Source organism: Chrysemys picta, chromosome 1 (assembly GCF_011386835.1).
Source record: "Chrysemys picta bellii isolate R12L10 chromosome 1, ASM1138683v2, whole genome shotgun sequence".
Taxonomy (NCBI): Eukaryota; Metazoa; Chordata; order Testudines; family Emydidae; genus Chrysemys; species Chrysemys picta.
In genome coordinates, this window is record NC_088791.1 from 286,349,647 (window position 1) to 287,353,244 (window position 1,003,598).

At 41.8% G+C, this 1,003,598-nt stretch overlaps 3 protein-coding genes across 8 annotated transcripts; 2 read left to right on the forward strand and 1 right to left on the reverse strand.

Moving 5' to 3' along the window:
* Positions 1-20,392: 20,392 nt before the first annotated feature.
* Positions 20,393-299,159, reverse strand: TDRD3 (tudor domain containing 3). Of its 4 annotated transcripts, none has more exons than XM_005296948.4 (14): positions 298,784-299,159; positions 210,698-210,782; positions 197,414-197,479; positions 167,446-167,606; positions 145,217-145,358; positions 123,130-123,201; positions 120,575-120,724; positions 120,048-120,188; positions 112,326-112,482; positions 111,613-111,738; positions 70,925-71,772; positions 68,725-68,850; positions 28,734-28,868; positions 20,393-20,634 (listed from the first exon to the last, which is right to left on the reverse strand). In XM_005296948.4, exons 1-13 carry the CDS (start codon positions 298,822-298,824, stop codon positions 28,749-28,751), a joined length of 2,235 nt encoding a protein of 744 aa, XP_005297005.2. In that variant the 5' UTR covers positions 298,825-299,159; the 3' UTR covers positions 20,393-20,634; positions 28,734-28,748. The 4 variants fall into 4 exon arrangements, with proteins under 4 accessions (XP_005297005.2, XP_042717651.2, XP_065437223.1 ...); XM_042861717.2 differs by having other exon boundaries at positions 197,414-197,475; positions 298,784-298,915; XM_065581151.1 differs by lacking the exon at positions 298,784-299,159 and adding an exon at positions 275,098-275,121.
* Positions 299,160-420,802: 121,643 nt separating this feature from the next.
* Positions 420,803-425,576, forward strand: LOC135980859 (uncharacterized). Its single transcript, XM_065581153.1, has 2 exons — positions 420,803-421,336; positions 422,980-425,576. The coding sequence occupies exon 2, from the start codon at positions 424,030-424,032 to the stop codon at positions 425,053-425,055; it is 1,026 nt and encodes a 341-aa protein (XP_065437225.1). The 5' UTR covers positions 420,803-421,336; positions 422,980-424,029; the 3' UTR covers positions 425,056-425,576.
* A 12,937-nt stretch (positions 425,577-438,513) lies between these two features.
* On the forward strand, positions 438,514-941,465 carry DIAPH3 (diaphanous related formin 3). 3 transcript variants are annotated; one of them, XM_065581159.1, is made up of 29 exons: positions 438,514-439,067; positions 452,844-452,876; positions 477,999-478,175; positions 490,217-490,321; positions 495,003-495,133; positions 529,581-529,655; positions 529,741-529,810; positions 535,454-535,590; positions 536,395-536,500; positions 542,497-542,607; positions 542,986-543,104; positions 543,343-543,459; positions 551,824-551,942; positions 552,057-552,121; positions 553,000-553,104; positions 571,164-571,502; positions 572,625-572,739; positions 665,549-665,644; positions 670,701-670,795; positions 697,684-697,785; positions 734,970-735,209; positions 745,060-745,189; positions 775,921-776,045; positions 796,429-796,593; positions 803,697-803,832; positions 829,076-829,171; positions 829,640-829,699; positions 853,566-853,620; positions 939,933-940,159. In XM_065581159.1, the coding sequence occupies exons 1-29, from the start codon at positions 438,909-438,911 to the stop codon at positions 940,018-940,020; spliced, it is 3,471 nt and encodes a 1,156-aa protein (XP_065437231.1). In that variant the 5' UTR covers positions 438,514-438,908; the 3' UTR covers positions 940,021-940,159. The 3 variants fall into 3 exon arrangements, with proteins under 3 accessions (XP_065437231.1, XP_065437229.1, XP_065437230.1); XM_065581157.1 differs by lacking the exon at positions 853,566-853,620 and having other exon boundaries at positions 438,515-439,067; positions 939,933-941,465; XM_065581158.1 differs by lacking the exons at positions 452,844-452,876; positions 853,566-853,620 and having other exon boundaries at positions 438,515-439,067; positions 939,933-941,465.
* Positions 941,466-1,003,598: the final 62,133 nt, after the last annotated feature.

Sequence of the window (1,003,598 nt, forward strand, 5' to 3'; positions counted from 1 at the left end):
TTTAAAACAGGATACATAGGTACATGCTAATGACTTCCATATGTGGTACACACAACTAAAAGCTAGAGGAAAAGGGACAAAAAATGGCTCACTATAATATCTGAAGACTCTCTTCAAAATAGCTATGCATAAAATGCCTGAGCAATGCTCTGATTGTACAAAGTTCCACAGGCAGCTACAGAAGCTGAAATGGATTTCCAAAGTGCCATGGGATTTTTAATATCTATGAAAAGAAAATAGGACCTTCATTCTTTATGGTCCTCTGCAGATAGTACCTTCTGTTCCAAGCTTTGGCTGGAATAATTTGATATATGTTACTGCTACAGTTAAGGATAGCTAGTAATAAAGTATAACCTTTTGTTTAGGTTTCACCCCCACTCTGAACTTTAGGGTACAGATGTGGGGACCTGCATGAGAACCCCTAAGCTGATTTACCAACTCAAGTCAGTATGCTGCCACCACCACCAAACAGTTTAAACAAATGTTTATGGGAAAGTCATTTGGAAACTTTTCCTTCCCTCTACCCACCAATTCCCTGGTGAACACAATCCAAAATCCTTGGATCTTAAACCAAGGAGAAATTACTCATTCCCCCTTTCCTGGCAGGATTTGAGTTTAATTTCCCTTTCCCCCACCAATTCCTGGTGAGTCCAGATCCAACCCCCTTGGATCTTGAAACAAGGAAAAATCAATCAGGTTCTAAAGAAAAGACTTTTCATTAAAGAAAAGGGTTAAATGAAAACCTCTGTGAGATTAACATGCAAGCAAATCTCACAGACAACAGATTCAAAACACAGAGGAGTCCTCCTAGGGCAAAAACCATAAAGTTACACAAAAGAAAAACTCAATTTAATTCTCCCTCTTTTACAAAAGAAGTCACAAAAGGAAATAAACATAAGCTAATTTATTCCTTCTCTAATACTCACTACCCTGGTTGATTCCTGGATCTTTTCACTCCGGCACAGAACTTAATGAATAGAACAAGGGAAGAACTTCCCTCCATCCTCTTGAAACATCTTGTCCCCCCCATTGGTTCCTCTGGTCAGGTGTCAGCTAGGCGATGTGAACTTCTTAACCCTTAACTGTCTGTTTATGACACCTTTCAAAATAAGTCCAGGAGGACAATAATTTTTTTTCTTTGGACAGGCATTTCAGGCTAGGACCAGCATTATCATTTGTACATTCCCAAACTTCTGAAGAGGCAGTTGGAGTGCAGGCCAAGAGTTGCCTGTTCTCCAGTCCAGCTGCCGAAAGTAGAGGGATCCGTCTCTGGGTTGCCGAATCAGTGCTTGTCGGACGTTGTTATGCTTGCCTCTCAGGCTAGCCCTGTTTTGACATCATGACAGGTATTTATTCCAGTCTACTCCAGAATTACAAGCAGCAAGCAGAGAGACTTTACTCTGACAGTATTAGACTGTTTTGCTTTTGGGTTTTACCGCATCATAAAGTGTATCACTGCCACCACATGGCTTTCTCACTCTACTCCAAAACACCATCTACACAGGCTGAATAGGGTCAAAACTCACACCACAATGAAATTTGTCTTTACTTACAAAAAAAAAAAGAAAAAAATATAGTATAAATTCTAGCCCCAAGCCACCTCCCAGAGTTTCTCCTTAAGGATCACTCAAGCCCAGAGCCTTCTCTACCCAAGCCTCACCCTTATATCCAATGTAGAGTTATCTGCTACAGTGACTTAGCAAGAATTCATAGCACTTCCATGCAGGGTTCCACTACCTGTCAAAAGCAGGTTCAGTCACCAGAAGAACCTCACCAACATGGAGCAGACACAGTGCTCTTGGCTTGCATCAAGCTACCCAACATGAATTGGTTCAGATTCAGCTGTTGTAAGGGGTGTCTAATCTGAGCTCACTCATGTTATTTCACTCAAAAATATACACTTATTTTCTTTAAAGAAATTAAATAGCTTATTTCTGGGTCTTCCTAGTGTTTACCAAGAAGATGAGCTGCTTTTGTAACATGGAAAGAAAATTGTTTTGCACTCAGTGAATAGAAATGAAATATTTCACATCGTCTATGATGATGGCTACTTAATGTCTTTGATTCTTATGACAAGATGTGAGAATATCCTGCAATGTCTGGAGAAACCTGTGGAATGAAGTTAAACCTTGTTGATATGGGATTAGGTGCTTAGGAACTTGTATTAAAAATACAAATGTTTATGCATTATTGCAGGATTGTATGTGTGAGATGGATTTCCTAAGAAACACTTGGGGTGAGAGAGATGCAAATGACACACCTCCAGATCCATCCTTTTGAAGCTGTACCTTGAGCAGGAAACCCTTGTCTGGCCAATAACCCTACATTGGACTTGGAGATGGGGGAGGTGGGGATATGGATGATAGGAAGTGACCCATGGAGACTACTCCAAGGGCACATCAGGGTGATGGACACTGTTGCCTCTCCTAGGTCCCTGGGTCAGAGCATGGTGGAATGGGAGGGCCCAGGCTCCACTCCCCCTCTAGTAAGAAAAGAGCAAGGATATTGTAAAACCTTCACACACATGAGTTAGGAACTGGACTGAAAGCCCTTCCCACTGGGAGTTGAGACTGGAAACTGGGTGCACTACCCACTAGGCAACCTGGCCCTCCGAGGACTCTATTACACTTTCCTTTACCTACCTTTGTGCTTTCTGGTTTCAGCCAAAATGCCAGAAAATGATCTAGTTTTTCTAACCTAGCTAAAAATGGTAAGTGCTGGAATTCTCAAGAAAGAGTATCCTCCTCCATGATTTCCAGCCTGATTTCTTCCTGCATTTGTCCAGCAGCAGCAGCAGGCCTCAACAAAGAGAACCTCTGGTTACAAAAAGAACCTTTCTAATATGAACTAACACACTTGCTTACTGCGCTTAATGAGAGCAGAGACAAGTTTGAAGCAACACATTCCAACAGAGGTGTGGATTGCTGCAAAATCCGGTTAAATGCTATTATCCAATTTGGTTTGATATCATAGAGGTTAGAAATGTAAAAGACCAATTGAAGTCCTCTTATCCAGCAAGAGGGCCAAATGATGGCTAGCCAGGGCTTTGTCCTGATCAGTTTACACTTTTCCCAGCTGGGAAGTATCCCTTTACTTTTCCATGACATATATAAAACGCCACTATGATATCTCCAATGGGGGTTGGACATGGTTCCCTCATGAAACTTTTTTCTAGTTGTTGTTCTGAGTGCCTGTCCCAGCAGAAGGTTTCTTGATAGTCTTTCCATCCTCTTTTTTATTAGGGAGGTGCCCAAGGCAAGTCTTCTTTATGGAAATTTCATGCTCAAACCACTTATGACCAAATAATTCAGATTGTTTTACCCAATTAGCTGCAATTTGCAATACTGGGTAAAGAGCCCTTCATAAGGTTTGTTTGAGGCATCTGGACATAAGCTATGTAGTGCAACAGTGTGGTGAGGTCATAATATCTGAGTTTCTTTTGTTAACTCAGCCACAGGAGCAGGAGAGTGACCAAATTGCTTCTCGCCAGTTCATCCATTTTATTTCTACCCTCTTAAACACTTCAGAAGGGGTAACTGATAGAAGTATGGGCTTGTTAGAGAAATGGAGCATGAGAGGCAGGAGTCCTGTGTTCTATTCTCAACTCATGATGTGATCTTTGTAACATTAGTTCCTCTCTGTTCCTCAGTTTTCTCATTTGTAAAATGTGTACACTACTACTAACCTACCTCATAGTGAGCTAGGGTGGCGAAACATATTGAATGCTGGAAAAGTTCTTTGAGCTCATCCAAGAGAAAGCACCAGAGAAGTACAAATACTCACCAAAGAGCAAATTAACCCAAAAATGTCAGAAAATAATATCTTTGACTAATTTTAGTATTGTTAGCCAGACCATTTCTTAAACAATGATAAAACAATATTTAAGAATTTACTGACAGCGAATGAGTATCTAATGTCAAAGTATAGGCCTCAGTTATCGGCTCAGCTTCATTAACTAGCTGTGTTTATGTCAAGGCATAGGCAGACTTCTTTGGGGTCACGAACGTGGGACTGCGAGCTTGCAGGGCTGATGTTAAGGCACATGCCTATCTAAGTTTGAGGATTACCTTGCTGGGCTAAAGTCAATGATTTGTGGTCTCTGGATCAGCAACTCTAGCTTGCTAAGGCCTAGCAGGGACTATGACTGGCCTCTCTATGCCATGAGGGAAACCTCAGGGCTTGTCTACATGTAAAGTGCTACAGCAGCATAGCTGCACCACAGGATGGATTCTCCTGTCGGCGTAGGTAATCCACATTCTTCACACCCCATGAGCAATGTAGTTATGCCAAACTAATTCTCTGGTATAGACCCAGTCTCAGTTATACTGCTGAAGTATAGAAGAACTAAGTATTCTCTAAGCACTAACTGGCCAGTAGAAATCCTCTAATATACAATATTAACCATTTTAGTTATATACAACAATTGTGAACAACTTTGCTTAATTGAAACCTGCTTTCTTCCAATACAGTTTATTTTTCGAGGAGATTTTACTATGATGAACTTTAAGAGGATAGTAACAAACCCTGTTTGAATTACTGTGCTCAGTTCATTATTGCCAACCACAAGCATACAAAAATCACAAGTCAGCTTTTCTTCTCCCACAACAAGAGTAACGGATTGGCTTAAAAATCATGAGATTTTTTAAACAATAAAATTGGAGTTCTTTTTCTTTGCCATCTGTTTCTTAAAACCTTTAGGGTTCATGTTTTCAAGCTTTTCTCTAATAGCTTTAGAGGCTAGAAATGTATTTTTTATTTTAAAAGAGAGTTGAGATTTCCATGGGATAAAATAACTCCAGGAGCTGGGACTTAAAAAATCACCCAGTACTGAGAGATTCACATTGCCATTCCCACAATGTCATCATTGAGACAAAAAGAAAAGTAAAATACAAGTAAAAAAATTAAATTAGCGTGTTTTTTGTAATGGTCTGTAACTCAAAGAACAGTTTGACTAATTTTCTTGAAACTTTTTAGAGAAATTCTTAAATAAATAAATAAACCTGGAAAATTCTAGGCAAAATAAATGTCTCCATGTGGTCCTTCCACCTTCTCCCCCTCTGACCCTGTATCCCACTTCCATTCAGCTCCTGCCCGTCTGTCCCCCCCACTAACCCTTCTGAACCCCAGCCTATGTGACCACCCAGTATTCCTGTGTGTCCCCCTCTATCCGTCCCTCCCATAACCCGGGCCTCCTTATCTGGCCCAGAGGGCAGAGCACTGTGAAGAACGCAGCCTCTCCTCCTCCCTTGTGACTGCTATGTCTGATGAGCTGGCTGCCCTCTGTTCTGGTGCCACAGCAGCCCCTGGTGGGTGAAAGATGTAGCTGCAGCATTTTCCAGCAGAATGTATTTTCTGCAAAGAAAAAAAAATCTGCAGGGGACATGAATTCTGTGCATGCACAATGGTGCAGAATTCCCCTGGGAGTACCTTTTGAAAGCTGTCTCTCAAAACAAAAATTTACAAACCTTTTACAAATTGAACTTGAATATGCCAATATTGGGCATCTTTCTAAGATAGATGATCTAAGGTCAGCCAGAAATTATGGGTTTGATGGAAAATTACTGAGTGAAATTGTATGGCCTGTGCAGGAGGTCAAATTAGGTGTTCTTAATAGGCTTAATATCTGTGTATAAATATCAGCAGGTAAAACTAACACTGGGGGAAAATGGTCTGTAATGAAAGTAACTGGCACAAAAATATATGCTCTAACTAGCACCAAATAATAGCACAAGTTTTGCCATCTGCTATAGCAATGAAAAAAAATCCAGAAAAAATGGCATTGTTATGAATCACAATGCAAATTATATTGGCTATGAATATGATCCTGTGCATGCTGAGACATAAAAGGGAGCATTAGTATTACTAATTGTCAAGTTGCTGGCACGTGTTATTCCAGGTATTTGCAACATAAACACAAGCTCCACTGGCTAGTGTGAAGGAGACACTAACACAGTCATCATTTCTGACTTCAAATCAAAAGGAAAGACAGCCTTGCGTTAGTAACAGGTCATTCTTCTTAGTTACACAGGAACAGAAACAACACATCATCTACCCTCAGGTACACCCTATTCATTTAAGGAGAGCTCAGTAATAAGGAGTCATGCAACATGGAGTGTCTTTGATGTAATGAACCCTATCAAAATGTTTATATACATTGCAAGACAAGAGAAAATAAAAAGGAAACATTTGTAATCTGGAGGAGACATCTTAAACAGTTGGCACTTTAGATCTTTAGGTATTGCATTTCAGGACCCCATATACTGTGCAGAAACAACCCCTAAATTCTGTAGCAAAATTAATTTATTCTGTTGCCACAAAATACCGTCTCTCTCCTGCACAACAAAGTTTAATAATCAAACATACTTAACAACATAACATTTATCAGTGCTTATTTTCAACACTTATTTTTTGTCCAGTGATTATTTTTGAGGATGAGAGCATATGCTCTCCAGGTGGTCCAAGTTCCATTTCCCAGGCCTCAGCTCCTGTCATGTTTTCCAAGCACCCTAGACAACAACAGGCTTCTTGCCATGTGCGTTAGGATAGAAAAAGTTTGTAAACTGAATTCACCATCTAATATGCTTGGCCACTGCACTGTTCTTCAGTTAGCCCCACACATCAACCTATATTTCTGGATCGTCCACTCCCTGGCTGCAAATTAGACCCTAGCTCTGGCTCCTAACCCCCTGCTGCCTGGCAGACTGAAGACACAGGCTGGCACCACCGCATCAGTTCACATTTTGTTCAGTTACCTGCACAAGAATAAGAATTAGATTTTTTTTTAAATGAAAGCTAAGATTCTGGAGCACAATTCTGTGTCAAGGGTTGAATTCTGTAGCTGTACCTATATATCTCACTTCTACTGTTAATGTCAGTGTGACAGGTGTAGACAGTGACACAAACGGAGGCAAATCCTGAGGTCCTTAATTCAGTTTTTACACAGTTTCATTCTGTGGGAGTTTGATTGAGAAATGACCAAGTGAACCCTGAGTAAGGAACACAGTATTTAAGATCAGTCAACACTATTAGCAGTACTTTAATCATCAAAATGAACCCAAACAAAACAAAACAAAAAACACAACATCAATAACATCCCATAACAGTCAAACTTGGATATGATTACCTGAGCAGGGGATAGAATAAAATATTTTTTTTAAAGAAAGAAAATCTATTTGATTTTTGAAGAAGGCTATTTTACTGCTTTGGCTGCTATTCAGAACATCGCTACAGTAATCTTGCTCTTTTATACTCTCAGTTAGAGAGCTGACTGCTATTTCATTTGTGCCAGGTCAATACTGTCCCAGTGTATCATATTGGTTATGCTTTTTCTGTTATCTAAAGGCCCACATTCCTTTCCATTAAGAGGTTATGATTTGTTTCTTATTATCATGCTCAGCCAGAGTTATGCAACTCTTAAATCATTCTCTTGCTGACTAGCACAAGAGAAGAATCAACATGAGATAGATAATTAACGTGGATTTTAAATTGGAGCACAACGACATACGATTAAAGCAGTCTTAGCAAAACATTAGTTATCCCTTCTAATAGTTGGAGTGCTAAGTTTGGGATTAAGAATAATATTTTTACTGTAAAGCAGTTTTAAAATGTTACCTGTTTTAACCTTTACAGTTTAAAGAAAGATACAAAACAAAGTGAGAAAAAGGATTGTATTTTCAATTTTAAGGCATATTCTGAAGCTTGCAAATGACAGGAGCATCTTCTGTAAAATATCCTTTTTCTCTTGTCAACTGAGGGCAAATGTATAATCTGACTAATTACTGTACATCAAAGTCTGTATTGGCTGTTGAAGAAAGCTGTTTCGATTTAAAATGTCTTGGTATTTCACACTGAGTTGTTTTTTCTCTTTGTAACAATTATGTAGAACATTGTTAGAAATATTTTCCTTAGAACTCAGTGAAAATTTTTACAAATGTCTTATTGTTATTATATACAATGCTTATCTTCCTTTCTAGGGGTCTAGCTATTTAAATGTAAGGATAAATGTCCCCTTTTTTTTATGGATAGCATTTGCAGCCTTCCTTTTCTGGAATATTCTGTACTTTCAAAAGGCTTGATTCTGGTCTCACGTATGCAGTCATGGTTACATCCAAAATGTAACTATATCTCTTCACAGAGCATGTGGATCAGTGAACATTCCTGATTATCCAAATGCATGCTTCAGTCTGTGGTCTGTAACACTTCTGAGATAAATGAAGTTATGCTGCAGCAGTAACTTAATATCTAAGGTATTCAGAATCAAAGGACTCTCATGGTGCCTAAGAAAATGTAACTGAAAGAAAAATGTATAATTAAAGCCAGAATGGTCCAGTAAAGAAATAGCAGATCAGGAGAAAAAAAATTAATCCATATAATCCAATAAGAAATGGGCACTGGAAAAACCCAGCAAACTAAAAAAGAACACCATTGCCTTTGAAGGAGAGCGAGAGAGAGCATGTGCACATTCTGTAAAGTCCCAAGCAGCTTCTGGAAATGTGTCAAAGTGAAAGGGTGTCTATATAGAATTTTGTGCCATGCCCATCACTGTGGACAACTATACAGTATACCTTGGTGTGAGCCTCAGAGCCCCTCAGTGCCAACTGGCAAAGGCGTCCTATCAGGCCTGACAAACTCACTACATCAAACACATTGCTGTCATATTTATCTATAAAGAATGTCACAAAAGGTATCAAATAAAAGCTTCTATCATACTGGTCATCATAAGCATGGTGATATGTATGTACAGGTGTCACGTAAGAAGCTGTTTGTAGATACCAAAAATATGTTTAAACTAAGGTCTGGTCTACACTACGGGGTTAGGTTGATTTTAAAATGAATGCGTGTACACAACCAACCCCATTCCGTTGACCTAAGGGCTCTTAAAATCGACTTCTGTACTCCTCCCCGGCGAGGGGAGTAGCGCCAAAATCGACCTTGCCAGGTCGAATTTGAGGTAGTGCGGATGCAATTTGACGGTATTGGCCTCCAGGAGCTATCCCAGATTGCTACAATGTGACCACTCTGGACAGCACTTTGAACTCAGATGCACTAGCCAGGTACACAGGAAAAGCCCTGGGACCATGCAGTCCCCCCAGAATCACAAACTAGCTCCAGCATGGATCAAAAGGGAGACACTGGATCTGATTGCTGTATGGGGAGAAGAATCTGTGCAGGCTGAACTCCAATCAAAAAGAAGAAATGCTAATATATATTCCAAAATTGCACAGGGCATGGTGGACAGAGGCTACAACAGGGACACACACAGCAGTGCCGCATGAAAGTCAAGGAGTCAGGCAAGCCTACGAAAAGACAAAGGAGGCAAATGGTCACTCTGGGTCAGAGCCCCATACATGACGCTTCTATGATCAGCTGCATGGCATTCTAGGGGGGGACCCTACCACTACTCCACCACAGTCCATGGACACCTGCAAGGGGGGAGTCTCACGCAACAGGGAGGAGGATTTTGTGAATGAGGAAGAGGAGGAGGAGGAGAATGTGCAGCAGGCAAGCGGTGAATCTGTTCTTCCCAGCAGCCAGGACCTTTTCATCACCCTGGAGCTAATACCCTCGCAAGGTGGGATCCCCCTCTGGTGAGTGCACATTTGTGACTACAGTACAGGGTTTAAAAGCAATAGAGTTTAATGTTTGATTTGCCCTAAAGACTTGAGAGGCATTCGTGGCCAGTACAGCTACTGGAAAAGTTTGTTAATGTGTCTGGGGATGGAGCAGGAATCCTCCAGGGACATCTCCATGAAGCTGTCCTGGAAGTACTTTGAAAGCCTTTGCAGAAGGTTTCTGGGGAGGGCTGCCTTATTTCGTTCTCCATGGTAGGACACTTTACCACGCCAAGGCAGTAGCAAGTAGTCTGGAATCATTGTAGCGCAAACCATGGCAGCAAATGGTCCTGGGTTTTGGTCTCATTCAAGCAACATTCGGTCTATATCTTTCTGTTTTAGCCTCAGGAGAGTGATATCATTCATGGTCACCTGGTTGAAATAGGGGAGTTTTTGTAAGGGAACAGTAAAAGGACCCCATTCATGCTGGGTTGTTTGCACTTGGCTAAAAGGAATCATGTCGGAGAATAGCCATGCGGTGGGGGGAGGGGTGAAGGGATCATCCCAGAGAATAGCCACTTGGAGGGATGAGGGGAGATGTGTGCTGCAGATCCACCCAAAAACCGCAGCCCGTCCTTTTAAATGTGAAACCGAACCAGCATTGCTTGCTATGGGAAAGGAGGGTGCTGCAGTTTGAAACCATTCCCACATGTTATGAAGGCATAAGAAGCCAACCCCGTGTACCCATTGGCTTACCATGGCTGCCTGGAAACCAAATTCTGTTGCCCGGTGTCACCACACCGACAGACGCTCACTATAAAAGGCAAAATGTGATCTTATACCTAAAGCACATGTGCTGTCCGCTGTGAATTGCTTGATTCACTGTGAAAGAGTCTCCCTTTTTTTCTTAGAAATGTATCATCTTAAATTTTACTCTCCCTTTTTATCCCCCCGCAGGTGCAATGTTTTTATGCTCCCCCTATCATCTCCGTCCCTGAGGTTATCGCAGATTAGAAGGTGAAAAAAATACACTCGCGATGACATGTTTTCCGAGCTCATGCAGTCCTCCTGCACTGATAGGGCACAGCTTAATGTATGGAGGCATTCAGTGGCAGAGGCCAGGAAAGCATTAAGTGAGCACGATGAGCAGAGGCAGGAAGCAATGCTGAGGCTTATGGGGGGAGCAAACTGACATGATGAGGCATCTGGTGGAGCTGCAGGAAAGCCAATGACATACAATTAAAGCATCCTTAGGAAAACATTAGTTATTCCCTCTGAAGAGCACAGATCCCCCCTGCATCCACTGTATAACCACCTGCCCTCCTCCCCAAGTTCCATATCCTCCTCACCCAGATGCCCAAGAACGTGGGTGGGGGAGGCTCCAGGTACCCAGTCCTAGGATATTAGAGAGACAAGGGGGTGAGGTAATATATTGGACCAACTTCTGTTGATGAGAGAGACAAGCTTTCAAGCTACACAGCGCTCTTCTTCAGGTCAAAGTCATGTTTAGTCTCTTAGAAGTGTGTTATTTGTAACCATTTCTGTTTCCATTATCCTCACTTTGTGTCACTTAAATCTCTCTTTGGTAATAAACTTCCCTGTGTTCTCATAAATAGATCTCAGTGCTCAGTGTAGTAAGTGAAGTGTGAATTCTTAGTTGCATCAAACAGGCTGGTGAGAACTCTCTTTTTGGAGATAGCAAATTTGGTCATTTCTGTGAGGATCTAGTGACAGGGGCTGGATACTCCAGGGGAATACTTTCCCAGGGGGCTTGGGAATTGGGGTGCACAAAGTGTTATCTGCAAAGCAAAGTGAGGGCTGGCGGAGTGATGTCAATGTGGCTAACACAGAGGGATGACAGCTGTCATGCAGTTAGCAGCAAATATCTCTCTTGATAAGGTAGGGGGGTTACACACTTACCTGCAGATTTGGGTGCATCGAAAAAGCATCACACCTGGATTTGCTGAATTGTCTAATGAGGAACCTTGAATCTTTGGATCTTATCCAGCTCTCACTGAGTCAATAACAGTATTTTATGGGGGTTGGATCAGGCCCTTTGACATGGAGTTATTAAACTGGGATTCTATGTGGAAGGAGGGAGAGAGGTAGGAGTTGAGCTGAGGAGTGGGAGAAAGCCAACAATAAACCTGGCATAACAAATATTGCACTGAATCACATGGATTCCCCTGATCTGAAAGCACACCCCAATCCAATACATCAGACTCCAGTCTGCATTAAAAGACCTATCTAAGGAATGAAACGGTATAAAACAAAAAGTTTCCGGAATTAGAAATAACACTCTCAGGTTCATTGGGTTAACACTCTAGAGGGCTGTATAGATACTGGTGAATATGGGCTCAGCTAGCGGAATAAAAACAACATCGCGGGCTTGTGAGCTGAAACATTCCTTAGCTCTTTACTGAAAAAAATTATTTAAAAATATAAAAACCTTTCTTACCACCTACCTTGTGAAAAGCTGGTGCAGATCTCACCATTTGTGTAAGCGTGGCTTATTCGAGTGAGTGAATATCCTTGCCTTTTCTAGGGCTAGATCCTGGCTATATTATAATTTAGATAAGGCATTACATTCCTGACGAATGTTTACAGAATATGAAGCATGATCTCTGTTTAAGACCAGCTTCCATCTTGAGCCATCCTTTTCCAATTTATTGATCTATGAGACAAGGATTCTAAGAATACAAACAAACTATTGTATCACAGAGAAAAGAACCTGTTTCTCACAGCTGGTGGACTAGGGAAACAACCAAAGAAGGGGAGGAGATATCACCTCCTTTGACTGGAGTAATAATTAAATATATATTACTGATACCAAGAAAAGGTACAGTATGGTAGCACCTAAAAGTCCCAATTGAGATTGAGGCCCCATGGTGTGAGGCTTTGTATAAACAGAGACAATCCCTGCCCTGGAGGACTTACTTTTGTGACTAAATATGTAGTCTAAGGGTCCAATTGTAACTTTGGCTGCTTCTGTATATCCAGAGAACAGGTATGGCTACGTGTTTTTCTCTGCCTGTGCTTGTGAGGTTACAAATTATTAGTGCATGCAAACTTTGTCATAATATTCATGCATTTTACCCTTAAAGATCATTCTAACTTCAGGAAACGCAGACTATAGCTGCTTGCTTACTTGGAGCAATTTCATGCATGGGGGTTATTTAATCAGCGTTCCATAGACTCCATTGGCTTGCAGATTGTTTCAGTAAATGCCAGGTGTCTGCATAATCTATAAACTCTTACATGATTCAGGGGCTCTCTCTCTCAGGGACCAACCCTCTGGTAACGCTCTAATCCAGGGATTGGCAACCTTTGGCCCGTGGCCTGCCAGGGTAAGCACCCTGGTGGGCTGGGCTGGTTTGTTTACCTGCTGCGTTTGCAGGTTTGGCCGATCGCGGCTCCCACTGGCCGCTGTTCGCCGTCCCAGGCCAATGGGGGCTGCGGGAAGTAGCGTGGGGCAAGGGATGTCCTGGCCACTGCTTCCCGTTAAGATCAATGGAAGTATTTGATGGGCCCTAAAATTAGAGCTGGTTAAAAATTTTCCAATGGATGATTCCTCTACTAGAAAATGCCAGTTTTTCCTAATGGGAATGTCAATTTCAGCAAAATTTCATTTAGAAAAAAATAAAACAAAGCATTTTGATAAGATCAAAATGGAATGTTTCATTTTGAAATATTAGGGCTGTCAAGCTATTAAAAACTTAATTGTGATTAATCACACTGTTAAAGAATAGAATACCATTTATTTAAATATTTTTGGATATTTTGTACATTTTCAAATAATTGATTCAATTACAACACAGAATACAAAGTGTACAGTGCTCACTTTATATTATTTTTATTACAAGTATTTGCACTGTAAAAAAAAAGAAATTTTATTTTTCAGTTCACCTAATACAATTACTGTACTGCAATATCTTTATCATGAAAGTTAAACTTACAAATGTACAATTACATTAAAAAAACCTGCATTCAAAAATAAAACAATGTAAAACTTTAGACCCTACAAGTCCACTCAGTCCTACTTCTTGTTCAGCCAATTGCTAAGGCTTGGTCTACACTAAACCCCCAAATCGAACTAAGGTACGCAACTTCAGCTACGTGAATAACGTAGCTGAAGTTCGAAGTACCTTAGTTCGAACTTACCTCGTCCACATGCGGCAGGCAGGCTCCCCCGTCGACTCTGCGGTACTCCTCTCGTCTAGCTGGAGTACCGCAGTCGACGGCGAGCACTTCCTGGTTCAACTTATCGCGTCCAGACAAGACGCGATAAGTCGAACCCAGAACTTCATTGCCAGCCGCCGAATTAGTGGCTGGGTGTAGACATACCCTTAGACAAAGTTGGTTTACATTTGCAGGAGTTAATGCTGCTCGCTTCTTGTTTAAAATGCAACCTGAAAGAAGAAGAGGTGTTAACATATTACTATTGTAGCCGGCATCACAAGGTATTTACGTGCCAGTTGCACTAAAGATTCATATATCCCTTCATTCTTCAACCACGATTCCAGAGGACATACATTCATGCCGATGATGGGTTCTGCTTGATAACAATCCAAAGCAGTGAAGCCCAATGCACGTTTATTTCCATTATCTGAGTCAGATGTCACCAGAAGGTTGATTTTCTTTTTTGGTGGTTCAGGTTCTGTAGTTTCCGCATCGGCGAGTTGCTCTTTTAACTCTTCTGAAAGCATGTTCCACACCGCCTCCCTCTCAGATTTGGGAAGGCACTTCAGATTCTTAAATCTTGAGTCAAGTGCTGTAGCTATCTTTAGAAATCTAACATATTTGTGTTTTGTCAAATCTGCAGTAAAAGTTTTTTTAAAATGAACACGTGCTGGGTCATCATCCGAGACTGCTAGGACATGAAATATATGGCACAATGCAGGTAAAAGAGAGCAGGAGACATGCAATTCTCCCCCAAGGAGTTCAGTCACAAATTTAATTAACACTTTTTTTTTTTTAAACGAGCATCATCAGCATGGAAGCATGTCCTCTGGAATAGTGGCCAAATCATGAAGGGGCATATGAATGTTTAGCATCTCTGGCATCTAAATATCTTGCAACATCAGCTACAAAAGTCCCATGTGAACGCCTGTTCTAACTTTCAGGTGACATTGTAAATAATAATGGAGCAACATTATCTTCTGTAAATGTAAACAAACCTGTTTGAGCGATTGGCTGAATAAATAGGACTGAACGGACTTGTAGGCTCTAAAGTTTTACGTTATTTTGTTTTTGAGTGCAGTTATATAACAAAAAAAATTACATTTGTAAGTTGTACTTTCACAATAAAGAGATTGCACTACACAGCACTTGTATGACGTGACTGAAAAATACTATTTATTTTGTCTATGATTTTTACAGTGCAAATATTTGTAATAAAAATAATAATACAAAGTGAGCACTGTACACTTTGGAACTGAAATAAATATATTCGAAAATGTAGGAAAACATTCAAAATAAACAATAAAATACCAATTGAATTTATTAAATAGCAGTGTGATTAAAAGTGCGATTAATAATGATTCATTTTTAATCACAATTAATTTTTGAATTAATCACGAGTTAACTGCGATTAATTGACAGCCCTACAAAATATATTTCATTTCATTTTATTTTTGTTTCAAGCATTATATATGTATTGTTGATATAAAATAAAGTTAAAATTATAACAAAACAATTTGATTTTATCAATACAAATGTTTTGATTGACTTTTTTGGGGGGGAAATTTTGGTTCTTGGGAATTGACTTTTTGTTCCAATTCAGTGTCTGAATGTCACTCAGAGCAGAGAATCCAGCTCTGCCTAGAAGTACATGTCAGAAGACCAACAGCCTTAGAATCAGGAATTTACTTCCCTTGTTAGTCCAGCCAAACTAAAGTTTGTTAACTCCTGGGGCATACTTGAAAGCCTGCCTCACTAAGGCTTTTTCTGAAAGAGAAGGCTTACTGAAGAGTTTTTGTTTTGTTTTTCTCTTGCATGGGTTTTCTATTATATTTTTATAGACAAATATTTAGACTGATATTAATATGTTTGAGTTTATGTTGTTCATGTGCGTAGAGGTGTTTTGTTTTTGATAGATGCATTATGTAAATCAAGGAAATACGATATAAGGAGACCCATATTATCATCATCTTTTTTCCATATGTTGGATCAATGATCAAAGGTTAATTGCCATAACAATATTTCATGTAAAAACTAAAAAGCCCTTCCCCTGAGAAACAGGTTGATGCAAACATTCTCTATTTAATCAAATCAATCATATTCAAGCATCTAAAGAATCAGAGCAATGCAGCAATTTTTAACAGAGTTAACTCAAACACAGGAAAGATAACTACTTCAGTATAGGACAGGGACTATAAAGATATGGGAAATAAGTTCCCTTCTTACACTATGAGAATCCCATGGTGGCCAGTTACACAAGCTTTCTAGTTACTGTGTATCACCAAGCAACATATGTAGCCAGAGGGAGAAATGGAACATGGATGTTGACCTCAGTGTTTCATAAATAAAAATAGTTATGTACACATTTCATTTGTAAATGGACTGGTCCATTAACATTCGATAATTTCAGAATCACATGAGTGTGCAATAGAGGAAAGGCACACCATATTTTGTACAGATTCTTTGAATTTTCATGGATAATTTAAATTGACTTTGTATTGTTTTGCATTTCACTAAATCAGACTGCTCTTTTCCTGGATTTTATGGATTTAGTTCAAGGAAGCAAGAGATTTCAGAGTAATATAAAAAATGATTTCAATTTCACTGACTGCTTTGGTACATCGATTGTAGGGCTCTGTCCTTAATAATGCTTGTCCAAGCTCACAGTCTACTATCATTGGAAAGACAAAACTACTTTTAAAGTAGTACTATAACCTGTATAGCTTTGTGAAGTTGAATAGCTGCTGTAAGTGGTCTCATTGATAATGCTGGAAGGGAAACATCAAACAGCAATCAGTATATTAGACCTATAATTTAGGTATTTGGTCATTTTAGTTGCAGGTACAATTTAGTTGCACTGATCAGATTGACTGATGGTCTCTGGGTAAGGAGTTGGAAAGTAAACCAGGAAACTTCATAAAACTAGATAGTTATGTGTTAATTAACAGTGAATAGCTTTCACATTGTACTGCTCATTTGTGGATAATAATTTTACATTTTTGTTTTAATTTTACTTCTGAATTTTGTAACAATTCTCAGGCCATTGTTTAGGATCTACTAGGATGGCAAAACTTTCTGTTCCTTATTTAGCTGACTAGAAAAAAAAACCCCACTTACTCTAAGATAGTGATTTCATTTATATATAATTACAGGTAAGGCCATGATCCTGCCAAAATGTATGCAAGTGCTAATTTTAAAGTTTGACTGCAGTATGAGTACTCACATACTTAAGAGTGAAACATGTGCATAAGTGCTTGCAGATTTGAGACCACAGTATCTGCCTTAGATATTATACAAATGTATTTAACTACATCAGTATAAATCCTTTTTGTTGTAGTAGTTCTGGTGTTCCTGGTATAGTTTGTATTAGCACTTTGTAGAGAGAAATCCAACTTCCACCCAGGAACTGATACTTTCATACATGTTATTAACACTTCCTATGATGGGGTTTACAAACCCCATACTAAGGCTGAGGTGGGGGAAGGGCTAGGCCCAGAATGCCATGTACCTCAGGCACTGTCGAGCATGCTCCTGGGGAGAAGACCAATATAAAGGGAGCTTCCGCAGCCCCAGTTAAGAGAAGTAAGAGAGGCCATTTCCAGGAGGAGCACCACTCTGCAGCAGCAGCAGAAGCTTCTACTGATGGGATGTGGCTGAAAGTCTCATCCTTCTCCACCCCGGCCAAGAACCATGGGCAAGGGGCACAAGTGGGCCACAGGCATTGGCCCTAGGCTGCAGGGATTTTGAAGTAAAGACTAAGTAAACTACAGCCACATGCCAAACTGAGACACAAGTCTGGTAGGAAGTGGCCCAGGGAAAGGTGAGCAAAGGGCTGGCCATACCTAGGCCATCTCACGCCACTGAACTTTCAAGGCCCTGGGTAGGGACCAGGTGGAGAGGGAGGGTCCAGGTCCCCCTACCCACTCCAGAGCTACAATTCCTGGCCCCAAGGAGGACAGACCTAGGGGTTACCAGCCAAGAAGCAAATCCAGCTGGGCCAGTCCATCCAGAGGACCGGAACACCCTGAACTGATAAAAAGACTGGAATCATAGGCCCCGACCACAAGGCCTACTGACCGACTAAATCACTCTGCTACACTTACCTGGATGAAACTCACCTTTGTGCAGCGGACCATCACAATCATAGAATCATAGGACTGGAAGGGACCTTGAGAGGAAACAGAGCAGGACCTAGAAACTGGGGGGACTCCCCACAGATTTCAAAAGGGCCACTGGACTGGTTGTGGGCTCCAATGATTCCCCAATCACATAGAATCATAGGACTGGAAGGGACGTTGAGAGGTCTTATAGTCCAGTCCCCTGCACTCAAGGCAGGGTTAAATATTATCTAGACCATCCCTGACAGGTGTTTGTCTAACTTGCTCTTAAAAATCTCCAATGACGGAGTTTCCACAACCTCCCTAGGCAATTTATACAAGTGCTTAACCACCCTGATAGTTAGGAAGTTTTACCTAATAACCAACCGAATCCGCCTTTGCTGCAATTTAAGCCCATTGCTTCTTGTCCTATCCTCAGAGGTTAAGAACAACAATTTTTCTCCCTCCTCCTTGTAACAATGTTTTATGTACTTGAAAACTGTTGTCATGTCCCCTCTCAGTCTTCTCTTCCCCAGACTAAAGAAATCCATTTTTTTCCATCTTCTCTCATAGATCATGTTTTCTAAACCTTTAATCATTTTTCTTGCTCTTCTCTGGACTTTCTCCAATTTGTCCACATTTTTCCTGAAATGTGGCACCCAGAACTGGACACAATCAGTTGAGGCCTAATCAGCATTGAATAGAGGGAAATAATTACTTATTGTGTCTTGCTTACAACACTCCTGCTAATACATCCCAGAATGTTTGCTTTTTTTTCCCCCAACAGTGTTACACCGTTGACCTATATTTAGCTCGTGATCCACTATGACCCCCAGATCCCTTTCCGCAGTACTCCTTCCTAAGCAGTCATTTCCCATTTTCTATGTGTGCAACTGATTGTTTCTTCCTAAATGGAGTACTTTGCATTTGTCCTTATTGAATTTCATCCTATTTACTTCAGACTATTTCTCCAGTTTGTCCAAATCATTTTGAAGTTTAATCTTATCCTCCAAAGCACTTGCAACCTTTCCCAGCTTCATATTGTCTGCAAACTTTATAAGTGTACTCTGTATGCCATTATCTAAATCACTGATGATGATATAGAACAGACTCAGACCCAGAACTGATCTCTGCAGGACCCCAGTTGACATGCCCTTCCAACTTGACTGGGAACCACTGATGACTATTTTCTGGGAACAGGTTTCCAACCAGTTCTGCACCCACCTTATGGTAACTTCATCTAGGTTGTATTTCCCTAGTTTGCTTATGAGAAGGTCATGAGAGACAGTAACAAAAGCCTCATTAAAGTCAGAATATACCACATTTAATGTTTCCCCACTTATCCACAAGGCTTGTTACTCTGTCAAAGAAAGCTATTAAGTTGGCTTGACACAATTTGTTCTTAACAAATCCATGCTGTTACTTATCACCTTATTATCTTCTAGGTGTTTTCAAATTGATTGCTTAATTATTTGCTCCATTATCTTTCCGGGTACAGAAGTTAAGATGACTGGTCTGTAATTCCCCAGGTTGTCCTTATTTCCCTTTTTATAGATTGGCACTATATTTGCCCTTCTCCAGGCCTCTGGAATCTCTCCCATCTTCTATGACTTTTAGAAGATAATCGCTAATGGCTCAGATATCTCCTCAATCAACTCCTTGAGTATTCTAGGATGTATTTCATCAGACCCTGGTGACTTGAAGACATCTACCTTGTCTAAGTAATTTTTAACTTGTTCTTGCCCTTGTACACCACTTCAGTCCCACTTCAGCCATCAAAATAAGGCTTACATGGGACATGGGTGGTGCATAGCTCTTGTACTGCCTCTCTGCACAGGGATAAAATTTCACCCATTCTGCAATAAGGATTAAAGTGAATGTAGCCTTCCCCACCTGGGGCCCCTTAGTCAAGCTTCAAAGAAGATTAATTAAAATGTTTCCAACAGTAACTGAAGCAATAAAAGCAAAATGTGAAACTATAAGAAAAAGTGAGAATTTAATATTCAACAGTTCAAGTGTACTTTGTGTTCTCCTGTGCCTTTGAGTCTGTCCTTGGTGCTGTACGCCTAGTTAAAAGTACCTTGATGCAAAGGCATACCTTGCTGTGCCACGTTCAATATCTGTTTCCACAGCAAACTACAATCAATTTTTTTTAAAAGGAAATGTTTGGCTAAAATTATTTAGGATATTACTGTTGAAATACTGACCAATTATCCCTCATTAGCCTTTTAAGCACATTTTGTGAACAGCATAGCATGCAAAGTCATAACTTTGGCCTTAGGTAATTTTGGAAAAGAAACATACCAAGCTGTGTAGGAGTCAGTCCATGATTCCACTCTACAATAATTACTGGAGATGTTCTAACAAGTTTTAGAATGGTTATTCTAGAAAAATAAAATAATATTAAGGGCCCAATCCTGCTTCCATTTAATGTAGTAGGAGTTTTGCTATTTTCTTTAATGGAAGCAGGATTGGATGCAAAGTCTACTCCAAATGAATAAAAAGGATCATACTGAAATTTAAGTAATATCCAAGGATAAGTAAAATATAAGGCAAAGAACAGAATAGTGCACCATGGGTTTATTGATGGGAGCAATAACAATTTTCTTTTTTCATATGTAAAAAGTATTTTGCTTCATACAACTAAGAACTTTAAAAAAATCTTGGGTGCTGGTCAGCTCTGGATTCCTCCTGATCACACCAGCCAGCTTTCTTGTATCCTGTTCCTCAGGAAAAGCCAGTAGTTCTTCTAGAAGTCTCGAGCACTGGGGGGGCTGTTGATGACTTTTTCCCCCCCAAGAAATTTGCTAAATGAAAAAATAAGATACATAAGCTACAAAGCTGTTTTCTGTACAATTTCTATTTTTCATCCAAAAGAGTACATATCTATTCTATTGTACTTAGAGAAATAAGCCTTTAGAAGAGTAAACTGGAAGGTTATACTCCAATGCAATAGACATGACTGCTGTTATACTACCAAAAAACAAAACAAAACAACCTCTCCCCCCACCCAAAATGTAATGCACAGAGAGCAGCATAGTGATCTACCTGAAAAAGATACTAAGAGGGCCTGTCTGATGGATGTCTTTGCCATGTTTGAAAACCCATCTACTGCAATGTAAAGCTGATCTTTCTTTCACCTGCCTACACCTCAGACAGGCCAATTTCCTCTATAGATTCTGTTGGACTCATCACAAACTCCACAAAGCAAACCTAGTAAACTCAGTTAAATAGAGAGAACTTTGATATATACTTCAGTACCCAAATGGATTAGTGAACACAAAGTTCTAAAATTAAGCACAAATGCTTACTACTGAGATGGTTAAAAGTCTAACCCATTTCTGGAAAAGTAAACAGTTTATATTTAGTCATAGTTACGGAGATTTTACATTATAATAGGCAAGGAGAGCAAAATTTTTTGATCTAGTGCAACCAAGATTCATATTAGTCAGTGGGCAAATAATATAGTTTCATAATGAGTTGTAATGACAATGAATATTGGATATGCATAACCCCACTACATTTTATATTTGAACTGCATAAATACAAGTACATTAAGACTGAACTGCATTGGGACTGATAACATTAGCCAAGGTGTAACAGTCTAAGCTGCCATTGGCCATTTATTACATTTGGCCAATAACCCCAAGTTTTGGGCAAGAAATAGCTATTGGATGCATCTTTTTGAGCAAATTTTGAAATAAACAGCTTCTGTGCAGAATTGGAGGGAGGAAATATCTGATTTCTTCAGCTACGGAATAATGTTTTAAATTGTGAGGAAGTAGTATAGTGATATTTAAAACATATTATTAGGACTGTCTCTTAAAAGATGACAAAACATGCTGAGAAACTATTCAACATCACGAGACACCTTTTTAAAAAAAAATCCTCTATTTTCTTTTAAAATAAATTATATACCAATTTTCTCTGCAGAATTTAATTACTAACTATAGATAAAGCGTGTTTAAGTTTGTTTTGTTGTGCAGATATTTTTCCACCTAAATATAGCCACTTAATTGAGAGAGATCCTGAAAAAAAACAACCATGTTTGACATTTTAGAAAACTGTTAGGAAGATCGTATTTGCCACCCAGGATCAGACCAGCAGGTCCAGCTAATCCTGTATCCTGTCTCTGTCACTGGCCTGTACTTGAAGCTTCAAAGGAAGGTGTAAGGAGCCCTGTAGTAAACAATTACAGAATAATCTACTCATTGGGGAAGTTTCTTCCAAACTCCCATCAGTTAGTGGTTTGCTTATGTTGTGAAATAGAGGGTTACTATCGCCTCCCAGCCTGTATTTTCACCTATTATGCAACTGAGGATGTTCCCATTAGCCATATAAATGCCTAATCCTTTTTTGAATCCTATTAAACTATAGGGATTAGATCTTGGCCCTACTGAAGTCAACGGGAAACTTCAGGATTTATATCGCAGCAAAGATTCTTTTTAGTAGATTAAAATTTGTTGACTTTCATTTTAATTAAATATCCTTTTGTTCTTGCAATATGAGGAAGGGTAAGAAGGAGCAACCAAATATAACTCTCTCAAGTCCCTTCTTTTTCATCTCATTAAACAATCCCAAAGCTTTTCAATCATTCTCTTATGGAAGACTGTCCATGCCTCTAACCATTATCCTCACCCATCTGTGGACTTCTATTACTCTTTCTATATCTCTTATGAAGTAAGAGTGATCACAGCTGAACATGGTATTCCAAGACAGATTGTACCATCAATACAGTATTTTCATTATCATTTCCTATTTTGTTAGCTTTATCGACAGCCACTGAACTTTGAACAGGGTTTTTATTAAGTTTTGCACAACACTCAAGTCTTTTTTTTCCTCAGCAGCTACAGTTAACTTAGAATCCAGGTTTGTCTATACCCCACGAGGTTCGGAAATACATAAAGGTTTGTTTGCATTTTTAATTATCTGTGAAATTTCTGGTGTCGGTGACTCTCTCACCTTTTCTCAGCAAATTTCTCAGTAAATATATTGGGCTATCAAAACAGAGAATACTAAACAGGGTGTCAATAATTAGCTCAATTATCACCTAGACACAAGCCAGGAATAAATTTTGTATGCCCAGTTGCCAAAACTAAAGGAATAATCCCCAAGAAAGCAGGGCATTTTAGCATCAGAAAATAAAAGTACTTGTCCTTTTGCCTCAGAAACACAAATTAAATTTACAAATTACAAATTAATGGAGATAGCCTATCTCCTAGAACTGGAAGGGACCTTGAAAGATCATTGAGTCCAGCCCCCTGCCTTCACTAGCAGAACCAAGTACTGTTTTTGCCCCAGATCCCTAAGTGGCCCCCTCAAGGATTGAACTCACAACCCTGGGTTTAGCAGGCCAATGCTCAAACCACTGAGCTATCCCTCCCCCACTAGGGATGTTCATTGCAGACTATGGGTGGAACATCCTCACTGCAAAACCCTACCCATGCCAAAACCATGTGGCTGTATCCACAATGGTGCTGTATCAGCCTGTGCCCTGGGCTGGATTTCTAGCAGGATGTCCCACGCAGTGCATTCAATTGTGCCACTCTATAAACTCACGCACAATTTATTATGGGAGAACTAGTCTCAGCACTGAGATTCCACCTGCTCAATTCCCTCTGCTGCCAGCTTCTCAGAGTTATCATCATAGAACTGTTGATTGTGCGTACATTCCCTGAATTATGGGTCTTACTGATATCACACACACAGCTTTACCAGAAGCCTCGTGTCAGATTCTGACCAACTGGCAGCATGGAGGAAAGGTTTCTTGGATGGCATCTCTGTTCAAATGGTGTGGAAATGCAGCAGAAATGGAGCAGGCAAACATGGGTGCAGAAGTGCAGTGCAGAAGAAAGGAGCTGTTAGACAAGTAGAACAGCCCAGATGGAACTGGGTGATTTGATTGGAGGACTAACAGTGTGCAGGTTTGATTATCCTGCATTCTCACTGCAAAGTAGGCAGATTTGCCAGGCTGAAGTGAAACCCAAGCTAAAGCCATGCCAGCTAATCTGTTTTAAAGCACCCTCAAAACTGGGTTAGAGGCTTTTCTGTGTGGACAGAAGAAGGTTTGGGTCAATACCCAGGTTATAGTTAGGGCTCTACCAAATTCACCATCCATTTTGGTCAATTTCACAGTCATAGGATTTTAAAAATCATAAATTTCATGATTTTTGCTATTTAAATCTGAAATTTCATAGTGTTGTAATTGTAGGGGTCCTGAACCAAAAAGGAGGTTGGGGGGGTGTGTGTGGAGAAAGTGGAGTGCTGCACGGTTATTACAGGAGGGGTTATGGTACTACTACCCTTACTTGTGCAAATTCTCCTGCTGCGGCGCTGCCTTCAGAGCTGGGCAGCTGGAGAGTGGTGGCTGCTGGCCAGGAGCCCAGCTCTAAAGGCAGAGCCAGAGCCAGCACCAGTGCAGAAGTAAGGATGGCATGATATGGTATTGCCACCCTTACTTCTGCACTGCTGCCTGCAGGGCTGGGCCCTCAGTCAGCAGCCGCCACTCTCTGGCTGCCCAGCTCTGAAGGCAGCGCAGAAGTAAGGGTGGCAATACTGCAACCCTCCTAAAATAGCCTTGTGACCCACCTGAAACTCCTTTTTTGGTCAGGACCCACAATTTGAGAAATGCTGGTCTCCCCTATGAAATCTGTATCATAAAAGCACACAAAAGGGTAAAAGCACACAGTAGACCAGATTTCCTGGGGGGAGACCAGATTTCATAGTCCGTGACGCATTTTTCATGGCCGTGAATTTGGTAGGGCCCTAGTTATAGTCTAGATTAACTGCAGTTAAAACATACTCTAGAACAGGGATTGGCCCACGGCCTACCAGGGTAAGCCCCCTGGCAGGCCAGGCCAGTTTGTTTACCTGCCGTGTCCGCAGGTTCGGCCGATCGCGGCTCCCACTGGCCGCAGTTCGCTGCTCCAGGCCAATGGGGGCTGCAGGAAGTGGTGCGGGCCGAGGGATGTGCTGGCCGTCGCTTCCCTCAGCCCCCATTGGCCTGGGACGGTGAACCGCGGCCCGTGGGAGCTGCGATCGGCCGAACCTGCGGACGCGGCAGGTAAACGAACTGGCCCGGCCCGCCAGGGTGCTTACCTTGGCAAGCCACATGCCAAAGGTTGCCGATCCCTGCAAAGGAATTTAGAGCAATATACTCCAAGCCATGTGAAGGAGGAAGAGGACAGCAGAAGCCAACCACAAATTTAAGTACTGCTTAATAAAAACAAACATACAAGAAAACAAGAGGCAAGTGAAAAAGATTCACTGGTTAATGCTCACCAAACACGATGCGATTTAAGACATCTCACTTCACTTATTACCGACCTTTGATCAACACTTAAAGATTGAAGGATTTATTAGATCCATAAGTAAGAAAAAAGCTAACAAGCGGGGCACGCTTGATAACTCAGCTGTTAATAGCCACTGGATTGTTGTTTTAATTTAGTAACATCATACGTTTTGGGGGTCTAGAGATTGTATGGTTTGCCTTTTAAATTTGTTAGCATAGATGCCAGTTACATTTTCTGAAGATGAATCATCTCAATTTTAAAATAATACACTATTAATAAATTAATAAACTATAGCTGCAAAGAGATCTTCGCTAAAGATTCAGACCACAATGAAGATTTTTATGTGCTATTTTTTGTGCTGAAGTCAGGTATCCTTTCACCTGACAATTCCACGATAGGCTCACTGAAACCTAGATTCTAATGCAAGAGTTGTAGAGACTTTTTGTTGGGCTCAGCGAGTCGATAAAAAGGGGAAATTACTTGGCTGTGTACATTGCTCATAAAGTGGCTGGAGTGCAGGAGTCTTGGACACAGGAAGACAACACTGATTTCAGTAGAAATTTCACCTATGTATCTGAAAGGAGACTTTGGGTAACTGGAAATGGAACAGAAGGAATAGGCATCTGAATAGGAAAAAACAGGAGCAGTCACCTGGCAATGAATTCCACAGATTGACTGTATCTTGTGTGAAGAAGTATTTCCTTATGTTTGTTTTAAACCTGCTGCCTACTAATTTCATTGGGTGACCTCTTGGTCATGTGTTATGTGAGGGGGTAAATAACACTTCCTTATTCACTTTCTTTATACCATTCATGTCATATGCCCCCTCAGTTGTTGCTTTTCTCAGATGAATAGTCCCAGTCTTTTTTCTCTCTCTTCAGATGGAAGCTGTTCCATACCCCTAATTATTTCTGTTGCCCTTCTCAGTACTTTTTCAAATTGTAATATATCTTTTTTGAGATGGGACGACCAGAACTGGACACAGTATATAAGGTGGTGACATAGGATGTACTTAGATAGTGGCATTATGGTATTTTCTGTCTTATTATCGATCCTTTCCTAATGGTTCCTAACATACTGTTAGCTTTTTTGACTGCTGCTACACATTGAGTGGCTGTTTTCAGAGATCTATCTACAATGACTCCAAGGTCTCTTTCTTGAGTAGTAATAGCTAATTTGGATCATATGGCGCCACTTCCCCTCCAGCGTGACCTACGCTGGTATTCCTACATATTTTGTACTCTGGTATTACTGTGACCAATATCATGATTCCACCAAGTTTCTGCAATGCCCATTATATCAATGTCCTAGTTCAATACCAGGCACTCAAGTTCACCCATCTTAGACTTCTTGCATTTATATTCAAGAACTTACGAAATCTCTCAATATTTAGCTGTCCGCCTTCATGTGATGTAATTGAATGGGACTCTTTTGTTTGTCTGTTTCTCTTCAATTCCTACATGTACTTTATCAACTTCTCTCCTCTCCTCTTTACTAGGATATAGAGTATCCCCATTAATAAATCCTCCCCTAAGGGATGTGTCCGTTCGAACGATGTGCTCCTTCAAACCTGTCAGCTTTCTCCCTGCCCTTAGTTTAAAAACTCCTGTATGGCCTTTTTAATTTTGCATGTCAACGGTCTAGCTCCATTTTGGTGTAGGTGGAGCTCATACTTCCTGTATAGATTCCTCCTTCCCAAATTGTTCCCCAGCTCGTAATAAACCTAAATCCCTTCTCCAAACTCCATTATCTCATCCACTCATTGAGACTCTGAAGTTCTGCCTGTCTAACTGGCCATGTGTGTGGGACTGGAAGCATTTCATAGAATACTACCATGGAGGTCCAGGACTTTCATCTTTCTTAGAAGCCTAAATTTGGCCTCCAGGACTTCTCTTCTACCTTTCCCTATGTCACTGGTACTTACATGTGCCACAACCACAAGCTCCTTCCGAACACTCCACATAAGTCTATCTAGATATCTTGAGAGGTCAGCAATGTTTGCACTCATCAGGAAATTCACCATGCGATTCTCCCGGTCATCACAAACCCAACTATTTGTATTTCTAATAATTGAATCCCCATTACTATTATCTGCCTTTTCCTAATAACTGGGATTCCCACCTAGGAGGGGCATCCTCAGTGAGAAAGGATACCATGACATCATCTGGAAGTAAGGTCCCAACTATGAGATTGTTTCCCTCTGCTCCAGCTTGATGTTCTCCTTCCCCAAGATTTTCATCCTTCTCAACAGCACAGAGGCTGTCAGACTGGGGCATGGGACTGCTCTACTGTGTCCCAGAACATTGTGTCTATGTACCTCTGACTCTCTTATCTCCTCCAGTTCAGTCACTCTGGTCTCACGAGTCTGCACTTAGTCTCTGAGGGCCATGATCTCCTTGCACCAAATGCATACACGGTGGCGGATTAGCCATTGGGCCAATGGGGTCTGTGCCCAGGAGCCTGGGCCAATTAGGGTGCCTCTGCATCCCGACCCGCTCTGCCCACCCGGCAGACCTGCTGGGGAGCAGGATCAGGGCGCAGTGACTTGCCCTACTCTGCCTGCCTGGGGCTCCTGCTAGGGAGCAGGGGAAGCCCCTATGCCCCGACCCCATTTCCCCAGCAGGAGCGCCAGGGAGAGGGGAGGACTGCAGGCTGGAAGGGTCGGGGAGGGGCCCGCACTTGCTCTGGCCCAGAGCCTCACAAACCCATAATCCACCTCTGTGCACACATATGCCACCTGCCCACAAGGCAGGCAAACATACATGCTGCATTCAGTGCAATAAACTGGACAGCCCCCACTCTGCTGTCAATATTCAGGTATACCTCAGAAAAACATTCAGTGACAAAAACGCCAAATATATTTTTCATCTATCTATGTTCTGTCTACAGAATTGTACCCTATGTATGCACAATTTACAACCAAAAAGATACGGAGTCTTTATAGTCAAGGGGAAAAAGAACTAAATCAAAGCAAAATAGTATAAAATTTGTTGTGTAAAAGCTTTTTCTTCTGTCTGATTGCAAAGGGTTGATTCTGAAAAAACAGACATGAATAGTAAATCTTTATTTTAAAGATTACATATTAGGTTGTTTTATTATCAACTTGATAGAATATTTTAAAAGGAAAATATGAAACTTTTTAATTTAGTATAATTGTTAAAACAAGTATTTTACAATGACACTAAAAGACTCCAGTACATACATAAAGCTGTAATAACAGTAATTTCTAGGTGTGGATTTTTGGCTTATGCCGCATAATACTTCTGAAAAATGCCATTATTACAATATAAAGCAGGCCATGTCATGTGTTCTTGCTTACTTATTTTAATAAGACTTTTTATAAGAAACACCCATTTTTTCCCCTAGGAACTTTACATTGTAAATTTGGTCCTAGTATCTTGTAATAGAAATTACTATAATTTATTGTACTTTTTCAACCTGCTCAACACTCAACAAAGCTTCAGAAAATAATCCCACAAAGTTATTTTTCTTTTTAATTATGGTAACTTTGAACAAGTCATATTATAACAATAAGGTACATTCCCTTTGCCACAATGGATGCACTTTTGTTGAAACTGAAATCCACAAATAAAATGTCACTACTACATATTTACCTTTTATTTTTCCTATTAGTTTCTAGCCCTTGGGGGTTGATAAAACTGTTGGGTTGGTCGTGTGGACCGTCTTGGCTGACCATCACCTCCTCTGCGGAACTCTAGAGTTTGCTCATAAGTATCTTCCTCCTCCTCCTGCAGGTAAACAGCATTGTTTTAAATGTAGAGAGTAAATGAATGCATTATATACGAATAGAAACTGCTGCGTCTACGCTGATAATCACTCAGGAAACTACCATGACATGGAAACTGCCATAATGGATCACTCTTTCAAATGTTTTCAAAACTAGGAAATCAAATAGCAAAAAATTGAAAAGTTTCAAAACTAGATCTCAGAAACAGCAGAAAAAGGTTTTAGAGACTTGCAGCAGAGACATACATGTATAAAAGTACAAATTCTTTTCCAAAAGTCATACAAGCAACATAATCAAGAAGCAAGATAATTTTGCCAAAACCAGTGAAAGCCGGAGAAACTGGCCCTTGAGAGATTAGAAACATGGGGAGAATGTAACAAAGAGAAATTCAACATGGAAAAATGCAAGTGAAGAAATCTGGGGAGAAATGTCCAGAAATACAGATCTGAAACAAGAGGTATAAATCCATAAAGGAGCAATGCTGAAAAGGCCAACAAGCAACAGTGAACAGCAAATTAGATATGAATTTGCGATGTGCAGTGGTAATAAAAATAGCCTCTGTATATTCAGAGGTACCAAGTAATGGCATAGAGAAGTAATTACACACCTAGAATATTGCATTCTGTCCTGGGCACCTCAAAACAAGAAAGATATTGACAAATTACAGCGAGTTCACAGAAAAGCAACAAAAATAATTAGGGGGCTGGAGAGATTGATTTATGAAAGAAGGTTAAAAAGAGCTAAATATATAGCTTCTCTAAGAAATATTTTAAGGTGCAAAATGTTAGCTGTCTACAAAACTTAAAGGGTGTATACATTAAGAATGGGGAAGAATTATTTTGAGTGGTACAAGAGGATATAAAAAATGGTTACTGTGGAAGCAGAGAAAGAACTGTCATGCATTGCATCCCCTTCCTGTCAGTTCTTTCTCTGCTTCCACATTACCTATGTTTTTGTGACTGTTGTCCTTCGAGATGTGTTGCTCATGTCCATTCCATTCTAGGTGTGTGCACGCCCACATACCCAGTTGTCAGAGATTTTTGCCTTAGTGGTATCCGTAGGGTGGACTGTCGCGCCCTCTTGAGTGCCACACTCATGCGTGGTATATTAGGCGCTGACCCTACGGCCTCTCAGTTCCTTCTTGTCGGCAGGTAATGGAATAGGCATGAGCAACGCATCTTGAAGAACAACAATTACTAAAAGGTAAGTAACCATTTTATCTTCTTCGAGTGCTTACTCATGCCAGTTCCATTCCAAGTAACTCACAAGCAGTATCCTCAGAGATGGGCTCAGAGTTCAAAGAATAGCGGCTTGCAGTACTGCTCTACTGAAACCAGCATCATCCTGGGCCTGCTGGGTAAGCGTATAATGGGAGGTGAACATGTGGACAGACAACCAGGTGGCCGCCCTACAGATATCCTAGATAGGCACTTGGGGTGTAGCCAGAAGATATTATGTTGAGCGCCCAATAGTCCAAAGTCAGTCATGACCAGGCCGACAGGAAGGGGAGCATGTGGTTGAGGAAAGAGCAGGGGGGTGGATCCTGGGAAGTGACTGGGGTGCCGTCCTAGGGCGCATCCTCAAAACACCTGCTTCGGCTTCCTTGGCCTGTGGAAGAACAAGGCTGGAAGGAGGAACAGGAAGACAAAGGGTGACGCCATTTAAATTCTTTGTGTCTATCCACCTTTCTGTAGGAGCTGGACAAGGGGGACACCTTGGGACCTCGATGGAGGCGGAGGCGGCAGTGGATAGAACGGCTTTCTAGCCTGCTGGGGAGTGTGAAGACCCAAGGAATGGAGGGTGGCACAGGAGTCTTTAAGGCTGTGGAGCGGTGCGTTGGTCAGCTGCCAAAAGAGCCCTGCTCCCTCAAATGGAAGAGTAGTCTGCATCTCCTGGGACAGCCCAGAGCACTGTAACCAGGAGCTGCACCTCATGATCACCGTGAAGGGGACTACCCTGGCCGCCAAGTCCATAAGGTCCCAGACCAAATGGAGAATGCTTCTTGCCCCTGCTTTGCCCTCGTCCACCAACACAGCAAACTCCTGGGCTCCGGCTTGTGGGAAGCCCTCCTTGAACTTGCTGATGGAGTCCCACAGGTTCAAGTTGTACCTGCCTACCAGGGCCTGATGGTTAGACACCTGAAATTGCAGGCTGGCTGTTGAATAAATTTTCCTGACAAACAAGTCCAGCCTGTTGGCATTTATTTTTTGGTGTGCCACTCACCTGGCCCTTTCATCGATGGCGGAAATGATCAGGGAACCCCCTGGAGGGTGGGTGACAGGTACTCAAATCCCTTTGCAGGGACATAGTACTTCTTTTCCACCTTCTTGGAGGTAGGCAAAATGGAAGAAGGGGGTCTACTACAAAGACTTGGTAATTTTACGGACCCCCTGGGTGGATGGGCAACGCGACCCAGGCCGGAGTGGAGGAGGGTATAACATTAAAGAGGTGGTCGGACTCCTCCGTTACCTCCTCTGCCTCTAAGTTAAGGTTGGCAGCCACCCTTTTGAGCAGGCCCTGGTGCTCCTTGAAGTCGTCGGGGGGGTGGGGGGGGACTGCTCGTTTGCGATGGGGCCCATCACTGATTTGTCCGGAAATGACAAAGATGAATGCACAGCAGGGGGAGGGGCTGCTCCTTGGGCGTCAGGGCCTGCTGTGTTGCCCTGGCGTCGGATTCGGCACCATGCTCTGACTTGGGTGCTGGCTATGTCAGGGGTAGCTTGTCCGATGCAGCCTGGGAGGAACGGTGGGAGTACGGGACCGGCATAAGAGGTACATCCCACTGGTGCCAGTACTGCAACTTAGCAGGCCATTGCCCCTGTCTCCATGCTGCCACCGCCGCAGGAGCCGTGCCGATCTCACAGGCAGGTGGCGACTCACCTTTTATAGGTGAGGGGCTGAGCTCCCCTTCAGGCTTGGACCATGGCCCTTCCGATGACTGCTGACTGACCCTCATCGGCGACTGGTAAGGAGAGGGTAAGGACTGGTGCCTGTCCAAAGAGTGGTACCAGGGAGCTGGAGACCAGTTCTGCGACCGGGAACAATCCTGAACTGGGGGGGCTCAACGCCTGGGAGACCACCTAGGCGATGATCTGCATTGTGGAGAACTCTGGTGGGAGGCCCGACAGTACCATGAATACAGGGATCGGCATCACGACTCAGGTGTCCCATGCTTTGCAAGTGGAGACCTTGACATCAGGGCCCTGTGTTTTCTAATCGGGGACTGGCTGCGGTGCCGGGGTCTGAGGCTCTGGTGATGGGGACTGATGCTGCGGTCCAGGGATCGGGGATGCTCCACTGCTTTAGGGGGCGGTCCTATAACTAGTTTTCCCATTAATACTGGGGCCTTGGCTGGGTCCGTCACCTGGCTTGGCGTCTGTAGTGCTGGTCGGCCTACTTTCTCTTTGGCCGCCAGGCCCGCTTCAGGCAAAGATGACCTAAGATCTAACTAAGTACATATCAATTAACAACAAAGGAGACAGAACAATGGACTGAAAGAACTGCTAACGCTCTTGCGATGAAAGCCAAGGCACTCTGACGAACTGTCATGGGCGGCAAGAAGGAACTGAAAGGGCGTAGGGTCAGCAACGCCTATTATACAAACGCATTAGTGCGGTACTCAAGAGGGCATTACAGCCAACCCTACGGCAAAAATCTCCAATGACTGTGCACATGGGCACGCACACACCTAGAATGGAATCAACATGAGCAAGCACTCAAAGAATTAAGAGAAATGCCATGACAAAGGGAACATTTAGGTGTAATATCAGGAGAAAAAATCCTGACCATGAGACCATGGTGAATAATGAAGATGACCGGTCACTGATTCAGAGTGATCTGAATTGCTTGGTAAACTGGGTGCAAGAAAACAATATGTGCTTTAATACAGCTAAATGTATACATTTAGGAACAAAGAATGTAAAGCCACACTTGCAGGATGGGGAACTCTAACCTGGGAAGCAGTGACTCTGAAAAAGATTTGGGGGGTCATCATGGATAATCAGCTGAACATGAGCTCTCAGTGTGATGCTGTGGCCAAAAGAGCTAATGCGATCATGGGATGCATAAATAAGGGAATTTTGAAGAAGAGTTGAGAGATTATTTTACCTCTGTATTTGGCACTAGTGTGACTGCTGCAGGAATAGTGTATCCAGTTCTGCTACCCACAATACAAGGAGGATATGGAAAAATTGGAACGGGTTCAGAGAACAGCTATGAGAATCATTAAAGGATTATAAAACAAGTCTTACAGTGATGGACTCAAAAAGCTTAATCTATTTATTTTAACAAGGAGAAGTTTAAGAAGTGACTTGATTACAATCTGTAAGTATCTATATGGGGAACAAATATTTAACAATGATCTCTTCAATCTAGCAGAGGAGGGTATAACATGATCAAATGTCTGGAAGTTGAAGTTAGACAAATTAAGACTGGAAATGAGTATATTTTAACCGTCAAGGTAATATAATCACTGGAATAATTTACCAAAGGTTGTGGTGGATTCTCCATCACTGACAATTTTTAAATCAGGACTTGGATATTCTTCTATAAGATTTGCTCCAAGTAGTATTTTGGGGAAGTTCTAAGGCCTATCTTATATAGGAGATCACATACTAGATTATCACAATGATCCCTTTCAGGCCTTGGAATATATGAATCTATGACTGTTAAATAATCTCTCACAGGAGGTGGTGGAAGCTGAATTTCTTGGGGTATTAAAACTAGCCTGGATGAAGCACTAAGTGTACTGTAGAAAACAATCTTGCTCTGGGGATTGGCAAGATGACCAACCCAGGTTGCTTTCATTTCTGATTTGATGCCTCAAAGAGGAATCCCCTGCTCAAACACAGCACATTCAGTTCAAGCAAACAGTTATTTTTGTACTGAGGAGTTTTTCAGACAAACAGGATACTGGGATTGTGAAAAGTTGAAAAGGGGGACATTATGGGTTGATCCCAACGCTTAATCCTATGTAACCCATCACTGAACACAAACTAGAGGAGACTATTAGCTTTTTGCCCTATAAAGTTACGAACTAAAGGGGTACAGGGAAATGTTAGCTCAAGAGGCGGAATACTTGTATTAAGAAAGCCACTTGGGAAACAGAGTCCTGCATAGTGAGTAGATCACTTTTGGTTCTCTCTTGCTGGCTGTTTTCCTCATAATGAATAGGAATATAAATCAATACCAAAAAAGAGGACAAGTGAGAACTAGGATAGAAAGACTAAGAGGAAGAAAAAGCATCTTTAATTCTGTCAAATACTATAACTAAGGAGGCAGAAGTATTGGTTTCTTAAAAGTTGAGTAAGAAGCCAAAAGTCTTTAGAACCGAAATATCATGCTTTTCCTCTCCTATAATGCAGTGTGCAGTTAACAAAGAGTTAAATGGAAATTAATCTGTAATCTGTTTTCTAAACAGATAATGATTTGGAGGTTATTTTAGAAATGCATATTATTTTCAAATATTTTTCCTTTTTTAGCTGTCCAGCTGCTTAAATGAAGGTCCCTTTTGTATAAACAAGGTTCTTGGACACAGCTCAGTTTCCTAGGGAACAAATGGATTTGATTGCCCTATGAAGGGAGAGGCAGTCTATACAAGAGAAGAAAACAGAATTTCCTGTACAGACATAGAAGGGACATGTACGTTTTTTTGTTTGTTTTGTTTTTGTTTTTTACATTTTATGGATTCACCATATCCAAAAGCAAAGAACAAATGGGTTCTGGCATAAAAACTCATTCAAATCAATACACAGAATATTGCACCTAATACTATAACATTCTTCATAACATGAAATAACATCAGCAACATCAATTTCACACAAACTCATAATGAGAAAAGAAGTAAAGAGAATGTGAAGAAGAAGGGGAAAGAAGGGTGATTATTTTAATCTGTCTTGCATACAAAGTATTTCAAAATGTTTTGCAATGACATATTAGTGATGTATAACTTTTCACATTAATTATAGTAAGAGCAGAAGGACAAATGTAGAAACATGGAGTAGCAGGCAAAAGGGTGGTTATTTTTATCATTTGAACACCTGCTCCTATTTAATCTCAAGGATAAACAAATTACTTGAAGTAACAAAAACATTGTCTTGACTAAAAGACAGTTTAAACCCATAAGGAGTGAAAGCTAGCATTATAGCACAACCTTTTGTGCCTTAGTCAAAAATTTTCAGAGACTGTAGGTTGGAAACTGTGGATTTGGATATCTCGCCTTCTGTTATCTGTAAAGGTTTTAGCCTTTCTTTAAAGTTGTATCTATTTTTCAATAGTTCATCTCTGAAAGTGTCCGGCAATTGTTTAGCCCTCAAATAATCCCTTGCAACAGAACAAATATGGTTGATAGCTCTCAGTACGAGACAGAGCTGGAATATTAGTTTCACTTGCACAGAAGTTGATCAGTGTTTATGAAGGTACAGCTGTAGTTTTATGTTCTCAATTCTGTGATGTAATCATGTTTTGAAATATTTTAGTTCATTAACAGATGCTTTATATTGGTCTTGTGGTTAAGTCTGAGAATCTGGAGTCAGAAGATTGGGGTTCTATTCCTGGTTCTGACACCAACTTCCTTTTTGACTTCTGACCAATCACTTAAATCTCTTTGTGCCTCAATTTCCCTATTAGCAAAATGGGAATAAAATACTTGCCTACTTCACAGGGGTGTTGCAACTCTCAGTTAACTTTAATTAGAAAAAAACTTTGACTATGGATGGAAGATGCTATAGAAAAGCAAAGTATTAGCTCTGAAGTACCTTCCTTTAGGTCTCTCTCATTCATTCTAAGGAAAATGCAATAAAGAATAGGCTAGATCATGGCTTTTCAGACACTGCAGAATTGGGGTCGGAGAAGAGGAAGCTCTTAGAATCATCCCGGAGCAGAATACCTCCTGGAGCATAAGGTCAGCATGTACTGAGGCATCAGACTGTAGCAGGCACTTGACCCGCCTGGGGCCAACTCTGAAGTAGTTTAAGGACTATTGCCCTGCCCCGGCCCTAGAACTACTGGCACCATTATACCCTCTTGTTCCTTGCAGTTCCTGAGTTTAAAAAATGTGACTGTGCCTACTCACAAGCCCCTGTACAATCCATGTTGCATCTCCTTCCTCTACCCTCTCAAAAGTTTCTGTATTAAAACACAGTTCAAATAAATATGACCCCTGAACAATACACTACTCTAAATCCTAGTGACGGACTAATATAATTAATACCAAGAGTTTCTTTTCATGCCAAGATTCTCTGACTGATTGCACCCTTTCTTTCTTTCTTTATTTTTGTTAGTGACAAATTAAAACTTCCATAGTAGATACTAACTGGACAACAACTGAGTGGGACCAGGGAAAACATTGTAATGGATGAAGAGAACCTTCCAAGAATACAGTTTGTTCAACAACTGTTACCAAATATATTTGACAAAACAAATGTGTTTAATGGCCTATGCAGTGAAATCCTTTTCAGCTATCCACCTACAAGGTTGCCTCCAGTCAATCATTCTGTGTAATTGTATTGTATTATGAAAAGCTTACCAAAAAAAACCTGAGTGTGCTAGAAAGGGGGAAACACCTTTCACAAATCACAGAACTCTCCACTATTTACCAAACTATGTATTATTGTCATTAGATTCATGTTCTTGAAAACAAACTTAATACGTATCAGTGTTGGTTATTCTAAATTTGCAGATAAAGCAAACACAGTTAACAATGACATTTCAGCACCTAATTAACCCACTTTCATTTCTGCAACACTGAGCTATATGAAATACAGAAGGTTTTTCACCCTCCACAGGAAAGAAAATAAGATCTACAATATAACAAACTAAAGTAAAGTAAGTCTTAGGACCTAAATTATGAAACCCTATTTTATACCATAATCAGACTTTTACTACTGTCAGTATGGAATTATTTAAACTTTGAGATGCTGAAAACTTTAATAGGAAAGTTTCCTGATTTTTTCATCATTGTCAATTTTCAGTTTTTGTTAGTGTATCTTTCTTTCTAAGTTACAGAATCAGCAGAACTAAAAGCAAAAAGTTTTTTATATATTTATTTACTTGCCAAGAGAATGAAGACAGATGCAATCTGAGATTTCCTACAATTTCCTGCCAAAGTCTTCAACCCTAAAATAAAAAGACTACCCTTCTTAAGAGTGAAGAATTAACCTGGTCTGTCTGTTAAATGTAGGTTTCTCTGGAACAGACAGACTAAACTGCACAGAATTATGGCTGAAGATTTAGCAATGTATTCTAGTATTTTTCAAATGAGTGTAGTGAATCAGCCATCTCATTTTAATAGCCTAAGCCAGGCTTGAAGCTATTCAGTAGTTGCGTATACCATGAAAAACACTATACATTATTTTACAGGACTGATAGTCTTTCCTCAAAAAAGACCCAGACTAAATAAATTAAAGAATGAATTACCTTTCACCAATAATGAATGGGGTCTCGTTGTACAGATGACAGACACTTCAGAGCAAAGGTCATTGATAAGGTATAACAAGAGAGTTTTCAGAATTCCTGGCTTGTACAAAGCCTCTGTTCTTAATGCTGTTGGTCCTTGGAACCCCAGAAACACAGCTGATCAGTCCAAATTAAAACCAAAAATTGAGTAAGACAAATTTTACTGTACTGCATTCCATTATAAATATAGTGAAGAGCTAAAGGTGCACACATTCCAATTCAGTTAGCTTTGCTACAATACAGTCTGTAGTGAAATGTAAAAAAACAACAACCCCCCCCCCACCACCATTTCTCCCTCTTCTTTGAAGCCTTGGGTGACACAAAAGGAGGCTTTGTAACAAGTGATAATGACAGAGAGATAATTTACTAAACAACACTCCATCTGACTCTTCCCTCTTCTTTCTCTGCATCCCCTTCCAATCTCTTTCCTCTCTCCAATACGTGGTTCTCCCGCCTCTGCTCACTATCTCCCACCCTCATCTGTTGATGTCTTGTCCCATGTTAGCTGCTTGCCTTCTGACCTTCACTCCTTGTTTGATCTCAAATGCTAAAACAACTGTCTCACACACCAAAATGGCCACTTGATTGACCTTATCTTCACTATGTATATCTCCTTCTCTGATTTCTACATTCCCCCTCTGCCACCAACACTTCACCTCCTTGACCACTGCCCACCCACTCTCTAACTCATCTTCATCTGTGGAATCTGCTGTCAGATCCTTCCATTCCTCTTTGTCTTTCCTCTTCCAGCACAAAGTCCATCCTTTGGGTCACGCATGCATTTCCAAGATCCACTTCCTTGTTGCTGCTCCTGAACATCTCTGGAGAAGGTCCCGGGGGAGGGGGGGGATAGCTCAGTGGTTTAAGCATTGGCCTGCTAAACCCAGGGTTGTGAGTTCAATCCTTGAGGGGGCCATTTAGGGATCTGGAACAAAAATCTGTATGGGGATTGGTCCTGCTTTGAGCAGTGGGTTGGACTAGATGACCTCCTGAGGTCCCTTCCAACCCTGATATTCTATGACCACATACATTGCTTATATTACAAATTTGCTGTCCTCATTCAGTTATGCCACATGCCTTGACTAACAACACTGTTTCTCCAGCCTCACTGAGTCATGTTCACAATTGATTATTTATTAACTTTGACTCCCTCCAAGATCCCACCTGCCCTCTTCTCCTTTTCTGTACAAGATCTTGCCAACTCTTACAAATATCTACATGATCCTCTATGATCCTCCACCTCCTCCAGAACTCTTTATCCTCTTTCTCCATCACAAACAGAGAGGTTTCTCATTTGCTCTCTGCCCCTAATACTTATATTAAAATTGTATATATTTGACTGTCTCCATCTTCCCATCTCTTTGTATGTTGTTTCTTTCCCTATATTGTAAGCTCTTTGGGATAGGATCATGTCTACCTGTTTGCACCACACCCTGCTGCAATGGGCCCTAGTCAGGACCTTGGACTCTACTGTAACAAATATTAAATAAATAATAATAATAATAATAATAATAATAATAATAATGAATACATAAGGAAAATTACACAAGGCGGAAGCAGTTACAAAGCAATCAGTTAAATGCACAAACAGAAAAAAACCAGTTACTGGCTTTTGTAACTGTTGTTCTTCGAGATGTGTTGCACATGTCCATTACAATGTAGGTGAGTGCGTGCCGTGAGCATAGTTGCTAGAATTTTTTCCCTTAGTGGTATCCGTCAGGTTGGCTCTAGCGACCTCTGGTGCCGCACACTCATAGCGCCGGTATAAGAGGCCCTGCCAAGACTGCATCCTGCAGTTTCTTCTTACCAACCACTCAGAGAGGGGCTGGTGGGTGGGTCTTGGATAGATATGTAAATATCATTTTAAAAGATAACCATTTAAATGATTAAAATTATATCGTTTAACCGGGTAACCGATTAAAGGGAAAGGGGCAGGGGCTGCTCCAGCCATCTGGCGCAGCTGGGGCTGCTCTGGTCGGTGCGCAGGGGGTTAATGGTTAGGGTGGGTTAATGGTCAGACTAATATTTACCAGTTAACCATTTAACTGTTTAATATTTTACACCCCTAGTCTCAAAATGGACATATACAACATCTCAAACAACAACAGTTACAAAAGGTCAGTAATCAGTTTTCCTCTTCAAGTGCTTGCACACATCCATTCCAATGTAGGTGACTCATAAGCAGTTGCACCAGAGGTGGCTTGGAGTTCAAGGAGAAGCTGCAGCATAGCATGGCCAAAGTGGGCATCATCTCTAGATGTTGAGAGATGGCATAGTGCGCTGAGAACATGTGCACCAAGGATTGCAGCCCTGAGATATCTTGGATAGGAACTTGAGCTAGAAAAGCTGCCTGAGACCTTATGGGATGAGCAGTCGGGTTCAGCGGAGGGGGGCCCTTGCGAGGTCATAGCATGCCTGGATACATGATGTGATCCAAGATTAAATTATCTAAGCGGAGATGGGGAGCCACTTAATACTTTCAGCTATCGCTATGAAAAGCGGTGTTGATTTACAGAATGGTTTGGTCCTCTGATTACATAATGCCAGGGCCAGTCTGACATCCAGGGAGTACAGACGTTGTTCTTCCCTATCTGCATGTGGCTTAGGATAGAAAACTGTCAGAAAAATCAATTGGTTGCAGTGGAATTGAAAAAACACTTTCGAGAGGAACTTTGGACGTGGGCATAGCTGCACTTTATCTTTGAAGAAGTTTGTATATGGGGGCTCTAAGGTGAGGGCTCAGATCTCTGACAGTCTCCTGGCCGATATAATGACCACCAAAAAAGACACCTTCCAAGAGAGGTGTAACAGCGAGCATGTCGCTAGTGGCTCGAAGGGCGGGTCTGTTAGTTTTGACAGGACAAGGGTTAGGGCCCGGGGGGGAACTGGTTCCCTTATCTGAGGGAATATCCTCACCAGGTCTTTGAGAAAATGAATTACCATTTCGTGTGAGAAAACCGACCTACTGTGATGAAAGGCTGAAATGTCTGCCAGCTGAACCTTGATTGAAGTGAAGGACAGTCCTTACTGCTTCAAAAACAGAAGATATTCCAGAACAAGCTGCAATGAGAACTGCATGGGCAGAACTCTGTGATGGAAAAACCAGATGGAGAATCGTTTCCACTATGCCAGGTACGTCACCCTAGTGGAGGGTTTTCTACTGCCCAGAAGGATGCTACGAACCTACTGTGAGCAAGCCTGCTCTTCAGGGTTCAGCCATAAAGGTTCCAGGCCATCAGATGAAGCAAGCTGAGGTTTGGGTGGAGCAGCTGGTGATGGTCCTGTGTGATCAGGTCTGGGTGCAGCGGAAGCTGGATTGGGGCCTCCAATGAAAGGCGTACACGGATAGCCACGCCAGAGCTATCAGGAAGACCCGTGCTTGGTCCTGCTTAACCTTCATCAAAACCTTGTGAATCAATGGGGGGCGGGGGGAGAGAGAGGGCATAGAACAGGGAAGTCATCCATGCTAACAGGAAAGGTGTTCATAAGAGGCCTGGGGCTGTGACCTCCTAGGGAGCAGAACTGCTGGCATTTTCTGTTGTCATGGGTGGCAAACAGGTCTATATGGGGAGTCCCCCACTCTTGGAAGATGTCCCTTGTGATATCTGGGTGAAGGGATCACTCGTGGTGACTGGAAAAGGACCTGCTGAGGTGGTCTGCAAGCTGGTTCTGTGCACCAGGTTGGTAAGATGCTTCTAGGCTGATTGAATGTGAAATGCAGAATTCCCAGACGGACTGCCTCCCAACATGGGGAGGGGGGAGGAGTGAGCAGCGCCGTGCCTGTTGATGTAGTACATGGCTGTTGCACAGTCTTTGAGAACCAAGACTCTCTTGTTTGTGATGTGGGCCAAAAACGCCTGACAGGCCAGGAGGTCTGCCCTGAGTTCCCTGCTATTGATTTGGAGTGAAAGCTCCTCTCGACACCACAGGGCTCAGCTCTTGAGATGCCCCAGGTGGACTCCCCAACCCAGCACCGAGGCATCAGAGACCAGATATGTGGATGGCCGGCACCTCACAAAGGGTACTCCCACATATACTGTGTGGCAATCCAACCACCATGTCACTGAGTCGAGGACTCGAGATAGAATAGTGAACATCATGTCCAGATATGTCTGGAAGTAAAGTATACTGTGGCCAACCAGGCATGGTGAGGTCTGAGCCACAGCCTCGAATGTCATACCACATATGTGCAGATATGGTACCCCGAACTGCCTGGTACACTGTCTGCTGGAGGATGGTGCATTCCTTGCTGAGGTATGCAAGTTCGGCGTGGGTGCCAGTGCCGCTGGTGGGGGCTGTAGAGGTATTGGGGAGGAAGAGTGGCCCAACACAGGTCTCGCACTGTCCCAGTCCCCTTGCTTGCTCCCTTTCAGTACCAGGGAGTGACTTTGTATTGGTGCTTGCAATGCCTCCTTAGGCACTGGCAAGGAGGAACGGTGCTGAGAGTCCCTACTGGCGGGATGTGCGCTCGGTACCAAAGTGGAGATGCTCAGTGCCGAGTGTGATTGCGACTCTGATGCTGGTCTCAGTGCTGCCTCCATCAGGGCCTTCAGCCTCACTGCCTGGTCTTTCTGGGTGCAGAGCTTGAACTCACTACAGATCTGTCAGCGATCATTCCTGTGAGCTTCCCCTAAGCAGTTGAGGCAACTCAAGTGAGGCATCGACTTGCCACGGGAAGAGCAGAGCTTAAAGTCTGGTGACCGAGACATACCCCAGCACCGGGAAGTGGATAAGCCTCTCCAAAAAGTGTAGAGGTGTCCAAGAACTCTACCTACTAAACTTACTAAAACTACTTTTTAGTTATTTTTAAAAATCAAATAAATTTCCACACATCTAACTAACTACTAAAAACTATATACACAACAAATGAGAGGAAACCACTGGAAAAGATTGCTGAAACAATGAGGGAAGGTCCAGCAGCTGTCATAAGCGGTAAGAAGTTACTGAAGGGCGCAGGCTCAGCAGGGCACCTCATTCCGGTGCTATGAGTGTGCAGCACCAGGGGGCACTAGAACCGTCCCGACAGATATCACTAAAAGAAAAACTTCTGGTAACTGTGCGTTGGGCGTGCACACACCTACATTGGAATGAACATGTGCAAGCACTCCAAGAACAACTACTGTTATAACTATTTGGGATCAGTTTAGGAGAGGGAGGGTGGAGCATATTAGCATTCTTTAGCTATTTACAATAGTTCATTTCTTTGAAAAAATGTCAAAATAAATAATACAGTATTTGCACTAACATTATGTGAATTTCCTATACAATACATAAATATTTAGCTCCTTAGCAAACTGCTCTCCATCTCTAAACGCCTATCTTAAGGGCTTGAAGTATTGCATGGAGTATCCTGCGTGAAGTACTACAATCTAAATCATACCCTGAAAGGAGGCAGTTTTTTGCCAAGGAGAAAGAATGCCACAAACTCATAGGGTAGAGGAAGGGAAGAAAACTAAATTAAACCTCAATCCTTGAAAGGTCTTGAATAAAAGGCAAAAGGCTTATAAAAATTAACAGGGTACTGTTTTAACAGCCTTAAGTGTTGTTGCAATTTCAAGTAGCCTTAAACCAGAAGGTAAATCTGAAATTTCACATAAAGGAATGTATTAACAAAACACACACTTGTATCCATTAATCTAACAGGAAAGGTTAAACCGATCTGGCCACCTCAGCACTGTAATACTCTTCAAAATACAGATATTATTATAAAGGACAAGATAGCCCAGGAGTGTATGTCTGTGCTACACAGTTGCTAATCTGGATCATTGCTTTGAGGTTGTAGCTGCGTGGAAATTGATTTGATTTTTAAAAATAACTAAAAATACACCTGTCCAAGGCTGTAGGCACCATAACACACAATTAACACCACAATTTAAATTTCAGCAGGATTAAAGTGATCAGTTCAGCAGATCATCTAGACTGTCACCTACCAAAACATTTTTCTATCTCTATATAATCTAAGAGACATACCTACAGTCTTCTTCTAAAGCCCTATCAGATGTTTTTTGCAGAGCACTGAAAGATTATGATATATCATTTCATTTTACTCAAAAGCTTAGTTTAGAAGCTCATTTAATTAAGAATTATGGGATTGTACAATAGTCACTTTGGGAAAAAACATGATATTACACAGTGATGAGAATGTAATTTGAGTTTGGGATTAGAAAGAATATAAAACCATAACCAAAATAATTGTATTGCTATATGCTTGTTTTTCTTACAAGATAAATTAAAAGGATAGGAAAGGGGAAGGGGGGGCAATAGCGAAAACTAATTTGCATAAAAGACAAATTATGCAGAAAGTAAAATATCTGTAATTATACCCAAAAAATTCAGCCTGATTTGTATGATTAACCCGAGTTTGAATATCCTTCCCATAAATCACAAATTACCTTTCAAAATTTAACAAACTTCACACAAAGAAATCCATATGAGACCACATGAAAAATCAAGTGTAACAGCATGTTAATGAACTAACTTCATGGTAGTCTTAATTCCTGACTAGCAAATGACTTGTATCTTAATGAATGGGATGGCATCAATCTGTTGTGCTGATGCGGTTTGGAGCAATGCAAATACCATGGATCATTCACATAAGCCTTGACCATAGTACGGCCTGCACATGTGGAAATGACACATGGAAACATTGCAGGATTAAGTCCATAAAAAGAAAGAAATCCACATCTCTGCCCTTGCACACATCTGCACCTCTGTGTTACCTTAGATCACCCTGCCTGTTTCACATAGCCCATTACATTTGCAATGTATCCAATGGCACAGTAAGAATTTCTTTATTGTGCAGAACATTGTAAACCTTCTCTTGTAATTATTTCAGTATAGTGGCTTTGGTCATTAAACTCTGGATTCTTGTTCTCATAAATAAAACCAGTATACACCTATATAATTAGACACTTGAGTTTCCTAAGGATGTTTTCTAGTTAGAAAGTCAAAGAGGATCCTAAAAGGTTTTACCTACCTGTTTACTTTGGGCACAATATCTGTAGCACATTTATTTCTGCCTTTGTATTTAGGGTACTGAAGTTTGACTTGGAAGTCCTAGACTAATTTAGATTGATCAGGTGAATCTCCCTCTACCCTTCCTGGCCAAACACATTATGAAAACAATTGGGAAACCTTCTCTTTGGAGAGACCACACAGATTCCTTCCAACTCAGTTTTAAAAGACTCTGGGCTGCTTAAAATTCCTTCAAGGCCAAGACCAAATGTTTCTAATGGGTCCAGGCTTTCCTTCTCTTCCTGTTCTTCCTGACATCTTTTGTACAAAATTGCAGCTTCCATGCATTAATAGGATAGATTCTAATTAGTTCACTGGATATAAATCCTATAATCCACCCATCATCGCCAGGCCAATTATCTAAGAGGTCAGTATTGAAAGACTAGGCAAGGTTTAGCTGTTTAAAAAGAAAGAAAGAAAGAAAGAAAGAAAGAAAGAAAGAAAGAAAGAAAGAAAGAAAGAAAGAAAGAAAGAAAGAAAGAAAGAAAGAAAGAAAGAAAGAAAGAAAAAGATACAACATTTTAAGATCCCTTTGTAAGCTTTTACATTATGCTTTAGGGTTTGTTATGTTTTAAGAAGTTTAAAGAAATTTTCTGGGTATTCTACAGACATGGTTTCCCACCACTCTTTTTGTGGGTTTTTCCCATGATGTACTGACGCTTAGCTTGAGCTCTTTGAGAAACTTTTTTCCAAAGCCGAGTGATAAAATGAGGACTTGATTTCACCCTCTTTGAGCTGCCTTAGGAAAGAAGAGGAGTTCTTCAGATTCTGCCTGAAATCCTCAGGGATCCTTTTCCTGCCCGCTTAAAACATTAACATTTTGCGTAGCCAGCCAGAAGTATTCCTCTGTGATCTAATTGGTTATATAGTTAGGTAATCTTCATATTTTATATGGAGAGATGGATTGAAAATCTAGTTAGCCTAAAGTGGACATATTAATAAATATAAATAATATACCGGAACTTTATTTATTTAGGTGCACTGAACGGCATCAAGATGTTTTGCTTTATGTAGATATATTTCTTTGCATCCCAGAAAGGTTGCAATTTATTTTTCCAGTCATGTTTTTAAAAACATGGTAGTCTTGCACCTTGCCTGGGAGATGTGACTGCTTTTATACATGGAAGCAGACTTGATTGAAGAGCCTTTTCCTTGGAAGGTCTTAAATTAAGGTCGCTAGGAATACAGGCATGGGGAAACTGCAGTAAGGAGTTTTAAGGTGACTATATTCAACTGGAGTAAAATACTGGTCCCAGTGGCAAAACCACCATTGAATCAATAGGGCCAGGAATTCACTTCTAATGCTTAATCTCTTTTGTTTTAGGATGTGCAGACATTAAATTTCCATCTTCATTTCACAGTGAGGCTGAAAATAACAGCAGATGTGTTATTACACCAGTTTTAATCGCACTGTTAAACAATAGAATACCAATAGAAATTTATTAAATATTTTGGATGTTTTTCTACTTTTTCAAATATATTGATTTATATTACAACACAGATTACAAAGTGTACAGTGCTCACTTCATATTTTTATTACAAATATTTGCACTGTAAAAATGATAAACAAAAGAAATCTTATTTTTCAATTCACCTCATACAAGTACCATAATGCAATCTCTTTATCGTGAAAGTACAACTTACAAATGTAGATTTTTTTTGTTACATAACTGCACTCAAAACCAAAACCATGTAAAACTTTAGAGCCTACAAGTCCACTCAGTCCTATTTCTTATTCAGCCAATCGCTAAGACAAACACGTTTGTTTACATTTACGGGACATAATGCTGCCCGCTTCTTATTTACAATGTCACCTAAAAGTGAGAACAGGCGTTCGCATGGCTCTTTTATAGCTAGCATTACAAGGTTTTTATGTGTCAGACATGCTAAACATTTGTATGCCCCTTCATGCTTTGGCCACCATTCCAGAAGACATGCTTCCATGCTGATGATGTTCCTTAAAAAAATAAAACGTTAACTACATTTTGACTGAACAACTTGGGGGGAGAATAGTATGTCTCCTGCTCTGTTTTACCCACATTCTGCCACGTAGTCATATTATAACAGTCTCAGATGATTACCCAGCGCATGTAGTTCATTTTAAGAACACTTTCACTACAGATTTGACAAAATACAAAGATGTTAGATTTCTAAAGATAGCTACAGCACTTGACTGAAGGTTTAAGAATCTGAAGTGCCTTTCCGAATCTGAGAGGGAAGAGATGTGGAGCATGCTTTCAGAAGTCTTAAAAGAGCAACACTCTGATGCGGAAACTACAGAACCCGAACCATCACAAAAGAAAGGGGAAGTTACTCATCTTGCAGTAACTGAAGTTCTTCGAGATGTGTGTCCCTGTGGGAGCTCCACTCTAGGTGTCGGTGCGTCCCTGTGCCGTTGATCTGAGATTTTTGGTAGCAGTGCCTGGTCAGGACGCAGGCGCACAGTTGGTATCTCCCATCTTGTTGAAATCTTCCTGGGCACCTCCGTCCTGCACCCGCCTCAGTTCCTTCTCTACCATGGAGCGATTATATTAGTACTCCAAAGTAGAAGGGAGAAGAATAGGGAGTGGAACACACATCTCGAAGAACTTCAGTAACTGCAAAGTGAGTAACTTCCCCTTCTTCTTCAAGTGCTGTCCCTGTGGGTGCTCCACTCTAGGTAAATGTGTAGCAGTTCCCACTATGGTTGGTGGGACTTTGGAGATGAGGCAGTGAGTCAGTACTATATGGCCTACTATGGTGTCTGCCGTGGTATCTTGCATGATAGCATAGTGTTTGGCAAACGTGTGTTCAGAGGACCATGTAGCCGCTTTACAGATGTCAGAAATGGGTACGTTATGTAGGAAGGCAACGGTTGTCAACATAGCTCGAGTGGAATGAGTTCAAATGCCCTCGGGCGGTTGAATATTTTGAATACGGTAAGAGGATCTGATGCAGCAGAGATCCACTTGGACAGATGTTGTTTAGAGATAGCCATACCTTTCGATCTTTCGATGATGGAGACAAAGTCATGAAGATTTACAAAATGGCTTAGTCCTGTCTAAGTAAAAAGCGATTGCTCGCCTGACATCGAGAGTATGCAGGGTTGCCTCGTGTGGAGCCTTGTGAGGTTTGTGATACCAAGTAGGTAACTGTTAAGGTGGACGGTGGATACCACCTTAGGGAGAAATTTAGGATGTGGTCTCAGAGTGACTTTGTCTTTGGAGAAGATTGTGTAGGGAGGATGGGCCATCAGGGCGCTTATTTCACCTACTCTCCTTGCTGATGTTATTGCAACTAAAAAAACTACCTTCATGGACATATGGAGAAGAGAGGAGGTAGCCAAGGGCTCGACTAGAGGTTTTATGAGAGACTGAAGAACGCGGTTAAGGTTCCATGTAGCCGCCGTTGGGTAAATTTCAGGGTACAGATTTTGCAGGCCCATGAGAAATCGTTTTATGGTGAGGTGGGTAAAGAGCGAATAACCTTCTAACAGGTCATGGAAGGTGTTAAGTGCCTCCAGGTGCACTTTGATGGAGTGGAGGGGAAGTCCATCCTGTTTTAGTTTCAGAAGGTATTCTAGAATGTTAGGGAGGGTCACCATATTGGGTGTTAAGTGATTATGTGAGCACCAAAGGGTGAAATGCTTCCACTTCTGCAGGTAGGTTTTACGAGTGGAGTCTTTTCTACTGTGCAAGAGGACATATCAGACTTGCTCGGAACAGGCTAGTTCATGGGTTTGGAACCATGAAGGAACCAGGCTGTGAGGTGGAGCTTTTGGAGCTGGGGTTGAAGAACTCGTCCGTTGTCCTGGGAAAGGAGATCTGGCCTGTTGGAGAGAGCCCGTGGATGATGGGAGGACATGTGGAGTAGATAAGGATACCACGTCTGTCTTGGCCAAGCTGGGGCAATAAGGATGATCCGGGCCTTGTCATCTACGATCTTCCGAAGAACCCGTGGAGCAGAGGGATTGGTGGGAAGGCATACAGGAGAGAGTTGTTCCAGGGGATGAACACGTCTCCTAGGGATGCAGTCCCGAGTCCCGCTCTGGAGCAAAATGGGACATTTTCAATTCTGGGTTGTGGCAAAGAGGTCTATTGATGGGGTGCCCCAGAGGGAGAAGAGCTGTTGAAGTATTGCGGGGTGCAGCTCCCATTCGTGCTTTGTTGAGAAGTGCCTGCTGAGTGCGTTGGCAGTAGTGTTGAGGACCCAGCGGTCCCGTGTAATTCGCTGTCAGGTATGGTGGAAACTCTGGAGGCAGTGGCCAAATGGGCAAGAAGGCTGTGGAATCAAGGGGTGGTCGCGCAGACCCTCGACCAACATTTCAAAATTGTTGTTTGTTCCCAGATGGGCAGGAGGTGGTTGCTTGAGCTTGATTTTGTCTGCACTTAGGGGGTCTAGCGCGATTCCTATTTACGTCATACGGTTTGGGTTGAGGCTCATAATATTGTTGTGTGTGCAGTCTTTGGTAGGGTTGGTATCGTTGTCTACTGGGAAGAGATGGGTGAATGCCCAGGGTGCGCAGTGTCACTCTAGAATCTTTCATGGTGTGAAGTAGTTCATCGGCTTTTTTGGAAAACAGTTTGTCTTTATCAAAGGGAAGGTCTTCCACTTTGGTCTGCAGATCTTTAAGGATGCCAGATGCAGAAAGCCATGAAGATCTGCGCATAACCACAGCAGTTGCAGTAGTACGGGCTGCTGTGTCCGCAGTGTATAAAGAGGCTTGTAAGGCCGTTCTGGAAATCAATTGGTCCTCGCTCAGAATTGATTTAAAGTCTGCTCTCCTATCCTCTGGAATGTAGGAGGTGAATTCAAAAAGTTTATTGTAGTTATCAAAGTCGTAGCTGGCAAGGAGTGCAGTGTAGTTTGTAATCCTGAATTGTAGAGTGGAGGATGTGTAAACCTTGTGACCCAAGACGTCAAGGCGTTTAAGGTCCTTGTCTTGCGGGGTGGGCCAATATTGTTGCTGTTTCGTCCTTTGTGCGACTGCATCGATGACGAGAGAGTTCGGTTGTGGGTAAGAAAATAGGAAGTCAGCATCCTTAGCAGGAACATAGTATTTACATTCGGCCTTTCTGCAGTAAAGAAGCTGGAGTTTGCCAGAGAGTGTCAGCTGGTTCCAGGAATGCTTGGAGTGAGATCTTTGCAGGCGCAGAGGGTTGAAGGATTCTGAGGAGTTTGTGTTGTGTCTCCTGAACTTCTTCTAGGGGGATGTCTTGACTGAGTGCCACCCTCTTGAAAAGCTCTTGAAATTGTTTACAGTCATCCACGTTCTGTGGAGGCAGGGGGAGAGGGCTCTGTCTGGAGCAGATGGAGAATTAGGGTTCGGATATGGTTTGTAGCTCATGTTCTCAAGAGGGGATTCAGGTACTCTAGAAGTGGACGGAGCTGGAGATCGAGGCACAGAGGTCTGAGGATGAGTGGTAGGAGGAGGTGGCCAAGGGTACCACTGAGGCCAAGCCATAGGGTAGGAGAACCCAGGTGCCGCTCACGGGGGGGCGAAGTAGGGAAACTGAGGCTGGTGGCTTTGACCATAGCCTGAGGTGTAAGAGCTTCCAGTGGAGGAGGAGAGGCAGGTGGGGAGAACTCCGCCTGCTCCTGTATATCAGGTCCACTGTCAGTGAAGATAGCCAGTTCAGGTGGTGAGAATGGCTGTTCGAAGAGTGAGCCCTTTGTTTCCAGGAGTGGCAAGTGAGGCTCAGGTGGCACTGAGAGGTCACATTGAGTGAGGAACTGTTACTCCTGCTCCCTAGGCTGTGCTGAGCCTGGACTGTGCTCTAGCATGTTAGCAAGTGAAAGTGTCAGCGGTGCCGTGGGTCTGTTGGAGGTGCCCTGCAGGGGGTCCACCCCCGGTGCTGGGGCAGGCTCGGTGCCGATGTTCTTTCCGGCACCGAGGGAGAGCGCGCAGTCAGCACTGTGGCTATTTTTAGCGCTGAGGCGCTCGGTGCCATGGAAACCTTCCCTGTATGGGAGGTCAGGTTCCCGCCTCTGAGGTCTGTGGGAGCCGTGGTTGAGGCTTTAGAAAGAGCTGAGGCGCCTGCCTGTGGCACTGTAACCACAAAGGGTAAGGATCTCGCAAGAGACTCTTTACCCTGGTCAGCGTCTCTCCTGTGAGACTGCTGTGCTTCTTGCCTCTGCTCCAGAGAGGGTGAAGCAATACTCCCAACTGGTTCAGATTTGGCCGGGCAGCGTGTGGGAGTGGGTTTAACTTTCCCCGTCTCCAAAAGCGGCTGCAGGGATTCTTCCATCAGAAGCATTTTAAGCCGCAGGTCCCTGTCACGCCAAGCTCCTGACTTGAGGCTCATACAGTGGAGGCACTTTGCGGGGATGTGGGTTTCCCCGAGACACCAGATACAATATGAGTGCCCATCCGACCGTGGCATGGAGTCCTGACAGGAAACACACTTTTTGAATCCTGAAGCCCCTAGCATTGTGAATTAGAAAGGGCAGGGGAGAATGTCTCAGCGGAAGCGAAAAGTTTTTTTGTTTTTTGGGTTTTTTTAAACTAAGTAACTAACTATGTAACTACACTAAAGGAAGGGAAACAATTAGGATGTAACTAATAAGTATTTCTGTATTCTTTGTTACTTTTTTCCTACAGAGACCAGGGAAGAGAAGCAGCACTGCCCCGAGTCCCGTCTTCAGCCGGGGACAGTTGAGAAGGGAGGGTGCGGGGCACAGGCACTCAGGAAGATTTCAACGAGACAGGAGATACCAACTGAGCGCCTGCATCCCGACAAAGCACTGCTACCGAAAATCTCCGATCAACGGCGCTGGGACACACCGACACCTACAGTGGAGCACCCACAGGGACAGAACTCGAAGAAGAAATCAACCTTCTCCTGGGGGCATCTGACTCAGATGGTGAAAGTGAACATGCGTCGGTCTGCACTGTTTTGAATCATTATTGAGCAGAACCCGTCATCATATGCATATATTCTGGAATGGTGGGAGATATAAATCTTTAGCACATCTGGAACGTAAATATCTTGTGACGCCAGCTACAACAGTGCCATTTGAACATCTATTCTCACGTTCAGGTGACATTGTAAACGAGAAGCGGGCAGCATTATCTCCTGCAAATGTAAACAACTTGTTTGAGTGATTGGCTGAACAAGAAGTAGGACTGAGTGGACTTGAAGGCTCAACTTTTACATTGTTTTATTTTTGAATGCAGTTTTTTTTGTACATAATTCTACATTTTTAAGTTCAACTTTCATGATAAAGAGATTGTATTACAATACTAGTATTATGTGAATTGAAAAATACTATTTCTTTTGTTTTTTACCACACAAATATTTGTGATCATAGAATCATAGACTTTAAGGTCAGAAGGAACCATTATGATCATCTAGTCTGGCCTCCTGCACAACGCAGGCCACAAAATCTCACCCATCCACTCCTGTAACAAATAATAAAGTGAGCACTGTACACTTTGTGTTCTGTATTGTAATTGAAATCAACATATTTTAAAATGTAGACAACATCCAAAAATATTTAAATGGTATTTTATTATTTTTAATCATGCGATTAATCACAACTAATTTATTAATTGCTTGACAGCCCTAATTATTACATATCAGTATTCAGAGATTCTGACACACTTATTATCTACAAGTATCTGAAAGGTGTGAACCCCAAAGAAGGCGATAACTTGTTTAAGCTGATCTATAGGAGAATATCATGGTAGTAGTGCCCTAAACTGATCAAAGGAAAATATAGGCTGGATATAATGAAATACTTCCTAATAGTGACATCTATCTAAGACTGTAAAATGGCCCCCCAGTGATAGCAGGAAAAACTGTAGCACTCCAGATTTAGCACTTAACATCATAATGTAGGAAAAATTCTGCTTTGATAAGGACATGGATTACTAGCCTGCCTCTAAATTCCAGTCTCTCATTCTAAAAACACCCAACAAAAACTAGGGTTACCATATTTTGAGTGTCCAAAAAGAGGACACTCCACGGGTGCCCGGCCCCGCTCCCGCCCCCAGCCCCACCCATGCCCCCACCCCAACTCCGCCCCCTCCCCTGCTTCCCGTGAACATTTGATTCGCGGGAAGCCTGAAGCAGGCAGCAGGTAAGCTGGGGGGAGAAGGCGCGGCCCAGTCTGGCCCCCCCAACCGAGCGGCTCCCTCCGGCGGCCGGCCCTGGCCCCAGCGTCTCCAGCCTGGCTCGGCTCCTGGGGTGCTGGCCCCAGGCCAGCCCCCGGGCGAGCACCCCCGGCCCCCGGCCCTGGGCCAGCACCACCGGCCCCGGCCCGGCCCCGGCCCCAGCACCGCCGGGCCCAGCCCGGCTCTGCACCAGCCCCCGGCTGAGCACCCCCGGCCCAGCGGCGCCAGCCCCTCCCTATTTTCCCGGACATGTTCGGCTTTTTGGGATTTCCCCCCGGACGGGGACTTGAGGCCCAAAAAGCCGGACATATCCGGGAAAATCCGGACGTATGGTAACACTAACAAAAACAATAAATAGACATTTTCCTGTTTAATGGATTTAAACATGTACATCTATTCGTGATTTTGGAATTTTTACAAAAATATATATTGCAACAGAAGAGAATTCCACCTCAATGAATAATAAGCCATTTTCCTCCTCAGTGTCTGCCTCTGATTTATCTTTTTTTTGATGGTCCAAATCTGTCAGCTTTAAACTTGCTGAGTAACATTTGAATGTGTGAACACTCACACTGTTTTCTAAGACATTACTCGTGGAGTAAGATACTACTACTCAGCATAAGTAAATGTCAGAATTGGATTTTAAATAACTAAGTACCTTAAACAGATGATTTCATTTATGTTTTCTTTCATGAACTCGTTACTATCAGATGTACTGATAATTAGTTTTTCTAACATATATAATAAACACACACACACAGTATATATCTATCTGTAGCTAGACTTACACAGTGTATAACTATCAATAGCTAGACAGCAAGAATGGCAAATTTGATTAATCTCACTCTAATTTTGAATCGTTTGCTGAACCTTTTCAGCTTTAGCATCATCCTAACTATAATAAAATCTTTTGATTTACACAGTATTCTAAATGTAGTCTTACTAATAATATGGGATAATGGTGACAGACAACTGGCACAGTTACAGGTATTATGAGAATTACAGTGAGATTTACAGCAAAATCTATTTTATTCAATGGGATAAAATAGAATTAGCATATGATATTGTAAGATTTACTGAGAAATCTCTTGAGACTTTGAATAGTAACTATGTAATTATTGTGTCAGCACAGTATATACAGCCAGAATAATTCCTGTCTATTTATGCTCCATATCTACACATGATCCTGAAACAATCTCTCTCTCTTATGCTGCTGCTCAACATTATGTAAATATTTTAATGTACTATCTAACAATCATCCTAACTCCAATATCCATTCTCTACAGTGTACCATGTCTTTTACATAGGCTATGACTTTGGTTTTCTGCTTCGCTGCTGTCTGAATATGGAAATTCATGAGCTACTGCAAGTCCATAAAACCACACTCCGCATTAATTTAATCCTTTACAAATCTTTATTCCTTTTTTAATCCACTGCTTTTATATTGTGTTTCAGCAACAAATGTTTGCATTTTCATAAAGGATGCCGTAACAGAATTTCTGTCCAAAAGTAAATAAGTGATTCTAATACAGAAACTTCAGTAGGGCACTGCAATGTACCTTAAGCAGTTTTATTTTCCCCTGAAACTTTCCTATTTCCTTCCCTAAGCAAATTTCAACTGTTCTTCATTCCATTTTTTCAACCAAACTGTATAAATGCACTGTACACTATGTATCTCATTCATTACAAAGTATTAAATGCTTAGGTGAAATCCACATATATTATGCCTCCTATTTCACCTTTCAGTAATGATTTCACAGACACTTTTTTTTTTTTTACAAATGTAATTATAAGTCTACACTTCCTTGAACAATCCTTTGTTCCTTCCTTAAATATAGCAACTAAATTATTTGTACAAGACCTTTTCTACTACATGCATCCCTAGTAAGATGTCAGAAGTTGTCAAATGAATTTATATTTTTCTTGGTGGATCCTATGAAAGTCTATGATGTATTTCCATTGGGCATGGCATGCTGTCAAGTTTTTAACAGTCCTCATTGCTTTATTAGTCCCAGTATTTCCTAATAACCAAAATATATGCTTCTTTACATACTAAATTGGGATTCTAAATTGACAATGATTTATTTAGTAATATTGAAAATATTGGAAATTGCTAACCAAGCATCTTGGTTTTGCTATCACAAAAAGGAAGGGTTTTTTTTATACAAAGCATTAAGAAAGTGACACAGTGGTAAATACTAGGTTGTAAATATTAGTTAGCAGTTTCTTAAAGAAAAACTGATGCACTAAGATATCTTATAGAAAAACCTTTCATTAATTAAGGCAGGAGAGTAGAAATTTTATCAAACCACCAGGAAAAGACTCACTGATTAGAAACTGAGAATGCATATTGTATGTGTGTCAAAATATATACACCCCTTTATTTCTTGTGGAAAAATCCCAGAGAATTTTGTTTGGGTTCTGAAATCACACGTGAAAGGGCAAGCAATCCAGCAAGTGGAAATAAATATGAGAGTTACAGAAGAGTATCTCAATAATTGGCTCAGTTGTTGAAAAAATAAGTCTAAATTTTTAAATGATTGAGGTTAAAAAAAAAAGATTTAAAAATAATTAAAACCTCTACAAAGATAATAAAGAATGATGGGTTAATCTGGTGATATATCAGCAGCCCAAATCATGCTGCCATGTCGAATATATGCTGTAGGCAATTTCAGGGCTCTGCTTTTTTGAACTGAGTACACATTTAACAGAGATAATATGCTTTGCTTTTAGAGTAAGAAAAACATTTACTATACAGCTAGACAACTGATAAAACAATCTAGTCAGAATGACATCATGCATCCTGGCTTTTGGCAGTGGACAGAAAATTCAAGGGATTAGAAGGAAGCCTCCAAAAGATAAAGTGAGAAAAACCACTTGGCGCCAGGGTAAAAAAACATCATAAAAATGATTATATATATATTTAAAGTTAAAAATTTTAAGTTAGAAAGAATTATATATGCACACGCATGATCCAAAATTTGGTATGAAAATCCCCCAATGTGAGTTGCAGGCTGGAGTTTTGGCACACAGTATATGGCTATGTGAATAAACAAGCTCTAGCTTTCACATGACTTGGGGTATTTGCATAATTTCAAATATGTGCACATGATATTGAAGATTTAAGACAGAGCGAAGGAAAGAATGTGACAAAGCTAGTTAATATCTAGCTCTTAAAATGATAAACAAGGGAGTTATTGCAAAAACAATTAAATGTTACAAATGCATACCACTGTTTGTATGGAGGTCCAAACCATTAAAAAAAACTGAGAAAAAAGTTCAACTGTCCATGCAATAACTCAAAATTGAAGATTTTGTGAATAATTGTGTGTGTTAGCTTGCAAGGCAGTATCTCAACATTATGTGCAGACTTCAAAAATTATAAATACATTTATATTTTAAAAGAAAATACATGCAAAAATTCCACCTTTACTTGTGTGCTAAAATCAGAGTTCAGGATTCTGGGTCTACCTGCAAGAGCTGATGGTATCACGTGCACCTAAGTAGTGCAAGGATGTTCTCCTTTCAGGTGTTAGCAATGTCATCAGCTGCTGCAGGAAGAACAGAAGGACGAGTCTGGTTGTGGCAATTTTTAAGTCAACATGTAATCTGACATACATCTAACTAAAAGCTTTTCAGTTCACATAAGAAGCAAAACACTGCACAATAAAACCCAAATAAACAAGATTTACTCACGTTTGCAGTACTTCCTTTCCCTCCTTGATGAAGCTCGCCCAATGACATGGCATTAGATAGTCCTTTTCGGGTCAAGACATCAAGCTTTGGTCCGCAGTTCCCTCCTTTAATTGGGCTGAAACTTATGCTATAAAGCCAGAGTGATTCTCTCACTGAGGGCTCAACTTCACTCATCTCCTAGAACAGTGATGATGAACCTGTATGGCATTTGATGCCATTTCTGTTGGCTGTGCCACAAATGGAGTTCTGAGCCTTGGTAGAAGTGATGATCAGCAGTGGAGTTTGCTGACGTAATCCAGTTGATGTCAGATGTCAAGAGAGGCAGGGCCAGAATGAGACAGATGACAGTAGACTGAAAGGAAAGGAGGGAAAGACCAGGAAGAAATAATTGAAAGGGGAAAAATGTCAAGGAGAGGAGACAGATTAGGTGAGAAAGGTAGAATAGGGAAGAGGAGTGAAAGCTAGAAGGGGAAAAGATTGAACACAATTGAAGCCCCTCTAAAGTCTGCATCCAATAACTAGCAAAATTTCACTTGTGGCCCTCCGATTCAAGAAGGTTCACCATCACTGTCATAGAGAGAAAAAGGAAAGGAGGTGTGCACTGAGGGAGCTCCATCAACAAAGGAACAGACACTGCTCTTGTTTTTGTTTCCTCCTCAGTTCCATTTCGCCCACAATGCAAGATCTTTAAGAACAGAAATAAGGTGAAAAAGGGTAGGATAAGAAAAGGACAGAACTACCAGAACATCAGAGAAAAAAAGATGAGCTCAGGGAGACTATGTTATAAGTACAGCAGGATGCCCATGAAATAACTTTATGAACTATTTTGATTAACCAATTCCAGTACAAGAATGATTAATTATTATTACTACTACCTCTAGCGAAATGAGTTAATAGTAGATGACATCAAAGGCTTACAATACGATGACAGGAAAATCACTTCCAATAATTAACAGGCCAGATTCTAGAATATGAGTCAACCCTGTTGTTTTGCTCAGGCGGTTGGATTATGGTGTTGGTGGCCCACTGGGAATTCCATGGCGGATTGTATTTTACTGCTTGCATAAAGCCTGTTCCACCAGTTACTCCGGCCACTCCTATCCCAATACAAAGGGTATATATAGAACAAAAGTCTGCTATTGCTAGATCTACCTTCATGGGTGTAAGGTTCACTAGGGCCACCATAGACTGGCCCACAGGGTCAGGGAGCTGTAACTGGCTCCATGATGTTCCTATGCAGAGGAGAATTTGTTACAATATTTCTGGCTACTGTACTGTCAAAGCAATGCCTGGCATTTTGCTGAATGATAATATGCCTCAGTTTACAATAATTTACCCCCAGTGTTATTATTTAGAACGTAATCTATAGCACTTCCTAAAACATTTTACAACTAACAGAGAAATGTATGTTAAGTATCAGAGGGGTAGCCGTGTTAGTCTGGATCTGTAAAAAGCAACAAAGAGTCCTGTGGCAACTGACTAACAGATGTATTGGAGCATAAGCTTTCATGCGTCTGACGAAGTGGGTATTCACCCACGAAAGCTTATGCTCCCATACATCTGTTAGTCTATAAGGTGCCACAGGACTATTTAGAGAAATGTATTGTTCTCTTGATAACCAGTTCCTATTGTTTAACTGGATTATTATTTATGGTACTTGAATAGAGCTCATAAACACATTTTGAAAATGATACTCAAAGCCATAGTTTTAGAAGTGAAGGTGCTGTTAGTCTTAAAAGTCCTTTGACTCCTCCCCGCAAAAAGATTTAAGTACTCACTCTAACCCAATTCTGGCAGATTCAACAGTTATAAAATTATTTTAATTATGGTAATTATATGCACAAGTTTTCAGAGCCCAAGAGTTTAATTTGAATACTGCATTAAGATTTCAAAAAGATGCAAGTTTAGTTTTTCTGCATATGTGTTTAAAAAATAGTGTAGCTTTGTGACTAATATCTTCATTTTTTCAATGGCTGTGCATTTTAAATGTTAAAGTCCTGATTTCTTGGTTAAGAGTTTTTTTTTATATAAACCAAAAGAAATAAAATGAACACTAATTCTGAAAACCCTAATGGAGTTCCTGTCAGGTGTACCTTTGACAGGATGCAATTTCTGTGAAAAGAGATACTCCAGACAATCTACAATTGTGGATAATGTGCGGCTATACTGGTTAAAACACTTTTCTAACCTAAGAGGTAAATCATCTCTATGAAACTTTTATCTCCTTTTTTGCAGTCTATGCAATTTGAAAAGGGAAGAGATGTAGTATTTTTTTCCACATTATTTCTTTCATACACTGGTGCCTATCAACCTAAATTTGGAGAAAGGGAAAAATGTATTTATATTTTTCATCTATCCATGTTCTGAGAGTACTGGGTTGTCATATTTACTAGTATGCACCAAGCATACTTTCACAGGGCCCAAAATGAGATGCTGATTTCCATGAGAGTTAAGACAGCTCAGTAAACCTCACAAGAGAGATGTAGTACTTTTCAGGATTGAACCCTTAGTCAGAAAGAGACCAATAAGTTACTTCCAGTTAGATTTCAATTAGTCTGTGCCTAAATCTGGTTTTCAAGATTTCAGGTCACATTACTTCAAAGATCGCCAACATGCTGTCATGGCATACATGTCGTGGTTTCCAAGAAGTTGATTCTTGAGACAAGGGGTACATCTACACTACTCGACGGGTAGCGATCAATCTATCGGGGATTGATTTATCTCGTGTAGCGTAGACACGATAAATCGATCCCCAATCGCTCTCCCATCGACTGCTGAACTCCAGCTTGGCGAGAGGCGGAAGCAAAGTCGACGGGGGAGCCGCGGCAATCTACTCCACGCCGTGAGGACGCAAGGTAAGTCGAACTAAGATACGTCGACTTCAGCTACGATATTCTCGTAGCTGAAGTTGCGTATCTTAGGTCGATCCCCCCCCCCCCGCAGTGAGTTGTAAACAGATCCAATACCACTGAGTACTTCACATCCAGAAGACATTTTTTGCAGTTTGTGTTCTGTAACTTAAACTTAGAAATTAAAATATCCATATTCTGAATGTGTTTGAAACTATTCTTGAAGTATGGGCACAAGTACTGCTCGCAGCTAAATATGTAAATAATCACCATATCGAGAATTGAGGAACACAAGAATTGATTAAGTTTCCCGCTGTCTGTTCATAGGGTAAGCTGCTGGTATGCTGTTCATTTTTATTTTGATTCTGTGCTATTCTGAATATTAAAAATATCATTAGTATACTTTGCTATTAATGACATAATGGCACAGGGAAATTTAGTATGAACTGTGAACTAACTTCTAACAAATTACTCAGGTCCTCTATGACAAAAATGGTTGTATAGCTAGGGCCTTGTCTACACAACTGCTTAAGTCGATGTCAGTTATGTCGCTCAGGGGTGTAAAAAACTCAATTAGCTGAGCAACGTAACTTACACTGACAACGCCGTGTCTACAACATGCTATGTTGGTGGGAGATGCTCTCCCATTGACACAGCTTCTGCCTCTCATTGAGGTGAATTGATTATGTCGACGGGAAAATGCTCTTCCAATAGACTTATCGCGTCTTCAGCAGACCCGCTGCATCGGTGCCGATTTAGCACAGCAGTGAAGACAGGCCCTTAGATGTGCAATAACAGTAGTGAGGTATTTAACCAGAAGGATAATATTTTGACTTTTAGAGTCTCATCGAGATTGCATTTAACTCAGTGGTTCTTTTTAAATTTTATTTTTTTCTGAATTACCTATGCAAATTCCCTAAAGAGATAAGGAAATAATTATCTGTCGGATTGTAAATTGGCTTAAATCACTTGTTCAACAATTAACATAGTTATTTTTTCCATTTCTTTTTTCATTTCTTAGTTGTCTTAGATCTACACAAGGGATTTTGTTCTGTATTTGTACAGCAACTAGCACAATGGTGTACTGGTCCATGACTAGGGAAATGGGCTCTCTGGTAATACATAATAATAATAGTACATATAATATAAAATGTATTGACGGAGATTATCTAAGAACCTAGGTACAAGACTTCAGTCTACAGGGGTGTCAATCTGGCACTTTTTAAGACCTACTGATTCACTTATAGAGTTTGACATTAAAAAGGCCAACATTTGCCAACAGTCACTCCACAAGAGTATCTGAGATACCACAAGCCCAATCTTATTTCTGAATATTAGGAAATACTGTGATATCTCCAATGCCAAAATGTGATAACTACTGTCAATTATTAACTTTTTAATACCAACTATTGCATTTTTTTAAATTCTTTTTGGTAAACAATTCTAGATTCTAGATTCTAGATTTGGTAGAACATTCTAGATTATATAACTATTTAAATAAAACCCAGTATAAAGACAAAGGAAGATTTTCCCCCTAATTCCAGTTTATTGAAAAGCTTCAGAATTTCTCATATTGAAACTATGTTTTGATTAACTTTATTAACTTTAGTGCTGGCTACAAGGGAAAAGACACTAAGTTAATTTGTGTAAGGCCTAACTGGGTCTCAAAACGATGATAAGAAAATATAGTTGTGCTAAATATTTTGGCAACTGAAATGCCAAAACCATTTTTTAGTTGTTTGTTCCATAGGGGATAACTAATGATATAGTCTGACCTAAATTTTACAATTCTCTCCACATTGGCTCACTTCAAAGCTTGAGGCTAAAAACGAAAACTGGCCTCTCCCACCTCAGCTCCTTTGTAAATGCCACTTGTCTCTCACCAACAGAAATGAGTCCAATAAAAGATATTACCTCACCCACCTTGTCTCTCTAATATCCCGGGACTGACATAACAACACTGCATACTTGGGAAGAACACACATGCAAAATTAGCCTTAGAGGTTTTTAAGGTCAGGCTTGACAAAGCCCTGGCTGGGATGATTTAGTTGGGAATTGGTCCTGCTTTGAGCAGGGGGTTGGACTAGATGACCTCCTGAAGTCCCTTCCAACCCTGATATTCTATGATTCTATCTCATTATGCAACACAACAGATCAGAGCTAGAAGAGGAATTAAGTGAAGTCGTTAGTTGTTCCCTAAATTTGCCTAACAGCCATGCTTAAATATGGCAATTTTTAAAGTGTAGACATTACTTTTGTGTAAGGCTCAAACAGATAAATACCTCTCCAATACAAGTTTTGAAAATATGGGTATACCATCTTCACAGGACATAAAAGCAGATTAATTTGTAGGAAATATTATAGATCTCATAAGTTTCCTGAGCAGCATTGATTGTTAAACTATCACTATTCTCCTATAGCTGTAAACAGAAATGTCCAAACTCAGAAGTCTACTACCAGTTAATTCTCCAAACTGTAAAAGCCTTCCTTGGGACATGAAATAAACTATCAATTGAGAACAAAAAATGGTTTGCCTGAACAACAGAGGCAGGAAACACAGTACTCTTAGTAAGTTTTTACTAATTGTCTTAGTATTTTTGCTATGTTTTGGAGGACTCAATGGGGAGAAAAATATTCCACATGACTTATCACTACCAAGGCAGGGAGCCAGATTGCTTTTCTGCCACCAATCCATTTCACAGTCAATTGCAATAAATTTTTTTTGTAAGTATTTTCTCAAGTGGAGAACATTTCTTGGCAGAGGGAACCTGATAATGCCTACAGAATGCCAACTAATGAAGAAAACCCAAATTATCAGGGCATTCGGTGTGACCGTCCAAGGATGAGACACTAAACCTTCACCTTCTGTATCTACTGAATAGGTACTGTATGTAGTAGGAAAGAAAAAAAAAAACGGAATACAATTATTTACTAAGAATAGGGTTTGTCGTAATTTCTTCTCCACACTACCATTCAACACAACATGTACATCTCCTCTCATCAGAGAGCAAGAAACCATCAATCAAGGCAGGGATAATTCTTCCAGTCCTCTCACTTCCTTATTAGTTCATAAAATTCCAGAACTAATCCTTTAAGGGCAGCCAATCAGACTTCCAAAATTAATGGGAAAAAAGAGGTTGGGAAGCAAAATAGAGAAAGGAGATTGTTTCAATTACTCAATCAGTAATTTTTTGTCAACCATTGTCTCTTCCCCATCATATGCTTCCAGATAGAGAGCAGATGTAGTGAAACAATACCTACTCAAGAGATATGTCTATCTCTCTCTGTAACCGGCATATGTACTGACCAAATTCACTTCAGCACAGAGAATGCTTTCTCTATACGAAATTAGATTTTTCATCATCTTATTGGACTAAGGGAGCTAAACACAAGAGTTTGTAAAGTCCCATAAAAACAGAAACTAAAGGTCTCCTTTTAGATGACAAGAGGACTGTAAAACAGAAGTCAGAACAGCTTAGTTGCGTTATGCTCTAAGAGGCCTGGAAGACTTATTTTTTGAGGAAGTGGGAGGCAGAAAAATAGTCTCTTTTAAAATTAAAAAAACTTAAGGACTGTACCAAAATAATTACTCTGTCCTCATCATGAGAAAATCATCATACTGGATACCTAAACCATTGACTTTGATTAGTTTCAGTTAAAGAATATCTGAAAGGTTAAAAGAGTGGGAGTTTATCCTTTAGATGGTAAAAGGTGTTTAACACTTCTGAGCAACAAAACGGGGGAAGGGATGTGATCTGTAGTAACAAGTAGTGATATTACACAAGTTGGATGAATGAGAAATGCCTGAGTGTAAGATTGGAAAATGGCCTACAATGGTCTGCTTGACAAGCATTTGCCAACATTGAGTCAGAGAGAAACATGTAGAATTGTACAGCCTACATGTACCAAGATGAGAAATCCTCATTGACTCCTAATCCAGGTGAACCTCAAGAGCTGCTTTCCGTACCACTTGAGTCTGTACAGGTATGTCTACACTGCAGCTGAGAGTGTGCTTCCCAGCGTGGGTAGATAAACACACACTACTTCTTTTTAAGCTAGCACACTAAAAATAGGTAACCACCTGCATACAAACCTAGTCCAAGCCATCTCTTGGTTACACTGCTATTTTTTAAGCATGCTAATGCAAGCAAAGCTAGCACATATGTCTACCTGAGCTGGAAAGCATGTTCCCAGCTATCATGTAGCTGTACCCTAAGTCATGTCTGTTAGAAAATAATGGAGGAAAGGAAAACGCACTCTCAGAAGTATAGGAAACCACTCAAAACAAAAGGACTTCCTGTGTAAAAGGAACAGATGACCAACACACGAATGACGTGCTTTGGAAGAAGTAACAGGAATCTAAGACTCCTTGTTGTTTTCTTTCTGTCAAAGAGTTCCCTCACAAGAAGGGGGAAAGAATCAAGAAACTCAGAGACCCACAGCGAAGTCTTGTTTTAGTTTAACTGAGCCAAGAAAGGAAACTAAACCATAATAATGGGAAAATGGGATTTTGAAGACACATATCCACAAAAACCCAAACCTAGAGTTTTCATGGGAGTAGAGAGACCATGACCACGAGCCCCTTTATGGGAGACAGAATCTGCAATGGTAGCCTTCCAGATCAAAACTATGTGAGAGTGCTTGGGGGATGCGGGAGGGGGGGAGGGGGGAGTAGGAAATCCTCAGTCATTCATTCAACGCATAAGAGAATCCTCAGTCATTCATTCAACACATAGTGAATCCAACTATCAACCAGGAGGTTTTCCTAATGGTCCAAGAGCCAAAGTTCTTAAAGCCTATCTGAAGCAGATATAAAAAGAAGAACTTTGTGTTTCTAATGGATGCAACTAGACATGGGTAGTTCTCCTAAAACAATTGGGATTATTATATTAGATTAAGCAACAGAGGGTCCTGTGGCACCTTTAAGACTAACAGAAGTATTGGGAGCATAAGCTTTCGTGGGTAAGAACCTCACTTCTTCAGATGCAAGGCTTGCAGTGAGGTTCTTACCCACGAAAGCTTATGCTCCCAATACTTCTGTTAGTCTTAAAGGTGCCACAGGACCCTCTGTTGCTTTTTACAGATTCAGACTAACATGGCTACCCCTCTGATACTTATATTAGATTATTAGGGGTCCTCAAACTTTTTTTGCTGGGACCACCTTTGAAAATATTTCAGACTGTGATGACCCACCTCCATATCATGCCACCCTTACTTCTGCACTGCTGCTGGCGGCAACTCTGTCTTCAGAGCTGGGCACCTGGCCAGCAGCCACCGCTTTCATGACTCCCCTATAACAGTCTTGTGACCCCTTTTTGGGTCGGGACCCCCAGTTTGAGAAACACTATGTTAGAAGAACCTTACTTGGCTGCTGGCTGCCTCATTTTTAGGAGGCTAGACAAACAAGATGATGAGCAAGAAGTCATCAGTAGTTAGATAAAAGAATAACAATAAAGTTGTCTCAGTCATATTCATTTTGCTTGCCTAAATATTCATAACAGGCAGGCTTGCTGCCTAAATGTAAGCTGTGAAAGCAGTGTGGTGTGATGCTAAGGCATTAGATACGTTAGCACACAAAGAGAAAATCAGATCCTTCAAGGAATCCATAGTTGCTATAAATGAAGATCTGGGGGGGGGGGGAGGAGGGAGGGGGGAATCGGAGAAGAGGTGGATTTGCCTTGAGCCCCAGAAAGACTGATTTTCAGAACCTGCAGCTAAAGTTTTCTCCAGCCAAGACAGAACTGCATGATTGAGTGTAGGTAGAAGAGGCAGCTGAAAGCCCTGCCCGGTGCATTACTCTAACCGAGGAATGTTGCTGGAGAAGGGCCCTAAGTGTTTTGTTTTGTTTTTTTTACTTACCAAGCACTAGAAACTGTTGTGGGAGAGGGCCAAAGATACAGCCTGCTTTAAGAAAGGGTCAGAACTTTTAAAGTGCCTACAGGTCTGTGAGGAAGGAGACAGAAAGCTGGAAGCAAGACCACCTGGAATTAAGATTGCTACCCTGCCTCAAAAGAAGTACTTATGCTAGCAAGAATAATGCAGCTGGAGCCTTAGACTCCCTTCTCTTTTCCTTTCTCTTCCGCAACCTCCCCATATTGGATAGTCCAAAACAAGAAATTACGTGATGAATGGATTCCATGCCTCACAAAGCAACAGAATGTGTGGAAAGCATCATTATACTTATTTTGATTGACAGTTCTTTACCTCCTTGCTTCATGATGAGGAGACACATACTGCTCTCCATGCAGAATTGTACGGTGGGTTTCAGGAAGAAGAGACTAACAACAAACAAACTATAGACTTTACTTTTTAATTAATATTATTTAAATAAAGAGGCATGGAGAAAAGTTCCCATGAACCTAAGTCTAGTTGGACTCTAGAAGCACCAGAATGAGATTACCATGTGTGGAGGTAGGGGAAGACACAGTGTTGCCTTTCTTTACATTACAGGAAAAAAGCAATTATAACCACAAGCTAAAACACTATCTGTAGAGCCAGGAGCAAACCCTACCAGATTATTACCTAGGGATGACAGGAAGGAAAAGGAGAACATAAATAAATGATCTTCATAGTGAAGTGACCAAGTAAACACTTATGCTAGAAAGAAAACCAGTAGTAATTAATAAGAAAAAATAATCCTAAAACTTAGAGGAAAAAATTAACACTTTATGTTTAAAGTATTATCTTCACTTTATTTTATTTTTCCACACAACAGACTATTAATTTAGTCATGAAGCCCCTTAACATTTCATGCTTTTCAGTTTGCTAGTATAACTTTACATCTTTCAATAGAAAAACAAGCAATTGTTATTTCTACAAAGGCTTTTTTTGGTGTGTTTTTTGTCAGGAATATAACATTTTCATTAAGTGATCACTGCTACATTTAGGGAAAACCAGGGTACATTTTCAAAACCGTGTGTAGGAGATGAACACTAAGAGAATTCTTAAATAATGTAAAGTAAAATATGTTTTTTTTTATTAAAACAGTCAGATTGCAGGGCTTTTATACATATATTACAAGAACTAAGCAAAACTATAAAGATTTATTATTTTTGCATGACAAGTACAATGATAGTTGTTAATGGGGTCTTTAAAAAAAATACTCAGTAGCCCTTTTATTTACATTGTGTAACCCATCAGAGTTAGATCTGTAACATTTGGTATACTAATGCCAATGGTTTGGTAGCAATCAGTATGTTAGCTGTCAGAGAGGTTTTTTTAAAAGAAACATACCAGGATCCAAAGAAAATGAGATAATGGAAGAACGCTACAACAGGACTATCACTCTGCAGCAATAGATTTCCACATGTAATGTATAGCTCTAGGAACCTTCAGATCATCTTGCATTAACTTCCTCAGATGAGGCGGAAATTAAAGGGGATCCCAGAATTATCAGGCAGATGGGATCTAGTCTACATCCCAGCAAAGACAGTAGATTCTTTCACTAAAGCAGTCCAGTCCTAAATCTATACTGACAATGAAAAATCTTTTTCTGATTGATAACATCAAGAATCACCACACTTCTACAATAAGCAGTTTGATAGTTATGCTAATGGGGAAAGCAGGATATCAGCAGTATCTCAGCATCATTTGGGTGGTCACACAGGAGATCAGCCAAAAGAAACAGAGTAACACAGTGGTTAAACTGGATTTTCATATGCCTTCAGTTCAGTGGTTCCCACTTTGCTGCTGACTGACATAACATTTTTGCATCCTCCTCCTGCAGAGTACTTTCTCTATTTAGATGTATGTTGAGAAATTTTGGGTGTGATTCAGTTTCTAAGCACCAAAAAAGTGTTTTGGAGAAAACAGTGACAAGGAATCTGAAAAATAGATTGAATATGCCTTGTGGTCTTATTGCAGCATAGACTATAGAGTCAAATCATTAAAGTTCCTCCTATCAGCACTGACCCTGGCTTCAAAGGATGCTTTTAAATACAATGTGGGGAACCAAGCATTATTACAGAACCAGAGTTGAAGTATGGGACAAAGAAGATGCCTGTATGTAGCACATAACAGCACATCTTCAATACAGAGTATCAAGGACCAGTATTACGTGGAAAGACTAGAGTTAAACACAGACAATCCCTCTAAAGGATGGAACATAGCCACTCTAGTTGACAACAGAAAATGGTTGAAGAAAAGGAATCCCTGCAGTCAATTTGGAGAAGGCAAAAGCTCGATCATATTAACCAAGTCCCAGAAAGTCTCAAATCTTATGGTGAACCACAAGGCATTAGAACTTTACTTTGCATTGCCGTATATGTTGCCTAACTCACTCTTACATTGGTTAATGTGTAAAACCTGAGAGAGAAAAGTCACAAAATAACTTATAAGATATCTACTAGCATTAAAACAAGATTCCAATAAGCGTTGAGAAGTTGAAGAGGCATGTATTTAAAATGAGAATTAGATCTAGCAACAGGACACAAAAGTAAAGCACAAAGTGCAAATAGCTTTCTTGTGCAAGAAACTCAGAGCTGCAAGGATATCTGAGCAGCAAAATAGTGAAATCTCAGGGTTTCTCCATAAGCACTTTGAGACCAACTAGCAACTTGTGGTGACACTCAGAGAGAAGATGGGAGAAAGGAATGAGGTACCTTACAAGTGAAAGATTTTGAAATGTCAAGAGTTGGGAAACAACTGTGTCCCAAGTGGTGGTAAGTAGCAGTTCGACCAGTGGAAATAAGATATTGAGACTTCATAGGAATATTAATGTAGAAACTAGAAAAAGGTTCAGATTTCCTGTAGGGTTGCCAAACAAAACAAAAACAAAAAATCCACAAGGGAGGTCCACAAAACGAGAGGTAACAACTCAAGATGAAAGACAGCTGGCAGCGAACACTGGGTGACTATTCTGGCTCCAGGATACTAACATGCCTATTAGGAAGTGTCTAGGAAGTAAGGACCATTAAAAACATTAATGACAGTTAAGATCTCTTGGGGTGACACAGACACCTCCAATAATAAGAAAAGAAATTAGTTACATAGGTAGTGAAGAATAACTTTTGTACATCTATTCAGAGAATAAATAAAAACCTTAGTAAGAACAAATGACTCTTTACTCCTTTTTTCTCTTTTTTTTTTTACCCAAATGTAGCATTGTATATTTCTCAAAGCCTTTTACAAATTAGATGCTATAAGGCCAATACGTTCTAAGCAAATCTCGGTAATCACAGTTTTGGCATGATATTTGGCAAAGAAGAAATAAGTGAAACAAAACACAAAAAAAGAAAAATAATGATACAAACAAATCTGTATTTTTTTTACCTATACATATACACATAATAAAAACGTTTGGAATATATTTGTATATTTGAAAGGCTCTTTTCCTAATCTTTACATGTAATGAAACACAATAGCCATGGTAGTGAATCAGAAATCTTATTTTGACAATCACTTGGTATTCCATATATAGAGTAAATACAAACTTGAGAGAGAATAAAATATACATAAAATGCCCATTTTGCATATACAAATCACTGTTTCTCTAACAAGAAAATAATGTTATTCGTTTTCAAATCAATACAATTTAATTTTATTATACATGAAAAATAATACCACAGGATTCTTTTCTATTATCTAGGGGTGTTTATTTAAACAACTAAGGCAGATCTATTCAGTTTTAAAGTATTTTTCCACACAGTGCTTTTACATTTACACCCTTTGCAGGACTCATCTGTTTAAAGCTACATATTTTATAGAAATAATGTAGTTTATATCTTTGTATACAATTTGTTATCACATACCCATGCCTCTGCGTGAATGGGCCTGATGTTGCTTAGTAGCACCTCTTCATAGTTTCCATAATCACAGAATTTAACAACTGCAGTTGTTCCAGAAGAATGAAGAGCTTCAATTTCTGCCCGGTAAAACTTAAAGAGAAATTTCAAAGGGTCATAAAACACTGGATTAAATATTGCAAGAAAATCAATAACATTTTAAAAGATTATATTTTAAACAATTTATTAAATTTTCAAAAAATGTTTGTACCAAATATGCATATATTAGAAACTCATGTCAGTTTCAAACCAAATGCAAATTTATGTGTCCATCATTATCTAGACATTTTTACACAATAGAAAAAAGATAGTGAGTGGACAGAGCTAAGATTTAGCAATTCATTTGGAATTTTTACTCAGCATACAGGTTATTACCAAAAATGTGAGAGCATTTCTAGATCAACAGAATGTCTAAGTGATTTAGGGTTTAAAATGCAGAGACAGAAAAGTGATATCAAGATGACAACTATTTTACCTTTCTAGAAGGATTTATAGGAGGAGAGTAGGGATTCACTTTTCTAACTCTAACAAAGCAAGAACTTTGGACAAATACACTTTTATTTCATTTCTGAAAGGATCTTAAAGGGCATTTAGAGCAGCGGTGAGCCAAACTAACCTCAGCCTTCTTCCAAACAGAACTAAGCTGAAATACGTTCAAATCAGTTCACTTAAATTAATCCTCCCTATCAAGCGTCTATCTTCAGATAACCTCCAGACTGAAACAAATCTTTGGAGGATATCCTATCACTCTTTATAGAGCTGAACATGAAGAAATCATTGTTTCCTATAGCAATTACAATCACCACTGCACTTGACTACCTGGCTACAGGATCTTTCCAAACAACCATTGGAGACAGCACAGGCACACACCAGTCCACAAATATGTGCTGCATCAATACATTTCTTGTAGCTAATTTTCACCAAGATACACTACATCAATAACAAGCAATGAATTAATGTTCTTGCTTAGCACATTTTGCAAGTTCCTAACTATCCACAACCCAGCAATTCAAGCATCACACAATAATTACATTATTTTTCGCAAAAAAATCCATCCATAATCAGTGTACATGATGCATATGAACCAGTTCCAAATATGCACACATATTTGAAACATGCAACCCCCTATATTAACCTGTCTTCATGACTGAAAACATGTATGTATGAACATCTGACCATTTTTCTGAGTCATATAAGCCAAAGAGGCAGATTAAAAATAAAAAACCTTAGTTGCTCCTTTATTTAAAAGAAAAAAATCACATTGTAAACGTTTCCAAAACTGCTCTGGCTACTTCCCACTCTGAACATTTATAAAGCGGAATGACTGCTTAAAATATTAAAATAATACAAATCACACCTGATAAAAAAAAATAGACAAATGAAATCATTAGAAATATTAGCTGTTAGATCAGCAATGAAAAAAACACATTAAAAAACACATACAAGAATGTAGTTTTTCTTTTCAGATTATCAAACAACTCGGGGGAGGGGGGATTAAAAAAACAAAAAAGATGGATGGCAATAGCTCTTGAGATCAACAATTGGGAAAAAAATAATGTAAAATGGCCGTAACAATGAGAAAAGAAAAGAAAATTTCTTCTCATAATAATAATAATTAGTAGGCATTGGAAACATTAAAAAGTTCAAATGAAACAAGGGAATATTTATACTTTTAAAGTCAAGACAACAAAATTGTTGGGTTTTTGACATGGACAAAAATAATTAAACCATTCTAGAAATATTTCAGCTAATAAACAATCTCCTGGTGATGTAAAAAAGTCAAACAGTAGGGAGAATCTTCATAAAGTTTCCCTTCCCCAAGAGGATGGGCATCGGGCATCATGGGAGGTGCACCCTTTCCCCTGATCAATGTGATCTTCACCTATATCAAGAAGGGCTGCAGACTGCTGCTCCTACTACCAAAAATATCATCTGATCACCATAAAGATCACTCTGGAGAGCAAGGAATTCAGTTCCCCTTCCCCGAGACTTAGTACACCATGTACCTCATGTGTGCAGCCCTAGATAACAAGATACTAGCTCAAGTAAGAAATCACACACACACACACTCTCTCTCTCTCTCTTTTTGTGGCAGCACATTAAAGCCACCATCCCTTTTGTTTTTAAAGATACAATTTACATTTTTTCCTACTTGACTGGGGCATACCTTGTTGTCTTCCCAATAAAGAGCAAAACATTCATCCCTTGGCCTCCAGCTTTTACCATACTCCACAGGAACAGATGGTTCCAATATTTTTTCTGGTTTGATGGGCCCAGATCTCCTTTTGGGACCAGTGTTATAATACAACATTTTGTCTTCAAATGGTGGAACAACATTGGGTCCTGGTGATTTAATAGGTCCTACTCGTCTTCCTTTCTGTGGATATTCAGTATCTCCATTTGATAAAGCATTAAAACTTTCAGTTCTAATAGGATTCTGGTAGTCAATATTCATACCAAAATGTTGCTCATTTTTTAAACTGAACGTTTCATTACTTATTGTTCGTGTTTTCCTGTCATAAAAATTGTCAGGATTATGTATTTGGTTTTCCTTTTTTCCTCGTTTCTGATTATTATTATCTATGGTATCTTGAACACTGGAATTCTCACTCAATTCCATGAATGCAGCCCCTTTTCCTAGTCTGTTTTGCATAGCATTATCCCTCTTTTTAAAAGAAACATCACTCTGGTGAGTGGCTGCGGGATAACCAATATCCTTTAGCCTATCATTCCTTGGATAAGGTCTATCACACTTATTTTTATCTTCAGTCCATTGCTCTGGTCCTAAAGAGCTGTGTTTTTCAGGACCTCTGTTTCTTGGTAAGCCACTACCTTCCAAAACTTGTCTTGAATTCTGAATGTCCCTTTGAAAACGAGGAGGTTTCTCATTTCTTGGCTGTCTAGTATCATTTCGAGGAAGATGTCTTGGATGGTTGTAGTCTTTTATGCCATTCTGCTCTATATTGAGCACTCTGTGTTGTACTTGATGCTGTGGATGAGACTGTGATTTTGGTTCTACAAAGAAAAAGAACACAGTGTTTCAATTACTGGCACAATTAATTTGTGGCACAAACAATTTACTTCACATACAAAAAATGAGTTTTAAGAAATAACATGTCAGACACCGAAAGATACAGCAGTTCTATGATTAGTTTAGAAAAACAAGTGGCGTTCACACATGTGGTGTGGCAATGGAATAGTACACCATGTTTAACAGGGACAGAACTAGGTTTGAACTTGAGATTATCATTCCCAAAGCCATGGGGAAATATGTATCATACTCTGTGGTACTTCCATCAAAACACCTACTCACATGAAAGTGTGGGTAAGAGATCTGCAGGAAGCTACTCATTTTTCCCCAAAGGCAACTTGCTTGAACAACTGCCACTTTAAAGGGGGAGAGGGGGAGAATAAAGCTTCCAGCATGGAGAAAAGGAAGGGGAGAACTCAAAGAAAAAAACCAGAAGATTTCTAATTTAAATTGAGGCTTCCAAATTCAGAGCACGATGTAGATGATCTCAGACATACTCTAGATACAACAAGGTGAGTTTGAGAACGTAAGAATGGCCATACTGGGTCAGACCAAAAGTCCATCTAGCCCAGTATCCTGTCTTCCGACAGTGGCCAATGTCAGGTGCTCCAGAGGGAATGAACAGAACAGGTAATCATCAAGTGATCCATTCCCTATCACTCATTCCCAGCTTCCGGCAAACAGAGGCTAGGGACACCATCTTCTCTTAACCTCTTCTCTTTGGCAGCAAATGGGCACAGGTACAGTATATGAAAAATGGATAGTAGCTAAACCTTTAAATGGGACGTACCAGGGAGACCTTCTTATGAAGAAGTCAGTGAGCTAACTAGAAAGTTTACAAGCCTCAGAGACTACGAGGTAATACTAAAGCTTTTATCTGCTTATGCCATCTTTTCAATATTTAATCTTGTCTGTTCCCTACCCCCAATTCACAAACATGGCACGAAGATTCCAACAAGACAGCAATACCATTCCTGGGTCACTTTTGCTGGAAAACATTTGAAAATAAGGTGCATTCCATGCTTTCAGTATGTTTTTAATAGCGATCTTTCATGTTGGCTTTACATTTGCAAAAATATTCTTAAATGTTATTCCAAAATTACATAGAACAGAATAAATTGGAAAATAGCAATGAAACTATGTGAGAAAAAATATTTATAAACAGACATGTACAAATAAGGAAAGAGCCATACAAATAAAAAAAATAAAAAATAAAATGACATTACCAGAGAAGTGCCAAAATAGACCTTGAGTCAGCAAGGGAAGTAAGCATATCAGTGGCCCCAATGACTTCAGTGGGACTACTCATGTGTTTAAAGTTAACACATCCTTATTACCTTGCTGAATCAAGTCTATACCAAGTACTAGCAGCTAACAGTTGAGAATTATAATTGTAAGTCAAATTACACAGAACACTACAAAAACACATTGTGTAAGTAAATGTATTATCCTTCAGGGTAACCTGTTTTTTTCTGGCCAATTATTTAGTGATATTAATCACAATTCATTGCATATGTCCCTGCAGAAAATGATCAAAAGGAGCAAACTGAGTATAAAAATTTGGAACCACTGCTTATGTTATTTTATAGTCAGATGTACGTCACTTAGTCCAATAAAACTATTTACGAAAAACAGGACTTTCACTGGGAACTGGGTTCTTGAAAACCTCTGTCAACTTTTTTTACTTAGTCTTATGAAAAGGGTATAAAGCATCTTTATTAGCAGCACTTTTTAGCAAGTTTTGAGACCATTCTTCCTTCTCAAGTAGTCTTTTCAAGTTTAATAGAGCTATTCACACTGTTCATTTTGAGATACAGCAGTACAGAATAATTGCAAAGTAAAGTCAAATTCTGTCCTCAATATACTCATTTGCAACTCTCCCAAAGTTAACGGGAGTTGCAGCTGTGTACCTCAAGTTAGAATTCGGTCTCAAGTTAACACATTGTACCATGTAGCCATAGGTGTCAGTGGAACCTGGTGCCTATGCTGAGCTCTGAGACCCTCCCACCTTGCAGGGTCCTAGAGCTGAGGCTGCAGCCCAAGCCTGGATGTCTACAGTGGAGTTTAACCTGCAGTCTGAGCCCCGTGAGCCTGAGTCAGCTGACACACGCCAGCCCTGGGTGTCTAACTGCAGTGTAGACATACACAAGCGGTCCAGAATACCTGCAATTCCTTTAGGGGTTATCAAGGGCTTAATGTGGGGTAGATTGATTTAAATCAAGCCTATTTAAATCAGTGATTTAATTAATGATTTAAATCACCAAGTGGAAGGCCTAAATTTAAATAATTAATTGTAATCAACTTTTCCATTTGTACTTTAGTTATTCTCTAAAGAAAGGTGCATTCTCACTAGCTGATATAATCATTAAACATGTTGATTTGTAACTAAATAGAGCATTTACACTAGATTTGGTGCATCTTTTTGCTACCTAGGAGGGTACACTAGAATGATATACATTTATTTAAGCAATTATATAACTTAATATTTTCAGGTTCTTATTAACTGTATATTTTTAGTATGAACTTCTGTTGGTGAAAGAGACAAGCTTTTGAACTACATAGAGTTCTTCTTCAGCTCCGTGTAGCTCAAAAGCTTGTCTCTTTTGCCAAGAGAAGCTGGTCCAATAAAATATTTCATCTCACCCACCTTGTCTCTCTTATGTCCTTGGACTAATACAGCTACAACAACACTGCAAACATTTTTAGTATGTTAGAAAATGCTGAATGATATATTCCTTATTTACTAGATAATTAAGTTTTTGCACATGATTTGTATTAAGCTTCATTAGAATGGTAACTGGAATTTAATTACACACACAAAGCAGCGTATAAGATTTATTTGTATTAAACAAAACAATCTTAAAAGGTTTTGGATACAAAAACTTCTTTTATCAAAACTTGTTTCACAATTACAACAAAATGATTTATTAAATGAGGGATTAACTATAGTCAGTGAATTAACTGAGTATTTCAGGTCAGCCTGCGAAAATTTTCAAATATGCCTAACTGAAAGTGACTGGAGCTTAAGTTTCTAGTCACACGTAAGTCTCTTGAAAATGAGACCGCCTCCTGAATTATTTAGGCCGACCTACTGTGCCATATTTATAAAACTTGACCTGAAAAGTCAGGTGTTTCCCCAATTATTTATATAGAAAAGCAGTCTTTAATTCAAAGTTTTTGATACAGGCTTATGGAGTCAGCATATTTTTTATTTACATATTTTAAGAGATAATAAGTGGTTTAGGCCTTAATATATTGTGACATTGTCTAATTAAAATATAACCATGCAAACCTTTGTTGCTACCACTGTTATATAATTGCAACAAACCTTATACAAAACGTAACACATGGCCAGAAAGGGTTAAGCATCATGCAGGCTAAATGACCCAAAGCCAAACATTAAAGACATGTTAGAAAGTATGTGCATGCTAATTAGGGCCATTCTCTGCTAGACAGGCTAGAACTTCGAAGTGCAAACCTGTATTGTTAGAGAATTGGTGATATTAATTGTATGTGTTTAATTATAGCTGGTTAAATGTTTGCCATGTAAACAGACAGTTCCTGTCTGTCACTATAGCTATTGATTCAGAGATCATAGGGGGATATTAACATTTAGATGAATCTTGGGTGCAATAATGTCATTGTCTATGTGTCTCTTTAAAGTTTGTGATAAACTCCTTAACGGATAAATTATTTATGTTAATCCATGTAGTTAATTACCGGTGAGGTTTAGGAAACAGAAGGTTACATCAAAAGCCTATTGTTCCCCTCATGACTGTATGGTCAAGTGGCTGCTAGAAAACTGTATAAAAGACCCTTGGGTCCTGATCCTGTCATCTTAGATCTGCTTGATGCTTCAATGCAGGGGAAGCTTAAACCACAAGATTGAGATCCCAGTTCTAACTGGACCACCCTGAAAATAATTTGGACTATAACCTATGGACCAATTCTGAAAGAACTCTTTGCAACTACAAAGCTCACAATCTCTGCTATGAATCTAAACCCCAATATTGTACTCATGTCTGCATGTATACTGATCTTTTAACCAACACTCTCTTTTCTTTTTTAATAAATTTTAGTTTAGGTAATAAGAATTGGCTGTATGTGTGTATTTGGGTAAGATCTAGAATATTCATTAGCCTGGGAGGTAATGTGTCAGATCCGTTGGGATTAGTAGAACTTTCTTATATGATGAATAAGATTTTCACTAATCCTCATCATATTTGACTTGGGTGTCTGGGTGGAGGCCTGAGGCTTGGTTACTTTAAGGGAACTGTGTTGTTGGCTTCTGGGTAGCCATAAAGGTATTACAGAAGTTGTTTTGTGCTGGTTTGGTAAATCTACGTATTGGAATAGCCACCAGCTTTGGGGATTGTCTGGCCCATTCTTTGCAGTTCACCCTAATTGAGTGAACTCAGTAGGCTCCTCTGGGATTCCAATCACACACATTGTATATTAAATTGAGATTTCATTTTAAAAAGTTTTATTTTTAAAAAGAAAATCTCATATTATAATTTAAACAATTAAAAAAAATCCAATTAAAATGAAAAAAATCCTTTTTTGTTTGTTTTTTAAAACAATAATTGATTTTTCTCCACTCTGGTATAATGACAGTCATTTTTCATATTCCATAAATGAAAACATTATATTTACAATTTATTTTGATGTGAAAAGTAATATATTACTTAGTGTATAAACTGTCACTCAAAGTAAGTGATAGATTAAACTAAATCTGGATATAATACGTTTTTGAAGAGCATTTGGAGTGCATATTGGTAACATAATTTCCCATGATTTGAGGACACTTCCTATTAAACTGATGACAGTCAGCTATTAAACAGACCAGTTTGCCTTGAGGCACATCAGAGGCATATATTTATGTCTGCATAAAAACCTGGAGGAGATTTTTATATTCAACTCCTGTATCTGTTTTAGGGATGGGCAGAAATTCTATAATGGTGAATTTTCAAAATAATTTTTAAAGTAGTCATTCTGAAAAAGAAGACTGTTAATTTATTGTATAGTCTGTTCGTATCTTACATAACAGTATCTGATGTAATTACTATAAATTTAACGTTTTAAATTTATAAAACAGTTGTTTTTTGAGTTTACTTGCTGTGGATTTACATTTTTAAGTATCTGGAAACACTGTTGTTGTTTTATCATTTTCTGAAAACTTTCTGCCAATTATGAAATTATTTTGGTGGGGGTTGCAGTTTAAGGCCACAAGCAAGCAAGGCATTTAAGTACATACTAACAAATATAGAAGGTTTATTATCCAAAGTAAGAAATGTACAATAAAGAATCAGTAGCATACCACATGCTAGATTTGAATAATGCAATTCTGCTACAAAGCCACCATATAACTTCTTATAATTAACAACCCATGAACAGCAAAGTAACCAGCAGCAGAACAGCTGGGATGTTGCAGGGCATGGGCATGGTGTAAGTATCTCTCACACAGATCTGCCCTGTAACTTCCTACACTACATTTGGATCTTGGCAGACCCTTGCTTTCATTTGAAGGGATTCATATTTTTAAGAGCCAAAAAATTTGAGAGGAAGTAAAAAAAAACAGACAAGTCCATTTAATAGATGACCGAGATGCATGATGCAGCATCAGGTATAACAGATATATATGTGGGCATAAACACACAAACGTAATTATAAAAATTATTTCAGGATAATATTATAACACTCCAAAAATATTAAGCACACAGTTCTGGATGTCATGTAATAAAAATATTACACTTTGGGTCTATATTTAAAAGAAGTATAATCTGTGTCTTTTTCCAGCCATCTGAATATGTCCCACATCTAAATAAATAAATTCCAAATTGTTTAAAGTTTAGAGAATGCTCATGGCTATAAAAATGCAAGGGCTCAATCTTGAACCACCTTTAATACCCATGGAAAGGAGTAACGGGGCATTAGGCACCCCATTATTTCCTTCAGATGGGAACCCATACCACTAGTCTGTGCCAGGTGGGGAGAGCAGCTGCTGTGGGGCCACCATGCTCTCTACCACACAACTGAACAGGGCATGGGAAGGCGGGGAGAAAGAGAAGACAGTCTTGACTCTGCCCCCTCAATATGGATGAGTTGGTGTGCAGGTATAAATAATGTGCTATCATTATGGGGCTGATAAAGCTTATTTCCAGTAGGGGAATAAGAGAGAGGAGGAATTGTGACACTGTGGACATTCATTTGACCCCGGGGAACACTATTATATATAATTCCACAAACTATAAATAAATAAATATATGGAGATATACCCATCTCATAGAACTGGAAGGGACCCCAAAAGGTCATCGAATCCAGCCCCCTGCTTTCACTAGCAGGACCAAGTACTGATTTTTGCTCCAGATCCCTAAGTGGTCCCCTCAAGGATTGAACTCACAACACTGAGCTATCCCTCCCCTTGCTTCAAGTGTTCCCCCCCCCCCCCCCGTTACTGATTTCAATTTAAAGGAATAGTTACTATTACTATTTCAGATAATGATTCCATTAATTTTTTTAAAATCAAGATCGATTTTAAGGTCAAGAAGGAATTTTTAATGATTTAAAATTCAAATTATCTGTAAAGATAATTGCCTGTCTATAAGATAACGTTCGTTTAAAAGACAGACACTTCATTTCTGAGGTGTGCAATTACCCTCCATCCCACAGAGGAGCAAAAAGATTCAGAATAGCATAACAGTGATGCAGAAAATAGAATCTTTTAGTAGAATGGTTTTGGCAGCATGCTTAGAACTTGACACAGCTAAATATGTCCAAAATTAAGTTCTTGGGGGAACTCATGTAACAACCTTCTTTCACACCTCACAAACTTTAGAAGCAAGGTAACAAAGTTGGGAAAATATTGGCCTAACACAGGGGTCGGCAACCTCTGGCACGCGGCTTGCCAGGGTAAGCACATCCCTCGGCCCGCGCCACTTCCCACAGCCCCCATTGGCCCGGAGCAGCGAACTGCGGCCAGTGGGAGCCATGATCGGCCAAATCTGCGGATGCGGCAGGTAAACAACTGGCCCAGCCCACTAGGGTGCTTACCCTGGTGAGCCGCGTGCCAGAGGTTGCCAACCCCTGGCCTAACATATTGGAGAACAATGTGTTTCTAACATAAGTGCTATTGAGTAGCAGAACAGGGGGTTGTACAAACAGATAAAAATGTTATTGTTTTTATCACGGTATCAAAAAATGAGCATAATTTTAAAAGATTATTTGGATTCCCATTCCACTTTGCCTATGGGATAATTAGATCCTTTAACAGTACATGAAGATCCCCTGCTACTAAAACTTGACAATCTGGATCTGTTAGAATTAGGGTTCAGTTCAATACAGAAAATACAAACTGGCTCTTCTTTTCTATGTATATTTACTGTGACCCACAAGGGGCCCTTATAAAAATGCCCTATACCGTTACATTGAGAGAATTAAAATCCAAAACTATAAGTCTTACAACCGCATTTAATTACAGGGGACAAACATATATTAGTGAAGTAACATCTATTGGACTAAATCTACTTCATAGCCTGGACCTAGCAAGAGGGTATTAATGAATTTATTGTGCAATGTTTGACATCATCAGTTATATACAGAAAGAAATATAGATTATAAGTCTACCTGCCTTGTCATTCAGTGTCGAAGAATTTTGAGATAGGGTTAAATTTGCATAAAGGTTATAGTGTCTCAATAAATCTGGACTATGTAAATTGGTCACTAAATAGGTGCAAGTATTCTATGCATCCCTTAACAGAAAAACTAATGGATGCTGGTCAAAGGTTTTCTTTTTATGCAGAGGTGGCAGACAGGGATGTCCCTTGTTTCCACTGCTTTTTGCCCTCTCCAGTGAACCACTAACTAAAGCTCTCAGGAAAGCAATAGATTTCCATAGGATAGCAAAAACACAAAACTAAATTTGGCACTTTATAGAGATGACATGCTGTTCTGTCACACAAACAGACACATCAGCCCGGTTATTATTATTATAACTGGAAGTTTGGAAAAATGGTTTGGAAAAATTTCCATTTCAAAATTAATTACATGCCAGAAGGCTTTTATCTTCTGCCAAGTAGTTTTAAGGAAGTCAACTGGCATTTCCCTTTTAAACTGTCAGTCAATTATTTTACTCCTTTAGGCCTTTATACATCTGTGACCTTAAGAAGATTACATGGAAAAAAAACGTACTCCCTTTTTTAAAGGAATCAGCAGGAACTTGTTGAGTAGGAAATACCAGCCAGTGCTATTTAATAAAATCAATTTTATTAAGGGAATAGTGTTTTGCAATGTATAAAGATGTTATTTCTAATTTTCTGAATATAAATTAAGCAATTGGAAACATATCTGTGTATTTCATTTGGCACAAAAAATAAAGGGAAGTTGCTATTTTGTAATTGCAGACTAAGATTTACAAAAGATTAATTGACCTCTTAGAACCTTGAATAACACGCAATAGATATGAACTGGAGGGAAATATATATATACACATATATATATTTATATATATTTTGGTTCAGTGTAACAGATGAAAGTAAGTATAGTAAAGTAAATAATTAAAGAGACATTAACAAAATAAAAAAAAATTCCTTACCTATCCTAGCAATGTCAATGTACAGTGTTAAAGCTTTGAGTATATCCAGTTTAATTTTTACCAATAATGCTGAATTACCTTTTGCATTTCACTCATTTAGGAAAATAAAAATAGATCACGCCATCAATTTCACTTTTGTTTGTAGGCAGTTTCACTTTTTGGTTTTCATGTATTAGCACCAAGCTGCAATGATTTTGGTGCAAATGCTGCACTGGAGTATTTAAGTACAAATAAGAAAAAATATTTTTTGATTCATAGAAATGTTGCAACCAGGAAGTCTGGTTGTTATTGTGGGGAGAAGGGTGGTATTCTTTGTACCTGTCCCCGCTCCAAATCATAAATTTTGTCAGATAATACAAAAACCTACATTTAGGTGTTAATTGGATAGAACTGAAGCAGGGAGACAATTTTTTTAAATTACATTTTTCTATTCCGCCCTGACAAACGAAATGCACCAATTCATTTATAAAATTTTGCCTTATTTTGAAAATGTATTCGGAACGATAACGATGACACATTTTACCTTTGTCTAGAATAGGAAATGAGGCTGTTGAGGATGTGAAACATTAACTAACCTTAACTTTTCTCGAGTGTAAAAATGAAGGTCAGTACCTTCTACCCTATATCTGACTTCAGACAAGTAAATTGAAGATGAAAGGTACGTAGACTTGTGTATGCTGTGGAAAATGTTGTGATTAGCCTGGGGTTAGGAAACTCATATTTGTTAACCTTGGCCTAACCTCAAATTATTTTCCTAATCTAGACAAAGCCTTTGAGAAACACTATAATGACTGTTACTTTACACAGAAGTTAGATGCACAGTAGCAAATAATAAGATATATAAATATATATACTAAAAATATATAAATATAACAACATATAAAATGCAGCTAGTAGCTCTTCTGTAACGTGGATCTATTAAAAATTCTAGGAACATACATACACATTTTATTTAATTGTAGAAATAGAATGTTAGCATATTTAATTATATTTAAATTATCATAGCAAAACGGAAAATTTTGTTCTTACCAGGTGATTTTATGGTGAGCTAATATTTCCACAGTAAGATTAATATTAAATATTTTGATTTCCATCTGGGATTTCTTTAAGAATTACTGTATAGTTTAGCTACTTATCTTCAGCCCCTCTTTTGATTGCAAAAATCCTTAAATCACACTAAATTACTAGTCCAAAAATGTCTCACAAAGTAATCACCTTGATGAGTCTTACGAATTTGGTATCTTTCCCTTGCACAGTATTGAAACTGCCTTTTTGTATATTCATCCCTTCTGGCTCTGCCCTCTCTCACATCATCTTATTTTCATCAATGCTAGACTTGATACTCCATTCGATACTAAAAACCATAATAGCTTGTGAAAGTTACTAGTGACCCCCCTTAACAGAACAGCCTTTATGTCAACCAGTGGCCATTAGGGGGAAGCAGACACTTCAAGTACACAGTAGCCTGAACTTTTCAACTGTCTTCCCTTCAAGGCCTTAAGGTAGTTGGAGCTGGTCCCAAGCCGGTTTTCACTGACCAGATAGCAAAAGCACGGGTCTGACAACCACCAATCAAGTGTTAACACTGCAAGGACCTTTGTCTGAATGTGTATAAAGGATCTGTAAAATGTGTGTAAGACAGAGTTTTTGTACTAAGGTGCAAAGCTCTCCTTTCTTCTGCACAATAAAGCAACTCTTCCTTAACAGCCTGTCTGGCTGTTATTGGCTCTTAGCTAGGTGGACCCGATATTTCGGTAACAGCTTGTTTCATCACCTCACAGTTCAGTGAAGCTTTGGGCACCTTGTGATATTTGTTTTACTCCAACTTAGTTATTATAGTTTAGGGCAACTGTATCTCTATTTCCCCCTCATGGTCCAGCAAGGGTAACCATTTTAGGCTTATGGTTCCTCAGTTATCACCTCTCTCTGGTGGAGACCCATGTCTCTTTCCTTTCTGATTGGGGCTTTCCAGGCTGTACATCTCCCTGCCTACACTGAATTCCTCAGCATGCCAGACTGCCAAAACGGTCACACTTGTAAGTTACAACACGGTCCTTTCTATGCAAGTACATTTGTTCCTGAGATAAAAGCATTACAGAGAAAACATTAAAAACAACAGAACCTACATGCTTGCTAATAAACTTACCAGAGATCACCCCAGCTCCAACAATGGCTCTGGCAGATGTCAATCCTTTCAACCCCACCCCTCCACTTGGACAGAAGAGCCTGTCTTTTGCAGGATCAGAAAGAAGGCCTTGAGTCAGTTTAAACTCAGACTATTAATCCAGAAGTCCTTTCTTTGTCTGTTGGCCTCTGGAGAATCCAGTCTGAACCATTATATGCAAATGTCTCCAGGTGCTGGTACCTCTCTGAGGTGTTATGACCTGAGTGAATTTGCTTAATCATCCCCCACTGTTATTAATTCCTGGAGTAGCTGTGATTACCCTCCTCCATGGAATTTCCAGACAATCCCCTGGCCCACAATGATACATAAACTTAATATAGTTAAGCTCTCCCAAACACATTACAAGAAACTGCCACATCAGTCACATTAGTCATCAAATATTTTTATGACTGTTAATGGACACTAATTTCTGCTTAGGAAGATAGGGTAGGAAAGCCCTCTTGTACCAATTTTTCTGTCCACAGACATATCAAGTCACTCTGTAAGGAAAAGGAAAGTGAAGATCTGCCCAGAAAGAAAATGTACTCCCAGATAATAATTTAGTGGTCTGGCCATCCTTTAAAAAAAAAAAAAAAAAAAGAGTGCTTCAGGAATGCATACTTAGAGTACTGGTAAGAGAATTAAGAAAATACTATAATTTATCATCATCACTATGGGTTTTTATTGGTGGTCTGTATTTTCATATCAATAATTATCCCTGAAAGAAATATTTCTTTACCCCTAGCACTCACATAGTCACCTGCTTTCTTTTAGACCCAATTACAGTACTCCTGTTCCAGTTCATAATTACAGATAATGCTTTCTGTTGCATTTCACTGCTATTGTAATCCATTCCCAAGTCCATAGAATCCAATGCTTATAACCCTTGACCTCCTGCCAAAATATGGGATACATCAGGGGTTGGCAACCTCTGGCACACAGCTCGCCAGGGTAAGCACCCTGGCGGGCCGGGCCAGTTTGTTTACCTGCTGTGTCGGCAGGTTCAGCTGATTGCGGCCCCCACTGACTGCGGTTCGCCGCTCCAGTCCAATGGGGGTGGCGGGAAGTCGCGGCCAGCACATCCCTCAGCCCGCGGTCTGGAAAACATACCTTACAGTGGAAGAGTAAAGAAGCTCAATCTATTTAGCTTGTCTAAGAGAAAGTCAAAAGAAGACTTGATCATAGTTGACAAGTACCTAACAAGGGAAATTGATTTGTGACAACAGATAGCTCTTCATTCTTGCAGAAAAAGACATAAGATCCAGTGCTTGGCAGCTTAAGCTAGACAAATTCATACTGGAATTAAAGGTCCAAATTTTACTGTAATTAAGCACTGGAACAATTTATCTTGGGACGTGGAGGATTCTCCATTACTTCAAGTCCTTAGCTCAACACTGGATACGTTTCTAAATGATATGCTATAGCTCAAATGTAAATTATTAAATTGATACAGAAGGACTGGGTGAGGTTCTTTGGTCCGTAATATGTAGGAAGTCAGACTGGATCACCACATTTGTTTTAGGTAAGGGACCTCAATACTGATGCAGAAATTATATTAATACTTTTTTTATAACTTAATTGTCACCATACTTGCCTGGGTCTTGCTTGAAGCATAAGGCATATTTATCATTACTTTAATACATATGGTGCTTTGGAAAAGGTACCTCAGATATATTTGTTTTTGTTTATTTAATTATATGAACTAGAGGCTGTCAATTAATCACAGTGAACTCAAGCGATTAACACAAAACAAATTAACTAGATTAAAAAATAGCTGTGATTAATCACAGTTTTAATCACACTGTTAAAATTTAACAGAATACCAATTTAAATTTATTATAAATATTTTGGAAGTTTTTCTACATTTTCAAATATATTTATTTAAATTACAATATAGAATATAAAGTGTATAGTGCTCACTTTATATTATTTTTTATTACAAAACTACTACTATTGGGTATGCTCAATAGGTTCCTGGTAGCTGGACTCAGGCTCCACTAAGGGGATTTGTTACACAGAGCCGAAGAGGAGCAGAGCCTCCAGCCGCGGCGACTCTGCGTAACTTACACTGTGTCAGTTACACAGAGCCGAAGAGGAGCAGAGCCTCCAGCCGCGGCGACTCTGCGTAACTTACACTGTGTCAGTTACACAGAGCCGAAGAGGAGCAGAGCCTCCAGCCGCAGCGGCTCTGCGTAACTTACACTGTGTCAGTTACACAGAGCCGAAGAGGAGCAGAGCCTCCAGCCGCGGCGGCTCTGCTCCCCCCCGACTCTTCGGCTCTGTTTAAGAGCCGGGCTGCCCGAGCACTACCGGCTTCAGGCGGCCCCCATGCCTCCAGACCCTGCGCCTCCAGACCCTGCGCCCCCAGCCCGGCACTTCCCCTCCCGGGCTCCGGCAGTGCAGGGTCTGGAGGCACGGGGCTGCCCGAAACCGGTAGTGCTCGGGCAGCCCGGCTCTTAAACAGAGCCGAAGAGTCGGGGAGGAGCAGAGCCGCCATTTTCCCGGACATGTTCGGCTTTTTGGCAATTCCCCCCAGACGGGGGTTTGACTGCCGAAAAGCCGGACATGTCCAGGAAAAGGAGGACGTATGGTAACCCTAAAGTAGCCCCAGGAAAGCCTCCAAGACTTCACCATGGATTGGTGAGGGGAAGTTAATTAAGACACTGCCAAAGGATTAGATTTTAAAATTAGTGTAATAATTTTGTTGGGATATGGAAATGCTGTTGTAATTTAAGATACTAACTTTTCTCCTGTTAATCACCAAACGGATAAACTATGTATTCCTGTGAAGAAGACAAGAGTTAAATATTGGCAAACAGAGAAACAGTGGTGTTTAATTGGATTTAAGAATTTTAATATTCATAACTGGCCTGCCTCAAGACAACTTCTTAAATGGCTCCCTCAAAGTAACTATTGAAATATTTTCTTCAATTTCATAGAATTTAGTTTAAATTGCTTATTTTCCCCTATTCTAAACTGTTTAGGTTATCGGTGATATACCAAACAGAGCCCACCTGCCCTTAAACAAATTATTTTGTCCCATTACAAACAGTTCAAGTATCTTAGAGATATTAAACTGGACTCACAATAAGTTTTGGAAACAATATACTTTGGATTTAATTTACTTAAAACACTGCATCTGCTCAACTGCACCACCGAAGCACTTTAATGAAGACTCTCTAAGCCGATGGGAGAGAGCTCTGCCATCAGCGTAGTTAATCTCCCCCTCCGCCCCAATGAGAGATGGTAGCTATGTTAGTGGTGAAGCTCTTCTGCTGTCTACACACGGAAGTGGGTTGGTATAACTACATCGCTCAGAGGTGTGGATTTTTCACACCCCTGAGTGATGTAGTTATATTGATATAGGTCGGAAGTGTAGCCCACATCTAGGTATTTATCAGAAAGTCACAACTTATTAAAGAGTGAGACAACACATCATTAATTCTCTCCATAGGCAATACAGCAATGTCCAGACTTTGTGTAAAATCAAAGCCTGAGAGAAAAGAATTACCTGTTCTGTAACTGGTGTTCTTTGAGATGTGTTGCTCATATCCATTCCAGATTAGGTGTGTGTGCTTGCCACATGCACCAGTGCTGGAAGTTTTTCCCTCAGTAGTATCCATAGGGGACCAGCTCTGGTGCCCTCTGGAGTGGTGTACACATGCCGCGGTATAAGGGGCGCCGCCGGCTACCCCACCCTCAGTTCCTTCTTGCCGGAAACTCTGACAGTGGGGAAGGAAGGTGGGTCATGGAATGGACACGAGCAACACAGCTCAAAGAACACCAGTTACGGAACAGGTAACCGTCTTTTCTTCTTCGAGTGCTTGCTCAGGTCCATTCCATATTAGGTGACTCCCAAGCAGTACCAATGGCGGCGGGTAGGAGTTCATGGATGTGTAGATTGCAACACAACTCTGCCAAACCTAGCATCATCTCTGGCCTGCTGAGTGACGGTGTAATGCACCATGAATGTGTGAACCGAAGACCATGTCGGGGCTCTGCAAATGTCCTGGATGGGAATGTGCACCAGGAAAGCAGCCGAGGACACCTGGGCTCTGGTCGAACAGGCCCTCACGATCAGCGGCAGTGGGACCTGTGCCAGCTTGTAACAGGTCCGGATGCAGGAGATGATCCAATTGGAAATCCTCTGCGAGGACACTGAAAGGCCCTTCATCCTGTCTGTTGTCATGATGAAGAGCTGGATTGACCTGCGGAAGGGCTTGGTACACTCCAGGTAAAACACCAAGGCACATCTAGCCTCCAGGACGTGCAGTTGCCTTCTCTCACTAATGATGTGCGGCTTGTGACAAAACACTGGGAGGAAGATGTCATGGTCGACATAGAAGGAAGACATAATTTTCGTCAGAAAGGCTGGATTGGTCGCAGTTGAACTTTGTCCTTGTAGAACACCGTGTAGGGCAGCTCCGATGTCAGGGCTTTAATCTCCGATGCTCATCTCACCGATGTTATCACCACAAAGAAAGTGACCTTCCATGATAGGTAGGAAAGGGAGCAGGAAACCATAAGCTCAAAGGATGGGCCCATGAGCCTAGAAAGAACCAAGTTAAGGCCCCACTGTTCGACAGGACCCCAGACCAGCGCAAAGAGCCTCTCGAGGCCTCTCAGGAATCTGATCGACATATCATGCGAGAACACCATCTGACCTTGGATTGGAGGGTGGAAAGCAGAGATGGCCACAAGGTGCAGGCTGATGGAAGAGAAGGCCAGCCCCTGGTTCTTAAGATGAAGCAGGTAATCTAAGATAGATGGTAAAGAGGAGCGCGATGGAGAGATGCTACGCTCAGAGGCCCAGTGGGAGAACTTCATCCATTTGGCCAGGTAGGGTGCTCTGGTGGAAGGCTTCCTACTTTCCAGGAAGATTTACTAGATCTCGTTAGAGCAGGCCCGCTTCTCCAGGTTCAACCACGCAGCATCCACTCTATGAGGTGGAGGGAGGTGAGGTTGGGGTGTAGGAGGCACCCATGATTTTGTGAAATCAGATCTGGTCAGTTGGGAAGGGGGCAGGAAGGGTTGCCACCAGGTCCATCAGCATGCCGAATTAATGTTGGCACAGCCACGCCAGAGCAATCATGATGACTTGGGCCTTGTCTCAATCTTTGACAGGACTCTGCTAATGAGCGGGATATCAGACGCGTATATGGATGGGGAGCTCTCCACTCGGGATGAGTCCCTTCTGCAGGTCCTCAGAGACCAGCAGCATTCGGCAGACTGACAACAGCATTCTGCGTCTCATGCTGCTTGACAGGTACCAGGAACTGGAGCGGGACACTTGCTGAGAAGACCTTCTTCCCAACCGAGGGGATGCGTGTCACGGTGACGTGTACCAATGAACCGACGACTGGTGACTCCACTCCTGGGATCAACAGTCTCGAGACCGCGACCAATGCTGAGCCAGGAGTGAAGTGCTGGGATGGTCTTGGAGCTGTTGATGCCAGGAAGGGTGCATCTCTATAAACCTGTGCCAGGTCACTGGCAAGGTGCGCCTCAAGCCCTGAGGGCGGTTCCCTGAGTCTGGAGACCGACAAGAGCTTTGCCGAGCCTGCCTCCCTGCCTTCGAGGCCTGGTGGCTCCATGCTGGCGAGTGCTGGTGGGACGTTCCCTGCAATGGGGAGTGGTGCCGCTGAGATGGGGACTTATGAAAAGGTCCCAAGGTGGGTTTACCCTTGGACCGGGATATCACCATAGCCGGTGTGGATGGCACCAGTAGTCCCAGGATATCCTGCGCTGCCTGCAAGGCCTCAGACATTGACGGGACCTCAAACTGATGAAGGCCCACTCACAGTTCACACTGGCAGGCATGGGTCGGGGTGGGCTAGACCGCTCGACCTGAGCTGGGGCCTGACTCCTGGCCACAGGTACTGAGCCACCCTTCTCAGGTCTTGGCTCATTTCCTCCCTTTTCCTTCCCCTTGAGGGATGTAGGAGATCTTCCTCTCCCGGTCTTTTTTTGCCACTTGGCAGGTGCCAGAGAGGGGGATTGGCGCCAGTCCATCAACGGTGCCGGTGGAGAGCGTCACATCAATGCTGCGGTGCTCAGGGCAGAGTTGGACCTTGACTGCTCCAGTGCCAGAGTTAGACCTGACTCCATCAAGAACACTTTGAGACAGATGTCTCACTCCTTCTTAGTCCAAGGCTTGAAGGACTTGCAGATACGGTACTTGTTGCTTATAAACAACTGTTATGCGGATCGCTGATGGTCATCGATTTTTTGCAGCGATCGCAGGGCTTAAAGCCTGGGAACCAGGGCATGCCCCATCCCTAGGCTGAGTCCCGATTGGGACTAACTAAGTAAAACACACTAACAAACTAAGGGATACTGTTAACTATGTACAACTATTTTACAAGAAAAGTTGGTAACACTGAACGAAGCGAAAAGGCTAGCCCAGTGGTTCTCAAACTTTTTTACTGGTGACCCCTTTCACATAGCAAGCCTCTGAGTGTGACCCCCCCTTATAAATTAAAAACACTACTTTATACATTTAACACCATGATAAATGCTGGAGGCAAAGCGGGGTTTGGGGTGGAGGCAGACAGGTCACAACCCCCCATGTAATAGCCTTATGACCCCCAGTTTGAGAACCCCTGGGCTAGCCGAAGCAGCAGACATTCCCGCACCAGCACTGGCCGGCAAGAAGATATTGAGGGTCGGGGGGCGCCAGCGGCACCCCTTATACCACAGCATGTGCGTGCCACTCCAGAGGGCACCAGAACTGGTCCTCTACAGATACCACTGAAGGAAAAACTTCCGGCACCGGTGCATGTGGTGAGCACAAACACCTAATATGGAATAGACATGAGTAAGCACTCGAAGAACATAATTTATGAGTAATCGTTATCAGAGGCAATGGAGCTCAAAAGACTAGGAGCCAGGATGTCCCATATTCCAATCCTAGGCATGATTAGAATTTGGCGAATGTTTTTTAGCATGAACTCGGGTCTCCCACATTGAAGGGGAGTGCCCGAAACCCTTGATATAGGGTAATCTGGTATGAGTCTCTCTCAATCTCTCCTGTTGGAAGTATTCCACTCTGTATAAACAGTTATTGGTCCAGAGAGTGTGTACGAGAATAACACTGTAGTCTGATATTTAGGGGATTCACCTGGGATGTGGGAGACCCACGTTCATGTCCCTGCTCTAATGACTACTTCATTTATACACAGTAGAATAGCTTCAAGAGTAGCAATTACCAAAAAAAATTCAGCAACTGGCCTGAAGTGAATTTTTTTCTCCAATTTTTCAGACCTGCCAGCAAACCAAAAAAATCAGTTATTCACCTAGCTCTAATAATGACTTGCTGTTTGACTTTAGAAAAAGTCCCCCTCTCGGGGGGAGGGATAGCTCAGTGGTTTGAGCATTGGCCTGCTAAACCCAAGGTTGTGAGTTCAATCCTTGAAAGGACCATTTAGGGATCTGGGGCAAAAATCTGGGGATTAGTCCTGCTTTGAGCAGTGGGTTGGACTAGATGACCTCCTGAGGTCCCTTCCAACCCTGATATTCTATGATTCTAACATGTGGATAACTGTACTTCCTATGGATGTTGTGAGGCTTAGTTAATATTTGAAAAACACTTGGAAAATATACAGTGCTACATAATTGCTAGGTACTAGCAGCAGCATAACATGGTAGCATAATGTTCTGCTTGGTCCTCCTCCTACCAGGCAAAAATAATCAGTCAGTAAAAGATGATAAATCCAAAATAATTCCTGCGAAGCTCATGTAGTATAAAGCAGATATACATGGAACCATCTAGTCTAGTTACACCAGAATAGAAACTAAATCTACAAAGTACGTTTTAAACTTTGATAGTCTCAACAAGCAAGAGCATGATGTTTTATGATGTAATTAGAAACTGATAATCACACACTAGACATGTGTGAAAAGGGAAAAAATTATTTTACTTCTGCCAGAAAATAAAACATTCACTTCCTTTAAACTTCTTTCTCCCTGCATCACATAACTTTTAAAGAAAATACATAATTTAACATACAATTCAAAAATATTTTGACAGATTCCATTTTGTTTCCTTTTATTTTTGTATTTGTAGATACCACTGAAATATTTCAGTAGAAAATTAAAAGTGGTTTCAGAACACAGTAACATTCACTGGGAATTGACAGCTGAGTCCATGATCTCAGATAACCTCTGTTACTGACCACATGTCTTAGGGTAGTGGTAGGAGTGTCACCATATTCCAAACAACTATTTCTTAAAGGAGATCATTCATCTGAATGACTGTATAGCTGATGTAATGTTAGCAGTTTTTTGGGTTGACTAAGAATAACCAGGGTCAGCCAAAACTGCAGAGCAACTGGATTTCTTTTGCATTTGATGGAAGACCCACCACAATGAGGAAAATACCCAGAGTTGCTGCCTCCATATTAACTCACTACCACAATTATTTGGCACACTATGAAAGTCACAGACTGGTCCTTGCTGTTAGAGGCACAACATTACACATTGGACTGCTTGCAATTGTTCTTTGACAAGTTCTATGCTTTCTATAATTTATCTTCCAAGATTAAGAAAAAGCTCTGTGCCTATACAGATAACAATTGGCAAGCTCTTACGTATCATATGAAATACAGTGAGATCCAAAAAAGATGTCTGGAATGAATATCCTACTCTCCAAACACACTGCAAGGCAGCCTCCACAGAGAATAAAATAAAATAAAATAAAATAAAAAAATCCAAATAGCACAGTAAATACAGTGGACTCAAAAATATCCTGACCTTTGAGTTCACAGACAACTTTATAATCATATTTGAAACTCTATCCAAAACTAAGAGGATTATCAAGAGAGCCGACAGGAAAGGACTTAAAATTGATAAAAGCTTGCACAGTGATGTCAATGCAGGCTTTATATTTAAGTTGATAACAGACACTTAAAGACCATATGCTTAGGAAGCACAAAAAACAACCGACAGTAAGCCATTTCATGATTTGAACTGCACTATAAGAAACTATGTTTAAATTCACACTGGCCTGGTTTTGTGGAGCTTGGTGAACAACATGGAAAGCATGGTGAGAATGAGCTTTGTAGACTTCTAAGGCCAAAGGGGACCATTAGATGATCTAGTCTGACCTCTTGTATATCATAGCTAAGGCTACCTTTATGTCACGGAGGTCATGGAAGTCATGGAATCCGTGACTTCCAGAGACCTCCGTGACATTCTCTGCTTCAGCCCCAGGGGCTGTGGGACTCTGGAACTGGCAGCCAACAGGACCCTGGAAGGGTTTCGGCAACTGGAGACAGCAGCAACAGGGGACCCCTGCATGGCTCCAGCTACAGGTGACAGACTCCTGAGCGGGCCCTCCTCAGGGTTCCAGCGATGGGCGACAGCCTCGCGGGGAGATAAGGAGGAGCCCCCTGCAGCTTCCAGTTACCGTGGGCAGAGGGGGAACCCAACAGCTCCCAGCCACCACAGTGGTGGGGGAAACCATGGAACCTCAGCAGAAAAAGTTACAGAGAGGTCACGGCTTCCATGAATTTTTGTTTATTGCCTGTGACATGTTTGTGACTTTTAATAAAAATAACTATGACAAAATCTTCGCCTTAATCAGAGCCTATTAAATTGTACCCAGTTACCAGTCTTGAGCCCAATAACTTATGGTTGACTAATGCATAACTTGTGATTGGCATTTATTCCAGAAAGGCCTCCAAGTGACATCTGAAGACATCAAGAGACGGAGAATCCACCAGTTCCCTTGGTAGTTTGTTTCAATGATTAAGAACCCTCACATCGCTAAAAATGTGCGCCTTATTCCAATTTGAATGTGTCTGACTTCAGCTTCCAGCCATTGGTTCTTGTTATACCTTTCTCCACTCAAAGACCCTTTTGTATTCATTATTTTCTTTCCCTGAAGGTACTTATGCAATGATAAAGTCATCCCTCAATTTTCTTTTTGATAAGCTAACCTGATTGCACTCTTTAAGTCTCCCATTGCAAATCATTTTCTTCAACCTTCAAAACATTTTTGTGGCTCTTTTCTGAACCCGCTCCAATTTTTCAACATCTTTTAAAAAATATGGACACCAGAACTGGATGCATTATTTCAGTACTGGCCTCACCAATTAATTATATTTATATCTATCTCTAGGAACAATCATTTTCTTATTCACTACTCTTTTGTTTATACATCCAAGGATCACATTAGGTCTTTTTGCCACAGCATTGCATTGGGAGCTCATTTTCAGTTACTTTTCCACTATGTCTGCTTTTCAGAGTCACTGCTTTTCAGGATACAGTCCCACATTTGGTAAGTATGGCCTGCATTCCTTGTTTCTAAATATATAGCTTTGCATTTGGATGCATTAAAACACATTTTGTTTGAATGGGTCCAGCTCACCAAGAGAACAATATCACTCTATATGATTGCTCTGTCTTCATCCTTATTTCCCATTCTGCCAATCCTTGTGTCACCTGAAAATTTTATCAGCAATATTTTACATTTACTTTCAGATCATTGATAAAAATGTTAAATATTGTCAAGCGTAGCGCCAATCACTGCAGAACACTCACTGAAACACACCCATTTGTGATTAATGTGCACAAGCCTTGTCAAGTAGCATCAGGCTAAGCAGAGTTAGGCCTAAAACTTCCAGAAGTTTTAAGAAGCGAGTACAGTAGAGTCCTGCAAGCATAAGCATAATCTATCTAGGAAACTTTATAGACTAAAAAAGGAAACTCTATAAAGGTAGATACAGACTTGTGGTTACTATGCTCTGCAAACAAATACCTCTTTAAGCTGACTCGAGCATTTTTTGAGTCTAGAAAATTGACCACAATTAGCCTCATAGAGAAGAGATGAGCTGAGCACAGGTGCACAGTTCATAAGTTCAAAACAACCGCAAATACCACCCTAGAACATTTGGCCACCTTGATTGATTGACCTGTTTTGAAACACGGCCAGCAAATACTGTATAAAATAGGTGTAAAGACGTGTGTGTGTGTGTGTGTGTGTGTGTGTGTGTGTGTTTTGACCTAAAGGAGATCACAGGCTCACATACACCCCCTGAACCAAAGGGGCTTGTGCTTCACTGACTATCTGTGCTTGGCCAGTGCAGGAAATGGTCAACTGAAGGTCTGGAAGAATGCAGGTTAAGATTTTGAACTGAAAAGGTCTGGTTATGCTCGAGCTGGTTAATCTTAAGTCTGTATTAATACTTCAGTGTAAGTATATTAGTAAATTGTTTAAGTAGTTTAAAAATAGTAGTAGTCAATAGTTAATCAATATATAGTAACTGTATATGTTTTGTACCTTGCTGAAACCAGGTACAGCATTGGTGAAGTTTATAAATCATAAAAGCTTTACAAGTCGCTGTGACTGTCTTCAATATAAGTTACCATCAAGTTTATCATAAAAGTCAGTAAAAGTTTATAAGTTGTTAAATAAGTTAATAGGTAGGTTAAAATTAGTAAACAATAGTTGATTAGTGTACCAGCATTGCATATGAATTTGTGTTGGTTGGGGATGGTTACAGTTCACGTAAAGTCGCGAGGCACATTCTGTGAAGATTCCACATTTTTGAGCTCTGTCAGTTAGCCAGTTCTTAATTCATTTTACGTGTACTTTATTGATATTGTCAAGAGGTATTTTTTTAAATCAGAATGTCTTGTGGCACTAAATAAAACACCTTACAAATGCCTAAGTATATTACATTTATGGAGTTACTTTTATCAAAACAAACTAAGCTTGTAATCTCATCAAAGAAAGAAATCAATTTGGTCTGACAAGATCTATTTTCTATAAAACCATGTTGATTACCATTATCCTCCTTTATCAATTGAATTCCAGATCAACTTTTCCAATATTTTGCCCGGGACTGAAGTCAGGCTAACTGCCTTATAGTTAGCAGTGGCATCCTGCTTGCACTTTTTGAATATTGGTTCAACATTCTAGTCTTCTGGAATTTCCATAGCATTCCAACATTTATTAAAAATTACCAGGAGGCCAGAAATCTCCCCAGCCAGCTCTTTAAGGACTCTTGGGTGCAAGTAATCCAGGCCTGCTGATTTAAAAATGTTTACTCCTAGTACATTGTTGCTTACCATCCTCCTAGATAAGTAATGGTCTGGAAAGTGCTTCATCATCCCCATCGGATACAAGTATATCATCCTGCTTCTTTCCAAATACTCAGAAATATTTTACTGAACACTTCTGCCTTTCTGCATCATTAACACTGTTACCATTATTAACCAATGTTACTATTAACAATGGATCTATGCCATTGCTAGGATTTAGTTTGTTCCTAATATACTTCGTATTGTCTTTAACCATGATTTCCCCCTGATGTTCTTAGCGTCCAAAATCAATTTTCTTCATTTCAAAAGCTTTAATTCCTACTATTTCCTCTTTTTTTCCATTTGTTATATATTGCTTTTTTACTTCTAGCTGCTGCTTTTATGTCACCACTGAACCAGGATGCACTTTTAACTAAAGTTATCTTCTTTCTTGATCGTAGTATTGTGGCTTTTTGGACATAGAATAATGTCTTGTAAAAGGTTTTCCAATTTTCATTCACATTTTTCATATTTTTTTCTTCCAGGTGACTTTTGCTGATCATTTTCCTCAACAGCCCCAAAAGTTTTTCATCTGACTCTGATGTATATACAGAAAGATATACACTTGCTATGGACTCCATGAAATATTTTGAACCCAAAGATCTGGTCTAAAAACATAGGTATTCTTTATGGGACCAATAAGACACAAAGCCTCAGTAAGAAATAAGAAGAACAGGAGTACTTGTGGCACCTTAGAGACTAACAAATTTATTAGAGCATAAGCTTTCGTGGACTACAGCCCACTTCTTCGGATGCATATAGAAGTGGGCTGTAGTCCACGAAAGCTTATGCTCTAATAAATTTGTTAGTCTCTAACGTGCCACAAGTACTCCTGTTCTTCTTTTTGTGGATACAGACTAACACGGCTGCTACTCTGAAACCTGTCAGTAAGAAATGTAATACAAATGAAAAGGAATCAGTAAGTGCATTTAGCACCTACAAAGACTGCACAAGCACTGAGAGTCCATGGACCTGAGAATACAGAAAACTGCTTTGGCAATTATTCCCATTTCCACAGCTGAGAGAAAGGACTCAGCATCACAAAAAATTATGCAAAATTTAGTCACTTCAGCCCCTCAATTAAAAGATTTTCTACACGGTTCGTGAAGTCAGTTGGGCCATCTCTCTGAAAATCTGATCCAGGAAAATAGATCAGATTGTCACTACATGCAAAGTACACAAGAAAATATGTAAACAATCATATTACGAAGAGCTGTATGACATGCTAGGAAATGTGTCATCTTCCCTCAAGAGGGAATTTGAGGTTTTGGGGGAAAATTGTCAGAAAATTGCCTTTTTTTTATTCCTTATGATTAAGAAAAAAGGTATGAAAAAGTTGAAGGTAATTATTATTCAGAAATACTAAACAGAAAGAAGTTACACAACTGCAAGATACATTATTTACCTCTAAAATCCAGAAGTGAAGACATGTGCCAGCATCACTGTTTTTTTCTACTCTTTGAACAGAGCGTACTGAGGAATGTCTTGGCTCCCAGTTATGCTGAACTCATAATTTTAAAACTACTTTTCACAATCACAAGCTGAATGGTTAACTTACCAAAGATATTGTTAAAAAAAGGTGCTGTGTACTGGATTTCACAAACATGCTTTGCAAATTACTATTACTCTCAGAGTCTCTCTGCGTTCATTGAAAATATGGCAGTTAATTCTTTTACTGATCTATTTCCAGATTTATGGGTGTTAAATAATAAGGAAGGGCATTTGCCTCCAATTCAAAGTTTAAGGATTATTTCCAAATGTTATTCCTTTAAATTTCTCCCCATCATGCATAAAAACTTGCCCCATCCACCTTGTTCTGCCTCAGGTTGGAACACATGCCATACATGAATCCAAGATAGTAAAATACTACCATAGCAAAGACAATATTGATTCATTTCTAGCCATTGCAAAGGGTTCTAACATTTTCACTTTGGTGAATAATGTTAACTATGTAAAGCCCTCAGTATTGAGATAATAATAGACTTCAACAACAATTGCTTATATGCACTTTTAATCATACAGCTATCCTTTGTTTCCTTCACACCTTTCTATGTATATTCTTGACAAAAAGAAAATCTCATCAACTAGTGTAAAGTGTTTGTGTATGTGGAATAGGGTGTTTTAAAAACTTTGCATTATTGATGGCTATGATGGAGACTATCTAATGTCCACCATTGTTACTAAGTTTTATAGCCATGAACCAAACATAACAAAACAAGCAACCCCCTACCCTATATATAGACAATCAAAAAAATCACAATCTCTCTCTCTCTATATATACACACACACACACACACGACCCATTAACTTTTTCTTAATTCTGGATAAACTGCTTTAGTTTTACTCATGAAGGAATTCTGCGCCAAATTTTTTTAAAAAATTCTGCACCAAAATAATTATGTGCACAATATTTTAAAATTCTGCAAAATTCTGCAAATTTTATTTGTCAATAAATGACTGGCAGTGGGGAGCACAGGCCACGGGATGCATTGAGGTGGCAGATCACTCTGAAGCCTCTACCTTCCCTGGTATAGGGACTTGGCAGTGAGGCTGCACCCAACCCTGACACAGTGCAAGGGCTGGGCCTATCTATGTGTGGAGGGGTTTAGTGTGTGTGGGGATCCTGGTTTGGGGCAATCTGGGTGAGGGCAGCTCAGTGGGAGATCTGAATGCACAGGAGCTCGCAGCACACAGAAGGGGAGCACGACTAGCACTAGGACCAAGGAGGCAGTGTTCAGCTGCAGAGTCAGCAGAACCCAAACACAGCCTCCTTCAGCTGGGCAGCTCTGCGCTTCCAGAAATGGGGGGGGGGGGAAGTGGCACATAACCCTGTGTGTCCCCCCCATGCCTTGCCTCTGTTTGGGGTCTCCCCTCTACCTGGGCATGGTTTCCCTTTACTTCCCTGATGTTTTCCACAGGGAAGCACAGAAATCTGTGGGGCAAGAGAGGGGAGTTTCTGTGGGCTCGCAGTCCTGCAGAATTCCCCCAGGAGTACAGTTTGTTTTAGAACCAACTATGACATAAAAACAATATTCAGTTGTTTAGAATCATGTATCTAAGGTCATGTCTACACTTACTGGGATCGATGCTGCTGCGATTGATAAATCGAACCCCGCCGCATCGGGACTAGTCCAGACCCGCTAAATCAACCGCCGAGCACTCCCTCATCGACTCCGATACTCCATCGGAACAAGAAGAGTAATGTAAGTCAACAGGAGAGCGTCTCCCATCGACGCAGCACCATGTGGACACCGCAGTAAGTCAACCTAAGTTACATCGACTCCAACTACGTTATTCACATAGCTGGAGTAGCGTAACTTAGGTCGACTTACCCCGGTAATGTAGACAAGGCCTCAGAGGCAAACAAGGGATTGTTGCAATAAAGCTCAAATTATATATGTGCCATAATATAATATTTCCTAGCAAAACACAATTATCAGCAATCACAACTTATCAGAAAAAGCACTTCTGTTAATAATTAGACCCAAGCACATCATAAAAACGTTTGGTGAACTTTAGAGTGGCTCATACCACATCTGACATTGAAGCAAATAGTATAAGACACCTGGTTTTGACAGCTGTTTCACTGACTCTGGGGCCCAACTATTGTTTCAAGAGTCTACCATGATCATTTACAAAAAAAAAAAAAGATTGTCCTCTCTCTTTGCTGAGCCTTCATGAAATGAAGATGGAATTCTCTGTAAAGCTACAAGAATTAGCTTTCTAAACCGTTCTCTTCTTCTCCATCTGAACTTTCTGACTTTATTTAATTTGCTATAGCCTCCACAAAAAACACCAGAACTTTTGTTATTAAAACAATACACTATAGCGCATAAGCAAATAGGATTGTAAAAGTACAATTTCATATCAGGGGGTTGAATCATCAGACAAAAATAAGTCATGAAAAAAAATATTTGACATACACATTGGAAAATTGGTTTTGGGTTTTTTTTTGATGGACAAACAGCAAGTGTCAATGCTGATTCCTTCACATTTTTAGCAGCCTTCAAGATCACTGACCATGACATGCTGTTGACACAGCTGCAAGTACTGATAGAAATCAATACATAGCTCTGTTACCGACTACAAGTTGGTCAACCTATGAGCAACAGCATCAGAGGTAGTTGCTAGATTTTAAACAAATTACCATGGGCACCTGTCATCCATTGTTGTCATCATCAATCAGCAAAACCTTAAATAGCTTGCCCCCATTTGAATTTAATTTAGTTACTTTTCCAAGAGCTAATCTCTTTGGCCTTTTCTATACTAGAAAAATGTATTGGTTTAACTACATAGATTAAAAAACTGATTTACCTGAACTCCTGTAACCCCTAATATAGGCACACTTAAACATGATTTAACCCTTACTTTTATTGATTTAGCTTATATTGGTAATTTATCAACACAAGCTAAATCAATCAATGTAAGTAAGGGTTAAACCAATTTAAATATGTGTAAATTAGAATCACACCAGTTTAATTAGATCATTTAAAAATATATTTCATTAAATCAATTAATATTTCTAATACAGACAAGGCCTTCAGATGGTTTTATATAATCTCAGTCTTCACTGATATTCTCAACACCTCCCAACTTTGTATCATATGCAAATTTCAGTAATACACTGTTTACTCTTTCTTCAAGATCATTATTACATAAATTGGATCATAACACCAATCCCAGTAATAATCCAGTACACACCTCCCCTAAACTTGATACTGTAATGCTATCCCACATAACAATGTTCTAATTAACATTAATTTGAATTATTTTTCAATTAAGATTAAGTGAGGTGGTATCAAATACTTTACTAAACTCCAGATCCATCACATCTGTATTCCCCCATACCCTTTAATGTTGTTACTCTATCAAAAAACAATCAGTTTCTCCCCAGCAAGATTCATTCTCTATAAAGCCATGCTAAATATTACTCTTGGTTCCAATATCCTTAGGTCATTCAGTCTTTTGTTTATCTCTAATTCCTTCTCATTTTTTTCCATCATAAAGCAGTCAGCTGCTTAATGGTGGCTAGATAGTAAATGAGGATCACAGGCTCCAATTTTATTTATTTATAATAAAAAAAACAAAAGTGCAAAGATAAGTACATGTCATTCAGATTTGTGCAACAGAAATTCAGATTTTTCCCATAGGAATTGCCATAGTGGATCAGACCCATGTTCCACAGTGAGTTCACAGTGAGCGCCACTTCAGGTGACTTCAAGCGGCATTCCCAGGAGGAGGGAACTTTGGAATAAAAGTTTAGCACAGAAGAGAAAACTGCACTGCCCACTGCCGCATGAGATCTAGAGACATGGACCAAGACACAGTGTTTGATGAATGTAAGTATTGAAGATCACATTGCAGCCTTGCAGATTTCCGGGCTAAGCATTGGCCAAAACCCTAGCAGAAGGCTAAGCATTGGCAACCTCATAGCAAGCAACAATACATCATGAAATCCACCTTGATAGTGTCTTGGTAGAAATTATGGAACTCTTAGATATGTCTGCAGTGGAGACAAATAGTCTGAGACTTCCGAAATTGTTTGGTCCTACTGAGATAGAAAGCCAGTGCTCTTCTGACATCTAAGGTATGAAAAAAGGTTTCCTGATTCAAATTATGTGGGTTTGTTTTTTTTTGGGGGGGGGGGGGAGGGGGAACAGTAAATATATGATCTGGTTCAGATGGAACTCGGATGATACATTAGCAAGGAATTTGAGATGTGGATGTTGGGAAACTTTATCCTTGAAAAATACTGTAAAGAGAGGATCTGCCATCAAAACCCCAATTTCCCAAACTCTTTGAGCCAATGTAACAACTATTAACAATGCCTTCTTCGTGGATAGTGTTAATAATGAGCAGGGTTCAGGAGGAGGACCCATGAGAGCTTTGAGAACTTGATTCAGATCCCAGACCAGAGCGGGGGATTTTACTCGAGCAAAGAGGAACCCCAGTCCTTTAACGAACCTTACAGTTTTTGGGGGTGAGAGAATACGGAGAACCCTTCCACTGGAGAATGGAAGGCTTGCAGCCAGAGGAACCTTAATCAAGCTACTGGATAAACCGGTTTTCTTCAATTGTAACAGATAATCCAGGATAAGTGAAAGTGAGGAAGATTCAGGTGCCAGTATTCACACCAACAGCTACATTTTTTCCGCTTCAAGATAGGTACTATGGCTAGATTTCTTCCTGACATTTAACAACAACTTGCTGTACCTGTACTGAAAAGGTAGACTCTACCTGTGAACCATTGAGGTGCCATGCCTTAAGTCGGAGACTTTTTAGTTGGGGATGAAGGACTCAGTCTGCATTTTGAAGATGATGAAAATATGAAAGATTGATCACCAGGCAAGGAGACAATTGAAACAGGTAAGGATACCATGCTTGTCTCACCCACATAGGAACTATCAGGATACCCTTGGCCTTGTTCTGCCACTTGTTCATCACTTGAAGAATCAGAGGCATTAGGGGAAATGTGTAATACACACCCTTCACCCAAGGAAGGAGAAAGGCATCTCCCAAAGATTGAAGGCTTATGTCCTCCCATCTCCGATCAGAACAGACGACACTTCCTGATTGTGGCTGTGGCAATGGGATCCACCTCTGGACATACCCGTATTTGGAATATGTCGTTTAGGGTAAGTGGACATTGAGGGGAAGAGATTGAGAGGGACAGGACAAGGGTAAAAGAGGGGCAGGTGTGGAGTGAAGCTGAAGTGAAGAGACTGATGGAGGGGGAAGGAGAGGGTTGGAGCAAGCAGCCAATTGGCACACAGAGAAAGCCCAGTCAGCCCTGTAGAAAGTGAGATGATATTGAACCTAATTATACTATAATCACTTTAATTTAGCATCTTAACTGTCACTTCTTGAATTAGTGCCTGTGTATGACTGTGTGCCAATATTTAACAAAAACCCTGGAACCATGTGTAATTGCATGGGCAACCTAATGATAGACTGGTCGGGGAAGCGTCATTTGATTTGTAAAAATCTCAGAATCATAATTTCAGTGGTGTAATCCTCTGCAGCATGGCAGGGAGAACCCTGCAGCTCTTCCAGCTTCTGGTCCTTCAGTTGATGGAAATGTTGGTAATACAATGTTATTGAAAATTGGCTGAGTTGGATATCACTCAAAAGCCCTTTCTCCCACTAACACAGGGGTAGGCAACCTATGGCACGCGTGCCGAAGGTGGCAGACGAGCTGATTTTCAGTGGCACTCACACTGCCCGGGTCCTGGCCACCGGTCCGGAAGGTTCTGCATTTTAATTTAATTTTAAATGAAGCTATTTAAACATTTTAAAAACCTTATTTACTTTACATACAATAGTTTAGTCATATATTATAGATTTATAGAAAGAGACCTTCTAAAAACATTAAAATGTATTACTGGCACGCAAAACCTTAAATTGGAGTGAATAAATGAAGACTCAGCACACCATTTCTGAAAGGTTGGCAATCCCTGCACTAACATAATGACAAACCTAGAAAAATGTGTGTGTGTATATATATATATTTTCATGGAAATGTTTAAAAATCAACTTTTTTTTTAAACACAGGCATGTCAAACATGCAGCCCTCACAAAGATAAATTGTGGCCCTTGATTGAAAGTACTGCGTTATCAGTTAATGCTCAGAATTAATTTTTTTTATGTTAAAGATTAATATAAATAAAAGGAGTATTTCAAGTTGAATTGCCATCATTGGCAAAAAAGAAGCAGTTCAATAGTGTTGAGTATCAGCTTTGTATATTAAGCCATGAACAACAGAAACCTCTCTACGTAGCATTTGTTAACCTATAAAAGGTCTTTGACATGGTTAGCAGGAATGGCATCTATAAGATCCTGTTGAAAATTGGCTGTCCACAAAAGGTGCTCTCCCTATTCAAGGCGTATTCAAGGCGTTCCAAGAGGGAACGAAGGCAATTATGTAAATGAAACATCTGAGTTTAGTATTGATACTGCTATGAAGGAAGGCTGCATCTTAGCATCCACTGGCTTTGGCATCTTCTTCTCTATTCTTCTTAAGTACACCTTTGGAAATGATCAATCTGGCATACTAATTGAATCAAAGAGGGATGGCAGCTTGTTTAACATCAGACAATTCCAGAGCAGAAAGCAAATCATCCACCTTACTATTCGGGATCTGCTTTTCCCAGATGATTCTGTAAGGAATGGACTGTAAGGTGGATAGAAAGCTGGCTAGATCGTTGGGCTCAACGGGTAGTGATCAATGGCTCCATGTCTAGTTGGCAGCCGGTTTCAAGCGGAGTGCCCCAAGGGTCGGTCCTGGGGCCGGTTTTGTTTAATATCTTTATTAATGATCTGGAGGATGGTGTGGACTGCACTCTCAGCAAGTTTGCAGATGACACTAAACTAGGAGGCGTGGTAGATACACTAGAGGGTAGGGATCGGATACAGAGGGACCTAGACAAATTAGAAGATTGGGCCGAAAAAAACCTGATGAGGTTCAACAAGGACAAGTGCAGAGTCCTGCACTTAGGACGGAAGAATCCCATGCACTGCTACAGACTAGGGACCGAATGGCTAGGTAGCAGTTCTGCAGAAAAGGACCTAGGGGTCACAGTGGACGAGAAGCTGGATATGAGTCAACAGTGTGCTCTTGTTGCCAAGAAGGCTAACGGCATTTTGGGCTGTATAAGTAGGGGCATTGCCAGCAGATCGAGGGACGTGATCGTTCCCCTTTATTCGACATTGGTGAGGCCTCATCTGGAATACTGTGTCCAGTTTTGGGCCCCACACTACAAGAAGGATGTGGAAAAAATGGAAAGAGTCCAGCGGAGGGCAACAAAAATGATTAGGGGTCTGGAGCACATGACTTATGAGGAGAGGCTGAGGGAACTGGGATTGTTTAGTCTCCAGAAGAGAAGAATGAGGGGGGATTTGATAGCAGCCTTCAACTACCTGAAGGGGGGTTCCAAAGAGGATGGAGCTCGGCTGTTCTCAGTGGTGGCAGACGACAGAACAAGGAGCAATGGTCTCAAGTTGCAGTGGGGGAGGTCCAGGTTGGATATCAGGAAAAACTATTTCACTAGGAGGGTGGTGAAACACTGGAATGCGTTACCTAGGGAGGTGGTGGAGTCTCCTTCCTTGGAGGTTTTTAAGGCCCGGCTTGACAAAGCCCTGGCTGGGATGATTTAGCTGGGAATTGGTCCTGCTTTGAGCAGGGGGTTGGACTAGATGACCTCTTGAGGTCCCTTCCAACTCTGATATTCTATGATTCTATGATTCTGCATTCATCTCTAATTCACCTGATGAACTGCACGTCATGATGAACAAGTTTTCTGATGCATGCACCAAGTTTGGCATGGTAATCAGTATCAAGAAAACAGCTGTCATGTTACAAGGTACCCACATTCCACCTAAAATCTATGTCAATAATGAAGCTCTGAACAACATGGAACACTTCTGCTATCTTGGCTCAATTCTTACCAGCTCACTTAACATTGATAGGGAACTTGATGCTAGAATTAGCAAAACTTCTGTTACTTTTGGCAAACTTACCTCACATGTTTGGAACAATAAGTTGCTAACCCTGAACACAAAGATGTCTATCAGGCTTGTATCCTTAGTACCCCCCTTTATGGTTGTGAAAACTGGGTTATGTACTCCAAGCAGGAGTGGAGGTGGAACTGTTTCCACCTCCGCTGTCTTAGAAAAAACCTTGGAGTTACTTGGGACCAACAGATCACTGATAACAAGATTGTTGAAAGAATCAGCCTACAGCCTATGCAGACTAGGCTGGACATTCGCAGGCTTCACTGGTTGGGACATGTGGAGCACATCCCTCAAGATAGTCTGCTGAAGGCTGTGCTCTATAACCACCTTAAGAACCACCAATGACGCAGAGGAAGGCCAAAGCTCTGATACAGCGAGAAGGTGAAGCAAGGGCTCAAGGAATTCAGCATTCCCACTGACAACTGGGAAAATCCTGTCCAAAATCATTAAGTTTGGACAAGGCGGGTTAACATTGGTACAGTCCCCATGGAGAGCCAGCAGAGGGCCCAGGCTGAGACCTGCAGGCAAGCAAGAAAGCAGAGTCTGTTTCAACTTCCATCTGACAAGTGGACCTGTAGCCACTGTGGGAAGGATTGCTGCTCGTGCATTAGGCTCTTTTTCCATGCCGTTGCTAAGCACCACTGATGGACCTCCTAGTAGCTTAATCTTTGGAGAATACCACCGTATAGGATCTGGTTAAACACAATGTTCCAGGGGACATTATATACTATAAAATGTGCACACAAACTGAATTTGGCATGGTTGGAGAGGAATTACATTGAGCATCATGAAAAAGTTAAAGATGCCAGGACAAGTGCCAGCTCTGGGCAAGACTCACTACATTAGGCTTCAAGAAGAACACCTCTTTCTTCTGTGGTAAGCTGGAAGCCCAAAAGCATCCATTAAGCACAGTTTCAACATGTGAAAGAGGAGAAACTGTATGAATAAATCACTCTTAGTGAGAATGTTGTATGGAAAGTGAAGTGGGTGCATTAACCCAAAAGACATACCACACTGCATATCACATTGAGTGTTACACCAAGAATGTATGTAATGTGTTGTGTCAAAAGGTAAAAGAAACCGAAACAAATACTAATTTTATTCCTACAAACGCTAATACTCAGCTGGAGTACAGAAATTGAATCACAGTGGCTCTAATGGATGGGAAAGTAATGGTGATGGCCAATGCAGAGGCTAAATACATGCTTTGAATGGGATTGAAGAGGAGCAAATGCTTAGCAGCAAGGTTCTTATTGAAGATGAACTGTGGGATATGATTATAGTTCTTAGCAAGCCCATCCACAGAAATTAATCACAGTGCATATTCTTAAAAGCTACTAAAGATGTGGCACCATCAAAAGTGGAAGAAAGCGCTGATGTCAACAGTAATATGAAGAGACTGTTTGCAGCTGCTACATTTTTATGGAAAAGCAATTTGTCCTGAAGTACATGAGAGTTTCAGGGATCCATCGCTGACGCCAAACCTGAAAAAAATTACTGCCTAACCTGTACTATTACTTTAAGTGATGTATCAGTGGTTGAAGTGACTTTAGCACCAGCATGATAACAAGCAAATGGATCAGAAGGCTGCCATTTATCGTAAAGCCTCATGTACGAGTGCTTGAGTAAAAGGCAGATTTTCAACAATACACAACAAACAGTGCGGCATACAGATAAACCAACAGCTGCTTGTAGTGGTAGGTTAACAATTGATTCCAAAACTCACGGCAAATTCCTTGTGTATCTTGCACAGCATTGGCTCCTCCATTGATTACAACAAAGTACTCCATTTGGAAAATGCAATTGCAAACAAGGTTCTTTGCCACATGGAACTGAATCAAGAATTGTATGTTCTCCAGGAACTCATCATGGGTGGGTTTAGATTTTGTGCTCCTGATAAGTTATTCCTTGAAGATCCAGCAGATGGCAAAGATACTATTATGGTCTGCTATCAGGAATGTAGTAATGGGGCAAGCCCCAGCCTCAAGTGTTTCTTGAGTGTCTAGACAGTAAAGAACCGCTCCTTGAAGGATCTTCTTAACTTCATGAGTCACTCACTTTCCTAACAAGGTACAAAACTTTCAAAGCCAAGAAGTCCGGTTTTCAATGAAGTAGCAGTTGAATCGACTATAGTAGAACCTTCTACATTCACTAATCTTGACATCACTTGGTTATTGAGAAAAAGTGGAATGCATTCCAGAGGTGAAAAATCACTGAATACAGCTTCAGCTGAAGAGATGGAAGAGGTAACCTTGAATGATCTGTACACCCAGGACACACCATACCATACCATTTCAGGAGACATACATTCTAACATGGTCTGCCTTTAATTTGGCACTACAGACGGTGCTAGAGTGAATGACCCATGTATGCTTCCTGCCAGTCAGACTTGCCTAGCCCCACTGATAGTTCAGTTAACATTCCTTACCCAGCCAGAACACATGAACAAATACATTTGCAGAACTAAATCAAAGTATTTTGTGATACTAGACTTGGGCCTTTACAGGCCTGTTCAACAGCTAATAATGTCCCATTATGATCTTTTTGGACAGAGGATTCTACATCCCAGTGAACTGCACATATTCTTTGCAGCAATACATGCAATCGCCTCCTTCGTTGTTAGCAGTGGTATTCCTATGATCTGAGGGATTTTGTACAGTGACAATACTGTGAACCAAATTCTTGCAAAGAAAAAGTTGCAGGGAAAATCTATGGGCTCCATTCAAGAAAAAAAGACTAAAGCTATGCTCAAATGTAAAGAAGAAGGTCAGAGCAAAGGTGGTAGGAACTATTACAGAGCTAACCAGAGACAGGTTTGCTCTTCTTCTGATTGTGTCTAGATCTTAGTGTGATGTTGATCTACTTTGGGAAAATACAAGTTCTCTAAGGTACCACAATCAGTGTTCAAATGCTATGTAACAATGCATATGTGCAAGGCAAAAAACAAACTAATGCACATCTTGCATGATCTTCCCATACCAGCACCTACAGACAACGTGACCGGTACCTTATTCCAGCAGAGACCTTTCAGCGTAGCTCATAGTATGGCTGAGGTACAGATCTAGACAAAGCAGAAACTACTAACACCTGCTAAAAATTGTCTGAACACTTAATTATGAGGATACAGAGAAAATACTGGACATATGAATTCCCCCTTGTGTTTGAGCCATATGTAAAGGAATCAAAAAAATATTACCAGAAGAGACTCCATTGTATTGAACCCGTCCATTAGAAAATCACTGACCCCGCAAAGGTCTCCAATGTCACAGTGAAGAAGTCATTGTCCTATACTTGTACAAAGGACAAGTTAACCACGCAACTTACACAAAAACCCCTCCAGCATGCAAAGAGTTACTCAAAGAATTTCATCGTCACGTGGCATAATGAAGCTGCTGTCTCACACTATTCAGTGGAGTTGCTTCATAGTTCCCACGAGGCTGACACCAAGATTACCTTGCATGCCATCAATGCCACAGAGAACTGCAGATTTTTGCATAAGAGACAGATGTTCTAACGTGCTCTGTGAGATGCTCCCTAAAACATCTGCAAGATTCTGCTTTTTGTGCCTGCTGCTGAGTCACAGAATCACAGTATATGTACAAACAAGTCCAGCTTCTTTGCCTCTTTTGATTGGGGGTGACAGCCTAATGCCCCTGACACACCCACTCATTAGCCACTATAACAACTAGCGATCCTGGAGGCGGGTGGGAGTAAAGATAGTCAAACCTTTGGGAGGGCTCCTCATGCTTTGAAGTGGGAGCCAATGAAGATGGGGTCTGCTGTAGTGACTTTATAGGCGCTAATATCATTTTATTGATTGGCAGTGCCACACTAGATGGACCTGCCATTGATATTCTATCAATCAGGCAACGAGAGGACTCCCTGACATCCTTGACCTGAATGCCCAAGTCTGAAGCTACCCTCCTTAACAATTTCTGATAAGTCTTGTAATCATCATCAGAGGGTAGGGTTGCCTTTGAGGAAAGAGGAGGTTACCCACCTGTAACTGGAGGTTCTATATTTCACTGTGGGTTATGCATGTACACCATATGCCTGGAGTGGGAGAATTTGAAAGTAGTGTCCATTGGTCCACGCATGTGCCCAGACTTGCCTCGTCCATCCATTCAAAGTGATAAAGGGCAGGGCGGACCAACCATGGTTCCAGTTCCTTCTCCACCATAAATCTGACAGATTCGAAACAGAGAGGTAGGAGGGCGGGAAGCGGAATACACATATCTCGAAGATCCTCCATTTACAGGTAAGTAACCTCTTCTTCTTTGAGTGGTGGTTCCTATTATATTCCACTGTGGGTGATTGACAAGCAGTACCTAAGTTGGAGAAGGGTGCAAGGATGAGGACAGAAGGGTCGTGCAAAGTATCGCCATGCCAAAGAAGTATTCGTGACTGAGTCCTGGAACAAGGCATAGCATGTTGCAAACATGTTGACAGAGCTCCATGTGGCTACTCTACATATATCTATGTGAGGCACTTCCTGAAGGGATACCATGCTTATTACTTCAGCTGTAGTGGAGTGAACCCCTACCCTACAGGTGCAAGGTAGATTTGCAAACTGGTAGAAGAGTTTAATGCAGCTGGAAATCCATTTGGCGATTCTCTGGGTGAAGATTGCCTGTCCCTGGACTCTCTCTTCTATCGCAATAAACTGTCTAGGGGACTTCCTGGTTGTTTTTGTTCTCTGCAGGTAAAAGGCTAAAGCTTATTGAACATTGAGAGACATTCTTCTGCAGATGCATGTGGTTTCAGGAAGAAAATCAGTAAGTGAATGGATTGGTTAATATGAAACTGGGAGATCACCTTTGGTAAAAATTTCAGGAGTTGGTGTAAGAAGACCTTATCTGAGTGGAATATTGTAAATGATGGGTCCGCCATCATAGCTCTAAGTTCCCAGCCCTTCTCACCAAAGTGATAGCAAAAAGGAGGGTGACTTTCATGGAGAGAAGAGACATGGAACAAGATGCCATTGGTTCAAATGAGGATTTTGTTAATACTGAGAGTACCAGATTCAGATGCCACTGAGGCGCAATCACTTGGAGGAGTGGGAAAGTTCTTAGGAGGCCTTTCCAAAATCTAGCAGTTAGCAGGTTTGTAAAACCAGAGTAACACTCCATATAAGGATGGAATGTGCTGATTGCTGCTAGGTGGACTCTCAAAGGGCTGAGGGCAAGATCCAACATCTTTAATGATACAATGTAGTCCAGGATTAGCAGAATCTCTGCTGCTTCAGGTAAAATCTATGTTGTGGCCAAGATGAAAACCATCTGCAATTACCCCGATAACATTATCTAGTGGAATCTTTCATACTATTAAAGAGAATGTCTTATACAGCGGAGGAACATGCCTGTTCGACAGTTGATGACAATCTAAATACCACACTCTGAAATGGAGCAGACATGGATTGATTGGGATGCTTGATCTTGCCATTGTACTGGGTCAGAAGATCAGGAAGGTCAGGATGGTAATCGGTGGGCAGGATGACATGGGCAGAAGATTGGGGAGGTGGTGTTCATAAATCAGTGTAGAGAGGGCACTTACATCAGTGGGAGCCAAATTTAAGTGAAGATACTTCCACAACTAGGTGGACGCAAAGCATCTTATATCGATCTAAATATGGCTGAAGAGGAAGGAACTGAAACCCTATGAACCTAGAAGAAAAGGAAACTAGTCCTCTCATGAGAAAATAGTACTCTTTTCTTTGGGACAGTCAGGTCCCCTTTCTTGTAGGCATCTGTAGTGGGGCAGCTGCCCCACTCCATGAGAAAAAGGGCTGGAACAGGCCAGAGAGGCTGCACACACCAGCAGCCAATCAGCAAAGGCCTGTGGAGAGCCAATCAGGGAAAAGAAAGAGGCAGCCAATCAGGGCCAGGCTGGGCCCTATATAAAGTCTGCCTAGCAAAGGAGAGGGTAGTCTCTCCCTGACTAGCAAGGGAGGAGGACAGGCTCCTGAGCCCTGGTCTACACTGAGGGGGGAATCAACCTAGGATACGCAACTTCAGCTACGAGAATAGCATACCTGAAGTCAACGTATTTAGGTCTACTTACGGCGGCGTGTGCACGACGCTGAGTCGACGGCTGCCGCTCCCCCGTCGACTCCGCTTGCGCCTCTCGCGGCGGTGGAGTACCAGAGTCGACGGGAGAGCGCTTGGGGATCGATTTTATCGCGTCTACACTAGACGCATTAAATCGATCCCCAATAGATCGATCACTACCCGCCGATCCAGCAGGTAGTGTAGACGTACCCTTAGGTAAAGAGGTAGCACCTTGCACAGAGCAGTGCTGGGCAGGCTCAGGGAAGCAGAGGAGAGCTCCAGCCCAGTTACCTGCCAGGCTGCGGCTCCTGCTAAAAAGGGTCGAGAAGGTGCACAGGGCCAAAGGGGAAGTGGCCCAGGGAAGAGAGGCGGACAAGGAGGGGAGAGAAGGAGGGGAGAGAGAGGCTGCCGCTAGAGGGTCCCCGGGTCGGGACCCAGAGTAGCGGGTGGGCCTGGGTTCCCCCCCTTTCCCACTTGCACTGCACTTGGCCACGGAGAAGTGTGGCTGAGACAGACTGCAACTTGTCCCTGAGGTGAGGGGCTAGACTTTAGGGTTGTGGTTGGCCACTGAGGCAGGTGCAACCTGAAGGACTGCCGTTAAACTCCCTTTCCCCCTCCCCCGCCCACCCCGAAGGGGTTGAGAATGGAGTAGGGGGAGCTGCCGGAGGACAGTGTCCTGAAGCGGATGCCGCCAAGCAGGGAACAACGCAGGTCCCAAACCAGCAGAGCAGACAACAGGCGAGACACCACGTGCAGAGGGCGCTTCACAGCTGACAAGAGCTAAATTCCGGAGCAACTAGCAGGAGGCGCCAGTGGTGGTGAGTCCTGATCCTGTTACAGCATCTTTATTTCCTTTTACTTCCTGTCCCCCACACTCTTAAGTGGTTTGGATCTGCAGACCCACTTTGAGATAACCCAAGGCCCCATTACTTCCAATCTGCTTCATGCCCACTCACCCATACTTCAGCAAAACCACACACTATTACATCCACATCTGCCTTTTGTCTGAGCAGTATAATGAAAGAAAACTCAGAAAATGACAATTTAACATTTTCATGGCTGTAGTGAGGCGGAGTGGCCTCCCACTGAGCCAGAGCGGGAGGGACGACCGCTAACACACTACAATGGCAAACGGATAATGTAATATTTTCCATTAGATCCATGATGACGATGAAGCAATTAAGTCTTTTCCTACTAATAAATTTGTAACATCTCTTCATAACCAAGTGGTAGTGAGAAAAGATGAATATACATTGTTAATTGAACACCATACATACATGAAACATGAATAACCTGGATTTTCAGATGTTCTGACCCGATACAAATCTCAGTTATATCTATAGAGAAGAAGGTGCTTAGCAACTTAGAAAAATTAGGCCAGCAGTGTCTGATCTTGCTTCCATAGATCATTTTAATTTCAACAACGTACCTTCTATTGTCAGAGTACCCATTTTGGACTCTAAGAAGTCAAATAGTGTGCTGGGTGCAGAAGGTCTGGCATTTCCTAGTTCCTCTTCATTTTCAGGTCTTAGTCGGCCTCTGCCCTTTCCTTTCCCTGTGGATATTACAAACAAATGACTTAGAGCCAGACAAATCTACAGTAACTCTATATTTATTTTTATTGTAATTGTTTTTATAAAACAGATGAAGCCTTTAAACAGGAAAAATATAATCAGATCCATGAATTACATGGATTATTTTCAATTAAGAACACTTAACTGTGCGATTTTTAACCAGGAAACAATTACAGATATAATACACAGAGGTACTTTTCCAATATTCACGGTCAGGTCTTGAATACATTATGACTTAGAGGAAAACATATATGCAATTATGCCCCTGCATAACTCCAAATACACTAGCAAAGACCAATATTATCTTTTTGTCCTTGGGGGGATGGATAGCTCAGTGGTTTGAGCATTGGCCTGCTAAACCAAGGATTGTGCGTTCAATCCTTGAGGGGGCCACTTAGGGATCTGCGGCAAAATCAGTACTTGATCCTGTTAGTGAAGGCAGGGGCTGGACTTGATGACCTTTCGGGGTCCCTTCCAGCTCTATGAGATAGGTATATCTCCATATATTAACACAAGATCCCCTATTATATAGACACTTTAGTCTAAAATACAGCTTTACAAGCTATACCTCTAGGTGGTGGTCCCTGAATAGGTTTCTGTTTACTGCTGTTCAGAAGAAAATTTAATGCTGCTTCTAGGCTGTTGCTATTATCCATAAGCGCCTGCCTTGCTGCTTCTTTACTGAAACCCATTTCTGTTATGTGCTTTAGAGCCTTTTCATCAACCTGTAATAAAAGATATACACAAAAGTAATCACAAGCTACAACACAGATTCCATAAAATACTAGGTTTGCTTGTAAATTGCACATTAATATTTAATTAAAACATTAATTTATTTTTCATGTATGATGATAAATACTTAGGGCCATTTATAAAAATACTAACAAATAAGCTTTCATGGCTTCATGTAACTGACTTGAATACACTGAGGTGAGAGGAGACAGGGACAGATGGTAATTTTAGGAGATGGATTTTACGTGCTTTGGGGGGGGTTTCTTTGATTTTTGGGTTTCGTTTTTTGGAGGAGACTTTTGTTGTGTGTGTGGTTTTTTTTTTTTTTTTTTTGCTTTGATTTAATTTCAAATATAAAACCAAAGGAATAATATTAGTTGATGTCAAACTCTGATTCCCATAGTTTAACTCTCACTCCATCAAACAAAGGAGTATCCTGATAGACAGCAGTATCTCTCCCCTTAGCAGGAAGAAAGAAGGCAAAAATATATCAAGCATAGCTTAACAGGCCAGCCTTTTGTGCTTGGTACAAACATTTCCAAAGCTATGACTGACAATGGCTGTGCAAAATCAGATTATACATTCTCCAAAATAGGGAGACTAGATATATAATGACTAAAGATCCTGCAGAATAAAACTGAAAAAAAATACCAGTAAGTAATTTTCCTTCTTTAGTAATACATGACTTCTCATTCCCAATGATATGAAACATTCTGACAGACAGCAAATACAGCTATCAGTGTACACATAGTAAAGGCGATGGTCTTACATAATATTGCTGTTTGAAGCACCAAGCTGAAAATTGAATCCTCCAATCCTCTATTTTATTATGTCTAATAAATGTGTAGTTTGAGGAAAAGGTTCTAGCCTCACACCTCCCTGTAAAAAATGTCACACTTCTCTGCCCAAAAAAGGGAAAAGGGACAACCCTGTGCTGGTACAAAAAAAACAGATAAACTGAACCATATGACTCAATAGGTTGACAATGCAGTGGATGTTTCAGAAATATTTTGGGATATGTTTCAACCATGAAAATTGAGTAACTCCTTAATGCAAACTAAATAAAACCTGCTTAAAAGAACACAATTAGTTTTGCTGAGAGATTAGTACAAGTTGTGCAATAACTAACGTAACCATGTGATATTATCATTATTACCCATTTTCTCCTTTCCTCCTATAATTTGTTACTTTCACTTGTCTTGCTTCCAATTAGATGCATCCTAATTACGGCATATGGGTGCTACTACAATACAAGTAATAAATAACAGTATCTAAATATCAGTCATCTAGTTTGCAGATATAAATATCCAAATTCACTTCCAAAACCAAACTGGAACATGCAAGAATAACTTCTTAAAAGAATGAAGTACAGTTGAGTGGGGATAAAGTAAAACTCCTACACTTTAGGCTAAGTTGATTCCACTTCCTTCATAATTCCTTCTGCATCCCCCAAACAAACAAGTCCACCCAACAATATTCTTAGACTGAATGTCCACAAACTGAAGCACAGGACCATAACTAAATAAAAAGACTTACAATTACTAATGTTCCCTGCAACTTCGTAGGAAGGCTGGTCTATGTTACTAACACTAAAGTGGCCTACGTACAATGCCCAGCTCAGCCACAGACTTCCCATATGAGGTTGAACAACTTAATCTAACTTGTGACTCAGTCTCTCATCTGTAAAATAGGCATAGTGCTGCCCTATCTTACAGGTGTGTGATGAGGATAAAATACATTAATGACTAAAAGGCACACAGATAGTACAGTGACATGGGCCATATAGGTGAGTATATCAGTAAAAAAACAGGCAGATTAGAATGCAGCTGTCCTGGGGGGTGGGGGGAGAAAAACAGTGTTGGTTTAGAATCCATTCCTTTAGTGCCAGCTGGAGCCTGCCCAGTAAATCAGTTCTACTGTTCTGTCTCCCTTTCAGATAGACAAGGTGGGTGAGGTAATATCTTTTACATAGTTGTCATAGAGAAGATGGGATATTCTACCATGCACCAGTGATGCATCATCTCCTTTTGGAGCTGGAAATACTCAGTGTTCCTGTCTGCTGTATATGACAGCTACTCTTTTCATCAGGAGCTAAGCAGCACCCTCGGGCTGAACGGTTGAGAGCTAATCTTGGACAGGAACATAATCTGAGACCTGAGACCCACTTTCTCACACAGTCCTTGTAACATTCAAGGTATCTATGGATTCCAAAGGCCAGTCAATCTCTTCCTTCTCTTATATATATTGCACCAAAAGCTTCTCTCTCTCTCTTGCTCATTATTATATATAAAGACTGGAATGAAAAGAAAAGGAAGATTAAAACAGAAGGGTCTGTGTTTTAAAGCTGAAGGAGGCAAAACAATTGAACTGGAAGTAAGTAGTCAGGTACCGGTATAACAGCTAAGACAGAAACTACTTCATTGCTTCATAGTACACTAGGCAAAGATGTTGTGCTATCAGATTCTTTTATAGGATGTGGGAGAAGATAACATAATGAATGAAACCATCTTTGTTAAAAAATTCATTTCAATTAAACAACCATGCCTAATATTAGGGCTACAAAAGATAAAAGGAGGTGATTCTTCAATATCTAAGGACCTTGAATAAACATTTACATTATCACACCACCACCAAATCAGAACTCTGTAGTATGTAGTGTTGTTGTTGCTGTGTTGGTCCCAGGATATTAGAGACACAAGGTAGATGATATAATACCTTTTATTGGACCAACTTCTGCTGATGAGAGAGACAAGCTTTTGCGCTTACACAGATCTCTTCTTCAGGTCTGGTGGCAAGTCTACACGGACTGCAGTCACAGTAATTAAATTACTTTTACATGTCCACACTACACTCCTTGTATCAGTGGTGCATGTCCTCACTAGTGGTGTTTGCATCGATGCAGAGAGCAGTGCACCCTGGGCAAGTAACCCACTGTGCAACTCACCACCATCTAGGGTGACCAGACGTCCCGATTTTATCGGGACTGTCCCGATATTTGCTTCTTTGTCCCGCGTCCCGACCGATGTTTGGTCGGGACGCGGGACAAAGAAGAAATTTTCCCTTCCGCTCCGGCTCCGCCCCCTTCTCCCCCCATTGGCTCCCTCCTCAAATCCCCGCCCTGGCCCCGCCTCTTCCCCAGCATTCCTCCTCCCTCCCAGGCTTGCAGCATGGCGGTGCAAGCCTGGAGGGAGGGACTGGCGGCGGCAGTGCCTGGATCCTGGAGCTGGTAAGTCAGCTCCAGCACCCGGGCACCGGGCAGGCAAAGGGGGCCTGGCAAGGGAGGGAGACGGCGGGCTCAGCTGTGAGCCCCCCCGCCGCGCCAGAGGGCTTCTTTTCCCGCGGGCTGCCTCACCCGGGGCCGGGAGTGCAGCCTGGAGGCTGCTCCAGCCCTGCAGCCCGCGGGGCAGCGCGGTGGGTCCGGGCGGGGGCAGCGCGGTGGGTCCGGTCCGGGGCAGCGCGGAGCGGGCGGGTGGGTGGCGTGGGCTGAATCCCCGCTGCTGCTGGGGAGCCCCGCGCCTCTCCGTCCCGCTCACGGCCGCGGCTCCTTCCTGGCAGGACGCGCCCCCCCCCCCCCCCGGCTTGCCCCGCGCACCCCCCCCCCCCGGCTTGCCCCGCGCACCCCCCCCCCCGGCTTGCCCCGCGCACATGCGGCGCACATCCAGCTGCTCCTTCCCGGCGGGAGGGAGACTAGGCGCGGGGGACGCGCGCCGCATGTGCCCGGGGCAGCGGGGGGGCGCGTCGCGTCGGGAGGGAGCCACAGCCACGAGCGGGAGGGAGAGGCGCGGGGCTCCCTGGCAGCAGCGGGGATTCGGCCCCTGCCACCCACCCGGCTCCTGCCCGCTCCGCGCTGCCCCGCATATGTCCGTGGCGGGCCAGGGGGTGGGAGGCTCCGCGGGGAGGGCAGCGCGCGGGGCCTGCTAATGCCCCAGGCCCCTTAAATTTTTTGGCCCCGCCCCCTTTTTTGGCTCCGCCCCCGTCCCGATATTTTACGCTTGTAATCTGGTCACCCTACCACCATCTAGCGCAGGGTATTTTGTAAAGGGTTTGCAATGCCTCATGGAGGCAAACGAGACATGCAGGGATGACTAGGAACATGATTTCAAGATCTCAGGACGGTGTTTTCTCCATCCCATAATTTTATCTGCATCCTATAACATTTTGCACCTCTTTTCAAAAGCCCCACAAAGCCGCACAGCCACCATTTCTGTGAGAAGCATGGTTCCTGCATAGCTCTGCACTATTGCAATGAGCGTTGTGAACACACTGCGCCTGATCCTGCAGTATTTCCAGAGTCAGGAGAGGAGCCGCATGGAATATGTGCCATGGAAAGAAACAATTCCAGGTTGTTGCTGGCAGCTGCAGACAGTGTAGCATTGGTTTGGGCCTGAGAAACAAGTACTGACCGGTGGGATCACACAGTTATGTAGATATGGGATGGTGAACAGTGGCTGCAGAACTTTTGGATGCACAAGGCCACATTCCTGGAAATGTGTGCGAAGCTCGCCCCAGCCCTCCGGTGCAGTAACACCAAAATGAGAGTTGCACTGACGCTGAGCTGGGGTTGGACTAGATGACCTCCTGAGGTCTCTTCCAACCCTAATCTTCTATCATTCTATGAGGAAGCAAGTGGCAATCGCGGCACTGAAGCTTGAAGCAATGCCAGATTGCTACTGATCAGTCGGGAATCAATTTGGAGTTGGGAAAGTGTGCAGGGCCATTAATCGCATCCTGCTATGAAGGACTGTGACTCTGGGGCATGTGCAGGACATACTGGATGGTTTTGCTGTACTGGGACTGCATTGGGGTGATAAATGGCATGCATATCACTATTCTGGCACCAGACCACCTTGCCACAGAGTATATCAAGAAAGGGTTATTTTTCTATGGTATAACAAGCGCTGGAAGATCACTGGGGACATTTTACTGACATCCGTGCTGGATGGTCAGGGAAAGTGCATAACATATGAATCTTTAAGAACAAAGGCCAGTACAGAAAGCTGCAAGAAGGGACTTTCTTTCCAGACCAGAGGATTACCATTGGAGATGTTGAAACGCCAACAGTGAATGTGGGAGACACAGCCTACCCCCTTATTCCTGTGGCTCATGAAGCTGTTCACAGGCCACCTCGACAGCAGCAAGGAACACTTCAACCACAGACTCAGCAGGTGCAGAATTACAGCTGAAAGTGCCTTTGGCCACTTGAAAGGCCGCTGTCACTGTCTACTCACAATATCAGACCTCAGTGAAAAAAATATCCCCATGGTTATAACTGCCAGCTGTGCACTTCAGAATATCTCTGAAGCAAAGGAGGAGAAGTTTCCAAGAGGGTGAAGGTGGAATGGCTGACTGCTGATTTTGAGCAGCCAGATACCAGAGCTATAAAAAGAGCTATATGGCTCAGAGAGTGAAGACCATTTTAATAATGAGCCACAATAATGTGTGTTGCTGTTGTGTGGTGTGCCTGATATTGTTTTTTTGCACCCCAGTATGAATCTTATAAGTAGTGCTGTGCGAGTGGTAATATAACAGTGCAAATGCCTCTGTCACTATTATCTGTGAATGATGTCAGCCCCGGCCACCATATGTTGTGAACTAATAAATATGAATTAAGTTTCCATAAATAGAGTTTTGCTCCAAACACAGGCAAACAGACATTTATAACTGAATGAAACTTTATGAATACAGGGGACAGAACCTCTGAAGGGGAAAGAGCAGTCCTTTCCATTTCGCAAACACATATACCAACTGTCTCTCTCAAAGGTCAGTGTATATGCAGCTGTGATTGTCTGTACTCTCTGTGGGGGTGGAGTGGTAGGGATAGTGCAACAACCCCGGATCCCAGTGGAGTGTGGGGGGAAGAAGTGTAGGGAAGTCCCAACATGCAGTTCTCTATGGGCTACAGAGGGGGGCAAGCATGTCTGGCTGATGCTTCAGAAGCGCTATCATCTCCTGCTTCACATCACTCTCCTTTTCCCATGCTTTTCTCCTGTCTGCACCATCCCTGTCCATTCTGTCTGTAAGCTTGATCCTCCAAGCCCTGTGCTCAATACCCACAGCACTAAAGGCTTCCAAGATCTCTTTGAACATATCGTCCCACGCCCTCTTCCTTATCTGGCTGAGTTACTCCACTGGTGTGGTTGGAAAGACCCTCAAGGCCACATTTCCAGCTGCAAAAAATACAATGCACAGAGATACTATTGTGAGTTTATTCACAAGATAAATGGAAACTTGGTATACTGAACTCACTCCCCTTGATCCACACAAGTTACAAGCACTACATTCTCACTTCTGCTTGGAATCCATAGAAAATGGTGGTAGTCCCAGCCATGGCAAATATGGCGCCTGGGCGGGAGAGGGGCAAGCTGGCACAGTAAGGGGGAGGGGAGCTCTCAGGCATGAGTATATGCAGATAGGGTAACTAAACTGAATACTGGCACCATTTTCCACAGGCAGTGGTGACTTTAGCTGATATCTCACTCCTGAGGGTAACAGAGGCTGAAAGGGAGTTGCTCCTGCACACGTCCAGCTGGAGACCGGGTCCATAGGCTGCTAGCCTGTATGCTGCAATGATGCCTGCTGAGTGGTGTGGTAAAGTGTCCTACCATGGTAGAAAAAATAAGGCAGCCATCCCCAGTAGTCTTCAGTAGAAGATTGCAGAGTACCTCAAGGAAACTTTCCTCAAGACCTCTATGGTTTTAACAGTTGGAAGAAAAACTAAACATATACAATATTTTTATGATTATTAAGCAATTATTAAAGTAGGTCAAACTAGTTTACTGTCTCTTCTACGGTGCTGCCCCATTGTCACAAATGACACCTCTTTCCAGCAAGATGTCTGCCTCCAGCACTAAAACACAGAAATGTCAATTGCCAGCGGCCACCATCTTACAAAACAAGAGACCTTATTTGCGACCCAGATAGCATGGAGTTCCAGGGTGAGAATGAACAGGAGTTTCCCTGCTCTTTTATTACCAGTTTAAATAGCAGAAGCAGTACACATACCTTGGCCCGCGCCGCTTCCCACAGCCCCCACTGGCCTGGAGTGGCGAACCGCAGCCAGTGGGAGCTGCGATCAGCTGAACCTGCGGACGCGGCAGGTAAACAAACCGGCCGATCCCTGGTTTAAACACTAAACATATTCTTTTGATGATAAACCAATATTAATCCAGAAGGAAAATGGTCTTAAAATGTCTTGCTTTGGGCTCTTAAAAAGTGCTATAAAAATGCCATTGATTACAACAGTTAAGTTACTTCGACTTGCAAACTGCTGCATTTATTTTAAAATTGAAGAGAGAAAAATATTTCTGTAATGAGACTATCACAAAATTTGTTACAATTTTTTGTTTTGCAAGAGTTTCTACACAGTTGCAATACACAGCCTGATTAATTGTATCCTCCATGAGTTAGGTATTCCGTGAAAATAAACCAATCTCAACAGAGAGTAAAATACAGAAATCTATACCTTTTATAGAAACTGAAGGAAAATTCATTATCTCATAGTTTTAGTCTACATGTCAAATACGGATATTTAAGGTTCCATTTAGATCCTCAGCCTTACCAGTTCACGATAGACACCTTCATTTTTCCCCTCAGGTTTTGTTATCTTTTCCTTCTGGAACACTTCTCTGTTTCGATTCCCTCCAGCACTCACATTAAGATTGCTTCTAGTACTGCCACCACCTCCTCCAAATGTCTTGGTCTTTAGATAAGAAGGGAAATAAACATTCAGTAAACAACACAGTTAGGAAAATAACCTTTAAGATTATGCTACTACAGAATAATGCAGTAAATCTCAGGTAACTAAATGTTTATCGTTATCCTTTATATAGACAAAATATTAATTCCCATAAAATAACAGAGTAATTTACTAACTAGAATTTCCCTATGTCCAAACAAGGGTGTAAAAAAAGTTATATAATTTTAATTTTTATGAGTTGCTCTGAGGTAAATCATAAAAATAAAATTAAATGGAAAACTGTAAGGGAGGATATAAAATAACCCAAGGATTAAACATGTTAAGTTCCATAGCAATTCAACAATACCGAACACAATAAATCAAAGTCTGTCGCAAATGTATATTCTAACCTCCTTGCTCTTTGCTACTTCTGCAATAGCAGCTGTTCTCTGTTTTTCAAATTCATCATTGTCTCCAACAGGCTTAGCAGTGCTCATCATTTGCAGAGTCTTTCTCTGATCAAGTTCCCTGCTGTCCACTTGCACAGAAGACACACATTTCTGTAACACAAAAAGCAGTACTACAGAAATTTACTCTCTCCTTTTTATTTTCAGTTACAAAACAAAATATTCATATTTCATTAGAGTATTAACTTTTGAAAAAAGTTAACACAAAAAATATACAGCTAGGACAACTAAACATCTTGGTTGACAACACATGTCTGGTCAACGGGAGAAAGTATCCTTCAAACTTTCACCTCTAGTAAAGGAGGAGGGGATCAAAATTTTGGCACACAGTCTTACCCTCCAAGGATGGAAGATCCAGTTAACAGGGATATGTGGCAAGAAAGATTAGAAGGGGAAGTTTTCAAAAGCCAAAGTTAAAATTTTTGAACTTGACTCACAGGTGCTAGCCATATATTCATTAGGTAAACCCCTAAATAAAAATGATCATTAGAGGTATTAAAGCAAATCCCATGGTCTTCTGTGGGAGTTGGGGATGGACAACACCTCTAAAATCTATTAAGTGTTTAACCTTAGACACCCCTAAGTTTGTATATTTTGGCTCACATACACACCAGATATCGGATTGTGGAGCAGCATTTTGCGTTTGCCAACCACATAGAGCTATAAGGTCTCAAAGATAACTAGTGTTGAACAATTCTCTGGATGACGGGTTGATCAAGTTCAGTACTTTGGCAGAGATCAAAGGATTCACCAATATCATCACATGATTGATTGCAGGAGTTACTAGGGATCTTAATAAATAATCTGAAGTCCACGCCTGCTCCTCTGAAATATCTGGAATTCACAGGGACACAACTAGATACTATTTATTTTATTTTTATGGGTCCAAGATATCGAGGTCAGAAACAATTAAGCAGTCAGCCAGAGACATAGCTACAGGGACAACTGTGCCTTAGACCCCTTTTTAGCCCCTCTCAAATGCATCTCTTAGGTGACAGACTGGGCCTTTGCACCTCATTCTGGGTGGAACCTCAGGTCTGACCACTTACAGACTGGATCTCTAGGCTTCAGTCCCACTGGCTCACAACTATGTTAACAACCCAATTTTGGCTCCTGTAAGAATTTCCATTTGGGAGCCAGTGAAAGCGTATATTAGCAGTGACACAAAGCAGTGTCTTTCAAAACAAAGCATTATATGTTCATTCCTCAAAGGTATAAAGCATTTTTCTAAATTTGTTAATAAAATGAAAGCTCTAAACGTGCTCTTCCTTCTAAAAATTTAGCCTATTAGTAGCTCTGGGAGGTACAGCTTACTCCCATCAGTGAACCTATCCCACTCACAGCATACTCCCCGAATCTCTGCCAATCTGGATGTCAGCTTCCATGTGCTCACAACCCACTCTCACACTCCTCTTTCCCAAGGACAGCATTTTTTCTTAAATTTAGGATTCCCTTTGATCTTAGCCTCAGCCTAAGAGTAAACCATCCTAGCCTGGATGAGTCAGTTGGGGTATTCCCCAATAAAAAGCTTTTCCTTAGTTTCCTCCAGGACACTCATGTGTGTCATTGTTTCATTTCCTATTGGTTTCTCCCTTAACGGTCTCTTTTGATTTAACTCCTGGCAGTTAGGCAGATTAATATCCGAGATAACTGCAGGGCATATGATAGTCATAAAAATAATACACAATTCCCTCATTGTCCACAGCCAGTATTATCTTGGACAATGTATTGAATGTTAGCCTGGATATTTGCCATGATGTCCATGGCAAAATGTTTCAATTACTTATAAAGGATCAGAGCCTGACACCCCTGACTTCAATCTACCAAGGTCACATATACTGAAAAGTAATCTCTCTTTCCCACACACACACTTTCATTAGCCATTAGACTGCATTTTAAGTTATTTTCAGGGTGTTTTGGGATTTTATTTTTTTAATTGTAAAGAGACAATTTTGATTATGACTTGAAATCTATGAGGTGTTGGAGTCAGCAATGTTCCCAATTATCTAAAGTATCAATTTGGCATAGTGATGAATATTTAACTAATATTTTGAAAAAATGTAAAAAAGTATGTTCTATTGAAACATCAAAAAGAATGTATTAAAATGAAGATTTCACACTTCCTATTACATAGGGAAATATTCACTTTATCCATTCTAACAACAGAATCATAGAATCATAGAATATCAGGGTTGGAAGGGACCTCAAGAGGTCATCTAGTCCAACCCCCTGCTCAAAGCAGGACCAATTACCAACTAAATCATCCCAGCCAGGGCTTTGTCAAGCCGGGCCTTAAAAACCTCCAAGGAAGGATACTCCACCACCTCCCCAGGTAATGCATTCCAGTGCTTCACCACCCTCCTAGTGAAATAATGTGTCCTAATATCCAACCTGGACCTCCCCCACTTCTAGTCATTATGGTTTTAAAATTATTTTACAAAATATTAATCCTGATTACATCTATACCAAGGTCAAAAGTAAAAAAATAGTTACTATACCTGCCCAAAAGGCACAAAAGGGGGTGGTCCACCTTCTGTTCCAATGTTACTTCTATTGTGTTTTGATAAACTCTGTAAAATTTTAAAAACAGCTTTTGATTAACAAGTTGCAAATGAAAACATGGCAAGGTTATCGGACAAACATCTCAGTATTTTGGGAAGTTAATGGAAATAGCAAGATAAAAAAATCCTGAACATTATAAAACTGTTTGCTTTATGACTTTTATCAAGCATTAAGCTTGAGTAATGAATCTCAAACAGGCAAGGCCCTTTAATATCAATATCGCTTAGATAAGGTAAGTTTTTTCAAAAGCAAAGTCCTTCACAACATAAGAATTAGCTAGTCATTCAGTAGCAACCTGTGCACTGTATCCTAAAACAGAGAGATGAAGCTAGAATATGAAACGAGTGGCAGCTGATATACTTCCCTACTAACCCTCTGATGTAGATTTATGAAAACATAATCATACCAGATGTGTAACTTACCACCTCTTCGCCCCCAAGTTCAACACCAACCCACACCTAATTTCAGGAAGGAAAGACTCTAGTGGGAAATACAAATTGACACTAACGCAGCTCCAAGCTATGCATACATTAGCTGATCTTCAGCGTACCATATAAAAAGAAAAAGTTGTTTAACTGAACAGGAACGCTTGCTGGAAAGGGTATTTATTTTACTGCACCAACTAGCAGTGTCAGGATGTTTAGTAACAGAAAAATTACATTCTTGATAACTATTTTCTGTACATTAGCCATAAAAATAAACTACATGATCTTGTGGTCCCTTCTGGCCTTAAACTCTATGATTCTAACACTTACATCAAAAATAAGAATTTACTAGTATAATTATTAATTTAGTTCTGACAATGTACTTGGTACAATGTACAAAAGGGGCTTGTCTGTGCAGAGCTCATTGAAGGATCAGAGCTATTCTGTTGACGCTATTCCACTTTGTATAAATAATTAAATATTCACTCGGCCAAAGACAGACAGTGAGAACAACTCTATAGCCTGATGATTAAGACACTCAGCTAGATGGAAGAAGGAGGTGTGGATTCAAATCCCTTCTCTGAATCAGACAGAGAAGATTAATTTTGAGTCAAACAAAACTGCATCTTCAGAGAATAGTCTACTTGTTTGAAAAATTTCACCTAGCTGCAATAGCTATGCCAGCAGAAAGTCATAGTGTAGACCTAGCCTCACCATATAAACTTGGAGAAGTCATAACTTCTTTGTATTTCAGTTTGCCCATCATTAAAATGAAAATACTATCTACCTCATTGAGTTTGCGAGTTAACGTGTATAAAGTGCTTTGAGATCCTTGAATGGAAGACATTACTGTGCGCAAAGTAATAGGGCTAGTCTACACAGAAAAAGTTTTATCAGCATAGCTACATCTCTCAAGGATTTGAAAAATCCACAGTTTTGAGAGATACAGCTATGTTGACTTAACCCTTGTTGCAGACAGCATTAGGTTGGTTGATGGAAGAATTCTTCCACTGACCTAGCTACCTCTGCCTTTCAGGGAGGTGGATTACCTACAGTGATGGGGAAATCCCTACTGACATTGTAGTGAGTGTCTCCATTGAAGCGCTGTCGCATTTTAAGTGTAGACATAGCCTTATACAGCCCCACCTTCCCTACTTCCAAATAAATTACAGCAGAGGCTTGACCATACTCAGCTGCAAACTTAGCAGAAACAAGAAAGCTCCAGAAAAGGGGCAAATGTATAAAAGTTTTCAGGAAAAGAACTGTTTTCATCAAATGAGAGATTTAAAAGACTACTTAGTTTGAAAAGGACATACATGAGAAGAAATAATAGACATATACCAATAAACAGTAGCTATATAGGTGTTTACACTATGCTCTCATCAACATAATATCTAACATAACAGGACGTTCCTATATGCCCTTTCCAAGAACACAAAAATAACAAGGCTTTGAAAGCCATAAGACTAATATAATTTAAAACAGTAAAAAGAAAATTACACAGTATCTTGCATAAAAAGTGATTTATATGGGGCCTTTCTTGAGCGTCTAAAAATTACAATCTATATAAAATATTTAATTTCATCCTCAGAGCAATTCAGCCACTTCTGGGGTGAACTGCAACAGTGGTTTTAATAGTGCTAACAATACTACACAATATCGAGGAATAGGAATTAGCCATTTTCCCCTTATTCTTATGGGCCTGATCCAGGAAAGCATTTCTATTCATGAAAGCACTAAAGAACATGGTAAATGTTAAGCACTTATTTCAGTGCTCTAATAAATCAGGGTGATAAGGAGTGACTGTGAAAAAAACTGATCCAAGATATATCACTGAAGTAAATAAATTTAGTGAGATTCACAAAAGGATTATTCATTTATAGGAATAAAAATAGTTCATGTGGTTACATTAGCTAAGATACAATTACAAGGACTATAAATACTATAATTACTTCTGAATAAGATGTTCTTCGGGGAACAAAAAGAAATACCACCCCAATGGTAAATAACTTGACAATTAAGTGAAATATAGGACTCTGACTCTCTCATCTGAAGTATGCAATATTGGCTATTGTAATAGGTAGAATATTGGAAGAAATATATCTGCTCCATTTACTTTGGAAATTGATGTAACTCGCTCCTGCATATATGGAATACCAAACTGACAACACACACAATTATTTTAAAAACAAAGTTGCTTATCTGTAACTGGAGATTCTTTGAGATGTGTGGCCCCTATCTGTATTCCACCGAGGGGTTCTGCGCATTCGCCATGCATCAGGAGCCGGAGCTTTTGAAAGCAGTACTGTTCGGAGGTAGGTAAATGTATGGCTTGATTGAGGTGGAATTGGAAATCACCTTGAGTAGGAACTTGGGGTGAAGGCAGAGAGAGACCTTGTCTTTATGGAAAGTCATGAAAAGAGAGTTCGCCACCATGGCTCCCAGTTTGCCAATCCTCCTAGACAACGTAATGGTGATGAGGAAAGTGACATTCATAAAAAAGAGAGGTAGCAAGCAGGAGACCATAGGTTCAAAGGTGGTGGTCGTCAATGAGGTGAGGACTAGGTTATGGTTCCATAGGCTGAATGGGAGGGTATTTTCAAAAAAGGCCCTTCCAGGATCATACAAGTAGGGGGTGGTCAAAAATTGTTTGACCATCCACCGATGGGTGAAAAGCACTAATGGCAGCTGACTGCAACTTGATGGAATTGAGGGCCAGCCCTGAGTCCTTCAGAAAGAGTAAATACTCCAAGAGTAGTGGGATGCCACTTTGGAGACAAGGCCCTGTCATGTAGCCCAGGAAGCAAAACGTGTCCATTTGGCTCAATATAAGCATCTTGTGGAATCTTTCCTGCTACCTGAAAGGACATCTTGCACAGCCAGAGAGCACTCCTGAGCTAGTGGCGATGTCCATCCGAAAACCAAGCCACCAGTTGAACAATGTGCAGGTTGGGGAGTCTGAATATGCTATTGTGTTGAGTCAGTAGCTCCGGGAATGTCCAAAGCGTGAGTGAAGGGTGCTTTGAAATGCAGAGGAGAAACAGGAGATAGAATTGACAAGGCCAGAAGAGGGAGATCAGGATGGTTGTTGCTTTCTCTCATCTGATCTTATGGATTACTTATACTAGGAGTATTATACTAATACTCACCAGCAACCACACATCATTGAACAAAACCACTAACCCAGGAACCTATCCTTGTAACAAACCCCGATGCCAACTCTGTCCACATATCTATTCAAGTGACATCATCATAGGACCTAATCACATCAGCCATACCATCAGGGGCTCGTTCACCTGCACATCTACCAATGTGATATATGCCATCATGTGCCAGCAATGCCCCTCTGCCATGTACATTGGCCAAACCGGACAGTCTCTACGCAAAAGAATTAATGGACACAAATCTGACATCAAGAATCAAAATACTCAAAAACCAGTGGGAGAACACTTTAACCTGTCTGGTCATTCAGTGACAGACCTGCGGGTGGCTATATTACAACAGAAAAACTTCAAAAACAGACTCCAACGAGAGACTGCTGAGCTAGAATTGATATGCAAACTAGACACAATCAACTCCGGTTTGAATAAGGACTGGGAATGGCTGAGCCATTACAAACATTGATTCTATCTCCCCTTGTAAGTATACTCACACTTCTTATCAAATTGTCTGTACTGGGCTATCTTGATTATCACTTCAAAAGTTTTTTTTCTCTTAATTAATTGGCCTCTCAGAGTTGGTAAGACAACTCCCACCTGTTTATGCTCTCTGTATGTGTGTATATATATCTCCTCAATATATGTTCCATTCTATATGCATCCGAAGAAGTGGGCTGTAGTCCACGAAAGCTTATGCTCTACTAAATTTGTTAGTCTCTAAGGTGCCACAAGTACTCCTGTTCTTCTTTTTGCGGATACAGACTAACACGGCTGCTACTCTGAAACCTGTCAAAAGAATGTGGTGCGCAATGCACCATTCCCACAGGCATATAGCTTCCGTACACAGAGCTTGGGATTTCGTTCCCCCTTGCTTGTTTATATAGAAGACTGTAGTAGTGTTGTTTGATACGACAAGTACATGTCAGTCCTGGATGGCTGGCAAAAATGCCTGGCAAACTTTGCGTACTGCCCGGAGTTCCAATATGTTTATGTGCATCTGGACCTCCTATGTTGTTCAGGTGCCTTGTGTCATGCGGTCACCTATGTGGGCACCCCAGCCCATGAGGGATGCATCTATTATGATAATCATGGTGGTTGAGGACGGGAGCAAGGTCATTCCCAAGCAGACTCATAGTGGGTTCATCCACCATTGTAATAAGGAGAGAATTCTGGTGGCATGCAGACCAAAGTGTGAATAGGTTGATGCATGGAGGAGTAAACCCTTTGTACGCGGTGCAGATGTAGGTGAGCGAAGGGCATGACCTATGTGCAGGTCGTCATATGTCCCAAGAAAGCGGGGCATATTTTGGCCATAGGAAGGATTGGAAGTCACCGAAGTAATTAGTTCCCTTATTGTCTGGAATCTTTCCCATGGTAGTTAAGTTTGTGCGGAAATCTCATCTATGCAAACTCCTATGAACTCCAGGGATTGTGTTACAGTGTAAATTTGATTATTCGATGTTGACATTGGCCCCCAGAGAGAAGAAGAGTAGAAGCAGTTCGGACGTCAATTCCTGTGCCTCTTCTTTGGACTGTGATGCTATCAGCCAGTCATCAGGATAGGGGAAAATGAGGATCCTCTGATGTCTGAGATAAGCTGTCATTGAGAAAACTTTTGTGAATACTCGTGTGGCAGTGGTAGGTCCAAACTGTAGAACCCTGTACTGAAAATGTTGAGGTCCCACCTTGAACCTCAGAAACCTTTTGCGTATCAGGTGTATATCGATATGAAAGTAGACATCCTGCATATTGAGAGCCGTAAATCACATGCCTTTTTCTAGGGAGAGAATGATTGTTGCAAGTGTGACCATGCAGAATCTTGGTTTGGAAATCAAACAGATGAGGCATCCAAGATGCAAAATCAGTTTCCATTCTCCATTTTTTGGAGGGGGGCGGGGACACTAGGAAGTAGCTCAAGTAGACCCCTGTTCTCTGAAAGGGGACTGGGATTAGTTCCATAGTTTCCCTCCGCAGTAGAGAGTCAACTTCTAGGTGGAGGAGGTCATTGCCTAGGTGTTACATGCACGTGGACTGAGGAAGAGGGCGAAATGGGGGCATCGCTTAAACTCTATGACATAGCCACCCTAGATAATAAGTAGGACCCACTTGCCCATTGTTATGGCTTTCCATGCTGGCAGAAAGAGTTTGATGTGGCCCCCCAAATGGGGTAGGAAGGATGGGCACTGGTGTATGGACAGTACTAAGGATATTTTTGTAAAATTTTGGAAATTGGGTCACAAGGATGATAGGAGAGTAGAAGCTCCAACTCGGACCATGTGGCAGTAAAAAGGAACTGGAGATGCCAGCGGCCCGCCGCGTTCTTTATCACCTCAGGCAAAACCACAAGGCGGCACATGCGTGGACTGCCAAACAGTACTATTTTCAAAAGCTCCGGCTCTGGGCACATTGTGCATGTGCATAAACTCTCAGTGGAATAAAATAGGGCCATCACTCAAAAAAAGCCAGTATCTGCATTTGTTCCTAAAAGAGCTACTACAACTTCTCATTTTTTAAAAAAAAAAATTCAAAATGTTTAATTGGAGCTCCTTCACCCTACCAGATATGCTTGGATTATTCCACTGAGATTAGTAAATTATTAAAGAACACTCCAATACATTCATACAATGTTTATCTGCTCAGCAGTTTGCATGCCACCTACCCATTATACAGCCCCCCCTTCTTTGTTATTATGAATTTCTTTGTGTGTCTATATTATATAATACATACAGACGCATCAAATGTTGTCACTCATCACCTAAAGCAGAATTTACTAGCATCCATATGAACCATCCCCCATATCTGATTAATGAAGCCAGGACCTTGCAAGTCACATGGGTGGAACAGGAAGGCAGTCAACAGTAGCTCAAAAACACAACTCCACTGCTGAAAAAATAAAATGACTTCTCCCTCCAACACTAGAATGCTGACAACATTTTGAATATAGCATAAGTGTAGATTTTTGGACCATAATTATAAAGACTTCTAAAAGTACCCTTAAGGTTAAATCTGACATACTTTTTTAGAACACTGTCAAGTAACAACAGCATTTCTGGATTACATGAGATACCAAATAACTCAGTATATGCAATTGCCAAATCATTGCCTTCTATAGGAGTCCCACTTGCAGTGAAAAACACAATTACTGATTTGTTTGATCAAAATAAAAGCTGCTAGCACTCCTCAAGACTGATTCATCAAGAAGCATTTGAAAGTAGCAAATCACTCAGACAGAGAAGTAAACACTTGAGGACAGAGCTCGTGATACTGCTGCTCAGCCGACTTTCACTCTGGAGTCTTACATTTACTGGATTTAACCCCCAGACATCACCACTGAATAGTATGTATTATAGTATGTAATATAAAACAAGAACTTTTTGAAAATATTTCTAGCATCTTTCCTACATCTTTAAACCTGGAAGTTTATCTTATCTTGTCAGAGATTAGATTAACATTTGTATCCTCCCACTAAACGGACCATTAAATTCAATTTCACATTCCTACCATAAGAAAAAAAGTGGACCACCAGAGGCTGGAAGTCAATGTGCATTCATACAGCCACCTATAGTCTAACTATAAACAACTAGGAAAGGACATTATTTTGGATGACAGAAGCAGGAGAGATCATTTTGATTAAAAAACTGACGTGCACTTATATACATATACTGTATACTTTATAAAATCCACTAAACTGTCAATGACAGAATGAAACAATGTTCCTCATTGTTTATCTGTGTGCAATTTCACATGCTAGGAAGAAAATATTCATTCCTTTACGTATTTGAAACTTGTGTTCTTTATATTAGGACCTACTTCATAATTCTGTCCTTTGTTCCAAGTTACTTAGATAACTATCAGAAGTAAGCCTCTGTAGACATCATATACCTCACTGATGTCCAATTACTATATATTCAACTTTTAAAGGGGAAGATTTATCTTATCATAACATTTACTTTATCATCCTGAAATTGCAACAATTTTCTAGAACATAAGAAGACAAGAGGTTTTTATAGCACAGCAAGCTAAATGTTTCCTTTGTAACACTGTCTACTATATGCTATTGCATGTCTAACTATTTCTGTTTTCTGACAGTCTGCCCTGAGGTAAGCACTCACAGTTGTGAGCCACTCCAGATAGGTGGTGAAGATTGTCGTGCTATCACAAGGAGAAAAAAATGTACTAGAAAATTTCATTAAAAAAAATTATACAAAACCACACACCCATCAAAACACATGCCAAACTTACCTTGCTCAGATCCCTTCCTTTATCTCTCACTGTTTTGTTTACTTAGACTGTAATCTCATCCGAACGGGGACTTGTTTTCCTATTATGTGTTTGTGAGCTGTTCAACACATCACCCCAAAGAAGGAGACAAGTATTTTTTTCTCTTTCACTCCCCCACCCCCACTTATTTTTCTAACTTGAAAGTATACATAATAGACAGAAGGCATGCACCCTTCAGCCATCTTTTATTCCTCTGCATTTTCCTGTTACCTTAATAAATATAATAATGCCTATTTCTTATATACAGTAGGCTTCCGTTTATCTGATTGTCCTGGGGGACATCCAAAACTCTCTGATAACCATGTGTTCAGATAAACAGACGTTCTATTTTGCACTGCAGTTTCACTGATGTAGACCTAGAAAGCTGCTGTAAGAGCATTATGTAACTGCAGGTAACTGCTCAAGACCCTATACAAATACAAACCCATAAATTAGTGCTAATAGACGCTAAGGCAGGGGTGGGCAAACTACAGCCCGCAGGCCGCATCCGGCCGCCAGCCATTTTAATCTGGCCCTCGAACTCCCGCTGCAGAGCAGGGTCTGGGGCTTGCCCCTCTCCGGAGCTCCCGCCAGGGAGCAGGGTCGGGGGCCAGTCTGCATGGCTCCCAGAACAAGTGACATGTCCCCTCTCCGGCTCTTACACGCAGAGGCAGCCCGGGGGCTCTGCCCCGCATGCCGCCCCCGCAGCTCCCATTGGCCGGAAACCACAGCCAATGGGATGTGCAGGGGCAGCACCTGCAGACGGGACAGCGTGCAGCAGAGCCGCTTGGCCCCATAGGAGCAACATGCCGCTGCTTCCGGGAGCCACTTGAGGTAAGCACCGCCCGGAGCCTGCACCCATAAGGCATCCCCAGCGCCCCAACCTCCTACCCCAGCCCTGATCTCCCTCAAGCCCTCTGAACCCCTCGGTCCCAGCCCAGAGCACCCTCCTACACTCCAAACCCCTCATCCCCAGCCCAACCCCACACCCCCAGCCCAGAGTCCCCTCTTGCACCCTGAACTCATTTCTGGCCCCACCCTGGAGCCCGCACCTCCTCCCACACCCAAACCCCAATTTCATGAGCATTCATAGTCCACCATATCATTTCCATACCCAGACATGGCCCTCAGGCCAAAAAGTTTGCCCACCCCTGCCCTAAGGGCATGTGTACACTTCATCTGGGAATGAGCCTCCCAGCCTGGATCCACAGACTCGAGCACAGCTTGTGCTTGCACTCTAAAAACTGCTATTTAAACATTGCAGCTCAGGCTGAAGCTCAGGCTCTGAGGCCTGGGAAGGGGTAGGCTTGAGAGCCTGTTCTCCAGCCCAAGCTGCAATGTCAAAGTACTGTGTACACAACTATTTTTAGAGTGCTAACGTGAGCCTTGCTAGCACAAGTCTGTGGACCAAGGCTGGGAAGCTTGCTGCCAAATACAGTGCACAGGTCCTAATAGGCTAACTGAGATATTATTACCAAGTGATTAATTAGCATAGGGGTACATGGGGGACGCACTGTGGATTCAGATACCTAGGATGTTTGGATAAAGGGAATTCTGATAACTAATTATACTGCAGTGGTTTTCACTGGTAGATCTCAAAGTGCTTTATAATCTTTCAAATATGTATTCCCAACACCTCTGTAGGTGAAGCATTATTATCTCCATTTTACAGATGAGGAACTGAGGCACAGAAAGGTTAAGTGAGTTGCCCAAGGTCACACAGAAAGTCTATGACAGAGCTGTGAACCGAACCCATGTCTCCCACTTCCTAAACACGTGTCCTAACCCCTGGACCTTTCTCCTGCTTACAAGGGATAAAAAAAAATAATCTCTCTCTCCCACTCCCTCGCCTTTGCAGGCACATGAGCTGAAGATGCAAGTAGTTCTTGCTCTCACTAGAAAATAAACACATTGGACTAGCTTCTAGCTGCTTCTGTTTCTGGAGCTGTGTTCATTTGGAGGAAAAAATCCAAAATTCAGGTTGGGTTATTATAGAGTATACTCTTTGTATAGAAAGAGTTATTTACAGAATTTCCATAGATATTAAATTCAGAAGAGACCTTATAATCTTCTAGTGACCTCATCAGAGTATTATTATTTCAATAAAGGATAGTTGAAGCCCTATGTGCCTGTCTGCTTATATCTCTGGCTATGACCACAAGCAGCGCAAGTTGGGTATGGAAGAGCAAGGAGCTGGAAAGTCCCAGGCCACTTTCTTTCGATGGCTGAAGCCATTTTCCTTTTGAAAATTAGTAAAGTAGCACCTAAAGGCCCTAATCAGGGAGAGAAGACCCATTGTGCTGCACATCATATACACACATCTCAAAAATGGCCCCTACCCACAGCTCTTACAATCTAGGTATATGAATAATGTTTTCTTATCTTACCTGCATATGAATTTTACTTTTTTGAGCTCAGTGTCTATGACTAATAATAAAACCATCCCATGGGGTGCTGTACAACAAATGTACAGATGAGAGAGTTGAAAGAGAGAAGAGGTTTTGATCAAGCTGAATGTGTAGAAAATTCAGTTTATTGCATTTTGGCAAATGTTTTTCCTATTTTCTCTCCTCAGCAAAACCAACTCCCTATTTGTTTCAAAAGGCTGACCAAGAGCTCCTGCATTTCCAAAACACTTCACCACTGCTGAGATTTCCATTTATTGTGTACAGATTAAGCCCTTTCAAAGTTTCTCTTGTTGTATGGCTCTTTCACCACTGTAGTAACGATATCACAGAGATCAGAAAATCTGCAGATGGCCAATGATTACACAATGTATTTATTTACACTTGTGGACTATCTCCTCAGTAAGGAATCTAACAGGGCCACTAGGATGGCTGTGGAAGAACTGGGGAACTTTTGTACAGGAAAATATGCTCCTGTAGTGGGTTTTTACACACTGTAAAAAAGCAAAGCAGAAGGACAAATATTAAACAACACTACAATATAGCTCAAGTGACATCAAAATGGTGACATACAGAAGACAACAGACAGCTATCCAATTTTCATTGTTAGTCCTCATGTTAAAAAAAAAATCCTATAAATGGAATATATATTACACTGTGATTACTTATAATAATTATAAACATAGAAACTTACACCAACTTGGGAAAAAGACTGTGAGGGATTCAATGTAAGTTTTTAAACTTACAGAATGTAGCTCAGTGGTTTGAGCATTGGCCTGCTAAACCCAAGGTTGTGAGTTCAATCCTTGAGGGGGCCATTTAGGGATCTAGGCCAAAAATCTGCCTGGGGATTGGTCCTGCTGTGAGCAGGGGGTTGGACTAGATGACCTACTGAGGTCTCTTCCAACACTGATATTCTATGATCTAATTCTCCCCATGCATAAAGAACATTTTTTTCCCTTTTTCTTTATACCATTACCTAAAGATTAAAGAAACTAAAAGCAAAAGGAGTTTCAGCAGCTTTCCATCTTCAAAGCACTTTACAAACATCCACTAATTCCTCAGTAAACATATATTCACACTTGAAAACACATTAAAATGTGGAACTACTGAAACAAAGAGCATTACATTGTTGTGCTTCTGAGCAATATAAGAACCCAGAATTAAACAGCTCTTAAGAACCCAGAATTAAATAGCATTTAAGAACAAATACAAAGAAGAACAATAATAAAAGGAGATCAAACAAGATGTGTGTATGATAGTTCATGATGTCCACTTCAAAGTTTTTTTAAATGCAGCACTCCTGTTTTATTCCACTATTACCAAACAAGCTAATTTTTCTTATTTTCTTTCTTAGCTACAATGGAGACTTCAAATAAATGAAGATAAAAATAAAAGTTAAAAATAAATATGAGAGAGGGGACAGGAAGAGTCAGAAAACTTATAAAAGGAAGGGATGGCTTATTTTCAGTTTAGAAGGCTGGTAGATAACGGAGTACTATACATTTACCGACAGAGGTCTGAGGGAGTGAAATAAATATATAAAAGTCATGAAGGAAATTTGAGAATTAATTTAAGATTGTGGAAATGTCGTATGTCTTCAGTATGTGAGGACAACTGATAGACAACAGTAACATCAGGGAGCTAGCTTTATTAAGGTAAAAGATTGGGGAGAGAAGAACACTTTTCTCTGAAGGCAAGATATGTTTTGAACTCATCTGAGATCAAGTGCGATAGAGGCACCCTTTCTCATAGAACATGGACACTAAGAGAAAATGATGGCAACCCAGATAAAACTGTTGCAACTTGTTTTAAACAAGATGGAGTTGGCCAAAAGGGCACAAATAGTGAGAATGGCATATAGAGGAAACAATATGGCAAAGGTGAATGAAACTCTGAGTTAACGAACAGCAGGCATAACAGCAGCAACAAGGAAGTTTTACCGCAAACAACACTATTATGGAAAGAAAGGTTTTATATTTGAATTAAGGCTAGAATTTTCAAAAGGGTCTCCATTTGAAAGTCCCATCCTAATTTTCTCAAAGAAATACTTTGAACTTGTTTCTTTACATATGGAGAAAGCAAATATTATAAAAAACATGTAACGTTTTTTATTAATGATGAATGGATACCTTTTATAAAGTTAAGGAAATGGACAAGTCAAAATTAATTTATTAATTATAGGCAGAACTGGTAGTGCCACCTATTGAAGTTGCCTAACACTTCTCATTAACCATTTGGGCTAAAAGGTGTCTGCCTCAGACTGAATTTTTCCACAAATTTTCAGCAAAAATGCTTCAATCACTTCCAAGAACAAAGCTAGGGAAACTAACAGTTTTGCTCATGATAAAATATTTGAGATCTTCTCTTTGAAAACCTCTAGCTCACACAGGCTTTGAAGTAGGGAACTGAAATTTGACAGGGTGTGGTCTCCTGTAACATATATAGTTTTTGAATCTGCCCACATTTGGCCAAGTTGCAAGCCTTGGGGAGTGGGGGAGGGGGGGGGAAGAGAGGAGGACTGGAAGGAAGAGAATCACAGTTCACATAAGCTGGGAATGGAAGACGGGATGGATCACTTGATCTGTTCTGTTCATTCCCTCTGAAGCACTTGGCATTGTCCACTGTCAGAAGACAGAATACTGGGATAGATGGATCTTTGGTCTGATCAAGTATGGCTGTTCTTATGTTCACACAACACACTTTGATTTTAGCAGCTAAATTCTCAGAAGATCCCATCCTCATTGAGCATGCTCCAGCCTCTCAGCTCCCAGTGCTAACAACACTGCATATACACCACCCCCACGAAGCAACTGAGAAAACGCTATCCTCTCTCAGCTGCTACATGTGAAAGGACTGCATATGGGCCATCCCCACAGAAACAGAATTTCTGAGCAAGCTACATCCCAGGGCTAGTAGGGCAAAGCTGGACTTTCCCTCCAATGGCTGTTCCCACCTGCCACAGGCTAGACCAGGGTGTGGCTGAGCACATGAACTGAGAACAGAGAGCCTCTAACCTCAATTAATAGATTCCAAGGCCAGAGGGGACCATTGTGCCCATCTAGTCTGATCTCCTGTATAACGAGCATAGAATTTCCCAAAAATAATTTCTAAAGCATTTTAAAATGGCCAGAGATGGAGATCCTACCACAACCCTTGGTAAATTGTTCCAATGGTTAACTACCCTCGCTGTTAAAAATTTACACTTTGTTTCCAGTCTGAATTTGTCTAGCCCCAACTTCCAGCTACTGGATCATGTTATACCTTTCTCTGCTAGACTGAAGAGCCCATTAGTAAATACTTGTTCTCCATAAAGGTACTTACAGCCTGTAGTCAAGTCACCCCTTAACCTTCTCTTTGTTAAGCTAAATAGATTGAACTCCTTGAGTCTATCACTATAAGGTATTTAATTCTTTAATCATTCTCTTGGCTCTTCTCTGAACCCTCTCCAGTTTATCAACATTATTCTTGAATTGTGGGCACCAGAACAGGACACAGTATTCTAGCAGCAGCCACACCAGTGTCAAACAGAGGTAAAATAACCTCTCTGTTGCTACTCCAGATTCCCGTTTGTGCATCCCAGGATCGCATTAGCCCTTTTGAACACAGCATCACACTGGGAGCTCATGTTAACCTAATTATCCAACATGATCTCCAAATCTTTTTCAGAGTCACTCCTTTGAAGAATAGAGTCCTCCATCCTGTAAGTATGGCCTACATTCTTGAATACACTTACAGTTAGCGGTATTAAAATGCATATTGTTTGTTTGTGCACAGTTTACCAAGAGATCCAGATTTCTCTAAATCAGTGACCTGCCCTCTTCATTATTTACCACTCCCCCAATTTGTGTCATCTGCAAACTTTCATAGAATCATAGAAGATTAGGGTTGGAAGAGACCTCAGGAGATCATCTAGTCCAACCCCCTGCTCAAAGCAGGATCAACCCCAAACAAATCATCCCAGCCAGGCCTTTGTCAAGCCAGGCCTGTTGATTTTATGTTTTCTTCCAGGTCATTGATAAAGATGTCAAATAGTGTAGGATCAAGAATGGATCCCTGCTGGACCCCACTGGAAACAGACAGTTACTAACCTTCCATAACTCTCGTCATGTTGCACAAGTCCAATCCACTCTGTGTCCAAACCCCGCTCACAGTTGTCCGAATTTTTAACCTCAGTGGTATCATTCAGGGACAGCATAAGCACCCTCCGCCACCACACACTACTGTGTGCCAGTATAAAGGGCCCAGCTGCCACAGAGCTCCCTCAGTTCCTTCTTGCTGAAGAGCTTTGGCATTCTACATCGACAGGACTAGGCAGTTCCATTTGTCGACCCAACTATTTGTGGCCATTGCAAACAAGATGAAGCATCTCCCAGTTTCTTTTCAAGGAATTTTGTTGTCGATAACCTCCTTTACTCCTGCATTAATGGAGAAGGGTAAGAGTGCAGGTTCTGTAATGGACGTGTGCAACATATCTCAAAGAACAGTAGTCACTGAAGATTAATAAGCATCTTTCATTTGATTAATTGCACACATGCATTCAACTCTTGGTGAATGACAAGCCATAAAGTAAGAGGAGGGATCGGTGCATATGTGTACACAGACTGGAGTACTCATTCAAATTTAGCATAGTCTCTGAAGTGATCAGTGATGGCATAATGGGATGTGAAGATGTTGACTGAAGACCAGGTTGCCACTCTACAAATTTCCTGGATAGGTACATGCACAAGGAATACTGCCAAGGCTGCTTGTGATCTTGTAGTATCCACAATCACTTTGCTCAGTGGGGAAATGCCTGCCAAATCATAACATGCAGGAGTACAGGAGGTTATCCACAATAAAATTCCTTGAAAACAAACTGGGAGATGCTTCATCTTGTTTGCAATGACCACAAATAGTTGCGTTGACAAATGGAACTGCATAGTCCTGTTGATGTAGAATGCCAAAGCTCTTCTAACATCTAGGACAGGGATCAGCAACCTTTGGCATGCAGCACGCCAGGGTAAGCACCCGCCAGGACACGGCAGGTAAACAAGCCCGGCTGGTTTGTTTACCTGCCATGTCCGCAGGTTCGGCCGACCGCGGCTCCCACTGGCTGCGTTTCGCCGCTCTAGGCCAATGGAGGCTGCGGGAAGGGGCGCAAGCCGAGGGATGTGCTGGCCGCCACCTCCCGCCGCCCCCATTGGCCTGGAGCGGCGAACAGCGGCCAGTGGGAGCCGCAATCGGCTGAACCTGCCGATGCAGCAGGTAAACAAACCGGCCCGGCAGGGTGCTTACCCTGGTGGGCCGCGGGCCAAAAGTTGCCGACCCCTGTGATAGATACTAAAAAAGTCACCTTCAGTGATAGGTGAAGCAAAGATCACATTTCTAGAGGCTCTGACAAAGGGCAATTAGCCTGGACAAAAACTAAATTCAAGTCCCAGAGGGGAATGGGCTCCTTTATTTAAGGATACCACCTTTCCAGGCTCTTCAAAAACCTGATTGTCGTATCATTAGAAAATATAGAATGGTTGTCCGTATGAGAATGAAAATCTTATATTCCTGCCAAATGGACCTTGATAGAGATAACTGTCTAGAATCCTGGGAAACTGGCATGGTGTCCCCAAGCAACCTATCAAAATGCCGGTTTAGGGCATCTAGATGGAGCATGCATTGATGCAGAAGGAGGAGGTGGTCTGCATCTATAACCTCTATTTTTCCTTCTTTGCAGATCCTGACAAGAAGCAGGGGCAGAGTAACAATGGGTCAGCTGCTGACAAAAATGTTTCCTGGACAGGGCAGGAGTATACAACCCCAAAGACGTTCAAGTTGCCCTAGAATCCTTAAAACCATGGAGATTAGAGTCTGTTTGCTCTGTAAAATGTGAATACCTTTCAAAAAGCAACTCCTGTAATATTTGTTGGACCTCTTGCAGAAGCCACAAGGTCTTCAGCCAAGAGCTCTTGCATATGGACCCATGGTCCCAGAAGTCATGTCCATTGAGTCGAGTGCAACCTGCAGTGAAGTTCTCACTACAGATTTCCCCTCATCAACTGAAGTGGAGAACTCCTGTCTAGCATCCTCTGGCAACATGTCCCTATACTTTAACCAGGAGTCCCAAACATTACAATAATAAAATACCCAAAGAGCTTGTTAGATGGCAATTCTGAGTTGCAACCCCCCAGTAGAATAAACTTTTCTATCACAAAAATTTAGGCTTTTTGCATCCTTTGATTTGGGGATTTCCATCTGTTGGTGCTGTTGTTCCCATTCACTGGCCCATCTGTACCTGGGAGAAAATGAGCATACAGATATACAAACACCTGGGAGGGAACATAATATTTACGGTCAGCCCTTTTTGAGGTGGCAGAAAGGAATCTGAGAGACTTAATGGGCTACTTAATTACATCATTAATAGGCAAGGCCCACCCAATGAGGCCCTCTGGTGGACAAAATATCAGTAAGGCAGCAGGAGGACTCAACCTTCTCTCCACCTGGATCCCTAAACTTGAAGCTACCCTTTTCAGTAGGTCTTGTTGAACCTTATAATCAGCCAAGGGACAAGAGGGTGGGGTAAGATGCCTTCTGAGGAAACATTCTTGTCGGAGAAAAGGAGGATGAAGAAGCCAACATAGCCTGAGGGTGCTCTTCCTCCACTAGCTGTCCAGCAGGATCCTTTTGAACTGCCTCTTGCTGCTCAGAACCGGCAGCACCTGGTGCATAAATTTCCCATGTGTCCCAAAGGACACAGAGCAGTAACACCTCATGTATGATCTAGAAACCGGGGGGAATCCCCACAGATTCCAAAAGGGCCACTGGACTGGTGATGGGCCTCAAAGACTCCCTAATCACATAGAATCATAGGACTGGAAGGGATCTCGAGAGGTCTTCTAGTGTAGTCCCCTACACTAAAGGCAGAACTAAATATTATCTGAACCATCCCTGACAGGTGTTTGTCTAACCTACTATTCAAAATCTCTAATGATGGAGATTCCACAACCTCCCTAGGCAATTTAGTCCAGTGCTTAATTACCCTGATAGGAAGCTTTTACTAAATTCCAGCCTAAACTGCCCTTGCTGCAATTTAAGCCCATTGCTTCTTCTCCTATCCTCAGAAGTTAACGAGAACAATTTTTCATCCTCCTCCTTGTAATAATCTTTTATGTTCTTGAAATCTGTTATCCCTCCCTCCCCCCCCGACACACACACACACACACACACACACACTTCTCTTCTCCAGACTAAACATACCCAATTTTTCAGTCTTCCCTCACAGGTCATGAATTCTAGACCTTTAATCATTTTTATTGATCTTCTTTGGACTTCCTCCAATTTGTCCACATCTTTCCTAAAATGTGACAACCAGAACCTCAACACAATACTCCAGTTGAGGCCTAATCAGTGTGGAGTAAAGCAGAATAATTACTTCTCGTGTCTTGCTTACAACACTCCTGCTAATACATGCCAGAATGATGTTTGCTATTTTTGCAACAGTGTTACACAGTTGACTAATATTCAGTTTGTGATCCACTATGACCCCCAGATCCCTTTCCACAGTACTCCTTCTTAGGCAGTCATTTCCCATTTTGTGGGTGCGCAACTGATTGTTCCTTCCTAATTGGAATACTTTGTATTTGTCCTAACTGAATTTCATTCTCTTTACTTCGGACCATTTTTCGAGTTTCTCCAGATCATTTTGAATTTTAATCCTATCCTCCAAAGCACTTGCAACCCCTCCCAGCTTGGTATTGCCTGCAAACTTTATAAGTATACTCTCTATGCCACTACCTAAATGACTGATGAAGATATTGAACAGAACCAGACCTAGAACTGATCCCTGCAGGACCTCACTTGCTATGCCCTTCCTGCTTGACTGTGAACCACTGGTAACTACTCTCTGGGACCGGTTTACCAACCAGTTATGTACCCACCATATAGTAGTTCCATTTAGGTTGTATTTCCTAGTTTGTTTATGAGACGGTCACGAGAGACAGTATCAAAAGCCTTACTAAAGTCAAGACATACCACAACTACCACTTCCCCCTATCCAAAGGCTTGTTCCCCTGTCAAAGTAAGCTATTAGGTTGGTTTGCCATGATTTGTTCTTCACAAATCCATGCTGACTGTTACGTATCACCTTATTATCTTCTAGGTGTTTGCAAACTGATTATTTGCTCCATTATCTTTCCAGTTGCTGAAGTTAAACTGACTGGCCTGTAATTCCCCGGGTTGCCTTTACTCCCCTTTTTATGGACTGGCAGTATATTCACCCTTGTCTAGTCCTCTGGAATATCACCCATCTTCCATGACTTTTCACAAATAAACACTAATGGCTCAGATATCTCCTCAGTCAGCTCCTTGAGTATTTTAGGATGTAGTTCATCAGGCTCTGGTGACTTGACATTTAAGTTGTCTAAATAATTTTTAACTTGTTCTTTCCTTATTTTAGCCTCTTATCCTACCTCATTTTCATTGGTATTCATTAAGTTAGATGTCCAATTGCTACTAAACTTTTTGGTGAAAACAGAAACAAAAAAGTCATTTAGTACTTCGGTCATGTCCACGTTTTCTGTTATTATTTCCCCCACACACACACACATCTTATTGAGTAATGGGCCTACCCTGCCCTTGGTCTTCCTCTTGCTTCTAATGTATTTGTAGAATGTTTTCTTGTTACCCTTTATGTCTCTATTTTAATCTCGTTGAATCTCATACCCAATCCTATTCCATCTGAAGGAGCCTGAGGCAACCCAGGGTAGTAATGCCTCTGTGTAGAGAAGTAAGTCTGGCTCTGGGGCCAGGAAATGTAGGAGCAAATTCTCAATTCAGAGTAGGACAAATCCCTCTCCGTTGACCAAGGGAGGGCTGCTCTTGACGATGCCAGATATCAGTGCCAAGTTGGTGAAGAGTGTGAGCAGCCAACATAGCAGGCTTCCTCTTCAATGGTACCTACAGATGTGAAGTCTGAGGCAATGGAGGTTGTTGCCATACCAAGTGTGGCATCAATGATACTGGCACCCCACTGTCTGTACCCAGAGCACGGTTTCCTGTGCTACCAGGGAAAGCGGTACAGGTAGGCTCAGATCTCTCACTGCCAGAAATGCCTACGCTGCTGTCAGTGCTGAGATGGTCTTTGGATGCTGACATATCGCATATGTAGAAGGTGCCCCTTCAAGGCCTGGACTCTACAGTACCTGCCTCACGGCCAGAGTCAATGGTGCCAGTTTCTGTGCTACCAGTGAAGAGGAGCACTTGGGTTTTGACTGCATTCTACTCTTACCCCCATGATTAGAGGATTTTGGTGCCAGTGACTTGCCTCTCTGTCTGTTGGGAGGTCTTATGCCACTTCATAATAATATGTACTATTTTAACCATATTTTTATATTATGTATGTATGAATAAAGCACCAATAACATTAAGCACAAATATTGTAACAGTGATATAGCCTAAACTGGCTTATACCACAATCCTGCTAACTTCTGTTAAGTATCCTATAGCACCTTGCATTTGCTGAAGTAAGCATTTGGTATAAGCAGATAGGAAACTTGTCATAATCAATACACATTCATTTTATTTCTTAGCACTAGTTAGAGAGTACCTTCACAGACCAGTTCCTGAAATGCGAGTATCCAAAACAAAGGTAAGAAAGGAACAGAACAAGTTAGGGAAATGGGACAAATGGGTTGGATTTTAGTGACGTGTAAAAAGATGTGTAACCTGTAAAATCATCATACTATTGAAATGTGTAACTTTGGGAGTACATCTTCAATGTAAGATGAACAAAACATTGATGCAAGAGATGGCTTCCCAGAGATTGGTATCAGACAAAACCTTTTTCCTGTGCAATATTATTATTGGTTTAGAGCAGCAATTCTCAAACTGTGGGTCGAGACTCCAAAGTGGGCCGCGACCCCATTTTAATGGGGTCACCAGGGCCAGCATTAGACTTGCTGGAACCCCTGGCTGAAGCCTCAGCTCCACCCCAAACCGGGGTGGCGGGACTCGGGCTCTGGCCCCTTACCCCGACCTGGGGTGGCGGGGCTTAGGCTCTGCCCCCACCCAGGGTCATATAGTAACTTTGTTGTCAGAAGGGGGTCGCAGTGCAATGAAGTTTGAGAACCCCCAGTTTAGAGTAATAAACCTGACACTGGTTTTATGTCCTCTTGAATATATGTCATAATGAACCAAAGCGCAGTCAAAAAACTAACTACACAATTTATCAACAGCACTATATATAGAATGAAAGGTTTGACTATAAAGTTTAATGCAACATTGACAAATGCAACTTATTGTGCTTTTGTTTTTCAATGTCATTACAGCCTCCTGGACCTATTTGACATCATAGTTGAATTTCAATCTACTTTAAATCCCTGAAATGGTTTGTAACCCAGTTATAGTACCCAAGAGACCTCTTTTTAACCTATATTCGAATAGAGACAACGAGATGAGACAGAGACAATTGAATGAAATTATCTTGCTGTCGGCCCCAGAGCTGAATTTTCAAGGATATTAGCAGAGCTCTACACCTGACAGCCCTTACCTTTGGAATTCTCTTCCTTTTATGACACCAGATTTGGAGATGCACAGGATATGAGATTACATAATTTGATTTAGCATTTAGGACATTCTTTTTATGAAGGCAGCATTGCTTAAGGATACCTACATAGTTTATAGATTATATTGATTTTTTTACAACTATTTTTTCATTTACAGGAGCACAAAAAGATGTTAACACACATTTTCTTTATTTGTGTGTTTGCATAACTCAAAATCATTCAAATCAATTATAATTCAGTTTGCCCAAAATAGTTAAAAAAAATAAATAAATAAAAACACTTCATCAAACCAAAGATAGTTTCAACAATAACAAAGAATACTTTTGCCAAAATTAGCGTCATTTGAAAATAATGCTCATGGATAAGATGCTCTTTGATTGGCTGACATATGCAACAGGTCTACTTTCTGAGCCATCAAATATCACTCAATGTTCCCTACATCCATCTGGCAAAGTGATTAAATCTACATTATCTATTTAATATAACAGAAATCAATCAACAGACTGGAACACTGTCACAAGTCCAGAGTTTCCTCCTCTAGGAATAATCACCACTGCTTTGTATTATATAGGAGAAGGAAATAGCCAGCCTGTAACATTTTCTCCAGTGATATGCTCTCCTAATTTGGCCATATTAGAGTGGAGTGAACTAAATTAAAAGTCTTTGTGGTTTCTTTAAACGCTCTCAACACCTTCAGTTCATCTTATGTGACTGCAGCCTTATTTATACTACTGTTGAAACATAAGCAAAACTTATGTTTAAACATAGTTAACATAAAAGTATGCTACAGACTACAACTGAAAAGCTTTTATTTTAAAATTCTGTTGCAAGAAAAAAACCTATACACTGGTCAGGGAAACCACAAGAATCCTGCCAATCACCACCACACTTAAATACATTGCATACCTGCTTCAAGTAAAGAGAATGATTAGCTAAAGACACTTTGCTGGCCAATATAATTTTTAACCAACATTTTAAATTTAAAATTCTGCAGAATAAAAAAGGAATCATTTGTTGCTCAAAGGTCTTCATTGATTTCTGCGTGGGCAGCATCTGAACTGCAGCGTAAAATATTACATTTAATTTAGTTCATTTGGCTTTATCCATAACAATAACTTGGGCATTTAAAATGCTATTATTGTATAAAAACTTTTAACATTTTATTAGTCACAATTAGCTTGCAGAAGTTACATATAATTAACCTCCTGTAAGACAAAAATTCACAGTGATGTTACCTCACCCTTTGTAACTCCCACTTTTCTATAAGATGCTCCACTTCACCGCCAAGAACTACAGTGTTACTGTCATCCAAAAGCAGGAATCCATTTTTCACTTCAACAATTCCTGACAGCTTAATTTTTGTTCCAGGTGGAGTGTTCAGGCTAAAAACAGAAACAAACAAACAAACAAAATCTCAAACATTATATATAGAGACTCTACCAGACAAAAACCCATCACAGGTTATTAAATAGCAGTACATTTAAATAAAGTGATGCAATGTTGACAGAAAATTAGCTATAAATAGGTTTTCTTATATAAAAACAAATATTCGGTTACTTTTTTAATAATAATATGTCTGAACAAACCTATTTATGGAACCAAAGTTAATACTTTGCAAGTATAAAACACCTGAAACATTCTTGGAGTGGGTTGGTGGGATTGCTTTTTGTGCTAAATGTTTGATTTGACTGAAACAAACAATACACAGGAAAAACTATGATATCAAATTACTAAGATAAACAGCTACAAAATCACTCTTGCAATGTATTAAATAATAATAAATACAATAAATAAAAAACAGCATTAGGATTGCATTTTTTCTAAATGCTGCTGGCGAGAGCAAATGCCTGACAGGTATTTGAAAGGCGGTCCATGAGTTCTTGTAATAGATCTTCATTGTGGGCTATGAGGGCAGCAGCATCAGCTAATAGAAGTCCCTTTTTGACTTTGGTCTTTGACTTAAGTCAGGACAGGTTGAAGAGTTTCCCATCTGATCTTGTGGCGATACACTCCATTTTTCATGTACTTAATCACACAGTTCAAGAGTACTGAGAAGAAGATTCCAAAGAGCATAGGGGCAAGAACACATCCTTGCTTCACTCTGCTTTTCATCTCAAGAGCTGTCCGAAGTGGACCCGTCAAACTGGACGGTTGCTCTCATGTTGTTGTGGAATGAACGTATAAGACTTAACAGGATTGGTGGACATCCTATCTTTTCTAGTATTGCAAATAGATCTGCTCTGCTGTCTGTGTCGAATGCTTTTGTTAAATTCACGAAGACGATGTACAATGGTCGGTTTTGCTCTCTGCACTTTTCTTGGAGTTGACACAGAGAAAATATCATGTCTGCAGTTGATCTTCCAGCTCTGAATCTGCACTGTGATTCAGGGTAGACACGATTCACCAGCTGTTGTAAGCACACTAAGATGGCTTTCATGAAAGCTCTTCCTGCTTCGCTTAGTAGTGAGATACCGCTGTAGTTGTTGCAGTCGCCCTTTTCGCCTTTATTTTTTTACAAAGTGATGATGTTTGCGTCGCGCATCTCTTGTGGTGCCTCACCCTCTTTCCAGGACTTAAGTAGTATCTGATAAAGATATGGTAATAGGCTGTCTTTCCCGCACTTGAGGTTTCTGCTGGGATGCCATCTTTTCCAGGAGCCTTGCCAATTGATAGAAAATCAATGGCCTTGCTTACCTCTTCTACAGTGGGCTCCACATCTAGCTCTGGCATGACCTGTAGAGTTGGTATTTGGTCCAGTGATTTGCTGGTGATGTTTCTTTCTTATGCTTATAGCTCTAAATAATGTTCAACCCAATGAGTTAACTGCTTGCTTTTATCTGTAATGATTTCACTGTGTGATTTGAGAAGGGCAACCTTGTTGACAGTGGGACTTTGAGCTTTCCTCAGGCCATCATACATGACTTTGAGGTTTCCTATGTCTGAGGCTGCTGTATCTCTTCACAGAACTTGATCCAGTTATGATTTAAACAGAGTCTGCTTGCTCGCTGTATCTCGGTTTTTGCATGTCGAAGTCTCACTTTGGTGCACTCTGTTGGCTTTTTGTTGTGTTCCAGATAGGCTGTGTTCTTAATGTTGATGAGAGGTAATAGTTCCGCTTCATTTTCTTCAAACCAATCCTTTTTTGATGGTCTCTTTCCCCCTAAATGTGGCTAAAGCTGTTTCATGGATTGTTGTTCTTAAATCTTCCCCAAATTCCTCTGCCTTCTCTGGTAATGACTTCCCATGCATGCTAAGTTCACAAACTTCTGGCATTTCCTCTGTTTTTTGGTGTTAATAGCATCGATTTTGGGCTTGCTCCTAGGTTTTGTTCTATGTAGTTTCTTGGCTGTAATCTTCACTGCTAATAATCAAGGAGTGTTCAGTGTCACACTCAGCGCTGTGGAACATGCGAGTGTTCTGCACTAAGGGTAGGTCTTTCCTCCTGACGATAACAAGGTCTATCTAATTGGTGCCAGTGGCCTAATCGTGGTGGCCCGCACATCCCTCGGCCCGCGTCGCTTCCAGCAGCTCCCAGTGGCCTGAAGCAGCGAACGGCAACCAGTGGGAGCCACGATCACCCGGACCTGCGGACATGGCAGGTAAACAAACTTGCCCGGCCCGCCAGGGGCTTTCCCTACACAAGCGGCATCCCAAGTTTGGGAAACACTGGCCTAGGCAATCTGGCCATGAGTTGTTGTCTGCACCGACTCTTGCATTAAAGTCACCAAGGAGGAAAAGTTGCTCAGCTGATGGTATTATTTTGGCGACTTGATACAAAGAGTTGTAAAATGTATCCTCCTCCTCCAGGCTAGATTTGAGTGTTGGAGCACAGGCACAAACGATGTTCACAGAGCCAATGGTCGTCTGAAGTTTAAGTGAGATGATACGCTTTGACTTCTCAATGGGTGTTTCTAGGAGCTTTACCCTCTTGTTTCTCACAGCAAAACCAACATCATGCAGACGATTTTCTTGGTTGCTGTTACCTTGTCAAAAGAAGGTGTAATTGGTCTCTTAGACAGAACCACCATCTGCAAGTCTTGTTTCCTGAAGTGCTGCAATGTCAACATTGAGTTTGTACAGCTCACGGTGTACCAAAGCTGACTTCCGTATGCTGCTTGTGTATTGTAGGTCGTCATCATCTGTCAATCCCAGACACATGGTCCTGACATTCCAGCTACCAAGCCGGAAAGTTCTTGGTTTCTTATTTTTGCCAGGTGCAAGGTTTCAGTCTGTCATTCAACTTTTGGGTCTAGCCCCACGCACGCAATGAGGCGGGCAGACTGTGGTGGGTCAGCACTCAAGTGTCTGGGGGCTGCCCAGCTTTGTGGCAGGCGGTGGCTGACCAGTGGAATGCAGTGACTCCTCCCACCGTCGAAGGTGACCTGTGGCGCTCTCCTCTACGCCAATCAAGTGAGAGCTTATAACCTGCAACTGCCACCTTCTGTGTTGTGTCCATGTTACCAGCAAGGATGGAATGTCCCCTCCATGTGATGTGGCTGCAATAGCCTGGGCAGCTGATATGGAGGCATTGCTTTGTCCATATGTCAGCGTCCCTCTCTTCACTTCACTGGCTTGGACCAAAGGAAGGACGGGAGTCGATACATTTGGAACCAGTTACGCTGCAGAAGTTGCCAGAGCAAAGCAGATCTTCCATCTGTCTGCCTTTCGGGGCTCCACTCCTAGATTGGTTATCAGCCACAGCTGAAGGACCCAACTATCCTGTGTGGATGTCATTGGCAAAAACACTGAGTGAATTTGCTCATCCGCCTCTTGATGGCATTTCCTCCATTAAGGGTTCCACTACCCTCCTCAAGCGCTCATCAGTCCAAAGCCGTTGGTGCTTCCTGAAGTTTCTGGGTTAATTAATCACCGCCCAGCACTTAGTGTTGACCAACACAGATTATACCGCTTATGGTCATAGCGGTAGCAGGTTTTCAATCCTGACCTGGCCTATCAACTACTCAGATTCAAATTCAAGTTCTAGAATTCTTAGAGTTAAGACTTGTAGATTATAAAGCATTCCTTAGGTTACATTTATAATCCATAACAGCATTCCTATTCCAAACGCAATTATGTGTAACAAATCTAGCCTAAATCTAACCTCTACTATAGGAGCAACTCTGCCATGCTCCCTCATCAAAAGTCTGCCTCTCATCCATAAGGCACTTTGCCAGCAGGTTTCTCCAGGACAGCCAGTGCTACTTACACACAGATGTATTGCAGTGCACAAGCTAAGCTACCTTTCCTTGTAAAGCCAGCAGCATAATTAAATTGATTAGAATCATGCAATTTTGACTACTAAAGCTGTTTCCACTAGTAGTAAGGCAAACCATGAGTAATCTAAGTTGTTTTGTGTACAAAAAGACAAGACAAAAATAGGAGAAAGTGGAACAGGCAGAGAAAGCAATAAAGAGAAAAAGATGCTAACAAATGAGCATCGAGCGGAGAGAATGGCAGTTCCATATTCTATACATTAAGAACTACATGGGTCACTAAAGTTTAGAAGTTTGAACTACCAATATTGTCCACCCACAAGAGAAAGTCTATTTAAACCCCTGGGAAACCCCTCCATTTTGGCTTCATCTGGCTAAAGAGATAGCCTTTCCCCCCACCAAGGATACCTGAGAGAAACTGGAACAAAGGACAGTAACTACGGGGGGGGGAGGGGGGTGAGTGATTGCTGGACCCAGACAAGAAGGAGTCTAGTCTGTAAAAGGAAGCTTACTGGAATTCCTCTGATGGTGAGGTTTTTATTGTATTCAGTTTTCTTACTGTATTAGACATAGACTTGCGTATTCTATTTTATTTTGCTTGGTAATTCACTTTGTTTTGTCTGTTACTACTTGGAACCACCTAAATCCTACTTTCTGTATTTAATAAAATCACTTTTTACTTATTAATTAACCCAGAGTATGTATTAATACTCTGGGGGGGAGGGGGACAAACAGCTGTGCATTTCTCTCTATCAGTGTTTGAGAGGGCGAACAATTTATGAGTTTACCCTGTATAAACAGATTTATTTGGTGTTTGGACCCCATTGGGAGTTGGGCATCTGAGTGTTAAAGACAGGAACACTTCTTAAGTTGCTTTCAGTTAAGTTTGCAGCTTTGGGACACGTGGTTCAGACCCTGGGTCTATGTTGGAGCAGACTGGCATGTCTGGCTCAACAAGACAGAGTGCTGGAGTCCCAAGCTGCCAGAGAAAGCAGGGGCAGTAGTAGTCTTGGCACATCAGTTGGCAGCCCCAACGGGGTTTCTGTGATCCAACCCGTCACACCATCCACCAGTTTAAGGAAGACAGAACTCTTGCAGATAACATGAATAAGCACATCCAGTGGGTGCCTTCATGGACAATAGACAGACTTCAGTCACCCCTGTATTCACCGCCGGTGAAGTCTAGCATGTGAGTCATGTACATGTGAGCAACCATATGCCCCTAGTGTGTCAGGCAATCTCTTGCAGTAGTCGGAAAGTGAGCCTGAAGAGTGATGTGCAAGTCCAGAATCACTTAGAACCTGGTCTGAGGCAAGTAAGCTGTTGCTGTAGTGGAACTGAGAACCCACCAATAAACTCACTCTCCTACATGTTGTACAGGACTAACTTGTTTTTGTTGATTAACAGGCCAAAGGTGTCAAAAATGGATTGGATTTGTCTGATGTTGTCCTCCATGTGCTGACTGGAGCAGTTTCAGATCAGCCAGTCATCCAGACCTGAATACTGATTTTTCTGAGATAAGCTGTCACTACTGCCATACTTTTTGTGAAAACCCTTGGGGATGATGACTGTAAACTAGCAGTGAGCATTTGTGAACCTGAGGAATCATCTGTCACCCAAGTGGATAGCCACATGAAAATAAAGCATCGCTCAAGTCAACAGGAGCATACTAGTCATCAGGATCTAGAGAAGAGATAACAGAAGCCAGAGAAACCATGCAAAACAACTATCTGTTCAAGTTTCAAGTATCTAGGATAGCCCTCAAGCCCCCTCTGGACTTGGGTATGAGGAAACACTGAGAATAAAACACCCTTTCCCTGATGATGTGGATGCACCCACTCTATGGCTCCTGACTTAAACAGTCTGTTGCGATAATTGGGCCTATAAATTAACCTTAATTCCAAAGCTAACTGGTGGAAAGTAGGCAATGGTTGATGAATTTGTTACAATAACCTGTTATATAAAATTGTTTAAGAAAAGATTTGAGAAGGAGACAAAGACTGAATTAATTTAAACAGAAAAGGTTGACTGACACTACTAAAGGACTGTGTTACGATTACGACTGGTAAATAAGAATACTAGGATACTGGAAATCAATGGATGAATAGGAATGCTTCAAAAATTCAGCCTAATTGCTGGACAAAATAATGAGAGAATGGACCATTCCACCCACCCTTTTTGTGGCCCTTCAAGAGAGGCTTGATGGAGAAAAAATAAACTTTTTACCACCAGTGCAGCAGCAGAACTGTTGGCATAGCAACAGACCTTGATACTCCAGTGGGGATGCATCATTGCTGCACTAGTGAGGACACCAAGCTGATACATGTGAGAACCTGCTCTATCTTTCCCGCCCTCTAGTGTCCCCCTCTTCTATGCTCCACTATCCTCCTGTCCTCTCTCTCAGATTTTGATCTGATCCTGTAATGAACTGTATTGCTCAGCACCAGCATGAGATGAGGCCTCCCATCCAGCTCTGCTCAGCCTGAAATGGACCACTGAAGGAGAGAGATAGGACCGATCTAATCAGATGCTGTCCCTGCCCAGGGAAGAGAGCCTGGGGCCAGAGCAACAACTGTTGTGACCAACCTAAAGCATCCATCCATGACTGACCAGCCACGCTATTATCCTGCGAACATCAACAAAAGCCGTATTTCTCCCATCTTTACCATATCTTCTCCCCCCCCATGTGTCTCTGTTCTATCTAAAGCAAGAAAGCAACTATCATTCCTGACTCAGAATTGAACAACAGAACTAACCCTTTTTTCCCCACTAAAAAGGATTATTTGACAGATTAAGAAACAGGCCAATATTCATCTTCCTTACAAAGAAAGTTTGATAGGTTTTAATTAAGTTTGTTCTGCAACACTCAATTTCAGTTTCATTGAATTTTACCTTTTCTTGATTCCTTTCCTTTTGTGCATTTTAATCAATAAATGTCTAACCTTTAGCGTGAACTTTCTAGTGTGTCGCCGTGGTATTAAGTAGGCTGAGGTCTCCATATACCAAACCTTGTTTAACACTGATTAATGTTGGATAGTAATATGGTCATATAAACACCTTTAACCCTTTGAGTCCATATAGTTCATCTAAATTAAAACAAGTGTGTATTGTTTGCTTGAGAATAGCCTCATGAGATTGGTCTCCAAAAAGGGACAGAAAAGGCGTGTGGGTAAAAGGGACAGAGTGGGGAGGAATAGCTCAGTGGGGGAGGGATAGCTCAGTGGTTTGAGCATTGGCCTGCTAAACCCAAGGTTGTAAGTTCAATCCTTGAGGGGGCCACTTAGGGATCAGGGGCAAAATCAGTACTTGATCCTGCTAGTGAAGGCAGGGGGTTGGATTCAATGACCTTTCAAGGTCCCTTCCAGTTCTAGGAGATAGGATATCTCCATTTAAAAAAAAAAAAAGAAAGAAACTGCAGATTATAACCCAGTCCCATAGTCCTCAGAACTTATCGGTCTATTATGATGATGATCCAAGCACTGAGGAAGTAAGATAGCCTGTTTCCAAGGAGGAGTAGGACAGGGAAGATTCTGATGGGTTTCATATGCTGACCTCAACCAAAGAGTCAAACAGATGTCTTTGATGTACATGGCTGTTTAGATGAAGCTAAGGTGGAAGAAGGAGGTGATCTCCTTCTGAGACTTATCTCTTCTTCTAGCCTGGCCAGGTTGTCTCAAGGGATATAATGATTGTGTCTGCTGATTCTAAGAGTGGTATTATTTCCTGTTTGGAGATGGCAGGTAGATGCCCAAGGACCTGAGAGTATCTCTAGAATCCTTAAGAAAATGTAGAACCTCACTCATTTTTTTCAGAGAAGTGTTTGCTGGACTTCCATAGGTATGCCAAAGGATTGCAAACCACGAGGAACAGTACATAGATATCACCATTGCCATCACCTTTACTGCTGTGTCAGCCACATCTAGTCTGCTTGGAAAGCGGTTCTTGCCACCACACATCGCAACTGCCTGGAACTTCTCCTTGATCACCTCTGGCAGTTCATCATGTCCCAGTTGGAGAAATCATACCTAGCCAAAAGCGCTTGATGATTGGCTATACTCATAACCCTGATATTGAAAAAATGTTAATGACCAAGTAAGTCCAACTTCAAGTATTTGTCCTTAGGCGTAGATTTCGGGCAGCCCTGATTAGTTCTCTCATTAACTGCAACAACCACCAAAGACCCTGGGGTCAGGTGGAAGTAAAAATTTTCACATTCTTGTGAAGAAACCTGATATCCATGCACAAACCTTTTAGCAATGGAAGGTAAGGGTGAGGGTGTCCACCAGAGTCTCTTTGTTGGTTCCAGTGTATCTCCATTAAATGGGCAATGCCACCCTGCCTGGAGTGGAAGTGTGGCAGATGTCCACCAATTTGTGTGGATTTTCCTGTATTAACTCAAACTGTATGCCCAACGAATTAGCCACCCTCTTTAGTAGTTCCTGATATGTTTTAGAGTCTTCAGGAATTGGAGATGAAGATTTGAAAACCAGAGGCATTTATGGGAAGGAGAGCAGCTTCAATATGAGTTGGTTGTTCCTGAGGGTCTAGTTGTATTGATCTAGCTGCTAAAGGATATACTGCCTCAGCAGTGGTGGTACTTAGGTGGGTACTGGGATATGCTTATGAATGTAAATATCACATAACTGGAGTATGTTTTATGCTACATATGCCATGTAACATATCTCTGTAAAGGTTATGATCTACTGAATATATTTATCCTATTTGTATGCATGTATCATTTTTGTATTTGAAGTTATGAATATTGACTGTGTACTTGTTTGATTTTAAGTAGCCTTAGTAAGGCATTTGGGCAGCTTCTTTAGAAAGGAATTTGCAAGTTAAGTGCCCAATCAAGAAACACTTAACAGATAATGAATCTTGGAAGGCTCCAATCCACATAAGAAGTCTACCTGAGGACGTTCAAGGTAGCATGTAAACAATAGCTGCTACCTGTAAATTCTGAGTCATGCATTAACATGTGACTTGCCCATGTGACTCCAAAACTCTATCTTGTAGCTGGGATTCTACACAGGGGGAGGGAGGGGTGTCCACCCAAGAGAAAGTCTATTTAGACCTCTGGGAGACCCCTCCATTTGGTCTTCAGCTGGCTCAAGACATAGCCTCTCCACCCCCAAAGAATATCTGAAAGAAACTGGAACAAAGGACAGTAACCACGGGGTTGAGAGTGATTGCTGGACCCACACTAGAAGGAGGCTAATCTGTAAAAGAGGCTTATTAGAACATCTCTGAGGGTGAGATTTTATTTGTATTCAGCTTCTTACTGTATGTATTAATACTCTGGGGGGGGCATACAGCTGTGCATATCTCTCTATCAGTGTTATAGAGGGTTCAGACCTGGGTCTGGGTTTATACAGGCTAGCATGTCTGGCTCAAACTAGCAAGGTTCTGGAGTCCCAAACTGGCAGGGAAAATGAGTTAGAAGTAGTCTCAGCACATCAGCTGGCAGTTTGCAAGGGGTTTCCTGTGATCCAACCTGTCACACTGGGCATAGCTGACTCCCTTCTATGCACCACAGACTTTGATAAAACAGGGGAGCCCAATCTCAAACTAGAGGGCATACTCCATGGATAACAGTAGGGCCAAAATGGAACCCAGGTGGGCATAGGAGGTCAGTTGTACAGTATGCATCAACTCTGCTTGCAGAGCAGAACGGTCATACTGGGTCAGGCCAAAGGACCATTTAGCTCAGTATCCCGTCTTCCAACAGTAGCAAACATCAGATGCTTCAGAGGAAATTAACAGAACAGGTAATCATCAAGTGATCCATCCCCTGTCGCCCCTTCCCAGCTTCTGACAAACAGAGGCTGCCACAAGCATTTGCACCATGGAAATGAGTAGTGCTGAAATGTCCCCATCAGTTTAAAGCAGTGGGGAGTCCACATCATGAAGTACAAAAGGTCCATAGCAGCTTCATCTGCCCCCAGTGTTGTCAACATCAAGAGGACTGGTTGCACCAAAGTATGTGGTGGTGTTGAGGTTGGCTGCACAACAGACATCAGCCCCAGAGGCCTCACCATCTATAACCTTCTGACCACAACATAAAACTTCAAATATGCTAAAAAACTGAAGAATCATCTCCTAAACCTCACATACTACAGAAGGGACCACCTCAAATACAAAATCATCACATACTCACACACACTGGAAGGGGTGGGAGGGGGGTAATCAAGAAAGTTTATCTGGAGATCATGCAAGAAACCCAAAATAATTATAAAAAACACTTGATGACAGTCATCCAACACAAAAATAAAAAGTGTAACCAACTACAACAACTCCACAACCCACAGAATACCACCTTCGGGGGAAAAACATAACACCAGGACCTACCACATGGACACTACATGACACACCAAAAATCAATTATGAAGACTACCCCTAACTAGAGTTGAATTATCTGCACTCTACAATGGACTGAATTTCTGACCCAACACTGATACTGTCCCAAACAATGGAGCCCCCTAATAGGGCTCCAGCCTGCCATCCTTTGATCCCTAATCACCTTAGGATCCCTTAACAAAGGGCAAGGCTACTCAGGGAGAACAGGGGTTTAAAAAGCCACATCCTAAGCAACCAGAGGAGCTAGCGAACAGCAGCAGCAATCAGGGGAGTTTTGCAAGGGGAGTTCTCCAGGTGAATGAGAAGATCCTAGGGGTGAGTTTGTTGTCCGTTAGTTGTTGTGTGCTTTCTACTTGCCATGGGCCTGCTCGATTAAAGTTTTTAGTGTGGTCTGTTTGGGGGACTGTGTGCTGAGCTTAGCAGCCAGCTAGACAAGTTTGAGAGCTTCCAAACTGAGGTCTGGCCTGCCATCCTTTGGTCCCTAATCTCTTTAGGATCCCTTAACAAGGAGGAACGGGGGGCTTAAAAAGTCAGCTCCTAAGCAACCAGAGGAGTTAGCAAACAGGAGCAGCAAACAGGGGAGTTTGCAAAGGAGTTTAGAGAGGGACCATGAGAGCTAGTTACACCTCACATTCTCTAAACTTAGCCAACAAACACGCTCCCCCCCACACACACACAAAAAAAACCAACAACAAAACACGTATAAGGGTAAAAATAATGCAGCCAGAAGTCCAGTAGCAGAATGGGGGCTATCCAGTTTATTGCACTGAATGGCATATGTGTGCATTCGGTGCAAGCAGCTCATGGCCCTCAGAGACCGAGTATGGGCTCCTGAGACAGAGTTGCTGAACTGGAGGAGCAAAGAGAGGCAGAGAGGTACATAGGGGAGAATTTCCAGTATTTAGTAGAACAGCCCCCCAAGATCGACACCTCCAGCCTGACAGCCTCTGTGTTGCTGAGGAAGATAAAAGTTTCGGGAAAGGAGAATATCAAGCTGGAGTAGAGGGAAATTCACTGCCAGCAGCAGTGCAGAAGGATGGCATGACATGGCATTGCCACGCTTACTTCTGCGCTGCTGCCTGCAGAACTGGACCCTCAGTCAGCAGCCGCCACTCTCTGGCCACCCAGCTCTGAAGGCACCATTGCAGGAGTAAGGGTGGCATGGTAAGGTATTGCCACCTTTACTTCTTTACTACTGCTGGCAGGGCACTGCCTTCAGAGCTGGGCACCTGGCCAATAACTGCCGCTCTCCAGCTGCCCAGCTCTGAAGACAGTACAGAAGCAAGGGTGGCAATATCGTGACACCCCCCCTAAAATAACCTTGCGCCCCCCCCCCCAACTCTCTTTTGGGTCAGGACCCCCAATTTGAGAAATGCTGGTCTCCTCCGTGAAATCTGTATAGTATAGGGTAAAAGCACACAAAAGACCAGATTTCATGGGGGGAGACCAGATTTCATGGTCCATGATGCATTTTTCATGGCCATGAATTTGGTAGGACTCTGTAATAAGTGACCAGGACCAGAAGGTATTCACCTAAGAGTTCTAAAGTAAACCAAATATGAAATTGCAGAACTATAAATTAGAGTATGACAGGTTTCAGAGTAGCAGCCGTGTTAGTCTGTATCCGCAAAAAGAACAGGAGTACTTGTGGCACCTTAGAGACTAACAAATTTATTAGAGCATAAGCTTTCTATATGCATCCGAAGAAGTGGGCTGTAGTCCACGAAAGCTTATGCTCTAATAAATTAGAGTATGCAACCTATCACTTAAACCAGCCTCTATACCAGACGACTGGAGGATAGCTAATATCACGCTGAGCCTTAAAAAAAAAAGCTGCAGAGGTGATCCTGACAATTACAGGATGATAAGCCAACCCTGATACTGAGAAGGGCAACAAAAATATTTAGGGGTATGGAATAGCTTCCATATGAGGAGAGATTAAAAAGACTGGGACTGTTCAGCTTGAAAAGAAATGGGGGCATAAGAGAGGACATGACAGAAGTGTATAAAATCATGAATGGTGTAAGCAAAGTAAATAAGGAAGAGTTATTTAATCCTTCACATAACACAAGAACCAGGGTCAGTTGATGAAATTAATAAACAGCAGATTTAAAACAAACAAAAGCAAGTACTTCTTCACACAACACACAGTTGGAACAACCTGTGGAACTCATTGCCAGGGTCAAAATGGTAACTGAGTTAAAAAATAATTAGATATATTAATGGAAGATAGGTCCATTAGTGGCTATTAACAAATGGTCAGGGACGCAACCCCATGCTCTGGAGCCTTTGACTGCCAGAAGCTGGGAGTGGACGACAGGTGATGGATCACTCAGTAATTGCCCTGGTCTGTTCATTCCCTTTCAAACATCTGGCAGGAGGCACTTTCAAAAAACAGGATACCGGGCTAGATGGATCGCTGGGCTGAACAAATGGTCAAATGGCCATACTGACTGTTCTTCTAACAAAGGGAGAACTAGAAGAATTCTTTTTCCAATTCCGCCTTGAAGAATTCTTCCACAACAAAAATGACAGCACCAATGTCCCAACCAACAGTCATAGAAAAAAGAATGACTTGATTGGATACACCACAGCGGATGAAAACACAGCTGATCATTACACTGACTGCTTCAGGGGGAAAAAATCAAATGTGAAATCCTAAGGAAACACCATATCCACCACAATCACTCCATTGACAAAAGGAAACCTATACAATCCCTGAAATCCAACGACCACATAAAGATCAAACCAAGGGGACAACATTAGTTCTCAACCACGATGACTATATCAACATGGCCAACTGACAATTCTCTTACACCACTTACTATAAAAAAACCTCAAAGACTACCTCACACCACAATTCACCTAAAAATCTCATGATATTGACAAATCCTTTACCAAACAACTCTCCAAAAGAAATTCTACAGCCTCATTGCCCATGAGCCCACACCAGAGACCTTGTTAATGCTTCCCAAGAAACACAAAACAAGGGAAACCAGGCAGACCCATCATAATGCCAAACTCAGCCATTTCATCCTTTTCCCATTACAATTTTATATTCAACAACAAACACTTTGTCCAACCCATGGGAACAGACATGGATATCGGCAGGGCTTTCCAATAAGCTAAACTCTGCCTGGCCACTTAGAGGAAGAATTTCTGGACAAATGCACTACAAAACCCATGATTTACCTGAGAAACACTGATGGTATTTTCATCCTCTGGACCAATAACCTTAACTCTCTCACAGACTTCCACCACAACTTCAACAACCACCACGCATCCACCAAAGTCTCTCTAGAACACTCTGTTAACAACATTGACTTCCTCAACACCACAATCTGCTTCAATAGTGGAACCCTACAGACAATTACATACAAGAAACCCACTGCTCATCACACTTACCTACACAGATCCAGTAACCACCAAATATACCAAGAAATCTGTTATTCACAGCCAGGCACTCACATACTACAGTACATGCTCCAAGGAGAAGGTCTGAGACATACACTTTAATACACTTAAAAGCACCTTCACCAAACAAGGACACTTCACCAGAATAGTAGTTCGTTACATGGAATGGGCAGCCCAAATATCCTAAGGCAATCTGGTTCAATACAGGAAAAAAATATCCTCCAACCTCACACCCATAGTTGTCACCTACCACCCCCCACTGGAACTCTTATGGGGTATCAAACAATTACAATCCATACTCAATGGGGACCATATCCTGAAAGGAATCTTTTCCAAACCCCCTCTTCTGGTCTTCTAACAACCCCCCAGCCTCACTGTCAGAAGGAAGCTCCCTGTGACGGGTTGGATCACAGAAACCCCCTTGGGAGCTGCCACCCGATGTGCAAAGACTACCCCTGCTTCTGTTTTCCCTGCCAGCTCAGGACTCCAGCACCCTGTCTTGCTGAGCCAGACACTCCTGTTTGGCTCCACACACAGATCCAGGGTCTGAATCTCCTGTCCCAAAGCTGCAAGTTTACCTGAAAACAGCTCACAGTAGTGCGCTTGTCTTTAGCACTCAGATGCCCAACTCCCAATGGGGTCTAAACCCAGATAAATCTGTTTTACCCTGCATAAAGTTTATGCAGGGCAAACTCATAAATTGCTCGCCCTCTATAACACTGATAGAGAGATATGCACAGTTGTTTGCTCCCCCAGGTATTAATACATACTCTGAGTAAATTACTAAATAGAAAGTGATTTTATTAAATACAGACAGTAGGATTTAAGTGGTTCAAAGTAGTAACAGACAGAACAAAGTAAGTCACAAGCAAAATAAAACAAAATGCGCAGATCTATGCCTAAACAAACTGAATACAGATACTTTCCTCACCAGTTCCAGAATGCTCCCTTCTACAGGCTAATCTCCTTTTAGCCTGGGTCCAGCAATCACTCACACCCCCTGTAGTTACTGTCCTTTGTTTCAGTCTCCTTCAAGTATCCTGGGGGGGGTGGAGAGGCTCCTTCTTTAGCCAGCTGAAGACCAAATGGAGGGGTCTCCCACAGGTTTAAGTAGACTCTCTCTTGTGGGTGGAGACCTCCCTCCTATGCAAAGCCCAGCTCCAAGATGGAGTTTTGGAGTCACCTGGGCAAGTCACATGCCCCTGCATGACTCAGTCTTTGCATTGTCCACATGGCATCTTGCATGTCTCCAGGAAGACTTCTCATGTGGATTGGAGCATTTCAAGATGCATTGTTCCCTAAGTGTCTCCTGATCAGGTACTTAACCTGGCAAATTCCTTCCTAAAGAAGCTGACCAAATGCCTCACAAAGCTTACTTAGAAATCAGGCAAGCATACAGCCCATATTCTTAAGCTCGAGTAGAAAATGATATATACGTACAAATAGGATGAATAGATATAGTAGATCACAACCCTTACGGAGATATGTTACATGGCACAGGCAGCACAAAACATATTCCAGTTATGTCATACATACATTTATAAGCACCCCCTCCCCATAAAGCCTTATGGGGTGCACTGTCACACCCTCCCCCTGAACTTACTGCCAGAGACTTGGACACTGTCCATGGCGGAGGCAGTACCTGTAAAATTTCTGTTTGTTTCTGGTTACACTTCCTTTCAGTACCTTGAAACCATATGATGTCACTCCTGGGGGCTCTAGCCCGTTTTGGGGTTCCTGGTCCCCAGATGCTTGCAAACAGGTAGGGATGTAGTATTGCTAACAGAATGCAGGCAGCAATACTCATTAACGTGGAGGTATCTTGGCATTTAGCCACCAATGCCATGAGGCGGTGTGCCTCAGTTTCCCCTTCTACACAGCAGCATAGGCCTGTTATGCTTTTGCTGCTTTTTACAGGTATGGGCTGTAAAGTAACATGCTGGTGGGGCTGTCCTGTCACCATCCCCAGCATGTATAACAGCTTATTCCACAAATCAAATATGTTCCACATCTTTAAAGGGTTTACCACTAGTGTGAATTCTTTTGTTTTAACCCATAGGTGAATTAGCAAAAGACACAAGGTTAACAGCAAATCTACAGTGGACAGGCTTCGTTCACTCAATTTGACTTGTTTAGCATCCATTGCATTTTCCCAGTTCTCTGTGCCCTCTGGTAGACCCTCTGATGCAGATTCCTCTGCCTCTTTGGGGAAGACTTTCAGTTCGGGCATGTGCTTGGGTCTTTGGCCAGGAAAGGGTGTACTACAACCATACTACGCCACTGTGACGGGTTGGATCACAGAAACCCCCTTGGGAGCTGCCACCCGATGTGCAAAGACTACCCCTGCTTCTGTTTTCCCTGCCAGCTCAGGACTCCAGCACCCTGTCTTGCTGAGCCAGACACTCCCGTCTGGCTCCAGACACAGACCCAGGGTCTGAATTACTTGTCCCAAAGCTGCAAGTTTACCCGAAAACAGCTCACAGTAGCGCGCTTGTCTTTAGCACTCAGATGCTCAACTCCCAATGGAGTCTAAACCCAAATAAATCCGTTTTGCCCTGCATAAAGCTTATGCAGGGCAAACGCATAAATTGTTCGCCCTCTATAACACTGATAGAGAGATATGCACAGTTGTTTGCTCCCCCAGGTATTAATACATACTCTGAGTAAATTACTAAATAAAAAGTGATTTTATTAAATACAGACAGTAGGATTTAAGTGGTTCAAAGTAGTAACAGACAGAACAAAGTAAGTCACCAAGCAAAATAAAATAAAATGCGCAAATCTATGCCTAATCAAACTAAATACAGATAATCTCACCCTCAGAGATGTTTCAGTAAGTTTTTCTCAGACTGGACACCTTCCAGGCCTGGGCACAATTCTTTCCCCTGGTACAGCTCTTGTTGCAGCTCAGGTGGTAGCTAGGGGATTCTTCATGATGGCTTCTTCCCTTCTCTGTTCTCTTCCCCCCCTTTATATATCTTTTGCATAAGGCGGGAACTCTTTGTCTCTCTGGGTTTCCACCCCCCCTCACTGGAAAAGCACCAGGTTAAAGATGGATTCCAGTTCAGGTGACATGATCACATGTCACTGCAAGACTTCATTACTCACTTGCCAGCACACACATATACAGGAAGACTCACAGGTAAATACAGCCATCTGCAGACAATGGGAGTCATCAAGATTCCAAACCATCATTAATGGTCCACATTTTACACAATTACAATAGGCCCTCAGAGTTACATTTTATATTTCTAGTTTTAGATACAAGAGTGGTACATTTATACAAATCAGATGATCACACTCAGTAGATTATAAGCTTTGTAATGATACCTTACAAGAGACCTTTTGCATGAGGCATATCCCAGTTACTTACATTCACTTATTACCGTATTTTCTCTAAAACTATCTCAGTTACATTATATTGACTTATTATCAAGTTTTTATAAAACCATATAGACTGCACAACGTCACACCCTCCTCCTGAACTTACTGCCAGAGACTTGGACACTGACCATGGCGGAGGCAGTATACCTAAAATTCATTTTTGGGCTCCCCTATGGGGCAGACACTCCTGTGTCCCCCAAAAGGGAAAGAGACCCTGACCCAGCTGTAGGCTCACAGCTTCCAGCTATGAGGGACCTTTCGCTGGCCAGCAAAATCCCCCCCCCTTTCACTCAGGTTGGGTTTGCTTCCAGCTAGAGTCCTTGGGGTTTGTTCCCACCGCAGCAGTCACCAGGACCCCAACTTCCAGCTCCAGGATACATGTCTCTGTGCACCTCTTCCACTCCATTACAGCCAGGTCATGCTTCTGGGTCTTAATTGCTTTGTCTCTTAAGTCCAGGCTGGTGGGCAGCCTTTTCTTTTTCCAGGTCAGGCTTTCCCCAGGCAAATTGTACATCAATTTCCATTTGTCTTCCCTTGAGACCATCATTTGATGAGCTGGGATACCACAGAGAACACCCTCCTGCCAGAACAGGCACCCCTCCACTCCTGTCTTGCTAAATTAGACACCCCAGTCAGCTTCAGCACAGACAGAGGTTGGGCCACACCCATCTGCAGTTCACTGAAACTGAGATGCACTCAGCTCAGGGGCTTCTTAGTTAACAGAGACATTCCCAGCGCCCATTGTTCAGTCTTTCTGGGCAATTTGCAACTTGTGTAGTTTTAACTTCTTTTGATCTTCATTCTTACTTATTTTGCTTCTTTTTCTGTCCCTACTTCCCTTTCCCGAAATAAGCAAACAGAAAATAACAAACCAGTAACCACTTTGTCTGTTCTCCAGCCACCACACTTAAAACTCACTTAAAATCACTACCAGTATCTCAAAGCAATCAGCTGTGCACAGATCCTGCCGAATACGCCACTGTGACGGGTTGGATCACAGAAACCCCCTTGGGAGCTGCCACCCGATGTGCAAAGACTACCCCTGCTTCTGTTTTCCCTGCCAGCTCAGGACTCCAGCACCCTGTCTTGCTGAGCCAGACACTCCTGTTTGGCTCCACACACAGATCCAGGGTCTGAATCTCCTGTCCCAAAGCTGCAAGTTTACCTGAAAACAGCTCACAGTAGTGCGCTTGTCTTTAGCACTCAGATGCCCAACTCCCAATGGGGTCTAAACCCAGATAAATCTGTTTTACCCTGCATAAAGTTTATGCAGGGCAAACTCATAAATTGCTCGCCCTCTATAACACTGATAGAGAGATATGCACAGTTGTTTGCTCCCCCAGGTATTAATACATACTCTGAGTAAATCACTAAATAGAAAGTGATTTTATTAAATACAGACAGTAGGATTTAAGTGGTTCAAAGTAGTAACAGACAGAACAAAGTAAGTCACAAGCAAAATAAAACAAAATGCGCAGATCTATGCCTAAACAAACTGAATACAGATACTTTCCTCACCAGTTCCAGAATGCTCCCTTCTACAGGCTAATCTCCTTTTAGCCTGGGTCCAGCAATCACTCACACCCCCTGTAGTTACTGTCCTTTGTTTCAGTCTCCTTCAAGTATCCTGGGGGGGGGGGGGGGGGGTGGAGAGGCTCCTTCTTTAGCCAGCTGAAGACCAAATGGAGGGGTCTCCCACAGGTTTAAGTAGACTCTCTCTTGTGGGTGGAGACCTCCCTCCTATGCAAAGCCCAGCTCCAAGATGGAGTTTTGGAGTCACCTGGGCAAGTCACATGCCCCTGCATGACTCAGTCTTTGCATTGTCCACATGGCATCTTGCATGTCTCCAGGAAGACTTCTCATGTGGATTGGAGCATTCCAAGATGCATTGTTCCCTAAGTGTCTCCTGATCAGGTACTTAACCTGGCAAATTCCTTCCTAAAGAAGCTGACCAAATGCCTCACAAAGCTTACTTAGAAATCAGGCAAGCATACAGCCCATATTCTTAAGCTCGAGTAGAAAATGATATATACGTACAAATAGGATGAATAGATATAGTAGATCACAACCCTTACGGAGATATGTTACATGGCACAGGCAGCACAAAACATATTCCAGTTATGTCATACATACATTTATAAGCACCCCCTCCCCATAAAGCCTTATGGGGTGCACTGTCACACTCCCCACAGACCAAGATTCACCAACTCCAAGCACCTCCACCCCCCTGCAACACACCTTTCAAGATCCCTGGGTCCTACACATGCCCATCACAATATGTGGTGTACCTCATCCAATGCACTAAATGGCCCAATAACAACTATGTGGGTGAAGCCAAACAATCACTATACTCTTGAATGAATTCTCATAGAAAATGATAAAAACACACAAAAAACTCATATCACTCATGGGCGAACACTTTTCATAGAACCATCATTCCATATCTGACCTCTCAGTCCTCATCCTAAAGGAAACCTGCATATCATCTTAAGATGAGGAGTCTGGGTGCTTAAATTTATAACTATGCTAGACACAAAAGACTACAGACTCAATGAATATACTGGATTGGCTCATTACAATACCCTGTAACCAACTAACCTTCCTTTGTCCTATGACTGAAGAAGCATTAACTGCCCACTTCACCTTGAATGGTCTCTTTGCAACAGTATTAACCCCTTATGCTTAATCTGTTCCACTTTTTATTTAGCTGCAACACTCTGAGTGCTTTTCCCAGACCTGAGGAAGAGCTCTGTGTAAGCTCAAAGTCTTGTCTCTTTCACCAACAGAAATTCGTTCAACAAAAAATATTACCTCACTCATCTTGTCTCTCTAATATCCTGGGACCAACACAGCCACAGCAACACTGCAAACAAGTGTAGTTGGTGTCAATCTCAATGGTACAAAGAATAGCACCAGGAGCCAACAACTCCAACATGAGCAGATAGGTGAAAGAGAGAAGTTAAAAAAAAAAAAAAACCAAATGAGACCAAAAAAACCCTATTCCATAAACTATATATCTAAGAGCTATTAAACAACTATTTACAACAGGAAATACTTCTCTTCAGGGAAAAAAGGTTACATGCAAACACCCACAAGATGCTCCAACTATGACCACAGGCACTAAGAAAGAACTGATGGGTGGGCAAGTTCCAGCCTTTATACCCTTGGCTGTGAGCACAAGCAGATGCAGGGGACATGTGCTGGCCCAAAAGATACCGTTATGGGAAAAAATCTCTGGCTTCAGTGTACTGGGTGTACACACCCCAAATGTGGAATGTACATGTGCAATCACCTGAAGAATTTTAATTATTACATACATAAAATATATTTACATGCTTATTTTACGAACTGGGAAGCAGGAAGAAAGATACATTTAAAATAAGTTTCACAGGCAAAATATTCCTGGATCTAACTCTGCTGGCTTTCTGATCACACATACTACTCCTAGGGCAGGGGATGGGTCAAGAATGGATAGTATATTTGCTCCAGGTTTTGTTATTTTCATAGAAATTTTAGGTCTTTGAACAGGTCATTCAGTGAATGAAGAAGAAAATATGAAAGTTGAAATTGGTGTTTTTCAACAGTACAAATGACTTCCTCAGCAAGTATAAATATTGTACGGCTTTTCAGAAAGTGTTCTTTCATGAACAAAACCTCAGCAGCAATGACTTGAACAGAAATAGCCCATATTATTGCAATATCCTAAGGCTGAATGTAGTACAAGTGAAACTAATTGAGAGAAGCATCTATAAGACTGAATTGTTATCGCCACTGCATCAGTAGAAATGGTGCCTGATTTTCTTTTCTTTTTTCTTACCAAAATTATCCATAATACTGGACATTTTGAAATGTATAAGTATGATGAGACGTAATGGATAACAGTTGAACCAACTTCAGTAAGAATCTAGGATACAGATCAACTAAACCACAGCGTGCATCAAAAACCAATAGGTAAGAGGAGCTCAACAACTGCAATGGCACAAAAATCAGACTAGTGAAAGACCCTTATATTCCTACAGAGTGATAAGATTTCTCCTTCCTCAAATAAAGAAAAATTTGAAGTTAGATGAAGTTTTTTCAAGGTTGGTAGTGGTAAGGTTGGTAGTGGTACGGCAACTTCCTAACATATCCAGTGTTTTCACAGCATGCACTGAGACCTATTTATTAGCACCAACCAGAAAAATGCAATGTTTAGTTCAAGTCACTATCCATGACACATGATCTTTTGGAGGGGTTGGGGGGGACTCCATTTCCATCATTCTTGCCCTTTCAACATGAACACCCTATTACTTTTCCTGAAACATACCATGATCAAAAAGCAGTCACTAGCTAGGCAGCCGATGAACCAGGAAACAAATCAATCTTGTAAGAACGCGACGCAAAAGTGCATGTCCCAAAAACTTTATCCATTTGCCTTTCTCCTACCCCATGGATATTAGAGTCTTGGTCACTACACTTTTCCCCAGAGTCAATCCAAAGCCCTGTTACTCATGGGCAGATAAATAAAACTAAATACATGTCAAAAAACTGTAAAAAGGGACGCTTATGAAAGTATTGCCATTTTCATGGGCTATAAAATTAAATCTTTCTGAGTTTCTCTTCTCTCCATGTCTAGTTAAGATTCCACAATTAAAAAGCCTCAAATAAATGCTTCTGATATTCTGGGGAGCAACTTCATCTACTCATCTCTTGTATGCCAACAGCTAATTTTACCTGGGTTGCCTGACATTTCACTATTTTTCAGGTTGCCTCTTCATCTCAAATTTACCAGACAATTGTCTCTGACTTTTCTATTTATTCTCTGCGGAACTTAAACATAACAAGTACAAGGAAAACTGCAAGCTCTCTGACATGGTGGGAATAAAAAGCAAAAGCTATGATATTTTTGGGATAAAAACCAAGAACAGCAAGGGAAGAAAAGGGAAAAAGGCAATGCAGTCAGGAACAAAAAGGTCTATTGCATTGTAAGAATTAATTCTGCTTATTTTTTGAGTTATTTTGACAAAGTGGGAAATATTTTGCATATTACTGATTTTTCCATTAATACTATAAAATGTTTAAATGTTGCAACAAAGACTCAGTGAAGAAAATTGTTGTTCACCTTATTTTTGACATGTAATTATATTCTATTGCTATGCAGCTTGTGTGTCCATCAGTCATCTGCAAACGCAGCATTCTGGGAGCAGCCTGAGATTCTTCATTATCCTTTGGTGCAGCAACATTGCGTATTTTTTGTATCTGCAGGACACATGGGCCTTCCAGCTATAAATACAAAATGAAAAAATGAAAAGTGAAAACATGAAAAACTCAATGACTTTTTGTTTGTTTGTTTGTTTGTTTTTTAAACATTGGGATTTTGCTACACAGTGTTGTCTAGCCATACAAACTGAAGCCTATAGGCAAGACACAGCCTAATGGTCTGCAATTTCTGAAACTTAATGTTTTAGACTATCTTGTACATAAAATGAATTTGCAGAAAAAAGGCATCCTTCTACGTATATACTAGCTACAATGCCAATTATCTGAAGGGGATGAAGAGTATTTAAAAAAATGCAGTGAAAATATTGTCACTTTCAGATTATCATGGAGGCCAAACACTAGGATTTCAAAATGCTATACCACAGGTTCTCAAAGCCAGAGTGAAGTAAAGTGAACATCAGCTGGCTTTGCAGACCAGCTGGCTTTAAAACAGCTGTATTCCAGCTAGCTCTGGCAGCTAAACTAGGAACATAGGGTCTTCAAATAGGGGGTTAACAATGTATGGCCCCCAGAAGACATTAGTGAAATTCACTTAACTAAATTCAGTAAATCCATGTTGCACTAGCTATCCCACAGAAAGAATCTCATTTTGCTCGACTTCGAGTCAGGGTGGATCGATACAAATCCAAGTGATTTAAATCACCAATTTTAATTATGATTTCAATGAGAAAACCTTGCTTTAAATCATTTTTGTCTTGTTTTGCATTTGTACTTTTTAGTTATTTTCCTAAAAAAGGTTGGTACAACCACTAAACCATGTTGATTCACAACCAAATATAGCCGTTACCAAAAAAAGAAAGAAAACTAAACTAAATTTAGTGTAACCCAAGTATACGCTATATCTATACACATTTTATTTAAGCAATTATATAACTTAAAATACATCTATTCAGTCTCTTAATTTTTACATTTGTATTATGTTAAAAAATAGTAAACGATGTATTTCTTCTTTACTGGATGATCATTTTTCTTGACTCAAGATTTGTGCCAAGCTGTATTAGAATGGACACTGGAATTCAATTAAAAATGCACAATAACAGCATTTTAAATTTTTTTTTATTAATTAAATAAAATTACCCTGAATGTGCTGGAAGAAAAAAAAAGTTTTAACAAAACATACTTTGCATTTAAAATTAAGTGATTTATTTAAAAAAATAAGTATTAATTGTAGTGATTTGATGGTCATCATGGCCCAAATTTTCAAAGTTATTTAGGTGCCTAAGGATGCAGATAAATGCCTAGAGCAGTCGTTCCCAAACTTGTTCCACCGCTTGTGCAGGGAAAGCCTCTGGTGGGCCAGGCTGGTTTGTTTACCTGCCGCGTCCACAGGTTCGGCCGACAGTGGCTCCCAGTGTCCGCGGTTCGCTGCTCCAGGCCGGAGCTGCTGGAGCACTGGGAGCCGCGAGACGCCGAACCTGCGGACGCAGCAGGTAAACAAACCGGCCCAGCCCGCCAGAGGCTTTCCCTGCACAAGCGGTGGAACAAGTTTGGGAACCACTGGCCTAAAGGAATTTTCTGAAGTGCCTAAGAAGGTTAACGTCTGTTAAAATCTATATGAGTTAGGCACCTAACTTGCTTAAACACTTTAAAAAAAAAATCTCCCTAGACACCTATCTGAATCTTTGGGTGCCTAAATACCTTTGATAATCTGCCCCCATCTTTCAAATTCTTAGAATTAGTAGAAGTCATCTTCTCCCATCTGTTTTTTATTTATAGACTAAAAAAGGAAAACAAACTCTCCTGCTTTTACAACTTGCAGTTGGATTCCAAACTTTAATGAATTACTCCAAATGAAGAAAATATTGTCTCTGCGACTGCTAACTAAACTGAAATAAAAAATAATTCAGGCAAAAGCTTTCCTGCACAACAGAAACTGAAAGTATTACATTTGGAAAAAAATCTAAATACCAGCATTCACTCTGTTGTAAAGGTTGAAAGTAATATAGATCCTGAATGCAATATGTGACATTGTAACTTATTTATAAAGCTTGAGCTGCCCTGGCAAACAGAGGCTAGGGATACTTCAGAGCATGGTTTTGCATCCCTGCCAATCCTGGCTAATACCATTGATTGACCTATCCTCCATGGTCATATCCTATGCTCAAGTTATTGGGCTCAATACAGCAATAACTGGACGAAAACTTAATTTGATGGGGAACTGGGGCAGCTCTGACAAGGGACTGGAGTAAGGAGGGAGAAGTGGGACCAACTGGGTGAAGAGACTGGAACTAAGAGCTAGATGGGGAAGAGATTAGGGCAAGGAGCCTGAGATGGGTGGGGAGAGGGACAACTGAAATTTGATGGATTGCCCTGGGTGGGAGAAAAGGGAAAGGGACAGGGGAAAGGAGACAGACTGGAAAAGGAGCTGTGAGATAGGGGAACTGGGACTGATTGGAAAAGAAAAGTGGGATGAGAAGACTGAAGAGTGGAGTGTGTGCAGCAAAGAGAAAGGGAAGAGGAAGAGACAGGACTGGAACAGGGACAGGTCAGAGATGATGAACCTGATGGGGTCAAGTTTGGGAGAATGGGCAGAAGAGCCTGAGCCCACTAGAGCGCACTCCCCTCCACAGCCTGAAACGGAACTCAAGATTCTTGAGGCTCGCACCATTCCTCTGCTGTCAGCAAATTACTGTGAAACCCACTGGCAAACTGTGCGTCTCATTCCCCTATGTTGTTGGTCCACATAGCAGGATAGCAACCTACTTTTGCTATCAATTACTCCATCAGTAAAGTGGCAGAGGTCTTTGGGATAGAGCTCAAGGTTCCAAGCCATCTGATGAACCATGATGCTACATCATGGAATTTCTATTTTTATCAGTTTGCTTTTTTAAAAAAACTAACTTTTGAGGGCAATTTCCTAGGTTAAAATACCATCATTAAGGTTGCTAAATGATGTACTCTCAAGTTAGGAAATGCCAGAATTAAGGTTGACTGTGCAACCTTAATTTCACCCCCTTGTGTCTATGATTATGAATCAGTCTTTAAGTACATGATCACATTCTATATATATACATAGACATCCACATACATACGTGTGTGTGTGTATACACACACGCACACACCACGACTCATGCCTCATTCAGTGCACAGGATGAACCTGATCTGGGGATGAATATGGGCTGGGTAGTGAAGGAGGCTGTTTGTTCTACGACTCCGTCTCATTTGTTGAATAAGTTGTGATGTGTAGTGAAGGAGGCAGGGGACTGCAGGAAAAGAAAGGACAATCTCATGATTAAGGCTGTTGAATGCTGCCCAGGAGAAACAGGTGCTATCCTTGCCTCTGCCACAGCATTCCTACATGATGCTAGGCAAGTCACTTAAACCAAAGTTTCCGCAGTTGGTCACTAAGTGTCTGTTTCTCATTTTCTGGGTGCCTAGTTTGAGACGTTTGAGTCTGATTTACGGAAGGGCTAAGCATTCATAGCTGCAGCTGAAGTCAGCCGGAGATTTGTTTGAATATACAAAGTGATATACAATGCTAAAAATCAGGTCCTCAGTGTTTCAAATTGAGCATGCAAAATTAGTATACACTTTTGACATTAAGCTCTCTGTGCCTCTGCTCTCCATTTGTAATACCACCCGCTCAACTCACAGGCCAGACATCAAAATTAATTGTCTGTAAAGCATTCTGATACTATATAGATGAATGCCATAGAATAGCCCCCCAAAAAATATTTTTTCTTTTTCCAAAGCAGGGTTTGAATAGTGTGCAGTAAATAAGGCTTGGGGCCACACACTGAACACTGGAGATAAAACAAGATATTAGATAGTTGTTCATTATATAAGCATCTGCCATTCTGTGTACTAAATGAGGCTGGGGTCTGGTGGAAAAAATATTATGTGATGATTAGTGCCCTACCAATTTCAACGGCTATGAAAAACATGTCACGGACACGTCTCCCCCTAGGAGAGCCCCAGCAAGGGGGGCTCTAGCTCCAGCTGGGCTGGGGAGGTACAGAACTTGTTTATCCCCTGCACAGCCACTCGTGGGGGAAGAGAGACCAGACCCACCTACAGGTACCTGCTCCCGCTGCAGGATGCTCTGGGAGTGGAGAGCAGCCCCAGAGACTCCTGCAGTTGGAGGGAGTGCCCCAGCTGGGGGCTCCTAGCTGCTAGTCCGGGCAGGGCTGGGGCAGGACAGGACTTGCACTTTTCCTGCAGGCTGCTCTTGGATATCTCTCCCAGCTGTAGATAGCTCCACAACTCCTCCTCCCCGCTCGCTTCCTGTCCTCCTCTCTTTGCAGCTGCCTGAAGAGGGGACATTGTACAAGGACCTGCCCCCCCCCCCCTTCCAGGTACAATTATTAGCTTATTTCAATAAAAACAAAAAGAAAGGTGATGCACATGACAGAATTTTTTAATTGACACTTTACAGCAGCAAATCACACTCAGGGCTCAACTCACTAATTGGCAGATATGGACATTGGGGAGGTTTTGTAGTGTAGTGATCTCAATTGAGATAGTCTACCAGAAGACACATGCAATGCCTGTAAAATGAATGTCCAAAGTAAATCAAAAACCTCAAAAATGATTACTGCAACGGATCGTGTGAAAAAATTTGGAAGCCAAATTCCATATGCCAATGGTGACGAACTAGTTTGAACAAGCTACAATACTTCATTGGATCACAGATGTCGGGCAACAGTTCAGCGTCACTTAGGCCTTGTCTACACTACCAAGTTTTGTCACCAAAAACTGCCTTTTGTCGACCAAACAGTGAATGCATAAACACCACAATGCATCTTTCATTGGGAAAAATGCCCGGTTTTGGAGACTAAATACATCTACCCTGACGAGAGACTTACGTTTTTTTCCTCTACATTTTTTTTTTTTTTGACAAAGTGCCAATGTAGACACTGTGCTTGATTTTGTCATTTTAATTGGCCCCCAGGAGGTGTACCACAATGCCTATCCTGACTGCTCTGGTCAGCAGTTTGAGCTCCACTGCCCTGCAGCCAAGTAAACAACCATCCACCCCTCCCCCTAGAAGCCCTGGGAATTTTTGAAATTCCATTTCCTGCTGGCTTGGAAAGGTTTCATCGCATCTTCCCAGGTGACCATGGCGGGTTATCGCACCATTGCAGAGCTGCTAGATCTGATAAGTATATCGGGAGAGGAGGCTGTGCAGTCTCAGCGTGAGCCGTAAGAACTGGGATACCTACGGGCACATTTCTCGAGGCTTGTGTGAAAAGGGCTATGATCGGGACATGCTGCAGTGCAGAGCGAAGATAAAGGAGCTGAGGCAGGCATGCCATAAGGCCAGGGAGGCAAACTGTTGCTCCAGTGCTTCACCTAGATCTGCCGGTTCTATAAGGAGCTGGACGTTATCCTCAGTGGCGATCCCACCTCCACGAGCCCCGTGGATACTTCGTAGGGCCCAGAGGCAGTGGAAAGAGGACCTAATCCAGAAGACGAAGTTATTGAAAAAGAGGTAGAGTTAGACAAGGATGTGTAGCTCCCGCTGGGGTCGCCTGATGGCGCAGGCAGCCAAGAACGGTTCTCCACTTCAGAGGTGCCTAGCCAGTCTCAGCAGTTGCTCTCTGGCGAACAAGAAGCAGGAGAGGAGATCCCGGTAAGTGGCTGTGGCTTGTGTAGTGCGGAGGTGGGTTCAGGGTATAGAAATGTGGGAGGCTGGCTATGTTTCTGTGAGCTGGACATTTCCCTGCATCACTAATCAGTACGGCGGAATAATATGTTGATACACACCGAGATCTCACAGGAATCCTCCAGAAAGATCTCCAGTAAAGTTTGCTGGAAGTACTCGGCAATCCTCTGCCAAAGGTTCCATGGCAAAATAGCTTTATTCTTTCCCCCACTGTAGGAAACTTTCCCACGCCATTCGGCAATCACTTTCACAGGGAGCAAAGCAGCACATACGCGAGGAGCATAGGTAGAAGAGCTGAAGCCACAAGCATGGAGTAGATGTGCTCTCGTTTCCTTGCTTATCCTTAGTAGTGAGATATCTGCTAAAATGACCCCCACCTGTGGAATAGCGTGGGAGAATTTTAGATTTTTTTTCACTACAATGCTGCACCATGACCCTTGCAAAGAGTGTATGCTCTTTTCCCCACGTGGAGCACCCCTCTCACCCCCCACCAACACTCACCATGCTTTGAGTGTTTGCAGAGATGTGTGTCTGGCTAGGGTCAGTGAGAAAGTAATTGCAATGTTGCAAAAGGAGTATTTAACTGAAATGTTTCAATGCTGTGCGTGATTTTAACAATCCCACTTCTGTGCAATGTGCCCTTCACAAACACCCCACGCACCTCGGCCAAGCATCTTCGCCAGATAAGAAAGCACTCAAGATGCAGCAAAGAAGATATGTTCCAGGAGGTACTGCAGTGCTGTAATGCAGAAAAAAGGGAATGCAAGGAGTTCTGGGAAGCCGAACAGCAGGATAGAAAAGAGAATCAGGAGTTTGTTAAGGACGTAACTGCGTGGATGATTAAAGTAATGGAGGACTTCACAGAATGAAGTCCTTAATGATGCTTCAGACTGAGAAGATCCATGCTCAACCTCCCCTGCAGCACATTCAGAACCCTTTCCGTGCCCCCCAAACTCTGCCACACATTCCTTTTCACTTTCCAGGACTTCTCGTATTCCCCTTCACTCCACCCCCTCGGACAACTTTCAAAATGATAGCTGGACCTACACACAGTTGTGAAAGTCCGCCTTTCCCTGGTTCTTCCTTTCCCACTGAACATCTGTGTGTTTGTGTTTGCTTTTATTGGACAAGAAACAGCAAAGTTTTATAATGGTAAATCATCTTTATTAGTTTTCTACAAATTGAGATTGCAGGCACTACCAATACATGCATAGGCATTTTAATCATTTTTTTACTGGAATATAAGGCAAGCTCCGCACACAGTTCAAGGAAAGTGGCTTTCCGCATCCAAAAGCCACCTTCCTTCCTGTAGCCACTGCTCTTCATCCCACACCTGCATGATGATACAATCCCACCGTTCGGTGCTTGTTTCCCAAGCCCAAAAGTGACAGTCTATCCTATGCAGCTGTTCTGTGAATGCCAAAAGCCATCTAAAGTTGTTCCTATCCATATCACACAGAATACAAGGCACCTGCGAGTCTTCTTCACAATTAAGTGCACTGCCATCCGTGATGTCTTCATGACAGTTAACAGAGCACAGGAGAGCAGTGTGGGATCTATCCTTTCTCACAAAGATGCCGGAGTGCACAGCAAAGAAAGGCTGTTGCAAAAATACTGCAAAAGAAAGCCGGAAGCCCCATGGAGTGCTGGGACAGAAAGCAATGCATCACGGGACATTGAGCCCGGTCCCAAGATGCACGGCAATCCGCTCTGCCTGCCCACAACACCTAGCGACAGAAGGTATTGAGCTGGACGGTCGGATACATACCCACAGTGCATTGCTCACATTGTCAATGATGGTGCCCCCACTCTGGACACAATCTGCTGACAAAGGAAGCAAGTGTGAACATGAGATTCTGATTTTTATCATGTCGACTTTTGGGTGTCAACATCACTTTTGTCAACAAAAATTGGTAGTGTAGACATGGCCTTAGACTTGGAAACCCATCGAAGCAGAAAGGGCTGCAGATAGAAGATTTTTTTTTAAACCAGAAATGCACTCTTTTTAAGAAGGAAACAGAGAGCTCTGAGACCCGTTATTTAGCTAGAATGGAACTTGTGGATGCATTTGCAAGTTCTAATATACCATTGGAAAAACTTGATCACCCAAAGCTGTGTGAGTTCGTTCAACGGAACGTACAAAAAGCCAGCTGGCTGCTTACCAAGTGAAAATAAGCTATGACATGACGACCTTCCAAAAGTTTTTGCTACACATTTTGAGATGATGAAGTCTCAAATTAACCCATTTGAGTCTTTCGCAATTATTTTGGATGAGTCCACTAGATGAGCAAGACAACTACGTACTATATGTTCTGTTTGATTTTATTTCTGACAAGGCCGAAGATATACAGACAGGAAAGCTAACAGTGCTTGCCGACTGCATTTATTTGGATGCTGTTAACTACACTACAGTTTCTCAAGCAATAATTAAAACCATTTCAAAATACAGTGCAAATTTTGACAAAGTATCTGTTTCCATAAGTGACAATGCAACTTATATAACTAAATCTTTCAAATCGGTTCTCCGAGTTCTAATGCCAAATGCTGTCCATATTACATGTAATGCACATATAATTTCTCTCGTCAGTGAGCTGTGGAGGTGTGAGTTTGGTAAAGTTGATAAACTGGTCAGCTACATTAAATAGATCTTTTAACACTGCCCTAGCTGCAAACTTTGATACAGGCAGCACATTGTAAACACAACTGAAATTACTGAAATTGGGGAACAAAAAATTGCACTTCCCCAAGAGCCAATAATTACTTGTTGGAATTCCTAGTTTCGGGCTGTACAATACCATGCAGGTCACCTGAAGTGTTCAGAAGCGCTGACACTGACACCAAAAACGCAGGTTTTAACAGAACTGTCAACCCTTCTAAACGAGGCTCAGCTGAATGAGGAAGTTCAGTTCATTGTCATGGACTTATGGACTTAATCACTTGGTTTGAATCTCGACAGGTCACAATCCACCAAGCGTACAACAAAGTAATGGATGTACTGTTCTGGGCTGAAGCACAGTCAAACGAAAATTGCTCTGACAAAACTGAGTTAAATGCCAGTGCTCAGCAGGTGTTTTCACGCATGGCAAAAAAGCTCAGACAAACACTCTGCTGCTATGGAGAAGAGTCAATCGATGTAACAAAAACAGCTCAAAAGTTTCAACAACCTGCAGCAGGGTTCCTAAAAGCAGTGTGTATTTTTGACCCTGCACAAATGCACCTTTTGATGACAGATTTAACCTCACTTAATGCAATTCCTGGCTTTGATAAGAATTGTAGATTGGAGATGCCTGCTTATGAAAATATTATGAAAGAAGCGAACTGTCGTTTGTCTCTGCTACAGTTTTGGAACTCAGTGGAAGGCAGAATCCCCCACCTTGCAAGTCTAGCTCGACGGTGACAATTACAACAAATTCCATGGATGCAAAGACAGCAGTGTCTAAACACGGACAGGTGTTTTCAGCACAGAGACAGGGAATGAAGAAAGACATGATTGCTGGATGCTCCCTGCTGACATTCAATTAATGACATTTGAAACCAGAACTTTTTTTCCCCCCACACTTGTTTTTCATAGAATCTCAGAAGAATATAGAAAATTAGGGTTGGAAAAGACCTCAGGAGGTCATCTAGTCCAACCCTCTGCTCAAAGTTTTTGTCAACTTAAGGCTGTGGTTCTCAAGTTTGAGGTTACCAATTGAGATCACTGCACTACAAAACTGTCTCAGATGCCCGAATCTACCAATCAGGGAGTTGAGCTCTGAGTGTTATTTGCTGTTGTAAAATGTCAATCAATAAACCCTGTCAAATTCACATAAACTTTCTTTATTTTATTGAAACAAGCTAATAATTGCATCTGGAAAGGGGGCACACCCTGTACAGTCACCCCTCCCCCTGCAGATGCAGAGCGATGGGGGCAAGAAATGGGAGGGAGGGAAGCGGAGCTTTCTGCAACCAAGAAAGGTACCCAAAGAGCAGCCATGCAGATGAAGAGCAAGTCTTGCCCTACGTTCCCTCTAAGGTGCGCGCCTGCGCAGCAGGCCACCAAGGGCCGCGCACTTAATTAGCAGAGCCGTGCAGGTATGCACATTGCACTCAGGGGCGTGGCCAAGGTGGGCCTGGAAGATGGCTGTGGGGTGAGGTGGGGAATAGGTGGTTGGCGAGAGCAGTGGGGTGAGATGGGGGGTGGTGATGGGGGAGCTTGGAGTATGTGGGGCTGCCAAACACCCCCACCTCCCAACCCCGAAGCTGCGGCGATGCCAAACACACACACCCCCTCCCAGCCCCAGGGCTGCGGCGGGGCCAAACGCCCCCGGTGCTGCTGCGGCAGGGAGAGAGGACTCGCCCAGCCCAGGTGCTGCTTGTCAAGGTCCTCTCTTCCCCACCACAGCCCCAGGGCAGCCTGCATCCAAACCCCTCATCCCTGGCCCCACCCCAGAACCCGCACTCCCCACACCCCAACCCTCTGCCTCTGCCCGAGCCCCACCACACATCACCGATATATTGGTGCACATAAAATTCATTCTGCACATGGATGGGAAAAATTAGAGGGAACATTGGTTGTCCCTTCCAAGCCAGCCAGGACTAGCAGCTAGGAGCCCCTGGCTGGGGCGCTCCCAGCAGCACAGGTGAGCACACCTCCACCCCGAGATCCTCCTGAGGCTGAAGGAAGCTCTGCAGTTGCTACTTTTGGAGTCCAGCTCTGAAGGCAGCACAGAAGTGAGGGTGGCAATCCCATGACTCTCCTAAAACAGGTTTGCGAACCCCCTCTCCTCTGTCCCCCAATCCCTTTTTGGGTCAGGACCCCCACAGTTACACCACCATGAAATTTCAGATGTAAACAACTGAAAACGTGAAATTTACCAATTTTCAAATCCTATGGCCATGAAACTGACCATAATGGACCATGAATTTGGTAGGGGCCTAGTGATGGTGTAAAGACTGTATTACAATGCACATATACAAGGGGGATGAATTAAGATTGTACAGTCAACCTTAATTCTGGCATTCCCTAATTTTGAGTACTTGATTTTTCAAGCTTAATAATATTCTAGTAACAGCGTTTTTTGTGCTTAATTACATATAAATTTGCCACCCAAATATTGAAAACTTAAAAGTGAAAAGCTCCATTAAGAAACTAAACCCCTAATAAAATATATGCTTTGTAATATCTGTTTACTTAACTAATTAATGAGTTTACATACCTTTCATAAATTAAATATTTTAAAACAGATCCTTCTTCACTTTTGAGCTCAGAATTCTGTATTTCCCTTTCAAAAACTGGTGAAATCACAACCACCTTCAACACTACTGGGATTGGACAGGAAATATGGCTTTGAAGCACAGGATTGAAAGTAAGGTCTTCCAGGCTCTGTTCCAGGTAATGTCATGTACTCATTTTGTGACACTGGGCAAGTCACTTGTGGGTTTATTTTTAGAGGTCCCAGGCAGCTGCAACTACTATTAAGTTAACCTCAGGCACTCAGCCTCTTTAAAAGTCAGCCCACTAATTTCGGGACTCAGTTTCTCCATTGGTACGATAGGGATAATACTACTATTCTACCTCACAGAGGATAAGCCTTAACTCAATTTTAATAATGCTTTGAAATCTTTGGGTTTAAAGCACTGTCACTGAAAAGCACTTTTAACTCTATGTTGAGAGTTCCCCAGGCAAGGAGTATCTTACTTGCCTTTATCACAAACACAATAGAAAAAAATATCACCTGATGTCATAGAGCAGGACACTGAATCTTGAACACTGGCTTCTGAAAATTATATGAGGGGCACATATTTTTTAAATGGTCTGATTTTAAAAAATACACTTGAAATTGTTAGTGATTTTACATTTTAAAGGTAATTGCAAAGTTTAAAAAATCAACTGAAAAGATAATCATTAAAGAAACCATTAGAAAAACTAACATACAGAAACAAACTAGATAAGAAAAGCTTATACTACAGATAGCATCCTTCAAATATAAAGCCTCAGGTTTTCCTTTCCTTTCCTTTCCTTTCCTGTGTTTAAAACGAAATTAAAAGGCAAAACCTACATGGATCAGGTCACACTAGTACATGAAGCAATATTACTGAAAAATATTAAGAGCAAAATGTATCAACTAGCTTTCTTCCAGCAAAGCATCTGTTAAAATATGATCTCCTACTTTTTCCTTTACTAGTCTTAATCTAATACATCTGCTAGGTCCTGTAACTGCAGATCTCTGTCAATTTTTAGATTATTTTTATAATGCATTCCTAGTTTGAAGCACATAGGACTCTCAGACACACCATTTCATCACAGCAAACTACGTCCACATCTTTCCTGCATGTCAAAATACACCTACAATTTAAGGTTTTGGTGGGGAGGAAGACCTCACTATTGATGCAAAATGATCTTAATAAAATTATGATAACAATTTTAATATTAGGTCATTACAAACTTGTTTGTGCCTTTACAAGTGTGAGGATGCACTCCATATGCTTTATGGAAATATGCTTATGATATGACATAACTGGAATATGCTTCACACTAAATACCCCTTCTATGATGTCGTTAGAAAGCTTGTAATCTACTAAGTGACAGTCCCAAGCCGAACCCGTCACAGTGGCATAGTCAGCAGGATATGTGCACAGCTGATTGCTTTGGGACACTGGTAATGATTTTTAATGAGTTTTGAGTGTGGTGGCTGAAGAACAGACAAAGAAGTTACTGGTTTGATATTTTCTGTTTGCTTATTTCGGGTAAGGGAAATAGGGACAGAAAAGTAAGCAAAATGAGCAAGAGTGAAGATCAGAAGAAGCTAGAACTGCACAGGATGCAGATTGCTGAGAAGGAAAATGAACACAAAAGGCAGATGGAATTAAGACAAATAGAAACTGATGCGCAAATTGCCAGGGAGAGAGCTGCGCACCTGGAACTCAGGCAGCTGGAGGCTGATGAAAAAAAGCAGGAGAAGGAGCAAGAGAGGCAGCAAGTTCTGGAGTTAAAAAACAAAGCAACTGAGGCCCAGAAACAGGCTCAGATTGAAGCACAAAAAGCTGCCCTGGAATTAAAAGACAAAGAAATTCAGGCCCAAATTGAGACCCAGAAGCATGAACTGGCTATAATGGAGTGGAAGAGACAGAACTCTTCAGCAGCTGGCTTCATTTCCCCAAAAATCCACAGATGGGAACAGTTATGCCGACCATATGATGAATCCAGTGATACTGCCGAATATTTCGTCACCTTTGGAGAAACTGTGCACTCTCCATGCGATTCCTGAGGATCAAAAGATGACTACTTTGGTTGCAAAATTGACTGAAAGAGCTCTGGACATAGTCACTAAGATCGCTATTGCTGATGCTTCAAACTATGGTATATTTAAGGAATTGGTTTTGAAACAGTTTCAGATTACACCTGAAACCTACAGGGTTAAATTCAGGAGATTTAAGAGGGAAACTCGATTAAGTAATGTGTCTTATGTAAATGAAGTGAGGGATTTGTTAGGCAAGACGGTGAGGGGAAAAGGCATTACAAGCTTTGAAGAAATGTGTAATTTGGTTGCTCAGGAGCAGTTCCTGAATATGTGTAGTGACGAAAACAGTACTTGTGGGACAAAAAGGTGGATGCAGTGGGTGAATTAGCTGAGTATGCAGACTCTTATGAGCAATCACAAGCTGCAATTAAACAAACCACTGGTAGAGGGGTACAGGGTTGGTGGAAAGCAGAATCACTGTTTTACCCCTGAGAAAAAGGAGGCTGGGCGTTCACCGCCCCATTCCCCTGTTATTCATCCCAAGTCTCCTATACAAGCAGAGGAGCCCAGAAGGTGCTATCATTATAATTCCACTGAGCACCTGAGGAATAAATGCCCTGGGCTGAGTGGGAACAAGCACCAGAACACATGAAACTGCTGTTTCTCAGAGCACAGGGGTATCCCAGGCTACTGCCTCTTACCACGCAGGATTTGTAAAAGTTGCTTCTACACAACCAAGCAGTGAGCATATGTATGCTGTTAAGCTTAATGACGAAGTTCATCAAGGCTGGAGGGATACTGGTGCAGAGATTTCTGTAGTCAGGAGGGACCTGATCCATGAGAAGGATTTGTTACCAGGAAGAATGGCAGAATTAGAATTGGTGGGAGGTTACAAAGTCCTTGCACCTTTAGCTAAGGTACACATGGAAACTGGTGATTTGCAGGCTGAACTGACTATCACAGCAGTGGCATACAATTTTGCACCGTTTCTACTGGGGAATGACTTTTTTGATGTGGCAGAATTTGTCCCAGGGTTTGTTAGCAGCAAGAAGGAATCATGTGCTGAAAGTCACATGTGCTGCTGGGGAAATAGGAGAGTGTTTCTTTCATTCCTCTGTAGCAGTAGAAAATGGACTGCTAGGGGCAGGGATGGTTGAGACCAGTTCCTATAGCCCCAGGGCTCAAGGCCGGTCCCTGCAGGAGGGGGTGGATAAAGCCAGCTCCTGTCCTGTGATCATCTCCCTGGGGTAGGGGGATGATCCATCTGGTAACAGGGGGGCCTTCCCAGCTGCTGACTGCCAGGAAGCTGCAGGTCAGCAGGGGACAGGCCCTGCCCTAGGTGCACAGGGGCATGTATCCTGGAGGGGAGAGTCCACCCAGCTGACCATTTGGAAACAGAGTGTGGGCTGACCGAGAGGATCTTACCAATCCAAAGCACTCCATTGAAGGATGTTGTTCCTGCTACACTTGTAAAAGATAAAAATGTCTCTTCAAGGCAGAAAGAAGAAAAACATTGCATTTAGGACGTTTCACAAGCAGGGGTAGGGCATGACACAAAGAGATTCAGAGGGAGGGGCTGAGGGCAGGCCTGGTTGCACTGCACCCTTTCCTTGCTAACACCCCAAACACATACCTGAATTAAGAGCCTTCACCAAAAAGACAAGAGATTCTGTGTCTAAACCCCTACCATGGTACACAAAGGAATTGGGAAATGCAATAGACACTGAACAAGTTAAACTGTGTGAACAGAGCCTGTCCGCCATGGATTGGCTGGTTATCGTGTCTTTGACTACTTCACCTATGGGTCAAGACAAAGGAGTTAATATTAATGGTAAATGCTTTGAAGATGTGTGACATACCTGATTTTTGGAAAAATCTTTTATACATGCTAGGGTTGGTGACAAGACAGTCCCACAAGCATGTTGCTTTTCAGCTTATCCCTGTAAACAGGCTGGAAGCTTGGCACAGCAGAAGCATAACAGGCCTACGCTGCTGTGTGGAAGGGGAAACTGAGACACACTGCCTCATGGCATTGGTGGCTAAATGCCAAGACACCTACACTTTAACAGATATTGCTATCTGCATTCTGTTAGCAATACTACACCCCAACACATTTTTGGGCACCTGGGGACCAGGAACCCAGAACTTTGCAAGAACCCCTATGAATAGCATTATAGTGTTTGATAACGCTGGATGGTGGTATGACCAGAGCTGAACCAGAATTTTAAATGTACTGCCTCCACCATGGACAGTGTCCAAGTCTCTGGTAGTAAGTTCAGGAGGAAGGTGTGACGTTGCACTCCATATGCTTTATGGAAATATGCTTATGAATATGACATAACTGGAATATGTTTCACGCTAAATACCCCTTCTATGGTGTCATTAGAAATCTTGTAATCTACTAAGTGTGTTCATCCTATTTGTTTGCATTTATTATTTCTATATCTGGAGTTAGGAGAATAAGATATAAACTTGTATCACTGATGTAAACATATTAAGTGGAGGCCAATAACGGTGCTCCAGAAACAATCAGTTGTAAAGTGCCTTAGTTACTTGAAAGCCTTCTTAAATCTGGTACCTTTCCATTTAGAAGGAGGGTTGGGGACCACGAGAGACAAAGGATTCCTGCCTCGTGCCAAAGCTATAAAAGGGGGTGGAGCAGGACAAAGGAGGCCAGTCGTGAGAAAACCCCGGCTTACCACATGAGATGTATGCAGAGGAACATGTGTAACAGAGGAAAGGATTGGGCCCAGACTAGGAAGGAGTCTAGTCTGTGAAAGAAGCTTACTGGAACATCTCTGAGGGTGATATATTGCTGTAATCAATTTCGTAATGTATTAGGCTTAGATTTGCGTGTTTTTGCTTTATTTTGCTTAGTGACTTACTTTGTTCTGTCTGTTATGACTTGAAACCCCTTAAATCCTACTTTTTATACTTAATAAAATCACTTTTCATAGAATCATAGAATATTAGGGTTGGAAGGGACCTCAAGAGGTCATCTAGTCCAACCCCCTGCTCAAAGCAGGACCAATTCCCAACTAAATCATCCCAGCCAGGGCTTTGTCAAGCCGGGCCTTAAAAACCTCCAAGGAAGGAGATTCCACCACCTCCTTAGGTAACGCATTCCAGTGTTTCACCACCCTCCTAGTGAAATAGTTTTTCCTAATATCCAACCTGGACCTCCCGCACTGCAACTTGAGACCATTGCTCCTTGTTCTGTCATCTGCCACCACTGAGAACAGCCGAGCTCCATCCTCTTTGGAACCCCCCTTCAGGTAGTTGAAGGCTGCTATCAAATCCCGCCTCATTCTTCTCTTCTGGAGACTAAACAATCCCAGTTCCCTCAGCCGCTCCTCATAAGTCATGTGCTCCAGACCCCTAATCATTTTTGTTGGCTTCCGTTGGACTCTTTCCAATTTTTCCACATTTTGTTTATTAATGAACCCAGAGTAAGTGATTAATACCTGGGGGAGTAAACAGCTGTGCATCTCTCTCTATCAGTGATATAGAGGGTGAACAATTTATGAATTTACCCTGTATAAGCTTTATACAGAGTAAAACAGATTTATTTGGGGTTTGGATCCTATTGGGAGCTGGGTGTCTGGATGCTGCAGACAGGTAAGCTGCTTTAGCAGTTTTAGTTAAAGTCTGCAGCTTTGGAGGCATGGACCAGACCTGGGTCTGTGTTGCCACAGGCTAGCAAGTCTGGCTCAACAAGGCAGCGTTCTGGAGTCCCAAGCTGGCAGAGAAAATGGGCTCAGAGGTAATTTCAGCACGTCAGGGGACAGTCCCAAGGGGATCTCTGTGACCGAACATGTCACAACAAATATGTTATAGCCAAGATATTTGAAAACATAACAATACTTGTGCATATTTTAGTTAGTTTTGTTATAAAAAATCAAATTAACCAAAGGAATTTCCAGGAGGCTTCTGCTTTCTGGTTTAACAGAGACAAGTAAATGTCAAGGAGGTAACTCCTCCTTGTCCATAAAACCACATTTATTACTCCTAAGGGTGTTTCTATAAAATCAGAAAAGCTGCATTTTTAACTTTTTCTTGCTTTACATTTTCTGTGCCAATTACTTTTATGCTATGTTTTGAAAAATGGATGTATGCTTGGTTGGTATGATAGGTGCTTCGAACAGAATGTTTGATAGGAGTTTTAAATGTAAAGACTGTAACTGGTAAACACAATTTCGTTAAAAGGACTTCACGGAGAATTAACACTGAAGATTCTTATCAAACCATAAAGCCTAGAGGTAAAGTAAGCCCAGCCTTCCACTCTTTGCAAAGAAAAGCTTCTAGGAAAAACACGTGTAGTTGGAAATGTTTTAAACCTTTCGTTAATTTCTTAAATGCTGAAATGGCAAACATCTCTGTGAAATGCATACTTGCAAATATGTTAGCTAAATACAAAGCGCCTCATAATTCCTAATGTCATTGCAGTGTAAATAGTAAAATGCTTTATTCACCAACATGGAATCGAATGATCTTGCTAAACTAATTACTAGTGTAAAAAGCCATTTAAGCACAAAATATTTATATTAATGGAGAATTAATTACTGGCTTTGCTCAAGAAACTCCCTCACCTACCTCAGGAAGACCAGAAGAATCATTTCTCCAAAAACTGTTATAAAAAAATCAGCATTTCTTTAATAACTATTTAAGCTAAAGACTCTCTTTAAGAATTACTGAATTTTTTAGAACACTGTTTAAAAAGAACTAAAAAACTTTGTATAAAGAACTGGAGTGCTTGGACTTTTTGAAAATAGAAATTAATTTCCAGCTGGTCTCTCATAAAATTAAAGAAACATCTCAGAAATGGAGTGAATAAAAAGAAAAAGCTAAAATTAACTTTAAAGATGTCCTGAGAATCTCCTGCCATAAAGACAAAGGAAATATGACATCAAGAAAGAATGACAACCCTAATGCATATATGAATTAACAAACTACATGTTCATAAGATGAAGGGGCGACAAAGGACAACCCAATGGAACTTAATGAGCCAAAGAGAATGACAGCAACCATCTTTAAATCTAGAAAACCCTGGAAGAGGTCTGTTTTCCTCTAATTTCATGGGCAAAGGAAGGAGAAGAGTATTTAAAAAAATCTCTGAAGTGAGCACTCTTCATACAAACACGCTCCCTAATAACCATGCTCAAACACGCACACATACCCCTGCTAGCCTATTTAAATAGCAAGCATACATCAACTTATCCTGTTCATCTTTAAAAGCAAGCTACCACAGACAGCTAAGAAAATCAGAGAAGATTCAAGAAGAAATCAAACCAAGAACTGTTCCCAAAACTTCAGCATGGATTGGTAAGAGGAAGTTAACTAAGACACTTTCAAAGGATTTGATTAAAAAATGTGTGTGATTATTTTATTGGGATATGGAAATGCTGTTGTAACTTAATATCTTAATAGTTTCTCCTTTCAATTACCAAATGGTTACACCATATATTCCTGGAGAGGAGACAGGGGCTAAACACTGTTTAACAGAGAAATAGTGGGATTTAATCATCTTTAAGAATCTTAATATTTGTAATTAGCTGTTTCAAGACAGCTCTTTAAATGGCTTCTTCTAAGTAACTAATTTAAATATCTTCTTTGATTTCATAAGATTGCTTATTTTGCCCTGTTCTAAACTGTCTGGTTATTATTAATAGTCAACAGGATCCTCCTGCCCTTAAACAAATTCTTTTGCTCAATTATAAACAGCTTAAGTACCTATGAGATACTAAGCTGTCCTTAGTAAATTTGGGACAATATATACTTAGGTCTCAACTTATCAAATGAAGAACATCCCCAGAAGCAGTTCACTCTCCAAGATGTAATCTCTGTTAAATGCTCTCTGAGTGGCATACAGAAGAGATTTTAACAGAAGTAACCAGTTTATCATTTGGGTTCTATCAGTTTTGTTTCATGTTTTCTTCTCCTCACTTTAATAATAAAATAGCCCTAGTTAATAATTTATTATTTTGTTTGGCTTTAATTGTGGCATCCTCAAAGATATATAAAAGAATACCTGGGATTAAAACAGTGGGAGTCACACTCCTGAACTGGCAGCAAGAGAAACAATTCATAAGAGCTGACCTACCATTTCTTGTTTTTCTAAACTAAATCTTTTTAGTAATTTTTAAAATAAAATGACTTGGTATCCAACAATTTAAAATTACCCCTTTCGACCCCAAATGTACTATTTAAATAAATTAAAATATTATCATACAATATCTCAGAATTGTAAAATTAAGCTAAGTATTGCTCAATTTACTTTTGTTTTGATTTATACAATCGTTCGATATTAAGGAGTGCTTATCCTTTGCTCAGAGTATTCCTTAAGTTTAAAAATTCAATTATATAAATAGACAAATGCATTGACCTTCATCACTGAATTAGCATATATACGCAAATGAAAACATACTGTAGATATTTATGATTTTCCAGCAGAATCTCCCTCACACCTACAGCAAACAAACAGGCAAAACCAGCATGCCCAGAAGATTAATAAATTAGAACTATTTTGGACCATGGAGTATGGCTCTAGATAAAACACTGGTACTCCCATTACATCAGTCAAGAACTGGTTTTGGAGGCAGGTGCTTGACATCTTTCTCTCAGGCACATAAGGCTGTCCATATTACAATGTATATTGATCATCAGCAGACAGAAGGCCATTAGTGCTCTCCTTCTGAATACAAGTAATAGATGCTACGATTCTAGCCAGGTAGGGAAGATACAAAGTGTATAAAAAAATGTAGTAAATAAGTAATCTAGACAGAAGAGTACATTTTAACTATTTTATTTCACAAGTTGATGCCTGTTATGAAAGGATTTTCTTATAAACTATTACCAATACCTATCTTTTATAATTCAGGTTATGTTATGGGACGTATAACTGGAAAATGGAATATGCACAACTGTTTCCAAAACTGCTGTTCTACTTCATTCTTAAATGCCTAAAATGCATTATTTCATCTGTTCCCAAACTGGTCTGCAGAGTACTTTCTGGTGGACCACAGAGTTGACATATCAAATTGGTTTGGCTTCTTCTTGTATCCAATGTCATGTAGGGTTTTCTTAAAGACTTCCAAGCAAAAACAGCTTCATTAGAGACTAATGATGCATAGAAGAGGAAGTGGAAGCAGGAGCTGTTCAAGGGAACGGAGGCAGCAGCAGGACTGAAACTACAGGCAACTATCAACCCTCCCATCCCCTTGAGTGTGGAGTTAGAAATCATTGCCAGGTGATAAATATGCAGGGGAGCCAAGGAGTAGGCAACACAGGCTGAGGAGAGAAGAACAGAATAAATCAGATTAGAGATTAAATGAAAAGCAAAAGGAGACTGATTTTTTCCCTAAAATGAACACCACACTTAAGGTATTAATTAGTAGTAGTATGATAGCACCTGGGAGTCCTAGACATAGACCAGGAACCCACTGAGCTACACGCTGTACAATTGTCAATTTTTTTTGTAGATATCATGGCAAAGGACAGATTTTTAAGGAGGGATTTGAAGTGTGATCAAGTGGCTTTGTGGAAGTTTAGAGGGAGCATCTCCCAAGCATGAAGGCCAACATAGAGAAGCATGGAAAGGTTTGTTTGAATATATAACAGTGAGCGCTCAAAGCTGATGTCATGGGCCGATCAGAGGGCTTGTCTACACTTACATTTTATAGCGCTCTAACTTCCTGGCTCAGGGGTGTGAAAAATCACCCCCCTGAGTGCAACAAGTCTGAGCGCTTTAAAGCGCTAGTGTAAACAGGCTCCAAGCGCTGGGAGCTGTGTTCCCAGCACTCGTAGCTAATCCCCTCTTGGAGGTGGATTACCAGGAGCGCTGGGAGACCTCTCTCTCAGCGCTCACGTGTGACCACACTCGCACTTCAAAGCGCTGCAGCAGGAGCGTTCCCGCGACAGCGCTTTGAAGTTTCCAGTGTAACCATGCCCAGAGAAAAATCCAACCTTTTGATGCTGAATGAAAGGTGATTGATAGAATGAGGATAGGCCATGAAGGGCCTTGAAAGTGAAGACATAAAGCTTATGTTTGATACAATAGAAAAAAAAGAGGGAGCTAATGGAGGGAAGCAAAGAGAGAGGTGACAGGGTCAAAACCACAGTCTAGGAAAATCATCTCTGCAGCAACATTTTGAATAGATAAGAATAGGGCAAGACTGCTTTTGTCAAGGCCAGAGAAAAGGATGTTGCAGTAATCATGACATGAGATGAGATGATGAGATCTTGGACAAGAGTTTTCGCTGTGTGAGTGGATCTATAGAAAAGGACATATCTTAGAGATGTTACATAGAAAGAATCAGCAAGATTTAAACACATCCTGGATGTGAAGACACAGAAGGAAGTCCAAGTTGAAGATAACATCCAGGTTACAGGCTTGAATGAAAGGCATGATGATTGTCTTCTCCACAGAGACGGAGCAAGAAGATAGCACAGATGGCTGTGGGGTGGGGACGGTGCATTAAGAGAGCTCTTTTAGCCATGCTGAGCTCGAGCCATCAGCTCGACTTCTATGAGATATCAGAGAGACAGGCAGAGATATTAGTTTGGACAGAAAGAGTCCCATCTGGAACAGAGAGGTGCATCCATGAGTCATCAGCATACAGATGGTAGCTGAATCTGTGTTTGCAATGAGCTTACTCAGAGATAAGGTGTAGAGGAAGACAAGAAGAAAGCCAAGGACAGAGTCCTGTGGAACAGCCACAGAAAGCTGGAGGGTGGATGAGGAGGATCCAACACTGGAGAGGTGACTAGAGAGGTACAAGGAGAACCAAGAAAAGAGACTCAGAGAAGTCAACAGAGTATAAAATTTCAAGAGGAGGAGCATGGACCACTGTGTCTACGGTGGCTACCAGATAAAAGAAAATGAGGATGGAGTACTGGTTTTGACATTTGGCTAAGAAGTCATTATACACGTTGATCAGAGCTATGTCAGTTGAGTGCAAGTGTATTCAAGATGAAAATAACTACTTACCTAACAATACATTCTTATGTAAGCAATTACTGTAGTTGTCACAGATGCTACATAGTCAAAAGTGGGATAGCGAATGAGAAAAGAAGAGTTCCACAATGTGATCTTCCTAACATGTGGCTCACATTATGAAAAAGTTAGACCATCCTGTATTACTTGATTGATTTTACCAACTAATGTATATGACAATCAAGAAAAAAAATGGCCAGTGAAAGCTGAGGAAGGAACAAAAGTATACAAACATGTATGCTGCTGATGTGACTTAAATTACTACAGAAATAGTAGGAAACCTACTATGTAACTTTAAAGAGAATGCATAGTAATTACAGGGTAACTCATAACTCCAGTTAGGTTTGATTACTGCCAAAAGCACCTTTCCAATCAATTATCAGAAATGAAGTTCCTTTTTAGCACTTTTTCTGAGGTGAATGTTTAACTTGTAACAGAAAACTAAAGAAATACTTTAAACATGCCAACAATAATAAGCATTTTACAAGTCTTATTTGTATTTAATTCAAGATGCCTCTTGGTTATTCATTGTATATATGCATTTGGCGGAGGGGGGGGAATTTAATTTTAAGCTAATGTAGCCATCTGGTGGTTGATGTTGGTAATACAGATTTTAAAAACCATGCAAAACAGATATAGAGAATAAAATGTGTGTGTTAAGACACGCAAATACAATGAACCTGTGTGCCAGTGATGATATCTGAATACCTGTGTCACATTTCACATCTCTTGTCTGTCACAAAATATTTTATATGGACTCTGTGGTGTCTTTCAAGGTATCTTAACTGTGAGTAATTCTTAAAACTTAAATCTGCAAATCTCTGTGTCTCGGCACTCACATTAGTTATTTTACAAAAAAAAAGTCATTTCCCAAGGAAGATTAGATTAATTAGAAATGCATGTATTCAATATGCAGACAATTACAGCTGATCTGAAAATACTTTCCAAAATAATCTAGAAACTTTTAATCATGTGTTAAATTCAAAGAAGAAGAAAGTAAAAGTGGCACTCCTCCCATAAATAACTTGAAATGTACTTTCTGATTTTTTTTCTCAAGTTCCTCTCAGTCACAAATGACTGGTTATGGCTTGGAGAGAATCCCAAGCAGCAAATATTGTTGAATCACAACAACCAGGTTTACCTATATAATGTCCCATTTTTACATGATCTCATGTGCTTTTGCAGTGTTTGAATAATTTATGGTATATCCCACAGAAGTAATAAATACTAAAAAGCTTGAAAAGGTTGTCAGATCTGCTGCATATCGGGTGATTTTAATTACTCAAATATTGTTCATTTTAGAAAATAAACTTATTGATAATGGTACCTGTTGATCTGGGCCTGTGACTCAGAAACAAAGTGCTATCTAGACAAAAAGTTCTCCTCAGCATTCATTAACTCATTATCTCAGAAGATCATTTACCTCTCTTTGGAACAGACTATAGGGAACTACCAGGAAAATAAATCCCAGCCCTAACATGATTTAAATAAAATAAAGTTTGCTACAAAAATTGAAAGGAGTTGATCATAATCAAAACTGCACAAAAAAACTCCACAGATTTCAGACTCCCTAGCCTCACCTAAGGAAGTCCAAATCTCTAAACCTAAAGAAATTCTAATGGTCACATCTTTAATGGTATGTGCCTGTTTTTCAGACCTTTCGCTTCTTATCCAACATATCAGTGTTTGAATGCCACGTGTTAGTGATGTTCCGTCTGTGTAAGGAACACCTCCCTCCCTCTCTCGGACATCTTCCCTCTCCTTTATCTCTCATGTTATACCCTTGAGCAGGAAGGAGACCAATCAGCAGGAGTGGTTTTGGTCCCAACTAAGAACTAATCTGGAAAAGGAGTCCTCTGGATCAAAGCTTCTTACCATGAAGGCTGCACAGGCAGAGTACTGTTTCAGGGGAAATCTTTTTTTCCTAAGAATTATATGCAAGCATGCTAGGCTGTACATATTACCACATGAAATAAAGCAGTTACCACCTGATTACTTCTCTTTATTTGCCATGAATCCAGCTACTCAAAAACCTTCGATAAAACAGCCTACTTTTTAAAAACGATATTAAACACTAAAGCTAAATATTTAAAAGTACCAAAACAAAGAAGATGGCTCAAATACCATTTACACTCATGGAAAGAGCACAACTGATGTTAGGTGGATGGGACCTTTAATAAATGTGGGTTGTAACATTTGGTTCTACAGTCAATGTGCATGGGTTCCCCAACCGTTAAACTGTTTTGAATGATTAAGAACATAAGAACGGCCATACTGGGTCAGACCAGAGGTCCATCTAGCCCAGTATCCTGTCTTCAGACAGACAGTGGCCAATGCCAGGTGCCCCAGAGGGAATGAACAGAACAGGTAATCATCAAGTGATCCACTCCCTGTTACCCATTCCACGATTGCAAAGCACAGCATGCAACTCCTACACTGCACATCTGCAGAAGCAATTTCACAAGGGAGAGTAATACTTTTTTGGTCTCCCTTAGTGATCATATAATTGGGCCACAATGTTCTTTCCACAGAAACGTATGGATTTGCTTTTAACAACTGATTCTGCTGATGAGGAAGTCAACATTCTAGGAATAAGGTTTATTCAAGATCATATAGTTTATCTATAACCTTCTGTGTACTTTGACTTTGTCTTTTTAGGAGAGAAGTTATGGAATGGTTATAGAGTTCTTAATTAATAGCTCATCTTAATTAATCAGCATCTTAGAGTTTGTATGGCAACTTCCACCTTTTCATGTTCTCTGTGTGTATATATATGTTCACACTATATGTTCCATTCTATGCATCTGATGAAGAGACCAAAGCCCGAGCCATGCCGCCCAGGGCTGAGGGTCCCCAAAGCCTGAGCCCACTGCCTCAGGTAAAGGGGCCAAAGCTGTACCCCAAGAGCTTCAGCTCCAGGTAGTGGGCCTGTAACCTGAGCCCCACCACCCACAGCTGAAACCCTTGGGCTTCAGCTTCGGCCCTGGGCGGTTGGGCTCAGGCTTCAGCCCCAGCAAGTCTAACACCAGTTTTGGTGACCCCATTAAAACTGGGTCACGATCCACTTTAGGGTCACGACCCACAGTTTAAGAACCACCGGGTTAGTTGATTTGTGCTCCCTCTACTAGGGGCTCTGTCTTCAGCAACAGAACAAACACACAGTACATTTCCAGGCATTATGGTATTTTTTCTTTTTAATTCTTTCAACAGAGGTAGGTAAGAAAAATCTAAAATAGTCAAGCTGATATTTAGAATCCAAAAGATAATTCTCACTAGATAATTTTAATATCCAATTTAAGACTCAGCTAACAAAGATATACCTCTAGAAATTGACATTCCTGAGTTTCCTGATGCTCAGGCTATGTCTACCCTAGAGAGCTTACAGTGGCACAGCTGTACCGATGCAGCTGCACCGCTTTAAGATCTCTTGTGTAGCCGTTCTATGCTGACAGGAGAGAGTTTTTCTGTCAACATAATTAAGCCACCTCCAACAAGCAGCAGTAGCTATGTCGGCGGGAGAAACTCTCCCACCAACATAGCGCTGCACACACTACTACTTATACCACTAAACTTATGTGGCTCAGGGGGCTGTTTTTTTCACACCCCTGAGCGACATGTTTTGCTGACATAAGTGTTAGTGTACATATGGCCTCAGTGACAACTCGGAATACGTCAGTTCTGGACTCAAAAGTCACACATTACCCCAACATGATCTGATTTTTAGATTAACCTCTTATATTGTCCCCAGATTTCTATGCTCAGTTTGCAAGCAGTGAAGTGAGATTTACTACACTCTTCCTCTTATGTGCTCCTCTCTGATCAAATCAAGTCAGCATAGCACAACAGAGGAACATATTAACAGGAAAAGATGAATAAACAAACCAAAAAAGGCAAAAAGAACAGGAGAGAGAAAATGAAAGCCAAACAATAGGTTGATAAAAATAATTAAAAGAATTCTTTAATGCTCTTAAATGCTCTGTGAATGTTCAACGTACATTAGACAAATTATCTGCCATACAAACCCTATTGGATATATATCAATATCATTATGTACTAAGTTTTGCATACAGGGCAATTGTCATAACTATACAGAGAAGGGTAACAGCTGTCCTATGTACAGTACTATAAAATCCCTCCTGGCCAGAGACTCCAAAATCCTTTTCCCTGTAAAGGGTTAAGAAGCTCAGGTAACCTGGCTGGCATCTGACCAAAGGACCAATAAGGGGACAAGATACTTTCAAATCTTGGGGGGAGGGGGGGGGAAGGCTTTTGTTTGTGCTCTTTGTTTGGGAGTTCGTTCGCTCTTGGGACTGAGAGGGACCAGACATCAATCCAGGTTCTCCCCATCTTTCTAAACAAGTCTCTCATATTTCAAACTTGTAAGTAAAAAGCCAGGCAAGGCGTCTTAGTTTTACTTGTTTTTCTCAACTTGTAAATGTACCTTTTACTAAAGTGATTATCTTTGTTTGCTATGCTTTGAACCTGAGGCTAGAGGGAGGTCCTCTGAGCTCTTGAAGTTTGATTACCCTGTAAAGTTATTTTCCATACTGATTTTACAGAGATGATTTTTACCTTTTTTCTTTAATTAAAAGCCTTCTTTTTAAGAACCTGATTGATTTTTCCTTGTTTTAAGATCCAAGAGGTTTGGATCTTGATCCACCAGGAGTTGGTGGGAGGAAGGAGGGGAATGGTTAATTTCTCCTTGTTTTAAGATCCAAGGGGTTTGGATCTTGATCCACCAGGAGTTGGTGGGAGGAAGGAGGGGAATGGTTAATTTCTCCTTGTTTTAAGATCCAAGGGGTTTGGATCTGTATTCACTAGGGAATTGGTGAAGGTCTCTCAAGGCTACCCAGGGAAGGGAATTAGCTTTGGGATGGTGGCAGCGGACCAGACCTAAGCTGGTAGTTAAGCTTAGAAGTTTTCATGCAGGCCCCCACATTTGTACCCTAAAGTTCAGAGTGGGGAAGCAGCCTTGACAGCAATAAATGCCTCAAAGTGTGAATCACATCCCTCAAATGCACATAATGTAGCAATATACATTAGATTATGCCTTAGGGATAACAATAGATTTATAAGAGAGCTTTGAAATTTAAACTAAGGGTGCTGAACTCTTTTTTCACCTCCCCAAGCAGAAGCTTTAAAGCACAGTTCACTGTTTTTCTGCATGCAATCCTACAAAGTATAGTTGTATTTCTTGGTAATTTCTTCCTGTAACAGCTGGCCATTACTATCTCTGTTACTTCTAACGCACCTATCACCATGGCATCCAAAGGCAGAGCCCTTTGTGAAACAGTGTCTTGGGAAAACGCATGACAGAGTTGCATTCTCTAATCTGTTCTGAGATGGCAGTAAAAATAGAATTGAGTGGTGACCAGGACAACTAGATTAATAACTAAGTTTTCAGTATGCAAATATATTTTTTAGAGAGAATGGCCTTCACATTTTGAACTAATGAGGTCATGGTAACAAATATTTCAGCAAGTATTTTCTTTGAGGGCAAAGCCCTGAAGTAGATGACAAGTACAATTATCTGGTCTACTCTGAGTAATCAGTGAAAACTAACAGCTACCCTTCAAGTAATACATAAGAGTGTAATAAAAGGTCAGAAAATTATAACACTTAAATCATTTTAGAAATTAAATCAGTTCTCAAAGCTGTGTGTTTGCCAGGGTCTGATGGATATCACATGAGACAAAAACCAAAAACCCAGCGATACTTCAACACTGATCTGGGATGCAACTATGTTGAGGTAGAGGAAGCCTGAAGTATTTTATTCCTTTTCACGCTAATTTCTCAGTATGATAAAAGCTATCAACTCACCAACTGGATATAATTTTTCAAAAAACAAAAAACAAAAAAACTTCAGAAAGCAGATATGGAAATAGATAAACAAAAAAAATTCTAATGAAAAACAAAATGAGAAGAGATCACTCATATGATCTGAAATGGAAACCTCAAACTTAAACAACATACTATTTAGAAGTTTCAATGGCTAAAAATCCATCTACCAGCTACACATGATAAAACACCAACTTGAAAATTGCTAGAAATATTTACAAAAACATAGTTTTGATGGGTTAAATAAGAACTGAAAAAGACAGTTATCTTATCAATAACTAGTGTTCTTCGAGATGTGTTGCTCATGTCTATTCCACAATAGGTGTGCGTGCTCGCCTCGTGCACCGGTGCCAGAAGTTTTTCCCTTAGCAGTACCCATAGGAGGGAGCGCCCCCTGCACTTCCTGGAGTGGCGCCTGCCTGGCACCGTATAAGGGGAGCTGCGCGCTCCCCCTACCCTCAGTTCCTTCTTGCCAGACAACTCCGACAGAGGGGAACAAGGGTGGGATGTGGAATAGACATGAGCAACACATCTCGAAGAACACCAGTTATGGAAAAGCTAATTGTCTTTTCTTCCTCAAGTGATTGCTCATGTGTATTCCACAATAGGTGATTCCAAGCTATATCTGCTGGAGGTGGGTAGGAGTTCACATGTTCCCAGGACGGAGGACAGCCCTGCCGAACCCAGCATCTTCCATGGTCTGGGAGACAATCGCATAATGCGAGGTGAACGTGTGAACCAAAGACCACGTGGCGGCCCCACAAATGTCCTGGATGGGGACGTGGGCCTCAAAGGCAGCCGACGAGGCCTGCACCCGAGTCGAGTGCGCCCTTCACAATGGGTGGCGGGGGGACTCCCGCCAGCTCATAACAGGAACGGATGCACGGAGTGATCCAATTGGAAAGTTGCTAGGTGGAAATCAGCTGGCCCCTGCGCACTCAGTGGAGGCGACAAACAGCTTTCTGAACAGCTTAGTCCGCTCGAAGTAGAAAGCCAGAGTCCACCACACATCGAGCGTATGGAGACAGCGCTCCTCACTGGACGCATGGGGTTTGGGGCAGAGGACCGGTAGAAAAATGTCCTGAACCATGTGGTAGGCGGAGACCACCTTCGGGAGGAACACAGGGTGTGGGCGGAGCTGATCCTTGTCCTTATGAAAGACCATGTACGGCGGCTCGGAGGTCAGGGCCCTGAGCTCCGAGACTCACCTGGCCGACGTGATTGCAACCTGAAAGGCCATCTTCCATGAGAGGTGAGAGCAGGAGCACGTCGCCAGCGGTTCAAATGGGGGCCCCATGAGACGAGCCAACACCAGGTTTAGGTCCCACTGTGGGACTGGAGGTCTAGAATACGGAAAAAAGACGGTCCAAACCCTTAAGGAACCGGCCATTCATAGCATGGGAAAAGACCGTGTGCCCTTGCACGGGCGGATGGAAGGCCGATATGGTTGCCAGGTGCACCCCGACCGATGAGGGTGCCAGGCCCTGGGTCCTCAGGTGGAGGAGTTAATCAAGGATAAACTGAATCGGGGCCGTCACCGGGGAGACGCCCTGGTCCGCCGCCTACCTACAAAACCGGAACCACTTTGCCAAATAAGCGCGGAGGGCCATCTACTTTTGAGGAGGACGCGCTGAACCTGGTCCAAGCACATCCTTTCCTCTCCACCTAACCACTGAGCAGCCACGCCATGAGGTGAAGAGCCGCTAGGTTGGGATGGAGGAGGCGGCCCTGGTCCTGAGAGAGCAGGTCCGGGCAGAGTGGCAATGGCCACGGCGGAGCTACCACCAGTCCTGTGAGGGTCCGGTACCAGTGCTGCCTGAGCCACGCCGGGGCAAGCAGGAGGACCCGTGCCGTGTCCGACTTTATCTTCTCGAGGACCCTGCTGATTAGGCGGAACGGGGGAAAGGTGTAGAGAAGCCTGTGCTCAAACACAGACAGAAGTGGCTTACACTTTTCAAAATGTCAAAAACTTGTAAATGAAATATACGTATGAACTAAAAAAAAAAAAACATACATACTATGCAGATACAGTATTTAGATATTTATGAAGTAACGTGAGCCAGAATACGCAAATAGGATGGAACATATAGCTATTATCAAGAAGTCAAAATGGATGGAGGAAGATAAATTAGTAACTCATATTCTTGGGTACCTTTTCCACCTTTCCACCATTGATGTCACTGGGGAGGAATTTCTTGCCAATAGTTCTTAAATCTGTCTGAAATCAAAATAGAGGATAACAAAATTTCAATTTAAATATATTATCCCAAATATGCTTTGTTAAATACAGTAGCAGAAACGCTACATTTTCCAGTATTACACACAATACTTTTAGCTTGCACATTATGTGTTACATATACCAGTAAGTATACATTTGATAAGAAAAGAAGTTCTTTATTCTAGAAGAATAATTAGTACACACAAAGTTATTAAGATAGTTATTTTAAAGGCATATTCATTCTTATGAACTCATTATTCTAGACTGCTTTCCAAAAATTGTTAAAATGTTTAAGTTGCATATTTTTCTCAAGTATTAAGTAACACTAATCATTAAACACATTAATAGAAGTCATTTAGACATTTAACATATGTTTCTTTCTTCCTCTCTTCACACTTTTTAAAAGACCAATTTCCAGTTGTATGTCTTTCAAATCACTCAAAATTTGTGGATGATTTTCACAATTATATCCAGACAGAATTTACATCACATTTACATTAAGGAATTAAATACTGTTGAGTTTAAATGACTGTTTATTTTGGGATTGAGCCAAGTAGCTAATCAGTATTATCCCATTCAGCAGACATGTGACAGGGACATCAAAAATTAGAGAAAAAGCATTCATATGATCAAGGAAGCAATTGGACCACAAGCACTCGCAACACAATTTAAATAAGCATTTCAGTTACTCTGGGTTTAGATAACAAGATGGTACTCCATGTCTAAAATCTGTACAATACAAAATTAGTGGAAATTAATCCAAATTTTACTAAGCTTCTTGTATGACTTGTTACTGCGGCTACATGTTACAAGGAAAAACAAGAGTGCAGCCTAGACTGGCATCTAAGGGTTTATCTACACAGGGACTTGGTGTGCAGCAAGCCAGGGTGAATGCACGGCATACTAGCCTGCCACGCACTAAGTCACTGCATGGGACTCTGCTACAGTGCACTAAAAATTTTGTCATGAACTTTGACATACTGCTTTTTGACACTTTTTGCATGTGGCAGCAAGGTCCACAGAGTGACTTAGTATGCAGCAAGCTAGTGAGGTGTACATTCACACCCTAGCTTGCCATGCACTAAGTCCCAGTGTAGACAAGCTCTATATTTTTTCTATATTTCAATGTTTGAAATAAGTGTTGCCTTTAAAAAAAAATTTATAGATAATGTAAATTTCTCTGTTGAAGACAAAGCACTTCCTTATTTTATTAATGCCTTCTTACAAATTTTGAAAACGGTCGGTCATATATTCATATAAACCTTGTTCATCCAGAAATGTAGAATGGAATTGCTACTATTGGATATTTATTTGCCCTGGTATCAGTGGGCTATTATCTTATATGGGCTATCATCCCAATTCAGAACTGACAATTATTGGTTTTTAGCAATTAAAATAAATTAATCCAATGTTTTATGCTTTTACTTTTACACGTATGTAATAGTGAAACTATTCACACTTTATAGAATGGAAGCTGCTCACTGGTTTTACTCTAAATAGCTATTAAAAAAAGTTCAACCCACTTTCTGCCCTTTTTCTGCAGTGTAAAAATAGTCTCATACAATGTATATGAGAAAATATTTTTGCTTTTGAACTTCCATACATTTTGTTGTACATAAGCCTTTCCTAATTTTAATATGCACATACGGCACATAAGTTTGTTGAACTTGTACTAAAATTCTTAAAATTAAATTTAAAAATATTTTATAGATATTTAAGTCAAAATTTGTTATGTTAGGGTTTTTACTGTATTCATTTCCCCAAGCTCCTTAACTGTAATAATATAATTAGGAATAACAGCCATAAAGTATTGAAATTAAAGAGAAATTTATGCTCAATGTACTTGAAACAATATTTTGTTTTGGGTGGGGGGATATTGGGGTGGGGTGTTTTTTTGGGGGGGGGGGGCTCCCATTTCATCAGATGGCAAAAAGTAATCAAGTTTCTTTTACAAGAATGTTCTGTGATCTACTGTACTTCTGACACTGGCTAAACTGTATTTTATAAATCATACAAATGTGTTTTGCTGCCAATGTCATGGAGGGGAAGGGGATATACCAGTTTCCTGAAGCTGATTGAAACCACACGAGTTGTAACAACCATCTTCTACAAGTATCAACCTTTTGATTCTCCAATTTCTATTAGTAGAGGGATTCCTCTACCTCAGTGGTTCCCAAACTTTAACAACCTGTGAACCCCTTTCACTAAAATGTCAAGTATCATGAACCCCCTCCTAAAAATAAATATTTTCAGGGATTTTCTCCTTTACCTGAGTATAAATTATAAAAGCAGTGATCTCAGAAATATAAAATTTGTTTTTGTGACATGCTTATTACACACTATTTCTTATTAATTATTATTTATCATGATAGTATTTTTATTACATTATGAAAACAGCAATACTCATCCAAGATCTCACTTTTGTAGCTTGTATCGCTTTGAATAAGCCTGTTATAAGACAAGGCTCCTATGTTTCATCAAGGAGTATCAGATGTGAAAAGCATGAAGGGATTTAAGAAGCCAACTCAAAGAGTTCCTCCCACAGAAGCATTCAGGTCTTGAGCAGTCCAGGCAAACAACGCACATTACAACAAAGCTTAAACTTGTTCTTCAAAGTAATTTTAAAAACAATACTAGCTGCCTATTTCATTTTAAAAACAGCCAAAAATATCCACCTCCCTTTCCATTTCTTATAAGGAGTCTTGGAGTTTCAATCTCCTCAGTGTGATAGATATGCTTGCTTTGATCTGCTTAGCTCTTGGAAGTCCAGGGGCTCTAGGCTGCTGGCTCCATGCTCCCCGGGGTCCCTAGGGACAGCTCTGGCCGCCATTAGGGATTTTTTTCCCCCGAGAACCCCCTGTAACATTTTGCAAACCCCAGTTTGGGAACCACTACTCTACCTGAACATTCTTGCATTTTGTTTTATTATTTTTTTTAGTTCAGCAAGTGACTGACAGTGACCTTGCACATGCGTGGTTTTGAAAACAGCACCTATAGGATGGTTTTTCAAAAATATAAAACAGCATAAGGTTAAATAACCTCATTTGTCTGAACTCTCTCACACATTTATATTTTATAGTTTGGGAGATGTGTGTTTAAATCTTGAAAAAAATGTTATTTTCACCTAAATTTATGTTTGCCAGTTTAGTGTAACAAGCTGTGTCATCCTGGATTGTTCTGGAAAAACTTTTATAATGATATGTTTGGAAGGAGCGGGGGATCAATTATTATTAAACTATCACTAGCAATTTAGACAAACTACCTTAGCTGACCTCAAAGTCGTAGTCTAAATATTAATTTCACCTCTGCAGTGATTTAACCCTCCCTGCATCAGCTACTTGGTTTGAATATAAAAATATAAATTGGCACTGAAACTGGTAATGTTAATTATTCTTGGGTGAGCACCAAACAAGATCCACTTCCTTCCCAGATTAAAGTTTATAAATAATGATTGGTTTATTTTAGATTCATGTGATGATTTGATATCAATCCATTTTATTTTAATTTGATGTTTTCTTTTATGTTTTTATTTAGCTAGATAAATTATAACACACTAGAAAACTTATATAACATATATATATATATATATATAAGTTGGTCCAGATGGTTATTCTCCAGACTTCAGAACTGTAAGGACTCAGTGGTAGATAACAGATTTTTCACCTTCTTTAATCTTCACTCAGAATGTAAGTGATCTTCAGGAAACAGACCTGTCATTTGGCAACGACTTCTCAATTTCAAAAGTTAAATCACATTAAGAGTTAGCTAAATAGGTATTTCATATTTCCCCAATATTCCTGATCATGGAAACCGTTGCTACAGCTGTCACAGAGACATTATGCCATCCCAGTAACACTCTTGTAAGACATTGTGCAGACAATGAAAACATTTGAAAACCCTACCTAGCATACTTATTCTTAACGTTTAAAAAAAAAAAAGAGCTAGTTACTTCTAAGATTAACCCGGTTTTCATTAAAAATCCCCAATAAGTCCTTACATTCCCAACACTACATTCTTTCTTCTAGACTACACTGCTATTCAAAACACACAACTTGGCCCGGTGACAACCTTGGGTTTGATGAGGATGTTACTTACCTGTAACTGAAGGTTCTTTGAGATGTGTGGTCCCTATTTGTATTCCTACCCTGTTTCCCCGAAAATAAGACATCCTCCGAAAATAAGGCCTACTTACAGTTTTGCCTCTCGTTGTAATATAAGGCATCCCCCCGATAATAAGACCTCCCCGATAATAAGGCATCCACCGATAATAAGGCATTTTTCATTTCTGAAAAATAAGACATCCCCTGAAAATAAGACCTAGCGCATCTTTGGGAGCAAAAATTAATATAAGACACTGTCTTATTTTCGGGGAAACAGGGTATCATGGGTGTGTATGTGCCAGAGCTGGAAGGTTTTCATAGCAGTTTCCGTTGATCCTCAAGTGTCATGTGTCTCCTCATGCTCCCAGTCAAGGTTATAATAGGCCATGTGAGTTGATCCCTCTCCAGTGACACTCTTACCACTGAGTATGCTAGTCCCCAGCAGAGGAGATGGACGGTGGGTACTGGAATACAAACAGGGTCCACACATCTCAAGGAACCTCCAGTTACAGGTATGTAATCTCCAATTCTTCTTTGAGTGATGGTCTCTATACGTATTTCAATTGTGGATGAGTAGCGAGCAGTAATCAGCGTGGAGGTGCATGCTAGGATGCAGGAGGAAATGTCGCCTGTAATTCAGTGCAGCCCATGGCAACAACTGCAGCTGCCCCTTAGGCGATGGCATAGTGCAAGGTGAAGGTGTGAACAGAGCGTCATGTCACTGCTGGACAGATATCTTGCCACGAGACATCTGTTAAGTACACTGATGTGGTAACTTGTGCTCGCATACAGCAGGCTGTAACTGGATCCAGCAGCTGTATGCTGGAGAGCGCGTAGCATGTCCGGATGCACCCGGAGACTCATTTCTGTTGGGAGGAGAGCGCTTGACCTTTGGACCAGTCTGCAATTCCTACAAACAGCTTCAGCAATGCCAGAAAAGCACAGTCCTCTGGAGATAAGAAGGCTAGTACACGGGGGACGTTGCAAAAGCAAAGGGTCCTGTCCACATTGGAGGCATGTGCTTTGGAATAGAAAACAGAGAGGTGAATGGACTGATTGAGATGGAACTCTGACATCACCTTTGGAAGGAATTTAGGATGCAGCCTTACCGAAAATTTGTCTTTGGAAAACATGGTAGGGGGGACCAGCCATCATGGCCACCAGCTCACTGACCCGTCTAACAGAGGTAATGGCTACCAAGAACAGTACCTTCATAGAAAAGAGATGAGACAGGGAGCACATTGCCATTGGTTTGAAGGGCAGCTTCGTGAAAGCAGATAAGAACAAGATTAAGGTCCCATGGGCTTGAATACCGGGGAAAAGGTGTTGGGAAGTCGTCTCATGAAATGGTGGTAGGATGAGTAAACACTGAGGCACCATCCATTGCATGGAAGAAGGCATTAAGCGCTGCCAAGTAGACATGGATAGAGCTGAAGGTGAAGCCTGCCATTTTGAACTCGAGGAGGTAATCAAGGATGATGCGTATTGAAATCTCACTCAGATTTGGTGATGGCAGCGAGCCCAAGCAGTGAAATGTTTCCATTTAACTTGATAGCAGGCCCTCCTGCTTTGAGTAAGAATGTGGTACCCTGGGGGTAGAGCGTGTTTTGTCTATGCTCGAGCTCCATCCAAAAATCAGGCCATGAGGTGAAATAGGTGTGGATTGGGATGCCAGACTCATCCCCGATGTTGCCTGAGGAGGTCTGGGAGTGTTTTGAGGCAGAGAGATGCCTGGGTGGAGAGTCTGAGGTGGTACAGGTACAAAAACTGATGTGGCCAATACAGGGCTATGAGTATTATGGCACCCTGGTCTTGTCAAATCTTGTGGAGGACTTGTGGTAGAAAGGGAATGGCAGGAAAGGCACAGCGGAGGTCTCCCATCCAGGACAGCAGACGTGCATCACCTTGGGAGTCCTGCCCCAGGGCTCCCCTGGGAAATAAAGAGGCAACTTGCAGTTCTTATGGCTGGCAAAAAGGTCCCAGCGTGGGTGCCCCAGACTCGGAAGAAGTAGCGAAGAGTGGGATTGTGCTGTTCCCACTCATGGTTACATGGTTTGGGGGGAGGGATAGCTCAGTGGTTTCAGCATTGGCCTGCTAAACCCAGGGTTGTGAGTTCAATCCTTGAGGGGGCCACTTAGGGATCTGGGGCAAAATCAGTACTTGGTCCTGCTAGTGAAGGCACGGGGCTGGACTCAATGACCTTTCAAGGTCCCTTCCAGCTGTAGGAGATAGGATATCTCAATTAATTATAATTAATTATTATAATGGTTGAGACGGAGAGCACTGCTGAGCAGCATCAGCTATGGAATTTTGGGTGCCCAGGAGGTATGTGGCCTGGAGCAGGACGTGATGGCAGATGCACCAGTTCCACACGGTATGGTCTCTGAGCAGAGCGATGGAGACCTGTCGCCCCCTTGTTTGCTGATGTAGGTGACTACTGCAGTATTGTCCAAGAGGAGCTGCAGGTGCTGTGATTGGATCATAGGAAGAAAGGCCTGGCAAACTAGGCGAGCTGCTCAGAGCTCCGTAATGTTGATGTGGAGTCTGGCCTCTTGTGGCATGCAAATACCCTGGGTTGTGGGATGGTGTAGGTGCACCTCCCAGCCCACAAGGGAGGCATCCATTGTGACGGTGGTCTGCGGGGTGGGAGTGAAGGGGGTACCGACCGTGACATTGGAAGGGTCAGCCCATGAGGTGAGGCAAGCCAAAACCATCCAAGGAACCACGACCTTGGCCACCAGATGATCTCTGAGGCTCTGTACAGGAAGAGGAGCCACTGTTGTAGACAACACATACATAGAGACACACATGCGGTGTCACATACGTGCAGGCCGCCATATGGGAAAATAGACAGAGGCAATGACATACCATGATGTGAGGGGGGCAGCAGAGTTTCGTCACTACGGCAGTCAGCGTTGCGAAGTGGTCTGGTGGGAGGAAGGCTTGAGCTGCAACTGAGGCGAGCCGTGCTCCAATTAAGTTGATCATCTGCATAGGTACAAGCACTGACTTCCACTCATTGATGCAGACGCTCAGAGAGGCCAGAGAGCACAAAGAGTGGAGATGGCAGAGATAAGCTCCTGTCAACAGAGCAGTATGAGCTGCCATTCATTAAGGTAAGGGTAACACTAAGTAAAGATCGAGAATGGGGCGGTGCCCTTCTTGGAGATGGGGAAGTATGGGGAGTAGAAGCCTCTGCCTACATAGGAAGGTACCATGGTCTCTATGGGCCCCTTTACGAGAAGAGCTTAGCCTCTTGTTGGAGAAGGCATTGAGGGTAGGGTCCCCTGGGGGTGTATAGGTTGGGAGGAGTTGCAGGGGAAATTAAAGAAATTCTATAGAGTATCCGTGGTGGCAAATCTCCAGTACCCAGTGGTCTGTGGTAACCTTGCCCCCAATTGTGGGCGAATAGGGCATGACTGCCTCCAAAGATGATATATGGGTCTATGGGTGGCAATGGGACAGTTCACAGCTCCCAACCGACGCATCAAAACTGTGCCTTGGGTTGTTGGTGGGTGAGGGTCAAGGAAGTAGCCACAGCAGAGATTGTGTGTCACTGACGCTGGGACCGGTGGTGCTTGTGTGGGGGTTCCTGGTGCCACTTGTAGTACAGCAGGTAGGGTGCATACGACCAGGGGAGGAATTTTTATCACTGCTGTTTGCATCGTGGGGCTGGAGTATAGATCCGCAGGGAGTGTAGTGTGGCCCTTGAGTCCTTTAACGTGTGAAGGGATTCGTCAGTCTTAGAATAAAATAACCTGTCCACATCAAAGAGGAGGTCCTCAATGGTCATTTGGACCTCTCTAAGGAAGCCAGAGGACTGTAGCCAGGCGTTGCAGCACATAATGATGCCCATCGTGAGTACGAGGCTACGTCAGCCGTGTTGACAGCCTCTTGGAGGAGCGACCTTGGCTATGAGGCACCCTTCGCCCACTAGCGCCTGATATTGCTGCTGTTCATCTGGGGATAGCTTGTCCTTGAACTAGGCTAGCCTGGTGCAGGTTTTAAAGTTGTATTTGGCAAGCAGAGCCTAGTAGTTGGGAATGCAAAATTTCAACGCCGCCAAGGACCAGACCTTCCCCACCAAAAAAGTCTACTATTTCACCACCCAGTCCGGAGAAATGGACTTCTGGGGGCATTGGCGTGCCCTCTCTGTGGCCACGTGCACCACCAGGATGCTCGGAGGATGGGGAGGGGAAACAAAAAGTTTGCCTCCCTAACTGGGATGAAAGAGCACTGTTCTGCTCATTTCGGTGTGGGAGTAAAGGCGGCCAGGGAGAGCCACACCACTGTACTGGCTGGAGTATGGCATCATTAATGGGAGGGCCACCCTTGAGGATCCCTGAGACTGGAGGGTGTCAAGGAATTGGTGCTGCTGGTATTGAACCTCCTCCAGTGGGATGCCCAGATCCACTGCCACTCTTTGTAACAGGTCCTGATACTGCCTATGGTCACTAGGGAGAGACATGGAGACAGGAATGAGAGCTTTGTCCAAAGAGGAGGAATTGGCTGTAGGGACAGTGGAACCGGCAGTACGGGCTCGATCTCCACCTTCTCCTCAGAGCCCGATGGTGTTGGTTAAGGAGCCAGGGCAGACTAGTAGGAGACCTGAGAGGACAGGTACCAAGGAGACGGTTGGCTCATGTTCTGAAAATCCCTCGGAGTCCGAAGATACCGCCGGTAGCAGGGGAGCCAGTGCTGCGGGGAAACCACAGTGCATTGTTGGCATGGCCCTCTCTGGCAGGAGCAGTACTGGCTCGCTTGCTGGAGTAGGGACTGCATGGGTGAGTGACAGGCCAGAGAGCAGCAGCAAAGATGTGTAGGGCAGCCCCAGTTCTTCCATGGATAGAAGGGGCTCCAGATCGCCCAGGGACATGGGGAGTGTCCTTGGAGGCTGCTGAAGACGAAGGCAGAGTCCGTGGAGCCGGCTGCAGCGAAGGTTGCGGAAGCAGCAGCAGAACAGGCGATAAGTGTGCAGGAAATGGCACAGATTGGGCAGGTACTGGGGCCACCAATCAGTACCGCCACATCCCTTTTCTTCTTCGACTTACCCTAAAGGCAGGGAAGCGTGGGCGCCAGTGTAACAGTTGCACCCGACCTGGCATGGCTCTGGGAGGAAACACTGCAATTAGAAGCAGCCCTCACTGGGACTTGCTTCTAGGCCCATGAGAGTGCTTCCTACTCTCATGTCTGGGCTTCTCCAGGACCTCTGGTGCCGCCGGATCAGAAGAACAGGTAGTGCTGGGAGACATACTCACCGCCAGTGACGGACACTGCACCATCAGTTCCAATGAGCCCAGATGCAAGTGTGCACGCGGCTTCATGGCCTCCTCTCTAAGGTGCTCAGGTGCTTCCTGAAGCAAAGTTGTTGCGCTTCCCAGGTCCACAGCGGCAAAGCCTTACATATGGCACATTGAGCAGCAATACGAGCTTCCCCAAGGCAGCAGAGATAGCGTTGATGCTCATTGTTCATGGAGAACGAGTGAGGGCACAAAACAGTTCATGAACCCTGGATTGTAGGCCATAGTTCCCAGGAAGGGGAGGGGTCAGACCCTGATCAAGGAAAACTATAAGTAACTAATTATCACAAATATGTAAACGATCTATACTAAAAAACAACAAAGAAGAAGTATATACAACTACAGGAAAGGCTCTCTTAGCATAATTACTAAGATCGCAGAGGAACAGGGGTTCCGACTCCAGTCATGCAGCGGTAAGAGGGAACTAATCATGCTGCAGGCAGAAATCATGTGTGCTCGGCCCCCCTTGCAGCTGATAGAGAACTGCTTTCCATGCCCTTCCCAAAACTCCTCCCATACATTCCTTGCAACTTCCCAGCCCATCTCAGTACCCTGTTCATTCCACCCCTTCAGACAGCCTCCAAAATGATAGCTAGAGTTACACAGAGCTATAAGAACCTACACTGTCCTTCACTGTTAATGATCTTCCCACCACGCCTTTTGTGTGTTGTTAATTGGTATTTAATAAAAACATACTCTTTGGAAGATAACCAATCTTTGTGTGTCTCCTACATATGGTGGATGCTGATGGAATTAATACACGGTAGCAATTTGATCATTTGCTGAGTACAAACCATGGTCAGTAATCATCAAAATTTTCATGCAAGATGGCAACTTAAAGCATGGTATAGTGCTGTATAGAATGACACATTACTGGATCTCATTGTCAAAATGATGCCTCAAAGCCTCCTTGATTCAAATAAACTCCGCATTGTGCCCCTCTAATAGCCCTGGTATCTAACTGCTCAAAATCAGCCACCAGGGCAATCTGCCTCCAACTCCACTCGAGGGTAAACTCTTCACCCTTAGCCTCACAAATATTATGGAGAGCACAAACAGGCTGCTATGACCATGGGACTATATTCTTCATTTAGGTCTAACATGCTATAAATGCAGCACCAGCACGCTTTTAATCTGCCAAAGGCATATTCAAAGGTCATTCTACACTTGCTCAGCCTATTGCTGAAGTGCTCTCCTTGCTGCTTTCAAGGTTTCCCATGTAAGGTTTCATGGGCCATGGAAGTAAGGGGTATGCTATGTCTCCCAGGATCACTATGGGCATTTCAACATCCTCCACTGGAATCTTCTAGTCTAGAAAGAAAGTCCCTGCTTGCAGCTTTCTCTACAGGCCAGTATTCCTGAAGATGTGTGTGTCATGCACCTTCCAGGACCATCCTGCATTGATATCAGTGAAACGGCTATGACCATCCACAAGCTCCTGCAATACCATAGAGAAGTACCCCTTTCTATTGATGATTCCCATCACAAGATGGTCCGGGTCCAAAATTGGGATGTGTGCACCATCTATCATACTGCTGCAGTTAGGGAATCCCATTGCTGCAAAGCCATCTGCTATTTCACAAACATTGCCAAGACTCATAATCCTTTGTAGCAGGATGCAATTAATGGCCCTGCATATTTGCATTAACTCAGCCCCAACGGTGGACTTCCCGACCCAAACTGATTCGTGACCGACTGGTAGCAGTCTGGAGTTGTCAGCTTCCACATGGCAATCGCCATGCTCTTCTCCCCCGGTAGGGTAGGTCTCATTTTTGTGTCCTTCTGGCACAGGGCTGGGGCGAGCTCCACACAGATTTCCAGGGACGTGGCATCTGAAAATTCTGCAGTAACTGTTCGTCATTCCAGTACTGCATGACAATATGATCCCACGACTCAGTGCTTGTTTCCCAAGCTCAAAAGCGACGGTCCACTATGTGCAGCTGCTCCGTGAATGCCAAAAAGTAATCTGGTATTGTATCTTTCCAAGGCACACAGCAGGTAAACTATCTCTGATTCCTGTTCAGACTGGGTGTTCTGATATACTGCATGACCAGCCGCAATGTGCCCATAACCATAACAGTAGAAAACAATGTAGGATCCATCCTTTCAGACAGAGATGGTTGCTGTACAGTAAACAGGGGCCATTGAAAAATGCCACAAAACGCAGTCTGAAGCCCATGGAATGGTGGGACAGAAAAAAATGTACCAAGGGATGCTGAGCCTGCACCAATGCTGCACTGTGATCCATTCCACCTTCCCACAACTCCTACCTGCAGAAGATGGCGAGTAGCACAGTGGGATAGCTACCCAGAAAGCACTGGTCTCTCTGTCAATGCTAGAGCACCAACCGTGGACCCGCTCTGCTGGCAGAATGAGCATTGTATGAACATGAACAAGCAATGTAATTATACCTTTTTTTGATCACTGACGTAACTTACATCGACAAATCTCTGTAGTGTAGAAAAGGCCTCAGACTCTCCCTCATTCAACGAATATTTAATTATTTATACAAAGTGTAACAACTCCAACAGCAGAGACTGAGAGACCGTCTACAGCCGGGTAGTTAGGGCCCTCATCTGTGATACAGGAGAGCTAAATTAAAGTCCCTGCTCAGCCTGGGGACAGAGTCTCCGACATTCCAAGTAAGGCCCTAAGTTTCTTGACCAGTGCTAACTTAGACACATTGACAGGCCTCTTTCCCTAGCTAGAAATTTCTATGCTTTGAAGAGTCATTTATAACAAGGGGGGAGGGGGGACCAGATGATAATCTCCATCATGTTTATTGAGGAGACAATTACTTGAATTCTGAACAACTTTTCTAAACGTTTCATAGGTACTTTTCTCATCTTCTAGAAAAATAAATGAGCAATATGAGGCTGAGGTATTTATATAGCATTTATATTTCTTTATACACATGTTGACAGGAATAGGTAGACTACTGATCCAGATTACTTCAGTAAATGCACATTTATTTAGTGCCATAATTATGTTGTATTTATACTGTTTTTTATAAAGCATCTTCAGGTATGCCCTTCTTTGTTTATACAGTCCACGGATGGACTGTAATACAAGAACACTATGCATAAAAGAGTTACAAGCATGCAAGGTTTTTTGAATATACTTATATCATAAAGCAGTATCCTTAACAAAGGATGCTATTAACTATTCCCCCAAAACTTGAAGCATTCAATTCAATTTTGGCCTTTTTCATTTAACTAACTTTCTGGTTCATCTTCTCCCTTGTTTGTACACAGGTATCATTAGGGCTGTCAAAACAGACATGGGCATAATATTTGCTAACTAATTTTTATTGCAGGGCCAACACACAAAGCACCTGCAACAGTAAACTTTTTACTTCAAAGTTGTATCTTTGTAAATACATAAATAGATAAGAGTCTAATTTCTACATCATATCACTTTTAAGACATGTTGGATCTCAAGCCTGAACGACCGTAAGTGCCCAATGAAATACCTTAATTACCACAACAATTAACATTTGTATTTATATTTACATGACAGTATGCATTCACAAAATGTAATGTATTTTTGGTGTTTGTTTTTTAATAAATGAAAATTTGGTTTAAAAAAAAAGAAAAACTACATATTTTTCCATGGCAAAATATGCTTTTAAAAATTTCCTTTAGTTTGAATTTTTAAAGAAAATCACTGCCTGCCAAAGATGGCATTTCTAAGCTCTAATTCAGATATAACAAATTAAACAACACATTGAAATAAAAACATTATGTATTATGTACAACATGTAAAGACTGAACAATCTGATATAAGATTTTTCCAAAAATTTCACAACCATAACCTACATTAAGGGCAATCAGGATAACGTCACTTATATTGACTTTGTCAGAAGAATTTGTGCAAGCTTCAATTCCTTCATCTGAAAGATACCTGTTAAAACAAAATGAAGTTATTTTAGGAAGGTATTTGAAACATTTTAGACTAAGTTATTAGTTAATCCTTCTTTTAGATTCCCTAAGTATCCACAATGGCAGGACTTTAGGTTTATTCAGTAGGAATATATGTAATACTCTGTATTTTCTGTATTCTTACAAATGCAGTTTATAAAACAAGTGACAGATGAAAGGATTCCTTCAGTTGAGGAGTTCTTTCACACTGCCCCTATGTCGGTGGTTCACTTACAGATCATTTCTGCCATTCCTACTCCCTTTTTCTTCATCGCTTCAGTCCCACTGAAATCTACAGCAACACTATCTGTACAGATCCAATTGAATGATCGAAGCACTAGTTAATAAGCTCTTAGAGGCATGCAAAGATATATTTATGAAAGACTGTGATTTGGAGACACTCCCTCATAAGGGACAGTGTTGGGTGTTGGTGTAGACATGTGCTCTGGAGGCAGTGGTTGGGAACACCACATGGCTGTGTGTGGCGCAGCTCACTACAAAAACTCTCCAGGTTGTTTTATTAAAGTTTTATTTCTTTATCATTCACTGGTTTGTTATTTAATGAACCCCAAGATTGTTACAAGGCAGAGACTATTTTTTCCGTAAATGCTAAAAAAAGATGACACTATCCAAACAAACACGTAACAGACTACACCCAGGTTTAGCAGAACACAGTGGTCAGCTAGGTTCAGTTACTGGAGAAGATAATGTGCTTTTCCCACCGATGTTAATTAACAACTAATCAAGTTGGCCAAAAAATTTCAAATGAAAAATATGACAACTTTTTAGCTTCCCTAAAAAAGATTTTAACAAAGTTTTATTCGAATTAACAGAAATTTTAAATTAAAAATGGCAGTTGTTCTGAAATATTATTTTTGTGCTTCACACACAAACACACAATTTTGTATTGCTAATTTTGATTGATCAGTTTTATCACGATTCAGTTTTGAAGTTTCCAATTTCAACAAAAAATTGTAAAAAAAAACAAAACAAAACAAAACCTCCTTAGAAAGTTACACCCAAAAAACCCCCTTATGACAACAAAATGAAAAATACTTTCATATTTGCAAAAACTTCTAAAAAGTCCACCCCCTGGCTGTTTTTTGATCAGCTCTCATTACTAAAAGAAGAATTAGAACAAACTCAAGATTTGTGAAAACTATCTTTTTAATGAGGCAAAATGAAAGAAAAGAGGTGAGGGAAGCTAATAGAAACATACAGTAGTCAACAGGGTAAAAAATATTATGTGTCTAGAGCAGGGGTAGGCAACCTCTGGCACGCGGCTCGCCAGGGTAAGCACCCTGGCGGGCTGGGGCAGTTTGTTTACCTGCCGCGTCGGCAGGTTCGGCAGATCGCGGCTCCCACTAGCCACGAACGAACGCTGTCCCAGGCCAATGGGGGCGACGGGAAGCCGCGGCCAGCACATCCCTCGCGCACGCCGCTTCCCGCCGCCCCCATTGGCCTGGGATGGCGAACCACGGCCAGTGGGAGCCACGATCGGCCGAACCTGCCGATGCGGCAGGTAAACAAACTGGCCTGGCCAGGCAGGGTGCTTACCCTGGTGAGCCGCGTGCCAGAGGTTGCTGACCCCGGTCTAGAGCCTAAAAGTAAATACTGTAATTATATTTCCAATGATTTCCATTATCTCAGATTTTAAAAATTAATTATATATACATACATACATACATACACACACACACACACACACACCTCAGAACAAATTTTTGGCTGATCTTAGACTACGAATGTAGTTATCCAAAAGAAAAATATTTTTGCAACATTAAGTAAGATTGTATGTTTCCTCAAAGGTCAGGACACTAAATACTAAATTCAGTTTTAACTCTACCAGATGGAACTATGTCAGTCGTTTTATACCGTATAATTTAGACTCACACACACAGAAATTCTGGAAACCAATGCAAAACTATATAGTCTACCAGTTGCTACCAGATGAAAACAGAAAAAGTTCCTTGCTTAGAAGCAGTGCTTTCTAGATAGTGGCGCAACTGTTTCCCAGTAAGAGAAACCCTCTCTCTATTGAATGACTAAAATAATTATGCACTAGAACCAGAAATTTTCCTAAGCAGCATACATTATTCCTCTGCATCAAGGGGATTCTTTGCCCTACCACTGAATGTCTCACCCTAAAATGAGGATTACAAAGTGGGTCATAAGGCTTGAGGTACTGATCACTTAACCAAGGTGTCAACTGAAGTAACTCTCTAAATCAGAGTATTGCCCCTTCCCTCCCCCAGAAAGACACAGAGAACAAACTTCAGTCACTTTTGGCTTTTAAGAGACCTAAATAACATAGGTTAGCCAGCACTATTACAATCTTTGCCAACCCAACAGTCTCACCAACAACAAATGTCCAATTAGGGACATTAGCTAAGGAGTTTTCGGCAGCTACTATATCATTTCAACATAATTAACAGCTAACAAAGAAACTAAAATAAACTTCATCCAACATTTTAAAATATTTTCTAAAACACAATATATGTACCATTAAAAAACACTGTTGTGAGTAAATTAAAGAGCAAATGCAAGAACCCAGAAAACTGTTCTCATTTTTAAGTAACAGAACTTTTAACAGCTACACTACTTCCATCACAAGGAAAAAGAAAAGACAAGTATAGAGTGAGACTCAAAAGATCCCTCAGCACACCTGCATTGACAGACCTCAGGAGAAGGATCAAAATGCCTAGAGCTTTCTAATCAGTTCCCAGGTGTTGCTTGTAAGCAAACAGGACCCAAGAGTGCAGATACTACTGTAAGTACCAAAAAAACCTCTTACCCTAGAGAACTCCTGTTTACTAAAACAACCGGCAAGAGAACGCTTTTTTCCCTCCCCAATGGGAGCTCTGGATGTGCTGTATTCCAAACCCAATCATTTCTATTCTGACTAAACATATATATGTACACATTCAGCTTTATTAAGCACAACCTGAGCTCTAACTATGCCAAACAGATTTCCTGTATGAGTGGCTAAAAGGAGAAAAATCTTTCAGCTAGTTTCTACTTCAGCTGTGTTTTTTTTCATAATCTCATTGGCCATACAATGTTCCATCACAGCTAATGAAAAATCTCTATCTCTTAATTATTTGATTGATATATTTAAAGGCGGTCCACAAATTATTATTCACAAGACATCAAAATTTTGTGAATTGAAGCATTACAAATAAAATGTGCTTTACATTTTAAAAAAATTGATTACAGAAACTCAGTACACTTAACATGAAACACACACACACACCCCTCAGAATTTTGAAGCTATGCCCAAGCAGAGACAGAGCTTGCAAAAGTTAACTCTTGGGATGGGACCTGGGGGAACCCATTCTCCTCAATGTGAGGGACTCCTTGGTCCCTTCCAGGCACAAGAGCATAAAGTACCGTAGTGCCCACCATGCCCAAATGCACAGAACTTGTGTGTATGCAATCCCCGCTCTCATACTGGAAGTTCACACTCCCAAACATAGCTGTCTGCCCTTCAGTCCCTCATGGCCAGCTCTTTCAGCACCTACAGACTTTCTCCCACTTCCTTCCAAATATACCGGATCTGTTTTCTCTTTGGAGGGCTCTCTTCCAAATACTGACCAGATTTAAATCTGTTTAATGAGTGAAATTATGTACCTTGGAGGTAGAGCTACAATTAAAATCATGTAATACGGTGGTGTGTATGTACCATGGGGACAAAGGAGAGGGGAAAGATTAAACTACCTACTTTCATGTTTGTCTTTTAAGTCAAATTTAATGATAAAAGGACAGACTGCTTTCTCCAGACACAACACTCCATAAGTTTGTAATGGAACAAAAAGTCTCCCTTTACAATCTGCTTTCCACTAGAGATTGTGCAGCTATTGTTGCAGTAGACAGACAGGAAGAGTGCTCTTCTCAGCAGGCACCTGAGAGCACAGTACTCTGTGCCTTGGCTAGTTCTTGATCCCATTCCCCTATCACTATCCACTCCTTCCTTCTCAACAAGGAAGGGAAAGGAGTGATTGGCTGGGATAGCAACAGAAACATTCCCTTAATACAGCCTCCGACCACACATATACACTCTTAAAAAGTACCTGCTGAACAAAGGAAAAAGAGTGCAAGAGTGATGGAGGAAGAACAACAAAAGAGAAGGGAGGAGAAAGAAGAGAAACAGAAGAGATTGCCCCACAAAAACACCTACAGAGAAGCAAGCCTGCTGTCCAATCCACTACATACATGCCAAGGAGGGTAGGAAGGCATGAATTATTTCCATAACGTAAATAGATGAAGTTGCAAGGCTGGTAGGAAAAAACTGAAGTTCACACGAACATCTGAATTTTTGGATATTCCTCCAAAATGTTCCTGATTTCTTAACATCCCATAATTATTCCTTTGTTTACCCATATTATACATACCTTGCAACACTGGAGCTAAATATTGTAGATAATTACAATGTTGCATTATGGTGATGAACTCTGATGCAGACTATCAACACAATATGAAATGGGGAATGTAGGATTTATTCCAGTGTTTTTCAAAACGTAGGTCGCGACCCAGTACTGGGTCATGGCATGTAAAGGACTGGGTCGCCTTGCTCTGGTCAGCACCACCGACCGGGACATTAAAAGTCCGTCGGTGGTGATGCCCACCTAAGGCAGGCTAGTGCCTACCTTTTCCGACACCACGCTGCACCCCGGAAGTGGCCAGCAGTGGATCTGGCTTCTAGTCAGCTAGCGCTGCCTCTAGCCCAGAGCCCTGACCACCTCCTGCACCCCAACCCCCTGCCCCAGCCTTGAGCCCCCCCCCCAAATCCAGAACCCCTTCCTACACCCCAAACCCCTCATCCATGACCCCACCCCAGAGCCTGCACCCCCAGCCCAGACCCTCTCCCACATCCCAACACCCTGCCCCAGCCCAGAGAACCCCCAAACCCAGAGGCCATTTTTTATTTTTTTTTGCTTTTGATAAGAATGCTGTTTAAGAACAGCCTGAAAGGTTATAGATCTGATTCACTGCTGCATTACTTCTGTTTTACACTAGTACAGGGGTAGGCGAGCTGATTTTCAGTGGCACTCACACTGCCTGGGGGTCCTGGCCATCAGTCTGGGGGTCTCTGCATTTTAATTTAATTTTAAATGAAGCTTCTTAAACATTTTAAAAACATTATTTACTTGACAACAATAGTTTAGTTATATATTATAGACTTATAGAAAGAGACCTTCTAAAAACATTAAAATGTATTACTGGCACGCGAAACCTTAAATTAGAGTGACTAAATGAATACTCAGCACACCACTTCTGAAAGGTTGCCAACCTCTGCACTAGTATAACTCCTTGAACTTCAATGGAATTCTACCAGTGTGAATCAGTGTAAATTTTGTGATCTTGGATTATGGCAAAAAAGGAATCTATAGCTCACCAGAAAGCACACAAACCCGTCAATGGCTAAGAGATGAGGGCTCCCCAATTTATTTGCATAATTTTCACTTGGTGGGGAACAAATTCTGGCAGCTACATAAAATGCAATATCAGATCACCACCACATTTCTCGCCTCTATTTTATGCCCACTAAGAGTTCGAAGGAGATGTTTCTCATATCCCCTGCCCCTCCGCACCTGGTGGGGAGCAGGAAGAGGTGGAGTGGAACCAAAACTATATTCTAACCAATAAACTACAACAACTTTAGTCAGGTGAATATTACCTTTCTTAGACAGAGGGAACAGCAGTACCATTGACCCTACCTCCTTACGATGACATATAGTAATAAGTTTATTACTAATGCAGAATAGTCAGAATACAGATAGTCAATATTTTTCATTTGTAACACTCACTGATAGATGAGTTTACATTTTTACATACAAAAGGCCTCTATTTGCTTATTTAATAAGTAGTTTCCATGGTCTGAACTAAATTAGCACCCAAAGAAATATGAACCTGATCAGTGGAAGACATATACTTATTTTCCAGTTGTCCCCTCATATTAAATGAAGTAAATACTTAACATCCAAAGTTTCTATATTGCAGGAATATACCCTATTCTGTTGGAGGCATATAAACCATAATTTACAGCATCTCTCATTGTCAAAAAAATCCATTCGCACTGTCCACCTGTGTGTCCATCAGTCCTATTTTATACCTTTTAAAGAAAGCAGGTAACAACCCACATATCTAAATAGATAAAGTTGATCATTTTTACAACAGTAATAACATAAATGCCTGAATTGCAGAACGAAAACAATGTTAGCTGAAATAAGATCTGCTTTTATTTGCTCTCTAATCTCTATAAAGATCGATCAAGCCAATAAAATATATATCTATTATTTAGAAGCACCTTAAGTATGAGCACTTAACATTGAACTGAATCAATCAGGTAAGCAATTTTCAAAATAAGATTTATTCTATAAAATAGTAAATTCTCTTTATAAATGTATTAAATTATCATTTTGGGGGTTTTATGGTTCATATGCACATATAAATATTGAACTACTTATACTATTGCCATCACATGATATTATAGTCCTGTCACAGAAATCTATTTTAATTTTCTTCTACTCTCATCTTTCTGTTTACACATTAGGCAAGCAGTAGCTCTGGCTAAGAAGAACATAAAACAAATAAGTACATGAAAGATTCATAATTTTCAATAAATGTTCAATAAAATTAGCACTTGTACTCAAACTCAATACAGAGTTACATTTCACAAGAAACCTGCTGATTAGTGGAGGCAGAAGATGCAAGTCAACTTTACAGCATTTCCTGCAATAGCTTGTTTTAAACTCAACTTTCAGTCACATGAAACAGTTTTGAATCTCACGGCCAAACTTTATATATTTGCTGAACCTTCAATATGCAGTTTTCAAAAATTAGAATCCTTTTTCAAACTGAGAACCCAGTCAGAATTTTTTTTAGTTCTCCTGCAAAATACAACCTCAAAACCAGAAGAGAATTTCTTTAAATTCAGTATCTGAATATATAAAAAGCAACAGAGAGTCCTGTGGCACCTTTGAGACTAACAGAAGTATTGGGAGCATAAGCTTTCGTGGGTAAGAACCTCACTTCTTCAGATGCAAGTAATGGAAATCTCCAGAGGCAGGTATAAATCAGTGTGGAGATAACTAGGTTTGTTCAGGGAGCGTGAGGTGCTCTGCTAGCAGTTGAGGTGTGAACACCAAGGGAGGAGAAACTGCTTCTGTAGTTGGATAGCCATTCACAGTCTTTGTTTAATCCTGATCTGATGGTGTCAAATTTGCAAATGAACTGGAGCTCAGCAGTTTCTCTTTGGAGTCTGGTCCTGAAGTTTTTTTGCTGTAAGATGGCTACCTTTACATCTGCTATTGTGTGGCCAGGGAGGTTGAAGTGTTCTCCTACAGGTTTTTGTATATTGCCATTCCTGATATCTGACTTGTGTCCATTTATCCTCTTGCGTAATGACTGTCCAGTTTGGCCAATGTACATAGCAGAGGGGCATTGCTGGCATATGATGGCATATATAACATTGGTGGACGTGCAGGTGAATGAGCCGGTGATGTTGTAGCTGATCTGGTTAGGTCCTGTGATGGTGTTGCTGGTGTAGATATGTGGGCAGAGTTGGCATCGAGGTTTGTTGCATGGGTTGGTTCCTGAGTTAGAGTTGTTATGGTGCGGTGCGTGGTTGTTGGTGAGAATATGCTTAAGGTTGGCGGGTTGTCTGTGGGCGAGGACTGGCCTGCCTCCCAAGGTCTGTGAAAGTGACGGATCATTGTCCAGGATGGGTTGTAGATCACTGATGATGCGTTGGAGAGGTTTAAGCTGAGGACTGTAGGTGATGGCCAGTGGAGTTCTGTTGGTTTCTCTTCTGGGCCTGTCTTGTAGCAGGAGGCTTCTGGGTACACGTCTGGCTCTGTTGATTTGTTTCTTTATTTCCTTGTGTGGGTATCGTAGTTTTGAGAATGCTTGGTGAAGATCTTGTAGGTGTTGGTCTCTGTCTGAGGGGTTGGAGCAGATGCGATTGTACCTCAGTGCATGGCCGTAGACGATGGATCGTGTGGTGTGACCGGGGTGGAAGCTGGAGGCATGAAAGTAGGCGTAGCGGTCGGTGGGTTTTTGGTATAGGGTGGTGTTAATGTGGCCATCGCTTATTTGTACGGTGGTGTCTAGGAAGTGGACCTCCCGTGTAGATTGGTCCAGCCTGAGGTTGATGGTGGGGTGGAAGCTGTTGAAATCATGGTGGAATTCTTCCAGGGTCTCCTTCCCATGGGTCCAGATGATGAAGATGTCATCAATATAGCGTAGGTAGAGAAGGGGCATGAGTGGACTAGAGCTGAGGAAGCGTTGTTCCAGGTCAGCCATAAAAATGTTGGCATATTGTGGGGCCATGGGGGTGCCCATAGCGGTGCCACTGGTCTGGAGGTATATATTGTCACCAAATTTGAAATAATTGTGCGTGAGGATAAAGTCAGAGAGCTCAGCAATAAGTTGTGCTGTGTCATCATCAGGGATACTGTTCCTGACAGCTTGTATTCCATCTGTATGTGGGATGTTTGTGTAGAGAGCCTCTACATCCATGGTGGCTAGGATGGTGTTTTCTGGGAGGTCACCAATGCACTGTAGTTTTCTCAGGAAATCTGTGGTGTCACAGAGATAGCTGGGAGTGCTGGTGGCGTAGGGTCTGAGTAGGGAGTCCACATATCCAGACAGTCCTTCAGTGAGAGTGCCAATGCCCGAGATGATGGGGCGTCCGGGATTTCCAGGTTTGTGGATCTTAGGTAGTAGACAGAATAACCCCGGTCGGGACTCTAAGGGTATGTTGATTTGTTCCTGTGTTAGTGTAGGGAGTGTCCTGAGTAGATGGTGCAGTTTCTTAGTGTATTCCTCAGTGGGATCTGAGGAAAGTGGCCTGTAGAATTTGGTATTGGAGAGTTGTCTGGCAGCCTCCTTCTGGTAGTCAGACCTGTTCATGATGACAACAGCACCTCCTTTATCAGCCTCTTTGATGATAATGTCAGGGTGGTTTTTGAGGCTGTGGATGGCATTGCGTTCTGCAGGACTTAGGTTATGAGGCAAGCGATGTTGTTTTTCCACAATTTCTGCCTGTGCACGTCAGCGGAAGCATTCTATGTATAGGTCCAGACTGTCATTTCGACCCTCAGGAGGAGTCCATGTGGAGTTCTTCTTCCTGTGTTGTTGGTGGGAGGGTATCTGTGTATCAGTGCGCTGTTCAGTGTTATCTTGAAAGTATTCTTTGAGTCGGAGGCGGCGAAAGTAGGCTTCCAGATCACCACAGAACTGTATCATGTTCGTGGGGGTGCTGGGGCAAAAGGAGAGTCCCCGAGATAGGACAGACTCTTCTGCTGGGTTGAGTGTGTAGCTGGATAAATTGACGATATTGCTGGGTGAGTTAGGTGTACCCCTGTTGTGGCCCCATGTGGCAGGTAGAATTTTAGACAGCTTACGGTCCTTTTTCCTTTGTAGAGAGGTGAAGTGTGTAATGTAGATCTCCTGTCTTATTTTAGTAAATTTGACACCATCAGATCAGGATTAAACAAAGACTGTGAATGGCTATCCAACTACAGAAGCAGTTTCTCCTCCCTTGGTGTTCACACCTCAACTGCTAGCAGAGCACCTCACCCTCCCTGATTGAACTAACCTCGTTATCTCCACACTGATTTATACCTGCCTCTGGAGATTTCCATTACTTGCATCTGAAGAAGTGAGGTTCTTACCCACGAAAGCTTATGCTCCCAATACTTCTGTTAGTCTCAAAGGTGCCACAGGACCCTCTGTTGCTTTTTACAGATTCAGACTAACACGGCTACCCCTCTGATACTATCTGAATATAGAACATTCAAATATCTTTGTCCAGTGACCAAAAAACAAGATCTTTATATTTCATCTAAAATAAAGTGTACATAGAAGGTGAAATTACAGAAAGAATACACAACATTGAGACATCCACTAGGTGGCACCATTGCTACATAATAAAAGAACAATATTGCTTTTCTATATTACTGAGTCACTTCAAACTTGAGGAATATTTTTCCCAATATAGTTTCAAAGGTTTCTGCTGAACTTATAACATCAGTTTTCTAAAGGAAGAAAAATTTGCTGCAGTGTCACAAATTTTACCGAGTGACTATATCATTAAAGCTTCTAAAAATGTGTTTTACAAATATTTCTATATTAAAGCAGGAAAATCATAGATTTAAAGAGAAGAGTTTTTATGCGCTTCCCTACTACCTATATAACACTAGGAACATATTCTGCTACTGCAGCAACTAAGATATTGCAGTTCTTAAAAGAACTGTGTGCTTTTTTCCCCTTGAATTTTGGGGGTTTATTTATTTATTTATTTAAAGAATAACTTAACATTTTACCAGGTGAGAGAAAAAGAAGAAATACAAGATTCATCAGAATTACAATGTACATAGCAAAAGGTATTTTCTGTCATACTATACCCCCATTAAAAGCTTGAGTGATATGTGAGTTCACAGTTTTCTTAACAGAGTAGAACTTTGCAAATTCACACTGGCTGGAAAATCCACCAAGGATTATAAAAATCTGTGTATTAGTGAACTAGTATTTTGCAGAAATAGTTCCCAAGTGCCTTTAGCTCTCATTTGAGTTAGCAAGGATTGAAAAATGTTCAGCACCATCCTCACCACCTCACAGGATCAAGCCCTAAGTAAATAATTTAATATATTTAAGAAACTGCAACAAACATTCTTTGTTCATCTATTTTACAAATGTAGTTCATCTTTCATCGTTTGACAACAGTAGAACATATTAGTAAATATACTGTAATAGGTTTCATAAAAGTAAGGAAATCTTAGTAATATTATTTGTATTCCAGTGGTACCCACATGGTGCTAGGCACTGTCCAAACACACAAGAAAATTTATGTGCCTCAAACAGTTATGGTAATGTAATAGTAAACTTTTGTGATGAGATACAATATAAAGTCTTTCAAGCCAATCTGAATCCTGCAAAGGTTGGTACTGAAAAAAAAAAAACATCTTCAACACTGGATGGCTTTTCAGTATCATATGTGAAATGAATTTGTTGATCACGTCACATTAAACTATGTTCAAGCACCTTCATCACAAGAATGACCATCACATTGGGGGGGTGGGGGGGCGAGAAATGTCCAAGAAATGCATGGACACAGAAAAGAATAAAGTACTCTTTCATCCCTAGAGGTGGTCCTTTCTGCAGGGTATTGAGGTAATTTGACAAAAACAGGGGTGAAATGTTTGTACTTTCGCCACCTGTACTGTTTGTGTTCTATAAAGAGAGAGCAAAGGCTTTATTCTCCACAACAGTGTCAATCTGCACATTTCAGATTATTAGATTCATACATAAAAACGCAAAACAAACAAAATCCTGATGCAAGTTAGGGAGTGACAGTTAGGCAGGCTTTTTTTCTTTTTGGGAAGGGGGTATGAAACAGAAACACATGACCGGTACGTGGACTAGTGAGGTTCAACTATAGTATTTTATAATTAAAAAAATATTTCAAATTTAGATATTTTCACTTGGAACACAGTCGAAAAACAAATTAGAGATGTATATTTAGAACTAATTAGGAGTTGCAAAATATCAATTCCATACTTAGCAAAATCAATGAAGCCCAATATCTCTTTAGTCAATATTCATCTATTAAGCAAATTAAATTACAAATATTAAAAACTGTACTTAATAATGGGTCCTTTACATTTTTTCAATTGTTTCATTTTTCAATAGAGGGGTTTTTCGCACATAATTCTACATTTGTAAATTCAACTTTCATGATAAATAGATTGCACTACAGTACTTGGGTTAGGTGAATTGAAAAATACTATTTCTTTCATTTTTACAGTGCAAGTATTTGTAAGCACTGAGCTTCTGTGAGCATTGTATACTTTATATTGTGTGCTGTAATTGAAATCAATATATTTTTAAACGTAGAAAACAGCCAAAAATATTTAAATAAATAGTATTCTATCATTAACAGTGCAATTAATCACACCATTCTTTTTTTTAATCGCTTTACAGCCCTAATAATTTTTTAACAGTAAAACACAGGTTTCCATTTCTTTCAAGAGACATGACACTGAGCAGCACTCTCTGAAATGCGGCTCTCACAGCTGCATGTAAGTCCAGCTGTCATTATGAAACATGTCCCTAGTTGTGGAGTGCAAGGGGTACTGCAACAGGCTGGGACCATGCGAGGAATGTGTGTGGCGAGTTTGTGGAGGTCATGGAACGCAGTTCTGTATGGGCTGCAGAGGGAGTAGAGCACAGTTATGTGACGACTGCAGCACAATCAGAGACCTCAGCATCCCTCTTTGGCCCTCCATCATTTTACCATCCACTTCTGCCCCGTCTCCTATCCTGGCTATCGGTTCTGAGTTTTTCATTGACTGTCTCTTTCCAGGCTCAGTGCTCTCTTCTCTTAGTAGTCATCCTTACTCCTCATTCGCCTCATTATCTGATGGAGGTGCTCTATTGGTCTGTAGGAGATGGCCCTCAAGGGCACATCTACAGAAGCAAAATAAACAATACACGGAGGCAGTATTTTGAGTGCACTCACAGTGTTGAATCACAGAAGTTACATACACCTCTTTCTCACTTTTCCTTGGCAAGCGCACAGCACAGCAAGAACCCTCCACATGGTGAGTTTGTTCCAGGGGGGAAAGAGGCAAGATGGGGCAAACCCAAAGGGCCTGGGTAGTTTCAGAAGTACAAGCACCTAGGGACACTATTCTCAATGCTGGCACCATTTTCCACTGGAAGGAGTAATTGAAGCTGATATCTCACTCCTGCGGGTAACCAAGGATGCATCTCCTGCATGCATGCGGCTTCAGACTAGGGTGCACTGCTACAGACTAGGGATGAGTGGCTAGGCAGCAGTTCTGCAGGAAAGGACCTAGGGGTTACAGTGGACGAGAAGCTGGATATGAGTCAACAGTGTGCCCTTGTTGCCAAGAAGGCTAATGGCATTTTGGGCTGCATAAGTAGGAGCATTGCCGGCAGATTGACGGACGTGATCATTCCCCTCTATTTGGCATTGGTGAGGCCTCATCTGGAGTACCGTGTCCAGTTTTGGGTCCCACATTACAAGAAGGATGTGGAAAAATTGGAAAGAGTCCAGTGGAGAGCAACAAAAATGATTAGGGGGCTGGAGCACATGATTTATGAGGAGAGGCTGAAGGAACTGGGATTATTTAGTCTGCAGAAGAAAAGAATGAGGGGGGATTTGATAGCTGCTTTCAACTACCTGAAAGGGAGTTCCAAAGAGGATGGATCTAGACTGTTCTCAGTGGTACCAGATGACAGAACAAGGTCTCAAGTTGCACTGAGGGAGGTTTAAGTTGGATATTAGGAAAAACTTTTTCACTAGGAGGGTGGTGAAGCACTGGAATGGGTTACCTAGGGAAGTGGTGGAATCTCCTTCCTTAGAGGTTTTTAAGGTCAAGCTTGACAAAGCCCTGGCTGGGATGATTTAGTTGGGGATTGGTCCTGCTTTGAGCAGGACTAGATGATCTCTTGAGGTCCCTTCCAACCCTGATATTCTATGATTCTATGGTTCAGACCAGGTCCATATGCTGCTCGCCTGTGTGCTGCTTTGGTTCCTGCAGAAGTAATTGCTTATTGGCACACCAAAGTTTCCTACAGCGGGGGATGAAACAAAGCAGCTCTGCCAAGGAACCTTCGGCAGAGGATTGCAGCATACTTCCAGAAAAGTTTCCTAGAGATCTCTAAGGATTATTCACAGAGCATCCTGACGTGCATTACAAACTTTTCTGCAGGGCTCCCATTGCACAGCTGCACAGGGGAACGAGAAGCAGATGCAAACAGTATCTAGTGTTGTTAATTTCTCTCCTTTATCCCACTTCTACCATGTCACAAAATAAAGGACACCTCTACTTCATGTCACCATGCAGTATCAAAGCAATATGAGTACTTACCTGCGTTCCCCTCTCCTGCTTCAGGAGTGCCAGACCCGGATTGCTGGCTCCAGAGTCAAAAAGATGTCCTGGCTCACCACACCACCAGACGACCCTGTCACATATCCCACATCCTCCTCCAACTCTACTTCCTTGTCCACCACTTCATCCTTGGGGTTGACTCCGCTGGCCACTGCCTCTGGTCCTCCTGAAGTAACCACAGGATGCTTGGTGGTGGAGGTGGGGTCACCGGAGAGGACGGCATACAGCTCCTTGAAGCAGCAGCAGCATGTTTTTGGCACCATACCACAGTGACCATTGCCTCCCTTGCCTTCTGGTACACCTGCCTCAGCTCTTTGATCTTAGCACGGCACTGCTGCATGTCCCTTCTCCTCTGAGCCATGCGCAATCTGCACATACATATCAAAGTTCCTACATCTGGAGCGGAGCTGCGACTGCACAACTTCCTCTCCCCACCGACCCAGCAGATCCAACAACTCATGTGTACTCCAGGCAGGAGCGCGTTTGCTGCAGAATGCCAACATGGTCAGCTGTGAAGATGCTATGTGAACTCGCCACGTCGGGGAAACAGGAAATGGAATTTCTAAAATTTCCAGGGCTTTAAAAGAGGAGGGACGCATGTCTGTGTACCTGGCAGCAGGGCAACAGAGCTGAAACTGCTGACCAGTGCAGTCAGGATGGCATTGTGGGACACCTCCTGGAGACCACTTACGGCGACATATGCAAGCGCAGCGTCTACAGAGACACAGTCATTCTAACTTTGTCAAAAAAAAAAAAAAAGCTATATGCCTCTCATCAAGGGAGTTAATTATGTCAGTGTAGCTGAAGAGTTAAATCAGCAGTCAGAGCATTGCAATGTGTACACCTCTGTGTTTTGCTGACGAAAGCAGACTTTTATTGACAAAATTGTGTACTGTAGACAAGGCCTAAATGTCTTGGTTAGTTTCCTTTTTCCCCAGTCTCTCGCTATCAGAAAAAAGTTGGTAAAAAGTACATTATTCATCATAGAGACTATTCTCCCAAATATGTAATTAGTCAGGATTTTTTGTTGTTCTTTTTTCAAATACACCATTTTCAGCCAGTAGAATGAAATGATTCCTAAAGGCTGTTTATTGGATTAAAAACAGTATGTATTTACAATTTTTCAAGTAGTACATTTTAAGACATATTAGATCAGGGATCGGCAACCTTTGGCACGTGGTTCGGCACGAGAAGCCGCGGCCAGCACATCCCTCGTCCCACACCGCTTCCCGCAGCCCCCATTGGCCCGGAGCGGCGAACCGCGGCCAGTGGGAGCCGCGATAGGCTGAACCTGCGGACGCGGCAGGTAAACAAACTGGCCCGGCCCGCCAGGGGGCTTACCCTGATGGGCCGCAGGCCAAAGGTTGCTGATCCCTGTATTAGATATTCAGGATTTTGTTTTATCATGGAATTATGTATTCACGTGACTGCTGTTCAATCAGAATATCTTTGAGACGCTGTGGTCGACAGATTTTTGTACAATTCAGCAGTTTTTCATTTAAAAAAACAAAATTCTATTGTAATTAACCCACAAAACGGACTAACAACAACCATTATCACCACCAGCACCCCAGGTTTTATACAGTGAGCATAAGTTGTATGAAGCCAAATGAAATACTCTATTTTTCAAAGCTGAAAACATTACCTTTTCAAGGTTTGGCCTGTATTTTTGCTTTATTTTGTTTTTTGCAGGGGGAGGGGTGCATTTATATTTTAAACTGGCCTATAACATGGAATAAAAATATGCCAGGCCAATTTCTTTCATTAAAAAAAAAGGACATTCAATTGTAGGAATGTGAACAGCATCCCTATAATAATGTAAAGTAAAAAATAAAAACTGCTAAACACATATGTCCAAAGAAATGTTAAAAAGGCACTCACTGAATCTTTAAAGAAAATAAAGATATTTTATCATAATTAAAAAAGTAAAATAACACAATTTCCTTAAAACAAATGTATTTGCTTATCAAGATATTTTCCTTGCATACACATGATGGATAAGATTCTGTGCTGTCTCTCTAAAGCTTTGTTTTCACTGACACAAAGGGTTTTTTTGTTTGTTTGTTTTTCTTTTTTAACAGTGAGATAAACTTGCAATAGTACTTCTCTGTAAATTCCTAAATGGAGACAATGCACATGTAGGGTTTACCGAGAATAGCTAGGCAAGGTCAGCACTATACCCCTTTTCCCCACACACACACCTGCTGACCTCAGTTAGCCTTGTAGTAAAACTCAAGTGCCTTGTCTCCATGATGTTTTTACACACTATAGTATCAGAGGGGTAGCCGTGTTAGTCTGAATCTGTAAAAAGCAACAGAGGGTCCTGTGTGGTAAAACCATGCTTTCTTTCAGAGAAGATGCAGGCTAAGAGGCACAGCACAAAACTCACAGGCCAGGGAGCACAAGGGACAAAAATGACTGAGTCAGCTTTCCAAATACCTAATTGTGGGATGCTCATGATGGCTGGAAATACTCCCAGAATAAAAGACAGCCCTGGGGACCCATATAAATTATGGTAGGTTCCCAGAGCTGCTCTATGGGCCATAACACGGTCTTCAGTCTCCACAGTGCTGCATACTCTGGCACCACACTTCCTGCCCTCAGCCCAATCACCAGCTCTGCTCCCAACAACCCATCCTGCCCAACTCTACTCCCTATACCAGAGCTTCCAAGGAGATGCTCTGAAGACAGCCTTATGATTCTCTTCCACACTTCCTGTGCTGGCAAAATTCTCCTCCAACTGGAATCAGGCATTTTAGGGCTGCGTTACACCACTCCAGACATTTTACCCAATATGAACAGTTTGAAATGGAGATGACTCTCACTCACAGTTTCTTTCTAAGGTACTCACATGGCCCTCAACACACTATACTAGCTAAGCAACTCCCAAGTACAGAAATACTTATTCTTTTGCTTCCCAAACTGTAAGAAAAAAATTGCTTGATTGGTTGAGAGAACTTAATATAGAACTTAACTGAAAAAATGAGTTCTGCATTATATTCAACACACAATGAAGTCTGTGTTTTTAATATCTTCTGGGATCAAGTTCCATAGACTAGGTCCAACTCTTGTGAAAGTTCCATCTCCCACACTCATGAGTCCATCTATAATAGTTTAGCAATCTAATAGAACACAGATTCCAATAGAACACAGTTGTAGGAACTGTGGTCTTAGAGAGAGAGGCCCGTCCCACTGAGAATTTGGGTATCAAGAGACTTTGAATTGGAACCTTTATTCAGTAGGGAGCCAGTGCAAAGATTGCAACACTGGAAGAGACATTTATGTTGACCCATGTTTCTGAACAGAATTGCTACATTCAAAATAAAACATTATACAGAATCAATAGAACGTCATGCAGGACTTCTGCCTTGAAGAAGTCTAAGTAAATTATGTCTTTATCAACCAAACTTATCTCATCAAAACATAGTATCAAGTTTGACAAGACCAATTTTAAATAAAATCATACTGATTAGCATTAATTTTCAGACTGTTCTTTAATTCTAAACATTTGCATCCCATATCAGCCTTTCCATGATTTTGTCTGGGACAGATGTCAAATTCACCTGACAATGTTACCTAGATTTTCCTTTTTTAAATACTGGAACATTAGGTTTGGGGTATTTTTCCCCCCCTCACGCCTCTGGAATTTCTTGTGTTCCAAAATTTGTTAAAATATCAAAACCAATGGCTCCAATTTCTCCTCAGCCAGTTCTCTGAAAATTCCTGAGTACAAGTTTCCCAGTCCTGCAGTTTTAAAACATGTTTTATTTTAACAGTTGCTGTTTGCAAAGCCTCTAACTCCAAATAATACTAACACTAGTAGGGCTATTGCATGCTTTTTATAGCCCATTTTCTCACATCAAAACTGGGCTTCTAGCACGCATGCATTTTTATTTTTTAAACCATTGATAAAGATGAAAAATAACCTAACTCTTTGAGACAGGCACTACGCCTTCTTTTGTGTTTATATAGCATCTAGTATATTATGGTACCAGAAATCATGATAATACTTGTAAATATATCAATTGTTGTCCTCAATACCTCTCCACTGCACATACTGCACACTAGATATATCCCTCATTACTACAAGCGAACAAAACACAATACACACACAAATACCTTATAGAAAAAAAGAAACACCAGAAGTAAGAAAAAGGTGGGGAGGGGGAGTTGACTTGAAAGTTAATGCCTTTCCAAAAGAAAATATAACCTTAACAACACTTCACCCACCTATAAATAGCTAAAGGAAGCGTGACAGTTATATGTACACACCAATTACATTATACAGTATTGAAATTTTCATAAATTCAGTCCACAAAAACAATTCCAAATATACATTTTTAATTCACTGAACAAAGAACATGTTAGACACTTTCTAATCTTTCCAAATCTTTAATGATTTGGGTTGAAATTTTCTTTGCCAGGTGTCTGCTCAGGCTGAATTTCCTTGGCAAATTTCAGCCAAAATGGTTCAGCTATTTGAAAAAACTTATCAGCTTCACTCTCAATGTTAAAAAAGAATTCTGACTGCCTGAAATTTGGCCAGAAGTGATCCTTTTTCCAGGGATGTGCCTTTTGCTATCCCTGTGAAAATCTGCCCAACTTTTACCAAGTTACAAACCTTTGAAAAAAAGTCCAGTTCACACATGCACTAATTACAGAATTAAGAGGTTGGCTGAGGTCTGATTTGTAGAAGGACTGAGCACTCAGGGCTGCAACTAAAGTCACAAAGGGAGCTTTGCTTTAATATATTAAGTACTATATAATTCTGAACAATCTGATCCTAAGCATGTCAGATAGTTAAAATTAGCAGATACGTTTAAAAAAAAAAAAAACCTTAACTTCTCTGTGTCTCAGTTCACCATCTGTAAATTGGGGATACAGTAGAACCTCAGAGTTACAAGCACCTCAGGAATGGAGGATGTAACTCTGAAATGTTTGTAACTGGACAAAACATTATGGTTGTTCTTTCAAAAGTTTGCAAATGAACATTGACTTAATATACCTTTGAAAATTTACTATGCAACAGAAAAATGCTGCTTTCCCTTTATTTCTTTAGTAGTTTATGTTTAACACAGTACTGTACTGGCTTTTGGGGGGGGGGGGGGGGAGAGACCTCTGCTGCTGCCTGATTGTGTACTTCTGCTTCCAAGTTAGGTGTGTAGTTGACCAGTCAGTTCATAATTCTGGTGGCTCTACTGTGATATCCACTCATCTCACAAGGATGCTGTAAAATTAAATGCATGAAAATTTGTGAAGTACTCACATATTGTAGCCATGCGCACCACAGAAAACTCTACAAAGAAATTAACAGCTCGGTCTTCAGAGCAGGATTTGAGTAGTATGTTGTAAACAAGGCGTTATAGGGCCACACATTGAATAATGAGGATAACAAAACATTGAATAGTTACTCATTAAGTGAGCACTGTCCATTTTGTGCACAGACTTAAAGATTACATCATAATCCATATACACAAGGGGACCAAGTTAAGGCTGCAGAGGCAAGCTTCATTCTGACATTTTCTATCTTTTGACTTTGTAAATGTAATGTTTTTAATATTTTTTGCATGTCAGGCTATCTAAAATACATAGCAATAGCAAAATTATTCCTTATTTCAATAAAATGTATAAAATAGCACTGAAGGATTTCTTTAAAAAATAAGTTTATGAGTTAATAAAAAGTATTTTTATACAAATCTGATTTGCTCTCTTTCTGTGGTAGACTATAAATAAGGTTGAATTTCAAGAGGTGTGTAATTTAAACGTAAGCTTTAACTTATTGTCCTTGTAATCAAACTATTAAAATTCTATTTCTATTATGATTTTAAAGGATAAAACAGATTTTTCACAATCCCTACAGCATAAATACAAATATATCGCAAAAAGATGAAAAGTGAAATCTAACTAGATTTATTAAACTACTGATGAACGTAATTAAATGTATAATATTTAGATATTTTAAACCATGCTGTCTTGCCTATTTAACACACAACAATATGCCTAGTGTTAAAGTTGCATATAATAGGGTGCACATCTTTGATTATGCTTTTTTTTTTTTAAATGTCTAAAGTCAAAATTCACAATTTAGTGGTCAAAATGCTGCACTATATTCTTATCTTAAATAATATTTCTTCCTTGCATCATAACTAATAATAAATGTGTGATCACTCGTATCTAATTTTAGCTTTTGCAGCTGACAAACCTTTTGTCTTCCTTCTGTTTAGCAGTTTGTTTTCTTTAATTATCAGTAGCTTTGAAATGTAAAACACTGCATAAAGAGATGAATTAAAGATGGTTCATCATGCATGACAAATGCAGTAAGTTAGATATTCAAGTTTTAATTTTTTATAAGTGCTTTCTCACTTTAATGGTAGAAGAAATTAGATCATTATAGTAAACAAAAAGCAAACAACTCGCTGTTAGCTCATTTGTAAACCTACTGGAACACCCACACTCCAAGTATAGGTAGATGCATCAGTCAAATGCCTTACATGTTTACTACAATAAAGCCAAGGCTACACTACAAAAGTAGAGTCGACCTAACTTACGTCGGCATACAGCTGCCGCAGTAATTACACTGCTTCTGCTGATACAAGAGAGTTTTTTTAGTTGCTCTGATCCTATGTAAGAAACGTGACACCAGGGAGAAAAAACATTGTGAAAAACTCACCTCCCCCAATAACTGTAACAAAGATGGTGACAGTATCATGATGCTTTAACTTGCATAGAAATGTAGTTAGTTTTAGAATTAAGACTTGAGATAAGTGGTAAATAGTAATAATTTATAGCGAAAAATCCAAAATGTCAGCTGCAATGATTCTCTATTAGAGATCTTAAAACGGAGGATGCAGAACAGATAAGGGATGAATGTTAGATTTAGTTCAATCGGGAATGACTCAGCATACTTCAGAAGACCGAAAAGGGAAGGGTCTGGAGAGAGGAGGATCTATCTCACGGGTCGGCAACGTTTGGCACGCGGCTCGCCAGGGAAAGCACACCCTGGCAGGTCGGGCCAGTTTATTTACCTGCTGACGCGGCAAGTTCTGCCGATCGCGGCCCCCACTTGCCGCGGTTCGCCATCCTGGGCCAATGGGGGCGTCAGGAAGCCGCGGCCAGCACATCCCTCACCAGCGCCGCTTCTCGCCGCCCCCATTGGCCCAGGACGGTGAACCGTGGCGAGTGGGGGCCGCGATCGGCCGAACCTGCCGCGTCAGCAGGTAAATAAACTGGCCCGGCCCGCCAGGGTGCTTATCCTGGCGAGCCGCGTGCCAAACGTTGCCAACCCCTGATCTATCCTAATAAGTCAGGCAAGAGGAGGATCTATGCTGCTGAGTTAAGAGGAGGAGCAGCTTGAATGGCAGGTGAAGCTGATTGGCTGAGCAAATGTAAAGTATTTCTTTTAAAAAAATCATATTTTGTTTTCAAAAAATTACTGCTTGAATATCAATCCTTTGGGCAGAAGGCTGTATCCATGTCCTCTCACAGATTAGTAGAAATAGTCTGCTCTGGGGAGTCCTCCGCAATCAGAGACAAACACTCTGGTAAAACCCCGGCAATTCCTCTAGGGCAAGCCACCTCTCATTAACCATTTGGGCGGGACAAACTGACAATTGGTTTATGGTCATAGACAAACCAGTACTGAGGTGCCTTGGGTCCAAATTTTTGAGTAACAGTGCATGTCTACACTCCTTGTGTCGGCAGTGTGCATCCTTACCAGGAGCGCTTGTACCACTGAACTATCGGAGAGGGACACTGAGGAACAGCTTCTGAAAGCCGGCAAAAGTTGATATAAGTAACGCAGCGTCTACACTGACTCTGCATCAACCTATTTCAACATGGACTGATAAAAATGTGGGATTAACTGTGTTAAACCTAAATGGGTAATCCACGGCCCACGCAGGCCCACCCGTGGCTATGCCCCTGCCTAAAATCAAGGTCATTTTATTTAGCAATAATGAAGCAACACTATGAGTCTGGCAGTCAAAAACGCAAAATATGAAGGCGAGGCAAGACGACGAAGCTAAGCAAAAAGACAGTTTGTCATCTTATTTTAAAAAGCATAAAGTATTGAATAGTGGACATTCATCAAAAAGTCTGGGCAAGGAAACATCAGAATTATCAGATCAGTGCCGAGTTGTGTGGATACCACAATGACTGCAAAAGTTGAACAAGTGGACTCTGAAGTGACAATGGAACTACAAAATATTGGTAATTTTGTCAAAGTAAGGGAAGAAAGCTATCCTGAAGACATTGCATTATGGCTAGAATCTGTTTCATTGGCTATGATAGAATATTTCTTAATAAATAAACCGAAAAAAGTAGGTAATATGGAAATTTGAGAAACGAGTATGAGGTTGCAGGACAAAAGCAATTTAGAGGTCTTCATAAGTCCCATTTTCTGAGGATGAAAAAATTGGGACGGCGGAAATGACAATTTGGTTAATTTTTTCGGAAACCAATAAGGCAGTCTCCTGTTATGTTTTCAAATTATTCCCTGACCAGAGTAAAGGAAAACAAACATTCATCAACGGGCACTCTAATTAGAGAAACGTTGCAAGACATATTGCTGATCATGAAACTTCCAAAACTGGTATTAATGCTATGTGTAATTCATTCAAAGGTGTAAATTATCTGGAAGAATTGATTCTGTATTATCAGCTCAGTTTGAAAAGGAATGTCCTTATTGGAGGAAAGTGCTGAGACACGTTGTTGCCACAGTCAAACTGCTGTTGTCTTTGGGACTACCGCTAAGAGAACATGATGAGTCATGTTTGTCAAATCAAAACGATAATTTTTTAACCTACCTTGACTATTTTCTCAAAGAACATTTGGAAAATTATCCGTATTGAGGCTCAGGGAAGACCAACTTTTTAACGCACCAAACTTACGATGAATTCATCACTATAATGCCAGAGCAGCTCAGAAACCAATTCACTGATGAAGTAAAGGATGCCAAGTACTATTTCATAATAGTCGATTCAACACCAGATGCGATTTTAAGGTATGTGACCGACAACGGTGAAGTTATAGAGCAGGGATCGGCAACCTCCGGCATGCCAGTGTAAGCCCCCAGGCGGGACGGGATCGTTTGTTTACCTGCTGTGTCCACAGGTTCGGCCAATCGCGGCTCCCATTAGCCGTGGTTTGCCACTCCAGGCCAATGGGGGCTGAGGGAAGCCGAGGGATGTGCTGGCCGCCGCTTCCCACAGCCCCCATTGGCCTGGAACGGCGAACCGCGGCCAGTGGGAGCCGTGATCGGCCAAATCTGTGGACGCTGCAGATAAACAAACCGACCCGGCCCGCCAGGGAGCTTAAGCCTGGCGGGCCGTGGGCCAAAGGTTGCCGATCTATGTTGTAGAGCGATTTCTTTGTTTTTTCCCCACTAAAATCACACACTTCAGAATGTCTAGAGACAACTGTTTTGGAAATCATTGCAAATTTAGGTTTGGACATCAAAAATTGTTGTGGGCAGAGTTTTGATAACACTGCAAATATGGCAGAAAAATATTCAGGTCTACAGGCAAGACTGAACAATGCAAGACCCTTTGCTTTATTCATACTGTCTTCTAACCATTCCTTAAATTTAATCTGCAACACTGCAGCTGAATTTTGTGAGGGAACTACTTTTTTTTTTCTTCGTTCAAAATGTGTATGCCCTTTTTCCAGTTTCCACGCATTGGTGGAGTATGCTATAATCACGCTTGGAAAAGGCAAATGAAAAACATTTGACAGTCAAAAGAATTTGAGACACCAGGTGGTCTGCTCGTGCAAATGCTGTTTTGGCTTTGAAAATGAGCTATGATGATATAAAGAAAACCTTATTAGACATAGTCAATAATCAAATTCTGAAAAACCGCGTGCGAAAACTGAAGCAAAATCCTTAGCAGAAAAGTTTGAAAAAGTATGATATTGCTGTTTTTCCTCTTTTGTGGAACCATTTACTTCAAACAATTAATGCCATCAGCAAATCGCTGCAAAAGGTTGATACAAATTTATTGAATGCTGCACAATTGTTAGCCTCAGTTAAAAGTTTTGTCATGGAAGTTCAAAATGGCTATAGTTCGGTGGAAGCAGAGGCACTAACATTAACAGAAAATACAGGTTCCTCTCATATATCTGATGAGAAGCGTAAAAAAACCAGGAAGTTATTTTTTCGATGAAACCAATTTAAAAGGGAAAGAGAAGATCATCGTTGAGACCGTCAATGTTATTTGTGACACAGTAATAGTGCAGAGTAGAGGTGAATCTCTAAAGAAAACTGTTGATTTATTTTGCGTTTTTTGACAGAAGTATGGATGAAAATGCTAAAAGCCACTACAGTAAGAAATTAAGGCTATGGCTACACTGGCACTTTACAGCGCTGCAACTTTCTCACTCAGGGGTGTGAAAAAAACACCCCCCTGAGCACAGCAAGTTACAGCGCTGTAAAGCGCCAGTGTAAACAGTGCCCCAGCGCGGCTCCCAGCACTGTAAGCGAATCCCCTTGTGGAGGTGGAGTACCTGGCGCACGACCACACTCGCACTTTCGAGTGTAGCCACGGCCTAAGTGAATTCTACTGAGAGGACATGCACATAAATCTTTTTGAAGATGAAGTTAAACATTTCATTCGTTTTATACAAAATGATGAGGTCTGTGCTTCGAGATCACCAGCTGATTTGTGTAGACTTGTACGTGACACTTTGCAGGCAACCTTTCCAAATGTAGAAACCATTCTGAAATATTTTTAACAATACCTGTCACAAATGCTTCTGGTGAACTTTCTTTTTCTGTATTGAAACAAGTTAAAAATTATTTGCGAAACATGATGAGTTAGGAACACTTGACAAGTTCAGCAATATTGACAATTGAAAGTGCCTCTTTACAAAAGATTACTTACGATGACTTGACAATTTTGTAAAGAAAAAGTGTAGAAAAAAAAAGCTATCTGAATAATTTTTTTTTTTTCAAATTGAGTAAGTTTCTTCAGAGGAAGTCAACTTTTATTTTTCCATTCATGTGTCATCTATACTTTTTATTTTTACACATTTTTCACATTAGCATAACGCAAATACAAGCTTTCATCTAGACCAAAAGTTCTCAAACTGTAGTCCGAGAACTCCATTCAGGTGGATTGAAGAAAGGGTATGTTGTTTTTCTTTATAAAGCGCTCTTATCCAAAGCACTTTACAATAGTCAGCTAACGGTACAAACAACATCTGGAAAGATCATTAAGTGATCCACCGAGACCCTCAGCAATTTTCAAGTGGTCTGTGAAAAAAAAGTTAGACTACAAAAACAATCAAGGTACCTCATTTTATTTTCATTTACTTCCTATTACTTATAATATAGGAGGATAAAGAAAAAAAAGAATAAAAACCGGGGGGGGGGGAGGGGGCAGAAGACATAAAAGAGAATGTTCTTTTTCTTGGCTGGGTCCTGAGGGGGGAAGCTGCACATAGAGCCCCACTAACTCTAAATCCGCTACTGGTCCGCAGGCATGACCCCCTCCACATCTCCCAGTGGCCACGGTTCGCCGTTCCTGACCAATAAGAGCTGTGGGAAGCAGTGCGGCCACAGGGACATGCTGGCCACCACTTCCAGCAGCTCCCATTGACCGGGAATGGTGAACCGTGGCCACTGGGAGCTGCGGTAGGGCATGCCTGCGGACGGTCAACATAAACAAAATGTCTCGCAGCCCGCCAGCAGGGGCCTATCTGGGAGAAACAGGCAGAAAGGAAAAGAACAGCTCAAAACAGCCACCTCTCAGCAAACTCTTAGGTGGTGTTAACTGGCAACAGCAGAACTATTCCTTTGATGATTTTACTTATATCTTCAGCTATCCTGCAAAGCTCATTTGGACCAGGAAAGGTTAAAGCCCAGGGAACAAAAGAACTCTGGCAAGATTAAAAGGGACCATCTCAAGAGAGAGTGGTTGTTCAGGGGAACCTGACTGAAACACAGGCATCAGCTGGGGTGTCTGGAGAAACTAGGTTTGCCTAGGTCGCCCAACAGTGGTGGGGCTCAGTAAGTCAGGCATGCATGTTGACCGTTGTTTAAAAATCCTTTTTTCTCTAGATGTTTTGTTCCTACTGCTAAAATAAAAACAAATACTTGTAATTTAACAAGGCAGTCTGATCACTGTATACCAGTGGCTGCAGAGAACAGCAGTTAAGTACCAGAGCTCAGTTGGACCTGCAGGGTAAGAATGGTACCACAGCCCAGGTCCCAGTCTAAGAATGGGAAAATGAAATTACACCCCAAGATAAGCAAAGGTGTGAGGTATTATACCAGAGTGGTAGTACTTAAAGAGACCAGAAAGGGAACAGAGTTGCAACCCTAGTTCTGCAACCGTCACAATTCTGAAGCAGTCTTAAACAAAAAAAGCTATACATCAAATAAGCACATATGGAACTGAAGTTATATTTCAGAAAATGTACAAACTACAGGTTTTGAAAGTAGAAGTTGGGACTCAGAATCAAAGGGTCAAATAAGTTTGTCCAACATTTGCATCTCCTGTTTCCGATGCACCACCTCAACATGCAGCAGAGAAGAGCTCATAAGTAGATGAGACAAAAAGAGCAATATGTGCCAATACACAAAACCAGTCAAACCATTAAACAAAGTGGTTAGAAAGCACATTGAAACTTAAAGGGAAGGTCAAAGGAATAATAGAAGAGGCTCAAATAATGCAACTAAACTCAGAGCAACAGAAGAAGATACAGTGCAACACAAACATCTGAAACTAGCCCAAGTGCCATCAGAAGTTCTCAAGTTCCAGCACAGTTCTTCATAAAGATGCTATCACGTAACCAAGTTTTAGTGGTTGAAATGAATCTTGCAAAAAACACTCCCATGGGTTAGGGCAAAATAATTTTTAGTTAAAGTTAATTGCGGATAGCTGTTAAATCTTAAATTACAGTAACATTTCAGACTTTCCTTTCAAATTCTGCCTAGTCAGACAACATGTTCCTGAAAAAAAGACACAATGACTAAGGCAAAACAGAGAGAGATAGATATGTGAGGAACAAACATCTAATTCTCTGCTAGTAGACTTGGTTTTCCTATCTGCTAGAGTGGAAAAAAGTGTCACAGCTTCACTTTCCAGCCACATAGTAGTAAGTGATCGAACACTGTGATTGACACATTTTACCTATATTTTCTAGTATTCTACTAAAACAGAGTTACTAATCATTCTATTCTAACAGGCAGTAACACATATTTTGGGGGAGCAGCAGCAGTAAAAAGTTAAAACAACAAGGTAAAGCACCTACATGTGTGTATGAGAGAGAGAGGAGTAATAGCATGTTCAAATTGCATGATTTCTGCACCAACTACTCCCTTTCTTCTGCCTTTATTTACTTACTTTATTTAGTGAATTTAGTGCTGGTGAAAATGAATTACGTGGAAACTCTGGAGAGTGACACTTTTCTTTCTCTATAGCACAGGTCTAGACTAGTATGGGAATCACCAGTGCAAGCTCACCCACACAGCTCTCTGCCTTGATGCCTTAGTCTTACACAAGAGGACCAACTCTGTGCTTGAGAGATTACTTCAGTTTCTGTGCCTTCCTAAGTTTTTCATCTGTGAATGCCAATTGGTTTCAACTGGGATGGTGATATTTGGAACATGGATGCTCATCAACTGGGAATTGAACCAAAGCCGTATCATTTAGGCAACTGAACAGCAACTGGATCATCATTTTTGGGCATTAATGATAATGGGCTGGATTTAAACTGATCCAAACATTTCCAGTTCCCTAACCATACAAAACATTTTTTAAAAGTTGCTGTACAGCGTCAACAAAATTGCATTCTTCTCCTGTGAGCAATTCAGATCTTAACTGGTGCAAAAGAAAAATACAAAAATTGCTGCCAATGTCAGTAACGCCTTAAATAAAACAGAAAGGTAAATACATCTCTACCCTGATATAACACGACCCGATATAACATGAATTTGGATACAACGCGGTAAAGCAGCGCTCCGGGGGGGGCGGGGCTGCACACTCTGGCGGATCAAAGCAAGTTCGATATAATGCAGTTTCACCTATAATGCAGTAAGATTTTTTTGGCTCCCGAGGACAGCATTATATCGGGGTAGAGGTGTAGCAGGCATTTCAGCCTACTTAATGGTTTCTCACAGAACTATTTCTTACTGGACTCCTTTTTCCCCTTCCCAAGTAAGTTACTCATTGCTGAAATTGTTACTGAGTTACTGTAAAGTCAATTATCTCTAGATTTGCTGTATTACATAAATTCATACCAGTCTTGTTTAATTCTCTCCTCTAGCTTTTTATAAACTTCTAAGACCTCTAATCTGTGTCATGTAATCAGCTTGGTTACTAGAGGCCATGTATATATCAACTGTTTACTGTATGCGTTAAAAAAAATCAGTAGAATACAGCATTTTATTATAGTCCTTTACAACTTCAGAGATATAAACCTTAAAGCTCTGTTAGGACTGATGTACAAAGCAGAGTATTAGATAGGGAACATGTTTTCAAAATTAAATCGGATTGAAGTACTGCCATACAAGCTCCGCATATGAATATTGAAGTATGCTTTGGCTTAAGTTGTAGAAATGCCTTTTTCAAAAGCAGCAACAACTTCGTTTTTTTGTTTGTTTGTTTCACCTTGCATCTGTATATAAAATGCATGTTTGATAAGTGACTAATAGAAAAAGTTGTTTCATCACACTGAAGATTTATCAAATGAATAAATGTAAGCAAATACAGTTTACCCCAACATTCAAGAGGAAAAGCAAACTGATGTGAATGGGCTAAGATTCAAATAAAAATATCACAATTCCCAGACAAAAACTTTATTAAATTGGGAGTTACGTTTAAATATGCCAGAAGAAAAAAACCTTTATAAACAAACAAAAAACATCTGTTGAAAGCCGGACCATCTAAAGTTAATGTTATACTTAAACGCTAACTTGGGAAGGTATATGGGAATGCAGAGTTAAGGTACAACCGTAGCTCTGCACTTGTGCCGTTGCCCCCTATGAACTCTCTATGTAAAACAGATATGTGGAAAACAAAATAAAGTGGGAGTGGTTAAGATTCAGTGCATATGGATGCTGCCTATATTTACTATGGTAAGTATAGTTAAACTGTTGATATCTTATCTATTGATAAAATGGTAAAGACGGGTAAACTGTACCTATTATATTACAGCCAATTAATATTTTGAATTGATATGGTTAACTTACCTGTTTGATTGGTATCATATTAAAACTCATGAACATTAAGTATGTTACCTGTAACCCAAAAGCAAGGGTATATATGATTTAAGAAAAAAAAGGTTTTAAATTTTCTAAATATTACAAGTGAAAATAAACAATAGAAACACTTAATTTAGATTAAAACATTTCTGGCATGTTTGAAAGTGCAGAGCTTCCTACATTACACAGTTTATGAGAGCAAGACCCCTTCCTGTAGACAGAGGACACTGCTCTTCAGGGGTCTGATCTTGCTTCCATTGACTTTTATGGGAGTTTTGATTAACTTCAATGAAAGCAGGATCAAGCCCTAGGTAAGCAGTTCAATTAGTTCTTTATTGAGAGAAAAAGCAGATATTATTAACTTAAAATCAGCTTTGTTTCCATGGCACACAGAAATGAGAAACTAGATATACACCTCTACCCCGATATAATGCTGTCCTCGGGAGACAAAAAATCTTACTGCATTATAGGTGAAACTGCGTTATATCGAACTTGCTTTGATCCGCCAGAGTGCGCAGCCCCGTGCCCCCCCGGAGAACTGCTTTACCGCGTTATATCCGAATTCGTGTTATATTGGGTCGCGTTATATCGGGGTAGAGGTGTATCATTAACCATAAAAAGAGCACAGAACACGTAAAAGAAATCACAATATGAAAATATGGAAATGTACACAATCCAGTCTCCAAAAATCTATTTTTCTGCAAAATTTCTTGAAACTAATTATTGTAATTAAGTTCATGATTAATTCCCTAAACTTTGTTGTCTTCCAAATGCCCTAATATTTCTTAATCACAGGATCTTGTGTTTTTGATTGCTTTTAATGCAGAGTTTGTACTTTACACACATAAAACCCAATACTAGTATTTGGAAAACAAGTTGACAGAATACCAAACTCGTGCAAATATTACATCGTTATTTTAGCAAAGCCTTCTTAAACAGTCATGAAATTCAAGTAAATTTCATCTCATTGTTGATAGTTGCAAAGATCAGTATTGCAACAGACGCTCTCTCCTTACTAGTCAGCCTTCTCCAGCTTTATTAATTTGTCTGTATTTGTGATATTCAAAGAACTGTGTGTATTTAATGAGGCTTTGATTTTGATTTTTTTTAATATCTCCATGAGTGTGATATTAGTTTAGGCAATTGCAGAAAACTAATTAGCATATTAAGACTAGTATATATTGATTTCTCTTTTGTTCATAGGTATGTATCAGAGCAGAATATGGTCCAAGTTGGTTTTGCTGTAGGATTTTTAATTTTTAAAGAATAGTATAATATTTCTTGCTCCTTCCTGCAATTCCTGCTTAATCTCCTCCTTGATCTAAACCTGACAGTTCTCACTCCAAGATTAAAAGAGTGGGTGGAATAAGTACATTTATCTCAGGTTATCATATAAAATATATGACAGTGTAGTGTGGTATCAGGGTTTTGTGGCCATGGAATTGCCACATAACTCACAAGTGGGGGGGGGGGAATCTCTGGTAGCTGGAACATGATTCTTTATTACATTATCCCTACCTCATATATGGTACATATGCACATTATATATATATATATAATATATATATAAATATAAATATAATTTATTTATTTATTCGTTCATTCATTCATTCCCTGGCCTCTTTTTGCATACACACAAGTTTATATGCTCAGACAATTGAATATGTTTTTTAAGCATTATTTTTTGCATGCACCAATGATATTTACATGGACAAAACATATTTGTCCAAATATGCTCTGATGGGAAACCACTTGCACATGCAAGCTATAGTGCTCAAAAATTCACATGGAAGTGTCTGGGCCAGCATGAACCTCCTTTAACCTGTATTGCTCCCAAGTACATTTTTGAACCAAAAAAGCATACAATTTGAAAATATTACTCCACTCTAACCTAGAGAGGTAGGTTTCTTTGTTTCAATATCTCTTTCTCCATATTTTCTGCCTAATACATGAATTCACCCTTTACAGTCTAAGATGGATATAAAACGCCAGAGTTTTCCATTTACTGGTTTTACTCAAGTAATTTTTTATTCTTAATCACTATTTGGAGGTTTTTGGTGGGTTGGCTGGTGCAAAATAAAGTACATAATCTCTGACAAGTACCAGCTAACATAAACAAATACAATATTTTCTGGAAAAAGATATATGGAACTGAACCACTCCAATTAAGTCAATGGCAAAACTCACAAATGGCGTCAGTGGGACTGGGAACAGGCTTTACATTAATGTCATAAGTGAAGAACTCAGCTCTAGCACCCCACTTAACAGTCCAGCCCTCCCCACACAGATTCACAAAGCAGTGGCCAACTGAGCTGGGTATACTAAGTATTGTGTGCACCTGGATGGTAACCAATCCTACTCTGTCCTTCATAACCAATCATAACCCAATTTTGTGTTAACCTGTGCCAAAAGTCCTTTGGCTCAAAGGAGCTCTCTTATTAGGCAGAAGGGAACCTTTCTGCCAAACCCCCCACCCACCCACACCCTTAGAAGAATTGGAGTTGAAGCAAATGGAAATTACGAAAAAGCAAAATATCCGGAAGAAAACTCAATTAAGCCAAAAGCCTAGCTGAGCTCCAGGAAAAGGGTGGCCCCAAATTGGGACTCTCTAAAAGTTAAGGAGTCAAATTCTTATTTTTTTTCTTCAGTTAATACTCCCAAAGGACAGTTCAGATGCAAGTGTCAGCAGAATATTAGGAAATTGATTTTCAAAAGATTTTAGAATTATTTACATGGACTTGAAGTTACATGTGTATAGAAACTTCTGGTTGGTGGCTTTGCTGGCTGATACAGAAAAATAATATGAGGAGAAACTCATATCATCAAATACCCATCATATTTAAAGAGCTCTTTGAAATTTTAAGAGATTTCATCATTAGATACAGTGCCAAAAAACACCATGCATATGGCAATGGGATGGCATTTTATTTGCTAACCAATTATCTCGATTATTTTGATCAGATGGGTTTTAGTTCTGAAGGTTCATCTTACATTGACAGGGCCAGGTCCCTGGCGTTCTCAGATTCCTGTGCTGCTTTTGAGTTCAGGCTTCTCTTTAGAGTGGACAGTCAAATGGGCTTCAAAAGTAGCAATCTCAGGGCATCACATTGACAATATTTTCTTTATTGGTTCCAAGAAGTCATGGCAATGATACATTTTTATGACAGTCTTTGGGCAGGCACCGGGCAACATGATACATTTTTGATAAAAGACAAAAAGGGAACGACTCCTGTGCATACCTTATGATTTGAGCATAGAAATTAATACTGAAACTGATAGAGTCAGACTGTCCTTGAGAAAACTTTAAGATTAAGGGAAGATCAGAGGTCAAGAGTGCAGTAAAGGCTACCTTGAAGTATTTACAGTCCTTAAAAGATTTATTAGTGGTGCTAAGGCTGATGGGCTCGTAAGTCATCATCAAATGTGATCACCACATGGACCTGCAACTGCAAATGGATGTCTCTACGAGGCCTTTGGTTTGGAATCTATTTTTCAGAATCTGGAAAGCTGCTCAGTACTGGGTGGAAACCAGGCTGAAAAGGAGTATACATTTTAGAAATGTTCTTGATAGTAGTAGGGATTAACCAAGACAATGCTCTCATCTGAAAAAAGAATGCACTTCAGTCAGACAGCTAAATGGTTCTAAACACTGCCAGATCACCAGAGGTTAGGGGCATAGTGAAATAATTAGTGTTATGATGTCTCTAAAGGCATATTTACTGACACCTTCTCTTGATTACAGAAATAGGGTTTCATATTTAATCTACACATATAATTTGGCTCATGGAATACCATGCAGGCAGTTTGTGTGGCAGGATGGCAGCCAAGCAGCTGCTGGCAGGATTTTGTGACAGACAGCCTTTGCAAGAGGTATTCAATTTGTAGCTAGGACAGACCCACTCAATGGCAGAGACTACCTGGAATCTGTCTCAGTAACAGCTCTAACCACTCTACAAGGATTTGACTTGGACTGTAAGCCACAGTGTATGTATGTCTAGGGCTGGGCAGGCAAACAGTGTATCTGGCAGGGCACCCATTCTGACCTTAGGGTTGGCCAGTCATAAACAGCAGCTCATGGCTAGTCTGAACAGCTACAGCCACTCTTTGCTGCAAAAGCTACATTCATTTCCCTCTTCTGTTTAAATTTTTATTGTTTGTTTATTTAATAAAGTTTTGGCTTTGTACTAAACTACCCTAGTTTGTAAAGGCATCTTTTGGGGGACCCCCTTGGGCATCTGAGCTCAGTTTCTTTAGCCCTCCTCAACCTCACAGGGCAGTGTCTGAGTTTGCTGCTATAGGATTCTTGGCCCTCCTAAGCAATCACAGCCTGTGTGTCAGCCTACACCAAAGGTGACACCTCTAAGAACCCCTCTTCTTCGCCCTAAAAAAGGAAAGTGCCCCCATAGGGGAAGCTGTGTTGGAACAAAGGGCTATTTATACTCTCCTGCTGCAAAAAGGACAGGACAAAACATAGAGGAAGCAGTCAAACCCTTATCCTCAGTGTATTTTACTGGTGTTTCATTTCTGGATGCACATTGTTGTAATATTGACTAAACATTGCTTTCTCTTCTCTATCTGGGTCAAGGAAGAATTGCATTTGGGCATGTTTCAGTATATTATGTCAACTTTGGGCGAGGAAAAAAATTATTTGGCTATTTGAATCAGGAACATAGGTAGATAGAGGTGTAGATTCCATGTGGCATTAGGATTGAGGGCATGTCTACACCACTACACTACATTGGTGCAGCTGGTGAAGACACGATGGGAGAGTGCTTTCCCATTGGCCTAATTATTCCACCTCCGTGAGAGACTGGAGACAGTGTGTACAGCGCTTTCAGCCGATGTAACTTATATCGCTTGGGGGCTGTCATTTTCACACACCTGAGCAACGCAAATTATATCGACTTAACCGACAGTGTAGACCAGCCCTTAAGACTCACTTTTTGGGAATCATCTAGCAGTAAAATCCTAAAATGGTGCTCTGTACCTTGATACAAGCCAAGTATGTGTAGCTGTCCTTCTAACGTCTAAGGCAGGGGTCGGCAACCTCTGGCACGCGGCTCGCCAGGGTAAGCACCCTGGCAGGCCGGGCCAGTTTGTTTACCAGCTGCATCGGCAGGTTCGGCCAATCGCGGCTCCCACTGGCCGTGGTTCACCGTCCCAGACCAATGGGGGTGGCGGGAAGCTGCGGCCAGCACATCCCTCACCCGCGCCGCTTCCCACAGCCCCCATTGGCCTGGGACAGCAAACTGCAGCCAGTGGGAGCCGCAATCAGCCGAACCTGCCGACGCGGCAGGTAAACAAACTGGCCCGGCCAGCCAGGGTGCTTACCCTGGCGAGCCGCGTGCCAGAGGTTGCCGACCCCTGGTCTAAGGCATGCAGGAACAGATTTTGAGCTTTAAATTTCCTTCACTATTTTCCAGCTATTACAAGTGATAATGGTAAATAATGTAGTCCTTGGTGGATCTTTATTAAAAAGTTAAAACAGATCTATATGTAAAAATAGTCAGTACTGTACATTCAATGAGGCATGGATACCGTGGAAAAATTATGTGATTATATAATTCAAGATTCTACCATAACACATATCCACAAGGAGGCCAATTTAAGGTTGTGCAGGCAGCCATAATTCTGGCATTTCCAAACTTGGAATGGATTATACCTAGTTTTTACATAATCCTTTCATCAATTGATCTCAAGGAAGTTAATTACTCCCCTTGCATAGATGGGGAAACTGCGGAGAGTCCCAGTTTTCTGAGACCCAGTCCACTGTTTTCTCCACCAGGCCACACTGTTGCTATGCACTTCTTAAGTCACGCACACAGGTGGCGAAATGGTGATAATGGCTGTGCTTTGATATAGTTGGAGTGTGTAGTTGTTAACAGCCAGTGAGAGATATCTCAGACATGGTCTTTGTCTCAAAAACTTGACAGTTTTATTACATGGTAGTTACAATAACTTTAAACATGCAAGAGAAGACTGGTATATATCTTTTCTCCCTCCCCACTATTTCCCACAATATACAGCTCACCCTCTCCCAGTCCTGTCACATTAAGCCATTAGTATTTTAGAAGCCAGGTGATCACAAAATCCATGGATAAAACCTAGGGCTTTTTCCTCAAAAACATCTTACTCAAAATGAGCCCACATTTGGATCACGAAGCCTACAGTACAACACCACCACCACCCCCGACAATATGGATATGAATGCAGATTTTGGAACACTTAGAAAAATTGTCCTTTAAACATTGGTTTAATCTTAACTGTAGCAAATATGAGATTTTGCTATATTTAAGATTTTATCACAACTACTTTGCTATATGCAAATTCCCAGCACAGGATATTCCTGAAAGTAGCAAGCTCTGAGAGGTGCGAAGTGACTCACTCATCTTAACGTGATGCTCCCAGAACACCCCAGAGAGATGAATATGGGCTGAAACAACAGTTCTGAGACATGTGAACTGCTCCATTCACGTTGGCTTGTGTTCCCATCCTCCCTCCCCAGTGTTGAAGAGCCTAAGTCTATGTCTACACTACACAGTGTTTAGTGACACGGTTGTGCCGCTACAGCTGTGACGCTAAAAGGCACGCAGTGTAGCCGCTGTTTGTCAGCAGGAGAGAGCTATCCTGCTGACAAAAAACTTCCACCCCCAACGAGCGGTGTTAGCATTGTTGGCAGGAGAGAGCTCCTGCCGACAAAGCGCTATTCATACCGGCGCTTGTTGTCGGCAAAACTTTTGTCTTTCAGGGGGAAAGAGGGTAACACCTCTGAAAGACAAAAGTTTTGTTTTTCACTTGCCAGTGTAGACAAAGCCTATAATAAGCATCAACTATGCCTGTTCTCATCTCCTTAGACTAGTCACAACAGCGTGTGATTGATGCATGACTCCAGTATGACTGTATTGGGCTCTTCACCCAAGGAGCAGGGCTTCCCAAGATACTGACTCACATGGGGGGCAGGCAAAAAAGCTCAGACACCCTCAAAGGGCCAGGCATCCCCAGAACCCAGCTCACGAGGAGGGTGTCAAACCCCCTTAAATGTGCAAGGCCTTTCCCCCTCCTGAGTGTGGCACAGACTCCCCCTAGAGGGACAGGGGCAAGGAGTGGGGCTCAGGTACCCCCTAGAAGGGCAGGGGCTTCCCAGATCACAAATGAAGACAATGAGAGAGGCTCAGTATCCCCCAGATACTGGCACACACACACTGGAGAAGAAAGCGTGGGTCTTACAAGTGCCCTTGCCTTTATGCTCCCTCAGTTCTCCTGCCACTATCCCCCTCCCTTCCCAGTATCCCCCCCCATCCTCACTTGAGACTCCCAACCCCTCTCCAGCTATCCCCATTTATGCCCCCTCACTGTAGTCTCTGGTGATCCTCTCCCGCTATTTTGCAACCCACTAAGCTCTCCCCTCCCAAAAAGCATGTACTTGTCCACCCTAGTTGGGACTTGAACAGACAGTAGCTGCCTAGGTTCAGCATCAAGGGCTTACTGATCATGCCCTTAAGTTAGGCAACTGCAGTGAAAACTATCCACTTAAATACTCTTTGGCTCTCTCTTTGCACATGCTCAATGTAATCTGTTTGCGCTTGCATTTTAGGCCTAACTGGAGAAGCAAACTTTGGTTAACAACATTCTGATTTTGCTCCCCACCCTCCAAAGAGCTAACTGGGTGCCATAAAATTACTCGGGGTAACCTCAAGCGAGTGTGACCCTTGAGCCAGGATTAGAACCATGCTTTGATCCCCCAGTATGGGCAGAGACACATTGCCAATACAAGTCAACGTTAAGAAAAGCTGTTTTTTTCAGGGCACTTTACGTCACAGGAACCCCTTACTCAACTGACTCCAAATTTGGATCACTGACTGAACCCTGGCACCCCTATGAGGTAAACTAAAATGTCAAGACAATCCAAGTAACTGTGTGGATTTATAGCATTTAAGATTAGAGCTTCAAACAGAAAGCTGGTCTTAACCCAACTGTAGCACAGCTAGCATTCCACTACAATCTAGTTTTTAAAAGGAGACAACTCTATATCCTTTATCCTAGTACCCTGAATAAAGCAAGATTCAAAAAAGCGAGAAGTTCCTCAGTGTAAATAGTAACTTTTGAGTTTGAAAAAAATAGTTGTTTTACACCAGTTTTGATGCCCATGAAAACTTTTGAGAAAAAACAGTGTCCCATCACTAGAAAGCCCCAGGCAATGAAGCTTTTCAAACTTCACAAGGTTCTTCTGAGACTTTGATGCCACATATTACATTTTCAATTTCACACCCTGCATTCACTTTGAAGTGTAATTCATTTTTATGGCATTACTGCCTTGGGCATCCTTCAGATCCTTAAATAACAAGGGGAACGACACTATCAATATCTGTGCCACAATGTATCACACATTCTGGTCTAAACATAGTTTTTGTTTCAGTGTTACTATTTTGGGGGCAGGGAGAGTTATACCAGGGCAGCCTTTAGCACGAATGCAGTTATATCAATCGAAAAGATGCCTTATACCAGTACATCTTATTTCCCTTCTTATACAGGTATAAGCATACTGGTATAAGTGCATCCACATTAGGAGAGCTGTAGCACTTTAATCATACCATAATAGTTAAATCAGTATGTGGTTGTATAGACAAGCCCTAAGTCACCTTAAGGCTTACTCTGCTACAGAAGAGAAGGAAACTAAAATAAAAACCTTAGTAGGAAAAACCTATCACAGTATAACAACCCATTATTTTGCTTTATGTTCAGTATTTTCTACAGATACGTAACACTGCACTAACAGTGTAATATCATGCAGAGCAATTCAGTGTGTATAGTGTCAGCTTAGATTTAGATTGTCATTGTCACAGATCCACAGGATCGGTGTTACACCACCAGCTTTGGAACAGTCTCCTGGAGGAACTCACTCAGTGTGCCAGACCCCCAGGGGGATTCACTCTTCCTTCAGGTTAGGCCATGAGGCCTCATCACTTCCTAAGACTGAACCTCTGTGGCTTCAGCACTCCGGCTTCACATCATGAGCTCTATTCAGTGAGTCCAACTGAGACAGACTCCTGGTAGAGACTTTGTACATTTCTTCATGAATTAATGCATCTCACCAAGCATTTGCAGTGACACTTAAGCTACGTTGTCAAAACTGTAGGGTTTATTAGTCAGCTGGCACACAGTATAGGAAGTCCTCAGGGTAGCATAGAGAAATGAAGATTAAGGCATAGATCGTTCTGGTTAGCCCACAGTGCCCAGCCAAGCTGTAGTGACCCCAGGTACAGGCTCTGTCTCTCTTCATCTCATGTCCTTGTCAGTTCCTCTATGAGAGCCCTAACTCCCTCCAGCAGCTAACTTTTATCCTCCCCCTCCCCCCACTCTCCCCTCAGACCTTTGTTCTGAGGTAGGAGATTTTGCTCATCTTCCCTGATAAAAAGCGGGGAAATCCATCTCTGTTTTGGTCTATGGTTGATAGGTGTCAATGTCCTGGTGACTGGATTTGCCATTGTCTTCTCAGATTCTCCACTGATATGGGGTCAGCCTTGACCAGTCCTTTTTAATGGCCATTCAGGCTCAGACAGCTAGGCAACATTTATACCTATCTCTCTTAACCTACCCTTACAGCAAACAGTCCTTTTTCTCCTCCACTGAGTAACCATGTGCATTATAGGAAAAAACCGAGGCACACAGACTTATTACAGAAAATTCCTGCTTCATCACAGTCATATTAGGCCTTTAATCAAACATTGCAGTTATCACACACACAAAAATGGCATGTTTTCTACATACTAGAAATGCTCAGTTTCTTATCCAAAGTAGAGCCAAGATATACGATTTTCTAATGTTAACCAGTGAAGAAAAAGCAGTCCAAGCCTAAATTAGTAATTAAAATTATGAAGTTTTATCTACAGAACCAAGGATGTTTGAAGGCTACAACAACATATCAGAAGTACTTCAGAGAAAAAGGATGATGGTCCAGTCATTAGGAGACTAACCTATGAAGACCTGAGACCAATTTACCTGTTCCTCCACAGACTTCCTGTGTGACCTTTGGCAAATCACAGCCTGTCTATGCCTCAGTTCCTCATCTGTAAAAATAATAATAGCACCTCTCTACCTCACAAGAGTGTTGTGAGGAAAAAAATGCATTGAAGATTGGGAGGCACTCATTTGTAGTTACACCCAAGGTGCATCTACACTAGAAACACTACAGCAGCAGCTCTGTAGTGTAAACATTTACTACAACGACAGAAGGGGTTCTTCTGTGACTGTAGTAAATCCACGCCTCCAAGAGGCGATTGTTAGCTCAACAGAAGAAAACTTCTGTCGACCTAGTGGTGCTTACACCACGGCTTAGGTCAGCTTAACTACATCACGCAGGATGTAAAACTTTTCAGAACCCTGAGCGAGCTAGCTAAGCCCCCCTAACTTTTTAGGGTAGATCAGCCCACAATAATTACTTATGTTTTAAGAGATCAGCTACCACTGCAAGGATCAGGAAAAAATTCTCTCCTGCCCATATCATGTCCTCCCCTCTCCACAAAAAAAGGGTAAAATAAGAGAATGAGGGAGGGGCGGGTTGCTGCCCAGTTTTAGTGGCGAAGTTGTTCATAGGGCTGTCTCCCTGTAGAGATATAGAGTTATCTGGATGACCTTTTTAAGTTACCTAGTTTTAGCTACTTACTTCCTTCGTCTCCCCACCCCACCCCGCTCCAGTTATGGATACCGATGGTTAACTTTCTGGTTGGTTATCTTCTTTAGGTTTTGGTATGGACTTGGAACGAACACCTGTGGCATTGACGTCCATAACAGATTTCTAAAAGGCATATGTATGTATTGGCCAGGATAGCTGTGTAACACTGATGTTTTGTCATCCCAATGAGTGTTAATTAACAGAGTACAATGGAGTAAAAACCGTCATCGCCTGCAGAAACTCAACATCCCGAAATGTACACAGCACAGCACCTCTCATGTGACGAAGAGAAAATCTGCAGGCATAAAGTAATTCACACAGTGGCTCTAATATAGGGCCTTTGACTACTATCTTTCCAGCTTTGCTGAAGTCAATGCAGTAATTGTAATGTCAAGATGTGACTATGTATGCTTCTTGAAGTTCGCATGCATATTAACTATTAACTCCAAAAATATAGTTTACAAATTTTCTGAAAGCAGTTAAACTGCAAAGTGGGTAAAAGGGTTAACCCTAAGTTTAAAAGTTTTTTTTTTTTTGGTGTATGCAGTGCTATAATCTGAAGATAGGTACAAAAGGGGTCTGTTTATATGCATGACACCCCATCTTTTAATTCACCAAAACCCCAAGAATATAATTAAATTAAAAAAGCCTACGCAAAGATTTCAAGAGGACATTGAACACCCTGGCCTCAAAAACCAATTGTCTAAATAAAAGGTATGATATAACAAAATACTTTTAATATATTTAATGTTAATATTAAATATTGGGATAAATTTAATGTTAATAAGTACCCCGTAACAATGTATAGTGTGCATGTTTTTTTGAGAAAAAAAATTAAGGTCATATGGTAATGATGTTTCTCAGCTATTATCTGTGAATAAACTTAAAGCTTAGCATAACAGAAAAAAAATATTACAACTTGGTCTGCTGTATAAGAAGAAAAACTGAGGTACACCACTTCATAAACTTAATAACTGAACAGTGGGATAATTCACCCTAAACCAGGCCTGCACAACTCGTAAAGCGGCGAGGGCCGTATTACTCCAAAGAAAACAGCTGAGTGCCGTAAGCCCCTGAGCGCCACCAACTTTCCCGCCCCCCCCCCCCCCCCAGCACCGCCCGCCCCACGGAAACAAACCCTCCTTCCCCAGCGCCGCCCCACCGAAACAGCAGTATTGAACCTCGGTAATATGTTATAGCGGGCCCCTAAGGTAGTATAATTTAAGGTAAAAGAAAAATGTCTTTTTGCTAGAAGTAGAATAAGATCTTCCCCACACTTTGTAATTAATTGCCCTGTTGAATGAATGAGGTGTGAATGAGGAAGGTGTGGAAGGCAGGCACCTCCAGACAGCTGCAACCCTTGGAGAGGGCATGGCCGGCACTAGGATTTTTGCTGCCCCAAGCAAAAAAAATTTTGGCCGCCTCCCCTTTCTTTTTCGTGCCCCTCTGCCCCCGGCCCCACCCCAACTCCACCCTTCCCCAAATCCCCAGCACCGCCTCCTCCCCCGGTGTGCCGCATCTCCCCCCCCCATTGCTTCCTGCGGGTCCCCCGCGACCTCCCACCCTAGCTCACCTCCGCTCTGCCTGCTCCCCCAGGCGCGCCACCGCTCCACTTCTTCCCCCTCCCTCTCAGGCAAGGGAGGGCGGAGAAGTGGAGCAGCGGCGTGTTCAGGGGAGCAGGTGGAGCAGATGGAGCAGAGGTGAGCTAGGGTGAGGGGGAGCAGGAAGTAACGGGGGGCTAAAGGAACCGCTCCCCGGTCCAGCTCACCTCCGCTCCACCACCACCGCCTCCCCCGAGCGCCCACCGCTCAGCTTCTCCTCCCTCCCAGCCTTGCTGCGCGAAATAGTGGTTTTGCACGTGGCAAGCCTGGGAGGGAGGGGGGAGAAGCAGAGCAGCGGTGCGCTCAGGGGAGCAGGCAGAAGCAGAGTGGAGGCGAGCTGGGGTGGCGGGGGCACTTTTTCCCCATGCCCCGGAGTCGGCACCTATGATAGCCGGCGCCAGAATGCCGCACCTAGAAATGTGCCGCCCCAAGCACCTGCTTGTTTTGCTGGTGCCTGGAGCCGGCCCTGGGAGAGGGGATGGGAGCCAGACCAGATCAGTAGAACAGGTCAGCCACCGACTCACCACTGGGCTCCTCAGCCCCCTTCCCCCGGCTCGCTTACTCACCCTCCGCCACTGCCTGCTCGCTCGCCTCCTCAGCCCACCCCCACCCCTCCGGCTCGCCGGCTCACCTGCCCCCCCGCCACTGCCCGCCCACTTGCCTCCTCAGCCCACCCTCCCTCACCCACCGCTTGCCTACTCGCCCCCCCCACAGGCCACACAGTGAGCCCATCTACTCACACCCCCCCCCCCCACGGGCCACACAGTGACCCATCTACTCAACCCATGCGGGCCACACAGTGAGCCCACGCAGGCCGCATGCGGCCCCCGGGCCGCATGTTGTGCAGGCCTGCCCTAAACCCTTAAAAGGTAGAAGTCATTGAAACCCTGGTTTGCCTATAGAACAAAAACACAGGAAAGTATGGGGGGTAATTCCTCTGCTTTGCCTGCAATCAGCAAGTGTATTTGTAAAAGATAGGGATATTTTAAGCAATAATCTGCCACCCCAAAAGGGGTAGAAACTTGTTCTTTTTGTCTTTCAGAAAATCAGGAAAAGCTGGTACCAGCTAAAAAGCAACCCAGAATACCACGAATCTACTGTCACGACAAAAACTGTGTTTTATGTTTTATCTTGTGTTGTTTGTCTTGTTGCTAGCATTGTTGTGTATTGTGTTACCAAAAAAACCTACTGCATTAGGCAAAAAAAGAATTAATAAGCATTTTAACTGTATTTACAGAAACCAATGTTGCGGAAGGGCAGAGGTCAGGGAATGCCAGTCTGTTAACAGGGAAACATCCTCAGGTAGCAGACACCATATTAGGAGGGATTGGTTTTGGAGCAGAGATTATAAATACTGTAGACCTGGAGATAATTAAGAATAAATTAAGTTCCTTGTCGCAATTGCAAGATAGTCTGATTCACAAGCAGGCAGATACTACTGTGGACTTGGTACAAATAGGTCTGGGAAACCTAAAAGCAACATGGAATATGTGCCCATGGTTAAACACCATCACCTGGCCGTAGGATGTACTGAAATGCAAATTCTCAGTTTAGCATTACTTGAACATGAAATGTTTTGGGTAATATCTGGAAATGTTAGGATATTAACGCATCTTTTAAAACAACGGAAGAGGTCTAGTTTGGCACCTACAAATATGAATGGATGCAATATGTTTCCAGCATGGTTAAGCCTAATTTGTTATTGTTATTAGGTGAAATTATTGTTAAAATTGCTCACCAACAGTCTGTGGAGACAGGAATATGGAGAGTGAGCCCGCTCCCAAAATTGACCATGGGATTCTTTTGGCTACCACGGCTTACGGGTCAGTGAGCTGGGAAAAAGGAGAAATTATTTAATACCCAAGGGTGTACGGAGTGGAGCTGGCCACTAAATTGATCTGGACTCTGGACTGGTAACTATAACATCAACTGGTGGGACAGTGTGTGCATGTGTGTGTGCTCGAAAGCATATGCCAATTGTTTTATCTCCAATAAACGTGGCATATTGCCTTTCCCCTGAAAAAGATCCGGTGTGCTGCTTATAAGCATAACAATGTGACTAGTTTTGTTTCTTTTTTATGTATAACAAAGACATGAAACGTCTCCCCCACCCAACATGAAAAACATGAGTAGTCAAAAGGCAATAAATCTGGAGTTTCTAGCCCTCACCTAGGTTAAAAACAAACCCTAAATTTCTAGACAAACCCAGCTTAATTTATTTACAAATATTACAAAACTAAAAACTGTCATTTAAAAAAAAACCCTACTTACTGTAGCTGACACCTGGTCAGATTTGCCTCTGTATTTGCACAAAAATTCTATCTTGGCATACGATTACAAATGTGAAATTTCAGACAGATTCAAATTTTGATCATGCTACGGGGATAGTAAGCACTAGGCTTACAATGGAAAGCCAGTTTCAACCTAAAGCATGGAGAGTCTAATATCTTTAAAACCCCTCAAGCTTTCTACAAAATGAGGTAACAAGTTTAAAATCTAATAAATTAATCTGCTGTATCTAGGCAAACTGCTAGCAAGATTTTTTTGTCAAGGGTTTTATTGGTTAAAGCAAAAAAATGCAGAAGCATTATTCCGGGCAATAAAAATCAGTGTATCAGCATATCATTCTTTGTGCCTTATTAAACATGTGGCAACTTAAGTTATCATTACTTTTTATTATAAAAGTTTCATTTTAAATGACTCTGTAAAATATTTAATGGGGCTTCTGGGACTAGAGATAGATGTGCAATTATTTATTAGCCATAGCAATATCTTAAGTTTGTGTTTTTCTATCTATTATCAGGATCCATCCGAGGATGAGACTGCAAATTCCCTCGTCAGTTTTCCCCATTACTTTATCTACTTGCATTCAAATAAGATCAAAGAGTTTGTACCCACTTCATTATTCTCAAATACACATTTTCCTTTCCAAATTCCTCCCATGTCATTCGGTCAATGATGTTTATGTCTAACCATCACTATATCATATTTGCATGACACTCCATATTTTTGCAGCCTTCCTCTCCTCTTTACTCATGTTATGAGCACTTCCAACAGGTAATAAAGGCAACACTTTAATTTGACAAAATACTATTTTTAATAGCATATGTGCAAAGATATACATATTGTCTCAAGATCCTGGATACCACTGACCAAAGGACATTTTCTTAAGACTAATGTTTTCGGTGAAAAATAACAATTTCCTGATATAGTAATAAAGTTTCTGCTACCATGTTGATGCTTCTGGGAATGATACCACAGGGGAAAGAATCAACTCATACCTTTATGTAGTAAGTAATTAAGTTGTTATAGGTAAATAATCTAATTTTAATAATATTTCTCTTTTAAACAAACAAATAGATCATTAAAGATGGTCTATGAGAAATCAGCAAAGTTACCTATTACTAAGAAGGCCTGGAAACCTGCTTGTGGCCACAACACACAAAAACAGTGCAAAAAAAATTAATTCTACAATTTTAATCCTTAAAACTACATGCCTATTTGGAAAATTAACAAGGATATGCAGAAAGATATTGAAGCATGTTCAATATTATGCTAGTTTTACCAGTAAGATTTTTTTTTTAAATAAGTTTCATTCTGGGACACTAAAAAAAATCCAATTATCTCAAATAATCTGTCATCTTTTTAACACTTTCTCAAGCAGAATTAATGTGGATTTTTCTCTTTTTAGTTGTATTATGCTTAATACAGCTTAGCACACAGTTCTGTCATTTGGCTAAAAAGTTACATTCGTTATCTAATAAAAAGTAAAGTTTCACAATTGCAGCCTCAACTCATTCCTACTGATTACAGTGTAAACATTGTATGTGCAATTTAAGTTTTAAAGTACCAGGCTGTATTCTTGCCATGAAGTCTTCCTAGAAAAGTGATTACAACATTTCATAAATTTTCTATGTACACAGCTTCCAATTAGAATTTACCTTCAATATGCTCTTATCACTTCTAAAGTATTTCAGAATCTATTGTTTACATTAAAGAACTCCCTTTAGATGAAGACAGTCAATGAACTGCATGTACATTATGCCTACGAAATACTCAGTTTCAGCCAGATCAGAGAGTGACATAGTTCGTCCTCAGGTAGAAGTTAGGAACAAAAGAGATGACATCTGAAATAAATGCTAAATAGTGAATTGAGATGGTTCATTATACAAATAGGGATTATTTAGTGCTACAAGAATGAGGAGGTCAAACCTCCTTTTTAGTCAGTGCTCAATAAAAATAAAAACAACAAGCATCAATATAGGGCAATTTCTTACTACTTACTGTAATTTTTATTAATTCTCCTGATGGCAGGAAGGGATAAACTCCTATATCAAGCCAGATCAGTGAACACTGGAGGAAGGCTGTGTTAATATTCAGAAGTCTTAAAAGTTGACTAAACTGCATTTTATTTTACTAGCAAATATACATAAAGTTGTCTAGAGTGGCTCGAGAACATGGGTAACAAACTCAGGGCAAACTGTTAAGACAAGCCCCAAATTGTCTTATATTTCATCAAGCAATCATCAAATATAAACTCCTCAGGCACTATACCAGCCTTAACATGGAGTCACAGACTGTCCACTTGGGTACTCTGATCTAGCTTGCCACCAAGGTATGCCTGCCTTTGTGATAGATGGTCCTTTATACCAGATATTCAGGTTACTCCCAGTCCTAAAGGACCAGTCACTTAACTCAGGTCAATTGCACTTAGATCTCACACCAAAGTCAATCCTATAACAAATTATCTAAAGATTTATTAACTAAGAAAAAGAAATGAGTTATTTACAAGTTTAAAGCAAGTAAACACACACACATCTGAGGTACAAACTTATGTTGCCTCAAGTTATATCGGCATACAGCCACCGCAGTTAATACATTGTTTATGGGCATGCACACCTGGCTCCTTGTATCAGCAATGCAGGTACTCACCAGGAGAGCTTGTATCGATGCATAGTGAAGTGTACCTTGGATAGGTATCCCACAATGTAAGCTGCCACCATTCAGCACACTTGTTGGAAAGATTTGGCAATGCATGATAGGGCCGAACGAGTCATGCAGGGGTGACTTGGATTGCAGGGTAAGTTTTCCAGTTTGCAATGGTCTCCACCCCATAATGTTACCAGTATCCCATAGTTTTCATGCCTTTTTTCAAATGCCCACAAACCTGCGTGGCACTCCTTGCTGTCCACCAACGCTGACAGAAGCATTGACCTTGCACAGCTTTGCACCACTGTCATGAGCGTTGCAAGCACAGGGCACACAATCCTGGAGTATTTGCAGAACCGCAAGAAGAATCGATTATAAAACTTTGTCAATGCACCTATTAATTGTTAGAGCATGCTCCTAGGCGTTGTGCGACACCGTACAGTAACAGATAATTGGTTGCTTTCAGAACTGCTGAGCACTTGGCAGCATATGTTGTGAACTAATAAAGATGAATTATGTTCCAAACAGAATTTTATTCTGTAACAAAACCCGTGCAAAAAAAACCCTATACAATTTTAAAACAAATACATTAAAAACTTAATAAATTAAGAGAACAGAATGTATGAAGGTGAAAGAGCATTCCCGTCCGTTTAAGCTACACCAGTGGTCAGCAATCTTTCAGAAGTGGTGTGCCGAGTCTTCATTTATTCACTCTAATTTAAGGTTTCGCGTGCCAGTAATACATGTTAACGTTTTTAGAAGGTCCTTTCTATAAGTCTATAATATATAACTAAACTATTGTTGTATGTAAAGTAAATAAGGTTTTTAAAATGTTTAAGAAGCTTCATTTAAAAGTAAATTAAAATGCAGAGCCCCTCGGACCGATGGCCAGGACACGGGCAGTGTGAGTGCCACTGAAAATCAGCTTGCGTGCCGATAGGTTGCCTACCCCTGAGCTACACCTACACCTACCATGACTGTAACAATTCAGTGTATGTGAAGCTGTGATTGTCGTTAATGTCCCTGAGGTGCAATGGTAGGGATAGTGTAGCGACCCCTGATACCACATGGAATGTTGCAGGGGGGAGGGGAGGAAGAGTATAGGGAGGTCCCAATATTGAGTTCTTAATGGGTCGCAGAGTGAGGAAAGCCCGGGATTGTTGAACTTGCAGGTCCACCAGACCTGTTTGCTGCCAGAAAAACCCCATTAAGTCATGGTGCATTCTCCCTCTGCTTTTCCTGCTGGGACTCCTGGGCCTCTCCCCTCCCTACTCTTTCCTTCTTCAGGCTGTCTGCAACATTCAGGCCCTATGCTCACAGTCTGATGCAGAACTGGCTTGCAGGATCTCGTTGAACATGTCATCCCAAGTCCTCTTCTTCCTCCTCCTCTTCTAGCTCAGGTGTTCCACAGGTGTAAAGGGGAAAACTCTGAAGGCTGTAATGTCAGCAGCTGCTGATACAACACAGAGGTACCACAGTCACACTACAGAAAGCAAAACTTAAGATACTGAACTCAGTGCCCTTGCTCCCCAAAAGTTTTAAGCACTACCTTCTCACTTCTGCTTGGGATTGCTTATGCCCACCACCAGTCACAGCATCAGCCATGGTGAGTATGGCCCGACAGGAGTCAGGAAAATGAAGGGGGAAATACTCAGTTGCATGATTCTAGTAGTATAGGGCAACCGCACTGAATACTGGTACCGTTTTCCATAGGCAGTGGTAATTTTAGCTGATCTCTCACTCCTGATGGTAACGAAGACAGAGAGAGCACAGCTGCTGCTGGCATCCTGTACTGCAGCGATGCCTGCTGAAGTTATTGCTGATTAGTGTGGGAAAGTGTCTTACCACAGAGGAAGAAATAAGGCAGCCCTCCCTAGAAATCTTCAGCAAAGGATTGCAGAGTACCTCCATGAAAGTTTTGAGACTTCTCAGGCTGTGCAGAGCCATGGTCAATATACTTAGATCGACACAGGGAGAGTATAGACTGTAGATTCAAGAAATATCCCTGTGTACATAAACAAACTGCCCTGCATGCCACCGCTTCCCATCCCCACCTAACTCCAAAGGGACTACAAAGCTGATAGCAACTCTACCTCTACTGGTTGTACCATTACCTCTTCTAGGACGAGTAAATTAATAAAAAGTCAAAAGATGTGTCCTGCTACTTTGGGAGTGCCATCCCCAGAATTGAAAATTTATCTACACTTATCAGAGGTTCCTTCTCCTGCATCAGGCTCGCCTGTGCTCGACTGCTGGTCTGGCTGGACTACATTGGAGTCAAGAATAGGTGCCGGCTTGCCTCACAGCTTGATTCCCCAGTCACCTGTCCCGCAAACTCCTCCTCATCCTCCCTGTTCCCAGCAGATGCCTGGAATTCAGGCTCCTCGGAAGCATCCATGGTGTTGCGATGGTAGGGTCTCTGTCAAGTACAGCATACAGATCTTCGTAAAAGCAGCAGGTCTGGGGCTCAGCACTGGATCAATTATTGGCCTCCCTGGCTTTCTGGTATGCATGCCACACCTTCTTGACTTTCACGCAACAATGCTGGTGGTCCCCGTCATACTCCTTTTCCTACATCCCCATAGCAATCTGCTCATACATGTCAATGTTTCTGTGGCTGGTACAGAGCTGTGCCTGTACAGCCTCTTCTTCACACAGGCCCAAGAGATCCAATATTTCCTGTCTACTCCAGACAAGAGCATGTCTGGAGCATGTAGCTGGCATGGCCAGCTGGGCAGTTGCACTCAATAATGGAAAGCAGCTAGGTATGCTCGCCAACACAGGTAATCAGGAAAAGGAATTTCAAAAATTTGTGGGGTTTTAATGGGGGAGAGAAGAGTCTTCCGGTCTCCATGGCCTCTGGGCAGTGGAGTTCACAATGGTGACCAGAGCCATCAGTCTGGAGCATTGTGGGACAGCTGCTGGAGAACAGTTAGGGTTGACATTAGTAGCACAGTCACTACTCTCACCCTTTGTCCACCTAAATACATCGACCATAGCTCTACACCAATCAGGGAGGTGGTATTACTATGTCAGCATAATAGGGCGCTTACATCGGTAGGAAACAAATTTAAGTGTAAATACATGCATGACTAGATAAACATAAGCTGCCTTGCATTGACCTAACTTCGTAGTGTCAACTGAGCTTTAAGTTCCAACAGGTGGTAGAAGCTGCTGTAATATGCAATCTCTATAAATCCTTTAGCGTTAACCCAGGCTACGAAGCTGGGGTTCCCGTGCTTATGCTCAGAAATCGTACCCTGGCAAAGTTCAAGCACCATAGAGATACAGTTTCTTCTTGTCAGGGATTGTTATTCCCTTTCTCCCCAGAGTTCAAACTGATGGGATGAGTTCACGCACACGTCTCCTTTCCATGGGGTTGAACCGAATACAGTTAAAGTTCTCGTTCTATGACATTTCACAATGGCTCATGGGCCTTCTTGGTGGGCAGGACCTAACACCTTCTGTAGAAATCCAGTATTTTACATTAATGAATGCTTCTTTCTCGTTTGATGGCATACACAATTACAGAGGATTACACTGCAAACACTTAGGGCCACCATATAACATGGGGCACAAATGTTATAAGTGAGAGTAATACATACAGCATTCTACAAACATTTCATAACATCTAAATACTGAACACATTCTCATAAACTTAACATCTATTTTACCAATACTAACACACACATGAGCCAGACTGGTTTCCAGGTATGTTTGTATCAATGGTTAGTTGAGAATTTGGGGCCTTGGCATCACTTGACACCTGGTCTGCCAGCGTCACAATGTAAATTTATAGCTACTGGTTAAACAACACCGTGGTACTGAAATATTAAATTCAGAAGATTTTTAAGATCAGATACCATAAGAAGATCAAGTATGGTACTAGGTGTAGCAAGAGCACACCAAGACCAAAAAACATACAAGGGCATCAAGGGACAACAGACTAAACCTAGACAAGTTATACAGTCAAACAGCAGCAGCATGAGAAGGAAATCCAGAATTAGAGTATTAGCAATGAAAAAAAAAGCTCACTAAAAATGAAATTAAGATATTACACAAAAGTTAAGATACAAGGCAAAACATTGAAGAGGGATAAAATCCATCTTAGCTGAATATACTGCTTTTCTACCAATCAGTTCACATCAGTAGTCGTAAAATAAATGTGCAAATTATACTCGGTACTGAACAAACCTCAGTATGTGCGAATGTAAGAATATAACTAAAGATAAAAATATATCTTTCAGAATATGGCTACATACCAATGTAAGCCTGGACTTGTTCGTGGGCTCAAGCCTAACCCCCTTGCATCCACACACCAATTGTGTCAACCTAGGGCTCGAACCCTGCGTGGCTGGAGGCTCCAAGCCCAGGTTAAGCTAGGATGAAGGGTCAAAGTCCTATTGCTTTCTTGTGTGCACACGGCCCCAGCTTGACTCGGGTCCCAGAAGTTCTCAATTATCTTGAGAACTTACCTGAGGTCCTTGGGGCAACTTCCTTAGTCCACTCTATGCCAACAATGCACGGTGCAGTATATTGCAAATGGAAGCCACACCTCCCTTTGCAAATGGCTGCAGTTCAGATCAGTGTTAACCCATAGTCTCCTGAAACACACTGTCAGAGAGAGCCTGAGGGGTTTTCAATGGAAATCGGTCGAAATAATTTTATTTTATTTATTTCTTTTGCAAAAAGACTGCTTCCCAGTCACAAGCCAAATTTTGGTGCATATTGCCCAGACGCCCCTGCACACACAGCCCCAAGGAGGGCAGGGGTCCCATGAGCAAGGACCAGAAAGTGGAGTGGGGACTAAGCAGGTGCCCTGGAGGGGAGTGGCAGAGCTCCCAGCTCAGTACGCATGGGGGAGGATGACCCCCAACACCTCAGCCACTCCCCATCCCTTTAGGGCAGCTGCTTAGTCCCCACTCCACTCTCTGCCCTGTCCCCCCGCCCTCCCAATGGCTGCATGTGCAGGGCAGCATGCACTATCAGGGTGGCGAGTAGGAGCCAGTCCCAAAACCACCTCGCTGCCTCCTGCAGCAGCAGCTCCACCCCCTGCCCCCTCGCTACTGTGTAGAGCTTGCCTGGAGCAGGAAACAAAGCTGACAGGTGGGAGATAGCTTAGAGGGGAAGGAAAATGTTGCAGTCATCGGGGACTAGAGCATGGGCTGTGGGAGGAATCAATTACAATTTGATACTGAAGAGTGGGGAGTAGATAGGGTTAACTGTTAAAGGGCTTGGTTTGTCAGAATCTAGAAGCTTGTGGAAAGTAAGCAAAAGGCAGATGGTAATGATTTTTAAATGCAGCTAACTGGGTCTTCTTACTTTTCAGTTTTCAATCTTCACAACATTAAATTTACTATTTCAGTAGGTGGTTGTTTCTCATCTTAACTGTACATACTGATGAAAGGTGCAGACCAATACTGCAATTTACTTAGAAATGTTTGGTAATTACCCAGTGTCAGTGTACAAATTTTTGACTCAGCATGCATTAATTTGAAGGAACTGGTAAGAAAATGAAGAATTGAATGAAGTAACAAATGCAAATAATTCTACTAAAGTGTAAATATTGTCAAGAGTTAAGTCACAAGGTAAAGAAGACTTATTCTTATGAAGGAAACTGATCTCTTCAGATTCAAAATGAAAGAAACCTTGTCTGTTCATGTCAAGTAGAGAACTTTGAGTTTCATGACCCAGCAAGTAACACTTAGTCAATGCCATCAAAATGTAGACTCAATGGTTATTTTAGTCTTCCTTCCAACAGCTCTCCAACCTCCGCTTCCTGCAGGAGACTTCTGTTCATCTTTAACACCCACTAAAGGCAAAGGCCAACAGGGGATTAGGCCATGTAAACAAGATAAAGACAAACTTGTTAAGAAAGTTACAACTTTATTTTATGCTAGCATCATAGCACAAAATAAATAATGAAATTTATGCAATTCACCTTATATATACACACTTCCAAATAGACTTCAACTTACAAATCTACTACTACTAGGTAATACAAGTGAAGAAAGAACAACTCAGGAAAATTAAAAAACCAAACACGAACTTCAAGGCAAGATAATTAGTCAAATAAGATGAATAATTTTATTTTATTCATGTTCTTATACTGAACACATCACCATGGAAAAAATTTGTTCCTACCATACCAAATACTATTGATGCTACATCTAAGAAGAAAGCCATGGAGTATCTTGTCTACGTTGATAAAGAGAACATCCAAGAATGGAGACGAAAAAATAGCATCACAAGGAAGTCTTTGCCAATTGGTAAGATAACAAAACAAAGGGAAAGCTATGAATACTGCTTAGGCATAATCACTAAACTTCTGACATATGGATGCTCAACACAGTATTTAAAGCACACAGAAAAAACAACATTTAGCACATTCATAGTTCATATTGTGGAAATTCAAAAATCCCTCCACAACCAACATCCAACTGCCTGAAAGTTGACTAAAATTAAGAGACTGATTCCCCAATTTCCTAATAACTTGCAGTGAAACTTGCAAAAAGATTATCTCTCTACGTTCACATTCAATTACAACAAGCATGCTAAAATGTTCACTGTGACAAAGATGAGGTATTTTACACAAGAAGGGAGATTGCAGAGCAGCACTGAGTTACAGTAGCAGGAACAGCACATAGGGAAAGGGGAGACTTGGGACTAGAGAACAACAGGGAAGAGCACTAGAGATAAAGCAACAAAAATGGGGAAGGATGACAGCATTAAGAAAAATGGAGAAATGTTCAAAGACAGAAAATTAGGGGGAACTGGGAAACAAAGGAAAGAAGAAAATTTGGAAAGACAGTGGGGGAAATCATGAATGAAAATGGAAAGCATAGGATGACAAAGGTATGAGAGAGAAAATAATGTAATAGGCAAGATGCAGCAATTGCATCGGGTTTGCAGAAAGGTGTCATGGAGGACTCTCATACTATTGTTACAAAAAGGACTCCAACCATAACAGTTCAGGAACCACTGTACTAACATACACAGACACAGACTCCTCCTGAAATGTTTACACTCTAATCACACTTTTTGTATGTGCATTATATTTTAAGTTCAATTTGTCACCTATATCTTTCATAGGTTTATCTAATGAATTAGGGTGTTTTTTTAATAAAATGCTATGATATACAATGCTAATGTCACTTATATATTGTAAGTGAAGAAGTGAGGTTCTTACCCACAAAAGCTTATGCTCCCAATACTTCTGTTAGTCTTAAAGGTGTCACAGGACCCTCTGCTGCTTTTTACAGATTCAGACTAACACGGCTACCCCTCTGATACTCAATAATATTGTTAGGGTCTTAATGCAGAGGAAACTAAACAGCTTTCTGTGTCAGAAGTTACAGCATTTTCTTAACATCTGTTGATTTGATTTTGCCACAAACAAGGAGAGACTTAGGGCAGGTTTTCACTACAGGGAGTGGTCGATTTAAGATACGCGAATAGCGTAGCTGAATTTGACGTATCGGAGCCGACTTACCCCGCTGTGAGGACAGCAGCAAAATCGACCTCCGCGGCTCCCCGTTGACGGCGCTTACTCCTACCTCTGCTGGTGGAGTAAGCGCGTCGATTCAGGGATCGACTGACGCGTCCCAACGAGACGTGATAATTCGATCCCCGAGAAATCGATTTCTACCCACCGATTCAGGCGAGTAGTGTAGACCTAGCCTGAGATGATCCCAAGAAGTTGCAGTCTTGCACCAACTGAAAACAAGATGACTGCAATGGTGGGGTCATGAAGAAGGTACACTTTTACAGGAGGTTTACTGAGCTGAGGTCAAAGGAAATAGAGCACAAGGCTGACCACAAATAAAGCTGGAAGATAAAAGGGAAAAATTTAAAGAAGTCTAAATCCTCCTATACCGACTCTTGCCAAAGAAAGAAGACTTGCAAGGGACCATTCAACATGGAAGTCCATTCTACGCACCACCACAGCTACATTGTAGCCATGTGAATCTGTTGCTACTTAGCATAACCACTTTAGAGAGCATTTCAATTTCTGCGTTGAGGAGAAGAGGATGTAAGGCTATTAAAAACTGACTATTCTTGACAGCCCTCACCAATGAAATAATTATAAACAAATCAATTTACACAGAGAATACGATAAAACTAAAATAGAAAAAATTACTTGACTGTATCTAATTCAATTTCATTTTCAAGCAGATGATTGAAACCATGTCAAGCAATGTTAGCCTGACCAATAATGACAGATGAATCTCCTCCTGTCACCAATTCTGAAAATCCAGATTAATTCAGAACTATAAAAGTGAGAATGTTATGAGATGCATGGTAAAGACAGTGGTTGACATATGATGCTGACAGCTTTGATGTTCTGCACTTGGTGTCAGCAGTATGATAAAAGCTAGAGTATTAGCAGAAATCATTTTGAGAGCAGATGAAGTACATTCAGACTACACATTATTGAAGCTCATGAAGTCTTTGCCACAAAGAAAAATTCTGAAAGACCATTCACAGCCAAACGAACAAAAGTGTAGGACAGACCAGGAGATAAATATGTGCATGTTATGAAGCAGGAAGTAACTGACTGAATGAGTAAACCGTTCTGTACTTATTTTTATACTGTTATAACAGAGAGGCCATTCACCTATTTTCTTCAGCCTGATGCCATTGCATTCTCAAAACAGTTAATGATAGAGTATAGGGGCACTAGCACCTATATTTGACAACTCACAACCACTAATGGGCTTCTTATCTTAAAATTAGTCAGTGTTCCTGGAGCTAAAAGCAATACCAAAATGATCATTTGATTACTAAAATGTCCGTTGGGCTGATGAAAGTTTAGAGTGGAGAACTGCTGATAAACGCAGTATCAGAAGCTACTGCAGCCAGGAAGATAGTAATCCTGCAGCAGTTACTGTAGTGAGTCCTCTCATTTAACAGACCTTTCTCTGGAGTTATGTTGCAACTGGGGGTAACATGCTGTTTACAGCTGCTCACAAGAGATGCTTGGCTGTTGCTGACTTTTTAGCTTATTACAAATTAAAATTAAGCACAAGATACGAGAGACCTCTGGAGAGCATATTCAAAAAGAAAGAAGGATTGAGTTGTAGTTCCATCCCATCCCCAGCTGAATCACCAATGCTGAACAGCTTAACACACAGTCATTCTTTCCATGAGGGTTCTGTATCTCTACTATGGTATACTGAACGACGGAAAAAGGAAAATATAGCAGTTTGCCAGTTCTCAAGGCTCCCTCTAACAGATCAAGAGAAATGCAGCAATGGGGGTCGTGTCTGCTTCTGGGTCAGAAGGAGAGGACAACATGGCTCATTTAGATTCCCAATTAAGAAGAGTCAAGGCATTTCACCAAATATAAAGGAAGGAAACTACTACTACTATGAAAAACTAAAAACAACAGATTAGGAAGAAGCTTTTTTTAACAGAAGGTGGGAGAGGACAAAATTAGTGAAGTAGAACAAAGGTTTTCAACCATTTTCTTTCTGTGCTCCCCCTCCTCTCCCCAACATGCTATAAAAATTCCATGACACACCTTTGCCACGACAACTGTTTTTCAGTAGATTAATCCAGTAGATTAAAAGCCAGGGTCAGAGTGAGGGGGTAGCAACCAGGGTAATTGCCCAGGGCCCCACACCACAGGGGGCCCCACAAAGTTAAGTTGCTTGGGCTTCGGCTTCAGCTCCGGGCTGCGGGGCTCAGGCTTCAGCTTTCCGCCCTGGTCCCCAGCGAGTCTAACACCAGACGGCTCTCTGGTTTATTTTGGAAGACCCCCCTGAAATCTGCTTGCAGCCCCCAGGTGGCCCCAGACCTGTGGTTGAGAACCACTGAAGTAAACTATAGAGAACCAACACAGCAAAACCCTGGCCTCCCTCACTTCAGAGAAAAAACTAAAATTGCCTCACAGACACTGCTGTGCTGAAGTTGCTGTAGCCAGTTATCTCAGTATCAGAAGAGTGTTTCCAGCAATCTTGATATAGTAATCCCAAGACTAAATAACAGCCCAGTAGCACTTACAATACAATACAATAATCCCTTTTTCTTCATTTTGTATTCTTGTGGTTTTGAGTAGGGTGGTCTAGTAATGCTTTCAAACAGCTGCTGAAGGTAGTTCAAAGTGTCTGGCTGAATATTCAGGTATTGGGCCACTCTTGACATGCTCTGATTGACTCAGACTTTCAGTATGTCTACACATGAAATAGACACCCTGGCTCATGCCAGTCAACTTGGGCTCACGGGGCTCAGGTCGTGGGCTGTTTCACTGCTGTGTAGACATCTGGGCTCAGGCTAAAGCATGGGCTCTAGGACCTGCGAGGTGGGAGGGTCCCAGAGATCAGGCTCCAGCAGGAGCCTGGCAGTCTACACAGCAGTGAAACAGTCCTGCAGCCTGAGCCCTGTGAGCCCGAGTCAGCAGGCACAGGACAGCTGCAGATTTTTCTTCCCTGTGCAGATATACCCTTTAAGGCCAGAAGGGACCACCATGATCATCTAACCTGATCTCCTGCACTTCACAGGCCACAGAACCTCAGACAACCCCTCCTAAACCAGCAAGTGATACTGCAGAGGACTGCCAATCTGACCAAGAGGAAAATTTCTTCCCAACCCCAGATATGGCAAACAGTTGAACCCTAAGCATGTTGACAAGGACCCACCAGCCAAATACCTGGGAAAGAATTTTCTGTAGTAACTCAGAGCCCTGCCCCATCTCCAGCCACGGTGGATATTTGGTAGTAGCAGTCACAAATGGGCCACATGCCATTTTAGGCACTCTCATTATACTCCTCCCAACCACCATTGGCCTGCTAAACCCAGGGTTGTGAGTTCCATCCTTGAGGGGGCCATTTAGGGATCTGGGGCAAAAATCGGTCTGGGGATTGGTCCTGCTTCGAGCAGGGGGTTGGACTAGATGACCTCCTGAGGTCCCTTCCAACCCTGTGACTCTATGATTCTATAGAGGCAATATGATATATATATATATATTTTTTATTTAAATACCTTCAATACCTGTGCTACAGCAATGACTACTAATCCACCATGTTTGTTATCCCTATAATATCTGGTTTCACTTCCTAGTTTTTGCCTCCAAGGACCTGCAAGCAGGAGTAAGACCTGTTGTAATGGATCTGTGGACTTTTCCTCCAAAGAAGAAATGTGTGGTGACCTACATAAACTGGATACACAAAAAACAGACAATTTCCAAATGGAAAGGAAAAAAATTAAGATAATTACTACCTCTAGCGGCTTGTCCAAGTGACTACATACAACGTATTACTATCTCACAGCTACGATTCCCTTTAGCTCAACTCTTCTTTTGTGTTGAAGTTCTCAGGTTTTCTTCCCACCAATGACACTTGCAGCTATATGGGTCACAATTTCTTTCAAAATATTAGTGGGGCACTAATTAAAAAAGGAATTAGTTAGCCTTAAATCTGGCCTATGAGGTTCAGATTTATACAGCAGAATTCCCAAAGAGTCAATATGCTCATACTTGAAAACTTTCTGAATGAGGCAAGTCTAGAATAATTTTCTCCTTTTCCCCATAGCTTTTAGCTAGATTTTCAAAAGGACAAAACAAAGACAGTCACACTACAAATTCCTAAATGCACTCCTTTGTCACAGTTTAAAAAAACCAACACTTTTCTACCCATGTTAATAACCTCTTGGTACATTTAGAATTATGCATATATCCAAGCTGTAATATCATATACAGACAAGACTATAAAGCATCTTTGGCAGACTCCATAACAATTACATGCACATCAGAACCATGCAGCCAACAGGAAGTAGAGAACCAACTGATGATTGGAGACTGACCTCAAATTCAACACTAACATCTGAATATAAAGGGTGTATTTAAAGGAACACAATAAAAGCACTGAAATCTTTTTGCCTCTTCATCTTATTTTTATAAAGCATTGTCTAATAAAAAGATTTGATTTACACTAGCACTTGCAAAATGTCTTAAACAATTTAAGCACAACATGCAGATTTCAGAAGTAGTCTTTGTTCCCTGTAATAAAACCAATTAAAACTTGACATAATAGTATCCAAGATGTCAAATATGGTACTGGAGTATGTACCCAAAGTTGATGGCTACTCTTCTAACTTAAGAATGCGGTCAGCAAAACTGGCAATTTTAATTGCCCTGCCCACATAAACCTGGATTTACTTAAATTTAGCCAGATTAGAATTGATTCATCTTGGCTAATAAAAAGCCATAAAAGGGCTTATGAGAGCTTATGAAGTTTTATTATACAACAAACAAAACTCAATTACAGATGCTCCCCAGGTTAGACAAACCCAACTTACGCAAATCCGTACTTACAGAAAAAGTTCCATAAGCTAGAAATAGGAGCTTATTCTGAGGTTTTTTTGGCGTAATGGTCAGGTATACGTTTCCGACTTACGCAAAATTCTAGTTATGCAAGGCGTTCCAGAACGGAACGCTTGTGTAAGTCAAGGAGCGTCTGTATCTGATTAGTATTTCTTATGCTTGGTGAAAGAAGAAAGTGATGGCTCACTTTGTGTTCAGTCATTTTTAGAGGTGTATTTAGATAGAATCGGTGAATTAAGAAATACTGGAAAGCCATGCTGCTTTGTCACTAGAGGTTGCTCTTTATATACACCACAGTTCCTGTTCTTCATAACAAAATAGTGAGCTAAGTGAACACTAGAAAAGTACTACCTAATGGTTAGAAAAGATGGCTGGGAATCAATAGTCCTAGGCTGTATGCCCAGCTTTGCTGTCAACTCCCTCATCACTTCAGGTAAGTAATGACTTCTGTACCTGAGTTTCCCAATTTGTAAAGCACAGTTATAAATCACGGGTATGCCATGATGCTTAATTATTATTCTTTATGAAGCACTATTAAGCAAAACACCATGGAAGATAAGTGAAAAATGCACCTACCCCCAATGAAAACATATCAACATATGCTAGGATGCGAAAGACTAAACCTACTACCCAGGCTAAAAAATAATTGTGCTGCCATGTCCCGTCCCCAGCCCCTTCAGAGGCCAAGCACCCTGCAATTTAAAGTAATAAAGCTGCTGCATACTGTTTGTTGTGAACTATATGTAGTTAAATTTCTATTTAAGTTATGTTAAAAATAACTTTTTTATATTATCTCTTTCCTTTCCTGACACTTCATTTTTTTCTTTTTAGTGTCATGTGTCTGCGATATCTGTTTCTCTTTCCTTTCTTCCCTAATCACCACCTCCTTATACCATCTCTCTTTTTTCCCTCTTTATGTCCTCTTCCAGCTACCCTCTCGTCTCAGTCTCTCCTTTCTTCTCCCCCACAAATCTCTCTTAGCATGACACTTCCCTTTTCTAACTTATCACACTCATCTACACTCATAACAGAGCTTTGAAATTTTACTAGCCATTTAACAGCCAGACGACTAAACCTACTAACAAGACCAATACAAAAACACAAATGCCTTTCCTTCATCCCCCTGGGCAGTGCTCAGAGGTAAAGCTAATGTTAGAATATAGATATAGGCCTGTAAAGGCCTATACTTTTAAGAACTTAGGTGTATTTTTATCTCTTAGCTAGTTATAGAGATATAAAACTATACTCAAAATCAAATGTCAGTCTGTGTACGGACCTCTCTCACTAGGATAGTCTGAGGCCTTGTTCTTAGGCTAAGGCCTTTGGCTAAGCAGCAGGGCAGTCATAAGCTGGGAAGCGTATGGTCACATCCTCATATCCCAAACCAGTCACATTGAAATAAGGTGCTATTGGGCTGTTAGGAAGATGATCCTGTCCTGATAGAGCCAATTACCACCAGATAAAGAAACAGATCTTAAGATGGTTAAAGAAAATGTACTTTGATAGCATCCTGTCTGGCAAGAAATCACTTATCAATGATTGCGGATGTGAAACCCTCATTTCTATATTGTTTTATCTTTATGGCCCCCACTTTTCTATTGTTAATCTGCCTGGTTCTCTAATTGTTTCTGTCTGCTGTATAATTAACTTTGCTAGATGTAAGTTAATTAGAATAGTGGGATATAATTGGTTAGAGAATTATGTTACAATGTTAGGATTGGTTAGTTAAATTTCAGTAAAATGATTGGTAGATGTATAGCTAGAATATTACTATATAAACTGGGGTCAAACAGGAAGTGGAAATTGGAATCATGTTTGCTGGGGTTGGGGAAATGGGAACAGGGACGGCTCTGCGGCTTCAGAGCAGGGAAGGGGGACACGGGGTAAACACTGCGGTGTCAGAGCTGGGAAGGGGGATACGGGGTAAATGTTCTGTGGCATCAAAGCTGGGAATGGAACACTGCGGAACAGACTATCAGCATATAGAGATAAGCCCAACTGGTGTGAAGGGCTTCGGAATATGCCTGCTTGGAAACTAACCCCAATAAACATTGTATTGTATGCACTTCGGACTTCTGGTCTTCTGCTTTCTGTCTACTTGACAAGAACCAGGGGAGAGGGTGAATGGAAAGCCTCTAACAGCTAACAATTCCAGCTGCTAAGAAATGGGTGTTGGGATTTGTAATAAAGTTCCATCCCAAGACCCTGCTAGTGTTTTAGGGGAAAAAAGTGGTCATCTTTCAGATCAGTCCCTGGCTCATAGATCTGATCAATCTGAAGCAGTAGAGGTAATGGAGCTCCCTCTCTGTAGATTTAGGAAGACACTGCTGTGGAAGAAAGCCTCCTCCTCCTTTTTCTGCTTCATAGTACATTTTACTCTATTTATACACTATCGTAGTCAAGTTAATTAATTTGAAACAAGAATTCTTATGATTTTTGAAGATTTACTAGCCAAAGAAAATGTTAGTCAATTGTCTAATACATACATATTAATGTATAGGCTTGTAATAGAAACACAAAAACAAGATTATCTCCCATTTTACTGATAAAGTAATTATTTTAATTGTATTCCATTATTTCATTCTTTAGTTCCTTGAGAACCCTTTGAGAAAGGTCTGGCTGCAGTTTAATTTTTCAAGTTGTTCCCCTCAATTTTATTTTCTAAATAAGATTTGTAGGGCACCTATGAATTCTCATTTTATTCAATATTAGTGTTCACTTGGCTGACAATTTCCAAGATGTTCCACTGACCCTTAACATTACCTACTGGAGACAGTCAAATATCTTTCCCAAACAGTGAAAAGATCACCTCACACACTCCGTTTAATAGGCTTATTTATCATTTCAGAAAAATGTAAACATTGTGCATATACCAAATATCTTTTTCAGCACATAGATCTATTTAAAACCAAATCTGTTTTTTTGTGGTTATATTACACACATAGAAACTGATATGTAACTATTTTGATAGCGTAAGGTCCATTTTCATTATAACAGCAAATGCAGTATATTTACCAGAGGTAAGTATTCTAAAAATAAAAATATTTATGTTAATGTAATAGTAAGGATGTAATTGATAAAACTCCAAGACCCAACCATGAAAGCCAATCCATGCAGGCAGCCCCATGTCCCAGATCTAACGTCAATGAATCTGCAAATTAACTCTTCACTTAACATCATCCCGGTTAACAATGTTTTGTTATGTTGCTGATCTATTAGGGAACATACTCCTTTAAATGTGTGCACTGTTTGCTTATAACGTAGTTTTGTGGGTGGAGGCTTGGAACTAGGGTGGGCCACCAGCTCCCCTCCATGTGTCTCCCACTCGTGGGCCCCACAGATCAGCACTTCCCCTCTCCTGAATGCAGTGAAACAGCTATTTCAGCACATTCAGGAGGCTTGGGGGGGGTGGGGGGGGGGAAGAAGAGAGGAGGAAAAGGAGCGAGGACACAGCACACAGCCTCCCCTCTCCCTCCCTGTGCCTCCCGCCCACAGCAATCAGCTGTTTCGCTGCATTCAGGAGACGCAGATAGGGAGGGGGGAGGTGCTGATCCACAGAGACCGCCAGGAAGCGGGAGGTGCTGGGAGGGTGGAGGGGAGCTGATGGGGGGTTGCCAGCCCACCCTGGTTCCAAGCCCCCACCACTAGCTCCGACGAGCTGCTCTTCCAGATAATCCCACAAGTAGTGGATAAAATACTCTACTAACAGGCAGCAAAAAAAATTCCTTGGAACCTAACATCCCCTCCCTACCATTTACATCAATTCTTATGGGGAAATTGGATTTGCTTAACATCATTTCACTTGAAGTCACATTTTTCAAGAACATAACTACAACATTAAGTTCAATGACTAGTTCATTCAAAGTTAAGAAACCAACTGCAAGATGAAGAAGGAGGAAAGCTTTTTCTTCCTGTTTCAATCTATGAATAGAAACTTGGTGTGAAAGGATGAGATCTACTAGTTCTAAAATCTTGAAAGACATGGTGACCAGGAATAATCCCATTCAACTCACTAACTACAGAGAATACTTCACTGGTTTAAAACAGTTTCAACCTAAAACTTTTAATAAACTTTTTTCTTATATAGCCAGCAACATTTTATTTTTTAATAAAAAATTAAAATGTTGTCTATGTCCATTTTTACTTTATTTCAATTGCCATCCAGACAGACCTTGACAAAAATCACAACAAAAATTTTAATCTAGTAAATAAGAAATTCATCATCCACCATTTTCTAACATAATATTTAAAATTTAAAAATCTGAATAAATTTAATTTAAGCTATGTAACTGTTTAAAGATATGTGCATTGATATAATCTATCCTCCTCTTGGTTAGCAGAAAGAAGCATCAAATTTAGTGTCATGGCTATATTTAGTTGAAAATCAACATGTTTTAATGGTTACCCACCTGTGGGAATCAACCTTTCTTTAGGAAAATAACTTCCTGCCTGCTGATTTAAATCATGATGAAAATTGGTGATTTAAGTGACTTGAACTTAAATTAATCCACCCTAGAAAGAAACTGACTCACTTAACTTTTGTTTTTGTCACACTTTAAAAGGACACACAGTGGTGTGACGGGGGAGTGGATATACTTCTCTTAGTATTCTACTCTTTTTTTAGATCCAGGAAATATATCATTTGTACTTTTTATGATCTCATGACAGCAGGGAGATGGGGGAGTGTCTTTAGGGAAAAACAACAACATGCAAGGCTATGTCTGCACTACAGAGTTTTGTCAACAAAAGTTATGTTGACATATACTTTAATTAAACTGTAGTATGTCCACACTATGTTCCTTGTGTCGGCAGAGTGCATCCACACTAGCAGTTCTTGCACCGACAAAGAGAGCAGGGCACTGTAGGTAGCTTTCCCACTGTGAAACTGGCCACAGGATTCTTTGGGAAGGCTTTGCAGTGCTTCATGGGGCAGGTACAGTGTCCCATGATGCAGGTTTCTCAATGCCATCATTTCATGAGCATCTAGATTGCCAGTCGCTTTTCCACTGAAATGGGGGATGGGGGGTAGGGTGTGTGACAAAGTGTGGGAGGGAGACAGAGTGTGCATTGGGGGCGTGTGTGGAGAGGAGTATGTGTGTTGGGGAGAGTGAGTGTTGGCATGCTGTCTTTTTAAGTTCAGACAGCAGCCAGATTCAACCAATCCCTGAGGCAAGGGAGGGGAACACTCCACACACATCAGCCCCCGCCTCCTTCCCGAGCTCTGCACAGCACAGAAGTCTCTCCCCCTCTCCAGCTAACGCGGTATTCCTAGTGCCAGGGCGAGAAGGATTCCACATTAATAATTCTGTGATTCCCTCAGAGTTCTTCCACATCCTCCTCAGCTCACAGACCAATGATCCACCCCTCCCCTATACTTCAGACAGGAGGGCATGCCACGGTTTTCCTGACAGGCATACTCAGCATCAGTGGTGAAAGTAGATTTTAACTCTTACCGGTACAGTACCGACCCCCTGATCCCACCCCCCCACACACACACAAAAAATGTTCCATGACCATCAACACAAAAACCTCAGGGTCTCAATAGCTAACCAACTTCAATACTAGTTAGATCAACTGATAGTCACTTAAATGTCTAATTAAATTAGTCAATTTAATAAAAGTAATTTTCAAATTTATGAAAGCAACTCACCAAATCAAAGACACTTCCACAGCAGTGCGTAGTAGGCCTGATCCTGTTGCTTTGCTTGCTCTCGTCATGCCATGCCCTCAGTTAAATGGGACGCCCGATGTTCCTTGCTCAGCCATGATTTAACATAGCAAGGTCCAATGATTGAAATAAAAAGTAGATCCCGCCACATGCCGAGTGGTCAATGCAGTCCATTCATCCATGGTTATGTTGCTTATGACAGGTTTCAGAGTAGCAGCCGTGTTAGTCTGTATCCGCAAAAAGAACAGGAGTACTTGTGGCACCTTAGAGACTAACAAATTTATTTGAGCATAAGCTTTCGTGGGCTACATCCCACTTCTTCGGATGCATAGAATGGAACATATATTGAGGAGATATATATACACACACATACAGAGAGCATGAACAGGTGGGAGTTGTCTTACCAACTCTGAGAGGCCAATTAAGTAAGAGAAAAAAAACTTTTGAAGTGATAATCAAGATGATAAGCAAGATCTATTCAAGTGACATCATCATAGGACCTAATCACATCAGCCATACCATCAGGGGCTCGTTCACCTGCACATCTACCAATGTGATATATGCCATCATGTGCCAGCAATGCCCCTCTGCCATGTACATTGGCCAAACCGGACAGTCTCTAAGCAAAAGAATTAATGGACACAAATTTGACATCAGGAATCATAATACTCAAAAACCAGTGGGAGAACACTTTAACCTGTCTGGTCATTCAATGACAGACCTGCGGGTGGCTATTTTACAACATAAAAGCTTCAAAAACAGACTCCAACGAGAAACTGCTGAACTCGAATTGATATGCAAGTTAGACACAATCAATTTAGGTTTGAATAAAGACTGGGAATGGCTGAGCCATTACAAACATTGAATCTATCTCCCCATGTAAGTACTCTCACACTTCTTATCAACCTGTCTGTACTGGGCTATATTGATTATCACTTCAAAAGTTTCTTTAATTTCTCACGAACAGTCCGTCCTGCACAACACTTGTATTCCACAAATCCCAGGTGTGTTTCATGGTGACTGACCTTCAGAGTTTCTCACAGTGCACAAATTTCAGTTTCTTCAAACTTTTCTGCGTGTTGTTGCCATGTTTCAGGTTTGAAAACAGACACAGTGTCAATCAGGTTGTGGTAAGAAGTTTTACTGCTTTCTGCTGTGCTTTGATTAACCTGGTTAGTAGCGGTGGTGAATATCTTGCACCTCATGTCAATAATGACTTCAATAATTTGTGATGGATTAATTGTAGGACTTTTCCCAGTGCCTGTCAATTTTGTGTTCTTGAATGCCATAGCCTCTTCAGCTCGCTGTGCCTGTTCAGTGTGCAACCCAGGGACTCTATGTAGGCTCTCGATTCTCTGCAGGCTCTCGATTCTCTGCAAATAGATTTTCATCAGGTGGTCTGCTTTTGGGATCATCAGTTCTCTGTCTTGTAAGAGTTCAGACAAATTCTTGATCTCAGTTAGGACATCTAACATTAATGATAGATTTTTCACAAAGTTGACCAAGCACAGTTTTGAGACACTTTGGAATTTTGCTCATTCCCTTCTATCCCTAAACTGGTCTTGTGAGGCCTCCTCGAAATGTTTAGCTAATGCTGGGTAAGTCTGCCAGACTGTACTGACAACTCTCCATGTTGAAGCTACGCATCGTACACTGAAAACTCTAACTATTTTTTTTAAGTACAACATGCAACTCGTTCGCATGTGTACTGAGCTCACTGGCGTTCTTTGGTGACTGACTGTAAAGCAAGTATAAGCTGTCTAAAAATGCCCTGAAATCGTTTGTATCCCCATTAATATCTAGTGCTTTATCAACTGCCAGTTCAAGTCTATGGTTAAGTCAATGCCACAGAATGACATTTGGGAAGTCTTTTTGTAGGAGTTTGCCCACCCCAGCTTTGACTCCTAGCATGACATTTGCACCATCACCGCAAAAACTGACAGACCTTGGTCTGTAATTCCATAGTGAATCCACAGCCTAGTAAACATTTGATTATGTCTTGCTTTATGTTCTAAACCGATGCATTGTCTAACTCGGGGTCGGCAACTCTGGCACGCAGCTCACCAGGGTAAGCACCCTGGCGGGCCGGGCCAGTTTATTTATCTGCTGACGTGGCAGGTTCGGCCGATCGCGGCCCCCACTGGCCGCGGTTTGCCGTCCCGGGCCAATGGGGGCGGCGGGAAGCGGCGCGGGCAAACGATGTGCTGGCCGCAGCTTCCTGCCGCCCCCATTGGCCCGGGACAGCGAACCGCAGCCAGTGGGAGCCGCGATCAGCCGAACCTGCCGCGTCAGCAGGTAAATAAACTGTCCCGGCCCGCCAGAGTGCTTATCCTGGCGAGCCGCGTGCCAAACGTTGCAGACCCCTGGTCTAACTCAATCAAATACAAAAAAATGCTACTGGATTCATAACACCCTCAACACGGGCTTGTAAATAAATTATAAGAGTTGATTTTTGAACAAGAGTAGTAGATTCGTCAACTAGTATAGCGATCTTGGATTTGGTCTCGATTATCTGCGAGACAATTTTTTTCTTCATTTGTGTGGAGACATGCTCTATATCACATCACCATAGACAGTCTGGCTTTGAAGTAATCGCCCCATCTCACCCCCATTCAGTTGCTGCAGGTCAATCAGGCTCTTGTGGTCAGTATATGGCCGATTCATTTTCGCAATGCAGTAAGCCATCCTGAACACACAAGCAGTGTTTTCAAATTCTGCTTCTTCACTTTTTGCATTGATGTTTATCAGCATGTCTTTCTTAGCTTTTTCTGCAATTTTTGTAGCTTCAGTATGAGCAGCTGACTTTTTATTTTTGTTCATTTTTTCCAAGTGATGTGAACTCTGTTTCTTTATTTTTCCCAAAAGATGAAATCTGACATTCCGCCCATTGAGAAGCAATACAAAAACAGTATTTAATATTCATTCTTGAAAATGTCTTTCCGGTACAGCATACCAGCAATAAATGTCTTAATGGTACAGCACACTTGACCGTACCAGCTTACTTGCACCATTGCTCAGCATATGAGCTCTCTATGCTGAGGAAAGTCAAAGCTTCCTGGAGTTTTGAAAGGGGAGTGGTGCATGCGTGCAAGGCAGTAGAGTTCAAAACAGTGAGCAAAGCGGTCACTGTGGGAGGCCAATTACATTGACACAATCAATGGCAGAGTCTACATTGACGCTTTGCTGTTTTAACTCTGCCGAAAAAAGCTCTATGCTTCTCGTCAAGGTGGTTTTACTTTGTCAACAAGACAGGAGAGTTTTGCCACAAAAAGTAGCATTGTAGAGTGTACACCTCCACTGTTTTGTCGGCAAAAGCTGCCTTTTGCCAACAAAACTATGTAGTGTGGACAAGACCTAACTAAATCTCAGGTGCCCCTTAAAACAAATTGTATGCTCATTCACTAGTCTTAGCAATCGTTTTTTCTTTCTTTTCCTACTGATGGACATGTGTACCATGGTTGTCACAGACTTATAAACAGGAACCTATAAACTTTCTTTAAATTACTTATGTTCTGGAAATGTTAAAGGAAAAATCTGTATTATGACTGGATTTCAAACTTGCAGGAAAATCAAATAATTTGTTGCCATCAGGTTTTAATGGTTAAAAATGTTCAGATGCAAAATGTTTTTTAACCACTCCTTTTGTTGAAAGAAATATCACCCTAAAATACACATTTGTTTGTCTTCAGTGGGTTTTTAAAAAGCTACAAGTCTAGAATGTGGCTATGATAGCATTGGACAATAAAAAATTATATTGGACTTAGAAACGTGGCCGAGGCAGTGTAGAAATGTTACCACTATGTTAAAGTTAAATGGCTTTCCAGGTGTTGTAAAATGCTGAACCTTTTAAAATAATTTATATTATATGTATTTCATAATTAGGGGAGGAAAAAAAGCAAGTTACCTTTAGTCCAAGGGTCAAGTTCAACAGATAAAAATTTTAAACATTCAGTAATATCGCACAGCCACCTAACTATTCACTCACAATAGGAGTATCACATTACATTATTCACCCTGTACTACTCAGAAGTAAAGGATGGAGTAAGTAGTTCTGAGCAAGTAATTCTGCTAGCCATAGCTTTCCTGAGCAGCAGCATGAAATGTACGTGACTGGTCATATTCAGTGCAACTAAACTACGGGCAGCAATTAACTGGATTATTAACAATATTTTGTATAACACTGTAAATACACACAGCTCTCTACAAACAAAATAAGGTATATTCTCACCCCCAAAGATCTTAAAATCCAAGACAGACCAGACATAAAATACCACAGGAGAATAAATTGTTTATGATAAGGCAGAAGCAAGCGATTCCTGGAAGGAATGGATTATAACAAGAGATTTGAAGGAACTGAGTGTCAGGCTTGGCAGAAAGAAGCAGAAGAGTGTTCCAAACTATGGGATAATACAATAAGTAATGTGAAACCAAGCCCTGGTCTACACTATGGGTTTAGGTCAAATTTAGCAGTGTTAGATCGATTTAACCCTGCACCCGTGCACACGACGAAGCCATTTTTGTCGGCTTAAAGGGCTCTTAAAATCTATTTCCTTACTCCTCCCCGATGAGGGGATTAGCACTGAAATCGACATCGCCGGGTCAAATTTGGGATAGTGTGGATGCAATTTGACTGGGATAGCTCCTGGAGGCCAATACTGAGTGCTCCATTATGACCGCTCTGGACAGCGCTCTCAACTCAGATGCACTAGCCAGGTACACAGCAAAAGGCCCGGGAACTTTTAAATTTCATTTCCTGTTTGGCCAGCGTAGCGGGCTCATCAGCACAGGTAACCATGCAGTCCCAGAATCACAAAAGAGCTCCAGCAAAGACCAAACGGGAGGTATTGGATTCGATCGCTGTTTGGGGAGACGAATCCATGCTATCAGAACTCCGTTCCAAAAGCCGAAATGCCAAAATATTTGAAAAAAATCTCAAAGGGCATGATGGACAAAGGCTACAACAGGGACCCGCAGCAGTGCTGCGTGAAAATTAAGGTGCTCAGGCAAGCCTACCAAAAAACCAAAGAGGCAAACGGCCACTCCAGGTCAGAGCCCCAGACATGCCACTTCTATGATGAGCTGCATGCAATTCTAGGGGAGGCCCCTACCACTACCCCACCCCTGTCCGTGGACACCTGCAAGAGGGGAGTCTCATGCAACAGGGATGAGGATTTTGGGGACAAGGAAGATGAGGAGGTGGAGGAGGAGGAGGATAGCACACAGCATGCAAGCGGAGAAAATATTCTCCCCGACAGCTAGGAACTGTTTATCACCCTGGAGCCAATACCCTCCCAACACTTCCAAGGAGGGCTCATGGACCATGAAGCCAGAGAAGGCACCTCTGGTGAGTGTACCTTTGTAAATATAATGGATGGTTTAAAAGCAAGCGTGTTTAATCATTAATTTGCCCTGAAGACTTGGAATGCATTCGTGGCCAGTACAACCCATCCTTTTAAATGGCCAACCCAACGGGTGCTTGGTATGGGAAAGGAGAGTGCTGCTGTTTGAAACCATTCCCACATGTTATGAAGGTTAAAGAAGCTGAAAGACGGTGACTTACCATGGCTGCCTGCAAGCCGAATTCTGTTGCCCGGCCCTGTGTGTGTGATCTCTCACACCAAACCGGCGGGCCCTCAATATAAGAGGCAAAATGCAACCTTGTACTGAAAGCACATGTGCTATGTAATGTTAACAGCTTGGTTCACCGGCAAAGAGTCTACCCATTGTTCTCTAAAATCTGTCTTTTTAAATACTACTCTCCCTTTTTTCCCTCCCGCAGCTGCAAATGTTTCAACATTCCCCTATCATCTCCATCCCAGAGGCTAGCACAGATAAGGTGGTGGAAAAAATGCACTCGCGATGAAACGTTCTCTGAGCTCATGCAGTCCTCCCGCACTGAAAGGCAAACAATGTCAGAGTCCAGGAAAGCAGAAAATGAACGCAAGGACAGGAGGAACGAGCGAGATGAGAGGTGGCGGGAGCAAGATGAGAGGAGGCTGGATGCAATGCTGAGGCTACTGGGGGATCAAACGGATATCCTCCGGCATCTGGTGGCGCTGCAGGAAAGGCAGCAGGAGCACAGACCGCCACTGCAGCCCCTGCGTAACCACCCGTCCTCCTCCCCAAGTTCCATAGCCTCCTCACCCAAATGCCCAAGAACGCGGGGGAGGGAGGGCGGGCGGGCTCCGGGCACCCAACCACTCCACCCCAGAGGACTGCCCAAGCAACAGAAGGCTGGCATTCAATAAGTTTTGAAGTGCAGTGTGACCTTGTCCTTCCCTCCTCCCCTCAACCACCACCCCACCCAGTGCTTCCCTTCTCCCCCACCCCTCCCGGGCTATCTGGGCAGTTATCCCCCTATTTGTGTGATGAATTAATAAAGAATGCATGATTTTGAAACAATAATGACTTTATTGCCTCTGCAAGCAATGATCAAAGGGGAGAGGGCAGTTTGCTTACAGGGAAGTAGAGTGAACCAAGGGGTCGGGTTTTCATCAAGGAGAAACAAACATAACTGTCACACCACAGCCTGGCCAGTCATGAAACTGGTTTTCAAAGCTTCTCTGATGCGCAGCGTGCCCAGCTGTGCTCTTTTAATCGCCCTGGTATCTGGCTTCTAATCGCCCTGGCGATTTGCCTCAACCTCCCACCCCGCCATAAAACATCTCCCCCTTACTCTCACAGATAGTGTGGAGCACACAGCAAGCGGCAATAACAATTGGAATATTGGTTTCGCTGAGGTCTAACTGAGTCAGTAAACTGAGCCAGCGTGCTTTTAAATGTCCAAATGCACATTCTACCACCATTCTGCCCTTGCTCAGCCTATAGTTGAACAGCTCCTTACTACTATCCAGGGTGGCTGTGTATGGCTTCATGAGCCATGACATTAAGGGGTAGGCTGGGTCCCCAAAGATAACTATAGGCATTTCAACATCCCCAATTATCATCTTCTGGTCTGGGAAGTAAGTCCCTTCCTGCAGCTGTTCAAACAGACCAGACTTCCTGAAGATGTGAGCGTCAAGTACCTTTCCCGTCCATCCCACGTTGATGTCGATGAAACGTCCCTTGTGATCCACCAGTGCTTGCAGCACCATTGAAAAGTCCCCTTTGCAGTTTATGCACTGGCTGCCAAGGTGGTCCAGTCCCAAGATAGGGATATGCGTTCCATCTATCACCCCATCACAGCTAGGGAATCCCATTGCAGCAAAGCCATTCACTATGACTTGCCCATTTCCCAGAGTCACTGCCCTTGATAGTAGCAGCTCAGTGATTGCACTGGCTACTTGGATCACAGCAGCCCTCACAGTAGATTTACCCACTCCAAATTGATTCCCGACTGACCTCCACTGCAAGCTTCCAGAGGACTATCTCCACTAGCTTCTCAACTGTGAGAGCTGCTCTCATCTTGGTATTCTTGCGCTTCAGGGCAGGGGAAAGCAAGTCACAAAGTTCCATGAAAGTGCCCTTACACATGCAGAAGTTTCGCAGCCACTGGGAATCATCCCAGATCTGCAACACTATGCGGTCCCACCAGTCCGTGCTTGTTTCCCAGGCCCAGAATCGGCATTTCACGGCATGAACCTGCCCTATTACCACCATGATGTCCAAATTGCCAGGGCCCGTGTTTTGAGAGAAGTCTGTGTCCATGGCCTCATCACTATCGTGTTAGCGTTGTGGTCGCCTACTCACCTGCTTTTGCAGGTTCTGCACATACTGCAGGATAATGTGTGAGGTGTTTACAATGCTCACAACAGCAGTGGTGACCTGAGCGGGCTCCATGCTTGCCATGGTATGGAGTCTGAAGGAGAGCAGGAGAGCAGAGTTGCAGCGGAAGCAGTGGATGACGACGGATGCCATGAGAATAGATATTTATGCCGAATGACGAGAGGACCTGCAAGGTGGATTCATGGCACCAGGAGAGCAGAGTTGCAGCGGAAGCGGTGGAAGACTGAGCTCATTTACTCTATTGAGCTCAGTCATCATTTATGCAATTGAATCTGAGCTCATTTACAACAGCAGGAGAGCAGAGTTGCAGCGGAAGCGGTGGATGACGATGGTTTGCAGACCTACTGCACCGTTTGCTGCCAGCAGCACCCAGGACACAACAGCAACAGTGACTGTGAACTGAGCTGAGCAGGCTCCATGCTTGCAGTGGTATGGCGTCTGCACGGAAAAAAGGTGCGAAATGATTGTCTGCCGTTGCTTTTACAGAGGGAGGGGCAACTGACAACATGTAACCAAAACCACCTGCAACAATGTTTTTGCCCCATCAAGCATTGGGACCTTAACCCAGAATTCCAATGGGCGGCGGAGACTGCGGGAACTATGGAATAGCTACCCACAGTGCACCACTCCGTGAGTTGATGCTAGGCACGGTATTGAGGACGCACTCTGCCAACCTACTGCACTTAGTGGGGACATACACGATCAACTGTATAAAATCGCTTTCTAAAGATCGACTTCTATAAATTCGACCTAATTTCCTAGTGAGCACATACCCCAAGAGTGCAAAAGGAGGTGGCAGGAGAGGTCAATAAGAATAGGATAGAATGGAAAGGAAGTTACAGTAACCAAGATGAGACCAAGACCAAGTCATGGACAAGAGTTTTTAAACAGTGGGATCAGGGAGACAAGGGTGGATTTTTGATAATAAAAAAGCAGTATGTCAAAGAATACTATCGAACCTTTATTGCATGGTAGCAGGGTCCACAAGGCCACTTAGGCTATGTCTACACTATCACTTTTCTCAGTCAGGGGTGTGGAAAAAACCACACCCCGACTGACATAAGTTTCACGGACAGAAGCCCCAGTGTGGACAGCACTATGTGGGTGGAAAACGCTCTCCTGCTGACATAGATAATGCCACTCTTTGGAGGTGGTTTAATTATGCTGACAGGGGACCTCTCTCCTATCGGCATAGAGCGGCTATACAGAAGAAGACCTTACAGAGCTGCAGCGGTACAGCTGTGACACTGTAAGGTCTGTAGTGTAGACATAGCCTTAGTGTGCATCAAGCTACGTAGATCAACAACCTCAGCTTGCTATGGACTACCAGACTCTGTAGAGAAGCCCTTAGCCAGGCGCTCAAGAACAACTGTCTTTACTAGTATGAAAGTGGCTATGATAATAACTGCATTAAGCATGCCAAGTATGAACTTGATGCTTCCAAAAATCTGAGCAGACTAAAAGCTAAATGCTCATGAAGTTAATAAAATTGCTATGGCTTCTATCCAAACACGAATCACGTGTATTTATTAAGTATTATTACCAGATAAGAACTACATTAAATTGGAGCTAGGGTTGAGAGTACATATCCGTTACTTCAGGATAAAAACAATACCAGGAAGGTGTAAGTATCCCCCTTTACCCAAACAAATAAAAGAGGCACTACCCAAGCCAAGAATTTCAACATTACGGTTAAACTTAAAAGAAATCAAAAACCCTTTAAGATATGGAAATACACAGCTAAGACAAACAAACCACCTAACCTACACCCCGCAGAGACATCATGAAGAATACATGTAATTAGGATTATGCATATTATTATTCTTCATAACTCCAAATTACATGAAATAAATTTTAAATACATTAATTTTTTCCAGCTGTCTTTATAGTGTCACTACAGGGCAGATTTGTTTGGTTTTAGGAGGTAGAAATGTAACCTAAGTGGGAGGAGGACCAAAAAAGAGACAACAGCAGGAGGTGAAGGGGCTAGAAGAGGGTAGCCTCCCAATATGAAGACCAAGGAATACAATGGGCCTGTCATGAAATATTTTCCAGTATTTAGGTGGGGAGCCCAGCCTACCCCTCCCAGAGCCAGGGCAAGATATAGGTTGTTCTTATGTCTCAGCAGCCCAGAGACAGTAGGGAGCCTCAAAATTTGCCAGGCAATTGTTACACACAAGATTGATACAAAAGGACAAATCCAAGTCTGGAAACAGTGGACAGCCAAAAGTTAACACCCCACAAGCACCAGACAGATTAAAAACACAGTCTTCTCACTCATTTGATACCTGTAGACTCTCCCCAAGTTTTTGGAATGTGCCTCTGGCTAATCAGCACAGACCTTCAGGTAATGTGTGCACAGCAAATGTTTCAAGCCATGTATGAAATCAGTAACAGCCTTTGGTATCACAGAAAAGCAGAGATTAGAGCACCTGGTATTATTTAATGTTTGTACAGTGCTTTGAAAATATAAAGTGCTATATAAATGCTAAGTAGTAGTGTCCTCAAGTGATCATCTATTTAAATATTAATCAGGTCCAAACCTGCTAGCTATTGAATATAAGATGAAAAGTACGGTATTTTCAGGTTGGGTGACCATTCCCCTTTTACTTACTATGACTTCTGTAGACCATTAATACCAGAACGAATTTATAATATTGAGTTTGTAATGTTAGATTTAAAGTATTATATATACACATCACTCTACAGACAGAAAGTTGTGAATAATATTGCCAAGAATAAGTGTTGAGTAGTGCTCACCCTAAGCAAGAATTTCAAAGTCTGTAGATATTTCCAAACTTAATGAACGATAATTAAAAGTTCCTCATCCCAGTCATCCATTTTCTTAAGGCTATTAAAATATATACACACAAACAAATATAGACATTTGATGTGTGCTGTATCTGAACCTACAAAAAAATCAGTTAGAGAAACAGTTCAGTGTGCCTTAAGACAGGGAAAGTAATACACATATTCATAGTTCCCAAAACTTGTTTTGAAGAAATTTTTCTTTCAAATGAGGCAAAGGAATTATCATTCATGATTAGGGTGACCCGATCAGCAGTATAAAATATCGGGATGGGGGGGGGGGAAGAACTGAGACCCCTGTCTCCCTCCCTTGCCAGCCCCCCTTTGCCCGCCCGCCCGGTGCCCGGGTGCCGGAGCTGACTCACCAGCTCCAGGATCTAGGCACCGCCGCCAACCCCTCCCTCCAGGCTTGCGCCGCCATGCTGCAAGCCTGGGAGGGAGGAGGAATGTTGCGTGGTTGGGGAAGAGGTGGGGCCAGGGCAGGGATTTGGGGAGAGAGCCAATGGGGGAAGGAGGAGGCGGAGCCGGGAAGGGGGGGGGCGAGAGTCCCTCCGGGAGGGCAAAATTTCTTTTTTGTCCAGTGTCCCAACCAAACATTGGTTGGGACACAGGACAAAGCAGCAAATATCGGGACAGTCCTGATAAAATCAGGACCTCTGGTCACCCTATTCATGATATTACATAACACTTTTTTTTATCTGAAGCTCCTCTCAACATTCCCAAATTCACTCATCACTTCAGACTCATAGTATTAGACTCACTCAAAAATGGCTGCTCTGAATAAAGTCACAGACAGATCCCTGAAAATAACCCACTTTCTTCTCCAACTCCTGCACTGGCCCCTAACATCACTGAATAAAAATTCTTAGCACTTATATAGGGTTCTTCAACTGTAAAACTCAAAGTATTTTAAAAAGCTGGCAAGCATAATCAGATAAGGCAGTTCCATGACTTTCCTTGGGTCATACAGAAAGACACAGGAGAGCTGGGTATATACTGTAGAGTTTAGAATGGCCGTGTGAATGGGGTCCTAAACAGTGATTTAGAATTAAACATTTCAACCTTAAAACTAAACCTTTTTCTATGCTGTGATACTGCAATTTAGCAACAAAGGGGGGAGGAGATTTTCAAAGGCACAAGAGCAGATAGGCACCCAATTACCCTTTGTACTTTTGAAAACTTCCCCCATAAACTTTATGCATTTACCCTAACAGTAATGAAGTTAAGCATGTTTATGACAAGAGGGATCTTGTCTATGAGTTTTCTTATGGATAGTTGTATTTCAGACTACAGAACTGAAGCACAATTGATCATTACTAATATAAAAGAAGTATGAATGTGATAGAACAGTGGGATCTGAGTTACTACAGAGAATTCTTTCCTGGGTGCTGGCTGGTGAGTCTTGCCCACATGCTCAGGGTTTAACAGATCGCCATATTTGGGGTCGGGAAGGAATTTTCCTCCAGGGCAGATTGGCAGAGGCCCTGGAGGTTTTTTGCCTTCCTCTGCGGCATGGGGCATGGGTCACTTGCTGGAGGATTCTCTGCACCTTGAGGTATTTAAACCACGATTTGAGGACTTCAATAACTCAGACATAGGTTAGGGGTTTGTTACAGGAGTGGGTGGATGAGATTCTGTGGCCTGCATTGTGCAGGAGGTCAGACTAGATGATCATAATGGTCCCTTCTGACCTTAAATTCTATGAGTCTAACAATGGTTCTCAAACTTTTAGGGCTCAGGACTCATTTGTAAGCCTTGATAGCCTGTTACGACCCAGTAAATAGATTTAGTGCAAAAAAATCTCACTTACTAAATATTTCATAGAATCATAGAACTGGAAGGGACCTCGAGAGGTCATCTAGTCCAGTCCCCTGCACTTATGACAGGACTAAATATTACCTAGACCAGTGGTTCTCAAACTTCTGTACCAGTGACTCCTTTCACACAGCAAGCCTCTGAGTGCGACGCACCCCCCCCCCCCCCAATAAATTAAAAACACTTTTTTATATATTTAACACCATTATAAATGCTGGAGGCAAAATGGGGTTTGAGGTGGAGGCTGACAGCTCGCGATCCCCCATGTAATAGCCTCATGACCCCCAGCTTGAGAAGCCTTGACCTAGACCATCCCTGACAGGTGTTTCTCCAACCTGCTCTTAAAAATCCCCAATGATGGAGATTCCACAACCTCCCTAGGCAATTTATTCCAGTGCCCAACCACTCTGACAGTTAGGAAGCTTTTCCTACTGTTCAACCTAAACCTCCCTTGCTGCAATTTAAGCCCATTGCTTCTTGTCCTATCCTCAGAGGTTAAGAAAAACAATTTTTCTCTCTCATCCTTGTAACAACCTTTTATGAACTTGAAAACTGTCATCATGCCCCTCTCAATCTTCTCTTCTCCAGACTAAACAAACCCAATTTTTTCAATCTTCCCTCATTGGTCATGTTTTCTAGAATTTTAATCATTTTTGTTGCTCTTCTCTGGACTTCCTGAAATATGGCACCCAGAACTGGACACAATACTCCAGTTGAGGCCTAATCAGCGCAGCGTAGAGCAGAAGAATTACTTCTCATGTCTTGCTTACAATACTCCTGCTAATACATCCCAGAATTATGTTTGCTTTTTTTGCAACAGCATTATACTGTTGACTCATATTTACCTTGTGATCCACTATGACACCCATATCCCTTCTGCAGCACTCCTTCCTAGGCAATCATTTCCCATTTTGTATGTGTGCAACTGATTGTTCCTTCCTAAGTGGAGTACTTTGCATTTGTCCTTATTGAATTTCATCCAATTTACTTCAGACCATTTCTCCAGTTTATCCAGATCATTTTGAATTTTAATCCTATCCTCCAAAGCACTTGCAATCCTTCCCAGCTTGGTATCGTCCACAAACTTTATAGGTGTACTCTCTATGCCATTATCTAAATCATTGATGAAGATATTGAACAAAACCAGACCCAGAACCAATCCCTGTGGGACCCCACTCGTTATGCCCTTCCAGCATGACTGAAACACTGAAAACTACTCTCTGGGAACGATTTTCCAACCAGTTATGCACCCACCTTATAGTAGCTCCATCTAGATTATATTTTCCTAGTTTGTTTATGAGAAGGTCATGAGAGACAGTATCAAAAGCTTTAGTAAAGTCAAGATATATCACATCTACCGCTTCCCCCCACCTCCACAAGGCTTGTTACCCTGTCAAAGAAAGCTCTCAGGTTGGTTTGACACGATTTGTTCTTGACAAAATCATGCTAACTGTGGTTTATCACCTTATATCTTCTAGGTGTTTGCAAATTGATTGCTTAATTATTTGCTCCATTATCTTTCCGGGTACAGAAGTTAAGCAGACTGGTCTGTAATTCCCCAGGTTATCCTTATTTCCCTGTTTATAGACGGGCACTATATTTGCCCTTTTCCAGTCTTCTGGAATGTCTCCCATGACTTTTCAAAGGTAATAGCTAATGGCTCAGATATCTCCTCAGTCAGCTCCTTGAGTATTCTATGATGCATTTCATCAGGCCCTGGTGATTTGAAGACATCTAACTTATCTAAGTAATTTTTGACTTGTTCTTTCCCTATTTTAGACTCTGATCTTACCTCATTTTCACTGGCATTCACTATGTTAGACGCCCAATCGCCACCAACCTTCTTAGTGAAAACCGAAATGAAGTCATTAAGCACCTCTGCCATTTCCACATTTTCTGTTATTGTCTTTCCCCCCCACTGACTAATGGGCCTACTCTGTCCTTGGTTGTCTTCTTGCGTCTAACGTATTTGTATAATGTTTTCTTGTTTCCTTTTATGTCCCTAGCTAGTTTAATCTCGTTTTGTGCCTTGGCTTTTCTAATTTTGTCCCTAAATACTTGTGTTATTTGTTTATATTCATCCTTTGTAATTTGACCAAGATTCCACTTTTTGTAGGACTCTTTTTTGAGTTTCAGATCACTGAAGATCTCCTGGATAAGCCAGGGTGGTCTCTTGCCATATTTCCTATCTTTCCTACGCAGTGGGATAGTTTGCTCTTGAGCCCTTAATAATGTCTCTTTGAAAAACTGCCAACTGTCTTTCTTATCCACAACATACAATATACACATTAACATAACAAGTACATCGTACATACCACAGCGGCATTCCCAGCCCCACAGGGCTGGCTGGGCTCGGCTCCCCACTCCAGGCATCGTGACCTCGGGAGTCACAGCACCGCTCAGGTTCGGCCCAGCCATGCCACAGTTGTGCCAGGTTGTAACATTACTCACACATGAGGTTGCAGAGCCAATCACTCAAATTTGGCCTTGCTGACCACCCGTCATTAGAACAGAGGGGGTGGCTGGGCCAAACCTGAACAGTATTGCAATCCCATGCACCACATAGAAACACCTGGAGTGGGGAACAGAGTCTAATCAATCCCACAGGACCAGAGTCTCAGGAGGCACTGCTGTGGGCAGACTGTGGGGCGGGCTCTACAACCTCTCCCCTGAGCCCTCCCATCCACACCCGATTCCATCCCTCCACCCCCACCCCACGCCTCCCATGCAACTCTCTGATAAATTCTGGTGACCCAGTTTTGGGTCATGACCTTGCTATAGCACAGAGACTTTATCTACAATTTTATCAAGCAATTAACATGTAATAAACTGAAAAAATTAACATTTTCTTCGCTCTTTAAAGGAATTAACTCCAAGAGCAGTTTGTTCCACCAGGGAGATAGCCCATATGTAATAAATGTTGAACCAATACTACACAAATAAATTCTTTATTAAAACACTGGTAGAGAGAAGAAAAGCCTTCTATATCTAATTATTAATTTCAACTTTCTTACAATTTGATCTGTAAGCACTTTGTTACATGGACTAAAAGGCTGTCCAACTTTTCTGTAGCCTCTATAAGTACTTGCATCCTTCACTGAAATTATATTTTGTAACATTACAGCACTATTTCAAGGAATCGTGATATACCTTCCAATCATCATCTATGGACACCACTGGTCAATAAAACTACTGACATGTAGCCATTTGCAGGATTGGGGGATACTCTGTAGTTTATGTTGCAGGTATGATTCCCTTTTGTACTTTTCGTACAAGTGACCTTCTTTAACTGTTTGGCATACACAATATAGTATACACTCCCCAAAGTTGCTACACATGCACGTAAGGCTATAGAAAAAAATGACACATTGGATTATTTGAGAAGCAGTATGGGAACATGTAATTATCCATATGCATAAAGAGGTAGATTTTTCCATGACCTTAAAGCTACACATGTGAAGCACTTTGTAACACTGTGTACTGTTCTGTGTATCTCAAACAAAAAAGGCTACAAAACACTTGTATGAAAATTATGGGTCCTAACTATTATAATACATACCACAGAGAAAAGTGTCTATAAACCAAATTTAAGTCAGGGAAGCATTATGATAAATCACTGCAAGTACAGCAAAAGTAGGGCAAATATAAAAAAAATATTACCAATACTACACATGTACCTATTATTGTAGAATGTTTTTAAATGTTATATGATAGTATACACTCCTGTAATTAAAGATTATAATGCATACAAATGGGCAGAATTAAGACAGGCCGTGCAAGATTAATTTTGGAATTTCGTGATTCTGAGTACCCTACTGGTCAATTTCAACAATCTGTTAACAGGATTTGGGTGGAAGGAGGTTATTTTCTTTTAACTGAAATAGCTATAATTCAGCATTATTTTATTAAGTCTGTTCTATCCATGATGTGCGTGCAACAACCACTAACATCAAAAGAGAGTTACAAAAGTGATTTTAAGATACACCATAATGTGTAAATATTATATGGCCACCTGATAGATTCTTACATTACATGTTTTTCAAGTGCTATATTTTAGTGATATATCCTGAACGACAGATATATTATAAAATTAAATCAAAATTGGAGCTTCCAGTGCTGAAAAAGTATTTCAGTTCTCATAAAAGTATTGTACTACAGTAGACTATTTACTACTACATCTGAAGAATATATCTGTTAAATATATTATTTTAAGCGACTAAGGGTATGTCTAGTGTAGACGTGATAAAATCGATCCCCGATTGCTCTGCCATCGACTCCAGAACTCCACCACGGAGAGAGGCGGAAGCGGAGTCGACGGGGGAGCGGCAGCGGTCGACTCGCCGCCGTCCTCACGGCCAGGTAAATCAACCTAAGATGCACCGACTTCAGCTACGCGAATAGCTTGACACCGCCTCCCCCCCCCCCCCCCCCCCCCGTGTAGACCTAGCCTAAGCAATATTTCAGGATTACAGTTTTAAAGAATGGAATTTCAGCACTGATTCCCATATGTTATAACAGGAGTCAGACCTATAATTACTTTATAAATACAGATCTAGTGATGAACATTTTAATCAGCACCCAAGCACAGTTGTTGCTGTAAAAAAAAAATTGAATTTGCCAACAGTTAACATACAGTGATGTCTCATGTTCCCAGTTCATCCCTATACTTACAAATAGATGACCTTTGTATTAACTATTGGCAAACAGTGCTTTCTATTAAAGGGGATCCTGGTAGCAAGCCCTATATTCAGGTTGCCTAACACTTTTCATTAAATAAAAGATACTTGCAACTTTCTTTTTTTTTTAAGATCTAACACATCTACTATCATAGGCCTTGGCTACACTGGTAATTCACAGCGCTACACTTGCTGTGCTCAGGGGTGTGAAAAAACATACCCCGAGCAGCGAGTGCAGCGCTATAAAGCGCCAGTGTAATCAGCGCTCGCAGCGCTGCAAGTTATTCCCCTCGGAGAGGTGGAGTACTTGCAGCGCTGCGAGAGAGCTCTCGCAGCGCTGGCGGCGCGACTACACTCGCGCTTCACAGCGCTGCCGCAGCAGCGCTGTGAATCCACAAGTGTAGCCAAGGCCATAGAAAGCCACTGAAATCTGGCAGTGGAGAAGCCCTGGGGTTAGAGAGGTGCATTTCTTTTGTCCCCATGAAATTCTGTTCAAGTATTGCTGATACACAACTGTTGAAAATTACCATATCCCTCCACTTACTTGCATTCCTCAGGAAAATTCTGGGAGCATTCCAAAACATTAAACCGAAAACAAACATTCTAATGCTGGGCCCACACAAAAGCAGCAGCAGCTGCTGCACTAGGAACATCCTGAAGCTGTTGGAGCAACTGCAGCAGACATCTGGGGGAGAGCGCCGGGCCAGGCTTCTGTCAACAGCAATCATCCAGACCCAGCACATAATCTCAGAGGCCCACTCCCAATTCCATGAGCATCACATGGTACAAAACCTGCCCCAGCTTGGCGGTGGGGGTGGGGAGGGATGGAAGTGTCAAGGTGGGCCAGGCTCCCCTGACAACCTTCTGGATCCAGCACCTGTCTTCAGTGGTCCAATCACTACCTTAGGATAACAGTCTTCTCCTACTGCCAGCTAATGCAGTTAGTTCTGTAGCTTGTGTGGCAGCAGGATTATGTGCTGCAACACTAAAGGAACAGGGTTCAAACCCTGCTGACAGAAGTATGATGAATGAGGTGTCACAGCTACATATTATTAAATATTTTTACTTTTTTCCTTTAAAAAAAGCAACAAATGACACACAAGAAGAGTTTAAAATAAAATTATGTAGGTTACAAATTATATAAAGGCTCACTGAAGTCCATACTTGAAAGCATGTCAGATTTGATCCCAGCAACTAGGAAGCAACAGCTCACAATAAAGCAAGGTGGTGGCAGATTTGTCAACAACTGCTTTCAAGTGAGGCACATTAAGGCACTGTCTACACTGCCACTTTACAGCGCTGCAACTTTCTCACTATGGGGTGTAAAAAAAACTCCCCCCTGAGTTCTGCAAGTTTCAGCACTGTTACGTGACACTGTAGACTGTGCTTCAGTGCTGGTAGCCACACTCCCAGAGCTGGTAGCTACTCCCCTCGTGGAGGTGGGGTTTTTTATAGCGCTGGGAGGTGGGACTACACAGCCACATTAAACCGCTGCCCTGGGCCAGCCTGCACCCCAAACCCCGCATCCTCGGCCCCACCCCAGAGCCTGCACCCCCCACCCAAGTGCTCACCCCACCCCACACTGCAACCCTCTGCCCCCTCCCACACTCCAAACCCCTCAGCCCCACCCCCGCCACATGAATTTTGTTATGTGCACCAATATGGAGGTGATGTGTCAAAATTCATTCCGCACATGCGTGGGGAAAATTAGAGGGAACACTGGTTTGACTTCACACATACCTGTTCACCTATAGTTTTTGCTGAATCTCATACATCGATGTGAGACTCCATCATCATTTAGCTTACAAAGCCAAGCACTCAAAAGTTAAGCAATGTCAGATTTAAAGTTGCCCATGCTACTTTTTATCTGCCACTTTGTGCGTATGCATTAGGATGAGGGGGAAAAAAACTGTAGTGTAATTTAGGATCATCACATACACTTCTTCCACAAGACCCTAGCTTCATTGAGATCACAGGTGGGACACACAAGGAGGCTGAATTAAAAATCAATGGCACACCCTCTCCCCCCATTTTCACCAAACCAGAAACAGAAAATGGGACACCCTTGGAAACAGAGAGAAAAGAAGAAGAATGGTTTGGGGGCGTCTGTTTTAATATTAGGTTCAGTTCATTTTTTGTGGGCATCATAGAATAAGTAAATCATAAAGAAGTTAAGGCATTCCCAAGTCCAAGATTCCAAATAAAATGTAATATAACAGAAAAAAATTGTCAAGAGTCTTTCATATATACTACACACACACACACACACACACACACACAAATTTTGTGCAGAATTTGTCAGATTTTATCTATCATCACTGCCATTACTAGTTATCACACAGCCCTATACTACCTGAAGTTCATACTGGACCCTCAGAGGGAAAAAATTCCAAACTGACTAAAGCAGCATAAGAAAATACAACTACACTAACATCAATGGGGGCTGAATCTTTAAATTTCCCAAATGACGTGAAGAAATACATCTGCTGTAATTAGTGATCACTATTACCAAAGTTACACTTGACAAACAAATATAATGTTCAAAGAATTTAATAAAATACATTTTGTAATACCAAAACAAATATACAAGACAAATCTCTAACATTTCCAGTTGGATGGACCCTAGATGTTTCTTTTTTTATCTTAAAATGTATTTACCTGGAATCAGAAAATATATCTATAATATCCCTTTGTGCTTATAAAAGTATTTAAGTTCTTGCATTAGGTGGTGTGTAAGATGGAGTCAAGTGGAAATTTCAAACTACACTCTTTAATGGACACATTTATCTAGGAAAAAAGGTTAAAATATCCCTACGTTAAAAAAAAAAAAAAAAAGCGCAGTTCTACTCTGCAAAATGACTGTGTAATGTCACCATCACCTTACTCAGCAGATCAGCTCCATAAATTTATTTAGAGTTATATCTGCTTAGTTCAGTGCCAACAATTAGTTTTTACTACTCTCAATTCTTTTGTTACTGTAGCAGAACCAGTAAGGATTTGGGAAAGCAAGCTAGAGCACAGGGTGCCTCACAAATCAACAGATATGTTAATTAAATTGCAGTTGCAAAAGACAATGGTGTTTCACATATGTAAAGAAGAGCAGAACTGGTGTAAATGAGGACAGAATTGGGCTTATAGATTCTTTTAACCTTGTCTCTGGAGTAGGAAAGGTTCCCACTTCTGACAGTGCCAGCAACAGTCACAACTTAGCTGGTGCTGATCATGTTTTAAACTGCAAACATAGACCAGAAACACGCCAAGTTAAGTACCAGTTCTGAAGACTTGTTTAAAATCTGCTTGAAGCTCTGCTGCTACTATCAGAGGATGGAGGAGTGAAGGAAAAATATCACCCCACCCCACAGAGCAATAGTAGAACATCTTGAGTACAGATGTGTGTGTGGAGGGGGGGGGGGGATTAAAGTAGTTGGGTGTTTACTTAATGATATTTCTGTTGTCCCTCTCTCCTTTCCAATCCTTCTCCCCTTCCTCCTCCTTCCCACGATGTACATTCACTTTGTTCCTATATGATGCCCCCCCACCGATAAGACTACGTCACAACATGCCGCTAGTGACTGATCAGTGACTAGCAGTCAGCCCACTACCCGCCACTGGCTCACCTCCTGCAACATCATGAGGGCACAAATCAAATGCTTAAGCACATCAGCCACTCCCCAATGCTGTAGCTTGCCAAGGTCCAGGACACACACTGCAGAAACTGTGTGAACCACTTCAATTATACATTAATATAAGCTAGCCACTAAAATGTTTGAGTGGTGCAAATATCAACAAGCCATCTTCTTAGTACTACATTCATTTGACTGTCAAAATAGAAAAGTGGCAGCAGCGTAAAAATTTTAAATTCACAGATTCCAAATCAAGAAGGAACCATTGTGGTCATCTAGTCTGTTCTCCTGTATAACACAGGCCACAGAAATCCCCCCAAAATAATTCCCAGAGCATATCTTTTAGAAAAAATCCAATTTTGATTTTAAAAAATGCCCAGTGATAGAGAATCAACCACAACATTTGGTAAATCATTCCAATAGTTAATTACTTTCACTGTTAAAAATTTACACCCTATTTCTAGTCTGAATTTTTTTAGCTTCAATTTCCAGCCACTGGATCGTGTTATACCTTTCTCTGCTGTATTGAAGAGCCCATTATTAAATATTTGTTCCCCATGTAGGTTCTTACAGACTGTAATCAAGTAATCCCTTAACATTCTCTTTGTTGAACTAAACAGACAGAGCTCGAATCCATCAATATAAGGCATGTTTTTTAATCCTCTAATTTTTCTCATGGCTCTTCTCTGAACGCACTTCAATTTTTCAATATCCTTCTTGACTTGTGGACCCCAGAACTGGATATTCCAATATTCAAGCAGCAGTTGCACCAGTGCAAAATACAGAAGCAAATAACTTCTCTACTCTGATACAACTATATCTATAAAAAGAAGAACAGGAGTACTTGTGGCACCTTAGAGACTAACACATTTATTAGAGCATAAGCTTTCGTGGACTACAGCCCACTTCTTCGGATGCATATAGAATGGAACATATAATGAGGAGATATATATACACACATACAGCTCTCTGTATGTGTGTATATATATCTCCTCATTATATGTTCCATTCTATATGCATCCGAAGAAGTGGGCTGTAGTCCACGAAAGCTTATGCTCTAATAAATTTGTTAGTCTCTAAGGTGCCACAAGTACTCCTGTTCTTCTTTTTGCGGATACAGACTAACACGGCTGTTACTCTGAAACTATATCTATATACTGCATAAGAAACCAGAAACAACAACAACAACAAAACTTAAGTATGAAAGTATAAACTACTTGTCTGAAAAGTTGGTTAATTTCAACTTATAATTGCTAATACAGTTCCTTCAATACACTTATTAAATTAAGTTACCTTTGTGCCTAACCTCTAGTGGCCAAGAGTCATGACCCTGTGTATTGAAGTCTACACACTAGAATAGAGTTAAAATAATATAATTTCTGAAATTAGCACCTTTACTCCTTAGCCAAGCATCTGCAGAGAAGCAGACCTAGCAAGACACCTCAGCTTCTCAGTTTGATCAATGATTCCATAAAAGAACAGCAAGTTATTTCAAAGGCAATCCAAGTTTGTTGGAGCAGAAAATTCACAGATCAGCAGATTTACAGTCTTCCCATAGATTGTTAGTTTTTCCAGAAACTGAACTTTGAATTAAAATTTGAAGAACCAGTATAGGTGTTACAGTATATAAGATCCAGCAATTAAAATGTGACCTTTGTTGTGATCCTTTTAAAGTGGCAGCAATAAATTTAGGCACTCTAAGGCCCCAATCCAACGAACCACAGGAAGCAAGGAGGTACACGCTATATTTGAAGCATGTGGGACTTTAAGCAAGTATTCCCACTTAAGTCAATGAGCCTACTCACATGCTTGACGTTTAAGCATGTACTACAGTAATTTTCCAAATTAGGCCTAAATTACTAATTTTTACAATTAGCAAATATTGCAAGGAGTGCTCATTTTTACAAAAGGGTTGTAAAATAGTCAAGAAAAAAGTCTAAGCTAGTACATAAATAATACTAACCCATACCCTGGTGAGTATGTGTATGCTTTGTATTGGAAAAAGTGGTCAGTCTAGTAAGTGTTGCTTTTTGAGAGAAGTAATATGTCTAATAATTAGCACAAACTGGAGAGAGTCAAGATTCCTGGGTTCTAGTCATAAGTCTGCCCCTCACTACAGCTTTGTCTACACTAACCCCCTTTTTTTAAATAAAGAGTTTCCTACCCATGCAGCACAACCAGTGGTAGTATTAGTAGTCCAGAAAGGCACGTGCCTACAGTGTTTTAACTACATCTCAACTAAACCTATTTGCAGCATATCTATACGAAATGACAGTAAAAACTACCACTGGTTGTTAAGAACCTTGTCTAAATCAGTATTCCCACTTCTGTTACTGTAGAGCTGCACCCAAATATCATTGTTAGCAATGAAGGGAAACTGTTCAGAGAAAGATTGGAATAGACTACGCAAGGCCTACGAATTTAGACAACTTCTTGGTGCATTAAGCTTTACCTTTTGATCATTTCTGTGACATTAGCTCAATAATACTAACTCTGAGGGATTCTGGGAAACTTACTTCATTAACTGTTGTTAACCTTACTTTCTGTTTCATTTATGGGAGATGATGAAGGGAACCCACTGCCCAGGTGCATAAAATAACTGAAAAAGCCCCAGCATGCCTCTGCAAGTAGAAGCAACTACAGCCCACCTACCCATGTAACAAGTAGAAAACATGTAGGACTAGATCAACTCTTCACCGTATAAAACAGGGAAAACTGATCAGGTCTGGTGCCTGATCTTTTGCTCAAGGACTGTGCGTAACACATCCCCTCTGAGTGACCCAGAAAGGTCAAATCAATAGCTACCATTCAAATGTGAAAGCTACCTACCTTCCCCCACCCCAAGCACTTCCTGCTCCTCTCACAAGGCGGGGGGAGGCACGTACTGCCAGGATGGAAAGGGGCAGGAACCAGAGAGGCCTAGAGCAGCAGCCGTTTCCCAGCCCAGTCCCGACCCTCCAGGCAGGCCCCGAGTCCCACCATCGGCCCCACGGAGCCGCACAGCGGGCAGGCCCCACTTACCAGCCTGACTCCGAGAGCGCGGAGCTCGTCCCGCCAGCCATGCTGGCTCCCGCCGTCGTCGCCGCCGCCTCCGTGGCTCTTGGCTGCTGCTTCCCACAAACTTGCCGCGGCGCTGGGCGGCCGGCGGGGCCCGTACCCGGGGCAGCAGCAGCTGCGGGGGAGGAGCCGCGTGGCCCGGCCCGCCCCTCCCGGCTGAGGGCCGCGCCCCCGCCGGCTTTCGGCTCAGCTCGCCGGGCAGAGGCGGCGACCCCGGCGCAGACCCCGCCGCTTGCAAGCGAACAAAGCCGCCGAGCCGGGGGAGGCTCCAGCCCCGCCGCTACTGAGGAGACGCGGGCCCAGCGCCCTCTGCCAGCACCAGCGAGGCCGCCGGCGCCGCCATCACGGGGACGGGCAGAGGAGGCGGCGCTAGCGCCGCGGCCGCCCCAGGGACTGGGCTACCTGCGGGCGCCGTGGGGCCAGGCCGCTGACGGGGGCGGGGAGGACTTGACTGTCCGGCTCCCGCCGGTGCTTGTGGATGTTGGCAGGGGGCCGGGGAGCCCACGGGCGGCGTGGCTCGGCCACATGGGCCTAGGGACCGGGGGGTGTTACTGTCACACACGGCCGGGCAGGGGCGGGAATGAAGTCAATGCCCTTGTTGGCAGGAGACAGTTTGTACGAGACCCGACTGCTCAGGCGGCCCTGGTCTCAGCTCTTGCACCTGGAAGCAGATTTGAGGGGGGACAATGGTACCGGAGTGAGGAGCACGGGGGGCAAACCTGTATGTAAATAACATAAAAGGGGAGGTACTGGGGCTCCAAAGGTCTCACTAGGCCAGGGCCTGCCCAGGGCTGTAATGCCCGCTCCCAGCACTTAGATATGGTGCAAACTGTTGCCTCTGGGATGCTGCCCAGAGAAAAAGGCCTTTCAGCAATGCAGAGCTAAGGTGACCATCTTTCCCAAAGGGAAAACAGGACAGTGTGTGAGGCTAGCGTGAGCTCCACCCCAGCCTCCCATGCAGGGCTGACCTGATGAGCCGCACGCCAGAGCCCTCCGCCCCATCCCTGCACAAGGCTGCTCAGTCGGGCCCTGCCTTCCCCCACTGCACAGGGCTGGCATCACTTCTCACACCCCTGCACGTTCTACCACACGTCACTTTTTTCACAAAGATGGGCATTTGATCAGTTGGCAAGAGCAACCGGGACAAATGCACACCTTTGCCAAAAAAAAGTTGGGACAGCCAGAATAGGGCTTAAAAAAGGGACTGGCCTGCACATATACTCACCCTAGGCATGGCACCTCCCATCCTCTATCTGAACCTAAGGCCCTGACACAGGGAGGCAGTTTATCTGCATGGGTCTGTGCAGTGGTACTCTATGGAGGAGCTGGAGGCCTAAATTCATTACCCCTCCATTAGGGTTGACTTCATTAAGGCCTGTGATATCACAGTCCTGTTAGTTTCCTAAATACACATACCATCTTATGGAGAAAAATTAATTAGTCAAGACCTGATCATTAGTATTCGTGAGAGGGATATGTTGTGTATTTAAAGATAGCTTTTAGGCCTTCTTTATATATTGTTTCAAAGCAAATAAGGGCACAACCAAATTTCTTTCCTTTGCAGATGGCCTTTCAAAGTGACAGTCCAGCAATTGAGCCTCATGGCCAAAGCAAGTGATTTTTTTTTTTTTAATTATCCATTTTGGGGGGTTTTTTCCTGATATTTAAAAGTTTTAAGATTAAAACAGAATGCACAGTTACAATAATTAAACTAGTTACAGTGCAAACTATAATACTATATAAATCTTAGCAGAACACTTAAAATTTACTTTTTACTGTTACCATTACACACTACAGGTTTCTAATCATTGCAACACAATGTAAGCTGGTATTAAATTGCTCACATCTTTTTTTTTTTTTTTTTGGCCCAGTGTAGCACACAGAGCTCCTCTGAAACATGTCACAAACATAATACAGTTTTTAAAAAAGCACATGAGCTATCAAATTTGCACTAATCTGAATTTGACGGGGAGGGAAACTTTTTGTTTTTTGTAATGATTAGAGTATGATTTTCAAGCCTACCTAGGTGATTTAGGAGCATACAGCCCATTGAAAGGCAATATAATGCATATTCCTAAATCTCTTAGGTACTTTTGAAAGTCCTACCTTATACTACTCTAGATAGAAATGAATGTTTATGTATTCTGAACTGCCTTGTAGTGTGAATTGCAAATGGTTTAAGGAGTTAAATTAAATTTGAGTTGCCTGATCGTAGCATTTGTTAGTTTCTGTCCAGTATCCAGTAAAAATGAGTGACCATAACTCTCATGAGTGTGTGTGTGTATATGTGTATATATATATGACCATAACTCATTTTTACTGGATACCCTGGACAGAAACCAACTCTCTCTCTCTCTGTGTGTGTGTGTGTGTGTGTGTGTGTATATTATATATAAAAAACATACACACACACATATATATAAGAAAAGGGCGAGTGAGAAAAATTTCAAATACGGTGATGGGGACATACAGCAAGGAAATGGAAGAGCTTATTTTTCAGCACTCCAGAAACCAGGGGAATTTTCAAACCTTAAGGCAAGCAGTATTCATAAGAACGGCTATTCTGAGTCAGAGCAGTGGTCCATCTAGCCCAGTATCCTGTCTTTTGAGAATGGCCAATGCCAGGTGCTTCCAAGGGAATGAACAGAACAAGCAATCATCAAGTGATCCATCCCCTGTAGTCCGCTCCCAGCTTCTGGCAATCAGAGGCTAAGGACACCAAGAGCATGGGATTGCTTCCCTGACTATCTTGGTTAATAGCCATTGGGTGACCTATCCTCCATGAACTTACTAGTTTTTTTTGAACCCCATTACAATTTTGGCCTTCACAACATCTCCTGGCAACAGGTTCCACAGGTTGACTGTGCCTTGTGTGAAGTAGTACTTCCTTTTGTTTTAAACCTGCTGCCTATTAATTTCATTGGGTAACCCCTGATTCGTATGGGAAGGGATAAATAACACTTTCTTGTTCACTTTCTCTACATGAGTCTTAATTTTATAAATCTCTATATAGCCTGTTAGTCATCTTTTTTCCAAGCTGGAAAAGTCCCAGTCTTTTTAATCTCTCCTCATACAGAAGCTGTTCTATACCCTTAATCATTTTTGTAGCCTTTGTCTACCAGTTCCAATTCTGATCTTTTTTTTTTTTTTGAGGGGGTGACCAGAACTGCTGCAGTATTCAAGGTGTGGGTGTACCATGGATTTATATAGTGTAAGTGTTCTGAAAATGCAGCCTCTATTCTGAGTGTCCAAGCTGCTGATATTCTGTAGCAAATGTGCTCAGTCAAAAAGATTTTCAAGCGAGAAGCCTCTATATCCACTTCTGTACAATCCCTACCTCTCTGACATCTCATGGATGTCCAGTTGGCAGCTTAAGCTCAACATGGCCAAAACCTAACTTTTGATTTTTATGCACACATACCTGAAAACCTTCTCTCACCAATTTCTCAGTCAATGCTCAGAACAATGCTACTGAGGTCATCTTTCTGGTTTATCATTTCTCTCATAAAACTACCTTCTTTGCATCCTTCCACCATCTTCTTTCCCTCCACTGTATCAAACACTGGCACCTTGTCTTTTTCTTCAGTGCTCATCACCATTTAACCCTACTTTGTCTATCAGATCTACCAGATTGTTGACCCCTGCCTTTGCTCTACCAATGAAAGCAGCCTCAAACACCTGCTTCTCTTTCAAGCACCTCCATACCTTCTTCCATGCAGCCCCTACCCTCATGCCTATAAGTCTGCACATGATGAGCTCCAACTTCTGCTTTTCTGACCACTGCTGTTCAATTTCTTGCCTAATTTTATTTTGTCTGTTTTGTCTTCCTGTTGCATCTTATTTGTCAAATACATTGTGAGTTTTCTGAAGTAGGGACTGTCTTTGTCACCCTTCTGTACAGTGCCTAGCAAAATAAGAATCCTTGATTGAATTTCCTACGCACTACTGTTATACAAGTAATTAAATAACAAGTAATATGCAACCACTGAACAACAATAATAACTGACACAGAACAAGGAAACAATGCTAATACTGCTGTGGTAGATCTGGGCTATTCCTCATACTTTCTCATATTAGCTTCAGGAGAAATGTAGAAGAAAATGATTATGCACTGGGACCAGGAGGAGGAGAAAGAGCAGAAATTCTCTATGAATTGAACAGATACTGAAGCCATTCTCCTTTTGTTGCAAGTACATAAAAAATAGTAATAGTCATCAATACCACCTACAGAGAACTATTGGTGGTATTGATGGTTACCGCCTAGAAAGCTGCTCTACATGACATGCACTGAATCACCAGACAACTTTGTACTCAAGTTGTCTACAAGGATTGTGCCAGCCCATATCCTAGCAGACTTTAAGCAAAGTCTGAGTTTAATCAGTGGTTGGGACAAGAAGAGTTTTATCTGCTGCACAGAGATATGCTAACCATAGCGCTACACCCAAAAATTCTTATATTAGCACTGAGATATGGCCTAAAATCTCAGTGATCAACTGTCTGAGAAATTAAACAAGTTGCTCTGCCACACCCTCTATTCAAGCAGTGTTACATGCCTATGCATAGCAGCTGCTGGCAGGCATCTGTATCAGAGGTGTGGAATTATAATTCTAACGCATTCATACCACTTACTCAGAGGGTGGGGCAGAGTCAACTAAATAGACAGACAGTAGTAGTAATAGTAAAAGTGGCTTTCATTTAGAAACTTCTCTGATTGCATGTTAGAAGAGACACAAACACAGTGGTCAGGGATATTGTACAAGGGCTGGAAAAAGTGTGCCTACATAACAAATTGGTGAGAGAAGGGGAGCCACTATGGAGAAAAAGCGTTCTCTCATTGATTACATACAGATCAACCAACCTGGAGAACCTGTCACTTTGGGAATTACTGACTTCTATAAAATCATCAAAACATATTTTGAGTTACATTAAAGCACCGAGGCTCAGGCTCACCTTTAAATCTCCCCCTAAATTGGTTGTAGTTGCGCGGATATCTCCACTGTACTGGCACCTACTTTCCACCACCGCAACCGATTACCCAGCACAAAAGTATCATTTTTTACAGAAAATACAATAACTGACATAGTCCTTCCTGTTGGACTGTACACATCTGCTCTGACAAGCTGATTATATAATAGCTGAGATTCATCTACCCCTAAGTAGATGCCTGAGCCCCCATTAGTGCATAATATCTTCCAGTAGCCAAGCAACACTGCCCAGCTCTTTCTAGGTTGTCCACAGCGAAGTCGCAAAATCAGGTAAATAATTAGGTCTACTAATCCTTAACCATACAGGACAGCGAGGGCCCAAGCAGAAGGTAGACCCTTGCAATTATATGGGATTTTAAAATAACCCCATTTGCAAACGTCCTTTAAGTCCAGCCCTGTGTGCATATCCTCATTTGCATATGTAAATCAATGGAGTAAATATGCATGATCAAAGATATTCCTTACATGAAGATTCTCAGTAACATGAGCATACAGAGGGAAGATATGATGTTAGCTGCCTCTGTAGCAATGTTGGAGGTGGGAGTTAGAGCCCTGCAGCGGGACTGGGATCCCATGGGTCCTGCAGGAGCAGCATGTCCAACCATTGCTGGGACAGTTGTAGAGCCCTGCAGCACGACTGGGATCCTGCAGGCTCCACTGCCATAGTAAATGCTATGTATTTTGTGGAAGCTGGATAAAAATTCAAGAAACAATGCAGGAGCAAGTGGGAGTGGGAATTGCGGGAGGGGAGCGGGATTTAAAAATAGTCCCCTGCAGGCTCTAGTAGGAGCAGGACTAGAGCCCGGGGCTGGGTCTAGGAAATGACAGGCAAATGTGGAGGTGAGAGAAAGAGAGAATCTAATTACATAGATACAAAAATAGATGATGTTATCCAGGAAGTAAACCTCCATTATGATGCATTACTGGTTTCCTAGTCCCAGAACATCTCTATAACCTGTAAGCAACAGTTGTTGGGTCAAATTCTATAAAAGGATTATGAGGCTATGGAGGACATTAATAAAAATGGAAAGATCTGTTTTGCTCAGTCTAACAGAAGATGACAATGCCTGACAGCCATGCAGATAACAGCAAAACAACAGGAGGAGGCCCATGTATTCACCACCCAGGATAAAGCATTTCTGCAGGACATACCTGTATGCGCTAACCTGGGGATTAGACAGCTGGACACTGTCAGTGAAAGGCATCGAACAAGTGAGAACCAATGGCCTCATGTAGTGATTGTGCCCTATACATTGATTCCAACACACCTATATATCATATTAAGGGCCCTCTGGCTATGCCACACTCCTGCAAAATACATAGCATTTACTATGAAAGATTGCATGATTTCAGAGCCCTATTTATCCTCATTTTTCAATGGTTTCCAAACCACATTCTTGTTGGATATATTTCAGTGGAGTTAGGCAATGTGTTCCCATTTTTCTTTCAAATGTCTGTTTCAAAAGGTTAGATGTTGACAGTATGGGCTTGGAAAGCAAGACCTATGAGGAACAACTAACAGAACTAAATCTAAATCCCACTACAAGGCAATATGTGTGATACAATAATCATATTTATATGACATATTTGACTGGTGTCAACATTAGAAGAGGAATAATTTTCAGTGGTTGCAATGACTCAGTGTGTGTGTCTTTGGGTTTTCGTTTTGTTTGGTTATTGTTTTGTTTTGACATCAACTTAGTCAGTTTATACACCAGTCATTTTTACATAGGAGAGTCAACCAACCATTCCCAGAAATGGGACAAAATAGCACCAATAAGGAAAGTTCTATATTAATGGGTGCAATATAAAGTCAGTTTGTACATTAATTTAAGAATTTGAAGCTTGAAGGAAATAGATGACTTAACTAATGCAGTTAATCACTGTACAGTGAATCACATTTATTAGGCTTATTCCTATCTTTAAGCCACCTAAAGTATCTCTAAACTAAAAGAACACTTTTGCTCTACTACTAATATACAAACACCTCTGCTAGGCTATCCATTTTTGTTGATCTACGATCTGTCACTTAAGACAGGTTTCTCGGTATCTTAAATAAGAACATTTAATGTCTACACAATAATATTTGGAATCACACAAACAGTTGAGGTGAAATTTAACACACTGTCCTCATGTCATGACTGTCCTTAAGTTGTCATGGGATAAGAGGGAAGATCCTGTCATGGATTGAGAACTGGTTAAAAGACGGGGAACAAAGGGTAGGAATAGATGGTAAATTTTCAGAATAGAGAGGGGTAACTAGTGGTGTTCCCCAAGGGCCAAGCCTAGGACCAATCCTATTCAACTTATTCATAAATGATCTGGAGAAAGGAGTAAACAGTGAGGTGGCAAAGTTTGCAGATGATACTAAACTGCTCAAGATAGTTAAGACCAAAGCAGACTGTGAAGAATTTCAAAAAGCTAAGTGATCGGGCAACAAAATGGCAAATGAAATTTAATGTGAATAAATGTAAAGTAAAGTTGGGGAAAAAATAACTCCAACTATACATACAATATGATGGGGGCTAATTTAGCTACAACTAATCAGGAAGAGATCTTGGAGTCATCGTGGATAGTTCTCTGAAGACGTCCATGCAGTGTGCAGCGGCAGTCAAAAAAGCAAACAGGATGTTAGGAATCATTCAAAAAGGGATAGAGAATAAGATGGAGAATATCTTATTGTTCTTATATAAATCCATGGTACACCCACATCTTGAATACTGCATACAGATGTGGTCTCCTCATCTCAAAAAAAGATATACTGGCATTAGAAAAGGTTCAGAGAAGGGCAACTAAAATGATTGGGGTTTGGAACGGGTCCCATATGAGGAGAGATTAAAGAAGCTAGGACTTTTCAGCTTGGAAAAGAGGAGGCTAAGGGGGATATAATAGAGGTATGTAATATCATGAGTGGGGTGGAGAAAGTGAATAAGGAAAAGTTATTTACTTGTTCTCATAATATAAGAACTAGGGAGCACCAAATGAAATTAATGGGCAGCAGGTTTAAAACAAATAAAAGGAAGTTCTTCTTCACACAGCGCACCGTCAACCTATGGAACTCCTTGCCTGAGGAGGTTGTGAAGGCTAGGACTATAACAGGGTTTAAAAGAGAGCTAGATAAATTCATGTCCATTAATGGCTATTAGCCAGGATGGGTAAGGAATGGTGTTCCTAGCCTCTGTTTGTCAGAGGGTGGAGGTGGATGGCAGGAGAGAGATCATTTGACCATTACCTGTTAGGTTCACTCCCTCTGGGACACCTGGCATTGGTCACTGTCGGTAGACAGGATGCTGGGCTGGATGGACCTTTGGTTTGACCCAGTACGGCCATTCTTATGTTCTTATGTCTCTTCTAAAGGATTCATTTAAAGAAAATTGTCTCCTAGCTCCAGGCACTGAGGGTTAAGCACAGCAGTCTCTCACATCAAAGAAATAACTTTACACATACCTAGTGCTTTATCTCTTCAAAATGGTATATGAGCAATAAAGTATTTACATTTTAATAAAATGTTCTTAATAAAAAAGCCTCTTGTTCAGTTTTTAGTTCTATAAAGGCTTTACATAAAAATACCTCTTTGTTCAAAGTATTACCCTAAAAGATAATTTTTCAAAAGGTAATAAAGCATCTGACAATGGAAGTGAAAGGGCAGAGGTTGCTTAATCAGAGGTGATCTTAATCAGTGACCACCGTAACAAGTCCCAATATCTGTGTACAGATACAAGTAGAGACAGCATCCAATAACAATGGAGTATATATTAGCTTAATTGTTCTAAGATAAGCAGCAATTAAATGCCTAATGTAAGGTATTAGAGTTAAACACCCCTTTAAGTTAAGTAGAGCAGTTAACAGCTCTCAAGGCTATTATTTCAGCTCCCCTGCACTGGTTTACATTTCCTTCACATTTTGAAAGATTCCTTTTCAACCTGTCAACCTTACTTCTTGAGCAGATTCACTGATCTTATTGGGTATATCAACACAGCAACTAGACACCTGCAGCTGGCCCCTGTCAGCAGGGCCGGCTCTAGGCACCAGCTTACCAAGCAGGTGCTTGGGGCGGCCACACCAGAGAGGGGCGGCACGTCCGGCTCTTCGGCAGCAATTCGGCAGTGTGTCCCTCACTCCAGCTCGGAGCGAAGGACCTCCTGCCGAAGTGCCGCAGACCACGATCGCGGCTTTTTTGTTTGTTTGTTTTTTGTTTTGGGGGGGGAGGGTGGCCGCTTGGGGCGGCAAAAACCCTGGAGCCGGCCCTGCCTGTCAGCTTACTTGGGCTCACGGGGCTTGGACTCTGGGGCTGTTTAATTGCTGTGTACACTTCTGGGTTCGGAGACCTTTCAACCCCAAGGTCCCAGAGCCTGGGCTTCAGCCAAAGCCCGGAACTCTACACAGCATGAAACAGTCCTGCAGTCCAAGCCCGAGTAGGCTGGCATGGGACATTTTTTGTGTGGAGACATACTCCAGAAGGAGTCACAGATGGGTAAGATGTTACTCAACATAAGTAAGATTAACAGAATCTGGCCCTTTAATAATTTTCAAAAAAGAAGGCTTAGATTCTAGAGCACAATTCTGTGGCAAAATAAAAAGGAAAGACAACTATGCTGCAATGTAAACAACTGTATTGTCACATATATGGGTCTCTGGTGTTAGTGTCACTACCATGATACTACTAGAGCAGGGGTTGGCAAGCTTTCAGAAGTGGTGTGCCGAGTCTTCATTTATTCACTCTAATTTAAGGTTTCGCGTGCCAGTAATACATTTTAACATTTTTAGAAGGTCTCTTTCTCTAAGTCTATAATATATAACTAAACTATTACTGTATGTAAAGTAAATAAGGTTTTTTAAATGTTTTAAGAAGCTTCATTTAAAATTAAATTAAAATGTAGAGCCCCCCCAGGCAGTGTGAGGGCCACTGAAAATCGGCTCACATGCCGCCTTCAGTACACGTGCCATAGGTTGCCTAACCCTGTACTAGAGTTTTGGCTTTGTATCCTCAGAGTTCTAATTAAGGCATTAGCTAATTACCAGTAGTTAAATACAGAAATAATCTACTAGTCTGGGAAAGCCTTTTGGCTTAATGCCAGGCAGAAATATGAAGCTAAACCCCTGCATCAACTTTCCCCATCCCCCCGAGGAAACAGAGGGTTAGAGGATTTCAGATTTGTAAGCTTTATCACCGATTATGTTTCAAAACAGCATTTTGAAGCGCAAAGATTTAAAAGTGAAGTCTGTATATTAGACCCCATTTGAAAGCTCTTAAACACAGAAGCAGTTACCAACAGCTGTACTAAGCAATTCTATATTTGTGATTTCACCAAGGTTATTTATGGATGCTGGCAAGTTGGAAGAGACTGCACTCTTCTGAACTGAAAGGGAGCAGGGTAGACTTTACACACCCCTGTTGATAGAAAACGTTTACTTATTTTCATCAGGAAATGTAAAGTATTATTTTCAGTTCACAGAAGGATCCACCCTGTAGTTTTCCAAAAAGCTACAGTATTTCTGTGCCAGAGGTAGGTAAACTAATGGAAATCCAAGCCAGGCTCCAGCTAAGTATTTGGCTCTGGGTGCATGACTGAGAAGGAGCTAAGCAGGCAAGAATGTTCCTTTATTATTTCCTGTCAGTGAAAATACAGCTATTTCATGTATTTTCTTATTTGGATGTGGAAGCTTCAGTTAACACTGCTTTTCCATTAGTTTGTATATTTGATCTGAAGAGTCCCCATGTGGTACGGCTAAATGAACATTAGCACAACCTTCAAGAAGCAGTTAAACTTAAATTACATGGAATTTAAAACAATCCAATGCATGAGCTGAACAAGGGATTCAATGACCTTCACTGATGGAGGTTTAGTTCCTTTCTTTTCGGATTGGCTTTTATTTATATATATATATATATATATATATGGCTCTTTTGATTTTAGTTACTGTTCTGCCCTCAATACTCCCTTCATATTAACCTTTAGCAAATCAGACTAGATCATGGAAAATGGAAGAATCATCAGAATTTCATCAAAAAGTCTTATCCTTTTTAAGAAAGAGAGAATAGAGTCTTATGTTGGTGGTAGTCCAAGTGATACGTAATTACATTAAATAGGAGATTAGCTGTGTACACCCACATTTATGCAGAGCAGCCTCTTAAGGGGACATTGACAATTTTTAAAGGTTATTAAAAACAAAATGTCTTTACATACTACATGTTACAGCTCAAATCCTGCTGTCCTCACTCAGGCATGATTATCACTGAAAAGAATAGGATTATTAAAGCTGAAATTCTAGCTATCTAATGTACTTCTCATTGTTTATGACTTTGTTTACTACTTGCATTTATTCAGCTCAGATATGGACCAGTCAATTTCACTTTTGTTTATAGAGAGTAAGAAGTTTCACTTCCTGTGTGTATTAGCAGTGTTTCCTATATGTGGTGAAGTAGTCAGCCCCTCCCGCGGAAGATTTCAGATAACTCCAAGAGCACAAGACAGAGAAGAGGAGCACTGCAGATAGAGAGCATGACTCCAGATCCACTACACCCTACACTGCAAAACTACTCCCACAACCACAAGTGTTTCAAAACCACATCCCCCCCGCCATTTTATACAAAGCTGCTGCTGGTCAGGTAGCATTGCATACTGGCCAAGGTTCACTTTTCTTTGCTCCCAAGAAGTTCAGTTCAGCAGCAAGTACATGTGGTCCTGCCCTAAGCAGTCAGCAATAGAAGACAAGTTCCACCTCCCGCCCCCTCCACACACACACACATGCACTAAAAAGTAGATAGCCTTCGGGCAAGTGGGTGAATCAACCAGGACTGGAACACACACAGTGAAAGATGAGCAAAAAGACAAAAAAAGAAAGAAAACAGAAAGGAAAGTTCAGGAGGAAGAGACTCAAAATGGGTACAATACAGGAAAGATGGCAGTAACAGAGCCACAGCATCCAGTAACAGTTGGGGCATCCATATTAATTGCAAGTGACAATTCAAAATTATAAGGTTAGGAACAACTGATTTAAGCCATCACACATCGTGAAGTAATAATTCTTTAAGCAACATTGCCACTAAGCAGCCACAGGGGAACAGATTTTAAACATACAGTGGTCCCTGAATTTTCTTTCTTCCTCTCATATTTATTGCTGTTGGACTTGGACATAAAGGTAGAATATACTCATATATTCCAAGCTTTCTCCCCACCCTTCTGTTGCACATAAAATCTGATAACATTAATACTTTGTCCCTGTTGCTGTGCAACTCACGTGGGGTATGGCTACACTGCAAAAAAGTGTTCTTGACTCAGGTTAGCTAACCTATTACTCCTCAGGGAATTTGGTACCACTGTGTAATGCAGAAATTTGCAGAAATTAACGTGTGCTCAGAATTTCCTTTCCCTGCCCAAGAATGGGCTGCAGTGCTGGTAGCCATCACTAGGGGCTGCTGGACTAAGCAGAGCCCAGGTCTCACATGGAAGACACTGCTGGGGGAAGGGGGAGGGAGCTAGAGCAGTGTTTCTCAAACTGGGGTCTGCAAGGGTACTCCAGGGGGTCCGCGGGTCCCGCTGATCAACTCAACTTATCCCTATCCCTTCCAGCGCCTCCTGCATGCAGGGGAACAGCTGTTCAGCATGCAGGAGGCACTTGGAGGGAAGGGGAAGAGTGGGGACAGGGCGCGCTTGGGGGAGGGGCAGAAAGAGGTGGGCAAGAGGAGGGGCAGGGGTGGAGCCAGGGCGGGAAGAGGTGGGGTGGGGTGAGGTTTTGGGGGAACCAGTGGAGTGGGGGCAGGGAAAATGTAATTAATTAGTTTCACTTCCACTGTGCTCAAGAGGTGGATTAAAACCACCATGAAAAGCCTTTCTCCCTTGCCCCTCCATGACTGAAGAAGTGACAACTGGCCCCTTCACCTTGAATGGTCCCTTGAAATCTGTTAACTACTTATGCTTAACAGAGTAGCTTTTTGCAATGATAGATCCAATCCACATCTTTAAGTCAAGCACCAAAACAATACAGTCGTGGGCAGCAGGTAGTGCTGCCGCTGGACCCCAGTTGTGGGTTTGGCAGGGGAAATTTTTGCTTTTTATTATGCCCCATGCAGGTTCCGGGGCATCTGAGGAGACAGGATGTGCTACTCAGCTTTCTGGGTTCATCAGTAATCTCCCTGGGGCTGAAGGAGTTCCGCTCTCCCCGCCGCAGCCCTGGGGAAGAGAAGCTCTCTCTCTGTCTTCATCGCAGCCCAGGAGCAAGAGGAGTTCTGTGGAAGAGTTTGCTCTTCCTCCCACCCCACCCCTGCCAGATGAGTTCTCTGTCCCCCAACGGTGCCCACGGTGCCCAAAGTGGTAAAATTTAAATTCCCGTGCATGCCCCTGGCAGTAACTAAATCACTTTTGCATGTCCACACTACACTCCTCGTGTCAGTGGTGCTCAGCCTCACCCGGAGTGCTTGCACAGATTTAACTGTCAGTGTGGGACATTGTGGGATGGCTTTTGAAAGGCAGCAACTGTCAATGTAAGTGTCTACATTGACAGAGCGTCGACCTTATGACATTGACCTAAGCACTACACCTCTCATGGAGGCGGACCAAACGCTGTAGTGTACACCAGGGCTAAGTGGATGAGGTAATATTTTTCTCATCAGCAGAATTTAAAAGACAAGCTTTCAAGCTTACACAGAGCTCTTCTTCAGGTCAGGGAAATATACTCAGAGTGTCACAGATCAATAGAACAGATTGTTAAGCATAAGTAGTTAACAGATTTCAAGGGACCATTTAAGGTGAAGGGGCCAGTTGTCACTTCTTCAGTCATGGAGGGGCAGGGGAGAAAGGAGAGAGGGAAAAAAATTGCAGGTAGTGGTGTACTTTAGGCCATGTCTACACTACAGAGTTAAGTCTACATCCATTGCATCGACAACCATAAACTGCTGTTTAAACTACATCGCTTGTGCATGTTCACACAACACTTCTTGTGTCGGCAGCATGCATCCACAGTTGGTGCTTTCGCACCGACAGAGAGAGCAATGCAGCATGGGTAGCTATCTCACTGTGCAAATCACCACCTTCTTCCACTAGGAGTTCTGGCAATGGATTGCAGTGCATCATGGTGATGGGTTCACTGCCCCATGATGCTATTTTCTCCATCCCATCATTCCATTGGCTTCCAACTATGTTTCGCACCATTTTTCAGCTGCCCCTGTAAACTTTGCACCTATCATCTCTGCCTGAAAGCATGGCTCCTGCACTGCTCACCACTCTTGTGATAACTGTTATTAACATAACGCGGCTGATCCTGCAGTATTTCATGAGCTGCAAATCTGAACAGGAATACTTGGTGCCTGAACAGCGGTGTGCCATGGAAAGAAGCAATTCAAGACTGATGTTGGCATTCATGGAACAGCGGCACATTGTGGACCGTCGCTATTGGGTTCGGGAAACAAGCACTGAGTGGTGGGATTGGATTGTGCTGCAGTTATGGGATGATGAGCAGTGGCTGCAAAACTTTTGGATGCACAAAGCCACCTTCCTGGAACTGTGTGCAGAGCTCATCCCTGCACTGCAGTGCAAGGACACCAAAATTAGAGTAATCTTATGGTGGAAAATCGAGTGGTGATTGCTGTGTGGAAGCTGGCAATTCTAGACTGCTTCTGCTTAGTCACCAATCAGTTTGGAATTGGAAAGCCTACTGCGGGGGTTGTGATGCTAGAGTGCAGTGCCATTAATTGCCTCCTGCTGCGAATGACAATGACTCTGGGCAATGGTCAGGAAATAGTAGATGGCATTTCTATAATGGGATTCCACAACTGATAGATGGTACACATATACCAATTTTGGTTCCAGACCACTTTGCAATAGAGTACATTAACAGATAGGGCTACTGCTCCATGGTATTGCAGGTTCCAGTGGATCACTGACATCAATGCGGGGTGGTCAGGGAAGTTTCATGATGCATGGATCTTCAGGAACACTGGCCTGTATAGAAAGCTGCATACAGGGACTTTTTTTCCAGACTAGAATATTCCAATCGGGGATGTGGAAATACCCATAGTGATTCTGAAAGACCCAGCCTACCCCTTACTCCCGTGGCTCATGAAGCCTTTCACCGAAAGCCTGGACAGCAGCACAGAGCACTTCAACAAAAGGCTCAACCAGTGCAGAATGACCACTGAATGTGCATTTGGCAGATTAAAAAGAGTCATTGGCACTGCCTTTTTGGCAGGTTAGACCTCAGTGAGGAAAATATTCCCATGGTCATAGCAGCCTGCTGTGCTCTGCATAGCATTTGTGAGGTTAAGGGGGAAAGTTTCCCCAGAGGTGGAGCTCTGGGGTGGATCGCCTGGCAGCCGATTTTGAGCAGCCAGATACAGGGCTATTAAAGAGGCTCAATGAGGGGGGACTATTTGAATCAGGGAGATTTTGAAGCAGTGTTCTGACAAAGAGCCCCAGTAATGTGTCTTTCTGTTATGCATTCAGCCAAGCATTGTTTACTTGCCACCTTGAACGATCCTTGTAATGATTGCTACTTGAGCATTAATTGCAGCCTGCAACTGTGCCAATTGCCACTGTATATGAATTTCTGCTACAGCCACTGACGGAGGCACTTCACCAGTGTGTAGGAGCTGATCCTGAAGGGCACATCTGCAGGAGCAAAAGAAACACAGAGTCAGTATTATGAGTGCACTCACAGTCTTGAATCATAAAAAAGTTACATATCCCACTTTTTCACTTTACCTTTGGCAAACATGCAGCACGGCAAAATCCAGAACCTCTATGGTAGCATTCTCAGAAATGCTTCCACTTCCACGCACAGGGCCAGGTAGGCAGGCAGAGCTTCAGAGTCTCAATACGTGGATGAGACAATGGTGTAGAGATGAGGGGGTTAGATTAGGAACTGGGGAAACTTTTGGGATGGGGGAGCCTATACAGGAAGGATGGGCTCCACCTAAACCAAAATGGATCCAGACTGCTGGCACTTAACATTAAAAAGGTTGCACAGCAGTTTTTAAGAGATGGGGGAAAGTCAATTGCTGCAGAGGAGCACGTGGATCGGACAGAGACTTCTCTTAAAGGAGAGTCTATTGATAGAGATTCTCTAGGTTTCAGTCAGGAGGAGAGGATGGAAGAGGATAAAGTATGGGCCAGATCAGACAAGAAACATTCACATAAAAAAGAATCTGACACATCAGAAAAGGGCAGACAAATAAACAGTGGCAAGTTTTTAAAGTGCTTGTACACAAATGCTAGAAGTCTAAATAATAAGATGGGTGAACTAGAGTGCCTCGTGTTAAAGGAGGATATTGATATAATAGACATCACAGAAACCTGGTGGAGTGGGGACAATCAATGGGACACAATCATTGCGGGGTACAAAATATATCGGAAGCACAGAACAGGTTGTGTGGGGGGAGGGGGAGAAGAGGGGGCGAGTGGCACTATATGTGAAAGAAAATGTAGACTCAAATGAAGTAAAAATCTTAAATGGATCCACATGTTCCATAGAATCTCTATGGATAATAATTCCATGCTCTAATAAGAATACAACAGTAGGGATTTATTATCGACCACCTGACCAGGACAGTGATGATGACAATGAAATGCTAAGGGAGATTAGAGAGGCTATCAAAATAAAGAACTCAATAATAGTGGGGAATTTCAATTATCCCCATATTGACTGGGTACATGTCACCTCAGGACGAAATGCAGAGACAAAATTTCTTGATACTTTAAATGACTGCTTCTTGGAGCAGCTGGTACAGGAACCCACAAGGGGAGAGGCAATTCTCGATTTAGTCCTAAGTGAAGCGCTGGATCTGGTCCAAGAGGTAACTATAACAGGACTGCTTGGAAATAGTGACCATAATATAATAACATTTAACATTCCTGAGGTGGGAAGAACACCTCAACAGCCCAACACTGCATTTAATTTCAGAAAGGGGAATTATGCAGAAATAAGGAGGTTAGTTAAACAGAAATTAAAAGGTACAGTAACTAGAGTGAAATCCCTGCAAGCTGCATGGACACTTTTCAAAGACACCATAATAGAGGCCCAACTTAAACTTTTCAGCTTGGAAAAGAGAAGACTAAGGGGGGATATGATAGAGGCATATAAAATCCTGAGTGGTGTGGAGAAAGTGAATAAGGAAAAGTTATTTACTTGTTCCCATAATATAAGAACTAGGGAGCACCAAATGAAATTAATGGGCAGCAGGTTTAAAACAAATAAAAGGAAGTTCTTCTTCACACAGCGCACAGTCAACCTGTGAAAATCCTTGCCTGAGGAGGTTGTGAAGGCTAGGACTATAACAGGGTTTAAAGGAAAGCTAGATAAATTCATGTCCATTAATGGCTATTCGCCAGGATGGGTAAGGAATGATGTCCCTAGCCTCTGTTTGTCAGAGGGTGGAGATGGATGGCAGGAGAGAGATCACTTGATCATTACCTGTTAGGTTCACTCCGTTTGGGACACCTGGCATTGGTTACTGTCAGTAGACAGGATATTGGGCTGGATGGACCTTTGGTTTGACCCAGTATGGCCATTCTTATGTTCTTATGTCCTAAACATGGTGAGTTTGGCTCAGAGGGAGAAGATGCAAGATGGGAGAAAGGGTCTGGGTGGTTTCAGAAGGGGATCAGTACAAGCACCTAGGGACACTATTCTGAATACTGGCACTGTTTTCCACAGGCAGGAGTGATTGAAGCTGATAGCTCACTACTAAGGGTAACTGAGAATGGAAGGGTGCATCTCCTGCATGCCTGTAGCTTCAGACCAGGTCTGTAAGATGCTCGCCTGTGTGCCGCTTTGGTTCCTGCATAAGTAATTGCCAATTGGCACAGCAAAGTTTCCTACAATGGGAAAAGAAACAAAGCAGCTCTGCCAAGGAACCTTCAGCAGAGGATTCCATAGTGTCTTCAGGAAAGTTTCCTAGAGATCTCTATTGAGGAGTCCCGGGAGATCCTGGTGTCCATTAACAAACTTTTTTGCAGGGTCCCCATTGCATAGCTGCATAGAAGAATGAAAAGCAGATGCACAAACAGTGCCTAGTGTTGTTAATGTCTATCTCTTCTCACGCATGCACCATGTAACAAAATAAAGGACACCTCTACCTCATGTAACCGCATAGTATCAAAGCAAAATGAGTACTTACTGGAGCTCCTCTCTCCTGCTTCAGGCGCTCCAGAGCCAGACTGCTGGGACTGGTTAGACCCTTCCAGAATCAAAAAGAGGTCCTGGCTTGCCATGACCCTGTTGCCTGTCCCACATCCTCCTCCAACTCGACCTCCTTGTTCTCTACTTTGTCCTTGGGATTAACTCCACTGGCTGCTGCCTCCAGCCTTTCCCCCTCCCCAAAGTGTCCAGGGGGCTCTTGGCAGTGGAGGTGGGGTTGCCATCGAGGATGGCATACACCTTCTTGTAGAAGTGGCATGTTTTCAGCGCTACACAAGTGCGACTGTTGGCCTTCCTTGCTTTCTGGTACACCTACCTCAGCTCCTTGATTTTAGCAGGCCCTGCTGCATGTCGCTTTCATGCCCCTTCTCCTCGATGCCATGAGCAATCTGCTCATAGGTATCAAACTTCCTACAACTAGAGCGGAGCTGTGACTACACAGCCTCCTTTCTCAACAGATTCAACAACTCTTCTGTACTCCAGTCGGGTGCATGTTTGCTGCAAAAAGCTGGTATGATCAGCTGGGAAGATGCTGTGTGAACAGTCCATGCCGAGTAAATAGCAAGTGGAATTTCAAAAATTCCTGGGGCTTTAAAGGTAGAGGGGTAAATGCCTATGTACTTGGCAGCAGGGCAGACCAGGGCATGACCAAAGTGGTCATGATGAGCATTGTGGAACACCTCCTGGTGGCCATCTAAGGCAACATAAGCAAGCGCAGTGTCTACACTGATACTGTCACTCTAATTTCATCACAAAAAGCTCTATGCTGCTCATCGACGTGGTATTATTTTGTCGGTGTAGCAGGAGAGTTAAATCGGCAGGAGGAGCATTGCAGTGTGTACACCCCCACTCTTGTTGATGAAACCGGATTTTTGTTGACAAACGTGTGTAGTACAGATCTGTCTCATCTTACGCTGGGGTTACATTCCGCGGTCAGCGTGTAAAGCGAAAACCACGTATAGTCAAAATTACATTGAGTGTAATGGCAGGCAGAATCGCCCACACTACAAGAACAGTATTTAAATTATTTTTCTCTTTTTTTGTTGTTTTTTGTTTTGTTTTTGCCAACCGCGTAAAGCTGAATTCGCGCATGTTAAATGCGCGTAAGATGCGACAGACCTGTATAGACAAGGTTTCAGAAACATTTGAGAGAGATTACAGATCCCTAAGAGGTCTCTCTTCCTCCCCTGCTTTGAATGATATAGACCACACTCATGTTATTCTGTTAAACTGACAAGTACAAGACATCTACACAACCATAACTTTCCACCAGGAGAGCATCAAATCATTCTTCCAAGGTGTCACAGCCAGGTCATGGGCAGCCAGACCCAGTAGTACACAGTCACAAGACAGAAGTCAAGAATCAGATGGGTCAGGACACCAGGAGGTCAGAAGCAGAAGACAAATTGGAGATCAGAACCACAAGTCAGGAACCAGAGTCAGTCCAGGATGCCAGGAAATCAAGCCAGTGGAGCAAAAGCAGGGAGCACAAGGCACATAGCCTACAATTGGATGAAGTCTAGTTGTTCAGACAGCTTCCTGTTCTTGCTGCTGGCTTAAGTAGGGTCAGCAGGGCTATCAACTGCTCTGGGACTACACCAATAGGACAGCAGGGGCAGAGCCTCAAATTGGGGCTGAACTTCATGGATTCCAGGTAAGCAAGTATCAGCAGGCAGCCAGATGGAGGGCTGGAGCAAAGCTGTTCTTATAAACGCTGCAGAAACAGGTTCAGGACCTATGGGTCACGACATAAGCCATCAATCTCCTCAATAAACTTTAAAAAACAAAAAAAACTCATGTTGATTCTCTTTAGGCATAACAGGTAAAAGGCACCAAAAATCATAGCAGCCCTGGACCTTCTCTTTTATCAAATCATCTTATCCACTGTGCTGTGTAAGTGATGCCAGCCTCCACCCCCTTTCATTTCCTTCTTTTTCTCTGATCCCTATGCCTTTTTCCATGTTTATGCACGGAATGATTTCTCAATCCCCATTAACAAAGCCCATGTTCTCTGTTTGTTCCAATCCCTTCTAAAAACTTACTTGTTCCATGATGGCCAGATACCAGAGTCGTGGGCACTGTATAGGAACCTAGAGTGATAGAATTAGATTTATAATAGTCGTGATAAGAAAATACTTAAACTAGCCCCTTCATCTGCCTCTCCCAGTACATCTTGTCTCCTCTGTGCTTGTCTTTGAGATTGTAATCTCCTCCCGTGATGGAGCCAGTACCATCTTTAATTTTGTGTATTGTATAGCCCTGAACACATTGTCACAATAGCCAACATTCAGATTATTAGAAGGTAGCTAAGACAATTCTCAAATATGGAACATATTCGGAATGACATTGAAATTTTAGTACAATCAGTAATTAGGCCTTTTTTTTTTTTTTTTTTTTTTGTATTATGAATGCCTCAGTTTTTGGGTGTCCAGTTTGAGAATCCAGAGACCTGATTTTCAGAGATACTGAATATCCTCCACTCCAACTGAAATCAAAGTAGGAATTGCAATAGCTAAGAGAACCAGCCCCTTTATGTTTCAGAGCCAGAATATGGTGATGGGCACTATAAAAAAAACCTCTAAGACATATAGATAGCCCTAATGAATATATTTTAAGGCCTGGGTTCTAACTTTACTTGTTTAGTCAATGTAGCTCTTTGCAGATATTTGTTTACATAATAATGAAGCAGTCTGTTGGTATGAGACTCAAGAGTGCAACAAAAGTAGCACTGTAATTCAGGCTTCAAATGCATAGGCAAACCTGTATCATTATACTATACATAACACAGTATTATGGTAGGCACTGTCAGTACAATTAGTCTTTTGCTTTCATAACTGCTTAAAACTGATCCAAAAAGTTACCTTCTTGACCTAGTTATAACATGTATAATGGCTAAATGTAGTTGAGCTTAAGTAGACTTCCTTATCAGACATAAGTGAGTGAGATGCATGTATATAAGATAATTAACTTAATTTGTACCTATTGTGTTCAAATTAATCACCCTATTATCTTCATTTAACAATTCTCTATACTCAGTTAACCACAGTCTGAGAAACATAGTAGGATGAGACCCAAAAGTAAGACTTAGGCCTTCAATCTTATCAGTAAATTAAATTAGCTTGAATAAAGAAAATGTCTATCAGTACAACAAAGTTCATGAGCAAAAAATGTGAAATTCTTTTTATATTCCAGAGTGTAAATTTGAAAATTAAACACTGTAAGTGTCTGATTTTCAGAAATGCTGAGCACATGCATCTGCTACTGATGTCTGCATTTCTGAAAGTCAAACACTGAATATACAGCCAAGAGCCTTTTTAGTTGGCTTTCAATTCTGATTTATTTTTGTCTATTTATTTATGATTCTGATTTATTCATGCATCTGAAGGACTGCACTAATACTGCAAAGAAAGCAAACTTAAGAACATAAACGTAAGAATGGCCATACTGGGACAGACCAATAGTCCATCTAGCCCAGCATCCTGTCTACCAAAGGTGCTTCAGAGGGAATGAACAGAAAAGGGCAATTATCAAGTGATCCATCCCCCATCATCCACTCCCAGCTTCTGGCAATCAGAGGCTAGGGACACCCAGAGCAGGGTTGTGTCCCTGACCATTTTGGCTAGTAGCCATTGATAGATTTATCCTCCATGTATCAGAGTAGCAGCCGTGTTAGTCTGTATCCGCAAAAAGAACAGGAGTACTTGTGGCACCTTAGAGACTAACAAATTTATTAGAGCATAAGCTTTCGTGGACTACAGCCCACTTCTTCAGATGCATATAGAGTGGAATAAATATTGAGGAGATATATATACACACATACAGAGAGCATAAACAGGTGGGAGTTGTCTTACCAACTCTGAGAGGCCAATTAATTAAGAGAAAAAAAACTTTTGAAGTGATAATCAAGCTAGCCCAGTACAGACAGTTTGATAAGAAGTGTGAGAATACTTACAAGGGGAGATAGATTCAATGTTTGTAATGGATCAGCCATTCCCAGTCCTTATTCAATCCTGAGCTGATTGTGTCTAGTTTGCATATCAATTCCAGCTCAGCAGTCTCTCATTGGAGTCTGTTTTTGAAGTTTTTCTGTTGTAATATAGCCACCCGCAGGTCTGTCATTGAATGACCAGACAGGTTAAAGTGTTCTCCCACTGGTTTTTGAGTATTATGATTCCTGATGTCAGATTTGTGTCCATTAATTCTTTTGCGTAGAGACTGTCCGGTTTGGCCAATGTACATGGCAGAGGGGCATTGCTGACACATGATGCCATATATCACATTGGTAGATGTGCAGGTGAAAGAGCCCCTGATGGTATGGCTGATGTGATTAGGTCCTATGATGATGTCACTTGAATAGATTTGTGGACAGAGTTGGCATCGGGCTTTGTTACAAGGATAGGTTCCTGGGTCAGTGGTTTTGTTCAGTGATGTGTGGTTGCTGGTGAGTATTTGCTTTAGGTTGGGGGGTTGTCTGTAAGCGAGGACAGGTCTGTCTCCCAAGATCTGTGAGAGTAAAGGATCATCTTTCAGGATAGGTTGTAGATCTCTGATGATGCGCTGGAGAGGTTTTAGTTGGGGGCTGAAGGTGACAGCTAGTGGTGTTCTGTTATTTTCTTTGTTGGGCCTGTCTTGTAGGAGGTGACTTCTGGGTACTCATGTGGCTCTGTCAATCTGTTTTTTCACTTCAGCAGGTGGGTATTGTAGTTTTAAGAATGCTTGATAGAGATCTTGTAGGTGCTTGTCTCTATCTGAGGGATTGGAGCAAATGCGGTTATATCTTAGAGCTTGGCTGTAGACAATGGATCGTGTGGTGTGTCCTGGATGGAAGCTGGAGGCATGTAGGTAAGTGTAGCGCTCAGTAGGTTTCCGGTTTAGGGTGGTATTTATGTGACCGTCGCTTATTAGCACAGTAGTGTCCAGGAAATGGACGGCTTGTGTGGATTGATCTAGGCTGAGGTTGATGGTGGGATGGAAATTATTGAAATCATGGTGAAATTCCTCAAGGGTTGCTTTTCCATGGGACCAGATGATGAAGATGTCATCAATGTAGCGCAAGTAGAGTAGGGGCGTTAGGGGATGAGTTATCTAATGTAGTTATCTAATTATTTTTTGAACCCAGTTATAGTTTTGGCTTTCACAATATCCCCAAGCAATGATCTCCATAGGTTGACTGTGCATGGTATGAAGAAGTACTTTTGTTTGTTTTAAAACTGTTGCCTATTCATTTCATTGGGTGACCCCTAGTTCTTGTGTTATGTGAAGGAGTAAACATTTCTTTATTCACTTTCTCCATACCACTTTGTGATTCTACAGACTTCTATCATGTCCCCCTTCCCCCAAGTCATCTTGTTTCCAAGCTGAAAAGTCCCAGTCTTTTTAATTTCTCCTCATATGGAAGCTGTTCCATATCATTAATTTTTGTTGTCCTTTTCCAATTCCAATATATATTTTTTGAGATGGGGCGACCAAAACTGCATGCAGTATTCAAGGTGTGGGCATACCATGGATTTATATAGTGGCATTAGGATATTTACTGTCTTATTATCTATATTACTTACAGCACTATAGTGAAAAGACAGTAATATAGATACGACTACAATTACACAGGACAGAATATTGTAATAACCTTGAATCACCATTTAAGGCTTACACTTAAGTCACATTCTTATCTTTGCAGGTGAGGAAAAACTAAATAAGGCAACACTCAATAGAAGCTTAGGTAAAACAGAGCCTAGAACTAGATAAGATGATCCTATTGACGCTTCTGCTTACTCAGCTAAGGGCTTTTGAGTGATGGGGAGGTACTTCCACTAGTTGGATGGTTACAGAGTGGGATAGAGTCACTCTCCACAACAAACCCCACTCTCTAGGCAGCAGGTATTCATCCCTTTCTTACCATTTTTAGTAGTATTAACTAAGTCTCCAATGAGTTCTGCATGCACATGGACTTCAATGGGGCTCTACGTGAGCACAGGAGTCTGCATGCACAGAGATCATCTCAGAACCAAGGCATAAGTCTCTCCACACCTTCTCCCCCAGTTTTGAATGGGAGGTTGCAGTGGTGCAGGTTGCCTGCCCAACAGCAGCACCACTTCAATAGGGTTCCTTTTCTCATTGATCTGAGGTTCTGTGCGGTTGAAAGGCTGCACCTCTCATCTCCTCGGCAGCCTCTCAGAGCCGTCCCACAAATGGGAAGATTTCAAGGAAATTCTGTTCAACATGGAGAAGTTTCCAAGCTCCTCAGACTTCCTCCCATAAGTATTTTCACAAAGAGTACAAACTCAGTATAAACCAGGGGTCTCAAACTCAAATGACCACGAGGGCCACATGAGGACTAGTACATTGACCCGAGGGCCTCATTACTGACACCTCCCTCCGCCACCCTCGGCCCTGCCCCCACTCCACCCCTTCCATGAGGCCCCACCCCTGCCCCGCCTCTTCCTACCCCTTCCCTGCCCCCATTCCAACCCCTTCCCCAAAATCCCCACCCCAACTCTGCCCCCTCCCTGCCCCCAAGGGGGGCAGGAGGGGTTTGGGGTGTGGCAGGGGCTCAGGGCAGGGAGTTGGGGGGGGGGTGCAGGGTACAGCAGGGGGTCAAGGTGCAGGGTGCAGCAGGGGGCTCAGGGCAGGAGGTTGGGGTGAAAGACGGGTGCGGGGTGCAGCAGGGGGCTCAGGGCAGTGGGTTGGGATGCAGAAGGGGTGCGGAGTGAGGCAGGGAGTTCAGGGCAGGGGGGCAGGGTACAGGAGGGGTGCAGAGTACGGCAGGGGGTTGGGGTGCAGGAGGGGTGCGGCATGGGGCTCAGGGTAGTGGGTTGGGATGCAGGAGGGGTTCGGGGTGAGGCAGGGGGTTCAGTGCAAGGGATCAGGGTGCAGGGTGCAGCAGGGGGCTCAGGGCAGGGGGTTCGGCTGCAGGAGTGGTTCGGGGGGCAGGATCTGGCCCGGCACGTACTGGGGACAAGGCAGGCTCCCTGCCTGCCTGCCTGCCCTGCCCCCGCGCAGCTCCGGGAAGAGGCTGGAATGTGGGGAAGGGGGGGCAGAGGGGCTGCGTGTTGCTGTTGCTTCAGGCACCGTCCCCAGCAGGTTCCCCGTTCACGGCCAATTGGAGCTGCTGGGGGCAGTGCCTGAAGCAACAGCAACACACAGCCCCTCCGCCCCCCCCCCCACGTTCCAGCCTCTTCCCGGAGCGGCGCAGGGCAGGGCAGGCAGGTAGGGAGCATGCCCTGCCCCCAGTGCACGTCCGGCCAGAGCCGCTCTAGGTAAACACTGGGGAAGGGCAGGGGGGCTGCGAGGGGCTCGCAGGCCACAGAAAAAAGCCCCGCGGGCTGCGTTTTTGAGATCCCTGGTATAAAAAGATTTAAAACTTTTAAATAATATAAGGAAAAGAAAATACAGTACTTTAACCACATTCTATAATAAATACATCAGCGAGATGAAAGCCTCCTCACTCAGGCAAATCACCCGTGCACTTTAAAAGCACAACTAAAGCTTGGGTATTATGACCCAGCTCTGCATGAAGCCACACTGTAGTCACCATTAACAACTTTTGAAGTTAGTAGCCACTGCTTAATAAGGGGGGGGGGGGCGGGAGATTATGTTTTATCAAGTTGCCTCAGTTGAGTTAGCTTAATTTGACTGAACCTCTCCTCCCCACTGTTCTGAACACCCATCTAGACACACTTTAACACCTTTCAGATTGTTTGAGCTAGTTTTGTTGTAAACTCGGCTTCCCACATCCCAAGCTACCACATGATCAGCTCCAACAACTTTGAAAGTTTAGAAAATAGTGCGTTGCAGAACAGCACTGCTTCTACTGACAGTCATGCTCACCAACTGCAACTTTTGTGTACATCTAATGAAACAGACCTGCAGTCCACATTTAATGAACAGGCTCCCACAGGGATCTGTCTTGGCACCATGTCTTTAATATTTATATCTGCGACATCTCATCAATTGAGTCATGGAAATTTGGATATACAGATCATCTCACACTTTCCATGCAAGCAAGCACTTTCACCGAAGCAGAATGCAACCTCCTAGAAGATTTGAAAAATTGGAGTACTATTCGTTATGTCAACTCCAATCAATCCCTCAAAAAAAAAAATAGCTGTCTCCACATTCCACCTGAGCAACCAACATTTCCAAAAGTGCCCGAATAGACCCTTCTGTGACAAACATAGGTTTGATGATTATTCAAAATATTTCATCATGGTTCTGAGTCACAGCCTCAAACACCACCACCATTTGATGAAAACCGCCATCAAGATTAAGGTTACCACAAAACTATCTGGGACCAAATGCTCACTTTGGTCCTCATCTTATCAGGAGCTGAATATTGCATGTCAGTATGGGCAGGTAGAGAACATGCCATGGAAGATATGGATCACACCAAACCGCATCAGAACCTCACACAGGCATTGCAATTGCCTCCTATACAAATGGAAAATGAAAGACAGCCTAATATGTGAATGAAGAGAAGACATCCAAACCATGAAACTTCAGGGAATTCTCTATGATCCTTCTGCAGAGAGACAGCCTTGATTCATTCCATGTCACCGGAAAGCCATAGAGTGGATGAGAAATTTGGACATTGAGTTTTAATGTTGCTTTTCAAGTTGCCATATGAAAGCAGCAGCAGCAGCTCAAACTATCTAAAATGTGCTAAACTATGTCACACAGGTGATAAGGGTGATTTTAGTTGAATTAACTCAGCTGAGGTAACTTGATTAAAAACACACACCTTTATGCCCATTTAGACAGGGTAAATGGGACGTTGCATGGGCAGAGAGGCACCTGAATGGATCCAGTTGCAAGATCAGGTCCCAAACGTATAGTTGCTTAAACTAACTCAATAGCATTTTAACAGGAGTCACTCTTTCTTTATTACATTATCTTTACTGATCTATTATTTGAGTCTGCAAGTTCATACAAAAAAATGGGAATTACTTGCTTTTAGTTTTTTTGATTCACTGCAGATGACAAAATTATTGCTTCATCATATTGGACTCTTTACCACCTCATGGGGTCTCTGGAGTCCTGGGTCACCAGTCTTTGTCCTGAAACAGTCCTTGGTAGCATGCTCTCCATACCAGGACTCAGGCAAGCACTAGGTATTTTAACTGCTTCAGCTCCAGCATTTGGTAGGTCCCAAGCAGTATTCCACCAACTTCCTCTCACTGCCGCACTCTTCCCCAGGCTCGTCACATCCTTTCTCTGTGACACATTCCACCCAGCTGCCATGGAACGTTTCCCTCCTAGCAATCTATGTTGTTGAAGAAAAGAGCATCAGCAGATTTAACCTTAGAATATTCATCATATTGCCCTCTGCTGACCTATTACTTCTCAGCTGTTTCATCAGTGTCCTTAATTAAAAATGACAAGAAGTATCCTTTAAAGCATTATTCACACAATACATGTCTACTGTATATGCTTTCTTTTTAACCAGATTTGTGTCTGTGATAGTCTGTACACCTATATTCATCCTTTTTAAAAGACCATGATAAATTTTGTACAAAGTATGCCTTGTGAGGTATCATTTGAAATATGCTGAACATTATTATTCTGATAAAACCTGTGTATCAACATTCTATATAAAGTTATAAGATTCTACTGTATAACATTGCTGTGATGTGCCAAAGTTAGAAAGCAGGCCCAACCCAGTTTTTCAGACACAAAAGACACTCTGACACCCTGGCCAGGTATCAGCATAATCACATGGACTATCTTGAACTATCACCTGGTTAAGTGGCCATTCTTTGGCAGGAAGAAGGCTGTTTGCAAGAACTTTACATATTGACAATAGAACTGGGGTTTCCCGGGTAAGCAGACTGGCTGTCACCTGAACCCCAGCTGGAGATAGTCCTCAAAGAGGGGAGAATGGTATAAGTATAGCGAGAACACACACAACACAGATTACATCTCTCCCCTCATCTCTACTCACAACATCAAAACGTTTGGAAGACAAAGGAAGTATCAATGAACTAAGGTGGGAGGTGCTGGCTGAAGCAGTCCAGTCAGACTGTTATAAACTTTTGCTTGTTAAGTATTAGTTTGCATCTTATTTTTTATTTTCTTAGCAACCAATTCTGACTTTTATGCCTCATTACTTGTAATCACTTAAAATCTATCTTTCTGTAGTTAATAAACTACAGTAATTTTATTGTTTTATCTAAACCAGTGTGTTTAGATGGAAGTGTTTGGGAACCTCCACTTGAGATAACAAGGTTTTACATATCATTTTACATTGGTGAAAGGATGGACTTTATATTAGTTTGTAGTGTCCAGTAGAGAGCTGGACATTACAATATGCACATTTCTGGAGCAAGGTCTGGGACTGGGAAATTGCTGATGTCGCCCTGTATATAATTCATGAGTGCTGGCCAGAGCATTCATGTAATTCAGCTGGGAGTGATTTAGCATGCTAGAAGCTGTGTGTGAGCAGAAGTGGTTGCTCTTACAGCAAAGCAGTATAAAAGGCATCCCAGATTGTAGAACTGAGGGGATACAACTGTCCAATAGTCCAGATTATATCCTGGGGAATGTCACAATATCTAATTAATATTTATAAGTAGTTATATCATAAATTCTGCAAACTTAACAAGATGCATAACTGCAGTATCACTGAAAGTATATGACGTGTGTGTGTATTTTTTCCATTCTTCTGAGGCAATATTTTAAACATAAAATTATGCATATTTTTTATTTGTCTTGCCAAACCTTTGGTGCAATTACTCTACCACTAAAAAAAAGATGTAAATATTATAAATCTTGCTTTATGTTTGAGCTATACTAAAATAATTTGCCTGAAACCTGCATCCTGTGTTTGCATAGAGTTTATCTGTCTTCACTATATCTAACATATGGAACCCAGACATTGTGAACATTTGTATTAAACAGCAAATGACATTACAACATAAACACAATATTTCTAAGGCCTTGGCTACACTTGGCAAGAAGCGCAAGTGTAGTCGCGCTGCCAGCGCTGCGAGCGCTGCGAGAGCTCTGGCTACTCCACCTCTCCGAGGGGAGTAGCTTGCAGCACTGCGAGCGAGCGTGCAACGCTGCAGGCGCTGATTACACTGGCGCTTTACAGCGCTGCACTCGCTGCGCTCGGGGGGGGGGCGTTTTCACACCCCTGAGCGCAGCAAGTTGCAGCACTGTACAGCGCCAGTGTAGCCAAGGCCTAAAGTTTGGTCTTGCAGATTAAATTCTACAACCTTGCAGATAGCTTACAAATTTAAAATCATCTTATACTGTACAGAGCTGAAGATAATGAATCTGTGCCATGGTTGCCATTTACACAACAAGGGCAATATCATTATCTACTCCCGAGGGAATTTTGTGCCAAAAATTAAAAATTCTGCACACAATATTTTAAAATTCTTCAAATTTTATTTATAAAGAAATAAATGCGGAGGCTCCAGCATGGCAGGAGGGAGCACAGGCCACTGGCTACATGGAGGTGGGAGATCATCCTGCAACCCCCCTCCCCTTCCTGCAGGACAAAGACTTGGCAATGAGGCTGCACCTGACACTGACACAGCACAAGGGCCAGACCAGACCCAGAAACACTCCATGGCTCTACCCGTCTGTACCAGGCAGAGTAAGCGAGAGGGACAGAGTCTTGCACACATGCCCAGTCCTGGCACCCAATCTAGGTGTGGGGCAGGCAAACTCAGCCCAGCAGAATCCAAGTGTGGAGGGGCTTAGTGTGTGGGAGTCCAAGTGTGGGGTCAGAGGGTTCTTTGTGGGGCAATCTGGGTGCAGGCAGATTGGTGGGGGATCTGGATGCAGGGGGTATCTGGATGCACAAGGGCTCATTGGGGGGCTCCAGGGGCAACCTACGTAACCCATTCCAGTGCTTCACCACCCTCCTACTGAAAAAGCTTTTCCTAATAACCAACCTAAACCTCCCCCACTGCAACTTGAGACCATTACTCCTTGTTCTGTCACCTGGTACCACTGAGAACAGTCTAGATCCATCCTCTTTGGAACCCCCTTTCCGGTAGTTGAAAGCAGCTATCAAATCCCCCCTCATTCTTCTCTTCTGCAGACTAAACAATCCCAGTTTCCTCAGCCTCTCCTCATAAGTCTTGTGCTCCAGACCCCTAATCATTTTGTTGCCCTCCGCTGGACTCTTTCCAATTTTTCCACATCCTTCTGTAGTGTGGGGCCCAAAACTGAACACAGTACTCCAGATGAGGCCTCACCAACGTTGAATAGAGGGGAATGATCACGTCCCTCAATCTGCTGGCAATGCCCCTACTTATACAGCCCAAAATGCTGTTAACCTTCTTGGCAACAAGGGCACAATGTTGACTCATATCCAGCTTCTCGTCCACTGTAACCCCTAGGTCCTTTTCTGCAGAACTGCTGCCTAGCCATTCGGTCCCTAGTCTGTAACAGTGAATGGGATTCTTCCGTCCTAAGTGCAGGACTCTGCACTTGTCCTTGTTGAACCTCATCAGATTTCTTTTGGCCCAATCCTCTAATTTTTCTAGGTCCCTCTGTATCCTATCCCTACCCCCCAGCATATCTACCACTCCTCCCAGTTTAGTGTCATCAGCAAACTTGCTGAGGGTGCAGTCCACGCCATCTTCCAGATCATTCATGAAAATATTGATCGAAAGCGGCCCCAGGACCGACCCTTGGTACACTCCGCTTGATACCGGCTGCCAACTAGACATGGAGCCATTGATCACTACCTGTTGAGCCCGACGATCTAGCCAGCTTTCTATCCACCTTATAGTCCATTCATCCAGCCCATACTTCTATCGATCCTATTTATCTATATCTATTTAGCTATATGGATCCTACTTATCTACTGAGAATCCAAGTCAGAGGATTCTCATTGCACTTGTGCAGAATAAGAGCCCTCCTCCCCCGCTGTGCTCCAGACTAACTCTGGTCTTACCCCTCTATCCCCTATTTCACCCCTAGCAATGTCTCAGTCATGAACTGTTCTATCATTGGTGACCTGATTATGCTTCACCCTACTCCTTCCCACCAAGGGGGGAATGAAAGCTATAACCATGAGGAGTAACAACTTCCAGCGGATTTCCAGGGTGATTATTGGCTTGTTTGCCACAGTTCTATCCTATCTCTGACTGGATACATCCCCTATAATCAGAGAGCCCCAACTTTACAATCATTGCAAAGATGGGCTTCAACCATGGGGACATATGATACATAAAGTAACAGGTAGTACAGATCTTTAGGTGACAGAAATGAGCCCCTCTGGTCATGGTTCCCCCATGTCCCAGTTTCTTTAATAAAAGAAAGGATTGTCTGCCAGGAAGGTCAGAAGTTTGAGGAGGGAAAGCTAAGACTGTTGCAGCCAAAAAGATAAAAGGCTAAAGAACTTTTAAAGGAAAGTTTGGTACTGTCACCTCTTTTGACCCAAGCATTTAGCCAATATTTGGAGTCTTGAGATTGATTCTATTGGGAGGAGAAATCGATGTTTGAGTCAGGTATTTGATGCAATCCTGTTTATTTAAAAAATATACATAAAGTCCTGTTTCTCTGAACACAATAGAAATCAAACAGGAGGAGATAGTTTCTTTGCTGATGGTTCCAAGCTTCTTTCCAGCCAGCCTCTACCCAAAAGCCCTTTCTTCCATTCAGGCTAACTGACAGACCAATAAAATACCTCTTTGTTTAGTGATAGTTGAAACAATAGGAAGAATTGCCCAAAAATTAGATGGAATGCAAATGTAAGGGGTTGTGATTATATTTCATTGCAAAGAGGTGTATGTGTCTCAGTGAGCCAGAAGCAGCCAGAAAAGCCAGCAAACAGCAAAAGATTCACTTAAAATAGGACCTGGAAGATATGCCACACAGTAGTGGGGAGGTGTAATTCCCAGCGCAGGTAAACATGCACAGACTAGCTCTGTGCAAACTAGCACCTATAAATAGCAGCAGGACCATGGTGGCACAGGCAGCAGCTCCGGCTAGCTGCCAAAGTATGTACCCAGGGCACTGAACGGAATTTTAGCTGGGCAGCTAGCTTGAGCCACCTGCAGCCACACTACTATTTTTAGGCACTAGTTCAAGCAGAGTTAACACATGCCTGTCTACCAGGCTGGGAGTTACACCTCCCAGCTGTGGTGTAGGAATATCCAGAGAGAAAACAGAGCTTTTTCCTCAGGGCTGGATGAAAACGCAGACTTAGAAATTGCAAAGAAGGAAACTGCCTGCCAGTGTTCCCTCTAATTTTTCCCACCCATGTGCAGAATGAATTTTGTCATGTGCACCAATATGGAGGGGATGTGTGGCACATCCCCTCCATATTGCTGCACATGACAAAATTCATGTGGTGGGGGTGGGGCCAAGAGGTTTGGAGTGTGGGAGGTGGGGGTGTGGGCTCTGGCGTGGGGCTGGGGATGAGGGGTTTGGGATGCAGGCTACTCTGTAGAGAGAGAACTCCCTTCAGCAGCACCTGGGCTGTGGGGGAGGGGTGCCTCTCCCTGCCATGGCAGCTCCGGGGCTGGGGCAGCGAGATAAGTGCTTCTCCCATGGCTGCAGTAAGTCTGTGCTGGGGCTGGGTTGGTGTTGGGGGAGGGGTCCATCTTCCCTGGCCACGGCAGATCCGTGCTGGGGCGAGGTTGGGGCTGGGGCGCCTCTCCCCTCAGCCACGGCAGGTCCAGGGGTGGGCTGGGGGAAGGGGAGAGGATTCTCTCCCCGCTGCAGCCCTGAGCACCTGTGCGGCACTTAATAGGCTGCTGCGTGGCTGCGCAGCTTAGAGGGAACTTAGGTGCCTGCTGTTGTTTGATTCCTATGGTGTTCAGGGAAACAGGAATTTGTGTGCATTTATTTTAGATAAACAGGATTGCATCAAATAAATATCTGATTCCAACATCAGTGTCTCATCCTAACAGAAACAACCCACAAGGCCTCGAACATTTGACTACCCACTCTGGTGAAAAAGGGATGACAACACTATATCACAACTTTCCATTTGTTCTCACCATAGAATTGCAAGAAAAAGGAGTGTAATATTAAGATTAGGCACTGCAACAGTGAGCATTGCAATGTTCAAGTCCCTTTGTGGATCCAGGCCTCAAAAGCCAAAGTCCCAATGGCTATTGCTGAGACATAGACTTTTAAGTCACTTATGCATTTTTGAAAAAATTATCCTACAACTCAAAAACTTCTATTGTCAGCAAACAACTCCCCTCCACCCCCAAGATTTGATGTTTCCCATATTATATAGCATTTTTTCTCAAATTCCAAAATGACGTAATGCCAAGCAGAGGAAAAACAAATCCAAACTCCTATCAGCTTTCATTGCAAATAAGAATCAGACAGGAAATATTTCATAAATCACCTTAAAATCATCCATCAAGAAGGCTAAGTGTAGCACCAACATGAAAGTTCAACTCATTTTAGATTTTACACCAAACTTTTCAAAAATGTTACTGCATATCTAACATGAATATTTTATTGCATAACTTAGAGCATTGACTATTTAAATCTCTATCCTTCAGTTTCTAAAGGGACTATTTAAAATTAAATGGATCCAAAGAACAAACCACATAAGAATTCCAAAATGCAATTACATGCAGTGTTTTAACTTGAAATAAATAAAATTCAGTAAAGTATTAGTTTCTTTCTCATGCTCTATGCTGTAGAAAAATAACTCTTATAATTCTACATTTTTCAACAATAGATGGCACTAAATTCCTATATTCACTACAATTTAAGTAACAATTATAGTATTTTAACATATGCAAAATTAATCATAATTTCCCCGATATATTATGATCAACTTTCCTTTATAGCATTAATATGGATTTTTTCCCTATAGCAAGAAAAACTTTTGAGATAGTATTCCATCATCCCAGAAATATTTTATTACTAACAATGCTTTAACTGAACTAGAAACAATGAACCACGGTCTGCTCTTAATTATACTGGTGTAAATCTGGATTAGCTCCATTGAAGTGTGAGAATGGAATTTAGCCTACTGATTTGATTTCACAGATTGCTTAGAGCAATGGGCTTCATAAGATCTAATGCCTGAGTTGTGAGAACACAGAAGTATCAGGGCTAATCTCACCTTTCATTTAAAAAATACCAAACCAGATAATCAGCAACTTTGAGTCTTTTTGCTTTGAACACTGGGGACCAGATTCTCATTTATACTAAGGCCACTTTACAACAGTCTGGCATTTATTCTCAATTTCTATAAGGCCCCTTTAATTATCAGAGTGGTGTAAAGTGACCTTAGCATAAATGACAAGTAGTCTTTGAGCCTTCCTAAATTTTTATACCAACCTTGTTATTCATTTCAATTGGTGAGATAGGAACTGATTGACAAGCAATTTAACAATACAGCATTGCCTAGTTTGGAGAGGGAATTGATCCAGGGAATAGAAAACTAGTTCAGTAGAGGAAATCAAACTGGCTATTAAGAGTTTGAAGTCCAACATTACACTAAGGCCAGATGGTTTTGTCACACATTTTTTTTACAATCAACTAAGGATAAAAGATGAAATTTCACCCCTGCTAGTTAAAATATTTCATAATTACTTGCAGATGAAAATTAATGTTATTAAGTCATGTAGCTAAATCCCTGAGCATACACTGAAAATTTACCACCTTAGTGTTTAGTCCCAGTCATTCTATCTTTTGGAGAGGGAAATAGTTAGAATGAAGCATATCTATGTACAGCTAAACCATTTCAATTTCACATCTTGGAGACTTAAATAATAGAGTGATAAGCAGCGCTGCTCATAACAACAATGTCCTCCACGTGAAGATTATTTCAATTGCAAATTTCCACAGCTGGAAAATTTACTTATAAAATATACTATACAGTAGGTTTGTGTCATAGAGAGGAGTGATACTAAAGGTAAATGAGTGGTTCAGTGGATCAGGGGATCTTCATCTGTAGATGAATGCCCAGGTAAGTAGTGAATTAAAATTTATACCATTTGATGACTCTTTGTTTGCTTTTACTGAATGAGTTCGACTCACAATTCGTTTTCTGTTGGGCAGCTCTCCACATCACAAAATCACTCACTAACTGGCAGATTAGCTGGCCATCCAGACAAGGGACTGACTGGGTGTGGAGAATGAAGGACCACTTTAATCTGCACTTCGTTTGCACAGGTATAATTGATTATGTACACAGGGTAGAAGGCAATGGAGAATCAGGCCCAAACAAGTTAATGTTAGGCTGTCTAGCATGACTCACAACTGTGAGTGCTAACTTCAGCACAGGCTGTTAAGAACCAGGGCACAAACCCCAAATTGGATGTGAGATCAAAACATGCAGCATCTTACAAAGATTTCATCCAGTCTAAACACATTTTTATCAATTTAGCATCTATTTAAACAATGCTAACATACAGGTGAACCAGAGTGCTATTTAACTATGTATTTGTCAGTGTTCAGTGAGACCTAGGGGCCTTGACATGAGTTGGTACCTGGTCTGTCAGCATCACAGTTAACATAAGCAAAAAAGACTAGAGAATAAATACCACACAAGTTTGAGCTTCCAAGCAGCCCTAGATCCAAGCATAGAGCCCTGAACTTCCTAAAGGCAATCTCTCACCTCTGTCTCCTAAGTAGCCACTTTTATAGCCATTCTCCATAGTACCTGTGTAAGGAAAGGGGAAATGGAGTTCATAGATTCATAGATTCCAATGCTGAAGGGACCATTGTGGTCATCTAGTTGACCCTGTGTATAATACAGGCCACAGAACTTCCCCAAAATAATTCCTAGAGCATATCTTTTTGAAAAACATCCCATCTTGATCTAAAAGTTGCCAGTGATGGAGAATCCACCACAAACACTTGATAAATTATACCAATTGTTAATTACACTCAGTGTTAAAAATGTACACCTTATTTCCAATCTGAATTTTTCTAGCTTCAACTTCCAGCCATGGCTCATGTTATATCTTTCTCTGCTAGATTGAAGAGCCCATTATTAAATATTTGTTCCCAATGTAGACACTTATGGAGAGTAACTAAGTCACCCCTTAATGTTCTCTTTGTTAAGCCTAATAGATTGAGCTGTTTGAGTCTATCATTAGTAAAGACCAGAATCATCAGACGCATAGATAAACAAAATATGTTGAGAAAGAGTCATGCCTCACCAATCTATTAGAATTATTTGATAATGTCAGCCAACTTGTGGACAAGGGTGATCCAGTGGATTTTGTATACTTGGACTTTCATAAAGCCTTTGACAAGGTGCCATACCAAAGACTCTTAAGCAAACTAAGTAGTTATGGGAGAAGATCCTCAAATGGATCAGTAATTGGTTAAAAGATAGGAAACAAAGGGTAGGAGTAAATGGTCAGTTTTCACAGTGCAGAGAGGTAAATGGTGGGGTGCCTCAGGGGTCTGTACTGGGACCAGTGCTGTTCAATATATTCATAAATGATCTGAAAAAAGGGATAAAATAGTGAGGTAAGAAAATTTGCAGATGATACAAAATTACTCAAGATAGTTAAGTCCAAAGCTGACTGCAAAGAGTTACAAAGAGATCTCACAAAATTGGGTGGCTGGGCAAGATTAAATTCAATGTTGATAAATGCAAAGTAATGCACGCTGGAAAACATAATCCAATTATATACAAGAAGATGGGGTCTAAATTAACTGTTACCACTCAAGAAAGATCTTAGAGTCATAGGGTACTTCTCTGAAAAAAATCTGCTAAATGTGCAGCAGCCGTCAAAAAAACTAACAATGTTAGGAACCATTAGAAAGGGATAGCTCATAGGACAGAAAATATCAGCATGCCACTATATAAGTTCATGGTATACTCACTCCTGAAATACTGTGTGCAGTTCTGGTCACCTCATCTCAAAAAAAAATTATATTAGAATTGGAAAAGGTACAGAAAAGCCCAACAACAATGATTAGGGCTATGGACCAGCTTCCATATGAGCCTCTTACTGCCAGAAGCTGGGACTGGACAATAGGGGATGGATCACTGAATAATTGCCCTGTTCTGTCATCCCCCCTGAAGCATCTGGCATTGGTTACTGCTGAAAGACAGGACATTGGGCTAGATGGATCACTGATCTGGCCCAGTATGGCCATTCTTATGTTCTTATCACTTTAAGGCATGTTTTCTCATCTTTAATCATTCTCATGGCTCTTCCCTGAACCCTCTCCAATTTACCATCAACATCTTTCTTGAATTGTGAACACCAGAACTAGACACAGTATTCCAGCAACAGGCACACCAATACCAAATACAGAGGTAAAATAACCTCTCTACTCTTACTTGAAATTTCCGTTTATGCATCCAAGGATCACACTAGCCCTTTTGACCATATCATGGCTTCTCAGGATAGAGTCCCCACCCCCACCCTCTAAGCATGGCCTACATTCTTTGTTCCTAGATGTATACATTTACATTCACATTTAGCCTTATTAAAATTCATATTGTTGCTTGTGCCCAGCTTCCCAAGTGATCCAGTTGATTCTGAATCAGTGACCCATCCTCTTCATTAGTTACCATTGCTCCAATTTTTATGTCATCTGCAAACTTTATCAGTGATGATTTTATGTTTTCTTCTAGGTCATTGATAAAAATGCTAAATAATGTAGGGCCAAGAACTGATCCCTGCGGTACCCTGCTAGGAACACACTTGTTCAATGATGATTTCCTGATTACAATTACATTGTGACCTGTCAGTTAGCCAGCTTTTAATCTATTTAATCCATGAGTACCATTGTAATTTTATGTTGTTCTAGTTTCTTAATCAAAAAGTCATGTGGTACCAAGTGAAACACCTTACAGAAGTCTAAATATATTACAGCATTACTATTACAGTACCTTTATCAACCAAATTTGTAATCTCATAAAAAAATATCTAGTTTTACAGGATCTATTATCCATAAATCCACATTGATTGGCATTAATTATATTACCCTCCTTTAGTTCTTTATTAATCGAGTCCCATATCAGTCTCTCCATTATCTTGCCCAGGATCAATGTCAAATCAACAGACCTATAATTAACCAGGTCAACCCATTTACCCTTTTTAAATACTGGCACAACATTAGCTTTCTTCCAGTCTTCTGGAACTTCCCTGGTTTTCCAACTCTTATTGACAATCAACATTAACGATCCAGTGAGCTCCTCAGTCAGCTTTTTTAAAACTCTTGGGTGCAGGTTATCTGGACCTGCTGATTTAAAAATGTCTAACTTTTAGCTAATATCCTCCTGAGACCTAGTGGAATAGAAAGAGTATTATCTTACGATATGACTATATAATCTGTTTTCCCAAATACAGATCACAAGTATTTATTCAACACTTCTGCCTTTTGTGCATTATTATTGCTAATTCTACCATTTCCACCTGGACAAAAGGACAAATTCCATCGTTAGGATTCTTTTTGTTCCTAATATATTTTAAAAACTCATTTTTATTACTGTCCTTAACTCTGCTGGCCATAGATTTCTCCCTTTGCTTCCCTTAACAATTTTCTACAATTCATAGCTTCTGATTTATATTCATTACTATCAAATTCCCTTTCCTCCATTTGTTTTATCCATTTGTTTTATTTATTTTTATATACACACCCCTTCAGTTCCCTGCTAAACCAGGTGTGTGTGGCGGGGAGGGGAGGGTTGTTTGTTTTATGGCCTTCTTCCTTGAGTGTGGGTCTTTTGGACATCTAGTAAAGTGAAGTTTTCTTAAACAGTTCACAATTATTCACATTTTTGTCATTAAATTCTTCCTCCCAGCTGATTTGGATAATAACTGTTTTCAGTTTTGTTCAATTGGCCCTTTTAAAGTGTATATATTACTGGTCTGGATTTTGCACAGTATAAATATGATCAAGTCATGATCACTTGTACCTAAGTTACCATTAATTTTTAGTTCTGTCATCAGTTCCAGTTTATCTGTCCGGACGAGGACTAACATAGATTCCCCCATCTCAGATTCAACACTTTTTGGAGTTCAGAAATGGTCATTTTAATGTTTAGCAACTCCAAGGATGTTTTAGTACTGGCAGCATAAGAACTCTAGCATATGTCACTCAAACTGAAGTCCCCCATGATCATGCAGCTTTTTCCCCCTACACATCATAGACAGGTGCATAAAGAGCCAGTCATCTGGTTCCCTAAGAAGAACAGGAGTACTTGTGGCACCTTAGAGACTAACAAATTTATTAGAGCATAAGCTTTCGTGGACTACAGCCCACTTCTTCGGATGCATACGGTATGCATCTAATAAATTTTTTAGTCTCTAAGGTGCCACAAGTACTCCTGTTCTTTTTACGGATACAGACTAACACGGCTGCTACTCTGAAACCTGGTTCCCTAAGGTGATTTGGTGGTTTGTAACAGACATCAACTAATACCCAATCTTTTGCTTTATCTGTTAGGACACTGATCCATAAGCATTCAAGATCAATTTCTTCCAAGTTATCAGTGACTCAGAAATAGATAATACCATTTTTGACAGAGTGCCACTTCCCCTCCCTTTTTACCCACTTGATCCTTCCTAAATACGTTATAACCTTTGATGTTAACACTCCAGTCATATGAATCGGTTTCAGTAACACCTACTAGTTCAAATTTATGTTCATAAATGAGCCATTCCAATTCCTCTTGTTTGTTATGTAGGTGCCTAGCACTGGTGTATAGGCAATTCAAGAATTTCTTCTCTTCATGTACTTTGGTTCCTTGATTAATTTTGTTCTCAACATCTTGATTTTGTGCTAAATGAGTGTTCCTATCTTCCATCTTTTTATGCCCTCCTGACTACTCTATCCAGCCTGTGTCTGAAAAGACTGGTTCCCCTTCTACTGAGCTGGAGGCCATCCAAACTATATAGCTCTCTCTCCTCATAGAAAGTAGACCAATGTTCCACAAAACCAAAACCCTGCACCACTTACCTAGCCAGCAGTTCACTTCCAGAATCTTTTGCCTTCTGTCTTCCAGCACTAGTGGGACAACAAGATTCACAGAGATCAGATCAATTGGACATTCTTCTTCTTCAGCATGCTTCCAAGTTCCCTGAAGTCATCTATTCTCTGCAAGATAATCCCAGACACAGTGTCATTATTGCCAATATGTACCATCACCAATGGATCCTTGCCTGTTGAATTCAGAAGCCTAACCAATCTTAGGGCTGATCTACACTGGGGGGGGGGGGAGTCGATCTAAGATAAGCAACTTCAGCTACGTGAACAGAGTAGCTGAGGTCAAAGTATCTTAGATCGATTTACCTGGGGTCCACACGGTGCAGGATCGATGGCCGCAGCTCCCCCGTCGACTCCGCTACTGCCGCTCGCTCCGGTGGAGTTCCGGAATCGATGGGGAGCGCATTCTGGGATCGATATATACGCGATATATCGATCCCCAATATATCGATCGCCATCTGCTGATATGGCGGGCAGTCTGGACGTACCCTTAGTGTGACATCTCATGTCTGGGATCCAGGAAGGCCCTTGTTCCCTGAAGATCAGGCAGTACCCCGCATCTTGATATAAAGCCATTAACTCAGGAACAAAGAAATATAAAAGCAGAACTGGGTAGCTGGGAAAAGAACAGAAATAATAAACTTTTAGTGAAAATTGACCAGGACAAACAACTTCATTGACTGATACATATTTTGAATGCTCTATCACACAAAGGGAAAAAAAAGAACTACATAATGTATTTTTAAATTTAAGCTTAGACATCTACAAAGTTAAATGTATACTCATAAATGAAATGTTCCATGGCCACAAATGCAGGCAATAAGCAAGGAGGCCTTTCATAAATATCTTTTTTCCTCCTCAAAACTAGTCTTTTTCCTGGATTTCATGGTATATTACAAATATGGACTCTGATCTTAGACTGCACACCAGCTCTCCACCAGCACAAGGATGTCTAGACTCAGCAGATCTGGCACCAAGGGATGTCTCCTGTAGAAAGGGATCCTCAGATGGCATACCTGTGGCTGGTTAAAAGTGATCATGGCCGGAGAATCCATACACCTCAGCATTCCCCAGCCACCACAATGGCCCTTTGGGGCTATTGGCAGCTGGCACAGAACTGCCTGGGCTGCTCTAACCCATAATAGGGAACTGGATCAGAATATAGCAGCTCCATGACTGAAAGTAAATGACACCTTTGCTTCCACCACAGCCCCTCTACAACCTCCACTGGGCCACGTGCTCCTTGGCCTCAGCTGAGGATGTGGATCACTGTATGTAAAGTTTGAGCTTTTAAAACTCAGCTTATTTGAGTTATAGATACCCAAATAATTTAGACTTTGTCAAACAGGGATATATTTTCCTCTGTCTCAAAAATGGCCTGATCAATTACCTTCAGACATGACAAAAACCAAAACCAACAAACCATTGTCAGCATGAAAGCCTGTCTGCCTGACAATTTTCAGTCTGAAAGGAGGTTTCTTGCCAGAATTACAGGGGTACTAAAAAAAAGAAGAACAGGAGGACTTGTGGCACCTTAGAGACTAACAAATTTATTAGAGCATAAGCTTTCGTGGACTACAGCCCACTTCTTCGGATGCATATAGAATGGAACATATATTGAGGAGATATATATACACACATACAGAGAGCATAAACAGGTGGGAGTTGTCTTACCACCTCTGAGAGGCCAATTAATTAAGAGAAAAAAAAACTTTTGAAGTGATAATCAAGCTAGCCTAGTACAGACAGACAGTTAGATAACAAGTGTGAGAATACTAACAAGGGGAGACAGATTCAATGTCTGTAATGGCTCAGCCATTCCCAGTCCTTATTCAAACCGGAGTTGATTGTGTCTAGTTTGCATATCAATTCTAGCTCAGCAGTTTCTCGTTGGAGTCTGTTTTTGAAGTTTTTCTGTTGTAATATAGCCACCCGCAGGTCTGTCACTGAATGACCAGACAGGTTAAAGTGTTCTCCCACTGGTTTTTGAGTATTTTGATTCCTGATGTCAGATTTGTGTCCATTAATTCTTTTGCGTAGAGACTGTCCGGTTTGGCCAATGTACATGGCAGAGGGGCATTGCTGGCACATGATGGCATATATCACATTGGTAGATGTGCAGGTGAACGAGCCCCTGATGGTATGGCTGATGTGATTAGGTCCTATGATGATGTCACTGGAATAGATATGTGGACAGAGTTGACATCGGGGTTTGTTACAAGGATAGGTTCCTGGGTTAGTGGTTTTGTTCAGTGATGTGTGGTTGCTGGTGAGTATTTGCTTTAGGTTGGGGGGTTGTCTGTAAGCGAGGACAGGTCTGTCTCCCAAGATCTGTGAGAGTAAAGGATCATCTTTCAGGATAGGTTGTAGATCTCTGATGATGCGCTGGAGAGGTTTTAGTTGGGGGCTGAAGGTGACAGCTAGTGGTGTTCTGTTATTTTCTTTGTTGGGCCTGTCTTGTAGGAGGTGACTTCTGGGTACTCGTCTGGCTCTGTCAATCTGTTTTTTCACTTCAGCAGGTGGGTATTGTAGTTTTAAGAATGCTTGATAGAGATCTTGTAGGTGCTTGTCTCTATCCGAGGGATTGGAGCAAATGCGGTTATATCTTAGAGCTTGGCTGTAGACAATGGATCGTGTGGTGTGTCCTGGATGGAAGCTGGAGGCATGTAGGTAAGTGTAGCGGTCAGTAGGTTTCCGGTATAGGGTGGTATTTATGTGACCATCGCTTATTAGCACAGTAGTGTCCAGGAAATGGACCGCTTGTGTGGATTGATCTAGGCTGAGGTTGATGGTGGGATGGAAATTATTGAAATCATGGTGAAATTCCTCAAGGGCTTCTTTTCCATGGGTCCAGATGATGAAGATGTCATCAATGTAGCGCAAGTAGAGTAGCGGCGTTAGGGGACGAGAGCTAAGGAAGCGTTGTTCTAAGTCAGCCATAAAAATGTTGGCATATTGTGGGGCCATGCGGGTACCCATAGCAGTGCCGCTGACTTGAAGGTATATATTGTCCCCAAATGTGAAATAGTTGTGGGTGAGGACAAAATCACAAAGTTCAGCCACCAGGTTAGCTGTGACATTATCAGGGATACTGTTCCTGATAGCTTGTAGTCCATCTTTGTGTGGAATATTGGTGTAGAGGGCTTCTACGTCCATAGTGGCCAGGATGGTGTTTTCTGGAAGATCACCGATGGATTGTAGTTTCCTCAGGAAGTCAGTGGTGTCTCGAAGATAGCTGGGAGTGCTGGTAGCGTAGGGTCTGAGGAGAGAGTCTACATAACCAGACAAGCCTGATGTTAGGGTGCCAATGCCTGAGATGATGGGGCGTCCAGGATATCCAGGTTTATGGATCTTGGGTAGCAAATAGAATACCCCTGGTCGGGGTTCTAGGCATGTGTCTGTACGGATTTGTTCCTGTGCTTTGTCAGGGAGTTTTTTTAGCAGATGGTGTAGTTTCTTTAGGTAATCCTCAGTGGGATCAGAGGATAATGGCCTGTAGAATGTGGTGTTAGAGAGCTGTCTAGCAGCCTCTTGGTCATATTCCAATTTATTCATGATGACGACAGCACCTCCTTTGTCAGCCTTTTTGATTATGATGTCAGGGTTGTTTCTGAGGCTGTAGATGGCGTTGTGTTCTGCATGGCTGAGGTTATGTGGCAAGTGATGTTGCTTTTCCACAATTTCAGCCTTTGCACGTCGACGGAAGCACTCTATGTAGAAATCCAGTCTGTTGTTTCGTAGCTCTTGTACTTGGACCCAGTTTGCAGCTTTAACTATGAAGGGGCTACTAATGAAGGTGCTACTAGTAGCTTCATGAGCTGCAAAATGCATTATTTAAAAAAAACCCTACCGTTATGAGGGTAAATATTAGTAAGCAGCTAATACATATATATGAAAAGAACAGGATGATACAATTTCATCAGGTGCCATAGTAGAATACAAGTATGCAAAATATTTCTACTTATAAACATAGTTCCCTTAAACATGAATGCCATCACAATCCAGCAGCACTAGCAGGTGTATCCCTGCTTCAGCTGCTTTTGGAATTGATGGTTCACGTTTTGTCTTGAGAGTGCATAGGGTACCAGATCTAGCCTCAAGACACCTGGGTTCTATCCACTTCTATCTTTGCCACTGACTTGTTGTCTGACCTTGGACATGTCACTGTGCCTCAATTTCCACCTTTGTAAGGTGATACCTTTCATTATAAACATTCTTATTTGAGCTAATTATTATTTCTGTAGAAGAATTAAATTGAAAGATAAAAGGTGAATATAGTAGCATTATTATGGGTGGGGAAATTTTCCACTAAAATCTTATATTTTCCCCCATAATTGTTCTCATTTTTAAAAGCATATTAAACAAAATTTAAAGATTTGAAAATATTAGCCTGATCATAATATTTTCTGCTCTCTGTCATGCAAAAAGGGCCTGTTATTTCTGTTAATACAATTCAATGGTGCCATTCCCTAGCTTCCAGCTGAAGACTGTCATAAACCTGCTGCCCAGCAGAGGGACTTAGAGTTGCATTTCCAAGTGTGGCCCAGGCAATAAATGCACCATTTCCCACACATACAACTTTAATATGAGGCTCTTTATGGATATTGATAGTTAAGGCAGAATTAACATCCCAGTCTCCCTAACTGGCACAAATACATTGGAATAGAATCTGAATTAAATGTTCTAGAATTCTGTGCTCTTCCCAGATGAAAATCTTACTTGCCATTAGAGCAGAGGCAACACTCGGGGGAAGCCCCCGTGGGGTCACGTGCTCCCCCAGATTTCTGCCAGGGTTTATATGCCCTGCCTTGAACCCCACTGCATACCACCATAACCTTTAAATTGTGCCTCCTGCCCCCATTATCAACAGTTACATGTCATTTCTGCATTGAAGTCCCTTCATTGATTTGTTTCTCTCCAGGTACAATTAGCTGTATCTTTTTATCACTGTTCCTTCTGCTAAACAGCAAACAATTTAAGCACTTTCTTTCAGCAAGTTTTTTTTCAAATAGGTTTTCTTAAATTTAGAGAAAAGTTAAAAAAACCCTCAGATTGAGCATATATTTTCTGCTACTAGCCATGGTGTAGTTACAGCCAGACAACTGTCTGTTTTTAACAGATTTTACCCATGCATCTGAGCTATCAAGGAGATGGCACATTTTTGTGACGCTCCAAACTTTATGCTTTATTTTTAATTCCTGTCTTTAGTTATGATTTTTTGTATGCAACAGTAGCTGACCTTTCCAGAAACTACATATAAAGAATACTACATACTACTTGCAAAGAAACTATTGTGAGACTCATTATTTTAATAGTCTGGATAGTGAGGGAAGGTAAAAGCAGATATTGTTTCAACTGAGATCATTAATGATGGACCTGTAGTCTAGAGAAGACAAGAAAAAGGCAACACTGATATAGTTAGTGCCAAGTAGGTGCACCCCATGAGTAAGTCCACTGGACTGTCCTTGGCTTCAGGACTATAAGGTCTAATGGACAGAGCCAAAGAAGATGCCCCTCCTCTCAGGGTTGTAAGGCCTAGCGCTCAGGGTCAATAGATTCGCCCTGGCTCTCTGGACTGTAAGGCCTACTGGCCGGAGTCAATAGAGTTGCTTTGGCTCCCAGGGCAGTAAGACCTGGGGGCCAGAATCAATATGGCTGACCCCTTTCTCAGAGCTGTGTGGCCCAGCAGACAGTCAGGGAAGTAGGCCACCACCTAGGGGTGGGTGACAGCTGGGGTAGGGAGACCCGAGCCCTCCCTGCTCCAACAGGTCCAGCCCAGGGCCCTAGCAGTAGTGCAGTTTTCTGCCACTGAGCCAATGGGGCTCCAACTGAAACATGCTGGCTTCCTGCAGGACTATAGCTAGTCTCCCCTGGGACACTTCCTACCATGTCTCTCAGTGCCATAGTCAATGCATCAGGGTCTCCAAGCTCCTTGGCGGGTGCAGTCCCCGGTAAGTCCGATCCCTCTCGAGCATCCGCAGGAAACTGTGCGTCTGTCTGGGTCTTGGCACCTCTAGCTTCAGCATTCAAGGATTCCTGCGGCTCCTGAGCTAGAACCTGCAAAGTGCATACTCCCTGCTTGGCGGCTGCTCCCTTTTACATTAGTGCTGCACCTGGAGCATGCCCAGAAGGGACGTGGGAGTGTGGCTTCCTCAGCCCACAGTTAGGAGTTAACTCTTCCCTGTCCAGTGCAGGGTGAGTGCACCCCTCCAAAACCCCTTATAGTAATTTAATATAGCCCACATTTCCCTAGTTTGCTTATGAGAATATCCTATGGAAGTGTATCAGAAGGCTTATCAATACTAATATATATCACATCTACTGCTTCCCCAGCCAGTAATCCTGTCAAAGAAGAAAATTAGGTTGATTTGGCATAATTTGTGCCTGACAAATCCATGCTGACTATTCCTTATTATCCTCTAAGTGCTTACAAACAGATTGTTTAAAAATTTTTTCCAGTATCATTCCAGGTATTGAAGTTAGGCTGATTGATTTATAATTACCCTTTTTAAAAATGGTACTATGTTTGCCCTTCTCCAGTCTTCAGGGACCTCACCAGGCCTCCAGGAGTTCTTGAAGATAATTGGTAATGGTTCTTATATTACTTCAGCTATGTCCTTAAATACTCTAGGATGAATTTTGTCAGGCCCTGACAATTTGAATATATGTAACTTATCTAATTATTCTTTAACATATTCTTTCCCCCTTGTTGTTTATATTAATTCTGTTGAGAATCTGGCTACCATTAACCTTTTTAGTGAAGACTGAAGCAAAATGGGAAACATCTCAGACTTTTACTATCAGTTGTTAGCTCTGCTTCTCTTCTAAATAGAGGACCTATACTTTCCTTCATCTTTCTCTTGCTCCTAATGTATTTAATCTGCCTGTCCTACCTGAACTATACCCCTCTGTACCCAAATTCCAATCATGAGACATATCCCACCGCTGTGATGCCAGTTAAGTCATAATTTAGCTTATGTACTAATACTTCCAGTTCTTCCTATTTATTCCCCATACTCCTTGCATCTGTGTATAGACACCTAAGATGCTGAGCAGATTTCTCCACTGATTTTCCTCTTGTTGCTCTTGTCAGGCAAGAGTTAGAATTTAGCTAACATCTAAGACAGAAAACGCAGATCAAGCAGGAATGCTTCAGTAGACCAAGGGCACTGACAACTGTAAACAATGAATAAACGTATATGGTCAAATGCCCACCCAGTAACTCAGCTCTTAGAACAGAACAAACCTTCCCTTCACACCCCACCGGATATGTGTAAGCACTCATCCCTACCACCCCCACTCCACCTCTTTCCCCCGCAAGATAGCCATAGATACTTGATGCTATCAGGATGACCTTTCGTACGTACTGTTCCTATTTTTATCTTTGTTCAGAGTTCTCTCTTGACTTGAAACAATGCCTGTCTCTGTATGTACAAATGTAATTAAATTAATATATATATTATATATAAAAAACTGGCTACTATGGCACCATATTTTCGAAACTGTTTATCAGTCTTCCTAGTACTGTGAATAAACCCCCTTCAGTATTGTCTGTGCCTGCCTGATTCTTGGGGAAAAGAATCTTTTTGCCTAACACTCTTATGATCCTATTGTAATTTTCCATGTCCCACCGCAACATTCAGCCCTCTCTTAAAGTTGCTTTTTTTATGCTTACTTGTGGGCTGTTGTCACCTGTCCCCTTTGAACCTAGTTTTAAGTCCTCCTCACTATGTTGGTGAGTCAGTGCACTAAGATCTTCTCCTCCTTCTTGATAGGCAGACCCCATCATGTCGCAGCAGACCTTCTTCTTGGAACAGCATCCCATGATTGAGGAAGCAGCAGATCTCCTGTCAACACCATCTGTACAGCCATGTACTCATTTCTAGTAGGCATATGTCCTTGCCTGGGCTCTTCTCCTCCATCCTGCTGGTAGAGGGTAACACAACCTGCACACCTGACTCCTTCACCATTGACCAGAGCCCTGTAGTCACTGCTGATCTCCCTGAGGTCAAACCTGCCAATATCATTATTGCTCACATGGATGAGCAGCATGGGGTGGTGATAGGAGGGACATATGACACCTCAGATACAGGCTCCAGGCAGGCAGCACACCTCCCAGGACATCATGTGAAGATGGCAGAGAGATGCCTCTGTCCTCCTCAGAAGGGAGTCCCCAACCACCAGCACCCTAAGACTTCTTTCCTCTGGGATGTATTGGCTTTGAGCATCACAGGCTAGGTGGCAGGTGGCTCCTCCTGGTCAGCTATTGGGATCTGCTTCTCGTCTCCTGTAGCCAGTACAGCACACCAGGTCTCCACTTAGATGGATGGGCATGTGGGTTGGGGTGGAGCACTGTCCGAAGTGGCCAGGAGCTAGTCTCCTTCCCATAGAGTAGCCAGTTCTCCTTCTTCCTTTGGTGCTGCTGTAGTCATCTGTAGTCGGCTAGCATCCTCCATCCTAGATGTTTCTAACATAAGAATCCAAATAGAACAGAATAGAGCTCAAACCTGAGTGATGTCCTATGGAAAAGGAACCTTATGGTTGCATACAATGGAATTGGTTTTTAATTATAAAAACTGTTTTAAAGGATGTTTTCTCACTATATGAATTAAATAAACCAATTTTTAAAAAGAAAACTGGAAACATAATCTGTCAATTATGGCAGGACACACAATGTAGATGTTCCACATTTTGGTTACTTGTTACACATTTTGATAGCTTTTGTCATATACTGGCAGGCTTGAAGATTGAGAGGTATACCGTGCCTTGGTATCTGAGTGACAGTGATCATATTATGGATTTCTCTATGTCTTTCCCTCCACCAGCTGGTCAGAGCTTTTGTTGTTTTACTTTATACCGGGACATCAGTGGAGTTGCAATGTGATGAGAGAGTTTTGCCTCAGTTGCCTGAAAATTAGCAAAGATGATTGGCTGAATTACAATAATAAATTAATAGCTTATGAGCTGAAATTGTACATAAATGTGACAGCCAGCAAGCTAAAAACTCCGTAGGGATACAAAAACAACAAGAACAGGAGTACTTGTGGCACCTTAGAGACTAACAAATTTATTAGAGCATAAGCTTCTCTAAGGTGCCACAAGTACTCCTGTTCTTTTTGCGGATACAGACTAACACGGCTGCTACTCTGAAAAACAACAAGGAGTCTGGTGGCACCTAAAGACTAACGAATTTATTTGGGCATAAGCTTTCATGGGTAAAAACCTCACTTCTTCAGATGCATAGAGTCAAAGTTACAAATGCATCTGAAGAAGTGAGGTTTTTACCCACGAACGCTTATGCCCAAATAAATCTGTTAGTCTTTAAGGTGCCACCGGACTCCTTGTTGTTTTTGTAGATACAGACTAACACGGCTACCCCCTGATACTTGATACCATCCGTAGGGATAGGGACCAGCAAAAGAGTGGAACGCTGCCAGACATCTACCAGAAGACACCTGCGTAAGAGAAGCCACCCGAGAAGCTACACTGAAGAAGCTGCTTAAAAGTCAACAACTGTAACCGCAGCAGCAACCTACCCAGGGTTCCGAGGTTGCCCCTGGCAATAACCACTTTGGGCAACCAGCCAGCAGGAGGCCTCCACAGCAGCCCAGCAGCAGCAACCAACGGGCTTCCATCTCTCCTACCTGAGGAGCCGTTTTACCTCAGCGGGAGCAGGCAGCTGCCCAGCACAGCAGCATCTAGAGAAGCCACTCAACCAGCGCGCTCTCTACCAGCGCTCCCTATATCTGACAGAACAGAAGGGCCATAGATGGTCTCAGAGCGAATTGAGGAAGCTGCTGTATGTTTAAATCTTCCTTTTTACCCTTTTATTCCTCAAATATATGGGTCTTGTCTGCAAATAAAGCTGGATGCCTGTAGTTTGAGTGAGATCTCCCTACCCATTCAGTAACCCTAAGGCCAACGCTTACTGGATCTTAGTGTTAAGCAATTAATAGTTGAGTTAATCGATATATTGTTACATGTTTTTGTTATATGCATGCTCTATATTGTTAGAGTATTAAGTAAATGATTACATTGTTAAATTATTGTATGTTATAGATTTAAGTGGAAGTGTTATTGTTGTGTTTCGTTTATCGCGCCACTTCCTTTACATTATATCTGTAACCCTTACTGTTTATTTTATTTTTATCCCTATCTCGCCACTTTTATTGTAATCTTTTATTTCTAAATAAACATTTTTGTTTTTGAAGAATTTACTACTTGCTGCCTATTCTTGATCGGAGGGCTGCATCCGTGCCCTTCAAGGGGAAAGTTAGCTGGCTTTGGTTAGTGGCTTTTCTCTGGAAAATCCTTAGGGCGGGCCACAACCTTTAATACTGGAATAAGCAAAAGAAAATAGTTTTAAATCTAAAAAGAAAGCAGAGTTCAAATCTTCCAATAAAATCAAAGCTATAACGAAGAAAAATATGGCCTTTGTCTTGTTCCATTTTGTTTTTGTCCCTTTTTCTTTTGAAAACACCTTGTAAGATGAGCTATCTGATCTTCATGGACACAATATCACTTATGGCACCTTACAAAAGAATTTAGGTTTGCTTCTCTACAGAGAAAGAGAATTGCTGTATTATTCCATCATAGGTGTTTGTAGTCTAAGGGATGGTCAATATGCTTATGTTGATTTTTTTTTTCATTCGACCACCCAATGCAAATTCTCTTCAAGCCAAAACAAATATTTTAAGTAATTTCCTACGGAGAAAAGTATTTTCCATTTTTTTCCTTTGTTTTGCCAAGAACAAGAACTTTTTGCAAAAAAGTCTTGTATGCTGTACATTGGAACTCAGACTTCGAATGCGTCCTAAGAACTCCATTTTCCTGAATCATCTGTCAGAGTTAACTAAAAAAGACTATAAGATACTAAAAGAAGATGGGGGGGGGGGAATAAACTTAGGAAATAGACATTTCTTTGACATGACAATTTAGGAAAGAGAAACTAGCAGTAATATGAGCAGTTCTTATTTTGTTCTTATTATATTATCTTACAATAAAACAATGAAACACCATCTGAGAGATGGAATTCAGATAGTAATTCCAATGATATTAAATGATCTAATTTAGCAAAATGAGTCAAGTGATCCCTACCTCTTTAAAGTCCATGGAAAAGGAATAGTCTTCAAGTCTGCAAGTAGATAAGCAGATAAGAAGGGAAGTACAATTTATCTCCTCTAAAATCTTACAGTCATAAATGTTTATTATGGCATGAAGCAGAAAGTGAGAGACACTTAAAAATGAGATCCAACAGTCTACCTAGACACATCTTGCTGAAATAATACTGTTCAGATGGAATCTTTAAGACTTAGATTCTGAAAGCATCAACTATTTTAAAATAAATGTAAGTTGATATATTAATTTGTAACAAAATGAATCTGACATACCATGGCCACTGTAATATGTAATTTCACTCAGGGGGTTCAGTTTCCAGAGGTAATATAATTTTCTTTAAAACATTCCTGAAAACCACAATGGGCTAGATTAAATAAATATCCTAGCCTAGGAATTATATCAATTTTGATGTTTACTCTACCACTGAGAAACAATCAGAGAATACTTTAGTTTGTTAACTACAGAAGAAAGAGTTGGTACATAGTTCAAATGCTCATTTAAATTATTATCACTTCAATGTATAAAGACTGGGATGGGCTGGTGGAGGGGAGAGGAAGGAAAATTAGATGATTTACATTTGCTTTATTTAAATCTTTTTTATTCTATTCAGGCATATTAAAATATGCTCTAAGAGAAGACTACAACATAATGGAGACACAGAACCAAATCCACTGTGGCATAGTTGGTTTAAAAAAAAATGGGTAGCTTGTGCAGTCTATCCTGAAAGGCTCTGAATTTTGTTGAAAAATTATGATAAGATTACTTAGGATCCAGTAAGATTACAGTACAATTGAATGAATATACTCTAGTATGGAATGATCCGATAAGTGCTGTCACAATATTTCCTCCTAGAAAGCTCAATCTAGCATCCACTGAAGTCAATGGGAGTCTTTCCATTGACTTCAGTGCTCACTAGATCAGGGACAGATTCTCTATTTTTGCTTTTTATACCTATTTGATACAAAAAAACCAGCATGCAAGAGTAAGTTTCTACCAGCTGAAGTTGTACCTCTCTCACATCACTGGGAAGTATATGTATCATTAACCAAGGCATATTGGATTTATTTACAACTCAACAGATATTCACATGGGCCCTGATTCAGTAAAATACTTAAGCATATGCCTAACTTTAAGCAGATAAGTAGTCCCGTTGAATTCATTGAGACTATTAACAGGATTAAATTTAAGTGTGTGCTGAAGTATTTTGCAGGCTTGGCGCCAGAATGCTCAGCAGTTTGCAGGACTGAGCCTGTGCTTGATGAATGGACCTCATAAAGCAGGACACAATTCAGGTCAAAATAACATTCACAGTTAAAAACTTTTGTTTTCTGACAGGAGGGAACTTTGGAGATGCTGGACATTCTTGCAGGAGTTTGAAAGGATCATTATGGCTCAATTTGAGACAGTATGGGAAGCAAAGTGGTAATAAGAATTGGACATAATCCAGAAAGATAAGATCAGAAAGAATGAGAAGATGAAGTCAAAACTAATAAGAGGAGATTTCAACTATCCAGACACACAGAAAAAGGGATACAATGAGAGAAATAAATCAAGCAATAGTCTTGTGCTATATCCTCAATATATTAAAAGGTGACAAAAAAGGTAAAGGCTTGACTTTCAGCAGCACAGCTGTTACGATGTAAAGGCAGAGGACTCACTAATGACTGTAATCCAGATGGATTCATTATTCCAAACTGAAACCAAAAGAGAAAAAACAAGGATTTTGATTTTAGAAGAATGGGGGAAGTGCTAGAAAGAATCCATGGAGTAAGCTAGCAATGGGAGGAGGAAAGGACACGGTGTTCAGAAAGCAATTACTGTATGTCCAAGGGTTATGTGTACCATCTAGCAATAAGTACACTACAAGAGGAAAAAGACCATTGCAGATTAACAAGAAATTGAAAAAGATAAGGATAAGAAAAAAGGCATCAGAGAGGTACAAAACATCAGGCAGAGGCAGAATGGAAAGTTTACAGATGAACTTAAGATAGCATAAAACAAAGAAGAAAATCTAAAGCAGAGAATTAAATGAAGACTGCACAAGAAATAAGCTAGTATCAGAAAAACAATTCAAGCACATGTAAGAACAGATCTCTGAAGAATGCAGTAAAGTCTCCAAGAGAAAACTGGAGCAGTACAATACTATAATTCAGTCCACGGCCCTTTCCCCAGGACCTGTTTTATTACCACAAAAGTTTGCAGGTGATACCAAGCTGGGAGGGGTTGCAAGTACTTTGGAAGATAGGATTAAAATTCAAAAAGAACTGGACAAACTGGATAAATGGTCTGAAGTAAACAGGATGAAATTCAGTAAAGACAAATGCAAAGTCTTAGGACTCCACTTAGGAAGGAACAATCAGTTGCACACATACAAAATGGGAAATGACTGCCTAGGAAGGAGTACTGCAGAAAGGGATCATGGGGTTATAGTGGATCACAAGTGAAATGTGAGTCAACAGTGTAACACTATTGCAAAAAAAAAAAAGCAAACATCATTCTGGGATGTTTTAGCAGGAGTGTTGTAAGCAAGAGAGAAGAAGTAATTCTTCAACTTTACTCCATGCTGGTTAGGCCTCAACTGGAGTATTATGTCCAGTTCTGGGTGCCACATTTCAGGAAAGATGTGGATAAATTGGAGAAAGTCTAGAGAAAAGCAACAAAAATGATTAAGGGTCTAGAAAACATGACCTATGAGGGAAGATTGAAAAAAATGGGTTTGTTTAGTCTGGAGAAGAGAAGACTAAGGGGCGGGCGGGGACATGATAAGTTTTCAAGTACACAAAACATTGTTACAAGGAGGAGGGAGGTAAATTATTGTCCTTAACCTCTGAGGCTAGGCAAGGGCAGTTTAGGTTGGACATTAGGAAAAACTTCCTGTCAGGGTAGTTAAGCACTGGAATAAATTGCCAAGGGACATTGTGGAACCTCCGTCATTAGAGTTTTAAGAGCAGGTTAGACAAACATCTGTCAGAGATGGTCTAGATAATACTTAGCCCTGCCTTGAGTGCAGGGGACTGGACTAGAAGACCTCTCAAGGTCCCTTCCAGTTCTATGATTCTATGATTCAAACCAAAATCAAATTAACTCAAAACACCTGTTCCAGCCACCAAAGGCCTTTCCAGTATCAGCAAGTTTGGAGGGGAGAAGATGTGCCCTTCCTTTGAGTCACCTTTTTTGGGGAACTCCTACTTAGTCCTCATGTAGGGACTTCCATCAGAGTTTTCCTTAACCCTCATCTTCTCTAGACTGACCCAGTTCCTTTATATAGTCTCCAGCAGGCAGTCACATGATGCTTAGGCAGCTGATCCCCTCTGCGTGATGCACCCTACCTAGGAACTACAACTCGCAGCAAACTGTGAGCTTCAAGGGGATATGTCCTGTAACAGACCTATTGGCTGCACCGGCACATACAAGTCAGTGCTCTATTGCAGAGACAAGGACTGAAAAAATATTTAAACAGACCAGAAAAAGTTATAAGGGATACATTTTCAAAAACATGTACATGACTTAGTTGCCAAAATCCTATTTACTTTCAGTGGGACTTTGGTTCCTAAATCATCACATGGGTAACATTTTAAAAAGCATCTAAGATCTAGAAGATAAGAAAGATATCAGGGGCCAAATTCTGTAGTGATGTAAAATGTAAAGTGCACTTTAGGTTTTGAGAGTAAAATAGGTTAACTTGCAACAAGATGAGAGTGTATGTAGATGTGTATATCCAGTGTAATTTATATGTTGGGGAGGTGGAAGGCATTACAGAGGGAAAGTAAACTCACAGGACAGTATAATCTATACAGACGCTCCCCGGGTTACGCAAACCCGATTTACCCAAATCTGCACTTACGGAAAAAGTTCCATAAGTTTTTTTGTTTTTTTTTGGGCGGGGGGGGGAGGGGGATAATTGTCGGGTATACATTTCTGACTTACGCAAATTTCGACTTACGCAAGGCGATCCGGTACGGAACGCTTGCATAAATTGGGGAGCATCTGTAGTAGGTAGGCCTCTTTTATTTCACACCATCCTGTTGGCTGCTTTTCCTATTGCAGCTTCCCCACTTCCTATACAGACAGTTCTGCCTCCACATTCATAGGTCTCAATTCTGATTTTATGCAGGTGCAATGCAGGAGTAACTATGATGGAGTCAGTGGAGTGACACCGGTGCAAAACTAGCAATAGTGCGATCAGGACCAGGCCTATTTACCTATAAAGAGGAAAGCCAACAGGCAGCTCTCTGCAGACCATCAACAAGTGTCCTGAGGACAACTGGTGGTTCCCAAGCCACACTCAGGGAACCTGTGTGCTGGAGAAATCCAGACAATGGGAATAATCCCAGAATATCTAATACAAAGAGAAGGAGAACAAGCAGAGGCCACTAAAGGAACCCCACAAAGTACAAAACCATATAAATCCAGAGAAATTAGAATCCAGTTAATAAAAAACCAAAAACATACTGCTTCTCCATAGTGGGGCAATACACCTTCTTTGACTCACCAGACTTAGAACTTCCCCTTCTGGTGGTGGCAGCCCTGGAGTAAATCAACCCCACTCTGGACATTGTTTGTCTTCTCCATTATGTGCTCCTTTGGCCATATTTTCAGGGTGTGTCTTGGGGTCAGCCTCAGGGGAACAGTCTCACAAACACAAAAACAAAGGGGGATACCTTTCCCTGGTTGGCCAGCCTAAAATCCACCTTGGTCCCATGGCCCACCAGGGATATCGGTTGGCGGCCCCTTCATGGAGTCGTGAGCACAGGTGTGTACCTGGAGCAGTTCACCCCTGTCCCCGATGCCTGTCCCTTTTGCGGCATGAAGGAGACCCTGGCTCATGTTTACCTTGAATGTGCCAGGTTGCAGCCCCTTTTCCAGCTCCTCCTGGATTTCCTTTTGCGGTTTTGGTTGCACTTCTCCTCTGACCTTCTTATATGTATACCTTGTCCGTGGCTCCACAAAGTCGCAGGACCTCCTCATCAACTTCTTCTTAGCGATGGCCAAAGTGGCCATCTACAACACCAGGGAGAGAATGTTGGCTGAGGGGGTTTGTGACGCTGTAACCCATAATGCTTTATGGGACTATGACATAACTGGAATATGTTTTGTGCTGCCTGTGCCATGTAACATATCTCTGTAAAGGTTATGGTCTACTATATCTATTCATCCTATTTGTACACATATATCATTTTGTACTTGAGGTTAAGAATATTGACTGTATACTTGCCTGATTTCTAAGTAAGCTTTTTGAGGCATTTGGTCAGCTTCTTTAGGAAGGAATTCGAAAGCTTAAGTACCCGATCAGAAAGCATTTGGAATGCTCCAATCCACATAAGAAGTCTTCCTGGAGACATACAAGATACCATGTGGACAATGGCTTCTGCCTGTAAAGACTGTGAGTCATGCATGTACATGTGACTTGCCCAGGTGACTCCAAAACTCCATCTTGGAGCTGAACTTTGCATAGGAGTGAGGAGGGGGTCTCCACCCACAAGAGAAAGTCTATTTAAACCCCTGGGAAACCCCTCCATTTTGTCTTCAGCTGACTAAAGAGAAAGCCTCTCCATTCCGAAAGAGACCTGAAAGAAACTGCAAAGGGATGAGTGATTGCTGGACCCGGACTAACAGGAGATTAGTCTGTGAAAGGAAGCATTCTGGAACTGGTGAGGAGCTTATCTGTATTCAGTTCGATTAGACATAGATTTGCGCATTTTATTTTATTTTGCTTGGTGACTTACTTTGTTCTGGCGGTTACTACTTGGAACCACTTAAATCCTACTGTCTGTATTTAATAAAATCACTTTTTACTTATTGATTAACTCAGAGTATGTATTAATACCTGGGGGAGCAAACAACTGTGCATATCTCTCTATCAGTGTTATAGAGGGCGGACAAATTGATAAGCTTTATACAGGGTAAAAGGGATTTATTTGAGTTTAGACCCCATTGGGAGTTGGGCATCTGAGTGTTAAAGACAGGAACACTTCTGTTAGCTGCTTTCAGGTAAACCTGCAGCTTTGGAGCAAGTAAGTCAGACCCTGAGTCTTTGTTGGAGCAGACGGGAGTGTCTGGCTCAGTAAGACAGGGTGCTGGGGCCCCGAGCTGGCAGGAAAGGCAGGGGTAGAAGTAGTCTTGGCACATCGGGAGGCAGCTCCCAAGAGGGTTTCTATGATTCAACCCGTCACAGGTTTCTCTGCGATTGTGGGTCTATTTCCATTCCTCTCTCCACTCACATATCTGGGCAGAGTTCCTCTGGGCAGCATCCGCTGGCTCCCTTGACACCTTAGAGGAGCATTGGGTGCTGTCCGGTGTTCTCTGCTCAGTATCCCCTTTGGGTTCCCTACTTTTGGCCCTTTGACTCTCACACCCATCCTTGTTGTTTTTTCTGTTGCCCCCCATAATAATTTGAGTCCTGGGCCCAGTGGATCCTCCCCTTAGGATGGGGGAGGGTCCTTTTGCCATGGGCTGGCTTGCACTCACCCACCTCCCCAGAACCCAATATGAATACCCACTTGCAGCTGTCCAGCCTGATTTTTATCACAATAGAAATAGAGTCAGTTATTTAAAATATGCAACAGAGAGCAAAGTATTTCTCACAAGATGAAGGAAATTCTTCTTCCATATTTGTATAAGGCTCTGCTACAGTTAGGACTATCATATAGAACGTTGTCCTCAAATATTTCTTAATAAAATCATAGTCAGAACCAAGCTAACAATTGAATAGTCAAACACCACTAATATTCAGTCAATCTGAATTTTAAGTAAGAGTCTTTGTCACAATAAGACACCGAAAGCACAACTAAGCCCCCCTCTATGCCTGGTCTACTAAAGCCAGTACAGTGCTTTGAGTGCACAAAGCACATTCCTGCCAACCTGCTGTTGGGCCATTCTGAGCCATATTATTTTCACTGCAGCAGAGGAAACTAAGACTAATCTAAATCCACAGTATTATATTTTCCATTAATCCCTTCAACCCTTATGGACAGGGCAGACAGGAGAATAGAGCTAAGATGAGGTGCCATTTCCCCTTTGAAATAAAAAATCCACATCACTGATAGGTCATGTGGCCTAACGCAGGGTGGAGGGGAAAGTAGCTGCATTAAACTCCATGCTTCTCCCCTCCTACTCTCAGAACTGCATGAAATCTGTAGTAAACCCTACTGCAAGTTAATGTTTAAAGCACCATTAACTGCTACTGCACATTCTGGTATCTTTTGCAACCTCAGAGAGGTCATATAAAGGGCTGGCAGCCAATGACTAATAGGCAGATGGACTGGGTTAATACACCTGCTGGTGGAAAATTCCTCAGCCCTGCTACGCAAGATAAGTAAGTTTGGGGTTCCAGATACCTGTGGGATCATTGACCTTCATTTATTGGCCCCATTCCCTGGCTGGTAAATGCTCCCACTAGTCCTGTGGAGAAAAGTGGAATATATAGAGAATATGTTAGAGCTGCATAGTTTTTCAATGAATTTGTTTCTTCCTGTGTGCTTTTGTGTAGGAGAGGTGCTTTGGGGACCTAGTAATTTCTTTCACGTCCATCAGAATATTTGCTTTCAAGCTCATGCTTTAGAAATTGAAAGACTGTTGCTGCCACATTGCAAAGTGATACACTGTAGTTCTAATACACTCTCCAGGGTTACCTTCGAAGCACATGAAACTAAGGCAATAATGTCCATAGTGTTTCTTAGAAGATGGATTTTGGCTCAAAGGATCAGGGTTTACATTCTTTTCATCTCCTGCTTTCAAAATATTAAAGGATGATATGGACCTTCAGTTTCTGGGAGTGCCAGTGAGCTAGAGTAGTTGGTTCCACTGCTGCCCACAGTCATGTTCCTGGAGCAGATGCCACCATATTGTCTCCACAGCAACCTAGTCATACCCCAAAACAATCCTTCACTGTAAAAAACAAAATTAGGTTGGGGAAGTATCGTGGCTTGGTATAAAATGAGAAAAAAAGTTAATATGATTCAGTTAGCTGAAAGCAATCTTACTGCTGAAGCTTAGCCCTTTATGTCACATGACATATCTCATGCTGTATGTGTGTCTCTTTGCGTAGGACAGATCTATCTGAAGCATCCACTGGAGCAAACAAACAAAGTGAACCAATGTAAATGTACATTATATAATATAGACATATGCCTGTTCCCAAACTGTGCCAGTCATTATGGGCTAAGGGCAACCCTGCACCAGCCCTGTAACACTCTTGGGCAACAGTGTGTGTGAAGATGTACACTGTGCACCACCAAACCAGGATGCTTGGTACGGACATAAACTACTAGCCTTGTTTCAGTCACACTGGTCCAAGTTGCTAAAGTACAATTCTCCAATGCAGATGCAACCAAGTTCACCAGTATCCTTACAGAGAAATCACGTTTGTCTCATATAAGTTTATACTCTCTTACCAAAAGAACCTCTACAGTTAAGTGTCAGAGCTTAGAGTAAGCCCAAATCTGTGTATTTGTAATGGTTAAGTAAAATCTAATTTATTCATTTGTTTACAAATATAACTGCAATTTCACATAACAGGATCATTTGAGTACTACCCTTACGTTTCTTGTTCCTTCTGTTATTGCTGCTGTTGCCCAAAAAAGCAGTTTAATAGTGTAAATTTAATCTACTGACCTTACCTAAGCAATATGAAAATAGGAAATAAATTTAATCAAGTTTATCTCTGTCTCTTTTGTGAACTCAGGATATAAACCAGCATATCCAGAGTCCTGTAAATATTCTCAGCACAGCATACTAAATCGCAGATGTCCCCTAACTTTATTTGCTGCTTTGTTTCAAGTTCTGCAAGTTTCAAATAATGCACCCAAAAGCTTCTCACAGAAAACTTGTTAGCTTTGTGGTCCAGTCTACTCAGCAAAAAACAAAACAAAACCCCGTCCTGCAGCTGGACCCCTACAGAGAACCCCTTGCACCTTATAGGAGACTCAATGGCTTCTATAAAGCTCCGCATGGACCCAGCTGGGATTGGCACCTAATGAGCAATTACAAGGTGTCCATTTTATTTCAATGGTACGCTTTTCACCTTACTTTCACGTCCTCTTCCAAAGCTCCTGTCTTTTCAATTAAATTCAGTGTATCCTTTGCCACGGGACCAAAACTTTCTAATAAAATAAAATAAAATAAAATAAAATAAAATAAAATAAAATAAAAAGAGTGGGAAGGTGAGTGATTTGATCAAAACAAAGATAAAAACATTGTTTTTAAAAACTCTCACTTTGTTAAAAATGTGATTTAAAAAAAGCCTTTCACTGAAAGCTTTTTCAGAAGAAATAAATTATACTGGACATATATAAATAAAAAAGAAAAGAGCAAAGAAGAAGATGAACATATATTACTAGTGTAATTCATCAAAAAGAGTTGACACTTCAATCTAATCCAGCAAATGAAAACACAGAACTTTATAGAGTTATGGGAAGTAAGCAATTTAAACATACTAAGGCACAAGGTCATCTAACAATGAAACCAGGAAGATGTTCCGTTTTATTCACTTTCCCCCACTCCTTTAATCCTTCTGAATCTATCAAATACAGATTAATATCAATCTTTCCAACAGGCAGAGGAGATCTTCAGTTTAGATCATTAATAACAGTGGTCCAAATGTTCCATAACAAGTCCATCTTCCCTTTACAACATAAAATGAAAGGGCACTTTATGTGACTAAGCTATCACTGCGGAACAGGGTTTCTCTTTGAATAATATATTTCTTAACTAATTAGTTCATTAATTTAAAATATAAAAATTAAAACTGGTAAAACTCACTGAGACAATTCATCTTGCTTAAAAGAGTGCTGGGGTGGAAAAACCAATTCTCAGAGTACATTCAGAACACTTACTTTCAGAATCATTCCCCAAGTATTCAGGACTAAATGGATGAGGAAGAGGAACACATTCCATTTGCTTTTGAGAGTAAGCCTCCAAGGCCATTTCATAAGCACAAATCAGGTCATGCAGATGCTGCGGTTAAGTTTATGATTCCAATTAGGACTGGACAGCTTCCAATACTCTGGAAAAAAGCACTTCACTGGTCTATATGTAAATACTTCAATAAAACCACTGAATAGTGATCAAGTTTAGTCTTAATATCACAAATTAAAGATGACATCTGAAACCTCACTATCGAGAAGAATGAGCAGAGTTCATGACAAGACAATAATCAGACGTTTAAGCAGTTTATCAGCACCCTGGGGAAAATGTGGTGCAGTATTTATGAAATCTCAATGGAATATAAAACAATAAGTGTGCAATATTAAAATAGAGCTGAATGGCCTAGTGGCATTATGGTAGTGCTGTGCACAGGTTTGCAACTCATCTGGTAATGGCCTGATAAATCTTATTATAGGACTAGTAACCACTAATTTGTACAATATCAATGCAATTTAGGACATTAACTGTGTTAGTAACTCCTGTTAACCAATAATATAAACCATATTCCTAAATACGTGGGCACCTTATTGAAAATATACTAATATTTGAGTAGTAGCAATAACATATTTTCTTGCCCCAGTGAGTGGTGGGAAGTTCTGGCCAAGTTTATCTTTGTAGGTCTGTCACAGAGACAACAGTAACTGTCTTGGGGAAAGACACAACTTTCACATGAGGACAGGCTGCTGTAAGTTAGCGCAGCTTGGACTCCATCATGCAACTATAAAAACAGAGGGCCCAAAGATAGCCACTTTTGCCCCTCCTTTGGCTCCACCTTTGATGTTATACCTTCTGGAAACAAAGCACAGAATTAGACGTTATTTTTAAAGCCAATCATTAATTTAAAATCAGAATCAAATATACCACATTGTGTTTATATTCTTCAGTCTAAAATTTCAGCTAGTCAGATATAATGTAAATAGAGGGTTATGAGATGGACATACTTTGTGTAACAATCATTTTATATCCTGTTCAGTCTGTAAAAGAAACACAGACAGACAGGTAAATAGGATTTATACTGCTTTGAATTGCCAGATCATTGCAAAGCAGCCCAGAACATATTGCTGAATCTGGCTGTTAGTCTGCAGGGATGGGCAAATCAAATACATTTGCCAAACAGCATGAATGTTCATGCTGTCCAGCCAGATAAGTATTGTAAGTGATGAGAGCCATAAAATGCCTATAATAAAATAAACACAGTTGGGGCAATATTCAATTGGTCTATCTAATCGGCTGTTTTCTGTAATGCAGCTGTGCCTACTTAATGGTAAGTGGCTGATATGGGAAAGAGGATCATTATGTATTACTTATATCATGCTAATGCCCATAAAGTGGTAGGTGTTGTCCACAATCCCTGCCCTCAAGAAACTGATGTCTAAAAAACAGGCTACAGGCAAAGGTGAGGAAGAAATACCACTATTTTTGTTTGTTTAAATAAATAAATTAACATGAACTGTCTCTAGCTGCTCCTGTATTTAGCCATGAGTGGTTTGCCAGGTTTCTTTTATGCATCAGGATAGAAATGGGTCTTGAGAAGATATCTGAAGGAGAGGGTGGTATCCTGATGGCCCATTTCAGAGAGGACATTCTATAGACAGGGAACAATATAGGAGTTGCTGTGAAGGCAGTTGCAGGAATAGCAGAAAAATGGGTGGTCAAGGGTGGCATCACTGGAGAGTAGAGAGTGTAGGGTGACATGATAAGAGCAGGTAAATGTAGAGAGGAAGAGTAGTGAAAGTCCTTGAAGGTGAGGGAACAAAGCTTGAATTTGATGCTTCATAAGAGGGGAGCTTGTAGAATGTGTCAAAGGCAGCTCCATACACATCCTTCTCCTGGTCAGTGTGGGGAGGATGGAGAAAAGGAAACACACAAACCTCTCCCTGCATCTTCGGCCACCTTTTTCTCCTGGCCCACATGCCTGGGTAGAAGGAGAAACCCATCCACCAGCTATGCCTGGGCTGTGGGAGGAGAGTCATTCCTTACTCCTGTGGTTCCAAGAGAGGAAGGAGCCAAGGAACACTGCAGCAGTATACCAGAAAAATCTAACACAAAGCACATATTATTCACAGTTGGATTATATTATCTTTCAACTGGCTAAAATCTTCCCTGACTGAAATTCACACAGAAATACAATACAGAGAATTTTATTGTTGTCACCCAGGTTTGGAAATTGTAGGACCTGACTGCCTATGATACTGAGAATTCCAGCAATGTGTCATATGTGTGATCATTTGTCTCCAGAAATCTATTTGACTTCAATATGCTATGACAGGGTATCACACTGGGTGTTTTCAACACTTTTTACATAACTGCTGGTGATTCCAAGACTTCATGTAGAATTCACTATTTTATAGAACCACAAAGGATTTTAAGTTGTCAAATAGGTAGTAGAAATCAAAATGAAATACCTTAAGACAAAATGTCCGGGACAGACTTTTCTGACTTGAACGTCTTTCCCCTCAGAACAATTTGTCTCCTCATTCACAGTGTAGGCTCCATCAGCTGTGATGTCTGTTGTCTTTTCTAGACTTACATCAAGCAGCCTCAGCTCATCCATCAGGACATTTTATATCCTTTCTCTTTTAATGTCATACCCAACAAATTCCCTATCACATGCAGTCCACAAGTAGATGCTCTGACAAACATTGGTAACTTTGGAATGTTGACAATGTTAAGGCTTTTCATCTTGAAGGAAACTGACTTAATTAGATGTAGTCAGCTTGCCCCTGAAAGCTTTCTTTAGCTCTCTCTCAAAGATATGACAAATTTGCTGTTTTCCTTCGAGTTTTCCATTTCCCTTGCTTTGTCAGGGAAAGTGATGCTGTGAAGAGAAGTGCGACAGAAGCCAAGAAAAAATAACTCAGAACTAGAAGGCCTCAGCTGGAATACTGTCCAGTTTGGGGCATCACACTAACAAAGATGTAAACAAACTGGAAGGAGTCCAGAGCACAGCAACAAAAATAAGAGGTTTAGAAAACATGACCTATGAAGAAAGGTTGAAAGAATTGGGTATGTTTAGTCTAGAGAAAAGAGGGCTGAGAGGACACTTGATAACAGTCTTCAAATATATAAATAGTTATTATAAAAAGGACAATGATCAATTGCTCTCCAAGTCTGCCAAGGGCAGGATAAGAAGTAAATGGCTTAGTAATTGGCTTAGTTTGCAGCAAGGTTCCCAGAACCCAGGCTGCAGCCCGAGTCCAGATATCTACATCACAATTAAACCTTAGCCTGAGCCCCACAAGTCTGAGTCAGCTAGCATGTGCTAGCTGCAGATTTTTAATTGCAGTGTAGACATGCCTTAAGGGTACATTTACCCTAGAGTTGGAAGGTGTAAATTCCAGTTCAAGGAGACATACCTGCACTACTTCTGATTGAAAATAAACACTAAAAATAGAAGGATAGCCTCAGCACCATTAGGGACTAGCTGCCCCGAGTTTGATCCCATCTGAGACAATAGGTAAGTACTCAGGGCAGCTAACTCCTCCCACCACTTGAACCACCGCAGCTACGCTTCTATTTTTAGCATGGGCATGTCTTCTCGAGCATGTCTTCTTGAAGCTCTACTGTCGATATACCCTAACTACTGATTTGACCCTCAGTATCATGGTATAGGATGTCTTCCGGCATTTTAAAAAATATAAATAATATTTTTCTTTCCAAGAAGAAGCTAGTAGAAGTAGCTTGACTAGTTTACATTTTATGCATCTGTGTATGTGTGCAAAGGAATATGGAGGAAAAATTAAGTCAAAGAGATGAATTTTGTACATAGTTCTGAACATGGTGAGGTCTGTGGTCCCACTTATCTCTAGTAGGAGTGAGTTCCACAGTCCAGGTGCACATCACATAAAAGCTCTGTCTCTGCTGTTCATAAGGCTGTCTCTGCTGTTCATGAGGAGTCCAGGCACGCAGTCTACCTATGCCAGACTCCACTAAGCAGAATGAGCCACCCCAGATCAACCTGTGGATAGTTAATTGCCTAACTAGCTGGGCAGCTGTTACTTAGGTAAGGTGCACCTGGCACTAATAAAGGCTTATGAGGGCTCAGTCAGGAAGATGGGAGCTGGGTTGGAAACTACTCCCTGTGAGAAAGTGCTCTCAGGCAAGAGACAGAAGCAGCTCCGGAGAATGAACTGGGCATGGGACCTCCTTGGAGAGCTACTAGGGACAGACTCAGCCAAGAGTAATACATTGTTGGGGAAGACTGACATTTGGCCAAATACTCAGCATGGGGTCAAGCTCCTGATAGTGAATTCCATCTAATAGTGCTGTGGGGATAAAGGGGTAAATCATAAGACTGATTATCATAGGGGCAGAGAGTTCCCAGTAGAGAAGCTACCTGAAGCTTTCATTTATGTTTTTGCATTGTCCTTTTCTGTTAAATAAATGAAACTCTCCAAAGAGAGAGATCTTTAATATTAGAAACTCTGCTTCGACTTGTTTATACCCTGGCTGAGAGTAAACTGAGGCAGTGGATCGCCTGCAGTGCCATGCCTGACCACAAGGGGCACACCAGGGTAAACTACCATTGCAGTGAGCCTCCTCAGTTTGTCAACAGCTTCATGGTTCTAGAGGCTGGGACATCTAGGCATTACAGCAATGCAAATAAATAAGTTAGAAACATGGTATTCACCATGAGGGAAAAACTCACTCTTTATCCCAACCCAAATTTGTGGAGCTTCCAAAAATGCTGCTAAACTCATTTATTTTTTGAAGGGATTTGAGAAAGGAGCAGGTTGTGGGATGTCATTTGTTGCCTGGGGAAGACTGCTGTTTTGCGCAGCAGTCTGACAGAAGATGGCTGATATAATGGAGCTTTTCTGGTTTTGTCTGATTCTATTTACATTTTTTTACAAACACCTACAGCTATGGATGGGCTTCACAACACAAATGAGAACAAATACCTGTTACTATGCTGATCTGTGCTATGTTAAGAATGAAGCCTTTATTATTATTTTTTTTAATTTGTATCCTCAGGGAGGTACCCAGTAGACACAAATATATTTTAACAAAGATCTACATATGGGGCATATCTGTAAGTCAAACATTCACCATATTTGGCAGTAATGTGGGCTTAAAAACCATGCCCACGCTAAAACTGCTCTAGGAGCCTAAGTGGTTAACTTATAGCATTACTACAAAGGACACATTTTACATACTATACCCCCTCTTTCAAAGCAGTATCAGGAATTCCTAGTGACCCATATATCCAGGTTCTTATATTGGCTCCCATCATCACAGTATCTGGGCATGTGTAACTAGCAAGCCTAAAAGTGGATTATGCAGTCTTCACTTGGGACTCAGAGGGAGGTAGTCCTTTTAAGGAAAATATAAAATATTTGACATGGAGACTGACAAAACTCTGGGTCTGAACACCCCCCAAACTTTTAATTAAGCATCAGTGCTGTGCTCAGCCCTTTACAAGAAAGCAAAGATGACAGTTTCTGTCCCAAAGACCTTTCAGTCTAGGGGTGGAATTTTCAGAAGCAACCAGGTAAATTAATACCATTTAATACAATTGTGCTCTTAACGCACAAGGCTGCTTTTGAAAATCGTACCCTGAGAATGACAACTCAAATAAGGCATAACAACAGCCAGACGGCAGATATGCAGATGACACCCACATAAGGGTCTTACTGTTAAATATTTGCAATTCAAGCCAAATCTTTTCTGTTGCCAGAGGATCCCAAAGCCTAGAGATACTGCTGAAAAGATGGGGCTTCCAACTAACAAAATAAGGAGGAAAAAGCAATGTTAGGATTGTGGTGATAACAGATCTCAACCAGATGTTCACTGACTTTCTCTGCCTTTTAAAAGCAGCAAAGCCTGCCTGGGCGAGACACTTTCAATAGTACTACTGCACCTTTGGGACTCTGGATAAGACTGATACTTGCAAATGTTATGTGTAATTGATTTTTGCTAAGAATGATAAATTTAATTGTGTTGCTCTTTTGGTTATATTTAATATTACAACTTTCTGTATACAGGGACTGCTTGGATACTAAGGGGATGGCTATAACACACTCCCAGCCCCAGAGTGGAGATGCATGACAAATTTTCTGTTCTAAGATATACTATGTTGGAATTTAGGGGAACCAATATGACTGGAGTCTTTTCTTCTGAAACTCTTCTAGGTACAAAGGTTGTGAGGTTTGTTCTCACTAGAGGATCTCAAAGTTCCAAAGGGTATTTTTTAAAAGCCTGAGGGTTTGTAAAAAAGTTAGTTAAGGACTAGAGTGTGCAATTTGCACAGGGCTCTATGTAGTGGGCCCCCCAAAATTGCACCACCCTATGTGGAGCAACAGGACAGATTGTACCTTCTGATACTCAGTCTATCCTGGGGCTGTTTGATGCACAATCTGCTCCATTTCATAAGTATGGAACAAACTGCCTCCAGCGTGTCAGCTGAGTTCCATGGGCCAGTGTGGAGGTGAGGAAAGTCATGGTTCCATCTCTTCCCTTCCCCTTTCTGGGCAATTTGTTCATGAGGTGTTACCATGTTAGCACAATTACTAATGCCACGGGTTCCCATGGTGTGATGCTTTCTAGGGCAGCAAGAGGTAATTTTTCAGAGATGTAGGTAGATAATACTATTCTTTGTAATTTTGCTACTTGTGCTACAGGTTCTGTAACCTACTGTGAAAAAAGAAGAGAAGTAAATTGAACTCCTTTCTGGTCAGGTAAATAATAAGAGTACCATCACATTGCATGTCCCATTTTCCTTGAAACCCCACTGTGGGAAAATACTTTACCATTGCTTTTTAAGCCAAATAAAACTCATGATTTTTACATTACCACTTTTTGAGAGTCCCAAAAAATCTTCTTGGGGCAGAGCATTTATTATTTTAAATAAATCTCTCATTACCAAAAAAAAGCAGGATCACTACACACAATTTCTTTGAAATTCTATATTGTAGGAATTTTTAAATGCATGTTAGCTTATCTGAAAGGAATGGAAGGACCACTTTTTTGTGCAAGGGTATGTAACAGATTAAAAAATTACTTCTAGTCAAGTGTCTATATTTAAATATAAGAAAAAGGTTTCCTTCTCTCGCTTTCAAATTTTTGCTAGATATTCCAAATCCCCTTTTAAAACCAGCTATTGTTCAACAGGAGGTAATTTATCCCTTTTGTAAGGTTATGCAAATAGCCTATCCAGAACTGGAACTTTACATGCAGTCTATATCCCCAAGAATGTTTTGTATGAAGTTGTTTCAAAAAGATTCAAATCTTTATAATTAAGAAGGGGAAATATATTAATAAGGATAATGGAATAGTTTTCTAATCTCCCAGTTATGCAAATTAGTCTACAATTTTTTGTCATTTACTTTAGAATCAGCAGAACAATGGAGCGTTTTTCCCCCCAAGCATGACAATCTCTCATTTGTCTGCTTGATGCAATACAACTGGATATTTCTTTCCACGCACAAAACTTTGTTAACAGTTTGAATACTGTAAACATAGAATCATAAATCATAGGACTGCAAGAGATCTCAAGAGGTCTAGTCCAGTCCCCTGCACTCATGGCAGGACTAAATATTATTTAGTTAGTTATATATCAGTTAGTTAAACATATATACACATTTGAAAACCAGGACATTCATAATTAATATTTCACAAACAGCCATAACACTGACCTCTGACATCTACCCACCATGTTGTTATGATTAACTTGCTATGTACATAATTTTATTGGTGAGTAAGGGGACAGAATTTTGGTTCAGATACAATTTCATGTTTTTTGCTTATCTAAAATCTACCTGACAAAAGGTGGGGATATCCTAATTTCAAATATATTTGAACTATGTTATTAATGAACATACTAAAACAAGTTCTATATCTAGATGAGCTAAAAATTTTCACAAAGACTTAGTGTTATGTATCTTGCTCTTTACACAACCAGCACATTATGAAGAAACCTCATGGGCACAGTGGGATCCGAACAGCCATATTTACTAATTATAAACAACATACAAGGCCTAACTACATAAATGTACATCTGCTGTGGTAGGGCGGTTTCTGAAACACAGAGAGTGAAGGCCACTACAGGCCTCATAAACTAGTTAAAGGATACTACCCAATTCCTATACACTACTTATCAAAAACCAAAATTAAATTACACCCAATTCCATATTTCTTATCCAAAATTCAGCTTAACTCTGCCTAACAGACCTTAATTATATAAAGATAAACCATGCACACAAATCAGGGTAACTGACTAATTTGTTATATAGGATTGTAGCAGCTGTTCTGGCTTTTTAAAGGTGGCTACAAGATCAATTTTATCCTAGGAACAAAGGAATTCTGGGAGTTGTAGTTCCCAGATGCTGAGGATTATAGGTTGAGTAGTAATACACACTAGGAAAGGAGGTGGAAATATTAAAAAGGTTTCTTTTGATTAACAGCAAAAAGCTAGGTAAGAGTCGAGGCTGGCACTGCTTCTTCCTGTTGAGGGAACCTGAAAGAAGCTGGAATAGGGTAGAGGACCCAAGAGCTGTTGGACAGAGAGAGAGGGAGAATAGTAACAAAAGGTTCTGAAGGAAGGGTGCTGGTAGGCTAACGAACCAGAATTGGCAAATTATCAGGTGGACTAACAGCAGAAAGAAAAAGGCCAGGGGTAAAAGAGGAGAGGGGGCTGTGGACATGAACTGAGTGTTAGTTCTAAGTTTTGGGGCCCATCGCAATGTTTCTGAGAGAGGATGGGAGAAAGCCTGCTATTATTTCCCTGTATGAATGTGAGGGAATATTGCTCAGGCCCTTGATGGAGTGCTGTGGCAGAATGAGGGAAAAGAACTGCTTCTTGGGCCAATTATTTGCTTTTGACTCATGTTTACCACACAATGGGTAGTTTTTGTTGTTTTCCCTCTTCTCATTTAGGGAGAGAGTTACATGAAACTATGAAATCAGCAGGAGGAGAAACTGGGGCACTCGATTGGAGAGGTAAAACACTGCTACAAGGATGAAGAGTGAAATCAACTAAATATGAACTAAAACAGGATTTTTTTCTTTAATCATTTTCAGTTAGGGTGACCAGATGTCCCATTTTTGGGGACTTTTTCTTATATAGGTGCCTATTACCTCCCCACCCCGTCCCGTTTTTCACACTTGCTATCTAGTAACTCTATTTTCAGTAATCTTAATCTTAGCTGTTACACTTGTAAGTAAAGTCTCAAAATGGTGAACTATGAGATGGTGTTCCTTTAAGTAACAATATTCTGAAAATCTCTCTAAGGCAATTGATATGTATGTACAATTTTATTAATTAAGTCTGCCTAGGAATTTCCTACAATTTTTAGAAAAAAATAAAAAAGTTGGTACAAATATGTGGAATATATAGCTATGTAATGATTCTTTTCTGTGTACTGAATCTTTACTTTTTAGCATTCAGCTGTGGGCACAGCCAGCTGCCATTTTGTGAGGCAAATTGAAGCAGCATGTTGTTCACTATTAATCCAGGCTGAATAAAGATCAAAACTGTACAGGTAAAGGGATCCATGTCCATTAACATTCCCACAAGCTATTCAATGTACCTTCACACCCTTGAATCTTTTCATCAGAATCACTATGGATCTCATATTGTACTTCAAGAGCTTATAGACCACTTTCACTCAAAACAAAAACAGGATTGCACTAACAGTAGTTAAAACGTGTGTGTGTGTGTATGTGTGTGTTTCAATGCCAAGAAATACTTTGCAAATAATGAACATAATTCTAGGAATCAAGGACAATTATGATTGTAATTACCAGCTGCTAATAATTTTTGAATTAACAAACGAGTCTGGTCAGCATAACTCTTCCAAAGAGACACATCCCACCATACAGAATATAAGTAATCTCCTCTTCCCAAAGTTTGTATTTCTTTTTCTGGGTCCTCAACAAAATAAATCAAACACCATTGTCCTGAGGCAGCACTATATTCTTCTTTCTATGGCTAGTTTCATTAATGATAGCAATAATTAGCACTTTACAAATTAAAAGCAATTTACAGAAACTAGCTAATTAATCCCCACAAAATGCTTGAAAGATAGGTATTATGTCTGTGACATTGCACTTTATATGATTTTATGAAAAAATGCTAATGAGTATGAATATACTGTAACTGGAATATGCTTCATGCAAAAGATCTCTTGTAAGGTATCATTACAAAGCTTATAATCTACTGAGTGTAGTCATCCTATTTGTATAAATGTAGCACTCTTGTATCTGAAACTAGAAATATAAAATATAACTCTGAGGGACTATTGTAATTATGCAAAGGGTGGGCCATTAATGGTGGTATGGAATCTTGATGGCTCCCATTAACCAGGACAATTGACCGTAGATGTCTCTGTTTTACTTGTAAGTCTTCCTGTATACATGTGTGCTGGCAAGTGGGTAATGAAGTCTTACAGTGACATGTGATCATGTCACCTGAACTGGAATCCAACTTTAACCTGGTGCTTTTCCATTGAGAAGGAGGGGTGGAAACCCAGAGAGGGACAAAGGATTCCTGCCTTATGCAAAAGATATATAAGTGGGTGGAACAGAACAAAGAGGGTGGTAATCATGAGAAATCCCCTAGCTACCACCTGAGCTGGAACAAGGGCTGTACCAGGGGAAAGGATTGTGCCCAGACGAGAAAGGCGTCCAGTCTGTGACAGAAGCTTATTGAAACATCTCTGAGGGTGCGATTTTATCTGTATTCAGTTTTCTTACTGTATTAGGTTTAGACTTGCGGGTTTTATTTTATTTTGCTTGGTAATTCACTTTGTTCTGTCTGCTATTACTTGGAACCACTTAAATCCTACTTTCTGTATTTAATAAAATCACTTTTTACTTATTAATTAACCTAGAGTATGTATTAATACTCTGGGGGGACAAACAGCTGTGCATATCTCTCTATCACTGTTATAAAGGGCAAACAATTTATGACTTTACCCTGTATAAGCTTTATACAGGATAAAACAGATTTATTTGGTGTTTGGACCCCACTGGGAGTTGGGCATCTGAGTGTTAAAGACAGGAACAATTCTTAAGTTGCTTTCAGTTAAGGCTGCAGCTTTGGGGCACGTGGTTCAGACCCTGGGTCTGTGTTGGAGCAGACTGGCATGTCTGGCTGAACAAGACAGGGTGCTGGAGTCCAAAGCTGGCAGGGAAAGCAGGGGCAGAAATAGTCTTGGCACATCAGTTGGCAGCCCCAACCCATCACAATGTCCATTTTACTGGAGGAAAGAAGATATAAAATTTGCCCAAGGTCACACAGTAGGTCATAGTACAGTTGGAACTAGAACCCAGAAATGTGATTCTGTGCTCTGTTGTTTCAATATATATCAAGAGTAACACCACTCATGTCAAAAGTGTCAGGTTGCTGGTCTCCTAACCCCCAGTGCTGGATGTTGACTGTGCTGCCTCTTGACAATGTAAGTCAAGCAAAACAGAAGAGAAGCTGTTAATACAGAAACTAACTCAGCTACAAACAGATCTTCCTCCTCTTCTTCAAATACTTCTTCCAAAGAGTCATCGTATGTTCCTCTCCACCTTCCTTTTATGAAGAGACCAGCCATATATATCTTTGTTGATTGGTTAAAAAGGTCCATCCATTCTGGGCTAACATGTCAAGTCAAAACATTTCCTTTCTTTCTACCCAGAGGAAGTGGAATGTAAGGAACTCCCATCTCCTTTTCACAAGTCCCACTAAGATCCAGCATCTGGAATGGAAATACTTCCTAATCCACACAGATTTAGGAGCAGCAACTGGCTTTTTAGATCTCTGCATGTGGCCAGAGTTCAACCCTATATCATTTAAAGGGCAAAGGAATTTTATCATAGTGAAGAAAATCTGGGCAGAAGGCCTGCAGATGGGCTTCTACTGGGTCCTGAGGGACTTGCACATATATTCCCTCTCTCTGGCCATTGCAAACAACTGTCAAATCTGTTGTGTTCAGATCTTTCTTTTGATTCATTTCTCCCAAGTGATTCTCGAAATTTAAAATCCCTTTCCCCCCCACCTGAAATATCTCATTGATGTTTAACAATTATCATTCTATCATCATTACAGAACTGGTGTAATTAATTTTACTCCACTGATACATAAACATCAGAGAAAACAATTTAGAGAATGAAGACTCGACAACAGATGACTGTTCTTATTACCTATGGAAAGATAAATTCCCACACAATGTAAAATACTCTTCATGCTAGCATAGGATGTGAGAAAACTTCAATTTAAAATTCCAATGGGTATTAACTAAGCAATGCAAGTGGGGGAACTGAAATTTATGTGAAACAATTAGAGATACTAAATATTTCTGAAGAAAACTCTTAAAGTATATTTCATGAGTGAGGTGTTCATGCTTCCGCATTTGATAGTGTTATGAAAAATTAACTCCAATATAATCCTATCTGCACAGTGCATATGTCATTTTTGTTACAGCAATATAGCTTTTACAATGATCAATCTCCAATTATTAGCCTGAAAAGTATCTCAATAGACAGAAATAGACATGAATGCCTCATTGCTATACAGCCCACATCAGACGCTTTCATCATGTTTTCTCGTCTTTCAAAGGAGGAAATTAAGCCTTTGCTTATAAGATTTAGTGGTCCTTGGAAAAACAAAGCCATTAGAATGAGTGGCACATGATCAGAAAAAGTGTATTCTGAGTGTCTGAGCAGTTAATAAGCTGTTGGACTTTGAGATATTAAAACAATAAATTTAAGATACAAATTCAGGAACAAGAACCTTGCATAGTGTGTAGGCAAGTACTCTAGAAGATCTCATTTATTCCCTTCATCACAATGGGTCTCTGTGTATTATAATTCAAATCAAGATCCATAAAGGAGACAGGGAGAGGACAGTGGGGGAAGGAGGACACTGTTTTAGAGGAGAATTGCAAAAGGGAGTTGAAGTGGAGGGGGAGAAAAAAAGTTAAACTAAATCAACCACATGTTAAATTTCACCATGGTCATTTTTCTTGTCTGTCTTTCCCGAACCTGTATTTTGTCTATTTATATTAAGTTATATGGAGTAAGGACTGGTCTTCGTTCTATGTATGAAAGGCACCTAACACCTTCTAAATATCTGAATAAATAAATCAAAACAAAAATGTACAGTAGGGAACAGTCAAAAATGTGCTGCTAAAATATTAACGGTGTTATCTCCAGAGTCTTCCACTTTCAATAATTAGTATTTATTTGTATTGTGGTAGCATGTAGGAGCCCCAGTCATGAACTAGTATCCCAGGAGTTGTACAAAACACAAAACAAAAAGACTATCTCTGCACCCAAGAGCTTACACTCTAAGTATAGGCTGTTGCTTCTTCTTCTCGTGTCCTTGTCGCAAATTTGATGTTTTCCCAGAACTGTGCAACAACTTAAGTATAGGCTAATAAATAACAGTTGGCGACAGACAGAGGAGGACAAGGAAACAATAGACAGTTTTGGTCAACTTGATAGGCAGCAGTCTCAGAAAACAAGCTGCTTAACCACTGTCAATATTTTTGTAGACATCATGGCAAAGGAAAGTTTTAAGGATAGATATGAAGGAGGACAATGAGGTGACTTTGCAGATGTTTTCTGGCATCCCTGGGAAGATGCTGTCATTAACAGAAGAGCTCTATAATGAAATGGAAAGATGTGTTTGAGTTAATGACAGATACATGGGATAGTTTCCTGTTTCTATGGGAGTTCATCAAGGCAGTGGTCTGCCACCATCACTGTGTAGTATCAGCACTGAGTGGTTGAACGAGAAGCTTGATGAGGAAGCTGTCCCTGACATTGAGCTGAACACCATTCTCTGTTGAGATCTTGAATATGTCAATGGCATTGTCATGTTGGCTCAGTTTGATGAATCACTGCAACTAATGGCTGATCTGGTCAGGCAAGAAGCAGCATGCATTGGTATGGTTTTAATCTGGATAAAACTAATGCGCTGGTTCTTACCATTAAGCAACCTCCAGCTCAGTATTAGCCTGTCCAGATGGGCCATTGCGCAAATGGCAACTATCATATATTTAGGAAGCATCACAGACAGTGCTGGAGGATGCTCGAAAGGTGTGGACACTCATATAACAGCAGCTGCTGCCATGTTTCAGGCCTTCAGCTGCCTCTGTAGGGATGTTGTGACATCAAGCTTCCTACAAAGCTGCAGACATATAGAACCATGGACCAACTCTAGTATACAGCAGTGAAATATGGGTGCTGCGAACAGTAGCAGATTGACATTTTTTATTCTTGTCTTTGACAGCAGCTCTATATTAAGTGGCAAAATAAGATCAGAAACAAGGCTATTCATAGTTGAACCCACCAACTGCCTCCATCAGCAGTGGTTCAGTTTCAGCTTTCTTGGTACAGACATGTTGCTAGGCTGTAAGACTGACGACTTACAAAGAATGTGTACCAAGAAATGCTGCTACATGGATGGTGATCACATGCTCACCAACAGCATCAGTGACACAATAAGATTGCCAGTGATTAGGGTGACCAGATGTCCCGATTTTAAAGGGACAGTCCTGATTTTGGGGTCTTTTTCTTATAGATGCTCCTATTACCCCCTACCCCCTGTCCCGATTTTTCACATTTGCTGTCTGGTCGCCCTACCAGTGATGGACATAAACTAAATATGTAGCCAGACCATCTTAAGGACCTTGCTAGAAACCGATCTGGGTGAAGCTTGATCTGCAAGGGGGATTTACCCCATTTGGATTTTCTATTATGCTGATAATGCTATTCCCCTCCTCCCACTCCATCAAGCCCAATAATAAGGGGGATCTTGACAAAAGGTAGAAAGTATATTTTACCTCTGTATTTGGCACTGGTCTGACCACTGCTGGAATATGATATCCAGTTCTGGTATCCACACATCAAGAAGAATGTTGATAAATTGGAGAGGTCCAGGAAGGAGCCACAAGAATGATTAAAGGAGTAGAAAACACGCCTTATATTGATTGACTCAAGGAACTCAATCACTTTTGTTTAACAAAGAGCAGGTTAAAGGGTGACTTGATTACAAGCTATCAGTACCTACGTAGGGAACAAATATTTAATAATGGGCTCTTCAGTCTAGCAGAAAAAGGTATAACACGATCCAATGGCTAGATCATGAAGCTAGACAAATTCAGACTGTAAATAAGGTGTAAACTTTTAACAATGAGGGTAATTAGCCATTGGAACAATTTACCAAGAGTCATGGCAGATTCTCCATCACAAGCGATTTTTAAATCAAGATTAGATGTTTTTCTAAAAGATACGGTCTAGAACAGTGGTTTTCAAACTTTTTTTCTGGGGACCCAGTTGAAGAAAATTGTTGATGCCCCAATGGAGCTGGGGATGAGGGGTTTGGGATGTGGGAGGGGCTCAGGGCTCGGGCAGAGGGTTGGGGTGTGGGGGTGAGGACTGCAGGGTGGGGCCAGGAATGAGGGGTTCAGGAAGTCGGAGGGGGCTCTAGGCTGGGGTGGTGGGTTGGGGTGCAGGAGGGGGTCAGGGTTCTGGGCTGGGGGTGCAGGCTGGAGTGGGTCCGGGGATGAGGGGTTTGGGGTGCTGTAAGGGATTCTGGGTTGGGGGGGGGCTTAGGGCTGCGGCAGGTGATTGGGGCATGGGGTTGGGGCGTGGATTTACCTCCAGTGACTCCCGGTCAGTGACGCAGCCAGGGTGCAGAGGCAGGCTTCCCACCTGTTCTGGCACCACGGACTGTGCTGCACCCCGGAAGCGGCCAGCAGCAGGTCTGGCTCCTAGGCAAAGGTGCGCAAGCGGCTCCGCGCGGCTCTCGTCCACAGCTCCCATTGGCCGGTTCCCAGCCAATGGGAGTGCGGAGCTGGTGCTCGGGGTGGAGGCAGCATGCGGAGCCCCGTGGCCCCCCTGCCTAGAAACCAGACCCACTGCTGGCCGCTTCTGGGGGCACAGCACAGTGTCAGAACAGCTAGGCACTAGCCTGCCTTAGCTGGGCAGCACCGCTGATGGGACTTTTAACATCCCGGTCAGCGGTGCTGACTGGAGCTGCTAGGGTCCCTGGGTGCTGAGCCAGGTGACCCAATGCCTTACATGCCGCAACCCAGTACTGGATCGCGACCCAAACTTTGAAAAACACTGCTCTAGAAATTCTTTTGAGGAAGTTATATGGCGTCTGTTATGCAGGAGGTCAGAGTAGATGGTCACAATTGTCCCTTGTGGCTTTGGAATCTACAACTCTATGAAAATAATCCTTCCATTGACATAATGATGTAGAGGCTTAAAGAATTGTCATGAGTGTATGAGGTTGCTGCGCCTTTAAGACATGGGACATTCTGCGTGGCATAGGTGAAAGGACTTATGAGCTGAAAGTGGTTGCAGACAGAGTTGGTTGGAAACAGAACCCAAGAATAAAATGTGGCTGGATGGAACTTGTAAACCGTCTTGGAGTGGTAACTTACTATTTATATTACCATAGCATCTAGGAGCCTAATCATGGACCAACACCCCATTGGGTTAGGTGCTGTACAAACACAGAACAAAAGACTGTCACTACCCCACAAAGAGTTTATAACCTAAGTGTAAAACAAGAGACAACAAATGGATGGGAGGGGACAAGGAAACAATGAGACAATATAACTTGATTTTTTCCTGATATTTTCTCCTTTGTGTTCCCATTAATTAAATCCATTAATCCATTAATTAATCCATTAATTAAAGAGGTATGATTGGCTTATTTAGTCTTTTGTCATAACATACCCTTTCAACCACCATGATTCCCCCCGCCCAGAACCACATGGAGGCTTCTCAATGTGACAGCTGTTCTTCACAGCGGCAGTAATGGTGAAGGCAAGTGAGTAGTCTGTAACCTTTGCTAGCAGACTTCAGCTGTGGGGTGATTGGAGACTAGGCCCCTCTGGTGCTGAGTGTGTAATCAGTAATGGTCCTTCTTTGATTTTTAATGGGGCTGGAAGGTGTGTCAGGTGCAGGAGCAGAATCTTTCCCCTACCTTATGTTGAGGGAAAACTGGGATTGCTTTGTGTGACTGGAGAGCAGGAGGATAGAATGGATTCCCATCCAATGCCACAACATCTTCACCACCACCTTTCCTGTTTAGCTTCACAAGCTCCTGGAGCAATCAGCTGGGAGTGGGGGGCGGGGAGGAATTAAGGACCACATGTGCGACACCACCCCTGTGTTTCCCTAGCAGTCCCTCCTTGCAAAAGCTTTTGTGACACAATTATGGGTTTACCCGCAGTGCAGCAGCTAGCTTTGTCCAAACCTGAAGCGCAGTCAGATCCTTTTAACAACCAGAACCGGCCATAGACTTTTTGGGTGGGCTTGCAAAACAGCTTATAGCTCCCCGCATTATCAATTCCTGTTGAACACAATCACACCACTGAGTTTCATGGATTTGCCTTTGAAAAGCACTTCACATTTTCTTCCCGATCTAAAGCAGAGCAACCCACAAATTATAAACAGTCCTTACTCTGCCTAATAAATATAGCATCAGTCAGAATAATAGCAGAATTAACAGACCGACCACTTTGTAAGGGAGAGGGAAGACACAGGCTCTCGTCTAGGAAACCTTTTCCTTCATCCTTGATTTTAATGGGATTGCACTGGGTGCAATTAGTACTAAATAAGGCTTATTCTCTATGAACCAATCATTTTTCTATACTTGTCTAAATTTGCATGAGCAAATTAGAACTTGACAACCCAACATTTACAATTGCAAATGAAGGACTAGATTGATAAATACTTCCAAAATCTGCCAACTTTTGCACAAATAAGTTATGGATAGGGCAAAATTCATTGTTCCAGATAGAGTGCACAAAGTGAAATGACAAGATGGGGACCCTGCTCTAGTTCTTCACCAAGACATAAGGACAGAGACATCCCTTTTGTGTTGCAGATGGAAGCCCTACACAATCCTTGGATAGGACAAGCTGATAGGAGGCCAGAGGAGATACTCCTAGACTAGGGATTTCAAAGCTTCAGTGGCCTCCAAATCCTGCACACAGGGTGTTGGAGAAAAATGGCCACTATCTCGTCGCCACAGCAATACAATAGCTGTGGAGGTGATTCCAAAGTGGAGTTTCTTGAATGATTCACATTTATCTCAAGCAGTGCTTAATCGTCCCCCTACAAATCCCAAATTAGTTTGTATGTGGGGAACTTAACATTCCTATCTGCATGCACTGTTTGCAGTTTTAACATATGCTTTTGAAATGGGAAGTTTGGGCTCCTGAATCGCTCCAGTCTTTACCAAGCTCCACTTGTAAAGTCTGAGTGAAAAATTGTGAAGAACTACAAAATCTTCTTTGCAAGAAGAAAAGCAAAACTAAATAAGAAGTAAAAGAAGAAAGAAAGATGTTTCTTTTCAGCTAATGCCAAACCTCAATTTAGTTTCTTCTCATTTAAGGACCCACTTTGTATTAATTTTTCTTTTGACATTACAGGAAACAGAACATGCCTCAGGCTGCATCTTTTAAAGCATATTTCAGAAATACTTTGTCTATAATTGTTAGTTGTCACAAGGTAGGTTGGTTCTTGGCTCACATTTTGCAAAGAGAGAAATCTGAACAAACGTTATTTTTAAAACCATGATGAGATACTGTACCAAAATTTCATTCACGCTTGCATTTCTGCCTGATGATACAGCATTCCTTTTCTGCATGCATGAGATATGTACATAATGGCACATTTAAAGGGGCAAAATATCTGTTTGAAATAGAAAATTGCCCAATAGTTTTAAAATGCAGTAGGAAAGTTTATATGACAGAAAAATAAATCCATATAATTCCCTATATTTTCCTCACCCCTACACTATAAGATAAACAATAACTAATAGAAAAAATAAAATTAAAAACAGGAATAATTTAACTTGGGGCTGAAGGAGATGATTTATTAGAACAGGGCACTGGTAGTCATGATGGGTAGGTTCTAGTCCTCACTCTGCCATGTCACCTTGGGCAAATCAGTAAAATTCTGTCCATATTAGAATTTCTATGAATTTGTAACCAGTTTGTGATATTGTTGTGTCCACACATCACATGGCAAAAATGGTTAGTAACTATGTGTAGTTCTGGCTTGGCATAAGTAACTTGCCTCATCTTTTAGTGGGCATAACTGGGAAGGTGAATGGAAGGTTAAGTTGTAGGTTAAGGTTTGACAAACATTATGCTGGAGTCAGGATGTCTGTGCTAGCTAAGATAAGCAGCAACACCTTGATGCTAGGGACTATGGAGAAAATAAACCTGGAATGTAAAGATCAGCTTCCATGTGAACAGCACATGGACAGAGCATGCTGTGCAGGGACTGGTTCCTGCAAAATAACCAAGCCAGTCCAAAAATGTGCGGTGTAATGTATAGCAAATGCCATGTAACGTGTAAATGTACATAAAGGAAGAGGTTGTCTGTGTAACTTTGGATGTTTGGTATGCCATATAACCACTCCCTATGCTTGAGTCCGATCAACTCAGCATAGCTTTGCTGTATGCCAAATAAAGGAACCTGAGTGATGAAATCCAGAGTCGAACTGAGTGTTTTGGATCCCAGAGAACTGGTGAAGGTATTGTGGATAAGCCGAATAGAAAAAGTCTTGGAGGGAATCCCAACACCATGGTAGCTAACAATGTTTCACCTCACCAAAAGCTACATGCTACATGGTGATTTTCCTGTATCCTGCACTCATAACTGGTTTTCTGGTCCTCTTTTCTCCCAGCTCCCTGCAGAAGCACATCTTAGAGTGTATTGACCCATATGCTACTACTGTCATTGTGTGAACATGTTCTCCAGGCACTCTGTCTCCTGATGAGGCATTCTGGCATAGCTTAAATTTAGAGTATGTCTACACTACGAAATTAGGCCGAATTTATAGAAGTCCGTATTTTAGAAATCGTTTTTATACAGTCGATTGTGTGTGTCCCCACACAAAATGCTCTAAGTGCATTAAGTCGGCGGACTGTGTCCACAGTACCAAGGCTAGCATCGACTTCCGGAGCGTTGCGCTGTGGGTAGCTATCCCACAGTTCCCGCAGTCTCCGCTGCCCACTGGAATTCTGGGTTGAGATCCCAATACCTGATGGGGCGAAAACAGTGTTGCGGGTGATTCTGGGTACATGTCGTCAGGCCCCCTCTCCGTCCCGCCTTCCGTGAAAGCAATGTCAGACAATCGTTTCGCGCCTTTTTTCAGCCCAAACGCCATAGCACTGGGATCATGGAGCCCGCTCAGATCACCGCAGCAATTATGAGCACGATAAGCACCACACGCATTATCCTGGAGTATATGCAGAACCAGAACCTGCCAAAGCAAAACCAGGTGAAGAGGCGACGGCAGCACGGTGACAAGAGTGATGAGGAAATAGACGTAGACTTCTCACAAAGTACAGGTCCCAGCAATGTACACATCATGGTGTTAATGGGGCAGGTTCATGCCATGCAACGCCGATTCTGGGCCCGGGAAACAAGCACAGACTGATGGGACCGTATAGTGTTGCAGGTCTGGGACGATTCCCAGTGGCTGTGAAACTTTCGCATGTGTAAGGGCACTTTCATGGAACTTTGTGACTTGCTTTCCCCTGCCCTGAAGCACCAGAATACCAAGATGAGAGCATCCCTCACAGTTGAGAAATGAGTGGCAATAGCCCTGTGGAAGCTTGCAACGCCAGACAGCTACCGGTCAGTCGGGCATCAATTTGCAGTGGGCAAATCTACTGTGGGGGCTGCTGTGATGCAAGTAGCCAACGCAATCAAAGAGCTGCTGATATCAAGGGTAGTGACTCTGGGAAATGTGCAGGTCATAGTGGATGGCTTTGCTGAAATGGGATTCCCTAACTGTGGTGGGGCAATAGACGGAACCCATATCCCTATCTTGGCACCAGAGCACCAAGCCAGCAAGTACATAAACCGCAAGGGGTACTTTTCAATGCTGCTGCAAGCACTGGTGGATCACAAGGGACGTTTCACCAACATCAACGTGGGATGGCCGGGAAAGGTACATGACACTCACGTCTTCAGGAACTCTGGTCTGTTTTCAAAAGCTGCAGCAAGGGACTTTCTTCCCAGACCAGAAGACCAACAGTTGGGGATGTTGAAATGCCTATAGTTATCCTTGGGGACCCAGCCTACCCCTTAATGTCATGACTCATGAAGCCATACACAGGCAGCCTGGACAGTAGTCAGGACCTGTTCAACTATAGGCTGAGCAAGTGCCGAATGGTGGTAGAATGTGCATTTGGACGTTTAAAAGCACGCTGGCGCAGTTTACTGACTCGGATAGACCTCAGCGAAACCAATATTCCCATTGTTATTACTGCTTGCTGTGCGCTCCACAATATCTGTGAGAGTAAGGGGGAGACATTTATGGTGGGGTGGGAGGTTAAGGCAAATTGCCTAGCCACTGATTACGCACAGCCAGACACCAGGGTAGTTAGAAGAGCACAGCAGGGCGAAGCACACATTAGAGAAGCTTTGAAAACCAGTTTCATGACTGGCCAGGCTACGGTGTGAAAGTTCTGTTTGTTTCTCCTTGATGAACACCCCCACCCCCCACCCTTGGTTCACTCTACTTCCCTGTAAGCTAGCCACCCTCCCCACCCCCCTTCGATCACCGCTTGCAGAGGCAATAAAGTCATTTGTTACTTCACATTCATGCATTCTTTATTAATTCATCACACAAATAGGGCGATAACTGCCAAGGTAGCCCAGGTGGGATGGGGGAGGAGGGAAGGACAAGGACACACTGCACTTTAAAACTTTAAAACTTATTGAAGGCCAGCCTTCTGATGCTCGGGCAATCCTCTGGGGTGGAGTGGCTGGAGGCCCCCCCACCGCGTTCTTGGGCGTCTGGGTGAGGAGGCTATGGAACTTGGGGAGGAGGGCTGTTGGTTACACAGCGGCTGTAGCGGCAGTCTGTGCCCCTGCTGCCCTTCCTGCAGCTCAACCATCCGCTGGAGCATATCAGTTTGATGCTCCAGCAGCCGCAGCATCGACTCTTGCCTTCTGTCAGCAAGCTGACGCCACCTATCATCTTCAGCCCTCCACTTACTCTCTTCAGCCCGCCATTCAGCCCGCCACCTCTCCTCGCATTCATATTGTGCTTTCCTGCACTCTCACATTGTCTGCCTCCAACCATTCTGCTGTCCTCTGTCACTGTGGGAGGACAGCAGCAGTTCAGAGAACATCTCATCCCGAGTGCGTTTTTTTTGCCTTCTAATCTTCGCTAGCCTCTACGAAGGAGAAACATTTGCAGCTGGTGGGGGGAAAGGGAGAGTTGTAGTTAAAAAGACACATTTTAGAGAACAATAGGTACACTCTTTCCTGTTAAACCTTGCTGCTCACATTACACAGCACCTTTGCCTTCATTACAAGGTCACATTTTGCCTCTTATATTGAGGGCCTGCCGGTTTGGTGTGAGAGATCACTCAAGCACTGCCAGGCAACAGAATTCGGCTTGCAGACATTCATGGTAAGCCACAGTCTTTTGGCTTCTTTAACCTTCATAACATGTGGGAATGGTTTCAAACAGCAGCGCCCTCATTTCCCATACCAAGCAGCCGTTGGGTTGGCCATTTAAAATGGGTTGACAATTTAAAAGGAGGGGCTGTGGTTTGCGAGTTAGCGTGCAGCACAAACCCAAATAACCCCCCCACTCCCCCACACACACGGAATTCTCTGAGATGATCACTTCACCCCTCCCCCCACCGCGTGGCTAACAGCGGGGAACATTTCTGTTCAGCCACAGCCAAACAGGAATGGACACCTCTGAATGTCCGCTTAATAAAAGCATCCTATTTCAACCAGGTGACCATGAATGATATCACTCTCCAGAGGATAAACAGAGAGATAAGGAACGGATGTTGTTTGAATTCCAGCAAACACCGGGACCATACGCTGCCATGCTTTGTTATGCAATGATTCCAGACCACGTGCTACTGGCCTGGCGTGATAAAGTGTCTTACCATGGCGGACGGAATAAGGCAGCCCTCCCCAGAAACTTTTTGCAAAGGCTTTGGGAGTACATCCAGGAGAGCTTTATGGAGATGTCCCTGGAGGATTTCCGTTCCATCCCCATATACATTAACAGACTTTTTCAGTAGCTGTACTACTGGCCGTGAATGCCAGGGCAAATTAATCGTTAAACACGCTTGCTTTTAAACCATGTGTAATATTTACAAAGGTACACTCACCAGAGGTCCCTTGTCTGCCCTCAGAGTCCAGGAGCACGCCTTGGGTGGGTTCAGGGGTTACTGACTCCAGGTCCAGGGTGAAAAACGTATCTTGGTTGTTGGGGAAACCGGTTTCTCCGCTCCTTTGCTGTGAGCTCTCTACAATCTCTTCATCATCATCTTCCTAGTCCCCAAAACCCGCTTCCGTGTTGCATGATTCTCCATTGATGGAGTCAAAGCACAGGGTTGGGGTAGTGGTGGCTGCACCCCCTAGCATGGCATGCAGCTCAGCGTAGAAGTGGCATGTCTGCAGCTCTGCCCTGGACCTTCCGTTTACCTCTTTGGTTTTGTGGTAGGCTTGCCTTAGCTTCTTAATTTTCACGCAGCACTGCTGTGCATCCCTGTTATGGCCTCTGTCCTTCATGCCCTGTGAGACTTTTTCTAATGTTTTGCCATTTCGTTTACAGGAACGGAGTTCAGCTAGCACGGATTTGTCTCCCCACAGGGCAAGCAGATCCCGTACCTCCCGTTCAATCCATGCTGGAGCTCTTTTGCGATCCTGGGATTCCATCATGGTCACCTCTGCTGAGGTGCACTCACTTGCACCTTCCCACACTGGCCAAACAGGAAATGAGATTCAAAAGTTCGCTGGCCTTTTCCTGTCTACCTTGCCAGTGCATCTGAGTTGAGAGTGCTGTCCAGAGTGGTCACAATGGAGCACTCTGGGATAGCTCCCGGAGGCCAATACCATCGAATTCCGTCCACGCTACCCCAAATTCGACCCGGCAAGGCCGATTTCAGCGCTAATCCCCTCATCAGAGGTGGAGTAAAGAAATCAATGTAAAGAGCCATTTAAGTCAAAAAAAGGGCTTAGTTGTGTGGACGGGTCCAGGCTTAAATCGAGGTAACGCTGCTAAATTCGACCTAAAATCGTAGTGTAGACCAGGCCTAAAGATATTAATAAAATACAATTGAATAGTGTGTTAGATGCAAACATGCAGCATGTTTGGCAAAAAAGCTGTTGTGTGGATACAAGATGAACTATGTTACCTGTACCTGGTTACAGTGACCATACCTCTAGCCAGTCACAGAACCACAATGGACTTTGATACTATGCCAGCTTCCTCCTTCTATGAGATGGGAGTGCAACCCAGACCAGTAAGGGGTTGTGTCACCACCTACCCTGCAACACTGGGTGCCTTCAATCCTGTACTGCTGTGGCTCACAGCCCTGACACTAACAGCCTGCATACAAGCATGCATGCCAGACCCTGGTTTTCACCAGCCTTAGTTACTTTTAGCAGGGTGACCCAAAACCCCCCCAGCCCAAATTTCTTCCAAAACTATCTGCTCAGTGTGACAATCTGCTTGGGTTCCCAGATTTGTGAGTTACTGTTACTCCTCTCAGCCTCAGCAAATGAGAATTTTGCTTCTGCTAAGCAGGGCCGGCTCCAGCATTTTTGCCGCCCCAAGCAGCGGGGGGAAAAAAACAGCTGCGATCAGCAGCACTTTGGCGGCAGCTCCACCGCCGCCACTTCATTCTTTGGCGGTGATTTGGCAGCAAGTCCTTCAGAGTTGCCGCCGAAGACCCGGACGTGCCACCCCTTTCCGTTGGCCTCCCTAAGCACCTGCTTGCTGCGCTGGTGCCTAGAGCCAGCCCTGCTGCTAAGTTGTCTGATAACTCGCTGCCATACCAGCTTGTCTGCCTTGCCAGCAAACTCTTCAAGAGTCTGACAGTCCAAACCTTGCCTTGCAAGTAAAAAACAGCATACCCCAACTCCCAAGTTCGCCAGACCTCTCCTGGAACATTCACACAATTCATTATGCTCATTGTTCCTTTAAAGAGACAATACACTGAAGCTCATTAAATGAACTAGGGTTTGACAAACACTGTTATTCCAATTCACAGCACTGAACTGGTTTACAGTAAAAGTAAAAGAAGTTTATTTTACAAGGGGGCAAAGTTTAAGTGATACCAAGTATAAGGAGTAAAGACAGAAATGTTTACAAACAAAAAGAAAACAATATGCTTCTAAGACTAAAATTTAACTTCAGTAACTTACAGTCTTTGCCTAAGCAGATTTCTCACCTAACTTCAGTTCTCAGAGACATCAACTCCCTTGGTTGAAAGACCCAGCATTCTGTGATTTCAAGAGCTCTGGCCCTTTCATTCCCCCCAAGTGATGGATACAAAAATGGCTTTATGTTTCTGTTTATATCTCATAACATTCACTGACCTATTATAAGAGACAGGGAGACTTCCTGATGTTCTTCCCTTCCTGTTGACTTCACATCCCCCTGCTGATTTGTGTGCAAATGGAGCCTCCATTGTTTTGATTCCATAATGCTTAGTTTACATTGGACACAGGTAGATAGCTGCCTTCCCTCCTTTTTGGGAAAAACCTGGTTCTCCCTGTGTTTGGTCACAAGATTTTAAAGCATAATATCAGTGAGTACTTAGATAGTGTACTTAGATTTCCAGAAAGCCTTTGACAAAGTCCCTCGCCAAAGGCTCTTATGTAAATTAAGTTGTCATGGGATAAGAGGGAAGAACCTTTCATGGATTAAGAACTGGTTAAAAGTCAGGGAACAAAGGGAAGGAATAAGTGGTAAATGTTCAGAATGGAGAGGGGTAACTAGTGTTGTTCCCCAAGGGTCAGTCCTAGAACCAATCCTATTCAACTTATTCATAAATGATCTGGAGAAAGGGGTAAACAGTGAGGTGGCAACGTTTGTAGATGATACTAAACTGCTCAAGATAGTTAAGACCAAAGCAGACTGTGAAGAACTTCAAAAAGATCTCACAAAACTAAGTGATTGGGCAACAAAATGGCAAATGAAATGTAATGTGGATAAATGTAAAATAATGCACATTGGAAAAAATAACCCCAACTATACATAAAATATGATGGGGGTTAATTTAGCTACAACTAATCAGGAAAGAGATCTTGGAGTCATCGTGGATAGTTCTCTGAAGACATCCACACAGCATGCAGCAGCAGTCAAAAAAGCAAACAGGATGTTAGGAATCATTCAAAAAGAGGATAGAGAATAAGACGGAGAATATCTTATTGCCCTTATATAAATCGATGGTACGCCCACATCTTGAATACTGTGTACAGACGTGGGCTCCTCATCTCAAAAAAGATATACTGGCATTAAAAAAGATTCAGAGAAGGGCAACTAAAATGATTAGGGATTTGGAACGGGTCCCATATGAGGAGAGATTAAAGAGGCTAGGACTTTTCAGCTTGGAAAAGAGGAGACTAAGGGGGGATATGATAGAGGTATATAAAATCATGAGTTGTGTGGAGAAAGTGAATAAGGAAAAGTTATATACTTGTTCCCATAACATAAGAACTAGGGGCCACCAAATGAAATTAATGGGCAGCAGGTTTAAAACAAATAAAAGGAAGTTCTTCTTCACACAGCGCATGGTCAACCTGTGGAACTCCTTGCCTGAGGAGGTTGTGAAGGCTAGGACTATAACAGGGTTTAAAAGAGAACTAGATTAATTCATGGCTATTAGCCAGGATAGGTAAGGAATGGTGTCCCTAGCCTCTGTCTGTCAGAGGGTGGAGATGGATGGCAGGGGAGAGATCACTTGATCATTATCTGTTAACTTCACTCCCTCTGAGGCACCTGGCATTGGCCACTTTCGGTAGACAGAATACTGGTCTGGATGGACCTTTGGTCTGACCCAGTACGGCCATTCTTATGTTCTTATGAGTATCCATAAAACCTCATACAGTGTTACTGCATACATTTAACAGTGATATTAATCACCAGTGTGCCGCAAGCTTTCATAAAAGTCCTTACTCAATACACTTGTATAATATGGTAATATTGTGTATACAAACAGTTGATTCAATTGCTTATCATCATTGAGGTTCAGATACCCTGTCTTTATAGCACAGTAAACCTTTGCAATTTATGCTTTGAAAAGTAAACCCAGACCAAGCTTTTCTTCCCTGCCGGGGTATAGATGCCATGCTGTCTTTCCAAAGTTTATTGACCCTGATTCAAGAGGCAGGAAGGCTCCCTGGGAGCACAGTCTCCATCCCCGAGTCACAACTGTTAAATCTCATCTTTCCCCACTTGCTTTCCTGATGACTTTGTTTACCTTATATGTAAATATCTCTTCACTGTCTCGGCCTGATGACCAGGCTGGTCAGACAAGCAAATACATGGTCCTTGGTTAAGGCAGACTGTGCATATGCATTGCTTGCCAATCACATTTTTAAAACATAATTCTAGTACATATTTATAACCCTTTGTACAGATCCAGTACACACACCACACGGCATGTTACCAGTTTGTACATGATACCTTCAATGACACCTTTTAAATAGAGATTATGATAACTGTGTGTTAGGTGTAGTGAGTGTCTAAGGCAGGGGTCGGCAACCCGCGGCCCGCCAGGGTAAGCATCCTGGCGGGCCGGGCCAGTTTGTTAACCTGCCGTGTCGGCAGGTTCGGTTGATCGCGGCTCCCACTGGCCGCGGTTCGCCACTCCAGGCCAATGGGGGAGGTGGCCAGCACATCCCTCGGCCTGCGTCACTTCCCACAGTCCCCATTGGCCTGGGACAGCAAACCGCGGCCAGTGGGACCTGTGATCGGCCAAACCTGCCGATGCGGCAGGTAAACAAACTGGCCCAGCCCGCCAGGGTGCTTACCCTGGCGAGCCGCGTGCCAGAGGTTGCCGACCCCTGGTCTAAGGCCTGACAAGAATGGCTGACACAGAGTAGCAAACCATCAATGGGCCTTGGTGTCACAGTGCAATTTTTTCCTCATTGCCAATTTTGTATAGGGACTGCCAGAGCACACAATAACAGTGCCTACTTACAGTTACTGCAGATTAAAGAACATGCTGCTTTCCTGATTCATAGGTCTGCTGTGAGAATTTAACTAATATATTGTTTGTTCCTTTGAAATTTAAATCTAAAAGTAGTAGAAATAATTGAAAACCTTAGTAGCACATTGTCTTGAACAGGAAAACATATTTGATATTAGTAGGATATGTGCAATACCATGTACAATTTTTGAAGTATGAAGTTATGAATTTATATGCCACGGCTAAATTTGTTGCAAGTTTTCGATCTGGCAGTACAAAGTGCTAGCTATACATGGACATAATGAAGCCACAAGCAAAATGAAGTACTCATGTAATCATTCAAAACTTTGTTTCTGAAAAGTTTTCCACATATTATTCTAAGTAAAAGGAAAATCATCCTCAAATGGCATGAAACATCCTCACAGGTAAGTAACTAATACTTTAAAGTACAAATTAATAGTAACATTTGTAAGTTAGTTTTCAGAATATCACACCCATCTTTTCTTTTTTATCAACCCATTCCTGCCCTCTACACTAGCATAGTTCTATTTCACCCTGTCAAGTTCTTCCCTGATCATCTATGGTTGTCTGGGCTGGGTTTAATAAAAACATAGTTCTGCTTCTGTACTGTGGGAGCTTACACAAAGCCACATAATCCCTGAATAATAGACTTTTTTTCCAGGGCTACCATGGTGCAGAATATTGACTCTAACCCCTAACTCTTCAGTTTTTGCTTTCTTATCTGACTCTCTTAAGGGGGTAGCTTAATTAGATGTTTGTTTATATTTAAGTTCCTGTTAGTATAGAAGGCATATAAGGTTACTTACTTCTGAATTGTTTCTGTTCAGTGCAACTTGTTTCAAGAAAAAAAACCAAGAAATTGATCTTTGTAATCATTTAGTGTGATCATTTCTTAAATCTGGTTAATTCAGTATTGAAGCCAGCAGAAATTTCTCCCAGGGGTGGTGGATGTGACTCAATAACTTCTTGATGCCCATTAGCAGAGGGCACATGGGCTGTAGAGGATTTTAAAGGGATCCCCTGCATTGAATATATGCATATTAATTCAATAAAGAGTGGCATGTAAGGTTTCTACTGAGAGCCAACCACTCACTGATTGCCATAATCATTGCAAAACGTATGCACAGCTAATATTTAAGGACTATGTATCTATACTGAAAATTATGTTCTTAGGGCAAGTAACATGTCTTGGACAGGTTTCTTTCAGGAAGGGGTAACAGGCTTATCTCCCTCTCTAGTCTCCCCAAACTCCATGTATATTTGCCCCCTGAGCCAGATGCTGATTCAAAGATTGTGAAATGTACCAGGAAGGGGTATACAGGAAAATACAACCAGCAGGGAGCATCATGTTATGAGTAAGGACAATGGATTTTTCAGATATATCTGGGAGTGCAAAGAGACACCCTGCATCTTTCACCACAGAGGCAAACTGACAATGTATCCCATAAACAGAGGATCATAGACAAGCCTGAAAGGACTTTGAGTGAGCATTGCTCTAAAACATCAAAGTACCTAGTTGATTCTAGAATGTGTGCTATGATTTTATTTTATCTGTAACCATTTGTTTCCAATACGTCTACTTGTCATTACTTTGAACTCTATACTTCGCGAAATAAACTTTTACTTGTTTTCACTATAAACAAATCTAAGTGCAGCGTGTCAAGCAAAGTGATGATCTGAGGTGACACTGGTAAGCTGGGCTGTACTGTTTCTTTGGAAGCAGTGATTCTGTGAATACTGGGAATGTCCAGTGGAACAGGGGCTGAACATTTCAAGGAGACACTTGGAGAGCTTGGGGGTTGGAGTGTGCCCATCGCTAACCTGTAGCGAAAGAGTGGGGCCTGTGTAGGCCTAGAGGGGAGTGCTTGTGTTGGCCAGGGCTAGCGGAGTTGGGGAGTTGACCTACAGGAGGCATAGACAAGTGCTTCCCTGGCACTCCCGCAAAGCATCACAGTGGATCCTCAGTAATTAATCAGTTACTAAGTGCAGGCATTCTTGCCCCATTACTGAGCAAAAGTGCATGCATGAGACAAGAATTAATAATTAACCATTTTATGAACTCAACAGAGTAAGAAAAGAGCAAAGCAGAGATGTTAAAAAAGGAAAATTTGCTTGCAGTGAATGAGATGCTACTAAAATATCTAACACACTTTAAATGATTGTTCTGGTTTTGTTTATTTTCTTTGTGATGAACAAAAATACATGAGGCAATTCAATTCTTTAGAGATCTGGATTTCATCAGCTTTGATCTGAAAATTGAGACAAGTGTTTGGACTGCTGTCAGTGATAAGAAATTAAGTGAAGGAGAACACACTTGAACAAGCGACGGATATTCACTCTTGGAATGATTAAATATAGCTGCATAAAAACAACATAATTTTAAGACTGAAATCATTACAAAAGGAACAAAATGTACTTTTACAAGGACTTTATCTGTCATGACCACACGATACCAATGCTACTAATATATGCATGTTTCATAGTCTGTATTTTGATTGTTCCTAGACATTATCTGTGCCAAAGGCCTAATAATTACAAGTACTAAATACCATGCAATTAAGCAAGGTAGCTTTCATTCTATGAGCCTTCTTACCTTATTTTTAAATAAGGTTCTATATTCTCAACTGAAAATATGCTGCTCCTAGCTTCCTTACTTTTGCTCCTTAGGAAAATTTCATGGGGATGGAGCAAGACTGGAGGATCACTGGGAAAGACAAACTGGGTAGATTGTCAGAGAAGTGTGGCGAGAGTACAAACTACAGCTATCTGAAGAGTCAGGAAATAGGGGAGATCAGTACTGGGGCATGGAAAATATTTCCTATATTTGTTTTGGCAGAGAGATGAAAAGCGGGGGCTGATTTTATTTTTTCTGAACAAATTTGCCATTCCTAATCTCAGTCACTCATATGCCAGTGATATGCAAATAGGCAGGTGTCAACACACTAGCACTTCAGTGCATGGTATTCAGATAGGACTCCACCTCATTGACCAAATGTAAATGGGGATTCTGAGCCATATATTAAAATCATTATTAAAATATTTAACATCATGTTCAAGAAAGAAGTTCAATTGACAACCATGGGGGATGACATTTATCTGTTTATGCTCTGAGCATTTACAAGCTTCTCCACAGTACACAGCCAATATGCTTCTGTTACAGTAGCGGGAACATCTCTTGGGAATGGAATCCCTCGAGTCCCCCAGGAAGGCCAATGCATTCCTTGAACAGAGCCAGCTGAGGACAATTATGGATTCAGGAGATCTGGTGTGCCTAACACTTTGTGTGACCTTAGACAAGCCACTTAGGCTAGAGTTTCAAAAAAAAGCATCAAATGATTGAGTACCTCTGTTTTTGGGGCCGCAACATACAATACATTAAAAGGCCTGATTTGCAGAGAGTTAGCATAGAGCACTTTCTGAAAAAAGAGGGCTATTTAAACTGTTTCAAGTGGGGCACCAAGAATTGGAGATACCTAAAATAACTGCAAAAACAACAAGGAGTCTGGTGGCACTTTAAAGACTAACAGATTTATTTGGGCATAAGCTTTCATGGGTAAAAACCTCACTTCTTCAGATGCAGTGAGGTTTTTACCTACGAAAGCTTATGCCCAAATAAATCTGTTAGTCTTTAAGGTGCCACCAGACTCCTTGTTGTTTTTGTAGATACAGACTAACACGGCTACCCCCTGATACTAAAATAACTGGTCACTTAACATCTTTATCTTAATCTCTGTGCCTCACCTCCCCATCTTAAAATGGGGATCGCTCTCAGCATCTAATGGTGACTGTAAGGGAAAAAAATCATTAATGTTGTGAGGTTCTCAGATAGTATGGTAATAAGCACCATCTGCCCGTTTACACTACGAAAACAAGGCTATTAACATCTTCCTTGCCAACAATATAACCTTGTCACCTACCTCTCTGAGTCCCTATACTAGCTTGCTCTCTTCCATTACAAGTGCAAGCTTCTTGTATAATCACAAATATTTTACTTAGGGTGACCAGATAGAAATTATGAAAAACCATGACGGGGGCAGGGCGAGGGGCAATAGGCACCTATGTAAGAAAAAGCCCCAAATATCAGGACTGTCCCTATAAAATCAGGACATCTGGTCACCCTAATTGCACTTTACAAGTGCCAGATACAGTCTGGCACAGATTGCCACTGTAGTTTTTTATTCAGCACAAATTTGTATTCCTTCATGAGTACATAGCTACAAAAGCAAAGTACTAAATACGCAAAGGTAGGTCACAGAAATGTAATCAGTCTGATTCTTTGTTCTCAGTGCCCTCTCTATTTGAGAATTATTACATACTGTGCGGGAGTAGCCAAGTGATTTTAGTCTTCTATGAGACTTCAAAGAGTAAAAAGCGTGTGGGTAGGGCACTGGAATGAGACTGGACCTGGGTTCAGTTCCTGGCTCCAGTTCCTTGCTCAGGAACAGATTCCTTATGTGACCTTGATGCGTCACTTAATCTACCCTGTGCCTCAGTTCCCGCCTGTAAAATGAGTAGTGTTTTCCTACACTACAAGTGTATTGTGAAGGTAAAGATCCACTAATGATTGTGAGGTGCTAAGATACTATACTAAAGAAATAGACCATGACAGGAACCAAAATATTCTTTCAAGAAAAAGAACGGTGGGGGTGGTTTAAAAACCACCTAATTTAATAGGTGTGTGGCAGAGGAGCAAGACAATTGCCAAGCTGAGCCACACAGCACTTAGCAATGTGTGGCTAAGCAATGTTACTGGTTGATATTTAATTTATCTTTTAAGAACGCATTGTACAAGAGACAATAACATAAGCATGGAATGTAATCTGAATAATTATGAAATTATTAACTTGAAAATATACAAAGGTAGTATAAGATGGTCTGGAACTTGGGTACTTGGTGACCTCTTCATCTCAACAGGTGAAATTGCTCTTTCTGTCCATCCTTAATGTTCAACCACCTTTCTCTCAGACTTTTCCATATCGAGGCAAACTTTCCTCTCAAGCCATCTGTAAAGGAGTCCCCTTGAAGTTTTCACTCAGATAGTGGGAGAACCTGACCACACTCAGTTACTTAGAGTGGGTACCTTCAGCACAGGCCCCAGCTCCTTACAACTTACTAGAGGCTCTGCCCTTTGCAGGCCTTCATAAATCTCTCTGGATTATCCTGAGAGTTTGCTGCACTCTCCATAGGTCTGTGGGGAGAACTCCAAGCTGGTCATTCCCTCTGTGACTCCAAGAGTCTCCCACTTAGAAAAATCCTACTGCTTCCCCACCAGCTGACTGCAGTTTCCTCCCTACCATACATGATGGACAGGTCCAGATGGGTGAGGCTAGCCCTGCCCCTAGGGCCTTTCTGGCACCTTCCTTGTCACACCATCAGTAGGATAAATAGCTCTTCTGGGTAGACATCCCTATTAGAAATAGTGGTAACTCTAGCTTAGCTGAGAAAATTAAGCAGAATATTAAGCAATTGTCAGAATGATTTGCCTTGTTTGGACAGGGATACTGGGATGTCTAGGTTAGAAGCTTCCCAAAACTCCTTGCTCCCAAAACATGTTGCTATGGTTATATGGAATGATTGTTCATATGTCCCAGGATGCACAGATACAAACACTCTTAAGAGCAGCACTTGCACCTTTTGGCAGGGTTGGATTAAGGCATAGGAAACCTTAGCATGTGCATGGGGCCCAATTTGTGGGCAGGAGGGGGCATCCTGAATTCTGACTGGTCTGATTCAGGTAGCTGGTCAGATGGCAGTGACAAGAAGAAGCAGTACTGACTGCCCCCCTCAGGTTTGGCCCTATGGCTCCTACATCATGACGTGGGGGTGGCAGGGCTAAACCTGAGTGGTGCTATGACCCCCATGAACCAGATTGCAATGGCCAGTCACTCAATTTTGACCTCACCACCACCCCCTCTCATCATTAGAGAGTCACGTGCCAAACCTGAATGGGCAATGGGGTGGCTGACAGTGTTCCTCCTCGCTGCTGCCGTGTTACTGGCTCCTGTACCAGGGCTCCTCTCAGCTTCCCAGCAGCCCAGGTCCCCCTGCTCTCCCTGCAAGACTAGCTCAGTGATGACTTTAAGAGCTGGTTTTTGCTTAGGGTCCAGAGATGAGTTAATCCAGCCCTGCCTTCAGGACAATGGATATTGAACCATGTTGGAACAACAGTATGAGCTAAATCCTCAAAGAGCTAGGCTGATTTACACTGCATCAGGCTCTGTATTTCAGTGATAAAACAATTACTGATGTATGTGGGGGGGGGGAACAGACTGAAAGCTATACACACATATACACAAGCCTTGCTTCCTTGTTAGGGTTGCATTTGATCTTAAAATAGGCGTCTGCATTAAAACTTCTAATCTATACAGTGCTCAATACCTATCTAATCTAAGTATTTCCAATGTATCAGTTGGCTGGCATCGGGGTCTTAAAGGGGCACATACAAACTAAACTCAGTTGTCCAGGCCTCCTCAGCCACCATATATTATATGAACAATGCACAGGGTGAGTTTAAAATTAACCACTCTTCTTTGTTTTAACTAATTTGCTTTAACTTGTCTTTACTTGCCTCTTTTTACTGCTTTCAGCTAATTTCCCACTGAATACTGAGAGCAACCATGTTTAATGAGAAGGAACAGAAGTGGGTTAATAAAACATATGGGCCAGATTTTTCATAATTAGCTCTATACAATTGTGTATTTCTAATTTATGCACACAAACACTCATAGTGTGGGTAACTGGCAAAGTGCAGTATAAATACCTGATTTGTAAATGCACATTGGGTATTCAGATCCATAAATTAAGTACATTCTATGTACGCTCACACCTGTGCATGTCTAAATTTAAAATTCTGGCCTGAATGTCTATTTGCCATGACAAATTACAACAACAAAAGCCAAAAATATTTTACTTGCCTGTCAAAAAAAGTTACTTGTCCCAGGCAATTGGGCAAGCGTATTTTTGCAAAGCTGCTTTATATTGCCTCTATCTAGATATATGCAATTATGAGACTTAGTAGCTTCAAAGAGTGGTTAACATACTACAGTACGAAAAGTTCTCCTTAGGAAAAAACCCAGACAGCTTGTTTTTGGCTAGAAGGATTTCTAGAAGAGAGTAAACACACATCTATTTTATTTAATTCAATCATTCTCTGCTACCAATTGTGTTCAGGAAGCAAGCTTCTTGTGCAGCCTCCATCATATGAGCAGCTCAGCTTTTCTCAAGTGCATTGACAGCTGGCAGCAATGAAAGTCATCTAACTGTCTGTGCCTCATTTAAGGAGAATGACATCCAGGCACAAACGTTCACTATTCCTTCAATTTACTGTTTAGTACCATATATTTTAATGCAGTACAGGATCCCATTTAGAAAATGTAAATACCTACACCTCCTCTGAGTAGTACTAGGTTTATAAAATTAGTTTTGTTCATTAATTTGTTGCTTTAAAAGCAGTTAGTGCCATTCCTCAGGTCAGCACCACGTGCCACAGGTAACTAGAGTAAGTGGAGTAGGTACAGCAGACATTAAATCTAACCCTCAGACCATGATCATAGCACAACCACTATTCTTTAAACCAACTTTACTTACTGGGAAGATGTGCTCATCTAAAACCTTTAACATTTAGTTTTAGTGAAGTTAAAAATAATCAGTTTACAGTGTGTGATTTCCACGCACTAATATCTGAACTTTCCCATCAGTTGGTCTAAACTGTAACATGGTACAGTACAAACCATTTAGTGACACTAATGTCAACAGCTTTTATTAAATATAGAATCAATAAATGGAGTTGAATTTAATCTAGATTTACTGCCCACAATAAGGACTTCAGCCATGCCTGACTGCCTTTCAGCAACTGCATAGTGATATTTAGAGCAGCATGTCCTTATGAAAGCTGAGATAGTCATTTAAGTTTTGCAGTTTTGTTAATAAACTGTATTTCATATACAGAACATTTTCTTCTGCAAGGCAGTTTGTTGTCTTTAATTTGGCGAGATGAGGCTCCTTTGCTTGCGGTCATCCTTTCTCATCAAAGCTTTTTTGTATATTTAAGATACTGTACCAGGGGTAGTGTCAGCCTCTTGCAGTGCAGGGACTAAAGTGTCGTAGACAGAAAACTGGGGGACAATGTGCTATACATCTTGTGGGCACATACCACCCTTACTGCTGCCAGCAGCAATGCACAACTGCAAAGCTGGGCATCCAGCCAGCAGCCACCACTTTCTGGCCACCCAGCTCTAAAGGCAACGGTGTCGTCAGCAGCAGTAGAGAACTAAGGGTGTCAATACCATACCATGCTACCCTTACTCCTGTATAATGTTTGACCTTTGCAGTGGGAAGGGTGGCTGCAGGGGGGCTAAGAAATTTTGGGGTGGCTCAGGCCCCCGCAAGTCCCCCTAGTGCTGTCCCTGTACTGTACTTAAAAAGGTGGGGGGATGTCAACTGGAATTAGATTCAACGTCAAACAGAATTTCATAATCTGCAGTCACAATAAGTAAATTAAGATGTCATAAAACAGCTGTAAGTAGTCAAGTAACATAACTTGCACCAATTTGGGTGCATATTCAGTAGCTGTGCACAATGAATAACATTCATGGCTGTTCAAAGGGCCAGCAAAAGCCTATGCACTACATAAGTCATACTTAAGCCATATATCAAGTTACACTGATGAAAAACTGGGGTGAAATTAGAGTCAGCGTTACCATCTTTAGATATGAGCTAAATGACACCTCCCTCTTGTCTTAATCTTCACATTTTGCAGAAAGAGGGATTGGATTCAGAGATCCCGATCTGGACTGTCTCTGTTTTGGGTCTGATGTTGAATAGAATTTCTTGGAGCTTGTTTCCTTGGCTTTCAAACCCTTCTTTCAGAGCATTTTGGGTGGGTAACTGGATTGCAACCCAGATCTGCCCCTTCTCATGAGGTATGATAGCAACCTCTCCCAGTCAATAGAAAACCATATGTTCTACTTCCTGCTGCCACGTACAAGTAAAAGACCCATGCATCCTTGCAAAGTCTGCAAGGATTTTTTGTCCCTGAAGTGGTAGAAATAGGCAGTAGATGCATTTTTTCCTATCACTCCCAGAAGACTCTATGAATGGTAGCACTTACCTGACAACTCCCACTCCTACATGTCCAGTGTAGGGAAAGCAGGTATCTAGCACTCCCTTAAGTGCCTTGGAGGATGGACCCCCTCCCTAATGCCACCCAGGGTGATTAAAGTGGGGCAGGCAAGCCTGTATAGAAGGGAGTGCGGATGTCAAAAGATATGAGGATTGGTTGGAATGGGTGAAAAGGAGAGTATCAAGACAGCCTGTGACCTAGGCAGGAAGGAATGACTTGAGGAAGGGAGGCAGGAAAAATGATGCTAGGTTTGGATGGGAGGGAGATTTCTGGAAGGGGTACAGGTCTATCATGTGTCCTCAGATGAAGCTCTGGAAGGGGTGTCTTGCCACCAGAGCTCTCCTTAAATGCTTCACTGGTTAGGAAATGTATCTTCTTCAGATATATGATCTCTCTATTCATTATCAAGTATTTGCCAGCCTTGAGAGTTACATACCAATCCATTACAGAAGGCATGTCCTTTAGTTCCTGCCCTCCCCTCCCCCCCCCGAAGAAGCTCATACAGTTAATGAGCTTACAAGAGCATTTGTTATTTTCAGGTTAGTTGCACTAGTAGCTATCAGCCATGCTTTGGACCTAGGTATATGGGCTGTCAAGGTGGCCTTGTCCATCATAATAAGTTGACTCAATATACTTCAAGTGACATCGTCCAAAGGCTTTTCTTGACATTGGCTTCATTGGTTTATTTATCTATGGCCAGCGAAATAAAACAGGCACACACTTCCAATGCATGAACAACAAAATCAGCCCACCTGGCTTGCTCGTTTTTAAGCCTGCTCATGGCAAGTCAAACATTAAAAGGCGTGTCCTATAAAAACGAAACCCACACATTTTCCTTTTCCCTGCCTAACCTCTTTTCCTTGGTCTAAGAAAAACCAAACTAGCATAGGTTTGAAAGAAAAGGAAAAGGAAAACATGAAGATGAAAGGCTTACTTGCCCTACCTCCATGCAGGTCTTAATCTGACTGTGGAAAAAGTAGGACTCTTATACTCTGCTATTGCAACCCACCTTTCCAAAGCTACTAGAGATTGGCTGCCCAGCTCTTCTGATTCTGAGATGGGGGCCTGGCTGGCACTGCCAGGGGCCAGTTTAATCTCCATCACTGAAAGGAATTCCAACGCACCCTACATGCAGCACTCTGATCTCAAGACCAAAACAAAGTCAGCATTCTAGAATGTTCCCCCTACTGCCTCCCAGAGACCACTTCCCTCCACTCAGTGATGGCATTCCATGGCCTACAGGTATATCTTAAGAAGAAAATCCTGGAAAGGAGTAGTGCTAGCCCTGGGGTGTTCCCTCAGTAGCCTTAAATAGCCAGTACACTGCAGTAAATATTCTAAATTCAAAATAATTCCAAGGACATTGTGACATTCTGTACCTCAGGGGAACACCCAGCACCCCTATGTTCATCCTTATATGATAGTGTGGTATCCAATGCAAAGTTTGTCATGTCGGGTGTCTTCGGAAGGCTCATGATGCATTGAGCATTGTTGTTATAGTAATTGTTGTTACAGTAATGTTATAGGATTTAATTTCATGTATATATAGTTATGAGGCTGAAAATGTTTCCTTGTGGCTTAAAACAGGCCCAGGCAAAACTCTCCAAGAGCAGAGGGGCAGTTCACACCTCATCAGGGCATGTATGGGACAAATCCAGCCCAGCCTCACAGGAACAAAGGACACTGGCCTAGGATCTGTTGGACTCTCAAGTGAGTCACCCCCCTTCCTTTGGTCAATTTGGGACTGTGATGAGATAATACTCACCTGACTCTATGGGGGGAGGAGGGCAAAGCCAAGAGGGAAGAAAGAACATGATAAAAGGGAGAGACATTTGCCATGCCCTTCCTCTCTCTTCCACCTACATCTACAGACACCACACCAAGCAACTGAAGTGCTGATCAAAGGGGAGAGCCTGGCTGAAGAGCAACCAGCCAGCGTGTTGTGAGAAGCATCTAAGTTTGTAAGGGCACTGAAAGTGTTAAGATCAGCTTAGAATGTGTTTTGCTTTTATTTCATTTGACCAAATCTGACTGGTTGTGCTTTGACTGATAATCACTTAAAATCTATCTTTGTAATTAACACATTTGTTTGTTTATTCTACCTGAAGCAGTGTGTTTAGTTTGAAGTGTGTCAGAGACTTCCCTTGGGATAACAAGCCTGGTGCATATCAATTTCTTTGTTAAACTGACAAACTCATATAAGCTTGCAGCATCCAGTGGGCATAACTGGACACTGCAAGTCAAAGGTTCCTAGGATTGTGTCTGGGACCAGAGATATTAGCTAGTGTCATTCGGTTGCACAATCAAAGGAGCAGCTTATATGCCAGAAACTATGTGTGAACAGTCCAGGAGTGGGGGTTCTCACAGCAGAGCAGGGTAAGGCTGGCTCATAAGAACATAAGAACGGCCGTACTGGGTTAGACCAAAGGTCCATCTAGCCCAGTATACTGTTTACCGACAGTGGCCAATGCCAGGTGCCCCAGAGGGAGTGAACCTAACAGGTAATGATCAAGTGATCTCTCTCCTACCATCCATCTCCACCCTCTGACAAACAGAGGCTAGGGATACCATTCCTTACCCATCCTGGCTAATAGCCATTAATGGACTTAACCACCATGAATTTATCCAGTTCTCTTTTAAACGCTGTTATCGTCCTAGCCTTCACAACCTCCTTAGGCAAGGAGTTCCACAAGTTGATTGTACACTGTGTGAAGAACTTCCTTTTATTTGTTTTAAACCTGCTGCCCATTAATTTCATTTGGTGGCCCCTAGTTCATGTATTATAGGAATAAGTAAATAACTTTTCCTTATCTACTTTCTCCACATCAGTCATGATTTTATATACCTCTATCATATCCCCCCTTAGTCTCCTCTTTTCCAAGCTGAAAAGTCCTAGCCTCTTTAATCTCTCCTCATATGGGACCCGTTCCAAACCCTTAATCATTTTAGTTGCTCTTCTCTGAACCTTTTCTAGTGCCAGTATATCTTTTTTGAGATGAGGAGACCACATCTGTACACAGTATTCAAGATGTGGGTGTACCATCGATTTATATAAGGGCAATAATATATTCTCCGTCTTATTCTCTATCCCCTTTTTAATGATTCCTAACATTCTGTTTGCTTTTTTGACCGCCTCTGCACACTGCGTGGACATGTTCAGAGAACTATCCACGATGACTCCAAGATCTTTTTCCTGATTTGTTGTAGCTAAATCAGGCCCCATCATATTGTATGTATAGTTGGGGTTATTTTTTCCAATGTGCATTACTTTACATTTATCCACATTAAATATCATTTGCTATTTTGTTGCCCAATCACTTAGTTTTGTGAGATCTTTTTGAAGTTCTTCACAGTTTGCTTTGGTCCGAACTATCTTGAGCAGTTTAGTATCATCTGCAAACTTTGCCACCTCACTTTTTACCCCTTCTCCCAGAGTCAAGGATTGGAGTGACTTAGCAGATCACCGGTCCGGATAACAAGAGGGGGAACGTCACAGACATGCCCTTCTAATTTCTCTTTATTAATTGTTCGTAATTTCTATTTTCTAACAGGAACCTGTAAAAACACCACAACAAGCAGAGAGCAGAAAAATCAGCATCTGGTTATCAGAATGATTTCCAGCAGGTCTTGACAACCCCTTTTTAACCAACTGTTTGAATATGAGACTTTTTAATTATATCAGTTTGTAACCCTTCTGCGAGGTGGAGTCAGCAGCAACAAGGGCTGGCTTCAATATCTAGGTGTGCCACTTAACAATACAAAACAGAACTGGCTCAAGCCCACCCAATAATCTGGGAAAATTAAACACCACACCAAGAGCCTCTAAAAGGCAATACTTCCCCACCTGCAAGCACTGAGCCTGTGTATAGCAAAGAAAACTATTAATAAAAGATAAAAAACAAACCCAACATTAATTTGGGAAAACACCACAACCACAATTTGAAAGCACAAGGAAACACCCCATAGTACATTGAACAGTATCTGTTGCCTAAGTTTCTCACCTTGCAGTGCGAAAGTCCAACAACCCCAGAGAGATGGGGGAAAACTTCAAGTAACACCTCAGCTGCTGTGACTGATACTGCTGCTGCAACTGGCTCACAGTTGCCACCATTCCCTCCACCGTCATTGCCCACTACTGCCACCATTCAGTCTGCCATCACCATTGTTCACTCTGTGGCTGCTGGCCATGATCCTACTGCTACCACCCTTATGTTTCGAGGTTCCACCACTTAACCCAGCTCTCAGCAGTTTCAGCAAGTAGTAAGAAACCTCACTGCTAGTGCTGGCTATGCAGTCTTTTTCACTACAATACTATCCCACACCAGATCTAAGACTAAGCAGCTAATTACCAGTGATTTCAGATCTACTGAGCACTAAACAAAATAATAGCTCTCAATTAAATCTGATCAGTTCTATCTTTAAACAGTGGAAAAAGAAAACCCACATATTGTGACTGACTGACTGACTGACTCACTCACTCACTCACTCAGAGAGAGAGAGAGAGAGACACACACACACACACACACACTCTCTCTCTCACACACACACACACACACTTCTCTTCCCCCTAAAAACACACACTCCATTTTTCCCCACCTTCCCAGCATTAGATGTTGGCATCCCTACCCCCTGCCTAGCAAGTGAGGTTCAATTGAAGGTGACCCCCTCAATTAGGGCAGGCTAAGTGCAGTTCTGCTGCCCTTTACTCATACAAGGATAACAACATTTCATTACCCCGGCATTCAATACATAAGTGATTTGTAACCCAACACTAGCCAGAATTGATCACTTTGGCAAAGCAACTCCATGATGCTGCACACCTAGGCAGAGTAGGTGTATTTATGCAAACTCAGTCCATTCCTGAAATCTTTTCTCCCAAGTTCATCACTAGATGTCAGGGGAGAGCTCATTCAGACCCTGCTTACAAGTCTCTCCACATTGCTTGCTGATACTGTGTAAAAGTGTTAATCATCCTTCCAAACAGGAACAGAGCTATCAGTATAGCTCTTTAAATTAATCACTGGGGTTGCTAGTATACAATAAAAATGGTACTCTTTCACATATATTGTGAGCTCACTGCTGTTCCTCTCCCTCTCAGCAGGCAAGGCTAGTATCACTAATATAATCCAAAGCAATTGCATTTTCTTCTGAAAGCATTTGATTTCAAAGTCGCAGTTCAGTTATGAAAGTTGGGGATTTTTGTACTCTCTTCCTTACACCATTGATTAACATATTGGGTCAGATTCACCTGACTACTGGAACCCAGGCTTCAGGCCTTGATAGTGGACTGGCCACACTGAAGGATGTATACAGCTCCTGTGGAGACCAACAGTCAGTTTTCTCCGACCAAAAAGTGGGTAAGGTCAGCCATGGTGGCAATGGGGCCAAGGAATCCAGATCTTCCATGACCTGAAGATGAGCTCTGTGTAGCTCAAAAGCTTGTCTCTCTCACCAACAGAAGTTGGTCCAGTAAAATATATTACCTCACCCACCTTATCTCTCTAATATCCTGGGACAGACACAGCTACAACACTGCATAGAACCTTTTAAATAGATATTCAAAAAGTACCATTTCCCAATTGTTTTTCTCCATCTTCACCTTCACCCCCTTCATAGATTCTGGACCTTGGGGTCATCTAGTCTGACCTTCTCTACTTTCCAATCCTACTGTAGAACCACAAGCTAAATCCTGCATATAGGATTAAATAGCAGGCATACAGCAGTTAAATAGTAGTTTTGCATTCTTTCCAATCCAATCTCTGATCCCCTCTTGAGTACTTTTATACCTGGCTTTTGTGAAAGGCCTATGCATTCCTATGATTGTCGTAAATTGGCTATTGCATGAATCAAAGTCAAGAATACAGAGATTTTAAATGTCATTGGTGCAGATGTTTAGTATTATTTTTTCCCTTGAGATGACAAACTGCTACAGTTTAAAACTGAGCCAAGATAAAATGCAGTAAATTGCCCATCTAGTCGGACTTTAGAATATTAAAATCTCCTGTAAGTTATCAGCACAAGGAACAATCAAGTTCTTATCAATCACCCAGACATCTTAGTTCATAGTATGCAGAGTACACAGAACTCCAATTAGGATGTTCAAAATAGACTTATTAGCTTCTCATGAATGGTGATAATGTTACGCAGACACAGGGACACTTCTGCATTTCATTTGTTATTGTCCAGCTAATATGTAGTTATTGAAACAAGGTTTGGTCTGTGCTTCAAAATATTACCAGAAGTCAAGAACGACTGTCATTTGCAAACAAAGTAAAATCAAGCAACTTTCCAAACTTTGTTGAACAATGACATTTTAGATTACTGTGGCACTTAAAATCACTAACATTTGCAAAGACATGATTCACATAAATGAGAGAGAAGCTGTGTGAATGTGATTTATATAACCTTCAAGTTTAGGACAAACAGCTGTACAATAGCAGAGTTCATCTTTAGAAATACAGGCCAATTTTTCTCTACTTCAATCACAACTAAAGATAATCTGACAAGTATATCCCCACAAGCACTACTGAGTGGAAATTACAATAGGCACAAGGATGACAAGTGAAATATGATTGGATTATATAATACTATGCATTCGCTCTTTACGTCTAAAAATATTAGAATTGTAGCTCATTTTGTCTGACTAGTCACATATTTATTATATAGCAAATACAGTGGACATGGGACAAGAGGCCACCTTTAAATAGGCAGCTTTCTGTCTTTAGCACTTACCCTATATAATCACATAGCAGAGTAATTATTCCAGAACAAATTCCAAAATATATTGTCCATATAGGGAGCTATTCTGGAATAGTTCTGTTCTGGTCAACTTTCCCCTGTAGATAAGGCCAGAGATTCAGAATAAAAGGTCTTGGGGACAAGCAAGGACAATGTAGTTATTCTGTTTTATGCATCTAACTCACATATGGAGACTCTACTTGCTAGTTCTCCCATATCTGACATCTGAACAATTCTATCACAGACTTTGAAAAACAAAGTTTAACTTGTAAGTCAGCATGCCTACGCTGTTTTGAAATTACAAATTACTTTAAATGTCAACATTTGCAGCCGTCTGCAGCAAAGGGGACTGAAGGAACTAAAAGTCCATACTACTAATACTTCTGGAAGAAATACTGCCTCACATTTTCAGATTAACAAAGTCTAGTGTAAAAGATGGTACAGATTGGCTTGAAAGGATTCTGATTCAGACTTTCATTGTTTGAGGATGACAAGGTAGTTTTCATGTTAATTAATTCACAGGCGTTATTAGAAAGATGCATTCAAGCTGGAACAGTGCAGAGAAGGAATACTAGGATGATCAGAGGAATGGAAAACCTGATTTATGAGAAGCGACTCAAAGAGGTTGGCTTGTTTAGACTAATCAAACGAAGGCTGAGGAGAGATATGATTGCTCCCTATAAATATATCAGATGGATAAATAGCAGGGAGACAGAGGAATTATTTAAGTGAAGCACCAATGTTGACACAAGAACAAATGGATATAAACTGGCCATCAACAAGTTTAGGTTTGAAATTAGATGAAGGTTTCTAACCATCAGAGGAGCGAAGTTCTGGAACAGCCTTCTAAGGGGAGCAGAGGGGGCAAAAAACCTAACTAGCTTCAAGTTATGATACATTTATGGAGGGGATGGTATGATGAAACTGCCTACAATGGCACATAGCTGTTCTGCAACTGCTAGTAGCAAATATCCCCAATGGCGGGATGGGACACTAGATGGAGAGGACAATGAGTTACTACAAAGAATTCTTTCCCAGGTGTCTGGCTGTTGGGTCTTGCCTTGCCAAAATGCTCTGGGTCCAACTGATCACCATATTTGGGGTTGGGAAAATTTTTTTCCTTAGTCAGATTGGCAGAGATCCTGGGGTTTTTTTTTTTTTTTTGCCTTCCTCTGCAGCATGGGGCACCGGTCACTTGCAGGTTTAAACTAGTGTACATGGTGGCTTCTCTGTAACTTGAAATCTTTAAATCATGATTTGAGGACTTCACTAACAGCCAGAGGTTAGGGGTCTATTACAGAAGTGGGTGGGTGAGGTTCTGTGGCCTGCAATGTGCAGGAGGTCAGACTAGATGATCATGATGGTCCCTTCTGGCCTTAAAATCTGAGTTTAATGATACTAGGTAAACATTACAATCCCCCTTTAAGAAATAATCTGAGTAGGTCCAATAAAATGTAGTGAAAGGGAGACAGTGTGTAGACTGTGAATTGTTAAAGTCCCAGGGATAGTTTAAAATTATGTTTACAGGCCAAATGTATTCATATTGTGACAAAGGGAAACAAATATTTTATTTTTTAATGAAGTCAGGAAATTTGCAAATGATTGTTTTATTGTATAATAACTGTATGCCTGTTACCCTACCCTCCTGCCAACTCTTGTCTTGTTCCTGGTTCTGTTGATGTGTCCAGAGGTGTTTGCCCACCACAGCACTTTGAAACATACTTTCCTGGGACTGGATACCTTTGTTCATGTCTTATTAACCAAGATAAGAGCAGTGGTTTTAGATTCTGCAATCTCTTTTGCCTCCTGTACTTCTCTTATACATACATCATATACTTTTTTCCTTGAGGAGATACTAGTGACCATTCCCCATACATAACAGATGGTTTCTTTATAAGAATAAGAATTATTAAAAGCGTAGAGAAAATAAAGACAAGAAGAAACTGTTTGCTTAACATGTCAAGATTTACACTTCGAGTGGGCTAAACTAGGTACGGTTTTCTAAGCTTATGTTACAGAAAAGAAACACTGTGGTTTTGGAACATGAAAGTAATCTCAGGTTTGGCCCCATGGCCTCCCCTTCATGACCTGAGCAGCGCTGCAACCCCCATACATGAGGTCACAATGCTGCTCACTCAATTTTGACCCTACCAACCCACACTGTGATGGAGGTATGCAGGGTCAAACCTAAGTGGGCAAAAGACTTAGGCCCTGTCTATGCACAGTTTTCACACTGATTTTACTATATTGATTTCTAAATATAGATGAATCCATGCAAAAACTGTGTGTAGAGAAAGCAGCAAGTCTAAAACCCTACTGTGTGTGAATATAGGTAACTGGGAGAAAACTGGCTTGGAGAATGGGAGGTGGCTGTCTTAGATGACGAGGTGTGTCAGGCCAGGCAAGTGGACCTAGAGTGAAGGGAAGGGGGGTCTCTGAATACAGAGAAGTGAGGCTCTCTTGGGACAGAATGGGATGGGAACAGATTACTTTCATGTTACTTTCATGTTCAAAAAACAGTGTTTCTTTTCTGTAATATAAGCTCAAAAAGCCTTACCTAGTTTAGCTCACTCATAGTGTAAATCTAGGCATGTTAAGCAGTTTCTTTTTGTTCTTACTCCATTTTCTCTGTGCTTTTAATAATTTTTTTAAATAATTTTTGTTCTTATCAATAAATCATCTGTTGTGTGTGCGGAAAGTTCACCAGTATCTCCACAAGGAGAAAAAGCGCGCTGCCATGGGAGCACCTTCTGCACCAGAGTTCCCTCCCGGGGGGCCTGCCTGGCCTCCCCTGACTTCCTGAAGCCTGTGTCCTCTCTGCTTTGCCCAAAGGACTCACTCAATGATAGTCTCAAGACCTGCTACAAGTATGGGGAGGTGGTGAGTGCCCTCAAGGGGAAGCCAGTTGGGAGCAGGATGCAGGAAGGCCTGTGTGGTGGACATGAGTGGGTTTTGCCTATGTCCCACTGATAGATCTTGGTGGTTGACTGTTTTGTTTCCTTGCTCTGGGCATGAGTTTTGTTGGAGAAGAAACTTTGGGCTGGAATCTCCAGAGGCACCGTGCATTGTGATATCATGTGAAAAATTTCCAAGAGCATCTGTGGGATTTTGGATGCATGGATAATATAGTAGGGTAGAGAGAATGGTTTTCAATTTATTATGGAAAATTTTGGGGAAAGGAATTACCTATGCAGAAGGAATGGACTCCACCTCAACCAAACTAGACTACACTACTGACATAGAGAAACAACAGTGTGTGTTAAACTAGAAGCTGGGAAAAGCTGACAGGCACTGAAGAGCACTCAGGCTTGACAGAATCCTCATCTAGTAGTATTCTAATACAATGGTTATTTGGTAATAAAGGATAGAAAAGGGCAGATGTATCATATATGCCAAGTGTTACCTGTAGTTATACAGTCATACATTTGCCTCTGTTTTCACTTTCTCATCCATGCCAGTTGACCTGTCACTCAGCAGCAGGACTACTGGCAGCAAGGAAGTATTTCCCCACCTTACTGTTAGAAGCTATTCCTGAGTAGGCAGACAAGGCTTTCTCCTACACATCCCCTTCTCACCTTTCCTGGATTGGCTCACTCCTTCCCATTGTACCTCTCAATAGAGCACAGTAGGTAGGAACTGTTGTTTCCTGGGCAAAGATTGGCAGCACTGCTGCTTCCTGGCTTTGAGAAGTGGCACATTCCACTAGCAGAAATTGGCCACGGTGTGAGGGTAACAGGACCAGATGGGTTACAAACAAATTCAGAGATGGAAATGACTTTTTTTTTTTCAACCAGGGGCTGCTAACAGGGAGTTTCGCAAGGGAGTTCTCCAGGTGAAGGAGGAGCAATACAGCACCCTTTTGGGGTAAGTGACTGTCTGTAGTGTGTGTTTGTTTGTGTTTGAGGGTTACTTGCTGTGTGCTGAGCTTGTGTTTGTCAGTCTGTTTGTTTGTTTGGTTGTTTGAAGGACCGTGTGCTGTGGCTGGCAGTTGGAAGCTGCGAGCTTCAAAGGAAGGTTTGAAAGCTAGAAGCCTCTGGTAAGTGGCTGAGCCTTAATCAGTGGGCGGGGCATTCATACAGGCCAGGGCTTTATAAAGCAGCGCACAAGCGACCAGGGAGCTTTTGCGACCAGGGGCTGCTAACAGGGAGTTTCGCAAAGGAGTTAGGAAGGGGGCGAGGGTCCCTTGCCGTTTCTATCTGTTTTCTCTTTATTCCTCTTAAAACCTATAAACCAACTACATTCAAAACTTCTTGCTTAAACAACCCTTTCAGCGGACAGGGGGCTGCAGACGGGAGTTTGACAGAGAGAGGCTTACGATGGTTAGGAAGACCCGCAACACCTGTGCCAGCACTGCTTCTGTCTCCTCCACCTGTGCTTGTAGCCAGACAGAGCGCCTGAGCATGGATGCTTCTACCCAGATCCTGGTGTGGTTTTGCAGAGACTGTAACTTGCAATTTCCACTTACTGATATCCAGGCTGGGGGGACCATCCAATGTGAGAGGTGCCTGCTGGTGGAATCTCTCAGGCAGCAGGTGGGAGAGCTACAGGAGGAGGTGGCTAGGTTGAGGAGCATCCGAATCCACGAGCAATTCCTCGACAGTGTCCATGTGGAGACAGCTGAGGTAGCTGTCCCAGTACACAGGACTGCTGATACACCACTGGTGGAGGAGGAGATGGCTCAGGGTGGACACTGGCAGTTGGTTACTTCCGGCAGCAGGCAGTGCTCCACCCCTGCTCCGATCCCTCCCGCCATGGTAATAGGTAACCGTTATGCTCTTCTTGATACAGGAAAGAAGGAATCACCCCCTACAGTAAAGGAGGAGAAGCCTCGTACCCCTAAGGCTGGGAGGTCTGCTGCCACCACTGCGAATAGGAAACGTAGGGTAGTGGTGGTCGGAGACTCTCTGCTGAGGGGGACGGAGGCGCCCATCTGTTGCCCTGACATTTCATCTCGGGAGGTATGCTGCCTGCCGGGAGCCCGTATCCGAGACGTTACGGAGGCATTGTCGAGGATTATCCAGCCCTCTGACTACTACCCCATGCTTCTCATCCATGTGGGCACAAATGATACTGCGCGGTGTGACACTGAGTGGATCAAGAGTGACTACAGGGCTCTGGGAGTACGGGTGAAGGAGTTTGGAGCGCAGGTTGTATTCTCTTCAATTCTTCCTGTCAAAGGTAGGGGCCCGGGCAGAGACAGATGCATCATGGAGGTGAATGCCTGGCTGCGAAGATGGTGTCGCCAGGAGGGCTTTGGCTTCCTAGACCACGGGATGCTATTCGAGGAAGGACTGCTAGGCAGAGATGGCGTTCACCTTTTGAGGAGGGGAAAGACCCTATTTGGACACAGACTGGCTAACCTAGTGAGGAGGGCTTTAAACTAGGTTCGACGGGGACAGGTGAGCAAAGCCCACAGGTAAGTGGGGAACATGGAGACCGGGGAGATGGGTCGGAAACGAGAGGAAGTGTGGGCTATATTGTCAGAGAGAAAGGAGGGTCAGGACAAAACTGGGAGGAAAGATCAAACCAGTATCTTAGATGCCTATATATAAATGCGAGAAGTATGGGGAATAAGCAGGAAGAACTGGAAGTGCTAATAAATAAATACAACTATGACATTGTTGGCATCACTGAAACTTGGTGGGATGATACACGATTGGAATGTTGTTGTGGATGGGTACAGCTTGCTCAGGAAGGATAGACAGGGGAAAATCATCCAAAGCCCAAGATTTGGTGGTGATGGGGGACTTCAACTATCCGGATATATGTTGGGAAAATAACACAGCGGGGCACAGACTATCCAACAAATTCTTGGACTGCATTGCAGACAACTTTTTATTTCAGAAGGTTGAAAAAGCTACTGGGGGAAGCTGTTCTAGACTTGATTTTAACAAATAGTGTGGAACTCGTTGAGAATTTGAAAGTAGAAGGCAGCCTGGGTGAAAGTGATCATGAAATCATAGAGTTTGCAATTCTAAGGAAGGGTAGAAGGGATACCAGCAAAATAGAGACAATGGATTTCAGGAAGGCAGATTTTGGTAAGCTCAGAGAGCTGATAGGTAAGGTCCCATGGGAATCAAGACTGAAGGGAAAAACAACTGAGGAGAGTTGGCAGTTTTTCAAAGGGACACTATTAAGGGCCCAAAAGCAAGCTATTCCACTAGTTAGGAAAGATAGAAAATGTGGCAAAAGACCACCTTGGCTTAACCACGAGATCTTGCATGATCTAAAAAATAAAAAGGAGTTATATAAAAAATGGAAACTAGGACAGATTACAAAGGATGAATATAGGCAAACAACACAGGAATGCAGGGGCAAGATTAGAAAGGCAAAGGCACAAAATGAGCTCAGACTAGCTACGGGAATAAAGGGAAACAAGAAGACTTTTTATCAATACATTAGAAGCAAGAGGAAGACCAAAGACAGGGTAGGCCCACTGCTTAGTGAAGAGGGAGAAACAGTAACAGGAAACTTAGAAATGGCAGAGATGCTTAATGACTTCTTTGTTTCGGTCTTCACCGAGAAGTCTGAAGGAATGCCTAACATAGTGAATGCTAATGGAAAGGGGGTAGGTTTAGCAGATAAAATAAAAAAAGAACAAGTTAAAAATAACTTAGAAAAGTTAGATGTCCGCAAGTCACCAGGGCCTGATGAAATGCATCCTAGAATACTCAAGGAGCTAATAGAGGAGGTATCTGAGCCTCTTGCTATTATCTTTGGAAAATCATGGGAGACGGGAGAGATTCCAGAAGACTGGAAAAGGGCAAATATAGTGCCCATCTATAAAAAGGGAAATAAAAACAACCCAGGAAACTACAGACCAGTTAGTTTAACTTCTGTGCCAGGGAAGATAATGGAGCAAGTAATTAAGGAAAACATCTGCAAACACTTGGAAGGTGGTAAGGTGATAGGGAACAGCCAGCATGGATTTGTGAAGAACAAATCATGTCAAACCAATCTGATAGCTTTCTTTGATAGGATAACGAGCCTTGTGGATAAGGGTGAAGCTGTGGATGTGGTATACCTAGACTTTAGTAAGGCATTTGATACGGTCTCGCATGATATTCTTATCGATAAACTAGGCAAATACAATTTAGATGGGGCTACTATAAGGTGGGTGCATAACTGGCTGGATAACCGTACTCAGAGAGTTGTTATTAATGGTTCCCAATCCTGCTGGAAAGGCATAATGAGTGGGGTACCGCAGGGGTCTGTTTTGGGACCGGCTCTGTTCAATATCTTCATCAACGACTTAGATATTGGCATAGAAAGTATGCTTATTAAGTTTGCGGATGATACCAAACTGGGAGGGATTGCAACTGCTTTGGAGGACAGGGTCATAATTCAAAATGATCTGGACAAATTGGAGAAATGGTCTGAGTTAAACAGGATGAAGTTTAACAAAGACAAATGCAAAGTGCTCCACTTGGGAAGGAAAAATCAGTTTCACACATACAGAATGGGAAGAGACTGTCTAGGAAGGAGTACGGCAGAAAGGGATCTAGGGGTTATAGTGGACCACAAGCTAAATATGAGTCAACAGTGTGATGCTGTTGCAAAAAAAGCAAACATGATTCTGGGATGTATTAACAGGTGTGTTGTGAGCAAGACACGAGAAGTCATTCTTCCGCTCTACTCTGCTCTGGGTAGGCCTCAGCTGGAGTATTATGTCCAGTTCTGGGCACCGCATTTTAAAAAAGATGTGGAGAAATTGGAAAGGGTCCAGAGAAGAGCAACAAGAATGATTAAAGGTCTTGAGAACATGACCTATGAAGGAAGGCTGAAAGAATTGGGTTTGTTTAGTTTGGAAAAGAGAAGACTGAAAGGGGACATGATAGCAGTTTTCAGGTATCTAAAAGGGTGTCATAAGGAGGAGGGAGAAAACTTGTTCACCTTAGCCTCTAAGGATAGAACAAGAAGCAATGGGTTTAAACTGCAGCAAGGGAGGTCTACGTTGGACATTAGGAAAAAGTTCCTAACTGTCAGGGTGGTTAAACACTGGAATAAATTGCCTAGGAAGGTTGTGGAATCTCCATCTCTGGAGATATTTAAGAGTAGGTTAGATAAATGTCTATCAGGGATGGTCTAGACAGTATTTGGTCCTGCCATGCGGGCAGGGGACTGGACTCGATGACCTCTCGAGGTCCCTTCCAGTCCTAGAATCTATGAAAAAGTGTAAGTATTGGGAAAAGAGGGCTAAAGGAAACAGCTGGTGATAGGCAAAGAAAGAGATAATGGTGAAGAAAAAAGATGGATGAGTTTGGACAGATAGGTAAGGGGGGGAATTCATTGCTAAATACAAATTGGGGAAGGATGGTCATGTGGCTAACATACAGGATTGGGAATCAGGGCTCTTGGCTTCCATTCCCACCGTGACCTCGGTCTCTGATTCACTGTAGTATCTTGAGAGTCTCCTTTTGATGCCTCAATTTACCCACCATGAATAAAATGGGGATAACAACACTTACTTTATATAAATAGGTGAAGGTACATTAATTCCTCAAATAGAAGTATCAGCATCATTAGCCGGGGAAAAAGAAAGAATCAGAAAAAGCTTTCTCACTTCACACGCTCACCCTCACAAAAATGTCACTCAAGCAGCTATCTAGAACTTGGCAGTTATGCTGCACTGGAGGTGATGACAGAAGTACATTCCAGAAATGTCACAAAACAGAAGATAAAGAGGTTCCATAACACCAGAATGGTGGTGTAACCCACACACCTGGGTGTGATGCTCTGTCCCATCGAGTGGCACTGAGACCACTAAGATAGAGAGACTAATGAGTCTGCTCTACAGACTTAGCGAAAAGCCATATATGGCTTTTAACTCATGCAGTAGAGCAAGGGTGGGCAAACTACGGTCCACGAGCTGTTTTAAGCCGATCCGCGAGCTGCACCAGCGGCTCGGCCCTGCTCTGGTGCTCCAGCCACGGCACTGGGTTGGGGCCGCACCACACGGCTCGTCCTGCTCCAGCCGAGGTGCTGGGTCAGGGGTCACACCACGTGGCTCAGCCCCGCTCTGGCACTCTGGCCGGGTTGCAGGATTGGGGGCTGCATCATGCGGCTCCCAGAAGCCGGCATGGCCCGCTCCAGCTCCTACCTGCTCCAATGGGAGCTGCAGGGGCAGTGTCTGCAGATGGGGCAGCGAGCAGAGCCGCCTGGAGACGCCTCCACATAGGAGCCAGAGAAGGGACATGCCACTGCTTCCGGGAGCCACTTGAGGTAATTGCCGCTTGGAGCCTGCACCGCCTGAGCCTCTCCCCACACCCCAAACCCCTGCCCCAGCCCTGATCCCACTCCCACTCTCCAAACCCCTCAATCCCAGCCTGGAGCTCCCTCCTGCACCCCAAACTCCTCATCCCCAGCCACACCCCAGAGCCAGCACCCCCTCCCGCACCCCAACCCCAATTTTGTGAGCATTCATGGCCCGCTATTCAATTTCTATTCCCCAATGTGGCCTTGGGCCAAAAAGTTTGCCCACCCCTGCAGTAGAGACTCATGCCCTAAGCTCCAGAGTTTCCCAGATTCCATTCCACCCCCTGATGACTGGGGTCTGCTGGTGTTACAGTAGCATTTTGTATTCACTTCATACAAGTGTAACATGACTATGCAAAGTGTAAGGCAATAAAGAATTGGGTCCACTGAGTCCACAATGTTAAAGGGAACAAAAAAGTAACAAAATCTAATGAAATAGTCATAATGGCAACTTTATCTACCCAAGGTATACATTGATCATATTTCACATGGGGTACACATTAGTGAAGTAATTTTCCAATGCCTTAAATTAGTTTTTCACAGGAGGAAAGGTTACTTTCCACTTTGTCCTAAATAGCACATGAGAATTGTTTCAAGGATTAATTATTGTTGACCCACTAAGTAATAGTGTCCATGATAGAATTAAGTTAAGTGGAAAGGATCATATAAAAAACTGCAATACTAAACTTTAGAATAGTGGATTAAAATAAAAATAAGAAAATTAGTCAAAGAGACCTGACAGTCAAATAAGAAAATTAATAATATATATGGAGATATACCTATCTCAGAACTGGAAGGGACCCTGAAAGGTCATAGAGTCCAGCCCGCTGCCCTCACTAGCAGGATTAAGTACTGATTTTTGCCCCAGATCCCTAAGTGGCCCCCTCAAGGATTGAACTCACAACGCTGGGTTTTAGCAGGCCAATGCTCAAACCACTGAGCTAAAAATTTTGGAGCTTTATTCACTTTATAATACAGGGGTCGGCAACCTCTGGCACGTGGCTCGCCAGGGTAAGCACCCTGGCGGGCTGGGCCAGTTTGTTTACCTGCCACCTCCGCAGGTTCGGCCGATCGCGGCTCCCACCGGCCGCGGTTCCCTGTCCCAGGCCAATGGGAGCGGTGGGAAGCCGCGGCCAGCACATCCCTCACCCGCGCCACTTCCCGCAGCCCCCATTGGCCTGGAACGGCAAACCGCGGCCAGTGGGAGCCACGATCGGCTGAACCTGCGGACGCGGCAGGTAAACAAACTGGTCCGGCCTGCCAGGGTTCTTACCCCCTGGCGAGCTGCGTGCCAGCGGTTGCCGACCCCTGTCATAATAACTGAATCACAGAAGGTACACATACCTCTAAAAACAAAACAATAAGTATAGGTAAGTGTTAAGATTCAAGAGGTTGTTCAAGATAACCAATATCTTTCAGAAAATGGCAATTCATCCCTAATGTAGCCAATAGATAGGAGTATAAACTATACCAGGTAAAAATGAAAGACAGAAATTAGGAAGGCTATGGAAATTTGAAGAGCAAATAGCAAAAAACAAATCACAAGAAATTATTGAATTACACGAGAAGGAAGCAGCCTGTGAAAAAAATCTGTCAGCTGCCAAGGAGCAAAGAAAGGTAATTATTTTACATCAAGCACCCTTACCTTACAGTACATGCCCTGAGAAGTCCTTGCCTCATCTTCCAACAAAGGGATCTGCTTGTGTGAACATTTACCTCTGTGCAGGACCTCACTGACAATTTTCTTCAGGAAATAAGTTTATTTTCTTTTGGCATTTACAATATTTATTACCATGGACAGTTAATATTATAGGGACAGAGTGCATGGTATATCAGTGTTTAAATCCTTTAGGCTCCTTTGAAAATCCCAGCCTAAGTCTAAAAGTAGGTAACATACACCTTATTATGGCACTTTAGATCCACTTATCAATTTATAATTTACCATACCAGTCAACTTGTCCCAGTGACTTTTAGTGGAATTAGGCCATGGATGACTTTGGCCCATAATTACAGTACAAACCTGAACGTCATATAATAAGTATGTCCTCGATAGTGTCACAAATTATATTTCATATGTCTTCATAAAGGTCCATCTGATTTACACAATACTTTTATTTTTCATCCAGGCAGACTCTTGGAGAAGGTATATCATGTTTCCAGAGCTGCAATGTTAGTTAATTTAAATTATGTTGATGTTAAATGATGCAATGATGTTAAATTATGTTAGTTTAAAAAACTCTCTCTGTGCTAAGTTATTTCTAAAATTTTAATTGCAAATGTTTAATGAAGCCAATTTACCTTCCTATCTGTGTTTTTGCTCATATTCTCAATTTTAACATGGGGACATAAGTTCTATTTAAAAAGTAGACAAGTAGATACTCACTCTGCAGCTTCTTCTGCTACTCATTAATGTAACTCTAGCTAGAAATGTTAGTGAATAGATCAGGAAAACTGTTATGGACTTAGTACTATTAACCTACTGTATGCAAAATTTTGTTTGAGGTGTAAAAATTTGTGGCTGATTGTAGCGGGGTGATCATCCCGCTCCTGCCCTGAGGGGGTTAAAGCAGCCCTGGAGAGGACTGTGGTGGAGAAATGCTAGGCTGATTAGGGGAAGCAGCCACAGGTGGGGCCATGCCCCAGTCAGGCCACAGCTGGCCCTATAAGAAGGCTGAGGGCCAAGAACTGAAGGACATACTCTATCTAGTGAGAAAAGGACTTGACTGTCTGGGAAGCTAAGGCTCGTACCTAGGCTGGAGCAGTGCTGGGAAAGGGCAGAGGGAGCTGGGGAGCTCCAGCCTAGCAAAGCTGCAGGCTGAGTTAAGGGCCCACAAAAGGGTACTAGGGCTGCAGAGGGGAAGCCCAGGAATAGGCAGAGGCAGCTGCTCCAACCCCCCTTGCCGATGATGAGTGGTTTACAGACTGACATCTGCCCCAGTGAGCGGGGGCTAAATGGAGACTGGCAGTAGCCAGTGAGGCAAGGTGGGGATAGGGGGTTGGGAGTTCCCCTGGGACAGGAGACCCAGAGTGAGGGGGTACTGTGGTGGGCAGAACCTGTGGGCAAAGGGCACTGGGGTCTGGGAAGGATATGGGGCCAGCGGCAGGTGAGACACCGGCTTGCAGAGGGCACTGAAAAGAGCTAATTCCCTGGACGACCAGCAGGAGGTGCCGTGCCAGTGAGTCATCACCCTGTCACACTGATATAAACTCCATGGTATATGCTATCCATAAGAGTGCCTCCTTCACCTTTATATTTGGGGGTGGGGGAGGAAGGCAGTCATGCTAGGATACTCTGAATGGAGTTTTATTAACTTTTTTACTTTGTTTTTATTCCATAACAACCATCATAGAATAAGAGTAAAATATGATGATAAGTCTTTTAAAGAACAATCCTACGGAGAAACTCATATTGGGACATCTAAATAAATCTTTTCTGGGTTGCGGGTATGTGCTATGTTAGAGCACGAATCAGTGAAAACTATGGACTTCCACTGCCTTGAGTTTTGCACCTGTGCAAAATAAGTGCTGAATGGGTGTCCCACACTACCATATTAGATTGGTGGCATTATACATCCATTACGTATAAGTGTAAATGATGACACAAGGTCGAAAACCCAGAATCAGGTACAAATCCTCCCAGTTACTGACTTATGACGAATCTACATATCCTCCTTTGCAGCAAAGATGCAGTAGCTAATCCTGATTCTTAGCAGAAACAGTTGTAATAAGCAACAAGTCCATAACATTCATTATTTATTTAGGGTAGAGTTGCCAACTTTCTAATCGCAGAAAACTGAACACCCTTACACCACCCCCTGCCCCAAGGCCCGGCCCCGCCCCTGCCCCTTCTCCGAGACCTCGCTCCCCACTCAATCCATCCCCCCTCCCTCCATCGCTTGCTCTCCCGCACTGTTGCTTACTTGGTATTTTCACCAGGCTGGGGCGGGGGGTTGGGGTGCGGGCTCTGGGGTGGGGCCAAGGATGAGGGGTTTGGGGAGCAGGAGGGGGCTCCAGGATGGGGATGAAGGGTTCAGAGTGTGGGAGGGGGATCAGGGTTGGGGCAGGAGGGGGTGCAGGCTCTGGGAGGGAGTTTGGGTGCGGGAGGGGACTGGGGCAGGGGATTGAGGTGTAGGAGGGGGTGCGGGCTCCGGGAGGGAGTTTGGGTATGGGAGGAAGCTCAGGATTGGGGCAGGGGGTTAGAGCATGGAATAGGGTTTGGGGTGTGGACTCCGGACAGCGCTTACCTGAAGCGGCTCCCAGGAAGCAGCCAGCATGTCCCTCTGCATGCTACCCTTGCCCACAGGCACCGCCCATGCCTATAGACGCCACCCCGCAGCTCCCACTGGCTGCAGTTTCTGGCCAATGGGAGCTGCGAAGCCAGCTCTCAGGGCTGGGGCAGCGCATGGAGTCCCCGTGGCTGCCCCCAGCCAGAGGGACATGCCAGCCGCTTCCTGGGAGCTGTGTGGAGCTGGGCACAGAGCCTGCCTGCCCCACTGCACCGCCAACCGGACATTTAATGGCCCTGTCAGCAGTGCTGACCAGAGCCATCAGGGTCCCCTTTCAACGGGTGTTCTGGTCGAAAACCGGATACCTGGCAACCCTAATTTAGGGGTCATCATTTAACAGAGGCAACTAGACACACAGGAATGAGAAACCAGCAGCAAGGTGTTAACAGAAAAACAGGAAGGAAGACTCTGAGGGATGGTTAATCAGCAGGCTTATATTTAGCAGCTTCAGTTGGGCCAGCAAGCCTAGATGGGAAATTGCAAGCAGCACACTGGATAAGCAGGGGGGAAAAATATCTAGTAGTCTGCTCTGTAAATAGAAAGCATTGCTACATGGCATGAACATTGAAAATTCATCTCTGTTCTCTTTCATAAAGGACTGTATTTGTAAAATGGTCTCTCTGCAATAAAAAATAAACAAACAAGGTAAACCAATAAGGAAAAAGGAAATCTTCTTCAGGATTTACTTTAAATCTAGTCTCAAAATTCCCTTTCTTCAGGATTATGGCAAATAAAAGTCCTAAATTCCTTTGTCTTACTGTTTAAACAAAAAAAAAATACTTATTTTTTAAGGAGAAAAAAATAAATTCCAAAACTTCATTTAAAAACCATAAACAAAGTCATAGTTGTAGTACACGCTCCCTCCGTATGGTTGTTTAGTTTTCTACTAGCCAGTACCTGACTCCTTCTTCCTTTTCTCTTTATGAACTTCAGTCTTCAGACTGGTTTCCCGATAGAATTCAGGATTTACTTTAAATCTAGTCTCAAAATTCCCTTTCTTCAGGATTATGGCAAATAAAAGTCCTAAATTCCTTTGTCTTACTGTTTAAACAAAAAAAAAATACTTATTTTTTAAGGAGAAAAAAATAAATTCCAAAACTTCATTTAAAAACCATAAACAAAGTCATAGTTGTAGTACACGCTCCCTCCGTATGGTTGTTTAGTTTTCTACTAGCCAGTACCTGACTCCTTCTTCCTTTTCTCTTTATGAACTTCAGTCTTCAGACTGGTTTCCCGATAGAATATTGGGCTCCCCCTGCTTCTAGTTCTTTCCCATTAATCCTTGCCTTCCAGCAGAATTTGAGCCTGCAGCTAGGACTGTCATAAACATACAGCTAAGGGTAGCATAAAATCCCTCTTTACCCTGTAAAGGGTTAATTCCTCTTTTACCTGTAAAGGGTTAAGAAGCTCAGGTAACCTAGCTGACACCTGGCCAAAAGGACCAATAGGGGGACAAGATACTTTCAAATCTGGGGTGGGGGGGAAGGCTTTGTCTGTCTGTTCTGTGTGCTTGACAGATCAAGAAGGCAAGCAATCCAATTCCGTTAGAATTAAGAAGTACTAATAAGGGAATGCGTTAGTTTACTTTTATTTTGGCTTGTGATTTCCTTTGTCTAATAGGGAGGTTTATCCCTGGTTTTGTAACTTTAAGGTTTTGCCTAGAGGGGAGATCCTCTATGTTCTTGAGTCTTTTGTTACTCTGTAAAGTACTTACCATCCCGATTTTACACAGGTGATTCTTTTACCTTTTCTTTAATTAAAATTCTTCTTTTAAGAACCGGATTGATTTTTCATTGTTTTAAGATCCAAGGGTTTGGGTAGGTGTTCACCTGTACCAATTGATGAGGATATTATTCTCAAGCCTCCCCAGGAAAGGGGGTGTAGGGGTTTGGGGGATTATTCTCAAGCCTGCCCAGGAAGAGGAGTGAAGGGGCTTGGGGGAATATTTGGGGAAGGTAGGGCTCCAAGTGGCCCTCCCTAAATGTTTGTTTAAATCACTTGGTGGTGGCAGCGTTACTTAATCCAAGGTATAAGGGAGAATTTGTGCCTTGGGGAGTTTTTAGAAATAAGCTTAGGGGGTCTTCATGTGGGTCCCCATGTCTGTACCCTAAAGTTCATATTCATAAATGATCTGGAAAAAGGGGTAAACCATGAGATGTCAAAGTTTGCAGATGTTACAAAATTACTTAAGATAAGTCCAAAGCTGACTGCAAAGACTTACAAAGAGTCCTCACAAACCTGGGTGACTGGCCAAGAATATGGCAGATGAAATTTAATGTTGATAAATGCAAAGTAATGCACTCTGGAAAACATAATCACAACCATACATACAAAATTATGTGGTCTAAATTAGCTGCTACCACTTGAGAAAGAGATCTTGGAGTCATGGTGGATAGTGTTCTGAAAACATCTACTCAGTGTGCAGTGGCAGTCAAAGAAGCCAACAGAATGTTAGGAACTATTAGGAAAGAGATAGCTAATAGGACAGAAAATATCATAATGCCACTATATCAGGGGTTCCCAAACTTGGTTTGTGGCTTGTTCAGGGGTAAGCCCTTGGCGGGCCGCGGGACACTTTGTTTACCTGAGCATCTGCACGTATGGCCGCTCCCAGTTCCCAATGGCCATGGTTCGCCGTTCCCAGCCAATGGCCGGGCCACCACTTCCCACAGCTCCCATTGGCCAGGAACGGCGAACCGTGGCCACTGGGAGCTGTAAGCGGCTGTATCTGTGGACACTCAGGTAAACAAAGCATCTCATGGCCTTAGGGTGACCAGACGTCCCGATTTTGACGGGACAGTCCCGATTTTAGGGGACTTGTCCCGCGTCCCGACCTTACATTGGTCGGGACGCACTTTGTCCCGATATCCGGGGGACCGCGGCAAGCCGGCACCACCCACGTGTTCTTCCGGGGCTCTGGGGCAGCGCTGCACAGCTGAGCTCCCAGCTGGCGTCTGCCTGCCGGCCGGCAGGAACCTAAAGAATGCAGCAGCAGCCCGAGGCGCACACAGAGTGAGGCAGCAGGAATTTTCCACAGCTCGGCTGCATGCTGAGGGGGCGTGGTTTGTAGACGCTGGCAGTGGGCAGAGAGACTGAGTCCCCTTCACCCCCCTCGACTTGACCCGACCCGCCAGCGACGCGACCCTGGTGAGCACGGGGGCAGGGAGCCACGTTCTTTCAGAGGGGGCTAAGCATAGCAGTACCTATACCCCCCAGCCCGCTGGGAAGCAGCTCCTCTCTTGTGGAGGAAGGTGCCAGTGGGGGGTGGGGACATTGAGTGATTGGGGAGGGGTGTGTGAAAATAAAATAAAAAATAGGAGAGGAAAGAAATAAGCCAACGAGGGCAACTGTCCAGCAGGGTTGGGGGGAGGGAGGCTCAAGTTGTGACAAATGTTCTCAAGATTTCAATCAATCCTGTGTGCCTCAGTTTCCCCTAAATTTTGCATGGCTACCCAGTGGGGGAATGGCCAAGCAGGTGTGAAACCTGGAGGCCAAATGGGGGGCTCCCGGGGAGGGTGTGGGCGAAATGACTCCGATTCTGAACAGCTGCGGAGAAGGGAGCGGGGTGGGCTCAGGGGACACCCCCCACTACCTCCCAGCTGGGGGCTGCAAGCCTTTAGGAAACGGGATGAGCCCAGCCCTTACCTCTCTTGCTCTTGCCAATCTGCCCCGCTTGGGGGCAGGGGCGGCAGGTTATATGGGCTCGTGGTGCCCGAGCACCAGGAATATTCAAGGCTGGGGGCTGTGCTCCACCAATATTTGGAGCTGGGTTTCTCCCTTGGCCCTGCCTGGAGCGGGCCCCGGCCCCTGTAGGCCACCCCCCAAGTCCCTTCCCCCACCCCAGAGTTTCCCTGCCTGAAAGAAAAGAGCCCAGTGCCTCTCCCTTGCTTGCTTCTGCTTTGCTATTGGCTGCGGCTGCTTCTGCCTAAGGGCTATCGCACAAGAGCAGCAGGAGGGGGAGAGGGAAGGGGGGATGGGGGAGGAGGCACACATGTGTTTGGCAGCCCCCCTCCCCTCCCCCGGCAACCACCTGGAGGAGACGCCAAGGGGACTTCCTGCCAGGAGACGGACATCTGGAGTGGATCTCACTCACCTGAGCAGCTGCTGGGGCTTCGGTGAGTGTTTGACCCTGTGATCCACCCACCCCTCAGCCCCCACTCCTGCTCAACGTTGGGCAAGGGGCATCCCCATCCCCCACCCCCAGTGAGGGGCAGCAGGCTGCAGCAGGGGAGGAAGGAAGCCACATGTGATGGCAGCCCCCTCCCCCCCCAGACCCCACCCACCTACCACAGGGGAGATGGGGGAGGGGGGCTTCCTAGTCCTGAGCAGCTGGGGCTTGGGTGAATTTTGTGACACCCCCCCGCCCCACAGCCACCACCCTGCAGTCCCCACTCCTGCCCCACACTGGGCAAGGGGCAGCCCCATCCCCAGTGAGGCTATGGTGAGGGGCAGGAGCAGGGGAGGCCACACATGCAGGGCCGGCGCTTCCACTAGGCGGTCGCCTAGGGCGGCAGGATTTTGGGGGTGGCCACACCCCAGCCCACCCCAGAGCCCTTACCTGAGGGGAAAAACACGCAACTTAAAGTTGGTGGTCAGTTTGGAGTATCATTGTGTTTAGCACAATACTTGATTATTTTACACCCTTTAAAGTATATAACTAGTTGTATACAGGTGTTACGAAGTGGGAATGTTCTTAATGTTTTCTCTGAATACTGTGTGGGTGCCTCAGTTTCCCCTATGCAGTTCTTAAGGATCCAGATGGTGGGATAAGGGGGTATGATTGTTGTAAAGCCCTAGAGGGCCAGTGTGATGCCAGCTGCACAGAGAATGGCCAAAACCCTGCCTCCAGGCAACTGATGGCCTGGGCCGCTCTCCTGCAAGGTGCCAACTGAAGTTGTTGGAGAACAAAGAGATCAGGTGGCCTCCTAATGCCTGGAAAAGAGACAAAGGCCAGAGCAGGGAGTGTCAGTGCCTGTGCGGACTTCCAGGAAGCGCATGGTGTGGAAGGGGATGCTGGGATGCTCTGGAACCACTCCTTTAAAGCCAATCAGGACTCTGGGGGAGCCTCCTCTCTCTGAGCATACTGTCTCCAGGGCAAGAAGCTTACACCTTCCTGGGTCTGACCTCGGAGCATTCAGCATGCCCTTCCACACCGTGCGCTTCCCGCAGCGGGTCCGCCCAGGCAGGTCCTGGGGCAGCCAGAGGACCCTGCACTCCAACTCTGCAGTCAGATGTGACTCTCAGCCAACCAGTAAAACAGAAGGTTTATTAGACGACAGGAACACGGTCTAAACCAGAGCTTGTAGGTACAGAAAACAGGACCCCTCAGTCAGGTCCATCTTTGTGGGTGGGTGGGGGGGTGGAAAGCCCAGACCCAAGTTCTGGGCCTCTCCCCATTTCCCCAGCCAGCTCCAAACTGACACTCCCTCCTCTGGCCTTTGTGTCTCTTCCGGACAAGGAGGCCATCTGATCTCTTTGTCCCCAACACCTTCCGTTGGCACCTTGCAGGGGAAACTGAGGCACCCACACAGTATTCAGAGAAAACATTAAGAACATTCCCACTTTGTCACAACAGGTGCAACAAAATATAATACTGTATATTGAAGCAGGCATCTGCTTGATGTACAATCGGGATGCCATTGTCCCGATATTCAGGTAAAATTTTACATTTGGTAGTGAAATAGAAAATTAATTGATTGGGAATGTCCCATTAAACCTGATTGTGATTGGTTATCTACTGGCATTTTTGGTTTTTCAGGTTGTTTTCTGGTGTAATGCAAATTTACGGTAGTGTACAGTTCTGAACCACAGTGCATACCGTAGGACAAACTACAGTGGGCACGTAAGAAGCACAGAGACTGCGCAGTTCTTTTCAGTGGCTAGCTATCTAGCTAACGGTCTTCAGCCGAAAACCCCACCTGAAATGGCAACGGCAAGGGAGGAGCCAACTACCAAAAACCAAAAGAGACAGTGCAGATACAGGACAGAATGGGAAGCCACTTACACCTGGATTCGGAAATCCTATGTGTGTGATTCAAAAGCCTTTTGTAAAACATGCAGGAAGGAATTTACCATTTGCCATAGCGGTGAGTCTGATGTTAAGCATCATGCTGAATCAAAAAATCATGGACAAAACACCCAGACTCACAAGAGCAATACCATGGTCTCACATTTTTTCAGGAAGCCAAATGAATCCTTCAATAACAAGGTTATCACTGTTGAGCTAACTCAAGTTTACAACACAGTAGTCCATCAACACTCCTATCGCTCGTGTGACTGTGAACTTAAACTGGCACCTACCTTCTATCCAGATTCAATGATTGCAAAGCATATCAGCTGTGGCCGGACTAAAGCGGAGGCATTGCTCAAAAATGTGCTGTCACCGCTCTCAACAGAATTTTTAAAAGACCTAAGCAAGCCAGATGGTCCCTATTTCTCAGTTGCCACAGATGCATCTAACAAGGGCAATGTGAAAACTTTCCCCTTATCACTGAGATACTGGACACCTGAACATGGGGTCCAAAATAAACTGTTAGACTTCTATGAGCAAAGCGAAGAGACTGCAGAGGCAATAAGCAACATATTACTTGAAAAACTTGCGACACACAAACTAGACCTAAACAAAGTGTCTTCCTACTGTGCTGATAATGCAAATGTGAATTATGGAAAGCGACAATCAGTGTACCAGAATTAAAAAAAACAAAATGAAAATATCTTGCCAGCAAACTGCCCTGCCCATATTGTGCACAATGCCGTGAAACATGGTAGCAATACCCTACAAGTTGACATTGAGATTCTGGTGACTAAGATGTTCAATCATTTCAGCAGTTCTTCTAAGAGAGTAGCAGCACTGAAGGATATGTTTGACTTTGTGGATATGGAGTATGTCACTTTACTGCGCCATGTTCCGACGCGCTGGTTGAGTCTTTTCCCAGCTGTAAACAGGCTTGTAAATACGTGGCAGGCTGTTAAGTGCTACTTTGTTTCTCTGGGCAGTGAGAAGTGCCCAAAATTTCTATGGATGCTGTTCTCAGACAGGGAAAACGGTGAACAAGGTGAGGGGCCTAGCAAAGTTGAGGTTCATCTGTTTTTCCTCCAGAATGTCCTGAAAATCTTCAATGATACTGTGCTCTGTTTGGAAAATGAGAGTATGACAGCATGTGAACTGTATGCCATAATGAATACTCTGAGAATTAAACTTCAGCAACGGAAAAATGACAAATTCTTTGGCTCCAAAGTTGAAAGAGCATTAACTGAGATGCTGCCTGTCACTGCTGCATGTCTCCAGAAAGACTTCTTGAACTTTTACAATGTGTCGATCCTATATTTGGAGAAATGGTTTGATTTTTCAACAGCTGGCTACTTGTTCAATACCCAGTGCTTGAACATCAAAGTTAATAGGATATTCGAATTCAACAATCTGTCTGCAGCCGTGACAGCTGTAAACCTTCAGAAAACAGTGGATCTTGATCAGCTCTATGATGAGTACTGTATCATCAAAGACATCAACTCCAAGTTGGAGTCTGGAAACTATTCAGTTGGGGAACTCTGGTCTCAACTGCTGAGAAACAAGGACAGTAGCACTGAATTCCCGAACATGGCAAAGCTGGTGTCATATGTGCTCAGTATACCCGTAAGCAATGCATACTCTGAGCGTGCACTTTCAATCATGAAAGGTGCATGGACTGATGTCCAGAATCGAAGCAGCATAGACTTGGTGCGGAGTGAAACCCTTGTCAAAATGAATTTCCAGATGAGTTGCAAGGACTTCTACAGCTTTGTGATTGCCCAGAAGCAAGTTATGGCTATGGCAAAGTCAGCCAAAAAGTACTAGATTTCTGGCATATCTGAGAGAGATGCAAATTGGGAAGTTGATTTATTGACTGAATAAAAAACCCGGCCCTTTACCCCTGTTGTTTGTTTAGTGTACAAATAAATCTGTTTGTTTAAATATGTATTATGATTAAGTCTATAATTTAGACTCACTGATTCCAGACCTTTGTGATGTAGTTTGCTTCAGCTGTCAGTGGCTGAAGCTGCGGCTGAAGGCAGGACTGGGGCCTCCCCTCTGTGACTGCGGCTGGAGCCAGACCTAGAACCAGGACCCTTCACTCCCCTGCCCTGCAACTGGATCTGACTTTGCAACCAGGATCCTGCGCCCCTGTCCTGCAGCTTCAGGCGGGGGCTGGAGCCGGAGCCCTGTGCCCCTAGCCCCATGCCTTCTACTGGGGGCTGGAGCTGGGGCCATGAGTCCTTGCCCTGTGTCTTGTGGTGCGGGCTGCAGCAGGGGCCGTACAACCCCTCTTGCAGCTTGCTAGGGCCCCCCCTCATGGCTGTGTGCACCTGTGTCTGTCATCGTCGTCTCCCCCCCCCCCCCCTCGCCCAATGTGTCCTGATATTTCACTCTTGCGATCTGGTCACCCTACATGGCCTGCCAGGGGCTTACCCTGAACAAGCCAGGTTAATAGCCATTTATGGACCTATCCTCCATGAAATTATCTAATTCTTTTTTGAACCCATTTTCAGGCTCTCTGCACAGGTACTATGGCGGAGAATGGTTTGGAAGAGTTATCTGAGGGAAGGGATCAGAAGGAGACCCCATCGACTGGAAGGCATGGGATGCATTGTTCTAGGGATGGGGGTTCCAAGACCATCACTCCCAAGATGAGGAGACAGGTGGGATGTTGTTCCAGGAATAAGGATTGCTAGGAAGAGTAGGGATCCACCTAATGAAGAGAGGGAAGAGCATCTTCACAGGCAGGCTTGCTAACCTAGTGAGGAGGGCTTTAAACTAGGTTTGCTGGGGCACAGTGACATAAGCCCAGAGGTAAGTGGAGAAATGGGATACCGGGAGGAAACACAAGGAGGAGGGTGCAACAGGGGTGTACCTCAGTCCCTGGAAAAATCATGGAACAGGTCCTCAAGGAATCCATTTTGAAGCACTTGGAGAAGAGGAAGGTGATCAGGAACAGTCAAAATGGATTCACCAAGGGCAAGTCATTTCTGACCAACCTGATTGCCTTCTATGGCGAGATAACTAGCTCTTTGGATATGGTGAAAGCAGTGGACGTGATATATCTTGACTTTAGCAAAGCTTTTGATACGGTCTCCCACAATAATCTTGCCAGCAAGTTAAAAAAGTATGGATTGGAGGAATGGATTATAAGGTGGAAGAAAGCTGGCTAGATCATCAGGCTCAATGGGTTGTGATCAACAGCTCGATGTCTAGTTGGCAGCATGCCCCAGGGGTCAGTCCTGTGGCTGGTTGTGTTCAACAGCTTCATTAATTATCTGGATGATGGGATGGACTGCACCCTCAGCAAGTTTGCAGATGACACTAAACTGGGAGGAGTGGTAGATACGCTTGTTGCCGGCCCAGAGGTTAGAAAATATGTATTCATAAGCTGGATAAGAGCCTCTCTGCCTCCGTGCGTGGTTTGATGCAGTTTCTGCAACACTGGTCGGATCAGGCCCTTGGGCAGGAGGATTTTTCCCTCTGTGGAATAAAGCCATCCCTCCTTTTCCTGGAGACTGAGCCTGTCAGCCAGGTTTCTGTCATCATGGGAGTACTGAGGAGCTGCAAGCTCACCTACTGATGGGATGAGGGCATGCATTTGGGCATTCTCCTCTGTTGGTGGTTTCAGGGTAGCAGCACGGTTGGCTTCCCTGTCTGCTCTGGCATTGCCCTTGGTTATATCTTGATCTTCCTTTTGATGGGCTCTGCAATGCACCACTGCTACTGCTGAGGGGAGTTGTACTGCCTCTAACAGCCGGAGAATTTGAGACCCATGCTTAACTGGGGAGCCTTGGGCTGTTAGCATTCCCCTTTGCTTCCACAGACCAGCGTGAGCATGCAATACCCCAAAAGCATACTTTGAATCAGTAAAGATATTAACCCGTTTGTCTTTTGCCAGCTCGAGTGCACGAGTCAGGGCCACTAGTTCAGCAAGCTGGGCAGATGTCCCAGCAGGTAAACTTTCAGCTTCCACGGTATCATGAAGTGTCACAATAGCATAACCAGCCCTCCTTTGCCCATCCACAACGGCACTACTGCCATCGGTATACCATTCCAAGTCAGCATTTGGGAGTGGTTGATCTTTTAAATCTGGGCGGCTGGAGTATTGTGTATCTATGATTTCCAGACAGTCATGTTCCTGCTTTTCTGTCTCTGGTAGCAGGGTAGCTGGATTAAGGGAGGGACAGGTTTGCAGGGTAACTTCAGGATTGTCTAACAGTTTTGCCTGGTACCGAGCAACCCGAGCCTGTGTGAGCCAGAGACCACCCTTAGTATCCAGCAGGGCTTGAACCATATGGGGAATATACACTTGCACAGTTCCTACCAGTATCAGTTTTTCAACTTCCCCAAGCACTAGGGCAGTGGCTGCGACCGCCCTCAAGCATGCTGGCCACCCCTTTGCAACTTGATCCAGTTGTTTAGAGAAATATGCCACGGGATGTTTCCAAGTGCCTAATAACTGAGTAAGCACTCCCAGGGCTATCCCTTTCCTTTCATGCACATACAGTTGGAACGGCTTAGAGAGATCCGGCAGACCCAGCGTTGGGGCTTCCATCAGCTTCCTTTTCAAGATTTTAGATGCCCTGTCCGCTTCTGGGGACCAGTGAAAGGGGTCATGATCCGCTCCCTTAACACATTCATACAGAGGTTTAGCCCACAGTCCATACTCTGCAAAAGCCTGCCATGCCCAAAAATGCCCTGAGCCGTTTACGGTTGCTAGGGATAGGAACTTGGCAGATAGCCTCCTTTCTTTCATTTGAGAGCTGCCTCTCCCCCTATCTTATGTGAAATCCCAGATACTGTACTTCTGAGAGAGCAATTTGAGCCTTGCTCCGAGCTACCCTGTATCCTCGGAGTCCAACAAAGTTCAGGAGACTCACAGTGGCTTTGAGACAAGGGATTAGACCCACAGCAGCAATTAGCAAGTCATCTACATATTGCAGGAGCAGGACTCTGTCCGAATTATTCCACTCCTCCAAGTCTCTGTCCAGAGCCTGGCCGAACAGAGTGCGGGAATTTTTAAATCCCTGGGCCAATACTGTCCAGGAAAGCTGCTTTTTAACCCTTCTGTTGTCCTCCCACTCGAAGGAGAATATCTCCTGAGATTGGGTGTCGACTGGAATTGTGAAAAAAGCGTCTTTTAAATCTAGGACCGAGAAATGGGTATACTGCCCCCCTATAGAGGCCAGCAGTGTATATGGGTTTGGAACCAGGGGGTGCAGAGTCTTAACCCGTTCATTGACTACCCTGAGGTCCTGTACCAGCCGATACATGCCATTGGGCTTTTGCACGGGCAGAATGGGGGTGTTCCAAGCTGACTGGCATTCTCATAGTACACCGTACTCTAGGAACCGATCTATAGTCTCTTGCAGTCCCTCTCTGGCTTCCCTCTTAATCGGATACTGTTTGATTCGCACTGGGCTTTTTCCTGGAAGGAGCTGAATATGAACAGGGGTTTGATGGGTTGCCTTCCCTGGGACCCCTGATGCCCAGACAAGGGGATACACCTGGTCCTCCCACTGGTTCCACTCTGGGGCTTGCATGTCTGAGGGTTCAACTGCAAGGGTCATTATCCAAGCATTCTCAGGGGGTAAGGTGAGAGTTATATCATCTTGAGTGAAATGCAGGGTGGCACCCAAGCGACAAAGCAGGTCCCGTCCTAGTAGGGGTGTTGGACAATCGGGGAGGTAAACCAGCTTGTGAGATACAGTTCTGTTTCCCAAAGCACATTCCACTAGAGCATACAGTGGGCACTTAGTTCCTTTCCCTGTGGGACCCACCACTGTGAGGGAGTCTGCCACTGGCAGCTGAAGGGGTTGATTTACAGGTCCGTGCTGCTCCATAGTCAACTAAAAAGTCTATTTCTGAATTTCCCACCCTCATTTTTACTCAGGGTTCCGGGGGCAGGACGATCCGTCTCCCCTGACACCCCTAGTCTTGATCCTCCGCTGCCATCATAGGGGGTACCTTCCCTTTCAGGGCACTCATTTTCCAATGTCCCTCCTTTCAGCATATGGCACACTGGTTGTGACCCAAGCACCTCTCCTGGGAACCGGGGCGCCCATGTCCATGACCTCTCATTCCCTGGCCCCTTTCATCTTTCTGTGACCTTCCTCTGCCGCCGGCCTGCACCGCTGCTACCATCATTTTCACTTGCCTCTTTTCCTTCTCTCCTTCTCTAAGGGTGTAAGCCCTATTTGCAGTCTCCAAAATCTGAGTGTAGTGAGGCAGCCTGGCTCCCAGTCGCCCCTGCGAGGGACCAGCCAGAACAGCCGCTAGAGTGGGCGGAGTCACCCGGAATTCAAGGGGCGGGACAGGAAGTATAAATGCCCGGCCCCAGCGCTCGGTTGCCGTCCGACCGCGGGAGAGGACAGACGCTGGTGCCCGAGCTCCTGCTGGGCCGAGCCTGCCCCGAACCCGGTATCCTGAGCAGGACTGGCCGAGCCTGCCCCGAGCCCGGTATCCTGAGGAGCGGACTGAACTTCCCCTCACCGAGGGTCCAGAGGAGCCGCCCAACCTACCCAGTGCTAGCTGCCCTGAGGAGCCAATGATCTGGGACACAGCAGACGAGGCTAAGGACGTGCAGGTACCCATGGAGGAGGAGATGGGAAGTGGCCCGGGGATAGCAGACCCCGAACCCATGTCAGTGTGTTGCGGTCAGGATCCCCACTGACCCAGCAGCCGATGGATTGCTGCTGACAGGGCCCCGGGCTGGAACACAGTGGAGTGGGTGGGCCTGTGTTCCCCCCTGCCACCCCACCCCGGGTGGCAGTCTCTCCTCCTCCTCTACCCTCAAGCCAATGCTCAGCCCCTGCCTGAGGGCCTGAGCCCCTGAACTACTGTTTGTTTGCTCAGCCCCTGCCTGAGGGCCTGAGCCCTGAACTACTGTTTGTTTGCTCAGCCCCTGCCTGAGGGCCTGAGCCCTGAACTACTGTTTGTTTGCTCAGCCCCTGCCTGAGGGCCTGAGCCCGGGACTACCGGTTGCTCGCGGCCCCGCCCCGACCTAGGGCTTGGACCTGTGAGACTGATCTGTTCCCCAGCCTCGTGTAGTGAGGCGGCCTGGCTCCCAGTCGAGGGGGTACTCTCTAGAGCCTGTGGGGGTGCTGGAGACGAAGGGGACACCGATTCTGCCATTACAACTGTGGGAGGGTTCTGGGGATTAGCAGTAGTTACTACCGAGTCTGTCGGAGTCAAATGGCACTTGTGCAAAATATCAGTCCTATTTCTTAACACCATAAACGTATACGCATAGAGATGTTCATTCCATTTACCTGTTCGCTGACAAAACAAAAGTAACTGAAGGATTGTGCTGTAATTAAGTGATCCTTCCGGTGGCCACCTTTCCTGGCACTCTAGCTGGTATTGAGGCCAGTCAACTGTACAGAATCCTTTTAATTTACTTTTAAGCATCGAATCTGACCCAAACACATCCCAATTTTCTAGAACGCATTCTAAGGGCGTACACTATGCCCCGCCTGCTGTACTCTGTCCCTGCCCCATACTGTAGCAGGCAAAAAGTCCCCACTGAACTGTTCCTACCTTATCCAAGGGTCCGGTTCCTCACCGTCGCCCCCAACTGCTTCTCCACTACTCGAGTGCGTTGCACCGTTGTGCCCTCCGGGGTCGATCACACCACGTCTCAGCCGAGGCCCCCGATGAAGTCACCGGTGCGCGCTGGACGTCGGTCGTCACCATAATCCGTCGACCTCCAGGAGAGATCCGGTCAAGGCTAAATTTCAGCCTCGAGCTCCATGTTGGGCGCCAAAACTGTTGCCGGCCCAGAGGGCCCCGAGGGGGCAACAGGGTTTGTTGCCCGGTGGGCGCCGCACCAATAGATACACCAGGGTGGAGAAGCAAACAAAGTTTATTTGAGATCTCAAAGTGGTGCAGGGAGACAGGCACGTCTCAAATCAAGCACAGCACATACAAGCAGGTTTCCCATTTTATATTCCAAGCTGTTTTGAGTAAGCCTTTTGTTCTGGTTTCTCCCTCCTACCCCTCCCTACCCGATAGCAGTTACAGCAGGTGTAACTTGTGCATGTTAGAAAAATTCCCGTTCGCGTGCTTATCTTCGGCCTTGTAAGCTCTACGCAGTAGGCCTTTTCCTCCCCCTTCCCCCCCCGTTATCAATACTATTTCTGCTAGTGCGAGCAAAACTGCAGCTGTCTGCTAAAAAAAGCTGACCATTACATATTCTGCTTCAGCATTAGGCTGCTAGCATGTAGGCTGGTCAAGGTTCACAAGATGGAGTTACTGTGGCTCACTTAGACCCAGAGCAGAGGGGTTTCATCGGCACTTATGGCCTTCCATCCCTCCGAGTTACCTGGTAGCTATGCCTAGTGACGTCAACACGCTGGAGGGTAGGGATAGGGTCCAGAGTGACCTAGACAAATTAGAAGATTGGGCCAAAAGAAATCTGATGAGGTTCAACAAGGACATGTGCAGAGTCCTGTACTTAGGATGGAAGAATCCCATTCACTGTTACAGACTAGGGACCGAATGGCAGCAGTTCTGCAGAAAAGGACCTAGGCGTTACCATGGATGAGAAGCTGGATATGAGTCAACAGTGTGCGCTTGTTGCCAAGAAGGCAAAGGCATTTTGGCCTGTATAAGTAGGGGCATTCCCAGCAGATCGAGGGATGTGATCATTCCCCTCTATTTGACATTGGTGAGGCTTCATCCGGAGTACTGTGTCCAGTTTTGGGCTCCACATTACAAGAAGGATATGGAAAAATTGGAAAGAGTCCAGCGGAGGGCAACAAAAATGATTAGAGGGCTGGAGCACATGGCTTATGAGGAGACGCTGAGGGAACTGGGATTGTTTAGTCTGCAGAAGAGAAGAATGAGCGGGGATTTGATAGCTGCTTTCAACTACCTGAAAGGGAGTTCCGAAGAGGATGGATCTAGACTGTTCTCAGTGGTACCAGGTGACAGAACAAGGAGTAATGGTCTCAAGTTGCAGTGGGGGATGTTTTGGTTGGATATTAGGAAAAACTTTTTCACTAGGAGGGTGGTGAAGCATTGGAATGGGTTACCTAGGGAGGTGGTCGAATCTCCTTCCTTAAAGGTTTTTAAGGCCCAGCTTGACCAAGTTCTGGCTGGGATGATTTAGTTGGGGATTGGTCCTGCTTTGAGCAGAGGGTTGGACTAGATGACCTCCTGAGGGCCCTTCCAACCCTGATATTCTATGATTCTATGATTTAGGCTACAAATATGGTCAGGTTAACAGTTCAGGTAACTTAAGTGGGCCCATTATGACATCAGATCGTAACTCAACCAATCACCATTCTATCTTGACAGTTAATTTGCATGTTTCAATTCTATTGCCTGTATTGACTCAGTGGCATGAGGGTCACGTGGATCAAGAATTTTCATTGGTAGATCACTCGGTCCAACCATCATTACTGTTAGAGGTTAAGTGTCAGTGCTTGAAAGAATTCTCATGGCACTTCTGCCTCAGATCAACTGCACATCGAGGCAGCACTGACAGGGGAACTGAGGCAGGAGTGCTGGGGAAGACCTTAAAACACAAAGACATTGGGAATCAGTGTCTGATGTCTTCCTGCCATGCTTCACGTAGCATTGGTCTCACTAACACTGCCCTCCGAACGAATAAGTCATGTGCAAATTAAGAGCTAAATTAACCAGTAAGCTTGGGCTTCTTTATGCTGCTAAGGGTATACTAGTGAATCTGCACTGACAAGTTGAAATTTAAAAAATGATTTAAAATTAATACCATATATCTTAAAATTATTAGAAATATCACTTGGTAGTATTCTCCTTGGGTTTAGTGTTCAAGTATGACATTTTAAATATTTTTTTTGTTAGTCAATATTTCTAGAACCTTTGTATTCTTTGCACTTATGCTAAGCTGTATAACTGTGAACCATGCTCCCAGCATGCTTTGCATTTATGTTAAACTTACAGTGAACTAAGTATGACCTCTGTTCTCGGTACATGTAGGAACTGATAACAATTAGTGGCGTGGATGTATGTTCTGTTAATGCTTGCCAAATTGCATACTGTGGTAGGTACAACTGAGAGAGAAAATTAGTGCAGGTGCTAGGGATAATTGGGGCAGATGCTTCTATACCTTGAAAAATAAGTAAAAAACTAGATAAGAAAGAGAAGGAAGGTTTATAATAATTGATGTATTTGATGTAAAACAAAGAGGGCAGGCTCGTGCTGCAGGCCTGTTTCATTGCTGTGTAAACTTCTGGGCTCAGATTGGAACCTGGGTTCTAGGACTCCGTAAAGTGGGAGGGTCCCAGAGCTTGGGGGCTCCAGTCTGAGCCCAGAAATCTACACAGCAATGAAACCGCCTGAGCCCCAGGAGCCCGAGTTGGCTGGCATGGGCCAGCTGCAGGTATCTAGCTGCTGTTAAGACATACCCTGAATCTCTACAGTGTTATTTTATTCATGCAGCCCAGCTCTGGGAGCTTGTCAGCTGACCCAGGTTCTAAGACTCACGTAAATGACCTAGCAGGAAGGAAGCAGCAGCAGCAGGATCAGGCTCATTCTAGAATATGAGAGAGACAAGGTAAGGTGAGGTAATATCTTTTAATGGACCAACTTGTGTTGGTAAAAGAGACAAGCTTTCAATCCAAACAGAGTTCTTCTTGAGGTCTCTGTGGCTTGAAAGCTTGTCTCTCTCACCAACAGAACTTGTTCCAATAAAACATATTGCCTCACCCACCTTGTCTCTCTAATATCCTGGGACCGACACAGCTACAACTATGCTGCATATCCCAGAATATGGACAGTTTGTTTCTGGCAGGAAGGGGAATTAAGCAATAGTGTAGAAAAGAGACTGGGGTTGGGAGATTCTGGACAAGCAAGTTAAAGCTCCAATCCTGCAAACATCCACTTGTTTAAGTGTATGCATATGATTAGTCTATTGAAGTCAGATGGATAAAATTAAATATATGCATAAATGTTTGCAGAATTGGGGCCCTTGTTGTGTAACTGTCAGAGCTTGTCTTCACTGCAACAGTTAGCTTGGAGTTAGTACATTAGAGTTATGACACTTGAGCTTTTTGGAATGAGGGCAATCACACTTTGAAACAACACTGGAGTTACATAGTATGATTGGATTAGCTAATAATCCATGCTGAAGAATCAGAGAGGGCAGTGCAGAATGGTGAAGAAAATTGGCAGCATGTGACCTCCAAAGAAGAAAGAGGAGAACCCATGTAGTCCCAGTGCAAATAGAGGTAAGAAGCCATTTTCAGGCTCTCTGCACAGGTACTATGGCGGAGAATGGTTTGGAAGAGTTATCTGAGGGAAGGGATCAGAAGGAGACCCCATCGACTGGAAGGCATGGGATGCATTGTTCTAGGGATGGGGGTTCCAAGACCACCACTCCCAAGATGAGGAGACAGGTGGGATGTTGTTCCAGGAATAAGGATTGCTAGGAAGAGTAGGGATCCACCTAATGAAGAGAGGGAAGAGCATCTTCACAGGCAGGCTTGCTAACCTAGTGAGGAGGGCTTTAAACTAGGTTTGCTGGGGCACAGTGACATAAGCCCAGAGGTAAGTGGAGAAATGGGATACCGGGAGGAAACACAAGGAGGAGGGTGCAACAGGGGTGTACCTCAGTCCCTGGAAAAATCATGGAACAGGTACTCAAGGAATCCATTTTGAAGCACTCAGAGGAGAGGAAGGTGATCAGGAACAGTCAACATGGATTCACCAAGGGCAAGTCATGCCTGACCAACCTGACTGCCTTCTATGGCGAGATAACTGGCTCTTTGGATATGGTGAAAGCGGTGGACATGATATATCTTGACTTTAGCAAAGCTTTTGATACAGTCTCCCACGATAATCTTGCCAGCAAGTTAAAAAAGTATGGGTTGGATGAATGGATTATAAGGTGGACAGAAAGCTGGCTAGATCATCGGGCTCAATAGTAGTGATCAACGGCTCGATGTCTAGTTGGCAGCATGCCCCACGGGTCGGTCCTGGGGCCGGTTGTGTTCAACAGCTTCATTAATTATCTGGATGATGGGATGGATTGCACCCTCAGCAAGTTGGCAGATGACACTAAACTGGGAGGAGTGGTAGATACGCTGAAGGGTAGGGATAGGGTCCAGGGTGACCTAGACAAATTAGAGGATTGGGCCAAAAGAAATCTGATGAGGTTCAACAAGGACAAGTGCGGAGTCCTGCACTTAGGATGGAAGAATCCCATGCACTGCTACAGGCTGGGGACGACTGGTTAAGCAGCAGTTCTGCAGAAAAGGACCTGGGGATTACAGTAGACAAGAAGCTGGATATAAGTCAGCAGTGTGCCCTTGTTGCCAAGAAGGCTAACAGCATATTAGGCTGCATTAGTAGGAGCATTGCCAGCAAATCGAGGGAAGTGATTATTCCCCTCTATTCGGCACTGGTGAGGCCACATCTGGAGTATTGTGTCCAGTTGAAAAACTCTGTTTAGTTTGAGCATGGTCCAAAACCAAACAAATGCAAGAAACAACAAGAAAACAGAACTATCAAACTATGTGCATGCCATAACTGAGTAAATGTATAATCATATTATTACTGTTAGTCTTCTCTGTCTCACCCTTTCCCTTTCATATTGTGTGATTCCTTGGCATTATATAATGTATAAAATTAGATGGTTTGGGGGGGTAGAGTTAATTTGTTTTTATTTGTTCTGTGAATCACCTAGCAAACACAGTTGGGGGCACTATAAAATAATAATAATTGATAACTCTACTAAAACCCCTTTGTGTTCAGGATTAAAATAATCACCTTTTTTACTTAATGACATTTAACTATATTTTTACAACATGTCCAATCAACTACTCTCTCTTTATTTGCTTGCTATTGATTCGGTACTCTGAAACTGATCTACTGGTACAACTATTGCATTCTACAACTGTGCAATTAAAAAGGTCCCATTTAAACAGCTCTATCATCTGCACTACACAGGCAGATTAATTTTCTAATCAAAACATTGTGGAAAATAATTAAGCATGACATTAAACAGTGTTGTGCTAATTATACTCCCCATGAAGAATTCCAATCAGAATTTAAATCGCTAGAGAAACCTACCAAAGCACAAGTGCTTTACTGTACTTTAAGAAAAATCACACATTCATATAATAATTTTGGTTGTAAGTCCTGTTCTAAATTAACCTATTCTTCCATAAAACAATATTATGACCCAAATCCTGCAAAAGGCTATATGGAACGTTATAGGTATACACACACAGAACACTTCAATGGGGTTCACATGGGTGTAGGGGTTTGCCTGTATAGAACAAATTGAGGGATCAAGGCCTGTACTGTTTCCTTGTTATTGTTTTGTATTTAAGCAAGTCAAGTTATTTTAGAAAAGGTGATTGTAATTATTCTGGGTTTTTAATTTGATTTTATTTGTATTGCATTAAAGACAAACAACAAATTAAAAATTACAATGGGTAATGAGTATTTTATATCACATAATGGAAGCAAAAGGAGACTTGTGCCTTTTACTTCTGTTATTTGATATAAAATATTCAGGACATAGGCACACATATAGAGTTAATTCCTTCCAATGTCTATTACCTTGTATTTATCAACAAGGAAATTCATCTGCCACTGAGCTGGCCATTTACTTTGTTACGTCTTTCTGAAGTTGCTTAGAGCAGGGGTTCTCAAACTGGGGGTCGGGACCCCTCAGGGGTCACGAGTTATTACATGGGGGGTCATGAGCTGTCAGCCTCCATCCCAAACCCTGCTTTGCATCCAGCATTTATAATGGTGTTAAATATATAAAAAATGTGTTTAATGTATAAGGAGGGGGGTCGCACCCAGAGGCTTGCTATGTGAAAGCGGTCACCAGTAAAAAAGTTTGAGAACTATTGGCTTGGAGTTTTTCCAGTTTTGACTAGCATACCAATGTTGTCACCTTACAATTTACCCTGTTTTCCATATAACTTATAAATATTTTAAATAACTGTAATGTTAGAATAGAACCTATGTCATCTCACTGTTAGTCTTCTGTCATGATGACAGCTCCATAAACAATGTATGAGGGAGGATAATTGAAAATCACATTTAACATCTAAAATGTAGATCTAGATGCTTGTTCAATATTGAAAGAAAATAGTAACATGCATAATAATAATGATATGCTTCACAGAACTTCTTGCTATTATTTTTAAGAGGAATGTTAAAATCTTGAGTCTAGGTTATAGAATTTGAAGTATATAGTTATTATTATAGAAATAGGAGCTTATTTGGTTAACCTGTCCTACTGTATGCATGTTTTTTCTAATCAGTTCCTCCCCAAGAGCAGAGTTTCTCTTTTAGTAACTGAATCTAGAAAATGTCTAGCTGAGCAGGTAGATTAAATTTAATTATGAGTTGTTCAAAGTTAATTAGTATTGTGTCCTGGAATAAGTCTCCAGTGGTCAATAGCCCTTTGGTGTCCCATCTTTGAAAATTAGCCTCTTCCGGTCCTAGAGTTAATTTTGAACAAAACGTTTTTTGTTTGTGAAATGTTTGAGGGACAATTCCTTAGAAGATGAGCATTCCCCATTTTCAAGTAAAACGTGGTCACTCTATTCAAAGTATCCTAAGGCTGAATCTGTCTGGCACACAGCATAGGTGCTGGAACTGGGGATGTTGCTGCACCCACTGGCTTGAAGTGGATTCCATTATATACAGGGTTTCCAGTTTGGTTCACTGGCTCTCAGCACCCCTATTATACGAATTGCTCCAGCACTCGTGTCAGACCTGGTATAGGGATCAACTCCTATACCAGAGGTGCATACTATCTGATCAACTGAGGGAACTGCTCTGACAACTTGCAAGGACCATTGTAATGGTGAATGCAACTGGAATGAAATGGAGCTGCTAGTTTTTCTCTATACTGATTCCTATGTGGACAGTGCGTGTGGACACATATTTAGCTTCACTTCACACACACCTCAGTTCTCTCTCCTTGTCATAACGTCAGCGTGACTCGCCCGTGAGCTGACGGCCCCCCAGGAATAAGAGCGCCTAGCTCTGGTTTCCCGCCCCAAGTTCTGCTGGGTACACCAATCCTTCCGTACGTAGCTGGGAGACACTCCACCCAAAGGCGACTACAGTTCCCGGCATGCAATGCTAACTATTCCCCGCGTGGTTATCGCCGCGTTGCTTTTCGGGATATGTAGTCCGGCTGGGGCTGCAACTGTGGTTCGAAGAACACCGCTGGTTCAGCCTCGCCGGGCAAACAGCTGATTGGCAGGGATTGACAGAAGGTCCGACCAATGATAAAACAGACTTGCACGCCCGCGGTTCCTGATTGGTTAGTTCGGGAGACAGGGGGCGGGAATGCCAGTGGCGGGACTATTCGGACGCGGCAGACTGTCTTGCGGCGGGGAGAGCCGTGCTGGAGAAGCCGTTTACTGCACAACTGGATTTTCCTTCTCCGCATCCGAGCACCTAGCGCGGGGGCAGAGCGAGCAGCCGGAGGCGGCCGAGATTAGAGGAGCTTCCCGGCTAAATCCCCTGCCGGGCCGAGGCGGCGGCTTTACCCTGAGCCCCCCCGCGCCGCCCAGCTAAGCCGCTCTAATTACAGACACGCGCCGGGCGCGGCTGAGGCCAGCAGGGGAGAGCCCGGGATCCGCCGGCCTGGGCGAGTCAGTGACCCACCCGCCCCGCCTGCGACCTGCCCGGGAAAAAGAGCGACGCGGGCCATGGAGCCGCGGCGGCCGCAGCAGCGCTACAGCGACTCGTCGCCGCCGCCTGCCCGGGGCGGCCGAGAGAACAAGCTGCTTCGCAGGAAGGTGCCCCCCGGGGCGGGGAGTGGGGCCGGCCCGGAGGACGCGGCTGTGGACGGCAGGAAACCCAAATTTGTAAGTGTGAGGCGGCCAGCAGCGGCTAGTGTAACTGGGCTCCCCGGCCGCCGCGCGCACAGGGCTCCTGCTGCTGCCCTAGTCCGTGGGGCAGGAAGCAAATCCCGGCCTTGCCCGGTCAAGTCAGCCCCAGGGCACCTGGGTGTGTCCCACGCTGACCACCTAAGGCTGGCGGTGCTGCCTCTCCCTGGTCCCGGGGCCCCAGTGGCTGCCTTTCCTCCCGACCCGGCCCAGGAGGAAAGATGGGCTCGAGTCCGTTTTAAAATCACAAATAGCCGGGCGCTGTGCTTTCTCTTCCGTCTCCTGCCAAATTCACTTTCCCAGCTTCATACAGTCCTCTCTCCTCAAGTGCCATGCGAGGCCTGCAGGGAGAGGGGAAGCTGACCGCCCAGAGAGAGGGGCTGGAAAGTTGTACTTGTTAGAGGCGGGGCTGGATGGGGCTTTCTTTTCAGCATGCTGAGTGCGCACCTGAGCGAGTGGCTGGTCAGTGGTGACAGCTCGGGCATGTCGACTGGGGGAAGAGAGAGAACTGGTTCAAAACAACGATTGACGTTGCCAGTATTCCTTTAAATCCATATTGTATGTGTCGAAGGACATTTTGTTTGTTTGTTGGGGACCTCTGGGCTCCTGTAAACTGGGTTTGCTGTCACAAACTAAATACAATGCTTCTGATCTACTAACACAGAAGGGTTCAGGAGCTGCTAGCTGTTCATGGAAAATTAAAAAAAATCAAAAGTGGTACCTAGAAGGCTGCATAATGGATAATTTAAGAAGGAGTTCAGATAGAGCACTCTTGATAGCCACAATTTAATAGTGAAAGTGAGAATCTCTCAGCTGGGTTAAGGATGCTTTTTTAAGAACCACAGCATCTACTGTTTCCCAGCTGTTAAGTGTGGGCAGGATCTCTGGGAAAGATATTAAAGTTAAGTGTGGTCTTCAGGTTATACCCAAACAAAAACTGTTCTATGAAGTGTGAATTTAAATCAACATAGTTATATCAGTATATTTCACACCCCAGATATTCTTATTTTATTGAGTATATATTTTTTTCCTGTTTAGTTCATATTGCTTGGATAGATCTTTTAGCTAAACTAAAAGAACTTGAGTAAGAGTGCGCACATGAAGCGTTACATATGTCTAACTATATTGGTATAACTGCTAAACTTTTCTATGTAGACTATCGGGTAGATTTTGCTGGTGAGGGAGCTTTTCCTTTTCTGGCTAATAGATTTCATCCGCTTGTTCAGTGGTCTCCAACCTTTTTATGCCCAAGATCATGGGGCAGGGATAGCTTAGTGGTTTGAGCATTAGTCTGCTAAACCCGGGGTTGTGAGTTCAATCCTTGAGGGGGCCACTTGAGGATCTGGGGAAAAATCAGTACTTGGTCCTGCTAGTGAAGGCAGGCGGCTGGACTCGACAAGGTCCCTTCCAGTTCTAGGAGATGGGATATCTCCATTAATTTATTTTTATTTAATTTATTTTAATTTATTTTTGAATATAAGGGCAACCCAGGATCTACCCCACTCGTTTCCAGAGGCCCTGCCTACTCCACTCCCCCTCCCACCTGTGGCTCGCTCTCCCCCACCCTCACTCACTTTCACCAGGTTGGCGTTCAGGAGGGAGTGTGAGCACTGGGCTGGGGACAAGGGGTTTGCAGTGTGGGAGGGGGCTCTGGGCTGAGCCTGGGGAAGGGGGTTGGGGTGCAGGAGGGCTGAGGGGTGCAAGCTCTAGGAGGGAGTTTGGGTGCAGGAGGGGGCTCTGGGCTGGCACAGAGTGGGGTGTAGGGTGTGGGCTCTGGAAGGGGGGTCAGGGCTGGGGCTTGGGGTGCTGGCTCTGCGACGGGGCTCAGGGATGAAGGTTAGGGTGCAGCTTCCCACCGGGCAGCACTTACCTCCGGCATCTACCGGTGGGCGGAGCGAGGCTAAGGCAGGCTCCCTGCCTACCCTGGCCCCAAACCATTCCAGGAAGGGGCCAAAGTGCCTGTGCAGCCCCTGGCAGGCATGGGGGTCATATGGCTCCACACTGCCCCTCTCTGCAAACACCGCTCCTGCAGCTCTCAGGCCCGTGTGGGAGCAGCACAGAGGGAGACCCCTGCTCCTGCACCCTTGGGGCTGAGTTGTCCCCTTCTGGGAGCGGTGTGGGGCTGTGTAGCCAGAGAGTCTGCCTTAGCTGCAGCCACACTATGCTGCCAGAGATCCCGATCGACTGGGAGACCCTCTAGGCTCGACCAGTCAATCACGATTGACAAGCTGGTGACCACTGCTCTAGTTAGTGAGTGTCTAACCAATTTTGTTTCTTATAGTCATTAATGATCTGACTGACTTTACAGTTAGGTCAGGGATAACTTGTACCTGGTATTCCTGTACACTGGTGATTTCTTTCATTTCAAACTCTGAATTCCTTATACTATCTAAAAATCCCCTGTAAAAAATTTACTTTCACAGGGTGAGTTATTTTGACATGACAAATTATTATTTTTCTCATAATCATAGAAGGGAAGGATAATAGACTGTGTCTTGATCAGTATGTTTTTGGACTGGACTTCATATTTTTTGAGAGCTATTTAACATTCTTTCTTGCAACCGTGGTCTTTACTTCTCAACATGTCTCCCACAGTTCTTAACACAGCTGTAAAAGAGCACCTTAGGATTTACTCTTTCATAAATTGATTTTTAACTGTTCATCTGATCTTAGTCATGGTCACAACTTGCTGTTCACAAGTTAAAACTTTGTGAACACATGGTGAGTCATTAACTATGATTTTGAAGAAATGATGGGGGAGTTTGCATGATTGAACAGCGAATGGGGCTGTATAATACTGAATACAGTTGATCAGAGCTTTGGATTCTATCCAGGACTGCAGCAAGAATTCTCCATTTTTACTTTATTAGTGCTGCTAGAAATAAAAGTTGCAAATACCCCAGACAACTACTTCTAACAGTTAATGATTCTTAATACAGTACCTAGGGGCAGTCCAGTATAATGGCACAAATTCCTCATTGTAACCCTTCCACACTGATTTGCAGTCCATAAGTGCAGTCATCCCATACATGTAAGGCCCTACCAAATTCAAGGTCCATTTTGGTCAATTTCATGGTCATACTTTTTAAAAATTGTAAATTTCATGATTTCAGCTATTTAAATATGAAATTTCATTGTGTTGTAGTTGTAGGGGTCCTGACCCAGAAATGAGTTGTGGGGGGGGTTCAAGGTTATTGTCGGGGGGGGGGGGTTGCAGTACTGCTACCCTTACTTATGCTCTGCTGCTGGCAGGGGCACTGCCTTTAGAGCTGGGCACCCAGCCAACAGCTGCTGCCCTCTGGCTGCCCAGCTCTGAAGTCAGTGCAGAAGTGAGGGTGGCAATACTGCGAGCCCCCTAAAATAACCTTGTGACCCCCTGCAACTCCCTTTTGGCTCAGGACCCCTTATTTGAGGAACACTAGTCTCCTGTATAGTATAGGGTAAAAGCACACACAAAAAAACAGGTTATTTGGGTACTGAATTGTTATCAAAAGATTGAGAAGATAAGATGGTGGTTGGACCTGAAGTGGCCAAAACAGTACCTAAAATATCAGATGCTTGTAGGTTGCTCAAATGGCTATCAGTAAAGGTACTTCACGTACTTCAGCGTCAGAGATGACATCTCATTGCCTGGTTCATGAGATTGTTCAGGCTTGCGACTGGCAACCTTATTTTTCAGTCAATTCCTATTGTTTGGGCTAACATGAACTCTTGGACCTTCAGAATTTGCTGTGGTAATAGCATTCTGCAGGCAAGAGAGCATATATGCGATCCCAGATCTTCTCTTGGCAAACTATCTTCATTAAGAAACCACAATCTTAAGAAATCTTGCTGATCTCTGGGATCTTGAGGCTAATGTTGAGTCAAAGAGAAACGTTCTGATCTCTTCCTTGAGATTTGCTCATCTGCATGTGATCACAGACAAGGACAAGAGAAGCCTTTCTGTTAAGAGAAATGTCAAACTTGGAACTTGACTTTGTATCTTCTAAATCGACATCGGTATTGGGTCTAGAACTGCATGTCTCTGGGTGACCTGGATTTCTGCAAAGATCTGATTTCCTGGGCCAAATCTGTTCCCTGACTCTGAAAATTTCATGTCTTGGCTCTGGCTACCAATGGATAATCTGGAACTGACCCAACCAAGAAGGTTTGTTTCTCTTTGTTTTGAACCAATCTGAGAACGGGTCAGATAAACAACTCTGGCTCCTGGGAAAATGAGTCATCTTAGACTTCTTAATTTTTTAGGCATATTGTTTGCAAAAGATATAAACCCATTCAGAAAAATGGATGCCCCATGCAACAATCTTGATTTGAATGGCCTCCAAATCCTGACTTCCAGACTTGTGTATCTAGCTGCAACCACAAAATTTCCAGGTCAGTGAAACCAAAACCCAGCTCTAAAACTCCGTGTTCATCACAATCTGTGAATATGGTAAACCGTCTGTCTATGCTTCTCTTCTCCTAATTTGGAAGACTTCAAAGACCGTGAGCAGCCACCCTCAGAAGTAGCTGTGAAGGACCTATTGAAGGTGTGTGAAGGTCAAAGGCATTCTTTCCCACAAGATGACTCATACTTGATTCCTTTCTCCCTCCCCCCTCCCCCCTTAGTGTTGGGGTCTTGCTTGCAGAAAGCTGATGGCTCTTTAAAAAGTAGTTTCTGACATCTTGAATACTCTTGTATTTTAAGTAGTATAAGAATCTGGTGTATTCTCACTTTTTTTAAATGCTGAGCCTGTAAATTGTTGGTCTTAAGCCTCTCCAGGCTGGGTGAGCAAAGTGTCTACTAGCTTCCTTAAATATCTAGCTTTCTGTAAAGTTAAGTATCTGCCATCTTCACTAAAGTCTACAGTTCTGCTGGTGAACATTCATCTGTTTGTCAAACCCTTCTGTTCAAGCTTCTTTTGTCCAATCCCTTTAAACATTCCCTAATGGGAAGTTGTTTCTGGTAGCCATTATTAAGGTTAAAGTTTTGTCACGGATATTTTTAGTAAAAGTCATGGACAGGTCATGGGTAATAAACAAATTCACAGAAGCTTGTGACCTATCCCTGAGTTTTACTAAAAATAACTGTGACAAAATGGGTAGGGAGAAGAGTCCAGCACCCACTGGTGCCGGGACCCCTGCTGCCCACGGTAGCTTGGAGCGATGGTCCGGTGGCTGGGAGCTGTGGGGTCCCCCTGCGGTGGCTGGGCAACTGCAGGGCTCCCTCGCCAGCTGATAGTTCAAGCCCCTGTGCCCTGGGGCTGAGGAGGAAAATGTCATGGAGGTCTCTGGAAGTTACAGATTCCGTGACCTCCATGACAGAATCTTACTTAGTCATTATATCAGCCTAAATTGTAGAGAGATGGTTGCTGGTACTTCCAAACCAATTTAATGATTTATGGCAGAGAATGAAGGCCTCATTTATCATAGTTTCTACTTTTGGGAGAAAGCAAACTTCCACCTAAAACACTAGATCACTGCCTCAACTTCTGTTCCGCCATATGCCTAAAATATTCTCTAGCACTAATTTTAGCTTGTCTACTTGGGGGTTTTTAAGCCATATTGATTTGATGCACATTATTTAATTTGTAGTATGTAAGCTGTACTAATACTGTGCATGTGGGAGGGCTATATCTTCTTTCAATTTGCATCCTTGAGTGTACACAGTGGCAACTTTCTACATACTAAGCATGTGGCATCACATGGTCCTTTTGCTTTGCTTCTGAGCAGTGTGCTCAGAGTGAGCAGTGTGCTCCCTCACCAGCTGATAGTTCCAGCTCCTCTGCCTTGGGGCTGAAGAGGAAAATGTCATGGAGGTCTCTGGAAGTCACAGATTCCGTGACCTCCATGACAGAATCTTACTTAGTCATTATATCAGCCTAAATTGTAGAGAGATGGCTGCTGGTATTTCCAAACCAATTTAATGATTTATGGCAGAGAATGAAGTAGTTGGATTGTGTGTTTGGCTGCTTTGCAAGGATGGCGGAACTGTCTGTGGAATAGATTAGAGTCTACAGGGAAAAAAATGTGCCTAAGATTAGAGCTGCATGCTGCATTTTGCACAACATTCGTAAGAATAAGGGAAAAAGCTTTAATGATGAGAGGTGGGAAAATTGGGCAGAGGTGCAGAGACTTACTCAGCAGTTAGCTAGGCTCCAGTAGAAAATGGAAACTGTCAAGGCAATATTGTCAGGGATGTCTATAGCTCTTAATTCTGAATCTCAGACCTGGAAAAAGTGCAACATGACATCAATCTGTTAACCCGTGAAGGGTGGGTGGAATGGATTGTGAGCACTTTAGTGTTGTTTGAGTGGTGGAAGTGAAATATTGGGCAATCCTTATTTTATTTTGTTTATGCCTAAAAAATCCTATGAATTTAAAATCTATAGATTTTCTGTGTAAAATGCATTGACTCTTAAAAATGAATCTTCAACCATTTTTATATTTAATTTTTTTTCTCTTTGCTATATTACATTCTTTAATTAGAACAATAATGAAACGTTCAAAATGACACAGTGAGGGGGGATTTAAGTAACAAGCAAGTGTAGGTGCCTTGCCTCTCTCCCTCTGCCCCTCAACATTAGAAGACTTCAAACAGGAAAAGTTCAAAGTTATTAGGGGCATTAAATGGCTCAAAACAGCTGGACTCGCAGGTGCAGCTGTTCTTATTGCCCTGAGTTTGGGTCCGTGAAGGGAATAAATTCTGGGAACAACGCTGTGGCAGTACAGCGGGGGAGGAGTTTCTGGTGTTCCCAGTATACTGTATTATCCAGAGGTTGCAGAACATGGCTGGGTCCTAGTTTACAACCCTGCATTGTCTGTTCCCTAAACAGTAGCATGTAACATCGCAGAGCATTCTGGGTCCGTCTTGCTTTCAGGATTTGCCTCTGCATGTCCCTTTCTTTTTCAGTAGTTTTTCTTGCTATAGTAACATTATCCCTGGTCATTGTGACACTCTTTGGCCACTTTAATAATCTCCCTGGAGAGCCTTCCCCCCACACACATACAAAGTACAGCCTCCATTTCCCTGCCTGTTTTTATTTTTGTTTGTTTGACTTTGCAATGAGGTACCTTAACATATCATCCTGAGTTTTCTGTTCTCACCCCCTGATCAATTGTTGATATAGGCCCTGTCCCTGATGATCTGGCCGCTGTGGGTGTCTTGGCTGTGGGCATAGGAGAAAAAAACAAGTAATCATCTTTTGTGTTCCAAAAGAGACTGACAACATTTTTTAATATGCATTTCTGATTTCTCCTCCCTGAGATTCTTCCCAGTTTTGGGGGAATCTCAGCGATGGTAAGTAGTATGTGCATAAGGAGGCTGTATTGGGGTTTTTGTCTTGTAGGATATGCTGCTAGGATTTGGCATTGTACCTTAGAGACTGGGGGAGGTGGGAATTCTGTTTTCAGTTTGGGTTTGCAGATTTGCTAATACTATGTCAGAGATTAGCACGTGGGCATCTGGTGTGTTAGCTGGATAGTAATGCCTTCTACATCCCCTTTGTGCTGTCCTAACTCGATTATATTATACTGAGGTGGGTAGAGCTGAAGGAAGAGAATGGTCTTATTCAAAAAGGCAAAGGGCAGATGAGCAAGATAAGTTGGTCACTAAGATGGTGGTGCAGGAGTGCCAGGGAATTGCGACTTACACTGGGGAGAATGACTTGTAGTTAGCTCCCATACTGTCCAGACAAAAATTGAGCAATTTGTCAGTCTTAGCTTAGATTCTGCTTTGTTCCATGGTGAAAGTTAGTAGCAAAATATATATATAGGGTTATGTAATCATTGTCTGAAGCACATAGTTCCCAGTCGTTCTCTATGTAAGCCTAAGAGCAGCCATTAAGAGATTTGCTATCCCTAAGGCAAAGCTCTTTTTCTGTAAGAATGTGTGTTGAAGGACATTTATTAATAAGCAAGGAGTTGTGGTCCTTGTACCCTTACAGGTATACAATGATAATGTGTACCTCATGTAAAGTGAGAATGCTAACCAAACTTCTTTTCTTGTGACCGCTGTCTCAGACTAAATTTCGCACCAATTAATGTTTTCATTATTGGAATATGCCACCAGAGGGTGGCTGGAGTGCAGGCTGCACCATGCTGCTGGCTGCCATTGTGAGCTGGCAAATGGGGCTTGGGGTGGTGGTGTGTTGGCTAGGCAGGACAGATGTGGGGAAGGAAAAGAAATAGATGGGTGGGCATATGCCTTCTGTAGTATGGACTTGAAAACAGTTGATAGCCAGAGCATTAGCCTGGCTGGGACAGCTGTTACAGACTGCAGAGGCTGGAGACTAAAGCTCATGTCTGCCTAAAATGTCTAAAGCCAAGGGGCAACCGGAACAGAAGCTAGTGTGGCAATATAGCACAATAATGATGATCAATTGTAAAGAGAGAGACTTCCATGCCAAGGCTCCTTCGAGAGGATCTCCCTTCTCTATCCTAGCCTGGGTTTTTGGCTGGGGATCAGTATAGATTTCTGCACAGCAGGAATTGGGCTAGTCTTATAGAGTAACTCCTCACTTAGTCGTCCCTGTCAACGTTGTTTCGTTGCTGATTAGTTAGAGAACATGCTCGTTTAAAGTTGCGTAATGCTCACTTATAATGTCTTTTGGTAGCCACCTGCTTTGTCCACTGCTTGCAGGAAGAGCAGCTTGTTGGAGCTAGCTGGTCGGGGCTTGGAACCAGGGGGATTGGCAGTCTCCCTATCAGCTCCCTGTTCCCCTAAGTTCCCTGTGTGTCAGCCGCCCAGCAGGCTATTAGTTGCTGGCAGTTCAGCTGTCCCTCCCCCCACTGCCATGTGCTGCTCCTGCCCTGTGCCTTGGAGCTGCTCTCCTGAGCATCCTGCTTGCTGTGCAAGGTGGGGGGAAGAAGAGGGGGACTAATGTCAGGGTGTCCCCCTCCCTCTGCACCTGCAACCCGCTTACCCCATTTCCAAAGAGTAGGGGGGACAAATGACAGGGCTCAGGATGGAAGGAAATTGCTGGCAGGAGCTGCTGCCTCAACTTGCTGATCTATTTAAAAAGGCAGTGTACTTAGAGTGGGGTCAGCGTACTTAAAGGGGCAATCTCTCTTTCTCTCTCTCTCTCACACGTGGTGTGCGTCTCTGTCTGCCATGCTGTCTCCCCTCCCTCCGTTCGTGCTGCCTTGTAGAGCACGAGGCTACATTAACAACAATGTGTTAACCCTTGGGGACTCAGCCGATTGCTAGTTCATCATTTAGCAGTAAGGCATCCCCTGGGAAATATCCCACCCTCTGACTTCACCACCTCATCCAAGCTTCACAATCATCATCGCTGTCGACCAGTATTAAATTGTTTGTTTAAAACTTACACACACACACTGTGTGTGTATGTATGTATGTATGTGTGTATATAATAGTCTTTTGTCTGGTGAAAAAAATTTCCCTGGAACCTAACCCCCCCCATTTACATTAATTGTTATGGGGAAATTGGATTAGCTTAAAGTCGCATTTTTCAGGAACATAACTACAGCATTAAGTGGGGAGTTAGTATACCTGGCCAGTGCTAGGGTCTGGGGTCATGAACAGATCCTGGTTTTCCAGGGACAGTTCTTCACTGGCCGCCTTGTGCACTTCCTCTGAGTTTTTGCTGGTCATTCTTTGGGGGTGAGAATAGAGTGGACAGTGGGATCCACAACCTTCCTGCATTGATTTGTAGTGTAACTAATCAAAATCCTATCCAGTTCCTCAGAAAATGAATAGGTGACATTTCCACTGCTGGACTTCTTCCTGCCATCCCTGGTTTGAGTCTAGTTCCTCCTGAGCTGTTTGCTCGTTATCCTGCATTGTTCAGTGTCCCAGTTGTGGCCCCTCGTGGTCATCCGCTTAAGAAAAAAAATTCTTCTTATAGTTGCTTCTCCCCAGATGATGAGACCCAGGCTCTTAGCATGGCCCTAAGCAGTTGCTTAAGACGTGTTGTAAGGCTTCTGGAGTAAGGCCTGGTCTACACTACAGAGTTAAGTTGACACAAGACAGCTTATATTGACTTAACACTAAGCATCTATATCAGGGGTGGCCAAACTTACTGATCCTCCCAGCCGCATATGATGATGATAAGAAGTTTGAGAGCCAGGCACACATACCTGTGATTTCTGCCTTGTGGCAGGGCTTGAGACTTCAGCCCCAGGGGAGGCACTTGCTGGTGCTTGGGGCTTTAGCAAGAATGGGGGTGAAGTCCCTGGACCCCTTTCCCACTGAGCGGAAGCCCCTAGCCCCATCACCCCACCTGCAGGGCAAAAGCCCTGAGCCCCTCTCCCCCGCCCCAGGTAGGTGGAGAATGAGAGGCATGGGGAGGCTCCGCAAACCACATTTTAACTGTAAAAGAGCCTCATGTGGCTCACGAGCCGCAGTTTGGCCACACCTGATCTATATGAAAATGTTGCTCTTGCCAATGTAACTTGCCCACTACGCCGACATAATAACTCCACCTCCACAAGAGGTGTAGTGCTTAGGTCCATGTAGTTAGGGTGATGCAGAGTCAGTCTAGACCCTGCGTTAACTAAGTTTACCTTAGTGGTCTCCAGGAAGTGTCCCACAATGCCCCACCGTGATTGTTCTGGTCACTGTTTGAACTCTACTACTTTCTCAGACACTAGAGAGTTGACAGAGTCATCCCTCCTGAAGTATTTATTGCTTTGGTAGAAAGGTGTTATGCAGTGGTGTAAGAACCTGTAAGTTTCTTTTGAATTCTTAATGGATAAATTTAATCCCCCCTCCTTCACTAAAGATTATTAGTGTAATGTAGAAAACATAGTGACACATCTGATGTGGAATGGAATGAGAGAGGGAAAATTCTGTCTTACTGTGACCTTTCATTTAAGACCCTTCATGTCAGTCTTCACAATGGAGGCTCCCTGTCTCCATAGCAACTGAAGGCAGACCAGATATTTGTTCTGAGCCTGGGCTTAGGACCACTTCTTAGGGAGAACTCTCCAGGACGACAGTATTTTTAGTTTTGAAAGCTATTGTTTTGAAGGGTTTTTCTTAAAAGGTGGTCGTAAGCCCAGGCTCTGAACAAAGACTCTGCCTCTAGTTGCTGTGGAGATGAGGAACACCCACTGTGAAGACTGACTTTGAGGGACCTGGATAAAAGGTTGTCATAAGACAATTTTCTCTTATTGTACCCAGTTGTCCTCATTTCATCCTCAATATTTGCAATCATCCCACTGTAAGTTTACATAGGCCAATGCTGAACATTTAGGAAAATTTCTAACTTTTCTCCCATTGAAGTCCCGTCATAGAACTTTTGTTGATTTCAGAGAAGGCAGAGTAAGGACAATGCTGAACACTTAATACTTTTCCCATAAATATTCCTCTGCATTTAGGTCATTGCTTGGTAGATCCCTTGTGTGTCTGGTGGCAGCTGTATTATGGGGCAGCATTTTATTTTCTTAGCTGATAAATGTTGTCACATTTTGGGAAAACACCAGTATAGGCACCCTCCCAAACTACCTTAAAGGACAAGAGACCTCAGCAAGTAGAGGTAATATATGGAGCAGCTAACAACTTTCCTTTCAACTTGAGAATATCTCAACTATGGTGCACACAGAAGGGTTTAGAATAGGGCTGTCAAACGATTAAAAAAAATCACAATTGTGAGATTAAAAAAAGTGACAATTACAGTTTTAATTGCACTTAGTAGAATACCAATTTAAATTATAAATATTTGGGATGGTTTTTCTGCATTTTCAAATATATTGATTTCAATTATAACACAGAATACAAAGTATACAGTGCTCACTTTTTTGACAAATATTTTCACTGTAAAGTACAAACAAAAGAAATAATATTTTCCAGTTCACCTTATAGAAGTACTGTAGTGCAATCTCTTGTGTAAAACTTGAGAGCCTTCAAGTCGAAGCAGGAAGAGGCATATGAATGTTTAGCATATCTGGCTGGTAAATACCTTGCAACAGTGGCTGCAACAATGGTTATGACAGTGTCATGCAAATGTCTGTTCTCGCTTTCAGGTGACATTATAAATAAGAGCCGGGCAGCATTATTTCCCATAAATATAAACAAACTTGTTTCTCTTAGTGATTTGGCTAGAAAAAAAAATAGGACTGAGTGGACTTGTATGAGGTGAATTGAAAAATACTATTTCTTTTGTTTATCTTTCTTACAGTGCAAATATTTGTATTTAATACAAGTGAGCACTGTACACTTTGTATTCTGTGTTGTAATTGAAATCAATATATTTGAAAATGTAGAATAACGGCCAAAAATATTTTTAATAGTTTGACTGTGCAATTTTAAACTGCGATGAATCGTGACTGTTTGTTTTTTAATCTAGTTAATTTATTTTGGGTTAATCACATGCATTTGCTGCGATTAATTGACAACCCTAGTTTAGAACCAAAAGACACTTTTGTATTGTGCCTGATTTACTGGGAGGTGTGCTAGAGTTCACATATCACAGGTCAACAGGTAAGATGTGAATTGTTTTAGGCTGTACTTGCATGGTATTGCTTTATTTTCCATTCAGTCAAGTACGAGTCCAGTAACTATACAATTTTGTTAGAGATTGGAAAATATAAATGGTTGTGTGTCTCAAATGATTTGCTGTCAATTGTAAGTAAGCAGTAGCGCCAAGAACACCCCCTCCCTGTAATAAAACCAAAAAATACCCTAAAAAACCATAGAAGTAATACTAACTTCTAAGGCAATTTCTTGTGAGGTACTAATTTCAAATTAGTTTATTAAAATAGCTTTAAGGCTTCAATCACATTGAACTTTTGCTGTTTTTGTAGATTTAAAAAAAAAATCCACTTAAAGTAAAACAGCTGTGTAGTAGTCTCGGCTGAGGTTCGGCCTTCAGCGGGGCTGTGGGGTATCCTACCGCCTCGCTCTGGTCCGCCGTCAGTCCTGGTCCAGTGGTAGCGTGGGACAGCAAACACACGGTTAGGGGATCAGGCCCTTAAGCAGGGGCTGAGCCAATAGGTCAGAAAAAGCCCTGGGCCCTCACTCAGGATGGGGCAGCAACCACGCAGTCAGGAACCCAGGCCCTTAAACAGGGGCTGAGTCAATGAGCAACAGGTCCCAGCCTCTCTAGGCCAGGGAAAAGGGGGAGTCTGCCACCCAAGGAGTGGGTGGCAGTGGGGACGCAGGCCCTCCCACTCCACTGTGTGCTAGCCCGGGGCCCTAGCAGCGACGGAAACTCGCTGCTGACAGTGGGGATCCTGGCCGCAACACACTGATGTAGGCTCTGGCAGTGCTGCAGCCAGACTAGGGTCGGCTGCCCCCAGGCTACTTCCACACTCCCCCTCGTAGGGTACCTGGGCCGTACTAGTGTGTGTCCTCAGTGCTCTCCACCAGCATCGGTTCCTCTGGGTAGGTAGCGAAGGGTAGGTTCGGCTCCTCCTCGGGGTAGCTGGAAAGGGGCAGGCTCGGCTCCTCCTCGGAGTAGCTGGAAAGGGGCAGGCTTGGCCAGTCCTCCTCGGGGTAACGGGTGAGGGGTAGGCTCAGCTGGCCTGGTGAATCAGCAGGCCGGTCGCGGCCTGCTGCTGTCTCCCAAGCGGGAGCTCAGCCACAGACGTCTGCTCTCTCCGCCAGCTTGTTCTCCACTGAGCTTGGAGGCGGGCTTTTATACTTCCGGGTCGGCACCGTGACCTCTGAGGGGTGGGTGCCGGACCCGGTGGCTCCGCCTACATTAGGGGAGGTTCGGCCCTCAGCGGGGCTGTGGGGTATTCCACTGCCTCGCTACACACTGTTACAAGTAAGGTAGTGACATGACTGTTTGTTTTTTCTTTAATTTACAGCATTTAAATATCAAGACACTGACAGATGATATGGTAAGACTACTTAAAGTTTTGCTTCTGCTGTGTTCGGTGACTAACCCAATATCTTCCACAACTTTAACATTAGCGTATCTTCACTGCTGCTAGACAGTCTCTCCATTAAAAACAGTTTTTAATACTGCCAGTTTGAATGAAAAGCTAAAATATAACTGATAAAATCTGGCTAAACTGGAAAAAATGGTTACTGGTCTATGATATGTCTAGATCAGGGGTCGTCAACCTTTCAGAAGTGGTGTGCTGAGTCTTCATTTATTCACTCAGATTTAAGGTTTCACGTGCCAGTAATACATTTTAATGTTTTTAGAAGGTCTCTTGCTAGAAGTCTGTATTATATAACTAAACTATTGTTGTATGTAAAGTAAATAAGGTTTTTAAAATGTTTAAGAAGCTTCATTTAAAATTAAATTAAAATGCAGAGCCCCCTGCACCAGTGGCCAGGACCCGGGCAGTGTGAGAGCCACTGAAAATCAGCTCGCGTACTGCCTTGGCACATTTGCCATAGGTTGCCTACCCCTAGTCTAGATGCACCCAGTAAAAATGTCAGTATTGGTCATTGGTTTTCAATTGCTGTACTCTGTACCAATTGCTGCTTCGTCATAGGGCAACTAGTATAACTGTCTGAGGCAAACCCCATAATGAATGTAGTAATCACATTTAAGGCATGCAAAAATTGGGTTAACCTGTTAGGGCTGCATGGCTTGCTAAAGTAGTGTTTAATACTATCTTGTACATTTTATTTTTAAAAAAACCCTGTGATGGAGTGCTCCACTGACTGCCAAGATGGTGCCCCCTCCTACTAGTTCAGGGGAATAGCTTGCAAGGTTGACACCCATTCCCGCGGTTGCATGTCATCCTTCCACCTCTCTATGTAGGTCTGCAGAACCTCTCTCGCTCTGCAAGCTGCTGCTGCCTCTTCATGACTGCCTCCAGCCAGGTCACCAAATGGTTTCACCTACTGGGGTTGGAAAGTCTTTTCCATAAATAAACAGGCTCAGGGAGCCTTCCTCGTAGTCCCTCAGTGTCTGGCTGGGGAACCCAGGCCTGCCCTCTACTCCAGGTGTCGTATGAGAGACCCTCTAGCCAGCAGTCAAGGTCTGTTCCCTCTTAGACCTTAGGGCCTTTCCCTGAGTCCTGTCCTACCTCCCTTTTCCCAGGGAGTGACTACAGACTTGCCCAGCAGCTCCTTTCTGCTGCCAGTTTCCTGCCTTTATAGCCCAACCCAGCTCATTCCTTCTCAGCTGGGCTCCCTCCCTCATTCAGGGGATTACTTAGCCACCTGATACTTCTCACCTCTGGCCTGTTGGGTTAATTAGCCCCCTTCTTTGTCTTCATTAACCCTTTCAGGGCAAATGTGTGGTGAAAACCCTTTCCCACCTCCTTCATAACCGTATATAATTCATGTTCTGAGACTAGCTTAGCTGTTGTCACTTAAACTTGTTGGTTTGTGTGTCTAAACAGACTTGTAACATAAAATACTTTGTGAAGACTTCTCATAGTTATGAGGTAGCAAGTCTTCTGTCATCCAAGATACTGCAGTTCATTCTCAAACGATGAACATCAGCGTCCTCTCTTATGGTTAGAACAGTCTTCCTTTTTAAAAAATGAGAACAGTAAGTTTACACATCTTGGATCATGTCTGCACTAGAAAGTGAAGTCTATTTTGTGTAAGTTGACATCGAGCCTTCAAATTAATTAAGTCAATCTTGCATGTGCACAACACATTTATTGTCTTGGTGAAGTGTGTCCTCACTAGCAGCGCTTGCACAGTGCACTGCTCTGTGCATCATTGTATAGCTATCCCACAGTTCAACTAGACTAATGGGATTTGGGGTAGGGTTTGCAACGCCTCATGGGACCAAAACATTGTCATGGGTGGTAATGGGAACATGAGTTCGGTCTCCCATGATGCACTTTCCTCCCTCCTTTCCCTGATCTCTTCGGCAAACTAAACAAGGTTTTTTGCACCTTTTTTTGAAAGCCTGGCTTAGCTGTGCATACCCCATAGCCCGAGCAACATGGACCTTGCTCAGTTGTGCACTTGTGTTAGCATTACAAACACCGGATCCCCCTAACCTGCAGTATTTCTGAAGCTGAGACAGGAGCTGCCACGCGGAACATTGCAATGTCACACAGCCAGCCCTTCTGCAAGCCATAGAGCGAAACAGTTGCTGGTGGCAGTTGCACATCAGGTGAACATGGTTGAGTGCCGTTTCTGGTCCAGGGAAACAAGCACTGACTAGGATTGCATAGTTGTGCAGCTATGGGATGATGAGCAATGGCTGCAGAACTTTCAAATGTAGAAGACACTTTCCAGGAACTTTTTGTGCAGAGCTTTTCTCAGCCCTGAAGTGCAGAAGTACTAAAATGACAGCTGCTTTGACAGTGGAGAAGCGAGTTGCTATCGCTCCATGGAAGCTTGCAATGCCAGACAGTTACTGGTCAGCGGGGAATCAATTCAGAGTTGGTAAACACACTGTGGAAGTTGTTGTGATCCAAGTTTGCAGGGCCATTAATTGACTTCTGCTAAGAAGGGTAGTGATTCTGGGCAATCACAGTGGATGGTTTTGCTGCAACGGGGCTCCCTAACTGTAGTGGGGCGATAGATGGCATCCATATCCCTATTTTGGCAACCAGAACACCTTGCCAAAGAGTACATAAGCTGAAAGGGATACTTTTCAATGGTGTTGCAAGAGCTGGTGGATCAGAGGTAGTTTCACTGATATCAATGTCGGATGGTCAGGAAAGATGTGTGGTGTGCGATGTGCGCATCTTCAGTAACTCAAGTCTCTTCAGAAAGCTGCAAGCAGGAACTTTCTTTTCAGACCACAAAATAACTATTGTTGATGTTGAAATGCCAATTGTGATCCTGGGAGACCCAGCCTATCCTTTCTTCCCATGGCTCATGAAGCCATACACTGGCTGACTGGACAGCAGTAAGGAGTGGTTCAACAATAGGAGGAGCAAGTGCAGAATGGTGGTGGAATGTGCCTTTGGACGTTTAAAAGCTTTGTTGCCGGCCCAAAAGGGGGCAACAGCAGGGTTCGTTGCCTGGTGTGCTTTGCACCAATGAAGACACCAGGGGTGGAGAAGCAAACCAAATTTATTCAAGAGCTCTGAATAGGCACTAGGAGACCAGCATGTCTCAAATCAAGCGCAGCAAATACAAGCAAGTGTCCCATTTTATATTCCAAGCTGTTTTTGTGCAAGCCTTTGTTCTGTTACTTCCTTTTACCCCTCCTACCCTTCCCTCCTCGAGCAGTTACAGCAGACACACATTGTGGCTTATTAGAACAGTTCCCATTCGTCTGCTTATCTTCGGCCTTCGCAGGCTAAGACGTAGAGGCTTCTCCCTCCCCCTTTCCCTGCTCTTATCACTACAAGTTTTGCTAGAAAAGCTGACCATTACATTTCTGCTACAGCATGTAAGCAGTTAGCATGGAAGTAGGTGAGAGTTCACAAGATGGAGTTATTGTGGCTCACCTAGACCCAGAGCGCAGGAGTTTCATCTGCACTTATGGCCTTCCACTCCCCCAAGTTACCTGGTAGCTATGCCTAGTGACACCAACAGGTTGCTGGCTCTGTTTGCTTAGTAGGTTAGACCTCAGAGAAAGCAGTATTCACATAGTTATTGTTACCTGCTGTGTGCTGCATAATATCTGTGAAACAAAGGGAGAAAAGTTTTCCCTGGGGTGGGTAGTTGAGGCCAATTGCTTGGCAGCTGATTTTGAGCAGACGGATACCACGTTAATAAGAGACCGGCTCTGTGCCTCTGTGAGGCTTTGAAAACCCATTTCAGCAATGAGCCACAGTAACGTGGGAAGCTTACCTGTATTGTTCCTTCCCAAACCAATGTCCCCATTACTTTTTCCCCCCCCTCTGTAAAATGAACCAACCAACCATGTGTTGAATGAATAAATAAAGAGCATATTTTTCTTGATCTGTTTTCTTGGCTGCAAGGAGTCTAGAGTTGTGTTGCCTTTCTTGAAGCTCAACCAGACGCTCCAACATGTCTGATTTGGCCCTCATAATCTGCAGCATCTCCTCCTGTGTGGCACACTCCTGCTCCTGGGATGCACTTCTGCTGTCCATGTTTAGTTTCTCAGGGAGAGAAATTCTCCATGTTCTGAGCTCAGCCTTGGCTGTCCCAGAGGTGTTGATTATCTTGGTAAAAATGTCATCCCGAGTCCTCTTTTTTCTGCTTTCTAATCTGGGAAAGCCTCTCTCCCAGTGTGGGGGATTAACCGAAGGACAAGCTTTCATTTGTAAGGCATACAAAGCACAAGGTAACCATTGTCAGTGCATATATTGTTTCTGGAGCAAGGCTGATTTAAAAAAACAAAATAAAAAACTACCCCTTAATATACTTCACTGCAAACAATAATATACTCAGAATCCCTAGCTATTGCGTGAGTTGGTTTGCTGCTCCAGCCATGGTGAGTGTGGCTATAAGGCATGGGCAACAGGTCTTGTGCTGCTGCTTCTGTAAAACCGCTGTCAGGAGCACAGTTGGGCAGTTGAACAATAACCCCTTCCCCCTAGCAACATGGACAGTACTTGAGGACAGGCGCAATCTTTGCATAGATGTCAGTGTTTCTTCTGCTGCAGCGCAGCTGTGTCTGCACAAACTCTTCTTTCCACACAGCAATGAGATCCACCACCTCCTGTATACTCCATGCTGGAGCACATTTGGGCATTGAGTCTCCATGATCTGCTGTGCTAGTGAGCTCTCCATGCTGATCAAACTGGAAATGAAAATCCAAAAGTTCTTGGGGCTTTACCAATGGATGGGCTATTTCCTGTATATGTGGCTGCTGTGCAGTGGAGTTGAAAGGGCTCATCAGAGTGGTTACAGCAGAGCATTGTGGGACACCTTCTGGAGGCCAAGTAATAAAAATTACACAATGTAGCATCTACACTGTCCCCATATCGACCCATGGATGTCAAATTAAGCTCTATGCCTCTTGTGGAGGTGGAGTACAGAAGTCGACTTTACAGGCCACTTAGATTGGTGGAAGGGACCTGGTAGAGTAGATGCATATGTAATTAGGTCGACTTAACGCAACCTATGCCTGTAGTGTAGGCCAGGCCTTAGTTTCATATAGTTTAAGACATAATACCATTGTCAGCATCATCTTTCGTCATGAAGGATAACAAGAATTCAAGGCCAGAAGTGAACATTGTCATCTAGTCTGATCACGAGAATATCACAAGCCATTAAATTTAATCCAGATACCTCACTGAACCCAATAACTTCGATTAGACTAAAGCATTTCATTCCTGAGGAGACAACTGTTGTGGGGCCTGGCAGAGAACATAAGAGATCAAGGTACCATCACTGCTTGAGACCCTAGTAATGGCAGGGAATTAAGTGAGATATGCCCAAATTATCCCAGCACACTCCATGCTGCAAAGGAAGGCAAAAAATCTCAAGGTCCCTGCCAATTTGACCTGGTGGAAAACTTCTTTCCAGCCCCATACCTGGAAATCAGTCAACGTTTTTTGCAACTTATGCATTTTGTCCAGAATTATTCTGTGTGTGACTTGTAAGCTCCTTGGGTCAGGGACTCAAGTTAATATATTAGTGAGCATGTGCTTGCTTAAATATTTGTATTAATCGATGGAAACTAAATGACCTGTTGCCTAGTGTCCAGTGCTGATTTGCTTCTGTAGTGGGGCGGTCACCCCGCTCCTGCCAGGAGGGGTTAAAAGCAGCTGTGGAGAGGGCTGTGGCTGGGGAAAGGCTGACTGGGGAAGTAGCCACAGCTGAGGCCACGCCCCAGTCAGGCCACAGCTGGCCCTATAAAAGGGCTGTGAGCCAGGAGCTCAAGGACAGAGGTAGCTGGGGAGCTCCAGCCTAGCAAAGCCGCAGGCTGAGTTAAGGGCCCACAAAAGGGTACTAGGGCTGTAGAGGGGCAGCCCTGGAATAGGCAGAGGCAGCTGGTCCAACCCCCCCTTTCCCATGATGAGTGGTTTACAGACTGCCGTCTGCCCCAATGAGCGGGGACTAAATGGAGACTGGTAGTAGACAGTGAGGCAAGGTGGGATTTGGGGGTTCCCCTGGGAGGGGAGACCCAGAGTGAAGGGGTACTGTGGTGGGCAGAACCCGTGGGCAAAGGGCACTGGGGTCTGGGAAGGATATGGGGCCAGGGGCAGGCAAGACACCGGCCTGCAGAGGGCCCTCTGGGCTGGGAAGAGCTAATTCCCTGGACGACCAGCAGGAGGTGCCGTGCTGGTGAGTCTCAACCTTGCTACAGCGTCTCATAAACAATAATCCAGTGGTCTAATTATTGCTGTTGGCTAGCTCTGAACACAAGTGGTTTAAGGTATTCATCAGCCTGCAGCTGCAAGTTTTTGTTTTTAAGGCCATAAGATACCAATGTGATCTTTTAGTCTGAGGTCCTACATAACACAGGACATAGATCTTTCCTGAATTAATTCCTGGTGTAAGGTGTCTTTTGTTTCTAGAGCTTCAAAATATAATTTATTCTCACACTGCTGGAAATCTGAAATTGGATTTTTGGCAACTGTAACATAATCAATCCTAGGATAACCTATAGATATGCTAAATCTGCTATGCCTACCAGCTTCCTAAGTTTGACCTAGCCCAGTTTGTCGCTCTACTAAGCTTTATTTGTGTTCCTCGCCTATCAGAATAGTTTAGTACTTCCACCCCGCCAGTTTTGGTAAATCTATCAAGTTTGCTGGAATCAGGCAGGATATCAGCCTGAAAATCTTGTACTACTGAATCCAATGCACTTGCTAGAGGAGCCTAGTCTATCCTTCCACTGGGTGCTTCTCCACAGAGCCAAGTAGAGTGATAGTCCAGTCTGCTTTTATGAATTGATCAACCAAATGGTTGTAATTTTTGATTTAAAAGGTTAGTAATAAGGAAGACGTGTCTCAAGTGTGGTTTAACTTTTTAAGTCACTGTAGCAGGTGCCTATTATTCGCACAGTGTGTATCAGAACAATGCTATGTTCCCAGCCAATGCTTTTGCTTAGCTTCCTAAGTCTTTGGAGGAGGACTTCGTTGTTGGTTCATTGTGTCTATGATACTGGTCAGTAGCTAGGAGCTGTGGAGGCAATTGATTTTCAAAATCACTAATTTTGCTGCGTCCTGAAGTGGTACTATTTCAGCTGTATGCTAGTCAATAGGGATCTTGAAAATGTTTGTTCCCTTTCTGTTCTTTCCTCTCTGAGGTCAGTAAAGCTAGGGATTTCTCCCAAATTCCTTAATCCTCTTGAAGCAAAAATTTAGATCTTAACTTCAATATTTCCACTTAGGAGAAGAGGCTAACATATAAGCTAGTTCATTAAATTCTAAATGGAAGGAAACCTCAGATAAAAAAGAGAATCTGCTAAATGAATTTTGCTCATTTTTACTGCTGCATTGTAGTTCCAGAAGTACCTCCCACAAATTGGCTACAAATTAGTGTCTTGTGTAATTGGCTAAAGCTGCCTTTTTTGGTCCAGATCAGTTACTAGCACTTAACCTTTTCAGTTGGCATAAGTATTGCATAAGGAGGTTACTTTCAAGATGCTTTCAATAGGATTAAGTTATCTGGGTCATCCCTTGGAAGACTCTGAGATTCATTCGAACTAAACAAATTTCTTCTCTGTGGAATGAAAAACATCCTTGTGAGGAATTACAGATAAGCTTTCAGAATTTCTCAGAATACATTTAACAAGCAGTCTTTCCAGCCAGTTTGTCCACCAACTATAACGATGGAGAAAATGTTTTTGCAACTTTGCAGAGCAGATGCCAATATAGATATCTGACACAAGATAATGTAAACTTTCCAGTTTAGTGGGGAAGCTAAATACTTTCTATCTCAAATTGCTTCCACTCTAACAAATGTCATATGAAAAGAGTACTCTTACAGAATTTTAAGAGACTCTCTTTTTTGTGTGCTGGCAAACTTGTATTTAAAAAATAAAAAAAAAAGTTCATATGGTGGACCTGGGACTAAAGCTGCTCAGAACATCATTCAGGGATTTTCTCTGGGTTCTTTGTGGTCCCTGAAAAGATAGCAAATGAGGATTGATAGTTCCTTCTATTAATGCCTGAAGCAAGGTTCAGGATGCAAGATATTATATACATTCTGGAAATGGCTGCACTTGACCTTATGCTCCAGAGTTGTTCTTCGAGTGCTTGCTCCCATCAATTCCATTCTAGGTGTGTGCGAGCCCACGTGCACAGTCATCGGAGACGTTTGCCATAGCGGTAGCTGTAGGGTCGGCTGTAGTGCCCGCTTGAGTGCCACGCTTATGCGTTGGTTGGAGCGCCATCGCAAGAGCGTTAGCAGTTATTACAGTCCATTGTTTTGTTGTCTTTGTTGTTAGTTGATAGGTACTGAGTTAGACATTTAAGTTAACTATTAGAGTAGTAATTTAGGAGTTAGAGTTCTGGCTGGGACTTTGCTTCGGACTGGGGCCTGCCCCGTTCCCCAGGCTTTAAGCCATGTTCATCGTGCAACCAGCCAATGCCCATTAGTGACCCCAGGAGAGCTGTTTAGAGTGTTTGGGGGAGTCCCACAGAAACAATAAGTGCAGGATCTGTAAAAATGTTTGCCCTTGAACTCAGAAGAAGCGGGATATCCGCTTGAGGGCCCTCCTCATGGAGGCTGCGCTTTGTACTACCTCAGAGCCTTCTCGATCGGACTCCACGCCCGGCACCTCAGCACTGGCGCGCAGTGCACCATTGGCACCGGAATCCATCTGTCACCGTTCCCGCACCTCGGTGCTTAAGAAGCTGTCGAAGTTGATGGGCCCACCAGCACTACAGAAAAAGTGGGGTTTGGGCAAAAGACCTGTCAGGCCATGTGCCCGCTCCGGAGCTGTTGGGGGTACTGCTGCAGTTAGAGCCCTAGTCCAGTCAGGGACCCACCTCTGACTCCTGGGACAAGCAGGGCTTGAAGCGGTCCTGGTGGCCAAAGAGCAAGTAGGCCGACAGGCACTTCGGACACCAAGCCAGGTGACAGAGCTGGCCAAGGCCCCGGTATCTATGGACGAGCCGGTTATGGGACCACCCCCCTAAAGCAACGGAGCATCTCCGGACTGCAGGCGTCCGTTCCCCATCATCATGGCAGTCTCAGGCATCTACGGCTCTGCCCTGGTCACCGGAAGGGCAATGGTCCGAGCCTGAAGGGGAGTTCAGCCCCTCATCTATAAAACTTGAATCGAGACCGGCGTGGAGGCAGGGGCAATGACCCACTCAGTGGCAGTACTTGAACCTGTGGGTGTACCTGTAATGCCAATCCTGTACTCCCACTGTTCCTTCGAGGCCACAGTGGACAAGCTGCCCCCGGCACAGCTGGCACCAGAGTTGGAGCATGGTGCCGAATGCGACATGGGAGCAACAGAATGGGCCCCGATGCCCAAGGAACCATCCCCGGACAAGCAAGGGGAAGCTGCCCCTCCCCCTTCTGTGCAGTTGTATTTGGACAAAGCAGTGGTGGGCCCCTCGCAAACTAGCAGTGCCTCCCCCTGGACGACTTCAAGGAGCACTAGGCCCTGCTCAGAAGGGTGGCTCCCAACCTGAACTTGAAGGTTGAGGAGCTAGCAGAGGAGTCCAACCTCTTGAATGTCATACCTTCCTTCACCCTGGCATGGGTCATGTTGCCTGTCCACCCAGGGGTCCTCAAAATTGCCAAGTCTGTGTGGAAGACCCCCTCTTCTATTCTGCCTACCTCCAAGAAGGTGAAAGAGAAGTACTATATCCCCGCAAAGAGATTTGAGTACCTGTTACCCACCCTCCAGTGGGATCCCTGGTTGTGTCTGCTGTCAATGAAAGGGCCAGGCGAGTGGCACAACAAAAAATAGATGCTAAGAGGCTGGACTTTATGGCAGGAAAATTTATTCGACAGCCAGCCTGCAATTTCTGGTGTCTAACCATCAGGCCCTGGTAGGCAGGTACAACTTGAACCTGTGGGACTCCATCAGCAAGTTCAAGGAGGGCCTCCCACAGGACTGAGCCTAGGAATTCACCACCTTGGTGGAAAAGAACGAAGTAGTGGCAAGAGGCGCCCTCCAGATGGCCTGGGACACTAAGGACTTGGCAGCAAGGGTAGTCACCTCTGCGGTGTTCATGAGGTGTAGCTTCTGGTTACAGTGCTCTGGGCTGTCCCAGGAGATGCAGACTACTCTTCCATTTGAGGGAGCAGGGCTCTTTTGGGAGCTGGCTGACGCATGGCTCCACAGGCTTAAAAACTCACATGACACTCTGTTTCGTGGGCCTTCACGCCCCTCAGCAGGCTAGACAGCTGTTCCACCTCTATTGAGGTCCTGGGGTGCCCCTGGTCCAGCTCCTGCAGAAAGGACCCAGACAAAGGATGTAAATGGCGTTAACCTTTCTTTCCTCTGCCCAGCCTGGTTCTTCCAGGAACCAAGGAAGCCAGAAGCAGTGTTTTGAGGATGCTCCCAAGGATGGCACCCCAGTCACTTCCAGGGATCCATCCCCCCGCTCTTTCCAGAACCGCCTGCACCCCTTCCGGTTGGTCTGGTCCCGGCTGACCTTAGACTGTTGGGTGCTCAACATAATATCTTCAGGCTACACCCTGCAATTTGTCACCGACCCTCTCCTGTCCCTCTTTAGGGGCCCTTCTCTTGAACAACTCTTCGTTCAGTAAGTTGAGAACCTCCTACGCCTGGGGGCGATAGAGGAGGTCCCTCCAGACTTGAAGGGGAAAGAGTTCTATTCCCACTTTCCTAATTGCAAAAGAGGGTCTCAGACCCATTCTAGACCTGCATTGCCTCAAGTCTCTCAAGAAGTTAGTTTCGTATGGTCTCTTTGGCCTCTATTATTTCCTCCCTGGATCCAGGAGACTTGTATCCTGTCCTCAACTTGAAGGACACAGCTTCCATATTTCCATTTACCTGGGGCACAGGCGTTTCCTCCATTTTGTGTTGGGCCACCGCCCTTTTCAATTCAAGGCGCTGCCCCTTGGTCTCTCGTCAGCCCTGGGAGTGTTTACAATGTGCATAGTGCCAGTGGCCGCTTACCTGATGCACTGAGGGGTACAAATTTATCTGTACTCGATGACTGGCTAATAAAGAGCTGGTCCTGGGATCAGGAGCGGTGGCATCTTGATCTGGTTTGCTCCACCTGTCATGACCTGGGGCTGTTGATAAATGAGAAAAAAATTGACCTTAATTCCAGTACAACGCATAGAATTCATTGGCGCGGTCCTCAACTTTACTCTGGCCAGAGTCTTCTTTCCTGAGGTTCAGTTCTGAGCCATGGCGGACCTGATCTCATGCATGCAAGTCCACCCTCTGACCACCACTCACGCGTGCCTATGATTGTTGGGCCACATGATGGCCTGCATTTACGTGGTCCGGCACGCACGGCTCTTCCCCATTTCCCCTGCAGGTGAGGCTGGCATCGGTTTACACCCCCAACAGACATGGCGTGGACCGTGTGGTCAGGGTCCCAGACCACGTACTGTTGTCACTCACATGGTGGCAGAATCCTGTATTGGTGTTGGAGGGGGTTCCCTTCTCGGTTCCATCCCCATACAACAGCTACGTTCTATATCAACAAGCAAGGGGGGGCCAGGTTGTCTGCCCTTTGCTAGGAAGCCCACAGGCTCTGGAACTTCTGTGTACAACACGGCATCCATCTTGTAGCTGCACATCTCCCCCGGGCTAGGAACGCTTTGGCAGATCACCTCAGCTGGACCACCTTGTCTCGCCACAAGTGGTTCTTCCATCTGGAAGCAGTCAGCTTCATCTTCCAGAGGTGGGGAACTCCAAGTGGACCTTGTGACATTATACCCCATATGCTTTATGGAAATATGCTTATGACATGGATATGGCATAACTAAGATATATATTTTTTAGAAGGGAAGAATAACTGAATAGCAGTGTGTCAGGTCCTATGTTGGTTACCCTGACTGCAAACGTAGTAGTACGGGCCTAGTGGCCGGAGTCAGTAAGCGGCCCTTTCTCTCAGGGCAGTGTGGCCCAATAGCCGGAGTCAGTAAGCGGGCCTTTCACTCAGGGTAGCGTGGCCTAATGGCCAGAGTCAATAGGGTGGCCTACCCCTGTGGGATTGTGTGGCCTATTGGCCTGTTGGGGGAGTGGGGTGCTATTTGGGGGTAGGGAGTAGCGTCCGGGGACGGGGACTCGGGCCCTCCCTGCTCCTCCGAATCCTAACCCAGGGCCCTGGCGATAGTGGCGGTGCTCACCACCTACTCAGCGGGGATCCTCCCGAAACACTCTGACCAGCTCCCCCTTTCATTCACTGGAGAAGATTCTAAGTCCCCTGGGCTGCTTCCTCCCCTTTTCTCCCTTGGTGAAGCTCCATGGTTCCCTCGGGTCTCTGGGGTTCTCTAATGGCCTAGCTCCCGCCGGCATGGTCTCTTCCCGAGGCCAGTCAGGCAGTCTGGAGTCCGTCTGGGCCTCTTTGTCCTTGCTCCTGGGGTCAGGGTCTGCAGCTGTTCCCTGGGGAAAGCCTGCAGTCTGTGTCCTCTCCCTTCAGCAGCGTCCCTAGACTAAGCTGGGCTGCTTCCTTTTATACTCTGCCTCCAGGCTGAGCATGTCCAGCAGAGTCTGAGGGGAGGGGCTTCCTCAGCCTGCAAAGCACAGTTAACCTTTTCGGGGCTGGTGCGGTGTAGGTATACTTCGTCACACACTCTCCTTCATGAGAGGTGTCCTGGGATGTAGCTGTGACACTACTGGGTCAGGTGGTCCTGTCCCCTGGTACTAAACAACTTCTGGGACTTCAAGTAATTTTCCACTAAAAGGAGGGGAAGGTCAAGACTGGGAAACACAAGCTTCCCGCCTTATGTAAATCTTATTTAAGGTTTGGGAGTAAGGCAAACAGGACTCTTCTCCGTTGCCTTCCTGCCCAAGAAGAAAGACTGCTGAAAGTACCTGAAGAGACAAAAGAATTGAGCAGTGGGAAAGGCAAGGGCTGAGTCCAGACTGAGAGAGAGGAGTCTAATCTGTAAAAAGAAATAGCTGGAACTCTAAGATACAGAAACTCTGCATTCCGCCTAATTCAACATTTAGAGTGGAAAAATTACTTCTTGAAACCAGTCTCTTTTTAAGATCTTAAGTTTAGTATGCATGTTTTATTTTATTTGGTTGGTAATCTTTGTTCTGTTTACTATCCCTTATAATCACTTAATCCACCTTTTATATGTTATAAACAAGAAATACGTTTATTAACTAATCCAGATTGTGTAACTCATATCTTGGGCGGGGGTAAGAAGTTGTGCATATCTTTCTTCACATTGAGGGAGAGGGCGAATTTTTATGAGCTTGCGCTGTGAAGATCTTTCTATACAGCACAAGACAACATTATCTGGGGTTTACTTCTCCACTGTGGGTGTGCACATGAGTGCTCGGTGAATCCTCTCACACAGATCTTACTGCAGTCTGTGTCTGCTGAGTGTGGTCTTGCCTGGGTGTGTGCTGGAAAGGGGCTTGAGAGCCTGGCACAGCAATGCAGTGCAAGGGAAACCCAGGCTGGCAGGGCTGGAGAGCTGAGTGGGACCCCAGCACATCAGGTGACATCCTGGATGGGGGGGGGGGGGGGGGCTCTAACCAATCACAGACTTGTTTGCGTCTAGGCAGAACATGCCATGTTTTCTGCTTGATTCAGGGGATGGACACTGGCCCCCAGTCAGATGCTTTTCTGCTCCTGTTATATGCCTTCCTTCGAGTGCCGCTGATTCACAGCCTTCTCATGAAAATCAAGCAGGGCAGGGCGAAGGTGGTCCTCATAGTGGTGGCTTGACTGCACCAGCACTGGTCCGGCACACTGCTGAACCTCTCGGTGGCTGTTCCATTGCGGCTGCCGCTCTGGCTGGATCTGCTGTCCCCAAACCATGGTAATCTTCTGCATCTGAACCTGGTGGTGCTGCACCTGACTGTGTGGCTACCACATGGTTAAATGCGGAGGAGCAGGAGTGCTCGGCTGCTGTCCAGCAGGTCCTGTTGTGCAGCAAAACGCCCTCTACCAGAGCGACCTACTTGGCCAAATGGAAGCGGTTTGCTTGTTGGACCTCAGATAAGGGTATCCGACCTGAGCGAGCCTCGCTGCAGTTGATCCTGGACTACCTTCTGTATCTCAAGCTCCAAAGCCTGTCCCTTTCATCTATCAAGGTCCACTTGGCTGTTATTTCGGTCTTCCGTCCGCCGCTCAAGGGTAGGTCAGTTTTCTCCCAGAACATGACTGCTAGTTTCCTCAAAGGCCTCGAGTGTGTTTACCCTCATGTCAGGGACCCCGTTCCCCCATGGAACCTGAATCTTGTGCTGTTATGGCTTACGGAACACCCCCTTCAAGTCTCTGGTTTCCTGCTCTCTCCTCCTCCTGTCCTGGAAGGTCATATTGGAACTAACAACAACATCCGTCCGCCACCCTATACGGTCTTCTACAAAGATAAGGTCCCGTTACGGCTGCACCCGGTTTTCCTGCCTAAGGTGGTCTCACAGTTTCATATGGGCGAGTACATGTACTTTCCTGCCCTTTTTTTTTTTTTTTGCAAAGTTGCATAAGTTGGAGGGGGAGTGTAGATTGCATTCCCTAGATGTCAGGAAAGCGCTAGCTTTTTTACATTGAAAGGACCAAGCCATTCCACAAGTCGACACAATTGTTCATTGCTGTGGGTGACACGATGACAGGTCATCCAGTGTCTGCTCAAAGAATTTCTTCTTGGATCACTGCCTGCATTCGCTGCTGCTGCTGCGATCTGGCCTAGGTGCCACCTTCGATGATTGTAACTGCCCAATCAGGGCGCAAGCTGCCTCAGCAGCTTTTCTAGCCCAAGTGCCTATCCAGGACATCTGTAGGGCGGCCATTTCTTCATCTGTTCACATGTTCACATCCCATTATGCACTTACCCAGCAGTTCCGGAATGATGCTGGCTTCGGTAGAGCAGTACTGCAAGCCGCTAGACTGTGAACTCTGAACCCACCTCCGAGCATACTGCTTGTTAGTCACCTAAAATGGAATTGACGTGAGCAAGCATTAGAAGAAAAAACTGTTAACTACCTTTTCGTAACTGTTGCTGTTCGAGAGGTGTTCCTTATGTCCCTTCTATTACCCGCCCTCTACCCCTCTGTCGGAGCTGCCGGCAAGAAGGTAATGAGAGGGCGAGGGTCAGCAGTACCTAATATACCAACGCATGAGCATGGCAGCACTTAAGGGGGAGCTACAGCTGACATTATGGATACTGCTAAGGTGAAAATCTCCAACTGTGCACGTGGACACACACACACTTAGAATGAAATGGACATGAGCAACACATCTCTAAGAACAACGGTTAAGAAAACATAGGTAACTGTTTTTCTCAAGAATTCCATCTTCATTTTTCTATCACACCTGATTAGTTGCTGTCAAGTAAGGTAAAACATCTATTCTTGATTGATCATATGGTATGTCATCTCACTAAAGGTTTTCCACGTTGATGTGATACTGATAAAGAGCACTGCGTCTACACTACTTGGTTTGTGTATTACTAAAATGTAACTCCTTCCTCTTACCCTCCCAACTGAAATGCATCTGCACCAGTAGAGATTAATATTAAATCTTTAAAAAAACAAAACCAAACAAAAAACCAATTTAAAACATTTTGAAATGGAAAGTATTAAATGAGGCTTTCACTTTAACTACATCCCTTGTTCTCTTTCTCTAGTTGCAGAGAGTCTTTAGAAGGAAACTCCTCCATGTTTGATTGTATCTTAGAGAGTAGCTATTCTTTTGGGCAAGAGAAATTAGTTAAGACTGGGTGGAGCTGTTTGTTTTTCAAGTCCAAATTTCTTTCCTAGAAGACACAACAAGATGAACACCCACAAAAAGGGGAAAGAAAAGAACAATGAACATAGAAAATGACGCTTCTGTCTGATGTTGACTCTCACTTGAAACCACATTGCTGGAGAAACATAGGCACAGCACATGGCAAACTCATAACAGCATCAGATTGTGTAAGGCGTTAGATTTAGCTGCCTCTTTTTGGTCACAGGGTTTACGGGAGTGTCTTGGCTGACTAAATTAGATTCTTATTAGACTATAGGAAAAAGGAGGGAAATAGAAAAAGAGAAGAAATAAGGTGGGGAAGGAAAAGAACATGCAGCAGAGTGTGAGAGTGTCACATCCCAGGTGGTGGTTGGGATTTCACCAGAGCTGCTGTCGGTGGTGATGTCCTCTGGCTCTGTCTTTCAGGATTAGAATGAAGAAGGCCTGGTATCCCAGGAGCTGGTGGGTGTGGCAGCCATAATTTATGAAGCTTGCTCCTTCCCCTTCTTTAGCCAGCATTATGGTAGCTAGCTTCCCCCTTGTCAGTCAGTGTTTTTTCTGGCCAGCTTCCACTGCACCTAGTTGTTTTTTTGGGGTCTCTTTTAAAAAAAAAATGATGGGGTGTAATGGCCCTTCCCCTCATAATTTTGTCCACCAATTAGGCTTAACTTCTGATGCACCAATTTTGGTTCATTGATATTTTTCTGGTCTCACACTGTTGTTCACCTGGTATGATCTTAACATAGTTCTTGAATTAGATCAGCAAGCCTTTTTGTTTGGACTAATTCAGTTTTTCTATTCCCCACCTCCCAGAATTCAGTCTTTCTATCCTCCTCTTCCCGCCTCTCTCCCCTCCATGCAAATATTGTCTTCAACAATAAAATGTTGATGGGAATTGTGACTCGTTATGAACATTCACTCACTTTTTACAGTTGTTTACTGTAAGGGTAAATTTGTAGGCCAGATTATCACACCACCACTTGCGCTGCAATATCTCAAGCAGATTTTTCTACTGATCTGAAGGAAGCTTACCTGCACATCTCGGTAAAATAATCCGACAGAAGGCTTGTGTGCTTTGCCTGTAGTGGAATACTTTTCCAATGCACATCTTGGCCCTTTAGGATACTATCCCTTTAGGATAGTAACAACCTGTGGAGGGTTTCTATGAAAGAACAAGTGACCTTTGTAGTATCTCTTGACAGGAAAGGGCTACAAGTGTACCCCTTTCTTTAACTAATGAATATCCCCATTTAAGAAAATCAGCAGGAGTATGTTTGTCATAAATCAGGAAGTTGATAGTAACCTGATCTAGTATACATCTATTGATCTAGAATATATTTAGGGATACAGATGTATACTGGAATCTGTAGTCTTTCCTCCAAGGGGCAATTTGTAGAAGTTAAAAGGCACAATCCAATGAGGTTATCACTTATGAGAATGAAAGTTCATGCCCTGATTTTTTTTCCCCTCACTGTTGCCACAGCGTCCAGAAACTTTACAAAAGTCTCAAAGGAGAGGTTCAAGGTTTTTTCTGATAGCCTTGACCTCGTGGAGGAAACAATGTTTCTCGGATCTGGTCATCTGCCTTTGTTGCAGGAAGTACCTCTTTGCCAACAGTGCAATACTACAAGGAGAAAGATAAGCTGCAGTGTATTGGAAAGAGGCCAATTTTACAAAACTCAGATAAACTTATTTATTTGCTTCATGGGAAAGATTGACCAACAGGTCATATTCCAAACCTTGTTCCGGTTCAAGTACTGGTATAGAGACGATAACACTCAGAGCCAAAACCAAGGATGCTTTGGAGAAAGGCGTGGTGGGAAAGTTTCAACAAAATAAAGATGTCTGTAATGGAGACAAAAAGAAGAAAAGGAAAGAACTATTTAACCCCACTGTTCTGCCAGCAATGATATACAGGGTGGAAAGCTGGTCAATGACAAAAGCAAAGGAAGAAAAATTCGCTGTCATCCAGAGAGCAATGGAAAGGCAAATGTGTAAGATATTGCTCCATGATCACACACCGAATGAGGAGATCAGAAGGCATACAGAAGTGACGGATGTAATGCAGGTGATTTATGACGCAAAACGGAGATGGGCGGGTTATGTAGTTTGCAAGCAAGACAATAGGTGGACAACCGCATCTGTGACTAGATCCCCAGAGACCACAAGCGACCGCAGGGCAGACAGAAAATGTGCTGGGCCAATCCCATGACAAAATTCTGTGACCAGAAATGAAAGAACCTGCTTGCAATAAAACGGAATGGTGTGGTGTCGACTTGCATTCGTGGCGGGATGGACGAGGACAAGCTGGACAAAAGTTATCTTGTATTACCTCAATAAGACAAAACTCTTCTGCCAATCCTGTGACACAGGCATTACCAGACAAGATGACATTGCCAGGCAGGCATACTACATCTGTATCTGATTAGTTTCTTGATACTTCATTGAAGGGTGGGGATGGTCATGTGTGATCTCTACTTAAGAACAAACTTAAGACAAAGCTGAAGTTAATGAAACAGCTGATCATGACATGAGACAAAAGTCTGGGGTCGTATAAGAGAAGGAAAAATAGCACAAAATATTCTCCCTTATGGAGGAGATCTGCCAACATCAGTGTCATGAAAAGTGGATCCCAGCTCTCTGGATTGGACAAGCACTACATGAACTGACGGGTGAGAAAAACCTTATTATACAGGAAGATAACTTGTTAATAAGTACAGACTATAAATTGTTATGCTTTTACCTGCAATTTTATGTTTACAAATCCTTAAACTTCTTTTTATTTGAATCTTTAGCTCAAGCTATGTTAAACTTCAGTTCTTCTTATAAATATGTCTAAGTGCCTTGTGCTAAGGAAAGTGTTGAACGAGGTGTACTGCATCCATGTAGTCCGTGGATCAGAATACATTGCGGGTGTCCAGAAGACAAGGGACTGGGCGCTCGAGTATAACAAAGTGAGGAGTGTAAATTGCTAGCCTGCCCTGGGGAAGAGTGGGGCTTATGACACCCTGGAGTGGAGTGCTTGTGTTGCCTGCAGTAGGTAGTTCAGGGAGAGTTTTACCCTGGTGGACACAGTCAAGACTCGCTTACTCTGTAAGTAGGTAGTAGTGATTCATCCTGGATGTGTCTCAATCATCAATACTGTTGGTACCTTTTGGGGATAAATTTAGGGGAAAAGCTTTCAACAGAGAATCTTAAAAATGGGTGTCAGATGGCATTCTACAAGAGTTCAAGGCAGCCTCCTCTGTCTTTCTGAGATACATATCTGTAGTTATTTTAGATATCTGTAGAGCTGCTACTTGGAATTTGATAGATATGTTTTTACATTATTATTCTCTTGACAGCTTCTAAATCTAATGCACAATTTGGCAGTGGAGTCTTTTATAGTCATTTAGACTTCTCCCCACTATTGAAGACAAAGAACTGCTTGCCTGTTACCTAAAGTGGGATCTGTGTGCATAAGTATTCAAAGAAAAAATGATTTAGTATAAAGTAACTGGTTAGAGAGGTTTTGTCCGCATGGATCCCACAGCCTGCCCACCATACACTAATGTGGAGTCCTTTACCATTGTGAAGGAACTGGGAGGCAATTGGGCCACCACAGACTTTGTCTTCTCCAACGGTTGCTGCTGGCTAAAAAGAATCTGATATCACATGCATGAGGCGCGCACACACATCTAGTGTGGGATCTGTGTGGACAAAACTTCTCAAACTACAGTTAAGACAAGAAACCATTTTTTTTTCTGTAATGCATATATACACACTGTAGTAGGTCCGGGGTGGGGCTCGTCCCTTCCTGGGGCGCCTGAAAGTCAGGCCGCCCCGCTACAAAGCGAATAACAGTTAGGGCCCCGACCTTTGGGTAGGGGCTAGGCACACAATTGACAGTTCAGGGCTCAGGCCCCTATGCAGGGACTGAGCACACAATTAGCAGTTCAGAGCTCAGGCCCCTATGCAGGGACTGAGCACACAATTAACAGTTCAGAGCTCAGGCCCTTATGCAGGGACTGAGCACACAATTAGCAGTTCAGAGCTCAGGCCCCTATGCAGGGACTGAGCACACAATTAACAGTTCAGAGCTCAGGCCCTTATGCAGGGACTGAGCACACAATTAACAGTTCAGAGCTCAGGCCCTTATGCAGGGACTGAGCACACAAGAAATGGAAATAAACTCTTGAAGCAATTCTTAACAATACCAAGCTATTGACTTTCTTATGTTTTAATGAACGCTATCTTTTATGCAGTAAGTACAGAGAAGAAATTTACTAAGTCGCTTTAATAGACAATAGTGCAGTATTTTTAGAATGGCAACATTAATACTGTGAAGTATCCTAACAAGCTTAAATTGTAACTTTTTTTTTTAATGTTGTTTTAAATATTAAATAAAAAAAAAGTGGCATCTTATTAGGAAGAGTTCTAGAACATCAAAATCATGTCTGTTATGAATTGTAATTTCCTTCATAAGAAGCAAATAAGAGTCTATTAAAAAAAAACCCAGCTTTTTCAATAAGTTTTTGCAGTTGTTAGTTTAATATTAGTCATAGAATCATAGAATATCAGGGTTGGAAGGGACCTCAAGAGGTCATCTAGTCCAACCCCCTGCTCAAAGCAGGACCAATTCCCAACTAAATCATCCCAGCCAGGGCTTTGTCAAGCCGGGCCTTAAAAACCTCCAAGGAAGGAGACTCCACCACCTCCCTAGGTAACGCATTCCAGTGTTTCACCACCCTCCTAGTGAAATAGTTTTTCCTAATACCCAACCTGGACCTCCCCCACTGCAACTTGAGACCATTGCTCCTTGTTCTGTCATCTGCCACCACTGAGAACAGCCGAGCTCCATCCATTTGGAACCCCCCTTCAGGTAGTTGAAGGCTGCTATCAAATCCCCCCTCATTCTTCTCTTCTGGAGACTAAACAATCCCAGTTCCCTCAGCCTCTCCTCGTAAGTCATGTGCTCCAGACCCCTAATCATTTTTGTTGCCCTCCGTTGGACTCTTTCCAATTTTTCCACATCCTTCTTGTAGTGTGGGGCCCAAAACTGGACACAGTATTCCAGATGAGGCCTCACCAATGTCGAATAAAGGGGAACGATCACGTTCCTCGATCTGCTGGCAATGCCCCTACTTATACAGCCCAAAATGCCGTTAGCCTTCTTGGCAACAAGAGCACACTGTTGACTCATATCCAGCTTCTCGTCCACTGTGACCCCTAGGTCCTTTTCTGCAGAACTGCAACCTAGCCATTCGGTCCCTAGTCTGTAGCAGTGCATGGGATTCTTCCGTCCTAAGTGCAGGACTCTGCACTTGTCCTTGTTGAACCTCATCAAGTTTTTTTTGGCCCAATCCTCTAATTTGTCTAGGTCCCTCTGTATCCGATCCCTACCCTCTAGTGTATCTACCACGCCTCCTAGTTTAGTGTCATCTGCAAACTTGCTGAGAGTGCAGTCCACACCATCCTCCAGATCATTAATAAAGATATTAAACAAAACCGGCCCCAGGACCGACCCTTGGGGCACTCCGCTTGAAACGAGCTGCCAACTAGACATGGAGCCATTGATCACTACCCGTTGAGCCCGACGATCTAGCCAGCTTTCTATCCACCTTACAGTCCGTTCATCCAGCCCATACTTCTTTAACTTGGCGGCAAGAATACTGTGGGAGACCGTATCAAAAGCTTTGCTAAAGTCAAGGAATAACACATCCACTGCTTTCCCCTCATCCACAGAGCCAGTTATCTCATCATAGAAGGCAATTAGGTTAGTCAGGCACGACTTCCCCTTCGTGAATCCATGCTGACTGTTCCTGATCACTTTCCTCTCCTCTAAATGTTTCATAATTGATTCCTTGAGGACCTGCTCCATGATTTTTCCAGGGACTGAGGTGAGGCTGACTGGCCTGTAGTTCCCCGGATCCTCCTTCTTCCCGTTTTTAAAGATGGGCACTACATTAACCTTTTTCCAGTCATCTGGGACCTCCCCCGATCGCCATGAGTTTTCAAAAATAATAGCTAATGGCTCTGCAATCTCACCCGCCAACTCCTTTAGCACCCTCGGATGCAGCGCATCCGGCCCCATGGACTTGTGCACGTTGTTTTTCTAAATAGTCCCGAACCACTTCTTTCTCCACAGAGGGCTGGTCACCTTCTCCCCATACTGTACTGCCCAGTGCGGCAATCTGGGTGCTGACCTTGTTCGTGAAGACAGAGGCAAAAAAATCATTGAGTACATTAGCTTTTTCCACATCCTCGGTCACTAAATTGCCTCCCTCATTCAGTAAGGGGCCCACACTTTCCTTGATTTTTTTCTTGTTGCTAACATACCTGAAGAAACTCTTCTTGTTACTCTTAACATCTCTTGCTAACTGCAACTCCAAGTGGGATTTGGCCTTCCTGATTGCACTCCTGCATGCCTGAGCAATATTTTTATACTCCTCCCTGGTCATTTGTCCAATCTTCCACTTCTTGTAAGCTTCTTTTTTGTGTTTAAGATCAGCAAGGATTTCACTGTTTAGCCAAGCTGGTCGCCTGTCATATTTACTATTCTTTCTACACATCGGGATGGTTTGTTCCTGCAACCGCAATAAGGATTCTTTAAAATACAGCCAGCTCTCCTGGACCCCTTTGCCCTTCATGTTATTCTCCCAGGGGATCCTGCCCATCTGTTCCCTGAGGGAGTCAAAGTCTGCTTTTCTGAAGTCCAGGGTCCGTATTCTGCTGCTCTCCTTTCTTCCTTGTGTAAGGATCCTGAACTCGACCATCTCATGGTCACTGCCTCCCAGGTTCCCATCCACTTTTGCTTCCCCTACTAATTCTTCCTTTTAGTCCTCTTTTTATTTTTGTACGTTAAACTCATTCATATATTAATTGTTCTTCCAAAGTCTTTGTTGTTAGCAAAGGGTATGTTTGAACTCTAAGACCAAAATGTTGGTTTTTAACATGTGACCCATATTCAAGAATTTCATGTGACTGAATATTGGGCTTTACTTTATTATGGCTGGTCTCAAGTCTATGGGAAAATAGATGTCTAGGGAAGACCCCTTATACAGCAAAAGTATGGTATAAACAAAACTGGATGATTGATAAGGGGTACCTAATATTTATTTATGTTCTTTGATAAGAGGTATTTGTTGCAGATGTTTTCTGTAATGGGTAAAATAAGAATCCATTGAAAGATGTTTGCTAACTCAGTAAGAACTGCTGGCTGTCACAGATGTCAGTAATAGTAACTGGATTAGAATTCCTCTTAGTTTATCAATCATGTAACCCTAAAGATGCCAAAAAAGAAATTCATAAGTAATTAGGTAAAACAAAAATGCCAAAAGGACACATGGTGAAATTAATCACGGAAAAGCAACTTTTTCTTCAACAAGGAACCGGGATTATAAAAAACAGGGAACTTGACAAATTAGGTTGGGGATTATAAAATTGCCAGCATCCAACCAGATACAGAGGAGGCGGGGAGAGGCTAGCTCTTCACCTTACACCAAGGGTGGGAATGTATCTGTATTTTGTATAGTGTTGTACTAATCTGGCTGATATTTGATTAAATTCCATTTAAGCCTATTTGACAATCCCGAAGAGTTATTAAATTAAAACATACACAAAAAATATTGGTTTTACAATAGTGCTGTGGGTAGAGGTCAGGAATGTTGTGTTCTTGCTCCATCTTTTATTCCTTGGACAAGTAACTTAACATGTATTTGCATCAATTTTGGGAGCACAATTTTGGGGTACTATGCACAATTCTTACCCAGCTCTATAAAGTACTTTGAGATCTCTGAACAATAAGAGCTGGGTGAGCTAACCGCTATTATTTACTGCTATTGTACTTTTAGGATTAAGGCCATGTATGTACTACCACTTTTGCTGGCAAAACTTAAGTCACTTAGGGGTGTGAAAAAAACCATGTCCCTGATCGACATAAATTGTGCTGGCATAAGTGATTATGTGCACAGCGCTATGTCAGTGGGAGAGCTTCTCTTGCCGTCATGGCTACCGCCGTTTGTTTATGTGGTTTTATTATGTTGATGGGAGAGCTCTCTTCTGTCAGCATACAGCGGCTAAACGAGTGATTTTTTTTACAGCAGCGCAGCTGCATTGGTACAGCTGTGACACTGTAAGTTCGCTAATATAGACATGGCCTAAATGTTTGCTTTTTTTCTATTCTCTCTCCCTCTTCCCCCCCCCCCGCCCCCAGTAGACGTGTTATGTACTGACTCACATTTGGTATGCTTTTGGTGTCTCAGCGTGCTTCTGGACAACTGTTATAAGTCTTTGTGCTCGTGCACCACAGTTTGAGAGCCCTCTAACTACCCAGGAGAAGGGCTGGGCCTCAAACACGTGTGTGTGTGTGTGGAGCAAACAACTAATTTTTACATAACTTATTTTTTTAAAAATACCCCTTTTTCTAGCTACTTTGATTGTGAAGGTAATCTTGCAAATGTAAGCTAAGTATAACTCGCTTTCCATGGCAGCAACACATAGAAAATTTACAAATTGCCTGGCTAGTTACTTGATCCAATTCAGAGCTCTGAGCAGCTGTGAAACTGCCAAGACCTACCTATGTTTCATTTGTGGGGTGCTTGTTCTGCTATAATGAAGGCATTGGCTACTCTGGGGAGGGGGACCTTAAAGCAACACCTACCCTCTTGAAGCAATCAGGAGGCTGCTGGAGAAAATAGATAGTAGCAGAGACATCCCCTGCATCTGGATGGGTGAAGGGGCAAATACCTTTTTTCTCTAGGAGCCAGCAGCACCTTAAATTTTAATCTGGCAGCCCCTAACCGGAGGCTGATATAGAGTATTGACCACCGATCTGAGTACAGGGGCAGTGGCCTGGTAAGAATCTTTGCAGTCTCCCTCCCAGTGGTGGGTGGTGGTGGTGATGGGCTTCCATCTAGTGCATTGACTTTGCATGAATACACTCTCATTTTCTGTCAGTTACTACATAGAAGATTTTAAACTCAAGGTTACTCACTTGGTAAGAGTTAACTTTATATTTTTTACTGGGATATATTGGTGAGGTTTGGTCAAATAATATTTGGGCATACAAGATAAAAGGTCCATGTGCTAAATAAATCTCTGAACTGATGTCCCTTATTCCCTTTGTCCCAGGTAATAAAAACAAAAAAGATACCTATCGATGCAAACTTTAAAGTATACATTGTATTGGAGCAGCTGATTCAAAAAAAAAGTCTAAAGATGACTAGAATAGTTCTCATCATAAAAACGTTAAAAATCAAATTGTAAAGGCTAGCTGTTGGTCAAACATGTCGGACACTTAACTTTTTTAAAAAGTTAAGTGTGAAAACTATTGTGGTTGAATATAATATGAATGACAACTGGTGATATACGTTCACTGTTTTTTGTTTGCAGTTGGATAGATTTGCCAGCATAAGGATTCCAGGCAGTAGAAAAGAAAGACCTCCTTTATTGCAGCTGAAACAATCACATTCCTCTATTGATTGGTCATCACCTCCTGCAGATGTGGATGAGTTCATCCCCAAACCCTTGTCAGAGCGAGAAATCCTAGCACTTTTTGAAAAAATGATGGTAAGAATCCCATATCACTGTTTAATACTTGGTGGTGAATTTTAAATGTTTTTGATTTAGAGAATTACACCATGACTAATGTCTGTTCACTTGAAGGTCATTGTCAATGTATGAATGAAAGTGTCTCTCTTTTTTTTTGTCCCTAATTGAATGAAGAATATGTAGCAAGATATATAGGCAAACCGGGAATCATCATCAAGTGGTGATGTTTCTTATAGGATTTTAGCCCTGTGCGATATTTTTTTTTTTTTTTTTTTTTTTTTTTATCAGTGACCTGGAAGAAGACACACAATCATAACTTACCAATTTGCAGATGAGACAAACAGTAAATAATGAAAACTACAGTTCACTTTTATAGTGCAATCTGGATAGCTTGTAAACCAGGTAAAAGCAAACAGTACCCTCATCTGGCTTTCAGTACTTCTAAATGCATCCTATCCCAGGATCCTTGGTGGTAGCTGCTGTTTGAGTGATCTAGACAGTAAGGGCCACCAAAATGGACACCACAAGCTGAAAGGACTATCTATTGCAGGGGTGGGCAAACTTTTTGGCCCAAGGCCCACATCTGGGTATGGAAATTGTATGGTGGGCCATTAATGCTCATGAAACTGGGGGTTGGGATGCGGGAGGGGGTGAGGGCTCCGCTGGGAGTGTGGGCTCTGGGGTGGGGCTGGGCATGAGTAGTTAGGGATGCAGGAGCGTGCTCTGGGCTGGGACCGAGGGGTTCAGAGGGCAGGAGGGGAATCAGGGCTGAGGCTGGGGGTTGGGGCATAAGGGGGGGTCGAGGTGCAGGATCCGGGCAGCGCTTATCTCAAGCAGCTCTTGAAGCAGCGGCATGTCCTCCGTCCGGCTCCTACATGGAGGCGCGGGCACACGGGTCTGCGGGCTGTGGCATCCGCAGGCGCCGCCCCTGCAGCTCCCGTTGGCTGCAATTCCTGGCCAATGTGAGCTGCGGGGGCGGTGCTTGGGGCAGGAGCAGCGTGCAGAGCCCCCTGCCTGCCGCTACGCACAGGGGCTGGAGGGACGACATGCTGCTGCTTGTGGGAGCTGCTTGGAGCGTGGCAAGCCCCAGACCCTGTTCCTTGGTGGAAGTTTGAGGGCTGGATTAAAACATCTGAAGGGCTGGATGCGGCTTCAGAGCTGTAGTTTGCCCGTCCCTGATCTATTGGGAGGAAAAATTTATTCTTCAGCTAGCTTGGAAATGTTTACTGCTAAATGCCAGGGCCTTTTAGATAGATAAACATAGTTACTTAAATTGGGATTATGTATCAAGTTGTATAGAAAAGCTTTCTCAGGACAACTGGAAGAAACTGAGGTCCATTTATAACAGAAAGGTCAGTTCATGGGTCATGCTACTTTGCAGATGGTATTTGATGCTTCAGACACTGCAGAGAGCTCTAGGGTCACAGCTGTTGTCATGCGCAGGGCTTCTAGGTTACAGTCTTCATGGATACTGGAAGAAGTACAGATCACAACTGCAGGCCTCTCATTTGAAGGTTGTGACCTGTTTAATTCCAATACTGATCAAGACCAGCATTTCATAAGATTTGTGAGCCACTTTTTGATCTGTGGTGCACTACATGCCACGGGTACCAAGGAGAAAACAAACCAGACCTCAGACTTTATTCAGACAGATGACCCCTTATTACTACTCTCAGCACAGACCCTCTGAACCACAAAGAGAAAAGAGGTCCTAGCAAAGGAGGCCATAGAATGTCAGTTGGGAGGACTCTATGGATGACTTAGTTGTGATGGTGCATGGATCAGCTGAACATGAGCTGTGACCAAAGGGGCTAGTGTGGTCCTCTGATGTATAAACGGGGAAGATTGAATGGAAGTAGAAAGGCTACATTACCCCTATATTTGACTCAGGTGTAACCGCTGCTGGAATACTGTGTACAATTTTGGTGTCCACAATTCAGGAGCAAGGAGAATGATTCAAGGATTGTAAAACATGCCTTACAGTGATAGATTAAAGGAGTTCAATCTGTAAAGTTTTACAAATGGAAGGTTAGTAGACTTGATTGATCTGTAAGTGGCTTTCTATAAGTTTGCTGTAGAGTAAATAACCGTTCTCTTGAAATTTACGTAGCTCTTTAAAAAAAGGAATAAAAGTAAAGTTAAAGCCAATTCTGTTATGTGTAACACTAATGCTCCCCATCATGTGGTGTTGGGGCCTGGATCTTCAGCACTGCAGATTCTTCTACCACTTGAGCTACAGGATTAACATCAGTTTGTAGTAGTAGGATCATAGAAGTGTAGGACTGAAGGGACCTCAATAGGTCATCTAGTCCAGTCCCCTGCACTCAAGTCAGGACTAATTAATAACTAGACCATTCCTGACAGGTGTTTGTCTAACCCGTTTTTAAAAACCTCCAATGATGGAGATTCTACAACCTTCCTGGGCGATTTGTTCCAGTGCTTAACCACCCTGATGGTTAGGAATTTTTTCCTAATCTTCAACCTAAACCTCCCCTGCTGGAATATAAGCCCATTGCTTCTTGTCCTATCCTCAGAGGTTAAAGAGAAGAATTTTTCACCATCCTCATTGTGACACAAGCTTTCAAGTACGTAAAATATTATCATGTCCATCCTTAATCTTTCTCCAGACTAATCAAACTCAGTTTTTTCAATTTTCCCTGATAGGTCTTGTTTTCTAGACCTGTAGTCACTTTTATTGCTTTCCTCTAGATTTTCTCAATTTTTTTCATATCTTTCCTGAAATGTGGCACCCAGAACTGGACACAATACTCCAGCTGAGGCCTTATCAGCATGGAGTAGAGTGGAAGAATTACTACTTGTGTCTGACTTACAATGTTCCTGCTAATACTTACCAGAATTAAGTTCACTTTTTTTTTTTTTTTTTGCAACAGTGTTCTACTGTTGACTCTTACTTAGCTTGTGATCCACTATAACCCTCTGATCTCTTTCCGCAATACTCCTTCGTAGCCAGTCATTCCCCATTTTGTGCTTGTGAAACTGGTTGTTCCTTCCTAAGAGGAGTACTTTTGCGTTTGTCCTTATTGAATTTCATCCTATTTCTTTCAGACCATTTATCCAGTTTGTCCAGATCACTTTGAATTTTAATCATATCCTCCAAAGCACTTGGAACCCCTTCTAGGTTGGTATCGTTGGCAAACTTTATAAATGTACTCTTTATGCCATTATCTAAATCATTAATGAAGATATTAAACAATACTTGATCCAGGACCAATCCACATGTCCTTCCAGCTTGATTGTGAACCATTTGGAATAGTTTTCCAACCAGGTATACACCTGCCTTATAGTAGCTCCATCTAGGCTCTATTTCCCTAATTTGTTTATGAGCAGGTCACGTGAGACAGTGTCTGAAGTGGAGATATATCACATCTACCGCTTTACCCCTCTCCAAAAACAATGCTTATTATCCTATCAAAGAAAGCTATTTGATTGGTTTGACATGATTTGTTCTTGAAAAATCCATGATGGTTACTTATCGCCTTATTGTTTTAGGCGTTGGCAAATTGATTGCTTGATTATTTGCTCCATTATTTTTCCGGGTACTGAAGTTAAGATGACTGATCTATAATTCCCCAGGTTGTCCTTATTCCCTTTTTTTATAGTTTGGCACTATATTTGCCCTTTTTCATTTTCCGTGAGTTTTCAAAGATAATCATTAATGGCTCAGATATCTCAGTCAGCTCCTTTAGTAAGCTAGGATGTATTTCACGAGGACCTTCTCACTTTAAGACATATAATTGTCTAAAGCAACAAAGAGTCCTGTGGCACCTTATAGACTAACAAATGTATTGGAGCGTAAGCTTTTGTGGGTGAATACCCACTTCGTCAGACACATGCATCTGACAAAGTGGGTATTCACCCACGAAAGCTTATGCTCCAATACATTTGTTAGTCTATAAGGTGCCACAGGACGCTTCGTTGCTTTTTACAGATCCAGACTAACACAGCTACCCCTCTGATAATTGTCTAAGTAATTTTTAACTTGTTGTTGATGTATTTTAGCATCAGATCCTACCTCGTTTTCTTTGGTGGTCTTGATGTTAGATGTCCGATTGCTACTAAAGCTTTTGGTGAAAACTGAATAAAAAAAGTCATTCAACACTTTAGCAATTTCCGCATTTTATGTTGTTGTCTTTTCCCCCTCATTGGCTAAGGGGCCTACCCTGTTCTTCGTCTTCCTCTTGCTTTTAATGTATTTGTAGAATGTTTTCTTGTTACTCTTCGTCTCTAGTTTAATCTCATTTTGTGTCTTGGCTTGTGGTGTTTGTTTATATTCATCCTTTGTAATTTGACCTAGTTTCCATTTTTTGTAGGACTCTTTTTAGTTTCAGATCATTGAAGATCTCCTGGTTAAGCCAGGGCGGTCTCTTACCATACTTCCGATGTTTACTACGTGTTGGGATCGGTGGCTATTTTGCCCGTATTAATGTTTCTTGAGCTGTTTCCCCCCTCAGGCTAGGTTCCTATGGGATCTTGCCTATCAACTGCCTGAGTTTGCTAAAGTCTGCCTTCTTTAAAACCCATTATCTTTATTGTGCTGTTTTCCCTCCTACCATTCCTTAGAATCATGAACTCAATTATTTCATGATCTCTTTCACCCAAGCTGCCTTCCACTTTCAAATTCTCAACCAGTTCCTCCCTATTTGTCAAAATTAAATCTAGAACAGTTTCTCCGCTAGTTAATTTCTCCACCTTCTGAAATCAAAAATGGTCTGTAGTAAACCCGTACCATGACATCACCCTTGTTTTTACCCTTTTATCGTTATCCAGAGATTTTCAACGAGTCTATCTCCTATTTCCATCTCAACCTCAGTTTAAGTGTATACATTTTTGGTATACAAGGGAATACCGTCTCCCTTTTTTCCCTGCTTGTCCTTCCTGAACAAACAGTATGCTTCTATACCAATATTCCAGTCATGTGTTATCCCACCAAGTTTCTGTGGTGCCAACTGTCATTTCTAGTTCTTCCTGTTTATTCCCCGTACTTTGTGCATTAGTATACAGACATCTAACATACTGATTTGATTTCCCCTCTATGTTCTCTCTCTCGCTTTTGCCTTGTCTCTGATATAATTGGCCATACTCTCTCCCCCCCCAGATTCCAACCCTTCTCCCAGGTCTCCATGTTTTTGACTTATCTGTGGGCTTTTGTTTCCTGCCCTTGTTGAGCCTAGTTTAAAGCCCTCCTCACTAGATTAGTTAGTCTGATCCAGAGATACTCTTCTTCCTCGATAGGAAGTTCAGGTGGGATTCGGCAAAGATGGTAGAGCTGGCATGGCAGGGGGTGCGTGCGCAAAATTTTTTTACTGATAGGGGTGCGTGATCAAAAAAGTTTGGAGACCACTGCCTTAGAGGATGTCTAATACAAGAACAGTAGGTTTTTCCTTTGCATGAGTAGCCCCATTTCACAGGCAGCATAGTCAAGGAGAAAAAGTTGTCTGATTCTTTGAGAGGCAGCGTCACAAAGGGGATGGAATTTGGGATTGCCATATTGGAGTGTTAGGTTCTGTTCTGTGTGTGTAACCTCTCAGTGGGACCCAAGGCTTTGCTTGATTAGATTCTGTACCAATTGCAACTTACTTACTCAGCTTAGTTCTCAGGTGTCCTGGCTTTGAGAATAGATAAGTATCAGGTCAGGATAAGATACCTTAGACAAGTATGACCATTTCTTGTCTAAGATCTTTTTATGGATCAGCTCTATTTGGGATATCAAGATAGTGGCGTTTTGAGCATAATAAAAGGATAGAATTCTCCTTTTCTAAGAACAGCTGGATACAATCTAAAGTATCCTCAGAAGACTATCCTTTTTTTTTTGTTTTGTTTTTGTTTAAATGGGCGAAAGTGGGCCTGCTAAGACTAGGGCAGTTCTACGAGAGCAAATAGAGAACATATGTTAAAAAGAATGTTCAGTATGTAGATTACAACAGTTTTTGTTATATAAAATTAAAACCTATTTCAACCACTAAGAAATGGTGGGGTCAGTGAATTTCATAAGTAAGAAAGGTAAATGTAATTACATAAATGGAAACAAGCTCTATATAAGGCCCTTAGAGCACTTGATCCCTGTTTCGGCTTAGAGTAAATTTTCCCCTGTAGGTCCGGGGACAGAATAGGCCCACTGCTCCTCCTGCATGTTGTTAGAGGCGACTAAAAAGAGGCTACCTGGAGAGGGATGGGTTCCACCAGGTTAGAAATTTGTCCAAGACACACCATATGATGAGCAAGGCAACGATGTCTATAGTGGATTAATCACAGCCCAGGTTAATATTGACTGCGCCATCCATCTCCCACCAGGGCAGACGCGACTAGTATACTATGGTGTAACCCCAACAAAGAGGATCCGTGGAAGAAATAACATCACCATAGCCACATGAAATGTAAGGACTTTGAGATAAATAGGGAGGTTGAAAGAACTTGCGTATGAAATGGAACAATACACCTGGCATCTCCTAGGAATCTCTGAGGTCAGATGGAAGAACTTTGGAGAGGTATTAACGGAAGAAGGCCATGTACTCTATTACAGTGGAGAGGACAGACTTGTCAACGGCGTAGGATTTCTTGTGCATAAAGATGTCAATAATTCAGTATTAGGATGCCACCCAATGTCCAGCAAGCTTATTTCCATCTGTCTAACTGCAGTACCGTTTAATATCACAATGGTACAAGTCTACACCCCTACAACAGACTATGATGATGAGCAAATTGAAGATTTTTACAATCAGCTCCAAGACCTCATCGATAAGGTACACAAGAAAGATATCCTGATTGTACAAGGAGATTGGAATGCTGAAGTGGGTACTGACGCCCAGGCAGATTGGCGAGATTATTGTGGCCCTTTCTGTAATGCAGTAACCAGTGAGAGAGGATTGAGACTTTTGGAGTTTGCCAGCTATAACAATCTGGTTCTTGTAAACACATTAGGAGTACATAAAGCATCAAGACGATCTACATGGCATGCACCTAATGGTCTACATCACAGCCAGATCGACTACACCATGGTGCAAAACCAATTTCATTCTGGGATTAACAGAGCTAAAACAAGGAGCTTCCCCGGTGTTAATATTAGAAGTGATCACAACCTTGTGATGCTAAAATTTGGCTGCGGCTAAGGAAAATCATCAGGCCAAAGTTCACCAGAACCAAGCTTGACTTAAAGACTCAGAGACCGAAATATTGCAGAGTCATTCCAATGGTCGGCGGAAAATTTGACCTGCTGCTTGCTCTAGAGGAAGACATAGAAACAATGACCAACAATTTCAACGCTGTAATGAATGAGGCAGCAATGGACATCCTTGGGAAACATCGTAAGAAGACAAAACCCTGGGTTACAAATGTGTGACATTAGAAGAGAACTTGAGAGACAAGAACAGCACTGAGGGGGCTGATAAATACAGAGCAATTGGCAGAAAGATCAAGAAAGGAATGAAGGTGGCCAAGGAGATATGGACTGAAAAACAATGCTCTAAAATTGAACAGTGTATCAATAATAAAAATAGCCAACGAGCCTTCCAGGTTGTAAAAGATCTGTCGAAGGAAAGATGGACCAAAGCTAATGCAATTCAAGACAAAGAAGGGAGCAGTCTTACAGAAGAAAGGGACATCATCAATAGGTGGACAAACTACTGCTCTGATCTATACAACCACCAGACCAAAGGAGATCCTAGTGTCTTAGGCAGCCTAGATTCAACAGAGGAGGATGACTTTCCAATACTGCGTGACGAAATTGATACAGCTGTGGAATCACTCAAGAATGGAAAAGCTACATGATGAAATTTGGAGAGAAATAGTAATAGATGTACTCAACAAGATCTGGCAGATGGCTGAGTGGTCCTCCACGTGGACACAGTCACTAATCAACACTCTGCCAAAGAAAGGCAACCTGCAATTGTGTCAAAATTACCAGACCATATGCTTAATCAGCCATCCTAGCAGAGTGATGTTGAAAGTCATATTGAACAGATTGAAGCCACAAGCAGAGAATATCATAGCTGAAGAACAGGTTGGCTTTTGTGCAGGAAGAAGTACTACAGAATAGATGTTCAACCTTCATGTTCTATGTGAAAAGTACTTAGAACACTAGCAGGACATCTACCGCATCTTCGTTGACTTCAAGAAGACATTGGACAGAGTATGGCACGAAGCTCTCGGCGCAACCATGAAGAAGTACAATGTTGGTTGTAAGCTTATTCTTATCATTAAACAACTGTATGCCAAGGCCAGCAGTGCAATTCTCGTCAATGGCACAATAGGAGAGTGGTTTCGCTCCACTGTTGGAGTCTGGCAAGGCTGCCTTCTTTTGCCCATGCTGTTCAACATCTACTTGGAGTGCATAATGACTGATGCCCTAGAAGATCACATACGCACAGTCAGCATTGGGGGGGGGGGGGCGAACAATCTCAAATCTTCAGTTCGCTGATGACATTGATGGCCTGGCAGGTAGTGAATATGAACTTGCCAAGCTTGTGAAATGATTGGATGAAACCTCTGCAAAATATGGCATGGAAATCAGTGCAGAGAAAACCAAGCTGATGACAGACAAAAGTGATAGAATCAGCTCACATATCATTATCAGTGGACAAGAGCTGGAGACAGTGAAACAGTTCAAGTATTTGGGGGCAATCATCACTGATGAAGGATCCAGGGCAGAAATTCGGGCAAGAACTGCGTAACCAGCAGCAGTGGCAAAGCTAAAGCCAATTTGGAGGAATAAGAACATCTCTCTGGAATCCAAACTGAAACTGCTGCACGCACTGGTTAGCTCCATTTTTCTCTGTGTGTGCGAGACATGGACCCTTATGGCAGAACTTGAACAGAAAATACAGGTAGTAGAGATTAGATGCTTTTGTAAAATCCTGGGCATCTCCTACTTCGACCACATCACTAATGAAGAGTTCCGCAACATCATCACCCGATGTGCTGGGCCATATGAAGCCCTCTTGATGACAGTGAAGAAGTGCAAGCTGAAGTTGTTCGGCCATATAACAAGATCATCTGGCCTATCCAAGATCATCTTCCAAGGGACAATATAGGGGAAGAGAAGAAGAGGTAGACAGAAAAAGAGATTGACAACATAAGAGTGGACAGGAATGGACTTAGCGGAGACTCAAGCCCTGACACACACAATCCTCAGGATGGAGACAATTGGTTAGTTGCTCATCAGTGATGGTGCCCCAACGACCAATGCGGTGGGGTGGTGATTGATGATGAAATTTTCATCATCATCTGTAACATGAAAAGAAAATGTTTACCTCTCCCCCAAAAAACTCCTGTTTGAATAGTTCCTGATACCATTTCCTTTAAAGAATATATTTTAGAGCCTGGAAAGTGTGGAATGAGAAGTAACTTTAACTATATTTGGATGTAATGTTCTGCATGGGAATATGGCAAAATATTTTAAACCTCAATGGCAGGACAAAAATGAGATTACAAATACACCTTTACCCAGATATAACGCTGTCCTCAGGAGCCAAAAAATCTTACCAGGTTATAGGTGAAACTGCGTTATATTGAACTTGCTTTGCTCCACCGGAGCGCGCAGCCCTGCCCCCCCCGGAGCGCTGCTTTACCGCATTATATCCGAATTCATGTTATATTGGGTCGCGTTATATCAGGGCAGAGGTGTAGATCCTTTGGTGTACTGCTTTTGGGTTTCTCAAAAAAAGACCCCATTCATTGCACCAGACTGTTAGATCCTTAGGGTGTGATATTGTTATGTACTTCGCACAATTCACTGACTAACAATATAATGAAAACCAAATACTTATTTCCTTCCATATCACAAAATAGTGGCTCTCATTGCACCTCTCTTTTCCTAAAAGCCGAGTTGAACAGACTGGTTCGCAGCATGTCTTGAAGGACTAACAGAGATGTGGGTTATTTGATTAGGCTGACTAAATTTTGAAGTTGGGGCAGTTGTTGAATGAGTAGCAGTCACCTTGCCTGAACTGATGGGGATCCATCTCATGAGTTTAATCTGAAAGTAGCTGCAGTAATCTGAAAATAGCTACAGCAGTCCTCACTAGCCTTGGATGACCCAGAAGTGTCAACATCTAAAAATGCCTCCTTTCACGGTCAGCTTGTAAGGTATCTGTATAACTTGCTCCCAGCTGAGCACCTGGCCAGTCAGACATATATTTGTCAGCTCAAGGTCGGATTATTGTAATTCACTGTATCTGAAGCTGAATGTGAAGATGACCAAGCACAGGCTCCAGCTGGCAAGGAATTTGGCTGCCCACCTTTTCCATGGTTTAGGCAGCTACGAGCACATCATGCCAGTGCTTGAGTCCCTTTACTTCAGTGGTTCTCAACCTTCGGCCCGTGGGACATTTGTGGCCCAATCAGCACAGGGCTGTGGCCCATGTGACATCCTCAGGGCCATACAGGTAGTATTGGATGTGGCCCACAATGGTAAATAGGTTGAGAACTACTGCTCTACTGTCTCCCTAGTCAGCTTCTGATGCTGGTTTAAGGCTTTTGTCTTAATATGAAAGGGATCAATAGATTGAGCCTCAGTGATGTTAAAGACTGAATTTTGACCTATGAACTGCTGCGATGCTGAATTCTTCTAGTACAGTGCAGATTCCAGATCCCAGGATTAAGTGCATGAGAACTGGGGACAAAGAATTGATGGCTGGGGGGAAATCTGGCTATGGACCAAATTTCCAGATGAGCTTAGGTGAAGCTAGAGCTTTAGAAAATGCTGCAAAACCTTTCTTTTTGAAAAAGGCCTATTTATTCTCCATCAGAAAGACATGTAAACCCTGTTTTGGCACATAAAACCCCAACCAACAAAAAAGCTACCCTGAAACAAATCCATCAAAGCAACAAATAAGTAAATGAATAAAATCAAAAACAAAACAAGAAGCGTTTTACCCTCGTAAGGGAAGTGTGCCACAGATTCCTAGAAGTCTGTTATGGACTTGCTGCTCATTTTATGTGGAAGACACTTAGATACTGCAGCATAAAAGGATAAGATAATATGGGACAGGGGATGAGGCTGCCTCTGACATAGGCAGGTGCTAAATCACCTTCATAGACCAAATCAGTAACTTAAAACTACGTGCGGAAACTCACAGGTAGATAGTACAGTTTCCAGAGCACTAGCATAATGAGCTCATGGCAGGAAACTCTGTTTTTAGCAAGTTATGCACCAGCTTCAGTTTTCAAAAGGATTTAAAATGTACCTGGATGCAGTGCAGTAATCTCATCTCATGGTGACTGATACACATGGATGTTAGTAGCAAGATCTGCATCCAAAAATAGGCTGAAATATTCTTGACAGAGGCAGATGTGGGAGAAAAATGCTGCTGTGTGATCACTGAACTGCAGATGATGTTTGCAATTTGGGTGTCTAATTACAGGAATAACAAAAGGCAGTGACACTTGCTCTACAAAAGTTGCAGAGATAAATTTTTTGCCCTAATCTTGCATACATTTTCCAAAATGACTGATGCTGCAGTCTTGATTTTTGGTGCATATGGTTCCAACTCTGTGGTATTCTTGCAAAAGCCTTACTATTTTGGGTGATTGAGGAGGAGGTAGTGTGACTGTGCTTTTTGCATCTAATCTGAAATATAGGTTTCTCACCCCAACACTGGATCCAATGCAATATGTCCATTTTGCACGTGATTCCTAGGATGAGATGAAATTGGAACTACTACACTGCTAGTGCTGCTGCACTGGAAATTCCCTACATGACTAAGGTTATTCAGTATGGTGATGCTGAATAGGGTGGGTAAAATCATGACACATTTTCCTTAAAAATTAAAGCAAACTTTTTTTAAAATTTTTAACTTGACTATATATTTCGCTCTCTCCTTTTTTTCCTATTTCATGGTTTTAAGTGGCTTAAGTGGATGTTTTGTATTTGATTCTTCAGTTTCCTCATTGTTAGTTTTCTGTTTTTTACATAGGGTTTTTTCCTTAAGTTTCACGTTTAATTGTTCATATATGCCTACTCCGCAAAGTATAGGACCTCATTAAAATCCTTATTGTCAGACACATAGATGGCTAAATCAAGTTTTTTCAATCTTTTCCCATAGGAAGATATGAATTTAAATGAAGACAGAAAAACACCATTGCGAGAAAAGGATTTAAGTACCAAAAAAGAAATGGTGATGCAATATATCAGTACTGCTTCGAAGGCTGTAAGTATATGTCACTTCTAAAATACACCAAAAATATGCCTATGAAAAGTTTAGTGTACTTACTACTTTTACATGTATGTTTGGAGGGATGATAATGCATAATTGAGCTATTAAGTTTTTTTGGACTAATATCAATCCTTGGATGCAAATGTCCTAAAGGGCCAGATTTTAATTTTTTTTTACGTCTTTATGTAACAGTGGAAGTTGTCTGTATACGTTGGGCCGAGTTTATCCTGTAAGGTAAAGGTATAACTGTCAGTTGGGACAAATAAGTTCCCTTGCAAACATCTGAAGTGTCAGTTATAGTGTTACTTTTCAGTACTATTTTAAAATCATTTTTACTTGGTTGTTCATGCATTCTTTACACTTGACTCTAATACCCCATTCTGTATTGTTTGTTACTTTCAATTTGTGCAATGTTATTTAGCAACATCGAAGGTACATTCTGGAACAGACCAGGGTCCATCTAACTTAGTATTCTGTGTCTAATAGCGGTCATACACACACACAAATGTCCAATTTTTATTTAGAATCCTACTTAGTTCTTGATCTTAGTGATATTGAGGCCATGAGTTCCACAGACTACTTGTGCATTCTGTGAAAAAACATTTCCATGTCACTTTTAAATATGCCACTCTTCAATTTAATTATATGACCCTTATTTTAGAATTGACAAGGTGACTATACATGTCTGATCCACCTTTTCAGCACTGTTATTTATTTTGTGTACCTTTATGATGTCACTATTTATTTATACTCTCTTCAATGTAAATCGTTTCTTTTCAGTTTCTCTTCTCTTCATAGCAAATATTTTTCGTAGTCCAGTCATTCTTGTTGCTTTTACTCAGTTTCTCCCCATTATTTCTATTGTATCCTTTTTGTAACCTTTTGGAACACAGTATTCCAGGTGAGGTTGTATCACTGATTTATCTAAATGACATTTTCAATATTTTCCACTCCCTTCTTTATGCATCTTAATACTTAGTTTGCTTTTTGACCACCACTACATTGTGAGCAGAGGTTTTTCACTGAGGTTTACAGTTTCTCTTCTGAGTTGTTGGAACCAACAGGGAACCTAGTAAGGATTGTGACTACTTGAAACAATACACGTGAGAAGGAATTATTTTACATTTGTCAGTACAGAATTTCATCTGCCACAGCCACCCTATTTCACATAGCAAAACCTAATTGATGTATTAGATGAAACATAAGATGTCAAAATAAAGTAAATGTTTGCAGATTTTAGAGAAGTCTTTCAATTGAATCCAGTGTGGAACAGTCCTATGTTTCGAATTAGTTTTTGTAACACAAGTTGTACTTGTATTGGAAAATTTTTGGGTACTCTAATTTAGTGACCCAAGAGATAAATGAAATACTAATTCCTTGATACTGCTCATTACCAGTGAGACTCAAATGAAGACTCAAAAATAGTTTTGCTCCTGGAGAATACATTTTGTATGGTCAGTAGTTTAAAGTATTGAAATCTTATTTTGGTATCGTGACTCTGAAATGTAGGAATTGCTGCATATGTACCCTGCTGGCCAGTGTGTTACATGTCTCTCCCTCTGTGCTCAATTCATAGAAGATGAGTCTGTTAAAGCCTCCAGCTACAGAGTCTTAGTTCAAGCTGTAGAGTCATGCATTTAGATTTGGAGGTGCCTACTTCAATCAATGTTGTGTTAGCCAAGATGGCAGTCATTACATACAGGTTACAACTACTTCCCTTCTTGATGAATAAATTTAGCACAGAAATCACAAGTAATTTTGGTAACCAAATAAGGAGCCATTCGATTCTTCATTGTAATATATAGTATTAAAGTAGTACCACTTGGATACATTTATTGTATGTTACCTGAACAGGTATGGCTTGGGAAATCCTTTAAGGCTCTTCCACTTAAATTCCTGTCCCATGCAGTGTCAAATCTTGGTTGCACAACATGGGCATTTGGACCAGTGACTGTCAATGCAATGTTTCCAGAAAGCTCTTCTGTAAATGGATTCCCCACCCTTTTTCTTCTACTGTTAAGAGTAATATGGGCTTGTATATTGATCCATGTTCTACTGTACCAAATAGGTTTTCCTGGCTTTTATTATTATGAATACAAACTACATTAACACCTAGGAGCCCAAATCATGGATCATGGTCCCGTTGTGCTAATCACTGTATAAACACATAATAAAAAGATGGTCCCTGTCTCAAAGGGCAATTAATTTGTTTTCATGTGGATTTAATAGTGACAGCAGGAATAAATATGACATTTATTATACAAGTGTGATGCAAGAACCTCTTAAGTGCCATCTGACAAGGGGATGCAGCAAATCATAATGTACTAAGTTCTGGCATTTGCTCCCTTGCGGTGGCAATGACAGATGAATCACTATATCATGTTGCAAATTATCATAATTACTTTTGCTTTCCTCTGACCACATCAAAAATGCCCTGTACAAAATAAATGCACAACCTCTGTGACAGAGATCCCTTTTATGAAGGATCCCATTTTTTAACAAACATCCCTCATCTGAGACCTGCACCAAACACATGCCTTATAGAATATTTATCCATAAAGTCTTAAAGTCGCGTTTTTCAGGAGCATAATTACAATGTTAAATGAGGAGTTACTGTATGCATAAATGTAGACCCAGGTTTGCATTTTAGGATTTTGTTGTGTATTGTAACCATTTGTTTCCTCCACTCTTATTGCTTTAGTCTTTCTTACAACAAAACAAAACTAAGTTTATTTAAGTGCTCACAAGTGCTGTGTGGTTTACAGCAGTTGTGGTTTAAGGTAAAACTTGTAAATAGGGGTGTACTGTACCTCTAGGTGCAGATGATCTGGCATTTTGGTGAGGATCCAGTGTCGGGCTGGATATCACAAGGGAATGTTTCAAAGCAGCTTTGGCCTTGGAAAGCACCTATTGTTAATGTGCAAGGCAAAGTTAGGGATGGTATAATCCGGAAGAGTGTTGAGTGGCAGAAAGGCTGCTGGTGGTGGGGAATTGATACCCACCTACCATAAGGAAGACTACTTTTTGCTTGAGTCAGGATAACAGGATGACTTAGTCCTGGGTGCCCTGATGTATGGATTTGTGGTTATCTCTTCTTGTCAGTCTCAGTGGGGGGCCATGCCCCCTCGCTACTGTGTGGCTGTCCAACCAAACTTACGGGGGAATTAGCGCTTCCAGAGCTCTGACCCGGCTCTTGGTGAGGCAGAGCGTCAAGCAGTCCTATGAGGCTCTGTCCCTCTAGATGGGGCTGAGCAGTAAGCAGTCCGTGAGGCTCTGGCCTTATAGCACGGCTGAACAGTAAGCAGTCTAGAGAGCTCAGGCCCTCAGCAGGGCAGAGCAACAAACAGTTTTAAAGTGGGTCTGACCCTTGGGCAGAGCAATAGGCAATCGTTCCCCTGGCTCAGGCAGATGACCGAAAAACACAGGGGCCTCAGCCTAAGGTGGGTAGGCGGTGGAAGCCTAATATTGCAGGATCTGCAATACTGTAAATGAAATAGAGCTTTAATCATTATAAAAATTAGAGTATGCAAATGAGTTAGGTGTATATAAAAGGAAAGGTAAAAATGTGAGTAGTACAAGGTATTAACACACGTCAACTTCTAATCGCTCTAAAATTCTGAAACAAAAATCAACAAAACTTGGTTAACTAGTAATACAGAAGGGTAAAATTAAAAAAGTTTTGCTGATGTAACTTGCATTGACTAAAGTTTGTAGTGTAGACATGGTGATAGAATTGAGACTATTGTCACAGGACACCTAAACACTTTAAGATGCGAAAATAACTTTTTTTTCCAGGTTTGGCTTAATTTTTTTTAAAAAGGGAAGAGCATTAAAGCATGTAGGTTAATATGGTTAAATAGTTCTGGCTACTTGTAGACATTCCTTAAGTGCTGATAAACCAGGATTGGGGGACAAAACGTGTCTTCATTGTTACACATTATTCAGTGTCTGCTTTCTGGACCCTCAGTCTTTCAAAAGAAATTAACTGGTATATGTAGGCGTCAGTGGATTAGACATGTAAATAGTGATTTAAACACTTGTTTTATTCCAGTCACTTTACTCAATACCTTAAAACTTTTTTGAGACGATCTGTAAAGATAACAAACAAATTCAAAATGAAAAGGGTATCTTCACAAAAATTATCTTGGACTTGGTTCATTATAATTACCCTTTTTTTCTGTCGTACTTTAATGTTCTGATATTAATAGAGGTAATCAAAAAGTCTGCTGTTTTTCTGCTCAGTGAAACAACTAGCCTTAAAATGCCAAGTTTCTCACCTCATGTAATACATTTTGTAGTTGAATTATGTATTTTTGGTACATTTTGGATATTTTTCTCTGATCCTTTGTTATGCTGTTAAAACGTTCATTTAAAATTTAAATATCATGCTACACTGGGCTTTGTCCTACTGACAGGTATTGCTTTCTGACTTTTGCTTCGTTCATTTGCAGTCAAAAATATTTACTGAAAACTCCAACAACGTATGATACAACTTCAAATATTTCCACCAGTTTGTTTTACTCACATTTTAGGATTATGTTATAGCACAGTTCCTAAAATGTTTTTTATTAAGCATCAGGCATCAAGATTTTCTCATAAATAGCAATTGAATTGGATAATCTGTATAAACTAATTGTGTACCAGAAAGAAAATCAGTGTGACTTTCCTCTTGCAGGGAAGCCTCAAGAGCAGCCGACAGATTACAGCACAGGAATTCATCCTGGAACTAAAATCTGGAGCAACAGATGAAAGACTTATTACTTGCTTAGAATCTCTACGGGTTTCTTTGACCAGTAACCCTGTCAGGTAATGCCTCCATCTGCTAGGGCATATTGCGACAATTAACAATTTTCTGTAGCCTTTTATCGTTGAATTTTATAAGAAGTAATTCTCTTCTAAATAAAATGAATAGGTGGGTTTTAAGTATGCATACTTTAATGCTGTTGGATTAGTTTACATCTGTTAATGCCGTTCTGATTTTTAAAGCTGTCTGTACATTTTTTTTTTCCAGGTTCTCTAATTTTTACATAGACTGTCTGGAACAAATAACAAGAAAACAGTCAGGGACAAAATGTGAAGCAATTTTTATATCCAAAGAATAGACAATTCTGCCTACATCTGAATGCTACATAAAGATATGGCAGTGTTATTGTAGTTGTGTTTGGTTCTAGAACAGGGGTCGGCAACCTCTGGCACGCGGCTTGCTGGGGTAAGCACCCTGGTGGGCCGGGCCAATTTGTTTACCTGCTGCGTCCGCAGATTTGGCCGATCGTGGCTCCCACTGGCTGTGGTTCGCCGCTCCAGGCCAATGCGGGCTGCGGGAAGCAGCGCGGGCTGAGGGATGTGCTGGCCGCGGCTTCCCGCTGCCTGCATTGGCCTGGAGCGGTGAACCGCGGCCAGTGGGACCCACGATCGGTCAAATCTGCGGACGCAGCAAGTAAACAAATTGGCCCAGCCCGCCAGGGTGCTTACCCTGGCGAGCTGCGTGCCAGAGGTTGCCGACCCCTGTTCTAGAATATTAGAGAGATTAAGTGGGTGAGGTAATATCTATTGGACCAACTTCTGCTTGTGAAAGACAAGCTTTTGAACTTACAGAGGTTTTTCTTCAAGTCTGGGAAATGTATTTAGCTGCGACACTCTGTGTACAAGGTGGAACAAGATTGTTTAGCATAAGTAGTAACACATTTCAGATGACCATTCAAGGTGAAGTACTAAATAGATAAGACTTTAAAGTTGATGAAGTAGTCCTTCAACCTCTATTTTTGGACTATACCTTGGCTTACGCCAAGGGTTATTACTGGTATCTAGTCTTGGATAGGGAATTTATGGAAGCTTAATGATGGAGAAAATGATGTTCACCAACAACTACAGTTCCAACAGTTTGTCCACATAGATGTTCTTCTTGGAGTGCTTGCTCATGTCGATTCCATTGTAGGTATGCACGCGCCCATGTGCGCAGCCGTCTGAGACCTTTGCTTTAGCGCTACCCGTAGGGCTGGCTGTGGCGTCCTCTGGAGTGCCACACTCATGGCGCAGTATATCAGGCGCCACCGGACCTGCTCCCTCTCAGTTCCTTCATACTGCCTGTGGTGGTCAGTTGGAGCGCCTCTGTCACTTGCTTTGCAAGCGGTCAGTGGTTTCTCGTCTAGCTTGGCCTTGTGCTTTACCTGTAAATAGTTTAATCGTTGTTAGTTAGTTAGTTAGTTCTTAAGTACCCGGTAAGTGTTAGTTAGTGTCCCAGTGGGGCATGCCCCGATCTCCAGGTTTCAAGCCCTGCTCTTTGTGTAACAGGCCTATGTCTGTTAGTGACCTACACGAGAGGTGTCTACAGTGCCTCGTGGAAACCCATGTGAAGGAGTTCTGTTGCATCTGTCCGTAGACACAAAGAGAGCGTGATATCCATCTCAAGGTCCTCCTGATGCAGGCTGCCCTGTGTCCAGCTTCGGAGTCAGCACAGCCTGAATTGGCACCCAGTGCTTCAACTTTGGTGCGTAGTGCACCTCCAGCACCAGGGTCCTCCCAGCACCAATCCCTATAGCTGGTGCTGAAGAAAGACTAAGCAGGTGGCACCAACCAAGTCCGACCAAGAGGTTCTGGGCAAAGGACCCTGCTCAGGCCTTACGCCTACTCTGGACCCGCTAAAGGGCTCGTCATTCCTCCCCCACCGACTCTGGGGAGTGGTAAAGGGCCTAGGGCGATGTCGCAGTCGACTGCCTTCCAAGGCCCTGGTGCCTGAAGAGCTAAGAGCGCCTTTGCTGCAGGTGGCACCGCATGCGGCAATGGAACTGGCTAAGACTCCCAGCAAAGTCTAGCCCGCTGGCAAGGCTTTGCACAAAACAGGCGAGTGCCACCAGTCTCCGGAGCCAAGACAGAGCCCTAGGTCTCCATGTTCTTGGTCTCTGCATCAACCCTGGTCTCCGGCTCACCGCTACAAGTCATTGGCACCATGCTGCCAATCCCCGTCATCGCACCAAAGCTCGCCCAGGCGTCGTTGATCTTCCCGGCACTGATGTTCGTTGTGCTGTTGCCAAGACTTCAAGGGTGCACCCCCATGCGGCACTGCTCTCCATATCCCCAGCACTGGTTGGACCGTTCGTGGCACCTGTCCTTCCTCTCTTCTCCCCCCCGCCCCCCCAGGGCGCAGGCATCACCTTTGTCGCTCAGGTGCCGAGCTAGGAACTTTTCCGCGCTGCAACCTGGTCGTCTGTCCACACGTTTGCTTCACACTATGCACTGACCCAGCAAGCTTGGGCTGATGCTGGTTTCGGCAGAGCAGTACTGCAATCTGCAAGACTGTGAACTCCGAGCCCATCTCCAGGGATTCTGCTTGTGAGTCCCCTACAATGAAATCAACATGAGCAAACACTTGAAGAAAAAAGTGTTACTTGCCTTGCGTAACTATTCTTCAAGATGTGTTGCTCATGTCCATTCCATTATCCATCCTCCTGCCCTTTCGTCATAGTTGTCGGCAAGAAGGAATGGGCATGAGCAGTACATTTAGAAGAACAGTTACGAAAGGGAAGTAATTGGTTTTTTCCCCCTCTCTTTCCACCTGGAATGTTTTAGTTTTTGTTCATCCACTGGGAAAGGATAATCTTGGAGGTTAAGTTCAGCCTGTCTCCATTGTATAGTTGTTCCATGAGACTTGTAATGCTATTTATGCTCCAGCTGCTTTGAAAGGATAACTGTTCCTAACTATGTCTTTTAAAATTTGGCTAGCTTTTAAGAATAAGAAGCTCAGTTGAGTTACCAAGCGTTCTAGTGGATTCTCCATCACTAGCCATTTTTAAATCAAAATTGGCTTTTTCTAAAATATTCTAGTTCAAATAAAAATTAATTCAGGGAAATCCCATGGCCTGTGCTTTGCAGGTCACACTAGATAATCACAGTGGTCCCTTCTGGCATTATAGTCTATGGAAAAAACAACAAACTACTCCCCCACACTGCTGAACTTTGATTTTACAGCTCCTACTTCCACTTCATCGTAGAAGGTATGTACTTAAGGTGCTACTTTGGTATTGGTGCCTGGTGATGTTCCACTATGATTTTACTGGGACCTAAGCAGCAGGAATAGGCATCACTTTTGAAAAGCTAGCTTTGGAAGGATAACCACCAACACAATCCATATACATAAGTGCTTGCTTGTTTCAGCATATTATGTGAAATGACAGCACAAGATAATCATGATACTACCGTTTTTTCTCCTTTAGAGGAATAGTTTTAGGTTATGTGGGGTGATTGGCTCAGTGCTGAATGGGGCAGAGAAGGTATTGTCTATTTGTTATGGGCTCACTTGAGCCAGTGGGCATCTTGCAAAGTTGGTTTGCCATGATATTACAGTAATAAACTGATATTTATCTCAAGATGGCCACCTGGGCTTTTAAGTTCCATAACATACAACAGTCTTTTGCTGCTTTAGCCAAAATCAGGGGCTAGTGAAGCCTCTCAGGAAGATGGGTTTCCTGGTTAAGACGAGGAAAAATCGTTCCTTCCTTGTCCTAGCTTCATGCAGAACGGACGTCTGGAAGAAACAGCCAGACGTTTTAATCTGGCCTGCTTGGCCCTGATTGGCTTCTTCCTGCTTCCATCCCTTTGAATAGTCTTTCTAGGCAGTTCTTGGTGTTGTAAACTAATTTTTGTCATCTCTAAAACACACCACCCTCAGATGGGATGCGCCAAGTTGGAGGCACCTCCAGAAGGTGACACCCAGCACCTGGTACACCATGTGTCACCCTTCTCCAAGGATACAAAGGGAAGCTCTTTGGATATAAACATTGCTTCACATTTTCTATCTGAAAAGAAAACAGGAGTTCTTACGTGTATTTGGTCTTTTTTTAACCAAAAAGCTTTAAAAACTGTAGAAATGACAGACACGTGGAACTTGCAGTGTAAACAGACAATATAAAAATGCACTATCTTCCTCCACACCCTTCACTTTTTAATATTATGGATTGGGGACCTCAGTTTTATTGGTGAGGGTTAGCATTTGTTGATTTTGTGGAAGAAGGAAATTTTGAGGAGGAATTTGAGATAAATGAATACTTTGGTTAGGAACAATATTTTATGTAAGTGGTTCAATATAAAATGACAGGGAAATGAAGGATACTTTTCTGGTTAAAGGGTCCCAAAATATGCTAACTTTGCCTTAGCTTAACATACAGGGTTTTGGCCTGTAGGTCTCTTGCATTACAGCCAAACTTATTTTTAATATAAATCTATAAACCTATTACATCAAATACTCAAATTTATAAGAAAAGATACATCTATGCAAGCAAGCAGATTAATCCTTAGGGCTACAAGCCTCAGAGGAAGTAAATGTAGTACTAAAGGTGGGAGATTATCAAGGCATTAAAGAAGCATTTTAGATTCTGGGGAAAGAAAGGGGTCATGTTTTAGAGACGTTCAGGGGGAAGTAGGGGAAAGAGTAACTGTTTGCGGTAGAAACTCTATATAAGACGGTCTGCTGTCTTGTATAAGCCTAATGCATTTTATGTCAAAGCTACATGACATCACATAGTTACTCTTGTTTTGCAGTTAACTTTGCATAACAGTCAAGCAGGCTGGCATCAATATAGTGTTGCAATAAATATACAGTAGTATGTTTTCAAGACTTATTACTGTACCTACAGATCAAAGCTATACAGCTTTCAGCTTGATGTGAACAGTTCTAAAACTGTAAAATTGGTTTCACTTATCTCTGTGAAATCAAATATAGTCTACAGTCATTCCCTCTTGTGCTTCATAGGACTGAGGTTGAGTATTTATTAGAAAACTGGGTTGTCAACATGTATGGTGAATAATACTTATAACTTTTTGTGGTTGCAAACTACATACTTTGTTTTTGACAAGCTGATGGATAACCTCAATTTCACACAAAGTAGTGATGGAGAGAAAATTATTAAAAATGTTTAATTCTAGAGAAATTTGTGTTGTGAATAAAACAAGTACAACACAATAAAATCAAGCTCTTGCCTATCAGTTTTGCCTTTGTTTTTAGCTGTTTTAATTTGTGGAGGATCTAAAAATTAGTCTCCAAAACTGGCTTTCTTGACAAACTAAAGTCAATACGTTTTTGAGTTCAATGTAAAATCAGTGTTCATGGCTCTAGGAATCTCTACAGGTGTCATAAATTCTTGTGCCTCTCAAATCATTCCTTTTACTGATGCAAATTATGTACAATATTACTACACTTTTAAACAACAAAATAAAAGGCTCATGATCTTGTGCTATTGAATGGTAACAACCAGACTATCGCAAATTGAGATTTTGTTTAATAAACCAAAGCTTATTTAAAATTATAGGTGGAACTGATAGCAATACCTATAGGTAAGGCTTGCTAACGATTTCTAATTATTAGATGCTGTTTTTAATTGCTTGTAACTCAGCATGGAAAATTTCAGCTTGAATGGCTGAAGTTTGGCCTGGTGTCTGACTCGAGCATATATGGCAGTAGAAAGAATTTGGTTCTGGCAAAGTCTTTTCAAATCCAGGGCGAACCCATGGTAGTGGGGAGGGATAGCTCAGTGGTTTGAACATTGGCCTGCTAAACCCAGGGTTGTGAGTTCAATCCTTGAGGGGGCCATTTGGGGATCTGGGGCAAAAATCTGTCTGGGGATTGGGTCTGCTTTGAGCAGGGGGTTGGACTAGATGACGTCCTGAGGTCCTTTCCAACCCTCATATTCTATGATTCTTCCTCAAGGATGGGCAAGCATACCAACATTTTGGCACACGAATGGGTTTCCGCCTCCAGCAGACACCTGAGGATGCCATTGGTCCTCGGCTTTGAGCAGGGGGTTGGACTAGATGACCTCTTGAGGTCCCCTCCAACCCCGATATTCTATGCCACCACGGCGATCCTATGAGATGTGGCCAGAATCGACTCCTCCCTACTGGCACCGTGGCAGAGGATCAATGCCTTAACACCTTCCTGATCCCCTGTATCTCATTTATCCTGAGGGGATCTGCTGTGATAAAGGTACCTCTGAATGAGGCAGACAACACCATCCGGCAGCTGGTGAAGAAGTGGATGTTTCTGCCCCAGAGAGCCAGCAATGATGTACATCTCGCACAGGCAGTGCGGCGCCAACGTCCCTCGAACGGGTGATCTGTGCAACGTTGCCGTGGTCACTTATGCCTTCCGACATGCCCGGATGCCACAGTGAGGAACATCATGGAGAGTGCTCTGCAGGATGCTGTCAAGAAGCGAATTGCCAGGATCCCCTCCAATCAAGATGTTGCCACCTACCTGAGCGGCTTGCTGGAAGGTGAATTTGGAAGAGACGGGAGACGTTGCTTCATTCTGGACTCGTGCCTGCAACGCTACGTGATGACTGGAGAAGCGTATTGGTTGCCGCTGGAGATGGTGCGAGGAATGCCAGGGGCTGGGAGTCCTGGTGCCACAGGTGAAGAATACAGATCACACTATTATCACTTAGCGAGCTAGAACCATGCTGGAGACGACCCTAAAGGATGCCATCCGCTGCCAGTATGTGGAAAACCTGAAATGGAAGCTGGACCAGGGAAAGGCATTAGAGGTGACCTGCAAGCGGGATGCCAGCAGCCACTTCCTCCCCGGGGACAGCTTCACTCGATTTGCTGTCTGGAAGTTCATCCATAGGGCCCGGCTCAACTGCGTCCGCCACAGGAATAGGGACAAGTGATGCAGGAAGTGTGGCTATGCCAACGAGACGCTACCCCACATCCTGTGTATCTGAAAGCCCCATTCGAGAGGTTCGCAGCTCCGACACAACGCCATCCAAGATCACCTGGCCAAAGCCATCCTGCCACCCGTGGGGAAGGTTGCCGTAAACTCCGCCATCTCCGGAACTGACAGCCAACCGCGATCGGCCATCGTCGTCATCAACAAGGACCGAAGATTATCATGGTGGATATCACAGTGCCATTTCAGAACAGGACCCCAGCCTTCCACGATGTCGGAGCTCGAAAGGTAGAGAAATATGCCTCTCTGGCTGAAACCTTGAGAGCTAAGAGTTACCAGGTCCAGACACACGCACTGATCGTCGGAGCCTTAGGTGCATGAGACCCCAGTAATAAGCACATGCTGAGAGAAAGCGGAATCGGTCAACGCTATGCTCGGCTGATGTGACAACTCATGGTGTTGGATGCCATCAGGTGGTCGAGGGACATCTATATAAACACAACACCGGACATTGGCAATACCAGGAAGGATGAGCTGGAGTGCCGATGAGAAGTGCAGTTAGGAAAGTAACAAATACTTTTCTCATGGATTGTATTTTCTAAATGGACACCCAACCTAATTCTCAATTACTGAGGGACAATCTTCACTCATTGATATACTTTTCTAGTTGTTCATTGAGCATCTTTCCTTCCGTGCACTGAAGGCCAGGATCCTGTGTGAAAAAGGGTATGTGATTGTTTAATTAGACAGTATTATGCATACGCACGAAGGGCCAAATGAAAGGTTAACGGGTAACCTAAATTCTGGCATTTCCAAACTTCTGAGTGCTTGATTTTGCAAACTTAATGTTTTTCTACAGTAACATTTCTGTATTTCATTTTGAGTACAACTAATAAGGATGTTAATTTACAGCATCCAATATATATCCTTAAGTTTCTTGTGAAGATATTTACATTTTAATTTGTGAATCTATTTCAAGAATTGCTTAGTATAATTTAATTTTTTGTGTTTTCATCTTCAACTTGGCTATGTATTTTTGTTTGTGTACTATAGCTTTGTATCCTGATTAAGTGGTGCTTTGGTTTATCAAATTCAGGTATTATGAATACTTTTTCTGCTGCTCAAATCAAGTGATCTGCTATGTTGTGTTTTTGTTGGTCAGGTCAAACTGCCAGTCCTCAAGCAAGGTTTCGGTCTTTCTGCGTCATTAATATATTCTCTTCAGGCATTCGCTCTATTTTGTGCTTAGCCTCAGCGTAAAGGGAATCCAAATAATTTCAGCTCTTATGTTTTTGGAGAGCTAAGGAAGAAAAGAAAGGAAAATTATTTTGCAAAGGCAAAAATATTCTGAAGATTGAGAGCTTCTGACAAGCATTATTCCCACTTTGTTTATACATAATACACTTTAAAGATGATACACCTTGTGGAAGATGAGGTAAATGATTATAGAAATTTTTCATTTGTTCAGCAGTGGTGTCACGAAGCACTGTCAGAGTCTTGCTTCATTGTAATTTGGATCCAATTTAGCTTATTCTGGAGAGATTTTCAGCATCTTAAATGTTAACTTTAGAGCAATAGGTCTGATTGCTATATCTGGCAGTCACCGCTCTGCTCAGTAAGACTTCAGGGGCCTCATTCTATCCTAGTAAGCCCTTTTGTAGTTGAACAAGTGGGTACTGTGTAGGCTTTCCAGTATTTTACTTTTTTGTATTGAAGATTGTATGCTTTTGCAGCTTACTTTCAAAAATTGAACCTGTCATGTTGAAAGAATGAAATTTTTGTCCAGCAGGGATTTTAATCCAATCTGTCCTGATTAAATTCCAGTTTGCATAAATACTTTAAAGCTACCTACAAATATTCTTACAATTTCAATTGGATATGATACTCAGAAATCTTCTAAGATTGTGTCCTGGATGTTTATACGTTATTTTACTTGAGTTAGTTGCATTTCAGAGGTGTGTTCTGTGACGATGCTTGTATCTACAGTGGTCACTCTTGAAAATTTATTCATTGTCATAAATCACTGTTATCTCTGTAATCTGCAGTATTTTCTAAGTATTGTGTAAATGAAGTATAGGAAATAACGCAAATTCTGAGGTACTCATATTTCTCTCTTAAAATTGGCAAGTTTCATTGAGCTATCATTGAATAGTTTGTAAAGACTTGAGGGGCACTTGGGCTAAAATGGTAACATTATATTTGATAAAAGGCTGCTTTCTCATGGCAAGGGCTAGAGGACATATCTCAGGGTTCATACTACATGCTTTCTTTTTTGGGCATGGTTGACTACAAGGTGTGGTTAAAGTGCATACATGACAAAGCTGGTGTAGATGGCACAGGTGCCACACTGGTTGTAGTCATTCCTCTCCCACTGGACTCAGAGCATGGCAATTGTCAATTACTCTTCCCCAGTGGCCCTCATTTGCAAATTCCCCCACTGATTCTATCCTGTCCCCCTTTCTCTTCAAGGGATGATGACACAATATGGGCTTCACTGCCATCAGTATGCTGATGACACTTTACTTGTTTATTCTCTACCTGTTCATATCCAGAAGGATGTGAAAATTCATTCTGTAAATCAGCATTTATATGAAGATCAGCTGACTCAGGCCAGGCAAGAATGAGTTTATGCTGGTGGAGGGGAAAAATGCTTTGAGGCATTATTTGGGTTGTTGTCCTGTTCAGTTTGCAAGTGTTCAAAGTGGAACAAAGTCTGAAGGTCTTGTTTGTCTTACCGTTAATCCTAAACCACCAGACACTGTCCAATGGAAAAACAGCTTTCTTGCTAGGAAAATTTCTCCCCTTCCTTACTCAGGATGGTCTGGCCTCAGTGATCCATGTGGGTCCTCTAGATTGGGTTAGTTTAATTCACAGTGTTTCTGGGTGAACACAGAGGAAGTGTAGATGCTTCAGCTGGTGCAGAATGTGAGCGCCTACTTTTTCAACAGGATGCCTTTCTATAATCATATCACTTGTCCTTTCTTTGCTTCTGCTGGCTTCTTGTCCATGTTCAGTGTCGGTTCAAGCTCTTGATCCTGATCTTGTCTAGGCCATAAATGGATTAGGACACAGCTGCAGGTGCATCTTTGTCTGTGGCCTGCCAAGGTAGCTATGTTACTCTGGGACAAGATCTTAAAAAAATTTGTACACTGTAGGACAATGGTTCTCAACCTATTTACCATTGTGGGCTGCATATGCAACTCTCTGTGTTATGTGGGCCACAGCCACACAATATGTATACTACCTGTATGGCTCTGAGGATGTCACATGGGCTGAAGATGTGTGCCGATTTGGGCCAGCATCTGGGCCATAAATTGAGAATCACTTCTGTAGGATCTCTTAGACCACATATCCAAAGTTACACAGAAAACTGCTTCCTTTATATACATTTATGCATTACATTGCATTTACTATGCATTGCACCACACATTTTTGGGATCTGAAGAAAGAGCTCTGTGTAAGCTTTAAATCTTGTCTTTCTCATCAACAGAAGATGGTCCAATAAAAGAGATTACCTCACCCACTATATCTCTCTAACATTTTTGGATTGAATTGGTTACCAATTCCTGTGCAGAATGCTCTGTCTGTGCATTGTCTGCATGCAACCTACTCCTTACCTCATTTCTACATTCCTGACTTAACTTGTCCATTGTTATTTTGTTCATAGTACATGGTTTTCTTAGGTGTTCTCCCTCTTACCTTAGCTGGCTCAGATATTCTGTCTTTTTAGCCTCCTGATCTATTTACTTAATTTATTTAGCACAAATGTTCTATTTTCAACCTAACGATTTGTTTACATCTCTAATTTTACTTTCCAAGAAATGAGTCCTCCTCTCAAGGTGTTAATTGCTCTTGTCAGGCCAGGCCTCAGCTATAAGGGAATGCTGCAAGAGCCTCTTTTTGGGGAAAGCTTTCCCACTGTAATTGATTAGATTTAAAAATAAACATCCATATAATAAGATCCTTGGTTTGTCACTCTGAAGCCTGGAATGTCTGAGTATATGTGAAATGATGGAAACAGCTACAAGCATAGTTGAGCGTTCTTTCTGTTTAGAATATTGCCATCTTCAGTCATCGTGGGGATTCACGATATGCTACCTTCCAGTTTTTAAGATCTCAGTTATTTTGACTTTACAAATTACATCTGTGCAACAGCATGGGCTTTAATCTATAGTAAAACATGTATCTATGCCAGGCCAAGAGTCCTAGATCATTGTGATATCAGAGGTAACTCAACCAATCACTACCTTCACTATGTAGCTAAATTGCATGCAACCATTTCATTGTATATATGTGGGAGATGGCACAGTTAGTGGATTACTTGGCCCAAGTGCCACACCTTTGACAGCATTGCCTTTCAACTACTAGTACGTAGATATACTACCAACACTCTGCTCCCCCCTGCACTGATCACAGCTGTTGGTAGATGTCCTAAGATAGCGAGACTTCATCTATTTCTTTTTGGGTTGGGCACAGTTACCCTTTGCTTCCGTGGTTCTGGAAGCCCTGACACAAAGACCCAATTACAGGAGTTATGTGATCATTTATATAAAAGAATACTAGGCAAGGGAATGGGTATAGATTAGCACGGCAAAAGGGGGTGAGGAAACTAATCTTTTTTTCCCTGGTCCCCCTCCCCCCAACTTACGGAGGCACCCAAAATCTTTACCTCCACTTGAGGTCTGTAATACCACTGGTGGTGCACATATAGCTGAGATGCACTAGCATGGTGAGGTATGCTGTTTTGTGTCTGTTCAGTCAGGATGTATGGTTTCCTAGGGTGCGTTGCTACTCGGCTACTCAGTCTTCACCTTCCCTCGGGATGCATGTGAGGCTAAGTCCAAAGCTCACCACTAAGACTAGCAGTGACCATCATGTCTATTTCTCCAAACTCTCTCACATCTGCCCCCAGGGGAACCGAGTTCTTTCCTTCTTTCTACCAAGGTGCCCCTACTCCCAAACTCTTTACATATGGTAAAACAAATATCCTCTTCCATTTTCTCACACTAGGGAACTGAGAAAAACAGCAGATTCCATAAATCCCACTAAGGAGCTTTACATGTAGATTTAATTTACCTGTGCAGTGCTTACATATGAAGGTGAGGTGAGAGGTGACACCTTTCAGATATAGGTCTTACTTTGAACACCTGACTTCAAGGCAAGACGAACAGAAAAGTCAAACACCTTCAATCAGTTGAGGACATTTCCTTTAGCATTGTTTGAAATAATGACCAAAATAGTAACTAATACTTCAGACACCCTTCCTAGAAACTGAAAATCAAAGATTAAAGTGGGGAGAGAATGCAGAAACCAAAAAGTACTTTCTACTAAAAAGGTAAAACTATTCATACCACCACTACATAATATCTTTACCTTCGTTGAAAGAACAGGCACCAAATTCTGCTGAGTTTGCTGGGTGCAATGCTGATTGACTCGAATAGGAGTTGACCCCTATATAACTGAGCAGAATTTAGCTTTCTCACTTTGATCAAACTCCTCAGAAGCATGTTTAATACATACCACCAGGAATATAAGAAAACTTCCTAGATTTACTGCCCCAAATCACCACTATGAAACAAGTTTATTCCTTTGTGAGCACACCAAATGATATTACTAGTCCCAAATGACTCTAGTAATAGTATTCTTAGGGAGGGACCAAGACAGCATAGGAATAGGTAAATATGGCTATCTATTAATTAGTATAGATGTTCAACCCAAAGAGGAATGTGCTGCTTTTAGAGCAATGTGTATTAAACCAGGTCAAAGAACCATCTTCCATTTACTCAAATTGTTAAATCACAGTTTAATAGAAATATAGAAGGAAAACTTTGTATTTTTGCTGAAAAAAAAAATCAGTGTTGTATCTTGCTTTCAACACCATGTAGCCTCTCGGTACCAATAGAATGACACACATTCAAACACCAGACAAACGCAAGTTTTCTAGTGGTCGGAACGATTAATGTAATACTGAGATGCACAAGATGATATTGAGTAATACATGACAGATTGCGTTACACTACTGGACACATGGCAGTGTTACATTACTGGAAGGTGGTCAGATAAACCAATTATCATGGTATAAGATCCTTTATAGAATACAGTATTTTGGCAAGGCGACACCCAGGCAATGCCCTACATAAGGAAATTGGGTTAAGAGAAATACAGGCTACTACAGAGCACAAAGTAAAATACATTTGCCCACCTAAATTCTCTGCAGCTAAGTGAGCAGAACTCTGCTGTCTGGTTGAGCTGAGAAAAGATGGATTAGGGAGCAATGGACCTCTTTCCAGAAGAAGTCAAAGACAATCATGAAAACAACAAAAAAGAGCAATTTTCTTTTGTAGTTTTGTAAGAGCGTCTCATGTTTTTTCCCTTAACTACAAGGAAGCTTATTACTGCATGAATTCCTATTTAAATGTTGAACCATAGCTATACATGAAAAATTAATTGCCATGGACATGACATGTTAATATTGTAACATAATTATCTCAACTAATATATGGACAACTCTTCGTGGAGGATTCTGTGCATGGGCAATCTGAAATACTAAAGCCATTTCTGAATTAATTTCACAAAAACTGCCCAAACAATTTGCTTAAAAGTTTGTAACACTTCATTTCTGATCTCCTGAACCAATCAGGGGCCGTTCTCCTCTTGACCTGCTGCTTACAAACCGGGAAGAATTGGTAGGGCAAGTAGAAATGGGTGGCAACCTGGGCAGCAGTGACCATGAGATGGTTGAGTTTAGAATCTCGAAAAGGAAGAAAGGAGAGTAGCAAAATACAGACTCTGGACTTCAGAAAAGCAGACTTTGATTCCCTTAGGGATCTGATGGACAGGATACCCTGGGAGGCTAATATGAGGGGGAAAAGGAGTCCAGGAAAGCTGGCTGTATTTTAAAGACGCCATCCCGCTGTGAAGAAAGAACTGCAAATATGGCAGGTGACCAGCTTGGCTTAACAGTGAAATCTTCAGTGAGCTTCAACTCAAAAAGAGAGCTTACAAAAAGTGCAAACTTGGACAGATGACGAGGAAGGAGTATAAAAATATTGTGCGAGCATGCAGGGGTGTAATCAGGAAGGCCAAAACACAACTGGAGTTGCAGCTAGCAAGGGATATGAAGGGTAACAAGAACGGTTTCTACAGGTATGTCAGAAAAAGAAAAAGGTCAGGGAAAGTATGGGTCCCTTAATGAATGGGGGAGGCAACCTAATGACAGATAATGTGGAAAAAGCTGACGTACTCCATGTTTTTTTTTCCCTCTCGGTCTTCACAGACAAAGTCAGCTCCCACCCTGCTGTCCTGGGCAACATAATATGGGGAGGAGATGCGCATCCCTCAGTGGTGAAAGAACAGGTTAAGGACTATTTAGAAATGCTGGACATGCATAAGTTCATGGATCCGGATCTAATGCATCTGAGGGTGCTGAGAGAATTGGCTGATGTGATTGCAGAGCCATTGGCCATTATCTTTGAAAATTCATTGTGATCGGATGAGTTGGAAAAAGTCAAATATAGTGCCCATCTTTAAAAAAGGGAAGGAAGAGGACGGGGAACTACAGACTGGTTAGCCTCACCTCGGTCGCTGGAAAAATCATGGAACAGGTACTCAAGGAAACCATTTTGAAGCACTTGGAGGAAAGGAAGGTGATCAGGAACAGTCAACATGGATTCGCCAAGGCAAGTCATGCCTGACCAACCTGATTGCTTTCTATGATGAGATAACTGGCTCTGTGGATATGGGGATAGCAGTGGACGTGATATATCTTGACTTTAGCGAAGCTTTTGATACGGTTTTCTACAGTATTGTTGCCAGCAAGTTAAAGTATGGATTGGATGAATGGACTATAACGTGGATAGAAAGCTGATTATATGGTAGTGATCAACAGTTTGATGTCTAGTTGGCAGCCGGTATCAAGCGGAGTGTCCCAGGGGTCGGTTCTGGGGCGGTTTTGTTCAACATTTTTATTAATGATCTGGATGATGGCATGGATTGTACTCTCAGCAAGTTTGCAGATAATATTAAGATGGGGGGAGAGGTAGATATTCTGGAGGGTAGGGATAGGGTCCAGAGTGACCTAGACAAATTAGAGGATTGGGCCAAAAGAAATCTGATGAGGTTCAACAAGGACAAGTGCAGAGTCTTGCACTTAGGATGAAAGAATCCCATGCACTGTTATAGGCTGAGGACTGACTGGCTAAGCGGCAGTTCTGCAGAAAAGGACCTGGGGATTACAATGGATGAAAAGCTGGATATGAGTCAACGCTGTGCCCTTGTTGCCAAGAAAGCTAATAGCATATTGGACTGCATTAGTAGGAGCATTGCCAGCAGATCGAGGAAAGTGATTATTCCCCTCTATTTGGTACTGGTGAGGCCACATCTGGAGTATTGTGTCCAGTTTTGGGTCCCCCACTACAGAAAGGATGTGGACAAATTGGAGAGAGTCCAGTGGAGGGCAACAAAAATAATCAGGGGGCTGGAGCACCTGACTTTTATGAGGAGAGGCTGAGGGAACTGGGCTTGTTTAGTCTGCAGAAGAGAAGAATGAGGGGGGATTTGATTGCAGCCTTCAACTACCTGAAGGGGGATTCCAAAGAGGATGGAGGTAGGCTGTTCTCAGTGGTGGCAGATGACAGAACAAGGAGCAATGGTCTCAAGTTGCAGTGCAGGAGGTCTAGGTTGGATATTAGGCAACACTGTTTCGCTAGGAGGGTGGTGAAGCACTGGAATGGGTTACCTAGGGAGGTGGTGGAATCTCCATCCTTACAGGTTTTTTAAGGCCCGGCTTGAAAAAGCCCCGGCTGGGATGATTTCGTTGGTGTTCGTCCTGCTTTGAGCAGGGGGTTGGACTAGATGACCTCCTCAGGTCTCGTCCAGTCCTAACTTTCTATGACTTTATGATCTGAGTCTAGGTAGGAGAATTTGTGAGTTCAAATTAAAGGAGTTAAATAATTGAAAGTCACATGCTATTTGAACCCCTGTGTTAATACTTTTGTAACAATATAAAGGAAACTTTTAAAATATCGGGGAATATATTGCCTTATCTGTTCCAAATGTTGCCCACAGCAACCAAGTCCCATGATGATCAATGCATTTCTACGTTGTCCATGTCCCTCATTGGTCTTGCTGAGCCACTTGATGCTGAAGTAATTGTGTATCATTAGGAACATCTCAAAGAGCCTTTTGAATTTAAGATTTTGTTAACTAAAGCAACAGCTCATTATTATTATGCTCCACTGTTTTTTGTTACCTGCAAAGCCAAGTAAGAAAATACAAGTTCTTGCAACATATACTCCTTTCCGATTTTTGTAGCTTGTTTCTTAGCAATTACTAGAAGCACTAGCATCAGGAGGTTTTCTAGTCCTGCGAAGTGACAGTGGATTCTATTTTTGTATCAGGTTGCTTTCAATGGGAATAAAAGACACACATTGATTTAGTAAACAATATTTATTTTTAAACAAATGTTTTAGAGTATTAGATACACAGGTGAATCTTGAGAAAAAGATAACATTTAGATATTCAAATGCCTATGCCTTACTTTTTTTTTTTTTAAACTGTTTTTGCAGGTAGATCACAAGATGGTAATTATTCCAAACTTGAGTTTTATTTTCATAATAACTTTAGATTTTTATTCAGACTTTGTATTGTTCATATGGTTACTGTAGATATGGCACCTTAAAATATTCTTCATTGTGAAATGCAGGACACAAAAGTGAACACTAGGAGTTAGAATAGTGCAGATATTTTCAGAACACTAAGTAACTTAATTTTTATTCTAAATCAGTCAGCTTTTTTCTGCTCCTGGGAATGTTTTTTTTATTATTATTATTACTGGTAATAAAACATATTTTACCTAGGCTAAATCTTTAATGAGTGTTTTTGTTCTGGTTATGTAACGCAGAAGAATTATTTTCTTGCTAATGCCCCTTAAAATTAATTTTTATCACTTTGTGTATAGTAACATCACTTGTTCACTTAAATGTCTGAATTTCTTTGCTAATGAAGCATCTTGATATATAAAAAGTTTATTAATCCATATAGCAGGGTTTTTCTGCTGTTAATTTGGTGGTTGCAATTGATGGTTTATAAAAAGAGATTAAATTAATTTTAAATAATCAAGATCCTCAACTGAAAGGCACCATAGAAGGCTAAATATAAATATTTGTAGTTGTATCTAAATCCTCATAATAAAGGAGTGCTTCCCTTTCCTTTGATGTTCAAAGGCATAATAAGACTGAAATAATATTCCAGACCAAAAGAAAGCCAGAGAATAAGGATGGTTAAATCCAAAAAAAATCTTGGGGGTCACCCTCGATAGTTCTCTGAAAAAATATGTACAACGTTCAGCAGTAATCAAAAAAGCTAGCAATGTTACTGTGACGTTGCACTCCATATGTTTTATTGAAATATACTTATGAGTGTAAATATGATGCAACTGGAATATGCTTTATGCAAGAGGTCTCTCGTAAGGTATTATAACAAAGGTTATAACCTGCTGAATATATTCCTCCTATTTGTATGCATGTATCATTCTTGTATCTAAAGCTAGAAATATGAAGTATAACTGAAGTCCTATTGTACTTATGCAAAGTGTGGGCCATTAATGGTGGGTTAGAATCTTGATGGTTCCTATTGACTAGGACAATTGGTTGTAAATGGTTTATTTATCTGCAAAGCTTTCTGTGTATGTGTGGGCCAACCCAGGAAGAATGGAGACTTACAGTGACATGTGACCATGTCACATGATACTGGAATCCATCTTAATCCTTGTACTTTTCCATTGATGAGGCGGGGGTGGGAACAAGCACAGGCACAAGATTTCCCCCCTTCTGGCAAAGCTATAAAAGCAGGTGGAGCAGGACAAAGGGGGCGGCGAGTCATGAGAAAACCATTGCTTACCACCTAGATGTCTGCTGGATCTAACAAAGACTGTACCAAGGGAAAGGATTGGGCCAGGCTAGGAAGAAGTCTAGTCTGTGAAAGACTTTTATTGGAACATCTCTGAGGGTGAGAGAGAACCTGTAATCAGTTTCTTAATGTATTAGGCTTAGACTTGTGTGTTTCTGCTTTTTGTTGGTGACTTACTTTGTTCTGTCTGTTACTACTAGAAACCACTTAAATCCTACTTTTTATACCTAATAACATCACATTTGTTTATTAATAAACCCAAAGTAAGTGATTAATATCTGGGGGAGCAAATAGCTGTGCATATCTCTCTATCAGTGTTATAGAAGGTGGACAATTTATGAATTTACACGGTATAACTGTGGGTGTCTGGGTGCTGGAGATAGGTAACCTGCTGAGCTGTTTCCACTTAAAGCCTGTAGCTTTGGGAGCGTGGTCCAGACCCTGGGTCTGTGTTGCAGCAGGCTAGTGTCTGGCTAAACAAGACAGGATTTTGGAAGTCCCACGCTGGCAGGGAAAATGGACTCCGAGGTAATTTCAGCACATCAGGTGACAGTCCCAAGGGGATCCCATCAGTTACCAACCATTAGGAAAGGGATAGTTATTATAACACAGTAAATATAATGCTGCTATATAAATCCATGGTATGCCCACACCGTGAGTACTGCATGTAGTTCTGGTTGCCTTCTCTCAAAAAAAGATATTAGAATTGTAAAAGGTACAAAGAAGGGCAACTAATAATTAGGGGTATGTTAACAGCTTCCTTATTGGGGGGAGATTAAAAGGTCTGGGACTTTTCAGCTTGGAAAAGGGATGAGTAAGGGGGTATATGATAGAGGTCTATAAAATTATGAACGGTGTGAAGAAAATGAATGAGGAAGTGTTATTTACCCCTTCACAAGAAGAACCAAGTGTCTCGCAGTGAAATTAATAGGCAATAGATTTATAACTATAAACCACTATAACTATTAGGAAATACTACTTCACACAACACAAAGTCCACTTGTGGAACTTGTTGCCAGGGGATGCTGTGAAGGCCAAAAGTATAACTGGATTAAAAAAAATTTGATAAGTTTCATAGAGGATAGGTTTATCAATGATTACACTGGTCTACAATTTTTGAGAAGTCGTCTGCTTCAGAGATAAAATGTGCTATTATGTATTTTGATGTGCTGAACTCAAATATGAGAATTAAAACAACTGATTGGCTACTGTTTCTAAGATATTTAAGTTTTTACATTTTATGTCTCTGTATATTGTGTAGATAGTAGAGTTTTAATCAAAAATAGTAAACGTAGGTCTTTTCATGTGTTTATGGTTGCTTTACATGATAATATTTCACCTGTCCTGTATATATAACACTTTAAAAATCAGCAAAAGGGTTATATCAATAAAATGTATTATGAAACAAAAGGCAAAAATCTATTCTGTACATAGTTTAGTCCTATTCAACGTCTACTCGGCGCTTCTTGGCTTTTCTCTTGTATTCATTAAATGGAGCATCTCTTGTCACTGTCCAGCAATAGTCTGCAAGCATTGATGGGCTCCATTTGCCCTGATAGCGTTTCTCCACTGTTGCAATGTCCTGGTGAAATCGCTCGCCGTGCTCGTCGCTCACTGCTCCGCAGTTCGGTGGAAAAAAATCTAGATGAGAGTGCAAAAAATGTATCTTTAGTGACATGTTGCAACCAAGGCTTTTGTATGCCTCAAGGAGGTTTTCCATCAACAACCTGTAGTTGTCTGCCTTGTTATTTCCGAGAAAATTTATTGCCACTAACTGGAAGGCTTTCCATGCCGTCTTTTCCTTGCCACGCAGTGCATGGTCAAATGCATCATCTCGAAGAAGTTCACGAATCTGAGGACCAACAAAGACACCTTCCTTTATCTTAGCTTCACTTAACCTTGGAAATTTTCCACGGAGGTACTTGAAAGCTGCTTGTGTTTTGTCAATGGCCTTGACAGAGTTCTTCATCAGACCCAGCTTGATGTGTAAGGGTGGTAACAAAATCTTCCTTGATTCAATAAGTGGTGGATGCTGAACACTTTTCCTGCCAGGCTCCAATGACTGTCGGAGTGGCCAATCTTTCTTGATGTAGTGGGAATCTCTTGCACGACTATCCCATTCGCAGAGAAAACAGCAGTACTTTGTGTATCCAGTCTGCAGACCAAGCAAGAGAGCAATAACCTTCAAATCGCCACAAAGCTGCCATTGATGTTGGTCATAGTTTATGTACATCAAAAGTTGTTTCATGTTGTCATAGGTTTCCTTCATATGGACTGCATGACCAACTGGAATTGATGGCAAAACATTGACATTATGCAGTAAAACAGCTTTAAGACTCGCCTTCGATGAATCAGTGAACAGTCTCCACTCATCTGGATCGTGAATGATGTTGAGGGCTGCCATCACACCATCGATGTTGTTGCAGGCTACAAGATCCTTTTGGCGGTCACGGAACATGGAAACCCTAACATCACCTGCCAGGAGATTCCACTGCTGTAGTCTGGAGCCCAACAGCTCTGCCTTACTCTTGGGTAGTTCCAAATCTGACAAGGTCATTCAGTTCACCTTGTGTTATGAGGTGTGGTTCAGAGGAGGAGGATGGGAGAAAATGTGAGTCCTGTGACATTGATGGTTCAGGACCAGAAGTTTCATCCTCTTCCTCATCTGATTCAAGTGAGAATGATTCTGGTGCATCAGGAACTGGCAGTCATTCTCCGTGGGATACTGGGCGTATAGCTGATGGAATGTTTGGATAATGTACAGTCCACTTTTTCTTCTTTGACACACCTTTCCCAACTGGAGGCACCAGGCAGAAGTAACAATTGCTGGTATGATCTGTTGGCTCTTTCCAAATCACTGGCACTGCAAAAGGCATAGATTTCCTTTTCCTGTTCAACCACTGGCGAAGATTTGTTGCACAAGTGTTGCAGTATATGTGTGGGGCCCACCTCTAGTCCCGATCTCCAATTTTGCAGCCAAAATGAAGGTGATAGGCTTTCTTAACCATAGTGGTTATACTGCGCTTTTGTGATGCAAAAGTCACTTCACCACAAACATAGCAGAAGTTATCTGCACTGTTCACACAAGTACGAGGCATCTCTGCTCACTTCGGCTAAACAGAAATGGGTCCCTTTGCAAAATCAAACACTGACAAATAAGAGAGCACGGTGCTGTATGATTTCTAGAGCTGATATAAGGCAATTTGTTCAGCAGAGTGATGTAAGTTTCGTTATGATTGCATCATCCATGACTTCTAGGAATAACGCGATGCAATTCATATAGTGTATGACGCAATACCAGCTTCACATTGTATCATTCATTGTTTTGCCTAAAAAGCAAGTACTGTCCAAACCCAGTCATAGATTTATTCATAGATCCAGTCAAAGATGTATTTTAGTCATTTCTGGTTTAAATTGAGATCCCTTCCCTTTATAACTCACTTATCCTCCGCCATTCCCAAGTCAAGGGTCATATATACTGACCCAATAGCATATCTTGAAAACTAGAGCCAATCAACAATTTTAAGCATCATTTTCGTTCTCAGTGACCCAGAATTAGTAAAGTTTGACTACATTTATTTCAGAAGCATTTTGGCTGTAGAGCAGTGTTATTAGCCAATGTGGCCAGGGATGCAACCCCACACTCTAGGTGTCCCTAAGGGGAAGATTTGAAATCTTAAAGCTACTTAAAGTCTCTCTTTCCTTCCTTCTAGTATAATCTTCCCTAGTACTTATTTGGAATCAGCATATTTTATTAGTATCGAAGGAAGTTAAGTTTTTTTTGGAATTTCAATTCAAAGATCCATAACGTTTGTGGAACAAGAATCTGAACAACATACAAGGGTTTTCAGAATTCTGGAATATGTTTGCACTCCAAGGCTAAATTCTGGCTTCCTTCAAAGCACAGACATTTCCTGTGGAATCTTCGTATTAAATACTAATTTACAAATCTTCCTATGCTTTAGAGCAAAGTGGGATTATATCACCTTTGCTTCTGTTGGCTCGGGGGGGAGTTTTCTGGTGAGGTGATGGTTTATTCTTAGTGTTTTGGAGCTTTGCGAAAGTACTTCTTTCCTAATGTCACCTATATTTGAAACTTTGGACATCCTAAGATTCCAAAACTAAGGTTCTTGTCCATAAAGGACTTTTAGTTAAGAGAAACTTGCTGTTGGGTGACTGAAGTTACTAAACACTGCTTACATAAACAGGGGTCTCTTCGTAGGTCAGGATGCTTGGGCTTTCCGGACTTCTGAACCTTTAGATCAGGGGTCTCAAACTACTGGTCTGCGGGCCATCTGTGGCCCGACAACCTCCCCAATGTGGCTCTCAGGGCTACAGCAGTTGTGGTGCTGAGTCTTTCTCTTGGTCCCACCTGCCACCCCCTGGCACTCTTCCCCTCTTCTCCTCCTCCCCCCCCCACGATTTACAATTGCTTGGGGCCCCACTGACTACCGGCAGTGCAGGGGAGTTGAGTGGTGTCTGCCTACTTGCTCCATGTGTTTGCTGTTCCCTCCTTGCATTCTCAGGCTGGGGCGGGGCTGTGCCTCCATGCGCTGACCCCACTCCGAGCGCCCCTGAGGCCAATGGGAAGCTGTGGGGGCAGTTCTTGGGGGGCACCCCTGACCCTCTCACAGAGCCTGCACCCCCCTTCCCCCACACTCCTTCACAGAGCCTGCACCCCTCCTCCTAGAGCTTTGCCCCAGCAACCCCCCTTCTGCACCCCTGCCCCAGTCCAGAGCCTGCACCCAGCACCCAAACTCCATTTCAGAGCCTGCACTCCAACCCCTTCCCCCACCCACAGTCCCTCACAGAGCCCAACCTCTCACCCCTTCTGCACCCAAAGTCCTTCCAAGAGCCTGCATCCGAAACCCCTACCCCAGACCTCTTCCTCCACCCAAACTCCCTCCCAGAGCCTTAGTCAGATTTTTGGGGGGTGGGTTCTGGGCGGCATAAGTTACGACATTGGCCTTCTGGGAGGATTTGAGGACTGGCACAGGCCCTAAGGTAAATTGAGTTTGAGACCTCTGCTTTAGATGAAAGCTGGATCTCTTAGATGATTGGGATCTCTCAGTAGAAAGAGAACAATGAACTGGGATTCTGCAAATGTTTTTTATACAGATTTTTCCATTTAGTTGTTTTATTGAGGGGCTGGTCCACTTCCTAAAAAGAATTACTTTGTTGCCTCAATTATCTTTCCATTGGGAAGTCCAAGATATTGGGATGTATGCATATCTGATTGCAAACTGTAAATTTGTCCACTTGATAAGTCAACATGTCATTTTATGTTTTTGCCCTTCCTGGAGATGGCAGAAAATGTTCACCTTTCCAAGCGTTTCCAGCCTCTCTTTTGAAATTCCTTTATTTCTTCTTCTGCCTTGTCATAAATTCTGTGAATATATATTTTAATTAACAAGTCTTGGCTTAACTCTTTGTTGTTCCTTGAACCGTTTAATAGAATGTAATTAGTGATGTTCAGTAAAGGGTGTAACTTGTTTTTCCTCTGGATAATAACATTGAGCTATCACAGTAAGTACTAAAAAAACTGGAAGGGGATATGAAGCAGGTTTAAGGCAGCTGCTGAAGTACGTTGGTTAGTGAGAAACTTACACTATGAGTGGGTTATTTCTGGGCTTGGCAGAATTTGATCTTTTTGGTATAATCTGTCAATTATATGTCTTTATTTTTGAGCGTTTTATTTTTATCGATTTAAATTGTAATAGTTGTGGGAAATTGTGGCGTGTCAGATAATGCGGGGAGGATCAGACAATTTAATGACAGACAGGGAGATTCAAAAAGTTAAAGCTTTATAACTGTTAAAACACAAATGTCAACATCATATGTCAAAATATACAAAGTAAAAAGCCTTGATCTGATCTGGTATGCCAATTACCAGATTCCTACTACGATGAACATGTGATGGCAGGGAAAGAACAAAAGGGCAGAAATCCACTATCACAATGGAAACCCTAGTAAATAAGATATTACTGTTTGTTACAAGTACAATTGTAGAGAGGTTAGCAGGGGCTTATCTCTTTCTGTGGCAGTGGGAACCCCCACTGCCTCACTAAGTTCGGGAGGAGGCCTAGCAGGGAATTAGTCCGGCTGCAGGAGTCTTCCTCCACAGCCTTTATGGGGGCAGAAATAAACAGTCAGTCAGCCCAGGCCCTAGGTCAGGACGGGGAATGGTGAGTCTGGTGCTCAGGCAGGGGCTGAGCAATAACAGTATATAAACAGTGAGCCTAGGTCCAAAGGCCTGGGAGAGGGGGAGACTACCACCCGCGAGTTGGGGGTTGGGGTGATGCAGGCCCTCCCACTCCACTGTGTTCCAGCCTGGGGCCCTAGCAGCAGCAGAGGACCCACTGCTGCGTCAGTGGGGAGCCTGGCCACAACACACTGACATGGGTTCTGGCAGTGTCGCAGCTAGACTAGGGTCGGCTGCCCCCCAGACTTCTTCTGAACTCCCCCTCTTGAGGTGCGTGGGTCAGGGTGGTGTCCTCAGGGGGGTCCAGCATCATGGGTTCCTCTGGATAGCTGGCCTGGTGCAGGCTTGGCAACTCCTCCGGGTAGCTGGCCTGGGGCAGGCCCGGCTAGCCCTTGGGTCCGCCGTAGGTCGCTGGTGTTTCCCAACATGGAGGTAGGCCGAAGGCGTCTGGCTTCCCTGGCAGCTGCTCTCTGTCAGCTCTGGGTTTGGGCCTTTATACTTCCTGTGCCAAGCCTGACTTTCTAGGGGGCGGGCTCAGGGCTTCCTGGCTCTGCCCACTCTGGTGTCCAGAGGGGCTCGTCTCTCTCTGGGGCGGCGGGGACCCACACAGTGATCAGTAACTTCTGCTTAGCACTTTCAACCAAAGCACTTTCAAGTCATTTTTGGGATCATGTAGCTTACACAAATTCCATGGAAGGATTACTTATATTTTGCTATTTATTCACGTTCGTTCCAATTTATGGTGCATGACTTAAGTGTTTGTAGGTCCCAGCAGACTTGTTGTTTTTGAGTACCTAATCACCCCTAGTAAGAGGTTAGGAGCGAATGAAAATTTTGGTATAGGTTATAATTGTGTTAAACATACCTGATGAATGACTCTGACACATGAGTGGAAATTGGTTTTTGATATTGTATTAAAGCTGACCTTCAAGTTGAAGGTATCAGATTTATTATTTTGTCACCAGCACCTTTTCTACTTGTCAAAGGTCTGAATATGAGTTTTCTTCAACAAAAGTTAACCAATATTTATCATGGAAACTACATATTTTGAGTAACCAAAATGGTTCTCAGTTGGTTGTAAAACTTTAAAGAAATTTTGTTTTGCAAACTTAAGAGTTAAAAAAAAAAACAACCCACCACACATCAGAATATATTTGTTATATTTCTTCGTTTTAAATAACCTGCAATATTAAAATAATTTTCCTTTGTCCTGTTTGATTTACATTCTTCAGCTGTTATTTTAGTTACTTATTGTGATATATTTGAAAAGGGTTCTTTAAATGTAAGCTGCTATTTTTTCAGTTGATCCCAACTTCGGAAGAAAATGATAGTTCACGAGCATGAAAACTATAGGAATAATTGGTTTAGGAATCAGAATTTAGAATTCTTAACCTTCTTTATAGGTGAAACCATCATAATGTATAATTATGGGTTTTGTTTTTAATTCACAAGTAATTCAGAATTTTGCCTCTCTACTCAGCGACAAGAAATATTTCCTGCCATTTCTGTTGATGGAAAAAAAGTCAAAATATGACTTTTTAAAGTCACCTATTTTGTAGTCCTATTAGTGACCAAAGAGGAATGGATCAGAAGGCTTTGGAGCCTTTAAACATAGTCTTAAATTTACAAGATGTAGGTTTCTTCAATAATGACTTTTTCCTCTTTGGGTGGTTAGCAGTTTTTAAATGAGTATTATCCTGCTTGTAGACATAAATTGCTTACAAAACTAGCTTAAGTATCATTATGATATACACTGCAGATAAAACTGTTAAGAGCTTGGATCAATTGCCACCCTCCAGTATGTGAAAAAGCTTTTGTTACTCAACATTCACAGTATATTTGGAGAATGAATTTTCACATGCCTACCTTGTACATGATGAAAATGAAGCCGGACTTCTACATAAAAAGGAAGTAGAAGGCCAAGACCACAGTGGATATAAATTTGTAAACAGTAGATTGGGCTCTTACTATCTCCATTAGCTCTACCTCCTTACTCAGTATTAATGTTCTGTGTTCCCATTTTCTCTATTTCTGGAGGGGAAACTCATTCATTTTGCTAGGGAATGTTAAATCAAAATATTCCTTGAACATTTTTCTCTTAAAAGGTTGGACATTGCACTATCCAGTTTGCTATCAAACTGCTTATTGTTGGACTCTTATCAAGATTTTGTTAAATATTGATGTGAAACTATTTTGTTTTTTTACTTCATTTCACAAGAAGCTTTCCTGGTGAGAATGTTTGAAACTCTGCTGTGAATATTCAACAAAGGTAGAGAAAATATTTGCACTTGTCTAGTCATCTGTGAATGCTGTTGATAGTTAAATTATTGAAACCTTGTGGTGAATTTTGCTGACAAGCACAAAACAAATACAGGCTGATATACTTTCCTGAAGAATCATCAATTCTAGATTTGTTGATGATTTTCTTGTTGCAGTTTTCTTTTTTACTGAGGATGAAAAGATAGCACTTTTTGTTGTAAGCTATGGAATTCAATAAACTTCTGTCAGGACAGAGGGCCAACATGCTCAATATTTCTTGACTTGTAAAATCTTTTCTGAAACAAACTGTTTTTTCCCTTTGTACACTAGAAATATACTTCATGGAAACTAATAATTGAAAAATATTTATGGACACACAGTTTGTATTAAAAGGAAACTAAAATGTACACAATATTAATGAGTCATATTACTTTAAAACATGCAATAACTGGAAAAAACATGAAAATAAATTTTCATGCGTCTTTGCTTGTTAAATAGCAGGATGGATTGATTCAAATAAAGCAATTTAAATCACCAGTTTTAATCTTGTTTTGCACTTTTAGTTATTTTCCTAAAGAAAAGTTAGTTCTCATTGGCTAGGAACCATTAAAACATGTTGATTTGCAAATAAATATAGCCTTTATGCTTTAGTACTTTCGTTAATCAGAAGATATACTATGTCTATACATGCTTTCTGAAGCAATTATATAACTTAACATACATTTATCCAGATTCTTAATTTTTATGTCTTGCATTAGAAAAATGGTCAATAATTAGTTTCTCTGTATCTCTTGGGGATTGTGGGATAACATTGGCTGGCTCTCCAGATCTGAGTCTGGCAACCTGGACTTGAGATGTGTCCACACTGCAAAATACCTGGTCTCTTATCTGTGTCACAGTGGGGCTTCGGTTCTGACCCCACCCTCCTAGCAGTGTTTGTGGGCTGGAGTCCAGAGAGGTCCCTGGTCTGAGTCAGACTGATTTCTGTGTGGATGGAAGGAAGGCTTGGCTTTAAACCTGAGTCAGAGCCCAAGCTTCGTGTTTTGTATAACATACCCTCAACAGTCCTAATCCAGATGTCATTAACTATTAATTTTCTTACTTTTAAGTGCTTGTTTTTGTAAATGATGTAACTGAAAGCTTAACAATGTTAGCTGGTTCATTAAACAGTTAAAAATGTTTTTATTCTTCTGTAATGGGGTGCACTTGCGTCTCGTGAGCGCCCCTGGTTGAGTGTGTGTGCACGCGCCTGCAGTTTTTCCTTAATTTCCTCTGCTCATGGTGTGGCCGCTGTACTCGTCAGGCGGGTCTTCGGTGACTCAGTCCTCCGGCCGAGTCACACACAGTGCATGTGCGAAACAAAACTTTTCTGGGGTACCTTGTCCAACTGGGCCTATTCCAAAGCCCTCAGTAATGTCCTGCAGCTCTTCCTGGACTCAGTCCCGTCACAGTCCAATAGGGCGTATCCTACCCTCAGTTGGTGTGTCCCTGCAGCCCTTCCTGGGTTCAGTCTAACCAACAGGTCCTATCTCAGTACCTTAGGGTATTGGGTTGTTTGGGTGCAGCAGGAAGTTGTGTACTGAAGTTTAAGGTGCTAGTTAATTTTTTTTTTTTTAGATGGATTGGCAGCTGGGAGGAAGATTGTCATATATTTGGGGATCAATTTTTAGATGAACATATTGCGTTATTCCAAATTTTAGGAAGAGTAATAGTGAAATAAATTTTTTCTGTTGGTGCTTTATCTCCAGAATTTTTCAGTAAGTCGCTTTTCTTTTTAAATTAAATGCGTTGTTTCATCTTAAGAGTTTCTTTTTAAGTATTTGAATCAATGTTAAAACAGCTAGCAGAGAACAGCTAATCATAATGTTAGATTTTGAGATGGTAAGAAATATCTGCTCATATCTAAGAACCAGCTTTAATCTTTTTAATTTAAGTATTCTCTTCAGCCATTGCTTTAATATAAATGAACTTCACTCTACAAATAATATATTCAGTGAACTTACTAAAAATAAACTGAGACAAGAAAGGAAAAGGAGAGCATTATCCATCTTTAACAGAAAGTGGTAACTCAAAATTAAAGGGGTCCACTCCTATTTGTTTCCACTGGAATGGGGTGGGTGAGTGGATTTCCAAAATCAGTTTGCCAAAATTAGTTGCACAGTTGAATAGACTTCCATTTTTTTGAAAGGAAAATCATTTAAATAATTTGTATAGTAATTAAATAAAAACAATACATGTGTGACCAGAGATTTCAGTGCTGGATTCCTTTGCAAAAGAGTAGCTGTGTGGTTTTTTTTTTTTTTTTTTTAAGTGCAAATTATGTATAAACACTTGTTGCTTTCTTTTTCCTGCACCTCAGGTTATTCCTTTGTAAAAGCATGTGCCATGGTTCATTTTGGAATTTTTTTCGGAAAGCATTGCACAGAATTAAACCTTCAGGATTAGCATATTCAAAATCCTAAATTTAAATCTTAATAGTTTCCTACTCGTATTCAAAGAAAATGCTACACAATTGCTTAATATACAGATTCTTACATTTATTACAAATATACAATGTAAGCAATAAATTAACTATTCAACTTTTTAAACAAGCTCTTAGGCAGTAACTCCTTAGGGAGAACACAGTGTTGCAGGCTTTCAGAAACTTTTTCTGGTTCTCTTATGCATATCCAGGGAAGGGAATTAGGGTTTGTAACAGCTGTATCACAATGCAGGTTTTCAGTATCTTATCCTAGAGTTCTTATGTGGCCCCCATTACCATAGTAGCTGAGTGCCTCACAATGTTTAACCAATTTATCCTCACAAAACTCCTATAAGGTAAGGAAGCACTAAATGGAGAACTGAGACAGAGACTGAGTGACTTGTCCAAGGTCAAACAGGACGTGTGTGGCAGTGTCTCATGAGTTCCAGCCTAGCAACCTCCCCACTAAACACATCATCTTCTTTGTCACAGTCCTGGTTTAAAAAAAAAAAAAATCCCGTTGGTCAATCACCAGGATGGTGTTTTGGGCCAACATGATGGGGCTGTGTGCATTTAAGCTTCCTGTGTTTGAGTCAAGTCCAGGCACTGCCTGTGACTTTGGATTTTTAGGTACTCTTTTGAGGTGTAGTTCCTCCATCTAGCACCCACTTCTAAGAGCTAAGATACTGCAGTCCAACTGCCTAGACTGTGACTAGGCTCCCTCAGACTTCCCAGTTATTTAAGCACACTCTTTCCCAAGCTTGTGAGCACTCTGGTTTACACTTTCCCCTCCAGGAGCACACAGACTTTGCAATAGTTCCAAAACTAATCACTCTTTAATTTAGATACCACGAGATATACAGATATTACAAAATAATAAAACATCTATAGGCCATCAGCTTTCTCAGCCGTCTTGAGTATTCTCTGGGATTTGGTCAGTCCATTAGTGTGTCCAGGATCCCCAACCAGCACACAGCTTTTCCTTTGAATCATGGAGTCTCTCTCTTACTACTTGAGTCCGTTGCCTCCTCCCGCTTCTGACCTTTTCTCCCTACCTGTCTCCTTCACGTTCTTCTATCCAACTTTCCGACACACAGAGGCATACAGTGATACAGGATTTTAATAAAAATAACCACAATTCATAAACTTATATATAGATTCCACAACTATCACACTTTCCTTAATCCATTTTAATAGTCACACAAACATGTTATTTCTTCTTGATCTACTTCAGAGATTAATCTATAACGAAGCCTGAAATTATCTATCACAAAACCAAGGAAATGAAAAGTTAGAGCATCTAATATGACTTCTCCATCCACAGACGCACACCTGATCACAAGACCAATCACCTTATAAGACAGACAGTACACCACAAGCTTAAATCTGCACCAGTTCTACGTTCTCTCCCCTTGCCATAAATTGCCAGACTTTACCCAGGCTTCCCTTACTATCTGTTTTGCAAAATCTCTCTCTCTCTCACAGACCACCTTGGCTTGTAGCCATTGATAGACCTATCCTCCATGAACTTAACTAATTCATTTTTGAACTCAGCTAAACTTCTTGCCTTTACACTACCTCCCAGGGGAATGAGTTCTACAGGTTGAGTGTGTGTTGTGTGAAGAAGTATTTCCTTATGTTTGTTTTAAACTTGCTGCCTATAATTTAATCAAATCATCCCTAGTTTCTGTGTGACGTGAAGGGGTAAAATAACAGTGCCCTATTCTGCATGCCAGTCATGATTGATACAGCAGTATAAAATCTCCTCCCTTAGTTGTCTTTTCTAAACTGAGCAGTCTGTCTTTGTAATCTCTCCTCGAATGGAAATTGTTCCATACCCTTAATCATTTTTGTTGCCCTTCTCTGCACCATTTCCAATTCTAATTAGGGCTGTTGAGATTAAAAAATAATAATCATGATTAATCGCACTGTTTAATAATAGAATACCATTTATTTAACTATTTTTGGATGTTTTCTACATTTTTCAATTATTGATTTCAATTATAACAGAATAGAAAGTGTACAGTGCTCAGTTTATATTTTTGATTACAAATATTTGCACTGTAAAAAAGAAACAAAAAATAGTATTTCAATTCACCTCAGACAAGTATTGTAATACAATCTCTTTATCACGAAAGTTGAACTTACAAATGTAGAATTATGTACCAAAAAAACCAACAAAAACTGCACGCAAAAATAAAACGCTCTAAAACTTTAGAGCCTACAAGTCCATTCAGTCCTGCTTCTTATTCAGCCAATTGCTTGGACAAACAAGTTTGTTTACTTTTGCAAGAGATAATGCTGCCCGCTTCTTGTTTACAATGTCACCTGAAAGTGAGAACGGGCGTTCACATGGCACCGTTGTAGCTGGTGTTGCAAGATATTTGTGCCCGATGTGGTAAACATTCATATGTCCCTTCATGCTATGACCACCATTCTAGAGGACATGCATCCATGCTGATGATGGGTTCTGTTTGATAACGATCCAAAGCAGTGCGGACCAACGCAAGTTCATTTTCATCATCTGAGTCAGATGCCAGCAGCAGAAGGTTGACTTTTTTCTTTTTTGGTGGTTCAGGTTCTGTAGTTTCTGCATCAGTGTGTTGCTCTTTTAAGATTTCTGACCGCATGTTCTACATCTCGTACCTCTCAGATGTTGGAAGGCACTTCAGATTCTTAAACATTGGGTCGAATGCTGTAGTTGTCTTTGGAAATCTCATATTGGTACTTTCTTTGCATTTTGTCAAATTTGCAGTGAAAGTATTCTCAAATCTAACAATCTGCTGGGTCATCATCCTAGACTGCTATAACAAATTAAGTATTATTAGTGTAATTTTGTTCTTCGTTCTAAAATAAAGTTTTGATTCTCCTAAATACACCAGAAAACACCATCCTGGCCACTATGGATGTAGAAGCCCTCTACACCAATATTCCACACAAAGATGGACTACAGGCTATCAGGAACAGTATCCCCGATAATGTCACAGCTAACCTGGTGGCTGAACTTTGTGACTTTGTTCTCACCCACAACTATTTCACATTTGGGAACAATATATACCTTCAAGTCAGCGGCACTGCTATGAGTACCCGCATGGCCCCACAGTATGCCAACATTTTTATGGCTGACTTAGAACAACGCTTCCTTAGCTCTCGTCCCCTAACGCCCCTACTCTACTTGCGCTACATTGATGACATCTACATCATCATCTGGACCCATGGAAAAGAAGCCCTTGAGGAATTCCACCATGATTTCAATAATTTCCATCCCACCATCAACCTCAGCCTAGATCAATCCACACAAGCGGTCCATTTCCTGGACACTACTGTGCTAATAAGCGACGGTCATGTAAATACCACCCTATACCGGAAACCTACTGACCGCTACACTTACCTACATGCCTCCAGCTTCCATCCAGGACACACCACACGATCCATTGTCTACAGCCAAGCTCTAAGATATAAGCGCATTTGCTCCAATCCCTCGGATAGAGACAAGCACCTACAAGATCTCTATCAAGCATTCTTAAAACTACAATACCCACCTGCTGAAGTGAAAAAACAGATTGACAGAGCCAGACGAGTACCCAGAAGTCACCTCCTACAAGACAGGCCCAACAAAGAAAATAACAGAACACCACTAGCTGTCACCTTCAGCCCCCAACTAAAACCTCTCCAGCGCATCATCAGAGATCTACAACCTATCCTGAAAGATGATCCTTTACTCTCACAGATCTTGGGAGACAGACCTGTCCTCGCTTACAGACAACCCCCCAACCTAAAGCAAATACTCACCAGCAACCACACATCACTGAACAAACCCACTGACCCAGGAATCTATCCTTGTAACAAAGCCCGATGCCAACTCTGTCCACATATCTATTCAAGTGACATCATCATAGGACCTAATCACATCAGCCATACCATTCTGGGCTCGTTCACCTGCACATCTACCAATGTGATATATGCCATCATGTGCCGCCAGCAATGCCGCTCTGCCATGTACATTGGCCAAACCGGACAGTCTCTACGCAAAAGAATTAATGGACACAAATCTGACATCAGGAATCATAATACTCAAAAACCAGTGGGAGAACACTTTAACCTGTCTGGCCATTCAATGACAGACCTGCGGGTGGCTATCTTACAACAGAAAAACTTCAAAAACAGACTCCAATGAGAGACTGCTGAGCTGGAATTGATATGCAAACTAGACACAATCAACTCAGGATTGAATAAGGACTGGGAATGGCTGAGCCATTAGAAACATTGAATGTATCTCCCCTTGTAAGTAATCTCACACTTCTTATCAAACTGTACTGGGCTAGCTTGATTATCACTTCAAAAATTTTTTTTTCTCTTACCACCTCTGAGAGGCCAATTAAGTAAGACAACTCCCACCTGTTCATGCTCTCTGTATGTGTGTGTATATATATATATCCTCAATATATGTTCCACTCTATATGCATCCGAAGAAGTGGGCAGTAGCCCACGAAAGCTTAGGCTCTAATAAATTTGTTAGTCTCTAAGGTGCCACAAGTACTCCTGTTGTTTTTCCTAAATACCTGTTGTTATTCTCTGTGTTTTATAACCATAACACACTTGAAAATGTTAGATACCATGAATATTTGGAAGTCTGGGTCTCTAATCCAATTTCTGGAAATCTCTTGATTACAATAAAGTTGCTAATATGTAAGAGGAGTTAATATTACAAGTGTGGGACTGAAGTTGTTAAATAAGTCTTGTCTAAAGCACTAATGAATTCATAGCTATCATAGGGCTGAACCTGGGTTTGCAAGTGAGTGCTTGCTATTTGAAAGAATTCAACAGCCTTCTGCTTAAAATTCTGGGCCTGCATTCTTCCTATAAGAGGAGTATTACTCAGATGAAGTAAAAGAAAATGGTATTATGTTTCAAGATAACATTACTAGAATTCTATCAGAAGTAATTATTAGTCAAAGAATTTACTAATGAGAGAGTGTTTAAAACATATAACAAACTCTTTAATTCACGCTTTGCTTGGATTGAGAAAGAATAAGTATTTTATTAGAATCCATTCTCTATGCCAAAATATTTATCAGAGCATGATGCCTTTAATTTTTGTTTTATGTACCAAAGAAAACATTTTCATTGTTTCAGAAAGTTTTCTAAAAATATATTCAGAAATACCCATATGGATTCAGATTTCGGATAGAACTGCAAACTTGATGAAGTGGCAGAAGGAAAGAAATGATTGACAATGATAGAATCTGAGATTTCCCGGAGATCCTGGAACTTTGCATAGCTAATACACAATACTGTTTTTACTCTGAATTAAGGAAGATTTCTTACATTTTTAAATTATTTTCTCCAAAAACAGGGCTTGGTGGCTAGCTTCAGAAAAGCATGCATCATAGCAATGTTCTCTTTGAGCTAATCAATAATCCCTATTTTGCAAATGATCTAGGAATGAGTAGAGTTCTTCAGGATTATTTCTGCTGAATTTGTGGTTCATTTTTTTTGATTTAGGTTTAAATTTTATTATTTTATGTTGTATATCTTTGAAGGCTCTCTTGGCATGTGCAAAAGAACTGATTGAAATGCAAAGCAATTTGGTGGACAGACTGTCTTCTTGTCCTGTTTACACAGCACTTAGTACAAGGTGGTCCTGGTCCGTGTCAGGGGCTTTTAGATGTTGTTATAATACAAATCATAATAATAATTCAGTATCTGAAATACTGAGATATTAAAAATGTACTTAACTGGTGTCTTCTTTTTTCTCTTCTAGTTGGGTTGAAAACTTTGGACATGAAGGACTGGGATTGTTGCTGGATGTTTTAGAAAGACTGGTGGAAACAAAACCGTAAGGACACTTTATGTAAATCTTCAATTTTGTGTAATATATTATTACATTGTAATTACAACTTAAATTTTTTATATCAATTCAGTCAGGACAGAGTTGTGAAGAGGAGTCAGCATAAGATCATACAGTGTTTGAAGGCCTTTATGAATAATAAGGTATGTGATTTATTGCTACTCAATAATTGAGTTTATTCATAAGGTAGTCTATGATTATGATTTAGATACATGGATTACCATGGTTTAACCTGAAGTGACTTTATTTGCTTAGATGGTTTTCAGATATTATATCTGAAAGAAAACCACTGTTATGTTTCAGCCCCTTAAGCCCAGATCCATTAATGTGCATGGATTGTGCTGTATACTCAAACCAAATATTTTGATCCAAGTTGAAATTTGTGAATCTTGACAATTAAACATAGTCAATAAGTTCAACTCTTTCAATTGCTTTAAATGACAAGTTTAATGTGGAAAATGTTATTTCAATATCCAACTTTGAAATTGTTTCTTCTGTTAGGATGAAAGCATCCGTTCCGTTTCATTCCTCAGCAAGAAGCTGAGTATCTGTACAACATGTTTAGCTAATAGTTCAATGGATTGATTTGTATACTGATTGTAAAGCTAAAAAATTTCAAGACCCTCATTTAATTTCTTGAACAGTGTACATGGTTTCAGAGTTTAAGTACACAGCCTAATCACCTGTAGTGGTTTTAATATAAAATGTAATTTCCACTAAATTTTCTTGAAGAAACAAAGAGTACAAATTAACCCAAGAGGCTAATATTTAGCTACTGAAATCATAATGGCCTATTAAATATAGTCATAATTCAAACTTCTAAGAAAATTGAGCTTCTCTTTTTCTGCGATGCTGCATCATTATAAAGAGATTTTCCTATTTGTTTAGCATAAGTATTCCTTTTGCACAGTGCTAGGAACAGCTCTTCCAATTTCTTTGTCATGATACTTCACGTTGGTACTACTTGTTTTTCATGAGGCCTTTGGCATTACTGTCAAATGTCTGATCCTCGCTAGTTTCATACAAATTTATCCACCTCCCAAACCACACATCTTTTAGCCATATCAACCCATGAAGCCCTGCGGTGGTCTCCTCATACCCTTTTCTGTAGCATTTCAGACAGGTTTACAGATACCCTGGGAAAAAGGTCGTGGATCTGCCCTCTCTCTCTCTCTCTCTGCTTTGATGGTTAAGTCAGCTCCCTTACGGAATCTCAAATTATTTTCAACTAAGTGTACAATAATCTTTTTACATAGTTACTTCCTGGCTGCCAAAGAGTGTAAGAAGAGCATCAGGATGCCCCTTACATGCCAGCTCAGAATCACCTCACCACTGATACCCAAATGTGAACATCTAGGTAGACTGGTTTCCTACCTGAGGTACCAGAACTCAATTCTTTGCCTACAGATTCAAACAGTAACTCTTGTGATCTGTTTGTTTGCTCCAGGAAATTGGATAAACATCAAAAATTTAGTATACTAACACCATTGGTCTTTCAGTCTCAACTGCGGCCACATATGACCTGTATACATTCAGATGCCACTGACCAAGCACCTGTATCCCTGCATCCCAGTTGATTCCTTTTGCAATGCAGAAGTTGTTGCCCGGATCCAGAGTGAATGGGACCCAAATTCACCAGGAGGGAATCCTGACTGTGTGTCTTTGACTGCCACAAACTGGAATTGGATGAGATAACTCTCGTGAAGCAATAATGGCCATGACCAGCCAGCCTCAGTTCTGTTTAAGTCCCTAATGTTTTCCCACCTTCATGCAATAATATGTGCTCACTTTGTCTTTCCTGTTCTGTCTTTGACATTTCAGGATCAAGATGACCGATCATTTGCCCCGCTATAAATTGCTAAACTCTGATGCCTTATTAGAAATATCTTTTATAAACAATCCAGGCATCAGTTCACTGTTTCTAAATACTCCAAAAAGTGCCAGTGGGAATATGACTTTAAAGATGTGTCCTGTCTGTATTGACATACCTATTGAGGAACTCCTATCAGATCTCAAAATATCTGAATAATGATGGTTCCTTGGGGATGTGACTGGGGCCCCAGGGGAGCCATGCAGAGATTGCTCAGCTAGGGCAAATTGCAAAGAATGGGGCAGATGACCCCCCCGCCCAACTGGTGATTATTCTAATGCTTAGATTCAATAAGCCAGCAACAAAACAGCTTCTATAATATCTTTCTGGTTACTGAGAAGCCAAAAATACAGTTCCCTTAAAGCAACCCAGCCCTGAGCTCCCACCCAGACAGCCAGGTCACATATGATGAGGATTACTGAAAATTTTGTTCATCATATAAAAGTAATATCAATCCCAAAGGATTGGATACATTACCCCTCAGGTCAATGAATATTTCAGACCTTACCCAAATACATGCTTACAGCCAATTCTTATTAACTAAGCTAAGATTTATTAAAAAAAGAAGAGAGAATTGGTTAAAATATCATTGTACATACAGATATGAATAGAGTTCTTAGGTCAGTTTCGTAGTAGAGACGGTGAGCTTTAGAGTTGCAAAAAGCCCTTTTAGAATTAGTCCATAGGTTACAATCCAATGTTTAATATCTGGGTGATCCAAAATGGAACTGGAGACCTCAGTCTTGCAACTCAAACTTCCCCTGATGAAGCTTAAGTAGATCTGAAATGAAAGAATCTGGGTCCAAGAGTTTTTACAGATCCCTGGCATGCTATTGTCAGCTTCTTGACAGCAGGTGTTCCTTGGGTGAAGAAGAATAGTGTCTTTGAAGCATCCTCCTATTTTGTAAGTATCCCTGGTAGTTAGCTACATGGATTAATATAAGGCAATTGCCAATCTCCCATCATTTACAGGTAATTTACTATATGCTTCAAAGAGAAATGAAGACCGTGATATCACTACATTTACAGTTCAGTTAAATGTTAAGATCTCCTTTTGATCTCTGAATTAACAGAATACAGCGATAGACAGGAACAGTTAGGGGTTGACAATGTAACCAAACAATATATATGTAAACACTCAAAAAACCACAATAATTAAATACTAATATGTCTCTAAAGGTTGAATCTGGGTCAATTAGCCTGCAAGTTGTTTAACCCTTTCTTGCCCTGTGTCACAGAGGGTCTTCCCTAGGATTTCTGGATGGAGATAACCCTTTAATAGGTTTCTAACTAGAACACCACCACAAAGGTACAGATAACCTGGTATTCTGCTACAAAATAGTAAATTTGTTCTAAAGTGTAGTACTTTTCATTTGTTGGTATTGAATTTCATCATGTTGATTTCAGTTCTATAGTTCATCAAGGTCATTTTGAATTCTAATCCTAATTTAATCTAAATCACATTTCCCTAGTTTACTCATGAGACTATCATGTGTGACTGTATCAAAAGCCTTACTAAAATTAAAATGCATCATGTCTACTGCTTCCCCATATCCACTAAACCAGTATTCCTGTAAATGAAGGTAATTAGGTTGGTTTGGCATGATTTTTTTCTTGACAAATCCATGTTGTATATGTCATTGTCTAGGTGCTTACAAATTGATTGCCCAAGAATGTATTCCAGTGTTTAAGATATCAGAAAAAGAAGAACAGGAGTACTTGTGGCACCTTAGAGACTAACAAATTTATTAGAGCATAAGCTTTCGTGGACTACAGCCCACTTCTTCGGATGCATATAGAATGGAACATATATTGAGGAGATATATATACACACATACAGAGAGCATAAACAGGTGGGAGTTGTCTTACCAACTCTGAGAGGCCAATTAATTAAGAGAAAAAAAAAAAACTTTTGAAGTGATAATCAAGCTAGCCGAGTACAGACAGTTTGATAATAAGTGTGAGAGTACTTACAAGGGGAGATAGTCAATGTCTGATATCAGAGTGAGAACAACTGGTCCATAATTCCAACAATGGATTGCCTTTGTTCTCCTTATTAAAGAAAGGTACTGTGTGTGCCCTTCTCCAGTCCTCTGGGATGTCACCTACCCTCCAGGAGCTCTCAAAGATAATTGCTAATGCTCCCAGGGTTGCTTTTGTTAGTTCCTTAAGTACCCTAAAATGAAGTTAGTCAGGCCCTGCCAACTTGAAAATATCTAATTTATCTAACTATTCTTTAGCCTGTTCCTTTCCTATTGTGGCTTGTATTCTTATCCCATTTGTTGTTAATATTAATTGTGTTAAGCATCTGGTCCCAATTGACATTGACCTTGATGATGAAAAGTAGGCATAACATCATCTTGGCTTTCTTGGTATTATGCTTGATTAGCTCTCCCTCCCCAATAAGTAGTGTCTTTTTTGTCTATCTCCTGCTCCTAATGTATTTATAGAACCTCTTCTTATTGTCTTATGTCCCTTGCTAGATGTAACACATTTTGTGCCTTTGCCTTTCTGATTTTATCCCGATACGCGTACTCTATTTTTTTGTATTCTCTATAGCAATTTGTCCATGTTTCCACTTTTTGTGGGATTCATTTTTCAGGTCATTGTAGGGGTTGTGAGCCTTGTGTTGCACAAGTATAGACTATAGCAGCTCTTCAGTGTCTTCACATCTACATGAGGACCAACAATCCAACTGTTAAGAGGGTTAAGAATGGTCTTTTAGAAAATAAATTAATGTTTTCTTTTATCTTCAGATGTTGAAAAATAACATTACTAAGCAAATTTTGCTTTGGGCCTTTTAATGTGTTTCATTAACCTCTTCAATTATTCTTAACAATGAAAACTGCCTGGAAATATCAAATTTCCCTATTAAATATTTAATAAACAGTTGGGAAAAATGCACTACTATATTATAATGATGATTTATGCTTGTTTGTAAATACCTGTACCATCTGACAAGGACTCAAATTGATATTTAGTGAATTTACTATACACCAAATTAAAAAATAATAATAATAAAAATATATGGAGATATACCTATCTCATAGAACTGGAAGGGACCCTGAAAGGTCATCGAGTCCAGCCCCCTCCCTTTACTAGCAGGAGCAATACTGATTTTGCCCCAGATCCCTAAGTGGCCCCCTCAAGGATTGAACTCACAACCCTGGGTTTAGCATTTACTGGAATATTGTGTGCTGCATTCAGAGGTTTTCAGGGAATAATTAGATTCTTAACATCTCTAGGCAAAGAGATAAAATTAAATCTCTGATTGAAAAAAAAAAAACTTTCAATCCCCAGCAAATTTGTGTTGCAACCTTATATGGCTGTTACTATATCACCCTATGGATAAGTGTTTTCTGTGGGAACACCCAGTTTTCTTTTCCAGTGATGTGGTGTAGTGTAAATTTATTTTGCATATCCTTCATATTCTTTCATTATTGAGAGAAGGAAAAGTTTAAATGAAACATAACTTTGAGGACAATACAGTTAATTCATATTCTGCTACTGCTATTTAGAATTTATTATTTCTTTTTTTTTTTGATTAAAATTATGTTAATTTTGTTAGAATTCATTTTTATCTTTTTTGGATTTTGTGAACCACATGATTGACAATCTTGGTGTCTTTTTTACGTCACTCAATATTGATTAACTTGATATGAAAGAGGACTGGAGCAAAAATTTTCATCTATCGGGCATTGATATCCATGATTCTTGCAGAAAAAAGAAAATTCTTATTCTTTACTCCAGCTTCAGTGTTTGTATTTCAAAATGCAGAATTTGCAGACTGAAAATGCCACTTAACAAATTCCATTAGACCAATATGTCAGTATCGTTCACATTTGCTATTTCATAAGTTTCAATTTTGCTTGCATGAGTTTTTAAAACTTAAGCCTTCATTATCTGTTGATGTTAGTATGGGTTGGAAAGAATAATGGGAGAAGAAAGGAGCCTTTCATTGCTGGCCAGAGCAATTGATCCCAGACAAACTAACATGATGACTGATGTTGTTAAACTCCTGTCTGCAATATGCATTGTTGGAGAGGAAAACATGTAAGTATACAATAAATACAATATACCCTTTTAAAACTTCTAATTGTATTTAGATAGTCATTAGCTATTGAATAAGTTTATTGAAACCTCCATTTTTAGAAAATCTTAATTTCAAATGTATTAATTTTAGAACTGAAAGTAAATATCTTTACTGTTGCCACCACTTTGTCAGATTTAAGTACCTTCTTAAAGTTTAACATTTTAAATTTATTTTTATCACTACCAAGTACACCGTAATTGGGTTTCCACATGTCGGAAATATGAAGTAACAGCATGTTAAAATGTTAGTTCCTGAAAAGTGAATTAATAATGTCTTGCTTTTTTACCTGTTGGCTAGAGGCACACGTTTCTTAAACAAGTAAGTTCATACACTTCACATTAGATTTCTGTGTTAAAAAGTGGATTAGGATTTATGTTAGTGGGAAACTATTAGTTTAATTTAGTTATTGACAGCTAATAAGGCATTTATTAGGAACAGCAAAATTTACCACCATGGGGGAAGGAGTTGGAGGAAGTGGTGCTGGGAGATGGGGAAAAAAATTGACATCCTTCCTCCCCACCCCTCCATTGTGTTAGGTTTTTATTGTTTGTAAATTTCCTATTATGTTTCAATAGCTAAATTAAGCTAAAAGTTTCCTTCTAACAAAAATCCCATTTTAACACAAAATTACAGTTTAAAATGTATAGCCCTGCTTTTCTTTAAGAAATTTGTGCCTATACCCAACAGGTAAAAAAGCAAGGGGCGCAGGTGAGGGAGATTACTTATCTGTCCCATAAATGGAATTGTCTTCTAATTTCCTATAGCCTTGAAAAAATTTTGGAAGCTGTAACAACAGCAGCAGAAGAAAGGAACATTGACAGATTTTCCCCCATTGTAGAAGGCCTCCGGGATAACTCAGTTCAACTGCAAGTAAGTATTCTTTCTTTTATGAAGAGAACTTTGACATCAAAACAAAAATGAAATATGTATATTCGATGCTGAATTTTTCATTAGAATGAAATGGAAGCTATCCAGATTAGGTCCAGTTTTGAAATAAAAGCTATGTAATTTAAGAAGTGTAGATTATTGCTGAAGCAATTTTTAGGGATAAACCATTTTGACACTGCACAACTGTCACCATACCTTAGAGGGTCACAGCTCACCCAGGAACTGGTGGTTATTTTACCATCAGATATACCAAGTCAGTAACAATAATAATCGATTTCACCACACTGGTTAACAAAAAATCAAACAAGCTCCCACTCCTTGTTCTAGGCTATAATGGACCTGAATTTCTAATATGAAAAATAAACAGGACCCTGCCTCTCAAACTTTAAAAAAAAATTTTTTGAACACCATTATACCTGATAAAAAAAGACATAAGTCCTTGGATTTTCCTTTGCAAATCACCTTTGAAGCATGAAAATGTTTTGGTGTTAATGTACAGTAAATGATCAGTTTCTCGCCTGTGTTCCTTATGTTAATCCCATATAATATCTAAATACTAAGATAACAGCAGGCAGTTTAGTCTAAAACTATGCAATGTACCAAGTAAGGATATGGTCCAAATCCATCTTTTCCAAGGTGTCACCATTGTGCTGACTCTCTCATCGCTACTATGTTTGACAAGGTAAATAGCTTAATAGATGTCAGATTTACCAGCGAAAGAAACTATCTCTTAGTCAGTGGAAATTAACCCTTCAGTCTATAGGGCACTTAAAGTTAGAAAATTGTCTTCACGGGAGTCTGCTCTGAGTCTAGACTGCATAATATTTTAAAACTACTCAGAAGCAGCTGCATCTGCATTCAGGTTTAAAAAAAAAAGAAAAAGAAAAAAGAAAAAAAATGTAAGGTTAAAAATGTTATGGCAGTTGTCTCCTTGTGTGTTGCAGATAATATTTTGCATGAGGTATATTTTAATACTAGCTAGCTATGAATTAACAGTGTAAGTTTGTCGTCTATCAGATGAAGGGAAATGAAGGGAGGATGTGGATGACTTTGTGGCCAATGTAAAACGTTAGTTTAAACGTGAGGCCATATATTTATATACAAAGCATGTATTCCTTATTAGGTTTGGATAATAAATCTTGGCCCATATAGGCAATCCTCTGCACCTTAATAGTTAAAATTCAGTATTCACCCTGCTACAAAAATGAGTTGTCGAAAATTTGTGATGAAACCAAAATAGGCTGTGTAATAAGATGTGTTGGAGCAAATTTGGCAAGCCGATCTTATTTCACTAAGATTGATTCAAAAAGGTAGAGCTTTCACACAAGTCCCTCTTTTCTATAGAGGGGGCTTGGATGCTGCAGAATCTTAACCATCATAGACAGATGCAATACTGTGCATTGCAGAGTTCAGCAGTGTTCCTTGTTCCACTGAAGCTTTCTGTCATATTTACTAGGACCTGTCAGCCCCTTATCCCTGAACAGGATTAACTAAACAGTTCTCTTAGCAGCTTGGAATAGGAAGTCAGATACCCATCTGGCCAAATGAACCTTCCTGGATTCTGTGCACTATTTCACCCTTGATTGATCTGGTCCTATGAGCCATGAAATTTGCTCAGATATTGCTTCATTTAGGCCAGGCCAAGACATCCTAGCTCCAGCAGTTTGGGTCTTCTCATTGTGGTAGGAAAGACCCTTCAAATTTCTCCAGCCATCCTCATGGTGCAGTCATAAGATGCAAGTCTACAGATAGGGAGAGAAATCAGTGTCCCTTCAAATCAGGAACTGACTGGAAGGTTCCAAAGACCTTTTTTTTTTTTTTTGGATGCATGTGGTCACCAGTGGGAGGAGGCTCATGTTCCTATTTGTTGCTGCTGTCACCTTAGCGACCATAAAATCTTGAGTATGGGAGGTTCTGCCAACTCACAGGAGTGAGAATTCTGCAAGATACCTTCAGAAAAGCAGAAGTTTTCCTTTTCATATTATTTTTAAAAATTAATAGTTAAATTAAAAATACTTTTTTAGCGTTTTATCAGTCTCATAGTAGTAAACATATTGATTTTGTTGAAGATATTGCTGGTAAACAGGCACAGTTTCCCACTAAGTTATCTGTAGCTGTCCTGGAGGCTTGAACCTTAAAGAATTCAGTTTGTTTTTATTCATCATCTTTAAACTACTAATCAAAGGTTATACTAGACATTTCTGACTTAAAATATTATGCTCATTTCATAGAAGATGAATTTTGCTCTTATTGAGTTCTTTAAAGTTATTTTTCTTTCTCAGCAGTGTTAATATTGAAACTAATATAATAAGTCATATTAATGTCCCATTAGTGATGTTGCAGTTAAGACACTTTTATTTTAAACCTTGTATAATGGTTAGAATGTATCCTGCACGAACCTTGTACGTGAGGTTTCTGTAAGCATTTCTGTGCTCTGATGCTCGATGTTTTTAAAGTTGCAGCCAGTATTTGAAGTGGGAATTGCCACAAGAGGATTGGTGCCTACAATCCACCAACTAATTTAAAAACCACAGTAATTGTATGAAATCCGTTTTAATGAGTGTACCAGACTTGACACACACGATTTTCAGAAGGTGGAGGGGAGTGTAAACCAGCAGCATGTAAGGGGCAAGAGAGGAAAGGGGACCAAGGAAAGGAGGCGTGATGCTTTGACATGTTGTCTTTAAGTGTCTGAGAAAAGGCTTCTCTGCTTAAAATCTGAATTGAGAGAACTCCTTTTCCTAGGAAGTTTCTGAAGGATGAAAACTTGGCTTACTCTGATTTGCTCACAGCATGAACCAAATTCCACTGGCATTTGAACTAAAGTTCCCATTGTGAGAATTTCTGCTCATATAATCACTGAATCATTGGTCTGTTGCAACCACTACTTTCAGGTGCTTATTATGAATAAATTAGCCTTTCAGTTGAAGCTCCATGTTGATATTCTGCTTTAAATAAAACATTTTTAGAATTGGTCACAATGCATTCAACTACTTCTGTCCCTCTTCCCAATACAGGGAGCTCCTTGGGATAGAATCAGGAGTCTCCCTGTCTTTCCACTGAAATTGGAGGCAGCAGCTGATTGCTGTTCCCCGCCCCACATCCAGCGATTTCCTATAGTGGAGGTTGGAGACTTCATACATCCTCTCCAGGGCTGGGGTGATGCAAGTGTGACTTGGTTTTGCAGCAAGGACTGTAGAAGGGCAGGAGAAGTTAATGAGGCATTAGCACTTTCAGTAACTGTAGAAGAATTTCACCCGCCACGCTCCCAAATACACATTCTAAGCCTTAGTATGTTTGTTAGGTGGATGGTGTGGACAGTGTGGGTAGCAAGCTGTTGAAGAATCTGGCAGAGATGGGTGAGGCAGTGGTTCTGGCATGAGGGAAAAAAAATACAAGCTGTGTACCTTTTCACAGCTTGCATGTATGTTGTCCGCCCTGTCTATTTTGATTGTATACTAGGGGACGTGTATTCATTTGTTTGTACAAATCCTCGTTAGCACAACAGGGTACCTGATCCTGAATCAGGACTTTGTGCTACCACAATAATAGTCAAATTAGAAAAAAGGTTGCTTACGGTTAGTTGAGAACATTTTCAGCTACTTTCCCCAGCTCTGGTAATTAACCATCTACTTTATTTTGAATATCATAGATTGCTAGGCCAGAAGTGACCATTGTGATCATCTATCTGACTTCCTGTATAACACAGGCCATAGAACTTCCCCAGTCTTGTTCTAAAAGCTTAAAGTTTACTCTCCTGCATAGTTGGAGAAACAGAGGGAAGAGTTCCTCTGGTGGCAGGTGGAGGCAGCAGCTCTGAATCTGGGCCAGGCTTCAGCCTCAGGGGCCAATCTGCGGCCTCTTACATTGAGGAGGAATAATAAAGAGGTTGTATTCAGTTTTACTAGTTACTTCGGTTTCTCTGTTAGTTGGGGCCCAGGGTGTATATCATAACTGCCCCATGCTCTCCCCCAACCACACACAGTATGCAGTTGTGTATAATATTAAGCACCCACCACAATCCAAGAACTGTGCTTTGCTTAGCAACTCATTCTCTTGCTTTGGGTTGTGTACGGGCATGTCTGTGATAATCATTCTTTTGTTGTTCTGTTATACACATTCTAAAGAAACCGTTTTGGAGTCAGTAATTACTCATTTTCAACAAACTTGTTTTATTTAGGAGGCTGTTTTGCAAAACAACAAATGGAAACTTGTTTATCCATAACTTCTACTCCTGCTCTGGGACTGTTAGAAAGCTCGTGTGTTTCAATGACCCTGAGATCTATGGCAGTGGGAGTTTCAACTCCTGGAAGGGTGACCCAAATCTGACAGATGAAAGTGTAGGGAGCAGATGAAAAGCAGTCTACTGGTCTTCCAGGTTGGGGATTGAACAATAGGCAAACAACCTATCCTTTTGTAAGAGTTAAGTTACAGGTAGCCATTCCAGCAAACAGCATAACTACTATTGATTTGTGGGTTAGGTTACAATTACAGCATGTGATCCAAAATCTTCCTAGTGACCTCCATTAGGATCCATTCAAATACCCAGTGCATACGCTGCACCAACCTACATTGTGGCTGCTACACTGAAATCGGAGACAGAACAGATGAGAGAAATTATGAAAAAATCTAAATGTGAAATTGATCTGGGAACATGAAACCTACATAATAGTAATAGTAAACGAATGGAGTTTATGATCTGACACAGACATATTCCCCAAACGATTACACTAGCCTTTAAATATTCAAGTTAAGGTGGCAAAGTTATGGCTTACTGGTCATCTTTGGTTTAACAGATCTGGATGCAAGCTCTGAATTTCTTATTGCTTGTTTGTAGTACCCTGGTGCCTAGAAGTCATTGACCAGGACCCCATTGTGCTATACAAACACACAAGAAGACACTCTCTGCTTCGCAGAACTTACAAACTATGTAAAAGGCAAGAGACAACATGTAGCTACAGATAGAAAAAGGATGTATAAGGAAACAATCAAGCAATATTGGTCTGCATGATAAACAGTGATCTTAGCACACCTTAGCCTAACTGTTGTCAAGGTTTTTGTAGGCAGCACAGCAAAGGAGAGTTTTGAGGAGGATTTGGAAGGTGGATAATGAGGCGCTCTTCCTAATCATGAATGGGGCAGCATGGGAGAAAGCGCACAAGTGCTGGTTAAATTTTCAGACAAGCAGGTGATGGAGGTTGGCATCCTGGGCTGATTAAAGGCAGAGTTAACTTCTCATAGCAAATGAGAGATGATCAGTAGAGTGGGGTGTGATGCTGTGTATAAGAAAGATGACCATTTGTATCATTGTTGCTACCACTGTTGCCAGTTGCAACAAATCTTATATAAAATATGTCATGTAAGGTGTGACTGGAAAAGTTATGATTTGGTAAGTATGATTATGATGTTTATATACACACATCTTTGAATCTGAAATGATGAATATTGGCTATGTACTTGTATCTTATTTTTTCTGCATGTGAAATTTACCAATTGCCAATTTTCATTGTCATACATTTTAAACATATATTCACATGTACAGATTTCAATTTACATTAAGTTGTTAAAGCATTTTTTGGATAAAATCCCTAATGCATTAATTCATCAAACACTTTAAATATTGAGTATAACTTTACTATAAACTCTCTCTTAAGATACTGTTACTATGGGTGAAATGATCTAGGTTCTTGTATAAAATTGCAGCATTCAGGGGAGAAACAGAATTGAAATTAATGATTTTATGGTTACATGCCAAATATGTCATATCTCACTTTCTTATTTGGCATCTATGGCTTACTTTAATTTACCAAAATCTACTTATCTTTAATAATGACTTACACATGATAGATTACATTTAAAACTGTAAGATGTGGAACATGCTAAAAAAGTAGGTATTCAGATTTCAGTAATGCCCTTTTAACATTAAAATATATTGAAAACTAAGAAATACTAGAGTCTATTTTCTTTTTCTGTTACAGGTAGCTTGTATGCAGCTCATCAATGCTCTTGTAACATCTCCTGATGATCTGGACTTCAGGCTTCACATCAGAAATGAATTTATGCGCTCTGGATTGAAGGAGATATTGCCAGTAAGTGGCTTGGTAGTCTCTTTGCATTAATATTTAAATTAGTGGACTACCTGAGTTGGGGGAGTTGTATGAAATGCATTCTTGAATATTATACTAAGTTTGAGTATTCAAGGGATAAAATATGAAAAACAGTTTTGAAAGAGGAATGAAAAAAACTGTTATCTAGATGTATTAAATCAGCACTAATTTTATGATTTTAATGATAGAAAATATAGAACAGCATGTTGTGCAGATACATTTTTATTGAATAACTAATGTGAGTTCTTGTAATGTTACAATAAAATAACATAAACCTGTGCAAGTTACTCAGAATTGAAGGGCTTGTTTACATGTGCAATTTTTAGTTTTGTGTACCTTTCTACTACCTTTTCTTTGCAGCAATTGACATATATAAAGAATGATGCTCTAGATATTCAGCTGAAAGTCTTCAATGAGCACAAGGAAGAAGACATGATTGAGTTCTCCCATCGTTTGGAAGATATTAGATCGGAACTAGAATATCCTTTTGGGAGTGAGGAACTTAACATGTAGAAACAATAATGCTTTAGTATCAGAAAATTCAATTCAGTTTGTGTTAGCAATATAAGATTTTGTAACACAAAACTTGACTGAAATGTTTTTCTTAACTGGGTGTTTGAACAGTATACTGCATTTTAGTAGTTTGTTTAAAATAAAAAAAAGTATATCCTATATTGCAAATAAGAGTTCCTGTTTTCTTCTCCTTAACTTGTTTACTGAAGCAAATGATGTTTACAATATGGTGTGGAACACAGTCAAGGACACTAATGCCGAAGGATATTTTCTTTCTATTCTCCAGCATCTTTTGCTCATACGAAATGATTATTTTATACGGTAAGTTAAAATTGTGGTAAATATCAGCTCTTTAATTTTGTTTCATTGTGCCAAACTGAATAATGGGATACGGTTTCAATAAAATCAAGTGACACATTATGTTGAGTTAGTCTATCAGTTTTGCATTTTGGGTTGCTATTAGGGAAATAATTGGTATTGCACAAATGGCATTATTACTTCATAATAAGATGGCATAAAGAAGAGAATGAATTCTGAATGAGAAGAAACGATTTAAACATGTTTATTTTCTTTTTGATTAGAACACTATTGTGCTTTAATCTGAGGCCCTGTCCGTATTGGGATCTGAACTGTATTAGCTGCCTGTGTCGTCTATAGCACATACATCAATATCTGTAGATATAAAATTATGTTCTTAAATTAAGACTACTTGTGCTCTAGAACTGGGAGTGCCAGGTGTGCAATTCAGACATGCACAAACTCATGTCTTTTAAAAATGTGGCCCCGAATAAAGAAACTATAGGGGAGCGGCTAAGTTGCCCTATATTTAGGCTGCCAAATACTTCTTTAATGAAAATTCTTCTTTGAGTACTTGCTCATGTCGATTCCATTCTAGGTGTGTGCCTGCCCACATGCACAGTTATCGGACACTTTACCTTAGCAATATCTGTGGGGTCGGCTGTGGTGCCCTCTGGAGTGCTATGCTCATGCGTCGGTGTATTAGGCGCTGCTGGGCACCCTCTCAGTTCCTTCTTTCTGCCCGTGGTGGTTGGTCGGAGCGCCTTTCTCCGTTGCCTCACAAGTGGTCAGCGGTTCTTTCCCTTTGAACTTTGTTTTATAACTGTAAACCGTTTTAAGCCCTGTGCTGACTGTAATAGGCCTGTGCTTGTTAGTGACTCACGTGGCAGCTGTTTGAAAAGCTCGGGGAAAAGTGTTGCATCTGTAAGGACTTTCGTCCCAGGACACAAAAGGAACGTGACATTCGTCTGAGGGCCCCTCCTCATGGATGGCTGCTCTCCGCCCAGCGTCAGAGCTCTCCTGACTGGACGCAACCCCCAGCACTTCAGGCTTGGTGTGTAGCGCATCCCCGGCACTGGGCTCTACCCAGCACTGATCCCTTTCACCGGTACCCAAGAAGAAGTCTAAAAAGCGGGACCCGACACTGAGCAAAACAGATCAAGGGTCATTGGGTAAAGGACCATGTTCAGGCCGCCTGCCCACGCCAGAGCCACATGTCCCCGAGGGAACCTTCTACCCCAGTAAGGGAACCACCACCGACTCCAGGGAGCAGTAGGGGACGGAGATTGATAGCAGAGTCCATGCCTTCCCAGCTCCTGGTGCCCAGAGAGCAAAGGACTCTCCCAGTGCAGCCGGCACTGCATGCGGCAATGGACCCGACAAAGGCTTCCTATGAGGGCAAGCCAGCCATGAAAGCCTCCCAGAAGGTGAGTGAATGCCGCCAGTCTCCAGAGCCAAGGCAGAGCTCTTTGGCACAACGTCCCTCGTCTCCACAGCAGCCTAGGTCACCGGTTCGTAGCCACAGATTGCCAGCACAATGCTCCTGGTCTCCGCCGTCTAGTCAAGACCCTCCCAGAGGGAAGTGCCGGTCACCGTATGGTTTGCACTGATCATCCTCACGCCGACAATCACTGTTGCCTAGATGCTCCCCAACATGGCACCGGTCTGCCTACTCAAGGCATCGTTCACCCACGGCAAAGGTTAGCCGCCAGACTCAGGCGTTGATGGCTCCAACATGGCCACCGGAGGAGGAGGATTTCTCAGGTAGAGAGAGGGAGTTCAGCTCCTCGCCAGGATAGCACCGACATGACTGGGCTCCTGAGGCTGTATCCACCTCAGTGATGCCATCCTGGCTGCTGGACCAGTGGCCAATGCAATGGCCTTATTGTTATGACTGGGGCATGTTAGTTATGCCGATGCCCGTCACACCAATCGTCGGTCGCTGCTTCAGACACGCATCAAGCAGCACCGATGGCACTAGGCTTGGTGCACGAGGCAAAGCAGAAGCTGAGGTGGAGTGCCAGGTGCCCAGCCCGAGAACCCTTTCCTCCATGGGCCCTCCCTCGGTGGTTCCGTCGTCCTCATCCCCTCCAGATGAGGCTGTGGTGGGGTCCTCTCACACTAACCCACCAGACGACTTTAAGGAGCACCAAGCCCTGCTCTGAAGGGTGGCCACTAACTTAGGCCTACAGGCAGAAGAGATGGCGGAGCTATCAGACAATTTTGTTTAATGTGCTCTCTGCATCCACCCCCGCATGTGTCACCCTCCCGGTGCACCGGGGGGTCCTAAAGATTTTCAAAGCCCTCTGTAACTTTTACCTGTGGGACTCCCTCCATAAGTTTAAGGACTCCATGCAGCAGGAGTTGGCCCAAGAATTCAGGGCCCTTGTTGAGGAGGGTACAGCAGTGGCTCTGCGTTGCCTCCAGATGGCCTGGGATATGGCTGATTTGATGGTCAGGATGGTCACCTCGGAGGTGGTCATGAGGTGCATTTACTAGCTTCAGACCGCAGGCCTGTCCCAGGACATGTAGTCCTTGATACAAGATCTCCTGTTTGATGGAGTGAGACTCTTTGTGGAGCAATGGATGTGAGGCTGCACAGTCTGAAGGACACTCGGGCCACCCTCTGCTCAGTGGGGTTGCATAATCCTCAATCGGCGAGGAAGAAATTCTGGCCACCCTCACCGCCAAGGCCTGGGCAGCCTCGGCCGGGGTCTACACGCAGAAGGAACACTAGTTTTAGTCGTCGCTGTCTTTCCTCTTCCCATTCACCTGCACAACCTGGCCCAGCGAAACATCATGGGGCCCATAAATGTGCATTTTGAGCGTACGCCCCAGTCAACTCCCTGGATCTGCCCTGTCTTTTCCTCAACCATATCCATCCCTATCATTCAGCCTGGTTGCAGGTTACTTTGAAAGTAGACAAACTCCTACAACTGAGGGGTAGTGGAGGAGGTCCCTCAGAAACTGAGGGGGAAAGTTTCTACTCCCACTATTTCCAAATCCCAAAAGCAAAAGGGGGCCTAAGACCCATTCTGGAATTAGAGCAACTCAACAAGTACCTCAAGAAGTTGAAATTGTGCATGGTTTCACTGGCCTTCATCATTCCCTCTCTAGATCCTGGTTTTACCACTGCCCGCACTTGCCTAATGTTGCTAGGCCACATGGCTGTCATGCCTTGCTGCACATCCGGCTGCTACAGGCGGGTTGATGTCCGTCTACATCCCCGACAGACACAATCTAGATTGGGTAGTTAAAGTGCCAGATCACATTCTGCTGTCCCTAGAGTGGTGGTTGAACTCTGGGTCGGTGTTGCAAGGAGTTGCCTTCGCGGCCCTCTCCCCCGTTGCTGACTCTGGTTTCTGATGCCTCGGACCTGGGCTGGGGAGTCCACCTGGGTGAGCTCAGTACACAAGGCCGCTGGTCGGGGGTTGATTGCTCCCTCCACATAAATGTCAGGCAGCTCAGGGCGGTTTGCTTGGCTTGTCAGTCATTTTGGTTCCACTTACAAGGCAAAGTGGTTCAAGTCCTGATGAACAACATCGCTACAATGCTTTATATCAACAAGCAAGGTGGAGCCAGGTCATCATCTCTCTGCCAGGAAGCCCTCTGGCTCTGGGATTTTTGTGTGTGCAGCATGCCCTTGATCTCGTGGCAGCACATCTTCCCAGAACCAGGAATGTATTCGTAGATCTCCTCAGCAGAGCCGCCTTGTCTCGACACAAATGTTCACTCCACCCCAAGGTGGTCAGCAGGATTTTCCAAAAGTGGGAATCTCCCCATATGGACTTGTTTGCAACTCATCAGAACAGGAAATGTCACCTGTTCTGCTCATTTTGGGGAATCGACAGGGGCTCCTTGTTGGACACCACCTTACTCCTGTGGTTGGAGGCTCTCATGTACACTTTCCCACCAGTGCCATTGCTTCACAGAGTGCTCATGAAGGTCAAGCAGGACCATGCCAATGAGATCCTGATAGCCCTGGCTTGGCCTTGCCAACACTGGTTCGACACGCTGATGGACCTGTTGGTGATGACCCAGATGCAGCTGCTCCTCTGGCCATATTTCTTGTCCCAGAATCATGGCAGGCTCCTGCACCCGTATCTAGCAGCGCTGCCTCTAACAGTTTGGTTGCTGCATGGGTAACGGCTGAAGAGCAGGAGTGCTTGGCCTACATCCAGAAGGTCCTACTGGGTAGTAGAAAGTCCTCCACTGGAACAATCTATTTGGCCAAATGGCAATGATTCATGTGCTGGATTTCGGCCCAAGGAGTTAGGCCTGAGCAGGCTTCGCTGCAGTCAATTCTGGATTACCTTATGCATCTCAAGCTCCAGGACTTGTCCCTTTCGTCAATTAAGGTCCACTTGGCAGCCATATCGGCTTTTCACCCTGTGTTCCAGGGCAGGTCGGTCTTCACTCATAACATGATGGTCCGGTTCTTGAAAGGTCTGGAACAACTCTACCCCCAGGTCTGGGACCCCGTCTCTCTGTGACCTTGTGCTTGGATGGCTCAGGAGAGCTCCCTTCAAACCCTTGACATCCTGTCCCTTCTTCTGCTCTTCTGGAATATGTCATTCCTGGTGGCGATAACTTCTGCCCGAAGGGTCTCAGAGATTAGGGCACTTACCTGTGAGCCGCCCTATACAGTGTTTTTCAAGGACAAGGTCTAACTGCAGCCACATCCAGTTTTCCTGCCCAAGGTAGTTTCGCAATTTCACATAAGCCAGGACTTATTTTTGCTAGTCTTCTTCCCAAAGCTTCATAAGTCTGAGGAAGAACGTAGGTGACACTCCCTGGATGTCAGGGGAGTGCTAGCCTTCTACATTGAGAGGACCAAGCCATTTTGTAGGTTGACACAGTTGTTCGTTGTGGTGGCGGATAGGATGAAATGTTGTCTTGTGTCCACTCAGAGAATTTCCTCTTGGATCAGCGCCTGCATCTGATTTTGCAATGATCAGGGAAAGGTGCCTCCGTTGGTGATTGTAACTGCCCACTCAACTGGAGCACAAGCTTCGGTAGCGACCTTCCTGGCCCATGTGCTAATTCCAGGTATCTGTAGGGCCGCCACTTGGTCTTCCATTCACGTCTCACTATGCGCTTACCCAGCAAGCCCAAGACGACACTGGTTTCGGTAGAGCAGTATTATAAGCCCACGTCTGTGAACTCCGAGCCCATCTCCAGGGATACTGCTTGTGAGCCATCTAGAATGGAATTAACATGAGCAAGCACTCGATGAGGAAAAAACGGTTAACCAACTTTTATAACTGTTGTTCTTCGAGATGTGTTGCTCATGTCTAATCCATTATGCCCCTCTGTGGGAGTTGCCCGCAAGAGGGAACTGAGAGGGCATAGGGCTGGCAGCGCCTGATATACTGATGCATGAGCGCGTCTCTCCAGAGGGCACCACAGCCCACCCTATGGATACCGCTAATGCAAAATTCTCTGAACTTCTAACTTTGAAACAGGGTGTATGTGGGGCAGTTTCAACACAACATTTTAGAGCACTCTACAAATCCTTTCTCCATAGTCCAGATGGCAGTGCTGTCTAGACCAGCCCCAAGACATCTTGGAGCATTTGCTCTTCCTGAAAAGAACAGGGTCTGTCAGTTAGTTCCCTGAGAGTTCACTTGGCTGTAGTGTCAGCTTCCTAATGGTTTTGAAGTCCATGATTAGGTTTTTGATAGTTATAGATATTCTTCTTAATAGTCATGGACCCTGTAGCACTTGGGACATGATTTTTAATTTCATCGTCTTTGATAGGTCCACCCTTTGAGGTGCTGACTGCATACGCCCGTTTACTTCTCTCTGACAAAGTGTCCTGGTGGCCATCACCTGGTACAGAAGTGTGGGGGAGCTGCAAGCCCTTGTAGTAGAGCCCTGCTGTGCAGTTTTATAAGGGCATTTTCTCTCAGCCCTTACCCCCAAGTTTTTGACAAAAATTGTTTGATATTCATTACTACTAAGTGATTTGCTTACCAACCTTCTTTCCCAAGCCACATACTCAGAGATGAAGCGATGCTCCACACTTTGAATTTGCATAGAGTCCTCTCTGCTTAGATAGGACAAAGCCATTTAGTGTGTCTTCTCAAATGTTTGTGTTTTTTATGGGCAAAATGAAGTGGGATGCGGTTTCTTCACAAATTTCATCTATTGCATCTTGCGTATCAGTGTTGTTAACCCGGAATAATCTCTGTTTATATCCTGCCAGTGGTTAACTGGATGTGCCCTAGGTTCCACATCTTAAAGCCCCACCCAGCAGATTCATTCCCCCAACTCGCATCTATCATTGGCGAGAAAACTACAGACAGGCTTAACTATGAAATAGATTGATTTATTTAACAAGACTTTAAACAGTAACTAATAGGACCCCCAATAAAACAGTTCATAAAGGGTAGGCAGGGACAGGTTGGCTTAACAAACTGACATGAAGTCAAGGTCCCTAAACTACATGACAAGGGAGTTTACCACAGGTAAGGTACAGACATGCTACACCAGGTTCAGAGGAATGGACCCACGACAATGGATTTCATGGACTGTGAACACAGGTAAGACAGGAATCAATCAGGAACAGGTAACTGGAATAGGAGTTTGGATCTTTTTCTGTGATCTTCTGTAGATCCATTGAAGTCTTGACTAGGACATGCACTGTGCTGCCACCAGGAAGGACAGTCCCTTCTCTCAGATGCAGCAGTCTTTTATGTTTTCCTGTTAGTGGGCAGATCACATATCATGTTACCCTTGCTTTTTTCCCACCTCAGGGGGAAAAAGGCGTCAATAGCCTCAAGAAGAAGGGTACCAACATGGTGGACAAACCACAACTGTTTAGAAACAAGATGGCGAAGTGCATAAACAAAATGGAACTTGTAGATTTTCTCCTAAGTGTTTGACGTTACTTAGACCACTTTTCCTGCAAAGATCTCTCCACGTTCTACAAAGCTCAAGGAACTTTGTCAGTGTTCTTGGGAAATATTCCCAATTTCTGATGGATGCAGACCAGCAATGGGATCATCTGTACATATGTTTTATCAGACATTAAGCTATCTCTGAAGCTTCTAGAGATGATGGTAGATTTGGAAAGATTGTTCTGCCGTCCCTTTTCTGATAGACTCTGAGCCCTGACTACTTTCTGAATTGCTTAGCAGTCACCTAACATGTAATCACTTTAAGAGGGATATGGGGGTTTATTTATCTGCTTTGCAACTGTTGTTCTTTGAGATACATTGCACATGTCCATTTCATGACCAACTCTCTTTCCCCTTCACTTGGTAGTTTAGTTCATTGTAGTTCATGTGGGGTTGGTTGGCTCTGCCCTTTATACCCTCAGCTGGAAATACAAGCAGGCTCAGGGTGCATGCACTACCCCTTTGGGTACAACTATAGGAAGAACTTCGGTTTCAGTACACTGGGCACATATATCCCTAACATTGAATGGATATGTGCAGCACATCTCAAAAAACAAGTTACAGAACATGTGAGTAACCGTTTTATTGCAGTGTTTCTAGCCTGCACTCACTTTAGGAATACTAGATATGACTAGACAATACCCCATCCTGATATTTAAGAACAAAACTTTAATTTGATAGGAAATTTTGAAATGTACAACAGTTTTAAATAAGCTATAGCTGCTTTTTTCATTATATGGGGTCATCCACTTAGCTATAATAAGGTGAGAGGTAGACTATTGAGATCCATGCCATTGCCACAAAGAGAAGGTGTCTTCTAGGTTGCTGGTCAGACTCTACCAAGAGGAAGACTCTTTTCTGCACAAGTTCCACTGCCTGCCAACGTTTACATCCCTCAGCTCTGTGATTCATAGTAGGCGAGTAGAGGGAAAGGAGGACCAGACAGTAGAAGAGCACATGCAGGAGAAGGAAAAAAAAGCTGCATAGTGCACGTGAAGAAGGGAGGGGCTAGTAGGCTGGAATATATATGCAGGGATAGAGGAGGGCTAGGTGATAGGAGAGTTAGGGGGAAAGAAGTACAGAACTTATGGGTGGGGGGAGAGAAAATGAAGAGCGTTTTTAAAGGAAAAAATCAGTTGCATTTAAGGTTAAAACTACTTACATGAAAATATGTGAGGAACGTATCCAGTTGCTGTAGGTGTCAGAGATATTGCATTATTTAAATGGTATCATATTTGTTTTCGATTTGATCCGTGCTGCATTAGAAAGTTTGAGATCCACTGACTTAGCTGTATTTGTCCTTGAATGGTGAAATGCTGTTAACTTGTTGGGATTTAAAACTATAGTTCTATGAAGCTAAGTCATTCTAAATGCTTTGGCCACTAATATATTCATTCTGAAATACCTTTGATTTATGATACTAATATAAGTATGTACTGACAAGTAAACACATTGTAAAATGTTTTCCTTCTCTTTCCTCCTTTAGACCCCAGTATTTCAAATTAATTGAAGAATGTGTGTCCCAGATAGTATTACATCGAAGTGGAACAGACCCAGATTTCACCTATCGTAAAAAGTTAGATGTAAATTTCAGTCATTTAATAGGTGAGAGCAGTTTTTAGAAATGATTATTTTGTAGAAATGTGTTTGTGTGTTTTTTAAAAAGCAAAGAGTTTAAACGGTGTATAAAATTAAGAACCTTATACCTTTTGGTTTTAGATGTTTGTGTAGATAAAGCAAAAATAGAAGAATTTGAAGAAAGAGCTTCAGAACTTTCCAGGAAAGTAAGTAATTTTGAAATGATCTAATCAGAAATATGGTTTACTTGATTACTATATAAATTTGGTTACTGCAAATGTGACAATTCACAACATATTTTTAATCTTTCAGTAACCATGTTTATTAATTAGTGAAAAAATGTGTTTTATGTGTGTCATATGCAGTAGAAGGCAGGGATATCGTGCAAAGCTAGTTACATTCTGACCCTATTTACAAATACTTGGTAGATTTTTATTTTAAATTGTAAACAGCAAACATTAGCTTTAGATGGTGAGAAATTGAAGTCTTTTATATATGACTAGAGTTGTATGTTATAAACTTTTTACCCAATAGAATAAACTGAGACATTGAGAATAAAAATTGACACATTTTATAATCGAAACAATACATCATAACTCTCAGATTTAAGTCAGACTTCTCCATTTACACCATATTTTTGAATAGTGTATCCCCATAAACAACTTTAAGTTTTGGTATAATGGTATTCCCAAACCAATATTTGAAGACATTTTTTACCTTGTAGAAAAGTCCTTTTAATCAAATACTTGTATAATCTAAGTAAAGTATTAGTTTGATGCCTGGACATCAAAACTCTTACTGTAATCGGCTGGGTTAATGCATCATATTTCATACATTAAACACACATGATACTATGGTAAACTGATCGACATGTTTGGATGAAATTTGCTAAGTGCTCCCTCTCTCCTTGGCACTAGTAATTGCCATGGTTTTTCACTTGAGTATTAAAATATTCAAGAGTTAACTGTTAAAGAAAGCTATTGGTTTCATGTTGAAAGATTAAGGAAATATTAGAATTTTCTGAAGTAACATAGCAGTGTTGATAATATCTGCTATGGTCTCATGTTGTTTTTTTCCCTTACAGTTTGAAAAAGAATTTATAGTCCATCAGGAGACCCAGTCCCTACTGCAGAAAAAAGATGAAAAAATCAATGCGCTAGAAGCAGAATTACAGGCTTTTAAATCCCAGGTAAAGGACAATATTAAAGAACATTATTCTATACCATAATGTTGCTAGAAACAAGCATACTTCATTTAATACTTTTCAGACCTTAATAGAATGTGTGAGGTTTTAGAAAAGAACCCATTTTCAGAACATAGTTTACTATCCGTTTCTTTTGTTTGTTTGCCACAAATCTTTATTAAAAAGAATTGTAGTATAACATTAATTAGCTGCGTGAACTCCCAGTTGATCCCTGTTTTGTGCCTAGGCTTCTGCTAATTAAACTAGTTCCTTATATTTCATTTGGGTTTTACTTTTCTTGTCACATTTCCTGAATAATTAACCACAAAGGGTAAGAAATCTTCTACTTGTAGATTTGGCATTCATCACTGATCTTTATCCCACCGCAGGAAATTATTCCTCATGCAATTTATTTTGCTGAACCTTCAGCAATGGGTATCCTGCAGTGAAAGATAACCTCCAGCTGAATGAGAACACTTTCTAATAATTTTTCAATTTCCAAAAGTAAACAGATTTTAAAAGATGACAAAAAAGAGAGAACTTGCGTACAACTGCTGCACATTTAACATTTAGATAGTAAGACCATATAACCAAAGGATTTCCCAGTGTTTTATAGCCAGGAGTAAAAGAAATAGAATCTAAACATTGACTAGAAGCACAGCTCCTTGGGTAAGATGTACACGTAGGAAGATGGTGAATTATATTTCTTCGACTGCTTGCTTATGTACATTCCATGCTAGGTATGCGCGCGCTGCATGCACTGTTGCCGAGGAGTCGTGCACATATTGGCTGGTAGAAGGGGTGCTGCCGGACCTGCACCCTCTCCGTTTCTTCTTACCTCCCATGATGGTTCCTGACACAATCCTTCTTGCTGCAGCAGGGCTTCTTTCTCAGTGTTTTGGACTTTTCTCTGTTTATTCTTAGTATAGTTATTGTAGTTAGCATATATAGTTCTTAGTTGGAGTTAGCGTATATAGTAGTGTAAATAGTTGTCCCTGGTGTCGAGGGACTTTTTTCCCCAGGGGCTGGGCATGCCCCTGATCCCAGGCTTCAAGCCGTGTGCCTCTTGTGACAAGCTGATTCCACTGAGAGACTTGCACCCTATATGTCTAAAGTGTCTGGGGGAATCTCATGTTAAAGATAAGTGCCAGATGTGCAGGAACTTCAGAGCATGCACTAGAAGAGACAGACATTCAGCTGAAGGCCATTCTCATGAAGGCAGCCCTCAGACCAGTCTTGGAACTGAGCCGTTCTGAATTGGCACTGAGCACTTCGACATTTGTGTGGAGCGCTCCCCCGGCACCAAGCTCTTCCTGGCACTGTTCCCGGTTTCTGGTGCTAAGGAAGAAGCATAAGAATCAGTGCACTGTGAGAGGCGCTCTCCGGTGCAGAAAAGGGACAAGTGGGGAATGGACAGCTCAGTCAGACCTATTCTCGGCCATATGTCCTCCCGTGAGCCATTGATGGTGCTGCCGATTCCATCTCGAGGGCCGAGTCCAGTTTGGGACCCCCTGCTGACTCCCGGAAGTAGCTGTGATGCTAGGCATTGGCCTCCTCCTTTAACACTGGAGGTGTTCCAAGCAGCAAAGGACCTGCTGTCCCTCCCAATTCCGCCGACCCCACAAATACCCCCAGCAACCAAGATGGCCAGTGACAGAGGAGAGCAGGAAGTGCTGAGCTCCTTCCCGATACTGATTACCTCGACACTGTCTAGGGGCAAGTCTTTCATGATCCTAGCACAGCAGTCACCGACCTGTGCCTGTCCTTGGACCCCCAGAACCGCATTGTGGCAGAAGTGGGTACTGTTCCATCATGGTCGCCAAGGAAGAATCCTCTTCGGAGTCCGAAGGGGAATCTTCACCTCACCAAAACCTTAATACCAGTACCCAGCCTACACTCCACCAGACTTTGGTACCAGCCAAGTGGCCGTCACCTGGCCACTGGCTGATGCAATGGCTATATTGGAACCCCCAGTACCGTCCCCCCATGCCGCTTTCCCACCACACATACTCAATGGCTTCAGATAGACGTACCGGACCTTGATTCTGATACAGACCCTGGTGCCACTTTCCAGGATGTGGTCTCAATGGACATGGTGGAGGCAGAGGAAGAGGAGGGTACTGTCCCTCCACTACAAACCTCTTCTTCATCATCCCCAGATGAGGTGATGGCAGGACCCAGTAATCTGCTCCCTTAGGATGATTTCAGGGCCAACCAGCATTTCCTGAAGAGTCACTGCAAACTTGTGTCTGGAGATTGAGGCGCTTAAGGAATCTGCACACAGTCTGATCAATATCACTATGGCAGCTGCGCCCTCTAGAGTGCTTTCCCCATCAATGAAATAGTGATGTCACCAGTGTAAATGCTGTTGAAAACATGTCTTCTCTCTCCTCCCCCGCCTAAAGAGGGCAGGGAAGAAATACTATGTACAGGCAAGCAGGTTCAAGTACCTTTATTCGCACCCCTTTCTGGAGTTCCTTGTAGTGTTGGTAGCAAATGAGTGGAGCAGGAAGGGGCAGTAGAGTGCTACCCCCAAGAAAAAAAGATGCTAACAGACTTTTAAACCTTTTTGGGCCAAAAGTTTTTAGTCAATGGGCAGTCTCCAGTTAGTATCTCCAACCAGCAGGCTTTTGCTGAGGAGGTACGATTTTAATCTATGGGACTCATTGTCCAAATTTAAGGAGTCCCTCCCACAGGAGTTGAGGCAGGAGTTCGCGGCTATCCTGGAGAAGGTCAAAAGTGTGGTCAGAACCTACCTCCAGGTAGCTCTGCATGTGGCGGACTCTGCTGCCAAGACTATGGTGTCCGCGGTCACCATGAGGTGCTGTTTGTGGCTCCAGTCCGCAGGCCTCCCTCATGAAGTTCAACAGTCTATCCAGGATCTTCCCTTTAGAAGGCTCCTCCCTGTTTTTGGAGTAGATGGACTTAAAACTTTATGGCCTCAAGGATTCGAAGGCCACCCTGCAGTACTTAAGACTTGGCATGCCACCACTAGCCAGAAAGCACTTTAGACGCGAGCAGCCTTCCAGATTTGCAGTATCTCCCAGACAAGAGCACTACAAAAGAAAGGGCCAATCCCTCCTGTTCATATCAGCCTCACAGTGGGGCTCTCACAGATGTCCCGGCGGGGCCCACCAGGCCTTTTGAAGTTGTGCCCTTGGGCATTATACCAGTCTCAGTTCCGGATCTGGCCCCTCTTTTGTCTTTGGGCTGTCTATCATCCTTCATCCCAGTGTGGTTATATATAATATTGGACCATTGGGTCCCTTTGGTTTATATCCACCCCCCGCCTTCCCTTCACCCTCCTTCCTCTTCAGGGACCTTTCTCACGAGCAACTCCTTGTCCAGGAGGTGCAATCCTTCCTATGTGTGGAGGCCATAGAGGACGTTCCCCAAGGTTTGAGGGGGAAGGGGTTTTACTCCTGGTATTTCCTAATCCTGGAGGCCAAAGGGGGCCTATAGCCTATTTTGGACCTGCATCACCGCAACAAATATATCAAGAAACTGAGGTTCTGCTTGGTGTCTCTGGCCTCTATCACTCCCTTCCTGGACCCGGGAGATAGGTACATCATCCTCAGCTTAAAGGATGCTTATTTTCACATCTCTATCTTCCATGGCCAAAGAAGGCTTCTCAGGTTTATCGTGGGTCAATGCCACTATCACCACTCTTCCCTTGGGCCTATTGGCAGCCCCACAGCTCTTCACGAAGTGTATGGTAGTAGTTGCAGCCTTCCTGAGTCGCTGAGGTGTGCAAGTCGACCTTGACAACTGGCTGATCAAAGTACAGTCACAGGCTCAGGTATGGCACAACATCAGTACAAGGCCGGGCCACCTTCCAGGTGCTGGGCCTGCTGATAGATAAGCAAAAGTCAACTCTGATCCTGGTTCAGAGAATAGATTTCATTGGAGCAGTGCTCAACTCGACCCAAGCAAGAGTCTTCCTGCCAGAGGCCTGATTCCAGACTATGTTGGATATGATATCCAAGGTCACGGTCCACCCAATAACTACTGCTTGGGTCTGCCTCAAACTATTGGGACACATGGTGGTGTGAACTTGTATGGTACAGTTTGCAAGGCTTTGTCTCAGACCCCTCCAGATGTGGTTGGCATCAGTTTACTCCCCAAGCAAACACCACTTACACTCAGTACTCACAGTTCCGCTTCTGGTCCTCGCTTCCCTGATCCGGTGGAAAGACCCTGGTTCAGTAATGGAAGGGGTATCCTTTATTGCCCCATAAACATCGATCGGGTTGGTCTTGGATGTGTCGGATCTAGGGTAAACAGCTCATCTCAGGACCCAGGGCTTCTGATCCCATGAATAGCTCTCCCTACATATAAACGTCAGGGAACTCAGGGCAGTACACTTGCCAAGTGTTCCTTCCCCAGGTCTCAAGCAAAGTGGTGCAGGTCTTGACAGACAACACTGCATCCATGTTTTACATTAACAAGCAGGGAAGGGCTCGATCTTTGGCCTTGTGCCAGGAGGCCCTGCGGCTGTGGGACTTCTGCATGAATCACTCGGTTCACCTCAAGGTGACGCATCTCCCGGGAGCCTGAAACATACTAGCGGATCAGCTTAACAGAGCCTTTTCCTCTCGCCATGAGAGGTCTCTTCACCTGGAAGTCATCAGTGTCATCTTCCAGAGGTGGGGCTTCCCCACATAGACCAGTTTGCCACCAGGCAGAACAGGAAATACCATCAGTTTGTGGGTACAGCACGGGTTCCCTCTCTGATGTCTTCCAGCTCTCTTGGGCAGACCATCTACACTCTCTCTGTACCCCAGATGTTTTGTAGCATTGATGTATATTCATAATTATTTTTATTAGCCAGAGTTTGAAAAATGTACCTTAGGCCTACAAGTAAAGGTGAAGCAATTTCAGAATTAGCAATTAGTTTTTGGAACTCAAGGAGGACAGCTGAGCTCCCAGAGGACTTTGAGAAGGGCAAACAATTTAAAGGAATAGAGCAGTTTTGTACAATTTATTGTATTCTGATATTTCATTGTTTCCTTGTTTTAAAAGTATTTCCTATCCTTTTGCTTAATCATAAAATCATAGAAATATTGAGCTGGAAGGGACCTTGAGAAATCAAGTCCAGCCCCCTGCAATGGGGCAGGACTAAATAAACTTAGACTATCCCTGACAGGTGTTGTGATAAATTGCAACATGGTTTTACGAAGGGCAGATCGTGCCAAACAAATCTGATCTCCTTCTTCGAGAAAGTAACGGACTTATTAGATAAGGGAAATGCGGTGGACCTAATATACCTGGATTTCAGTAAAGCGTTTGATACTGTACCCCATGAGGAATTATTGGTTAAACTGGATAAGATGGGGATCGATATTAAAATCCAGAGGTGGATAAGGAATTGGTTAATGGGGAGAATGCAGCGGGTCATATTGAAGGGTGAACTGTCAGGTTGGAGGGAGGTTACCAGTGGAGTTCCTCAAGGTTCGGTTTTGGGACCCATTTTATTTAATCTATTTATAACTGACCTCGGAACCGATTGCAGAAGTGGGCTGATACAGTTTGCGGATGATACGAAGGTGGGAGGCATTGCAAATTCGGAGGAGGATAGGGATATTCTGCAGGGAGACTTGAATGAGCTTGTGAATTGGAGTATCAGAAATAGGATGAAATTTAATAGTGAAAAGTGTAAGGTGATGCATTTAGGGATGACTAACAACAATTTTAGTTACAAGCTGGGGACGCATTGGTTAGAAGTAACGGAAGAGGAGAAGGACCTAGGGGTCCTTGTAGACCGCAGGATGACTATGAGTCGACAATGTGACGCGGCGGTGAAAAAAGCCAATGCGGTCTTGGGATGCATTAGGCGAGGTATATCTAGTAGGGATAAGGAGGTGCTGCTTCCGTTGTATAAGGCACTGGTGAGACCTCATTTGGAGTACTGTGTGCAGTTCTGCTCTCCCATGTTTAAAAAAGATGAACTCAAACTGGAACGGGTGCAGAGAAGGGCGACTAGGATGATCAGAGGAATGGAAAACCTGTCGTATGAAAGGAGACTAGAGGAGCTCGGGTTGTTTAGTCTGACAAAACGAAGGCTGAGGGGGGATATGATTGCTATCTTTAAATATATCAGAGGGATAAATACAAGGGAGGGAGAGGAATTATTCCAGCTTAGTACTAATGTGGACACGAGAACGAATGGATATAAACTGGCCGTGGGGAAGTTCAGGCTTGAAATTAGACGAAGGTTTCTGACCGTCAGAGGGGTGAAATATTGGAACGCCCCCACCGTTTCCCTCGGAAGGCCGAGGGACCTGTCTGGTTTTAAGATTAAGTTAGATAAGTTTATGGAGGGAATGGTTTAATGGTAAAACATATTAGCCAAGGAATACCAAGCAATGGTAGGTAAATAGTATAATGGCTAACAGGGGTCAGGCTGGAGACTCTTGCCTACATGCTCGGGGTCTTACTGATCGCCATATTTGGGGTCGGGAAGGGATTTTCCTCCAGGGTAGATTGGCTGAGCTTCTGGAGGTTTTTCGCCTTCCTCCGCAGCATGGGGCAGGGATCGCTAGCAGGAGGGTTCTCTGCCAATTGAAGTCACTAAAACACAGGATTTGGGGACTTCAACAGCAGAGTCAAGAGAAGGGGTAGGGACATTTTTGTGGCCTGCAGCATGCAGGGGGTCAGCCCAGATGATCATAATGGTCCCTTCTGACCTTAAAGTCTATGAGTCTATGTGTTTTACCTGTTCTTAAAAACTCCAGTGATGGGGATTGCACGGCCTCCCTTGGAAGCCTATTCCAGTGCTTAACTACCCTTATAGTTAGAAAGTTTTTCCTAATATTTAACCTACATCTCCCTTTCTGCAGATTAGGACCATTACTTTTTGTCCTACCTTCAGTGGAAATGGAGAACTGACCACAGTCCTCTTTATAACAGCCCTTAACATTTCGGAAGACTGTTATCGGGTCTCGGGGCCTCCCCGCCCCACATCTTCTTTTCTCAAGACTAAGCATTCCCTTATTTTCTCTTCTTCACAGGTTAGGTTTGCTAACCCTTTTATTACTTTTTGTTGCTCTCCTCTGGACTTGCTCCAGTTTGTCTACACCTTTCCTAAAGGATTGGACACAATACTCGGGCTGAGGCCTCACCAGTGCCAAGAAGGTCAGGATGGTTACCTCCCATGTCTTAGGACGCTCCTGTTAATATTCCCTAGAATTATGTTAGCCTTTTTCACAACTGTATCCTGTTTGTTGACTCATATTCACTTTTTGATCCACTTTTATCCCTGGTCCTTTTTCAGCAGTACTACCACCTAGCCTGTTTTTCTCCATTTTGTAGTTGTGCATTTGATTTTTCCTTCCCAAATTGTAGAACTTGGCACCAGTTTTCCAATTTGTCAAGGTGGTTTTAATCCCATCCTTCAAAGTGCTTCTATCCTCTCCTAGCTTGGTGTCCTCTGCATATTTTATAAGTATACACTCTACTCCATTATCCAAATAAATAATGAAAATATTGAATAGTACTGGCCCCAGGACTGACCCCTGTGGGACCCCAGTTTGATAGTGAACCGCTCATAACTACTCTTCGACTGTGGTCTTGTCAAAAGCCTGACTGAAATCAGTATATCTCACATCTACTCCTTCTTTGAGTAGTGTCCCTATGGGTGCTCCACTCTGGGCACGCTAGCACCCCCTGTGCCTTTGATCAGAGTTCTCATAGCAGTATCCATTGGGCCCACTCATGTCTGTCTTGTGCTGTTATCTAGCACTGTGCGGGCAAACAGTCCTTCGTTCCTTCTCAACCGCGTTGACCTGGGACGGAGTTGTCCTGTTGAGATTTCCTCAACCTATTTTTCTCTTCTTACTGATAGCTAGTTATAGTGTTAATGCTTCTTTCTTTTCATAAACAAATATTTTTATTTTTTCTATATTGTATTTAGGTAGATATTAGATCAGTAATACTTGGACCTCAGTAGTTCAGCAGCCAAATTAGCAATCAACGTTACTCAAAGGCACCACAGTAATGTGAATTCATTGTTTCATTTATTTTTATATATATACTCACAGCAAAATGACTGATCAAGTATTATACAATCGGTTAATAACATAGTAAAAGCATCCTTATTGGTTAATAGCTTAGACGGGTTAAGAATAAAACCACACAGTGTTTTAATATGTGCTGCAAAGAGCCACAGGGGAGACATTAAAGAGGCACTTGCAGATTCCGAGCCTCAGTCTGAGTATCACTGTATTAGATAGTTACTAGCTCTCTTTACTGAGAGGTTATGCCTGGTTCTCCTGGCTTCAAGTGTTGTCTGTCCTGCTGGGAGGTGATCCCGGTCAACAACGGGCACTCCCAATATATTTGTTGCCTTGGGGAATCACACAGCTGAGAAGTGCAACTTTTGTCTGGCACTAAAATCAAGAGCCAGAAAAAGAGAGAGAGCTTCATAGAATCGTAGAATATCAGGGTTGGAAGGGACCTCAGGAGGTCATCTAGTCCAACCCCCAGCTCAAAGCAGGACCAATCCCCAATCTTCACCTTCTTGTGATGGAGAGCTCTCTACAACCAGCTTCTGACCCAGAACAAGGGTCACCGAGCAGGGTCTACTGCCTCAACAACATCACAGCCTCACACCCAGGGCATCTGAGAGATAGATCTCCTCTCATAGTTCCTTGAAAAAACGTGCCCCTTGCTCACCAGAGAGAGCACCTATCTTGAAAAAGCCAAGGTCTGCGGTCTCCTCTGCTATCCCAGTGCCACTGACTCTTCAATCAGGTACTGTCGAGGCTCCTGGTTCCTCAGGTACCCAGAGCACAGCTAGACCGCAAAGCCACGGGACTGGAGAGACCATTAGTAATGTTAGTGGACCGGTGTGGCAAGATGAGCTCTTCCTTGATACCTAAGAAACCCACTCAGGTTCCAAGTGTGCTTTCCTTGGAGTGCATGAGACCTTTGGTACCACCAGCAACTGCACTTTCCTCCGAGCGCCCAAAGCCTATGGTACCATCAGCATCCTCCACCACAATTACCTTGGTGCAGACTTCAGTCTTGGTACTAATAACCCTCTCGGTACTGCAGGATTTGTGACTTTCTTGGAACGTGGCTGTATCTGAGATACCCAACTCGCTGCTCCTCGGCTCCGATGTGCTGTCAGTACAGAGAACATCCAGATTGCCTGAACTTTGCCTGGTACCAACTATTTCCCCTCAGATCTCTTCAGGTGCTCCACCATTCCTGAATAAACTTGAGGAAGAGGATTCTGATGAAGACTTTCCTTGGTCTAAAATGTCAGTTCAGGGCTCTTCTCCTCACTGCTACAGAGGCCCCTTTCCAGAAGCCTCTGCTGAAGCTGCAACTCTGCACAGTCCACATTTACCACCAATGTCTTGCTGATATGAGCAACCTTGGGTGCTGTCTCCTATGCCTTATGCACTTCCTCCTTGGCCGTATTGGGATCCCTGTGTGGCTTATCACCAACAGTTTTCCAGAGTGTTTATTCTCTCTCACCATAGAGAAAAGGAACCAGAATCACCTACTCCCTCAATGAGGCCTGATCCTCCAGAGGAATCCCTTCTGGAACACGAGGCTAGAGCTGTTGAAAGGATATCTCCTAGAAACAATCTCTTCTCTTAATTTCTGGAAGAAGCAGTCATCCCTCTTCCTCTATCTCTGGTGGATGATTTTAAACACAGAATCATAAAATCTTAGGACTAGAAGGGACCTCAAGAGGACATCTAGTCCAGTTTTCTGCATTCATGGCAGGATTATTATCTAGACCATCTGTGGTAGGTGTTTGTCTAACCTGCTCTTAAAAATCTCCACATCCTCCCTAGGCAATCTATTCCAGTGCTTAACCATCCTGATAGTTAGGAAGTTTTTCCTCATGTCCAGCCTCAACTGCCCTTTCTGCAATTTAATTTGCTTCTTGTCCTATCCTCAGAACAGTTTACCTCCCTCCTCGTCCTTGAACAACATTTTATGTACTTGAAAATTGTTCTCATGTCCCCTCTCAGTTTTCCCCACAGAGTAAACAAAACAAAATAATTTTTTTCAATCTTCCGTCATAGGTCATGTTTTCTAGACCTTTAATCGTTATTGTTGCTCTTCTCTGGACTTTCGTCAGTTTGTCCACATCTTTCCTGAAATGTGACTTCTAGAACTGGACACACTACTCCAGTTGAGTAGAGTGGAAGAATTTCTTAGTGTCTTGCTTATAGCACTCATGCTAATACATCCCAGAATGCTGTTAGCTTTTTTCTTTTTTTTTTGCAACTATGTTACACTCTTCAGTCATATTTAGCTTCTGATCCACAAGACCCCCCAGATACCTTTCTTCAGTACTCCTTCCTAGGCAATCATTTCCCATTTTGTATGTTTGCAACTGATTCCTTCCTAAGTGGAGTACTTTGCATTTGTCCTTGTTGAATTTCATCCTGTGTACTTCAGACCATTTATTCAGTTTTTCAGATCCTTTTGAATTTTAATCCTATCTTCCAAAGCACTTTCAACCCTTTCCAGCTTCATATCATCCGCAAATGTATAAGTGTACTCTCTCTATGCCTTTATCTAAATCATTGATGAAGATATTAAACAGAACTGGACCCAGAACTGATCCCTGTGGGACCCCACTTGATATGCCCTTCCAGCTTGACTGTGACCCACTGATAACTACTCTTTGGGAGCAATTTTCCAACCAGTTATGCATATTTCCAGGACCTGGTCCAGAAAGTTGTAGACTTTCTACAGATTCCTCTTGAGGAGTTGACAGAATCTTATCATAACGTGTTCAACATTTTCCCATCAACTTGCTTGGCCTCTTAATAAGGCTCTCTGGAACCAGCCAGGATCATCTGGCCCATGTAGCTTCTATTCTGCCTACATGAAAAAGAAAGGATAAGAAGTATTGCGTCCCAGCAAAGGACTTAGAATTTTTATTTTCTCATCCCTCACCTAACTCTTTGGTAGTTGACACAGTGAATGAATATGATAGGCAACGCCATGTTAAAATCACGCCTCATGACAAAGACCTCAGGCAACTGGATCTACTGGGGAGAAAGTCTTATTCCTTGGCCTCCCTGCAGTTTATTATTGCCAATTATCGAGCATTGATGGCAAAGTGCAACTTCGTGAATTACATCAAACTGACCTCTTTCACGGACCATCTACTGACAGAACACAGGGATCAGTTCCAGGCAATTATTGCAAAGATAGTTGCCAGGACAACCCTACAAGTGTTCCTAGAAGCTGCTGATACCATTGCCCATTCGATTACTTATAGCGGTGATAATGAGAAGAGCCTCCTGGCTCCAACTTTCTGGATTCCCAAAAGAGGTCTAGAGTATAGTAGAGGACCTTCGTTTTGATGGGTCTCAGTTATTCGCAGTTACCATGGACGAGTCTCTGAGAACATTAAAGGACTCTTAAAAATCTACCTGACCTTAAATCTAATTGCGATTAACTGACAGCCCTAATTTATACACCCATCTACAAGAGGGAACTCAACAAGTCTCACTGCCCAGAGATCCTGCTCCATCTAATTCCTTTCTTCCATGAGGCGCTATGAGCGATACTAAAGGTGGCAGAGATTTCAGAGAAGGAAGCGGTCCTCTTCTCAGCCTCCCGCCTCATAGCCATCCACCTCCAAGCATCAATTTTGAAGGGTTGGTCGAGGGTCTGAATTTCCATTCCCATCCTCCTCAGCTGTGCTGATTCCACTAGCCTTCCTCCCTTTGGCGACTGCCTTCACTACTTCAGGTGAGTCTGGGAGTTGATCACTACGGACAAGTGGGTTTTGGAGATGATCCCTACAAGTTACACCATCCACTTCATTTCCATCAATGAACCTATCCTTTCTTGTTCCTCTTGGGGGACCCCCCTTGAGAGAGTGCTTCTTCAAGAAATAGACAGTCTCTACATTTGGGAGCTATAGAACCAGTCTCCATGCAGCACAGAGGGAAGCAGTTTCATTCAAGGTACTTCCTGTTATCAAAAAGGAGTGGAGGTTGGAGATCTCAACATCTAAGAATACTCAACATCTATGTGAAGGCACAGAAATTCGAAATGGTGACACTTGCCATGATCATTCCATCACTAGAGCAAGAGGATTGGTTCTCAGCCCTTGACCTTCAAGATATGCATTTCCACAGCACTATCAACCTTCCCATAAACGATTCCTATCTTTCATTGTGGCCAGGACCGCTTTCAATACTGAGTGCTTCCCTTCGGCCTGTCATCTTCCCTGAGGGTCTTTTTGAAGGTCATGTCCGTAGTAGCAGTACAGCTCTGCAGGAAAGGTGTCTTAATATTCCCTTACCTGAATAACTGGTTGTTGAGAGGTCACTTCCTGGAAATTTGTTACATACCATGTCTGGCTTTGAGTGTGCCGCCTTCAAGGTGACTCAGAACTGTCAGTTCACCAACCAGACATGGTATAAATATGCTTCTTTCCATATGTACCTCCATAAAACAATCCCTCGACTGATGGAAAGACCATCACAGCATGTGCACAGGAATCCCCTTTGCATGTCCTTCCCCAAATGTCGTCATAAGCACGGATGCCTCTTTGCTAGGATGGGGAGTGCCTATACAGTGGAAGTGGATGTCACAAGAGGCAATGCTACACATAAACATCTTGGAGCTCAAAGTGGTCAGATACACCGCTCTCTGGTTCCTATCACTAATCGGGGCAAACACATAAAGATCATGGCAGACAATATATCATGCAAGTTTTACATCAATTCCCAAGGTGGAATGAGATTCCCCCTCTCTCTCTCTCTCTGCACCAAGGCTGTCAAGCTTTGGCATTAGTGCATATGCACCCAGATCATCATCACATTAAGCCTATCTCCCAGTTTCTCAGAATGTGACCATGTATGCACTCAGCAGATAATTCTTCCAAGACCATAAGAGGGAAATAGACCCCAGAATATTTACATATTCCATCAGTGGGCACTCCACAGACTTGTTTGCCACAGAGTCAAGCAAGAAATGCACTCACTTCTGCTTGAGGGGAGAATAGGGTCACCAATCCCTAGGGGAAGCTTTTTCCTACTCTACGCATTTTTCTCAATGCTCTTAATAGCCAAAGTTATGCTCAAAATAAAGAAAGCCAGAGTCCTCATAATAGCTCTGACCTGGCCTAGACAAATGTCGTTTCCTTACCTGATGCAACTGGCTGTTTGCTGTCAGATTACTCTTCACTCTGCGTCTCATCTTGTCTCCCAGGAGACCAGGCATATTCTTCATCCCAATCTCACAGTACTTCGTTTCAAAGCACAGTTTGTCCATGGCTCTAGGGATGAGACATACCCTTTTTACTTCTTCTGAGCAGGCTATTATTACACAGCAAGAAACAATCTACTCGCTACATGTATTCTCAGTTTGTAAACTGGTGTGACCACAGACAGATTCCTCCAGTGACTGCATCACTTCTGGGTATATTGAAATATGCCCTAACTCTCAAAACCTCAGGTCTATTGATGTGCTCCATAGAGGTCCAACTGGCAGCCAGCATGGCTTCCACCCACCAATAGAGGGTTATTTTGTCTTTGCTCACTTGACTACAGTGAGATTCCTCAGAGGGCTGGGAAATCTCTATCTGCCGGTCCAATGTCCTACTCCCATATAGGACCTCAATCTGGTCCTTAAATGCCTCACAAGAGCATGCTTTGAACCTCTGGCTATCTGCTCACTGTTCCATTTGTCACTGAAGACAGCATTCCTGATAGCCATCATGTTGGCGTGACGGGCTGGAGAAATAGGGGCTGTAGAGGAGCGGACTCACCCCTGCGGCGCCTCCTGCTGGTGACTTTTGGGAATTAGCTCATTCCAGCTCCAAAGCGCCCTACTTGGTAGGAACCCAGAGTGAAGCACCTGTAGCGACGCTACTCGAAGAAGAAATGGCTACTCACTATGTGATTCTTTGAGATGTGTGTCTCTATGGGTGCTCCACTACCCACCCTCCTTTCTCTCTGCTTCAGAGTTCTCTGTCATAGAGCTTCACCACAGAGAAGGACCTGAGGGCGGTTCCCCTGCACAGTGTTATATAACAATGGCACAGGGCATGAGACTGACTAACATGCATGTGTTGGCCAAATGGACACTGTTATGAGAGAAATCTGATAAAAAGTGCAGGGGTTGCTAGTGCATTTAAAGTGGAGCACCCATAGGGGGACACACGTATTGAAGAACCACAGTTACTGTACAGGGCAAGTAACCATTTTTTCTTTTCTCTCCTCCCCTACCCCGCCCCTCCACTAGGCCAGTAACCCTGTCAAAGTAGGAAATTAGTTTGGTTTGGCATGATTTTTTTTTTTGACAAATCCATATTGGCTGTTCCTCATAATCCTATTATCCTGTTGGTGCTTAAAAATTGATTCCTCCCGGCCCCCCATAGCTTTCCAGAAGTTAGACTGGCTGTTATATAATTTCCTGGTTCCTCTTTGTTCCCCTTTTTAATGATAGGTGCTATGTTTGTCCTTCTCCAGTCCTTTGAGGCTGCACATATGCTTCATGAGTTCCAAAAGATAATCGCTATCGGTTCTGAGATTGCTTCAGCTTGTTCCTTAAGTATCCTAGGATGAATTTCATTAGGGTCTGTTGACTTGTATATGTTTAACTTCTCTAAATATTCTTTAACCTATTATTTCCCTATGTTTCTTGCTCTTTGTTGTTAATATTAATTGTGTGGCATATCTGATCACCGTTTTACAGAAGACTGAAGCAAACTAGACATGAAATACCTCAGCCATCTTGATGTTATTAGTTATTAGTTACACTTCCCTAATAAGTAGAGGATCTACACTTTCCTTTCTTTTTCGCTTGCTCTATAATTTCGTGATCACTTTCACCCATTTCATTATCACTTTCATCTTGTTCTTTAGACATTTATAAAAGAAACAAACAACAAATAGAGCATTGCAGGAACTCTCCATTTTTCTGGTCAGTCATATAAATAAGAACCAGTAGCTAAAAGTATATTTGTGATCTTTATAATATTGTCAATCAACTCTTATTAAATATGTTTAAAACAACTTACAACTAATTTGTCAAAACAGCAGAAAATGTAGTGTTTTATTTTAGATGTATACAAATGTTAAAAAAGGCATGTCTCCATATGCTCTAGGTGCCCTGGACATAGAGAGCTGTTTCACAATTAAAAAGTACATCTCTACCCTCATATAACACTGTCCTTGGGAGCCAAAAAATCTTACCGCGTTATAGGTGAAACCGCGTTATATCGAACTTGCTTTGATCCACCGGAGTGTGCAGCGCGCCCCCCCCCCATTCCCACCGGAACACTGCTTTACCACGTTGTATCTAAATTTGTGTTATATTGGGTCGCATTATATCGGGGTAGAGGTGTATTAATTGAATAACTTATGTTACAAATAACAGTAAAACTCATAATTGCCAAATACTACTTGAACAGGCACCGTATACGTTGCTTTTGGTACACCACCTTTCTATTCCTGCCATCACTTTTTTAAAATTTTCAATAGCAGATCCAAGTGTAGTTTTTCGTGAGTTGTCTTCCATGTCTGTTTCACTTTTACTTTATGGATCCTGTTCTGGGGCTTCTTCTTTCATAACAGCTGCTGGTTGGTATGTGCCTAATAAATTTGAAGCCCACCCTCACCAAATATTCTCTGATCAATTTTCACTCTGCTACAGATCATGCACGCTTAGGACATCACAGTATTGATTTAACCTTCCAAATACAAAGTGATGTTGTCTTCACAACTGTTAAAGCTAGAAACTTACCATTTCATTTGCAGAATCAAAACTTTGTTCTAAGAATGTGTGTGACATTGGTCTCCATATGATTTTATGAAAATATGCTAATGAGTGTGGATATAATGTAACTGGAATATGCTTCATACAAAAGGTCTTTTGTAAAGTATCATTACAAAGCTTATCTACTGAGTGTGGTCATCCTATTTGTATAAATGTATCATTCTTGTATCTGAAACTAGAAATATGAAATATAATTCTGAGGTCCTATTGTAATTATGCTAAGTGTGGGCAATTGATGGTGGTTTGGAATCTTGATGGCTCCCATCAACTTGGACAATTGGTTGTAAATGGCTCTGTTTACTTGCAAGCCTTCCTGTGAGTCAGGCCAGGAAGAATGAAGGCTTGGCGTCTCACAGTACATGTGACCATGTCACCTGGTATTGGAATCCATCTAAAACCTGGGGCTTTTCCATTTAGAAGGATGGGTGGGGACCCAGAGAGACAAGATACCTGCCGTGTGTCAAAGCTATATAAGGGGGTGGAACAGAACAAAGGGGGTTCCAGTCATGAGAAATCGCCTAGCTACCACCTGAGCTGGAACAAGGACTGTACCAGGGGAAAGAATTGCCCAGACTAGAAAGCAGTGAAAGAAGCTTATTGGAACATCTCTGTGGGTGAGATTTTATCTGTCTTCAGTTTCCTACTGTATTAGGCTTAGACTTGAGTGTTTTATTTTATTTTGCTTGGTAACTTACTTTGTTCTGTCTGTTATTACTTGGAACCACTTAAATCAGGGGTTGGCCATCTTTCAGAAGTGGTGTGCCGAGTCTTCATTTATTCACTCTAATTTAAGGTTTTGCGTGCCAGTAATACATTTTAACATTTTTAGAAGGTCTCTTTCTATAAGTCTATAATATATAACTAAACTATTGTTGTATGTAAAGTAAATAAGGTTTTAAAAATGTTTAAGAAGCTTCATTAAAAATTAAATTTAAAATGCAGAGCTCCCCGGACAGGTGGCCAGGACCCAGGCAGCGTGAGTGCCACTGAAAATCAGCTCGCGTGCCACAGGTTGCCTACCCCTGACTTAAATCCTACTTGTTATACTTAATAAAATAAATTAAATTTAAAATTTAAATTAATGGAGATATCCTATCTCCTAGAACTGGAAGGGACCTTGAAAGGTCATTGAGTCCAGCCCCCTGCCTTCACTAGCAGGACCAAGTACTGATTTTTTGCCCCAGATTCCTAAGTGGCCCCCTCAAGGATTGAACTCTCAACCCTGGGTTTAGCAGGCCAATGCTCAAACCAGTGAGCTATCCCTCCCCCTGAATCACTTTTGCTTATTAATTGACCCAGAGTAAGTAATTAATGCCTGAGGGAGCAAACAGCTGTGCATATCTCTCTATCAGTGTTATAGAGGGCAGACAATTTATGAGTTTACCCTGTATAAGCTTTATACAGAGTAAAACAGATTTATTTGGGGTTAGGATCCCATTGGGAACTGGGTATCTGGGTGCTAGAGACAGGAGCACTTCTTAAGCTGTTTTCAGTTAAGTCTGCAGCTTTGGGGATATGGTTCAGGTCTGGGTCTGTGTTTGCAGCAGGCTAGTGTGTCTGGCTCAACAAGGCAGGGTGCTGAAGTCCCAAGCTGACAGGGAAAACAGGTTCAGAGGTAGTCTCAGCACATCCGGTGACAGTCACAAGGGGAGCTCTGTGACCCAACCCTTCACAATGTGAATGGCTTTTATCTAGGAAACAGATTTTTTTCCCCAAGTTATTTTGTTCAGGTAGTTTATAATAATCACTCGACCGAGTTAGTCCCAAGTGATGCCACTGGTTCTGGATCCTTGATTGTTGGAATAGTTCTTTTTCAGCTGTAATAGCAGCTTGAGGATCTGACCATCTTGTTTTTGGTTTGCTCCAAACTCTGGCTGTCTTAGATAAAAATCCATTCAGGAGCAAGAAAAATTACTCTTAGAAATATTCTGAAAAAGAGCTCTGTGTAAGCATAAAAGCTTGCCTCTCACCAGCAGAAATTACTTTACCCACCGTGTCTGTCTTAGCAATTCTATCATGTCCCATGAAACAAGGTGTTGAATACAGTATCTCTAAGTATGTTTTTGTGTCTGCTTCGGAGTCTAAATTATATTTGCAAGACAAAGAACTCTTATTATGAAAGATGTGGATGTAAAGAGACCATGTCAGTTTCAATAAAATTCATATTTCATTGTTTCATGGAGAAGGAGTCTGTCACTGAAAGTATTACTTTTTCATTTATTCTGTAAATATGAACCTTATGGCACTCAGTTTAAGAAAATGAGTCTGAATAAAATTTTTTGTTTTCTCCCCAGTATGGCTCCATACCACATGGATCAGATGTTCATTTTTTACCATCAATACAAGGAGGCACATCTATTCCTCCATCAGCTGCTTCAGCACCTGAACAGTTACTACCACCTCCCCCACCAGCACCTTTTAATGGAGCAGTGCCGCCTCCGCCACCACCTCCGCCACTGCCCTTTATGAATGGCTCAGGAATGCCTCCATCTTTTGGTGCACCACCACCTCCGCCGCCGCCAGGCTTTCCTGGAGTACAGTGGTCTCCGCCTCCACGTACATTGCCCTTTGGATTGAAGCCTAAAAAAGAATTCAAACCTGAGATCACCATGAAAAGGCTCAATTGGTCAAAGGTAAAACTTAAATGTGGAAAATTTCTGGTGCCAAATTTAATGTAGAAATTACAGTAATTTGGCATTGTCAGATGGGTAAGCTGTGTAGAATGAATGTCAGTTCAATGAAAATATAATGTGTATCAATCTCCTATTATGGCTTTACTTTTTCTTTCCTCCCCACTCTTTCCTCTTTCCTCCCTCTAGGGATTTCTGCTTCTATCAGTATTTCCATCTTTTCACTTGTCTTTAAAAATAATCAATTTAAAAAAAAAACATTTATTATTCTTTATATTAATACAAATGTTTGGACCAAAAAACTCAGTGTAAAGAGTTATCCATTGGAAAAATATAGCTAAAAAAATACTGTATTATAATTGTGTTTGAATCAGTTGCGTTCAGAGAAGGTCTCCCTTAAAACTGATAATGTCTTAAATCTACACTGTCAAATTTGCTATATTTCTATTCAGGGCACATTTAGACCCTTAACTAATAAGGTAGTACTGATAAAATATTTTATATTAAAATCTTTTTGTCTCTAGACATTTGTCATGAGCGCTTCAACATAAGTCAGAATTATTCTAACAATTCTAAACAAAAGTTGTTTAAAACTCAGTTTGTGTTAAAGATCTTGTTGTTTGTATTGACATCTTCTAAACACTAGAATCTAATTTATTTTAAACAATATTTTTAGTACATTAATATATTTTACCGTATTTTCAAAATTAGAAATGTTTGTAATTGTGAAAACAGTGATTGAAATACTCTGAATACTCTATGAACATGCAGCCTTTCAAGTGTCCAGTTATTATTTTGTATTATCGTACCACTTAGGAGTTCTAGTTGTGGACCAGAACTTCATTATGCTAGGCGTTGTACAAATGCAACAAAAAGACAATTCCTGTCTCAAAGAGGTTACAATTTAAGTACAAAACAAGGGACAACAGAAGAACAGATGGATACAGATAGATGGGAGTACAAGAAAACAATGAGACCGTGTTGTTCAGCATGGTCGACAGTGGTCTCAGCAACCAGTTGCTTCACGGTTGTTACGTCTTGTGTATACCTTACAGCAAAGTAGAATTTTAAGGAGGGTTATGCTACATATTTACAAGGAAGCTTTGATATCTCTTTGATTTGCAGATTAGGCCACATGAAATGACTGAAAACTGTTTCTGGGTAATAGCAGATGAAGACAAGTATGAGAATGCTGATTTGCTTTGCAAACTGGAGCTTACATTTTGTTGTCAAAAGAAAGGTAAGTAATTTGTTGACTTGATTTACTACTTTTAAAGCTGTATTTTCTAATCAAACATATCATTTGTAATCCCAGCCTACTAATTTTAAAGAATATTCTATATCTCAGAGGTAGGCAAAGTTCAGAAGTGGTGTGCCGAGTCCTCATTTATTCACTTTAATTTAAGGTTTCGCGTGCCGGTAATACATGTTAACGTTTTTTAGAAGGTGTCTCTCTCTAAGTCTATATTATATAACTAAACTATTGTTGTATGTAAAGTAAACAAGGTTTTCAAAATGTTTAAGAAGCGTCATTTAAAATTAAATTAAAATGCTGATTTTAGGCCACCAGCCTGCTCAGCCCGCTTCCAGCCTGGGGTTCTGTTCACCTGTACCTGCAGCAGGCTGAGCAGGGTCTGTGGCCGGGGCGCCGGCTGGCAAGGGGCTGGCAGCTGGGATCCCAGACCTGGGGGGGGGGAGGGGTTCAGGGGTCAGGGCAGAGGGTGCATGGCAGAAAGTTGGGTGTGTGTGTGGGGGGGGTTCAGAGGTCAGGGCAGAGGCAGTGCGGAGTGTTCAGGGCAGAAGGCCGGGGATTTGGGGGAATTCAGGGGTAAGGGCAGAGAGCTGGGGGTGTGTGGGGGTACAGGGCAGAGAGCTGGGGGTGTGTGGGGGTACAGGGCAGAGAGCTGGGTGTGTGTGGAGGTGCAGGGCAGAGGGCTGGAGTGTGTGTGGAGGTGCAGGGCAGAAGGCTGGGTGTGGGGGGAGTTCAGGATAGAGGGCTGGGGGTGTGTGTGGGGTGTAGAGTAGAAGACTGGGGTGCTCGGCTCGTGGGGATGCTCCCAGCCCCCTGCCCTGAGCGGCTCACGGCAGGGGGCTGGGAGGGATATGCCCTGTTCCACCCCCTTCCCCCAGGCCTCTCTCTGCCTCTTCTACGTAGCAGCGAGCACGCTGCCACTTGGCTCTGCTCCGCTCCCCGTCCCAAGGGCTATTGCCAGCAGGGAGAGGGAAGGGGAGGGGGAGGAGAAGGAGGAGGGGCTGGAATGCACCAAGCTGTGGGAAGAAGCGGGGGAGGAGGGAAGCTTGGCTGCTGCAGGACCAAGCTTCTGCCTCCTGCCCCCGCAGGGGAGAGCGGTGGGCGGGGGGGATGCTGAGTGGGGCGGGGGGCCGGGACCCCCCCGCCGGGGCAGGAGGCAGAAGCTTGGTCCTGCGGTAGCCAAGCTTAGCTTCTTCCCCCAGCGTGGCGCTTTCCGGCCCCTCCGCCCCTTCTCCTCCTCTCACTGAGCAGGCAGCGTGCCACTCAAAATCGGCTCGCGTGCCGTAGGTTGCTGACCCCTGATATATATCAAACACTTTGACTTTCCATATTTTACGTGAGAGCACATAAAAATATGCAGTCTGAAAAATGGTAAATTTTAGAGTCACACTTCATTTTTATTAAAGTAATATTCTATCCCATCATTTTGAAAGCAGTATGTAATGTGTGAGTTAGAACAAAAATTTCTGTGAAAAACACCAAAATGCTTCCTGGTATTTTCAGACTTTTGTTCCGTCATATTTAAGAATATCTGTTCATACAACATAAGAAGATTAGCTATTGTCAAACTAGTGAGTCTCAATGTAGAGTCCAGAAGTTATGGTGTTTAGCTTGCAAATATACATGGTTTATTGATGCACCAAGGATACAGACAAGCCCACATTGAACAAATATTGCAGCAATTAAACATATGAGTATAATTGACCCAGGCTTTCTGGGAAACAGTTCTTGGTAATGTTTTTTTCACGAGGTTCCCTCCTTCCTACATATGAAGTCCTGCTCTTCCTCAGTCTGTCCCTAACCCAATTTTTTGAGGCCTGTGGAAAGGTCAGCTATCCCACAGGTAATCAGAGAGCAGCCCCCTCTCTAAAGTAGTTTCATTTAGCCTGCTCCTGGTTTTCTTCTCTTTCTCTACATTTGCTTTTTGAGTATGTTACAACCAAGGATTTCCCCTTCAGAGCCTGTGGTTGTGTTGCTACTTTCCTGAACAGGAAAATGAATATTTTCATGTCCCCGTGACATCTGAGAGTCTAAAGTGTGAGCTGTTTCCCTTGTCCCCGAGGAGACAGACCAATAGATTTGATGGCATCTAAAGCATTAGGACTGCCCTTGGCAGAAATTCTCCGAAATTTTCACTTTCAGTGATAGGGCATATTTCTATCACAGATATATTGAAGTATGCTCTTAAGGAGATGCCAAAATAGATATGTATATCTTCACTAACATTGACTGTTGAGGAATACACTATGACATTCTATACTGATACAGATATAATTGTTTCTGTACCTAGTTAACTATGTATGAACCTACCATCAGAATAATGATTGTGATGATTCTTTTTATTTCTTAGGTGCTAGTGGCATGGTTTCAGATTTTGATGTGGTATTAAGAAGAACAGTAGATTAACAGAATCTGATCCCTTTGTTATGTTACATGGCAAGAATTACCTTGATTTCAGGTATCAGAGGGGTAGCTGTGTTAGTCTGAATCTGTGAAAAGCAACAGAGGGTCCTGTGGCACCTTTAAGACTAAGAGAAGTATTGGGAGCATCTGAAGAAGTGAGGTTCTTACCCACGAAAGCTTATGCTCCCAATACTTCTGTTAGTGTTAAAGGTGCCATAGGACCCTCAGTTGCTTTATTTCAGGGTGATTGATAAGTTATAATTTATTAGGATTGCATCCAGCGATGCATTTTACAGGCTTTTGCAGAACAGATACCCTGAGAGACTTGCAGTCTAAAATGTAGATGTGATGGTGAAGATGAGAAGAAGAACGGGGTGAGATTGAACATGGCTGTATTAACTTCATGGGGTGACTGATTTTATTTTTCTTTGTAAAGAAGTTTTTTGTGTTAGTTCGTTTATTGTAGATTCTATGCCTGAAGTGAGTTTCTACGAAATACTTGAATGAAGTGAGTCTGGTGGCTTTAGAATTAGGTATATGGAGGGTATCCCTGACATAGGAAGTAGCCTGGGAGTGGCAGATGAAGGTAATGTCATGACTCGTTGCATTGACAAAACTGAATAAGTGCTGGGGACACCATAGTAAACCAGAGCACTTATTGAGCAACATTGCCCCTTTATGTCCTTCAGAGTATGGACAAGAAGTTTGAATTTCATCTTTAGAGTGATGGGTGCATTAATGGATGAGTCCTTGTTGTTTGTTAATTTGGTAGGAAGGAATTTGAATGAGCCAGTAAGTTTACTGAAAATGTTTAGTAATTTCAGCTGCACGCTTACTAACCAGTGAAAGTTCTGGTAATAATATGGAAGGTAATGACAGTTTATTTTACTGTCAACTTCTGTTTTTTTTTTTTTTTTCATTTTTCTTACACTTCACATTTACCCCATCCCTTCTAGATTTGTTGGTGCTAAAATGATAAGCATGTGGCAAAATGGCCTGAGCCAAAAAAAACCAAACAAACATGCATTCATGTTTAAATAACTCACTTCTCCAGCTACCTATGCACTATTGCTTTTTTAGCAAAGCACTGTCTGATTGGCAGCATTTTGAAGTCTCTGATTTGTATATGATTAGTTACATTATTCTCAAAAGGCATGCCACTGCAACAAACATAAGAACAATGTATGCAAGGCTTCTTGTCAACAGATCAGAGTTGAAAAAAAAATCAGATTTGGAAAAAAAAAAAAAGCCTGTTCTTCTTTAAAAGCTGGCTCCTGTCTGTATTCCACTGTTGGGTAGGCATGTGCTCTATGCGCTTGGAGTAAGAGAACTTTGAAAGACATGTGCATGTGCGCTTGCTTTCCTCATACTTTCAGCTGAGGAGATGAAGGGTGGGGTTGGCTAACAACCTCTCCAGTTCCTTCATACTGCCATATTGCTTGTGTCAGAACCTCCAGTGTCCTGAGCTCTCCTTCAATTTTTCATGCTGTACGTATTAAACATTGCATTAGTGCTTTTTCTATGTAGTTACTCGTAGAAGATATAAAAACTATAGAAAAGTTTTTGTAGTTTGATTCCTCATCTCTGGGGCAACCCTCCCCTCTCCCTCCCATACCCTCTTATGGGTATTGGACTGTGCCCAGAACTCTGGGCTTCAAGAGTTGTCTCCTGCCCCCATTCCTTTTGGTCAGCAGTGACTATCTGCACTGCTTGTACTGTCCTGGGGAAGCACACGTCACAGCTAAGTGCAATATTTGCTGCTCCTTCTCTGGCTGTATCCATTAGTCATGGGAACGTAGGCTTAGAAAATACCTCATAGAAAAGGCCAAGAAGCCACAGTCGGACCTTGGCCAGGGCACCCTTCCTGTACGTCATGGAATGCATATCTGCCATGATGTCCAACTCTGCTACAGGGGAGCCTGTAACCACAGACCCCATCAGTCTCTCATCAGGAAGGCAGAAAACAATCGCACAAATATAAGAGCAGTTCCTCTTCGTAGTTGGCTACGAAATTGTCTGACACAACTCCACATAACTCAAGCAAACCTACTCTGTCAACCTCTTAGGACATACTAAGTCTCAGAGCCAGGACTCTAAAGCCCATAAAGTGAGGCTGCTTCAGTATCAGACCTTGTTCTGGTAACAGCCTTTTCATCGGTACAATCAAAGTTGAAATTTCAGGATCAGTCAGTTCCAGTGTGATCGGAGTTGCTGCCAATGATGGTAGAAATACGAAGTCTCTCTCCTCCGACCCCTTCGTGATGAGTGAATTGGACCTCTCATGCTCCAGGGAGGTTCAGAGACTTGTCACATCAGAGGAAGTCTTTGCTTTTCCCCCATCATTGGGACTTTCCCACGTAAGGGTCCTTCATTTGAGCCAAGAGCAACTTGCTCGTCTCTCCTCTGCCAGAAGACACCCTTTCTGTTGGCTATAACGTGCAAAAAGAGTCAGCGAAGTATAAGCCTTAATGCCGTAACCTCCTTATACTCAAGTCTTCAGAGACAAGATATCCTTAAGGACAAATTCAAACTTTTTTATCTAAGGTAGTTTTACCTTAACCAGGGGATAGAGTTCATCGGAGCAGTGTTTGACTCGACCTGCGCCAGGGCATTCCTGCCACTGGAGAGATTCAAGGCATTGGTAGACCTCATCACAGAAGTCTCGGCATTTCCCTTGACCATGGCCAGAGTTTGCCTGCGCCTCCTAGGTCACATAGCAGCGTGCACATATGTGTTGCGCCAGGCTCCGGATGTGACCCTTGCAGCAATGGCTGGTGCCATCTATTCCCAGTCCAGGGACCACCTGGAAAAGATTGTTACTATTCCCATGACTATACTTACCTCGCTGCGATGGTGGACCAACCCTGTGAAAGTCCTGGAAGGAGTACCCTGCGATGGCACTCCTCACTCAGTCGAGTTGGTTTCGAATGTCTTGGACCTTGGCTGGCAGGTGCACCTCGGCAATTTCCATACCCAGGGTATGTGGTCCCCATGGTCCCCAGAGGAAATGACGCTACACCGTAAACATCAAAGAGCTCAGGGTTGTCTGCAGGGTGTATGCGGTCTTCCTACCTCACCTGTCGGGCAGCGTGGTCGGAGTCTTGAAGGACAACACAGCCTCGATGTTCTATATCAACGGGCAAGGGGAGCGCGATCCTCGGCCCTCTGCCAAGAGGCACTCCATCTCTGAGACTTCTGCATCGACCACAGACTCCACCTAGAAGTGTGTCACCTCCTGGGTGCCAAGAACGTGCTTGCCGATCACCTAAGCAGGGACTTCTCTTACCATGAGTGGATGCTTCATCCGGAGGTAGCCGGCACGACCTTCCAGAGGTGGGGAACTCCCCAAGTGGATTTGTTCGTCACCAGGCAGAACAGGAGGTGCCACAGGTATTGCTCCAGACAGAGTCTGGGCAAGGGCTCCCTCTCTGATGCCTTCCTCCTGCCCTGGGCAGGAAGCCTGATGTATGCGATCCCTCCAATTCCGCTCATCAGCAAGGTCCTAGCGAAAATCAAGAGAGACAAAGCTCAGGTTATCATGATTGCCCCAGCGTTGCCGTGCCAACATTGGTTTGGGATGCTATTGAGGCTGGCGGCAATCCATCCGTGGACCCTGCTGAACTGAACTGACCGGACCTGCTGTCACAAGATCACGGTCGACTCTTGCTCCCCAACCTTGCGTCCTTCCACCTCATCACATGGATGGCTGAACCCTGAGGAACGGGCCTGTTTGGAAGGGGTCCAGAAGTTCTTCCTTGAGAGTAGAAAACCCTCGACTAGACAGACTTACCTGGCAAAGTGGAGAAGGATCTCCTGCTGGGCGGCTGAACGGGGCATCTACCCTTCGCATTCTTCAATCCAATTGATTTTGGACTACCTGCTTAATTTGAGGAACCAGGCCTGACACACACTCTTCTATCAGAGTGCATCTGGCGGCCATTTACGCCTTTCATCCGCTGATCCAGGGGCAGACGGTGTTCTCCCATCACATGGTCTGGTTTCTGAGAGATCTTGAGAGACTTTTCCCACAAGTTAAATCGCTCAGTGGAATCTCAACTTGGTTTTGTCCAGGCTCACGGTCCTACCCTTTGAGCCATTGTCCTCATGCCCCCTGCCTCGCCGATTGTGGAAGGTAGCTTTCCTGATTGCAGTGACATTGGCGAGGCAAGTCTCCGGGCTGCGAGCCTTGACCTCAGAACCGCCATACACGGCCTTCTTATAAGGACAAGGTTCAGCTGCGGCCGCACCCGGCCTTCCGTCCCAAGATGGTCTCTATTTTCCACAGGAGCCAGGACATCTTTCTTCCGGTCTTCTGCCCAAAGTCCCATGAGACTAGTAAAGAGGCACCTTCATGCTTTGGATGTAAGAAGGGCCCTGGCTTTCTACCTACATCAGATAAAGCCTTTCCATAAGTCGACTCATCTTTTCTTCTTTACAGCTGATATGATGAAGGGTCTCCCAGTGTCCACGCAGAGGATTTCTAACTGGATCACCTCTTGAATTTGGACCTGTTATGAGTGGATGGGAGTCCCTCCGCCACCGATTGTCAGAGCCCACTCAACAAAAGTGCAGGCATCTTCGGCATCCTTCCTGGCACACTTCCCGATCCAGGACATCTGTCGAGTCGTGACGTGGTTCTCGGAGTACACATTCATGACCCATTATGCCATCATTCAGCAGGCCAGAGATGATGCTGGGTTCAGCAGAGCTGTATTGCAATCTACATGTTCATGAACTCCTACCCATCTGTCAAGGCTGGATCCCCACTTTGAACTTTAGGGTACAAATGTAGGGGCCTGCATGAAAACTTCTAAGCTTAACTACCAGCTTAGCTCTGGTTCGGCTGCCACCATTTCAATGGATTCCCTTCCTGGGAAGCCTTGAAAAACCTTCACCAAATCCCTGGTGAAAACAAATCCAAACCCCTTGGATCTTAAAACAAGGGGAAATTAACCATTCCCCTCCTTCCTCCCACCAACTCCTGGTGAATCAAGATCCAAACCCCTTTGGATCTAAAACAAGGAAAAATCAATCAGGTTCTTAAAAAGAAGGTTTTTAATTAAAGAAAAAGGTAAAAATCATCTCTGTAAAATCAGTATGGAAATTAACCTTACAGGGTAATCAAACTTAAAGAGCTCAGAGGACTCCCCTCTAGTCTCAGGTTCAAAGTACAGCAAACAAAGATAAACACTCTAGTAAAAGGTACATTTACAAGTTGAGAAAAACAAAGGAAAACTAACACGCCTTGCCTGGCTATTTACTTACAAGTTTGAAATAGGAGAGACTTGTTTAGAAAGATGTGGAGAACCTGGATTGATGTCTGGTCCCTCTCAGTCCCGAGAACGAACACTCTCCCAACCAAAGAACACAAACAACAGCCTTCCCCCCTGCAAGATTTGAAAGTATCTTGTCCCCTTATTGGTCCTTTAGGTCAGATGCCAGCCAGGTTACCTGAGCTTCTTAACCCTTTACAGGGAAAAGGATTTTGGAGTCTCTGTCCAGGAGGGGTTTTTATAGTATTGTACACAGGACAGCTATTACCCTTCCCTTTATAGTTATGACACCATCTCCGAGGGGTATGGCTTGGGAGTCACCTAAGTTGAATGGACGTGAGCAAACACTCGAAGAAGAAAAGACAGTTACCTTTTTCTATAGCGGTGTTCTTTGAAATTTGTTACTCATGTCTATTCCACAACCCGTCTGCAAATGGATAACTTCCTGTATTACCCCAACTTATACAATGTTCCTACAGACATAGCTTATTTGGCAAGAACATAATCAATGTCATCAATCGTGTTTTTTCAGTCATGTCTCAACATTGGACATATGCAGGGCTGCTCTGTGGTCTTCCACATGTGGCCTTGCACACTTGTTTGTTAGATATTATACATTAATGGCATCTAGATCACATGCTAACTTTGAGAAGGCTGTTCTGCAGTCTGTTTTCCCGGAGTTTACCTGATTGTAGGGTTTTGATTAGCTATTTTGAGGTTACCGACTGTGAGATTCAATCTTTTAATCCCTAAGTTTTCGATAGCGTTTTTTTGAACCCACAATCCCTTTTCCCCATGATTTTTAGCTCCCCTGAACACTATCAGGCCATTCACACGGGTCATAGGGCTTGCTTTAGAGACATTTTTGGTTGTAAGCCTCAAGGCCTCGCAGAGAGCTCTGGGCGTCTTCCTATGACCCTCACTCGTTTTAGTCATTTACACTTGCACACAAACGCTGAGGTAAGGCCTACAACCAAGGCCTATCCTTGTGGGAACCCTGACTCCCCGCCACTTACCCGTGGCTCCTTTCGGGGAAACCAAAAAGGTTGTTAGGCGAGTTTGGCAGCAAAGGTTCGTATTCAGCTTACTACTTACCCGACCCAGGGCCTACAGGCAGTCCTCCACCGATAACCCAAATAGAGATTTAAAAGGTTTTTCACCTATTCAATGCCGGCTGGGTTTGGAGGGGAATGGTTCGCGGTCTTTTGGTTCAGTGGACAGTTTGTGGATCCGAGTCATGGCACCAAGATTGTTGTGGAAAAACGACCACGCATTGAGTTTGGATTAGAATCGCCTGAGGCCTTTTTATTTTTATGCATGCATGGGGGGTACCAGTGAACTAGCAATTCCCCTGACTACAGATTTTTAAATAGCTTATATAGCATAAAACCACAATTAAGTAATGTATACTTATCAACATTATTGCCATATTTGGAATACATTCCCCAAAAAAGGGAATATAGCTTAGCAAGCTTTTCTGTTTTTCAGTCTGCCCCTTTGCGGGTTTTTGCTTTGTAACCTGACATTTATTAATCATAATTTGTTACAAAGGTTAATTCTACTTTTATAATGTCTACAGTTTAGTTTTGCTTTTATGATTTTTGTTTACCCTTTTCCTTTTACTCTCTTCCTCCCCCCCCCCGCCCCTTTTCTTCTTCCTTTAGGCCACACATACAGTTCACCTGACCCTACATACAGTTCACTTGACCAAAGTTTAGGCCTTAGACTATTTTTTCTCCACAGTTATTTAATTATTATTACCATACTGCTTATTTAGTATTACTCCTTGCATTCACTGACACTCAGTACTACTTTAAAGGTGAAATTGTAAAAGGAAGGATCTGCCTATTTCAGCTATTTATTTTATCACAACTGCATCTAAAATGATAGTACCATAGAGTAACAACTATATATTTTGCTCAAATATGAGAATTCAAGAATAGTCCAGAAGGAAGAGAGGCAGTCATTAAGAAAGAAGTATAAAATAAAAAAGTTTACTAACCTGAAGATCCTGCATGTTTAGACATGTTCCTGTCATCCTCTTCAATGCAGCTTCCTCCTGAGAAGTAACACTTCTCATGATGTTGTTTCATTTGGGCAACCAGGCCTTACATTTCTTTGTTGCAGTGTTTGCATTTTGCACGCTGCCTGTCTTACTCACAGGTAGAGGAACTTAATTAAAAGATTACCACACTGGGTCTCTTTTATGGCCTGCTGCCATTATAGGTTTTCCCTTTTGGTGAGAGAATGGTATGGTATATCTCAAATCAATGAAGGCTACACTCAGAAAGACCTCAAGACTTCTGCAATATGCTGCTCAAACACTTTTGTTTCTACTGCCTGTCCCTCCCTTCTCACATTTATCTCCAAACTTTTTCTCCTTGTCCAGATCTATTCCACCCCCAACCATCTTCTATTCATTGAACTTTTTGAAACTTTGCACTTTTAGAGAGAGGTAAGGGCTTGACTCTGTGTACACATTTGCAGAGGGACAATAGGATTGAGGTCTGTTATTTCCCGCCTCTATTTATTTATTTATTTATTTATCTATCTATCTATTTATTTATTTATTTTAAAACATTTTTGCTGTTAACAAGCATGTAATCTTTGGAGACACAAATCTACAGTTTGAAAACTGCAAAACTAAGCATCTCTGATAGTATCTTCTAGACTTAGCACTGAGTCCCATTGGGTAGATAGAAAGGTTAACCTAAAATAGTCTATACAGAAGCCCCTGGAAACCCCTAAGATTGGGTCCCTAGTCCATGAATTGGAAGTCATTTACAAAACTTTTCTTAAACATTACATGAATATATTGTCTCATACTATAGAATTAGAATTCATAATTTTCCAGAAAAAAAACTGATTTAAATTAAAAAAAAATCTGATGTTTTTGATGTTTGAAAAATATCAATCCTTTTTATCCACCCTGGTTTCCATAGGCTAAGTCCTTAGTTATGCTGTGAACACTTACCAATAGACATTTTCTCATGATTCGTAAAGCTTTATTTTTGTCAAGCAGTGCTTCTCTGTCACACCTGTTCAAATGCAGCAGAGTGTTTGTTCATTGAGCTGTTACGACCATTCCTCTTCAAGTAGATGCAGCTGTGATTTTAACTTAGATATCTGCATGCTCACCGTTTTGAGCCAGAGAATTTTGCTTTGCAGTACTTGTAGGAGGCAGCACTTGTGCCTCATGACTGTAGCCCTCCCCCGGTGCTGCTTTGACCGCCCTCGATTCCTTATTACTGTCTGTGGCTGGAGTCAGAGTTCTGTGTTCTTAACTTCACAATCTCTGTCTCTTTATGATTTGCTCTAGTTGTACGTTGTTAGTTAGTACTCTTAGTATTAGTATTATTTAGATTTAGTTAAGTATTTCCCTGGTGATGCCCTCACCATGGTTCAAGCATTATCCACTGTGTGGGGGAGTTATCGCCAACAGCAATCTCCTCATGCAGTGCTTGCTATGCTTGGGCAAAGATGGCTCAGGTAGCTAGAGACGTTTTCCTAAAACAGGTCACATGGCCTGCTTTGTCACTGATACATATGTTGGATGAGAGGTTGCCCTTGAGTTCAAGAGTGCGCTATCGTTTTATGCTCTGGAGACGGTGATTCTCAGAAGAGATGGAAGAGGCGCTCCCTGGTGAGTGCACTGAGGAAAAGATTGGGTGAGACCTTCCAAAGCTAGTGGACACTCTTCTGCATCCTCCCAAGACTTTGGACTAGCAGGGTATTACTGCCAGTGTGCAGGATGGAGAAGGTCTTTCCAACTGTTCCATGGTATTTTGTAGAGAGGCCAGAGAGTCCCTACTGTTGACTCTGGTTCTGACTTCAGGGCATCCATTCAGTCCAGGACCGATGCTGGCACTAGCTCTGTCCACTTCGGCAGCATATCAGTTGGCAACAGACTTCTTCGGCTTTGGGCCAGGACTTTGCTAGGCTGTGTAGTTTCCAGTCCCACCATCTGGATAGGCTTCTGAACCTTTGGGTCCGTCTGTACTGCATCCCAATGTTTCTCTGCCGCACCCTCTGGAAGTGGGTTCAGTGCCAGGCTTGGCACAGTGGACTTCCTTAGCACTGCTGCATTTTCTCCTGCTGGTGTTACCGTGGCGACATTCCCCGCCATTTTCTTCAGCAGCATCAGCTACTTCATCCTGTCCATAATGTTCTGCTATGGGTAGGAGAAAAGTTTAGTTCTCAAGATCAAAATTTTAATCTACTTAAGGAAGCAAGCTGTGATTACTTTTGAAACTGATTTTCATATGAAGTTTCTCCAAAATATGGCAAAAAATAGTTGAGAAACACAAGTGCAAAACCTGGGGAATGTTACATGAAAATTTTTTGGTTCTCTTGTGTGTCTGTATTACCTAAATAGAGAAATTTTGGAATAAAATTAAGATATTCTGAAAAAAGTGGTTGTTCTGCTTCTTTCCTGTATACAGTGTCAGAGAGATGTGTATCAAATGGGATTTTTATGGATTTTTTTCTTAATATGAGAGAGAATTTCTTAGGATGAGCTCTTTCTTGAATTAATAATTGAATAACTATGGCATAGGCACTTCAAATTAATATAAGTTCAGCAGACTAATAATGGGTGATGGTTCTGGATCATCGGTAATGAACTGTATTGTATTCTAATATCACTGGGGCAGGAAAGCAGGTTGCTGCAAGAGATGTCATTAAATAGGTTTTAGAGCAATTATAGTCTGCTGGATAGAATCTCTTATTTTGTATTCCACAGGTAAAAAGTTCTAGGAACTTAACTGGAGGAAAAACTACAGTTCTTGTACAGATAAGTTCAAGTTGGTATAAAGCACTTGATGTACCATGTTAAACCATTTTAGTTTGGCTACACTTTTATAATTGAACATTTGTGAAATAATTGTTCTTCAAGTAATGTCCCTATGAGTGCTGCACTGTAGGTATGTCTGCATCCCTGCGCTGCTGATAGGTAAATTTTGGTAGCAGTGTCTGTTGGGCTGGCACATGCACTGTCTCTTCCCCACGCTCCCCCCCCCCCCCCCCAATGCTCTGCCAGGAGTCTAACCAGTGTTCAGCAGGCAAACAGTTCATTCTCAACTGCCCCTGGCTAATTTATAATTGTTTCCTTACTTTAGCTACCTTTTAGAGCTTCCTTTTTCTTTTTTGCTCCTTTACCTTTTATTTTATTAAAAAAACACCCCCACTTTACTTTACTTAAAACTACATTTTTCTTCTATGCCACCTGCCCTGCCCCATATCTGGGGACCCCCCTGGAGAGAGAGTGCCCGGTTCACCAGGCTTCAAGAAGCATTTTAATTGCAAAGAATCTATCCCAGTGACTGATGGCCGTTCTCAGTGCGTCTGCTGTGTGGGAGAGAACCACATCCCCCAGAAGTGTGTTTTATGCCCGACAATTGAAAGCCAGATCCAGAAAGGATAGAGAACTGAGACTTAAGCTTCTCCTAATGTAAGTGGCCCTCCAACCACCATCAGAGCCGCACCAGGTCTCCGAAGGGTGGGAATCCTCACTGCAACCCTCCGCATCTAAGGAAGTTGAGCCCAAGAAAACAACCATGAGCTGCCACACAAGACTTCTAAAAAAAGGCTGTGAGTCCCCACAGCGAGCCTTGACCAAACTGAAAATGATCTCTGGTTCCTTTGGTATCATCAATACAGATGGCACCGAAGATGTGTAAATTTGGTACCCAGAGCTCTTATGGTACCACCTGACAGAATTGCCTAAGGACCCAATAGGCACAGGCAAGTAATCATCGGTATTGGTATCACCAATTCCTTCGGTGCAGACATCTCGGCACTGCCAACCACTACTGGTACTGATGCCGATAGCACTGCCTGACTTCCAGTACACGACAGACCTTTTGGTGTCTGATGCACCCGACTCACCTATACTTGTTACCGGTGCCCTGGTACTGAGTCCACCAAGAGCTCTAGACTCGCTGGTGATATGCCATGCACCCCATTTTTAGAGTGCTGAGTCAGACAGTGACCAAGGAAAGACAGTCTCCTGTCGCTCTTCCCATCCTCTCTACAATACCCATTTCCAATATTGACCTCAACCGTACTGACCCTCTGGTCCCCAGACCTCCTGGTATGAGCAGCTATGGTTCCAACATTCAGGACCCTTCCTACCCAATTAGTGGCCTTACTGGGATTCTAGCTTGGCCTATTAGGAGCCAGTGAGACACCCTCCTTTGGCTGCTGCATCGAGGGTGTCCAAACCTCCTGAATGTTTAAGAGAGGAATAAGAGGCTAAAATCGAGGAGGAGACTTACCACCCCCCTCTCCCCCCGATGAATTTCTCATCTTCATCACCACTGATGCTCCCTCCACTGTCGTTGGCAGATGACTTCAAGCTTTTGAAGCTAGGTCAGAGAGTGGCAGATGGATTACAACTACCATTACAAGATGTGATCGAATCACATCATAGACTCATAGACTTTAAGGTCAGAAGGGACCATTATGATCGTCTAGTCTGACCTCATGCATAACGCAGGCCACAGAATCTCACCCACCCACTCCTATAATATCCCCTAACCTATATCTGAGCTATTGAAGTCCTCAAATCATGGTTTAAAGACTTCAAGGTGCAGAGAATCCTCTAGCAAGTGACCCGTGCCCCACGCTGCAGAGAAAGGAGAAAACCCCCCAAGGCCTGTGCCAATCTGCCCTGGAGGAAAATTCCTTCACGACCCCAAATATGGCGATCATCTAACTCAGATCCTTACCTCATCTATCATCCCATCACAGGCCATTGGGCATATTTACCACTAATAGCCTAATTTTGGCAATTTAATTGATCCTTGAGTATCCCATCATACCATCCCCTCCATAAACTTATCAAGCTTAGTCTTGAAGCCAGATATGTCTTTTGCCCCACTGCTCCCCTTGGAAGGCTGTTCCAGAACTTCACTCCTCTGATGGTTAGAAACCTTCATCAAATTTCAAGTCTAAACTTCCTGATGGCCAGTTTATATCCATTTGTTCTTGTGTCCACATTGGTACTGAGCTTAAATAATTCCTCTCCCTCCCTGGTATTTATCCCTCTGATATATTTATAGAGAGCAATCATATCTCCCCTCAGCCTTCTTTTGGTTAGGCTAAACAAGCTAAGCTCTTTGAGTCTCCTTTCATAAGACAGGTTTTCCATTCCTCGGATCATCCTAGTAGCCCTTCTCTGTACCTGTTTCAGTTTGAATTCATCCTTCTTAAACATGGGAGACCAGAACTGCACACACAAACTATTATACATTTTACATTCCTCTACCGTGTCCAGAGTAGCACTCCCTATTAATGAGGCTCTCTTGGACCCTGCCAAAGTCATATGGCAAATCCCTGCATCTGGGCTGCCAACATGCAAGTAGGCCGATAAAAAAAATTACATGCCAGCGAAAGACACAGAATTTCTCCTCTTACACACGTTACCTGAAATCCATCCCGTATGACCAGGACTGGAAGCGACTTGATCTTTATGGGAGGAAAAATATACTCATCAGCCACTCTCCAGTTCCATATTGCAAACTATTAAGCCGTAATGGCAAAATATGATTACATCAACTACTCAAAACTTAATTCCTTTATTGAGCAGCTTCCTGGTTCTCACAAGGACCAATTCAAAGCCATCATTAACGAAGGCCAACTAGTGGCAAAGACATCACTTCAGTTTTCACTCGACGCAGCTGACATGGTGGCATGTTTCATCTTCACTGCCACTGTGATGAGGTGAGCTTCTTGGCTGCACTTATCAGGTTTCCCCAAAGAGGTGCAAAACAACCATGGAGGACATTCCGTTTGAAGGCACAAAACTGTTCGGGGAAAAGACGGATGCTTTCCTCCACTTTGAAGGACTCCAGGGCTTCTCTTTGATCATTCGGGATTTATACACCTGGGCAGAAGAGAAAATATAGTTCTCGGCCTTCGTTCAGGCCCGCTCGACACAATATTCATCCCAACACACCTATGAACCCCAAAGGAAGAAGTCAATTTTCTCCAAACGGAAACCTTTGGGCCCTCCACCTACTTCAACCATCCACCTCAAAATGACAGTTTTGATGGGTTGGTCAAGGTACTGTCAGACTACTCTCTTCAATACCATCCAATGCTGGCAAACCTCTCCTATCCCTATGGATCCCATTCCGCAGCATCTGGGAACGAATAACCATCGACAAATGGGTATTGGAGATTATTCAAGAAGAGTACTCCATCCATTTCACCTCCCTTTTCCTCTCCCCTCCGCCCACCCTTCCCCATTCCTCTTTAGGGACCCTGCTCACGAGAGCCTGTTACAACAAGAGATAGACCATCTCCTTAGTGTAGGAGCCATAGAACTAGTGCCCCTACATCTAAGAGGCAAAAGCTTTTCATCTTATTACTTTCTGATACCCAAGAAAAAGGGAGTCTGAAGACCCATACTAGACTTCAGGGCGCTCAACACATTTGGCTCATAAGTACAAGATGGTCATTTGGTCAACAACTATTCCAGTGGTAGAAAAGGGAGACTGGTTCTTGGCCCTCGACCTCCAAGATGCTTCATTCTACATTTAGATCATACCATGTCACAGACAATACCTCACATTCACAGTTGGCCCGTACCAGGACAGAGTACTCCCTTTTGGCCTCTCCTTCGCCCCCAGAGTATTCTGTAAGGTGCTCTCTGTAGTGGTGCCGACTCATGCCTCCAGGGCATTATGATATACTCTTACCTGGAAAATTGTCTCCTCAGGGCGCATCCCTTTGTTGAAGCCCAGCGAGTTACCCATACCACTCTGGAACTATTCAAGAATCTGGGCCTACAAATCAGTGCACAAAAATGGACATTAATACTGGTACAGAGACTAGAATTCATAGGAGCTACATTGAGTCCATCCGAGCAAGGGTACCCTTCTCTCAACAGATTCCTTAGTCTCTCCATGCTTATAGAGACCGTGCAATCCAATTCTCAAATGTTGGCCAGACACTGCCTTCAGCTTCTGAGGCATTTGGCTGCGGGCACATTGGTGATAGCTCATGCCAGACTTCACATGAGATTCCTCCAGTCATTGTTCGGTCTGTAAACCCAACTCAACCAAGACAATCTAGATAAACTGCTATCAATGCCAACTAAAATTCAACAATTTTTGAATTGGTGGAAAGACCCATCAAACGTCTGCACAGGAATCCCATTTGCTCAGCCTCCCTCATCACTGCTACTCAGCACTGACCCATCCCTTACAGGATGGGGTGCACATCTCAATGATCTCAAAGTGCAGGGCAAATGGTCTCCATGCAAGATATGTCTTCACATCAATCTACTTGAACTCAGAGTGGTCAGGAACACATGTGCTCTCTTCCTTCCGCTGATCAGAGGTACACATACGAAGGTCATGATGGAAAATGAAAATATAAATTGAAAATCCTGAATGAATCAAGGAAATTCTCTTGTATTTGGAGCTGGAGGTTTTAATTAATTACTGCAGAATGTTCTCCTGGATCACCTCAACAGAAAGTTCACCAGAAAGCATAAGTAGTCCATGAAAAAAAGAGATATTTGCAGTCAGTATTTGCAGTCAACAGTCCAGAAATGGGGCTTTTCCAAAATGTACTTGGTGATGACTACAGAGAACAAGAAGTGCAACTGCTTCTGTTTCATGGCTGATCAAAGCACAGACTCTGGTAAATGTATTCGTATTCCCTTGGGCATCAGAGTTCCTATATGTGTATTCCCCAATCCCACAAATTCCCAGTGTGATCAGAAAGCTAAAACAAGAATACAGAAGGATTTTCATAGCAATAGTCTGGTCAGGACAATACTGGTCCTCTGATTTGCAAACCTTTTGATCCAATCTTCAGTTACATTACCCATCCTCCAGGCCATAATTTCACAGGATTATGGCCAGGTTCTGAATCGCAATCTCCAGTCTTCACAGAGTGGTTGAGTGGATAACTGTAAAAAAGTTTTTTTTGTTCTCAGGTGATTCAAAACTTTTTAATTTAGTAGTAGAAAGCATTCCTCTAGAACTAATTACCTTGCCCAGTGGAAGAGGTATCCCATGTGAACACATAGTTAACAATTTTCTCCATCTGCATAGCAGATTCAGGACATTTTAGAATACCTGCTAGAGCTAAGAGTTAGGCCTGTTAAAAGTCCACTTAGTGATTCTTACCTTAACCCCGCCATTCAAAGTTAGTCTGTGATTTCCCACCTGTCATAGTGTAGGCCCGGGGTAGGCAACCTTTCAGAAGTGAAAAGCAACAGAGGGTCCCGTGGCACCTTTGAGACTAACAGAAGTATAGGGAGCATAAGCTTTCGTGGGTAAGAACCTCACTTCTTCAGATGCAAGTAATGGAAATCTCTAGAGACAGGTATAAATCAGTATGGAGATAACGAGGTTAGTTCAATCAGGGAGGGTGAGGTGCTCTGCTAGCAGTTGAGGTGTGAACACCAAGGGAGGAGAAACTGCTTCTGTAGTTGGATAGCCATTCACAGTCTTTGTTTAATCCTGATCTGATGGTGTCAAATTTGCAAATGAACTGGAGCTCAGCAGTTTCTCTTTGGAGTCTGGTCCTGAAGTTTTTTTGCTGTAAGATGGCTACCTTTACATCTGCTATTGTGTGGCCAGGGAGGTTGAAGTGTTCTCCTACAGGTTTTTGTATATTGCCATATCTGACTTGTGTCCATTTATCCTCTTGCGTAGTGAGAAGTGGTGTGCCGAGTCTTCATTTATTCACTCTAACTTAGGGTTTTGCGTGCCAGTAATACATTTTAATGTTTTTAGAAGGTCTCTTTCTATAAATCTAGAATATATAACTAAACTATTGTTGTATGTAAAGTAAATAAGGTTTTTAAAATGCTTAAGTTTCATTTAAAATTAAATTAAAATGCAGAGCCCCCCGAACCGGTGGCCAGGACCTGGGCAGTGTGAGTGCCACTGAAAATCAGCTTGGGTGCCGCCTTCGGCACGCGTGCCATAGGTTGCCTTCCCCGGTGTAGGTTGTCTCAATGCATCCCCTTGCAGTCAGACATGGCACTGTGGGTGAGCCCTGTCTCAGTTTCCCTGCATCTGGGACATAAACAAGTCCAAGTAGGCCTTCAGATGCTAAAGCCACCTCTTTGGATGGTCTTATTTATTTAACAGAAGAGAACAACACAAAACGTCAGTGTGGTTGTAGCTTGTTTGTCCCAGGGTATTAGAGAGATTGGGTGGGTCTTTTATTGAACATACTTCTGTTGGTGAAAGAGACACAGTGCTGTTCTTCTGGTCTGGGAAAGGTTCTCCGTGTGTCACAGCTAAATACAAGGTGAAATAGATTGTTTAGCATAAGTAGTTAATGCACATTGTAAGAGATCATTGTAGGTGAAGTGGCTGGTTAATACTTCTGTTTTCACAGCCCCAAAAATGGGGAATGAGTGGGTTACAGATGGTTGTATTACGCTGTAAATCTAGTGTCTTTATTAAGACCATGATTTTTAGTGTTTTGCAAAGTAATGAATTTAAAATCCCATCCTCGTCTTTTGACAGTATTGTGCAGATTTCCTTAGAGGCCGAGGACTAAGAGATCATTTTGTGAAAAGTGTTCGCCCATGGGTGATAGGGTGTTTTTGTCTTTTTATCATTTTTCTATGTTCATTCAAGAGCATAGTGATTGTCTGGTTTCACCCATATAGTTGTTGTTGGGGCATTTAGTACTATTGGATGAGGTATATCATAGTGTTGTGTTAGACATGGTTAGGACCCATATATTTTGAACGGTGTGATCAGTATAGCAGTGGAGATATGTCTGCAGGATTTGCATCTGTTCTTCTGGCAGGGTCTGGTACTGCTTTGAGTTGGTGTGTCCTTGTCTGTGGGAAGTTTGCTTCCGATGATTAACTTGGCGAGGTTGGAGTGTTGTTTGAACACCAGAAGAGGGAGTTTGGGAAAGATGTTTCAGGATGTGGTCCCCTGATAGTATGTGTTAAAATTTTTTAATGATCCCTTGTATAGGTTCCAGTGAGGGATGGTAGGTCACAACTAGGGATATGCAATCAGAGTTTTTTTTATTTCTGTATCGAAGCAGGTTCTCTTGGGATATTTTGGTGGCCCTTTCCATGATGTGATCTTCTTTGCTGAAGCTTCTCTACTTTCTAAAGCAGGGGTCGGCAACCTTTGGCATGCGGCTCGCCAGGATAAGCATCCTGGCGGGCCGGGCCACTTTGTTTACCTGCTGCATGGGAGCCGCGGTTCGCCACTTCAGGCCAATGGGGGCTGTGAGAAGCTGCAGCCAGCACATTCCTCGGTCCGCGCCGCTTCCTGCTGCCCCCATTGGCTTGGAGCGGCGAACTGCAGCCAGTGGGAGCCATGACCGGCAGGTAAACAAACCAGCCAGGCCTGCCAGGATGTTTACCCTGGCGAGCTGCGTGCCAAAGGTTGCCTACCCCTGTTCTAAAGAAGACTTCTACTACCCTTGACTCATTCGCAAGATGTTGCTTCAATGTTTCTCTTTCGTAAGATGAGATATAGTCTCTTTGAGAACATTAGAGAGTAAATTCCCAGATAAAACAGTTAAAACTCAATTAATCTTTTATTAAACAAAAGAATGTATTGGCATGTTATGATACAGACAACTGAAATAGAAAGGTTACCTAATATGTGACTGTGATGGATACTTGAAAAACACCTTTAGACTAGTCCTAAAAATATACATTATAAAATAACGCAAGGTTTTCCTGCATACAGCAGTATATCAATGTTTGTTTTCTAACCACCTAAAGGAGTTGCATTATGTAAGTGTGACATTTCTACTGAAAGAACATGGCCCTTTCTAGTTCTTCAATTAGAGATAGCTTTGCTCCGAAAAGATTGACAAATCTTTTAGTTATTAACCACTTAATAAGGATAAACTATTGTTGAGTGTACAAGTGATTTTTGTATATACATGTTGAGAGGGTGACAAAAATAAAAGGTGAGTGAATAGAGCATATTTGAGGGCAGTATAGGTAATGAGTTATAATATGTATAGCTTGCGTTAAATATTAAGAATTTTTTTTATCAATTCTTCTAGCTTTGCTCATTTTTCTCCAACTTCAGTTAATTCAATATAGGGAGACAGTTTCTATTTCTCTAATTCTGGATATCCATATTTCTACAGAGATGGTTTGTTTCTGCAACCATAGTGGCGAAATACATGTACTGGCTGTTGTCACAAATTCTAAACAAGTATTTGATAATATCAAATCAGGACATTTTCCTACCACCTTGAAAAGAGTCAAAAATATATTTACTTTTGTTTAAGCCAAATCAGTATGCCATGAGGCATTAATATTAAGTTTCTGTTCAGTAATTGTAGGTACTACAACTCAATTTGAATTTATTATACAATATCAGTACATCAAATAAGCCAATGCATGTTATCTTTCAAATGTTTTTTTTAAAGAAAAAGATTGAGAAGCTTTGAAGCTGTTTCAGTTGCTATCCATTGCATCAATTAACATTCATAGGGCCTTTGAGTTGGATTTCTTTTTGATAATTGTTAAAATGTCTCTCCATTAATATTTTTCATATTTTTTAAAATAAAAGTGCTGGAAGAGGCATATTTAGGATTTTAAAACTTATCGAAACTATCTATTGAAAATTATGCTGCTGCTTCGAGTAGTATCCCCAGGTGTGCTCCACTGTAGGTGGAGCTTGCGTTCCTGTGCTGCTGATCGGAGAACTTCGGTAGCAGTGTCTCTTAGGCCCGCGTGTGCACTGCGTCTCCTTGTGCTGTGCAATGAGGCTAGCCAGTGCGTGGGCTAACCCCCCTCAGTTCCTTCTCAACCACCCCTGGCTAGAGACTTAGCTCCTCCCAGTCTGTTAGGATCATTGCTCTTTTCGCAGTTAGATAGTTAGCCTCTTAATATTAGTGTAATTGTATTGTCTATTTTTTTACCGTTTTTTTCTCCTAAAAAAAATTAAAACATTAAAATAGAAACCAAAACCCTTTATTTCTTCGTCTTCCCCATCTCCTCAATTGGGTATGCCCGCTTTGCCAGGCTTCAAGAAGTGCCTCATTTGCAAGGAGGCAATCCTGATAGCAAACAAGCACTCCCAGTGCATTCGCTGCCTCGGGGAAGGCCACATCTGGCAACAGTGCCAGCAACTCCGGCCATGATCTTGTAAGGAGAGAGAGCTCTAACAGATTATCTTAATGGAAGCAGCTCACAGACCCTTCCAGGACCTATGCCATGAGTCATCTGGCAGATGTGAGTCTTTCCCACAGCTCTCTACATGTAAAGGCTGGGTTGAAGAAAGAAACTGCTGACCCCTCTCACAAGCTATCTAAGAAGAGAGTGGAAAGTCCCCATAGTGAGCCCTGAGATGGCCATAAGCGATTTCCATCTCGTTCAGTATCCTCGGCACTGTCGGCCCAGAGATCATCTCAGTCTGGCACCCATGGCTCACGGAGACCGACAGCAGCTGTTACTGCTAACATGCCCATGGATGTGAGCACTGAGGGACATATCATGCTCCTCTAGTGAGGGTTCAAACAGCGAGCCAGAGAGTATAAGTCACAGTACTCCTCTCAGGCCCTGTATGGTGCTCAGTACCAATAAAGCCCTAAAATATACCCATAGATGGCCCCACCATTGCAATGCTGGTACAGCTACCCATGGACACTACTGTCAGGCTACGTGCCACTCCTGCCCCAGTTGGCACCCTTGTGTGGCATGTTGGGACCCTTGTGTGGCATGCCTCTTCGAGCCTTGCCCATGAATCCTTGAGAGACACCCCATTGGCTGAAGCATCTAGAGCCTCCATAAGACATCATAGAGGAACAGGAGGGCGGTGCCAAGGAAGAAGTGATGCCAAGGACCATACTCTCCTCCTTCTTGGATGAAGCTGTCATGCCTTTCTCACCATCTCTGGCAGACTGCTTTCATTTCTTCTAGGAGATGGCAAAGAGAGTTGCAGACACCCGCCAAATACCACAGAAAAGTCAAGGACACCCACCATCGACAATTTGACATTCTCCATTCTTAATGATCACCCTACCTATTAACAAAGCCATCTTAGGCTCAGCAAGAACTGTATGGCGAACTCCAGCATTGGTAGCACCTACGTGCAAGTGGGCAGAGAAAAAATACTACGTCCCCTCCAAGGAATCCTGCTTACATTCACATTGATTGGAAATGCGTGTGTGGTGAGCTCCTTTTCTCCCAATTCTTTCATGGTGGATGCAGTCAAGTGTCACTCCGTATGATAGGGATTGGAAGTGCCTGGACCTTTTCAATTCCGTATCCTTAACTACCAGGCCCTCATGGTGAAATATGATTACATAAACTATAGGGCATTATAGTGCCTGCGATTAACTGAAAGCAAAATTAACACATTAACACATCCGAAGAAGTGGGCTGTAGCCCATGAAAGCTTATGCTCAAATAAATTTGTTAGTCTCTAAGGTGCCACAAGTACTCCTGTTCTTTTTGGCATAATAAAAGTTAGAAATGAATAATAAAAATAAATTAAGGGGGTATATAGGAATATGAGAATTACCATACAAGAGCTGACCATTTTCTGTCTAGTACAGTGTGCTGCTTGTGACACTGTCTACTAAATTTACAAAAACTTGCAAGAATTCAAGAGCAGAAGAATTATAGAATAACTTACCCATGGAGGGAATATCTTCCTGACCTTATGTAGCTAGTTTTTGGCTTATTCACGAGAGTTTATATCACTTGTATTTGTATCTTGCCTAGTGTAACTGAGGTTTATATATGTCTATATAAGCTTTTAATAGGTTTTCTTACTCCTGCTAAATTCTTGAAATCACTGATAGTTGTCTGTAGTGAGCTGCACATGTTTTAATAAATAAATAAAAATATAAATGGTCACCTCCATGTCCAGAATGAAATTATGGTTTGAGGGCTTCTGCCTCTTAGTTGCCAGAGTGGAGGAAGGTACTTGCTGCTCTTACTCTACAGGAAGTGTGATGTGGATGTGGATGGTTTCTTGGGCTTTCCCTGTTTTGTAACTGGTTTGATTAAATCTACCATGTCACAATAATTCCGCTTATTGGAATTATTCAATAATTTATTTGATTCTTCATAATCCTTGTATAGATTTCATGTCAGTTTTAGGTCCAAAGTTGCAAATGCAATAAAGGTTTCAATGTACAGGTGTCCAGGAAACTGAAACTGTATTAGAAGAGTAATATAACATGCAGAAATTACTGAATGTGTTGAAGAGCTCTTCTTTCTGGACAGAGTTTCAAATGCATTCACATTAAGAGACTCACTATTTAATAGACAATTTTAAAATGGCCTTTTCATTGTCATTCTGATGTGACAATTTCCTCATGTAATATTAGAATGACAGTTGCCAAAAGACACACATTTCTGTGTTAAGAGGTAACACAAGAGACTTAAGAATTTACAATGATACTGTACTGTAGGTGAAACTCATTTTTATTATTTGACAATGATTCTTAAAAATCTTTTCAACTAGAGAGGGATTTTTTTGGCATTGTCTTTCAGAATGTCCATAGTTAAGTCCTATTTCATACGAATATTGAGTATAGTAAGTGTGATACGGTATTCAGCTAAAGTAAATTATACAAATTATTTTCTTACGAGTTTTGAATTTAACATCTTAAATTATTTTAATTTGTCAATATATGTGTTTGGGATGGATCCTAACTTGCTTTGAACTCTGTGTGCTGCTGGCCAATCACTTCATTCCTTCATATACCACAAGAGTGTCCCATAGTACAGTAAATAATCTGTTGCTTCATAACAGTTACTGATTTGATGTAAGATAATATAAAATCTAATAAATAATATAAATTTGAAAGTAAAGTCCATAGTATTTTTGTAATATTCCTGAAGTAATAGAACGTATTCAGTGAAAGATATAAATACTTGCTTTGAAATGTAATTTTTTTTTCTTTGTAGAAAATTCAGCGCAAACCTTATGCTCATACTTTCAGTAAAAACAATTGTTATCCAGTATATGAAAACCTAGTGGTTTTAATAATTTTTTTTAAATATTGGTTTATATTTTAATCCCTTTTGTCTATTGGTTTCATATTACAGAAACTCATCATATTTGTTGTTTAATGTTGTTATTGCTAGGCCCCTGAATTATGAACTAACAGCAAAAATTTATTGTGGTTTAGAAGCATCCTGTAGCTATTGAAGAATCAAAATTTTATAAATTAAGATATTTCACTGTATTTTAAGCGATTTATTGACTGTGAAATGGTGGTTAAACAGTTTGAGCCTTCATCATGGCAGCACTGTTAAGTGTGCTTAGAATTTATGTAATTAGTTCTTGTACTATTTTAAGACCAGTATACTATTGTTTTCAGGGAGGAGTTGTTACTTATTCCAGCCATCTCCAAAGAGCTACATTTTTTGTGTGTCCCTGCTGTGCTTACAGATTATATGAGGCACATGTTATCTTGATATAATCACCATGTTTATAGTTTGTAGGCATCCTTTTAACAGACTGCTTTAGTGTATTATAGTCCAGTATATCTCTTACGGTTTTTGGTTCTTCAGTGAGAACTGTATTCATGTGAAACTAAAACTAACTAGGCTTTCTCTTCCACTCTTCATTTTTATATGAAAGAACAGGATAAGGAATTATTCATCTCCAGTCATCTCATTATGTTTTGGCTCACCACACACGCATTTCCAATCAATGTGAATATAAGCAGATGGCTTATTTATAACTTTAACGGTGATGCTAAATCATTCTAATCCAAATTGTGACTCTAGCTGAAAAAAATATATTGTGAGCAAATGATTATCCAACTGTAGCTTTTGAAAATAAGAGTGTGTGATATTCTGCTGTTACTAGCTACAGCATTAGTTTTCTGTTTTTGCAGAAAATTGTAGTCTTTCCTCTGGCTATTATCCATAGCTATGAGTTTACCAAAGGCCAAATGTGAAACATAAACTTGAAAATATGGAGCAAATGATTAGAAGGAAAGATGCAGTACAAATTAAAACATCAAAAATTTTGAAATAGTTTGGAAACAATTTCAGAAGAATATATTAGCTATTTTACAATGTGGGTTTAGCATTGTGAGTTCAATAAATTAGATAAATTTACAAAAGTTTTTGATGTTGTTGACAATGGTCAGAAATCTGTATTTTTAAAAAAAAAAATCAATTTTCTCCACGACTTAGACTGGAAACTCATTATGAATACTGCTATAGCAAGAATTGCTGGGTGGTGCTATTACAAATAAACTTCTAAATTCTTTTTCCTAGCATGGGAATAAATGATCACTTTTGGGAAGATATGTTGTGGTGGGTCTATGTTTTGGTTGTGCAATACTCTGTGTAGAGACAAGAGGGAGAGGAAACTGAACAAGAAGCAGGCAGGTTGAGTTTTTGCTTTGGCCTCTCTTGAGGGAACCAGGCATTAGTGTTAGGCTGAGATTCTTAAAGAAGCAGTTGTGTGCATGTTATTTGATCACCTCTGTCCAAGAACTGGTAAATAGGTAGACTGGTATAAGTAGGGCCCTACCAAATTCATGGTCCATTTTGGTCAATTTCACTGTCCTAGGATTTTAAAAATAATAAATGTCATGATTTCAGCTATTTAAATTTGAAATTCTTCTTGGAGTGCTTGTTCATGTCGATTCCACATTAGATGTACGCGCACCACGTGCACTGACGTCAGAAACTTTTTCCCTTAGCGGCTCCAGTCGGGTCAGCAGGGGAACCCACCAGAGCAGCGCCTCCACGCCGGTGCATATATACCCCTGCCGACCCGACCCCTTTCAGTTCCTTCGTGGCGGCGTTGGAACAACTCTTCTTTTGCTTGCGAGTGATCCCTTAGCACAGTTGTAACAGTTATCAGTAGTTAACAGTTATCTGTAGTTAATAGTTATCAGTAGTTAGCACTTCTTAATAGTAGATAGTTAAGCTTCCTTTGTTTTAGGTGTCCGGAAGTTGTTTCCAGCAGCAGCCATGTCGTAGGCCCCAGGGTTTAAGGCTTGTGCCACGTGCCGCAAACCTATGCCGAGCAGTGAGCCCCACGACTCGTGTCTCCGTTGTTTAGGGGAAGTGCACCAGACTGAGCTCTGCAAGATCTGTAAGGCCTTTAAGCCAAGAACTAAGAAAGAGAGAGACTTTCGCCTCAAGCAGTTGCTCATGGAGGCCGTGCTACAACCTGCGCCCCGGACCAGCCGACTTTGGTGCCGGCGTCCTCTGTGATCTGGTTCTAGCGGGGCACTGCAAACATGAAGCACTGAAACAGGACAAGCCCAGGCACTGCTCGACCTCTCCAGTACACTCTCCAGCCCCCCGATGGCACCATGCCATGGCACCGCCTTGGCCTTCGAGATTGGCCTCCTCGGAATCAGAGGTTGACTCAGGCCGCTCCAGCTATGCCTGCAGAGCACCAGCTAGCAGGGAGCCCCACACTGCGTGGCATCCCCAGTGGGGACCGCCAGGACAAAGGTCCGAGGTGGCCAAAAGGTCCAATCAGCAGCAGCAAGGGACCTCCTCCAGAGCTTTGAGGTCCGGTTATTCGGTGCACCGGTCCCCACGCAGACACCCCTCTGCGCCCAAGAAGGCTATGGAACACTGGCGAGCGGAAGCAGCATTGAGCCCGGGGCTGTCCCTGGGACAATCTACCAGGCAGGGCTCGGATGTGCTCCCGACATATGATGAAGGGGCATGAAGAAAAAACGGAGGAGCTTCAGCAAGCCCTCGTCTCCTCCTCCTCCTCCCCAGACGAGGCTGTGGCGGGCACGGCGGTGTCGGGGCCTCCCCAATCGACCATAGGGCACATCAGGAACGGCTCCGCAGGGTTGCCCAAAATTTGGGCCTACAGGTGGAGGAAATGGTGGAGCAGGAGGATCCTATGGTGGACATACCAAGCCCTGAAGGTCCCTCCAGAATTGCGCTTCCGCTCATAAAGACCATCCAGTCTAACTACAAGACGGTCTGGCAAACCCCAGCCTCGAGCACACCAACGGCAAGGGGGGTGGAGAGGAAGTACTTCACTCCTTCCAAAGGATATGACTTCCTTTTTTCTCATCCGACCCCCTGTTCGCTGGTCGTCTCAGCCGTGACCGAATGGGAGCGTCATGGCTAGCAAGCCCCGGCCCCCAAGGCCAAGGAGGCTAAACGTTTGAACCTCTTTGGCAGGAAGGTCTACTCCTCTGGTGGTCTCCAATTACGGATTGCGAACCAGCAGGTGATCCTAATCAGGCACAATTTTAATTCCTGGGCAGCAGTTTCCAAATTTAAAGACTCATTGCCGCAGGGCTCTCAGTCTGAGTTCACGGCCCTTGAAGAAGAGGGCAAAACAGTCGCCAAGATACCTTTACAAGCCTCTCTGGACTTGGCAGACGCAGCAGCCAGAACAATCGCCTCAGGGGCGTGATGAGGCGTTAGGAGTGGCTTCAGGCCTCGGGCCTTCCGCCAGAGGTCCAGAACACCATCCAGGACCTCCCCTTCGAAGGGTCTGGCCTCTTTTCCGACCAGACGGATGCCAGGCAACTCTCAAGTCATTAGGCATGCACATCCCAGCGACTCAGAGGAAGCCATTCAAGCCCCAACCGTTGCAACAACGGCAGTACCAGCCCCGCCCTAAGCAGGAGCCTTCCCGCAGGAGGGGCAGAGACAACAGGCGCAGGCAGAATAACACACCTAGTCAAGGCCAAGGCCAGGGCCAGGGCAAGCCCCAGCCTTTCAGCAAGCAGGTGTTTTGAAGGTGCACTTGAGGACAGCGTACCAACCCAGCTCCCGGATCCTTCCCTACGTTTCTCAGACTGCTTGTCCCACTTCTACCAGGCGTGGTCCCGTATAACATTGGACCGTTGGGTCTTACGCATGGTACAAGTGGGTTACACTCTGCAGTTCTCCTCCTTCCCTCCTACCCACCCCCTTCCCCATCCCTCTTCAGGGACCCTTCTTACAAGCAGCTCCTTATGCAGGAGGTACAGTTGCTCCTAGAGGCGGCGGTGGTGGAGGAAGTCCCTCGGGAACTAAGGGGAAAGGGGTTTTACTCCCTCTGCTTTCTCATCCCAAAGGCAAAGGGGGCCCTTTGGCCCAATTTAGACCTTCGCGGGCTCAACAAGTTCTTAGTCAAGGTCCGCTTCTGGGTGGTCTCCGTAAGCACTATTATCCCGCCCCTGGATCCGGGGGATTGGTATGTTGCCCTCGATATGAAAGATGCCTACTTTCACATCGCTATTCACCCCGCGCACCGGCGGTTCCTACGATTCGCCATAAACCAGCACCATTACCAGTTCATAGTCTTCCCGTTCGGCCTGGCAGCAGCCCCCCACATCTTCACAAAGTGCATGTCAGTAGTGGCAGCCTTCCTGCAAAAGAGGAGAATACGGGTATACCCATACCTAGACGATTGGCTCCTCGCGGGTCGGTCCGAAGAGGAGGTCTACTCCCATGTGACGGTGGCCCTAGATGCATTCTGCAAGCTGGGCCTTCTAGTCAACTTGCCCAAGTCTTTCCTGATACCAACCCAAAGGCTGGAGTTCATCCGGGGCAGTGCTGGACTCGGTGCAGGCGCAAGCGAGCCTTCTGGAGTCTAGGTTCCTGGCCATCCAGCGGGTCATAGACTTGATGCTAAGGTTCCCCACTACCACGGCCAGATGCTGCCTCCAACTCCTAGGGCACATGGCAGCGTGCACCCACGTAGTCAAATACGCTCGACTGTGGCTCAGGACTTTACAAGCGTGGCTTACCCTATCGTATCGCCCGGGCAGAGATCCCCTAGATCTTGTCGTGGCAGTTCCGACCCAGGTGTTGGACTCCCTGCACTGAAGGCACAATGGGCCGGTAGTATGCGAGGGTATCCCCTTCGCCGCACCATAGCCTGCTCTGACGCTGGTGACAGACACGTCAGACCTCGGCTAGGGAGCTCACTTAGGGGACCTAAGGATGCAGGGCTTGTGGTCTGATGCCGAGATGTCGCTCCCCATCAATGTGAAGGCGCTCAGGGCAGTTCGTCTAGCCTGCCAAACCTTTCACACTACTCTGGAAGGTCACAGCGTGACAGTTCTGATAGACGACACCACCGCCGTGTTTTATATAAACAAGCAGGGCGGAGCCCACTCCATTCCCCTCTGCTGAGAGGCCCTTCTTCTGTGGGACTTTTGTATAGCCTGCTCTATCCATCTCGTAGCATCATATCTCCCGGGAGGACGGAACAAGCTAGCGGACAGCCTCAGCAGGTCGTACTGCATGCATGAGTGGTCGATAAGATGGGACATCTTGCAGTCAGTCTTCCAGAAGTGGGGGTTTCTCCAAATGGACCTCTTTGCCACCAAGGACAACAGCCAATGTCCATGGTTTTGCTTGTTCCAGAACCACAGTCAGGGCTCGGTGGCAGACGCTTTTGCGATCCCTCGGAGCGGGAGTCTGAAGTATGCCTTCCCTCTGCTCCCACTCATCCACAGAGTCCTCCTCAAAGCTTGCAGGGACCAGGGAATGATGATTTTGATCGCCCCAGCCTGGCCTCAGCAGCACTGGTTTACAACCCTGCTAGAGCTGTCAGTGGCCACTCCGATTGCCCTGCCCCTACACTGGGACGTCATCACAAAGGACGGAGGGCGCCTGCTCCACCCGGATCTGCAGTCTCTGCACCTCATGGCGTGGAAGCTATCTGTCTAAACGCTATGGAGATCCAGTGCTCTCTTCTGGTACAACAAATTCTCCTTAGCAGTAGGAAACCTTCCATTAGGGCGGTCTACCTAGCTAAGTGGAAAAGATTTTCCTGCTGGTGTGAGCCTAAGCAGATTAAGACACTCCAGGCCACTATTCCAGTCATCCTAGAATATCTCCTGCACCTCAGGCATCAGGGTCTCGCTCCTTCCTCAATCAGGGTGCATCTAGCTGCCATTTCAGCATTCCACCTGGGGAAATCTGGATGCTCTGTGTTCTCTAACCCCAGGGTGGTGCGGTTCCTCAAGGGACTGGAGAGAGTGTTCCCCTACTCTCGCCTGCCAGTCCTTCCATGGAACCTTAATCTGGTCCTTTCCAAGCTTATGGGACCTCGGTTTGAGCCCGTGGCCTCTCGCTCTCTCCTGCACCTCTCCTGGAAAGTGGCATTCCTGGTGGCCATTACATCGGCAAGGAGGGTGACAGAGTTACGAGCCCTAACCTCGGAGCCTCCTTATACAGTTTTCTACAGGGACAAAGTGCAACTCAGGCCACACCCAAAATTCGTCCCTAAAATAGTCTCGCAATTCCATATGGGCCAGGACATTTGTTTACCCGTGTTCTTTCCTAAACCACACACGGACCCGAGTCACTGTAGACTGCACACTCTTGATGTCCGAAGGGCCCTGGCGTTCTATTTGGAGCAGACTAAACATTTCCGCAAGTCGACGCAGTTGTTTGTCGCCATAGCTGATAGAATGAAAGGGCTTCCAGTCTTGGTGCAATGCATTTCATTGTGGATTATGGACTGCATCCGCGCTTGCTACGAGCTTGCCAAGGTTCCAGCCCCGGCGATCATGGCTCATTTGACGAGGGCACAGGCGTCCTCAACAGCTTTCCTGGCGCGCGTCCCTATCCAGGAGATCTGTAAAGCAGCCACGTGGTCATCGGTGCACACTTTCACAGCCCACTACACAACCAGCAAGCCAGAGGTGATGTGGTGGTTGGCAGAGCTGTTCTTCAATCAATTGCTCCATGACTCCTAGCCGCCTCCTATGGTAAGCTTGTGAGTCACCTAATGTGGAATGGACGCGAACAAGCACTCGAATAAGAAAAAATGGTTACCTACCTTTCGTCACTGTTGTTCTTCAAGATATGTTGTTCACAACGATTACACTTCCCACCCTCCTTCCCCTCTGTCAGAGTCTCCAGGAAGAAGGAACCGAAAGGGGGCCGGGTCGGCAGGGGTATATATGCACTGGCGTGGAGGCACCGCTCTGGCGGGCTCCCCTGCCGACCCGACAGGAGCCGCAAAGGGAAAAGGTTTCCGACTTCCGTGCATGCGGCGTGCGCACATCTAATGTGGAATGGACGTGAACAACACATCTCGAAGAACAACAGTTACGAAAGGTAGGTAACCATTTTTTTTTTACAATGTTATAATTGTAGGAGTCCTGACCCAAAAAGGAGTTGTTGGGGGGGTGGGGGGTGTCACAAGGTTATTGTAGGGGGTGTTGCAGTACTGCTACCCTTTCTTCTGCGCTGCCTTCAGAGCTGGACAGCTGGAGAGTGGCAGCTTGGTTTCCCACTCTTTGATTGTTAATCTCTCTTTTTTTCTTCTCCCATGTCAATTAGGTTTTTGAAAGTCCTGGACTGTTTATATATCCAAGTAGAGGAAACTATCCCCCTTTGGGTCTTAAGCCTGGTACTGACAGAGCTAATGGATCCTCCCTTGGAACTGTTAACTCCCTGTTTGTTACTCCATTTCTCAACAAAGGTAGCCTTTGTAGCAATCATCTCGGCCAGCGGAGTGAGTTAATTATGTGCTTTAGTATTTGGACCTCTGTATACAGTTTTCTACAAGGACAAAGTATATCTCATCCCAAGTTTCTCATCAAAGTGGTGTCTCATTTCCACATTAGTCAGGCAATATATTCACCACTTTCTTCCTGAAGCCTCATGCTCATAATCATGTGGAGAGAACGCCATACTTCAGATGTCAGGAGAGTGTTAGTGTTTTGACTTGGGCAGGACTAAACCATTTAGATCCTCCTTGCAGTTGTTTGTGGCAACTGCAGACAGGATGAAGGGCCTTCAGGTCTCTTCTCAAAGAATCTTGTCATGGATCTTTCTTGAATATGTTTGTGCTGCAACATGGCTAATGATATTGCCACCAAACAGGGTGCTAGTGCATCCAACCAAATCTCTCTCAGCCTCTGTAGTGTTTTAAGCCAAGGTGACTATTCTGGACACGGGTAGAGGTGCAACTTTGGTCTTCAGTGCATATCTTTGCCTCCCATTATGCTATCAGGCAATGTTGGATTTGGAAATGTGATTCTTCAGTCAGTATTCAAGTCCCACCTCTAGATCAAATGGCTTGTGAGTCACCTGAAGTGGAATGGACATGTGCAGTCATTCAAATAAGAAGAAATGTTTAGTAACATCTTACGTTAGTATTGCTTGAGATGTGTTGCATGTGTCGTTTTCACTTCAGGTGACCCACTCCGCTTCCCCTCTACATTGGAGTCAGTCTTGTAAGAAGGAAATGAAAGGGTTGAGGGCAGTTCTGCCCTTTATGTTGTTGTGTAGCAGTGCAAGGCAGCAGAGGGTGGAAGTACTGCATTGTTGGTAGAGTTGCCAACTGTCATGATTTGGCCAGGAGTCTCCCAGAATCAGGCTTGATCTCCCGGAGGCTACTGAAGAGAGAGTCTGATGGTGCAGTGGGGCTAAGGCAGACTCCCTACCTGCCCTGGCCACTTATGGAAGCAGCTGGTATGTCCAGCAGTGGCTCCTAGGAGGAGAGGCGGCCAGGGGGTTTCTGCACACTGCCCTCCCTCCCCCATGAGTGCAGACTCCGCAGCTCCCATTTGCCGAGACTGGGGAACCACACAGCCAATGGGAGCTGCCAGGGCAGCGCCTGCAGGCCGGGGCAGCGCCTGCAGGCCAGGGCAACACGCAGAGCTGCTGCTGGACATGCTGCCTCTTCTGGGAGCCATCCGAGGTAAGTGCTGCCCAGCTGGAGCCTGCATCCCTAACCTCCTCCTGCACCCCGGCTCTGAGCCCCCCTCCCGCACCGAAACTCCCTCCCAGAGCCCACACCCCGCACCTCCTCCTGCACCCCAACTCCCTGCTTCAGGTTCAGCCCGGAGCTCCCTCCCACACTCTGAGCCCCTGGTCAAAACCCCCTGCCCCAGCCTGGTGAAAGTGCGTGAGGGTCGGGGAGCGCGAGCAATGGAGGGAAGTGGGCTGGAGTGAGCGGGGGCGTGGGGCCTCGGAGAAGGAGCGGGGCAGGGGAAAGGTGTTTGGGTTTGTGCAATTAGACAGTGGGTATCACTATGCCCTGGGCATGCATACACCTGAATTGGAATGGAGATGTGCAACTCATCTTGAACAACAATTATGGAAAAGGTTAGTAACCGTTTCTTTCTCTGAATGAATTTTCTGGCACTGTATGCACTTCTTAATTTATAATTTATAGTACCAGGAAACTGGCATTTTCATATAAATATTGATAAGCAAAATATATAGTATAGCATACTGTAGTACAGATGAGCTGCGTGTAGATTGGCATGAACAAAGATTTTCTTCATCATTTTGTGACATACGAAAATACCATGACATAGGTTATTCAAATTGACAATGCTATTTTTTTAAAAATAAAAAATCCAAATAGTTTATCTTCAAGACTGATTTTAGTGGCAGGAGGATTGGGTCTTTAATAGGATATTTGTCATTGAGTTTAATGGGAGCTGGACTAGGTCCCTAGAGTTCAAATACAAAATGAGTCAATGAACATTAATGTTATTCTGTGTATTGTGCTGCTGTTTTATTAGAAGTGCCAAAATTAAGTGCATTAAATAAAGTTTTTCTGAATAGCCTTGAGGATATTAAAGCATATAATCTAAATGAAAGTATGCTTCATTTACCTTTGATTGAATCTGATTATGGTTTGAATGTACAAGAATTCAGCATATAATATGATGAGCATGGGGATTCATAACCGTATAATTCAGACACTTACACTATATCTCCTATAAATAGCATCAACTTTTGTTTAGCACATGTATTGAAACATCTAAAGAACTCACTAAGTATTTCTAATGAGCTTTTCTAACAACAGTTAATGGCTGATCAACCTTTAAATTTGTTCAATTGGATGTAAACTGTCATGTAATGATTTTTTTTAAAAAGCGTTAATCCAAAAATTGCTTAAGTAAGTTGTTATAAAACGTTTTGTAAATGTTTCCAAGAGAGAAGAATGCCCCACGCTTGGTCTTGCCTTTGAGGTCAGTCACACTTCTTAACTAAGAGTGAGAATCCTGTTCTACTGGCATTTTTTAAAGAAGACAAAATATTTACCTGTAGTTCTACTTCTCTGAAGATATTCTAATATGTAATTCAACTCACTGCCACACTTCCATATAGAATTTGGAAGAGTATTTTTGAAATGAATTGTGTTCCCCTGTAGTTATTTTTATAGTTTACAAATTAAATTTTGAAAAATGCTTAAGTATCATTTTCAAAAGTGATTTAGGTACCTAAACCCCATTGACTTTTTTATTTGAAAAGGAAACCTAGGCTGCTAAGTCACATAGATGCGTTTGCACCTTTACCTAACATATTGGGATTTTTTGGGGGCGGGGGTAACGTGGGGAAGTCAGGGGCAGTTTTGTTCAAGGGAACTCATTTTGTGTTTAACTCTTACTTTAGAAATGTATCTATTCGTCTTTTATTTGGAGTTCTTGCTTCTTGCACAATTCTGCTCTGAAGGTACTATTGTAGGTACTAAGGTTGTGGCAGTTTGAGGCATGAGCTGACCAAGAAAGAAGATTCATTTGTTGGCTGCTACTACTGTTGTCTGAGAATAAAAAGTGGTGGCTAGTATAGATTCCATATTGTCTTGTACTTGAGAGCAAAAATCCTATGGATTATTCAGCAGGAAAAAAAATAGGTGTATGGTTTTTCCCTTTCTGTGAATTATTAGTAATACATTTCCTTTTCCCCAGTAATTTTTCTCCTTCCTCTTAGGGATTGCTTCTCAGATTTCTTCGTTATAGACAATATATTTTTCTTTATTTTCTTGCTGTGAGATTTGTCAAATATGGTGGAAATAAACTAGGTGATGTATTTTCACTAGTTTAAAGTGACAGTTCTTTCCTTTTCTGCTTTCTCATACAAATAGCTCTAATGTTTAAGATAAGGACTTTATTGTAAAATGGGAAAGAGGTAGAGTGACAAACAAAATCATAAATAATTTCCATTTTTTTGTGTCTAGCCAGGTGCTTTTTGTGAATGTGCATTTATTTTTGCATTGAAAATTAGTGTGAAGTGGTCCAGCTGCTTCAGTAATGGAAGATGTCAGTGATGAGCTGTATGCAAGCTCTAGGTCCTGCATTTAAGATTATTGTGTTGCTAATTGTGACATCTGCTTGAGGATGTTGTCTTGAGCAGTTAGATCTTGAGCCTGGAGCACCCGAGTCTTTTTCTTCCTTAGCGCCCTCCAAAGCTTCACATTATTCTGACTCCTGAATGTACGAAGCCAGGAAAAAAATAGACACAAGCTCTGCTGAGTTGCCTCTGCTGAATTGGCATAATTTAGAAGCTTTTAGAGGGGAAATGGCCAATACTACATGGTAAGGAAAAATAGTGTAGTACCTAGGAATCAGTTTTGTAGACCATATACCACGCAGTGGAGATATAAACAAAATGTTATTTCTGAATCTTATGAAGGAGGTACAGAATTTCAGCCTTCAGTTACATAACTGCCACCATGTAATTTTATGGAACATCCCTATTTTGTATTCAGGTTGCTTACAGTCCTTCCCCAGATAACCTATTACATGTTCTGGAAATTGTTTGGGTAAAGACTTACCAGTCAGTGGTAAATCTGCTACTAGTCCCATATAGAAGATATGTGGAAAAAGGCGTGCAACTTCAGTTGTGTATGCTGTTGTGAAACACTCAGCAAACTTCAAGGATTTCGTGATTTTGTTTTGTTCTGTTTTTGGTTTAAATCTTGAGACAAGTAAGTTTCAAACAAGGCAATGCTTTAGAGGATCAGGATGCAACAGTGGGAGAAGCTCTGTTACTAAATGTAGTCCACCCATCAATACTGAACAGAAATGTTTCTGGAGCTTCCAGACTTTCTGAAGTGGGTACATATTGGCAGAGGTGTGGGGACTGTTGTGTTGAAAAAGGTGTAGAACAAGAGTTACGGTGTTAGTTTCCTGCTACAACATGAAGCAGTTAATCATGGTGTGGTGTTTGTGTCAAATTACTACTGGTTTACTCCCATAATATCAACTACTATCAAAAGCCTTTAAACCACAGAAAAAGAAGGAAAAACAATTAAAGATTTGAAACACAAAAGTTGAGTAACAATTTCCCCTTTAGCTGTATAGAGTCTACAGTGAGGGAAAACTACCTGCTTGACAGGCTTTTTAGATCATATTAACTGTCTTTTTGATGAGGAGAGATTAAATTTAGAGAGTCTTGAGTCTGCTTTTTTTTTGGTGACCCTCATATAAATAGTGTACAGAGAGAGGAGATAACCTCATCCCATCAAATTTATCACAACATATTTTTGGTGATTTTAATTATTATTATTTCTTCTTATTTGTAGAACTTTCAGCATGTCATGCCAACACATGACCTCACCAGGAGACTTGAAAACTACTTTATCCCATTTCCTTCAACTGAAACAATGTAGTTAATACAAATCTTTTTGTCTTCAAATTTTACTTTTGATAAACAGTTTTATATAGCTGTCTGACCTAGTCTTCTCATATCAGTTTTACTCTCCTTAGCCAATATAGGCTTTTGCCCAAAAATCTTGACAGCTGTTAGGTAGCTAGTGTGCATAGACCACTGCTTATCATACTAACAAATACTATGTCATTGTTTCTCTGTGCTACCCGTGTTGTGAGTTCACCTTTTGTCTCTTGTCTTGTCTTGTACTTGCATTGTAAACTCTTTGGGGCAGTGTCAGTTGTCTTATGTGTTTCTACAGTGCTTAACACAATCGAGTCGTGATTCATGATTGGGAATCACAGGTGCAATTTCGATACATGTTTTATATATAATAAGGACCTGCCATACCAAAGAGGAAATTACATTAGGGGAAAAATAAAGCCCACTTTGACAAAATAAAGGTTTAAGTGATAATTTATTCCATCAGTATAGTCTCCCAATGTGCAATTTCTCAGCAATTCAGAAAATATCATTTAAATGTAGTGAACCCAGGGTAAGCCAATTGATAATGTTCAAGTGTGATTAAAATATATCCTAGTACCAGAAAATTAAGACTCAATGACAACAGGATTCAAAGTTCTAACTCCCATGATTAAATGAACTGAAACCTTCAGACTTTTGAAGACTTTGGAGTTTAGTCAGTTTGCAACATTTCTTTTGAAGCAGCTCCTAGTGGAAAGAAGACTGTGAAAGCCTGATATTGATTATGGCTGTTAATCATCGTAGGATACAATGTGCTAGGTATCTAATATTACTTGCTGGGGACTAAAGAGATTTTGTGAAGGCAGCTGTTTGACTATCCTTTAAATAATTTTTTCTTTTAAAATTAATTTTATACTGTCAAAGGGGTTTTTTAGAGAGACAAGGTGGGTGAGGTAATATCTTTTATTGGACTAACTTCTGTTGATGAGAGAGACAAGTTTTTGAGCCACACAGAGCTCTTCTTCAGGTCTGGGAAAGGAACTCCCAGCATCACAGTACAATGCAAAATGGAACAGATTGTTTAGCCTATGTAATTAGCGTGAATTGTAATTGACCATTCACGGTAGAGTGGCCCATTAACACCTCTGCAGTCATAGGAGAAAAAGAGGTGATTAGTGGGTTACAGATTGGTGTAATAAGCCATAAATATGTAGGGGCACCATTTCAGATTTGGAGGGGGCGATGACGACACATAATTTCAACCGGGATTCTGGGGGCTATTTAGACACCTGAAAACTCTAGTGGGTATTTTTTTTTTTTTTTTTTTTTTGCAGATAACTTCAAAATTAGCAGACAGGAGCACTGTAGCTATTTCCTATATAAAGAAAGAGGCAAAAATACATAGAATCAATTAAAGCCACATTTTAAGTTATATGTAAGTTTAGAACAATCAGGAGATAATATACCAAGATATTCCCAATCACAAGCCTTAAAATATCAGTTTTGGAGCCTTTAAATAGATATCAGAAACACAAGTATGATACTGTGTACACTAACTTTAGTAGAGATAAATAAAATCTGCGTACTTTCTCTAACACACACACTGTTATTGCCATTATCTGCTCTATTTTAGTCAATTATTTTTCACTCCACTAAAAACCTATGCAATTCATCTGCACAGTGTCTAAAGTTGTGTTTAGCTAATGTGTTGTTTTTAAAACTGGCACCGACCAGCACAGACTGCCTCCCTGCACCTGCACCCCAGCTCAACAGAGACTGGGTACACGATGGACAGGAGAAGGGGGACAGGGATACCCCGACATTAGTCCCTCACCTGGCTCTGTGGATTAGGTCAGGAGGCAGGCTCCCGGTACTAAGCAGTTTGGCCAGAAGCGGATCCATGGCAGGGGGGCAGGAGCAGTGCGGTGGCTGCAGATGGCAATTGAGCAGGGCAGCATGGGTAGGAGGAATTACTTAGAGTTTTTAGAACCCAAAGCAGTGGTAATTTTTTTTTTGGCAGTATTAGGAATAAATTAATGGGATAGATTTTTTTTTTGTTTGATAATGATTGACTCGAGTGCTTTTATTTAAAACTATTTTTATTAAATTTTTAGCACATAGATACTAGGGCTGTCAAGTGATTAAAAAACTTAATCGCGATTAATCGCACTGTTAAACAATAGAATACCATTTATTTAAGTATTTTTGGATGTTTTCTACATTTTTCAAATATATTGATTTCCATTATAACAGAATACAAAGTGTACAGTGCTCACTTTATTTTTGATTACAAATATTTGCACTGTAGAAAACAAAAGAAATAGTATATTTCAATTCACGTAATAGTTTTTAAACTAGGAGATGGGGGAAAGCCAACTGCTGCAGAGGAGCATGTGGATTGGACAGAGACTTCTCTTAGGGGAGAGTCTAATGATAGAGAATCTCCAGGTTATAGTCAGGAGCAGAGGATGGAAGAGGATCAAGTAGGGGCCAGATCAGATGATAAATATTCACATAAAAAGGAATCTGACACATCAGAAAAGGGCAGACAAACAGTGACAAGTTTTTAAAGTGCTTGTACACAAATGCTAGAAGTCTAAATAATAAGATGGGTGAACTAGAGTGCCTTGTGATAAAGGAGAATATTGATATAACAGGCATCACAGAAACCTGGTAGACTGAGAGCAATCAAGGGGACATAATCATTCTGGGGTACAAAATTGTCCGACACATAGAAGAACATAAATTGTTGAGCAATAGTCAACAATAGTGCGGGGGGGGGGCTTTTGTTTGTGCTCTTTGTTTTGGGGGTTGTTCGCTCTTGGGACTGAGAGGGACCAGACATCAATCCAGGTTCTCCAAATCTTTCTGAACAAGTCTTTCATATTTCAAACTTGTAAGTAAACAGCCAGGCAAGGCGTGTTAGTTTATCTTTGTTTTCTCAACTTGTAAATGTACCTTTTACTGGGGTGTTTACCTCTGTTTGCTGTAACTTTGAACCTAAGGCTAGAGGTGGGTCCTCTGGGCTCTTTAAGTTTGATTACCCTGTAAAGTTATTTTCCATCCTAATTTTACAGAGTGATTTTTACCTTTTTCTTTAATTAAAAACCTTCTTTTTAAGAACCTGATTGATTTTCCTTGTTTTTAGATCCAAGGGGACTGGATCTTGATCCACCAGGAGTTGGTGGAAGGGAGGAGGGGGGATGGTTAATTTCTCCTTGTTTTAAAATCCAAGGGGTTTGGATCTGTATTCACCAGGAAATTGGTGAAAAGTCTCTCAAGGCTACCCAGGGAAGGGAATTAGCATCAAAAGTGGTGGCAGCGAACCAGATCTAAGCTGGTAGTTAAGCTTAGAAGTTTTCGTGCAGGCCCCCATATTTGTACCCTAAAGTTCAGAGTGGGGAAGCAGCCTTGACAGCCCTCATCTCAAATACTGCGTACAGATGTGGTCTCCTCATCTCAAAAAAGATATACTGGCACTAGAAAAGGTTCAGAGAAGGACAACTAAAATGATTAGGGGTTTGGAACGGGTCCCATATGAGGAGAGATTAAAGAGGCTAGGACTCTTCAACTTGGAAAAGAGGAGACTAAGGGGGGGTATGATAGAGGTTTATAAAATCATGAGTGAGGTGGAGAAAGTGGACAAGGAAAAGTTATTTACTTATTCCCATAATACAAGAACTAGGGGTCATCAAGTGAAATTAATGGGCAGCAGGTTTAAAACAAATAAAAGGAAGAAGTTCTTCACGCAGCGCACAGTCAACTTGTGGAACTCCTTACCTGAGGAGGTTGTGAAGGCTAGGACTATAACAGAGTTTAAAAGAGAACTGGATAATTCATGGAGGTTAAGTCCATTAATGGCTATTAGCCAGGATGGGTAATGAATGGTGTCCCTAGCCTTGTCAGAAGGTGGAGATGGATGGCAGGAGAGAGATCACTTGATCATTGCCTGTTAAGTCCACTTCTTCTGGGGCACCTGGCATTGGCCACTGTTGGTAGACAGGATACTGGGCTAGATAGACCTTTGGTCTGACCCGGAACGGCCATTCTTATGTTATGTTATGTACAAGTACTGTAGTGCAATCTCTTTATAATGAAAGTTGAAGTTACAAATTTAGAATTATTTACAAAAAAAAACTGCATTCAAAAGTAAAACAATATAAAACTTTAGAACCTACAAGTCCATTCAGTCCTACTTCAGCCAATCACTCGGGCAAACAAGTTTGGTTGCAATTTGCAGGAGATAATGCTGCCCACATCTTGTTTACAATGTCACCTGAAAGTGAGAACACATGTTCGCATGGCACTGTTATAGCTGGCATCACAAGATATTTATGTGCCAGATGCGCTAAAGATTCATATGTCCCTTCATGCTTCAAACACCATTCCAGAATGTATGCTTCTATGCTGATGATGGGTTCTGCTCGATAATGATCCAAAGCAGACTGACACATGTTCATTTTCATCATCTGAGTAAGATGCCTCCAGCAAAGGTTGATTTTCTTTTTTGGTGGTTTGGGTTCTGTAGTTTCCACATCTGAGTGTTGCTTTTTTAAGACATCTGAAAGCATTCTCCACACCTTGTCCCTCTCAGATTTTGGACGGCTCTTCAGATTCTTAAACCTTGGGTCGAGTGCTGTATCTCTCCTTAGAAATCTCACATTGGTACCTTCTTTCTGTTTTGTCAAATCTGCTGTGAAAATGTTCTTAAAATGAACAATATGTGCTGAGTCATCATCTGAGACTGCTATGACATGAAATGTATGGCAGAATGCGGGTAATACAGAACAGGAGACGTACAGTTCTCCCCCAAGGAGTTCAGTCACAAATTTAATGCGTTATTTTTTTAACGAGTATCAGCAGCATGGAAGCGTGTCCTCTGGAATGGTGGCCAAAGCATGAAGGGGCATATGAATGTTTAGTATATCTGGCACGTAAATACTTTGACGCTGGCTATAAAAGTGCCATACGAACGCCTGTTCTCACTTTCAGATGACATTGTAAATAAGAAGCAGTCAGTAATATTTCCTGTAAATGTAAACAAGCGTGTTTGTCTTAGCAATTGGCTGAACAAGAAGTAGGACTGAGTGGACTTGTAGGCTCTAAAGTTTTACATTGTTTTGTTTTAGAGTGCAGTTACGTAACAAAAAAAAATCTACATTTGTAAGTTACACTTTCATGCTAAAGAGATTGCACTACAGTACTTCTACGAGGTGAATTGAAATACTATTTCTTTTGTTTCATTTTTACCGTTCAAATATTTGTAATAAAAAAAAAAAAAAACTGGGGTAGGAGGGCATATGCATCTTCCTCCCTGCCTGTCCTAAATGGTACTCCTGCATAAATCCAGTCTCTCTGTTCAGGCCATGATTTTTGGTGTCTAGCAGAGTAATGAATTTAAACTGCCAGGCTCGTCTTTTGAAAGTGTTGTGCCACTTTCCCTTAAATGGTCTTTTACAATATGTGATAACTACTTATGCTAAACAATCTGTTCCACCTTGCATTTCACTGAGATGCTGGGAGTTCCTTTACCAGAGCTGAAGAAGAGCTCTATGTGGCTCAAAAGCTTGTCTCTCTGAAGTTGGTCCAGTAAAAGATATTTCCTCACCCACTTTGTCTCTGAGATCCTGGAACCAACATGGCAACAACTACACTGCATACAAAAGTGGGTTATGTCATTTGTATGTGAGTAATCCATCAACAAAAGTAGAGGCTCTTGTTTAGCTTAGTAAAGAGAAGGTTAAAGGGTGACTGTACATGGGGAAAAATATTAGATAATGGACTCTTCAGCTTAGCAGACATAAATATAACACAGTTCAGTGGCTGGAAGTTGAAGCTGAACAAATTCAGGCTGGAAAAAAGCTGTATGTTGTTAACAGTGAGGATAATTAACCATTGGCACAATTTACCAAGGGCCATGGTGGATTCTCCATCACTGTCACTTTTAAAATCAAGATTGGATGTTTTTCTTAAAGATATGCTCTGGGAATTATTTTGGGGAAGTTCTATGACTTATGTTATACAGGAAGTCAAACTAGATGTTCACAATGGCCCCTTCTGGCCTTGGAATATATGAATGAATCTCTTAGTGGTGTCCGGATTCATTCAGTAAGCGTGATGACAACTGTAGCAGCCTGCAGTCTCCATATGTCCTTAACGGAAATTGAATTTGCTGAGATGTGGACCTGTGTTCTTATAGTCATTTGGACTCAGTGGTTAAAGTTAGATTCCAGCTTTGGTAAGACTGTTCGTCATTCCCTTTTTAAATCCGTGAATTCCTGGTTCTTATTAACTGTTTATTTAAAATTTGCAACATGTGCTCATTCAGTTTTTAATACGAGAACTACTATCTTCAGGTTTACTTTCTCATAAAAGCTAGAGAATTGCTATATTTCGAAGTGTCAGAAACCCTATGTTGTCTTGCATATATGTTTATGTACCCTACAATATGGCTGTAGTTAATATATATGGTTTCCCGATAGTAGGTTAATACAAAATATCAGTGTACAGAGGTTGCCTCTTACATGAAATATTCATGTACATTTGCATAAATATAAAGCGCTGCAGTGGGATGACATACTATCGCCCATACAAGGGCAAGGTTGTAAGTCTCTCAGACTTTTACAGCTCAAAAGTTGTTTGTCTCATAACGAGATGTAGATATATAGATTTGTGATCCCATTACAACTTATTTTCTACTTTTTCTAGATAATTTTATTTAATACTAACTAGTTTTATGAAGTTAGTTTATTTGAAGTAGAAAATAGATTTGTTTAAGAGAAATAGGCTTCTGAAAAATAACACCACATTTCTCTAAAAAAGCAATTTTATTTTTGTTACTTTTCAGTCTGTTTTATATTTATCCATTATCTTCCCTCTTTGGATTCTTTTTTACTTTTCATCACCATTCTTTTGTGGTTTCTTTCACTGAAAGGAAAAAAGCAGTCAAGGTTGTACCGTTTGCTATGGTTTAGCCTTAGTTTATGGTTGTGAAACTACTTTTCTGTTGTATGTACAGATTTCAGTCTTTACATAGTTACTTATTTAATTTCATAACTGTAACTTTAACAAATAGTCTTCCTTCGCTAAATTTCAATTTTATTTAAATTTTCATACTCTAGTAAAATATATATACATTCGTAAAAATGCATAAGACCATCATTTGATCAGCTTTACAGTTTTGTTCTAGTTGATCTCAAACACCCAGGAGTATAGGTTGGGTTGTCTTTGAGTATATGTCCCTATGTGTGCTCCACCATAGAATGTGTGCACGCCTGTGTGCACTTGGTCAGAGACTGCAAAGTAGTGTCTGTAGGCCCATGCCTCCGCAGAGCAACACCTGGTGCTTCAAATGAGGGGATAAAAGCAGGTGTGAGTCTGCTGCCACTCTGTTCCCTCTCAACAGCCTGCAGCTTGAGATGGATTGTTCTGCTGTTTGCTGTATTCAGCTTTCTGTCATTTTTTCCCCTTGTGAATCTTTTACCCTTATTAGATTTTATTTTATATCAGTTATTTACTTCATTTTTATTCTTTTTGTTGTTGTTTTTGTTTAGCACATTTGTGCTCCTAGAGGGGATTTTCCTCCTCCTGGACCTTTCATTTATGCTTAAAACCCCCAGAATTTAAGCCTGTCAGGCCTGGCATGGATTTTTTCTCCATAGTTGCAGACACTCGAGTTGCCTGCAGTGTTTGGGTACTCCCACATCCCCTCAAAGTATAAAGTTGGTCTGGGGTTCAAAGATAAGCCCCCAAAAGGGAGACTAGACTAAAACGCCTGCTAATGGAAAGTGCTCCTGCTCCATAGGGGTCCCCTCCTCTATATCTCCCTGGTACATTGGTGTCAACATCACACACAGCTTTGGTCACTGTTGCAGCTTTGTCTGTGGCCCAGGAGATAGACTTAACAGGAAAAAAAAAACACATATCTGCCCAGCCATGGAAATGAAGAAAAGGGCTGGGTAACTCCATAAGACACATTCTTGGAAGATCTCATGTCCCTTGAAGGGTACCATTGAGGCCCCGAGTACGGTACCGAGGCACTGTTTAATGCGCAAGAAGCCCTGTATGGACAAGCCCACTATCACCACAACACCTAGCACAGCAGCATGGCTGGATACCTTGTGGCACTGTGATACATACAGGGCTATCATATATCCTACATGCTGCAGCACCAGTCTTTTACCACAGTTTTGAGGTGGGAGAAGACCCTGCAACTTCCTTCGTACCACAGCAGTCTCCATCTCACTGGTCGGCATTTCCACCTCAACTACTGACCCAAGCCGTGACTAGGCTATCAGAGCCCTCCACCTCCGTCTACATTTCATTATTCCGACTACATTATAATTTCCAATGAGCCTGAGTCTCTGTTGTGGAGGACCTCTATCAAAGTCCCCTCCCCGGTATTGTCGAGACAGCTGCAAATTGACTTTCCTAAGTCTCCAACCTTAATCGTACGACTGCACTTCTGAGTCCCTCTAATGAACAGGATCTTTAGAAACCTACAAAACATCACAGGTCCAGAGATTGATTATCATTGGGTACCCTTCTCCTATCCATGTCCCTAGTCGGGTTTCCGTGACCCCCCCGGGGTCATTCCATAGGATACCAAGAAAAAAGTGCTGACACCCACTTGTACAATACCAGCCATGGTTACCGTACACTTAATCGGTACCAGATATTAAAAAAAGAGGAGTGGAACTGCAGGTTGAGGAGTTGTGAGGTCCTCCAGTTAGGACCTCTTCATCTCTGGGCAAAGTGGTAATGCCGCCACCACCACCCTCTTACACTGATTGCAAAACCTTCCAGGACCTCATGAAGCAGATGGCAGGCTGTCGCCAAATCTTTCTAGAGGAAGCCCAACAGTCACAATGTTCCTTGGTGAGAATTCTGAACATCAATCCCCAAAGAAAGATCACTGTGCCTATTAGTGAGGTGATGCTATCTCCAACATGTACCCTCTGACAAACACCTGCCACATTTCCACCCACATGTAAGAGGGCAGATAAAAATAATTATATCCCACCAAAAGGAATGGCACACTTTTTCCCCCCATCCCAACCCTAACTCCGTAGTCTTGGATGCAGCTAATAAAAGGAGCCCTCAAATTTGTTCTAGATTTTATCCAATGGACAAAGAATCTGAGCAGCTGGACTTATTCAGCAGAAAGAGCTGTTCATCAGCTGCTCTTCATTTTTTGTATTGCCAGTTATCAGACCTTGATGGTGAAATACGACTTTCCCACATACTCAGAATTTACGTTTTACTGAACACCTGCTACAATAGCAGAGAGATCAATTTCAGTCTATCATCTTGGAAGGCCAATTAGTTGCAAAAACCTCCATACTAATGTCTGCTGATACAGTCTCTTGCTCCATGGTCTCTGCTGTGGTCATGAGAAGAATATTCTGGCTCCAATCCTCAGGTCTTCCAAGAGAGATGGAACAGATTGTGGAGGATCTCCCTTTTGAACGACCCAAGCACTCCTGTGACCACACCAATTTTTTTTCTCCACCCACTCAAGGATGCCAGGAAAATGTTGCTGTCACTGGTGATGTATGTGCCTTCAATGAAAAAGCTCTTTAGTAAATCCCCAAACTGCTCAAAGATCCGGGCCATTCCTATACCATCAGCACACCTTCTTTCGGTCTCAGGAACCCTTCAGAAATTTCAAACAGCAAAAACAGGGACCTCCCCCCCCCCCACAATCCTTCAGACACATACTTATACTCAATTTGCCCCTTCTTCTAAGAGGCAGTTTTGACACCTTGCTTGACGGCATTGAGTAACCTATTCTACCAGATCCTCTGCTGTGCAATTATCCCCCCCAGCCTCCCTCCCCCCGTCTTCGGAGACATTGTACCACTACCTACTTGCCTGGAAACGATCTCAAACAAGTGGATATTGGAGATCGTCAAAGTGGGCTACTCATTCTGCTTCCACTCTATCCCTCTTTAGGGACCTTTCTCACAAAGAACTAATGAAATAAGGCATTCAGTTCCTTTTCATCCAGGGGGGCAATAAAGCTGGTTCCACTGGAGTTCTTCAAAAGAGGGTTCTAGTCCAATTACTTTCTAGTTTCCAGAAGAGATGGAGGGTGGATACCAATTCTTGACCTTATGAATTTCAATGACTGTGTCTTAGCACAACACTTCACAATGGTGACACTAGCTACCATTATTCCATCACTAGATGTGAGAGACTGGTTTGTTGCCCTCAACCTACAGGATGCCTACTGTCATGTAGCCATCCACCCCCCCCCCCAAACGATTTGTAATAGGAACAGATAACTATCAATATCGGTTTCTCCCCTTTGGTCTTTACATGGCTTTGAGGTGTTTACAAAGATCTTCTTGGTGGCAGCAGCTCACCTCCGTCAGTGGGGGATTTCAGTAATCCCATACTTGTATGACTGGCTTCTCAGAAACTGTTCACCTCAAGAAGTCCAGTCAGCAATGGCCAAGGTATTAACCTTATTCCACTCTTATTAAACTCTCTGCCTTCTTGTCAATCACAGGAAAGGCATACTAACTTCAGGATAAAGAATAGACTTCATAGGAGCCACTGTAGACTCCACAACAGCAAAAGCCTATCTACCCAAGGAGAGATTTTCCACCCTCTTCAATCTAATCTCGGCACTACAGTTCAGCACACAAACAAGGATAAAGGCTTACCTATAGCTGGTAATATGTCTCCCCACATGCGGATACAACTCACATGCTTCCAAATGTCTAAATGTGGCAAACTCAGCCTCTTGAAACATGTCACAGTATCTCAAAAGGTGTTGGACTCTCTTAGGAAGGACTCAATGAAGGTCTGTTTAGGAACCCTGTTTTTGCATCGTACACTATCAATGATCTTCACAACAGATATTTCTCTGTTGGGATGCAGAGCTCACTTACAGGAAAACACAGCCCAGGGCAAATGGTCTTTGCAGGAATTGGCACTCCATGTCAACGTTTGGAGCTAAGGGCAGTATGATATGCTTGCCAGCACTTCCTTCATGACATACAAGGTCACTCAGTCAGAGTAATGCTTGACAACAGGTATTACATCAACCACCAAGGTGAAGCATGATCCCAGTCCTTATACAGAGAGTGCTAAGGCTCTGAAAGTGGTGTATTTCCCATTCGGTAGAGAGATCAGTTAGCTATCAGGGCTCCAGAACACAATCACAGACTCTCTGTTCAGACACATCTGGCAAGACCATGAAAGGGAGCTCAAACACTTAATCTTCCACAGTATCTGCCTGACTTGGGGTCTACCCAGAGTAGATTTCTTTGCCATGAAAAACAATATGAATTGTTGCCTGCTTTGATTTGGGGGAGGTTATGGCCACAATTCTCTGGGGGATGACTTGTTAACACCATGGCCCCATTTCTTTCTTTATGCTTAGCTACCTCTACAACTAATCCTCAAGACCCTTCTCAAGCTGTGCTGAGAAAGAGCGAGAGCTATTCTCATACCGTCTGCTTGACCAAGATAGGTGTGTGGTACTCAAGCTTCATCCACCTTTCAGAGGTAACACCCTTCCGATTTCCTGTCACTTAGGATCTCTTGACACAGAACTCAGGAATACTCATCCATCCCACTCCTTCCTCCCTGAATCTGAGAGCATGTCTCCTCATTGGCTCTCAAGCATGGAATTAATCTGTTCTGATGGAATTGTCAATCCTTTTATCCAATGGAGAGCCCACTTTGTTCCTTATTGCCATCACTTTAGCAAGACTAGGGAGAGCTGGGGGCAAGTATGGCTGATCGGTCATACACCATCTTTTATAAAGACCAAGTTCTACTACATCCCCATCCTTGCTTCCTCCCAAAAGGCTCCTCAGAATATCATTTTAACGAGGAGATTTGCCTGCCAGTGTTTTACACAAACCTCATGCTTCCAGAGAGCAATCTAGCTTTCATTCAGTGGAAGTCAGAAGGTCCCTTTTATTCTCTATGCACAGAACTAAAAACTTTCTGGGCCTGTCCTAGGCTATTTTGTATCATTTGCAGAAAGGATGACAGGCCAACCGATTTTCTGTGGATTTTGGGTTGCATCTTGACCTGCTATAAAAATGCTGGCGTGCAGCCCCTTCACATAATAACAGCACATTCCATTAAAGCTCAGTCCACAGCTCTAGCTCTACTGAAGGACATTCCCATAATAGAAATCTGTAGGACTGCAACATAGTCTTTTATCCATACTTTTGCTAAGGATTACACCATCTTGTCTGCTTTCAGAGATTATATTGTATTTGCTGAAGCAGTCCTCTGAACAGTCCTGGATTTACCTCCTCAGAACCCACCTCCTCATTGAGTTACTGCTTGGAAGTCTCCTATGGTGTAGCACCCATAAGGACATACTCAAAGAAGGAGAGATTACTTACTTTTCAGTAACGTGAGTTCTTCGAGATGTTTAGTCCTTATGAGTGCTCCATCTACCCCCTTCCCCTCTGTTGTGGAATCTCTGGCTCTCTCGTTAAGAAGAAACTGAGTGGCGGTGGGCTTGGGTCTTCCTTTATCCTGTCATTTGATGCATGAGGCATTGCTTGTGCCAGCCTGTGGATGCTACTTTGCATTCTCTGAGTGGGGCGGGGCAGTGAGTTTTCAGGAGCTGCTCATGGGGACCAGTCAGACTCAGAGTCAGAGATCACATGGACACATGTACATCCTATGGTGCCGCACCCAGAGGCACAGGATATCTTGACGAACACAAGTTACTGTAAGGTAAGTAAATAAGGTCTCCTTATTTAGGCCTTTGATATAGGTGGATATTTTAGAATTATTCTTTTTTTTTTTTTTTTTGGTTTCAACTGGTCATTTGATGTCCCTAGTACTGTTCAAAGCTAAATTGCAAAGTAAACACTAGAACCAATTTGTGTCAGATTAGATCATATGGACCAACTGAGAATGGTTAAAAACGTTGTGAATGTTAATGTAATATATGGCTTATGATTGCGTGTAAAGCAGCCACGTTGTGAATCAGTAAGATTTTCTTTACCTAATTGAAGGTCATGAAAACTGAGGCTGAGCATCATACTGACTGGTTTATGTCATGTGTAAATAAAAATTGTTCTGATCAGCTAGATGTTTGTGTATTGTACCCTCTGGGTTCCCAAATTTGTCTGCTATAGCCACGCAAGTGTCCATGTTTAATTACATCCTTATTTTAATTTAATTAGTTACTTTTACTTAAATATGGATCAGATTATTTTTCCCTTTGGATGTACTTACGCTATGTAAATATTGGAAAACATCTTTTTGTTCTGCACCTAGTCAGACTAATAATTTTTCACCATTTATGCATGCTATATTGGCTTCATGCACCTATCTACTTTCTCCATAGCAACGAAAGGTTAGTACATTTATTAAATCTTTTTTGTGCCTAATATTTCTTGTAGTAGTTTGACTTTTTTAATACCTTTTTATATTATGTTCTTCGTTAGAGACTTCAATCAAATTTCGCAGTGGTCTGATTTAATAAATTAATGTTTTAATAGTTTCTTAACTTCAGTTAAGTGCTGGGTTGAAATATTGTGGAAACTGACTGAAATATATTTTTTTCTGTTAAAGTTGAGAAGTGTCAGTTCAATTGTCTTGCATTAACAAAACCTTCTAGTTTTAGCTGATTAATATGTGTCGGAAGTAATGGTACTACATTATATTTTTTAAAAAAACTCCTATAATAGTTAAATTTATTTTATTTGTTAAATAATATTTTAGGTTTATCGTTAACATACCTTTTAAAATATACCTGTAGAGAGCTACAGAAAAGCAGTCCATACTAAATCTTGTTACTAAGCAACATTTTCATAAACCTAAAATGGTGGTGGTTCTCAAACCAGAATTTTTATAGAATATAGTATGTGTTTTATGGTTAGCTGTAACATTTGATATAAGATTTTTCCCTAAACCTCTCAGATATAGTTTTAGAACTGATTATTCAGAAATAATTGTGTCCCTTCTATATTTGACATAACTTCTTGTTCACAGTTTTATGCACTGATAGTTTTGAATTTCCACTGGCAAAAACATAGGCTTTGTCTGCCAGTACTTTTGTGTAACTTATGTATGTATGCTAAATCACAACAAATGAAGAAAAGAGTTGGAGTATTTTAAAGGTTGAACAACCCTTGTATTATTTTGGAAGCTTAAAAATTTGCATCTGCATTCATAAAGAAAATACAGAAAGTAACTGTGTGTGGAGAAACTATGTCCTAGAGTAGTTTTGTTTAAATCATTTTGAATAAGTAGAATTATTGTATGTGTAATCTCAAAAGTTGGACATAACTCCCTCCAACTCACCGTCAAATTCAAAGGCACTAACACAATTCTCCTTTCTCTGTCAAGTGTGGCCCATTAAGTTTCTAATCGGTGCGTCCTTTCACTGCCCATCTCCAAAAAGCGCATCAAAGCTATACTCCTTATGGCTACTAGAATCTGCTCATGGACTTCTGCCCAGAATGTCCTACCTCTGCAAGCAGGAAATATGGCAGACAAAGCATTCCTTTCCAAGATTTGCTTTGAGATGGCAGTGAATTCAGTTTATTTTGGCAAACTCTCCAGTTAGGAAAAACATCTATGTGGGGATAAACTTTTGGAAACTTTTATTCAGTGTATCTCTTCCCACTACTGCACTGTGCAAGGCCAATTCCCACTTAAAGCAATATGGGAAAAAGATGGCTAAAAGATATGCAGTCACTGTCTACCTTTTGTATTTGCATAGTGCCTAACAAAGTGGGAGCATGATTTGGTGGGCTATGGCCACTAAATATGAACATTGCATAATAATGAAAAGCTGAAGGCACCAACATAAAGTTTGAAGCTATTATTACTCCTGAGGGAATTCTGCACCAAAAAAAATTAAAAATTATGCACACGATATTTTAAAATTCTGCAAATTTTATTTGTCAATAAATAAATGTGGCTTCAGCAAGGCAGTGGGGAGCATAGGCTACTGGCTGCCCTGAGGTGAGCGATCACCCTGAAGCCCCCACTTCCCCTGGTACAGGGACTTGGCAGTGAGGCTGCAACCGACACAGTGCAGGGGCTGGTCCTGCCACAGATACATCCCGGGGCCCTGCTCCTCTGTGCCAGGTGCACCAAGTGTGTGGGAGGGGCAAGCTCAACCCAGCAGGATTCAAGTGTGGAGGGGCTTAGTGTGGGGGGATCCAGGTGTGGGGTGACAGCTTTCTGTGTGGGGCAATCTGGGTGGGAGATCTGGATGCACAGGGGCTTGTTGGAGGATGCAGGGGCAATGGGACTCTACAGGAGATCCAGGTGAAGGTGGTTGGGTCTGAGCGGGGGTGTTGGGCATGGGATGGGGGCTCCGTGGGGGGAGTCCAGGTGCTGTGGGGGTGGGACTTGATGGCGTGAGGGTCCAGGTGCAGCTGCTTGGGCATCAGTGGGGTGGGGGTCTTGAGTGTGGGGGGGCTCCTTGGGGAGTCCATGGGTAGGACTTGTCGGGGTTAGTGTTTGATGGACCTGCTTAACGGGGGAGCCCTAGTTGCTGCGCAGGGGACGCCACATGGCAGGCTGCTGATTCCCCCCATGATTCCCCTATTCCCTTTTCTTCCTCATTTCCCTCCTCCTGCCCCATTCCACCTCCTTTCCTTCCCCACTGCCACTTCCCCTCACCCTGTCATTGTCCCAGCCCCACCGTGGGCACTCACTGTTACATAGAAAACAGGAAGGCTCCCAGCACAAAGAAGGGGGCGGGGGGAGTACTACTGACACTAAGACCAAGGAGGCAGCGTTCAGCTGCAGTGTCAGCGGAGCTGAAATGCAGCCTCCTACAGCTGGGCAGCTCTGCGCTTGCAGAAACGGGGAGGGAGGGGGCATGTACCCCGATGTGCCCCCCCAATGCTTCATCTGTTTGGGGTTACAATCTCCCCTACTCCCCAAACTGCACTCGTGGTCGTCCTGTGGCCCTGTCACCCTGTGGCCCGCTGCTTCCCGCAGCTCCCATTTGCCGGAAATGGTGAACCGCGGCCCCTGGGTCAACATCAGCAAAATGTTGGGGGGAGGGATAGCTCAGTGGTTTGAGCATTGGCCTGCTAAACCCAGGGTTGTGAGTTCAATCCTTGAGGGGGCCACTTGGGGATCTGGGGCAAAAATCAGTACTTGGTCCTGCTAGTGAAGGCAGGGGGCTGGACTCGATGACCTTTCAAGGTCCCTTCCAGTTCTGGGAGATGGGATACCGCCTTTAAAAAAAAAAAAATGTTTTGCGCCCTCAATCAGATTACCCTGATGGGTTGCATGCGGCCTGCTGGTTGCCCACCACTGTGTTACAGAGATTGCTGCTTCAGCAATAAACGGGATCTCTTCTTTTTGCATGTAGTTGGAATTTTCCCTCCCTCCCAAGGGATGTTTATTGCTTTGTGCATCACACAGTTTAGACTGTTGGACATGAGAAATGAAAATTAGGTCTTGACTGTAAATTCTTTCTTTTATCCATCTTGTCATACAATCGGTCACACTCAAGAAGAATATTTTTACCTTAGATTTTCAAAACTAAAATGTGCATTTTATATTAAATTATCTTAACTCCAAAAGTTGATAGAAGTGCTTAAAAATCTGGAACATTTCCTGAATGCTTAAAGTGTCCTTACCATGATCAGTGTTTCTAAAGTTTGTTTGGAAGCGTATGTTTCTAACTAGTATAGTTTCAGCTTTGGAAGCTATCAGTCTGCAGAATTTCAGGAAGGAACGGTCCTAGCTCTCTGCTGACCTTTGGTCTGCCTCCACACTCGAAGGAGTGAGTAACTGTAGTAGTGTTGTGGGTTTATAAAATAAACTTTTTTTTTGCTTGTATTATTCATAGGGCATTTTATTAAAATCTTTTGTTTGAGAGGCAGACTTATAAAAAATAAAAATAATTGTTTGACATAGTCATGTTATTTGGTATCAAAGATGGGTAACTACTTTCTGTCTACGTACATTCTTTCTGCAGTAGTTGGATACACTACAGTGAAACCTCTCTTAAATGAACTCACCAGTGACTGGGAGAGATCTGGTGCTTGATAAAGATGTAGCAGAATTGTATTCAGCATGTTTGGGGATGCTTTGAAGTTGTGTTAAGTGAGCAGGTTGTCTAAAAATAAGTGATCTTTCACAGGATTCTCTGTATTCGTTGTCATTAGCATACACTGTTGTGTAGTGTTGATACACCTCTACCCCGATATAATGCAACTTGATATAACGCGGTAAAGCAGCGCTCCGGGGGAGAGGGGGGGCGGCTGTGTGCTCCGGCGGATCAAAGCAAGTTCAATATAACGCGGCTTCACCTATAACGCGGTAAGATTTTTTGGCTCCCGAGGACAGCGTTATATCGGGGTAGAGGTATACGTGCTAATGTGCTGGCTCCACAAATGGCTGAAGTCCATTGGTGGGTGAAATGCTCCCCACACTGCCTTTACCCTACAGTACCTGAATAGTGGGATTTTGGGAGTTCAATTAGTTAAAAAAATCAATAATAGTCTAAAATATAGATATCTTATAATTGCCCCAAACAAAGCAGTATTTCCTCTTGTAAGATATGGTGCGTTGGATCGTTACTGTAGAATCGCATGGTAGCTTTTGCTTAAAAGGTACGTCTATACTTACTTCCTGGTCCGGATGTAAGCGATTGATCTTCTGGGATCGATTTATCGTGTCTTGTCTAGACGCGATAAATCGATCCCGGATCGATCCCGGAAGTGCTTGCCGTCAACGCCAGTACTCCAGCTCAGCGAGAGGAGTACGCGGCATCGACGGGGGAGCCTGCCTGCCGCGTCTGGACCCGCGGTAAGTTCAGACTAAAGTACTTCGAATTCAGCTATGTTATTAACGTAGCTGAATTTGCGTACCTTAGTCCGAAGTGGGGGGTTAGTGTGGACCAGGCCAAAGAAAAGAAGCTGGGGAAGGACAGAGTATTTATTATTGAGTATTATGAGACATAACTTTTGCAGCCAGAAATTTTGTTCATTCCAAGCCAGACTCAGTGTTGGGAAATCTAGTATGTTCTCTTATAGACTTTCTTTGGTCACTGAGATTTCTTCCTTTTTTCAGTAGAGTAAAGCTATATTATAGCATTTCATAGCTATACCACTTGAAAAATCCATTTACCAATTTGTATGTGAGAAGCTGTCCTCCAGCAAACGTGGAGGCCCGAGCTACCAATTTCAGCAGAATTTTAAGCTTTCATCGAACAACAAAAAACACATTTCTACCCTTTAGAAGATTCTGAAGGTTACATTACAAATGTGAACAAAATATAAAGTGATTTTGTTTTCCTGAATCTGGAAACAATGCTAGTTCCTCTGCTGCTGCCTCCTAGATTTGCACACCATAGACAATTAACAAGATGAGACACTTTTAATGCTGCCTTTCACAAGTGTAGGCAGTAGTAAACATCATATTCGTTTTTAGAATTTGGGAAAACAATGTGCATATTGTAATTATTCACAGGAAAAGACCCAAAGAGCAAAAGTTAGGGGAGAGGTAGTGGAGACCCCCTTGTGTCCCTGCCACATTGCTCCTCCTCATATCCAGGAAACTAGATAATAGGTACAGTTAGTGGAAAAACAACCCACCCATGTCTCTTCCTGTCATGTTGCTTTTGAGGACAGGGTAAAGTATCAGAGATTTAGCAGCATTCAGAAGATTCCTAGAGGTAGGGAAGGACTAGGGCCGGGGAAAGACCTCAAGAGGCAAAGCTCCTTGCAGCAAGCTTGAGGGGACGAGGGGGCTGATGGATTTTCAGATTTATTAGAACTGCTCTAGCCATATGTGATGGAGTCACCAAAACAGGCTTTGTGACATTACCATGATAGAAATTGCATTGATTCACCACTTCCTGCTAGCTGAGGGTTGTGGGGGGAGGGGTCAGGTTTCTTTGCCAGGGCAATGGCCTGGGAGCTCTTGTAGGATTCCCCACTCTGCTGCCTGAATTCCTATATTTTGTTCCTACCTCTGTCTAGTATATTAAATCTTTTAGCTAGTAGGTATTAAATTATTGAAATCCTATATATCTAATTAAGTCTTTTTTGTCAATAGAAGTAGATATCTAAAAACATTTTTTATAACTATATTTTCTATATTACCAAAATTCAGAACTGAAGCACTTGAGTAAGTTGACTTCCTTTATTAGTTTTAGCGTGTTATTACAGTAGCAACAATCAGGACTGGGGCTCCATTATGCTAGTCACTATACAGACAGGGAGGTACATTCTTAATTTTCCAGTGTCACTTCCTGACTTTCTCAGGCATAGCAATTATATTCTTTATTTGTTTGTCGTGGAAGCTCTGTGTTAGAAGAAAATACCTCCCTGCTTCCCATTGTATTGTATTAAATGCCATGAATATATAGTTGCCCTCATCTTGAGAGGTTGTGTGGGATAAGATGAACCAGTGCAGTATTTTATGTCTTGCAGTACTTATCAGTGTGCATACTGATGATCTGAATTCCCATATTGGGTGTCCCATTTAAACATGACATTAAATTTCTTTCAAAGGAATCTCAGTAATGGTATTATTAGGGAGACCTGTAAAGATGAATTGTAACTTGGAAGATGTATAAATTGCTCTTACTCTTTTAGTAGTCTCTAAATTAGATGATCTTGAATGGCAAGGCTGAACTTTGCTTAGTTTATATCAGATGACACCACTTCAGAAATATTGCATCTTGTACTGAGTTTTGAGATCAAGTCTATGAATGTTTTGTCATCTGGTCTGCTCAAAATGGATAAATTGTAATGTGAGAGAGTATAATGCAATGGGTCATTAAGGCTTAAAATATGATAAGATTGCTTTGGTTGCTAATGAAATTTTTTTCTTCTTTTTCAAAGCCGTTGAACCTGGGCAGATGACTTTTTAAACTAATTGTAATGCGCCGACGCACCCTGTAATCTATGAGAGAGTTCACCTCTGCACTATGCCTGTCCAGCTGTTGTCTTGAACAATTATCAGCAAGTTATTTTTCTGGTATGAGCCATGTCATGCTTGAAAGTGAGATGAAAAATAATTAATGAGGGTGCCTGAATGTTGGTTGATGAAGGTTAAGTAGATACAGATATGCTCTCTGCATTCTTTGCTATGCATGTTCAGATTGAAGCAATGTGCTCTAATGAGACCACAGAAACAAGTGGTGCTGATTGACAGCTCTTGATTTAGCAATGAAAGATGTTGATGGAAGCTACATTTTGTGTTTTAGCTAAATAATTAGGTTGTGTATGCTGATAAAGAGCTAGTATTGTTAACCTTGGGTATAACCTAGTGCTACAGGTGTTATTGTTTTTTGACTTTTTATTTAATTCATTTACACTTGTTTTAAATTTTCTCCAGCTTTTTACGCTAATGTATCATATTTTCTTTTTTATGGTGATGGCTCACAGTGCTATTGTAATTAGGAATAGCTGAAATATCCACTGGGCTCTTGATTTGGTTTTTTGACAGAAGAAGAAAGAATTGGAATTCTAACATTTTTCTATAAGATCATACTGAAATTTGGTTCATAAGCTGTTACACTCAATCATTTTTGACAGTAATTGGGTGTAGAGTCATATTCTTATTGAATAGTGTTTTGTTTTAAAGTGTGGCTGGCTGACTGGTGTCACTTACTATGTAAAATAGATATTGTCAATATAAATTTGATTGGCCTTATATGTAGAAAAGGAAAATTCAATTCTAATTGTGTTGTTTTTGTGTCTGTTAACGGTTTCCTTTTTTGCTTCCAGGAAGAGTTTACAATATACAAACAGGAGGAGGGCAGGAACAAACAATGCATACCATTTCCAATAGTTTCAGTCTAACACCCGCTCAAGTAAAGTGTATGACAGCTGCTTGGGAGATGACCGATAACTACAGGCAGGAAGGAGGGGGGACGACTTCTGCAGACTCTGGCTGCCTGTTGGACTTGTTGGTCTGTGAGATTATAAAAGACCCTGAACTGGATAGGGCAGGAAATTCTGCTCACCTTGACTGTGTGTGGGGAATGAAAGGCCACCCCAGTGTAGTGAGGGATCAACACTCTTTAATACTCCTGGGGATGGGGGTCACCTCACACTACCACTGAGGCAAGAGACAAGGGGACACTGCACACACTCTCTAAGAACCAGATGGGAGGTGGAAATGGGAGGACCAGGTGTCAAATTCACCCAAAGGTTTTGGAGGAATCAAGGGCAAGGGTGTCTGAGACACCCATAGGTTCTAAGTGGAGAGTGCTGGTTGTTTAATTACTATGATTTTTCAAGGATGTGTGTTGACTTGCTATTACACTATTTAGTATATGCATAGTTTTTCGCCTTCCTCCGCAGCATGGGGCAGGGATCGCTAGCAGGAGGGTACTCTGCCAATTGAAGTCACTAAGCCACAGGATTTGGGGACTTCAACAGCAGAGTGAAGAGAAGGGGTAGGGACGGCTTTGTGGCCTGCAGCATGCAGGGGGTCAGACCAGATGATCATAATGGTCCCTTCTGACCTTAAAGTCTTTGAGTCTATGAGAAAGACCGTCACTAAAGGTAACCTGAAGGACCTATGCTGAAATCAAAAAGATAAATAAGGAGCTGAGGTGTACCTTAAAGACACAAAAAATGAAAATTAGATTAATGGGAAACAGAGTAGCAGCCGTGTTAGTCTGTATCCGCAAACAGAACAGGAGTACTTGTGGCACCTTAGAGACTAACACATTTATTTCAGCATAAGCTTTCGTGGGCTACAGCCCACTGCATCGGATGCATAGACTGGAATATATAGTGGGGAGATAGATATATACATACAGAGAACATGAAAAGGTGGGAGTTGCCCAACCAATTCTAAGAGGCTAATTAAGTAAGATGAACTGTTGTCAGCAGGAGAAAAAAAACTTTTGTAGTGATAATCAAGATAGCCCTTTTAAGGCAGTTTGACAAGAAGCTGTGAGGATACTTAACATGGGGGAAATAGATTCAATGTGTGTAATGTCTCAGCCTTTCCCAGTCTCTATTTAAGCCAAAGTTGATAGTAGGGTATCTAGTTTGCTTATCATTCAAAAAGCAGTAGGAGAACACTTCAACCTCTCTGGCCACTCAGTAACAGATTTAAAGGTGGAAATTTTGCAACAGAAAAGCTTCAAAAATAGACTCCAAGAGAAACTGCTGAATTTGAGTTGATATGCAAACTAGATACTATCAACTCAGAAGAACAAGATCAGTATATGGGCTAAGATACATGGAGATAATATCCATTATTTATTACAGTAATTATAATAAAGAGATATAGTTAAATTGAGCTAGGCTACAGAGGATGCAGGTTTTTACACAGTGGATACAGTATAGTTAATGGGTATAGTATTATAAATTGCAACATTAAAATTAACTGTATTCTAAACAAAGTTAATAACAAAATAGCAGGAGACTCAGCTCTTCTCTGTTGAAGTAAATTTGACTTTAGAGTTTTCACAAACATTGAAAAATGTATATTAATTAGAGAAGGGTCATCTATAGTGGAAAATTGTAAGACTAAGTGAACTTAAACACAGTGTAGTAAATCTCATAGGTTCTAAGGCCAGAAGGGACCATTGCGATCATCTAGTCTGACCTCCTGTATAGCAGAGACCATAGAAATTCCCCCAAATAATTCCTAGATGTATCTTTTAGAAAAACATCCAATCGTTTGAAAATTGTCTGTGATGGAGAATTCACCTCAACATTTAGTAAATTGATCCAGTGGTTGATTACTCTCACCTTCAAAAAATGTATGCCTTATTATAATCTCATAATGCCTGATGTTATAAAGATGTTAGACAAGATTAAATTAGGCTTGGTTCTTCAGAATATTTATTTTAAAAGGGGGAGGAAGGGGGATAAAGAAGACCCCACTTCCCAACCCCATCAGGGAACTAATATGCCATGTAAAAAGTAGAGAGCTCAGGCTCCCATAGCTAGAGGGGACCAAATGACAATGGGAGAGTTTATAGGGAAGGGAGGTAAACGGGATAAAAGAACAGAAACAAATGTCAAATATTATGTGTTTTAATAGGAAAGATTATATTCATAGCAAAATGTTAGGTCTGAATTTTAAAATGTACAGTAAATCAGACTCAGGATCAGGTTACAATGTAGGTTTCTTTAAAAAAGGAAAAGCTATGTGTGGGAGTTTTAATATTAATAGTTTGCATATGATAGGAACTCTATCTAAAATGTCTTACTTATAAAGCCCTGCGTGGATACGAAATTTGTATTCGCAGCCGATCAGCAAACATGGTCTGCAAATAGCTGCATCTGCAGATTTGCAGGGCTCTACTTATTTAAAGAAAAGGCACAAATGTAATGGAGGCCTGGCATTTGGCTGAGGTGAGGGCTCTCACTGCTTTTAACAGAGGGTAATGTACTGGGTGAGACAATATATGGTACTTAAGGGTGAGTTTATTAATGTCATGACTGTTAATATTAACTGGATGAACAATCCAACACAAAGGAGTGGAAAAAGTATTCTACTCACTTAAAAAAGATTTTCCTAGGATAATCTATTTACAGGAAACACTTGAAGAAAAATTACCATATGTCTCTTCAGGATAACCTAATATAAGAGGAGTGGCAATACTTGGCTAAACACTTCATTTCTATTGTTTCAGAACAACTCATAGATGCAGAGTGCAGATATATTTCAATTAAGTGCCATTGAGAGGTAGATTTCTCACCTTAGCCAATGTATATGCTCCCAATAAAGAGCAAGTAATTTTTAATCAGTTTTTTAAGGGAGTTAGCATGTTTTAGGGAAGGGGTATTATTTTAGGATGGATTTTAACAAGGTGCTTAATCCCACTTTGGATTGATCAACTGAACACAGAGGGCATTCGGGAGTAGCAAGTGCAAATTTGTGGCATCACTTTGCAAATTATGATCTGGTGGGAGATGAATCTGTATGTCACAGGCTATACATATTATGCTGCTACTCATGGATCTTATTTCAGGATTGATTTTTGTTTCTAGTAGCTTGGCTAATTCTTCTTTGAGTGATTTGCATATGTTCATTCCACCTCAGGTGTGTACAAGCCCAGTACACCAGAGATTTTTGCATTAGTAGCACCCATCAGGGAGGTACATGTACCCTCCAACACATCGTGCAGCTGCAAGATGGTGTAAGGGGCAGAACTGCCCCAGGCCCTCCTCAGTTCCTTTTTATTGCTGTGATTGGTAGTCAGAGCTCATTGACTTGCTACCAGGGTTGATTTGATTTTAAATCATGATTTAAATTATGATTTAAATCACTAGTCAAGAAGACTCGATTTAATCATGGATTTCTACATAAAAGTGCATTCTTGTTGATTGTTACAACCTTAATACATATTCTTTAGAACTCAGAGATAGATGTAGGTTTCATTTTTAGAAGGTACACATTATACATTTTTAAAGTGATTTATTTTGAAAACTTTTCAGATTAGTTTTACTGCTATATCAGAAAATGAATGATTGTTTTGTTGTTTCATTTACCAAAGGTAATTGAAACAGATAGTTCCCCTCCCAGTGACTTCATAAATATCTCCAATTTAACAGGTTAATCATTAATATTTGGAAGTTTTTCTTGCTATGCTGTATTAGGAGGAGAACATCACTAGACAGACATTTAAATTGTTTTCTTTAACTAAAACGTTAAGTATTCTGGATTTTTTTTTCTTCATCAGAAAACATAATATTTTAACAAAACAAGCATATGAATTTTTGAATTTAGTTAAACATTCAAGTTATTTTAAAATCAGGTTTGTTTTTGTTAAAATTGTTTTTAACTAAAATAGTTATATGAAATACAAAAAACAAAAATTAAATAGACTGTCAGCCAGGTCAACATGAGAAAGTTAAAATATTGGCTTCTGCAGCTAAATCAATCATCCACACCTTCATTTTCCTGTTTGATCATAATCTGGAAAAGAAAAACAAGCTTTCCTGCTTTTTCAGGTCCCAAACAATTTCTCAATTTGGAATTAGTCCAAAGGAAGAAAATATTCTTTTGACACTGGCAGAAGAAGCTACTGCTGTTAAAAGTGAGATTATCACTTCAACAGTCTCTGAATCCAAGTGCTTAAGAGACTTCCACCAGTTCACTGGTGTGACTTTCTTTAAAATATCATGAGCAAACTTATATTTCTTGAATGGTTCACCCTTAGCTCTGAAGTTTATTATAGTTGGCATTATGGAGGGATGATTGCTGGATGTCCATGTCATAGCCAACTCCTCTTCTTCAGCAATTAAGGTTTGACCCTGGTACCGAGTATTGAGAATATTTGCAAGAAATTGAGCTGGAGATAGTGCTTGTCCCATTCGCTTTGTTAATGCTTATAACTTAACTCTGTCATTGCATATTTTCCCTCTCTTCTCACATTTATCTCCAAACTTTTTCTCCTTGTCCAGATCTATTCCGCCCTCAACAATCTTCTATTCATTGAACTTTTTGAAACTTTGCACTTTTAGAGAGAGGTAAGGGATTGACTCTGTATACACAAATTTGCAGAGGGACAATAGGGTTGAGGTCACCTCTATATATTATTTATTTAAGAACATTCCTCCTGTAACAATCATGTTACCTCTGGAGACTCAAATCCACAGTTTGAGAATTGCAAGACTAAGCATCTCTGATGGTATCTTCTAGACTGAGCACTGAGTCCCATTGGGTAGATAGAAAAATTAACCTAAATAATCTATACAGAAGCCTCTGGAACCCTATAAGGTTGGGTCCCTAATCCATGAACTATTGGAAATCATTTACAAAACTTTTCTTAAACATTACATTAATATATTGTCTCATACTATAGAATCAGAATTTATAATCCCTATTCCATGGTGAGATATCTTTGAGCTATAGTGTATCTTAATTAAAACCTATCTATCTATTGATCTTTTATCAAAAAAATCTGATTTTTATCCACCCTGCTTGCTACTGCAATTTTTTTCCTTGACAGGGAAATTATACCCTTTCTATAAATAGTTAAGTTAGTGGTAATGGTTAGTATTAGATTAATACAGATTTTCTTTATTTGTCTTGGAGTGAGAATTCCCTCTTATTCACAGGGAAGTGATGCTCAGTACCAGATTATGCCTTGGTGTCCATGTGTTAGGCCTTGTGCCAGCTACAAGAAATCTGATTTTTTTGACTGGTTCAGACCAGGGGTAAACCCAGCATTCTGTCCCATGGTGGTGTTCTCTCTAGAGAGATGCCCTTGGGCCTCAATACTGCCCGGTATAACACCACTGTGGTGAGTGATTCAGAATTCTCTCTGGAGTCCGAGATAGGCTCTTATGCCCTTCACTTCCAGGATAGATGACTGCACTCCTCTTGGCCTTCCTGAAGGGAATTCCATTACTAGTACCCAGCTGATATCCAGATACATGGATCTTTGGAGGAATTGTGACTGGGGCTGTATGCTGTATCTATGGCCTCCCACTTTCAGGTCCTCTGATTCCTCACCTTTTCAGATATTGTAGCAGATGACAAGCTAGCTCACAAGAGGAGGTCCAGAAGATGATTGTAAATACTGAGCAAGACCTTTTAGGCCAGACTCAGGCTTCAGAACCTTGACCTACTGCACTACAGAAGTATCCGCCTCACCCTCCTGTGCATTATCGTTCCTCATCATCTCACAATTCAGTAGTTCCCCAGGATTCTTCACATGTGCAGAATGACTACAGGACTTATCAAGATCTTTAGAGAGAGAGAGTAGCTACCTCTCTTGATATTCCTGTTGAGTTGGTCTAGGAGAGTTCTCATAGGCTGTAGGACATTCTGGGTTTGGCTCTGCCCATCAATGATGCCATACTAGAGCCTACAAAATCAATGTGGTAAATGCCATTCTCTCTCCCTCGAACAGTTAAGAGAACTGAGAGAAGGTTATGTGTCCTTTCTTAAGGCTATGAACATATTTCTACCCATCGCTCACTGGATTCCTTGTTTTTTCGGCAGTGAATGAAAGCGCATGTTAGAACAAAGGACAAAAATAAAAAGAAATTAAACCTTTGTGGTAGGAAAACTTATTTCACATATATAATTTTGTATTTCTAACCAACAAGCCATATTAGCCAGGTATGACTTCTCCCTCTGGGAAAATCTGCTGAATTTCTCAGACAAGTTGCCAGAGGATGCCAGACAGGAATTCCAGGCCTTGTTAGACAAGGTCAAGCTGCTGGCTCAGATCTCTTTACACGCATCCTTAGATGGGGAAGGTTCAGCAGCCAGAGCAATGGCATCTGTAATACCTATGCACAGTTCTTTAAGACCGTTGAAAACCCTGACTGTACAATACCAACATGTATAATGTTTATTTTAAAAATGTAGTACTAAAATATGAAGTGTAATATCAGATGTATGTTTTTTTTATAGTTATGTCAGATAATCCCATTGATTTAAGTTTAACATGGCACAAGTTTGTATCAGAAAAAAATCCTTCAGCTTTGTACTGTGGGAGTATAAAGGAGGTGAATGTTTATACAGAGTGACACAATTTTATGCATACTAATAGGTAGTAGTTCAGTTGCATGGAATCAAACTCAAAGTACCACTTCTAAACATGAGTGAATATTGTGATTGAATCTTTATGAATGTTTCTAGTTTTATCCAGCTCTATATTCTTAAAAACTCTCTATTACAACCAGAGCTGTCATGTTTCTCTAGTTTTGTTTTATTGCTGATAATTGCTGGTATTACATTACAACTGAACTAGGGTCCAGTTGGAATTGAAATGGACATTGACCTATTAGTATGGTGGTGAGCATGTATTCGTTATTGTTTGGAACTTATTTTAAGAATCATGGCTTGAATTATCACTGGTCTATCAGGATGGATAATAAAACATTTTTATTAGCTTTGAGAGCATAGTATTGGAAAGATTCTTTACAGGTCACATATTAAAATTGGAAAATATAAAGCATGTTTTCCACAGGGGGTGAAACTTGATTTTTGCTTCATGTGTGTTTTTTGTTAGGAGTATAATGCATCTTCGGGGTTGCTGTAGAGCCAGACATTGTTTTGATAACTAGTTGATATTTTAGATTTTTTTAGAGTAAAAGTAAATTATGATGAGCTATTTAAATGAGAGGTGTTTTTAATGAGCTGGTTGGAATTGTTTACTGTAAGTGATATTTTAATTTCTGTACAGTTATTTCTGGGCTAAGATGTATTGCTGTCTGCTCTAGTATCAATTGGTCCAACATAACTGTCAAGTAATTAGGTTTAAAGTGAGATCCGCTAACAAGGTACAAGTATAAGCTTGGATGTGTTGTGGTAGAAACGGATCTTGAATGGAGTGTGGGTAGCAGACTAATGGATCAGTTCACAGGAGATATTCCATGATTTAGGGATGGTGTGAAAGTGGGCAAAATGATTGTGGGAGAAGAAACCGATAAATGGAGGACTTTTATTAATTTCTTGTGCATTTATACTGTGTGTGTATATGTGTTTTATACATACAATTAAACAGAAAATGAAATTCTTGAAATGTGAACCATGTTTATTTTAAGCTTGATTTGAAACATGGGAAAACTCAGTATTTTATTTAAAAAATCATTTAACTGGTAGTAATCATTCTATGCTGCCACAATCTATGCATGGGATGCTCTCTCAGTACTAGTCTACTAAGCCACTAGTTTCTTGGGAAGATGGTCTAGTGGTTAGGACAGTAGCCAAGGCCTCGGGAGACCTTGCTTCAATTCCCTGCTCTTTGGCAGACTTCCTATGTGATAATGGGGAAGTCACGTATCTTCTCTGTGCTTCAGTTCCCCATCTGTAAAATGGGGATAATAATACTCCCCACCTCACAGGGATGTAATGAAGACCAATTGATTAAAGATGATTGTCGAGTGCTTTTAGATCTATGGATGAAAAATACTATATAAGAGCTTGGTGGTATTGTTATTATTTCAGTCTCTTCTTAGAACTGGCTGCTTTACATAGCTCACAACACGTATGTCAATAACCACAATGATAACTTCTGTTAAAATACAATCTTTCAATTGAAACATGAAGATTAGCAAAGCTGTCACTACATGATCATATTTCTGTAGCTTGCTTCCGTCTCCCTTCCATCCTCTCCCCATTGTTTATACTTACCCATGTTGTCAGGTCTAAATTTATCACTTCATCCTGCAAACATACATAAGTAACTTCACACATGCGAATTAACCTGTTGATTGCAGTAGGACTACTTTATTGATTATTGTTGCTCGTGTGTGGTAGTTAATCTGCATTATTAGAGCCTTAGTTAGAAAGTCAGAGACGCATGTCCTTTTCTTTCTCTGCAAAGCACCTAATACACCTTTGGGCACTATTAAAAAAAAATGAAATTTTACTTTTGTTTTTTAAAGAAGGTATTAAATCGATTGAAAATTTGAAAGAAATAAAAACTAGGTTTTTTTAAAAGTCAATATTTTCTTTAAAACACTTACTATAACATATTATTTTACTGATGTGGGGCATACCAATAGAGCATAAATCTTTAAGAAGCATAGTTCAGTGAGTCTTTCATGCATCAAGTAGTTTTATAGTGCAGAGACCCCCAAAGCTCACTTCACATATTTTTTGACTGGTAGGTTTCTCTCCTTACTAGATTAGTTTTATCCGTTATCTGGAAGGAATGTGGCTTTTTCCCTCAACAGCAACTATCCTTATTACAAAGGCATAAAAAGCATATTTTTCTTCGCAGGGAACATCTGCAGATCATTACAACAGATCTTACTTTGAACTCCTTGGAGGCAGAATCTCAACTTGTCAATGAAGGGTTGCTTGGAGTAGCTGCATCCAGGGTGGACTGATTTAAATCAAAGCAATTTAAATCACTGAGTTTAATAATGATTTAAATCAGCGAGCAGGAAAAGAAATCTGTATTTAAAGAATTGATTTTTTAAGGGCTGTCAATTAATTGTGGTTAACGCATGCGATTAATTTAAAACAAATTAATGCATTATTTTTTTTAACAAGCACTAATTGCACACCGGGGCGCTGTGCTCATGGGGGTACTGCTGTGTGTCTCTAGGGCATGCTGCTGTGTGCCTCTGGGGCAGGGGTGTCTCTCCCTTCACCGCTCTGCTCCACTGCTGCTCCAGCCTCCTGCCCTCCCTCCAGGGAGCCGCCCTGGCGATGCTGCTCTGGATCGGGAGCCTACCTCCCGCCTGCTGCACCGAGTGGGGGTGAGGCAGCTGATGTTGGGGTGTACCTCTCCCCCCCGCCTATATACCTCGTCACTGATGAGCTGGGGTTGGGGAACAGGGGCAGCATCTCTGCAGGTGCTGCTGGCTCAGGTGCACGGCCGACCTTCGAGGTGGGCAGGCTGGGCCACCGCCCAGGGCACCGTGCTCAGGGGACATCTACAGAGCAGGGGTGCCCCTCCTCCCCCCATTGCTCTGCTCTGCTGCCATCTGTAGCTGCCACTTTTCTGACCCTCCCCTCACCCCACCTTGGAATCACCCCTGGCCAAGCTGCTTGGGACCAGGAGCCTCCTGTCTTTTGCACAGAGTGGGGGTGTGTGATATTGGGGTGTCCCCATCCCCCTGCCTGTGTATCTGATCTCTCCTGAGCTGGGGTTGGGGGACAGGGAGCTTGTCTGTGCTGCTGCCTCTGGGTCAGGAGTGGGAGTTACCAGCAGCTGCTGCTGTCTGAACAAACATTCAGGCTGGTGAGTGCTCTGCTTAAAGAGAGAGTGCACTGAACACACTCTCTCCCCCCAAAACACACACACAACTTCTCCCCTAACGTTTAAAAATATTTAAATAAATAGTATTCTATTATTAACAGTGTGATTAAAACTGCAATTAATCGCAACTGTTTTATTAATCTGACGATTAATTTTTTAATCATTGGACAGCCCTGACTTTAATAATTGTTTGCATTTGTACTTTTTAGTTATATTCCCCCAAAAAGGTTGAATTTCATTCTTATAACCATTAAACGTGGATTTGCAGCTAAATGTAGCCTTTACACTAAATATGATGTCTTTTGGGGGGGATGCGCCATATCTATAGAAATGTATTTATGCAATTATTTAGCTTTACGTGAATTTATTCAGATTCTTTATTACTTAAAAAATGGTGAATGATTCATTTCTTATTTAATAGATTAATTTCTGATTTGTATCAAGCTCTATTTGGATGGAAATTAATATTCAATTAAAATGCACAAAACAGCATTTTCAGATTTTTATTAAATAATCTTAAATCTGTTGGATACAAGAGAAAAGCTTATGAAAAGTTCATGAAAACATATTCTGCATTTAAAATTGATTTATTAAACAAAAAGAGTGTAGCTAGTGAAATGAATTGTTTTTAGTGTGTATTGATTATTTCTGTATCTAGTCCTTCAGGCTTTCAGAATTTGTAGATTTCATCATCTTACACCTACCTTTTATTCATAGATTGCAAGAGAAAAACACTTCTTCCTGCTTTTTCTACTTCCAGTTGGTTTTTTAAATTTGGCTTTGGCTACACTAGAGAGCTTAGAGGGGCGCAGCTACATTGGTGCTGTAAGCTCTCCAGTGTAGCTGCTCTAAGCTGATGGGAGAGAGATCTCCCGTTGGCTTAATTACTCCAGCCCCTACGAGCGGTTGTAACTATGTCAGTGAGAAAACTGCTCCCACTGACATAGTGCTGTCCATGCGGCTCTTAAATCAGCCTAAGTTGTTCTTCAAATGCTTGCTTATGTCAATTCCATTCTAGATGTGTGCTTGCCCATGTGCACGGTCGACGGAGACTTTTGCTTCAGCAGTATCTGTAGGGCCAGCTTGGTGCCCTCTGGAGTGCCGCGCTCATGCCACAGTATATCAGGCGCCGCTGGCCCTGCACGCTCTCAGTTACTTCTTACCACCTGTGGTGGTTAGTCGGAGTGCCTCACTCCCTTGCTTTCCAAGTGGTTTGCTTTTTTTTCTTGCCTCGTTCAGAGCCATTCAGCCTTAAGGCTTTTTAAATAGTTTTTAATAGTTATAGTTGTAGATAGTTAGTAGTTAGTGTTCCAGTGGGACTTGGCCCCAGGCTGGGCATGCCCCGGTCCCACTGATTCAAGCCCTGCATGGACTGTAACAGTCTTATGCCTGTTAGCGATCCCCACAGCAGGTGTCTCAAGTGCTTGGGCGAATCACATGTCAAGGAGAAGCTCCGCATTTGTAAGAAATTTCGGCTGCAAACTCAGGAGGAGCAGGATATCCGTCTCCGAGCTCTCCTAATGGAATCGCCCTTGGTCCGGCGTCTGAGCCCTCGTGCCAATAATCAGCAAGCACCTTAGCATCGGTGTGTAGTGCAGCCCCAGCACTGGGCTGCCCCCGGCACTGCTCTATTTCTCTGGTGCCTAAGAAGAAGGGCACGGTTTCCTGGCACCAGGAAAAAAGGTCCCAGGGTCTTGGGTCAAAGGACCTAGTTCGGCCCACCCAGCCACTCCAGAGCCGTGAGTGCACGTGTCTCCGGCTGGGGCTCTGAACCATTTGCAAGGTCCGTCACCAACCCAAGAGAGCGGTATGGGACCAAAGCCCCTGCCGGCACCCAGCCAGGCCTCCCCTCCGCAGAGAGAGCAAAGGTTTCCAGCAGTGCTGTCGACACAGCAGGGGCAGTAGGATGTGGCAAAGGCCCCCCAAGAGGGGAAGCCAGCTGTCACGACTCCTTAGGGGTTAGCAGAGAGATACCGCTCCCCACCCCAGCACCGCAAATCCCCGGAGCTGCAGCCCAGATCCTCTGGGGCTCACCCCCGGCACCGCAATCACAATCACCGCTAGCCAGGTGTGGTTCGCCTAAAGATGGGCGTCAGTCTCCATATTACTGGCACCGCTTGCTCTTCTGCCAGTCGGCCTCTTATTGACATTCCCCATCACCTTCCACGTGGGAACTCTCCCCGTCCACACTCGGGTCTCCCAGGCGCCACTACCATTCGCTCTGGTACCGACACCGCTCATCCTGCTCCAGTCACCTGTCTCTGATGGCAGCCGTTAGCAAGCACACCCAGGCATCGACAGCTCCTCTGTGGGCACCAAAGGGGACTCCTCCAGTATAGAGGGCTGGCTTAGCCCCTCACCCAGGTCCCACTGGCGAGACTGGGGCCCCAAGGACGCGTCAACTTCGGTGCAGCAGTGGCATCAAGGCTAGTGGCCAACCCAGTGGCCTTATTGGGGTACATGGGAATGCTGGTCATGGCAATGCCCCCTTACCAATGCTTGTCAGCTGCCACCTCAGAGCAACAGCAGGCGGCACCAGTGGCATTAGCGGCACTGGGCTCGGTGCGTGCAGATCGCTCGGAGGTTGAGGTTGAGGAAGCGGTCTTCACCCCTAAACCTCCCTCCCCAGTGGTGGACGAATAGACTCTTGGTATTCTCCAAATAAGCTCCTGAAAAAAAGGTAAAATTGGGAGGAAATGGCAGTGAAGAGGACTTAGTCCACTGACAAGAAAATGTACTATAATGTATCCTCCCAAAAGTTGATGCAATCCTCATGACTGATTAAAGAAGAGATAAGCTTTTAAATAAAATAATAATATAATAATAAAAGCAAAAGAACCTCAACAGCTTTTTATGCATTTGCTGCCTACACGTGTTGTGCTGGAGCCATGCATGTATTGTCAAAGTCCCTATTGCCACTGTTGTCATTCAAGATCAGAAAATCCTCTAGATTGGGAGCCTTCTTTAAATAAATTTCAAAAAATCCTTGTAAAACACATTTAAAAAAAATTAAAGAGGCCTTGTAGCTTAAAAGAAAAAATAGATCCTACTCTGGGTCTTGGTACTCTTTTGGTCCAGCTAAGAGTTGCAGGAGGGATATCTGACTAGCTGATTGAATACACCAAAAGGCATGAGGAGCAGAGAAGATACTGCAGGAAAACGCTCTGCAGCTTTCAAATAAGTGTGACTAAAGGTTTGACACTGTATGGTATGATTCTCCAAATAGTGGGGAAAAGGCAGGACATGTTGAAGTTTTTGATCCATACTATATCAGAAGAATTTATTTTAGGCAGAGATATCCAGTCCAGTTTAGAATTAAATGCAACTCCAAAATCAAAGTTACATTCATCCTTTTCTTTCTACAACTGATTAAACCACCAGAAAATCAAGACTGCAATGTATTATATACTTCAAATTTGGTCTAACAGATCTCCCAGGGAACAAGGCTAAGGGCTCTTCTCCATCTTCTTTCTATTGCCCAAGCATTCAAATAATGGAAGAAAAAGAAAAGATTCAGTTAGAAGCTGAGATTCCTATGGAACCCCCAGTTCAGGATGGAGAGACTAAATTCCAATATAGTAGAAATTTCCAAAGGTTTGTTTTTTATCATTAATTGATCTGAAAACAACTATGTATACATTATAACCCCACCCCAAGGAGATATCTTTGCTTCACCTGAAACAGAAAACTATTGATATACTGCTTTACTTTTTGGCCTGCATCTTTAAGGATGTTTTCCAAAGTGTTAATTAAGATGTTTTCCTTGGTCAGAAAAGGTTTCATATATACCCAGGCTAAGATGACCTGATCATAGCACTCTCTTCCTCAAAGAGGCCTGTAAAAACAGCAGTTGCACAGCCCAGATTCTCTTCAGCAACAACATGAGTTTCTTAACATCACCAAGAGCCAAATAAAGAGTCAATATTACTTTTGGGAGTGTAATAGAAATCAACTTCCATGGGAGTTTTTCTATCAGATTACAGGATTTAGAAGCTGTTGTTAACAAGACAACATAATTTGTTCTCTAGATCATTTATCAGATCTCTGATATCTTGGATAAGAATAGCTGTTTTTTTCCACCAACAGTGTTGAGTGAGATTCCACATGCCTTCTCCAGAAGCTTCTTAATTTCTTGAGCTCACAGGACCTTTTATCCCTATCCTCCCTTGCCTTTTCCTTGCAAGGGGTATTCTGAATGTCACTGTAAAGTAGAGGGTTGTTGGAGAAAATCTATGCTGGTTTCAACAGCGGGGAAGATCAGTTGTGGCAAAGTTTCATCCAAAGCTAATGGAGGAACACATTTCCAACACAGTATCAGTTGGAGCTAGTTCAGAGAAATTATATTGACCCTAAGAACTATAACTCCAGTCCCGATTATCAAAGATGTACTGCTGATGTCTTCCAGCACCTTAGCAATGGCTTTTATCATGAAGCAGGGAGGTACCAGATCCTCAACCTGGCTATGCATGTCTACTTTTCTCTCTTCCTGGGTGAAGAGGAAGAACAAAATCTGTATTCTGACTCAAAATTTCCTTTCTTCTCCTTACTGCTATGAAAAGTGACATAGGATGTTTAATGCAACAAGTTGTTTTACATCTGATGGGAGAGAGGATACCTCCGTCAGGACAATGCTCCATAGTATCATGCTGTGGTATAGGTGCAATACTGACTAAGAAGGAAGGATGTTGCCTATTTAATCATTGCCAACGCTTTCTGCAAGCACCTGTTTTCTATTGAGATGTTTCTCAAGCAACTACAGACCAGGTCGAACCCTGCTTAGCTCATGAGATTGGTTGAAAATTGCAGCACCAAGGGGCTGTTGCTCTTTAACGTAGTTATAAGGTGTTATGTAGTCCAAAAGATGAAGCAAAAATAGCAAAGGAAAAGGGTTCTATTTTTATTACCATATATGTGCAGAACACATCAAGGCTCTGGATTTTCTACATAGATCTGTGCACCCGGTTAGAGCTTTTGTTAAGAACAGTCTTTTATGGCAAGTGTTAGTCTACGCAACTAATGAAATAAGAATGGGATAACGTGACACACAGAACTAGTATAAAAATGGGTTTCCGCAGCAATAGATATTAGGTAATAAGATTTAAAATTTAGTAACACCAGTAGTCTCGTAAAATTTGGTGAATGATGGGGTTAAAAAGATGGAGAAAAGGTGCTTTTAAATTAAAATATTAGGAAAACAAGAACTTAAAATAGTGGACATGTGATAACTTTACCAGTTTTTTTTTCTTCTATCCTTCAGTGAAAGGAACACGTCAATATGTTGAACAAAGGCAGGAGATACTACTATTTAGTTAATTTAGTTATTCTGTATTTTATGCCCATTGCTTTGATAACGCTGAGAAACTTGAATTGTGAACATTTTCTGCCACTAATCTTCAGTGATGCACTATATACATTTGTGTCTTCCAGTTGATGAGCTCATGCTTTGCAGTGTTCTCCAAAAGCATTTCGATAAGCAGCATATTGTGTTATATAATTGTAACGTGTACTGTGTATTTGGAGTTCTTTCTTAGAAGCTGTTGTCATCTTTATGCACTTTTATATGCACCTCCAGAAGGTACAGAATGATAAGCTAATGCAGTGTTTTATAGTTAATTGATTTAACATTCAGTTCATTACTCCGATGTCTTTACCATACAATCCAGGCTATATTACAATCAGGAAAGATTATGCTGTAATTATGCTGAAAGTTTCACAAATAAACAGGCAATTAAATAAAAATAATGGCATCTCTCTTTATCAAATTAATATTTTGATCAATATGGTAATTGAATTAGAATCTTATAAAAGCATTAGAAATATAAAAGTTACTACATAGGACTTGAAATAGTGCTTTTCACTTTAGCCTAAGGAAAAATGTAAATTTTTGGTGGGAGGCAATAAGTATATTTTTGTCTGGTATTTTTCTTGTTTCCAATCTACTTAAATCTTTAATTTCCCTGACCAGAGGAGCTCCAAACCATGTTGATGACAGGCTCTCCCTTTTTTCTGCTAATAAAGATAGGTGGTTCCATATAAAGATGTATTTTGAAATTAATCTTTTTCTTTAAGTAAAATATTTTTTCTGAAATAGTATGACCATGAATTAAATATCCATTTAAATAGAATTTGCCAATTTGTTAGTTTTTTTTCCATCTATTCCATGAAGTGAATGGAATTTTATTTTTATTTACATCCCCCTCCCCTCTCCAGCGGTAGGATGCTTTTTAGGCAGGTAGGTGTCTGATAGTGTGTGACTCAGACTCTTGCGTCTGATGAAGTGGGCATTCACCCACGAAAGCTTATGCTCCAATAGTTCTGTTAGTCTTAAAGGTGCCACAGGACCCTCTGTTGCTTTTTATTTAGCAGTGTGTCTGTTACTAAGGAGTTCCCTTACACATTGAGAGATCCTTGCTGGTATTAATAGATGGGGACACTGTGACTTTACACTTACCATATCAATTAAACTTTGATCTGCTGCTTTCTCCTGACTATCTCAAGAAAAACTCATTAGTTTTTTGTGTGATTATCTACATGTATTCCACTCCTGGTGCACATGTGCACCATGCAGTGGAGATCAGAATCTTTTGTGGCAAGTAATGTCCATTGGCCCATGCTTGCACCTTTCGTGTCCTTGCACTGTACCCTACGCCCCTCCCCTGATGGCATAAAAGGGTGGAGCAGGGCCAGCTGCCTCTCAGTTCCTTCTTACCTCTTGTGGCTGAGGTGGAATCCCTGCAGTGTCCTTACTCTAGTGCTCTAATCTAGCTTGCTAAAATTCTGGATATGGTTTACTTAAGGATAGTTTTGATACCATTTTTTGATAAACCCAATGTCAGGTCTTCAATCTTCATGTGGAACAAAAATCCTCCAGTTTTAAGTATAGTCATTTATGCAAGATCGCTATACCCTTTAATGACAGCTACTCAAAATAATTTTGTTTAGGTGAGGGAGCACATCATGAGCAAATGCTCTGTTTTTTGTTCATTTTCAAAGCTGACTCAGAAAGGAAGAGAATCTCTTTTAAAAGTATGTCTTGTGGATAATTGTATGAGATCTGCTTCTGATCTGGGTAAACAAGACCAGCATGGATCGGAGCAGTCCTCTTCCTAGAGTGCCCTAATTGTTGCCTGCTCCCAGGCTCCTGCTTCTTCATTATATTCCATGGCAGTTCCTGCTCCCTAATCCTCATCTGACAGGAGTTAGGACTCAATACTCCTCCTCAAGAAAGCATAAGATTAGGCCACAATTGAAGGATCTTTTAAGAAAAAGGGGAAGAGTTCTTCTCACATAGGCTAATCTACAGGTGGCACAAGCTTTTAACATAGTCCCTCTGGCTACCCTAAAATCTGATAACTACTCCTATGTACTGACTAAAGAACATATCCTCATGATTGCTTACATCAATGCACCAGTACTGCCTTTAGGGCTTTCAGTGCACATAAAGGTGTTTTGTGTATCAGTGCCACTTCATCAGGACTGATGTTGGCACCGTCTACTGTGACACCCAAGCTTTCTAAATTAACGTAATCAGTATGCCTTATTATCTTTAGCAGTTAGAATTCTTGTGATGGTACTGAGCTCTGCCAGACCACAGGCACTGAGTATCTACTGCACGAATAAGGGAGGTCAATAAAGAAATCTCAAGGACTCCTGCTTCATCTACCCCACCTCTGCAGGATGAGTATTTATTCTTCTTATCAGCCTCAGACTAATGTATGGAGGGTTTCTTCTAGTTAATCTACAGTCTACAATATTTCTGACAGAGACAAGGTGGGTTAGATAATATCTTTTAGTGGACCAATTTATGTGGTGGAAAAAACTAGCTTTTGAGCTACACAGAGCTGCTCTTCAGGTCTGGGGAAGAAAGCGGAGTGTCTGAGCTTAATAAAAGTTGGCACAGAGTGTTAAGCAGAAGGCGTAATGCATGTTGGATGTGGTCACTTGAAATAAAGTGAGCAGCTGGGGGTTAGATTGTTATGCAAAAGGAGTTGAAGTGGCCAATTGAGAGTAGCAGGCAGTGTGTTGTGTTACAGATTATTGTAATGAGCCATAAAACTAGTGTCCCTATTAAGTCCATGGTTCTCGGTATCTAGCAGAGTTATGAATTTAAGTTCCAAGGTTCGCTTTTTGAAGGCGGTGTTCAGGTTTCCTTTGACAACACTTTTTATTGAAAAATCCAGTAGAGTGATTGCTTTGTGAAAAGTGTTCACCTATGGGTGATATGGTGTTTCTGTCTTTCATCATTCTTCTATGAGAATTCATTTGAGTGTGTAGTGATTGTCTGATTTCATCCAAATGGTGGTTGTTAGGGCATTTGATTCATTGGATGAGGTACGCAACATGTTGTGATAAGACCCATGAATCTTGACAGGTGTGTTGTGCGGGGTATTGATCATTGTAGCAGGTCTGCAGATTTTACATCTGTTCTGGCAGGGCCTGGTGCTGCTTTGAGTTAGTGGGTCTTGATCTGTGGGGGGCTTGCTTTAATGACGAAGTTGAGGGGTTGTCTGAAGGCCAGAAGGTCTCCATTCAGTACACTCCTTCTTGTGTTATGAAGTCAAACAAGACCACTGTCCAAATGCCTTCTCCAAACAGTGTTCAGCCCCAGGTTCGGACTCTGTGCCATTATACCAGGGGCTGGCAGGAGAACTGAAGACTGCCCACTACACCGGGTTCCAGCGTAGGGACCCTTTAACCAGCCATCCAGATCTGCTTGGTCCCCTTCCTTTTGCTGTTTCCTTTGGCTCATTCCTACCCAGCCTCTCTCACTTCCCTCCTCTGATATTGGGTTTACCATGGGAGCCTACTCTACTTCTGTTGGCTACTCCACCCCTTCCTAGCCTCTTTTTATACTCCTTACTCCTTGCTCGGGGCGTACTCTCCCCAGGACCTTCCTCCCTGTTCTTGATGACCTCCTTCATTGCAGGGTGTGACTGCAGCATCCATCTGCTTTCAGTCTCCTGGCTTTATAGTGCTGTCCCAGCTCTTCCCCAGCTGGGCTTCACTCTTAATTAACCTCCACTCTCCCTCTTGCAGGTAATGACAGATAACCTAATTGGCCTCTCAAGTCCTTGTTAACCCTATCAGGGTTGGTGTGGGGTGCATTACACTCCCCGAAGAAAGAGGCAGTTTTGATAGTGGAGGAGAGTGGAATGGAGCTTTATAGGGGATTTAAAAATGGTGGGACTTTTACAGATTGCATAGGAAAGAAGAGAAGCTATGGTAGCCTCCCCAGATGCACCTAGGGCTGTTAGGTTTTGAAGCAGCCACGGCCTATTACCTTCATCTGATTTTAGTTTATCTTTGTTCCTTTTGAAGGCCCTTTGTGGTGCCCTGAAAACAACATATATAACACATGTTCATGTATTTTAAAAAGAGACCAAGTGTGAAAAATACTGTTACTTACCCTAATCCCCCATTAAAAAAACCAATAAGTGTAGTAACCCCAATGTACTTAGATTGTAAACTCTTTGAGGAGGGGACTGTTTTTGTTGTTGTTCTGTGTTCGTTCAGCACCTTGCACAGTGGAGTCCTGGTCCATGACTGCAGCTCCTAGATGATACAATAATATGAATAATTGATGATGATAATATATTTGTCTAGGTCTGTCTATTGTGAATTTGGGTTTAGAATTTGATTAATAGTTACAGCTAGCAAGAAGCCCATAGAAATAGAAATATATTTCATGAAGAAGTATTCACAATATAATGTGTCATAATCATGATCCGATACTCATTTGAATGGGTATGTAGGTCAGTCATCTAGTTCTGTGAGCAGCCATTTCCTATTTCTTAGTTTAATATGGAATTCCTTAGGAATTTGTTGTCTCCTGTGAAATGAAGACATCAGAAGAAATTGATTAGTTTCTAAAGGATTTTAATAAAGAATTCAGAAGCCTATTATATGCTGAAATAATGGGCTGCTTCCTTTCACAGATTAAAATCTTCTGTAAATAATATAGTAATTTAAAAGAGTAAAAATTGTCTGCATATAAATTCTAATGTATTAACTTTAAAATATCAAGCAAATTCAGGTATAAAAGATCTTAAGAATTCTGTTGTTTAAATTGTAGTATTTAACATAGCTGTTTGGTAAGAGGATATTTCCCAACTACTGTATTTAGAATAGTGACGATCTTTAATTATGAAGTGAAAAATCTGGACTAAGATGTTGAAAAACGGTTGCCTGAGATTAGGTTCTTGAATTCAAATTTAGGCAGCTAAATAAATGGCTTGGTTTTCAAAACTAAATAGTTCTAAAAGAGGTTGTGTGTCTTGGAAAAGACTGTGGCAAAAGGCCTTTCTTTCTTTTGAAGTCAGTGGCAGCTGCTGGATGCCTATAATTTTAGAAATACAAGCCACTTACTTAGGTTTCTAAATCCACTTTAAGGTATCTAACTGTAGGCACCCATTTTTAAATTCTAGGGCCTATAACATACTGGCTTTAGAAACATGCAACATCCAGTGTGTGTACTTCTTTAATGTTTGGAATCTGTAAGAATGTCCTGTTGAAAACCAAAAAAAAAACCATTGTTCATAAATAATTCCAATTATTTTTTTGTCTGTGAATGAACTAGTTTTGTGTAAATAGTGAAAGAAAGTAGAGTGAAAATTAGCTAATATGTCCTTTTTGAAGATAGTGTACTGTGTATTAGAAAATATAATCTCAGCACTCTTTTTCCCTGATGAAATAAAATTATGCTAAAAGCACAGGTCTTTGATCTGATTAATCTCAAGCTTTACAGAAGATCTGATTGTAACGGGGCTGTAAATTAAATGAACAAAAACGTGGAATAAATATCACTCACTCCCATATGTGGAAAACAGACTATATACATATTAGCATGCAGTTTGAACAATATGAATAAAAAATTTGAGGTGCTCTCATTTTAAAATAGTTTTTTATCCAAAAAATAGAATAATTGTTAAGTCTTTGATAATCTTATACAGAAGTATGAGAGATTTGTAAAAGTTACTGTGAGAAAATGGGTTTTGGATATTTTAAATTTCTTCTACAAGGATAGATACAGTAGAAGTATATGATACATACAGTTAACATAATACTTAATCTGTTGAACAGCAACATTTCACTGGAGCTGAAGTAATCACTTTGATGGCAGATCTAACTAAAGTAGAATCGTACTAAGTGAACCACACTTTAAATAAGGCTCTGGGTCAGTTCGATAGTTTATAGAACTCTCATGGCAGTCCTAAGAACACTGAGAAAAAACATATTTTAATTAATTGAATAGCCTGTAGTAGTCCATGATTAAAAAAAAAAATCAAACAACCCCCCCCCTCAAATCCACCCCCCAACACTTGTATAATCTAGTATCTAATAAAAAGTTGTATTTTTGTTTTTGTTTTTTGCTTTTTAAGGTCCCTTTGTGGTTTCCTTTGTGAAAGGCTCTATATGCACTAAGCCATCTGAATTTGCACAAGAGTAATTACCAGTAGTTATGATGCACTGCTTGTTTGGGAGACAATGCAATAGCCATTTTAAAAAGTTACTATAAAGTCTGTTTGCTGGTGTGGATTAGTTTGAGATAAGAAATTTTTTCTCTTTTAAAAAGTAAGATCGGAGCCAGAATGTAAAGTTCCTGAAACTAGTTTGAGCAAAATCTTTTTGGAGAATTGCTGTTTAGTACAATTTATTCCATTTGTGGGGTGATTTATAAAATATTTCTGAGAAATAAGTTTAAATGAGAAGTTCCATTGAGGTGATCTTTCTTGGGTGAACTCCTGACTTGAGAAGCTTATTCAAAGAGAAATCCATTTAAAAGTAAAGGTTTTAGTTTGAAAAATTGCTTTATTTTTGGACCCATCTAACATTATGAACACAAAGAGTATAGCTTGTAATACTAGTAAATAGAAATTAAGTTTAAAATAATTTAAATTTAAATGTGTTCTTCCATCATGATTTTCATTTTTCTTAAGGAAACTTTTACCTGTACACTGTGTAGTTGCTTGAATGCCTTTCAAGAAATACTTCTCAAACTGGTCCATGGACCAGTGGTTGTCTGCTGAACACTGGCTAGTGATCTGTGAAGAGCTTGCAGCCACCTGGTGCTGACTGCCCTTGTTTCTAACTGCTAAATTACACGAAGGACTTCATCCAAAAATTAGATGAGCACTGAGAGATCCATAAACTTGTGTGGATCCTCTTTGATTTCCAAGGGGTTCTGTACAGGGATTGACCTCAGTGCATCTTATTACAAGATCAGAACCAAAGGCAACTGAAATGTACCAAATCATTTCCTAATATTTCTCTTGCATGTAAGCAATTATGGTAGTTGTCACAGAGACGTAACGCAACTCGGGTGACCAGATGTCCTGATTTTATAGGGACAGTCCCGATTTTGGGATCTTTTTCTTATATAGGTTCCTATTACCCGCACCCCCGTCCCGATTTTTCACACTTGCTGTATGGTCACTCGAAATGCAACCACAAATGCAAGGAAGTCACTGCATGATCCCGAATTGGAGGAAATGTGGTCAACGAGAGAGTCTCTTAAGTAAGATGTAGTAATCAAGTAAGACACATTCAAGGTTCTCCTATTTGATGTTATGGTGAAGTCCTAAGAGTAAATTTGATGTTAGCCTTTTCTGCAGCAGCAGATTTTGCTCGTAAATACAGGATTCTGACTTATTTAAAAGATCAGCACAGAAGAAGTAGTGTTAGGGGAGGAAATAGCTCTTCTTTATACTCAAATATTTGCAATAAATCAAAAATAGTGCAGGATATGACTGGTAAAAGACTGGTAAACTGGGTTACTATTTTATTATTTTTTTTAAATGGATCTGTTTAAGGTCTGAATAGTTTTCATTTCAATACATGCTCCCACAACTTTCGCATTTAGAATGTTGATAAACTCCTTTGCATAACTGAGAGAGATTTCTGTGAGGACATATACAATTTATATGACAAGGCAAAGCATTACTGCTGTTAAGATATTTGTGTACATTATAGACAGTCCAGTGCCAGGAGTATGGTACTTCACCTGGTGCAAACCCTGATACTGCCTTTGGTGCACATGATACTGATGGCTTTGTCACCTGCAACCCTGCTGCCAGTGACCTCAGTACAGCTGTTCCCAGTGCTACCCTTCTCAGCACTAAAGCAGTTCTTGGAACCCTGACCTATCTGTGACTGTTTTGCCAGAATCATCACCTCTGTCTACAGCGGTGAGTGACATCTATACTAACATTGTTAGGGGATTGGAGAGACTCCATACAGGCTGTAACTCTAGATGCTCCTGTGTCCCCGGGGAGAGGCATCTTTGCCCTTCTTGCTTTAATGTTCATCTCATCCCATCCCATCCCATTTAAGCATGTGTTTTGTTTAATGTTGTAATACATGTTTGGGTTCCACATTTTCCACCAGTAGAAGGAGCTGTAGGTGGGCCTGTCTGGGCAGGCTGTGCATGTGACCATTACAAGGTTCATGTGTAACTTGAGAGACCTAGAGGGTGGGGTTAAAAGTTTCTCTGTGTAGAGAGGTGACAGACTCTGAACAGAGAAGATGCATCTGTCAGCAACTGGTATGCCTCACCTTATCACCCAGCAGGGAGTGAGTTTGTTTACATTACTTGCTATCCTGTAGCCTAGGATCACATATTTGGATTATATTGTAGTTTTCAATAAATGATTAAAATCCACCTAGTCTCTCAAGCTTAACTGAATTGCTCTAGAGGGAAGGGTAGTTTATAATAGCATCCACTAGTATCATTACAGTACTAAGCACTTCATCAGTGTCTTTAGAGGAAGAGACTCTTATTAAGACAGCCCTTTCTCAAGATGAGAAATATTCTTTCTTTTCTTGCCTCTAAGCACGGTAGGGAGTCATCACCACAGTCTCTTTCTTAGAACATAAGAGCAGCCATACTGGGTCAGACCAAAGGTCCATCTAGCCCTGTGTCCTGTCTTCCGACAGTTGCCAATGCCAGGTGCCCCAGAGGGTATGAACAGAACAGGTAGTCATCAAATGATCCATCCCGTCGCCCATTCTCAGCTTCTGGCAAACAGAGGCTAGGGTCACCATCCCTGCTCATCCTAGCTATTAGCCATTGATGGACCGATCCTCTATGAAATTCTCTAGTTCTTTTTTGAACCCTGTTATATGTCCAACCTTGGCCTTCACAACATCCTCTGGCAAAGAGTTTTACAGACTGACTGTGCGTGTTGTGGGGGGAAAAATCATTTTGTTTGTTTTAAACCTACTGGCAATTAATTTCATTTGGTGACATCCAAGTTCTTGTGTTATGAGAAGGAGTAAATAACACTTCCTTATTTACTTTCTCCACACCAGTCACGATTTTGTAGACTTCAATTATATCCCTTCTTAGTCGTCTCTTTTCCAAGCTGAAAAGTACCAGTCTTGTTAATCTCTCCTCATATGGAAGCCATTCCATACCCTTAATCATTTTTGTTGCCCTTTTCTGAACTTTTCCCAATTCCATTACATCTTTTTTTGAGATGGGGCAACCACATCTGCATGCAGTATTCCAGATGTGGGCATACCATGGATTTATATAGTGGCAATATATTTTCTGTTTTATTATCTATCCCTTTTGTAATGATTCCCAACGTTCTGTTCGCTTTTTTGACTGCCGCTGCACGTTGAGTGGATGTTTTCAGAGAACTATGCATGACTCAAAGATCGCTTTCTTGAGTGGTAACAGGTAATGTAGACCCCATCATTTTATATGTATAGTTGGGATTATGTTTTCCATTATGCAGTACTTGCATTTATCAAGTGCATTCTTATGACACATGTTGGTCAGATAGGGAGTCTAGGACCTTTTGTCATTCCTATAGAACTTTCTTCTTGGTACTTACTCCTGTGGCCATTGACACTTATCTTTATCTGGTTCAACCAAGATAGAGATTGGACCCTCTGAAGCCAGCAGTAAGCAAGAAAGTCATCTTCCTCTGCCCCTTCTAAGGTGAGGTCTTCCTCCCTAATGAGATCTCATAGAGTGGTACGGGAGGCAGAGTGTCCCTGTGCAGCAGCAGAAGCATGAGAATGAAGATTATCACATGCAGTTTGAGAAGCAGCTTATACCAGCAGCTATTTCCTCATCCTCACCAGATGAGGCATTAGTACCTGCTGCTTCTGCACAGCTTGATGACTACAAAAAAATTCTAGGAAATTTTGTGGTGGATGGCTGATAGACTTAAGATACCTGTAGTAGTAGTCCTGGGGGGGAAAAAAAATCACACGAGCTGTTCTTCCTATATCAATGCTAGATGATTGACTCTGCTGATTGATGAGAGACTGTTGGAGCTAGCAAGACATCTATGGCAGATACCTGCCTCTGTGGCGCCTATCTCCAAGAATGCAGATAGGTGTTACTCAAACCATAACTGGCTTTGAATTTTTTTTTATATGCATTCCATCCCAGGGTTCTTAGATTGAGAGAACCAGACAGCAAAGTCCACCAAAATAAACACGTTGAGACTTGGATCCAAAAAGTCTCAGTTCATTTGAAAGCGTATTTTATGTATGTTTAGATAGGGTATGATGTGGAGCTGTTAAGTAAACCTGTAGGCGAGGTTAACTGGTACTCAAATGAGAAACTGTCATTTTTTGTATCAGAGGGTTAGCCGTGTTAGTCTGAATCTGTAAAAAGCAACAGAGGGTCCTGTGGCACCTTTGAGACTAACAGAAGTATTGGGAGCATAAGCTTTCATGGTAAGAACCTCACTTTTTTAGATGCAAGTAATGGAAATCTCTAGAGGCAGGTATAAATCAGTATGGAGATAACGAGGTTAATTAAATCAGGGAGGGTGAGGTGCTCTGCTAGCAGTTGAGGTGTGAACACCAAGGGAGGAGAAACTGCTTCTGTAGTTGGATAGCCATTCACAGTCTTTGTTTAATCCTGATCTGATGGTGTCAAATTTGCAAATGAACTGGAGCTCAGCAGTTTCTCTTTGGAGTCTGGTCCTGAAGTTTTTTTGCTGTAAGATGGCTACCTTTACATCTGCTATTGTGTGGCTAGGGAGGTTGAAATGTTCTCCTACAGGTTTTTGTATATTGCCATTCCTGATATCTGACTTGTGTCCATTTATCCTCTTGCGTAGTGACTGTCCAGTTTGGCCAATGTACATAGCAGAGGGGCATTGCTGGCATATGATGGCATATATAACATTGGTGGACGTGCAGGTGAATGAGCCCGTGATGTTGTAGCTGATCTGGTTTGTCATTTTTTGCACAGACCCGAAGTACTGCAACATGACTGATTACAGTTTGTATCGTTTAAGTTAATTTCAAACCTTAATGTTGTGTTTATTGGTCAAAGCTACCAAATGTCAATATATTGAAATATTTTTTAGTTTTGCATAGGCAAGTATTTCGTTCAGAAAAGACTAAGCTTCTTAGCATGTGGTTAAAAATGGCAAATACCAATATTTTGCACTATACTAACATGAATGTTTTCACATCAGATATTCTTAATTGTCAAAAATCACACAGTTGATTATAATAGTTTTCTATATTTTCTATTGAAATTTGTTCATCAGATCAGTTTCTCACTGAAGGCTATGCACCAGTAGCAGTAGATTGTGTGCCCGTTGTTTGTACTGCATAGTGGATGGATATAAATATATGTGCATTTCTAATGTAATGCTTCTCCATCTGTAAGCTTTTTTGCATACAATGCAGGATCTAGTGTGCCTGATAGAAGGTTTTAATTTGTAATTGCCCATGCATGTAATACTAGCCTTTGACATATTCAAGAGACTAGCTTTTTAAATTGCCATCTCTGAGTTAAACCGCTTAGGGCATGGCAGGTCAAACATCTAATAGCTATTGTTTTAGGCTATGCAGACTGTAAAAGACAATATGTATGGGTTTATACTCAGTCTAAATTTTATGCTCTGAAGCATGAGGACTAAAAGCATACTTTATAAAACAGTAAGACTTAGATCCTACTGCATCCATCCAGTGATAATGTATTTGATGAAGGTGATATTGATGAAAATATATGCCTTGGTTGGTCACTAAGTAGATAGAAATGGTTATGAATAATAGCAATAAATGAAAAAATTACCACACTGAGAAACTTTAAAAGTAACCTGTACCTTCAGTTTTGTTATAGTCTAAAAATGAGTCATTATCCAAATCTCAAGAGTCAGGAATTTACTGAGGGAGTAAAAGTTTTACACCAGAAATGTCATAAATAGCCCATTTTAAAATGATTGTAATTCATATACTAATACCTTAACTTGTCAATTATTAAGAAATCCAATCTATACCCAGAGTGCCGCAACTTGTATTTTTCTCATATAAATTAAAGATTAATCTGTCTTTTTTGAATATGAATCTCAGCTAAACCCTAACTAAGGAGATTCTATGTAGTACATATTAAATACTATGGAGGTGACCTAGCATCTCATACATCAAAAGCTTCTTAAATGTCCTCATTTAGAACTGCATGTAAGCATGTGCTTAATTCTAAGCATATACTGAAGCTCTGTTGATCTAAAAGAGCTTTAGTGCTACCCTGAATTCAGTTGCTTTCCTAATCAGCATCAAAGACTAACAGTTTTTGAGTTAATTTGAAGATTTTATTTGTGTGTGGAATTGGAAAATATGGTCAGATAATTCTTTTATAAATATTTTTGTCAGGGCAAGGCCTTTAATTAATAATAGTGATCAATCTAGCTGGTTTTATGTTGGGGCCAATCAACTTCTGATAATCTGAAATGTTTAACATTTATCCATGAAAATGTAGTAATAAATAATTTTATTAATTTTAAGTTATGAATAATAATTTGTTAAAGTAGTGACCACCTCTCATTGCTTTTCAGAATTTGAAAATCCCAGCCTAAATGTTTTTAGAAAGAGTATCTACAGTGTTTGCTTGATTTTTAGTATATTCCATCTGTGTGTGAGGAAGCTTGGAATACAATGTAGTTTGAAAATGGGTCTGTCTAGCACTCTGTATTATTATTCAATTATATTTATATAACATCTAAACTGTGCTAGATACTTTAGATACAAAAGTTCCAAACTCCAAAGTGTTTATAATTTAGAGTGAGAGGGGATCATATCAGGAATGGTGGCTGGGGGGAGGAAAATAATATAACAAAGTAATTGGTTGCTCTTTGGCATGTGTCTTGTAAATTCCACCACTTTTGTAATTTGTATTTAAATCTATATTTTCATTTTCTCCTTCTCTCTGTCTTCGCAGTAGTCAAGCTATCTTAATTCACGTGTTCAACCTTTGCTACCCAATGTAAAAAAAAAAAAAAATCTTTGTTCTCTGACTTCTTTCTGCTCTGCTTTCTACTCAGAATAGACAGGACTTCAGGGAGGAACTTGGGAGGCAGGCAATGAGAGAACCTTTCTTCCCCCCCAGCCCCCCACAGGCTTAAGTATCTGGAGGCAGGTGAAGGATTTTCATTGAAAAATGCAAGGTGTGACCGGGCACCAGGGATGGCCACACTGAGAATGCCACACTCAGGGCAAGAAAAGAAGCAGACAATCCCCAAAGCTTGTGGCATACTCTATAATTAGATTCACCAAACCAGTAACAAAAGAGCTTCTGCAGTACCACCACAAGTCAAACACAGACCCCTTTAGGCATTCCGGCCCTTGGTTCCTATCCAGGCAACCCAATTTAATATAGTGAGAGATTATTGAAAACCCATTTCACCATATGTGAGGTCCTTTCTAATCCCAAAGAATCAGACACATGTCCCCAGATCAATATTAATCTCCGATTTTTACCCCCAAATCATACTGTCAGCCAATCCTTAGTAAACTAACTAAAGATTTAATAATATAAGAAAAGAAGAAAGTTACAAATATTTAATAGATTATATATATACACAAATGATTCCGAAGTCCTTATATCAGGTTTGTATTAGTGTTGGAATAGACTGCTGTCTTGTAAAGTCTCTCTGGTAACTTTCAAAAGATTGGAAGTTCCTCAGTCCATAATTCAAGATGCAGCTTTTTGTTGTAAATACACAGTCCAGAGAATTATAGCAGGTATGAGGCAACATGGAGAGGTTTCAGGTGCATGGAAAATTACTTGGAATCCAGGGTCACATGATCATATCACATGCCCTTAGATGTTTTGCCAAATCACAGAGGAGGGTGGGCCATTGTCTCTTTACTGTCTGAAGTGTCTTCAGGAAGAGCTAGCAGGGTGGGATGAGTTTCTTCAATGACCCATTTTGAGATCTGTGTCCCCTTGATGGTCCATCAATACATAGCTGTCTAGCCCAGATGTAAATTCTATCTACTGGGTGTTACCCAGGAATACAACACATGTATAAGATACCTGTACATAGCCAATATTCATAACTTCAGATACAAAAATGATACATGCATATAAACAGGATAATCATAGTTATCAAATCATAACTTTTCCACTGACATCTTACATGATATACTTTGCATAAGATTTATGGAACTTGTGTAACAGTGGTAACAACAGTGATATTAATGATCACCTTTCATATACACAGCATCATACAAAGTTTTTCATTGTGAAATAAAAGTAATATGTATCCTTTGCTTCCTTCTGCTGGCATTAAAAAAGGATGTGAGTGGAATTCCCATGAAGAATTATCCTGTAAGTTCACAGTAGTTTTTTTATATATACATATACACACACACACATAGAGAGAGAGATTCATTTTGCTTTTAGACGATTTTTGTTTACTCTGTATTAAAGTAAATATTTCCCCCCAAGGATATGTCATATTGTATATTGCTATAAATTCATGCATGTAAGTTTTTTTTTGTATGAAATTCCATAGGGCATTGGCTAGATTATTTTCAGTCTTTATTTTTGACTTACAGACTTATTATTAAAAATAAATAAATGTTTTTTTGACTGCTGACTTTTTGCTGGTCTTTGTTGGATCATTCTACACCGTGGTAAATATAGTTTTTTACCAGCAGATGGAGGCAGGAAACACAAACACATTTGTTGTTCCTCTATTAGCGCTATTTACCCAAGCAATCCAATTCAAGAGACTGACTATGTAATAAAGACTGCACAAAATAAAGTGATTTAACTAATTAAAAAAAAAAAGGGGGGGGGGAAATAAAGGAGGTTGCACATAGACTGACAAGCCAGTGTCCTATTGGCTCATTTTTCTAAAATAGTCATGTACCATTCTGCTATTTTCATTCCAGTGCCATGTCTGTAATGCATGACGGTTCAGAAGTGTACCTACCCAATCATAAATGCTACCTGAAATATGGCATTCTCATTTGTTCTATTAATTGTTTAATGCACATGACAGTGTACATGTTGTGTCTAAGGTCTGGTCTACACTTGGAGGCGGGGAATTGATCTAAGTTACACAACTTCAACTCGCGGCGGTGGAGTACAGCAGTCGACGGGAGAGCACTCGGGGATCGATTTATGTAGACTAGATGCGATAAATCGATCCCGGCTGGATTGATCCCCGCCCGCTGATCCGGCGGGTAGTGTAGACATACCCTAAGATAATAGACTGATTAAAATCAGGCCAAAGAACTGGGTTCTCTGTTGTGACTCTTGGAAGACAGTCATTTGGTTGCAAAATATAATACTTTATTGCAGTAGAGGAAAGAGAATTCATGATGAAACAGTGGTAATTGTTTTTACATCTTTTCCTGATCAGGAAAGATGTATGAAGTGCTATTGCATTAATAATAAATCGTGATTTTTTTCAGAAGAAATAATTGGATGGTTAGGGCTGAATGTATTTCTTTAGGGTTTCCTTCTACTGGGTAAAATTTTCAAAAGTGCCTAAATGAGTTAGGAGTCTAAGTCAGTTTGGAAGTTAACCTTATTTTCACAAATAAAAGTTTGTGAAAAAAGCAAAACCAATATGTATTTTATTGTTATAGTGATGGAAAAGCTTTTCTACCTTCTGAGGATTTAAAAAAAGAACTGGGAAGTTCTTTCCGGGAGTAAGGAAACTGAATCTGATAAGGCTATCTGATTCTTTTTTACCAAATTTTTGAAGAGAAATGCCCACAATTATTAGTGTGACTTTTTATGCCACTGCCATTAAACGGTGTTTTTTAATTATTTATTATTTCTATTATGGCAGTGCACAGAAGCTCCACCTAGGATTGTGGACCCATTTTGCTAGGTGACATACAAATACACAAATAAAGAGCTTACAATCTAGACAGAAAAAAATGGGGGAGAAGGGAGAATGGAACTCAGAGTCATAGATTTTGAGGCCAGAAGGGAAATCATATAATCTGACTTCTTGCTTGTATATTACAGGCCATTACATTTCAACCATTTACTCCAGTATTGAGCCCAATAGCTTGTTTTGCTAAAGCAAACCATCTAGAAAGGCATCCAGTCTTGTTTTGAAAGACTACTAGAGATGGAGAATTCATCACTCCTATAGTAGTTTGTTCTTGTGATAGATCACCCTCTTTGCTAAAACTGCACACCTTATTTCTAATTTGAATTTGTTTCTCTTCTGTTTCTAGCCACAGGGTCTTGTTTATGCTTTTCTCTACTAGAATAAAGAACCCTTTAATATCTAGTATTTTCTCTCCGTGCAAGTGCTTATACCCAGGGAGAAGTTTATTAAGATCACCCCTTGATCTTCTTTTTATAAGCTAAACAGGCTGAGCTCTTTGAGTATATCACTGTAAGGCAGGTTTTTTGCCCCATCACTTGAATCATTTTTGTGACTCTTTTCTGCACCTTCAGTTTTTCAACATCTCTTAAAAAAATATAGACAACAGAACTGTATGAAGTATTCTAGTGTCAGACTCACTATGGCCATATACAGAAGTAAAATCACCTCCCCTACTTCTACTCTCTAATCACCTGTTTATATTAGGATTGTATTATCCCTTTCCCCCATAGTATTGTTCTGGGAGCTCATCTTCAGTTGTCTGTATGCTATGACCCCTAAATTGTTTTTAAAGTCACTGCTTTTCCCATATACCGGCTCCCCTTCTGTAGGTAGGTATGGCCTGCATTCTTTGTTCCTCGATGTGACCTTGCATCTGTCTGCATTAAAATACATTGTTTGAATGGGCCCAGCTCACCAAGTGATTCAGATTGCCATGTATTGTTGCCCTATCTTCATTATCATTTATTTTTGTATCTTCTAAAAAATGTATTAACCATTATTTGTACTGATTGATAAAACATTCAGTAGTGTTGTGCTTAGAACCAGTCTCTGTGGAACCTCGTTAAAGACCATCCCCATTTGATGATGAGTCTCCACTGACAACTACTTTTTGAGATGTCATCGTAACTTGCAACTTTGGTGATGAAATTGATAAATGGCAAACATGTTCTACATTTTAATTATTTGTGGTGTTAATTTTATTATCGTGAAAGAGCTGTTTGTGGATCCATGGTTAAGGCTGAGTTGAGTTTCCTCGTTAAAGCAGAGATTCAATTACTTTATTGTATATGAAGAATACAACATATCTCCTTCAAAGTACAGCACATTCTCTTTTTTGTGTATGAAGTAATTTTCTAAGAATTAACAATGAAACTGGTTTATTAATTTGAAATAGAATTAATTAAAATGTGAGTTCTTTAAAAAACTTAGTACCCAGCATCAGACATTTTTTTTGTTTCAAATTATTTTTAATACAATAATACAAATACTTCAAGCGTCCCATATAGTTAAACTCTCAGAAATATTTCAGATGGGTTACAGTTGGAAATTCATTTTTGAAGGATTGATGTCAATTTTTAATTCACTTTTAATTGTTAGTCCTGAAAATACATAGTCTGCAAAAGAGGAGTTATCAATGATTCACTTTCAAACTGGGAGGATGATAGTGGGGTCCCACAGAGGTCTTTCCTGGGTCTGATACTATTACATATTTTCAATAATATTTTGAATAATAAGAGTGAAGATTGTGCTTATAAAAAATTGTGGTTGACACCAAGGTAGGTGGGGTTGCAAGGACATTGGAGGATGGGATTAGAATTCTAAAAGGACCTCGATAAATTGGAGAATTGGTTTGAAATCAGCACTATGAAATTGAGTGAAAATATATGTGAAGTATTTTACTCAAGACTCAAAAGTTAAATCTGCAAAATACAATGGAGAATAACTGACTAGGCAACAATGCGATGCTGTTAACAAAAAAAAGGCTAATATCATTTTGGGGGTTATTAGCAGGAGTGTGCCATATGAGGCATTATTGTCCCCCTTTCGCAGCATTGGTGAGGCCTCAGTATCAGCATCATGTTCGGTTTTGGGCACGACACGTTAAGAAGGATGTGAACAAATTGGAGAGAATCTAGAGGAGAGGAACAAAAATAATGATAGCTTTAGAAAACCTATTATGTGAACAAAGGTTAAAACACTGGGCATGTTTAGTCTTGAGAAAAGAAGAATAGGTGGAGTGCAATCTAATAAGTCTTTCAATATGTTAAGGGCCGTCATAAAGAGGACTATGATCCATAGGTGCCAACACTGGGTTGGAGCACTGTCACGGGGTGGAACTCACCCCTGAGGCGCCTCCTGCTGGTCGTCCAGGGAATTAGTGTTTCCAGCCTCCGGAGCGCCCTCTGCAGGCCAGTGTCCCACTTGCCGCTGGGCCTGAGTCCCTCCTGGACCCTGGTGCCCCTTTCAGGCTGGGGTGCTGCCCCCTGGCAGTACCCCCACAGATCTGGGTTTCCCCTCCCCAGGGAACCCCCATCCTCTATCCCCACCTCGCCTCAGACTATGGCTACTGCCAGTCTCGGTCTAGCCCCTGTTCATTGGGGCAGACTGCAATGTAAATGCCACTCATCACCAGCAAGGGGGGTTTGGACCTGCTGTCTCTGCCTACCCTTAGACTGCCCCTCTGCAACCCCAGTACCCTTTCTGGCCTTTAACAAGGCCTGCAGCCTGGGGGTTTTCCAGGCTGGAGCTGCCCCAGCTCCTCTAGCCTTCCCCCAGCTCTGCTCTACTTTAGGTACTCTGTTCAGCTCCCCAGTAGCCAGGCCCTTCTCCCTCAGCAAGCTAGAGAGAGACTCTGTCTTAGCTCTTGGCCCACTGCCCTCTTATAAGGGCTAGCTGTGCCCTGATTGGGGCATGGCTCCAGCTGTGACTATTTCCCCAATCAGCTGAGTCAGGCTGCTTTCCCCAATAGCAGACCTCCCGCAGCTTCAGCCCTCTCCCAGGGCTGATTTCAAGCCCTTCAGGGCAGGAGCGGGTGACCACCTCGCTACAAGCACCCACAGAAAAAAAAATAGTGGGTGCTTAGCATCCACCTCCCTCCCTTCCCCCAATGTTTCCTGTCTGCCATTGTTCCCCCCCCCCCCCCCCGATCAACTCTTCCCCCTCCCTCCATAGCACCTTCCGCCTGCCACGAACAGCTGTTTGTGGCATGCAGGAGGTGCTGGAAGGGGTTGGGGAGGAGCGGGGATGGGGTGCTCTTGCAGGAGGGAGTGGAAGGGGCGGGAAGAGGTAGGGCGGGGGAGAAGTGGGGGCAGGAAGAGGGAAGGCGAGGGCTTGAGGGAAGGAGTTAGGCGGGGCCTGGGGCAGAGAGCGGGGTTGATCACCCTGGGGCTCAGAGGAAGCCGGCACCTGTGCTGTGATCAATTGTTCTTCATGTGCACTCAAGGTAGGACAAGAAGTGATTGACTTAATCTGAGATACCTGTTTTTGAAAGAGGAAAGGGAAATAATTAAAACAGATCAACCATATCCCAACCTGATTTTTAAATATTTTTTAATTCAATCAATTGATACTTTTATTTTGGCCACAGTGAGTCTGATACTAGAATACTCTGTTCACAGTAGCACTCACATTTTGTTCCCCATTGATGTATTTGTATAATGTTGTAAAATGTCTTATGTCCTTAATGTTGAATTGCAGTTTTTGACATTTTATATGTTCAGTATGTTTAGACTTGTTAAAACTCATGTTTAAAAATTGACTTTCAAGTTCATTCTTTTCCGGTGCACCATATGACCAAGCTGACCACAATCATATTCATGTTGCATGATCTGAAATCCTGGGGTCAACTAACGCTTGACATTGTTTTATAAAATTCTAGGTTCTGTATTTTTGAGAAAAATACCTTTTTGTGTTTATAAAAAAAAAAAGCTAATATGTTGAAAAGGCTGCTGTCTTCCTTGGTACCACTGAAGAAAACACAAGAGTAATAATTACAAAACAAAATATAACTGGTAGTTCATTCTTTCTCATAATGATTTGTCTACAGTCTGACTTGGAGAGCTTTTTCCACTAAGGAATTTTGCTCTCTACATTTGATACTGTGAATAAATGTTTGTTTTCTTTACTTTGACAGTAAAAAAGGAGGAAGAAGATTTTGAAGAGAAGAAATCTATTAAGAAACGAATCAAAGAACTAAAAGTCTTAGACCCGAAGATTGCACAGAACCTCTGTAAGCAGAAGCTATTTTGTTGACAACCAAAGCAATTGCCATAGTTGATTTTTGTGAAACCGTCTTTTGCTTTTAAAATTATTTGTGTAGAACTTGTCTGGATGTCTTGTTTTGATGTTTTATTCAAGTGATGATTTTTTTAATAATTAGTCTAAAATTCAAGCTAATTTCAATTAATACATTTTAAATGTGTGTTTATTTAGAATAATAAAAATCATCCATACTCAAGCTTTGGGCACCATCAGTTATTTAAAATTATAAAACCAAAAATGTCTTTCGGTTAGCTCTCCCTGCAGTCTGTCTCAATATTCAACAAATTCAGACTATTCCAGGTAAGGGGATGGGAGAGTAATGCAAAGTCCAGGCCCCCTGATGAAGTATGTCCTGCCAGTTTCCTTCTTTCGGTTATATCAAGGGAGGGGAATCTAGCATTAATACAGTTAATTGCAGGTGTCACAACGTAGGGGAAGAGTGTGTGTGGTACTTCTGTATCCCCATGTTATATTTGTGTAAAGCTTATAATTAGGACTAATGGGACTACATTTTTAGAAAGGAAGCTTCGGCTGAATACCAAGGAAATAGTCTCTGGAGATTACTCAGGAATAGCTTTGTAAAGTGGAAGACATGTCACTTAAAATATCTAAGCTGCACTAGATAAAATATTAGAAAATAAATGGTAAAGAACAAATTGTCAGTGGCAAGAAGCCAAGTTTGATTTTCTAATTTATTTGATTCTGTGGTGCAAATAAATGATATAGGGCCCATCTTTTTGCTCAGACATTCCCTTAACAAAGAAAGCCTTTAAATGGCTGGTAATATTTTTTTCAGAATCCTTATCCAGCAATGTTTGGCAGAATGTTGTCCTAATATGAATTCGATAAAATTATAGTCAGTGTTACCAGGCTGACCTGGTATAAGAACCTGTTTTTAATTGTGTTTGCCTTTTCAAAACTTGAGTTGTTGGAATGAATTTTCCATGCTGGGTGTCTGCCTCAGGCAAAATTTTGGAAAGCTTCAGCCCAAAGTTTCTGTGGTCTACCAGAGCTTTGAATCATAGGTATGTATAATAGGGATGTCAAACAAATAAAAAAAAAAAAGAAAGTTGTGATTAATCACAGTTTTAATTGCACTGTTAAACAATAATAGAATACCAATTCAAATTTATTATAAATATTTTTGGATGTTATTCTACATTTTGAAATATATTGATTTCAGTTATAACACAGAATACAAAGTGTGCAGTGCTCACTTTATATTTTTATTACAAATATTTGCATTGTAAAAGAGCGTATTTTTCAATTTACCTCATAGAAAGTACTGTAGTGCAATCTCTTTATAGTGAAAGTGACACTTACAAATTTAGAATTATTATTTTTATACAACTGCACTCAAAAACTAAACAATGTAAAAGTTTAGAGTCTAAAAGTTGAAGCATGAAGGGGAATATGACTATTTAGCATATTTGGCACATAAATACCTTGCAACGCTGGCTACAATAGTGCCATGTGAATGTCTGTTTTCACTTTCAAATGACGTAAATAAAAAGCGGTCAACATTCTCCTGTAAATTCAACAAACTTGTTTTTGTCCGCGATTGGCTGAACAAGAAGTAAGATTGAGTGGACTTGTATGAAGTGAATTGAAAAATATATATTTTTTGTTTATCTTTTTTACAGTGCAAATATTTTTAATAAAAAATAATATAGCTAGTACTGCGCACTTCGTATTCTGTGTTGTAATCAAAATCAATATATTTGAAAATATAGAAAAACATTCAAAAATATTTATAATACATTTAAATTGGTATTCTATTGTTGTTTAACAGTGCTATTAAAACTGCGATTAATCATGACTATTTTTTAACCTAGTTAATTTGTTGTGTTAATCACGTTCATTAACTGTGATTAATTGACAGCTCTAATTTATAGCAGTGAAAGTATTATGCCCCAAATTACTTTGTTTAATAACAAATTGGAGCTAGAATTTCTGATGGCTGTGATGTGCAAGAGAGAGACATGGGCACAGAATCATAGAAATATAGGGCTGTAAGGGGTCACTAGAGGTCATCTAGTCTACCTCTCTGTGCTGAGGCAGTACCAAATATATCTAAACCATCCCTGAGAGAGGATTCCACTACTTTCCTTGGAAAGTTAGCCCAGTAGTTACATGTCCTTATAGCTAGATTTTTTTAAAAATATTTAACCCTTACTGCATATTAAGCCACTTACTACTCGTCCTACCTCTAGTGGACATAAACAATTGATCACGGTCCTCTTTTTAAAACATAAGACTATTATCAGGTCCCCTACAGTCATCTTTTCTCAAGATTAATCATGCTCTGTTTTTTTAACCTTTCCTCACAGGTCAGGTTTCCTAAATCTTTTACCGTTTTTGTTGCTGTCCTGTCAACACTCTCGAGTTCAAATCTTTCCTAAAGTGTGGCATGCAAAATTGGACACAGGAGTCTATCTGAGACCTCACTAGTGCCAAGAAGAGTGCAGCAGTTATCTCCTATGTCTTGCGTATAACACTCCTGTTAATGCATCCCAGAATATTAGCCTTTTCCACAACTGTGTCACATAGTTGACTTATATTCAATTTGTGATTCACTGTAACTCCCAGATCCTTTTCAGTCATACTATCTCCTAGCAAGTTATACCTACTTCACATTTGTCCATTTGATTTTTTCTTTCCAAAGTGTAGTGCTTGCACTTGTCTTTACTGAATTTTGCCCCATTGATTTCAGAGCAGTTCTCTAATTTGTCACGGTTGTTTTAAATTCTAATCCTGTCCTCCAAAGTGCTTGCAACCTCTTTCACCTTTGTGTCATATGCCAGTTTGATAAGTATACTCTTCATCATCCAAAACATTAATGAAAATACTGAATAGTACAGAAACAGGATAGAAACAGAAAACCACTGATAGCTACTCTTTGAGTGTGTTTTTTCAACCAATTGTGCACCCACCTTATAGTAATTTCATTTAGACAACATTTCTTTTGTTTGCTTATGGGAATGATTTTTGTAGGATTGTGTCAAAAGCCTTACTAAAATGAAGATGTATCATGCTAACTAATCCCTCCCCTCCCCCCCCCATCCACTGGGTGAGTTACCCTGTCAAATAAGGAAATTAGACTGGTTTGGGATTATTTGTTCTTGACAAATCCATGTTGGCTGCTATTTATCACCCTATTTATTTTCTTCTAGGTGCTTACAAATTGATTTTTTAAATGTACTAGTGTTTTTCCTGGCATCAAAGTGAGGTAGACTGGTTTATAATTCTCCAAATTCTTTGTTTTCTTTTTTAAAGATAGGTACCATATTTACTCTTCTCTAGTCCTCTGGGACCTGATCTATCCTCCATGATCTTTCATAGATAGTTGCTAACGCTTCCAAGACTAGTTCACCTGAGCATACTTAATGAACTAGCTGAATTTCATCAGGCCTGCCTACTTGAATACATCTAATTTATCTAAATATTCTTTGTTGTTCTTCCCCTATTCTGACTTGTGTTCCTTCCTCCACATTTAATATTAGTTGCATTAAGCATGTCCAGGAAGAAGATGTTGGCAATTGTGTACTCTGTAGATTGTATGGGGAAAGTGGACTTGGATGAGGCTGGAAAAAGACTAATTTTCTCGTCCCCTTGTACCTTCTCACTGGGTGATGTCTTCCATTTACATGATTTCAACTACTATCTCTATGCTGACAACTCCCAAATCTTCTCCACTAGGTGTCTTCCTTCATCCAAACCTGCATTTCAGTCTGCCTTTTTTGTATCTCCTGTATGCTCAATCAAGAGTTTAAACTTAATATGGCCAAAACATGAGCACCTATTTTTTTTTTCTCTGGAGCCTTTTATATGTCCCTGTTTTCTGTTAATTTTCTCAATGCCACCATCCTTCCCATTACTCAGCCCCATAACTTGAGGGCCAACCTTTATTCCTCCTCCTCCTCATTGCATCCATTTTGTATCCAAATATTACCTCTTCCTTCTGCACGATATTTTTAAAACGCAACCTTTTCTCTCTGACCAGATAGCAAAACTCTCATCTGAGCTGTCAGTTTCCTGTCTTGAGTACTACAGATTTCCCCTTTCCAAGATTTCCAACACTCCTATTTCCCCAATCCAGCCCACACAAAACAGTTGCAAAGGTGTAATTTCTGGCCACATCAACTACCTCTTTGAGTAACGCCACTGTCTCCCAACAACAAGCTTAAACTGTGTCCTTGCCTTTAAGATGTACCCTCCTCTCTACTTATCTGAGTAACGGCATAATCTTACCATTCGTTGTCTATTATCTCTTACCCTCTCTCCTGTTTTGATAGCCTTCTCTTGCATAATATCTGCGACTAGATTGTAAGATATTCAGGGCACAGATCTATTGTCTTATTTTTATGGTAAGGTGCCTAGTACTCCATCTGGTTCTGTAAAATAATGATAATCACTAGAACAGATGAGGAAGGTTGAAGAGAAGATGTGGAATTAGGAGGGGAGTTGGTCCATGAGAAATTGCTTATTAAATACTGTGTATAAAGAAAATGTTGGCCAGTTGTTATACTATAGCAAACAAAAGCATTATTAAAGGATTGTGATTGTTTTGCAATTTGCAGTGGTCTTGCTAAAGATGGTGCGCTCTCACTCGTACACTCAAAAAAAAAAAAAAAAAAAAAAAAAAAAGGTGTGTGTGGGAGAGCTGAGATTCCTATGCAGTAAAGGGGAAACATGTAAAAATGGTTACCCAAGTACAAATAATATAGTAAATGATGAGTGGCTCTCCTAGAGCAAGGACACTCTTTTTGTCTCACTTGCTATGGTTACTGCAGCATCTGTTGATATAGTAATTCATCTGCCAGAGGACTGGAAGAGCCAGATTAAAAATTATGAAAGCTGCCAAATTTGCATAAAAAAGTTTTATCTCTTATCCATATTATCATATACTATGTTTGGGTGGCCTTTAGAATTCTACAATCCATTTAGTGTTTGTTTTGTAAGTAGAGTGAAAGATCAGATTCTTACTACATCTCCATTCATCATGTATTATGTTTTTGTTCTAGCAATTTTCCTTGGTTCTTTCCGAGTGCCTTATGAGGAAATCAAAATGATGATATTGGAAGTAGATGAAACACAGCTGGCAGAGACCATGATTCAGGTATGTAAATTGACAGGCGGTTTAAATACCAATATTTCAGTGTAAGCGTCTCATTAAACAGAAACCTGTTACTGACAAAAACTCTTAACACAAATTATTCAGCTGGAAAATCATTGCTGAATAATTAGTCTCTTAGCATTTCTAGTAAGCAAACAAAACTCAATCTTTTTTTACATTTGCAGAGTAGATAAATCTTATCTAAACACTTGCATTTATATTCTGCTTTAGTATTTGTTTCCTTATTACCAGCATCCAGAATGCAACTCCACTTTATGTATGTATTCAGACAGATAAACCAGTATTTAATAACTTTTTGTTTCTACCATTCACAAAAAATCATTTTGCAGGTAACACTCTGTATTACCTTCACCTGTATTGCACAAAGCTGTCACATTGTTCCTTGTCATGAACTAGGCAGAAAAAGATTTTTCTTTTCAATTAGAGATGACTTGATCTGGGATCCTACCTTCAGAAATTCCATCAGCCGCTTATCTGTGAATGCTTCCCTAGAGTGTAATTGTACAGCATTTCACATTCCACACCATTTTATTCAAAGCAGAAAATCAATACAGTTCTATTTGGGTACAAAAGAATCTGATTCTTAATATTACTTCTATTCTAAGTATTATTTAAAGAGTGATAAGTTAAAGAATCTGACTACACTCAGTGGAACATAATCAACTGATTATGCTACAAATACTCGATAGTTCTGCATGACCTAGGTTGAAAAAATATCATAATTGCATGTTACAGACAGTGTTTTGGGGTGTACTGTATAATAATAAATAAGTGTACAACTCTGAATGTTGTAATTTTGCATATCTTGTATTGTTCCTTGAATTATTGTATCAAAACACTTATTCAAGGAATAGTATTCAGTTGAACTGCAGAAGAGTTCAATGTTCATTCATATTGTAAAGTTTCAAAAAATGTTCAAGAACTATGTGGTTCAAGAAAAATGTTTGGAGTTTTCTTGAACCACATGGATACAAAACAATTAAAATAGTTGCATGCATTTCCTTGGCCACTTGTTTTATTGCTAGTTATTGATATGTGTTTGGTAATGTGACTTGCTTCCTTTGTTTATTTTTTTTATTTTATTTTTTTATTTTTTAAGGTTTGCTATCTGGTAAATCAGAATATCTCAGGATCTAGAAGTTTTTATAGTAAGCTGTCAAACTTCTAAAATATTAACATAGTATTTAAAATGTGTTAGAATTTATTTGAAAATTTAAAATATTGATAGACTCACAAATGTGATCTTCTAGTCTGACCCCCTGCGTAACATCGGCCATAGGACTTCCCTGTATTAATTCCTGCTTCAAGTCCAATAGTTGTGCTTGAAGTAGAGTACATCTTTTTGGGGGGGAAAATGCCATCTTGATTTAAAGATTTACTATGATGGAGGATCCAGCACAACCCTTTACAAGTTGTTGCAGTGATTAATTGTCCTTATTGTTAAAAATGTGTGCCTTATTTAGAGTCTGAATTTGTCTAGCTTCAACTTCCACCCTTTGGTTCTTGTCATACCTTTGTTTGCTATTGTGAAGAGCCCTCTATTATCAAATTTCTGTTCACCATGTAGGTCCTTACTACTTACCATGTAGGTACCATCCTACTTACCATGTAGGTACCCACTGCCTCCTCCATGCTAGAGTCCCTCACTGTGAAGAGGAAAGTTTCCAGCAGCAGGGAGGCATCAGGCAGTGGGACACTACATTGTTAAAGAGCAGTGTAGGTGGAGAGGCATTCCATGGTGAGTAGATACATACCTGGGTATATGCTCACAAGATTCAGGAATGTCTTTATTCACCTAAAGTGCTTCACCATCTACACTATTTATACCTGTGCTAGAGGGGGGAGGGGCTAACCATTTATGTACTCTACCCTGAAAGGACTGCGCAGTGTAGATATACTGATATATTGTGAATGATAAGTATTTCATCATCATATAATAGGACTGCATCAGCTGGTTTTTCTTCCAAACACAGAACATTTATTTATTTAAATATTTATTTGAACACTTCTGACTTTTCTGTGTCATGATTAACAATTCTAATACTGAAAAATCTCTCCTTATTTTCCTTAACATTCCTGACCAGAGATTTCTTCTTAGGTCCTTTTGCTTCCCTTATCAATTTTGTACACTTAACTTCTGATTTATATTGATTGCTATCAACTTAAACTTTTTTCCATTTGGTGTGTGATTGTGCATGTGTGTGTGGAGATGTATATATTTATATTTTTAAATATAACAAATATACCAAAATACTTGATTAATCATAATACACAAAGTAATTACAGGATTAGAATAAAGGGAGGGGAAGTGACATACTTATCTTTAGGATTTGCATTTATCATAGACCTTTCAAAAGTCAGCCCAAATTGCTTTGATTTTTTTCAGGCATTACCCTTCTGCAGAATGCTAGTTATTTGTTAGCTGTGAGGTCAGCTATATCACTTAGCTAGGAATCAATGTTTGGTGGGGATCAACTTTTTTCTATTTTTGCACTATTACATTTTTGGCAAGGAAAGTTACATATTTAAACCACACCACCTACCATCTGACCTCCAGGTATCAGGAGTATATCCAAGAATGAAACTTAAGGAGGAGGGCTCCAAGATACCATCAAATATCAAATTGGTCTTTTGACTCACTTCATACCAGAAATTCTTGATTCAGGGCACTCTCCAAACTAATGTAGCACCAACTTACATTTCCAACAGCAGTCAGCATTTATGAAGCCCATTACCATTAGTTTATGTAGTGACCAGTATGTTCGGGGGAAAAAAAGGTCTTTTGTTGAATTAAGTCAGTCTCAGATCTATAGATGGTATTTTTAAAACAATGATTGTTTTTATAGCTGCTTTTACATCCACTGTAAATGAGGCTGTTTATAAAATCAGTATAGCCTTCTTTCTCGGCTATGTAATTTTGGCTTTTTTGGGGAATCTAGTATAATGTTCTTAAACAGTTCCCAATTATCATTCTCATTATTCTGTTTAAATTCTTTCTCCCGGCTGATTTGGCTCAATTGTTTTCAGCTTTATCCTTCAGTAAAAATGTAGTATCTAAAATGTATATATACCAGCATTCATTGTAACTACTATAGTTGGGGGTCTGCCATTTCTCTTGAAGATGGGAGCGAGTCTGATAACTAAGTGAGGATTGAGAGACCTATCTTAAAGTTATTCTCTTCAGAAGTGGTGTTCTTCTTTTTTTTTTTTTTTTTAAGGATGTGTCATTTCCGTGTCATTATGTGTTCCTTCTCCTGTCCTAAGACACTGAATTAACAGACAATACTATGATACCTCATACTAGCAGCAAGAGAGCAGAGTTGTAAACATAAATCTCACCTTCACAGGATGGTGAATCTGGCGCTGGCGGTCTTTCCTCTTGGCCTCTCTTCACTGGAGGAAATCTTATTATTCCTGTGTTAATTCGGACCTCTAAAGTTGTGGTCTTCTCCTTCCACCCCTTTTTTCCTGCCTCTTCCTCAGCTCTGTGTGGTTACCAATATGAGTCTCCTGGGTTGGAGCTGTGCATCCAGGTAATTTGTCAACCCAGGTCTTGACCCATGGAAGAATGAAAGGGGAATGTCAGGCTCCTTGAGCTATGGAGCTCCCATCTTACTCTTCTAATTTGGGAGCCCCAGGTCCTGAACATCCTTCTCTTTGTCTGTAGTGACAATTAAACAGTGGTGGCTTCTGACATCTGTTAAGGAGGTACTGGCACTGCTCCCCTCCTTTCAGAGGTAATGCTTTTATGTGTTTGGCTAGAACTTGCCTTCTAGCAATAGTGCTGGAGTGCTGTGAAAACATGCTTGTAGACTGGCTCAGTCAGAAACTGTTAAGGGAGAATACAGCCCCAGTTCTTTCATTTTTGAGGCCATTGCCAGAGTGTAAGGCACTTCGTTATTTTCTTAATGGTATCCATCAAGTGTCCTTATTTTATTTTCAGACCCCCTACCCCTCCAAGCCCTCACACTCCTTTGCAGTGCTTTTTATGGAGTTGAAATGGGAAAGTGAGATGTTGCTTCCACTGCTACCAACAGTGGGTGAAAAAGGTCAGACAGGATAAAACTGTTTTTCCTAGCTCCATAGTAACTCCACTGCTGCTGGTTTTGAGATCTCACAGGCCTAGAAGTGAACTCTCTTGCGAACACTTTCCAAGATGCCAGACCTGCTCTTTGAAAGCCAGGTGCTTTGCCATCATCTTCATCTCAGGGTAGCTGCATGATCTTTGAAGGAAATTTCTTAAAGGGAGGTTTCTTGGCTGAGGTGACAGACTGTCAGAAGAGCAACAGAAAACTTGTTGTTGCCTCTCTGATTTATTCTGATCTGGAAGATCTCTATGGCCTGATGTGACATCATACTATTATTGCCTTCCTGTTTACTTCTGGGTGTTTTAGATTTTCTCTCATTAGTATTCAAAAAGGGACCCAGACTAGTGATTCATCAAGAGATTCCTCAGTGGGACTTGATCTACATCCTGCAGGTTCTAATGCAACCCCCAGTTGAGCCCCTTGTGCAGATTTCTTTCCTGTAGGACAGCCATTAGTGTTGCAGGAATTTCAGACAGAAGAGTAAGTTGAACTTCTTTACGTAGTCTCTCTGACAATTTGCCAATTTTTTCCAGAAAAAGTGGGGCGTTTTCAGCCTTCCTTGGAATTTGTTCCCAAGGAGAGTACCTAGTTCCACCTGAACAAACCCATATCTCTTCCTCTCTTAGTCGTGGCATCTCTCTCCCTACCGTCCTGAGGTTCGGAGATTGCATTTATTGAATGTTGTGTGTTCTCTGCTACTTTTTTTCTTTTTCCTTCTTGACTTTAGAAAGTCAAAGCAACTGTTTGTCTATTTTGAGGGTTGCAACAGGGGCAAGCCTGCAGATAAAATCACTATAGTAGAACCTCAAAGGTATGAAAACCAGAGTTACGGACTGACCAGTCAGTTGGACACTACGTGGAACTGGAAATAAGCAATCGGGCAGTAGTGGAGGTTTAAAAAAAAAAAAAAAGCAAATATGGTACTGTGCTTGTATTGCATCTTAAGGTAGCCACATCTGGGCTGCCTGTCCCTACCTCCACCCGTGAGGCAGCTACTTACTGGTAGGAGGTGAAGACACTGTTCAGAGTTAGGAACAATCTCCATTCCCGAGGTTCTGTAACACTGAGGTTCTCCTATATTGGTAGGTGCTGGCGTTAGGTTGTGCTCTCACAATGTGTAAATGAGGCTATGGCCTGGTTCCCAATTTGCAAGATGCCATGTAATGAAAGAGTTTTCTGCTTCATGGGCAGTAACTGCTGAGCATTCATTTCCAAGGTGTGTAAGGTGGCAATGTGGTTGTCTCCTCACTATTTGTATATCTTTATCTCTGCTTCCCAGGATGCCTTCTTTGGCTACGGGGTTCTGCTATTGATACAGTAAGGTAGCTCTGCTTCCTAGGTTTACTGCTTGATACATGCACTGTGTGTCTCTTAATACCCTGTCAGAGGATAGGAGAAGATAGACATACAAAAAGGGAAAATTACTTAGTTGTTTGTCATAGTCTCCTCTTTTTCTTATCCTACCTTCCACCCTCCTTCCCAGTGGGTGATATGCTCTGCCTGTTTATTATTACCATTGTGTTTCTTGTTTTTCTCTGCTGTCTGCCATTTATCCATTGTCACAGGAGGGGAGAAGAGGAGGCTATGAGAAACAGAGCTACAGTAAATAATTTTCTGTTTGAAAATCTGTCTCAAAAAACACTAATGTGCTCCTACTCAAATAACCCAGTCTTGCACATAACGGACTCCTGCCAATAAATAACAGAAACAAATCTGGTCTTCCCCCCACCATCCACCATAATGACATGTAAACTCTGAAAGCATATTTTGAACTATTTAAATATTAACATTGTTTTTCCTCTGTTCCCCCCTCCCTCCAAAAAGGGGAGGGGGAATAAAGAGAAGAAAATATAAATTAACCGTAAGGGCAAAAATGTAACTAAGTCATCCCTCAAGTGTTAAGGTTCTTAGACTTGTGTTGACTTGCAAAGTTGGATACATATAACCGCTGAACTAGTAAATGAAAATACTTTCCATGGACAATGTGGGCAAATTAAAGATCCTTAGCATTTGCACTTGTCTTTCCTGTTGTGACAGGATGTCCAGGTCTAGGATCTCAGAGAGATATAGAGCGTCTTTTTGTTTTGTTTTTAAACTTATCTGGCAACTAGGCCAGGTGAGTCTCATTAGTGAAGGCTTCAAAGGATAAAAGATGGTGTCTAAGGTAAGGTAGGTGGCATAGGATTAGACAGGGGAGAGTTTTATTATTTTGTTTTATTTGTAGGTTCTTCTATAGTGATGATCATAGTAATTTTTGAGAACCTCACAACCATCTGTTGGGGAAAATCTCCAGAAACAGCTGGCTCAGGAGGAAGTTGAGGCTAAGATTTATGTTTATTTTTTTCTTAAGAATAAACAAGTACCACCCATGTAAGGTGTGAGTTTTGGGTGCTAAACTTGTCTGTTTGTATTAGACTGTATTGAGAGATGATGGGGACTCGCTTCATTCACATCTGATACTAATAGTGGAATTTCTGGTCATACTGCAAAAAGGAGACAAATAGAGGACGTTCTGAAATGGTTGGCTGTTCAGCAGTAGCAGCTAAACCAGGATGCACCACAACAGGAAGAAACTCAACAAGCATAGATTCAATTTTTGAAGATGAACCAGACTGTCATCCTGTCCAAAAGAGGCAAGAGCTTCAGTAGGAGCTGATTTGGGGGTCACTAGCCCAAGTTGTGCTGCCCAGCTGCCAGTAAGCCCAACCCCTTTATTGCCCAGCCTGAGACTAGAAGGTGCCCAAAGGTGTTTATACAGTCACTTTCAAGCAGATAGGCACATTATCTCAGTGTAGGATGAATCCAGTGCCATATATTTGATCCTTTTTCTAATGGGAGAGGTACAGACTTTGTACTGGATATATAGTCTGGTGCAGAGTGCTATGCTATGAAGGCTAATTTATTGAATTGATTGGGTGTTTCAAGGGAGAAGTGTTTGCATGGGTTTCCAAATGGGCTGTATTCCATGGGAATGTGACCAAGTGCCTTCCCTGGTGTGTAAGAGGCCAACGATTAATTTTCTCAAGCCCAAAACTCTATGTTAAGGAAAATAACAGTTGTATTTATATTGGAGCAGTACTTGGTTAGTTTGCAAACTTGGATGTGCCTACAATAGCTGTCAGAGCCTGTGAAACCATGTATTCTTGATCGAGTAGTGTCCCTACGGGTGCACCACTGTTGGTGCGTTTGCGTCCCTTCGATACTGATGGGAGAACTTTGGTAGCCATGTTTCAGAGTAGCAGCCGTGTTAGTCTGTATCCGCAAAAAGAACAGGAGTACTTGTGGCACCTTAGAGACTAACAAATTTATTAGAGCATAAGCTTTCGTGGACTACAGCCCACTTCTTCAGATGCATACAGAGTGGAATAAATATTGAGGAGATATATATACACACATACAGAGAGCATAAACAGGTGGGAGTTGTCTTACCAACTCTGAGAGGCCAATTAAGTAAGAGAAAAAAAAACTTTTGAAGTGATAATCAAGATAGCCCAGTACAGACAGTTTGATAAGTGTGAGAATACTTACAAGGGGAGATAGATTCAATGTTTGTAATGGCTCAGCCATTCCCAGTCCTTATTCAATCCTGAGTTGATTGTGTCTAGTTGCATATCAATTCCAGCTCAGCAGTCTCCCGTTGGAGTCTGTTTTTGAAGTTTTTCTGTTGTAATATAGCCACCCGCAGGTCTGTCCATTGAATGACCAGACAGGTTAAAGTGTTCTCCCACTGTTTTTTGAGTATTATGATTCCTGATGTCAGATTTGTGTCCATTAATTCTTTTGCGTAGAGACTGTCCGGTTTGGCCAATGTACATGGCAGAGGGGCATTGCTGGCACATGATGGCATATATCACATTGGTAGATGTGCAGGTGAACGAGCCCCTGATGGTATGGCTGATGTGATTAGGTCCTATGATGATGTCACTTGAATAGATATGTGGACAGAGTTGGCATCGGGCTTTGTTACAAGGATAGGTTCCTGGGTCAGTGGTTTTGTTCAGTGATGTGTGGTTGCTGGTGAGTATTTGCTTTAGGTTGGGGGGTTGTCTGTAAGCGAGGACAGGTCTGTCTCCCAAGATCTGTGAGAGTAAAGGATCATCTTTCAGGATAGGTTGTAGATCTCTGATGATGCGCTGGAGAGGTTTTAGTTGGGGGCTGAAGGTGACAGCTAGTGGTGTTCTGTTATTTACTTTGTTGGGCCTGTCTTGTAGGAGGTGACTTCTGGGTACTCGTCTGGCTCTGTCAATCTGTTTTTTCACTTCAGTAGGTGGGTATTGTAGTTTTAAGAATGCTTGATAGAGATCTTGTAGGTGCTTGTCTCTATCTGAGGGATTGGAGCAAATGCGGTTATATCTTAGAGCTTGGCTGTAGACAATGGATCGTGTGGTGTGTCCTGGATGGAAGCTGGAGGCATGTAGGTAAGTGTAGCGGTCAGTAGGTTTCCGGTATAGGGTGGTATTTATGTGACCATCGCTTATTAGCACAGTAGTGTCCCGGAAATGGACCGCTTGTGTGGATTGATCTAGGTTGAGGTTGATGGTGGGATGGAAATTATTGCAATCATGGTGAAATTCCTCAAGGGTTTCTATTCCATCGGTCCAGATGATGAAGATGTCATCAATGTAGCGCAAGTAGAGTAGGGGCGTTAGGGGACGAGAGCTAAGGAAGCGTTGTTCTAAGTCATCCATAAAAATGTTGGCATATTGTGGGGCCATGCGGGTACCCATAGCAGTGCCGCTGACTTGAAGGTATATATTGTCCCCAAATGTGAAATAGTTGTGGGTGAGGACAAAATCACAAAGTTCAGCCACCAGGTTAGCTGTGACATTATCGGGGATACTGTTCCTGATAGCTTGTAGTCCATCTTTGTGTGGAATATTGGTGTAGAGGGCTTCTACGTCCATAGTGGCCAGGATGGTGTTTTCTGGAAGATCACCGATGGATTGTAGTTTCCTCAGGAAGTCAGTGGTGTCTCGAAGATAGCTGGGAGTGCTGGTAGCGTAGGGTCTGAGGAGAGAGTCCACATAACCAGACAAGCCTGATGTTAGGGTGCCAATGCCTGAGATGATGGGGCGTCCAGGATTTCCAGGTTTATGGATCTTGGGTAGCAAATAGAATACCCCTGGTCGGGGTTCTAGGCATGTGTCTGTACAGATTTGTTCCTGTGCTTTGTCAGGGAGTTTTTTTAGCAGATGGTGTAGTTTCTTTAGGTAATCCTCAGTGGGATCAGAGGATAATGGCCTGTAGAATGTGGTGTTAGAGAGCTGTCTAGCAGCCTCTTGGTCATATTCCAATTTATTCATGATGACGACAGCACCTCCTTTGTCAGCCTTTTTGATTATGATGTCAGGGTTGTTTCTGAGGCTGTTGATGACGTTGCGTTCAGCATTGCTGAGGTTATGTGGCAAGTGATGTTGCTTTTCCACAATTTCAGCCTTTGCACGTTGACGGAAGCAATCTATGTAGAAATCCAGTCTGTTGTTTCGACCGTCCGGAGGAGTCCACATAGAATCCTTTTTTTTTTTTTTTGTAGTGCTGGTAGGGGGGATTCTGTGGGTTAGTATGCTGTTCAGAGGTATGTTGGAAATATTCTTTGAGTCGGAGACGTCGAAAGTAGGATTCTAGGTCACCGCAGAACTGTATCATATTCATGGGTCTGGAGGGACAAAAGGAGAGGCCCCGAGATAGGACAGACTCTTCTGCTGGGCTAAGAGTATAGCTGGAAAGATTAACAATATTGCTGGGTAGGTTAAGGGAACTACTGTTGTGGCTGCTTGTGGCATGTAGCAGTTTAGATAGTTTAGTGTCCTTTTTCCTTTGTAGAGAGGCAAAGTTTGTCTTGTAAATGGCTTGTCTAGTTTTTGGTAGCCATGTTTGTTCAGCCCGCACATGTGGTGTCCCCTCCTTGTGCTCTGCTATGAAGCTAACCAGTGCTGCGCAGGCGAACCCCACTCAGTTCCTTCTCAACTGCCCCGGCTAGAAACAGAGCTAATAGCAGTTCGTTCATGAGATTATTTCTCTCTGAGAACTTCAATTGTTAGTTAATCCCTTTCTTATTTATAGAAGTTTCTTTATTTTCTCTCTTAAAAACAAACAAACAAAGAAAAACACACACAACCCAAAACCACTTTTTCTCCCTCTTTCCCCACCACAGTCTGTCTGCCACAGCACAGGGTCTTCCTGGTTCACTAGGCTTTAAGAGGTGCCTCTCGTTTAAGGAGGCCATCCCTGTAGCGGATAAATATTACCACTGCATCTTTTCCTCATATTTCCTAAAAGTGTGGTCTCTGCCAACAACTCAAGTCCAGATGTCGGAAGGATTGAGAACTGGGAATAAAACTCCTCCTTATGGAGGTAGCTCTTCAGCTGTCCTTGACTTGAGCCAGGAGTCACCCAAATGGCACGAATCTTCCCTACAGCCCTTGACATTTAAAGACTATGGGTCAAAGAAAACAGCCATGGAACCCTCATGTGAGGCTTCAAAACAGAGAGCTGAGAGTCCCCGGAGTGAGCCTTGAACTAGCTGAAAAAGATCACCAGTACATTTTGTATCGTCAGTACCAAAACAGTCTAAACATATCTATAGCCCACGAGGGTCTGAAGTGGCAGGTAGATATAGGAACCATTGATGCACCCAAGGATCTGATGGGCATAGGCACTGAAGCAATGGTACCGACAGATAAAGGCAAGGACAGAGACTGCACCACCCCCAAGAAGATGCTGCCATACCAGCACTACCATTGGCACCATCAACAGTGAGCCATCCCGCCTCGGAGTGCTTGGTTTGGTCCAAATCACCAATCCGTTCAGTGCTATTGACCCACCAAAAACCACCGTCTGCTCCGAGTAGGTCAGCACCACAAGAATTCAGGCATTCTAAAGACCTCATGGTTTCTAACATACCCAAGTCTCCCTTGCTCGGTACCAGGGCTTCAGTACCAATTTTACTTCAGATGCAGGAATCTCTTCTGCTACTGTGTCATGCACCTCCATTCTCCAGTGGTGAATCAGATCTCCAAGAAAAGGAGGTCGTCTCCCATCACTCCTCCCATGTTCCCGTTACCAACCTGGGCCCCCTCAGTCATATCCTCCATCTGCTCCTCAATAACCCTAGTATGGTCAGCAGTGGGCACCACCAGCAGGACTCTTTCCACTATCCCAGTGGCCCTACTGGGATCCCTGGGCAGCGTATAGACTCCATGTCTCCTGAGCATCTAGTGTGGCCCACCATGAGCCTTTGAGGTACTCTCCCTCAGCCATGGTATCCAGAGCCTGTGAACCTGCCCAGGAGATCATGTAGGAAAAGGAGGGTGGATTTGAGAAGGAAGTCACACCACAACCCAACTACTCTTCCTCCTCTCCAGACAAGGCAATAATACCCCCTCCACCATCCCTACCCAACCACTTCAGGCTATTTCAAGATCTGGCAAAAAGGATGGCAGACACATTGCAGATGTCTCTTGAGGAGGTAAAAGACACCCATCATAAATTCCTTGACAACTGGCACTCCTCTTCTTTCCCCATCAATGAGGCCCTTCTGGACCCAGCCAAGCTTATATGGCAAACCTCAGCATCTGTCACGCCTACCTGCAAATGGGCCGATGAGAAATATTATAAAGATAGAGAATCCCCCCCCCCATTTTTTCTCCCCCCTGCCCAATAATTCCATTGTTGTGGATGTGGTCAACTCCCGAGGTCACCAACACCATGTGAAATCCATCCCCTCTGATAGGGACTGAAAGCATCTCGACCTATATGCGAGAAAGGCCTGTTCATCCACCACACTGCAATTCAGAATTGCAAACTATCAAGCTCTGACCGCAAAATATGACTACATCAATTATGCCAAGCTTAGCACGTTTATTGATCAGCTACCAGAGTCACAATGTGAACATGCCATTGTTAGTGAAGGACAACTGGTGTCCAAGACAGCACTCTGATCAGCGCTTGATGCAGCCCACACAGCAGCCCGGTCCATCTCTACAGGCGGGGCTATGCAGCTGATTGCAGCTATCTGGCTTCTATAAGAAAATACAGACAACAGTAGAGGACCTCCCCTTCGAAGGTACCAAACTGTTTGCCAAGGAGACTGACACGTCCCTCCATATGCTCAAAGATTCCAGGATCACTCTCCGGTCACTAGGGATTTATACACTTAGACAAAAAAAGAAAATTTAGTCCTCAACCTCAGCATAAAATCATGCACACCACATTTTCCAACTCAACTCTATTATGAGCCTCAAAGGGAAAAATCCAGATTTTCCAAACCTTAAACCATCAGGCCCCCAGTCTTCCTCTTCACAACAATCCAGTTTATAATATCAGTTTTGACATCTTGACACCACTCCCTTCAACACCAACCCATTGTATCCTTTTGGGTACTGCCTTGCTTTATTCCACATCAACTGGGAACAAATAACATCTGACCGATGGCTTCTGGAAATCATCCACACAGAGTACTCCATACACTTCACCTCCCTTCTCACTTTTCCTCATCCCTCCCCAGGGCTTCTTCTCATGAGAGTTTATTACAACAAGAAATGGATCATCTCCTCCATCTAGGAGCCATAGAGCTTGAACCTTAGCACCTATGAGGCAAAGATTTTTACTCTGGTTATTTCCTCATAACCAAAAAGAGGGGAGGTTGGAGATCCATACTAGACCTCAGAGCACTGAACAAATTTGTCAAAGATCAAAAATTCAGGATGGTCACACTAGCAGCGATGATTTCATCTTTGGAACAGGTAGATTGGTTCTTGCCCTTCGACATATAGGATGCCTATTTCTACGTATTGATACTACCTTCCCACACATGATTCCTCAGTTTTACCATGGGCAAGGACCATTACCAATGCAGAGTACTCTCCTTTGGTCTCCCATCGGTTCAGAGAGTATTCCCCAAGGTCCTCTGCATAGTAGTAGCTCATCTACACTCCTAGGGGATTATGATCTACTCCTACCTGGATGATTGTTTCCTCAGAGACCGCTCCTTCAACGAGGCCCTCCAGGTCACCCAAACTGCTGTAGACTTCTTCACAGAGCTGGGCCTACAGATCAACATCCAAAATTCAACGTTCACCCTTTGTACATTGCCTAGAGTTCATAGGAGATGATCTTGACTCATTACAGGCAAGGACACTTTAGCCACAGTACAGGTTCTACATCTTGGCCATGCTCATAGAGGCAGTAAAAAGCAGTCCTCAAATATCAGCCAGACACAGCCTCCAACTTCTGGGACATATGGCATGTCTGGGATATCTCACGTCAGACTTCATATGAGGTGCCTCCACTTGGCCTACAGGCCGAACAGAGACAGACTAGACAAACCTCTATCACTGCCCACCAAAGTCAAACACTCCCTGGACTGGTGGAAAGACCCAACAAATGTCTGCACATGGATACCCTTCTCGCAAACTTCCCCATCATTATTTCTCACCAGCAATACATCTCTCATAGGTTGGGGTGCACATCTTGCGACATAGGACAAGTGATCATCTATAGAGTTACCTCTTCATATCAACTTTCTCGAACTCAGAGTAGTCAGGAAGACTTGCAACAACTTCCTTCTGCTGATCATAGGAACGCACACAAGAGTCTTGACAGACAACATAGCATGCATGTACTATATAAATCGCCAGGGAGGTGCCAGACTGTGGTCTCCTTTTGAAGAAGCACTAAAGCTATAGAACTGGTTTATTTCTCACAATGTGCATTTCTCACAATATCAGTGGCCTACCTTCCAGGAGTACACCAGTTGCTGAGTTTTCTAGAGACACGTCTCTCTACATTTTTCAGTCCCTCTCACTGGGCTTCTCACAGAAGTTGTTTGCTGCCTCCAAAGAGACAGTACACACCAACCAATCAGCTTAGCTGAGGTCCCACACTTTATTTTAATATACAGCAGAGAGATGGCTTTGAAATGAAACAAGAATAAATTTATTAATAAAGAACACAGATTTAAGAGAGACACTTTCTAGTGCCTAAAACTTCGTTCAGGCCAGCTATATCTTTGCCTAAAATAGTTTCTTACTTATAGGAAGCTATCAGCAGCTCTTGCCCTTGAGGCCAAGAGGATCCACTATTCACAGGCTCAAAGGGTACTGTTTCCTTTGTCCCCAAAAGGGCAATTCTGTGCCAAAAAAATTAAAAATTCTGCACACAATATTTTAAAATTCTGCAGATGTTATTTGTCAAAATAACACTACATATTCATGCCCATTTCATTTTTTTGGGGCGTTATTTATTGCAAAATATGTCTGTAACAATACAGACACACACAAAATTTCCCCCAGGAGTAGAGAGTTAAAGAAACCCCTATGACAACGCAGTTCCTGTTTCTCGACGCTCCCTTCCCCCAGAGCCCAGCCGGGGGGCCAGACACCCGCAACTGCTCCTCCCAGGTCCAGCTCCTCAGCCAATATACCTGAATCCCCTCCCCCCAAGTCCAATCGTGGAGGGCCCCCAGCCCAGACACTGTTTCCCCTCTCCCCCCAGAGCCCAGCTGTGGCCACCCCAGCCCAGACCCCCTCCCCCTCCCTCCTAGAGCCCAGCTGTGGTCCCCCTATCCCAGATGTCAGCCCCCTCCCTCCCAAATCCCAGCCATGGCCCCCTGCAGCCCAGACACCAGCCCCCCTACTACCCAGAAGAAGAAACGGGGTCCCAGCCTGGCTTGTGTGGAGTTTCCTGTGTGCTGCCATCTACTTTCTCAGGGTGTGCAGGGAACTGCAGCTGCTAGGAACTCTCTACTTTCTTCCCACCCCTGCAGTATATTCTATGAGAGAGTTGGGCGCTGCCAGGTCCAGCGGCCCCTAGTGGCGGCCAGCAGCACTGCAGGCCATTTCTGTGGGGGAAAGAAAATTATGTGCAAAAATAATTAATTTCTGCAAGATTCTGCATTGCGCAGTGGCACAGAATTCCCCCAGGAGTAAGAGATGGAAAAACGAAGGAGTTTTCTCCCCTTCTCTTTATAGTCTCGTAAACTTTTAAGACCGTGATTCTCAAACTTTTTTACCGGTGACCCCTTTCACATAGCAGTCTGAGTGCGACCCACCCCTTATAAATTAAAAACACATTTTTATATATTTAACACCATTATACATGCTGGCGGCAAAGCGGGGTTTGGGGTAGAGGCTGACAGCTCGTGACCCCCCCCATGTAATAGCCTCGTGACCCCTTGAGGGGTCCTGACCCCCAGTTTGAGAACTCCTGTTTTAAGATGTATTCCTTTGATGTGTATCCCTAGATGAAGTTTTTCTTCCCTTTTGCTTGTGCAGATGCCATGCTGTCTTCCTCCTTTTCTGGTTAATATGCTTCTCTGGTTGGTTTAATCACTTTGTTTACCTTAAATAAAAAAATGTACTTCCATTGTCTTTGGCCTTACCTTGCTTAATTTGAATTGGAGACATAGGCAAATAGGCAAAACAACATTCCTGCGTCTAGGTCACACTTGTGTGTCCATTGCCTTCCAAAACACATTTGAAGAACATATTCCCAGCACATGTACATAACTCTTTTTACACAACCCGTATACACACCACAGAATGATATTCATGATCAGCATGTTGCCAGTTCACAGGAAACCTTATGGGATACATTTTGGATACATATTATCACAACAGTGTGTTGAGTGTAGTGAGTGTGTCAGGCCTGATATAAGTTACAGTACAGTGGGTCCTCTGCCAGTCGGCTTTGAAAGGCTCTTAGGGTTATAGCTGAGGCTGGGCATGACATGAGTAATGAATACATGCAGGGAGGCCTTGTTCTTTGGAAGATAAGATTAGGGAGGGAAATCCAATAATCTGATTGAAACAGGATGCTTAATAAGTAAATACAGTAACTCCTCACTTAAAGTCGTCCCGGTTAATGTTGTTTAGTTGTTATGTTGCTGATCAATTAGGGAACATGCTCATTTAAAGTTGTGCAATGCTCCACTATTACGTTTGGCTGCCTGTTTTCTCCACAGCTGGCAGCCTCCCTACGCGCCCCCCCTCCCCTACAACGCCTCCCCCCCCGCTGGCAGACCCCGCAGATCAGCACCTTCCCCCATCTCCTGCCCGCGGCAATCAGCTGGCTTGAGGCAGGAAGGAGGGAGGAGGAGCGAGAACTCGGCGTGCAGGCTCCCCCTCCCTCCCCTGCCTCCTGAACACCGCAAACCAGCTGATTGCCCCGTGCAGGAGGCGAGGGGGGGAGGGAGAGGGAGCTTGCGCGCCAAGTCCTCGCTCCTCCCCCATTCTTCCTGCCTCCTAAACGTTGCAAGCCAACTGATTGCCCCGGGCAGGAGGGAGAGGGGAGGAGCGAGGACTCGGTGTGCCTCTCCCCCCCCCCCCCATCTCCTACCCAAGGCAATCAGCTGGCTTGCAGCATTCAGAAGGGAGGGGGGAGGAGCGAGGACGCAGCATGCGAAGTAAAGGGGGAGGAGGTGTGGGAGGGAGAAGAGGCAGGTCAAGGGTGAGGGCTTGGGGGAAGAGGTGGAGTGGATGGGCTGAGGGTTGTGCCCCCTTCCCCCGGCAAAGTCAGTGACAGTGCTTGCAAGAACAGCAAAAGGAACATAAGAACGGCCGTACTGGGTCAGACCAAAGGTCCATCTAGCCCAGTATCCTGTCTACCAACAGTGGCCAATGCCAGGTGCCCTAGAGGGAGTGAACCTAACAGGTAATTATCAAGTGATCTCTCTCCTGCCATCCACCTCCACCCTCTGACAAACAGAGGCTAGGGACACCATTCCTTACCCATTCTGGCTAATAGCCATTAATGGACTTAACCTCCATGAATTTATTCTCTTTTAAACGCTGCTATAGTCTTAGCCTTCACAACCTCCTCAGGTAAGGAGTTCTGCAAGTTGACTGTGCGCTGTGTGAAGAAGAACTTCCTTTTATTTGTTTTAAACCTGCTGCCTATTAATTTCATTTGGTGACCCCTAGTTCTTGTATTATGAGAATAAGTAAATAACTTTTCCTTATCTACTTTCTCCACATCACTCATGAATTTATAAACCTCTATCATATCCTCCCTTAGTCTCCTCTTTTCCAAGCTGAAAAGTCCTAGCCTCTTTAATCTCTCCTCATATGGGACCCGTTCCAAACCCCTAATCATTTTAGTTGCCCTTCTCTGAACCTTTTCTAGTGCCAGTATATCTTTTTTGAGATGAGGAGATCACATCTGTACGCAGTATTCGAGATGTGGGCGTACCATCGATTTATATAAGGGCAATAATATATTCTCCATCTTATTCTCTATCCCCTTTTTAATGATTTCTAACATCCTGTTTGCTTTTTGACCGCCTCTGCACACTGCATGGACATCTTCAGAGAACTATCCACGATGACTCCAAGATCTTTTTCCTGAGTTGTTGTAGCTAAATTAGCCCCCATCATATTGTATGTATAGTTGGGGTTATTTTTTCCAATGTGCATTACATTACATTTATCCCCGTTAAATTTCATTTGCCATTTTGTTGCCCAATCACTTAGTTTTGTGAGATCTTTTTGAAGTTCTTCACAGTCTGCTTTGGTCCTAACTATCTTAAGCAGTTTAGTATCATCTGCAAACTTTGCCATCTCACTCTTTACTCCTTTCTCCAGATCATTTATGAATAAGTTGAATAGGATTGGTCCTAGTGCTGACCCTTGGGGAACACCACTAGTTACCCCTGTCCAGTCTGAGAATTTACCATTAATTCCTACCCTTTGTTCCCTGTCTTTTAATCAGTTCTCAATCCATGATAGGACCTTCCCTTTTATCCCATGACAACTTAATTTACGTAAGAGCCTTTGGTGAGGGACCTTGTCAAAGGCTTTCTGGAAATTTAAGTACACTATGTCCACTGGATCCCCCGTGTCCACATATATGTTGACCCCTTCAAAGAGCTTTAATAGATTAGTAAGACATGATTTCCCTTTACAGAAACCATGTTGACTTTTGCCCAACAATTTGTTCTTCTATGTGTCTGACAATTTTATTCTTTACTATTGTTTCGACTAATTTGCCTGGTACCGACGTTAGACTTACTGGTCCGTAATTGCCGGGATCACTTCTAGAGCCCTTTTTAAATATTGGCGTTACATTAGCTATCTTCCAGTCGTTGGGTACAGAAGCTGATTTAAAGGACAGGTTACAAACCCTAGTTAATAGTTCCACGATTTCACATTTGAGTTCTTTCAGAACTCTTGGGTGAATGCCATCTGGTCCCGGTGACTTGTTAATGTTAAGTTTATCAATTAATTCCAAAACCTCGTCTAGTGACACTTCAATTTTGACAGTTTCTCAGATCTGTCACCTACAAAAGCCGGCTCAGGTTTGAGAATCTCCCTAACATCCTCAGCTGTGAAGACTGGAGCAAAGAATTTTAGTTTCTCCACAATGACTTTATCGTCTTTAAGTGCTCCTTTTGTATCTCGATCATCGAGTGGCCCCACTGGTTGTTTAGCAGGCTTCCTGCTTCTGATGTACTTAAAAAACATTTTATTACCTTTTGAGTTTTTGGCTAGCCGTTCTTCAAACTCCTCTTTGGCTTTTCTTATTACATTTTTACACTTAATTTGTCAGTGTTTATGCTCCTTTCTATTTACCTCGCTAGGATTTGACTTCCACTTTTTAAAGGAAGTCTTTTTATCTCTCACTGCTTCTTTTACATGGTTGTTAAGCCACGGTGGCGCTTTTTTAGTTCTTTTACTGTGTTTCTTAATTTGGAGTATACATTTAAGTTGGGCCTCTATTATGGTGCCTTTAAAAAGCGCCCATGCAGCTTGCAGGGATTTCACTTTAGTCACTGTACCTTTTAATTTCTGTTTAACTAACCCCCTCATTTTTGCATAGATCCCCTTTTTGAACTGAAATGCCACAGTGCTGGGTTGTTGAGATGTTCTTCCCACCACAGGGATGTTAAATGTTGTTACATTATGGTCACTATTTCCAAGCGGTTCTGTTATAGTTACCTCTTGGACCACTCAGGACTAAATCTAGAATTGCCTCTCCCCTTGTGGGTTCCCATACCAGCTGCTCCAAGAAGCAATCATGTAAAGTATCGAGAAATTTTGTCTCTGCATTTTGTCCTGAGGTGACATGTTCCCAGTCAATATGGGGATAATTGAAATCGAGTTCTTAATTTTGATAGCCTCTCTAATTTCCCTTAGCATTTCATCATCACTATCACTGTTCTGGTCAGGTGGTCGATAATAGATCCCTAATGTTATATTCTTATTAGAGCATGAAATTACTATCCATAGAGATTCTATGGAACATGTGGATTCACTTAAGATTTTTACTTCATTTGATTCTACATTTTCTTTCACATATAGTGCCACTCCCCCTTCCTCCCGACCCCCCGCACAACCTGTTCTGTCCTTCCGATATATTTTGTACCCCAGAAAATTCTCATTGATTGTCCTCAGTCCACCAGGTTTCTGTGATACCTATTATATCAATAGGTTTGTTCTGTGATACCTATTATATGTATAGGTATATCAATAGGAGCAGCCGGACAATCCATCCTCTTCCACTCTCTGACTCCACCATCTCAACCAAGCTTCATACTCAGCAGTGATGATTGTAGTATTAAATTGTTTCTTTAAAATTGTTTACAACTTATTCCTGTATTAAATTGCTTGTTTCAAATTGTTTAAAATGTATATCATGCCTTTTGTCTGGCAAAAAATAAATTCCCTGGAACCCCCCCCTCCCCCATTTACATTAACTCTTATGGGGAAATTGGATTCACTTAACATCATTTCACTTAAAGTCACATTTTTCAGGAACATAACTACAATGTTAAGTGAGGAGTTACTGTAAGTCAATAGGCTAAAAAAAGACAAAGTCTGAGCCAACTGAGATCAGAGGGAGAACACCAAGGAAACTATTTACTATGAGCTAGATAATAAGGAATGTCTAGATGAGGTAAAGAAGTCAAAACATGGAGAACATGTGGACAGAGCATGTGATACAGGGACTGGTTCCTATTAAGTAAACAAATCAATCCTAAAATGTTTGATGTCATGTACAGTAAGTGCAATGAGATATGTAAATGTATATAAAAATGAGTTTCTGTATGACATTGGAACTATGATGTACCCTACATCCACCCCACTGCGTTTGAGTCTGATCAGCTCAGTGTAGCATTGTTGTGTGCTAAATACAAATACATGAGTGATGAAGTCGGGAGTTGAACTGAGTTCTTGGGAATCTGAGTGGAAAAAAGTCTTGGAGGGAATCCCAAGAAGGGTCACGGCCAGTATTCCCTCTAATTGTTTACATCCATGCACTTAATGAATTTTGTTATGTGCACCAAGATGGAGGTGATGTGTGACAAATGACCTTCATATTGGTGCACATAACAAAATTCATGTGGTGGGGGTGGGGCCCAAGGGTTTGGGATGCGAGAGGGGGCTCAGGGCTTGGGCAGAGGGTTGGGGGTAGGAGGTGAGGGCTCCAGCTAGGGGTGAAGGCTCTGAGGTGGGGCTGGGGATGAGGGGTTCAGAGTGTGAGGGGGGGGCCTCAGGGCTGGGGCAGAGGATTGGTGTGTGGGCTCTGGGTGGGGCTGGCGATAAGTGTTTTGCGGTGTGGGGGCGGGGTCCAGGGCTGGGGCAGAGGATTGGGGGCAGGGGGTGAGGGCTCCAGCTAGGGGTGAAGGCTCTGATTTGGGGTTCAGGGTGTGAGAGGGGGCTCAGGGCTGGGGAAGAGGGTTGGAGTGCGGGCTCTGCGGTGGGGCCAGGGATGAGGGATTTGGGCTGCAGGCTACCCCGGGGCTGTGGTGGGAAGGAGGACTCCCCCACCAGCTCTGTCTTGCCCCAACAGCTCGAGGCTGGGGGAGAGGAGCCCCTCCCTCAGCCCAGCCCAAGCTGCCGCATCCGAGAACAGGCTCCTCTCTGGGACAGGTCTGCGCTGGGGCTGGTGGGGAGGGGCGCCTCTCCCTGCCACGGCAGGTCCACACTGGGGCCGGTGGGGAGCGGCGGTTCTCCTCCGCCATAGCAGGTCCACGCTGCGGGGAGAGGCACCTCTCCCTGCCGCAGCCCTGAGCTCCTACGCAGAGCTTAATAGGTGGTGCTGCGGTCGCGCAGCTTAGAGGGAACTTAGATCACAGCCCTATTTGTTGCTCTGGGATGGTCAGGTTGCAGGTGCTGTCATGAAGATTGACTATTACTCTGTTTACTAGTTTGACAGCTAGATTTGTGGACATTGCTAGCTCCACCCATGGCAGTAAACGTTGGAAAATCTATGAAGTCTTGTCTACTCACTCTGCTCGTATTAATAGTGTTGCGGCCCTGATGTAGATGAGTCACCAACTATTGCTGGTGTTCTGAGCACTATGTTGTTCATAGATTTTTAGGCCAGAAGAGACCATTAAATCATCTAGTCTGCCCTTCTTTATATTACAAACTAGCAAATTACATACACTTACCCCTGGATTGAGCCCAAAAATATGTTTTTGACTAAAGCATATCTTCCAGAGAAGCATCCAGTCTTCATCTGAAGATATGAAATGATAGCGAATCTTACCTTGGTAGTTTGTTCCAATGGTTAATCAACCTCACTGTTAAAAATTTGTCTTGTTCCTAATTTGAGTTCGTCTGGCTTCATTTTCTAGCCATTGGTTCTTATTATGACTTTCTGTGGTAGGCCTGGTATTTAGTATCTGGTGTTTTCTCCCTGTGAAGGTCCTAGCCACCTGTTGATCTTTTTTTTGGGGGGGGGGGGTTCGGGGGTACTGAGCACTTAGGTATGTCACTGCAAGGCACATTGTTCAGCCCTTGAATCATTTTTGCGGTTCTTTTCTATATCTTCTCCAGTTTTTCAATGCTCTTTTTAAAATGTGGGCACTAGACACCAGAACTGTATCCAGTATTACGTTGTTGGTCTTACCGATGCGGTATACAAAGGTAATATCACCTCTCTCTTCCTACTTATTTATTCCATCTTTATAAATCTAAGGATCAAATTAGCCCCTTTTGCCACAGCATCGTACTCGTACTAAATTCTTATCAGTTGCTACTTTTTAGGGTACTGTCCCCCCATTCTGTAGATATGGCCTGCATTACTTATTCCAAGATGTATGACGTTGTATTAGTCTGTATTAAAATTGAATACTTCTTCCTTTTCTGCATGATTAATAGCTATTTTATCATTCCTATTCCATTGTTCAGATTTCTTTTGATCTTATTATATTTTTAAAAACTGCTTGTTAAAGCAAAAACTGTTGTCCCTGAATATTTCCCACAAGTTTTTAGCTTCCCTTCTTAATTTTCTGTATTTAATAACTTCTAATTTTCTTTGCTGTGTATTGTAGCCCACTTCTCATTTTTTGAAACTGAAACTTCCTGGCTAGCCGATGCTTGAGAACCATATCAGAAATGGGGGATGGAACAGTTAAGAAGAGGGGAGGGCGGAGTTACTTGCCCAGGAGCCTAGCAGACATGACAGGGCAACCAACGTCAGTCCCAGAAAGCCACTCATTGCAGAGACTGCCCACACATGTGCACTGAGCTCAGACAGGCACAGAGTTTGGGGAAGAGAGTTGTCTGCAAGTAGTTGTATTCGAGCAGCACAAGAAGATCCAGCAGTTCTGTGCTGACTGTAGGAGAAAACTGTTTTGCTTCTTGGTCAGAAGTGTCCAGTCAACCTTAAGTACCCAGTTTCATAGGAGAGAAGAGAGGAGGCCTCACAATCCAAATCCAGAGGGAAAGGACTATCTGGAGCATGACCCACTGGGCCTCCCTTACCTTGGAAACCAAGGGAAGGCCAGGGTTTGAGGAACTAACGAGAAAACTTCCTGCCTCACAGTGGGACATCATTACAGGTTATACTAGTCATACATCATGTAGTGAGGACAGAGTTCCTGGGTAAGAAAGTTCAGTCTGATTTCCATGTTTTTAAGAACAGAAGGAAAGCTCAAAAATAAGGTTTATGCTTTTAGGTTGCTAACTTGGTCTGTCTCTGCTGTGTTGAAAGTTGGGGAGGAGGTCAGTTGGTTCATATGATTCTAAAATCTTACCTTTAAAAATGTGCTAATGTTTATAGTATTTAATACATATGCATATTTAATAAACAGACAGCTTATAGCTATATGTATAAGACAAATATTATTTTGTGTAATTCTAAGCTGCTTTTCTAACTCATTATTTTACCACTTGCTTGTCACTTTGGAATTGATTTCTTCAGTCTGAGTGTCTGTCAGTTTCTGTTTACGTAGAGAAGAAAGAACTTTGTGGGTACAGAAACAAACTAATTATATCACTGACAGTGAATGTTGAATATTGCTTCCTTACCTACCGAATAGGTTGATTCACGTGTGGCCCCTATAAAAAATGAAATTAAAAATGAGAACACACAGAATACAGAATTATATAGTTTACTTAAACCCAAAAAATAAAAGGAGATAATTATTCATGCCATTTTGCAAGTACCACGTTAATGTGTAACTTTCTGTAGCAATCATTTAACTTTAAAAGACATGGTTGATCTTTTTAAAAGCCTTCAGTGGTGAGAGTTTGTTTCAGGTGGGATTCTGAGTTAGAACATTGGGCCCTCCTAACTTTCTCTTTGTGCTGCTCCAGCAGTGCAAAAATGGACTTTAAGCTGATTCCCATGTGTCAGCCAGTCCTGACCTTGCACACTCTTCCCTTATACAAGGTTGTTTTAGATTGGGTAGGGGTGTGGCTATAGTGTGATGTAGCCTTGGGGTTGTTGTAACTTGCATCAGAAACTGGCTTAGCTCCTTGCAGCCTCCATGATTGGGGGTTGTGAGAAATGAGTAGCAAGGTGGTAGAAAGCCACCTGCTCCCAGTCCTGCCAGCTAGTTTTCCCCAAAGATTACAGGTTTTCAGACGTTTCAAGGGTCTGAGGGAAAATAATCAGGCTCAAAGGAGAAACCCCCTCTGATCAGCTTTCTTTTCTCATTTGCTATCTGAATGAGAAGAAAGCTGTCTTCCTGAGCATATGTAATAGGCATTGCTTCGGTCCCGTTTCCCACCTGTCTTCAGAGCTCAATGGGCTGAATCCTTCTGGTTGCGCTCCCTGCACCTTTCTGGCTCTTTCAGATTCCCCATTTTGTGTGTGTGAGAAAGATATTAATGTTGCAATAGCTCACCAGGATAGTGCTGCACTTGAATGTATGCAAATCCATGAAATTTGTTTAAATACATGCAGATCTTCGTTGCGCTGGTGTATTGATTGATCATTTGCCATATTGCCAATAATTATTTGCATTAATTAATTAATTGCAATAATTAATCATTTGCCAATGATTGCCAATCATTTGCTAAGCCGCCTCATGGGCATCCACAGACACTTTTGCCTGTCACTACACTATTATGTATGACACCACAGTGGACACACTCCTAGGACATGCTGTCCTATCAGCAGCAGTATGTGCTTCTTCGAAGCCCCAGCCTTCCAATTAGAGGCAGTGCTTTCTAGTCACCTACAAGTGGAGCACCGATAGGGACATCACTCGAAGAAGAGAAGGTTACTCACCCTTTGCAGTAAACTGAGGTTCTTCGAGATGTGCCCCGCATGGGTGCTCCACTACCTGCCCTCCTCCCCTCTGCTTTAGAGCCAGATATATACACTCTGCCTCAGAGAAGGAACTGGGGGTGGTCGGACTGCACAGCGCTTTATATATATATCTCACGCAAAACGTGAGAAGTGGGAGGTGTGCATGTGTGGTCTGAAAGGCACTGCTGATTAAGGTCTCTGATGCCAGGCGCAAGGGGGCCAGTGCACACCGATAGGGACACTCATCTCAAAGAACCTCAGTTATTGCACAAAACAGCCATCAAATCATAATTATTGTTGGTCACTATTGACCTAAAATATAAGTTAGCTGGTATTTGGAACATTTGCATTCAAAAGCTTTGGTCCTTTGAGGTGGCCTTTGGTTAATGGGTCAGAGATCTTGGGTTCAAATATCCAGTGAGGCATCCAGAAAAGAAAGATTTAGCACCTATGTGCCTTGGACATTTATAAAAAATCTAGATAGAACATTAAACAGGTTAATCTTTTAAATGACAGTGTTTATTTGCAGAAGTAGACAGGGTGCCAATATGAATGGTAAAAATATTACAAAGATTCAGGAGAAAAGACTAAGTATTAAGTACAGTTCTGTTCTATTTAAAGACAGTTTTGTAATTTTTAAAATTGAATTAACTTTGTGTTCACTGAAGTGTGAGATTATGAGCCATACATAATATTGGCAGGGTGATGAGTTAGCTTCCCACACATATCAGTACCCTGACCTATAAATCACTGCAGTTCCTGTTCAGGTGTCTTAAAGGGAGGAAGAAAAAAGGAGGATTACTATTGCAAGCTGTGTCCACAAAATGAGCTTGAAATGGGAAAATGAGACATCACTCAGTAGACTGTTGAAAGGTTCAAACAATTTATGCTCCCTTGGCTCCACTTAGCAGTTTGGGACTTACATTTCCCCTCACTAGGGTTTGAATAAATCCATGGGCTCTGCTGAGTTCTTTGGACTTTACTTCCCCTCAGTGGGACTTAGATGCCATGCTCTTCACCTTGAGTTTGGCTACTTCTTGATGTGTTGGGGGAGGTATTGTCTCAAGCCTATTATGTTATCAAAATGAACTAACACTTACAGAAAACTGTATATTGTCCCTATATGATACTTTTCCTTCTGTGCAGTGAACCACTTAATAGTATTGACATGTACACTTTTGGGCTATATGAGGGCTGGTCTACACTATTGCTATAAATCGATCTAAGTTACGCTACTTCAGTTAGATGAATAATATAACTGAGTTTGACGTAGCTAGATACATTCACCATGGTGTTTACTCTGCGCCGGGTCGATAGGAGATGCTCTCCTGCTGACTTCCCTTACTCTTCTCGGGGAGGTGGAGTACACAAATTGATGGGAAAGCGCTCTCACATCGATTTAGCGGGTCTTCACCAAACCCGCTAAATCAACACCATCTGCATCAGTTGCAGCAGTGCCAATCTACCGGTAAGTGTGGACATGGCTGAGTTACTGAAATGAATTGGTCAGTTCATACCTCGTAGAGCTATTCTTTTATCTGCTCTGCAAACATAGGAAGCCATCACTGCATTCATTTGCGCTTGGTTCATGCTTTCAAGATTGTTTTCACAATCTTTATCTATTAAGACTTACTCTTTCCTTTTTTAAAAGATAGCAGCTGTACTTCTGTAGAACAATGTGAGAGAGGTGCTGATATGCTGTACTACTGTATAACAGTCAAGTTTGAGCCCTGATTCTGTCTTAGGTCATTGTTGATCTGCAACTCATAGTCATGCCAGATTTTGCAGCATTCTGTGGTGGTTTTGAATTACAAAAATAGGAGCAAGGATAAGGAAGTGCAACTCACTTTCATTTATGACCAAAACATCATTAGCACTCTGTTTTCCAGAGGTGAATAATTAGTGTGTTAACTCATTGGATACCCTACATCTGAAATTCCTATCCTACTGCATCCACCATGCTTTCTACCTAGGCATGCACTGGAAGTGTATTTTATCAACTTAGTTTGTTCCTTCGAAGTGGTATTCAAAAAAGAATTAAAAATATATACAAGAGGTGTGCTAACCATCACTATGTAATCACTTTTTCTGGGCATTCTTAATCACATTCCTCAATGTACTATGTATATAAATTGTAAGGACTTCAGGACAGAGACCGTGTCTTCACATTTGATTTTACAGTTTGCTGCAATATCAATAATAATCCTGCATGAAAATCTGTAGTTGGATATACAGGCAATGCAAGATTTGAGATTTCCAATGTTCATAATTCAATCTTTTTTTTTGTTTTGTTTTTAGAATTTAATAAAACATCTTCCTGAACAAGAGCAGCTAAATACGCTATCCAAATTCAAGAGTGAATATAATAATTTGTCTGAACCAGAGCAGTTTGGAATTGTGGTGAGTACTAGCCCATTGCTGCTATTTTTCACTTGTTTTACATTAGTAACCAGTGTTGAAGTGTTCTCACCTTTTTGTTGTTCCTAATTATAACCAGAGGCAGAAGCTGGAGGAGAAAAGTGATGGTACTTTCTAGATAAATATCAATTGACATATCTATAGTTCCATAAACCCCATTTGTTATATTGTCCTTTGTCTCCTCATTGAAATAAAGTAACTATTAATCATATAACTTTTCTACAGCAAAATCGTTGACAATGGCCATTTCTGTGGTAGAATTTTCATAGATATCTAAAATATGTTAACTCTATAGATATTTTGGAATTTCCATGGCAAAAGTCATTCTGTAACGTGACAAAATGTTTAAAAAAAAAAAATCAAATGTTTAGTTAAGATTTCCACACCAACTTTCTGCTGTCAATCCACCATGTATGGGCAAAAAACCCTTTTACATCACCACACTAACCTAACTGTGTCTTTGGGCATATGTTTTACAGCATATTTTCTCATAATACAGCTTTTGCTCACCTTTGCAAATCCATAACAGGATGAGTGGGTCACATCATTTTCCAAACACACAGTAGAAGGAATATAGAGGGGTAAGTGAAAGGGTGCAAGGGTAATAGTGCTCATCTGTGTCATGATGGGAAAAACGGTGGGCGAAGTAGAGACCCGTATTTGGAGATTATTGATCTTAATTCTCAATGCCTTTTATGAAGTACTAGTTTTAAAATTAATTTTGATTTGTCACTTTTTTCTTTTTGCAAGTCACCTTAGTTCTACCATTAGGCGCAAAACAAGTGGCCTCTGAAGCATTCCAGTCAGCTGGAACAGTTCTTTTTCCCACTAAATGTCAGGATTTGAGCATATACCAGGATGAAGTGTTGATGGGAAATGGGCTTTGTGAAAAGGACTAGTGGAGTATAAAAGTTTTGGTGAGGAGGGCATCACTGATGTTTAGCAATAGATTGATGACTGGAATATGGTGAGTAACCTTTGTAACAATAGGAACAATGCTACTAGGGAGGAAGGCAAGCAGAAAGGGAGATTGGATGTGGAGACAGTGCTGGGTTCTCTACTCTTCTTCCTCCCTTCCCAGTCCAGTGCATAGATTCATCCCTTCATTTCTTGTATGGAGTCTGCTATTGCATAGACTCTGAGATTCTTCCTCCTTTCCACAGCAGACAAGGGAAGAATGATATCAGGAGAACAGAGAAGTAGACTCTTCAGCAGGTGTTTTCAACCTTTTACTTGCTGAGGCCCCCCTCAACATACTATTAAAAACCCCAGGACCTAGTGGAGGTAGGGGAGTGCGGGCCAGGGCGAGGGACCCTTGGTCATAGGCATAGTTTGACTTCTATTTTGGGGGGGCAAAGGCTGTCGGGGCTCGGGTCAGATCCGCACAGCAGAGTCCAGGGAGGAAGCGCCACCTCCATCCCCGACTCAACTCATCAGACCACCTAGCCTATCTGGGTTGTGGGGGTTGCAATCAAAAATATAACTCAAAGGGGGGACTCAGCTCAAAAAGTTTGAAAATGGCTCAGGGTGCAGGCAGGGGGGAGCTAGGGGCTGTATTGGGCAGGGGGGTAGCTCAGGGTGCAGGCAAGGGGTAGCTAGGGGCTGTGTGCAGCAGGGGGGTAGCTCAGGTTGCAGGGAGAAGGATAGCTAGGGGCTGTGTGCTAGGAGGGCTCCCCCTGCGGTGGTTGCTCCCCGAGGGCTCTGCTGGCCCCAGAACTGGGTGTGCCCCCCCTGCCCCAGGAAGCTCTTACCAGCTGCATGAGCAGTCAGAGGGGGCTGGGAGCTGAGGCACCAGCTGCAGATGGGAGACTGCCACAGCTGCCCGCTCAATGGCACCACCAGCCAGAGGAGCAACTGCCCCGCACTGCCTGGCTCTGGCCCCCCACAACAACCTGGCCATAGAGCTGGGCCTGAGGGGGGCAAGTGGAGAGGAGAAGGTGGGTGGAGCTGTCCCACTCTGGGTAAGGCACTGCAGTTTGGGGACCACTGGTCTTACCCAGTTTGACTGTTCTTAGTAATTTGTACTCTTTTTGGGTATCAAAGTTAGGCTGGCTAATTCATTATTCTCCAGAATGTCCTTTTTTGACTTTATAAAGATAGGCACTATATATGCTCTTCTGTAGTCCTCTGAGACTGCACTCATCCTCCATGAGATATGAAAGGTAATTGCTAATGGTTCAAAGATTGCTTTGGCTAGTTCCTTAAATACTGAAGGGTGAATTTCATCATGTCCTGCCAGCTTAAATACATCTAATTTATCTAAATATTCTGTAACCAGTTATTTCATTATTTTGGTCTGAGATCCTTCCCCCTTGTTGTTAATATTAATTGTGTTAAAGTATCTGATTACAATTAACCTTTTTAGTAAAGACTGAAGTAAAATAGGCATTATGCTTTTCAGCCTTCCTGTGTCATCCATTATTTGCTCTCCTTCCCTATTAAGTAATAGACCTATACTTTCCTTTGTCTTTTTCTTATGTCTTACTTTCTCCTCTTATTGCCTTTTATGTTCCTTGTTATTTGTAAATCATTTTGTACCTTTGCCTTTCAGATTTTGTCCCTAGATGCTTATGTTATTATTTTTTACTCATGCTGAGCAAATTGTCCTTGTTTCCACTTTTTGTATTTTCAGGTCTGGTTTTGAGGTTTTTTTTTTGTTTGTTTGTTTTCTTGTTTTTCTTTTTAACTCATTGTGGCTGACTGATTCTGCAACGAAGTATTCTACATAAATGAAAAGAAGAAAGGTTTAAGATTGTTCATCTGCAATGTTCAAACAAACACAAAAAATCCTGGCAATCTAATATATCAATATTTTCACCTAATGTTTAAATTGCCCATCATTTCATACTGTATGTGTACCTCTGGTCATGTCTTAGTCTAATTAGCAGGGATCTGAACGAGCACTATAATTACTTCTCTTTTATAAACATGAAGAGAAACTAATGGGCAACAACTGCAAGCACATTTGTGCTCTTATGTAATCATACAATGAAAGGAGCTAACTTGCTAAAGATTTGTTTCATTTGAAAGGGAAAGTTTATATATAAAGTGAGGCAGATGTATTTAGAAAAGAAATTTAAACCAAAAAACCAACCAGGGGGTTGGACTAGATGACCTCTTGAGGTCCCTTCCAACTCTGATATTCTATGATTCTATGATCTCATCAATCTTTAATGTGGATCAGTGTCCAGATCACCTAGGTAGTATAAGTTTCTTTATTTTTGATTTTTTTTTCTTGATGTCAGAATCCAATTTCTATTACAAATCTGATACTTTTAAAACTGCCATGTTATGGTAATTGATTTCTTGGGATCTGAAATGCATGCTCAACTCTAGTTGGGTTTTATATCTGTGTAATTTCAGAAATAACTTCGGATGCATTTATCCAAAACAACAATACCGCTGTCTTCCTTCTGAAGTAAGGAAGCTTAAAAGTCTATTATGATTGTCAAATCTAGTTTTCTGATATTCCAATTCTGCGAATAGTGCTCTATTTGATTTCATCTATGCACTGTGATAATTCCAGTTGCTTCTCTTTCATACCCAACTATGGAGTTTTCCTCTGATCTGCAGACTTAGAGGCACAATGAGACTTTTAAATGGGTGGGATAGGTCTTGGCTGTGTCTATTATGGAATACAGCCCATTTTGTTTTGCTATCAAGTGAACTTGCACAAAGTCCTTTGACTTCCTGATTTTTCAAAAAACCGTTCAAGGTTTTTCAGGTGTTTTCTATAGGTCACCCAAGTCTCACAACTACAGAGGAGAGTTGGGATTATCACCGCTTTATAAACTAAAAGTCTAGTGTGTGTTCTGATGATGTGATTGTTGAACACCTGGCGAGATAGTCTGCCAAAGGCAAGGCTGGCTCAGCAGGTTCCATGTTGAATCTCAATATCTATGCTGCCAAGATAGGCCAAGTATTTTACATTTTTCAGTTCTTTGTCAATATAGATCTTCCTTGCTGGGTCTGATGATTGACTGGGAGCTGGCTGATGAAGAACTTTTGTTTTGCTGGTGTTCAGAGTTAACCCTTTTTTTTTTTTTTTTTAAAGCTCAGTGTTCACCTCTTCCATATATGGTTACTGCCCTTTCTGATCTTTACTTTGCGAGGCATTTTCAAGGCCAAGGATAGCTTTTTTTGCTTCACAGACTTTTCCTCACACTGAGGCCATATAAAGGCAGAGAGGTATTTTGCTGTAAGAACTGTAAGAGCAAAAATGCCCGTCCAACTCAGTCCAGTTTCAGCCCTGTGTGTAGGCATTTAATGGCTGCCTTTGCCAGAAAGGAGGAGTTCTCCCTCTCAACTACAGCGCTCCATACCTCCCCCATCTGCTGCTACTAGTACAGTACATCTGCTTCTAATAAGGACATCTTTTACTGCCCATGGATCAGGGAGATCAAGTATATAATTATCACTGTTCAAAACAGACCATACTGTTGCTGTTTTTCACAACTCTGTGACAGGGAAACTTCAGTTAACATCCTGGAATAAGGTACCTTCTTATTTTTATGACTTAGCAAAATTCTGTTCTATATTTTATGTTCCTACTAAAGCACCCTTGGGGTTGTGTTTTTGTTTGAGCATGCTGGAAGGCTGTTCTCTTATTGCCATTTATTCTCCTCACTTCATGTTTGAGAAAAGGCAACAGCGAATTTACATGGAATCCTTCTAACTGGACATTAAGGAGTTCCGCTTCTTGAGCTCTACCTGTCTGTGTCTAAGAATCCAGATAAGGCTCCCTTGATTCAAGCCAGGCTATTTCCTGGGATTCTCTCCTTGACCTTTCCCACTTGGCTTATCCAGAATACCTTGTCCTATTTTGGGAGAACACTTCATCCAGTTCTCTGGGATCCAGAAAACCTCAGTTCAATGCCAGATTTAATCACTCAGGTTCCTTCATTTGGCCTACAGCAAAGCTACACTGAGTTGATCATAGTATAGGGGGTTGGGTATATGGTGTACCACACATCCAAAGTTAAACAGAAAACCTCTTCCTTTATGTACATTTACATATTACATTGAATTTATTATAACTTGCATCACACGTTTTGGGACTGACTTGTTTACTTTGTAGGAACCAATCCCTGCATAGCATTCTCTGTCCATGCATTGTCCACTCTCGACCTATTCTTTATTTCATCTTTATAGTCCTAACTTACTTTGTTCATTGTCCCTAGCCATCACGGTGTTTCTGTTTATTTTAGCTAGCACAGACACCCTGACTCCAATATACTGCTTGCTAAGGCCCTGTTTACAACTTAATCTTCCATTCACCTTCCCAATCATGCCCGCTAAGAAATGAAGCAAGTTTACTCCTAGGGGAATTCTGCACCACTATGAAAGTGCAGAATTAATGTCCCCCACAGATTTTACTCTTTCTCCCCCAGGCAAATAGATTGACACACCCCTCTCACCCCCCCCCCCCCATCTGGGACCCCCCCCTTTAGCCAGACCACCCCCAGCTGAGTTCCCCCCCCAATGAACAACTGCTTTGCTGAGCCCCAGTGCCTTGCACCTGGACCCCCACCCTGCTTAGCCCCAAACAACGGCACCTGGACCCCTAACCCAGGAAGCTGAGTTAATCTCAGAATTGTTTGGATGTTAATTGATATTGCTGCACAGACTGACACAAACAATAGCATGATATTGGTTTTAGTTTCCTTTGAATAAAATTAATGAATTTTTTTTTTTCAAAAGGATAAAATCAATGTAGAAAAATGTTTAATTCTTTTTGGAGTGTATTACAAAAAATATGGGAAAAGAAACTATAACATATAAAAGTACTAAATATCTATTGGGTGATTTCATTATAGCTTGAAGTACCATTAAAGTCTATTTTGGGGAGAATTAACTATTTAAAGCTTGTTCTTGAAGAAAAAATTAGCAATTTTAGCAGAGAGATTCTGTTGACATTAATGAGAGAATAAATCTAAATTTCTGAGGATAAATAATTTGGGAACTGTAATTAACATTTTTTAGTTTTTGCATGTGTCAGTTCTTCAGGCTGCTTGTTCTTCAAAAGAATTTATTTAGAGGAGAAAAGACTAATAGTGTAAGCAAATGTATTTTTATCGATTTTTATACATTTAATCTATGTGTGTGTATTACTCCAATTAAGTAGTGGAAATAGAAATTCAAAAGATTTTGTAGTTTTCTTTTATGATAAGCACTGCAAGATTTGCATGATTATCCAAGGCTCGCTTTGTAAATAAATCCCTTAGAAAAACTTGGCAGCTGGTGGAATATTATAACTACATATTTATTTCATTCTCTGTAATATCATTGAAAATCCCAGGTGAGCCCTGCTCCTTGAACTAAAATCCCTGTGAAGGGCTCCTTATTAAAGAGGAAAACTGATTTTTTTTTTTTTTAAGTGGCTACCACTTTGACTGACTACCCCCCACATTGTCTAGAAAAGTCTTCCTCTGGAAAAGGACTATGCATGAAAAATGTCAAGTGATTGCTTTGGCAAAATTGGAATTGGAGAGTGGAGGGATAGTCAAAATCAGACTTGCAATGGAAAGTTGACATGTTTAACTATTAAGACAGTCTAAATTCTGGAAATGTATTTATCCTCCAAATTTACCACCAACTGAGGCAAAATTGATATTCTTTTATTATACAACATTTCTATTATAAATATTTTATCAGCAAATGGCATTACATTATATAATTAGAACATTTTAAAATGAATCCCCCATTTTTTAAATCTTCCTATGCTGTATTTTCTTCCACGTTTGAGCCTTACCAGGCTGAGAAATGTATGCACCAGAAGTTACAACAATTGTACATATGTAATGTGTTGACATTAACATATTGATCATGAACACTACAAGTTTAAAATGTTCTACTTTGGAATGTATCATCGTAAAAGTTCCATTTGGGTGTTCATATTTATTGCCGATGGTTTCCATATCAAGATATTTTTATTTGCTTAGTGCCAACAATATCCTGGATCTTTAACAGTATATAGCAATGCCTGCCACGAACAGTTTACAATCTAAAAATTTTTACACAGTTGACAAGAAAAAGGCTGGTAATTACAACAGACATCTAACTCAGCATGGTGTCTTAAATTCAAACTATGTTCTTGCTGCCATAGGTATCACCAGTAATAAAGATTTTATGGGTCAAATGCTGCCCTCAGTTACACTAGCACTGCCCTATTGTCCTCAAATAATACCTTTGCTGCAACACTACTGCATTTAGTACGTTTGCACAGGTATACATGAGGATATAATTTAAAGACAATGGAACTGCAGAGGATGTTCTGCTAATGTAACTTTCATTAACAATTTTGTTGCACAATTGTCAGAATAGATTCCAGTTCACTGTTTCAAATCCAGCGTCGCACTGGAATTCCAATAGTAGTATAGCACAGGGATCGGCAACCTTTGGCACGCGGCCCATTAGGGAAATCCGCTGGCCGGCTGGGACGGTTTGTTTACCTGCAGCATCTGGGTTTGGCTGATCGCAGCTCCCACTGGCTGCAGTTCGCCGTTCCAGGCCGAAGTGGGCTGTGGGAAGTGGCGTGGGATATTGAGGAAGTTTCTTTTCTTCACTGGGGAAAGGGATTCTACTCTCTGGGGAAAGGGATTCTACTCTCTGTACTTTCTGATCCCCAAGTCCAAGGGAGGGGTGAGACTTATCCTCAGTCTCCATTGTCTCAACAAATACATCAAGTATATGAGACTCTGCATGTATACCCTGGTTACTATTCTTCCCACATTGAATTGCAATGACTAGTTTGTTGCTCTTGATCTTCAAGACACCTATTTCAATTAGTCGGTTTTCCCAGGTCACAGGAAGTTCCTGAGATTCCTTGTCACTGGTCAACACTATCAGTACATGGTTCACACTTTTGGCCTGTCATCAGCCCCATGCATCTTTACCAAATGCATGATGGTGGTAGTGGCCTATCTCAGAAGGAAGGGAATTCATGTCTCCCCATATCTAGACCATTGACTAGTCAGAGGCAGATCTGAGGAACAAGTCCTCAGTCATGTCCTGTTCAAACTGGACCTCTTCAACCAACTGGGGTTGAATTTGAACAAAGCAAAGTTGACAGTGACTCCAACTCAAAAAGTGAATTCACTAAAGCTCTCCTAAACTCTATGAATTTGAGGGCCTTTTTTCCACACAAGTAATTCCAGGCAATTTGATGCCTTTGTCTGGCTCTCCAATCTCATCCTTCGAACACAATCTCTGTAAACCTGAAGTTACTAGGGCATATGCCACATGCACTTATTTGGTTCAGCATGTGAGATTGCATCTTTGTCATCTTCAGTCATGGTTGAAGTTGGTCTATTGCTTGATCTGCCAGTCATTGGACAGACTTGTCTGAGTGCTTCCAGATAAGGACTGGGAATGGCTGAGCCATTACAAACATTGAATCTATCTCCCCTTGTAAGTATTCTCACACTTGTTATCTAACTGTCTGTACTGGGCTAGCTTGATTATCACTTCAAAAGTTTTTTTTTTTTTTTCTCTTAATTAATTGGCCTCTCAGAGGTGGTAAGACAACTCCCACCTGTTTATGCTCTCTGTATGTGTGTATATATATCTCCTCAATATATGTTCCATTCTATATGCATCCGAAGAAGTGGGCTGTAGTCCACGAAAGCTTATGCTCTAATAAATTTGTTAGTCTCTAAGGTGCCACAAGTCCTCCTGTTCTTCTTTTTGCGAATACAGACTAACACGGCTGCTACTCTGAACTCTCTACAGTGGTTGGGAAGAACAATGTGTGCCAAGGTGTTACCTTTGCCCATCCTCTGCCAACCAGAACAGTAGTTTCCAATGCCTGCCTCCACAATAGGTTGTGGAGTGCATCTAGGAACGTTAAATGTTCAGGGTTTGTGGTCACAGACGGAAATGTAGTGCCATAGCCGAGTACTGGAGCTTCAAGCCATTTACAGTGTGTGTTGTGCCTTCTAAGATCAGTTCAGGGGAGTAGCAGTCCACATACTCACCAACAATAGTACTGAAATGTATTATGTGAACAAGCAAAGAGGAGCCCCTACCCCAACTAGCTTTGTCAGCTATTGCAACAAAGGACAAGAAGTGCCGTCAGTTTTGTTCCTGGGTCAGACTCAGCTCAGGTTCTCTAACCGATGCCTTTCATCTGAACTGAGGAACGGACCTAATGTTTACCTTTCCCCCTATTCTGTTCATTTCACAGGCTATCCTCAAACTGAAATGGGACCATGCCAATCTAATACTGCTTTTGCCAACTTGGCCAAGACATTGTTGGTTCTCTGACCCTCTCAGCCTGTCTGTTTCATCTCCCAAATTTCTTGACCTGCTGACTCAGCATTTTGGCCAGGGTTTTCCTTTGGTACTGAGGAATCTACACCTCATGGCCTGGATGGTACATGGCTAGATGAGGAGGAAGGGCAGTGTTTGGAAGCAGTTCAGAGGATCCTGCTTAATTGTAGAAAAACATCTATTCGCTCTATTTATTGGCTAAGTGTGTTTTTTGGTTTGGTCAATATCTCAGGGAATTCAACACATTTTGGCTTGTGTTTAGGACATTTTGGACTGCTTGTTGCATTTGAAGTCCTTGGGTCTGACTCTCTCAGCTCATTGAGGGTTTGCTTGTCAGCAGTCCTGGTGTTTCATCTTCTGATCCAAGGAGAGTTGATTTTCTCCAACTCCATGAAAGTGAGATTTCTGAAAGGTATTGTCTGACAATTTCTACTTGTGAACGAAACTGTCTGATTGTGGAATAATAATATTGTACTGGTGGCCCTCATGTGTCTTCCATTTGAGCCGATAGCTACCTGTTCATTGTCTCTCCTCTCCCAAAAGGCAACCTTTCTTGTGGCTGTAACATCTGCAAGAAGAGTCAGTAAATTAGCCTTAATGATAAAATCTTCATATACTTAGTTCTTCAAAGAAAAAGTGTCATTAAGACCACATCCAAAGATTTTGTCCAAAGTGGTTTCATCGTTTCACCTTAAGCAGGTTATTTAATTGCCTGTATTCTTTCCTAAGCTGCACTCAAATGCAGACAAGCAGCATCTCTGTACGTTAGATGTGAGGTAGTGCACTTGGTGTTCTATCTGGAAAGGTCTAAACCATTTTGTTCATTACCTTGACTACTATGTCGATCAGATAAAAGGTCAGCTGGTCTCCTCACAGATGATTTCCAGGTGGTTATCTCCTGTATGGAGTACCTCAGACTACAGCCCCACAGATATTACGGGCTCATTCAATGAGAGCACATCTGACATCTGTCACATTTTTCAGTGATGTTTCATATTGGATATTTGCAGGGCTGCTACATGGTCTTCTATGCATATTTTTACCAAACACTATGCTATTACCACAAGTACAGCAAACTTCAGGAAGGCAGTTCTGCAAGTCATTGTTTAAGTAGACTCCAAGCCCCACCACCTACCTGAACTGTTTGTGAGTCACCTGAGTGGAATACATGCCTGCAACCACTTGAAGGAGAAAAGACGGTTCCTCACCTGTTCTGTAACGGTTGTTCTTCGAGATGTGGGTGCAGGCATGTATTTCACAGCCGGTCTCCAGCTTTCCACATCAGAGTCTCCAGCCTTGGATTGCAGTGTGAATGAACAGATAGGAGTTGAGGGGTGGGGTACTAGGGCCAGAGGGCATGAGCACTACCACAATGAGTGCTGCTAAGCCAGGTTCTCTGGTTTCAGTGTGCAGGATGTGTGCATGCCTGAGTGGACTACACATCCACATGCACATCTCAAAGAACAGCAGTTACAATAGAGGTAAGGAATGGTCTTTATTTTGGCTCAATTTTCCAATATACTCTTCTGAGAAACCCTTTGCCGGGAGTGATTCAATCTTGGATTTTTGCTTTCTATATCTGCTGTTTTGCCCGTCAGCTGGTTAATAGATCTATTTTAAAACAAGAGGTGTTCTCAGGGAAGTGTACCCTATCTTTCACATCATCCATTTCTTATTCATTTTTTGAAAACTAAGTTTTTTTTCAGTTTCAGATTAGTCACTTTTTTTGTCTTTGAGTGTAAAATGTCCATTGGATTTCTGATTCCCTTAATATAAGCCCTTGAATTTCCATTAAACTAATCCGCTTCCACTGCTTTGGTTTATTCTTCCTGGGCAGTAAGCTCAGATTTTCCAGCTCATTTCTGTAGGAACTTTTGCTCAGCCAAATATCCATCATCTTAGTATATTTGCCACTTTTTCCCTGAAGAAAAAGGCATCAAGCGTCTTGAAATGAGTGAGAGAAGAGCCCAATAAAATATGAATGTAGTACATAACTCTTGAGTTCATCTTTTAGGCTGCTGCCCTCTTCAGGCATATTATTTTGAGTATTTAGTGGGTTAAACCCTTAGAATTTCTGTATTGATTTGTTTTGATCTTGTGCTTGAAAGCAAAAGACCAAAACAATGTTATATGCCTTCTAAGCAGTGGCTAAACAGATAATTACTGCTTTTGTGGTTCATAAAACTTTTATAGTTTTTTACATTTTTTTTCCTGGATTTACTTTCACAATTAAAGATCTGTTACCCTAAAAGAAACAGCTAGAGAAGACACTTACTAAGATTACTTATGATATGAGTAAGCAATATTATATGTCTAGCTTCAGCTTGTGTTAATCAACTTCTGTTTGTAGCCTTATAGACATAGAGGGTACAGTAGTAAACATTTCAGGTTCCATTTCAGGTTGTTTGTTGTTGTTTGGGATTGTTTTTATGACTGTTTAAATGGCTTTTGTGCAATTATTTCTACAATTATCCTCTTAACTCATTTTATCCTTTTATGTTAGCTATTCTTATTGCAATCAGTATTGTGTTAATCTTGTATTACTCTTATCTTCCATTGCAGACTTTTGGCTTTTCTGGAGATAAAATACTTTATTTTCTTGTATTTTTTTTCCCTTCACTTGCTCCATCCTGCTGTCTTGCAACTTAGATATTATCGGATACTACTGTTTTCTTTTTTTCCTGCATACATCCTTGAAGTATTCTATACATGCTGTTAAATCTGTTCTATTGTATATTCTAGTTTATCTCCATGATGTTGCTCTTGAGCTGAAGTTGTGTTGAATGTTATATTCTGTTGCTCAAATATTTGGCAAAGTGTATTTATGCTTCCTAAAATCTAGATCAGTTGAATCTTTGATTACTATATTTAGTACTTTCCATTTCATTGACTTACTGAGATTTATTTTTCCTAAGTTAATATCTTAACTCTTTTCTTTTATATTGAATTAGTTATGACCAGTCTTTGAGTCATGTATGCTGTAAAACCTATTACTAGCCACCAAAAGGACTGCTGCTTATACTGCTTTTTAAAACAGGTAGCCACAGAACATCATGGAATTCTAACGTGATAGAGCTCTGGAAAGGACTAAGGTTTTACTGAAAGGTTTCAGAGTAGCAGCCGTGTTAGTCTGTATCCGCAAAAAGAAGAACAGGAGGACTTGTGGCACCTTAGAGACTAACAAATTTATTAGAGCATAAGCTTTCGTGGACTACAGCCCACTTCTTCGGATGCATATAGAATGGAACATATATTGAGGAGATATATATACACACATACAGAGAGCATAAACAGGTGGGAGTTGTCTTACCACCTCTGAGAGGCCAATTAATTAAGAGAAAAAAAACTTTTGAAGTGATAATCAAGCTAGCCCAGCACAGACAGACAGTTAGATAACACGTGTGAGAATACTTACAAGGGGAGATAGATTCAATGTTTGTAATGGCCCAACCATTCCCAGTCCTTATTCAAACCGGAGTTGATTGTGTCTAGTTTGCATATCAATTCTAGCTCAGCAGTTTCTCGTTGGAGTCTGTTTTTGAAGTTTTTCTGTTGTAATATAGCCACCCGCAGGTCTGTCACTGAATGACCAGACAGGTTAAAGTGTTCTCCCACTGGTTTTTGAGTATTTTGATTCCTGATGTCAGATTTGTGTCCATTAATTCTTTTGCGTAGAGACTTGTTTATATTTATATATATAATGTGTGTGTGTGTATGTAAATATGTGTGTATGTATATATATGTATGTAAATATGTGTGTGTGTTCTGCTTTCTGGATATAACAGTTTTTCTAATAGTCTTTTAAATAAGTAATTGAAAATGGATTTCTTTGCTGGTGACACCTGGATGGTGGGGAACGTTTAGTTATTACAATACACAGATTCTGTCTTTGCCCTGGACTCCAGAGGAAGAAAGACAAAACACCAGGAATGACGTTTAACTAAGCTGCAGCTTTATTAAGTAACACATCCTGGGACTATCTATCAATAAATCATCCAGAGCAGGTCATCCTTCCTACTGTAATCCATTCTACCTGGTAGGGGTTGCCATCTCCTCCTCACCCCATAAATCTGATTGCTGCACTGTTGCTGAGACCCCACTTTTCTCTCTTGTCTGAAAGTTAAGGAGTGGGGAAGAGGTGGTTGTCTCCATGCTGTACCAGTCATTAGGAACACCAAACCCATACCCCTATTTTTAAGGAGTTGCCTTCTCTTAATCCAGTTCCAGTGTATCAAAGAATCATATTCACTATGTCCACTGAGAGGTGCCAACAATTTTTATTCCTGCTGAAAGACTCTTAGTCTTGACACTTCTTCAAGGTATTGTGGGGCAGGCTAATTTAAGTCCCTAAGTCAAGGTCAGACCACTGGACCCTTTCATGCTGGTTGCTTTTCATGTGTATTGAAAAGCAACTGGCCTATAAACTACTACTACTAATGAAATGTACTATATTAAGTTGAGGGAAAGTGTCAGAAACCAGAGATCCATGATAGGCTTAGCTTTATAGAATGGCATGATTAATAGCATAAAACTAAATAGCTAGTTCATCTGTAATAAATTGAGTGGTATTTGAAACATTAATGAGAATAAAGAAACAACACGAGTCTTAAAGAAGTATTATTGGCAGAATTGTGTATTCAATCTGGAAATATACAAGCTAATAAATCAAACGAAAAGAACCGAAAACAGATATTTAACGGGAAAGACAAACCTGGAAAAAGGTAGTGTGGAAAAGGAAGTAGTGCTAGTAGAGGACAGCAAATTAGGTATGATATTACATTTCAATATGGTTGCAAAAGAGAAATTTTGATGAGCATACTGAAATGTGCTGCTTCACAAATAAAGCATAGTCCTTTGCACAGTACTGAAGATACTGTACCTCAGACTTGAACCTAGATAGGAAACGGAAATTGGAGCTTTAATTCAAATGATCTGTCAGGTACTTCCTGCATTACTGTTAAACATAGATGACAACTGACCTGAAAGAAAAGATAAAGATTAAGAAGAATATTAATGTACTGAAATGTCTGACATAAATACAAGAAATTTAGATTCTGAGGAAGAAATAATTGAAGTGTTCACTAAATGATAGTGATTAACACCACTTTGTGACAGACAAAGTGTTAAATAACTTTATAGATAACTCAAAGGCATAGTGCAAACCCCTTATGTAGAAATGTTCTAAGTGTTAGGCACATGGTTAGAGATAAAAACTATAAATGTCTACATATAAATGAGAGCTGCTTGAAAGCAAAAATGTGTCAACTTGAATATCTGACAGGGCAAGAGGATCTTGATGTTACAGATATCACTGAAACACCGTGGAATGACAAATATCAATGGGATACTCTAATACCTGGCTGAAGAAATGACATATTAAGTCAGAAATAGGGGAGTAGTATTATAGCCTAAAGATTCTATGGAATCTATTAGATAAAAATTCTACATAGTGAGGTCCAGACAGCTGAATTGGTATGGATTGCAAACTATAAGAATGCATTATCCAGCTATACCTAAGGAGGAAAGGAGATATTGGATATGGTTTTAATCAGGCTGCAACTTTATTATTAGATGTCTGGGACTACCTGGCAGATTAGGACCAAAACGTTTCCCCTTTTTCCCCCCTCCTTGTAGGAGGGTTAAGGTGGGCCATAAGAAAGGGGAGTTGGCTCCCTGCTGTGCCAGTCATAGGAGCCCAAAAACCCACCCCCACCCCATTCTGCTCCTTTAACCAACACCTCCTTTTTAAGTCCTTTACCAAGCCATTTATTCGGTCATTGTATACCTTTGATATGGAGTATCTGCACTGGACATCCTCCCCACATTTAGATAAGGAATTATAACATCGTAGCCTAACTCCCTTCCCTACTCACCATAACAAAGCCCTCCTTGAACCCGCTGTGGTGCAGGCGAAACACCCCTTTCCTTCCCCCCCCCCCCCCCCCCCCCCCCCCCCCCCCCACACACACACACACACACACACACACACACACACTCCACCTAGGCCAATGAGGCCGAGGGAAAAATTATTTCCCAGACCCCTAGAAAGGAGTGGCTAGCATGATGTCCACAGCATGTCCTGCCCAAACCTCTCCCCCCCACACTTCCCAAAGCAAGCTGGACAACCCTCCATCCCCACCACCCGATTAAAGGTGTGGTGTGGTCAAACATACTAGTAGACTTATGCTGTTGTACTGCAGGTCAGTAAAATATATATTGAGTGCACAATGTTGAGAGAAATCAAAGAGGCAACAAAGTGTCATAAAACAGAAATAATTGGGGACTTGAGCTCCCCACAGATTATTTGAAATTTGTCTCAATGTGATATGGTTTAAAGAAGCAATTTCTTGACACTTTCATTACTACTTGGGACTGCTTATTCTAAATAATACAAGAGGAGAAGCTGTTCTCATCTTACTCCTAAATAAGATTGAGAATTTAGTCCAAGAAGTATCTCTAGTTGGGCTACGAAGTAATAGTCACCACAATATATAATTAATTTCAACATTCTTAAGAGATGAAAGGTACCAAAACCTAGCAAGGTAACACAAAACTTCAGAAGAGGGGCCTTAAAACAAAAAGAACCCCCAAAAACAAAAAGAGGAAGATAGTCAAAAGCAAAGAATTTAAAATTTTAATATTTGACATAGTTGATACTTTTAAAGATAAAACTGTCCTTAAAGTAAAACTACACTGCACATTTATTTCAGCAATGTGTAGTGTACATATACATGTAGTCATTCTAGCACGTATGTAAATAGTAGGGCTGTCAATTAATTGCCGTTAACTCATGTGATTAACTCAAAAATTAATTGCGATTAAAAATATTAATTGCTATTAATCGCAGTTTTAATCGCACTGTTAAACAATAGAATACCAATTGAAATTTATTAAATGTTAGATGTTTTTCTACATTTTCATATATATTGTATCCTGTGTTATAATTAAAATCAGTGTATATTTTTATTACAAATATTTGTACTGTAAAAGTGATAAAGGAAATAGTATTTTTCAGTTCACCTCATACAAATACTATAGTGCAATCTTTTCGTCGTGAAAGTGCAACTTACCAACGTAGATTTTGTTGTTGTTGTTGTTATATAGCCGCACTCAAAAACAAAACAATGTAAAACTTCAGACCCTACAGGTCCACTCAATCCTACTTCTTGTTCAGTCAATCGCTAACACAAACAAGTTTGTTTACATTTACAGGAGATAATGCTGCGCTCTTTTGTAGCCGGCATTGCAAGGTATTTACGTGCCAGATAAGCTAAACATTTGTATACCCCTTCATGCTTCGGCCACCATTCCAGAGGACATGCTTCCACGCTGATGACGCTCTTTTAAAAAAAAAAATGTGTTAATTAAATTTGTGACTGAACTCTTTGGGGGAGAATTGTATGTCCCCTTCTCTGTTTTACCCACATTCTGCCATATATTTTATGTTATAACAGTCCCGGATGATGACCCAGCTCATATTGTTCATTTTAAGAACACTTTCACTGCAGTTTTGACAAAACACAAAGAAGGTATCAATGTGAGATTTCTAAAGATAGCTACAGCACTCGACCCAAGCTTTAAGAATCTGAAGTGCCTTCCAAAATCTTAGAGGGATGAGGTGTAGAGCACGCTTTCAGGAGTCTTAAAAGAGCAACACTCCAATGCGGAAACTACAGGACCCGAACCACCAAAAAAGAGAATCAACCTTCTGCTGGTGGCATCTGACTCAGATAATTAAAATAAACATGTTGTGACAGATTGAAGTTATTAATTTGCCTGAGGTGTTAGGTGATTAGGCTGAGGCCGCAGGATTGTTAGGGAAGGAAATGAAGGAGCACACCAAGTGACTAAATTTTAAAGCTTTAGTGATAAAATAACAGCGGTGAGTGCGGGGTGCTTTCCACATTATTTAGAGAAAGGAAGAAAGCGTTAGTGCCCCAAGCCCTAACCCACTTTCATACTCTCACACGCACAACCCAAAGCTGGCCAAGCCTGGGTGTAACGTAAGAAGAAGAGGGGGAAGGGTAGATGAGAGTTCTGTCCTGTGCACAGGCCGTCTAGGGTTTGCTGTTGATTTTTAACTTGCTTTAGCTTTTGGGAGGGTTTTTAAGCCCTGGGTTCTTCCGGGGGTGTTTTTGTTTAGGGACCTTTGTTTTTTTGTGCTTTTGTACCAGTCTGAACCGGGCTTCTGCAGTTCTTTTTTAAAGTTTTAAAACACACCAGCTTTAGGTTTGCGAGGCTGTTGTTACTTTAACTTGCTGGCCTTTGTGATTTTTGTTTTGTTTTGTTTTGCACCCTCCCTCCCTTCCCCCACCAGGTCTGTTTGGTTTAGTGTTTCTTTTTTACAGGCTTTTGGCTGTTTGACAGCCGGGAGCTTGTTTGTGTGTGCGTTGGCCTTGAGTGTCAGTTTTGCTTCTTATTTTTGAGCCTAGCTGAATTGTTGAGTTAACCCGTTTCTTTTTTTTCTTTCTTTCCCTCCCCCATTTGGCCTTTTGCAGCCTGCAAAGGAATTTTTTACTTTACACTTACACCTTTAACCCTTTAAAAAAAAATTAGTGTGTTTACAAGCATTAGCGATATACAATGCTGGTGCCTACCCAGGGGACCCCATGGGGGGCAATTTTACTGTGACTGTGATATTTCCCCTCTTGACCCTGAATCAACATTAGGTTTCCACCGGTCCTCCGACACTGTGGCCAGTGTTAGCATTGGCCTCCTACACAAACAGCAATATAGCAAGAATAAACTTATTAGGGCAACAATCTGTGCATATACAAGCCAGTTGTGGCTTTTGGCTTAATTAGTAACTTAGCATAACACATTTTTTGTTGACAAAAATGTCCCATCTGGAGGGCTGTGGTAAAGGCAGCTTTTTTTAAATTGAATGTGTGCTGCAACACTGTAAAGGAGAAGGCATCTGTTTGAAATATGGCGAGTTGCTTTTGGATGTGCATTAATGGGAGAAACACATTGGGCGTAATTTATGCAAAATTAAACACAATATAGTTAGAAATATTAATTATACTTTGCATAACTATGGGCTAATACACTCTCAAGCACAAAATTTTTCGGTGCAACAGCAAATTCAGGGGCCGCACTGCTCTGGACTGTTGTCGAACCAAACCTGTCATCAGCATGGACGAATGTCCCCTGGAATGTTGGTTGAAGCATGAAGGGACCTATTAATCTTTAGCGCATCTGGCACATAAATATCTTGCGACACCGACCACAACGGTGTCACGCGAACACCATTTTCACTTTCAGGTGAAATTGTAAACAAGAACCGGGCAGTATCATCTCCTGCAAATGTAAACAAACTTGTTTGTCTGAGCGAGTTGCTTAACAAGAAGTAAGACTGAGTGGAGTTGCAGACTCTAAAATTTTACATAGTTTTATTTTTGAATGCGTTTTTTTTGGTACATAATTCTACATTTTTAAGTTAAACTTTCATGATAAAGAGATTGCATTACAGTACTTGAATTAGATGAATTGAAAAATACTATTTCTCTTGTTTTTTTACAAGTGCAAATACTTGTAGTCAAAAATTAGTATAAAGTGAGCACTGTACACTTTGTATTCTGTGTTGTAATTGAAATCAATATATTTGAAAATGTAGAAAACATCCAAAAATATTTAAAAGGTTTTTCTATTATTATCTAACAGTGTGATTCATCATGCGATTAATTTTTTTCATCGCTTGACAGCCCTAGTAAATAGCAATGTAGCCAGTGAGAAACGGTTAGATGAGTAAAGACAATGCCAGGAATGATATGGGTATGTATGCAATTATGTACCCTACGTAGCTCTTGACTCACCCAAGTTGTGTCTCCCACTGTCTCCCCACTGCTGGAGCCTTTCCGTGCTGCAGGAAGAGTCATGAATTTTTGCTAAAGAGGAAGATGCACTATATCTGTACACATTTATTCAAGCAATTATATAGTTTGACATACATGTATTCAGATTCTTATTTTTTACATTTTTTATTGTGTTAGAAAATGGTGAATGACACATTTCTTATTTATTAGATGGTTACGTTTTTATTTGGGAATTGTATGAAGCTGCATTTGGATGGAAACTGGAATTCAATTAAAATGCACCAAGACAGTATTTAAACATTGTATTTATAAGTTAAATACCTTAAATTTCTAGGATAACAGAAGTTTATTAAAATATGCTTTGCATTTAAAGCTAACTGATTTATCTAACACAGGAAGTATTCATTGTAGTTACAGAGTAGCAGCCGTGTTACTCTGTATCCGCAGAAAGAACAAGAGTACTTGTGGTACCTTAGAGACTAACAAATTTATTAGAGCATAAGCTTTGGTGGACTACAGCCCACTTCTTCGGATGCATATAGAGTGGAATAAATATTGAGGAGATATATATACACACATACAGAGAGCATAAACAGGTGGGAGTTGTCTTACCAACTCTGAGAGGCCAATTAAGTAAGAGAGAAAAAACGTTTGAAGTGATAATCAAGATAGCCCAGTACAGACAGTTTGATAAGAAGTGTGAGAATACTTACAAGGGGAGATAGATTCAATGTTTGTAATGGCTCAGCCATTCCCAGTCCTTATTTAATCCTGAGTTGATTGTGTCTAGTTTGCATATCAATTCCAGCTCAGCAGTCTCTCGTTGGAGTCTGTTTTTGAAGTTTTTCTGTTGTAATATAGCCACCTGCAGGTCTGTCATTGAATGACCAGACAGGTTAAAGTGTTCTCCCACTAGGTGATGCGGTGACCTAGAATCCTACTTTCAACGTCTCCGACTCAAAGAATATTTCCAACATACCTCTGAACAGCATACTAACCCACAGAATTCCCCCTACCAGCACTACAAAAAATAGTTTTCTGCGTGGACTCCTCCGGACGGTCGAAACAACATACTGGATTTCTACATAGATTGCTTCCGTCAACATGCAAAGGCTGAAATTGTGGAAAAGCAACATTACTTGCCCTATAATCTCAGCCATGCTGAACACAACGCCATCTACAGCCTCAGAAACAACCCTGACATCATAATCAAAAAGGCTGACAAAGGAGGTGCTGTCGTCGTCATGAATAAATTGGAATATGACCAAGAGGCTGCTAGACAGCTCTCTAACACCACATTCTACAGGCCATTATCCTCTGATCCCACTGAGGATTACCTAAAGAAACTACACCATCTGCTAAAAAAACTTCCTGACAAAGCACAGGAACAAATCTGTACAGACACATGCCTAGAACCCCGACCAGGGGTATTCTATTTGCTACCCAAGATCCATAAACCTGGAAATCCTGGACGCCCCATCATCTCAGGCATTGGCACCCTAACATCAGGCTTGTCTGGTTATGTGGACTCTCTCCTCAGACCCTACGCTACCAGCACTCCCAGCTATCTTCGAGACACCACTGACTTCCTGAGGAAACTACAATCCATCGGTGATCTTCCAGAAAACACCATCCTGGCCACTATGGACGTAGAAGCCCTCTACACCAATATTCCACACAAAGATGGACTACAAGCTATCAGGAACAGTATCCCCGATAATGTCACAGCTAACCTGGTGGCTGAACTTTGTGACTTTGTCCTCACCCACAACTATTTCACATTTGGGGACAATATATACCTTCAAGTCAGCGGCACTGCTATGGGTATCCGCATGGCCCCACAATATGCCAACATTTTTATGGATGACTTAGAACAACGCTTCCTTAGCTCTCGTCCCCTAACGCCCCTGCTCTACTTGCGCTACATTGATGACATCTTCATCATCTAGACCCATGGAAAAGAAACCCTTGAGGAATTTCACCCTGATTTCAATAATTTCCATCCCACCATCAACCTCAGCCTAGATCAGTCCACACAAGCAGTCCATTTCCTGCATACTACTGTGCTAATAAGCGATGGTCACATAAATACCACCCTATACCGGAAACCTACTGACCGCTACACTTACCTACATGCCTCCAGCTTCCATCCAGGACACACCACACGATCCATTGTCTACAGCCAAGCTCTAAGATATAAGTGCATTTGCTCCAATCCCTCAGATAGAGACAAGCACCTACAAGATCGCTATCAAGCATTCTTAAAACTACAATACCCACCTGCTGAAGTGAAAAAACAGATTGACAGAGCCAGACGAGTACCCAGAAGTCACCTCCTACAAGACAGGCCCAACAAAGAAACTAACAGAACACCACTAGCTGTCACCTTCAGCCCCCAACTAAAACCTCTCCAGCGCATCATCAGAGATCTACAACCTATCCTGAAAGATGATCCTTTACTCTCACAGATCTTGGGAGACAGACCTGTCCTCGCTTACAGACAACCCCCCAACCTAAAGCAAATACTCACCAGCAACCACACATCACTGAACAAAACCACTGACCCAGGAACCTATCCTTGTAACAAAGCCCGATGCCAACTCTGTCCACATATCTATTCAAGTGACATCATCATAGGACCTAATCACATCAGCCATACCATCAGGGGCTCGTTCACCTGCACATCTACCAATGTGATATATGCCATCATGTGCCAGCAATGCCCCTCTGCCATGTACATTGGCCAAACCGGACAGTCTCTACGCAAAAGAATTAATGGACACAAATCTGACATCAGGAATCATAATACTCAAAAACCAGTGGGAGAACACTTTAACCTGTCTGGTCATTCAATGACAGAACTGCGGGTGGCTATATTACAACAGAAAAACTTCAAAAACAGATTCCATTGGGAGACTGCTGAGCTGGAATTGATATGCAAACTAGACACAGTCAACTCAGGATTGAATAAGGACTGGGAATGGCTGAGCCATTACAAACATTGAATCTATCTCCCCTTGTAAGTATTCTCACACTTCTTATCAAACTGTCTGTACTGGGCTATCTTGATTATCACTTCAAAAGTTTTTTTTTTCTCTTTCTTAATTGGCTGTAGTCCACGAAAGCTTATGCTCTAATAAATTTGTTAGTCTCTAAGGTGCCAGAAGTACTCCTGTTCTTTCATTGTAGTTAGTGAACTGAACTGATTGGTTTCTGGTCACTGAGTCTTTTAAGATTCAGGAATTGGTAGATTTCATCCTCTCTCAGCCCATTTTTCTTACTTTAACAACTTCCAACCAGTTTCTAAATTTGAAATGAACTACTTGAATAAACTGAAATGAAAATATTTGAAGAGTCATAGATTGCAAAGCCAGAAGGGATCATTCCGACATCCTGTATAATAGAACTTCCCCAAAATAATTTCTAGAGCATGGATCTTAGAAAAACACCCAACCTTGATTAAAAATTGCCAGTGATGGAGAATCCACCATAACACTTGGTAAGTTGTTCCAATGGTTAATTACCCACCCTGTTCAAAATGTACACCTTATTTCCAGTCTGAATTTTTCTAGCTTCAACTTGTTACATTTACTATTCCAATGACAAATTGAGGTAAAAATAACATGTTTTATCAGGATTAAACACACTATTCCTAACCCATGAAATATATGCACGTGTAATCGTTTAGACAGCAAGGTGATTAATTTTAGGGCTGTTTTTGGTATTTATGGAATGATTCTGTAGCGTCATTCTCAAATTCTGTGGTGGTTCTGTATACATACTCCTCCACATGCATTCACTAACTACCAGTTATCTACTGGAGCTAAAAACAAGCACAAGACTGCTGAGGTAGAGGCATCCATCCAGTAATAAAGACTGGGGGAAAAAAGCAAACCCCCAAAGTTTCTTTCTCATGTAGATTAGTTGTTGCAACTTTTGGGGTTTAATTCAGCTTCAGGAAGCTGGTATGTGCTTGAAAAGATTAGCAAGCACTCTTATTGGCTCCAATGTTTAACTTGCAGACTGGCTAGAGGTTACTTGTTGGCAGATGTTGAAGCTTAGGTGTTGCTAGTTGCTGGATTCCTGGCCAGAGAGGAGGTGGGGGAAGCACAGCTCTGTTGGTCAGGAATGGTAGCATTGAACAGACAGAGGCCAGCAAGCCATTGTTTGAAGCCAGCAGTAAGGCTTCTTTCTTTTTGTTCAGTTTTTGAAGATAGTAGCCTGGCTGGTTTCCCCCCTTTGGAACTCCTCTTAATAGCTTCTTGACAGACCAGAATAGGAAACACTGCCATCACAAAATGGAGTATGATTAGGTCACCTTTATGCATACTTCTTCTGGAAAAAGGCTAATGTAGTGCCCATCTTTAAAAAGGGAAGAAGGAGGATCCGGGGAACTACAGGCCAATCAGCCTTACCTCAGTCCCTGGAAAAATCATGGAGCAGGTCCTCAAGGAATCAATTCTGAAGCACTTAGAGGAGAGGAAAGTGATCAGGAACAGTCAGTATGGATTCACCAAGGGCAAGTCATGCCTGACTAACCTAATTGCCTTCTTTGAGGAGATAATTGGGTCTATGGATGAGGGGAAAGCAGTGGATGTGTTATTCCTTGACTTTAGCAAAGCTTTTGATACGGTCTCCCACAGTATTCTTGCCAGCAAGTCAAAGAAGTGTGGGCTGGATGAATGGACTATAAGGTGGATAGAAAGCTGGCTAGATTGTCGGGCTTAACGCGTAGTGATCAACCGCTTCATGTCTAGTTGGCAGCCGGTTTCAAGCGGAGTGCCCCAAGGGTCAGTCCTGGGGCCGGTTTTGTTCAATATCTTCATTAATGATCTGGAGGATGGCGTGGACTGCACTCTCAGCAAGTTTGCAGATGACACTAAACTGGGAGGAGTGGTAGATACACTGGAGGGTAGGGATAGGATACAGAGGGATCTAGACAAATTAGAGGATTGGGCCAAAAGAAACCTGATAAGGTTCAACAAGGACAAGTGCAGAGTCCTGCACTTAGGACGGAAGAATTCCATTCATTGTTACAGACTAGGGACCGAATGGCAGCAGTTCTGCAGAAAAGGACCTAGGGGTCACACTGGATGAGAAGCTGGATATGAGTCAACAGTGTGCCCTTGTTGCCAAGAAGGCTAATTGCATTTTGGGCTGTAGAGGTAGGGGCATTGCCAGCAGATCAAGGGACGTGATCGTTCCCCTCTATTCGACATTGGTGAGGCCTCATCTGGAGTACTGTGTCCAGTTTTGGGCCCCACACTACAAGAAGGATGTGGAAAAATTGGAAAGAGTCCAGCGGAGGGCAACAAAAATGATTTGGGGACTGGAGCACATGACTTATGAGGAGAGGCTGAGGAAACTGGGATTGTTTAGTCTGCAGAAGAGAAGAATGAGCGGGGATTTGATAGCTGCTTTCAACTATCCCCTGAGAGGGGGTTCCAAAGAGGATGGCTCTAGACTGTTCTCAGTGGTACCAGTGACAGAACAAGGAGTAATGGTCTCAAGTTGCAGTGTGGGAGGTTTAGGTTGGATAGTGGGAAAAACTTTTTCACTATGAGGGTGGTGAAGCACTGGAATGGGTTACCTAGGGAGGTGGTGGAATCTCCTTCCTTAGAGGTTTTTAAGGTCAGGCTTGACAAAGCCCTGGCTGGGATGATTTAGTTGGGGATTGGTCCTGCTTTGAGCAGGGGGTTGGACTAGATGACCTCCTGAGGTCTCTTCCAACCCTGATATTCTATGATTCATTCCAGAGACGTCAGGCTTGGAAAATGCAGAGATTTAAACATATACCCAGCTAGTCAGTTCCCTAAGTATTTTGAGACATTTAGAGGAATGGGTCAATCCACAGGCATTATCTCAACCATCTTTCAATTTAAAAATTGGTCATCAAAATGTTGTAACTGAAATAATTGGACAATACGAATCATACATTCATTCATACATGGGCATAGGGAGATAGTTTCTGTTTTACAAACAGGTGGTTATAACTTCCCTAAATATTTTAGTACTCAGCAGCTCAACTTTGAACAGCATTTGTTACACACAAAATCTAAGTTGAAAGGTTAGACTTGAACTTAGAGTAAATGACTTCTGAAACCATAATTTTTGTGTTCAGTTTTTATATGCAGGTCTAGCTGCCTTGCATGTAAAATTAGATAATAGTACTAGCCCTACCTCACATAGGTCTTGTAATGGGAAAAATACATTGAGGATTGTGAGGCATTCAGCTACTGTAGTAATGGTGGTCATATAAATACATAAAATAGATAGGAACTGTTTTTTTCAGAGCACATTTTTATAGCAATATATAAAATACTTATAGTCCATTTTATATATTACATAAAACATATTAAATAGAATTTAAATTTTGTAACATGTTCCAAGTACCTGTTTATTTCAGTTCTAGTTGACACTGCTCAGTCCTTCTGCAGATCAGTCTTCATAGTCTCAAACTGGGCACCCAGAAAATGAGGAGCATGCATTAGTGGCCACCTCTTGCCGGGGGGGGCCGGGAAATGTTGTGACAAGCCCAGCATTATAAAGGAATTCTGTGGCAGAGAGAGAAATATACAATCCAGTTCACCAGGTTGCCAATTCAGCTGCTTAAACCATGAGACCAAATTATTTCTTCTTGCAGATCCCTGGACTGATTCACTACATACTTTCCAACTTCTGCAACAAATGAGGCAGATGGTCGACAGTCCATTGCAGATTCATGCTATTATTCAGCATGCACTTTCAGGATGCGCATAACCATATTGTTAAGGAAACTTTAAGTGGTCAATGAAGAAGAGGTTGCAGCTCCTTTAATAAAAAATGTGATGTTTTTATACTGGAGAGATGTCCATGAGGGAGACCTAATTAGACTATGCTCCTCAAAATCCCCAAACAAATAAACAAAAAACACTTCTCGGTAGATGGATTTTTTTAAAAAAGCATGTTTGCTTGAAATCTGATTTTTATTTAAATTAAATACAGGTTTATTTTTAAAAAATCTATTTAAAATGGAAATTGACAACCTATGTTAAGGCCTAAATTTATTGCAATATATTAAAATAATTTAAATTAAACACCAAAAGTAATATTTAGTACATTTTGCTGCCAAATTTTAAAGAAAGACCACTGAACTGGTGGAAATCAGTGGGCTAAGCACCTGGAATCAGTGTCTGTTGAAATGCTACACCAGCTTTTGACAACAGTAGCCTCTTCTGCAGGTGCAAAGAAAATGTTTTCTTCATTTCAGTTTATTCACCTGGTTCAGTTCAATGACTAGGTCATTCAAAGTTAAGAAACCAGTTGAGAGTTGCAAAAGCTGAAAAGCTTGTTTTTCTCTTCCAAGTTATGAATGAAAAACCAGTGTGAGAGGATGAGATCTGCTAGTTCTAAAATCTTTAAGAACTTGGTGACCGGAAACAGTTCAATTGACTAAATTACAGATAATACTTCTCTTGTTTACTAAAAAGTTGATTAGTTTTCAATGCAGAACATTTTTGAAGAATGTTTCTTGGGTATCCAACACATTTAAGGTAGTTTTATTTAATAAAAAATGCTGGTTTTGTGCATTTTAATTTATTTGAATTTCCTGCAAAATAGACCTTGACACAAATCATAAATTAATAGTCATCTAGTAAATAAGAAATGCATCATTCACCATTTTCTAACATAGTTGTAAAAAATTAAGTATCAGAATTAAGTTAAGCTATATAATGCATGAATTTTAATGGGTACCAATCAGTGAGAATCAACCTTTCTTTAGGAAATTAACAAATGGAAAACACAATTAAAATTCATGATTTAAATCAGGGTTTTTTGCTGATTTAAATCAACCCTCCCTGCTTCTGGGCAGACTCTTTACCTACTTTCAGCCTGGAAGGAATTTTCTGATTAAATTCTAAGCTGCTCAAAAACAACGAATGGTAGGCTAATACAATTTCAATGGGATTTTAATTTTTAATATGAACATTATTATATGAGAGTTAATTTGTGCCTATAAGGCATAGCCCACATTAAGTATGGTGGGGATTTGCACTGCCCCTCCTCCTCCTCCTGACTATATTTGGTATGTCTCATATGCCAGGGATCATAGAGAGGGGACTTGCAGACCAGCTAGACACAGTCTGGCTATGGGATAGTGTATAGGCACAAAGATACTGTAATGAATATGCAGCTATATATTACAAAGCTGCATTTAAAAAAAAAATGAAAATAAATACTTTGCACCTGTGTAATCATATCACTTAATTTAGCCACTTGGTGATTGTGTAAACTATAGCATTGTAATCTGTTCTTCTGTCTGTGCCCTCACCAAATAAACCATACGAAGACTGTACAAACTGATGAATATTTTGGAGGCTGGGTGTTGATGGGGAGATGATGAAAGAGAGTAGTATGACATTCTTTGTTAACTGCTGAGGAAACTTGTACCTTGCATATATATCAAGTCACTATTTTAACAGGAGAAAGAGATTATGGAGTGAAACTGCAGATTTATGCATTATAACTACATACCTACTTTTGCAGGACATATCCAAAGTAAATGTGGGGTGCAGTTTGCTTAATGCTCAATAAGTTTTTAGATATGAGATTAAGTACTCCGTGGTTCCTAAAACAGTTTGTTCTCTCTGTTTATTACTTTTATTTATTAGGAGATGGAATGGAGAAGCATGGAGCTTGTCGTCAGAACTAATCAGTGAATAGACATTGTAGTGAAGATGAAATGCATTGCAGAGCTAGCACAATTGGAGGTTACCTAGCAATCTTCTTACCCCTTCACAGCTTGTTCAGTGAACGATGTTGCTTCTGAGGAGCAGAATTAAGAAGTTCTGGACAAATCAGAGGATTTGCCTGGAGTGATTGTAAGATTGGGGTTAGGCATGGGGAAGACTAGCTTGTCCTGAAAATTTCATTTTAATGTCTGGGAAACACTTAAAATTACAGTTTTTATAGTAATTAGTAGGTAAGCATACAAAATCAGAACCAAGTGTACAGTGTCCAAAACATGCTTGTACTATGAAAAATGCATTTGAACAATGTATTATAATGTACCCTAACAGCATAAGTGGCTGCATTTCTGATGGGTTGTTTTTGCCCCTGACATTAGGAACTCTATTGTAGAACTGTTTAATCTGTTGGGAGTCTGCTACTTTTTAATGCAGATTTAAGGAACTGCATTGTATTGCATCAGCTTTAATTCTGCTGTACCTAAGTGCTCATTAATGTATTCACAATTCATCTTTTCAACGTCTTTTCAATGATGCTTAAATCATACACACTTTAAGAGGTGTGGCCTTTGGCATAAACATAGGTATTATATGGGAGGAATTAAAATACATGATTTGGGAGTGTGCCTATTGAATAATCTTTCTAGATCTGCCTCTGTGGCAAGGATGTTTCCTATTGATATTCGATTACTGCACAGATAGACACCATAGAATAAATTAGGCGTAATAAAACTACTATAGAAAAAAGACTTTGAAATTAAGTGGGTCATTCTTTTGATTTACATAAGAAGTGGGGGAATGAGTCACCTGTTATATATAAACACACATAATCCAATCTTTCAGGCATTGAAGCTAGTGGACATTTTGTTTGTACAACTGTTGCAGAATTGAGCCTTTAAATTGGTAGCTTAAATCTTTAATCAGAAACTCTGGTTATTTTTTTTGCCATTTTTGATGGATTTTTAACAGAACTATGTTGATTTTAGTAGCAGTTAAAATGTTAATAAAACTAACCATTCCAGATACAAGACCACATTTTAACCAGATATTATTCAATCCATAAAACAAATACATATTTTGTGACATATTTTGTAATATGCATTGCTATATTCAGGAAATTTTATAGTATTTTTAAAATAAATTTTATTTAATAAATAAGCCAGAAATTGTTCCCCACAAACAGTCAAGTTATTTAAAAATAAAGAAGAAATGTCAAAATTACTTAAAGCTGATTTTTTTTTTTTAATTAGAGACAGGGATAGTGATGTCTTAGGAAGAGAGTATTGGTGATAATGGTTGAAATTCTTTCATACTGTCCTAAAGGGAGATTAACTAAGATGTCAGGCACAAGGTCTCCTCGAATGACTTTTAAAAACCAATATAGGCAAGTGCCTCTGTTTGGAAAGAAGGGGGAGGGCGGGGGAACCCTGACAGGTTCCTTGAATTTCAATTGCTCTTAAATATCCGTGCTTCTGGTAACTTGCTTTATTAGAAGAAGTCAGATAACTTTGTAGTGGAAGGACATATAAAGCTACAAATATAATGTGTAAGAAATGTTATTTTATTTTTCTCATAAATTAATGAAGTTAAAATTCCCTTTTTGAGAAAGGGGAAAAAAAAATACTCAAGTTTGAACGGGAGGTTCTGATGGTAGTGTTGGCAATGGTGAAGTATATGTGCAATTGCAGTAGTTTTATCACAGAGATTTTATTTTGCCTAGGGCCATACAAACACAATTGAATTAAAACTATGATACCTAAAACTTAATATCCTTGTTAAAATGCCATAACATGGAACAATTGATATGAATGAAAGTACAGAACAATAAATACCAAAAATTTAAAAAAAAATACACGCAATGGCTAACACACATCTTAATTAAAACATCCTCCAAGCATACAAATAGAAATAACTCTATCTACACAATATATTTATTAAACTATTGAGTATGAAATAGTAGTTGGCACCACACACTATTTATGCTGGAAACAACGAGTCATGGTAATATCTTAACACAATTACCTCAGCAGACATTTTCTAGAATCTTTAGTTTTTCATGCATGTAATGTGTGGCATTGCTTTACTATAGTGAGAGAAAGACCTGATTTAGGGTCATGAGCAGTGTACTGTAAAACAATAGAGTTCTAATCCTGGTTTGTCCACTGCCACTTGCAGAAAGGGAGTATACTTATGTATATCACAGGAGTGTTTAAAATGCAAAAATGGAGTCACTAAAAATGCAGAAAAGGCAGAAGTGTTCACCAAATATTTCTGTGCTGTATTTGCTGAAAAAGTATGATATAGTCTCATCATATGGTTATGATAACGCTTTCCATTCCATTGATATCTCTAGAGGATGTTAGAAGCTACCAATGTTAGACATTTTTAAAGCAGCATGTCCAGATAACTTGCATTCAGGAGTTTTAAAGAGCTGTCTGAGGCGCTCGCTGGACTGCTAATGTTGATTTTCAGTAAGTCTTGGTGCACTGGGAAAGTTCCAAAAGACTGGAAGAAAGCTTATGTTGTGTCAATTTTTTAAAATGGTAAATAAGATGACTCAGGAAATGATAGGCCTATCAGCCTGACATCCCAGGCAAGAAAATGGAGTGGCTGATATGGGATTAGATTAATAAAGAATTAAAGGAGGATAACATAATTCATGCAAATCAATATGGATTTATGGAAATGGATCCTGTCTAACTAACTTGGTATCTTCTTTGATGAGATTAAAAGTTTGGTTGATAAAAGTAATAGGGTTAATGTAATATAGTTAGACTTCTGTAAGGTGTTTGACTTGGTACTGCATTTTGATTTTAAAAACTAGACCTATACAAAATTAACACAGCACACATTAAATGGATTAAAAAATGGCTAACCGATAGTTCTCAGAATGTAATTGTAAATGAGAAATAGTCAGCAAGGGGATGTGTTTTCAGCAGGGTTCCTCGGATATCAATTCTTGACCCTATACTATTTAACATCTTTATCAATGACCTGGAAGATAATGCAAAATCATTACTGACAAATTTTGCAGATGATACAAAAATTGGGGGAGTGGTAAATAACAAAGAGGACAGGTCACTGATTCACAGAGATTTAGATTGTTTTGTAAATAGGTTGAAGATAATAAATATGCATTTTACTATGGCTAAATGCAAATGTATACAGCTCAGAACAAAGTAGAATGTGGGCCATACTTACAGGATTGCGGGGATTCTATTCTAAGAAGCAGTGATGCTGAAAAAGATTTGGCGGTTGTGGTGAATAATCACCTGAACATGAGCGTCTTGTGTGATGATGTGGCCAAAAGAGCTAATGCAATGCTGGGATATGTAAACAAGGTAATCTTGAGTAGAAATAGAGAGATTATTTTACCTCTTTCTCTGGCACTGCTGCAACTGCTGCTAGAATGCTGTGTCCAGTTCTGGTGTCCACAATTCAAGAAGGATGTTGTCAACGACTAGAACATTAAAAAACTTGCCATATAATGACGGACTCAAGGAGTTCAATTTGATAAATTTAGCAAAGATTAAAGGGTGACTTGATTACATTCTGTAAGTGTCTACATGGGGAACAAATATTTAAAAATGGGTTCGTCAATCTAGCAGAGAAAAATGTAACATATTCTAATGGCTGGAAACTGAAACGATAAATTCAGACTGGAAATGAGGCATACATTTTTGACAGTGTGGGTAGTTCACTATGAGACTTGGAAATTGTTCCAATGGTTGATTATTCATCACTGACAATATGTAAATCAAGATTGAATGCTGTTTCTCTAAAAGATATGCTGTAGGAATTCTTTTGGGGGACCTTCTTTTGGCCTGTGCTGTACAGGATGTCAGACTAGATGATCACAATTGGCTTTTCTGGCCTTGGAATTAAATAAATCTGTGAAAAAAATATTTTTTTAAAAGTACTTTGAAGATGAAAAGTTTGGCTTGTATGTTTAGTAGTATTTATATACAATAGTGACTAGGTAAGATTCTATTTGTTTTTATCAAATAAAGGAACCATTTTAAAGGGATTTGTTACTTCTATTTCTTCTGTTGTTTGTTTATTAATTATTAAAAACAAACAAACAAAAAAACCTTTCATGCCTGGATGAACTTTAGCTGTGTGCAGGTGATTTTGTAAAATGAAAAAATCCACTGAGGCTTTTTTGAAAAGGAGAGAGAAATAGATTTATGGTTCCAGAACATTTTGTGCATTTCTACAAAAATATTTTTGAACAAATGGATTTTGCCAATTTTCAGTCTATACATATCTATAAATGGGTTTCTCAAATTATGGGGCATGCCTCCCTTGGGAGACCAGGGAGTGTGTCAAGGGACTCACAAGCTGTGTGCTTTCATTTTTTTAAGAGCTCTGGCTGTCCGCCCCGGTGGCTGGGGCTCGTGCAGAAGGGCCGTGTACATCCGGGAGGCAAGGATAAACGGGACAGCTGGAGTCCCAGCACCCGGGCTCAGGCTTTCCTTTCCCTTCCCCCCGATCCCTTACTGGGGGGCAGCCTGGGCTTGGTTCTCCTTCTTCCCCCCTTCCTGCACCAGGAGGCAGCCCGGGCTCAGGCTCTCCTTCCTCCTCCGCCCCCCCATCCCTCACCTGGAGGCAGCAGGGCTCCGGCTTTCAGCCCCGGGGTGGCAGCAGCAGTGCAGAAGTAAGGGTGGCAATCAGGTGCTAAGTCTGCTGTGAAAAGTGTTATTGACAAATATCGCTTTTCACATTCCCACCTTTATTTCTATGCTACTGCGGTGCAGCACTGCCTTCAGAGCTTGGTGGTGGTATATGTAGTTGTGTGTGGGAAGGAGGCCGTAACAGACACAAAGAAGAAGGATCCGATCAAATAAATTTGACAACCACTGGTCTAGACAATTGCCTTTAGATATTTTCATAAAGTAATTTAAGTTTTCTGAGAATCTGAGGTTCATTAAGTAATTTTGCATGCGTGGGTTCTACTGCATCTGGAGTTGTAACATCATTTAAAATGAATGGAGCTGACATATTGGTTTCTTAGTTCTGGTGATTTGATAGTACTCCATTCTATTGCTTCCTGAGTCAAGATGAATAATATAAAAATATGTGGCTAATTTAAATGGAATTTTTGTATTAAATCTTTGAGCTAAAAGGAAGACAGTTCATTTTGAAATCACTGGAAAATTTCTGATTTATCTAGGCTTACTCTAGGTTTGATAGAAAAGTTCCATTTAAACTTGCATTGCACTTCTAACACATCTGGTTTGAATCACAATTCAGTTGAAAAGTTTAATTGAAATGAACAGAAATTTTGTATCCTGTTCAGATTGATAACAGAAAAATAATTTATTCAAAATCTAAAAGAACACTAAAATAACCATTTATTAGAGCTCAAACCAATAAAAAATATAGGGATTCCTATTTAAGGATCAGAATCTTATCAGTGGAGATCTTCCCTATTTTTTTTTTTTTTTGGTAATATTGTGACTGGATATTGAGCCAATGCTCAACTGAGAGTTTCAGTAGTTGTATACGTTTGAAACAAAATCTTAAAATTATTTTGTGCAGTTGTTTGTGTTAGTTTGAAGCATCTTGTACTCCAGGCCAGCATAGATAATGACTTCAAATTTTACTGCCCCTGTTGCTGGTAGTTAGAGAGTGGAAACATTTGAATATAGAGAGGCTAGTCATTGTTATGAACACGAGCTGAAGGAGGCTGTTCCAAGCATAGGAGTTGGTATGGAAGAAAGCATGAAAATTGCATTGGGAGGAGCAAACCAGTGAGGCAATTAGTTACCATAAGTGGAGTGGAGAGGAGTTTGGGGGAACATCATAAGTAGGGAGGGACAGAGTTATGTAGAAGCATGGACAGAAAGCTTTTACTTGATGCAGTGAACTAGAGGAAGGCAGGGTTTATGTTGTCAGATCAGGCAAAGTGGATATCTTAGGGCATGGCACACTGGCGTGGCCACATTTGCGGCACTTGCAGCGGCATTGGGAGTGGTGTATTATGGGCAGCTATCCCAGCATGCAAGTGACTGCAGCGTTCTTTTCAAGTGTGTGTGTGTGTGGGGGGGGGTGAGTGTGACAAGGAGTGTGTTGTGCGTATGTGTGTGTGGGGGAGAGAGAGTGGGTTTTTGGGGGGCTGAGAGCACGTCCGCACGCTGTCTTGTAAGTTCAGACAGCAGCAGACCTCCCCCTCGCCTCTCTCTCTCACTCACACGCAGCATTCCACACTAATGGTTCCTTTGTCTCGGAGCAGATAAGCAGCCCGCTGTCAGAAGATGAGCTTTCAAAGGGCATATCCGCGTTCCTACAGTGATTCAAAACAATGACAAGAGTGGCCACTTGACTTAAGGGGATTATGGAACGTTTCTGAAGGCTGATCAGAGCGCAGTAATGCAACACCTCGTCCACACTGACGCCTGGGCGTTATAGCCAAGGTGCAGCAAACATTATTTCTCTTGCCATGGTGGAGTACCAGGATTGCTCTAGCTGCAGAGTCAGAGCACTCTACGTGTGGACGAGATGTGAGCTAAGGTGCCCGGGGCTGCTTTAATGCACACTAACTTGCAAGTGTAGCCAAGCCCTTAGTGGCTAGGTTTTGTCTGGCTAGAAGGGAGGCAGCGTAGGTGTCAGGAATCCCTTACTGGTTGAGGTTACAAGTAATCAAAACTTGAGATATTGAGGGGCTCGACTAGAATTTTACCTTGAATATCAGAGAGGAAATATTGGACTCCAGAAATATTAAACAGGAAGAAGTAACAGAATTTGGATATGACTCAGATGTGTGGGTTCAGAGAAAAGAAGGGTTTAAAGATGATCCCATATAGGGTGGAGAGTGGCCCATGGGACTGCTTCCAACCTGAGACCTAAACACAACTTATCTTGGGGGATGAGCCGCCTCCTGGGAGCCATAACTATTCTACCAAAGGGAGTTGGAGGGTGAAGCATCTAGCCCAGAGCCTTCATAGTCCGTACTGAAATATTTCTGGAACTTGACATTTCGGTGATTTATTCCTGGACATTTGCAATGACCTTTGTCAGGGTTCGGACTGGACAAGGACGAAGCAAACAGACCTTCAGGCACCATGTGAGTCAGGAATTGTTCTCTGTTGGACATGCTTTGCCTAAGAGACTTTGCCAGCTGACTGTCTGTAAGGCAGCTTTGTTCGGTGGTGGTGGTTGTGAATAGCAGCGCCAGGAAATTGGAGCAGAAAGGAAGGGAGAATAGATAAATCAGGATATGAGACATAATGGAAATACCTCCTTGGAGGTATCTCACTGACCTCAATGGGGTTTGATCAGGTTGGAAAATTGCAACATAACTTTAAAATCCCTCATCCTGTACAGCATGAAGAAAGCAAAGTGTTGTGTATACTATACAGCTGTTAGTGTTTTCTAAGGAGAATACTCTGTCTAATTATATTGCACCCATCACTGTGGTGTTTGTACATATACTGAATTATGTAAGCCAATTCTATATTTGTGTTCCATGTTTAAGATGTTTTCCAAATTACTTGGGTTTTTTACAAGTTACATTAAGCATTGACAGAAACAAACATTTAAATATTTGTCCTGAAAAATGAATGCTGCTTTTTATTGTATCTTGAGCTATACACATATATGTGAGCTGCTTTTTATTTCTTTGCAACTACTGTGTGTGCCCATCAGACCAAATCAATTCGCTACACCCAATATTTTGTTGTCATGGTATTTATCCAAAAGATATTCTGTGAGGTATCATGTTAAAACTAATGACACACGTTGTTAATATCACTATAAAATGCATGTGTTAATGTTGTGTGTGAAGTTATCAGTTCCCTCTTTGTGATGTTACTACAATATGTTTAAAACCAGTCAGCCTAGCCTAGGTACACGTGGTAAACAGGTTTGTCTTGGACAGTGGAATTTGGGTTCCCCCCAGTTTACAGAATAGCAGTAAACAAAGCCTTCAAGATAAGACAGCTAGGGGTTATCCTGATCCTGATCTTGAGACACAGAAAATTATCACGGCTCCTGCACCCCAGAGACACCCAGGAGACTGAATCCCCAGGAGGCCTTCATGACTTGTAAGAGAAGAACCAACCCTTTGGGGATATAAGGAACAGAGACACTCCATCTTTTACCGTTCACCTTAGGAGACAAAGGAACCAAGCAATTTGATTGCTGTGATGGATCCTGGCCAGTAAAAGTTGAAAAGGAGACTGTGAATGAGAGAACAAAGTTTGCATCTTGGTAGATTAAGTTTTAGTCTTTTAGATGCATATTTTGTTGTTGTTGTAACCATTCCTATATCCCTTTTACTTGGTATCACTTCATCCATGTTCTTTTGTTAATAAACTTGATTTACTTTCATTATAAATCACCATTGTAAAGCATCAGTCTAAGTTCAGTAAAGTGTGTGTGTCTAGAAAGCTAACAGGTTGGAGCGTTTACTGTCTTTGTAGAGGCAGCAAACTTAACACTTTCTCTATAAGGGTCCAGTGAGAGGCACTGGTCTATGAAAGCCACTTGTCTTGTTTTATATTGGACAGTCCTTTTTTTGTTTTGATTTGTCCCCCATCTGGTACTGGGACATGGTTTTGTCCAGTATCAGACAGCAGATGCCATTTTGAACAGTCTGCTGCTCCGCTCCCATTGGCGTGATCTGCGTGTGCAGTAAGGCCAGTGGAGGGGGGTCAGAGTACTCTTCAAAATGGCATCCCCTTTGCGAAGTGACCTCTCACTCACAGCATGTACGAGGTCATGCAGGTGGGGGCACGCCCGCTCCATTCCCAGAAGTGTAAGAATGTCTGGTATTTTGGGAACTTGAGTGGCCACTCTAGACTAGTCCCTGCAATAGGACAAGTTTGGGGCTGAAATGGTTATAAGGTCAGACAGCAGAAGGACCAGACTGGAATGAGTAACCAGCTTGGGTAAAGCTGGATGAAGCTTGAGGGCTTGCTGGCAGGATGTTGGGGTCAGAGCTCTGAACCCAGCTGCACGCTCACAAGGCTCCCAGGGACACCCAAGTAGGTGGTGACCAAACCCCTTACTAGTCTTGGTAAACCCCCAAACTTCCCACTGGATCATAAACTTGGATTAGTTTTACAGGATTTAATGTACAAATTGACAAATTTGATATAGGACAAAACTGTATCTTTTATTGCTTATACATACTGGTTGTTATGATGGGGAAAAACAGGTTTTATTAGCAACCACAAGCCGGGATTTCAATTGCAGTCCCTCTTTCATTCATCCGTTTTGCTATTAGTTATAGGAGATACATTGCTTTTTCAAGCCTGTCACACCAATAAATCATCCCAGATTATATGCATTTGTTCAGTATGAAAGTATAGCATGAATTTTAAAGGAAATCTTCTATTTTCTTTTCAATCAGATGAGCAATGTGAAGAGACTACAGACACGGCTCAGTGCTATTCTCTTTAAGCTTCAGTTTGAGGAACAGGTGAACAACATCAAACCTGACATCATGGCTGTCAGTGCTGCCTGTGAAGAGATAAAGAAGAGCAAAAGCTTTAGCAAGTTGCTGGAACTAGTGTTGCTAATAGGAAACTACATGAATGCAGGTTCTCGGAATGCACAGACCTTTGGATTTAACCTCAGCTCTCTATGTAAAGTGAGTTTAAAATATTATGCATGCTGAGTTCTTATAATGCATTCACTTTTTTTCTTGTCATTATGACACTACTTAAGTCCCTTGTTTGAATCCTCCCTCCCCAATAATTAGATTTTTAAACTTTTGTTCTTTTATACTTTTCAGTTCATATAGACCATTTCTAGGAGTACTTGGTAGTCTGAGTTAAACATAACTAATCTATTTTACATCAGATATAAGATAGAATTACATCTGTTGAGATTGATTTGCATTTTAAGAAGTTTGTTTCTATTTTTGTCAGAGTGAAACAGACTGAATAAAATTACATATTGTATGGGTCATATTACTGTCATTGTATTAACATTATAATCTTGTCTGAAGTGTGAATATTTTTGAAGTTTATTGTATTCTGAGGTATTTTACTTATTATAATTATGAAACATTTATTTTTGCATATGTTTTCAATATGAAACTTCTCCTTTATTGAAGTTGTTCTTTGGGTTATTTAGGCAGTTTCATCACTTGTCCATTATTATTTATTTATAAAATGCCCACCCACCCACCCATGCCCCCCAAAAACAACAACCCTTCAAGGTACTTTTAAGGACAAATATGTGCCCTACCCCCAAAGCTTTTATAGTACAGATTAGTTTCTATCACAATTACTTGCTTTCTAAACCTGATTACTCCCAGGGTAATTCATTCTGTTCATACTCCCTCTGTGATGTCACTGCAAAGTCTAAGAAAGAGGCTGCAAAACACTTTATATCCTTCATGGAGAAAGAAAACTATTTTTTATGATTAATAAAATGGTTTGTTATATCTTCCTTATCTTTCTAAGCTTCATTCTGGTATTTAACATGATACATCTCAAAAATATGTTGTTTTCTTCCCTTAGATTTGCTGGCAGGATGTTGGGGTCAGAGATCTGAACCCAGCTGATAACTTGGCTTTTCAGTATTATTCCTGCTACTTGTGATGCTGAATCAGACCTCTTAAAGGCAGTCCTTCTTTGATAGTAGGCTCTGTTACTAGGAAGATACATTTGGGCCTCTCTCTCTCTCGCTTGTCTTTCTTTGCTTCCAGTGTTTCTTCCATGTTCTCTTCTCTTGCACACTTTTTAAATCACCCGTTGCTAATCTCTCTTAAGGCCTTGTCTACATTGGAATATTATTTGTTATTGTTTTAAAATACATACTAATTGACAAGTTGTTAAATGTGGAGTGTAGATAAGCATGTTAGCATAGTGTCATCTAGTCATTGTTAACACCAGTGTGTCAGCAATGTCAAACTTGGTACCTCTACACTAAGACTTAAGTGATGTTTAACATTGTGTTGGTTAGCACAGTGTAATTTTCCATTGTATACAAGGCCTAAGACATTCACATCCATTTCATTTAATTACTGTTCCTCCTCTGATCCTTTGTTCCTTTTTGCATTACTGATGTTTAATAGTTCCTAATAGTTCTTTGTGTCTAATCCTGGCAGTGTTTTTCACATTTTATATGAATATAACTTACTATTGATTTCCAAAGTTCACCACTCTGTTGTGGGGTGAATTAGTTGATGTTTGATGAGTGCTGATTTCCCAGGAATTATTCTGCAGCCTGAAATGAACCTTCGTTTAAACTATCCCAAAATTACAGTGCTCCATCCACATTATAGCTTAATTACCAATTTCCCTGTAGCTTAGTTCATGTAAGGACTTTCATTATAACCCACTGGTCTCACGTGAACTCTTTCATCTACTTGTTTGTTTTACTGAAGAGGAAACTGCTCAGATGATTCTAGAGCCCAAAAGAAGGTGGAAGATCTTGAGACTGATGGAGCTTTGCTGAAGAGAATCTGGACTTCATGATTGAGATCTCCAGAGGCCTAAATGTCCAGACAAGCAGGAGACTCGGTAGTGGAGAAAAAATCTGTTAGGAGAATGTTCTACCTAGGAAATGAGATACAAGTGCTTTCCCATGGATCCTAATATATTATAAACAACATTAAAAAGCTTATAGTTGATGGGAAGCTCCTTATTCCTGAGGTATTATATATCCCAAATACAGAATCCCTAAGGATTATTTGGAATATCATGGTACAGTGCGCAGGACAGAACCTGCAGTCACCCTAGAGTTTGAAAAGAACTCTGCTTCTTAGTAGCCTTTAAGGAAGCCAATGAGAGAAACCTGGAGTCGCCTGTCAAAAATAGCCATGCACTCCTCCTTGCCAACTACATCGTAGTCAGGTCTGCCTTTTCTGATTATTCCAAGATCTTAAGGATTTGGGTGTTAAACACAATAGAGAATCCACATGATGACAGATATATTTTGTGAAATGCAGTCTGAGACTACCTTTCCCTGTCATCCTCACTGGTGACCAACACTAGAGGCAAAAAGACAGTATGGTTTAGGTGGGCTTAGGAATATGATGTGTCAACCAAGCAGGAACTAACTGCCATATCCTTCAAAAGTCAGCATGTGTTTGGGGGCCTCTAGATGAAGTATTCTATACATCAAAATCCCATAAATCTCAGTGTCTTTAAACGTTTCCTCCTAGTTGGGAGAGTTTAATTGATAATGTGCACAGACAGTTTTTATTTTTCTTTAATCTGAATAAAAAACCCAAACTGGAGAAGAAAAATAAAACAAAAAAAAAGTATGGTTCTAAAAACATTTATATTGGTTTTATATAAAGTTTTCTAAACCAGACATGTCTCAAGTTTTTTAATATTAAATCATGTGAGGCATTCATCTACATTAAGTAAAATAAACTTTCCGTACAAAAAAATTATTCTGATATTCAGTTTTGGTTTTGGAAAATCTGTCATATATCTGTGCTTAAATTTGGTAAATTGTTTAAAACATAAGTTGCTGCTGCTATCTTAAACAGTCATGTTTCCACAATCATAGCTCTATTCGGCTGTTGTAATTCTACTATATATGGAGAGTATATATGATATATAAAAGCTTCAGTTCTAGGATGATTTTAGCAACCAAAATCTTACAAATTGCTGGAGTATGAGATTAATGCTTTATTACATTTTGAAAATTGAGACTGCAAAAGATTTTAGAGCTTATTTACCCCTTCACATAACACAAGAACCAGGGGTTACCCAATGAAATTAATAGGCAGGAGGTTTAAAACAAAAGAATGTACTTGTTAATGCAGTGCACAGTCAACCTGTAGAACTCTGCAAGAGGATTTTGTGAAGGCCAAAACTAACTAAGTTCAAAAAAGAATTGGATAAATTCACGAATAATAGGTCCATCAATGCCTATTAGCCAAGATAGTCAGAGATGCAGTCCCATGCTCTGGTTATCCCTAGGCCTCTGACTGCCAAATACTGGCACAGGATGACGGGAATAGATCACTTGATGATTGCCCTGTTCTTTTCATTCCTTTTGAAGCATCTGGCATTCGCCACTGTCGGAAGATACTGGGCTAGATGGACCATTGATGTAACCCAATATGGCCATTCTTAAGTTCTCATGTTCTGGTGAAGGGGGATTGGTTTGGAAAATACCGATTGGAATAGCAGAGAGCTCAGGTTACACCACTGTAGGCTTTCTGCAATTTATGAAGAAGCAGGAGAACTAGACATTCAGGAGCATCTGCTGCAGAGGCTCACAAATCTAGCAGCGCAAACTATGCTGCCAGCAACTCCCAGCCCTTTCCTGATATCTCTGCGGCCAGGAAATGACTTAAAGGCTCAGCCCGATCACTTTTAAAATGATTTAGTTACTGCTTTCCAGTGGGAGAATGAATCCTGGGCTATCTGAATTCTCTTTCCCTTTTTTCTGATTAAAGAGAACAAGTTGTGTATTGGGGTCTGAATGAGTATGCTGCTTCAGATTACAAGGTCCTGGCTGCTATTTTGAATTTATTGGGGCTCTCTGAGGATAAATATCAACTGAGGTTCAAAAATTATAAGTATTCTACAGGTCTGTGGCCTCACACCTTACTCAGCACCTGACACTGGTAATTTGTTGGCTTGTTCCCAACAACCGAACAGTAGGGTCATACTGATAATGGACAGTGCTTGGAAAGTGTGCCTGGGTATAAGGCCAAGCAGGTCTCAAACCCAGGCCTGCAGAGCAGCCAGGCAACAAACCCTTCCTTGCTACCATCCAGTGACGACTCTAACCAGATCACACTCCACTACCCACAACCTGCTGCAGACACAGACCACAGAAGTCCCGCCTCAAGGGGTGCAACAAGCAGCAGCCTCCTGGCTCGTGATTGGCTCCCTGACCTATATAAACCATGAAGTGTCCAGGCAACAGTGCCAATCTCCTGTAGCTTCCACAACCATTCCTATTCGTGAACTCCTGGATTTGACCTTGGCTTGATTTGGACCTTTCCTCCTGACCTCGACCCTGAAACCTGACTTAGACTCTGATCCTTGGTATCGACCCGGCCTGGAACTTGATTACAAATTCTTCCGCTACTCTCGGCCCCAGGACACCTCTGCTACTTTCAGCTTCAGGTGTGCCCCTGCTCTCTGACCCTTGGTCCCAACTACCCTTGTCAGAATCCTCGATACTGAGAAAATATAGACTTGGGTGGATCAGTGATCCATACTGTCAGAGACTATGACAATTAATAACTAGCACAAGGCTGAGCCAAAAGAAAAATCAACACAGCTATTGATGCAGTATATAATGAAGAGTCAATCAGTTTGTCAGGTTAAAGAGTAGTTACAAAGACTGTCACTGTTGTACATGAGAGCATAATTTAAAAGTACTGTTTCTTTGAGGAATATGACTCTGTGGAGATCTGCAGCCTTACTGAAGCCACCAGCATACACATGAGCTCATGTAGGATAAGCAGCCATACACAAAACCCTAGAGCCATATTGCCTCCCCCTTCCCCTCACCCCCCCCATAAAATATGGATGTTCATATAACATAAAACAATTTCCATATTCTGTCTACTTGGTGGGACCTTTCTTTGTTATTCAAGGCCTGAGGTGCTCTGCACCAGTTCATGCTTGGAATCGGAAACTATCAGAGATATGAATCCCTCGAGATCAAGGAGATTTAGATTTTCACCCCCTCCTTCATCGGAGAGAGATTCCCCCTCTTGATCTAGACACTCATTTAAAAAAAAAAATAGGTCTAGAGAGACAGATCACCATAGGGCTCTTCTCATTGGCTTCCAAGGCCACATGGATACCCACATTGAGCCACTTGGGCATCCTGCGGCATCCCACACTCAACTTGGTCTTTTTTCTCCCAGCCATGCCAGAACTAGATCACCAGCTCCGCTGCCAGCTAAGGAAACACCTTTAACAATCTCTCAGACTGAGCAGGTACCTATACTCATCCTCTTGGCTGAGTCTGCTATTGAATTTGTCCCACTGAAGAATAAACTAGGAGACTTTACTTCCTCACAATACATCTTCATTGCCAAATGTAACTCTTATGCCTGAGTCATTTTCCTCCATTCCTGATTACTTCAGGCCTATCAAGAGTATCTGAGGATAGTAGCATCCTAACTAAGAGTTCAGCCAGCGTTATTGCAAAAGATTTCCTCACAAACTTGTAGACATATTCTCCAAACTCCAGTGCCTGCCAGAGTTGCTTTGCCTATTAATGAAGCATTGTTAGAAACAGCCAAGATATTTTGGCAGACTAAGACTTCTGACACCAACTGCTAAAACAACTGAGCAATGTTACCAAGTTCCCTCCCATGGATATGAACGATTCTTTTCCCATCCAATATCTGGCTCTCTGATCATTACTGCAGCTAATTAAGAATGATGGCAGGGTTGCTTCAAGGCTTCGTCAAAGGAAAAGGTGCCTAACAAGTTGGATTTGTATGGTAGGAAAATGTATTCACAGTATGAATACATCATTTGGGATTCCACATCTAAATTTACTGATAAGCTCCTTGATGATACTCAAGAGCAATTCAAAGCCGTGGTTCTCAGGAGGTCATCTTGTAGTGAGGATGTCCCGCCAAGCTGCTTTGATGTCGTGGACTCAAAGAGATGGCAGCAGCAGCCACTTGTGCAGGCCACTGTGGCTCCAGACTTCTGGAATTCCTTCAGAAGTGCATCAAATAATCAAGGATTTGCCAGTTGAGGGATCTGATCTCTTTCCAGATAAAAATTATGAGGTCTTGCATTCCCTTAATGACTTTCAGGTTATACTTTACTCATTCATGTTTTATATGCTGAACCCAAGGAGGAAATCTAGCAGGCTATAACAGCAGCAGAGACAGTCATACTATCAACTAAGGTAGCCTCATGCCTCTAAGAGACAGCACAAGCCACATAGGAAGAGACCCGCGCTTTCTGCTGCTTCTGCTTTGTTCCTCACATTTCAGCAGCACCCACCTCAGGCTAAGCAGCCTATATGTCTGCTTCCCCAAGAGCGGCAGACCAGTTGTGCTCGATCTTCCTTGCCTCTCTCTCTGACCTACCCCCCCCCCCCACTTTTGGGGACAGATTCTCATTTCTTCAGTGTTAGAAGACCATAAACAGACCAGTGAATCCTAAGCAGTGTGGGTCTGTGTTTTAAGATACAGTTTCAATCTATGCCCTATCCCCATGTACCTTTCCCCTGTCCCTTTTCAGGGACCCATCTCACAAAGTCTGCATGCATGCAAGAGGTGCAAACTCTTCTGTGTCTCAGAGTTATAGAGGATGTTCCCAAAATTGGGGAGGACATTTTTACTCCCAATACTTGCTCCATATCCAAGAGAAAAGGGGGTCTGAGGCTAATTCTAGACCTGTGGAAGCTAAAAACCTTCATCAAGATAATACAATTTTGCATAGTTTCTGTGGCTTCTAGTCCTCCCTTAGATCCCAATGACTGGTATGCTGCTCTTGATGTACAGGATGCCTACTTTAATGTAGTGATCCATCCCATTCACAGAATATCTCGGTTTCACGGTAGTAGATCTCCACTACCAATATACTTTTCCCTCCTTTGGTCAGTCATCTGCCTGAAGAGTATTTACAAAGTACCTGACAGAAGTGGTGGCTCACCTCAGAAGAATCAGCATGCAGGTATTCCCCTGTTTACATGACTAGTTGATCCTCAGCCATTCCAGTCAGCAAGTAGAATATAGCATCCAGCAGATCTCCACTCACTATTTGCTCAACAAGACCTGATAATAAATAAGACAAATTGATTCTGTCCCCTGTTCAAAGAATCAAGTTCACTGGGGTGATCCTCAATTTGAAGGCTGCAACTGCTTACCTGCTCCAGTCTATCTTTTTCCTATGCAATAGTCTGCAATCCCACCCAAGGGCAACATGAGATCTTGTGTGTGGTTGGGACACATGGCATTCTATATGTATGTGACTTAGCATGCTGGACTTCACCAGAGATATATGGTTGAAGTATGTGTATCATCCAATCAAAACCCCTCTGGACTTGCTGATTCGCATACTTTCCAAGGGTCTGCCCTCATTAGGGAGAATTATTCTCTCATCCTCTTCTGTCAAAAACTTCCACTACGGATGTATCTGCCTCAGGGTGCGATTTGTATATATAGCAGTTTTGCGGGTTCAAGCATTATGGACTGAACAGAAATAATCCCTGAAGATAACATTCTAGAGCTTCAAGCCATATACTGGACACATCCAAGGCTTCATAACTCACATCAGGAGTCAGATGATCTAAGTCCTGCTGGACAAGCCAGAATAAGCAAGAATGGGCTAGATTCAACCTAATGTATCAGGAAGCAATCAAGTTTTGGAATTTTTGCATCAGAAATGGAATCCTGCTTATGGCCTCTCATCTCACAGGGTGCAGAAATTCTCTCAAACCATTTTAACAGGAGGTTCCTGGGAGATCACAAATGGTGGTTGAAAAAAAAACATTGTTAGGTTCATATTCCAGTCATAAAGGGATGCCAGCATAACCCTTTTTGCCAGAAGGCAGAACAGAACAGAAAGTGCCATCAGTTTTGTTCTAGAGGAAGTCACAGTCCAGGTTTCCTTCACGCATTCCTGTTACCGTAAGGGTCAAATCTGATATATGTTTCCACTCATTCCAAAAGTGATTCTGATGTTGAAACAAGACTATGGTTTTAGTAAAGGGAAATCATGCCTCACCAATCTACTAGAATTCTTTGAGGGGGTCAACAAGCATGTGGACCAAGGGGATCCAGTGGATATAGTTTACTTAGATTTTCAGAAAGCTTTTGACAAGGTCCCTCACCAAAGGCTCTTACGCAAAGGAAGCTGCCACGGGATAAGAGGGATTGGTAACTGGTTAAAATGTAGGAAACAAAGTGTGGGTATAAATGGTCAGTTTTCAGAATGGAGAGAGGTAAATAGTGGTGTTCCCCAGGGGTCTGTTCTGGGACGAGTCCTAGTCAACATATTAATAAATGATCTGGGAAAAGGGGTAAACAGTGAGGTGGCAAAATTTGCAGATGATACAAAATTACTAAAGATAGTTAAGACCCAGGCAGACTGCGAAGAGCTACAAAAGGATCTCTCAAAACTGGGTGACTGGGCAACAAAACGGCAGATGAAATTTAATGTTGATAAATGCAAAGTAATGCACATTGGAAAACATAATCCCAACTATACATATAAAATAATAGGGTCTAAATTAGCTGTTGCCACTCAAGAGAGAGATCTTCGAGTCATTTTGAATAGTTCTCTGAAAACATCCACTCAATGTGCAGCGGCAGTCAAAAAAGCAAACAGAATACTGGGAATCATTAAGGAAGGGGTAGATAATAAGACAGAAAATATCATATTGCCTCTATATAAATCCATGGTACGCCAGATCTTGAATACTGTGTACAGATATGGTCGCCCCATCTCAAAAAAGATATATTGGAATTGGAAAAGGTTCAGAAAAGGGCAAAATGATTAGGGGTATGGAACGGCTTTCATATGAGGAGAGATTAATAAGACCGGGACTTTGCAGCTTGAAAAAGAGACGGCTAAGGTGAGATAAGATTGAGGTCTATAAAATCATGACTAGTGTAGATAAAGTAGATAAGGAAGTGTTGTTTACTACTTCTCATAACACAAGAACTAGTGGTCACTAATTAATGAAATTAATGGGCAGCAGGTTTAAAACAAATAAAAGAAAGTATTTCTTTACACAACGCACAGTCAACCTGTGGAATTCCTTGCCAGAGGATTTTGTGAAGGCCAAGACCATAACAGGGTTCAAAAAAGAACTAGATAAATTAATGGAGGATAGGTCCATCAATGGCTATTAGCCAGGATGGGCAGGAATGGTGTCCCTAGCCTCTGTTTGCGAAATGCTGGGAATGAGCAATGGGATGGGTCACTTGATGATTACCTGTTCCATTCATTCCCTCTGGGCCACCTGTCACTGGCCACTGTTGGAAGACAGGATACTGAGCTAGATGGACCTTTGGTCTGACCCAGTAGGGCCATTCTTATGTAAATAGCCAATGTGGAGCAGTATATATATATATAATTGTTCAAGATTGGAAATGAATGTTTGTTATTGGAATCTCATTCTTTTCATTTAAAAAAAAGTACAAACATCTTGGTAACTGCATACCATTCTTGTGCTTTAATATATTGCATCCTGTGTGTTTCTGAAGACATTTAAATACAGCTTAAGTTTTTTGAGCTTCATATTTCATAATTTAGCATACTCCTTTACTTTTCATTGAAAAAAACAAAAACAAATATTTGGTAGATAAGTGTGAAACTGGTCAGTATTTAGAATCTACTTTAAATTTTAACCAACCAAAATAAATCAACAAAAACAGACAACCAATCATGTTAGGGTTTGCTTACATAACGCTCCATCAGTTTAACAGCTTGGCTCTTATCTTCATAACATTTACAGTTGTTAAAGTATGTTGAATGTAAGAATAATTCAAAGCATTCTTGTTTCCAATATATATATATATTTTACTTCTCTAGTTAAAGGACACAAAGTCAGCAGATCAGAAAACAACTTTGCTCCATTTTCTGGTTGAAATATGTGAGGAGAAGTATCCTGATGTCCCAAATTTTATTGAAGATTTGCAGCATTTAGACAAAGCTAGTAAAGGTTTGTATTATTAAATGAAAATTTTAATTTTGATGTCACTTTAATGTCTGTAACTAACAATTTATATTTATTTTAATTTAACGCTAACATGAAATAGCACACTTAATAAACTGATGTATATACTATGTAGGTCAATCGGTTGAACTTTCAGATATATGCCTGCTACCTCTAATAATAAAATAGAAGATCTCTAAGATAGTCCCCAAAACGGCTTCCAGCTTATACTCTATATGCATGGTACTAAAATAGATTTTTATTTTTTATTTTGTATGAATAGCCCTCAAACTACTTTAATCTTCTGATCTTTTTATCATAAGAATCAACTGCAATTAAACAATACTTTTCCAAAATTAACACAGTAGTTCTGAAAAGTTTATCATGTAATCATTTTAATAAAAACAAAAACCATTAATCATAGAAATTTCCTCTTTTCTTTCCTTTCTATAAATTCTTCATGCAATAGTAGTACTGGAAGCCAGGGAAGATAAATTCCACTTTACCGCCTCATCGTACAGCATAGCATCTTGTACATCTCAATCTAAGCAGCAGAAGACTTTTACATATAATATCTCAATTAAGAGTTCCTTCTATATATGAAGACATAGCATGACTAATTTAAACTTACTGGGCATAGAGTTAGACTCCTGCAGGAAGCACTATGAGTAAAATAGTGATTGGCTACCCAGACTGTCGCAGTTAATTATTTTTCTAGTTTACATAAATTTAGTGGGGACTATATTGCCTTGCACAGTGACACCTCTCATGGCTCATGTAACCTTTCCTGCCACAATCCCTAGATTCACACAGGGTTTTTTTTTATTTGTTTGTTTGTTTTTTCCCCACTATTGGTGACATAGTGGTCACTCACATCCAAACTAAGTTCACACAGATATCAATCTCTGTTCTCACTCATTTTTAATTTTCAGATTCAATTGGCATACATTACCACTACTTATGAATGTGGATGTATTTGTAGACGTTTTGTCTTACAAATGCTTTATACATTTATTAATGATGCTACTTTTAGTATTGAGTCCCTAGTAGCTGGAGGAATTATTAATTTATCCATGCTTTACTTTTGTGCATAAATAGTGGTGTTGCATGTTCTTAAGGAAGCATCCATGCTTTCATCATAGGAAGACTGTGGAGTATATTGTGGTGATATTTGTGGTATATTGTGCAATTACCTGGAATAGTTATTTTTATTATACTTTATCAGACTTGATTTATTGCCACATAAATAATTAATCTTGTATGATAAATACCATATTTGTCAAGCTTATAGATTGCATTTGCCTCTATTTTATGAGAGGAGTTTAAATAGCCACAGCCACACTATTGTATTACAATATTACTGAAAGAAAAGGGCAGAAGGAGCAGACTGAGTGTAATGGATTACTATATGCCTGTATGTATCTATATCAATCTGCAAGCTCCATTCTGTTTTGTGAATGCCATTTTGATTGCAGCCTGTGCAGTACCCTTCACTTTTGCAGCATAACCTCCATCCTGGGCTGGGACAAGAAATCCCTACACCCACCAGAAAGGCTAAGAATGGGAAAGCCATCAAGAGTCCTCAACCTTAATGGTCTGCCATTCAAACGGGTTCACTCTAGAACAATAGGCTGCAGTCCAGAGGAACTAGTTTTCCCAGTTTGGAATCCAGGGTGGATTGGTGGGTGTTCATACGTTCATTTTTGGGAACTAATGGGTTGTCCTGAGTAATTACAGTACTTTTTATCTCCATAGGATCTCTCATGTTACATTCCAGTGGTGCTATTCTGCTATCTCTTAGTGTTCAGAGTACATGTACAGCTTCTGGGAGAGAGTGTCCAAAGTTTTCAAATAAGCGTGTCTATAACTAAGGTTCTAAAATTTTATTTGGGCCCCCAAATATAAATGATGTGATTTTTCAGAAGTGCTAGGCACCTGCACGTCTTAATGAAGTCAGTGGGAACTGCAACTGTTTAGCACCTTTGAAAATGGGCCACTTTTATTTAAGTGCCTAAATATGGTTTTAGGAGCCTAAGTAGTAGGCACTAGATTGGAAAGCTTTCGCAAGTGAGTTTGAACTACATTGTCACCAATATGCTACGCAGTTCTATATTTTTAAAAATCAAATCCAGATGTTGGATTCTGCTTATTCCTTCCAATGCTGGTGGGCGTAGGGATGGATGAGGACGGACCTAGCTAAAATTAATCCAAGAAAGAAGGAAGTGATGCTGTAAACTGGGTGATGGTTGTGCCATATACAATGGGTGCTTGCCAAACTTTTGTCAATTAAGTCAACAGCATGGGAGTCCTCCTTGATTCATTACTGTGTGACTCACCTCTTCAGTGTAGCATATCTCTATTAGGCTATTTTGCTAATGCTCCATACTTTGTGATGGATAGCTGTTTGTTTCTGGGTGTAATTCAACTTGTTGATTGTGATCTTTAGTGCTTATGGCCTCTCAGGCTGTTTAAAACCTTCTTTTTTTTTTTAATTATTTCACATCTTTCTTGTATTGTGTTGCAAAGGCTGATGTTTGTTTTAAACACTCTCTGAACTGTGTAGGAGTGTTGATTTACAATTAATTTGACTGGCAAAGTCGTCTGATGGTGGTGTTCAGATGGTACTTAGTTACATGGTGACAGACTGAGTTTTGTGTGTCAGGAATACAAATTATAAGAGTGAGATTACGCTTGATCTTAGCTCAGAGAGTATATGCTGGTTACCCAGATTTTCAATCCGAATCTGTCTCTCAGCGGCCAGTTCATTTTTCCCCCTCCAGTTGCACCGAGATCACTACCTAGTAATTTTACATGGTTGGTGACTATTTCTCCCAGCCAATCAAATTCCTTTGCTAGTTGCTTTGCCCAGTGTTGTGCTCCCCCCCCCCCCGCCCCAGTTTTATTCCATTGCCATCTCTTAAAGCAGCGGTTCTGAAATGTCATGGCACCGTAGGGTGACCAGACAGCAAATGTGAAAAATCGGGACGGGGGTGGGGGGTAATAGGAGCCTATATAAGAAAAAGACCCAAAAATCGGGACTGTCCCTGTAAAATCGGGACTTCTGGTCACCCTATGGCACCGCGACCCCCTTCTGACAACAAAAATTACTTCATCACCCCAGAAGGAGGGACCGAAGCCTGAGCCCTGCCGCCCCAGGTGGGGGTGGGGAGATATTCAAAGACCGAGCTCCATCACCCCTGGCAGGACGGCCAAAGCCCAAGGGCTTCATCTCCAGGGAGGGGGCCTGTAACCTGAGCCCCGCCACACAGGGCTGGAGCCCTCGGGCTTCAGCTTCAGGCCCTGGTGGTGGGGCTCGGGCTTTGGCCCCAGTGTTGGGCCTTGGGCTTCAGCCCCGGGCCCCAAAAAATCTAAGCCAGCCCTGGCGACCTCTTCAGTCAGGCTTAATGAAGTCATAGAATCATGGGGCTGGAAGAGACCTCAGGAGATCATTTAATCCAACCCCCTGCTCAAAGTAGGCCCAGTCCCTAGACTGATTTTTGCCCCAGATTCCTAAATGGCCCTCTCAAGGATTGAGCTCATAACCCTGGGTTTAGCAGGCAAATGCTCAAACCACTGAGCTATTAAAACAGGGTCACAACCCGCTTGAAGTCGACCCAGAGTTTGAGAAACGGTGTCTTAAAAGAACAATAGTAGGTTTGTTCTCTCTCTCTTTCTTTATTTTTCAAGGTAATATCAAGTTTAGTTTTATAAGTACATCCCAGATCATTGCGGAGTTTATAAGTATCATTCATCAAGCTATTAACCTAGTTTGGGAAGTTTTGGGAGCAGTAACCCTGTCTTTTTGTTATCGAATCCATGTGTGTTTTCATAGTACTGTATAAATCATAATGTTTTTCCTACACTGTGAATTAGACATTTTATAACAAAAAAGGCAAGTCATTTCTTTATTAAAGACTGAATGGAGATTTATAAATTTATATTTTTAAATATTGCGTACAGAGAGTAGGTAGTGCAAGATATGTGCAGTGTTAATTTACTTGAGAGGATTTAGCTCCCTTTTCCATTATGTGTTGTTAAAAAAATTCTGCTTTTGAAATACTGGAAGTCTGCTCAATGAGCAGCTACCATCTATAAATTAAGAATACTTTCTCTCTCTCTCTCTCTCTGGTCCTGGTTGTTAGGTACTCCGAGATCTGTAGGGGGAACATTCATTACAGCTTACTCATATGACAGTTTCCAAAGATCTACTTCATTAGAACTGTTGTTTTTCTGAAAGATAATGGCTTGCAACTTTGTTGTTAGTATTGCAGATAAAATCATTTTTTGTCATCATTGAACCTCTCAATGTCATTGTAATATTTCCTTATGTTGTCTTTTTAAAGATGCATACTATTTTTCTCAAGTTTTAATAAATTGACTTTGACCTACACAGATCTTGTTGGTTAAAGATTTATGAAATTTTATTTTCATTTAATAAATAGTAGACATGTTTATTAAACTATATGGACCTTGCAGACCACTGTACTCTTCCTCATTAAATTACAGTGAGATAATGAATAGAGCAGGGTGAATTTTTTTGGCTGAAACAATTTTTGGCAAAAAATTCGGATTTGTCAACACCAGAAACTTTTATGAGTTCATGTCTGTTTCACCAAATTATTTGTGTAGAGGGGAAAAAAATCTAAAAAGTCTAAGCAATTTATTTTGACATTTTCAAAATGAAACATTTCATTTTTTTAAATTCAGAATGTTTTCATTTCACCCTTCTTTCAATTTTATTTTTTTAAAAGTTAAAAGAAATGCTCCAACTCAGCAAAACATTTAGTTTTGAGTAGAACTAAATGTTTAATTTGACCTGAAATTAATGTATTCAATATTTCAGAACTACCAGCAAACCAAAAAATGAGCAATTTTTTAACATGTATATTCAACAGTTACCCCAAATCTTCTTCTAATGGCTAATGCCTCCTGCTATCCCTACATGTGACTTAGCAATCTTCTCCCTTCTTTATTACTCTGTTCTGCTGCCCCAACTGTTCTCCCAGATGACTAGTTTCACATTGGACAGAAGGTCAGTTCCTTGTGGGTTGGTTGCTACTCCATTCCTTTAGCACCGATAAATACTCCCATCTTCTCTATATGCATTAGGATATTTTTTCCATAGTAGTAAATCAATGTAAGTTTGTGCAACATATCCACTTAGGTTGTAGAAGAGGTGTAGCAAGAAAATCAACTTAAGACGTTAGATAACATTGGCCTTATTTCTTAAGGAATTATTAGACTCTTGCCAGAATAACTTCAGAAAAGGAGGATTACAAGGTAAGTAATATCCCCTTTTCCCTGTCTCACTCCCTTTCTCCTGTAAATCCAAGCACCAGGCATTGCCATGCACTCCTACAGGCTGGGGACCGACTGGCTAAGCAGCAGTTCTGCAGAAAAGGACCTTGGGATTACAGGGGATGAGAAGCTGGATATAAATCAGCAGTGTGCTCTTGTTACCAAGAAGGCTAATGGCATATTGGGCTGCATTAGTAGGAGCATTGCCAGCAGATTGAGGGAAGTAATTATTCCCCTCTATTCAGCACTGGTGAGGCCACATCTGGAGTATTGTGTCCAGTTTTGGTCCCCCACTACAAAAAGGATGTGGACAAATTGGAAAGAGTCCAGCAGAGGGCAATGAAAATGATCAGGGGCTGGGGCACATGACTTATGAGGGGAAGCTGAGGGAACTGGGCTTATTTAGTCTGACCAAGAGAAGAGTGAGGGGGGATTTGATAGCAGCCTTCAACTACCTGAAGGGGGGTTCCAAAGAGGATGGAGCTCAGCTGTTCTCAGTGGTGGCAGATGACAGAACAAAGAGTAATGATCTCAAGTTGCAGTGGGGGAATCTAGGTTGGATATTAGTAGGTTACCATATTTTAATTTAAAAAAAGGAGGACACTCCACGGGGCCCCGCCCCTGCCCCAAAGTCCCCACACCAACTCTGCCCCCTCCCCTGAACGCTCCGCCCCCTGCTCCTCCCCCTCCCCTGCTTCCCGCTAATCAAATGTTCGCGGGAAGCCTGAAACAGGGAGGCAGCAGGTGGGCTGGGGTGGGGGCGCGGTGCGGCCCCCCTGGCCTAGTGGCTCCCAGTGGCCGGCCCAGGCCAAGAGGCTCTGGCCCCGGCGTCTCCCGCCCGGCTCGGCTCAGGCCCTGGGGTGCCGGCCCCCGGCCGAACATTGCCAGCCCCGCACCTCCAGCCGAGCACCGCCCGCTCCTCCCTCCCTATTTTCCCGGACATGTCCGGCTTTTTGGGATTTCCTCCTGGACGGGGATTTGAGGCCCAAAAAGCCGGACATGTCCGGGAAAATCCAGGCGTATGGTAACCCTAGATATTAGGAAAAACTATTTCACTAGGAAGGTGGTGAAACACTGGAATGGGTTACCTAGGGAGGTGGTGGAATCTCCATCCTTAGAGGTTTTTAAGGCCTGGCTTGACCAAGTCCTGGCTGGGATGATTTAGTTGGTGTTGGTCCTGCTTTGAGCAGGGGGTTGCACTAGATGACTTCTGAGGTCTCTTCCAACCCTGATCTTCTATGAGTCTATGATTGCTCCTTGTCAAGAAGATCCCGTTCACCTGCTACAGAATTTGCAAGAGCCTCTAAACTCTTCTTGACCACACTCTCTTGAAGAGAGAGGGAGGAAGGGGGAAAGATCCAGGATAGAGGGAAGGAAATTTAAATGGCAGATGAATTTGTTTTTCATCTGTCTAGAATGGAACACCAATCTTTTTTCTTATTTGGTACTAGGAAATAATAAGAGTAAACCCCACTATCCTAGAATTCCAGAGGTACTTTTCTCCACTGCTCCAAGATGTAGAACGAGAGTTGTGACGTTCCCCTGGTGTTATCTGGATCAGTAATCTGCTAGGTCACTCCAATCCTCTACACTGGGAGCCAGCCTTACCCTGCTCTGCTGTGAGAGTCCCCACTCCCGGGTTGTTCCCGCACAGCCTCTCGCATGTAAGGTGCTCCCAGCTACGTGAGTGAGCACTTTTGGCCAGCCTCTGCTTGAATTGTACACCGAATGACACTAAACAATATCTCTGGTCCCAGACAAAACCCTAGGAACCTCTATCTTGCAGTGTCCAGTTATGCCCACTGGATGCTGCAAGCTTGTGAGTTTGTAATTTAACAAAGAAATTGATATGTACCAGGCTTGTTATCCCAAGGGGAGTCTCTGACACACTTCAAACCAGACACACTACAAAGAAATTTATTAACTACGAAAGATTTTAAGTGATTATAAGGCAAAACACAAGAAGTCAAATTTGGTCAAATGAAATAAAATCAAAACACATTCTAAGCTGATCTTAATACTTGCAGTACCTTTACAAACTTAGATGCTTCTCACCACAGGCTGTCTGGTTGCCCTTCAGCCAGGCTCTCCCCTTTGTCCAGCGCTTCAGTTGCTTGGTGGTGGTGTCTGTAAATGGAGGTGGAAGAGAGAGAGCATGGCAAACATCCCTCCCTTTCCTTATGTTCTTTCTTCCCTCTTGGTTTTGCCCCCCGCTCCCTTCAGAGTCAGGTGAGCATTACCTCAACGTAGTCCCAAACTGACTTAGGGAAGGGGAGTGACTCACTCAAGAGTCCAACAGCTTCTTTGTTGCTGCCTAGGCCAGTGTCCTTTGTTCCTGTGAGGCTGGGCTGGGTTTGTCCCATACATGCCCTGATGAGGTGTGAACTGCCCGTCTCCTCCTGGAGAGTTTTGCCTGGACTTGTTTTAAGCCATGAGGACACATTTTCAGCCTCATAACTCTATACATGAAATTTCCACCTATAACGTTACTATAACAACTATGCTCAGTGCATCATGAGCCTTCCGAAGACACCCGACATGACAAACATTGCATTGGATACCACACAATCATATTATAAGGATGAACTGGGGGGTGCAGGGTGTTCCCCTGAGGTACAGAGTGTCCCACCAAGATGCAGAACAGAGTCTATCCCCTTTCTTAGCATTATCTCATGAGAGAGACCCCAGAAGAGTGATGAAAGAGGCTGGGGGTGAAGAGGCAGGAAAGAAATGGATAGAATATTTTGTTCAAGATCTCCAGGTCTGCAGACTCCTTCAACCGATCATGTTGTGCCGTCAATCTAGATGTCCCGATTTTATAGGGACAGTCCCAATTTTTGGGTCTTTTTCTTATATAGGCTCCTATTACCCCCCACCCCCATCCCGATTTTTCACATTTGCTGTCTGGTCATCCTACGTCTATCATACTGGGATAGACTCTGTTCTGCATCTTGGTGTGCCATTCTTAGGTTAGGTTGTCAGGAGAGTGTCTCTACTGCAAACTAGGCCTCTTACCTCCCAGCATCAGCATCAAAGCTGCCTGAGCTGGCACTGAAGTGCTTGTCAGGAAGGCATTTCAATTCTGGGCCCTTTGGGGAATGCTACTTTGCAGAAAGACTTTATTAAGTTACATTGCAAATATCCTACCTAACCTAAGAACAATAATGTCATCTTTGCTTGATGATGCTGTCACTCCAACTGTTCCAACTCTAACTACGGGTTTTCCAGGAGCTCCCCAGATGAAACTCCTAACCCACACCTTGCAAATTCCAGTGGAAATAGTACAAGAGAAGTAACGCAACTTCTTGTCATCCCTCATTCATTGGTACCTCGTAATTGGCAATGTCAATAATTAAAGGCAGATTGGAACCAGCATCAGACCTATGGTTGACCCCAGCATCAATGGTTCCCACTTCAAAGATGCCTCGGCGCTACCAAGACCCTTTGAAGGGGTTTGAGTATTTCTGTAATCATCGCGCTAGATCCCTGGTAGCTGCAGCTGTCCATGAAAGGCCTAAACAATAGGGACCAAAACAACAACATAGGATAAGAGACATTCAGAAAGAATCTATCCCTTTGGCTGTAAGGTCTATTCCTCAACTAGTTTACAGATGCATGATTCAGCTACCAAACTACCAATGCTTTTGGTTAAATATGACTTCCTGAACTGGAACAGAGTATCACTGTTTATCAAGAGACTCCCTCAGGCACATAGGGAAGAACTTAAGGCTTTGGTGGTTTGGGGGCAATTGGTAGCTTTCACCTCCCTACAAGCAGCCGTAGACACCTTGGACATGGCAGCACGTTCCATGGCAAACTTGATTGCTTTGCTCAGGGCATCTTGGTAGCGCTCACCAGGTATTCCAAAGAAAGTTCAAACAACAGTCAAGGACCTACCCTTGGAACTGTGATCTTTTCAATACCCATACTTGCTAGGCTCTGCATATATTAAAGGACTATTGAGCCACCTTATGCTCTGTGGGGATGTACACCCCCGGCCACCTAGAGAATACCACACCGACCTCAGAATTATCCCAGGCAGAGGCAATTCTACTACTACTACGGCCCACAAAGATAATCAGAGCCTCCAAGGAAGAGGCAGAGGTTCTAGAGAAGGCCCAGTGCCTCTTCCTCTTCCACACACCCTACATAAACTTCTATCAGCAGGTGAGGCAGTGCTGTTGAGAGCCACATAGAACAGAAGGATCTATTTTCTTGTTTCCCCTTTTGGAATTTTGTTTTTGAGGCCCAGAACTGGATAACCTCAGTGGGGCCTGGAGATCTTGAACAAAGAATATTCTATCAATTTCTTTCCTATCCCCTCACCCTCCTCCATCGCTCTTCTGGGGCCTTTCTGATAAGATATTGCTAAGAAAGGGGGTAGACTTTGTTCTGCATCTTGGAGCAGTGGGGAGAAGTACCTCTGTAGTTCTAGGGCAGCGCGGGGTTTACTCTTATTATTTTCTAATTCCAAAGAAGAAAAGAGGTTGGTGTTCCATTCTATACAGTTGAATAACAAATTCATCTATCATTTCAATTTCATGATGCTTGATTCTAGCCTCTATAATCCCTACCTTGGGTCTTCAAGACTGCTTGCAAAATGCCTATTTCCATATAGCAGTTCACTTGGGCCCTTGGAAGTACCTCAGACTTCTCATGGGAAAGTCTCATTATCAATACAGGTGCTTCCCTTCAGACACTCCACAGCTCAAAGTGTATTCATCAAGTTTCTGGTAGTCATGGCAGCTCACTAAATAGACAAGAGTTACAGATTTATCCATATCTCAGTGACTGGCCTCTTCACGGATGGTTGCTTTGATAAGTAAACAATCCTCTACAAATAAACTTTGGAGCTTTTCACTGCTCTAGGTCTCAGAGCCAACAGACAAAAAAATCACTTTTACTCCATCTCCAAGCATAAAGTAAATAGGTGCAGTATTAGTCTCCACAGTAGTGAAGTCCTACCTACCAAAGGACAAGTTCCTCACTTTTCACTTCACCAGTCAACTTCAGGATCACCCAAATACATCCGTTAGGGTGTATTTTAGACATATGGGACAAATGACTTTATGCACCTAGGGGAAGTAGTTTGACAGAGTTCACCGTCCCTCCATGAAAGGGTATTTGAGATAAGTGTATCTAACAGGCAGACACCACATGGATAGGTTGGTCACACTTCCTCATAAAGTCATCTTTCCCATTAGTTTGATGAAAGGACTGTATGCGGTGGAGTACCCTCACTACCTCTGGTAACAGATGCATCCACTCTTGGATGGGGAATTTATCTGGGTCACCTGCAGACACAAGGGCTTTGGTCTCCCCAAGAAATGAATCTGCATATAAATATCCTGGAGCTAAGCACAATTCACCTAGCATGCACAGTATTCCTGCCCAGGCTTCAAGTGACCACAGTCTAAGTACTGACAGAGAATACTACAGCAATGTATGACATCAACAAGCAGGTGGAACATGCCCATCAGCACTCTGAGAAAGCAATCCAGCTGTGTGACTCATCAGCGATCAGATCATACTATTGGCCCTACATCTTCGAAGTTTGCAGAACACCTTAATAGACAATATTCTGACAATCCTGAGTGGTCATTCAAAGCTTCAGTATTAGGAGACATCTTTCACAAATGGCATTTCTCAATTGGTTGATTTAGTCACTTATTCTTTGGAAATCAGAACTCCTGTTCTCTCCCTGGATGTCTGGACCCTGATTGTCACAGACCGCCGAGGACAGACCACTTAGTCACGGATCAAAACAGTTTTTTGCTCCAGAGGAGAATTCAATTGAGGATCTTTGTTGGACATCAAGTCTCATGTAGGCTTACCCACCTACTTCGCTAATGCCAAGGATCCTGAGAAAACTCAGACACGATTCAGCCCAGATGATGATGATTGCCCCAGCATGGCCCAGGCATTTATGATACTCGGACCTCATGATCCTGTCAACTCAGTCCCCAGTCATGTGTCCAGCTCAGACTGATGTGCTCATGCAAACCAAAGCTCATATTCTACCCCCCACCCTCTCAGGGACACAGCATTGCAGCACCTCACAAACTAGATGCTGACAGGGTGATGGCCACAGACAGAACCTACTCCACAGAAGTTCAAAACATTCTGACTTGTAGTAGAAAGGACTCCACTGGACTGACTTATGCAGCAAAATAAAAGAGACAGTCTGGGGTATGCAGACGCACTTACCACCATTAGGGACCCCAGTAGCCATTATTTTAGATTACTCGCTGCCCTGATGAATTTGGGACTTTCCATTCACTTCATGAGAGTCTACTTGGCAGCTGTTTTGGCTCATCATCCTTTCACAGAGGATCACACAGTCTTGCACCTCACAGTTAAGCCACTTTACCAGAGCACAAATGGCTTCCATAGCTTCCCTAAGAGGTGTTCCAATCTCAGAGATTTGTGGAGCAGTTCACATCTGTACCCTGCACAATTTCTTGATAGAGGGCTCCAGATCTGACACCTGCTTTGGCAGAGATGTCCTACAGTCATTGTTTCATTATTCTGAACACACACCTTGTGGACATGAGCTCACTGCTTGCGGATTACCAGAAGTAGAATGCATGTGGACAGTCACTTTCCCTACAGTAACTTGGATGCACAATATAAAAATCTGAACAGAATAGAAAGATTAGGCACTCCTGCAGATAGGTTTCCTAAAACATAGGCCCTTCATAGGTGTGGAGGTCTAGGACCTTTGAGGAATTAGAAAACTTCTAGGTGGTTCCAAAAGTTTGGAACTCCTAATTGGTAGGATTGCTGATTGGGATTTAATGGAAGATCTGTGGTTAAAACCTCTGCACTTCTTTTGAAAATCTGAACAAGTATACTTTGTGTAAACTGGAGACACACTGATGTTGGATAAAGCATTCCCTTTCCTGGTTAGTACTATCCAAGAGGTTTTGAGAAGAGGAAAGGCAATCTTTTGGATGATTCAGGATTTTGGATCTCTAATCTGATGGACCATAACCTCTAGCGTTGCCAGAGTGCAAGAAACAAGTGATGCAGAGTAGAAGACAAAATTTTCACTCTGATTATACTCCAAGCACTCATGACACCACGGTCTAGGATTTGGAGATACCAGTTTCCAGGCGACAAAATCACGATTCTCAGTAACAATCTCAAGAGTATGGAGGAAAGGTGGAGAGGAGGCCTTTTCAAGGGCTTGAAGAGTCTGCCTGTGGAAGACTCCCACAAAAACTCAGTTGGGGAAGCAGAGGAGATCCCTGAATAGTGACCAGAAACGAGATAGCTCTGTTCCAAATGACCTGCTGCAGCCGATAATAATAATCTTGCATCTGGTAGGTTACAGAGGGCTCAGGGGAACACCCTTTGCTGGGACACTGCAGAGAGAAGAGCAGTTTACTTTAATAATGTGCCACCCAAAGTATCATTGAGAGGACAGGATTTGAAAGGCCCATCCCCCAGCCACCTGAGAGGTCTGAACGGGTAGAAACGAGAATGCTGAATTCCTATGCCCTAGGTCTTTTTATCTGATATGAGGTCTACCTTATTTTGAATGTACCAATGTATATTCAGGAGCTGACACTTGACAGTCATACAGACACATCATGCATAGAAGATGGAAAGATCAATGTTTTTATCAAAGAAGGTTATTAATTATTTTCATTACATTTCCAGTTTATCTGTGAAGCCATTAAACTAACTCCCATTTTGATTTGTCTTTTCATTGTCAATATTAAAATTAGACAATACCTTAGAGCACAGAATCCAAGTGTGACAAAGCAGCTCTGGAAATCAAGAAGGTTTTGTTTTGTTTTAATGTGCAGTCTGTAAACTCTCTTCTGTATTGTGCATATTGTCTAAGTGAAAGCTAATTTGCATCAGAGAGGCCTGTTAAGAAAAAAAGCCCTATGGTAGCAGTCTGCTGTTTATTCTTCCAAGAAATGCTCACTCTTCCTAGGCAGTGCTGCTTGCCTGATTAGAAAGCCTGTAAAGAACATGGAGTCCTTGAGAAAAAAATTAGAAGTACTTGAGGCTGCTGTGTATGTTACTATTCAGCTTTGTGTTTACTTGCTTCACTATGTCTTATGTAATATACAGTTGAAAGAATCTCCCATTGTGTAAATTTCAATAGACTAAATGGGCCCAGAGAGTCAAAGGTCTTAACATTACCCTGCCACTGTGCAACACTAAATAGTTAAACAAGGTTTCTTGGGGGTTTCTAGTACAGAGACCTCAACCTGGTTAGTTCTATGGCAACAAGCACCATTCAAAATCTTTTTAATTTTTATTAAAGAACAAATAGTTAAAGCATTTGAAATGTGAAGTATAAAGTAAGGATTTCATTTTAACACTTATTTCCTTTCCCTTTAGCTATAAAGAGTTTTTATAAAGAAAAAATGTGTCTGACAGTCTCCTAGGTAATAATTTTCTTTTTGTGGGAAAAGAAAATGTTAGTTGAGATGGGCTGGGGCTGTTGAAGTCCCATCCTGTTTCCTAGAAGACAAAACAAGAGACACACACAAAAAACAGAAGGGAAAATAATAAGATAGAAACCACATTCCTCCTATCCACCAAACTAGTTATCCTGTCAAAGAAGGAAATCAAGCTGGTTTGGCATGATATGTTTATGGTAAATCCATGCTGGCTGCTAGTGATTACCCCTTCTTTCTCCAGATATCTGCAAATTGAATGTTTTATACATTTCTCTAGTAGCTTTCCAGGTATTGAAGTCAGACTGACTGGTCTGTAGTTACCAGGCTCCTCCTTTTTAAAGATGGCCACTACGTTAGCCCTTTTCCAATCTCCTGGGACCTCTCCTATCACCCATGAGTTTGCAAATATTATTGCCAGTGGCTCTAAGATTTCTTCAGCTAATTCCTTCAGTACCCTCAGGTGAATAGCATCAGGACCCGCTGATTTGAATTCATTCAAACTGGTCAGAAGATTTTACATGTTCTTTACTTATCCCAATCTGCATCCCTTCCCCTTTATTGTCTGTTGTAACTAGTCCTTTGATCACATTATTTTTTTGTGAGAAGACTGAAGCAAAGTAGGCATAGAGCAGCTCTGCCTTCCTGTCATCTTCCATTACCAGCTCACCAGCTCCATTGAGCAGCACACCCACACCATTCTTGATCTTTTTTTTTTTTTGTGTCTGACATATTTGAAGAACCCTTGTTCTTGTTGTCTCCAACATTCCTTGACAGTATAGTAAAGGTAGATTGGCCATTGAAAATGGTGAGGTATAACTTTTAGAACATTGATCAATTTTCAGGTGAATAACAAGAGGAAAGTGGGTGTGACTGAATTTTAAATTATGTTTAGTAGCTCTGGGCATTGTAGGGATTTGGAAGAGCAGTTGCCATGTGAGAGGTAAATGCAGATGCAGTTTCTACATATGAAATGAGGTGCAGGAAACTGGCAGGGGGAGAAGTGTAGGACTGGATCACTTCTGGGGGAAAATTTGCAGAAAGTCAGTCAAAGTTTTACTGCTTTTGTAGGGAAAATTGTGCAGCTCATGTCATCTAATGTCACCAAGGCAGCTTGCTGTGTGTATATATACTTTAACTACATATCATGGATAAGAACATAAGAAAGGCTATACTGAGCCAGACAAAGGTCCATCTAGCCTAGTATCCTGTCTTCCGACAGTGGTCAATGCCAAGTGCCCCAGAGGGAATGAACAGAAAAGGTAATCATCAAGTGATCCATCCCCTGTTGCCCATTCCCAGCTTCAGGCAAACAGAGGCTAGGAACGCCATCCCTGCCCATCTTGGTTAATAACCATTGATAGACTTGTCTTCCATGAACTTACCTAGTTCTTTTTTGAACCCTGTTATAGTCTTGGCCTTCACAACATACTCTGGCAAGGACTTCCACAGGTTGTGCGCTATGTGAAAAAATACTTCCTTTTGTTTGTTTTAAACATGCTGCCTATTAATTTAATTTGGTGACCCCATGTGTTATGAGAAGGAGCAACTTAACCCTTCCTTATTTATTTTCTCCACACCAGTCATGATTTTATAGACCTCTATCATATCCCCGCCTTAGTCATCTCTTTTCCTTCCAAGCTGAAAAGTCCCAATCTTATTGATCTCTCTTCACACAGAAGCTGCTCCATACCCCTAATAATTTTTGTTGCCCTTTTCTGAATCTTTTCCGGTTCCAATGCATCTTTTTTTGAGATGGGGTGACGACATCTGCATGCAATATTCAAGATGTGCGCATACTATGGATTTATATAGAAGCAATATATTTTCTGTCTTATCTATCCCTTTCTTAATGATTCCCAACATTCTGTTCGCTTTTTTGACTGCCTTTGCACATTGAGGGGATCTTTTCAGAGAAGTATCCACAATGACTGCAAGATCTTCTTCTTCTTCTTTTTTTTTTTTTTTATTGGTAACAGCTAATTTACTCCCCCCCAAATTTTATATATATATAGTTGGGATTATGTTTTCCAATGTGCATTACTTTGCATTTATCAACACTGAATTTCATCTGCCATTGTGTTGCCCAATTACCCAGTTTTGTAAGATCCTTTTGTAGCTCTTCACAGTCTGCTTGGGACTTAACTATCTTGAGGAGTTTTGTATCATCTGCAAATTTTGCCACCTCACTGTTACCCCTTTTCCCAGATCATTTATGAATATGTTGAAAGGACTGGTCCCAGTACAGACCCCTGGAAGACATCACTATTTACTTCTCTTCTTTCTGAAAACTGACCATATTTACCTACCCTTCGTTTCCCATCTTTTATCCAGAGGACCTTCCCTCTTATCCCATGATAGTTTACTTTGCTTAAGAGCCTGTGGTGAGGGAACTTGTCAAAGACTTTGTGAAAATCTAAGTATACTATATTCACTGGATCCTCCATGTGCACATGCTTGTTGACGCCCGCATCAAAGAATTCTAGTAGATTGGTGAGGTATGATTTCCATTTACAAAATCCATGTTGACTTTTCCCTAACAAATTTTGTTCAGCTATTGGTCTGACCATTTTGTTCTTTACTATAGTTTCAACCAGCTTGCGTCTCCTGAAGTCAGGCTTACCGACCTGTAATTGCCAAGATCCCCTCTGGAGCCCTTTTTAAAAACTGTTGTCACATTAGCTATCCTCCAGTCATTTGGTACAGAAGTTGATTTAAATTATAGGTTACAAAGTAGTTAGTAGTTCTGCAATTTCACATTTGAGTTCCTTCAGAACTCTTGGGCATCTGTGGATCAGAGAGAATAAATAGAAGTATCTTAATGTATGATTCTGAAAATTCAGTCTAAAGTTTGTGAATGTAATTTTGCACTTGTGATTGTATATTGTTAAATAATAAACCTGATTCCAGATGGGTTAAAGGGTATTGTACAAAGCTTTGTTGGCTTATATAATCAGTTCCTGCCTTGTAGACGTCTGTCACATCACTCTCGTGCTCTTCTTTCCCCACTCCAGTTGGTCCAAGTGACAGTGCTGTCATTTTTTTTCCTCACCCAGTGAGCTGATCCCGATGCCTCTTTTCTTTTTAATCCCTCCACAGACTCCCCTTGTTTATCATGCAAAGATCAAATGTCTTTTTCTTACCTGTATGCATGACAACTCCATTCCAGCCTATATCTTGGAATTTATTATGTCCACCAAACCCCTCAGTTATGCTCATTATTGGAGCATTGATTCCCTGACTAATTTTTCTTCCACACTCTTCTTCATTCTTATTTCCACTCACTTTCAGTTTGCTAAGCCTTCACCCCTTTTCCTTGGTCATGTATCTCCTTTATGACTCACCTATTCCAAAATTCACATAAGAAATGAGCCTGTACTTCTACAAAATATAAATAATAATAATAATAATAATAAAAAAAAAAACTGCTATCTAGCTCCCTCATCCAGTGCGCCCTTTCTTCTTGAACTATTGGAATGTGCTTCTGTAAACACACACATGAATAACTTTTCACCAAATACTTCCATTTAACTGAATGTTAATACCCACTTGAGTAAAATTACTAATATTTGTAAGTGTTCACAGAATCTGTACCACGAGACTGTAAATTATTGGAGTAGGGACTATTTGTGTTATAGTTCAGTGCCAAAAAGAGTGTTTGATTATATTAATAATTTAAAAAACTCCTTACCTACAAAACCTGGCTTAGTATATAAAAATGTTCAAGCTTGGAAGTTATAAATAAGTTCTTCTTTCCATATGGCTGTATGCATAATTGCTATTGACATGAGGCATTATTATGTAGAGGAAAACAAACCCCAGAGTGTATGTATCTGTCATGTAACGTTAGTTTTTTCAAAAGCTTTTAATAAAAAAAAGCTTTGTTTCAACCTCTTGAATAAATCTGCATTTCATTAAAATCGAAAAATTATTTCTTCCCTTCGTTTAAAAAAAAAAGATAACTGTAACAGATACATTTTAATTTTCTGCTTTTGTATGTAAAGCTGGCAGTTTTTTTCTTTTTTTTTTTAAATCAACAACATAAGAACATAGTTCAACATTTTAAAGCTGAGGTGCCTAAAGTAATGCACCTAAATCCATATTTAAACACCCAAATAAGTGGCCTGATTTTCAAAGATTCTGAACATTCAGACCTTTCATTGATTTCAGTATTATCAATGAAAATGTTACGAAGAATTGTTTTTGTACATAGACGAGGCAGGGATTCATCCTATTGTGTAGGGACACCATCAAAGTTTTGAAATAGGCAGCATACAGCTAAACTGTGTTAAAAATTATACTACAGTGAAGAATTCTCTCATGTATTAGGTTTCTCACATATATATTTTTTTCAAATGATTCCTGGCTTAGGGCAAGATGTACTGCGTTTCAAAGTTAGGTATAACTCAAAATGGATTTTTTCTGCAACATTTAACCACTATTTTATTCTGTGCTTTTTGACCTTTTTCCTTAAAGGTACAAAGATAGTGTTTACTTTCCACCTTTATTGAAGGAAATCCTTCATGTACTCTTATCATAGCTTCTCATATATCTAGTGGTCTTAGCCAAGCTTAGCACATAAAACAGTTCACTAAACCTAGGTGATTCCTATAGGTTAGGCAAATTTGCTTCTACTAATTAAGGAGATTCTATTGATCTCTTGACATTCCTAGTTTTGCCAACACAGACAATTTAAAAGTTGTACAGCTCACTAAGTGTGTGTGTGTGTCTCTGTCTCTGGTACAGATCAAACGGCTCTTTTTTTAAGAGGAGTCTCAAGTTTTCCTTCTTTTCAGAAGTAAGGTATCACTAGGAGTCATTTGATATTGAGTGGACAGATTTGCTGTGTGGTAGTGATCAAGGCAGATGGCGTCCACTAGAAAAAACATGTTTATTTCCGTCTATACTTAACTGATACCATTTTACTTATAGTCTTCTAGGAAAATTGAAGAAATAAACTTAACTAAGTCCTGTCTTTATTTGGGACTTAATGTATCTTAAAATCTCCATAAAAGACTAGAATTTCAAGAATCTAATTTACATTGTAAGACTTAGCATAGATTTAATTGATTTTGTTTATTGAAGGCTGTTATGACATCTCTATGTAACTTGATCATACAAAATTATTGTGAAATATTTTTGCTTCATAATAGAATATAATTTGGGGGGATCTAATAGACCACGTGTGGTCTGAGGAATAATAGGCAATTGCATGAGTGTTTTAAAATAATAATGTCCTTGATTTCATTTGTCTCATTTATGCCAAACTGAACAACAGCGTCTTTCAGAGAAGTTACAGTTCACTGGCACAAGCAGATAGAACACACATGGAATATAATATATGGTCACTAAGACAAATCAGTCATATTATTGTTATAATAATGATACTTAGTTATTCTATACATTCACAAAGCTCTTTCCAAAGGTGGGTAAGCAAAATTATCCCCTCTTTACAGAATACTTGTAGGAAATGGAGGTTAATTGAGTTGCCTAAAGTAACACTGAGACTCGGAGGCAGAGTTTGTAATTAAACCTGGCTCTCCTGACTTTCATAACTTGCTTTTCATTGTTTAATAAATAACTTGCAGTAGGATATGTAACAGCTAAATGAGTGGTGCATAATCTAAAAACTATGCAGCTTTTAGTAAATTGATTCCAGAAATCTGAAAAGTCTAGAGAAAATATTTTGTCATATTAAAAAAAAAAAAAAAAAAAATACACATTCTGATTTACAGATCTAATATACCTAAGGTGGACTTTTAAGAATAAAGACTCAGGGTTCTGAGCAATCCAGGAAATGCAGTAATCCCCTAGAAATGGTCTGTAAATAATCTCTGTTATGAAAGCAAAGAAGTAAATTAAAAAGGAAATTGTATCAGAGAGGTAACAAACTTTTTTTTTTTTGGCTTCACGTTAATATAGGTCATGAACCACTTATAGTCAACAGAGCCCTGGCGGGTTCTACAGAATGAAACATTTTAATAACCAAGTAGTAGGGGCTTTGGGGATTGGAAGAGGAATTGGTCCATGAGAGGCTCTTCCTCTGCTATAGTGGCCAACATAAAAGCTGGAGAAACGTTGCAGTATAACTTAATGAAATACAGAATTATACTGTTGTTTCTGAGGGAAAAAAATGATGGGTATCAATCCTGTCATAAAACAGTTGTCATCAGTTTCCAGGTAAAATTACCCCATTGAGGAGACATACCTCATTATTAGTGGTTAGGGTCTAAATACTAGATAGTAGGCCCACATGAAAAACGTGGGGGCTGATCTGTTATAATTTATGAATACTCTGTGTGACCAAGTCTTGGGAAATGTTTACTGTCTGACTATCCTGAAAAAGTGTACTGTATGCATAGATGATTTAATTTAATAGCAGGACTTTGAAAAAAAAAAGGAGGGGGGAGGTAACACAGGCGGGGGGAGGTAACACAATGGTTTCAGATAAGATCTTCAGGAAAATAGGTCACGGAGGTTAAGAAACTCTATCTGTGCTGTTAGCTGAGAAGGTGCTAATTCCAAGCTCAGATGAAAATTACACAGCAGTTCTACTAAGGCTGGGAACTAACAGGTCAAAAGGACATTAAACACTAAACCCTCTCTAGAGGGAGGGGGACGGTTATCAGTGAACTGCTTGCGAGGAGCAGACTGAGACAGGCCCAGCTAGAGGGTCTGAAGCAGTTGCCTCACTAAGATTCTTCCAGAGGGATGGTAAAATATGTGTGTATAGAGTATTTAGTGTGTTAAAAACCTTTTCCTCTTGTGCTTTACTGTTCCTACTGTTAAGATTAAACAATATTTTGTTTTAAGAAAGCTATCCAATCACTGTATTAACCACTGGTTCCAGTTGCCAAAGGGGAAGTCTTGCAGGTGCTGAGCCCAGCTGGACATGCTGTAGGGTGGATTGATTTAAATCATAACAGTTTGTTCTTCAAGTAGATGCAGCTGTGTATTCCAGTTAGGTATGTGCATGCACAGCACACCAGAGCCAGAGAACTTTGCCTAGCAATACCCATGGGGCGGGGGGCGGGGAAGAAGAGTACGTATACCTCAGGCCATAGTCCCTTCCATGCCTATATGAGGTGGTGCCACCCCGACTCCCCTCAGTTTCTTGTTACCACCCAAGACTGGGGTCAGAGTTCTGTGTGGTTCTTAAAATCTCAATTCCTCAAAAATTCTTTGTCTTCATTGTTCTAGTTGTATATCATTAGTACCCTCAGTGTTAATTTATGTGAGTGTTTTTCCCTGGCGATGCCCTCACCAGGGTTCAAACATTGTCTGTCTTGTGAGGTTGCTACCCCAACAACTGCTTTCACACAAGATGCTTGCAATGCTTAGGTGAGATGATGTTTGGTTTGTAAATCATTCACAAAACAGATTCAGGTGGCTCAGACCTTCGCCTGAAGCAGCACCTGCTTCATCAGGCCATGAGGCCTGCGTCAGTACTGAGACCTGTGTTGGACTGGAGGTCGATCTCAGTGAGTGGTGCCAGCTCATGCTCCGCAGCCGCCAGCTCTCCAAAGAGGCGCAGAAGCTGCTCTCCTTCAAGAGAGCCAAAGAAAAGGTCTCAAGACCAATCATAACCACACCAGGCCTTGTGGAGAATTTTTCCTCCTCCAGGAAGAATACGGCTGCTGCCAGCACATAGGATGGAGAGGGTCCTTCCAACCACTACCCAGTACCACCTATGGATGCAAGAGATCCTGTACTGCAGACTTGGATGCTGGCACCAACTATATCCACGTCAGTGGAATATCAGGTGGCAGCAAACCTCTGCCTTTCCGTCTTGAGCTCTCATTTGATCCAGGACTTCACCAGGGCTATGCATCCAGAGCCTCACTGGCTCCACCTTTATCCCAGAATCCTGAGACTTCTCGGCATCCAGGTCAAGATCAGCACTCTTCCCACAGTTGGGACAAGAGCCCCTGACGTGGTGCCTATTGGCTGCCAATGTCTTACCCTTATGCTCCATGAAACTTATGGGATGCTCCTCAATTATGGAGGTCAAACTCTTCATCTCGCTCTAAGACAAGATCACCAGAAACTGAGTGGCTGGGGCTGTCAACCCACAGCAAGTTCAGGTACCAGTTTTCCTCCGTCTTGCAGAGCCTCCAGAATTGTCCCTGTTCAGGACCAGGCGCCATCACTGGCATAGTTATCTGACTCTTCATTGATCCTGGACAGTTTGGCTTCCTGCCTTTCAGTGCCTGAGAACTTCAAGGCTTACCAGGACCTTTTGCAGCACCTAGCTACTTTCCTGGGAATCCAGGTGGAGACTACCCAAGAGTTGTTGACCATCCTGCAGCCATCTGCATTTGGGAGAGTGGCCCTTCCTTTAACGTTGCACTCCTAGAGCCTATAAAGGTTATTTGGAGCACTACTACAAAGGGTTTCGAGAAGCCTTACTTTGTCCTGATGCAGGGTTTGAGTAGCTTTACTCTCACCCGTGTCCTAATTCACTGATCATAATTGCAGTGAATGACAGAGCTTGACAGGGCAGATTTAAGTCCACTGACAAGGACAAGGATGGACTTAGTGGGTAGAAAGATATACACCTCTTCCTCCCTGCAAATGTGGATTCAGAAACAAGTAGGAACTGTTGTCCAAATATGATTTTCTAAATTGAATGACTAAATTTACAGACCATCTGCCTGAAACCTCCAGGGAGGAATTTCAGATGTGTTTCTGAAGGCTGCTTGATGGCAAAATGTCACTGCAGTCTGCTCTAGATGTGACAGATACTTTGGCTAGAGTGATGGCTTCAGTGATGACCATGAGAGAGACATTCTGGCTGCAAAGTTTGAGCATTGCTCCAGACATGCAGCAGACTATAGAGTACTTTCCCTTTGATGCTCGGGTCCTCTTTTTGGACAAAACTAATGAAACTTTGTACTTCTTCAAGGATTCTAGGGCCACTGTACATTCCTGTGGGTGTATACATCGGCAGTGCAAAGACACCAGCATGGCAGTCGTCAGCAGCAGTACTGCCTGCAACACCCCTTTTGAGCAAGCTTTCCCTCCCCTGAGACAGCGGGACTACCCAAGAAAGAGGCAATGGTTCCAGAGGCATTCAGCTTCTGGGTTCGCCCAGACTACATGTCAATCAGACTGTGGCAGTTCTGCATTGGAGTGAGTATCGCTCTCATGGCCAACCACTTGCCTGGGGTCCAGAATCATCTCTCGGACCATCGCAGCAGGATTTTTTACCTGAGTCATGAGTGGTCACTGAAGTCCAGCATTCTTTGAGTGATCTTTGCAATGGCATACCAATGATCACCCTGTTCACTGCAAAGGACAACAGGAAGTGTTATCTGAACTGCTTTTGAGGGGGCCTCAGTCCAGGCTCCCTGACTGGTGCCTTCCACCTCAGCTAGCAACCAGCTCTTCTATATGCTTTTCCTCTGATCCTGATCGTTTCACAGGTTATCCTCAAGCTGAAAGCTGATTAAGCCAAGATCATCCTCATTGCCACAGCATGGCTGAGGCAGTGTTGGTTTTCCCACACCTTCTCGCATTGTCGATTCAGCCTCCCGTACCCCTTCCTCTCCATCCTGACCTGCTCACACAGAATCATGGTCACACTTACCACCCCTTGCTCAGGTCCCTGTATTTCACTACATGGCTGTTTTGCAGTGAATAAAAAGGAAGAGCGATGTTCGGTGGCTATTTGACAGGTCCTACTCAATAGTAGAAAGCCCTTTACCACAATGGACTCTTTAGCAAAATGGAAGCAGTTTTCAGTGTGGTTATTGGCCCATGGAGTTCAGCCAATGCTGTCTTGTATCCAGGACATCTTGGAGTATTTTCTGCATCTTTAGTATTGGGCGTTACGCTTTGCTGTGAGATGCACCCTCATCAAGCTATCTCAGCCTTTCATCCACACGTTCATGTAAGATCAGTGTTTTCCAATGCCATGGTAGCAAGATTCTTAAAAGGAATTCTTCATCTCCATCTGCCAGTGCAGGAACCTGTTCTCTTGGGGGACCTTAAATCAGTCTTGATGGCTCTAATGGGACTTCCGTTTGAGCGTCTGGCATCCTGTCCCATTCTTCCCTTGTGTCAAAAAACTGCCTGCCTTGTGGCACTGACCTCTTCAAGGAGAGTGTGGAAGTCACAGGCTTTGATGGCGGAGCCTCCTTATACACAGCGACAAAGAGTCCTGTGGCACCTTATAGACTAACAGACGTATTGGAGCATAAGCTTTCGTGGGTGAATACTCACTTCTTCAGTATGTGACATGCATCTGACGAAGTGGGTATTCACCCACGAAAGCTTATGCTCCAATACATCTGTTAGTCTATAAGGTGCCACAGGACTCTTAGTTGCTTTTTACAGATCCAGATTAACACAGCTACCCCTCTGATCTTTATACACAGTTCTCCAAAGACAGTGATATTGTGGCCTCACCCAAAATTTTTCATTTGAACCTGGCAGTGTATTTGGCTGTGTTTTTTCCTAAAGCCGTGTTCATACCCAGAGGAGCAGTGTCTTCATGCCTTAACTTCAGATGATGTCTCACCTTTTTATCTGAACACGACTAAACCTTTCGGGCTTCGCCTTGTCTATTTGTGTCATATGCAGACTGTTTGCAGGGGCAGTCAGTCCCCTCACAGATAATCTCTAAGGGAATAAATTCCTACATCAACACTGCATATGAAACCACTTCGGCTACACCCCCTGAACAGATATACGCCCGTTCTAGGAGAGAACAAGCTACATCAATGCATTTTGAAGTGATGTCTCAATATTGGACATTTGCTGGGCTGCCAGCTGTTGTCGATACATATGTTTGCGAACAATCCGGCCATTATTGTGGCGTCCAGAGTAGATGCAAACAGGGAAGGTATTCCTGCAGTCCTTGTTTAAATAGACTCCGAGCCCCACCTCCTCTGGGTACTGCATGTGAGTCTAAGTGAAATAAATAGCTGCTAGGGTGACCATATTTCCCTAAACTGAAAACCAGATGCATGGGACTGGCCCGAGCCACCTGGCACCACTGCTCGCCCCCACCCCGACCCCAGAATGTTCCTCTGTGCCCCTAATTGAGCAAAGTAGCAGAGATGGGGGAGGGGGGAGAGAAGAGGAATGGATATGGGCTGGTATCAGGGCAGTAAAGCAGGATGTGACTGTGCAAGTGTGTGAGTACTTTTGGGCTCAGAGCCAGGAAGTGAAGCTATTGAACTATGATCCAGCTAGCAGTGTGATGCTCCTTTGGAGGCTGGGATAGCAGAGGGATGGGGCAAGAAAGAGGCTCTGGGTAGTGGGAGGACCAAGGAGACTCCAGGTAGCAGTCTTGGGAAGCTGGGGAAGGCCTGGATGTGGCATAAGTAAGTGGACTGGGGAGGGAAAGAGACCGGTGGGAGGGGGAAGCTGGAGAGGCCTTCAGGGACCGGCCTTGAAGGATGAGGAGTGAGGCCCATGTGGGAGTTTTGGGGGCCGGGATACACGAGACCAATGTGGGGGCTCCAGGGACCACTCAGGGGCAGGAAGGCACGAGGCCATGGGGAACTGTAGGGGGGCCATGCTGTGCTTGGTGCCCCGGCACCTTAATTACAGTAGTGTTCTTGCATTGCTATAATAATGTTACCAAACCAAATTAGAAGGGACTATGAACAAAGAGAAGGATAGTATGAAATTGTAGAAAAAACTAAAGACTATGGTTCTGATCCAACTCCTATTGAAGTCAATGGGAAAGCTTGCAGTGATTTCAGTGGGCGTTTGATCAGGCCATATAATAGTTGAGAAAATGCAATGGAATTGCTTCAGGGTACCAAGAAGCACTTCAGACACTACAGAATTTTATTTGTGCAATTCACCAAATAGTGGCAAAAGTTTCTATATGCCTCTGAGGCAATTATAAAAGAGTAGAAGATAATTTTTTTCTAGTGGTCAAAAGGAGACAAAAGTTGAGAATCAGATATCCAGAAATAGAAGAAGATAATTTTAAATGTAATAGAAACTAATTGCTGAGAGACCAATTGGGCAATGGGATAATCTGCCATGTGCCATTATTAAATGTATGCAAGGAAAAATTGGATTTTGCAGGTTAGGTATTCTTCCACATATGCAGTAGTTGTACAAGGAGGTCACTTCAGCAGTAAAGCATACGAAGCAAATATTCTTACTGAAGGATTTAAAAACAAAACTGTTACTTATTTTGAAAGTAATAAACAGCTGAAAGCCATTCCTTGGACATAGGACGCTATTTTGAAAATCATTTGGTGGCAAAAAAGTTTCTCTCTCTCTCTCTCTCCCCCCCTTCCCTCATTCCAGCAAATTGCCATTTATGCCCTATGTAAACACACTTTCAGATCTTAACAGACCAAGCAAGGAAGCTCTTTGAAAATTTTAGTATTTGAGACAAGAAACTCTCTGCCAAAGTTTGAGAACAGATTGAAATATTTGTATTTCACAATGTATGTAATTTAATATTTTTGCAGTTAACATATACATCATTAAACAATCAATAGCTGGCATGTTGGGAAATATATAGCAATATAAAGTGTACATATATATACATACAAATATAATGTTGAACTAAGTTAAATGCTGAACTTAAACTCCAAACAGGAAAAGTGTACTTTTTGTGCAAGTTAATTAAGTCCCCATTTTCACGTATTTCACTATGTGGGGTAATTTGATATTGAAATACATAGTGCTAGAGATCGATTTTGAAACTTTTTGAACCCAAATCTTTGTTTATATGCTTGTCCATCTGCCTCTAAACAGTCTTCTGACATTGAGAATTAATTTAGAAAAGTGTATGAAAGTTAATCTTACAGGGAGTTTTAGAATGAACGTTAAATTGGAAAGTTTATCTAGTTCAATTCTGTATAAAAATGTTGTTTAGTGGCTAAACCACAGTACTGAGAACCAAAAACTCTTGATTATTTAATATCAATTTGTACTCATCCTGGCAAGTCTTTTTCACTGCTCTGTTTCTACACCTGTAAAATGGTGGGGAAAGCGCTACTTGTTCCTGACACACAGGGATATGGTGATGAATTAATTAAGTTCATGTTTGTACAGTGTTTTCAATATATAATGGACTGTGTGAGAGCAGGGTATAATTACTATTTTCAGATAAGAAAGCTAACTTAAATAGTTATATTGCAGATATATAATAGAGAAATGTGGAGTAAACATATTTTTAAAAGGGCTCTAGAGGTGATCTCCAGAATAGCAGAGAAATGTTTCAAATACACTGTGGAAATAACATTCTCATTTCCCCCCTGCCCTGTCCAAATAATTTAGCTGTACATGCTCATCACTTACTGCGAACCAACCATGTGCTAGATGCTCAACAAATGAAGTGGAAGCTTTTCTCAAGGGATATACAGCGCTTTTCTCAAGGGATATACAGTATAAATTAGATAGTACTGTTCAAATATAGAATATGTAAGTTGAAGGATCAATTTTCAAGTGGTGCAATTTTTTTTTTTAAAGTTGCTGTATATATTCTATAAGTGGTAGGTTATTGTTGAAAGGTACTGTGCCTTAAGCAGTGACTTGAGTGAGGAGAGAAGTATGAGATAATATGGTGGACAAAAGAGGGAGGGGAGGGAGCTCTACAAGTAGGGAGGAGGAAAGACTCAAATGGACTATTCACAATGGAATCTTAAGAGGAGCTTTAGGTGACAGGAAGGGAATGGGAGTAAATGACACAGGGAAGGTTGGTTGTGAAGATTTAAAATTCCTTGAAGTTGAAAAAGCATAAACTGAATGTGGAAGGTAAGGGCAAACCACCACAAGGGTTCAGAGGAGTGACATTGTAAGAGATTTGGCAGATCGTTAAGTTTTTAGAAACAACATTTGGTATAGGTAGAGGCAGAGTGAGAAAAAGAGCAGGAAAGCCAGAAAAGAACACATTCCCCTTGTTGTCCCTGAGGGAAAAAATTATCCTAGCAAAAAGTGAAAGTGAATTCTTTTTTGGCAGACCCTTCCCTCTAATGTGTTCAGTGAGCCACTTTTATCCAACCAGCTCTTATCATGTTGCTGCTAATGGACGTCTCAGGCCATTGTGGGGTGTTTTTTCATATCTTTTTGGGTTCTTTGTCTCTGAAATACTTATCCTCGTCATTGTGTTGGAGCTCTAGACTATCTGACAGGCAATGGCTGGGGGTTTTTTTTGTTTGTTTGTTTGTTTTAATTATTAGTATTAATTCCTTTGTCATTCTGAGATAAATCTTCTCAATAGTTCTGCAGCTATATTTTACTTCAGATACCTAATGTGCTCTGTTTTCCTGTACTATGTCAATAATATATTTTGGCATTCTGTGAATTATTCTATGTGCTATTTTATGTATTTCCAGTATTTATGAGCTAAAGGAGATGAATGTAGTACCAGGTTGGCAGAATTAATTTCATGCGTCATCAGTGGTCTCTGTTACACTAGATGTTGGATTCCATTTTTCTAAAATGTGGTTGTCTAAAGAGAAGCTTTGTTTCTAGGGAGCAGTTCAAATATCTTCTGTTTTGTTTCAGAGAAGGAAGCGATCCTATGGGTGAGATTTTCACTCTTACTTCAGCCCCTTTATGCCACATAAAAGAGTCAAAACGGTGTAACAGGTCCTGAAAACCCATGTAACCCTCTGGGATACAATTCCCCTGGCAAAGGAACTGTGGTAGACAGACATATGTCTGCCTCCAGAGATCACATTTGCAAGCTGCAGCATGAGGTGTGTGCCAGAGGCAGGTGGAAAGGGCATGTCCATAGTGCTGCAGAGATTGCAAGCAGTACTCTGCTTAATAGGGAACCCCTGGAAGGACACCCCCTGCCTTAACCCCCGGTCTGTATTGTCTGTGGGCTGTCCAGGCCCTGGAACAGTCTGGGATTCAGAGGGAGCAAAGGTGGCTTTAGTTCTGGGCTGCAGATTCTTTGCTCTTGGATACATAGCACAGAATCTGACCCTATATTTCCACTCCATATAATCCTTTTGTAGGAGAGATGTTTCCATTCACACCTTTCCTCCCTTTCTGTTTCCCATCCCTTCACTAAATTCAACAAAGTCCTGAGAAAGATAAGTCACGATATATCAGAATAATTCAAGTTAGCTCCTGCTTGTATATGTTCGTGGTTTGGGAGGGTCACCTAAATCTGTCCAGAGGAATTTCTCTGCATCATATCAAACATTGCTTTTCTAGGAGATGATTACTTGGATTGGTCTGCTTCACTCTGTGTCTATCACTGAAGGCCTGCATTCTTCTGCTATACATAACTATAACAGGGCATTTAACTATGGACTTATTATATTCCTGCTTCTAAAATTTGTGAAGAGACAGAGCTTAATTCACGTGCATGTCAGCATTATTACTGAGGCCTGGTCTGCACTAGGAAATTAGGTTGGTATAACTACAATACTCAGGGGTGTGAAAAATCCATACTCCTCTGTGACATGTTTAAACCCTGGTGTAGATATCCCTAGGTCGATGAGGGAATTCTCCTGTCAACCTAGCTACTGGATCTCAGGGAGGCGGAGTACCTGTGATGACTGGAGAAGCCCTTCCGTTGGCATAGGTAGTGTTTCACTGAAGCACTTTATGTGTAGCAGCAGTTTATGTGTAGATATACACTTAGCAGAGCTGTAGTCTCTCTAACTACCAGTATTAATCAGCCCATCTACTGGTGATCATAACTTAGTAGTCACTAAGATGAGGATGTGTGGTGATAATTCATGAGGGAGACTATGCCACTCTTTATGAAAGCATATGCAACCAGTGAATGTGTCCCATATTCTGATCACTTCTGGGTATTATGAACCATTCTCAGTCCATTCATCTCTGCATTAAACTCCATTGTTGAAATGCTGACCTCACTGAGATCAATGGCAAAATTCACATTGACTTCTGTAGGCTCAGGATTTCACCCCAAAAGCTGCATAGTAAAATGTGTATGAAATTTTAATAAGTATAGTAAGTAATTTTAGGTTTTGTAATTAATGTAACAAACTGATAATGAAAAACTCTACAATGTCAATATTTCCAGACTAATATTCAATATATTATTTATAATCTATCTTTTTATTTTTGTGAAGAACATTTGAATGTTCACTAAAGTTTACTTCCTGTGTATGATGTGATAACCATATCCTTGATTGCACGAATTCATATGAGCCCAGGATATGATTTACCAAGCTGTCAGGAACTATCCTCATTACTGTACTGACATTTTTAATTAAATATTCCAAATATAAAGTAGGGTGCCAAACAATTGAAAGATAATTCACGTTTTGTTCCTGATAAAGTAAAACTTATGCAGGTTTTATATCTCTCCTCTCTCTCTCTCTCCTCCCTCCTCATTTCATCCCTCTTAACATTCTCCCAAACACCCTGTTGTTCCCTTCTGCTTGGCAGGGCACTTTCCCTCAGAATAACAAATGTGTGTTAGTTTACATCATGCTTCAGATCTGAATTGGGAGGGAAATAATGGGTCAGAAATTTGGGTTGTTTAAAGGAAATTCTCTTTCAACTCTTTAATAGCCTTATTTTCTCTATATTTGGGGATTCGAATTCCCTCCTCTCTCCTTGTTTCATGTAAATATTAGTAGGGTTTTTTTTTCCTTAAGAATTGTTTAGCTAAGGCAAGCAACTTTATTGCAAGGAAATATCTTGAACTTTCTTACTATAGTCATTAATCAGAGAAGAGAGATTGGTATTTTCACAGTACAGGTAATTTAAAAATAAACTTTTGGTTTTAATGCAAAACCCTGCTTTTTGGATTGGCTGACACCCATTAAGATCCAATCAGAATATACAGCTTTGCATACTGCATGGTTGAGAAAAAATGCAGTGATTATTTAAAATGGATACAACCAATCACAGTGAGGAAATTGTGTAATTAAGAAAAAAATAAATATTACACAATGAACTAGTATTCCTGTCCTGTGATTATCTGATACAATTCCATTTCAGAATTAGATGTGTGGTACTGGTATAACAAAAATCTTTTACAAGTAGGCATTTCTTACTAGTTTTCCTTTTCTGAGATGTTGAGTGAATGAATATATTATATTTTAGTCTCAGCAGAAAACCTGGAGAAGAACCTGAGGCAGATGGAAAGGCAGCTTCAACAGCTTGAGAAGGATTTGAAGATCTTTCCCCCTCCCGACGATATCCATGACAAGTTTGTGACAAAGATGTCTATATCCTTTTGACAGCTCAATATCTTATGAGGGCTCATCTAACGTTTACTTAACACTTCAAATTTATTTGCATAACCTTTGTCTAGTTTGCAGCATTCATATTTGAAAACATTAACTCTCTTTTCCTCAAAGACTAAGTATACAGAACAATCAAAAAATTGACCTGTAATGCATAATATGAAAACATTGCCTAATGGCAATAATTCTGAATTTTGTACATAAAAACATGGACACTTTTTTTACTGAGTGAAAAGGTGAATGTATTACAATCAGAGTGTTAAAAACTACTTCTATAAGGAGAGTGCTAAGCCATGTATTATTTCATCTTGAATATAGAACATAGAAATAGGAGAGGGCCATTACAGTTAGATGTATTTGCTCTTTTTGAGTTGTATATTACCATTGGGATTCTGTCCACTTCTGAATAGGTGGCCTGCAAAGTTTTTCAAGTTCGTTGATAGTCTCAGCTTATGAAACACATCATCCATGAAGACAGCTTCTGCCTCATTTGTTTTTGACAAAATTCCATGTTTTCATGTTTTTTATTTAAAAGTAATGGCTCTGATTTTTTCCTCTTCCCCTTAGGCGAAAACTTGGCTCTTGTAGTGGATCCATTTCTTCCTACCTGCGGATCTCCATGTTCTATTACATATATCTTATCTCTGTAGCTGCTCTCTTTGCCTCCCTTCCAAGTGCTTTCTTTGCCATAAGGGAAACAGTTGGCAAGAAAGCAGGAGGAGTAAGGAAGAGAAAGAGACAACTACTTTCAATCACAACAGCAACCCTTTGCAGCCAAAGTGCAAAAATTCAGGAGAAACACCTTTTGCCCTCCTAATTTCCTCTTCTGAGTTGGGGGTAAGTAATCCTAGTGAAACCTTATGTCTTCCGGTCCTTTCCCCCACACTAAGTAGTAGCAAGGAAACTGAACAGAAAGTCATTTTTCTTCTTCGAGTGTTTGCTCATGTCGATTCCTTCTAGGTGTGTGCGTGCCCACATGCAGTCAGTGGAGATTTTTGCCGTAGCGGTATCTATAGGGTCGGCTGTAGCGCCCTCTTGAGTGCTCATGCATTGGTATATTAGGTGCTGCCGACCCTATGCCCTCTCACTTCCTTCTGACCACCCGTGATGGTTGATCAGAACGTCTTGTCTTGCATCGCAAGAGTGTTAGCGATTCTTACAGTTAGTTTGTTTTGTCTCCTTTGTTGTTAGTTGATAGATACTTAGATCTTTAAGTTAAGTGTTAGAGTAGTCGTTTAGGAGTTAGAGTCCTGGCTAGGACTTCGCCTCAGAGTAGGGCATGCCCTGTTCCCCAGGGTTTAAGCCATGTCCATTGTGCAGGAGGCACTGGAGAAAAAGGGGGCTTCAGGCAAAGGACCTGTGTTGGGCAACGTGCCTGCCCCGGAGCTGCTCAGGTGTACCGCTGCAATTGGACCCTCTAGTCCAGCCAGGGACCCGCCTCCAACTCCTGGGAGTGGCAGGGGGTCCCAGCCCTTAGTAGGGTCATCTGTGCCTGAAGCGGGCTCGGCAGCCAAAGAGCAAGTAGGCTGACCAGCACCGCAGATGCCAAGCCAGGTGATGTACCCAGCCGAGGCTCCGGCATCTATGGGAAAGCCGGTTATGGGACCGCCCCCTAAAGCGGTGGAGCATTCCTCATCCCCGGACCTCAGGCACCGGTCCCCATCACCATGGCCTCGGACCCTGGCACCACAGCCTCAGTCCCTGATTAGAAGACACAGGTCCCTGATGCCAATGTGTCTACCTGCAAAGCATGGGACACCTGCATTGTGACATGAATCCTCGTACCCATGGCACCACCAGAGTTCGCTATGGCACAGATCACCATTGCCTAGGCGGTCTCCCCCACACCCCCAGTGTGGGATTGTTCCTGGTCGCAGCACCAGTCGCTGATGAGGGGCAGTTGACAGACTCAGGCATCAGGGCCGGCTTTAGGGCGATTCAGCCAATTCCCTGGAATCGGGCCCCGCGCCCCTAAGAGGGACCCGCAATGTCCCAAAGGAGCTGCCGCCAAAGTCTCGCCACTGTCTTTGGCGGCAGCTCAATTGCTGCTGCGGAGGAACGTCCTTCCGCCGAAATGCTGCCGAAGGCACTGGCAGCCAGTTGAGCTGCCACCGAAGTCCCGGCACTGTCGGCGGCGACAGCTCAATCGTTGCCGCTGTCTTTGGTGGAATTTCGGCGGAGGGTCCTTCCTCCGTGGCAGTGATTGAGCTGCCGCCAAAGACAGCGGCGGGACTTCGGCAGCAGCTCCTTCGAATCAGGCTCCGCGGTGCCTAAAGCCGGCCCTGTCGGGCATCTATGGTGCTGCCCTCGTCACCAGAAGGGCAGTGGTCTGAGCCTGAAGTGGAGTTCAGCCCCTCGCCTATAGAAGTTGAATCGCCACCAGCCTGCGAGACCGGTGTGGCTCCTGCGGCAGCAGTGTGGAGGCAGGGGCAATGGCCCACTCAGTGCCTGTACTGGAACCCATGGGGTGTACCTGTTATACTGGTCCCGTACTCGCACCATTCCTCCCAGGCTGCATTGGACAAGTTGCAGACGGCACCCAAGTTGGAGCACAGTGCGGAATCCAATGCAGGGGCAACACAGTGGACCCTGATGCCCAAGGATCTGTCCCCAAATGAGCAAGGGGAAGCCACCCCTTCCCTCTGCTGTGCAGTTGTCTTCTTTGTCACCGGACAAAGTGGTAGCAGGCCCCACTTAAACAAGCAGCTTCTCCCCCTCCTTCCCCCCGATGAATTCAAGGAGCACCAGGCCCTGCTCAGAAGGGTGACTACCAACCTGAACTTGGAGGTCAAGAATCTAGCGGAGGAGTCCAACAACTTCTTTAATGTTATATCCTCCTCCACCCACAGCCGACCCTATGGATACCACTAAGGCAAAAATCTCTGATGACTGTGTACGTTGGCACATCTCAAAGAACAGCAGTTACGAAAAGGTAGGTAACCGTTTTTTCATCACTCCATTGTGTAAGAGTTCATGCAGAGGTTCAAGGGCAAGACAGACAGCACTGCAAGGCTCCTCTGTTCAGCTATTCATTTTAAACTGATAGAGGATGGGAAGCATTTGTTTCAATCTAAAAAACTAACATTAGTTGGAAGTTTCTGTTAAAGTGATAAACACTGAAATAGTTAACTGTGTTGACAATTCTAACATCATGTTTAGGCTTTGGAGTTAACCATGGAGATAAGTGGTGTAGTTCACACCTTCACAGAGCTACTGTTTCAGTGTCTGAAGACTCAAGGGATAACACTGCTTCCATTCTCATTCAGAAGAGTTTTCCCCACAGAGACAAGAGCGAGAATAATTTTAAGTTAAAAGTTAATGTACTGAAATGTTTTGTTAGAGGTGCTGGCTTTATGCAACAAATGGGTTTGGTGTTAGATACTTGTGGTGGATAGGGAATATGTGACGTATACAACGTGGCAAGAGGAAAACAAGCAATCAGAATGTGAGAATTATTGAGGAAACAGTTAAGGAAATTGGGGAGGATTTTTATTTGTAAAACCTTTTCCTAGCAAATTTAAAATGGCATAGAATACTAAATAGGATTTTATATAGCTCCCATTATTATGGGCTCCTGAGAATAGACAAGCATGTGATGAAGTAGAATCATGCTACTTTTCTTTTGGTGGATTAGTATTGATTATTCTTATAGAGGATTTATTTTAATGTATTTTGATACATTTGTGTTACATTATGAATATTTGATAAGTCAATATATTAAAAAGCATTATCCTTGAGACCACTAATAATTTAGACACCAACATGATTTTTGCTACTCTGAGATGCAATTAAAATAGTATATTGTAATAGGAGTAGCATATTCTTTGATTCCTTTAAGTCATACATATTGTGGGCTGTTTTAGTCTTGTTTGACATTAGAATAAGTTTGTTGGTACAGAACACATCATGACCATTTTTCCCAATTATTTTCCCATATTAGAATATCCAAATGTGACATTTTAACTGTTATTTTGATCAGTAAATACTGTTAACTGAAGTAGTTAGCCTCACCTGTAGACTGTAACTCTCCCTGTAGACAGGCAGTAATTTAGGAACAGTAGAGTTGCGTATGGTTTTTGATAATGCCTGTGAGCCCACTAATTAAAGAAGCTCACTTTCAGGAAAACAGGAGCTACAATAAATTACTAAAGCAAAGGATGCTTGATGTAAAGGTTAGATAATCCTACACAGCATGATGAAGTTTGGACCTATCTTTACTTTTATTTCTATGACAGAGGAAGTTGAATGATGCTGATGTCTTGAAAGGTATGCTGCTCATAAAAAGCAGCCAGCAGGAAATCTGAAACAGGAAGGATGGTGCTTTGTTGGAAACAATTTTTCATCCTGAGTACAATTATGCTCCATGGACAAGTCAGCTATTACATCCTGTCGCTAAATATCACAACCTAGAAGCCTCTAATGAACTGATTAGCATTCTTGTTTCTCTTGCAAGTCAGAGATGTGCACAGTTGGTGCACTTTATTATTGACAAAGTCTATAATTATAAATATTCCACTTATATATTGGATTGTGCTAGTTTGCTGCTAATTTTACGTATATTAGTTTAAAAGCAATTACAATCATTTATTAAAATGGTTTGTTTGTTTAATTAGGACTGTCAAAGAAGTCAGACTTAGAATATTAAATCCATTCATGCATATGCTAGGAAAAAGGCAGACTGAGCAAACTATTCTTTTATATTCAAAATAGAGATGATGTGGATTTGTAAAGAAGATTTTAAATAAATACTTAGTTTGTTTATTTATTTAAACCAGAGTTTAAATAATTAAGTCCTTCTAATTTTGTATTTGTGGAAGGTTATTAGGTTAGGACTTTGTATTATGGATGTATATTTCAGATATTTAATTCATTAACAATAACCTTTAAAATATTAAATTATTGTGTTGAACTTTTTAATCAATACTATATACTGGGTTAGTTTTATAAAAATGTACAATTAGCTATTTAAATGAGCATATATTTTTAGATCACAGCTTAGTGAACAGCAATTGGTGGTTTTTAAATGGATATTTATAGGTAAATTTGTGGATAAGTATGCAGGTAAATATGCAAGTTAGAACACACGTAGGTATATGATTTCTTGATATGGGACTGCTACATGGTTTGGTATTCAGACAAATTGTGTAACATTTTTGTTGCATACTTTAGGAAAGAGTGCATATCTGAGGCAGTAAGGTTATGTTGCTTGCTGTATATGTACATGCATTTGTTGTGGCATTATCATACATGAATAGATACTAGAACTGGATGAGTAATGGAAAAAAGCTTGAAAATATTGCCGAATTCATCAGATACATTCTTTGACAAATTAATTGATAAATCCTGGTAGGTACACATTTAGAAAGCAAAGAGTTTGTATTCATTTTGTGCAATATTATAAAAAAAATGAAAGATTCTGTGTCGTGCAATATTGGGAGTTGCAACTCCGTACCCCCACAGCTTAATATGGTTCTTTATCACCTGAACCATGAATGGTTTCATTGGCCTGAATAGAAAAGCCTCGTTACTTAAACTCTCATTTTTACTATAGGGACAATCTCTCAAACCTGTAGAAATTTGCAAAATGGAATTAGGTGTGCCCAGACTATGCAGTCATTTAATTTACCATGGTTGCACACAACCAGGTATATAAGTAGATTGTGTACCATTAGTATATATAGGTAGGGTTATGACTGGCTGGAATAAAATCAGTTTATGCAGAAACTTATGAAGATATATTCAATATAGTATAGATTTGGATCTTTTTTCACTTTGTGCAGGGTAACAGCTCTGGACCATTGTTTTTATTCTGTCATAATACCTTGCATTATATTATTAATAGTCCTTTCTATAGCACCATAAATTTACACTGTACTTTATAAACATAGGCCAATACTGCAGTTCATGCATGCAGGTACAGCAGTGTTCCCAGGTGCTATGAATTGCAAGATCAGAGCCATAGAGTTCTGAAGTTCTGCTACCACTGCTGATTATCCCAATTTTGCATCATTATCCTGGTCAACCACTCAGTGCTAATCTGCTGATCCCAGAAGTGGCAGTCCACTGAATGAAGCCACTCCAGAAAAAGTTCATGTACAGAAACTGCTCGATTTCATCCTCCTCTTCCTGTATCACCACTGCAGCATCACCATACCTGTCTCCCAAGTCATCCAAAGCCCTCCAGTTGTGTGATTGCCAATGCATATTCATTAGCTTGTTTGTATTAATGGCTCAGGCTCATGGTGTTCAGCCGTTTGAATATGGCACTGGCTCATGAATTACTGGATGACAGGAGAGGTATCATGGGAATTTATAGTTTGACCCCAAGTGCCAAAATTCCAGTGCCTTTTTGGTGGGTATCTGACAAAGCCCCACAAGAAAAATCCCTGAATGCAAAGCATCTAGTAGCAGAACGTTGCTCCATAGTATAACTGTCCAGAATGCTGTATGTTTATTTTGAAAAAGTGTTGGTACGGTGATTCAAAAAGGAAGTAGCTTAAGTCCACTTAAACAAAGCAGTGTGGACTTACTCTTTCAGAGTAGTTATTCTTGAATAGTTAAAGTGGAAGCCTATATTCTGAAAAAAAAAAACCTTTCCCATTTAGACAAGTTCTAATCAAGGCAAGATGAGAGAGGATAACAGTTCAGCTAGGGGAGGGTCTGGTGATTATATGGGAGAACTGTGTAGGAACAATTCCAGGAAGACATGGGCTTAAGAGCAGATTTGAAGGATAAAGAAAGCAACTTTGCAGAGATGAACATGGAAACTGTTTAAGTGCAGGAGGAAGTATGGGTGAAGGAAGCATTAAGGAGGGATGTTTAGGAGGAGCAGAGAATAGGGACTGTGAATCAGGGTATTTGAGAACCTTGTTCAATAAAATCCCATTGTAGTCAATGAATCTTAGGTAGATTTTGACATATACTTAAAGTGCTGCTACTGCATATAATGCTGGACTTAAACCATGTTTACATAAGCATATGCATAAATACTTTGCTGAATTGGGCTCTCTGAGCAGAAATTGTATTGGAGCATGCTGGGAAAAGAAATGGGTTTCTTGGGAGAACATTGATTTTAATGGTTCAAAATTCTACCTGCTCTCATGGGAAAAAGATGGAACTGATCAACTGCCTAAACCTATTTTAATTGATTCAAATATTTTGTAGGATGTTTTAATCTTTGTGTGTACTACTATTCCTCAGTCCTGAAAATCTTGGTTAACTACTTAAAGTGTTCATTAATTATTAAGAAATCTCTTTTTGTAAATAAAGTAACTAGAATAAAAATTTGACATTGAAATTTAAATAATTATTCTCTATAAAATACATATAGTAATTGCATCTTAATAGCATCTCATCTGTGTTTCTGTGTAAAATAACACTTTTTAAATAATATATGCATTAATTAATACAAAATCAAATTGCCAGTTCAATGAACTGGATAGATCCATTGGATAAATATAAAGATAGTCAACATGATGATTTATTAATATATCTAATGGTTCAGAACTTAAACCCACAAAAGTCAGAAGCTTCAAAATTGTGGCTTGCACAGTAACACACTCTTTAAAAAGTAACATAGTTATTGTGTATGTGTGTGTGTGTGTGTGTGTGTGTGTGTGTGTGTGTGTGTGTGTGTGTGAGAGAGAGAGAGAGAGAGAAATGTCCGTATAAACTAATACAATATGTGTAGTGGATAAAAAAGGAGGGGGTTGAGGGAAGGCATTATATATCAAAAGTGTTGACAATGCTGGTGAACTACCAGACAGTGAGAAGTATAGTTAGGACACAAATAGAAATGACAGGATTAAGGGGAAACTAGTCTGAAAAAAATCTGGGCTAACTCTGAGTGCAGAAATCTACAAGATATGATACTGTGAGAAAGATAAGGTATAAAACAAACCTTAATTAAGTAATTGCTTAACTGATTACCAGTACCATCTTTCGTAGATTTCTTTTAATTTTGATTGCTTAACTAATGAAAAGGACTTGAGCGTTAAATTTAGTTTAATAGAATTTTATTAAATACCCTTAACAATCACACCTAATAGTTTAGGATATAAGAAGACAAAAATATTATTTGACTATGGTTTGGTCAACATAAACTAGAAAACCGGTCAACTCTGGGCAACTAAGGCAACGGGGTGGTACGGGAACAGGGAGAATCCAAAGCTAAAGCACAAGACAATTTAGTCAGTTACTTATATGCCAATGCACCAAAGTCTCTCTCCCAATAGATCTATAGGCATCAACCCTTTTAACCTACTTCCCCACAGATTATATTAGCCCCAGGATCTGACTCACATTCCTAACTATCTAACATAAACTCCTACATTTATGACAGCTGTTGAGACCAAGTGCAATTTCAAGATTTTTGTACACTTCTGTTTTATGTTTGTAAGCACCTAGAGCTTGACAGGCAATATGAAACCCTTAACTATGGTAGGGCTTGTCTACACTACCCGCCAGATCAGCTGGCAGTGATGGATCCAATGGAGGTCGATTTATCGCATCTAGTATAGACGCAATAAATCGACCGCTGAGCGCTCTCCCGTTGATTCCGGTACTCCACCAGAACGAGGAGCTCAAACGGAGTCGACAGGAGTGCATCTCAAACACCGTCTGGTTTGCTTCAGTCTGCAACTTACCTCCACGAGCCCCTTTTTTAATGCATTCCTTGGCCAACTTTGCAGTTTTGCTTGCCCATGTTGCAGTTTCTCCATCAATACCTTGCTCACTTTTGAAATGTCCAGTTTAAAGTTAATATAATGTATACAAAGTCCCTTCCTGTTCTTTGATGCCTTTTAAACTTGTTTTAACAGTCCATTATACAATGCTAAGTTGCTTCAAGAACTGTGAGTCTCGAGCAGGCAGGAACAGCTGTATAAGTCTTCTCCTTGTTTTAGTGAGAATGGTGGGACCTTTGTACTGAGCTGAGTCTGTGCATTATTAATACAACAGTTACATTTCTAATTATTCCACTCTGTGGTCAAATGTCCTTATAAACACACCAGTTGGTTTCAGTTCCTTTATTTACTACCTTTTTTAGCCCTGGTGTATTTCACTAACTTGATAGCATAAGCATGGTTGACTTCAAATATTAGTCTTACTTCTACTGTTACTTTACCTGTCACTAAACTAAAATAAATCAATATGAATGCAACCCCTTTATTTTTTTAACAGGGTTGCCCATGAGGTTAAACCTGTCATTAAAGGTTACAGTATTTTGCCCAAAGCTGTATAGTTTATAGTTGACTTCCTTTTTATACAAATAACTTCTTTTAATCATAATGTTAGATTCCATCAAGCTCCCTGTTTTTCACATCTGGCACATCATATAACAACTTAATGTTTGGTATCAATTTTTTAATTCATTCATTCACAGATGAGGGTGGGGGGGAGAAAGGGAACTTTATTCAGCTGTACCAACATTACACTCTTGTGAAAAGCTCCAGGGACTCCGTTTCCTCAGACACTCTGAAGAAATCTTACCATTAGATCTTGAGTTTTCTCTCTGCCCTCTGTCCTATCTTTTCTAAACAGCCTTGATGTCTGGGTGATTATTAAATAGTAATAACTCATAACTTTGGGGCCTTTCTTCTTACATCTTTTTCCCTCTCCCCTTTTGATATGGAGATAGACTTTGGAACATATCAATTTCTAAAGAGGAACTACTGACTAATGCTGCAGAACAATTTCATAGTATACAAAAAAAATGACTACACCATTACTCTATTCTATTAAATTAAAAAAGCCTCCTTTAGCTTTTCCTAGGCAAGTGAATAATTCTTGTATAGAAAACATTGCTTAATCATATTTTCTATGTAAAATAGCCTTAATTAAAACTTGTGTTATTGCTAACACCAGAAGAAAATTATGCTCATGAACGTTTTGTAAGCATCAACTTTATAGGCATGTTTCCAGTATCAACCGTCAATATCATTGGTAGGTACATTTTTAAGCCAACCAAAGTTCTTCTTCCAGTGCTTGCTCATGTCGATTCCATTCTAGTTGTGTGTGCGCCCACATACACAGTCATCAGAGATTTTTGCCTTAGCAGTATCCGCAGGGTCGGCTATGGTGTCCCCTTGAGTGCCGCACTCATGCACTGATATATTATGCCCTGCCAACCCTACGCCCTCTCAGTTCCTTCTTACCGCCTGTGTCGGTCGGAGCGCCTTGTCTTGCATTGCAAGAGCGTTAGCGGTTCTTTACAGACCATTGTCTATCTTCTTTGTATATAGTTTGTAGGTACTTAGTTAGACATTAAGTTAAGTGTTAGGTTAGTTTGGTAGTTCGAGTCCTGGCTGGGACTTCACCCCAGAGCGAGGCATGCCCCGTTCTCCAGGCTTCAAACCATGCTTGTCATGCAACAGGCCAATGCCTATTAGTAGCCCCCCACGACATCTGTTTGAAGTGTTTAGGGGAGTCCCATAGAAAGGACAAGTGCAGAATCTGTAAAAACTTATGCCCTAGAACCCAAAAGGAGTGGGATATCTGCTGGAGGGCCCTCCTCATGGAGTCTGCGCTTCGTCCTGCATCGGAGCCCTACCGCTCTGACCCCACTCTGAGCACCTCGGCATCAGCACAGAGTGCAGTGCCGGCACTGGGGTCCGCCCAGCACCATTCCCCCTTGCCGGTGCCTAAGAAGTAGCAAAAGAAGAAGAGCTCCCCAGCACCACAGGAGAAAGGGGCTTCAGGCAAAGTAACTATAACAGGCCATGTGCCCATCCCAGGGCTTAATGGGGGTACCACTGCAGTCTTAGCCCCGAGCCCAGGCTGGAATCCGACTCCCAGAAGCGGCAAGGGACCCCGGCTTCTCCTACAGCCCTCATTTCCCAAAGCGGCCCCGGCAGCTAAGGAACAAGCAGGCCGAGCGGCACCGCAAACGCTCCGCCTGACTTGGTGAATACCCGAGCACCTAAGGGCAAGCAGACCCCCCGCCTACTTCTAAGAAGGCAGAAAAGTACTACATCCTTGGAAAAGGGTTCAAATATTTGTACACATACCCTCCAGCAGCATCACTGGTCATGTCCGCTGTTAATGAAGGGGACAGGCAGGGCCAAGTAATTGGCATGTCAAAAACAAAAAAAGGGGGGCGGGGGACTGGATTTGTTTGGCAGAAAAGTTTATTCGACTGCCAGCCTGCAATTGCGAGTGTCTAACCACCAGGTTCTGTTAGGCAGGTACAATTTTAATCGGTGGGACTCCCTTAACAAATTCAAGGAGGCCCTCCCAAAGGACCGAGTCCAGGAGTTCATCACTTTAGTGGACGAAGGCACAGTGGTGGCGAGAGGGGCCCTTCAGGTGGCCTGAGATGCTACAGACTCAGTGGCCAGGGTGGTCGCCTCTGTGGTGGTCATGAGGCACAGCTCCTGGCTGCAGTCCTCTGTGTTATCCCAGGAGATGCAGGCCACCATTCAGGACCTCTTGTTTGAAGGGGCAGGGCTCTTCTCCGAAGCTCACGGACACAAGGCTCCACGGCCTTAAAGACTCCTGTGCCACCTTCTGTTTCTTGGGCCTTCAGAGAGCTCAGCGGGCCAGGAAGCTGTTTCGTCCTCTACCTCCCCTGTCTTGGTCCTGGGGGACTTTCCCAGCTGAGCACCTACAGGAGAAAGGATAGAGACAAAGGGCCTAAGCAGCGACACTCGTCGTCTTCCTGTTTGTCTGCTCAGCCTGGCCCTTCCAGGAATCAAGGAGGCCAGAAGCAGACATTTTGAGCGTGCGATCGAGGACGGTGCCCCAATCACTTCCCAGGATCCACCCTTCCACTCTTTCCTCGACTGCCTGTGCCCCTTCCTGTCGGCATGATCTCAACTGATCTTGGATCATTGGGTGCTTTAAGTAATATCTTCAGGTTACACCCTGTGTTCATGAAAGTCCTTGCTTTCTAAAAGTGTTTAAAGTGTGGTATCCATGGGAAATGCATGTTATTTGAAAGTGTCAACCATCTTAATTTTATTTTCATGGAAGGCTGGATTTAGATTATATAGCAGGATTTTTCATCCTATTGGTGGCATCTATTAACTGGATCTGTTGCTTTTTCTGTTCCTCAGATCCAGGGAGGAACTCAGATTCTTTAAATTCTACTTGGCTTTCAAGAATTTCAGGAAAAAAAGCAGTTTCCTCAGGATCGATTTATTTTCCTGAGAGAACCAGCTGGTTCTCAACCAACTCACTCTGGATCACCTTGTAACAGTGATTTTTCCCAGATTGGCACCAAGGTAATCATCACTGTGGGGAAGTCTGAATCAGTTTGCCGGGGCTACTTTCTTGCTGTGTTTCCTCTGGCATTTCTCCAGTTATAGGAATCCTAAGCTCAGAGCAGTAGAATCTTTCAACAAGCAAATAACCAGCTTCACTTTGAGAAGGAAACCTGACTACACTCTGCATGGGATTAGTCACTACGAGATAACAGGGTTCTTTCCACAAGATCTAAATCCAGTGGCTACAAACTCTTGGCGGGGGGGGGGGGGGGGGTTGAAAGGCTTGTTTACCTTGAGAATTCTGCCCTTTCCTAATGACAGGGCACATAGTCCCCCCTACTATCCCCAGCAGAGATTTAGGGCATCCATTTCAGAGACTACATGACAAACGTATGGAATACTCTTTTCTGAGAACATTTGTCTAGTCACTAGAAAGGGGGTATGAGCCATGCCTATTTTGTGACCACAAAACACCATGAACCAAATCCACATAACCTCCTCATGCTCCTATGTGCACAGCTTGTTCCTGATCTTTCGCTACCTGTACATTATCATAGAAACAGTCAACAAGTCTAGCTCCCTGTGCTGAGGCAGGATTAAGTAAACCCAGACTATTCTGGACAGGTGTTTGTCCAACCACTTATTAAAAACTTCCAATGATGGGGATTCAACAACCTCCCATAGTAGCCTATTCCAGTTGTTAACTACCCTTATGATTAAAAAGGTTTTCCTAATATCTAACCTAAATAACATTTGAAGACTGTTATAAGGCCCTCCTCCTCAGTCTGCTTTTCTCAAGACTAATCATACACAGTTTTTTTAACCTTTCCTGATAGATGAGGTTTTCTAAACCTTTTATCATTTTTGTTGCTCTCCTGTGAACTCTCTCCAATTTATCCATGTCTTTCCTAAAGTGTGATGCCCAGAATTGGGCACAGTATTCCAGCTGAGGCCTTCCCAGTGCCAAGAAGAGCAGGACAATTATCTCCTGTATCTTGCATACAACACTACTGTTAATACACTCGAGAATGATATTCGCCTTTTTCACAGCCGCATCACATTGTTGATTCATATTCAATGTGTGGTCCTCTACTACCCCAGATCCTTTCCAGCAGTACTACCACCTATCCTGTTGTTCTGCATTTTGTAATGGTGCATTTGATTTTTTTTTCCTGCATTAGTGTAGTACTTTGCACTTGTCTTTATTGAATTTCATCTTGTTGAACTCAAACCCATTCTCCAATTTGTCAAGGTAATTTTGAATCTAATCTTGTCCTCCAAAGTGTTTGCAACATCTCCCAGCTTGGTGTCATTTGCAAATTTTATAAGCATACTCTCCACTCCATTGGCCAAATCATTAATGAATAGTATTTGACCCTAGACTGCTGCCTGTTGGACCCCATTAGATATATCATCCTAGTTTGATAATGAACCATTGAAAACTACACTTTGAGTACAGTCTTTCAATCAGTTGTGCACCCACCTTATAGTAATTTCATCTAGACCACATTTTCCTAGTTTGCTTATGAGAATGTCATGTGGGACTGAGTCAAAAGCCTTACTAAAATCAAGATATGTCACCTCTACTGCTTCCCTCTATACACTAGGGCAGTAACCCTGTATAAAAAGGAAATTCGGTTTCTCATGATTTGTTCTTGACAAGTCCTTGCTGGCTATTCCTTATAATCCAATGTACCTTATAATGTAATAACTTCCCATTGCCAACCTGAATATTTAATGCATATATACCCTGATTCCTCAGAGGCCTTTTCTGTTATTGCACTGTGCAGAATACTTTTTTCTTGAGGACTATCACTGTTTGTTTATGGACCTCAACTAACCTCTTAAACAAATCCATCCTAACAAGAGTTTTCTCAAAGGTCAAATTAATAAATGCCTCTTCCACCCATAAGCCTTCGAGCACAGTACTCAGAAAAATCTTGCCTTTTCCTTTTAGAGAGATATCACACACATAAGCCCCACTACATTTAAGATCATAGTTGAGTTTTACAAATGACAGAAGACTGCTGTGAAGATTCAAAGCCTGCCTGTTTAAAAAACAAAAAAACAACTTCCTCTTTCTGTATCCACAGGCTTTGGCATTTCTGCAGACTCACATTTTAACTCCTTGCTCTCTTTATTGTTGCTTTCTGAGCTTTGGCTACCTACCAAATTATGTTTCCAATTTCTACACCTGCCTGGCTTAACCAGGACTAGCATATTAGCCTCTTTTGGGGGCCTCACAGTCACCTTCAGCACTAATTGGGATGCTGGGTGCAAATCTACAGTTGCATTGCCCCTTTCTCAGTAGTTAACATGTAAGGATTAGGCTTAGAAACCTGTGCCCACAATGTATAACCATGGCAATTAATTAGAGGACTGAAGTTCATTAGTAAATTATTCCTAATTAACAAGCCTTCAACCTCACATGAGGTCACGTACACAGGACAGACCACACTATGTCCCCAAAGTTAGATTCATCCACAGATATTCACAGTACTCACCCTGTCTTGGGTATAATTGGTGAACTTGGCTGTACTGTGTTGTGGGGGAAGCATTCTCCCTGCTGACTCTAGTGCTAACTGGTTAATCTGGCCAAACACTCTTTCTATCATTAGTCAATTCTGCCCTTGGCTAGGAGAGCTAGACAATCACAATGCCTTGTATCCTAACTTTAAAATACAGCCTCTGCATAGATTCTTGAGGGAGAACTTCCCCTAAGAAAACAAACCCTGTATTTAGTACTAGTTGATCCACCCAAACAAAATAAAAATCTGCCTGCTATGCGACTGGTCATTTTGAATGGCTGTGGATTTCAACCCCTTTCCAAGAGAATCTTCTTCACCATGGCTGACAGTCAAGCTCAGTCCTGGTGTGGGATTGGATCCCATCATTAATCAGCTATTTTGGGGATGGATTCCAATGCAGGAAGAATTGTCCTGAGCACATCATGGTCTAGTGGCATCATCGCACTATGGGTGGCTTGGTGACTCATCAAAAACAATAACTGATCTGCTGTGTGTACAAATAAATCAAAACATAAACATAAATCCCTTAGCACAATCCTTGGGTACAGGTTAAAAGCTCCTGAACCATAAGTATATAGTTAAAGCAATACTAAGCGGCTGTGCTCTGCATGCAGTGATCAGTCCCCTGCAGTCACTGACAGCAATCTTAAACTTTATACATATAGAACAGAATTCATAACAAAAACACACATCTTTATTAACCCAAACGTACAGAGACATATTCATCAATCCTATTTCTATCTATATTTTACACTATAGCTGTCGTGCTTACTCTCCATATTCTTCTCTCCCTCTGCTCTCTAAGGCTCCTTCTTTTCTGTAAGTGGTACTGCAGCTGCTGTGGCTACTGCTTCTCCTTTGAGGTCTTCTTATTGGCTATTCTTCACTGTTTTACGTTTTTCTTCTGATAGCTCCCTATCCTGACCGACTTTTGCCTGCTGACTGAATGATAGGTTACAAACCACAGTTAGTAGTCCTGCAATTTCACATTTGAGTTTCTTCAGAATTCTTGGGTGACTACCATCTGGTCCCGGTGGCTTATTACTGTTTAGTTTACAATTTGTTCCAAAACCTCCTCTAACGACACCTCAGTCTGGGACAGTTCCTCAGATTTGTCACCTAAGAAGAATGGCTCAGGTTTGGGAATCTCCCTCACATCCTCACCTGTGAAGACCGATGCAAAGAATTCATTTAATTTCTCTGCAATGGCCATATTGTCCTTGAGTGCTCCTTTGGAATTTTGATTGTCCAGTGGCCCCACTGGTTTTTTAGCAGGCTTCCTGATTCTGATGCACTTAAAAAAAAAAAATTGCCATTACTTTTTGAATCTTTGGCTAGCTGTTCTTCAAATTCTTTTTTGGGTTCCTAATTATATTTTTACACTTCACTTGACGGAGTTTGTGCTCTATTTTCCTCACTAGGATTTAACTTCCACTTTTTAAAGGATGCCTTTTTGCCTCTCGCTGCTTTTTACTTTATTTAGCCACAGTGGCACTTTTTTGGTTCTCTTACTATGTTTTTTTAATTTGGGGTATACATTTAAGTTAAACCTCTCTTATGGTGTCTTTTAAAAAAGTGTCCATGTAGCTTGCAGGGATTTCACTTTTGGCATTGTACCTTTTAATTTCTGTTTAACTAATTTCCTCATTTTTGTGTAGTCCCCTTTTCTGAAATTAAATGCTACTGTGTTGGGCTGCTGTGGTGTTTTCCCCACCACAGCGATGCTAAGTTTAATTATATTGTGATCACTATTACCAAGTGGTCCAGCTATATTCACCTGTTGGACCAGATCCTGCACTCCACTTAGGACTAAATCAAGAATTGCCTCTCCTCTTGTGTGTTCGAGGACTAGCTGCTCCAAGAGGCAGGAATTTAAGGTGTTAAGAAACTTTACCTCTGCATCCCGTCCTGAGGTGATAAAATTTATGGGAACACTAAGTATTTCAAGTCAATTCTTTGGATCTATGTATAAATTCCATTTTTATATTATTATTGTTTAATATCAAAAAACATTTTTTCTTAGCACTGCTAGTTAGTGCTTTAAATCCAATTAAATGATTTAAATATCTTGTAGCATGAGTGGGTTAAAGACATTTATTGATGATTTATTTCACTGACATTTGTAACATTTCTTTTGTCAGTGATAAAGAAACAATATCAATTAGTAAACCTAGCATTGCACATATTTTCCCCGGAACTTTTTGTTTTTAAATGAGATGCAAAAGAAACTGACTACTGATGTACTGAAGAGAGAGACTGTTTTTCAGTTTCTCCCTTGAGACTCTCCATATCAAAATGCAGAGCAATACACCACTTCTCAGAGGAAGCTCTGTGATTGTTCCAGAATGGTTTTACTATCACATTCACATTACATTTAACTAATTCTGTTGGAGAGCACAGTTTGTCGGAAACCTGCAATAGAAATTTTTCAGCTATAAAATGTTTTAATAAATAGGCACTTGGAGGCAAAATTCACTAAACTGACGGAAGGAATTTTATGTTAGTCTTCCAGAAGAGAAGAGACAAGTCCATGAATCTTGACTGAAAGCTCATTGATGTTAGCTTTTAGACATATAAGTGCTGTGTTTTCTTTTCACGATAAGGCATGGTGAAAAGTTCCTTCTACGCGTATTCATGTTCTTCACTGTTGGATTTATTGAACTTGATTATTCTACTGCCCAGCATGTCTCACAATTAAGAACACTTCGGCAGCTCTCCTCTCTTTGCGGCTTCATGGAGGTGGATCAGCGTTTTCACACCACATGCTCCAGTCACAACCTCTCTGCTTCCACTTGCTGCCAGGTTCTCTGCCTATGTGCTTACCTTTTCAATTTGAGCTGTTTCTCCCCATTGTTTGGATAGTGGGGAGCACTGTTCTCCCTCTCTTCTGACTTCCTTCTCCTCCCTGGGTCAATTAACCCCTTGGGGGTTAATCCTCTCTGAGCCTCCACTGCAGCATCTCCTCGTCCTTTCCTTTGTCCCTTGCAGGCATGGCAGAGCAACCAGGAAAGCACAGAGTTAAATCCAAATCATGCTTTATTTGTAAGGCAGCTTTCTTAGTCTTGGCAGATGGTGAGTTGTGCCCAGCCTGTGTCTGTGTCCACTAGGTTCCAGGGCTGCGGGCAAGCAGGTAGGAACTCCTGCCCCCCAAGGCAGCCGCAACTCTAATGGGGGAAAGGTGGACCAAAAAACTCACATGAAGAGCAGCGAGAAGTGAAGAGGAACTTGACCACTCGAGTCAGGGTAAGTCCAAGGAGAACACCTGCAAGACAAAGAGGGAAGGTTTGCAGGGCCACAAATCCCCTCCCTCCCACTGCCACAAAGTGGGTCATGAGTACTGTGGGGAAAGAAGCAGGACTCCTAATCATCCCACCTCCTTCCCAAGGTGACCAGGTGGACTCGGACGAGTTCCCTCTTCCCAGGGGGCAATTGGAACCCAGAGGGAGACGATTCTGAGTCAGACCTCTCAAGAAAGCTTCAGGCCCTAAGAAAAGGAAGCTGCAAAAGGCCTCACCAAAGCGGCAGCAGACAACCTACACTTCCAAAGCACACAAAAAGGGTTAAAAAATCCAAAAAGGCGAAAACACAAAAGATACAGGAGATATGAGTCCTCTGATTCCTCTTTCCTCCCACTCCCCCACTGGGGAAAGTGAACTGTCTGATCCTGAATCTGAACAGGATGAGGGGAAAATACAGCAATGGTGTGTTTGGGTGGTTGTTTTCAAGTTATGTGCAACAAGGTTTAGACCAAATACTGTCTAGACCATCCCTGATAGACATTTATCTAACCTACTCTTAAATATCTCCAGAGATGGAGATTCCACAACCTCCCTAGGCAATTTAGTCCAGTGTTTAACCACCCTGACAGTTAGGAACTTTTTCCTAATGTCCAACCTAGACCTCCCTTGCTGCAGTTTAAACCCATTGCTTCTGGTTCTATCCTTAGAGGCTAAGGTGAACAAGTTTTCTCCCTCCTCCTTATGACACCCTTTTAAATACCTGAAAACTGCTATCATGTCCCCTCTGTCTTCTCTTTTCCAAACTAAACAAACCCAATTCTTTCAGCCTTCCTTCATAGGTCATGTTCTCAAGACCTTTAATCATTCTTGTTGCTCTTCTCTGGACCCGCTCCAATTTCTCCACATCTTTTTTAAAATGCGGGCAGGGGACTGGACTCGATGACCTCTCGAGGTCCCTTCCAGTCCTAGAATCTATGAATCTATTTCCTTATTTTTACGGCTTTGAGTACTGATGAGAGCAACCTTAATTAATGTGAAATGATGTTGTTGGTTTGTGGGGGGGGGGTTTGAGGGGGGGGCTTAATATCCCTCAAAGAATAGCTCCTATGAGTTATTAGACATGTTCCCTTTCACATACCTGAAATTACTTGTAACGTTTGATGTTTGCAGTGTTGTTATAGCTGTTTTGGATATTAGAGACAAGCCAGTGGTGGTGTTAACAGGCCACTTCATCTTGAATGGTCACTTAGAATATGTTCTAACTATTTATGTTAAACATTTTGTTCCATCTTGTATTTGGCTGTGACACCCTGAGTACTTTTCCCAGACTATCAGGGTTGGAAGGGACCTCAAGAGGTCATCAAGTCCAATCCCCTGCTCAAAGCAGGACCAATCCCCAGACAGATTTTTGCCCCAGATCCCTAAATGGCCCCTTCAAGGATTGAACTCACAACCCTGGGTTTAGCAGGCCAATGCTCAAACCACTGAGCTATCCCTCCCCCTGTGAAGAAGAGTTTGGTGTAGCATGAAAGCTTGTCTCTTTCACCAACAGAAGTTGATCCAATAAAATATATTGCCTCATCTACTTTCTCTCTCAGAACATTTTATGCAGTTCTTGAGTATGGCTTATGGGAAAACTCCAGATAATACAGTTTTAGGTATTTTACGGAACTCCTCAAAAGTGTGTGCAAATTATAACTCTCTGCAGGGGGAGCTAGAGAGCAGCATAAGCAAATTTGTCTTGCAGCAGGTAAGAACTCAACCTAAATTATCCCGTTTTACCTATAGAGAAAACCAAAAAGCTTCTGTTTCCACAAACCTGCTAGCCTTAGGACGTTATATATAGCTTTGGCCACACACAGACACATATGTACATACGTCAAACCTGCTATACTTGCAAAACAGTTTCCATCATAAATAGGGATTATGACCAAAATTTGAACTCTGGATGCCTAAATCCATACTAAGGCACCCAAATAGATGTGACCTGTTTTCAATGGATCCAAGCAGCACCCACTTCCTATTGAAGTCTTTGAGGTATGTTGTTTTATGTAACACAATATATGGCAAACAGGTTATGTACTGCCTATTATCAATTCCCATTATATATAAAATTAATGTAAAGAATGTTTCATTCAATTAGCAAAGTAAAAAATGATCAAGAAAATTTGAGGATCATTCTTATATTATTTTTTCACTATTACCAAAGTATTCATTAAACACTATTAGGTATGTAGTTTGTGTTGTACTTGAAATAAATGAATAATTTATTGTGAGATAAATGAGAGGTTTTTTTTAATGTTAAAGTTGGTTAGAGAGAAACAGGTAGATAAATCACGATAATTTGCTTTAACTAGCTTCACTGAGTGCTCTTTTAACCTTAACAGTAATATACAGCTTTGCAGTTTATGCAAGAGAACATTACCAAAAACTTACCAGGATGCATGAGAACATGGAGAAGCTCTATCAAAATGTGATGGGATACTATGCTATTGATTTGAAAAAAGTTTCGGTGGAAGAATTCTTAACCGACTTGAATAACTTCAGGACAATGTTCTTGGTACAGTATATTTATTGATGTTAAAATTGTTTTCCAGGAATGATTTGTTTAATAGTTCAAATATTGATGGGCTATTCAATAATTTTTTCTGTCTTCTTGAATGGTAACATACATTCATATCCGAAACCTTACTTTCTACATCCCAGATTCTACAATGTAAAGAAAAGGAAGTATTCATTCATTATCTTAAAATTCTCCGTACCTTCAGAAGGAAAAAAACTGAACTATAATAAATTAAAATTGGGTCCTTGATTTAATATACAACATGCAGGAGGTTTGGGCGGGGCAGAAGGCAGAGAAGAGATGAGTTTGAAATTCTTTATTTCTGTTCAGATAAAATTTTTCCTGTTTGACTTACTATAGAATGCTTGCATGACCCAAGAACTTCTTAATGCGAGCTGGGAGTGGGTTACAGAAATCACATGAATCTGATGTGTAGATTACAATTCACCAAATACTATCACGTGAGATCTCAAATGAAAGTTGTCACTCTGGTCCTTAACATTGTTGTGAAATATATGTAGAGATAATGTGCAAAAAACTGAAATTATATTTAAATGTCATACCAAGATAATAGTCACCAGCAACGGTAAAAAATAGGTTTTCCTTCTGTATCCTCGGGTATCTTTGTCAATAGGTAAATTAAACATTTTAAGGTCATACAATAGATGCCTATTTACATACAAAATCAAGAGGAAAGAAGCAGACAGAAATAAATGAGCTGCAGAGGTTATCCTGGCTGTGTGCAAACACAATGAACGTAGAGGGTGCTGTGCTGGCTGCTTCCCAAGGAAACACCAATCCTGGCCTTTGCATAAAATAGGCATAATTTTATCAGATTATAGACACTTCCTGAGGAACCTTGTTTTATTTTTCATGGTTTACTTGATTTTTAATATATTCTAAATGCCTAGTCTTTTGTTTTTGTTTTCTTAAGAGGCCTGCTCTTTGATATCCACAATTTTTTTTTTAATTTAAGGATGAAAATGATTTTTAGAAACACTTTTAGCTGCTTAGATTAAAAAAATACATTAGGTGAGCCACTAAAATGTTGAACAAGATAACTTTTTTATCTTTTAATTTTATTATCTTTCATCTTTTAATGTAAATAATATTGCATATGCAGATGTTCAAAAAATAGCATGAAGGAGGTACATGAAGGAAGAAGATGATATTTTAACTCTTAGGGCATGATCTAGTTCACTAAATTTATCAGTAACATTCCAGGATGAAAAATCCTCCAGCAAAAGGGGAAAAAAATCCAAATTTGCAACTGACGAATCTCTGGAGGGAGGGTTTGTAGAAAACTTGTGAAAATAAGGTAACTGTCTTCTCCTTTTCCTAGACCCTGACTTTTTAGGACATGGCAGTCCTTTTTCACCTAGCTGGATTCTCTTAATCCAGATGCCATGGTGATTGGTGTTTCAAAGCATCTGTAAAAAAGATGCAGCACCTATCACCTTGTAACATGGGTGGCAGTTGATCCACCATTGTATATTTGTCTGTGAAGAAGGAAATATGGTCAAGAAATTTTAGTTGGCTAAGTTATAAGATCTGACAAATGGAGTTATTAAAGGTCAGTTGCTGTTTCATTAACTGTAGGGGACACTCTAATGTTATTTAAATGTAGTGTTAATAAAGGGGAACTAATTATGAAGATGTTATTGGATAATTACACCGTAACATATTTTAATATGGTAGTTGTTAAATCAGCATGCAGTTTGAGATCAGATTTCTTGCTTTCTTTGCTTTTAATTGTTAGTGCGTAGTGTGTGGTAAAATGTTATAGATTTGTATAATTAAGAGGCATTAGATATGCTTACAATTAAAATCAATATCTGTGTATAATTAAATTTTACAAATGAAGAAAAGATAGGTTGTGAAAACTAGATTATTTTGAAAGCTTAAAACGTCTTCTATTTGGATTACTGAAATACCACTACCACCCTTTAAGCAGATCTATGCGTGGTAGACAAATCCAGAGAGTATAGTATATTCTCACTTGCTTTTACTTCAGCATGTTGATGTACTTGTTGTATTCAACAAACTTAAATTGGGCCAGTGTCAATGACTAAAAAGAAAACCTCACACTCTACATGATGAGTACTTTGTTATAATTTTCCACTGCACAATTGAAGAGAGAGAGAGATGCAATATCTATCTGTATACAGAACAATTATAAAAATAATCCTGGCAAAGTATTATTTTGTAATTCCCCCACATAACTTAATCACTAATTTATGTAGAATCCATTATAATTATATTAAAAATAACTTCTTAGTTGCCATTGTTTTCATACCTATTTTATGTTGTGCAAAGGAGGCAATCCTCTGGCCAGAAAGGGGTGAACATACTGCCATTTCTTAGTAACAGGGAAATGGCAGTTCTTCCTGGCAACTAAGGAAGGGACTTCAGATGTCAAAGTTAATCCTTACAAATAGGCTAGCAAGTAGCACTGGATGTCTAGCCTGTAAATAGTCACTGTCATATTGGTTGGTTGCTTTTTTCGCGGATAGTGCCCTCTAAGGTGCACACCAGAGCGCCCACACACACAAAAATGAAGAACAGGAGTACTTGTGGCGCCTTAGAGACTAACAAATTTATTAGAGCATAAGCTTTCGTGGACTACAGCCCACTTCTTCGGATGCATATAGAATGGAACATATATTGAGGAGATATATATACACACATACAGAGAGCATAAACAGGTGGGAGTTGTCTTACCAACTCTGGGAGGCCAATTAATTAAGAGAAAAAAAACTTTTGAAGTGATAATCAAGCTAGCCGAGTACAGACAGTTTGATAATAAGTGTGAGAGTACTTACAAAGGGAGATAGTCAATGTCTGTAATGGCTCAGCCATTCCCAGTCCTTATTCAAACCGGAGTTGATTGTGTCTAGTTTGCATATCAATTCTAGCTCACCAGTCTCTCTTTGGAGTCTGTTTTTGAAGTTTTTCTGTTGTAATATAGCCACCCGCAGGTCTGTCACTGAATGACCAGACAGGTTAAAGTGTTCTCCCACTGGTTTTTGAGTATTTTGATTCCTGATGTCAGATTTGTGTCCATTAATTCTTTTGCGTAGAGACTGTCCGGTTTGGCCAATGTACATGGCAGAGGGGCATTGCTGGCACATGATGGCATATATCACATTGGTAGATGTGCAGGTGAACGAGCCCCTGATGGTATGGCTGATGTGATTAGGTCCGAAAGCTTATGCTCTAATAAATTTGTTAGTCTCTAAGGTGCCACAAGTACTCCTGTTCTTCTTTTTGCGGATACAGACTAACACGGCTGTTACTCTGAAAAAAATGAAGGGCCACCCACCTAATTAGTGGAGCCGTGCAGGCATGGCTCCACTAATTAGGTGCCTGGTCCCTGAAGAAGACGCACATGTAAGGTGAGGTGGTAGCCCGGGGGGGAATAAGGGGTAGGTGGAAGGGGGTACTGGGGTGAGAAGAGGAGGTGGGGGGCATTTGGGATGTGCCGGGCTGCGGTGGCCAGAGAGAGAAGGTCCTCCTTCCCAGCCTCAGCTCTGTGGCTGCTGTGGCAGGGGAGAGACCCCCCGCCTCCTTCCCAGCCCCAGTTCAGGGGCTGCTGCGGTGGGGGAGAGGGGGAGAGACCCTCCTTCCCAGCCCCAGCTCGGGGGCTGCTGCGGCGGGGAAGGGAGGGCACATCCATCGCAGTAGAAAGGTAAGACTACTGATATTAAAATATGAGTTGTGTGCTTTTATTTGTAGAACAAAAAAAGTTAATTATTATAAAGGTTTTTTTTTATATAGTGCTTTTATCCAAAGCGCTTTACAATAGTTAGCTAACGGTACAAACAACATTTGGAAAGATCATTAAGTGGTCTGCCGAGACCCTCAGCAATTTTCAAGTGGTCTGCAGGGAAAAAAAAGTTTGAGAACCACTGATCTAGACCATCCCTGATAGGTGTTTATCTAACCTGCTCTTAAAAATCTTCAATGATGGAGATTCCACAACCTCCCTAGGTAATTTATTCCAGTGCTTAACCACCCTGTCAGTTAGGAAGTTTTTCTTAATGTCCAACCTAAACCTCCCTTGCTACAATTTAAGAACATTGCTTCTTGTCCTATCCTCAGAGGTTAAGAAGAACTTTTTATGTAGCGGAAAACTGTTATAATGTCCACTCAGTCTTCTCATTTCCAGACTAAACAAACCCAATTTTTTCGATCTTCCCTCATAGTGTTATGCTTATAAGAAGCACACGGAATCTTTTTCAAGGGGATAAAGCAATACACCGCGTTTATTGAGAGTACAATTTAAGCATTAAAATCAGCATATGCTTCCATTCACGCACACACGCACGCATACACACACACGCACGCATACACACACACGCACGCATACACACACACGCACGCATACACACACGCGCACGCATACACACATGCGCACACACACCCCCACACCAAAAGGTTCTGCATCTGGATCTTATAGTTATCAGTCCTTAGTGTTGCTCCGTCAGTTCCAGTGGCGAGCTGAAACTGCACACGAGGCAGGGGGATGGAGCCTTGTCTCTATCGGACACGTCCGAAGCTCTGGTGTTGATGGCAGAACAAACCCAAAGTCTCATGGCAATACACCCTTCTTTTATAGTAATAAGTTCCCATACAAGTCTGTGGACCTTGCTGTGTTTCACTGGAGCTGTTAATCACAAGGTATTCAAGATTGCTCCTAATCAGCATTGTTTTGGGTTGTTACCAGGAATATCTGCAGCTGTTTCTTATCTCGTCCCTCTGGCTCCCCTCTTTATCTCGTCCTTGGACATATGTCTTTGCTTTAAGATTGTCAATCTGCCATCCGAGTGATTCTGATAATAAGGTTGGTGCCTCTCAACTCCTCCATTCCTCTCTCGACCATCCGGCCCATCAGTACTGGTGCCTCCTGTCTCTTCTCTGTTCATCAGCATGCCATACATGCTTTACTCTCTCACAAAACGGTAATAAATTTCAAAGACAAGAGTTACAGCCATAACACTTCTATCCATCTAAGAACAATCATTAACACAATCAGCAGAGAATAAACCCAGAACAATTTCTTCTTACTAATTCAAAGCTAAGCAAAATGGAGTACAATTTACTCAAGACAATTTCTCCCCATTAGGCTTTTGGCCTATAATAGGTCATGTTTTACGGACTTTTAATCATTGTTATTGTTCTTCTCTGGACTTTCTCCTATGTGTCATCTTTCCTGAAATGTGGCACCCAGAACTGGACACAGTACTCACCAACTGAGTTTGCTAAAGACTGCCTTCTTGAAATCCATTGTCTTTATTTTGTTGTTCTCCCTCCTACCATTCCTTAGAATCGTGAACTCCACCATTTATTGATCACTTTCACCCAAGCTGCCTTCCACTTTCAAATTCTCAACCAGTTCCTCCCTATTTGACAAAATCAAATCTAGAACAGGCTCTCCCCTTCTGAAATAAAAAAAAAGTCTCCAGTACATTCCAATAAGTTGGTGGATAATCTGTGCCCTGCTGTGTTATTTTCCCAACAGATGCCTTAGTAGTTGAAGTCCCCCATCACCACCAAGTCCTGTGCTTTGGGTGATTTTGTTAGTTTAAAAAAAGCCTCATCCACCTCTTCTTCCTGGTTTGGTGGTCTATAGTGAACCCTTACCATGACATCACCCTTGTTTTTTACTCCTTTTATCCTTACCCAGAGACTTTCAACAAGTCTGTCTACTATTTCCATCTCAACCTTAGTCCAAGTGGATACATTTTTAATACATAAGGCAACACCTCCCTTTTTTCCCTGCCTGTCCTTCCTGAGCAGGGTGTACCCTTCTATACCAATATTCCAGTCATGGGTATTATCCCACCGAGTCTCTGTGATGCCAACTATGTCATAGTTATGTTTATTTACTAACATTTTGAGTTCTTCCTGCTTATTCTCCATACTTCTCTCATTAGTATACATCAGTGTTTTTCAAAGTTCAGGTCGTGAACCGAATTGGCAGGGACGTGAATCTTTAGTGGATATTATGTAATGGGAAGTGTTTTAAAAAAACATTAGGATGAATGGTAGCTTTTTTTTGTTGTTCTTCATGTGTGATGGTTTGTTTTTCGTGAGTGACTGAACAATGTTCTTCAGAGTGCCTGAGGCCACAGGCTGTCCTCAGTAAAAATAGCCATGACCTAATTCATCTGCACCTCACAATGCCTTCTGACAGCATAGGGGCTTCCATCTTCCCTGAGTGTGGCTTGATTTCAAACCTGTTGGGAACAATGAAAGGTATTGGTCACCTTTGCTAAAGGACAATCTGTGGCCTCAGATCCATTAAGAAAGGAAACTGTAGCTATTTTGAAAAAGGGAAGTTCTTCATGAGTTCTTCTGAAAGTAATCTGGGACTATAAGCACTCATGCATTAGTTTTAGGGTTTTGCTGCCGGGAAGAGTTAAGGCTATTTGGGTGCCTTAACTGTTTCTCTATACCAGGGATCGGCAACCTTTGGCACGCGGCTCACCAGGGTAAGCACTCTGGCGGGCCGGGCCAGTTTGTTTACTTGCTGTGTCCACGGGTTTGGCCGATCGTGGCTCCCACTGGCCGTGGTTCGCTGTCCCAGGCCAATGGGGGCTGCAAGAAGCGGCGCGGGCCGAGGGATGTGTTGGCCGCCACTTCCTGGCAAACCACGGCCAGTGGGAGCCGCGATCGGTCGAACCTACAGACATTGCAGGTGCTTACGCTGGCAAGCCGCATGCCAAAGGCTGCCAATCCCTGCTCTATACCTTAACTTATTTGGATTTCTTTTCAGTGTTAACCTGAATGTTGAACTTTTATAATGCTTGTTTTGGAGATAATTACAATGTTCCTATAATGCGGTTTGCCCTAAGTGACTGATATATTAGAGAGTAAAATATACTATATGGAAAGTACAATATCTTCAGATTACATATTGCTTAATATGTAACAGGCTTCTTAGAAGGTGCAAGTGACCCTTTAGTGAGAGTTATTTGACTGCCATTATAACTTAGGTATTTTCATTTTTATAGTTTACAAGTTTGTTCTATCTGAAACTTTACTTACATTGTTTCATTACCAATCTCTCTCTCTCTCTTTTTTTTTTTTTTTTATAGCAAGCAGCCAAGGAGAATATAAGAAGAAGAGAAGCAGAGGAAAAACAGAGACGTGCTAGAATAGCTAAGGAGAAAGCAGAAAAAGAAAAATTAGAGAGGCAACAAAAGAAAAAGCGCTTGTTAGAAATGAAAACAGGTGAGTAATATGAAAACAGCCTTTTCTATCTAGTGTTATATATGAAATGAAACTACCGCCTCTATTTTGTTATTATCTTGATGTGTTCTTGAGGAGAGGCAGAATAAATGATTTCACCAATTAAATAGTACAGCAAAGCTGTTCTTAAATTTGATTTTTATTAACAAGCTGTTCTAGCTTATCTGCTTTTCTCAAGCTATGTTAGACCTTGAAATGGTGCTCAGTACTTTTCCATTCACTATCTATTGAACATTTTGTACTCAAGTATTAATGATTTATCTCAATTAAAGCTAAGCTGAAAAAGAAGCTATTATGTTACATGTGAACAAAGTCACTTTCCAAATCACAGAGCCAATTTATTTATATTTTAACTAAGGGAAACTGTGAGTTTTGTAATTGTTCCTTTTATGACAATAGGCTTCTTTTATGCAGCTAAGATTCTTCTCTGAGTATGTGTCAGTGTGGATCCCACTGTGAGTGTACATGTACCTCATGAGAATGGAGTTTTTCTGAATAGTAGTGTCCCCGTCAGGGCCATGTATTTGTCTTTTGCCTCCTTTTGATGCAGCATGAGGGTGTAAAGAGTGGCACAACTGCAACCCTGGCTCAGTTCCCTCTTACTACCCATAGCAGTGAGACAGAACCTGGTGAGTGTCCAACTCGCTAGTTCTTTGCTCAGGGTAAACTTCTACATATCTTCGTGAAAATCTCAGAGCTACTTCTGATCTTCGATATTAACCATCGTGAAATGTCTCCATCCCTCTGAATTGATCTCTAATGATCAGACTCCACTCACTGTACAGGGTTCCTTAGCATGATCAACTCAAAACCTATGGGCTTAGAGCTCTGTCCCTCCTGGGATGGATTAATCTCCCCTCAAGGTGGACACAGCATGTATATTTTCTATATGTCAGAATCTCGTATACCAAGCGGATGATCGATCTGCATGCCATTCTCCTCAAGAACACAGAAGTCATGACATGTGAGGCGAAAGCTCCATCTCCTGGAATGGTCCACGAAGGCCTCATGAGACCCTGAGGAGAAGAGTTCCAAAAGTTATGCTGGCAGACAAGCCAGCTTCATCCACCACCCCAGCCAGCAGACTGACAACACCAAAAACCAGTCCAGAGAAGACGGAGCTGAGAAAAAAGACCTTACACTGAAGCCATGCTCACCTCATTTGCACCAAAGCTGCCACTCAAAAGGGCCACTCTGAACACAGGAGACAGAGTCAGCAGATGGCCTTCCGTGTTCTCCCATAAGGATAGACACCAAAAAGCTTTCATATATAAATCCACCAATCCCTGTGAAGAGTCAAAGTGTGGGGAAAAGAATAGCCTTAGATGCAGGAGACTTCTATGGCACCGACCCTAGATCCAATGCTGCACCCATCAGCATTGATGCTCACAGAGGATGAGCCCAGAGGAAACTCAAGACCATCATTCCTGCAGAAACACCAGCACTGGAACAGACTCAGATACTGAGAGTGCTATATACTTTGGTGCCACCTCCGTTGGAGGTCTACTCTGCACCACCACTGGGCATACATTCTTCCCATCTTCTAGTAGAAAGCCCTCTCCTCTGCATACAGTGATTGACACCACAGAGACACCTACCAACTTCCCCCTAGCCCAGCAGGAATGATACTGGACTGGCCAATACCCAATGAGCTAGCTGTAGTCCTACAGCTTTCCATGGTGGCCCTATAGGCAGTACTGGGACCTATCTTCTCATGCTTCAAGATGAAGGTCTCGCTGCACTTGAGTAAGAAGAAAAGGTCACTCAACATCCCTGGTTAGACCGCCTTTGCCACAATATCAGGAAGAGCAGATCCAGAGACCAAGCAACACTATATCATCACCAAAGGATTTTTAGTAATGATTCTTTGTCATCTGATGAAGGGGGTTCCTCAGTACCAGATGACCTAAATGCATTCCAGAATTTTTTTGTGAATATTTCCAAGACTCTCCCTTTGCCCCACCTAACCTTGTCTGCTTTTGAGGAAGGAAGGATAGGATTCTGTCATCCTTGACAACTCCTTCCACTGTGCCGGGTAGGAGGAAATAGTGATTTGTTCTTTGTGATAAAAAATGTCCTATATGGAGCTGCAAAAAACTTGGCAGCTATGCTTTGAAGAACCCCAGTGAGATGAATGTTGCTAACCTTGTGGATCTGCGGGATCTGGAGGCTCTGGTAGAGAGGAAGAAGCCACAAATCTCAGCAATCTTCCTAGTCAGATTTGTACAGTTCAGGAAGTTTTATATATATGGTTTTATATACCTCTACCCAGATATAATGTTGTCCTTGGGAGCCAAAAAATCTTACCGTGTTACAGGTGAAATCGCGTTATATCGAACTTGCTTTGATCCACTGGAGTGCGCAGCCCCCCCCCCCTCCCGGAGCACTGCTTTACCGCGTTATATTCAAATTTGTGTTATATCGGGTTGCGTTATATCGGGGTAGAGATGTATATAGATGGTACTGGAGGACACCTATTTATATACATAAGTGAGTTCACATTGTTGATAAAAACTAGATCATTTGCTTTTCTTGTAATAGTAGCACAGCTATAAACCCTTGAGCTATAGTAAAAAGAAAAAGTATAGTATATCATTGGGAATATACAGTCAGTCTTTATCAATTTCAAATTGCTTGAGGATAGTTTAACTTGCATAGTGATATTGCACTACTGCTAAAACAGGGGAGGGGACAAGAGGAAATCTCCTTTTTAACCTTTGAGTTGCAGTGGAAGAAAGTGTCAGGAGCTGATGAGTACTTTCTTACTGATATGGTTCGCTTGCCAGTACCCCTCTCTCTCTTTCCAATCTTTATCCATTCTAATAAAATGTTTGGTACTGTATCTTTAAAATCATTGCCTTATAACATGAAAATGTGGGCGCTGATAATTTATTACCCTGACTCATTATTTATACACATGTATTTTCTGTTAATTAAGGGGGCAGCCAAGGGATGAGGCATCAGCTACAGAGGCCATCAACTGAAATAAAACTCCAGTAATTATTTAGTGTAGGTACATATGAATGTGCAATCATTTGTATCTAGATAGATGGAAATAATGATTGCAGAGAATTTACATCAACTCTGATGGGCCAAATGCCAACTTTGTCCCTTGTTTTAAAAAAAAATAATAATCTAATATTTAAAATAAAATCTGGGTTTATGTATTGGTATCCACAATGCATGTAATTTGATTCATTTAATTTATATGTTGCAAACTAGAATTGCATCGAATTGTGTTTGACAATCAAATGTGGCTGACATCTCATTTATGATTTGGAGGAGAAAATATGAAGTGTGTATTGTAAGCAATGCTGAAATTATACTTTAATACTTTATAATTATAAATTAATATTCATCTTAAGATAACACCTAGAAGCACCAAATCAGGAGTGTGTCCCATCATGCTAGACACTGCACAAACACACATGGAGATGTAGTCCGCACCCTAAACATCTTGCAATCTAATATCTACTTTTCTTTAATCTTTAAGACAATCTTCCTTTATCAAAATTAATATATTGCTCCTTTATATGTGTTCCAGGCTGAGATATGCAGCTAGAAAGAATTTTAAAATTTATCTATCTGCATATCTGGTACAGTACATTTATTGCTGTTCCATTCTTTTGGGAAACTAAGGAATTATAGTTGCTTTTTAATAATATGTATATTATGGTAGGGAGCCTGGACTTGGCTTATTGAAGCCACTATGGTGTCACTTAATTCACAATATTTGTTTTATTCAATACATTTTCTAGACATTTTAGTCTATCATGTACAGTATGTAAGTTTTCTGTCTCAGTTTTTCATTATTCTGGCTTACGCATACACTTCTGTTTTGTACAACGCTTTAGAGTGAAACTATTATTTTTTATTCTTTGTACTCTCTAAAGACTACATTTGTTGTATTATAATTGAGAACTCCATCATTGTGGCATCTTCTTTGTGCATCACTTTGAATACTACTTAGGTAACAAGCCACTTTAATCAGTAGTTATTTATATAGTCTGCTTTTTCTTATTCAAAAGCAGTGAAGTGATGCCACAATCTCTTATGCATCAAACCTGCAATCCACAATATAATTTTTGTTTTAATTTTTTTAAAAGTTATTCCGGAGTTGAAATAATCAGCAGCAGCATGTTTCAATTGATCTAATAAATCATGACCTCAGTTGTTGCCCTTTTCTGCCTTACATTCAACCTGTTCTTTGGGAATAAACAATTTTAATTTTGCAAACTCTATTGGAGTGCTTAGTATATTATTTCTTAATAAACTAGCTTTAGTTTCTAATTTCTGTCCTGTAGTTGTGAAATATGGATATTGTCAATAATTGTGTACTAGACTTCAAAACAAAAAGTCCTATTCCACCTGACAGCAGGATGTTGAATTTTTACACCAGTTTAGACTATTAAGTTTCAGCTGTGCATATATGCAAAGAATTACAATTCCGATGCCATTGGATAAAACACTCGACTTTGTCTGGAGTATAAATTTCCTGTATTTTCTACCCTCCCTATTCCCAACACCAACGCATGAGACTTCCATTGGAGTAATCCTTCTGGCTTTGAGGGAGAATCAGTACGCTAATAAAACTCCTATATTTAAAACTCTTATAAAACTTGCCCCAATGAGTCATACAAGCAATTTCCTTTCTTTTAAGAGTAACAGTTTTGATAGTTTCAGTCATTTCTAAAATAAATATGTCAGGTGACTTCCACTGAAAATCTCAGGCCCCAGGACATTACATCCTGAGCCATACATTTAGCCATACAAGTTCACTCAGTTCAAATATATATATGAAGCAGCCAAACTAACTGGTAATACGCATCTATATTATTGAATCTTCAGCATAGAATGTTAAATTCAACAAACACCTGAACAACTGAGCATTATAATTAGGATTATAATTATATTTATTTGTACACCTGTATATTAGGCTAAACACTAGGAAATATGAAAAAAAGTGGATTTTGCAGAAAATGCAGTAGTGAAGACTAGCACATACTTTTTAATAATATAAAATACAGCTTAAATGCAAAGTACAAGTAGAGAAGTAAAAGTTAACCTTTCTATTCAACACTTCCGGAATCCATAGAAGGAGGGAAAAGCAAGCTGACTTTTCTTCCAAGGGAGCAAGTTCTCTAGGAAGCCACCCTCTTGTATGTCATGCTAGAATCCAAAGCAATTTCTTCATCTCACCTTCCCTTCACCTTCTCTGATGCACTAATTATACTAACTTTAGTAGCACATGAATCTGCTTCTCCCACAACTGCTTCCAAGCTGCTCCCTATACATGGACTGTCCTCTATGAACTTGTTCTGCAGGCCATTTCCCTCTCCTCATTCAAATTCCTCCTTAAGGGATACTTCTGCCATGAGGCTCGCAGCAACTGAATCACCTGCCTCCCCTTCCCAGTCTACATACACTCATGCTCTGTCTCTCTGTTTCTGTACCATCTCTGGTCTTTTCTCTTCAGTGGGTGGGCATCTCCGTCTTCAAAGTATTCGGAGGAGGCTAATGGCTCCTTTCTCCCTTAGTCAAGGCTTACAAAGGAACCAGGCACTTTCTCCTCCTTTTGTGGGAGAGAGTACAAGAGAGGTTCTGCTTCAATTGTGGGTCCCTATGTGTATTGCACTGTGGGTACATATTCAGTCCCTTAGCTTGAGACCAGAGAATTCTTGCAAACAGTGTCCATTGCTCACACCTGTGCCCCTGCTCTCCTCATGCTCCATACCAAAGGTATAAGGGGCAGATTGGACCAACTGCCTCTCCAGTTACTTCTTACTGCCACATGGCCTGAGTCAGGACCTCCAGTATCTGGAGTGTCTGGGGTTTTTTTCAGCCTTGTCTTCAACCTATAAATATTTCGAAGTTTTATCTTTAGTATAGGTAGTGTAAATAGTCTTTAATAGTATAGTTAGTATTTAGTTAGTTTCCTCACCCCAGGAACCCTTACCAGCACCACTCTGGCTCCCGATACCGGAATTAGAGTATGCCCAGAACATCAGGCTTTAAAAGCTGTCTCCTGTCCCCATTCCTTTTTAGTCAGCAACGATCACCTGCACTGCTTTTACTGCCTTGGGGAAGCAAATATTTCCATCAGCTGCAATATTTGTCACTCCTTCCTTAGGCATACCTAACTAATTCAGGAATTCCAGCTTAAAAAACACCTAGTGGAAAAGGCTATGAATGCCTAGTCCAACCCAGGCTGGGGGAACCGCCTCTATACATTGGCCAGAGTGAGCAAGGAGCGCACCTCCTGTCATGTGGCCTGACTTGGGAGTGAGGGAGAGCATACTTATGGACCCTCCATCGGGGTCTCATCAGGAGAGCAAGGAATGTTCTCATAAACACAAGAGCAGATTCTCCCTTTAAGCCCATTCCTCTTCAAGCTGAACAAGCCTTTGCACCCTGCCCCTTAGAACGTCCTAAGCCCCCGGCCATGATAAAAAAGGTTATAAGAGTGGGCCTTCATTGGTACCAGACTCCTCACCAACAGTAACAATGCCAGCAATACTACCTAAGTCAAAAGACTGAGAACTGCCAGTATGGGCAAAGAGTACCCATCAGGACCTCAGTCACTGATGGTACCATCACAACTCATTGCCCACTTAGTCTTTCTATATCAGCTTTATCAGAATTGGCAGAACTCGGGACACTAATAGATGAATAACCACACAGTGTTCCATAAGCACAAAATCTCACTATGAAGACATTCAAAATTCACTCCTCAGATATTTTCAGAATTTCAACTAAACCAGTCAATTCACTTCCCTGTATTTTTTTTTCCAAAGCCCCATGACTCTGGTGAGGAAAGGAGACTTCATTCCCTCAACATAAGATGAGCATTGGCATTATACCTGCAGAAAACATAGCCGATCAGAATATCATCTGGAGTGTTTGTTGCCATAGCAGAATGAGTCCAAAGTCAAGCTATATCCTCTCAGAGGATCTCTGGCTGTCTCTAGTATCAGAGGGGTAGCCGTGTTAGTCTGAATCTGTAAAAAGCAACAGAGGGCCCTGTGGCACCTTTTAATACTAACAGAAGTATTAGGAGCATAAGCTTTCGTGGGTAAGATGACTTGCATCTGAAGAAGTGAGGTTCTTACCCACGAAAGCTTATGCTCCCAATACTTCTGTTAGTCTTAAAGGTGCCACAGGACCCTCTGTGGCTGTATCTGACTCTCTCAGTTGGCACAGCTCCTTCTCCTAGATAGGGCCAGGGCTCACTCTGCAAGGGCCTAAGTCTCAGTGGCATCACTTCAGGAGGTACCCCTGCTTGACATTTGCCTGGGCAGCTATATGCAGTTCCATCCACACATTCAAAACACATTTTGCCTTGATCCAAGACTTCTCTGCTGACACATCCTTTGGGGTAAAAACGGTTCTACACGCAGCTTTACCACCTGCATTCTTGCACCCACCTCCTCTTTCAGTACTGCTTGTCAGTCACCCACAGTGGAATACATATAGGAACTAGCACTCAAAGAAGAAAGGGAAGTTACTTATCTTGTTGCAATTGGAGTTCTTCAAGGTGTGTGGTCCCTATCTGTATTCCACAACCCTCCATTCTTCCCCTCTCCTTCAGATCATGACTGAATTTGCAGTAGAGAAGGAACGGGAGAGGCAGTCAGTCCTCCTACTCTCAGTACAGAGCACAAGAAGAGCAGAGGTGTGGGCACATTGCTTGCAAGAAACCTCTGGTCTCAGGTACATGGAGCGCAAGCATATCTACAGTGGAATACTGATAGGGAACACACATCTTGAAGAACTCCAGTTACAAGAAGGAAAGTAGTAACTTTCCAGTCTTCCCTCTGGCTTTCCCTTCTGTTTGATTCTGGTGTTGCAGCTGTCTCTCTGCTGCTGATCATTACTATTATCTCCACTCAGCAGTAGGTCAGCAGCCCCATGGGGTTCTGAGGAAAGAGTACAAAGTGCTGCTACTGCTGACTCAATACAAGGGGCTTGCGCACTCATAACCCCACTGAGGCTTTCCTATGACCACAGTAACCCAAATCTAATCAACCCTGTAGCTCAACCATGAGCTTGAAGAAGCCATCGAATGATTGAGTACCTCAATTTTCTTGTTCCTCCAGTCTCTCTCTCTATTATGGCTGCCAGCTTGGGTGCTCGTTGTGCCTACGTAGAAACTTTCTGATTTGATTAGTGAGTATTTATTTTTAAATTTAATACAGTTTAAATTTTTTTAAATATTTTTTTCTCTGTGATCTACCTTCAAATGCATATAGTACCTAAAGAGAGAGACAACTTTATGATAGTGATATATTACATATTACAAATAACAGATCTTATGAGACACTGATTTCATTTTAAAATAAAAATGTGCTAATGAAGTTTGAGTTCCTTGCTGCTTACAAGTGATTTGTATAGGAAATCTTTCCCTGAAAAATGACATTAGTGGAAATAATAGTTTTCAAGTAACCTAAAATAAAGATTGCTTCCATTCTTGCCAGCTTCGTTTGAATTGGAGCTGTGACATACACAAAGAACATGAAAAGAATAATTCATAAATAGTAGACTTTATTAACCTCTTTATATATAGATGACTTTGCACTTTCAGTGACAATTGTTCAATCAGCACCCCAGTCTATTATGAACAGAGCTCATTAATGTGCATAAACTTGGTCTATTCTGGTTACAATGCATATTTAATGTCACATACTTTTCTTATAGTAGCTGCTTAGTTTTGCTATAAAAAATAAATAGCCCCAAGTGAAGAAGAAGGGTCCTAAAATCAGTAAATCCACAATAAGTGGCTTTTTTAAAAAAAATCCTTAATAATTTATATTACTCTAATTAGCCCAATATTTAAAATCCTTAGGTAAATGAGATGATAGATATTTACACTGAGGTGTAACTTGCAGGACAGAAGAGAGTCAGGATGATAGTGAATGAGGAAGGATGGTTTGGCAGTAGTTGCCTTAACTTTTCATTTATAACCTTTTTAATGTTTAGGCTTTTGCAGAAGTGGATATAGTGTAGGTGTAAAACTTTATTTTGTGTTAACAGTAGTCAGTGACAGCAGCATTTCAGCAGTAACTATCTTTTATAAAGTCTTTTTTATCTGAGCGTTTCCTAAATTATTGAATTTATAGCATTTTATTGTATGTTGTTTATTTACAGAGTAGTGTAAGATTGTGGATGGGGGGAAGTGGTAGATGTGGTATACCTTGACTTTAGTAAGGCTTTTGACACTGTCTTACATGACTTCTCTTAAACTAAGGAAATATAGGTTATCTAGAGCTACTATATGACGGATGCATAACTGGTTGGAAAACTGTTCCCATAGAGTAATTATCAGTGGTTCAAAGTCAAGCTGGAAGGGCATATCAAGTGGGGTCCTCCAGGAATCTGTCTGAGTCAGGTTCTGTTCAATATCTTCTTAAATGATTTTAATAATGGCATAGAGAGTACACTTGTAAAGTTTGTGAACAATACCAAGCTGGGAGGGGTTATAGGTGCTTTGGAGGATAGGATTAAAATTCAAAATGATCTGGACAAACTGGAGAAATGGTCTGAAAGAAATAGGATGAAATTCAGTAAGGACAAATGCAAAGTACTCCTCATAGAAAGGAACAATCAGTTGCTGTGGAATTTGAGTCATTTTAAGAACAGGTTAGACACCTGTCAGGAATGGTCTAGTTATTGTCCTGTCGTGAGTGCAGGGGACTGGGCAACATGACTTATTGAGGTTGCTTGCAGTCCTACATTTCTAAGAGTCTGTGATTTTTGCCCTTGTGATGCACTGTGCAGAGGGATCTTCTGTGTGTCAATTTCCCCTTCCCACAGAGCTAGAGCACATTCTGTGCAGAGTTTCTCCCCTGCCACTCTTTAAATTCCTGGTACAGCAAAGAATGAGCAAGTGAGTCAGTGTCATAGTTTCATCACCTCGTGGCTGTTGTTCCTGGGTAACGTGTACTTTTCAGGGTGGATTTGATTTAAATCACTAGTCAGGAAGACTCAATTTAATCATGGATTTCTACATAAAAGTGCATTTTTGTTGGTTGTTATAACCTTAATACATATTCTTCACAACTCAGAGATAGATGTAGGTTTCGTTTTTAGAAGGTACACACTATACATTTTTTAAGTGATTTTATTTTGAAAACTTTTCAGATTAGTTTTACAGCTATATCAGAAAATGAATGATTGGTTATTTCATTTACCAAAGGTAATTGAAGCAGATATTTATGAAGTCATTGGGAGATGAACTATCTCCAGTTCTACAGGTTAATGATTAATATATAGAGGATTTTCTTGCCATACTGTATTAGGAGGAGAACATCACCAGACAGATACTTAAAGTGTTTTATTCAACTAAAACAACAAGGTTATGTATTCTGGTTTTTTTTCTTCTACAGCAAACATATAATATTTTAACAAAACAAGCATATGAATTTAGTTAAACATTCAAGTTTTTTAAAATAGGTTTGTTTTTGTTTAAATTGTTTTTAACAAATAGTTAAATGAAATATTTAAAAATAAAAAATTAAATCGACTGTCAGCCAGGTCAACATGAGAAACTTAAAATATTGGCTTCTGCAGCTAACTCAATTGTCTTCACCTTCATTTTCCTGTTTGTTCATAATCTAAACAAACAATTTAATACTGTACACAGCAATGATGATTGTGAAGCTTGGTTGAGATAGTGAAGTCAGAGGGTGGGATATTTCCCAGGGAATGCCGTACTGGTAAATGATGAACTAGTACTCGGCTGAGCCCTCAAGGGTTAACACACTGTTATTAATGTAGCCTCACACTCTACAAGGCAGCACAAATGGAGGGAGGGGAGACAGCATGGCAAACAGACACACACACCCTGTGTCAGAGAGATGCACAGAGATGCACATTGCCCCTTTAAGTACGCTGACCCTACTTTAAGTATATTGCCTTTTTAAGTAGATCAGCAAGTTGAGACAGCAGCTGCTGTCAGCAAGCTCCCTCTGTCCTGAGCCCTGTCATGTCCCCCCCACTGCTCTATGGAGATTCGGTAAGCGGGGGGCAGGAGCAGCGGTGAAGGGGACACTCTGACATTAGGCCCCCTCTCTCCCCTCCCCGCACCCAGCAAGCTGGAGGCTCCCAGGAGCAGTTCTAAGGCAGAGGGCAGTAGCAGCACATGGCAGTGGGGAGAGGACAGCTGAACTGCCAGCAATTGATAGCCTGCTGGGCGGCTGCCACACAGGGAACTTACAGGAGCAGGAGGCTGCCAGTCCACCCTGGTTCCAAGCCCCCACCAGCTAGCTCCAACACGCTGCTCGTTCTGCAAGCAGTGAACAAAGCATGCAGCTGCCAAACAATGTTATAAGGGAGCATTGCACAACTTTAAATGAGCCTGTTCTCTAATTGATCAGCAATGTAACAACGAAACAACGTTAACCGGGACAACTTTAAGTGAGGAGTTACTGTATTATTTCTTGTCCTTTCTTAGCAGCTCCTTTGTAGTTCTGATTTCTTTTTGGAATTGATTTGAACCTTGTGTTGCCACAATAATTTAAGTCTGAAGGGAACTATTTCTGTAAACATTTGACTTAGCTCTCCTACAGAACTTGACTGTGGCCTGGTCTACGCTAGGAAATTAGACCAGGATAACTACATTGCTCAGTGGTGTGAAAAAGTCACATTGCTGAATGGCACAGTTAAACCTAACCCTAGTGTAGACAGCCTTAGCTCAACAGGAGAATTCTCCTGTTGACCTAGTTACCTCCTCTCAGGGAGGTGGAGTACCTATGCTGATGGAAGAATCCCTGCTATTGGCATAGGTAGTGTCTTTACTGAAATGCTGCAGCGTTTTAAGTGTAGACAAGCCCTTATACTGGAGAGGTGTTAATGGGACACTTCACTGTGAATGGTCTCTTGAAATAAGTGTTAAACTACTTATGCTAAACAATCTGATCCATCTTCTATTTAGCCGTTGTCTACACTGCACTTTCGTCATTAAAACTTTTTTGCTCAGGCGTGTGAAAAAACACATCCCTGAACAACAAAAGTTTTAACAATGAAAAGCACCACTCTCTCGGCGACGAAGCTACCGAAGCTCATTGGGGTGATTTTATTTTGTTGCTGAGAGAGCTCTCTCCCAGCAACAAAGAACAGCTAGTCTGCGCACCTTACAACAGCATAGCTGCAGCTGCACAGCCAGGCCATTGTAAGGTGCGCAGTGTAGACATGGCCTTAGTTGTGAGGCTCTCAGCACCTTTTGCAGACTTAAAGAAGAGCTTTCTGTAGCTGGAAAGCATGTCTTTTCACCAGCAGAAGTTGGTCCAGTAGAAGATATTACTTTTCCCACCTTGTCTCCTATAGAACTAGAAGGCTGCTTAATGTGTCTGCACTTAAAATTTCTCTTGGTGCTATATTTTTTTAACAGTGTTAGAAATTTATATTTGGGGACTGAACTTCTGTTTAAATAGCTGCCAACTATACTTCCACCTGAACTTCACTACTGTGTTTGTAGTAGATACTAAGTCATCAATCTATTTGACAACAGAGGTTTAACTCGTTACGGCACCAGTGTAGTACATTTTTTTTCTGTGTAAGACACTGTTAAGTTTATTGCCATCGTAATATAAATTACCAACAAAGTAAAAATTTGCTGCCTTCTGGGATTTAATGATTAGGGTTCTTAAATTTATTTTACACCAACCTTAAAATTAAAAGCTCAGGAATTCTTGTTTAAACAATTTTACTGAAGGCCAGGGAAATTCAGACTTTCTATTAATATAGATGTAGATAAATACTCAGAAGTGCTATATATGAATTCTAAAACCTCATGCAAATATGAGAACTAAATAAATAAATAAGGTAATAAATGTTAAATGAGTTCAAATGTTAACTTTGTAATTTTTGTTATAGAGATGCATGAGCAGTAAAGTAAGCTTCAGGGTTGTAAAAACTCCAATGTGCATGCATGTGTGTGTTCAAATATATATATATATATATAATATATATATATATATATAAAAATAAAAAGTAGGGCTGTTGATTACTCACAGTTAACTCACACGATTAACTCGAAAAAAGTAATCGCGATTTAAAAAATTAATCGCACTGTTAAACAATAGAATACCAATTGAAATTTATTAAATATTTTTGGATGTTTTCTACCTTTTCAAATATATCGATTTCAATTACAACACAGAATACAACCTGTACAGTGCTCACTTTATATTATTTGTTCTTACAAATATTTGCACTGTAAAAATGACAAAAAAAGTATCTTTCAATTCACCTCATAAAAGTACTGTAATGCAATCTTTTTATCATGAAAGTGCAACTTACAAATATAGATTTTTTTTGTTACAAAGCTGCACTCAAAAACAAAACCATGCAAAACTTTTGCGTCTACAAGGCCACTCAGTCCTGCTCCTTATTTACAGTGTCACTAGAAAGTGAAAAGAAGAACAGGAGTACTTGTGGCACCTTAGAGACTAACAAATTTCACTAGAAAGTGAGAACAGACATTTGCGTGGCACTTTTGTAGCCGGCTTTGCAAGGTATTTGCAAGGTGCCAGATATGCTAAACATTTGTATGCCCCTCTATGCTTCAGCCATCATGCCAGAGGACATGTTTCCATGCTGATGATGCCCGTTAAAAAAAATAATGCCTTAATTAAATTTGTGACTGAACTCCTTAGAGGAGAATTTTATGTCTCCTCTTCTCTTTTACTCGCATTCTGCCATATATTTCATATTATAACAGTCTCTGATGATGACTCATCACATGTTCATTTTAAGAACACTGTCACAACAGATTTGACAAAACACAAAGAAGATACCATTGTGAGATTTCTAAAGATAGCTACAGCACTCGACCCAAGGTTTAAGAATCTGAAATGCTGTCCAAAGTCTGAGAGGGACGAGGTGTGGAGCATGCTTTCAGAAGTCTTAAAAGAGCAACACTCAAATGCAGAAACTACAGAACCCGAACCACCAGAAAAGTATATTAACCTTCTGCTGGTGGCATCTGACTCAGATGATGAAAATGAACATGCATCGGTCTGCTCTGCTTTTGGTTTCTTATTGAGCAGAACCCATCATCAGCATGGAAGGATGTCTTCTGGAACGGTGGTTGAAGCATGAAGGTACATATGAATCTTTAGCGCATCTGGCACGTAAATATCTTGCAACACCGACTACAACAGTGCCATGAGAACACCTGTTCTCACTTTCAGGTGACATTGTAAACAAGAAGTGGGCAGCATTATCGCAAAAACAACAAGGAGTCTGGTGGCACCTTAAAGACTAACAGATTTATTTGGGCATAAGCTTTCATGGGTAAAAACCTCACTTCTTTGGATGCAACCTGCAAATTGTAACCAAACTTGTTTGTCTGAGCGATTGGCTGAAGAAGGACTGAGTAGACTTGTAGGCTCTAAAGTTTTACATTGTTTTATTTTTGAATGCAGTTATTTTTTTGTACATAATTCTACATTTGTAAGTTAAACTTTCATGATATAGAGATTGCACTACAGTACTTGTAGTAGGCGAATTGGAAAATAATATTTTGTTTTTTACAGTGCAAATATTTGTAATCAAAAATAAATATAAAGTGTACACTTTCTATTCTGTGTTGTAATTGAAATCAATATATTTGAAAATGTAGTTGGGAAGCCAAATAATTCTTGCTTGCTTAATTTTAAGAAATCATGCTAATTTTAATAAAATTGAAGCAGCAGCAAATTACTGCCTTCTGATGTTATATTATCTTTTTTAGAATAAAGTCAGATATCTTTTTTTTTTTTGCTTACTTACTAATAAATAGACCCATTTAATGGAAGTAAACATAGGTGATGTTTCTTCTGTTTTTCATTTACTGTGGTAAGGTGTTTTCCTTTTGTAATTGTTTAACTCTAGTCTTATTTTTATATTGTGTACATACAATACCTGTTCATCTGGACCAAAAGGATTTCTTGGTCACCATTCAGCCCTTCTCTAGAACAGAAAGGTGCTCTCATGATTGGAGTATAAAGGTTCAATTATTTATCAGTTTTTTTTATATTACCTTAAATGAAACTCCTTCTCCAGAATGACTTCACCAGTTTAAAAAAAAATGGGAAAAAATTCTAAGCATCGCTTGAGACTGGCTAGCCGTACACTTTTTCTACCTCAAGTTGTTTTTTAGCAAATGTTAATAGGTTTGTAAGAAGTATTACTGTTTTCCCTTTTTATTTCTTTTCAATGTTTTCTGATTTCCACAAATGGCTGTCAGTTTCTTAATTCTTTCCAGTTCTCATTCATATTTCCCTCTAGTCAATTAGCTACCCCTCGCTAAGTTTTATACACTTAATTTCTAACTATGCTTTTTGCTCTGTTTTATAATTTGTGTTGCTGTCTTATGTCTTTCTGAAGCATATACTTGTAAGTATGATTTTCCATGGGAAAAAAAAGGAAGAAACAGGAAATTTGTTTCTTTAAGCTGAGTTTTCCTTCTGAGTCTGAGTATAAATGTGTTTCTGCTATCATTTAAAGACATTTAGTGGAGGAAGCAATTAACAGTTCCTTTAACATTTTTTAACAGTTGTGTAAGACAAATATAATACAAGTACTGTATATCTAGTATTTTTTTTTACCATAGTTGTTTCTTGCAAAACCCTTGACACAAGATGAAAGCTGCAACAAAGGCCTAGTCTTCACTTACCGGCTGGTCCGGCGGCACGCCATCGATGTTCTGGGATCGATTTATCGCGGCTGGTTAAGACGCGATAAATCGATCCCGGAAGTGCTCACAGTCGCCGCCGGTACTCCAGCTCGCCGAGAGGCGTACGCGGCATCGACGGGGGGAGACTTCCTGCCGCGTCTGGACCGCGGTAAGTTCGGACTAAGGTACTTCGAATTCAGCTACGTTATTAACGTAGCTGAATTTGCGTACCTTAGTCCGATTTGGGGACTTAGTGGGGACCAGGCCAAAGTATATAGTACTATCCTGGGCAAATGTTACCTCTGACTGATAGCCACGGGGTTTGTCTCTTTTTGACATATTACAAACATGCCGAGACTATGATGTCTTTTGAAAAAAAGGAGATACAAGACTAAGGCCATGTCTACGCTACCACTTATGTCGGCAAAACTTACGTTGCTCAGAGGTGTGAAAAAAACACCACCCTGAGAAACCTCAGTTTTACCAGTGTAAGTGCTTGTGTGCACACACTATGCTTCTCCCACCAGCATAGCTACTGCCGCTCATTGAGATGATTTTATTATGTCAATAGGAGAGCTCTCGCTCGTCAGCATAGAGCAGCTACACGAATAATCTTACAGCAGTGCAGCTGCATCAGTACAGCTGTGCCGCTGTACATTCGCAAGTGTAGATATGGCCTAACATAGTGAGAAGATTAGGTCTCTGCTGCTCTGTCTTGGACAACATAGAGGACGTTCATTCACTTTATTGGGAAACCTTTAGGAACTAAGATCCAAGACACAGTTAAATCTGTGAGAAGGCTGCAAAGGGATTCAATTTATGACTCAGTCAAAATCAAAAGGATGCAATGTATGTTCTGAGATCCAGGAAAAAGAGTATTTTTTTTAATCCCAATCAAACATCAACTGTGAAGCAAAAACATTTATTTTGATACTCACCAAACTGAGAGTTCAGTAAGGAAAAGAACTCAGTTCTTCAAAAGGCTAAAGCTGCAAGTTTGTTCTTGGAGGAGATAAGAGGCTGAGAAAGCAGCAGTGGTACCTGGAGTGGTTTCTGATTTGGCTCAATAAGATTAGGGTTCCCTGCTTGATAATGTGAATAAGGGAAATGAAAATCTTTTCCTTTTTTCTGCAACTTTTTCTATAGTTAAACTTGTCGTATTTTTAAAAAGGGATGCAATGCCCTGGCAGCTGTACTTCTAAGGGGGCACAGCTAAACTTTGCTTGTAGAAGTGTGACTTCCTTCCCTATCCACCCAAAATTGGTTCTGAGCTTGCAGGATGTGTATTTCCACATCCCTATCAGTCCTCACAACACAAACACCTTCCATTTCAGTGAGGCAAGGTCATTAGCAATACAGGGTTTTTCCCTTTGATCTTTCTGCTGCCCATATGTATTTACAAAATTCCTATTGGTGGTGACAGCACATCTAAGGTGACTGATTCTACACATACTCTCCTATTTAGAGTAGAGCAATATTGTCACCCTTGTGCAAAATCTCTCATGCACCCCCAAAGGACACGACTTTTCAAGGCAGTTCAGTAGGTCAGTGCTAAGTAGGAGTGAAAGGCACTTGAAAGGCAACAGTTACTGAGAAGTAACTTCTCTCTTCTGAAAATCTCATTGTATTATCACCAGTAAAGTTCACCAAAAGAAATATGATGATAAAATACAGAACTTTGGTTGATTGAGCCTAACAGCAAAGATTTAAGAACCACCAGTCCTTATCCCAATTTCTGAAAATTCTCAATTCCTTTATGCCATTGAATTTTTTTTTCCCTTAGACTGTAGGGAAAATAAACTTGGGTTTGTTTTACAGCCGGATATCTCTTCCCCTTTCCCCATTGTGTGTATGACAACAGAAATGTTTAACTCAAATGTACAAGTATACACACCAAACGAGGAAAAAAGGAATTTAGATTATATTCAATACTCAGAAACCATCTTAAAGGGTTTGATCCAGAGTGGATAAAAATCAATGATTCTTTTAAAAAAAAAAAAAAATCGGATTTTTTTTTTAAATTGGATTGTTTTGATAAAATGTTTTTTGAGGAAAAAACCTATCTAAAGATAGTTTTAATTAAAATACTTTATAGCCCAAAGATATCTCATTATGGAATAGGGATTATAAATTCTAATTCTATAGTATGAGACAATATGTTCATGTAATGTTTAAGAAAAGTTTTATAAATGAGTTCCAATAGTTCATGGATTAGGGACTCAACCTCATGGGGTTCCACGAGCTTCTGTATAGATTATTTAGGTTAATCTTTCTATCTACCCAATGGGACTCAGTGCCCCAATCTACAAGATACCATCAGAGATACTTAGTTTTGCAGTTTTCAAACTGTGGATTTGTGTCTCTAGAGAGAACATGCTTGTTAACAGCAAACATGTTTTTAAATAATATATAGAGGTGATACATAGTTAAATAAAACTATTTAAATGTCTGTCTGGTGGTGAGCTCCTCCTAAATCAGTATGGCAAGAAAATCCTCCAAATATTAATGATTGACCTGTTGAATTGGAGATAGTTCACCTCCCAATGACTTCATAAATAACGGCTTCAGTTACCTTTGGTAAATGAAATAACCAAACAATCATTCATTTTCTGATATAGCTGTAAAACTAATCTGAAAAGTTTTCAAAATAAATCACTTTAAAAATGTATAGTGTGTACCTTCTAAAAATGAAACCTACATCTATCTCTGAGTTGTATGTATTAAGGTTATAACAACCAACAAGAATGTACTTTTATGTAGAAATCCATGATTAAATAGAGTCTTCCTGATTTAATCATTGAATCATGGATTTAAATCAAATCCACCCTGGTTTGATCCTAGAGAGAGAATATATTTAATTGGACCAACTTCTGTTGGTGAGAGAGACAAGCTTTGAGATACACAGAGCTCTTCTTCTGGTCTGGGAAAGGTACTCCCAGTGTCACAGTTAAATGCAAGGTGGAGCAGATTGTTTAGTGTAATTAGTTAGCACATATTCTAAGGGCCACTGGCAACAGAATTGTGGCCCTGCCCCCTGTGCCGCCCCTTCTTCACCAGGCCCCACCCCTGCACGCTCCTGCTCCCTGAACCTCTGCCCTCGCACCGTGTCTTCTCCCTACGGCCCTGCCCCCACGCTGCCTCTTCCCCCAAGATCCCACCCCCTCTCCGTCCCTCCATCTGTCCCTCACCCTTATGGCCTTGTTCCAGCACCCTTGATTCAATGTAGAATGATCCATTAACACCTCTGCAGTCATAAGAGAAAATGAGGGGGTTAGTGGGTTATAGATTATTGCAATAAACCATAAATCCAGTGTCTCTGTTCAGTGCATGATTTTTAGTGTCTAGCTGAGTAATGAAATTTAAGCTCCCAGGCTTATCTTTTGAAAGCGTTGTGCAGGTTTCCTTTGTGAATGAGGACTGATAGGTCAGACATAGAATGTGAAAAGTGTTCCGCCACACATGATGAGATGTCTTATTTTCCTATGCTAGTTCATTAGAGAGCATAGTGTGATTACATGTTTCACCCTCATCGTTTTATTGAGGCATTTAGTTCACTGGATGAGGTATACCACGTTTTGATATCATGTGTAGGATCAATGGATTTTGAAAGGTGTGTTGTGGGAGGGTGTTGATCATTGTAGCAGTGGAGATAAGTCTGCAGGTTCTGTTCTGGCAGGGTCTAGTGTTGCTCTGAGTTGGTGTATCTTGGTCTGTGGGAGCTTGCTTCTGATGATGAGCTTGGAGAGGTTGGGGTGAAGGCCAGAAGTGGGAGTTCAGGAAAGATTTCTTTTGGAATGGGGGTCCCCATCGAGTATGGGCTGTAGCTGTTCGATGATACCCAGTATAAATTCCATTGTGGGGTGGCAGGTGATAACTAGGGGTGTGCAATCTATTTCTCTGGTGAGGTGTCTTTGTTTGGAGAAGGTGGTTTTAAATGTGTTATATCTCAAACTTTTACCTCTTAGCACTTTCTGTGAGTGTTGATAACAGATTTCTTGGAGTGTTTGAGGTGGTTACTGGATCTGGGAAGGTAGGGTGGTGAGGCATGGATTTCAAAATAAATCACTTTAAAAATGTATAGTGAGTACCTATATAAACCTTTGTATAAGGTTTTCTGTGAGGTTCTATTGTTGAAGCTGAAGGTGGTGTCCAGGAAGTTGATGCTAGTGTGGGAATGTTCCAGAGAGTTTAATGAATGGTGGTGGTGGTGGTTGAAGTTGTGAAGGAAATCTGTGAGGGAGTTTAAGCTCTCTGTCCAGAGAATGAAAATATCATTGATGCATCTCAGGCACATCATTAGTTTTGTAGTGCATTTGTCCAGAAATTCTTCTTCAAGGTGGCCAGTGAAGAGGTTGTTATATTGGGCAGCCATCCTAGTACCCATGGCTGTTCCCATGGTTTGGACAAAGTGTTTGTTGTTGAAGGTAAAGTTGATATGGGTGAGGATGAATTGGAGTTTGGCAATGTGTTTGGGATGGATATCGGAGAGTTGTCCATTGTCTTGTAAATATTTGAGGTAGGCAACTACGTTGTCATTGAGAGGGATGTTGGTGTATAAGGAAGTGACATCCATGGTGGCAAGGATTGTAGTCTGAGGGAGGTTAATATTGTGGAGTTTGTGGAGGAAGTCAGTTGTGTCCTGGAGGAAACTGGCCCTTTGTTCGGTAATTGGTTTGAGGATGGTTTCTGTGAGTCCCAATATTTCTTCAGCAAGAGTGTCGTGGCCAGATATGGTGCGTCTGCCTGGGTTCCCTTGTTTGTGTATCTTGGGAAACATGTAAAAGGTCCCTTGGGTGGGTTTGTGGGGGATGTGTTTGTAGAGTTTCTCTTGGAGTTGTTTGGGGAAGGATTTAATGATATCCTTAAGTTCTTGGATAAATTGTGATGTGGGAGGTCTTTGAGTTCTTTAGAGTAGGTGGTGTTGGAGAGTTCTCAGTTGGCCTCATTAACATAATCGTCTGGGTTGAGGTTTAATCCTGTCAGTTAATTACAGTATAACAAAGAGCTTTATCTAATTGCCATGTCATCAGTTAGATCCCAATGGAAACTGACAGTCTAACTCCCTGGTCTCAGATAAAGTTCTTAACTGCACAGCTGGATTAGGCAATGCTGACAGCACATGTGTTAAATTATTCCTGAATTCCTGCTCTGAAGTTTGACTAGCATTTCTTGGGAAAGATTTGCAGGATTTTGAAGATAGTCGGATATAGACGCAACACCTTAAATGAGGAAGAATATTTCTATGTAGGGCCACACTATTAGATACTATTTGTCTGGTAAAGTGAACATCTGTCATCCTTAATGTGACTCAACGTTGTTTTTACTGTTTCTTTGTGGGAAGGTGGGAAAGTATTTTTTTAAAGTGAAAAGTCATATTTCTATCCACAAGTAATCTTATAATAACATAGTACTTTTACGTTCAGACACATATTCAAAATGATGTATGTGATAACAGTATGCCAGTGCATTAAGACTGTTTAGCTGAATTACTTTATATCTTGTATCACTGATATTTGAGTAGTCATTGGTTAATCCAAAATCTGCTAATTTCAGGTCAGCAGTTTACATACATGATCTGTAGTTATGAGTTTCTGAAGGGTCATGTTGTAATACAGGGTTTATAGCAATCATGTTCTTCAATTCCTGCTGATGGAGAACTAATATTTCTGGTATATTTCTGTTTAACATTTTAAATGTCCTTATTTTACACATATTTACTTTGTATCTCTCCTGCCAAATTTGGTTGCATAAGTGTAGGTCCTTAAATCTGTATTTAGGCACCTATATACTAATTTACTTGCCTACATTCATGTGTAGGCATTTAAATCGGCACTTACGATAGCTGCCAAAATACAAATTTGGTTCCTAATTATAGACTCAGAAATTTGAAAATTTAGCTCTTACTCTGTGTTTTGGATGGAGAAAATTAACTGTTTGTAATTTATGTGTAATTATTGTTAACCTAGTTTTGTGAATATATCCATACGAAAGTAAAAATTACTAGAAAAGTTGCGTTTTAAAAACGTACACAAGAGGTTTAGTTTTCTAATAATTTGAAGTCTTGATCTGTAGCCTAATTTGTAAATACAATATATTGCATGCAAGTGTGAAAAATGGATAGTATCCTCAAATGGCATTAATAATTACACTTCAAAAGGTTGTTTTTCCTGTTAATTACATTATTCCTATTCAGTTATTTAAAGTGTATAGTGTAGTAGATTATGCTGCAGTTCATCTTTTTGAAAACTGCTCTTTAATACTTTCCGAAGTAAGTGTCAAGTCTGTAGAGGTCTTGAAAAGATAAATGGGCGAGAGGGTGAGAGAGAGATCATAAAAGACAAGGACAGAAGCTACATTGAAATGAGCCTGAAAGCAACAGTCCCTGTCTCTGCCAGGCCCCTGATCAAGATGGACAGGCAGAATCTGTTTTTCTCTGTCTGTGCATGACATTAGAAAAGGGTGAGGGCTTCATTAGACTATGTGAAATTCTGAGATGAAAAATGCACAGTTCAGTTTTTTGGTTGCATAAACTTTTTCTTTTTCTTCCCCCCCCTCAAAACAGAGCCCACAACTATTCCTCAGTAACTAGTAATGGTACAAATTTCAGGGTATGCTTTTTTTGTTCAGCCCCTTTTGAATTTCTAGTATGCACAACATTTACAAATTTTGCTAATGACAAAGACATTTTTTTTCCTCTTCTTTGTAACTCAAATAACTGAAAGGTTGTGCCTCAAGTTTTCCAAGAGCTTCACCTTTGTGTTGATATCAAGCATGTGTTTGTCACAAAAGTGAATATCTAAGAAAATCACATGAAATCAGGTGGAGTCTGAACATAAGAGAAGGTAAAGGGTAGAATATATTGTAGCAAGAAGATTTTATTTGTCATGAATTTGGGATTGCCATGTTAATTATAATGGATCTAACCACTAGTGGGTTATGCAAGTGATCCTAAATGCATGTCAAGAAAACCTATATACCATTCCTCACCATCATTTGTATATGCCACATACAGGAATACTATTTTTAAATGTTTTAGCTAGTCTTATAAATAGTTGGTACTTCTCTCTTCATATCCCTCTGCTTGTAAACATAGGATCCCTTATTACCTGTTAGCCTTGCAGATGAAGAAGAAAATTATAACCAATAAAGCTGTAGAAATAACTTACCCACAAATAATAATTCCACAATTTTAAGGACTAGTATCTTAGGTCTGTAGCAAGTGCTATATTGTAAGGAAGAGATGGAAATCTTTGTTTCTAGCCCTAAACAGACATGTAGTACTGGATATTAAACCTGCCGCAGCTGAATAGTGCCTGTCCTGTCCTTCAGACCAGTGTAACTTTGGCGGGAATGTCTGCATTTGGGGAAAAAGGAAACTAATCTCGCACAGCTATTTGAAGTTATAAGTAGTCTTGCAGGAGATTGCTTAATGCACAAAATGCAGGTGAAAGGCCCAGTAGTGCAAAATAAATGCAATTCATTGTGTAGCCCAGAAATTATTATTAATCTGATTTTTGGCCCCCATATTAATATTACCGTACTTTTATTGTTGGTACCACAGAGAATTTTTAAGTGACAAGAATATTTGTGAAAGAATTGATTTAAATTTGAAATGGTTGTGCTTGAAGCAGTGACTGTTTTTCTTAGCTGTGAGACTGGAAAACTAACATTTTATATCTCCTATTTTTATTTTTAAATGTATAATTTATTTTTTTTAATTAGTGAAGTAGTGATTTTCTCTCTGTATCAGGAGAAGTTATATTTAAGAGGGGTATTTTTGTTTGTTTTCAAGGATTTTTTGGGGGGGTAGAGGGAATATTAAAGTTTGGGCTAGGTTACAATCTAGGATCCCAGACATCATGATGATGATACCTAGCTTTTAGATCGCATTTTTCATATGTAAATCTCAGCCCACCAACTCATGTGTCCTCCTTAGTTCTTAGGCTTCTCTCTTCTGTTTGCTGGAATGCAGCCCCAAACAACTTATCTCTTGGATCCAGGCATTTTTGTTCATGCCCCTCAAACTGAGTGGAGATAACATGATTAGTGGCTAGACATTGGAGCTAGACATATTCATACTAGAAGTCAGACACATATTTTTACAAGTTGGGTTAATTATCCTTTGGAAGAATTTAGCAAAGATTGTGGTGGATTCTCCATCACTGACAATTTTTAAATCAAGAGTGGATATTTTTTCTAAAAGATATGCTCTTGGAATTATTTTGGGGAAGTTCTATGGCCTGGTTATACAGAAGGTCAGATTAGATGGTCGTCTCTTCTGGCCTTGGAACATATGAATGTAAGAATAAAAGATTTGGCCCATTTTTTTAGTTTGAGAAATGGCGCTGTTTCTTATAGTTTCCATCTTAGATGGCTTGAATGAAATTCCTATTTCCAACTTGGTGTGTCAAGTAAGATACCTCTGCCATTTCTGTACTTTATGCTTCTCCATTTTCACTGCTAATCCAGCCTTCTGGATTTGGTGAAATACTGCCTTCTCATGGACAAGATGTGCCTCTCATATTTGAATGTCTATGGTAGTGTCATCTAGCTATTCCAGGGCAAACTCACTCATTCCTAGAGGTTTCCAAGTAAAGTGGAGGTTTGGTGCAGATGGCTTTCAGTCATTAACTTGACAGCTCTATAGACCAGTTGGTTTGCTCTGATGTAAACTTGACACGAAAGGTAAAAGTTGCTCTAATCATGAATTTATTTGATAATAGAAGCAAGTGTATTCATGGTACTGTTGGTATAAATACATGTACACAAATAATGAGTAACCTCATTTATGGTAACATGTATACTTATCTCATGGAACATTGTTTTTGTGTCTAATATGTTAGGTAGAAATACTCTAAATTTGATAAATTATTTAATCTGGACACCGTTTATTAAGTGAGAGAGTGAAGCTGGTTTCTACATTAGCTATGAACATGTTCATTGTAGTCCATGGTCACTCTAGTCCAATGTTATTCTATTGGCTTCATGCAGAAAAATGAGTTTCGCTTGATTTTATAGAACAGTGACTCAAATGATCATTTTTGTCTAATGTGATTAATCTTTTTTTTGGGGGGGTGGGCAGGCTATCAAAAGTATACAGGGAAATAAAAAATTTGCTATCAGCTCAGACAACAGAATTTCAGTAACAAATGTGTTCTAAACAACTTGTTGATTTTATGCTAGGAGCTGATTCCCTAAAAGTAACCACTTTCTGCAAGTGAAATGTCTGATTCACAATGGGTTGTGGTTTCCTATGGGGTTCAGAGAGAGACACATAAATAGAACCATATTCCATTTGAAGGTAGTATTGAATCTCACTACAGAAAGCAGTGGTGTGAAGTGAATCAAATAAAGTTTTGTCCACTTTACTGAACAGCAGTACAGACACTAATGAAACTGATTTCATTATGAGAGAGCTGATTTATGGGCAAGTTAAAGGCTTGTCTAAGTTTAAAATTGCTAATTTTAGTAATGGCACAAGGCTTTTTTTTTCACTCTCATGTATGCTTTGACATTGCTGTGGTAACATTGCTGAGGGTCTGATGGAATTCCCTCCATTTCTTTTCACAGAGGGTGATGAGACAGGAGTGATGGATAGCCTGCTGGAGGCCTTGCAGTCAGGTGCTGCTTTCCGAGACCGGAGAAAACGGACACCAAGGCCTAAAGGTGAATATTATACCTGTTAATGTTACTTTCTAAGGAATTATGACATAGAAAGACATTTTTGCTTAAAAAATGTATCATGAGTGCAGTGTGCTGCAGGCTAGAATTCCTTAGAATCCCAGCAGCATGCGTAATCCTCTCCTTGCAATGACAAATTTCACAGAGATGCTCATTCCAGTTGGCTGATGTCAGTACCACTTTGCAAATCAATGTACTGAACTTAACATAGCCTGATTGTTATGACAAGACTCTTCTATAGAAACATATGTGCCTTATCTCTTTTGGGTGTATAGTCGCATAATTAAATCGGAAGAAAAAGTCATAACATTCTCCATTGAGTCAGATACTTTACTGCTTTGCTCCCAGAAATATTTAACCTGAAGGGAAAAAAATCTACTTGGCAATATGGTTACACCTCTGAAAGTTAATGGATGATTGTATTATGTTTCTTTTCTTCTCTTGCTTTTACAGATATACTGCAAAATCTCAGCCCAACCAATCAGAGGCCTGTTCTGAAAGCTTGTAACCATGGTAATAAACCATATTCATAAATTGCATGTTCTTATCTCAGCTTATCCTGTTGATCTGTGTTTTCTGAAGACTGCTATGATAGTCCTGGTTTTCTATATCATTTGAATAGTGAAATAAAGTATTGGGACCTTGTTGTTAATGTTGCATCCCTAAGCTATCTTTTCAGGGTACTTTGCTGAGCTAATCTAGCCTTTGCTAAGTTTTTTAATTTTAATTTTAGTTTTGTTTGCAGATGTAGCATTTAAATAACCCTAGAAACTATTAGTTTCTGCCCCGGCCTCAGATGGATTATGATCTGTGTTAGTAGAAGTGGACTATAGGGGCACATATTTTAACCACTGCCAAATATTTATAATGTTGAATTAGAGATTCATTGGTATTTACTCCATTTCTTTTCATTTGTAATTTTTCTTGATAAGTAGAACTGCCGCTGGAGTTGCAAAGTGTCAGCAGGGAGTATCATACAGTACTGGGTATTAATATGGTAACATAAGTGGTGTTGTATTAGCATGATGAGAGCAAATTAACAAACCATTTCACAGAAGACCTTATGATCGAATACTGTTCCTAATTTTGGCCCTGATCCTATAACCACTTAAATTCCATACATGAATAGTCTCATTGAACTTAGTGGGACTACTCACATGCATAAAGTTAAGATCAGGATCAGGGCCTTTGTTTCTAATGTGTGACTTGTATGTTAGATAACCTACAAAATAATGTTATGTTAGTTGTGTTGTTGCTAAGGCCGAGAAGGCCAGACTTTCTTGTATTCAGTTACTGAAAACTAGTCCTCTCAAAATGAAGTTTGCATACTTAGTATCCATCTGGAAGTAAATTTTTCAACAAAATTTGTCAAAATTTGCTTTGACCACTTTTGAGTTGGTAAAATGTTTGTCACTTTTTGGTGAACAAATAGTTTAAAAAATAATTGCTAATGGAGATGTCATTAGTGCTTATGAGGAACTAATTACTCTGCCTGATTTGTTAAATGTTTTTGGTTTTCTTAAATAGTTATTACAGAAAAGAATATAGTGAACATGCAAAATATAGGTATTATTTATAGCATTGTTGAAGTAACATGTTGAGAATCAATTACAAAATTGCTTCTGATCACATACTTTTATTTGAAGTTTAATTTGTATATACCTGTGTCCAATAATGGATATGTTCAATATTGCTATTTTTTTTCGGCCAGTTCTGAAGGCTCTGTCAAAGAGCATGGTATCATTTCCCAATCGGGAGGGTTTTTGCAAACATGAGTTATTTTTTTGTTTTGTTTTTTTAAACATGAAAGCTTTAAATTCTGCTGAATTTTAGTCTGACATAGGAGTCTGATAAGTACATTAAGCAGGTAGGATGTAGCCCATGACTGAGTTCGATACTAGGATTTAATATTTTGGCAGGAGAGAACACTTGATACTCAGTCTTTAATCTTCAGTTTTATGTTTCTCCTGTAGTCACTTTCGCACTTGAGTTCTTGAAAGAAATTCTGGTTTTAAAATGTTGTCATCTTACATTTTCTGTTATCAGATTAGGAGCAGGAAAACAAAAATCTGAGCCCACTTTGAAGGATTGCCTGTTGGAGTAGCAAGCAACACATTTCAGGCTTGTTGACTTTTCTCACACTATGCATTCAGTAGTTCTGTATCTGAGCTGAACATCGCCACCAAGTGTACTGCACATTCTGCTGAATCCACTCATTTCAATCCTGTTTGGCTTTTGGGAGCAATGGATTTGGTTATTATAACTTTTTTCTTTTAACCACGAACTGTTACCAAAAAGAATGTATCAGAATTTCCAGGCAGATGTGTTCCTGATATCATGCTAAAATCAGAGCTCATTTCTGTAACTAAAGCTGCTGAAGCAGTTATTCTGACCAAACATTTTAATAAAAATATAAAGGTTCACTTTCCCTCCCACCCCCCATGCAGAAGCTCAAATTGGACACCAGAGCTTTTTTTTTTTTTCCTATTTTTTTTTTTTTCTGTTTTAGCTATTCTTTGGAAGTTAAAGTGCCATAGGCCTTTTGGTACCATCTTGCCTTTTTTATAGTCTAGAATCTATACCTGTGGTAGAGGTATCATATGCCAGTAATTCTAAACTGAAAGCAAACGTATCAGCAGCTTCTTGATCTTGCATTAATTAGCAATGTGCCCTGGATACAGCCTGGAAATCTGAATAGATGCCAAGGATTATATCACTGTCCTGTAAAAGTCAGTGGCTTATTTTGAGTTTAAAACAAGGTGGACCCTATTAAGTGCTAGTGCTGGAATATAGCACTTCGGTTGTTTGTCCCTGCAAATGAGGATTAACAGATTCACCCATAATGAATGTGCTATGTTTAATATGCATTTCAGAGACATACCTAGAATGAACTCCCTTTAAACACAGTGCAGTCAAAAAGAATTATGAATATAGCTTTGGAAATTCACCCGCCCATTCATTCATCCAGGGCAAGTAGGAATATTTATTGGCTAAGTATCATCAACTTTGGTATAATCTGAGGGTTTTTTTATATATCCTTTTTGCATTTGTGATTGCTCATTTGGACAATTATTTTACCAGAGTAAAATAGGAGGTCTTCCTAAATCTGCAGGCAGCTTTAGTGTCAATATTAGCTCAGCCAAAGACAGCATCCACTGCTAAGGTATACAGTTCCCCGGAGGGGTGGGGGAGAAGGAGGCGGGTGGTCCTGGTCTTCCATTTCTGAAATAGCGGTCACTGGCGATGGGTGAGTCCCAACCATTCCAGCAGTAGGACTCTAGAGTGGCAGCAGTCTCTCTTTATCTGATGAGGTGGGTTTATTCCGATCCCCTATATAATAGTCCTCGGCTGGAATGGTAGGCAGGTGCCTGCCATAGTTGCTTGGGCTGCCTCCCTGCTCTTCAGACCACTGCTTCCTTTTTTGGGGTGCCCTAGATGTGAGCTGGGAGGGTTCCCTTCTGCAGTCTCAGGAGAGAACTCTGTGGGACCTGAATAAATTGATTCACTGGAGGACAGTGAAGGGGCGACCACGCATTAATGGATTGACCTTGGTACGTGGCAGAGTGAGGGGCATCATTAAATAAAGCTTAGAGTTCAACCACTAGTTGACCAAACTCTTCAGCCACAGTGGCTGGTGGGGTACCCGTGTTGTGGCTTGGGGCACCTGTGTATTTTGGCCTGGTGTCTCAGCTTAGTGCTTGAGCTAGTCGGTGTAGATAATATATAGATGGCATTTGCATTATACTATTTATACAGGCCAAATCACCATCTAAAAATAAAATGGACTATGCCACAAGAAGTATATTAACTCTCACAGAAATAACATATCACAAGGATTAGAAAAAAAAAGCTTAGCAAAACATACTAACATCTATTTTGAGAGCTTCTTTCTTTTGATGCAGTGGACCTGCAGTTGCTTCCTTCTCAGTCTGTTTTACTTCTTTAACCCCGCTCCCTCTCTTGGTGGAAAGTAACTATAGTTCCAAAACAGTTTTCCTTAGTTCATTGGAGCAAAATCATATGTCAGATTTCCCTGTGTAGTTTAAAATTGGTTCCCGGCCAATGGGAGCTGCAGGGTCAGTGCTTGGGGCGGGTTGGGGGAAGCGCGCAGAGGACAGGTTGCCACTTGTGGGGATCTGCCCAGATCTGGCACCCTACACCCGCTCCCATGCCCCAACGCCTTGCCCCGAGCCCCCGTCAACACTCAAACTCCCTCAGGGCACACACACCCCATGCCCCAACCCTACACACACACACACCCGCCGCACTATGAACCCCTCATGGCTGTCCCTTTGCCTAGGAGCAGCAGGAACATGTCGTTGCTTCCAGGGAGCCATGCAGAGCCAGGTGCCTGCTGGCCCCACACCAACCAGACTGTAAACTGGACTTTCATTGGAGATCAGAAATGCTGGTTTATAGAGCTTTCCGGTTGGTAAAGTGCCAGATAACACAGCTTTTACTGTACTATCCTTTTTCTTTTTAGCAGCTATCAGTGGGTTTATTACTGTAGGTAGCTAGTTAGTAACTATCCAGAATAATTAAATAGAACTAAAAAGAATATAAATTCTGAAATTCTTAGGTGCAATAAGTTTGGACACAACTTCATTTTTTTCTAGAAGAGTTTGTAAGCATTCTGTGTCAATCATATGACTCTGAATAATAAAACTAATTTGGAAAAAGACATTTTTTTCTTTTCCATATGTAATTGAAACCTATCATTTATTGTTTCAGCACAGGTGTCTAGTTCCATAAATAAACTTCCCTCTTCACCTCTGTAACAAGGATCTGTCATCTAGATAGCATAAAACTCCATAATATCTGGAATATATTAGGTTACAATACAGCCTGAGTACTAAATACTCTCTAGTGAAGCCTCATACCCTGGAATGGGTATTTTGAGATTTTTCATTTGGGCACTACCTGCAGTTAAACTCCAGCAAATCTAAAATGTCCTCACGTAACCATAAATGGGGTGGGTAAACCATGGCATTTGTCATAATGTTGTGGATTTGTACCACTGATAACTGAAGAGAAAGATTTGGGGGGGTTGGGGCTGGATATTGATCCATAGCTAACTAAAGCCAATGGCTATCTCATAATTTTCACAAATATAGGTAATGTCATCTTGTTTCAGACTGCAAATTCCAGAACTTCCATAGGAAACAACACTTTACCTAAGCAGCTTATTATTCAACAATTTGTTTTACAGCATATTGCAATGGTCTTGTCTTGCAAAATTTTGACTTGGCATGTGCAACTTGTTCTTAAGACTGCACAGTAATAAGCATCTGTACCTATCTTACACACTCGCTTTCAAAAATATCAAATACTTTATTTACCAGGACAAGTGAATATGTACATGCTGTCACTGGTTACTCTAGTAATTGCAGTTCTAAGCCCATTCACTACGATGATACCCAAGTTGTGCTCTTTCCATGAATGCCCTTTTATACTTTAAATTCCCCCAAATGTCCAGTATCAGTTCAGTGTTGTTTCTAAGGACACCTGGCTAAATATTTTACAATATAACTGAAAGATGGCATCTCCATTAAAGATTTCGATTTTAACTTTTCTTTTTATGTACTGTAATTATTAATTACATGTTTTCTCTGGTCTGAACAGATAGTTCTTCCAGCTGAGGAGCTGTCCTTTAAAGGTTCTCAGGTTCTGCAGCAAGCTACTTTGCTCTTCCTTCTCTGCTTCTTCTGCAGTCCCTATGGAACTGTCCACTGGAAAGGCTGGGCTTCTCAAAAAATCTCTCATAAGGTTTCATTGATAATTTTAGTTCCAGAAACCTAATCTTGTAAAGGAAGCACTGTAGTGCATAGTGCCCTAAAGCTGACCTCTCAGATAAATTTTTGTTTCTCCAATCTATTCTGTTCTTTCACTGAATGGATTGTCTTCTACCAAAGTGGCACATGCTTGTTTTCACTTCAAAATCTGGCCCATTTTTATGGTCAAAATTAGTGATGATTTTTTGTATATGCTGCTTGAAGCATGTCTCTCAATTTAGATTTTTTCCCCCTGGCTCTGTTATTGCAGTGGTCTGAAACATTATGTTCCTATGAAGAGAAGCTTATTCTGGGAGTGTCATAGCACCTTAAACCTCTAAAACCTTTTCACTAGATTTTTGTCATGACATTGTCCTAAAGTCATTGGGGTGGGGGGTTATCCACTACAGTTCAATACTGCTTTTTTATTTGCTTTTTATTCATTAGCAACTACATTAATTATAAGTTCACATCAATCTATGTAAATATTAAAACACTCTAATTAACATAAATCATAAGCTACAGCAAATACAACATGCTATACATACCTCTTCCATAATTTACTTTGAGGACTTTATGCAACAGATGTCATTGTGCATCCAAAAGTATGTAAGGTTTCAATTCAGCAGCAACTAGCATCCAGGGGAGAAGCTGCCAGAGGAACTGAGTCCTGAAACAACATCTTCAAGAAACGGTTGTGGGGAGCAGGCCAGAAAGCCTATTGGGAGTTTAGAAATAGAAGAACAATATCCATTATTTATTATAATTCCCTGAAGTATGCTAGGCACTTCACAGTACAAATAAAATGGCAGTCAGGAGGCCCACCAGAGGCTCTTTGTCTGGCCAAAAGAATTGAGGAAGTGCAGGCTCTGATTTGTAGGGGGAAATTTTATAAGATTTCTGCAAGATGGGTCATTCTCAGTTGTGCCACTTTTGAGACCAAAATGCACAAATTCCATTTATTTGAGCTAAGCAGTAGTTATGCTCAACCTGTGTGCTAACCAAAAGAACCCCAGCAATCCAGACTACACTGATGATATGTCAAAAGTTCTTTGGCTCTGCCTGAAAAGGACAGCAGAGTTCAGACATGTTCTTTGTTCCATAAGGAACTCAGCAATAATCCTGCAAGTCAACTTTGAATGAATGGAAAAAAGATCAACCCCAAGGATACCTTTTTTATTAATGATGATGTTTTGTTTAGAACTGACACCGCTGTTGGGACTGTACAAGATACAAATAATCCCTGCTCTGAGAATTTATAGTCTAAAATAGTTGCAAAAAAGATGACATAGTTGGATAGTCAAAGGAGGGTAGTGAACCTTCTAGGAGAATTTTGAATGAGGAGTTAGGAAGAAGGGTCAGATACCTTTCAACCAGGGCAATAACTTAGACCTTGATAATGAATGCAAAGGCATCCTTTCTTAGAAATCTGTAAGGCTGTCACATGAGGTTTAGTGAACATTTCTGCCAAATACTGCAGAACAGATGTGCAGGCTTCAGCTGAGACAGAAGGATACTTTAGATGGCTGTAAAATGCTATCAACACCCTTATACATCAATACTGTTTTGGGACTGTTATAGACAGATGGAGGAACAATAAGTCTTGTTAACTTCTTTGTGTTTTGTGTATCCAGAACCTTTCCAATCAAGCTTAGCACAGGCTTTTTTTTTAAGAGCGAGATAGAGCTATAACTTTACAAAAGATCACTGGATCATTCCAGGTTGTCTAGGTAACTTTACAGATTTCGTGTTTGACTGTTCCTGTTGTATGTTCATTGCTGTTGAAGTGTCATCTGAAGATTCTGAGATGGCAAAACCCTTAGATACTTAAGGATGTTCAGGTGTAAGCTCTTCCTCTGTGCACCAACATAGAAGAAATGTACCTACATATCTAGTTTGGCATAGAAGATCTAGAAGAAAGAGAAGCAAATATTTCTAAGAGTAACTAGTGATTTTGGGTGGCCACCTGGAGACATCCTTATATGGGCCTGAATTTTTCATAAACAGCTGAGCGCTCATCCTTTGAAAAAATTAGGCCTTTTTAAGATCTGTCAAGTTGAAAACCCCAAATCACTAGTCATTTCTGAAAAATCTTGCCAATATGAATAGGTACTTGGTTCATGTGAGCTCCTTTTTCAAGGGGAGCAAGGACATTTTCTGCTTGGTAAAAAGAAATGTGACAAGGAAGTGACATTTGGTACCAGTGATCCAGTATACTCTGTAATTACAGCAAATGTCATCTTATGTACTGTGGTAATCTAGATAACTAGACTTCCAAAACCTACTGTATAAAGTTATATATTCAAATTCAAAGGCATTGCTCTCAATATGCATCAGTGGACAATCTTAAATTGGCTAAGGAAGTTTTAAATTACTTACAGTTTATCCTTATTCATCTTTTCATTGTTTAGCCATGCAGAACTTTTCACTCTAAGAAAATTATGGAGTTGAACTGGTACAGCAGAGAGGTACTGTCACTTGTAAGGGTGCCTATTAAGTATTTGCCATGCTTGTTAAACAAAGTTTCTGGATTTTGACAAAAATTTACTAGACATTTTTCAGCTGTTGCTCATTGACAGCTAAGTTAAAGTTATCTAAATCAGAGACTTCTTTTAAATATCTAAACACAATGAGACAAATGGAACTGAACGGGTCTACATATTCATTTTCTTCTTTTTTTAAAATTTGTGTAGACTTTTGTAAAGTGCTGTAATGTTTACCGTTTTTAAAAGGTAGTTTAGCATGTATGAGATACTTCAATAGCTAAGATAATAGCTCCATCAGTTGACACATATGGGAAATGGTTCGTGTTTAATTAAAGATGGATCTAGGCCAGAACTCCAAATCAAACCATCTTCAAATGTTGAAAAAAGTTTAGATCCATATGCAGACTCTGACTCAGACCCTTCTCTGTATTTAGTACAATACCGTATAGGTGGTGGTCTGAAGGAAGTAAAGCCAGCAAAGGAAAAGACAAATTAATCATGGATGAGTCTGAGTGTTCTTTTCTTCATCCCTCTTCACCATATTAGTGAAATCAGTCCCTTAATAGTTTACTTTCTTTTATTCATTATTTGTTTGAGAATTTCCAAATACAATGCTAATATAATTTCACTTTTAGCCATAGTAGCTGTTGCAATTTAAGAGTGAAGTCTCTGGAATTATACTGCACCCTGATTCTTTTCATTATCAGGAATCCATCCAGACACATTGATACCAAGATGAATGACACATTAAGTATCATTAGAAAAATATACATCATAGCTATATGAAAGATATCATAGCCCCACTGCATCTGACTGCTTTCTCCCTGTCCTACTGGAGCTCTCCAAGTCAAAGTCAGGGGCACCCTAGAGACTAGCTCAAACTGTTACTTTCCCTTCTTGGGTAGGAGCACCTGGAAGCTTTCTCCCCAGCTCCTAGGAGCACCCAGGTGAATATCATAAACATTCAATTTGTGTAATCCAACCACTGATCAGGTCCTTCTCTGCATCTTGGACTAGATGACTTCCTGAGATCTCTTCCAACCCTAATCTTTGATGATTCTATGATCTTATTTAAATAAACTACCAAACCTGATTCACACTTGAAGACCTTAAATCCTTTAATTTCCAGCAAATACTCCAGAAGAGAAAGCACCCAACTACAAGACCATGTTGGCCAACATTTTTATATATTTTTTTTTCCAAATGCCCAGGGACAAACTCTGCCAGATTTTCTATAAAAGCTTTCAGGGCTAAGTAGATTAAGTAGCCAGAACAATTATGATATAACTTTCATTTTACTTTCTTTTTTAAAATTAGTTTTATTTAAAAGATCGGGAAGAGTTTGAGCTGCACTGAATTAGAAGAGGAGATTAATCATGATTGCGATCATCATCATCATCATCATTAAGGCAAATCTCAGAGGGAACATAGCCTTCTTGCAGACCAAGTGCCAGCTAGGTTGATCTCTCGATAAGGTCTTAACACGGTCTGTCTGGATGTTCAGTCTGTGTCCATCTCTGGTGATTTTACTCTGCCACTGAAGATTTTGGTGACCATTTGATTGTCATACATGACTGTCATTCCTTGGTAAATTCCTTGTGAATGGCATACCAGATCCATGTGCTCTAAAAGAGTCACATCACCCTCTCCTCCAAGACAACAGCAACTGCTCTGCAGGAGTATGCGAAGGAGGAAGATGATGAGCCAGATCCAGTGGTGTACCAATAGGCATATCATCTTCCTCACCCAATGAGGTAATTTCCCCATCTTCACCATTCCCACCATAGCTGACATCAAGAACTATTGCAGAGGGGAGTGGCAGAACTTCAGATTTCATTAGAAGAAGTTCAAGATAGGCAATACGAGCTCTTGGATATCCTGCAGCCCACTGGACCCAATTGGGTTGTTCTCCTGATGAATGAAGCCATTATGGAGCCAACTAGAGTGTTATGGCATACACCAGTAACTTGTACCTCTATTCTAAACGAACGAAGAAATGTTACTTTGTGCTTGTAAAAGTAGCAAAATTCTTTTTCACCCACCCTACCCCCAACTCCACAGCAGTACAAACAGCCATGGAAAGATCAAGGCAGAAACATCCTAAAAATAACCTTGTAGACAAGGGAGCTAAATGCCTGGACCATCTGGGGAGGAAGGTATTTACATCCACCAGCCTCTAGTTCAGAATCTCTAACTATAAGTGCCTGTTAGCGAAATATGATTTTATGAACTACTTGAAGTTCTTGGACTTCAAAGATAAAATCCTCATGGAGAACAGAGCCCAATTCCAAGCCCTTGTTGAGGAAGCTAGACGCGTGGCTAAAGCCTCACTGCAAGCTGTAGTGGATGCAGCCAATACTGCAACAAAATCTTAGTGACCACAAAATAATGCAGCAAGAGTCATGACTTCTTTTCAGAGTTCCCCAGGGAGATTCAGAACTCCACTGAGGATTTGTCTTTTTATTAAACTAACCTCTATAATGAGAACCAGATGAATCTTTGCAATCCTTAAAAGATTCCAGGATAACACTCCCATGCCTGGGCATTTATACCTTGGCCCTAAAGAGGAAGCAAGATAAACAGGTATATAAGCCAAGATCTCTTCCACAGCCTTTCTACCACCAAAAACCATACTAACTGCCACACAAGTGTCAAAAGGTGCAGAGGTCAACATATGAATCCCCATCCACCTGTATAACAGCTTCCCAACCTCATCCACTGACTAAAGTTTACTTTTGACGGGATGCTCAAGAGTTGCTACCTAACTATGGTGACATACCCACCTGTTTCCAAAGTCCACTTTGGTAGCAGCCTAGCATACTTTGCATATAGCTGGAGGGCTATAGCATCAGACAAGTGTGTACTAGATATCATCCACTTTGGAAACACCATCAAGTTGCTTTCTCCACCTCTTCCTTCCCGGCCCCTCTTCAGGGACCACTCTCACAAGAAGATCCTCCAATAATATTGGACTTCTTCCTAAAACAACACCTCAGCATCAAGGAAAAGAGTTCATTTCCAGCTATTTTATAGTTCCCAAGAAAAAGGGATGATGGAAGTCCATTCTTGACCTACGTTGACTAAATATTTGTATTCACAAATTAAAATTCTGCATGATTACAATGGCTTCCCTCCTTGGAAAAAGACACGTGGTTTGCAGCAATCTACATGAAAGATGTTTACTTTCATATGGACATTCAGCCATCCCACAGAAGGTTCTTGATGTTTCTGAGAAGAACAATACCAGATCAGAATTCTCCCATTTGGTCTGGCAACAGCACCCAGGATCTTCACAAAGGTCTTCTCAGTAATGGCAGCACAGATCAAATGAAACAGCTACACCATCTTCCCATGCAAAATATAGTAGACGAAATGGTGTTAAATATGAATATCCCTGAGGTAAGTAGACTTTCTAGGCACCCTCACCAAGTTTTAACAAGCCACCTGTCTCTATTTACAAGAACACAGGAAATAGTAATAATGGCGGAGGCATACTGTACATTACAAATTGTAGTCAGTCTGCACAGATTCTTTGTAACCCTTTCAGACCTGTAATAGATAACATGACAAGTTTTTACTAATAAGAGAGAGAAGATAAATAGCTGGCTGTGTGTTAATGATTTAGACAATGTTTTACAATCTATTTTCATATTGATGGTTACATCTTTGGGGAAGGGAGTGTTTGTTATATATGTGTACCGTGTCTAGAAAAACGATGCCCCAGTCCCTAACTGAGACCTCTCAGTAGTACCTCAATATTTGTAATTAACAGCAATAATAAAAATGACTGTGTATGGATGCAACAAGACCGCATGGAGGTACATAGTGAAAATTATTTTCATAACTGGAAAGTCTAGACTGTAGTTAATTTTATTTAAAAACAAAACAAAGAAAATTTTGACTGTGGGCAGTACAGAAAAATGTGTAGAAAAATGCTCCATCAAACAGAATACAAAAATCTTCAAGAGCCTCTCCTAGTATAAACACAATCAATCACTTCTATGAAAAGGTTTAGTAGGTTCACTCTTAGACCAATCTGAGCCTGAGAAGGAGCCAGAATTTACCAATGTACATTGCCAAAGAGCCATAGTAATACGTCAGCAGCCCTCCCCCGCCCCCCATCAGCTCTCAACCCCCACTCCCAGTGTCTCCCATCCACTGGCAGCCCCGCCAATCAGTGCTTCCCCCTCCCTCCCCGCACCTCCCGATCAGCTGTTTTGTGGCGTGCAGGAGGCTGGGGGGGAGAGGAGCGAGGGCACAGCAGGCTCAGGGGAGGGGACGGGAAGGAGTGGAGTGGGGGCAGGGCCTGTGGCAGAGCTAGGGGTTGAGCAGTGAGCATCCCCCGGCACATTGGAAAGTTTGCACCTGTAGCTCCAGCCCCAGAGTCAGTGCCTATACAAGGAGCCACATATTAACTTCTGAAGAGCTGCATGTGGCTCCGGAGCCTGAGGTTGGCCACCCCTGCTCTTGGTTTTCAGTTTAAACCATTTTGTACCGAAAAAATCACGGGTTTTACAAAAAGTAGTATTTGTTTGTTTCCGATTTTCACCGTACTTTTGTATCATTCAAATATATAAAAAATAACTTGTTTTTATTAGGAAAATTCAATACGTTGCGTGAGAGATATGTACTACAATAATACCGTAGTCTGTATGTATATGCAAAGCTACCTGTTGAAGTAAGGCTATGTATTAGTCTAGAAGATACACACAATAAACGAACAGGCATCCACACAAGTTCTGAAGTACAGGCACATCTGAACATACTGATGAATCTTATGCCTACCATGTACACATTTCAAGCTGTTAGCAGATAACAGTTGAAAGATCTGACACACTAAAATGGGAAGAAAACCAAAGTCTGTATCAGAATACGTTTCAGAACACAAGGAAGTATTCGAAAGTTTAAAAAAGAAACAGGAGAAAAGAATTAAATTGAGTGTATGTGCTGCAAATTGTGCAGCATCAAAGTTGACACGTGAGCCTACCTGATTAAAGAATATTTGGAGACCAAACCACACAAAAATAAAAACAAGCAATCACTGGAATCAGCGTTTGTCCGGGCATGGCAGAAAGAGTGAGATCAACACATTGTAGTAAGTAAATCTGTACATGCCCTCTGTTTTTCAGGGCAGCCGTTAGGCCTTGCTGATGGCCCTTGGGGGAAGGAGGGGGACTTTGTACAAAATTTTTGTTCAGTTGCAAAATGTTTGCCAAATTTAATCAATCTGACCAAGAAATATTTGGAGGAGAATAAAGTTGCTTTGACCAAAAAAATTAAAGAGAGGTTGGCTGGGAATATAGTTAGTTCTTTGATTTTTGACAAATCACCAGATGTTCTTCTTCGAGTGATTGGTCACGTCCATTCCAACCAGGTGTGTGCGCGCTGCGTTCACGCCAGCCGGAAGATTTTTCCCTTAGCAGCGTCCATAGGATTGGCCTGGGTGTCCCTTGGAGTCGTGCCTTCATGGCGCCCAATATAGGGCCCTGCCAACCCTCCACCCCCTGAGTTCCTTCTTACTGCTGGTGACGGCTAGCTGGAACATCGCTCACTCCTGTAGCAAGCACTTTAGCAGTGTCTTATAGCATATTGTGTAAATAGTTGTTTCTTTGTTAGTTAATAGTTAGTTCTTCAATAGTAGTAATAGTTTGTTTGCGGGGTTACACACACACCCAACAACATTTCCCCTTCTGGAGTATGCCCAGGTCTCCAGGGTTTAAGCTTTGTGAGGACTGCAGCAAGTTTATGCCTAAGAAAGACCCTCACTCTTCCCGTCTGCGGTGCCCCGGAGAGAGTCACCAGAAAGAAAAGTGCCTTATCTGTAAGGGTTTCTGTCCCAGAACCCTCAAAGACCGGGAACCATAAACTTCTGTTAATGGAGGCAGTGCTTCGGCCACACTCCGACCCAGGACCCACCGAACCGGCGCCAAGTACGTCTTCATCGGTGCGCAGTGCTCCGGCGCCGATGGTGCACAAACAGGCACCAGCCAAGGACTCTAAGGCCCCATGGCACCGCCATGGCTCGGGCCATAAGAAGCCAGTCTTGGTGCAACACTGCCCTAACCCATTGCCTGTAAAGAAGGAGGCCGGAGAGGGGTTGGTCCCCCCAGTTGAAGCCCAAGGGGTCAGCAGCGTCCGCGAGTGCCTCAGGACAGACCACCTCTTCCCTGCAGCCTTCCAGGGTATCATCGACTCCTGCCCCAGCCGGGATCCAGTCGAGTCAGAACCCTCCTCGGTCCCCGGATCGCCAAGGCGACCACCTGCAGCTACCATCAACGCCAGACGCATTCGAGGTGACCAGGGACCTGATGCACCTCCTGTTGCCGTCCTCCCCTCAGAGGAGGGACAAGTCATCAGTGACCGCATACCCCCCATTTCACTCTAGGGGCAAACCAACAATGATGGCTCACCGTTCTCCATTCCCAGCGCCCCCGGCACGGCCCACACAGATGGAGGAGCCGCACCGATCCCCGGCCCTTCGGCACCACTTACTAGTGACCCAGGGTACTGCTCCTCCGTGGTCCTCCTACTCTGAGACCTCGGAGGCAGAGGCGGATTCTTATTGCTCCAGCAGCTCGAGGAGCAGGAAGTCTAGGTCACATCAGAGCCACCAACCCTACCCGGCACCATGGGCACAGCAGTGGCAGTCATCCTCCCAATGGCCCTTTTGGACACCCTGGGCATACCACCAGAGCCAGGGTCAGGCCCACAGCCCAAGATCCTGGTTGGCATCGGTGTCTTCGGCGTACTTTTATCCCACAAGCAACACTGGGACCGTTGACCAAAGTGACGACCCCGCTGTTCCAACCAGCTCTGGCACCGACCCTCCAGTCAACGGCACCGACGAGGGCTCCAGCTCTGACCCTGCCAGCACGGATGAGCTCAGCACCACAGGACCTAGTGACCCTGGCACCAGCGGTGGCTCCGAGACTCCCAGCACCAGCACCGCAGCCTCCCAACTACCATGTGCCAAGGGACCCAAAGGCTGCTGAGGGTAGTGAGCAAGATCCACTGCTAGTCTTCTCCTCATCTTCACCGGATGAAGCGGTTGCAGGGACATTGATGGCCCCAACTCTAGAGGACAATTCAGTTCTCCATCAGCTTCTGCGACAGGCTGCCCAAAGCCTGAGGATACAGGCAGAGGAGGTGGCTGAGGAGTCGGACCCTGTTGAGGACATCTTCGCTCCCTCGGGTCCATCGAGGGATGCCCCGTCACTAATAAAAACAGTAGTGGACACAACAAAATCTCTGTGGCAAACCCTCTCTTCTCTGGCCCCTACGGCCAAGAGAACCGAACGGCGCTATTTCGTACCATCTAAAGGTTACCTGTATACCCACCCTCTCCCAGACTCTTTGGTGGTCAATGCGGCCAATCAGAGGGAGCACCAGGGTTTCCAAGGCTCCAACCCAAAAAATAGGGAGGCGAAAAGACTGGACCTGTTCAGCAGGAAAGTCTATTCGACGGGAGGCCTGCAACTCCGCATAGCTAACCAGTAGGCCATCGTAAGCAGATATGGGCACAATACGGGCGATGGCCAAGTTTGCAGAGCTCCTGCCACAATACTCTCGTGTGCAGTTCTCTGCACTGGTGTAGGAAGGGAAGTTGGTCTCCTGGGCCTCCCTGCAAGCACCTTTAGACGTGGCGGATGCAGCCTCGCGCACTCTGACCACAGGGCTGGTGATGAGGCGGGGTTCCTGGCTGCAGGTCTCTGGGCTGCCACACGAAGTCCAACAGACTACACAGGACCTCCCCTTTGAGGGCTCGTCCCTCTTCTCTGAAAAAACTGGTAAGAGACTTCACAGTTTGAAGTCTACCGCTCTGCCACTCTGTGCTCTCTGGGGCTTCACACGCCTGCTACCCAGCACAGGCATTTTAGACGTCAGCCGCAGAACCACCATGACGCTCCTCATAGGCGAAGCAAGAGTGGTAGGAGGAGGCAGCATCCCTCCTCGGGACAGAACTCTGGTCAGCCCAAGCCTCCGCCTGGGCCAGATCCCCCTTTTGAAGGTGTGGTCAAGGAGGCTCACCAGTTCAGACTCTGGATCCCATCCCCTCTTACCTTCTCATCCCGTCTATCCCCTTTCTACCATGCCTGGTCCCATATCACCTCGGACCGTTGGGTGCTCTGCACAGTAGAGAGGGGATATTCCATCCAATTCTGTGCCCTCCTGCTCCTCCACCGCCCTTCCCTGTCCGTATTCAGGAACCCCTCTCACGAGCATCTTCTAATTCAAGAAGTGCAGCCCCTCCTCTCGGTGGGGGCAGTGGAGGAGGTTCCTGAGGAGCTAAGAGGCAATGGCTTCTACTCCCGGTATTTCCTAATACCAAAAGCCAAGGGGGGCCTCAGACCCATCCTGGACCTATGGCAGCTCAACAAGTTTGTAAAAAGTCTCAAGTTCCGCATGGTTTCGCTGACCTCCATTATCCCCTCATTGGATCCAGGAGACTGGTATGTTGCCCTCAACTTGAAGGACGCATATTTCCACAGAGCAATAGTTCCACAACACAGACGTTACCTTAGATTTGTGGTGAGCAACTGTCATTATCAGGTTGCTGTCCTCCCTTTCGGCCTGTCAGCAGCCCCTTGAGTTTTCACCAAATGCATTGTTGCAGCGTTCCTGCGCAAGCGCCGGATACAGGTTTTCCCATACCTCGATGACTGGCTGATCAAAGGCTGCTCCAGAGCCCAGGTGGAGGATCAGGTCAACTTCATAAGAAGGACCTTCCTCGAACTAGGTCTTCTCAGTGAGGCCAAATCCACCCCGTCCCCGGTGCAAAGGATAGAATTCATAGGTGCAGTACTGGACTCAACCCAAGCCAGGGCATACCTCCCGGAAGCCAGGTTCTGGTCACTAGCGGACATTACACGGGGCCTCAGGCAGTTCCCCATGACCACAGCAAGGAACTGCCTGGAACTACTGGGACACATGGCTGCGTGTACGTACGTAGTGCAGCATGCCAGACTCGGACTTCGCCCACTCCAGTCATGGCTGACGTCGGTTTATCGACCAGCCTGGGACGCTCTGGACAGCATCGTAACCCTGCCCCGCGTGGTGCTGGACTCCCTCCTGTGCTCAAACCACAGGTGGTTTGTGCAGGAGTGCCCTTCACCAGCCCTCTGCATTTTCAGGGCCCTATATTGGGTGCCATGAAGGCGTGACTCCAAGGGGCACCCACGCCGACCCTGCGGACGTTGCTAAGGGAAAATCTTCCGGCTGGCATGCACATGGCACGCACACACCTGGTTGGAATGGACATGAACAACACATCTTGAAGAACAACAGTTACGAGAAGTTGAGTAACCGTTTTTTCTCAACCACCCTATCCGGGTGATTTTGTTTTCATTTTTTTATTTTTGTTGTGGAGAAGCCTGTACTCATTTTGGCAGATTTGGAGTTCGGAAGTCTGCAAACAGTCAAATAGTTTCAGTTTGTGTCAGTAAAACTTTAAATGAATATGTACTAACCTGGAAGATGTGGCAACAGTGAATTCTGACTCGGCTTCTTACTGTGCAAAGTTCACACAAGATGTGAAGCTGAATGAAAAACCTGAATTGCTTTGTTTGTTTTGCCATATCACCTGCTGCACATTGCTCTCTCATATGCAACAGGTGTTCTCAAACGGCTAATTTTAAAAAGTTGGTAATAGATGCTGATACAGTTTTCAAGCATTCCAGTAAAACAAAAAAACTCTTCTATGATGTTTGTGAAGAGATCGCATTTGAATGCAGCATTCCAGTTCCATTTGTACCAAAAAGATGATTTAGTCTGTGTTTGGCTGCACAGAGTGTTCAGAAAGTATGAAGCATCTTACTGTGACTTTTAGATCACAAAGAGTTCAACAGTGAAAAAGCTGAAATCTCAAGCGGCTATGCAAAAAATTAGGCAAAGCCTTTGTACAAAATTCAAATTCCCGATTGAAGCACTTAAGCCACTACATGAGACACAGAAGAAATTGGAATCCAATTCTTTAACAAACGGCACTTTTTCTAATACAGAGGTGTATGGCATTCTGTTTAACAATATCTCTGCAGAACTTCTTGCAAAAGCACATCTGGGGAGATACCAGAAAAAAACAAATCTTTTCATGTCTATGTTGCCAGTCACTGAGCAGGACAACCTCACAAAAGCTTTCAAAGTTTTTATGAAGAGCTGTCAAAGAAGTGGGAAGCTACTGTCACTTGCAATATATCCCCTGAAGCTTTTCACAGCAAACCATTCTGAAAAGTCATTGTGCTATTTGACCCTCATCGTAAAAGTGTGGCCTCAGCTGATAAATTTAAAGAGTATGCTAGTATACTTCCCCCTTTGTGGCTTCGAATGAAGAAAATGCAAAACTAAAAAGTGAATTCTGTGCCTACATGGCAATGTCTTCTCCGGACAGCCACTCCATCACTCCACTTGAATTCTGGAAAATCCACCGCATTGACTTTCCAACGTTGAGCTGTGCTGCCTCTCACATCCTCAGTGTCCCAACTGGATCAGCTGATATGGCGAGAGTATTTTCAAAATTTGGCTACATCAAAACTGTAGGAGAACGGGTCTTGGAAGATTGCTTCGAGCCTAGCTATGCAGGACTTTTGGAAATGACACTGGAGGACTTCACATAAGACAGTGACTGTTTATAAATATTTTAAAATATTGGGCCCAATTATTCAATGTAAATAGGTATAGGCTAATAGTTCTAAATCTACAACAGTAAACTGTTTATTCAAATGAAAAGTTTTATTTGGGAATTAGAGATATATTGTTTTCTTAAACTCAGAGGTAGCATTGTGTTTTGAGTTCTGTTTCAGTTCTGCAGAAAACCACATTGAATACCGTTCATCAGAGCATTAATCTAGTGAATACTTTTTTCCCCATCCTTTTGTCCACCAAAATAAACCCTGATATTTTCCCATAAAAATTAAAGGTTTTTTGCACCGATTTTCAGCTGTTGTTGTTGTTGTAATAAACACCGATAAATTCCCAGGAAAAATTAAATAAAATAAAAACCGAAAACAAAGGGCCATATATATATACTGTTGTGGCGTTATGGCGTTGTCCATTGTGCTAACTATAGCCATCATCTCCCTTTGAAACTCAAAATTATTTTGTTTGTCTTCAGGGCTGTCTTTCTACCATGACATCTATTGAAGTGAAAGTAAAACTAAAGTAAAAAAAAAATAAATATAAGAACTATATTTTAACTATTTGAGTCTTGATGAATATGCCTGATGTATGGGTCAGAATTCACATCCTGTGCCAACCCATGTAGCAGGTATATCACTTTCAAGTGTTGCCACATTATGCTATAGCAGCCAAAGTGTCTAAAGATGTTGAGAAAAAGTCTTGAAAAATCTCAGACATCTGCTAGGCAGAGGAAAAAAACCTACAAGCCACAGGCTGATATGACAGGCTGATCTCCCATTTGTCTATAGCCACCAGAGGAGGGACCAGAATATCCGCTCTGGTTATATGCTCAGTGTCTCAGCAGTTAGAAAGTGGCTTGGAACTTCTCACCCAAGCAGTCTCCCAGGATTTTCCTGGTGGAGACACTTTCACGGCAGCCTTTATTTGTATTGTAGGTATCAGCTGTTTTTGTAGATCACTCCTTTTCTTTCTCTCTTTCCCCTACCCACACCACCTATTTCCCCAGCAATTTGTGGGAAGGAGGAGCTCATTATCTTTGAAGCGAAGACCATGATTTTCTCTCTTTGTTTTCTCATTTTTAAGGGGGAAGAAACTCCCATACACACATCCCACCCAGCTCCCGGCTACCCTTTGCCACCTTCTATCTCCTGTCTCCTTTTCCTAGCTGTTGTATGTGGGCGGAAAGCTTTCTCATTTCTCTCTCTGCACAAACAGTAATTCTGATAGTTCCTAATTTTTGAGTGCTTGACTTTGCAACCTTAATAATGTTCTTTTAACATGATGATGTGTGTATTATGTAGCTAGGGTAATGATATTTTGTCACTTACTGTCCTAGTGTTTTCCTTATGACATCTAACAATGCACAGCTATCTTAATTTACAGTATTAAAATTTGATGTTAGCTGCTGAGCAGTGTACATTATATTTTATTTAATGTATTCCTAGTGTCACGCTAACATACTTTAAAACAGTATAGAACATCAGTGTTTACTTGTACAAGTTTTAGCTGAGCCAGTTTTGTCATAAGTCTTTTAATAGTCACATTAAGTTCTTAGATTTAGCCTGAGGAGTACTTAAAAGAGATGTATGAGCAGTCACAAATAGTATTTTGGCTATTCAACAGAGAATAGAAAATGCTTTACTATCAGGTAAAAGACCTAGTTTCCTAATTGTACTGTAGATGGTAGTCTTCCCCTGTCCCTAAGAAAAAAATGTAAAAGTCCTTTTAATTCAATGTGATCCATCACCGGGCAACTACTCAAAAAAGTAGCATTCTTAAATGCTCTCAAATGTCCACTAGCAACAATAAATGAAGGGCATAGTGTATTAAGGGATTTCCAGTTGAGTCTCTCAGGGCAGAGAAAGCTGCTGTGAGAGAGCTCTTGGGCTAGCTGCTGCTCTTGCTGCCTTTAGCAATAGCTTCCTGACTAATCAGTCTCCAAGCTTACACCACTGCTTTAGGTCTGCTCTTTCTCTGTTTGCAAGTCACTGACTGAAAACAGGACACAGCCAATTACTCTCCACTGAGTTAACCCAGTTTCTGTTTATCCATCTAACAGCAGTTGCCAGGAGATCACTGTATTGAAAACTTGTTATGTGGTGAGATCTCTGATCATAAACTGTTGTTGCAGCTTTGCCAAAAAATAAAGAAACCTACAATCCAAGAGTGAATTTTACATCACTCAGAAAGTGGTGTGGTGATATCACCGCCTATTTCCCTTCTCTGTTATAGAGAGAGCCGGTTAAAATACAATCTATATTTCTTTTTTTTTCTTTTTCCTTTTAAAGAAAGGTAAACTCTCCATTAATCATAAAATATTATTTTTACTATTTAGCTCTTGTGTTTTTCGTCAAGGCTCCTTTTTAGATTTGACTCTTTCCCTGTGGTTTGGGGTTAGTCTCCCTCTCTTGTTTTTCAATTCCTTCCTGTTGTCTCTGAACTCTTATCCCTGAACTCTTATTCTATCCTTCTGGTCACTCTCCTCATCCCCCTCTCACCAACCCCCTCAATCTTGTCACTCTGTTCTCCTGTAACTACTACCAGTATTTTGGCAGTACAAGCCACTTTAGTATTAGATACTAGCACTGACGGTAGACTCTAATGCAATTTATAGCTGTTGTAATCCGGGATGGGAGACTTATGTTAAAATAGAAATTTGTTGGACAGTGGCTTAATGTTGATAAACTGTAAAATACACTGGCATATTGCAAAAAAGGTGATATTTTACAAAAGGTGATTATAAAAATATATCTTCTACAGTTACATTAGTTGTAAAGCATTACTTGTGCATTTTGGAGAAACTGACACTATACTGCAAATAACTCAGACTGGAATTTATTCATAAAGTTAGGAACTACACAAAACATCATGTCCATTTGGATAGTTAATGCCATGACATTTGTAAGAATTCACAGCACATATGGGCACACAAGGAATTATATAATTTAGTTCAGAGTTGTCTCAGTAATATATCTTAATAAAAACAATAGACAACTGCATTTGCAGTAAGAGGTAATTAATAATTTAAAATATTGTATCATACACAATCAGTAAAATTATTTCTAAGTTAAAAGGCTTTTGCCAAAATCTCCTCATTTTGGAGCCATGATGTTCTGGAGGGGCACCCTCACCTCTGGACTGGTTCCCATCAGAAATATGTGCCAGTCAGAGCCTGGCTTTATTCAGAAATTGTTATAAAGTGCACTTTTCTCCAGGTTTTTCACTGCTGCTGGTACCCCAACATTCACCCTAACGGGTAAAGTTTTCCTCATCTCTGCCCTTTAACATTGCAGTGCTGCCGGTGATTGTGGGGTATTTTCTCTTTCTATATAAAATGGTTCTGCTTTTAATCTAAGCCATTAGTTTTAAAAATAAGAATTAGTCCCCTTTTTTTAAAATAGTTTCCAAACATTTGGTGTTTCTACCTCTATGTAGATAGATTATAAATGCTTGCAATAAATAACACATATTTCTTTATATAGTACTATGAAAGTTCAGTTAGTCAAGAGCACATTTTATCAGGTATAACTAAACTACATTTTATTTGTAAGTAAGCTTTAATTAAAACCAGTCTTTGAGTCTGCTTTTGGGAAAGCTAACGTGCATCATTTGTGGGAAACATTAGGACAACGGAAGATGACAATCATATCAAAGGTTGGAAAGTATTGTCTGTCCTGAAAAAATACCAATTATAATCCAGAAGAATGACTTTATTGTGTAAACATTAAGGGCAGAATTCAACCCTCTGATATGCATGGCTATGATGGGTTGAGTCTTCAGATCTAAATGTATTTGTTTAAATAATAGTGTGACGTTTTCTTTAAATCAATTTATTGATATGATAGGAGCCAAAAGAGTGACAGCTGCAGTAGAGTTTTTTTTTATGTTCAGATCTTCCCAGCACGAGATGACTAGCTAATGCTGTATCAGTCAACTTATAAAGCATGAGTATGTTGTTTGTATTAGGAGAGGACTGCACAATTCTTATTCTAAATATGAAGGTTATTGTTAGGAGACACCTGTGTATTTGGACAAAGTAAACCACTTTCATGTGCAATTTTCCATATAAAATGAGGAATCGAGAGAATTCTTGCATTCAAGTATAGTAAGCAATTGAAGTTCACCCCGTAACTGTTGCTTGTATTCTAGAAGCTCCCACAATTTGCTAGGCACTTTCCACATATACAGAAAGACAGTCCCTTTCCTGAAGAGTTTGCAATATAGGAAGAGAGGCTTCATATTAAATGTAGGGGGTGCAAGGTAAACATAATCAACAATATATATTCCTTCCAAAATATATATAAATTTTAGCCATCTGTACAGGCCCGTTAAGCCAGCAAGTGTTGTTAGACTAATATTGCGTTACTAAACAATAGTATTTCTGTCTCAAATTAATTGAGATAAGAGTTTTATTGTGGCTAAGCCAAAACTATGTTATAGTCAAATATATGTAGCCAAAAAATGTGTAGTTGTAAATGAGTCCTAGGCCCTGTGGGATGTTACAAGAATTCAGTTTGCTTTACATTTACTCTCATACACCAGTCAATATTTTTTGTTAACAGCAACCTCTAAAACCATCACCATATCATAAGTGGTTAATTCCACTCCATGACCACCTCTGGCTTTGCTTTAGACCTTTTGAAATCGGAGATACAATTGTATTTCCAAGTTTATACTTTAGTCACTCAGGCTACTGGAATACCAATTTGCTGCAGACCCAGGTTACAAAATCTGAAAACCAAGAAGCTGATTTTTTTTAAACTATTTACTAAAATATAGAAATAAATTGCAGACAAGATACACACAAGTAAGGGCCCTGACCATGTAAGCAGATGCACTAGTGTGAAACAGTGTCCCTGGGGAGTACCATTGACTTAATTGGTTAGGATCAGAACCTTTGGCACTTCTCTTGAAAACAGAACTGCAAAGGTGCATCCATGTGCCTACAAGAAGCCCCCTTTAATTCCCCAATGTTATACACATGTTAAGGGGTCTGTTGTCCACTGCACAATTCTCTTTACAGGATCTAGGCTTTAATTTGTGAAATTTTGATCTTGAACTTTTGTTTTTTAAGCCAGAAATGACTTTTGCCATACTAGATCCATCTGATAACCAAATATAGTATCTAGCAATGTCTCTTATAAGATTTCAGATAAGAATCTGGTAACAATTTACCAATATCTGTAGGGGAAATAACTTACAATATAACTTACAGTAACATTTCAAAATAATATATATTTCTTTCAAATGAATTACAAGGGATTTCTTCAGACCTTTCACTGGCAATCTGTTTTAAGTAGCACAAAGATCTATATATATGACGAAAATATAAATCCCAAAACAATTCAGAATAGGGGCATTTTTAGGATATTTAGGATTTTTAGTTTATTTTAAGTCTCAAACCTATTCCAGTGATTTCTTTCCTAACTGAACCTTTTTTTTTTTTTTTTTTTTTTTTTTTGTTCTTGTTTAACCTCCTGCTCCAAAAAGGAAGAGAGAGAGAAGAAAATACCAAAAGGAAACAATGTCCCCAGTTTAATTTACGGTACCTATACAACTTGCAAGTTAAAATGCTAGATATAGATGACACATTAGCAAACATATACCAGCTCTGTATATTTCCCCAGTTTAAGCAAATGACACCTCCTTTTCATATGAATATATTGCAGGTTCCAGACTCCTGGTGTCTTTTCTTCTTAGGAACAATGGACGTATTTTCAGCTGGTTAAAATCTGTGTAGATCTGTTTATGGAAATGGAGCTACAGCAATTTATCCTAGCTGAGTATCTGGCCCCATATTTCCAAACACCAGTCACTCTTTAAATTAAGAGAAAAACAGACCTCACTTGGCTCCCTGTAACAAATTCTTGTATTTACCAGTCTTGTATTCTTGTATTTACCAGTCTGTTGCAGTCAGCCTGGAGTCTCTTAGGTGTTTTATGGCTCCGATAATAGTACTGAACTCCCTGAAAGTTCAGAATAACTCCCTTAATGGTTAAACCATTTAATTCTGTTGCCTAACAAAATTAGTTAGAATCTTCCTGAAAAGTTAGATATACTTTGGGCCAGAAAATCAATCATGCTAACTAACTCAATTTACATCACCTGGCCCATTAGCCCTTCTGATCCAGAGATTCAGTGACACTCTGTAGCCTTTAGCTTCTGTTCCATGGTGGATGCCCATTCCAAAAGTGTCCCTACATTGCTCGTAATCAATACTCAGTAATCTTGAAAAAGTTTAAGTTCGACTCACCAATTATTTAACCAGGATTAAATAAAGATTAAATTTTCAGCCTTTCTGTACACAGGGCTCATATAGACAATGACACAAATTCATACCACTTTCCAGCAAAGGTGGGGGGAAATAAATTTTTATTTTAAATAGAGTTCTCAATGTTTAGTGCTTTTTACTTTTATGAGCTTTGAGGCAGCTGGGCAGAGCAAAATGATGTAGGGTTTAATTTTAACTCTTATAAAAACATAAGGATGGCCACACTGGGTCAGAACAATGGTCCATCTAGCCTAGTATCCTGTCTTCCAACATTGGCCAGTGTCAAATGCTTCAGAGGGAATGAACAGAACATTTATCAGGTGATCCATACTGTCTTCCAGTCCCAGCTGGAAGCAGAGCTAAATTTCCACACAGAAAGCTGAAGTAACTTTCAGAGTCTGATTTCAATCAACAAAAGCCAGTAAAACCAAACTGAAAATAAAACTCCATTCTTTGAGATATCCTTTGGGTTTGTTAGTGGAATATATATAATGCCTTATTTCCTGTCAGTGTACAATGGATGTTCTATTGGAACTTCTGTTAGTATTTATGATATTATCTGTGCATTTCCCCTCTACATCAAAGGTAAACCGACCACATGGATTTAAATCTTTTTGATAATTGGGTGAGCCCTGATATACACATAGTGATTATACTGGAATATCAACCATAACTCAGAATTTCCTGGGATTTTTTTTAAATTTAAAGTAATGTTTAAAGTTAATATTACTTAATTATCTTTGGTTTTGATGCAATATATTTTCAAGGATTAAGGAAACATGAAATAAGACAGCACAATCAATAGTATTAATTTAGCATAATTAAAAATAACTCAAAAATAAGCTAAGAAAACGCTTACAAATCAGCAATGAAATTATATGGTATATATCCAACCAATTGAATTGGTGAATAGATATCACTGCTCAAAAAGTGAATTTCTATATTCGTTTTTCAAAAATCAGAATTGACTTTTTAATATGGAAGAAGTGACGATCTTAAAAGGGACAAACAATAAGGGGTCAGTATTTTTATTATTTTTAAGAAAACTTGTGTAAAGATTTTTTCCCCCTATCAAAAGGACACATTTATTTTAGTGTGTCCATTCCCTTGCCCCTTTTTGGGTATAAACCAAGGGCTGGGGATTGAATTTATCGTACAGAAACGGTTTCAGAACTTATGCAGGCTGAAGTGAAGTTAATTGGGGTTTTCCTTCCATCATTTTATGCATAGTCTGGGGGGCATTGCCCCCCCAAACAGAGGCGAGGTGTGGGGAGGAATGCAGTGTCACATGCCACTGCCCCCCATTTTTGCAAGCACAGAGCTGCCTGGCTGAAGGCGGGTGCTGCTCCGCATCGCTGACTCTGCAGCTGGAGGCTGTCTCTGGGTGTTCTAGTGCTGGTCCTGATCCCCTTCTGTGTGCTGCGAGCCATCCTGTTTTCTGTACAACAGTGAGTGCCTGCAGTGGGACAGGGTAAGGCAATAGGGGAAGGGGGGAATGAGCAGTGGAGAAGAGGCAGTGGGAAATGAAGGGGGTGTGATAGGGCAGGGTGAGGGGGATGTGGGAATGAGGGGAGGGGCAGGAGACAGTAGGGAAAGAAGGGGCAGGGGATGGGGAAGAGAAGTGAACAGGGGAATTGCGGGGGGAAGCGGGAGCTCAGCACACGGTGTACCCTCAGCAGCAACTGGAGCTCCCCCATTAAGCAGGCCCATCAAACCCCAGCCTCCCTGCACCTGAACCATCTTGACAAGCCCACCCGAACCCCCACCGCACCAAGCCCCACTCCCCCAGCACCCCTCTCCAGCTAAGCCCCCATACCGAGACTCCCTTCCCGCTGATCCTGCTGGGCCGTGCCTGCCTTCCCACACCTGGTGGGCTTAGCACAGAGCAGCACGGCCCTGGGGTGTTTCTAGGGCAGGCCTGGCCCTTGTGCTGTGTCAGGATCAGGTGCAGCTTCACTGCTGAGTCTCTGTCCCAGGAGAATGGGGGCTGCAGGGTGATCTCCCACCTCCATGCAGCCAGTGGCCTGTGCTCCCCACTGCCATGCTGGAGCCTCCACATTTATTTATTAACCAATATAATTTGCAGAATTTTAAAATATTGCGTGCAGAATTTTTAATTTTTTGGTGCAGTATTCCCTCAGGAGTATAAGACCTGCACTCACTTTACAGCAGGGAGGACAGGCAACTTCTTTTACACCATTTTCAAGCCACTAGGAGGTTGAGAGAATTATGGCAGCTGCAACCTTACCCAAACCCACCCCTTGCGCCTGCAAGTGTACTAGTTTCCTGCCTGGAGTGTTTCACTACCAGTCAATTCATTGGCCCAGCTGCAGATTATTGTAATAGGAATCTGTTAAAGGAGCACTTATATATGTATTATTCAGATTGAAGGCTACATTTGATAAACTCATTAGCATTATCAAAAAACTAATTTCAAGATGCTTTCAAAGGTTTAGAAATTCACAGCAGCTTCCTGAGTTAAATGTATGTCCCAACAGCAAAAAGCAGCATGAAATTCTCTGGTTTATTTGGTTTAACGGAGTTTTGAAGAGCTGTAGAGATCTCATCTCATGGAACATTTTATTCACACATTTCAGTTTCTGGTAAAATATTTTTAGCGAATTTAAGTTTTAGTCCAAATTAAAAAATCTCTGTTCTTAGGTATAATTAAATTTGTCACCTCTTATCTTGGCTTACCATGCAGACTATTGCCCACCCATGTCACAGCCTTTACTTCATTGCTAGAACAGCTCTGTTATTTAGGAATAAATCTTTTTTTTTCTCCCTATCAGTTGCTATGAAATAAATGTATACCACCTGTGAAAAAATTAGCATATTTGGAAGGACTTCTTGCATTTGGCTGTCTGGCTGTATTCCAGATATTTTATGGCTATATAAAAGGAAGGAGTAATACAGGTATTTCAAATGTTTCTAGTTACTAAAGTAATCATAGACATACTGCAAGTTAGAAAAATTAAGAAACCAGCTCTTATTAATTAAACTGGGAAATAAAGGCAAAGATCTAAAATGCGAGCAAGATAGGGTATTAGCTTGAACTGTGGCTATTATATTTGGTACTGCTTGTTATGTCGTATACTAGCCTCAGCCAAAGCCCTATGTCGTCTGGGCAACTCCAGTTGCCATAGCAATGAAATTCTGTTGCAGGAGCAGGGCGAATGCTAATTGTAGCCATTTGTTGTTCCTTCTGTCGTTCCCTTAACTAGCACAGTTGTAGAGCAGCCAGAGTCTCTGGGCGAACAGCACAGAGTGCCCCCAAAAGCATTGCTGCTGAAGGCAACCGGCTGCTCTGTTTAAAAAATTGTTTGAGCAGTTGACAGTGCTGACAGTGCCACTGTGTGGGCAGAAGCATTGCTTGACTCAAACAGCAACATGTGTTGATCAGAGACTTAAGAGGTGGTGGGGAAAAGATGACTTTAAAACCTGTTGAGATATATCAACGACTTGGAGATTAATTTGACACCAACCCTTCAGAGATAGGTCTTGGGCAAATCTCAGCAACAGTTTATATAGGCCTAAGCATAGCAATGAGATGCCCAAAAGCCTAAGAATAGGCAGCAAGGGTATTGCTTTTATTTTTATTTTGAAACTGTGTTAGGTATGGCCTTAGGCAAAAGGATTCAATAGGTCAGTACCACTGTTTATTCCGTTATCAACTCTTATTTTAGCAGGTTTATAAATTGACTGTCAAAATATGCTTCAGATTGAAATTTATTTCAACCAAGGGCTTCATGTTATCGATTTTGAAAAATATTGTAAATAAGAGTTAGCTATTTTAGGATACTTGTTTGTGCTGCTTTAACTAAAGAAACAGTAGTCATGATTTAAAAATTGAAATAAGGTGTACATAGCAAAGCCTAACTAATTTCAATATTTTGGATAAAATAAAAAGATAGTTGAGAAAATTAGGCTTAAAATTTAGCTAGTACGTAAGTAAAATAAGGAGTTTCAGTGTGCGAATGTGAAGTATGTGTAACCAATCAGACTGACATGATGATATGTAATTGCTGAGATGGACAAATTATCCTTTTTTGAAGAATAGTTAATATGGAATTGTGTGATTCTGAGTTTCTAATATCTATCAGATAAATAATGCATACCAAAACATGTTTAATACTAGTAGAAAAATCTATAATTACCTGCACAAAAATATACAATCATTTGGGTGAATACACATTTTTAAAATGGTCTTAAATATGTATTATATTTACTCTAGCTTAAATAAGTATTTACTAGAAAAACTATACATTTTAATTTACTCTTTGACCTTCTATAAAAGAATAGGCTTATTTAGCAAAGGAAAATACATACATAAAATATATTTTAAAGCTCTGTGTCTGGCATAAACCATATAGAACCAAAACATTCACGTTTCATGCAGCATTGAACAATTTAATCAAGAAAGGAGTTTTTTTCCAGGAAAGTAGGAGCATGTGAAATAGGGTTCTCCATAGAGAACTGTGTCTGTAGATTCTTATGTTTGTGATGTGCATGACCTTAGGATGGAAGTTTGGAAGCATCTAAAAGTAAGTGCTGTTAGGGCTGTGTGTGCACTTTTTTTATAACTCTAAATGTCCAAACCAAGAATATGTATAGATATATAAAAAGAAACAGACAGCAGCACCAACTGTCCTAATTTATTTTCCTATAGCCATAAAAAATAGATTGGAATTTCATGCACAGTGAGTAATTTTTTTCTCTGTTTTAATGTATGGGTTATCTATTTAAATAAAAAATGCATCTGTTCACTCGTCTTGGTTACACCTCCATCATTTGGGGAGCAGGGTGTCCTTTTGAGGATCCAGTCATGTTGGAGCCATGGGTGCCATTTAGATTAATCTTTGTCTCACTTCATTGGTGCCACCTGGAGTCATGCTGGATCTGGAAAGGAAATGTATGTATGCTGGATTAGTATATGCCTGTGTATGTGTACATCTATCTGCAAATCCCGTTCTATTTTGTGAATGCCATTTTGATTGTAACATTGTACTGTACAGTACCCATCACTTTTGCACTGTAGCTTCTATCATGAGCTAGGACATACAGCAGGTGTTAGGAGAAATCTTTACCCCTAATAGAGGGTCTAAAAATGAGAAAGCTATCAGAGTCCTCAAGCTTGATGGTCCTCCATTCAGATGCGTCCACCCTAGAATAATAGTCTGGATGCAGTTCCAGGGGAGCCACTTTTCACCGTGTAGACTCGGGGCAAAGGTTGAGGAAGGGAAAATAGTGGGCAGGAGTTGGAGCTAAGCATCTGGTCACCTGACAGAGGATTTGAAATTGATCAGGGGGTTAGGAGGACCCAATTTAAGTGCTGGACCTTCCTGAGGCACCTTCTGGACTTTCTGGGCACACTCTTTCCTGGCCATCCATTTGCTGACAACAGGAAGACTGAGCAGGAGGGTCCTGGGACTCTGAAAGGCACTCTAATCAAAACCCAGAATGGTGAGGATACTAGGGAAAGGGAGGTTGCATATATGTGTTACTTATTTTTCCCTAGATCTGTATCTCTTGTGCTTTGTCTACGAGTAATGTGTGTCTAGTATAGACATTCCTTGCAAAGTCTGTGTGTTCCCTTGTTTTAACTGTCTCAAAATCCCTGAAGGGTCGCACAGCAAATCATAGTACTAACTAGGGCACACCTGTGAGGAGTACATGTTTGGAGCATCAGTACTGGTCTTGAGGCCTAGGGCAGCTGGATGGCAAAGCTCCACATTCCAAGAAGGGGCTACTAAACAAGGGGTCTATAGCCTAGAAGTGTGCCAGAGAGCTGGATTTAGAAATGTTGTCTGAATGCTGCTCAGACCCAGTAGGCTTAAATGCCTGTGGAGTCCAAGAGTTGGGTCCAGAACAGCAACCTGTTGTCTGACCATAATGGGAAGTGCAACCAGTGAGTTTATAACCCCCATATTGTCATAAAATGTCTGCAAAGGATGTGCGTGATGAAGATCTTTGATTCTTAGGTAGTATTCCGCGTGCGCATAGTTCACCTCCCAGATCGTCCATGAGTGGGAGAGGAGACTTCAGCTCCTTTTAATGGAAAAAACACTTTTGCCTCAGTCCTGAGTGTAACCGTTCCCTCCTTGTACTGGGCATCATGAAATGCAGGTCTCTGTATCAGATGGTATCTTGGATCTGAGGGCTTCTGAGAAGCCAAGTTCAGTCTGAGATCCACATATACCTTTCAGTCATCTTAGGGCAATGGGGTTCAAAGGCGGCAGGTGAGTCAGAGCCACAGCACAGCTGCTTTCTTCTGCTCTGTAGAAAAGAAGGGACAGGCCCAAACAGTACTTAATCGGATTCTGACAGCACCAGAGGCACTGAGAGTCATCAGTCTAAGGAATTTTTGATATTAAGTTCTTTGGATCTGAATGTTCAGGAAGAGTTTCTGATGAAATCTCGTCCTTCTTTTAAAGAGCCATGTGCAACATTGTCACCTTTGCCTTAGATGATGAGAGAGAACTCTGACTAGAACTGTAGCTGTTGGTTCTTGAAAAATTAGACCATGCTGGTGTCAGACACCATACGAATGTTCTCCCTCCTTGTGGGGGTCTGAACCCAGGCCATAGATCCAAGTTTAAAATTCAGACCCACTCTGGGTAGAGTTGTGCTAAGTCTGTGATGGGACATGGCATTCATGGAGAAGAAGCTTTCATCTGATGTAGCCCTTTGTAAATAGGAACTCCTTCAGGCTAATGAGTCTTTTGGAGAGTCCACCTTAGACATTGACTGCATTATGGAGTTGATCATCTATGTTCTCTCTGGCCTTATATCTACATGTGCTGTATTCTTCTTGGTCTTTGCGGCCTCAGACTTTGACCTTCCTCCGAGGGGACAGTCTCAAATGAGGTCTTCTCATAGGCACCAGATATCTCACTTCCCACAGCACCTCTCTTCTGCAGAGATCACTTGTTGAGCATCTGCAGACCCTGGGACACTCTTGATGGTGCTTCTCCTGTCATTCTGAGAGTTCCCAAAAGGTGGTATTAGGAAATTTCTCATCTGTCCCAAGATTGTCAGAATCTTGCAGCATTCTATAGGGTTACATTTCGTCAACCCGCTTGTTCAATATGTACATGGACCCGCTGGGAGGTAAGTAAGGAAGTATTGTATTGGCTACAGTGTTTTCAGAGGATATGACACCACGTTGCTATAGCCCATGGTGGATACACATACCTGGAGTGGCATTCATGATACAGCAATTTTCATAGGAAACACTTTATAGTAACTTGATAATATCAACCAGAATTCATATAGACAGTTCCCCCAAATTGTCACAATTATATATGGGCCTACCCCTTGTTTTGACAACCTGTTTCAGTATTTGATTAATAATTGTTAACCAGGACTTCACCTGACATAAATCCTGACTTACACAAACTGAGGCTCTTTGATTATATACATTTGTAATGCACCAGTAGTGCAAAACATACATTGTTAATAAGTTTGAATAAATATTAATGAAGGCCTTTCAGAAGTACTAAGTGAATTGTGTGGTGGTTCTTCGAGTAGTGTATCTATGAGTAGATACACTGTAGGTGTGTTTCATCTCTGTGCTGTGGATTGGAGAACATTGGTAGCGGTGTTTGTTAAGCCCACACCTGGGCTGTCTCTCCTCATGCCCCACCATGAGGTTAGTCAGCAGCCACGGGATAACCGCCCTCAGTTCCTTCTCAACTGCCCTTGGCTACAGACAGAGCTATTTGCAGTCATTAGGATCATTATTCTCTATTTGTATTTCTATGGTTAGTTAATCTTTTAGTTAGTATAGTTGTAGTTTTTCTTTACTCCCTTTTTTCTCTTTAAAAAAAATATCTTTGCTTTTGTTTTCCTGCCTTTTTCTTCCTTGTTGGTGACCTTTTCTCCCCAGGTTATGCCTGGTTCACTGGGCTTCAAGAAGTGCCTTACTTGCAAGGAGGCAATCCCGATTACAAACAAGCACTCCCAGTACATTCACTATCTTGGGGAAGTCCACATCTAGCAAAAGTGTGGTCTCTGCCAGCAATTCAGGCCACGGTCACATAAAAACAGAGAGCTCCGACAGATTCTCTTTATGGAAGCAACTCGCAGATCCCCTCAGAGCCCATGCCACAAGTCATCTGGCCTATGTGAGTCTTCCCCACAGTCCTCTACATCTGAAGGCTGTAGGTCGAAGAAGCAAGCTGCTGACCATTCTCACAAGTCATTGAAGAAGGGAGCAGGAAGCCCCGATAGTGAGCACCAAGATAGCTGTAAGCAATCTCCATCACGCTCGGTATCTTCAGTACTGTCGGTACCAAGACCATCCCAGTCCGGTGCTCATGAAAACCAACAGCAGCAGTTACTGTTGACATGCCCACGGACCTGATGGGCACAGGCACTGAGTCATCAGCACCAAGGAACTGGAGAGAGCACTCCACTAAAAAGGTGCTCTTGGTATGCAAGTTTGTATTAGTACCGGCATCAATGCCTCATCTGGCATAGGAGCGACTGGTACGGGCAAGATTCCTGTCCTTCCCCCAGCACCACCATTGGTTCTGAGCCAGTCAGAATCGGCAGAATTCCGCCAACCCAGGGACCTCGGCATATCGAACATACCAGAATCTCCACTTCTCGGTACTGGGGCCTCCGCACCGAGCCTCGGCCTAGCACAAGAATCATCCTCGCTTTAGTGAAAGTTCAGACAGTGAACCAGAGGTGGCGGCATCACATTACTCCTCAAAGGCTCCGTATGATGCCCAATATCAACAGGGCCCTAAGAGTATATCTTCAGATGGCCACATCTGAGCACCACTGCAGGGCTCTAAGCCACCACTACCCAGAGGCCATATCGGGACCCTTGGGCAGTATTTCGCCAGCATGCCTCTCGAGCTTTGAACCTCACCCAAGAACCCTCGAGGCACAACCCTTCGGCTGCCGCATCCAGAACTTCGGAGCCTCCAGAAAACATTATGGTGGAACATGAAGGTGGTGCTGAGGAAGAAGTGACCCCAAAGATCATCTCCTCCTCCTCCTCCCCAGACAAAGCCATCATGCCTTCCACCCAAAGATAGTTGCAGACACTCTCCAAATACCATTGGAAGCCCGGAGTTGGTAAGTGGGCGGACCAAAAAAATACTATGTCCTCGCCAAGGCATCTCAATTCCTCTTTTTGCACCCGCCACCCAACTCCATTGTGGTGGACGCAGTCAATCCCCATGGCTGCCAAGATAGTGACTAGGTCCATCTCCATGGTGGTGATGATACAATGAGCATCATGGCTCCATCTGTTGGGCTTCCCAAGGGAGGTACGGTCAACTGTTGAAGACCTTCCTTTTGAGGGCATAAAGCTCTTTGCAGAAAAGACTGATGCCTCCCTTCACACCCTGAAGGACTTTAGGGTCACATCTACACACCAGGACAAAAAAGGAGGTACAGTACCCAATCTCTGCATAGGCCATGCACATCCCAATATCCGGCTCAACCCCACTATGAGCAACAGAGAAAGAAAAGTAAATTTTTTAGGCATAAACCATCTGACCCACAATCTTCCTCATCCCAGTCATCTACATCCAAATACCAATTTTGACGGGTTGGTCGAGGAGTTAATAGTCCTCACTCTCTAACTGCTGCAGCCGACCAATGCTATACATCCATTTGGCCACCAGTTGGCAGTGGTTCAGCTCAATTTACAGCCTAAACGGGGACAGGTTAGAGAAACCCGTCACTACCTTCCAGTATCAAAAACTCTTTAGACTGCTGGAAAGACCCAGCCACCATTTGCAGAGGGACGCAATAAATCGATCCCGGACATGCTCGCCGTCGACACCGGTAATCCTGCTCCGCAAAAGGAGTAAGCGGAGTCGACAGGGGAGCCTGCCTGCTGCATGTGGACCCACGGTAAGTACCTTTAAGTTCAAACTAAGATACTTCGACTTCAGCTACGTTATTCGCGTAGCAGAAGTTGCGTATCTTAGTTCGAACTGGGGGCTTAGTGTGGACCAGCCCTAAGAGTTGCCTAACTGATTCCACTGAAGGGTTATTAAAAGACTGCCAGCATGAATAACCTTTAGGGCCCTGGCCTCCTCTCCTTGGGGGAGCATCAAAACTGATTTGAATAGGGGTGAGTTCAAGGGGGAGCCAGACCAACAGAGAGACACACAGGATCTGGGCTTGCTAAAGGAATGTAAGTTTGGTTCTCTTTTGTTCTTCTTGTCACAGTTTCTAGCTTAACAGCACCTCTGACCTCTGTATGGTCTGCCCAAAGGATGCTCCCATAAATCTCAGCCTTCTAGCTGTTACCTCTCTCTGGGAAGAGTCCTATTCCTCCAGACCGGAGATTTAGGCTGCAATTCATACTGCCCTTCACTGTGTTTATCTTAGCATGTGTGACCTTAGTCCAAACCCAATGGTCTCTCTGTCTCTCTCTCCTCTCTAGGACTATGAATACCAGTCACCATCCAGCCTTTGCAGAGCAAGGCATATTTATGTTTAGGACAAAAGGATTACAGAGAAAATATATCATATAAAAAAGGTCTAAATGCATGGTAAGCTTAGCAGAAGTCACATAATCTTCCACCTAAGGAATCTGGTAGGTTTCAAATGTCCTTCAGATCCTCCCAGTAGGGGTTTATAATTTCATATCAGTTTTTGGAACAAAATGAGGCTTCCCTGAGTCAGTTCCGGCTGAGGCTTTATACAGTTTTGGGGCCTTTGTTTTCCCCAGGTTTCCTGAAAAAAGTAAAACTAATCAATGTCCTTCCACCCCAGGGGGCAAAGCTTCAAATTATGGGTTCTGCATAATCGTTTTTTTGAACTTTATCTAAATCACTGCCCAGTGAGTCTAGATTCCACAGCATACCCACCCGGCAAGCCAGAAACACAAAAATACATATAACGTTTGTTGCTACCAAAGGCCATGAATATTTGAGATGCCTTAGGTGTCTGGTATACCTCAAGTTAATAGTGTTTTTAAATTTCCATGCTTCCAAGGCCTGGCATCTGTCACACCTGCAACTTAAGAACAAAGCTTATATAACTTGTCTTGTAGTGCCCTAAATATCTGTGAAGGCTGTGTTTTAAAATCCCCCCCCGCCCCCCGTACACACATTTTTAATACTTTGTTCCAACTGCTAATCAAAATAGTTTGTTTCAAGAAAGCTGTTGGTCGATATGCCTAGTCACAGGTTTCCAAAGGGAGGAAAGGCAGGTGCCTAAAATGCAATCAAACCTACAGGGTGATAAGTAATTGTTATACATGTGGTAGTGTATATGGTATGTGATCTGAGTTATATACCATTACTCTACCCAGTGTCATCTTCTAGGCCAAGTAGGACCATGCGCACCTCATACTAATAGCACCAGCATGGCCTCAGCAACATAGGTTTTTGACCCTATTAGCATTGTGAGACCTCCTCTGCCTATCCCATTGGATCCTCATGTGATTTCTCTGAACCATAGCCATCTGCTCCATCTCAGTTCCACTCAACAGTATGGAAGCTTCATGGCAAACACCACTGGAAATGGCTTGCTCAAAAAAATGTTCAGGAAATTCTTGAGAGTATCAAAAAGCCTTCATCTTGCCCAGGGTTGGGCAAACTACAGCCCGCGGTATTGCCTCCTTTGGTGCCACAGGCCCCACACCGCTCTCGGAAGCGGCCGGCACCGATTCCCTGCGGCCCCCGAAAGGGGGGGGGTGAGGGCTCCGTGCGTTGCCCTCGCCTCCAGGCACCACCCCTCCCCCCTCCCCGCAGCTCCCATTGGCTGGGAACAGGGAACCACAGCCAATGGGAGCTTCGGGGGAGGTACCTGGAGGCGCAGCAAGGGCAGCACACGCGGAGCCCTCTGCCCCCCTCTCCCAGGGGCTGCAGCGCTTCCTGGAGCGGCGCGGCGTGGGGCCAGGACAGGCATGCAGGAAGCCTGCTCTGGCCCCAGTGCATGCCGCTGCCACCCCGGAGCCACTTTATGTAAGCGGCGCTGGGCCGGCGCCCGAACCCCTCCTGCACCCCGCCCCCCAACTCCCTGCTCTAAGCCCCTTGCCTGCACCTCACACCCCAACCCCCTGCCCTGAGCCCCCTTGTACAGCCCACACCCCTCCTGCACCCAACCCCCTGCCTTGAGCCCCCTGTTGCACCCCTGTGCACCCCAACCCCCTGCCCTGAGCCCCCTGCCACACCCCACACCCCAACCCCCTTTCCTGAGCCCCCTCATACACCCTGCACCCCTCCTTTGCCCTGAGCACCTTCCTGCACACCGCACCCCCTCCCACACTCCCTCCCGCACCCCAACCCCCTGCCCCGGCCCTGCATACAATTTCCCCACCCAGATGTGGCCCTCGGCCCAAAAAGTTTGCCCACCCAGATCTAGGCATATTTACCTGGCCAAATGTCTGGTCTCAACAAACATATCTTTCCAGTGCTTTTGTTAACCATGTTCTGGATGATCTGTTGCACCTAAAACATCAGGGTCTGGCAGTTATTTCTCTTACATTACATTTAGCAGCTATTTCACCTTTCCACCCTGTAGCGGGTGACTGATTGCCTTTTTCCAACCCCATAACTATCAAATTTCTAAAAGGGTTAGACAGGTTATACCCATAGGTGCAAGATCCTGTTCCCCCATGATATCTCAACATAGTGCTAACAAAATTAATGGGGCCAGCTATTGAACCTCTCGCAACTTGGACCCTACTCTACCTCTCTATGAAAGCAGTGTTTCTGATAAACTTAGCAAGGAGAGTGGATGAATCAACACCCTTGGTTTCAGAGTCTCCTTCTATAGTTTTCCGTAAGGATAAAGTTTACCCTGCCCTCACCTAAAATCCCTAACAAAAGTGGATTCCAATTTCCATATTAACGAGGCAATTTGTTTGCCAACTTTTTTCCCGAAGCCTCATATCCATACAGATTAACAGAATTTCATTCATTTGCTATGAGGAGATCATTAGTCTTCTACTTGGACCACACCAGGTCCTTTAGATCAGTTGTTCTCAACCTTTTTTGGACAGGGACCCATTTGTAAACATTGATGGCCAGTCACAACCTAGTAAATAGCTTAAGTAGAAAACACATAAGTGTTTTGCCCCCAAAATACTTATTAGCCATTATATGTAATAATAATAATAATGTTAAAGCAGGTCAACAGTCAGAAAGCTAAAGGCAGAAATCAACATTAACAAGAACACATTAATAACAGTATAATAAATCTTAATGAGAAACAAGAGCTTGCTTATCTTTGACAAATATATCAAAGTTTGGTGTAATTGTAGTCAGTGCAATCTGAAGGTCATGTTCAACATCCAGTCTGTTCTGGCTTTTATTCTTCTGTTGAGTCAAGGCAGCAAATCCAATTTTGCACAAGTATGTTGTATTGAAAGGCAAAATTACTCTAATAGCATGGCAAGCAAGAGCAGGATATTCTCCACCAGCAGCACCGTACCAAAACTGGGGAAGGCTCATTTCAGTGTATTTTCTCAGTAGATTGTGATCGCAAGATAACTTGACCAGCTGAGATTTTTCCTCCAGCGGTAGACTCCCATTTTCCAACACATTTCCAAATGGATCCCATATCCATTTTTCACCCTGGAGTTGCTCATCTGGAAAGAATCATATGTGCAATTTAGTTAAATAATTACTGATTGTTTTCTTCAGTGCTTCCTGGTTAGCGGAATATTTCCAATTGTTGTTTCTAGAAACACATTATGAAACATGTCCATCCTATCATTTGAAACATGTTTGTTCCACAGAGAGGATTGTTTTTTATTAATGCAGCAATTTTTTCAAAGTGATTGTTCCTTCTGCCTTGGAAAGACAGATTCAAATCATTCAGATGATCGAATATATCTGCCAGATTTTTTTTTTTTAAATGGAGATATCCTATCGCAGCCCGGGGGCTGCCTATCTCCTAGAACTGAAAGGTCATAGAGTCCAGCCCCCTGCCTTCACTAGCAGGACCAAGTACTGATTTTGCCCCAGATCCCTAAGTGGCCCCCTCAAGGATTGAACTCACAACCCTGGGTTTAGCAGGCCAGTGCTCAAACCACTCAGCTATTCCCCCCTCCACCCAACACACACACAAACAAGCCATGTGTCATTACTGAAGTGTTCTGCCAGGTGAGACTTTTTTCTTCAACAAAAGCTGCCATCTCACTTATAAGTTCATATATACAAGACAACAAATTGTCATGGGACAGCCAGTAAACCTCAGCATGATAAAGCAGATTTACATGCGCATAGCCCATTTCCTGAAAGAAAACTTGAAAGCATCATGAATTCTTAGCATTTTGTTTGATATAATTCACAGTTTTGACAGCATCTTTAAGAATTTCATGAAGCTCAGGTACCATGTCTTCAGCTGTTAATGCCTCCCTCTTCAGTAAACAGTGGTTCCACATTGCATTGGGTGCTTTTGAAAGGATTCTTTGAACATCTCCTGAATGTTTCCCTGTCATTGAAGCAGCTCCATCAGTTGTAACACCAATGCATTCAATCAGCTCAATCCCACCAACTCCAGGTAATTATCCAGTGCAACAAATATATCAGCAGCAGAAGTAGAAATAGGCAAATCTACCCTAAACAAGTACTATTCTTGAAAATCATTTTCCATTACATGCCTCGCATAAACCAACACAATAGAGCGGTTTGATACATCTGTAGATTCATCTAATTATAAAGCAAAACAGTGGCTTACTGAAAGACTATCAATTTTCAGTTTGTCGTCTTCTGAGATATCACAGATTCGTCTCCATATTGTATTGTTGGGGAGAGAGATTGTTTTTAATTTATTTGCAGGAGACTTGCCCAACAATTCATTGCACATATTATTAATAGCAGAAGCTAAAATTAATTTCTCATCAGTAGTGTGAGCTTTTTTATATTTCACAATGTAGTGTGCAACCAGGTAAGAGACACACAATGCCTGCTCTTGGACAGTAGATAGATGTTAGTGTTTTTTGTGACGTTTCCAAACCTTTGCTTTTTCATTTAAAAAAAAATCAAGACGCTTGTCTTTATCGCTAGAGTGCTTTGTCTCCAAATGCCTATGTAATTTTGATGGTTTTAGGCTTTCATTTGCTAATAATTCACTGCAGATGACACACTGCGGCCTGTGTTCACCATTTCGGTCCTCAATAAATGAAAACCCATACTTTAAGTAAGCGAGGTCATACCTATGATTACTTTTCTTTTCAGGTTGTGATGAATTCCTACTATCACTGGTACTTGCAGTTGCAACAGGACTGTTTAAAAACGTATCCATTTCACCAACTAAAGACTCACTTAATGATTAATGTGCACCCTCTCCACTGTAAGTTCTACACAGAACACTCTTTTCCTATAACTCTTCCTGCATTGCATTCGATTGGCTAATTGGTAAGGCTACACGTGTGTCATGGAGGTCACGGATTCTGTGATTTTACATAATCTCAGGAATTTCAGCCCCAAGTGGTGAGGCTCAGGCAACCTTTTCATACACTGTTGCGACCCAGAGATTGAGAAATGCGGCTTTAGATCCTCAGTGCAGTTATGTCATGATTGTGGACAGGTTGAAAGGTAAACCAGTTTCCACTCAGTGGATTTTCTCCTGGATTTCCTGTTTCAGTCACTTGTGCTACCAGTTAGCTAATGTCACACCATCTCCTAAAGTGTTGGCTCATTCCATTAGATCACAAGTTTCAGCAGATTTCCTGGTGCAAGTTCCTATTCAAGATATTTGTAAAGCGGCAACTTGCTGATCATTATACCATTTTCTGTCAGTCAGGAACAATGTCAGTTTTGGATGGGTTGTTCTACAATCACTGTTAAGGTAGATTCTGAGCCAATGTTCCTTCTAATTTTTTACATCCTTGTGTAGAATGAATTTTGTTATGTGCACCAATCTGGAGGTGATGTGTGTTGGGGGTTGGGCTGAGGAGTTTGGAGTGTGGGAGGGGGCTCAGAGCTGGGGCAGAGGATTGTGGTGCTGGGGGCGAGGGCTTCAGCTGGGGGTGAGGGCTCGGGGATGGGGATGAGCGATTTGCGGTGTGGGAGGGGGCTCAGGGCTATGGCAGAGGGTTTGGATGCGGGAGAGAGAGAGTGAGGGCTCCAGCTGGGGGTGCGGGCTTTGAGGTAGGGATGATGGGGGTTTGGGTGCAGGCGGCCCCGGGGCTGCGGTGGGGAGAGAGGACTCCCCCTGGCCCTCTGTTGCCACAGCAGCCCGGAGCCAGGAGGAGAGGCTCTGGGGCTGGGGGCCGGGGGAGAGGCACCTCTTTCCGCTCACTGCACGGCTCTTGATAGCCTGCTGTGCAGCCGTGCAGCTTAGAGGGAATTTAGCTCCAAGCCTATGTCCAAATTAATCTGCATGTGAGTCACCTGCAATGGAATGAACATGTGCAGTCACTCGAAGAAGAAAAAATGGTTACCTATCTTTCTGTAACTGCTGTTCTTCGCGGTATATTGCACATGTCCATTCCATGACCCACCCTCATTCCCATCTCTATCTGAGTCTATCCAATAAGAAGGAACTGAGGGAGGTAGAGGGCTGCTCCATCCTCTTATACCTGCACGCAGTGGCACACAACAGCAGAGGGCACTTGAGTCACCGCGACAGTTAACCCTGAGGGAAAAAGTTCTCCAACAGCTGTGCACAAGGTGTGGAATGGACATGTGCAACACATCTCGAAGAACAAGAGGTACTGAAAGATACGAGGCTCTGTCCCTGAGACAGAAAGATTAATGGGGTGTCAAGAGCCATGTAAAAACCATCCTGAAGCATACCTTCAGAAATTGCTTCAGCCCCTTCCACTGGTTGTGGTCAAAGATTACAATGACAAATAGCTGCTGGACATAGTTGCCCACAAATACCTCATCCATTTTCATTCTTTGCCCCCCTACTCCAGGTCATTAGTCACAGATGCATCAAGAAAGGGCTGGGGACTAGGGCTTTTAACCGCTTTAAAAAATTAATCGCAATTAATTGGCTGATTAAAAAAATTTATCGCACTGTTAAACGATAATAGAATACCATTTATTTAAATATTTTGGATGTTTTCTACATTTTCAAATATATTGATTTCACTTACAAAGTGCACAGTGCTCACTTTATATTTATTTTTATCACAAATATTTGCAATGTAAAAAACAAAATAAATAGTATTTTTCAATTCACCTAATACAAGTACTGTAGTGCAATCTCTTTATCATGAAAGTTGAACTTACAAATGTAGAATTATATACAAAAAAACTACATTCAAAAATAAAACAATATAAAACTTTAGAGCCTACAAGTCCACTCAGTTCAGTTTCTTGTTCAGCCAATCGCTCAGACAAATAAGTTTGTTTACATTTGCAGAAGATAATGCTGCCCGCGTCTTGTTCAAAATGTCACCTGAAAGTGAGAACAGGTGTTCTCATGGCACTGTTGTAGCTGGCGTCACAAGATATTTACATGCCAGATGTGCTAAAGATTCATATGTCCCTTCATGCTTCAACCACCATTCCAGAGGACATGCGTCCATGCTGGTGACGGGTTCTGCCCGATAACAATCCAAAGCAGCGCAGACCAAGCCATTTTCATTTTCATCATCTGAGTCAGATGTCACCAGCAGAAGGTTGATTTTCTTTTTTGGTGGTTCGGGGTCTATAGTTTCCACATCGGAGTGTTGCTCTTTTAAGACTTCAGAAAGCATGCTCCACACTTCGTCCCTCTCAGATTTTGGAAGGCACTTCAGATTCTTAAACCTTGGGTTGAGTGCTGTAGCTATCTTTAGAAATCTCACATTGGTACCTTCTTTGCGTTTTGTCAAATCTGCAGTGAAAGTGTTCTTAAAATGAACATGTGCTGAGTCATCATCTGAGACTACTGTAATATGAAATATATGGCAGAATGTGGATAAAACTGAACAGGGAACATACAATTCTCCCTCAAGGAGTTCGGTCACAAATTTAATTAACACATTACTTTTTTAACGATTAATGAGTGTCATCAGCATGGAAGCGTGTCCTCTGGAATGGTGGCCAAAGCATGACTGGGCATACGAATGTTTAGCATATCTGGCATGTAAATACCTTGCAATGCCAGCTACAAAAGTGCCATGTGAACGCCTGTTCTCACTTTCTGGTGACATTGTAAATAAGAAGTGGGCAGCATTATCTCCCATAAATGTAAACAAACTTGGTTGTCTTAGCGATTGGCGGAATGAGAAGTAGGACTGAGTGAACTTGTAGGCTCTAAAGTTTTGCATTGTTTTGTTTTTGAGTGCAGTTATGTAACAAAAAAATCTACATTTGTAAGTTGCACTTTCATGATAAAGAGATTGCACTACAGTACTTGTATGAGATGAATTGAAAAATACCATTTCTTATGTTTTTATCATTTTTACAGTGCAAATATTTATAATAAAAATAATATGAAGTAATCAGTATACACTTTGTATTCTGTGTTGTATTTGAAATCAATACATTTGAAAACTTAGAAAAACATCCAAAAATATTTAGTAAATTTCAATTGGTATTCTATCATTTAACAATGCGATTAAAACTGTGATTAATTGTGATTATTTTTTTGAGTTAATCACATGAGTTAACTGCAATTAATCGACAGCCCTACTGGGAACCCTATTTGAACCATCTATAGATACCAGCAGCATGGTCCCCAGCGGACATGGAACTTCATATACATATCTTAGAACTCAGATTCTTCAGACTGATGTGTGTGGCATTCCTTCATGCCCTGCAACACTTGGTAATGTTGATATTGACAGTCATCCTGGGTGTTAATGGAATCGATGGGTAGGAGTCTTTGTCTTCCTTCTGCAGTGGGATCAGGGCCTCCTATATACCTTCTCACTGATTCCATTAATTCCAGGTTGCTTGTCAAAGCCAGACAAGACTGGTCATGTTTATTCTAATAACTCACTACTGGCTGAGGCAGTTTTGGCTGACAGACCTGTTACAGATGTCCACACACCCACCTGTCAGGCTTCCACACTGCCCACACCTATTGTCACATGATCAGGATCAATATTTTAGTCAGACCCAAAATCACTGCAACTGTCAGCATGTATGTTGGCTGGTTGAGCACCATGGAATGGCATTGTTTCTCACATTTTCAAGAAATCCTGGCACAAAGCAAGTCTCTATCCATGAGAGAGGCTTACTGCTCCAAATGGAAAAGATTCTCGATATGGACAGCCCCCCAATGCTAGTGCAGGCCCCAAACAAAAGATTCTTCACTGTTTGCTGAAATTAAAACATTCTGGGCTTTCATTTAGTTCATTGCAGCACTATTAATGTGCCATCCACCAATACACTCACTCATCGGACAACATCCAAGTGTCTTAAGGAACTAATGCATGCTTATCCACCAGTTAGAGAACCTACTCCAGCATGGGATCTTAACATTGTTCTTCTAAAGATTATAGAGTCCCTCTTTGAGCCACTCTTGGAGTGCTCCATTCACTGTCTTACTCTCAAAACTGTCCTTTTGGTAGTCGTGACCTTGATCTGAAGAGTGAGTGAGCCTCAGGCATTCCTGGTGGTACTGAGACTTCATGCAAAATTCATTCCAAATCAATTAACTTACATGTATTCTTTCCCAAATCACCTCCCACACAAGGAGAGAAGAATCTACACATTGTAGAGATATCCAGAGCTCTGTGATGTTACATTAACAGAACCAAATATTTTAGACTGCCCCACATCTACTTGTGACCGTAACTGGGCACTCCAAGGCCTATGATATTTCATGGCAAGGATTGTCAAAATTGGTAACTCATATTTCGCTGTGTTACCACCTGGCTAGTATTCCTCTCCCACTGACCTATTAAGGCTCCCTCCACCAGAGCCCAAGTGACCTCCTCGGCCTGCTTCTGAAATCTGTGAGTACCTGAAATCTGCAAGGCAGCTATGAGGAGCAACCCTCTCATATTTGTCAATTCTATGCACTGGACATAACTGCTAGATCAGATGCCAAGTTTGGGAGAGCAGTACTCCTATCTTTATTCAGCTGATGCTCCTGATTTCCATCATCATCTTCTTGCCAGTCCCCTATAGTGGGATCCACACTGATACATATGCAAAGATGAGAACCATTACTTACCTTCCAGTAACTGTGGTTCTTTGAAATGTTTTAGTTGGTGTGGATCCCAAAGCCTGCCTCCAGTTCTGCTTTCTGAGTCCTCAGCTACACAGGCTTTGAATTGCAAGGGAACCGAGGGAGGTCTCAACCTTTATGCTTTCACACAAGGAGACACTAGACACATGCATAGCCTGGGCCAACATTGCTATTCAAAAGATTCCAAGCTGATATGTCTGAGGTGCATGCAGACTACAGTGGAATCCATGCTGACTACAGCATCTTGAAGAACCATAGTAATCATTCTTTCTGAAAACATCAAAACAGTGGACCCCATTTACAACAGTTGTTCATTTTTATACTTGTGGCCTAAACAATCGTATGGTGCAAAATTGAGCATCAAAGGCCCACTATTTAGATGTTCATAGTATAACCTGTGAAATACCACAGATCACAGCTCTGTGACAAGAACAGCAATTTCTTCTATATCACACGTTTTGAGAAAAGTGGAATATTTACCATTAGATTCTAATTTATTTTGTGATGCTGTTGTTTTCATACCAACACTTCACAGTCTCTCTGACAATATTACCCGTATCCAAATGTTGGTATATTTAACTGCTTTATTGCTCAAAGTAAAAGTTAATCAAGCCCATTGGTAATTCAATGACTTTTGTTATTTAGTATAAACTTGTACGTTTAAATATTTTTCACAATTACTATTTTAAAATATTAAAATTACATCAGTGTCTTTTTATGAAGAATATTGAATTAAACATTCTTCTTGTAGTCCTGATGGCCAAACTGAGTGATGTTATGAAGAATGCAGAGTCTTATCTATATTTCACCTTACACTTGAAGATGATGAGTCACATTTATATACTTCCCTGTTGTGAGTCTCACATACCGTTACTAAAGAGCCATAATGTCAAATCAGAAGAAGTAATTTCAGCTTGGATAAGATGACATTGTTACCTACTAAAGAGCAAATCATCGGCAAAGATGGGTTGTAGATATAGCTTTAAATTCTATGGTATGAGTACATTGGGGTTATTTTCCTAATCTCTCAAAATGATTGGTGCCATATGTTTTGAAATTGTTGCAATGTTGTTAATATATAAGAAAGCTCAAAAAGAAACCAACTTTATGCATTAACCTTGCTGAATAGTTACATTTAAAAATTATGAGAGTAAAGTGAAACCAGATGGACTGAGCAGAGTTGACAGCATCTTTCTGAGTGATGAAATTGCTATTGATTTATGACAAATGCCAGTAAAAGCAGGCAGGGACTGTTTTGTTGCTGTCAGACAAGAACTGAAAGTAGGCAGGTTTTGTTATCAATCATTTGTTGTCGGTGTAAGACAGTGGCAGGCTGTTATAATTGATTTGATGGCTCCGTCTCACTTGAGCTCTAGTGGCCACCACAGATTGTGGCAATGCAATGGTGCAGAGAATTGACATGAAAAGGAAGTGACATGACTTCTCAGAGGTAAAGTTATATGATTTAAAGGGGTATGTTTATCAAAACATTTCATAAACCAAAATGTTGAGATGCAATTGTTGATAGAATACAAAGATTTGAGTTTAATCTGGCAGTGTATTTTTTATATGTTCTGTCATTCAGTGAATAGATATTTTATGGCCTTAAAGGATTTGCATGAATAAACACTTAATTCCACCTCATCCCCCTGCCTTCTTTGCCCTGGATAACAACTGACATGGAATTGTTCTGATGGAAAGGGCTGCATTGTTTATTAACAGACAGATTTGACTTGCTGGGAATCTTTATGTGCTGGTACCGCATCAGTCCCAGTTCTGTCCGCAGTGAACATATGACATGAGTACCCATTCTGGTCTTCTCTCATAAGCTGTCTTTCTTTCAGTAAAACAGAAAACAAAAGTACCGAGGCTAGCATTGAATGTCAGAGCGGTGCACTGTGGGTAGCTATCCCACAGTTCCTGCAGTCCCCACTGCCCATTGGAATTATGGGTTAAGCTCCCAGTGCATGATGGGGCAAAAACATTCTTATGGGTGTTTCTAGGTGTGTGTCGTCACTCGTTCGTCCCTCCATGAAAGCTACGGCAAATGCCATACTGCAGCAGATGGTGCAGTACGGTGCACTGCCTGTCTCCTGGTACTATGAATCCACCTCACATGTCCTCTTGTCTTTCTATCTACTCTTTTATCTAACCATTTCCCGCCTTTTTCCGGCCACCGTGAACCGAGCAGCACAGCGTCCGCCGCAAACTTTGCTCTCCTGCTCTTGCAGCACTAGCAAATTTCTCCATGTTGTCAGTCCTGTGCTTCCACGGAAGCTACAGAAGGCAACCATTTCCCGCCGTTTTTCGGCCATCGTGAACTGAGCCGCACAGCTTCTGCCACAAACTCTGCTCTCCTGCTCTTGCAGCTCTAGCGAGCTTCCTGCCTTCGTGAAAGCTACAGAAGACAACCATTTCCTGCCTTTTATCGGCCATCTTGAACCGAACAGCTCTCCTACGTTTCGTGCCCTTTTTCCGGGATTACCTGTGCAGGCGCCATAGCGCGGCAAGCATGGAGCCCACTCACATCTCCGCTGCAGTTTTGACCATTGTAAATACCTCACGCATTATCCAGCAGTATGTGCAGTACCTGTAAAACCGGGTGAGGAAGCGACAACAGTGTGATTACTATACTGATGAGGACATGGACACAGGCGTTCCTAGATGCACGGCATGTGGCGATTGGGAGATCATGGTGGCGTTGGGCCAGGTTCATGCCGTGGAATGCCGATTCTGAGCCCGGGAAACACGCACAGACTGGTGGGACCGCATAGTGTTGCAGGTCTGGGATGATTCCCAATGGCTGCGAAACTTTCGTATGCGTTGGGCCACTTTCATGGAACTTTGTGACTTGCTGTCCCCTGCCCTGAAGTGCAAAGACACCAAAATGAGAGCAGCCCTCACAGTTGAGAAGCGAGTGACCATAGCACTGTGGAAGCTTGCAACACCCGACAGCTACTGGTCAGTCGGGAATCAGTTTGGAGTGGGCAAATCTACTGTGGGGGCTGCTGTGCTGCAAGTAGCCAGCGCAATCATTGACCAGCTGCTATCAAGGGTAGTGACTTTGGGAAATGTGCAGACCATTGTGGATGGCTTTTATGCTCTGGGATTCCCTAATTGCGGCAGGGTGATAGACGGAACCCATATCCCTATCTTGGCCCCGGCATACCGGGGTGGCCAGTACGTAAACCGCAAGGGGTATTTTTTCATGGTGCTACAAGCACTGGTGGATCACAAGGGACGTTTCACCGACATCAACGTGGGATGGCCGGGAAAGGTGCATGACGCTCGCATCTTCAGGAGCTCTGCTCTGTTTGAACAGCTGCAGGAAGGGACTTACTTCCCAGACCAGAAAATTACTATTGGGGATGTTGAAATGCCTATAGTTATTCTTGGGGACCCAGCCTACCCCTTAATGCCATGGCTCATGAAGCCGTACACAGGCACCCAGGACAGTAGTAAAGGGGGGAGAGATATCTCAGTGGTTTGTGCATTGGCCTGCTAAACCCAGGGTTGTGAGTTCAATCCTTGAGGGGGCCATTTAGGGATCCAGGGCAAAAATCTGTCTGGGGATTGGTCCTGCTTTTTAAGCAGGGGGTTGGATTAGATGACCTCCTGAGGTCTCTTCCAACCCTGATATTCTATGATAGTTGAACTGCTCCCTTGTGTTCCACCAGTGCTTGCTCTTCTAATTGCCCTGTTGTCTGGCTGTGCGAAATTGGCTGCCAGGCGAGTTGCCTTAACCTCCCACCCCTCCATAAACATCTCCCCTTTACTCTCACAGATATTGTGGAGCACACAACAAGCAGCAATTACAATTGGAATATTGGTTGTGCTGAGATCTGAGTCAGTAAACTGCAACAGCGTGCTTTCAAATGTCCAAAAGCACATTCTACCACCATTCTGCACTTGCTTAGCCTATAGTTTTTTCGAATTAACTCAGCTAATTCCGAAATAACCAACTAGTGTAGACCAGGACTTAGGCTTCTAAGAGCCTATGGGTATGTCTGCACTGCATCTGAGAGCAGGTGTTCCAGTCCAACTAGGCAGACTCATGCTAGCTCCATTCAAGCCAGTGCACTAAAAATAGCAGTGTGGACACTACATGCATCTGTGCTCAGGTGGCTAGCCTGAGCTGCCACCAAAGCTGCAACTTCTACACTGTTATGTATAATGCACTAGCTCAAGCATAGCTTGTGCGTGTGTGTCCAGCTGGACTGGGAGGCTCGCTCCCAGGTTGCAGAGTAGACATACCCTAATCACTTTTAAAAATGAGGCTTAGGCTCATAAGTTACTTATGCCTTGCAAACCAGAACCGAGCAACACTCAGAGGTGTGCTAACCCATTGGGGGCCCTAAGCAGAAATATTTCCCCACCGCCACCACAATCAACACATAATTAAAAAAGTGAATAGGGGACTCCCTTGAGCTGTGCAATTGCTTAGTCTGCTTATACCTAGCACCAGCTCTGGCAACACCCGAATACCTTTAAAAATCTGGGCCTTAAAGCTTGGACATTCCAAAACTTGCAGTCACAGGACAATCCAGACAAAGAAACGGTTATGTGGCTAGACCTAGCTCTGATGTATTTCAAATGGGAGCAGGTTCTGGAGGGTCATCAGTTATAATAATTTATCTGGTGCTGTATGCTTATATTGTGCTTTACCAATATAAAGTAAAACACATTCTCGACAAGATAAGGAGGAAGAGAGGAGAGATGATTGGTGGAAAAAAGGATTCCTTAAAAAACTGGATTTTTTAAAAGATGGTGGAGCTTGGTAGACAGGAAGTGTAACTCTATTTCAGTCATGGATTTGCATGATAGAACACCTAAAGCCAGGAACGCAAAATGGCACAAAAGGAGCAGTAAATTAAGAGAACTGAGAGAAATCTGGGAAGTCAGTGAGGAAATAGGAAGAATTGAGATCAGAGATGTAAGAGGCAAGGATACATAGAGCTTTGAAGATGAAGACAATGAACTTCGATTTCTAGAGTTGAGGACCCGTACTAAGGACACTGCCCAGCTCCTACAAACTCATGGGACAGGTAGCTGAAACCCGTCTGCTAAAAGGACAAAGAGTTTCTGAGAGAACTGGGATCTAAACCATGTAAGACTTTATAGATACTGATCAGCAACTTGAATTTTATCCAGAAGTGAGTTGGCAGCTAATGTAAATATAAGAACACATGTAATATGAGTCTGCAAAAGATTGAGTGAATCTCTCCCAATGCATCTATAAACTGAGTCCCTGAATAAAGCTCCGACAGAGGAAATGAAGCATTTGTTTTCTCTGGTTTTGACATGGCTCTTATCTAATGAGAGTTACCACCCAAAATCCAATCAATCTTACCTATGAAGAATAAGAAGCAGGTAGCTCTGAAACCTGCCAAAGACAATCTGGGTTAATCATTTGAGCTTTGAAGATGCAATAGTGCAGTAAAGGAGCTTGTGATCACCACCACAGATGAGGCATAGGAATATCAAAACTGCTTGTGTCAGCGATGATTTATTTGATGTATTTAAACCAGTTGTTCTCTAGCCTGCTCCCCATTTATTTAGTCTGTTATATTTCACCATTAAACCATGATGATCTCCATGCTTGTTTTCATAAGCAAGACAAGTTTATTCCCCAGTGAATTTTGTAGTACACTGAGTTCCATCAGTCTTCTAGGGTGCACAATCAGTATATGATCAGTATAGACATGGCACTGTACTAACTGATCTAACTGTGACTTAAATATCTAAGGTGGCTGCTTTATACTGACTATATTTATTATACTACTGATTTCTAACTCTATTAGGAATAGCTTGCTTATGAAAGCTGCTTATGACCAACATCCCCTGCCAAATCCCATTTCCTGCTTGGTTTTTCATCTTTTCCCTTTGTGTTTGCCCACCATATATTACTGGCAACACAACACTGGAATGGGACAAAATTTCAGAAACCTTCTACTCTTCCGCACTATTCTGGGTTCTCTTCTCTTCAGGAACATATGTGTGAAATTACCCATACAACTGTAATCTTAAACAAAACCAGGTTTGTTTATTAATAACCGAGAGAAAATGGAATTAAAAGATATATCTAGATTTATACTTTCTATAAACTAAACTGGATAAAGCACTTTCAGCTTGCAGAGAAAAAAAGAAAAGTGAATAACTTGCATCTCATTGTCCGAAACCAATATAGGTTCAAATGAGTATTTGAGTGAAGGAGGAAAATTGAAGCAAAAACAGATTGCAATTCAAAACACGTGGTTGTTTATTAATGGGGAATGAATTACAACTTGGGCCGGGGAGGAGTACTTTTACCAACTAGCAATACTATCAGAGCAAAATATTCACACAACTCTAATTAAAATAGGAACAAGTGATCAACCAAAAGTATCACCAGAACAGCAATATATATATATATGTATCTTGAAACAGTCTATTTACATCCAACAATGAAGAACCAAATAATCTATAATCAACTGTTCACTAAAAACCAGAACAGACATACAAAACTGAGTAAACTGTACATGCATTAATTGAATCCCATAAAATACACCAACTGACCACAACAGCAATTAATACAACAATTCGCCCCCTATATACTATACATGAGATTTGGTACCAAGTAAGGGAGGAGAAAAAAGGGAAGAGGCCAAGCAAACAGAATATTTATGAAAATTAAAATGCACATACCACACTCCAGGCACAGCTGACCAGCAGTACAGACACCAGAGGCATGACGGGATGTAATCCGAAATGACACGACACGAGCCGGCTAAATCCGGAGGAGACCCTGGCTGAAAGGGTGATCAGGCCTTTCAGCTAACACGCGGACACTCCTACTGATTTTGGCGAGGGACATAGTTTTATTCGAAGACCCTTACTCGTGCCAGCATTTGATTGGTCCCCAACTCCTACACCAACTGGGTTCCGAGCTGGTGCCCTCTACGTCAACAGATACTGCACCCGGCACACTAAGTTTATGCACACGACACGCCGGTATTGTAGCACATGGTACCAATGTGACCTACAATTGACCAGGCAGAAGAGTAGGCACACGGCACCACGATGGTGCACACAACACAAGTGTGTTGCACACGACACCAATGTGACCTTTTGACTGACAATTGGCCATCCTGACGCCATGTCTGAGCATAGGGTTGCAACACTCATAAAACCAATCTCCTTTCTCTAAACACCCTTTGGTCAGCCTATCTTGCTAACTAGGTACCAGCTTTTCACAGTGTCCCAAGCTCACTCTCATTAAATCTTTTCTGCTGAGTCACCTTATCTGTTCTAACAACACTATGTTAAAGCGCATTAGGAAACTTTTAATGCTCACCAGCAGGGTCTACATGGACCAACTAATACACAACATGTTAGTGCACTTTAGAAATCACCCCCCCCCCCATAATGTGCATTACCCCATAGTGCAGACAAGCTCTTGGATTGACAGGCTGTTTCTTGAACAGCAGTCTTGTACTTAGGAGCTGCTCTTTATAGTTAGGCCCATTAAGAGCCATCACAGGAGAAGGAGGGGAAGCTGGGGGGCTTTCAAGGACCAGCAGCCACTTTACCTGCCACAACAGAAATGTATTTGCATCGGAGGGAAAAGCAGTGCAAAGCTGGAGTCATTTAGCTTTTCCCATCCCTGTTGCTCCACTACTCTGTACCCCACTTTACATTAGTGTGCTGCCCTCTTCACCTTGCTGACTGAACCCATTCTCTAGGTCGGGAAGCCATGCTTTAGATGTTTGGAGAAATTCGTCTATAGTTGAAGTCTCTAAAATTGCTGTAGCTAAAGAAATGACAATACTGTTTACACATGAGTTCATTAAAACTTTCAAAGAAATCTTAACACAGATGGAAAATTTCCTTAGCCAGTATCTTGCCTTCTAGTACAAACTGGCAAGATTGCTTTCTGGTTTGTTCAGTAAATCACCATGTTAGGCATATTGTATTTTCTATGAATGACACCTTATTTGCATCCCATAGGGTGGTTCTTCTCAACGAATAGAGTCCACCTTCTCCTACTCTAGACCACTGGTCATATTTTGTTCAAAATATTCTATCTTACATATAGTATTCTACTCTTGAGTTTTGAACTATATAAACTCTTCATCTAGCTGACTACGAGGAAGACATTTGAGAGCCTTTAATTTGTATTTACATATAATTGTCCATCCATTCACAGATTTAGTTTTAGTGCTTTCTTATAGATAATTTCTCTTGTTTCTTTTATCTCTAATTTAAGCCCTCTTCTCTCCCCCCCCCCCTTCTTTTAAATGTAATTGAGGGAGCTATAGTACTGCATTACCAAGTCTTGCACTTTATAGTTTGCCTCAGGAGTGTTTAAAGGAACAATTTTAACTTGAAATCTAGTTTTAGGTTCTACACCTGCCCAAGTGTGCACTATTGCCAGTCTTTGTGGTTTTATAATCACATTTTCTTATGTTCAAAAAGGATTTCCCTCTCCCCTACTGCTTCATCAAAGATCAATAGAAAAGAGAAAACTGGCAAACTTCTTAAGTAAAGGAAACTTATACACCAAATGCTTTCAAATTCATGAAGTAAATAAACTTTCAGTTACACTAATCTAAGGTGTTACTGGTAACAATAGTAGTTATATTTGCAAGGATTAATGTGATTTTTAAGTTGACTGTGGCCCTCTAAACTACTTATTTCTCACTACATGTGCTTGAAAAACAAATCCATTGAGTGGCATAAATAAACAGTAAAGAAGGGAGCGGAAAGCAACTAATCCTTGTTAAGAGCTTTGGAGTTTGTAGCGATCACTTGTGAAGACCCTTGGTTTCATCTCTCATTCATTTTAATGACCTCTCATTACTTTTTAGTATCCTACAAGGAACTGAACATGAAATATGACTTCACATTTTAGATGCTGCATAATGTAAGAAACTTGAATGGACAACAGGTTTCTATGCCATTATAAAGTTCTACACCTGACAGCTTTGTAAATGTTCATGTTCTCCATGAATGAAATTATATTTATCCCTCTTCTTAAAGGTACCAATTGTGATTACGTATGACTTCAAACAGAGCTATACCAAACATACTGGATGAAAAATTAGTGATATAAGCAAATCATTCCAAACAATATATAGAATACCACATGATGTGTTATTTTTAATGTTTTCAAATAATATAGATTAAATCTCTGTTGGCTAGAGTAGTATAATTTTAGGCATGGATTTTCAAGGAGTCTAAGGGAGCCAGTAACCCAACTCCCAGTAAAAGACACGGGCAGCTGGAAAGCTTGCAACCTTATATTGCTTTGAAAACCCAAGACTTAGTGGCCAGTATGTTGGTACCTTTAGAGTAAACCGCTGGGCAAAAATCTGTATTTTCACTTATTGGTCCTTCAGCCCTCCAGAGAGAGCACCCAATCACAACACATCGTTTGTGTTGTTCTAGCCAGTCCTTCAGCCACCCGCTGGCCAGGCTGTCAAAGGCACCGGGCACCCAATTGGCATAGTGCACCACAGCCCAGAACCCCTGAGCGATCTGCCAGCCTCAGCTTCTCAAGTAGCTGGGATTACAGGCATGTGCCACGGCACCCGACCACTTTCATATTAATTCTATAAAAATAAAATGTGATGTACCGTATTTTCCGGCGTATAAGACGACTGGGCGTATAAGACGACCCCCAACTTTTCCAGTTAAAATATAGAGTTTGGGATATACTCGCCGTATAAGACTACCCCTCTTCCAACGCACACCAAAAAAAAAATTAAAAAAACATCAGATTTGATTTCAATATGGTAATTTTAATTCAAATGCTTATGACATGCAGGTACTTAGCAGGAAAACTGTCACTTATAAACATAAGGCTGTTTGTCATCAAACATGTAAACATAAAACAGTGCAAGTGGATTAAACTTTTCCTAATTCACTCTAAAGCTGAAAGGAAGGATAAGACAATAAACCCATGGGAGCTGCCATGCTGTTTGTTTTCTAAGCTGTCAACCAAACTGGAACTGATGATGATAGGAGGAAGATAACAAACAAGAGAGAGAGAGCAAGTGCCGGGCAAGTCCCTGGCGAGTTAGCAACGCCCATCATAACTGCAAGCTACGGTATTTTTACAGGTTTTGCTGGCGTGACAGTTTCCCTTTAAAAACCTTCAAAATCCTCCTGTTTGTCATCTGATATCATAAGTACATCAATGACATCTTGTGATACATTTGTAAGGCAGTCATCGTATGGATCGAATTCCGTATCAGATGGTGTGGTCTCAGCTTCGGCTTCCTCTTCATCTTGCCACAAGTAATCGTCCTCCATACCATCTAATGAATTTGATATGCCACACTTCTTGAAAGACTTGATTACTGTTTCTGCATCAATATCATTCCAGGCTTTTATGACAAACTTGCACAAAACATCCAACTGTGGAGCACGCATGTTTCCTCCTTTTGTGAATGACTTTTCGCCGCTAACCATCCATTCATTCCACTGTTCTTGAATGCGATCTTTAAATGGCTTGTTTAGGCACACATCCAGTGGCTGTACCAACGATGTCAATCCTGCAGGAATAACTGCTGCATCTGTGTTTAGTCTTGCAAGCATTTGCTTGGTGCTGGGAGTTAAATGAGCCCTGAACATATCCCACACCAGTAGACTACATTTTTGAATAAGTCCACCTGGTCGCCTGCTCCATACATTATCAAGCCATAGCTTTACCCCTTCTTCATCCATCCAGCCTTTTTCATTCACATGTACAAAACAACCAACAGGGAACTTGAATTTCGGCATTGTTTTTCTTTTAATAATAATCATTGGTCTCAGTTTGGCGCCATCAGCTGTGCATCCTAGTACCACTGTGAAACTGGACTTCTCATGTCCTGTTGTTTTAATTAAAATTGTTTTTTCACCTTTTTGATGGACAGTTTTATTTCCAACCATATCAAAATTCATTGGAGTTTCATCCATATTTCCAATACTACTTAACGCATAGCCATGTTTAGTGCGCTGTTGTATTACGTATCGATGGAAACTATTTACTTTGCTATCAAGATCTGCAGGTAATTTTGGGGCAATTTTCATCTTTTGCCTCAGTACCATATTATGCCTTCCCATGAATCTAGTACACCAGGATACAGTGGCCTTAAATCTGTTGCTGTGATCTGGGTTAGATTTGGCCCACTGAAGTGCAAACAAATGTATTTTATTTCGTGTCACTACATAACCGTTTTGGCGATGCTCATTCACCATGTCTGCTACATGTTTTTCGAGTTCTGGCCAATGTGGAGTGCCTCTTCTTAATGCACACTTACCCCTTGGCATACTCTTTAATGCTTTTTCATTTGCTTTCCAGTCCCGAACCATCTTTTCTGTTACTCCATATTGTCTTGCAGCAGCGCAGTTATTATGTTCCATGGCAAAGTTTACAACTTTAAGTTTGAAACTGGCTTCATATTTCTTTCTTCTTGTTGGTGGAGCCATGATGGGGTTTTGACTGTTGGACATTTGTATACTGTACTGTATGTACTGGTGCTATACTGTATGAACAGGTACAGATACTGGTGCTGTACTGTATGTGGCACCCAGTATACAACAACCAGCCAATCACGGCAAGCGATGTACCTTACCGGCGATTGGCTGGTTGTTGTATACAAAGCCTGCTTGGATTGGTCAGCTCTCCCTGCCTGCCCAGCCCTCCCTGTCTCCAAGACTATCAGAGCGGTAGCGCAAACACGCCTCTTTCACCCGTCTGGCCCGCCCTTGTATCCTATTACCTCCTTCTCTGCCTCTCAGATCTCGCACATGCGCGCCTGCGCCGCTTCACTGCAGTCCTCAGGAGCGAGATCTGAGAGGCAGAGAAGGAGGTACGGTAATAGGATACAAGGGCGGGCCAGACGGGTGAAAGAGGCGTGTTTTTCTGGGCACAGCGCCACTCTATCTCTTTTTTCCATACCCCGGGCGTCCCGGACGCCTGCAGCTTGCTCCGCCCTTCACTTACACCTTCCCGGTGAGGCGCCCCCTCACCTCGTCATCGGGCGGGGATGCGGCCGCGGCCGTTTTTGAGCTCCCCCCACCATATGCGACGACCGCAGATTCTCCAGTCCGGCTCGGAAGTTTCAGCACCCGCCCTATAAGACGACACCCGGCGTATAAGACGACCCCTGACTTTTGAGAAGATTTTCCTGGGTTAAAAAGTAGTCTTATATGCCAGAAAATACAGTATATATTTCCTATACTCATTATACATGTGCATATAATGTGTACATGGAATCCCCAAATGAAATAAAAAAACAAATCTTATTTAGAAGACCTCATAGTTTCCTGTTGTAGAAGATCTCATCTCTAATCTTTTGGGGTTATGGTTGTCTTCATAACTATAAAGGGAGAATATAGAGTCAGGTTTTTAGAGAGGTTAATTCTTTTTTGTCTGTTTTTTAAACTTTATTTCCTCTAGTCTTAAAACACTCAAACTGCACATAGGTTTTTCCACAAGGTGGAACTGCCGTTTTACTACTGTGTGCTTTTCCTGTAAATGCTAGAAAATTTCACATTCAGCTCTTACTAGCAGAAAACCAAAACCACACATTTTGCTGTAGCTGCACAAGTTTACACAAAACATTTAAGAAAAAGATGGAAAAGGGAACATCCTTGCCTGGTGGCTCCCACTTGAAATGTAGAGAAAATATTTTCATTCTTCACCACTGATGCCAAAGAACCCTTATATAACATGTTGATGCAGTAAATAGAGAGAAAGTTTGGTCCAGTAGAGTACTAGTCTGAAACTCGAGACACCCAAGTTCAATTCCCTGCTCTATAATAGAATTCCTGTGACACCTTGGGCAAGTCATTTAGTGTCTCTGTGCCATACTTCCCCCTTTGTACAGCTGAGGATAAATGTTATTTCTTTACTTCACAGGGGAGTTATGAGGATAAACTAGTTAAAGATTATTAGGCACTTAGGTATTACAATAGTGGGTGTCATATAAGTAACTATGATATACAGATGCCTATTCAAAGCCAAATTTATTTAGTACCACCAATAGATAAGATTATCTAATCCTAATGAAAGCTTTTTCTAAATCTAAAATCAATATTCTCATTGAGGGGATGGTGCCTAATGAATGTGATGTATGATTTTGTGCATGTTATTAGCTACCCTTCTTCCCTTCATAACTAAAATTATAGCATCTATTCTCCTTCATGTTTAGCAAGGAAGCCTGGGGAGCTCATACGATTTTTCTGCTCTTTTTCTAAGGCACTTTATCGTTTGGGTCAGATTTTCAAAAGTGCATGGTATCCAGCAACTCACATTGCTCTCATATGATCCTCTGGGTGAATAGTTTTGAAAATCTGGTCATTTCAATTCAGTGTCTGTGTGTGGGTTGAGCTTTTTTGAAGATATGAGCCCAATTTGGTACAGCTGTGAACAGCAGGTTGTGTTCAAAATGACACAGAGATATGCAGTACAGGTTACAGGGAAACTACAGGGACTTATTGAACATGATACACCATTGTTTGTTTACCTTAATAAAAGCTTTTCCTGGTTTTCACAATATGCATTTCTTGGCTCTTTTTTGGCCCAGCAGGTAGATGGTATCAGCAGTGCATAAGTACTCAGGATCAGACTGCTAAATGTAGCATATTCTGAAACTATACAAACAAAACAATTACAATATAGAGTATAAAATGCTACAGAAGCATTAGACCAATGCATTTTATTGTGAAGAGGACGTGTAATCATTCAAGCACAAGTCATTGTAGTTATACAGTAATTTAATTATTTCTGAGTCTACACGAATTATACTAACTTGTGCATTCTGAAGTGTATTAATAGTAAGGAGTATAGGTGTGGATTGTAAAATTCACAAGACACTTTCACCATTGCAAATACAGAACAGAAATATTTATTCAACACTTCTGCCTTTTTGCATTATTATTGATAATTCTACCATTTTCACCTATTAGTGGACTAATAGCATTGAATGATTCTTTTTCTTCCTAATATACTTAAAAATTCCTTCTTCTTATCCTTAAGTCTGGTGGCCAAAGAGCCTTCTCCTTGTGCCTCTTTACGTCCCTTAGCAATTTTCCTCTATTCCTAGCTTCTGATATATTACTATTACTGATATTAATTACTGTCAACAAAAAAATCTATAGTTGCCTTCACTTCCCCTCTAAATGAGGTGGGTTTTTTCACTCTTCCTCAATTGTGCCTTCTTCCTCAATTGTGAGATTGTGGCTTTTGGGGCATCTAGTAATGTGTTCTTCAATAATTCCCAATTATCATTCAAGCTTTTCTGATTAAATTCTTCCTCCCAGGTGATTTGGATGATAATTGTTGATAACTGGCCCTTTTAAAGTAGTGTGTGTGTGTGTGTGTGTATTGTTCTGTGCTTTATTCTGTTTGCACATTATAAATGTGATCAAGTCATGAGCATTTGTACCGTAGTAGGAAAAAACCACCCTCCTGAACGACAAAAGTTTTAACACCAAAAAGTGCCAGTGTGGACAGTGCTTCGTGAGCAGGAGCCGTTCTCCCGGCGACAAAGCTACTGTCCCTCATTCAGGATGGTTTTATTTTGTCACCAAGAGATCTCTCTCCCAGACATAAAGAGCGGCTACACAGCACACCTTACAATGGCGCAGCTGCAGTGGCACAGCCATGCTGTTGTAAGGTGCACAGTATAAACATAGCCTTAATGTTAACAGTCTCTCCGCACTGGAGATAAATTTAGTCTGACCTTAAGGTAACCTCTGGTGTCCCAAACCAAGGCTCTTGTCAGGGTTGGACAGATCTCCCTGGCCTTGTCTTAGCAAAGGGACAGCAAATGAAACTCACCCTGTGATTTGGCTAGGTTTTTGTTAATCTACTCTCCGCAGTTCATAGCAAGCTGCAGCAGAGCATATGAATAGTCTTCCAACAGGGGCCACTTTACAGGGCTCTCTCCCCACTCCCCCTGCTCTCAACCTGGCCTGCCAATGTCATTGTTTCAGGCTATCTGGGGAAGGTCTGCACATGGAGGGGGAGAGAGAAAATAAGAGACTTGAATGAGCTAATTATTGAGTGCAGCAAGCCAGAGCCATTGCCATCTTAATGTCAAATTTCCACTCCTTCTGTGTCAGAGGGAGGATATAGGAAAGAATAACCATCCCTGGAAAGGAAAAGAACCCCTGTTGTCCTATAAGGAATCCTTCTTTGTGAAGAGAAGAGACAGAGAAAATTCCTCATCCCCTAGGAGAGGAATATGGAGGGTGTATGAAGAGTGAGACTGTGAATGATTGGACATGTGAATGAAGCAATGCTTTAGTGTGTGAGGGGAGTTAACTACATTGCTGCGTGAGTAACTGAATGATTGGGGTGGCAGAGGAGGATCACCATTTTATTTTCTTCAGCTAGAGAACCATATGCTGGAAGAGAAACTCATGTTCCCTGCTGCTTTGTGTCATTGTTTGCTTTAATCTGAGGCGGGCAATCTTTTATTGTGGTCCATGGATCACCAGTCATTCACGGAATTCATCCTTGTGATTTAAAGAATGAATTATTTTGGGAACCAAGCAGTGGGGGATTCTGCATGTGATTATTAAAAAAAATTAAAATGCTAGCTACAGGACCATTTAAAATCTGTTCTCTAAAACCTAATAAAACAAATCACTAACTATACAAGGATGGGGGGAATTGGCAGAGAAGAACTGGTAAAAGAAACAAGGGGCTCTAAAAGATCCTCACTGTGCCCTGTTCCTACATTTTGTACTTCACATTGCATATAAAATTTGCCATCCACTGTTTTGAGCTTGCTTTGATAAGGATCCACATTGTTTTCATCTCTTAAGATTTGTTGGACCTTTAATGTTGGTTTAACAGACTTTTCATTTGAGATTACCTCATTAATTTTGTTCTGTGCAAGAACAAATAGTCTTAGGGTATTTATAAATCTTCAGAGTATAACCATGTCTACTTATTCTACAGGTAGGAATTTTTAAGTAGAAGAATTATCAAAAAAGAGATTTTCTACATATGAATATTGCACAGGTTCATAAGATGGATTTTCATTGGTAGCAACAGATTGAGGTTTAGTTACAGTAATGCTCATATTTATTGCACTCTATTTTACACTATCACTCTGACTTTATAACACACTTAGCAAATTTTAAGTAAGAGCAGTGTGCAACTATTCTAGATACTTCCCCTATAAAATTTATTTTTCCTGTCATACCTCCATCTTCTCTGGAGTTACTACTTAATATAACATTCCTTTTCCTCTTTCATTTACACTATGTACGTTTTATCTTCTGATTCTGATACCCATTAAGGATTTAAAAAGTGAACATTTATACACCATGCAAAAGATCAAAGACTGTTTTCTGCACCAAATCCATATAGGCATTATTGATCATTCTATTTCTCTGTCTGGTTCTCTTTGATTCTGTGGAGAGTGAAATGCTTGTGTGTGTATTTTCATTTTGTACTATGAATTAAATATAAATAAATTACATTTTTCCTAATTACATTTATGATGGAGTGTAATAGGGGCCCGCTCCACCGAACTCTTATTCATTTCTAGTTCCTTCCACCAATATCACCACAGTCCCTGTGCAACAGTCTATTTACAATATTAAACGAGCTTTTGGCCCTCTCACCCAAGACCTGAGGGGTACAGAGGTCTCCCTATTTTGAGCCCCCTGTGTGACTAGGCCCAGTTAGCCCTACTCCTTCCTCTCTCTCTCTCTCTCTCTCTCTCTCCCTCCCCCTGCACTTCCTTCCTGTGCCTCTTTCTATCAGCACTAGGCTGATGAGGGCAATAGAATGTTTACCCCATGCAGCCCACTAGCCTGATTAGATCATTACCCCAATCAGCTTCTCCTGGGCACTAATTAGCCTCCAAGTTATCAGAGTGCAGGCTCACCTACTCACTCCCTGCACTCTTTTTCCTTTTCTTACTGTGGATGGCAGAGCTTAGGCCCTTCAGAGTATTTTCCTTATAGTGACACTAGTAAAACTTGTATTGCTTTGTGTTCTGTTTAAACATTTTAAAGCTATTGTTTTCCATGTTTGCCTAATTAGAATAATTTTCCAAATATTTAAAACCTTTTACCGCTGTTCAGTAATTAAGTGCTAGAGTTCTAATCTGGCCAATTTTGCTCTCTAAAGATACAAAGCAATATGTAATAATTTTCTCCTTATGAGTAAAGATCCTTATTCCTTACATAAAATGGTTCTTTTGTCCAAGTCAATAGAAGAGGACCTTACATTCTCCTGTGAAAACCAATGCACCTTATTCCTTAACTTTATCTAAGGAAGAAGAATATGTAGTATGTCTGAATGGGCTGGTCTACACTGCGGAGGGGTGGGGGTGTCAATGTACCATACGCAACTTCAGCTACGGGAATATAGTAGCTGAAGTCGATGTATCTTATTTAGACTTACCTCGGGTCCTCACGGCGTGGGATCGATGGCTGCGGCTCCCCCGTCGACTCCGCTACAGCCGCTCGCCCTGGTGGAGTTCTGGAGTCGAAGGGAGCGTGTTCGGGGATCTATATATTGTATCTAGACGAGACGCGATATATCAATCCCCGATAGATCGATTATTACCCGCCGAATCGGCGGGTAGTCTGGACATACCCAATATCTTGACATCCACTTCCTAGATTCTGGAGTGGCTTTGGACTCCTACTCCAATTTAGACCAAATCTGCACAGGCACATTCAAGAAAGTAAAGGTGAATAAACTAAATGTGTGAAGACAAAGCTTCCCACCTTCACTTCCCACCTTAAGTTGATTCACCTTAATTTTCCTGACGCCCCCTTGAGACAAGCCCATAGTTCGTGTGAGATTAAGTTTCCAGTCTTTAGCTTCAAATGGGCACTACATGACAGTATGCCACTCAGAGACTGCCCCGCTCCCTACCATCCAGCTCTCTGGCTCACTGTCCCAGACAGAAATTAAAGTGATTCATCCAGGGTCCTAGATAGAGCCAGGGTAAATTGTTTATCAAGATTTCAAATTTTAATCACTCTATAAACTGGTTGTAAAAGAGCAACCAAAAAATAATTCATGAAAATAATTTGCAAACATTTTTACTGGGTTTTTTTTGTTTGTTTTTGTTTTTTTTAAATTGAGCAGCTCAAGTCTTAGACCACATTATATTTAATGACCAGAACATACACAGCAAAACCATATTCCAGGGCAATCTTCAACAATTTCTACACACTATTAACTTAAGATATTTGTTGTCCATCCTGACAAGATAATTCCTCTCCCCATCTAAGTTTAGTATCTTCCACTTTTCTAGGCTCTTTTCATTGTAAATTAGCCCTCCCAGCTCTCAGCGCCCTGACCCCTCCCCGCATGGCCCCAGCCGGGGAGTGGGGGGCTGAGAGCTAGGCCCCATGGCCACGGTTGGAGTCGCAGGGGACAGGGTGACTGAGAGTTCAGCCCTGGCTGGAGTCGAGCGCTCAGCCTTGACCAGGACCGTGGTGGAGCTCTCGGCCCTGGCTAGAGCTCTGAGCCCAGAGCCCCTCCTCTGTTCCACCCATGGTCACATCCCATCATAGCCCTTCCCTCACACCCCCACCCCTTTCTGCCCCAACTCCGCCTTTCCCCCTGAGGCCCTGCCCCCTGCTTGCTCCTTCCTGCAGTCCCTCACTGTGACCCCCAAGAACGGCAAAACTCTGTCCCCATGCTGCAGCCCCAGGGCTGCGGCATGGAGCAAGAGCTCCTCTGGCCTGTAGCTGTGACGGGGAGATTTTTTCAGATGCCCCAAATCTGCCCCCCTGTCCCCGCTAGCAGCATGAGGTTTGGGGAGACTTAGCCTCCCCCAGCCTCCATTATGCACTGCCCATGCACACACACAATAAAGGCATCTTTCTATACACACACACTCTCACTATTAACTCACCACTCTGGGATGTTCTGTGTGTGTGTGTAATAAAGATGCCTCTATTGTTCTGAGCTACATTTAATCCTCCCATGCCATAGAACAAGTGTAGTGTGCAAGTTGATTTCATTCTTATTGCTAAGTATTGCAGCCTGTTATGCAGTAACTACATGGTAATTTCATTAAAGATAATTACACAGGATTTTGCATTAATGTTACCTTATTACAGCTTGAAAAATGTGCAGTTAACTAGATTCATAATTGTAGCAGTTGACCATCACTATTGTCTTTTCAATCTTTTTTTTTTTTTATGGACAAAGATATTTCTAATCTTGGAGTGGAAAGAAAGAATGGGTCCTGAGTTTGAGAGTAGAGAACCAAACATTATGATATTGCTCTAAATATTAAAATGAATATAAGGCCAACGAGAGTAGACCCTGTTCTTCCACCATAAAACTAACCAACTATGGTGTTTGATCATGTTAAAAATTTCTGTTTTATTTCAGATGTCCTAATCTGGTACGTTATCAGTTAAGAGGATAAGGAAACCCTATTTATAGGGAACATCAATAGTTTTCTTTTCAAACTGCAACTAGCATGAAAAATAGCAAGATGATCAACCAAATGTGAAAAACGTCTTTCAAATCTATTCTTAACATCAATTGAATCAATTTTTCACTTGCTGCAGGAAGTGGGGGAGGGGCAGCATAGGGGTAATAGCCTACAAAATTGGGTGTACGCTCTTAAGCAACATAGCTCAGGAGAGATGCTTAATATTGCAGAGGTGAATCTGGGCTAGATAGACCTGGAGAAACACACACAATATGACAGACACTTATTTTGACTGTTCATTGAGAGTGTTTTAATATTTGAATAGAAAAAAGTTTTAATTCCTCATTTTAGAAAATAAAATGTCTTTCCTCTTTCAAAGGAAGAGATATTCATTTTTTTTCTTTTTGTTACCTCTGCGTCATTTATAGACATCTTGACATGCCTTTGTACCTTATTCCATTATATTATGTAAACATTCTTTTGGAATTCTTGTAATATTTTAGATAAATCTTTCTGTAGCAGAATAAGTTAGTTAAAAGATTAATCTTTTTATCCACAGAGTTTGGATTTATCAAGTTGAGCTGGGATTTTACTGTCAAGCAGTCAGTGTTTAAAGTAATGATGGAATCTTTGAGGGTGTTACCAGTAATATTAGTTGTAGTCTATTTATGCAATATAGGTATTTATAAGGTGTGTGTATATAAGTGTAGAAGTGGTATCTAAATCACTGATGTGAAAAATACATACCAGTTAAAAATATTTTCCCCAGTACTTTACATTAACAGTAGAAGTTCATTTTTCTTAGTTTAAGAAAACAGAGTTGTGTTAAAAAGAAAAGCTGTAGGACTGAAAGAATTGGGAAATTGACAATGGGTGATAGAGCCTTTTACTGCGAGGTCACTGATTTGAATTCAGACCAGGTCAGCAGTGATTGAAAGTTTTTATCATCTGATTGCCATTTAGAGGCCTGTGTAAAATGATTTTGATGGTCTCACTCCAATTTACAGGTGTCCACATCACAAACAAGCATCATAATTGACAGCTCTTGGCTGCTTTGTTTGCACTCTGAGCAAATTCCAAGGAGTGACCTCTGACCCCTGGAGATTGTCTCCCCCAGGCCAGAGTTGCAGCAAGGCAGGGATGCCTGTTCCGTTGCTGTCTGGGTTTGTGTTTGTTCTGTACGTAAATAAAGAAGGCTTAAATCCCCAGAGATTTTATAAGGGCTGCAAGTCATCCAGATGTGTAACAAATAAGGTGTTTCTCTAAATATATTGTATTTACTTAATATGGTTTTGTTTTGATACTTAAAATCTAGAAACCTCATGTACATGTATATTTTTTTATGTTCTCTTGCTGGACTGGAAGAGAATAATTTACAAACTTGTGTTTCAGCATAACTTGGTGTTATTAAAATTTAGCTATCTTTTTATACAGGATTCAGATGTCAGTTGCCAGGATAAAAGGAATATCTAGAGATTTATTTAGGCCAAATTCATGGGAACTGTATCTGCTTATACCAGGATATAATTTGGTATGCTATCACCTACTTAGAATTTTGGCAAAAAGAAAATCCTTAAAGGCGAGACCTTTCGAATTATTTTAAACATCTAGGGAATAACAGTATATGTAATCAAAACAAATTTGTTACTAATTTTTATTGCATTTCTTTTCTAGAGTTTTGTAATACAGATTCTTCTAAAAATACATTTATATGTTTATCTGCAAAGGTAGAGTTCATTTTCAAGAAATAATTATAGAGGTTTGAGCTATTATAAGCTCTGAATATCAATGCTCCCCCTCTGTGACAGTTCTACCACTAGAGAAGCCCAGCTTGCAAGGTCTAATTACAGTAGAATTTTGATTCCCTCAGCTAAGTTATTGGCAGGAATTCGAGGCATGGTAGAATTATATTGGTGAAACAGTTGTAACAAAAAAATACAGAATCCGTTTTCAAGCTTGCTCAGGGTGAAATCGAGTGTTGGATGATGTCAAATGGTCTTACAAGTAGTTCAGAAGTGCCCTGAATGATTATAACATTCTAATTCTAATTATTTACAATAAGAATGTAAATAAGGTGGCACCAAGCCTTATTTGCAGTGACTAATGAAAGCTGTTGTACTGTAATCAGAGTGATGCAGAGCAACAGGGCAATTCATTAGGAAAAACATGGTTGACAAACAGCTAATAGATGCCAGTTTGGACCTTTTCTTTTTGACTTCAAAATATATACTCTTTTTTGTTTTTAATGATGATAAATAAGTCACATTATGAAGAAAAGTAGCGAATGATAAGACATTTTTACCTCCTGAATCCTGCCAAACTATACAAAATACCGATAGGGTACGTGGCATGCTTGGTTTCGCTATGGTTGGCTAAATATGCTTGCAATGTATGCTGATTAAATATATTGTCATTGTGAATTGTGTCTATGAAACCTCAGTTCAGCACAGAAAATAAGTACATGCTTAAGTCCCACTGACTTCAACCAAATGTTTATGTGCAATGCTTAACTGGGCTGGAATTAAAGCATATGTTTAACTTTAAGCACGTGCTTAAGTGCTGTGCTGAATCAGGGTCTCAATGAATAAACTAATGCACTTTCTCAGAACTTAAATTACATGCATCTAAACTGCAATTTGCATTATATCACCAATTTGTGTTAAAAATCAGGGTTGAGTGCTGAATGATAAATTTTTTCATATTTTCACTTTTCGCATCTTTCAAATACTACTTAAAAAAATAATTGTGAAAGCTAAGTTTAATTCCTCTGTTTCCCTCATGTAGCAATAGAATTTGTGAAAGGGGAACATTTGTCACCGTAGCAAAAGCGTAAATTTCCTGCTTCTGGGGAAAGGCTTATTGGACATTTTATTTCATCAGTTTTCAGAAGCAATGAAACAAACTTAAAGACAATACTTTTGGGTTGAATGGTACAAAATGCACTTTTATTAGAAGTCTAGAAACTAAAATGACATCTTTCTGCCTTTCAAAGAATATTTATACTGAGCAGTGTCAGTAGTAACAAAAACAACCCAATAATGAATATTCTTTATTAAAATAACCTTTTTACAAACACTTAATAAATGCAGATAATGAAATACATTGTAAATTGTTTAGTGAAAAGGACTTATCCATTCACTGGGATGTTAATTACTCCTTATAAATATTTGTTTCCTTTGGGTTTCCACATTATAGTTAGCAGCTCAGCAAATTTAGTTTAACACTAAAGTGAAACAAATAGATGTAACTATTCAAGATAAACTATACTAATCAGATTTTTAAAGAAACCAGTTATGGTAGTTAACAATTCCAGGTTTTTAGTATAAAGGATGTGACATTTGGATCATTTGAAACTGAATGGCATACAGTGTTTTTAACAAGTAAGGCTAAAGAACAAGTGGTACTTGTAGAACTTTCCATTCAGGGTGGATTGCAGCAAGATTTAGAGTAGATTTCAGTCTGATTGTATGAGATATAATCAGTTTGCTAGCATCTGAGAAGAATAAGAATGCAAGAAATATGCAACATAATTATGCAATGAAAGAAGGAAGAGGTAAACTAAAATTGTGAATGGCAGGGGGCCGGTGAAGATGGAGACAAGTAGCAGAAGTTTGGCCAAGTGATTGCAACTTTTCATAACCATTCAAAGTCAAACAAGATAGGACAAGTTGCCTTTAGGTTTTAACAGCAGCGAAAGGAAGCAACAGCTGTCTTGAGCTGTCAAAAAGCCTTCCCTTCCCTCTTTTGCCTCTTCTCTTCCCTCCCCCAACCCCATTTGATTCTCAAATATTAAGCAAACTAATAATCCCAAATATTCAAACCAAAAGCCCTAATGGGCCTACATCAATCCAAGGCCTGCAGACCCACCTGCATGAGCAAACCTCCTAGTCTAACCATGAAAGCTCCAGCCTCTTGGTGAATCCAACCCCTTTTCCATGCTCTAGATGTGATCACGCCCTAGACAGAATAATCCTTCTATAATATTTTTATAGAACTAAAGTTTGTGCATAGATCAAATCTGGTCTCTGAGTCCTATAAAAAGTCTTTTAAAAGCCTCCCCTCAGAGGGATTTAGGCAAAACACTCTAATTTTAATTCGAGTGCTTGTTTCTGTGTTCCACATCTGATGTGGGTGCATTCTGTGCATCAGAAATCAGAACGCTTTAGCCAGCAGTGTCTACTGGTCGAACCTGCTTCATGCCTAATCTCATGCCCCTTCTCCCTATATAAAGGTATAAAAGGGGGGCAGAGCGAACAACTAACCCTCAGTTCCTTTCACCGCTCTTGACTGTGAGACAGAGACAACTAGCAGTGTCTCATCTCAGACGCTCACACACTAGTTTATCTGTAAGCAGCTTAGTTAGTGGTGGTTTAGTTTATTTGGTAGTTTAGTTTAGTTTAATGTTTTTGTTTTAGTTTAATAATTTTTTTGTTTTTCCATTATAGGAAAATTTCCTCTGTCTGCTCAAAACTCCCCTGGTTTAAAATTTTGTTTGTCATGTGAACTGCTATCCCCCTTAATAAAATATAAATAAATAAATTAATGGAGATATCCTATCTCCTAGAACTGGAAGGGACCTTGAAAGGTCATCAAGTCCAGCCCCCTGCCTTCACTAGCAGGACCAAGTACTGTTTTTGCCCCAGATCCCTAAGTGGCCCCCTCAAGGATTGAACTCACAACCCTGGGTTTAGCAGGCCAACTGTCTTTACTGCCTGGGTAAGGGACCTTCCTAAGGTGCTGTCTGATTTTCATTTAAATCCATCTATGCATTTTATCAGTGTTCTTTCTGAAATCGCACGCAACCAAGGGTGAGGCTGTACTGCATTCATTAGATGATCAATGGATCTCGTCCTTTTATTTGAATAGGACAAAGCCATTTAGATTATCCCCTAGACTGTTTGTTTCTATCGTTGAAAGCTGGAAGGGTCAATCAATTTCAACCCAGAGAATTTCTAGATGGCTTTCAGGTTGTATGAAGTTATGTTATGAGATGGTCAATTTACAGCTCCCTCCCTGGGAACATTAGGATACGTTCAATCAGGGTGCAGGCAGCATCCATAGCATCATTTAGAGATGTTGCTGTAATTGATATTTGTAGGACTGCTACCTGGAGTAACGTACATACCTTCATGAAACATTACTCTGTGGAGGAAGCGTCATATGCAGATACTCAATTTGGCAGGGCTGTATTGAAATCCCTAGTTCATTAGTCTCACAGTAACCTTTGCCGCTATGGTGTACAGCTTTGGAGTCACCAGACATGGAATACACATAGAAGAAGAAAGGGAAATTGCTTAACTATAGTTATTTACCTGTTTAATAGCTGGAGTTCTTCACAATATGTTGTCTATGTCCACATCCTACCATCCTTTCCCCCACTACTGCCAAGTCTCATAATTTGGACTGGGTACTGGTGAAGGAATTGAGGATTATTTGGTGACATTGACCCTTTTATATCTTCAAGGGTGGAAGGGCTTGAGGCTAGGCAGGGAATGGGTTTAACCAACTGACACTGCTGGCTAAAAGCATTCCAATCTCCAGTTCATGGAGCACACGTGCACCAGACATAGAACATGGCTAGACAACACAGAACTTCAGTTACTGAAAAGGTAAGTAACTTCCCTATTTCTCATGTACTATATGGGATTTCCTCTGAGGAAATTTCAGTGCAGCTACTCTTTCCTTTAACCTACCAATATGATAAAAGCACACCTTCTGCAGGTACTTCCTCAAGTGTCTCCTTGGTTTAGATTGTTTTCAAAAACACTTGAAAAAGATGTACAGTTTTAGAATTGTTGTAGATCACAGTGATCACAATTATTCTTCACCGCTTCCTGGCACACTTCTTATTCATTTATTAACAGCATTGTCTATTCACCAGTACTTCCGCAAGGAATGATATTGTATTACACTATCTTTCTCTCTCTAATCCTTTAGGTCCGTCTTTCATGTAGGTATAGATACTGCATATATATGCACTTATTTATGAAAGATATTTTTACAGGATATCCCAATTAAGCTTAACAGTTGTTTACAATGATCTCCTGCCCAATGGGATTTTACAGACACATTACATTAAACTAGCCCATCTACTACAGAAGAACAATATAAGGTATCTTTTTCTGATTAGCAATTTGTTATTTTGATGTATAATAGTCTTATCTTGTATTTACATAAATAATGTTTGGCCCTGCACTAGTATAATATGGTGTCTCCTAAGGGATGAAAAAGCACGTTCAGGAAAAATAAGTCAAAAAGAAAATTGCTCTTTTCTCCCAAGAGACTCATCATATGGACCCCCACTCTGGGGCGAACTGCACCTCCAACTTGCAAATCTACAGATTTCTAGCAAGCAGTGTCTGTTTGGGCCTAGTATGCACCCACCACATGTTGGGATCAGTGGGTATAAAAGAGGTGTAACCCCAAATTCTCATCAATTATTTATGACTGTCAAAGGTGCATCACTCACACACCAAAACTGAGTGTCACCAGTGCTTCCTTCATCAGTGTTGTCCCTTTTCTTGCCCATCCATTCTTATTTGTGAATAGTGGTTAATAGTTTAATTAGGTTAGGAGAAAAGAACAACTAATCTTCTCCAAATTAATCTGAGGCCTGTTCCTTGGCTGCTTTCCTGCTCAAAGAGAGGAAGACTTTCCAGGAGTTGTTGATCTATCAGTTGATCTGTGTTCGTTCAGGTGTCCACAATTCAAGAAGCATGTTCATAAATTGCAAAGGAGTTGGAGAAGAGCCACAAGAATTAAAGTCTTATACTGACAGACTCAGGGAGCTGAATCTATTTAGCTTAATAAAGAGAAGGTTGAGAAGTGACTTGACTATAGTCTATAAGTACCAACATGGTGAACAATATTTAATAATGGACTCTTCAATCTAGAAGAGAAAGATATAATATGATCCAATGGCTGGAAGTTGATGCTAGACAAATTCAGACGGGAAATAGTGTACATTTTTTATGGTACAAGTAATTAACTATGAGTGGTGGTGGATTCTTCATCACTTACAATCTGTAAATCAAGATTGCATGTCTTTTTCTAAAAGATATGCTCTAGGAATTATTTTTGGAAAGTTCTGTGGTCTGTGTTATACAAGAAATCAGACTAGATCGGCAACCTTTGGCACACGGCCTGTCAGGGAAATCTGCTGGCGGGATGTGAATAGTAGATGAGAAATAGGGAAGTTACTTACCTTTGCAGCGTCCGCAGGTTTGGCCGATTGCAGCTCCCACTGGCCGCGGCTCGCCGTTCCAGGCCAATGGGGGCTATGGGAAGCAGCGCGGGCTGCGGAATGTGCTGTCCGCCGCTTCCCGCAGCCCCTATTGGCCTGGAACGGCGAACCGCGGCCAGTGAGAGCCACAATCTGCCGAACCTGCGGAGGCTGCAGGTAAACAAATCGTTCTGGCCCGCCAGCGGTTTTCTCTGATGGGCCATGTGCCAAAGGTTGCCAATCCCTGGCCTAGATGATCAAAATGGTCCCTTGTGGCCTTAGAATCTATGAACTATGGGCCAGAATGATTCTTGCCTCTGTACTCTAGGAGGACACATGAGATAAGGAAACAATTAGTTCAGCTACGAAACAGCCCAAAATAAGAAATGAAAAAGCAATTCTGCACAAAAATAGAAGTAATAATTTACGGAATAAATGAATGAAAACAATAAATCATGCTCCTTACCTTGTCCAGTACTAAGATCTAAAGATGGTATTTGAGCTACTATGCCCAGCGTCAAGCACGCAGCAGCCACTCTAAAGACTGATGACCTGCCTGTACAACATCTGCTGGGGTTGAGGGTGTGACTCCTGTCTACCCAGCTCATGATCAGCCCCTCAAGTGGGACAAAGCCATTTGAAAGAAGTGGTGGTACAAACTAAAAATAGTGCACAGGTTCAAACATACATTATAGACCGTGTGCACATACCCCGGGGAGCTGCGCCAAGCATTGTAATAGATCTAACAATACATAGGCCCTTCTGTATGTTCAGGGAGTGCTATGTTAGAGATGGTGCACTAGACAGTCCTTTAATAATGTGCCTAATATCTGTATATTGTTGAATCTTGTATTAAAGGTCAATTAGTGGTACAATTGTCTCATGCAGGCACGTTCAAAGGTTCTAGAGGCTGGATCTTCTGAAGAAAGAAAAAAGTACAGTTACTTAATTTACAGTAGCTGTGGTTCTTAAAAATGTTGTCAATGTGGATCCCATGACTTGCCCTCTGCTACCATGAGTTTGAAATGGCAAAGGAACTGAGGGAGGGATGCAGGTCTTCTGTCCTTTATGCCCTTGTGCAAGAACATGAGGAGGCACAGGGCATGCTGGAAGCCATGGCAGCTCAATTCAGAAGACTTTGAGCTTGCATACATGAGGCTCATGTGGGATCATGTAAGGTAAGCAACCATATTTCAAGTACAATAAAATGGAATATTTAAACATTCCATTAACTGTCATGCACTCAACAGTGAAATGAATTATGTGGTAGTAAAACAAGTTCTAATTTAACAAAGCATTGAATAGATTCAAGGATTAGAAGGCCAGAAGGGACCCCTCTGATCATCTAGTCTAACCTCCTGCATAATTTTGAAATACTTCCTGTCCAAATTAGTGCATATCTTTTAGCAAAAAATCCAATCTTTATTTAAAAATTGCCAGTGATGGAGAGTTCACCATGACCCTAGGCAACTTGCTCTAATGGTTAATTGCTCTCTCGGTTAAAAATGTGTGCCTTATTTCCAGTCTGAATTTGTGTAGCTTCAACTTGCACCCATTGGATCTTGTTACATCTTTATCTTCTAGAGTGAAAAACCCTTTATTCAAATGTTGTTCCCCATGTAGGTACTTATAGACTGTGATCAAGTCACCCCTTCCCTGCTCTTTTTAAGTCTCAATAGATTGAGTGCCCTCAGGCTATCACTATAAGGCATTTTTGCCCAATCCTTTAATAATTTTTGTGGCACTTCTCTGAACCTCTCAAATTTATTGACATCCTTCTTGAACTGCAGCCACGAGAGCAGCACATAGTTTTCCATTCGTGTGTGTAGCCTAGAGAGATGATGCTTTCTCATGTTATATAGAAATGTGTTGAAATGTAAATATGCCCAAAAATCTATTTCCTAAAAATAGGTTTGACAATAGTCACGTGAGGCCTGATAATATATTGTTATGTTTTAGGGCTCACCCAGGCCACTAAAGAGTTCGATCACCATCTGTCTTGTATACTTAGGTGATTTATGGTTGTGCAGCTTTGGTCCAGAGCTCTGACCCCAACAGCCTGCCAGCAGCCCACAAGCCTCACCCTGGTTTTGTCCAACCTAGTTATTCCTTGCAGGCTGACCTTAGTATATTCCCAGCCCCAATTTTCTCCCAAAATCATCTTACTGCAGAGACTGGTCCCTCTCTTTGGACCCTCACAGAGAAAGTGTTAGGTTCACCGCCTTTACAGAGACAATAAAACACTCCAACCTGTTAGCTTTCTAGAAGCACACACTTGACTGAACTTGCACAGCACTCATGATTTATAATGAAAGGAAACAAGTTTATTAACAAATGAACAGGGATTAAGTGATACCAAGTCAAAGGGTTAGATGTAGAAATGGTTAAAAGCAAATAAAAGTGAAAACACACATCTAAAAGACTAAAATTTAATCTAGTGTGATACATCCTTTGTTCAAAATAGTTTCTCACCCACAGTCTCTCTTCCAGTTTTTACTGGCCAGGACCCATCATGGAGATCAAATTGCTTGGTTCTTTTGTCTCCTGAGATGAAGGATAAAGATGGAGTCTCTCTTTGTTCTTTATATCCCCAAAGGAATGTCTTTGTCTTACAAGTCAGGAAGGCCTCCTGTGTGTCTCTGGGGTGGAGAAGCCATGTTAATTCTCTGTCTTTCAAGTTCAGGATCAAGTAATATCCTTGTGACTCCCTGAGGGGTCACGACCCCTGAGTTTGAGAACCCCTATATACAATCAGGTGATTCAATTACTTATCATTTGAGGTTCAGACCCCCTGTTTTTATAGTTGAGGCTATGTCCCCCACTCATTAGGGTGATGGATTTGTTTGCATTTTATGTATTTTTCATTGTCTCTGCCTGACTACCGGGTTGGTCAGACAAACAAATATATATTCCTTTGTCTAAGGCAGACTATGCTTATGCATTGTTTGCCAAACAAATTTTAAGAATATAATTCTAGCACATATCCATCTCTCTTTTTACACATCCCATACATACATCTCAAAAGAATACTAATAAATCACTGATCATTAGTTTTCCAATGATATATTACATACCACCTTTTCAGCATATACCATGACAACTGTGTATTAGGTATGGTGAGTATGTCAGATCTGCCAAGAGTTGCTGTCACAAAGTAGTGAACACATCAGCCATAGTATCACACCTGACTTTCCCTAATTTTGAAAATGCACCTGATGTAGGGGGGGTTCCAAAGAGGATGGAGCTAGGCTTTTCTCGGTGGTGGCAGATGACAGAACACGGAGCAATGGTCTCAAGTTGCAGTGGGGAAGGTCTAGGTTGGATATTAGGAAACGCTGTCTCACTAGGAGGATGGTGAAGCACTGGAATGGGTTACCTAGGGAGGTGGTGGAATCTCCATTCTTAGAGGTTTTTAAGGCCTGGCTTGACAAAGCCCTGGCTGGGATGATTTATTTGAGTTTGGTTCCGCTTTGAGCAGGGGGTTGGACTGGATGACCTCCTGAGGTCTAAGAACATAAGAACAGCCATACTGGATCAGACCAAAGGTCCATCTAGCCCAGCATCCTGTCTTCCACCAGTGGCCAATGCCAAGTGCCCCAGAGGGAATGAACAGAACAGGTAATCATCAAGTGATCCATTCCTTGTCGCCCATTTCCAGCTTCTGGCAAACAGAGGCTAGGGACACCATCCCTGCCCATCCTGGCTAATAGCCATTGATGGACCTATCCTCCATGAACTTATCTAGTTCTTTTTTGAACCCTGTTATAGTCTTGGCCTTCAAACAGTCTCTTCCAACCCTAATCTTCTATGAGTCTATGTAGGCGGCCCTGCAGTAAGTGCAGATAAGTGTCCATTTTTAATCCTGCAATTTGAGTAGCACTTGCTTGCCACATTTAAACATTCAGACTTTACTCCTTATATTTAAACTACTAATTGGGAACACACAAACCAGAGGTTACATGGTGCTAAATACAGAGGTAATATGGCCTCCATACTCCTATTCAATATTCCCTTGTTTATACATTCAAAGATCACATTAACCTTTTTGGTCTTTCTGCACTGGAAGCTCATGGTCAGTTCATTATCCACTATAGCCCCCCCATATCTTTTTCAGAGTCACTGTTAACCTGGACAGAATACCGCATCCTATAAGAATGGCCTAGATGTATACGTTTACATTTGGTCGTACTAAAATGCATGTTGTTTTCTTGCTCCCATTTTACCAAGCAATCCAGATTGTTCTGTATCAGTGACCTGCCCTCCTCATTATTTACCACTCCCCCAATCTTTGGGTCATCTGCAGACTTTGTCAGTGAGGATTTTATGTTTTCTTCCAGGTCACCGATAAAAAATATTAAATACCATAGGGCCAAAAGCTTTAATTTTAATTAAATTAATCTTTAATGTTCTCTGTTTCCACAGCTGAATAAGATTATGATTTCTGCCTCCGCTTGGTCTGAGAGTTACATTTTAAGGATAAAATCTCTGGGCAGCACCAGTTCTCTAACTCAAACAAACAAAAACCAACCTGATTTAAACCTAATGAATAACTACAACTAATTGTATAGCTTTAGCCTGCATGCTCCTCAAGTAGAAAGGGCATATTTAGAGTGGAAATTCCATAAAATATAATATGAGGAAGAGACTCAAGTCGTTTTGTGCGCTTTAAACTGTAAGCTAAAGTCATACCTCTCAAAGGGACTGTTTTGTATTCCTTCACTGATACATCTTGAACTCCTGTTGACAGCCCAAAGTGAATTTGCAACATTTTTCTTATATGTAGCTTTGCCATATGCCATTTACTCCCCAAATAAACTGTAGTTTTTAAAATCAGGTAGGAAGAATGTAGAGCTCAACCTTAGATTTGTTTTGTTTTTGTGTTTGCTTGTTCATCACCTAGTGAGGATAGAGTGAAGTTTTTAGTAAATGAAAATGAAAATATATTACAACTCAGCCCCAATCTTCCTTTTAGTTCACTCAGTTCAGCGACCCCCTAACAATTGATACAGCTCTAGCCATGTCTTCTTTTAGAGATCCGTCTTTCAAGTGGTTTGCTTTACAGTTTTTGTTTTAAGCATTTTCCTGCATCCCATACCATAGTCACTTAGTTTTAGAGCTACACATTATTGCTGTCTTACTCAAATTGTATTTGTTAGTACAATCTAGTACTAACAATATTTATTGTATCCAAAACTAGTATGTTTAAATATGCAAAACGTAGCAATTCAAAGTTATGATTCCTACAGCAACTGCAATTTGTACCTTTAAACATTCGAATTAATTATAGAGAGTCTGAGCCACTAAGTTTGGGGAAGTTTCATAATCTAATATGGATTGAATTATAATCAGCTAGCCCTCCTCCAAGGCCAAAATCATATTTTCACTGGATTGTTTATTCCACTACGCCGGCTGGATCAGCTGTGGTGGAGACATAGAGCCGAGTTCCATCATCAGCATAAGCTGTGTCCAAAAATGAATCAGAAGTGAGTGCAAACTGAAAAGTAGAGTTGTTATATGAATTCAACATGAAACATTGACATTAGGCACTGTTAAGTAATGAGACAGCTATGTATAAGTTTCCAAGTTCCATAGCTCCTTATAAATATCCTTAATAATATACATCACAATAAACAAAGTTGGAGGTGACAGAGGTCTGGATAACTGGTGAAGAGAGGAGATGACAACTTCCTCATTAAGCAAAAATTAAAACCAAGCAATTTCTGTAACTCTAGCAAATATATTAAAAGAGGAAAATACATGTGCCTTATTTTGCATTTACACAAGGGTACTTAAGATAATGTTTGTCACTTACTTATTTGCATGTAGTATGTTCCCTTTCCTTGTGTTGTTTAATCATGTAATGAATGACTGAGTTTCAGAATCCATATGTGCTTGGAGGAAAGTTAACATTGCCACTGGAGCTTTAATTCTGAATTTCCTGTGTTTTGTGGGTTTAAAATATAAAGCATAACAATATATTAATTTTTTCTTTAATTTCCTTAATTTAAAAAAAATATTTAGAAACTAAAAATTATTCCTAGTACCTAGAAGAGGCCTCAGATCTATTGCTGAAAATCAAACATGCTTCACATATAGCAATACTATTCCCTAGCCACAAGATGGTCAGCTGGTTTTAGCTATCAGACAACTCAAAGATTTGAAACTGAAGTTAGTTCAGTTTCAAACAATTTAGATGCTTGTTACTGTTCTTAAAAATTAGGGAAAAATTAGAGGTGGCATGAACAAAAACCCCAGATCCAACCATGCATGAAATACAGTAAGATATATATACAGCCTCCTCAATAGAGGAGTTTTGTCTGCCATTGTTTGTGTATGATAGGCAATCTAGGGGTTGATTTTGGTCAACAAACAGCATCTAGAGCAAAGAAATGTAGTTCACTAAAGCTGTCTGATTTTGTAGGTACACAGTAATATGAGGTTCCCAGGTACAAGGCAGTAAATGCAGCATACTACCTAAGAAATGTTTTTAAGTTGACAAAGAAAAAAAGTGTACAAGTAATAAACATTTTTAGATATAATATGCAGAAATTGAGGTACTGTATACATGCAAAAACATTACAAATAGCATGAATCATCCTATACAATATAATCATTATTACACAATACAGCACCAGGGCCTGATTCTTCATTCTTTACATTCACAATAAATCCCTTTGTATGAACATTTGCAAAATGCATCCCTTATTTTGTCTAGCCATAAACTGTGCGCCACATTTTACACAATTAAATAATGCCAGACAGTAGTCAAGATAAGGCATTTTTTATACCTATATCTCTTACTTTTACCTGGGTTCTAGGCTCCCAGCTGTCCCCTTCATTCCTAGATTCTTGGCCACCTACATGGCAGAGAAATCTAAACATAAGCAGAGGAGAAGATTGATATTATAGGCGGGGCTGGTAGCATTGCTTATTTTTAAGGTTGCCCAATATTTCCCATTATAACAGTTTTTCTCAAACTGGGGTCGCCGCTTGTGTAGGGAAAGCCCCTGGCGGGCCGGGCCAGTTTGTTTACCTGCCCCGTCCGCAGGTCTGGCCGATCGCAGCTCCCACTGGCCGCAGTTCGCCGCTCCAGGCCAATGGGAGCTGCTGGAAGCAGGGTGGACCGAGGGACTTACTGGCTGCCACTTTCAGCAGCCCCCATTGGCCTGCAGCGGCGAACTGCAGCCAGTGGGAGCTGCAATCGGCCGGACCTGCAGACAGGGCAGGTAAACAAACCGGCCCGGCCTGCCAGGGGCTTTCCCTACACAAGTGGCGACCCCAGTTTGAGAAACACTGCATTATAAGATGCTGTTTTCAGTTGCCTATAACTTTGACAAACTTTAATCATTCAGGCTGAAATTTTACATGCTGGATATCTATCTCAGGCTGACACTTCTTAAAAAAAAGTCATCTAAAACAGTTCAGCTGCTAAAGAGAACAAGGCTGTGGGAAATTACATTATTTTGCCCATGTTAAAACATTCTGATAACTTGGTCCTTGAAAAGCTCTAGTGTCACCATTCTTTGGACTGGGGACTTGAAATTTGGCAGGAGGGTGGCCTTTGTATCAGGGATGAGCCTTTTGTCATCTCTGAGCAAATCTACCCAAATTGGGCTAAGTTATGAGCCTTTGAAAGATCACAGTTCTCACTTGCTCAGTAGATGCCTTAGATGCCAGCTTTAAAATAATATTTGCTTTTAGATTTAAAATATCTGAAGATTCCATCTGCACTGAGCATAGAATCATAGAATATCAGAGTTGGAAGGGACCTCAGGAGGTCATCTAGTCAAACCCCCTGCTCAAAGCAGGACCAATCCCCAACTAAATCATCCAATGACCTTAAAAATCTCTAAGGAAGGAGATTCCACCACCTCCCTAGGTAACCCATTCCAGTGATTCCCCACCCTTCTAGTGAAAAAGTTTTTCCTAATATTCAACCTAGACCTCCCCCACTGCAACTTGAGACCATTGCTCCTTGTTCAGTCATGCTGAAGCCTGGGACTAAACAGGACTTTATCTGTAACTGCAGCTTTGTACTGCAGGGGGCCATACAGGGTCCAGGTCCAGGTGCCTAAACTGAGACCAGGAGACTGTCTGTCTTGTGCTCTCAATTTCCTGCTAGGCTCAGGCTGTGTGGAGAAGGGAGCTGCCTGACTTGGGGGGGGGGGTCAAAAAGTGAGGGTAGGGTGGGGTGGGGAAGTATGGGGACAAGGAGGCTGGAGTGGGGGTGGTGGAAACTGGGACTCTGGAGGCTGGTGGGGGAAGAGGGAAATTGGACCTGGGAGTTTGTGAGGAAAGACTGGGACTGGCTGGATAAGGAAACTCAGATTGGAAGCCTGGGGAGGAGCCTGGGATCCAGGGAAACAGTGATTGGGGAATTAGTAGTCCATAGTTGGTGGGAGGGGGCGCAAGGAGAAAGGGACTGAGAACCAATGAGGAAACAGGCTGGGAGCTGGTGAGGGAAATGAAGGTGCTGGGAGCCAGTTAACTAGCAAGGGATGGGGGAACACTGAGATCAGATGAGCTGAGTAGGAGGAAACTGGGACTGGTTAGACAAGGAGACTGAGTCTCAGAACCAATGGGGCAGGAACAGGGACTAGAGTAGAGCTGATCATGGTATTTTCAACATAACAGGTTTTTTAGGGAGAAGTCAATTCTTGGAAACCTTTTGCCAGAGCATATAGTTTCAGTGAAACTTTCAGTCCAGGATGGAATTTCTGCTGTGTAGGAGAGAAAGGGCGAGCCTCACCTAAGAATAGCAAAGTATTTAGGATACTCACCTGAGATGAGAGAACCCTGGATTCAAGTCCTTGATTTAAATCAGACAGAACAGGGTCTTGAACCTGGTCTCCCACATCTCAGCAGTCAATGCCTTAACCACCATGCTAATGGCGGTTCTGGGGAGAAGGATGTGGTTTTTTTTTTTTAATTTTTTAATTTTTTTTTTAAATTCATGCAGAACAGGGAATTTTTGAAATCCCAGAATTTTTCACAAATAACCATTTCCCACCTAAAGGTGTGTGGGAGGGAAGACATAGGAGCAGGAGTGTGCGGGGAGAGACTGGGACAAGGAGCTGGGGGAGGGAATCAGGGGAGAGACTGAGACTGGATGAGGAACCTGGAGAGGGAGACTAGGACTGGAAGCTAGTGGGGAGATAGAGGGTGAGACAGAATGGATGAGGAGATGAGAACAAGGGGGAACTGGTATTGGCTGGACAAAGAGAATGAGAACAAGGTGTTGAGGGGGGAACTAGGACTGGTTGGCAAGTAAATTGGGACTGGGTGTGGGCACAGGAAAGATTAGGACTTGGTCAGCAAGCTCAGAGGGGAGACTAGGACTAACTAGGTAAGGAGACTGGGACTCACCAGGCATGAGAGTGCTTCGGAGTGGAGACAGGCCCTTAGGACAAGGTGCCGGGGGTTGGTAGGAAGAGGGAGAACTGTAATGAGTCAGGGTTGTGTAATGTTGACCGTAGGACCCCTGCTTCATTTGTTGCAGAAGTTGGAAGGTGTGTAGTGAATCCTGCAGGAATAGAAAGGAAGGTCTTGCGCTTAATGCAGTTGAGTGCTGTCCTGAGGAACATATCTCTGCCTCTGTCACAGAATTCAGATATGATTCTGGGCAAGTCACTTAAACCAAACTTTCCACTTGTTATCACTAATTATGTATTTCTCATTTTCTGCATGCCCAGTTTGATACCCTGAGGTCTGATTTGCAGAATTGCTGAACACTTAAAACTTCAACTGAAGTCACTAAAGCTGTGCTTTGAACATATAAAGTGCTCTGTAATGCCAAGCACTCTGAAAATTCAGGTCCTAGCTGCCTCAAATTGGGTCCCAAATATTACTGGAAACGTTTACTCTTAACCCCTATGTCTCAGTTATCCATCTGTAAAATGGAGATAATACCATCCCCTCACTTCACAGGGGTGTTGTGAAGATAAATTAATTACTGTTTGTGAAGTACTCATACTAGTGGTGAGTGCCACTGAAAAACCCCAGGAGGAAATAATGAATTCTGAATTCAGAGCAGGGTTTGAATAGTGAGCAGTAAAAAAGGCATGGGAGCCATATACTGAACAATGAGGATAAAACAAAATATTGAGTAATTGCTTTTTAAGTGAATGAGGTAAGAGTCTGGAAAAATAGTAATTGAAGACTGTATCATAATGCATTCGCATAAAGGGCCCGATTAAGGTTGCATAGGCAATCTTAATTCTGGCATTTCCTAAATGTTGAGTGCTTGATTTGGTAACCATAAAAATATTATTTTAACGTAGGGTTTATTTTGTTTGTAACAGTAAAAAGAACAGAAAACTGTAGCATAAAGCCACTGTACAATAATTAAATTAGAGCCTTTAGTAATAAAGCCAATAACAGAGGGCGAGACTCTAAAGCACATCCAGTGATGTAAACCTATTTTAAGATGTCTTTTGGATAGATGGGGGAAATATTTTAATATCAATATTTTAATATTCAAATGTACATGAAAACAATTAGAAAACACATTGTCTAAAGATGAAAGGTAGAGAATCTTATCTATTTTTAATCAGAAAAACATACTAGCATAACTTGATTGTCATTAAATATTTAAAATTGCTTCATAGACTAAATTTCATTTTTGTTTAACACATTTTATATATTTATAACTCACAGTTTGTGCAGGAAGCTCCCAATCTCTTCTAACATATTCTAATATATTAACCTTAATCAGTCATCTTGTTTATTATTAGGAGGAAAGCTACAGTATTATACCTTATACTATCTAACAATTGCAATAAAGAAGTAGTACTACTAAACATTGTCATGTGTGTATTAGCAAAGTGGTTTATATTTAATAAGTTCACTTACAGGTTGTTTGTTTTTTTGCAAGAAAATGTAATGCTTATTTAACACTTCTGATCCTAAGAAATTACATTTCTTCAGTATCACATAAGATGTTAATCTTCTCCAAATTGGCTTGGTTCAGATATAGTAATAGTACAGTATGTCACATTGCCAAGTGCTATGTGATAGTGTAATGAGACCCTCTATCATAACACACACAAGGGGACAGATCACGTGGCAACCTTAACACTGAAAATTCTTGCTTTTGTGGTCATAGAATCTCAACCTATGTTTAGAGCTGGTCGGGAATTATGTGACACAACATTTTTGTCAGAAAATGCGGATTCATCAAAATCCATAAGAATCAGTTTCCACAAAACTTTTTGTCAGAAAGGTTCCTTCAGACCAGGATGATACAAGAGACAGCAAAATAGGGAGTTGAATCTATCAAAGATGAGTGCCCTAAACACTGGGCTATAAAGTAAGGGTCTTCAAAGTACTCTTGTTGGAGCCATTCCACTTTGCATAAATAATTTAATATTCATTGGGTCAGAGAGCAAGCAATAGAAATTGACTCTAAAGCCTGGTAGTTAGGACACTCACAGGGGATGTGGGAACCCCAGTTCAAGTCCCTGCATCTCCCACATCTCAGGTGAGTACCCGAACCACTGGTTGGGGCTCTCGTTTTTTACAAAAAGGTCTCTTTTATCCTGAAATTTTTTGAAATCTTGAAACATTTCACAGGGTAGGAAAACCATTTCCAGCTCAGCTCTACCTATGCAGTATTAACATAGTTTTCTGAGGGATCCTAAGTGAGAGGCTATGGAGCCTTACATCTCCAGGTGACCTGTTAGAAATTAGAAACCAGCCCAGTTCAGTGGCAACAGAAATTCTTACCATCTGAAGACTATTGAATGGTCTGGAATAAATATGTGCTCCCAGTCCAGTTCCAAGAGGACAGAAGTTTAATTCACAAGAGGAGTAACCTTGAATATTGGTGCTAATGTATATAATCAGTGGCAGTCTCCATAGAAGACAAATTCTGACTGTAGTTACCACATAGCTATAAATCTGTAATACTTCCACACAGCACTCTGAAGTTCTACAAGAGTAACCCCATTCAGTGTTGGGCCCCAAAGATTGACTGGACATGGAAACTAAACTTTTTGCTGCAAGGATCAAATCCTGGTCCTATTAAATTAAATACCAAAACTCCAATTAATTTAGAAAGGACCTAACCTTGGGCCTAACTGATATCTCCAGGTCAGAGTTGAGGTATATTGGGAAGGCTACATTACTGTAATACCTGTTCTCTGTATTATTCCAAGTGGTATGGTTTCCAAATCTTGTCAAGAGCCTTCCCTGAGTAATAAAACTACCATAAAAAAATCTACTTGCTTAATTCAGCATATCAGACTGTTCATATGTTAGTTTTCAATCTAAGTAAATTTATTCTATATTAACATAAATAATCTGAAATTAGGTATTTTCCATCTTCTACCCTTCCTTCTAAGGACACAATGAGGTATCAGGCTTTTTAGAGATAAGGTTCTATTTTTCTCCTTTTGACTTAGTGGAAAGGGATTTCTGTAGTACGGCTATCTTACAGACACTGCCCCCAGACTTTGTGCACTTTTACATAGTATTGCCTTGCCTCTTCATTGGGAGGAAGTCTGGAGCTCAGCAGACTGCATCCTTTCTTCTTGAGCCGGCAGCCCAAGCATACACTCTTCGAACATGTAGGCTGATTACTGTGAACTCCCCAATTTTTAGTCTTCTGGAGAAGAACTCTCTCCCCTCTGCTAGGATGTCACGGAAGCACTGCACAAGCATGTCATCTCACCACCATCAATTCCATTACATAACATTTAGTCTGGACAATGTCTGTCTCCATCCTAGTGAAAAGCTGGGCAGCTGTGCAAACCATACCCTGCCATGTCTTTTGCCCTCAGGATTCAGTTATGCCTACACAGCTGCAGAGCCCTGGTGAGTTGGGCCCTGGTAATTTTTCCTTAAAAAAAAAAACTGATATTAATAAAAATGGAAAATGCTTTCAATTGATGGAATTAAATTTACCATAAATTCCGTGGTCTACCTTGTCACATTCAAATCGTGAAAACAAAAAACACTGTCGAAAATTCAATTTAGCATTACAGAGATTATTGCAGCACAACAGCCCTTTATCTGTAGTAGTGTATAAAAAAGCACTTCTAACAGTGCATCAATTTTCACAGCCATTTAGTAGATTAGAAAGCAATTGTAAACAGAGTAAAACCCACATTAACTCCTGTCAACAGCCTGCCTTTTTCTCAGTTATGGATTTGTTTGAAACAACAGTGAGGTCTAAAGTGATTGCATCAACATCACAGGTTGTATTATAAATATGAATGAACCCATTGTAATGGAATGCATAGTAATATATGGCAGGCATTTGTCCTTCCTATCATTGTAACAGCTTCTCTAAAGGAAGAATAACTGTGACATAAGGGAACATGTCACCCTCTATGAGAAATAATTTCTCATGTTGTGAAACAGTAATTGTATCAAGAGACAGGTTTTTAAACTGCCCTTAGTTTTATATTCTAATAGTGTACCATTAATATCTGTCTGGTATTTCTTTTAGCTGAAACCAACCAAAAGTTATATAATGATAATCGAATATGGTTTTTAAATGAACTCGTTTAAATAAAATATCCTTCTACTTTTTTTTTTTTTTAATTTTTGGCAGGTTATTTTTCCGATCTCTGCTTAAAAGCATTAGATCAGTAAGAGTAAAAGGGATACTTTATCTGAATAGAAAGCAGTCAATTAGCCTGGAAGCAATTAAAATGGAATTGATTTTTAATCATAGATAGAAATTCATCTTTACAGAGTTGAAGGTCCTCCATATAAAATGTAATGTAGAGTAACATTTGTTTTTTTTCCAAAAGAAAAATGTTTTTGATTTCTTTTACTACACTATGGCAGAGTTTGGTGCACCAGACATTTTCCAATACATATTAGATTACTAAACAGGGTACTAGTGCATATCTTTTTAATTGCTTGCCTCTGTTAGAGTATTCATTTTCTCTGAGATAAGGGCATTTTCTATTCTGCTGCTTAATTTGTCTTTTGTTAGAAAAGCATGAAACTTCAATAAAGTTTTTACATAGCAAGCATTGACTTACTTGCAACAGTGTGTGAAACCATAGATTGGTGTTTCTCATTAGAGAAGAGTACAGTACTTTAGATTTCAGTATTGAGCTACTATTGTTAAAGAGCAGTGCTGTTTGTACTTGATTGTACCTTCTCTCTGTTCTTAGAACATAGTTTTGAGATGTTCTAAGAATTAATTTTCATATGAGGCAAAAGTTAATATTTCATGTTTGTGATAATACTCTCCTAATGTAATAATTTTAATAATTAGAAAGCTATGGCTGTGATTTGGTGGAGATTGAGAGGATTATTTGAATATTCATCTTTTATCAGCTATTGAATTTTATGATGCCTATGGAAATGCACTGAGTAAATTATTCACATTGAATAAATTTTGCATGAAGGTTTTACTAACACAGCTAAAAAATTGCTTCTAAATTCACTCAGACAGATGGATTTTGTTCTCCAGGTGTTTGTATATTTTTGGTTTGATAGCCTATTTGGAATCATACTTCCTAACCTGCAAATATTTACATTTCATATTTGCAGGTTAGGAAGTATAAATTCAAGTTCCAATAACAGACATTTCAAATTAGTGAACATCTTTGTTTTACCCTGCGGCAGTAACCTTTTTCATTTTGTTTTCCCATATACGCTGTAACAGCTATACTAGGAAGAAAAATAATTTATTAGATCAATGCATTTTTTATAATTAGAGAAAATATTCTAGTGATTCTACATCTAGGTTTAAACTACTTTAAGCCAATAAAAGTATAAAGCATATAAAAAACCATTGGCTCTATAGCTTATAAATGTCCTTTATTATTATTTATAAAGTGTCACACCAGCAACATTTGCTGATGTAATTCTGTTGCTATGTGACCTGATCAAGAGAGATTGTATGAAGTATCAAGCCCAAACTGTTTCTTCAGGAATTGGGGTATATCTGAAGAGATTTTACATAAAAAGTGTCCTGCATTTGCACTAATTTCTTAATTTTTAGCATGTTTTTAAAACTATTTTTCTAATATTTTTTTAAAATGTACAAATTACAGGTGATCAATCAAATGCTGTGTTACAACCTGACCCAGGATCCACTGTACTGTCGCCAGTCTTGTGAGTGGATCCCAGTCACTGTGTTTCATTGTTTCTAAGTCAACTGGTTCTAGATAGAGCTAGACACTGTTTCCAGCTTTAGAACTTTAGGGCATACTCCCGGCTCAAACTTCTTAGACAACATCTTTCTTTGAGATGTGGAATGCCAGCCTCAACCCCAGAATCAGTCTCTGAGACCTCCTGAGCCCCTCCCCCAGTCTCTTACACACACTTCCCCAAGGCCGTGAGCACTCTACTCTGGGCTTCTAGTTTAACCTCTTGGGGGGTGGGGGGGGGGCACAACATTGCAGGTAAGCAAGGAATACAGATATAGCAAAGGAATTTCTTAGCCACGGTGATATTACTCTTTAAAACACTCTAGAGTTACAAATATTTGAAAACAACAAAAGTCATGAGGCAAAACCTCCCCTTGTCTGATCTCATCCTTTCTTTGAGTTCAGGTTTGTCAGCATTTCAGACTGGGCAGAGTCCCTCATGTCCTCTGTCTCATGCCCATCGTTCTCTGCACACAGAATCCCGCTCTTAAATAGGCCTTTGTGTCTCTGCCCTGTGCCTAGGAAGCTCCAGCTCCCTCAACCAGTCATGCTGGCCCCACCTGTGTAGAAAAAAAACATAGTTTCTTGGGGGTGGACCATCAGTTGAAGTTGACTCATTCAAAATGGATAACCCCAGATGGCTCTCAATGATTAGTACTTCAGTGAAGTGTGAAGCACCTCCCCAGGCTAAGGTAGCTGTCTGGAATGCAGTACAATAGGCTGTCCTCAGGAAAGTTTACACATGTTCAACACATAGTACAAATTCATAATTTGATATGAATTATGCAGTCATATCCCACTCTGTCTCACACCATTCTGGGTGAATATCCTTATTCTCTTAGCAAATACGGTATGTGTTTCAGCAACCAAAAGCCTCCTACATAACTTCTCAAGCTGCATTCATGCTGAAGGGGAAAAGATAACCATAAGGAACCGTACCATCTTGCCTGAAGAAGTCCATAGCAGAAGAATAAGGCATTTCCCTCATTGAAATGTAATTTGGGAGCAGATTCCTATATAAAAAGAAGATTGTGGGGAATGATCCTACACTGTTAATGGGGATGGACTAGATGACCTAATCATTTCAACTGAGTTATAACATTTATGATTCTATGAAGGTATCAAATTCTCCTGTTACTGCTGGCAGTTTTATCAGTTATAGAAAGAGAGTATCATATCTTTTTTTAGTAAAAAAAAAAAAAAAGAGTTATCTGTAGCCAAAAGACACACATCCTTCTCTGTAACAACCCACTGGAAACAATAATGTGATACCCACTTATAAATAAATAAGAGCATTAAGGGTCAGATCTAACTCTGATTAAAGTCAGTAAAAGGTCCCCATTGACTTCAGAGGGAGTTAGAACAGGCCCTACCTAGCCATGTTTAAATGTTACAGACTGTAGTATATTTAACATACATCATATTATGCAAGATTTTATTTATTTATTTCATAATACCAAACATAATGCAAATAGGAGTTTAAACAAATTTAAAATTTTTAAAATTAAAGAAAGAATTCTGTATTCTTATTCCAAATAAAGGTTAGAGCCCAAGAGGGGAAAAATGTCAAGAATAAAAATTGGTGTTGAAAGAAATATGGTTTATGAGTTATACATGTATCAACATGCTTAAAAGCCAAACTTGCTATTAAAAACCACTTAAAATATTTTTAAATGCAGAGGGTATAACGTGACATCTAATATAAAGTAAAAACAAGCAAATGATATATTTAAACCACTCTTTAATAGTTCATAAACAATTGTTTTGTCAGAATTTTTAAAATATATAGATGTACATTGCCATAAGAAGCACCTCTAAAATTCTATACAATTGATTGAGTATGCTATAAGAATCTCATCTATTTCGAATTGTATATCTTTCAACTTTATGCCTGTGGATTGAGCATTCAGTAATTGTTTAGCATAAGTTTTTTTTAAACTGGAAAATTCTCTATGGTTAGTTATTTTATTACATATCTCCAATCAGAATCCAGTCCTTTTTCCCAAACAGAATGGAGTGCCAGCCAAGTATTACAGGCCATCACCCCTTGGTTCCTCTGAAATATTCTTCCTCTTGATCTAGTTCCAGGAGCGCCGCCAGCTTTTCTGCCGCCCTAGGCAGCGGAAGGTCCCCCCCCCAAAATGCCGCCGCCGAAATACCGCCGCGGTCGCCGCCCCCCAAATTGTATCGAGGCGGTCGCCCAATGGATTGTGCTGGCCCTGTCTAGTTCATAGGACTGTGAAATGCTGTCACTATATTTTAAGGGGATTACATGTTTCTAAACGATGCTTTAAGTATAAATGGGAGACTTTTCATAAGAGAGTCAGTTCTGCACATTTTCCAGGCCACATTTTCCAGAGTAGTTTGCTTTGCACCACACTGCCCTGGAAATCTGACTCTATAGTGACATTAACATATTCTTGGAGAATCATCCTAGTGATCCTCTGATGACTTGAAGCTGATACAGAGGCTTTTATGCCATTCCCATTCTGTGTAGCCAGTGTAGCAGAGAAAATTGGCATGGCAAGAGGAAGAAGTAGGTTCCTTTGCATGACATTAGCCCTCCATTGTTTTCTACCCCCCACTGGCCGTTGCAGCTTAGCATTGGTTTAGAGTAGCCCTCTGGCTGTGCTGGACTGTGTGTTCAGCCATATGTATGTGAGATTGTGAAACAGAATCCTGAACCCTAACCTGCAGTACCTGGTATGCACCTGCTGAATGACCACTGAGGTACGATGTGAATAAGAGTTGCAGCCACAAATAGCTACTACCTAGATACAGATTGTAGGGCAGTGAGTCTGAGCAGTATGTGGACCAACTGGACACTCTTCCATCTCAACCCTCCTTAATTCCCACAGAATAGACTACAGTAGAGCTGAGTTTCATGGCATGAAGAGGGCTGCAGAGTCTCCTGTGTAACTTCTGTGCATCAGTACCACCACCCAGCACAAGTGGTTCCTTCCGTGGCTCCCAGGATTTTTTACCTTAATTCAGTTCCTCCTCTTTGTTCTTCCCTGTGCTCTAAGTAGCTACTGCAGGAGAGAAACAGAACTCTGAATGTTGGTCTGCCCGGTTCAAAAGCCTTTCATCTTTAACTTTGTTATTGTAGTGTTTTAGTCAGGGTTAGGATTACTGTTTTCCAATGTTTGCATAGGATCAGTGGGCTACATCCAGCAGTTTGTGTTACACATGAAAGTAATACAGTTTACACAGAACTAAACATCCTCAGTCAAGCATCTGCGAATGGATTATGTACTTGCATATAAAAAAGTGCCTCATAAATTTAAAATACATTTCAGCAGAATCTCTTTCATGTAGTACAGTATTATTCCTGCATGCCTGGAAGAAGATGAAGCTATATGTAATTTGATATGGCAAATGACATTTTATTTCTTGTTTAGATTCTGAGAGGTATGTACAGCTCAGATTTACCTTTGAATGAAAGATGGAATGTTGCATAGGGCTTTTTTAAATTCACAAGTTTTGTGATAAGTTTATTTAGAAGTAAGCAAAAGTTCCTCTCTAGAGATCAGCAAAAAAGTCTCCCGTTGTTTATGAATCTAAAATACTACTACTCAAAACCTGTCAAAAATAACATTCATTTGTGATTTCTGTTTTTCCCATAATGGTATTCTGGGTTCTTTTAACTTTTTTCCCCCTGATTAATATGCTTCCTTAAACTCTTTGTTTGATGGAATATTTTAATGTAACATCATGTTTAGCATGTTTACCAACATTTTTTTACTCTTGCAAATTTAACTTCTGGAGTTAAGTGGAGTGTGAAATTTCCCCTCTCCAGTACTGAGATTCATTCTTACATGACGCGGAGAAATGAATATATATAAAATGTGATGGTGTGGTATGATCATGAGTTTCACATGGATGCATTGCTTGCAACCACCATAGCCACTTGTGAGTTAGAGGTTACCTCAAACAGGCGGTGATAACATCTTTATGCCATTCCACACCATTGTTTGTTTTTTTTTATTTTCTACATATCTTACTGAAACACAATTTTAGCAATGTTTTAGAAAGTTTGCAAAACTTTCATTGAGACTTTTTTTTTTTAAATTCCTTTGTTGTGTAAGGAAAGATGCCCTATTTACTATGAATTCAACCACACAGGGCTTAGAAGACATTTATTAAAAAAATTTAAAGTAGCTTTTCTATACACACAGTCACATTTTTAAGAATGCATAACTAGAGGAAAAAGTAGGACATTTAAATGAGATTTAGGCACATCTTTTATTTAAAAGTCTTAAAACTGTAATTTGAAATATAATGCATGCCTCAAAAATGCAGATATCCAACACTTGAATAAGTACAGAATTATTAGTGATAACAGTAATTCCTTGTAACATATTATGTTACATCCTTAAATGTATTTTGAAAGCATTAACCAAAGGAAAGGGAAACAATCATGTAAACTAAAAGTAGAAAAACTGTAAATAGGTTTTTCTGAATGATGTCAGGATAGAAAATTTAATGTGTCCTGTTATAAATAATATTTAGTTAAATTCCCAGAAGTAATTGAGGAGAGAAAATTTTTGATAAAGTAGGAAATGATAACTTTAGTGATTGGTAAATCTCAGTGGGCTTTGGTGTAATATTTTGTTCTCTGAGCTCTTGGGCTGTTCAAAGATTTAAATATAGAATTTGACCACTCAAACCCCAGAGAAATACCTTAAATTTGTATGTTTCTCTGTGTCACTGATTGCACGTGTGTATTATTCTCCTAATTACCCCACAAGTAATTTTCTGATGTGTGATAATGTGCAGGTCAGTGCTCTGCAAGTCCTTCAACATGACCTTTCATTGAATAATTGTCCTATCATCACCTTGATTCATGGCTGTATATTTCCTTGATTTTTTTTTCTCTTACTCAAGTTAGCTTAGCAACCAGCTCACACATCTTTTATACTTATTATTCAAGTAATCACCCTCTGCAACACACAGAAGCATCAATTAAAGCATTACAATGAAGTATTGTGTTTTGTTCAGAATTCTATGGTATCAGGAGTTAAATTCCATTTAGCATGATTCAGGCCTTCTTCAAGAGGCTAACCTGTATTTAAAAAAAAAAAAAAAAACTTCTAAACAAAAAAGTGCCTTATCACAAACTACGTGAAATAGATCATAAAATTACCTTCTGCTCTTTTAAAAAGACACTTAAGCTTCTTTGAAAGATATGTCGATCTAAATGTAGCACTAAAATGTCTGATGGCTGAACATTCATTTTAGATTAGAAGTTTTGTCAGATGTAAATCCCTTTTATAACTGCTTTATTGACTCTTACCTGTTTTCTTCATAAACATTTTCTGGCTAATTTTCAAATTTGGGTGAATTTCACAGCAAATTATTATTAGAATGGGACTTGAGTACCCAGAAGCTGTCAAGATGGTTCAGTGATTTAATGTCAGTGTCCTGCAGCTTTGACTGTAATCAGCAGATGCTCTGGTATTACCATAAATGTTTTCTTAACCACCTCTGTCAAAAAAAGGGAAAATATTTCCTGCTTGGAATCTACTGCTTCTGATTAAATTCAGTTTGGCTTCTTTTGCATAATTAATGTCCCATGATGATCTCTAACCTTTTGTTTTTAATATCGCCTCTTGGTCTAGACACACACTCTTTGCAGGGCTGCTCAGTTAAGTCAGAGCAGACAAAAGGAAACTGAATGAGTTTGTACATGAGCCTTTATTTCATTGGCTCAGAAGTTCTATACTTTGTTCTACCCTGAGTTGTCAAAGAACATGAAAGGTTCTGGTTCTTTCAGTCTTTTTGATTGTTGTGTTGGCTCTCTGTTCTACTTCTGAAGGCTGTTTCTGTAAATGCTCCTGTTTACATGGTTTAGACGTGCTGTGCCACTTAAGAGTTCTGATTTAGAATTCACTTAGCCTCAATCTGTAAATTATGTTAAACATCCATTCTAATACAATCAAGTAAAATGTATCCATAGGGTATGTCTACACTGCAAAAAAAAAAAAAAAAAAAAAACCTAAAAAACCCTGCAGCAATGAATCTCAGAGCCCAGGTCAACCAACTGGGGCTCGCACTGTGAAGCTAAAAATAGCAGTGTAGATGTTTAGGTTGAAACTGGAGCCCCAACTCCAAAACCCTCCCCGCTCTCTTGATTTCAGAGCCTGGGCTCCAGCCAGAGCCCAAATGTCTACATTGCTATTTTTAGCCCCATAGCATGAGCCCACATCAGTTGACCCAGGCTCTGAGACTCGCTGCTGCAGGTCTTTTGTTGTTGTTGTTGTTCTGCAGTGTAGACATACCCTTAGTTATCTGACTTATTGTGCATACCTGTTATGAGTTATAGCTAAAGTTCAGTTGTATAATTGATGAGGAAGGTAGGCAACTGTAAATGCCACAAATCAATTTCTGATATTAAGCTGAAGTCTTTGTAGTAAAATAGATGCTAGGACTCTAAACCTTAGACTGTAAAGTACTAAATGTATTTATCACTGGAAAGATGGTGGTAGTATGTCATCAATGTTCTTAAATACAGCCTTCAGGGGGCTGGTACAACAGCTGAATAATTCACTTTCACCTATGGCAATGTGTCTAGAATCTTTCTCAGATCATAAGTAAATGGAATTTGGAACTCTCAAGACCAGCCTCAGTAGTAAATCATATCTCAAAAATGAAATCCATATTTAAATACAGAGGAAAGCCTGACTCCATACAAAGGTAATTTCTCTCATTTGTGGAATATAATATTCTAGGAAATTTATAACATTACTTTCATGTGTGGTATACTGGTGTCTCACACACAGTCCTGGAGAGCTCCCTCTGGCTTATCATTCACCAGGCTGTTGTGTTCATGGCCCATATCACTGGAGGTTTTAAGCCTCCTAAGTCTGAACAGTCAGGGATGATCCCCAGCTTGGGTTCTCTAAGCACACTCTTGAGGTGCAAATCCTCTGTCTAGCTCCCCCCTCTGAGAGCTGAGACCCTGTGGTCCAACTACCTAGCCCCTAGGACCAGTACTGACCCCTCAAGCATGCTCACAGTTCAAGCACATCATATCCCATAACTGCAGCCATGTAGGTATTCTGGATTTACAGTTTGACTTTTCCGGAGCAGGTGATAGTGAAAACAAACAGACACAAAGAGAGACTTTGCAGAGGGTTCTAAACATGATTACTCTTTATTTAGCAAGACAGAGACACAGCTCTAGACAAAATAATAAAGACATCCGTATGTATTTCCCTGCCTCAGTTTCCATCACTTTGGAGAGTTCTTTGATCTTGAACAGATCCTCTGTGGTGCCCAGGATCCTTCGGTAGTTCATGGCTTCTCTTCAGAATCATTGAGTCAGTCTCTCCCACTAGATCAGTTAGCTTCCTTCTTCCTCAGATGATCCTGCAGTTAAACAGGATAACTCCAATACAAAAGAATGCCCCTCTCTCCTGCTCAAGCTTCCTGTCTGGCTCTTTCAGTCCCACAAATTTATATGTTCCACCATTAACACCTCTATCTTTGGTTCAGCTGCTGGGGATTTTCCACTCTCCATTTCCCCCTCACTGCAGAGAAACTTGGTCAAGCTGGTTTCCCAGCTCAGGCAACCTCACATGAGCGTAGCCATTTTTTGGTCAGAGCACAGTTGTAGAGGTTATCGACTGACAATCTGGTGGTCCTTTCTGGCCTTATTATTGTCCTTGGCCTGCTAGTGATGAGGCACAGTCCTTGTTGGCAAATGGTGGATTCCACATACACTGGTGCCTTCCATGATTCAACAATTTCATAACAGCCAGAATTCATAAGTCACATATAGACAGGTTTCCCAAATTATTACAATTGGCAGTATAAAATGACAAATTAAATGCTAACAAACCAATCATTTTGGAGAGTGCTTTACAAATGAGTTTGAGGTTGCAGTGTGAAATGTCAGATGCCAGTTAAAAGCTGCCAAAATTTACACAAATTAACAGAACAAGGTCTTATTAATTAACCTTACAGAAAAGGGGCTTTCCATGAGCATTTTCTATTGGAGGGATTGCTACATGCTGATTTGGATTGCTTTCCACTATGGATAACTCAGAATGATTGTGTACAGTTGCAAGTTTAAGTGACATGGAGATGAGAGACCAAAAGGAGTGGGCCACTTTGAGGCTCTTCAGAAAATGAAATGCAGGACACGTACAGAAGCACAGTTGTCCAGTGGGACCATTGTGCCTCACGTGGAGCACAGGGAAGTAAGAAAAGATTCACTGTGAACCATCCCTGTTGTGAAACCAGCTCTGCTGGCCTGAGTGGAAGGTGGAATGCCCTGGCTCTGCTTTCTCCCCAACCAGTTTGTTAGTATTATGTTTTACTAGAGGTCCAAGTTGAGATCAGGTCCCTATTGTAGTAGGACTGTACAAACATGAAAAAATGCCCTGCCCTGAGGAGTTTACAGTCTAAGCAGACACACTAGATAAAGAGTGGACAGAAATTAAATGATATACAAAGTTAAACAGGGAATCTGTGGCAGAGCCAGGAATTGAACCCAGACTTCCAGTCCAGTACCTTAAGTACTAGGCGACTCTTCTTATATGTAGAGGTTTCTACTGTCAGTGCTAAAGTGTTGTAGTCCTTGTTCTCAGATATTTTAAATCTCCCTATCACTTTGAAATGTAACTGCTGCCTAAGATGCACAAAGGTTTGACCAGCTCTTGTGCAGGGAAAAGCTCCTTGTATCCTTCCCCACCACTACCTCTTTGCATAACTGCACAAGGCCAAGTACGCTGTGGCCCAGATATAGGAAGTCAGATGGTACAAATATATAGCACTAATATAGTGCTTCATATTAGGTATTCTGAAAGCACTTTATAAATATTGAAGATATTTGCAGTATGTTTTGTGCACAAGCAGAGGAAAGAGCTACTTCTCCTGTGTCTTTGCTTTATTGCTTCCTAATTTTTAGCTTTGGGCAAGGGTCGCCTATCTAGTGGTTTATAGTATCTTCTGTTACACACTTTCAGACAACATACTGGCTTGTTTTTGACGTATATCAAGTTATGTGCAACATATATCAGATGCCTAGAGTGGGTTGTAAGAACAAGAAGCCTATTTGATTACCAAAGTTTTAATGGTCAAAGTTGCATGTACTAAGTTGATTCCACTTTTTCCCCATGCCCAATTTATTCACAAAGGCAATCCTGGTTACCAGTTTGTCCCAGATAAACTTCACAAATAAGACTCTTTTCTGATACAGAAAACTAGGAGTTTGAAGCAAGAAAGAAAGGAATGTACAGAGACACCAATTTTAGGGAAGTACAAAGCATTTTTAAGACATCATATTAAAAAGATAATGCGTTCATCTCCTTATGACTTGGGGCTCTAGTGGCACAAATACCATCCAAGATTATTTAATCACCTCACCCGCACCTGTTGCAACAGCAGCAGCAACGTGAGCCTCTCTGTTGTTTTCCTCTTTTTCCCAAGAGACGTGTTTTGGAAGAGGAGCCGATGAACCGTATGCTGCTACTGCCACCTTCGGGATAAGAGCAGATGACAGCCTGCTGCTGCAGCTGCCACCTGTCGGGGCAAGAGCTGCCTCAGAGCAGTGGTCTTGGAATAGCTCGGAGAAGCTGTGCCCCTACTCAACTCTTCAGAATTTAGTGGCCACCTAATCTACCAGTAGCTCTGCTCACCTTTTTCTTTCAGTCATAGCTGTCTACCCTGCCCCCAGAATGTTTGCAAGCCAGCTGTAAGACCCTTTAGGTCAACTCCTCCCCACAACACCATCTCCTTGAGAGGAACAGAGGTGGAATTTTAAAGTGTCTTTGCTGAGTTGCCTTCTGCTTTAGACAACACCCTAACAGTGACCCAATTTCTGGCTTTAGCCAGGAAGTGGAGGCAAGGGATGGGAAACAGACAATCCTAACAAATTATACAGTATCTAAGAATTTCTTCAGAGTAGTTTGGGCTTTAGTATACAAAATGTAAATTATGATGATTAAAAATAATTGAGAGTTAAAACTCTGGGTTATTAACCATTAGTAAAAAAAATTCCTAAATAAATTGTTATGGTACGTTAGTCAGTCAGTGGAAACTATAGTAGAAAGGAAGGTTAAGTTCCACAAAACTCATTTTGCTAAACATGTCTCATGTGGATATACAACAAGTAGGTCAGAGGTTTGGGGTTTGTTTTTGTTTCTTTATTTGCTCATAGTCATTATAGCATGGGCTTCTTTACTGTGTCCTTTTCAGAGTAATTAATGAGAGGGAGACACAGATTTTGTGTCTCTCTTCAGACTGGTCATCTTCATCAGCACTTCCCAAACAGTATTCATCCAGCTGTCCTCTGCAGATGCCTGTGGATTTCCCCTTGTCACAGAAATTTAATTGTGCTGCTAATAGGTTATCTGTTTTGCTTAAATTCTTTGTCAAAATGTTTCTTGAAGTCAGTATTCATTGATAGATAATAGATAGCCCAGGAAACTGAAGTCCTTTGTTTATCTACCGCATAAGTACAGCATAAGCAGGAGTAACTTTGTAGGCTGCAGGGTATAATTAAGTCCCTATGTTCTGTAATTCTTCCCCTATCATTAAAACTGCCAAAAATATTTTCAATTATTGCCAGTCGCAATGGTGGTGGCTTTGTAATACAACCATCTGTTTAGTAGGAACATGTCTGAGGCCACCAAATCATATAGTTGTCTGGTGGTAACTTCTTTCAATCTCTTTTGACCTGGACTGGATTTGAAATGGCAACCTACAAGTGAATGACTCTCTATCACGTTACCAATCCTCTAAACCTATAGATATTGCTTATGCACAAGGAAAAAGCCAATTAAGAAACTATGTTCTAACAATTTAGAATGATCTTAAGGCATGTTGCCTCCTTCGGAGTCCACTGTAACTCCAGAAATAATTTTTTTCTCAGATGATTGTTGTTTTTCACGTTTGAGAGAAGTGGGAAAGCTTAATGCCCTCAATATCAATCCTCTTCCTATGTACTTTGGGGTAAATCCATAATTCATCATCTACCTCAAGTAGCATTGGTGGGTGTAACCCTTCCGAGTAAATGGAGGAGGAATGACAGTAAAATCCTGCCCCTCTCTTACCTAGCTGAACCACACTTTTTCCTGTGTCCCTGGGCTCTTCACATCCACTGAGATAGGGTCAAGATTGGTTTATGCAGGTTTTTTTTTAACTTTGAAATGTATTTAACCTAAAATTGTGCCCAATTTCTTGGTTAATTTTGAAATTAATTAATAAGCTTTGAAGCCATCCCTAGATGCACCCCAGATTTTAGTTAAATCTTGGCATCCTAAAGTTATTATAGTAGCTACTGTCATTTCTATGGGATGGGGGAAAGAAAATAGATGAGTATGATGGATTGAGAAATTGGTTCCAACTCTACATGTATGCAAGGTATGGTTAGAGAAGAAATTGGGAGAAAGATTGAATGGATTAGTCAGGGGCAGCTATTTTGAAGATGATTTTTGAGGAGGTAGCAGCAGTAGTCAAGTAAGTGAGAAGAAATTTTATATATTATCTAATCTGAACTGTGAAACTTTTGATTTAGACTCTGTTAAATGGGGAAGTCAAATTACGGTCCAGTGTAGTTCATTTTTTCATAAATTAGTTTATTCAGTGCTCGTAATCAAACACATTGTTCTTTGAAAGCAGGGGAAGTTCATGCTAAATAAGTCAGTCCCCTTTCATACCATCGTTTAGTACTGGCATCCCTCTTTTCTTCCCTCTGAAACAAAGAAAAATAATTTGTATCTCCTGCTTCTGAACATTTAGTAAAATTCAGCTACCTGAATTTATTTATTTGAATGTTTTATTCCTTTAAATTCCACACTCTTTCATACCAGGAAGAGCAGCAACTTTTAAATGAATTAAATGCATATAAAAGATTGGGTTTTAAAAAAAAAATCCACTATTCAGTAATGCAATTGAGTGCCTCATTAATTCTGGTGGTGTCATCTGTTTTTGATTAGTAAGGTTGTTGAGCATCCATTGTAAAGCCTTAAGGTGCAAGAAATTACATTTCAAACGTATGGTGGCGTCATCTAAGTGCAGTTGACAGTTCATCAGGTGTTTAGGCCATGGCTACAGGGTACAAATGAAATAAGTTGATAGCAGCCCACAGTACTACTTTTGCAATTCAGGAACATTTTCTAATCATGCCTTTGTCAATCATAGAAATTGTTGGAAAAACTGTTAAACTAATAAAAAGTGACAAAGTATGTTAAGTGTCTTCTGCTGTGCTATAGAGGGAGGAGATATATCTTGTATTTTATGAGAGCTATGATGCAATACACAAGGTCTCTGGCTATTGCAATTTTTCTGATTACTTCTAAAGACTGCTTCTGGATATTAAGAGAGCAATGCACAGAGCGATAAACAAGACCTCCTCCATAATGAATAATCCTGATTCTACAAGTGGCATATTTTTGTTGTTTACTATCACTCTGCTATACTCAGGATTGGAAAGCTGTACTTGAATGATTTCAGTTAGTAATGTCAGAGTATTGGACCTTCTTCATAGAAAGCACATCTCTGTTTTCTGCCATCAGTAGTTAAGTACAGACTCTCAGTAACATGGTGCAATATGTGGAGTGCAAGACAATAATTTAGGAAATATTCCCTTAGGCCATTGTAGTATTTGCCCTGTGTAAATCAGAGATTCAATTAGGGAAATCTAATGAGATTACAGCTGCATTTCTTTTCTTTCAGTTATAATTTTATCATGTCCTACATTGAAAACTATGATCATGTAATCATACAATGCTGTTATATTAGTCTCTCTCACACATTTGCTGCTTTATTTGTGTAACCAAAAGTGATTAGTGTACTAACAGTGTAAAAATACTTACATAAAAAATCAAGTGTCTTGAGTATCAAGAAAGTGGGCATTCTGTTGCAATATAATAAAGCTATTTAAAATGTAGTTTTTTTATTTTAGGTATTTGTCAGTGGTTAAAAAAATCATACCTTTACCTCAGTAAATCTTGAAGTCATGTGTATTTAGTATTAATTGTCCTATATTCCAGGAGTAGGAGGGTTTAAAAATCTCCCAAGGGTCAAGCATACATTTGCTTCCCGAAGTTCATAGCAAGTCCCCATATTAGTGTTTCTTCTCGTTCATGCACTTTACACTTTTTCTCATTCAGAGAAAATAAGTATCCTTTAATAGCCTATATGTATATCACTGTGTGCTCTTCCATGCTAGATCACCATTTAAACAGAGGAAAGATATTAAGCACAATTTTCCATTAACTGAATTTCCTGAGCTCTGCTGTTCATCAAAATAATTTAGAAAGACTTGTGTCTGGATGATACTAGCTGGATGGCCTTAGGTGATCTGAAGATAATTTTGAATTTGTTTTTTGCACCAGAGATTTGTTTGTTTGAAAGACTAGAAATTAATTCTAAAGTGTTCACATTCTATGTTTATAAGACAAAGAAATTATCCCAAAGTCCTTACTCAGACAACGCTCTCTGGAAGTCAATTCAGTAACATGTATTTCAGTAGCAAAAATATAAGAATCTCTAGACAAATCAGATGATCTCGTAACAATTCTTTAATAACTTATTTTGATGAACAGCAGTGCTTAGGAAATTCAGATGTGGGAAAACTAAACATTAATAGATTGAATTTTGAAGACAAAGAGTTTTTTACCTAATTAAGAACTACAGGATTGAGTCTCCGTTTTGTTGGTCTTTCCATTGTGCTAAGAATTTCATATCATAAACTCATAGTGAGGAGGGATAGCTCAGTGGTTTGAGCATTGGCCTGCTAAACCCAGGGTTGTGAGTTCAATCCTTGAGAGGGCCATTTAGGGATCTGGGGCAAAAATCTGTCTGGGGATTGGTCCTGCTTTGAGCAGGGGGTTGGACCAGATGACCTCCTGAGGTCCCTTCCAACCCTGACATTCTAAACTGTGTCAGTTAAATAAATGTGTGAAAACAACTGAAGCAACATTAGTTAGGGATTGTTTTTTCTTATTTGTCTTTAAAAGGGAACAACATCTGTCAGGTTGCTTTTTCTTGGTTTATCCTGCTGATCAACTCCCCCCTTCTAGTAGCTCTGGTGAGCCAGTAGTGCAGTGGGTTTCTTCTGGCTGTGATTTTAATTACAAAATAACTTGTAGTGTATTTTACAACTCTAGCCATCCTGTTACTAAACAAGCTGTGTTTGGGGGGTTTGCATGAATGAAGGAAAGGAGGATTTGGTTCTATATACTGTCCATGTCAAGGGAAGTAGAGTATGGGAGACTGATTTGGGCAAGTTCCTGGCAGAATAACAATAGTTGGAGGCTTAGCCACATCTATTTAGTCTTGGTTGTTTTCACTTGAATTTTTTTCAGATGCGGATGAAATAGGGTTTGTCACAATGTCGCTGCTTGTCCTGTCAGAAGGTATATTTAAAGAGAAGTCTTGCATATACTCTGAAGGAAGGAAGTCCTGAGTGCATTGTAAACTCCTGTAGGATCTAATATTCAATGGAGATTCAATGTAGAATGCAAAGCACTGTTCTGAGATGCTCTTGCTTGCCTGTTCCAGGTAGGCTGTTTTATTGTAGACCACTTTCCTTTTGGCATCCACTGTTAGCCCCAAGTACAGAGCAATGCAATGTCCAGCCAATGAAGTGGGATGTAGCCCACGAAAGCTTATGCTCAAATAAATTTGTTAGTCTCTAAGGTGCCACAAGTACTCCTGTTCTTTTTGCGGATACAGACTAACATGGCTGCTACTCTGAAACCAGCCTTGAAGTGAGAGACAATACATCACTTTGACCATCTTTGTCAAAAAGGATCTGGTAGATTTTTTCCTATCCACATGAAGGTGGAAAAAGGTATTTTTTGCCTCTCCTTTGACACTGGGCATCCAAATAGGGAGCCAAGTCTTACATGACTGCCACATTGCACACTATCTTGATGATCAATGACATATGCCTTTCACTGAAGGAGTAGGCATGCATTCTACTAGAACCTCTAAATGCCTCCCCTCATCTCTCCCTCCATCTACTAACCAATATCACTTCAATTATGCTTGTGTTGTTCATCCGGGTGCTTAGTTCCTCAGGATACTGGGGAAGCTGGGTGATATGTGCTTTAAAAGATTTTGTGTCTATGAAGCCTTTGGGATATGTCCAAGAGCAATGTGTGGAACCATACAAGAATAGTAAAGTCAAAATCATTAGGATTAACAGTGTATCACCCATGTTTTTTCGTAGCTTTAGCTATAAATTCATAAGTTTGCCTTATTTCCTATAACCAGACTGATTAAGGAAAACATTGTATCACTCTTCTTTTTATAACAACCTTTTACAGACTTGAAAACTGTTATCAAATCCCCCTTCTTCTCTTCTCCAAACTAAACAAACCCAATTTTTTAAATCTTTTCTCATAGGTTATGTTTTGTAGACCTTCGGTCATTCTTGTTGCTCTCTTCTGGTCTTTCTCCAATTTGTCCACATCATTCCCAAAGTGTGGTGCCCAGAACTGGACACAGTACTCCAGTTGAGGTCTTATCAGTGCTGTGTAGAGTGGAAGAATAACTTCTTGTGTCTTGCTTACAACACTCTGCTAATGCATTCCACAATGATGTTCACTTTTTTAGCAACAGTATTACACTGTTGACTCATTTAGTTTGTGATCCGCTATAACCCCAAAAAGAAGAACAGGAGGACTTGTGGCACCTTAGAGACTAACAAATTTATTAGAGCATAAGCTTTCGTGGACTATAGCCCACTTCTTCGGATGCATATAGAATAGAATTCTATATAATATATATATAATATATATATATAATACCGATACAACTGAGCTGCCATGAGAGCTCTCATGTAGCCATGCTATGTCAGTGGGAGACGCTCTCCCACCGATATAGCTACCGTCGCTCATTGGGCTGGTTTTATTATTCGATGGGAGAGCTCTCTCCCATCGGCATAACGCGGCTACATGAGTGCTCTCACAGCGGCACAGTTGTATCGGTACAGCTGTGCTGCTGTAAGCTTCTAAGTGTAGACATGGCCTTAATACAAGTAAGAGAATTGATCCAGTATTGTGGGGAGAGGACAAGTTGTCCGTAGCCTCGGTCTAGGATGCCATGTCTAAAAGGATTGCAATCGTTTTCCCAGTGGACAGGAGTGGGCTAAAGGCCTTCTTCTCCTGAAGCCCAGCATAATAGTAAGTAGCACAGAAGAGTTCAAACTTACGGTCAGAAGTTTGATGCCCAACAGTACTAGCCAGCTAGCAATTACAAGTAGCTAAATAGATTTAGATGATCTGGTCTCAACATTGCTTTTTTAAGGTGATAAATTACACTCCCTTCTCACCTGTAAATTGCAGTGGGGTCCTGATTCTTTGCTAAAACACAGAAGATGGCAACTTCTGAGTTTTTAATCTATTCCCAGGAACCTCTTATCCAGTTGCAGTGGCATTACAAATCAGACACTAGCCATGCCAGTGCCTCTAGGATGAAGGTATATTTCCTGGATATTACCAGTAAATTTGATGATTCGGGGAGCTGCTACAGCAGCTGGCAGAGATCATCTTGGGGTGAATGAGCCCTATAGGCAACAGTGCATGTGGCACCTTTGAAGCATTGTGTGCAGCAGTAAAGAGGATCCTGAGGGTGTCATCTTAGCAGAATAAAATTCCCGTTGTAATTTTAAAATGAAAAGATTTGGTAGGGTAACAAATGAGTCTTTGGAATTTTTAATTAAAAAGGAACAGGAGTTAGCCTCTCCCCCTCTTAATACCTGCAAAATGACTTTTAAAGCTTTGACTTGAAATAGAACGAGGCCCCAGTGTGACTCCTGTGATGTAAAGAATTCCACCACAATGGAGCAACAGGAGCAAACATCTGATATTTATACTTGGTGGCTGGTAGAAATACCACTGCCAAACAAAGCGAACAGTGATTCTGTGAGAGGCTGTGGGATTGTGTAGGTGTCATAGTTCAAGCTGAGTCTAGATAGCCACTCTACATTCTCTGTTTATTCTCTTTCTAACTATTCATTAGTTTGACCAATTTATTTACAGCTTGGCATGCTTAAAAATAGGAGTAGAATTTTTCTGGAGATTTGTTTGAAAATTTATGATTAAAAGATTTAAAATACTAGGACATCAAAAATTACCCTATTTTAAAATTATTCCGTTTCCCTTGGTTTATCAACCTACAAGTCTCAGCCTAGCAAGTATTCCACAACTCCAAGTTCACAGACAGACATTTTCCACGCTCAAGCATAGGGAACAGAGGACAAAGCTGGCTCTAGGCATCAGCAAACTAAGTAATTGCTTAGGGCCCGAAGCAGCTGGGGGAGGGGCATTTGCTTTTTATTATAAGAACTTGGCTGTTTTAGTACTCGGCAGGAATATTCCTGCTTAGGGCCACAGTGGGCTAGCACTGGCACTGACCGAGGGATGAGATTGGGTAGAGACAGGGCATGGAAGAGGACAGAGCTGGAATTGAGCCTGCGAGTGGGGCTGCTTTGCAAATAGTCAAGTTTGGGGGAAGCAGGAGAAACAGGTAAAAAGGAGCATACAATAGAAAGCTTGGGGCTGGAGCCAGGCACTGAACTGCTATTGGGAAATGAGGGCCAGCTGTAGCCTGACAGCAAGGAAAGGCTGAGGGGCTTAGCAAAACAAAAATGTCTGGGAAAATCTTTGCATATACAGCAAAAAGAGTTTTAAAATGCCTCTCATGCTTTCACTAGACTGTGAAGAGCTTTTTCCAAATGAAGCAGCCTGGCACTGTATTAAATCAGAATTTTACAGAAAACAAAGGAAATCCCAAAAGAAAAAAAATTTGTTAAGTTTACCAAGTGGAATTCAGTAGAGGATGTGCTATTAATATGGATATGTGAAAAAACTCACTAAAACACATAATTAGGTTATGATTTCTACAGTTTAAAGTACACTTGAGACGAACCTTACCATCCTATTTACACACACAGACCTGCACACCGAAACAGTCCAATGCCTAAATAATTTAGTGAAACACAAACAAAGTGTAACTGAATCTTATCCATTCATCACACAATGTTCCATGAAAGGCCAGATTCCCAGTTGTGACTAACCATTAAACCTTGGGCACAGCTGAAAGAAGGCACAATTTAAGTGTCTGTGCATACAGACAGCCTGGTCTCAGGTGTGGTATACAACAGCAGCCATTCTGTCAGCTGGGGTTTAACAGGGTGCAGAGAGGGCCTACTCACACTCACTAAGGGTACAGCTACACTCAGAGCTGGGGTGTGTGATTTCCAGCTTGCATAGAGGTACCCGTGCTAGCTCTGCTCGAGCTAGCACACTAAAAATAGCGGTGTAGCTGGGGTAACATAGGCAGTGGTGAATGGTGGCTGCATGAGTTACCCATCACAAGTATATAGCCATGGGGTCCAGACTGTTTTGTGTTGGGAGAGACTAGCCCATGCCGCCACTCATGCTGCCCATACTATGTAACTACACTACTATTTTTAGCACAATAGCTCAAGCAGAGCTAACATGGGTACCTCTGTGTGCATTGGGAATCATACCCCCAGCTCCAAGTGTAAACATACTCTAAAGTAGCAACCAAAGTTAGAGGTGTCAGTATAGACTCTAGCTTCTGGAGGATTCCTCTGTTCTAGGGGAACCACCTAGTTTAAGTCTTCTTTGCTCTTGGGGAAAATGCACACAGTAGACTTAACAGATCTGAGAATTAGCCTCTGATACATTAATACCCTGCTCTTATTCATACAAATGTTGTAAAAGTGTAGTTACTCAAACAAGTGTATCCACAAAAATCAGACACTTTAGCATTTCACTACCTAAATGAATCTCTCTCAGATGTCTCTTGAGGATCCATCACTGATGTATATGAGCATATCCCAAGAACATTCTTTTCCTGTTGAGAGAAATAATTCTTTATATACTTAATTAAACAAAACATTAGAGACAGTTAAATATATAAATATAACTTATTATATTTAACATCATTAAAATAGGGCCATTGCATTAAACAGGAACTACTTGTGTAAAAACCATCAAATTTGACACTGCTGAGCAAATAAAACACATATACACTCTATTATCCAAACTTTATTTAAAAGGCCTGGGCAACACCCATTAAAATCAAAGGGGAAATGCTATTATTTTCTGTGGAAGTTTGGAGTGGGCCCTTTAAAAAGTAACAATTCTAGGAGCAGAGTTAAGGTTGTTTGGGTGTTGGCTATTGAAAATGGTTCTGTTTGAATTAGGTGATAAGGGTAGTATCAGAGTTGCTTAAACAGATGTGATTAATGGTATGCCCTCTCTTTGAAGCTGCTTAGCAACCTTAACTGAAATTTAACAAAATTGTTTGCTCTATGATACTCAATGGCTGCCTATTGGTTTCTAGATACAATTGAAGGCATTGTTTTTGACCTATTATAAAAGCTGTAAATGGCCTGGAACATACCTACCTGAGACCACCTCTTTCCTCATGCCACGGATGATATTAGGGCTGGAGCTCCCTTAAAATAAGGACTACTGGTGGGATGATCTCTATGGGTCTCTCTGATTCTGGAACTCCCTCCAACCGCTTCATCTAACGTAGAATCTACTGAATTTTAAGGCATTGTGCAAACCCTAATTATTTGGCATTGGAGGAAGGGACAATATTTTTCAATGTCCTTTTTTCTGTCTCGCTGTGACTGGTTGGGAGGAGCTTGATTAAACTGAGGAAGTTGTGCACTAACTGCTAAATATTGACAAAAGGCGCTAGAATTGTGAATAGATTATAATCTATAATCTAAGAAATACCCATATAGCATAGTTGAAGAATATTGTAGTGTGATGCAGAGCTGGCAAACTATAAACTCAGGACCTAGCTAAACTGAGATTTTCAAAGAGGAGTAGGAGATATAATCACACATATCAGATTAACTTCAATTCTCAAATGATAAAAGACAACTAGTAGATTTAGCCACACGTTTCATTAAAATTAATGTAATTCATGGAGTTAAAACCCATAGTTGGCTTTCAACCTTTCAAACCTAATGTCCAAAAAAATCTAGATTTGTTATACGATCTTAGGCCCAGGTCTATAGAGGGACTTCGGGGATCCAACATTCAGTGTTGCAACACCTAACTTTTAGGCATCTCGCCATCCAATGTAATCCACAAACCCTTGATTAGGTATCTAAGCTCCCTATACAATGCACAGGGAGAGAGAGGCAACTGAGAGTGGGATCCACAAAAGCCAGCATACTAGGCAGGGAGTCACCTAACCTGGCCAATAGCAGATTCCGACAAGACAGGTCTGTCCTAAACCCGGTTCCTCTTAGGGAGTTAGGCAACTAAGTCCAAGCAAGAAGGAGGTGCCTATCCCTGCTTGAGATCCACAGACATCTGAAGTCAGGCGTCAAAGCCATTTCTGACAAGAATGGCAGTGGTGCACGCTCACTTGATGCAAAATGGCAGGGTAGGAGGGGGAGAGGAGGATGCAGTGCATGTGAGGCAGCAGTATGCATGCCAGAGGCAGAAATGTAGATCCCTAGGGGACTTTTACAGCAAAAATTAATCAGTTAGCCACCTGCGGTTAGATGGCAGCTTAGTGGGGCTTTTGTGAACCACGGTGGCACCTAAATCTGAGTTTTAGATACCCAAGTCCCTCTGTGGATCTGGACCGTTGTATTAAAGGATGACAGACATAGGTCTTTCAAATATACCATTCTCCAACTTTGGAAATTTCAGCACATCTTCCACTTAGCTCCCTAACCCAGGACATACCTTCTGAAGCCATCTTTGAACTTCCTAGAGTTGGTTCACTCTCTTATTGAAGAGTATCTATGAGACGCATCAGAAGCCTTTAAATCTGGGAGAGACAGGCATTTTCAGTCTACCATTGTTGTTTGGAAATGATCATTACAGACAGCTCATTCTCCGGTGATGTCAATGGGACTTAGTTATGCTTAAATCTGTCACTGAAACAGGGTCTCATTGTTTTAAAGCTCCTTTGTTTGCAGCATTATAAGAGACCAAGGTCAGAGGTCACATGTTTACTAAGCTTATTTATCTGTAGTAGGTGGCCCCTCCAGGTCAGTTTGAAGCACAGATCACAATTTATGTCACAACAGTTCTTTCAATACCTTTAGCTGAGAAAATTGGACCTCAGGCTGCAGTTTTCAAAGGAGTGCCTAACAAATGTAGGCTCTTTTGAAAATCCCAACTTCATTCTTTAGTGTTCGCAGGCCAGCATATATCAAGCCCTAAAGTCTCTTACAAGAAAAAAGAAAAAAAAAGATGGAGTTTCAGAAAATTATGCGTTCCTTCTCTTCCCCCTTCCTTCCCCCCCCCATCATCTTTTTGACCAATAGAATATGGACAGCAGCAAAGGTTAGGGGCACTCTGTATATCAATATAGACAATGTAGTCCTACAGGATCTTAAAGCCCCCAGAGATGTGTCTAGATTCATTCTAATACAATTATTATGTACAAAATATTAAATGGAGAAATATATATAAACATATAAATACTACAGTTATTTGAAATTGTATATACTGTGTGTGTATGCATGGTCTCACTTCCTAAAAGCTCTTTTCTTTTGGCCTTATGTGTTACAGAGACACTCAATGTGTGCCACTATAGTCATGTGGATTATTGTGTTATTTCCAACATACAATATATATATAAAATAGAGCTTAACTGTTCAGCTAAGTGAAAACTGCAGCTCTATTAGATTTTAAGTAACAATTGTCCATCTGATATAGAAGGAGAAAGGAGGGTATTTATTTTCTTCCAACAGCCAAAAGGTGATCATACTAATAAAATTCGTTGAGATTGTCCAAGATAGTGTGTAAAATACTCATCCATCACTGTGAGCCCCTGGTCAGGGAATGACAGTGCAGTAAATATCTTCAGCAGCCGCCTTGGAATGTACAAGCTGTTTTCGGTAGGAATTTTCAGCACTCACATAAAACACACTGTCATGAGTGACTGCCTGTGCTCCAAAGTCATTACTATTGGGATGATGGAACATCTTTCAGCGAATAACCAAAAAACTTTAAATGTCATGTCAAGTTTGTTGAAGCCATTTTCAAGCCTCGTTCAAGGTTACATGAATATTGAGTATGCCTGTTTTTAAAAAGCGTAAGATCTATGAGAGGGATCACTCAAAAGGCTGGTAGATGGAAGTGTCACTTGATTTAAAAAACAAAAACAAAACAAACAAAAAAGAACAGGAGTACTTGTAGCACCTTCGAGACTAACAAATTTATTAGAGCATAAGCTTTCGTGGACTACAGCCCACTTCTTCGGACGCATATGCATCCGAAGAAGTGGGCTGTAGTTCACAAAAGCTTATGCTCTAATAAATTTGTTAGTCTCGAAGGTGCCACAAGTACTCCAGTTCTTTTTGCGGATACAGACTAACACGGCTGCTACTCTGAAACAAAAAAAAAGGAAATTTGTCTATTCCTCTTTGGGAAAGTCAATCAGGCAGAGCCATTTATTCATCAGCCAGTGCAACTCACTCTTACAGCTGGTGAGATAAGTCAAGCTCGCTGTCACTTAGTTGTACATAGCCACAAAGAGACCAGAAAGGAAAGAAAGTAGATTATCTTGGATGATTAAATTACAATACAATTTTGATTTATTTAAAGTTTTAAAAATCTGTCTGACAAATTCTAAATTATAAAAAAAAAAAAGGACACAAGGTGGGTGATGTAATATCTTTTATTGGACCAACTTTGGCTGGTAAAAAAGACAAGCTTTTGATTTCCACTGATCTCTTCTTCAGGTCTCGGAAAGGTAATCAGAGTGTCACAGATAAGTACAAGGTGGAACAGATTGTTAAACATAAAGAGATAAGTTGCAGGAAACCATCAAAATGAAGTGAGCAATTAACACCTCAGCAGTCATAGGTCCAAGGAGAGTTAGCGGGTTACAGATTGTTGTAATGAGACATAAACCTAGTCTCTCTATTGAGTCAATGGTTTCTAATGTCTAGAAGAGTTATGAATTTAAGCTGTAGGGCTCACCTTTTGAAGGTGTTTTTAGGTTTCCTTTGAGGACAAGGACTGAGAGATCAGATGTGGAATGATCGTTTTGTGAAGAGTGTTCCCCCACAAGTGACAGGGTGTTTTTGTCTTTCATCATTCATACGAGCTAATTGGATAGCATAGTGATAGTCTGATTTCCCCCACACACTTGTTGGGGTATTTGATGCACTGGATGAGGTACACCACATGTTGTGACAGGCATGGGTAGGACCCATTCATCTTGAAAGGGGTGCTGTGGAGGTTATTGATCATTGTAGCAGTGGATGTATGGCTGCAGGTTTTGCATCTTATGTTTATGGCAGGGTCTGGTGCTGCTTTGAGTTGATGGGTCCTGGTCTGTGAGGAGCTAGCTTCTGATGATGAGTTTGGCAAAGTTGGGAGGGTTGTTTGAATGCCAGAAGAGGGGGTTCAGGAAAGATTTTTCAGGATGTGGTCCCCACCAAGTTTGGGTTGTAATTGTACGATGATACCCTATATGGGTTCCAATGTGTGGTGCTTAGTGATAACAAGGTGTGTGGGGGTTTTCTGTATCAAAGCCAGTTCTGCTGGTGAATCTGCTTCGCTGATGGAGTGTCCTTGTTTAGTGAAGGCAGTTTTAGGTATGTTAAGGCATGTATCCTGGACTTTCTCCTCAGAGCATTTTCTATAGTAACTGGGTGCCTCACTGTAGATATGATTTCTTGGTGTGTCTGGGGTATTTGCTCTATCTGTGGAGGTAAGAGTGGTGATTCATGGGTTTCCTGTATATAGTTGTCTGTAGGGTTCTGTTGTGAATGAGATGAAACTTTTATTTTCTTCTCTTCTACAGAGAACCAGAAAGCACACCTAGAAAAGTCTCATTCAAACTACAATATCAATTTCAACTTCACAAGGACTCCAATCACCAAGGAGTTTAATTATGACATGGAAGCTAATTCCTCTATAGCAAGGAGCAAGGCTGTTGGAAGAAAGGAGGCCTACAATGGAGAAAGCAACAGAGAAAAGGAAATGGAGCTTGTTGGCTCTGCTTCCAAAGGAGAAGTTGTTCCTGAAGTAGAGGCTTTGCTGGCAAGATTACGAGCATTGTAAATTAATCCTATAAAACTGATTAAGCAATCACTAAATACAAGCTATAATAAGCTGCTACATTTTAAAAATACACATTAATTTTGCATGACTGACATTTACACACTTCTGAATTCCAAACTTCACATACTTTATATCTAAAATACCAATGTGTAATGCTTCGCCTATGAATTTGAGCCCATGGTTTATGCATAACTATAAGCAGGCTTGTATGCATTTCTACCTACTGACAGTCTGTTCTAATGTATCTGGAGCAACAGATGCTGAATTACCCCAAGAAACAATTATTTTAGTGTCCAGACTTCTGAACACAATGTTATGAGAACTTTTCTCCACAACACACAATACATTTTAAATAGTTTTAAACCATTATGTTTGATCATCATCTAGGACTAATAAATAGCTGCAGAACCAACCTGTATATTTTTCTATTTTATTTCTATGTATCACCTACAGTGTAATTTTTAGCACCTAAGGAAGTTCATTATTGTATCATATTAAACGCTTACGGAGGAAAATGTATACTATGTAAATTTCTCATAGCCATGTTTTAATTCACTTTAATCTAAATAAGAACACCAAAGAATGCTGAATAGTTTATGCATTAACTAAATGGTAACATGAACAGAAGCTTACAACTATGCAAGAAATGTATTTTATGTATGACTGATATTTCATTGCTGTTAAACTTGTTTGGATGATTGTATAAAACCAATGTACAAAAGTTTTATTAATACAATGTTGCAATTGTGCACATAGGATAAAAGCTTCTTATTTTATAAGTAGCTACCAAAGTAATTTTTCACTATTTTTGCTTGAGTAAACATAATATTGCAATAATAATATAAAGAACACCTAATGGCAGAGACTTCTACAATTGGTTTTCAACAAACTCATTTAGCAATAGCATGTACAATCTCATTTGCTGGCACAGGAGGAGTCTCACAGATAATTGCATCTCCATTTTGACACAAGTCCTTGTACACTGTTATATGTTCACTAACATTTATTAATTGCACATCACCATGAAAAAAACTTGCTACCTATACTATCAACTTGTAAGCTACTATTAGGACATTTGGTCCTTTATTTCAGGTTCCTACTAATCAGAATGTATTCAGGACCAATATCTCTCTTCCAAATACTCTATTTTTCTTTATAAATGAGTCAGTTAAATGAAACCAATGTTTCAAAGCTCTGGTGCTTTTTATTTCCTTGTTTAAGTTGCCTTCTTATTTCCTGCAAAAAATAAAGTTAATTAATTAGAACTCTGAAACTGGCCTGTTTATGAACGCTTGGAATGTTTGGGCATGGAATCTTTTTCATTCATCACAGGAATTAGTCTTATGTTTCAGGGGCTGCTGAAACTATCGTTATACCCTCTAGTTATGCGCTGTACTTTAGTAAAAATGAATGTAAAGCATAAGGAGAGATCAGATACAGAGAAATCCTACCAGACTTAGGACTTCAGTTTGCCAGCGCTTCAGTGCCACTTAAGAACCATGGAAGGAGTAACCACATTGAGGAAGCACTTTTTGCTGGCTCCAGTTAGTGTGGAAGAGCCACGGGATCAGTATTTAATGCATAGTGGATTGACAGCAGCTACTAGTCCAAATAATGGACTGGAATACCAAATTCATGTTGAGATGAATTTCATATCCACCCACATCTGATTATTAGGATTGCAAAGCCCCTGCTCCTCCCCAGTTATAAGGATTTGATACCCATCACCTCCACTTATCCTAAGACTGGATCTTTATGGGTAAGGGATGAATTTAAGACTCACCAGGACAGACATTAATATAATATATGGAGATATACCTATCTCAGAACTGAAAGGGACCCTGAAAGGTCATTGAGCCCAGCCCCCTGCCTTCACTAGCAGGACCAAGTACTGATTTTTGCCCCAGATCCCTAAGTGGCCCCATCAAGGATTGAACTCACAACCCTGGGGTTAGCAGGCCAATGCTCAAACCACTGAGCTTCATGTATGATATTTACTATAAAATAATAAAAAAAATGTATTTTCTACTTTTGACAGACTTAAGTAGACAGGTTACCAAGACGCTTTCATGAATATAAACAAAACTTGTGGGGAGGGGGGGAAAAAAGTCTCACTAATCTTTAGATGGTTTATGCTGATAAAAATAGGACCCTCCCCCCCAAAAAAACCCTAACCATAATAATAAAGGTTGGGTGTAGAGAATAGTAGTAGTGGAGAACTGCAGCTGAAATATTACAGCAATGACCTTTTGCATGGAGATTCAAATATAAATTCAGGTGCCTGAGCAAAATCGGTTTGTTCATTTGAATTAGTGGGTAATAGCCCACATCAGAAAACTGACACAATTCAGTACACTTGACAGCATATGTTCCAGATGGACACCGCACGCATCTAGGATGGAGACCAAATTATTCCTTTTAGCTCTTATCAGTCTTTATTTTATGTAAAGTTTAAAAATTTGGCAAGATAATATGGCTTTAGTAAACTATAGCTGAATTTTTAATGATCAGAGAACTGGAAGCTATACAGTGGTTTCCAACTTTCAAACAAACATAAAAACTTTTTTGTTTATCCTTCACCCTTATGGCTAGCAACTTTTCAGCTTTGGTTATATGAGCTATAAGTAAGTAGTTAGCATTTATTTTCTCAATGGCTCTTTGTTTTGTACCATCATAGTTCAGTTAAATTAGAATTGTCCAGTTAAACCAGATGTACCAAATAATTCTAGATGGCAGTACATTTTGTTCTGTGTTCCATCCCTCTAATTAAACAAATACCTATTTACTTTATAGTTAAGCAAATGTTTAGGCTCTAGAGTATCCATTTATATCTATTGCTATAGTAACATTTAGTTTGGCATACAATGTGATTTTTCAGAATGACAAGTTTTACTCAGATTAAATGTAAATATGACTGAAAAACAGAAACCTCCATTGACTCTCTGTGGCTTCATACTATGCATTAGAAATATTAGGCCTCAACAACCAATACTACAGCAGCAATGGGTTAGTTTCTTTCTGTCTTTTGGGGAGGGGGGAGGGTGTATTTTTAAAAAATCATGGCGCTCTCTGGCATGACTGGTTGTATTATAGTAGTGATCTTAGATTCACTGTCAATAATAGTTTTTGGTGCACAGTCTGTTGCTCAAGCCAACAGATTATAACATACCAGCGGGGTTTGGTGTAATTGGAGTTTTCCAAATACAAAAAACATGGTGATTTTTACAGTTCATTTCTTGCAAACCAAGCCAATATAGAGGAGCCTCTTGGAGCTGTAAATTACTTGCATCTAAGTGACTCCAAAAAGAGCAGGAAAATTGAAAGATTGATGATTGTTAGAGAGCCATTCAACAGATCCCTACTTTGGTACAGTTTGTGTGCTATTGATTAGCATGAGTTAAGGACCCTGTTTTGCAATAAAATTTTAAAGTGGGGTTTCTACCACCTCCACCTATCCAGTTCCTCATATTTTTCTAGTATGCCTTTTCATCTGACTCAGGCGAGCAAACATGATTACTACATTGTCTTAACATATACTATACAGTGTTAGAAGTGGTTCATTTCCACCTTGTATTGTGTCAGTGGGCTAAATTCATCACTGTTGTAATTCCACTTGAGACCAGGGAAAGGCATGAAGGCATTAACTGTTCATATCACCATCCCAGCATACCTCTAGTGGTATATTCTCTCTGGATTAGAGGAGGGGACTAAAACCTTATCTACGCTACACAGTTTTCTCAACAAAACTTAGGTTTCGTCGACAAGAGTGGAGACATACACACTGCAGTGCTCCTCCCTCCAATTTAACGCTCCTGTTACACTGACATGATAAAACCACCTCGCCGAGTGGTACACAGCTTTTTGCGATGAAGTTAGAACAATGCAGTGTCAGTAGACACTGTGTTTGCTTATGTCACCCTAAGTGGCCTCCAGGAGGTGTCCCACAATGCCCATCATGACCGCTCTAGTCAGCAGTTTCAACTCCACTGACCTGCAGCCAGGTACACAGGCAGTGTACTCCCCCTTTAAAGCCCTGGGAATTTTTGAAATTCCACTTCCTGTGTGCTTGGCATGGAAAGTTCACATAGCATCTTCCCAGCTGACCATGCTGGCTTTCTGCAGCAAACATGCCCAACTAGTGTACCCTGGAGTTGTTGGGTCTGTGGGGAGAGGAGGCTGTACAGCTCTGTTGTAGCTCTGAGCCAGCCCTAGGAACTTTGATACCTACGAGCAGATCGCTCATGGCATGAAGGAGAAGGGTCATGAAAGGGAAATGCAGCAGTGCCTGCTAAGATCAAGGAGCTGAGGCAGGCATACCAGAAGGCAAGGGAGGCCAACCGTCACTCTGGTGTGGCGCCAAAAACATTCCACTTTTACAAGGAGCTGTATGCCAGCCTCAGTGGCAACCCCACGTTCACCACCAAAAACCCCATGGATATTTCAGGGGCCGTGGAGGCAGCGGCCAGCATAGTCAACCCCGAGGACAAAGTGGTCAACAAGGAGGTCTTGGGACAGGCAACAGGGTCGCCTGTTGCTACGCTAGGACCACTTTGGGACTTCAGAGTGAACCAGCCAGTCCCAGCTCTTGTGTGCCTGAAGCAGGAAAGGGAAGCTCCAGTAAGTACTCATTTTGCTTTGATATTGCATAGTTATATGACAGGGGTAGGCAACCTATGGCACACGTGCCGAAGGCGGCACGCAAGCTGATTTTCAGTGGCACTCACACTGCCTGGGTCCTGGCCACCGGTCCGGGGAGCTCAGCATTTTAATTTAATTTTAAATGAAGTTTCTTAAACATTTTAAAAACCTTATTTACTTTACATACAACAATAGTTTAATTATGTATTATAGACTTATAGGAAGAGACCTTCTAAAAATGTTAAAATGTATTACTGGCACACGAAACCTTAAATTAGAGTGAATAAATGAAGACTTGGCACACCACTTCTGAAAGGTTGCCGACCCCTGTTGTATGAGGTAGAGGTGTCCTTTATTTTATTACATGGTGCACATGGGAGAGAAATTAACAACACTAGGTACTGTTTGCATCTGCGTCTTATTCCCCCGTGCTGCTGTGCAGTGGAGACCCTGCAGAGAAGTTTGTTAATGCACACTGGGATTTCCCAGGAATCCTCCATAAAGGAAACTTTCCTGAAGACACTTTGCAATCCTCTGCTGAAAGTTCCATGGCAGAGCTGCTTTGTTTCTTCCCCTGTTGTAGAAAACTTTGCCATGCCAATCAGCAGTTATGTCTGCAGGAACCAAAGCAGCACACAGGCAAGCAGCATACAGACCCAGTTTGAAACCACATGGACACAGGAGATGCACCCTTGCATTCTCAGTTACCCTCAGTAGTGAGAGATCACCTTCAATCACCCCCGCCTGTGGAAAACAGTGCCAGCATTCAAAATATGTCCCTAGCCGCTTGTACTAATCCCTTTCTGGAACCACCCACACCCTTTCTCCCATCTTACACCTTCCTCCCCTGAGCTGAACTCACCATGTTTAGTGCTCTCACCATGCTGCATGCTTGCCAAGGGTAAAGTGAGAAAGAGGGTTATGTAACTTTTATGATTCAACACTGTGAGTGCATTCACAATACTGACTCTGTGTCTTGTTTCTTTTGCTCCTGCAGATGTGCCCTTGAGGGCCAGCTCCTACACACTGGTGAAGCGCCTCCATCAGATAAAGAGGCAAACAAGGAGGACGTGTTTTGAGAAGTGCTGCAATCGTCTCATCGTGCAGCTAGCGAGCACAGTGCGTGGAGACAACAAACTAAAAATGGATAGCCAAGAGAGGAGACAGGGGCAGGAGGGATAATAAAGCTCAGGTCCCTGATTTTGCTGCAGCTAGAACATATCCATGCACAACTCTTCCTGCAGTCCATACAGAACTGCGTTCCATGCCCTCCCCACATACATTCTTTGCATATTCCCAGCCCATCACAGTACCCCTTGCTCTACACCCCGACAGACATGCCCCCTAATGACAGCTAGGCTTAGACACAGCTGTGAGAGCCTCATTTGAGAGAGTGCTGCTCAGTGTCATGTCCCGTGTAAGCAATGGAAATCTGTGTATTGCTGTTAAATAAAATGTTAGTGTTAGAAATACGATTCTTTTTATGTATCCTACATACAGTGGTTGCCGCAGAAATTCATATACAGTTCCAATCTGCACATTTGCAGACTGTAATTAACACGGGTAGCAATCATTACCAGGGTCATTCAAGGCAGCGGTGCATTATAGAAAGACACATTACTGGGGCTCAAAATGCTGCTTCAAAGCCCCTTTCCCCCCCCCCCCCCCCCCGATTCTAATAGCTCCCCATTGAACTCCTCTAATGGCCCTGGTGGCTGGCTGCTCAAAATCAGCCACCAGGCAATCCACCTCACCTCACCCCCATTCCTAGGGAAACTTTCCCCCTTGGCTTCACAAATGCTATGCAGAACACAGCAGGCTGCTATGACCATGGGAATATTTTCCTCACTGAGGTTTAACTTGCCAAAAAGGAAGTGCCAGCGACCCTTTAATCTGCCAAATGCACATTCAATGGTCATTCTGCACCTGATGAACCTGTTGTTGAAGTGCTCCTTGCTGCTGTCAAGGTTTCTGGAGTAAGGCTTCATGAGCCACTTGAGTAAGGGGCAGGCTGGGTCTCCCAGGATCATTATAGGCATTTCCACATCCCCTATTGGAATCTTCCAGTCTGCAGCTTTCTATATAGGCCGGTGTTCCTGAAGATGCATGCGTCATGACCACTCCACGTTGACATCAGTGAAACGACTACGGTGTCCCACCAATGGCTGCGATACCATAGAGAAGTACCCCTTTCTGTTGATGTACTCCATTGCAAGATTGTCTGGGGCCAAAATTGGGATGTGTGTGCCATCTAATGCCCTGCCACAGTTAAGGAATCCCATTGCCACAAAGCCATCCTCTATTTCCCGCACACTGCCCAGAGTCAGAGTCCTTCATAGCAGGAGGTGATTAATGGCCCTGCACACTTACATCACCACAACCCCCACAGTGGACGTCCCAATTTCAAACTGATTCGTGACTGACTGGTAGTAGTCTGGAGTTGTCAGCTTCCAGACAGTGATTGCCACATGCTTTTCCACCATGAGAGCATCTCTCATTTTGGTGTCTTTGCACCGCAGAGGACGGGGCAAGCTTCGCTCAGAGTTCCAGGAAGGTGGCTTTGCACATCCAAAAGTTCTGCACCACTGCTCATCATCCCGTACCTGCATCACAATCTGATCCCACTCACTCAGTGCTTGTTTCCCAAGCCCAGTAGTGACGGTCCACCATGTGCAGCTGCTTTGAGAATGCTAAAATCAGTCTTGAATTGTTTTTTTCCCTTGGCACACAGCAGGGCAGGCAGCATGAATTCCTGTTTAGATTTGCAGCTCATGAGATAACGCGGCTGAACCTGCAGTATGTTCATAACACTCATCACAAGACTGGTGAGCAGTGCTTTCAGGCAAATATGGTGGGCACAAAGTTTATAGGAGAAGTTGAAAAACGGTCTGAAATATAGTCAGAAGTCCACGGAATGATGGGATGGAGAAAACTGCATCATGGGCAGTGAGCCTGCCCCCATGATGCATTGCGATTCATTCTCACATTCTCCTAGTGGCAGAAGGTGGCAATTTGACAGTGTGATAGCTACCCACAGTGCACTGCTCTCCCTGTTGGTGCTAGAGCATCCACTGTGGACACACACTGCCAACACAAGGAGTGTTGTGTGAACATGCACAAGCGATGTAATTACAGCGGTTTATGATCATCACCCTAACTTAAGTCAACTTAACTCTGTAGTGTAGAGATGGCTTTAGCCTCAGCTGTGCAACACCTAACATTTTGGTGCCCTGCTAACTAGCAGAAGCCAACAACCCCAAATTATGCTCCATTCACAAAAACCAGGACCCTGATTAGAGAGCCACCTAACCTAGCCAGTCAAAAATGCCAGAGAAGGTGGGTGTAGCAGAAGTCTAAAGTGGCAGTTAGGTATCTAAATCCCAGTTAGCGCTATTCTAACAACCTACTCACAATTGTCATCGTTTTACCCATAAAAAGTCTTACTTAATATGGTGTTGAAGGAGAATGCACATGTCTCACTCTGATCCCAGTCAATACCATGCCTTTCTCAGCTGAAAGAATCAATATTGACTGATCTGAGGCATTCCCGTCCTCTCCTTCTCTTTCAAATTTCACTGCTAAAGCTACTTCCTGGTCCATTTCTAATACATAGGCCCTAGTTTTAATTCTGTCAACCTCTGTTTTTTATGCTGCAAAATGACTGTTGACTATAAACTAAAAGGCCACAAGCAAGAGTCAAACATTGAACTAAGGCAACTAAAAAATTATAAGCAGCCAGGGCGACCAGAAATTGTTCAATTATGTACCTACACTTCTTTCTCTAGAAGAAAAAACACTTGTATTAAACCACTTTTTTTTTTAATACGGTGCATGTGAATTTTATAGAACCTAGCTACAGCAGAAAAATAACTGACAATTCAAGGTCTTATAAATTGTTTCAAGTTTATGAAAAAAAATTTAATTAGACTTTCAATTTTTTATCAATTCTAAGTAATTACTTATGCTAAGACCCCTATGTTTAAGAAATTCTATGGTGAACATCTGTTATTAAATTAATTATGACAAAGATTAGTCAATCTGCATTAAATTATCTTGGCGTGCAAAGCAAGCGCATCTCCCCACTACTCAAAACACTTTCTACCTTATACTTCCCGGTGTTTATTTTAGACTAACCACAGTATTCAAGATTAAGACTGTCTCTCTATATTTTATTTTTAAATAATACCCGGACAGAATTCCAGTACAATACAACACCAGTTTCAATTGCACAGTCTCAAGAGCTGTTTGGTATGGAATATTTTCCCCTTCAATCATAGAGATAGATGTTATGTTCTTTTATTACATTTTATTCCTCTTTGTATACATATTTCTTTTGGTAATGCAGCTTCTGATTTTTGTGATCCATGTAGCCTATTTTTTGTACACCAAAGAGTTACTAAGGGACAATCAATTTTCTGATAATAGCACACAGATAGATTGATCGGGTTACTTATATGCTATATCAGTTCTATGCACCATAGAAGCATAAAACCTGAATTCAATCCTCTTAAAGGTAGATAAGCTATTTAGCTTCAGCAAAATAGAAATGGTCCTTTTCATCTAAACAAGCTTATTCCATTGTTGATATCACAACAGAATGTATTCTGAAAGAGTAACAGGCCCCTGTTTTTAAATCTGCATTATATTAGACAGCCAAGAGCTACAAGAAGACATAGAAGTGAGGAGGCTAGGAAGCAGAGTTGATTAATGTGCAGGTTGATTTCACTTCTGGGACTTGAAATTGCATCTAGAGCAGAATGAAGCAACTGGGGGGAAAAATAGTCTCATCTCACGTCTTTAAAGGTCATAAAGGAAATGATGATAGGTGATCCAGGCTTAGTATGGCCACAGGTGTCTTATGTATTGAAAGATATATATCAGAATATCCTTATACTGGCAATCCTGTTGAAAAGGGGAGGGGAGGAGGACAACAGAGATACATATAAGGCACCATAAAACCTAAGGACGCTTTGTCTTAAAGGTTCAGATCCATTCAGGCCACTGTTCCTTTGATTCAAAAATGTCTTGCTCCCACTAAATAGGGTCTTGGTACCAAAAGTGACTGAGACAGGGAGGTCTTCCAGATATGTTACACCTGGAAACAGATAAAATGATTCAGCCAAGATGGCACCTGCCTTGCAGAATGCCCATTGCATTAAGATAAAAAAAAATAATGGGAGCAATAACACAAAATGGGAGAAAGTGCACTAGCCCTAAAGTAAAAAGAGCCTACGAGTTGGATAGGCAGCATGGTGGCCATTGAGAACCCAGGCAAACTGCATTTGCTTAGACCAGGGGTCAGCAACCTCTGGCATGCACCTCGCCAGGGTAAGCACCCTGGCGGGCCGGGCCAGTTTGTTTACCTGCCGCGTCCACAGGTTCGTCTGATAGCAGCTCCCGCTGGCCACAGTTTGCCACTGTAGTCCAATGGGGGCGGCGGGAAGCCACGGCCAGCACATCCTTCGGCCCGCACTGCTTCCCGCTGCCCCCATTGGCCTGGATCGGCGAACCGCGGCTAGTGGGTGCTTACCCTGGTGAGCCGCGTGCCAGAGGTTGCCAACCCCTGACCTAGAACTTGACCCACCAACATTCCTACTGGGACTGCCACTGAAGTTGAGGCATCTTAAAAAGGGGCTTAAAATGAAAGATGGGGAAGAGTTTGTCTCCTTTTATGGCAGAATTGATAAATTAAATGTATTTCCAAGGGGCCTGAATAATATATTAGAAATGCTTAGGCAAATACAAATGTGATGTTTCTACTGTGTAGTTTGTCACATTTAGCCATTCTGTCCTGAAACACCATTGTAAATAAGATATGAATAATATCTTGATTATCTTTGAATCCATTGACATTATGGAAAATCAGATGCAATATTATCTATAGTAGTGACAGATGTTTTTCACTTGAGGTGTAACAGGTTCCAGTCTGCAAATCCACATGGGATTACACTATTGAAACTTCCGGATGACACAGAAGAACAGCAGGCAGACTGCAGATTTTCTCTGTCCCTTACTGAAGTGAATAGAGTGTTTTATCCTATATATAACAGGATGATCTCTCATTAACTTCAGCTTTGAAAGACAATTTTCTACTCCTTGATTACAAAAATCCCTGAAGAAGGATCAGAAGTTGTTATTTTTCTCAGAAGACCTGTGGTACAGTAAATCTTTCCACAAAGACAAACTGCAGAAACTAATAAACTGTTTGAATTCAATAGCACCAGGATACTAATATCAAATTCAGCAGTCAAGAACAAATTAAACCCTTACTAGGAAAGGTTGTGCAGGATCACTGCTCACCCTTCTCTTACTGATATCTTTACTAGTAAATATACAATCTATGTTCAAATAAAGTTGAATCTGGTTTAAGAGGATAAAAACAAGGAAATTCAGTGTAAACGCTTCAACTCGGTCCTTAATTCACCATCTAGTAGGCAGGTCTGGAGCTCCTGGGTTAGCACAATCCCAACACATTGTCTCAAAGAATTGACCTGCCCCATTTCTAAACTTGGAATACAAATCCATTATGTTAACACAAATGGCCAGACTAAAGGCCAGTCCTAAATTGCTGAACACCTCCTAAAAATACTTGGCACTTTCATCTTCTACAGAAGTTAGTGAGAGCTGAAGGTGAGTGGAACCTTGCAGGATCAGGCCCTAATGAATAAAATAAACAAAGGTGACTTGAGTGAAACCATTTCCTAGTGTGCTGACAATGTAAAATAAAATATTCCTCTTAGGACATTTTCCTGGCAAGACAACCTGACCTCTGACTGGTCTCGACAAGACAAAGTGTAGTGCTCTTTCTAACTAACCAAGGCCTTCACCCACTTTGACTTTTCAATGCTACCTAATAGGAGGTCATGATTAAAAAATGAACATTTCCTACAGACGCATTGTTTCATTCTCTTTACAGTAGGATATAACTGCAGTAATTCAGATACCATTGTATGGTAACTGTTGGTAAGTATGACTTTTTAATAGCAACCACTTTGTATGCAAATTACACTCTAAGGATGTTTAGTTGAGACTTTCCCTGTATGTGATTGTCTGTTCTAAACATGCATTTTTATTTATAAATATCCAGGACTTAAGGTGGTTGAAAAAGTTTACCTATATCACTGCTCGATGATGAAATTTCATAAGTTTGTAATATGATGGCAATATACAGAGGTCTTGTTCAAATACAATTATAATGCTTCTCCAGTGAGTAATGACCCATCTCAGAATGCTCTTATTTTATCTGCAAAACCTAGCCCTCTAAGTCTGGCCTTTATGACTATATTATTGGACCCTTACAGCACATTATATAGTTTGATCCAAGGCCCATTGACTTCAATGGCATTGGATATGGCCCCTAAATGGAGTGACTGGTTCTACTTGAAAAGCAACAGTACAAATGGAATCATAGGGCTTCTTTGTTTGTTGTCGCATTGATTCCAATTCCAGTCAGCTCAGTCTGTAAGTACAATGATTATTTTCTAGTTGCCAGCTCTGCAAACATAACCCCATATCTGAGTCAAACTGGATTCTTTCTGCCTGTTGTTTAACCAGCAATAAATATTCTGAAATCAGACCTTGGGTAGCGTTCAAGTGCTACTGTAACAGAAGTTATCCCTCCAGACATAGAGAGCGTGCCAGATTCCTCACTGATGCTAAGCTTTCACACAACAGCATCTAAGTAATGCTTTATCTCATCTCCGATTGGCTAGGAGACTCCATTCTATCCCAATGGATGATGACCTGACCTTAATTATTCATGCCTTCATCATTTCTTGGCTAGATTACAGCAACGCTATATACCTGAACATAAATTCTTCAGCACTTAGGAAATTCCAAGTAGCACAGAATGCTGCAGCAAGTCTCCTCAGCAAAATAAGTTACCATGAGCACATCAAACCTGTCCTCCACTCTTTACAGTGTTTTCTGATAGAATTTCTAATCAAGTTCAAAGTCTCAGGCCTTAACTTCAAAGTGCTCTATAGCCTGGAGCCAAGGTATCTAAAAGATCACCTAAAACTCTGGGATGAAGACCATGGTCAACAACTTTGCTTCACTGGCACAGTGGAACTCTCTACAATAAGGGTAAAGCTCATCTGTGTGGGAGATACAACTTTCTCAGAGGCCAGTCCAAGACTGTGGAATGAACTTCCATACGAAATAAGGACCACCACAGTACTCACCACACCAAGTGCAAAGTGCATTTCTTTGACCTTGTCTTATATAACATAAATACATAACAGGTATATTAAAAACAAATAAACAACCCGTCCCCCCCCCCCCCCCAAAAAAAACCTACCACAACAAAGCATTCCACTGCACGCCCTTCTCCCTACTGGAAGATGCTCAGATACAACAGTGATGAGTGCAATATACATAAAATAGAATAGGAGATAGCAGTACCATCCGGTGGGTTAACTGTCATAGGGTTAACTGCAACCAGCTGACACAATGTTAAACTCTATTTGTCTCCACTGTCTGCAAAATCATCAGGTTTATGTTAGTGGGCACAACTCCTCAAGGATGTGTTCTGACACAACCTCGTTTTCTAATGAAGACAAGCCCTTGAGCATGCTTCTTTTGACACTCCAACAGAGCCCCCCAGGATGGAAATGTCAAAGGCAAATCCCAGTCCATATCACAAGACGAGACCAGGATATCAGATGCAGAGACTTGTGATGGCAGCAACCATAGATTTTAGCCTTTAAAAGAGGGGCACATTGCTCTCTTGACCTCAGTTTTTTCTATAGCTTTCATCATAGTGCCATCTAAGCACTGATACTAGACCTGGGAATGTATATGGGATAAAACTAGTAATAAAGGTGAGCTTGATGCTCAAAATAAGTTAAGTGTGTTTAGATGCCTAGAAAATCATTGGGATTTACAAAGCATAAGTTAGGCCCTCAGGTTCCCTATAAAATGCATGAGTAGCCTTGGGCACCTCAGAATGGGATTCACAAAAACCAGCATATTAGGCAGGCAGCAGCCTAAGCTAGCAATGGGAGATGTTGACAAGAGGGGAGTGTGCTAAGACCCACCCCTCTCTCAGAGATAGGCATCCCCCTGCAGCCTGGACTTGATGCCTATCTCCATTTGCAACATTCAACTGTGAACATTCTCCTGGTATTAGATCCCTAGAGTGTTTTAGCAAGAAGCCAAGGAGCGAGAAGTGGTTCTGCCACCATCCACCTTATAATTTTTAGCCCAGTGATTACAGCATTCACTGGAATGTGGGAGATCCAATTCCCCCCTGCCAGAAGGGATTCGAAGTGGGGCTTCCACGTCTCAGGAGAGTGCACGAACCACCCAGCTATGGGATATTCTGTTATAGGGTTCCCTCAATCGCTCCTGTTGAAGCTGTTCCACGCTGGATAAGTAATGGAGTAATTGGGAGCAGAGGAACTGGACCAAGATGTTTCTTAACCACAAGACTAAGTATTTATCCACAGTGGAACAGTCACTGGGCCAGAGAGAGGGAGAGAGAGAGCAAGAATCCCATTCCAGGTGAGTGCTCTAGCCACTGAGCTAATAATTATAAGGTGGACATTGGCTCTCCACCCAACGTCACCAGATTTTGAATGGGATCTGATCCAACAGGCAGCCTCTGAGCACATCCACTGGATCAGGCTCTGCACGCAAGTTAGACAACTGAACACCTATCTTCCCCTGTTTCATAAATTTTCTGAGGCTTAGGTGGGAGACAGGCAGCCAGATGCCTGGAGTGAGGCAGCAGTGCGCATGCCCCAAGGCAGAAACATAGGCACCCAGGGGAAGCTTATCTTGAAAACAGAGGCGCTGAGTGAGTTTAGGCACCAACAGACAAAGAAAATATTTTTGGATAGAAACCTGGAGATTAATCCAACTCAGAGTCTTCTTCTGAATCCAGCAAATAGACAAGACCACTGGTCCACAGAGGGCCCCAATCTGTAGGGGAGGATTGGAAGGGCTTGGCCTTTTGAAGCCTCATAGTACTGGATGAGTGTTCCGAACTGAAGATCTGATGATTTTATAACCAGAAGGAAGTCCCTGGGGTGGGATGTTGAAAGACTGTTCTTGCCAGAGCCCATGAGAGAGTTGGGATGAACTCTGGTAAGCTTCTTACCATGCATGAAGTTTCCTTTGTTGTTTTTAACATGTTTTCTCTGTAATGCTTTTTACCTTAAGAATAAAGTAGACTTGCTTAGAAAGAACTGTGTGGTAATTCATATCTTAGCAATCACTCTATCAGCCTCTGAAGCAAAAGCAAACAGGTGTGCTTAGGCAGACTGTCTTTGCTGGGAAAAACACAGCGAAAGCAAGGACTGTACAGCCTGGAAATACTCCTGTCAGAAGGGAGTGAGACATGAGCCTCCAATCCACCCAAGAGAAGCAACAGCTGCGGAGCAGGAAGCCTGAGAGTGGGTGCCCTGCTAGACCTCTGAGGACAAATATAGGTGCAGGTGCCCTGAACTGTGACAACCTAAATCCACAAAAGCAAGAAAATTCCAGAATGTTTAATCTGCTAGTTTGTTTTTAATTCACCTCCTTATATCTTCATACCTAACAGGAAAGTTCCATGTCATTATATTCCAAGAGGCTTGGCAACTTATAGACACAACACGGTGAAGTATGTGTGGTGTGGAAACCTTGACTCTTCTAGTTCCCTGGTTTTATGGCAAAGTCTGATCTTTAACATTGTCATACAGTTTTGAGTATTTAATTTCCTGTAGGCTAAGAAGAGTCTCTCTCATGGAAGTTCTGAAGGGCATGTCACTATCATTTATCTGTACATTTAAATTACATGTGTAGTTTACAAATAATAATTTGTAGCAACAAATGTACACAGACCTGCTGGCAAACTACATACATGTGGCATCAGGTCAAGAAGTAAAAAACTTCCATTCCAGAGAAACAGGCCTCTGTCCTTAAACTGAAGAAGACTCCATTGTCTATCAGCAGAACTAGAATTACAACTCTCATTGCACATGATTCACTAAAGAGAGAAACACTTAAGAGTAGTGTTTCCATAAGTAGAGGACGCACACACTCCTCCTCTCCTGCCCAAGTTAAGGTAGAGCTCCTTAATGAGTTCAGTACAAGCACCTGAGAGCTAGGAGCAGGACTGAAGAGGACTTACAACTTGAACTCCTTTCCCTACAAAACCCCTCGCCTCTGGACTTCCCTCCTTGTTCTGTCCAAACCCAAATCTGGGGCAGGTGTTCTAGACATTAGATCAGTGTATCCTCTTTCCCACAGTCCTGGGGAGAGGAGGGAAGATTTTGCAACCAGATCCTCCTTCTTGATTGGACCCAGCTGTTAAGAGTTACACAGATGAGACTTTCCTCCCCACAGCGTAAGTCAGGGTTAATGGGTAGGTGGGTTTCTAATGCAGTTGGGGGCAGGCAGGTTGCTGGCCAATTTGCTTTGTGGTGCTTTCTGTTCTTGGCCCTGCAATTGTAGCAGATGCTGTCATCAGTTGACATGGGAATTAGCAGCACAGATCCAAAAGGGGAGGCAGCAAGCAGCCTTGGAGAAGTTCTTCATCAAGGTTCTGGGATAGGTGCAGCTCTAGGCCTTTTGTCAGCCTGGGCAGAAAATGGTTTTGGTGCCTCCACCCCAAGAATGGCCAACTAAAAAAATGAACTGGCCCTTAGCTGTGAGACTGGGTGCTGTGGTGGGGCAGTACCCCACCCCCTGAGAAAAAGGCTGGAACAGGCCTTTGAGGCTGCGCAGGCCGGCAGCCAATCAACAGAGGCCTGTTAGGAGCCGGGCAGAGCAGAGGCAGCCAATCAGGGCTGGGTTAGGCCCTATATAAAGGCTGCCTAGCAGGAGGAAAGGCAGCTTCTCCCTGACTGCCAAAGGAGGTGGACTGGCTCCTGAGCTGAAAGGTAGCACCTTGGACAGAGCAGTGCTGGGGAAGGTGCTCCAGCCAAGGAAAACCCCAGGCTGCAGGCCTTGCTACAAAAGGCCGTGTGGGTGCATAGGGCCAAAGGGGAAGTGGCCCAAGAACAAAAGTCTGACAAGGGGAAAGGAGGAGGGCAAGGAGGCTGCTGCTAGAGGGTCCCTGGGTCGGGCCCCAGAGTAGTGGGTGGGCCTTGGTCCCCCCCCCCCTTGTACTACACCTGGCTGAAGAGGAGTGTGGCCTGATACAGGCTGTGGCTGGCCCCAGTGACAAAGGGGCTAGACTTTGAGGCTGCAGCTGGACACTAGACCATGTGCAGACAGAGGACTGCTGATAACACCAGACCCCTGGAAGGGGGTGAGACCAGAGCAGTGGGCACTGCGGGAGGGCAGTGTCCTGAAGAGGATGCCACTGAGTGGGGAGCAATGTGGGCCCAGACACCAACAGGGGAACAGATGATGGATGGGATGCCACCGGCAGAGGACGACCTGCAGAGGACAGAGCTAATTCCCAGACATGCTAGCTGGAGGCGCTGCGGTGGTGAGTCCCAACCCCATCATAGGTGCCTAGGGGATTATGGGACATGAAAGAGACAAAGGGCAGTACTGCAGTCAGCTCTCTCAGAAACATTTAGGGGAGTCCTAGGTGCCCTGAGCACCTTATCAGTGACATCTGTGTTCAGGAGTTACCATAAAAATATATATTTAGCCAGTTTTTAAAATGCCTGTCTACCTGACAATCCAGAATGGCTCCAGAAGGAGCCATTACATCCTATCATATCAAGTCATCCCAAAAAGAGCCTCCACGCAGCTGATGAATCTATCAGTTACATTTACAGTCTTTTCATTTCCCAGATCAAAGTAGTGCAGGCCAGGGCAAAATGAATAGTGACCAAAAATGTGCAGGCTTTACTCAGTGGGACTGTAAAGAATCATATGGAGATGGAGAACGAACTTCATCGAATTGCAATGAAAGATTAATTGTGTGACGTGTGGGTAATTGGTTAATGGGACTGGGTCAGCGCCTGATGTCTGATGGTTTGAAAAGAGGATGAGAATGCAGTTTCAGCTGTTTGAAAAAGGCTTTACAGGCCAAAATGTTCTTAGCTCTGTAACGTCCACTGCCTGAGAAATGAAATAAATCTAAATGTAAATTACAGACTTGCCTGATAGGTAGAAGTCTATTTTTGCTTTGACACTAACGTTCATAGTATCAGTGCTTGAAGTACAGAGACTGACAGAGGCCCGAACAGGCACCCAGCATAAAAAAATATGATCTAAACAAATAAACTTGGATTAACATTGGTGCATTAACCTACAAGTAATTAAAAAGAAAAGGCAGTGGGTAGTCTTGTTAGCCACTGCTCAGGGTATAATGGGAAGCCATAGTATGAGATTGTAAAAATGAAGCCTTGTCTATGCTGCAAGGACATAAAAGAGCAAGTAGTACTTTTCACAAGAGTAGATGATTATCTTTGGCCAACATTTCCTCACCCTCTTCCCCCCCTTTACTGTAAGCTGTCTGCCTGACTGCTGCCCTCCACTGCAAAACTGGCTGCATTTCAGCAGTGCTATATGCATATACTTTTCAAGTACTTTGGGATCGAAGATGCTCCATAAATGTAAGACGTTATTAAGACAACATTATACAGGAAGTTATGTTGCATGTACACTGGCCCACTTTCAAAAATTACTCATTCAGCTGACTTATTTAAAATAAAAAACACTAAGATCGTTGACATATCTGCAGGACTTCCCCCAATTCTAGATGAGCCATTCCAAATTTATTTAGCAACTATTTAGCCCCCCCCCCCCCCCCCAGAGGCTTAAACACCAGAGGGGAAATTAAAAAGGACCCAACATGATTTTTTTTTTAAATCTCCTAATTTTGTGGGACTGACTCAAGATTTTTGAGCAGTGGGGGTTGGCAGTACTGCTAGCTACAGTACCACTTCTACACAAGTGCCTATATAAGCAAGTCCAGTTGCAATACACTCTGGATGCCTATCCAACATTCATAGATTCCAAGGCCAGAAGGGACCATTGTGATTATCTAATTTCACTTTCTTCCTATAACACAGACCATTGAATTCCCCCAAAATAGCTGAGCATAACTTTTAGTAAAACATCCCATCTTGATTTAAAAATTGTCAGTGATGGAGACTCCACCAGGACCCTCGGTAAATTGTTCCAAAAGTTAATTAGTCTCATTATTAAAAATTTATGCCTTATTTCCAGATGGAACTTGCCTGGCTTCAATTTCCAGCCATTGGATCATATTATGCCTTTATCTGTTAGATTGAAGAGCTCATTATGAAATAGTTGTTCCCTATGAATATACTTATACACTGTAATCAAGTTGCTCCTTAGCCTTTTCTTTGTTAAGCTAATTAGATTGGGCTCCTGGAGTCTATCACTATACAGCATGCTCTCTAATTCTTTAATCATTCTCGTGGCTCCTCTCTGAACCCTCTCGAGTTTATCAACATCCTTCTAGAATTGTGGATACCAGAACTGGATACAGTATTCCAGAAGTGGTTGCTGCAACATCATTGCAGTGGCTGCACTGAAGTGGCTTTTTTGGAAACTGAAATGGCAGTATCAGGAGGCTGTCAAGAGCACAACTGCCTCATCTGGCAAACCTCATACAGTTCACTGGCTGAGGCCCTGCTTCGCTCTCTCCCTGAACCACACTTCCCCCTTCATTCTTCCTTCTGAAAACCTCCTCCCCACCAGGCTTTGAACATCTTCAGCAGTGAACTACAGATGTTTTTTCTGGCTACAAGTGCTGCTCTCACAAGCCACCTGTGTTTAGTCAGGCTGTTAGCCAACAAACCCACTCTAGAGAGACCCCACTCCATTCCTCCCAGCTCCATGCTCCAGTAGTCTGCTGTTAGTTGTACTTTGCATAACTTCCTGAAGTCCAAAACTTCACCTTCCAAAATGGATATCTATTGGCCTCTGCAGCCACATCCTTACATAAAAAGAACTGTTCAGAACATGCATTGTGGGCTAGCTCTTGGAGGACTTTGTGTCCACACTGCCACCAGATTTTTAAAAGTGAACCAATTAACCAACTGATCTTGAATCAGTTCTTAAACCTGCTGGGAGATATCTATTCTTGTTGATTCCAGGCCTACTTGGAGACATTGGAAGCAGGGGTGTCAAGTATAGATGCAAGGCATTTTACAAATGGGCCAAAAATCTTAACTGGTTCTATGAATGTTAACTTAGTCTAGTGTAGACTACACCTCACGTCAAGACTTTCAGAAACGGGGGCCTAAAGTTAAACTCTCAAACCTTAATTTAGACTTGAAAATAAGTGACCTGATATTCTAAAGAGCTGAACACTCGGAAGCTCTCAGTGACTCCTAATGTTGTGCTCCTAATTTTAAAAACCATAGCCTGATTCTCTAAATCCTCACTTCCTAAGGATTAGAGAGACAACTAGATATAGATTGGAGAGCTCATGTTTCATTTTTAGTTTTTTCAAAACCCTGTCAGTTGTTGCAAAACCAAAATCAGGGGTTGTTCCAAAGCCAGGTTTTATTTTATCCACGCCACCACAATTTGGGAAGTTCAAAAACAAAACAAAATTCTGGGTTTTCGCGAAAACAAATGGGACAAAAATGCACTATTCTAGAGGCTCAGTTCTGCCGCTGATTTTAGGGGTGCCACTCACAGTGTGCGCTGGAGGCAGAACTCTGCTCCAGGGGTTCAATACACACCTTTCTGAGAGGAGATGCAAATTAAGTCAGACTGAGGCCCAGATACTGCAACTGTGTACCTACAGAGAGGTTACTTATGATTACATGGACACCTCTCTGCCCCGGTGAAGTCAGTTGGGGTCCACAGAAGTTCAAAGATCCCCCACATGGATCTAATTGGAGGATCAGAACTTAAATTATCATGTTGCATGTACAATTTCAAGTTAATATTCCAGTGAAATCTTTGGGAGTATTGTCATTAAAGGGGAATTAATCCCCCACCTTCCCTGAAAAGGACAAATTTGGGACAAGCAAATCAGATTATTCATCTTTACCGAAGAGGAAACATCAGCCAATAGCAGCTGCAAGAATATCCTGGAATAAAACTTTATCTATATCTATATAAATATAAATTAAAAAAAAACAGGTCACTGCAGTCAAACCTGCTGGAATTTTCCTAAACACCGGAAGAGTTTGAAGGGCCTGGTTTAGTAGCAGTGAGTGGTCCACTGACAGTTGTGCAAAGAGGATGAGAAAACAAAGATTAGTGACTACTGTAGGGAAACAAAGTAACCATTAGGACTGTGAGCAAGACTGTGATTTCATCCTCCAAAAGAACCCAGCAAACAAAAACAAGCACTGTACACTGTTCAATAAAGCACATTGACTGCCGATTTGAATTTGGCAGGAAAGTCGGGCTGCAAATGACCTAATTTATCTCAATTCATATCAGATTAGCAAATTTGGAAGATGTTATATGAAAATAGGTAACAAGGGAGTCACAAAGACAAGGATTTTAAGGTCTTTAAGCAATAATGACTTTTTATACGACCAATTTCTGATTGATTGTCCCTCCAGTAACTGCAGGGAGACCACAAGGGGCAGGGTGGGACTTTTTTTTAGAAAAGCTTTTCCAGTGAAACGCTTGGTTTGAAAAGAGAACTAAGAAATACAAATATGAATAAATGTGTTTCTAAAGCAAAATCACATGCAAAAGGAAAATCATACCCAAAGCACTCAGGAGCGATGAAAACACGAGAACTAACTGCACATGTTTATAGCAGAACATAGCAGTCAATCAATTATTAGACCTAAATAAAATATATGAAATAGGCTATTGTTAAGTATAAGATTATAATGACATGAATGGACTCTGCTGACATCATTGGCAAGAGCAAATGTCTCGTGACAACAAGAATGATGAAGTGCATGGAAATAATCCCATAAGAAAAGAGAGTGGGGGAGAAAAAAACAGGCTTGTTTATGTAAGAGAGGATATAAATAAGAGGGGAGATGATAAACAATGAATGGTCTACAGAAGCTCAATCAGTAACTTTTCTTCTCCTTGTCTCAATACAAGATCAAGAGGATATCCAAAGTAACCAAAAGGCAGCAATTTTAAATATTAAAAAAACAAACAATGTTTTCACTCAGTGCACAACCAGTGTTTGGGACTCATTGCCACAGATGTTGTTGAGACCAAGAAATCAGCACAATTAAAAGAGAATCAGATAGTTATATGGATAACAAGAATACCCCAGCATTGGAATGTCAAATACTTTAAAAAAAAAAAAAAAGCCTCAGTGATTAAGCCAGCCTCTAACTATTGAGTGTTAAGAGGAAAGCCCCTTTGGGTGACAGAGTATCCCACATTTACTACTGCAAGGTTTCTTGCACTTCTGTCTGAAGCAGCTGACCACTATCTAAGATAGAATATTGGAATGGGTGGACCATGAGCCTGATACAGTATGGCAATTCCTATGTGCCTATATAGTTTACGGGGATTTTATCACTGAAAGATCTGTGTAAATATATTTAAATAACAGCAAACAAAAACCTTTCAATAGAAGGGATTGCTTTTAAAAAAAAATAAAATAAACCAAGATTGCAAACTTCAAATCTAAAGATTGGCTGTTGGGGGAGACGATGGCATGCAAAGTTTATGGTTTGACCTCTTATAAAGTCAGCCTAATTGAAAAAATATTAGGCCTGGCTTTGGGTTTTCAATCTCCTACAATTTGAGGGTGTTCAGATCTGGAATTTTGGTTTAGCTACATCTCTATTTCTTATATATTTTTTCTCTTTCCTTCTTTGTTCTCCTCTCTCATGGTGCTGTCCTCCTACCCCCTTGCATTATGCCTGTTTCTCAGGGGAGAGAGACAAAATTTTATTTTTTAAATTTAACAAAAGAATTTTGTTAAGTATTTGGTTTAAGAAAAAAATCGGTTACTTTTGAATATAATCATTATTTCACTGCACTCCTACAATGCTTACCCCATTCTCTCATTTCTGTAGCCTTTCAGAGTCTGTTTCTGTCCCACACAGTCACAATGAGTAATCTATATTCACAAGGAGTCCCATTGTCATCAATGGGAATACTTGTGTAAATCCCGCTCAACATGACTAAAAGTGGCAGAACAGTCTGACAGTTACACAAATCCTGCACACCAGTCCATTAAAATATAAAAGTGGCTCATATAAAGCAGTGAGAGTTATTGTATATGGTGGTTTCCACAGTAAAAGTTTACTTTTACAACAAGTTCTTATCCAGATATTTTCCTGTTATTGCTCTCTGATTATATGCTAAAATTTTTTAATGGCAACCACTTCACTTCAATGCTACTAATAGGGTGAAAAAAGTTTCAATGAACTTTTACTATCTTATTATGGAAATGGAGATTTATAAAATATGGCCCATGCATTTCTTTGTAGCATATGGAAGTGGGAAAAAAACTAATGTGGTTGTGTGTGTTATTTTGTAATTTAATAAGATCTCATTTTAGGGCAATAAGGATATATCAAAAGGATTCTTCAGTGAGAAATGAGACAGTCCTTTTAAGGCAGAAGGTTAAACCAATTTTGCAGTAGTTTTTTATTTTGCACCCACTGAAACACTGCAAGTGGCTTTGGACTGTCAGTCATTGATTATCTTTGGATTTACTGCCTGTTTTGCACTTGGGCACGTCTCTCATTTTTCTATCTGAGCTTGTTTGTAACACAGCTCAAGTTGAACCTTGTCCTTTTCTGAACAGTCAATCTCTAAATAGTAACCTACTCTCTCTTGTTTTTACCATTCATTGCCATTTGATAATAGTTAGGTAGCCTATGTGAACTGAGTTAGCAATTTTGGTCCAATTCCTAGCACAGCACAAAAAAACAGCATCACAACTGGCACCAATTGCTTCCCTTATTTATAGGCTCAGCAGCATACTAAGCCATATCTATCCATCTTGGACTTTTATGTGGCACCTGCCCCACAAAAATCACTTTAAAAAGTGCACCTGCTTTTCTCAGTAGTGCGGTGACACTGCATAATACAGTAGAAGCCCAATTTTAAAACACTGATCTTATGACTGACCCGTTATATGAACCATTTTTTCTGCTGCCGAACGTGGCCTCAATTCCTCAGCCAACATTCAAGCGGGTGTAGAGGTCTGTACTAGTTTTGGGCCGTGGTTCGGCCCTCAGCCGGGCTGTGGGGTAGCCCACCGCCTCGCTACAGTCTGAAAAGAGCCCCGAGCCCCAAACAGGCTGGGGCAGTAATCACACAGTTAGGCCAATACCCAGGCCCTTAAGAAGGGGCTGGGTTGGAGTTGGTAGCAGCCCAGGCCCTAGGTCAGGGCGGGGCAATAATCAAATATTCAAGCAGAGGCCCAGGCCCTTAAGCAGGGGGGACTTTTTTCCGGCGATCTGGCTGGTTGATCTCGTAGGTAACCGGCCCGATCTTCCGGATCACCTCATATGGCCCCTGCCACCGAGCCAGTTGTTTGGATTCACTGGAGGGTAAGAGAAGTAGAACCCGGTCGCCAGGTTGGAACTCGCAGACTCGGGCGTCTTGGTTATATGTTTGGGCCTGAGCTTCCTGCGTGGCCTTCAGATTCTCTCGAGCGAGAGTTCCAGCTTGTGCTAGGCATCCCTGCAACTGGAGGACATACTGGAGCAGGCCCTGAGTGGGTGACGGGGCTTGTTCCCAGGTCTCTTTCATGAGGTCCAGTAGTCCCCTTGGACGACGGCCATACAACAGCTCGAAGGGAGAGAATTTGGTGAGGCTTGGGGTACTTCGCGGACAGCCAAGAGTAACGGTGGGATCAACTGGTCCCATCGGCGCAGGTCCTCAGGGGAGAACTTGCGCAACATGTCTTTCAGGGTGCGGTTGAACCGCTCGACCAGGCCATCGGTTTGCGGGTGGTATACAGAGGTGCGCAGCTGCTTAATCCCAAGGAGTCTGCAGACCTGCCGCAGTAACCGAGAGGTAAAATTGGTACCCTGGTCGGTGAGGATCTCCCGGGGCAAGCCCACACGGGCAAAGACCTTGACGAGTTCGTCGGCAATGGCCCTTGCGGTGATGCTCCGGAGCGGGACGGCTTCGGGGAAGCGGGTCGCATAGTCCACTATGACCAGGACATAAAGAAACCCGGCCCGGATCCTCGGGAGCGGTCCCACCAAGTCCATGGCCACCCGCTCGAACGGGGTCTCCATAATGGGTATGGGGACCAGTGGGGCCGGGGCCGTCCATGGGGGAGCAGCGAGCTGGCACTCCAGACAGGAGCTACAATAATTTCGCACCTCTTGGTGCACCCCCGGCCAGAAAAACCGGGACAGAATCCGGGCAAGGGTCCTTTCTTGACCCAGGTGCCCGGCCGCAGGGACGTCGTGGGCAAGCTTCATCACCACTCGTCGGTGACAGCGAGGCACCATCAGTTGTCGCTGGATCTCGCTGGTACGGGCATCTCGGTCCACCCAATAGAGGCGGTCGCGTCGTAGCTTGAACCGGGGCCATACCTTGGCCTGGGCGGGATCAATCAGAGCATCGTCTACGGCCGCCAACTGTTCATACGCCCGCCCCAGGGTGGGATCCTCCCTCTGCTCTCGGCAGAAGTCCGTACTGATCTGAGGGTCATCAGTCGATGGTAGTGGGGGGTCTTTAGGCACGCCCCCGGGCTCTGATATGCTGCTTCTTCGACCTCCTCGGCGGGGTCCCCCTCCAAGGCTGGGGTGATATCGGGGTTCTCCTGCGCATGGGAGCCCAAGATGCACGGGAACTCTGGCCAGTCTCGGCCCAAGATCACAGGGTAGGCGAGTCGCGGGGCCAGGCCAACCACCATGGTTTGTGTGACTCCATCGACGGTCAGTGGGACTCGGGCACTGGTGTATGGTCGAACATCACCATGGATGCACTGCAATAGGATGTTTCCCAGCTGGGGGTCTTCAGGGAAGCCCAGGTTTTGGCAGACTAGGGTTTGTCCACAGCCAGAGTCAACCAGGGCCCGCGTCTGGCAGTCTCCGACAACGACGGGCACGGTGACCTTGGCAGCCTGCGGTGGTCGGGCATGGTTCTCTCCAGCGCAAACGTGCCCAAAACTGCAGTCCATCTCAGTGCAGTCACATTGGAGATGCCCGCGCTTCCCACAGGAGAAACAGGGTCCGATTTTGGGTTGCCCGGGTCGGGCTGAGCCCCCCCCCCCGGTTCCTAGGGGGACTTCGCGGGCCATGGCCAGTCCTGGTCTCGGGCCCCGTGGGGGCAGGCTGAGCGGGACCCTCAGGCCGTCTATACCGGGGCTCCTGACTCCATGGGGGATTCCGTGGTTCGACTTGGGGGCTCGCCCATCTCTCGGGGTTGGGGCGATCGAGCCCTGGAGGGTGGCCCCGCATACCCGGCCCAACCGGGGTTTCTGCTGCCATGAAGTCTTCCATGAGGGCAATGGCAGCCTCTACAGTGGGAGGCCGGTGGCGGAGGACCCAAGCCCTCCCCCGGGACGGGAGGATGTGGACGAACTGTTCCAGCAGGATTTGCTTGGCGAGCTCCTCGGGGTTCCGTCTGTCGGGTTGTAGCCATCGTCGACACAGTTCTCTCAGCTCCTGGGCTACCAGCCAAGGTCGGGCGCCCGGGTGTAGGACAGGGCCCGGAACCGCTGCCGGAAGGTTTTGGGGCTGATGTCTAGGGCATCTAAAATGGCTGCCTTCACCCGGACATAGTCTCATGCATCCTCCGTGGACAACCCCAGGTAGACCGTTTGCACCGTCCCCGTCAGGTATGGTGCCAGGAGGGTAGCCCACTGGTCTGGCGCCCACCCGGCAACGTGTGCGACTCTTTTGAAGGTCACTAGGAAGGCCTCAGGGTCATCCTGTGGTCCCATCTTAATCAGCCTTACAGGCAGGGTGACACGGGGAGCCCCGTCCGGGTCTCCTGGCTGGGGCCCCGTGGGCTGGGGCAGGGCGGTTGCCAACTGCTGTAAACACTGTTGCTGGAACTCCCGGTTTTGCACCGTCAGGTCCTGTATCAGCTGCTGCTGCTGGGCTCCCAGCTGCTGGACGAGCTGCTGGTGCTGTTGGAGCTGGGCGGCCTGTTGCTGCTGTTGCTGCTGAAGCTGGGCCGCCTGTTGTTGCTCCTGGCTCTCCGTCAGGAGCGTGAAAAGCTTGGTTAAATCCATGTCTCCTGTGGGGGACCGCTCCCCCCGGACCCCTTCTCACAGGGGTCTAGGGCTCGTGCCCACATTATGGGCAAGAGGACCCCACTTCTGGTACCACGTGTAGTAGTTTTGGGCCACGGTTCGGCCCTCAGCGGGGCTGTGGGGTAGCCCACCGCCTCGCTACAGTCCGAAAAGAGCCCCGAGCCCCAATCAGGCTGGGGCAGTAATCAAACAGTTAGGCCAATACCCAGGCAGGGGCTGGGTCGGAGTTGGTAGCAGCCCAGGCCCTAGGCCAGGGCGGGGCAGCAAACCAATAGTCAAGCAAATACCCAGGCCTTTAAGCAGGGGCTGGGTCAGTTTGTGGCAGCCCAAGCTCTAGGTTAGGGCGGGGCAATAATCAAATAGTCAGTCAGAGGACCAGGCCCTTAAGCAGGGGCTGGGTCGGGGTTTATAGCAGCCCCCAGCCTCTCTAGGCCAGGGAAAAAGGGGGGAGTCTGCCACCCAAGGAGTGGGTGGCAGGGGGGATGCAGGCCCTCCCACTCCACTGCGCCCCAGCCCGGGGCCCTAGCAGCGACGGAAACTTGCTGCTGTCAGTGGGGATCCTGGCCGCAACACACTGACATTGGTTCCGGCAGTGCAGCAGCCAGACTGGGGTCGGCTGCCCCCGGGCTACTTCCACACTCCCCCTCGTACGGTACCTGGGCCGTCTTAGTGTCATCGGTGCTCTCCACCAGCATGGGCTCCTCGGGGTAGGTAGCGAAGGGCAGGCTTGGCTCCTCCTCGGGGTAGCTGCCACGGGGCAGGCTTGGCCAGTCCTCCTCGGGGTACCTGGTATGGGGCAGGCTTGGCCAGTCCTCCTCGGGGTACCTGGTATGGGGCAGGCTTGGCCAGTCCTCCTCGGGGTACCTGGCACGGGGCAGGCTTGGCCAGTCCTCCTCGGGGTACCTGGCGAGAGGTAGGCTCGACCGGCCCAGTGAGTCTGCAGGCCGCTCGCGGCCTGCGGCTGTTTCCCAAGCGGGGGCTTGGCCAGGGACGTCTGCTCTCTCCGCCGGCCTGGCCTCCACTAAGCTCTGCAGGCGGGCTTTTATACTTCTGGGTCGGGGCCGTGACCTCGGAGGGGCAGGCGCCGGACCTGGTGGCTCTGCCCACGTTGGTAGTAGGGGAGGTTCGGCCCTCAGCGGGGCTGTGGGGTATCCCACCGCCTCGCTACAAGGTCTGAAAAGACTGAGAGCTCTGGCACCTAAACAAAGACAAATCAGGCACTCATTTGTTACCATTCATTAGGTACATTATCACTGAATGATTAATACATTAATTTATGAACTGTACCTTCTGTAATTGTGAGATGTTTTATTTTACAAACTCCTCAATCCCCAGTTAGTTCATAACATAGGGATTCTATTGTATGCAGTCAAAGGGCCATCCAGCTACTTCTTCAGATGTTGTATGTTGTACTTCGTGTAACATAAAAAAGGCATAACCCAGGTCGTCTCTCCTATTCAGGGATAGAAATGAGATTAATTCAGTTCTAATTTAATCGCCTCTGTTAGCCAAGCTCATTGAGTCCTGCTGTGCACAAAACCCCTGTGTGGTGTACAGCTGAAAATCGATGGCTTTTGAGCCTTTCTGAAACAAAGACGTTCTTGGCTTTTCTGAGAAATTTAAGGTGTGTCCCATATTGTATTTCAAAGGTAATTATGCAGCCATATCATCCTGAGTCAAAATGAGACTATCAGGTAGATTGAGCAATTTGTGGCCAGCCACTAGATAAGTCTGCTAGCAATATGGGAATCTGGGAAACAAACATTTACTGCCCCCCCCCCTTCCGTCTCTAAAATCTAGATGATATTATGAAATGTTGCAAAGACCAATTTATGAAGTATTTCAACTGAGTCCTAATTTAGTAATCCTATAGCTCGGTCTGATAGTGTGTTGCATTAGAAATACTGAATTGTATTAAACATCTGTGTCATCGTGCAAAAGATCAGAGTATTAGTATTCATACTAATTGCACTGATGAAAATGCAAAAATAAAAAGGAAGGGTCTAGAAGAATGGAGACGCTATCGTTTTCCTATGTTGTCATATTGGGATCATCCTGGGCAAATCTTGAGGTCCTTACTTCAGGCTTGATTCTGCCACTGTTATACTGAGTAGGGTACCTCTTAAGATGCATAAAGTGGCAGAATTGAGCGCTTTGTTTTTACTCAGTAACAATAGGCATTTTTCCCAAAAAGGATTGTGCGATATAGGTCAATATGCTGTAAGGCAGGCATTCTCAACCTTTTTCTTTGAGGCCCCCCTCAACGTTCAATAAAAATTCCACGGCCCACCTGTGCCACAACTGTTTTTTTCTGCATATAAAAGCCAGAGCTGGCATTAAGGGGTAGCAAACAGGACAATTGTCTGGAGTCTCATGCCACAGGGGCTCCTGCAAAGCTAAGTTCAGCTTCAGCCTCAGGTGGTAGGGCTCAGGGCCCTGGATGTCAGCCCCATGTAGTGGGGCTTTGGCTTTGTGCCCTGGGCTCCAGCAAATCTAACAGTGGCCCTGATTGGCGGCCCCCTGAAGCCTGCCCGCAGACCCCCAGGGGGCCCCGAACCCCTGGTTGAGTGCCATGCCTTACAGCAGTGGTTATCTATGTAAATATTAATTTGTCATGTGACATGGCACTTGTAAATCTGGTACTTATGGCAATTTACAGATTGTATATGAATCTGTATTTTTTTTTCAAGTTTTCTTCTAATCTAAAACTAAGTGAGAATATTTCATTCAGGATCCTCATGTGAGCCATACTATATAGACAATGGCCTATTACAGATAATACACTGATATATGGGAATTGCATTTAGAACTCAGGTATCTTTTAAAACTTTCAAATGCAGAGCTTGGTCACATAAATATTAATGAAAACCTGATTGTATGACTGTTTGCAGTTGCATAGTGCACTTCATTGATAACAGACATGCTAGTGCACACACTGGGTTATGCAGGACAAAAAGGATTTCCCATTGCAAGTCTAAAGTTTTTAAATTTGTTACTATGAATAGAGGTTTGTTTTTTAATGCTGTTTGCTCAGAGAAAAGTCTAAGAAGGAGAGGAAAACTGACAGAGATGGTTGATGCGCATAAAGATGAGATGGAGACATTTCCTTTTCCAAATAATTACCCCCAGTCATAAATCTAGTCCTTAAATTAAAGAAATACACCTAAAAGAACAGTCCTCAGTTTCTCCTCACTATAATGGATGCCTCGGTTGTTAATTCCCTAGCCCCTGAATGGGCAGCTGACTAATAGTTTTGCTAAGCAGGGAATTAATCCTTTTCTTCCTATATGGTGAAATTCCACTGTGCGGAGGATCAGCACAAGGCGTAGAGACCACTGGCATCCTCTACAGGGGGGAATTTCACCCACATTAGATTCTTCTGCTCTTTGAAATACCAGTCCCACAGTATACTTAGGGGGGGAGCATGGATCAACATTCATGTCACACTCCCCGTTGATACCCAGCCCAAGCCAAGGAAGCTAATGAGCCAACCAGTGGAACAAATTCGGTGATGAATCCTGGTCTCATGCTGCCTGATGCACATTGTGCATATGCTATGCCACCTTTCATTTCAGCTGGATGTGCCACATTTTGTAGGTGTGTTCAGCGGATGGATATTGGAAGTAGATGTGCAAAAGACAGCACAACCCTCCTACTGACAGAGGGGGGTCAAGAACCCACCGGCGCCAGAAGAAGTCGGCGCCTATGTATGGGAGGTTAGGAGAAGTGGTATGTATCTACATGTAACCATGTATATTCTCTTTTGCAATCTCCTCTTTCTCCATTCTATTTCTGATTGAGATAGAATTTGGATCCATATTAGTGGCCCACAGCTCTGAGCAGGTGAGATCAAACTTTAGTAAGAAAAGAAATATAACCATAGAACTGCAAAAGCAAGGCTGTGCTGGCAGCCTGTGATGTTGTAATTAAATCATATTTGTTCCCAAATGTTTATATAATACAGGTTGTTGAGGACAGACCAAGACTTTATCAGCTTGCCAACACTGAAAACACATCCACTGTAGGATACATGAATCCAGCTTCCAAAACAATACTTTTTCAAAAAACAACAGAGCTGTATTTATCATCTTCATGTCAAAGATCCGTGACTTTGCTCCCAGTGCATCTTGTGATGTACTTCAATACAATCTGTGCTTGGTGAGCCCAAACAAGAGACAGGAGAAGTGATCCCAAAGCAACACTTGAGTCTCAGCTCCTGTTTACAATAGAAAAAGTACCTTTTTCTGAGGACAGGTGTCAGCAATGATTGTAGCTGATCCACTGATGACCATGGGTTAACTGCATGCATGAACAAGGACAAATGCTGTTCAGCACCCTGTCAGTAATTGTAGTTTGTCCTTGTCTACATGTGCATCAAAACATGAAAACATACATTCTGCCCCCCCCCCCCCCCCCCAGACAGCTGTTAAAAAAAAAATTCACATGGATAGTTACACACATTCATACCATAACATCAGTCTTTATAATCCTGGTCTCTTCCAAAGAAAGTTGACATTCAATTTTAGACTGGGGTACATTTTTCAAAAACTCTTAACTGAATTAGAAACCAAAGTCCCATATTCAAAAGTGATTTGGGCATTTAGGTGTACAAGTCTCAGAGAAAGTCAATGGGAATTAGGCTTCTAAATTACTTCTAAATTACTTTTGAAAATGGGACTTAGAAGTCCAAGTTGGATGCTTTTAAAAATATAAGCTATAGTCTGTGGGAGCTCACGGAAAAGTTTGGAGAGAAGAGGAAATACCAACTCAATAACAAACTCAGGAGAATTCTGCATGCATGCCAAAATCTGTTACAAACCTATGTAATCAGATAGGTGAAACAAATTTGGACAGTAAGAGCAAAGTAGTAACCAAGGAGTTTACGACTGTGTGTAGTTATTTGATGGTCTAAGGCAGGGATCGGCATCCTTTGGCACGTGGCCCATCAGGGAAATCTGCTGGCGGGCTGGGACGGTTTGTTTACCTGCAGCGTCCGCAGGTTTGGCTGATCGCAGTGCTCACTGGCTGCGGTTCACCGTTCCAGGCCAATGGGGGCTGTGGGAAGCGGCGGCCAGCACATCCCTGGCCCGCGCCGCTTCCTGCAGCCCCCATTGGCCTGGAACGGCGAACTGCGGCCAGTGGGAGTTGCGATCAGCCGAACCTGTGGACGCGGCAGGTAAACAAACCGTCCCATCCGGCCAGCGGATTTCCCTGACGGGCCACGTGCCAAAGGTTGCCGATCCCTGGTCTAAAGCTTTCTCCTCAGTTCTTGTTTTCATAATTCCTGAATGTATGCAGAAACAGAGAGAGTAAGTGCCAGAAAGCGATCACCGTTCTGAAAGTAGGTTTTTAAAAGATAAGATGGTAAGGAATAGTAAAAACAAGATTCACTATTGTTTATTGAACAGTGAAACACTTCATACATTAATCTTCAAGCAAACATTATGTGTAATCAAAGGCGCTCTTCTAGTTCAAATACAATGTCTGTTCCCCAATTAATTAATTGTGGGTCTCTGCAGTTAGAATTTTAAAATATATTTTCTATTTTTCCCAAATGTTGGCCTAACATATGTTTTGTAATTCAAATAGAAAAATGTTGTAGTCAGTGAGCCTCCTCTCTTGTGATCCTAATAATGAGGTCCCTTGGCCCGCGCCGCTTCCCGCAGCCCCCATTGGCCTGGAACAGCGAACCGCGGCCAGTGGGAGCTGCATTCAGCCGAACCTGCGGACGCTGCAGGTAAATAAACCGTCCCAGCCCGCCAGCAGATTTCTCTGATGGGCCGCGTGCTGATCCCTGGTCTAAGGGTATGAATGGCAGGTTGAAAAGTGAATCTCTGTGCTCAACAGGAAAATGTATTTGTGCTCATCTGAAAATTTACTTTCTTCAAGTAATAAAGTCTACAAATCCACTACAATTGGTATTTCAGCCTGCTTGCAGTTTGAGGGCAGAACCAGACCTTCCAGTCACTGACAGCAGGGGAGTGCCTACCACCTCCTGAAGTTCCCTCTAGTTGAGAACTTCCACAGCCAGGATAATTCAAATCTACCTTCCTAAATCACAGAATGTGGATATTTTTAGGAAAGAAACCAACTATTTCTCCTACTGGACAGCATGGTGGGGGGCTATGGGTATGCATACCTAGAGGAATCAGCACATGTCTGTGGCCTGGCCTTTTTGCATTGAAGTGCCCTGCACTTTAACGCAGGTGAGAAGGGGAACCAAGCCCTGAGGATTATCTAGTTTGCTGCACTCCATGGAGGTGGGAGGAGAAACAATTGCTGAGGATTATCCGTCTTGCTACACTCTGTGAAGCTGAGCAAGGGAAGAGAGAGAGTTGATTTTATTATTTATTTCCCTTTGGGGAGTTTGTAGGAGGAAGCAAAATTGGGCTCAGAACTTGCTCTGAAAATATTTAAATTGGCTAGTGATCTCCCTGTCCTCAAAGAGGCACACACTCCTGATCTTACAAACTGCTGTAATCCATTGCATTTCTTGCGTCTTTTCCCATATATCTGGCACTGTCCTGGCATGTGCTGGCTTTCACAGTGTGTGCAACTTCAGCAGCTGCTCTTGTTTGACTCCGACTTCGAGCTCTGTGGACCTGTCTCAGGTCTCTTTTCTGGTGGTATTTCGGATTCTCAAGCATATCTAAAGTGTTAGTGTCCACCCTCCGAAAGTTTTATTCTGCCCTGGGTGGTGGGTATCATAGGCTGGGGGAGGCTGTGCCTCCCCAAACAGCCTGGCCTGGTCCCACCTGTGCTCTGCCCCCAGGTCCCCTCCTGCAGTTCCCGGTGCTCTGAGTCTGCCCTGGCCCAGGCTGGCTGGGGCTGGGGCTGGCCGGCCTGCTGTGGTGACTGGGGCAGCTGGCGCTGTGGCCGCGCTGCCCGCCCAGCACTCTGGGGCTGGGGGTGCCGCCACCTGGTGCTCTGGGGCTGGCCGCCCAGTGCTGGGGGCGCTGCATCAGCGCCTCCCAGCTGCCTGGCACTGGGGGCAGAGGCCATGGTGGGGGTGCTCTGGATTCCTGTGGGAAAGGGGAGGGTCCTCAGCACAAGGGGAGGGGCTGGGGGCTAGCCTCCCCCAATGGCTGGGATACTGGCCACCCATGCATTCTGGACAAGTTGACTCCTACTACTTGACAAATTCTAATTGCCTTGTCAAAGATTAGTTCTGGGTCTGCAGTAGTCTGTGATTGGAATCTGAAAGAAAAAACAAAACAAAAACAACAATCTGGTCTCTTATCAAGGACTTAACACCCAAAATTGCAAGATTGTTTCAGCCTTAGATCAGTTTCACTTTCTTTTTGTGCCTGTATGTTCAAAACATCACTCTCATATTTCAGTTTTATAAATTTTTGTAATTCAGTTTCATAGTTAGCCTCTGTCTGAATTATCTGAAAACTGTTAAACATCCCAAGTGTATCAGAACCTGATATTGTTAGAAATAAGGCTACCTCTGATTTTCTTCCTTTTCACTGTCGCCCATTGATTGCAGATACAGAGGAAGCACTGTTTTAAATCTATTCCAGTTGTTTCCCATATTTTCAGAGAGTTTAATCTCTACTGGAACTTTTACCTGCTCCATTCTTCCACTCAGGTAATTTTCCTCCATTTCTATTTACACCTGGTACCATGTGGTGTTCAGTAATCGCTTTGGGCCTGAGGTACTTGAAAGAGATCTGTTTACTCAGTGATGCAGTTCTAACTGCCTCTGCATCCAGAACATGGGGTTCTTCAGCACCCTCCCTCCAACTTCCAGTCTGGGAAGCTAAGTCATTTAAAGGTACAGTTTCCAATACCACATGCATCATTGGCCTCTTTGGATTTATACTGCCGTAAGTAAGAGCAGAATCAAGCTGTACATGTGCAGAGCCAAATTATCCTCTCAGCTGTAACAGTGTAACCCCATTGCTGTCCCTGGTGTTGCACTGCCATAATAAAGAAGAATTTTGTCTACAATGCATTAAAAATCTGCTAAAAATTGCTCTCTTCCCCAACACACTTAAATGCTGTTAGGGAAACACAGAAGGACTTTGTTTACTGCCTGAAGATGGAACTCAAGAAACTCAAGGAAAGCCCTTCAGTGGAGTAAATGATTAAACATAAAAGCCTAGCAGTTTTGTAAAGATTTCAAAGTATGCTTCTGAAATAAATGTCAATAAAAAAAAGTCACCTATCCACTAGAATTATAAAAGTAGAGGGGAGGATTTCAGAACTGGAAGATAAAAACCAAGTAACTTATGTGAAAACAAAGGATAACACTTTAAAATAAATATGTGAAAATTAACTCCACTGTCTTGGAAAGAAGAAAGATATTTTAATTTTCAGGAGGCAACTAAAGAGTTTTTAAGAAAGACCAACAAACATACATGCTAGAAGAATTTCTTTTTTTTTTTCATTCTCTTTCTAATGCAGTGACTTCCCTTTTTTTAAAGCTATCTTAGTATTGTTTGTTTAATACTGTAGGTGTGCTGGGTATTACATAGACAAATGCAAGATGACAAGATCCCTGCCCCAAAGAGCTTTCAGCTCTTTAGTTGCAGTGTATTTCTGTATTGTTAAAAACTAAGCAAGCCCAGGAGACTATGTAATAATTTAATTTATGTAATTCGTGAGTGAGAGAAGTAATATGTTTCTTCTGTTAAACCCAAAAGAGCTGTCAACTGTTAGGATCCTGAGACACGTACTTGCTTTGATGGTGCCACAAATATATAAAGAAATGAAAACCAAGGACAAAATCTAAATAACTAGAAGAAGTACAACAACTAAAATAAACACTGCCTACAGGACTCAACACTTTCCACGGTTACTTCAGATATGTTGATGCTTATAATTAAACTTAACTCTGTATGGGCTTAGACATCTTCTTGCAGATTTTTGCAGGAGCTATATCTAAGTGAAGTTATATTTGGGGACTGTATTACTTTTACCTGAGCTAAGGCTGAAACCAGCCCCACATTTGCATCTGTGGATGGCTTACAAAGGCTCTGTCAGATGTCAGCATTCTCAGAAATGGGACATTGTATGTACAAATACACCTCTACCCCAATATAACATGACCCGATATAATGCGGTAAAGCAGCGCTCAAGGGGGGCAGGGCTGCGCGCTCCAGCGGATCAAAGCAAGTTCAATATAACGTGGTTTCACCAATAACGCGGTAAAATTTTTTTTGGCTCCTGAGGACAGCGTTATATCAGGATAGAGGTGTAGTTGAACTTCTGTGCCTGGAAAGGACAGAAAACCTATGGATCCTGGGGGTAAGAGGTGTAGAAGGTGGAAGTGCTTCCTACCTTCCCCCAGACTTTGTAGCAACTCTTTCAGGAGGCTGAGGAGCTGATTGTGGGAAGGGTGTAAAGCAGACACCCAACCCCACAAGGAATGCACAGGACAGTTATTGCCGAAAGTGTTTGGTTGTAATTTTTTTTAGCACAGAGCTCCTCCAGTGTCCTAGAACTGCAACTCTTGCAAGAGTTCTGGAGCCAGCCACAGTCAGACTGGAAGGGAGCACATTGTGACAGGGTCTGGTCATGCAGGTTGGCAACCTCTGGCACACGGCTCGCCAGGGTAAGCCCCCTGGCGGGCCAGACCAGTTTGTTTACCTGCCGCCTCCGCAGGTTCGGCCGATCGCGGCTCCCACTGGCCGCGGTTCGCCGCTCCAGATCAATGGGGGCGGCGGGAAGCAGTGGCCAGCACATCCCTTGGCCTGCGCCGCTTCCCGCCACCCCCATTGGCCTGGAGCGGCTAACCGCGGCCAGTGGGAGCCACGATCGGCCGAACCTGCGGAGGCGGCAGGTAAACAAACTGGTCCGGCCCGCCAGGGTGCTTACCCTGGCGAGCCGAGTGCCAGAAGTTGCCGACCTCTGGTGGATCCCTGAGAGTAGCAGGTTTTGGAGGAAAAATGCAGTTTTCACACGAAATTAATTACAAAGGAATAAATGATGGAACAATAGACAAAAAAAGTACTTGAGGTGTTATGTTCACAAAACAACGGGAAACCACCTGGACTGGAGGGATATCCAGCTGGATTCCATGAGACATCTCTACAAAGAGCAATTATTCTAGAGGCTGATATTCAATAAACATTTTAAAGTGCAATTTGTAACATTGCACTATAATACATAGATGGGCGGGGGAGGGGTGGGGGAGGGAAGAGACCGGTGGCCAGTTCTGATCAGGTGCTTAGCTGATCACCCTCAGTTCCCTTTGAAGCCATTTGGAATCCTGGTAGCTGAGCACATTGCAAGGGATGCTCTGCATTTCTCAGTATCAAGCCCCGAATGCAGTAAAATCGGTCAGTCTATATCCTGCTCATCACAGGGACAGTAAACTGTTAGCAAAAAATGTTTAGTACGGAGACTAGAGATGTTTTTTCTTGAAACAATACATGTGACTCAAGAGTCATACATCAAAAATAGACATCCCACAGTAATAACAATGCAAGATTAATAAGCCTCAAAACTTGCCAAAAAGGGATTAAATAAATGGCCATCACACTAAATGAAGGGAAAAAAGCGTTTGACAGAATAGGCCAGGATTACTGTGTGTACACTGCACTGATTTGGACATTCCTTTTTAAAAGACATTGTGGGCTTTATTCAGCCTCACAGACATAGAGTGTGCAAGCTGCATCCCCTGGAGTTAAGCGAAGATGCTTCCTCAGGGAGGATTGTTGGAAGTATCTCCACCTCTGTCTTTCCTGTGGGTTAAACTGGGTGGAACAACTTCAATTTATTTCTGGGGACCTCCAGAAGCACCCAGTCAAAGAAGCTGTCACAGGGGAAGGGGATGAGGCAAATTAGCATATTACTGCGGTGTCTTGGCTTTCTCTTCAGCTAGACCTTCCCAATTTCTGGATGGCTTTTCTGCTACCAGTGGCCTGTAGGCTGGCTTCCACTGATGGGAAAAAAACAAGTCTATTGTATTCAAATATAGGAGACTGTGACATCACGAACAGCATCATCTTACAATCTTTTTCCATATTTTATTGTATAGATACAAATAAATGTAAGCAGAATAGGCCTTTGCCCATTCTCTGAGAGAGATCTTAAGCTAAAGGCTTTAGCCATAGCTATCAGAGAAAAATAAAGCTAGGCAGTGTATGAAAGGAAGAGAAAGGTGAATATAAAGAAATGAGAAATCATCAGTCACCTGTTTCAGAATGTTAGAACCTGTTTAATAATGTTATCTTTACCCCCAAAGTATGCTAAAGGCATTATCCTCCTCATTTTGCACTTAGGTTAGTAGAATGAGCACGATCCTCTTCAGTAACTTGGGGCCTCACCGCCCCCAAACATATGACTCACCCTTCAATCTGATCTAGTTCATTCTGACCTTTCTAAGATGACATTTTGCCCACTCCCCAGCCTTCTCCTAATCAATCCCAACACCATCTGAAGTGATTTATGCACACTCCTGTGAAGGCCGCAAGCTTCATGTTCCTTGCTGTCTATGCTAGCCGGCCCGCTGCATAAAGCTGCTCTGAGCTTCATGGAAGCTTCTTGCCCCCAGTCATATCTGCGGAAGTGAGCTGCCTAGTTTTCTAGCTGATTGAGAGGTGGTTGTTCCTGGCAAGACAGGGCTGGTTCAGACTTGCTGTATGCAGGAGACCCATCTCCTCCAGCCGTGCCTTCCAGTGTCCACAGACACTTTCTTCCTTGGCACAGTGTCCCCTTGTGGCTTAGGGTAATGCCAGAAATTAGATTGTCCCTAGGTGACATTCATCTGGGAAATTGCCAGACATTTTCCTAATACAGGAACCAACATTTTCACATCTGGGTACCCACAGTCAGGCTATTTAGGTTCCTAAATAAAAGTGGCCTGATTTTCAAAGGGGCCGAGCACGTCTCACCCCTTTGGCTTTAGTAAGATTCATGAGTGCTCAGCCACTCTAAAATTCAGGGTACTTTTATTTAAGTACCTAAATATGGATTTGGAAACCTAACTGTAGACACTAAATATGAAAATTATTGCTAGATTTTTCAAATATAAAAGCCTAAAGTTAAAATTATAGATAGTCTGCTAGGTGCCTAAGTGGCATGATTTTCAAAAGTTCTGAGTAATGGGAGGTTGCATGTTCAGAACATTTGAAAATCAGGCCACTTAGGCTCCTAAATCAGCTTTCATTAGGCTTCTATTTTTTAAAAAAACTCGGCCTATAACCTCTAATTATAAAATCATCTGGGACATCAGAAACATTGTCAATATTAAATAGACGTTACAGAGCCCACTTTTCAAATTGGAACTTTAGATGGGTCACAGAATGCATAAAATATCTAGACACAGCAGGAACTAAAAACTTAAAGACCTAGTATCATTAAACTTTTATCCTCTATCAAATTCCATTTAGTTCGATATAATCAACTAACACTTAGCTTGTGGGGCAGTCAGCTCAGTAAAAATGAATATCATCCCCAGTCTATTAATATACAATACATATGTGCGATCTTCTTAAACACTTTGCAAAATTAAATAAGGTTTCCTAAGGGGAAGAGGAAACAAATCAATAGTTTCCTATCAAAACACGATTCTCCCAATTAATGAAATGAAACCTCTGAAGTTGAATACAGCACATTCCAGGCAGGCATTCCTAGAAGCCAGTTAAATTGCCCTCCTGCAGCTGACAACACTTAAACTGGACTCAGGCACTTCCACCTCGCAGATGTTTACTTCCATATTTAATACTTTGCACTTCAATAGAACATTTCATCTAAGAACCTCAAAGCACTTTACAGACATTAACTGTATTACACTTCACAAACCTCTGAAGTATTATGCTCTTTCTAACTACAGGGAAATTGAGGCACAGTAAGGTTAACTGACTTGCCCACAGCTCACACCAGAGGTGCTGGAACTAGGAATGCTGGGGGTGCGGCTGATCCCCCTGGTTTGAAATGGTTTCCATCATATAGAGGGTTTATAGTTTGGTTCAGTAGCTCTCAGCATCCCCACTGTACAAATTATTCCAGCACCACTGGCTCACATAGCAAATGCATAGCAGAATTGGCAGTAGGACCCAGGTCTTCTGATTCCCAATCCTATACTTCAACCAGTAGACAACGCTTCCTCTGTACCTCTTTATGATGAGGTCTATCACCTTTCTTACTGAGCTGACAAAGTACAGCAATTTTGATTTTCATAATAATTCTGAGTTATGGAGGTATGTCTGCCTAGCTGCTAAGGGTAAAATTGTATGGCCTGTGCATGCAGGAGTTAGACTACCACTACAAAAAGAACAGGAGTACTTGTGGCACCTTAGAGACTAACAAATTATTAGAGCATAAGCTTTCGTGGACTACACTACAGAAATCTCTCTTTCTTATATACGCCACTATCACTCACACATTAAGGAGACTAGGCAGATTGGTGGGCGGATGGGAGATTAGCAAACACTTCTCCCATTGCTGCCTCTGTTCTGAACTCTGACTCCAACACTCCAGGAGTGAGAAGTGCCGGAGTGGGAGAGGCAGCCAGAGGCCTCTCCCAATCCCTCTCCACAGAGGCCCTAACTAGCAAGAAGCACAGGCTTTGCAAAACTCCAGGCGGTTCTAGTCAAAATGGGAACGCTGACAAGTGTGAACATCTGCAATTCACTTATATGTGTGAGTGCTATCATACTGTAGGTGTAACTGCTTCCTACATTAACATGCTGCCCATGTGTAACAAGAGCTAGATTGCCTGTGTGTGTGCCGAGCATTTGTATGTTGTTGAGGCAGGCAAGTCTGGCTGTCAGGCTTCTACAAAAGTGGAATCCTCTGCTACAGTCTCTACTCAGAAACAGTGAAAGATTGAAATCATTCTTACTCAATGATTCTTCAAAAAACAATCATTTTATCACTTTTACAATCCTTTTATCAATGTTTACAGTATTGTCAACCCCAAAGATTCAAAAATCATAACTCAGACACCCCTGCCCCCAAAATCATGAGGAATTTTTTTGTTTTGTTTTAGGTTTGTTTTGTTTTTTTTAAATCATTTACTTTGTTTTTAAAAAAGGATTACTTTGTGGTTTTAGTCTGTCTTTTGATTTTTGAACCTCTCACCCACCCACCCCCAGCATGTATGTGAGAACTGTTGCCAATGCTCACAAATGTATTAAAGGTGACTTGGGCTCCTGCTGCAGGAGATCTCACCCCCACATCTGTCTGTCTTCCTGCCTAGCAATTCTGTTTTGTATCTCCCCAGCAATTCTGCCCCCGGGTTACTCATTAATTCTACCTCCCATCAGTTCTGTCCCCAACCGCTATCAATTCTACCTCCCATCAGTTCTCCCACCATATTAAATCTGCCCTCCCAATCAGTTTTATCAGCCATGAGTTCTGCTCGTCCAACTTCCATCAATTCTACTTCCCAACCCCAATCAATTCTGTCCCCCACATCAGTTCTGCCCCTCAACTCCCTATCAATTCTGCCCCACATCAGTTCTCTCCTCGCCTCACCTCTGCTCCTCCTGCAGTTACTAGGGTTATTCACCTTCTCTTCAAAGCCTGGGGGGCTATAGCAGGGTATTCCTTGTGATGGTTCTTGGGGTACCCAGGACTGTGAGTCACTTTTTTATCCCCCTGCCTCCAGTATGAAGGAGACTTCCTTGTGCTTAACTGGGTGTCAGCTCCCTGACACCACCGGCCAGTTAGCCACCCAAACAATCTCCTCTGGGCTATGCCAGCCCTTAACTTTGCCTTGCAGGTTAACAATAGGTGTACCCTAGTCCCAGAGCCCCTTTGAAAAATTCTTCTTCTCCACTGTACACTCACAGAAATATCAGGTCTGTGGAGCCCAAGGGAACAGTGTACACACCAGCTTGTATGATTTAATTTAGGATCAGTTACTTGCTTAAAACCACAGGATTGAGATATATTTATAGTAAAAACAACATCAAATATTCAAGAGAAAGAAAGAAAAGATAATGAAAGCAAACGGTCATTTATAAAACAAAATCATAACATGCTTTCTAGAGACTTAACTTAACAGGCTAACTTCCTATCTGAAGAAGTTTATCTCACTCCAAACGTCATCTGCAGTATTTTAACCAAAGCTGGTTGTGATCCTATTTTCATGAATATAAACACACTGCCCATATACTTCCTAGGTGCAACGTGACAGGGTGTCTTTCTGTTCCCCAAATATACTTCAAAGATTTGCTGGACTATATCTCAAGATAAGATTTTCTTCCTCTGCTGTGTGGTCTTCCCTGTTGACTTCATATCCCTCTGTTGAGTTGATATGTAAATGTGCTTTCATTGTGTTCGCTTACAATGCTTCATTTACATGTCAACAGAGAGACAGGCAAATAAACACTTTTGTCTGACAGAAACCCTGTTTCTCCATTACTGTGATATAGAATCTCAGAACGACTTTTTAGCATATATACAGACTTCCTTACATCGTATCTATACATACATTTCACAACAATAACAATGACCAGGGTGATCCCGGCTTTCATATAAAATGTCACATGATATTCTTTGGTGCACCAGAATCAAGATATTCTTGTAACCCTCTTGCCAGCTGGGACTGAAGTGTTCAGAGGTCACACTTCCCCTTCCCAGGCCTGGCGTTACAGGGATGGAGAGGGAGCTGAGGAGCCACCCCCATTGTTCATAAGAGAAGAGGTAGCAGGGCTGCTGGGCTCTTTTGTTACCTCTTTTCCACTCCTCTCCTGAGAGAATGGGGTCGGTTTCTGAAGTGAAATGAGAGCTCTGCCTGCTTCCTGCAGCAGCTCTGATTGGCTGCTTTTCCCCTGGGGGAGGGAGGCAATGGGGAAAAACAGCCAATCAGAGGGGTTTCCCCCTGGCAGGGGTGAAATTTGTGAGAGGCCTGGAGCTTCTTGCATCATCACGAGACAGGCTCCATCCTTCGACAAACTCACTTGACTCTTGAAGAAATTGCAAAATATCATAATAGAGTCTCAAATTAAATGTATACCCCAAATTAGAAAACATAGTAAGAGGACCAAAAACGTGCCTCCATGGCTAAACAACAAAATAAAAGACGTGGTTAGAGGCAAAAAGGCATCTTTAAAAATTAGAAGTTAAATTCTCCTGAGGAAAATAGGAAGAAACATAAACCTTGGCAAGTCAAGTGTACAAGTATAATTAGATAGGCCAAGAACCAATTTGAAGAGCAATTAGCAAAAAACTCACTGCAGAGGATCTGAGGCAGGTTCCCGCACCTGAGCCATTCTTTTTAGGTGACAAATCTGAGGAGCTGGCCAGATTGAGATGTCAGTAGAGGAGGTTTTGGAACAAATTGATAAATTAAACAGTAATAAGTCACCAGGACAAGATGGTATTTACCCAAGAGTTCTGAAGGAACTCCGATATGAAACTGCAGAACTAATAACTCTGGTATGCAACCTAGTGTTTAAATAAGTCTCTGTACCAGATGACTGATGGACAGCTAATGAAATGCTGATTTTTAAAAAAGACTGCAGAAGCAATCCTGGCAATGACAGGCCGGTTAGCCTAATTTCAGCACAAGGCAAATTGGGCAGAATTATCAGATAATTAGATGAACATGATTTGTCAGGAAGAGACAACATGGCTTTTGTAAAGGGAAATCATGCCTCACCAATCTACTAGAATTCTTTGAGGAGGTCAACAAACATGTGGACTACAGTGATCCAGTGGATATAGTGTACATGGACTTTCAGAAAGCCTTTGACAAGGTCCCTCACTAAAGGCTTTTAAACAAAGTAAGGAGTCATGGGATAAGAGGGAAGGTGCTCTCACAGATTGGTAACTGATTAAAAGATAGGAAATGAAGGGTAGGAATAAATGGTCAGTTTTCAAAATGGAGAGAAGTAAATAGTGGTGTCCCCCAGGGATCTGTACGGGGACCAGGGCTGTTCAATATATTCATAAATGATCTGGGAAAAGGAGTAAACAGTGAGGTGGCAAAGTTTGCAGATGATACAAAATTACTCAAGACTGCGAAGAGTTACAAAGGGATCTCACAAAACTGGGTGATTGGGCAACTTCATCTCATTCAATGGAGTCATGCCTGCTTATGCCAGTGATTATCTGAGCACAGACAGAGGGGGCCACTGAAGGTGTAATTGTATCCAAACTTAAATGATATTTTTAATGTAATTGTACCAGAATGCATTAACAGAGATGCCAAAACACAGCCTCACTAACCTTCCCTTTCTTCATCTCCAAATGTAATGATAACATCTCTCTGCAAAGGAGGCAGAGCCTGCCCCAACAGGGGGGGACAGGGCCCCCGCCCTTCCTCTTCCACCCAAGGCTCCGCCCCCAGCCAAGCTGGAAGCTGAAGTGGGCTGGGAACTGCAGACTCTTCACCTTCCCAGGGTGGGGGGCCTGAGACCAGCCCCGGCCTTTTGTCTCCACCCCATCCCACACACCCTTCCCCCGCGTCCAGGGCAGGAGGGTCCGTGGCTCCCCATAGCTGCCCACAGTTTAGCCATGGTAAGAGCCACGTAGGCAGCTGTGGGGAGTCACCCTGTGGACCCGCCACCTGCCCTGGGCGGGGAGGGGCCATGGGGCAGGGAGACGGGCCAGGGACTGTTCTCGACCCCTCCAGGGGCTGCTCTCGACTAGGCAGGTGGAGAGTCCGTGGCGCTCCACAGCTGCCCAGGCTCCAACTGATGGCCTGGCCCAGGGGGGTGGGGCCTTCAGGGGGAAGAGGAAGGTTGGGCCCCTGCTGAAAAGTGGATGGGCTCTGTCCCCCCACCATTTCAGCACCCCTGCTGCCACTATGGATTCTGTATACATCTGCCACTCTCAGGCTCTCTAAGCAGAAACAACTGCAATGCCTACTGATCAAATTAGCCATGTTATCTCTTTGGCTGTCTCTGTCCTCATTAGACTAATGAGATGATTTAAGAGCATGTATGTCTGTGTGAGAGAGAGCTTTCCTAGGTCACATGCAGGATCTGTACTGCTACAAGTAACTGTGAATAAGTGTAACTGTGACCCTATCATGAGCTGTTTATCAAGCAGCTTATTTTCTATTCTCTGTCCAGGAAAGGCGGTTGAAGGAGAAGCAATATTCTCTAATTTTTTCACTGCTGGATAGATGTAGGCATATGTGTAACTTCATTTCCTTACCAATGAGAAAGAACAGGAAAGGCAAGGTTACTGAATAACTATTTGTCAAAAAAAATTATAGTTATAAGAGCTGTGGAAATGTTCAATGGTGGGAAAGGTGTCTGATTGGATGTGTGTGTGTGTAAACTAATTTAGCTGATTTAATGGACCAAAAGATTATAGTCATGTAAATCCAGGCTAACTCCAATAGGTTTATTCTGAATTTACACTGGTGTAACTGATATCAGAAACCTATGTGTGTATGCATATGTTGTGGGAGGATGGCAGTACTAATGCATCATAAACAAAACGACGCTTTAATATTTTCAGGCTGTTGAGTATATTTTGTTTTCATTAGCAGAGCTGTCATATGCAAGGTCTGCCTTTCATATAGACTTCTGATTTAAGTCTCGTTGTGTTATTATCAGAGAACTGGCTAAAAAAAACACAACGTAGCATTAGAGAAATCTGTAGAACAGAAATGTGCAAACTTACTATATATATTCAAAAAGAAACCCTGGCACTTCACAATAATAGTTAGGATTTGTATTGTGGTGGCACCCAAAGGCCCCAATCAGACTCAAGATCCTGTTGTGCTAGGTACTGTACAGAATCATAAGTGAATCCCTACCCTGAAGAGCTTATGGTATAAGTGAAACAATGTACTATAAATATAAATCAAGGCAAACGATTATGTAAGTAGAGTCAAGAATACTATTTTCAATAAATATAGAAGGCCTAATTCGCACACCAATGTAAATCATGAATTCCTTTATTGAAGTCAGTGGAGTTAGGCTAGTGTAAAAACAGTGTAAATGGAAGGAGAATTGGGCTTTAGAGACCTTTTGGCCTGGCTTTGGCACCTCTTGACCATAACTACATTTATACGCTGAGCCAAATGACCTAACTCACTACCATTAGGAAAAAAAGTCGTTATGGAAATTTCTGCCATCCTCTCCCAACAAGAATACTGAATCTTGTTTTAAAGTACTTCAGACAGACTAATATTTAAATGATGCCAGTTTCCCATTAGCAGGAACCAAATGCAATAAGCACTACATTTTCAGAATTACTTTATGGAAAATGATATCAATCAGAAATTAACTTTAAGATAAAGCACTGTTTTGACAAAAGTACATTACAATTAGCATTAACTGTATTGATTGGCCTATAACACTGCAACATTTACCAATACAATCTAAAAACATCTGCTATTCTGTAACTGCTTATTTAGGTGGAAGTTTATGAGTTTTCTGTGCTAAATATCTTTTTTTAAATCGCTTTTTCTTTCAAGTTACTGAATGGAAGTCAGAACACATCTTTCTAATAAATAGCACCAGTAGCAGAAAGGGATCAATAGGGTGCCAGTAATAAGATTTTAAAGGAAAATATGTGGCAATAAAAGGAGAAGAAAGGTGCTATTAAAATTGTTAATTGCAACCAAACAATAAAACTGTTGTAAAGAGTTCCAAAAAGTATTTCAGAGGAGAAAGTATAGTAATATTTATCAACTGTCCTGTTGTGGCTTATGTCACTTGCCACATATTGGGGAGATTCACCACCAAATAATTCTGCTGTATATTGTGTGGGGTGAAGGCCTGTGTCCTTGAGTACAATTTTTGTATATTTGATGCTCTCTGCTTCAAAAATTCAGGGATCAAAAATGTCATTATTTGAATAGAAGTTAACTCTCTCTCACCTCCATGCAGCCAATGGCCTGTGCTCCCCACTGCCATACTGGAGCCTCCACATTTATTTATTGACAAAATATACAGAATTTTTAAATATTGTGCACAGAATTTTTATTTTTTTGGTGCAGAATTCCCTCGGGAGTAATACTTGTAGACTGTTATCAAATCACCTCTTAACCTTCTCTTTGTTAAATTAAATTAAATAGATTCAGTTCCTTGAGTCTATCACTAGAAGGAATGTTTGCTAATCTTTTAATTATTCTTGTGACTCTTCTCTGAACCCTCTCCAATTTATCAACATCCTTCTTGAATTGTGTGTACCAGAACTGGACACTGTATTTCAGCAGTGGTTGCACCAGTTTTAAATATAGAGGTAAAATAATCTCTCTATTCCTATTCGAGTTTCTTCATGCATCCCAGGATTTCATTAGCTGTTTTGGCCACAGCATTACACTGGGAGCTTATGTTCAGCTGAATATTCACTACTACCCCCAAATCTTTTTCAGATTCCATGGCAGAAGTCAGTTTAGCTGATTTCAGTTGGTACTCTTACAGCAGGGGTACCAATCTGCCAATCCATCAGAAGGTAGAGCTGCAACAAAAATAAAAATAAAATAAAATAAAATAAAATAAAATAAAAAGATTGGGACCACAGTGCTAACATCTCATTTTTCATTACTCCAAGTTCAAAATTCACTTAACTGGAAGTGATTTTGATTCTCTCATTCTTAGTCCCTGGGGCCAGATCTTGAACTCCGTACTCAGGGTTTACTCAGTCTTTATTCAGGCAAAACTCCCAAAGCCTTCAGAGAGAGGTTTGCCTTAGTAAAAACTAGCAAATGATTAGTGGCTTCTGTTTAGGGCAGGGTTTGGCAACCTCTGGCACACAGCTCGCCAGGGTAAGCACCCTGGCAGGCCGGGCCAGTTTGTTTACCCGCCGTGTCCACAGGTTCGGCCAATCGCGGCTCCCACTGGCCGCGGTTCACCACTCCAGGCCAATGGGGACATCAGGAAGCAGCGCAGGCCGACCCCTTCTGTTTGGCTGAAGATGAGGAAGGAGACAGGCAGGTCATAAGACAGGATTGAGATGTATTAGCAGAGATGTATGGGAAAGTTTTCATGATGCCTGTTTGCTCTGTATCTGACTCAAGTGAGTGCTATTAGTTTTGTACATTCATGAGCACTGAATTAATCTAAAAGTTGGTGGCAGGGAAAGAAAAAGAACAATAGGTGAGAGGTTTTAGGATAATTAGGCAATAGAAAGTCTAATACAATGCAAGGAGGGTTTCACTGAGTGATTCAGTCACAGAACTGACTAGTGGTGACAGATCAGGGCACCGTTTGATATTTCGGATCAAGCAGAATCAGGATCAGAATGTTTTCTTTCCATTTGAATGCTGAGCTTGCTGAGACCACAATTAATAATTATTTCACTAAGCCTAAGTTGAATTCTACAAAGGATTCTCTTTTATCCTAACAAAATAAATGGATGATATGGCCAGCACACACAAAGTTGGCAGAATTAATTGGCATGTCCTCCCATCTCTGTTCCAGCTGAAAGAGCCTTCAGTATTACAGGGGTTATTTGTTCCTCCACATAGGTGTGTGCACACACATGCAGGTCACGCTTGAGGGTCCAATCCTGCTGACAGTTGATTTTATTAAGCTGAATTTGCATGGTAACAAACATGTTTAAATACGAATATTTTTACTATCACTTGACTTTACAGAAATTAAGCCAATAAATACCAGTAGCAAATGAGCACAAAGACTGAAATTAGAAACACAAATAATATTCTCCACCCCCAAACTTGGTGATAGTTTTTGATCCTCCCATCCTGCCTTACATTCACACATTTTACAAACTGTTTCTAGTAACAATATTAATTAACTATATGTTGTTCTGTGCTGAATTTTTATTGTCTCCTTATCTTTTGGGCTCTGTCATAACAACCATTCTCCCTGATGTAAAGTTCCTAGCTTCACTGAGATTTGTTATAGTTGTTCTTGCAACAACTAGAGGTATGACTGGTTTTCTCCATGAGAATTTAAGGACCTCCAGACATGGTAGTTCCCCACTTGAGGCATACAAGTCCCACTGCCTTGAAATTGCAAACTTTGATGGAAGAGTACAGACAGGTAGATGCACTGCTGCTTCTTGACTTGTAGAAGTTCAATATATTGGAAGATGGTGCTGGCTAAAAATATAGCTCAAGCTATTTATTTATCAGTTGTGTGTTTGAGTTTGTATTGTTCTTACAGTAAGAATGTTAATGAGGCCCTGGGCTTGACCTTTTCAGCAAAGACGTGCATTTTAAGTATGAAACTTCTTAGTGGGAGAAAAATGCTATGTAAAAGTCTGAAATTCTACTAACAAATTAGGTAGCTACAGAAAGAAGTATATGACATCCACATTACCAATTTAGGCCTATACAATAGGAAAAGTAAGCAAATAACACACAAGTAGAAAATCTGACTTAGCTTTTTTAATACATTATTTAAAAAAATCAGAGTTTAAATAAAAACATTTTAAATACCCGCACCACCCAAAAAAGCACTCTGACATCTTCTGCTTGCAGTACATCCCGACGTGAAATATCAGCAAAATAAGCCAGAAGGTACAGCATTTAAAAAGGCAATAGAGTGTAGATGGAGTTTTTTCTTAACCTCAACATCTCTAGTTAGGACAAAACAGCTTATTCCAGTGATGGGTTACAAAAAGGGTATTAAATAAGGGTGAAATGATCTGACCACCTGTGTTGGATGCCCATGTAAACCAGGCATTTTTGATGCTCCTGAGTAAAAAGGCAGCAGACAGCTGCTGAAGTTGTTATTTATATTGAACTTTTATTTCATGAAGTACAAAAGCCCAGTCCTAGCATTTAAAATGAAGTGGAATGACTTTGTGTTAGACTATGTTCATGCTAGCTAGGAGTTTCATGACTCTTTATTGAGACTTGATTAAGATTATGCTTAGTACAGACTTGGTATGCAGAGTACCTGCAAAACCTTATTTTCATTTTGCTGCAATGGTTGTCAAATTATTTTGATTCTTTACTTTGCTGACCAGGATGGAAAGCACAGCAGATAGTGTAAAGGGCATTCCTTTAAGACGATTTTTATGTCCTGGGGCCATAACTGGACATAGCTCAATTTGAAGTTGCTGGAGCTCTATCCATTTACAACAGTGGCTCCTGTGATTTAGGAATTCCTAGCAGGGCACAGGATTGGTTCAGGAGGGCCTGGAGCAATGTGAGAGAGAAATACAGTAAAATCCTGGATCTTCCCATACCCCACATTGCATATGTGTGCCTATGATTAAAGTGGTGGTCCCTGCCTTTCCTCCATGCAGATAGACCCAACAGCAGCTCAAATGGACAGGGCTACAAGCTCAAGTATCAGCCTGCTGGACTTCTATAGGGTGACACATTGGGGAGTAGGAGTCACAAGGAAGGAAGGGAGAGAGGGAGATGGGAAGGAAGCAAACAGAAAATAAAGAAATAATAATAGCAGTAGTAATGAAATAAACTAATAATAATAATATTTAATAATAATTAATAGGGAGGTAGTGGTGACCCTGTATGTACAGTGGTAACCCTGTATGTACAGAAAAAAGAAAACACAACATTAAAATAAAAAGGGTAAGAGAGAGAGAATCGACAAAAAAGGGCAGATGGAAGTTTGTGTGATGGGTCAGGTATGGACCTGCCAATTTATCACTACAAAGCAGAGCACAAAGAAAGGGTTGATTAAATTCACTTTAATGGTCATGCAAGAATTAAATAGTTATTGCAACATAAGTGTAAGCATGAAGGCTTCATAAGAAAATAGGGTTAACCAGCTGGTTGATTCAAATGCAATTTAAGGATGAATTAAACATGATGAGCTACAGGGCTAATAAAGTTGAAGCCAAGTTATGTCACATTCCCCACATACTTCAAGCATACCACGAATGACACAGGGCAATCACTGTATGCCTGGCACTTTTCAGTCAGACGTATTGAGTGAAGCAGCAAAGACAAGATGAAGAAACAGCATGTGTGTCAAGGATCCTCCATTTTCCTGAGGGCTGAGGGAGAGACATTTTACTGTTGCCAAAGGTAATACCAGTGTTAGATTGAGGCCCAGAGGTAGGCAGGATGTATACTTTCTGCTATAGAGGGAACTGAAACAGCATAATACATGCAAAGATACATATCTAGGAAATTATTTTAACCATTCAGAAAAATACTTAATCTATCTATAACTCCTACACATTTTCTTTTCCCCTTAATTAAAATATTTCCCAATTAAGCCAGGCTTGAAAAGTAATGTGAGCACTTCTAACTGTGAGCACTATTTCATTTTTATAAAGACGCAAAAAGGCAAGTTAGAGCTGACCCCTGAGTCTCACTCCAGGTTCGTGATTGTTGTACGTTTTGTAACTCCAGGGCCAAAGTCATGCCTGGACTAGAACCACTGACTGTAATGGGGCCAAGCCAGCGCAGGGATGAGTTTGTCCCACATGTCTTCATTTCATGCTAAACAATTAATGTGGGTTAAGACTCGTAGCACTGCAACTCACTGTGACACTCTATGTTCACATTCCTCGAGTATTGTGGGACAACTTGTCTGCCCATTCTAAGGATTGTGGGAAGAAATGGGCTTGAGGCCTGCAAAATTCAGTTCCTGGCAGGACACAAGCTTTGCTGTTATGTGAAAACAGCCTACTCTCCTTAATAACTGGGACTCACTTGACTTGAAGGAAACCCTAATGCACTGATTCAAGGATTGTCCAGCATTCAATAAATCTTCCGTCTCTTAATTTGCCCTTAATAATAAATTGAGTCTGGCCATGAATGAGGAGACAGTTGGCTACCAAGTGCAAAGTACCTATACTAAGGGCATCACGAGGGGGTGTGAAACTGAATTGGAAACACACATTCTGCAATACTCTTTAACAGTCTTAGCTTCCCCACTTTCCGCTGGGGTCGGAGCTAGAGCAACATTGAGCTATGCCTCCGTTTCCTCACTTGTGGCTGGGAATCTGGTGGTAGCGACACTGAGATGTGCCTCAGATTTCCCTTTTTTGGCTGAGGTGGTCACTACACCAATAATGAGATCTACCTTGGTTTCTCCAATTTTGGCTGTGGGCGGGGAGGGGGGTCTTAGCTTCAGAAACACTCCGCTGTGCCTCTGCTTCCACACTTTTGGCTGGGGTTATAGCCGCAGCAATATTAAGCCGTGCCTCAGTTTCCCCAATAAGAAATGGCAGTTGACTCACCTCCATGGGGATTTACATAGGTTTCCTCCCACCTGCCTCCACACAGTCATCTGCATGAAGAATGAAGCATGAATTTCTGCCAGTATGAATATATCTAACTAAATGGTCTTTAGCCTGTTTTTGCCCTATTCTGACTTACATTCTTTCCCGTTTATTGTTAATATTAATTCTGTTAAGCATTTGGTCACAATTAATCTTTTAAGTTAACACTAAAGCAAAAGAGCCATTAGGCACCTCAGACTAACCCCCAGTATAGACAGCAGTAAGTAGATGGGAGAATTCTCCCATTGACCTAGCTATTGCTTCTTGTGGAGGTAGAGTACTTATGGTGACTGGAGAACCCCTCCCATTGGCGTAGGTCAGGGGTCGGCAACCACTGGCACGCTGCTCACCAGGGTAAGCACCCTGGTGGGCGGGCCAGTTTGTTTACCTGCCACGTCGGCAGGTTCGGCCGATCGCGGCTCCCACTGGCTGCGGTTTGCTGTCCCAGGCCAATGGGGGCGGCGGGAAGCGGCGCAGGCGAGGGATGTGCTGGCCACAGCTTCCCACCACCCCCATTGGCCTGGGACAGCGAACCGCAGCCAGTGGGAGCCGCGATTGGTCGAACCTGCCGACGCGGCAGATAAATAAATTGGCCTGGCCCGCCAGGGTGTTTACCCTGGCGAGTCGTGTGCCAGAGGTTGCCGACCCCTGGCGTAGGTAGTGTATTGACTGAAGTGCTACAGTGGTGCGGCTGTGCTGCTGTAGCAGTTTATGTGTAGACATACTGTGACACTATGCCCCATAGTTTTCATAGAGATATTGTTATGATATGAATATGGCATATCTAAGATGTATTTTATGCAAGATGGGTCTTATAAGATATCATTGTAAAGATTATGATTTACTGAATATGTATGCATGTATCATTTTTGTATCAAAAGTTAGGAATATGGCCTATGTATCAATTACAAAAGTGTTTGCACCCAGGGAAGGCTCACCAGAAAAAATGCAATCAGATTGGCTGGTTAGTCAATGGGCCATTAGGGAGAACAACAGGACTTTGAAGATGCTAATCTCCCACCTTCCTGAGAAGCTTCCTGGGATGCTGCTTTGCCACTGCAGGGTCATGTGATCATGTCACCTGGTTCTGGATTCCATCTTGGACTACTAGTATTTTTTCACTAATAGGGGGTGGGGATCAAACTGGGAAACAAAGGATTCCTGCCATATGCAAATCCTATTGAAGACAGGGAACTGAGTTAATCAGGGTTGGTTCTTCACTGAATCCCCACCCAAGATGACTGCTGAAAACACCTAAGACTGATCTGGGGAAGAAAGGACTGGACCCAGGCTAGAAGGTGTCTGGCTTGTGAAAGGAATATGTCGAGTTCTAAGCTGCAAGTGAGAGCAAGAAACTCTGCAACCTGCTTAAAACAACATGTAGGGTGAGAAATTACTGCTTGGAGACAGCTTTTAGTGTATTAAGTTTAGTTTGCGTGTTTGCTTTATTTGCTCAGTAATCTCCTTTGATCTGTTTGCTATCCCTTATAATCACTTAAAATCTATCCTTTGTGGTTAATAAACTTGTGTTTGTTTTCTCTAGACCAGTTTGTGCAATTCATAACTGGGGGGCAAAAAGCTGTGCATATCTTCCACCACATTGAGGGAGGGAGGAAATTTCATGAGCTTACGCTGTACAGTTTTCTGTGCTGCGCAAAACAATACAATTTTGGGTTTGCACCCCAGAGCAGGTATGCACTTGAGTGCTGAGCAATCACCGAGCTGATTCTTCCCATGCAGAGCTGATTTCAGTGTCTGTGTCTTTCTGCAGCTGGGCATGTCCGTACCTATGTGTGTGGTAGAGGAGGCTTGAAGGCCTGGCACAGCAAGACAGGGTGAGGGAGCCCCGGCTGGTAGAACAGGCAGGCTCAGTGGGACTCCAGTACATCAGGTGGCACCCTGGAGTGGGGGGTAACCCATCACACATACCCTTAGCCTTTCTGATTTTGTCCCTACATGTTTGTCCTATTTTGTACTTGTCCTGAGCAATATCTACATGTTTCCACTTTTTGTAGGATTCCTTTTTGATTTTTCAGGTCATTAAAGAGCTCCCAATAAAGCCATATTGGCCTCTTATTGTCCTTCCTATATTTCCTGTTCATCACAGGGTCATTTGGTGATGCGCATTAAATATTGACTCTTTGAGAAACTCCCAGCCCTCCTAAATTTCTTTTTCCTTTAGAAAAATGGAACCCCACCTATCAGTTCTTTGAGTTTGTTAAAGTTTGCTTTTTTGAAATCCACTGTCCTTATTATACTGTTCTCAATCCTTCCTTTCCTTAGAATCACGAAGCCCATAATTTCCTGATCATTTTCATCCTAAATTGCCTTCCATCACCAGATTCACAATCAATTTCTTGTCCCTTAGTCAGAATGAAGTCTAAAATGGCTGCCCCTCTTGTTACTTCCTCTACCTTCTGAAACAAGAAGCTGTTCTCAATACATTCCAAGAACTTTTTAGAGATTTTGTGTTTGCTGTATTACTTTCCCAACAGGTGTCTGGGTATTTACAGTTACTCATTTATTACCAGGTCTTGTGCTTTGGATATTTCTGTTATTTGTTTGAGAAATGCCTTGTTCACCTCTTCCTCGTGATTAGGTGGTCTGTAGTAGACTCCTACCATGACATCACCTCTGTTTTATTCCCCTTTATCTTCAACCAGAGACTTTCAACTGGTCTGCCTCTCACCTCCTTCAGGACCTCTGAACAAGTGTACACATGCTTGATATACAATGCAACACCTCCTCCATTTTTTCTCTTCCTGTCCTTCCTGAACAAGCTATACCCCTCTTCACCAGTATTCTAGTCATGAGATTTATCCCATCAAGTCACTGTGATGCCAATTAGGTGTGCACTTAGCTTGTATACTAAGATTTCCAGTTCTTCCTGTTTATTCCCCAGCTCTCTCGCTGACATAGTGCTGTCCACACCAGCGCTTAGGTCCGTGTAAGTTATGTCACTCAAGAGGGTGGCTTATTCAGACTCTGAGTGACATAAATTCTATCGATGTAAGTGGTAGTGTAGATTGGCCTTAGTGAAAGAAACTGGCCCAGACGGGTTACAAAGAAATTAAGGGAGAGAAAGGACTTGGGGGAAGAAGTGGCTGGATCATTAAGCGAAGGCAGCCAGGACATTTGTATAATGTTACATTTTTATCAATCCTAAAACACATTCTTAATAATCAATTGGTATTAATTTCAAATACAACACATGCTTTAAGAAGGCTAACTTATGTGTGTGGCAAAATTTATTTAGAAGACTTCATCTGGAGTGATACTCTTTATTCTCTCTGTGTACAGTATCTGTCTCATGTTATTCCATGGCATTTTTACTTGTTTTTATCTTGCAATCTGATTACTTTATCACATACAGATTAATCCATCTTGTTTTTGCCTCCTGGTAATAGCTCTCCTATTCTCATCTTGTAGGCGAAATATACATTTAAATGTAAGAAAGATAAGACCAAAGACAACACCTACAAGGCCATTGTAGGGCTAAAACAAAGAAAGGCGGTCAGATAAGAGGAGCTCTCTTCCCACCCTCCCTAGCACATTGAAAGGAAACATATTTTCACTACTACATAGGACTATCCACATATAGAGTTGTTCCTGATTAACTCCATGTGTGGACATTCTGATTTCAGAATAAGTGTGTCTGATATGAAATTAATCAGAAACAGTTAAGCACGTATAACTTCACATATAGAGAAGCCATGCCTACAGCATGGTGGCATTATTTATCAATCAGTCTAACCACAATTGCAAATCTGATGGAATCAGAGAACTCCAGTAATTCATTTGTTAACTTCCTGGGCAGCAGGGTGGGGAGAAGTCTCAGGAAGGTCTTGAGCTGCCAAATGAAGTAAAGAGAGTGTTTAAACAAATGATACATTTAAACAAATGATCATTTAAACCACTGAAAAAGAGAGATAAGGGAAAATACATTGCCTGGCTGAGAAGTTGTTGGACATTTTGAAATTGGAAACAGATAGCAAAAGTCATCCCTTATAAACGAACACCATTCTTGATAGTTAGATAGATAGATAAAGTACTGGAGGAGCCCCGTTTCCACAGCAGTTATAATAAGATGTTGTAGTCTGTGATGTTGGTAGACACCTTGATTGAAACATTGCTTTTATATGCAGCCTTGGCTACCCACCCATTTGTTGCCACATATTTCTTGGTCCTGTAAAGTAGTATCTGGAGATATTTGAATATTTATAAAACAAACAAGAAATTTTTCCTTTGTCAGGGATTCCTCTTTTATAATAATTCTTGCAAATCCCATTCACACCAATACAAAAGCAGTGCTTCTTTAAAACCACTTCATATTTAACCCCAATCCCATTAAGCATGACTTCAACTATCAGTTATAGAGCAACAGAGGGTCCTGTGGCACCTTTAAGACTAACAGAAGTATTGGGAGCATAAGCTTTCGTGGGTAAGAACCTCACTTCTTGCATCTGAAGAAGTGAGGTTCTTACCCACGAAAGCTTATGCTCCCAATACTTCTGTTAGTCTTAAAGGTGCCACAGGACCCTCTGTTGCTTTTTACAGATTCAGACTAACACGGCTACCCCTCTGATACTTAACTATCAGTTATAGTTATTTTTTGAGGTTTCTGACACTCATAGATTTGAAACATCCCATTCATTTGTTCAATGAGCTTCTGAAAACTGTCCCTAACCATTTAGCAGGAAGTCAGCACAGATTATGCAGCTGACTGCCTAAAATGTGGGCTATTTTAGAATTTAGTGTAACAAGTTGTAGTTACAATTGTTCTTGCCATCCAGTGGAACATAGTGCTTGCTAATCCAGGAAAGTCTTATCTCAATGAACTGCTGTGTTTCTGTCATTGTTGCAAAGAGAGAGTGCAAGGAGAATTTTGGATAGGATTACACTTGATAGCAAGACCTGTGCTGTTCTCTGTACCAATGTGCCTCATATCAAATAAACCAAGAGGAGCAAGCTTTTCAAATGCACATTATGTAAGCCTTGTTATCAATGGAACAGGTTACTTTAGATGGAAGGTACAGGCTGATTTGCAACTCATGATACAGTTCAACAGGAACCAGATATCCACTGATATGCACATTCACTGTATTGGAAAAATCTTATCTCCCTCCTACGTACTGTGGATGTTGCTTATGTAGACTCAGGAACCAGCTTTTTATATCCACCTGCAGGTACAATATAAGCAGCTGCAATGGACTTCAAGCTATGAAAGGCACTGTGGAGATCTCTTCCGGAGTGCATTGTTTCCCTGCCCCGCATGTTGGGTAATAAAAAATGGATCTAAAGATCAGCACCGGCAACAGTGTTTGTATAAAAAAGGGAAGGGGGAAGAGGAAACGATATTTCACTGATCCCTGTGCTTTCTGTTTTTTACCTTTGACCTCCCACAATGAGACCTCTATTGGTTAACAATAGTACTCTCTTTGTAGAGAAACAGTAATGAAACAATTCCTTTCCCTTCTCTACTGCCCCCTACTGACACACCAGGATGCACATCCTTGGTATATGTTAAAACCTGCAGCAGTGTACTTTTCACCAGCTCCTGTCAGCCTCTGCTTTTGATTGTACAGCAGCCAACTAAAATCAACGGCCTTTCATGTCTGTGAAAAGTTAAGACACAAGTTGTTTTAAAAGATGAAATTGGAACAATTGGATTAAAAGGTAAAACTGCACACATCTCAATAGATTTGAGATTTTGTATTCTTTGAGAGGCTTGTGCAGTCAAGTAAGTAATCCATGTTAACATCTCATCTTCGGGACATTGACCCTGGTTTTATTCAAACGTTCTAAAAAAGGGATTAATTCCTTCTTAGTTTCAAAGCAGTTTATCTGTCTTAGAAAATAACTGCTTTAAGCAGAAGACTTTATACTTGTCTGGGTAAATTCTGTTCCAATTTTTATTTTGGCCACAAGTCAAAGATAACAGCTGTACACTTGTGGGTTCACTGAACTTTACGTGCTTGTTGGCCGCATCACTGACTAGAGGGAATAACCAATAATTAGAACATTTCAGGTCATCTTGAGAAAAACAGTTTTCTCGTGTTTGGAAAGGTCATGTGACCCCTCTTTCTGATTTTCCCAAATGTGGATCTGTCAACCAAAGAGCATGGAGCTGCATAAACAAATCACACAGCCATTATTCTTGTAGACCTAAGGAAAAATATACCATCACCCAGAACTCATGAAGGGTATTGCACAAAGGGTTTCCACTATATTTAGCTTATTTAATTTTTAACTCTGTGTGTAGCCCCATAATAATAATGCTAACAAGCAATGCATTCATGTATTCTTTGCACATCGGCATCTCTCTTCATAATGGTGTGTGACTCAGACTTTGAAAGCTATAGGTTTTTTTCTTAGTTGAATCAATACAAGTTTACATAAATATATGTTTCTGTTTTCCTATTGTTCCTTCAACGGCATTTATATCTATTCCCGACAACAACAACAACAACAACAAAATGTAGCAGGATGGAAGCAAAAAAAGAGAGACAGAAAATAGAGATGATTCAGATTAAAAGACTTTAGGTTTATTTAAAATTTTCTTTCTTCTGAAAGGAAAAAATCTATAACAGCTCGGAATTTTTATTAGAAAAAATAAAAATGATACAGTCTTTGGAAATTTTAACTGTTCAAGTTATGTTTTTCTTGTTTTTCAAGCAATGTTGAGCCTCTCTAACATGGAATAGAATGAAAATTGGTTTTATGTAGCACCTTTCAATGCCAAGGTATCCAAAGCATTTTGTGAAAGTTATACACTAGTGATACGGTGACACGTGCTGTAGGCAGACAGTGCATCCATTGTTTAATCAACAATAGCACACAGTCTATGGCTATTGGACAGAGTATGTTTGTAGAAGTGAGAGAGTGTTAGAATATGAATGTTGGTAAAGATGCTAAGGTTATCTTATCTTCTCATCTTTACAAAACATGCCTTAGGAGCTTTAACTTCTACCTGGTGCACCATCAGGCCATGTCTACACTTACCAGTAGATCGGCACTGCGGTGATCGATACAGCAGGTGTCAATTCAGTGGGTTTGGTGAAGAACTGCTAAGTTGATGGCAGAACGCTCTCCCGTTGACTCCAGTACTCCAACTCCCCAAGAAGAATAAGATAAGTCAGTGGGAGAGTGTCTCCTGTCGACACAACATGGTGTAGGCACCGCAGTAAGTTGACCTAAGCTATGTTGACTTCAGTTATGTTATTCATGTAACTGGAGTAGTGTAACTTAGGTTGACTTACTGCAGTAGTATAGACAAGGCCTCAGAGACAAGTAGTTGCTTTAATATCACTTGATATTACCAAATTATGATACATCAGGGGGTATGTCTACATTACAATATAAGCCCAGGATTCAAACTCAGGTTCAAGTCTACTCATCCCCTTCCATCTACTCACAAATCACACTAACCCAGGGTTTGGACCCAGATTCCCAGGACCCCACGGAGGTGGAGGGTCTGAGTCTGAGTCAAGGTGGGACCCATAGTTCAAGCCCTATTGCTTTGCAGCATAGACACAGCCCCACTGGACTCGTCTGCCAAAAGTATCTCACAATGCCACTGACCCAACTTCCTTTGTCCTCTGGACAGTCAAGTTTGGTGGATATTCAGGTTTTTCCACACAGCACCAAGAACAAAGGGTTAGAGCAGTCACATTTTGGGAGGGCGCTAGGAAGTTTGGGATATGAGTAGTTGGACTTTGGCCCACATAATGCAATGTAGACGCTGGTGCCCCAGAGTTTAATAATTCCTGACCTAGGGCTACAAATGAGTGTAGATGCTCAAGCCCTAGTTTAGCAAATGCAACATCTGCTAACTCAAGTTCTACTAACCCAAGAGGACAGCACCCCTGCACTGCTGTTGGGAATAGGCCTGGGTTCAAGTCCTGGTGTAGAATTTACAAAACACAGACAAAACACAGAATGTTAGTAGTAGTGGAACAAAAGATCCCTAACTTGTGCATTCTATAGTATGATCCATTTGTGGCCCTATAGTTTTAATACTATCTTTTTGAAGGGAGCAGACTATTGCTGTGTTGACAGATAGCAAATATACTGCATATAAGTACGCAGTCAGGCTGCTGGGACTATGCATTCTGTCGTCATATTATTTCACAAATGTTATCTATGTTACCTTACGTTCATATAGATTATCCTGAAACCTGTGATGAAGAGAGTACACTTCTGGAATAAGGCCTATTTGCTTTAATTGTTCCCAAAAGATAGGGGCTAGGTATTACTTAAGAGGAGAAATAATCTTAACAACCACCCTCTGGGGATCCCATTCCCAGTCTGTCAAGGGTTTCTGCAGTTGGGATGGTTGACTTGCAGATCAGCAGTGGCATGCATTTGCAGAACCCTCTTCATCTTCTGATGTACTTTGCAGAAATACAAATAGCCTGATAATGTACTAGGAAGGTGGGTAATGTAACCCATATGCATGAATCACAATGTTTAATGGAATAAGAAAGGTAAGGAACAGTGGGAAGAACACATCATTTCTTGTTTTTGTTTTGGGGCCTCTGTGCCAACAGACTTGCCAGAGCCTGACAGTGATACTGACGGAGGAGCCAGAACATCCAGAATCTGGGGTTTGATGGTTACTAAAGGTGTCCAGTAGCTTTTTTGAAGCTATGTAGGAAGTTTTCATTGTGGGCAAACTGCTCGGTGGACATAGTCTTCAGATAATGACCATGGGTAAGTCAACTGGAGCTTTTCAAAAGGAGGCTATAGAAAAGAGGAAATTGGAGATAGGGAATTCAGCAGCTGAACCATGCAGGGAGAAGAGGTATCCATTGTGAGGTCTTTTCTCATAGACTTTGCCAATCCATTTGGATCCAGATGGGGAACTCCCTATCCTACTGCGAGCCAGAGAAGGACACTGGAAGTTACTGCTGGTTGTGAGAGTTTAAGACTGTTGCTGAAGAAAGACAAAGAAGTTTGGAGGAGTCTGTAGAACTGCCACCTGACTCTAGCTGTAGGAAATCGAGGGATGTATATATTTTGAATTGCGCGTATTGCAAAGAGACTTAACCCACGAGAAAGTTGGAGGGAGGGGGTTTGTGTGTGTGTATAAGGTACACATTTCCTCACCATTTTGTAACAGCAAGAAGTCTGAAAGTTTGGGTGAGAAACACCAAAGGGCTATCACATAATAGTAATTTATGAGAAATATTCACAACCAATTCACATATTGCCTATAGATTATTTAAATTTATCAAATGTTATTTTTAACTACATCGTTTGTTACTCTCTCTCTCTCTCTCTCTCTCTCTCTCTCAATAGTAACTTTGTACAATATTAAATCTTTGTCCCAAAAGGACCAAGTTCTGGCCTATGCTTCAGCAGAAGATTAGATTGAAATAATCACATAATATTATTTTAGCCCTGTTACCCATTACACAGTTCCTCCTAATGTCTGATTCTCTCTGGTAGAAACTTTCCTCTGCTCCCTTGGCTTCTTTTCCAAACAATTGAAAGCTACTAATAATTCATTTAAAGGGGTGGGGGTGGAGGGAGTGAATTTGGATAGGAATGGGCAGAAAAACCATTAAATATACCTAAGGCAGCTAATTCCATTTAGTAGCATTACTTTGCTCAGTCCAGCTTATAAATAGTAGTTTCCATGAGCTCGCTTGTCTACAGACCCCTGATAAGAGGATGGGAAAATTAGTTTTGTGGAAGTCTGTCAGTCTTAGGATAATATTTCTGACTAAATCTGACTTTTTTGAAAGCCCACTTGAATGGCAAGGAAGGAGGACGGTTGTTTGCTAACCTTTGCACATAGCAGAATGAGGAAAGCATGAGAGTTATGGAAATTAATTTTATATCCTGAGACATGACTAAAAAGCTGAATCTATGTAATTAAATTTGATATTGAGGTTACAGGAGAAGAGACATTACAGGATGTCATCAGCATATAATGCTAATTTGTTATCAGATCCTGGAGTCTCTACTTCCTTAATATCAGGGCTATTCCTTGTTACTCAGCTAGAAGCCCTATTGGTAAAACAAATGAGAGAGAGAGGGCATTGCTATACTGGAGATTCTGTTAAACCATTATTTACCGGTACTGTAGCCAGAGACTGACAATAAAGAGCCTTAAAATACCAAAGTGGAGGCAAGAATGAAATTGCACTTTCCAAAGCAGCAAATGAGAACTCACCCTTGATTCAAATTGGGTCTCAGTGCCCTAAGCTAGTAATACTTCATCCGTGGCTCAAGCCATATGCAGATTTTCATGGTCCTACATACATCTCTTGTGGAATCCATGCACTTGACTGGAGCAGCACTCCCTCCAGCAGAATGTAGAAAGTCCCTGCCTAGCATACTCAGAAAGCACTGATCTAACAGAACTATGGTGTGGGAACTAGAGAGCTCCCCTACCTGCTGGATGTGGAAAAATAAAGAGTAAATGAGATTCCAATTTCTCAGTGTAACCCCATCCTCATTTAGAAAAAGAGCAACATTCTTCCCCAGTGCACCTTCTCTTTCATGTAAATGGTGGCTTTCACTCAGAGATGTCTTTTTTTCTTTTTTATGCATCAGTTATATTATCTGGAGAAAGTTTATGGACTCTCAATATTTTGGGGTAAGTAACGGGATTAATTTCATTTATGAACATTTATGGTAGTCATATAACTTTAATATCTCTGATATCAATGATAAAATCCCAACCCCATTGAAGTCAACGGCAATTTTGGATTCACCCAATGAGAATTCAGACTTTTCAGTAATTTACAGAAGGTTCTCAGCCCTTCACAGAACAGGGTCGTATATTGCTTGAACAAAATACACTTTATCAATAAAATGAAATAAATGAGGGTTCAGTCTGTAACCAAGGCTAAGCCTACACTGCAATCAGAGGTGGGTCTGCAGCACATGGAGACATACCCGAGCTAGTTTTGGTCTAGCTAGCTCCCATGACAGGAGCACTGAAGCCATGGCAGCACAGACAGTGGCGGCCAGCACATCCCTTGGCCCAGCCGCTTCCTGCAGCCCCCGTTGGCCTGGAACGGCGAACTGCGGCCAGTTCCAGGCCAATGGGGGCTGCAGGAACGGGAGCTGCGATCAGCCGAACCTGTGGAAGCTGCAGGTAAACAAACTGTCCCGGCCGGCCAGCGGATTTCCCAAAGGTTGCCAATTCCTGGTCTAAACCTTTCTCCTCAGTTCTTGTTTTCATAATTCCTGAACGTATGCAGAAACAGAGAAAGTAAGTGCCAGAAAGCGATCACCGTTCTGAAAGTAGGTTTTTAAAAGATAAGCTAGTAAAGAATTGTAAAAACAAGATTCACTATTGTTTATTGAACAGTGAAACACTTCATACATTAATCATCCAGCAAAAATTATGTGTAATCAAAGGCGCTGTTCTAGTTAAAATACAACGTCTGTTCCCCAATTAATTAATTGTGGGTCTCTGTAGTTAGAATTTTAAAATATATTTTCTATTTTTCCCAAATGTTGGCCTAACATATGTTTTGTAATTCAAATAGAAAAATGTTTTAGTCAATGAGCCTCCTCTCTTGTGATCCTAATAATGAGGTCTCATTAGATTGCAGAATAGTTTCCCAAGGGAAGTGGTAGAAGCTTATGTTGGGTTACTTAATACTTGAGACTAATCTGCTAATAGTAAAATCAAGACTATGACTCCCCAAGTTTTCCTCATGGCTTCTA

Coding starts and splice junctions, on each gene's coding strand:
- TDRD3 (XM_005296948.4), bottom strand. CDS start 298,824: ATGGCTGGCGGGACGAGCTCCGCGCTCTCGGAGTCAGGCTG. Junction 112,483..120,047: donor AAGGTGTCTATCGTGAACTG/GTAAGGCTGAGG, acceptor CTTTTATTACAG/GTTGATGAAAAGGCTCTAAA. Junction 28,869..68,724: donor CCATTCACGCAGAGGCATGG/GTATGTGATAAC, acceptor GTTTACCTGCAG/GAGGAGGAGGAAGATACTTA.
- LOC135980859 (XM_065581153.1), top strand. CDS start 424,030: ATGTTCAATCATTTCAGCAGTTCTTCTAAGAGAGTAGCAGCACTGAAG.
- DIAPH3 (XM_065581157.1), top strand. CDS start 438,909: ATGGAGCCGCGGCGGCCGCAGCAGCGCTACAGCGACTCGTCGCCGCCG. Junction 490,322..495,002: donor TCAGTACTGCTTCGAAGGCT/GTAAGTATATGT, acceptor TTCCTCTTGCAG/GGAAGCCTCAAGAGCAGCCG. Junction 551,943..552,056: donor AAATTTCAGTCATTTAATAG/GTGAGAGCAGTT, acceptor TTTTGGTTTTAG/ATGTTTGTGTAGATAAAGCA.